The 1,153,433-nt window shown below is 39.0% G+C and overlaps 11 protein-coding genes and 14 long non-coding RNA genes across 64 annotated transcripts; 14 read left to right on the top strand and 11 right to left on the bottom strand.

The window, feature by feature from the left end:
• The first annotated feature begins 4,247 nt into the window (after positions 1-4,247).
• Positions 4,248-17,511, top strand: LOC135299536 (uncharacterized). Of its 2 annotated transcripts, XM_064418735.1 has the most exons (6): positions 4,248-4,559; positions 6,132-6,317; positions 6,497-6,826; positions 8,206-8,319; positions 8,866-8,999; positions 11,811-17,511. In XM_064418735.1, exons 3-6 carry the CDS (start codon positions 6,634-6,636, stop codon positions 11,988-11,990), a joined length of 621 nt encoding a protein of 206 aa, XP_064274805.1. In that variant the 5' UTR covers positions 4,248-4,559; positions 6,132-6,317; positions 6,497-6,633; the 3' UTR covers positions 11,991-17,511. The 2 variants fall into 2 exon arrangements, with proteins under 2 accessions (XP_064274805.1, XP_064274804.1); XM_064418734.1 differs by lacking the exon at positions 6,132-6,317 and having other exon boundaries at positions 4,252-4,559; positions 11,811-17,509.
• LOC135299537 (uncharacterized) lies at positions 5,234-8,183 on the bottom strand. The gene is made up of 3 exons (XR_010361511.1): positions 7,708-8,183; positions 6,773-6,943; positions 5,234-6,180 (listed from the first exon to the last, which is right to left on the bottom strand). It is a non-coding gene; the product is annotated as an uncharacterized LOC135299537 (long non-coding RNA).
• A 3,052-nt stretch (positions 17,512-20,563) lies between the features above and the next one.
• S100P (S100 calcium binding protein P) lies at positions 20,564-25,285 on the top strand. 3 transcript variants are annotated; one of them, XM_064419350.1, is made up of 2 exons: positions 20,564-20,740; positions 24,993-25,285. In XM_064419350.1, the coding sequence occupies exons 1-2, from the start codon at positions 20,603-20,605 to the stop codon at positions 25,140-25,142; spliced, it is 288 nt and encodes a 95-aa protein (XP_064275420.1). In that variant the 5' UTR covers positions 20,564-20,602; the 3' UTR covers positions 25,143-25,285. The 3 variants fall into 3 exon arrangements, 1 of the variants encoding a protein (XP_064275420.1); XR_010361971.1 differs by lacking the exon at positions 20,564-20,740 and adding an exon at positions 23,715-23,908 and having other exon boundaries at positions 24,993-25,125; XR_010361972.1 differs by lacking the exon at positions 20,564-20,740 and adding an exon at positions 23,923-24,145 and having other exon boundaries at positions 24,993-25,130.
• Positions 25,286-48,187: 22,902 nt separating this feature from the next.
• Positions 48,188-57,451, bottom strand: LOC135299540 (uncharacterized). Its single transcript, XR_010361512.1, has 3 exons — positions 57,203-57,451; positions 53,718-54,004; positions 48,188-49,781 (listed from the first exon to the last, which is right to left on the bottom strand). It is a non-coding gene; the product is annotated as an uncharacterized LOC135299540 (long non-coding RNA).
• A 4,865-nt stretch (positions 57,452-62,316) lies between these two features.
• LOC135299541 (uncharacterized) lies at positions 62,317-65,759 on the bottom strand. Its single transcript, XR_010361513.1, has 2 exons — positions 65,639-65,759; positions 62,317-65,526 (listed from the first exon to the last, which is right to left on the bottom strand). It is a non-coding gene; the product is annotated as an uncharacterized LOC135299541 (long non-coding RNA).
• A 68-nt stretch (positions 65,760-65,827) lies between these two features.
• On the top strand, positions 65,828-131,131 carry KIAA0232 (KIAA0232 ortholog). 2 transcript variants are annotated; one of them, XM_064418738.1, is made up of 10 exons: positions 65,828-65,964; positions 84,072-84,575; positions 98,792-98,929; positions 111,832-111,898; positions 113,223-113,304; positions 114,504-117,801; positions 125,397-125,478; positions 127,417-127,514; positions 128,494-128,638; positions 129,412-131,131. In XM_064418738.1, the coding sequence occupies exons 2-10, from the start codon at positions 84,345-84,347 to the stop codon at positions 129,507-129,509; spliced, it is 4,239 nt and encodes a 1,412-aa protein (XP_064274808.1). In that variant the 5' UTR covers positions 65,828-65,964; positions 84,072-84,344; the 3' UTR covers positions 129,510-131,131. The 2 variants fall into 2 exon arrangements, with proteins under 2 accessions (XP_064274808.1, XP_064274807.1); XM_064418737.1 differs by having other exon boundaries at positions 128,494-131,131.
• Positions 131,132-135,619: 4,488 nt separating this feature from the next.
• Positions 135,620-136,219, top strand: LOC135299542 (uncharacterized). The gene is made up of 2 exons (XR_010361514.1): positions 135,620-135,803; positions 135,978-136,219. It is a non-coding gene; the product is annotated as an uncharacterized LOC135299542 (long non-coding RNA).
• A 1,269-nt stretch (positions 136,220-137,488) lies between these two features.
• Positions 137,489-202,375, top strand: TBC1D14 (TBC1 domain family member 14). Of its 4 annotated transcripts, none has more exons than XM_064418740.1 (14): positions 137,489-137,790; positions 143,163-143,898; positions 159,001-159,121; positions 173,715-173,833; positions 176,405-176,487; positions 178,476-178,593; positions 180,118-180,224; positions 181,071-181,151; positions 182,528-182,622; positions 183,631-183,702; positions 184,832-184,960; positions 187,871-187,980; positions 197,586-197,844; positions 199,064-202,375. In XM_064418740.1, the coding sequence occupies exons 1-14, from the start codon at positions 137,748-137,750 to the stop codon at positions 199,127-199,129; spliced, it is 2,139 nt and encodes a 712-aa protein (XP_064274810.1). In that variant the 5' UTR covers positions 137,489-137,747; the 3' UTR covers positions 199,130-202,375. The 4 variants fall into 4 exon arrangements, with proteins under 4 accessions (XP_064274810.1, XP_064274809.1, XP_064274811.1 ...); XM_064418739.1 differs by lacking the exon at positions 137,489-137,790 and adding an exon at positions 140,557-140,815; XM_064418741.1 differs by lacking the exons at positions 137,489-137,790; positions 143,163-143,898 and adding an exon at positions 158,906-158,923.
• Positions 202,376-204,031: 1,656 nt separating this feature from the next.
• TADA2B (transcriptional adaptor 2B) lies at positions 204,032-212,376 on the top strand. The gene is made up of 2 exons (XM_064418744.1): positions 204,032-204,317; positions 205,482-212,376. Exons 1-2 carry the CDS (start codon positions 204,048-204,050, stop codon positions 206,472-206,474), a joined length of 1,263 nt encoding a protein of 420 aa, XP_064274814.1. The 5' UTR covers positions 204,032-204,047; the 3' UTR covers positions 206,475-212,376.
• Positions 211,872-217,842, bottom strand: GRPEL1 (GrpE like 1, mitochondrial). Its single transcript, XM_064418745.1, has 4 exons — positions 217,684-217,842; positions 216,803-216,971; positions 215,220-215,301; positions 211,872-212,791 (listed from the first exon to the last, which is right to left on the bottom strand). The coding sequence occupies exons 1-4, from the start codon at positions 217,752-217,754 to the stop codon at positions 212,445-212,447; spliced, it is 669 nt and encodes a 222-aa protein (XP_064274815.1). The 5' UTR covers positions 217,755-217,842; the 3' UTR covers positions 211,872-212,444.
• A 48,026-nt stretch (positions 217,843-265,868) lies between these two features.
• On the top strand, positions 265,869-798,942 carry SORCS2 (sortilin related VPS10 domain containing receptor 2). Of its 10 annotated transcripts, none has more exons than XM_064418755.1 (29): positions 400,624-400,825; positions 423,213-423,269; positions 439,556-439,623; positions 564,525-564,624; positions 686,400-686,564; positions 691,272-691,345; positions 700,993-701,057; positions 703,447-703,565; positions 706,810-706,899; positions 716,683-716,862; positions 722,063-722,209; positions 723,578-723,680; positions 732,739-732,815; positions 739,594-739,685; positions 741,170-741,277; positions 754,491-754,611; positions 755,886-756,019; positions 756,609-756,737; positions 758,515-758,686; positions 762,271-762,457; positions 766,318-766,451; positions 767,454-767,577; positions 769,295-769,407; positions 771,008-771,133; positions 775,720-775,819; positions 777,261-777,363; positions 785,768-785,925; positions 788,036-788,115; positions 788,454-798,942. In XM_064418755.1, exons 3-29 carry the CDS (start codon positions 439,592-439,594, stop codon positions 788,475-788,477), a joined length of 3,057 nt encoding a protein of 1,018 aa, XP_064274825.1. In that variant the 5' UTR covers positions 400,624-400,825; positions 423,213-423,269; positions 439,556-439,591; the 3' UTR covers positions 788,478-798,942. The 10 variants fall into 10 exon arrangements, with proteins under 10 accessions (XP_064274816.1, XP_064274817.1, XP_064274821.1 ...); XM_064418754.1 differs by lacking the exon at positions 423,213-423,269 and adding an exon at positions 436,423-436,528; XM_064418746.1 differs by lacking the exons at positions 400,624-400,825; positions 423,213-423,269 and adding an exon at positions 265,869-266,573.
• LOC135300093 (uncharacterized) lies at positions 333,811-343,068 on the top strand. Its single transcript, XR_010361973.1, has 3 exons — positions 333,811-334,058; positions 341,841-341,976; positions 343,038-343,068. It is a non-coding gene; the product is annotated as an uncharacterized LOC135300093 (long non-coding RNA).
• On the top strand, positions 350,869-353,331 carry LOC135300094 (uncharacterized). The gene is made up of 3 exons (XR_010361974.1): positions 350,869-351,122; positions 351,571-351,618; positions 353,071-353,331. It is a non-coding gene; the product is annotated as an uncharacterized LOC135300094 (long non-coding RNA).
• Positions 359,374-384,450, top strand: LOC135299546 (uncharacterized). 3 transcript variants are annotated; one of them, XR_010361516.1, is made up of 4 exons: positions 359,374-359,415; positions 359,539-359,662; positions 380,595-380,670; positions 381,625-384,450. It is a non-coding gene; the product is annotated as an uncharacterized LOC135299546 (long non-coding RNA). The 3 variants fall into 3 exon arrangements; XR_010361518.1 differs by lacking the exon at positions 359,539-359,662; XR_010361517.1 differs by lacking the exons at positions 380,595-380,670; positions 381,625-384,450 and adding an exon at positions 361,198-361,475.
• LOC135299545 (uncharacterized) lies at positions 374,606-385,725 on the bottom strand. The gene is made up of 3 exons (XR_010361515.1): positions 385,580-385,725; positions 383,070-383,225; positions 374,606-378,158 (listed from the first exon to the last, which is right to left on the bottom strand). It is a non-coding gene; the product is annotated as an uncharacterized LOC135299545 (long non-coding RNA).
• LOC135299548 (uncharacterized) lies at positions 398,130-400,543 on the bottom strand. Its single transcript, XR_010361519.1, has 2 exons — positions 400,118-400,543; positions 398,130-400,004 (listed from the first exon to the last, which is right to left on the bottom strand). It is a non-coding gene; the product is annotated as an uncharacterized LOC135299548 (long non-coding RNA).
• Positions 641,513-644,066, bottom strand: LOC135299549 (uncharacterized). Its single transcript, XR_010361520.1, has 3 exons — positions 643,770-644,066; positions 641,968-642,164; positions 641,513-641,650 (listed from the first exon to the last, which is right to left on the bottom strand). It is a non-coding gene; the product is annotated as an uncharacterized LOC135299549 (long non-coding RNA).
• Positions 725,184-726,193, top strand: LOC135300095 (uncharacterized). Its single transcript, XR_010361975.1, has 3 exons — positions 725,184-725,324; positions 725,823-725,954; positions 726,060-726,193. It is a non-coding gene; the product is annotated as an uncharacterized LOC135300095 (long non-coding RNA).
• Positions 798,943-803,048: 4,106 nt separating the features above from the next.
• Positions 803,049-912,531, bottom strand: AFAP1 (actin filament associated protein 1). 5 transcript variants are annotated; one of them, XM_064418759.1, is made up of 18 exons: positions 912,409-912,531; positions 863,956-864,084; positions 858,913-859,010; positions 846,048-846,156; positions 843,332-843,543; positions 840,172-840,351; positions 830,921-831,013; positions 829,344-829,428; positions 825,965-826,114; positions 822,531-822,742; positions 820,961-821,106; positions 817,431-817,548; positions 815,747-816,004; positions 813,881-813,995; positions 812,530-812,694; positions 811,678-811,868; positions 810,790-810,951; positions 803,049-806,410 (listed from the first exon to the last, which is right to left on the bottom strand). In XM_064418759.1, the coding sequence occupies exons 2-18, from the start codon at positions 864,080-864,082 to the stop codon at positions 806,384-806,386; spliced, it is 2,448 nt and encodes an 815-aa protein (XP_064274829.1). In that variant the 5' UTR covers positions 864,083-864,084; positions 912,409-912,531; the 3' UTR covers positions 803,049-806,383. The 5 variants fall into 5 exon arrangements, with proteins under 5 accessions (XP_064274829.1, XP_064274831.1, XP_064274830.1 ...); XM_064418761.1 differs by lacking the exon at positions 912,409-912,531 and adding an exon at positions 889,174-889,192; XM_064418760.1 differs by lacking the exon at positions 912,409-912,531 and adding an exon at positions 884,087-884,109.
• Positions 884,026-888,956, top strand: LOC135299552 (uncharacterized). Its single transcript, XR_010361521.1, has 3 exons — positions 884,026-884,442; positions 884,877-884,957; positions 888,839-888,956. It is a non-coding gene; the product is annotated as an uncharacterized LOC135299552 (long non-coding RNA).
• A 9,619-nt stretch (positions 912,532-922,150) lies between the features above and the next one.
• Positions 922,151-1,051,025, bottom strand: ABLIM2 (actin binding LIM protein family member 2). 12 transcript variants are annotated; one of them, XM_064418766.1, is made up of 22 exons: positions 1,050,681-1,051,025; positions 1,015,174-1,015,317; positions 1,003,401-1,003,584; positions 993,459-993,574; positions 989,625-989,751; positions 987,452-987,545; positions 972,216-972,303; positions 969,543-969,601; positions 966,497-966,574; positions 961,783-961,929; positions 959,866-959,898; positions 957,159-957,279; positions 955,366-955,464; positions 949,837-949,938; positions 948,512-948,565; positions 944,991-945,040; positions 943,861-943,993; positions 939,379-939,437; positions 937,398-937,452; positions 936,007-936,071; positions 935,755-935,835; positions 922,151-923,905 (listed from the first exon to the last, which is right to left on the bottom strand). In XM_064418766.1, exons 1-22 carry the CDS (start codon positions 1,050,694-1,050,696, stop codon positions 923,792-923,794), a joined length of 2,019 nt encoding a protein of 672 aa, XP_064274836.1. In that variant the 5' UTR covers positions 1,050,697-1,051,025; the 3' UTR covers positions 922,151-923,791. The 12 variants fall into 12 exon arrangements, with proteins under 12 accessions (XP_064274836.1, XP_064274834.1, XP_064274835.1 ...); XM_064418764.1 differs by having other exon boundaries at positions 944,991-945,043; positions 1,050,681-1,051,019; XM_064418765.1 differs by lacking the exon at positions 1,050,681-1,051,025 and adding an exon at positions 1,022,885-1,023,039 and having other exon boundaries at positions 944,991-945,043.
• Positions 1,051,026-1,058,707: 7,682 nt separating this feature from the next.
• On the top strand, positions 1,058,708-1,091,181 carry SH3TC1 (SH3 domain and tetratricopeptide repeats 1). Of its 6 annotated transcripts, none has more exons than XM_064418779.1 (18): positions 1,058,708-1,058,751; positions 1,068,009-1,068,260; positions 1,070,548-1,070,622; positions 1,072,771-1,072,898; positions 1,075,371-1,075,476; positions 1,075,672-1,075,815; positions 1,076,451-1,076,625; positions 1,076,940-1,077,013; positions 1,077,838-1,078,033; positions 1,079,027-1,079,154; positions 1,081,725-1,081,766; positions 1,083,351-1,085,036; positions 1,085,412-1,085,592; positions 1,087,465-1,087,615; positions 1,088,784-1,088,906; positions 1,089,178-1,089,328; positions 1,090,192-1,090,388; positions 1,090,594-1,091,181. In XM_064418779.1, the coding sequence occupies exons 2-18, from the start codon at positions 1,068,053-1,068,055 to the stop codon at positions 1,090,822-1,090,824; spliced, it is 3,996 nt and encodes a 1,331-aa protein (XP_064274849.1). In that variant the 5' UTR covers positions 1,058,708-1,058,751; positions 1,068,009-1,068,052; the 3' UTR covers positions 1,090,825-1,091,181. The 6 variants fall into 6 exon arrangements, 5 of the variants coding, with proteins under 5 accessions (XP_064274849.1, XP_064274846.1, XP_064274850.1 ...); XM_064418776.1 differs by lacking the exon at positions 1,058,708-1,058,751 and adding an exon at positions 1,058,760-1,059,052; XM_064418780.1 differs by lacking the exon at positions 1,058,708-1,058,751 and adding an exon at positions 1,059,302-1,059,505.
• Positions 1,078,513-1,090,644, bottom strand: LOC135299556 (uncharacterized). The gene is made up of 2 exons (XR_010361523.1): positions 1,090,534-1,090,644; positions 1,078,513-1,083,212 (listed from the first exon to the last, which is right to left on the bottom strand). It is a non-coding gene; the product is annotated as an uncharacterized LOC135299556 (long non-coding RNA).
• A 9,567-nt stretch (positions 1,091,182-1,100,748) lies between the features above and the next one.
• Positions 1,100,749-1,121,650, bottom strand: LOC135299558 (uncharacterized). 2 transcript variants are annotated; one of them, XR_010361524.1, is made up of 6 exons: positions 1,121,530-1,121,650; positions 1,120,003-1,120,066; positions 1,116,195-1,116,287; positions 1,106,275-1,106,328; positions 1,103,039-1,103,072; positions 1,100,749-1,100,889 (listed from the first exon to the last, which is right to left on the bottom strand). It is a non-coding gene; the product is annotated as an uncharacterized LOC135299558 (long non-coding RNA). The 2 variants fall into 2 exon arrangements; XR_010361525.1 differs by lacking the exon at positions 1,116,195-1,116,287.
• On the top strand, positions 1,121,336-1,146,653 carry HTRA3 (HtrA serine peptidase 3). The gene is made up of 9 exons (XM_064418782.1): positions 1,121,336-1,122,023; positions 1,129,996-1,130,095; positions 1,131,839-1,132,061; positions 1,132,706-1,132,900; positions 1,135,466-1,135,498; positions 1,136,167-1,136,281; positions 1,142,610-1,142,658; positions 1,144,346-1,144,441; positions 1,145,683-1,146,653. Exons 1-9 carry the CDS (start codon positions 1,121,600-1,121,602, stop codon positions 1,145,846-1,145,848), a joined length of 1,401 nt encoding a protein of 466 aa, XP_064274852.1. The 5' UTR covers positions 1,121,336-1,121,599; the 3' UTR covers positions 1,145,849-1,146,653.
• Positions 1,146,654-1,153,433: the final 6,780 nt, after the last annotated feature.

The raw sequence follows: 1,153,433 nt of genomic DNA on the forward strand, positions 1-1,153,433 counted from the left end.
GAACTGATGAACTTTGCCTGACAGAATCCTGGTCCTGGATGTTTTGTGATCAGGGTAAACTGAAGTGAGTTTGACAGCAGAAGGTGTGGCTTGTCCCGTGGCCAGGAGCTGACTCATCATGTAACCCAAAGGAGGAACACTGTCCTTGTGAACTTTCTTACTTCTCAGGCTCAGAATGTGAACAGTGGTAGCAGGAAATGTTCCAATAGCAGCAAGTCAAAGTTAACTATGGAGTACTGTGTGGAGAGGTAAAACTGGCAGTGAGGGCAAACTAAGCAGATCTGATTGAGCAGCAGAAGGAAACCTGGATAGTGACTAACTTTCCCAAGAGCTGGTATGGGAAAAAATCTACAATTTTTCTATTTTTGTTTTTAGCTCTAGACAACGTGGATGTGTAGAATCTTACTCTGTTCTCATGCCATTGGGCATCTCTACTTACTTTGCTTATTCACCAGGAAAATGCCCACAGCTGAGATGAGAATCAAGTCGGTCACTTTACTGCAGTAGTAATGATGAATTATTCTTGGTGCAACACTGTACAAAGCTGTATTTCTGATGAGTGAAACATAAAACTAAAAGAGGAAATAGAGAGGTTTAAAAGAGAATAGGTGTATTTTCAGCCACTTAATAGTCCCAGATCCAGAATCATGTAAAAATTACATTTTACAGTGGTAATTGTCTAATTTACTTTGGCTGTTCAGCAATAATATTCTGCACATGGAGACACTGTTCAAGAACAAAGGAAAAAGAGTGAAAAAGGCCCTTCCAGAATACCTATTGGGAAATAGTTTTGCTGAAGACCTGCACTGGTGGTCAACTTTTCTGTGCAGACAGCCAGTTTTGCATCTCATTGAAATCACTGCAGAAACTGTCACATTCAGTTACTGGATGAAGAAAGGTTGTTTCTTATTTTCTGATGGTCATTTTTCATCCATGGCTGTAAATATTTAGTGATGTGCCAATCAAACCTGTCCTATTGCAGTGGAAGCCATTTTCCTGCAACATCAGAAGAGAAAGCACAAAAAAACAGTTACTGTGATGCAGTAAAGCATGATGGCAGCTGGTTTTTGTTTTGTTTTGTGTATGTGTTTGGGAAATGAAATGTATTCAGTTAAGTCATTTCCCTTGATTCTACACCTTCCTTCATTCCCTGCTTGGTTCTGCTGTGGAATATAATGCATGGGTTACACAGAGATACGATTGCAATTCATATTTTTGTGACTGACATGCTGTTTGCTAATACAAGTGATGGTAACAGCAAGTAATATTGATAGATTTTTAAAAATTGAGCTGTTCCTTTAGTGAGCAATTGCATGGTCAGTCCTGGCCAAGCAGCAGAGGCTCCTACAGCTGCTGCCTCTGGGTGCTGCTTTCCCAGGTGGCAGAGTGAACTAGGCCTACAAAAACCTTCTTATACAGGATAATACAAGCAGGAATATCTCATTACCAGCTGATTTATCTCTTTGAGGGAATTTCTGTTTTGATTAGTGGAAGCTTTCTGATTTAAAGGAAGAAACATAACATAAAAAGGAATATTTTATCTGGAGTTATTTCAGTGCAATTGGCCATCAGGGAATAATTTGCCAGAGTCAAATCTTGTATTGCACCAGAGGCATCCCAGACTGTGGTCTGTAAAAAGCATGGCATTCCTGCTAGATGTCATTCCATATTTTGTGTTGTTTTTTTCCTGAGAAGTCTCAGCCTGAGGAAATGGAAGCCTGCAGGCATTGAAATCTCAGTAGGGTGACCTGTTTACTAATGATCCTTTTTCTTCCCTCACATATATGAATCTAGTGAGGAGGAATACTGCAGTGATACATAAAAAATTGATAGAAATCAAGCCACTCAGATACTACTTCAAACTATGGATCAGACAGGACCTGCAAAAGAAAGAGGCTAGATGTAATGTTCTAACCAGAGGACAAAGTCCCACGTGTGCAGCATGTTTGTGCTGTGGGAAGCCTTGGTGTTAGTTTCAGTTGCACACACACATTCTCCTCACTCTTGCTATCTATTAATAAATTTTCCCAGCTGACAGTTACACCTCAAGAAAGCTGCTGTCTCATTAATACTTGTATTACAAGCTCTAAACAAGTCTGATATATAAGTAAGAAGGAAGAGGGTTTAGATCCTCTTTGTTCAAAAGTTTCAGGTCATTTTCAGTATGTCTCAAGTGATGCTCTTTGAACGTGACAGAAAAATTTTGGGAAGAGAGATTTGTGGAAAGTGTTTGGAGGAGACTGACTCTGACTGCACTGAGCAGTTGCTCTTCAATCATTTCCAGCACACAGGTGAGTTTACACATTTAGAGAATCCAAATTCATCAATGCAGTTTCCAAGGTTAAATATGATTGAGTCACAGAAAGATCCCACTAGTATTTTTTTTCTTTCTCTTGTAGATGCTTTCCTGACCCACATAGTTATTTTGTTTGCTACACTTCTCCTGGCAGCAAAGGTCACTTAAGAAATTTTGACACCATATTTTTCCACCCACTCAGAAGTGCTGTCATGAGAGTTTGTGAGGTTGTGTTGTAAAATGGTACAGAGAAGTTACCAGGGCTAAAAATAAACCTTTCAGCCAACCCCTTTTTTTGTGTGCTAGTTCATTTCATCTCTGACAGGAGATGCTTTGGACTAGAACCAAAGTGTCTTTTAGAGTAAATACAAGCTGCTATCAGCACTATGGAAAAAGCTTTACCCAGTTTCTAGACAAATTATTCTGCATGTTGGAGCTGCCAGCTGCACAAGTCAACACTAAATTCACAAATGCAGTAATTGAAATACAAAATAAAATACTTTTTCCTTTGGATTTACACATGCATCTTTGATGCATCTTTGTGTATGTAAATTTTTAGTGAAATCTACATCTTTGATCAGTACTACCAAAGCATGGATGCAAGCAGAATTATTTACATAATAAAATAATATCCTTAAATATAAATAATTTCCTTTAATAAATCCCTTTAATAATTTGAATTTGAAGGTATTTATGTCCTCACTAGTTCTAAAAGATGATAAACAGGTCAGCTGATACCATCAGAAATGGGGCTAGCCTGTAGCACTTCGTGACATTTATCTTTGCTATCTTCTTCCTCTTAATTCTGCATGGCAATCTAAATATCACTGAAATTATATCTGTAAGGTAGATACAGAGAAGTAGATGAGCTGGTGCACTGTGCTTTTGTTGCTGTTAAATGGAAAGAACAGTGCCTGAGGCTCTAAATGTGACTGTGTCATCATTACAAAATGTTGTTCATTTGTTTCTGGGCACCTGCCCAGTGCTACTAAAACCTGATATTAGTTCTAGGAAATTAGTAGCTGACAGATTCTTAATCAAGTTTTTAATGTAACTGATTTATATTCTATGCTCTATTTGATTTACTTTTTTATTTACTTTTTATCTTCTATTTATGTTCTATTTGATTTACTTTTTTTATCTTTTTTTTTTTTTCCTGTCATTTGACATTATCCAACTGAACATGTTTGCAGGACAAACTTTTCTGGCCTGGTAAGATGGATAAGTTAAGAAACAAATGCAATGTTTTGTCTTCCAGGGAATGTCTCTGGCCAGGCCATACAAGTGTTTCTGGGTTGGAGCCAAAAATCAGTGCTGGCAAGTATTAAGCAGCTTAGAGTTACCTGCATGTGCAGAAAAACTTTTCATAATTGATGGCAAATAAGTTTTACCCTTACCTTGATGAGGTAAATGTAGATAATTTTCTTTTAACCCATGCTTATAATCTTCCTGAAATGAGCTTTATTTAATGCACATGGCACTGGTGTTGCATTAAGGCAGCTGCACCCGCAGAGGTGATGGTTGATGCATTGCATGCACAGCGTAAGGTCCCCAGTGGTGCTGCAGGATGCTGGGGCCACTTTGAGTGGGATCATGGCACTCAGCCTTCCTCTGCTGCTCCTGCCAGTAGGGCTCTGCTGCTGTTAAGGCAAAAGTCCAAAAGTACTCACAGGAGGGAAGAATTCAGGCAACATTTCAGCAAGGAGGCAATGAGCTGTACGATAAAGAGAGATAGGAGCAATGTCAGTGTAACCCGTGTGCAGTCATTGTCTCTGGCTTTGGATGAGATTCATCTGGTTGGATGGAAGAGGCTGCTGACAAGCATGTACACAGCAGCTGAAGAAACCTCACCTTTGTAAAGTGCTGTTAAATGAAGGATTTTAGGACAATGGCAAATGCTGTCATGAAACAACACATGGAAAACCAGCTCTTTATGCCATACCAGAAGAGAGTCTAATCTAGGTTGAACAGCAACCAGCTACAACACAGTTTAAATGTTAAAGAAGAAATTAGTTAATTTCAAATAGGATGGCTGAGTTCTGAAACAGCAGTTTCACAGAGTGTAGGGAAAAATTGGGTTGCATTTAGGTTGTATCATCGTCACCACTTAAGGGAAGAGGAAGTTAAGCTGCAAATTTGACGTGCTTTCATTTGGTGTTTTGCTGATCTTCAACCACGGCAGCCTGATGCAAATGCTAATAATTCTGCATAATGATCATAATTTCAATGAAACTTATTTTAACAGTGGGTTTTGGCTGCTTAGGTAAGTGTTGGTTTGTTATTGGGGGTTTTTTGTTGTAGTTGTTATAGTTGTTTTGTTTTAAATAAGTTGCCTGTAATTCTTGAGCTGGATTTAAAAAAAAAAATTATGGTATATCTGCCTCAAATACACATGTGGGACAAGGAGAATATTAACTATTTTTTCATAATGCTGAAAGCAAGATTAAAAAGCATGAGAAATCAAAAAGCATTTTCACAAAGAAATTGTTTCAGGGAAAGCATAGAGAAACAAATTGAACACTTCAACACCAAAAATGATGTTAGGTTGATATATGCACCATCTTTTTAGGACTTCTGACTTGAGTATTTGTTATGAAAAATGCTGAATGTAGAATTTTAAACTGTTGAGGAGGATTTTTCTAGATCACAGAGGTACTGAAATACAAAGCAGACAAGGATTCATAATTCTTTATTGTTCAATACAAATCACAGTGGAAAATGCTGAAGGTATTCCATATGAGTTAAAAAATTAGATAAATTTTTTTTTCAGTGATATTTTTCAGAAAAATAGTAAAGATAGAAATAGCACAATTGTGTTTTAAACAACAAATGAAGTGAACAGAAAAACTGAAATAAGTGATTATTTCTTTAACTTGAACAGCTTTTGGATTGTCATTTACACACTACATCAATTATTTCCCTTTTTTTTTCTGCTGCTTATATTACCCCATACTGTCCATATTGTTCTCTACAAGTTTTTAAGTGTTGCATTGTAAAGATGGAGGTTCCTGACTCCTTTACTTGTGATGAATGTGTGGCTTCTTCTATAGAAAAAATAGAAAAATTTATTTGCATTTTTTGATAAAACTAATCAGATGCCATTTTAGGGTGAGATATGAAAAAAATTTGTCTAACTAGTTATGTCTTGCTGTGAAATGTGCCTGAGTGATAAACAGGATAAAATTTAGAAGAAAATCCTGCCATTTTCTCTTATTAGTTCTTCACTTGAATGTTGCAAAGGATAGAAAAAGGAATTATAATTCTTCATACAGCATATGAAAATAATTGTCTCAGCAGTCATGGGAATAGATTTTATAGGATTAGCACTTTTGTAATGAGCATCAATGCCATTAGAATATAAAAAGAGTTATCTGATATCAACACAGTGGCTTCACTTTAGAAGAAAATGTTTTGTACATATATTGCATAATGTCTCATGTGTCACTTACTTTGCATGCTGACAGTGAGAGAAAAATGTATTGAAAGCAGGAAGGAACAAAGTTTGATTTCTACTGATACTGTCCAAGTCAGCCTTTTCTTAGAAGCCAGACAAGAGACCCAATGATCTGTGTGGCTGCTCCTATTAAAGGAAGGAGGTGAATTTGGTGTTATAAACTACTTGTCAGCAAGTACTTAATGGAAGAAGTTGAAACCAAATGAAAAAACACACCTCTAAAATGCTGTACACTTGTCATTCATTAGAAGCAGTGCTGGACAAGACTCCTACATAGGGTCAAAAATTGCAGTGTCATTTTTCTTTAACCTTGATGAGATTTTCACTATTGACTAATGAATCATTCTGAATTGCTCCTTTTGTTTCTTCTTTATCTGGCAGAGAGTGTTTAATATGCTTCAGACTCAATCTGTTTTTATAAAGTGTTTTCCTGAAAATAAAAATATGTTTATCAGCCAGCATGCAGAAAATATTAATTTCTTGCACACAAACAATGATGGAGGACTTTAACGCATCAGATTGAAAGTTTACTTTAGCCTGAAAAAATTGCTGTAATTCAAGGGAGAAGTAAGTAGAAAGCTTGAAAATTAATGTCATCATGATTTTACAGTATTACTTGTTGTTATTTTAAATATTTATTTTAATATTGAAACACTTCTTTATATTTAAATTATTTATTTTAAATACAGCTTTAATGACATCTCTTTGTTGTTTTACCTTTTAAATCTGTATGTATTTCTCCATAGCTATAGATCCCAATAATTTAAGAGTCATCCAAACACCAACAAACATAAATCTATCAGTTGGAGACTACACTGAAATCACCTGTATTTGGGAAAAAGCTGTTCAGAGGTGTAGAGCATACTGGAATTTTGTTAATAAAATGAACATCACTAAAAGTATATCATCAAAACTTCTCTATTTGTCCAACATCACCCATGAAAATAAGGATGTGCTAGTCATCAAATCTGCCAATGTAAATGACACTGGATTTTACTACTGTGAGATAATTATTGAAATACCTTTCCTTAAGAAACTACGTGGAAATGGGACAACAGTGGTTGTCGAAGAGAAAGGTAGGCTGGCAAGAACATGTGAGTGCCATATCACTTGTCATCAGAAAGATTCTTCAGTTTGAGCCATGTTATGCATTTCCTGCGCCTCCCACCTTCCTTCCTCCACACTTTGGATCTCTGGGTGAAAGAGACAGACACAAAGAGGGACTGAACAACTTTTATTGGCAATTGACTTAAACTCTCTGCCTTAATATCCCCTGTGTAGTGTTTGCTTTCCTCCATAAGGATTTCCTAGCAGGAATTATTGCCTAAGGTTTACAAAAAGGCTGTTCATGAGCTGTGTATTTTGCACAAGACCCAACACAGTTTATCCTCCTCAGAGGAGGAGGAGGATAGGTGTGAGACACTGAGTGAATCTGCTTGTGCTTACAGGGTCTGCAGTGATCACATGGTCACTCTGCTCAGTAATCTGGAACCGTTACTAAGCATTTTATTTATTCATTACAAGTTCTTAATGAAAAGTCAGAAATAAATCAATATGGATAATGGAGCAGTATGGGCCCTATATGGATTTGTGTCCATAAAATTGTTGTGGCTAATTGTTTATATGTGCTGTGTCTCCCTGCTCTACCAAAGCCATATGCTAACTTTTACAGGGGAGGAGTTTAAGGTCCCAATTCTGAGTTAAGCATTGAAAAGCATGAATGCAATTAGTATTCACACGCAACTAAAATTTTCAGCAATAGGAGTGAAATTAGTTTATCCTTAAATTATTAATACAATGAGACACCCAGAAGACAATTTGCCTCTCTCCTCTTATATAGCTAAGTGAAGGCATTATGCACCAGTTCTGGAAGATGCTGATCTTCAGCTCTCTTTATACCCCTCAAAAGCAGAGAAAGACTATGGTTAGACCTTTAGCATTACCAAACTTCACTCACTTGCTGACTGCTCAAGTCGCATTAAGCCTTTCCAATCCTGCAATACACTCCAGTTTTGTACAGTATTTTATACCATGGGTCAGCTGGCTCAAAGGGAAACACAAAAATTATCAAAGATTTAGAAAATATCAGTGCCAGAGAATCAATGAAATAGTGTTCAAAATGGTGGGAAATTAATGTAGGTTACTTTATCTCTCTAACAGTGTTTTAATGTTCTAAAATGAGTTAGGGAATCTTATCTCTTGCTTGGTCAAGTACAAGCAGAAAAGACTGGTGTTAAATACTGTGGGGAGGGGGAATGTGGATCTGCAGGAGCTGTAGGAGGTACTGACATTATTGTTCATCAGGCATGCATCCCTCAGAAATGGGAAAGTGACCTTGCACCTGATTCACTCTTGAAATAATTTTTAATTTTACCTGCCTTTTCTTTGCTGTGGTGATGATCTTTTATTTTATCTTTGACCAGTACACCACTTTATTTAAAATTTATAATTGCAGAGGCTCACTCACTGGAAAGGAGATATTTGGAAGCATGGGCCATCCTTCCTTTTTTAGTGGCAGTGGGAAGCTTGTATCTTTGCTACAAAAAGAAGCAGCACTCCACACCGTCTGGTGAGTTACAATATGTCCATTAGCACATATAAGTTACATGTCTGGTTTGAGATGGCTGGAGAGGGGCACTGAAAAGGTATTTCAGTGTACAGCTTTGCTCACCTGGCCTGCTGAGGCATCTCGAGCTGACAGGAGGGATCAGAGGCACAGCTTGTAGTTCAGGTGAATGTTCTTGCAGCCACTTGCTTTCATTATTTACCTTTTAAGGAGAGTCATCACTTAAGCTGAAGATCTTAACCTGGCTAGGGTACTCAAGGATATCAGTTCTGATCATTTCTTGCTGATTTTTGACTGAAAACGTGAGGAGCCAGAACTTAGCTCTGCATCACAATCTCTCACTTCTGATAGTGACAACTGGAAGTGACATGTGAAAGACCCAGCCTTGAACACTAAGTTCTCTCTTTTCAAGCTTTGATTTCCTTTTAGTTAACTATTAATTTGGGTTGATAGGGGGTTTTGAAGGGCAGTTTTGTTTGCTCATTTGGGGTTTTTTTTGTTGTTGGGTTTGGGGTGAGCAAGCACTGACTGCAGCTTGGGTTCTATCAGGTGCTGCACTGCCTCCTGTGCTGACAGCAAGGCAAGAGCAGGAGCAGAGACTTGAGGTGGAAGAGCCTCCTGGGAGAAATGAATCCACCAGGGAAGCAGCTGAGGAAAACTCATCATCCAATTCTGCTGAATGGGTAAGAGGCTTATAAAAAGACTCATGCTGTGAGAGGGTTTTCAAAATGATGCACTGGGGAGTGGACAGAACAGAAAGCACACAAGGACCTGCTGTTCCTAGGACAGCATCTTCCTACACATGAAAAAGGTTTAAAGAAAAAAACAAAACAAAAAAAAAAAAAAAAAAAAAAAAAACCAAACAAAAAACCCACACTCAGAAATAAGAAGAGGGATATTTATGTAGTAGGAAAGTATTGAAATCTGTTATTATAGTTATTTAACACTATAAGATTGCCTGGAGAAGAGGGCAGCAAAAAGTGGAGAATATCAATACAGAGACTGAGTGAAAGAAAGAAGTAAAAAGTGGCAAGAAAGTCCCTTTATGTGTAATTTTGTACCAAGCTCAAGGGGATTGGGCCAGCTTCAGCTCATAGGGTCATTAGAGCAGGCAACTCTTGCTGAGAGCAAGTAGCAGATTTCTGGCAAGCTCCTTTTGCCCTGCCATTATTCATCTTTTAATTACATTGAAACACAAATTAGGCAAGGGAACTAAGCCCTAATTTAACCCTTGCATAGGCAAGCAGTGTCTTCATTGCAATCAGCTGGACAGGGCAAGTCACACAGAAGAGATGAAAAATGTTCAAGCCCATGGTCAACTGCACTTACTGAGCTTACAGATTCCCAAATTCTCCCATAAGGAAGCCTGGCTGCAGCCTTGATTTGGTCACGTTGGTACTGTGGTCATGGCAAGAGAAAATATCAGCATGCAGGTAGTGAAACAGTAATATCCATCTTTTATTGAGCAATAGTCATTGCTCTAAGGTAAAAAACCTGGGAAAATTCATCACCTGTAAGTAGATTGCCGCTGAAGCCAAGAGACTTGCTTTTACTGGAGATATCATAGTAGAAAATTACAAAAATACAAATCATAATATGGTCTGGTCATAGTAATAAATTATTCTAATTGCTAGTTATGAAGGGATTGCTCTTCTGCTTGTTAATATTTAATGAAGATGTAGGAAAACAAGGTTGAGAATGAGAAAACAAGCATCCTAGGGGGTGCTGAGTGAAAAGTTCATTAGTAGCCAGTTACTGCTTAGGATTTGTCTGGATAAGACTACTCCAGAGAATGTGTGATTGCAATAAAAATCTTTTGCAGCTGCTTTGCAATTTAGCAGCTACCAGCCACAGTGATATATCATGGCCTAGGTTCAGTATTTTCCTTCATGTAACAGGCCTTTTTGCTATTTTAGTGAAAGCAGAAAGAGTGGATTCATAGTGCCATCTTTTTGCATGTTCAAGCATAATTGGATGTTGTAAATAATTCAAGAGATCCACTAGGTTAGTAAAGCCAGTACATACCATGTGTATGGACACCACATTTCAAACAAGTTAAGCCAGTAGAGATGAACAAATATTATTGCACTTACTGCCTTTCAATTGTATTGCAGAATATTATCACTTCAATTTTTTTTTCTGATTGTGAGAAAGTCTCTACTTACTTGGGAAAAACTAGTCTCACGCTGGTTTTTAACATAACTTACACTTTTCTTTGTAAGTTTGGAAATTTAGTGAATATTCTGAATCTGTTTGGGCATCATTTCTAGAACAGTGAACATGAAGGTTGTATCTGCTTCTGCAAGACTATTTACAGTCTCCTGTTTTGTTTACAATTCTTGTGTTGGAAAGGCAATCCTGTAACACAGATATTGAATCAAGCTATGGATTTTATTCTCACCTGTATATATATGTATGTCACAGCAACCCTGAGCAATTAGGTCAGGTGACAACACACCAAGGTAACTTAACCTGGGAGTGAACATCCTCATGGCAAAGCTGGATCCTGTAGCACTTGTCTCTGGAGAATCACCCCATGTTTCCTCAGCTGAGATGCTCAGGGCATGTTTCCCATAGTGTTCTGCCAGCTGCAGGGGAATTTGGCCTTTGAGGGAGTTCCCAGTGCAGCTGATGATTTTTTCATCTAGTTCTGCAGGTTCCAGCCAAAATCTAAGCACTTCTGTAGCATTAACACAAACTTCCAGCTCATGGTAACATGCATAATGCTCACTCTTGACTGGGGGGCTCTGGTTATTCAAAGTGCACGGAACTGTGATCCAGATTAGTTGGCCATCCCTGCCATGCCTCCTGTTTGACATTTGTCTGGCAGGTACCTCTCTGTGCTGGGTATGGTTCATCAGAACACTGCAAACCCCCACAGCAGCATGTGAGGGTGAAGACAAAAAGCCACTTCATCACTTCCACCCATTTCTTTGTTTATGCCATCTCAGCTTGAGAATTTGATTTTATATGTCTGTGGGAATAGGTCTTTATTTGCATTTCAGGCAGACCTTTAATTCTCATACTTTGCTAAAGGACTTACCCATGTATGTTTGGGAATAGGATGACTTTTGCACTGTCCAGAAGAGCACCTGAATACCACAGCAGTGTGCTATTTATTGCATCAAAAGAGCATCCATCCAGAGGGAAGAGTATGATGAAGTTTTTTGGAAATATCAGAGTTAAAAGATTAAGGGGGTAAAAACGTTTTCCATTTCAGATTTCATAGAATCTGATCTACCCTGGAATATGACAACTTTAGTATTCAAAAAAAGTGTGTGCCTGCTGCCTAATTAACTAAGAGAATTGAATCTGAACATAGGAAGGCTTTGCCTTTCAACATTAACATGGAAACATTCATTTCCTCTGTAATTGTAACAACATGGCCTGTGTTTCTTTGTTTTCTTGGGGCTGTGCTGTGTCATGGGTAAAAGTTCATTTTACGTCTACTTTATGGGTAAGAGTCTTGACTGACATTTTCTTTGCTTTTTAAGGCTGTGTCTATGCTTTATGAATCACTTGAAATTATTTGCAATGAATCAGGAGGAAAAGATGACAAATCCACTGCGACTACTGTATCTAATGGAGAAGATGAGCAAATCCCACAAACTAGGGCAGCTGAAAAGCCTAGAATGAGACAAGAATCTTCTACCTACCTTGACATTGAGAACTAAACAAAATATGGCTAAATAACTATGAAACTGAAAAATATGATAATTTGCTGCTGCAAGATGGATTACATGTTTCCTGTCAAATGCTTGTCAGTGGGACAATATATAAGAAAAACAGTTGGCTCTAAGCAGGTTTTGTGTGTTTTGTCACTAACAAAACATTCTAAGGAGTCTCTGAATTTGGAGGATATGTCTTTTAGGAGACTGTCTTCAGCTCTTCCTCTGGTGTCCAGAAATACCCTGTTTACCATACTTTGAAAAAAAGCTTCTGGACTGAAAAACATTCTCCAACATGAGCATTTCTTCAGGAAGCCCAGGAATGAATAGGAGATGGTAGAGACAAAAATGCATGGAGTCTGAGCCCTGAAACTGTCATCAGTTCTGACCACATCATAGACAGAGGGGAATGCCAGAAAGGATTATATTCCTGTGGAAAGGGACTGTTAGTGTTAATTCATTCACAAACTATGAAAAGTCTTCCAGAGAACGAAGTCTCCTACATACAATGAAATATTATAATTAAATGAAGATATATATATATATATATATATATATATATATATATATATATATATATATAAAATGTGTAATTATTGTCTAACTGGTTGAGGATGGCTGCTTGCAGGAGATGGGGTGGTAATGCTTGTTCTACTTTTGCCAGCTTTAAAACTTTTTCAAAAAATCATTGAAGAAAAACCAAAGTTGAAAACTTTGGTTTGCTACACAAGAAAACCATAATCTGTAAAATGGTGACCTTCAGCCCAAGTCCCTGTTCAGGCAAGCTCTCAGTTATGCACCAGGGCTGTAAGTGGGTGCAGTAAATTTTGGTCTTTCTATGTACTGCTGCTTACTTCTGAGTTTAATCACAATGAGATGTACAGTTTTCAGGAAAAATGTTAAACAAAAGCACAGCTTAATAGTCTCCAAATCCTATTTTCATTAAATTTTGATTAAATGTGCCTCCTAACAGCAAAGAATGCTGCCTTCTTAACAGCTACTAGTGTTTTGTATGTTAACATGGTCATTTCCAACATCTGTAGAAGACTGCACCCAATTTATCATGACCTATTTTTATCTGTGGCTGGCAGTGGTGGCTATGAGCCAGCAGAGTATTTTTAGATCTCCAGCTTTTGACACCTCTGCCTCAAAGATATTAACTTCTCTGCTTCTGTGCCACTTGGGAAGCAATAAATCCTTCTGTGTTTTAGTTCTTCTTGGCTGTTTTGTTAGCTTTGAAACAAAAACAGCGCTCTGTAATTAACCTCAGGTCACGTTCTAGCATGCAGTACGATCTCAGTTTTAACTGCCTGTTTAGCTGATGAGTATATAATGAATAAACCTGTTTAATAATAGAACTTGAAAACAGTCCTGGGCCCTTGCTTTTAGCCATTTTATTGGTTATTCTCTTTTGAACAAGCTGCTGAAAAATGATGGTTCCATTCCATTTAATTTGATGCCCAAAGTCCTGTGTTGAGCACAGGCTGAAACACGCTGATTTAGGAGCAAGTCTGGCACAATGAATTCAAAAGCCTTGTGTGTGCTCTATGCTTTTAATATCTCACCAATGTACTTGGCTTAGTCATAGTCCTACAAATGAGGCTCCCTCTCTGCTTCTGTCACGCTCATGACCCTGGTTTGCAGAGCTAGTACAGCCTACCTGAGCCTGAACTCTCTCTCTTCCCAATCCATTGCAAAACCGTGCAAGGAGTCACATCTTATTTATTCTGCCTAGCACTTGGGTAGCTGCTCTCAGTGACTGAGTATGATCCAGCTTGCACATTTTCTTCCAAGCCCTGGACTGGGGTTCCTTCCTCTCGCTGGAAGAAGATTATGGAGCAGGCATTCCCGGCTCCATTACAGCAAGGACCCTCAGTGGCAGGCAGGATGGTGAGGTGTCCCAATGAATGTATTTGCAGAACAGCCCTGTTTGTGTGTGGTGCTGTGGCTGATGCTCCTGTGCCTGATAACGGGGCTGTCAGAACAGCAACGATGTTGTGGATTAACCCTGTCTGGCAACTGAGCTCTGCACAGCCACTCATACTCCTGCCTCCCCTGGGTGGTTACAGCCAGGGCAGCTGTAAAGGGCTTTTTATTATCGTTTCTACTAAGCACTCTTCTGTCAGTTCTTTGTAAACAGGAAACTGCGAATGCAACTGACAAACAAATACTCAGATCAAAAGAATGTGAAGCAATTTCTCTAATGAAGAGAAAGGGCAGGTGATTATTTGTCAGTGTTTCTTGTTTTCTACATAATGTGAAATGCTGAGATGGGAGGAAGGATTTTTATGAACATTCAAAATAAAACAGCTTTGGCTAAGTTGCTGTGGTCTGGTGCTGTGTGCTGGTGAATTTTGTTGGCTGAGAGAATGTGACAAAAATTAGTTCCTTGTCTGTTTTCCAGAGCAGAATCTGTTGGCAGGGCTTGGCAATACTTTATACAGCCAAAGCTGCCCTTCCTATCCTTGTTTCAGGAAGTTTCAACTCCACAGAGGTGGAGGAGTATAAAAAGGGTAAGGCAGAGAGGCAACACATGCAGCATCTGTGTTAGGTATTATTCATGGACTTAAGACAGGCAGAGATTAGAGGTATGACTGAACAACTTAAGGGTTTTAAATCATAACAAGCTACTGGGCCTGTCACATACATTTGCTCTGAAATATTGTCTATTCTTTTGCCTGCTGATGTCCTTGTCTTGCCCTAACCTTGAATGCTCAGCTCCACAAGCCAGGAATGCTATATCTGTAAATTGCCAGGCCTAACACAATTGCAGTCCATGGTTAGGGTTTCTGATGTTGCTGTGGAAATAAATCATGAAACCAACTAATATATGTTGGTCCCTCTTTTTAGCTTTTAATTCTGGAGAGAGGAAAAAAGCCATAAGCTTCTCTAACAAAGCACAAAATGGTTGGGTAGTAGGGTGAAAGACATTCCAAAAATACCCAATTTTTTATTTTCTCAGATAGAAAAGCTTTGCTTTTTCAGTTTAGCAGCTGTACAATATTAAAAGTTGTCATTTCAAGTTTATTTTTAAATACAGACTAAGCTTAATCTAAACTGCAGATCTAATCTCAAAGAGGGGCTGCTATCGAGGTTGTTCCTGGGTAGGAAGAGTTGCAACAGCTTTCTCACCTCACCTTCAGCTGAGCAGCGTGGTCACAGTTGTGTGAGTGCTGAGTCTGGGTGCTGAGCATGGGGACATCACAGCTTGTTCCTGGGACACCATAACCAGTGTCCTGGCACAGCAATGGCTACCCTAGTTAAGACACATACATACCAGGTAGGACATCTAGATAGGTATAAGCATATTCAAAGGATAAATTTTGGCCAAAATAATGCAGTTCCTGTGTTTGTATTTGTGACCACATTTTCTCAACAGAGTCAAGCATGCTCCCTTCTAGGTGAGACTATTCATGGTTGGATTCCCTTCCCCAAAGCAAGAATTCTCCCACTTCTGTGCAGATCATTTTTTATTTTCCTATTTGTTGAAAGCTTTCTCTTTTTCTGATGAGTGAAATCTGAAGTTAAATGATCTGTTACAAAAGTAGGCTCTAGTTCCATTTCCCACCCCTGCTTCCAGTATTTCTGAGCCCAGCGTTTTCTGCCATTAGCAGTGGCAGAACTGCAAAAAAAGCCCCACTCCTTATCGGTTGCACTGCACTCTGATTGCTTTCAGGAAACTGAAGGCAGCCAGCTCTGTGAAATGTGTGTGCCTGGGGAACTTCCACTCCAGCAATTTGCCTTGTAAATTACCCTGGCACCATCTATGGATATCACCTCACTTTACACACAGTTCTGGAATAGTAGGTCAGTCCTACCCGGATCCTCAGTGTACACATAAATTCATATTTCAAAATAAAAGAAAACAGCTTTTTAAAAAGGGAAATGCATAGGCATTTCTCTGATGTGTTTCCTGCATGGACACTCAACACTAAACAACTTTCTCTTAGGTATTCCTTCCTCTCAGAAAATTTTTTTGTACAATGAAGGACAAAGTGTATTGCTAATTCATAATTAAGCATGACAGCTAACAGAGCCAAAATATTCCTCCCTGCATACAGAAGTTCCTTGAGAGCTTTGTTGGAATTGGCTTATTCATTTTTGCATGTTTTACCTCTCTATAATAAATAGGAACTTCCTTTAAAAGGTATACACTGTTGCTTTAATTGTTACAAAACAGCTATCCTCCCTCATAGCTCTTTTTGAGCCTTTCTGATTTTTCCTCTCTTTTTCTTTTCATTTTCTTTTTATTTTCCTCTTTTTTTTTCTTTTCCTTCCTATTTTCTTCTTTTTCCCCTATTTTTTCTGACCATGCTCTAGACCAACTTTTTGCTATGCTCACCACAGCTCAGCAGGTTTGGCTGATAGCTGAGTGGGATTTTACATAAGTGTTAAAGTAGAGCAAATGACACTTGGGCTGCTGGTGAGAGACTGGCTGAGGAATCAGATTTAGAAACTACAGCACTTGTGTGGACAACTTTTGGTTACTTTAGGGGGTGACCTCTTTTTCTGTCATTACAACCAAAAACAAAAACTATTTTTGGAACACTTAACATCAAGAACCCTAAAACTGAAGCATAAAAGAACCCTGCAAAGAATGGCATCCAGGAAATTATTCAAACAAGGAGTGAAAACTAGACAGAAGTATTTACCCTGCAAATATTAATTTATTGGCTGTAAATATATTCATTGATTTTACAGTCTAATGTGGCTATGTCTCGTGCACAAATAAATGTGTTTGATTAGAGTCAGTATGCAGTGCTGAGAGTGAGTTTCCCATGGCACAGCTTTGCCAGATGACAGTGTTGTTACTCCAACTCTCAGCTCAGGAAATCACACAGCCAGTTAACTGACTTCAATCTTATCCATTTCACCTGCCTTTAAACGTCACTGAAATGGTATGTGAGCTTATTAATTGCATTTTTAAAATACATTTTTAAGATATTCTGAGAAGTAAATGATAATAAAACAATGAAAACTGGTCTGTCTATAATTTACAGAACCTATCCAGTGTGTCACTGAGCAGCACACAGTGCTTGTATGAACTCCTCTTCTGCCTGAGCCCCACCAGTGCCTGTTTAGTCTGCTCTTTTTTGACTTTTTCTGCTAAGCAATGTAGTAATTGCATCATCTGCTCACTAGACGTAAATAAATTCACTGTGTATTGCAGAATTGAAATGATCTTTAAAAACTGTTAACCAGACACAGAAAATTTTGAAAACAAGTGCAAAGTAAATGAAGTGTGTTTATGCTTGAAGTTCAATAGATTGTCCAGGACACTGGAAAATTCAGGGAGTTTGATAATTTTATCTCAACGTGGAAAATGAAATGTTTGTTTATTGTTCAAATGTTATTCTCTTGCTAAGAGGAAAATAAATTGCTTTTCATATTGCTGCCAAGAAACCAGAAAAATAACAAGTTCATAATTTCAGGTTGTTTTCTTTCTCCTCTGCTTCTTCCATCCAGATACATAACAGATTTGTGGAAATTGTCAAAGTCCTTCTTGTGTAGCTTTCTGCACCTTTAGGAATAAGATAAGGTGTAAGGGATGAAAAGCTCTAGTAGAAGTTTACAATTTCACCTAGCTCATTTCAACTATTCATCTGGCTGTGACACAACTGGGCCTTTACAGTAGAACTGAAAAAATCTATTTCCTCAGACTTTTTCAAAACAGACACTGCTGCAAAGAACATGGAAAAAAAATTATTCTCTAAGAGAAGAGAGAACATCAGCACAGTCACACAAATCTCATGTAAGCCTGAATATCTGACCAAATGCCACAAAACTGGGGTACACCTGAATGGATTTTGAAAAATATGGGTGTGACAGTCCACATTTTATCTCATATATAATTTAAACTTTTGGTCCAAGTTAGGAGCAGCAAGACCCAATTCTGTATAAATACTCAGTTTATACAAATGCTCATCCAAACTGGTGCCTATGCCATTCTTCAAAGAAAGAAACCTGAAAGAAGCAAATAATGAGTATTATTTATATTATAATTACAATACAAAATTTAAACAAGCCCACAGAAACGGATTCTCTCACTGGGGAGCTGGACAGATGGATTGGCATCAAAATACTGCCAGCTCTCCTATGTGGGCCTTCTATTTGTACTCTGTTTTCATTTTGCAAACAACTGTAATAGTCTGTGCTGTGTGCACAAAGCTGCTATTTTTAATGACAAACAAATCATAACAAAATATTTAAACAGTACAGAAAGTGTGAATTGAAGACTCTGAGCAGTACTGATGTGTGTGCACGTGCATGAATTCAGATAAAATACACATCAAAACCAAACAAAGCCAACCAGGCAGCACTACCATGGTGACCTTTCCGTTAGTAGAAATTCAAGCTCTGTGGTTTATTTTGTGTTTTAGCACTTTTGCAGCCATATCACCAAAAACTGTGAGTCACCTATGTTTGCAGAGGAAAATGTGTGAGAACACCTTCTTGCCACATTACATGGGAGAGTTGTGGACATACTGACACATCCTGTTGACTGAAGCTGATCTCCCTCTCTGCCCCTTTGAGAACTCTTTCTTCCTTCTGTATAGCTAACACTGATATTCATGATTCAAAGTCATAAAAATGCATGAAATACACATTTTAATTTTAATTTTTTTCCTTTAGATGCAAGAACTTATTTTTCTTTACTGGCCATGTTTATCACGTTACAGACACATGTCAGAAAAGGACAAAGAAAACTTACTGGTACTTGACACACCAGAGAGTGCCTTTGTGTGGGTGTGTGCAAAGACCAGATCATGTTCATAGCTGACAAGGGCCAGTTGTTTGCTTTATTTTTGTTTCTTCTGAAGAAGAAACCCCACAGATTTCAACATGCACTTTAATGTAAAAATTTGAAATTTCACTTAGAACCCTCATCCCTGTAATGCAAATCAGTTGCAACTATGTCATAAGGTTGAAGTCAGGAACAAATAATTCTCATGAACTCTTTGAATAAACCTCAGCAAGCTGAGGTGCTGCTGTGATTTTTGGGAAATGCAAAATCACTTGTTGGAAAATATAAGATGGAAAATCATAGAGTTTTCTTTCAGAATGGTTCTAGATTTCTACATACATGGGGTGTGTAGTCTTTCTCTGAGATATTGTTCATGTTAGAGGACAGATTTTGCCTGGGGAACAGGTGGCTGTAGGCATTTGAGAGAAAGGAGTTTAATTTTTAAAGTTTTGCTTAATTAAAAAACAAATTTTCCTAACTCATCTCTAGCATATTGTGAGTAGAAAGTTATCTGCAAGCATCTTCAAGTATGTCCAAAGACATCCAAACTCAGGTTTAATTTTGGGAATCCACAATCTCTTGTATAGAGAACACTTCACCCTGGGGTCCATCAGCATTATTCATGCACAATGACCTTCTTTTGATGGATTCCCCCAAATAATTTGCTCAGAGTGTGTCCATTCTGCATACTCCACATGTCACTCACCTCAAATGAGCTCCTCCAGGTCCAGTGTAGGCACCTGGAGTTGACAGATACCGAGTTACCCTGTGCTTGGCCAGAAAGCAGAACTTGTTCAAAACTCAGCATGGCTGCAGCTGATGAGTTTCACCAGCTGTGCTCCCACTGTCCAGGTACCACCAGCTCCCAGCACAGACCCTCAGACAGCTCTGCTCTGGGAAGGTGTGAGCCCAGCACTTTGGTGTCTAATGATGGAGGACCTCGGTTTACAGGCAAACCACAAAGATCATCAAAGGCCGCAGAGGGACACAGGACTTGAGAGTGACCTTTTGTTTTCGGTAAAAGTCATTTTTATTGCAAAATTCGTACTGCATAAAGTAAATAGCAAGTTATTTTACTGCAGATGAAGATGGATTTTGATACTGGCTGTTTGCTGAAGTATCAGATTTACTGCTTCAGGTATTTCTGCCTGAGCAAGTTTTTTGTGGAGCAGCTCTTCAAGGCTGCCTTTGCTGGCCCTGGACAGATGCAGGGCTGTGGAGAGATGCTTGTTTATAAGACCTCCTTGAGAAAACTGCTATGGACTGAGCACAAGCCCAGGAGGACTGTGCTAGTTGCTTGCATGGCAGATCTCTGCTTTTCATCCAGAGAATCCCACCCCAAGTGTGTGCTAGTGATTTATGTGGTTTGTAACAAGGTCCTCAGTGTGGCAGGGAGGGCAGTCCAAATCTGCAGCCCCTCACAGTCCCTAACTGTGGTGGTGAGGGGGAGGTGAGATGCTCATCTTCCTCCTGAAGAGGAGGCTGATACTGCACCAAACCTGGGCTGCCAACCTTCTGCTCCCATAGGGATATCTGAAAGAACAAATCTTGAGCAAACAGCCAATAACAAAATCTGTTTTTCATTCGTTAGTCATGCTGTGTACCTTGAAGGAGAGGCTGGTTTCTACTGGTGAGCAACTAACTGGTTGTACCAGCCACACCAGGACAATAAACCTTTAGTTTTGAAAAGGTGTTGGCACGGAGGTGTGCTCCAGATACAGATGTTTGCTAATGCATAACTGTCCCCTGGGTGTGCAGCCACTGATTGGAGGGGACAGATGCATAAAGAACCCCAGAAGCAGAGCAGGCTCCATCCTCCAAGAGAGCCCTGAGGCTGTTCCTGCTCAGGAGAAAGCCAGGCTCCAGAAGCAACATGTCTCAGCTGGAAACTGCAATGGCAATGACCATTGCTGTCTTTGACCAGTATGCAAGGGCTGATGGCAACAGGCAAACCCTCTGCAAAGCAGAACTGAAGACTCTGCTGGAAAAGGAGCTCCCAAATTTCCTTGCGGTAAGAGAACAGCGTGGCACCATTTCTGTGTAGCAGGTGCAAGAGCAGCCTGCAGGAACAGTTTTTAGGACATTTTTAGGAAAATTATATCCAAAAATATGCAATGGTTTGTAGGAAAATATGAAATTTAAAAAAGGTTTTGCACAAACTGTGTAAAACTGGTTTAATATGCAGGGCCATTCCCTGTTTGCTAAATTCATCACTTGAGATATCAGGGCAATGGCTTTGAAATAGATTTGGTTTCAACTTCAGAATTAACTTACTTCTGTTTATCCCTGGATTTATCATCTCACTTCATGTCACAACTTCTGTGAAGGTAGTTATGCTGTCAGCAATTGAGGATCTTGACTGCAGATAGGGAATCTCTCTAAATATTTATACATTTACCTTCTCTAGATATTTATACTGCATACTCAGTATGCTCATCAAAATTATGCATAAATCAGAACAACAGATGAACTCAAAACAAACTGTTTGGAATTTGTCTTTAACAGCAAAAGAAAGACATGGCTATATATTGTACAACATAGATTTTTATGTAATCATGAAGTGCATTTCAGTAGGTATTCAAAGTGCTTAACATGTTCTAGTAAAAGCTTTAGCCTCCAGGGACACAATTTCAATTGTTTTTTAAATTTGTTTCCCTTCACTAAAAATCCAGAAAACACTTTTAAATACACTGTTCTTTCCACATTGGGGTAATATTTGTACTGTTTTGTTACTGTTCTAAATGTTACTGTTTTGTTACTGTTCTAAATGGCAAAAGTCTAGAACCAAATGCTCCTTGTGTGGGTCTGTTTTGCATCCAGCATTGCTCAGTTTTATAAGGACTATTTCAGGGCACTGCAGCCAGGGCATTTGATACAATTCAGTATCTTTCCATGCAGGCTATGTGAATTCACCGTATGAAATCAATGCCTGCTGGAGTTATGTCTCACAAATTAAAGAGATGCAATATTCAGAATGTGGACCTGGGTGGCTCATGGGGGATGTATTCCAATGTTTGTGAGGAATCTGGGTAAGACAGATGAGTGCTCCTGACCCAACAGCCCCACAGAAGGGTCCTGCTCCTGAGTATGGAGCTGTGTGGCACCCACAGCACTTCCATGTAAAGAGAAATTAAACTAACAACAAAACTACAATTCTGTGATGGCATTGAATCCCCCAGAAACCTGGCATTTGGTCTAAATAAGGTTGGGGAGCCACTGCAGTAAGCAGCTACCAAATGGGATGATGCTCACAGGTCTGTCCTGGCTCTGTTTGGTGGCCTGGCACCACTTCTCCCAGCTCCCCACAGCTGCTCTTACTGGCTCTACCTATTTCCTGCAAGTGGTGGAAAAACCGGAATTTTCCAGGAAGATAATTAGCTAATCATCCTCTTATATTCCAGTCTCCATTTCTCTTTCCTGCTTTACCTCTTCTAGGAAAAACAAAAACAAAAGCAACCCCAAACCCCCACATTTTTATGTCAGTATTTTAAATAAATTTAAACCAATAATATTCCACGTTCCTGTCTTGCCAGACTGATACCTGCAAGGAAAAAAAACTGAGAGCATAAGTCTGACTTCAGAAAAAAAAGTTCTACCTGCATTTTCCTGCCATTAGTATCTGTATTTTTTCATTTGCTAGAAAATCTAGGGAAGAGTGTTTTCTAATGACTCATGCATACTTTTGGGCTTAGAATTGGTTATAACTGGCACAGATAACAACTTCCTGGAAAGGTCTTGAATCAATCAGGCATAAATATCATAGGACAGAAGGACTGGATTCAGTTATAAAGAGTTTCCAAAAAACAATTCCCATTTTTGCATCTCAGAAGTAATTCAGATGCTACAACTTGTTCATATAGTTCACTAAACAATTTGAAATATTCACTTATAAAATTAAAACAATGTAATTTACGAATTGAAAATAATTAAATAATTAAACCTTCCAGACACATTCATCTGTCAAATCTAAGGAAATGGTTCAATTTTTAGTGATTTAAAAATATCTGCATTTAAAGTGAAATATTCAATTGCAGGATGATAAATTTTGCTAATTGGAACAAGATCAAAAATTGCCTTCAGATTTAAACTTAGCTAGTAATTGTTTTAAATCAGTGGAAATTTTTCAGAAGTTTATATAATTTCTTTCTAGTATTATATGAGATTTTTTTTTTACCTTCTACGAAAGCCGCACAATTGTTTCCTAGATTTAACAGGTCTGTACTGCCATCTCCTGTTTATATTAAAATTGCAGCTTCGAAAATCCCTGTAGATTATCAGTGCCAAAAAGCCCTCCTGTAAGCTTCTTTTCTTTTTCATATATTTTGGCAAAATGAAAAAAAAAAAGAAACCCAAACAAAAACCAAAACCACAAACAAAAAAAACACTTTTAAATTGATTATGCGTTTCTTGACTTCAGCCTTCAAATGTAGTGGTTCAGAGAGTCACAGAAGCACAGGATACGCTGAGTTGGAAGGAAGGGACCCATAAGGATCACTGAGTCCAGCTCCTCACCTTACACAGGACACCCCAAGGGTCACACCATGTGCCTGGAGCATTGTCCAAATTCTTCCTGAGCTCTGTCAGGCTGCTGCTGTGACCCCTTTCCTGGGGAGCCGCTCCAGTGCCCAACCACCCTCTGGGTGAAGAACCGTTCCCTGATATCCAACCTAAACCTCCCCTGACACAGCTTCAGGCCATTCCCTGGGGTCCTGTCACTGTCACCACAGAGCAGAGATCAGTGTCTGCCTCTGCTCTTCCCCTCATGAGGAAGTTGCAGACTGCAGTGGGGGCTCCCCTCAGTCTCCTTTTCCCCAGGCAAACCAGACCAAGTGCCCTCAGCCACTCCTCACACACCTTCCCCTGAAGGCCCTTCACCATCTTTATTGCTCTCCTTTGGACACTCTCTAATAGTTATCCCTGTTTCTTATATTGTGGCACCCAGACTGCCCCCAGCACTCAAGGTGAGTGCAGAGCAGAGTGGGACAATCCCTCCCTGTCCTGGCTGACAATGCTGTGCCTCATGTCGCTCAGCACAGGGCTGGCCCTCCTGCCTGCCAGGGCACTGCTGGCTCACATTCAACTTGCCGCTGACCAGGACCCCCAGGTCCCTTTTCCTGGCACTGCTCTCCAGCATCTCATTCCCCAGTGTGTCCGTACATCCAGGATTGTCCCATCCCAGGTACAGAATTCAGAATTTTTCCTTGTTCCCTTCATACTGTTGGTGATTGCCCAGCCCTCTCATTTGCTGAGGTGTCTCCACAGGGCCTTCCTGCCATCAACAGAGTCAGCAGCTCCTCCCAGTTTTGTATCATCTGCAGACTTGCAGTAGTGCTTCAGTCCTGCATCCACATCATTTATGAAGATGTTGAAGAGCAAGGGACAAGGATGGAGCCCTGTGGAATCCCCCTAGTGACAGGTCCCCAGCCTGATGTCCCCCCATTTTGCCCCACCCATGAGCCAGTTGCTCAGCCATCCCATGATGTGTTTGTCCAGAAGGATCCTGTGAGAGACAGTATTGAAAGCTTTACTGAAATCCAGAAAGAAGACATCATCTGGCTTCCCTTGATCAATTCAGGGGGTTACTTTATCATAAAAGGGAGTCAGGTTTGCTAAGCAGGAGTTCCCTCTCATGAAACCCTGCTGCCTGTGGCTGATGATGGTGCTCAGTCATTCCATCAGAATAATGGCAACTTAGAAGAATAATTACAACTTAGAAAAATATTTGCTGAGGTAACTCAAGGTCAGCATCCCACAGGCTTCAGGAGGCACCTTCCCAGCCACCAGCTCCTGTGAGCAGCTTCTGCTGGGCCGTAAGGCCCATGGCAGCACTCAAAGCACATTTGAGGCTGTTTGCATATTTTCTGGGGTGGAAGTATTCAATGAAGTTTAAATTTCACATTTGCCCCAGGAAAGCATCTTTTTGCAAAGCTGCAAACTGCCTGTGCTCCAGCTGAGCCTTTCCAGGGGAATGGATGGGAAACTCATAGCATTTGATCCATCTGGGTGTTGTCCTCAGGGCTTTGTCCTACACAGCTTTAATGGTGACAAATGCTGTTTTAAATGTAGCAACTCTGTGACAGTGCATGACTGCAGCTCTCAGGTGTAACAAAACCAGCAGCACATGCTTTAGGTACTCACTGCTGCTGTGCAGACAGTGGGAGCACACAGCACCTTACCAAGTGCCCAGAGCCCAACCAAGGACCTTGTTTGCTGCATTGGGGTTGTGCATCCTCTCACCACAACCTGCTCTTTTTCTCTTGCAGTCTGGGAAGGACAAGAATGCTATTGATAAAGTCTTCAAGAACCTGGATGAAAATGGAGATTCCCAAGTGGACTTCAAAGAATTTGTCATCTTTGTGGCATCTCTGACTTGCTGCTGTCACAAATATTTTGAGCAGAATGCAGCCAAATAGTTGTCAAACTACTCACAAAAGCTGTCTTTGCTTGTGCTCCATATGCCAGGGATATGGATCCCTTCACTACTTCCATGTACTGCTGGCAAGTTTGCAAGCACGCTGGACTGTAAAAATAAACCCTACTGAGCTTATTCCCTGAATCTTGAATGCTAATTTCTTCTCATTTGTGGAACAGACTGGGTTTAATAACTCCCACTAACTCACACTGAGTAGTTTCTCCCTTTCTCTGGTTTTAAAATTATTTTCTTAGCTGAAAGGTTCAATATTCATACCAGTGCAGAAGCTGCACAAGAATGAGGCTGCTGGAGCCACGAATCAGCTGGAAGCTGTTTTTATACACCAACATCTCTGGGAGGCATCCCAAATCCACACATGTGCCACCACAGCTGTACAGGACAGGCCTCGCTGGCACTACCTTTGAGCCTGTTTAGCACCCTCAGCTGTGTGGTTGTGGCAGGGCTGGCTGCCTTGTAGGTTCTTCCTTGGTTAAAACAACAAAACAACCCCAAACACATTTTCTGGGTTTTTTTCAGCATGGAGGATTCTGTGCAGTTTTGTGTGCTAGTGAGCCATCTCACCCAGATCACATAGATTTATTTTCTATGACACCATAAGACTTTTGTAACAATACATTGATATCACTTTAAAATAAATTTAAACATCCTCCTAAATAGTGTGCCTGAAGCAAAAATGACAGCAAGTGTTGCTTCCTTACCTGAAAAATGTCTGTGTGGGGAAGTGGAAGAATTTGCTTTCAGAGGAGCAGGCAACAGACATCAGCTGAACTCTGCAGCTGAAGCAAGACTGTATACAGAATCAAATCTATATTTTGAAGCACTTTGCCAGTGAGCATCCCAATACAAACTGCAAAAACATTAAATTTAGTTCCTTTATCAACAGTACTGTTCAATGCTATTCCTATGCTATGTCAGCAGCCAAATATTTCCCTGTCCTACTGTGTGTGCAAATGTGCTGTGTAGGTAGAGGTGCCACAATTCCCTCTAGAGTCCCTGAAAGATCATGCAGCACAGCAAAAGCAGGAACAGGAGCTCAGTGTTTTTCACTGTGTTTCCTGAATCTGAATTTACACCACAGGTTTGACCCATTCATAACCCTATATAAATATACCTTGTTTAGGTGTATTCATCTTTTGGGGAACTCAATGGAAAATTTTGGTCTTTTTAGTTTATTTCAGCCTGTTTCAACCATTGCAGGTTTTGTTATATCTAGCTCGTTCTGGTGCTGGATGGCTGGAGATGAATTGCAGCACAACCATTACACTTGCAGAAGTACCATTACCTGTCTTATTGACAACAGTAATATTTTTCTGCATTACCTGAGCAAGAAAACTATTCATCACCAAAATGCGCAAAAGTCTTCCCAATCCAGACATCCCAAATTAGCCTTTTCTTCAGAGACTGCTCCATATTACTGCCATTTTTTGAAATACCTTTAGAGCTCTAATCCAGGACAGCTCTGCCCTGTGGCTGCTATGCCACTTGCAAGGGCCAATTCCACTATCACATCCCTCACCATTTTGTCAATGCTATAAATCAGCAAAATACCCTGCTTGTGGCAAAGCAAGCTACTTCTAAACACAGAGTCAGAAAATTCCTATATTGCACATTTATCTAGCTAGTGGTATAAAACATCCTCAGACAAAGAAATCTTGGTGATACATATCACAAATTGATTGGTATATCCTATTTTTTTAAAATGTATTTTTACTTTTACAAGTTCAGCGTTAACACCTAATGTTCTGCATTGTTTCAGAATATTCAGTCTCACTGAATGTTTTGGGTTTTTACCACTATGTGGCACTAAATGCACCCTTTTTATTGCTCACTGAGCCCAAAAGTCCATGTATCATTATAGAATGGAAAGAATCTTTGTTAAGATTAGGAAAAAAAAATCAGAAATGCTCTTAGCATCACTTTATGTCAATAAAATGGCAATTTTATGTCTGGAAAAATACCACATGTCCCATCGAGGGCATTTTAGTGATTGCAGTGGAAACAGCAGGGCCATGCAGAGGCTCCATCTCCTGAGCTTTTGGAAGGGTTTAGCTGCACCATCCCAATCTCACCCTTGTGAAAGTGTTTTCCCTTACTTGTAAATTGCAAACCTCCTGTGCAATTTATGGCAGCATTGTTCTCCGCAGCATTGAAATTGCTTTTAAAACATAGCTCTTAAAAAGAATGTTGGGGAAAAGCTCTGCCTGTCTTGTGGGCCAAGGAATTCACCTTGTTACTCCATTTTATCAGTCAGATCTTTCAAACCACATTATTGAGCAGTGAGAGCTGTGACACACCCCCTAATTCTCTCTTATTTCAAAACTCCCTTCCCCCAGTCCAATATCCACACCATTTCACTCACCCATTAATGCCATTTTGTCCATTTACCTGAGAATCTGTAGGTTTTTTCAGTGCTGAGGACTATTCACAGCAGTCCTGGTCCCAGCAGCCCAAAGCTGATTTCTGACCTCCCCAAAGGGGTTCTGCCTGACCACGATGAGCTCAAGTACCTTTGTCTCCTTGGGGGAGCACCAGGGCTGCCCCTCACTGTTCTCATTGTTCCTGCAGCCCCAACCTCAAAACTCTTACATTTGTCTTGACCTCTTGGTCCCACACGAGGGGACACCTGCAGAGCTCAAAGCACAGGGATGCTGTGTGCAGCTTTGCTAACCCAAGGGAGCTGTGCCTGTTCAGAGCTGCATGAAGAGGGGGAAGAAAAGGGGTTCAGGGCTTTTTTTCTTTTTCCCTACAGATTTTTCAAAAGCTGTAACTCTGCAATGAATATTCATTTCAATGTAGTACTGAAAACTCAACTTGATGACACCTCAGAGAGAAAATGATCCAGGAATAAAAGAAATTAACATATAGCTCCCACCTTACCATAGAACAAAAGTGACTTTTCAGAATATATTATTTAACTTAAAAGCATCTGAACAGAGTCACTTTAGTAGCTTTCAATCCATTAATTTTCTTTCCCAGTATTATTAATTTTCACTATGAACCTACAGTTTACCCAGAATATATTGTGTATTTCCTTCCCTCAGTAAACTTTTGTAACTCAAAAGTTCAAGGTACAGAGATGGTAGACCTGGTTTTAAACCTGCCATTTAATTTCAACTCTTAGGCCTCAACATCTTATGTATGATGAGATAATTTAAGAAACTGTATAGGCAGCTGTAGGGGAAAAGAAAAGAACATAAAAGACAGCTTGGAATATATAAGCTAACACTTGTGGCTTGTGCACATTTGACCTAACTATCTGAAAGGAAAAAAATATATGGGAAAATATGTTATCAGTAAATTACAATATGGGAAATCATCATTTGTGATGAGATACAAATTAAGCAAGTCTTAAAGGCAGAGGTGAGAAAGTCAGCTAAGCAGCAAATCAACCAATAGGTATTTTTGTAATACAGAAAATAAATATAAATTTATATTGATATCAGATCAATTCCAGAGATTAAAATACTCCAGTATCTGTAGTTGCCATTTTGAAATATAGTGGGGCTACTGTCAAAACTCTTCAATATTTAAAATGACATCTTGAAATCTGATTTCTGAGTGTGCATACAGGAAAAAACAGGCATAATGTTACCTAACCCTTAAGTCACTCATGGCCACTTATGCTGCAGTTTTGGCTGGGAATATTCCTTGATTTTTTACCTTAAAGTTCAAGAAAACAAAAATTGAAAAAAAAAAATATCATCCAGTCAAGTACATTATTATCTCCACAGTAACCCCAGTTTGGGGCTGAAAACAGGAAGATTTCTTTCCCCAAACTCTCTGAGCATCCTGCACTAGCAACGCGCACTTTCAACACTTGACCTGGAGTGTCAAGATCAAGCTTTTCACAAAATGCACTTTCACTGCTGGTTTCCTTACAGAAGGCGGGCAGGGGAGGAGGAGGAGATGTTACCTGTCTTTTATGTAACATTCTCGCTGTGAAACGCTCCTGTAAGAGCTGGGAAATTGTGTTCCAACCTTCCCTTGAGTGAAACCCACCCACGCCAGCTGCATGCACCAAATAGCAGGAAGCCCAGGGCACCTGACAGTGACTCCCTCCCCGTGGCAGATGCTTGTGGGGCTGAGGAGGACTGGAAAAGGGTGCATGAGAAGCAGCACATCTCTCTGGCCTGGTAGATGGAATACATGGCCAGTCCTGCAGCTGTCTGTGTCCCAGAGACAAGGTAAGGGCACATTCTGTATTTTAGTCATTTAATACAGACTATTTAACACAAAACATACAGCTGGCATAGTTGAAAAGATGTTTTTTGCCAGGTGAGTTCCCAAACCACTTAACAGTAGAAGTTTGGTCACTGCTCTGGTCCTCTCTCTTGGACAACGTTCTCTGCAACAGGCTGAAAAAGTGGCAACAGAGGAAGAGAGGGAGCACCTCCTCCATCATTTTCTCCTCCTCCTTTTCCTTCTCCTCCTTCTTACCCTCATCCTCTCCCCTGAGGGAGTGTTTCCTCCTCCTCCTGCCCTGTGAAACAGCAGGTGATGTTCACCAGCAGCAGAGTGAAAGTCCTGCTGGCACATCTCCCCTGCCTTAACCACTCAGCAGTGCTCAGAGAAGCTTTCAAATAAAACTTAAAAGCTGACTCCTGCTCAGGTACCTGGAGGGAAGGACTGAGGTCTCTCTTTTGCTGGAAAAGGTTCATGACTGCAGCCCAGGGGAGGTTCAGAGCCTGCCTGGCCTCCTCTGGGCCATGCTCTATTGCCTGTGTCAAAGCTCCCCAGCAGATGTGCTCATGCTTTCAGGTCCCTTGCTGAGGTACTTCTCCCACGTGCTGGGAGCAGAGCCTTGGGGCTTTACAGGTTTCTGCAGTCTGCTCAGATCCACCCACCTACAAATTAGTCATTCCAGAAGCTAATTGACTATGCTTTTGTACAGCTTTTACAGGCCATTTTCTTCCCCAGAAAAATTCCTTTCTTTTTCCCTCCTAGTCAATAATTTTTCTTAATCCTGTACCAACCTCTAAACCTCTGGGTCACAGCTCCATTCTGGGAGCTGTTCATTATCTGAAAGGAGAGAAAATTCCATTTTTTTTAAGGATACAACTCTGCTACTCTCCAGCAGGTGATCAATAGATGCATGCACTATATTATACTGCAGGACTAGGCACCAGAATATTTTATAAATGGGTTTGAGTTTGTCTTTTGAACCTTTCCATTGTATCCAAATAAATGTATTTGTCTTCTTTTCCTCCTGATTTTATAACTTTCAATTTAATGCAATTGCCAATAGTATTTTCTTTTGTTTCATGACAAGAAGAAGAAGGTCTCTGTAGTATTAGGTAACTATTGACTGTTGTCTTCACAAAGAACAAAAGGTTCGTGGAAAGAAATGGATAAGGAAGCTGAGCAGAGATCTGCTGTGAGAGCCAGAAACTTTCTTTCCAGGAGGAAATCATGTGAACACAGAGACTGAAGCAACCTGCAGGTCCCTGCTACAGTTTTAGCCATGCTACTTCAAAGGGTTTAAACCTGATGAAGGCTTGAAGACCCAGGATTGTGGGTTTGTTTTGGAAGCATTTTAATGTCCAAGTATTTCTTTCCCTCAGACTGCAGAATCCTTGTTGTAGTGATCATAACTGCTCTCTTTCTCCTCATTGCCAAACCCTACTCTGTAATTTAAGTCTGTGATGCTTTGACCAAGCTGTTTCAGATGGAGATGCTCTGGAAGCCACCAATACATCACAAAAGTCAATTTTGTGTTTCTGAATTAACTTCCCCACCTGTGTTGACCTCAGTCTCCCCATACTCTCTGTGAGATTTCCTATCTGTCAGTGCCAAGTTAATATGTTTAAAATACTGAGCAGTAAAATCTGCAGAACAGGCAAAAGGTCAAAGATCCAGTGCCCTCTGTTGTTCTTTCTGCAGGTACTAAGAGGGCTGTCTGCAATGAATATTTAATTTTCCATGAGAAAACCAACTTCTTCCTTCCTATCATTGACTTCCCAAATGAAATGGATGAGAGAAAGAGAAACCCCAGAGTTGCAGCTGTAGGGGAACTGGAAAGGATCTAAAGTAAATAAAAATCCCAAGAAAGGCAGGGATGATGCTAGGCTTGTCTTGGAGGGCTCTCTAGTTGGTGGTGAACATGTGTGCCTTGCCTAAGGCTCAGCCTGGGGCTCAGCCTGGAACTGGAGCTAGGAGAAAGGGAAAGTCCAGACTGCAGTTTTAGGGTGTAGCTGGGTGCCCAGCCTTGTGCCACCTTACCTTCCAAATTCACAGGCATGATGAAAGACACTCTCCTTAGGTTGATAGTGACACCAGCCATGATTTCAGGGGTAGGTTCTTTTTAGTCTGGTTTTGGCAGGGATAAGTGCAACTCCTGCAGGTCCAGGTACTGGATCTTTCGATGGGGAGATTCTGCTGGCTCTCCCTCATGCTGAGGCAGCAGCAGATCCTCATTGACAGCCTGCCCCTGCACACAGGCTGCAGGCACATCACCTCAGCTCTATGAGCTGGAGAGGCAGGGAACACAGCCAAGGGCCAAAGGCAGTGGAGGGGGGTGAGGCAGACCTGCAGGACAGGACACTTCCCCTATATCCTTGTTTTTCCCTGCTTTTCATGCTTTCCTTCTTCTTTTCCTTCCTATTTTCTTCCAGCCCTAATATGAAGGAGCCTTTCAGCAGAAAGCCACTGTGTGGTTTATTCTGTAAATTACAAACCAAAGCATTTCTGTCCTGCAAAGTCCCCCAAAGACAAGCAAATGAGCTGTCCTCTTCTCCACAGAGGCGGCTGCTATTTTGGCTCACAGTCCAGCCTGCACAACACAGTCCTTTCTGCTGAGTCCCACCCTGCTGCATGGCAGCTCAGTCTTTCAGCCCTCAGAGAATGAGCACATTAGGAGCTGAATATAGGCAATGTGTGATTCCAATTTGCTCAGGCTATGCCCAATTACTTTATTAATGGGCTGGTTTGCAGCAGGGTTCAGATAAAACAAAGCTGTGCTTTAGGATGGGTTTTGCAGCCCTCTCAGTTTTAGAGCAGTAAAAGTGAAGCAATGTTAACCTTCTTTCTGGAGGATATTGTCTACAGAAGCATGACCTAAAGATCTCTCCATGGGCAGCCTGTCCTCTGCAGAACTCAGTGCTAATGACAGCAGAGGGACAAATAATTTTATTTTCCTGATACCTTTAATTAGAAATGATGGTTCTTCAAGAGACAGTTCAACAGTACTAAATAGCTGTTTAATCTTTATTTCAGGAAGTGTAGTGCCAAGCAAGTCCAGGGTCCATTTGGCTCTGTCTCCTCCTGCAATTATGCTTTTGGTTTAAGTTCTCCTCCACAGGAATGTTTTAGGTAATCAAGAAAGCTGGGGAAAGGCTTTTTAGAGAGATCCAGGGAAGCTCTGCACCAAGCTTTGAGGATTAGGAACAAAGCTGCTGACAGCAACATGCAGGTAGTGATAACCACGTGCCTCAGAAAAAGCTGAGGCTGCCAGCCCTGGACAGGAAGGGGAGAAAGGAACCACCCCCACCACCCACCTCACATTCGAGGTCTGAGTCCAAACAGGATGACAGTAACAGGAGGTAGGTTTACATAGGTTTCTACTGTTGCAAAGCATAATTTTGGCCACATTAATACTTTGCCTCTCATAGATGAGAGCATCTCTGGGCTTTCACATAAACTGGGCTTGGAAATGATTCCTGTAGGATCAGAGCAGGCAGAACCATCCCATATGGAGCAGTAGAAGGCACAGAGCTGTAGAATCACAGGCACTCTGCAAGGCTGCTGTCCTGAGAGATGATGACCAGAGCCTGCTGTAAACTGGCCCCATGCCTGGACTGAGCCTCAGCAGCTGTTCCACCTGTAACTCCAGGAGGTCATCTATAATCCAGAGGTTTTAATGGTGGTCACTGGCTGCTGTTCTCTGTATGTGCTGGAATGACCTCACCCTTTCTTCTAAATCTCCCTATTCTTGGAAAAATAATCTTCAAATTAAAATAAACCAATTCATTTTACCATCCTGTGAAGCCTATTTTGGTTTTTTAAGTTTTCTTAGATTTCAAATTTTTAAAAATAAAAAAATTATTATTTCTTTAAAGACTTGGGTTTCATATAGTGTTGTAAAATAAGTTAAAAATAAAGTTTTTTGAATTTTTTTTTTTTTTATGTCTGAAAATGTGCATAATACTGAGGTACATCTAGAAAAGAACATGAAAAGAAAAACAGAAGTACAGGCCTGGTAAATGTGTCACAATTTATAGCCACATGGTCTTTCCAAACGGCATCAAAAGTCAGCTGTACTTGGACCAGAAGGGGTGACCCTCCTCCTGTCTGGCTACAGGAATGCTGATATCTGGTCATCAAACTTTGGACCTTGGCATAAAGATGTGGGGATTAATATTTGTGGTTGGAAAAGCCCTTAATGTGATTTGAAAAAAAGTGTTGGGTTCCCAAATCCAGTGGATAGCAAAGAGTTCAAGTTTCACAGTTTGTCAGCAATATGGGGTGATAGAAGACAATTCATGATAACACACAAAAGAGCCTTAAATGCTTTGCTATAGGACATGGTTTGTTCTCTGTTTGCATAGTGCCTTTGTTTCAAAGTACAAGTGAAGGATAACAGTAGTGAAACAGAAAGCAATACTTGACAATGAAAGCAAACAAGTCATCAGCTCTGGACCTCAAGTAAAAACAATAGATTGGGCTTGCAGAGGAAAAGAAAAGATAAAGACAGTGGGAGAAGCAGCATAAAACAAAGGAAATAGATTCCTATGACTGTTTTTAGAGTTGAAATTGTGAATGATACGGAAATACGTTTTTTGCTGCATCAGCTTGAGGGAAGAAGCAGAGAGCATGTCTACCTTTCTTTTAGACCTCTTCTAGTGTTCTTCTTTTCTCACAATGGTGCCTAAGTCTGCAATACCCCATTGGAATGGCTGCCACAAATTTTGGATTATTTAGTTTGCCTACCTTGCACTGGTTTATCTGACCTTCTGAGAAGCATTGAAGTACTTAGCAAAATCATTTTAGCTTTGTTTTTGTCCCTCAAACAGCCAAATTGCCATGCCCTTTGCCCTCCTCTTCCACAAAGTGATTCTGCCTCACCCCTGTCATTATTCACCCTCCACTAGGAGAGCTGGAACCACTGTTCTCCCCTCCATGCTCTCCATGCTTATCTGCCTCTGCTGGGTTGGGACAGTCTGAGCTGGGCTGGGAATCACAGCAGCCCCCAGGAAGACAGCAGAAGATGATGTGGGAAGACTGAAAAGTACTCTTATAGAAAGTGTGGGGAAAGGATGGAGATGGCAGGGGGCAGGGAGGGGGATGTGGAGAAATCACCTCTCAGGACATTAAACCAAGCCTGAAGTTACTCTTTCAGCACAAGAAGGATCCAAACCCTTGCCTGTTGTCCCAATAAAACCAGATGTATTAATTTCCATTGGCCATGGGTAAAGAAATGCAATGAACAGCCAGCAGCTGAAGGACTAACAGTGATGTCTGTGTTGCTCTGCAATCAGTTCTAGCCTCTTGCACCGAACAGGAACAGACTCTGTCTTCCCAGTCCAGCCTGGGAAATCTTGAAAGCAAACATTTTGGGGCATATGGGGAAATTTGAGGCCTGAAGATAAGTGAAGATTCTGCAAAAGACAGGCAATGTTAGCAGACATCACAAGAAGGTTTTGACCTTCTAAAAACCCAGGAATTAAAATTATAATTAACAGCTGTGCCAACAGGTTTTGGCTCCATTTAATATGATCCCTCCAACCAAGGCTTGAGCCTTCATTTTCTTCCCAGACTGGCTTCTGCAAGATCAAGGACTATTTGCTCCAACAGGCTGGCCACTGACCTACACAGAACAGCAAAGCTCAATGAAGTAAAAGGAAAAGCCAGACATCCTTTTTAAAAATAATTCAAGTTTAGAAGCAATTTAGATGCTGATGTAGCTCCAGAAGCTGCAGAGACTAAAGCCGGTGGTTTAATCCGTACCTGGCTCTTAGCAGATCCTGTTCTGCTGCTGATTCTCCTATTAAAAAGTCCCTGTTTAAGGAGTTACCAGTTCTGAATGGCACAGACATAGATGGAGGCTCAAAACCACCGTATTTCTTAATATGCAACAGTTTCTAAGCATAGTATTTTATACTAATTTAAAGAGATTTGCTCTAATTTATGCATGATGCTCAAAGGAAGTTCAAATTCCTGATCTAGGTCCCTAGGCAGTATGGTAAGAGAAGTAAAAAGTGTTAATAATATCTCTCATTATGTCTCTAATTGCTTACAAGTCTTATAATAGTTTTTAGAGCTGGGATCTTCCAAACTCCTCAGTGTTGGTCTAACTCCAACGTTGTTGCTTCCAATGGTGTTAAAGGATTTATTCAAAACAGATCCCAATATGGATATATAATTTGGGATGTGGAATCAAATTTATTTCTGTTCTTATGGAGTAATATTTTGATGCTCAAATCACATTAAGTCAATCTTCTGTCACGCCTCATAATTTATCCTGGTAGACTCTATGTTCATCTCTCTCTTGTTGACAGTGGTTGATGTTTGATGACCCAAGTACATAGTCAATAGTATAATTTCTTAATTTGTAACAGGAGATTTTAGAAGTGCAACTCATAACATATCTCAGCAAAAAAGCCCTTACATGTGACATATAGCTGGCCATCCATTTTGTGATCGAACACATACAGCAAGATTAGTTATCATCTGTAGCTCAGCTGTTATTTTTACTGGGTTTTCAAAGCCATGGGGAGGATTTTGTAAAGCTATTTAGCCTGAAGGAAGGGATTAAAGAGGTTTCTCCCCATGAAACATCTGTTGCAAATGTACTTTCTAATATTTGGAACAGAATGTTAAAATTAATCAGAAAGGGCAGGAGTCTCTTCCTGGTCAGCAGCCGTGCTCTCTGCTCAGCCATCCCACTGCTTCTTTCCCAGACCCAACCAGAAGCTGCTCCCAGCACTATGGACCACAGGACCTCTTTGATTGTTGTGGCTCCCAGTGCCTTGATGGAATACTTCAACCTTTTCCTCAAGCTCTTCTCCCTTTTGTCAATTAATGAGACTTGAAGTGAGTGTTACATCCAGCAAGTCCAGCCATCCATGAGCTCCTTCCCTTCCTGCCCTAATTCCCACATTCTACATGTGGTTTTGGTACATGCACTTGCACATACTTTTTTTTTTCCAAACAGGTACCTGCTGGAATAGTGTGCAATCATGCCAACTTTAAGCAAGAGCTGATTACTTTCCCAAATTGAGCCCTTCATCTAGAATCCCCCTGTGTGATCTGTGTGATTTTAAAACCAAAAGAAAAGACTAGAGAATTGAACAAACTTGGATATTAGCAGTTCTGATACTAATATTGCCCAAAAGCTGCCGTCTGTACCTTTCTTCTCCTAACACAGGGCTCTCTTCAGCCCACTTATCTCAACCCCAGAAAAGCCTGTGCTCCAGGGGCAAGGATAACTTTTTTCTCTAGTAGCAGATAGGATTAGACTCTGCTTTTATAGAAATAAGTGGAAGGGGAAAGGAAATATCTGGTAATAAACAGGCATATTCACTACAGAGCAATATATACTGAGCAAACTCTAGTGCTGAAAGAAGTTGGATAAAAACAAATTCTCTGTTATTCTCCTGGTTTGTGCAGAGGAGATTTCCAGAGAAATTGAGGAGACCCAACTTAGTGCTTTCATTCATTATTAAGTTTAAGAAAACAGTCTGGGATTTTTTTTTCAATATAAGTGGAGAAAAAATTACAAAGCCATGCGTATAAATACTGGGCTTAATAAACTGAAGCCTCAGGATGGTGGGGGAATGGCTTACTGGTAGCATCACAGCAGTATCCTAGACAGAGCCATAAGTGGCACTGATCACCCTGCATTTCTGTCCTCAGTTCATCCAGACAAGCTCTGGACCTCTTAAAAACACAATATCATTTTTGCTGCTGCTCTTGGTGCCCCATGAAACACAGGAACAGGAGCAGCAAGGCTATGGAGGCTGCAGAATGCTTAGCAGGACATAGCTGTCCTTGTCCCTCCATGCTCCCAGCTCAGAGGAAAGGCACTGAATTGCCTCATTCCCTGAGCCAAGTTCACCTGCTGCCAACAGATGTGAGTGCAGAAACAGTGCTGGAGCAATGGACAATGCTTGTGCTAAAAAACAACAAAGCAAGGATACCAAGGCAACAAATCCTAAACCTGGATGCTTGGGGACCTCCCAGGAGGGCTCTGGACCTACACTCTGTACTCATCTGGGAGTGGAAGAGGTTTATTCTTGCAGAGCCAGGCTGTGCTAACAGAAAGAAGAACAGACATTTTTAAAGTACTTGTTTCAGGCTGATGTATGGAAGAGTCAGAGTTTCCAGTGCTAAACATGAGGACAAGGTCATAAATAAGAAGGCACACAGTAAAGCTGCAGAAAATGCCTGTACCTACGGCTACATTGCTAAGCAGGAACATTGAGGTTGTGCCGAAATCTGAGAGGATACAATAACTGAATGACCAGGATTTCTTTCCAAGGAAGGACAAGTCTTTTCCCATCACTTATAGGCACAGGCCATGCTGTGATAATTTGTGAGTCCACCTTCAGTGCTTTTTCAGACCTTGTGGTTGACAATAAAAAAAAAAAAGTGAAACATGTGAGTTCCTGCCTATTAAAAGCTGGAGTAAATCCAGAGCAATGTCACAACAGGTCATAAACCAGCCTGTAAATAACCGCTGAAAAGCTGAGCTGTACTAAAACTGGTGATATGTGATTAAGAAAAGCTCTTGTTCCCCTTGGACTATGTGCCCACAACCAGGTGACATGCTGCCCCCTCCGTGGGGATGGCTGGGACACAACAGTTGACTTGGCAACTGCTGCTGTAATAAAATATTTTCCCTCCGGATCAGAAAGCAATAAAAACATAGTGACAAAATGCACCCTGCATTTTTTCTCATGCAATAAATCTGCTTTTTATATTTAAAGAACGTGCTTTTGCTCCTGGGAGGCCACAACTATGGAATATTTCTCTCTTCAGAATACAGTGTGGCAGCCCAATTTCTGTGTAAAGAGATGATGCAGAAGTGCAAAGGAGGGGTTCTTTGCAGGTTGCTGCTGATGGAGGCACAGGATATGTTCAAGGGACAGCCATGGGCTTTGCTCAAGATTCTGCAAGGAGCAAGCCATTACACAGCTTGCAGGCTCAGCTGGCTAATGCAGGACAGAGGTCTGCCCAAGCCTTCCCAACCTTGGGAAAAGGACTGCCAAAATCTCCCACTCTAAAACCATTCTGAGAATAGCCCATGGCAGGTGAGAGCACTTACGTGTGCTGTAAGATCCCTACAGAATATGTACAGCAGCTGTGACCAGCTCTGAAAGCCTTTTGACTCAAGATATTCAGATAATTGCTTCTGTTGAGGGGTGGGTGTATGAGAACGGAGCTAAAGGAATTTCCAGGAACATTCTGCCTTAGGGGGCCGCTGCCTGGCTTTGGGGAACACAGAGCTGTTCCCTGAAAGGGGTAACTAGAAATAACTGCAATGGCATCTGCAGCCAAATCTCGAACACCTTGCCTTGAATATATTATTGGCTTTTCTATTTAATAGAGGTATCTGTTAACTAATTATCAGCCAGGGTTATACAGCCTTCCCAAGTACAGCAGAATCAAAATTTCTGCTGTGCATGGCAGCTGCCTCTTTTCCTACATTTTTTGCAAAATAAAGGCATGCAATGAGGCAGGCCTCTGAAACACATGTAATTAGATAGGCTGAATCTGCAATGTAGAATTGGGAAACTGTCCAGGTTGAGGATGGATATTTCAGTGATCTGGCTGGGTGATAGTGGACTCTGCTGATTTGTGTGTGAATCAGCTCGTGCTCTTCTGGCTTCCCCCTCCATCCCAGTGATGCACTTGACCAACCCTCTCCCTTCTGTGGGTTGTGGGGTTTCTCACATTGACCTGCCTGTACCCTGAAACACAAACACACACAAACACACAGCAGAGTGAGGAGTGGAGGTGAACAGATGAACTTGCACAATATTATCACCTGGAACTCAAGGTGCCAGTGGTCCTTGCCCAGCTAACTGCACCCAAACTATGGACTGCTCACAGGCTGAAGTTAATTCCCAATGATCCCAGTCACCATAATTTAACATTGTCTGAGAAGAGTTGGAAATGTGCATGTACTCTGCATGCCCATTTTTGGGGCCAGAGACAAAACCCCATGGGGCAGAGGGCAGTGGTGAAGGGGCAAAGCTCCCAGTGACTACAGTGATGGGTCCTGCTGCTGGAGGAAAGAGGGAGACTGGGACCTGGGGGAATGTCTTCAGTGGAGGACAGGAAGCTCCAATTCTCAAAGCTGCACAGCAGATTAAAAAGAGGAGTCATTGCCTGGCATTTTCTCTCTCAACAGCAAACTGCTGTCCAGCTGCTGGGAAAGGAAACTCAACAAATTGCTTCCAGTGTCACCTGGAGAGCTAAAATAATTCTTGGCTAGCTTGAAAATATTTGGACTTAACTGACTGTGGTAGTGCTGGAACTCCATGGAAAAAAAAAAATGGTGAGGAAGGGGGACATACAGGGCTGAAAATGCAGGAGACATGCTGTGTTTGCACAGCAGGCTCCGGGTCCCCAGGCAGCCTTCATCCCTCCCTGCTGCTCACAGAGCAGGTGCTCCATGTGTGCCTGCAGAATACAACACAATAACACATCTGTGCTCCAGAGGATGCCTCAGCTTCCCTGGCCTATGAGCAGGGATCGAGGTATGTCTGACAAATGAAGAATTTCAAAATGACAGATCATATGAAGGCTGATTTCAGAGGGCTTTGTGTGCTTGACTGGGTTATTATGTGTGTAATAAGGTGCAGGCAGTGATTGAAACATTTCCTGCAGCTTTCTCCTCCCTCGTGTGAGTTCCCTGGTACTCACTAACACATTTGCTTTCACAGTATAATCTGCCTTACCGTGGGGAGTGCTTATTTTCATCTGCCTCCCTGATGAAGTTTTGCAAGGCTGTGAAAGCAGACCAGCTTTGAGACATGTAAGACTTGATTCTTTTAGGTTGAAAATTTTGGGGTTCCATTTTGGGAGAACAGTTGTAGTGTAGCTCCATTGCAGGAGTCCTTTTTAAAAGCCTGATTCCTGATGTCTCTTTCAATTAATCACACTTTCCAAGACAGTTTATTTTATATGTCAGAATTAAACAAAAGTGCACGTATATTATGCAGATGCAAATAAATTATCTGTTTAACTCCAATAGCATCCAAGCCTCATGAAATTCCTTTGCTGGTAGCTGGATGCTGAGAACATTCTGCATTAATTTTTCAAATTAGAGCTAAACCCATTGTTTTTTGTGACAGGGAAGCAACGAAGCCTGTGCTTTACCAGTTTTAATTAAAAAAAAAAAAAGAAGCAACAGCGTTTTCTTTTTCCAAGACTCTCCAGTGAGTATTTTTCACAACCAATATATTTTCTTCCTTCAAGGTAAATATATTGCTCTTTTGCTGGTTGAAAAATGAAGCCAAAGAATCTCTATTAATCTCATCATTTTAAGCTGAAAAAAAGACACTTGTGCTCTAAGAAGCTAACAAGAATAAATGGCTGATCAGCATCAAGGTTTCCACTCTGATTTGACTCTTGTGTGTCTGCTGTCCAGATAATTCCTGAACTACAGAGGCCAGAGTCAAAATACTGCCTTTATAGTGCAGAAGAGCACTTCAGCTCTAAGCAGGTTTAGCTGTGGGCTAATTTCCAAGTCCATTTCTTCTAACAAAGATCTCCCCATTTGTCTCCCCAGCACATACCAGCATCTTTTCTGCAGGACAGTCACTACCACTGCTGGTCCTGCATTCAATGTTCACATCTGTGCAAGACAAAGAACGGAACTGAGAAAGTCTCAAGCTAACTTAAATGGCATAAATTCCAGGTACTGTAGGTATATGGTGAGACTGGAATAATCTAATTTATATTTAACAAAACCAATTCTGGCTAATTTCAGTCAAACCTGATACACAGCTCCAGAAGTCAATGAGAACTGAGAGAGAGATGAACAAGCAGACAGAAGGTTCCATACAAAACCAGGAAAAAAAATCACCCAGGGACTGCTTTGTCTTGTTAGGCCTCAGCTTAGAAAACATACATCACTCACATGCAAATTCACAAAAGGGCAGGAAAAGCTTCTTTAGCAGGTAAAACTCATGCTGACATGCTGCCCTGTGTGCATGTCTTATTTCATGCACAAATCTTTTCCAAAACACACCTTCCAGCTGTGCTCCTGTTTCTGTATGGGACAGATCCTTGGCCAAAACAGTATCTTCTACACAAAAGTCCTATTCTCACCCCACTGAATTTAACAAGTCTTAGAGTTTCAAAGTGTGTAGGGATAAAAGCAGCTCAAGACTTGCTGTGGTAATTTTTCTCCTTTTGAAACAGCCAAATGTACAGACAGAACAGTCTTGCAATGTGCAAGATGTTTTTTACCTCTTACACAGAGAGTGTGACTTATAAAACAAAAATTTAAGATTTTTACATGTCATAAAAGGCAGGTATTAAAACCAAATATTATTGAACAGAGTTTTATATTTCTTAAATCCTTCCCACATTCTCTTCTGCACCAAGACCAGTCTAAAAGTATAAGGCCCAAAATATATTTCCCTTAAAGTGCAAAGGTAAATCCTTTTATCACATCTGCTGTAAACATGACATTCAGGGCAGCATGTTGTCCTAGACATTCTCAGGCACAAGCATCTCATTTACACTAGGATCCTGCTCAGAGTCTCAAGGGTGCACCTCTAGCAGTGGCATATTCACTGGGTTGGAATAGCTTAGCATCACTTTAGAGAACTCACAGAGCTTCTAAGGAATACTAGCAAACCCCTATAATGGTGAAGGCTGGGTGGCACAAAGAGGGAACTGTGGAATTCAGCCTTCAGAGGATCATTCTGGCCACAGATGTAATCCAGATTTAAAGGACAATCTATAAAAGACCTAAGACCCATCAGATTGAAATTAAAACAGGTATGTACTTCAAAGGAATGAAGAGCTTGGTTAATTTTCAAAAATGCAAATTCTAGCCTCATAACATGAAAAAAAAAAGATATTAAGGTGTTTAAAAGTTCTCAATTGAGAAGTACAAAGATGCCTTAGTCGGAGGAGGCCCAAACTAATGTCGTATTAGTAGCTGGATGGTTACTATGTGCTTCCACAACAGATTAAAATGGTGTTGAAAAGTTTCCAACACTGTTTCCTAATATATCAGGATGCGGGTTAAAAGGAATTATTTATTTTTAAAAGCATCTAATGAGGAAACAGAGCTGCTAGTCAAGGTGATGACCAGCCCCAGGTGTGTGACACTTAGTTTGGGTGCTCCACCAAGATAATTTTAAGATTACAGCCTTTCCTCCCAGGTTAAATTTCACTGTCCAGGTGGACTGTCAGATTAGCCCGATTCCTGAGCAGATTTGCCCTTCCCTTTTATCTCTCAGATTTCACTACCTTCTGCCTTTCTCCACCTGATCAGATGAATTATCAAAGCATATTTTTGCTGAGCAGAAAACCTCATCCCAGTATGGGGAGAGCATGGACAGATTTTCAAAAGAACCCAGTCTTGGTTTTGTTGAACAGAGAAGATGAAGCCTGATAGTCCATGCAGAGTCCACCAGCTACTCCTGGAGATTCACCAGCAGGTTTCATTTCTCTGAAAAGTCTCTAAGATTTTACATTTTAAACTCAGGCTCCATCACTGTCACCTGTCTGTCTCCACACCCTCCTCTGCACCTTCCTGCTGCCTCCTTGCTGACATCTGCCACATTGCCTTGTCCCACACCTCTCCTGCAGTCAGAGCTGGAGCCAAGCCAGGCAGCCTTGGTGGAGTTTATCAGCTCAGGATCTGCCAGCAGCAGGTCTTGAATCCCTCTGGGGCTGGCGTTCCCTGCCACCAGGGCGTGTCTCTGTGCCTGGAGCAGTGCAGGCACTGAGGAGCCTCAGTGTCCCCAGGGCCAGCAGGACCCGCAGCACTGTCCCCTTCAGCCACGCCAGGCTGCAGCAGGAGGCTCGGTGCAAATGACTGCATCTGTGCCTGGCTGAGCTCTGCCTGTCCCAAACTGCACCTTTGCTTTGCAGAGGGCACTGGGCTGCTGCTGCTCCAGGGGTGATGAGCACTCGCTCTCAGCAGGGCCAGTCAGTCTGGGGAGGTTGGTGGGTTAATTCCATGGCAGCACTGGCTCATCTTCTAGCTGTGACCTTGTTTGCCTCTAATTTGGGTACCTTGTTGTCACACTACATCCTCAGACCTGGCAGCATCCATACTGCTGCAGAAATGCCACTTAGTCCTCCAGTTCATATGAGCTTCGTCACGCTCAGCAAAGCTATACATAAATACATTTTAAACATCAGGCACCAGCACACTTCTCAGGTGTTTCAGGAATCCAGCCCACACAGCCATTTAATGCCAACCTGGGAATGGTTAATTGCTGCTTCATGCAAAACCTGGACTGACACATTTTTTGCTGGGTCTATCACAAAAGAAACCAAAATGCAGCATAGAATACAATAATCAAATTAAAATTCTAGTGATCACCACCCTACTAGTTCATGTGAAGAGGGGACAGCTAGAATGGGCACCTAGAAGGCTGAAAATCCACAGGAAAATCTGTTTAGTGACAAGCCCTGAGAACTGATTACATTTATTTGAAGACTGAAATCCTGTTCTGTCTTCTTCACTTGCTCATGAGGGAGGAAACTAACACTTAAAAGTTGTATATAAAGCCTTCAAGAAAACATTTTAAATGAGGTGACTGTCTTCAGTTTTACTTTCAAAATAAATTCCCTTACACTGGGCTCAAGGCAGTGGTAGCAAAAGAATTTAGTAGGCCTTTACCATAAAGACATAACTTAAACAAAAAAAGAGTTAAATTTTTGAAAAATCCTAAGAAAATGTCTCATTATACTTGCAATAACCTGAATTATTGTATCCTATCCATATTTTAATTTTACCTAATCATCAAGGTCGAAATATCATGTTATTGCCATACTTCTCCAAGTAGCAACTGTATTACTAAAGACATTATGAAAAAATATGGAATTTTACTGATTTGTAGAAGCAGTGTAGCAGAACCAAAAACAAAAGAAAAAAAGAAAGAAAGATTTTATTCAGTATCTTTGAGGCATAGACAGAACCAAATTTCTGTAAAATTGTCTCTTTCATCTGTCAGAAAACTGAGCCTGTAATTACATTTTAGATCTTGGTAGAGACTTGGTATTTATATAATTGTTATCCAGTTCTTCTTTAGATGTATGTTAATGTGCCATTTTTTGAGTTTTCATAATTTTCATGTATAGATGATTCATTTTCAGCAGCAGTAAAGGAATCTTGAAAATGTTCTTCTCTTTTTTCCACACATTTTTGCAAATCCGGCCGTAGCTCTGCACGGATGGGAGTTTGTAACCGAGTATTTTCAGGCTGCACATTTACAGAAACAGCTCTGCTCTGATGCGAAGTAACCACGGAGAGCTGTGGCAGCTCTGAGAGGAGATACTGGAACGAGTGCTGTGCAGAAGAGCTCTGCAATAGCCAGTACAGATGTGTGGTTTGGGGGCTGGCAGCGTGGGGAGGCGCGATTAGCGGGGCCCGGCAGGGACGGGGTTATCTCCACGGGGACTCCTGCCAGGTCACGGGGCAGCATTTCCCCGCAGCACACAGGCTGCAGGAGTTTAGCCATAATAAACCAGGATAAAGTGTGTTTTCGTCAACACGGAAAGGACGCGGCCCAGCGCTGCAAAAACAGCTGTGAAAACTGGCGGTGTTTCGTAGCCTGATTTTATCAGCTTCGACATTTTAGATACTGAATTCTTCATAGAGCATTTGAACAGGAATCAGAGGCCATGAGTAGGAATTTAAGGTCTGATTGGGATGAAAATATTTTCAAGGGAATATGGTTTGTTTATGCAAAATCTGGTACAAACAGAAGGAATTGAAGGGGAAAAAAGGAACTAAACTTTTTTATCAGACACATTTTCCCACAGGACGATCAGTGAAGCACAGACACTTGTTTCAGTATGTGCAATATCCAGTTTAGGGAAGTGTGTGAATATCACAGGGGGACTTCCAGAATGAAATGTCAGGATCTCTCAGACCTGGATTCTGCACAGAGAAACCAAAAGGAAAACCTCAGGCACTGCTGGCACTTCCAAGATTGCATCAATAACTCTGTTGCTTCACTCATCGCACGCTTGCTGCAGGGTGGTATTTTTGTCACAGTTATAACGCTGCAGCACAGTGATAACTCACTGGGAAAGTGCGTGGGGCTTCACTGTATGCTTTCCTCTCTGCTTGGGCTGATCTTTCAGCTTGAGCCCTACCAAGTGCCTTGGTAGGACTCTGCGTAGCTCTGTTTCAGACTATGTCAATGCCTTTTTTTTTTTTTTTGTTATAAAAGGGTTTCCTCATTTAATCCTTAATGCCTGCTCAAATTTTAGAGATTTGTCAACAGATAAAAAAGTTGCATGTGGGCACCTAGATGTTTGATCCAGCTCTGTGTCTAGATGACTTGGGCATTACTCATATACTCTTGTACAGCTCAGAGAGCTTGTGCTCGCAGTCCTTGCAGGGCTGGGGCCATACTTCATGGGTTAAGAACAGCTCTCCATGCTCAGCCATGTTTGGCCTTGGCATGTTGCATTTGACAAGGCCAGCTGTACTCGTCAGGGTCTGGGCGTCTAATCAAGCAGAAAGAGCAAGTAGCTATCTCTGGCGGCCTCCCCCATTCCCCAGCAGAACACATTTTTCCAGGGCCACCGATACTCTTGCAGCAAGTATCACAGACTTTACAGTTTTACAGATTTATGACTGGTTCCCTCAGGAGCTACTGCAGTGTTCCTACTTAATTTGATAGTAAGAGTTACAGTAGCACAAACTGATAATATTTACAGAGGATCTTTCTGTAAATTACTTGTATTTACAGAAAAAAATCCATTAATATTTCCTTTTTTTTTCTAACATTCTGTACTGTCAATATGTGTGCTCCTGCATTTGTATAAAAATATTCTCAAGACACTCATGCCCAAACATCACTGAAACATGCACAAAAACATATATAAATTTACAAGGGAAATACAGTATGGGAATTAAAGAAAAGAAATACACTCAATATAGTCTATCAGAGAAGTGCACTGAAGAAATACCTGTTTTAAATTGCCCATTCAGCCCACACACAGTCCAACAACTACATTGTGCAGTGGGAAGGTCCCCTCCACTACTTTCAGCTGAAGTACACAAAGCTCAATTTAGCAATTAGATAAAAAGGTTCAGCTAGTTTCTGATTTCCACATGTTCGAGCACATGACTCAATTAGCAGAAACATTTTGTGGATTAGCTTTTGCAAGCCCTGCTAGAGGGGCCTCATGTTCTGAGCCTTGCTGGAACTGCCCACGGATGAGCTAATGCACAGGTGAAACCTGCACAGCCCCGTGCCGCTCACTGGAAACACTCTGCTTGTGGGGGTAGGGTCCCTTCTGCTAAACGCTTTCAACATCTCAAAATTATTTGTTTGATAGAGGGCAGTAAAGAAAGGTGAGAAAGCTGTCCCTTTGACCCATAGTGTAGTGCTCTGCAGCAGCACGCAGTAGCCTCGGGTGGTTTTTATGCCCAGGATTAAGAGGGATTGGGAACGAAGCCGAAGCAGTGTGCTGAATCAAGGGTCGGAAATCGCTTTGCACGGCAATTTTTCTGGTAAGGTAAAAAACAACTATGCTTTCCAAGTGCAAATAAACACCCCAATGCCCTATTTTCAGAATTTGTTAATTTAATCTCAATTTTTGTACCGCAAATGGTGCAGCTAAGACTTTGATTGGATGATCTGACAATGTTGTGTTTCAAGGCACAGAGTTTTGGCTGCAAGCGACAAAATTATCAGAAATTTTGGGACAAGTGAATGCAAATAACTTTGTTAGACTTTGACAGCAAATGAGAGAGAAAAGAGGACATTTTCAATCAGAGACATCATATTGTGCCTTTTTTTCTTTATAAGGGAAAGCAGTGAAGCATTTCTGCTTATGCTGGACTTGCTTCTGGTAGTTGTGGATACAATTACTTTAAAATATGCATCATTTTTAAAAATCTGTATCTTCCAACTACGTATTGAACTTCAACAATAACAACAGAAGAATCTCTTGGATCCATTCTTAATCACATGGATTTCTACCTCTGGCTTGATTTTTCTCCTTATGCTCATTTTGGCCATATGAAAAATTCAGTATTAGGGAAGGTGAAACATTTCTTTTGCTGCCAGGTCTTTCCCTCATAAAAGCATCACACCTTTTTTCCCTCATCTTTGATCCTCTGTGTCTTTGTTCCATTTCCTCTCCAGTGTCCAAGCATCATACAAACCAAAATTCTCTTTTCCCCGGGTTTCTAATAATTATCTCTTACTTGTTCCTACAATTTTTCTTCTATTCCCTCTTAAAAAAATTGCCAATGCTCCACAAAATGCATATTGAATTATAAAGAACAGGCATATTATTACAGGCATAGCTGTAAGCACACTCATGAATTATTATTTAAGTTTGATTGTGAAGATTACACTAAACTTTGCTTCAGATATATACATGTATTGAGGATATCAGTAGCATCTGTTACAGACAGAAACGTCTCCAAGTTTTCTGCGACAAGAGGAAAAAACCCTGTCTTGATTTGCACTATAGCAGTCTCAAGAATATGACTGTGGAATCAAAGTGCTTTCCTCTTTACCCTTAACTGAAGGACAAATTCACATAGTTCATCATGCCGAGCTAATGTATTTATGGTCCAGAGTTCTCCTCACTCCCAGACTTCAGGCTTACAGTGGAATCCAAGGTATGTAACGATGATATTAACATGATATACTTTACTGTAACCTGTGCTTCAGGCAGCTGTTAACGCCAGTCTAGCTTTCTGTGGTCTTCAGCCAAAGGAAAGCTGTCTGCAGCACATGCACAGCTCCAGCCCCCAGCACACGTCCTGTGAAGTCAATGGCATGCTGGAGTGGATGCCACAGAAGCAAACAGCCATTTGTTGAATTTCAAGTTTCAGATGTTAACATCTATTTGGGGTCATTTCCCTGCCTAAGAAAGAAATTCATTTCCTTCCTGCCAAATTATAATTGCGGCCTAAAGTGTCTAAAGTCTCACACAAAGACCCAGAGACACATTCTACTAAACTTTATGGGAAAGATGGTCTGGCTCCAAAGAGATAAAAGTCAAAGGTGGCAAAAAGGTCAAAACACAGAAAGGAGAAACCAAGAACTTCAGTGGGAAGGGAAACAAAGAGAAGCACTGACCTCTTCACTCTGCTGAGCAGATCAAGAACAGAAGGATTTGATCTCAGGCTGCGGGCTCCTTGCCTAGTCCTCTATTGTATGCTGCTGCTTGTGACAGTCTTGGTCAGGAGGGACATGCCTTACTCTTTCAATATTGCCCCAAATAATCTTTTCAAGTTATTTTTGCTATGCAGACCCTTATATACCCATAGTACACTAAGTAAGTTTTCAGATGACAAAAATTTGGGAAGAGCTGTTGACTCCCTTGAAGGCAGAGAGGCCCTGCAGAGAGACCTCGAGAAATGAGAGGACTGGGAAATCACTAACCATATGAATGGAACAAGGAAAAGTTCTAGATTCTTCACCTGGGATGGGGCAGCTCTGGATATATAGACAGCCTGGGGAATGAGATGCTGGAAAGCAGCACCACGGAAAGGGACCTGGGGGTCCTGGTCAACAGGAAGTTGAACAAGAGTCAGCAGTTCCCTGGCAGCCAGGAAGGACATCCCTGTCCTGGGGGCATCAGGCACAGCATCACCAGCCGGGCAACGGAGGGAATTCTCCAGCTCTGCTCTGCACTGGGGTGGTCTCACTTAAAGTTCTGCGGACAGTTTTGGGTGCCACAATAAAAGGAAGACATTAAACTATTAGAGAATGTCCAAAGGAGAACAATAAAGACGGTGAAGGGCCTTCAGGGGAAGGTGTGTGAGGAGTGGCTGAGGGCCTGGAGTGGTCTGGTCAGCCTGGAGGAGACTGAGGGGAGACCTCACTGCAGTTACAGCTTCCTCAAGGAAGGGAAGAGGAAGGGCAGACACTGATCTCTTCTCTGTGGTGACACTGACAGGACCCCAGGGAATGGCCTGAAGTTGTGTCAGAGGAGGTTTGGGTTGGATATTAGAAAACAGTTCTTCACCCAAAGGGTGGTTGGGCACTGGAGCAGCTCCCCAGGGAAATGGTCACAACATCAAACTTGACAGAGCTCAAGAAGCTTCTGGACAGCACTCTCAGGTACATGGTGTAACTCTTGGGGATAGTGCTGTGGAGGGCCAGGAGTTGGATTGGATGATCCTCGTGTGGGATCCTTTCAATTCAGAATATGCTAGAATTTTGCAATCCTAAATTTTCAGCTCCAGTTTATGCAAGTCATGTGTGGCTTTATTAAACAGAGATCATTATATTTTTTGTGAGTGCAAGTGCTTTCAGTGGCATTCAGGTCAACAATATCCTACTCCCTTAGTTTATGAACATGCTACACTTATGTACACAATGTGGATCAAAGATGTGCACAGTGAGCTTCTCTGCAGCATGTGTTAGTGGTTCTGGTCCTGAACTGTCAAGGAAGGGAATCAATCAATCTTGTTGCTTGTCCTTGGACTCCTGCTCTCATTGATCTGCAAAAAAACAAGAACATGATCAATTTTGAAGTTTAAACATTCAGAAAGCTAAGTAGTGTGGAATGATTATTTGGTTTTATTTACATACAACATTTCTTCTATGACATCCTCAGAGGATGTTTATTTTTGTGCAGCAGTATGACATTGCTTAACTACATGTGCTCTTTTTCCCTTCTTAAAATACTTTTACACTGAACTGCTGTTGGTAAGCAGTTTTCATTTTCACATTATTAATTTTAATTTAGTAACATTAAATTATGTTTATCAGTACTTAAATGTACCTCAACTATGAAAATACCAGGTGAATATTATCAAAGGCTTCATTAACCTGATCACATATACTTACAGCTTCTCCCTGTACTCTTATTTATATGCATACTTTAGTGAAAATAATGGCAGCATCTATTGATTCTACTGTGGATTAGATTTTAATTATTACAGTTCATAGAACAACGACATCATTAAATTCATGCAATACACAACTGCTGTAGGATAACTTACCTCCTTTGCAAAATCTTCTACAAATCCAGTTCCCTATGAAGTGACTGGTTTTAATCACGCTGACAAAATACAGAACTATGTTCATAATTCAGGTGCTGAACACCAAGTACATCTTCAGTGTGGGGGTCTCAACAACTTTTTAGAGTGGAGGGCCATCAACCATGCTTGGAAAGAGGAGAAGCTGAGGCATGGGTGCAACTATCACATACATCTGAATTTCTTAATTACAGAGCCAGCTATTGAGGCTGCATTTGCATGTGCACAGTGACAGGCAGGCTTTGTGGACAAGTGAAGATAAGAAGTAGGTGCAAAGTTTGCAGCTGATCAATGTGGACAGCACAGACATGCTATTTATCTTCCCAAAGCTCCTTGGAAAGGGCTCAAGGCACCTTCAAGGGCATTTCATCTTATGAGAGAGAAAGTGAGCTCCTCTGTGGCTAAACTCCCTAGTGACCTACAAAGGATTAATCTAAGGGTGAAACAAGAAGAGCTAAAGTTGAGGAATTGATTTTTGGCTGAGAGGAGCACTCAAAAACAGTACAGATTTTGTAGTAGCTGGCAAAACTGATTTCTTGGATCTAGTGCTACACTGAGTTATGGAAAGGGTGTAGACAGGAAAAGATGACAGCAAGACCACAGAGCAAAAACAGTGTAGGAGCTGGCTGCATGTTAAGAGGAGATGGAAAAGAAGGCAGAAATTATATTAATGTAAATTTCTTTCCATAAAATCCACTTATTCTACAAATTCTTTCAATTATCCTACAATTTCCATTAATGGTATCTGTTCATTCCAGTAATAAATCCAACCCATAGTTTCTAGAACCCATTTAATAAGATTTTGTAACATTGCAATTTGATTACTTGCATGTCTGATTATTTCCATGTTTCTGCTGAAGTACTTGTCTGTGTGACATTCTGACCACTACATGCATCACAAAACGCACTTTGCAGTAAATGTGACAGTGGGGGTTTGCTTGCCAAAGCTTTTTAAAAACTGAAATGCAATTCCAAACCAGGACCTAACCTGCATGTGTACCATCATAAGACTACTTTAGCATCCTTCAAACTTGTTTGCAAAGAGCAAAATCAACCATTTGAGCATGCTAATCAAGGCATTGATTCTGCAAATACTACCAGGCTTAATCCCTTTGAAAGCACGGGGACTGTTCATGGTCAGAAAAACTGTGCCTGTGAGTAAACACTTGCCTCTCTCAGCCCTTGAAAGCAATTGCAGGCAGTATTTTTCTTCTGGATGGACAGTGCTCTCTTTTTGGCAGTCCACAAGTATGACATGACATATACTATAATTGTGAAAATGATACAGGACTGCCCCTAATAACAGTGTGCAGGCAGCAATGGGCTGGGTGGTGAGAGAGAAGCGCTTAGTCATCCTGCGAGAGGCAGGCAGGAAATGTCGAGATGAACTGTCGTAATTAGACACGTGTTATTAGTATTTATTAAAACACAACTAGTTACACTGGTTGTGCATATTCTGTAGGCAGAGCTTGTGCAAACCCGAGTAATCTAGCCTTAGCTGTGCAATACAGAGCTTGTTTACAATAGAAAGTTGTGCTGACCTAACTACATTAGTACAGTTAAAGCTGTACATCTCCAGTTTAGGAGCTGTGTAAGAATAGCTTATTTTTCCCTAGAAGATGTACAACCAGTGTCAGTGTAAAACACCTTCATACCAGTATAAGCATTTAACAGTATAATTCATTTAACATTTTAAACAGTATAATTCAATAGGATGTAAAAATTCATGTAGCTGAGATAACATAATTAATTTGGTATATGATGTATGGAGAGAGAAGACTGTCTATTTCACAAATAAATGTCAATGGATGAATCTCACTCCTCTTGCATGTGAGAAGGAGAAGTGAAAATAACCGGTGTTTATGACAGAACCTTTTTGTCTGAGCAACTTGTGACCTGACCAGCATTTGCAAACTCAGGGAAATGCAGTGTATTGATTTGGTGGCTTCCTGTAAAAGTACTTGAATCAGTTTAAACTGATTCTTTGCATAGGAATGAAGAGGGGATCACTATGGCTGGATGGAGTGAAGCTGCTCATTTAAGAAAACAGTAAAAGATCACAGAGGAATAAATGTTTCTGGCAGCATAAATTTTACTATAATGTTCTGGTTTCTTATCTTAAAAACGGAAGGGATTTTCCTTCCATTTTTTCTTCCATTTTCAGTCTTCCAGTCAGATAAAGTAATGCCTATATATGAATAAGAAAAGGCCTGTGCTGTTGCAAAAGCTGGCTAATACTCCCTGAGGATTTCTGTTTCCCACTGATCACTGAGGAGCACCATGGTGCTGGTGGACATATGGCAGAACCAGGCAGCTGAGAATGGGCTTCTGCTGGGCCCCTGTCTCTGGCCTGCTGTAAAACCTTTGGTAAACCACCTTCTCTCTCTGTGCCTCAGTCTTCTCCTCTACAAAATGAGAGAAAGTCAATTTGCAAAGCAATTTGAGAAGTAACAATGGCAAGCTACTTCTCTATATTAGTTGGGTGGAATTCTTACTCACTTCTACACTTTATTTTCTTGTGCAAGAGCCACCATTGCAGACAGAAACTTCAGTTTTGCTTATTAGATAATTTACTAATTTTGGATCTAAATTTGAATTTAGATTTCAAGTAAAGATCAAAGTTTCAAATTATTGAATGGGTTTTTTTTCAGTTTCATGTTAAATAAAATGCAAATTTTAATACAGAATATTTCAACAAAACACATTTTGTTCCTACTTATCATCATGAGTACCAAAATGGAGACAATGAATCTGTTCAGCAATGCTACCTCTTTTTGAAGATGCCCCTCACTGTGTATTTATAGAGAATTGATCCAAACACTATCAGTAATTCCATTAGGTTGAATCACTGAGTAACCTTGTTTCTGACACTATAAGCAGATATATCACAGAAAGTAGTGAACTGAATGCATCATGCACTGGGTGGCTGCTGAGAAAGATACACTGAAACTTAGGAAAAGTTAGGAAAAAGAAAAAAGCACACAAATATGGGATCTAACAAAGATTCTAATTCTAAGCAAGAATTTGAAGCCCTTTGTTCCTTGCTGTATCTTACTAGCAAACTCACTACAATTGCATTGACAACAACAAAAAAGTTTTGATTTGCATAATTACCTGTAATATGGCACATCTTTTACATAAACTCTAGAATATGGAAATAAAACTATTCACATGTCAAAATATTTTCAGGATGAGAAATCATATACAGTGATGGAATCATAGACTATTTTGGGTTGGAAGGGACCCTTAAAGCTGATCTAGTCCAACCCTCCTGCAATGAGCAGGGACATCTTACATTAGACCAGATTACCCAGAACCCCATCCAGCATCCACTGCCTCGCTGAGCAACCTGTTTCAGTGTTCCACCACCCTAATCATAACAAATTTCTCACTTACAGCTAGTCTGAATCTCCCCTCCTTTCATTTCAAACCAACAGGTCCATGGCTTTCTTCTGCTGAGGATCCCAAGCAGGATGCAGTACTCAGGGTGGAGTCTCACCGGAGTGGAGAGCACAGGGGCAGAATCAGCTCCCTTGACTTTTGTCACCCACACTGCTCTGGATGCAGACCAGGATACTTCCTAATCTCCAAGCACACACTGCCAGCTCATGTCCAAATTTTCATCCACCAGCACCCCCAAGTTCTTCTCCACAGGGTTTCTCTCAATCCATTCATCCCCCAGCCTGTAATGACACCAGACAAAGCAGATGCAGGACCTTGCACTTGACCATGCTGAACCTCCTGAGTGCCCACTTCTTGAGCTTGTCCAGATCCCACTTGCTTAATTGAAATTGTCTCTATTTTTTTTTTACTGTTGTCCCTATTTTGTATATACTAGCTAAATTTATGCACATCGATCACACATTTTACATTTGAAATATTTCTTTTGGTTTTGTGTTGATACAGCACAGAAAATAATCTAAAACATACATTTTAACACATTCTTTGTCAAATTATTGAATTTATTTCACAATGGACCACTCCTTTACTTTTTTTTATTTTCTGTGTTTTTGGTAAGCACAAGAAATTCTCTATATGCCATCAAATCTATGCATTATAATAATACATTATTTTCTGCAATATAGAAACTTTGTTGGTGTGAAAATGGTTCATTACACAATTCCTGGTAAATCTTTCCAATATTTAAAGTTATGATCCTGAACCCTGGTGACCCAGACCCCACTGGCTTTATCAATATGAAATTTTGTTGAGCTGTTTGCCAGGATGCACATCATTATATATGCTAATAGTCTTTTGGGTATCATCCCAGCATCTTCTGGTCATTCCAAACCATGCTTGCAAGAGATGGGTTTGAAGCAATTCTCCAAATTCAATGACTTCTCAGTTCAATTAAATTCAGAGGCAGGCTCTGATGTACTCCCTTCTTTTACCAAGCTCTAATTCTGCCCAGATTTGTATGAAAATGGATTTGTAAACATGCATATATGGATGACAAGAGCAGTCTAGGAGCTAAACAGGTTTTCTTCCTGTCCTTTAGTTGTAAACTGTCTTTCTGGCTCTAACTCAGGAAACCACTTTAACCTGTGATTAAATCCCAGTGAAATCAAGACTTCAGCACACAGTTAAGTCTCAGCCTATACTTCAGTGCTTAATGGGGCAGATTAATAACATGCATTCCTGAAAGAATATTTATCATGGTAAGCCATTATTTCCCTGTAATTGGAAAATACAGGCAATCCACCAAAAGAAATCTATGAGATCATGAGACACTTGAAAATATATTAAATAACACTGAGACCACTTAAATATTCGATTTTGTGAGGTCTGACGTAGTAAGTTTGGTAGCTCCGCCCTTTCCATACCCTGCAGGTGACTCCTGGTGTTATCTCAGTCCTCCACAACCCCCACTGCCTTATCATTCACCGTCAAGAATTCAGTTTATCTCTTGAAACATGCATGGAAATGATGTACACTTATACTGAGAAATGCAGAGATGTACCATTCACCGCTCCTTGCTAAAACCCCATGTAATTTATAGACAAGAATATATAGTAGCAGATGCATGTATATTTATGGATTTCTGCTTTCACTTTTATGCACCTCTGCAACAAACTTTGCAACACCAGTATTTCCTATTTTCTAGAGAAATAAGGACTTTGTGATATATTAACCAAGTAAACGTAGATTCGTCTCTGTGTAGCACCTTATCTGACACCTTTCTGAGCTGCAAATTGGCTGCATCAATGTCATTCTGTGTTTTCTAGAAGTCCTTAACTAAGTTTTCAGCATGATGAAGGTGGGAGACTATTAGAACACTCTACATATGCTATATCCTGTCAAAATATCACAGAGCTCATGTGGTCCTTCCACAGAGAGCTTCCAGGTATAGGGATTTACAGGGTGCATTCTGATCTGACAGAACCAAATGTACACCACATTGTTTAATGCAACCAAAATATTTTAACAATGCTTAATCTTCAGCAGCAGGTTTTCCAATGTCATATAAATGGGAATATTCTGTGGTGGCTTCTTGGTGTGAAGTGCCTTATATTGTAGGTATACATATGTGTTTTTGATTATCTCATGACACAGAAAAGGGACTGAAAGTGAAAGAAACAGCCCTAACCCTAATGCAAGATGAAAGGAGCATTCACAGTTGTATGTGATAAAACTTCCATAAATTATGAAACTTATCTTTTTCATTGGCATTGCATCAACTTCTCACCAAAACATTCAGCCACTGCAAACAGCAACTGATACTGTCTGCAATTATCATACACTACCATGGGTGTTGTTCCAGCCAAATACAGCCCACAAGACAATTCCTGTCATACCACCACTACTATCTTATGCAATCTTGGGCTGGAGAAAAAAGGAAATTACTAACTCAGGAGATGCAGGAATCTCAGCAAAAGTTGCTGCTCCCACATAAAGGAGGGATTTGCCATTGCTTTGCAAGAAGACACTGGCATATTTGCCCAGCAGCTCAAGGGTTAAAGAAGTGGAGGATGCAGGAGCATGAACCTTCATAAATCTTTACACCTTCTAAGGACGGGTTGCTGCTGCAGTAATATCACAAGACCATGTCTGTGAAGAGTTCTGCCAGCGTTCCAGTGAGTGCAGAAATGTTTGGGTACAACCTCTCTGTTCAGCCCTGGGCAGTCTGAGAGCCTGGTAGGACCAGCGGACAGACAGAGCTTTTACCACACTGTCCACTGTGCCAGTGGTGACATATTCCTGACAGGTGGTAAACCATGTCAACCTCTACAGCTGCCACAACGTTCCCATTGTGACTATATCTATGCATCTATTTATGGTGATGTTTTATCTTGCAGATTTTAAATATAATGTATTAAAACACAGTGTAGAGTAATCCAAATGCAATTAAGCAAGTAACTGTAAAAGTCAAAATTAGGATACAGAGGACAATGTATTTCAAGTTAAGTGGGAACAAGATTACTTGCTAGCTGAAAATAACGGGCACCTTCAGTGCCTTATGTGTATGCAAATGATAGGTGCGCCAAAGGAGTATAATCTCAGCTGGCATTACAAAATCTACCACAGAGAAAAACAAGAGCAGTGCACTGGAGAATCTAATCATTATGGAATTAGAAGAAAAATCTCCCTAAATCCACATCACAAGCAAAGAAGAATGTTGATTTAACATATAGCTGCATAAACTCAAAACCTGCCTGCCCCCAGTGAGACATGACTCAGGTGAACACCTGAAATGGGGTGGTAAGCAATTAAAATGTTCTCTGTATTTATAGTTTTAAAAAAAATTACCAGATCATGGGAGCTTGTTATCATCTGTACATCTGTATCATAGCTGTACATAATTCTGTACTAAGCAGAATAGTTAGTGCAAACAATCACACACCAAATTCGAGACCAATCACAGAAAAAATGTAAGCACTTACCATTGCCTTTGGATGAGACCAGCAACAGCAGGGAAACCAGGCAGTTATTAAATTTCAGCTGAGCTATTGCTAGGATTTTCTTTGTAAAACAAATGAGGAGGTACTTTTAATGTACATTTGAAGTACTTTCTACCACTAGCTCACAGAACAGTTTTCAAAACTCCCTTGTCACAAATAATGACAAGCAGTGACTGTCTAGAAAAGTCAGTTAACGAGTTTGCTGAAAAGAAATTGCAGCTGAATACCTCACTTTCACTGCTATATTAGAAAAGAAATTGCAGCTGAATGCCTCACTTTTACTGATACATAGGCAGTTGGTGGTGAATCTATGAAACAAGGAACATGGACTATAGTATATATATGGATAATTTCATTCACAGAAGGAAAACTGCACAAACATACAGAAAATGTATCAAATATCTTAAGGAGTTGAATCCAACCTACACAAATTTACTCCCTCATTTAAAATTGGGTGACTGTAAGCAGAGAAACTGCTGTCTTTACTTTTCCAAATGTGCTTGTCTTGAAAATAAGAGGACAAAAAACATGTTTCAGTTATAAGAGCCTATTTCTGCTCATTGGTCTTCCTGCCAGTTTTGTAATAGGTCCATTCTGCATGGTGTCTAAAATCCAAGAGAGCTATTCAGGTCACCTAATATCCATGGAAGAGCTTAAAATTTACTAGAGTCTCCATATTGGACTTCAAATTTTTTTATATAGACCCCACCCTCCCAGATGCTTAAAAGTATCCCAAACTGAACTCTTTAAGTTGTAACTGAGAAAGAAATGCCTAAGCTCATCCCCAGAGAGGCCATTCCCACACCTAACATCCAAGAGCACTCTGAATTTAGCCCAAATTCCATTTAGTACTCCCAGCTGACATTAGCACTCTTATCCTATGTGTGGAGTGAGCTCTTCCAGAAGACTGCTCTAACCAGTAGTGTAGAGAATACCTTGGGATGAGGTTCACAACTCCCTCCTTTCAACTCTCAGCAAGTCACTCATGAGATAGAGACAGCATTCACAATTTGCGCTGCAAAACTGGGTAAACTGCATACATACAAATGGAAACAGAGTTTGAATCCCGGGACTTTTAGACTTGTAACTTCAAAGGAGGATCTTCCAACAAAAAGATCCAGTAACAAGATAAAGGCAGTTTGGGTCTGGCTTTATATTTTTGTAGGTTCTGTCTTTCCTCTCTGAACAATAACCTAGCTGCAAGAAGAGGGATGGAGAGTAGCCTGTATCCTTGGGCATGCTACCATTTGCTCATTCCTTGGGAAAAACAGAATTAGTGAGTGAGCTCACTCAAGACTGAAAGGGTCCCAGACCTAGACCTAGAAAAGACATTTCTGTCGTCCAGGATAACTTCCCAAATCAACAGGTACCTTTGCACAGGACTACACAGTACTTAACTGTTAGCACAGCTGGCCAACAACAGCTGCCTAGCATCATCAGGAGGCAGCACAAGCCAAGAGCCATCCCTGATAGGAAACCTGGATGGAGCCACACTGGCTTCAAGGAGTGGGAAGAAAGAGCAGTCATGTGGATGTGAGAGTGGGAGCCTCTCATGGCTCCTACTTGTAAAAATGTCTTGGTGTCAAAAGTTTGTTCTGGCAAAGCCAAACCTGCTGACTCTTCAGATGATTTTCAAAAATGTTTTGCACTGATGAGCTCTAAGCAGTGCTCTGTTCAGCATGTGGGAGTGCTGGATCAGCTGGCAGACGTAGGCAGTCAGAGCAGAGGAGCTGGTGCCTCACACAGGTGCCCTGAATTCCTTTTTACAGGGCCTTATAGTTTTTCATTGACTATGGAAGAAATGTTGTCATAATATTTTTTACCACAGCAATACTTCGATTCCAAATACAGAAATCACTTTTATGCACAACAGTGAAGCATGGAATTTTCAACTGCTTTCTTAAGGATATGATTGCCTTCCTGGAAAAGTTCAAAGTCAAATACTGTTCATTCTACAGAGGAACATGCATCTGTGAAAGTGTGCTCCCAGGAATAAAAATCTATAAAATCAAAACATTGCAATAAGCCAGAAAGCGATGCCTTTGGCTATCAATTCTTATTCAATGCCTTGAATATTGACATTTACATTTAGGAGGAAAATATTTATTCTGAGAAATAAACTATTCTCTTATTTAATGTTACTGCATTCATTTTATCCCTTTAACAAATAATGTTCAAACGATCCATCTTGTAGGATTATACTCGCATTTGTGATCTGTACTTGTGGCCCACTCCTGCCCCCTAATATTCTCCTCTGCTATACCACCCTGCATAGCTTGATTAGCTTGGTCTTTAGTGCCTCCCCCCTACTTAAAGTGAACACAGTATGACCTGCAGTCAGCCTCAGAGAAAAAAAAAAAAAAAAAAACAAACAAACTTTCTTAGGGGAAATGACCCCTACAAATGAATGCTCTACACCTGGAAAAGCTGGCTGGGCTTAGGCATTTAAATGTTCATTTATTTCATGACCTCTTCAACTGCCAAAATGTGTGGGGGTGTTTTAACACCAAGACAGCAATTTTTGTTCAGCCAGTTACAGCTATGCCTGCTTTTTTGTTTCTTCACAGTTGATATTGAAATAGTATCAAACTCAAAAGGCAACCCTATTTTAACAAAAAAAAAAATTCTAATGGAACCAGAAAGCAAGTAGTTTTCATCTCAAACTCTATTGAGATAGCTCTATTGAGAGAAAACACCTTTTTAGCATAAACACATAAACCAGCCTTGTAAAGTAGGTAGTTTTCTTCCTGTTAACAAGTTCCAATGAGTGACTCTTTAAATGAGCATCTAATCTAATTCAGTTAGAATTACAAGCCAAAATATCACGAAATATACTTTTGAGAGCATATCAGTCTAGTTGGAAAATATTGAAATATTAGCTGCTTCTTGACAGAAAAATACCCTCTCCTTCTCTCGTGCTGCTCAAATGGTTTCTATTTCAGGCTGACAGCCCTGTAGTCAATCACACCAGCTAGAAATCTCTTCCTAGAGCAGCTTTGGAAATGCAGATACTAGAGCTCTGCATGTACTGCCAATTTTTTTCCCCTTAATATCAAAATAGTAGTATATTTGGTTGAGATTCAATACCCATTTTTAAGTGCTGCTTTTTTCAAACTTGACTTTTTCCCCTATTGTAGATGAACTCATTGTAATGGCTACTGGTGTTAATCAGCCACTCTTAACAGTCCTTTGATATCTACAGAGTGAATTATTTCTAATGGCAGCACTTCCCAGCCCATCAGTTCTATCAGAAAGCAGCAATGGCCATTTTGCCTTTTGCTCCCACACAGATAAAAAGTTCACACAAATAAAAATATCAACATTTTTATTATTAGGAACAACAATAATAATCTTATTACAGTCTGTAAGTCATGTATACAGATTCCTTCACTTTCAAGTCTCAGCTTTCAAACCAAGTCTGAGGGGGGTTTTTTTTGTTTGTTTTTTAAGCATCTGAAAACATACAACCTTTTTGCTTTGCAGTTTTTTTACTACAGGATCAGATAAGAAAACTTTTTGATAAGTCAAAACATAATGTCGAAGTGCCAGGAAAATAACCCATTAATACACAAATGAATCCTTTTCTATTACCAGGGACTGCAATAGAATATATTGCTAAGAAAATGCTAAGGAAAAGAATAATACCTTCAGTGCAGTTGCTTTAAGAACTCAATAAAATTTCGAGTGTTTCTTTCACCTTTCATTTTTTATAGATCATTAATAAAGATGGTAGTACATTCATTCCAAAATCTGTGGCCAGATCGTTAGCTATGAGAATGCATTCAAGTCTGTTTTCAGCACTTCCACTGACTGAGAATAGGGTCAATATCTGGAGAAAATGGTGGTGGAATTAATGTAGAAAAATATTGTATCTCTGATGAGCAAGACAAGGATTGGTTGCTGATGCTGCAGGCTACTCAAGGATGTTTAATTGTATTCATGAACTATTTGTAACACAGTGAGCTGCCAAAACCTCAGACATTTCCAACATGGTAATTCTGGAATGGCTGTAGTATATAGGAAAAAACAGATGTCATAATGTGTTTCATCTAGTTTAAAACTTAACATGTAATTAACTTAATAGCTTGACAATAGCTGATGTAGCAACAAATACAATGCAATTAAATTCATACCTCATTATGACATAAAATTCTTCTACATATGCATTACAAAAAACAATGAGATTTTGAGACACTGGTATATTTAATGGTGACTAATTGTCCTTAAAATGCAATTGCATGTAATACTTGCTTTGTATTTCATCACTTGTGAAAATGGTTTTATTTTTGTAACACTGTACTTCCTGTAGTTCTTTCATTACGCCACAAGTGAAAGCTATTCCCTGGTGTATGGTTTCGGATGCTGTATCTAGGTACTTGGACCTCTACATTCATTATGTAATGTTTTCATTTTTCTAATCTTTTTGTATTGCTTGGCTGTTTGTACAAACTGCTGCAGACAATTATCATGGTTCTTTATAATTTTCTCTGAGTACTTTTTATGATAGACTTCAGGTGGTCAGTTTTAGGCACACAGCATCATGTTGAGACAGAGTCCTGTTCATGTATTACTTTGAGCTGTCCAAGGGTTTCTCAAGGTATTATTAGAGTTTCTCAATTGTTCGTAGTGCAGAATGAAAAAGGATAAGAGTAACACTGAAGCCAAATAATTTTTAAAAAGTAGAGTCCTAAAGAAATACCAACACCAAGCCCAGAGACTTGTTACAGAACGGCAATGCCTGACCTGCAGTTTCTGTGACAGTTTCCTACATGCAGTTTCTGTTCAAAGAAAACAAAAATACATTTTGAGGTTATAGTGATCAAGTTGGATTAAACAGAAAATAAATTTACTTTGAATTACGTAATTGATTTTTCAAGTGACTCAGATCTTCCAACACTACTGTGTTCCTATTAAAGATATTGAAACCTCTTTGAGAGGAGTCTGAAAGGAAAAGGGTTGCACTGTGGCCTAATGAAAGCCCCACTAAAATGTAATGTAACATTCCATTCACTGCAGTAGATGAGGTCCTTGATGCTGACAACAGAGTGGTCCTCTGATTCTGTGGGTATGTACAGCTTGGTTTTTGGTACAGCACAGGGATATTATTAGGAAAGAGGGATCAGTAAAAAGGAATCTGAAACCTGATCTAGTGCTGAGGAATGCCTTTTGAATGTGTCATTTGAACGGAGTTATTACTTCTGGGAGGTGTGAATGTCTTTGCTAAAAACCTGAAATGGATCCTGAAAAGAAGGAAAAAAGTTAGGCAAGCCTTTGTGGAATTAAGAAAAGTAGTTTCAAAGAGATAACTATAATTTTGAATCTGTGCATCAAGATTTCAAATAAAACTCACCATGAGTCTGTTGGATATTCCCTATTTCAGTTTACATTAACATCCATCCATTTACTAGATTTTAAAAACACATTATAGCTTTATGTATATATTTAGATCCTGCACATTTAGATGATCTTTTAAGTTCTTGGAATACATATATTCCCTCACAAATTGTACTGTAGCTCTGTTTCTAAAATGCTGAATGGGCAGATTGTTTTTATCAAGCATTTCATATGAACGGTTTATGAACTGTGAACAAGAGAATTGTCTACTGATTGGTTATCATGACTTTCAAAGCTAACTGATACTTAATCCTTGCTCGGGGAAAATCAGGGGATTTTTATTGCACCTACAAGGGAATTTTAGGGAATATTATAAACTGACTGATTTTAAGGAAGTAAGAGGAATGGCTGACAATAAAATGCTTACAAGCTGTGGCTATGTAATACTAAACTGCTGTGCAATTTCTCCTTCAGTAGGTTACTTAAAGGAAAAATAATGTATTATGAAATGGACACATTTTTAGAAATTTATTGGAGACCCTTTCAGCAGGGATCACAATGAAAAGGGAAATGGTCTACTTGCTGAGGCTGACAGCTAAAGGCACAAGTCCATCAGTCACTCAGTCGTGGTTTAGAATTCTTTTCAACACAGATCATTTAGCCTTCATTTTCCAAACAAGTGCTGTCACCTACAACGCACACCCACATAGTTGTTCTCAGGGTGCAGGTTGTCACACAGAGGCAATAAACAGGGCTCCCACAGAAAACTCCCATCTTTGATAGCACTTCAGAAAGGAAAAACCACTGATTGCAGCTCACATCTCTATCCCTACAGCTTTTTGGAGGAAAAGTTCATTAGCTGCTTTGCATGCCAAGGGACCAGCTGTCCTTCAGCACATGGAGCTACTCTGATTGACCAGGAGGACAAGTGGGAAATAAGCCCACAGCAGCGCCAGCACGGCATATGGTCATGTACCAGCTGTTTCTGAAATGCTTGCCAAACGGAGATCAGAACTGGGTTGGTTGTTAGGAAAATAAAAACCAACAAAAACCAACAAACAAAAAAGTTCCACTGTCGGAATTCCTGAGATCTGACCACAAAACCAGAATTGTCAATTTGAAATGTCACACAGCAACTATGGGAATATTCAGAATAATCTGTCATTGGCCTCCATGCTCTGGCTTGCTCCATTAGGAGAACACCAATGTTCTGAGCATCTGCTCCTTCTACAAACCTTCAGAGAAAAAAAAATGGTTAAAAAGGGTGAAACAGAGTGGATTTGTATTGATGATATACATTACTAATACATGGAAGATATGTGCAGAGGACTGTATGGAGATTGATTTAAATTGGTACCAATTGTTACTACAGACAAATCTTAGGTGCCTCATATTTTAGTACATCTTATTCTACCTTGAAAAGGGGAATTCAAATTCTGAGCTCCTGAACAAAAGGAGATTTGATAGTGATTGGTGCGAGTTGTGTTAGTGGTGGTGAAATGCTTCTGATAAACCCGGGGAATGACTCAGCAGAAAACAGTCAGCAGGATTTTTCCCCCAAAGCTTTTCAGTTTCAGCTTTTCATAACAAGAAAATAACTTGAACAGTAATTAAATAGTTCAGAGAACAATTCTGTCCTTTCATCACACAGTTTAAAGCACTACTTTCTCTTTAGATTTCTCCCAAAATACTCCTGCAAGGTTTGGAGAAAGTAACTGATTAACTGCACGTTCATACAACATCAATGAATGCCTCAGTGACGTTTAAGAGAATGCTGGTAGTTCATGTAGCTACACAATCTTGCATACTTAACTTTTGGCTAGCCTGTCAGATTTATGACAAAATTAGGCGCTAAGGATGTTCAAAATTGGCAAACCCTAGCTAAAACAAAAATAAGAATAATGTTGCTCTGTATCAGGAAATGAATATATAGGCTGGGAGGCAATGTTTGCATGCATGCTTCTTATGAGATGTAGTTTTTATACACAGACTTAACTTGTTGAAAGGCCTAAATGGGACCACATCCCGTACTGGGGGATCATGTTTTCAAAGGCAATCTTGGTTCCATTGACTGAAGATGTTGTGCACAAAAGAAGCAGTGTGAGCCAACACGGATGACATACTGCATTTTGGAACTCTAGGAGCCACACGTTGAGCAGTGAACAAAAGGAAGAAAACCTCAGGATTACACACACAGAAGACTTACTCTGACATCTTACATAATATTGACTTTCCTTAGGCCCATACGTGTTCATGTATTTGAGAAATGTGGGGTGGTAGTGTTCACCTGAAAAGGGCATCATTATTTTCCTAATTAAGAAGCTTAACGAGTACTTTGGTGTGTCTTGTCATATTTTCAGCCTTACAGTGGCCCATTTTCACCCATCTACTATGCTAAAAATGTTGCCCTTTCATTACTCCAGGGTTGTGTAAACAGTTGTGATTAAACTGGCATTTAATCAATTAGAACAAAATCCCCGCGGCTCCCGAGGACCTCACCTACTAAACCCGACTTTCAATGGCAACAATCTCCTAACAGACTACTTCCCTTCCAGACGGGCTTTCATTGCGCAGTAAAATAAACTTTTATTTGTTAACCTCGCTCTCGGAGTCGTTCAGGATTTCAAAAGGCCCTCACATGACAAACACCGCTACGCTCCATCATTATCCCCCGCTCCCTCCCTCGCATTCCTGCGCCGGCCCTGCCCGGGTGCTCCCCTCCCGGCGGCGCGGCGCTCCTGAGGGGCGCGGGTGCTTCCGCCCGCCGGCTCTCCCGCCTCAGCGGCGGCCCCGCGGGCCCGCCCGGGGGCTGCCGAGCGCCGGGCCCGCCGCTTCCCTCCTCAGGCGGACAGCGCGGCGCTCTCCGGGCGGGCGGGAGGCTGTACAACCAGGGCAAAGGACACTTCCCCTGCTCCCCCCGCCCTTCCTGCGCCGCGGCCCCGGCATGAGGGCGGCTCGCCGGCGCCCGGGCCCTGCGGACGACAGAGATAGGGACAGGGATGAGTGCGGGGCAGAGCAAGCGGACCGGTCCCGTCATCCCCCGCCTCCCGCCCATGGGCGCGATGGTCGCTAGCCCCTTCCCACCCGCGCGGCGCAGCCCCGCGGCTCTGCGATCGGGGATCCGGGCCGCCCTCTGGGCGGAGGGATACGGGGCGGAGCCGGCGGCGCGGTCCGCCGGGGCGCTGAGTCCCGTTGCCGGGTGACGGAGCGGCCGGCCCGGCCCCCTCCCTCCCTCCTTCCCTCCCCGTGGCGCTGGAACCGCCGCCGCCGCCGGTTTACGTAACGCCTCCCGGGGCAGGTCCCGGCTCCGTCCCGCCCGCCTCACTCGGGGACGGCAGCAGCGGGACGGAGTCCGCTGCCTCCTCCGGCTGCCAGAGGCCCCAGGGCCCCGCTCTGCGCCACCACGGCAGGTAAATGCCCGCCGCGGGCCCGGGGAGCAGAGGGAGGGGCAGGGCTGAAGGGAGGGAGGGAGAGTGGCAGCCGCCCTGCCCGTGGAACGGGAGGACGGAGCCGGGAGGCGGCGGCGGGCGCCCTTCCCCTCCCCCGCTTCCTTCCCACCGCTGCGATGGGACAGGCGGGCTGGACCCCCGGGAGCGCCGGGCCGGCGGCTCGGGGCCCGGCCGGGAAGGCCCGCGCATCCCTGCCCGCTCCGCTAACAGCCCGGGAAGAGGAGGAGTTGCGGGGCCGGGCCTGCTCCCGCCGGGAGGACGGCTTCCCGGGACGGCGCGTCCCGCTCTCGGGTTGCGCCTGGCGCAGCGCGGCGGGAGCGTGCCGGGGGGCGCGGGAGGAAGGGGCCGGGGAGGGGGTGACAGGAGCGCCGGGGGCCGGGCGGGGGGCGGCTGCCGGCCGGCGGCGGGCAGGGCTCGGGGGCGGGGCCGGGGGCCCGGCCGGGGTGCCCCGGTCAGAGCGCTGCCCGGGAGGGGAGCTCAGCCCTCCCTGGCTGCCGCCGGCCCCGGCGCTCTTCCATCCCGGCGGGACCCGGCGCCAGGTGAGCGGCTTGTGCCGCGGCCGGGAGGAAGGCGCCAGCCTGGAGCGGGAGCTGCGGCTCGGTGCCCTCGGGCTGGTTCACGCCCGGGAGCAGAGGAGGAGAAGGAGGGAGGGAAAGGCGGCACCCAGAACCCACCCGCCGCGGGTGCCGGCCCGCGCCGGTGTCATCTGGCGCCAGCAGACGGCAAAGCGGAGGATGCGGCGGTTCGGGTCGGAGTAGGGAGATCCCTATCCGGGCAGCGCCTCGCCTGCCCCGCCTGACCCCGCGGTTGAGGTGACGGCGTTGTAGCGCTGGCGGCCCCGGCTGGCGCTCACGCCGTGACCTTTCATCCTGTGCGGGCGTTCAGAGGGCAGCGGCCGGGGAGGGGGAGCTGGGGACGGGCCGGGGCCGATGGAAAGCGCCCCGGCTGAGCCGCGGCGTTACAGCGCTGCCCCGGGGGCCGATCTGGCGGGGCTCGCTCCCCTCTTCTTTTTTTTTTTTTTTTTTTTTTTTTTTCTTCCCCTTCCAGCAGCATTGTCCTTTAGGGCCTATTGAAGGCAAAAGGCGGATAGGAGGGCTAGGGCTGCTGCTGTTTGAGGAGGCGGAGCTGGGCTGATGGGAGACTGACGGCAGCCGCATCCTATGGGCGCCGGGAGCCGGGCGCCGCTGGGGCGGGACCGCCGGCCGCGGCCTCTCGCGGGCGATGGGCGGGGTGGGGGACAAGGTTTGGCGAAGGTTACAGCTGAATGCAGAAGTGACACAAACTGACACTTCGCTCCGGCAAACTCGTTTCCATCCTCTCCTCGAGTTGTCTCGATTAAAAGTGTACACGCATTGAATCGTGTTATGAAACTTTGAGAAGAGCGAAAGCGCGGTGCTTTTTTTTTTCCCTGTCTTGTCTTTGTTTTAATTACTCATTGCAGTACCTGATACTGATCTGAAGGGTGAAAATAGTACGATTTGCTTGTCTTTCCTTTCAAATAAAACGCCTTCCTGTATTCTGATGTTTACTGTGTGTAAGTGATTCGGTCTGTAATTTATAAGCTTGCGATCAGAGGCCTCTGTGATATGTGTTGTTGCTTTTCTTCATTCACACCCTTTAAAATGTTTACAGTTTCTCTTGTACGCAGTATATTTCTTCTGTGTTCTTGGAATGAAGTGGGAATTGACGAAACCAATTGACTTTGGTTTCGTAGCTGTCAAAAGTGAACTCGTGATGATTCAGTAGATAATTGTGTAAAACAAAGTACTTCACCGCAGTGCTTAAACCCTAGGTATTGCAAACTCCTCACAATCCATGTTAGTCTGTAACTGACGTTTTTCTTTATTATTTAAGACAAAAATATGCCTTACAAAAGTAAATGACATGGAACTTGATTGTTACTTGACATGTAACTGTACAGATTTTATTTTGTACTAATCCTCCATCTGCTGTTTCTTGTTAGTATGGATATGCTAAAATGGTAGTGTACAATCATTCTCTTCTAGTCAATAAAGAATATCACTAGGTATCCAAATCTTCTCTTTTCATCATTGAGATGTAAGAGGGAATGTAAGTGACTTGAATGAAATTAATAGTATGTTATATATTCCTAATGTTATTTATTTTCAAAGACTTGACAATTATAGGGGAAATCCTGAGACAGGCCATTAAAAGCCTCAGCAGTGTATATCCCCACCGTGTTCTGCTTGACATTGATATTAACACGTGTACAGTGACAGAATTGTATGTTTGGGGCACCATTGGGATTAAGACCCTTGGAGTCCACAGATTCTCTTAAATTTGGGTTGGGTATATGACCCTCCATGTTTTCTGCTCATGAGCAGTGGAATTGGAAGGAAAGAAAGAGTCAAAGAGATCTATATGTGACCTAGGAAGAAAAAATGGAGACCTTGAACTTCTTTTACCTTATTATGCCTGTTTCATAGGCATATTTCAGCATTCTCCACTGCTTTTGTTGTTGCTGCTGTTTGTTATTCTTCCAAGTAAGAGAAATTCCATAGGGGTAAAATGATGTCAGCATTTTCCTTTGCTCATTTGCTGTGCATTCTAGCCTGAATAGGGTCAGAGGAAGATCTAGATACTATTCAAAACTTCATTTTTTGTCCATCTTGAGCATCTTGTTTCTAGGCAAATAGGGGGAATAAAGCAGCCAAGGGGTTGCACAGGTGAATTTCCTTGAAAGATTTTACTAGGTTTTAGCCATAGTTGTAGAGTCAGAATAGACACTTTATATACTTAGCTGGAATCCTAGCAAAATCATGTCTCAGTTTGCTGCTTCTTTAAGCAATAGCTAATAACTGAAAGTAACAATTTATAATAGGATAGGCAACAATGTCTGGTAAAGCAGAACGTGGTGAAGGCAGTAAGACTTAGAATTTCAGTAGAGTTGGAGAGGTAGCAGGAAATACTCCCATTATCTGCATTTCTAATAGAGCTTGGAATACAGATGATCTTGTAGAAGCTATTTAATATGTTCTGTTTGTTGGGATAGTCTGTTTTTAGGATATTCTTCTGTCTCGTGGAACAGAGATTGGAATCCTTCATTTTTGTCCACGAAAAGTGACAGGCTGGTTGGATAATTTGTAAATGGGATTGCAGAAATGAGTTGTGTTGTCCATCCCCATAATCCAGCCCCAAGAATTTTTTCCAACTAAAGTCAATCACATGATACAAAAGAAAAAATTTCAAATGAGTATTGGTATGCTTAGTTACATTTCAATACCCAGACAAAAGGAAAATTGTCTGATTGGAAGGAAAATTATGGTTTTTTGTTAATTTGGATACACTTTACCAGATTTTTCTAGACAGAAGTACCATATAACTGCAGGACTGTCAAAATGTTTTAGTAGAAAAAGGTCTAGATGGGCTAGTTATAATATTTTTACTAGAAAGCATCTTGCTTTACTTTCCTGAAAGTTGGTTGTGTACATTTTAATGGATGTTCAGAGATTGAAAGTATATTTTATTGGCCCACAGAGGTGGTTGGGGGTGGGGGGAAGGGTTGAGTAGCTTAAACATTCAGTACAAAGATTATTCTTTCACAGACATCTTACTAGCAGCTATTTCTGTAGCTTTATTGGAAGCTACTGAGTATTTGAAATTTTTAATTATCTACTTCCTTTATAATTTCATATGCAGGATGTTGGGACTACCTGCATAATACTATACATTGTTTGTTTTGTTTCTGCATCTAAATTCTGTTCATAACTTTGATACCAAAGAGGACATATGGAAAGTGTCTTTCCAAGAGATTTATTTCTGAGGCAGTAGTGTATAAATTTAAATAATGAAGTATTTAAATTCATTTTTCAATCTTGTGATATTACATGTAATATTTTAATTATATTAGTGTGGAGATATAAATTATATATTTAAATTCATTTTTTCAGTTCTGATATTACATGTAAGTTTAATTATATCTTGCTAAGTCTGTGCTCAGGCTTGCTGTAGTCATTTTCATTTTACTATAATTTGGGGAATGTTTAAATTTCTGGGTTTTGCTTTATTGATGAAGAAATGTCAAATATGCAGTCCATACTAGTGTTAATTGTGTCTGTAACTTTCTAGGCCTTTAGAAAGGATTGCATGTGAAAATTTATACTCTGTGCAAAAAGGTTTGTTAATAAATAAAAATAAATTGTAACAGGGATGAAATTTGAATAATTTTGTGGAGTTTTTATGGCTTTTAAAAATCTTTCTCTAGTTAGTATTAAATTTACCAAATGAGCAAGGTCTGCTGTATAGAGTACTTGGCTGGGATTGAGAAAAGAGACCTGCATGAAGTTTTCTTCTATCAGCTGTACCTCTGAGTGAATTCCAGTGACATTTCATTTTCATGTGCTTGTGTTTAAGGTGCTGTATGGAAAGGAGTAGCTGTTATCCCTTTTGTTGGTTGTTAAATTGTGTGAGTTTGTTTTTATGGTTTGGTTAGATGGACTAGCTTGGTTGTAGAAGAATTCTGAAAGGAGACATGATTGCCTTGCCAGTGAGATTTTGCATATATAGACTGGGAAGATAGTACAGAGAGAAGGAGAGATAAGGGAGTAAGAGACTGGGGGTAGCTGAAGGCCAGAAAAAATAAAGCAACCTGACATAAGATGGTTCAGCTTCAACATCAGAGCAGCAGAGCAGAGTTGCAAGATCCATATCCTCTGCAGGGTTATTCCAGGTAGTGTTAGCATAGTCAGGGCTTGGATTGAGATGATAATCATCAACAGTAAAATGGGAAAACATGCCAAAACATACACAGATTGATTAAAGAAGTTATTTTGTTAATTTAGCATGTGTCATATGTATTTTTTAAGAAAGCAGTGTGTTTTATTAGCCTAAAGGAAAAGGTCTGCTTGAAGAATCACTGATGAAGAAATCAGTAATGCCTATTGCTGCCACTGGATGAATAATTAATTCTCACTAGATCCTTGTGACACTGTAATGTGTTATTATGAACTTGAACCAAAATTGAAGACTGTGGCTGAGTGGATGTGCAACTTTAAAACATTGCATTGTATTTAGGACACTGGAATGTCCTGAAAGAAATGGAGCCAGCTTCCATTTCTTTTGTTGGGTTCATATCTTTACTTTTTAAGGTACAGGAAAAGTTTTTACTGTTTCATGATATTTGATTCTGCTCTCTGAAGACTTTGAACTAATTACTGCTACCAATTATCTAAGACTACTGTTCAGTGAATTCCTCTTCTAGTTCTGTTTTCTGAGGTAGAAGTTCAATCCACTGCGTATTCAAGTCTTGCATTTGACAGTGAAACTGAATTACCTTTAGTAATTTTTGTTTTATTGATGTTTTTATAGCAGTTTTGATGGAAGTCATGTTGAATTGTGTGAGGTGACACAAAAGTTTTAAAATGCCTCTATAAATTCAGATATTAGTGTATCATAAGCAGATGATTTTTTCATCAGCCACTCTGAACTGAATATCTTACTGACTTCTGAGAAACCTCCAAGTTCCAGTTTTTAGTAACTTTGTTCTTGAATTGTGAAAGAAATGCCTTGGTTAACAGTACAGTAACTTCCTTGAAGAGAATTAATGTAATGCTGACCTGCTGTTTTTGTAAGAGGTTTTCTGGTTGCAGTTTAGTAAAATGACCTTTTCGTCTGTCATTTGAAGTATTAAGCAGCAAATGTATTATTTTAAGAGCAATATTAAATTGTCTCACTTAGTAATTTTTTTAAATAAGTAGTGTTTTTAAACAACATACTTAATCATAAAAGTGGAGATATGGTAACAAATATCATCACTGTTTTTTATGGAAAAAAGACAGCCTGGCAGCCTTGCAACATAAACTGAACAATAAATGCCTATGCAAATTCGTGTAAATGCTAAAATATAAATTATTTAATGTTGACTTGCTGTTCTCTTCCAAATTGAAAAGTATCCTACTTCGAATCTCAATTTCATAAATAGAAGTTCATTTACTAATATTTTGGGATAAAAATCAGAGGTGGTAGAGAGGCAGGGGAAAAGTATTTGAAACAATTTCCTTTGTAGGTCTACCATATTTTATGTGCTGTAAATTCAGTATCTTCTCTGCTGGTTAAGTTGTAGAGCTTGCAAATTCAACTTGTCAGAACTCTTTGTGTTTACTGAGCCTCCTGTGGCTGACACATCCTGTAAGTTTTTACACTCTTATTAATGAAAACATTGTCTATATATGACGTCCAACTGAATTTAGAGAAACTTTTTTATATTAAAATAACTGTTGAAAAGGCTGGATAGTTAGGTGAAGTTATATTTGTTCTCAAACTCTTTATGAGGCTATTTAAAGCTTTTCAGCAAAATAGTAATTAACTCCCTGAGCTGCAGACCAAGTACAGAAAACATCAATAGTAAGTATTCAGGAAAGACCTTCATACAAATTAAAGAAATTAATAAACCAGAGTAAAGTATACAGGGTGGTCTTTAATGACTTAGCTGTTTATATACAGATGATTATTAACCTTGCAAGTATAAATAGCAGGACAAATATCGTAGCTTTTAAATGAACACTGATGGTTGGATCTTTGGCATTCATAATTCATTCTCCTTTTCCTTGCCTGACTGAAAGATGCAGTGTGTGCCAGAGTAAATTGTATATTAATTGAAATAAATCCTGTATGATTGCACTACAAGAGTGGCCACTGGATTCTGGCTGATATGAAGAGCGCTGAATATTTTATCAGGGTGGTCCCAGTGGTGGCCTGGAGGATGATTCCACCTGGTGGCTGCCTGTGCCTGGGAGGAGTCTGCAGCACATGTTGGGGTACATGGGTGGGTGCCTGTGTCTGCTCACTGAGGTGCTCAGAACTGGGGTCACGTCTGTTTTCATGCACACACGTGTAACTTGGTGCATGGGCCTCCAAGCATGAGCATCCCACTTGGGAGTGGAGTTCAAATACAGGCAAGTACCTGTTGGTAGCAGATAGTTTGAACTGCTCTAAAAGTTAAGTAAATAAAGGACATCAGGAGGGCAGGAAAGAAAATGATCAAATAGTCAAGAGCATATGTCTAGTCTTTCCATTACTTGACTGCATCCTGTATTGTGTTTTAAAAACATATATTCCTGCATATTTTCTAGGTGATACCAAGGCTAGTAAATGTAGTGAGAAACAAGTAGTAGAAAGCTTACAGAGTTTATCTGCCAAAAATCCTGAAGATAAATGCCTTGGTGAACTCAAAATATGTGCATCTGTGTGATCACAGTTCTATTTGGTTCTGTTGTCTGTTAACTCCATTAATGTTGCCCTAAATCTGAGGAAGTGTTATTGAAGTACGATGATGGTAATCAATGATGTGTAGTCTGTTGCTTGTGTACATAGTAAAAGGTACTGCTTTTGATAAATATTGTCCATGTGAAGATTCTCATGGGACTGAAGAGAAAAGACTGTAGCTATCTCCTCCTTGAAGTTGCATCTTGAAAAGTATTTCTCCCCAGAATTTCTCAGGTCCAGTAGCAGCCCATCCAGGCAATCCCTCTGTAACAAACTGAGGTAAACAAGGGAGAACAAGATGCGTGTCTCTGGCATTGCCCTGGTGCACTGTTAAGATCTGCAAGTTTGAACTGAAATACTTAAGTCATACAACAGTCTTCAGTGGTAAAAGAAATGTTGCAGAAAGGTCTGAAAGCTGATGTGGTACTGAAATTACACTGATGGTTGGGGGGTGAAGTGTGAAGTGAGGCAACTTCTCAGTGTTTGAGGTCTGCACATGCTGCCTTCTGCACTACCACACATTCTCTTGGGTTCTCCACACTTGGGTAATCCATCCTATTCTCAGTTAGTTACAGGGCAACACCTGCCTCTCTCCCAGCAAATCTGAAGGAACCAGTAATTTCTTTATCACCAGGCTACCATTTGAGACTTTGTCTGCTGGATGTTACAAGTACAGGGTATGGTTGCATGGTGCCTAGTGAATTTCTGTAAAAATATTGGAAGTAAATATCATACCTATTAAAGTACCTGAATTGGCTTCCACACTTCACATTCCTAAGAAATATTGTCTGAAATAATTTGATTTGAATTAGCTAACATGTAGCTTCTGCATTCTGCCTTCCTAATGTTTTCTTGTTATTCTTAAGTGGATCTAATAGTGGGTTGCTGCTGAAAGGGGCAACCCCACTTCCTCTCTTATGCCACACGTAGAAATTCCGTAGTGAGGGAGTGAGTTGATCACTGATTTCTATTTTTTGAAGACTGGGTTACCAGAAATGAGATCTTTCTATTTGGAACAAAAAATTGATACAGTTCATGTCTGCAACCACGCAGTGGGTGTGTTAAGTACAAGGACAGGAGGGTGGAAACATGGAGGGGAGGATGAGAGCACCAGTGGAATGTCTTGTCTTCTCTTGGTGGCAGTGTGCAGTGGCAGTGCAGTTCCTGTTACACTAACTCACCTTCAAGTCATCCACAAAGATTTCTCTGTCAAAATGCTGCTGCTGTTGTTCTCTGGGAAGTTTGTTACTACTGCTGTAAAAATGATCACTTCTGGTTTTTGCAAACAGGTACTTGTGCTGGCAGCAGTAGTAATTCCTTTAAGTCTTTGTATGACATGGTTTTAATGAATTTTTAATGTGAAAAATAGTTACCAAAATTCTTTGTCATTAGATGCTGATGTATGTTTTTAAAGTTCTAAAAAGTTATCATACACCTAAGTTATGCTATATGTGTACATTTTTTTGTTCCTGCTAAGTTAAAAAAAAAGTAGTCATATTTAAACAAAGTAAAATTTGGTTCAAACACCAGTGTAGACAGTAACAAACTAAATAGGGAAAAAATTCTGATGTCAGTTTATGTTTGCTGGTTTTTAAGTTTAGAATGGAATTATTAGTACTCTATTGGTAGCTGGATAACCTATTGGACAAATTCTTAAATAATGTAATTGTTGCCATTGTTAATGGCAGACAGGCATTTGATAATAGTGAGGCAGCATTTCACTTCTCTAGATTCAGGCAATTTATAGGTGTCTTCCCATTTCTTAAATTTGATCAATGGAGGTATTTTTAACAGTTTCAAGTCCTTCTTAAATAGCAAAATTTTTGGAGATACAATTCTTTGGGTTGAGGTGGTTTCAGATTACAGATGTGCTGTACTTAAACATATCTGGTGCAATTGCATAATCTGTGGTACCAGAGATTGTTTTGTCATGTTTTATTTTGTCATTTAGAAATGCTCTGAGTTCCATTCTGTTTGTTGAAGTGGTATCTATGTGCTGCATAATGACATGCTTGCTTTTGGGATTTTTTAATGCAGCTTTAATATTGCGCTGACCTCCTGAAGCAGTTTCTTGAGTGATGCTATGGAATAAAAATACTTCCATCTTGAAGATAAAATTTGCTTCTCAAATTATCAAGACTCCCACTGAACCATGATCTGCAAAACTTGCCAACTATTAGGCTTATTAATGATTTTTTTTAAAGTTGTATTATATATACTGAAGGACAACTTCATAAGTCTCCACTCTGCAGAGATGATTCTTTACAAGCCTGCTGTAATGAGAACCTTTTCAAAGGAGTCTTGTTTATGAAGGCACATTCAAACCTTGCAATTCTATGACATTATGAAGTTTTGGGGTGTACATAGTGTTTGCAGATTTTGTTGTTAGGTCATGCTTTTCCCCTTTCTGTCTTGCCTTTTTTCCTTAGCCTAAAAGTTTTACATTTTTAAGTTTACATACATATTGGTTTTGCAGAAGTAAAGAATACACAGATGACAAGAATTTGGGGTTTTTGATATGCAACTGACCCCCTAGTGCAAGTGTCTCACCTGCTAATTCTGCCATCCCTTAACAGTTGTTTCCCATGGCTCAGTTTTTGCTCCCTGACAGGATTGATGTTTTGACATCTTTAAACAAAGTTCCTGTGTGTTAATAACGTGCAGCCCTGTGAGTGGATCAGCTTGTTGCACTCCTCCAGCAACTATTTTTTTGAAGTGTTGTTCTTGTATGATGGTAACCATAAATGTTTTATAAGAACAGTTGTACTGGTTCAGACAAAGGCTTTGACAAACCCTGCACTTGTCTGCAACATCATCTCCAAAGGAGCAGTTAGGGACAAAAACAGAACAGGGAGAATGATACCTCCCCTAAATTCTTCCTCAGCCATACACTATTTTCAGCCTAGGGGATTTCCTGACCGTGATATGGTTTGTCTAGTTGAAAATTCTCAAGGGATCTCTGTTACTCGATTTCCATTGAAGGCCATCTAATTTTTTTTTTTTTTTTTTTTTTGAGTCTTTGATATCTCTTGCAAGGAATTCTTCTAGCTGTTGTGTGAAGTTTTGTATGTAGATCTTACTAACTCATTAGTACTTTCTAGTAACAAAAAATAGATGTTGAACAGTCAGTCTCTATCCATGGAGAGACATGGATTAATAGCTCACAACTCACTGATTTATGCCTAAATAGTATCAGGTAGTTATTGCCCCTCTGCCTCATTTCAAGTTTGCCTGTGCTGTATTTTGTTTACTTTTTTATTGCTCAGTCCAGTTTCATAATGGCCTTCTGTATTTTTTCAGTTGCTCTGAAGTCACTATTCCTGATCACTTGCTGTTCTTTGGTAGCTTCTAAACTGTGTCACCCATCTCATCTTCCAGGCCACTTAGGAATTTATCAGGTAATACAGGTCCCAGAGCAGAATCTTTCAGAACGGTACTGGTGACTTCCCCTGGTGTCATCTTGATTAAATCTGTTCTTTTTCTTTGCTAACCTAAGTAACTAGGGCTTACATGGTACCTCTTGAATCCTTGGAGTAATTCCATTAAGCTTTTATACAGGATTAGCAGCTTCAGATTTTCATTTGGATAAGTGTTATGAAAATAAGATTGCAGATTTGCAAGGAAAAAAAAATCTTGCAGTAACACCCACACACTGGTTTCTGTCTCCCCTGTGGGTTCTTTGACTTGAGTTACCCTAGAGCCATAAGCCCAGCCTTGTTAGACATCAGTTCCCTATAAATCACAAACCCATTACAAATAATACTGTATCACTCTTGAACCTCTTGGTAATGCTTCTTAAGAAAGATGGTTTTATGTATATTTAAAGTGGATTCTTTAAATACAGAGCTGCATTTATGCTTCTGACCAATTCTAGTGCTTTGATTGCAGCCAGGTGTTTAATCTCTGTTTCTCGTGGCAGGACAATATTTCTGTAGTGTTTCAGCATCTTGGTCATGAATCAAGCTGCTGCTCTTGCTGTTTGTTGTGCAAGAACATCAAACATCACCAGTACATAAAAAAGCTGTCCTTGCTCTGAAGACTACACAGCCAAATTTCTTCGATTATCAAGGAATGTGGTTAAAAAATAACAACTTCTCTTACTTCTGAATTCACATCTTTTAAATACTGTGTGAAATTAAGCACAGAAATTTCATTGTTTGCTAGACTTTAAATATGTTTTGGTTTTGGGCTTTGACAGTGCCTTTCCCAGTGTGTAGCTCCTTGGGTTTTTGTGGAAAGAAACAAAAGAAACTAGGGTAAAATTGCAGATTCTTCCACAATATATAAAGATCAATTTAGTATTCTGTTGCCATCATATAATGTGGTTATGCTTTTGACTATCAGTTTTCTAAAGAGGACTGAAATTTTCTGCACTGTGTAGGTGATTTTAGTATGTTGTTGACCAAACTTGATAGTTTTTATTTTATTTTTTTTTTTTAGTATTAATTAGTATTTTCATATTTTTTCCCTACCTGTAGTTGCCAGAGAGAGGGCATATTGTTTGCTTTTAATAAAACCATTCTGGGAAAAAACATTAGTTTGAAAAACATTGTCTTGTTTAAAAAATGCAGACTATCCACAAAAATGTGTTCTCTCCACATTAAAAAAAAAATTTAAAAATTGTGTGTATATATATATAATATTTTTTCCTCTGTTCATTGAATAAATAAATAGTGTCAAAGTGGTGAAAAAAAACTTTTGAAATAAGAGCTGTTAATTTAAACTGTGAAATGTGCTGGTGTATTTCAAAGAATAATAGAGGAAACTTTGTATAAAACAGCAGTTTTTGACAACTATTGTGTGAGAATATGTTTAGTCTAATTGTTAACATGTAGCAGTAGGCAGCATGAAACACTAGAAACACAGATGTTTTCCCTCTTGAGAACTGAAGGAAGGAAAAGTAGTATCTATGGATTATCCAAGAGTTTGGCTTCTCTGTAGAGATGCATCAAAATCTGTGAAGATAAATTTGAGTTTCTAGAGACTGACTTGCATGTTCCACAGGTAAACAGCGTATTAGTTTTCAAACTCTTTCAATATGTAATCCAGTAACTTTTTTTTTTTCCTAGTGATGGTATAGACCCCAGTGTAGTGAATTTAAGCCTGCAGACAATTTGCTTCCTTTTCAAGTTACTTTTTGTGATCCCCAAGACATTGTCTGTGAACCTTTAGTTTTCCTGATAGGACAATTTTAAGGGGTTATAGTTTTTTACTTTCTTATTCCAATGTCTTCTACTGCTTTAAAAGTTGATATTTAATAAAACTTGAAACAGTGTTAAATCATTGTATTGTTTTGGGGTTTTATAATTTACAAAAAATGTTGGTTTGGGACCTTGCTGCATGGATACATGATTTTCAGAGGCCTCTTGGTGCTGATATAATAGAGATTAGGTTACGTTAGATTAATTCAGTGGGTTTTGTGGTTTGGCTTTGGTTGCTGTTTTCTAACAGTATGCCAGAGAATATGGAGAAAAAAAGCTGTTAAAGACATGGAATTGTCTTGCTCTTAGTTAATCTTTCTGTTGATAGTCCATACATTAGCACTTTCTTGGTGTGCTTGTATCAATTTTCATTGAAGAGTGATTTAATTATACCTTTCCTTTACTGCATTCTTTGGTAATCTCTGATTTTATGCTGTCATCCTGTACCCTGCGGACACAACTGCCACAAGAAGTTGTTTGTGTTAATTTCATTATTGTAGTACCAAGGCACTTAAAAAAAAAAGTTCTGTGTATTTATTATGACAGTACCCATATTCCAGTTATTTTATGGAGAAGACTAGATTACTTCGTCTTCAAAAAAGGTTATTTACCATGAAAGAGCAACTGTGTTGTAGGGAACAAACTTGGAGAGCTCCAGCATCACTTTCCATATGATTGATCCTCCTTTCTTTTGCTTGCTGTAGGTCATTTAAAGTAGTTGTTTTGCCATAGCTGGATCTAAGGAGACTAAGGCTTAGTTATTTTCTTCTGCTGTCTGTTGTGGACCAAAAGAGCATTTAGTGTCGATCACGCTGAATAGAATTTTGAGAAATACATGTATTCTAAGACAGTCTGAGTTGAAAAATTGGAGTGTTTATACAATATTTTGTTCTCAGTCCTTTAGAAGACGCTTCATAAATTGGCCCTTGTGCCTCTACTGGTTAAGCTGCTGACAGTTTAACTAGTGTGACCTTGTTAAGGTCATTGATTAGTATTGCAGAAACTGAAGGTTACTTAAAAGGAAAAGACATACTAAGAAGTGGAGTAAGGAGAAATTATTTTGAAATAGTTTCAACATGTATTTTTTACTTTGTAAGAAAAAGTAGTTTTCAGAAAGTATTGATGCAGATGTTTAAATTTGTATTTGGTAATTATTTGGTTATAAGGTGCGTCCATCTGTCATATTTTATAGCTGGAAATGGAGAATTCCTCTTGACTTAGTTAAAATAACTAGGCTTCCACTAATTATTTAAGCTGTAATGTGCTCCCTCTGTTCAGATTAGCCCTAGCCTTATGAGGATGGAAAAATTATTTTTAGTGAGACAGTGTGAAATAGATTTAAGAGGGATAATAACTTACTTGTCAGAAAGTGTTATCTCTAAAATCAAGCTGCTCATCTATCAGCAGAAATGTTTGCTCTTTGAGTGACTTGTATTAATTTGATATGGAAAGTTGCTCTAGTACTGGAATAGAAAAAATACTCTTTACGAAATTTTGTTAACTCTAAAACATAATGGAAATGTTTAAGACCATCTGTGAAACAAAGTACTTGAGAGTTGTAAAATGAGAACTCTTAAATAATATTTAATACATTTGTTTAGATTTACAGGTTTTATATCATATAACTGAATGGTAAAAGAGGTAATAGAATATGATATTCAAAAAAGCTGGAGTGCAAAACAAATTACAAAAATTTTGTTGTCTGATTTCATAATTCCTCTTATAATCTGTCTTTTTCTTGCTGTCTTTTCTCCTCCACATCTAATAAAACCAAGACACACTTTAACTGGTCAGCTGAAGTCAATCAGATGTTGCTAGCTTGTTTTAAGAACTGAATTTCTCAAATGTCTCACTTATTTAAGTGTTAAGATAGAAAAGAGAGGCACCATTATCATCTTGTACAGGGAAAAGCAGAAGCATAAACTCAGTCCTTACTAGGTTTAGCTAAGGAGCTAAAAACAATGTGTCAAAGTTTTGATTGAAGTGACTCAGTATCCAGAAGCTTTGCCGTATGGAATCAGAATGGTTTGAGTTGAAAGGAATCTTTCAAGATCATCAACACTCACTTCTGTGGGTGGAGACTTCTTTCATTAGATGAGGTTGCTCAAAGCCCTGCCCAGCCTGACCTGGAATACTTGGAACAGATCATGCACAACTTCTCTGAACAAGTTACTCAGTGTCTCACCCCGTCAATGTAAAAAATACCTTCCTAATGTCCAATCTAAATTTACCAGTTTTTAGTTTAAAACTCTGTTACTACAGACCCTTATAAAAAGTCTGTCCCCATTTTTCTTCCAAGGGCCTTTTAAGTTCCCTCAGTAGCTGGGGATGCATTTCATCAGGTTCCATGGGCTCATGTAGCTTCAGGTTCCTTAGATGGTCTCAAATCTGACCTTGTGCTGCAGCGGGCAGTTCTTCATTCTCCCAGACCCCACGTTTGCCTCCAGTGAGTGGGAGAGTGTGTCTGGAGCTCTTGCTGGTGAAGACCAGGATAAAGAAGTCATTAAGTACCTCAGCCTTGTCTGTGTCCTGGGTCTCCTTTGAAATAGGGGCCCTTTTATCACTGATGTACCTATAGAAGCTTTTTCTTGTATAGAAGCTTCATCAAGCTTGATGTCCCTGGCCAGATTTAATTCTATCACAGCTTTAGCTTTACTATCCTGATTCCTGGCTGCTTGGACAATTTCTCTGTATTCATCCCAAGCTACGTGTCCTTGCTTCCACCCTCTGTAGGCTTCATTTTTCTGCTTGTGTTTGTCCAGGAGTTCCTTGTTCAACATGCAGGTGGCTGGTGTTTTGCCCAACTTTCTTTGGTAGCCATGCATCGCTCCTGAGCCCAGAGGAGGTGATTCTTTAATATTAACCAGTTTTCTTGGGCCCCTCTGCCAAGCAGATCCCTCAGAAGGTCAAACTGCTCTTCTGAAGTCCAGGACAATGAGCTTGCTGTGCACCCTTGCTGCCCTAAGGATCTTGAACTCCACTGTTTCATGGTCACTGCAGCCCTGGAGCTTCACGTTCCCCAGCAGCCCCAACATTTTGGTGAGAAGGAGACCCAGCATAGCACCTCTCCTTGTTGGCTTCTCTGACTTGGGGAGAAGGAAGGTATCACCATTATCACATTCCCGGCACCTCCTGGTCCTGGATTGCTTATGCTCTGCTGTGTTGTCCCTCTAACAGATATGGGGGTGGTTGAAGTCCCCCATGAGAACCAGAGCCTTTGAACATGAGGCTGCTCCTGTCTGTCTGGAGAGGACTTCATAGTTCAGTCTTCCTGGGTGGGGAGCCTGTAGCAGACCCCAGTGTAACATGGCCTGTCCCTGCCCTCCCTTTCATCCTGACCCACAACCTTTCAGTCAGCTCCTCTTTTGTTCTGAGGCAGAGCTCTGTGCACTCCAGGCAGTCGCTGACATAGAGGGTAACATTCCCTCCTTGTCTCCTGTACCTGTCCTTCCTAAACACCCTGTATCCTTTATCCCTCCCTTCCAACACTCCAGTCGTAGGAGTCATCCCACCGTGTCTTAGTGATGCCAGTAAGATGATAGACATGCAGGCATGTGCATGTTTCTAACTTCTTTTTTTTTTGTTGTCTTTGCTTTGCGTGTTTCCATAGAGGCATTGTAGCTGGGCTCCCAATGGAGCCAATTTAGTGGCTGGTGTGGCAGAAGTTCCTTTGTGCTGTTCTTCAGGTGCTCTCCTGCTCACCTACAATCACTTCCCAGGCTCTGAGCATCTTTTGGTGGCTGTAGCATCAAACTGGTAATAGTGGGATGGATTGAGGCTCCCCATTCCCTTGAACCTTTAGGTAGTTCTGCACCATGTCTCAAAAAAGATAAAGGAACAGTGTAAGTTCTATCTATGAAATATATCTATGAAATATAGGATTGGGGAGCCAACAAGGACTGTGGCATTGACTTGGGGAGAACATTCATCACATGCTGTGCTGTGGAGAGCCAGCAGGACTGAACAGATTTTCTGGAATGTTGTTCTTCAACAATTCAGATAGTATGGACTTCTTCAGAGTTTGGACCTGGGGCTCTTGGATTTGACTACCTTGGGTCAGAATACTAGACTTTTATTGTGCTTTCTGTTCTCTAATTATGTGATGAAGCAGTAACCTCCAGTGCCTTGCAGCATGTTTCTACCTACTGTTATTTGTGCTTATTTAAAAGATTTTGACTAATTGAAACATGCTGCTGAGCAATATTGAATAATGTGTTATCCCCTTTCTCAAAATGAACACTACAACCAGAGCAGTAAGGTCACTTTAGGAGAGGGTAGGAGTTTTGTAAACTCAGTAACAACTGATCATGGTGGGTTTCTCTTCGGTGATGTTTCAATTGACTCAGAAAAATCTGGAATGTACATTTGTACCTGCACGGTGGTGTAAAGAAAGCTCCTAAAAACTATCATCTTTTGTTGTGTTGACATGTATCGACTTTCAGTTTTGTTTGGCCACAGAACACATGCTGCCCACATGAACTGCTGCCCCCAGTATCTAGTTCAGGTAGTTGCATTAGGTGATGTCTGTTGTGTGCTGGTTATCTTGCACTGGGGTTGAAACAAAACAGCAGATTTTGCTTAGTCACTTGAGTCTATTTTGTTTCCTTTCAGTGAAGGGATATTTCCTGCTTGGAGTTGAGCTTTGTTTTCTCATGCTAAGAAGCTGGAGAGGAGAAAGAAGGCCTACACAAATGCCAGATTGGCATGTGGTTGATAAGTAGACCAATCCAAAAATGCCTTTTTTGGGCTGACATTTTCTGCGTTTGAGAGCAGAATGCTGACGTGTGTGGTGCTTGCACCTTCTGCCCCTGGCTTATCAAGACTGATTTGTGATTGTGGGTGGTATAAGTCTTAGGATAGTTTGTCTATTTTAGGACATGGTTTAGAGTCTAAGCTCTCAGGTAGGACAGGTGTATGCTTTGTGTAAAGAGGGTTAAATGTTAATTTTTGGCACAGATAAATTATGTTCTGCTCAAATTTTTGAAGTTATGCCAGGGATTTACATTTTTATAAGGACAGATTTTGGATGATAAAATGTCCTGGAACAAGGCAAATAATTGAAACTAAGAAAAACAACCCAAAAACCACCACCACCAAAAAATGTGAACCTGAAGGTAGTACTACCTTTTTACTAGTAGGATTTATGAAACTCCTGATCAGATGAATTTCATTAATTCATTGTTTTATAAACAAAACACTTCTACTCCAGAAATGGGTATCACTGCAAAACAGTAGGATTATATTGTCTTCTAGTGATGCAAAATAAGCAGTCTTTATTCAAACTAGCATAGAGTTTTTTATGAGAGTGGCTTTTTTTCAGCTGATAGTCAAAGTAATAAAATCTCAACTTTCCCATAAAGCTAGGTCAGACATATGTTTCAATTGACAGATTAATTGTGAAGTCTTTGATGAAAGTCTCTCTTCCTACAGTAGAAAGTACCTTTTCTAAAAGTCACCTTTAAACTTGTAGTAATTCCTGTCACTCTTCAAAATGACACTGAGTAGTTTTACAATATCTGTAGATGTTTGTAGTAAGCAGTATGTAAATGACTGCTTTCTACTTTGGATGGTTTTTTTCACTGTTTAATATTATTCATGTATGGATACATATTGTCACAACTTATCATTTTTTCCTCTTTATAGGTCCTGCTGGGGACTTGCATCTGGCCTCAATGTGAAATTAAGGTAGAAAAACACATCTACATATGTGTTTGCTATTAGGATTTAGTTTATTCACTGGTCATGCCTGAAGAGTGATGTTCGTCTCTAGTCGGCTAACAGCCAGGAAATATAAATGATTGTCCTAGAAGTCAAGCCTCTCTCCTATTTACTGGAGTGAAAATCACCTCCAGATATCGACGGAAAATCAACTACAGAAAATGCTTCACGTTATAAGGATGCCAGCCACCTAGATTCATGCGCCCTATCTGTACAGTTGTTGTGGATGGTTTGCCATCTGAAAGCTCCTCAAGCTCTTATCCAGGCCCTGTATCTGTTTCTGAAATGTCTCTGCTACATGCTTTGGGTCCAGTGCAGACCTGGCTGGGACAAGAGCTAGAGAAGTGTGGCATTGATGCCATGATTTATACTCGGTATGTCCTCAGTCTTCTGCTGCATGATAGCTATGACTACGACCTGCAGGAACAGGTATTTACATATTTTAGATGTTGTCCAGTGAAAGTGAGTTTTTGTACCAGTTATGTTTTGTGTATTATACCTGGGTATGCTTCAGTTGGGGGGTTGGTTGTCTTTAAGTGTGTGGGTGGAAGGAGGGTATAAACCACTCAGGAGTCACATTTGATGGGTGAACTGAGATTAAAGTAGTTAGGTTGCTGTATGGGCAATTACAGTAAACAATGTTCTCACATGGCTACAGTTGATGTCAGAATTGTTAATACTGGAATATCTGTGTCCTAAATGGAGACCATCACTACTTGTGATTAGAAACTTAATTTAATATTGGAACATTAGTAAATGAATGTAATTTTTGTAAACCATGTCAAATTGCCCAGTAGTTTGTAGACCACCTCCATCACTTCCCATGGATTTCATGTTGTGGTGTTTTCAGTAAAGAATAAACACCCCCCTGATATCTTTTAGTCTTCAGGTATTTGAAATACATTATTATACATACCTTATTAGTTTCTTTTAAAATGCTGAATGCTGATAAAAAGCATGCAAGAGAGTTGTGACCCTAGAACATACTGTTCAGTATTGATACCTTTTTTTTCCCCTTTTTTATTTGTCTGCATCATGAACCCTTTTAATAGTGGAGTTTTACAGATTCAGGACTCAGAGAAATTACAGTGTTTTCAGAAAAGGCTGATGATAACATTAAAAATACACTTTGCTTAGAAGGTGGCTGTGGTGACAGTGGGAAGGAAGAAAAGCAAATACCTATTATTTGATAGCTTAATTATTAGTCCTTTTTCATTACTGTTGTTTTGGTTATACTTCAAGTATTGCTGCCTAACTACTTCAGAAATTCCATTGTCACCTAGTTTGTATTTTTAAAAATCCAGCAAGAGCAGAGCAGATTATTGTGAGATAGATGTAAGTGTAATTGAAGAACAAAAAAAATTCATGTCAGATGCTGTCAGTGTTTGAACTCTTAGCGACCATTACCATGCATAAAAGCCTTCATGCTTACCTTGTGCAAACCAGAAAACTTGTATCTGTAAAAGTTTTGTTTCTTTTTTTCTCAAAAGTGTATCTGGCAGCAGTAGGTGACATCAGCAACAACTCCACAATTAATAACAATAATAATAATAATAATAATAATTTAAAAAACCCAGTGTAAGCACTTTCTGGTCAGACATGAGTGTCTGTATTTTAGAAGGGTCAGAAAAAGGTTCCAAAACCTGTTTGAAAGGAGCATGTGGGATGAGGACATTAAAAATGAAACCCAATTGAAACCACATGAGAACTTGAGGAGCTTTAGAGATAGGCCAGTGGCCTTGAGGGAAATGAAGAGGTGTTTCTTTTCAGTCCATTTCAGACCACTGTCATAACTTTGAAGTTGCTACTGTGATATTTCAAATTACTGAAGTGCCAAAATTAGTTTTCTTTTTTATCAGGCTTTGCAAGAAGCAGGGTAACTATATTATGAAAATCTCATTCAGTTTATTTCTCATTTTGATACTTTAACTGGATCCTTTGTGGGTTTGATAACAGAGCTTTTAGGAATGTGTCTGTTCTCTTTCCAAGCTGATTATCTGAACCTAATGAGCCAAAGGGAGAAGAATACCACATGCTAACAGGGTAGCCAAAACCTGTGTTGCTGAGTGGGTGCTGTGGTACCAATGTACAGGATGTCTTCTGAACAACATTGGGCTTTGAAGCTGGAAGATTTTTTTCCACCTCCTCCAATTTGATTTTCTTTATAATGTACTTTTACTGTGTTTGTTCACCCTACTTCAAATAACTATTTCCTAAGTTTTGAGACCTAATATCAATTTAGTTTTGGGATTACATTCTGTAGTAATAATTAGATGCACCTGTTACGAAACATACTGCTCCCTAATTCCTTTTTCAAATAGCTGAGTCTGTTAAGCCTGCAAGTACAAATTTCTAACATAGAATTGAGGAAATATGTGTTTTGTTATATAGTTATTACTGATTTTTCTTCTTGTTACTTACTGGTTCTTTGTGTCACCTGACATTTTAAATTAGTTTTGGTTTGGTGAAGTTATTCAGAAACAAGAAAATCTTAACTCTAAAACATGTATTTATGGATAAGCAATTTCAATCCAGTTTTGGTGATGGGTACAATATTAAGACAAAGGGGAAAAACATATATTAGTCTTGTTTACAGGCAGAAGTCAAGGAAAAGAACAGGAATTAAATACTTAAAGGAGAAGTAATTTAGGAGTAAAATACTTACAGTTGCTGAGCTTCTTTAACCCAGATTAATTCCCATTGAAGATTTGGTCCTTGGCATCTCAGGAATTTTTTCTCCCGTGTGATTCCTTTAATTCTTAAGAAAGATAAGAGAATTTCCACAGAAAGAGCTATTCTCAATAGTGTGCTTATTGCAATGATTTCTCTCCAATTTAGAGGACAGCTACAAAAAGGACTGAAGCAGTCTATTCACATGGAGAAGACGGGGGACAATGGGTACATGTTGCACTGGGGGCAGTTTCATCTTGATATGAGAATTTTTTTCTTTTTCTGTTTTCTGTTTTCTTGTAGTGAGAACAGTCACTGGAACAACCTCCTCAGGAATGTGATAGAATCCCTGTTGCTGGAGGTTTTTGAGATGCAGTAGGGTGTTAGATAGTCTTGTCTAATCTCCTTTTCCCTTGGAAGGGTAGACCCCATGATTCTTTGAGGTCCCTTCCATCCTGAGCTGCAATGTGATTCTGCAATTCTTTGCTTGTAGAACTCTGTTTTTGGGGATAGTGAGTAGCCACCCCTTTTTCCTCCAAATACAGCAGTGGCTTCTGTTCAGAGCAGGTTACAACGAATGTGTAGTCTCACAATGGGGTTATGCATAGGAACAATCCATTGCAGTTTGCTTTTTTAGGGGGTGGGAGTGAAGAGGACTAATTGAGGAAGTCTTAATCTTATGGATACATTAATCTTCATTAGAAATGTTACAGACTGAAGTTAAGATGGTCGTTAAGATCTTTCCACCTCAGAGTGTTGATGGTATCATTAGCACTGTTTTACTTGCTTCAGGGAGCCTCCTTCAGTGCTTGCTTTATAGTGTTCTAGTGTCATCAAGTATAGCAGGGAAATGGAACTCTGAAGTCTGGACTGAGGTTCTGTCAGGTAAGTACAAAAAAATTTAGTATCAAAAATAAGTAAGAAAACCCATTCCAAACTTTACGAGGCATACACAGCTATTTAAGATATTGCTGTTGTCACGTTATCAGTCACTTCTGTTTACAGTTAAAATAAGAATTTCAAAGGAATATGGGAAACTTGATTGACTATGGGAGTCTTGATTGATTAGATCTTCAGGGTTATTTTTGCAAATAAGCAGAATATTCCCTTCTGCTCTGTTAGTAATATTTAATATGTGCTGTGGGTTTCTCCAGTGTTATTCTGGTACAGATTTGTGTGGCTTTCTCCAATATTTTTTTTTTTTTTTTGTACAGTGAGCTAATTTGATGTCTGGATAGAAGATAAGACTAAAGATGTGTGTGTGAGCGGTGTTGTGTTGGTTTTCATTCCTCTTTATTTGTATGTATGTGAGGGTGTGATTTTTTTTGTTTGTGTTTTGTTTGGGTTTGTTACTGGTGCTACATCTATGCCTTGCCCAATTAGAATGGTCTTTGTTGGGTATTGTTATATGGATTCAGGCTCAGTAACCCGAAATGTTAGAGGGGTGAGTAATGAATTTCCAGAGAGTTCATAGCAGGTTTTTACAAGTACAGAAAACATAGGTAGAAGTAAAACCCTAATACACTGCAACCAAATTTTACTGGAATGATTGAAGCTTCTATTCTAGCTCATTGGCTTAAACTGAAATAGCTATTTAAATACTGGGAAAATTTATAAGCCAGTGTGTTTTTCCCAGCTGTATTTCAAAGGAATAGAGAATTTCCAAGAAAGGAATCTTGTTTATGGTAAATTGTACTGTGGTACCAGGGTCTTCAGGACTGCTGTGGTTATACATGTGTTATTCATACCTATCAAGAATTACTGTAAAATTCTCTAAATATACACACTTTAAATGCATGTTGGTTTGTTGTTAAATACTCAAGTACTGAAGGTAACTTAGTTATTGTTGGCACCTAGAGCACAATTCTTATCCAAGCCATATTTGCTACTTTTGGAAGTGAGTCTAAGAGCTCAAGATGTAAAAGTTCTTAAGAAGTACTTCATTCTGACTGTGTACTCTTTTTTTCTTTTTTTAATTTCCCTCTCCCCTCAGGATTTTTTGGCACCAATGATATTGCTGATGGGAGGGCTCAAGTGGGTGGAAGTAGGAGGCTCTTTGGGACTTTTTTCCCCCAGTATTGACTGATGGAGTAGAAAATACAAAGATAGTATGAATTTGGTTTGCACATTTTCCTTGATTCCTGTGATACAGTTCATAGAAATAGTCTTGAGAGTTTTGTGGCTAGTTAAGGTTTGTCATATCAGAAGACAAGTAAGGATTCCAGTGGAAGACTTGCCCTTTTTTTTCCTACAACTAAAGATGTTGCTTGTGTACCATCTTTCCAGAGAACAATTCTCAAATTGATTTACACATTTATTAGATGTCTTCATGGCCTAAAGATTACTAAAGAAATCTCTTGAATCATGCTATATAAGATATTCAGATAAGATATTCATTATTTAGGTGTGTTAGGGAGTTTACTTGGTTCAGTTTGGTTTGGGTTTTTTTGAGGCCTGTCAATGGTCTCTTCAGAATGTTTGGAAATCACTTGTATTTTGTGCTGAAATAGATGGCTTTTTAGTCACTTTTGGTCCATTAAGGAAAACTTCATAAAATCTGTGTGGATTTACAGACTGTTTAATGTAAATAAAGTCTTACACGTTTTTGTCGTTTGCATTTTATTATTGCATTTACTGACTTTGGATAAGTTAAGCAGAAAATCATGAAATTGCTGTCAAGTTTTTAACTTTTGGGGACCCACAGAATTGGTGTTGGTGGAGATCTGAACATTATGAGACAGCATTTTGACTTCATGCTAGACTAATTTTTGATCAGAATACCTTGCTCTAGTTTCCTAGTAGCAAACCAACTAGGTGCTTTTAAGATTTGGTTGTTGTTTAAATGCTGATTAAAAATACATTTGTAGATGCATGTGTTCTCAAACCAGTTTATGATACAGTAAATATCACATTAAGATAATATAATCTGTGTGAAGCAGAAGGCATTGCCTTAAAATATACTTTGTGTGAAACATTATTTCATTGATCATTCCTTATACAGTATTAAAATCAGTGTTCTGTGTTGTATCTTTCACATACTAACTGTAAGCTTAACTGATTTTGAATATAACAAATTTATGGTTTAGAGCTATAGATTTGTTTTTGTAGACTGTTCTCCCTTATGAAGGGATAGAGCCTTAATCTAAAAAAACCCAAAACCTAACCCCAACAGCTAGGCACTCTGTGAGATAAAGGCTTTGTTTGTAAGCCTTTGGTCCTGCAGCAGGAAGATCGAAAGGCATTTGTTTTGCATACTTTCCATATCAAGTGCCTTCTGTTGCTTTTGATCTACTTCTTTCAACTAATTTTTCGAAGTTAACAGGTTTTTTTCTGAACCTCAAAAGTAAAAATCCTTTTTCTTTTTTTTAAAGATGATGTTTTCCTAACTCTCAGGATTAATTGGCTATTGCACTGCAAACTGTACTTTTGTGACCAGGTTGAGATTTTTTCCTTTTGATTTTTCAGTTTTTAACAGGGAGGCTTTTTTTTGGGAAGACTAATTATTTGTGGACTGATTTGAAGTAGTTCCATTCAGGTAATCTTTTATAAGGTGGCATTAAAAGTCTTCTGAATGATAGTTACACTTCTGCTGACTCTGATCATAGTTTTTATTCTTGCTTTTTCTTACATATTTAAAGTAAAAAATGTAGTTTTCTTTTTTATATTAAGAGAAAAAGAGAGCAGCAGAAGGGACAGCTCAGCCCATACATGATATATTTGAGGCTTTACCTTGTGGTTTTAAGTCCATAAATGATTTTGGCCTATCCCTCTGCCCTGTGTTACCAAGGACACAGAACACTTTGGTGACTGAACTTGGGGTGCACTTGCTAGGTTCCCAGATCCACTGGAATGTGCTGTTAGTTCTCCTGCCATCCCATATTAACCCAGTAGAGGGACCTGATGTCTGGATTTATATTCTAGTAATAGATACTAGTTTTTTCCATGTATATTTTGGGTGGAAGAGGATGTGGGGTTTTGTATATGTTTTCTGTTTTTGTATGTCTCATCCATAACCTAAAGAGAGGAGGAGAAATGAAAATTTGGTCCTGTGCACTCCACTAACCATGTGTTGAATGTTAATCTGCCTGGTACGCCTATTTGACAAAAAATAACAATGCTCCTTCTGGTATAATTACACCTATTCTTTTATCATCCCTAAGAAATGTGTTTGGGTCACTCAAACACATTTTTTGATAAGGCATTAAACATGTGGAGTGGGTTCAGCTGCAGTAGAGCAATGCTGTGTGACTGCTGTACACATGTCAGTAAATTTCAAGTTCACCAACAACATGTAGGAATAAATTTCTTGAATGCAAAGCATTTTCTGTTTAGTTTGTATTTGTGTTACTGCTTATTGAGTTGTATAATCTTAAGCTTATACTTATAATCTTATTCTGGTTATTAAGCAGTTGTGTAGGAACAGTTTTTTAAATCTTCTGACCATAGTTTTTTAGTCAGTACCCCAACTAAGTATGTAAATTTCAAATTGTGGGAATCAGTGTATAAAGAAAAGAATAGGTAGGTGGGGGACCAAGGCTTTTAGCTGTACTTTTTAATATGACTAATTTGAAATCCTTAGATTACTCAAATGTATGTGTTTACAGCAATGGGAATAATCTCCTTCTTCTTCCCATACATAAACATGTAAACTGAAGAAAGGACCAATTAATCATATTTAGAAAATGGTACTATATGTTGAAATTAATATCTCCATAAAGCTTATTCATACAAAAGTTAAACCACTTTCTAAAGGCTTAGATAACTAAGTTTAAAAGTTCATAGAAGAAAATTTAGCTGTGGTCCTGCCCTCCATCCCTTTCTAGGAAGGGGGTACTATAGCTGAGAGCCATATAAATCAACTTCTGGGAAATAATTTTTTTTGTGTACAGTATTTGTTTTTTGAGAAAAATTAGGTGGATATGGATTCTTCTTCACTTAAGCAATGGAAGATGGCTGAAATGTCTTTACTGTCAGGAAACTTATTTATTGATTTTTAATTGGCACTTGTCTTGTTAATTGTGCAGTAACTGACCTGTTCTGTATTTCTCTGTCCAGTGACTGTTAGATACGGGACAGGTTTGGAGTATCATGGACTATGGGTTTGTACTCTCTGTTCTGTTTTAGGGGTGGGAATTGTAGTGGCAGGGATTGGAGCTCAGCAATAGGCTCACAGAGGCTTTGTATTTGTGCAAACTGTACGGGTTCCAGGGCAGTCAGCTTCAGCTCGTGTGTTAATGCAGAAGAAAAGCATTAGTTCTCAAGGACTGTGCTTATCTGAGAAACTTTATTTCCACACTCTCTGCTGCGTTTGTATTGGTGTGAGTGATCATGTTGAGCTGCTCGTTCCTTTTTTATCAAGTTGTGACTGCTAATGTATTCTCACAAAGGCTTACGTAATACAAAGCGAGATGGAAGCTCAAGTGGCAGGTTGGTGAGTCTTCCTAGCAGTCAGGATTTCTTTGCAGCCCTCTCTGTGCTGATACAATTGTCCTGTTCAGATTTCTGGGCATAATTAAGATACTTCCTTCGTGCTCTTTGGGTATATGTCATTGCATGACAGTACACTTGCCACATTTCTCCAAGCATAGACATGGGCTGCCTGTATTCTCTGAAGTCAGATGATTACAGTGGTCTGTGATGCTTGCCACACAACCTTATCTCTAAAGGCAAGAAAGCAACCATAAATGTTATGAAATAACTTCTCCAGTCATGACATGCCCCTTTCAGATACCTTGACTCTGTAGTGATGGTTTCTGGCTTTCTTTTCTGCAGTGTATGTCAGATGTGTAAGTAAAATGATGCCTTTATAGTTCTAGCTATAGTCTTGCTAAATTTTCTTATTTTCTGCTTTTACTTTAATGGGAAAAGTCTAAAGGCAGTCTGCTCAACAAACATAAGACTTTAACAGATGCAGCATTTGCATGTTCTCTCATTCTTTGGAGTGGGTGTGACAAATTTCTTCTCCTTAGTCTTAGCCTAGAAGTAACTTCTAATTAATGAACATCACATAGACTGCCCTTTCAGACTGGTAGGATTATAAGCAAAAGTTTATAATTGACAGAAAGTCAGATGACAGGATTTTATACTTGGGTTGATTAGTTTTGATAAGTAGAATTCTTCCCTGCCTGCCATCAGTCCCGAATACCCTGGGGTCATAGCAGTGCATGTTGTGAACTGCTACATTATCAGCTGTTCTGTTACAGTCGGGCTCTGCAGGGTTATAATGCTCTAGTTGGGACATCTGGGAAAGAGGTGACTTTCTAGTGAACCATCCAGTGGATAGATGGTTCCCTGGTTTTTCACTATGAGTCTAAGATGAATTCTTTCCCTGATAATACCTGGATTTGGAGTTATCATCATCTAACATTAAAGAAAGTTTCCCAGTCCTCTCTATTCTGTGTTCAGCAAAGTTTTTTTGCCATGGAGAAAACTTATACTGCTCTCTGAAATGTAGTCTTTGTCTGCATTTCCATTGGGGCATATTAGCTGAGTTTGAACCCATGCTCTTGTGGGTTTTTTTTCCCACCTATGTATTGTCTCTTTATCTTGACCTCAGTCTGAGGCAGCCTGTAAGGAATCTCTAAGCTGATCCTGGCCCACCAGACCTTTCTCAGTGTTTATAATAAATTTCAGTATGATTGTGGTTTTAAGCAATCTATGAGAGTTTTTCCTGAATCTCAGTTAAGTGGAAGCATTTTTTCAGGCAAGATCACTGAAGGTCTTTATACATTGTTGAATAATTTGTGATCTGTTTTAATTTCCCCCAAATCTCAATTGTGAAATCCTCAAAGAGGCAGTGGTGTTCCATTTTGGATATAATTTGTCATGGAATCATTGAATGCTTTTGTTTGGAAGGGATCTTAAAGAACACCTAGTTCCTAGCCCCCTGCCATGGGCAGGGATTCCTTCCACAAGAATGGCTTTCTCAGAGCCCCATCTAGCCTGGCCTTCAATACCTCCAGGAAGGGGCAGCCACAACTTCTCTGGGCAACCTTTCAAGAGTCTTATAACCCTCAGAGTAAAGAATTTCTTTCTAATAACTAATCTAAACCTGCCCACCTTCATTTAAAAGAGATTCCCCCTTGTGCTGTCTCTCCATGCTCTTGTCAGATGTCGCTCCTGAGCTCTCCTGTAGGCTTTTCATGTACTGGAGGGTGCTGTAAGGTCCCTCTGGAGCCTTCTCTTCTCTAGGCTGAACAACCTAAAGAACTCCGTCAGCCTGTGTTCATAGCAGAGGTGTTCCAGCCCTCTTGTGGCCCTTCTGTGGACTCAGCTCTACAGGTCCATGTCCCTCTCACGTTGGGAACAGACCTGGGGTGCAGTACTATTGGTAGGGTCTTATGAGAATGAGACAGCCAAAATCACCTTCCTTTGCCTGCTGGCCACGCTGCTTTGGATGCAGCCCAGGACACAGTTGTCCTTCTGGGCTGTGACTGCACATTGCCAGCTCACGTTCAACTTCTCGTCAGCCAACAGCCCTAAATCCTTTTCTTTGGGGCTCCTTGTGATCCTTTCTCTGCCCAGCCTGGATTTGTGTTTGGAATTCCCTCAACTTGGGTGGAGTGCCTTGCTCTTGGCCTTGTTGAACTTCATGAAGTTCACACAGGCCCACCTCTCAAGCCTCTGGATGGGGGTCCCTCTGGATGGCATCCCTTCCCTCCAGTGTGCCAGCCACACCACACAGTTTGGTGTCACTGACAAACTTTCTGAGGGAGCACTTGATCCCACTGTCCATGTCACTGACAAAGCTGTTAAACAGCATCAGTACCAAAACAGACCCAGAGAAACACTTGTCACTGGCCTTCACTTGAACATCAAGCCATTGACCACATCTCTGAGTGTGACCATCCAACCAATTCCTTATCCGCTGAGTGGTCCACCTGTCAAATCCGTGTCTTTCCAGAGGCAAGGACAGTGTCACAAGCATTGCACTGGTCCAGGTAGTTGACATCATTTACTCTTCCTTTACCCACCAAAGCTATTATCCTGTCTTAGAAGGCCATTAAATTTGTCAGGCATGATATGTCCCCAGTAAAGCCATGTTGGCTGCCACCAGTCACCTCCTTATTTTCCATGTGCTTTAGTACAGTTTCCAGGAGGATCTGTGCCATGATCTTGCCAGGCACAGAAGTGACACTGACTGGCCTGTAGTTTCCCAAGTCTTCCTTTTTTTTTCCTTTTTAGAAACAGGTTATGTTTCCCTTTCCAATGTTGCCATTTATGTGGATCATGAACTTTATAATGTTTTTATTTCAGTCATATTTCAGGTCACATTTGTTTTCTTATGGATAGTAGGTATTTCTCTTTACAGCAAATGAAAGGAGAATCACTATCAAACTTCATTTGTTTGGTTTTTTTGCTTCTCCAATTTCTTGATAGTTTGGAGGGAAGTGGTGGAATTGCTGCTATTGCTGCTTTTGCATAGTTGAATAGAATAAACCATTTCAAAATCTTTCTAAAATTTATGACTGTATCTTAGTCTAAAATTGAATGAAGCACTCAAAATTCTGGCTTTCTTGAGGCACCACTAGTGTGAAGAATACAGGTACTTCATCAATATTTTTTTACCCATATTTATAGTTATTAAGTTATTTTTTTCAGGAAACTGCACTTTCAGTGTTTTCATTATTATAAATCTCTAATGAAATTATCTAGTTATGTAGTAGGTAGGGGATAGTAGGACTCTGAAGAGCAGAAGTTTAAATAATAGTTTAGATATAGGAACTTAGGGGTTTTTCAGTGTCCAGAGGGTATTGGCTTTCTGTTGATACCTCTTTAATATTGGATGATCATCTCTTGAAAATATAGGTAATGGTGGTCTGGTTTAAATATTTGACCTCTGTAAGCAAAATTTTAGTTTTTCTTCTGTATGTATGCACACTTTTAAAATCTGTAAGTTCAGAGTGGCATTGCTTTTGTGAAAAGTTCAGCAACCAATGTAGAGCTCTCGCATTAAAATGAGCATGATGTTATAATCTCTAGTTCTGTTAAGAAACATGGTAAATGAAGGCATCTAGTAGGTGAAGGGATCAGAAGTTCTTGGTTATTCTTTCCACGTGGAGGAAGTAGTTTACCTGTCTTCATGCATACAGAATGTTTTGCTGTGCTACTTTCTTTCCTGTTTGTTATGAACTTGATACTTTTCAGTCTAAGGAGTAAACCTACTGATGGGCACTTGACTGCTGAAGACAGAGAGTAAAAGAGAGGGGAAAAAAAAAATTAAGATACTTATTTAACTAATTTAAACCATTGGCAACTACTGGTTTGTCTGTCTTTGGTTTTGGTTTTTGGTTTTTTTTTGGTATTTTTTGCAGGTTTTTAATTTTTTTTTTTTGTGGGTTTTTTTGGTTTTTTTTGGCAACTTAGTCGTCATAAAAGAAGAGGGTCACTCTGTTTGTGTCTCACCATTCTACAAACTCACTCTCTAGGATGTGTTACATTTCCTTGTTTCTCAGGCATTTTACTGTAATGTTGGGCTTTGTAAAACCTTTTTGTCTTTATCCAGAATGGTTCTGATACACAAGAATTATGCCTAAGGTTTTTTTCTTCACTGTTCTGTAAGGTTTTATAGGTATGGTGTTTAATTTGTGTACAGAAGGTGCAAGATCCTCAGCAACATAGGCTATATCCAATACATATATAATGCTGATAAATACTGTAGTTTAGATGAAGATTTTAAACTGCAAAACTTTTCAGGGAATAGCTGTAATTCATGGTGTTTGCTAGTTTTGTAAAATTTGAGGCTATAAAGCTTATGAGTTTGACATGGAAAAAAATCCAAACCCAAGTTTTAAACTTGGCAGCCAGGTGTGACTGAAAACCATGTGTCAAAAAAAAATTTCAGTGTGTATTGTATAAAGAAGTAGAAAGAAAATGAGAATCCTATCAGAGCTATGTCCTCAATCTCTGCATCCTGAAGGACAAGCCATGATGTTCCCACAGTGCACAAACAACTCACTTACTCTGGAAGGAGGGATGAGACCATGATACCACAGCTCTGGGGTGGAGGCCTGAGACAGAATTCCATTTAGCTTCCCTTCCTCCATTGAAAAAACTGTACATCTCTTAAAAGAGATTTTTCAGTTTTTAAAAGTTGAAAACTGTCAAAGTTTGTAGACAAGTGTCAAATATTTTTGAAATTACATGTATGAAGGACTGAATGAAATGCTTTATAAATTTCTGTGAGCATGAAGGTTCTTGCTGCTCTGCTGACAGATAGTTGGTAAAGCTGTGATCTATCAGTACAAAGCAAACCTTTGTTAGCATAGCGAAAAACAGTAATACATAGCATTTTGGGAATGCTTTCCTGCTGCAGTTGTTGTCTTTGTGAACTTTCCACATAAAATCAGAATAAATGAAGTTAACCCAGTGGAAATTTGCTGGTGTACCTGGATCTTCATGCACATAAAGAAATGGGTCTGTATTTACTTATTTGCAGCTGTACCCATGTGAATGAGCTGGAGGGGTTTTGGGAGCTGGTGGGAGTAGCTGGTTCTCATCAGTTTGTTTTCTTTCCCATGAGTATTGGGAAGAGTTAGAGTGCTCTACAGCCTCGTTGCATAAAGAAATACATAAACTGCAGTTTTGGAAAAGACTTGAAAATTTATTTTGTAAAAATGAATTGTAGATAGGCACAACCATTTGAACCTATTCTCTGGGGGTTTTTTATTCTTTTATATTATTTCTTTTGTTATTCCTTCTAATAACAGCATAGTAGCCTGTTCAAATTTTTGGTTTTAAGTGAATCACTGGCACCTTGCACAAGTACTAGGAAAATTAGAGTGACTGGTAGCTTTTTGCTCTTTCAGCACTAAATGCAATTCTCCAGTTTTGATGCTCAAGTAAGACTTTAAGCAGTAAATCTAGCAAATTGCTCTGCTCCTTCTTCACAAATGGCAGCCCTTCAGTGGCTGCATCTGAGGATGATTGGTCTCTCTTGGTCCCCGTTTTTTCCCATCTTGTTCTTTGATTGCACAGGGACAATTATTTGCTCTGACAGCTTGTTTTACTTTGTTTTAAAACCATAGGGAACTAGGAATTCTTTTAAATGATGGTAGGCCTTAGCTTGGTTTTCTTTGGAAGCAGTAACAGATACATGGAAAAGGTTGAAACAGGTAGGCTGAAAAGCCTCAGATGCTTGTGCATCTGTCTGGAGAAGATTATTTTAGACAAGCATACATTTTAAGATGTTTAAAACCATCTTACTGATAGCCAAAATATTTCTTTCATGAGTTGAATGTGGGAAATCATGTGAACAAACAGTGAAGAACAAGCAAGCCTGGTAATAAATTTTGTAAATTCTGAAAAGCTATATAATAGGGATGCTATGTATCTTCAGTTGATTACATATAATACAATAGCATTCTGCTTAGATGTTCCTGTTCTTCATAATTCTTACATGTGTTAGGAGCCAACCCCACCTACTCACCCTCACTTTTCAATTACATGAATTTTCTTTTGAAATAGTTCTGGTTTATTTTATGATAGGTACTGCTCTCTCTAGCTGTAGTCATGTTCATTTTAACACTGAGTTGAAGGCTTCAGGATCTAACACTGCATTTTCTTCCGGCTTGTTTAACTTTCTCTTAAGTTTGATCTTCATTCTCTAAACTACTTGCTTCTCATTCTTATTATTTCAGAGATAAGTGAAACTAACATATTTTGTAAATTACAGTAATGCATTCAACCATAAATTGGCCATAAAATTGCCTTTGTGGATATACTTTGCAAAAATTGGAAAATATTACAGTGAAGTGTGAGTTGCCTCCATGTCCTGTGAAAGATGCTTGTGCTTTTCTGAATAGTAAGTGCAAATTTTATGTAATTAAACTAATCTTTAATTTGGCAAAAAGTAGTTTTTAGCAGATAGAAAGGGGTTGGTTTCATTTTGCTCAGTATGTTATTTGTAGTCCTGCTCTGCTATAGCACTGAGATATTAATGCATTTAAATAATGTAATTTCTTGTTTGATTTTAGGAGAATGACATCTTCCTGGGCTGGGAAAAGGGAGCTTACAAGAAATGGGGAAAGAGTAAGAAAAAGTGCTCTGATCTAACACTAGAGGAAATGAAAAAACAGGCTGCTGTCCAGTGTCTTCGCTCTGCTTCTGATGAAGTAAGTCTGGACTATTTAATAGATTCTTAAGGCTTTATTGTCCTTCTTTTTGCTAGATATATTTTGCTTGTGATGTTTGTATTTTAATTTGTGGTTTCTTAAAATGCTAGTTTGCCAAGAGTTCTCCAAGAATTCTTTAGTTTTATTTAGTAAATTATGGAAATCGGTGTATGTCAGAATGATTTCACAAGAGATTCTGTACTATGTAGTGTCATGCTTTCCTTTCTGTAAACCCTTCCCAATTCTTGTCAGGGGCACCAGTTTGAGTTAAAGTTACCACAAAGCTTTGCATAAAGGTAATCCTAAAAATTCTAAATTGACTTAGTGTTGTATGGATAGAAAGGTCTGGAATATGTGTTGCTCTGTGCATGCAACATGTGCAATCCAGAATTCCTAAATAAAAAGCCATGTATAGTAGCAAATGTTCATTTTCCAGGTTACATGATTGAGTGGAAGTGGAGTTGAAGTGGACTGACTAGAGCAGGTGAGGAGAGGTGAAGGCAGCAGGTTGAAGAAAGATAACAGATATTGTGTAGTTGAGCAGAAAAATGGACAAAGGGAGAGGCAGTTGAAGGCAGTGTTTAAAAAGAAAGAATGATCTGTAGCACAGGTTAAAGGAAGCTCTCCAGGGAGATTTTTCAGACAGCAAAAATGAGAAACTGGTTTTTTAAGTTTACAGAACTATAAATACTCTGATCTGTCACTGCTGTAAGGAGAAAACTACCCCACCTCTGCAGCCTGGTTGCATTACTGCTCTCCACACCTTCCCAGTCATAGCTTGTGCTTGCACAAGCATTTGGGTGGTTATGTGGACAACTGGTTTGGGAAAATGAATCAGGTTCCTGAGATTAACCTGGTTGGGGCAGAGGAAATGTTAACCCAGAGAGGTTTCCTGGTCAGATTGGTGGCACAGGCACTCGTGCCAGCAAGGCTGTGGAAAAGTAATCAAGGAAATGGAAAAGATTTGGTGGTTATTCCCACCACCTTCCGTAGCGTTACCGTCACGTTCTGGCTCACTGTGAAGCTACCTGAGTATTTGTTCAGTTACCAAATTGCTAATTGACTAACTGGGAGATTTCTGACCTCCCACTTTCCCATTACTTATTATCCTAACAAAGTGATGCAAAGTACAATTTTGTTGGTAATTTGCTCTCCTCTCAACGTTGCAGAATATTGAGGTCAGCACTCTAACTACCACAGAAGTTTATTTGAATATGAAACAAATACAGAGAAATAATTGCAAGAAGTAATGTCTTTCTTGAGGATATGTTTGTCTTTGTATGCTCGTTTTATGAACAATAAAATGTAGGTCTGATACATAGACTAAGGAATACTGATGATTGATTCTTAACTTCAGAAATTACACTCCTGATACATGTCCACATAGCTGAAAATAACAAGCATCACTTAGAACTAAATTTATGTTATATAGAGAAATTTAGTTGCAGAGCAAAAGGAAGGAGATGAATTTATTAATAATTTTTAACAGAGAAGGGAAGAAACTATGCAACTAGTGTTGAAAGAATAAAACTACATGAGATCTGAAAGGCTGGAAAAATAACTTCACCTTTGACCTCTGTCACCTTGTCAAATCTTTAGTGTTCAACATTAACCTATAATCTGCAACCTGTAGACTTGAGTTATTTCAGAGCTGTTTTGACTTCTGTTGCCTGCTCATACAATTAAGCTTGTGCATTTTTTCTCTTTAATGAAATTGCAGGTCATAATTTTAATAATGTATATTCAAACACAGAATTGAACCTTTAAATGTTTTTTTAAATGTTTTTACTTAAAGCTGCTTTTTGCATTGCATGAAAGAAATACAGACTTTTTATTTTTTCCCCAGAATTAAAGGGAAGGGTGATACTAGTAATACTTTAAAGTAACTTGTAAGATATCTTTTATTTCTGATTTTTGAAACACATTTCTCATGTTGTTGGGTTTTTTGTATTTAAGTTTGTATGCTGATCTGATAGGAATAATGAATAGATTTTGGACTGTGAAAGATATGTTAAAATAATATTTCTGCTGAGGCATTCAAGCTACTCCATACAATGTTCATGATTTCGTCTCTACAAAAAGATAAAAATACTCTGTGAACTGTAGTTGAAATTGTAGATTGGTTGTGTGTAAGGAATATTTCTAAAAATTGTTGAGATACAAATATACAAATAAATACTTTTTTTCTAGTACGACTTTTTTTTAAGTAGTTTTCTGAATCGTCTGAGACATCTGAGAACATGTGATTTTTTTTGTTGTCAGATAAGGCAGATGTGTTCATTGGGATGTTCTCTTTTTGCAAGTAGCCTGATAAATAGTCCACATGGGCAGTTATGGAGCTTGTGTATAGTTTTGCTTACCTTCTGTGATCCCTTTTTCAAAGTAGGTGTATGCAGAAATGCCAGTCTGCTCACATGGATATGGAACACTTGCTCTTCCAGACTAATCTCTTCTTTCAACCTTAGTATTGGAGTAAAACAAGCAAGTTTGACTCTCTTTATTGGGAGTAATGGGAAAAAAGCCTTAGTGGATTTCAACTTGAATATATTTAAATAAAATTGTATTTAATTGAAGTGATTATAGTGTTTACCCTGTGTGCTTCTGTAGACAGAGTATATATACACATGTGTGTATAGGCACACACAAACACAAGTGGAAGAGCCAAAACAGGATGACAATTCAATGAAGACTTTAGGATTTTGCAGCCTGATCGTTTTAGAGAGAAAAGTGTGCAGAGGATGAAAAGGTGATGAGGGTCAGTAGTAACTTTTCTGACTCTCATAGAAAATTACAGAGATGTGGTTAATGAAATGTTGATTTTTGCATTTAATACAAAACAATAACATGTTAAGAAATGGCAGACAGCCTGCCTCCTCCCCTACCAGTAACCAAAAGCCATAAAATTGGTGATCATTTCAAAAAGGTGCTTGATGGAGAGAGAAAGTCATAAAATAATTATATGAAAATTGGCTTGATAGCAGTAAGTACTTTTTTTGTCAGACTTTCATTTAGTGGTTGAAACATCTATTTTGAAATAACCTCTTGTGGATTTTAATTTCCATAGTATTCATTCTTAGGGTACTTCATTTATGTTTTACATTCATACTTAGGTGCTTCATTTGGTAGCTTAGTTTTGCTTGATTTCTGTTCTGCCTCTTGTGTTAAAAAGAGTAATGCTGTAAAACACTAATCTGAACAGAAATAGTAGGTTCTAGTTTTAATTTCACGGTGCTGAAAACAAAGATCTGATTTGAAGAAGCCTTAGTTTGGTGTTTATTTCTAAAACGTTTTCTACATTGTGGAGAATGAAGAGTCAGAGAAGCTGCTGTGCCTCACTGTGTCTTTGCCATGGCAGAGCCGGTTGTGGACTAAGCGTGTTTGTGAGGAGGCCTGATTCTGACAGGCACCATCTGGTATATGTAAGAATGCAAATTGTTAATGGATGTACATTCTGAGGACAGTATTTTTTGTGTGACAAGCATTTTGGTGTCTCAGATTGTCTATATTTGTATGAATGAGTCTTTGGCTGCAGATGGTCATGATGCAGTCAGGAGCAAAGGAAATGTAAGTACATTGCAACTTGCCAGAAAATGGAGGCAGAATGATGGTGAGAAAGATTTTTAAGACAAGTACTTTAATGCAGCAATCAATTGATATTCTTACTGTAGTTCTAAAGTTTATTTTTTCTGAAACACTTGAATAAATAGCACTTAAAGATATGCTGAAGAATTGCTCAGATTTTAAAAAGCTTGTTAATATTGACCTTGAGTAGAGATTTTGTCTTAATTTTTGTCCTGCTAAAATATGGAAGAAATTTTAAAATGTTGTTTTGCAATTAACTGCTCAAGCAAGGATATCCGTTCTAATGGAACATTGGGTAAAAAGCCCTAATGTTTAGGACTGGGGCATATTTATATAAAAGTCCTTTGATGAAAATAAGAAATATTATCCTGAAATTACTGCCTCAAATTTTAAGTAAAGATGGCTGATCTGTCAACATTAAATAGATTGATGGTTAGTTTTGTTGTTGTTGTTTGCAGAAACATGGGTCAGTTTGTTCAGGTGCAAGTGGAGGTTCTTTTTTTTCTTTTTTTAAAGCCTCCTAATTCTGAAAGTACTTTATTTTGTATTTGAATAGTGAAACTTGTCATTACTTGTCTTGTTATGGTAAAAAGACAAAAAGCGGTATCTTTGAGACTCAGAAATTTATTAAATAGATAAGAGTTTAGAAATTCATGTGTGTCACTTTTTACAAGGTGGATGCTGTGAGCAAGGTTGGAATTAGAGGTTACTTATGGAGACTGATACATGTAAGACTTTTCAATAGGCATATTTCCTAGTAATAATATTGAAATTACTTATGTGCCTGTCCATTGGTCACAAATCCAAGCTTAATTAGCTTGTACCTGACTACTTCTCTGCTAAAATTTGCATTGTTCAGTAGAGCGAGCGGGTCTCCTCTGTGTTGCTGCGGTTCCTGTGGGGTGCAGTTCAGTCACCAAGCACTTGCAGTGTGACACGTGGGGCTGCACCCCAAGATGGTGCTAGAGTTTCAGTTCAACCAGTTGCTGTGTCCTTCTGCTGAAATATGTGAGGGCTTTTTAAGAATGAGCAAAGGAGACACCTTCCTGTGATGTGACTTTCTGCAGGGATAAAACCAGCGCTCCAAGACTTTCTTTCTCCCAGTCTAGGGGGCCACTTTACCTAAGCTGGTCCACAGCACATCCTGAGACATTCCTTGTGTCCAGTGCTGCTGATCTCCCAAGGCCTGTCATAATGGGGTTCAGGCAATGTGGCCCATTCTGAACTAACCAAGCTCTCAAAATCTGCTAACATGAAACAGTGTGCAACATGTTAAAGCAAGAGCTAGTCTTGGTTGATAGATTCCGTGATGAATTTTGAAAGAGAGCCACTCTGATATATTTGACAGGAACACACAGTGCCTTCCATCCCACTGTTCTAAGAAATTGCTGCATGGGGATAACATAGAAACATAATTGGTGAAACTTTGTAACACTAATTTCTTTTAAATTGCTCAGGTGTGGGCATGCTAACAGCATAGAGCATTGGCTTTGCTTACTTTAAGTCATGAGGGGGGAATATAACTCTTCTGATACTTGTGTTATCATATGGGACCACATAGAGGAGTAAGTGTGGCTCTAGTGAGCAGCTTTGTTAAAAATTTAAAATGATAATTTTATTCTCGAATGTGTCTTGCTTTCAGCACAAACTTGAGATGTGTCTAAAATAAGATTTTGTTGAAATTTTCTTAGTGTTTGTCATCTTTCTTACTTGAAGTGCAGAACTGTCAAACTTTCATAGCATCATAGAATCCTGGAATGGTTTGGTTTGGAGGGAGCCTTAAAGATCATCTCATTCTAGCCTCCTGCCATGGACAGGGACACCTCCCACTAGACCAGTTTGCCTGGAGTCCCATCCAGCCTGGCCTTCAACATTTGCAGGGGTGGGGCATCCATGCAGTTACTACAGTCCTGCACATAGACCTTCTTTGAAGAAATAATCTGCTAATGCAGGCCAAATGAATAAATTGGTTATGATTGCACATCTGAGCATGTTTTTATTGATGGGTTACTTTGGCCAGCTATTGCTGCCTTCAGAGATTATGGTATCTGTGTGACATTTGGCCTAAGGCACTGTTGCATAATCTGCCTTACACTTTGCAATAGTGATAGAGAATTGAGGAAAAGACTTCTGGAGTTTGTAGCAAGGAAACAGTCTTTCTTTTCCTCTTAGGCAGAATGACACCTTAACTAGATGATTTAAAATTAATTTTAATCACTGATTTATTCCTGTTGTTCCCTGATTAGGTAATACAAACAGACAGCTACACTGGGATACCAGGGAATCAGGTTGTAAACATTAGGTGGTTTCTGGAGTGATTTAGATGACACATTTTTGTATAACTAGAAGTGACATGAATGAGAGTGTTAATGTAAAGATATGGGACATCGCAAGAATGAATCAAGTTGTGTAAAAGCCATCTTAACAAATCAGAAAAATGAAATGCATGTTGAAAATTTGAATTTATTGAAGCAAAAAAATGAAGTTAAGATTCCAAAAGAGCCTTAATGGTTTTTGAAGCATATATGCTAACTAGCTCAGTAGTTAGCATTTCCATGTATCTGATTGTTCAGAGTCTCAATGCCAAAACACTTCAGAAAGTCAATGAATATTATCTTTCTTTTGAGTTGTATCCAATTGCCCTTATTGAAAGGGATATACTAGCAGTTTCCAGAACATGCAGCGTTATTTAGAAAATCATTTTAAAAATAGATACCATATAGGAAATGAAAGTCATTTCTCTTGCCAAGGTAACCATCACAGAATAGATTAATTACAATAAATCAATTTCTTTTTCTTTATGACTATGGCATTAAACAGATATTCATAGTACCACATATCTGATTTGTCTTGTTACTGAAGCCGCTTTACTGTCTGTAATAGTAACATTAATTGAAGTTGACAAAACTTCTAATTCCAATTTTTGTATGTGTTTTCTCAATATAGAAAAGATACATATTGAACAGGGGAAATTCCTTGTGGAAGCTTAGTCTGCACAAAAGTGGCTTCATAAGCATTATTTCTGATAGTACAGTTGACTGTCTTGGAGGCTGAAAGTAGATGTTCAGTGTGATTGAAAGTTATTTCACCTTGTATGTGCTTCCAGTGAAAATGGGAACCAGCTGGGACAAGGCAGATCTGTCCTCACACAGCTTCTCTGCTAAGCCTGGGACAGAAGCAAAGTCGGCATATGCATTTCTTGGAGGGAGGAGCAGCACAGTCCTTCAGGCACAAAGGAGTGGCAAGGAAAATGCCAGAGGAGTTGGTTACAGAGCTCTCTTGAATAATGCCCTGTGTTCCCTCACAGAGCAGTGTTAATAGATTATAATTTTCCTTAATGCAGAACAATAATTTTTGCCAAAAATTTGAGTTGGGGTCCATTATGGATTCTTATCATACACACAAGCAAACTTGAACAAATTTGGCAGAGCACCTGCTGCGGAAAATTCAAGTGTCCTTTCTGCAACTCACTTGATGCAGAAAAGAGCCTTTTCCCATAATTGGTGGGAACACACTTCACGAGTTTCTCCCATTTCGTTGATAATACAGATAAGAACATTTTAGCATGGGCAACCTGAAGTACTGTGATTAAGTGAAATCTCAGCAGCACTGCTTACAAGGATAGCAAGTCTGTTGTGGCTTTGAAGTCAGCATGTTTGTTTATATGTGATGAATAATAATCAGGAAGAATAGTTTCTAGGAGGAATTATCCTTTCTTGGGGGGATAACTTCTATTTCAGTGTAGCCTGCTATGGGAGGGATCTAAAAGAATTAAGTTTTAAATAACAGAAGTCAGATTAGCTGCTCTAGTAACCTACATTTAGGGATAGCATGTTCATTTGAAGTTAATTTGAGCTGGCAGATGATCTCTTTTATCTAGAATTAGTAAATAACATGTGCTATTTATTATCTCTCTCTCTCTTAGAAGGTGTTGTGTGAAGTGGTGAATCATAGCTCTGAAATCTGAGCCTGATCCTAGCTATGTGCTAGATATGTAATTTACCTTTCCAAATGTTGTTTTAATGCCAAAGACAGAATTAAGAGAGCTGCAGGGAAGTATTTTTATTTCCTTGTTGGAGAGCTATTGCTCTTGTATTTCTTAAAATAGCTTGGATTTTTGTCAGTTTGCTTGGAAATTGATACTCTGAGGTCACACATTGTTTGAAGATTACTTTGGATCAAGTATCCCAAAAAGAGAAGTTAATAAATAGAATCTGTTTTTCTGACTGGTCCAATATCTTTGTTGTAATTCATTATGTATTCAAGTGAGATAAAGATTTAATTGTGATCTAAAGGGACAAAAATGTTTTACATACTCTTAAATGTTTCTTAGTGCCATCCACCTTATTATGATGGAAAAAAATTCCATAATGCAAGCTGGAACCTTCCTTTGATGAACTCCACCTGAGTTGAACATCCCAGAGAAGCTACTATTTTAATGGATTGATTTATTTATTCATTTATTCATTCATATAGTGCTGATCTTGGGCCAAGATTTTTTTTAGTCTTTTTTTCAGTCTGTCTTGAGCACCTCTTTTGAGAGTACTTGTAATCAGATGAATTATACTGTGTCAGAATGTTAAAAAATGAAAGCCTAGACTTCTAACTTTCTCTCATCATCCTACAAAATATAGAAATAGATGTGTGGTTGCAGTGAATCACATTTTGTGCTTTACTCAGTTCACGTGGCTTAACAGCTGATTCATATAGGAAAGCTGTCTAATCCTGCACTTGGTGATGGGAGATGTGCCAAGAAAACAGCCCTGGTACAGTCACAATGCCATCTTCTCTGGAGAGCCCTATGGCCTGTTAAATCAGTGATTTGAAACTATGAATATATTGATTTACTTTAATTTCTAGACTGCTTAAACTTGTATTTTGTGAAAGGAGTGTCAGTGTTCTCTAGGTTATCCTCTTTCAGCAGGGGTTTGGACTAGATGGTCTCCAGAGGACCTTCCAACCTAAACAAATTCTGTATGTTTGGGAAAAGGAAATGAGGATTTGTTTTGAAAGTGTAAGCTAGAAAGCTCTCAAAAGCCTAATAGCAAATGAGTGATTATTTTAATTGTTCAAGTAAAATGAATTGTAATGCTTTTGCTTTTCAACAGGATTAAAGGGGCAAGGACCTTTCCCTGTACCTTACAGACCTGAAGTAACAAGCAATACATAGTAAATATTTGCACTGCACATTTCAAAGCTTCTGGAGGAAGCTTTTAACTTATGTTAGACTAGAGGCAAAAAACCTGAACCTGCCAAAAAACCTAAAGCCAAACAGCATCTCCCTAAAACAGCACTTCCCTTTGAGTTGTACAATCTGGCGGAATTTTTTCAGTTTCTGTGTCTGTATTCATGGTCTGTCAGATGTGGAAAATCTCCTTCTAAGTACTGGCTATCAGAAGTTTATTTTCCTTTGTTTTGTCCTGAAGACTTCGCTATTGCATATGTGTGGACCTGCAGGACAAAGTATATGTTTGCAGGGCATTTTTTTGTTGGAAATATGAGACCCATAACCAGATGATATTACTGGGTGATGGGAAGAGGTGAAAGCTCCGTGAAAATGAAAAAATTTGTTGAGCAGTCCCCTTCTCAGTTCTGTAGTATAGCTATGTGAAATAATAGTGGTGCTGTTTGTGATCCAATTCAGGAAAAACTTCTTAAATTTTCTGGATGGTGACTGTGCTGTGCTTGCTTGCAACATTCAGAAGTAACCTGCTAGCAGAGGTGAATATCAATTAAAAATTCAAGTGGTTTGTCAAGCACATGAGAGGAGCTAATGTTTCACAGCTTCGTACTCAAAACTGTGAACACATTGAAGCCAGTGCCCACTGTTAACATAGGCAAGAGTTTTTAGTGAATTTCAGTTTGATGCACATAATGCAGGATTTCTCCATGGTTCACAATATAACTGAATATTTTAAATTTATAACAACTACATTCAGAAGTAACTAACTACACTTACAGATTTAATATCGTCTGGGGACATTTTATGGAGCTATACAGAGGTGTGAATGTACTTATGAAAGCAATTGGATTGGTTTAGGCTAATGAGTTACCACTTGTCATCTCTGACTGCTCTACTTCTGAAGTACAGTTTGTTCAAAAGGTCTTAGATTTAATATCTGACATTATATATCTATCTATCTATATATCTATCTATCTATATATATATATATCTATATCTATGTGTGTGTGTGTGTGCTTGTGTGTTTAGGGAAAAAAAAAAAATCCAGCTTCAAAAAGAAGTCAAAAGTACCAAACATATTTACAAATATGTATAAAAATGTGTGTGAGCTTTGCTGTTCTGTTTTCTTTTTTTTTTAATTGGTCTTATTCTTCATTATGCAGAACAGCATTAATTAGGCTCTGAATAGGGTCACGGTGGTCAGTAAGGAAGACAGTGGTTATTGGAGTCCTGTAACTCCAGCAGTCAGATTGGCTGTTCTTGTTAATGCTGGGTGAGTTCAGAAGCTTAATTTATCTGTTAGCACCATCACTCCTATGCCAGTAACATAACACCTATCCTTTATGTAATCCTTCCCTTGCTGCAGCCAGCTGATAAAAAGCCAAAAAGAACAACTTTTGGTGAAACTGGATATACGTTAAAGTAGGGGAAGGAAAGAGAAATATGTTAAAAACAGTAGAAGAGAATAAAATGTGTTTGGTGTGCAGGAAATACTGTTATGCAAAATGAAAAATACAAATTAAAAAATTATGCACTGTCCTTTTTAATTCAAAAGAGAGAAATAGGTTGGTAGAAATCTAGGCCAGACAGTTTTGAGATTTAAGCCTTTCGTGATGGAATTACAAAAGCAATCATAATTGGGCACTACAACTTCCATATTTCAAAATGTTTATAAGGTGCTCCAGTATTTGTACTGTATGGGGACTGTCTTTAAATTTGAACATAAGCAAAGTAATTCAAGCAGATCACCTAGTTTTGTTAGCTAGCTGTGTCCTGTTGAACCAAGCCAGTGCCTGGAACGTGTTACTTTTAGACCATGAGGTTGTTACAGCTACAAGGCATTAAAGGTAAACAAGAAAAAAAGCAACTAAATCTCACCTTCTGAGAACACCAGTGTCATATATGAAATACCTGCCATGGCCTTTGTTACATTGAGTCTGCAGCACGTTTGCAGGTGCTGCAGCGAGCAGTTGAGCAGGGGGTCTCTGGAGCCCTGGCGTTCTGCACAGTGGGTCCCACCCCCGTTTTTTTAAAGCGAGCGCTGTCTCCGGCAGCGCCGTGCAGGACAGCAGTCAGCTGACTCAAGTATTAGTTTCATGGTCCAGGAGGAAATGAAGCATTTGATTCCAAAAGTTTGCACTTCTTCGGTGTAATGGTAAGCATATTGTTGCTGGTTTGGGGCATTTTCTTAGCATGATGTTATATTAAGTGAAGGAAGTGAGTCTGTATTCCGTGGAGTGTTTGCTACAGGTGACTGTTCGATTAGACAGTTTGGGGAGCTCAGGAGAACTAGGGCCAGCTCCTCCTCTGTTGACCTTTTTGAGGGAGGAGGGGGGAGTCAAGAGTGGTATGGGCATAAAGTGACAAATTATTACAACTACATAGCTTTGTCCATATTACTGTCCTGCTTGGTTCTTGCTAAATGATTGAATTTATACTCATAAATTTATTGATACAGAAGATGCCTTCTGAAGTTTGATATTGCTAAGTCATCCTCAGTTAAGTATGCGGTATAAAGGTTTATATTTAGCACTTCAGTGCAGCAATACAATTAGGAATAGAACATTGCTTTCTTTCTCACTTGGCTGCAAATAATTAAAGTTTAGAGTTAGCATATAAATCATTGCTTCAGTGTATGATTTTTCAAGTGTGTTTTTCTGACAGTGGATTAAACAAGCTAGTCTGACTGAATAAATTAGTATTCTCTTTTTCATAATATTTCCTTGTGCTTTAGCAACATAAATTCACATTTCTCAGCAATTTCTGGACAGCAGTCAGGAGATATGAGAAACTCTTAGACCTTGGGAAAATGAAATCTTAACACCACCAGGGTGACACAGCAAGTCAAACTCTTTTCTGTGCATTTCTGTAACTTGATATTTGATCGGCGTTGCCTTTGGAGAGAAAACATGTCCCATAACTCTATGCACAATAAGACCATGTTAAATTCAGAAGATGAGATCATTTTCTTGGGAGTTCGTGTAAGTTTTCCAAGTATAATTGGAACTAGATTTCCAACAATGGAGTTGATATTGAGGAAACTGTGCACGGGATACAAGAAGCTGCATGGTCCTCCCTCATTACCACTCCCAGCTGTAGGATGACATGCAGGGGACCTCTGGTATCTTCCTCACTAGTTCCAGATTGCTGTGTTTAGCTGTGATTCCAGCTCTGTTTGCTGTTACAGAAAGTGTGAAGTGCAATCTCCAAGCACAATTCCTGAGCATTGAATAATGGCAATACAAATACCCACACAGTACCCACCTCACCTAGTTTTCTCCAACAGGAATGGTCATTTCATGCTCTAAGTTGGTGTTTAGTATTTCACTGACTGGAATTCAAATTTTATTCCATTGGAGTGACATGGGGTTTTCCTCTGTGGGTAATATATTGGACTGTTTTGTGTGTATGTTTATTATGTAGAGGAATAAAGGAGGAAAAATAGAGGCTTATAGGAGTGTGAAGGTGTTTTACTTTTCCCTCTCCTGTCCTGTGTTGTTAATAACACAATGTTTAAAAAGAAAAAAAATACCTGGTCATTTTAAATTGGCAAGACTACAGGATGGGTTTTGCATACAGATGCTGTGGAAGTATTTCCTCTCCCTCTCTGCCACATATGTGGGTACACCTTCCTACTGTTCTTTCCACATTCGTGCCTGATTTCTGTATCCTTTTAACAATTCCATTGACACGGGTATAAATTGTGCAACCAAAAGGATCAGGCTTAGCTTTTTGAAATGCACTTTAGTGACCAGTGGGTGATTGAACTTCTATCCTGAGACTCCTGGCTAAATCTGCAGCAATACCGTGCAGTAAATGTGACATGCTGTGTTTGCAAAGCCTTGGAAATCTAATGATGCAACAATGTGACCTGTAGTTTGAAACCTCTGTGTGAATGTGTCTTCGTGTTACATGGAATCATTTTGACCTCTAACTGATGTATTTATAGGCTTGGATTTATACTCATGTTAATTTTTGTTGATTTTTTCCTATGTAGTTACTGTGCAAAAAGGAAAGTATGTCTGCTGATACATGTTTACTGTATTGGTATAGTTCTATGACATTAAAATTCTTTTTACTAAGTTATGTTTTCTGTTTTTCTTTTCTTTTTTTCCCACGTGGTTTTGTTGTCATGCAGAGTTCTGGGATTGAAACGTTAGTGGAGGAGCTTTGCTCCAAACTGAAAGATCTTCAGAGTAAGCAAGGTGAGGAAAAAAATGCTTAAACTTCTGAAGCCATGTATTGTATTTATCAGCTCTGCAACATTCTGAGACAGGAGTGGGTGTGGGGGAGTAGGCTGTTTTTCAGTAGCTTTTAGTACAGGTCATGCAATTTTAAAATACATTTGAATAATTTCATTCAAATAATTTAAGCAATTTTGTATTGGTATGCTTTATTTACTAAGAAATAGCCAGTTACAAATGGAGCTTTCTTCATGAAAAGCTATAGCTATTCATATCCAGCTGTGCCTGCTTTTTTAGTAAATATTCCAAATTCAGCATCCTCCCTCCCTCCCTACCAAAAGTAATGAAAATAAAGTAGGCTTGATTCTATTCCTTTTGTGTATTGATGCTTGCAAAGAGCAGGTGTGCCTCAAAATAATTATGTGGAAACTATTTGTTTGAAAAGCATCCAAATAACCACCACTACTTAAAATTTCTGGTCTGTAGGGGAATGATAATGGGCACTTTATGATGTCAAGCAGGGAGGGAGCAAAATGTAAAGTTGTATTGTCTTCAGTGAAAGTTCATCACACATAAATGTTTGCTCAGGCACACAGCAGCAGCCTTGGACAGTTAGAGTAAAATTAATATGCTTATTATGTAGTATAAGTAGCTGTAAATAAGAGAAACATTTACCTACTTAAAGCATGGTTTTAGCTGTTTCCATTCCCTGGTATTTTTAATCCTTAATTAGCTCCTAGTATTTCATAATGCTGTGAATTTCTTCCTGAGCTAAGGTGATGTTGAGCATTTATTTTGAAAAAAAAAAATAGTATGTCTCATTTTTTATTTTAAAGGTTTGAATATAAAGAATTAGAACATCTTCAGTCACCTCTCACACAGGAAATATGCCTTTACATCCCAAAGCTCAAAAATTACTGCAAGCATATTTCCTTTTAGTGAAACACTTGAGAAATGTGTGGCCAGTGATAAAAACATTTAGTTAAATAGTTGATTTTTAAGAAATATTTTTTGTGTCTGTAGCAATGCAAGAATGAGATAAGGATTTGGATATGGAACAATTAAACATTCAGCAGGAATCCTCCCAGTGGGGCATTGCTAGCCATGAGGTTGCCTGGAGCTGCTGTCCAGTCATGTTTGGTCAGATTTGCAGGACTGGACAACTGTGAAAAAATTGAATCTTGGGTGATAATTCATAATTTCTTAATGTTATTTACAGTGTTGTATGGAAATTTTACTAATATTACAGTTATACATTCTGGTGCTCTTTGTTAAATACTCTTATAAAGTACACTGGCTTTTTCAAATTTTTCTGTTAAGCATTTGGAATTTTTTTCCAAAACAGAGGAGAAGATTCACAAAAAGTTAGAAGGCTCTTTGACTCCTGAGACTGATTTATCTCCCACAGCAAAGGATCAAGTAGAAATGTATGCATTTTTTTTTCTTATTATCTGAGAGAAGTTAACTTAGTGGGGAATCTGGTGTTTTGTGGATATTAAGAAATACATTTCTTTTCAAGCCATCTCCTTTTTTTAATCTTGTATATTTAAATATAAGCACTTGGTACCATGGGCTAGTTTAATTTCTGTCAAAGCCCAGACTGCTTTCATTTGACTGTACACAGAACTGAAACCATACTTTATTTTAGTTTCCTGAAGACTAAGTCAACCAGACAAAAACCTTTAAAACAACATTAATTGACATGTAGATTTACAAGGGGGGAATAATCTGTTTCCTGGATTCAGATCTCACTGTCCTCTATTGCAGAAATGGCAAACAAACTCTTTTATAACCTTTAAACTCTTGATAACCAAAGTTATCTCCTAGTCAGCAAGTACCTGAGTCCAGTGTTACTGAACTACCCAGGAGTTTTGTCATTGACCTCTCTTGGAGATACAACTGCTTCTGTATCTCTTAATAGCAGCAACAGCCTAGTAGAAATGTTACCAAATGGATGATTTGTCTTCAGGGAACTGATTGTGCCCATGTGCATTTCATTTAACTGACTTGTAAAAATTTTAAATGAGTTTTCATTGAAATATATGTGATTCAGTAAAAATCTCTCTACCACCAAACACATACTACTATAAATGTTGCAGAAAACCATATTTTAACCTCTTGCATAAAGCTGTTAAACATCTTAAACTACTCAAAAACTAATATTTTTAAATAGATTTCCTTAATAACTGGATGATCAAACTATGTAGAACTTAACAGATAGTGTCTCATTTCATATATGAGAATTTTAAAAACTGAAATTCAGGACTTTCTCATTTATAATCTAAATCAAACATTTAAGACTGTAGTGAATTACCACATTATCTAACAAACCTGGAGGCACTTTTGTGAGCATCTACTGTTTCTCTCTAAAATGATGTTCAGTAGTCTCTGAAAAGGAAATTGTTCTACTTGTATGCAGTATATTTCTAAACATATATTAATATAAAAACTTTTAAAGCTCATTTTAATTTTCCCTTTGATATCATCCAAATAGTGCAGTGAGTGGCATGTGCATATGTAGTGCAAACTAGATTTGTAGCAATTAGACTGGTAGTGTTTTGCTGTGGTTTTTAATGCTTATCTCTGAAGCTCTACAATCCAGATGTCCCTTTTGTTTTGCTTTCAGGTACTATGAAGCATTTCCTCCTCTTTCTGAAAAGCCAGTTTGCCTGCAGGAAATTATGACTGTATGGAATAAATCCAAAGTATGCTCTTACTCTAGCTCCTCATCTTCATCCACTGTTCCACCAACTAGCACGGATACATCTTCTCCAAAGGACTGCAATAGTGAAAGTGAAGTAACTAAAGACAGAAGTAATAAAGTATCTGCCACTGTACAGGAAAGAACCCAGCAGAAGAAGAGTAAAAACGAGAAAGAAAACAAGTTTAGTAACAGCACCGTTGAAGAGAAGCCTGTTTTGTACAAAAAGCAAGTCCGACATAAGTCTGAAGGAAAGATGCGTCCCCGCTCCTGGTCATCAGGATCCAGTGAGGCTGGCTCAAGTTCTAGTGGTAATCAAGGTGAATACAAGGCATCAATGAAATGTATTAAAGTAAGACACAAAACAAGAGAGGTTCGGAGTAAAAAAGGGCGGAATGGGCAGAGCAGGCTGTCAATGAAATCTGGTGAAAAGGTTGACAGAAAAGTCCACAGCGGAAGCAGCAGCAGCAGCAGCAGCGGGTCCATCAAACAACTGTGCAAAAGAGGTAAAAGGCCATTAAAAGAAATTGGAAGAAAAGAAGCTGGCGGTAGTGATGGAAAAGATTTGTATTTAGACAGTAGAAATGAAAAGGAATATAAAGAAGAGCCCTTGTGGTATACTGAGCCGATTACGGAGTACTTTGTTCCTCTTAGCAGAAAAAGCAAGCTGGAGACTACGTACCGCAACAGAGAAGATATATGTGGAGTAACATCAGAGGCTGTAGAAGAGTTGTCTGAATCAGTGCATGGTCTTTGTATTAGCAACAATAATACTCATAAAACATACCTCGCAGCAGGTACTTTCATCGATGGTCACTTTGTAGAAATGCCTGCAGTTCTAAATGAGGATATTGACCTCGCTGGGACCTCAATATGTTCTCAACCAGAGGACGACAAATATTTAGATGATGTTCATCTATCAGAACTAACGCACTTCTATGAAGTGGATATTGATCAATCCATGTTGGATCCTGGTGCCTCAGATACGATGCAAGGGGAGAGTCGGATTTTAAATATGATTCGACAGAAGAGTAAAGAAAAAACTGATTTTGAGGCAGAATGTTGCATAGTGTTAGATGGAATGGAGTTGCAAGGGGAAAGTGCAATATGGACTGATTCGACCAGCTCTGTTGGTGCTGAAGGGTGGTTCTTGCAAGATCTTAGTAATTTAGCTCAATTTTGGGAGTGCTGTTCATCTTCTAGTTCTGGTGATGCAGATGGGGAAAGTTTTGGAGGAGATTCTCCGATCAGATTCTCCCCCATCCTAGACAGCACAATGCTTAATTCACACATGCTTGCTGGCAATCAAGAGCTTTTTTCAGATATTAATGAAGGGTCTGGTATAAACTCTTGTTTTTCAGTGTTTGAAGTGCAATGCAGTAACTCAGTTTTACCATTTTCTTTTGAAACACTCAGCTTGGGAAATGAAAATGCAGATTCTAGTAGCACTGCTAATATTCTTGGGAAAACACAGTCTAGATTGCTAATATGGACCAAAAATAGTGCCTTTGATGAAAATGAACACTGTTCTAATCTTTCAACAAGAACCTGTAGTCCATGGTCACACTCGGAAGAAACACGTTCAGACAATGAGACTATAAATATTCCATATGAAGAATCCACGCAATTTAATGCAGAAGATATTAATTATGTAGTTCCTAGAGTGTCTTCGAATTATGTAGATGAAGAAATTCTAGATTTTCTGCCAGAAGAAACCTGCCAGCAACAAGCTAGAAGTTTAGGAGAAATGCCCACTTTGATTTTCAAAAAGAAATCTAAGCTAGAATCTGTCTGTGGTATTCAGCTAGAACAAAAAGCAGAAAGTAAAGACTATGAAACTACACAAGGGTGTAGGGAAAGCAGTCCACATGGAGATGGCTATAGCTCAGGGGTTATTAAAGATATTTGGACAAATATGACAGACAGAAATTCTGCAGCAATGGTAGAAATAGAAGGAATAGAAGATGAATTGTTTTCAACTGATGTAAATAACTATTGCTGCTGTTTGGATACAGAAGCAAAAGTTGAAACCCTCCAGGAACCCAATAAAGCAGTGCAAAGATCAGAGTATCACCTTTGGGAAGGTCAAAAGGAGAATGTAGAGAAGAGAGCCTTTGTCTCAAATGATTTATCAAAAGTAGATGGTGGTGACTATACCACACCATCAAAGCCCTGGGATGTTAACCAGGATAAAGAAAACTCATTTATACTTGGTGGTGTGTATGGGGAGCTCAAAACATTTAACAGTGATGGAGAATGGGCAGTGGTGCCACCTGGTCACTCAAAGGGGAGCTTACTGCAATGTGCAGCTTCCGATGTGGTGACAATAGCTGGTACAGATGTTTTTATGACTCCAGGTAATAGCTTTGCCCCTGGCCACAGGCAGTTATGGAGGCCGTTCGTATCATTTGAACAGAACGAGCAGTCCAAGAGTGGAGATAACGGAATAAATAAGGGTTTTTCTTTTATCTTCCATGAAGACTTACTGGGAGCTTGTGGTAACTTTCAAGTCGAAGAACCAGGGCTTGAATACTCATTCTCTTCCTTTGACCTGAACAATCCATTTTCACAAGTTCTTCATGTAGAGTGTTCGTTTGAGCCAGAAGGAATTGCGTCTTTCAGCCCTAGTTTTAAACCTAAGTCTATTCTGTGCTCTGATTCAGACAGTGAGGTTCTACACCCCAGGATATGCGGTGTTGATCGAACGCAGTACAGGGCTATACGGATTTCTCCGAGGACTCACTTTCGCCCAATTTCTGCATCTGAACTTTCTCCAGGTGGTGGAAGCGAGTCAGAATTTGAGTCAGAAAAAGATGAGGGAGGTATTGCTGTTCCTCCCCAGGTAGATGTATTTGAGGATCCACAAGCAGATCTCAAACCTCTGGAAGAAGATGCAGAAAAAGAAGGGCATTATTACGGAAAATCAGAGCTTGAATCTGGAAAATTCCTTCCCAGATTAAAAAAGTCTGGAATGGAGAAGAGTGCACAGACATCATTGGATTCCCAAGAAGAGTCGGCCGGGATGTTGCCAGTAGGAAACCAAGATCCCTGTTTAGAATGCAGTATGAAAGAATCTCTAGAAGGGAGAGTGGTGGAGAGCTCTAAAGTAAACTGCAGAATAGTGGAGCCACGTGAGGAGACTGGCAGGTTTTGCAGTTGTAAAGCAGGGTGTCATTTCCCCACGTACGAGGATAATCCTGTTTCTTCAGGAGAGCATGAAGAGGTATGTGGATATATAAAATTACAGAATTTGCAGCTGGCAGCTGATAACCAGCAGTTTGTCATGTGACAGTTCAGTTTAAATGTTTGTGATTGTATAGATCTCTAGAAAATACAGTTTTGTAGAGAAACTGGAGGTTCCATCTGAACATAAGAATAAACTCGCTTATTGTAAGGGTGACCGAGTGCTGGCACTGGTTGCCCAGGAAGGCTGTAGAGTCTCCATCCTTGGAGATTTCAAAAGACATCTGGACAAAGTCCTGGGCAGCCTGCTCTACTGGGCCCAGCTTGAGCAGGGGGAGTTGGATGTGATAACCTCCAGAGTTCTTTTTGAACCTCAGTCGTTCTGTGATTCTGTGAAAAATTAGCCATCTTCAGGTATTTTGGTGTCATCTTGCATACCTTTAGAAATATATGCATGTGTACACTCATGTGACTTTAAAAATCTGTTTACCTTAGGTTTTTAGGTTATCTGATTTACATATAAAGTGTTAAAATGTGCATAAATTTTGAGTAATGAAATATTGCAGATTTTGATTCAAAAATATTTTAAAATTCTGAAGAAAAAGATCTGAAGTCAGTCTTTTCAATATAGTTTCTTCCAAGTAGAAATATTTGGAGTAGAACTTCTGGATGTAAACTTCAGCAAAGAAAGACTTGTAAAAAGGCTTAATTGTCTGGAAATGAAAGCATCCTCTTGTCAGCATATAGCCAAAAATAAAGAAAACGTGGATGCAAAATATCCAGCACTACCACAGTACCTTAAGAAAGCCTCAGCATAACTGAGTTAAGCTCAGAGGTTTCTTTCTGGTAATTGTAGGCATTAATCAAGATAAAAAATCCTTTCTAGCCAAAAATACCGAGTTTTTCTTGCTGTGAGCTCCCTCTGTTCTTGAGTAGAAACATTTAACTATCAAAATAAATTTGAGGTGTGGCCAGCCCAGAGATATTGTCTGGATAGTTATAAGTTACATCTTACATTTTCTTTTCCTTACATTGTACATTTTCTTTTCCTCTTCAGCCTCCTCTTGCACATACTCAGCAGTTGTAGTATTTACATTTGGAGGAAGTTTTTCCATTTTCAGCTGAATAGTTGCACCCAGCTTGTGTTGTGCAATTGCATATTTCTCAACTATAAGTTTGAAACACTAACTCATACATAGGCAAGCTAACCTTTCTCTTGCTAAAACTAAAACTCACCTTTTTGTTTAACAAAATCAGACTTTCTTGTTTTCCTTCTTCCTTATTTGTTTCTTCTCTCATCCTCCTTTAAATTAATTGCTTCTTTTCCCAGCATCAGTAAGTTGATATCTGTTGCTTGCACAAGAGAATCAAGTTTGTGACTTTTCCAGACTCTTTCTAGACATCTTGGTTCCTGCAGCTCTGTTAAGTTAACAGAGAAGAAGCGGCTTCAAAAATCTTTACTGGAGTCTGGGAAGTTTGTGTTTGTGCCAGGCCTTGCAGAAAGAGTCATCAAAGAACTTAATGAACTTAGAGTCTAAGTCAGAACAGATTCTGGAATTTTACCAGGAGTAAGTGAAATCTAACTTCATCATGCAGTAGGGCATAATGAATGAACAAGTGATTTTTCAGTTATTTGTGACAGCAAGAGCCTGGAATTCCTTCCAGCCCTTCTCAGATCTTCTTTCTGGATGTCTAGTGCTCTGTGAGGTTGCTTATTCTCATCTTCACTTCAACCACTTATCCATTCAAGAAACTAGTAAGTGGCTGGTATATACAGTGGTATCATAGTTTATGGTAGCTCTGAGGCTTGTAAGAGGTCTTTTGGTAGTGAACAGTGCTCAGAAAGCCCTGGTATTTCATTTTATTTAAATTCCTAAGTGCAAGAGGAAAACTTAGTGCTTCCCTTGCTCAGGTCACATGATTTTGTAGGCATTTTCATAGCTTCAAAGTGATAAACCACTGAGAAGTACCAAGGGCCAGCAGCCCTCTCAGCAGTCTAGACTTCAGTTTGGTTTGCAATTAAGCTCTTCCTAAGGGCTTGGGGAGCTTGATTTGCCCCTAAGCTCAGACAGCCTGGGTTAACTTGTCTCCCTCTATCTACCATGTCTCAAGAAGGTATGTGCACACTCCAGGCTTTTCTAAGCACCAGTAGTTGGAGTCTGAAGGTAATTGGATTTTGGGTTCAAGAGCATTTATTTAAATTTCTTATTGTGCTTCAATGTTTGTAAAAGATGTGTGTGAACTTTTTTCTTTTTAAGAGTAATGTTATTTATTTTCATGAACATTAAGCAAAATCAATATAAAATATCTAGAATTAGAACAGTCTAGGAGAAACTTTTTTCATGGCTACCCCACACATACATGCATGGGGGAAAAGCAGGCACTGTGGTCTGGACTTATTAGTATAGATTAATATTTATAAATATTTTTTTTAAATGAAACTTCCTGTGTTTCTATGCTTGACTTTGGACAGAAATTAAAGTAATTGTTTAATTCAGTCATCTGAGGTAAAGTTTGAGTTAGGTTCTGAGGTACTTCCAGTATTTTTGCATAAATAATGGATGTGAAAATACTAATATAAACCACAGTGTCATAACACATTCTGTTTTGCATCACTTAAACTTGAGTTATATATGTGCTGTGGAAACACACATCTCTGAATACCTCCTATTTATGAGCAAGATTGTAGGAGAATCTGGTTCAGTTTCCTCCCTCTTACCTTCTATATTACAGGACTTGTTTTAGAATTACAGTGTTTTGCAGCAGGAATTTTGGAAATAGCTCCTGCAGAATTTTTTCAACCATGAATGATATTTATATATCTAGCCATAAGATTAAAAACAACCCCTAAAATTAAACCAACAACAAAATTAAACCAACAAAACAATTTTTTTAAAAGTCCAAACCAAATAAGCTCGACAAAAAAAAACACTGGCACATGCCACCCACAATACTACATAAAACTCCCCAAACACAGCTCCCTTGCCCCCCCCCAAAGTACAGTCCTTTTTCTTCTGAGTAAATGTTCCTACTGTTTAGCTGTGGAGTCATGGGTAAGTACACAATCTGGACCAGTTAATGGCCTGTGAATACACCAACACTAATTTTCTATGGGCTCCAATCCAGCAGGTGTGCTCAAAGAATGCTCATACTGTTGGGTCCTTGAGATAAATAAAAGGACCTGTGGAGTTTTAAGGTCTGAACATGCCTGAGACACTGGTTTTGGGGATGAGGAAATTTTACTGACAAAAACTGTGTTTGTGTATCTCAGAACTGAATTGGCTTTGAGATTTGGTGAGGTTCTGTGCTGGAACAGAGTAATGCAGTAGAAGTGCATAACCCCTTTAGAAAGGGCTGTCAAGAGAGGAAGGGAAGAGGGGTGCTTTAAAAACATTGGTTCTGAGGTCAGCAGGGTAGAAGGTAAGCTGTCATAAATCCAGGTAGTGGTAAGAGGGAGACAAAATTTGGAGGTGCCTACTGTGTGCCTTAAAATCAGGGAAGTCAAGTGGAAAAAGAGCATGCAAAGCAAAGGACTGACTGTAAATAGTGAGTAATTTGGTGGCTACCTAAGATAGGACTGGGCCAGATAGTCCTTGGTAAGTACTGATCATGTCAGCTGATGAAAACATCTACAAAGACTCTTAAGCTCTAACCTTCTAATTATGAGAACATTATTTTGCAAAGATATTGAAGGGCTTGTATGAAAGGACTTAAAAAAGATAGAGTTCACAATAACAGTTTAAAAATCATGAGGGAAAAACCCCAAGGTTTAAACAAAGCAAATAAAAAAGATTTGGTACACCTGAAAGTTCTAGAAGTAAATCAGAAACAGAAAGATGACAGAAAGATATTTGATAAACAGAACTAACAAGCTTAGACAGCTATGAAAATGTAATATCCAAAGTATTGATTAGTGCATCTATTGTCATTGTTAATGAAAATACAGATGTTACACTGTTTCAGTTAGTCACAGCAGTATTAACCTGAATATCATGGAGAGCAGCAACTAATTTGAGAAAGGCTACTAGAATACTTGTTGGAGAACACATGGAAGATAGAAAATATATTAAAAGCAAATCTTATTTTTAAAGAGGAAAATGGAACTCAGGGAAAATGGAACCAGTGACCCTCTTAAATTGCCTAAATTGTACTTTAAACCGTAAATGGCCCAAATTTGTGAGTAACAGGAAATTTCCAAGTATTAGTTTAAGAGAAAGATTGCACTATCAAAATAATAGTCAGTGGCTTATTAGAGGACAACAGAGATGATTCTTTTTTCTAGTGTGTGGCATGTTTGTGGAAATCCCTGATAATAACAAACTGGGAAGGTTTGCAGTTATACTGGAAGACAGGATTAGAATCAAAAAGTTTTAAAATTTGAACAGCATCTGAAACATAAAATGCAATCCTGCAGGGACAGCTAAAATTTCTACAGAAAATAATAACTGTCTTTACAAACACTGTGGGAGGAGTGATAGGTGAGAAAATGATGTGAAACAGAGAAGCATTTTCAAATACATCATGGTTGAGTGTAGATCAAGAATGATACACTGCAAAAGACAGCAACATGGAGATCCATGAACAGGAATACCCTTCGTAAGAGCAGAGTTGCTCTGCTGGAGTACCGGGCTCCTTGTATCAGGAAGGATGTCTTGAGGAGAAAACACAAAGGTCACTACTTAGGAAAACAAAGTGAAGGAACCTGGGAGTGTTTTTTCCCAAATAAGGGAGACTCTGAGCAGAGGCAGCAGTTTTGCAGAAGCCATGTTCATAGTTAGAGGAGATAAAGGAAAAGCTGTGTTCTCTGTAGGCTCTGGTAAACACAAAGGAACTGGATGTGATGACCTTAAATCGCACTAAGGGAAATTGAAGAATAATAATTATAACCAGACAAGGGGCATACTATAAGGCTCAATTATTTTTTACGGAAGCAGTGGAAACTCTGCCTTGATGAGACTGAACGTAGGAATAGTGCATTGTAGTTGATTCCAGCTTTGTGCCAGAGTAGAGGCTAGATTATCTCATGGAGTCCTTTCCACATATATTTTCAGTAAAATTCAACAATGAGGTTACTGCCAAATAGGTTTTAAGAATATAAAGTCTAGACTCAGCTCCCTTTGTTAATTTGTGACTGGCGTCTTGAGCCAAGTGTGTCTTCACTGAGTGGCTGAAGTAAAATTAGGGCCTCATCTTTTGGAATGGGAGTCAGTGGGTTCATTGCTGCTTTGGCTTCTGAATTATTCATGTGTTGTATTCTTCCTGATAGTAAGGGCTTGCAGAACAGGTTCAAAGAAATATTTGCTTACAGATTAATACGGTTTTTTTTCTGTCAGTTGTAACCCTTCTGATAATATTCATTCAGACCATACTGAGGCTTTAGTGCTTATTCTGTTCACATCCTTCAAGCCTCTTGTTGCCCTTGTCAGCCATGATCCTTGTCAGCAAGCGTCCTGAAGCAGTACAGCTAGTCAGTGATGGTGTTTCCAAATTAGTATCTAATAGTCTGGGAGAAGCCTCAGTTGCCCTATGCTTAGCTTTAAAACCAGAAAGGAAACCCATCAGTCTTCTCTCCAGCTTGCAGCAAAATTGGGAGTGAAACAGCATTGTAGCTGGTTTTGCCTTGCTGTCTATGAGTTTAACTTAAGAATAAAGTAAAATAAATATGAATAGTTTCAGAGAGAAGAGACTTCCAGTCACAATATTTAATATCAGAACCATTCTAAATAATAGCTATTTAGATGGTTAGTTGGAAAACTTAATAAAACTTTTCATAAAACACTGGAAGTGTATAGGAGAATGTGTGAGATAGGAGGAGAAGGAGATCTAAATTGAAAATCCTGTTTTAAAAGGAAAAGATTGCCAACAAAGGAAGGTAGAATCATGGTGCTATTCGGGAGTTGATATTTTGTATTTCCTGATTGGGAGTGTCTCTTTAATTCACAAAAAAATTTACAATGTGAGACTGCATTTCTAGGAAACACTTAAGCAATGGTAGGAAAAAAACCTTTTCTTCTGCAAATGTATAAAATGGACATTAAAAGTGTCCTCTATCCCCTCCCAAACAAAAATTCAGCAATGAGCTGGGAGCTGTCTGTGCCCTGCTCTGGCTCTGCAGGTGTCAGGGCTGTGATGGAAGCACAGGGGGCTGAGGCAGCCGGCGCTGGTTCGGTCACGGAGCCATCCCAGGGCAGGCGCTGAGCTCTGCTGGGGCCTCAGCCCGGGAAGCAAGGCTGCTGCAGCTTCTTGTGCCCTGCCACACTCACCTGCTGGGGGTCATCCAGCTTCCCCGTGTGCAGGTGTGACAGCAGCAGGGGAGAGACTGTGAAGTTAATAACACATTGTGCCTGTGGAGTTTAGATGCCTCTATCTATAATCAGCACAGAGTGAGGCTTCCATGATTGAATGTATTTGTACATGCCCATGTTTCTTACTGTGTCCTGCTTATACTCTTGAGCTGCTTTTTTTTTTCTTTTTTTTTTTTTTAACCCACCAACTGATGGTTTAAGTTCCTGAGAACTCCCTTTTCTGGAATTAGGGGTTTGAATTTTCGGAGGGTGGTTCCAAAAAGACTGTTCCTGGGTCTTATGACAGGAAACCAGCATGGATAAGTTGAAACAAGTTGAATCTGGGACATGTTTCTAAATCCAGCACTCTTGAGTCACTCCTTTGGTTCAAGAGGGGCTTCTCTTTAAGTTCTATGGGTGTGTAGTTCTGCAGCATAAGGAGGAACAAAAGGATGCTTATTAATCTTCCATGTTTAAACATTCTCAAGTTTACTGAGGAGAAGGCTGGCTAGAAAGTCAGTGTTGAAGCTCATTTGTTAATGTTTGTTGTCGACAGTTGCACTGTTGTTTGTTTTTTGAATCATTCCAATATCTATAGAGGATGTTACAAGGTGGCATAATCTTTTGAAAGCTAATGGGGTTACCTGAGGTGCAGCAGTGAAACTGGGGACATGTGTTGTGATAAGCCCTTGCTATTTTAGCCATGTCCATCAATGTCATAAGGAAAGGCCTCTGGTAAAATTAAACTAGCATTAATGTATGGGGAGAGGGAGAGAATTTTGGCAGTCTTAGTGAATGGATTACTTCTATCATAAAGACAAATCATTGATCATCCTCATAACCTCTTTTTCCTTATGTTGACACAAAATTCACTAATTTTGTGTTTTTCCATTGAGTAATGGTACTGCCAATTCATCCTCCCAAACTTTAAACATGACATTCTGCCACTTTTTGTTCGCTGTCTTCTCTGTTTTGTTTTACACTGAGCTGTTTGTCATGTTGGCTAACATTTCACTGTACTTCCATCTCTTGGGTAGCTCTCTCTAGATGATAAAGTGTAGGACTGGAATTAAAATAATTTTTTCTGGATTTGTATAAGTCTCTGTGGGCAAAGTCTGAGCCCCAGCATGGAGTTCATATTGGCTGTAAGAGTTCAGAGAATGGATGTTTCCACTGTAGTTTGACAGTCATTTCCCATTAATGTTACAAATTGAGCAGTGTGACCTGTAAGACTTAGCAAAATTCAGTGTAATACCAGAATTTCCTCCTCTACATGTAAGTATATTATTTATGGCAAAATGAAGTGTGATTATTGTCTAAACACTTTCCTATATTGAATACTAATCTGCAGAGAATGAGTGGCAGCCAGGAAAAGCAATGCTGGTGGGAAAAGGCGCTCTATTCTCCCCTTTTTCCTGCATCACAGTGTGAAGGTAAGCACCTCTGCCTGTTAGAACTAACTTGCTGTTGCACCCATGTTAGAGTGAAATGCTCCTTGTTATTGATTAGAATTGCTGCAGATGAATTGGATTTAATGTCTGTATTTAAAAAACCCACACCAGTAAGCTTCCACAAAAAAATCTCCAATCTGAGAGAGAACTGGGATGCTTCAGTTGCACTTGTAGTAGGTCTCTAGCATGATTCTAAATTGGTTTTAAAAGAAAGTGGTTTTAAAATCATCTTAACACTTACCCATATTTACTTAATTCCAAAGCCTGCAATTAAATAAACAGGAAATCTCTGATTATGAAAACATTTTATTACATTTTTTAATGCTTCATCCTGAAAAATACTTACTAGGTAGGTAAGTCTATAAGAATGTGAAAACATGATAATTACCTTTTATGGGTGTGCTTAAATAATATGCCAGTTATTCAGTGAATGTGTGGAATCTCTCTGAGGCTGGGAAGGAGAGGATTTGCCACTTGCCCACTCCTTTCACACTGACAGTCTGGGAATTTTTCTGTCCTGCACAGAGAGCAAGTCCAGTCTTAGTAGGCAGGCTGCTCGTGACCAGAAGCAGGTGTGCTTCCAGCACTCCCAGGAATCTGTGCCATCTGACAACTGACTCAAGCTCAGATTTTCAGTGGACCAGCAAGAATCCAGGCAGCTTTTTTTTGCCCGCATACCAATTCACCTTCTCTGTCTAGAAGGCAGGAAGCTGAACAAGACCATTCTGTATCTTGAATTGACAGGATCTCTGGTGCTTTCTGTTGGTACAGGCTCAGGGTGAAAAAGTCTTGATTTGAGACCTGGTTCATTAATAATCTGAAAGTAGATTAGCCAGTTACTATTTTTGAAGCACACCTTTAAGTGCAACCAACTAAGCTGTGTTCTTGGTTCCAGAACAGCCTTACTTTGGTGTTTAGCACAGTTTGGGTGGCTTCCGAGAACATCTTAACTTTAACTTCACTCCCAGGTATAGAACTGTGCCCAGTGCAGGAGCAGATGGGCGCTCAGAGCCTGCCACGTTGGCGAAAGCCGTCAGTCTTCCCAAAGCGGGGATTTGGGTTCCCTGCAAAGCCGTGCCCGGGGGGCGGGGCCGTGCCCGGGGGGCGGGGCCATGCTGGGGGGCGGGGCCGTGCCCGGGGGGGCGGGGCCGTGCCCGGTGCTGCCCCCTGGCGGCCGCGCTGCAGAGCCCGGGACAGCGCGGTGTCTGTCAGGGACAGCACGGTGTCTGTCAGGGACAGCACGGTGTCTGTCAGGGACAGCAGAGCCAGGTTTGCTCTGTGCCACTCAGTTTTTAAACTAGACCGGGACTTGATCTTCACAGCAGACGTTACTCTTCCGCAGACCTTTTTTCTGTACCCGGTTTTTAGTATGGGTACTTTTTATATGTGGGTGTTGATGCATGTGATCCATATGTATCTATCTACATGATAGATGATGATATTATATATAAAAGTTTACTCTGGTAAGTAGAAATCGTAGCCATTCATATCAGCTGGGGTTCTTGAGTTTCAGTGAGGAGCAGGCTACTATTTCAGTCTATACTGTATGGGTATAGAAATAGGGGTGATGTGGAACAGAATGCAAGATCAGAATTGAAAAATGTACTGAACCATTTATCATAAAGAAAGTAATTCTTGTTCTTTGGTATTTTAGGTGTTTTCATTAACTAAGTAGCTTCTTCTTTTACTATTAGTTATCCAGGTAGGATTGATGAAGCTTCTGTGAGGTATTAAGGTGATTTCTTTATGGGTGTCAGACCACAAAAACCCCCACAAGCACAGAGTTTATATGGCATAGAGTGTGAATTCCAATAATACGTCTCTGGATGCTTTAATTTATGGTAAATGTAAATAACAGTGTTCCTCAATTCTGTTTTTTCTTCCTTTGCATCTGAAACACCCCCACAAAAACAATATAAGAGTGCTATACAAATGCCAAGGGAGAGAATGGTGTAGGAGAACTTGCAGATGTAAAGGAAGTATCCAATGATGATGAACATCTTTTAGATTTTAATATGGTAAGTTTGTCAATGGTTTTGGGGAGGAAGTTTTTTTCTTATTTTATAAGGGTGGGCTGCTACATCTTTCCTTTCATCACAGTTCTCAGTCTACCCTCAAATGAAATTCCTGCAAAAACCTTCAAAAGCTTCTCTTCTCTTACTTTGTTTTTTAACCTCCTCTGCATCTTGAGTATCCTTCTAAAAGTTCCTCAGGGTGTTGTACTTTGGGGAGTACAACCCTTTGTACAGACAGCTGTACTGCTAGTAGATAAGCAAAGCCAGTTTCCTTTGGGAATGCTTGCCATTTGCTTGTCATGAGTGTTAAACTGAGTCTTCTTTTCCTTCAACTTCTAATTTCAGTAAGTGTAGAGTGAGCTGAAGTGCACTATGAGGGCAGAAAGGACCAGCAAATAAAGGCATAGAGATAATATGTACTGAATGCTGTCCTCATTACAAGCAAAAAACCCCTGTTTTTTGTTTCTCTAGGGAAAAAATTCATGTGCACGTGTATTTACTGATATACCTTTAAATTTCAGAGTGATGATAGTGCATAGTTTAACATTGTGACATGCTTGCTATGGCTTTACTCATTCAGATGAAAATATATTTAAAATACATTTGCTTGAAGCTTAGTCAGATCAGTGCTGTGTTTTCTTACTATTTAACGCTTACTATCAAGTTTTGGAGATAACTTTTACAGTAATGTTTCTAACATGAACTGTGATAAAGATACATCCTGAGTTCACTTTTGGTTCTCTTGCTGTTTTGTGCAAATCTTAAAATTAAGGAATAGGAGAAAATAATAAAAGCACCACCTTTTCCCCTGCTATTCTGCAGTCCTTTCTACATAGTGGACTAAGTCAGGAAAGAGGAGGACTTGCCCTGTAATCATGGCATCTCTCTTGGACAACTACAAAACCAAATAACCTCCCAGCCCAGAGAAAAGCAAGCATGTTCTTTATTGTTCCCCATCAACACTGTCAGTTTAAATCCTTAGGTGTCTTCTGTTTATGAAGCAAGATGTGCAGATGATATAAATGCTGAGGCAAAACCAAATGGCTTCAGGAAGAAGATCTACTCCAGTGATAGCTCCAGCTCTGAAGACACAGCTTCAGAAGGTGGAAGCGAATGGGCTGATCCATGTGAGGAGGAGCTTTTTTCTCGAACTCAACTGTAAAAACTGCAGAGTAGAGCAGATGATTGAAAAGTAACATGAGATGGAAAACTATCTTTCTTGAGGGTCTGTAGCTCTAAAACAACAACTTGAGTTTCCTCTTCAGTTAATGGATTCAGATGTGTATTTATCTTTCTCTTCTTGCTTATTTTATAGATGAGGACACAGCTGTCCTGTTGAAGATTTTTTTTCCCAAAAAATACTGTTAAATTCTTGGCTATTTGAACTAGACTAGATTGTGTTGTCAAATCAAGAATGGATGTGCATGTGCTTGTCTTAGTAGTACCACTGCTTTTTTGCATCTTAATTGCAGTTATTTTCTTTCGTAACTGTAGCCCTACCACGATTACGATCTTCTTAGCATCGCAGTGTCTACAACTACTTCTGCTATTCAGAGACTTCAGCTTTCTGCACATTAGGCTTTGTTCTTTAAGAACTGGGAGATAAATACTTAACACTGTAATCTATCAGTGCCTTTCTGAATGCAGGAGAAAAGCATGAATGACTTGTCCAGTCTTCATTCAGTAAATCTCATAACTTTGAAGTAGGAACAACAGGGTTGTGCTTTAGAGACTTACAGAAACTGTGTTTTCTATCCTATGATTCCCCCTCCCACAAACCAACACTGAGGATACCATGGTTTGTATTTTTGCTAACTGGAGAAGCCAAGGATTTTTTGTAGGTATGGAGGCAATGTGGGTGTTTTTTTTCCTTTTTTTCTTTTTTTTTTGTCCTTTTTAGCAATTTGCCAATGTGGGGCAGAAGTTCAAAAAGTAACACCAAAAATAATAAACCACTGGGGTGATGTGTGGATTGTTGTGAATTTTGTTAATGAGTAATGAGAATGTTGTCTTGTTGCAGATGAAGGCATTCATGTAACCTGCAAAAGCATCCTGTAACTGAACTTGAGCCTGAATGACTGAAACTCTCTAAAATGCTCAGTGTTCAATGTTTTAAATGCAAAGGGTCAGTGCTTCACTTGAAAGAAATCCTGTGGCTGCTGCAGTTAGCTGCTGTTGTGGCTGTAATTTAGTAAATCTCGTAGTTCATTTTGTGTTTCTGAGAGAATGTGTGGGGCAAGTTATGTGTGTGGTGGGTGGGGGTAGGGAAGGTGATGAATTACAACATACATGTGTGATTGCAGTAGTGATTGTTGCTTTATGTGACTTGCTTTTAAATTTTCTTTTGTTAATTTAGAAAGTCAATACATTGTCAAGTTGCATCTGTACAAGACTATCAACTCCTTCTGATTTTAACACATTATACAAAATGTATAAGCCAGGAGGAGCAATATTTGCAAAACTAAACATTCTGAGTTTTTAACAACTCCTAGTTTAAAAAAATGACAACAACTAACTAGTCTACACGATCGCAGCATGTCTATAACACCAGGAAGTGCAGAAAGTCCAATACTGACTTGAAAAGCTTCACCATTATTTTTGACAGGCAATAAACCTCACAAGAAACATAGCTGTTTGAAATGTGAGCTGAACTGCCTTTGAAATATGTTCTGCGCTAGAAATGCTTTCTGAGTAACTGGGTTTTGTTGCCTTTATTCAGTTGACAGTGTAAGAATTTAAATACATGGTTGGGAAACCATGCCAGTCTTCGTGCAACACTTTTGGTGAGATCCTTACTAAAACTGGCGTGGTTGCCCTTATCCAAGGACTTTCTTTTGGTCCTCCTCTTAGACTATGTTTTAGGGTTTGTATTCATACAGCAAATCTTTTGACACTTTACAGTTTCTTTTCTTAATTTATTTGCAGACTTTGAATAGATTTTATATATTTTACTTTCTTCTGGAGCTTCCTTGAGAGGTTGTTTAGCACCTGCACTGAAACTAGTTAACTGTAACATGAAAGGAAAAAAGAACTTTACACACAAATTCTTCAAATCACTACAGTGAAGAATGGAATAGAATTCATTTGAGAACAGGAAGTGACCAAGTGGACATATTTCAAACACAAACTTCAGCTCAGTTAATTCTGGCTAGAGCTTCTTCATTGGTAAGAAAGGGCTCAAAAGTAACAAAGGTGTTGCTCATAGTTACACTGTGGCATGTAATGATTCCAGCACCTTTGGGGAAAATAAAATCCTATATTGAGCTTGGGCAATAACAAATTGTCTTTACTCGTTTTCATAGTTTAATGGCTAAAGCTCTAAGGCTTTCAGTGAGAGTTGAAGTGTGGTTTTTAGTTTTCTATATGGATAGAAACACACCAACAACAATAACAACAACAAGAGCATTAAAGGTTGGCATACGCTGAACCGCACTGTGGGATGAAGCGCATTGCATATCCATAGCATTGAAGTATCAGTTTTCCATTCCTGGGCTGAAATTTGTTTCTACTTTTTGCTTCAAGTGGTTGTATTGTTCTGATTTCACGTACACCAGAGTAACTGATTTTGTTTTCTTGTGGAGTTACTTAACACCAAATAAAAATATAAAAGGACAATTGGATGGTGTGTGTGTGTCTTCATTTTCTTCGGGTAATGTGTATGATACAGATACAACATGCAGTTAAGCATTAAATCTTCTGGAGAAATGGCATGACATACCTAATTAGGGAGTCCTTTTCATTGCTGTAATTTTACAACTATTTTTCGGATGTAGGAAAATTAAGTGCATTGCATAGGTACTTTAAAAAAAAGAAGACAAAATTAGTTTTGTCCACATTTTATTTCTGTAGAAATTAATTTATAATGACAAAGTCATGTTCAGAAAACACGAGACCTTTTAAAAAATAAACCCAAGCAAACCCAGACCCTCTTCACATAACAGTTACAGAACTTGTGTGTAATACAGGATCTAACCCAGCAGATTTCTATTTCTGCTTTTAACTTGTGTTCAGCCATCAAGTATCTCACTAATTCCATGGCTGCACCTCCTTTCAGAAAAAGGAAAAAAAGCCCCAACAGCTCATATTTTACTTGGTGGAGCCTTGTGTATGTTGGTGCTGTAAGTCTGCAGCCAAAGTAACCTGGGACTCTGTCCAGAATGAATTCTGCTGAATTAGAAGTTCAGTGAAAACACACTTGAAAATAATGGAAGTTCCTCTATAAGGTCCTTGGGTGAATACTTTTACTCAAGCTTGGTAGTTGAAACTTTAAAAGGCATACATTATTTTCAATTATTTCTTAAATATAGCAGTAGCATATTTGCATTGCATTTATAGAAGATACTTGATAAAAGAACTACATTTCATCAGTCAGGCTTTTCAATTCCTGTATCTGAATTAATCTTAAATACACATATTGTAAAGAATTAGTTTCCAGTGTAAACAATGCTTCTGTCATGCAAAAACTGCCACTGTATAGCCCTAAAGCAAGTGCATCTGTCAGTGGTAGGACAGGCTGGCTGTAAATGCATGTCACACTGCCTTTGTGGGAGTGTCTGGTGTGAGAATACATGGGAAGGCAGTGAACCTTCTGGAAAGCCAGGATTCCTTCACAGTAACTCATTCTTTCCCTCCCAGGACCAGCATAGTTAAATGTTATCCCCAGTGAATTAGTCATTACCTTCCACATACAGCATCTCACATAATTTTATTTTATTATCTGTGAAACTAATAGCAAGAAGACTCCAGAGGTTTGGAACAAAGGAGTCTTTACTGATACATTTTAGCTTCCTACTGTAAGACTTCTGTTCCATTGTTCAAGTTCCTCTCAAAATGTAGTATTATATGCAAATGCTTAAATTTTATGGTCTACCTCTGCTCCAATGGGATGATAATGGGATGAATGGGGAAAAACAGCTGACAGAGCTGACAGTGGGCCAACATGCTGCTGAGAAAAAGCCACTGAGAGACAAAACTTACACAGGAGCAGCAGCAACTCTTCTTGTCTCATAAAACTGAGAACTCTCAAATTCTTGAATTTCTTTTAAAACTATTTTTACTTCTAAGCAGTAAAAATACTGTTAAAAAGCACAGATGAGTGCATTTTCAGATTCATCTCTGCCTTCCTGTTGGTAGCCATGGAAATGCTCAAGCAAAGAACAGTACAGTACAGTAGCAGTACTGAAAGCAAACACATAAGGACTGCCTAAAAAAAGGGATGCCACTTCCACCGCTAGAGATTTTTAGGAACATATTAGACACGTGTCAAAAAATTATGTAATGACCCACACAAACTTGTGTAGTTTTTTTCCGTTACTTGTCCCCAATTTATGTTTGAGAAAAAGTACAACTTGTGTGTTGTTTAGGCCTACTGTCTGAAGAATAATTTGCCTCATTAATCTCTACCTGCTATGATGGGCCAGCCTAATCCCTTACAGATACAGGACAGAAACTGGTGTGGAATTTTTCATTTTTGCAGTTACTTTATTTGTGCAATAATGAATATTAAGAACACCCTTTATGTTTCCAATACCCTTTTAGTAGGATTTTGTCTTTTTACTTTTTTTCTTACATTTCATAACTTCTAATTTTTTCATTGCTATTTGGCTTCTAATGGTCCTCACTTTGCAATGGAGTTCTAGCCCTCAATCATTTGCTACTGGAACCTTCATCTATTTGACAACTTCAGGAAGTCTAAGTTGTCATTCATGGCTTTTAAATATTTTCCTGCTATTGTATTCAGTACAAAAATATGAAATTCCTTGAATCACTGCAGTTCCATGGAGACATAATAATGGGATCTGTTACCTGCCCAAACTGAATGTTACCTAGTTTCCTTCATCCCTACTTCGTCTAGACAACAACTGATTTTTAGTCCAGTACTTCTTTTTTTCTTCAGAGTGAGTTCCAATAGATGTTGCCATGTTGGCAACTGCTCCAGAATAGATCTGTTTTCTTTTGGAAATGTAATTTAAATAGTGCTTGCTTAAGAGAATACATCTGTTATAGAACTCCAGCTTTTCATTATGCAGCTGTGCATAATAACAACCATGTTTCCCTTCTCTGGCATGATTTAGTGATGAGTGAAGATCTGTAACAGAGGTACCATGGAGGCTTTGTGAGCGATTATTTATGAGCACTCAGGATTCTGCAATTCTGAGATACTGTGCAAGGAGTAATGTTTTTAGTTGATAGAGTTTTACTCCTTCACACCTTATTACTCATGTTGTCTTTCCTAAGCAGCTTGTAGACAGCGATAGAAACAATCCTGTCACGCATCATGTTTCAAAAATATCAGTTCAAACGTGCTGGAAAGTCTCACACACTTTCCCCTCTCTTTCCAGCTCCTCATTTTCTTGCTGTCTCGTGGAGGGAAACCATCTCAGTCTGTTCTTACCCAGTGGTAACAGAAGTGATGGTAGCTATAGATCAAGCTTCCTCATCCTTTATCAGTCCAAGTTCCTATAGGAAGAGGATTATCCCTTTTGGGATAATCAAATAGCATGTTCCTGATTCACCCCAAACCTGTTAAAATGACCTGGTGAACAGATAATCCACCTCGAGCAGAAATACCTGTGCAGATGGTGGCTGTGCTGAAAATGGACTGCTATCAAATACAGACAGGCAAAAATAGTTTTGTGTGAACAAAATTAATTTCTGATGAATCTGAAGTAAAAGATATTTGTCCCTCAAAACCATCACCATTTGCTTCCAAGATGTTGAATTTTTCACAGAATTATTACCCTTTCATTGCTACGAGTCAGTAGAAACCTGAATATATTCATTGTTCCCTTTTCTTGTGCCATATAACATGCACAGGTTATTTCCCTGTGCCTAGATGTAATTCTGTAAGGCAAGGAAGAAAAGGAGCAATGTCTCCTGTCTTGCTAACATTTGCTTTCAAGAGAGCCTCTCTGTCTCGTGGTATGATGCACAACAAGTGGGAGTATCCAGCACTGCCACACCTGGTACCCTTGCACTCAGGCTTGGGTGAGCTAAAGTGCCTTAAATCACAGTGATGGCAAGTGGAAGCAGGAGCTGCTGGTCAGCTCACAATGATGCACAACTGCTGTACATTCACCACATGCTAATCTTTTCCTTAAACTAAAGGGAAAAAAAATGTCCTCTAACTTACGAAGAGAATTACTGACTTTCAAGACTGCACAGTGGATTCAAATGAAGCTCAGTTTGGCTGGCTCTGAAAGCTGCTTGCATCACACTTGGCTTGTGATGAATGAAAATGCAATCTAGATGTTCTCATCTAGCTCTTAAAAAATAAATTTGAAGTTGTTATAAATTACAAAATTGCTGAAGCTTCAAAACAGAACTGAAAGCCTAAGCAGAGAATGCTTTCTCACATCTACAGGCATAAGTATGACAGAAACTTGCATTTCTGTTCCTTGGCTCTAATGAAACAGAGGAAGGACTGGTATTTGGTGTACTTTTATCATATGTTGTATATTTTGGAGAAATCACCAAGACAGAAAAGAGCAAAATCTCTTCATGCCTTCTTGCAGAATAACCATTAAAATGGGATATCAAACTCTACTGGCATGAATATGAGCCTGTATGACAGAGCTTTTGAACAGAATGTTTTTTAAAAAATTAAATTCTCTAGCACCAGTCTGTTATTAGACATGTAGAAGTTTTTTTGCCCACTAGGTGAACATCAATTGCCAGTTTGAGACTGCTCCATGTAACATTTCGTTTCTACACAACAGCTGCATGCAAGACACTCTTAAAGAAAGAAAGAATGATTTTGTTCCAGTAATTTTTATAAAATTGTGCTGCAGGTTTACTTGACCCTGAATCAGTGGCAAAAGACTGATAATAACCATGCTGATTTTATGTCCCACAATTAACTTCTTATCACACTTCCGAGAATTTACTTACAACCCACGTGTTTAAACAGGAAGACTTGATTTCTGTGTGCCCTTCTGTGTGGACCTTAAATTTTGCACAGCTGCTGCAAAAGAAAGGTGCTAAAGGTCCCCTTTATGCTGAGTTATGCTTTTAGACTTCCTGTACCTGGCAGTACCTGTTCTGTTTCCTTTTAGTAATTAGCACATGCCACATTTCATCACAGCTAGTGGTGTGACATTCAGTAGCATTTAGTCACAATGGGAGCCCTTCAGCTTCTCCCCAAACAGAGAAGTAATAATGAACAACATTTGCAGACAGAAATTTCTTATGTGGGACGGAGGGGGCATGAACAGACTGATACTAACTGCTACTGCAAACCACTTTTTGGTGCTAGCTCATGACAACCAGAAATGCTACTTCCCCTTTCCTGAGGTACACAGCCATTCATGTGCAATAGAGGGGTGGTTTTCTTATTGACTAGGCTGCAATTCCTGTGACTTGCCACATGCTCAGCTACCGCTGAAAGATTTTTTTCCAGCAGGTTTTTCTAATTGTTTCTTCAGCCGAAAATATATTAAGCTGGGAGTATCATTATTTCCTGTGCAGGTACTCTGCAGAATTAGAGAGTTCCTGACTGTTTCCATTCTTTTATTTACCCTGGGAACCAAACAACTGACCTAGCCACAATGACACATCATGATGACAATACTCTCTTCTGGTTGCTCCGACAGAAGAATTGATTCATACTCTCAAAAACAGAAGAAAAAAATTATTATGGAAAAAGAAATTAGTAACAGTATATGCGCAAAAAATCTTTTGCATATAAACAAGTTTACAGTGCCTCAAAATTGGTTTGCTTTTATTTACCTTTATTTATTTACATTTAATATGGAAGCTCTCTTACAGAGATAGTAGTCATTTTCAAAAGAAGATATGGAAAAATTAGTACCAATCTTAAAAGAAATACAGCCAACTAAGGACTCACCCCGTCATAGAAACAAACTATCTGCAGAGGTATAATTTTCGCTTGATGGTAGATTTTCAGAGCAGTTTCATAACAATCTAATTCTTATCTTCGTAGTATGGAATTGGTGTCAACAGGGTCACGGTGGCAAGTACTTCTGTACAGGTTTACCTCAGCCTCTCACGATTCATTCAAGTGTAACTTGCCCGTATCAAAGCTTGAATAATCACGGGTTTACACTGCTTCATAACGAACCAGTTACACCAACACAAGTCCAGATATTTCAGCCTCTGCTGCCCTCACACATCAGCTTCAGTGTAGACATGAGAGGTGTGAGGTGACGAGAGTGCTTAAATCCTCGGTTCAGAGGGGGGACAGCTTTATCTTGCCACCGTTCTAGAGACACGATCACCGACTCTAGGTGCAAGACACATGACCTTTGCAGAAGACAAGAGCAGCGCCGAGTTTCGCAGATGATAAGGAAAGGCGACAGCTCTGCTCCTGTCAGGCGCTGGCTGCTCGGAAATGACCGTGGGGGTAGAGCAGGGTGTGACAGCTCCGCCGTGCCAACGGCCAAAGCGTGCACCGTGAGACGGAAGGTGAACAGAACGGAAAGATAAAAATGCAAAAATCACAACTGCCACCCTAGAGCTCCCACTTTTGGCACTGCAGAGCGTAATGCCAGAGTTCCACAGAGCTAGGGGCACACCTGCACATGATGCCTCCACACGTACCGTAGCCCGCACTTCCAAACCCACTGAATTTTGTTCTCACCCTAAACGCAGGCAGCAACCCGGGGACAGCCAGGGCCTCCCGCCGCCCCGGCAGTAACGCGGGACGGGCTGCAGCACCTGGCGGCCAAAAAGTGGCTCCCGCCGAGCCCGGGGCTCCCCAGAACGGGCGCCCTCAGCCACAGCCGCGTTTCCCTCCGTTCCGGGGGCTCCTCGGAACCAGGGTCCCAGCCACAGCCCCGCTCCCGGGGCGCCTCCACTGCCCAGCCGAGCGGGCACCGCTGCGCACCGGCCGCGGGCGCTGAGGCGATTCAAAATGGCGCCCGGCGGCGGCCGCCCGCCGCCCCCCTCCGCGCAGGCGTTGCCTTTCCCGGCGGGCGGGGCTTCCCCCGGCGCGCCGGGCAGGGGGAGCGGAGGCGGGGCGGGAGGAGTCCGAGCTGCGGGGGTTGGAGCATCGCCGGAGGAGCCCGGCACCTGCCCCGCAGCCAGGTGTGCGCCGCCGGCGCCATGGGAGGCCCCGCGCCGCGCCGAGGGGGTGCCCGGCGAGGGGCGGCTGCTCCGCCTCAGCCGCGCTGAGCCCGGCGCTGCTCCGCGGGGACCGGAGAGCAGCGACATGGACTGCCCGCCGCAGCCGCCGGCCGCCTCCTAGTCCCGCTGCAGCGGCTGTGGGGCGCGTCGGGCATGGCCCAGCGTGACGAGAGCGACGGAGGGCAGCGCTACCCCGGTGAGGTGTCCGGGCTCCTCGGGGCTGCTCCTGCTCGGGCGGCGGCGCTGCCCTCCAGGGCTCGGGGTGCTGGTGGTACCTGTTGGTGTGAGGGGCAGGCGGGAGGGGAGCAGCCTCGGCACCGAGGGCCGCGCTGGCTGCGCCCGGCCGTGGCCACGTAAAAAAGTTGAGAGGAGCAGGTGGGCTGAGCCCTCGGAGTGTTCACCGAGTGGGTTGGAGACCGCAGAGAAGAGTGAGCGCTGCTTCCTCAAGGTTTTGGTTGTGGCTTTTTCTTTTTCCTCTTCTTTTTTTTTTTTTTTTTTTTTTTTTTTTTTTTTTTTTTTTTTTAATTTTCGGTTGTTTCAGTTTCTTTGCGCTGTTTTGTAAGCGAAGGCCGCTAGCTCGGAACCTTCGCAGAGCGAGTCGGGTTCAGCCCGTGAGGAGGAAGCAACTTTGATCTCGCTGCCCCTCTTCTAGTCGAAGTCTCCCAGGCAATTCCCAAAGACCAAACAAAACTGCATCTCGCAGCAGCTGAAGTTCTCCTGACGCTGCTGCTAATTTAATGTGGTTCACAGAGTTTCCAGCAATAATGGTGTGAGGAGGGTAAAAGCCCTGTAAAGCGCTTCTGGAGCAGAGGCTTTAGCAGAGCACTGTAACTTGTTTGTATTGCCTGCCTGACGGAGCAAAAACAGTCGGAAAGCGGTGAATGGCTTACTTATGATTACTGTCCGAGCACTCCGCTCAGGAGCCAGCTTTGCAAAGCTCACACTTCTAAAAGGTCACCAGCTGAGAGTTAGATAATAGTCACCTTAATTAAAACAAAACGAAGAAATGCCCATTAGTTTATTTTCTTTTTGCCAGTAAAGTTTTGGCAGTACTTACATAGGTAACTTTAATTGCTGTATCCCATGTTTAGTTAAAAGGCAGGCTTTTTCTAGTTTCAGGAGTTCTTCGCTGTTGGCGATGCTGTGGCTGTTAGAATGTGCACACAAATGGAGCAGAGAATCTTTAATAAACAAAACTGAGTTTGATGCTCTTGTGCACCAAGGTCACTCAAAGCTGCCCTTGATAACAGCAATGTGTTTCTTGGTACAAAAAGAATACTAAAGCATGGAGAATATAAGCCATTAATTAAAAAAAAAAATCCCTTTAAGAAGAAAAAAAAGTTTCAACTTTGTAATTGAAGAAATTCCTTGTTCTTAAAAATTTGAGAAAAACTCGTGGCAGAAGTAAGTGTTGAAGAGGTAATGTGTGATGTTAGCTCTTTGAGAACTGAGCTGTGTATGCAATCATTCCTCTTCTCATTCCTGCGAGGCAAGAAAATATAAAGCCTTTTTTTGCAAATTATTGTCTTATCCGTGTTGCTTGCCTAAACTGCATCATAACTCCCAGCAAACTTGGAATAACGGGCCTTGAGTTTGCATCTTGCTGGTTTTGTTTTACTCTAATGGTTTGGCATTGCTGTTATCTTTAACTTTTATATCAAAGTGGATTAAAAAGCCATTTTATTGTAGATCTTAGAAATTATAATCAACTATGACTTGTTCCCTCTCTATGGTTGAGTGATATGCAAAGCCAAAATGTGTTTTAAAGCCTCTGGTTATTGTCAGAACATGCCTTCTTGCATGCTGTGATCAGAATCTGGGGAATGTGAGGCTGTATAGACAGCCCTACTACTGACACAGATGGAAACTCCACCTGTCAGAAAAAAGGCACCTAGGAGAGGGTCTGAAAGCAGAACTAATGTGTGTTGATGTTTTCATAAAGTTCTGGTACTTGCAGTTTAGAGCCTTTTTGAGTTTCTCTTTGTTTAGGAATCATCAGCAATTTTGTATTCCCAAGCTTACACGTAAATTTCTTGCATGCACAGTGTTCTGTGAGGAAGAGTTGTGCAGGTTAGCTGCCATTTGTGTGAATAGTTGTGTCCTGGTGTTAATTTTGAACCTGGCTACAAAACTGTCTTTATCATGTGCTCCTTAGCACATAAGTTGGAAGTGTTAATGAGTAAATAACATCTACCTTCACTCTCATTGCTACTTGTGACCTTGGCTGTATTTTCCTAACTCCCTTTTCCTTGTTATTTCTTGTGGGATGTTCCCTCCTATAAGATCGTGTTCTCTGTAAGACAGAGGATGCTAAGACTTTTACAAATATTGATTTTATTTCAATCGTAATATATTTAAATAAGCAATGGGAATTATTAATCTTGTGCAGACAGAATTGCATACTATTTCTCAGGCAGAGAGGTACTTTATGGTACTCAGATGATAATGTTTCAGCATCATTATGTTAATAAGTGCTTTATGGAAGGAAGTTAGCATTGGAGTACGTGACAGAATATTTGACATCAATTGTCAGATTTTGCCATTACCAGTGAGGCAGCTGAAACAGAGTATAAATATCACTCCATCCCTAGAAACAATTGTACAACTTAACTCAAAATGAATCAAGGAGTTCTCCTATGTGTTCTTGAGAGCTGACTGCATCTCAAGTTTTCATTTAAAGCCCTTGATGGGTACACTTCAAAGCCTCCCACAGTTTTGCTGAACTGTGTAAAACCTTTGTAACTTGCTGTTGCATAATTTGCTCCAGCAAGCTGTAGTGTTGTATACTTCTGCATTTCTTGGTTGCCCATTTAAAAGATCTCTTCCTGTTAAATTTATTGCTTGAAAAAATACCAAGTCAAGTTAAAATAAAATTCCATGCCAGGTACAGAAGCTATTTTCACTTTTTTTTTTTTTTCTTGTAATTCTTTTGTTTACAGTATTTGGCCTCTTGAGCTGCTGTGGTTACTGCCTCTGCCAAGGTCACTTGAATGCTTACCATTTGTAAGCTTGGTTGAGAAGAGCAGTGCAATTAAGCTAAGGACTGGCTGCTGCTTGGGAAAATCATTGAGCAGAAGTAAAGGCAGTTATGGGAGGAATTCATTATGAGAACATGCTTGTGCTGTTTACCCAAACATCATCAAAGCTGTTCCTGACAGATTACATTTGTGTTTTGTTTTCTGGACTGCACTTTCTAGATGCATTCATAAGTTTGGGTTCTTGTAAGTCAAACCCCTTGGTTACCCTGTTCTGAAGTGTATATGTGTGTGTGCTTTAGAGTAACAGAAGGGGCTGGGGTGGGCTGTGGATTTGAAGAGCAATGTGGAGTATATGAAGGAATAAAGGTGAACACAGGGAGAAAAAAAAAGTCAGACTTATGTTAGAAAAACAAGTGAATCCAAGTAAGGTCTGAGAACAGGAGATTCCAGTATATGCAACAGTAATTATATCTACTGCTCTATGTTATATCTTCTTTGTACGCTGGAACTGTCACTGTTGACTTCTTGAGTATAGTTTGTTGCCTGCATTCAAGGATTGCTGTTTAGGGTTGTTTGTTTTTTTTGCTGGCCCTTGCAATTTTAATTTAGTGAATAGAGAATTCATAATGTACACAGGTGGTGTGCCAGCTATTTCAACACATACTTTAATTGCAGGGGATGTAAACTTTTCAAACCATGGTAATATGAAAAAAAAAAAAAAGTTGCTATAGCAACTCTTTAAGAAAATACTTCACACATCTTCACAAGCCTTTTAGTCAAAATAGTACACTTGAAACCTTGCTTAGGCAGATGATAGGCAATTGATGCATTGATTGATTTCAATGGGTAGCATATTTCAATGGGCTGTTAAAAAGTTCTGAAGAAGTCTAAAAGATTAAATATCTAGGATTGTTTCTCCTTGACTGTTTGCCTGTGCTTAGGAGTGGCTTGAAGTGGAGTTTCATATCTGCTAGTGAATACTGTTTGGGTAGTAAGTTAAAGATTTAGTGTAGCATACAAAGAACAGTTGGATTTCTGAACTTTCCACATGACTGAACTTATGGAAAAAAAAAAGTTCTGTTTGGACCAGTGAGATATGTTTGAAATGAGTTTTCTCTCGCTCGCTGCCTGTTGGTATCACAATGCCAAACTGGATTGATGTCCTCAGATCTAAGAATGGACTGTGTGTCAAAGCCTGGTGTTTGGCAGGGCTCAGGTGACATTAGCCAGGGGTTTAGAACTGCTGTGAGATAGCAGTTTTCACTGACATTTGAAATTGAGAAGTTTGGGGTTTTTTGGGGGTATGTGTGTATTTTTTTTTAAATAGAATGTGGGGAGGACCTTCTAGAGAATAACTGGTGCCTTTAATTGAGTGCTCTACTTGAGAGAGACTAGGAGACCAGGCTTCAGGAGCTGAAGAAAAATCTGTCTAGAAAACAGTCTGTTTGCAAGATGGAATGAGTGTTCTTCACTCATTCACACTTATCCCAGAGTGTTTCAGAGATAAGAAATTGAAGCAATATGCACATATTTGTTCTGCCAACTGCTGCAGAGTAATTGCATTGCAAACTTCAGAAGAGCTGTAGACAATTTACTACTGCTATGGAAAAAGAAAATCTGTGTAACAGATAGTGTTACATAGCTCATATAGTGTTTAAGGGTCAGTTGCAATTCTGGAAGCCAGGGCAGTACTCCTGATGGTGTTCCAGGTGTATAAAAGTTGCCATTGAGCTCGGTGCATCCAACCTGTAACTCCTTTGTGACAGCCCTTGCTTTGCAGGTCATTCAGATTCAGACTGGAAGTGGGGCACTGACTGGCTTAACTGAGCTGCTGGCAGCCCCTGGGGAGGCAGCATGGATGAAGGATCACAGTCCTGAGTGCAGTTAATACCATGTATTTGCAAATGTCATTGCTACTGGATGGGTACTGATGAAGTGCATTGGTGTATTGTCAAAACATGGACTGTATGGATAGCTTTATAGCTGTTCAGATTTTGCATCTCTTCCTTAATGCAACAATGATATATTATGCATTCTCTTCTGTGACAATTTTATCAGTTTTATAGTTTCCAAAAGAATGCTGAGAAAGTCTGTTTAAATGAACAACTATGAATCTGGTCTAAGCGTATGGAAACAAGTTTTGTAGTTCTCTGACATCAGCAAATATACATTTATGACTGTATAAAAATAAATTTCATATATTTGCCTCAGTATTGACAGGGAACATTAAAATGCTGCAGGTTTTATAGTAAGTAATTTCACTCTCAGGAGATGTGTAAGCAGCAAACATGGGCACACAAAACTGCTTATGAGAAGCTTTTCGTGCTTCACATTTGCTAGAAGCCTCATTTAAGATGCCATTGTCCTGGTTGTTCATGCTGGGGGAAGGGATAGTAATCATGTGCAAGAGAAGACAAATAATTTTTAATTAAAAGCCTATATTAGGACAGGACTGAGTGCATTAAAAAAACAAATCAAGAAACAAAACCAAGAAACAACTATGAAAAGAAAACAATCCTACAAAACAAAGAGTCAAGAACAAACCACAACCTTCCTGCAAACTCCTAATCTTTTCTTTCTTTTTAACCAGTTCCCAGTTGGACCAAGACAACTGATGCAAATTTATCCAACTCTTTAAATGGTTTGACCTTCGTGGGAGTTCTGGATGCAAGAGTGGGTGGCACTATCGAGGGCCTTCAAAACTTGAGCTCTGGGACCCTGAGAGATCTCTCACTGCCTGAGTATGGACCCGGCCTGCTGTCCAGTGCTTTAGAAGACTGTCATAGCCTTAAATCAGTGGATTCTGGCATTCCAACTCTAGAAATAGGAAATCCAGAGCCTGTTCACTGCAGTGTGTTGAGTGTGAAGAGAAAGCAATCAGAGCCTGAGCTCGTGCCTGACAGGGCTTTCCAGAGCGCGTGCACGCTGCCGCCGTATGTGCCTCCGCATCCGCTGAGCGCTGAGCGCGACCACGCCGTGCGGAAATCCTCGACCTTCCCAAGAACGGGCTACGACACTGTCAAGCTTTACAGTCCAACCTCAAAGACTCTAAATCGAAGCGATGATATCTCTGTTTGTAGTGTGTCTAGTCTTAGCACAGAACTGTCAACAACTTTATCAGTCAGCAACGAAGACATTTTGGACTTTGTGGTCACCAGCAGTTCAAGTGCAATTGTGAATCTCGAGACTGACGAGGCGCACTTTTCGGATGTTACCCTGAATTCCTCCAGAGACAGCAATGACCAGAGCCAGCAGCAGTATTGTCATGGGACAGACGTGGACAGTAAACGGAGAATACTGGGACCTTTTACAAACTTCTTTGCCAGGTAATGTTTCCATAAAATATATTTTAATGGATTATGTAAGATCTTTGGAGAAAGGAACTGTTTGATATTGTACTTTGAAAAATATAGTACCTTGGTGTTTTAATTTAGATTGGTATTAACATATTTTTTCTGTTATGAGTAAATAGGCAAATATTGCTGGGTTTAAGGCTCTGCATCCTACTCTATATTATGTTTATGATGTATGGAAGCATCTTAAATCTTGGAAGATTCCTTCTATATTACACTAAAAGGATTTCTGAACAAGGTCTTTTTTCTTCTGAACTGTGGCTTCTCCAGTGATGTCTTTTGAGATTTTTGCCAAGGTCTTTAATCTTGTGTCACATAAGTAGATAAATATAGGTAGAATCCATACCTGTATTAAAGAACTTCGACATCTGAAGATTCATAAGCAGTTTAGTAGTGATGGAATATTTATTGATCATTCTAAGGGTATGAAGCTTAAAATACAAATATTTTACAAACACTTGGTGTGACTACTGTGATCTTTCCAAATCTCAGTTACTGCTTTTTTAATATCCTTTTCCTTAATTATTGTGTGGAATGAAAACATCTGACATTGTGTCACCCACTTGTTGAAATAATGACATTGGCTACCCAAAGCAGTTTCTAAATGTGGTCTTTGTATGAATGATAAGGTTCTAAATGCAGGGAAGTGGGGAATAAGGAAAAGGACTAATCTACTTTTGGGGGGTTGAGCTGTTTGCTAGTGGGTTCTTTTTTAAGTTATGTAAGGCTTTCGTAGTGTGTCTTACTTTTAAGTTATATCATCTGAAGTTTGATATATTTTAGATTAATTGTTCTAGTAAGAAATTTTAGACATCAAGCAGAGTTGGCTGTAAATAACCTGTTTTGCACGTGGCTTCAGCTAGTATCTCTTTCCTCATGCAATTTATTTTTCTTGCATGAGACAAGTAGGCTAATAAAATACATCAAGAATTGGCAAAAATCATTCTTTGAAAGGCTGCCTTATTTGCAAAGCTAAGAAAATCAATTTGTTTAGACCTACCAGGCTGACTGAAGCCTTTGTTGATTTTTATTCTTAGGTTAAAGTACTGTGCAGCAGAATTCCAGTCATCAGTCATGTTTGAGGTGCTGATGCTTTTGTGGACCCTTGTCTGTTTGTTGCCATGGAACCAGACTTAATTCTGAAGCTGGAGGCTTCTCAGCACTTCAAAGCATAAACTTTTGTTATCCATTCTGGTAGCACAACTGCTAACTCAAACAAATGCTGTCCTTCAGCCTGGAAGGGAGCACAGTGGAACAGCACATTTAGACCCCACTCAGAGTAGGATGTTTAACCTCTTCTCAATTTTCTTACCCAACAAAGCAAAGCCATCTGTCCAAATTCTGTTCTAGTGTAGTTTGTGGTGGTTTTACCAGTGTTGCAGAAATTCTTGTACTCACTAGACTGAGCTTTTTAACCTGAATCTTTGCAGGTACATTGAATGCCAGGAAAAAAGGGCTGTCATTACTACCTTTTAAATGGGGAACAGATAATTTTGGTCACTGGGTGATGTCATTGTAAGAATATGAGGATTAAGTTCAAACTAGATGATCAGCTTTGAAGTTCCAGGTGCTCAGTCTGTAACCTGACCTTGAATATCCTCCTCTTTGGCATCCACTTCCTGCTCTGTTTTGGAAACAAGAGCTGCCCACTTCTTGTCTGTACTTGCACACCACACCCCCGTATTTTATGCACCGTCTCATGTCATGAGACCTGGTGGTGAGTTTCACAGGTATTGAACAAGCAGGGAGCCTCTGAGGCTGTTCTGTGCCACAGGGAGTGCTATTTATATTTATGCTGTCAGCATTGTAAAGGTTCAAAACATGCCGTTGCTAGTTTTTGTTGGTGTTTGTAATCTGCCATCCGTGGGTTTGAAAACTCCCTGTTCCCTGGAGCTCCTGTGGGCTCCTTGGATTCCCAGGACTTATACCAGTACTGAAGTAAATGAACCTGGGTCTTCCAGTGTTTTGTTTGAAAGTAGCTGCTTTCTAGAGGCCTTCCTACCCAGCTCACCCTGTGCTCTGTGTTGGGGTTTGTGTGCAGTGTGAGATGAAGAGGAGGCATTTTGAACAGTATTGTCAAAGTCCAGCTTGCTGAGAGGGAGCTTCCTAAAGCAGCTTGTTCCAAGTGCTGCAGTGGTGGGTGTAGACAAAGTCCTGGAAAGGAGTGTGTACTTAGCACTGCACTCTGTGCTGAAAGTTGTGATTCAGTCTCACAGGTTGAGTGCATAAACTTCACTGTAGAAAACCAAGGTGAACTGTGGTAAGAGAAAGCCAAATTGTCTTGGCTTTGGCCAGTGGCTGGCACACATGTGTGCAACATAGAACAATCAGACCTGAGTGCTTTGTACACAGCCTTGCAGCAGCCTGGTGGTCACTGGGTAAGGCTGCAGTGCAGAGACTCAGCCTTAATCTGCTGGTTTAGCTCTTTGAGGGCTTCTCTGGGTAATAGGATACAGGTTTGAACCATGGAGAGCAAAGATGAGTCAGCTTAATTTTTTGCACAGGTTGTTGATATTTGGTAAAAGGGAAAACCTTGCTTCTTGAAATGGCACCTCTGCTTGTATTGAAGTCCATCTGGCCTCTGAGAATGTGCTAATTTCTGTGATCTTATCAGAGTAAACTTGCCCTTGACATGTCAGTTAAGATTTGTGGCTGCCTGTAGAGATAATACTGACAATAATTAGATGCCTCCAGTGCTTGGTCACATGTGCTTAAGCTACTTACATGTCAGCTAGGGGTAAGTCTTTCTCAGTACCAAGAAAATGCTTAGAGAGTAGTTGGTTTAGAATATAAAGTTATTTTTTTGGCAGTGTGCACTCATTTTTCCTTTTGAGACTGTACGCATGTGTGGATGTGCACAAGGTTGCATATTCCATGTCAGTTCTGTGGTGTGTTACGAAGTTTTGGTTTGAGACTGCATTTACAAAAAGAGTTGTAGAAGAGATTAAATAAAAAGGGAACACTGTTGGCTTATTTTCTTCAGTTCTGGAACCTTCAGGATCACTTGGGAATGGAGTCTCCTGCCCTGCTTCCTTGAGCACTATGGTGAAGAAAGTTTCCTGGACTGCTTCTCTGGCTCAGTTTGTGTCTTCAGCAGTTTGAGTATCAATAAGGTCTGGTTGATTCCTCTGGCTGGGTGCATCTTTGGGTGTGGCCAGGAAGATCAAAAGTGAGAAAGCTGCCGCTTTCTTGCTTACGCACAGCTTTCCTCTTGGAAGAGCTTAAGGCACCACAGTGCTCTCGTTAGGCTCCAGGTTGGCATATGAAAATGAATTACTGCTTCTGAAAGCAGCTGTAATGCTGACTGTTGACAAAAAATACTGACATGTTGGTTGTTTTCAAGTGTCACTTGTATCAGCTTTAAAAGCCCAGAAGTCTTTCACATAACCCTGAGATGGAATTAATTTCCTTCATTTGAATTTATGCAGGAACTTGGTTTGAAAACTAGTGTGGGCAAATAACTGGGTGAGAGACTGAAGAATCGGTGGCTGGTCTGCTCCTTTGCCTTATTGACCCAGAGTGTGTGGGTTAATGAGTTTTACCCTTGGACTTTACTTCTCTACAGTACTGCTGAAACTTTTTCAAGTGTGGATCTTAAACAGCTTTGCTGAATCAGGACTGTAGTGATCTTACTGCAGAAGTTGCTCTTTTCATTTATCATTTTCAGTTATTGTTTTGGACACTGAGGATTTTTGTGCTTACATGGAGAGTAGTGACTATAAAATGGTTAGGACTATGTACAGTTAAATAATAAGTCATGCAGTTTAAGTCTTTACTTAGTCCGCTGCCATGGATATTGTTTGTTTTCCCAAGAATCTGGATCTTCTTTCTTTTCAGGCTACTCCTAGAAGTTTTTGATCCAAGTGTTCTAAGTGTTTGGATGTCAGGAAGCCTCTAAGGAGCATAGGGACATGAAATAAAGGGCTTTAAGAAAAACATTACATTTTACTATTTGCAAAGAATCTCTGCATTTCTGGAGCAAGAAAGCTTCTGGAGCAAGATTGGCATCCTATACCATATGTAGAAGCATGTACATGTGACCTTACTTGTAATCTGACAAGAAAAAGGTCTTAAATTTCAAAATAGTAGCTACTGCTTTCAGTAACTGTTTTAAGTCTGAAATTATGTGAATTTAATATGCTTATATCAGATATGTACACACATGTTTTGAGATTACTGGTCACACATAATTTGGAGTTCTGAATTTAGGAATTGGGTCCATCGATGGCAAAAGTGAGTCATCTGTGTTAATGGATAGGACCCTTTCATAATGCTGTTTGTTGCTTTTAATGAGAGGACAGCTTATTGTACTTCTCTAATTTTGGTGTTAAAATGAAGGTAGAATGACAAGGAGCATTGTAGTGTTGATTTCCCATTTTCATGTCGCCAAAAATGGGAATTCACTGACCACAGGAGGGAAGAAAAATTGTGAAAACAATTGTGGTTGAGTAATCTGAGATATTAGTTATGATACTGTCATCTCTTCTGTGCCAGTTTCTGTTCAATGAAGCCTGTTAGAGCATTGGCTGAGAACAGGAGTGGAGTGTGTAGGCAGAGGAACAGAAAGAGCCGGATGCGCTGTGGGGGCAGATAGAAGTTCACTGCTTCTAACCACAAATGGGCAAAACCAAACTGAGCTGCAGGTGGAGTTGTCCAGAAGCTGGTGGGAAGGACTCCAGAAAGTCAACCTCTGGTGGAGGGAACCGGCAGGGCCCCCCAGCCCAGGCTGCTTCCCTGCCCTGCTGTGGGCCGGGCTCCCAAGCGCTCCAGTTGCCCGGCCCTGCTGGGTTTGCTGCCCTGGTGGAGGGAAGGGAATAATTGAGTGGCAGTTTTGTCCTTTCTTGCTACTTTATCTGGGTGCATTTGTAGCAAGTTGTTGCCAATAGCAGGTGGCTAAAAGAGCCGGGAAGAGTGGAGAGCAAACAAGCTGCTGCTTCAGTGGTGTGGGAAAGCATAGGCACTGAGGATCTGTTTAACACAGGATGCTGGCAGCAGTATTTCAGCAGCCTGAGAGGCATTCAGGTGTGCTTATCTGAAAGGTGATTCAGTCTTCACTGTGTGGTTTTGGATAGTTCTTGTTTGAAAGCCACTCTGGCTACTGGAACTGACAGACTAAAAGTCCTTTCCCTATCTGTGTTTACTATCACGGCACTTTGTGAAACAGAAGAAATCAGGAGAATTTTCTGAAATAAGCATTCTCTCTCAAAGCAAATCTTCCAATGGTGGAAAGTTGGAATTCTACAAAGGTAACAGCCATTGATTTTGATAAAGGTTTGAAAATTGTATGATACAATTTTCAGAATTCCTGTCTTATTCAGAGAATGAAGTTTTGAACTTTGTCATGTGGCCTGTTCTCCACTAGGTGTTGAACTGAAACTGTCTAAATTAGTTGCAGTCCTTATTTTCCCTTATTGTGTGGGGTAATGTGAGTCTTTACAATTTCAGTTCTTTTAGCTCTACCTTAAACTTTTCACTAAATTTTGAGATTTGGCTCTTTAGAATAAAGGGAAGTTGCTTTAGTAGATTAATATCTTAGTTTTGCTGTTGAGTAGCTGGAAACAGTTTTACACAAACAAGACTTAAAGAGGCTTGTTGGACTTATTTGTTCGTTACAGAAGCTAAATGAAAATCTGCTCAGTGATAGTTTGAGTTTTGGAGCTTTTTTTAGTAACTCTACAAAACTATGCATAGTGAGGACTTAACATGGTCTAGTTATTACTTAAAAGCAGATGGTATGTGCATGTTTCTTTTCTAGTGGGTGGTAGGAAGCATTACAGAAGTCTGATGTGGCTGGTGAATGAAGTTTGTAGCATAGATGGGTGTTCAACGTTGCATGCAGCATTGAGCTGTAATGCTTCCCCCACCCTCCCTTCCCTTGTGGGGTCACAAGTCCTGCCACCAAACCTGCTCCAACATGGGCTCCTCATTTCAAGGGGCCACAGGAGCCTGCTGCAGTTCTCACAGGGTCAGTCTCCTTTAGGCACATCCACCTGCTCCACTGTGGGGTCCTGCATGGGCTGCAGGTGGATCTCTGCTCCATCCTGGACCTCCATGGGCTGCAGGTGGATCTCTGCTCCATCCTGGACCTCCATGGGCTGCAGGGGCACAGCTGCCTCACCATGGGCTGCTCTAGGGGCTCTAGGGCAGGAGAACCTCTGCTCTGGCACTTGGAGCACCTCCTTCCCCTCCTTCTGCACTGACCCTGGTGTCTGCAGGGCTGTTCCTCTCACACAGTCTCACTCCTCTCTTTTGGCTGCTGCTGTTGTGCAGCAGGTTTTTCCCCCCTCTGAACTGTTATGCCAGGGAAGCTACCACTGTCCCACCGGACTCAGCCTTGACCAGTGGCAGGTTTGTCCTGGAGCCAGCTGGCATTGGCTCTGTTGGACATGGAGGAAGCCTCTGACTGCTTTTCACAGCAGCCACTCCTGTAGCCCCCCACTGCCTAAACTTTGCCATGCAAACCCAATACAGCACTGCACACACTTGCCTTTGAATAGAAAGAGTGAGAGCTACAAAAGGTTCTCGCAGATGTTCTTGAGACTTTAGGAGCTATTTCAGATTAATGAAGTTAAGCTCTGGTTTCATTCTGATTCACTGTCTCTATGAAGGTTTAGTGAATGGATGGGTTAGATGGTCTTTATATCTTCATTTAATTTGCAAGAGCTTTACTGGTGTTTTCCTTTGTTAAAAGGAGCTGTGAGAAGTAGATGACACAGGGAATGCAGAGTATCAGCACAATTACTGCTGTGTGATGCTCTATCTCTCCATCTGATCAAAGTACTGTGTAATGTTCAGCTGACTTTTTCTTTCCTGAAAAATGCAGTGAGCAAGGTGAAATTAGATGGAATAAATATAATTTTTGCTCCTTGATGTTTTGATTTATGCAGTATCCTGTGTTACACAATCTGTGGAAGAGTTGGAGTCAATATTAACTTTGGTTTTAAACTCATTTAAAAAGGTTAAAATAAGAAATGGTCTGTTGAAGTTTTCATCCTTACATAGAATTTTATTAACAGAACTGGTATATGGAAGCCATAAATTTTCTGAATCCATTCCTTATTTGTGTCAAGCCTCTCTTTTTAGTCATTAAGTACCTCCAAAGTTCTCCAGCTATATCATTAAGTGCCTCCAAAGTTCTCCAGCCATATCATAAGAATAATAATTTTAAAAAACCCTTCAGTAAATATTAGGGTCATTTACACCCTGGAGCTGACAGAATAAACACAAGAACTTGGCAGCAGTTGGAGGTAGGACAAGGCACGTACTTGGTGGGCAGGAGCCCCCTGTGAGTGTGGAATCCCAGAGCAGCCCTGCTCTGGGGGATTTCTGGAGCCCCTGCTCAGTGTGGGGCCGCCTTCAGCACCAGAGCGTGTTCCTCAGGACCCCGTGCACTTGTGAGCACATCCAAGCATGGAGTTCTCCTCCCTGGACTGCACAGTTCAGGATTTATATTCTGCCACTGTGATTTTTTTTCCCTCCCCTTTTATCCATTTGAAACATGCCTTGCTGCCTTGCCTTTTGGATTTTTTCCTCATTGCATCTCTGAGGATGGTCATCCAGGCCAAATGAAAACACCTTTGTTACCATCCCTGCTTGTGTGTTGCAGGTCTCAGCACCTGGCCATCATAGTGGCCATCCATTGGACTTCCTCCAGTTTTTGATTCTTTGTTGTAGTCCAGAAGCCCCACACTAGATACAGATATGGTCTTGTAGGTACCAGGCAGAGCTTCTATTCAGTTTTTCCTTTTGATCTTAATACAGACAGGTCCATATTTAATCTCTATTGCTGCACAGTCTTGGAGTTTTACATGGGTTCCTAAGCTTTTTGCTTAGGATTTTTATTTGTGTGGTAATAGTGCTTCAAATCAATGAAGAAATCTACTTTCAGATTTTAGGAATGGAATTTCAATTTTTCTGGTAATATGAGAGTAACTGGGAATTTGGCCAGCTAGAAAAAGGTCATTAATTATAGCTGGTTGATGCTAATATATTTGTTTGAAGTTGGACCTGAGTGTTGATTTTGTATGACAGTCCTTACTTGCTGAAGTTCCAGTTTCTGAAAATTCTTCAGTATTTGCATGGTAGACCAGCATTGTGCATTATCCATGTGCAAAATAGTTCTTGGCTTGCTGCAACCAGTCCTAAAGCTGAACTCACCAGGTTACTGCCTGATTTATCTTTGCATGTCTTGGACACTTCAGTGCAGTCAGCACTGCTTTGTTCCCCTGTAAAATGAGGGGGACCTGTAAGAAGATAGATGCAGAATACTGTAGTTTTGATAAATAGTTTATTAAACCTTGCTCTTTTTCCCAGAAATCTAGAGAAATTTCCAAGTTACCCTATTGCAAGCTGTCAGGTATCCTATACTGCTAACTTATATTGTATTACTGCTTCTCTCAGCTGTGGAGGTTGTTTTTTTTTCCAGACTTGCAGGTATCTCTTACACTGTAAAGTGTTATTGTTTTTCTTACTGAACATACTGGAGTGTTAGTGATTGGAAAACTTTGTTTATAAAATGGGTAGGAATTTATAAAACATAGTTCTGTGATTAGTTACCTCTTTCATAGCCAAGTCAGCTTGTAGGCTGTCTGGCTTTGTTTCTGTTGATTTGTTTATCCATAAACCAAGTTTTATTCTTCCTTTAGTCTGCCCTTTGGCAATCTTGCAGAGACAAAATTCTGCAAACCCTGCTTTTGTATGTAATTTTGCAATCCTATTCAAAGCATAACTTCTGACTTGTTTATGGAAGTTCTTCACTGTAGCCAAAGTACTTGAGCTTTTTTGATGGTGTTCTGTCTGTTGGTTATGTTGATGTATAGGTTGTCTGAGAGGTGCTCTGGGTTTGAGAAGAGGGCATGTTAGAACTGCATCTAGTGAATTATTTCTGAAAACCAGTGTTACTGGGTCATGGGTACCAATTGTTACTTTTCCCTTTGGAGAATGTAGATTTAGAGCACTTCAGGAGACTTTGGTGGGTCACCTGACAGCTGTCCCTTCTCCAGTCCATCAGTTCTTCAGCCATCATGATTTATGTGTCAGTCTTGTTCCTCCACTAATCAGGTAACAAAAATTCCTTTGGTAGAATATGTTGCTGAATTTTCAGGATTTATTTTCTCAGTCTCTGGAAATTGTTTAAATGAGCAAATTAGGAACATCTAGAGGTGAGACTCTTTCTTCTGTTTATTGGTAAGTTGCAAAAATTATGATTAATACAGAATAGAAAAGGTCACTGGAAGATGAGAAGAAAATAATGTTATTGTTGGGAATGTTTCCTAGATAGTGTTAATTAAATTAATACCATATCAGATAAGGTGGCTGGACACTTTTGCTGACAATGCAGCAAATATTTGATTAAATTTAATCTTAATGTATTTTTTTGCTTAATAGGTGCTGCATGTTATTTAAAATGTCTTGTTTCAATGCAGTTTTCTGGATGCCTTGTGGAGTAATGTCTGTGGAGACCTGTCTTACAGTGCCTATGTGCTCAGTGTGGGTTTACTTGGTTCTTATGATTAATGTCTGCTTACTTATCTAAATATACCTGGACCTTAGCCTCAGCCTGGCTGAGGGGCTCAAGTGGTGCTCTCTTGGTGCAGTTTAGAGTTATCAGGGGAGTTTCAGGGTCTTCCTTCAGAAGAAGCTGAAATGAACTTTGACTTGCCTTTGTTTCTTTCTTGCTTCTTAAGAACACATGCCAGTCTGATAATCATTTGAAAAACTGTCTTTCAAGATAGAATTGTTCTACAAAACTGAACCTTTTGAACTTTCTCCACTGTCCTTATTTTGCATCTGTTGTGCTCATGAGACTGGTAAGTCCTTCCAGTAGTTAATTTGCATGACTATTACACTTATTTTGTCTTCTGAAAATAATCTTAATTGAAAGACAATTAAACTTTGGAGCATGTATCTTGAGAGCTGGAAATTATGTGTGTAATTTTAAAACTTGTAACAAAAATTACTTGTATTTGCAAATTAGTCTTGGTTAAATGCAGATAAGAAATTGCATCAGTTGCATGAGCTGGGGCAGTTTCTAGACAATTTTCATACATGTTTCTGTACACCAACCATCTTTTTAAGAGTAAGGAACCCATTTACTTGGAAATGTAATCTGTGCTGGGTCAGCGTTAGTCTACCACAGAGCAGCATCTGCCATCTCACTTTTCTGTTGCTTGCAGTTGTGATTCTGTGCTGCATGTCAGTAGTTCAAGTACTGCAGAACTTCCTCTAAAGAGCCCTGGCAAAATAGTCACATCAGTCAAGTTGAAATTCAGATTTTCTGAATAACCCAAATGCTCTAGTTGTAAAAACTCCTAAATCCTAAGCTCCTCTACCCTTTTGTGTCAGTAAACTGATATATCTTGGGCGTTCTGGTAAAAAGATACTGTGTGTTTCCTGAAGTCCAGAGGGGGGTGTGTGTGCCTGCCAGGATCAGCTTCAGCCTCTGAAGCTCCTGTGGGAGCCCATCCTTTTTTCCTGTTGTTTCAGTGACATGTGCCAGAGAAACAGTTCCTTGACTCTGGTGGTACCAAACTTCAGAGATATCTGAATGGCTCAGTGTTGGGTCTGCCTGGCTTGAGAAAACTTTGAGACTTTTCAGGAAGGAGCTTTGCAGCTGACTTCAAGACTTGGAGCAAATTGGCAACAGAAGCCATGGCAGCACTGCCTCTGCTGCTTTAGAGGATAGGTTTGAATATTGAACAGGGGGAAGGGAGTAACTTAGGAGGTGACTTCACAGAAGTGACTGACCTTGCTTGGAACAAAGCACAGCTGAAATGTGGAAAAAATGAATAGCTGAATGCTTGTGGAGCTGCTGCTCTCAGCTCTTCATGGGGCAGTAAATGCTCTCAGTTATGTCACAGACCTTCTGTCTTTTTGGAAAGAAAATTGGACAGAAGTAGATAAACTTTCTTCAGTGGTGATGCTGGATTTTTTTAAAAAGCAGAAGCTTGAAAATGCTCTAACAGACACAGTATGGATAGGTTTGACTTGATTACTTGTTATTGATGTGGTTCTAATATCTTTAGAACCACATTTTCAAAATTTGATTGAGGCTTCAGCCTGATCATGATGGCATACAAGGCTACATAAAGAGTGGCAATATACATGTGTGCAGTGCATATATTAGCAGCTATCTTGTAAGTTTATTTTAGCAGTGCTTAGGGAACCAAAATTGAATAGTTTCTTAAGTTTTATTAAAAAATAAGGTTTTCCTGACACTGCTAAACTTGCCTCTTGGTGTTAACTTCCTCTTTTTCCCCACAGAAAAGGCAGCTGGGCAGATCAGTATAGAATGGTGATGCAATATCTGTATGTTCAAGAAAAAGATTGTTCCATCTCTGTCCTGTACCACAGGATGTTCTTTGTATGTAAAAATTAACTCTGGAGTTAGAATTAAATTCTCTTCAGGTAGGTAATCCCTCTCCACAGCTCAATTAAAATAACAAGGTTAAACAGCTGTTTGGTGCCAAATACTGCTTGTAGGGGACTGTGAAAAAGCAGTTTTCTAACTGAAATGTGATCTCAATTTAACTTCTGTGCTTGGCTTTTCTAAAATAAGCAACTACAAACACTTAGTGTAAAATAGTGGGCATGTACAACAGGAATGCAGATGTAATCCATGACACTCTAATGACTCCATGCTAATGAGACTGCAGACACCATGCATCATGTCAGATGTTCTTGTTAATATCCCTATTGTAAATCATCATGATGTGTTCTGATAGTTTTGAAGAGGACAGTCAAACTGAACTAATGATGAGCATGTAATCTTTTCTTTCAAGTCATGTCAGCCCTTTTTTACATTCAGGATCTCAATTTATTTTTTTATCTTAAAACACTTGTAATGAAGCTTTGACATCTTTTACCCTAGAATTTCTGGGCTCATCTTCAGAGTGAAGGTGTTTGTTTAGGGGTTTGTTTTGTTTTTTTCAAGTAGAGAAGTTTTGCTTCTTGTTAACATGCATTTTCTGTTAGTAAGCTCTTCTTAAGTTACCTTTAGTGTGGAATTTTTCTAAATGAATTTGCTAAGAAGTGAAATGGCTTAGTGCTTTTTTTTAAAATCTGAGGGAGCTGTGTAAAAACAGAAAAATAATTCCTTTTGGTGCTGTGGCAGCAGAAAAATTAAAGGTTTTTGTCTGAGTTATTTGCTCTGACATGTATATGGAAGAAACTTCCTCCTAAGGCAGTTGCATATTTCAAGGGTTTACTTTCAGTTCAGGAATCTCAAGTAGTGGCTTTATCAGGACCCTGTGGTGTTGTCCTGATTTATTGCAAAGCTCTGTAGAAATTGAGCCAGAAAACATTCCATAGTTCTTTTTTGGGTTGTTGTGGGTTTTTTTGGGGTTTTTTTGGGTTTTTTTTGTTTGTTTGTTTTTTAGTTTTTTTTCCTTTTTTTGTTTTTTTTTTGTTTGGTTTTTTGGGTTGTTTTTTTTTTCCCTTAAGTTTTTCTTAGGTGCAAATTAGGTGGTATCTCTTCTGCTCCTTCCATGCCATCCTGTCATATGTTAACTTTGGTGTGTTTCAGTCTGGGGCAGATCCAGGTTTAATGCTGTGTGTCCTCAGTCAAAGCAAGAACACATTGTAGTTTGCTCTTCTACATCTGGTTGTGCTGATTTGTGGCTGCTGATAACGTTAAGCCTTTGGAAGGTTTTGAGAATTTCTGGAGTTCGTAAAGAGTGTGGACACCAACCAAACACTGGGATTTAGGTCCAGACAGAGGGTGGAGGAAATAGAATGAATTCTGTATATTGACCATGCCTGCTGCTTTCAGTTATATATCTATATATATATAAAATTAAAAGTGAACTGGAAATCCCTGACATAATACAAAAGGAGGTAGAGATGCCTGGTGCCCTAGAATGCAGGGATAGAGAAAACTGAGCTGAGCAAGTGCTGTGCCATCTGCTAGATAAGCTGTAGAACAGATTATTTATTATGACGTGCTGCTGAAGGGAAAGTAGATAGTTAGGATTGTGGAATTGAGTTGAGAGGAAGTGGGAGAGATTGGCTTTTCAGATTTGGTTCGTTTTATGCAGGCACTTGCAGCAGAGAGCTGTTACAATTTATCATTCCAATTCATCTTTACTTTGCTCTGACGGTAAAGACTTACTGATGTTCTTAAAATCCCTCAGAGGAGACTGAAGTTGTTGCTTGTATGTACACCTGTGCTAGGAACCTCTAAAGTGGATAGAGACAGTGAGAAAATTGCCTTTAATTTTTGTGTTATTGTAGTGCTAATGAAGTGTGATGGCAGTCTTTTACTTGCAAAAGGGTTTGAATGTGCACGGAGCTGTCACAGAGATGTGCCTCTTACCGGGCTTTTCCGGTGGCCCTGGTGCTAGAAGTTCTTGTTTCCTCTGAAGATGGTTTGGAGTCTGGATTTTGCTTGCTTCTGCAGTAGTAACATCCTGAAAAAAAACCTTTTGCAAGAACAGCCGCTCTGTCTTGCATCGTGTATCCTATTTACATTAAGTAGATTTTATGATGCTATTTTTGCCATGCTTTCCTTTTTATTCTTAGATACATTTTAGAACTTGCTTGATCCATCCTCTCAGGCTTAGTTACCTTACAATCTCTGCATAGCTGAAAGGGGTTTGGAGAAGCACAGTTACTGCTTAGCTTTGGCATCACTTGTAATCGACTTGCACGGTTTCTGTACATAAACACTTGGTTCTTATCTTTTAATATGATAATCTGTTCTTGGTTTGAATTTCAAGGTAACTGTACCCTTGTGATACAGAAGCATGTGACAATTTGTATAAATAGATGCATATTTAAGGGTGGCAGTGCATACTACTAACCTTATAATATATTTCAGCACACTTTGATGTTATAACCTTAATTGTTTTTCACATATGAAACATATCTTTTGTATTCCAGCAATGTTATCTCTGTTGGTATAGCTGTGATATTTTTCATGGCATCTGGTACAAAATGACCAGGAAAAACAACTTTTTAGTGCCTAGTTTGTTCCTGTTGCAGACATTGTATTCAGCTCTTCTAGAATGTGCAACTCAAAATAGTTTTATTTCCCAAACAATCACACTTTTTATGTAAGAAACAATGTGTACTTGATGGACCAACACACAGGGCATTAAGGTGGTAACTGCAAGGAAAAGCAGTAATGTCAGAATGGAGGCATCTGTGATTTGAAGGTGCTGGAGCTGCCTGCTGATTGCAGTAGGGAAAATGCTTTTGTCTCAGTGGGTTTTTTTCTTTTAAATGAGGGAGCAAAAAACAATAGTCAGTTTCCAGAAAAATCTGCCTTGAGGTGAGTAAATAACAGAACTAACCTAGACATATTTGAATACGTGATGATAAACTGGACAGTAGGACAAAAGAAAATTGGTTACGTTAATAATGCAGGCATGCAATGGGGATAGAATATCTGTGCTCTTCAAGGAGCTGACTGACATCAAAATCATGAAGACTGGTCTGTACTGTGTCCAGTTTCGGAAAAAGTAGTTGTGTGAAGATGCAAGTGTGGCAAATCACTTTAGTTTTATTGACATAGTTAGTTTTTAATTATAATCTAATTGTCAGTGGCTTTATGTCTAGCTTTGTAATTGTTCCTACAGTGTTTAAACTAAATATTAGACATTTCAGAAAGACTTCAGAATTAACGTGTTTTGATAGCTGCTTTTAAGCTTATTTAGAAAAATAATCTTTTATGAAAGCAGATCAAATACAGATGAAGTAAAAGGGTACTATGTCTCCAAGGTTTTTGTGATTTTTGGTAGTAATGTGTTGTAACAGGTGGATAAAGAATGTTTATGCAGCAAGAGGTTTAATGTCTTAGTTGTTTTTAAAAGACTGAGGCTGAATGATCTCCAGGAATGTTAAAGAAAGTTGGAAAATGAACTTTCTTTTTATCTACTAAAAGTTATAATTTAACAAAGTCCATTGCCTGGTATGGTGATAATACTGCATGATGTACCTTTTGAAGCTGGGACACAGTGTCTGTCAGCACAACCACAAGAGGAGTTGGAAGTTGGCATATGTGATTAGAATACATAAGGTTAACAAATGTTCATCCTTCTTTTTACTATAATTAATAATCCCTTTTTTCTTTTAAAGGAATTTGTTTACCAGAAAGCAGAGTGCAAGATTTGAAAAACAAAATGATGTGCGATGGAAGTTGTTTGGAAAAGTACCTCTTGGAGAAAACTTACAGAAAGACCCAAAGAAAATACACAAGGTATTTGTTTAATTCTGTGTTAGGATTAGTGGTTTATGAAGAAGCCAGTTAAGTTTATGATCTGTATATAGGACTGTGCAGCCTGTTTGAGTTGCACACAATTTCAGTACCAGAAAAGGCTCTTGGTTGAAATTTTACTTCTGTCACAACAGTGCTGTTCAGAAGAATGTGTTCCTCTTGATCATTACACTGAGTACATGGGGCATGAAGAGCTTCCCTTAGTGTGTCATAAGAGAATAAAAAACCTAAGTGAAATGCTTTCCCAGCATTGTTGAAAGCAACATTTTAGAGAACTGGTTCTGCTACAGATGAACCCAAGCTCTTGGCTAGTGAATCAAATGATTTGCCTTTCCAGTGGGGAAAATCTTGTGAAATCCAGCCATGAGGTCAGTAGCTCATGAGCTGCTCTTTCAGGAAAACAGCCTCTTTCAATCTGTCTGACTTGATCTGGCATTTCTGGATTGCATGTAGCCTTTTTATGTTTGGAGCTTTTTCTGTATTTCAGTTGTCACTTCCTTGTTCAAACAACTGTGGGAATAGTAATGTTTGCATGGAAAGAGACCATGTAGCAAAACTTCAAACCAGCTGCTGTGTGTGAAATGCAAGTGCTGATTTGAAGGATTGTGCTGCTTAATTCAGGGTAAAGTATTCTGGAAATCCACATGTCATGTGACTGTTCTTAGCTGTAGTTAGGCTGTTAAGATGAAATTGAGGCAGCTTTTTCAACTTGTCACTGTACTCAACCATTCAGACTTGATCTACAGCTTGTCTTGACACAATCAGTGGTTCTGAAGTGTTCACCAAAGATTTTTGATGACAAAATTGAAGAGGCTTAATAAGTGCAGTACCCTGACATTTAGCAGTATATTTTATTGTAGTGCATGTGCTTTGGGTAAATAATTTATTGACATTTTGTGGTTGTTGCTGGTACTGTGAATATTTTTCTTTTACATCCAAACTATCTTACATTACAGCTTTGAATGACGGTATTAAATTTGTTACACAACAGTCACTATTAAATTATTATGTGGTATGGCATCCTACCATTAGTGAGTTTCTGGCAAAATTGCAGCTTAAAACAATTGTCTGCAGTGCCTCTTGGGGAACAATAACTAATGCTCCCTAAATAATTTGGTGCTTTTTTGAAGTTATTTTTGACATGTAGACTTTGAGTCATGACTAGTGCTGTAAGTCACTAATTGAACCTCAGTGGCATTTAAAAGCACAGCCTGATTTAGGTGACCCTCACCAAAACAATGCTCACACAGGCTTTTTGAGCACATGAGCCTTTCCTCAAGCCCTGTAAAAACTCTTCTGACAGCACTCTCTTGTTCAACAAGTGTGTATACTACATAGCTTCATACTGTAATTTAACAACATAGGAATTAAAATCACTCCAGCTAAGATGTTGCTTGTCCTGTTTTTTATGGTGAAAATATATGTGAGTATTAGTCTTCTGAGAAAGAAACAATATTGGTATATGCTCAGGCTGGGCTGCTTTACTGGGTCACTGAGAGCTTTTGTATAGTTTTTATCCAGTTAAATGTTTTAAAACTTAGAAGCTGTCAGGATGAGTAACCTTGGAGAAGCTGGTAGTGCATTTGCAATGGAGGTTTGCATGATTAATTTTTTATCAGTTCCCTTCAGGAATTCTGCTTGAGCAGAACTGGTTATGCCAGTTGCTTTTGCAATTGGTGTTTGAAAATGCACTAGGTCAGTCAGATGACAGAACTTCACCAAGAATAACCACTGGAGTTAATTTCTCTCCCAGCAGAGTGTAGAACTGAACTAGGCTTTGCAGCAACTTTTGTCTCTTTTCAAGCTCAGCAAGCATAGAAGTATATGTAAATACTATTTATTTGCAACAACATTTCTGCCCCCAGTTTTGTTAGTAAATGCTCTTCAAAAGAAATTTCTTTAAAAATTCAAGAAGAGGTAACCAGCATATCATTTGGTTGTCTCTCTCATGTGATCTGTCTTCACAGAACTTGTTTGCACATGGCCAGTCAAGATTTTGTGTTTTAAAAGAATAAGTCATATAGAGGAAAGCCAGATTTTGGCTATATCCTAGAGACATGTTACAGATTTCATCCCCAGTGAAATTCAATTGCTTTTTTCTTTTTTAAATTTGTTTTAATATAGTGCATTTATTTTAATTTTCTTTTCTATAATTGCAAAAACAATTTTTAATCAGCAAGCTTTGAGGTTTTTTTTCCCTTCTAAGTGTGCTTTGACCCTATGAGGGTTGTACAATTTAGCTTTCACTATATGAATTCCAATAAGAGCTCAATGGAATATCTTTATTTTTTTAAGTTTCAGTATTGGTAAAATTCAGCACATATAACACTTGAGGCCTTTAAATTACAATCTTTACTTAAAAGTTCAGGTCTGAATGTTTTATGATCTCATTTGCTGATATTCCATGTTAGAATATTTAAAAATTTTAATGGTAGTTCCTTGATAATTAAAAATGACTGATTTTTAACTTGGGGATTGTAATTTTCCCAAATGTTTTTCTGTAATAATTAGCATATGGCTATATAGGGGGGGAGGGGGTCAACATTCCAGTCAATTATAATCAGTTTTAATGAAGAAGCTCACTCTGCAGCACATGATACAGTGCAAATGAGCTCTTGAAACAGGAAAATAAATTGCTTGACTCACAGGTGTTGCTTTGCTATGGGATGAACAGTAAAGCTTATAACATTACTGTAGGAAAAACTTTGTAAGTTGAATTAGGTTAATTAGAATTCAATTCCATTTTCACTTGATTTAAGCTACAATCCTTGTTTGATGAAGTAAAGTGATTTTATCAAAGTCTGTTTTCTGGCTTGGATCTGTTAGATGGAAAAGAGTTCCAAAGCAACAGCACCCAGCAAGAAATATGGAAAGAATTTACTACAACCCATGCTTTAAGCAGACAGTGATAAACTCTGCTGTTATAAGCAGTATGTTTTCTCCAGGTTAAAAAAAGCCCAGAGCAGAGTCCCCAGCCTGCTGGTGTGTGGAGGTTCTCGTGCAGCTCCATGTGCCTGAGCAGTGCTGCCTCTGTTCCACATCCACATCTGCAGCCTCTGCTGATGGCCAGCAGTGGCTAAAAATACAGAGCTTTTCTGAGTGCCTGCTGAGCCATGCTTTGCTGCATTCCCATGGCCCCTTCGGGCCTCTGGAAGGGAAGTGGTTGGTTCAGGCTGGCTGCTGGCTGTGGCAGGAGCCAGAGCTACAGCTCTGGATAGAGCACTGTCTCCTGTTTGTACAGAGTTTGGGTAGCCTGGGTAAGTCATTGTGACTGATGGCTATAGCTGCCAATAGGGTGAGTGTTTGCACACAGACTTCACTGAAGCTAGAAAATGTGTAGTGCCTGTTTTGTGCTCTGCATGAGAAGTCTGAGGGTGTAAATGAGTCACTTCCCATGTTCTCCACTGCTGGGTTCATTTCTATTTGTCAGCCTTCAGAAAGGCAGGATTTAGATGTTCATGGCAGAGTTCCTTTTTTTTTTTTTAACAGGAAGCAAATGCAGTGTAAGAAGGTGTAGTTAGAAGGCTAGTCTGACCTATTGACTATTGTTACATTCTCTGGAAATAAAGGTGTAACTAACCTCCTCACTTAATAATTATAACCCAAAACTTGCAAGTTGCCTTAGTGCACAGCTCTTTTGTGTCTTTCCTTCTGATCCAGTTGCAAATACTTTTATTTTGTTGTAATCATATGTAAAGGGCATCTAACTTTTGTGAAGGTAAATATAAATAAGTAAAAAAAGGAAACCTATTATGTCAATGTTGTCTTAAAAGGTCTTTTCTTTTTCCCCAACAAGAACAGTAATAAATAGATCATTCAGCAATTCCAGCAGGCTCTCTTAATCTACAAAGAGTGTGTTGCCCTTGTCCTGTCTTGAAAATCACCTGCCTAAACCAAAAATACTATCATATTTAAACAGATAAAGCAAGAGTTGTAACTTCCATTCACAATAAAATAAAGTGATTTAATACCATGTCAGGATGATTGTTCCTGAGTATTAATAATAAAAACATTTAATATGACCCAATCAGGTGTCATAATCTAGCAGAGTGTAGCTGACAAAGTGCTGCTTTTGGTGCTGTTGGAACTTCTTTCCATGTGTTAACAACCTGTGAAAGTACAGAGTATGTTACAAGCATCAGACTAATAGAAAACAGTAAGCTTTGAGTATTGGTTTAAATAGCTATGACAAGCTACAAAGTGCTTTTGAAAGGAAATGAGAGGGTTTTTTTCCTCCTTTTCCAGATTTAAAGCTATTATATTAGCTTTCTTACTCTCTAGAATGCCTGGTAAATTGTGGGGATCAAAAGCCCTGGGAGATGGAGGGATGCTAAAGAGGTGTAGCAGGCAGTGTTGGAGGAGAAGTATCAGTTTTCATGAGTAAAGATACTAAGTAGAAGGATAAGCTTGGTTAGTTGGTACTGCAGTTACAATGTCAGCTGCTGGTCTCTGCTGCAGGGTCTGTTTCAATGGTGGTGGTAGGTTTTGGGGGAACTGCTGTAATTTTAAAGTTGTTATCTTTGTTTCAATTGGGACAGTTACTTTGTAGCCCAAATTGATACTTAGCGTTAAGACCAGGAATGGTATACGAATGCTGAAAGCACAAGATATTTTTAAATGCAGGAAGCCACAAATTCATGGAAAAATGATCAACTTTTGAGTATCAAGTACACAACTCTTTCTAACCTCAAAATTTCAATGCCAGAGATTATAACTATTCAGGACAGCTGGTACATCAGTGGAAGTTTGTTCTTATTTATGTTGAGTAAGAATCCATCATGCAACTGGTATTTGTATGTGTTCCTGTGCTAATAGAAAGGTACTTAAACACTTACTTCTTTGTGTAGTCAGTAAGTTTTTTTCCCTGTAGTAACCTTCTACTGGCAACACACGGGAGGCTTTCAGATTCCCCCTCTCCCCTCATGGGTTTTTGAATGAAAATAGATGTCTGTAGAGAGCAAGCCTGGAAATAACACCACGTGCCTTTGGCTGTTGCATTGCACCAACACTTGGCAAAGCATTGCTGGGAAGCAGAGCTTGCAATAAATTTTTGAAAGCGGGTGTATAGCCCCTAAATATTGTGTTGAAACTGCCTATTCTAACTGGAGACTGGAACTTTTCCATTGCTGACATGTGAAATTGAGAAAGCTTTGCTAGACTTCATTGTGCTAATTGTGTGTTAAGCAGACCAAGCTCCTGAGAAACTCGACCCAAAGGTTTTCTTTGTCTATCTTCCAGATTATACATCTCAAACTGCATCTAAAATTAAAGAATGGGGGTAGATACAGGTTTTGAAAGGCTAACTCTTACCATGCTTGCTAGCAACAGGAAACAAAGCTGATGTCCTTTAGCTCTGAAAAATGAATGGAGGTACTGTGTGTTACTTGAAACCCTGAAAATATGGATGTAAGGATTTTGAAAACCCAGACTGGTGCTTTTGCCTGAAGTGTCTTTCTGAAGCAAGACTAGCCAATTTTATGTTCTCATTCTCCTTCTCTCTCTGAGGATTCTTGGTTCTATTTTTTACTTAGATTTTATTACAAATTTTTCATGCCTGTTAGTATTTTCACGTCATTTTCTTGTGCTCTATTGAGAAAGTGGCACTTGAGCATGACAAAGTTCAGTGGAAACAGCTTCATGAATATTAAAGCCTGAAAATAGTCATCACTTAAAGCCACACTATGAAGGTATATTGCCCTCCTTCATATATTATATTTGTGTGTATCTTTAAAAAACTACAATTTCTTCCTGTCAAGACTGAACTTTAAGTTGTGAAGATGATTGTATTCAGGAATATTTACCTTTTCATATAGTTGTTGGGGGTTTTTTTGTAAAATTAAAGAATGCACAAGGATCTGGCCAAGTGATGAGAGAAAATACGGCACACACTCAGTATGAGTACAAAAGAAGCTTTTATTAAGCATGTAAGAAATTGGCACCAGAAATGGCTTCAGAGGTAATGTCAGGGCTCAGAGAAGCAAACATGGGTGGAAAAACACTCAGAGGTTTTAATGCAGTAGACATTTCCTTATTTTTCTGTACTTTCTAAGGGCAGACAAGTATTAAACTTGAAGAGGTCTGAGACTCTTAAAGATACCCAAGTCTTGATGAGGCAGCAGAAGGGAAATTATCAGAGAGATTTGAAAACAGGGGAGAAGTAGAATATGGTTAAAAATATCAAGTGAAGTATCTTTCCCTACACTAGTATGGTGTTTGTGCTGGAGTCACGGAGATAGATACAAGTGTGCACATACTTACCAACAAAGACAACTGTTGGCAAACAAAACAGTGCCTGTGTGCCCTGGAGGCTCTCTGAACTGCATAAAATACAAGTTGAGCATTGCAAAGTAGGTAGCATTCCTGGGGACTTTTGCACTGTGTTGAAGATTACAAGTATTGGTATTTGCAACTGATTTGAGAACTTGCAAGATGAAATGTGGTATTCCTGTGGCTCGTTTCCTATAGATCCTGGAGTTAATCTGGATTTTTGGCCATTTCAGAGTGGTATTAGCATCAGGTTGATGTGGTATGGAGAGTCCTTGTATTTTAGTGTCTCTCAGAATGAGGGAAACAGTTCTAACATGATCTTCAGCCACAGTAAGAAGTGTTGAGACTAGATAGGAAGGGTAGGTTTTCTTCTGCGACATTAGCAATAATGTGAAATGTCAGAAGAAAAAGTTGCTGAGAGGTTATTTGGAAGGGTATGATGCTGAGACTACACAGATAATAAAGGTGGAGAGAGAGATCAGTGGGTAGGCATACAGACTAAGTAAAGTTATATTTTCACATGAAGTCCATATCCAGTGGAATTCCAGTCCCTGGAAGTAATGTTTATGGGATATGCTGAAAGCATTTGTTCTGGCAGATGCTCACAAGAAAATAGCAGTAAAATAAAACAACCATTTAGCTTGTATTTTCTTGCTCAGACATTTCCCAGATGCTTGTCCTGCTGGAGACCTTTCTTGCAGATGTTTCCATGTGATTAACACTGCAGTGTACCAGACAGTGTCAGTACCTAGGGAAAGTGTGCACACATTTGTATGTGCAGATTCAGTGGTGTCCTTTGCACTGTTCTAAGCAGGAGGGTGGTTTTTTTTGTTGTTGGAGTCACTCGTTAACATTACACTGCACAATCTGATTGAAGATCCCCCTTTTGACAGTAAAAAGCTATTCTTAAGCAACATGGTTCATGGTATGCTCTGTCTCTGATTACTTCAAATATTTTTCTTCCTTTTTTTTTTTAATGAAGCATGTCACTCTATATAACCAAAACCCACTTAATAATTTTACATATAGCACAAACGAAATGTGAGCCCTGAGGGGTGAGAACCATCTGATACAGAGCACGCTGAATGATTAGAGGCAACAGACTTCAAAACAGCGAGCTGTTATTCTTTCTTGGAAGAACTTACCTGGCCTTGTCTATGCTTAGGTTTCAAATGTTCCTTAATCTAAATCTTGCTCAAAATATGATGTTATAAAAATATGTATATGGAAAAATTGTTAGGGTAGTCCAGTGGCTGAAGCACAGGACTGCAAAACAGAGTATGTGGCTTCTCACTCTTTTGCTTTACTTTTAAATTTCTGTAAGATGTATGGATTATTTTATTCATTTAACTTTAGTGTGATTGTGTGGGATCACATCAGTTTCCAGCCCAGGTTGTGTATCCCCTGTAATCTGAAAGGAAAAGTAGCTGCTTCCCAGGGGAAAAGAGGAAAATTTCAGAGCACTCAAAATTATGCCTACGAATAGTGTGAAGTTTTCTGCACAGCCTGGCCATAGTATCTTATCTTCTACATTGCTTAGGCATTCCTAATTTGTAAAGTGTGGAACAGGAGAATACTGTGGTAGTAAAGATGAGAAAGATGTCCTGGTGGAAGATAAAATGTCATACACATGTTATTACTGTCAAGTTCTGTCATGTCATTGCTATCTTCTGCTCAAATCTTTAATGTAAGAGGATTAAACATATGTGTATACACATACAGAGAACTGTGTAAAGCAAGTAGGGCTAATTTTGAACCATTAATTATTCATAGAGCTTGGCAGATAATTAAAGTGTACAGGTTGAGCGTGCAATTCTGATTTCTCAGGTTGTTAGATCAGTAACTAATAAATTAATTGCATTTCAGAATAGTTCTGTACTGGTTTTAAAGTTATATGTAAAGATCCCTAAGAAATTGTTTGACAGTGTAATCTGAACTCAGAAGTATGTATTCTCTGTTAAGTTTTGAAGGACAGTCTCATAATTTGATCTTTGCCTGAGGTTTCAGTATTCTTAAATTCTCTTTGATTATTGTATATATAAGGGTCTTTATTAAAATTACTACTATGTGGCCTGGTGCCGTGTGAAGAATCAGATCTTAGTTTCCCAACCCAAAGTTCGTAACAAATTTCATGATCTGGTAGTCCTGCTGCATATTCCTTTCCTTTCATGTTTACATTGCCCTAGAGCAGGCATTGCAGGGTAACCAAACTAATGGAACAGAACAAAAGGTGTGGGTTTGGTGGTGTCATTTCCCCAGTGCAGCATATTGCAAGCCACGTGGCTGTATAATGGTGGCACAGAAATGGTGTGAGGGGCCAGAAGGGAGGGGAGGTGCTGGTTGTGCACCAGCTGAAATTTGTCTGGTCAACTATTCCATTTAGAAAAGGGAAGGGATTTCAGATAGAAACGCATTAGACAGTCATGAAACAATGGAAGGGAACATTGAAGCACTCTAGAGGTAGTGGTAAGACTTAAAAACCAGGGGAAAAATAGGGTTTTTTTGCTTGTGCAATTCTGGTCCAGTTCTTATTTCATATGCTGGGTGAGGCCAGTGGAAAAAATAAAATGTAATTAAATCTTGTACATAACCTGTTTAAGTAGTCTCAGGTACTCTTGTAAATGCAGCAACCTAAAAATAGTGGCTGCTACCAACTCTAACCTGTGGCCAGATGTGGTTTGAATTACAGGGAGTTACAGTTTGCTTTTTACCCTGTGTCACCAGGCATCCCTCTCTCCCAGTCTGCTTTGCAGAAGAGCTGCAATATAATTCTATTTTCAGTGTGAAAGCACAGACCTCTACTGCAGGAATACCACTGCCCATCCAAGAGTGCTCTTCCTCAGGAGCTGCTTTTTGCCTGTGTTAATAGCTATACCTTATGTGAATGGTTTTTTGATATGTGTGATAACTTAGTTTCAGATAGTTCATGAGATAAAGCATTAGCACTGGAGCCTGTAGTGTTTTGCATGAGCGGTGTTGACTTTTGCTTTGACATGACAGGTTTGGATGGCAGGTGTCTGCAACTAATTGGCATTGGTGGGAATGGAGCCGAGATACTTCTAACAGTGAGCTGTTCCGTATTTGGCATTGTATCACTGAATCTGTGAAATAGATGTGAAGTCACAGGTTGAAAACAATAGCTGATATAACACCTAGCAATTCTGAGAAAATAATTTAACTTCTGTAAAGCCACCCTTTGAAAGCAGAATGCTTAAGTGATTGATTGTTTTCAGATCAGTCCTTGCTGATCATTTTGGGATTGAGGATCAGACTTTGATAAAAATCATGAGTAATCCACCCTGGCAGCTGCAAACCGCAGTCAGTGATACTTAAGAATATGAAATTCTTAGTGCAGAACTGAGAAAATGGCAACACTTTCAGGTCAATAGATAATATTTCAAAATGCAAGTCTACCAAAGACAAAGCCACAGCAACTTGGGTGTCTCTACTGAGTTAAACGACAGAGCCTTTGGACAAAGAAAAATTAAGGGTCATATTCTATCTGGATTGAGGCAAAATATTTAGCAAGAGGTAATAGCGAAGTTGTCTGAACTGTTGAAGAGATTTCTATATCTCGTACAGCTGTCAGAGGTGGACAAAGCATGAGTACTGAAAAGATGCTTATGCTGTAGGGAAGTATTGCAGCACAACGCTGGTGCTGTTCCTTCGGCAGTGATGTAGGGGTTGGTGAGTTTTAGCTGCTCTTGCACTTCGGACAGGTACCGAGGCTGTCTCAGCAAGGCACAGAGCGGGACTCGGTACAAGCAAACGCCTGGCTGGGAGCCAGGGACGCGGGGAGGGGAAGCGGCAGTGTGGAAAGCCAGTGCAGAGAGATGTCAGTGTTTGAGGAATGCAGCTGCGTCCTGAACGCGCCCGTAATGCTGAGCTGACAAAGACTGCGGCTAATGCAGACGAGCTTGTGCGAGGTTTGGGCTGTCCGTCATGGACCCGGATCCGCACCGGGCAGGGCAGGGCGGCCCGGGAGGAGGGAAGCGTGTGCCAGGCGGTGCCGTGCGTGCCCAGGCAGCGCTGGGCGAGGCGGAGAGAAGCGATGGTGTGCGGCGGCTCCGCGGGTGATTAGCGCGGCTGGCGGGGCGGGGCGGCGCGGCCGGACCCACCCGCGGGAGGCGGCCCGGGCGGGGCGGGCGGGCGGCCCGCGAGGCCGTGCGGGCCCGGGCGGCGGGAGCCAGGCCCGCGGTGCGGGGCGGGCAATGGGGCTCCGGCGCCGCCGCCCGTGAGGGACCGCAGCGTTCATGGTGAGCGGAGCGGGGCAGCCGCGGGCGCGGGGGTCGGCGCCGGCGGGATGGGCGGGCGCGGACTTGGGCGCTTGTGGGCGAACCCGGCCTCGTCCGCTTCTCAGTCGCCTCTCCGAGTCCGGGGGAGAACCAGCTAACCGGGAAGGGGATTCTCTTTGTGCGAGGCGGGGCTCCGCCGGGGGGGAAGGCGGCAGCACGGCTCTGCCGGGTGTTCGGGGTGCCGGAGCGTGGGGGCTGCCGGCTGGAGCCCCGGCGGTGCCGGCCATCCCTCCTGCCCTGCGCTGCTGCCGCCCGCGGAGCCAGAGCCCCGCAGCCTGGCGTCTGCCGCTCCGGCACCCGGCATGAATATTTCATACTCGGCTCTGTCGGAGAGTGGCTGCATTTAAACACGCAGGGCCAAAACAAGATGACCTTGGTAGAGCAGTGTGTGTTATTGTAGGTTCAGTTCTGCCGTGCTGCTGGTGCTTGGGGAGGCTTGGGGCGTGTGGGAAGTCCCACAGCGCTCTCCCGGCTAGAGCAGCTGGTCTTTCAGCGCTTGCCCTGTGTTCTAGAGGGTTATTTGCGTCTCTCGGTAGAGGTTGTTGAAGATCCCTTTGTAGGTTGGCTTGTGTTTTTTTAAGAATCGCAGAGGATCAGCACAGTCAGAGCTTCTTGCATCTTAACTGCAAAGCTGGCAGCTTCCACCCAGAATTAAACTTGGTTTCAGGAGGCGTGTTTCTGTGGGTTTTCTTTGTTTGGTTTGGATTATTTAAATCAGTGCTTTCATCTACAGCACGCTCTTAATAGAACATCTTCAAACCCTAGTTTAGCTCTTGTGAACAGCTAAAGGTGAAACCTGGAAGAAAGCCTAAATGATTCCAGTGATAAGGCTGTATTTTAAATTGCAAATGGTCAGCTCATCCTAAGTTGATCCTAAAATTAACTTGCAACCATCTCAGGTTAGTAACCTCTAATTGCAGCATAGCATTTAAACAGCTCCTGAATTATTTGTACCTGTGAGAGATTCGAGTCTGGTTTAAAAGAAAAAGCTTAAAATGAGCTATTGTGTAGCTCAGCCTATTGCAATATGCCTGTATGTGCAAATACTTGTACTTGCTCAGTCAGCAGATAGTCTTAATATGAGTTTGTGGAGGCTTCAGTGTGCTTCATTGCTTTATCATACATTGTGCTCTGAAATTGCATTCTCTTCTCACTTGGAGTAAAAGATAATTTTAATGAGCTTTTGTTTTCTGTGAATTTTGGGGTGTTTGGTTTTTGGGGTGGGAGGTTTTGTTTTGTTGGGTTTTTTTGTATTTTCCTTAATAAAAAGCAGTCTTGTAGATAATATCACAAGACGACGTTTTTATTCTTTTTTGGCTACCACTGAAAAGGATGAAATTGGTACAAAGAAATCATACTTGTAATCTGATCAAATGTGCCACTCCCATTTTTGTGCTGGTCTGGCTTTTTTACTGGAGGGTAGTGCTGAGTAGAACACCAGTGAATACTTGCTGAAATGCAGGGTGGGCTTTGGCTCTTCTGAGAGGTTTGCGTAATTGTACTGATGTGCTGATACTGTAACTAGCCATCCATATTTAGAAATAAAACATTTTCTTAACCAAGAAATTCTTGTAAGGAGATGTGTAGTGCTGATCTGGAGAACTTTGTGCTTAGCTGAAAGGGATTTCCAAATCAATTTGGGTGTTCAGAATAAAATTCCCATTGCAGCCCATTGTGGACATTCTTTTCTCACTTCCCAAAAGCAATTTTTTTCTCCAGTTGTCTTTCAATGAAAGAAGACCCTGAATATAATTTTCATAAGTCAAAATTAAGCAGCTTCTCTGGAAATTCTGCTATAATAAACATTGGGTAAATATGTTTTAATGTTAAATTCTGAGATGTTTTACGGAGTAAGAAAGGTTAATATTTGACTATGTTAATTTGTACAAAAGGGCTCATTAAAAATTAGTCTCTTAATAGAAATTGGGATAGCAGAATGAAGCAAATGGCTTTTCTATCAGCATAGTGGATTTACTCTGCAGCTGGTGCAGCTGAGCCCATTGTGATGGTGCACTTACACACTGGTCACTCTCAGTTGTTTGTTGGCGCAAGTGACCAGTGTAAGCCTGTGCTTTCTGAATATGTTCTCTATCTCAATACCTTTTATATAGTATTATTTTGCCTATTTTCTTTCTGGAGGATTTTTTAGTGAATGGCTTTGTCAGCATGAGCACGATCCCTTTACTTTACAAAGCTAAGTACTAGTCCATAGTTTAAATGCATTTTCCTTGGTTCTTTTCCTTGTTTTCCAACTGATGTCATGCACAGCAGTATTAGCTGGTATTAATGAGCCAGACATTCCAAATTCATGACCATGTTTCCCATTACAGCAATGTAGTCATCATAGGATTGATTGTTGAGGCAGTGCCCAGTTAATAGACAAGGGAAAATAGGGATTTTCTGTGTCCTGAGGGCTGCACAGACCTGTATCCATGAGTCCCACGGAAGTAGTTTGAGCTAGGATTGAACTGTACAACACAGAGTAGAAGAGCAGGGCTGTGTTGGTCCGCATTCATTGCATCATGTCTTGTTTTCATCCATCCCCTTTTTAAGGTGTGACAGCCTTTCTGGAAGGGATGAATCCTGTTTTAGTGCTGAATGTACTTCTTTGGTTGGAAACACTGTAGCTATTGCTCCAGGAAGTTTTGATGAAATGGAGAGGTTAGGTTGAGAGAAAGAAAGCAGTACCATCTGAGGAACTCTTTGTGCTAGCAGGAAAAGGTCTGTGGCTGGAGCACTCTTCATAGTGCTCATTGATAGTGCACATTTGTGTTTTTCTAAATTTTATTTTAATAGAAATGGGATAAAAAGTTGTGCATTAAAGCCTTTGAGTTTTGGAAGTGGCAAGAATCATTATAAAGTTGAAAGTAGAAGTAACTACATATAAGGTGGATGTGATTTTTCCTTAGGACTGTTTGACCATGTTTGTTGTTTGTGCATCACTGATACTTTGCATATTTAATGTGTGCTGTAATACTTCAAGCGCTGTACTAGATGGAAGTTGTGTAAATGTTGTTTTATCCCATTATGTCATGGGTTTAGTATACTTTCTTTTAAACCAGTGTTTGTAGGAAAAGTAGAAATAAAATGGTACCTGAATGCCCAATCCTCTCCTATAGATCAGGATGATGCAGTCATTAAGGGTAGAAGGACCCTGAGGCGTGAACTCTCCTCTCAGGACAGAGTCTGCTTAAACCAGGTTCTCAGGGCTCATCCACCTGAGCTTTGAATATTTTCAAGGTCAGGAGTTCTGTCACATCTCGGGCAACTTGTCCCAGTGCTCATCTCCTCTCCCTACAAAGCCTTTTCCTCTGGAGGCTGAGCAAGCCTGGTTCTCCTGGCCTCTCTTCATGTGGCGCTTGCTCCACACCCTGACATCTTGATACCTCTCTGCTAGTCTTGCTCCAGTGTGTCAGTGTCTGATTCCAGACACGGGTTAACCTGTTATGCTCTATTGTGGTTTAGGATTGTCCAAAGCATTGTACCAAGTGTGGTCTTTCAACTAACAGTGATTTTAACCTGTTTTTCTCTCCCCACTGTTGAGGTGTTGCATATGAAAACAGCTTGTGTAGGAGAAATCTTACAATGAGATTTTAAGACATGGAGTTTGTGGTCATTTTTTACTTTAGTTTGAAAACTGTGTAAATTTTTTAAAAAATTAAATATGTCTTTTTAATATGGTAGTCCTTATTTTGGTTCTATTTTTGTACCTCAGAAAGTACCTGCTATTTGTAAGGTCCTTCTTAGTAATACTTTGTAAAAGCAGGCTGTCAGCCAGAGGAACTTAAGATGTTTTTACAAACAGAATAGAAAAACCCATCAAGATTCACTCATGAATATAAATTTTGTCAGTGTTGAGGTTGCTCTAGTTGAAAAGCTTCAAAGGGACTGCAGTAGGGCTGAGATGTGAAAGCATTATCCTGAAAACTTTTGTAGGTCCCTTTTTAAATTCTCAAGTGCATCATCTTGGTGCTCTCCACTCGTGTAAGTTTCCCTGTCTTTTTCTTCTCTAGGAATATGAAGAAAAAACTGGACGAGCTCAGAGACCACTCTCTCCTAAACAGAATGTGAGGAAGAATCTTGATTTTGAACCACTCTCCACTACAGCACTTATTTTAGAGGACCGACCAGCGTAAGTTTTGGAAGTGCCACAGCGAGGGTCTCTTTAAAACCTAGCAAGTATTTTCTAACTCAGTGTATTTGCTTACTCTAACTTCAACAGATAATATAAAATCTAAAATAGATTTTTTTTTTCAGACTAGTGAATATGATATTGGGCTGATTATGAGAAAAATTATTCAAACAGAAAGAACTTTATTTTATAATAAAAGCAATGGCTTTTTGTGAAGGGAGTTAATTAGGATAGCAGAGCTTTAGTTTTGAGTAATTCTACCTCCTAAACATGATTAAGGGGTTTTTATTTTCCATGAGATAACCTAAGTATAAAAACAAAGCTGGTGTATGCTAAAGAAATTGAGAAGCAAGAATACAATGTCCTGTTTACACAGAGAAAGACCACACCTCTATAAATAATGAAACAGTATAGTGATTGCTCTGCAGGGAGTTCAGCATCACATTTTAAGGGTTGTCAAGCACTTGATGACTTGTTTCATGCCTTTTACTGCAAAGAGATTTTTGCATATGCAGAGTGACTCCAAAGCCATTTACCAGCAGCTGCTTTACCGTGGTTTTCTCCTGAATTACACAAATTCAGTCATGCTTAGTCAGTTTATGATTATGAATGTGAGCTGGCTTTATGGGCATGACATTTGCATTTTTAGTATAGCTGTGCATTGGTGTGAAGAGCTGGCATAACGTAGATCTGTGCTTTTGTCAACAAACCTGCGTGAAAAATGCTCACATCAAAGTAGTGTAATTGTAGGGTTACTTAAGGACTTTTCTGGCTTGGCTGATGGACTGTGTGGCAAGACAATGAGAGATGTAAAATAAAAGAGTGATTATTTGTTATAGCAGGCTTTGTTATGTACAACTGGAAGCAAATGTGCTAGCTGATCTCTTGTATTTAAAACCTGTCTGTTAAAAATCTCTTTTTTGTGGGATGATCTGAGTAGTACAGTGTTCAGACAGATGGAAGTTAGTGCTACATTACAGGAGAATGTTCAAATTTTGCTTTCTTTCCTACTGTTGATAGAATGCGGAACTTGTAGCAGAAAGGTTTTTTTAAAATTGAAGACAATTGAAACATTGCTTCTTTCATCTAATGGAAAACTGCTCTAGACAGCTGTGCTGTCATTTGACTCTTACTGAGGAATTTGTTTAACAAAATTTTTAATTGTTTATCTACAGTTTGCATACTATTTTTTTATGTTTACCTATTAGTCTTTGAGTAGTTTCCTTTTTAAGACTTCACAGAGAAAATTGGAGTGAGATTATTTTTTTTTAAATACCTGCTCTTGATTTCATGCTCATTTGTAGGGCTTAGGTAAAACTTCCCAGTAAAAAAAATCAATAAATATTCTATAGTGCCTCTAGCTTCAACTGGAAAAAGCATTAGTTGAATTTTAATAGACACTAAACACCATCTCACATGTATGTTGGCAATGTTAAGACATAGAGCAAATTATTTGTGTGGTAGAATTTAATTTAGCAATACTTGACTTCTTTCATCTGGTTTTCCTTTCCAAACTTCCCCTAACATAAATAATTTTTAAAGACTTGGATTTAGAAAAAAAAAAAGTAGATCAATTACCAAAGTGAAGCTGGAAAAAGAGTAGATTGGTCTCTCTGGTTAGCAAACCAACATTTCACCAAAGTGAAAATTTACTTTTGTTTTTCTAATAACAATTTGGAAAAATACTCATGAGCCTGTATCACATGCTTATGTGTACATTACAGGTACTGTGATTACATAAATAGCAATGCCTGTTAACTATTAATGATGTTGGGGGATGTCATCTGCCTGATGAGTGACACCTTACAGGAACATGAAAGTGAATTTTTTCATAGCTTTTCTATTAACCAAAGATATAAACTGTTCTAGGAATAAAATACAGTGTTCTACAATACAGAAGAACAAAATTGTTAGTCATTTCCTGTTTTGCTGATCCTTTAGTTGTAAGAGATACGTATGGTTATGTTAATGACAAATGTGATTAGCTGAAAGGTCGTGTGTTCCAACACATGAATGCATGCATTTGTATGGCAGGGCCTCAATCACAAATCAAAATGTTTCGTTAGAATTAATAAGTGGAGAATATTGAGGATGACTCCAGTTAAGTCTTTACAATAGAAATGGGGTTTCAGAGAGCAGAGGAGGAAAGGCTGGGTTAGGGAGTCATCATGTGTGGGTAAAGAAAGTTGAGGATGTATCTCTTAGACAAGGTGAACAGTAAGAAAGAGTACAGTCCTTACCAGTTCAAATCAAAAACAGCCAGCTTTGTATATACCAGTATATTTTCTTTATGAAGAACTTCATGAAGTGGGTTCAGTTGGTTTAATAATAAAAATGCTGAAATTACCAAATGTAAGGAAATTACTCAGCGTATTTTGTGTATAAACGTAGTCATAGCTGGTCAGTGTTCTTCCCTTCTGCTGACTCTGGCAAAAAAAAGATTCTTTCCAAGGATCTGTTGTTCTGCTCTTTGAATGGATATTTTGACAGGAAGCAGAGTGTGCTTTTCACTTAGAAGTGTCTAGAATTTTATTTAGACAGTCATGCCAACTGTAAATATTATTTTTTTAGGAACCTTCCTGCAAAACCAGCAGAAGAAGCTCAGAAACACAGGCAACAGTACGAAGAAATGGTGGTTCAAGCAAAAAAAAGAGGTGATGGAATTTCTTGTCTTCAGAGGGGAAAATATAGGGGTATTTCTAAACCTGGAATGCACTTGTGTCAGTCTGTTGCTCTGTAATGTGAGGGATTTCTGCTTCCTCTCAAAGATTCATCACTCCCAAGAGAGGAGCAAAGGTTTTTTTGTTGAAAAGCTCAGCCCCAAGCTGAAAAGAAAATTGTCCTAGAATCCAGCAGGAAAAAAATTTTCAATCCGTAACTTAAATGAGTGACACTTATTTGTGGGTTTAAAAACTTAGTAGTATATTGAAGTAGATTGTTGGTCAAATTAGTGAAGACTGGACTTAAAACTTCAGGATATTTGTCAGTTTCATGATGGAAGCAACCTGTTCAGGCTGTAGTACATAAACACATAATTTTCCACATAGGAAAATGTATGCAATTATGTTCATTTTAAGTGAGAGACTATCAAATTTACAGCTTTCTCAAGGATTTGCTCATAATGTCTTGCTTGATATTTTTCACTGAAGTGTCTTAGTAATACTGTACCATGAACATGAGGTAGAGGTGATGGTTGTGGTTTCTTTTGGCTGATATTTTTGACCATCTGGGTTTTCTAATTCAAAACAAGCATTGCAATAATAGGAGATTCAGACTTGGGTTTTGCATCCAATGGAAGCTACTGGAAATGTATTTTTCCAGCTGGCCAGACCCTTGAACTGTATGAAACAGTGAAAAGGTATATGAACACAGGACTTAACTGCAGAATGCAAGTGACACACTTATAGAAGTATCCTCTTGTGATTTTGAACATCATATACCCACCAGTGAAGTTCTAACTTCATGTGACTTCTGTTCAATATATCTGCTACTGTATGTGTAGTCTAAAGGAGTTTCCCTGTTCTTTATTTGCATGGAGGGTGGGTGGATTGGGGAAAATGGGATGAACGTTAGGTGATGGACCAGCTCCTTGTGCTGTCTTCACTGAACTGGAGTATGTCATTCTGTCCAGATAAATGCCATGACAAACTCATTTTCCCTAAAGCCACTCCAGATGAGCAGCTTTGCAGAGTGATACATTGTCAAGATGTCAGGAGATCGAAGACTGTAAACTGTCTTGTTGGTTAGAGAAAAACTGAAAGCCTTGCAAGGAGCTTGTATCAGAGCTGGAAACATTATGAGGCAGTTGCTATGGTTCTGCTCAGGCAGTTTCTGTGGGGCTTTAAAGTGGATTCATCAGGTAAAATGTGTCCATTCCAAAGACACCTTGTTCATGGTGCTGCTGTTTTTCAGTGAGTTCTGCTTGCCAGGTGAGCACCTCCTCATACTCTAGACAGCATGTGGATGCACCCATGTCCTGCTGTAGAGAGTGCCTGCATTTGTTTAACAAATTTGCCAGTGGAAAAAGCAGTAATTGATAATGCAGGAAGAAATACTGAATGATAATTCAAACTGCAAAGTATATCTAAACCAGACATGAAATGTTTTCTTCTTGGTGAGCTGAAGGTTTCCATTTGCTATATGTAACATTTAGGTTACCCATATATGAAGTAGCATCAAAAATGTGGCTCTTGTGATTTCTTGGCAGTATACCTACGTTGTAATAGAAGAATGAAAACAAAATAAAAAATTGTATTCATTTGCCCTGTAGTTTTGAGTCTGCCATGAAAGGGGTGGGGCTTTATTAGGAAATACTCTGACCTGTTCTGCTAGGTGAGGCTGTTGACTGTCTGAGGTGTTAATTCAGAGTTAATAGTGTGGTTAGATTTAAGAGTCAAAGAAGTCATATGTTATCCACTTCCCATTGTCCCATCTGTGGAAAATGAAACTTACAGTTCCAGTTCATTCTTTATTCACATTTGCAATCACTGCTCAGCTTGCTGTGTGCTTGGGAATTTTTCACAATTTGAACAGTCCACTGTACTTTATGGTGAACACAGTGTGCTTTACATGATTGCGCAGCCATGACTGAGTATTTAGTTTCTGGTTTTATTAACTTAGAAAGGAAATTCCTTGTTTGCAGAGCTTAAAGAAGCCCAGAAGAGAAAGAAACAACTGGAAGAACGCTGTAAACTGGAAGATAGCATTGGCAATGCTGTTTTAACTTGGAACAATGAAATCTTACCCAACTGGGAAACTATGTAAGACAGTATGTTATATTGAGTTTTAATTAAAAATTGCATTCTATATTCTGAAGAGAAGTTACAAAGTCAGAAAGCATAAATTTTAAATGATCTTGGAAGCTTTTGTTAGAAAATCATTCTTGAACAGCTACAAAAGAAATAAGCAACATCTTTATTTCTGCAAGGTGGTTGGAACTGAATGCAGTGCTGAGTCTTATTACTTGTCTTTAATGAAAGCTCAAGATACTCAGAAACTCTGAAGCACTGGGGAGTGAGCTGTGGTAGAGAATGTAAAAGCATAAGGCATAGTACTTGAACATCATTAATTTATCAGAAATGAGCTTTCCTTGACTAAGCTGTTAATGTGATATCAGTGTAGATTTAGGTATGTGAATGGTTTCTGAAGCCTCTTTAATTCTAGAATGGTATATATGCTGGGATAATCAACTAAAGGAAAGAGAAATAGGGGAAAAGTTATTTATATTGAATGCTAGAAGATTTCCTTTAAAGACATGGCACAGGCAGTTGATAAAATACCTTGGTGATCTTTGCTAGTCATCTTAAAAAAAAAGCAGCCCCCAGTGCTCCAAATACAACCAGCACAGCATAAACTATAAACCAACAGCACTCAGAACTGCAATTTGCTTAACAATGGAATTCAGTTATCTTGAGAATATATATTAAAAAGATGGACAGAAGTTGTTGGAAAATGTGTTTCTGGACAACTGAAGTATAATAAACTAAGTCTAAACAAATTATATATTTACATGTTTGTCTTTAGTATTTGAAGATGCATCTGTTATGGTTGCTGTAAAAATTAGGTCACCTTTTCCATTATTGGTTTGTAAAGTCAGAAATTCCCCAATGTATTCACTGTTTTACATTTTAGTTTTCAGAATCTGCTGAAAGATAAACGGATTATTGTGGGTTTACCACTTTTCATTGGTGCTTAGGTGCTATTTTGCTCCTTCTGGGCTCTCAGATTGCTGAACATCAGCTGCATCCATTTCAAAGCTTTTTTTTTATTAAAATGTCTTTCAAGCTCCCACCTAAAAGTTAATCCTTGTCACATCTTTGTGCATTTTTCCAGAGGCATAGAACTGCAAAGATAGGTGGGAAGCTGCATGTCTTTGCACAGCAGGGTGATGGCAGAGGGTAGACTTTTCCGACTTGTTCTTAGTATTTAGTATTGTATGGAGCTGTCCAGTCTTTAGCATAGGCAGTGGCATAGGTGTGGACCTCTTTTCAATTTCTTTACTTTTTCCCTATGATTTTTGCTAATCAAGTGTGGCTGCAGATTATGCACTTTGTGATTACTGTGCTTCTGTCAATATAAAGCCATTACATTGGAAGGAAGAAAGATTTCCTTTGCAGTTCAAAGCAAAATAGTACTAATGAACGGGTATGTGCAGATTATATTTTACTTCTTGGGCCATTGATGTTCATCTTGGTTTGAATCCCATCAGCAGTGATAGGAGGATATATTTGCAATGCAGCTGGCAATGCAGTATTTCTTAGAATAACCTGTTTTTCTTTAAACAGGTGTTGTTCGCGTAAAGTCCGAGAGCTGTGGTGGCAGGGCATTCCTCCGAGCGTGAGAGGCAAAGTCTGGAGCTTGGCAATTGGAAACGAGTTAAACATCACCCACGGTGAGGCTGCTGTTCTGTAGACATTCCTTACAAAGTGAAATAGCAAGGGGACATTCTTGTATCTGTTGTGGTGTGGATGTGAGGAGATGTTATCTAGTTATGCTTTTTTTGTGCTGCTTTGATGTGTTTTGTTCAAAAATACAGTGTCTTTTAATCTTGTAGCTGTTCTAGGACTGCTGCTGTGAATTGTTTCGAAGTATTGGTGTCACTGTGTCTTGCTTTGATGTTGGATGGAGATGGTCAGAATTAATGACTCCATTTTTTTTTCTTTTTGAAATGTAAAATTGTTGTTAATTTTGAAATGCCTATGAGTGTGTATAGTGTACTTCCTTTGGTTTGAAGGAAGACAACAGGTTTGTAAGAGGTTAACAGACCCCTGGCAAGATTTGTGCTTTGATTTGTGAGAATAGAAATAATCTATTACTTCTGAGTACAGAAAAATTCAGCTCTGAAAGACTAACAAGTAATTTATTCCAACATGGAAACGTGGTAGACTGCTTGTACTCCTGCTGTATTGTGCTGCTTTTCAGTGCATTGCTTAGTTACCTTGGGTATATTTCTTACCTAATTTGCTAGACTTTCCTAATTATCCATTCAGACTGTAATTTTGAACATCAGTGTTCTGCAAGAAAAAGCAAATATTTGAATGTAAAATGCAGCTTAGATTGCCTTTCCTTTTCACTTCATATGAAGTTACAGGTGAGTGGAACATGTCTTTTAAAACTGTAACCCAAGTAGAAGTTCTGCTATTGTTAATGCCAGGGCAGCATTGCCCATATGGTGGGTGGTTAGTGGACGTGAACATGTACAAATAGTGGACTTGGTTTTGTGTTTTTCTTTTTCCAGAACTATATGATATTTGCCTGGCTCGTGCCAAAGAGAAGTGGCGATCACTTAGTACAGGAGGGTCTGAAGTGGAATGTGAGGGTATGCTTTTTGTCAAGTATTTCTGCTCTGTTACAAAATAAGACATTTGTAAACTAGTTCCTTAAAATGAAATTTTAAGCAACATTAAAAAAAACAGTTATAAAATTGTGTTCTGGTCAAAAGAAAATGTCTTTTTGTGAAAGCAAGGAATAGCTGTATTTTTCTCATTGAAATTCTGATGTCATACAAAGCACACAAATGTTTTTTTATAACCCATCTCTGGATACAGTTCTGTCCTACAAATTTGATGCATATTTGTAGGAAAACTACAAATAGTAGTTTGGGAATTATCACTGGAATTGGAATACTAAAATACTTTTCTGCATCTATAGTTTTGGGATTGCAACTCGGGTTAGAGGAGAAAATTGCATTTTAGTCCCTTATTGCAACTTTGAGCTGAAGTCATTGGTGTGTTTCAGAGAGCAGCAGGGTTTTTTTTTGCAGATGAAGTAGTTTGAGATTTGCTAATTGGAAGAGTTGACTGTTCTTGAGAGATTAGAAAGCTACATGCAAATGATTGAAATTGCCTTCAGAAAATAATTATACTGAACAGAGGAGAAAAAAAAAGGACAACATTACATATTAACATTTATAAGCAGAAAAATATTTTTGATTGGAAATTCCCACTCTGTTCCCTTTAGTTTGTTTATATCTTAAATAAGATAGCACCCAGTATGTTTCCAGCTTCCTCTTGCACTTTATTTTCTGGAGTGTCAATGCTCATGTGATTGATGCTCATTGTCTATTGACAGCTTGCTCAGCAAACAGCAGTAGGTAATTCCCAAGTATACAGAACAAACAATAAGACATCTTGATACCAGAATGAACACTAATGCTATAGAAATATACTTGGTACAGGATCTGTTTCAGTTATGGAGAGTGCATTATAGTATCAGTTACAAGATCTACAAAGGCTAAATGAACATGAAGCTAATAGGAAAGCTTTCACAGTAGTAGAGATAGGTGGCATCCACCACAGGCTGCTGCTTTAGGATTTCCACCACAGATTTTTCACAGAGGCAGCTACCTCAGGATCCACTGGGAAGCCTTGCTGGTGGTGAGGGTCACAAGTTAACAGGCTTATATCTGGCCAATGATTTGTCAGCAGATACAGAAAAAGTGCCTGACCTGCCTTGCCCTGTATCTTTTCCCACTTCGCCTCAAAACATATTGAGGGTCACTGCTCTAAGTCAGGATGTACTTTCTGCTTAGCCTGTCTGCTGAATCTGGGGAATTGCCCTGTCTGTGGCCTTATTCCCTAGCATTCACATCAAAATACATGAACTGTGCAAAAGGTAAACCTTGCTGGAAAATGAAAACAAGAGCGAATGTTCACTGAATGTTTGTAATAAGTGTAGTAACTCTGGCTTTTGCAGATGCTGGATTTTCTGCAGCTGACAGAGAAGCAAGCTTGGAGTTAATAAAACTGGATATCTCAAGAACATTTCCTAGTCTCTGTATATTCCAACAAGTAAGCAATGTTAACTTTTGTCTTGACATGTTGGAGAAATGAAGTTTACATAATCTGGCCTGTCCCTTGGTTGGAACAGGCCATTGAGTTCTGAAGGAGCACTCATCTCGAGAGGATAAAGTTCCTAGGGATTTTGGAAAACTAGAACCCCAAACTGTTTGGTAATCACTGTGATGTATCTAACATAGCTCATGCTAGCTTCTGTCTGATGAAGTGATGTAGGTGAGTGTTTCAAAGTCAGTGAATCAACATTGCTGGTTATAAATACACAGTGAGAGAGAACATCTCAAACAAATGGGACTGATTGGCCTTTTTTGGTTTGAGGCAAAATTGATTTAGCTTGTATTGTTTTGGTGTGCACACCAAAGTGTGAAAACCACTTTGGGTTTAGTCACTCAGTTTAATCAGATTTTGTCCTCCTATGCACAGATTTCAGCAGCCCTATAAAATATTTAGATTGTGATAAATCAACATTTTTAGGCAAAATCTCCTTTTGGAAATTCTCAATCATTTACAGTACTCAGTGCAAGATATGGCAGCTGTTAATAGTCAGCAATGTGAATACTTTTTAGCTGTATAGGTTCTTTTCAATATACTCTTCCTGTGTTATGGCATACTGATGTTTTGACTGTTTTCTTCATGGTTGACTTTTGCCTTCAGTCTCAGAGACAATTATGTGGTTTGCATTATTGTTCTACTTCCTTGGCACTATTGCCAGAATGCTGCTGAGCTGTAAGGAATCTCTTAGGCTTGCCTTCCTCTTGTATAAGTATTCAATATCTAATCTATATATTGGATGAACTGTATGTATTTATAATAAATGGGGTTTGGAGAGTTGTTTCATTCTGTTAAAGCTAAAATTATTTGGAATAGTTCAGCTGTTCTAAGCTGGGAAAGAGTATTGCTGCTACTTTGTCAGCAGTAATAGAGACCATCTGTAGCACTGAAGGTTTTTTAACATGCTTGTTGTATAATCAGATGTATTGTGCTGTTTTTGTTTAATTGTAGGGTGGTCCTTACCATGACACGTTGCACAGTATTTTAGGAGCCTATACTTGTTACAGACCTGATGTAGGCTATGTAAGTGAAGAATTTATTTTTTCAGGGGTTGGGAGGGAGATATTTTTTAGGAGGATGAAGGATTTTATTAATTAGTCATTTTTAGACGTTTATTAAATGGTTTAGGGGGATTTGTGTGTGCTTTTTTCTATTCCAGTACATGCTTGAGAAATTTATTTTGCTGGATTTAAGCATTTTACAGGTTAAATAATTGGAAAAATCCATATTTGTACTGAAAAGTGCATAATTTGAAAATTGGAATCAAAGACAAGGTGTAGTTAAATCATTATTGTTAGTACCAGTCTTACTGAGACAGCTGTTGAATTGAAGTGATTGTCATTTCTGTGCCTTAGCACTGCAAGTTTCTCAACCAGTCCCCTAAAGAAATGCCCATTGAAGCTACATGAGCTCAATCACAGTGTTTGAAGTAGTGATTATGAGAGGGCTGAGTGGATTTCATGTAGTCTCTGTATGCAGAGCAGGGTTGTGCAGAGAGGCTCATTCTTTATTGAGGAGCAGTTTTAGACAAGGCAAGTGTAGAGAGAGGATGTTCCTACTTTGTAGGTAGCACATAACGCTTGGCAAGAGCTGCTGAACATGGCTGCTGGGAAATGAGACAAAGGGCAGATAGCTGCTGTGCCTCATGTGGCACAGCAAGAACCTGTTGTGTTGGGAAGGAGCTTGTTCCTCAGGTTTGCAGGAATGACAGTCACACCTCGCTCCACATGACTCACAGTGGCAGCACTGCAGCCTCCGGGTGAGAGAGGTTTGCCTGGATTCCACAACACTTTGCAGAGAAAGGGAACAATATCAGTAACACAAGAGGATAATCTTAAAATGGTTACTTGCTTCAAAACACCTTATTGTTAACCCCCCCACACTTTATTCTGTATATTTGAAAGTGTTGTCAACCTAGCCTATCCTAGGAGTCCAAATTAGAGCCTTTGAAAGAAGACAACATGGGAATTGTTAGCTTCCATGCACTGAACTTGTGATATCAAGGGACACATGGGTTTAAAAGTCCTACTTTTCTGAACATTTCTCAAGATGCAGCAGCTCAGTGAGTGCATTAAATACTAGTGAGCATGAGGATGAAATGAGGCAATATAATGGAATTACTGCTAAAGAGTAACTCTTCTCCTTTCTTCAGGTGCAGGGCATGTCATTCATAGCAGCTGTATTGATCTTGAACTTGGATACTGCAGATGCCTTCATTGCTTTTTCTAACCTTTTAAATAAGCCCTGTCAGATGGCATTTTTCCGTGTGGACCATGGCCTTGTAAGTATGCAAAAAAAACTGTAATAAACATGCTGTGGATAATGTGTAGGAAAAGTTAAAAAAAAATTAAAATTATCATTTCAGTGGCTTGGAAAAGAAATGAGAATTTATTTTAAATCAACATGCTTTATAAAAAAAAATCCCCAACACAGATATGCAGAATCTCTCACAACAGTCAAACCCAACCAAAGATCAGCCTATCAGCCTTTTTGAACAAGACATGTAAATGAAATTGTTGAGTAGCTATTTTATGATGCTCAGAGAATAGTTATGAGAATATTACTGTAGGTGGTTTTCAACAATGCTGCAGTTGAAAGCTGAAAGCATCTTAATGAAAGTGTCTTGAAAGCACTTTTTATCATAGGCTAATAGGTTGCTAAAAACAGACTGTTGCAGGGAGAAGCAGGTTTTCCATATCTTTCTGAAGCACCTGTGTTGGAGTCCCACAGGCTGCTTTTCAGAGAAGGAATCCTCTCACCCCTCAAGTTTACACTGGGAGCTGATTCCCTTATTTTCTCTAGGGTCTCTAAAATTCCATGTCAGCAGGTACACTAGCAAAATAAGACACATCTCAGATGTTTTAATTTACTTTAAAGGTATTTTTGTGTAAAATATATGGCATTCTGTATTTCTTTCTCATCTCTTAGCACTATGAAAATAGGATCTGCCTCTTAAGAGTTCAAATGCAAGGAAAAAAGAGAATGGATTATGACAACAGTCACTGTTGTGCTTAAAAAGTAGACGCTAGAAATTCTATCAGTATTCCTGCTGGAAAAGTATTCCCTATTCAGTCCCTGAATTTCATCAGTTGTAAAATACCATGGGGAAATGTGCCACAGGGCAGACAGCATTGCTAGGAGCAGCATCAGCTATCTCCATTACAGTACTTGGAAAAGGAGGACATGCTCATGCATTCAGTGTGTAAATATGGTTTTTGTGAAGATGGTTTTGGAATTGAATTGGATAGAATAAGATAAATATTTTTCTAGCTGAGCTAGTGGGGTTTGCAATTCTTTCAGATAGTGCTGTTGGCCTGGCCAAATAGGGACTATGGGATAAATGTGTGCTTACAGAGGGCAGAGGTGGTGATACATGAAATATTAATGTCATGAAAGCAAACCCATGATTTGACAACACAAGGAAAATGTCATATAATATTTCAAAGGGACTAGTGACACTTGAGTGAGACAGTTTTTGCTTTCTGTGGTGAACATACTGATCTGCAGTCTATCCTCATCTTTTTGTGTCAGTTTAATAAGCAAATGCTGATTTTTTTTGTATAGCAAATTAATAAAAATAATACCAGTGTAAGTTAGTTGTGTGAATAATAGTAATTTATGCAGGTTTATCTTGACTTCTTTTGTTGGTTAATTTTATTAAACAATATTTTTTTTCATTACCACTAAGGAAAAGTCTTGTTGAATGTTGATTTGATCAAAATAAGTGCTTGTACTGCTGCCCACATTGCTATCAATAGAAATGACTGTAGCAGCTATGTGTGAGGTCCTGCCTCTGCAGTACTTTTGAAAGTAGGAACTTCAGTAGAATTGTCTTATAGTGGTGCCAGCAGATTATTTTGGAAGTAGGGCTGTCTGATGCATTATCTGCCTCCTTTGTTATACTCACAGGTCTCATAGGTGCTTGGATTTCATGCATTTAAAAATCCACACTGGGAAGCTGTTTCAGGGGTACAGTTCTCTGAAGTGGGTTCCTGCATTTCTGGTGCCATGTTTGACCTGAAGCTGTTTCTCTGTAACTGACATTTCAGAGATTTCAGTAACTTCATTTATTTCTCTCATTGACTTAAAGCCTCATACTGACTGCCAGGCTCAGGTGTTTATTTGTCACTGTTAATGAAAGTAGTCCACCATCTGTCACTTCGTTCAGAGGAAATGGGAAGTACCTCTATAAGGACATCAAAAAACCCTGGGAGATAAACTTTTCTTTCTTTAAAAGGATTTCACTCAGAAGTCTCCAAAAGGATCCCTTTTCCCTTTACTGCCATGATGTTTTGGGGAGAAGTATGCTGTTGCAAGTCATATTTTGAAGAAATCAAATCTTCATTCCTTTTATTGGGATTTGTATTACTGAATCATTCAAGGACTTTGCTTAACTTTTCTCCCTATAGTATTAGGGACAGTGATTAAATGATCTTTTGTTTTTAACTCTTACTTGAATCGGAAGATATTTTAACATGTTCTCTCTTATGAAATCTGACTAAATACTTGAATTCTAAAATAGCATCAAAGTCTTTGTGCTAAAAGCAATGAAGTTCAGGGGTTATAATGTCAGAGAGTTACAAACTGTTTCTCTTGCATAGATGTTTTGTCTCAGTCTTTGAATTTTTGTGTGAAACTTGTATCTTCCTTTTTGCAAAAGAAATACCTATTATCTAAATGTAGAATGTATAGTATTATGTTGGTATTAGACTATTAGAATAGCTTTGGTATTAGATTGTGTGATTTATGACTGGAATATACTGGATTCTTCACTGTTGCTGTGGAGTATTAACATTATTTTAGTTTTGTGTTTCATTATGTTCCATTGTGTCTTGGATTTTATTCAGTATAATATTAAATTACTGCCACAAGCATAAAACACCATTCTCTTATAATTATTTTGAGAAATCAGCCAAAAACTTCTCTCCTGCTGGTATTTTTCTTTCTAAAGGAAGCTGGCCAAGACCCAAAGAAAATGGTACATTGTGTAGTATGAGAATGGTATATAGAGTGGATATTAAATTCTTAGTGCTTGCAGATGCTGCCTTTTATGTAAACGCTTAGCTCTTTATAGTATCATGTAATTCATTGATCCTATTTTTGAGAGTGTTAATCCTACGACAGATAATACATTTAAGCTTATTAATAAACACAGCTAACTGCTTGTTTTCTCCCTGTTATATTTTCCCAGATGTTGACTTATTTTGCTGCATTTGAGGTATTCTTTGAAGAAAATCTGCCAAAGTTATTTGCCCACTTCAAAAAAAATAACTTAACTCCAGACATCTATCTAATTGACTGGTAAGACATTGAAAGAGTAATTGCTAATTTGTGTGACATACAGCTCTGTGTCAGTGTTGATGACAGAAATGGAAATGTTCTTACCTGGTTTAATATTGTTCTAAGACTGAGGCTTTATTTTTTGTTCAGTACTTGAGTTGTCAGTCCCAATCATTCCCACATACTTCTGTGATGTTTATAATTTGCCTAACCTTTATTACTGTACTTGTGTTAAGTTGGAAGCTTATTTTGAAATAATGCTGACCTGAGAAAATTTGTCTGTTGCATGTGCAGGTGTGCACCGGGGTTGTCTATTCAGAAAACATTTCCAGTCTTGCATGTGAAGTGTATACTTTGTCCTGCACAGATCAGGAAAAGCATAATTAAAACATTTGTCCATACAACGTAAAACTCAAAGCTACAGAAAAGCTATTCCACTTAGCAGATGGACAATTAGAATATTTTTATTAGACAAAACTGTGTTTCCTTTAAGTTCTAGTATAATCACAACATTTTCCTTAGAGAGGAAAAAAGACAAAGATCTTATTTGCACTTCTGCCAAATTTCAGTGAGGTATTATGTACTCTACATTGAGCATTTGCATTTATCCCTATCAGACCTTGGTTTGGGGCAAGGTTTGGGGCAAGGTTTGGGGCAAGGTTTGGGGCAAGTTAAAAAGTTGCTTTTCAGAAAGACTTGGTTGTCAGTTTTGGGATGACATGAAAGATTTTTTGTGAAAAATTGGTTTGCCCTTACATAGTCTACAGTTTCTTCTGTTCTCAGGTACTTGACAAATACCTTAAGTAAAAGAACAAATGCCCAGTGGTAACACTGGGATCTTTTGGAAAATATTTGTAGTGTTAATACAATTTTATCTGAATGTCTTTGGCAGTACCCTGATCTTTAAGACCTGGTTAGTAGCATTCAACATGTGGCTGATCTCTTAGACAAACACAGATTTAAAGTAAATCTGTCCAATACAAGCTTGAAGTTTGAATACATTAATTTTCATAGGATCATAGAATTTCTGAGGTATTGGAACAGTCCTCTGAGATCATCTAATCTAAACCCACTGCTCAAAGCTCGGTGAATGAGAGCAGCTTGCTCAGGACCTTGTCCAGTTGGGTTTTGAGTATCTTCAAGGAACAACACTCCACAGTCTCTTCAGACAACTCTGTTCCAGTATTCAACCACCCTTGTGGTTAACAAGATTTTTACTTTCTTATGTTTAAAATGAAAATTCCTGTATTTCATTTTGTGCGTGTTGGTTCTTGTCCTTTTGCTGGATACACTGGATACAACTGTTTCTGTCTTGTTTTCATCCTCCTACCAAGTGTTTTTAGATATTTAGGTCCAAGCCATCTCTTCTCCAGCTGAACAGTACCAGCCTGCTCAGCCACTCCCTCTGTGTCACATGTCCAAGCCTTTCATCACATTCATGGTGAGCTGGACTTGCTCCAGTATGTCCATGTCTCTCTTGCACTGGGAAGCCCAGAGCTGGCTTGTCAGTGCTGAGTAGATGGATGAGCTGCCTTGGCATGCTGGCAGTGGTGTTTCTTCTGCAGCCCAGGAGTTTGTGAGCAATCTTTGCTGCAAAGGCGCATTGATGGTTTACATTCAGCTTGGTGTCCCCCAGAACCTCCCTGTCCTTTTCTGCAAAGCTGCTTTGCAACCAGTTGACTTTCCAAATAAACTTGTGTCTGGGCTTACTTCCTATCTATGTGCAGGACTTGGCATTTCTCTTTGCTGAACTTCATGGGACTCCTCTTGGCTCATTTCTCCAGTGTCTCAAGGTCATTGTGGAGTGGTATCAGCCACCAGCCTCCCAGTTTTATATCACCTGTAGACGTGCTGTGGGTACAGTCCAACCCCTCATCTAGGCCCTTAATGAAGACATTTAAATTTTGGATGCTTATCAAACCCTGGAGTACACTAGCAGTGTTTTGGCTGAAAGCTATACTTTATGCCACTAAATGACAACCTTCTGAGCTTGACAGTTCCAGTCAGTTTTCAGTCCACCTCACTGTCTGTCTAATCCTTACTTCATTGGTTCATCAGCAAGGATTTTATAGGATACAGTGTTGAAAACCTTGCTAGCATCAAGACACTCAATGTCTGTTCCTCTCCCCTCTTCCACCAAGCCAGTCATCCCATTGGATAAGCTATCAAATTTGGGCATGATTTTGCTTGCACAAATCCATCCTGACTTCTCACAATCACCTTTCTGTCCATAGTATGTTGTGAAATAATCTCCAGGACTTTTTTACATTACTTTCTCAGGGATGGAGATGAAGCTGACCAGCCTGTAGTCGCTGGATCCTGTCTCTTGAAGATAGGAGTGACATTTATTTCCTTCAGGTCCTCAGGAACTTCCCCTCATCACTGGGATGTTTCAAAGATAATTGAAAGTGGCCTGACAACGACACTAGACAGTTTCCCCACACAACTGTATATGCCAAACTTATTTAAATGTTCCCTAATATGATCCTCCTCCAGCTAGGGTAGCGTTTCCTTATTCTAGGCTTTTCCATTGATCTGGAGGACCTGAGATTCCTAAAGGCAAGTTTCAGTGAAGACTGAGATGAAGGTGGCAGTGAGTACCACATCTGTCTGCGTGTTCTTCATCACTGGGTTCCTTGCCCTGTTTAGCAGTGGGCTCATGTTTCCCTGAGTCTTTTTTTTTTTCCCCTGCAGATGCAGGAAAACCCTTCTTGTTGTCCTTAATGTTGATTCCATTTGTTGATTCAGCTCCAAGTGGACTTCTCATGCTGCCTTTGCTTGATTTGCATGGTTTGTATATGCCTGTTGCACAGAGGGTGGTGTAACATGGGCTTGTGACTTGGCTGTTACACTGGCATTAAATTTTAATGCATCAGGTGTAGGGGAATTGGGGGTTGTAATGAATAGGTTCATTTCTCCCAACATTTAACGGGAGAAATACCATGGGAAAGAATTTGTGACTGAAGGCTGGGAATAGTAAACTGAAGTAGATCTGTGCACAGAGAACAGAAAAAGTACTAGGATAAGGTAGAAGGGAAGAAAGCAGAGGCAGCTGTGTTCAGTGATAAGAGAAAAGATGTTGAAATTGTATGCCTCAGTGTTGTGAAAGCCTGTGTGTGGAGAAAGCAACTGAATAAAAGGGACATCAGACTAAGATGACTGTAGTAAACATGTGGGGAGTAACTGGATAGACAACCCTGAAATCACCAGGTTATTGTATTTTTAATGGACAATAATGTCAATAGCAGTCAGAAATTACATCAGCTTTTAACATGATGAGGATGGTCACGTTACCAGCAGGGACACAGACTAGGCAGAGATATTTAATTCTGTATTCACTTTGTTTTTTAATGATGATGATGTGCTTTGGGGGTCCCAGAGTCCTGAGCTGGAAGACCATGGCTGTGAGGATGATAAACTTCCATTCAACCATGAACTTGTGGGATTTGCTGCTCCAGCCTGATGGGATTCATCTGCCTTATGGGGCCTGATGGGATTCATCCAAGAGCTGGCAGATATCATCATGAGATCTCTGTCAATGATTTTTGAAAAGTCTTGGGAATCTGGAGAGATTGGCAGACATTGTCCTGATTTTCAAGAAGGGTATCTCTGGAAACAAAAGGCCTGTCAGAGTCACTACAGTGACAGGTAAAATTATGGAGCCATAAGGTTATTCTGGAACGTATTGAAAGACACCTGGAGGACAGCACAGCCAGCACAGGTTCACGAGGTGACAGCCCTGCTTCACAAACTTAATTTCCTTTTATGACAAGGTTACCCACCTAGTTGGGTAGATGTGATATTTTTAGACTTCACTAAGGATTTTGATAGCATCTCCCAGTAACCTATCCAGATTCTGCAGCTGGGATGGAGCAATCCTGGATGTACAGATAGACTGGGAATGAGATGCTGGGAAGCAGCACCACAGAAAGGGACCTGGGGGTCCTGGTCAGTGGCAAGTTGAAAGTGAGCCAGCAGTGCCCTGGCAGCCAGGAGGGCCAGCCCTGTGCTGAGGGACATGAGGCACAGCATTGTCAGCCAGGCCAGGGAGGGATTGTCCTGCTCTGCTCTGCACTGGGGCAGCTTCACCTTGAGTGCTGGGGGCAGTTTGGGGCACTGCAATGTAAGAAACAGGGATAACTATTAGAGAGTGTCCAAAGGAGAGCAATAAAGATGGTGAAGGGCCTTAAGAGGAAGCTGTGTGGGGAGTGGCTGAGGGCACTTGGTCTGGTCAGCCTGGAGGAGACTGAGGGGAGTCCTCACTGCAGTTACAGCTTCCCTGTGAGGAGAAGAGGAGGGACAGACACTGATCTCTCCTCTGTGGTAACAGTGCATGAAGCTGTGAAATTCAAATTAAATATTAGGAAAGATTCTTCTTCTGAGAGGGTGGCTGGGCATTGGCACAGGCTTCCCAGTAAAGTGGTCAGAGCAGCAAGCCTGGCAGAGTTCAAGGAGCTTTCAGACAGTGCTCTCAGGCACATGATGTGATTGTTGAGGTGGCTCCTGTGCAGGACCAGGCACTGGACTTAGCTCAGGGTATTCTGTGATACTGTGGGTTGCTAGTTGGATATAATACTGTTATAAATAAGGTGATTGCTATGTAGGAGGAACTAAAATTGAGAATCCTCATGGTACAGGCATGTTAATATCATGGTATTTTTTAACTTTGCATTGAAAATAAGAAATCTTGAGAAACAGTGCCAGAAATTAGAGATTTAGAAAAAAAGACTGTTTTGACAGATTGAAGGTTTACATTCCCTTCAGCAATTTTGGTTTGATAGAATACTCTTCATTGTATTTTCCTGAGTAAACATTTACATGATTAGTTGCTCTCTTTTAGTACATCTATAGAGAAAAAACCAAACACAAAACCAAAACATACCAAAAAGAAAACACGACTGACTTGTGAGTCCGTCACAGAAGAACTGAAGTCATGAAGTCTGTGTTGAAGTGTTATTGAAGTCTTGAGGCATATCAGGTCCCCCTTTTGTTACCTCTGTTCAGGTGTCTTTCAAATGCTCTTAACAACACCCACAGAGGTGTTGTTAAGAGCATTTGAAAGGAAGTCAGTGAGGAGTGAGTGTGGATGGTGCTTCTCAAGGTCTTTGCATCAGTGAACTGACAATTAACATTTGCTGACTATCTGCATCCATATTCAAGCTGTTTATTTTAATTCCAAGGTCAATTTACTGTGTCCCTTCCCATCCCTAGAGAGTTACAGCACTGATCTTGCACAGGAATGCAGGCTCTTTGAGACAGACCTGCCCAATACTGTATTAAACTTTTTCACACTTGTCTTGAACTACACGGCTCATACTGCTCTGTCCTTAATTTTGTTAGACTGTAAAGGTTGTATGTATGTAAAACTTACATATTTTACTTAAATATATGTGTAGAGGTATTTGTGTGTCTTTGTGCATACATATACATGCTTTCTCCTTCAAAATACTTTGATCCTGTAGGAAGCAGATTTAGATTTTTTTTTCTTTAAATTGCCACTAAGAGTGTGGCTGCAGTGTAGTTAAAGTCAGGGAAGAATATGGTACAGCATCACTTTGAGTAGGCAGACCTTTTGCATGTAGGTAAAAATCTCTGTGAAACAGCCTTGCTCTAACATTACTTTTATTTAAATGAGCATTTGTTTTGAGCTCCAAAGGGATGCCTGCTGCTATTCCAGTGGCTGGCGTGGTTACTGTGCAGGCATGTGTGCAGTAAATCTCTGCTGGTGCCAGCTCTGGGAGGCTCCAGTAGCCAGTGCTGCACAGACCAGTTGCTGGGAAACCTTCCACAATTAGCATGGAGACAACTAGTCTGCTTTGTGCTTCTTCCTGTCACCTGTGCTGCAGGGAACAGCAGTAAAATCGGTGTGCTTAAATCTTTTTTGAAGGAATGTGTTCTAAGACAAAGAAATGCTGTAGGTGGACCCAGCTGTGCAGGTTTTCTTGGAGCTGGTAGAGGACTTAGGAAGGAGAGCCCCTCTGCCAGTTTAGTTCCACTGCTGCCTTCTGTGATGGGAAAACTCCAAGGACTGAATAGTTTAATTAAAGGTACTGTGACATGATTATTGGGGGATACCTGCCACAAGCAAGGCATCTCACTTAAAAAGGACCCCTGTGCTTTAATCCTAAACTCCAACTGATAAATCTTGTAGAAAGAATTCAAACACTTCACAGGGTTTTACTTTTTTTGGCGAGTATAAAGGGTATCAAGTGTGAAAAAACCTTAAAGAACAACGTGCAATCAGGTTCACAGAGGGGAAATAGTGTGTCTGAATAGCCCAGTTTTGGCCTCTCACTCTGTCAGCTGATGTTCCACAGGCTCTTGTGAGCAGAGTGGAATGTGGATTTGCCAAGGACACATGCTGTCTATTTATGGCCTGCTGCTGCTATACAAACACCTCTTTATCCCTACTCAGGAAAATGATTTTGGCAATAATTATAGCCAAGGGCTGTGTTTGTACTGATGCATTGATCAGTAGTTCTTTAGTATTACATGGAGTGTGATTGTGCTCCGTGAACACGAAGTTTCTGTTTCCACCGTGTGCTTGTTAGGATAAAGGTCCAACCCACTTTGTGTGGCTGTTTTTAGTGGGCACTTCCAGTAAAGTATGTATAATTTTGTTTTCTGTTACTTTGAGAAAAGCATAGTACATGCCCCCTAGAAAATGCTCTTTTCAGTCAGCATTTAATTTCTTTTTTCCACATAAGAAATGAAATAAACACTTCTGCTTTCTTTTAGACAGTAATGATTTTAAAATTTACAGACATGGAATGTGTAGTACAAGCATACATAAGATCTGATTTGCATCAATGTTGCGTGTGAGTTGCCAATCCAAAATCTGGCCTACCTGTCTGCATTGTTGATATCTTATAAAGACTTTTTAATTAGAAAGAAAAGAGAAAAATGAGAGGAGGAAGAAAAAGCAAAGGAAAGAAGAATGGAGCTTATGATTATCATGGTAGCAGTGCTTTGCTTTCTTGATGACTTTATGATCATATGCTTTTGCTGTGAGCAGCAAACCAGCCAGGACTGCATGCATCTACCTCCAAGTACACTTTCATCAGAAACAGGGCCAGGGAGGAGCAGGAGCATCTGGTGCTTCTTCTCTTCCTCTTCCAAACAGAGAAAGGCCAGGAGCCTGCACCTGCATGTGAACTAGCTGTATTGGCTGCACCTGCAGCTCTAGAGTGGGTTGCAAGAGAGCTGCAGACAGAAGTCACCCTGCAGTACAGCGACAGCAAGTCCTGTGCAAGGAGTGTGGCAGTGCTGCTGGAAGATGCTGCTGGAACTGCCTCAGTCTGGCAGCTGCTTTATTACTGCAATAAATTCCAGTTGAGTTGCAGACCAGTAACTCAGATGTCTAATAAAAAATGTCTTTCAGTAGGAAATGTTTGAAGGGATGAAATGCTGTTCTAAGTAGTGGTTCCTACTGGCCTTTCACTGCTTATTCTAGGGGGCCCAGTCTCTGCTTTTAGGTCTTGATGCATCCATTTCATGCAAATATTAATGAAAGTTAATTGCCTTGTTAAGTGCAAATAGCGCTTCATTCCAAATTATGAAGAGCTCAATGGCAAATACCTGACTTGATGTGACAGCTTTTTTGATGCAAGTAAATCCTTTCATACAAAAGAAGTGTTCTTATAAATAGTTCTTTCTTTTGACAGTTAATTTTCTGCATAGTTGGAGATTTAATACAAATGGGTTATTCAGGTTAGCTCTGAATCATGACAGAATAATGGCTTTTGTGAATAAAAACAGGTCTATAAAGTTGGCATTGTTACTTATCTTTAACCAGGACTTGTTTCTGACTGGGTGTTTGCCTGCTACTTGGTCACCAGGAAAGGACTCAGTTGAATTATTTCCTATTGCACTGTTCCTTTTAAATTGAAAACCTGTTGCTGTTTCCTGTGTGTGTACAACAAAAATCTTAATTCTGCCATGTAGGTATTCTGTGGCAGTATGGTTTTATATGGTCTGCAACAGTTCAAAAAGATTGAAAGAGTATACAAAGTAAATGAAGCTTGCAGTGCAGGATTGGCCAGTAACCCAAAGAAAGAGCTTGTATCGTGCTCATCTTACACCTTCATGTGTGTATGTGTATGTGTGATGAACAAGTGTTTGGGTTTTGCATCCCAGACCTATACTTCTTGTTTATTTTATAATTCTAACTTAGCTTTTTGGAGAACAGGAATTTAAAATGTTTCCACTTGCTATAAGATTGCAATGAGATATAAAAATAGGAAAACCAGTAAAATCCTAAGGACCTTAAACCTGCAATTCACTTGTCACCTGAATTTGTGCAAATGTTCATTTCGTCAGGATGTTAATCAAATGAATGTCTTTTCCCTTTTTTCTAAAGTGTAGTGATTCACACAGAAGCCATACACTTAACAACACATCATTCGATAAACTTTTCTATAGTAAAAAGCAGAGAATGCAGAAAAGCTTTGATTATTAGACTTTCCTGTGAAAATACATTACTTCATATGCTATACTTATATATATGCCTGTATATACATCTGTTCCATTTTATCTTTTTAATTTGAATCCAAATTTCCCATATAAAAAATTGGAGGGGATAGAGGGTAATTTTAAACATGTGAAAATTACTATTCAATTCAGCATACTTGAAAAGGAGATTTTGTTAAAAGCTGTGGAAAGGTTTGATTTAAATTTGAGCCTTTGCTGACCTCTGCTGGGGAGAGAATTCTTTGCAGTTTTACAGAGATTTTTGTGCAGTGCATCTGTGGAAGAATTATTCTAAATTCTGAAGGAAAAAACCACTGTAATTCTTTTCCCTTATATACTGTAAAATGATTCCAGGAAATTATTCTTATCACGTGCTGTTAGGTCATTGCTGGCAGCAGTGCTCCTGCTCTGCTGTACAGAGAGATGCATAAAGGAGAGAGGAGGGAGCAACTTCTTGTGTCTGGCTGCAAGGCTGTCAGCATTTTGGTGAAGGAAGAAAAGTGCTCATGCCTGTTAATGAGAGTAGAATTTTAGCAGCTGGGACGAGGCTGTTCCCTTCTCTTTGGGAATCACATCCATACAGGTGCACAGAGCCACCATCTTATCACCACTATCTACACCTCACTGGACATCCTGCCTTGCCTGTTTCTCTCAACTTAAGGGAGTTCAAGATGATCCTTCCTCCAGAACTCATGCTCTTACTACTTTGCCTGTCACTCAAGTCTGGAACACGAGTTAATTTTACTCATCTCCTTTATCTAAACCACAAAATGCCCATTGCAGTTTGTCTTAAGGTTCAGATTTTTTGAGTTTATGCTACTAAAACTGCATCAATTCTCAGCTCTGAAGTGATGATTAAATAGGCCTTTGATTATAGCTGTGGTCATCACATGCCCATTGTAAAACCATGTATATTGTTTCTTCTGGTATGATGCAAGAAAATCAAACTTAGAGACCACGCCTTAATGGTTGTACAATTTTATATTGTTTCATGGGTTGGTGCGCTGCAACCAACAGAAGTACTGCTGAAATATAAAAAGGAATATCCAATTACAAATATTTGAGAAGCCTCAAACTTACTGGTAATTGGTGTGTATACTTCTGAGAGTATCCAAGACTTCTTGTCCAATAACTGAAAATTTTGTTCTGCCTTTCAGGATATTCACATTGTACAGCAAATCTTTGCCCCTAGACTTGGCTTGTCGTGTCTGGGATGTGTTCTGCCGTGATGGAGAAGAGTTCTTGTTCCGTACAGCGCTGGGAATACTAAAACTTTTTGAAGATATTTTGACCAAAATGGACTTCATTCATATAGCTCAGTTTTTAACAAAGCTACCAGAGGACTTGCCTTCGGAAGAATTCTTCACATCTATTGCTGCCATTCAGATGCAAAGTAGAAACAAAAAATGGGCTCAGGTAAAGAGGATGTCAATCTTTGGTAACTGATGATTTTACTTTACTCATGAAAATGGGGTTTGGCAACATCTGGAAGAATGTTTTAGCAGAGCTAGTGCTTGATTTTAGGGGTAGGTGGGACTGTGTAGCTTACTCCATGCTTTTAGGATACATTGAGATGAGTGGATTTCCTCAGCTTAATCTCCTCTGGAAAGGGAGAGCTCAGTCAACATTCAAAATTGAAGTATTGAGTGAACTTTATGAAGTAAAAAGTCACACAACTTTGAAAATTTATTAACTACAAAGGCTGCTAGCAACATTACAACTTAATACTTAAAAGCAGAAATCCACTCTTTGGGAGAAGTTGTCAGGACATGCTGTCCTACAGTCATTTTAATCTTCTTGAAGATCTCTACTCTGCCTAATTTTGGTCTCTACAGAAGTGATTGCATCTCTGACTTCTTTATTGGGATTTAGCATGTGATTTCAGAAATTGTTTCATCTCCGTAATTTCAACTAAATTTCAGTTTAAAGAAAAAAATGTGTCATCTGAATATGGAAATCATTAAGTGGCTGTAGCAGCCATTAATGTTGGAGAGTGGAAACACCCCCTTTTTTTTTTATTTCTTTTTCAAAGCAGCAATACAGCCCACTTTGTGAGTCATTCCATAATAGAGCTCTGCCTATTTTTGCAGAGAAAATGAAAGGTGGTATAAAACGTAGTAGTTGGGGCAATTCAGCTGCAAACTGGGTGTTTCTGGTTCTTTCCTGGGGTAGCAGTGCCTGTAGATGCTGGGGATTGCCAGTTTTCTCTTCAAGATGAGCATTCCCAGGCTTCACAGCAGGAGTGGCTCACAGGTTGTTCAGTTGTCTCACCTTCCTTGAACATGTCATGTGTGCATGAGGATTGCATTCCAAATGAATTGCCAGCCTGCTGCTGCTTCCCTTGTGGGGAAGGAGAGATAAGGGTCCTATTCTGCCAAGTCCCCCAATTAACAGGCTTCAGAAGTGTGTGTTGGGGGGAGATAGAGTTTAAACCTTTGTTAAATCTGTTTCTATCCACCAGGTCACAAGGACTTATGGGAGAGGTCTCTTGTCAGTGGAGAGGTTCTCTAAATTTAATTACATTTGATAGTTAAAATAGCATTGCTCAGACATAATTGGAAACTCTTCAGAACAAATTGAGTAATTTTTTTTAAATCTAATGCTTTTCTTCTCTCTCATTTCTTGAAATGTCTAGATACTGGCTGCTCTGCAGAAAGATAACCGGGAAATGGAAAAAGGAAGTCCTTCACTGAAACGTTAACGTTGGGTTTGCCTCCAGTGGCTCCCAGGAAAAGAGCAAAAGTGGCAAAAGTATTGATTACTGTTTGACACGTATGAGCCCTACAAATCAAAGTGTTAGTTCAGTTACATTTAGTAGTAGAATAGCCTTAAGGGGGAGAGAAGAAAATCGAGGAGGAGGAGTGAAAAAAAAAAAAAACCCAAGAAAGAAAATTAGGGGATAAACCCCTTATAAATTAAACCTAGGCTTAGCCTTAAACTTTTAGTGGTATGCGCATATGCTGTGGAGAGCATTACACATTCTGAAACAAAATAATATCAAGGGTTTGGGGGTTTTCTGAATTTTATTTCTTAGATGTTTTAAAAGACTGGATGTTCAACAATGTTGGTTGCTTTGACAGCTATTCCCCTTCCATTTTTAGGCAGGATATATTTCCAATACCTGTAAGAGTAACTGGATCTTGATTTTAGATAACTGGTGCTTGAATTCTAAATGATGTAAGGACCATTTCTTTAGAAATGCTTCTGATTTTATAGGATGTGGGTCCCATTTACCAAAGAAATCATGTAGACATAGAACTACATTCCTTTCTTTAATAAGAAAAAGTTAAGTAGAAAGTAAGCTTGGAAGAGAAGTCAAACTAGCAGTGCAAAACTAATTATTCTTCAAGATGCCTTGAAAATTTATTTTCAAATCCAATCTGGATGCATATGGAGGAAATTCCATTCATCAGACTAGATTCTAAACTCAACAAGAGGGTTCTGGTGTTAAGGTGGCATCATTTCCCAATTTGTACTCTCTTTCCTCTGTTGAAAGCCAAGGTCACGTACTACTAAATGCACGTTTCCATGTGTCCCTCTCCTGGGGCACTGCTGTTTCACCATGTTCTTGCCTACCATCCACTTACTGTGTGCCATGTGTCCAGCCATGGAGATGAAACTGGACTTAGCAGATAAACTGAGAAATGGTTAAAAGCAATTTTGGTAGCTGCTTTAAACCAAGCATTTCTCACTGGCAGAACTAAGGAGGAGGGGTGGTAGTTTGCCAGTGTTTCTGCTGAAAAGAAAAGGTTTTGTGGAATCTCCTGAAGCTGCTGTTGCTGCCTCAGTGGGAAGGTCATGTGGAGCTGATCCACAGAGTGACAAGTGAAAGGAGTTTATTGGGAAATGTGCCAGACACCATCAGGATAAGTACAAGCTGTCATTTCTGAGCGTTTTATCTGACCTCTAAAACATGAGAGCAAGTTACAGTGGCAGCAAATGGCCATTACATAAATCCCTCATACATCGTAGATCCTCTCTGCATTCAGGTGAATGTTGAAGGGCAAATCATGAGTGCCTCTGATTTACAAGAATGTTTATTGCATAGTGTGTAGTGTAAAACCAGTTTTATACTAATGATGATCATTGAAAAGGGAAAGGTAACTGAAGCAATATTTGTGTTAACTGTGAACAGGCGTTACTCAATCCTCCAGCTGCATGGTCAGCAGTTTCCCTGTGCTCTTCAGCTGCTTTATGCTGATGATTTTGGCATTGTCTGAATAAAAACAAGAAGAATAGTTGCACACTGCTCTACTCAACATACAGTGTAAAGGACTGTGGGACATAAAACACTGTCCTTTGGTACGGACATTATTTCTGTGAGGGATAATTTGATTGTAATATTAAGAAGAGTGAGAACAAGATTCCCTGGTAAGTGAGGACTCATAATCACTTTGAAAGATGTGTAATGCAAATGCAGCCTGCAAGTCCAATACCTCATTGACCTCTTCTCCTGTCCACTTTGTGTAGCTGGTGTAATGGATGTGGTTTTTGTTGGTCATCTTAATTCCACCACAAGACATCACCTCAGTCATCACTTACTGAAAATAGACATTAAAGATGTGATAGGAAACATGTTAATTCACTCAGAATTTGTACAGAATTTGTCCTCCAGTGACTGGTACTTGTATGCTCCATTGCTTTGAAGTGCAATAGAAAGCAGGAAGGTCAGTAAGTGTTTTTTAATATTACCTTTTCTATTACTGCAACAAATATGCCTTTCCACGAGGAATACGAGAGGCCTACCATCCGAAACATTTGCACTATGCTTTTAAACGGTTTATGGAACACACAGATCACTTTTTCCTCAATGTACATGTTTAGGTGGTACTGTAACTGGCTTCGTGATTTAAGTCTTCATTGCAACTACATTTGTATTTTCTTTTAAAGCAAGTCTACAAGTGTGGCTCATTTGTCTGGTTAAAAAAGCATTTTTAGCTAGTAGGTATCTCGGCAGCCATCGACAGCCTGTTCTTTCTCTCTTCTCAATAAGATGTTGAATGTAACAGTGACAGTGGGCATAGTTGTGGGGAAAAGGCCTGCTGCAACACTCGTGCACTGTTTGTTACTTGCAAATGTAATTACTTTGTTTTGTGATTTGATCTGTTCTTAGAAGTTGTATATATTTTCTAAATGATTTCTTTGTGTATATAAGGTATGTTCTTTAATGAAGAAACAGCAATGCAATAAGGAGCTTTGCACAGTTTATTTTCAAACAAAATACATGTGAAAAAAATCACCTGCCTAAACATGCAATTATTTTAACTTCTCAATGACTTGATTTGAAGGTAATGCTTGAATTTTGATAAAAACAGAGCTGAGTAGTAATGGCATAGAATTTCTTGCCACTGAGCTTTTTCAAGTTTCTTGCAGTATACCAAATCTCTTAATTAGCTAATACAGAAATCTTTAAGAAATTCAGGGAATTGCATTAAAAAATTGACAATATAATTGTTCAGGTACTTCAGAGTATCTGTAACAAGATGCATGAGATTTTCTTTCATAGAATAAATGTCCCCATCAAGCAAACTTTCTTTTCTTCATGGGTTTAAAGAAAAATGGAACTGCTGCAATACATGAAAAGTACCACTGAACGTGCAGCAGATCAGAGAAACCAGAAAACTCCAGCCAGCTTTGGGATTCTTTACAATCTGCACTTTATAATAAAGCAGTTTTGCAACTTCGATCTGAAATCAATCAGTAATATTATTTCATTTAGTAAACAATTCCATTTGGGAAAAAAAGGTACCTTGTAACAGCTTATTTTTGAATGTTTTAAAACAAGAATGATATATAGAGAAGTGTTGGTACATCTCCTGTACATCATGTTTAAATTGGGTTATGTAGTTACCACGTTTGTTTTGTTTAGATATGTGTATCAAACTGGAACTTTTTTCAACTGTAAATATATGGTTTTGTTAAATAAAGTCATGTAAAGTTATCTTAATCAACTGTTGTCAGTGTAATTCAGATATTAAAACTTCCAGTACTAGTCTTTTTCTTCACAGGTGGCTTTAGCAATTTTTGTCTGTTCAAAAAGAGGACTTTGGGCTATTTGTTAATTTTGCTGATGCTTTGAAGTTCTCATGTTAAAATACCTGTTAAATACCCTGAGACATTTAGAAAATCTGATACTTACTGTGCCTGTGGTTTTATCCCTTTTCATACATCTTTTTCTGGACTAGACCTGAGGTCTGATAAATGTATTATGAAAAACAGTTGTAAATACATTTTTATGTGTTTTCAGAGTTCAGGAATGCTTAAGTACCTTATCCTGGCTTTGTCTCAAAAGAATAAATATTAGTTTATTGCAAGTTTCATAATCACAAAGCATTTTTATGCTTGAGTTAAGGCAGTGTTGTTTTACTTCTGACATAGACATAACGTCAGAACTTAAAGTGGAGAAACTTCCTGTTGCTAAAATGAAAAGAGTTTGAAGGATCAAATAAAAGAGGGGAGAGAAGGCAGTACCTGAGCAACAGGAGAACGTGCAGAACACAGGCACAGCCTTGGCTGCCATGCCAGCGAGCAGCTGTCCCACTTCCTTGCACTGAAGTGTCTCCTGATGTGCAGAATTGGAATGGGAAATCGGGTTTGTCCTCTCTAACACCGATTTGATACTGAAAGAGATTTACATTGCATCTGGTACAGGAGTTGCACACATCTATTCAAAACTAGATTTACTTGTTTTCCCAAACAATAATTCCAAGTTTCTTCAGCCATGCTCAGCAAGGAAGGGGGAATTTGCTTTCTGGCTTTTCATCTGAACGCCCCTACAAGTAGGGTCAGCCCAGCACAATGACATTTCTGCGTTTCCAGCTGCTGACTCAGCAGCTCCACAGGATTTTTCCTGAAAGTCCTGAAGTGGTGTCCCAGTTTCAGGTTGTCTCCCCTCAGGCTTTCGGGCTGTTTCTCGGGATATTGCTCTGCCCTGACACGCCACCCATCAGTTCGGCCTCTTCACCTTGGCTTTCCGCTTCCATTAACTCGAGTTTTTCCACGAAGTGGCTGTTTTTCCATGAATTCCATATTCTCGTGGACTGCGTTCGATTGTTCCTTTTGGGCTTCAGGATTTCATCGCAGGTAGCGGAGCTCTTTCTTCCCGTGCTCGCAGCACGGAGCGCCGGGCACTTCTCTCCGAGCAGTCACGGCGGTTCCAACAGACCGCATTCACGCCTCAGCCGCATGTTTTCTGCGTGGGCCGACAGGAGTACACCTAAAAGCAGACTCGCTTTATTTCTTTAGTGCTCCCTGCCGGGAAGGGGCGCTTCCCTCAGGAGCGCCCGGCCGTGCCCGGCCTCCTCCCGCCCGGCCCGGCCCCGCTTCCCCCGTTGCCGGGCACCCGCCGGGCCCCGCCCCCCGCTCGTGCGCGGCCCCGCCCCCTGGCGGGCGGCCCCTGCGCGGCGGCTCCTCTCGGGGCGGCCCCTCCCATTGGCCGCGGCGAGGGCGGACGGCTCCGGCTCGGCCAATCGGAGACGCCCCCTCGCGCTGCCACCCCCCGCGCCCGCCAGCCCCGGCCCCATTGGCCGGAGCTCGCCGCGGCCCCGCCCCCCGAGCGCGCTGCCATTGGCGGCGCGGGCGGCGGGGGCGCGGCCGCGCGCGCGCGCGGGCGGGGTAAGATGGCGGAACTGGGGAAGAAGTACTGCGTGTACTGCCTGGCCGAGGTGAGCCCGCTGCGCTTCCGCTGCACCGAGTGCGCCGACATCGAGCTCTGCCCCGAGTGCTTCTCGGCGGGCGCCGAGATCGGCCCGCACCGCCGATGGCACGGCTACCAGCTGGTGGACGGCGGCCGCTTCACCCTCTGGGGCGCCGAGGCCGAGGGCGGCTGGAGCAGCCGCGAGGAGCAGCTGCTGCTGGACGCCATCGAGCAGTTCGGCTTCGGCAACTGGGTAAGGGCCCAGGGGCGGGGGCGGGGGCGGGGGCGACCCTCCTGCTCGGAGCAGCGGCCCTGACACCGCCCCGGGTGCCCGGGCTGGAATTCTGCCCGTGCCTCCCGCAGCCCGTCCGTGTCCCAGCCCTGGTGCTGCTCCCAGCCCTGCTCGGCGTGTCCCGGCTGCGGGCTGGCTGCTCCCCTTCGGTGGCACTGCGCAGCCAGACCTGGTTCGAAAAGCAGCAGTGAGAAAGCGTCCCACAGTCACAGCATGGGTCGGGTCGGAAAGGACTCCAGTGGGTCATCCCGGAGCGCAGTGCACAGAACTGCATCCAGACGGTTCTGGGCTGTTTCCAGTGAGGGAGGCTCCACAGCCTCCCTGTCCCAGTGCTCAGTCACCTGCACAGTGAAGAAGTTCGTCCTCATGTACCTGTGGGACTTCCTGTGCATCAGTTTCTGCCTGTTAGCTCTTGTCCTGTTGCTTGGCACCACAGAGCAGAGCCTGGTCCATCTGACACCTCCCTTCAGATACTGATGGACTTTGCTGATGTCCCCTCTCGGTTGTCCCTTCTCGAGGCTGAGCAAGCCCAACTCCCTCAGCCTGTCCTTTTAAGAGAAATGCTCCAGTCCCCCAGTCATCCTCATTGCCCTCTGCTGGACCATTTGATTCATTTTGGATTCATTTGATTTGTTGTTACGTATGTTTTGTTTCATTATAATATAAATTTTAAAAACCTTAAAGTGTACAAGTTGCAGCTTGCTTAGTTTTTAAATAACTAGAAAGGAATAAAAGTTGTTACTCTTACAGTAAACACTTTATTTCCGCATTGCTCCTCAGCAATGTGATATAAAGAAGCAAAACTCAAGCCGTACAGTGCTGTTGGTGTTGGCTTGGGACTTGGAAAGCTTGGAAAGCTGGTAATGGTGAGCTGGCTTTGTGGGAATGCCGTGGGTGCTCAGGAATCACCACGTGGTGCTGTTTTCCTGCCTCCATGCACTGCAAACGCTCATCCAGAGCTGAAATTGAGATCTGATAGAAATTTGGCCAATATTGCTAGAGAAGTTTAGGTACTGGGAGTTGGCTTCTGAGGAGCAAGGAGCAAGTCCTGCTCTTTCCTGAGCGCTCGTTGTGCTGCGGGTGCAATGGGAATCGTTTCATCGCTCCTCCTTTTGTCCCCTTTAGGAGGACATGGCTGCTCACGTGGGCGCGTCCCGAACGCCTCAGGAGGTGATGGAGCACTACGTGAGCATGTACATCCACGGCAACCTGGGAAAGGCCTGCATCCCTGACACCATTCCCAACAGGGTGACGGACCACACGTGTCCCAGCGGCGGCCCGCTGTCCCCCAGCCTGACGACGCCGCTGCCGCCGCTGGACATCTCGGTGGCGGAGCAGCAGCAGCTGGGCTACATGCCCCTGCGCGACGACTACGAGATCGAGTACGACCAGGACGCCGAGACGCTCATCAGCGGCCTCTCGGTCAACTACGACGACGACGACGTGGAAATCGAGTTGAAAAGAGCCCACGTGGACATGTACGTGAGGAAGCTCAAGGAGAGGCAGCGGCGGAAGAACATTGCGCGAGATTATAACTTGGTCCCGGCCTTCCTGGGGAAGGATAAAAAGGACAAGGAGAAAGCTCCCAAACGGAAGATCACAAAAGAAGAGAAGGAGTTGAGGCTGAAACTGAGGCCTTTGTACCAGTTCATGTCTTGTAAGGAGTTTGAAGACTTCTTTGAGAACATGCACAAGGAGAGGATACTCCGAGCGAAGATTCGGGAGCTGCAGCGGTACCGGCGGAATGGGATCACCAAAATGGAGGAGTCGGCAGAGTACGAGGCGGCCCGGCACAAACGGGAGAAGAGGAAGGAGAACAAGAACATAGCTAGCTCCAAGAGAGGGAAGGAAGAGGGGAAAGAAGGTGAATTTGCTGCCATTGAAAACCTGCCTGGCTTTGAACTCTTATCGGACAGGGAAAAGGTGCTCTGCAGCTCTCTGAACTTGAGTCCTGCACGTTACGTGACTGTGAAAACGATCATCATTAAAGACCATCTCCAAAAAAGACAAGGAATTCCTTCAAAGAGTCGCCTTCCCAGTTACTTAGATAAGGTACTGAAGAAAAGGATTTTAAACTTTCTGACAGAAAGCGGTTGGATATCCAGGGATGCTTCATGAAATTCAGCCGATTGAAAAAACACAGCAGAGGCCCATTACAGCCTCAAGGACTCCGTTATTTTTCCCTTCCCTCCCCAAAGATACAGAAACCATGTCGCTTAAAAACACAAAAGAGCAAATACATAAACCTCCACAGTCATCATGATCCGTGGTGGTTTAAGTAGACTTTTGCTTTGGATCATGGAAAATACTTAATTGTGAAACTTTTACATTGGTTTTCACTGCTTTTGGTACATTCTTAGAACAGATTTTTTCATGTGAACTTACTCAAGTCCGGTAGTCCCAGAGTAGTTGCTTTAGTCCGTACTGTTGGATAAATGAATTTCAGTGTAATCCTTGCTTTTCTTTGCAGGTAGGAGATCGTTTCATTCACTGGAAACTTTCTTCATCCTTTGTTTTGTTTTTTTTTTTTGGTATAATGCTGGCAGCAAAGTGAAGCTTACAAAGGTCCTGTGCTGAGGAGCGGGTGAGCAGGGACTTTTGTGACCAGTGCTAAGCTTTTGGAACATTCTCCTTAGTAACTACAGCCGAGGCGTGGGGACAGCGGGATGAGAGTTCCTGTCCAGACTACAGCAGGGGTGAGCCGTGGCAGGGAGTGGAAGGAAGGAAGGAAATGTGGTAGGTGAGATGCCTCCAGGGACTTGTGCTGTGGAGGGGGTTCTTGAAGGGCTCCCAGCTAATCTGGGCATTGTTTTGACCTGAGTTTCCTGAAACAGACCCTTGTGAAGAGTTGATGTTTCCTGCTTGGTACTGGAGTGTCAGGAATCCCCAGCAGCTGTGGTGCTCTGCTCCAGAGGAGGGATCAGCTACAGCAAGGTACCTGACTTGGGCCAGAAATGGCATTTGGGAGAACAGGCAGTGAAGTGTTTGGCAGAATTTGAGAGCCTCAGGCAGCAAAATCGCTGTTTTTCCTTGTTAGAGGAGCCTGCTGCTCCTCCTTCGGGATCTTAACTGCTGAGCTCCTAGAGGCTGAGAAGGTGTAGCTATCTCCTGAATTTCGTTGGGAAGTCAGGGAAAGGGAAGAAGATTCTCAAATAGGGTATGGTTGCTGAGATTGGTCTTTAAAAACAAAAATTGATGCAGATTTGGTCAAAATGCACAAAGCGGTCCTAAATTTGGAGTGCTTAATCCAGCCACTGTAGGGTTCTAATTGCACATACCTGGAAATGTACTGGCCCAGGCACATTGAATCTGAGTTTGCTGACAGCTAGAAGAGAGTGCACCTTGGGAGGGATCCCTCCAGTTCTGACAGCTGCTGGGGCCAGGCACCAGCTGGGATGTGACACAGCAGGAAACACAAATGCCCAACCCACAGTACTGCTCTAGTAAGATCTATTGATTAAGGGAAAGATGGTGAAGGAGGATTAGAAAACTATTATTAAACTCATTTTGTCCTTCAATTGCCTGCTGGTATTTAACCAAATGAATAACAACCAGTGGTTGCCATGTGGAAATAGCACAGTTACTTGTGCCTGAGCCTCTCTGCTGGTTGAGTCTGGAGCAAGAAGCTGTGACTGGAGGCAGGCTGGGCAGGTCTTGTGGAGTGCAGGTGTACCAAACTTGGAACCTGACTGGCTTCAATATGAGTGCAAGATCTGGAAATGTCATCTTGCTGTGATGCTTTGGGCTGTAGTCAGTGAGGATACCACAAAATCTTAAAACAGTATTAATTCTGCAGTTTGGCAGAGGTTTTCTGATCAGAACTGGGTTTCATTTAATACATCCAGCATTACCAAACTAGTGTTACCAGTGAGTTTAGAATAAAAGGGGTACAATTACAAAGCCAGCATTTCTAAGGAAAAAAACCCCAAACTCTAGTGCCTTTTTCTTTTGAGCTTATGTTCTGTCCCTTCAAAAAAGGTAAGGGCTATGTCCTCTGGGATGTAATACTTTGTTTGGCTTATCTGTAAGTGGTTTGTTGTGGCATACTCGAGACTAAACTGTCTCTTCTTGGCAGCAGTGGAGCTAACTGCAATGTGCTGAGTAGCTTTAATAACCACTTCCACCCTGTATGCATGTAGAAGCAGCACACAAGTTCGTAAGGTATAAACCTTTGGTTATTTTCTCTGTCCTGCTCCTGTGGGAAGGAAGCTCAGTCTTTCTTTTTAGCATTCTAGTTATGCAATTTGGTTCTTCTGTAACTTGTTACTGAACTGCCATAACATGCTGTTTTGAAGGCTCAATTCTGCATGTAGCTGGGAGTTTAAGAGAATTGTTTTGGTTTTGTTTCTTCTGGGTTTTTTTCCCATCAAATCTGTGATTTTCATATTTCTACACTGTTTTGGCACATCTAAGTTAAACTGAAGCAATAGCATAAAGCCCATCTGAACAATAACTTAGGAAAAAATCTAGGCACCAATGAGGCATTTAAATGTTGAAGTGAATTCTGCATTTACACTTTGTAGCTTCTTAATTCCTCAACCCCTCCAAAATGTTTCTTTGGTGCTAGATGTAACTTATTGAACATCAAAATGAATGTAAAATAAAAGTATTTTTAATGTATGCAATATGGATATCAATATTTATTTTGTACTTGCAAGCTAACTCAAGGTGGTAAATGTTTGCTTTAGCAAATATTATTCCCTTGGAACGGGCTTCCCTAGAAGCAATGTCTCATTTTCAGCTATGCTTTTAATTTTAAAGGTGACTTGCACTAGAGGATGCTGCTGTTCCATATTTCACATGGAACTGATTTAGTCTAAGCATTCCTTTGTTATGAGCTGCTGGTTTTCTGTTTGATTGCTTATAAATTGAGATGCAGTTAATGTTAATCCAGCAATTTACTACAGCTATGCTGCTTCTCTTCTGTGGTGAAGGGGCTGAGATGGCAAAGAGCTCTTTCAACTTGTTTTTTGTGTTGATCTGGAAGTGCTTCCTGTACTGTACAAATAATCCAGCCTTCATGTTGCTAATGACAAGGTGTTTTATATGCTTAATGCTCTTGACTTTTCTAATTAAAGTTATTACTAATGATAGTATCTGTCTTAACAGCATTGATATAAGCCTATGGAAAAGCAACAGTCTCTAAGCTGTTGAAATACTGATCTTGTGCTCTGGGTGGGGGCTGTGCTGTGTGTCCCACCCCAGTGCTGTGCTGGAGTCCCCATCTCACCCCGTGTGCCCTGCCCAGCACTGGGCTGGGATGCTGCAGTGCTGTGGCTCCAGCCCAGCAGGCAGGGAGCACAGTGGCTGCAGGTCTGCACTCCTCTGTGACCATGAGCTGCCCTGGAGATCACCCAGACTGAGCTCTGCCCTGACTCTTGTGCAGCCGCTGCACTCGATGCCTCTCCAACTGGAACAGGCTTCCTGAACCTTCTGCTTTACTCTTCTCACAAAATATTTTTGCCTGTGCCCCAGTCACTCCTAAGTGATGACACATTAAATACTGTGAAGCAAGATACCCCGTGAGCATGTTCAGCTCGTCAGCTTCTTTCTTCCTTAAAGGGAATGTTGCATTCATTTGAAGTTTACATTTGTAGCTGTGCCAGACACACAAACGCCAGTGCTGAAATCACACAAAGCCTAACTGATGTTGTGCACACAGCATTTTACTAGATTTTTGCATTGTGTATTGGCAAATAAACTTGTATTAAAGTTTCTTTCCATGACTGATTTAACAAAAATGTAACTTGGGCAGTGAGGCAAACGGCTTAAGTCTTTGCAATAACAATTGGAGCTGCATTGTAGCTAAATGTGATGGGTGGAAACGTGTCTATGAGATAGCTGGTACTGCTGGTAGCTTTGTTGGGTGCTTAAGTTTCAGAACTACCTTCCTCTCTTCCTTGAACTCTTCAGTGCTCCCTCCTGGGCTATGGCAGAGTGCAGAGGTGGTTGGAGCTCTCTCTAGACTGACCCACTCCAGCTGAAGCCTTTCTGAGGGCAAGGAAGGGGAACCACTGAAATGAGAGACTCAGTTACCAGCTTTAAAGATGACCTTGTGCTGAACATGAACAGGAGCTTGTGTTTAAGAACACCCCAAATGAGCTGGTGTGTCCAAAAATGAGTTTGTGTGAAGCACTGGGAAGCTCATTAACAAAATCATCTGCTAGGGACCAACGTGCCCCTTTGCTTTAACTCTCTGTAACACAAACTTCTACACTAACAACATTATTACTACATTTAGTTTAGATCCAGAGGGATTGGGAGGTGACATAACACATGACAGTTCTTTAAAGGTATATAAAATGGAATCTGGTCCCTTTTTGACATCACTTGTGAGAACAGGTCCCACAATCAAAGTGCAGCAAAACCTTCTCTTCACACAACTACAGTGTGCTCTTAAACCCAGAGGGAGGAAAGATACTTCCAAATTCAACTTCATTATATGGAATCCCCTTTTTTCCCCCCCTCTATTTTTAAACTTGATCTTTGCATTTTTTTCCCTGTACTTGATTAGTTTAAAAATATAAACATTGTAGTTGCCTTCACACATCAAATAATTACTCTCCTTCCTCTGCCCAGTCGAAGCATTCTTTGGTAGAGTTGAGAAAGAATGAATCCTTAAATATGATTAACATGACTAACCTCCAAACAGTTTTATGCACTTAGGCTGCTCCTGGTTAACTGCTTAATGCCCATGAAGGAAACCAGCACTAGGAAAAATGTCTTAAGGAATGAGTAATGACTTCTCACCATGAGCAGGTCCAGTGGTCAGTAAGCTCTTGGCAACTCTGTATCTGAACCAAATATTTGATTAATGAACTTTAAGGTAAGAAGCTCCTTAATTCACAATAACCAGAAATATGGTAAAAAATTCAGAAGTACTTACTTTTTACAGGACTTAGTAACTTCCCTAATTTGAAGATTCTGTCCTGTGTGTTAAGTGTGGGCTTTCAGAATACAAGAGGACAGATCCTTTGTCAGTTGTGTAATTTGCCAGGTTCCACCCACTCCTCCCCAGGTGACCAGACAAATGTCCTTCAGGTCATCATGTCTTGTGTGATGATGTTTATGCTGATTCTGCAGGACTGGGAGCAGCAGGTGGAGTTAGACATGGCAAGAGGTGCATGGAGAAAAGGTCTGGTGCAACCTAATACCCAAGCTGAGTAAATGTAAGAAATAAAGAAAATGAAACTAAGTTCACACTTTTGTTTGAGCCACTTACATGCAATTATTTATATAAGTCTAAAAGAAATCATATACCAAATTCTCAGCAACTCACTTCTTTGGGTGTTCTGGCTCTCATCAGGATTGTAACTACAGTTTGCATAACAAACTGATTGCAAAGCTAGAAGTTACAAGACTATAAAAATTGTTTAAACCAATTTGTACAACATTAAATTAAAAATCCAAAGATAGGATAAATTCTATTGGTTCTTCAATGCCATACAAGTATTAGATGGTTTTCTTGATTCAATGTTAGTACAGGACAAAAAGGTTGAACAATTACAAAGGATATCTAATCTCCATTGCCATTTATTTACAGTTCAAAATTCACACAGGTTTCAGTTGCAGTTGTTGAGATTATTTTTGAATGGACAAAAGAGGGCATTTATCACATCAGTGTGTAAAAGCTGATGGGTGCTTGCAGAAGGCAGGTTATTTGTACTGCATCACCCACTTCTGCAATGTGAGATTCTAGAAAACCAAAGGAAGTGTTTGAATCACTATCTGCATTTTCAATCTACACGCAGTGATGAACTTGAAATTGCAACTTTCTTGTGAGCATTTCATTCTTTTCAATTTAATTCACCATCTCAGGAGCAATAGTTGTAAAAAACATTACCTAATCTAAAGCATTAGAGGGCTTAATGGCTCTTGTAGTTCACATTGAAGAAGAGCTTGTGGAACAGTGACGTTGAAGGCCACTAAGCAGGAGAATTTCATCGGTTACTTCATTTTCACTGGGAAACCTCAACCAACTCATTTAAACCTCTCAGGGAGCAGAGGAACGAGGGAAGCACGGTGTGAGAGAAAAACCATCCAGCTGTTTAATAGTTGTATGGCATTTGTAACTCTCAGCTCGAGCAGCTAAGCGTCTTTGACCACCCCCACGAGGGCGGGCCGCAGCGTGCGCCCGTGCAGCTTGTAGCCGATCTTGGAAACCAGCGCGATGGTGCCGGGCTCCTGGCCCTCCACGGGCGTGTGGAACAGCGCCTCGTGCTCGTAGGGATCGAACTTGGCTCCCACAGGGTTCAGTCTCAGCAGCCCATGCTTTTTGAACACTTTCTGAATCTGGACTTCTGTCATGACAAGACCTTCGTATAAGCTCTTCAAGTGAGGATTATCATCTTTAATTTCTTCTTTTGGAACGCTTTCTGTTGCTTTCTCCAAAATGTCTGCAACTTCTAGTAAGTCCTTACAGAAGCTCTGGATCCCTGAAAATGTATAAAAGAGGAGAGAACGGGATTAGTCCACTGAGGGAAACCCCCAACCTCACAACCCCAAAAGCTACAGCAATAATCTGCACTCTTTGACTTTTAAGAATATGTGTGATTATTTGGGGTAAAATATCCTATCCAGTTTTGGATGAGAATAAAGAACTATTGCAGATACACTGAAATCCACACCATCTCCTCTACTTCTATGGAAAAAAAGTGACTTAAACTCAAAAGAGTTAAGTTAGGCTAATGACCTAACAATAACAGTTGGAATTCTTACCCAAGTTACCAAAACTTTCAGATGGCTTCAAGTAGTTTCCTATGTCTCTCTCATCACCTAACATTCAAAGCATTATGTTGCCCTATTCCTAACTTTTAATCTGATGTCACAAAAATATTTGTAGAAGACAAAACATGTAATCAGACAGATGAAGATTTCAAGAGATGAACAAGGATTCTTCCTTGAATGAAAGGAACTTGCACCTCTCCCTCCTTCTACAAACCTCTTTTACAGAATCAGCAGCTGTGCCTTGCAAATACTGAGCAATTTCCAAATTAATCATAGTCCTTGTCGTGAAGCTGTTCTCTGGCTCACACTAAGAGAATCTCGACTAACCTTCACTTAAGGCATTAGCAATCAAGAAAATATTAAAACAGTTCAATAAATTAACACACACATAGAGATAAGCAAAGGACAAACAGCACTGGGTTTTGGTTTGGTTCTTTTTTAAGCCGGATTCCGCCTTTTTAATTCTAGCTCACATTTTAGATATTTGGGGTTTTTTCCCCTTACCAAGAAGTGATATGCCCATTACCAGCGGCCACATCTTTGGTTTAAACAAAACCCCCACAACTGTAGAAGCACCCTACAAGACCTGTGGGGATCAGCCAGTTCTCAGGAAAGGGTCTCTCCAACAACTGCACAACTCTGTAGAGACTCGAGCTCTTTACAGAACAGTAACTAACAATGTCCAAGTAGTTCCAAAAATCTGAAGAAAAACTGTCACAGTTTTAAACTAGAAACTAGATCTGTGATTGGGGCTGAACTGTACCCAATATAGATAAATCAGCTGTCTAGTTACCTGGATCAAACCAAATAACCAAACTCTTCAGAAGGTGGTTTGGCTTGTTTTTTTTACTGTATACATTATATTTGCAAATATCTGTAACTGCAACTCAGAATTTATGCAAGTCTCAGAAAGGAGTTTCTTCTTTTTCAACAGAACAAGCAGCCATGCACAAGCAACAGAACTTACAAATTACATGTAATCTAGTTTTCAAGATAAATTCATTTCCATTGTAGCACCCTGAGCTCAGACATGACTCCAAGTCCTTTGCAGTAAGAACATTAGTGAACAATGCTTACTGCAAATCAACCTCAGCATGAAGCACTCAAACATCCACGAAAAAGAATGCAAGAGTACTATGTACTTTGTCTTACAGTACACACTAACTGAAGACCCTGTATTCAGAAATTAAAACTTGAGTACTGAGAATTAAACTATACAGCTGTGTGTGGTGTGTGGTGGAAAAGAACAACTCATTTTTCAAGGCAGAGTGGCAGTCAAACACCAGGATAAAACAGCACTCTGCTGCTGCAGCATTTGCACACAGCTTCTGTTTTACAGATTTGTGTTGGAAATGTCACAAAGCTAAATCAGATGCTACTAGCCTGGCTCTTGAAGGAAGATGTGCTTCTAGCACTCCTCACAGCCAGTGACTGCATTTCTAGCACTAAAAAGAATCCATTCCTTTAGAAGTATTACTTCTATTTGAAAGCTATCATCTTCAACAGAACAATTATTCAACTGTAAAAGGCTAAAAAAAACCCACAAGAAGATCCCTAAACCAAAAAAGAACCAAATTAAAAACACTAAGAACAAAAAACAACGAAAACCCCCCAAACAAAACCGAAAAAGCAAAACAAAAAACCTCAACCAACACAAAAAAAACCCCCAAAAACCAACCAACCAACAAAAAAACAACCCACCAACCCCACAAAAAAGCCCCCAAACAACCAAACACCCCCTCCCCCCAAACAAACAAAAAAACCAGAAACCCAAACCTGAAGGCAGACCAATGTTCTATGCTTTTGGATAGGTCTGAGACCAAAACACGTGAAAAAGGCAAACTTCAGGCTGCAAAACTTACTAAAAAATCTACGAATGCAGTACACATTGTAGGAAACTAGATACCAAATTTAAAGAAAATGTCAGCTGTTGACTTCAGCAGTTCAAGTCTTGCCTTTGGCTGGGGACATGGTCACAATTCTGATGCAAGCTGAGGAACTGTTCAAACCTCTCTGCCTCAAATGAATTATTTAAGCAAGTATCACTGGGAAGTACAACATGTCAGTACTGCAAGGCCAGGCAGCCTCATTTTTGCAGGCTCTGACTGAGTGAACACCAGAGGAGCCTCCACTGACCGTATAACTTTGCCTCCTCCACCAGTTTCTGGCTTCTTTGCCTCACGTTTTCTGCATCTGCCAAGGCACGCTTGTACTTCTCCTAAAGAAGAAAAAACAGTAACAGAAGTTATTCCTCCCAGTCAGGCAGCTAGACAGTAATGTAGCATATTCAGTATAAAACAGCATTTTAAACAGTTTTACACCCTAAATCTACCATTTAGGGTAATCTGAAAGAACATGTCAATTATCACACCATCCCTCCTAGCAAGACAAAAGTTTGCTTCACATCACAAGGACAGAAATGAAGGAAAGGAAATCAGATGGTTTTCCAAACTCTTAGTAGTATTTGTCAACAGATTAGCTGGAAAAAAATTCACTCTACAGATATATAAAGTTCTATGAACCCAGTATTTCTGCTTTTTCTGCTGTGTGCTCCCAGAAATCCTCCATCAGTCATGAGGTACACTGACAGTACAGCAAACCAGATTCAACCCAGCCATGACTTTCAAACCATCTCCTCTCTCTCCATGAACACCACACAGTGCCTTCAGTTTTCTCAGCCTTTACAAACTACAAAGCCTAACTCCTCTGTTGTTCAGGTCACGTTTTGGTCTGCTCCTGGAAATAAGGCCATTTACCAGCAGATGCACTATGATGTGAAATACAGTAAAATTAATAAATAAAAATTCACACTGGGTGCTTTACCAACTAACCCCAAATGGCTTCCACCCTGAATATGCCTGAGCTTTGTAAGCCAGTGAAGAATCTCAAACCAGAATAAAAACAGCCAAGCTGCCTGGAGAACTGCATTAAGCAGCCAACAGCAAACAGAGACATTAAATGACATCTCAAATTTTTTCCTGTAGAGCTTTGGCAAGGGCAACAGAAAGCAAACTCAATCCACATATGATCCACAGGTGCTGGTTCTACAGAAGGTTCTGGGCTACCTCCTGAAGTCTCAAATGTCAGAAAGACATTTTATATAAAGCACTCATTAAATCTTAGCTTAATGCCCACCTCCCAGGGCATCCTTCAGCTGCTGGAGTTGTGCACAGGAGAGAAAGCAAGATCCACAAGGCCACAGAAGGGATGTGATGCTTCAGCCCAGAGTCTGAAGGGCTCTCCAACAGAAAAGGTCTGAAACTTCCTAAGTACAGCCTAAGCACAGTATTGTACAAAAGCTAAGCACCATTAACTCCGACCTTTGGAAAGTCAGCAGCTGTTTCCATGCAGTCTACTGTTCACACACACAAATGCACACACCAGAGACACATTCACACCCTTCCATGGCTCCCAGAATTTACTTCCCCACTCAGTGAAACCTATGTGAAAATCAGTAACAAGTTTTCTGGCTGGAAAAGGTCAAATTGCATCCAGAAACTGGAAAGAAATTATCCAAGATTTAATTTTGGACCAGGGATGCATCCCAGATTTTATAGCTCACGTACTCTTACGTTTCAAGAAATTATTCAATTGTGGGTTTTACACAACTAAACAGGAGTCAGACAACTTTATCCAGACTCTCCAGTGAGATCCCACAGTGCAGGCTCTTGGGCACACAGCCTGTAATCTGTGCAACCTAATAACCCAGAGACACTTACAGTAACTTCTTTTAGTTGCTCTTCCAGTTTGGCCTTTTCTTCAGCTAGCAGCTTTTCAGCAGAGCTGGGTTCCACCTTCTGCTCACTTTGGCTCTGACTCTGGTCCTCTTCCAAGTTCTGGCCAGTATTTTTCTGCTGTGTTGCTGCACAAAGCAGTCGTGGAGATGTTCTAAGGCAAAAAAAGACGGACATTATTATTCTGTTGCTTATTTTGTAAGATATCAGCATTTTCTAGATAGAAAAGATACTTTGACAGATACAATTCTCACATCAAAGCACGAAGTCATACAATTCTAAGCCTGTGAATACTGCATGCAGAATCCTCTGTCAGAAGCAGAGAAGACCATTCTTCTCCGTCAGAAATCTCCAACTATTAACTTACTCCAAGTAAGTAACTGAGGCAAGATATCAGCTTTTAAGTGTCCACTACATTCAGTTTACAGCCACAGAACTTTTAAGGGGAGTATGCGTTTTCAGCCCTGCGCTCTGTGAGAAAACAAACTCCGTGATGCAATGGCCGGCAAGAGCCTCCCAGAAAACGCCGGCGCAGAGCGGGGCCTGGCCCGGAGCGGCAGCCCCGCACCGCACCGGCAATGGCTCCACATCGCTCCCGGCCCGCCCGGGCCCAGGGCTCGTACCCCGCACGGACACCCCGGGCCTGCAGCCGGCAGGCTCCCCGCAGTGCCGGGCCGGGCCGGGCCGCTCTCCGGGGGAAGGCAAAGGGAGCGCAGCGAAGCGCGGCGGGGATGGGGCGGCCCCGGCCCGGCCCGGCTGTCGGACGGGGCTGCCTAGGGCTTGGGACCCCGCGCCTGGCTGTCCTCCCGGTCCGGCAATGAGCGCGGCCCGGCCCGAGTGCCCGGTGTCGGGCGCGGCCCCCTCACCTCAGCGCCACGCTCAGCAGCGGGAGGCGCGGGCGCAGCGCTCCCCGCACGCACTGGGCCACGGCCGCCATGGCGCCTTCCTGCCCGCCGGCCGCCTCGGCCCGCCCCTCGCGCCCCGCCAATCAGCGGGCGGGAGAGCCGGGAGTGACGCGGCCGCGAGCCAATCAGCAGGGCGGACGCGCCGCCCCGGGACGAACAGGCGGCTATTCCGGGGCGCGGCGGAGCGCCCTGAGGGGCGCGCGCGCCTCGCCCCACCGTGACGCGCGGCGGGCGGGGCGGGGCCGGCGGCCATTTTGTCTGGTGGCGGGCGGGGGGAGCGCCGCTGCTCTGTGGGTGCTGCTCCCGTGACCTGTGTCGGTGCTGTCCCAGCTGTGACTGGAAAAGTTTGGAGATTTCAGCTCATTTTAAGTGCTGGATAGCCCCCTTACCAATAACAGCTTGTAGCACCCGTCGTTAATTTGCACATCTCCACACAGAGGTTTCCATCCCCACACACTTGCTGAAACTGCTGTGTATACTCTTGCTGGGCAATCACTTCGTTTAATGAAATCTTGAGCTTTCATTAAATGGGATAATGTTGCTAATCCACTAGTTCCAGACTGGGCCACCTGCTTGTGCAAGCTGTTTGTGCAATGTCCTGTGTGACTGCAGGCTGTGGCAGGCCCGCTCGGCGGTGCTGGGATGGCTGAACTCGCCAGTTGCTTTGTCAATATCTTGTTAAAGGGGAGGGGGAAAAATCAGGGTCACGTATTTATTGTAGAGCCGTGAGGCTCAGTGCTGGATTATGCACAGATGCCTGAGCACCAGCTGTTGGCCTCATTCCTGCGCGCGTTTGTGCGCTCTCCAAATGAAATCTGAAGGATAAAGATGCAAATTCCGTAATGCAAATTTAGTAGATGTTATATTCAAGCAAAAAAATTATACTGAGAAAGAAGGTGTAGAAGACATTTTTGGCTCCATGCGGATCCCGTGGGACCTTGCTCAGTACAGTGGAACTTTGCCGGGGCTCACCAAGGTTCCAACAGGGCCTTTATTCAGCAGATTGCTTTGCCTGGTTGCCATTTATCCTGCTTTTCCTGTGCAGAAAGTGGGATAAATTGTACATGAGGTCTGAGGCCTCGCACCACGGCAAGTTTAGGTCCCACTGAGCCTTATTTTGCCCGTGGCTGTTCTGTGATGTGACTCTGGTACATTCCCATAACACGGCAAAGAGGAAGGTTGTGTGCCATGTCCTGGCCACATGGAGGGGTGGTCAGTAGCTGCTTTCCAGAAAGTTAATGAGCCACAAATTTCAAGCTTTATCCTCAGAAATACTGAAAGAAATAATTGAGGAAATAATGACGAGAAAGAATCATAGAGAACAAGGAGAAAACAGAGAATAACTATAACAGATGATATCTACTGAAAGCCATGAAGAAATGAAACAGAGAAGGCAATTGGATCTTTAGGTCTGATGTTTTTAAAATGTTTCCTGAAAAGATTATTCCTTGCAAAACCTAGACAAGGTCTCATATTTCTTGTGGGTTGTTTCCCCCCATATCTTTGGATGTAGATTCCTGTTTCAGCTTGTATCCATTTCTTTGCTGCCCACCATCTTTGGAAGTGGTGCTTTATTAATGATTGATCACAGAATTGATAACAAAAGGCTGAGAAGAGCCCACTGCCAACATATCTCAATAACTGAGGATATATATTAGGCTTTATAAGTCTGGAACAATATCCTGCTGGTATTAGAAGCCATTTACCCCGAATGATATTTCACTGGTCTCCTACAAGTAACCTTTCAAGGTAAGAGAGAGTGAAAGTGCATTTTGTTGTGAGTTGTGCAAGTTGAACAGCTGCCATGAAAAACCTGCAGCTGGCTTTGATGCTGATGGGTCAAGACCAGACAACATCTGCAGCTTCAGAAGAAGAACATGGGAGTTTACTGGAGCTTGTTTGCATCATGGCTGATGTTGGCTGTAAGTACTCTCCCACTCAAGACTTGTTCATGTCTTGTTTTGACTCAGGCTGTTGCAGGCTGATCTGGGTTTATTGCAGAGTTAGCTCAGGAGCTGGGTGTTTTTATAATCAGCCACTGAGGATTCAGCATCTGTTGCTGGACCAGGTTGGCTGTCATAGTGTCCAGGAACAAGCACAGTTTTTTCTCATCCATCTCTTCCATATCAATCAATCATTACTTCTTCATATAAATACTTGTTTTGAATATGAATTGAAGATAAATAATGCTTATTCTGCATTCTAATCAGTCAGCCATCATCCCTGCATAGGCCATTCACATGAGAGTTGGATTCTTGTGGGTCCCTTACAACTCAGAAGATTCTGTGGTTCTGTGAACCAGCTGCCACTTTTCAGCTTGTGGTTTGAAAGTGATTCTAACCTCTAATTTCTCTGAGCTAGTGATAGAATGAAATAGTCAGGATAGCATTCCTGCTTCCTCTAGTGACTAACTTTGTGGTCTTGGGCGGTTATTTAACCTCATTTCTACATTACTACAACTACAATTAAGGGCAGTAATCTTTCAGGACTTTACAAGAAAGTTGTGTAATGAGCATGAGGGAATTTCTGTGATATTTTAAAAATTCAAAATATCAACTGAATAAGTCTCTTATTATTAATAAGAGACTTATTCAGTTGATATTTTGAATTTTTACACCTAGAGTAAAAAAAAAACCTCCATAATCCTTCAAGATGAACAATGCTACAAATGTAATATCTGTGCTTGAAAACTTAAATGAAAAATTAAGGCATTTCTATTTCTCTAAAAAAAACCAAACCCAAACCTTGTTCAGAGTCTCTAATGCTAAGACGTAGTTTATTGATATTCAGGCAGCAAACAGAATGTCATTACATTTGTGTTTCAGATATGAACTTTATTATTAATGTTTTGAGGATAAAGGAAAAGGCTGTTGTATCTTCTCCAGTCAAATGTTATATCCCAGCCAGAACCAAATATCGAGCTGTGGTGGGAGTGAGCCTGGGGTGGGGAGGAACCACCAAAAATATCTCTGTAAATATTCCAGCAGTGACCTTTCAGGCCAGTAACCAGGAAATACCTAAATCAAATTAAAAAATATTAATGTAGCTGTAAGACTGTTACTGAACTGTATAGCAGTGAAGACAAACATTAGTAGCTCTGCCCTTTAGAAAAGATCACAGATCAGACCACACAGCCACAGTGTTCCACAGTCTGCTCTGGGAAGATGCCTAGTGGCAAATTAAGGGACTGATCCTTGTGTATAAAATAATGGCAATTTGTCTTCTGTAAGGGTTATCAAGACTGAGAATCAGATACTCCATGGGTCTGTTTCAGACAGAGGACAATAAAGTTTAATTCAGTACTTGAATTCAGAAACCTTCAAGCAGGTTAGGATGTGTGTGTAGGGAGACAACCTTATGTACTTTTAATTAGAGCAATACTAAAATAGTTAATCTGTACATTCAGAATTTATCACTTTTAATGTAAACATTTTAAGAAAATTCTTCCCAAGAGTGAATGTGTAATACTTACATTCTGCCTGGTTTCTCGTTAGGCTGAAAATACAGAATCATACATCTTGCTCTGGTTATAAAGAGTAATTTTGAGTTCCCATAGCCTTTTCCTTACTAGTTTGAAGGGTGTATTTTGTAACCATCTTGTTGCCTGGGGAATGTTGTCGCTGTGTTGGAAAGCTAATAGCTATAGCCACAGGGCTCTGAAGAGCGCTAATTAGAGCAATTTAGAATAACAAAAGTTCTGTTCCTGGGAGGACACCGAAGTGTTCCTTCCCCAAAGCAGCATGCCACAATTTCAGAGGCAATTTATTGTAATGTAATGCATAAGTCATCTGGTATCCTAAGGATTTACAAATCTGGCTATCTATTGCAGTTCTCTTAGCCCTCATATTATTGTGGACACTCATGTATGCCTCGTGTAGCATTCCTGGAGTGAAAAAAATGGAAAAACTTTGTCAATCAGGCATTGTCTATCTTACTTTATTTAGTTACCAGTCAGAACCAAGCTGTTCAAGTGCACAGAAACAATTTACTGTCATGCTGATGTGGCTTTCCACCTTGAGACAAAATTATTGAGCATTGAGAGAAGAGTTGTCATATCTGTTGTGATTCTCTGAGTGTGGTGTCATGGCTTTTCGTAAGATTTTTTTCAAAATCAATTGTTGCCTCTCGGTTTACCAGAACCATTGGACAGAAGGGGAGATCAGCTCTCTGGTCACATTCACATTTGCTAAGAAGACACAATTGTTGGTCTCTATTTCTGCACACAGGCTAACAATGGAATAGTATCTTGACATTCCGATCTACATTTTCCTCTCTTAATTTTTCTTTAAGGTTTGATGAATTAGTTGCTGTGGGCTTGTTTCTGCTGCCCTGGTGTACAAGTGATTTGTATTAGTCAGAGCAAGTGGTGTACAGGGAAGGATTGCCAGCCAGATGCTGGCAAACAGGCTGCCAGTAGCACCACAAAAGCCTGAGGTGGCTGTTTATTGCTCAGGTGTGACTTTCTCCTTTGCTTATGACATATTTTTTGTGATGACTGACAGGATGTTGAACAGCAGGGTTGTTGGTTCATGGAGCTCTGTCTCATCACAATGTTTCAGGGCTCAGAATCCCAGTGCAGTCCCATAGGCTGTTCTCTGAGCTCCCGGGTGGTTGACAAGGGGGGAATGCTTATTCTGCTGACATTGTGCAAAGGTTTTGAAAAGCTATGAATGAAAGAAGTGTAAAGCAAAATTAAAAAAAAATATTATCTTCTGTTTTTATTTAACTCTAGAAAGCAGCAAGATCTTTTAATTGTAATTCTGTGCCTAATTAATGAGGGGGTGAACACTCCTCTGGGACCACTGCTGTGCTCCATTTAATCCTAATCTGGCTAGATGAGTTTGACCAGAATGGGAAGAAGGAGTTCAGCTAAAAATGGTTGTAGTGGGAGGGAATAAAAAGCTTTCAAAAATTTGCCATAGAAATAAAATCTGCCTAACACATATTTGGTGCTTTGTGTGAAGATCACAGTCTCTGAAGCTGGACTTGAATGTGTCCCTAAAATGAATCTTCACACTTTGTTTGCTTTCCACAAGCATCTCTTCAACCATGTTATAGGAGCTCATATACTCATTAAAGTTAGGCTAATGACATTTAAGGCAACTGTGATTTTTTGTCAGATTTCCCTCAAAATTATTTGGGTTCTGTTATTATGATATATCTCCAGGTTTTGGGTATAAAATTAGAATGTAAATCTCATGCCAGGCAGAAACAGACAGAACTGAAGGAAAACATCCAATTACATCCACAGTGTTTGCACCTTGTTCAGAAAGCAAGATCATGGCTGCTTTAAGTTTTTTAACAATTGTCACGCTTTCACTGCTGTTGTAAAGGTCACCTCAGATTCATGAATAACCTTGGGTTAATATGTTATTAATCATCAGAAACTGCATGAAAATTACTGGTTCAGCATCATGAATGCTCTTGTGCTAGATGTTTATCAAATAAAGTGAAATACCAAGAAGGAAATCTGTACTTTAATGATTGGTATTAAATTGGAATTCTTCTGCTGTAGCTGAAACCATGTAGTCTTCCCTTCTGGCTCCATTACCAGCTCCTGGTCTCTGCACTGTTCTCTGATCTGATCTGATCTGATGGGCTGTTTCTCATCGCTGCTACAGCACATCGCTGGTCCTTGGCTTTTGTCCTTATGTTCTTTCTCCTTTCTCCTCTTTTAACTTCTGCTCTTCACTTTCCATTGGTACATCTGCTGTGTTTAGAGTGGAAGAATCTCTTTAACACTCTGCTTCCGTCTCTGCTTACTCATTCCTGGGTTTTGCCAAAGCTGTCCTCCCTTCAGGTCTCACTGTGCTCAAGAACAACTTCAGCTTTTTGGTACTGACCAGTGCTTCAAGAGCTCCGTGTTCATCCCTAGAGATGGGGTGACCAGCACCTCCTGCTCTGCTCCACGGTGTTGCTGTTGGGTGGTAATTCTGCCTGTGCTGTGGGAAAGCATCGAGGTGGAGAATCCCTGCCCCACCAAGGATTCTCTTTTAGTTCATCATAATTACCAAACAAAACAGGCTCTTCTATTTCAATGAAATAGCTTTTCTTATGACTTCTGATGTCTGTATTTTTATCGGACCACCTTTCTTTGCTTGTTTAATTTGTGTTTTCATACTTTTAAAAAATGCTTCTATTGTGTCTTTTTTCATGTGTGTATAACTTTTTTATGATTCCCCAAGTATTTTGGCTGGCAAAATCTTAATAAAATGACCGTCATGTTACACTATAAAAATCCACTCCCTCCTTGGAATGGGAAATGCAAGTTTGAAGATTCTGATGAAAGTAAGAATCATATAATCATAGAATACTTCAAGTAAAATAGGAATACGTAGGAAAAATACTTGTAATATAATCGTGCAATTATGAACTGTTGAAGCCTTTGTCTTTCCCATTCTGCATTGAGCACATGTACTGAATGCTGTATTTGTGCTGTTTTATTGTGTTGTTGGCTCTCTAGGACAGATCCACCCAGACTAACTTGGTATAAGTCGAAAGCTGACAGTAGTCAGGAAGTACCAAAGAGTTCTGTGCCAACTAGAAAACCTGCTTAAGTGTCCCAGTACATTGTCGTGCTAATTAACTCTGAGCTGGTTGTGCTTTTGGAAAGCTGGAGTACCCGAGGCAACTTCTATCTCATGCAGCTCTACACTGCTCTGCAGATAAATTAGTAACTGTCTACGCATTGATCTGACAGTTCTTCTGTTATCTGGGACAGAAGGAGCTGCTTGGGACTGTTGGTTGTTTTTCAATAACTATTATTAATACTTTGGTACGAACCCAAGAGAATAAAATATGGATAAACAAGAAGTTGAGGATTCAGAGATAACTCTGAGAGCTGTAAATAGATGCTGTACTTTTTTGCCAGAAGACAGCATGACAAACTCAGAGGATCTGTTCTCATGGTCCTCTGCATTGCAAATAACTGTGTTTCAGAGCCAAGTTCTCCATAAACTCCAGCTAAAGTATGTAGATTGTGTTAGCAGTTGGCCAGCACAGCTACAAGCAAGGTCAAGCAAGAACATACACAGAAGACATTTATGCCTTAATGGCTATTTTGTTGTTACAGCTTATGGTTTGTCAGGAATAATTTCCCAGCTGGGGGCAGTTCCAAGGCAGAAAGCAAATTTACCCAGCTTTTTACTTTTCAGATGTTACCTGCCTTTGTAAGGGCTCTGCAGATCACAAAGTGCATGCAAAATGCTGATAAAAGTCAGGTGATGGCTTAAAGTCAATCTCAGCTTCTCCAGCAGAGCCAGTGCATGGCAGAGACAGGGTACATTTGTCTTCCTCTGGTGACCCCAGCCAGCAACAAAGCACCCACCAGCCCCTCTCTCACACCTCCCACAGCAGGGATGGGGGAGAGAATTGGAAGGGAAAAGCAAGAAAAACTTGTGGCTTAAGAAAAGGACAGTTTAGTAAATGAAGAAAAAAAATGAAAAAGCAATCACCACTGCTCACCCACAGACTCCTGCCCAGGCAGTGTCTGAGCCATGACTGCCTTGGAAAGACTCCCTCCCCAGCTCTATGGCTGAGCAAGGCATATGGCATGGAATAACCCTTTGGATAATGTGGGCCAGCTGTCCCAGCCATGTCTCCTCCCAGCCTCCTGTCTGACCCCAGCCAGTTTGCTGGGGGATAGAGGGAAAACCAGAAGTGGCCTTGTCACACTGTAAGCACTGCTCAGCTTTAGCTAAAAATCAGTGTGTTATTAACACTGTTTTAACCACAAATCTAAGACACAGCATCTTACAAGTTGCTGTGAAGAAAATTTACTCCATCCCAGCTACAGCCAGTATGTACAATAATAGGTAAACCTGGCCTTGCAGTGAGATTAATACCCTGCTAACTCTAAATATGACCTGATTCTATTTGTGTATTTTTTTACTTTTTTAGTCCATGTTAATGACATATGTCCAGTTGTCGTAAAGAAATACCAGCATTTAAACTTCTAATACATTTTATGAAACCTATAAGCAAAATTTTCAAATGGAATAGCTGAAATTGTGCATCTGATCTCTATTGATACACATAAATATTTTGCTCTTCAGACATGTTCTTCACTTGTAGTTCCAGCAATTTTGTGTTAAGCTTAATTTTACAGTGGTTGTGTATTCCTTAGTTTTTGTATGCTTTTCATGACATATTTTCATTGTATATTTAGGTGAAATTCTAGTTAAGTATATCTGTAACCTAGATAAATGGTTAAGCTCTGGTTTAGAGAAACTTGTTCCTGTAGGGCTGTTTCAGTTTTCTTCTAGAAGAGCCTGTGGTGCCCTGTGGTGAAATATCACCTTGTTTAAGGACTTTGTAGAATTTAATTTAAAGCAATTTGACTTGTAAGTGCTCCTGCTTTACTTGAACTCATGTTCTTATGTGAAATTTGTTACATTTGTTTCTGACATGGTAGATTTCTTGAAGCACAGGAGCTGAGATGACATATAATGTGAGATAGAGGTGGTATTAGTCTGGAAACAGTAATATTGTCAAAACCAAGCAATGTTTTGGCATACAAATGCTAAAAGGATAAGGGGACAGTCAGGCTTCATTTTGTTTGTCCAGTGAGACCACTGTGGAACTTCTGTATCTGTCACTTGAGCTGACTGAGTTTGGTCTTTTTTACCATGTCAGTTACAGAGTAAGTGATGCAGGTGCCAAACCTGTGCAGTCCTGTTGTGGACAGCTCATACCCCACCTGGCCTGCAGCTGCTGTTCCAGAAGTGCACAAGTCTTAGTGAGTCCTGTTCTATTTCCATCAGTCCCATACTGGAATCTTTACATACCTATTTTTAGGCACCTGAGTCACATTTCCAGCATCAGTCCTAGTGGATAAGTCTACACAAATCCTGTAAGCCACAGTTGTACAGGTACCAAATCAGCCATATCACTGGAGCTGCTGTACAGGCTCCTCTGTGCATATCAAAGGGCCTCTCAAAGATATTTAAGACTCAGCAAGTTGCTCTCTGTCTTGCAGTCATCACACAGATTTGCTTCATTTGGGTTTGTCTGCCTGTGCATCCCCTGTGTTTGTGTGTCTGCTTGGCTTTTGGCAAAATTATTGATGCCCTTTCCAGTCTGCCTTCCTGAGGCCTTTGTTTGGCTCAGTCTTTTGGTCTTCAGTCTGTTTTTCCTGGCTCTTCTCTCATCTGCTTCATAGCATTTCTTGTGACTCTGACTCTTGTCAGTGGTTTACCCAGTTTTTCAGGAGGTGTTTTGAGTCTTGACTCTTCCATTTTGTGCTCTGTCTTGTGAGTTGGAAAGAAATGTGAAGGTCACCATAACCTGGATTTAAGTAATCTGAGTGCATCCTTATGTCTTATGTTAAATTCCTAAATACTTACCAGCATGTTATTCTTGCTTTGAACCATAAGACAACATCAAAACACAAACTTTTGAATTAAATCATTGGCCTAAGAAGGCTTTGTATGCTCCTTAAGATCCTCCTGTAGCTTTGGATAACTCATTCCTTCTGAATGAATAGAAAAGGGGATCAAATGTTTGGTGCTTGGACCATATTGAAAATAAACCCCATTGCATTTCACAATAAAGGCTGCCCCAAGTGCCACAGAGAGGTGGCAGCCAGCATACAGCAGATTGGAAAGAGCTTCTGTTATTTTTCTGAAGTTCTGAAATGAAAAGAACATGCCTGTGAATATATTTAAGCAATATATTCTTTTTATACTGCACTTTGTGTTCTGTAAATGCCCTGAAAGTCAATAAAAACAAATTGTACCTAATGTATTCTGTGTTTTGCATGGAGACCAAGCCTTTCCTCCTGACTTATTAATGTTTGGAAAAAAGTCATGCACATAAAAATCTTATATTAAAGATAGTAATTCACGATGGTTTAATATCTTTTTCCCGTAGTTAAAGAAGAGTAGGAAGTATAGGAGTAATTTTTTTTGTTGCTCTGAAAAGATTTTTATTTTTTGACAGTAACTGGCATCAAGAACAACAACAAAAATAATAAACTATACTGAATATTTGTCCCCTGATGTTTTATGTCTACTCAGAAAAGATAAGGTACAGACAATTGTTCACCTGCAGTAAAGTTCTCATTTTTATTGTGCAGAGCTAAATTTATCCTTGCTGTAATTTTTCTGAAATCAGCAGAGTTATTTCTGCTAGGCAGGAGAGTGACCTGCTCTGCTTGTGCTGCTGTTCCGGGAGGGGCTGCACTCCAGCAGAGTTCCTTCTCTTGGGTTGAACACACATGAGCACAATTGTGCTTACCTGTACAACTGCTTGGAGGATTGCAGCCAGCACAGACAGGAGAGCACGGGGTTTGAATCTGTGCCTTTCAGGTGCAGGAGATGAGCTCCTGTTGTTCCAGGGGAAGGATGCTGCTCCTTATCACATGCTTCGTCTGAAAAACTTTACCACAGACATGATTAGGCAGAAGCCTTCTTCAGAAAAAAATTGGGGTTAGTACTTACGAGATGTCCAGGCTTGATATTTTCTAGAGAGTTCCCTGAAATTGAGGTGGGGAAGTCTTTGGTTTTTAAAATAAGTTTCTTGTGTTGTAGCAGAATATTTTGTGGTTATTAAAAAAAAAAAAAAAAAAAGAAACAACAAAACCAAACTAACAGGTGGGACAGAAAAAAAAAAAAAAAAGATAAAAATAGGAATTCTTCCAAAGCTTCTATTTTAATAAGTATGTCAGAAAGGAATAGAGGAATATAAAGTTTACACAGAAGTAGGATCAAACTGAGATTTTTACATCCAATTTCTATTTTGATATTACTCATTTTCTCCCTGTTAGAACTATACAGACCCAAATTGGGGAAGTTCCCTGAAAACTGAAGATTCATAATTGACTCCCATTTCATGTTCTAGTCTCTCTTGCATTGATTTGAAAATTTTTAATAGAGCTGATTAATTTTTTCATCTTATTTGGAAGTATCATGTTTCCAGAAATGGATATGGTTAATGTCTGTGCTTATTTTTATTTATTTTTAATGGGTTCTCTCACTCTCATCAGTAGCATATGTATGATACAGGTTGCCATGGTAAACAATGAATTTTTTATTAACATTATAAATATTAATTTAAAACACGAGTAGCTGGTAACTGAGATGTTAACACTGCTTTAGAGATTTTCCTGCTCCTGAGGTGACAGAAATTATATGTGGAGTTAAAAATGTGAAAAGCAGTGTGTCTGGGGAAGGAGGTTCTTTAGTGATAGTACAGCAGCCTAAGGGCACAGAAGTGTAGGATATTTGGACTGAGAAGCAAAGACAATAGAAGATCAGACATGAGCTGCTGAATGTTATTACCAGAGATGATATGGAGCCAGGGCTGAAGTTGTAAATTCCTTCCTTACATTTCTGGACCTCTTGCTGTCAGTTCTTTGCATCAGAGCATGACCAAGTGGCTGAGCTAAATCCAGTATTAACAAAAGAGAATAGAGTGTAAAGTGATGTGATCAGCTTCAGTGCAGGGATGGGCACAGGGCTGGCCCCTGCTGTTTCATTTATGACGTTACATCTAACTTGCTGCTCTAATCGAGGCATTTTAGGCACATTTTTGAACACTCCTAGTTACCCACATTTCACTAAGCTCAATGGGAGCTATCTGCTAGGACGTTCTTGAAAATTCACTTTTCTACACATGGAATATCTTAATGTCTCTTAAACTCATGTCCTTCATCCATTGTGAAATGAGTCCAGTGCTTTCTTTCTTGGAAGATAAGAAAATGGAAGTTTTTTTGGATAGGAGGTATTTTTTTTCCAATGGCTTTTTTTGCATAACTTGTGGGTCCTGATAAGTTTCTATTCATCCATTAAGACCTTGGTGACAAGGTGTTAATTTTTCACTGTACATTTGCTTTTGGAGCAGAAAGTTACAAGGTGGTTGTTGCATTGCCTTGGGACTTTGGCTCATATTTGATGCTGTCACTGAAGAGTGATTTCAGAAGAAGCTACATGATAAGAGGTACTATCTTTCAGCTGATATGTTAAATTGAGGTCGCTTCTGTCAATGGCCCTCTTAAAAATCACCTCTGTGTCTTGTCAGACATTCCATTTCCCAGTGAAATTAATTCTAAAAATCAAGGACTGTGTCTGAGATATTACAAAGCCCATAATAGTGGCTCTGTTTGCCCCATCATCTTTGGCACTACTGGTATTTCACTTACTATTTTTGTCAGGACTTATATTAGAAAACTCAATTTTACTCTGTTCTGTATCACAAAGCAGCATATGTCACCCTAACTCAACTGAGCAGAGTAAGATTACCACATGAAATCTTATATCATCCTGTGATATATATGTACACACAAGATTACTCAGAAAATAACTTGTCACTATTGTAGACACTTCATGGTTGCTGGAAAGAACACTCCATACTGAAGGTCACATGTGTATATATACACTGATTTAACAGCTCTATTCACCCTTTGTAGAACAGTGCTGTTAGCAGAATGACAAGAGACCAGTAAAGCTTCATGCATCCATGGAAAACTTTCTGATCCCCTCTGTTTAAATGGCTGAAGTTCATTATATTAGAAGGAAATAAAACTTATTCACTACATTGTTTTGTAAAAGTAAAAGCACTTTCAACTCCGTTTCACCTTGGACTCTATTATAAGGGCTCCAAATATGTGACAAATGTTGCTGTACAGAATATCTTATTGATTTCAGCATTAGATTTGACTTTCAGAGTGCTAATTAATTGATTTAATCATGTTGGGGATTTTTTTTTTAAGTTCTGATAAATGGTTTGGGTAGTTCAGTGTCTCTTTTACCTGACACGTTATAAAGCATGGCTCCTTTCAGATTCCTTGTAGACTGAAATCTTGTAACTCATTCACAAGAACAGGACTTTGGAAAGCTGGTTTTGGTGCATCTCTCTCCTCCATACTTTGTGCACTGTTGTGTCTACTTCTCTCCTTGATGCACTGCAGTAGGGATTTCAAAGGCAAGAAGGCTTTCCTTCTGCTGGTGTCAGGAAAAGCCACATAATTTTTGCCATATTGTAACCTATTGAAATGTAACATTTACTATTAGTGTCCTGTGCCTTTGAGGTGTCTCCCAAAAGTCTTTCTCTTGATGTTCTCTTGGTGTTCTGACTTGCTGTGTGTCTAGAACTACAGTTCATTTTGCCTGTGTGACTCTGGTTGTCTTAAAACGTTCCACAAAATCACTATGTTTCTTTTACTTCTGTGGAGTGTATTGGGTAAGAAGCAAAAACATTCGACATTGTTATTTTGTCCACAAAAATTATGTTCTCAGTGATTTATTTGACTTCTAACAGACCCACACTCAGTTTTTCACAAGGTTCAGATCTAGCTTTGTGTTAATTGATTTTGTTCATGGTTCCAGCAATGTCTTACAACAGAAGAATGTTAAATGTGACCCAGTAGTGTTTTGTTCTTTGTAGTCCATGGAAGACAGCTGAAAAACTAAGCTCTAAAATCATTAGTTATAGATATAGGGAAAGGTGGAGGTCACTCACTGTCAAATTGCTCTCCCTGTCCTATTTCCTAAAGAAAGAAATTATAAAGCAGCATAACATTTATGGATGCTTATTTTTATATATAAATTAGACAGTACTTGTTGAATTTTGGAAATACAATGGAAAGATTTCAGTGAGCAAAGTTTCTGACTTGTTTAATAAAAATGGAGGTCTCTCTCTGAATTATGTAACAACAACAAATCCAAAAACATCATTGTGTTCACTGTCAGTATCTCTGTGTGGAATTACTTCTTGATTGTTAAATGGCAGCAGAGTCTCTCAGAACTTTTACAACAAGCAAGCTGGAGCCTAAATTAATATTCTGCCTCTTTCATATAAATTTTAGCAATTATATAAAATAAATAGATAGACACCTTTTGATATTTATTCAAGTCCTGAATGTTGAATTGAAATGCAGAACTTCCTAGTTATGTCAAATGCTGTCATGAAGAGTTCACTTGAAAGCAATTCATCCATTTCAGAGGAGTGTATGGCTTAGTCAGCTTATTTTTCTTTCATTTAACTTGAGTTCTAATGTGAAATTGCTTTAAAGGCTTTGTTTCTATTTTAAATGTTTTGTGGGCTTTCTTTCTCCACAGAAATTTTAGTTGTCATATTTAATTTAGAAATCTTTCCTTAATGAAATTTGTGTTTATAAAAAATTGGCAACCTTGTAGGCAAAATGCTGTGTTTATTCTCAGGTCAGATATGTTATAGACAAGAATGTAGTGCTGTGGCTAGCTGGGCATGGTAATTTGGGTCAAGCTGCAGTTTTGGGCACCACAATATAAAAAGGTATTAGGTAGTGAGCAAAAGAGATGGTGAAGTGCCTTGGGTGGAAACCGTATGAGGAGTGGCTGGGGGCACTTGGGCTGTTCAGCCTGGAGGAGACTGAGGGGAGACCTCACTGCAGTTACAGCTTCCTCATGGGGGGAAGAGCAGGGGCAGGTACCAATCTTTTCACTTTTGTGGCCAGTGACAGGAGTCGAGGAAATGGCCTGAAGCTGAGTTGGGGCAGGTTTAGGTTGGATATCAGGAAAATGTTTTTCCCCCAGAGAGTGTTTGAGCAGTGGAACAGCTCCCCAGGGAAGGGTCACAGCAGCAGCCTGACAGAGCTCAGGAAGCATTTGGACAATGCTCTCAGGCACATGGTGTGACCCTTGGGGTGTCCTGTGTAGGGCCAGGAGTTGGACTCAGTGATCCCTATTGACCCCTTCCAACTCAGCATATTCTATTATTCTATCAATTAAAGTCATCCCTACAGCCCTTGGTAATGGCAGCACTGTGTCCAGTGCTCTGCATTGTGCAGGTGCTCTCAAAGTATCTCCTGGAAAAGTCAGCTGAGACATCCAGCTTTGCATTGAAGGAAAGGAAGAACAGCTGCTTGTTTCTTCTGCTTGCAAAGGTTTGGGGGCAGCAGCCTGTGGCGAGGGATAGGAACATCCCTCTGTAAATAATTGATAACTGAGACATTCTTCCTGCAGCCATGCATGGGAACCATTACCTGAACTTCCATTTCACTGGTTCAGTGATACTTCAGGTCGTACTTTGAAGTAGAAGAACAACTTCCAGCATTACAGATGTGCTCATTTTGTTCTGCAACTTTGCAGCATGGCTTGTGATGCAAGTTGCCTACACCAGTGTAATGGGAATGAAAAGCACTTTTTCTGTGAGTTAATAACACTGAACACTTCTGACTTATTTTAAATAGCTGAAAATTATTTAGAGCTATGATCTATGGGGGATCTTTCCACAGCAGGGAAAGAGACTTGTCCTAACTATATGGTAACTAAAATGTAAAAATTGTAATGGTATATGGTATGAAAACAGTCTGATTTTCTATAGCAGACATAATTTTGTTTAAGGCAGTATTTACAAGTAATTATCAGTCTACTTTTTGAAATGTTAGCTTCTGCATAAGAACTGCTTTGCCCTTTTTATTTTTTTAATTTTAGCATAAAGTTTTCTACCAAAACCTACAATCTTGGTTTGAGCTAAAAGGGCACAGTTGAACTCCTGTTTGAATGGGTGCTGAGCCTGTGTAAATGCTAATAAAGTGTGGGTAGACCTGCTATCCAGAAGGTGGGTAAAGGGACACACACACTCTTCAGCTGGAGGTTGGCTCTTGCAGAGCATTTGATTGCTGAGTGTGCAGTGTGGTGCAAAATCAGGCACTGTAGCCCCAGCCAAGACAGGCATGGTTTAAGGTAAGCTTTGACCTTATCCTGGGGAAATGAGGACTCATTCTTGGCTCTAATGCAAAGGGAGTAATTTCAGCCAAGCAATGGCAACATGCAGCTCTAGGGCAGTGACACTGCCTAAGGCAATGTTAGGGCAGTAACTGCTCCAGACAGCTGCTAAAAATCTTGGATTTTTGTCATTTGTTAGTTTTGTACCATAAAAATATACATGTGAACTCTCAGAAACTCCAAGAAGCAGATGTAAACTACAGAGGTGTTAACTGGATTAGATGTAGCACAAGAATGCCATAATATTCATGCATAATACTTCAAAATAGCATTCGTTAATCCCATTCAAGTCACAAAGAGATTTGTGAGGAAGAAAAGGTACTACATTACAAAGATTAAGCTCCACTGTCTAAATCAACTTGGGCATTGAAAAGAACAAATGTCATGGAAAGTCAATAATATTTGGCTCCTGGGTGACCCATGTTATTTTAAATGTCATGCTCTGTACTAAATTGTGACCCATTTTGTACATGTTACTGTTTGCTTTTGTTTTTGCCTTTTAAAAAAAAATTATCTACATTAGAATAACATGAATTAGCCTGTGAAAGAAACAGTCACTCCCTGGCCATCCATTTCTGATTTTTTGTTCCTTTAGTATTGATACCCTTGCAGTGTGTGTAAGAACAAGAATTGGTTCATAAGCTAAAATACCTAGTAAAGATATGTAGCAAAGAAACCAAAGGTGTCAAATGCTGTGTGAATTCTCAGACAGAAGTGTTATGTAGAGAGGCAGACAAACTCACAGTTCTTAAATGTAGTTTGGGTCTGAAAGAGGGTTTCTGCATATACTTCAAATTTTCCAGAAAATACTTCACTGAAGTTGTGTTTATGCTAAAATAAACATCTTTAATTTATTGAGGTGAAAACTGTGGCGTTTTCCAGTTATTTCTGTCTCTAAACTGTGCTTAAGTGTCCTCCATGTAATGCAGATGGTTTTGATTGTCAAATAGCTGTTAACTTTGAATTCCAGGTTGTTTTTTAGAGGAAAGTTGTTTTTTCTGGCTCTCTGAGAACAACTTCAGATTGAATATATGCTGGTCTGTGCTCTTCCTTCATGTTAGTCATGTACTCAGTGCAATCAATGGCTTAGTCTAACACATACTGAAAGCAGTAGGAGGTATTCTGTTGTTTAATAGGAGCTAGACTTCTGAAAGAAAAAAATCATCCTCTGGGATGAAAATCCAGTTTCCCTTCTGCAATTTTAAATATATTTCCTGACTTTATTTATGAACATGAGAGAGATTTTAGAGGAGCATCTTTAAGTCTACAAGAGAAGTTGAATAAAGAGAAATATCTTGTCTTGTTTCTTTTCTAGCCAGATAAATGCTTGATTATAGTGTCTTCCTATATGACACCATGGAAAAGATCTGGCAGTTAATAGCTCTGTTTCAATAATTGTGTGCTTTGGCTTCAAATAGCATTCCATGTGGAAAATCTGCACAGCAGGTGTCTGCTCAGGATATTCAGAATTCTTCCTTCCTCTGCGGCTGCATCAGACACAGGAAACTTCATAAGAATTTTGTAGTTTCATGTTCCACTGGGCTGTTTTCCATTCTAATTGCATCTATTTTGCATCCAATCAATTTTTCCACAGGTTTATTAAATTAATGAGGTTCTACAAAAATGCAAGCAGGGGCACTATGTGAACTGCAGGCTTGGTAGCATCTCTCAGTTCTTGAAGAGGTTATGGAGGAAGTCATAGTGAAAGCTACTTCCCAGCTATTTGAAGAGCAAGAAGATAACTGACAACAGCCCTGATTTACCAGGATAAATGATGCCTGACCAATTCATTGCTTTCTGCAATGAAATGAATGCTCTGTTGTAAAGGAATAGCTGTGAATGTTGCGTACCTTGGCAAGGCTTCTGAGGTGATCTCCCACACCATCTTTGTGGCTAAGTTGGTGAGACCTGAATTGGATAGTTTTGAAAAATTGGACTGTTTGCTCAAAGAGACTTCTGTATAGTTTGGACTAAAACTGAGGTAATCTTCCTCAACAATCAGTATTGGGGCTGATACTGTTCAACATCTTCACAGGTTTATAGAATAATTTCATTTGGGAAAGACTTGTAAGATCATTGTATCCCACAGTTAAACCAGCCCTGCCAAGTCCTCCACTGAACCATGTTTCTAAGCAACACTTCTTCTTGTCTTTAAATACTTCTCAGGATGGTGACTTAACCCCTTCCTTAGGGCAGCCTGTTCCAGTACATCAGCCTAAAGGTGCACCCTCAGCAAGTTCATGAATAAGTGTGTGTGTGGAAGGAGAGCAGTTGATACGCTAGACTGGGGCAGAGCTTCCATACAGAGTGACCTCAACAAATGGTAGGAGTGGGCTGGTGGAGTCCTCATAGTGTTCACAATACAAAGGCAGTGTTCTGCCAAGACAGATTAGTGCAGGCTGGGGTCCAATTGTCTGGAAAGTGATGCTGCAGAGAGTCCTGGGGGGTCCTGGTGGGCAGCGAGGTGATCATGAATCAGCAGGAACATGCTCAGAGCAATGAAAGCCTGTTGCATACTGGGCAGCCTTGTCAAGTCTGTATCCAGCAGGTCAAGTGGTTATTCCCCTCTGCTCATTACTTATAATAACCCATGTAGAGAACTATGTTCAATTTAGTCCTGCTGTGTAAGAGAAAGAGGAATAAACTGGAGCAGTCCAGCAGGGAGTAAGATGGTTAGAGAACTGCAGCATAGGAAAATTGGGGTAGCGCAATAAAAAGTTGAGAGCACTGTGGTTGTTTATGCTGAACAAATTAAGGCTAAGGAAGGATCTAACTGCAGTCTTCCACCACCTCTAGGAGAGATAGAGAGAATGGAATTAGAAATGCACAGAAGAAGGGCCAGATGTAATGCAAACAAGTTTCTGCATAGGAATTCAAAGGCATTAGTCAAATTTCTTAGATATGATGTCGTTTTATTTTGCAGGGAGGGGAGGGTATTTAAGTACTGGAATAGATTATCGGAGATGTGGTGGAGTCCCCATCCTTGTAGATACTATAACTTGTTAAGTCCTTGGGCAACCTAATTTCACTTTGGAATTCACCATATTTTGAGGAAGAGGTTGATCTTAAGAGGTCTTTTTCAAACTGACTATTCCATAATTATCCCATTCTATAGCAAGTCTTTACCTCTGGACATTACATCCTTCTGAAATGTAGGAAAGGTATAAAATGGAAATGGGAAGAAAGTGTGAGGTTTGGAAGTTATTCAGTGCACTTTCACAGAAGATGCTTTAGATCTTAGGCTAGTCCTTGAGTCATCTGTCCTCCTGATTTCCATGGATTTCTATCCTTAGAAGTGTCACAGAGCTCAAGTAGTGCCTGAATAACAGCATGGTCCCCCTTGGAAGTCTGAGCTGGCTTTGGACTTGACCATACTGCTGCCTTGATAATGTCTAAAAGTCACTAGTTTGTTTTCCTCTGCCATTCTTTCCCTATTTAGACTGCAAACCTTTTGGCTCAGGAAGTGAATTTTAACTAGCTGTTTAGCATACAGCACACCAGGGCCTCATATTGGGTAAGCCTCTAAGTAAAACAGCATCCGAAAGTGAACAATACTGTAAGAATGCAAAATGTTATAGCTGGAATTTCTGTCTGACTACATTGGTTGTTTAACACTGAGAGAAAATGAAAGTCCTCAGTGTTGTACTGCTCCCAGAGAGAGACTTAAATTAACTTGTATTATAGATGGAAGTGCTAGCAATGGTGACTGGAAACTGGGATTGAATTAGAGTAATGTGGAGTAGAGAGGCTGGAGAGCTTTGTTACAGTTAATGGGGCAAGACAGGGGAGAAGAATCTATATTTGCTCATAAAACTCTGCTTGTATCTTGGCACTCTTCCCTTCCCTCCTCCCAAAATAAAAATAAAACCACAGGGCTTTATTTGAGACTGAAATCCTTATGTTACTTAGTGGAAGACTTTCCATGCCTTCTGTGGTGTTAATTCCTGGAGGGTACTGTGAACCCTTGACTTCCAATTAATGTTGATGTAAAGTGCTCACAGGATTTATGAGCCATAATTAAGAAAAATAACTGATGTGGACTGCTGCTATAGTCTGTTGAGATACTTTTGTAGCCAACTTTGCTGCCACTAGAATTGTTTCTGGCAAAGTAGTGCAGCTTCTTTTACTTCCTTTTCCAAAACAAGAAAATGGCTGATCATGTTTCCCTGCAGCTTCTTACAAAGGCAGCTGGAGCAGCTGGTGAAACGAAGAGTTGAGAAGCCAGGGAATAGTTATGTTGTGTTGCCAACCATGAGGCTGTAGCAGGGCAACCATAATGCCCACTCCATGGGCAGGGGCAGCTGAACTCGCTCATGGAAGAGCACTGCTTTTTCTTTCTGCTGGTCTGTGCAACTGCGGGTGCCATCAGGACCATCAGGACATGAAGTGGTGCTTCAGCAATGTTAAATGCCTGAAGAGCCTCTCTTGGGTCCTACACCCAATACCTGCCACAGCAATTTCTGACCATCGGGTCAGGGAAGTGTGAACTCTTTGCTGATTTCTTTACCTTTCCCAATCTGAAAGCCTACATCTGAGACAGCTCAGGATGGGCTGAAACTTTAAAAAATATTAAAAATATTTTATATTTTAATTTTAAAAATATTGGTTCCTAGCAATTGTTTTTCAGAATTCACCCTTCTAATTAAAACAACAACAACAACAACAACAGGAATTCTTGCCTACTGAGAGTATAAGTTATGATTTAAATTACTTTGGAGATGATATTTCTAAAAAAATACTATTTGCAGGTTTATATTAACTCATCCTTTGCTCAGTTTTGCTCTGATAGGACTCCTATGAACATACAACATGTATATTGAAACTCAGAAAGCTTTAAATTTTATTTTGTTACTGCCCTTGCTTGTCTCATTATTCCTTGTGAAGATCCAGGATGTGATCAATAAGTGAATTGTTATTATATGCAACTAATATGGTAATGTTGGTCTTGCAGAAAATCATGGTACTTGATGTGCAGCCACATTGCTGTCCATAGTTACACTGGTTGTGTGATGGTCAGTATCAGAGTGCAGCTTCAGAAGAGGAACTTACATCCTTCTGAAGTTAATAGGCTGGAATTTGAGTATCTTGACTAAACATGTAGGTGAGGAAAGGTCTCTTCCAATAGCCAGTTTTCTGACAGAAAATTCTTGATCTGTGATAATCCTGGGAAAAACTGATTTACGGTGTAATCCTGCACACGAAATAGATTAACAGATGGCCAGCAGTAACCTGATGTCTATATAAAAGATAACAGTCCTGTTAGATTAAGGCTTTTTTTGGATGGTTCGTTTTGTGGTAGATTATGATTACTGTTGTGCTTGGTGACACCTGACAAACAGCTAAGTAAAGAGTGACTACTCTAAAGCATAATCTACCATCTTTAATTTTTTGTCAAAACACATTTGTGATCATGGACTTGATTGTTTTGTTTGCTGAAAAGGAAGTATCTATGCACATAATTCTGTGAAATTCAGTTTGACTTCTATTACTTCTATATTTTTGTGTGATTGAGGGGGAGATAAAACAATAAAAGAGCCAGAAAAACCAGTGGAACTATACTGATCTCAAACTGTGTGCTGGAGTCACAGGTCCATTTAGCTGCGGTATGAAGAATTCTGATTCCTGAATGCATTTTCTTTGGACTGATGATTTTTAAATAAGTCTTTAAAGTTTCTGTATTTTTAAGGATTTAGTAGTTTTTAAATGATGTAGGGCTAATGAATTGACTTGTAGCATAGAGAAGGCTGAGTAAAATTTTTTCTTTAGGCTTATGATTCTGGTACCTAGAAGCCTGTCTTCCAGCTGATTGAAATTTTCATTAATAAAAATTTGATTTGAGAGCAGATACTAGCCTTAGTGTCCTTGACATACTCACACTCTACAAGTATAAGACCTTACTCCTGTTTTTTGCAAGTGATCTAATTAATTTCAGTGAAGTGTGTCACAAAAATCAAGAATTTTTATGGGTTTGGGGACTTTTAAATTAATTCCAAATTAGACATTTGGACATGAGTGCTGTTCTAAGCTTTGACATCGAAAGGCGTAGCTCTGTGCTGGTAACTAGCTGCTGTGTTCTACTCCATTGTTTGTGATTCCTCTGTCTCCCTTTAATTGTTTGATTAACTGGGAAGTATTATTGATGTCTGTCAAGGGCTTTGAAATCCACGTATGAATGGTGGTGTAAAAGTGAAAAGCCATTCTTTGTAAATGCCATAAAAAACAGGCATTGCTTTGAATGTGGCCCTTGGAGTTATCCTCAGTCACTCCCTTATCATTACTTGGCTTTATGAAAAAATAAATAAAACAATGGGGTATGACCGTGCTCATTAAAAATGTATTTTATTATTAGGCATCCTATAAAGAGCATACTGTAATATCAATTTTTGGCTTCAGCAGTTTGGGAAAAGGGACCATCAAGGTGCATGAAAACCAATATGCACCAATGGTATAGTCATTGATTTTCATAGGACTATGGGAGTCAAAAATGGAAATGGATATTGCAGTGATGACCTGGGTAATTGACCATTTCAGTGATTCAGAAGTAGTCCTGTAGGCAAGGGAAGAAATGCCCTTCTTTGGTGCCTGTTCCATATTAATGAGTTTTGTACTTAGTCTTTTATGCTTGTTTCATTCAGAGTAGAGCTCTAAGTACCTTATCTTGACTTGAGAGTACTTGGCATCTTGCAGGATCAGGAACTGTGCTTGCTGGAGCTTGCTGCATTTAATTCAATTGTATCATTTTATTCACTGTTACTCACTCCATCTGTCCCAAAGGGAACATAGAGAAAGGAAAAGAGAAAGGAAAGAGTGCCAGTAAACTATAATAGCAGAAAGAAGGAGATAATTTTAAACTGCTTTGAAACATTTTTTCTGTAAGCAGTGTTGTCCTCCCAAGTGACAAGGTGCTTAATATAGAGGAGAACTGCAATAAACTTTGGTTTTCTTCCAACAGCATAACATAGTGTATTCATAACACCTGCTTATAAACACTGTCTAAAATGTTTTTTTTAGCCTAGGGAAATTGTCAAGTGGATAGGATGCAAAAACCACAGAAATCCATGTTGTGGTCATAAGTTACAGTCAGGATCATACAGAAGGTCAATAAAAGACTTCATAGATAGTTAAGTAAAAGGAAAATCAGCCATTACAATCCAGTAGGTTGTTTATGATCATTGCTTTAACTAGAGATTAAATCTTCTAATGATATTGTCAGCCTTAGTATGTAAATCTTATATATAAAAATCTACACCATCTTTATAACATTATGCTCATTTAACCTTTAAAAATATTTGTAAGTGGAACCTTATTGTAAGTGCAGCCCATATTTTGTGTTGTTTGTTTCCACCCTGCAGCATGCTGCTTGTTGTGCAGATCAATATTGTCTTATTGCTTCTGTGTATTCCCTCATCTACCTATATGTAAGAAAATAGGATTTTTTTTATTTTTTTTAGATTGGCATCCCCTTGCTCCTGTGGAACTGTGCAAATATATTTAATTACACACACAAATATTATAAATGGCTTCCAAGAGATCAGTTCAGGAAATGTCAGAATGGATGGTACCTGTTCCAAAACAGGAACACACAGCCTCCACGTGAAGGGCTCCCATCTCACAGCGGCTGAAATTAGGAGTTAAGCCTCTGTGTGGTGTTGTACATGAAGCAGTGTTCCTTCCCTTCTTCCTATGCCTTGACATCCATGTGCCAGGACCAGCCTGATGGTCTGGGTGGAAGGAAGATCCAGGCTCCAGTGTGTCATTGGTGGATTCTCTGTCAGCCCAGACTGAAGCAGAAGAGTATTTTTGAAGCAGATCTCCCAGTTGTCAACACTTCCTGTGCATTTCTTTCCATCATAGAGCAGTTGCAGTTTGAATGACCTAAATTGCTTTCAGAGGAAACTAAACCAGAAGATTTGCTGTGGGTATGTACCAAATATGCCCCAATCCCTAAAAATGATGACTGAAACCATGAATTATCCTCAGCACCTTGAAGGTCTCTAATTATGAATGGAATGCACACTGTGGAAAACCTCCTGGACATTTGGCCCTTTGTGCAGCAGCCAGCAAACACCTCCTGTATGCTCAGTTGGTCAGAGCATGGTGCTAGGAATGCCAGGGCTGTGGGATCTGTCCCTGTGTGGGTCATTCACTTAAGAGATGAACTCAGTGATCTTTGTGGGCCCTTCCAACTCAGACAATTCTGTGATAAAGTCCCACGTGGAAAGTATGCCTTGATGTTTGACTGCTGTTGACCAACTCATTTTTCTTTTCTGTGACTACTTCTTCTTCAATATTGCTTTTTATTTTTCCTTTATAAGCATTTTCTTGTGTTGCAGTCTGTCTTTGATGAACCTTGGTCTCTTACACCATATCTCTCTTTTTTCCCAGCTTATTATTTTGGTCCACTCATGTCTTGCTGCTTCAGACTCCCAGAAGGTCCAACAAGGGACATGCTGAGGCCCCAGGAATATGGTCATGTTTATTACCTTGTACTGCATGAAAATGTGTTTCTTCCTCTTTCTTGACTTGTGTAATAATGAAAAATCAATTCTAATAAATTATTGATCGAGCTGGATTGTAATGATAAAGTAGAATGAATAACAAGTAATTTTAAATTATTTTAAAAATTTAAGCTAAAACTATTTTCTTCTGAAAATACATCTTTAAAACCCCTATATTTAAAACATGAGTATATAATATGTTATTAATAAAAAATACTTCTAGTTACTTTTCAGTTATTTTTATTCCATAGAGGTTTATTATATTGCCAATATTTTCAGTTGTCACACCACTGCAGTCACTAAGTGTTTTAAACCATTGGTTACTGAGGCTAGAATACAGGTTTAGTGTTTTTTGGTTTTTGATTTGTTTTTATTTGTTATTTTTTTGTTTTGGTTTGGTTTTTTGGTTTTTGGTTTTTTTTTTTGTTTTGTTTTTGGGGTTTTTTTTTGCAAATAGAAAAAATTCTGCCTTATTTTGGATTTTCAGATAGTTCAGTTCAATAATTATTTAATGCCAAGCTGAGACCTGTGCTGAAAGAGCAGATAAAGTTGGTTTTCTCTCAAACTGTTGATAGGATGATCAGATCTACTAATGAAACACTTGGTGACAACACGAATAAGAGAAAATCAGATTAGTTTGCTAATTTTAGATTCGGAAAGCCTTCCTTATCAATTAGAAAGTTTTGTAGAGAAAATATTAGTTGACATTTTTCTTCAGGTATACAGCAGACTGAAGATTTTTACTTTTCATAAAATAGCTTCAAATGCTGTGGTATGCATTTGGGATGAATCAGAATTTATAATCCTCATTAATTTTGACAGAAGTTACAAAGAGCAGACGTTTAACAAACAAGACAGATGCTATTCACAGGAGTCTGACTCTAAGACCTGAAGAGTCCAAACAATTGTGTACTACTCAAATAAGTTCTTAATTTATTTTTGTCAGTAAAGAGAAAATAACAATGCATGCCAACAATGAAAATTAACTAAGTAAAGAATGCAATTGCAAAACAAAAGTATGATTATTTAAGGTTTTCTACGTGGTAATTCAAATTATCGTTAAAATCTGTGGCAATCAGCATAGCTGCAAATTGTCAGTAGTTCAAAGGCAACAGCGTAGCTTTCTTTACTTTTCAGACAGTCTCACTGTTCAAAGATAGAAATTTCTGTGACAAGATGGGAAATAGCAGAAAGATTCAGTGGCAGGAGCCTGACGATTGTGTTTTCAGTAATTCCTTAGTGGCACAAGGCTTACTCAGCAGTTAAAGCTGAATTGAAATGTTCTTGCCTCTATTGAAATGCTAAGTTTCTCTGCAGGAAATCCCATCCACTGCAGCATTGTGTTCAGTTACATGGTGGTTAACCAGTCTGTGACTATGGATGGTCTCTGGCTTTTTTTTTTTTGGTATTTCTTTCTTCTTACTCCTGGTAACACCTTCTCTGTATTTTTAACTATAAGTACATAAAATAAACTGACCTCCATAATGAAACTGAGCCAACAAAAGCAACTCACCTTTGGGTATGAACAACAATGAAGAAACAACAGCAAAAGCCCTCAGAAGATGATTAATTTGGACTGAAAATGCTGAGCTGTTTTTAATTGTAACAGTTTTAAATTCTGTGCTGTTACTTCAGGTTGTTTCACAATGGATTTAAATGGTTTGTGATGAATAAAATATTGATTGGTGATTTTGGATGACAGATGCTTCTAAATCTGAACAAACATAACTAATATGAAATTCAAATTCAGATCAAACAAAAAATTAATATGAATTTATTATTTTCTTGCTTTTAATAAGCACAGATGTCTTGCCAGTGGCTCAGGCGCTTTCAAGCATCACTGCATCACTTTGTGGGCTCAGACGTGGAGGTGTAGAGCTCTTTCTATGTATGTGCCTTGCATGCAGAATCAAACTGATGGATATTCAAGCATAACTGATGTTGCCTTTCTTGAATGGAGCCTGTGGTCCTAATGTAAAAATCCTGAAACACTTTGCTTTTCAGGTACAGTATGGATTTAGTAATTTAGGACCAGAAGGGTCCTGCCTCGTCAGTGAAACCTGTCCTGGTCTTGCAGGCAGTTTGAACATAGAATCCCAGTAATAGGCTGATGCAGCTCTGGGCCTCTTACTGCCTGCCAATGGGTAAAGAAAGATAAAATTGCTGATATTTGTTTTATCTTCTGCCAGGTTGCCGAAGATAACCAATGCCCCAGTCTAAATGAACTATCAATTTAGTGAACAACGAAGTATGTGAACACAAGAATTGCCATCTATGTCAAAATATTGTGTCTCTAGTCTGGTACCCCAGGTCTGACAATGGCCTGTTCCACAGTGAGATTTGAGAAACCCTTTTCTAAAATCACACAGTGACCTTCCTCTGGGAGAAGCATTTTTCTAAGGGCTGTCAGTGAGAAATCCACCCAAACATGAAGTTAAATGTTTGGGTTTTTTTCACTCCTGCTATAAAAATTGTGTTCATCCTCTTTATATAAACATTTAAGATTTGCTTTTAATGCCTGGTGATGATGAATTTCAGAGGTTAACTGACAATTTTTGTATTTAAAATGCAAAATTTTATATGTATTTTACCTTTTACTTTCACTACTTCCCTGGGTGAAGGTATACCAAACCCTGGCTATACCATTGATTATATATGTCCATCATATGTCTCTTCTTGTTGACATCTTGCTGAAGCACTTTATTTTCAAAGATAATAGAGGAAAGTAAGATTCTCAGGACTAAATGCACTATTTCAGCTGAAGACATACTAATGACTAGAATAACATCGCATGCTAAAATGTATTTTTTTATATCAATCCATTACACAAAATAAGTCAGAGAATCTCAAGAAATCATGTTTTCCCCTCCTTCTCCCATAATCCTACACATTGTTTGCCTTTTTATTTGCAGTTGGGTGTTGATCAGAAGCTTTTGTATTCAATCTGTTTACAGTAGTGCTCCTGTCTATTTCCTGAAAGCTTCTAATTAACTTAGAATTTATCTGTGCCTAATTAATTCAGACAGGATTAATGTATAGTGAACTGTGTCTGGATTAAAACCCTCACAATTGCTGAGTGGACTGGTGAAAGCACGCAATGCCTTTCAGTTCTAAGGCATTTTGATATGGCAATGAAAAAAAGTTTCACCAATGGGAACTAAGTTGTGATGGTATCTTCTTGGCAAGTTTTTCATAATTGATATGTTCTTAGGAAATCTTCACCAAGAGGCCAAGGCTGGCGTGAACCAGAGCCTGTGCAGGTGTCTTTGAATGGTGGGCTGGGAGTGAGAAAGCTGACACTGGTGCTCGCTCTGCATTATTGATTCTAAGAAGGCCCTGGGGAAGGGCAGAGAAGTATTTTTTGTCAGCCAGGGACTTAAAGATATTTCTGTCCTTCCCAAAGTGATGTCCTGACTGTGTTTTCATAGAAATCCAAGAATCCTAGAATGGTTTGTGTTGGAAGGAATGGTAAAGATAATCTTGTTCTGACTCCTCCTGCCATGAGCAGGGACTCCTTCCACTAGACCAAGTTGCTCAGAGCCCCATCCACCCTTGAACACTTTCAGGGGTGGGGCATTCTCTGGGCAGCTTGTGCCACTGTCTCACCACCATCACAGTAAAGACTTCTTTCCTAATCCCTTATCTAAACTTTGTCTCTTTCTGCTTAAGGCCATTTCCCCTTGTGCTGTCACTTCATGCCCTTGTCAAAAGTGCTTTTCTAGCTCTCTTAAAGGCCCCCCTTGGGTACTGGGAGATGCTGTAAGGTCTCCTCGAAACCTTGTCTTCTCCAGGCTGAACAACCCTAACTTTCTTAGTCTGTGTTCACAGCAGAGGTGCTCCAGCCCTCTGAACATCTTCATTGCTCTTCTCTGGACAGGCTCCAATAGGTCAATGAGTCAGACAAATATGTGATGTCATTCCCTTAACAGCCTGAGCAAACTTAGCTAAAGATGGGCTGGTGACTGCAGCCATGGCCAAAGGATCCAGCAGGGATAATACATCCTGGTTGGGAAGCAACAGTGCTTGAGAATTGTAGCTTCATTAGCTGCAATTAGCATGAATAAGCAACACGCTGAGATATGTTCAAGAGTGCAGGATGAGAAAAAATTGAAGAAAATTACATCCCTTTTCCTCAAAACTTACAATGGACAAAAAAAGTATGTCTGTGCAGGAGCAATACAGTGTATAATCTTTTATCTGCTTGAGTCCTGATGTGCATATAGATATGAAAATCTCATTTCATGGCAAGAATGTACACAGTGTTTGAAGAGTGAAAGGATACAATACACTGGGTACACAAATTAACAATATATGAGTAGTTACATATCATTTTAGATTGATACAGAGAATAGATATGCAGTAGATTGATATATCTAGTATATGCACATATATATTAGATACAGGAATAAAACAAAAAATATTTTTGTCTAGTAGTATACATCTGTCATCTTATTAATTGCACACATTTTAGCTAAACAGCTGGATGATGTGATGGAAAAGAAAGAATGTATTGTTTCCAGAACTATCAAATGCACAGCAATTAAAGAAACCTGACGGTTTATGATATACTCTCTGTGGTTATAAAAGAATCTTCACCTAATGCATGAGTCAACCTGTCATGATAGGTCTTACCACAGATCCTCAGTTGCTGCATGCAAATTCAGCATTCATCCCCAGTGTTCCCTCCTTGTGGCAGTCAGTCCATGCAAGGCTCACCCGAGATACACTGGAACAGCATGGCTCTGAGATACACTGGATCATCTTGGCTCTGTCTTGTACTGAGTTGTTCAGGACTCTGGCCCTGATCACCACTCCCAATAGTGTGTGTCTTACTTGGAGGAGCTGCAGAGGACCAGGGCTGTTCTCTGTTTAATTCTGCACAAGGCTGATAGAAAAGTGTCTGACTTGTACAGTGAAAGGCTGAAGTGGAGAAACATAGAAACAGCCAAAAGAAATGACCATTCCATGTGTAAAGTATACATATGCATGTATCCAGGCACACATTTTTGCCAGAGTAAGTAAAAAACCCAACCATTTAGTTTAATTACATGTTAGCTCACTTCATCTAGCCATCATGGCAGAGGTGGATAGTAATAAAAATCTCAGTATCAGGTAAATAAATTCTAAAGAGCTGAAGCACTGATACTGAAAGAGACCTGCTGAGGTTAGGAGTGTCATTCCCTTGTCCCAGTCTTTAGGTTTGAATCCACAGAGGGACCTGGCTAAATTGATAGTCCTCATACAACACAAACTGGGATTTGTTCTTTCAGTGCTCTTAACTTCAGATACCCTTTACACCTTCTGTACTCTCGTCATAATTAATTATTTGCATATTAATTATGCAAAGCACAGGTGCCCAAACTGGTAATTTTTCATGATACTGAAAGACTGATTTACTATACTGAATAAGCAAAAATCCAGCTCTCTTTCTGCTTTTCTCCTCCTTACATTGTTTCTGTAGCTGATGCATTATCAGCCAGCTAGTACAGTTTTGTCTTGTTTTTTGCCAGTTTGTCTTCAGATTAGCTCACAGCACAGCAAATGCTGTAGCTACAGTTTCTAGTGAGATATTTTAAAATTCTAATGCAGTCTTGCTGCTGCTCAATATGTCTGCAAACTGTCAGATTGTTCATAGCCTTCACATCACTCAGTGGTCTTCTGCGTAAGGACATGTTGCAGCACTTGAGCAGCTTTCATGCTTTCAGACTACTCATTTCTGCTGATACCATTCTGCATGGAACTCAGAATTCACCAGCATTTTTAGAAGAAGAAAATAAAAATATTGGGGGAAATGTATTTTTATATCTATTTTGTTTATTACGTCATCTTTTGTGATTATAAATTACAGAATCTACTATTCCTTATATCAAGGAATGGGGATTTTAAGGAGTGTTCACCTGCAGTTTATAGTAGAACTTCTTTTATTTTAAATGCATTTCAGGTGCCTTTTTTTTGTTGGTTTTTGGTGGCTTGTTTGGTTTTTTGGTTTGTTTGTTTTTGTGGGTTTGGGTTTTTTGGTTGTTTGTTTGGTTAGTTGGTTGGTTTGTTTTTGTGGAACATGAGTTATTTATTACTTTTGTCTTTTCCTTATCATGGGGTGTGAATATCTCAAGATCTTATGAAGCTGTATTTCCACAGTGTACCTCCAACAAAGCTGCTTTGATTTCAGTAGGTGCCATTGCAACAAGAATTGTCCCTCTGATTTTAAAACTGTTGAAAATAATTAGCTTTTCTTCAGAGATTTCAAAGTGAGAATTCAAGAGGATGCATAATGTGAAAGAAGGGATGCTGCTGGACCCATCTGAGCAGTATTATGTGCTCCTCCTGGTCCACTGCTTTCCTGGCACCCACAGTACCTTTATGAGGTGAAGGGACAGAGAATGGAGTGAAGCACCATGCCCTGACTTTCCTCCACAACCACTTTCACAACAGCAAGAAGCTCCTTCCTTTAGGGTCAGATTCTGACATACTAGAAATAATCCTTCCACCCCTGCTCCTTTCTTTTTTATTTCTTGCAGCTATATCTACTCTATTTTTCTTGACAATGGTGTGTTCATGCAGATGGAGGTTCCACTTGTGATTTTAGCTTCCTTTGTCCTTTGAGCAGCATCAATAAGGTTTTTTTTGAGTCATTTAGTGACAATAAATAATATTGCTAGAGAAAGACACAGCCAGGTTTGGTTTCACCAATAGTTACGCTTAAATCACCAGAATTTGAAAGGGAGTAGAAGTATAATATTCCTTCATGTTTTCTGAGAACAGGTTGGCTGGTGAGGGAGGTGTAACCTGTTTGTGTTGGAATAGCTTTGATTCCAATATGTTCAGGCATCAGTATCAACCCATCTTGAGTTTTCTTAATGCTAGTAGTTGTTGCAGTACATATTTTAACTCAGGGGAGCTCACTAAAACATGTTTCATTTTGATTGTAGTTTATAACTGGAAGGCTTTGTCTGAGAAATACTCAATTTTCTCACTCTTTTTCTCCAATTGCTTAAACTAGACAACCTTTTGAATATACAAGAAATAATTGTTGAAATTGTAAATGTTCTCAATGTCTTTAAAAACTATTGAAAAAAATCGAATTTATTTATTTGTAAAGGGGAGTTTCTACTGCAAGAAGCTGAAGGCAGATATCTCAGCCTCCCTAAGAATCCTGTGCTTATCACCTCCCACATATTTTAAGAGCATACTTTTAGATACAACACTCAGATCCTTATGTTAGATCCATTTTTCAGACTCAGAGAAATCAGATACATCATGATGCTTTCAGAATGTAAATATTTAATACAGACTTTTTGCAGGAGATGGAACCATATCGATCCTGTGTTCCTAATCTTTACAATTTTGTCAATTGTCTGACTGAAATTTGAAAGCTATCCTTTCTGGGGTTTGGTGTCCTCTTCCCATTTCTGCTGAACAACCTGACAAAACCCCAAACCATTAGGACTTTAATTATGTAATTCAGTTTCTCAGCTTTATTGGAACAGTGTGTTTTGGGTTCATTATTGAAATAGACTGCACTTCATAAATAAACTGTAAGCTGAGAGTCCAAGTGTGAATGAAAAATTCTGAACTTCATACTCAGATGGTGTAATTCAAACAACAAAGCAGATATTTTTCAGAAGGAGTACTCATTAAATAGAGTAAAATCAAAGCTTCCAACACTTCTCTTGTGTTGAGATTGTAAGTGAGGATAATAAAAGTTTTATTAAAGAGAATTAATTAAATGAAGTTATATGCAGACCATAAGTAACAGAACATTCACTATGACTGTGATGAGAGGGCACTTGATTTTAGTAGAATCTGCTCTCTTTTTATGAAATTAATTATATATGTTTTTCATGGCTTAGAGCTAGAATTTTAATAAGCAGCAGCTACACCTTGCTTCTATTCAGATTGATATTAATTATATGATAGAGACCATAATTTATGGTATTATCTGTTGGTGACAAGACTTTGCCCAATCAAACTGGAATAGACTTTGCACCTTATTATAATGCAAAGGAGCAGGTAGGTGCCATGTAATGTTTTAGGAGAAGAGGTAATATAGAGGAGATTGGTGTGAGCAAAACCTCTAAAACTGAAGTTGTCATCCTGCCTGTGTCTAAAACTGAATGTTTAGAAACCTAATAGTTTGCAGCTCCTTTTCGCTGGTGAATATTACTGGAATTTTACCATCACTGTGCATTAGGAAGAGTTTAGTGAATTTTAGCCAAAATTGCTGCTGAAAATGTCTAGTAACTAATAATAATCTATCCAGCAGATACAGATTTCTTTCTACAGTTCTGTTTTTGCAATTATATCTTTAATCCTATTTGTCCAGAGCACATACTCCAGTCTACCCTCACAATTTCTGAGACATTAAATCATGTCATTTTCTTAAATTCCTCTGTGAGTAGATGATGATTTCTTACAATTCAGCAATCTTCCACCACTTTCTTCACTGAAATAACACATTCCTTAAGAGGGAGACTTCAAGCTTGGTGCTTTTGCACCGAGTTGGTTGAGCCCCAGATGTTCACATGGCTGATTTGCTTAATATCTTGCAAAAGTCAATTAAAGGTCATGAAATTAATACCATTTGGACAAGATTCTGGTAGTTGTCTGGGTAGTTTGATATTGCCATCATGCCAGACATTGAATTTCACATGCTTTTGTTGTTATTTAGTTATTATTGATGCTATTTAGTTATTATTGAAGGGATAGAAAGGTGTGCTTGCTGCTGTGCTCCTTTTATAGTTCATCTACTTTGCATTTAAAAAGTTAAAGTGATGACACAAACAAAGCAGAGAGATATAAATAGAACACTTTCTCTCAATATCTCGTAACAGATGGTTGGAAAAAAATAAAACAAACAGGGCAAATACTGAATAATCTTTCCCTTGTGCCATCCAGCCTTTCTGCAAATTGCAACTCGTGGACTTTCAGACCTGGCTGGATGTTCCATCTGTATCATGATGCTCACATGCCTTAATGTGCCATTACCTGTCTCTACTCTTCCTTTATACTTCTGCTTTTACAACATCTCATGTGGAGTTTAATTATACTAAGCAGTGTTTCTTTTAAAATGTTTTAGCCTTTCTGCATGCAAAATTCATGAGCTAGTTTCTCCCTACCAATTATTTCATGGAACTATATTGTACTCCTCTTTAGTCATCCTTCAGCCAAGCTCAAGAGTCTGATGCCTCTTCACATACATACTAGTGTTGCTCATACTTTCAATCATCCGTGCAGATTCCCTTCTCCAAGTTCTGTTACATCCTTTGTGAAATGGCAAGATCAGCACTACACACAGAATTTCATAGAATCATAGAATGGTTTGGGTTAGAAAGGACTTTATCCACCACCCTCTGCCATGAGCAGGGACACCTTTCACTAGAGCAGGTTGATCAGAGCCCCACTCAACCTGGCCTTGAACACTTCCAAGAATGGGGAATCCACAACTTCTCTGTGTAAAGTATAAACACAACAGTGATAGCTGTGTTTGTATCTATTCCAAATTTCTTTTTTTAAAAAAATGTGATCATACTAGGGGAAAATCATATTTTAATATCTTGTCATGACATCTACAAGATCTTTACAGTATGTTTACTGTACAATCAGCTGTGCAGTTCATCCAGGAAGATGAGATTTTACCCCTTTAATCTCATTCAGTGCACCCTTTCCTAGTTTTAAGGATTTTCAGAGCACCCAAATTCTCTTCACTGGATATGACAGGTTCTGTAGGAGATACTTCTTTGACCTGTACTTTCTTTAGCCCTTTCACTTCTGAGTTCCACAGCTGCCTCTGGCTGCTTCTTTGGTGTAACTGCTGCTCCCTAGGTTGTGTATGCAAAAGTCCTCCCCAGATTATCCATACCTGCCATGTATATATATATACACACACACATATGTAATGTAAGTATATATATGTACTGTATGTGCTCCTTCTCTGTTACTTTGTTTATCAAGTGATAACAATTACAATTGAGATGATATTTTCTTGTGCCTTAGACACACCTTCAAGTGAAGATGCCAAAACCCCCCAGTTCTCTGCAGCTACAGTAATAAACATACTAAATAAATGGCTAAATACACAGAAAGGTTAATAACAAGCACTTCCTATCATTGTGTTGTATTCATGGTTTTATGCACAGGAAGTCTTTTGTACTCATGACATGATAAAAAGTTATTACTGATAGTTGAAACATCTGCTTAAAAAAGCTACAAAATATTCCACAACTAACAAACTTCTACCTAAGATATATTTTTCTACTCGTAATCTTAGACCTGTATGTACAACATGTAAGGAGTTTTGAGAATAATAAATGAAAGTTGCTGTAGAAATAATACAAGAGTGGTTAAGAATGACTTTTAAATGGTTCGGTGAAGTAGATACTGGAAAAGCAATCTAAATTCTATCAGACAAGGTAATGGAGGGTAAAGAAGCTGGCAAGCAGAGTGACTGGAAAACTAAATGATAATGTAAGCCTAAAGCATAGAAGAGCTTTGAAAATCTGTATGCAAATAGGCCAGGAGACCAAGGAATACAAGAAGGACCGTAGCTTGAAAGGAGTTAGAGGAATATCTGGTTGAAAAGGGGTAGAGGAAAAGCTGAGCCAAAGGTATTGCTCAGTACTTGTGCTCTTTTGAGGGCTAAATTCCCATTTGTGGTGTTCTGGTTTAAAATAAAGCCTATGCACATGTAAAATATAGCTGGTAATGGCCATCTGGTGAACCTCTTGGCCCCAAGCCAGGGTCAGCTGTGCCTCAGCCATTCTCCAGAAAGCCTTGTCCTACTGGTGCTTAAAAAAGTGCTCAGGGATCTGCAGTCACCAGAGGCATTCTCTTCCAAGTGTTGGCAATTCACCTTATGGAACGTTTCCTGATACCTCTCCTTGACGTTTATTTCTGCATTTCAGACCCTTTACCTCCAGCCACCTCCTCAGATGATGAGAATGAGATCTTGCTGCCATAATAGCTTGAATCTCAAACTTCAGTTCTGTGCTGCCCAAATAATCCCTAATGTCTGTGTGGTATGCTTGGTCTCTAGTCTGGAGTGATCTGATCACCTCTGGAGACGGGGAGCATGTGTCATCAACAAAATAGGAGACATGTTGCATTTCTTTCTAGCGTATTTTGCACAGAAATACTTGCATATTGGCCTGATAGCTACATGTAGCTACTTTTTTGGCTGGGTATCTAGCACCCAATTACAAACAACTGAATGCACCATATTAATGCTGGAAGAAATGCCTGGCTTTAAAAGGAGAGTGATTCTTAGCACCCTCCATGGGAATACAACCTGGGAGGGAAACATTCATAGCTGGTGAATTCTAATTTGAATATTTTTCATCAAAAGTGTTGTGACAATAGATTACTGATATTTTTGAGAAATGCATAATAAAAACAGCAGAGAGACAAATTCAGTTCTCATATGAAACAATTGCTGAGAAAGGTGTTCCCAGTGCCTTTCTAGATGTAGACAAATATTCACAGGTTTCTTGAGCAATAAAAAGTGCTCTGAAAAGAAAGCACCATAGTCCAGCCACATGACAAGGTATCCTGAGTGAGTGAATCAGTGTATCACATGCCTGTCACAGGAGTGGGAGTTTCAGAGATTTGGTGTGTATGGATGGCCTTGCTGCTGTTGAATATGGTAAAATAACAGATGCTATGTTAAAATTTTGTGTGAGGAGAGGACTATTTTTAAGTATCTTATCCAGCATGGCTCCTCGAGGGTTTGGAAAGAAGGATGTTCAGACAACATGCCAGATGAATGCCCTTTCTGTATTGGTCAGTCCTACAGCTGCATTCAGTCTATAACCAAGCCTAAGCTCAACACATATGCTGTTTGGCACAATTAGCTCTGTTGACTTCAAAAGGGGTAAGAATTTGATGTAATTTTCTCTGGCTTTAGCCAGTTGGATAGTGCCACATATTATTTAGCTTTGATTAGCTTGTGAATGCACAGAGCTAGTACATGTTAAACACTAAAATTAATCATACAGCAGTGCCAGTTACCAACTCTCAGCATTCTGATGAGAAGAGCAGCCAGAAGTGCAGGTGTGCAGATGAGGAATGTTGTAGCATTAAGAGCCAAACCTTTCTGCCTCTTACACCTGCACGTGTTTGGAAAATAAATAGAGCGAATGAAAGCTCTTCTAAAATATTATTGTCCAGGGATTCCCTACCCAACCCTTGTGACACACATATATTAAAGAAGCAGATGCTATTGTGAGAAGTGTAAAGCATGATATTGCACAGAAGGTGATGTGATCTACTTATGCTCATCAGAACAGCAGGAGGTATTTGATTACCTGCAGAGTCTGGCCCTGACTCAGTAGACTGGTGTATCGTTATCTAAAAATCCTCCTCTTGCTCCCTATTAAACCAACGACAGTGTTCTCATCTTGTTGTCATTAGTGGGTCAACTCTTGGCAATATTTAATGAGATTGTATTCACATTCATGATCTTTCAATTCAAATCTTTGCAAATATCTTCTTTCTTGTTTATTTGTTTTAAGGGAGACACTTAAACTTTCCACCTGTCTTCTGTATTTTTTTTTTGGTTATCTTATTTTAGGTTCATTTATTTAATAATCAAAATTGGAGGGTCAAACTAACTGCAGAAGTAAGTGGTGCATTTATTGATTCAGTTATAAATGCGTCATTCACAATCTGCATGGCAAAATCTGGTTTTTGTAAGAAAACCTACTCTTAACACTGTTGCTCTACTTTTTTGAAGATGTTGATTCAGAATGTTTTAGAAATTGTGGAAACAATCAATCCCATGGAATAATATTCTCTGAAAGTTGCACAGACCCTCATGAAAGTTCTGCTGCTGAAAAGCAAGCTCCTCTTGTAATACAGGATGCACAGGTGCCTAATATGGATCTTCTGGAAGTCTGGAGGAGATAAGAACATAAGGAATGGCACAGAACATTCATTATCAGTAAACCTTTTTTTGGAGAAAAGTCAGATCCTGACTTGCCATTCCAGGAAGCTCCCTAAGGAAAAAGCAAACCTGGATGTGAATCTCTTCCTGGTGTCCAGTGAGACGTGTCTCAGGGAGGAGTTGGTGCAGTCTCTGCTGGAGTTTCAGCTGGCTAAGCCAGCATAAACCCAGCAGCCTGGGTAACAGCTGGGGCCAGCACAGCTGGGCTCAAGCAGAGCTGGTTGGGGTGTGTCTTTCAACCCCATGTGTGAATCTAGTGCAATGTGTAAAACTCAGAGAAACCACAGCTACAAGATGACGATGATGGGGAATACTGGCTGAACTCTTCAAGGTAATAAACACCTTAAACAGTTTAGAGAGAAAGAGTTAAACTTTTTGGAGGGATTGAAAGGATATCTAACTAACTGGAAATAATGGAAACCTAGTGAAAAAAAAGTTATGAAACATACCTTATTTGCATTATGGCTCTAATGGAATCTTTCTTAGAATATTTTCTTACACCTGAGCTATTGTAAGGCTTACATCCACCTGAAAAAGGTCCCTGCAGGCTTGGTTTGCATGTCAGTAAGGCTATCTAAGGGTCAACCCCAGCATTTATAGTAGGAGAAGCAATAAGTGGATGCCTGTAGCTGTTAAGACATTATTAAATTCTATGTCTATGTCAGAGGTGGTAAACTTCTGAATGGCCAGAGGCTGCTTTTATTCTCTGGTAGGTGTTTGGTGGCCAGAAGTAGCAGCATTATTTCTGTTGCATTGCATGACCTGTCCTAGATTAGCATCATCTGTATAACCCATACACTGAAATATCCTTCAGTTTGGCTGGTCTGTTGACCTGGTGGCATAATTGGGATCCAGGTGTCTCTAAGATGTCATGCCTCTAGAACCTAAAAACCTTATATTACTAAGTGACCTCTCCCTTTAACTGTGCTACAAATGGGTTTCCAACCTGGTTTAGGGGTCACAGCATGAATAATCTGTAAATAAAAGGTCCAGATGACCAATAAGACATCTGACAGTGAGGATCAGTAGTGTGGGAAATACAACCATGTAGTGAATCCTTCATGAAACCCATGAAGTGAAATGCTAATGCTTAGTGGATGCAACAGATATGAAGTGAGTATTTGCACCATTTTAACCCTTTTAAAAACTCATTAAAATGTTTTATTGCAAGGGATGCAAAGGAAGATTCCTAGTGAAATCAGTGGATCTATTTGCATGACTTAAATGAGTTAAATATGTGCTCAAGGTCTCTGCTGATTTGTGAGCCTTGGTAAGGATCTTCCTTTACTGTTTAGGTTTTTTTGTTTTAATTGCAAAATCATAATGTGTTTGACGTATTCTCCATAATTTATAACATAACAGTGACAAGCACTGTATTAAATGCTGCTGTGGTGACTGATTAAACTAATGAAGTCCAGGAGCCATATGCAATACTCCACAGCTGGACAAAGAATTAGACTGGTTTTGGAGATGGAAGGATGCTTGGGCATGCACCTGATTCACAGTAATACTCATATCCCTAGGGATAACTACTAATACAGCTGAGGTGGAAAGCTAGAAAATTAAGATGCTTTGAAAATAAAGTGGTAGAAATAAACTGGAGATGAGAAAAAATTTGTAGCAAGATATCTGCAACTGAATCTCTTCACTAATATTTTCTGCTGACAACAGGAACCCCATGAGCAGGTTTTGTTTTTTTTCTTTTTTCATTTTTCTCCCAAATCAGAGGATTTGTATCCTTTCATGCAGTTCTATGCAGGCTGAAATTACAAGAGCTGGAACTACTGCTGGAAAATTGCAGGAACAATGATTTATTCCTGTATCAAAAACTGAACAAGGGAAAACATATAAACACTGCACTATAGGCACAAAGGGTGATTATTTTTGCCACATAAAACAGTTTTAAAATTCATGGGAAAAAGTAATTTTTGACAGTATGGTGTAGGTGGTTTCAGTCTTATAAAAATAGCTATGGATGGTTTATTTGCTTTTCAGACTGCTATTTTTGCTCTACCATTCAGGTATTTTTAATGGCTTTTCTTGAATAAGACTTACAGCAGTTATGTTTATGGATGGATGAATTTATATGATTACAGCAGACTAAAACTGCAGAATCTTTACAATAGCAGAAACAAATCTGTGGGCTTACTGTATTTTTCTTGAGCAAGTTGTCTTTGAAGAAAATATATGATCATTCTGTTTGATTGGGTTTTTTTTTTAAAACACTGTATTTATTTTAAGTATTGCAGTGGATTAATGTGCTACTTCTCTGGCTAGACTCTGAATCATATATGAAATTAGAGTGAGGTGTGGGACTTTAGCAGTAGTGTTGTCACTAAAATGTATATGAAAGTCATTCTCTGTTTCTTTGTCAATTTTTACAGTTTGGGTGATGCAAATTCAGATTTCAAACACTCTTTCATGAGCCCTAGGCAGATTTGTTTTGTTAGGTGTTTCAAATGTAATTTACCCCAGATTTTGTGTTCTGTCTTCTATAGTTCAGGGATACAGAATTATTAACCAAAGATGGAAAAAAAGAATTCTAGTTTAAGTTCCTTTTAAATAAAAATTACTTCCCAAGGCCGGGCTGGATGGTGCTTTGAGCAATCTGATCTAGTGGAAGGTTCCCTGCCCATGGCATCTAGTCAAAACTAGATGATCTTTAAGATCCCTTCCAACACACACCATTCCATGATTCTGTGATTCTAAGTATCATTTCAAAAGCAGAAGAAATCATCTCAAGTCCAGTAATGTGATAACCACCAAACACTTTTGCAAGTTTAGTCAGGCAGAAGATGGTGAGAACATCCTGCTAGACCCTTCTGCCACAGCACTGTGAAAGAAAAACTAAAATGTTGAAAAATAATGAGAATGTTTTAAATAATGTAAAAATAAAATTAAGTTCTTGATCCCTCTTTGTTTCCCAGTATCCTGAGTGTAGAGGATTAATTTATTATGTGTTTTCAGTCTTCCTTTGAAGACATGAGGACTGTCACACTTACTAAAACCAGCACTGAGACTTTTAAGTAATCTCCTGATTTTACAGCTAGGGCTCTGTGAAAAATATAGTGACTACAAGCTGTTGTATAAGCTTTATGTATTAGAATCACTGGATGGTTCGGGTTGGAAAGGACCTTAAGGATCATCCAGTTCCACCCCCTGTCATGGGTGGGAAACCTTCCACCTACTCAGAGCCCCATTTAGGCTGGTCTGGAACACTTCCAGGGATGGACAGTCCACAGCCCCTCTGGGCAAGTGAATTATTTCCTATGGACACACGTTTGCTCTTCCTTACCTCTCACTTGGTGCTGATTGGCAGGTTCAGAGTGAATGATGTACCAGGCATATGGAAAAAACCCAGACTTCTCTGTTCTTGATAATTCTGAAGAAAACTGAAATACCCACTAATGCCCAATTTCTAAATACAAATTAATTTTTTAATGCATGTGGGCTCATAACTCCCATTGATCTTCCTAGAAGTTGGAAGCAAGAGCATCAAAAATGTCTACCTGCATTTTTGAACATTTAAACATTTTTGAGATTCGGAGTGAAAGGAAACTTCACAGTAGGCCACAGATGTTTGGGACTGGAGAGAAAATATCACACAGAAAAGAAAAAAAAGATAGATAAATACTTTACCTTTTCATCCTTTGTGTTTATATGAGGTACCAATGATAGGATTTATAGAGGGCTGTTCAAAACAGTATGATATTCATGCACCAGTTTGGTTTTTCTCAGGGTAGTTGTGTCATCCTGTGTTCATAGGAAAATGACAAAATGTACCTTTTATTTGGGAAAAATAGTATATTGTCTTGATATAAGTAACTTGGCTTGGTGCATAAAATAAGATTTTTAAGATGTTAAAAATATGGCAGGGTTTTGTTTAACTGGCTCAAATGCAGAGCAAGAGTGACTTAATTGAATCGATAAGGTTGCTTTGGAAAGTGTGAAGTGCTTTGTATTTCTCCAGCACGTGATTCCAAAGCCCTCCAGCCTTTTACTTACATAAAACATCTGCCTCCAGATGTTTTGCTTTTCAAAAACAATAGTTTGTAGGAGAGGAATTGGCACCAGTTGTCTATTATGTTTCTATTACTTTAATTTTCACTATTACTCATGCAGCGTTTTTTTTTTAAATGATCTTCTTCAAAATGTGTGGCAGTCAGGTTCCCTGGCATCTGATAGTACACATTTTTCACAGTGCTACGTTATTTCAGTAACTTCCTTTTTTGGGGAAAGACTTATCTCTATCTATTCACTGAGACCATGCAAATTTTTATAGCAAGCAAACATGGAAAAAAAAAAGGACGTAAAAAAAAATGAGCCAGCTCAGAAAAAAAAGGTACCACCTAAACAAAATTCATGTACAGTTCTGTTAATTATGTAAACAAGACACTCCTGAAGGTTGTTACTTTAAGTAAATCTATTTCACAGCTTAAAAATAGTGTGCTTTTCTATGATGTTTTAACTGAATATGTCTTCTGCAGAAAATCCTCTCATTTTTCTTGGTTTGGCTTTGAACCAGCCAGTGCTGTATCTGCAGACCTCAGCCATGAGACAAAATTTAGCACACTCCCTGGAAAACTCAGAGCAAAAGCCTTCCCCATCCCTTGGAACAGGCACACAAGACCACACAGTTAGGTCCCAGTCTCACACCCACTTAAGCTTGCATGCTTGCAGTAGAAAGGATTTGCTCTATGGTCAAAACATATTAACCATAAAACATATTAACCATAAATTGGAGCCTACTCACATCTGCATTCCCTGCTAAGCTCTTTCCATGAAGAGTTCAAGGGGACTGAGGTATCTGTAAACATGTCTATAGTGACTTCCCACTGAACATCTACCAGATGGGAACATCTCCTAGAAAAATGGTGCTTTTATGTGGTCTCCAGAGCTTACAGCTGGAACTCTGGATACTTTGCAAAAGACTAAGACTGATTTAGAATTGGTTTGGTTTTAGGTGAGCTTAATATTTACTTTTCTCACACCATTTTCTCAGAAATGCAACTGTATTAGAAAACTGTTTAACAAAATGACACTGATAAAAGTACTGTTAAGAGTAGATCAGAATTTAAGTGGTTGGTAGGACATTAACATTATATTTGAAATAAAAGGAACTTAATAGACAAATATGAAGATGAATCTAAACCTGAGGATTACATCCCTCACATCACATTGTGTTTATCTAAATACCCAAATATTTCTCAACTTTCCATATTTTGCCACATAATCTCTGTGGAATTTTAGGGCAGAAAAGACATGAGTGAAAGCTATTCTGGGAAAACCAAGTTCCCACAGTCCAGCTGGCCACATAAGCAAAAAATGTTTTGTTCTCTTGTGAGCGCTTAAGGTGTAGACAACTCCCATGTTTTCAGAACTCTGCTCATTAATAGTTAATGAAAAATTATGAAGGCAGAAGACAGATAAGCTTACAATAGCAACCACAAAATTACACTTCACCTTTTATTTTCTGTTTCAGACTAAGCCTCTGTTTCAGACTAAGCCACTGTTTCAGGCTTTGTGGTATAACAAAGGTGTACAGGTTAACTGGTTTTTTTTCTTTTGATTGATGGAAGATAAAACCTAAGGAGATCAAGAGAGCTTGTGTTAATTGCCAGCCTGTTTTCTCAGTGACAGTGGTTGTACAACTTGTTTTCTCTTTTATTTTATGAGCTAGAACTAAACAAAATCATAGTGTATATTTACCTACTTACTAGTAAAAGTGCTGAGCTGCTCAGTTACTTTCATTGAATCAGTGACTGCCTGTTTACAGGCTACTGGCCAAGGGGTGGTTGTGTCAGTTTTTTCTGTGTACATGCTGTTTGCTAGCTTGATACTGGTAAAATTGGAAGCTATTTAGTTTTTCCTTAAATCACTTACACCTCTTCCAAATTTTTTCTCATAAGTGCATGTCAGCTAGGATACCCATACCTGGAGAGAGCTCTCTGTAATAATCAGAGATAATACACTATACTGAAATCCACTCTTTTACATTGTTCAAATTTGAACAGGATAATTGAACACGTACTTTGTAGCTTAGTCAGTTCTTCATAGAACAAAGGCAGTTACTCACTTTTTTTTACTTCACAACTTCCCACAGAAGTAGAGTTGTTTTTTTCTTTGTGACAAGGAATGCTACCTATTAATTAGGCTTTCTTCTGTGGGCATCTGGACTGGCTGCTGACAGCAATATATCAATGAATTAATGAGAATAAAACAACCTGACACCTGCTTTGTTTTTTATTCTGTCAAATGGAGCGACTACTGAGAAAAGTGTTAAGACACCTAGATTTGTTGACTATAGAAAGATTTTTTTTGGTAGTTGCAGTATACAAATAAAAATTATTTTGGAACCTCAGAGGCATAGCTAAATAAAAGCTCTGCTGTTTGGCAGAAGAGTATGGCATTATGCATAATAATTTTCATTTAACAAAGAAGAAAGCATTTGGGTTTTGTTAATTGAGTAACAAGGAAGTAAAGCTTTGCTGTTTATAAGTTGTTATCTAATTATATGGTCCGGGTGAATGATAAGGTATTTTGGAGTTGGGCATTTTGATAAAATGTGAGATTAAGTTGCTTTCATGCACGAGCATTTTGTCAAAAAACCTGCAGGTCCCTGTGCTTTTAGTGATGTGGTCAACATAAACACAATGTAACTGGAAATTGTTTTATATCTAATGAATAGAATAAGGTATCCTAAATGCACCTTGATACATCAATTTAAATAAACTTTTAAAAGAGGTGAACAATATACGAGGACCATGCTTAAATGGGTAATTCTGTGATTTTCCACCATATTGTGCATCTGCATTCATCTTGATTTATCAAGCTAAGGCAGCTGTGAGGGTGAAACATGTAACAAATTGTTATCAATATTTTTATTTGCAAGCAAAAGGAGTATTAGCATTGCATCTTGGTTTCTGTCTGAGCAGAATTTGAAGCTTTCTGTAATATTTCCAGTATTTGATCAGAAATTGATGTGGTAAAAATAAAGTGGGTTAATTGAAGCCTTTTAATCTGTTCTGACAGTCAGTAAAAATGTAAGTAAATGTTATTAGTATAGCACTAATAATTCTACCATTAACAGGAAGAAACTTGCCTTGGATTTTTGAGCTATTTCTAATTTGGGACTAGAGGAGCTTAGAGGTTTGTGATACTCAGTAATTTATCTTTTTGTCTGCCCCTGTGTATTTGCTGAGCCAGAGTTTATAAGAGACATAAAAGATTACAGACATTTGGGGAAGTCTCTTTGTTTTAAGAATCCTTAAACTAAATCTAAACCATCCTTTTGGCAACTCTTAAGTAGTTCTAGTTAAACAAGATTTGAAACTGGGAGAGCTCCTCTCTTATCAGATTTGGTCTTTTACATTGCTTAGCTTGCTTGGGCTTTCTAGACAAAATTATATTTGCTACTCTGTCAATTAGCTTCTTTCCTTTATTAGCAACCTTGATGCTAACAAACCCATAAAAATCAGTAGCACTTCTCTTGTGTTTGCATTTCATCTGGAATAGTCACAATAGAATAAGAAGTAATTAAATATTCTGGTCATGCTTTGGACTAGAAGTGTGTTGTTTTGATTGTTCTTTGCATAACAAACATTGTGGATGGAAGCTGGATCAACCTTTGTTTCTCGTTTTGAATAGTACTTACCTAAGGCTCTGACCTGTGATGCAGTCACCTGACTTTGGACAAAACAAAGACATCATTTTATCTCTTAGGTGACTTAGCTACAGGACTTTGAATGCATTAATGGGAGTTATATAATGAAGCTTCCTTTCCAGTTTTGCAAACCTTAGTATTTTTATTCAATCTGCTCTATACTCTTATTTTGAAGCTCTACTGTCATTAAGTGTGCACCACAGTGAAATAATGCCATATAGGTATTGTTTCTACACCATCCCTCATCTAGAGATACATTTTATTATTGTGAATTATTGATATATTAAATATGAAGTATTTATTAAATTTCAGTATTCAGTAAGTATGTATTAATCTGGTTGATATAAACCCAGCTTCAACAGCCATTGAAGAAGCCAGGCAAAAGTCTTTCACTAAGTGGCAGAGACAAGAGATGGAGCAAAGATTTTCATAGTGTTGCCCACACATCTGTCTTGGTTATGATAATCTCTAAAGAAAGGAAAATGGAGAAGTTACTTTTGGTTCCATTAAATCCTTGACCTCTTAAAAGCCTGATACTAAGAAATTCAATTAGTGACAAGTATAGTTGTAGGTTGAATGATTCATCCCCATGTATTCAAGTTTCACAATTCATACATAAGAATTACATCCATTTCTCTCAGCTTTAGCATTCTTTAGGTAAAATATTTAATTAACTTGCCTAAGAATAAAAGACTTGATTAGTCCTTGTCAGTGAGTGATTCATTGGGCTGTGGATTTGTCCATCCACCTTGGTGAGAGTCTTCTGAGCCCTTAAGACAATTTCAATTAAATTGGCAAAATGGGGGTGATCACAAAAATAAATGGCAAGTTTTGTGTTTGGGCAGACAAGGAGAACTTTATTAGTGGGTTTGCTAGGTTCCTGTGAAAATCATGGAAAAGATATTCTGACAGTGGGGAAAGACTCGAGCAGACCTTGCAGTGGACCATAAGGTGCAAGGCTGGAGGAAACCAGGCTTCATTAATTCTGCAACAACTGCTTGGTTTTCTTTTCCTTTTTAAGTCTCATTATGGGAAGTGTCAGTAACTGACAGATACAGAGAGCTTGACTTTTAGGAATTGGATGTTACCATCTCTTTGCTGCTGCTCCTGGGAGCCCAACCTGTCAAACACAGGGATGAATGCAAAATGGAAGAGTATGACAAAGTCCAGCCACATTTATTCAGATGAAGTATTAGGTTTTGCATGCCAGTTTTAACATGTAGGGACTTGGGCCCTTCCAGCTTTTCTGGATACTTTTAAGTTATTCTACAAACTATGGGTAATATCCACAGTTACACAGGAGACAGGCCATGATATAAGAATCAAAATTATTGTATTCCTAATAATGGGGAAATTACCCCTTCATGTTGGTTGATACAGTTGTGGTTGGTCAATGTTTTCTTAATAATTCTGCATTGCATTTTTTCTCTTGTTCCTCTTTGTGCAGAGGTGCAAAAGATGGAAGGTGACTCACTCAGTATGGAGCTGTTATTCCAACAGGAATCACTTTCTGCTGGTGTGTCTTCTGTGAGCTGTTGAATCACTGCCCAACTTCTGTGTCCCTAAAGAACGTGCCCAAACAGCAGTGATTCAAATAAGTGTTGGTCCACTGCTGTCGTTGAGACCAGTTTACAACAGTCCAGAGGGTTTTGTCTGGAAAATTAAATTTCTGCTCACTTAAACCCAGGTGGTTTTTGCTTTACAAGGGTAGTGTTTCAGAGGGATGAGATACTGTGAGAAAACTAAATGGATGCAAAGTCAGTCTTGTCTCACACTCCTGTTTCACCTTCCTTAGCTCCCTATAGTTTCTCCTAGACCTTCTGAGCTTTTGATATTGTCTCCAGAATCAAGATCTGAGACCAAAAATTAACTTTCTCTTTACACGTCTGCTTGAGAAATTAATTTAATCCATGGCCCTTTCAGGAGTCCCAGAGGCAGCTACTGGTGACCTGGGTCATGTGGTGCTTCCTACCTGAGTTTCTGTCACTGCCTGGGCTCCTGGTGACAGGGTGTTTGAACAGAATCTCCATAACTGGCACCTGGAGACTCCTAGATAAGGGGCAATATCTTCTTTTGGTTCAGATACTGTGCTAGAGGAACAAGGGGGAAGGCTACATAGAGATTGTTTTGAGATTGTGGGGCTGTGCTTGGAACTCTGAAAGAGGATTTTATTGGGAGCTGCAGAAAAAGCACATGTGATTTTTAAGAAATAGTATTTTAATTTTTATTCTGCATTTCTTTTGAAATGGGAAGTCATCCTGAATTTGAAACTGCCTTCTGGTTTGAGCTATTACAGATATAATAGGGCAGGTTACCATAGGTTTCCTAGCACTGAAGGTGTGCAGCTAATACATAGTCATATAGCTTGCTGAAAGTAGTTTTTACATTAATTTGGTATAACCAGGTCACTTTAGGTCACTGTGGTAGTCATCACAGTCCTGTAAATGGTACAGTTAAACCAGTGGATACTATTTTTTCTATTAATCTTCCTAGAAAAGCCTTTGTAATCCTAATTTTCTAGGCCATTAGGGTAAAGGCAGATTACAGCTAAAGCTGGTTTATTAACTTTACTCACCTTGGGTTTAACCAGCCCAGATCTCCTTTGTTGGGTGCCTGTACCTGGAGTCATTACTTTTGTCAATGGTCTTTCAAACTTGTTTTCTTACATTTAGGCCTGAGTATCCTTATCTTACCGTGAAATTAGATTGGGCTTCAGAGTTGGCCCTCAACTGAGCAGCAGGTTGCAGCAGGACTTTTCCAGAGGTCCCTGCCAACCTCAGTTATTCTGGGTTTCTACCTGGTGCCCTCTTCACAGCATGTGAGGCAAACTGCTTCATGAGTTCCAGTTTATTCACAGCACACTGCAGTGAAGCAACAAGAGCACCCAAACTGTGGTGGCTGAATCTTCTTCCACCACTTCACCTGTCAGCTGAGTGATGCCACCCTGCACAGGTCTGGTCATAGTCCCTCCTGGCTGTGCCCATGGAGAGCATTTCTTGGGGCTGCCATGGTGCAATCCCAAATTACAAGGCACATGTCCCCACAGTGGGCAGCAACAGATTAGCAGTTGGCTCTGGACAGTGCAGGTGACAAGCCTGGTGTCTCCTAGGAGCTGAGGGGCAGAGGAATGGACAGGATCCTTTTCCCCATGGAAGCGCTTGTCTTAATGACAGGAATTGTATTTTTGCACTGGCTTCATTTGCTCCTCAGCTCTCAGCTTCTGACCACAGACCCCTTCTGACCATTTCACTGCAGCCTCCAGAGGTGGACGGCCAAACCAAGGCCATCCATCCCTCGTGTCCAAAGAGGCAGCGGTGGGTGCTCGCCCCCCGCACCCGCGCCGAGCGTCTGCGTGAATGTTGCTGCGGCGCTCTCGGAAAGGCTCTCCCTGGAGCTTTGCGGGAAAGTTCACAAGCGGCGGGGCTCCGCCGCCGCCGAGAGACCGGTCCCCGCCGCGGCTCCCGCGGGGCGCGAGTGCCGTGTCCGTGAGCGCCGGAGCCCGCCCGGCGTTTCGGCGCGGGCCAGCAGATGGCGGCGCCGCCCCGGCTGGGCGCGCAGCCCCGCGCACGGCGCTGCCGCTGAGCCCCGCTCCGGTTACAGCCCTCCCCCGCCCCCGCCCTCCGCCGCGGTGTCTCCCTCCCTCCCCGCCACCTCCCCGCCTGTCACTACCACGCCGGAGAGCCACCATGGCGCACGGCGGGCCACGCGTGTCCGCCGCCGCCGCTCCGCGCGGGGCTGCCCGGCTGCCGCCGCCGCCGCTGCTGCCGCTGCTGCTGCTGCTGCTGCCGGCGCTGCTGGGCGCCGCGGCCGCGCCGCGCTGCGCGGAGCCCTGCGGCCGCCCGCGCCCCGTAGCCCTGACCCGCGGGGCGCGCAGCCCGCCCGAGCCGCGGAGCGGCGGCGGGGCGGCGGCGGGGAGCAGCCGCTCCAGGAGAGCATCCTTGGCGGCCGGCCGGGAGCAGGTCTCCCTCATCAGCACCTCCTTCGTGCTGAAAGGGGACGCGTCTCACAACCAGGCGATGGTGCACTGGACGGGCGAGAACAGCAGCGTGAGTACGAGGGGCAGTGCGGGCGGGCTTTGGGGTCCCTACCCTTGCCGTTGCTTTGCTCTTCCAACTTGCGGGGAGCGACCTGCGCTCCGCCGGCCTCGGTGCGGCCGGAGCGCGCTGCTCCCGCGTCCCGCTGGCCGGCCCGGGGCGGGGAGTCCCCGCGGGCAGCGCTCGGGGTGCTGCGGACGGTGAGGTGCCGCCGGGAGGCGAAGCGCCGCCGCGGTCGGGCCGACCCCGCGTACCCCTCGCCACTTCCCCAGAAGTTTGGAAAGTTTGCGAGCGCGCATCTTGCAGGAGCGCCGGGTGCGCGGTGTGCGCCGCGCTGCGAGGAGGAGCAGGAGGAGGAGGAGGAGGAGGAGGAGGAGGAGGAGGGCGGCTTAGCTCCGGACCGGCGAGGCGGTGTCCCCGTGTGCGGTCGGCTGCCCCCGGCTCTGTGCCAGGGTATCCGGGTAAAGGAGAGGCACGGACGAACGGCGGTGCGGGGATTATCTCCTCCAGCCCCGCATGAAGTCCCAGATTAAATTGTCGAGGCTTAATCGATTCACCGCGACTCAGTCATCCCCGTGTAATCTCCCCCGCGCCGCGCTCTGCCTTCTCAAGCGCCGGGGAAAGAAAAACCCGAAACAAACCGAAAATGAAATAAAACGTAGCTCTGGGCTTGAGGTGATGTGAGCAGCAGGAGTGAGAGAGCGGGACGGCCCCGCCGGGCGCCGCAGGTGCGCAGGGATGTCCCGCAAAGGTCCGGAACAGCAGCAGCTCTCCGAGGGGGCTCTTACAGCCACATCGGTGCATAAAAACCTTGCGCTGGGACCAGTGATACTGCATTAGAGTATCACAACTTTTCACAGTTAAAGCAATGTGTCTTGCCTTTATTGTTAATCTGGTTTAGACAGCAGCTCTTACGGTGGGTGCCACTAATATTTTTAAAACTAATTTTCAGTTTCAGCTAGTCTTCATTTCTTTATGTATTAATGCATTAATGGTTGTGTATTCACACCGGTGGTTTCAGGGTTTTGCTGCTTCTAATTTGTTCTTCACTGAAACATTGTATCATAACAGTGGGCGTCATGGGTAAATATTACATAGCACCTTGCACTGTCTGTGCAACTTTATAGTCTGGAAAATGTTGTTAAGAAGGCTTAAGATGAACTTTCTCCTGGAGGATTTTTGTGTTTCTGGAAAACTCCTGGGCATTTTAACTACATTCAGCGAAGCTCTGACTCTGCTTGAACTTTGTGAATTTAGTATAAAGTTTACTTAAACTTGGCTTAGTTCAGAGTGTGTGTGTTATACTTCCCATAAGTATGTGAATTATCATCCTTTCTCTAGGACCTGAAGTCCTGGGTTTTTGCCTGTTTTGCTAGGGAGCCAGCCAGGATGTGGAGCTGCTAAGGCTCCACTGATGAGGATGCAGTGATTCCCTGGAGCATGCTGAGCGCTTATGTTAATGCTCTTGTATAATCGGGTGTCAGAGTTGAAGTCAGCATAAAGCTTGACACTTTCAAAGGCAGTTTTTGATTTGCTCAAGGAAGGAATTGTAAGATGATGGTCATTTTCTTGAAAAGAAAGTGTTGCAAATCAGCAGCATCAGCTGTTCTGATTCTGTCCTTCCTCCATTTCTCTGCTATTAGACGGCTGCCGTTTTTTGTGGACAGTGCTTGCAGGCAGTTAGGACAGCTTCCTTGAAGAATTCAGTATTAAAAAGTTGGCATAAGTTCATTTTTTGACATAGAAGGCAAGTAACAGCTTTCATGCAAAGCATTCTGCTCTCTAAAATGAAAATAGTAGAACCTTGCTAATCCACAGTTATGACTAGCAGTCTCGCCTCGCCTCTCTGCAAAGATTTAATAACAGATGCTGCAGTGAGGGCTTGTATTGCTAAAATGTTATTATTTTTTCACAGTAGGCTACAGCTCCCTTACTAGAATACTACCACATAGTCTCTTCAAAAGCAAAGATAAATGGCAACTGTCAGAAGAAATGAAAGTGGTTACAGTCTTTGCTGCAACTTAGCTGTTTTTTTTCTTTGGTTGGTTGCTATCTACTAATTCAGTATTGCAGAAGGACACGCTCATCATGAATGCCTTCAGATGTTCTGTATGTTATTATACATTCAATAAAAAATACTTTTGCAAGTTCCTTACAAAGTATGATGCTCACTCTGCCTGCCATCAGCTGATTACTGTCAAGCAAGACAGTATTTGAACAAGTGACCTGTTAATGAAAGACTTTGCTGCCTTAACCCAAATGAAAGCAGCCGGTCTTTGCACTGGATGTTTTACAATATGACTGTCAGCATTTTTTTCAGCTTCTTTTTTTGTTAGTTAGCTTTGTTTTATTGCATGCTTCCCAAAGAAGAGCTGATTTTAACAAAGGCTTCCAGAGAAAAATGATTTGTAAAGATAGTTCATAGAATTTTTTTTAAAGGAGAGGAAGAAATACATTAAGCTCACAGGAAACAGGATGGCCTCCAGAGAATTGGAGAGAATTTTGCTGCATATCTGTATGTTATATTGAAAGAATTGAAAATAAGCACCTGATCCCAAACATGTTTAAAGTAGTCTTGAAAGTCTATTTCTTTAAGTAGATATGTATGTATGTATTTATATTACTCTGAGTTGTTTGGAGGTAGGAATGCTATGATCCAATGGTTCTCAAACTTGCCACCTTATTCTGTGTTCTTAAATCTGTGGCAAGTTTTTCCTTGTCTTGGAAGCACAGGCTTGAGTCTTGAAGCTCTGTTCTGTCGCAGGCACATTGCAGCTAAGGGAAGGGCTGTCATTCCTGCAGTGGGGTTTTGGATCGGGCCCTGCGAACCTCAGGAGGCACTCAGCAATCTGAAAGTGTCACCACACACACTTGGCACCTCATTGGAGGTACTCAGCACTTTGTAAACCAAGGAGCTAAACTAGTTTCTTTACCCTTTACAGCTGTGGCTGAAAATTTGACAGTGATGAGCTCCAGATGACCACACATCCTCTTAAACACCTCACCTAGTAAAATAAATGAAGAAGAAATATGCAATAGGATTATTCCTTTGAGCTCCATGATGAAGAGATAAATAGCTAGAAAAGCAGAGGGGGCAGCTGCATCCCTCAGGGATGTTCACCTGCACGAACAGTTCATTGAAAGTGCTGCCACGGAGTACTTGTGTGTGGATCAAGGGCAAATACATAAATGTGACAGGGGCAGAGGTTAGGTTGATGTGCACATGGAGTTAAAAAAAATTATTTGTATTGTGTAAATCATCCTGTGCTGCAGTAGTAGGACTGTGAGATTTTTGGTTGCATGAGATGTCTTGAGAGAAACTAGGGACGCTATAAATTAAATTGATCCTCTCTCTTCCCTCTTTTCTGTACTGTAGAAGTCTGATGTTTACTTACTATCCTCTTGTAATCCTGTTAGTTTGGTGAGTTAGAGAAAGGGTGGCTTTGATGGCAAAGCAGAGGATGTGGTTGCATGGATTGTAAATTTGGCTTGGATCACTGGGAAGATCAGGGTACAATTCCTTGCTTTGTCAGGAGAGAGCTGTACCGGGAGATAGGCAAATTGCTTCCAGCTTTGTGTCCTCATTACTTTATTTTGTAGTCTAATAATTATTTACAAATGAACAAGAAGCATGTCCCCAACCTTTCTTTGCAGTGGGATGTATAGTCAAAACCATCACTGGTGATGTAGGTCTTGCAAAGCCTGTGCTTGTCACAGCAAGAATGTATCTGGTTAGTGAATTCCTGCAATTAGTATTTCTGCTCTCTGTCCCCTCTGCCCACAGAAAGCTGTTGTGTGGTCTTGCTTTCAAACAAAGGCTCATGCAAGTGGAACTAATTTTCCTGCCAGTCTTAAAATATCATAAACTGAAGACATGGCAGGTGGGTGGTGCAACACACCATTTACAGTGGGAAGGGCAAGTAATTGCCACCCGTGAAGCTGGTAAATAACACTAAAAATTGGACTATATACAGGTAGCATGCTAAAAGAATAGCCCTTGATGTGTTAAGTTAAATATGCATGTGCCCAGATTTACTAAAAATATGCAAGCCTTTCTGATTTGGGGGAAAAATAGTCAATTCATGACAGCCTTGAAAAATCCTGCTTTTACTTTGAAGAGACTTTAGACCCAGGAGCTTTTTTTTTGATGCTTAATAAGCAACTTTGTTTGCAAAACTATATTTTTTGACCCTCCTTCTGAATGCAGAATTCCCATTCTGCATTCATACTAGCCAATTTAAAAAAAAAAAAAAAGAAAAAAAAAAAAGAAAAATCAAAGCCAAAGCAGAAATAGGGGGAGAATGAGACTCGTATTCACAATTGATTTTGATTCAGGGGCTGCTGTTCATGCTGTGTGCAGACTGCTAAAGTAGTGTGAGCAGAACTTTGGCCAGCTACTTCCAAGTCTGCAGTTTCATGGTGCCAGTATGTAATTTTTTTGTTTGTTGTCAAAATATTAAGTCCATGCAGGCACTTATTTGTCCAGTAACTTGATGTCATGATCCTCCATAAACATGTTTGTTATGGAAAATAAAATAAATATGCACATACATTTTTTTGAGTCCTAAACAACAGTGACTTACCAAAAAGAAAGATTTATTGCATGTCTACAGATATTGCTACACACAAAACCCTTAGCTGACACGTACTTGTTTATATTTGATATACAGATACTTTGTTTAATTTAGAAACTTACTCTTTTTGATACAGTTTCACCATTATGATATGCAGAGGCTAGTGATCGCTACATGTATTCTTCTGGCAGATATTGCATTTAATTAGTTTTCTGTTTTGTTCAGTTGCAATCAGTTGTGAGGAAAACTATAAAAAGCATCGAGTTCAACATTACTGTAGCAGTACTGTAATGGTAAATGGAGTTATCTATGCAAACATGGACTAAAGTCCATTTGTAGTAAGGTTTGGATGGTGTTTCTGCAGAGTAGTCAGACTACATTTTATGAAACTAAAGGGAGCATGAGGTCAAAAATCCTGACAGCTCAGACCTTTGATAAATGGCAGATATATTGCAAAGTGAAAAGTAGATTTCCCATAGGGAGGATTTTTCTTAAAATTCCTTGAGATGATAGTGTGATTATAAAAACAAACAGAAACCAAACCCAATAATCATATTTGAATGGAACAGCAGAATCCCAATGGAAAGCAGAATGATTTTAATCTGATTGAAGTAACTCAGGAGTTTAAAATTTCTTTTTCCTTCTTCTTTTTTTTATTGGTATAAAGTTTCTGGCTTACTTCATCTATTTGCTTCTACCAGCCTCTGTTTTCCCTCTCTACCAGCCTTACATCTGGCTGTAAGTCATATTGCTGCCTGCTGACCTCTATCCACATTTCAGCAAATTCCAGTTGCTAAAGAGAAGGAAGATAGCATCTCTTCTCATCCCCTAAGTAGACACTTAAAGTTGATATAAACTTTAATTAGTAAATGTGTATTTCAGACATGCTTCAAAGTCCTCCTCCATGAACCTGCAACCATACCTGGTTTGCTGGTTTGGCTGGCATTACCTGGCTTGCTTAGGAACAAGCTGTTATAGCAAAAGTACTGTGCTGGTGCTGGGACAAGCTCAGTTTAAATCTAAGAGGGAAATTTGGCAGTGTATGCTCTAGAGAGACCAGATTGAAATCCTCCCTCTGATACTGCTGGTGTATTACACGTGCATGATAAACAAAGCAACCATAAGGGATAAGGCTGGGATAGTAGTTCACATATCCCTGTGGGAACATAATGCATTCATCCCAAGCTGATGGTCTTAGAAATCTACTGATATACATCTTTGGAGAAAGAATTGAGGGCATCCCTTTTGACTTTATTAAAATTCAATAGAGTAGAAGGTCCTTTTTTTAAAGAATGGAAGGGGGAAATTATGAGCTTTTCATAAAAATAGTAATTGTTCTGCTAAAATGGGAAGCTCTGTGAGGTATGGGCCACCTTATGAATTTAAAACATGAAACTGCTCAGATTACAGAAGCTTTTTTGCCAAGTCCTTTGCCTGTCCAAATACAATATTTTATGATTGTGTCAGTTAAGACCAAAGGTTGTTCTCATAAAGGAGAGAGAATCGGCAGTACAATCAAGTGGGATCCTTCTGTTGTTCTGAAAACACAGCTTCATTTATGCAAAAGCAGAAAGTATAGCTTGAAACCATTCTGCAGTATATGACTTCTTGCTGTAGCTCAGAATGAAACCTGATAACCTGAAACATCTTCAGAATTTTTATTTTCCAAGTCTCACATTACTTACCAAACATTCCCTACCAAACATTCCCATCCCCAACTCCTTGTCCCAGTAATAACAATTTAAAACTCTAACAAATCACCAATGACAAAGGCACTTCCAAAGAAATAATGTATGGGATCCTTTGCTGTGCTTTACTTCTTTAGGAAGGAGAAAATTTTCCACTGCAAGGGTGGTGAGATACTGGAAAAAGTTGCCTGGAGAAGCTGTGGGTGCCCCATCCCTGGAGCTGTCCAAGGCCTGGCTGCATGGGGCTTTGAGATACCTGGTCTAGTGAAAGGTTTCCTGCCTGTGACAGGGGGATTGGAAATAGATGAACTTTATGGTCCCTTCCACACCAAACCATTCAGTGATTCCAGGATTCAGCCATTAAGTCTGAGCTTGGACTGCTGCAGAGGGAAGGAGACGGGGATGGTCTCTGGGTCGATCCCTGACAATGTTAACAGATGTGCTTGAGAAAGCTGGGTACATCTGCTGGGCTTGCTGACTTTAGTGTGATGAGTAGAGAAGTGCTGGGCTTGAGAATCCTACTGGTGTCATCAGCCCTGGGTGAGGCTGTTGTGGAAAGAGGAGATGCTGAGTGCTGCAGCTTGCAGGAGATGCTGAGGTGCTGCTGCCTTGCAGGACTGAGAGCCCTTGGCAGAGCTGGTGACGCCCTGTGCAGCCCCCTCACCACTTCTGTGAGCTCTAAGCAAGAATTGAGGTGCAGTTGATGCCTGGGGGAAATTTAAGGCTTGGCCAGAGACAGAGACTGTGGTTCCAGCAGCTGTTGGATTAAATTGAAGCTGAACAGTAGTGCCAAAGAACTTTTGCCAGTTACCTCACCAGTATCTTCTGAAATATCACTTGCCTTATATATGTGATTTTGCAGTTTCCTACCTGCAAAGTGAGAATAATAGTACTTCTCCATCTCTTAGGATGGCTTTTGCCTAAAAAATTAGCTTTGCAATTTGATATTAAAGTAATGGTTATCACCATAACACCTAAAAAAGGCATAATTATGGAAAATCACATCTGTGATTTCTTTGTTCCTTTGACAGTACAGCCCAGGAATTAGAGAAGAAAAGACTCTCACAAGTCATGCAAACTTTTCTGCTTGTTCTGGTGCTTGTTTTGATCAGGGCTCCTTTTAAAGTGTAGTCCAGTTTAATTTAAATGCATACACTCAGTCACTTCAAGATCATTGAACAGTCTTAAGATTATGTGACTAAAAACAGTATCAGTGAAACTTAACCTGTATTTAATATGAGTTTTCTGCCTTTGTTTAGCAGTTTAATCAAACAACTATGTTTCTTTCTCAATGTTCATACTTTTTCTGCTCTTGTAGACTAATAATTATTTCTCTGAATAACATTTTTTTTACCTTTTAAGTTTTCTTTTGTAGTTCACTTTTGCTAGCTCTTTAATTGCACCATCTGGATAGGACAGTACCTAGATATAATAGTGCCTATTGTGTATCTGACAGACACATTTTTAGAAATGTACTTGCACACAGAGATTATTGTTAATTTCAGGCATCGTTCTAATCATTGTCATAATTATCTGTTTTCCTAAAAAGAAAATCACAGAACAGTAAATAGTTGGGGTTTTTTTTAAGGGAAGTCATAAAAATACTTTGTTCATTAACAAAAGAAAAAGCTGTTTTTTGTGGTTTCTGTGCAGTAACTATTAAAAATTTGTTCTAGATGAAGTAGATGTATTTAATGTTTCCCCCCCCCCCCCCCCCCCATTCACTTTATGAACTTTGTTTCTTTGTTACTGGAGGTACGGTAAAACTGCAGGAGTGTTGCAGCATCATATTTGGGAGCACCAACCCCTGTGATGTGTCCTTACTCCTGTGGAGCAGCAGGCCCATGTTCACTGGCCAGTGTGTTAAGTTTTAGCAGATGGAAAGCTACACTCTTGTGTTTAGTGAAAACACTTTTTTTTTTTTTTAATCACAGTAACTGTCTCTGGTCTGGTCCCTGGACTGAAAGTGCCCAGGGAAAGAGCAATCTTCCCCCTGCATGTGTATGAGCAAGATATGTACTGGGGTTCTGCTCTCGGTAACATTTAGGTGCTGTGTAATACCAATAAATAATGATGATGATTGAGAATCGAGCTGTTCCACCTGTAAATTTTACCAGTGTTCAGCCTGGCCTCTCTAAATGAGCTATGGTGGAGAAAAGTTGCTTTTCTCAGGTGGTGAAGAAGAGCCTGTTTATGATTAATGCATTCCAATGCTTCCCTCCACCAACAATTGTCACTGCAAGACAGATGCCCAAGGGAATGGAGCTGGAGGCTGAGAGGAGTATGTTGGAATCACTCTTTGAGCTTTCAGCACTGTTTCACAGTGGTAAATGTGACTGATTCTGAAGAAATTGTTGTTTCTTCATTGAAAACACAATTGTATCAGTGGTAGTAGGTTGCCATAAAATCCTCAAGGGGTACAATAAGGTATTTTTCCTGTGTTTCCTAGCAGACAGATACCTTGTAACTTGGTCTTTTCAGAGGATTGGAACTGTTTGTGAAGTCTAACACATCTGAATCTGCAGCAGCACTCATTAAATCTTGCCATTTATGGAGAGCAGAATACACTTTTCTCAGCTCTTGTTTTATGCTCGCAGCAATTGTTTTGGGTGTTCAGCCTAAGGAGGCACCAGTGTTAACACAGGCAGAGATAAGAGTGTAACCCTGAGGGAACTCGTGAGCCCCTTTAGTATGGGCAGCTCTAGTTTATGCATGGTTTTTGAAGGGCTCCGTGGATGACATATAAAACCAGAGATAAACCAAACAAAAGCAGCATGGGCCAGGAACAGGTGGATTAGTGGGTTGCTTTCTTGGTGCAGAGATCTTTACTTCAATTCCCACCACCAGTGAATGGGGATCCAAATGGATGTCATGCACATATGCAGTGCTCTAACAATCAGCCTGGTATAGAGCTCATGAGGTGAATTCTGGGGAGATTTGTTGTAGCAAATGCCTGAAGATTCCAACAGAGCTGGCTGGTGATGCTAGAGCACATGGGACTGTCACAGATGGACTGATGCTCTTGTGCCCACCTCACCTCAACCTGCAGTGATTTTCCCAGTAGAAAAGGAAGTCAAAATCAGATTGTTATGATCTGCTATGTGCTTGTACTTACAGGCTCTAATCTGGATGATTCTTAACTAAAGAAACCCCAGTATCCTACTCCATGGCAGGTTGGAATCACTAAACTTCTATCTGTGAGTTCCCAGCTGGTTTTGGGAGGGATCCCTCTGTGCTCTTTCTGAGCACTTTGTGGGGCCCTGTTGAGAATAGGGAGGGTTCACATTAGATGTGGCTGCCATACACTGCTCTGTACATGTGCTAAGTGAACTTCATTCCTTCTGGCCTCTCTCATTTTACTCGTGTAACCTGCACTAGTTTAATTGCTGTGCATAGGGCTTTGGAATCTTCAGTATTGTTGTATTTTATGAGGTTAGAGCATAGAGCTTTCTTCTCCCAAGCACAGATGCCTCCTCATAGGCAGTAGGACTCCATCAAAGTTGCAGTTTTTGATGTAAAAGGCCATTTCTTAATTTGCTCATTTGTTTGGCTTTTAATCAGTGGTTTTCTGTGTTTCCCTGCCTGTTACCCAACCACAAAATGGTGAGTATGTGGAAAGGTCTCAGCTGCCTTGAGAGCAGTCTTGAAACATGTTCTTTACCTTGAGTGAGAAGTACAAGCTGAACAGAAACTATGCAAAACACTTATGCTGAGAGCTGTGTCCTGAGCACCAGTGACACGTTACAGAGGACTGACAGTGGTTGCTCTTGACATTCATGCTTGGGGTAGAAAATTGGGAAGCTGTTACTATTAGTGGTTCTGAGCTTTTCTTTCTCACTGGGTGAGGGAGGCCAATACTGGTGGAGTCAGCTGAGATCTGATCCTCTTCTTTTTGTAGTTTCCCAGTCTAATAGGAAAAACAAATATGAAAGAATCCAGAGTTTCTTCTTTCCTCTCTTGTATGTGACATCCACCAAGGTGCTGCTGAAGAGGATGTATGGATAGAGCAAAAGTGTCCATACTTTTTGAGCAAGCAGCCCACTATCAATGTACTAAATTTCTCTCAGGTCACAGATACTATTATTTAACACTGTCTAAAACACTGTAAAGAAGAGAAGCAAAAAAAAAAAGTGTTGCATGTCACCTGAATAGCATTTTTCTAGCTCTGTGAAACCCACTTTCTGATTCCCTGATTAAGTTGTTGGTTCCTGTCAGCTTCTGTGAAGTAAGATGCAGAAGGAACACATTCCCTGCATATAGGCTGAATCAGGCACCTTTGCTGAAAAGTTGTACAATGTAGCTCAGTGAACACGTTTTCAGTTCATAATGAAATACATATGTTCATCTTCCTGTAGCATCTCTCAAGGGCTACTGGGCAGAGCACTGAGGGCTACTAACAAGATCTTCTTTTCCTTCCTTCCTTTTTTCCTCCTCTTCCAACTTCTTTAAACCAGATGTTCTTTTTATAAAGTGGGCTTCATTTAGAAGGCTTTGAACCTTTTAATAATCTCATTGCTCCTGGAAAATCCTAAGAGAGAATTTTAAAAATTTGTTATATAAGCACCTTGTGCCCTCTGTTCCATTTCTTGATTTAAAAACCCTTGGTAGGGTGATGACTGATATCAGACAACCGTATATAATCCATATGAGAACTGGGTTGTTAGCTGGTAAATTATCAATATAATTTTTTTTTTGTGGTTTAGTTAACTGTAGAAAGGCACTTCTTAAACTGACATGAACTGCTACAACATAAGAATTGAATGAAAGACAAGTTTCTTCATCAGTGGGTGGACTCGGTTTAGTTTGATCAGTCTGCAAGCTCACAGGAATGTTCAGGATGCCTTTGTGTGTGTTTCTGAGGCAAGAGATGCTTTATGCACACTGGAGCTGCATGAAAAGAAGTGCCTCCACTTCTGTTTGAATCAGTGTCCTTCTATTGTGAGGGATTACATCTTGGCTCTAATGTTCCTGACTGTGAAGACACTGTTCCTGAAGATGGGAATGTGAAGCTACAGAAGGATGTAATTTTTATCTTGTTTGCAGAAACTGCCAGCAAGTCTGGTTATTGCATTGCTGTACTTTGTGAAGTACATCAAGGTTTCCCTGAGGGAGCAGAACTCGGCCCAGTGTGATGTTTCACAGGGGTTGGTTAGCTCAGAAGTTGAGCCCATTGAGATGAGAGCACTGAAATTCACATTTAGGCGTAGACTCTGTGCCAGGGAATAATATAAAGAGTTCATAATCTTTGATCCACAGTCTTTTGTATGTGGATGGTTTGCACAAAATAGGCAGCTTTTTATTTTTGGAGCCACTAAATAGATGTGTATTTATTAAGTGAAGCTGATTGTCACAGTCACTATCAGTGAGTTAGAAACTTTGCTCCCCTTTAGGCGAGTTCTGCAGCTGTCCATTGTTTCTGTTACTTCCTCATCTGCTTTTTTTTTTTGGTATGTCTTTTTCCTCCTTCCTCCTTCCTTTGTCTCTGTGTGTCTCCTTTGTTATTCTCCCTTCATTTCCTTCTCAGTATTAAATCACCTTTCTCACCCCTGAGGGCTTGAATAGCACCACCTTCTCCATTCTATTTGAAAAACAAGATCTGAAAAACAATGTCTTGAAAGACATGGTTAGTTATGACACTGACACGACATCAGTTTGGGAGTTACCATTCCTGTGAAAATAGATGTTCACACGTGGTCGCATGTTGTGTGTAGAATTGGACAGACTACATGGCATTGCTTAAGGAAATCTTGTGTTCTTGGCAGGGCCTGTAGCTTTAGAGCATAGCAATAGCAGATGTTTAAAAAGCAGTTGTCCCCAAAATACATCATCTTACTTGAAACTGGCCCAGGAGTGGTATATTTCACCTAATGCCCCAAATTAAAAGCTGTGAAGAGATCCCTTAAACTTTTCCTTAGTTTTGGATTGGGGACATACTGTGAAATACACTGCTTCTGTGTTAAGCTTCCAGGTGAGTTTAAATAATCATAATTAGAAATTAAATACTCAACATTCCATTTCCAGTTCTGTGATCTGCACATGCCATCTAATAAGAATTTGAAATGACTTGGTTGATCATCCAAGTGTAATTGAAAAATAATCATAATCTATTCAGTGTTAGATTTAATCTATAAAGGAGGTACTGTGAGCAAAACACAGCTTCTGAAATTTCTATTGCTCTGATTTTATTGTCTGGGTTAAGTTCAAATATTAGTGCATGTCATTCTCATACTTGGGTGATGTCATTCCGAGGTGGGACTTTGCCAAGTATGCCTCATTATTATTTTTTGCAGCTGATAGGCAATGAATTCTTTTTCCTTTAAATGAAATTAAATATTTACAAGCTGCTACTTATTGCAGGAATTTAAATGAATGAAGCTTCTTTGGAAAACAAGCACAATCTGAGGAAAGCAGGGACAGCAAATGAGTTTGAAGCTGTCACAGGAGGCAACTTTGAATCTCATCTAGCCAAGCTGTCACTTTATCAGAGCCCTCAAAACATGGGAGCCAAAAGCAGAAACATGTAAGGTCTTGGTTTCTGGCATAGCTGATTTCTCTGATGCAAGTGCACTTGCTGTGTAGTCACTGAGGTTCATGGACTGAAAGAAGATGAACAGATTTACAGTGCTTTTATCTGACATGAAATTGATACTGTCTTATGGGAATGACTTCTGAGAAGAACACGAGAATGTCTGTACTAGGCTAGACCTGTGGATATTTAGGGGAAAACATCAGACTCAGATGAAAATTTTGTGATACTTCACCAGACAGACCCTTTTCTGGCTCAAGGGGAACTGTTTTACAGTTGCTTCTCAGGTGCAAGAAGTAATGTTTATAAACATGAAATGAGAGGGAAGATGAGCTTATGTACTTGCTAGTACTGCATTTCTATTATCCTTTCCATAAAGCTAAATGAGTTAAAAATTTGAGGTATATTCTCTGAGCAATTTAGATTTTGTGGATTTGTCTCTACATTTTAGAATTTTAAAGCAATTTATTGATTCTTATTGATTTAAATAGTATTTAAATTCAGAAAAATTATATGAAGTAACCAGTAGATCTATCAACACAATGTAAAAATGATTTGTTTCTTTTCTATTGTAAGTTTCTCACCAATTTGGGTACTTTAAGGAGTGTTATTTATCTTGAGTGAATGTTGTTTCTGGAAAGAAAGATGCATAGCAAAAGCAGTTTTAGACGTCTTTTTGTTTCTATGGAATTTACTAAAGCATCCTTTCAGATGTGTGGATGATGGTGCTGTCATATGCAAAAAGTACAAAGTATCCCAGATGTTTTCCTTGGTTATTTGAAGTTGAATGAATGTTCATTAAATGGACAACCTCATCTAAGCCAGGATTAATTTTAAATTCAAGGCATTATTCCTTTGGTACATAACCAATACAGTGTATGTTCTTATCAACAAGTGAGCCTCATTTTTAATTTATGGAAGTTTACCTGAGATTATTCAAGTGTCTCACCCTTTCCATGTATGAAAATATGCCTTTGATGTCTCAGCATTTGACTTTAAAACAGCTGATCTTCTGGTGTGCTGTATAATAAAGTTGTTTTGATACATACAAGAAATTCTGCTTGTTTGTTCCAAGTTTGCATGGCATAGTTAAGCTAGGTTTTTGTTCAGTAAAAATTGTTGATTCTTTTGAAATGGAAATCAATCCTTTACTCTTAAGGTGCTTAAAAGGTTTATTAAACAGGCATGATCAAGTTCCTTAGATTTTAAGAAATACTGAAGGTGAATTTTGAAAATCTTGCTCATTATTATTTACAAATAGTTCATAATTTTTAAATACAGATTTCTAGTGCTCTCTTTCCATTTTAAATATTGTTTTGAAGGACGTCAGTAAAAACATTCAATTTAACGTTCTATGTATAGACTCCCTGGAAACCTGGGCTCTGTATTTTCAGCTAGAAACAATGAAACATCACCATTTCATTGACTTAAATTTCATCCATTATGGAAGGATCCTTGGCTTTAGTTTGTCTCACAGATAATGGAATGTTAACAGCAATGGAAAGAAAGAGGTACAAGAGGCTACAAAATGGAGAAAAGTAAACAGAAACAAGTAATAACCCAAGAATTATATTTTAATTGTTGAATTCCACACTGTCATTTCTTACTGTTCTTCCTCTTAATTTTATTTTCTCTAAAATTCTATATTATTACATTTGTCTAGAAGAATCAAGCCTCTTAGCATGAAGTGAGGGTTGTTGTTTTTTACCTTTCTTTGTATTCTTACTCTCTATTACTCCCCTACCTTCCTTTCTCTGGATTGGTTAATTTAATCTTTCTAGCTGCTGTGTGTTCAGCATCACTAGGGTCAGCATGTTACATATGGAAGACACATCAGCTGAAGGAAACTAATATCCCAATCAACTTAGTACCAGTGCAGATAGAGGGAAACCAGCTGGCATCAGTGAATTGATTTCTGCATCAATCCCCTTGCACAGGCAATCAATTCAGCAGAGAGAAACGAGACCTGAGTCCTCATCACTTCCCTGCAGCAGAAGGCTCCCTGTAGTGGAGTTTCATTGTCCTGAGCTCTCTGCTGCACTCACTGAGCTGTGAGAGCAGGGCTTCTCCATATGGTGTCACTGAGCCCAAAGGCTGTGCAAGGCCACAGCAGCTTCAGGGTGTTTTGGGTCACACATTTGGACCAATGCTGCAACCATACTAGTCACCCTGTAAGTTAACAGCTATTTCAGCCCCCAAAGCATTAGGTGGCTCTCATCTCTCTTTACTAACAGCATGAGGCTCATCCTGACAACAAAAGCAGCACCAATTCTAATTGAAATTTTTTGTAGTTTCTGAATCACAGCTACTAATTCTGAGGAATGACACACAAGTAGGCATCATTATTACATCTACATGGGGAAAAAAGATTTTCTTCCTTCACTTTTTTTTTTGTTGAAGGAACAGTGGTGCAGCAAACCAAGTCTGTTCAGTTCTAAAAATTTTCAGGGCATTATACTGTGTAACTTGGGTAATTGCTTAAATAGTCAAGTTAAAGAGAAAATAATTAGGAGGCTAATTTGGATTCATCCTTCCCTATTACCACTTAAAGATGTTGACTGTAGAGTTCTGTTACTGCTTCATTTAGCTTGACTATTGCAATGAACTAACTCCTTGCATGTCAGGCTGTCCTTGTTCAGAGGTGAGGTGTTGCAGGATCAGAGCATGTGGCACTTGTGGCATTCCTGGTGCCATAGAGTTAGGAGCAAATAGGCTGACATTGGCTTACACGAGGGAAGAGACTTGCTCTGCTTTGGTCCCAAAGGTGTCATTGATTCTATTTGCAGTACATGGTCAAATATTTGGCCATGGTATCAGAGAGGTTAACAAAAGGTTGTTGTAGGGCCGTGTTTGTCACAAATAGTGACAGTAGGATAGCATAATGTCAGCATGTCGTGGTGCAAATGTCATCATTTTGTGATGTGACAAATTGTCCCCAAGGACAGACTCTTTAAGACATCCTAACAGATGTTGGAAAAATGAGTAAGTTTAGATTGATTTTATTTGTGTCATATTCAGGAACAAACAGAAATTTAGAAAGCAAAGCTTGCAGCAATTTGTATATCTTTTCATTCTTGAAGGGTCTTTGCTAATGTCACAAACTTTAGTCATTATATACGTGATGCTTCCTTACCAGGCAAATTTGTTGATGCATCATGCTTCAAGGCAGCTCCAGAGATGACAATTTTTCAGTAATAAATGTGTTTAATTGGACTGTTCTCCATTTGTAGCACACTGGATTTTCCTATTTTAACTACAAAATAGTAGGAGAATTTGGACAGTTTCCAGTCTGTCAAAATTTAAGTGCAGTAGGAAGTAAGATAATTTTGTTTGTATTTGATCTGTCCTTCATTCAAACCTTGTTAGAGGCAACTGTGAAGCATACTAAGCAGTGCTGCTTATACTTTATCTTCCAGGCAAATTCAGCTGGGATGGGTGTGCTGTGTTAACACAACTAAACTAAACCACACTTATATTTGATATTGCAAGGTATTCCTGGGTCCCTCCTATGTACGCCTGACACACACTGTGAGAAACTGGAGGACAGGATGTTCAGTAGTTTCCAGAAGACATTTTAAATAAAATTAAGACATGCAACTTGCACTGAAACCAGGGCCTTTGAGAATGCTGATTGGCTTCTTAAATATGAAGGAGATATTCTGGTGAGAATGGAAGGCTGCAGCTTTCTCTGTGGAAATAGTAGATTTCCTGTTCTGTAGATATACACTAGGTGGAAAATTTGTTTGCCCAAGCAAAAATAATTGAATCATACATTTGCTTTTTAGCCTTCTGGATTTAGTTTTGAAATGTAGTCTTAGACAGGCCTAGTCATTCTTCAGGGTGGTGGCAGCACGCAAGGATGATTCTGTCAAATGTGGGTCAGAAAAGCAGCATGTAACAGCACTTGCAGGCTGTATCCTGGGCCCTCTTCCTGAGGAGTTTGTGCTCATTCTAAACTGGACTTCAGATCTGGTATGAAACTACCTTCCCATGGGTCCTGGTTGAGCCAGGACAAGTTTTGTTTTGCATTATCCAGGAGGGGACATGGCTAGGACACAGGGGTTATTCTATACCACCTCTCGTCATTGCTGGGGTGGGGGGGAAAGGGAATCCCTTCTGGGGAGAAGGGATTCCTTCTGGTCTAGAAACATGGTGGAGGGATCAATCTGATTTTGTCTATTATTATTGAGAGTTTTTCTGTGTGAATAATTTACCTTCTTATACCTTTTTTATTAATATTTTTGCTGTTATTGTTCATATTCTAATTTTTTTTCTCATTGCTATTTCCAGCAAATTGTTCTTATCTCAGTGCGTGCCTCCAGTTGGAGGGGGGAGGAGAGGGGCACATGGTTTTAGAGGAGTACTAAAGTGGAGAACACCATTCCTAAACCACAACAGCCTTAGCTGGCAACCAAAAGAACTGTCATGGTTTCACCTCAGCTGGCAACCAACCCCCACGCAGCCCTCACTCATTCATCCACCAGTGGAACTGGGGAGAGAATTGGAAGGGCAAAGGCTAAAAAACTGGTGGGTTGAAGATAAAGGCAGTTTCATAGGGAAAGCAAGAGCCACACACACGCGCGAACAAAAAAACCCCAAAAATTGATACCCTGTTTCCCATGTGCAGGCAGGTGTTCAGCCATCTCCAGGAGAGCAGGGACCAGCACATGTAACAGGGACTTGTGAAGACAAACGCCACCACTGCAAATATCTCACCCCTTCCTCCTTCTTCACCTCACTTTATATACTGACCATGATGTCATATTGTTTGCATTATCCCATTTGTCAGTTTGGGTCACCTGTCCCGGCTGTGTTTCCTCCCAGCCTCCCATTCACCCCCAACTTCCTTGCCAGAGGGGAGTGTGAAAAAGCAGAGAAGGCCTTGGCTCTGTGTAAGATCTGCTCAGTAATAACAGACATATCTCTGTTATCAACACTGTGTTCAGCACAAGTCCAAAATACAGCCACATACCAGCCACTGTGAAGAAAATGACCCCAGCCAAAACCAGCACACACTAGATATGAAAGATCTGTTGAAATTTGTGCTTTCCAAGACTGTGTGTTCTCAACTTTCTTTTCACACAGAAACACATTTTATGTTAAAAACTCTCTCTGCCTATATAGTTTGTAGATTTAAATCTTGAGCTGCTGGTCTTTGAAAACACAGATTGATATAAATAAAATGTAGTATATTCTCTAAATGAAGCTAGGATGGGAAGTCCTTGGACAACTCCTCCCCCAGGAGAGTTGGGGAAGCCTGTCCACTCGTGTTGGCTTCAACTGTGACACTACTGTCAAGAGAACTGTGCTCCTGTGAACTTTCCTTGCTGTACTTGGCCAATACGGAGCTAATTCTCTGTGATTACACCCAGCTGTAACTTCCTGTTGAGGAAGAGAAATTGAATAAAGAAAAAACATAGTGTTTGACGGATATGAACAGTGCTGAACAAACTTTAAACAGCTTTCTAATCAAGATATTTGGACATTGGGCTCTTTTGTCAAACTATATGGTCCAGAGCTGATGCACAGCCAATCTTTCTCCTCAGTAAGGTCCTAAAGTAGGAAATTTTTGCTCAGATTGTCAACAGTGTAAGCCTCTATTTCCATAGTTTCTGTCTCAAAAACAGACTTGAGGTGAGTTGTGATTTCTCTACAGAGGACTGCCTGGTTGCACCTTGATGTGTTCCTGCAGAAATGGCAAACAAGGTGGGTCCAGTTGCTTTTAAATCTCTTGGGCTTCAGAACCAGTTTTGGGTTTCAGGGCTGCCAGAGGCTTTCTGTTCAGCCTTGAGCCGGTAACTTGACTCTTTCCATATCTAAGTGTCAAATATGAAAGTCTTGTTCCACCTTTTGGTTATAAGGGCAACATCAAAGGTTGTTAAGTTGTTGGATATTTTGGAAATTTTTCATGTTACCATAGGTAAACAGAAGAGAAATAGTGGCAATCTACACAGGGAAGTTATTTTTCTGATGTTAGTCCGATATAAGGGAATCTCATTTTACAGTCCCTTATCCAGAGTTTTTATGTGGCTTTACATCCTCTATGGTATGCTTTTTAAATGCTGTACTTTACCAACAGTAGAGCATTGTGAATGGTTTTTCATTTTCATATATTTTTAATGTCTTATGCTTGCATTAGTGAAAAATCCTTCTTATTAAGCCACTTTTAATTTTGATATATATTATTTTCTGTCATAATAACATCTATTTTTAAAATTATTGGGAAATTTTCACTTCCCTAAGGAATGTTTGTTATTTTTAAAATTATTTTTCTCAGCTATATTTTTTTTTTAAATTTTAGTTTGGTAAGAGTTATAAATTTATTAGAATCATTGCATACATAATAATAATTTGAAATATGTCTGGCATTAGTTCTGTAAAAACAATCTGGATGTTCTCTGATCTACAGAGTCATAAAATATATATGGTACTGTATTAAGTTTTATAATGCTCATTACTTCACTGTTGTACCTGTTGGGTAGGAAATCACTGAAGCGAATGAAGAGTATTGCTCTTTGGGCAGCAGAAATATTGGAAGTGCTTTCGTGTGGCCCCTTCTAGAGATGAGTTTCACTGCAGGGTTCAGCAAAGAAATAATTAGTATTTAAACTATTGGTGAAAGAATATGACTTCTTCTCTCAAAGAAGAATTACGAATCAGTGAAGTGCTGCAGAAGTTTTATTTGAGCTTAAATAATTGCCACATGAGGTCTTCAAGTTATAGTGAGGGATATCTGTGCTATAGGAGAGTGAGCTTGTAACTCATTGTAATAGGACCTTGTTTTGATTCCTGAATCTTTCACATGACTATCGTTGCAATTTGGGGCAATGCTTTTTGTTCCTGTTCCACTTCCTAGAGCTGTATTAGCAACGTAATCTGTGTGTCTTTAATATTAACTGGGCCTTCATATTTAGGTACTTTCAGGGTCAACTGCTAAGCTACTTAGACAACAAATTTAATCTACCTGCACTGTAATCATTGTAACTCTATTCTGGAAGGCCTGAGGGGTCTACATGTGTTGTACAACATTGACCATTGTACTCTAGCAATGAGGTTAAATATTTAGATAATGCTAGCCAACCTTCTGCTTGTAACTGTAGCCTTCATAGACCTCAGTATTTGTCTTGATAGCTTTCTATTTTTGAAAGGGATTTTAATTTATGTTCTGCGGTAGATGTATTTATTTAATGAGGATTGCATTAGCATTGCTAATGGTCATAATACATTTAGTTTCAAAATATATTTGTTTTGAAATTTACTGCAAAATAGTGTAAGCGCAACCATTTACTTGGGAGTGCCTAGGAGAAAGTCATGTTGATATTTTAATTTTAGAATATGTCATTGTAGCATTCCACTTTCATTATTGAAGAGCCAGTTACTTGTTCTCAGGAGAGTTGTATAGGGCAGGAAACAGCTCTGTGAGCATGGTGGTGCAAAACCATCAGAGAAGATGGATGTTTGTGGTGGGTGTATAATCCCAGTGCAGTTCTGTGTGATGAGAGCTTGCACTCTAGATCTTGGATGTAAGCAGTTCCTGAGTGTCAAGCATGGCATGCAAGCCCCATTTATGTGAGTGGCCAAGGTTCACCTGTCTATTGGTGGGTTTAAATGTTTTGCAGTATGTTGAGTTTGTTGAGTTTGCATTCTCCCATGTTCTAGCTCTCTTAAAACAAACCCTGCAAACCCAAGGTTATTTTTAAGTGTACTGGTGCTTGGTGCAGCTCTGCAGCCACTGTGCTGACACACTTGAGATAGATCTGACACAGGCAGGGGGCTGAGAGAACATGGCCAAAGCAGTATGGAAACATGAAACATTGGGAGAGTAGCTTCACTTCTGCATCAGCATGTTGTGAAACAGGTTCCTTGATGTACAGTTTGCTACCTGTTTGTCTGGGTAGCAGTGCTGCCTTAAGCAGCAGAGTATTTCCAGACTAATACAAACACTCCCAGCTGGTTTCACCATAGTTGTTTGTGGAGAACTGAATTGGCGAGAATTTATTGTGATAACAAGAACCTGGACTGCTGAGTTAGACAATTTTCTTTAATGTCTGATTTAAATCTGCTTTGCTTCAGTTTACTTCTTTCCCTATCCACTCCATATGGAGAGAAGTTTATTTCCTGTCTGTTTTCATCAAGCTTTAATATCTCTGAAAGCCTTTATTAGACTTCTCCTATGTATTGTGTTCTTTAGATTTAATACCCTCAACTATTTTTCATCCTTTCCTTGTTGCTCACTTGGTGCTGCTTTTCTGGACTGCTCATCATTTTTACAGTGCTCTTCCAGGCTCTTTCCAATTAATCAGCATTAGTCCTGTGATGCTCTGGCAGGAACACACTCTTCCAACTGTGGTCTTCTAGGTAGTTTGTTCATTTTATTGGTAAACTCCATTAATTTAATTCTTTTATTTGCTGACTGAAATAATGTATAAGGAAATGAATATTTTAGAAAAATCAGAATTTTTATATTTCTGTGGCTTTTACTTCTCATGGCAAACTCTGCTTTGATTTAGTGCATCTACTTCAAGTCTTGCATGGTGTCATTGGGTTTTGCATGCTGCTGCCTGAATGTTCTTCGTTTCTGGCATATGGTCACGCAGCATATGTCCTCCCACATTTCCTTTCACCTCTGCCTCACTTCACTTTTACTGCTGGGCAGTATCCTGGTCTCCTGTAATCTGTTTTTTTTTAAAAAAAATTTTAAATTTCTTCTATTTAGACTTCTGGCACTGCTAGAATCTTCTACATCCTTAATTTTTCATCCTACATGAGCTTCATAATACATTTCTGGATTATAGACATTTATTGGTAAATTTTGTATGAGCAATGTACACAAGTAAAAACAAGTTCTGTTAAAATTAGAAGCTCTGTGTGCATGTAGATATCATTATTTATGTCTCAATTGAATTACTTTGTAGGTTAACCTCTGCTTTATTTTCTCCGCAGAAAATCATTGAAATGTTTACAAATAATGACCTCTGTTGCTTTGGTTGAATGTTCCCTTTTCTCTGTCACTTTTCCCATGTGGCCAATGTGAAATCTGTGCTTCTGAAACAGTATGTCCCTTAGATTTTGGTTTTAGAGTAGGGCATATAGATGCTACGGTAAAGCAGGTAATAATATTCAGCAGATGTTAATGCATTAAACATAGGAGTTCAGAGGCAGGATTCTCGCTTTTATTATTGTTACTGCACAGCTTTTAAGTGTCCCTGCATCTTCCTAGGCAGATAGCTGGAATTTATTGAGTGAAGTAAATTCCTTCTGGGTGTTTACAAGAAAAAGTGACAAATGTGATTTGATAACACCGATGATTGCAAAATTCCCTTTCTGCTGATGAATTCAATCTTCTGAGAGCAATATGAAATTAAGTGTTACCAAGACCAGACACAGAATTAAAGTAAAACCAAACGTTGGTTAAACCCTCAGAACTGCAGAATTTCTTGCAGAGATATTCAGAGAGCAGAAGAAAAAAAAACACCCCAGAATATTAAGCTTTACATCTATAAGAATTAAACTGATTTTTCAACTAAATAGAAGTGCATAGTTTGCTGAACACAACAAAGAAGAAGCATTGCTGGTGCTTCTACCAAGCCATTGCTACTGACAGGGCAAAGAAATTGTTGAGGAAAGTCTATCGAAGAATAACCAGTGAAACATGGGACACCAGTGAGCAGAGTGTGTCTGCTCTGCACACAGGAGTGCTGAGGTAACTTCACACAACATTAGGTGAAGTTTCTGGTGCAGTTCATGTGTAGCAAAATGCCTCACAGCCTTCACAGACTGCTACTGGCATCGGTTCAGGTACGACACGACTGAAAACTGCAGGGCTTGCCATGAACTGTGAGGAAACTGAAATGCTGAAGGGATGGAACTGTGTGTTTCCCAAATATTTTTTCAGAGGTCAGTGAAGCTTTATCAGCATTTGTGTATGCTGTCATTGGAGATCTGTGTTGTAAAGAAGCACTCTGAATTGTAATATGAAAATTACCTCTGGTAGAGTCCAAGACTTCATTAGCTAAGGACAAAGCCAGAGTGCTAAAGGAAGGCTTAGCATCCCAGAAGCAAGAGGTCTTGGATCTTCAAAAGACATTGTAAAAGATTTGGCATTAGGTAGTTTCACTGAATATTAAAGATTGCTCTGGATTTGACATTTTTACTGCTTGGACTGTTTTTTAATGCAGTCAGGAAGTTTTTGAGGTCATGGTGTTCTTGTTGTAGGAAGAAACAAAGGTGAAATTTGTAAATACCTAACAGAGGCTCTGAAAATAATTTGGGACCATGAAACATAGAGCAAAGGAGATTGGGCCAGTGGGAGTTGCTATAGCAATTTAAAGTCTGCTGCCTCTCTTGGGAGTCAGGAAATTTAGCTCTGAGAAGGAGTGTGGGCTCATGTTGAATGGGTGGGTGTATTTAGAGATGTGGGAGTTTTGTGATGGGGAGTAGTGATACTGCTGTCTTTGGGCTCAGTTTCCCACTTTGGCTCTACTACAGCCAGGTTGGATTTTTGAACCCTGAAATCAGTCTCTTTCTTGATTTGAATAATCTACATTTTATTTTGATTTTGATTCTTTTAATCTCTTCAGATAAAACTTCAGGGAAAAAGCAGTTTCTTATCATGCATTTCTGTGGCACAAAGTGCAGAGGAATTCCAAATCTGAACAGAGTTTAGAAGTTCTGTAATGTGGAAAGTGGAGTTCACCAAAAGCAGTCGATGCCCATTATTTTGCCTGCAGAGCTGTAGCAGATCTTTAGAAAAAGTTTACAGAGAGAGCATTGGCTCCACTTGTCTAATAATCTATGCTTCAGTAGTTTGTGATCCCACATAGGTTCCGCTTCAGGCTACATAATTAGTGTTGCCAGTGGTTATCTCTTTCTATGTAATAACTCCAATCTGTCCTGGGCTGCAGGATGAAAAGCTTCTGTTGCATCTAAGGGTTGCTGTGCATCCTCATGCCACTGTATATACAGTGCTTAATCAGTAATAGTCTCTGTGGATTTTCTTGCTCTTCCTTTTCTGTGCCAGTGAGCATCTTCCAGGGTTTGAGAGAGAGAGAGAGTGAGTGGGTGATATGTTTCACTGGGGAATGAGGACTGTTAAGGGCAGGTCATGCTATATCATGCTATGGTATTTTGTTAACTTGGGCAGACAAGACTTCCTTTCACCAGGGACCATATTTTAAACTTCCAGGGTGAGGAAAAAAGCCCGTAGCTTTGCTTCCTGAGTGAGAGACATGTCATACAGGGCCATGCAGTTTGTAGAGCTTAACAGGAATATTTAGCCATTGGTCTGTATCAGCACACATGAGATCAGCCTTTAGAGTTTCTGGTAGTGATGGCAGCTTGTGTAAAGATGGAACTCTCTGTGTCTGGACAGCACCAGTGGCTTGGAGTGGGCACAGGCTCCCAGTTTTCTTGGGAGAAATGTCACAGCATCCAGTTATGACTATGGAATAGAGAAAAGAAGTGGGGAGCAGGAGACCATTGCCACAATTTCTAATTGTAAATACTGCTTCAGTTAGTCTTTACTCTGTACTGAATCTAAGTCAATAAGGAATAAGCAATGAGGAATAGGCAGAAGTTATGAGTGAGATGTACAGTGTAACTGAGTCCCAAAATGTTTACAAGATCACACTTTGATTTTTAAACAATTGCTTAAACAGATAGTTTATTGATAGAAGGACATTTCTTGCATTTAAAAATGATTTATGGTTTATACAGTAATTGAAGTGGCAGTCACTTCATCACACTTAAGTTTATTGATTCCATTAGTACATTGACCTTCTTTCTGCTGAATCACCAGCTTGAATGTCTGTGCTGTGTGGGATAAATGAAAAGGAAAATATGTCATTTTTCCTAACTATGCAGGATCCAGTTTTCTGCAATAAATAAGGAAATGAAAACAAGGAAACTAGTGGAAAATTAAAAATTACAGGAGAAATAATGTCTTGAATCTAATATTTTATGGATTTTTTGAAGTAACTTTGTGTCTGTTACAGGATGTGTTTTTTGCAGGTCACTCATGGGTGCTGAGCTCTGTTCCAGTGGCCAGCATCTGTATTCTGGCAGCTTGAATACATGGAATTCCAGAAGAATATGAAAACTATCATATGAATTGGGAGAACAAGGCCAGCTGGAAAATTATTTTTGTGTGATTCCACTTTGTATGTTCTACATGTTAAATAACAGTTTCCATACTTTTATTTTTCCCCAGAAAGATTGCTCATAGTTGGGTGACACTCAAAGCTGCAAAAATAAAATTGGAGAGCATTGGCACATGTGAGCTGAAAGACAGAAATCACAGAAAGACAGAAATTGCAGAAAGACATAAATTGCAGAAAGACAGAAATCCCTCTTTGCTTGTGTTCTGCTGGGGCAGCAGCTCCCTCCTCCTCTGGCCTCTTTAAGAGCAAGCTGCCTTCTGCACTCTTGCTCAATCTTATCTCTCCTTTGGGAAGATAGTGGTTTTCTGCACCAAACTGCCTGTAAGAGCAGGAATTGCTACCTTGCCAGAAGCAAGGGATTCTTTGTCCATCCTCCCTGAGTTCCTGGCCTTGTTCAGCTTGTGGCAGTTCCCTGGGACAGAGTGCTGTGAAAGCTGCTGCTCTGACGTGACACTGAGTGCTCATCCAGCCTGAGCATAGCACTAAGGAGGGAACATTTTGGCTTGTGCTGTGTGTCCCTTAGATTTGATGGGTTTTCTCTTTCTCCCCTTAATCACTGATGAAAGTCAGCCAGACCAAAAGGACATGTTTTGCTCTTTGTAGCTGGGAAACAGAACAAAACAAGGTAAAGATTTGGCCCTTGGGATAACTGAAATGAGAATAAACCATCATTCTGTGCCTGTTGGAAGGATAGGTAATATTTTTACCATTGATAGTATATGCTGGGCTAATAGATTTAAAGCTTCAAAAGCTCCTGTAGGATATTATGGCCATTTAATAATGCAATTCTGAAAAATTAAAGACTTTGATTACAACCAAGGCTCCATATAACACTGTCAAGCTAATGTTCAATATCTCTTAGTGGTACTTAGTTACTGGTAGAAGAGGTATTTAGCAAAGTCATCTTAGGAGCACAGTATTTTTAACTGTATGGTTTGTGCCTGGGTTACCACAAAGTGGGTTTTGACATGATTCCAGGAGCACCTTTTCATTGGATTTGGCCCAGGCATGCTGTGCTTTCACTGGAATAAGCCTGGAAAAGCTAAAGGGGAGAAAAAGAAATTGGGAGCTGTCATGCTCTTTCCAAAAGTTTTTTTCAAGCAGATTTGTTTTCATCCTATTGTATCCTATTGCAAGAGGGAAACTTTTGGATGCAGAGTCTGATTCAAAGGGACGTATTTTCTTGCCTTTATTAAATTGTGGTGTGAGTTGAGCCATATGGCACAGAAGTGGAACAGGGAGACTGTGGAGGGTTTTCTCCAGGGATCCAACTCTCTTTCTGTGGCTGCAGTAGATTTATTGCCATTTTATGGTGCAGGCATGCTCAGGTGCTGTGCTGAGAAGTGCAGTACTGGAATCTGAACTGGGCTGAATTAATTTCTTCTGCTTGACAACAAAGTCTCCGGCCATATTTTGAGGTTGGTTATATTAGTGTTGTTGCTCAGAAGTTTACAAGCTTTCTAACAGCCAAGTGGAAAGGGCATTTCTCATTATTGTACTGATGCATGAGACATTAAATGCTTGATGTTGTGTTCACAAATGAGTGTACAGATTTTTGGCAAAACCTAAGAGTCAGATTCAGTCATGCAGATTAAGGTCATATTACAGTATTCCAAGGGGGTTATATATACCCAGGTTGAACCACTGGGTCTTTCATGTGAAATAAGGAGTTGGTTTTTGCTAAATGACACCACTGATATAATATTTTATCAGACCTTTCTTTATTTTTTTTATTCATTTGAATAAACAAGAAACCAGATGTAATTTAATTTCTCTTTCTACTCCCTGTAAACATCTGTTTTACTCACAAATTAGAATTTCTGAAAATTTTATCAAGCAAATACTTTCCATCTGACAAGGCTGAAACTACAAAGTTGCCAGGAAACCAATAATCTAGTGAGATGTTAATTAATGAAGATGGTCTGGCTTTTTATTTTGCCATCTAACTCCATTTTTCTATCTTTGCATTATTTCACAAAGTTCAGTAGCTATTTTAGGTTCAGTAGCCAGCTGATTGTCTTTTCTTTAATATTGCATAGCATGAATGAAAAAAGAATTTATTTACAGAAGTATAATGAAACAGTTGTATGTGCTACCTATGAAAATGCAATACATTTTTCAGATTTTATGTGGCCTGTGCTTAAATGAGAAAAGGTGGAATAGTCACCAAAAGAGGGCTAAGCACATATAAACTGCAAGAAAAGCCTTCCAAAGCTCATTGTTTTCCTTTTATTAGAATGATGATTAGGAACCAATATGAATACTTTGAAAACAGAAAGGTTGTGCTTCCTACCTTCTGATTTAAGAAGATGCATAAGGATGAAATTAAAGCAAATGTGCCTGGAATTTACTGTGTTGTGTGCATTCAGCAAACTTGCTCTTTGACAAGTATCCAGCTCTGTTCAGTGCCAGCTACTTCCTCACCAAGTAATAGATGAGGCTAGAAGGAGCTGCTCAGCATATTCTGGTTGAGTTTTGCTGCTGGGTAAAGAGGTTTAAGGGAGCCAGATGCAGAATAAGCAAGATGAGGCAGGATGCTACAGGAGCATGGATGCTGCTTCAGCTGCTTGTTGTAGGCTTTATTTAGACTTTTTTTTTCTTGAAGGATCATTGGTTAAAGTGCATAATAGGTGATATTAAAGTAGTGGATTTATTGTGTACAGTTGTTCTGTGTATACTCATGTCAAATAAAGTGATCCACCATCTCCCTGGCTAAGGATTCCAGGACTTTCTAGAGGAGGTGATTTTGGATAGATCTATCTTGTCTGTGTTGCTAGCCTGAATATTAGTTACCTTTATTGACATTTAGCTTTCACTGTAGTGGCCTCTCACCTTGTAAAATTTTGACCTGCTGTCAAAAATCCCAAACAAAAAAATTAGGAAGTAAATATGAATTTAAACTGAAGCTTCTTAAGTCCTGGTATCACAGGAACTGACCACATTAATTGATCCACAGTGTGGATGTATTGGGACTGCATGTTCTTTAAGGAAAATGAAACCAGATATTAGGGATGAGTTTTTACCATCCTGTGGAAATACTGCAGGATAGTGTGAATTCAGACTGTGCCATGAAGTGTATCCATTTTTTCTGGAAGTATTTATATGTAATTTTTTGAGAATTTTGGTTAGAAACTTGACCAAATGGAATCCTTTATGTCACAGTAATAGAGATTTCTTTGTGTTTGATGATGGAAGTCATAGTCTTGGATCAACAGGAGCCAGATCAAAGTGACCAATCCTGGGATCTTGAGCTTCTGCTTTGACTCTGTAAAGTGAGAACAGCAATGGTTCCTTACATACATATAGTTACCCTGAAAATTAATTTGTTAACCTCCAGCTGCTGGTGGTGGTAGTGTTGGTATTGAGTATAATTACATACAGACTATATCCATGGAATACACAGTAATATTTTTGAGGTTTTCTAAAGTTTGGTACATTGTAGTACACTGAGGTGAGGTCAAAAGTGGAATTGTAGGTTCTTGTTTTTCTTGAAGACTACTCAGTTCTCCTGACTGTTCTTTGGAACATGAGATTCTGTTCTTTCCAATCATGGTCCAGGTTAAAACAAAAGCAAAATAGTGTTTTGCATTGTCTTTAAATAGGCATTGGACATGCATTGAATATGTGAATGTGCCTTGATTATGTTATGAAATCATGTAATAGCAATAGCTCTGGTTTGTGTTAGAGAGCTGAGTCCTGCAGTGTGCTGGACACTCCTGCCAGTTCTCACTGCCCTTGCCTTGGAGTGTCCGGTGTGCCCCTTAGGACTGTGTAACCAAGCAGGAACACACTACATCCACAGTATTTGTGCTTTCATTCTACCGTTTTTCTTTCTCTCTTAACTGTTTTCTTTGTCAGGCTTTGGGCTCTGAATATTCTCAGTCCCGTGGATTGTTAACAAAGTTTTCCACTACCTGTCTACTTCGTATTCCCTAATGGGAACCCTTCTATGTAAGAGTAGAAACCTTCAGTCTGTGAAGATCTGGTGAGCCAAGAAGAACTTTTGCAGCCAAATTAATTTTTAACGGTGTATTGATTCAGTGTCTAGCTGCTTACATGTCAGAGTGTATGAAAGTCACCCTTTGTCCCATCACAAATGCATTTCCTTTGAGCATTCTTTGTGCATCTTTTTGGTTTACTTTTTGAAATTCAGGACCTTGAAATGCTCTGGTGCTGCTTCGTTACCTTTTGTTTAGTAAGAGTGGATGTGTTGGCAATCAGGGAATTGGTGAGAAGCTGGGAGTGCAGACTTTGGGGTGCTGGTGCTGGCTGTCCTGCTGATCTGTTACTGCTGCTCCTTACCAGAGTGTCTAAGCATCCCAGCCAGGGAGCTGAACATCTTTGTTTTGTGTGTTCAATACACATAGCACAGAATGGGCTTTGGAGAACACTTGACAAATTTGTATGAAAAAAAATTAAATCTCTAAAATTCATGCTCCAAGTATTTAGATGGACTTTACTTTTGGTTTGTTTCCAGAAGGGATATTCTGCTTTTTTTACTCTTACAAAGACCAAGGGCCTAGTTCTTCCAGTAACAAAAATAAGATAGAAAAACCAAGTGTTTTAGAAATTATTACTTATAATGAAATATTTACAGCTATTTAATTATTTGAAATATTTAAGATTTTTAGATACCCATTTTAAGGTTTTTTTTTAAAGGATCATTTGAAAGTACTGAGAGTGCAGTACTTTCTAAAAATCAGATCTACTTAAGGTTGCTTAAAGTGGAGATGAGTACAAGGATATTGAGGAGCCTAATTTAAGGTTCCTGTTTGGAAACAGTTATGCCTTTTTTTCCCTAGCTTCATTTAATCACTCTGTGCAGGGGATTAAAGAGATGCACTTCATCATATTCTTGTCAGAGTTAATACTTTTGAAATATTCCTAATGCTTCACAAATTCCAGCTCTCTAGTATTACTTTATATATTTTTGTGGCTCCTGGTGGACACATACTTTGCCTATCTGTACCTCCCTAAAATGAGCATGATGGTATTATTTGGAATTAATATTTTTTTTTTCTGTGGAGAATAGAAGCCAGTTGATGGTGATAGGGAATTTTCATGAGCTCCCCCTTTGCAGGTTTTGAAGCTTAAGAGTTCCCTGTGCCACACTGCCTGCCCCTTAAGCTGAAATCTTAAGCTATTTCCATCTCTTGTTTTGATGCCTGCTTTGTAAGATATTCCTATTAACATCACATTTGTGTCCTGCATTGTATCTGGTGCTGCTGTGTAGCTGAGAGATGCAGGCATTTCAACCCAGAGTGAGTTTGTGGCTTGTATTCATATTCAAATTTTGGTATCATCGATCTATGAAATTATTCATCAGATTCCTGTGTGAATGCTTTTAATGGTTTAATATGTTCAGCTGATAACAAACTGCATGCTCAAACCTAATGTTGCTCTTTTTAGACTTGATTAGACTCTATCCTTGATTGTGATTTAATGGCTGTTCACAAGCTTGTTCGCTCTTGCTGTTGCATATTAAGTACCAAAGTATCCAGCCAGGTCTGCCAAAGTCTTTCAAGAGACCATGGTTTCTCAAGGAGATGAAAAGCTCTAAGTAGGCTAACGTTTTGATTCAGGATTTGGATTGTTCTTGATCACCAAAGATTTTGTCCATAAATCCCTCTGGAAATGTTTGAAGTGTTCAAAGACCTGTCTCAGTGCTTAATTTTACTCTCCTAAAATGCTATCTAAACAATCAAACAAAATCCTTTTAAAAGCAATTAGTACAAGCAATAGCAGTCAAAACAATTCCAAATACAAGTTTTATTCACCTCCTTTCCCCAAATGCCTATCTGAGCTATTGTGCCAGAAAAAGCAGTGTATGATTAGAAGTCAGCTCCTTCTCATATGTTTTGTGGATCATCTCTAACTTCTCATAGTTGTGTATCATGGGTACTTGCATGGCCCTGGTTACCAGAATCTTTTTAGCAACTCAGCTGTTCAATGTACTGACCTGGTGCCTCTCTGGCACTCTACAAGCACCATATCCGACTAATATACATGGAATTTGCCTTATACTGGACCTGGGGAAAATACATGTCTTTTTAGATCAGCCAGGTGTGGTACACTGAGGCATCTGAAATTGCACTAAATACTTATTTTAATTCCAGTTTAAATGCCTGGAACTCTTCTGGCTCCATCTATGCACAGTTAGCTCACAGCTGGCTGCACACCTGTGCCTGGAAAAGATACCAAGCCACCAGCCTTCATTAGGCAGAGGTATATACTTAGAAATTAAATGCAAAGTTTTGTACATGAAGGAATGATTTTGCAGTAATAAGTAATGTGGTAAATACCAGTTATAAGGGAAAAGCCATAGGAAAGATGCAATTTCAGCCCCTGGTGAGGTGCTATTGACTTTTTGAGATTAATCTTACAAGGAGGCATGTTCTTCTATCCTTCTTTAAAATGCTTCCAAAGAGTAAAACCTTCAACATGCCTGTTCCCATCCAAGTGGCTCTTTTCTGCTTGTATTCAATCCCATGCCTTCATCACTGCCTGCTGAAAGTCCTTCATTTTTCTGTGGGGGAATAATCACCAGCTGAAGTGGATCAAGAATTACTTTTACATGGATCATACTCAGCAACAAGTTTAATTACAGTTGAAGTGGCAGATATTCCCCTTGTGACACATCCTCCCTTTATTGGCACCAGAAGAAACATTTAGCAGTGGAGGAACTTCTAACTTCCAGGAGAATATTGTGCATTTCTGCTGCTCAGACCAAGTAGCTCTTATTGCTGCCCATTTCAGCTTCCTTTCAGAAGAGAAGCAATATATGTATTGTGTTTTAATGTGTACCCAGCACAAGGATAGAATATGGAATTTTAAAATCAGCAAAATGTTCTTCATACTTTAATTACATGATAGTGTTTTATTAATACAGCAACTCTGAATTTTGTTAAGTTGTAGTGTAGACATTTTAATATATTATTAATCAAATCCCAGATATTTTGTTCCTACTTAATAATCCACTAAATGCAAATATTTGATCTCTTTAAACAAGCTAAATATTTTTCACTTGAGCTTGATGAAGCTGATTAAGAAATATCTGCAATAAGTTGTTTTAGTTCCAGTATAAACTATTGGTTTAATAAAATAAATTACCACCTCATGGGAGTGCAGAGAGAAACAGTGGAATGCACTAAGGGCAAGGTTTTCAGAAGGCACTTTGTAGTGGCTTAACTCTGCTCTGTGAATTTTATCCTTCACTTCAAACAGAGGAAGGTGAGGGAAGTACCGTGAGGGAAGTACCCAGTGTCCATCTTGCACAGAGTATGCATAAACATTTTTCTTCTGTGTTCTTTCTAAAATGTTTGTTCAGCATTGCTATGAAATCCTAGTTGTCTTGCTAAAATTAAAAGTCTTCTGCCAAAGGCAAGGACAGGTTAAACTAAGTGAGCTGAAAAACATCTGTTAAACTCACTGGCAGTACTTTATTGTCTGTGTCTTGTTAGCTTTTTGTTGGATTTGGCTCAGTTCCTTGAGAAACAATCCCATCTCTTAAAGAAATAAACCTCATGTTACCACCTTAAAATAATATGAAAAGTACTTGATTCTTCTTGCTAAATTCCTCCCATCTTCTCTTTTTAAAGCTGTGTTGTCTGACCTTTTCAATGTCGGACCCTTTCAGTACTGAACCCGATACCTGCAGTATTTTACATTGCTATGCCCTGAAAACTCAAGCATATCCTAGAGCTTGCCAGAAGCCATTCAAGCTAAACATTACCAGATTATGAAATATTTTTAATTAACATGCACATACTTATGAGAAATAGGCAGTATTGAAGACTGTTCAGCCAAACTAAGCATTGTGCTGTTGTTTTTGTCCACAGATCTCCCCTCCTTTCCCTGAACCTCTGTTGAATGATAGCATTAAACTGCAGGTCCTTGAGAGGGTGATGGCTTTGGGTAGTTTGCCATGGGGCTGGGTCCCACCCTGCCTTCTGGAGCCTGAAATATTAGACCGTGCTAGGGAAACAATGTGGATCCAATTTGAAGTCCGAGAAGCGAGGATGTTCTGTGGCACATCACAACTGCATGGCTTTCAACTCACTTTCTCAGGCCTGCTCTTGCCAATGTCCTTGAGAGCACAACAATCCAACGTGACACACAGCAACACTACCTCAGCTGAGCACACTGGAGCGGGGCTGGCCAGAGCTGTGCTCTTCCCTTTGAATTTCCCATGGCTTGGCAGCAGATGGAGCATAGCTCGGGGTGGGTGCTGATTCACACATGCCTACTGAGCATTCTGAAAGGGAAGGCACCGGGGCTTCCCTGATGCTCCAGGTGGCTCTGGCCTCCTGGAGAGCAGGACAGGCTTGTCAGGCAGTGGTACTTTACAAGCTTATGAACCAGCAGCTGTTCACAGCCACCTCCTTTGCAGAGCACCCAGATTGCAGGTTTATTAGTTGTTGTTATGTCCTTCTGGATGGTGATAAAATACAGAGTGAAAAATAAACTAAATGGTAACTGCAGTTTCTTTTTTTTGGGTGCTGGCGTTGGATGCATCTTGTAATGTCAGTTGCACACAGTCGAAGTGTGGGGTGAGTAAAGTGTCCACTGAAAGTTCGTTGCTGGAGAAACTGGATGCAATTGCCTTTGGGAAGTGGATGTATTCATTTCAGGACCTGCTTATCAAACTTCCATAGAGAAGGCAAAATAGCTTTCTGTGCATGATTCTTTTCACATAGATTTTGAACACCTTTCTTCAGCTCTGTCTGTTCTTTTAGTTCTGTGCTAGCTCACACATAACTGCATTTGCACTCTGAGAAGGCTTTGGTTAGGCAGAGCCCTAAGTGAGGTCCTCTGGTTCCATGTCCAGTCCTTAAGCCTGACTGTCTTTGCAGCCTTAAATAAATCAGTTAGGCCAACATTTTTGGAATGTTGATATCTGAAGTTAGACATCCAAATTTATACTTAAGCATAAAGTAGGACTGCTCTGATTTTTATAGATGCTAACTCCCACTGTGTCTTTATGTGTTATATTGTGTGGGGGTTTGCAGCATTACTGAAAAACTAAATGAAGATTTAGGAGTGTAACATAAGTCAGCCAAGTTTGAGAATGTCAGCCTTGACGTACACACTGGAATTTTTTGCTCCTCTGTTCAGCTAACCCAAAAAGGCTTACCTTGCTGAAGAGGAATGCAGGACTAATGGACAGTGTGTTTTGGTCAATGAGTAACTGATATTTTCTAGTTTATAAATAAAGACAGCAATTATTACAACATAAGGAGGGAGATTTCTTCAAACCTGTTGCTCAAACATAATGTAACTGTCATGTTCAAATGGAGCAATCTAATACATTTCTGAATATCAAGACTGTGCTGTTAAACACAGCCTGGTTTGATCCACCCTCTACCAAAGCAGATGAACTGCAGTTTCTTAATGAGTAGTTAGACAGCTTCTTAGAGACATGTGCAATGTCATACTGATGAGATAAAGGCTTCTTTATAGTACTCTGGATTCATAAGCATGCTGGTTTGATGGGCTGGAGCAGAATGTTGGAGCATTTGCAATTAAACCCATAATTTCCACTGTTTTGGTAAAGTTTTGGGGCCACATTCCAATCTCATTTTCTTGACATAACTCTGGCATAGAGAACAATAGAGCTTACAGCTACACTGGGATCTAAATTCCTTTTCATCACATGGGGACCAAAGTGTAGAGCTCTCCTTTTAAATTCATCTGGTCAGGGTTTGCAGTGGCAAGGCCACGTTAATTTTGCTATTTTGCTATATATTAGTATAAAGGGAATGAGTTCTGTGGCACACTTTAAAGGACTAGATTTGATGGTAGCATGTAAAGTTGTAGTTTTCAGCTTGTTGCAGTTATGCTCCAGAATGTGCATCTTAAAATAGAACTTCCCAGTGAATATAGTATTGTTTGCAGGCAGAAGTGTCTTCAATTCGAGCATCCCTTTCCCTTCCGTTTCGTGAGGGCTGTCACAACTCTGCCCCTTTTGGGGACAGACCAAAGTCTGATGCCAGTTTGTGTGGAACGTGTATCAAAGCCTACTTTTGTCCTGCTGAATTCAATGGGAATTTTGTCTTTAAATGTAGTGGCAGCCTGACTGGATTTCTTCTGTTATAATTTATTCTTTAGGGAGTTTGTGTCCAAAAGTACTGACTGCCTCTTGCTGTTAGTGACTTAAACATGAGCTGACTGCTCACTACTCTTGGAAGGTGTGGTTCTTCACTGCAGAAGATTTCAGTTTAAACAGAGAGACATAATTGCTCAGAAACAAATTTTTCCTCTGATTTGATGCAGAGGTGTGACAGCGCTTTTCCTGTAGTTGGGTTAACCCTGAAAGTTTTGTCTATTTTGACTATCATAGTACAATTTTTCCTTTAACGGGTGGAGAACAAATACAGAGACAGTATCATTCTGGTTGCCAGAAAAACATTCTTCAAGTAAGTGGTTTTATCGCATACTTGATCAATCTTTCAAAATCCAGCTGTTGAGCAGAATCAGCACAGACAATTGTGTTTTTCATAGTTTTAAATAATGTATCAGAAAGGACCTTGACTGTTAAGAAATGCACTGCCTATGTTGTTTTTTCATTCCGAAGCGATGAAACTGCTTTGCTCCAATTTGGATTCAAGTGTCTTGTGCAGCACAGGGCTGTGTGCAGTACACAACTGCTGGAATTGTTTATTTTTTTAACTTAAGTGATTGGCAGCCACTTGGATGAGTCACAATTATGAGCCTAATTTTAGCTGGTATGTATGTATTGGGAGAATCTACCAGAGACAGTCATATCTGAGGGGTTGAGAGAGGTGAAGTTAATTTAGTTTTGGGGCTCCTTAGAAATCAGCTTTTGTGTCTGAATTCTGTTTCTTCTCTTCTGGTTTTGTACAGTCATATTATATGACCTTTCTGGTGGAATACATCTAATTCCTTCACCTTCAAAGAATTTATCAGAAGGAGACAATTTAGAGTGACAACATCAATACTTCGATTGATGCTTGTTTGGTATGTGTTTGACTTGTGTTTGTGTTTTGAACATAATGAAGTGCAGGGTTTAAGCTGCCTGTAGCTGCCCATTTATTAATTTGTCCATATGCAGCCTCTGCTGGTTTCCTCCAGCTGACCTGGGAGATAGCATCCAGGCAGGTGTATGGAGTTTGAGAGGAGTTTAGTATATGCAGTCAGAGCCCTTCAGTCATGAGGGCTGCATTATCTGGCTGCCAGCACTTACACACCGTTTAACAGCTGCTGCTGTTAGTTTAAGGCAGTTCTGTTGAATTCTGCATTTTGCTCTTTTGGTCCACCTGTATCAAAGTAATGCAGCTTCTGGTAGGAACTGGTTCCTATTGTGGCAGTCTGTCAGGAAAGCAATGTGCACAGTGGTCCCTGCCTTTAAATGCTGTGTATGTGAGAAAGAAAAGATGTGTGCTTTTCATGGCACCTTGTTGTTTCCTAATGCATTATTGCTGTTTACTGTGAGGCAACGGTGTCAGACTGGATTGTGCAAGGAGATGGAAGCCAAGTTGTCATTTACTGCCTGTGTTCTGAAAGCATTAGTAGTACCCAGGTCCCTCCTCTGCTTTGTGTTCTGCTCAGCCTCTGTGTGTGCCTAGGTAGTAAACTACCATATGTTGTTTATAGGGAATGCAGAGGCAGTGCATCGTTTTCCACTTAATCAGGGTGTTCCTAATCGGAAAATTGCCCAGAGAACTAATAAAGCCAAATGCACTCAATAACTACTGTTTAAGAGACACAGTAATTCTGCTTAGCAGGAACATCCTCAGGTGATTTACAGGTACCTGGCCATGTCCCATTTTTAACTTGAATGTGGCCTCATTTCTCCTAGGAGAGCTTTTAACGTTTGTCTGAGTTAGGATGCAAGGAGTGTTTGTACAAACAACTTGTCTCACTGTCTGACCAGTATTGAAACTCTATCTTTTCTAGACCAGGTGGCAGAGTGTCCTCACAGTTGGTAATGTGGCTGGGCAGCAAGCTGGGCTCTTGCCCTGAGCAGAGACACTTCTTACATTGCCCCAGAGAGTCTCAGGCTGTGGGCTGGTGGTAGTGATGTGATGGTCCTGCTTAAGCTTTGCTTATGCTGAGCATAAACATGTCCTGGCCCTGGACACGTGTTCCTGATTTGTGCTGCTTCTTGTGTAGTCGTGGCAAACTATTTGTTCAGCTGTGCAGCAGCTAGATCTGCAGCACAGCTAAATCTGCATACTGATCTGGCTGAAAAATAACTTACAGAAAAGGGGGAGGAAAGAAGAGAGGTGTCTCATCCAAATGGTTTTCTAGCCTGGTTCACGATGTGGCTGCACAAACAGCTGTACAAGCAGAAAGAAGGGAGTGGTGGGAATAAGTGGGTGAGGTCAGGGAGAAAGGAGGCTATTTAAGCCAGTACTGCTGCCAAAACATTACTTGCCAAATTACTTTTCAGCTCCTCTGTTTTCTTGAACATTTCCTCACATCTGTTCTGTCACAGTAAACTCTTATGGATGTTACCGCTTCTGCATAATAACAGCTGTACTGGTTCAGACAAAGACTTCATCTAACCCAATATCCTGTCTCCAACAGTGGCCACAGTAAGTAGACCCCGGGGGTAAGAAGGGGACAAGCCTGTCTGATGTTTCCATGAATGTTCTCTCCGCCTCAGACAATATTTAGCTCCGGGGATTTCTTGAACCTGATATGGTTCATTTACGCAGTAACTGTCAATGGGTTTCTTACATACCTGCCCAATTCATGTTGAACACCATGTAAAATTATGGTTTTCATGACATCTTTTGGAAGGGAGTCCCACAGGTTTCATACTTGGAAGTGTAACCATGAAGTTCATAGGCAGGGCAGGCCTATAATTTTTATTAATATGTCTTAGAAATAATGTTGATTCACCTATACAACAGACAAAAATATTTGAGAAAAGACTTCCCTGAAAAATTGGAAGAATCATGGGGTTGGTAACACCTGCTTACTCTTGCTCAGTGATTGTGAAATGTTTTGATTGTCTCAGTCCAGTACAGGAAAGAAAGATGTGAAAGAATGTTTTGCATAAGACAGTAAAGGGTAATTAAGTTCTCTGAGAGCTAAGCCAAGATGACTGGAAAGGAGTATCAGGATGTGCATTACTGCTCTCTTCTGCTCTGAGATGAATGAGTTGAGTTTATATCTAAAAACACACCAGTCTGTGGAAAAACTTGCAACCAGCATCAATTCTGTGGGCAAATGAGACTTTTTAACATTTTGATGCTTGTCTAATTCTATTTAGATTCACAATAGATTATAAACTGGATAACTCTGAATGCCATCCTGAATTGCAGTGCTGCTTGGGAAGGTTGGAACCATTGAGAGAAGACTGTGCTGACAAACTTGGGCAAATTTTAGATGTTTGTTTGGGGATGTGTTTGCTGGAGATTATAAGTCTTCCTAGAACATGCATACTCACTTACCAGGATGAGAGGGAATATTATCCATCTTTTTTCTCCTGATGTTCATCATGTTTCTCACAGTGACCAGGCCAGGGATGCAGTCCTGGTTGCTTCAGTGCTGCCTGAGCCACCTGAGTTACTTTGTCAATGATGAACACAGGGACAGAGAATGAAATTACCTGGTATGTATTTGCACAGTAAGATCTTTTTATGAATGGAATGTACATTCCTTTCTCCTGCCCCCTTGGGATGTGATTCTCCCTCTGCAAGGTGCTCACCATTTATGTAAATGATTGTGATTGCCAAACTAATCAAACCAAGGACAAAAGCTATCACAGGCACTCATCTAGCATCCAGCCCCCACATTAGCTTCTACTTCATTAAAATATATATGACCCAATTCAAGAGCTAATTTGGACAAAACCATTAGGCTTCTGTCCTCATCACTGGTAGAAGTCTGAGGTTCATTTTCACACATGAGTGAGCAGTTGCAGCTTTAAGATGCATGAAGGTTATTGCTGTGTATGTGATGCACATGAAAGGGAGAGGGAAAGCAGCAGACAGTGGATGTACTCTTTATTTCTGTGACTGCATCATTTTATAAGGTCTTATTTGTGCTCCACCTGTGGAATGCTAGACAGGATATAAAAATACATGGCCAAGTTAAACACAGGAAAGGAAAATCGATCCTCTGAGAAGGGAGAGTGACAAGATGATCATATTGCATTGTAACTGTTGCGTACCTAAGACAAAAATTGGTTGTGATCTCAGTGGAGTCCCTGGTGGAAGATGTGTGGTTGGATCTCCAGAGGTATTTGGACCAGGTACAGATAATTTCTACACACTCTGCAAAGTTGTTTGGTTTGGTTTGGATTTTTGGTTGGGTTGTTCTTTTTTTGGTTGGTTTGGTTTGGTTTTTTTTCATATTAGGTAGCTGTTTTAAATGCCTTCACTTAAAAGAAGCCCTTAGCAGAGAGAGTTTGTGAAAATATTTTGAAAGTCCACAGATTCAGAATCTCATGATATTTTTTAATCCAGCAAATCCAAGTAATTTATCCCCATAATATCCCAGTCTTGGGAAGGATGCCGTGCCTAGATTGCGTCACTAATATCTGCTGGCATGTGTGGCTGGCAGGGGTTGCTTTCCTGGAGCCACTATCTGGGGTATCAAATTGCTCTCCAGACTGATGGATGAGTCACCAGAATCTCTGTTTTGTTTGTGGGTTTTATCAGAGCTCATCAGGTAGCCGTCAGTATGATTGACTAACTCTGCGCCAAGTGTCAGGCAAAAGGAGCTGAAGTGAAGTAACACAAGTGACAGCTGAAGAATAAGCAACAATCTGTCTTTTCAAATGAGTTGTTCTGTTGGCAATTTGACAAATTGTACGGTGTAACTGAAAGTTCTAGTTAATGTGTTGCATTACTTTATTTCAAAATATTCTGTTATGAATTGCTTACATTTAAATTCTGGCAGATAGAATGCTTAATGAAATCAGTACAAATACAGTAAAACTGACATAAAAATACTGAGACAGTGCAAGATTCTGAGATTTATTCCTAAATATACTTGCCAAGTCCTGCTTCAGCATTTTTAAAAATAATTTGACAATTTTGTCTTCTACCAAGTAAAATGTTATGGGGTAGTTCTCGAATATAAATGGACAAGAGGGAGAAAGGGTGGGATTAGAAACAATTTGTTTCCCTGTAGAAAACCTCCTGCAAACTTTCACTCAGCAGATTTATTTGGGTGCCACACAACTGTTTGATCTAATTTATTTGCCTTGCATGGGTAATTCATGTTTTTCCCATTCTAAAAAACATCTGACTTCCTTTTTTTTATTTAGTTTCATCAAAATTACTCTGATTCCATTATATTAGGATGAAATTTTAATGGGACATGTAAATAAGGAATATCTTCATGAAATCCAATTTTGTTGTACAAATATGCCAGGAATGTTAACAGAATTTTCTCCCAAATCTTTGTTTTTCCTGTCTGGTAATGCTTTGGGAAAGCTCACAGCTCTTGTGAATGTCAAAGAACACCCACGGGTTTTTTTTTTTAATTACTCTCATTGTATAAGAAAGTGTGAATCATGGTGGATTGAGCACTGACTGCATTATGACCATGTTTCAAGGTCTTATAATTTATTTCTCACAGGCTGTCCAGTCTGTGTTGTTTTTACATGGCCAGCTTGTAAAAAGTTTTACTGGAAAAATTTAAGTGTGATTTTAAACAATTCCAGATTTACTGATATATGTCTCTATGGGGATATCTGTATTCTACAGTGATCTTTTTTTTAATTCCTTTTTTTTCCTAGACTGACAAACCAAATTTGTGACTAAATTGAAATAATCCCCTCTGATTCCAGAGGAAGCATCCCCACATGAAGAGCTGCTTGCAAGCAACCAAGTGGTCACATATTAAAAACTTGATGTGAATGAATTTTATATGTCTTTGTTTTATTTTGTATTGCAAAGGACTGGGAGTGTACTTTGTCAGCTACCATGCTTGACTGAGAGTGCTGAGTCAATCACTAGAACATTGGAAATGTTTATTAAATTGCTGATAGTCCATTTTGGTCTAAGATTGTTTGGAGGTTTGCATCAGTTTGCAGTATCTAGGTGCTTTAGGTTTCCTGTCATGCTTGTTAGTCTGATACAGTGTGAAAACACACTGTTCTGTTTGCAGGTTGTAGCTTAAGCACCGTTTGTATGGCAGCAGATTTCTGGTTGTCTTCCTCACTGCTACCTGCTCGTGCTATGGTGAAGAGTTACCCAGGAGTCTCCACGAGAACAAGAGCAGACAGCAGGAACAGGTTTTCATACCTATCACTTCTTATGTGAGACCTTGCAGACAGCAGAGGTATTTTTTTTGCACACAGCCTTGCCCAAGTTTTAATCTCATCCCTCCTGATACTGCATGGTTGCAGGGAAGAAGCACAGAGTGCAGTTATCATCATTATGTTGGGGCTTGGGACTAGTGCAGAGGACAAGGGAAAGCTGCTTCCTAGTTCCCCTGCTGAAAGCAAGGCAGCATCTTCTCAGTGTCACTCTGGTGGGGCTGGTACTCTCCCTGCTGATGCAAATGCTCTCCCTGATGTTTTGGTACTTTTGGTTTAAGCACCATCGGTATCAAAATGTGTGACTCTCTTCTAGTGTAGTGAGATGACAAGTTTCTTCCTCAAAATGTGTGATACTGGAGTTCAGATAGTGGCTAGGTGGTCATGGCCTAGCGTGAATGAGAAGGAGCCGAGACCTTTTAAATAGAAGATTACCAGCAAATTATTGCAGAGAATATAACCACTACTTGCCCTGAAGATATTTATCTCTTCTCTAATAGCTGAATTTGCAATGACATTTTAATGCCTGTGGAAACTAGAGCAACAAGAACCTTTTCTTTCACATACCTGCTTTGTATCTCAGCCTTTCAAAGGCAGAAGCTGGTGCAGTGTGTGCTGGAAGCAGCCAGGCTGAGCTAACTTTGGCAGCCCCTGCTGCAGCTGCAGCCAGGACAGCCAGTGTCTGTGTGTCTGGTGGTCCCTCACTGCATCCCCTGCCTTGGGACTGCTCTGCTGCTGGGGAGGCAGTTTCAGAGAGGGGAGGAAGAAAAGGGAGAGCTCTAAAACTTCCCTCTCTCCTAGTCAACCTTTTTCTGTGCAGGGCTCTCCTCTGATAAGAGGATGGGTTTTTTGTAGGGCATGTACCTTCCAGTATCATTCCAGAAAGACATGACAATGCTTTTGAGATCCATCACGGAGAGCTGTAGGTTGAATCTCTTGGCAAGAGTTTAAAAAAGAAAAAAAGACAATTGTACTAACCTTGCTTCTCTATCCCAGTTTAAAAGAACTTGGATGTTGGCATTTTCTCTTCCATTTTCATCAGGATGAACACTAACCCGGAGGTGATGATGGTAATGATTGATGGGTTTACCTTTGTTATGTAGTGAATATTGTATTATCTTTTTGTTCCATGACTTATGATTAAAAGTAAAACTGCTGACAGTTCTGAGAATGCAGGGAGGTTTGGCTCACATACATATCAAAATTTTAAAAAATTAGTCTGAAATAAAATCACATTCTTTATTAGTGAGAATATTTCTTTCAGCCTAGTTTTTCCAAGGCTGATAATAAAATAATGTTATCTAAATTCAAACAACTATATTTAAAACATTTTATTACTTTGTTGGCTGTCTTTTTTCTTATATATTCCCAGACTTTTGAAACAGAGGTCATCTTCTTAAAGAATCCCACCATTGCCTTAGTTTGAAAATTAACTTCTTGAAATATCAGCTGTACATATCCTGCATTTCATAAATTAATATATTAAAGAAGCTAGAAATTGATAATTCAATTACCATGAACCAAACATCCTAGTATGTTAGATGAAGCATCAATAAAAATCTGTTTCATCAGCATTTCTTAGCAGTGAACTAGCTGCTTGGGAACAAAGGAGGGCACACACATGCAGACCCCTCTCTCTAAATGTTTTCAGATATGACATGACTGAAACACAAATGTCCTGTGCAATACATCTGTGTATAATCATGGGATTTGTTGTGTGTGAAATGCAATTTGCATTTCACTCCTGGAAGAAGGTTATATACATTTGCTTGTATTATGTATGTCTGAGTGAGAGATATGGATCCCACTAGTAAGAAACACATTGTAAAATCTACATGCAGAGAAAAAATGTGTATTTAAACACTAAAACTATGCTGAGTACTGGCAACAGTCCAGAATGAAAACTGTCATGGTTTGTATGTGTCTGCCTGTTTCCTTCTTCTTAAAGATTCTTAAATCTGTGCTTGAGAGCAGGCTCTTCCAGATAGTTCATAGAGAGTGCTGCCAAACACTTCTCATATAGAAGCCACACAAAGCAAAACAAGTCTTACTGCATGAGAATGAAAATATATGTTTATTTTGAGGTGTGGACAATAGCATATAATGGCAATAGAATATAATGACCTTTAGCTTTTTGTTGTTCCATTTGGATTTTAAACATGCATGCACCAGGCCATTGCTTGCCATTGTAAATGTCTACAAAATGATGATTGTGCTGGGCAATAGTGAAATTATTGCACTTTTGTTGGCATATTTGTTTAATAATCTGCAGTTTGGATTCTCCAGGCCAGGTTTTATGTTCTTCTAGGTAAGTTCCAGACCTCTGACCTTTGGCGAATGTTGACTGTGGTTTGTGTAGTGGGCTGAGATTAAATTCCTGACAGTGCTCTTCTTCTAGTGGCTTCAGTAGAGTTCCTTCCCATTTACATCTGAATAACTAAGATCAGAGTCTGGTAATTGCTGTTTGGAGCCTTATTTTTATTTCTTTCTGTACTAAAATCCATCTAATGACATTCATCTGCGTGATGAGTTTTGAGGAAACCAAAGTAAATATTGCTTTGTGGCATTGAAGCCTTTCCTATATTTGATAAGTTTTATTTTGAAAATTAAATAATGCAAGCTAATTTTAATGCATTTTGCAAAACTCTGCTTGTGATCTATGGTTTGTGTTATTGGTATATTGTCTTCTCGCTTGAGATCTCCCAGATAGTCCTGGGAGATGTTAGAAAAGTAGAAGAATCTCTATTCCTCTTTCTATGAATTTGTAAAAACTATTGCAACCACCACAAATCTACGCAGATGAAGGAAGCAAAGCAAGTTAAACTTAAGGCAGATTTATGTCCCTCTTCAGCCAAATATTTCAGCACACATTTGACTACAGACATGGCTTTAATCCATTTTTAGTCAACAAGTCACTTCAGCACGTGACTAAGTCCCACTGCCTTACCATGAGAGGTGAGTGTGGGTGTGTGTTCCTTGCTGCCTTGGAATCTATTCCGGTGTAACTGCAGAGTCTGATGGTGTCGTGTGTGTGACGTTTGTGCCATGGCAGTCAGGTATGAGGCCACAGACTAAGCGTGAATCATCAGCATCACCACAGCAACACAGTTCCTAATACTCAAAACCTCTCTCTCTTGTGAGACACAATCTCTTGCTACACGGCCTTGGGAGAATGGTAGGGAGATTTTTAGTGGAGCAAGCTGAGCAGGAGGCTTGCATGTGTAGAAGTTCAACCACCAACCCTGCCTTGCTTTGCACAGGACATCTCAAGTCCTGTAGTTGCCTTCTGGACACTGCCCCAGCACTCTCAAGCACTTGTGTAAAGCTGGGGTCATCCCCTGCTGATGTGCAAGGAGAGGAGCACTGCTCCCTGCTGCTCCCTGTATTGCTTCTGCCTGCAATCCAGAAAGGATCGGATTTGGTTAAACTCACAAACTGTTGTGTATCAGCAGAAAGTGCATCTAACTGCACCACGTAGGGCCATCCATGAAATTGAATTATTTAATATACCAGATTGTCAGCTGGTGAGATGCAGTGACTGAATTAATTACAATGATGTAAACATGCCAAGGGGAGGACCCATCCTTCTTCCATTTGGGGAGGTTGCTCACTGAAGCAGACATCTGAAGTGTTGGGTTTTTTTTTTTTTTTTAAATACAAGCATAAATTGATTATTTAGAGAGAATGCAAATGTTCAGAATGAACCATGTTTTACCCGTTTTGGGATTTGAATGATTGTTCCAGAAACTGAGGTTGGTATCTCTTCTGGTGTTCAGCAGGATGTGGAGTTTTGTAGAATGAATCTAGTGTTGTCCTGCTCTCACAAGCAGGGGTACAAATGTTTCTGTGAGGACTCAAAGAGAAAGATACTTTTTTAACCTTTGCTTCTGTTTTTCACCTTGATGCTTTAAAATAATTTAAAAACCATGATGAGTCAAATGGTTTATAGGGCTTTTTGGCTTCAGTATGCTTTTCTTGATATGGATGAAGGCACCTGAAGCTGAATTTAGTGCAAGAGTCAGAAGAGTGGCTACGATGAGGTGACCATCATGGGAGTCCTGTTTTGCCCCCCATAGTATTTATTTTGAAAATAAAGCTCTTGATGGTGGCAGAGAAGAGATTCATGTCTCCTTGTGAGCAGAACGGCATTGCAGGCATAGCAATGTTGGGAACTCATTTGAAAAGGTGGCCAATATTTCATTTGTTGTGATAGTTTGAGGTTTTTTTTCTCTTCCTGAAAAACAGCAGGAGGCAGAGAATATTAAAAACTATCTCCCACCATGCCCTTGTCAAAAGTCCCTCTGCAGCTCTTCTGCAGGCCCCCTTTAAGCACCATAGTAGGTGTTCCCCAGTTGCTGGCTCTTGCATCTGTGTGCCTTATACTGTTCTCCACCTCAAGAAGTATATTTGGAGGTAGTAGAGACACTCCTAAAAACACAACAAAACGAAATCCCCAGAAGAATTTGTTGTTGAGTGTGGAAGAGAGAACACAAATTGTCCAGATCATGTATTTTTTTTTTTTTAATGACGGTCCTGGTCTTGGCGGTTGTCTTGTGGGTCTGACTATGCTCATTTCCCAAAATTTATATCCATCTCTAATCGGAAGTTAATGTAGTAGAGTAATTCCAGTCCTGCTTCTGTACTCTGCCTCTGAATTAAATTACTTGAGACAATTGGAGGTGAACAGGGGAAGTACAATCCAGGAGTTGAAATCTTCTCTCCTTTCAGGAATTAAGAGCTATTTCGTGGGTATTCCCGTCAAAAATAAGAAGCTTCCTTCCCAGATGAATATAGTTCAGTTTAATAATTTATGTTTACACCAGTATCTGTTAAACTAAGATTTTGTGCCAGAAGAGTGCCAGCTAGGGTTGAAAAGCCTTTTCAAGTGCTCTGCCCATATTAATATGATACTGTCTGTGGAGTTCACTGACTCAAAGGTGTCATCTGACTTTGGCCTGGCAGTACTTGTATAGTGTTAAGCACATATTAGCTCTGAGCTTTAGTTCTGGGAACTCTTAAGGTTTGCTTGCTGACTATATTTATAGTTGATATTTTGAATTTTTAAGTGCTACACTGATTGTGTTACACTGTTTGGTGCTCACTATGACAAAATATTTGTAAAATTTGCTACCTATCATACTTAGTTTTTATCAGTTAAAGAAAAAGAGGACACTAATTCCTGAGAACACTTTGTTCTGTGTTAATGGATGAGATAAAAAGGGTAGAAAATACTGTATGGTATGAGTCTGTTAATGCACAAATATACAGGAGGTTTAGAAACATGTAAAAGGACATTTTCCCCAGGTAATATGTACCCTCTAGTTTGCTGCACTGCAAAACAGGTGATGTATTGAGTGTACAGCTCAAGAGACACACTTACAGTGTAGTTTTTGATCATTTGAACTACTCATGACCCTCATGACTTCTCAGTCTTGAAGAAATAGGTTACTTTTTTTTGTCTTGAATTTACCATTACATTTGTAGTTCAGCAATATTTAACTACTACGTAAACTTGTAGAGCTTTCATTTCTCTTCTGATGTACAGATTATAGTAATTTTTGGAGACAGAGTAGTCCTTTCCAATTACAATATAAGAGTTGCTGATTAGTTCCCATTATTTCCTGAAATGTTTACATTTCTAGGTATATTCCTGGAGAGGAGGCAAATGTAACATAACATTCTGGTTTTCTTTTCCATCCACATGATTAATTTTTTTCTCATGATCTGGATACAACCTAAGATTTATCTGTTTCAATTTATCAGGTCATAATGGCCTTCTCTCCAGATGTAATATATTGAGCTTAACAGACAGCAGCCTTTTAATATTTCTGTCTTTTAAATTGCTATTTATGTGGAAAAGACAAGTCAGTGGAATCAGCTGGAATCACATTTTCCCAAGTCTTCAGAATGGACGACATGGGGGGAAAATAAACTTCTGAGTGCCTTCTGGGTCTAACTGGCAGAGGTGGGTTATTCTCTGCCTACACTAATATATCATAAGTTATTATTTGTGATCCACAAGCTAATAAATTGTACTGTGTGCTAGCAGGGAGTGTAAAATACGACCTCAAGAATTTGATATCCTTTTATATTGAGGGCTAGATAAGACATGGATTCTTTATTTACCATGAAAATTCAGACATAGTTTCATATTTAGTGGCAGCTATTGATTTACTAGGACCTGGAAAAATGAGTTCTTTTGCCCATGCATGAAGTCACAGCAAACAAAATTTTCAAATCCCAGACACATCTAAAGATATATTCCTAAATCAGCATAAACTGTTAGTCCTTGGAGTTCTTGTATTGCTCTGTCTTTCCTGTAGAGGAATCAGAGGAGATGGAGATTAGCTCCCCCCTGTACATGTAAAGGCACTCACATATGTCACTCCTGCATCAGCCTGGCCCATGAAAACCTCTCGACCCCAAATCTGGGATGTGTAGCCCATCTCACAGATGAGATTTCATCACTCCCTCTTAAATAACCAAGTGACCTGATCTGTACCACTGTTAAGCACTAACAGCTTCTAAAAACATTAATTAAAGTTTCATGGTGTTCATCATTTGGAAAAAAGTTACTTTGATAAATTTTTTCCAGCTTTAGGATGAAGTTTTCAGTATTTCAGCCTTTATTTTAATGATTTAATCATAGGCTTCAGTGCTGTTTTCTGAAATAATCTTTTAGGTGCATCATCTCTTTGGCTGCTCTAATCTTCCCTCCTTCCTTCTCCTGCCCCTCTCATCTGTGATCCCCTGAGCAGTTACAGCTGCTGCTCCTGCACTGCTCTGGGTCAGCTGCCATGGACTGTGCCGAGTGAACACATAACCATCATTCCTTCCCACCAGGACATTATCCATTCTCTCACCCACAGCTGCCTCGAAGAGCAGAGATGATCTGAGCAGCCGTGTGTGGGTGCAGTTGAAGTGTCTGTCAGTATTTGCCAGAGTTCTGGCAGCTCCAGGCTATTGTGGCTCTGCCTGTGTTCAGGGGTTCAGGAATTGCAGTAATGCTCATTTTGCAGCTTCACAATGCAGCAATGTCTTTGCTGGATGCTTCTGTTCATGACCAGTTGATTGCTTGCATGCCAACAGCACTTTGGATACTCTGGAGATTTCTGCTTGCAAGGACACCTTTCCATAGACAACCTCACCCATTCAGTCTTTTAAGGCAGAGAGCACAGGCTTTTTATATGTAAATTTGTTAATGAGGAATTTGTATTGTACAAGTAATAGTGCAGTGATTCATTGAAGCAGGAGATTTTATTTGGTTTTTGTATGTACTAATGTTATTTATTGTCTTCTTGTCTTTTTATATATTTATATGCAAGGTGACAAAGTAAGTTGAAAAAATGAATTTATATAAAATATTAATTGTTTGAACAAGTAATTTGGAGGACTAACTCATTCCCAAAAAAGGAATCTTTCAAATACATTAAAGAAATTCTGTGCATACTTTGCAAAACAAACAGTTGAATATCTTTCAGTGACTGTTGATGTTTTTTCTAGCTTTGCTTAACTCATTGAAAGGATCTGCTTTGTGATGTACCTGAACTCTCTATACCTCACTGGGAATTTAATCCACTCATAAAAGACATTTGTATTTATTAGCTAGCCTGGTGTATTCTTAGAAAGAAAACTTCAAGACATCTGAGAAGGATTTGGTATGTATAGAATGAGTACATGATTTGTATACTGCAGAAGGGAGAGAACTGATTTACCTTGTGATCTCTTGCCTGTACAAAAGTTTGCAATATGTTAACAAGCTTGGGATATTGTTGCTAGCACATACTGGAGGAAAGCCAAGCTACTCCTGTTTGTCTTCAATTCTAGCAAGTAATTTTTGATTATTTCAATAAAAATATTCAGTTCATGTAATTCCATAATGCTTTGACAACACAAAGGCCTGTGCTGCATACCTGCAATGTCAACTTCACATAATATCTATTATTTGGGAGGAACATAATAGCAAGTAGTAGAATTTAAAAAAAAATATAAACTTGCTGGTTTCATCTCTTGGTTACACCAGAAATTTTACAGCATTCTTGTTCTCTAATACACATTTCATGTATTCTGCCAACACCCTCAAATAAACATAACATTTTTAAGAATAAATGATCAATTTCTACTTAAATAGCTCTTTGGGACATCTATTGTCTGGTTCCATACTGGGGTGCTGGCTGAACTTAATGCAAGACTAATGCAAGGCTATAGCTCTTCCCCACAGCATTTCAGGTCTGTGGTTTGTGGCATTTGGGATGTGGTGCCATCCAAATGCAAAGGCATAAGGCTAAAAATGAAACAATATTTGCAATACTAGTTTCAGAGCATAAGCATGAGTCCTCTTTTTTCTTTTTTGTTCGTAAACATTGAGATCTCTCAGTGGTGCCTGTTGATTCAGAATAACCCTATTCTTCAATGGACAGAATTCTGTAATTACCATAATGCCCCTGCTGGGTTTGCTGACAGGGCTGGTGTATCTGTAAGGGCTGTGCCTGGAACTGCAGCTGCTTCTGTCTTGGGCAAAGAAGAAAGGAATTGCATTTCTTAGTGGAGATAGTGGCTAGCTGTTCTTTAAATGGGGATTTTTTTAGTGAGCCATAGATATTAATGTAGATACTAGTTTCTGAGAGGGTACTACCCAATCAGACAGCCAGGCTGTTGCTTTCTAAGCTTAAAGATACTTACATTGTTGGACTGTAAATATAAAGCTGTAATCAATAGGCTGATCAGTTTTCTGCAAGCGAAGAGACCAATTGTGTATGCAATAATCACTTTGTGTATATGTACCTTGTTGAAGTGATTAGAAAAATGATGGCATCAGCCTTTTTATTACAGCTGTTGGCTTAGTTAGGGCTTTGGTTTGCAGTATTATCTCAGAGATAGCAAGGAGATAAAGCAGCTGTTAAGGAAGCTTTGCTTGTTTCCATTTACAAGGAGCTTGCACCTGTACTTGTTTGTTTTCCAGCGTGTGGGAAAAAATGCTGAGAGCATAAAGCCACTAAGTGGCCAGAAACGATACCAGTCCATTACAATTTTCATGGTTCATATTTTTTACTGTGCCATGCGTAATTAATCCAAGCCACTCATGGAAACATACATAAACCGTGTGCCTCCCCTATAATAGAGTATGGAAATACTACTGTTCCCTTAGTCTCTTGTGAGTGATGTATTCATCCTGATTATGCAGCCTTCTTCCATGTTTAACAGTCCTTCCTTAATGTGATCCCAGCTCAGCAGGACTCTCTCTAGAAGTACAGCTTTGTGTGTGGGAGAAGCTGCTGAGTCAGGCTGTGATTTCTGTTTTAACTTCCCAGGTGCATGGATTTCTACTGCTTATTGATCAAATACAGTAGAAATAAATATACCATGCCAGGATTAAGACATACAGATATCATGCAACCCTTCCTTTCTTTGGTCATCTCTGATTTGAAAGGTAGGTTCTAAAGTTTGTTTGGTTTTGGTGTGAGTGGGGTTTTTTTACAAAATTGCTGCTTAAATCCTCCCTGGGCTTTGAAGTACAAGGTTTGATTTTCAAAGCACTGAAAACTGAATCACCTGGCATTAGACACTAAGTAGTTTCAAAGATCTACAGATGAAGATTTAGAAACCCAATTTAGTTTCCACTGAAGTATGAATCTTAACACGTTTATTAAGCTTTATTTTTTAAAAAAATGAGACTATCAGTATTCATTCCCATCAAGACTGTTATTTCTCTGCATTCACAAGGATATGAATCAAACATGCTTTTTTCTCCTTGTGGGGATGATTTTTATCAATGGTTCACCTAGGGGAAGGTTTCTCCAAAATGTAGTTTATGTGTGGAGTTAAATATCAGTCTTTGGCAAATTTCTTTTGACAAGGACTTTAATATTTGGCATCCAGCCATTAAAAATACGTGGTCCTTGCTGCTTCACTCAAAGCTGCATTGTTTCTTGAGAGCAGAGGTATCCTGCAAGACCATGGAAAATGAGATTGTAGAGGCATCTTGTTAAAGGATTTGCAAATTTAAGACAAGGCTTTAAAATATTTTGAAATGAAAAAGAAGCATTCATGTACTGCAGAGATGTGTTTGTGGAGGTTCCTGTTTGCCATGTGTGTCATCATAGTCATCTACCTTGTCCTAAACATAGACAGACAGAAATGAATCAGATCCATACAGAAACAATGGGCCACTGTTAAATCTGCTTCAATAAAAATGTCCTGCTGTTGATATTATTAATTAAAACTAGGAGGCTTCCTGTAACATTACAATGCTCTGAGGAAGAAAGATGATCTTAAAAATAGCTTGGACCTAACCTTTCATAGCTCAGCATCAAGAGCCTGAGCTGTATTAGGGTTAACAGGGCAGATATACACTTGGAAAAAATGTTGTGTTCCTTGTTGATGGCTGCTTTCTCCATTGCTTGCAACTTTTAAGTGATCCACAACTGCTCCATGTAAAAATCAATACAGTAATCCAGTCCGGAGGTCCCAAGGTGTAACAGCAGTGGCAATTATGCTTTGACAATAGACTCCTTGTGTGTGTGGTATGGCTTCATTACAGTGACTAACTTTAAATATACTGCCAGGTTTCTGATGCTACTCTGATCAGGGCTGAGCTGAAAGGGAGATCTTAAATCAAGACAGCTGCTCTAGCAGTCCAAGCAAAGGGCTATTAATGATGGCAGCTAGCATGGTATTGAAAATCTGTTTGCTTGGTGTAGCACCTATTGCTTGGTGCAGCAGAGATGCCACAAAAATTTGTCTTCAGATGAGCGGGGGCATTATGATTTGTTTAAGGTGGCCAGGACAGATGGTTAAAGAAAATTACCCACCCTGTATTTCAGGGGAACAGGAGGATTTCAGATTACTTTGTGCTCCTTTTTTGTTTTTTAAAATTGTAGACATTTGCAAAGATGACTTTGAATGTGTGCATAGCTATAGAGAAACTTGTAGTTTATGCAAGGAAGGAGTCTAACTTGCACATTTATCCGAGATACAGAAGATATTTAAAGCCATTAAGGAAATAAAAACATAATTATAGAAATAAGCCCATATGGATATAGAATTATTGTATTTGGTCTTCTTCCATTTACAGCCTTTGGAGTTGGAGTGTTTTGCTGTCTTTAATATAAAGATGTGGCCACTGACTCAGGTGGTCAGAGTTGGAAGTTACTTAAATCAGAATTCAGTGTTGCCTGTTGAGACTTGCAGTTGTAGGGGACTGTACTTTCATCGATCAGATCAAGATGGATGGCTGCAAAATTGGATCTCCAGCCTCGCTGAGCCACACTGGAGTGTGAAGGATGCGGGCAGAGGAATTATGCTCTGGCTTGGCTGTACAGCTCCAGCTGTAGCACCAGGGCTGCTGCTGCTGTTCCAGCAGTGCCTCTTTTGGCCAAACTGCCCCACCCTTGAGGAATTGAAGATAAAGGAATGTATGTTCTAGTATTAAGGAAAAAAAAAAAGTGTTTCTAGCTGTCAGTACAATGTGTGTAGCAGGCCTTTTCTGCTCTAACTTCAGGTTCACATGGGAATTAAAAAGGTCAATCTCTTGCAAAGCAACTGACAAGACAAAGTTAAGTTGCTCAAACAGATATCCCTGTGTTTCTCTGAAGCGTAATCTGTCAATCAGCTCACAGCCTCTTTCTTTGCTGTCATGGGATGATGGAAAATTAATTGTGTGTCTGAACATCAAACTTCTAAGTGCATCTATGTGCTTCTCTGTAAAAATGTGTTTCAAATGGCTTGGCAATTATAATTCTAGTGAAGGCTGTCCTTCACCCTTCACCCGTTATCGTTTTGAGTCTTTAGACAATCATGAAGAAGAATTTAATCTGGTTTTAAAACTAATTTTAAATTTTTAGAAATTGGTGATTGTTAACAGAGAAGGATGACTCCTAAGTGGTCTTATCTGCAGAAAATGCAACCATCTGCCTAAGAACCAAAATCTCTTTGTTGCCCAGATTTCTCTAGCAAACTGTCCTTATCAATAGGGAGGAATTTTCTATGGAATTGATTCCCTTGACAGTGTAGCAGCAGTGCTTAAAATAAGTTAAAATACAGTATTTCTCACCATTTTTGAAAGGGCAGCAGGCTCCTGTGAGTTTGTGTGCCTAGCTGCAGCAAATGGGGGTCTTGGCTACTTGTGCATGTGCTGTAGGATTGACCTGCAGAGCCACATGAAAGCGTATAGCTGTAGTTTTATGGGAAAGTGAGCCTTAAAAATCCCATTCTTTATTGCTTAAAGTGATTAGAAAGACCAGCATCTTTTGGAGGGCATTTGTAAATCCTAGTTCTGTTAAGATAAATATCTAGGTCAGAAGCTAGAGGTGCCGTCACCTGTTATTTCAAAGGTATGGTATGTTTGAAAACTCTTTAATAAAGTTGGATTGCTATAAGGAATACAGTGGGTTTCTAAAGCCCTCATTGAATTTAACCTGTAAAACTCGACTTCCAGCAGGTTAGCTGAGGATTGTCAGCTGATGCTTTCATCTTGGCTTAGCCTGACATGAAAATTTTGAGAAAAAGCAAAGAAAAAAATTCAATGTTCTCTTTATCCTATTCACATGCTTTTGGAGCTCTTCTCATTTAGTTCACTTCCTTCATTATGCTGCAAAATCGAGCTTTCCTGTCTGTCACTGAGCAGTGCAGGGCACTTGGCCGTGTGTCCCCATTCTGCTGCTGATGGGGGTGGCAGTGAGCACCGTGCTGACTGTGGCTGCTGGCACTGGGGACACCCGGCAGAGCAGGAGCTGCCAGCAGGGCCAGGAGCTGTGTTCACTCCATGGGCTGAGCCTGGATGCAGCAGCTCTCCCTGTGCAGAAACAGGACACCCAGAGCGTGCTTGTAAGGGCAGAGAACCTATTATTCTGAAATGAGCATCTTTGACCTCAGGGAATTTTTGGGACTGTATGTACTTTGCTGGTGACAGTCCCATTTTTTTTTTTTATTTTTAAATTTTTTTTCTGTTATGAAGTGGTACTTGTTACTTTGGAAGTCAATTTAGAGAATCAGCTGACTGTGACCTCTGCAGAAGATGCATCCTGCTGATATCAAAACACATGAATTTTTGTTTAGATCTCTTTTTTCTCTGACTTCAAGAAAAGAAGGTTTTTAAGAACATCTAGTTACTTAAATATTCAGACAGAGGCCTTAATGAAATTTTAAAAACAAACCTGTTCTTAGCCTGCAGTTACTGTAGGTGCTTAAATGCCTTGAAAATTTGCCCATGACTGTGGCATTTACATTCTCTGAAAAATCCCTTTGCTCAGGATTTTTCTCCTGGGAAGATGAGAAGCCTCAGAGAAAAGGAAAACAATTTTTATTTCCTTTGCTTCTCCTGTGTTTTGCTCATTTAGAATGTGTTTGGAGATTTTTACTCACAGGTGATTGTTTAATTGAATTCTGGTGTGAGTTGTTTTGACTCAATGGCCAGTCAGGGCCAAGCTGTGTCGAGACTCTGGAAAGAGTCACGAGTTTTCATTATTATTTTTTAAAAATTTAGTAAGTATCTTTTCTGTATTCTTTAGTATAGTTTAGTATAGTATTCTTTAATATAATATAGTATTATAAAATAATAAATTAACCTTCTGAAAACATAGAGTTAAATACATAATTTCTCCCTGCCATGAGAGTTCCTGCAAATACAATACATGACTTCTCTACTCTAGATATTGCTTGAGTAAAATGAAAATATAACCCGGATTAAATCAGTAATAGAGAATGTGTGGCAGGTGGCAGAGTGCTGAGAACAAAAACTAAATTCAAAGAATCCAAGATACCCAAGAAATGTGAAATTTTCGCAATGTCTTTAGAAGACCAAAGTGAAATAACAGGTCTGACATGGTGGAGGTAGTAGGAAGAAGAGGTTTTTTCACATACACTCTTAAGAAACAGCACCCCCCTAATGGCAGAACTCTGGGGTCCTTCTTTTCAGAAGGCAGACTGACAACGTTTGTAGGATAAATGAAATGAATTAGAGAACGCGTAATTATGTTTGCATGTAACTTCGTTAAGATAATATCCTGTCCATCTTAGACCTGTCATATTAGACATATTTAATCTTTGTGATGCATGGGGTGTTATATTGTGTTTGACACCTTCTAAAGGAAGAAGGACGAGAGCCTGTAATTGGAATGCTGCCATTGGATAATAATGAGGAGCACTTCTCATCTTCAAAGGGCTTTCAGCCTGCCCAGCTAATCCGCACAGCCGCTCAGTTAGGAAGGTAAGTTTGATCCCTGTTTTACAGATGGGGAAGCTAAGATGGAAGGAGTCACTGCATTAGAGCTTGAAGTGCCTAGGTGCTAGTCATCCTGTGTAAAATCAAAATTAATTTTATTTGTGAACTCAAATGAAGTAAATGTGTTGTTTAGATTTGGATTACATGGCCTACATTGATCATCCGGACATTTGACGCTTCAAATACAGTCTCATGCTATACCAACATAACAAGTGTTCTCTTGTTCTCTAGTAATCATATTACTGTTGAGTTCAATAATCTTTACAAGCAAAGTGTGCAGAGTTTATGAATGTTTGCACTTGAAACTGCAGATCTCTTCCTGAAAGCCTTCTGGATATAAAATCTGGCAAACCTTTGCACTGGCAAACCTTTTACTAGAGTGGGGAGCTTCCTGAGCAATTTTAGTTGTTGGATTGACATGTTAAGGTAATTTGAGTTTATTGGTTATTCAAATGGTGAAACAAACTCAGTTGCTGAAATGGAATCTTCTCCCAAGAATGATTGCTTTTGGTGTTAAACCACTAGTGTTTTAAAAGCAATATTTTCTTTTTAAGTCTTTCACTTACATGTAGAGTTACTTATGGTTCCTTAAAATGGAAAATGTTTTAAAATAATTTTGCCCACTAGAGTTCATGCTTTGTATTACATTTTTTTTAATATAAAAAAGAGGTGGGTCAGTTATCACACATATTATTTTCCTCTGGTGCATTCTGTTGTCTAAACAGCTAGTGGGCATGAAATAAACATTAGAGATATTTACAGAAAGTTTTCATGAAAAAATAAATACTAGACTATTTTCTCCTCATTTTCAATTTAGTAAAAATTCTTTAATTTTATTGTACAGATAAGCCATAAACATACTATTGTCCCTTACTGGAACCCAGTGGATTAACTTAATGTAGCTGGTGAACAGACATGGATATATTCTGACTGATGACACTAGTAATTACTATCTACCTGGAGAATGCTTCACATATACAAAAACCATAAGCAAAATTTGCGACATTTAAAAACCTCATTAGTGAAACCTGAAACACTGCCTTTTCCTTTTTCTGATCATCTTCCTTCTTCATGCAACCATCCCTTTTATTTTCTTCACCTTATTTCTGCAGAAATTCCTACATGCACTTGTTAGTTCCCAAATAAAGGAAAACATTTTAGTCTTTACCTGAGTTCTATTGGCTGAAATGACAGCACTGTTAAAAATCAATGTGTAGAAAGCTGGATCATTACTGAGGTTTCCCCTTGAACACTTCATAGACACAGAAAACTCAGGAAAACAGCCTGAGTACACTGCATTGTGATTGATTTCAAGTACATCTGATGGAGTATAATTATCTACCCATTCATTTCTCTTCATTCTCCTCTCTACATGCTTCCTCTTCTGGGATCAGATAATCAGTAACAATAATGAAAAGCAGCAAAAATAAAAAAAACCCCAAAACCGAAAAAATAAAAAAAATCCCCAAAACCCCACAAACAAAACCAAAAAAATCCCCCCCCTTCCCCCCCCAAATCCCAATAGAAACAATTGCCCATAACTTTGGCTGGAAAAGTAAATACCAGTAGCTTTATATAATTTATTAATTCCCCTATTCCACTATAATATCATCAAAATCTTTGGTAAAGCTCTGACTCCTCTTTAGGTTAACTGAATAAAAATGCACACTTGAGTTTATATTAATGCTTATGCTGTTAGTGGCATTGAGACTTACTTTTCCAGCATGTTAGCATCACCATCAACACCTTCTCCCTCTTAATTTCTTTTATAATGTGGCAAGAAAATCAGTACTTTAAGGGATTAGGATCCTAACATTTCTGGGTGGTTAGTTGTTTGTTTTTCTGTGTTTTTTTTTCTTAATTTTTTCATTTATGAAAACATTTTAGGCACTCAAAATGGAATTTCTAGTTCAGAATGTATGACTCTTAACTGGCCTATTTGAACAGAGCATTAATTGGGGAATATGCTCTGATACCTACTCAATATAAAACCAGATGATTGAATTTATATTAATAAACTTCCTTCAATAAGGGTACAAGTTAAAAGAAATTGAGATTTTTCTCATATTCTTAACCTTGTAAATTTGCATCATCACAAATTCTACTGGAAATTCTGTGTATGAGAAGAAATTGTTCTTTTATGATTACCTATCATGGGCCATAAATCTGTTTAAAAAGTCATGCCCTGCTTAAATTATTCTAGAAATTATTTATGGATTGGTATTCTTGCTTTCAGGCACAAGCAAATATCTTAAGGCAAAGTTTTGGTTTTCTAAAAAAAAGTATATAATAATAGTGTCATCTTAATTATCTATAGGTATAAGATACCTGAAAATTGCTGGTACTGCACTGAAGGAACCTGTTGTCATGAATTCAGGTGGTTTTGGTTCCTTGTGTGCTCTTTGCTGTAACTGCTTCCTTACCACTGAGGATATTGTCTGAGAACTGGGACTTCTTGACATTCTTTGCTCTAATGTTGGATGTTACTTTTGAGTTCTGTGTGGTTCTAAATTGTACTCTCAAATAATACCTTTGTTGGTACATTCTCAGGTTCTATAGTTGCAAATTGTCAATATTTTAAGTATTAAGTTTACCAGTGAAAAACTGTGGGTTTTTTTTTTTCTGCCAGATCCATAAACTCAATTTTGAAATGTGAGAATTAAGTTATGTTCCTGCTTTTTCTGTGTGTGTGCTTAAATCTATTTTCAGTAAGAGATAAGCTGCTTGTGGCAGAAGGTTCATTGACTGTTATCAGAAAAGAAAAATCTACTTTTTTTAGATTATGCCTTCAGTGATCTCACTCACTCAAGGTGATGGAACTGTGCAGTGAGAACAAGATTATGAGGAATGAAAATAGTAATATTTTGTTTTGTTCAAGTGTCTTGCAAGGAGCAGATGCTGTGGAAAAGAAGGTGTCATTCTATTTTGAAGCTCTTCAGAACAAAACAATACTTTCAAGTATCTGAAGAGTCATGTCTGCTGTCATTTTTACAGGGAGATCATGATACACTTTCTAGCTATTCAAATGGTTTCTCCTGTTGCACTTAATTTTAGGTGTACCTAAATCCTTCACTTCTTTGCTTTTCACCTTTTTAGTAATGAACTACATTGTTGTTTCCTCCTCTTTTCTGCAGCTCATAGGTTTTGCTTCCTTTCAATTTCATTGTAGGTGAGCTCCTCCAGCACTGAGGATGTTTTGTTACCCTCTGTGAGACCTCTCCAGTTTAAAACATCTTTCAAATCATCCAACACATAGAAGTGCTGGTTGGGCAACCAGAACTGTGTTAATACAGCCTGTTAAGAACTGGTTTAAATGTTTTCAGCTGTGTTAATATCTTGATACAAGTAAATTTGACCAGTAAAATATTTGCAAATATTTTCTAGTTCTGTACTACACAAAACCTTCTACATTCTGCTCCTATTTTTTTTTTTTTTGCTTCCTTGAGGGATTGCTATTTACTTTTGCCATTTTGGATGGATTCTTATATCTGTTTATAAAAAGCATAAGATGACTTTATGGTAGAGAAGGGCCTATCCCCACGGAGACCTGCAGAGATACTAAAGTTTTAGAAAAAACAACAATGAAATGTTTTCTGAAGAGAATTATAATTGCATCAATTAATTACTTAATTGTATCAGTTTTAGAATGCAATCTGACATTGTGTGTCTTTTCTTTGTCTCAAAATGTGTTTTCATTTCAATTAAGCAAGATAGCATAAGGCATAACTCCTCTCCAGTTTAAAACAAAGGAAAGCATTTGAGTCTACTCAAAAATGTGTAGATTGTGTGTTTGATATCTACCTTCTTCTTCTATTCCCTTGCTTCTTGTATTTCAGGGAAGTTCAGATGTATTGTATAGTCCATGAAAAATGTTCAGCAAGGAAAATCTGTGGAATTTGACTCTGAGTTGAAGATAAAATTCCACACACAATTCTATTCCTATATTTCATGAGATTCCAGCCTATATTTTATTTTATTTTATTTTATTTTATTTTATTTTATTTTATTTTATTTTATTTTATTTTATTTTATTTTATTTTATTACTTGTTACTAAAGTATAGATGATTAAATTGACTTGCTTTAGCTTATTAAAAAACACACACAAACAAACCACAAACAAAAAAATTCACTGTATGTCAGAAATAAACGTGGCATTGGAAAAGAGACTTTGAGGTGTGGTTCACAATTGAAATTTTGGGCCATGATAAACCCCTTTAGTTACATATCCATAATCAAACAGCCAGTTGAATTTTTGGAAGAAAGATTCTTATAACAAATATAACAGCTGATGTTGCATAGTGTGACTAATTTCACAGGTTTTTTCCAATTGCATATTAAAACACAGGAACACACACTTCTGATTTCATCTGTTTCCAAGCACAAAATTACACACTGTTCCTCATTAATAACATTCTTTTAAAAATAGTACAAGGATGAAGGCAAAGCCTGGACTATCTCTAATAATGATATCCTGGAGCATTAGAGATTCTACAAACTTCTGATCTTGATGTGAAAATAATGTGAGCAAAGAAAAATGTCTGTGCACCAAGAAGGAAGTGAAGTCTTCCTGAATACTCTCCTGTACTTTTTTGTTTTGCTGGATTTGGATCTATACCACTGTGGTTTAACTCTTGTCCAACATAATACATTAGTTTCTAATTGCACTGCTCTTCAAAGCAATACAGCTCTCCAGGCTGTTTTTAGAGGTGATGGTTTAAGATATTAACATATATTATGAATCACAATAGTTGTTTGTTACTGGACATGCAGAAGCTGTGCTGTTCATAGAGAGGGAAGACTGCCTTGTGCCCATGAGACTTGAGAGACTGACACTTATTTCTTTATCTTATACAGATTTCCTGTGCAATTATGGGCAAGTCTTTTAGCCTCATAAAAGGACTTGGGTCCTAGTATTTACTTCCTCTGCTGCTTATTTTCCCTCTCACCTTTCTTTTTTTCCTTTTTGAGTTGTAAATACCTAAATAGTTCCTTACAAGGGCAGTAGAAGTGTTAGAAAGTATCTCTGTTCCAATCTTTGTAATGGTCTGGCCAGTAGAAGACCTTCTACCAAAGCAAGAAGTACATGTTTCACTGTAGGAACAGAATCTACTGGATAACTGTTTTCTCCTTTGTATTAATAAATAGAATTCTGAGTAACCGAGAGTGGTGAATGACAATAAAAAGCTGGGAATAATGAGTGCAAGTACATGCGTAACTGAATTCACAATTAACTCCTTTGTCAGGAAGATTTCCTTGTTGCTTTCAGTTATTTAAACTTGTCAAATAAAACTTGTTCTGTGACACTTCTAATGAAAAGAGGAAGAGGAATTGGTTTGAACAAAAGTCTGTGCCATTGGGATGAAGTGCTCTCCTCAGAGTCCTTGAGAAAATGGTTTTGGGAAATGTGCCTTTTGATAGAGCCAAAAAGAAACCATAGAGGGGCCATAACAACAACAATAATATCAGAAGGAAACACAAGGACATTTTTGGAAAGTAATACAGGAGGACTGAAGAGCAAGATACTGGAGCAACCTGTCAGAAGAATCATTCTCTTGCTGCCATTATGATTGTATGTACTAGACAGAGAGGTGAAAGACTAAAACTGAGACAAAAAGGTGCAAATCTCTCTGGCAGGGACATCATAGCTGATATTTCTAAATTGATGCTTTCAGCTGTGAATACTGCAGAGCTGTCAGGGCAGTTGGCTAGGCTGAGACTAGCAAGACAGATCTTTGTAGGGGAAATATATGTGGTTCTTATAGTTGGGAAAGTGCTACTAAGAAAAATGCCTTCAAAATGAAGCATCCCTGCTACAAAGCCATGATGCTTGTCACCAGTTTTAGACTGCTCAAAACTGCTGGATTTCCTCTTCAGTTCCTTTTTCAGTGCTTTGTTTTTTCCCCTCTCTCTACCAAGGTTGTTTACATTTCATTGCTGTGCTTGGCTTGTAGGATATTTAGTCTCTATAAAGGACCTGTAGTAGAAAAAGGTCTAATAATGTGAGATGATCAGTTCTTGTTAGTGCAGCTGCCAGTGGTGCTAAGGGAATTCTGCATGGGTGGCTGTAGGTGTGAATTGAAAAAAATGGGGAGGTGTTGAAGAAATCGAAGGTGTTGTGAATGGGAATGGAAAAATTGGATTGTTGAACATTTGTTGTCCTGCAGCAAAAAAAAAAAAAAAGATGAAAGTTTTACTCTGAAAAAAATCAGTTTTGAGCTTTGTGCACACGAGTGTTTCCATTTGGTGTGCAGATTTAAGTGATATGGAGAATGCAGTCTCTTTTAGAAAGTATCCACTGATGATAATGGCACTAACCTGGAATTTGTTTCTATTTCCTGTGAGTTTGACAGAACTACTGGCTAGAAAAGCACTTTGCTTTTCTAGGCTTTCTCACTGGCTAGAAGAGCATCCTTTGCTACTCTCACGATGAAGAGGGCTGATCTTCTGCACTGTGCTTTGGGTTCCTCCGGCTCTGCCGAATAGATTATCTGTTGCTTTTTCAGGAAGAAGTTACAATAATTGTATTGATTGTCTTTCATTTGACTCTTGACTGAGAGGAATAAAAAGCTTCACGATTATTGATTTAGTTTGCACTCAAGTATGTTACTTTTGTTTTCACTTCCCACAGGACCTAATCCCAAGGCCGTTTATGCAGTTGTGTAAGGCTTTAATGCAGTAGAGGCAATGCAGCCTGAATCAGCAGACTGTGTACCTATCTCCTTGCTCAGGCATTTATATAATCTCAAAATATACCTAAAATTGATTAAGAGAAGTTGAAACAAATGGATTTGTTTATTCTTTTTTATGAACTTGTCTTTTATGCACCCAAATGACTTCTATGTAGATCTTTGTTGTATCTACCCCTGTCAGAAATCAGTACCAGAGAGGCAGGAACCCAGGGCTAGAGATTTTCAAGTGCCAAGCCTACTCTATCTTATTGCTTCTAAAATGCTGTATCTGTCATAGTAGAAATGGTCAGAGCATTGTGCTTTGGAACACGCTCTAGCAGGACTTGGGCAATGTTATCACAGTCAGCACTTAAATTTTAGTGTTTAAATATTATTTTCTTCTCCTTACACCCAATTCTGCGTCCTCAAACAAAGCAGAGCTTAGACAGTACTGATCTGTAATTCTGTAGGAAAGGCTGTTGAACTCCATGCGAGCTAGAAAGGTGATGCCCAGCTCACAGGCTGGAATTAAGAATTGTTTTTTCAGTCTCTCAGTGCTTCAGTGTTTGTCCAAAATTGTCTCATGTTAATGTGTTGAATTTTATATAATACTGATTTCTCCAATTCTCTTATTTGGAAAAATAATTAACACAACTTCTTTATCTCGCAGCTTATGCACTGCGCCTATATATGTAGTGCCAGTTATGTGTGTTACGAAAATCACACAATCCTGTGATGACACAAGTTTGTCTTAGACTTCTTGGACACCTTTCTTCCGTCACTTTCCTACATTTTCACAGGAGTTACATTGGTGCTGTATCCCTCTGCCACGTCATTTTCTTGATGTTGCAAGTAAGGTTCTCCTAAACACTAGGAAATCCTTTGGGGCAAAAGGTGTGTGTGTTTAAAATTGTTTTATTATATTAATTCAGCTTCCACTCCAATCTGAAATACTGCCTTAAGCACATCAAAATTGTAAGAAGGCAATTAAATATATTTAAGTTCAAGTGTCAGATATGGTCACATGAATAAAGTTCTTTCTCCCAGGATGGTTGGTACCTAATAACAGAGTCAGGTTCTCTAGACTTAGTTTGCACTTAGTGGATGCCCTTGGCAAATCTTTTCTGTCTTGTCCTCATTTAAAGATAAGGAGGCAGAGATCCAAAGCACACTGCTTTGTCATCTTTTGATGAAAAATGCCATTTCATTTCCAATTTTTTGTTGTTTTTGTTGAAAACATTAAGCTCTCTCCAGCCTGTGCTTCTTCCCTTAAAAAAAAAGTGTGTGTGTCTGCCTTCAGTCCAGGAACCTCCTGGTATTTTGGAAAGGTTGGAAGATAGCATGTTCTCTGTTTTACAGATGAGGAATCTGTAAGGAACAAGATTCTTCTTGGGTAATATACATCTTGCTCAGTGGTCCAGGCTCCTATCTGCCATCAGCTTTAATCGCTGGACAACTTTGCTGCCCTTTGTAAGAGAGGGAGGCAGAGGAAAAAGCCCATCTGCTGCTTGTGGTTGCTAGGGAGTCACATGCTGCCCCCAGGTTAGATTGAGACACTTTCTCTCACATTTGTCTTGGTTTGGACCACTGCTCTGCACCGAGCTGAAGTTAATTTAGCTCTTGGTTTTTAACTCCCCTGCCCAGTAGGATGGCAGCTGGACAATTCAGGCTGGGCTGCATGAATTTAAATGTATAAACTCTTAATATACACATGTAGAAAGGGAGAGCAAATGTAGATTTTTTTAAGTGTTGCTCTTCTACTTTGCTTGTTGTCTGAGGTATGCAGCATGGATGAGGAAGAAAACTGCTTTTACTGAAGAATTCTCTCACCCGAGACACTGGCAGAATACTGAGGTTTATAGAAATCTGTTCATTATGGCTCTGTGGGGAATTTCCAAATGTATTAGCATTTTTAGGTCCTCTTATCAGCACTTCAAAGATAAAGTGGCGTGAGATGAAGGCTTCTCCCTTTGTGTGCCGGATTTTACATACACTGTGCACCCAAAATAGGTAGGAAAATCTAAAAGGGATTTATAAGCAGATGTTAAAAAATGCAGTGAATGATTTTTCGGATGGCTTTTAATTATGCTTTGTCAGATGGCTTCTCATAGGAGCATAACCACAAGGCACATATTCACTGATGATTTATTTAAAGAAAAAAAGAAGAGAAGGAAAGGCAGGCTGGGTAGTGTTTTTGTGAGGTACTGCTGTTGGGGGCTCTGTGTGTCTCCATAATGTTTATCTCCCTGCTCACTGTCGTCATGGAAGCTCAGAACCAACTGGAAGATCCTGCTCTGCATGGGACTGGATTACTGACCCTAACACATGGAAAATTGAATGTATTAAGAAGCAGCCGCATTTTCAACCCTAAGGACTTCACAAGGAATTTGAAACAAAAGGCCAGAGACCTCTGAGGAGATTTTCATCCCAGGGGGGAATCTCATTTTTAAAAAACAAATTAGCATCACCATAGAGAAGCAGCTTCCAATGACCAAAAATTAGAATACAAAATGAAAGATTTTTTCATTCTCCTGGGTGTTGCTTTCTATCTTTTTTTGCCAGCTGAAGGAGCTCTCTTGTCTTAAATGTAGCTGAGGTGAGCTAAGCTCTGACCTCAATGCAGTCAGTTGCACTCATATTGGAAGTGGGAAAACTAGTGACATCAGAATGTCTTGCCAATCCATGGGTGAAAGATAAAAGAGACTCATTCTTTTATAGAGGGTTAATGACACTCTCTTTATTTCTATGTATATAGAAAACTCACTAAGGTCCATGAAAGAAGAAATCTACAGGAATTAATCTAGCAGGGACTGTTAGGTGGGTATTTTCCCTCCTTTTCCTCCTTGTAGCAAATATCACAGAGGCCTAATAAAAGACAGAATTCTGAACAGATCTGTGAAAGAGAGCTCCTGAGCTGTAAAAGCTTGGCTTGCATGTACTAGCAAGTGGAAAATGTGGATATCCTTCAGAACAGGGATAGCCAGGAGCTTTGGGAAAAGTGCTTAAAGGTTTGCCTTTGGAAGTGCAAAGGATGGAATGCCAGATATAAGGCCTAGGCAACGACCACGTGTCTCCTAAACTGCAGTTTGCTGCTCAGCTGCACAGATTTGTGTTGCACCAAGTGCCTGTTGAGGTGCATGGAGAGGTTAACGGCAGATATGTGTCTGTGTGTGTGAAATGGAGGGCACAGCAAAAACCTGAGAGGCTTGTTTTGCCATTTTGCCCCCTGGGGCAGTGGCAGAATAGCTTCTGCCAAGGAATTCTGTGGGGACTGTGTGCAGAATTAATGTAAAATGTGTTTCACCTCCCTTTTCCTATGACAGATGCTGTGCCCTGAGTTGATGGTATATGTTTTGAACTCCTCTAAGGAGCTGTTTTATTCTTGTCATAAATGGTAGCAGATTTATAAGCTAACAAGCTTATACTGATGAGTATTTTCACCTTAGGCCTGGCTATCCAAATGTAATAATACTCTGCAGATTTTTCCCTGAAGGGTGCCTGTGTAGCCTGTCACTTTAGAGGATGTGCATTAAGCCTGAAACAACACAAAGAATAAGCAGATTTTAATGATAGCTGTTGTCATATGAGATTTTGCAATTGAAGCATGAATTTTTGGTGCAACCAAACCAAGAGCAGACCCAGCAGTAGTCACTGTTTTCTGATTCTTTGCTGTAAAAAAATACTGAAAATATCTACAGCTATTGTTTTTTATATGAAAAACACTTTATCATTATTAAACAACTAGTTCTCACCAAGTATACACTCAAAGCCAAATTTGTCAGAAGGCCTCCTCAACTCTCAGATTGTTTCTTAGTTTCTGTCATCCCAGAGTTATTCATGCAGTGCTCTGTGTTGATTTGGTTTTGATGGGATAGTACTGTAGTATAGTAATGAAATAGATAACTACATAGTTTACTTTAAAATATCATATGCTACAGCAATCTTCACTATACTTGTGTATAAGTCTATATGTGGTCATGTGTCTCTGTACAATTAACAAAAGTGAGCTGACACAGCAGTTTCACCACCAAAAGCTGTAGGTTTAGACACTCTGTAGGACATACTAGAAATCTTTTATTTTAAAGGTGGCAGCAAAATATCCTTTTTTGGCTCTGTACACTGAACACTTAAAGGTCACAGTTGTCAGAGACAGCAACTTTATTTTTACAACATAAGTGAAGTGTTTTGTACTGGTTTAGGCATTTTACTCTGAGTTGTGGTGTTTCTAATGTGACTTTGCACTGTTCAAATTCAGTGAGTGTTGGGTGACACACTGCACCCAATGGGGGCTCAGGCAGAGCAGCACCAAACACTCTGGTGTGATTTTGATAAAGAAAGATGCTGAATCATTGTCTGCTCTGAAGAAATCTCCTCCAGCAGCACAGTTCAGATAAAAGGAGAGTAGCTTCTCAACTGTGATATTTAGTATTTATTAGTATGAGCATGTAGTAATGGTAGGAAGTAGGATAACCAAAACATTGCACAGGCTAACATTGGACAGAATCAGGGTAAATCATGATAGGGGAAAAAGTGGAACAGAAATCTTTAAATATTTTCTCCAATGCCAAAAGTATATGGAAACATGGCAGGGGGGAGGGGGTGAGAAAGGACACCACACCCCCCAAAAAAACCTCAAACAAATCAAAACCAAAAACCAACAAACAAAAAACCCCACCAAACCCATACTATGATTAACATGGCAAAAAAGCAGAGATGCTGGCATGTTTGTGTGTGAATGAGGAGAAGCCAGTGGTGACAAATGGACCCAGGACAGCCCCCCAGACATTTGCAGCTGATTAGAAGCACGACAGACAAGCAGCTGTCATGCCAATGAAATATTACAGAATGGAAATGAACTTACAGCTGGTTGGGGTGACACCCCTGGTACTTCACTTTTATCACTACAGCTCCAGGCTCCTACTCTTTACCCAGTCAATGAGTCTCTCTATCTCCCTGCATGCATCCCATTTAATTAGGTTCACTTTAAATCAAAACGGGGCTCCATTCCAGCAAATATGTGTTGTATAAGGTGGTGAGGTGTGGAGTAGACTCTAACTGTTCTCCTCAAGCACAGCTGAGATTGGGTAGGTTATCACTGGTACAAGAGTGATGTTGATCAGCTAAAAGCTGTGAAGGTTTGGAGACTGCTAGCTTTCAAAAAAGTCTGGTATCACTCTGCTTTCTGCTCTTCATTTATCTCATCCTTCTTTTCCATGCTCTTTTTCCTCTAGCACTGCACAGAAAGCTTGTTAATATTTTGTTCAGCTACCAGCTAACAGAATGAGGTTGCAAATAAGGGAAATACTTCTGAAGTAGCTGTATCCTTAAAAATATATGCCTATATACTTCAGATGCTGAGCTTTGGTATAACATGTGTAAAATATATTTGCAGATCATTTAGTTCAAGCCATGGTGTGAAAGGTAAGTCTAATTGACTGCTGGGAAATAAGAAGTGTAGCCTCTCATCTTCTGCTTTCAGTGCTGAGCTATTTGTGGAATCTGCAACTTTTTTTTTTATTTTTTCAGTCTCTATTATTTTCTATTATTCTCTAGATTTAGCAGCTTCTAAATCCAAAGGAATAGTCTGGATTTAAAATATTGCCTCCAGGAACAGAAAATCTGTTTTCCTGTAGGATGGATGTTTTGCTCTTGAGTCTATTAATTATGGCCTTTTCTTTCAACAGGAATAATTGTGTTATTAATAGTCTTTTCATGAACAGAAGAAAGGCCTCTTTGGAAGGAGAATGCTTTTGCTTCACAAAAGGTTTCTGATAGCCTTAAGGTGGATTTATCTGGTAGAGCCTTGCCTAACCTTCATATTAAACAGACAGAAACAGTTTAGGGAATTTGGGGATGTGAAGCAAATTAGAAAATAAATTAAAAGCATTATAGCTCAATAGTATAAATTAATGCAGCTGCTGTAAGCTTCATCCTGAGAGAGTTGTCAATATCTGCAAAGCTCCTGCTATGGGGAAGAAAATTAATGTGTATTTTAACATTTGTGTTTTGCCCCACAAGAAGCAATTTAAAAGAGTCCCCTGTAGCTTTGATGGCTTTCCTTATCTTAACTCTTTCCACACCAGTGCTCTGGGTATCCCAGGGGACTGCAGAGGGAAGGGACTGATAGCCCATCCCAGGCAAAGCATGTTGTGAGTAAAAGCTGTGCAAAACAGCTGCTGATGGCAGCACTGATGCCCAGGCTTCCCTCTGCAGATGCTTCTCTGGGTTCCTGGCTGTGCAGGTTGTGGCAGGCTTGGTCCAGCAATTTCTCCATCTTGCAAATCATTATTAGTTGAGTCTGATGATTCTGCAGAGTAGAAATCTCTTCTTCTGTTCTGCTAAGGTTTTGTCAGTGTTGGTGAGAGAAGGGCACTAACCTCCCTCCCCCTCCTGCATCCCAGCCCTCTGTGGTGCCATTCCCTCTGCAGCACCTCTTTGTGCCTGCTCTTCCCAACAGGGATTTTACTGTCGTGTTTTTCCTCCCACTCCTGTGGACACCTGGGTGTGGAGGCTCTACCAAGAGATCAGAGAGGACAGTGGTGTGTCTTTTTTTACTTACAGAACAGAATGAGGAGTGCTGGTCATCCTAAGCCTGCATGAGATAAACCCCCCAAAGCAGAAAAGAGCAATATAACAGGAATTCTGTCTTCAGTGTGGATGGTATCATTCAGAGTGCTTACATGAGAATTGAGGAGAATAGAAAATACATGCTCAATTGTTGATTATAAAGAAGATTTGTATGGTGTTTATTTTGTCTGGTACTCTTAATATGAACAGAAACTGAAAACTGGTTGTATTTATACTCCTGTTGTACTGGGCACTCTTAGTCAGATCTGGTCCATAGTGCTCCAAGAGCTGTGCAAGCACATAGTGGTAAATGAGAAATTATGTTTCAGGGAGCTTGTGATCTCGATCAAAATAGAATGTTTCAAAACTTGTGAAGGGATGGAAAGTTGTGATGACAACCATGATGTGGCCCATGGTTGGCTAGGCAGAAACCAGTCCCTAAGGGTAAGCAGAAGGAGGTAGTGTCTGGCCACAGTTAACTACTAACCTCTGAGAGAAACAGATTAGATTTGACAGAGGAACCTTTTGAGCTGCTCCTGAGACAGCATTTCTAGGGCTGGATGTGTCAGAGTTGTGGGTGACAGGACAAAGGGCTATTTGAGGTTGCTATTACTGGTGTGTTCGAGCACACTGGAGTGAGACAAGCAGTGCAAAGGCTTTCTGCAGAGGCCAAGGAAGATGTCCTTGAATGAAAGCCAGTGGAGGGAGTTCAGTGGTAAGAATGATGTGTCAGAACTTTATGATGGTCCTCATGGGGGTGAGCTCAGTGCTGTGAAAATGTTGAGTTTGCATGCTGGGTGCATGCTCCTCTGTGGTGAGAAGGAGAAGGCAGTCTGTGGCAGAATATGTTAGCAGCAGATCTGTAGAAAATTTCTCATTTGCTGAGATTTATGAGGAAATATCCTAGAGACACTACATTCCATGGTTGCAGATAACATAGAAGATGTTTTTCTGAATTTTAGGTTGCAGGGTCTTTTTAGGTGTTTTTGTGTCCCTTAATTTTTAACCAAAAAGAATGACTTCTGCCTTTAATACATGCTGCTAGACTTTAAGTTCTAGTCCTAGCACTATGAAATAGATTATAGCATGCTTCTGGTGGAACATGACTTGCTTCCAGAGCAAACAAGGAAACCCATATCTTGAAAATCCAACCTTTTCTTAATTTCTTCCTACTTCTCTCTGTGTTTCTCCTGTAGTTTTCTCTTTATTTAAACCATGAGATAGTGTGAATATTGGCTTTGTCTTTCTGCCTTCTCGAAGGTACTCTGTGAACTTTAGATGACTTGTAACTTTCTGTGTAAGGAGATGGTTGTGCAAGGAAGACAAGGAATTGCACATATGTGGAGAAAGATGGAATAGAGTATTTGGAACAACGTTGGACTGAAAAATTCATGTTGAATGAAAGCTCACCTAGGCATAACTTTGCATCTGGTATGTAGACTAAACTTCTTGCAGCCTCTGCCCAAAACTAGAGAAATGCTGTCTGGGTAATTTGTGTGGGCTCCAAACAGTATGAATGGAGTAAGGAAGCCTCACACGTGACAGCAGGTGCTAATATCTTTATTCTGCTGCACCTGAAACCCCGACATTCCCCCTGTAATGCTTCTGAAAATGCAGGTCAATTAATAGGAGTAGAGTTCTCATTTTTGATCCTGTATTTAATTCCCTGAAGCTATTATTGCCTTGAGGGAGTGGGGAAAAAGTGGAGAAGATAATTATACTTGACCTTGTGCTATGGACTTGTGCAAACTCCTGGATTAGCAATGAACACTGTCAAAGCTTGGTTAGGAAGTAGTGGGGGATATGGCACTTTGTAAAGCATGTTGCTGAATATGTAAGTGACCAAAATTGAAATGGAGGGGACAAGAGAGAAGCAGAAAACAAATATTGAGGCTAGCTCTGAAAGTGTAGTGCTGTCAGGAGTTAATGCCTTTTTCTTTCTTCTTGTCAGAACATCAGTGATAATCAGACAAAAAGGTACTTATTGTAGAGAAACAATTAAGTTGGGACTTCACAACCCAAGTGATTAAAAAAAGTAGGAATTACACCACAGGAACATGTTGGAACAGAACCTGTGATGGCTAAGCAGCAGCTGTGCATCAAATAGATGGAGCAGAGAACTGATTCTTACCACCTTTGCTTTTCTTTACTATGTACCACTGCACTTTCTCTCACATTATCCTACTATTAGCATTACCAGCTTCCATTTTGGTAAGGATTGCAATGTCTTGAATAAGTCTTTTTTGGGAACCATCTGGCCTCAGATGTCAAAGAACAGGTGTAGATAGAGCTGGCTTCTAATGTAGCTAAAGTTCACATCTTTCTGTAAAATAAAACAGAGCAGTGCCCACATTGATGCTGACATAGCAACACTGAGCCTTGGGGAGTTCTGTTTCTCCTTTTGATTTTCATTGCCTTCAGTTTCTTCCTCCACAAGGGATTCCCAGCCAAATCCTGTTCACCTTGCTTGTGTGAAAATAGTTTTTGTTGTCAGTAGAATTATTCACTTGCATTTTTAGACCATACAGTCTGTGCCCTAAATGTAGGCATTGTTTATCAAATAGATTTAGAAACTTTGCTATGATTTAAATTTTGCTAAATACTTTTTTTTGGTTTGTCTGTGTCTTTGTGGCACTGGCAATCAAAAATCAAAAGCAGTTCAGCAAATTGGAACACACCAGAAAACTCTTCAAAGAGTGAAACTATAGGGTTGGATTCTGTTCTCATTTCTTGTGCTGTAAATCTGGTGCAATGTGGACATCTTACAGATTTATGTAGCTGTCACAAACTGTACCCAACCTAGGAAATGAAAGTGATTATTGTTTTCAAGACTGGACTGTGTGCAGGACGGAGAATTTGAGAACTTGACATGATTTATGAAAATGTAGTAATTTTCTGAATTCCTAGGACTTAGCAGTAGCATTACAGCTCAGCTGGAGCTTAATGTGAAGTTAGAAAATTTCAAAGGCAGCATTAACAGCCAGACTGCTTCCAAGAGTGGGCACGTGGTTGTGCATTCCCTGTGCATGGCTCCACAGAAAGGAGAGCAGTGCCATGACCCTTTCCTTTCTTTCCTGCCCCTGGGGCTTGGCACAGTGAGTGGTGCTGATCTGACCCAACCCACTGCAAAGGGATGCAGAGCAGAACATAAAAAGACATGTGGTCTCCATACCCTGTCCTGGCTTAAGAGAATCAAACAGAATCTGGAAATGACCTGGCTTGCTGATCATCCCCTTCTACTTCCATTTCAGTAAGTAAAAGTACCTGTGACTGCTGTGTACTGTGGAGCAAGCAGAATTGTATTTGCGTTATTGCTTTAGGAATGGGCTGTACTGTCAAAGCAGAGCAAATGGGGAATGAGCAATGAGAGAGGAAAGTAATCCCCTGTTTATACCAAATCATTTTCCGTCGCCCTCTCTGAAAGGAGCAAAGAGAGAGTAAAGTCAAGGGAAGAGGGTGCTGCAAAAACATGTTTTGATTGCTTTATGAAGTAGTATCTGGTAACATTTGTCTTTAAAATTCACTGAGCTTCACTGACTATCACTGCACTTAACATGGGCATTTTCCTCCAGTGCAGCTAGATTACCTACCCCTGACCTCTTTCCTTTGTTTGTTCTTTTATTTTTCAAGTGAATTTTTGATAATGAACTGCAAAACAAAATGTGATTCACTGTTTTAAGTGAATCTCTTTTCTTTTCTGTATTCTTTGGCCATTGAAGTAATTGCTTGTAGAAGACAAGTATGTTCATGTTATGAAAACCACTCCCTATAAGTATAGTGTACATCCAAACTTATGTTCTTATCCTGATCAGAATTATTTTTAGATGAAGTGCCCTTGCCATATAGTCTCACATTTAACAAAGAGTCTTGACCAATAAATATTCCAGTGAACATTAAATGAAATAGGTATTGGGCTGGATGAGTTTTAATATTTTGTACTTCCTCCATGGAGTCCCTGAAAGTTAATCCAAACCCTGCTTCCCTTGGGCTGCCAAGTAATGAGAAACAGAAAAAATGGGTGGAAAAAAGAAGAAAAAAAAATCTTCAGCAAACTGCAGGGTAAAAGGCTATTACAGGGTGAATGAAATACTAAAAGAAGAGGTTAAAAACACTGCTCAGCCACGCTGTGGGTTTATACCAGGATTACTTAATGAAAGCACAATGAGAGGAGCATGTATGATGTATGGAAATGTGATGTAAATTATATGATTATCATCCTACATCTAAGGACATAACAGTGCTTTAGATTAAAGTTTATATACAAGATATATTTTGATTAAGTACTGCATAGGTGAATTATCTGAATTCAGGGGGCTTGGGTGATGTGCTGTAGCTACTGGGCCAGTTGCAGAGCTGAGATAAAGTAAGTTTGAGAAACCTCAGAGCAAGGGACTGTGGTGTCCGGTGGATCCAAGAGCAGAGCTGGGAGTGGAGCTTCCCTGCATGAAATGTCCATCAGGATAAAACTGCAGATCCCACACAATGTTCTGCTTTAATTCTTAATTCTGAATTAAGGCTAAAAATAATCTTCAGCTGTTGAGAATTTTTTCATTCTTTTCTGTTTCAGTTGTTCTGGCATCTCTCTGAGGACTTTCTCTTGCTGTGAGATCTCTCTGTGTGTCTGCGGCCCTGTGGTTAGACAGCAGTCAGTGTTCATGATGTATTCATGAGCTAACTTGGTGCTGAGAAGCCAGGTTTCACACTTGTTCACTTCTTTCAAAAAGGTTGTGATTCTGAATTACATTCTGTAGGCTTTTATCTTCTGGAGACTTTGTCATCCATGAATTTATTTAAAATTGACTTCTTTCCCCAGGCCATAATTTGCTTTGTGAATGTCTGTCCAGGAGTCCTGCATGAAGACAAGGGAAGGATGGGTACTGCCTTAGCTATTTCATGTTCTTTTGCTGGTATCTAACCAATGACTTTCTGGATTTGGGCTTTCTGGAACTGAGTCTCATTTTTCTTTGCACGTAGTTCTTCACAAGATTCAAACTCTCCCCAGGTGTTGTTAACCAGTAAATCAACTGAGCCTTGGTGACTTCCTGTGTGTGTTCCTGAGGCTCATCCCTTCCCTGTGCCCTGACTGCTCACAGAGATCTCCAGTGAGATGGCAGTGATTTGACTGGCTGCACTCACTTGCTATCTGCTCTCCTTGTTTTTCAATGGTGTTTTAGTAATCCTAAATCAGAAAAATGATTGAAGTTTTTGTTCGGTTGCTAGTCTTTAAGAAAGCTTATTTTTTATTAATCTTAAAATTCAGTTTGCTGTCTTTGTTCCCCTTTTTTAAAATCAGGATGTGTATTACTTGATAATTTGATCAACTCTTCAGCAACAAAGGCCAGCCAGTGCCTCATTGCATGTTGTGCCCTCTGGTTTGAATAGTAACAGCACATTTTCATGCTGAGTTTAGATGAATTGGCTCCTGCCTGTGTGTGCTGGGTAATGTCCTTTCAAATTCTTGGCATTGGTAATGAATAGGATTTTGAACACTGCTGTAGATGTTAAGGCTTATTGTAGGAAAAATGCTCACAAAAACTCTAAGCTTCTAATAAGTGCCAAAAGCCAAAGAGGATATCAGAATTATGGTACTAATTCAGTTGCTATTGGTTGCTTACTTGATCTGTAATTGCCTGTACAAGCACTTAAACCCATTTGCTTGTAGGTGACTTCACTTTACAGTTCTCAGGGCTTTTTTCCTGTCCTTTTGCCCATACATAAGAGAACTTTGTCAATCTGTTTGCTAATAGGTCTGCATTCATTTTTAAAATCCCAAATATCTTCTTGAACATTGGTAGTATTCTGGCATCTTAATTAAAAAGAAGTTTGACCTGGTTTTTTTGGGAAAAAAAATCTCTTTTACTGATACCATGGTTTGCAATAGGGTAAAAAAACTCTATCAAGAACCATAACCAAAAACCTGATAAACCCCCAAAACCCCAAGGCCCTACTAAAATGTCTTTGGCCTGAAGATGATCAGAATATTTCCACTGTGTGATTCATTGTTTGAAAAACCAGAAACTGTCAAAACTGTCTACTTCTTATTTTACAGACTGTATTTCTGAATAGTAACATAAATTATAAGCAATTAACAAATAAGAGATTGCCATTTTTGAGGAATTACTTGGATATGATTTGGAATAATTTGGATATCCCATTTGGTTTTACAGCAGAGTAATGCTATTGAAAAGCTGGATTTAACACAGTAAAGAAGGATTCTGTATGTTGAGGGTTTTTTTTGATTGTGGGTTTGGGTTTTTTTCCCAAGAGAGATGTTTATTTCAGCTGTGGATTTAATCCTTCCTTCAAAGAGAGCTGGAGGATAAATTGAGTGCCAGAGCAGCACTGTGGATTCCTACTGTACTTTTGTTCTTTGCTACTGCAGTGTTAAACAAGTTTCTGTTAATGTGGTGGTGCAGGTGAAAATGCTGGAACTTCATTAATGGTCCTGCTGACAAAGTGTGAGCCAGAACAAAATCCAGTTCCTCCTCTGTTCACTGAGTTAGATTTGCAGGATGAGCAGGGGCAGAAAGCAGCATGCCCTGCTCATGTTATTCCACTGAACAGATTTCCCTGAGACTCTACAGGGGCAGTAGAGTAAAAGAAAAATAGCAATAAAAATGTGAAATCTTTATGCAGTCACATTTCTGAGTAAAACCAAACATCTGAGACCTTCCGAGTGAGACTTCGCAGGCAAATTACAATAGGTCATCTGTGCTGTAGCCAAAATATACTGAGGAAAACGACTGGAGAATGACACATTAACAAGGAAAAGGTAAGGAAATGAACACATCGTTTTACCTTGCAGTCTGTGTAATTCAGCAGAGTGTCAGAGAAGGAGCTCAGGCTCTGACACAGGCATGTGCCTGATTTGGTACCTCCTTAACTCTAGCATGCATAAAATGGATGGTCTTGTGGCCAACAACCTCTCTAGGTCTTAGGAGTAAATCTAAATGAATAATAATGACTCTTCCAATTTCCTAGTTAGAATGAATTAAAAACATTGGAAACCAAAATGTTTTAAACCAGTTTAAAGACATTGATTTTTTTCTTCCTGCCAATTTACTCTCATGTGAGAGTAAATGCAGTGCTGTGTATGTACTGTTGCAATGGATAGTTTTAAGAGACAGGCAAAGACAAAGAAAGTCCTGTCCAATTAAAGAAGTAGCCAGCTCACTGATGAATTACAGTAGATGCTAAAGAAAAACTTGGTTTTGTTCTGCTTTTCATAATCTCTCTGCAGAGCTATTTTCTAAACAATATTTTGCATAAACCAATTTAACTCATGTTAAAGAGTGCCTCAACATGTTTTTAAAGTGACACAAAGAAATAAAACCTTTTTCAACAATGGGAATGCATCTAACAATTCACTGTTCCTAAGTATCACAATAGAGAGGAAAATGGAAAATAGAAAATCACAGTCAGGTGAAGATGGTAACAACAGAAATTCTTTAAAAACCAGTACTTCTGGTCTCTTGGTAATGCAATCAGTATATTCACTAAAAGATTTAAGGCAGTAAGAGTTTCCTTAAATAGTAGAGTAGCTTTGAAATTCCCTTTTATACCTGGATAGAGCAACATTAAATCAAGAGGCAGCATCATGAAACTTGCTTTGACTGATGAAAGAAAGGGGTGTAGTTTGTTTTTTTTTTTTCTCCATGAGTTCTTGCTAGCTGAAGGTAATTTGTGACAAAAATCAGATTTTGTATCCCTGTTACCTTCCTAGGGAGATCTTTGCAGTTCTAACCAGTGCTTTGCCTTTCTCCCTACAAATCACCAAAATCTTTACTGTTTTTCACTCAGTCATGTATACTGGAGACTTTGCTTATTTCCTAGGGCACACTTCAGATGATGCATGAAACTGAGGTCACAAACACTGGTTGTAATTAAAGATCCATGGTATGTATGTTCTGGGTGGTTAACTTGGGTATCTGGGCAAAATTCCAGCTTGGGTAATTATGTGCTGTCTTTCTGACTTCTGTCATCAGCTGCCACTGGGCAAGGTATTGCATTCAAGTCCTGTCCTACGTGACTGTGTAATGTTCTTGTGTGTTGGTGTATGAGATCCTCAACAAGAGCTGGCCATGTGCACTCACAGCCCAGAAAGCCAAAGCTGTTCTGGGCTGCATCCAATGCAGTGTGGGCAGCAGGGCCAGGGAGGGGATTCTGCCCCTCTGCTCTGCCCTCCTGCAGTCAGGGCTGCACCAGCTCTGGGGCCTCCAGCACAGGAGGGACACGGACCTGCTGGAGCAAGTCCAGAGGAGACCACAAGAAGGCTGGAGCATCTCTGCTGTGAAGACAGGCTGAGAGTGTTGGGGTTGTTCAGCCTAGAGAAGGAAGACTCCGGAGAGACCTTCCAGTACCTAAAGGGGGCTACAAGAGAGGTATAGAAGGACTTTTGACATGGGCATGTAGTGACAGGACAAGGGCAAATGGCTTTTAGCTGAAAGAGGGCAGATTTAGGTTAGATATTAGGAGGAACTTCTTTACAGTGAAGGTGATGAGACAGTGGAGCAGGTTGCTCAGAGAAATTGTTGATGCTGCATCCCTGAGAGTGTTCAGGGCCAGACTGGATGGGCTTGAGCAACCTGCTGTGCACTGTCAACTGCCCATGGCAGGGGAGCTGGAACCAGATGATCTTGAAGGTCCCTTCCAGCCCAAACTATTCTATGATTTTGTGATCCTATTGGTTGCTCAGTCTCCTACGCATGTGTTCTAGAAACAAATTTACTTTGAAAAATCACTAATGACTTTATATGTCTGTCTTGTAGTCTCATAAAAACATCCTCATCACTTACTGAAAGACAGGTCCTTTCAGTATTCGTTGTGAAATTAAGGATGTGAAATCACCAGTTATTTTGGAAAAAAATAAGCTTTCATCAGAAATTCAACAATTTCTGAGCAGGTTTTGCTTACTGCTTTTTCCCCCAAATATTCCCTCCTCTCCCCATAACATTGAATTTATGAGAATACATGTATCTTAGTGTCAGAGAAGAGTCAAGGAGAACTGCAGTTCATGCTGTCTTTATGGAAAAGAAGTCAATTAGTAGAAGAGAATTCTTGTTGCTATTGTCTTAATATATTTGTATATTCATAAATATTGACATTATGTTCCACTGTCTTATCTGAATGTTAGTTAAAAGCTTTTGAATATCTAAATCATTAATGCTGTAATAGATTCTAGTTCAAGGAAAATAATGCCACTTTTTATTCCATCAGATGCTTTGTGAGAATTGTATTTTGTCTTGTTCATGCTCTGCTGGCAATTACTGCTAAGTATCAAATTCCTGAAGATATTGGAGGTGCAGTTCTAACAGCATCCTATGCTGCTTAGAACACAGGGCTAAATATAGCTCTGGTCTTTTTTATTTTTAAATTTGAGTTTTATCATAAGAATACACTTCAGTAAAGTATCCCAAGGGACTACTGTGATGAAGTTAATATAGCAGAGATTTTATGTTGTAACATCACCTGCAGCAAACTGTGCTGTCACCAAAAACATTCTGCCATTATGGAAATAACCTCCTTAGGCATAAATTTTTTGATTTTTTTGAATAACAGGAATGAAACTGCAGAATAAAAATTTCCAAAAAAAAATCAGAAACTAGGTATTAGTGGGATTTTATATATATATAAACACACACAGACACCCACCACACACACACACCCACCTATATATATATAAAATGCCTCAGAGAATAGGATATCCACAGACATCTCACCATGTGTAAGTCTGATGCTGGGACTGTTGATTGCTTACACAGACTTTCCTTTCTGGTGCTGGAGAAAAATCACAGCAGTTAGTGTCATGAATTCTGAGATGTCAAAAAAAGCAGATTTTTTTCCTTTTTTTTCCCTTTTTTTTTTTCTGCTGCATTTTTTCCTGTTAAAGAGGAGATAAAAAATGGAGAGGATACAATATGTCATTGGATGTGATCAGAAACTCTCTTTCTTGTTGAGGTGGGACTAGCAGCAGTTCAGAAAAATTCTTGATCCTTTCCTTATGTTCCATAAAGAACATAAAACTATCATTAGATATTAATATAAACTTTTTCACCATGAAAACCATTGGTAGTTAAGCAGTACAACAGTTGTCCAGACATGTGGGATCCTCACTGTTTCATTTGGTACAACCCACAACAGCCTGCTCTGACTTGGAAGTTGACCCTGCTTTCTTCAGGGCATTGGATCTTATGACCTCCAGAAATTCTTTCCCTTATATTTTAGGATTTTAAATATGCATCCAGATATTTGGATGTGAATTTAGTACTTGTTTTTTCCACTAGCTTCACTAAATTATAACTAAAAGATCTGTCCATGTGCCATTACAGCAGGTGGAGATGTTAATTTTAACTTCAGTTGGAATTAGTACATGTTCCAAGTCTCGGTAGTCCTGTTCTATTGCCCATTAAATCAGACCTTATGACTCTTACTCATTTCTCTAATTTCTCTAATCCATTTATATATGTGACATCTATAATAGTGTGTGGGAGGCAGTTCCACAGTATTACTGTATGAAAGAAACATTATTTTGTAGCCTAAAACTTTAGCTACTATTTTATTTGCATTCTTTCCCATTGGCTTCCCTCTGAGGCTTAATACGAGTTTGTCAGGCCATTTATATGAAGCAGAAACAGTAAGAAAAACATCTTGAATAAAAAAGCTTAGTACATAACACTGGATTGGGGACTGTCAACCATGACAGAAGATAAAAGTGCTGAAATTTAAATAAGCATCCTGGGCAGTGTATTTCTACCTCATCCTCAACACTAATATGCTGCGGCTGTGATGGTGAGACATTCTGCATGCAGGAGTTTCAGCCTCTGCTCAGAGCAGGACTGGTGTGCAATGGATTATTTCTCAGAACTCGCTGACTAGCAGTGAGGGCTTGGCTGGTTGAAGAGCATCCTTCCACCCAGCTGAGGAGCAGCCTGCTAGTCTTGCTGCTTCTGAGAGGAGCCAGATTTGAGCTTGTGACCTAGAGGTGAAAAGCTCTGTATCCCATTAGCTTTTCTCTGGGGTATGTTCAGTCTTTCCATTTTTAAGTGTTTCAGGTTTGCTGGATTTTCTCTGATGGCTGCATTTGGCAGCAGTGAACCGTTGATAAGAAATGAGATCAGACCTGTTCCCCTGAGGTTTCCTCCCTCACCCTCCTCACTTGTAGCTCAACAGTTTGGATAGTGAAGAAATCAGTTATTTACCTACAATGTATAGCAGTTGAGCAGGAAAATGTCCTCACATCTCTCTGAGTTTTTAGCTCCAAATCGTGGAAGACACTGCTTGAAATGGCTGGAAATATGCATGACTGCAGCAAGGCAAAAATGGTAATGGCTTTGTAATCAAGTCAAGCTGGGTGTTGGAGCCTTCTCAAACTTGCCTGTAAGGCAATTTGCTGGTGGGAATGGGACCCATCATGTGTGTACCTACTTCCCAGACTGCTCTTTACAGCACCTAGCCAATGGCAGGACCTCCCTGGGAGATGGGAGAATGAGGCATCTCTGTGGCCATACAAGAAACAACTGAAACAAATAAAAATGTTGGCTATAATAAGAAAACATGGAGCTTCCCATGATCCTAATTGTTTATTCCTGGAGGGTTTATAGTACAGGAAATTATTTCAGGCATTTCTGTCTTGAGTGATGTGTGAAAATGAGTGGCCCTACTCGAAAGGACGTAAGAAATGAACAGTGATATTGATACTTTTTTAACAAACCAGCTGGATTAAATTTTTCTCAGGTGCTTCTGAGTACAGCCATATTCAGCAGCCTGTTATAAAGAAACCAAGGAAGACATCTTATGCTATGTATGGAGAATCGATTTGAGCAGATAGCTGGAATGTGGGAATCTGCCACTACAGCTGATATGCCACCAGTGAAGCTGGGTGACATTCCTTGTGGAGCCTGACAGAAGGCCTCAGTGCAATGCAGCTCTGCCAGCTGTCTCTCTTCCATGGAGTGTAGCACAGCCCATTTAGATTCAATTTTGTTTTTATTCTTTGATGAGTGTTTAATAACCATTTCCAAATCTCTGCACAGTTGGGAAGTGACGTTGTCAACAACAGGTGCAGTCAGCTGAAACTATGTGGTAATGCTTGTTGTAACAGCCCTGGGAAGATGTAAAGTGGAAAAGTTTCATTTCCATCAGGGCAGAGTTAGCTAAATGGAACTGAGTTATCCCAGGATAAAATAATTACCCTCTTGCTTTGTCTCACTTTCCATCATGAGAAGAATGGGATGGGATTTTTGGTTAGGGATAAAAATTCATATATTCTTATCCCAGCTTTGAGATCAGCTTGCTGGATGACATTTGAAAAATCACATGGACAAAATTTTGAATTTATTTTTCTACAACCAGGTGCTTATATAAGCCACCTAGTTTCTTAATGTAAACCCACAATTCTGCTTTTCATTCTGGACACCCAACATTCCCAGTACTTGCTATTTCTGTAATTAATTAAGCACTTGTAATTTCTATATATTCTTACAGGCATTCGTGACTGAATGTTTCAGCTTTATGTTTGCTGTAGGAACTCTCTGGGTTTCCAGGAAAATTAGTGGATCTTAGTGGAATACAGAAGCATGCAGTATCTTCTCAAATCTTTTATTTCTTAGTTTGTTTTCCTGGTTAAATTTGAGACAGTAATTCATACATCATTGCATTGTTTTGAGGCTTTTAATCAATTAGAGCTGGGTCCTGCAAGATCCTGAACATCATTGGCTGTGATGGATATTAATAGCTGATCATGAAGAGCACCTGGTGCAAGAAGGAACCTTAATATTTGCAATTGCTCTGAGATATTTGCTTTGAGATGTTTTTCAAATGCTCAGGCTTCTTTTATTAAGATCTATCCTAATGGTAGGAGCACAGTTCTCTGTCAGTGGGGATGAGCTGTTTGTGGCAATGTTCTTTTACTCACTATGTGTTTTACTGCTTTTTCTCTGATCTTTTCCATTGACTGTTTCACATAAATGTTTTGGTCAACTCTGTGAGTGCTCAAAAGCCTTCCTTCTTGCAACACTCCACTCTCCTCTTCTGTTTTCTTTATCAGATACTCCACCTTTTTGCTTTGCTTCTTCAGTGCAGCAAAACAGCAGGCACAGAAATCTCTGTCCTTAAGAGCAAAAGGATTACAGGGGTTAGATGTTGCAAAAGTATACATGGAATGAATAATTCCCATTAGAAAATCAGTTTGTTGACTAAGGGAAAGTAGCTGGGGAGGAAGGGAAGAGAAGAAAAAGATTTACTTGAAATTATTGTTCCCTATTAAGTCTTTGTTAGTGTGAACAGCTGATGTCTGTGGGAACTCTCTAAGCTCCTTGCCTTAACCATGAATCCCCTGTTCATTGCATTAACTCCCTGTTTGCCAGTGGAGGGGTTGCCTCAGTAGATGGCAGTCTCTTTCCTCAGGCAGTGCACAGGCTGTGAGCCGGAGCTGCAGGGAGAAACCCTCTTTGGGACAACTCACAAAGGCCACCCCCAGTGACTGGGCTCAGTCAGGACTGTGCACAGATTCCATGGAAATATGTGTGTTCCACCCCAGTGGCCTATAGCTCTCGTTAATTACATCTCATCTTTCCAAGTTAACAGCTGCTCTTTTTTTATTGTACCATAAAGTTTGGAAGCAACAGGGACGTGAGATCCAAGCTCTGTCTCACTCACAGTAGCTTTGCATGGCTGTTGAGCTTTGGAGCTGCTATTCATTCACACAGTGGAAATGGAAGGTGTGTCAATCCCAAACACATTTAGCAATGTATTTGTCCAAAATTATGAGAAAAAAACCCAAGGAGGTAAGTAATAGGGGTAAAACCATACGGACAAATGATGTATGAGGAGGTGTGCTGCTCCCAAGGAAAGCTTCTCATACAGAGAATCTCATACAGATTGGAAAAGAAGGTAATTTTTATTTCACTCGTATTATGATAGTTGCAGCAAGAACTGCACAATTTTTAGTATAACACAAAAAATAATTTACTTTGTAATTGTTAGTAATACTTAATTAAATGTTAATATTTTGTTACAATATTTTAGGAAGAAATGAAATCTAGTATGCATTTCTTGTTAAAATATTAAAAAGTTTCATTACTAAATTAATTAATTCGTTTTAAAAAGTCATTCATGAGACTTAAAAAGAATACAAAATATAACTTGAAGTTGAGAATTTTTGGCTTCTGAGAGAGATTCAACATGATTTTACTTAAATCCAAGAGAAATTGGTGTGATTTTAGACTGTACTTTTAATTTTCTTTATGTTAGCTTTACAAGGCAAGTCAGCTTCCAGTCCCAGACACCATCATACAATGGCAGAAACCCAATCCTGGAGTTTCCATTTGAGAATCAACTAATAGGATAGATTTGAAGATAAAAACTGGTGTTTGTTTGGTGGTTTTTGTTTTTTGGTTTGGGTTTATTTATTTTTTTTTTTTCATTTTACTCTTATCAGCGAGTAGTGTCCAGAGCACCAACAGCAAACCCATTACTAATTGGGCAGCTGCCTGTTACATCAGCTGGAGTCTGTTAGACCTCTGCAGCTTTCAGTCCCGGGCCCTGTGGGCTGCAGCAGTCAGGCTTGGAGGGCACAAATATATAAATGATCCTTGTCTCTCTTCCATTAGTACAGAAGGACATACAGGCCTGAATGGATTAGTTACAGAGTTCACTCCAAAGTGTCCTAGCTTATTATAATTTTGCCCTTTGAGCTTGAAAAATAATTTCAAAACTTTAGCTACTAAATAATACTTCTAATTATGGAGCCTCTGAATACATTTTATTTCAGTATTTTGCACCCTGCATTTTGACATACTGTATGCTGTCATAGTGTTACTACAACACCTGCTTCGAATTCTTCTCTCTCCTACCTGTCAGTGCATCATTTCATGCTCCACTAAGTGGTGCAAATAGCAAACCCATCTGTTCATTACTCATGTTGCCATTGTGTGATATATGAATGAAACATCTCATGTCTGAAAGAGTCATTGTCAACTGAGTCCAGCTGGTTTGGCTGTATTCTGCTCAGTCTAGAGTCCAGTTGCTTCCTGCAGTTGTGCTTAGTTTCAGCTCAGTACTATGCAAGCAAATGTCTAATCTGTTACTCAAAATCCTCAGTTTATTCACCTTCTCCCCCTTGAAGTGTACTTTGGGGTTGAGATCCTTGCTAGGACATTAACTGTGGCGTGAGGTCATTCTTTGATTTTATCCTTGTAGGCACAGAAAAGTGAATAATGCATGTGTGTATGCTTACAAATGAGGGAAAGAGATGAAGTTGTTGTGTACTACAGGAAGTTAATGAATGTTTTAAAGAGCCTGTTTTTCCTTCCACACTGTCTTTACTGAAATCAATTCCATTTGCGTCAAAAGTTTTCTCGACCAGCTCTAGAGTTCCATTTCCATCAAAGCTATTCGTACTGTTCAGTGGTTTGGCAGAAGGAATTGTTCCTTGGGAAGCCATCATTGCCAGTACTACAGATCAGATGGCAATGGCTTCTAAAATAGCAGGTTAATATCCCTGTCTGACAGGATTAAATGCCTAACAGTGATTCTTGCTTTTACAGCTCTCAGGGTAAGTGATGCCATATGCAATGATAAAGATGTGACATTGTTCAGCTTGTCTTTTGGAGAATGATTAAATGACATGCTTAAATCCTTTGTGGCCTCACAGTCTACAGTGCAACAGAACAGCTAAACTGTCTGTGAGGAACAATGGCTAAGTTACCTACCTAAAACTTCTTTTAACTTGCAAGTTGCAGGCAGAAGGAACAGCACACACTACTGTCATTTGTGCCTTACAAAGTGAAAATTGTAAAATCTGTCTGGTGAAAGTTCCCCACACTCCTCATGAAGGCACTCCTCTCTCTGGGGTGGAAAAATTTGGATGACAACACATTCAGTAGAACCTGAGCCTGCATCATCCCTCTAGACCTTAGGGTAAGATTCTGCTTTTGAATTTAAATATCTGTGTAGAGTTGTCTACATGTGAAGTAAGCAAGAGGCAAAAATTCTTTTTGCAAGTCAGTAAAGATCTCATTGTAGCAGTCTAAAGTTATCCTGCGAAGTAACATCGTCTAGGGCTGTTCAGCATTGTGTGCTGGTTGCTGACATCAGATTTAAAGGCAGTGCTTGGAGTGGTAGTTTGGTCTGCTTCCATATTTTTTTATTTCTAGCATAGAATTAATCATTCATAGTAAGATATTGCAGAAGGTAGTGTTGGGAAAGAGAGAGCTCAGGTGCTAAAATGGTCATCAAAACCCCAAAGTCAGGATTAGCTGTGCCAGTATTTTTGGAGAAAGCTTGGAAGGGTAGACCACTGCTGGTAGGTGTTTGGGAGCCTCACCCACCACTGACATCAATCCCATTGATGTGGAATCTGTTACAGGTGTTTGAGAAGCTTCTCTTCATGCTTAAGGTTTTTTCCAGTATGGAGGTAGGAAGAAAATACTTTAACTTTGGTGTCTTTTGGCCATTAGTCTGTGGTTCCTTAGTGTTCTTCTCTGGAGAATCACGTATTATTTCACATATAGAAATGACATAATTAACAAAAATATTAGGAATTAGAGAATTCTTTGATTAAATTTTAATATAAGATTATGTGTTTCTTTTAAAATGGAAGTAACTGCCTGGCAAGTTACTTCCATTTTAAAATCAAGAGCAAAATCTGTGATTCTTCAGACAAGAAGAATCAAGAGCAAAACCTGTGATTCTTCAGTCTCTCTGTTGTCTGGCTTTAAGAAATCCTCCTAATGGTAATTAACCATTATATAATCAGACAGCTATCAATTTACAGTAGGATAAAATATAATCTACAGGATTGCATTATGTACAGTTTCCAGGCTTGTAGGACATGAGCAGGTTTGGGTCAGCCCTAATGTTAAAAAATGACTTAAAGTTCAGAAAGCTGGAAAGCTGATGGTGTTTGCTTTTCTTAATAAAGCAAACTGTAAGTCAAACATTTAATCACAGCACTCTGGTAACAGGGGCCCTGTTTTAATGCAGCTCTTTTATTGGCCTCTTTGTACTTCAGAAATAATAAAGGCGATCCTGACGGATAAGGTGTTTTCAGTGCAAGTCTCATGTGGAACTTTTATTTCCAGACACAGGCCTTGTGTAACAATATGAATCACTGATGTGAGAGCTGTTCTGATCTATGGTGGTTTTTCCAGTAGGGAAATAACCTGCTGAGTTTATTAATGTTTGTCTAATTTACATCATTAGAGTAATTTTTTAAATAGTTCTGACTGTTTGCTTTATTGCCGGCACGAGTGTAGGGAGGAAGGATGCCAGAGTGAGAGGCTGCTCATTTCTGAGCAGGGTGGGAAGCTCAGCCTCACATCCTCCTGGGTGCTCCTTGAGCAGGGAAAATCTTTGAGGCTTCAAGATCTGAAGGCCTGCACACCACAGATGTTCATGTTTCTCTGGGGTTTCCTGGTTCAACAGACCTTGGAGGCACCAGGAGAAGAGCAGGGGCAGGGGTGGCAGGAGAATGGGGCTTGTGTGCTCAGCAGGGAGACACCCATTTGAGTTTCAATATTTCAGGGGGGTGTTGGTGACATTCCTCTTACAGGTGTTGCACAAATCAGCTGACAAAGGGGGATTTTTGCAGCTCTTGGTGTGCTGGTCATTGGCAGTGCCTGCAGACCTCAGCAGGATTGTTCTTGCACTGCTGTGCTGGAATGGGCTCAGCAGTGGCCCTGGGGAATGCTGTGCTCTATCTGAAAGGCTTGCCCAGCTCCCACCCTCAGAGGTGGATTGCAGGAGACAGTACCATGTCTGTTACTAACACTGTTAGCAGTAATACAGGTGAGACTCTTTAGCTGAAAAGACTTGATTTACAGCTCAGACTGAAATTCTGTTGGTTTTTCCCCCCTCCTTCTCAAAGGGAAAGAAAAGAAGGAAGAGGAAATGGTACAACTGGAATCCAGCAGACCGAGTTGTCATCTTGGCTGTTCTTCCTGAAAATCTGGAATCTTTGGATTAGTTACTAGTTACTCTGGATTTACTACAATGAGATAAGAATCTGATAAAGCTGCTGTAATTTTTGTGAACTGTTTTTAATTGGTATCTGTGTCTCTATCTACACATACATAGGCAATATGTGGACAGTTGTCTGTACTTCACAAAAATTGTACTTCATGGATGTAGTGGCAATTCATCATTTCTGTGACCAAATCCTTTTTACCTGAGTGGGAAAACTTCAATGAATTCTCCAGTCTGAGCTGTAATGCCTGTTGAGTTTGCCCCCAAGAAGCAGTGAGGTGCTCTGCCCCATAATGCATCTAGCCGGGCAGGTAAAGCAGAGGCTGAGAGTTGGAAAAACCCTGATTGTTTCTATTTCTGAGTTCATATTAAGTTTCTGAGTTAAATTTAACTCTCTCACTCATACAGTGTTATACAGGTTGCTTGAAGAATTGTGTTTGAATGACTGACTCTCTTTGTGTAAATACACTGCAGAATTTAAGGTTTTGAGGTTATTTAGATTTTGGACACCTGTTTAATCAGGTACACTGGCAATACTTAGTTTTCTATTTGTAGACTGTAAGGAAGAAGTTACAGGCAACATATTTTCTTCTTTTTCCTGGATAGGAAATTTTTTTCTTCACTTTGTGTGGACAGCTGCTCAGCTGCAGGTAAAAAATGTTATAGTTTATGGGACTGCCAGCTGGAGCCAATTAAAATCTAATGGACCAGAGTTGGCACTAAAATATCTTATTCTGCCCTAGCAATGTAGAAGTTTGTTCTGCTGCTTAGACGTGATTTAAAAGGTTTACAGTGTTGTTAAGGAACAAATTTGCTTACCATTTTGCAACCCAAAACATGTTTGAATTTAAAATCTGACACAGAAATATCATTTGGGTCCTTTAATGAGGTCATGGTTCTACTGAACATGGAGAGTTGTGATGGAGGGACTGTCCTGACATCCTCTCCTAAATATATGAGATGGAAACAGAGAGCTGAAAGACTTGCTTTCGTCACACCAAGGGTCTGCTACATACCTAGGAAAAAAATGTGGGTCTTAAAATAATCTGTCTTAGTTCTGACTGCCTCAAGCAAAAGAAACCTAGGGAAAGATGAGGAGATTGAATTACAGTATTGGAGAGTGAAAATCATCATTATTGAGAGTAACATGGGCAAAGGGAGACATGGATCAGGTGTGCCAGAGGGGCAGAATAGAGTTAGAGCTCAGCAAAAAGAATGGAGTTTTAAAATAGAAGTCAGTCCATTTGAACTGGAAGGAGCTGTTTGTTCTTGAGAGGTATGATTCAGACTAGGTTCTTTGTGCAAACCTAAACATAAAAGGCATTTTTTGCCTCTTCAAAATCAAGTATTTTCAAAGACTGAATTGAAACTTTTTCACTTATTTTAGAAGGTGGGGAGAATTTTTTTTCAAAACATACAAAATTCACCGACAGTGTGTGAAAAATGGTTCATATAGGCAATCATTCCATCTCAGAAACCTTTCAATTTCTTTACTTAGTGGTAGTTTACATTAATTTAATTTTGTGTTTTCAGTGAGAACATTTCATCCAAGGTTTGTGTGATGAGCAGGAACTCAATTGCATGGGATTGTTTCTCCATGTTCTAAAAGATTGCTCGGGGCACAAAAGATACCCTGACAACAAGAACATTGGCAATCCTGTAGATGCATGAGAAAGGAAAGGGATTATTCTTGGGGCCTAATCCTGGAGCATATTGTCCCATGGTTTCTACAAATAAACAGTCTGTGCGTTTGAAAGAATGAGAAATGTGAATAGTGGGCATTTGAAAGTGTCTAATTTCTCTGTTTTGCTATTCATGAGACAGATCTAAGCTGCTTTTAAGTATTTAGTCACTCATTCAAAGATTCATGTATTCAAAGACTGGTCAACCATTGCCACTTTTAATCCTGAACTAACCATTTTAAACCCAGAAATGGGTTATTGCATGCCTGTGTTCTTCTGTGCTGCAGGTGGACAAGCTGCTGTAGAGGCCAGAGAAAAGAGGATTGGGAGGAAAATAAAAGAGCATGAGAAAAAATTGAGTTTAGAGATAATTGTGTGGAACAGATTATAAAATGCTTGAAAAACTTCTCTTTAGATGAAGAGCTTCAAAATGTCCAAAATGAGTCACAAAACCTAGAGTGCATGGAGTGTAATGATATCTACAAACAGTGCTGCTTGTCTTGCTTTAACTTGTCACAGTGTTTCACTGCTTCCTGGGTGACCACTCTGCTTGTGGATGACATACTTTCTGCTCCTGTTGGGATACAGGCAGTTTCTTGATGTCTTGGTGGAATGCCAGCCTTGGATGGGTTTGCATTGAGGAGCATTTATTGTTAGACCACTGTGAGGTAAAGATGTGGAGTTCAGAGAAAACTGTCCTCAGAGGAATGAGACTGGGGCCAGGCCTAATTCAGTCTTAATTTTCATTTTTTCCATAGCTTTCCTTTTTTTTTTTTTCTTTGGGGACTATTTCCATGTATTTTTGAGACAATAAGTTAATTCAAATACAAATAATTTCTTAAGAGCTTTACACAGTTAAAACTAGGTTGTTTTCCTCCTTAGCTCAGTTCCCCTCAATACTGAAACCAAGGATTCCAGGAGAAGTAGAGATCACACAGCTAGTTTGGTTCTCAGGCACAGGACTGAGACACTGTCACAAAACCATTGAATGGTTTTACTCCATACGTGGTATTACTGTGCCTCTGTCAAAGCCAGAGCACTTCCTTCTCTCACCTTGTCAATGTGTCACTTAAAATAGACATTAGTATTTGAAGAGACACAAAACTTCATAACATTAATAACAGCTTCATAATATTAAAGAGAAATATATAACCTAATTGGAGAATGAATGTAGACTTTTTTGGCTGCTCTTCAGACGGGAGATTTATTGGAAATACTGTAGTGTTTTAATTCCTAACTTATCTCTTTTCCCTCAGTTCACAGTAAGGTTCTCCATTTGCCTCTCTCTCTTGAAATGGAATCTTTTTAGGTACCATTTTTGTTGTGAACATTGTTCAAAGGAAAAGGAAGAAGAAACCAATCCAAACCACAATATGGATGATTCATAGTAAGAACTACTGAGGCTGTAAAAATCCCTGGTAGGCATTCTGACGAGTTGGCATATCTCCTTCCACATCGATAAATTTGTCACTGGTGAAGCTGTTTATTCCTTTGCAGTTGTATGATTTATGCTGGACCTTTTGTACTGCTTATGTGGACCTATAGCTCATCCTCAAACAGTAGAAGATGAACTCTGACTAATAGATCCCAGTGACTGTCCTACAATTTATGCAGGATCAGTGTTTTAAAAGGGTAGTGTGCATGATTTAAGTAGGATTTGAGTATATAGCCATGGTTTGTCCTTTGCTGTCAGCAAAGCCATCCTAAGTTCATTTCTTTAAAGAAGCTCCAGGCCAAATGTCAGGAAAAATTAAATCAAGCAGTGATGTAGTCCCATAGGGAAAATGTATTTCAATTGTGAGGTATTCATGGGTATAATATGTCATCCTGTAGTCTGTGACTGTTGGGTGCACTTAGAGGCAATGTGGCTTGGTAATTGCTACTTGTTAAGAAATTTGGGTATGATAAAAAATGACCTGCCAGGGAGAGAGACAGTTTTGTTAATTTTATTTATGAGACTTTCATCAAAATTGGAACGATGTGTGTATGTAGCAGAAAATCCTCTTTGTAACAGCATCTTTTATTAAAGAACATAGTTTTTGTCTTCCAGCAAGGAGATACCATAATCTTTCCGAGCTTTGGTTTCTGCAGACTGAGAAACAATTTGGTCACAAGCTCCTTATTTTGCTCAGCCAACATTCTGATACACAATTTGCCCTTCCTGAGGGTAAGTGTAAGTAAATTTTCCATCCTCCAACAGATGTGGGATAAAGCTAGGCTTGTTGGATCAGCCTGAATCCAAACCTGGAAAGATTTAATTCTATCTTCTGTAGTTTTGCTTTTGTAGAAAGTTTCTTATTTTTCCTGTAGTTTTGTTTTTGTAGAAAGTCTCTTCTTTTTCATGGCATATTCTAAATAAACCAAGCCAGAGCTTACAGTTCAGGTTGTTTTTTATGTGGATACCTGACCCAGGAGCAAGATTGAGGAGATCACAGCTGGAAGCCTGGTGAGCTGAGATGGAGCCACAAGCTGCTTGTCCATGAGACACTTCCCTGCCCATGCAGCTGTATTAGCTTATTCCCAGCTTTTCTGGGAGCACAGGGGCTTGCAGTGGTTTTCTAAACCATCTTTAATTGCAGATAGGTAACTTTGTGGTATCAATAACCATAGGCACTCCTGTGTAGCACTGAAGCATTTATGTCATTCTTAGCCTTGTTATTTGATTACTGTGGAGCATTGCATGTGGAGCACACATATAATTTAGAATATTTTCAGATGCAAATGGATGTTTAAATCAGAAGAAGCTGATGCACATTTGACAGCAGCATCCTTCCAAAATGGAAAGTTTTATCACCTTTTAGATCCTTACAGAACAATAGACCTGATCTCTCCGCTGGACAAAATCACCATATTGCTTTGGGCTTTAGCAACTCTCTGACATTAATGATCTAACCCAGTATTGCTCCTATATCTGAGGAAAAGGGTGGTAAGCCATATTTCAAGGATTTATTTTAAAGATGTGAGAAGTGGAAGAGGCCAGATTCTGCTTCAGCTTGTGCCACGCTATGTCCAGAAGAGGTGAATTAAAGACCCAAAGTCGTTTTAATCAGAGCACTTGTGTTATTCCACAGTAACACTTTCCTAGCCAGCAGCCTAAAACCAATGACAGAAAATGAATGAATCACAAGAGTTTCTGAATACTTTCATTGTGCTCTAACACAATGCATGAGATGTTCTGGGTAAGGAAATAAGTTGCACAGAGTTTTGAATAGGAAAAAAACCCCCTCATGTACTTAACCCTTTAGAGTCTGCTGCAGGCAGGAAAATTAAGGATGGGCTGTCATCAGACAGTTTCATCTGGCCCTTGCATGTCTGGCAAGCCAATCCTTTTAGGGAACATTTTATTATTCATGGCCTATTTAAAAGATAGGTCTTTTCATATCAGATTCAGCTTTATTGAGGTGTTTGGGTTTTTTTTTTTTGGGTTTTTTTTTTGTTTTTTTTGGTGGTTGTTGTTTTTTGGGTTTTGGGTTTTTTTTTTTGGGTGTGTACTTGTTGAATTTAAAAACCCATCTAAAGGAATACAAAGCTTTTTTGTTGCATTCTTTAGTATTCATGTGTCTTAGAAGAATCATGAATTACTCGAGTTCTCTTAGGCCTAAAGTACTTCTGGATACAGTTAACCAATGCCTTTAACCAATGCCTCTTCACTGGAAAGGAACTTGGTTCACATGATCAAAGTGCATCTTTTCCATAATAGCGAGCAAAAGATTTTAATCAAGCTGCCCACATGACCATAAGGAGATGATGTCTTTCCCTGAGGAGCCAAGGCTGATTGTGAATTCATTGAATCTTTCCAAAGTGCATTTCATTACAGTGGCTTTCCTTTGTTGTATTGCTGGAATTTATTGTATTGCTTGGATTTAGGACTTTTTCTCAGGTCATTTTAGTGTCCAGCCTCAGTGATGCTGTGCCACCCACAGACATCTGTTTTAACTGTTTAGGTTTCTAATAAAGATGTTACATAAACCATGGATTACAGGATGGAAGCATGTTTGTTGATTAATTTCTTATATAAACACTTTTCTAAACATTGGTACTGTCTGTTTAGACCAGTACATAATGTTCACAGCTCTTGGGTTGAGTAAGCATTCATTACCATCCTTTCTTCCCCAGGGTCTCCTTTGTTCTGTTTCATAGCAGTTTTCCTGCCTGTGATATTGCTGCTTGCAGTATTTTTCTCCTTTGTTTTGTCTCCTTTCCAGTTATTTCCCCCTTCCTTCACTGGAACCAATATTACTAATTTTTTTCTAGATAATTGATTTTCTCAACTTTTTTCCTAGTTCCCTCTTTTTATTTTTTAATATCTTGTCTCTTGTTTTGTTTATGGAGATGTTCTTGCCTCCATCTTAATTATCTTTTATATGGGTAGTTAAAATATATTTCTCCCTTCTACCTTCATTATGTTGGACATGAGACTGTGCTCATAGTAGCTGTTACCTCTTGTACAGTTGATCAGCAACACCTGCAGGTATTTCCTTCCTTTTTAGAGACTCATTCAGTGCCTACTGACCCTGGCTGAGGCTTCTGAGAGATGGAAACTCCCACTGAAGCTATGAGAAAAGGTTTGTTAAGAGGCAGAGAAAGAGTATTCTCTAATTGGTAAATGAAGCAATCTTTGCTGGAGAAGATGGAAGACAGTGTGGTTATTAGTAATTGTGATTCCTAACTGTTCTCATTTGACAAAGCAATTCATGTAGATGATTCAAATGATGTTCCAGTGAGGAGAGCACAGCCCAGAGCCTGCCTGTACTGCAGGTGGCAGTGGGACTGAACCAGCTCCTCTCCCATCAGGGAGACTGAGCTGTCCAGGTCTGCAGCTTTCTATTTCTTTGCACTTAGCCTTTGGAAAGTGTGGTTAAATTCTTCAGACTCATTTATGTAGTTTGGTGCATAATGATAGATGTGCTTTTTTACAGAAGCCTTTTGTAGCACAATGGTTATGTTACACTGTTATTTCTAAAGACTTCAGGGATTCTTTTTGGGCCATATGACTCACAACTTTGAAGTCACTGAGCAAAGGGTCAAGCCCTTCCTCACTCAATAGATGCTTTCAGCTCCAAGTGCTACTAGTACATTCAGGGCTAAAACTCTTGTTATTGAAACAGCTGTAGCTTCAAAATGTCGTGAAGCTGCACTAACGCTTCATTTCCTGCAGTGAATCATTTTACTTATGAAAGTATAAAAGCCAGGGACATTTAGGGGAAAAAAAAAGACAGAAATAGGAAGAAATAAACCTTCTGTGCTCTGAAATGGATCTTTTTTTTCCCCCATTGGATCAGTTTGTCCTATCACAGCAGTAAAATGCAATGATATGGAATAATTATATGCTCCTAAGCCTTTCCAATTGATCTACTGTTGTGAAAATATATTCAGTAAATTCACCTAAGTGACTTTGGACAGCAAAACACAAGGACATTATGAATAAAAGAAACACTAATTTGGCTGATACAATGGAGTATTGTGACCACAGGAACATCATTGTCAACCTCTATTCTAGATTAGAGTAGGTTTGTTGTCAGAAAAATCAGTGTGTGGTTCAGAAGGTGACCTCAGTGATTACTTGTGGGCTTCCATATTTATTCCCTCCCTCTACTTTCTGTTCTTAAAATTTCATTTTGATTGGAAAACCAAGCTCACTTATTCCTGTTACTGATAGCACGAAGGTGATTTTATTAATTAAGTACTTAATTAAATAATTTATTTACGTTTTTGGCAATTTTTATGGGTGAGGAAACAGGAAAAATAAAACCTAGATTTCTTCTCCTGACTGGCTTTCTGATACTGCTGATATTTCAAGTATAATTTAGTTTTAAAAATACTCAGATTTAAGGGAGGAGATGAAAAGAAGAACGTGCCATTGTTAGTGATTTGCATCTATCAGTAACTGCATTTTGCAGCAGCACTGTATTAGCACTGTGAACAATGAAAACAGAAAAATGCAATGTCATAGATAAGAAGTATACTCATTACTATTCCCCTGTTTTCCTGGAAGTATTCATCTTCTGCATTTGTCAGCCATACTTTAAAATATGAGGTAAAAATTGTTTAAATGTTTGTCAAATGGGGATGTAGGAGTTAGGAAATGCTATAATGAGAAGTTATTTCAATACATGAGATAATATATATGCTTTGTAATATACACAGTTTGATATTATTAAGACATTACTGCAGAATTAACAGATTTCAAAGGACACTATGTAACAGCCAATGTATATGATATATTGCAAATAAGGTCATCTTGTTATACAGCTAGAGGTAATAAATTTATAGTGCTCATGATTGTTTTTCTGTATACATTTATCCTTCAGTGGCATCTGAATGTTTTTCTTTGTGTCTTAAAACAGCAGAAGAACTTAGAGTCAAACATCAGAAGCAATGAAAATAGAAGGAAAATTAAGAAAACAAAGGAGGCAAAGTGCATTTCAGAGGCTAAGTAGTAGAGGAGAATATGTCTTCAAAAATAGATGTTTATATATTTTAATTTCAAGAGTATAATTTTAATGAGAGACTGTAACTTGCCCAGATACAGAGCTGTTTTAACAAAGAGAAAAGCAACCCTTTCATGCTTTGAGTTATTGTACTATTAAAAGTTTGAAAATTGCAAAATAAAGTTTTGCATTTTGTGGGTTTATAATTAAGTATTTGAATTTTAAATGCCATTTTCATCTGTCTGCCTCCTACTTTTTGATTTGACTACAAGAAATGAAAGGATCTGGGAAAAGAAGGAAAAATCCCAATCACGGAAAAAAGAAAAAAAGGAGATCATAAGTTTTGTCAAAGCAAATAACAAAATCTCCCAACCTGTCTTCCAAAATGTTGGGATTTTGCCCCCTGTTTTTAATATGGAGAAGTCAAATTTTGTCTACAAACACCTACTTTGAAAAGGTAAAACCTGACTAGTTTTATTTGTTAAATTATTATGGTAGAAGTGAGCATTTAGAAGGTTTTTGAATGGTGTGACAACTATAATTACCCACAGAGGGAATAATTTTTGAGAGTAGAGGGATCTTCAATCCTGTTGTCAAAGACATGGCAAGAACATTTGGCTGGAAACCAAAGCATGACAAATTCAAGCAGAAGGTAAAAGCACAGGTTTTTAACTTTTATGTGTGTGTGTTATCTATATGATCTTCTGCAGAGATAATATTTAGAATAGCTGAAGAGGTGGGGAGATGGGAGAAGAATTTTGCTTACTTTTCTTGGCTCTGTACCACTTTGAATGCAGTGACAAGAACCAGGGTAGTGTTACAGATTTGTAGACTAGGATATGTAGTTCCCATTCACTACATAACACAGATCATGGCTGTCCAGAGGATGAAGCAAATTAATTTTAGGTTTGCAGTGTAAAGCAGGGAGATGGAGACAACAATATTTGACCAAGACAGGGGCTTGTTTTATGCTATGGTCAGCTGCAGTTGGATTCAGCTGTTGGTTTGCCCAAATTCGTGCCTGGGTGATGGAACAGGCAGGACAACATGCTGTCTGCTGGGTTCCAAGTCTTTCCAAGCACTTGTTGGGTAGAACTGAGGCTGTGACTCTGTGCCTGCTCAGGACTTGCTCTTGGGAGGAGACAGGAGACTGTTTAGTGAATTTTTTGCAATCCCAGTGGATGAGCAGAAAGTAGTATCAGGTTAACTTGCGGGTTCCAAAAGAATTCATGAGTTGAATCGTGATAGATCAGAGGGTTTGTGCAGGATTAGTCAGCATTAGTACTGGGCCATTAGGAGTTAAATTGTTTTCCCAGCATCTCAGAAAGGAGTGGAATTGGAGCCAGCACTTGAAGCCAGGATTTGAAGCCAGGTCCTGTGGATGGACAATGAAGCTCGGCACGTTTTTCATGGGGTACAGAGCAGCTGGGTAGAAACATTTGTAATATATGAATTCAGAATATCTCCACAACTAAATTGTAGCATTGATCCTTCAGCAGTTGCATTTGAGACCTCTGTGGACTAAGGAAGTAAGATTTCAGTAGACTTTATATTTTCTAAATTGATATTGTAATTATGTTTTCACTATTTAAATTCTTTTCCCCTGAAATACCAACATTTGAACAACCTCCTCCATCTGTCTCTGTCCAGATTTGAACGGTTTGTGAGGTAAATTTAATCTCTCTGTTGCATAATTAGATTCAACATCTTCTCAGAATTTCCATCCTGAGCTGTGTTATGGAGGTCTTTGTAACTCATCCGTGTACAAGTGAAATTTGGACTTAAATGACTAAGATGTGAGTGGTTTTCCCCCCTGTTGCTTATGGGTAATTAAAATAAATTGGTATGGAATGTATCTTTAAGTTTGAGGAAGACCTAATGTTTAGACAGAGAATTGCTTAGGAGGTTGTTTTCTTGCTGCTTACACTTAGGTAACACCTGCCTCATTAGTGCAGATTGCAATTATTGTTAATTAGTCCATGCAAAACAAACCAAGGAGATTGCCTAATTCTTTTCTAAATCTCACCTTTTATAAAGTGCTGTTATTCCAGCTTCTGTTATAGAATTACTGGAGATTGACACCTAATGAGTGCCATGACATCCTGTATAATGCTCTCCAAGTCAAATGTGTTTCTTGTTTGGTAAAACCTGAGCTCTCTGATCTTCAGTTGCACTGAGTAGTATCTCAGGTCAAACAAAGGTACAGCTCATTCTCCTGTGTACTGGGGCACCTCTGTTTTACTCCAGGCATTTACTGCTGTAAGCACTCTCTGCCCAGAGGGTGCAGATTTACACAGCTGTGTGCCCTCTTAGATGCAATTCATTTAAGCTATTTGCTGCACTGACACATCCAGGTAAAGTGTTGACCCAGGGCTTGTGGCAGCATGATGCCTGAACTCTGGCTGGCACCTTACTCAAGGTATCCTCGCTTGGAATTACTTCCAACTTTTGCTATGATCCACCTTATTTATCCATCTCATTAGTCTTTGAAATCTAGGTATGCACAGTGTGTACCTTAAAGACATTAAATCAGCTTTTGAAGTTGCAGCTTAGCAATCCTGCCTTGTGTGTTCCATGTCCCTTGGCATTATTAGTCCCTTGCTCTAGCCAACTGAGCTAGTTCACCAGGAATGAGTAGAACAGAGGTAAAGGACATGGAGACAAACAAACAAGTATGGTAGTTTAAAATGTTTTGAAATCAATTGCTCCCTGCGTTAGGTATAGCTGGGAGAGATCTGTGGTGTGCTGAGATGGGCAGAACCTGGACACATTGATGCAGACTGCACCGTAACTTGCACTATGCCTGACATCCAAGAGGCAATAAAGGACCATTAGAAATTAAAATCAGAAATTAAAAGTATAAAACCCTTTATATGCTTCCATTCACAATACAGAAGAAAGACACCTAAAGGGAAATCTATTGCTTTTTTACCAGAAGGATTTTAAATGAGAGTAGCAGTAATGAGGAATGAACCCCAAACACTTGTTGTGTTGCAGCAGGGGCCAGCCTGTAGCACTTGTGCCATTCTGCTGCAGCCAGTGTCTGCTTCACCCCTCTGGAGAGTGCTGCAGGCTCAGGAGGTCGATTGTCAGCAGTCCCATTCTGAAACGGCATTTCTTCAGTTGCTTTGTGCTGCTTGATGTTTGCTTACAAAATAAAATCTCCCACATTCAATGCTGGGTGAAATGTTGACTCATCTGAAATCATTGGAGCCAGCATTTGGAGCCAGGTCTTTCCAGTGCTTATGCTTTCATTGGCTCTGGGAAGGACTAGGGATACTTCCAAGCCTCTGTAAAAGAGCTGAAGATGAGCCCTCCCTTTCCACTCCAATTCCATGGGATGGTTATTCAGGAATAGTCTTGATATTGTCAGAAATATTTACTGTATATGCTTTTGAGCTTATGAAAGCATATATAATATTTTTTTTTTTGTTTTTTTCACTTGTCAGTCTGTTGCGTGCACACACTGTAATCCAGTACTCAGAGAAGTAGGAAGTCTCCAAAGTGCTTTTGGCTTTTCAAGAATTTTAAGCTCTGCAAATAAAGTAACTTTTGGCAGATGTCTAGTATGAAGGGTATGAGTAGAAAATAACAATCATTATGTATCTACTGTCATTGTTTCTGTGTTTGTTCAGAGCTTGGCAGTAATGTTCTGGTTTGTGGTTTTGGGTGTACATTTTGTTTACGGTACAGGCAAGAGCTGCAAAAGCACTCTTGTTTGTTACAAATTTCAGAGGAGAAGTAGGAAAGGATACTTACTGAAAATGAGATTAGAAAGATGTATAGGGTGGGACCACAAACCCATTCCTCTTCTTGCTTAGACTGGTCCAGCCACTGCCATGTGGGACTCATAAGCACATGCACATCTATTGGATCCATGACATTGCACTTGTGTATAACACTAGGAAAGGGCCGCTGCCTTTTGTGGTGGTCTTCCAGATTTGCTGAAGTATTGATAAGTTTGCTTGCCAGAGTCCTTTTATTGAGCTCACTGAATTAATGTGAGAATACAATGGCCCACATAGTTGCTTTGTGCTTGAATTGGTCTGTTTTATGAGGGAATAAAAACTAGGGGCTGAATTAAAACAACCAAACCTCTGAAGAGCTAATCAGTATCTTCAATTAAATTCAGTTTTGTAGTGCAGGCCTGCCTTATGCTGCATATTTTTTCACTCAGGTGAGTGACATCCTTGCACAATATTTAACAGGTAGAGCTGTGTAAAAGAAGATGCTTCCTTAAAGCACGAAGCAGAGAAGCAGAAAACTGTTGGTGGTGATGTACCACTTCACCTGTGTTCTCTCCCTACAGGCTGAGAAAGTTATTATGTGACCTCCTGGTGAGAGAAGTTATCATTAAAATAGTTAAATTCAATATGGCTCAAATCAAAATAGAGATTTTATGCAGTAGTCACAGAGGGTCTTTGCTGCTGCTGCTGTTATAAGTGTTTATGACCAAATAGCTTTATATTTTAGATATGATGTATTAAAAGTGACCAATATCTTATATTTAAGTAACTCAACTACAGCTTGTATGTGTATCAGCAGACTGGTGCCAAAAAGCCCAAAGCTGCACAAGCTTATCTTGGTTTCTTACTTGAATTGTTTTCCCTGTTTATCTTGAAAGCGGATATGTTTTTGTCATTGATATCTCTGTATTACCAAAATATTTTAGATAACAAGTTCTAACTCGATTTGTGGAACTTGACTGTATTTCTTGGTTTTCTTGGTTTTGCCACTTTGTGTGAAGCTTAAACTGCAGATAGGCCAAAAATTAATTAAAGGATATTAACTGTCCTTTAATATTAACCCTGCATAAGTATATTACTGGGGAATCCAGTGACAGCTGTGGCTCTAGGGACTTTTGGTGGAATAGAAAATTGAAACCAAGACATTCTGTAATTTGGTTTAGCCTGAGGCAGTAAGCAGTAATATTTCTGAGGTCTGTGGGAATGCCACAGGAAACTGGAACTGGGCTCAGTGCAGCATTGAAGGGAACGGGTGTCATTGTCCAAATCTTTCTTGCACTCTTAGGAGAGGTTTGAAAGAACTCAGAAACTCGGTAAAGGATATGCCAATGGGGCAGTGATGGGAAGATGTTGTTTTTTTTCTATGCACTTTTACTTTGTTCTGTGTCATTTGTTGGTATCACTATTTTGATATAGTGGATCAACTCTTTGAGCTTTATTCAGCTTTTTCCAGGTATTTTATTTCCAAATGTCTACTTTCTGTCTGTGACAAATGCCACAAGTTAGGAGCCTAAAGGAAGAGGTAGCAGGAAGTGGAGGAGTTAGGTAAAGAAAATACAAGAATTTGTCTTCAGTGCAGAAAGAAAAAAACAATAATTTCTTGATCATTGCATTTTTGTAACTGATTTGACACAGGTCATTGGTGATTGGAGCCTACTAAAGCAATGTGGTCACTTCACATCAATATATAAATGCAAGACATAAGACAGACATGGTTTTCTTGACTACTTCTCTGTTTCTTGACCAGCGCAGTGTGTACTGGTCTGCAAGTGCCCTCTCTGCCATTTTTTCAGGGTGCCTGTATGGGTGAGTGATACTGAGGGGTGAAAATAAACTGTTTTGTTCGCCTCCTTACACACTTCTTTCTCTCTTTCTCATCTATTTTTCTTTTATTAATTCTCCTTTCACTGTTCTATGACATCAAGGAATGGCATTCACATTGGAGGTTTCAGGGAATTTGGTTAAATGGTAGGGAGTTTGACATGGCGAATATGCAGATAGAAGATGTGTGTGTGGCAGATGTTTCTTCTTCTGCCGGTGAGTTTGGCTCCTGAACTTTTGTATATATCAGAAATATAAATCTGACTGACTTGGATCTGACTTGGCAAAGAGCCCCTAGCTCTTGAGCAGCTGACTTAAAACCTCAGGACAGAAGTCTTCTTGGTTTCCTATCAGCTATAGCTTTGAAATGTAAATTAGTTCCTATTGATTTTGTGTATTTGTGTGAATGTGTTCATACCTACATACTTCCTTCAATCTCCCTGCTTTCCCCCAAGTATTTTAGAATTCTCTTTTCTGTAATTTTCCTTTCCTTCTATTTTGTCCAAGGCCACACTACCACTTCAATACATAGAGGATGCTGTGGAATAAAAATCTGTAGAGGTAACACCTTAAACTGGCAGTCAGCCCTTTGCCAGCTGTGTTGCAGATGCACAGACCATTTGAAGGCACTCTAGTTTGAAGAGAAAGCCAATTTCAGAGGAAAGATAGTGTTTGAGAAATAAAACTCAACTTTCAAGGACTGGGGCACAGGTTGGATACCACTTGGATTTTTCTTCATCTTATCCTTTCTAAAATTTTCCAGTTTTAGGTCAAAACCATGCTTCTTGCAGAAATCCAGCAACTTCAAAGTTATTCTGCTGACAAAAGTTTCACAGCTTGGGCTGAAGTTCCTGATATGATGGAAACTGCTGTGGGCTTTGAGACCTCATGGGGTGTTCCAGCCAAAATCTCTTGTTCATTAAAAATTGAAGTTAAGAGCTAAAAGCAAACCATAGGAAAGAATATGTAATGTTTTTAAAAGACTACAGTTTTAAAATTAATGTATTTCATTCTGTTTTCTCAACGTTAAAAAATGTCATGCAGCATTCAGGTCTACCTATTTTACTATTTCTGTAATTAGATTTTTTTTTTATACTGGTGGCATCTACCTGTTCACGATCAGTTAGTACCTTGTCTGTTCCAATGAACCAAGAAATGAACCAAGAAAACATTTTGATTGAAAGGATTCACAGTCTAAACATACAAGTATTATCAGTAGACAAAGGAAACATTAGTATCTTCTTGTTTAAATGGGGTAAATGCGTGGGGAAATTCAGTAATTTGAGTTTACATAATCTGCATCTTCTCAAGACCTGGATCCCTAGGAACAGAGCCCACATTTGACAAAATCTCTGAAGATATGAATCTCTTTTGTATGACTGGGTGTGCCATTGGACAGGCCAGAATTATTTAAGAATCACATGGAAAGTGGCCTCCACAGTGGAAATCTCCCCACAGTGTAATTGAACTGTTGGTTTTCTAAGCCCCATTTCACTGAAAGAGAACTGATAGAGAAGTGAAACAGCCATTGAAAAATGGCATTCCCAAAGCCAGATATCCCAAAGAGGAGTTACAAGGCTAATGTAGGATTTTCCTTGCGTTCACAGTATTTCACTTGCTTGAGTTATAAGCTGAATCACAGTTTTCATTGCTGAATGCCACTGACTAGTTAAAAGACAGGTATGTGAAAGAGTGCTAATATATGCTTACATGTGATCAAAATAAATATAGAATTCAACTACTACGCTGTGTTAAAAAAAATTAAAAAAAAGAAGTTGTATCTGTTAGTACTGAGTTCGGGCTTTAATGAATTTGAAATCTGGGTCCTAACTAGCATTTTAATTCTATATAGAGCTAAACCATATAATATTGTAATATGACAAATACAACATTATTTTACCTTGTGATTTTCTTTTAATTTACTCTTCTTATCTGCTTTCAAAAATCAATCTTTTTTTTACTGTGAGCTCTGTTAATTGATCATAGATTTTTATATAGTACCTTCTGCTTCCTAATATTTCACTGAGTTAGTTTTGAGCCAAATTAAATTTACCTTTTTGAGAGCAGTTTTCCGTTTTAGTTAATCATCTTTGACTATATAGCAGAAGCTGTCTGAATGCTGCTTTTTGCACTAAATGTTTAGTTCGTTTAATTTCTTATTATAAAAGCACTTTCTGTAACAGGATTGGCATTTGTTTCAACAGTACAAAAATATTCTGTATTATTGTCAAAGTAACCACCTGGAGTGCTATAAGTAATGCACATACATGGAACAGAACTGTGCTTTGTTACAGATTTTCAAATGCAAAGTAGCTGCATGTCCATTTAAAATAACTTTTAATTCAGTAGAGTTTCTCAAGATTTATACATGTGTAATTGAGAACAAAATGCAGCTTCGTGTATACATCTAATAATGGAGCAGCATTGCAGGAGAAGTAAATCTAAACTTTATTGCTGTCTAATAAATTATCTGGTAAGCACTATAATTAAACTACAAACCAGTTCATTAGTTGCAGGCGACATCACTAAATTGGGTCTAATAGAAGCTATGTAGTTGCAGAATGTGAGTGTCTGATTGTGAATATTATTGCTGTGACAGCAACAGTAAATTCAAATAATGATGGAACTTTAATGAATGAGGTTGTGTGACAGAATTAGCAAGAGCAGATTTGCTGAATAATTGGTTCTTTCTTGGTACAGTAAGTCATTGATTTCTAGTCTCTTTCTTTTCCTCCTTCCTCTTACAGTTGTTATCCTCAGTCTGGTCATATGTGCACAGTGTCCTGAGACTCAGCTACAGCTGCAGCAGCAGTCTGGCACCTATCAGAACAGGGCAGGCCTGCCAGAAGAAATGCCAGAGCAAACCCAGCACCAAGCCTGCAGGCGTGTGGTGCCAGGGGGGCAGGTTGTGAAGGAAAGGGAGGGAAAGCTCTTGGTGGTGAGGAACAACCCCCCTGCTCTGCTCAGCCTGAGCTGGGACAACAGTGGGGATTCTGCTGCAGAGCTCTTCTACCTGTTCCTCATGGTTTTAAGAAATGAAGTTGCAGCCTAATGTAGTGCTTTCCAAGTGTTAAGTGATGTGTCTGCACTGCAGATCTGATGTATTTGTTTTCTTTGTTCATTTTTCCTTGATTTGATCTGTTGATATTTTGCTTACAGATCAAACCCATTCTCCTTTTCTCTTACAGTGTGGGTACTCATCCATTTATATATACATGAGCCGTGGCAGAGTGTGTGCTTGCATAGGAGCTCAAGAATGTATACATCTATACATAGCACATGCTACAGTGTTTGCAAAGCTATAATGTCACAGTTTCCCAGCAAATGCTTTCTGGGTGTGTAGAATCATCTAATATGTAATCCTGTTTAATACATTTCTTAATAGCACAGACTGTGACTTGTACTGCCAGATTTAAATTGAAAGTGGTTACTGTAATAGTCATATTAAGGAGAAGTGAAAAATATGAACTAAACCACTGGAGGCAGTTGGTTAAGATGTGGCTTGATAGGCAGATGTCCAAAGATCAGATGTAGCTCTAGACTCTGTATTAGAATAAGTCAATTTTCTTGTACATTTCATCTTTTCTTAACATTTCTCAGAAAGTTTAGATTTGGAGCTATATTTAGTCCCTCAAGGGCCCTGCTTTGATTTTGTTTTCGCATGCTGCAGGCTTTGATTGGACCTGCGTGTTAACTTGCCATCACTTGAAGGAAGTGTTACCCAGACTCATCAGCACTCATCTCGCCGTGCCCTGACTCCCTGACGTGTTTGCAGCAGGCAGGAGGAGTGACAGCTCCCTGCTGCTGCTGCCACTGCAGCCTGTGCACTCCTCTCTCACACAGATCCTGGGTTTTAATGCCATATAACTGCGTTTAAGTGTTCAGAAATGTGGGACATCTACTTTGCAAACTCTGACAGTGCTGAAACAAGGCTCCTAAATAATTTGTGAAAATAACATTCTCCGTAGGTCTCCACACATTGGAGTGACAGGTACAGGCTGTGCAGACACAAAGAAAGCTGTTCCTTTCTATGTGCTCTGTGTCATACTTCACCAATATTATATGTTCTGGAATCACAGAAGATTCCACATAGATTCTAGAATTCCTCTAATTTGGGCTAACATTTTGGGTTCTAATTTCATAGCATAATGAAATATTGACCCAACAAGGGGTCACAGAGCTGGAGGAGATATAGAAATTATTTAGGTAATACATACATTTTGGTTCCTCTTTTACTAGCATGCAAAATGTTTATTAGATTCTGGAGAGTTGGAAAAGTCAGACTTTTTGATCTGCTGTCTGTAGGATTCTTGCAGATGCTTTGCAAATACTTTTGTACTCCAAGAACTCTGGACTGATCTTCTGCCAAAATCCAAGAGGTGTTCTACTGCTTTTTCTGATAAAGCAGGCAGTCTTGTTTTGGTATCCTGTCAACCGGGATCTAGAGTAGCATAATAAAATATGTGCTGCTGTATTATAATCTTTAGTGATTACATTTTAAATAATTTTCAAATGGCAAACTCAGCTGCAGTTCGTCATTATGGCCCCTAAAGATACAGGATTAGGTACAACAGAGTAAAAGCTCAAAACCTTATTTAAGTATTATAAAATCTGAAGACTTTCTACATCTGTAACTTTATGCCTTGATTCTGCAAATAATTGGGCATATATTATTTATACTGTGTGCAGACTTCTATCATTTTTCCTTTCCATATGAGTAAGATTTTTAAATGACAATGATTTTTGTTTTGTAATAATTTGTAATATACCAAAGACAATCTGACATTTACCCTTTGGCAGCATTAGAATGCTACTAGAGCGCTTCAGCTTTGACTCTGGCCATTTGTGTTGATGAAGCATCAGTTGCTGTTTAAACAGGTGCTCAATAAAAAAACAGTTTTCATCTACTTCCTTATGGACCTTATTTTACCAGTGCTCACTGCAGCATCCTGTTGAGGAGCGCTGCCAGGAACCACTGCCACTGTATTTTGATAGTCTGCATACAAGCATTAGACAGTTCTTCATACAAATTCTCTTCATGTTCCTAGTTTTGCAGCTAATAAAAGAAATGAACAGGTGTTTCCATTTCTTTTGAAGGTCACAGATTTGCCTACATTTTCTCTAGTCTTTTCCTTCTGGAACAATAATAGATGTAATTCACTAATGAGAAGATACCTGAAGGAGGTTGTGGCCAGGTGGGGATTGGTCCCTTCTCCCAGCAGCAAGTGAGAGGACAAGAGAAAATGTCTTCAAATTGCACAAAGGAAGTTTAGGTTAGATACTAGGAAAAGCTTTTTTACAAAAGGTTTATCAAGCATTGGGACAGGGAGTTCAAAGAAGTGGTGAAATCACTATCCCTGGAGGGATTTAAAAAACGTGCACAATTGGTGCTTTGGGACATAGTTTAGTGGAGTTTCAGCACCTGGATCAATTGTTGGACTTGATAATATTAAAGGTCTTTTCCAACCTAAATGATTCACTGATTCTATGAAATTGTGAAATGGCATGTTATATAAAAACTTTACAACAATTCATTAATGGCAGTTCCTGAAGGATATTTAAATTTAATTCATCATTTCCATGATAGATTAGCTTTCATCTCCTATATCAATATAATGAAGCTTGCCTATAAATTGTATATAAAATAATGTCATATAAAGAATAATGTGTATAGTTGCTGTTTGAATCTTTCATAATTACTATAATTGGTAATCCTTAAAGATCTAAAAAGCTATATGAAACAAGTATTTTAGAGCTCTAAATATAGTCTAAAATTTACTTTATTTAAGAATGAGGAAAAAGACACAGATGTGTTTAAATGGATTCATAGTCTTCCATGCACAACTGTTTATTTCTTAAGAAGCAGTTACATCAGTTTAATTTGCATTTGAATGTTTACTTATGGAAATTAAACCTATCTGAGTCAGATATATTTTTAAGGGTAACCGCATGGTGTTCAGTGATGCAGTCTGAAATTACATTGTATAGGGTACAGGCACAACTGAGCGTGGAATGACTAACTAGAAGTTAAATTCATTTAAACCACCCCTAGGGATGCTTCATATAAGTATCCACACAGAATGGTTGGTAAGTGGTAACTTCTTAAGTGATTGTAACTCCATGACTCTCAGCAACTGATGTTATATTCAGGAGAAACTTGAGGGCTTAGACTTGTAATCAGTTTATTAAAGCTTAATAAATGACCTTGCATCAGCTGAGGTGCAAGAGTGAAAGCCCAACAACATAATCTACCGTAAATCTCAGTGTAAGAGGTTTGAGCTCCATGGGATTACCTGGCTGTGGGCTGAGAGTTGTGGTATGTCAGATCAGGATATAAGGACATCAGAGTTGTGGTAACGTGAATTTGAGATGATAGTGAAGTGTGCTGGGAAAAGTGTTTGTGTTTTTCCTGGGGCATCCACCTCAGTGGATTACAGCCACCAGTATGTAAATGAAGCATCTTTAGTAAGATTCTTCCAGTGGTACTGCCCAAGGCCTGTAAATTAATTACAAAGATATTTATTAAAATTTTCTTTGAAAAATCTAGTAAGCTTGATGTTTAGATGTTTAAATTATATACCTTACTGTTTTTCAAAAATCTTGAGCTTCAAAATCATTGCAAGTTGCTAAAGATTCAGCACTTTTAAAAAACCAGCCATGTGTTTAGGCTTTTAATAGAACAATAGGGCCTGGTTTGACCACCCTCAGGATATGACCTATAGTCTATTACATTAATAAGAAACCTTCAGTTTATCTTAAAGATACTAACTCAATCTGTAATTGATTCAGATTACCGTATATTTAAAAATAATTTATTTTAAAGACTGTCTCATTCTGCAAGGATGGATTTCTGGTATGGTATTCATATACAGTGATCACATCTGTGTAGCTGTACAAAACAAACCAGTGACTTGACTTAGAAAGAATAGTTCAGGGACTGAAGTCTGTACAATACAGGTCAGCAGGTGAAAATGCAGGCTCTGTGTAATTGGTAGTGGTTTTGTTATTCAGAGGTGTAATGTTTCCTCTGAATTGTTTGAAAGATAAAGGATGTTGATAGCCAATATTTTGTCTTGGATTCCTCTCTGAGAGGTGAAACAATGCTCCAAGCTCACCTGCTTCCCAGTAGTGTCAAAAAGGAGCCTGAAGTATGTTTCTTCACTAGTGCTTGATTTAAAAAAGTAAGAAAATCAGGATGTCAGGACTATGGGCATTGTCCCATTGACTTGAATCCAGTCATTTCAGTAAATACAACCCAAGTTCTGTAGAGTACTCGTATTTTCCCTGTTGGATGGGTGGTGGGAAGTAGGCACTAAGACCTGAGTTTAGTTCTTCTTGCACAAGCATTTATCTTGCCTTACAAAGATGTGGCCATGATGCTGCACCAGCTGCAGGAGCCAAACCCAGCCCTGTTGTGTTGAACACCCTCCAGGTGAGCTCAGAGGGCTGTGGCTGGGCATGCTGGCACCTGCTTTTTTGATAGCCCAAGGACAGCAAGCTGTCACTCTACCATACTGTCCATCTGCATCTCTGGTGCCCTGACTGTCTGAGTGATTGGGGAAGCAAGTAAGTAGAAATCTAAAGCACTCTTTTGAGGCTTCGTTAATTTAGGACAACTCTCAGGTTTTCTGTTTCTTTGATTAAACTTTCCAAGTTTAAGTACTATGTGTTTTTAAAATTAAGATGCATAAAATCAAGATGAAGTAGTAAGCTGGAATGATATTTTTTAGAAAATTATCCAAGTTGGAATCTTACTGTCATCTAGTACAATATTTTTATTAATGCATTTAAATTGTCAAATTGGATATGATCAATTAATGAAATTGTATTTAATGCAAATCTCAATTCATTGTTACTGTAATCACATTCAAGTACGTTGTAATAAAATCTTTGTACTGAGCTAGTTCAAAAGGAACTCTGCCATGGAATGCATTGATGAGCACAGTTGAGAAGAGTCTTGGAATGAGTCAGAATTGTGTATTTAATACTGAAAGATTTCTCTGGTACTGTAGTGATCTGTAAACACTGAGCTTGAAACAGTAGCTCATTACTGAAAAGCATGCTGTCTTGTGAACAACAGTATAGATAACAACCCCAGACTGGATAAAGGATAGGCTTTGATTTCATTCTTTGTTTCTTTCCAGATTTCACTTTCTTCCATTAATTATTGAGCAGAAATATTAGACTGAGAAAACGTCATGATTTTCTTCACCTTTTCCAGACCTGAATATAATCTCAGGAAAAGAAATTCACATAAACAGTATAACATATTTCTTATTCTGAGGTTAACAATTAAGGAAGAGATGACAGAATATTAAAGAACTAATAGCTTCTTATCAATCCCTTACTCAGTTTTTGTTCTCTTTTCAGTTATACAAATAATTTTTACTTGAGGACCCTCCATATGTATTTCACTTCCAGCTCACATCTTTGGCCTTACTTTAGAAGACAAAAATATGCTTACATTTTCTTTCTGTTGTAACCAGATTTTCTCCTCTTTCAAGGAATATGTTTTATATTAGCATTACAATCTGTAGGAGAAACGTTCCAAACCACTACATGAAAACACAGGTTTAAGAGTATGTGCTGCAAATGTCATTATGTGACTCTTTTGGTAGATAGAGTCTCTTTGTCATCCTTCCAAAAGACTGATGGGCTTATTTGGATATTATTTGAAACTAAATTAAGGTAGGAGGAAAAACCCATGTAAGTGTTTGTACTGGAAGTGTAAAGGAACTCTTTGAGGACCCCACCTATGAATAAGTGTCAGCAATGGAAAGAGAAATAGGACTGCTCCTGATGTGTTTGCTTTCACCATTTATTGTCCTAGATTGTCAGCAGCAAACTAAAGGCTGGAAGCTTCAGTGGCACTGTACAGTGCTGTGGCTCTCCTGATGAGCCTTTCCCAATGTTATCCAGGTATGAAAAAGCCTGTGAACCCTTTCATAGATGTGGGTGAGTGTGACCTTTTCTGGTAATTCTCTTCTGTGCTTTCTTACTCAGAAAGAGGGGCAACTGCCTCTTTTCTAGAAGCCAAGATCTGAAAGTGGGTAGTTTTAGTAGCTGTCTTTCATCATTCTGCTTGGAGGAAGAGGTCAGGCCACTTCACAATGATGGAGACTGATGTATCACGGACAGGGTCAGAAGCAGAATTTGCTTGATTCTCCTAGAATTACATTAACTCTTAAAGAGCTGGATTTTGCTCCAACTTATGTTCTGTAGGCAATAACTTCACTGATTTTTGTGAAACAGTGTACAGATAAAACATCTACTGTTAAGCTGAACAGATCATCTTAATCACTTCTTATTTAAATCTGGTTTTTCCCACCTATCATCACTTTGTGAACAACTGTCTTGCATTTTCTTTCTTCAGAGCTTCAGTTTTCTCTTCAGTCTGCTTTAGTCACTGAGTTGCATAAAACATCCTTCTCGTAGCCAAGGTAGGAATTATCATAAAATTCCACTGCATAAAGTTTCCTACATGGCATAATGTGTCCATTTATACTGGAAAAATCAGTTGTGTGAAATACTGGCATGGAGTCTGTTCTAAATCTGTCACTGATAGGCCTTTGTGAACAGGCCCTTCCTGAATCCTCAGCAGAGAGAAGTTACCAAGGATCACATACTGACCATGGTAGACCAAATGCTTGGCTGAACCTGGATTTTGCTAGGAATTATCAATGTTTCAGAAGATTAATGGCATATGATAGCGAAGCAGTGACCTATCTTACTGCTTCATTTTTTCAAGTCCTTTGAAGCCAGTGCCTTGAAGAGATGTGTCCTGTAATGCCCATATGCAAGAGCATGTTGAAACATTGCTGCTCCAAATACAGAAAGGCTGATGTTACTACAGCTTTCTCTACCAGTGCCATGGCTATTGAGTCATTGTTGGTCTTTAATGTTGTAAATGCATCATGTTTAATAAAAGCACCTACTTCTGCTCTGGTTTTATATCTTGACCCAGATCTGACAATCTTGGAATCATCTATCACACAGGAGTTCTCCTGTTTCTTCTCTTGACAGGTTATGCACTTTTGTTTCAGACCGAGTTGATCTCTCCTCTGATGCAAATGCACAGCCACTATCCAGACAGTATATCTTGTGAAAAAGATTTATTCATTCCAAAAGTCCCTTTCCTTAGTGACTCTTAACCAATTTGTACTAGCACCATCTTTCTTATCCATTTCCCTCTGGAAAGGTGCATAAAGTAACAGTCTAGTTAAAGGTGAATTGACAATGAATGCATAGAAAGATGAGTCCATGCAGGTCCAGAAGGTCCTAATAGTAGCACAGTATTCTTGTTGCAAAGATTTTGTTCTTGTCGAAATCCAGTAAATGAAACTTTCAAACTGAATGTCCTCCTACTTAGAACAGTTTAATCTTTTGTTTCCTCTAATAGGATAATGAAAGAGTACTGAAAGCTTGCTTGTTATGATCATATTCTGTTCATAATGAACCACAGTGCAGCAAATTTTGAGGGTCCATTTGAGGTAAGAATTTTCATGACTTCTGATCATGGTTTTATTGGAGATGCTCTCCCAGGGATTCAGAAATTGTTCTTGAACCTTATATATGTAGGATTACATTTTCAAATCTGTCAGTATAGTCTGCTCCCACTGGTTGCAGTCAAGGGCAGTTTTATTCTGACTTCAGTGATAGAATGATGTGCCTACTCTACATGCTTTTAACAGTCAAATTCCCTAGTTGTTTTAAATTTGGATGTACTTATCCCTGACAATTGTACTTCTCTTAATAAAATTCCTTCTGGACTTGGCTCTTGACCATATCCCGTGACCAGTATAACCTTGCTAATAAGGAATTATAAAGTTGTAGATGGTTTCATCTGACCCAACTTTCCATGGCAGTGCCTTTATACTCTCTGTTACTATTTGATAACCATTTTGTCTTCCTTGAGCAAAGACCCTTTGAAACATTTCAAGCCTTATAGGAAATTCAATGGCAATGGATTTGAAAAGGGTTTCTTCTTGAACATCCCATTATCCAGAGAATACATGAAGGGAATAATTATGGTACCATGAGGCTTCATATAAGATTGGAAGATAGAAATCGCCTTGCATTGAATAGACCAGTAGGTGAGAGCATCATTTAGGTGGTCACAGAAATGACAGGGAATATCTTTCTGTTTCCTTGTTATTCTCTCCTTCATCCTCTGTTGTTCTTTTCCTCTTGGTCTTCCCATTCAAGTTCACCATGCAGAACAGCTGCCCTGGGCCAGCTCCTGCTGAGACAGGCTGAAGGGAGAGCACAGATTTTTTTTTGTTGTTTTTCTGCGCTAAGTTGTGGGTGGTGCTGCACATAATAAACCCAGACAAAAAAGAAAAAAAAAAGGAAGAAGTATTAAAACTGAAACAGAGTCTGAGTGCTTTTGGGGAGGGTGAGGTGGTGTTCTGGGAGAATGCAATTGCATCTGTGCCGGCATCTGAGAGGAACGGTTATTAGAGCAGGACCCAGAGCATCACACCTGCAGTCCAGTCTCTGTGGGATCAGTAATTACATGTTAATTAACAAGTCTGGAATGAGTGAGAGTTTGCATGTCAGCAGATAATCTGTATAGTGACTAATAAACTGCAGAATGTTTTCAATTAGCAGGCTTGAAAAGGAAATCCCAGTGAGTGTTTTGCTTGGTTGGGAAAGGACGGAATGAATGCGCTCTGTTGTTAGTTACCCTCCAAATAGGAAAGTGGCAGATTTAAAAACTACATCGTAAAGATTAAGATCTGAGAACAGAAATGCTTAAATTACTTGCTACTACTGTGCATTGATGAAATCATACAGAGCAAACTTCAGTGAAATGAAATTTTTCACTTGATTAAATAAGAGCAAACCTGGGAAAAGTCCATTCTTGCATAGACTCTTTCAAGCTTTAAGGTATAAAACGTATTTTATTGTAAGTTTTTTAATGGACTGAAGTCGGGACAACTCCAGAACCTGTTTGCCAGAGAAACAAATGTTGCATTCTTTCTTTGGCCCAAATTCTGGGAATCATTGACTATATTCCACCTCTCTTAGACTTTTCACTGTGATCTCCAGGTGTTAGATTCCCTCCATTATATGTTTACATAGTAACATAACGAGAACTTATTTCTTGGTGACCTGGCTTGTCTGTTTTCACTTGACTTTATTTCTGTTCTGTCCGTGTTTGCACTCAGAGGCAGCATTTGAAAAGGTAATTTCCAAAAGTGTTGGAGCAATTTTATAATTTTTAATTTTTTTCCCCTCTAGGATGACAAGAGTACGCAATTTGGGACACTCTTTTTAATTAGCTACAAATAAGGAGAGGTTATACAATGGAAAAAATGATGAAAAATTTGTTTGGGATTTACAATTTATAGAAGTGAGGTATAAAACATTTTCATTAAGCACTTCAAGATATATAGTACATAATTTTGAACAACTTTCTAGCACTGCAGATGGATCAGAACCATTCAAATCAACTTGGAGTCATTATTTTTAAGTTCTTGATAAGTGAGTCAGAAAATGTATATTGTCATGGCCATGATGTATTTAGAATTACTGTTATGGATATATACTCAATATATGGATGCTTTTTGGCCTTGTGAATATCCAGAGCTACCTGTCTCTGGCTCTGTGTTATGCAGGTGCTTTTAATGTTTTGTCCCAGAGAGGATGCTTTTGGGAAAGAAAAGCTCCTACAGATCTGCTTTGTATGTTCTTCAACTGCATGGCTCATCTTCAGCTCCTCCCAAGCAGGATTGGAGCTGTGTGGAGCCCTGGCTGGGCTAAGCTACAGAAGCAGCATTATAAACTCCACTCCTGTGCTATTGTCACATTATATATTTCTGATAATGAACATTTTGCAGCAAGAGGGCTTGTTTGTTTGGTTTTTTTGGTTTGTTTGTTTTTTTTTTGTTTTTTTTTTTTTTTAATCTTGGAACAAATCCAGCTTGGATATAATAATGTCAACAGGTTTTCTTCTTAATAATCGTCAGTCTTCAGGCTGGCAGTGAACTGTTGGCCTGTCTGAAGTGCAAAGCATAGAATCCCCCTTTACATCCTGTGTGGTACATCTTACCCCATTTAACCATTCAACTAGTTGTGTTCAAGACATGACTGGCCCTTTTTGGACATTCTGTCAACATCAATTTCCTTCTCTCATCCCAATCCCTCAGATTGTTGCTTCCACTCGAAGGGAAGCAAGGCAAAGGCAATGGAAAGGTGCTAGATCTTTTCCACATGGTGAGATGTAGCAGAGTTGGGTCAGTCACTTGAAAAGTCCAGATGCCATGAGAAGTTTTCCCCAATTTCTCCTTTATGTTTGCCTGCAGATCCCTTCATGGCTGCTACACTGAACTGATATTGGATGCAGGAGATCTCGACACAATCTAAGGCATCATTTCCTTCATTACCTTTTAATTAATTTGTATGGTTCTCTGTAGCACCTGTTAGGAAATCAAACTGGATTTGGCCAAGTCCCTTCTAAGGCAGGCAGGCAGGCAGGCAGGTTTTCTGCCATTATAATCCCTGACTTCAAGACCTTTCAGTTCTTACGGGGGCTTATCAGTGCTCACCTCCATCAAGTGCATGGTGGTAGGTTATTCATAATTAAATTAATCTAGTTCATGACCTTCCCCTCCTCCCTTCCTCCTTCCCTCTCCTTCCCTTCCTGTATTTCTGAAGGATACCTGACCTTGCATCTCACTCACATCAGCTTGCAGATTTTTTTCGTTTTTTTTTTTTTTTGTTTTCTCATTGTGTTAAATCCAGGGTTGGTTGGAGCACAAGACATGGGTTATGTTTTTCACTCTGAAGACAGCGTGCATCTAGAATTATGTCCTCACAGGTAATTGAAGTTGCAGCTGTTGTACCAGCAACCTCTTTTCACACTATCAGGGAACAGAGGTAATGTGGAAGATTACTAGCACTTCAAATCAGCAGTTGGTGTCTCCAACACATGCAGACCTTCACATGTATTAATGTGACATTTGTATTTACAAACACTGAGGTTGAAATTAGAGGTTCCTTTGGATACAAGATGTTATTGTGGTCATCTTGTGTTGATACCTTGGGTTTTCCACCAGTCTGACAGCTGTCCATAACTTAGCAAGTTATATTTTACCTCCCTTACATGATTTTTTCCAGACTGAATTGATCTAATTTAATTATTTTTAAATTTAAATTTCTCTCCTAATTTTGGGTACCTGTAGAAATGATATACTTACTTGGGACTCCTCTTAGAAGTTTGCACTTTGACAGGTTACACTATACAAAATGCTTAAATAAAAATGTCAGTGAAACAGTAACAGCAGGACAGGACTTTTCAACTGCTATGAAATAAAATCACATGGAAGTGGACTGTAAAGGACTTGACTTAGGTTTTCACATGTTCAGCCAACCTTGTGGAAGTCATTTAACCCTCTGTACCTGTTTGTCTCTTGTTTGCCATCACCCATATGATTTACAGTTTCTAGAAATTCCTCTCACAAGTGTCTCTAAAATGCTCTGAGACACCTGGATGCCAAAGAACTATAAATATTAGCAACTAGTCATCCGTTCATATTGCTGTCTGAGCTGGGGTCACCACCATAGCTTTAAAACCAGGCTTTCAAACCATGCAGTCTCAAATTAGAAGTAGTTTTAAAAAGCTGACGCTTTTCCCAAGGTCTATAAAATCAGCTAATCCCAAAGAAAAGCTGACGTCCTTAATTCATCTTGCTTTAATTTCTGCAATGTTAATGCCTCTTGTCCAGGCTGTCAGCGTGGCTCCATGGTGAATCTGTCTGTATCCTGTTTGCAGGGGCTGCTTGAAATGCTGTGGGATTCCTGAGCTGAGGTGCCTGGCCAAAATCCCGTCCTGCTGTCTGCTGTGGGAGAGTGCATTACCCCACCAGGCAGGGGGCCATGCTGAACCTGCTGGGTTTTTAACTAGGCATCATGAGTCAGGCACTTTACTGTTAAAAGTGCAGGGTTTGGGCTATTTAATTATTTGTTAGCCATAAGAATCTGAGGACTCACGAACCATCTCTTTTGAGGAATGCAGTGATTTCATCAGATAAATGTTTAAAGCAGGGCTAAGATAGCAGACAACCACAGCAGAAAAATATTTTTTCCTTTGAGATAACCTCTTAAATATATACATATTTAAAACCATTTTATCTTTTCTGTCTGATTCTAAGCACCCCTTCTGTCAGCAGCAGACAGAATTAAAAAGAGAAAACCCTCAGTGGATGCCTTTCTTTTTTTTGTGAAATGTGTCAGATGATAAGCAAAATGTAACTGGGTATTTATTCTACTTTTCATGTGCCCTGCAAACTGTGGAAGGCAGCAAGAGATAGAGCAGCAACAGCCTGATAAGCCTGGCTTTTCCCTTTTTGCTGGCTTGCTATTTACTTTACTTCCTATGAGGGAACACTGGGCTAGAGACCAAATGTCTTTACTCATCTGGGAGATTTTAAAGCTGCTGGGAATAGACTGGTGCAAAAAGCAACTCCTTGATTACAAGATTTGTAGGTAAATGTTACCCTTGCAATAATCATCATTTCCCCTCCATCTCCTCCACAGCACATTCTGTTCTAGCAGTCCTTAACAAACAATAATAGCAAAAATAAGCCACATTTTTTTTACACTGGTTATTTTCTCTCTCCTTACTGAAAAGGACACATAATGGAATGAATCTGGTTTCCCATCTGTTGCTAGGTGCAATTCAAAGTGGCAGTTTTGACCTATAAAGATTTGGCTGTTTTGCGTCATGCGTACCCTAGAGACAGCCTCTCCCCTTTAATTTCTCTGTGTCTCCATTTTCCATCTGTGAAAAATCAGGATAACACTACTTTTCTACTTCACAGGGATTTTACAAGGACACATTTATTAGCAGGCACAAAGCATAGGCTTTGTATTAGACACCATGCAAATATCTATGTCTTGCTGCTATCCACAGAACCCGAGTTGATTTACCTTCATTATGTGACAGAAGGTGATTTGTTGTCCTAGGCTGCATTATGGATGTCCATCTCTGAATCTTGCCATTTTTAAACACATTCATAATAAGATACTTGAAAGTCATCCAGCTGAGTTTGGTCTTTCCCATTAAATAGTTTGGGGCATCCCAGGGGTAGGAAATTAACCTATCATTAGCCTATCATTAAGTGTGTTTATATGTTGCACTTGTGGGTCCCAAATAAAGAAAGGGCCGGTGGGAACCACAAACTATTGGACTGGAGGAGGTGTTTGTAAGATACTTACCTGTTTGGGAATGTTTCCTCAGAGCATGTATCTCCAGAGCTGTGGTTGCCTGTTGTATTAGAAGGGAAGTAGTTCTTCAGTCAGCTCCATAAATCAGTAGTTCTCAGGTGCATTTTTGCAGTCACATGCAGGTCAGGTTTAAGCAGTTCAACATGCCTGTTTGAGAGAAGACATCTCCAGGGCATGTTGGTTGATCAAAGTGGTATTTTAGACTTGTACTAAATTATGGACTAAATTATGAACAAGAGTTCAGGGGACGGGTAGGGTGTTTTGAGGAGCAGTGGCTTTATAGCAGCAATCCTTCAGTGCAGACTCAGGGTATTTCATACATCTCCTATTTCCAATGAGATTGTTGGAATGACAAAATTCAAGCTCAGCAGTGATAGTAGTTCTGTGACTGAACAGCAGACAAGGCAGCAGCTTTCCTTGTGGATGATTAGGAGACATGATCCATAAGCTAGAGGGACTGTCTTGCTCATTTTTGTGGGCTCTGTGCCTACCAGCTCTTTATAACCCTTAGTAAAATCTTTGGAGTCTTATTTCCAGGCTGTGCTAAGCATGGCTGGTGCATATGATGTTAGCCCCCAGTGGGGATATTGGTAACTATTCCCAGTCTCATAGTGACAGAAAAGATGCAGGCTGTGCCAAAGTAACACATGGGAAAGTGTTATAGGGTCTATTAAAGATCATTGCAGTGTTTTAAGTTTTTCACCGTATTATATCCAATATTACTCTATTTTTTCATAATATTATCTTTGTAACAGTAATGAAAATTGACCTTGTTTAATAAGAAACTCTTCTATTAAAACTTGTGTGTATGCATACACAGGCTTTGCAGAAGATGCAAAGTCTTCTGCAGAGAGCTGTACCAGCTTAAAAACAAGAAAATTGGAACTGCCACGTTACCTTTCTAACTCCCCTTAATTCTATTATTTGTGGTAGAATTTTGCCTTTTTTAGGTTTAGCTACCTTTTAAGAATCTCGTTGAGAGAATTTAGAATGAATAGATAAAAGGAAACTGCAGCAGAGCTTTCTTCAACCTGTGTTTAGGAACATGTTACCGTAATTGCAAATAAGTGGTTAATTAAAATTTAGCTTAAAATGTATTCACTTTAGTTCACTAAACAAAACAGAACCCCTTCATGTGAACATCAATGATGTGGAAGCTGCAGTTTTGAGGTTTGGCAGTGACACAGCTTTTGAGAACTGGAAAGGCGTATCAGGGAAAGATAGAGACAGGGCCTCATCCTGCAAGCCTTTACTGATTTGATAGCTCTTCTTATTTCTTTAGGGCATGTTTGCCTGTAGCACTGCATTCCAGTGGAAAGGCTCTTAATTTTGCTGAAAGGATGGGGTCAGGAGGAGGTGACATCTCCCTGCGTATGAGGGAGCAGGCAGGTCGAGCCGCGCTGAGCCTCCTCCTGTTCCTCCTGCTGAGGCGAGGAGCAGCGCCCGGGCAGGACCATGTGAGCTATCTCACAGCACCTCGTTAGCATGGGATGATGGCTTTATTGGACGAGCAAGTGATAAAAAAGTTTCCTTTGGTTAAAACGAGCAGTTTTATTTTAGTGTGATGACAGCCTCATACTGAGGATTGATTTTTGGATTGCAGCTAGTTTTGTGTGTGCGTGCAGGCAAGGGAAGGGAGCTGTGGACATACATAGCTGAAAAGCAGGGGGTGAAATCCAAAGAAGAAAAACTTGCAGTAATTTTTGGTTTTTTTTTATTTTTTAAACTTCTGAGGTTTTCATGGTCCTGTCAACTGAATGAATTCCTCTTTGAGTAGCAAACTGCTTATGTGGAAGTCCTGGCTCTGAATCTCACTTAAAAGAGATCATTTGCAGCTGTGGGTGAGATAACTACCAATGATGAAGGTTTCAGATGTAGGTTTTTTACTGCTAGTTGTAAAGAAAACATTTAATTGAGGCATTGTGCAGTTCTGTATCTTGTCATCATGGAAACACATTCTACAGAAAGATTCAGTGTTACCTGTTCCAGGGAAAAAAGCTACTGTAGGAAAATGTGTCAAAAACCCTCCCACATAATGTAATACCAGTGTTTAAAAATCCACGCTCACCTTTCATGTGAACATCTCAAAGTGCTTTTCAGGTGGAGAATCTGGAACCCAAATTAATGACACAGTACTTCTGGCGCTCTATTAAATATATTGATTTCATTTTTCTTTTGCACGTTGTTACCCTGGAAGGCCAAGCCTGGTTTTTGTTAAGGGTTCACACCACAGAAGTGCCCTGGCCCTGCCCTGCTCTGGAGGTCCCCAGGTGCCACTGCAAAGTAAAGCAAGCATGCCAAGCCGGGCAGGGGCACAGCCAACAGAACCCAGCCTCCAGGACAAGTCTACCTGGACCCTGGACGAGACTGCCTTCCTAGTACTGGTTTCCATCACTGATATGAAGTTCAAGGAAAATACCGCAGAGAAGAAGCCACGTATTTGCTGGAAACAGGGTCAGCACGATTGTTACATTCAGAAGGACAGCACATGCATAGCTCACCCCAAAATACACGTGAATCTCCGCTTATATGACTTTCACTGCATAATCTCAGACATGCACCACCAATACGATGGAAATTCTTCGATACGAGGACAGGCCTCTCCGCCTGCCAGGGCGGCCTCAGGGCTGGGCAGGGACCCGGCCCAAGCCCGGGCAGCGGCCCGTGCTGCGCGCTGGCCGCCAGCAGAGGGCGCCGGCACACGCCGCTCCCGCTCGGCGCCTTCCCGGAGCCCGAAGGAGCCCGGCCGATCCCGAAGAAACACCCCCGATCCCGAAGAAACACCCCCGATCCCGAAGAAACACCCCCGATCCCGAAGAAACACCCCCGAGCCCAAAGAATCCCGCCCCGACCGTGGGACTCGACGCCAGCACTGTGCTGCTGTTGCTGGCGCGGTGCTTCGCCCAGCTGCCGGGGCTGCCCGCAGGCAGGTTCAGCTCCCAGCGCGCCCTGCAGAGCTCGTGCTTCAGGTCAGGAGGTCCGCATCTGACCCTCCTGGCAAGCACAGCGATGGTGCTCGTGATGGAGCATTTTCTGCTGAAATAGAAAGTAATAAATGGAGATAATGAGTTGGGATATGCATGCATCTGTCATTTGGGTATCCGTATGTAATATCCACATTTAGAGAGTAGGTGTGGAAGGGGAGAAAGTGTTACAGATCGTGTATAGTTCAACCACCTTGACTGGAGATGAACCTAACTGGAAATACTCTATTGCTGCCCTCATTAAGGTTTTAGGTGCAGCTATTCTCTGTGATGCCCCTACTTGCCTGGATGGTGTGATGTACAACTACCATACACATACACTACCTGCAAGGGAGGAACTGATTTAAAAAGGAGCTAATTTAAGAGGTGTTTAGTGTTGTGGGCAGATGAGTAAATAAATCGTTCAATTGTATGGACTCAAATTCTCATGTGAGGTGCTGTGACCCCGGGGCTCTTGCCGATTCTCTATCATAAATATATTTCTCTCTCTCCTATGTATTTAAATATATTTTTTCATGTGATGGCTCTATTTACCTCCCATTCTTTGTAAAATAACCCAGGTTATTATCATGTCATATCATACCCAGAGGCCCTGAGTGTTATCATGTCATGAATAACAGTAATGTCCTTTCCACCTTTAAAGCCTGTCCTTACCTCATAATGTTCTTTTATAAATATCGATCTTTTAAATGGTGTTCATTGTTACTTTTTATAAAAACTGAAAGAAGACCATGAGCTTGCCACAGAGAATACCAAATCCTAGAACAAACAGATCAGTTTTGACCATTTTGAGATGTTTTGGTGCCTTTGTATTCTTCAGGGTAAAGTGCTATATATTCCTAGTGCTGCTGACCTGATTTTAATCCTAGTTAATGTCTTGCAGCCACTGAGTGGAATATATTGAGTAGAATAATGAATTCAGTCTTACAGAATGATGCTATAAGAGCAGTTAAAAAAAGGTCAAAGATGGAATTTATTTTCTCTGTGTTGTTGGAACTCCTGTGTTTGAGTGTTTAGAAACTTGATATGCCTTTCTAGCAAGTGAATAAATCAGAGAGAAGCTAGAGTCTTACATTGGCAGTTCCTGAGTAGCTTCTCCTTGGAGGTAAATCAGTGAGAGGTAAAAGGTGTTGAATGTCTTCAGCTATTTGTGGATATAGAACAGATCAGAGCAGGATGGAATAGAAGCTATCCATGAATTAAGCCACCACAAATGATTTTCAGTCAACACACAGTTTCTGCACATACTATAAAAATAAAGAACAGGGGTGGCCGTATCAGAGGTCATAAGGAAAAGCTGAAGTGTGTTAAATGTTCACATCTGTCAATCCTGTTCTTCTTGGTAGGGATGGAAAATAGCTGAGGAAATTGTGATGCCTGTCCCAAATTACTCTATGCATGCTATGGGAAGTCTCTAGGGATGGTATTTGATTCTGAACACACTATCTTTTCTCATCAGTCATCAAATTGACATTGCATGCTGTTATCAATCTATTACTCAGTTTTTTCTGAAACACACAGAATCTTCTCAGCAAGATGACCTCTGGGCACAAATCTCCGTGGCTCACAACAAACACTTCTTGAACAAAGCAAAATTCATACTCTGGTTTTCTTCTGGTGATGTTCTGAGCCCTGTACATCTAATATACAAATATAGCAGCAGTTATAATAAAAATGAGAGTAACAGAGAGCCTAAAGACATGAAAATATTTCATGAAACCTACTCATGAAAGTGAGGATTTTGTAGATTGCTTCCTCAAACTGTAAGATCCACTTACATGTGAACACTTGCATGTGATTCCTGTAACTTAACATGTGAAGTTTGGGCATGAGAAGCTGTTCTTACAGGAGAAGGGAAAAGGCTTCTTAGAGAATACAGTGCCATTTCTTAAAATGATTATTCGTGATTATAATTAATTTCTGAGAAATGTTTTTGACTGTACAAAAGTACTTAATCATTTGTGGATTTGAACAAAATGCTGATGACTGAAGATAAGTATTTTTATTATCTTGGAGACTGGAAAGACGATGGGCTTAATACTATCTGTCAGATTTCCATTGACTATGGTGATATAGGACAAGAAAATATTTCTCTGTTTAAGGGGGAAACCACTTTGGCTTTTTCTCTAGTGCTTAAGATATTTAACTTACTAGACATACATTTGCTTTTTGGTTTGTAGATGTATACTGTTTATCTTGTACTGTTTTTTGATTCTGTAGTTTTATCTGCTCTTCTCTCGAAGTGAAAGAGGAAGCTTATTTTAAAGATGATATTTTTAATGGTATCTTAAAAAAAGCATCAAAAAAGAAGTATCAGAAATACTTTACTTACACAAATTTTTAGAAAACATTTGTTCTTTATTTTGTAGATGTTATGTCTTCATTCTAAAATTGTGGCACTCATCCCTTTTGAATAAAGACATAGCCAACATAGACACAGGGAAACACAGACAAGGAAAATAGAGAAATGATTCCATGTATTCATTAAGTTTTTACACTGAAACATATGATTCTTCTGGTGTTCAGTTTTCTACAGATGGTTTAGAGCACATATTGATGTACAGTGGAGGCACATGTACGTAAGCCCTCGAAATTTGGAAACAAAATAAACTTGCTTATAATCTGTACGGAGTTATTAAAAAAGGACCAAATTATTTTTCTTGCTGTTCAGTAGAAGTGGCTGTTTGCAACAGGAAAACAGCATTTCTAGCAGAACTTTGCCAGATATAGAGTAAGGACTTTGTTTCAATTTGAGAAGGCTTTAAAAATGGTGTTTCTAATTCAGGATATTTTTATATTCAGTAGATAATTTAAAAGATTCTGGATTAGAATGAATGCCTTTAATAAATGTATTTTAAATTAAATAGAATCAAAATATTTTATTTTTCTGCCTAGCTCCAAGTTGCCCATCAAGGCATAGTTTTGGTTAGCTCCAGATTCTTGCCCATGTAAAGTCACAGGGGTCAGCAGAGTTAATACATGCAAATGTTTTTACCCAATGTAATTTTTGGTAATTTATGCTTAATTGCTCCACATAATTACAAAGAGTACTTTAATGGTAGTTTATGAGAAATAATCTCAATGAACCATTGCTAACACCATGGCTCCACAAATGAAACATTGCATCACAGTCTGCTAATTCTGGTACCAATTTCTGTGTTCAGTAATGAAAGGTGACACGAGTGGTTCAGCCTGTGAAAAAGAGTAACTTCCCCCAAACCACATGAAGATTTCTTGCTCCTTTTATAATTTCCCCGCCCTGAGTGTAAGGGGATTCTGTATAAGCCATCTCTACAGTCTGAGAGTACCTGCTCAGTTAGGCTGGTGAATTCCTGCTTGGTATCTCTGGGCTATGGATGGCTTATAATAATGGCACTGGTGTTATAATTGTATTGGAGAGTCTGCTGCCTACAGGCTGCATTTGTCCAGTGCCTGCTTTGCAGGCGCTGTGTGTTTTAACTTGGGAAATAGCATCTATTATTAAAGATTAGGCTGCCTTAAATTGATACTGCAACTCAGAACAATAAGGAGAATGACACCACTAGCAGCTGTGGAGTAGCTCATACTATTTTGTAAGTTATCTAGAAATATGTCTGTCTGTTAGTACATAAACTTGCAGTAGATATGTATTCTCTTTTCTTCAGCTAGTCAAAATATTTTCCTTTATTTCTCTGTATGGCATGAAGATTTCCAAGTTTTCTTCAAGCTATTTCCTTAAATATTTGATTTCATTAGTGTTATGTAAATACTAGGAATCTGGAGCAAGATTCTGGTCTGCTTTCATTTGCCAAGGTGTGAGGGAAATGCTCAGCTGAACTATTTTAGACTTGTGTGGCAAAGGGAGGTCATGGTCTGGTCCCTACCAGAAAATGTGAAATGCAGTCTCCCTCCTGATTCATGTACATTGTTCTCATTATCCTTAATGGATGTTTTGGACATATATTAGGAGAATGGGCCCTATTAGGAACTGTCTAAGGAGTGAAATGAAAATGAAAATCACTTTATCTAGGATGAGGTATTGTATTTATTCTATGGGATTTTAAAGGCTATTTTAGTGTTTAAATTATCTGGTGCATTATAGAATGTTTTAGATAGGTTTCGGTTAATTGACAGTGGTGGGTATGTTTTAGAAAATTGTTATACACATTGGGACTTCAATTTTCCTGTGAATTATATTATTTTTGGAGATGTAAATTGCAGTCTCTCCCAGGAGACAGCAATAACATGCTGCTTATTTGATTTTTAGCAATAATTAAAATGATGTGTTAAATTAGGCGCAGGTATTGTCATGAAACAGGACAAATCTAGTTGTGTGGGGAAGTTCAGAATCCTTGACAAAGCCATGATTTTTTTGTAGTGAAATAAACTATGTAGCTTGTGGTTTGTATCCTAAAAATCATCCTTCTACATGTACATTTTGATGTAAGAAGGCAAAGTAGTCTGGCAGAGAGACAAGGCAACAGAGCTGTTTGCTGAGATGGAGGGTGGATGCACTCCAAATTGGAATTAAACTAATTGAAGTGGACTGGAGCTATTGCCTTGCCTGACACTTAGCTGACACAGAAGACTGTAATTTTGAATGCTGTTGATCCTTTAATTTTCATCCCTCGCTATTCAGATCAGACAAGGCTGTGACTGAAGCATTAAGTACCTTGGTAAGGGCTTTGAGGGAGGGTTCACGGCCAGCTGCACAGTGCAGAGATCTGCACGTTACATCTCCCTTCTCAGACCACCAGGCTTTGTGGTAGGGCTGTAGGAGGGAACAAGGTTAAAAGAGAAATAATTTTGTCTCCTTCTTATTTGGACTACATGGCTCCCTACCAGCAGCCCCAATTTAGTTAAGGTTGTTTTTCTCCCCCCAAGAGTAGAGAAGTAAGTAACATTTGTTACAGCTGATGGGAAGCAAATTGAGTGCAGTGGAGTGGGTGATCTTTATTGAGAACTAGGTGGCAATGTCACATATCACCCTGTGTGCAGAACCTGCAAGCATAAAGATCCTCTTTCCTTCCTAAGCAGAGCAGGGGGCGTCACGCTAGATGGATGGAGTGAGTGTGTGAGGACTTGGAGAGTTCTTTTATTCTGTAATTGAGAAAAATCTTAGATAAACTGGTAATCTCCAGGGGACAGCAAAGAAAGTTTTATCAGCCAGTTGACAGCTTTGTTAAGAGAAAGAAAAAGACTTAAGTGTGAGTACTATCCGTGCAGAGTAAGTTGTTTCTAAATAGGGCTATCTGTGCCTGTGCACATCCTGAAATGCTCTAAGTACAAGGTGTTCTTCTGGAGCACAGAATAGCATTCACATCATTTCCTAAATTTCAGCAAAGCCAAACCTACCATATCAGGGATCTATGGAATTAAGACTTAAATTAATTTCCGTTGTACAGCATTGTCTGCAGATGCTCTATTTATAGTGAAATGCTTTGCAATTTAACCATGCCACTTCTTAATGAGGTCATCCAGTGCTTTGAGACCACTTAGTATTCAGACACTGGAAGGAGCACCAAGAACGATTCTGAATTTTTTCCCATTTTTGTCCTGGGCCTTAGCACAGAAGGCTTTTATTTAACTTTTATTACAAATCACTTATGTATTATTTAAACCTGTAAATGACAATGTGTACTCACAAGTTAGGATGTTAAAATTCAGCTGTGCTAGGAACTGACAGTCTCTGGGGTCTCACATTATATCTCTGTGTTTGTGAAGAATGTGGTATTCAAATTTTGTGGAATTAGGGACTATCAACCTAGGCATCTCTCTAAGCAAACTCTGAATGCAGCTGTCAGCCAAACATGGGAGAATGCAAAACTTGCAGTGTGGCATTTAAAGAACTGTGTGACTCTTGTAGTTTCTGCTGCTAGGAAGTACTTGATTTTTCCAAAGACAGGGATAGAAAGTAGCCAGTAATATGTAACTGCCAAATAAATATAAATTTCAGCATTACTGAGCCTTATCATATGCAGACTGAAAAAAGTAAGTAGTATTACGTCCAAAACATTATTTATAACCTTTGTGTATTGATTGGCTATTCTCTCAACCATTGTTTTTATTAACTTTATGTTCATAGCTGTTCATCATAGTACTTATTCCTTTTCTTGTTCTTCTTCTTTTTCATACTTAAAGGAAAAAGTGTCATTTCATCTCAATAACAATAGGACTTGATGATTTTCACATTAAAAAAAAAAAAGCTGGAAAGGTTCCACAAATCTTCCACATTCTCAGTTCGTATTTTTCTCTGTCACTTTTCCCAGCTTCCTGTGCTTTCATCTTGATGACCACTTCCTTGGCAAATCAAAAAGTTTTCTTGCTGTCAGAGAAACTCCTTATTTCTTCTATCCTTTGGAACATTTTTTTCACATCTCTCCAGCTCATCAATTCACATTATTGACAGTCCTCCGTGTTTCACATTTTATCTAAGAGTCTATCTTTCTCTCTTTTCTCTGTACCTTCATTTTTGTGTCTTTCTGCTCTGTCTTGGTATTGCAGTCATTAAGTACATATTTTCAAGGTTAAAAAAAAAAAGAAAAACAGGGATAAATTTTGTTTGAAATACTCAAAGTAAGATGAAATTTTATAATATTTCCTCTGTTCTGTCATTTCCTGAGGCTGCTCCCTGCAAAAATGTTCTGTAAATGTTCCCTATCAGTTCCCAGCTCTGTCATGCAAAGTTGCATCTTGATGTTGGTTTATCTGTGTTGTTTATGGCTGTGTAGAAAAAGAAGGCGAGCAGCATTATTTTCCTACTGTTTCTGTTAGACCAAATGAGAATCATTCCATCTCAAAACCTCAGGCAAATATTATGCAGCCATTTGCTGTGTAGCACATGTAAAGAAAAGCCATCAAACGAAAGTATCTTGACCATGAAATATTGATATCATTTTTTTAGAGCTGAAACTGTAAGACAGAATCATAGAATCATTATTTTGGAAAAGATGTCTGAGATCATAGGGTCCAACCTTTGACTGATCTCCACCTTGTCAGCTGAGTGCCTTGTCCAGTTGTTTCTTGGACACCCCCAGAGACAGTCACTCCACCGCCTCCCTGGACAGTCCATTCCAATGTTTAGTAATCCTTTCCATGAACAATTTCCTCCTGATGTCCAGTCTGAACATCTTCTGGCATAGCTTGAGGCTATAATCTCATGTCCTGTCAATAGCTGGCTGGGGGAAGAGACCAGTTCTCACCTGGCTACAGCCTCCTTTCAGGTAGTTGTAAAGAGCAATGAGGTCTCCCCTGAGCCTCCTTTTCTGCAGACTAAACAGCCCCTGCTCCCTCAGCCACTCCTTCTAGAACTTGTGCTCCAGACTCTTCACCAGCTCCACTGCCCTTCTCTGGACTTTGTCCAGCACCTCAGTGTCTTTGTTGCAGCGAGGGGCCCAGAACTGGACATACCACTTGAAGTATGGCCTCACCCACTGCTGAGCACAAGGGCAGAATGTCTTCCCTGGTCCTACTGGGCACATGGTTCCAGACCCAAGCCAGGTGCCACTGGCCTTCTTGGCCACCTGGACACACCTGGCTCATGTTCAGTCACTGTCAACCAGCACTCCCAGGTCCTTTTCCACTGGGCTGCTTCCCAGCCACTCTGCCCCAGCCTGTAGCACTCCCTGGGGTTGTTGTGACCCAAGCACAGCACCCAGCACTTGGCCTTGTTTTGCCTCCTGCCACTGAACTCAGCCCATCAATCCAGCCTGTCCAGATCACTCTGCAGAGCCTTCCTGCCCTCCAGCAGATCAACAATCCTGCCCAACTTGGTGCAGAACACAAATTTGCTGAGGGTACACTCAAATCCCCTCATCCAGTTCAACAGAACAGGACTGGGCCCAGCACTGATCCCTGGGGAACATGACCTATAGGATGTTCACTGGATGTTTTGCCAAAACAGCACATTTAGAGCTGAAGGGATATTTGAACTGGAACAAATCCTGTTGATGTTTTTACCATAGTGAGAAGTGTAACAGTAAATGGCCAAAGTGACAAAGAGACCAGGGTCTGCTCCAGCCACACCTAAGCTCGCTGTGTCTGTTAGCACCCTCATCTGTCCTAACTGCTCTGTAAAAAAGGGCACTACTTGTCTGTCACCCCAAATGGCTTTGTGCTAAGGAGCTGTGCTGTCCTATGGGCAGGCTGCGTTTCAGACAGTCTTGGCACAGAGGAGCTGTCTGGTCTTGGGGAGTGATGTTTTCCTCTGCTTTTGAGTGTATCATATGTTTTTCACAACAGAATTTCTCAGTCTGAATGTGATGCCATGGCACGTGGATCAATAGTGTTCCTCTGTGGCAAGGTGTACTGAATGCCAAATGTCTTTGGCCGGCTGTTATTGCAAGACAAGTTAGCAGAGCCAAGAAGCCTGCACCACCACTTCTATTAGGGGTAATTATCCCTGAGCAGCTGGGATAGGAGCTGGAGCCTGAATGGTAATTAGCTGCCATTGCTAGGAGATGCCTTTGCAGGTTTCTGTACCATTTTACTCTCTGTTTAAAGAACAGACAGGGAATTGTGATAAATCTTCAGCCCTTGCTGTTGGAGGAGAACTGCCTGCCTACAGATCAGCTTAAATTAGGATGTTCTCTGTATGCCCATCCATGTGGTCTTGCTGCAGTGAGAAATCATCCTGCACTTGGATGGTTTGGGTCTTTGCAGCAGCATGAACATTTTCCTCTGTGTTTTCTCAACAGATGTGCTGCTTTATCAGGTTTTTTAGTGTTGTAGTAAAGTAAATTACTGCAGATCTCTTTCAGTTTTGTCATAGAGGTAGAGGTATGTATGCATGTCACCTGTGAACAGAATCAACAGACTGGTAGAACCAAACACAAAACTCAGTCCAATATAAGATTGATGTGTCTAAATGTACATTTTCAGTAGAAGTTTTGTGCTAGACTTAAATAGAAGAATAACTTTTAAAAACATTTTCTTCCCCACAACTGTATTTAGTATTATGTTTCGGTATCAGTAAATAGCATTGGAAGAGCTTGACAAGTATTATGTCCTTCCTGCAATGTCTTTTCATGATATGGAAAAATTTTTAGAGAGATGGGAAAGAATTTGTAAAGCTTTATTCATGCAGAACAAATCTGCTCGACACTTGATGACCTCTGCTTTGTTCTTTGATAATAACAATAGTCATCCCTATCTACTAATGTTCATCTTCAAAACTTTTTACAAGTGCTAGTTTATGAACTTTTGGAGCACTATTTAACAAACAAAAAGAGGAGATGCATGATGGAAAGCTGAAGTAAAGATGTCAGGCTATACATACTTGTCCTGTATTGTATTCTATTTCTGTGTAGGCAACACTTCTTGTTATACTGGAAAGAAAGAAAGCAATTGAAGGATTGTTTCTGTGCTTCACTAAGGACCCCTGAAGAATTGTGTCAGTGAGAACAAGGGCATTCAGCATAATGTTGCTTGATGTTGGGTATGGTAGGGTTTGTCCTAAATGTACACTTGTGTTTTCTGGTTGCCAAATTAAATTTTCCAAGACTGGCATTTTTATTGTACTATGTAATTATTGATTTCTGTTAACATTGCATATGAGAATAGACAATAACAATCTCTGTTTATTACAGATTTTTCTGTATACCCTTAGAAATACCTTTTATCCTGCAACTTCAAACATTTAAGTTTTTTCTGCTTTCTGTGAGAAGTCTAAGGCCAGGTTCATTTCCTCCTCCAGTTATAGCAGAATTTCAGTATACAGTATTTATGACAGTATTGAGAATCAGTGATGCATTGCATCAGTGGGTGTGGAGAGGACTTCAGCAGAGACTGAAGTGTTTGAGGGGATAGGCACAGGTTTGATTTTTGCTGTATGCCTTGAGGTGTGTTTTTCAACTTTCTGAAAGCCTTTGTGGAAGTCTGCTGATCTCTGGAGGGGAGGCTGTGCTTGTCTATCTGTTAATCAGTAGCAGCAGTATTCATTGCCAGGGATATTTCTTCCTTTGATATTTTTGCTCTGCAAACCACAAAGTCCAGCAGTTCATGTTCTGCTGTAAATGTGCTTTGTTAGTGCTGGTATTACTTTGGCAGCCGCCTTTTTGTATAGAAAAGAATGTGGTACGAAGGCATGGTTATAGTGAATTCTAAAAGAGGAGAGCTCAGAGGACAGACTAGAGACTTCCTGACTTTAAAATAATGATACATTTATGAATAACAAAATCTCTTCACATCCCTTCACTTGCAGCAAATCTTCTCCCTGTCTTCTTGCCTTTTTTTGGCTGGTCTTCATGTCCAGAAGCTTATTGCTTGTGGGTTCTGTGAAGTTACAGCTTAATAATCGAAATTTCCCTATTGTCGGCTACATATAGGCCCCCTGGTGCCTTGTTAAGTGCTCTGTTACCAGTGAATGTTCTTAATTATGTCAGGGAAGATGTTGTTCAAGTCACAAGTCATTTACTCAAGGTTTTGGCCCAGCAGGTTAAACATTTTCAAATTAATTTCAGTTACTAAACAGAAACAACTTAGATCTCCTGAATGCTGATAACTTGTACTTTCTACTGAATTCTGTGGGAGATTATTTTCTGTATTTTAAAATCAGGCTAATTGCTGGTTAAATGACAGGATAGGCTGGTTGTAGTCTCTCGCTTTAGAATATGCTGAGGATGATTTTGCTAGAGGGAGGTTTTTATAAAGTCTCTGATTTGCATATTTAGAAGGGACATTAATTATGTGCTACTGAAAACAGTCACTTATAAAGTTCTAAGAACAACTTCTGATCATAGATGACTAAACACAAAGATTTGTTGTTCTTTATATTTTTTTTTACAGTTTTACATGAAGTAAAACAGTAAAGCTGTCTAAGAATTTTGATCATTCCTTTGTGCATGCAGATATGTACTATAGCAAATGCTCTAAGCATTGTAGATACTAAAGGTATTTGTAGGTGATTTTATTTAGAGCATTTTATCTAAGGATGTATCTGTTTTTATGAATCTTCATTTATATGTAATTGTTTTTTCCTTTTGTTGGAAGTCACAGAATCTTTCTAATTTCCTTGATGTCATTATCATCATCAGCTTTGTCCTCTGTCCTTTTTAATTAATGAATGACAGCCACTAGGAACTCAGACTCAGAAAAATTGGTACAGGACTGTTTGTAGCATGTAGGGCAGGGCTGCACTGCTGGTAGACATGGAGCTTTGCAACAGCAGGCTTTTATCTGGCCAAAACTAGATGCTGACAAATAATAGGGGAAAGTGCTCCCCTGCCTCCCATACTCAGCTGTAAATAAATCAATAAATAATGCTAGCAAACAAGTAAACTAAAAGCCTCTGAACAGATATAGATCTTTAGCCAAGCTTAAATAATTTAATGAATTTTTAGTAGAGAAGAGCATCACATGTCCTGCTGACCAAGAAGGGAATGTAGGGGTGGGAGTTTGTCATGAGCACGGCTTCAGTTTATGATGGAAACATGCAACAATTATGATTATACCTGAATTTCCATAAGCGTAATTTCAACACATTTTGTTAGCAGAAGCATAGCTTATATTAAATGTTGTCATGGGTTTATGTAGCAAACTTCAGCCTGGGCATATTATTATTTTTATCCCTGGGACTGGGGATTCCTGTGGTGTATCTTGAAGTACATGCAGTTTTGCATGTACAGTACATTCACTCTTGTGAATAAAAAGAGTTTTGTTTTTATTCACTCTTGCTGTTGTTAACCTGTCCACCTTTGGGAGAACAAACCTGTTCACCTTTGGGAAAGCATGTTAACTGTTTTAATCTGAGCTAGTAGTGGTGAATATCAATACTTTTTAGTGCTGTATTTCAGTTTCCATCTGTGACTTTTTAAGTATAGAACTTCTGACTTCCAACAAAGTGATCTTAATCATAGGAAGCATTGAGCTCCCAGAAAAACTGTCAGCCATAGAATTTAATTTTATAAATTGCTGTAATGCTATACTTGTTAAGATTACTTTGGGAAAATACCACTTCAACACACATCCGCATCCACCCACAGTAAAAAAGATTATGTTTGTTCATTTTAGCTAGGTTAAGCCAAAAAATTACTGTCAAATACTATTCAGGTTGTTCTGACTGGGTTTATGAAGTAAAGTCTCTCTATATGTACGTGAATTTATAATAAAAATTTGGATTTTCATCAGTGAATCTTGCTTAAAATATTGTACATGGAGGGCAGGGACGGGAGACACCAGACCCTGTGAAGTGTACAAGAAATAGAGCCCCTGACTGACCTCTCCTGCAAACAAGTGGGAGAAGTTGAGAGGCATCTGACAGGAAAGCTGTATGTGGATGGAGTGCTTAGTCACTGGGAGGTGGGTGGCTCTAAAAATGGGTTTGTGAGACACACTGCTATGATCTCAATACACTCTGCTTGTGTGTGTTGAGATCATACAGGTTGTATGGGTATTTGACAGCTGGGTGTTGGTGGAAACTCAGGGGCTGCTCTTGGAAGAACACATAAATAATGGGGATTTTGGCTACTTCGGACAGAAAAATAATAAGTGCTTAGAAAAAAAAGCACTGGGTGCTTGAGGAGTGTAAGGTACAGCTGGATTGGAAGAACATGAGACTGCTAAGTCAGCAGCAGGCCCTTGAGCTGGTGGTTGTGCTGCCACAGCCCTGTGGTCTCTGCTGGTAAGTACAAGGCAGCTGGAGGGGAGGTCTCTGGCTGCCCTTTCTCCAGAGATGGCTGTGGCTTGAAGCTCTGGCTGTGCACTTGCTGTGTCCAGCAGGACTTGAGCTATGGGTCAGAAGTGGTCTCAGGTGTGGTGAGGACTTCTCTTCTGGGAGTAGGCAGTGCACCAGATTTCACCAAGTGAGTGGGCCAGAAGGACAGGGGTCCTGCTTCAGTACCTGTAGGCACTTGGATATGTAGTTAAAATGAAAAAACACCTCAGTAGAGCTGACAGGAAAGCCAAAAGCTGTAGACATTGTGGATGTAGTGGTTCAAACAATTATCAAAGTGGAAACTGATTGGTTGATCCTTATAATAGGGACTTCAGCCTCTTAATATTTAACATATGGGACACTCTCCTTATTTCCCTTTCCTCTGAGAACAGAGAGATAATGTGTCTCAGTCAGGTTCTTCTGCCCTGCCTTCCTCCCAGGTCAATACAGATAAGAGCTTCTTTCTTCTTCCCCAGCCAGTGCTGAAATCTGATTCATAAATAATCCCCCAAATTTTTTTCTTCCATCTGAAGTTCTGTTTGCTTCTGAGCAGTCTGTCATAATGGAGTTATTCCTGTGTGCCAGATGCCTTCCTCCGTTGTTTTGTCCCCAAAGAATTCCCACTCTTCCCTTTTGCTGGGGATGTGAGGTTGTGCTTCTGCCTTTCTTAAGTGACCTACATCAAAAGCGACAGAGTTGACAAGAGTTATGGTAGCTTTCTCTGCAGCATATTTGTCCAACTTGCCTGCTGATCTACACATGGTTTCCTCTTTTGCCAGTCTTTTTTTTAGTCACTTCAATGGGACAATGTCTCCTATAATATTCATACATTGATATCAAAGGGTTTATTGGAATTCAAGAAGCAGCAGTTGCTGCTATGTATCAGCAGTAATTAACATTCTTTAACTCCTCATCCATAACAATACAACATCAAAGACCTTGAAGATAAAGGAGCAGTAGCATCTAATGGTGCAGAGACTCTTTTCACCAGTTCATATATCTGCATTCTAAAGTAAGCATTTGAAAGCAAAAATAGAAGTTCTATTATTTTTATTACTTAACAGGAATCCAAATACTTTAGCCCATCACAAGTGCAGAAGGTGTGTATATCTGCCCACTTGTATGAGGAAGAGCAAAGAGATCATGGGTGGATTGCAAAAAACTTTCTTGAAGTCTTCCATGAGTTCAGGCTCTGGGTTCATTCTGCCAGTTCTTCATATCAGATACCCCACTGCTCTGAATGAAACATGCTGGGGAGTTACCATACTTTCCTCCCTGTGTCATGGTTCATCTCCTTTCTTTCAGAGAAACCTAAGATAGTTTTTGTTGTGTGATAGTTTTTGTTGTGTGAACCTCCATGTCTTTAATCACTAATAACAATCTAATTACTTTCCACAGAGCAACACACACCTGGTAGCCATTACCTGAATAACTGGAGATATGAGATCTGCACTGTATCTGTATGGTGCTCTCCCCCAGGAAACCCTCTACTGTATTATGGAAACTCCCCTGGACTGGGGTGACCTTCCTGAGAACACAGTCCTGCAAAACCTGCAAACAGAGGCAAAATTGTTAGCTAGATCAGTAGGCTGAACTGCTATTGAACTATTCCAGGCTCAGCAGCATTGCTTTCCTTGGGTAGATATATTGATGAGCCAACACTAATTCCTCAGGCTGTTTATACTTTATGTTGTCAGAAGACCATCTAATGCTTTTTCACTCTCTTCTGGAGGCTGAGAGAATACTAAAGTGCACTTTTCTTTCCAAGTTAGTATTACACTGAAAGAAATTTATTCAGCTAGTTTCAGCTGCTCTCCTTGTGTTTCAATCTCCCCAGCTGTCCTTACTGATCACTTGCACTAGTTTGCCTTGCTCAGCCTTTATCTTTTCCACCTGGCATCAAAAATTGGTGGAAACAGCAATCTCAGCTGGAGCTTTTTAGCTTAAAAATGTGCTTCTGGGTTTACTGCAACAATATCCTGGGGGACATGGCTTGATGAGGCTACATGGAACTTCTGTGAACCACCAAAGGAAGCATTTAATTGCTTAGTAAGCAAGCTGAAAAGTCTGAGAAGGAAAGGTGACTGCTTTGGAGGGATATTGGATGGGACCACACTCAACACCATCCAAAAGTAAGTTTGCCCTGTCAATATGCTGTGAAGTCTTATGATGTGGTCATCAAGGGTGAGCTTTATTTTTAGTACAGCAGTATTAGAAATATTGTTTTCAAAGTATGTGTGTATATACAGTGAGCAGAGACTTCTCATTCCATTGCAAGTAAACTTTTCCTTGTTGCAAAGGCTGGTGATGAATTATGACTAACTATTCCTCAATTTTTGGATAAGTAAAGGAAAAGAAGTCACCATTCATAGTTCAGGAGTTTTATCTCAGGTATAGAATTGCTTCAGGGCCTTGTGTCAGGCCACAGTGGGGTTCTGCAGCATCTCAGAATGCTCGGCACCCCCATGTGTCTGTGTACCAGATACCAGCAGGTATCAGGGCAGCCTCCTTTGTAGGCTGCTGTACTAATTACTGCTGGTTGCTCTTCTGCATCAGGCACTTCTCAGTTCCCTGGCACTGCTTGACTCTGCAGTTCAATCTCTGGTGTTTGTTGACTTTGTGTTATTGTTACGTGTCAGCTGGTTGGGGACTTGCCTTGTAAATGATCTTTCTCATCTGATCCTCGTGATACCAGTAACTAACTTGCATATGGACCTTTTCAATTTTTTTTATCCACTTCCCTAGCAGTTGTTCCTTGAATTGTTACATCTGGTGTGAAGTAGTTGCCCTGAGGCTAAGAATTAGAGCTGATATCTTTAGGAAAAACCCATATTTGAAATCTACTTTTTAGGTCTGCACATAACATGGTCTGCAGGTTTGTGCAGTGTGTTTGCATTGCTCACCAGTGCATCAGGAAGCTCCCTTAGGAATTGTTTGCAAACTGGCTTTCCACAGATGATGTCTAATGTTTTACATCTGGGCACAGAACTCTGGCTGGGATGCCCTTGCCAGGCCTGGCACAGCTGGCTTCACTTCACTTGAGCAGTCTCTAAAGACAACTGGCACAAGGAAAACTGCACGAACGTATTTGCAGTGCATACAAATAGGCATTCTGAATTACTCCTCCTGTCTGCCTTCTGGCTTGTCCTCCCTTTCAGTGTTTCAGAAAGCCAGTCTTAAATGCCTTCTCTCCTCCCTGGAAGCTGTAAGCTTGCACAGCTATCTCTAAGACTCACTGAGAAACCACAAGCAACAGGTTTTGGTATTGCTATTGAAAATTCTAATAGATGCAATGCAGCTTTTTCTTTAGCATTTTCATATGAGCAGAAACAACAACTCCAAAATCTGAGTATAGAGATGCTTGCTCTGATCAATATGATCAGTAAGTTTACTCTCATGAAAATGCTTTCACCATCTGAATCTGTTGGCAACACTTGTGATATTATGAAAGATCAGAATTTTTGAATGCAAAAATCTACAATTTCAGACGTAGTTAGGATGCAACTACTTATCATCTACTGTAATAGATAAGCACTGTCTTGTTATCCAGCTTTAATGCTAAGAAGCAGATCTGGAAGGTTTTTTTTGGCTGGGTAGGTATGGTTTTACCTGGCAAATGCAGCTGGCTTGCTGTTCTAGTTCACCCAGAAGTGATGCAGCAGATGATACTGGTTATTGCAGCCAATATGGCAGGAACAAGGTAAAGAATTTCAGACTGTAAAAGAAATAAGAGGGAAGAAGAATAATTTTTTATAAAATGTTTTATTAAAAAATGTGATCTGTCTGTATTGCAGAGGTGAAAAGGCGAAGGGCCAAATCATCCTGGTGCTCATGGTAGTACAGTGCTGTGGCAGAATAACAGTATTTCCTCATTATACAAAGAGGTCACAGCCCAGTTCCATCCGTATTATACTATGTATAACCATATAGAATTGGAAATGCTGCACTTGAGGTTTAGGAATGAGCAAAATAAATAAGCCAGGAAAGGCAAGGACAGAAATATGTGTGTTGGTGGTAACTGCATCATTAGCAGTACTCCCAATTGCCCAGGGCACTTCTCATGTCAGGCAGATGAGATGCATAAAGCAGTTTTGTAACAAGAGACACATCACCTTTTACACTCCTGAAAACAAACTAGCCATGGATGGAGTGTTATAGGGTAAAATTGCACCATATGCTTGTGGGTTGTACTGAACCCCAGAGCAGAAAATGGGAAAATCAGAAGGGTTTCTGCACCTCAGCAAAGGCAAAGTACGTGTTTGGAGAGAAGGCTGATGGAGGTAACAAAATCACTGCAATATTCTGTCAGGTGGCATCATAATGTGGCTTGGTGCCAAGCCTGAATGAGCTTCCTGGCCCCACATAACTGTGGCTCCTGCTGCTCCAGGACCCAGCTTGTCTGCACAGCCTGCCAGCATCTCACTGCAGCAGTGGGCAGAGGCTGGCAGACAGAGGCTTTCCACAGAACAATTTAGCTTTGAAAAGCTTCATCCTGCCTAGAGTAGTTCAGCTTTGGAGGGCAGAAGGTCTCTGGTTCAGGATGCATTGCCAGTGCACATGGCCTTGCACTTAGCTGAGCTTCCTGTTTGTGAGGAAAGCATCCTGCAAACCTCATACATTCAGAGAAAATAAAAAGCCAAATGTGGGCATGTTTTCAGCAGTGCACATCTTGATGCAATCCCTCTTCTTCTAAGCTCAGAAGCTGGTCCCACTTTGTGGGGTAAGCACTGGGGGAAATGTGGGCCGTAGGAATTAGCAGAGGTCCATACCACACCAATTGCATAGAAACTCTTGATGTAGTTTGCCAACATCTTCCCAAGGGGACCTGGCTCATGTGTTGAGGAAAACAAGTTGTTGTCCATACCCGATGATTTACAGTCTCCTGAAATGTTCTCTTTAAACAGATCTTTCATGCAAGCAGAGGCCAGTGACTTGAAGATGTCACAAGCTATGGGAGCACGGGACAGGGGTCCAAAGAGCCTGCTTGTTTACAGACACAATGGAGCTGTTCAGGATTTTTTCTTTTGTTGGTTGTTTTGTTTTGTTTTTTTTAACTCATCACATGCTGTAGGTCCTAGATATATTTTTATTCCTTAGAACAATAGACTTAAACCACATTTCTTAGCATTGCATGGCCTGGAGTACTTAGATACTTTTACAGAGTAATTAGCCAGTTAAGTCACTTTTAAAACGTGTAGAATTGAAAAGATTTTTGTTTTTTCTTTTTAGTTGTAAGGCTTTATATATGTATATGTGTGTGTGTGTGTATGCACACACAGAGAAAGAATCACTTAAAATTTCTGATTGCATTTTATTGATGTGGAACTATAATATTTGCAAGAATTTGAGTGAAATTGGAAGCTTTGGGAGGTTTTTTGGAAGTCTAAGGAGAACTGCTATTCTTTTTCCCTGGTTGGCTGAACACTGTGTTTCCTGCACATGCAATGAGACCTCCTCCTCCTGTTGGTTTTATTTCGGACACTAAGTGTGCTCAGCCTCTTCACGGAGGATGGAGATCTTGACTCCTTTGAATGAGAAATATTGAAATAATACAAACAGCTCGTGCACATTGACTGCTCCTATCATCCCAATTGGCCCAGGAGAGACAGCTTTTCCTGCTGGCCTTCAGTGCTTCTCATCTCAGCTGTGAAGTAAGATGCTCTGATGGGAATATCTTTAGTGCAAGTTCCTCTCAATTCTTATCAACAGGGATCAAGGTTATTAGCACCCACTGCTTTTGAGATAGAACACAAATCTCATGATCTGGAACTCAAAGAAAATGTTTCTTGGTTTTTGCTTGAGAGCACTAATCCCTCTTTTTAATTGGGAGGCAAAACTTTAACAGGAGGATTTTATTAGGCTTCATGTTCTATGAAGTAAAAGAGCAATTTGTACAGCAACAGCTTTGTATTCCACTGATAGTGAAAAAAATATTTGAAAAGTGCATAAAGGTTGAATAGACATCCAGTTCAAATGTGTTAAACATCTTTTATGAAAATGTTTCTGACATGCTGTGTTGTTGGTTTTGTGGGGGTTTTTTAGTTTTTTGGGTTTTTTTTTTTGTGTGTGTGTGTGGTTTTGTTATTGTTGTTTTTTGTTTTGTTTTGAATGTACCTTTTCTGGGGAAAAAAAAAGAAATATACAAGATGTAGGTGTAAGGGCTATTTATTCCCTCTTGCTGGCTTCTTCACATGTTTACTTAAAGCCATAGAGCTTTCATATTCTGAGTGGATCTGGAGAAATTGCTGTGCAGATTTTTTTCTTATACAGAGAACCCACACCTCTTGAGGATTTTCATGGGCAAAGTTCAGTTGCTGGAAATGAAAGATAGTCATTACAAGGACAAACCAGAGTAACTTTGTCATCTTACTGCTGAGGAGAACACTCTGGCTTGGTTTGGGTTAGTCTCAGTCTGCAGGTTGGAAGGGTTGACATGATCTTCTCAGAGTCCATGCTGTCAATAAGTATCCTGCTAAGGCTGGCCTTGTTTTTCCCCAGTTTCCCTTCTTAATGCAGGTGTGGTGAGTTCTTAACTTTAGAGCTTGCAATCTTTCTGCCAAGCTTGTTGCAAAAGTGGTGAACTTTAGCTGTGAAACTCTGAATGAGGGGTACTGCAGAGTCACAAAAGCCTGAGCTAATTTCCCCTCATTTTTCTTCTTCCCCTGAAAAAGGGGGAGGAAACTCTTATTTCATATTTCTAATGACTTGTCCAGATTCTGCATCTCCCACTACACCTTGCAATATAGAGTAAGCAGCTGGGACTGATTTTGCTGTAGTAGGACATATCTGTGTTTCCAGGGGAAAGGAGAATCTTTAATTTACTTAAATTCCTTAGCAGCTCTACACAAGTAATTCAAGACCTAGCATATCTCCTGTAGATCTGATAGCTGAACCATGTGTCAGAGAAACACAATTAAATGTAATAAAATGTAGATTTTAATCACAGTTTGGCCTGAATATAACCCTGTAGTATGTGCCTTATAGTAATATTTACAATAGATATAAATCATTGCAATTAGTAATAAAACTAATGAGACAGAAGCAAAATAGTAACCTTATTAAAATTCTCATTTCAGTAATGGAATGTGACTCAGACAGTTAAAGTAAAAATGGATGCACGCTGATTAAATTTGAAAAAATATTCTTTGAGTCTTTTTGTTACAAAAATTCTTATTGCTTGATTGGTCACTAAGCTTTGCATTTACTCATAGTGAAAATACAGAGTTCTGTTGAAGTTAATGGAAGTCATTCCTGGAAATGTTCAATGTTGGTTTGGATGGGGCTCTGGGCAGCCTGTTGTTGTGGAAGGGGAGTTGGAATGAGATGACCTTTAAGGTCCCTTCCAGCCCAAAGCAGTCTGTGATTTTGTGATCAGGAGAAAGAATAACTGGAAGGTCTAATCTTGTAGAAGGCTCCCGCTGGAACAACTTTGATTATCATTCATGTCTGGGGTTAGGTGTCTTGCAAGTTATACACCATTTCCATAACCTAGTGTTCTTAGGGATTAGGAATATTTATGCAATCCTAAAACATGTGATCATGCTATCAGGTTTATTCAGGCTTCTGGTGTAGTAAATATGTAGTGATCAAAATACTGGGTTTTACGTTACTTATCCTATTTTTGTAATCAAAACAGCACATTAAAATTGAAGCACTTAATTTCTTATTGCTCTTATGAATTTTCTGACAACTCGGACAGTAAAAGGGCAAATCCTTCTCACCACATCTTAGCCAAGAAATGCACATTTTAAAATGGATTCTGAGTACTTTCTGCAGCTTTCTGTGCTCTCCTGCCAGGAATCCTGGGTTCTGATAATGATTATTATCAAGTTGCAGTCATGCTAGTCATAATGATAATAAAAGATACTTGGTGCTTTAATAAAATACCATAAGCAAGAGTATAGGAAATTATTTCAATACTGTCTTGAGTTTTACAAGCTTAACAATGTGATGTGTCTCATGGCTGCAAGTTTTGCAAAAATACCTTTTCTCACAAATTCTTTGGCAGCTTTTGATCTTAGTATTTTTTTCTTTTTTTCCTCTTCATTTCGGACTTTCTTAATTGCTACAAAACCTAGCTCACAAAAGTCTCATCTGAATGCATCATGCAAAATCTTCTTGGCAGAAGTAGCGGAAATGTCCACCCTGGTTTTGGAGGATTTGTTTGTTTATTTTTAAAGCCTAACAATATGAATTAAAGGCTTCCTTCTGTTAGTATCGTAAGGGTTACATACAAAGAAATTAATCAGCTTCTGTCAGTTGTAAACCTGTCTTTTCTGTTATTAAAAACATTTTCTGTACCAGGAAATGCTGCTGTTGCCTGCTCCTGTCAGCTTTCTACATTCGATAGGCATGGAGAAGTACAGTTGGCAAAATTGTAGGCAAACTGGGATTTTTTTGAACTGCTTCCTTTTGCTCTTTACTATGAAGAATCCATTATTGCTTGATTTTGGTGAGATTCTCCCCCTAGCTCCCCATTCTGGTGTTTAGAGTCTTAGAGAATTTTTTTTTGTTCAGGTTTGCACTTTCTTTGTCTGGTCAAAATTCTAAGAAGGCCTGGTGAATGCTGCTTTTTCATGTCACAGCTGGACTCAATATTTGATTTTGAGATTAGCCTTCTAGAAGGGTGCTTTGTTTTATTCAGACCATTAGCATGCTGGAATAATTGCTTATAGAATGAGGAAGAAGCCTGTCATCAGACTATGGGTGTTCCTGTCTCCTTTTGCCAATTGGATCCATAGATATTTGTTATTCTCTATGTGCATATGCAGGTGGTGGCTTCCCTGGGCCTGTGGATGCAGTGAACAAGAGCTGCTGTGCCTTTGGTGCCTTTTTCATAGCCAGTATGGAAAGGTTGCCTTGGCATTTCAGCAGAAGTTGATGTGTCTGAAAAGGGGCATTTTTTTGACCAAGCAAAGACTGAGTGATTCCAAGTTATTTCTGCATATGTGAAATGAATTTGTTTTCCATGCTGCCTCAGTTCATGGGTTAGGCACTCTGGCTCTAGAGTCCTCTACTATTGGTAAATCTGCTGTATATACACTTTATATGGGTTTATCTAGACTTATCTTCGGGGTGGGGATCTTTTGGGCTTCGTGTTTTTACAGCACCTGCACTGTGGGTTTTATAAGAGACCTGTTGTGCAGTATCATCATGAAAGCTAATGGTCTGGTAAAGCTCAGGGGACATCTTAAACCAGGCTTGTACCAAACTTTAGTAGGTTCACTCTCTTCTGAGGAAATATTTGCCTTTGAATAATTCCACTTAAATCAAGAGCAGAATATACACAATAAATACAGAGGAGATGCAGGTCTCCCTACTGCTTGCCAGACTAACCACGCTGACTGTCTTCTCTGGCATTCCTATTTATTTTTACATGCTTTCAGAATGCTTTCGTCCTGTCTCACAATTTGAAAATCAGTTATTTCCCCCCTTTTGAATTTTTTTTCTTTTGTCACAACACTTCTGAACTCCCAGTATGTTGTTAGAATCTTGTCATTGTTTTCTTGGACAGGACTTCCATCACTAACTGGGAATTTGTCTGACACGAGAAATTGTATAATTTCCTTTCCTCTCTTGCAATTTCCAGGACATTGTGCACAGAACATACCTGTATATACCTCTGTCACAGGAGAAGGGGCGTTTTCCTTGATCCTTAGTGTGGGGAGATTTCTTCAGTCCTTAGTGTTTGGTTTGTCAGTGCCCCAGGAAAGCAGAGTCCCTTGTGCCCAGCCATTCAGGTTGGTGTCCTGTTATTGAGGACAATAACAGGAACTCCAGTGGGAGAGTGTGGAAAGAAGCCCTTTCTACAAGGGCTGAGCATGCTGCTGGAGCAGATGGGGGGTTTGACCAACTTAGGGGCACTCCAACAGCAAAAGGGAGACCCCTCAGTGGGTCCTCCACCTTATTTGACTGTTGACCACTGCTGGCAGCTACTGATGCTCATGAAGAACTCACACCAACAGCACTTAATAAATATAAAAATGTGACAGGTTAAATTTCAAGGATTGCTAGTGATAGTGTCTGAATGCAAAAGCATATTCAAAGTAATACACAGGCAAACTCTAATCCCCATTAAGAGGATTCTGCATCCACACAGTAGTGTTCTGAACCAATAGATATCTCTATGAGGGAGAGGAGAACTCAGCCCATCGACTGATCCCAGCAGTTAAGATGGAGTCTTCACTGACTTTTTCCCATTCTCAACTTTTGTACTATTTTATTGTTTAGGTGGAGCTCAAGTGACTCTAGTCACACATACCTTTGTTACTGATTGGTGTAAAGTTCTTTCACTTTGCTCCTATAGTCAATAAATTCAGAGTGCATACTTTGTGAGAGGTGGTTTGTACCTTGGAGATGGGTAACTTTGGAATGGACATGTGTGTTAGTATTGCAATTAGATTTTAATGAACCAAGATCATCTGAGGAGAGCAATTTCAGCCCCGACTTGCTGGCTCAGCAGCAGGACATCTTCCCCCCTGTCCCCTGGCTGACAGGCACTGTGTGATTATCAGCTGCCATCGAGTTCCCCTCCCGGCAAGGATTTCAAAAGAGTCCGGCAGTGGTGCTTCTGCTCTGCTCCACCCTGCATTCACCCCCTTAGCAGGTGCTGTGGTTGAGGTTCTGTGTATGGGGAAGCATCATGGCAGAGGTTTTGAGCTGCCAAATGCATTCCATTCAGGGAGCAGCAGCTGCATTTTATCCTATAATTTCTGTAGTGTTGTAACTTTTGTTAGGATGTGAATAAACTTCTCAGTTTCTTCTAATTTTACCCCAAGCCATCTTTCCACAGTCTCCCACTGGAGTTCCATATAAATTTGGACCTATTACTGCAAGCTTTTGTTGCTTGATAGCTCCTGCAAGTCATTCCCTCATGGGAAATATTTTGGCACTTTAAATTTTATTTACATCTGGATATTGTGCCTGCAGACTTACCAAAGTAAGATGCTGACTGATTAAAAGTAGTCTTTTTGTATTCCTGTTAAAGACTTCACCATCTGTGAACTGTAATCAGACTTCTTACTAATTAGATGTAGCAAAACTGCATAATGCCAACTTTGAGGAAAAAATTATTAGAAATACAATGTACCATATCACTGATTTGTTTTTTTAAGTGCTTAACTGTAAATAAAATGTTCCTTTAATGTCCCAAACACTCAGTTTCCCACCCCTGTAGGCTTTAAAAATTCCTTTCAGCCATTCGTGATACTACCTTGGTTGCTATAGTGATATCAATTTCCTGTCTCAAATTATTGTACTTCAGAGGTACATGAGGCCTTTTAATCTTCTTTACCCATTTCCCCTATTTCACTCTTTGATTTTACAGATGCTCTTACTCAAGGACTGGAATTCCTATATTGTTGGTCTATTTTTTCTACTGTGTGATGGAAACCAGAATAAATATATGCCTTTCCCCCACAGGACTAATGAAGATTCCTGCTGCCTTATTGGTACCCTCACTGAACATTGCTCTATATCAAAGCCTTACAAAATTTATATTATTTTTTTATGGATCACTAAGCTAGGGAAGCACAGGCTCTTCACCTTGACCAAATCAAGAACAGCTGCAGCCAACCAAGTGAAATTTAAACACTTAGGAAAAACAGCTTGTCAGCCACTATACTGCTGAAAACCAGTATGAGAAGTCCAGTTGGGCCAGGTCTTCAAAAGGTGACTTAAGGGGACTGAACCCTGACTGGGACAGTTTGCTGTTCCTGTAATACATGTAATAGAAATAAATCCTAAAACAATGATAGATGATCAATATTCCCTTTATCTACCTATGACAAAGTTCGTGTGATGGTTGAATTTTCTGTAAGGTTTAGAGTCTTTTTGGGGTATCACTGCTGCTCCATATTGCTTCCCCTTCTCAGTGTACATCCCTGTGAATGCTGCTCTGATCAGAGATGGGTGTCCATTTGATCTATTACTCTTTTGATGCAGCATTCTTGTTGATTATGATGCCTCAGTCCCTCTGAATTTTGTTCTTCCCACAATATACCATGGCCACTGTAACCTTGATCATAAGTGTATGCAGAATTTGGTACATTTTGTGAGATGTGCAGGCCCAAGTAGCCCGAGTTCAAATGTCTGTGTTGCTAAATGCTTTTCTGGTCAGGAATCACTCGTACAGATGAATGATGCTGTTTCTCATATAGATCACATCCTGAAAAATCTGTGGGACTGTGTAGACTGCTGGAGTTTCTAAGCAGGAAAAAGAGTCCTAGATTCCAGGTGAGATTATTGGATATCCAAATGGACAACAACTGTGTGGGGAAGGTGTGCATACACAACATTCAGGAAAGTCAGGAAGAGATCCATGTGGCTGGGAAGCAAGTGATGTATTTGTATTTTGGGTGGTAATACATGCTGAAACTGATGGAGAAACAGGAAACGAAGATGGATGTGTGTGGATCCTAGGATGAATTATGATTTCACAGAATTAAACAGGTTGGCAATGGTGATTGTATAACTGAGAAGGAATGTATAATTAGCTCTTTATGAATGTCTTTCTCATTTGTATATGTGCTATTCTAGCCCCTTTTCTTTCTAATTTAGACTCTCTTCTGATTTTTGTCCCTTGAGTGGCTCTCTAGTGTGGTGGATTTATGCTGTTTGTTCAGCAGCATTCCTACTCTTCTGAATTCTGTCCCATGTGCATTTAAGATAATCTTGGTTTGCATTTCCACTTGCCTGCTTGTTTAGCTTTTTCTCCCAGGCCATTAGTTCTGTTCTGTTTTCTTGCGGGGAAAAAAATTTCTTTCTGTGGTAAAAGTAATTAAGTCTCCTATGTTAAAACTCTCTTCTCCAGGATACTCCAGATTTATTCTATTATGATTCCCTTGAAATCCATATATAATGTTTTGGATTGGTGATAGGAAAAGCCTGGCTTCTCCTGCTCCTTTTCCTTAGGAAGGAAGTTTCTGTGGCTGAGCTGGTTGGCAGCAGGTGGGTCCCAAAGCAGTACCTGCACCACACCATTAACAGCTATTTGCTGTGGCTCCAGAAGCTTAGCCTGTGGTGTTGTCTTCTTTTTATTTGTGCTACAGTTCTCAGCAGCTGCTCACATCGCTATCTTTTTCAGCTGCCTGCGTGTGGGCATAAAATCCATACAAGGATCACTGTCCTGTGGTTGTAATAGCAGAAAATAGATGTATTTTAATCTCTCAAAAGATCTTTAGATCTTTTCAAAGAGAAGTGAACTGTGATTGTGCAGGGTGAAAAGGGTCTTGTGCTTTTTAACTTCTATATGATGACACAAGGGACAACTGCATTTCTTTCTTCTTTTTCTGCTCTTTTTATTGATGCTGGGAATTCAAGGCTTGTTTGGCTCAGGGGAACCCACAGGATTTATCTTTTCTCTCTCTTTTGTACTTATTTGACTTTTTGCCAATGATTGGTTTAAAAGTATTTCTATTAGCTTTTTAACATTAATTGCATGAGGGTGCTGTTTCTCCACCTCAGCTGCAAGTGTGTACTGTAACCACCTCTCCGAAACTGGAATATTGTAAAACAAAGTAGAAAGAGCAGGTCAACCAGGGTCTGAAAATTTGTAAGCTTTTAATTTTTTCTTGCTTTTGAAGTTTGATCTGGATTAAAAGTTATGTAGAATGAGTATTTCCCTAGTTGCAGGAAAGATATTGAGTCAGGTGCAAAGTCAAGCCATGAGATCTAGGTATGGTCCTGGACCATCAGGGACTGGGGTGGGGACCAGGCACAGGCATGACACAGCTCAGGGCAGGATTCTGGCAGAGCTGAAATACAGATGGTGGGCTCTGCACTAGGAGATGCATCTGATGGGCTCCAAGGTGACACTGACCATGGCACATAAAGCCTGGTTGTGCTTCTCACGACTCTGACAAATATAACTTGCTGAAAGCATTTACTGGGATAATCTTATGGCCAAAGTCACTGTGACAAACTAGAAGTGCCCAGGAGAGCTGAAAGGTGGATGATGCTGACTGTGTGAGACAGAGACTCATGTAGAATCACTGCTGGCTTTCAAGTGGAGCAATTATCAGGAAACATGTAGAGGAGATAATATCACTGCAACATCAGGCTGGATGCAGCCTCCAGGAATCTGTGATTCCAGTCCATGCTCTTTTGTAACAAGACTTCTTGTACAGTAGAGGAAGAGGGAAGAGGACAACTACAATTCTTAGAACAGATGAAAAAGATGATAACTGTAACTGATTTACTCTAAAAATAATCAATGGACTTAGATGACACTTGCTACAAAAGCCTACCCTTCAAAAATATTTTTATGCTTTTGATCTGTGAAAGGATCTGCAGGGGATACTCAGGTCATGTTCATATCAAAATACCTGGTTTCAGACAAAAAATCAAGCACTTAAACCAAAAAATAATTCAGACTATGGTAGTATCATTTCTGTAAAAGATATGGATGTAAAAAGAGATGACAGTGGAGAACCAAGGTCAAAAATCAGACTCTTGATATTATCTGACTAATATTTGGTTTCCCAAGGCATTTGTCTTTTAAAGTAGAACACTCTTGTGGTAGGGGTATTTTCTACACAATGCACTTGGCCTTCTGCCAACAGATGAGTGCTCCAGATGGATACTAATGAAAGAAATATTAATGCACTGTAGCATGTCAATTATCTTGAAAAGGTCTCCAGCAACCATTTATCACTTAAATTTCACATCTTATAGCTTGGTACAAAATTGTGTTACATGTTAGAATAGTTCTGCCAAATTTGATCCATCATTAACTTTCATTTGTTGATAATTTGAACATGAATTTTTATTTAAGTTATGCATCTTTGTCAACTTGATGGAAACATCCAAAGTTATTATGCTGTCATAGATGAGTGATGGTGTTTCCCAGCATCAGAGAATCCACTGGGATTTGACTGTATTCTGAAAGGACTTTAAGGGTATAACCCCTGGCAAAAGTCCTGAGGCCAGGGACTTCTTGTTGTATTTGAGAGGAATGGGGTAGAGAGGGAAGGAAAAAGAAAAACAAGAGACAAGGAGAAAAATAGTTTTATGATTTAAATTGTATTCTCAGTTGCTGAATCATGCCCTGAAACTTATGGGTTTGGATTTTTTTTGTTTTAACCTTATCAGAATGGTGGCTTTCATTTCTAGGGTTACCAGGCTACCAAGCAAGACAGAATAGGTATAAAGCACAAAGGTAACAGCAGAGTAAACGTTATTTATCTAGGTGGGCTTCCTGGACTGGGTGATGTATCCCAGGTGCTAGAAAGCCAATGAAACCATTGCAGAGGATGTGATGCAGTTATAAGTTTAAGCAATAAGGAATATTAACATCAATGGTCTCTTACTAAAGATGAAGGGAAAACCCCAGAAGGTCAACACAGAAGCATCTCTTCCCATTGTGTTGGGGGAAATCCTTTGGCTGAAGGAGAATGTTGGACCTTTGGAGTATGAGATGGCTGCCCCCACCTACTAGTATGAGACAGCACATGGTAGGCTGTGGCCATTTGTATCTTGTTGTGCAATATTTCTGTGCAATATGGAGTACTGCAGAGCTCATCAACTTATTTTGCCTATAGCAGGCATGCTTCATCTGCTTGTCTTTTGAAAAGCAAACACTGGGCAGGTTAGATTTGTGCTGTTTTATTAAAGCTCTTAAAATTCTTGATGGCATGCAGAATTCTGGCCAAGAGAAATCTTGGAAAAGGTTACATGATAGTTTTTAATCATTGCTTAGTATACTTCTCTAATGTGCTCAGATACTTTTTTTACTGTTTTCAGGCCTCTGTTGAATAAACAGAATGGAAACCAAAGAAAAAGTGCCTAAGCAGCCAATAAATAATTTAACAAGCTTTTAATTTAGATGAGATTATATAAATTAAAGTCAGCAAGAAAGGGATGACAGAGGGTTAAACAGAGACTGTAGCTGTATGCAGCACCTTGGAAATTGAAGCAAAGCCTTGGCATTGGGAATACATATGTGTTTTTTTTTTTTTCCTTCCTGGAACTGCTGTGTCTGATCATTATTGTTGCCTGTGTCTAAATGGATAATGGAAATGAATTCTTCATGCAAAGCTCAGGATTATACATGCGTTGTATTTGTGCCTGTGTTTGATCTAATTTTCTCTTCTGAGAAACTGTAGCACTTTAAAGGCCTCAGGTGGTCTTTCTCATTACTTGGTGTAGTGATCAGATCCTTGCATTGTAAGTCAAGAGATCATGCTTGTAGTCATTTCTCTATTATCCAGGGTATTGGGAGGTTGGTGTAGGCTTTGGATAATATGTGTTGTCCAGAACAAGCTTGGAATGCAGTTTAAAGACCCTTGAACCACTGTTCTAAGCCCCCAGGATTTTGGAAAGGCTAATTAGCTCAAGTTGTGAACATGAAATACCTCTGCTCTGCTTCTACACAAAACCTAGGTGAGAAGCTGCAAAAATGAGTTGGTTGCTGTACCTGAGCTAATAAACCTTAGTTTAGTGTGCTCTGGAGCTGCATCCATAACCCAGGACAGTTAATTGGCAGCTTAAATAGTCTGACAGTGGCTGGGCAGAAGTGACAGAGTTGTCAGCATTTTGCACCTTTGTCAAGTTGACCTGACTTTACAGTGACTGTAATATATATATATGTAATAAATACAGCAGCTGGTTGTTACTGTGTGAGTTGCTCTGACCCCTCTGCTGCAGCCCTTGTGGGTAGGGTTGGGTTTTGCTTGTGTGAAGTCCTGGTGTGTGACAAAAACCATTGTGCAGGGTAGAGAGCGGAGAAATTACATTTCTCAGGCACCAGACTGAATGAAAACCTGACTGGTTTTGGGGGTTATGGTGATGTCTGTTTAGGGAATTGTGGTACTCCATGGACGAGATCTTTCCTGCTTCCCTCAGATTCTAAAGCTGAAGGCAGTGTTGTTAGGGCAGGCTGGGTTCAGAGGGAGCACTGCTGAGACACAGGGTCAGCTATGGGGCTGTCTCAAATGGACAAATGTCAGGTCCCCTACATTACCTCATGTTAACATCCCCTGAACCCTTAATACATCTGATTTTAATTTTATGTTGCTTTGAAAGCACTATGATTCCTTAGTGGTACATGAAGAAAATCACTCAAGTTGGCTTGTTTTGCAGCATGTTGAATAGTGCTCTGACAATGAGAACACTTCTTCATCTAACAGTAGGTCAAAGATATCTGATACATTCTTTCTCAGTGTAAGAAAACTTTCAAATTTTCTTAATAGTTTGTTATTTTCTGGTTTGTGTCTACATTATTCTAGAGCTTATCTTACACTTTTTAATGTACTTTGTATATATTTGGTACATCTTTCTTGATCTCTTGATATTTATATTTTATTACTTCTTGGTGTCAGTATCTCATCTGCTTAATCACTTAATCTCATTTACATAATAGCATTTAGAGTTGTGCTTCTCGTTTAGGTTTGTTGGGGAAAAAAGCAAACGTGGGCCATCAGAAAAAAAATAACACATCAATCCTGGTAAAAACGTTTCTCCCCCTCACTGAAAAAATTCAAAAGAAGAAAAATAAGCATTGATTGTACATTACAGGTCTCTGCAATAGTGTATATTTATGAAGAAGGGAGATGCTCCTTTAGTTCATGTATGTCTCTGAAACAGGGAAGATATGAGTCTGGCAGTCACAAGAACAATTTTGAGAATTTTTTTTCTAGTGATGATGCATATATTTCCTTTAAAGTAAGTAGGGAAGATTTTGGTGAAGTTTATTTCCTTGCTAGCAAAAAACTGTAGTCCTAATGTAAAAAACTTCATAGTAGGATTAAGTCTTTATATTAACAGGCTACTTAGCTTATCAGTGCTTACTTAATGTGACTTGGTCACCCTCCTTCTTGTTGTACCATGGAAAGCAGATGGATGAGAAACTTCTTACTGGGGGACAAGTCATGGGCAGTCACCTTAGCAGTGAGATGTAGGGGAGTTGTTGTGGAACTGATTTTACTCAAAATACTCTGTAAACAGGAATAACTTAAATTTCAGTTGCTATAAACTTTCTGCGTGTTGCCAATGTTAATAGATTTTGCAATGAAATTGGTCCTCAGGGAAAGCAAGAGTGACAACAATCACAGTTAGACAAAATTTTTGCTTCCTATATCCCCTATGGAGGTTCTGCTTTCTCCCATTACACACATTCATGGTTCATGTAAGTTTGTTATTGATTCAGTGTTGCTTTCCCTGCCTAGGTGACTTTTAGAAAAAAAGAAATGTAAATGTTAGGGGTCTTTGTTATTAGCCTGTAATGCCATTAAGTTGGATTCAGGAATGGGATCCCAGACTGACAGTGTCTCAGTGTTTTCTAATGAATGGCAAATAACCCAGATGGCTTCTGAAACATGCCTGCATTTTGCAGCACTGTGTGACCCAGACTGGTCTGGTCAGAATGACACCTGGACACCTCTGCTCAGCCAAGCATGGCTGGGGAGCAGTTCACCCTCATCTGGGGCTGTGCAGTGTGCATCAGTTGCTGTGAGGCTGTTTCTTTGTCCCCATGTCCACTTTAGCTAAGAGAAATCTGACTGCTGGAGTTGCAGAGCAGTGAATGAGCTCTGACAGCCTTCAGATCCCTGTGACTGAGGTTGTCTTGGTGCACAGCTGTGGGGGAAGGTTTTCCTGCAGGCTCTGGGCATGGCTGTGTGTACCCTCTTCCCTCTGGTCCTGGGCTGTGCGATCCCACAGGCAGGAAGGTGCTGGTTCTTATGCTGTTCTGCTGTCCTCCCCAGGAGACTGTTGCTTCTCCCAGGCTGGTGTGAATCAGAAATAAGAGTCCAGCTCCATGATTGTTAATCCCAGGCCAGGTGCTCCTTTATCATCCAGCAGACCAAGTGTGATCTGGACCACTGCTGTCAAATTAGCCAGGCAGCGCAGCGTGAAATCCGTGCTGGCTCAGTGCCTGATGCTGGAAGACAGATGTTACCTGATCCATGGGGGTGATTGGAGTGGTGCAGGCGGATAATACCTCAGCCAACATAAAGCTTGACAATAGCAAATTAACTTTTCAGCATTTGCTTGTCAGATTTGAACTGTCAGGCTGAGTTAATACTGAAGCAGTGCTTTGGTGTTTTTTTAGGAGCCCGAGGGGTAGCTCTGCAGTAGAGTCAAACAACAGCCTAACTACGATTCAACAGCTATTTATGTAAAGCTGCTGGTGAAATGTTGAAAGAAAATGAGTGGTTGTGTTTCCTCAACTGCTTTGGAAACCTTGCTGTGAGAGAGGTTTGAACGCAGTGAGCGCTGCAGCTCTTCCTAACCAGCAATCAGATTCTGCTCATCTTAGTTTTAGATGTAAAATGAGCAGTCTGAGCCTGGCTACCCATGTGCTGCCCGGGTGCAATGGCACTAAATGAAACCAACTGCAGATGAAGCACAATCAGGCATAGTGCTGAATGCTTTTTATTTCTTTGCTCTAAGATTTTAAGGATATTTTACTATTATTTTGGATTCTTCCTGTTTTTTTTTCCCACAGCAGGAGAAGGGGATTAGAGTAAAATGAGTTTTTCCTTCACATTATTAGCAACATGATTTGCTGTTTTAATGTTTGTAGTCTAGCAGTGTGTTAGATATATAGCTTTCTATATGTTTCTGTGAAAAAAGGAATGGTTTGAAATAAGTCTTTCCACCAAAAAACCCAAAATGCGTAATATACCAATTTATGAGGAAAATCTGATTATATATTCATGCAACTTAATTGTGCAATTTTAAGAGCTGTTTAATAGTTTACAGCTAGTTAGTACTCTCACTTTGAAATCCTGATCAGCTGCCATGAAGCATCGTTTCAACAAATGATAATTTTGCAGTCGGAGGAAGAAGTTGCTGAAAAGTCTTCTCTGTGAGATTGATGTTCTTAGCAAGATCTTACTGGTGCAGATAATTTGTGTAAATTTGAAGACTTATTCTTTGCAAAATTAGTTGATTTTCTGGAATAAAACTACACGGAGTGTCTTAAGGAAATAAATGGGTTTTAAAGGATTAATAGAGGAGGGCTTCCTTTTCACGGTGCTATTTACTATTGCAAAGTTATCCTAAGGGGAGAATTCTTGCTTTAACATATCTGGCATTGTCCTGTTGGAAACAGGTTATTGTTAATTTTTTTTAATGTGACCTACTGTGCTTTGTAGTTACCAGATGTTACAACAGTAAAATAAATAATATTGTTTAAGATTCTTTTAAAATATAATCTATAGGTATCCTGAATGTTGTTTTAAAGGTTTTATTTTCAAGCCATCAACATTTTCTGTTTGAAGTGAAATGATTTGATTCAGAAAAAGAAATGCATCCTTAGCAAGGCATAGGGTTTTTTATATATTCATATATGATCTAGGGGGACTTACTCTGATGCATCACAATGGACTGTATAAGTGATCACATTCATGTGACAGGAGATATTCATATAACACTGGTTGAATCTGTAGAGAATGAAAACAATAAGAATCAGGCCAGACAATTCTGATTTTGTGGGAAGAATTTTATCCTAATTGCAAGTATTAGCTTTCACACCGGTACATTCTTGAAAGCAGAATTTCATTGGTCATGAATAGACAGTCATCCTTGTGGCATGAGAGATGCTGAAATTGAGTGTTTGGTTTTGTTGTTTTTTATTTAATTATTTTAAAATACAAGTCCATGACACCTCTGATACTTACAGAAACAATATCACAGCTTATCCAATTATATGTTAGTACTATAAATAGATTTGAGATACTGGGGGCTTCCAAGGTGCTACAGGTACGTAGGAGATCGTCAAAGAAATTCTTGTGTTGTACAAAACAAATCTTACTCCAACATCAATAGAATGGCACTATTCTTTATCACAATAGAATTCAGTAACATTCAAAGAATTCACTCTTACAGGAAAAATATCAGAATCTAAAAATAAACTAATAAAACCTCCACTTTTTGCAGTGCATTTTTTCTTTAATTCTAAATTGCAGCTGATCAATGACATTCTCTATCCCATTGTATGAAAGGAATAAAAGTTGGGTTGGAAAAAAAATTGCTGCTTTCTAGGTCAGCACCACAGTTGTCCTTTAGAAAATGAGTGTTAGAAAGTTGAGGCCTTATTTGATGAATACTTGGTATGTGCCTGGGTGCATTGCTGAATCATGGTTTCTGTGCTGGAATTACAAGCTTCCTCCTAATTGAGTCCCCTTTGGGCTGTCTCAGAGTGTTGGCTGGCAGGGATTTAGATCCTGGGAATCCTGCACACTTAGAGCTTTTTTAGTTGAGGGAACGTCTTGTGCAGTAGGGAGCTTTGTGAACTTGTCTCTTGTGTGGGACAACTGATATATTAAACTCCTCTTGTTAAATAGAAGTCTGTGTTTCCATGTTTCCTAAGGTCACAATTTCTGTCCCTTTTGAGCACCCTGCACAGGGTGGTGGGGAAGGGTCATTTTAAGTTTATGATGAGTATTTGAGAAAGTCACCATTCAGGCTTGGAAAATATTGCTCACACAACTGAACAAGTCCACGCTTGTTGCAATGAGCTGTGGCCACTTGCTGCAGCTGCACTGCTCTTATGGTTTTTCTTAAGCTATGGGCCTTTTTGCTCTGAAAGGTTCTGAGTTATTTTCTGTGTGTTTGTATGCAGTTTAACAATAAAAAATACTTTTGCCATGGCTTTTTAATTTTTTTTTTTTTTTTTAAATTAGCAGCACTGATTAAGACAGCAGTTGACAATTTGGCCATTAGCCTCCATTGTGGTTTTCACAATACACCATTATTTTCTTTCTTCTTCATAGTGGGCTACTAGCCTGGAACCCTTCCAGTTCTGCTGCAGTGACAGGATGGGCTTCACAGAAATCTCTGGGCACAAAAAAAAGAAGTGACTCATCTCCCCTTGCTCATCTGCTCATGTACATCTTATTAGAAGGAAGTTTGTGTAATCATTTTGTTACAAATGTCAGGTAGAGATTCAGTCTTCTCTTTGCAGTCTGTTACATTTTTCACTGAAACAAATGTGTTCAAGGGAGCTAATACTATTTTAGAGGCAAGTGAGTGCCCAGGGCAGATCCTGCTCACCCACAGCAGCCCTGCTGCCTGTTCCGGCTGCTGCACCTCATTGCAGGAGGAGATGTGAAAGAAATGCTTTGCAGCTACAGCCCTGGTCGCTCTGGGAAACCAGGCACCCTAGCTAAAAATAGGCTCCTCTAAGTTAGCAGCTCTGCTTGTGAATGCACAGCCAAGAGAAGCTGATTTGTGTAATAAGTGATTTCCATGGACTGGCAACCAGGGCTAGTTGGGAAGAGACAGGCAGGAGAAAGAGTTGACAAAATGTAGTAGTTTTAATCCTGGCTTTGGCTATTTATGGAGTGCTTGATATTTCATCCTTTAATTTTGCTAACCATTGTGCATTTCCCTAATATCTCAGTCAGTGTCAGAGTTTGATCCCACTGAATGCTTTACTTACAGGAGAAAAAGCATTTGTCTTGGAGACTGCAAAGTTTTAGCAAATTGAGGACTGTGTGAGGAAAACAAAGAATTATTGTTTCTATTCTCTGGTCATGGGAGTTAAGTGGAGACTTCCTTGAGGCTGAAAATTCATCATCAGAGGAGCTTGATTTGAATTGTCTGTGTTCAGGATGTGTGCCTTCAGAGTAGTTTCCCTCTTCTCCTTATTCCTGTATGCCTTGGTCTCACCCCTCCCTCTGCAAAGCTCTCTGGAACCCCTCTCCTTTTCCGCTGTGCAGCTGAACTGAGCTCACCCTGCTGCTGGGGGTGATTCCTCTGCTGTGGGGTGATGCTGTAGGCATCAGTGTTTCATTTGGTACTGTGAATGACTCGTTTTATCAGCTAGGGAAGATTTTCAGCTAGCTAGTTTGTGGTACAAGGAGGAAAATAAAAATGGGGGTTGGGAAATGAAATAGATAAAGTCTTAAGTGGTCACAATTTAAATCTTAAATTGCCAATTGGATGACTGGCTAGAAAAAGGAAATGTGAGCAGAAAAAGAAGGCAGTAAACATGATGATTAAATGGATCTTACTCAGAGTAAATTATAGCATTCCCAAATGAAAGTCTTCTCCTTTACAGAGAAATCATTAAATGTTAAACTCACACTATTATTTGCGTTTCATTGGGTAGACTTGCATGTGCAGAAATATCCATTTTAATTAGTGTTGAAAAGAAGTCTCATGTACAGAGCACTGCCTGGTAGGTATTTTTATACTCTCTCTCCGTGAACTCATTTTATATGATGATGATTTCTTCTAATTTTTAATTAACATGTCTAAGTTAGAGTTGGGGAAAATGATCAGTGTTTCATTAACTGCCTCACACTTGGAGATCTATGCAAACTTAATTGATGTGGTTGCTACAGGGTACTTTGTCAAATGAGCCATCCTGCCACTACTTTTCTCCCCTTGCTTTTCAGTTCTATGAATTTGAGTGAAAGACATACTGCAACAGCATATAGTTTTACCTCCAAAATGACAACCTGTGATGTGGCATTATATTTCAGTGCAGTGTTTCACCAAGATTATTTTAAAAGATTTTACAGACAGTTTATTGGAAGATCTTTTGTGTATCATTGGTATATAGTGCCCCCCCTTTGCAAAGAGTGTATATAACAGTGTTTTGGAAAAGCAATGAGAGGTTTTCTTGTTCCTTCTCTGGGGAAAATTATTAACTCAACTCTGAGCATCACAATTTAAAATATACTCGCTCATGTATAACAAATACCCTGAATTCATAATATTTAATATCACAAAATATTGTTATTTGTTGATTTATTTAATTAGCCATATATATAAATGAGCTATAGTATCTCACTGGAACAGAACATTGAAATGTGTGAAGGCTGCATGGTCTAGTGGTAAAGGAGGTGTTCTTGGCTCTGATCCCAGCTCTGCCACCAACCTGTCCAATGACTGGCACCAAATCAGAGAACCTCAGAAGGAGTAGGTTGGAAGGGACCTTGGTGGGATCATCTGATCCAACCTCAACTGAGTACAACTATTGGCATATTAGACAAAATAATTTTTGTGGAGGAAGAGATTGTTATGAATAGTACTTGTTAGTGAGTATATTCCTACTTAGTATTATTCAATGGGTTTAGGTTATTGTAGCTGTAGTGTTACTGTTGCCATAATGTGATAATGAAAAAGGATAGGAAAACAGCAAAGGCAAAGGAGAGCTGAAACCCAATGATGCACTCGTTACTCGGACCACAAATTATGCCTAGAAACTGAGTTAGAGATTGTTAAGTCTGAGTAGCAATCCTATATCTGAACTTGCTTTATCTAAGAAAACCAATACTTTTTACTGCGTGCTTATCATAGTGATAACAGCTAACTGCAACAGCAGGGAGAAAGTTGGTAAGTTATAAATTATTCAAAAATTTTTTATGAAGTCATTATTAAGAGGATAGAAAAAATTGTTTTCTTTACAAAGTGAGGAAAGTGGTTATGATATTAAAATATACTTGGCATCCTGTAAAGTTTTGGACTTAGAAATTTGATCAACAGAACTCTTAAAATATTATATTCACATAATATATTAAACCACAAGAGATTAATTTAAGCCATCCATGCGGCATGGAATTGCAGAGTAATTGAGGTTGGGAGGAACATCTGGAGGTCATCTGGCCCAGCTCCCTGCTCAAGGTAGGGCTCATATCAAAAGTGAGGTGAAACTGTTAGAGGTCTGTCTGGTTCAGGTATGATTTGAGAACACCAAGGTTAGAGATTTGTCAGCCTCACTGGGTGACCTACTACCTAACTACTCTCGGGGTGCAATTATTTTTCTTTTTATGTCCCCCTGGAATTTACCCTCCAGCCTGTGGTTTTATTTCTCTTGTTCTCAGACCCTGGGAAGAGTCTGTCTCTCTCTTCTCTTTAGGTAGTGGAAGGTGTTGCCTTAGTGTTCTCTTCACTGGACAAATGGTGCCACCTTACTTTTCCTTTTCTGAGATGTGCTTCAGCTCTCTCATCATGGTCCTCTACTGCAGTCGCTCCAGGCTGTCAGTCTTTGTTGCAGCAGGGTCCCAAAGCTGGACACAGTATTCTGGACTGTGTATGTTGCTGTTGTAGGGAATTACTGGATGATAAATACCAATGAGAAGATCCCCACACCTACCTGGATGTGAGGGGATGTAGTTTATATGCCAGATCTGTTGTGAGAAGCTGAATGCAACTAGGAAGGATGAGTTACCTAGATCTTTGCCTTTGCACGTTGTATTCCATGTCTGAGGGAAAATACCAACCAAAACAGATAGGGAAGAAACCCAGTTTGAAAGAAGAGAGTGCTCAGTTATAGTGCTGATATGAAGTACAAATTTTAAAGCTTTGTTTTCCTGGAGAGGTGACGAAGAAGCGAGTTGCAGAGAGATGAGTGAGAGTGTCTTTTGGCACATTGTTCACTGAAACACTGGAGCCACTTTAGTGCTAAGCATGATGTAATGCAGGGAACAGTTTCCGTTTTTAACTGTTTCCAGTTCTGCAATTAGGAATGTAATGCATTGCGTTATGAGAATAAAATTTATTTTTCCTGGTAGGTTTTTTTAGTGTTGGGTAAATATGACAGTTGAAACACATGGTGTTTCCTTAAAAGCTGTGAATTCAAATGATGGCTTAGTGTTGATAAAAGGATATTGGGTGTTAACGATCCAAGGCAGGTCTGTTAGCTACAGAAGTCAGAGCATGTTTTCCACAAGCTGGAATAGTCCATTTGGGGCAAGTGCCAGGAAAGGGAAAATCTCTCTTGGGGAAGCAGTGGGGACATAATTCACAATTTCGTGAAAACACATTAACTTAGTTTCTAAGCATTTGTTCTGAATCCAGTGCCAGTCAGTATTTCCATATTTTCAATCACCAATATGGATAGTGACATGAATTTGCTGATAAATTGTAGGTAGCACAAAAATTGCTAAAATAACGAAGGCTGTTGCAAACATAATCTGAAATGGCTAATTAGATGAAAATTCAAAAATTCACTTTTATGGAGACAGATGGAGAGCTGTACATGCAAAGATATAAGGCTGTCAGGATGGAAGGCTGCTTTGGGAATTAGCAACTCTGAAGCCAATGTAAGGTTTTTGGGGATAGCTTCCTCAATGATTAAATCAACTGATTTGATGGGAGAGAGACCTCAAGAGGTTTGTTCTTGATGCTGATATTCTCCTATATATGTATTTGTGAACTGAACCTGGAAGATGTTCTTGCTTTCATTTTTTTTCTCCTTGTCTTCAGCTGCAGACTTTTTCTTGAAAAACTTGCTTGCTCTTCTGCAGAAAATCAGTTGAATTCTGCTTGCAATTAGCCCAGGGAAGCACAGCCTAGTTAGAATAATTATTGCTGGAGGTGTAGGTGTAGGTCTACAAAGCCTAAGGCTAAGCAAGAGGAGACAATTCATCTCTCAGACTCCAAAGAGCTGGTTTTAATCTATGTCTGGCCTTAGAATGTTCTTGAATTCTCAGGGAGAACCTGGTGGGCTGGTTGAAAAAATGCTGATTATTTTTGTATGTATATACATTCATTTAGTCCCTCCTCTGCGTGGCCTGATTTTATTAGGCATACTCGCCATGTGAGCTCTCACTTTTAGGGAAAGAAGAACAACATGTTTTAAGTCAGTTTTCCAATAGCAGCACTATGCTGGCTTATCCCAGAATCACTGTTCCTGGAAACCTGTGGTGAGGTTCTTGTAAAGCTGTTGTGGGCTGGCCATAAAGGGTATATCAAGAACAAGTAAGAGAATATATTCTAAAGATAAGGGGTGAGGGGTAGGGATAGGGAGATGACCCAAAAAAAATCATCCAGATGTTGAAAAATAAGCTTTATGAGGTGAATTGTAGGGAGGCCAGTCATTAATCTTATCAAAGAGAAAAGGTCAAAAAGCAATGTGATTACTGTGTGTAAGTACTTATTTATGGAAAATATATTTGTCAGAAGAGGTCTTTTAATCTTCTATAAAAGCACCTGACAAGATCCTTTAGATAAATATCGAAGGTAGATAAATTTACTCAAGAAATAAGTCATCATTACTTGCTTGGCTGCATAAATAAATGTGGAACTCATTGCTAGAGGAAGTGGTAGGAGCAGTATATTTTTTAAAGTGTAGATAGCTGCATTTTGTGTGATGTGCTTTAAGTATGTTTCTGATTTATATGGATTTGGGTCTGAAAGTGTAGGAGGAGAGGAGAATGGGCAGAGAGGACCAGGTGATCCTTTCTAGCTTTGGGTTTAGCACTGAGATGCCTTCAATTTACCTCTTTCACTGGAGGGTTATTTGTGTTTATAATGGCTGCAAATCTAAAGCAACATAATTACCTGACACCACAGAATATCAGTCTACAGGAGGTCACAAAAGATCCCTTTTTCTCCTGAACATGTTCCTGGCTCCAGTTGCAGTTGCACCTGCCCATGTGCACCCCTCAACAAACTGATGTTCCTTCAGGGAGCTGAGGACAGCCACAGTCTAGGAGGAGGCAGTAATGCACACACAGATTTGGATTTCTGGCTTACTGGCTTACCACCTCTTTATAAAGGGAACCTTTTTAGGAAATATAATTCTGTTTTGTGCTTTTTGAGGGCCCTTGCCCCTGTTCAGAATTATTCCTGCCTCATTGCTTTGAGAGACCATCTTCTCCTTATGCCTGAGTCTTGGCAATCTTGACTATGGGAATTTTGTCCCTTCTTCCCATCCCAGTATAAGAGCAAAACGTCAAATTAATCAGTTAGAATAAATCAGAATGTTTCTGACACATAAACCTTCAGGAACAATCACTGTATCTTACACAAAATACAAACAGTTTTAGGGTAAGCTAAACTACAGATACATCTTAGGAACTAGGACCTACAGTTCAGAGAATATAGAAGCTAACCTACAACATGCCTTACAGGCTCTCTGGGATGCCTGAGTGCAGAAATCCTTCACTTTGCAGTATAAAGGAACCTCTGCCAAGAAGCAAAAATACTTTTTTAGTTCAGGAAAGCGTTACCTTCCCTGCCACCCTAGTAACACTTACTTTGTAGCCTTTATCCTCTTGGATTCATTATGAATTTAGCCAGAAAACATTTGGCTTTGTGATCATTATCTGCCGTTACCTGCTTTGAAGACTTACATTTCACTGTATTGAACACTATTGGAATTAAGGTTGTAGTTGCAGAAATATCTATTTCTACAGATTTTCAGCTCAATTCTAAGCAGGAAACATTTAGCTTCAGGCAGTCATTTAATTTTTTATTTCTGTCTTTTTCCTTTGGTGTTGAAAATAAAATTTTCATAATCTTTGAAACTAAAATAAACAAACTGTCGTGGAAGCTTGCCAGTTCCCACCTTCCTCCTCCTTTTTGCTTTTGTCCATCCTCCTACCTCTCTTCTAGCTGCAGTGGGATGGACCCCTTTCTCTGGTCTATCAGTGTGAAATAACCATGAGAGTCACTGCAGAGTTGAAAGGTAATTAATAATTAAAGACAGATCCAGAGAAATGTATCTATAATGCATTGATTTGTGGGGGGAGGAGTATGTAAGTTGCTTTTTTCTTTTTAAGTAAAAGAAAGAATTAGCAACTAGTCTTTATTTTGGACACAAATCCATTTTGCAAAATTCAGATTACACTTCTTATTATCTATCCATAATGCTGTTTCTGGGCCTGGGGAGTTGGGACTGAAGTTTGCAGATCTCTGTCTGTCTTTGTCATGCACAGCCACAGACTGTTAGTATTCTTTGCTCTGAGAAAATAAAAAACTAAAAAGAAGGGAAAGAGGGACAACCCTAGGTACCAGGATGCTAAAACTAAAGCAAAAACTTGCCTGAGCTGTCATCAGAGACCCTGCATGTTTCTCTAAGCTATTTTTTTAAGGCACTGAGGAGTAAAAATTCTGAGGTACTGACAGATCTCCAAATAGCTTAATTCACTGATAAAATAGGCACTGCTTCAGTTAAGATAGACACCAAGAAACTGGACTGATGTGTTTGAGTATCTGTTTCCCCCTTCCTGGCTGATGCATTTCTCTGATAGCACATTTGCTGCCTATTTATTTTATTAATGGAGGACTTGCATTATTTCCAGATATTGGATAATTTCTACTTCTTCACTGTAGTCCACTGACCTTTATGTCCATAAACTGGATCTCTTCTTTCTGTTGGTAATTTTATTTTTTGAATCATCATCTACTGGTAACTTAGTTAATAAGCACAGCTGGTTAAGAGATGTGTATATCTCTCCTTCCTGAGAAATGCACTTCAGGGTGTTTGTGTTGTGATTTCGGGAAGGGATACATAAGCTGCAAGAAAAAAAAAACAACCACAGGTAAATTGCTGTCAGTTTGTTGTCACAGAGATTAAAGAATTCTTTCACCTTTTCTGGACCAGGGAATATTGAGGGGACTTGATTTCTTTCCCTGCTGATATGGAATCAATGCCCCTGAAATTGCTTTAGTGTCTGTGGGTAGTGCTCTGAGCTGGGCAGTTTGTGAATACAGGTAAAAAAATCCCTGGACTGAGCTAAAATCTCCCAGCACTGAACTTTAACATTTGTAATTTCTCTCTTCAGATAGCAGTAATAAGGATGCTGTATTAATTGATGTGATGTGTGATCCTTGCTCATTTTAAGTCACAGAAAGAAAGCCTGAGCCACTTTGTTCTGTATTTTTCATGTATCATGCACAAACATTTTCACTGAGTTACCATTCATACAACTGACTATTAAAAGTCAAATTTTAGCTTAAATAAACTTTTGTTTCCTTATTTTTAACACTGTGCCTCCCAAAGAAATGTCACTGGTCTTATATTTGGAAAAAAGACAATTCATTGAAGAATGGGCAGGGAAGAAAGAAGATTTTTCTGGATTTTTTTTTTTTTTCCTACCCAAAACTTGGTCAGTTTTGACATGCTTCTGTCTTCAGGAGATGGCTGAATAGTCTTGAACAGATGTTTTATTCATTTTACTGTGTCTGCAAAATAATCTTCTGCAGCTGTTTCTTGGGCTGCATTGAAAGCTACTTTTTCCTCCTATTTGCTTTTGAAAAATACAGGCCTACTGCTTTATCTAAGACAATGATGGGATTGGGAGAGGTTGGAAAATAATTTCTACTGATGAAAAGCTATTTCTTCTTCCAAAGTGGGGAAATAAAAGTAATTGAATATTGTTTTAGACATATGGGCGATGCATTTTTCCTGTGGCCTCTAATCTTACAAAAATATTGCAAAATACAGTATTAAAAAATAACAACAAATGTAGTTGATCAGAGATTTACAATAGGTCTGAGGTAATTTCCAGTAGTTACTTCTGCTTGCTTTCTCTTGTACATTGTGAGTGAACTTTACTTCAAGCAATGTCTATTTAGAGATACCTCTGGCAGTGTAAGTTCACACTGTATGGTGAAAAAGCTTTCATCGTTAAGTTTAGCTCTAGCTATTCTCTTGCAGTGGTCTCATGTCCATTATAACTTGACATTTAAAGTCAGAAATTTCTCCGATTAAATACATTTAGTAGAAAATACAATGTGGTTGTTTTTCCTGTGTGCAGAATGTGTGAGACTTGCAAATGCAGGTTTCATCAAAACTGGGTCCTTCTCTTCATGTAAGAAATTTCAAGATCTGATTTATTTTTCCTGTGTTTAGAATGGGCTTAATTGAGATTCTAATTGGTTCAGACTTTGGGTCAGACTCTGAGTAAATGTATGGGTATGGAAGGTGGAGGAGGGAGCAGCAAATACCTTCATTTGCTAAACAGCATTGAGCTGAAAAGCTGCCATTGGTTTTGGACTGTAGCTTCTGAGCTCTGGCTATTACTGTCTTTCTGTCATGGCATCAGTTAAACCCCTAACTTGAGGAAAAACAATTTGTAAAGTTTAAAGGTTCAGATTTTCTTCTTTGTTTTTGGATAAGTTAATTTTCATAAGAAAAAGTCTGTTGAGTGGTAAACAGAGAACACTATTCTCTAAGTTTCAGAAATAAAATATAAATAGAGACAGGCATTTGTAATTCAAATATAGAACAAACTCATTAGGAAAAATGATTGGAAAATAAATAGCAGTTCCAGAGAGATGCTCAATATAATGGAGGACAACAGTAAATGTCATGTACACTGTACAGAAGTTTTAACTGTCTGATAGTATAAAATTCTGTTGTAAAGATCCCTGGAATTAAGAATATCATGGTCATCCCTACCATTTTGAAGAAATGAAATATGTCTGCTGCACTGAGAAGATAGATATAATTTTACAAATTTCTTACAACTCTTTCCTTAGTTTTTCTTTTATTCCTTGGTGGAAAAGGAGGTAAGGGAAAAAAAGAATCATTCCCGTATTGAAGACGTTGCCTCTTTGGCACAGTTTCTGTTGCACGTCAGGACATTGGTGGTACAGAAGCTGCAGACCTCCTGACTCCACGTGTGGGTGCGTTGCTGTGTGGTGTGGCTAGCAGTGAAAAGGGAAGGGACTTGGGACCCTGAAAGCTTTTGGGGGAGATGTGGGAGTTGGGGCCGGGAAACATCATGGATCAGAAAAGAAGATCCTTAGGGTTAGCATATGGAATTTAGATGTATCTATTGATCCTGCTTCTCAGTTCTGACTTTATATGATGTTTTCTGCTCTGCCTAGACTTCTCCTGCAGCTTATTTAGGTAGGGATTCACCCAGTCTTTCTGAGAAGGCCAAGCTGGAAGGGTAGGTCCTCAGTATGATAAATCACTAAGAAACAAAATACTTCCAAAGAACTGTTCACATCTAGATGGGCAAAACTGATCTCTAGAGGTATCTCTCTCTTTTCCTATCTTAAAGTTGGGATAAACCAGGATGACACATCTGTCTCCATTTCTCAACTGTAAAATAAATATTATGTTAAGGGGACACAAGAAGACTGAAATTACCACATTTCTACAGAAAAGAGCCATGAGAAGGCTGTAAATGTAGAGGTAACTCTTCAGAAGTGTTCTAGGCATGAATTTAAAATATTTTCCTTCCACTTCTTGTGCTGCTTAACTATTGGATCTATCCTTAAATCCATGAAAACAGAAAAGAGTAGTGCTCATAACATAAAGAAATATTTAGAATATTTCTAAAACAATCTGTGATCACAGGGAGAGACCAACTATAAAAAACATCAGTCTTTAAGGGGGAGAATTTCACATTAAGAATTTGTGACTGAAACTGCTGTGCAGCTCTAGCTACAGAAAATTAAATGCTGACATGCAAAAACTGTCTCTAAAGAATCTGTTGAATACCCAAGTCTTTGGAGTAAAATAAAGAAATATAGATCTCATTTATCAGGGCCTACAATCTTTCCCTGCTTGTATCTACTTGATCTGAGGGTCATTTAAAATGTATTAGAGGTTTAAGAGTGGAATGCGAGGCTAATTTGAAACCTGGCTCTAAGATGAGTTATTATGTTATTATACTTCATAGTGGTTAAACTAAAGCACAGTGTCTGTATGACAAGAGGGATCCAAAATGATGTGGTGAAAGAACTGTTCCTTTTCACAGATAATGCTATGTAATTCCACTTAGCTTTTTTATGTCCCCATGGCTCTTAAAGTAATGGACACCTAGGGCAGAGGCTGGGTGAGGAAACACAAAAAGCTGGCAAAAACTCACTGCTCACAGATTGGAAATCTCCTGGTTTGGCTTCAGACTGAATGTGGAGAACTTTCCAGCACTCCCTCAGTCGCTTCCAATGTTTTCTTTGACGTATTTGGCCCATGACCAATTTTCCCAACTGCTCCCAAGCCCTCTCTAATAGTCTCCTAACCCACTTGGATGTTCCCTCTGCTCCTTTACGCCCTTTCCATTGGCACGGATATGAAGTTCTGCTGCTTCAGGAATAATGCTGAAGATAAATGTGCTTTCATCCTTCTTCTCAAAGGGTTTCATTCCCAGTATTTTACAGTAGCTGAATTCTGTTAATGCCATTTGAGGTGTTCCAAATTTATCGTGAATGGGGCCACAGGGAGCAGGCAGGCTTGGCATTTGAGAAGGAATGGTTCCCTCTCACATTACGCTAGGGGCAGTGTGTTGGTACTTCTGAAATTATTTTAGCAAGGTAAGTAAGATGAAACAGTTAAAATGAAAGGCAGTCCTAGAGAGACCAACTTCCACCCAGGAAAAGTGGGTGGTGTTGAGCCCTGTGTGAAACTGCAGAGAGTATGGTCCATTGTTGGAGGGGCACCCACAGGCACTCGTCACTGGAAAGATGATCAAGCTGAGGGACTAGAGGACTTTTGTTAGACAGTACCTGGAGTATCAGCCCCAGATCTGTTTTGGGTTATTCCTGTTTTGCTAGGCAACCTGATTTTTTTTCCCTCTTCTCATTTAATCCTCTTCACTCTCTTTTTTGTGTCATTTTCAAGCCTGATTTTGACTTTAGAATAAGCAGAGATAAAGTATCCCTGGCCATATAAATGCTGATTAGTGCAACACACATGCTGTACATCACAAAAGGTGTGAAACAAGTTTTCCATCTGCCTCTGGTCATCTGACTGAAATATTAATCAGCATCACTCTGTCACTGTAATAGAACTGCCTTGGTCTTTAGCATGTTTGTGCTGGCAGAAATCCTTTCAGGTAGGAGTGTGCCCATGTTCCACTCTGTAGACCATGTTCCCATGTTTATCTTTCTCATTCATACAGAACAAACTCAGGCACCTACAATATTCAGTTAATATAAATTTCAGCCCTTATTCATGATGAAGAAGGATATTAAACAGTGTGGTTCTTTGACTTCTCTTCATGAAGCATCAAAGTCCTCGCTTTCATATGCAGTGTTTATAAAGCCTTTTTATGATAGACAATTAGGTATCATTTGAACACCATTAGCCATTTTAGAGATAATTAAATGTTATTTTGAGGTCATTGTAGGTTGATGAAACCTCTGGTAAATATGCTGTTATTTGGTACAATGATACTTAATCCTGTGGTTCTGGTGAAGACAGAGCAGCTGTGAGGGAGAGTAACCAATATGAACACGTCTGCCAACAGCCCTGCGTCAAAGGAATGCTCTGCCCAGCTTGTGGTATCCTCCTCTATAGCCATTTCCATATGTCTTGCATAATAATTTCATTTTTTAAAATAAAAAAATCATAGTTATTTTTATATGTAAATGTTTTTCTTTTTTTTTTAAAAAAAAGCTCTGAACTCGAGAGAGCATTTAGTGATGCAGATTAGAAGCTCAGTTTCAATTTTTATATTTTACTATTAGGCTGTAACACTACATGAGAGACTGGGAATATTTCACAAACTGTACTTATAATCTGATTTTTCTTTTCTGGTAGTGAATAGCTATATAATAGTGATAATCGAGGTAAACAGCTTATTTATAATATTGAATTCCTGAAATATTTGGAAGGGACTAAAGATGCTTTACATATGCAATGTTTCAATGTTAGCTCTGCTTCCTCTTGAACTTTCATGGGAATGAAAAAGAATATTCACATAATAAGTTTGGTTCTGCAGGAAGGATTGCTAATTCAATTTAGAATACATTAGTAGGGAAGATAAGTAAAGCTAGTCCGTATTTAAAAAAGAATCACAATTAGGGGACTAGAGAGACAGGAAAAAATATTCTTGGTTCATGCTTTAGAAATTTATTCTCTTGGCATGTTTGCAAATGTGGTTTTAAGAACTTATCAAATGCTATGTTAAATATTTAAACCTAAAAATTCCTCTGGTTGTGTAGTAAAAGGCAGTGACAGAAAACCGGAGATTTTTGTGTCAGAGGTGACATTGTTTGGGGCTGTTTGAAAAAGAACAGGAAGTTTAATTAAACAACTAGTTAAAATGTTAGACAGTTTCCAAAGCTGCAGATTTGATTCTAATAATTCAGTCTGAGTTCCCTTCTGTTTCCTTGAGCAAGCTCTGCATCTGCAGCATGCCCAGAAATTTTGGACCTGCAGATGGTTCTAGAAAGGAGCAGCAATGTGAATATGTGGAAGTAGCAGCAGTCCACGTTGGCTGACCAGTTCTACGTAAGCTTTGATTTTTGGGGATGGCCAGTAAGAGTTACATAACAATAGTCTCTGTTTCTGTGCTTGTGTGGGTGGGTCAGGCAGTGCCACATAGAAACCTGTGCTCATCCAGCAGCCAGCTGCTAACAACTGCAGTAGCAACCCAGCTGCCTGAGTTAAAAATTACTGAAGATAGGAAAAAACATATTTGGGAAGCATCTTTATTTATGTGCCTTCCCCATTCTTATATTTTTTGTTCTTTTTTGTTTATTGCTGTTCTAGATGCATCTGTGCTATGGACTTGTGCTATAAACAGATATGGCTACTTCAGCCATATGGCTGTCTACTTTGTTAAATATAATTGAAATCAGCCACTGGATTTAGAATTAGAAAGTAGGGATGAGGTGCCAAACCCATACATTCACTGTGTCATACATATGGAGTGGCATCACAGAAACATAATTTTCTTAGGAGCTTGCATTGAAAATCTGGCATGAGCTGGTAATGGTTGATGGTGATGGTGTTGAAGACTTGTGTTCTGTGCTTGAGCTGTAGGCTCCTGAAGGCAGTAGTTTGTCTTTTTGTCCTGTGTTTGTACAGAGCTAACAGAGAATAATCCTGTTTTGTGCTAGACAGTGGATTAGATCTATTTGATATCTTAAAGTTACTTTTCTGTATGAATATTTTCAGGATCAATGTGTGAAGTACTATATTTAAAATGGTCTTGAATCTGGAAGCAATCACAACCACTGCTTTTAAGACTATGCACTTATTCAGCTCTTGTGGATGGAAATACCTCTTAGGGAACAGGAATTGAGTCATTATTGTGTCTTACTTTGAATTATGAATTAATTCACTGTTCGGAATTATTACTAATGTTTAATGCAAGTGCACTGGTATAGTCAGTGACTTCATACACTGTAAGGCCTCTTGTCTCCCAATACAATTTAGTTGGAAGAAATGGAAATCTAATTCTTTAAGTATTTCATATTAAATCGTGTATTGCTTTTATGAACTTTATTACCAGAGAGGAGTAGATTCTTATACAGTGAATTCTTAATAGCTTAAGTAATGGTTTAAATGTTTGCTTTTTTACCTTTTATCATAGTGCTGCAACAGAGTCAACCTAAGTGCCCTTTTTCTGTTTAGTTTTCCTAGCATAATCAAATTATGATGTAGTTATTAATAGCAGTATGTTAGTCCATATAATAGCCTTGTAGTAATGTACATTCATATTAATAATTTCCTGAATTTTATTTTTCTCTTAAGAATCTTTGTTTTAAATAAGAGATGTGAAAACTAACATTGCTCTTAGCATGATGATTGAAGAGCCTGCTGCTGCAAAAGTGGAAATGGCTTGAGGGATTGGAGCAGTAGGTGGTTGCCTATAATTTGTTAGGGAGCTTTTTGATTATTAGGTGTCAAAAAAATTCTGGAATTACAGGGGGTGGTAGTGAAAAATTAATAGGATGTGCCTAGAACCTCTTGATCTCACCAAAATATTTGTGGTGTACAGTGGAATAGTTAAAAGGTGAGTGAGGCTCACCTTAATAGCTGAAAGGTGAGTGAGGCTCTGTTCTTGAGCAAAACAGCAGCTTATGTTCCAGTCATACAGAGTATTAAGTGGCTCTCATAAACACTTCTTTGGATTTCAGTGGTTTCATTCACATGAATTAAATTAAGCAGATGCTAAAAAGTTTGCAGAAACTTGAATCTGTCTGAGGAGTTTATTTTCCTGGTAGCTCTGGCTGCCCAGAAGTACTTACAGCATGCTCTCACTGTCTAAAAACTTGAGAAAAGACAAAAACTCACAATCATTCTTGTAATTGTGCATTTGCAAGTATGAGATTTTTGCTATTATACTTCTGAATAGATTTAAAAAAACCCCAAAACCTAAAATCAGAAATTTCAGGGGTCAAATAAAAGTTTATATGTGAGAATCTGCATGTAGATAGAAAAAGAGAGATCTTTGTTACAAAGCATCTTGGAGGGAGCATGGGGGAAAAAATAAAATAGTTTTCCAAAAGTTGATGTTTATCAAAAAGAACAGGATCTTAGCAGATCCTCCTCAGAAAGATAAAATATAAACATCAGGAAAGGTGATTGATCTAGAATTCATTCCTTTTCCCCTTCTTAGCCCTCTTAGCTGACATGGTGATGAAAAGAGAGGATTAAAATGGGCTTCTTAAAGCCAAAATTTTATTAGGAAATGATTAAAAGCACATTGTGTCTTGTAAAGTGAAGTTGTGCTCTCTTCAGCCCAGCCTTGCTGCAAAGCATTTTCAGAGGACAGCAACAGGAAAGGAGAGGGGATAAACATAGATCATTCTAACTTTCATTATTCATGGGGATTAAGACCTGTGGAATTTTCCATTTGCTGTCCTGGTCTGTCATTCACTGAAAACCCAGTGCATCCCTGAAGACAGGTCTATATCCAGAAAGGCTTTTGGATCAAAACTGCTTCAACTCCTTTGTTTGGAGAACAGTTTTGAGCTGTGACTACTGAGAATTCACACAGGAACGCAGTTACGGAAGCAGGGGAATGATGTGGGAGAATCAAAATTCCATCTGTGCACCCTACCGTACATCTCCCCACCAAAAAAATGAGGGGAAGGATGAGGTAGAGAAATTTCTGAAGGTCTAACACAGAGAATTGACTGCAGCTAGTTATTTCTTCCATGGAAAACTAACTTCTAATGCACATTGCATTTGATTCTTAGAATCTTAAGGGATTTCTCTTCCATACCATAGCACATAGAGAGAAATACTGGCTTTATGGAGAGGCTTTTACCAAATGCTTTGGTAAAGAAGCAGGTAACAGAGTATCAATTTTGTGGTAAAAGCTGAAAGTTTTCACATTTTTTTTTTCCCTTTCAGTATTTTTGCTCAGAAGGACCATCAGGTATTCACTGGTCCCTGGCACACAACAGTAATCACTGTTGTCACCTCCATTGTCATACTCTGGGACGGAACTCCAAAAATTGTGGGTGAATTTAAGTTTAAATGGTTTAAAATAGAATCACAAGTCTCTGGAAGTCTGGATAGAGTGTTTTCTAGATAATCCTATAAATCCAACTTAAAGTAAAAAATATGATGAATCTAATTCTCCTTCATTGCCTACATTTATTTTACCTGTAAAATCATAACAGCAAAAGGTTAAATTTATTGCAGCTGTCCATGACTGATGGTGGTATGACTGGTTAAAAATCATATCTTTGATCATTGCTCAGTTGCTGCTGTGCCTCTCCCCAGCCACAGGCCACCCAAGCACTTTCACTAGGAGAACCATGTGTATGAACCACTGGCTTCAATCCAGCCTGTAAAATGCTCGTAATTATGGAGTCTCATTAAAATGAAATCAGTGAAACAGGCTTCTGCTCTTAAAAATGATGGGTAGAATCCAGAGATCCTGAAGACTTATGCTTTCATTATGAAATAATTCTTTCTGTTCTTTGGATCTATCTATTAATTTAGAAAAACTGCCATTATGGTCAACCTGGATCCTGTTTTCAGGATCACCTGTAAAGATGTCCACAGGCTAAAAAATCTGTAAAATGTGCTGTAAAATCTGTTAAATAGCTGGCCTCCATTATTCAGATACTGGGGTGAAATCCACTGACAACGTTGACATGATGGTCAGCACTTCAGCAACTTCATTCTTGTTAAGTTGTGATAGGAATCTGCTACTGTTGTTTGAGAGTTCAAAGATGGCTTCTTATGGCTTTGTTTTTTCCTAAGTCATTCTCTCCACTTCCAAAATGCAAAATAAGCTATTTAAATTTTTACAAGAATTTACCAGTCAGATTGGGAAGTACTGGCATCTATTTTTCAGAGCTCTGGCTCAGTTTAAAGCACCAGTCCTGCAGCATCAAGATGATGTTTTACTGCCTGTGGCTGCTCCCCACTGCAGTTTGCAGTTACCTGAAAGCCAGTCAGTTGAAGTGTGTGGAACAGCAGTGGCTTTCTGGCTGGGTGTGTGCATGCCCAGATGAACTGCAGCTAACCAGCAGTACCATGAGCCTGGCAGTCTTTAACACTCCTGACAGGTGCTGAGATACAGAAATGGCCTTTCTGGAAGGTTTTTTGTTGGAGCATCCATACAGGTTATGCTCAAAGCAGGTAGACTGAGGGCAACCCAACAGGATTTTCTGTGTGTGGTTTTAATCTGTTTAATTCAGGAATGGAATATTGGGCAGGAACTGTGGCAGGATAGCTCCAACACGTGTTGCTGAAAATTATCTGAATTTTCAAATTTATAATTCTGGGATGTACAGGGATAAAGATTCAGCCTCCATTTCTGCAAAAATGGAAGGAAAAAAAGTATGATCTCTTGTATTTTTAGGTTTTTTGTCTTTTTTTTTTTTTTTAATTTAATGCACCAAGTACGTATTCTTGTATCTCTTAAAATAATAAACTCCAGATCAGTTTTTGTGACTTAAGAGGGATTATACTTGTTTGGAAAGGCACAGTCTGAAACTTTTTCCTTAATAATTGGAGCCAATAGATGCTCCCAATAGTGAAGTTACTTTCTTTTTCTTCTTAACTGCAAGCACCAGAAAAAGCTGCAGTTAAGACATTGACGATACAATAAATAGCTGACCTGGTAGAACGTGCTTGGGCTGTAGCCAGGAATCTCATCCACAGATACACTTTCCTTTGGGAAATGATTCTTTCTCTTTGCTTTGTAAGTCTTGTAGTAACCTATTATTTTTCTTTTTTTAATAAGCCAAACTTTTATTTTTATTAATAATCAAATTCCAAAAAAGTGATCTGGCAGATTGTGACTCTTTTGAGAATAGGAGTGAATAATTCTTGTGAATTATGGATTGTTTCCAGTTTTGCTTATATCAATATACATCCAGGAATATGTGTTGTGAGTTTATTAGATCTGGCTAACCCTGAGTGAGACTGGTATTATACCTCAGCTCTGTAAAACACTGCATTATTTCCATGTGATAACATCAGTCTGTAATTCTGTTTTCTCACAATCTCCAGCATGCAAATGTATTATTGGCATATTTAATTATCTGAATTCTCAAAGCAAGCACCTACAGTTGCTGTTTGCTGTAGATTTCACTGCAGAGCAGTGCCAGTTAAATAACAGCTTGCCCCAAACTGGTGGAGACTGGAGTTGACCCCACATTAAAGAAAGCCTCCAGCTGTGCAGGGGACCAGCCTGTTCTGCCCCTCTGGGGTTGCCATGGGCATTGGCTCTAAGAGCCACTAATATGGACTGGCAGCAAGAGGAAGAAACCTGTGAAAGATCCATAGTATTGAGCTTGATACTCTGGTTGTGGACTAGTGCTTTACATTATTTGACCAGTGAATTTGTCACATGTTGAGCAGATGGAAAATAGTTCTCACTGACTCTTTTCATAGGATGAAGATGTTTTGTGGATAAAATTTTCTTGTATATTCTGTTGGCTGTTACTAATCTAGATGAGTAATTTACTGAGCACAGAGCTGGTTCATGAAGGGGAAAAAGCGATTTTTCAAGAAATGAAAAGTGATAGCTATGAAAGTTGCATTGCTGATTTTGTAAGGAAGGCCAGAGCTCTTTTTTCCCCTGTTTTTTAATCTGGGTAATCAAAGTTAATCACCATTGTTTAACACTTTGGATTAAAAAAAATAATTGTGTCTGTAGAGTTGCCTCCTAAATTTAAACTAGCAACCAGGCTGGTTTTTCCTAATCAGAAAGTCATAAAGATTGCTTGAAGAATGTCACGTTGTAGTAGTATTTATGTGACAATTCCAACTCCACTGCTTATGTGAAATGGGCAGTCTTTCACAGTCACCAGGTTTACAGAAAACTTCAAGTGCTGAAATCACTCTTCCCAGAAAGAGAAATGAAAAATCTAGACTAACAAGCAAAACTCTTAAGAGTTAAAAATGAGGTGAAATTATGTTCAGATTTTTAGAAGCCTCACTTTTATTTTTACCAGACTCATGCTGCCCATTTCTGTTTCTTATATCAGTTTACATATTTAAATCTATTCTCATTTTCTTTTAGGTGATCCTGATCCTTACCAAGTATTATCATACTGACATGGGGAAAGTTCTGGAGAGTTCTTTGTGGAGGTAAGTCCTCTGCTTTTTCTATAGCCTTCCCTCCTGCTGTTCTTGAAATAGATCCATCCCTTCCTTTTCCAGACTGCTCCTGGGTTGTGTTGGTAGCTGACTGATGCTACTGTAGTAAGATTATCCAGATTGTTATCAGCTCCTACTCCTTCTCTTCCTTGAATGCATTTCCTGTTGTTGAATTACAGTTTGTAATGAGTTTTAACAGTAGAAACAAAGAATGATGGAGAATATATGGTAACTTCTTGATGCTACTTTGCAAGTTACCATGTTTTTCCTTTTCCTAGAAATTCTGTATCAAACTTAGTAAAAAAGTTTGAAATGCTTACTGTGTTGGGATGTGTCCTTTGGGAATTCTTGCTGCTTGAGTAGTGTACTGAGGTTAGTAAATAACCCTGCTTTGAAAGTAGTTAGGATTGCCTGGATGAAGTATACCAGCAATGTAGGTTATATTGTGTTTTATGACAACTGGGAATAAATACTAATCCAAATAAATTTCTAAACTGATTCTCATTCCCATAACACTTGTGAATTGATACCAATATGCTTGTTGCCTGTGTGTGCACAAATTGCATGAAATTTTCCACAACAAATTTTTGCTAGACCTATCATGTGCATTTGAAAAGCTAAAATATTTCACTATTATCAATAAATGTCATACTGCACCAGTATTTGCCTTGCTACTTTTGCTGGTTAGCTCTAGCAGTAGTAATAAATGACAGCAGAGTTAAACTCAAATGTAGCTCATAAGATTTGGGTCTAGAAACAAATAGTTTTTCTAAAATCTCATGGCTTAGGTACTTACAAACTTCATGCTGTCCCAAGAGCTTTTATGGGGACTAGGCCTTCAGCTGTGGGTGAAAGGACCTTTACAGAGACAATCCAAGAAAAGGACTGGATAAGGGAATAGGGAGCGGGAAAAGTCTGTTTCCAGGACATGCTGCAAAACAGGCTTGTTACTTATTTTGAACTGTGTGGGTTTTCTCAGTGACAGTGCTTCTGCAGTAACTTGTCATACCAGTGTCTGAATAGTGCCCAGTCTGGCCAGGGCCAGTGGTCCATGCAGAATAAGGGTATTTCTAGAAATTTCTACTCATAAGAAGGAGGTATTCAGGAAAGAGAGCAAGATCAAATGGAGACTGCTTAGCATTGGCTCAAGAGTGTCCTTTTTAGGGCCATGACAGTTCATTTGTAGCTATCCTTTAAACTTACAAGACACAAAATTTATTGCACATTTGTTTCTGTTTTAATTTTTGTCCAACATCTTGTGCAAATAAGACAACCAAATGACAGTTTGGATACTCCCAACTGCGTAAGCACACACTGCTTTCCTGTAATTTGTCAGTGGCCCATACAACATATGCAATATATTTCAAGTTTTCCAATTCATACTTCAGAGTATCTATCATAGTCTTTTAAGCATTTTCAGTTGGATTCTTCAAAATAAACTCTTTGGTCTTTTAAAATAAACATAAACCAGGCTTCAGATAATGTTTCTTTCTTTGGAGAACATAAACACTTAAAACAAGGTCATCCAGACCTTGCTGACAGCTGGTGTAAAGAACTGGTGTGAACTGCCTTCAAATAAAATTGATACTAGCGTGCATCATCTGGAAATCGTGCCTTTTTACTTACAAGAAACAGATGTACCAGATGCTTTGGTACTGGCACAGGTCAGGTCCTGCCCCAAGGGCTGGGCACAGATGTCCCCAGGGCTCTCAGCGGTGTCAGGCTTTGGGGATGTGATGGGTGCCTATTGCTCCACTTTAATGCAGCAGGGATGGGGCCTTGGGGGACTCTCCTTGCGTATGTCTTACAATTTCACAGGGCACAGCCCCAGGGTCTGGGCATCAGGGTGCCTTGGGCTCTCCACTTTGTCAAGAGAGCCCCTGGGAGCTCACTCCTTGATGTGATGATGCCAGAACCTGCTGAGCCAGGGATGGGGATGGAGGCTGGGGCTTGTTGACCAGACAGGTTGGATGGGTTCTGAGTCACCTGCTCTAGTGGAAGGCTCCCTGCCCATGGCAGTGGTGGTGGAACTAGATGGTCTTTCCAAAAGAAGTGAGTGCTTAAGATGAGCACTTGGGCCAGGGGTTATTACTGATCCATGCCTGGATATGTTCTGGGCTCACCTCCTTCCTCCACCTCTGCCCTCTGTGATGCGGAAGACACACACAGTTGTCAAACTGGAAGAGTTACTAAGTGCTTGGATCTAGACAAGTGCAAAACAGACCAGATATTGCAAAAGTATCAAATAGTGCCCTCTCTGTTGAGATGTAACTCGCTATTTGTACTAAATAAATGAAAGAAGCTGAAGTCCCTTTACAGCCAAGGGACTTGTGTGTTTCTGCCTGTGTAAAATGGTTGGAGCTTCACCAGTTTTCACCCACATTTGCTGGTGGAGCTGCGGTGTATTCAAGTTGGCAGCCTGCCCAGAATGAATACTGCATATATTTTCACCTTTTTTGTTTAATTCCCTTTTACTTTCTTCTTACTTGTATCAAACGAATATGATGTAAAACAGGTGTGAAAAATGATACAGGGGGTTTTTTTGTTAGCAAAGAAATGCAATTAATCTGTTTCTGTGCCCTAGTGGTAACAGACCCTCTCCAGTTTTTTCCTGAATTGGCCCAATGTTTTTGTTCCTATCTTGCCTGGCTAGATAATACCAGAAATCATATCGTCTAAGTCATTATGTGGCTTAGTCACTGAGTGAAAATAAACTAGTTTTATAAACTGATTAATTCTGATTAGGGTATTTTTTTAATGTTAATATCCCAATTTCTCTTTCTGGTCAGTTAATATTAACCTACCTTGGTGTTTCAGTTACTTTGTTCCTTGAAACTGCGTCTTTCATCTTTTAAAACATATTTCCACTTCATCTCTTTCCTTTTCTCCCATCACTCAAAAGAATTTTTTCCCCTTGTTTAGCGGAACAAAGAATGAGAAAAGATGGTCTAGTGATCCTTCTTTGTTCTTAGTGACCTTGGAGCTACAGTCAGTTTTAAGAGTGATGCAAATGGTGGTGAAAAGCACCAGTCAGAGGTACATGTCTAGGTGGGGGAGCTCTATGTGAAAAAGATGTGTGGGTGGATCTTGATGATGCATTTTTGTACCTCTGCAGAGCATTGTCAGTTTGTGTAGGTAACTTATGTCTGCCCACATAAGTCAGGTTACAGGCTTGGGAGACCTAAATTTCAATTACCTTAGAATTATTTTATTGTTGAATAAATAGGGAAAATAGTGCTGTGTAATGGAATTCTTAACAAGGTTTTTACTCGTAACAGCCGTGCCTGGTTGTACTGAAGAGGTGAAGACAAAATCCTGATGGAAGTATGCAGTTAAAAAATACCAGACTGTGCTTCTTTAGTCAGCTATTTCTGATGCTTTCCTAATTTCCTTATTAAGTAATTGTCAAGGTGTAAATTGTATAATTATTTTACTCAAAATTAGGTAGGGAAATAAATAGAGATAACTTTGGTTACCTCTTGAATACAAACTAAAATAACTTTTTGAGAAGGAACAGAGGGTTGTTTTCAGGTCTACTTGTAGAGTTTCCAAAGTGTGGTACATATTGGGAACACAGGTTGGTTGTCATATTAGACCTCATTAGCATAATGAAAAAACTGAGAATTCAAATACTAAAATTATTGCAACAAGTTGTGCATACATAGAAGATACTTTACGTACTAGGGCTGTTCATGTCAGAGTTCACACATATTTATCCAGCATAGTTACAGTATGAAGGAGCTGAAACCAACTGACCATTTAGGTTGAATGTATGTTTCCATATCCTTTATGGACCCATTTGTGCACAAATACGTAGGTGCACATATTTTACAACCTCAGGTAACTGCTTGCATCTGTTGAATGCCTGCAACTTTAGATACAAATATTAAATTTTACGATGAAATAATTTAATTTGAATTAGTAACCACTATGAAATTAATGATAATACTTATCTGAGTTAATTATTCCTAATAATATTGGAAATATAGATTATTATTATTATTCAATTTTATACATGGAACAACTGAGATGGTAATATTGCTGGAGGTTATGCAATGGTGACTCAGCACTATATGACCATGGAATTACCTTCCAACCCTGTGCTTAGACTGGCTCAGAGTCCTGTTACTGGTAAGCGTGCAGCCTTCCCTTTCTTAGCTTGATCTAAGCAATGAATAATAGATGCTGCTGATGATTGCTAATAACGTTTTGATTGCATATTATCATGCTGTAATGATAGAGCAATGCTAAAGTGGCTTGCTGTGTAATTGCCATTGTTCCCAATGGCATCACCATGTTGTTACTTCTTCACCACAGCAAAACAAACGGCATCACTTGATGTTAACTGCACTGTTGGATCCTCTTAGCTTTGCCTGCTGAATGCTAGGTAGCCCTAGATGAAGGCTAGGTAGCCCTGTTTTCAGAGATGTTGGGTTGTTTTGCCCCATGTTATCGCTAAAGAAATACTAAATGAAGAAACAGACTTTCCCACCTCCTTAAATATTTTTGTATATCCCAGCTGAGCTTTCTGGGACTCCTTACTCCAAAAGCAGCTTGAGGGGGAAGAAAAATTGAAGTGCTGTGGGAGGTTGAAAGTCGAGATCAGTGGCTGGGCAGGTAGAGGTGAGAACAGTCTGGAGCCTCACAGACAGCATCGTGCTTGCCAAATCCCAAGGAGCCAGGAATATCCTGGCTGTGGTGGCACAGCTCTTTCTGTCTGCACCCACGACAAGCCACCTATTCAAGGACAAGGCTCACTTGTGCAAGCCTGCTGGTCATCAGGAGTGATTGGGGCACAGTTACTGCAAGGGGCTTTGGGCATTTACAGAGTGCAGACCTACACTAAAGCAAAAACCCAGACTACAAAGAGCTGGAGATTCTTTTAAGGTGGATACAGAGAACAGCATACGGCTCAGGAAAGTAAAATTTCCAGATGGCTCACAGAATGTGTGAAAATGAATATGGACATTTGTTTCCAAAATCTTTGGACTTGTAGGTGAAACTCATTTCAGCTGTTTCCTGAAATTAATTTAAAAAGGAAAACAAAAACCCCCAATATAGAGTTCAGTGCCCCAGTGAAATTTTTGGTATGAAGTACTTTTTTAATAAATGAGCAACTGTATTCTGCAACAACTTGCACTTCCAGATGGCCTTATATTGTGGCTCTGCTTTAAAAAGTGACTTTGTAGAAATGGCCCCAAGGGATGGAGTTATTGAGTCTGTGATTTTCATATCAAATTTTCCCCTTCCAAGTTAAAAAAGAAAAAGAAATGGCTTTCTAATTATTAGCCCAATGAACTCAGCTTGGGGTCTAATGTCTAGCTGTGCTTTCTCTAGCTAATGCATCATCATGAGCAATGCAAGTTCTGCAATCAAAATAGTGTCCTCAATTATACCTGTGCAGATCTTCTGTGCTCATATTATATCCTTATTTACACCTGTTCCACTGAGCAAAGGTTTTGGGCAGCATTGAAGAGGCAGTCTTAGAATTTTCTTTCTCATACTGAACAACAGATTTTTTTTATGCTCTTTGATCGTATTTCCATGTTGATGTAATAGTATTACAAAGACTTTCATTGTCTTTGCTGCAACTTGCATTGTCTTGCTAATACTCAACAGTGTGTCATTATGAGTTGAATTGTGCAGGAAAATCTTTATTTTAAATTTATTTTGGAAATTTAAAATGTGCTGTAAAACCATAGTGAAAAAGTGGATGTAGTGGGTTTCAGCATTTCAGCAATGGTTTATTATGGGTATCAGGAGGAAAAATATGTAGAAGGTAAAGAAAATTAAATGAACATATCTTGACAAACCTTGGAATGTGCAAGGTATTGAAGAGACGATCATTGATGTTTTTAATGGGTAGTGGAATTGATTCAGGAGCACAGAGGGTGCTGCTGGTTCCCTGTGTGCTCTAAGGGACACGTGACCTACCATTGACTTTCTGAGCCCAAGGTGCACAATGGGTTATCAGTAACCTCCTTGGTACCTTGGTGTTCCACTCATCCTGCCATGTTTTGGCTGGAGCTTTTGGCCATTCAACAGAGGAATGAAATTTGGCTGTGGATATTTGGGACTGTTCTCTGAGTTGTGACCTGTAGACTCCTCTGAAGGAGATGTCTTTTAAAGGCTTCCCAGTGCATGGGATTTAGCTGAAAGAGGTACTTTTTGGTTTGTGTTGCCATATTTAAGTATTATTTTGATGTCTTCGTATGTACGAAGGTCCAAACTGAAAAAAAAATAAATCCTACAAGCAAGTAAAAGCTACCAAATAAGTCTATCCAAATTTCTTTACTGAATATCTGTTGGTCACAGGTGAGAGTGCTGTGTCACAACTACTTTTCCATGTAGTCAAGAACTTGGAATAATGATGATGATGATGATTTTGAATATTAACACATTTCTGCACTAGCTTGTGATCACATTGAGAATATATCTGACATGCAAATTAAGATCCAGTTAGAAAGCTGTGATTTATGTAGTTAGGAAAGGGCTCTTGCAATACACTTGTGCTTATTGAAGCTGATTGCAGCATGGCTGCTGAACATGTTAAATACATCGTGGAGCATGAGAATTTTGCTGCTTTACAGGTGGATTTTTTTTCCCCCTTAATCCTCCTTCTGGAAAATGAATTAAGTCATTGCAAGATATAACTCATAATGAGTGAGTCAATTTATTGGAAAAGAATAACCATTTATTTTAAATGGCTTAAGAATCCTTTTCTCTTGTTTGAGTAACTTGAGCCTAAGTAATAGAATTTCTGATTCCTTTAACTAGTGCAGCAGACTTTGTGGGAATTATAGCACAGATTCTTGTTTTAAGTAGACTCTGTTTGGCCAAGACTGATGTTAGAGAATTGATCTTTCCTTCCCAAGACCCATGCAGGTTGGTAGCAGTAGAATGCCTAGGAAAGTTGCTTCGCTGGTGTTTCCTCAGTTTTGTCATGCTATTTTATTGAATAAGCCTCCCTACAAGAAATTATCCTCTTTCTTGCCAGCCTCAGCAGACAGGTTTAAGGTGAGAAAAAGGAAATGCTGTATTTCTATGCATCCATGGGGCTTGTGATTTTCTTTTGCCCTCCCTTCCTGCATAAAAGAGGGAAGTTTTGCCCATGATCCAGGCTTCTATGTGAGCAAACTGAGAACAGCAATCTTGGAGTTTTTATTGTGGCATGATTCCTCTAAGTTCATATGAAAACTGTTGAGCTTTCAAGTTTTTTGGTAATTGGAAGTGTTTTGCTGCATTGTCATCCATTAGCTCCCACTGTCAGCAGGCTGGCACAGCAGGGAGTGCAGGGCCCATAACCTGGGGCAGAGGGAAGGACACCATCTCTTCCTCTCTCTCTCTATATCTATATCTATATATATGTATCAATCTTTCCTTTGCCACTCTGCAAAACGAAATAAATGAGAAACCACAATCAAAGCTACTTTCATTGCTCATTGCATTTTCATGATGATGAATGAAGCATAAAACCTGGGATAGGATATTTTTTGAAACCTTAAAAGGGTGAAGTTATGGTGTCAGGGGGCTTGTGGTAAGGTACATGTGACATTCCACTCAGCAGCTAGTGATGCTGCTGGTTCCACCTTCATTCCACCAGCCTATTCTGTGGCCTATTTTGAGAATCTACCATTACTCTGTTCTCCTCACTTGGTTTTTTGTTTCTTGAAAATACAGATAATTTGGAGACCTGATGGTGGGATTTCCATAAGTGCTGTGGCTGCGTTAATACAAATAATAGGAAGGAGCTGTAATGTTTATGGATGTTTAATATTTGTGTCCTTAAAAGTTTTTGGCTTGAGCCTGAGAGTCCATCAGAGAGCACAGACACACCATGAGACTCACCTGAAAATACCCATATTTTCTCTATGAGACAGCTGATGGCACAGTGCCTTTTCAGAGCTGAATTTTGAAAATACTGTTTTGCAACCCCCCGTTGTATCTCTTAGAGTTGAGCACCTTGTGCACTGATGAGGTGTGTGGAATGTGAGCAGCTTCACTTGCTTCTGCAGTACATGCAGTCTGCTCCAGAGCATCCACTGTGAACTGATTGCAAATTAATTTGGTTATTGGGACTGAATGAATGAACAGCTGCATGGTTAATTATGCAGAATGGTATAGAAAAATGTAGTGTTAATGTTTTATACCCTCGTTATCTCTGCAGTGTGGAATATATTTTTCAGTGTGACAATAACAAAGGCAATATTTCCCACATAACTTATTTGTTAAGATCCTAGTATTGTTAGGCAGCTTTCTCTGCTTTAATTTGGTAAGAATCGGTACAATTAAAAACTCCATACAGACCAGTTTCTAAAATGTAAATATAATCTTACGTGCTGAAGAATTTGAGGGTGTGGGTGGATGACAAAAATGAAGTACATGTTACAGTAAGATTTAAATGTCTTGATTTTTTTTTTTTTTTCTGTAATACAGAATGTTAGTTGAGGGCTTTTCCTCCTTCTACCTGCAGCCTCTCATTGAAAAGATGACTGATAATATGTCAATTAGTCAATTAAATATTTGTTCCAGCTAATTAAAAAAAAATTATTTGGGGGAGGTTTATGTGTAATTTGAGTTTGTCCCCTCCTGCTTCTGCTCCCCCTATTTCTCCATTGGTGTATTTTCCTTCTATTGCATATAGAACAGGGATAGCAAGTTACTATGTTTCAACAAACACCTATTCTTGAGCTAACCTTCAAAAAGGATATTTCATTTTCTCACTGATTTTCTCTCCTAGTGGCCTTTTTTGGCTAGCTGTCACCCTCCCTCTCTCACAGAACTGGTTTGTCTCTTCTGGGCCTGATTTCTTCAGTCCAGACTGGAGAAGCTGATTTTTAGATGAGGAGTGAAGTAAGTTTTGGTATTTTGGCCTAACACATCAGCTCCAAACCTGTTTTTTTGAGGCTGTTCCAGACTTGATTTCCTTCTGATGGCAGGACTTTCTCCTCACAGTTGCTTTGACAGACTGTAGATATTTCAGTGACCTGTGAATACATTTTATCCCAACTTTCTATCATAGGACTTGTAATTGGCATTTGAGGCAATACGTCTTATCACTTATTTGTTAAAAAAGCATCTGTGTGAGTAAAAAATGTTTTTTTTTTTCAAATCTGGTATGTACTTTCTTTAGCAAATGGATATAATTTTTGTTGAAGAGTGTGCACGCAGCTCAAATTATGCCCCTTGATAAAAAGACATAACAGTATCTATGAAATACAACCACCCCTGGGCAAAAGCTAGGAAAACAAGTAAAACATGTTTTCTTAATATAACAAAACCAACTTAACAATTGGGTTGAAAAGCATCTATGTCATTCAGCCTTTTGGTAGTCTGGCTTCCAAGCTGTCCTTTCTGGCAGGAAGGGGATGTATGCTTCTGCTTTCTGTATGATTTAGAATAGTTTTCTGTAATGCTGATCTTTCCTTAGGATTGTTGGCTGTTCTGAAGACTTCAAAGTAAAATTATTTTAAATTTTACTCTCCTCCAAGAATTTGGAAACTTATCATTGTTTTATCTTAATTCTTACCATATGCTGTCCAGTTCCTAATTTTGCAACGTCTCTTTGGGATAGAATGGAAAAATCAAGCTGTTCTGAAATATGCTGACTACAGTTTGAGATTTCTCTCCCTTCACCCTACTCCCATGCAGCTTCTATGCTAAATACTGGTCTCTCAGGTTTCATTAATTTTTAATTTTCTTCAGCCTGACAGGTAGAATTAGAAAAATAACAGATTTTACTTTTTATCCACATTTAAAAATATCTGGAAGCAAAATATACACGTGATAGAGTTTTGTATATATGATGATTTCAGGTGCATAATACTTAAACTCTTGGTGCTATTTTGGTGCAGCTTTCAGTACAATTCAGACTTAGTGCTAGTGGGGAGGATGCACCAGTAGAAGATGAAACCTCTGTACTGTGGAAGTGCAGCACATTCTGGCACAGTGTGGAAGTCTAAAGTGAAAACTCCCATGCCTCAGATGAATATATGAATCTCTTGGTATTCCAGAGTGGAAAGCATCCAAGAATCATCTTTAAATAAAATTGAAGAAGGAAGTAAAGTTAATTATGTAAAGACCAGAAAAGTGTGTTACAAATATGCTTCATAAAACACCATGCCCTATCACAGCATTATCTTAACAGGTCCAGTTAGAGGAGATCTCTTAATATGCCCCGGTATGTGAAAAGCAGGATTGGTGTTCCAAGTTTTTCAAAGCGATTATAGGACTTATTTTTACAAGCCTTTTGAGAAGCTTTGTAAGGTACATCAATAAATAAATATGAGTGAATATTGAAATATAAAATTATATTTGATTTCCATGCTAACTGGAAGTCTTGGTACATCCAAATGCTTGAGTCCTTATATTTTTTTTTTTTAAATTCATCTTTGGAATAGATACACAGTGCTGTTATTATAATAAAAATCATTATTTATTTTTTCTTTAGCATGTTTGTTATGGCTGGGAATAGGACATAAGTTTTCTGATACCCAGTTGGTCACTTACATCACTGTTTTACTGGCAGGTTTCTACTGTTTTGCATCCATGCAGAGAATGATTTAGTTGCAAGAGAGCGCAATGGACATCAAGTGCAACCCCTGCTCAAAGCAGGAGTTGCTGCAGAAGTTAATCAGGTCACTCATGGCCTCATCCTGCCTAGTTCTGAAAAATGTCCAGGTCAAAAATCTCACAGCTTTGCTGGCCAATGCTTTGCTGCTGTCATTGTGAGGGGTTATGTCAGCTGGCACTTCCCATCTTGCAGCTTGTGCTTGCCATCTATTCCCTTTTCACTGTCTACTCTGACCCTGTCTTATTTAAAACTTTTCTTTAGATGCTGAGTGAAATGAGATTCTCCATTAGCCTCATTTCCTAGAATGACCTAACCCAGCTCCCTCAGCCATTCCCTGTACATAGTGTGCTCCAGTTCCCAGCATCTTAATGACCCTCCACTGGAGTGGCTTCACATTGCTGAAGTGAATCAATCTCTTTCCTCCATGAAGTGACACAGATTTTTTTATTATTATTAATTATTATTATTTTCCATTCCATTTGCAGGACTGGGATTATCTGTTTTCTGGGAGTTCCTTTCTGCTGCTCTCACAATATAGACATAGACTGTTCTATGGTGAATTGTTTAGAATAGTACTTTATTTATCTGAATGCAAAAATCAGTGTGAAATGCTGAAATCATTAGCAGGGTAAATTCAATTCTTTAGAAATTGCTTAGACACCCAAGTCACTTCATTACCTGTACAGAAAGATAACATTGGTCTGGTTTGCACTGAACCACTCAGTGTAAGAACAGTGGGGATGCCAGCATTAACTTTTTGTCCTCACTTTTGTTATGCATTGTGAATTCTTGATAGGTTTTGATTTAGTTGCTGGTACATTATTTATGACATCTCTTGGCTGCAGCTGCTGTAATCCACAAACCAAAGCCAAGCCTATTATTTCTAGTAATAGAATTGTATTTTGTTGTAGAGCAACTCCCAGGTAATTAGGCAGGATGTGCTGTAATTGGTTGTAACACAGGCTCTTCTAAATAAAGCTTTAGTCAGACTGAATGGCAGATTAAAGTATTTTTTTTTTCTTTTGAAGATTTGTCTACCACAGGTAAACATTCATGTGACCACAAACATTAGGTTTTGCCAGGAAAGGAAGGAGAATTTTAGGTTTAATGATCCTTCCCTTGGAAAAGTGTTCTTTCAAGTGAGAATTTTGAAAAGTTCAAAGCAGATTTTTTGAGAGTGTTTGGGATGTAGGTAAATCTGAAGTCTTATTCAAAGAGTGGATTTCATACAGCAGTTTTTATTGCTACTGGATTTGGGTTTTGGACAATTTTGAATGATCTTTAGCTTGACCTATGCTTTTGTATATGTATATTGTTAATTGACAGTGCTTCAAGGGTCAATGTAGACACCTGAAATCTCTGGAGTAAAATCTGCTTTAAAAGGCGGTGATAGGCTGTTAAGTAATTGTAAGAGGTGCAGTTTGGTGGATTTCTTGTGTCTTGGCATCTTTCCACCAAAGCTGGATTCTTTTGTGGACTATGTGATGAATTCAAGTTAACTGGAAATAATTCAAAGAAATGAAATGAAATTCAACATTAACTTTGAAAGTCTAAATATATAGTAGCCACCCCAGAGCCTTTGAGAAGCTGATGGATTTGCTTCAATTTATGTAGCAAAATAGTGAAACAGTCTTTGTCATGAGGACATTCAGAACAGGGGATGGAAAACACAAGGGAGTCAGATTGTGTTTGTTCTGTTGAAAGTTGTTCCCTTTGTTGTTTTGCTATAGTGTTTTGTTAGGAGAGAAATGAAAGAACAAAGGGTCAAAACTTTTATGTGTTATGATTGTCTCTTTTTGAATCTATATGTTCCATTTGGCTGGCTAATGGGGAATGGTTTTTATGAAAAGCTCTGGTCTGTTCTCTTGTGGGTAGTGAAGCAAAGTGAATGACTGTGTTACACATTACAAAGAAAATGTTGGGATGACACTGAGGCAGAGCCTGGACCACACAGGGTTTGTTCCAGTTTTCCTTTTGGAACTCCACATTGTGTTATAAATGCACAGTTTAATTTTCCTTTGCACTCTGTCTGTAAAATTCCCATGAGAAGTAGCAGCTGTTGGTGCTGCTGTGCATGCAGTGAGCAGGATTTCCCCTTCAGCAAGTCACAGGTTGATTACTGGAAAACAGCCACTTCAGAAGAAGTGAACTGTGTGGTCTTACCCTTGGGGCCAAGCTAACCTGTGTGGCCCTCCATCTTCTCTCCTGGAAAATAAACTGTGTTTAGGGTACAAATGCATGGGGGACATGTGAATAAAGTGGCTGAATTGGCCACAAAGCACTCCAGCATCTTTGGAAGCACTGGGGCTCTATTGATTTGTAGGGGTTAGAAGTCAGGGCCTAAAATTGTACCAATTGTGGATTCTTTAGACTGAACATCTGTGCAATGCATTTCTTATGCTATTTCCTCTGGAAGTAGTAATCATCTATTCCCTTTCCTTTTTCCCTCTGCTTGGGGATCTCTGAGGAGGCATTTTTTGGATCACTGGAGTATATGTTCCACAGATGAAGTCCTGCAGCAGAAAAAGGGTTAAACTCGAGCTCAACAGCAGGAATTTTCTCATCTTGACAGTTTGCTCAGCAATTTTGTTTTTTGCATCATAAAGAATTTTCAACTAGGCAGAAATTGGGTGATTTTCCTTGGGGTGGGAGAAAGGCAATATTGAATATGTATAGGTTAGGTTAATCTGAGTAAAAACTGTAGACTTGAAAGGCCTTGGGCTTCCTCTATGCATCTGACAATGATTACATCAGTCTGGACCTTAAAAATGGAGAGAAATAGTGTGTTAGAACCAAGTCGGCTGATCCCCTTATTCTCATCTCCCTGATCTGTTTATTCATTGCTCTGTCTCAAGCAAGGATCTTTGTTGAGCCTCACACCTTATTACTCATTTTGTCACTTAGTGTAATGGGCAGAAGGAGGCACACTGGAGGCCAAGTGGCTTGAGTAGATTCTTGGCTCCCGGTGTCCTTCTGCATTTGATAGCAAATGGCAAGAGTCCCAGTGTTGAACTGAGTCACTCTCCCCCATTAAGTTAACCAGGCTTAACTCAGTCCTACCTGGACAGCTGAATGGCAACAGGACAGCCAGCTGCAGAAAGGCAATGGTTTCTTTCATTTTGCTCAAGACACCTCAGCTTTGCTCCATATTGGAAACAAACAATAGATTGGTCCCACCTCTGCTGAAAGATGTGAATATCCAAATGTAAGTGTATAATACTGATTGCCTCCAGTTGTGTGGGGCCACTGCTCAGAATTTGGTCAGTGGTAGGGTGCACATGAGGTGTGGCTTCTGGTGGTCTCATTTTATTTTCAAATCATCATGTGACTCACCAAGAGTATTGTAAGATTCACCAAAGCTGTTAGCATGTGTGTCAAATTGGGCACTGTCCTTGCTCACGTGCTAAATAAATTAGCTAAACACTTCTATAAATGACAAGTACATCAGGGCATGTAGCAAAATGGCGATGGAGTCATGGGAGCTTTTGGAAGCTGGAGACAATGGCCTGATGTGAGGGATGCACAGCCTTCAGATGTTCAGCTTATCAAAGGGAAGTCAAGGGCTGTTTAAATCTAAGGTTCAATTTACAGGAGGGGTTGCTGTTTGCTCTGTTCAACCCTGGGTGACCCTTGCTGTAGCCAGCAGGCTTCAGGGAAGTGATGGATGTACCTATTAATTTGTTTTCTCTTTCTGATATTCCCCATTTTACCTGGTTTGACTATAAACGCCTTTCTGACTTCTTGCTCCGAATCCAGATTTCTCTGTAAATTATTTTTTGTGAGCTTCTTTTAAAAAGAAAGGGAGGTATAACTGCCCAGTTGGATGAGTATGTTCATTCTCCAGTTGTTTTACTACAGGTCAGGTGAAGGGAAGGTTGGTCAAAGAGTAGTAAGGTAAGTAAGAAAATAAGCGCATGGACATTATCACAGTTCTTTACAAAAAGCTTTATAACATTCTGACTTGTCAATAATTTTTTTTAAAAAAAACACATTAACTTAGTTTATAAATTTTATCCCATTTATAAATTAATAGTACATAACACAAACTGTGCATTGGGAAAGTTGGTAATCTCCATTTGATTGCTCACAGCCAAATTCCTAAAGTGGTCAGAAGCCCCAAGAGTGTCAATGATGATTTATGTTCCAGTAGAGAGCTGCTGCAGAAGCACCAGGAAACTGATACAAATGCAGCTGTGAAATATGCTCTTCTCTCGGGATGTGGATGATTCAGACTGGAGCTTTGGCCATCAGCACAATGTTCAGTTTTATCTTATTAAATGTTTAGTGTCATAAATGTTAAGTTTTGAAACTGTGAAATGTTGTTAGTCAATTCTTTTAAAGACTGTGTGAAGTCAGAAGGCATCCTTACCTCTGTGCAATAGGGAGGGAGGGAGGCATCCAGACTCGTGCCTGGGTGTCCACCGAGAGCCTGATTAACTTGAGTGTCTTAGCAAAGTGTGGTGTGTACAGACCAGGGCTGTGTGCCTTTGGGTACCTGTGCACTCTCAGGCTTTTGCATTTCCTTCAGAGGCAAGGACATTATTCCTGTTTTCTTTACACCTCATCCATGTATCCTGTCATTTTGAATGGGAAAGGTTTCCCCAGTGAGCATCAATTAAAAGGAAACAAGGTGGTTCAGATTGAAATGTTATCAGCAAAAGCTTAATGGATGAAAACATTAAATAAGTGAATCTTTTGTGTGTCTTCTGTGTCAGTTCTGCTTAGAGGAACAATTCTGAAAAAGAGACAAAATACCCAATGCCTTAGATTAGTAGCATTTAACAATTAGAAATACTCAAATTACCCATGTACTCATTAGGAAAAGGGCTCGGTACTCAGAGGGAGACTTGTTAATTTATAGTGTTACTGAATCATGTAAATGAGGGTTTTGTTTAGCTTTAAATGGAGATGTTATGCAATGGTGTCAGACAGCTTGGATGTGGGGCATTTCACTCACTGAAGATTGTATGGTTTTGGTAGATTTTAATGGTCAATTTGTGTGGCATCCATACTGGATAACCAGCCATGTATAATTTGAAAAATTCTTCTAGTTTTGTTCTGAATTGCTCTGTTAAATTCTGATGGATTTAATATTATTATGATTTAAAATAAATGGGTAGGAAGACAAAAAATAAATCAAGGTGAAATCTCAGCTGGAGAACCTGGTTTTGCAAACCCCTCCTATAAATACCTTGTACATGCAGAGGAAGCTGTTTAGGGGGTTATTGTTTTAGGAACATATTCTCTTTTTTTGCCATTAATTTTTTCCTCCTTTTTTTTCCCTATCAGATGAGGAGTGAGGGAAAGTGACATTAAACTCATTGAGTATGGTAAGAGTCAGGATGATGTAGTGCAAAGCAATATTGAAGTTGTTCTCAGCTACAAATTCATCATTTTCTGCCCCACATTCTTTGGTTTGGGATAAGAAGGTTCTTATAAGTCAGTTCTAAGCACCTTTAGAAGGAAGATTAAGAGTAAAAATAGATTCTTCAAATGAACATAGCTTCCATTTATATCCTGGGGAAGTTATATGAAAAGGAGACTCTCTCCCTGGAAAGCTTTTGCAATGTGAGAATTGAATTTAACAGGCTAAGCTTTCCGTGACAATAATTGCACAGCTAAGGTTGATGCAAATTTAATGGCTCTAATCAGATGAGGTGAAAGAAAGCAAATATTAGGTTTATGCTTTAATTTGTGATTTTCTCTACTGTTGATTCTTCCATGCAAGAAGAAAGCTGAGTTGTGTGTACTGTTCTTTTTTCTTTCCTCTTTTTTTTTCTTTTTTTTTTTTTTTTAACCTTTGGAAAATATTAGTTGCATTGTGTAGTCTTCATGAACATAAACTGATTCAATTTTAAAATTATACATTTTATATATTTTAAATAATAGTTTCCTGAAAATTATTCAGAAAATGGGAATGACCATAGGTCATAACAGAGTTGTGCAGTCCTTTGTCTTTTCCAGTTGCTCATAGCAAATTGCATTGCCAGAAAAGGACAGAAGTCTGTACTGGAGTTTCACAGAACCACATAATAACTGAGGGTGGAAGGAATCTCTCAAGATCATCTAGTCCAAGGTCCTTCTAACAGCTCTGTCAACCCAGGACTGTGCTCAGCTGGTTTTTGAACAGTTCCAAGGGTGGGGACTCTAAACCTGTCTGGGCCAGCAACCTGCACCAGTGTTTGACCCTCTTCACATTCAAAAGTCTTTTTTTAGGTACTTACATGGAATTTCCTGTGTCTCATCATTGGACACCAAACAAAAAGGTCTGTCTCAGTTTCTTTAAACCTCTCCATCATGTATTTTTGCATGTGAATAAGGGGCCCCTGAGTATTTTCTTCATCAGGATGAGCATTCCCAGCTCTCTGTCTCTCAATCAGGGATGAAAGAGAGGAAGAGGTGCTTGTACCTCCCTGGTTTCTGCTTTTATCCTCTCTAGCAGGTGGAGGCACATTAATTCTTGCATGAACATTCTCCTTGGCATTTTGAAAAATGTTTGGGCACCTCTTTCACATTTTCCCCCTTACAACTACAGGTTTTGAGGAAACACCTTCTTCACTTTATCTTGTAAACTTTAGATTTTGTGGACACTACAGTTTCTGATCCTTGAAGAAGAGTCATTTCACTTCTTTCCTTGCCCTTGTTTCTCCTTGGTATATTTCTTATGCTTCCCTTGTGTCCTTGTTTGAGTTAAGTGCAGCAGTGTTGAACATGTTAAAGGTAAAGGCACAGTGAAGGGCTACTACAGTGCTGGTTTCTAAACCTTTAGAAAAAAAACCTGTTACTGTTCTAAATATTTCTGAGATTGTGTTTTTTGAATCACTGCTGAATGGCAGATTGGTGTTTTCATGGAACCTTCAGGGTTTGTTCAAAAGCCTTCATTTTTTATGTAATGCTAGAACGTCCCTTTTGATTTATGTACTGTGAATGTGTTTTGCCATTTTAATGAACAGTCACTCGGCATCATGAGATTAATCTACAAACTTTCATATTTACTGTCTTACTTGATATTTACTTGTCTTTGTTTTACTTCTTTGAAAGATACAGTGCTATCAGCATACTTTTGTCACCATCTGCCTCTTTTCTATAATTATGATAGGTTAAATAAGACTGAACCTTGTGGGTCTCCTTTGAGGACTTCTTACAACAGCAAAAAATTAACCAAACCTAATATTTCCTGATTTTAGAATAATTATTTCTCCAAATGAAGACCTGTCCTCCTATCCTCTAGCAATGCAGCTCCTTGAGCACATTTTGTAGGGGATCTGTCTGAAAGACTTTGAGAAGACAATTTGGTTGAGTTTTAATTTTATATATTCATTGATTCTGTCAAAAAAAGAGGACATTAATGAGTCATGCATTCCCTTCCCAAAGTAATGTGGACTCTCACTCAGTACCTTTTATTTCTCTGTGTCATATTACAGAGATAGAATATTTTTTACTATTTTGAAGATTTTAGTGCCCTGAAGTACCTCTCTGAATTGCTCTTGGAGACCTTTAAGAAATTGGAACTCATATTGCAATGTTCATTTTTCTAATATAAACATTATTTTAAATGAGAAGACACTCTGCAATTAATGGCTTAGTGATTTCATCCTTGAGTTCCTTTACAACATTTGGATGAATACCATCTGGTCTGGGCAGATGAGTAGCATTGATTTGTGTAAAATTTCTTTCACTGACACTTTAATATGAGACATTTCTTAATACAATGACAGTGAAGGGGAGCTCTGACTTGGGAACCTTTCAAAGCAGCTGTGGGATGACCAGAGATGCAAAGCACTAGTTTGCTTTCTCTGCTGTGGCTTTGTCTCTGGATGCTCTTTTCTCACCTTGCTCATGTATTGCTTCCACAGATTGCTGTCGCAGACTTTGCATCTTTTGGGAGGTTGACAGGAGATTTATTGTTGCAGTGTAAACTTTTGCAAGTTGAGTTTCAAAGGTTTTTATTTTGGCCTATTGCATTATAGGGTTATCCTTCCAAGGATGTTTTCCCCCATTATCTTCAGCAGGTCAAATTCAGCTCATTAAAATTGTGTGTCTTTCTTTGAGTCACATTTCTTTTCAATCTTGCCTTTTGTTATCTTTGGTCCACTTCAGGTGGTATGCACTTTGTACTGAAATTCAGTCTTACGCATTTGGAAAGATGTTTCCAAAATTTTACCTTCTGCATTCATTCTTTAATTTTTTTTTTTTTTTTTAATTATGCTTCCTCCTTTTTGTGCAAGAACCCTTTCCTTGTGGATATTTTGGCTTCCTTACTTATGCACAGATGTTGAATCTACGTCCGTGCTGCTCACGGTTGCAGTGACTCACTGACAGCCCTGCTGAGACCCAGGGAAGAGTTGCTTCCCCTCAGAGTTTCCTGGATAGCTGCTCACGAAGCTGCTCTGAAAATTTGCTCTTGGCACTGTGCCCTGATATAACATTTAAGCAATCTACATGGGGTCGTTGAAATCTGCCATTAGTTCTGTGTTTCCTGACCTGGCGCTCGTTGAGTTTGTGGAGCAAATCTCACAGCTGCCATCAGGCCAGCCCCGTGGTGATGTGCTAAATGCTGCACGCTGTGCTCCAGCCCTCTGTGGGATGAACTTCCAGTCCTTGGGGATTCCATGTTACTTCCTACACTTAACTCATTCATTAGATTTAGCTTTCAGCTTTTTCTGATGAATAGTACTCTTGCTAGTTATTCTGGGTTTTTTTTTTTTTTTATTCCTCCTTTGTTTCTTTAATAGCTAACATTTATATGTAGAAGGACATTGCTTTATTTATCCTTTGGTATGCTTTTCTACTTTTTTTCATGCTTGTTTAAATGGGAGGTTTTTTTAATCTGACAGTTTAGTGATCTGCAATTTCAGTTTTAACAGTCTCTCTCCTACTATTTAACAGTACAGTGTTTGCCTTCCTTCTTCAAAAGTTGCATCTGAGTTCACATGCAAAATGTGAATGTCACACCCAAAATGTGAGTTCTTCTGTGCCTTTGAATGTTCTTTTTCTACATGTCTTTTCTTAATTCGCTTTCTCATCATGTGGCTAGGAATGTCATTGACTTCAAATGTAAGTAAGAAAATAAATGGAATTTTCAGCATTATTATTCCTGTTAAAATAACATAGAAAGCAAGTGATGCTAAATACCATCACATATATACAACATCTTTGCTATCAATATATATTTTGGGAGTTTTTATTTTCTTCTTTTCCTATGACTGTGAGTTTACACACTGGAAATGCCAAAAATGAGGCAGAACTGTTTCTTTTTAGGGAAGAGGGTCATTAACTCAAAAGAATTTTTGTCTTTCTCCTTCACTCCAGCGGCTTCCCTGGGAAAATTCTCACTAAAGAGTGAGGAAGCCTTTGTCAAATCCATGGCCATGTGTTTTTTGTACATTTGTCATCTGGCTTTTTTTTTTGGTTATACATATTTGTTAGAAAACTAAGTTGAAACTAACCAGCATGCTTTGACTTTTCTGGTGAATCAAAACAGAGGTAGTACACATGAATAAAACAGGCTTTGTATGTCTGCAGCAGCTTCCCACACTGCATCCACCAGGCAGCCAACACTTTCAGCTGGCTTTGCAATTAAACCTCAATGCTTGGCCATCATTTGCGTCATTTAAAATAAAACTGCTGTTTAATGCTTCATGGACATTACCTTCAGAACATCATTATTTGTTCATTTTAGTGGCTAGAAACAGTTTAGTCATCTAGATTGTAGTTTCTCTCACTACTGCCTGTGCCTGTAGTAGATCCTGCCTGTCAGTGATTTGAGCAGTGATGTTTGGGAGCTCCTTCTTCACTGTCTGTGCCTCTTGCTTACACCTTCCCCTACAGAGGGAGACATCTGTCACCCAAGGAGAGATCTCTCTTCATCCCCTGCCATTTTTTTCAGGGTGTTTTAAAATATAAGCAGAAATGTTGGTAACAGGAAATAGGCATTTCTAAGAAAAATGATCAAGAATTATATTTATTAAGAAGGTCAATTGTGAATCACATTTCCTAGGAATTTCATTTGGCTTCCAAGCCCTGCCAAATATTATTTCATATATTTTAAAGATAAGAGCTTTTGGGTTTTTTTGTGGTTTTGGTTTTCTTGGTTTTTTTTTTTTTTTCAGTAGTAAAACTCTGCCTATGACCTTCCTGTGAAACACAGGGTCCTTTCCTTGCTATGGAGCCTGTTAGAAGAACAAGTCTTTATATCAGAGCTTCCAAGAAAAGAAAAGGAGGGAGCCTTGTCCTCTTGTCCCTGCATTCTTTTTATCTGGTCTATTCAGTGTCTGAGAGAGGATAGTAGGAGGGGAAAACTTGTAGAAAAGAAAGAGATGTGAGAGATGTGAAATTCCTAGGAGAGTATTTCATACTTTCTTTGCAGAAAAAACTAATGTGCAAATAAATGCTGCATAAAACTATTAATGCTTGTATTAAAAGCTATTAATAATTAAACTATTAATTGTTATTTTGTCAGCCTGTGTATGGCTACTTGACTGTTTAGGGGTATTATCATTGCAGTGGAGCCTTATTCCTGGCAAGTTCAAACTTGGAGCTATGTGTAGCAGGGAGAAGGAAGCTGGCATTGAGTGACTCATAGCGCTCTAATGATGAACATTTATGTCAGTGCTGTTTCTTTGACAAGGTGCTAAATAAAATAATTATCTTTGGTTATTAGCAAAGCAGTATTTATAAAAAGAGAGGACTTAACCCTGTTATCCTGGACACATTTCAATTGCTACATGCACATTTTTGGACTTTGTAGAGGTGCTGCCCTCAGCTAATGAGGATGTGATACTCTCTATTTGTGTGTTCCTGTAGGCACACATGTAGCCCATTGAGGAGAAATCCACTGTCCTGTCTAGCAGAGCAAGTACTGGAGAGCTCTAAACTCTAAAAAGAAAAAGATGAATAAAAGCAATGGCTGGGAATTGAAGCAAGACAAATTCAAATTAGAATTCAGGCACACATTTTTAATTAGAAGCATAATTGTATGCTGAAACAAACCAGTCAGAGTAAATGATAAATTCTGTTAAGGCTGGGTGGCTTTTAGAAAGAAGTGCATTGGTCAGAGGACTAGCTGTCCTGTCACGTAGTACTTGAGCAAAATGTTCTGGCCAGTTTTATTCAGCAGGTCAGGTTAGAGGCTCTAATGCTTGTTCCAGATTAATACCAAGTGAATCTATATACTTACATATGCCTCACAGCAATACTGTATTTAAAACTGGAAAACAGCAATCTTAGTAAAATGCAGAGGGGAAAGTGTTTAAGGAAGGCACATGTTAAATTCCTGGTTTAAATTTCTAATTTCTAGCTCTGCACTATGATTTTTTTTTCCCCTTCTCATGGGCATGTACTTTACATGTGTTGACAAAAAAAATTAATTTTGGAAAACTTTACAAGCTGGGATCTAACTGGGTTTCATAATGAACTTTTGTCTTTGGTTTAACTAGGGGATACTGAGATACTTTCATTTTCGAATGAAGAGGAAAGAGCAGCAATTTAAAACAATTTCTTTTCCTTCCTGTTTTTGGCACATTTGACCCTTTTAGCATGTAGACATAGGAATAATTTTCTCACTGCTTTTTCTGCTGTGCTGTGGGGACTGTATTCTTCCATTTATTATTTGTTTGTGGTTTCTATGTTAGTTAGAAGTGTGGAGTGAAAAATGGGACTTTCTATCGAACTCTGTATATATGGGAGGTATGAAGAGAAGTGGGGTTTGAACAGGCATTTTAAACTGTTTTTCAGTTTCTTTGTGTACCAATCACTATTGTGCCCTGGGAATACTGGCATTCCCTGGAAAAGGAGGAGAAATCCTTACTTGGATATGATCACCTTTCAGCAGTTGCAGGATCTCAGCCACCCCAAGTTGCTGTTGTCATCCCTCTTCTTAGTTTCAAAGATTTGCTTTTGAGCGCATTTCCTTAAGGCTATAGAAAGACATTATATAGCTCTTACAATAGTGTGCAATAATATATCTCTGCAATAGTATGCAGGATTTTATATATGTGGATTTCTAAGAGACTAAGAAATGTAGAAATGTATAGAATTTTTTGGAGAACAACTGTCTTTTTCTGCTTTTTTAATTTTCTTTGTTTTTTTTTTTTTCCCTGTGTTGTGCAAACTGAACAGGAAGTAAAAATACTCGTTCAGCCGTTTTCCCAAATTTTAAATAGGTTTAGATATTCCCATGAAGTCATCAGTCACCTAGTTACTATACAAAAATGTGTTCCTAAATGTAACAATTTTCAGATTTCTGGCTGAGTTCCTCTTTGCCTGTGTCAGAAAAGCCCCACAAACTACAGAGAACTGAAGTGAAACAGAAATAATGATTCCCTGGAAGTGCCTTTACTGTGTTTGGCAAGTGGACCACAGTTACTTAAATGCTTTTTAGGTTTGTCTGTGTATTTTTGTCAAGACTGTACACAATATTAAGGAGGTTATAAATTTTAAATTGCCCTTTTTGCTACTTTTCTTACAGTCATGACTAATTTGGAGTTGAGCAACATTTTAGTAAGGGCTTGAATCTATTTTTCCTGCCAAGCAGAAACTATCTAAAATACTTAGCAGTGCTACCAGAAACAAAGAGGAAAACAAGGAAAATACAGATACTTAAGTTTTAATGAGCAGAATTGTAACTAACTCCATTTCCCTCTTTTCCTTGTTGGTTTTATTTTTTAAAGGAAGATATCTTCTAAATTCACCAGGTGACTGTGAGCCCCAGATATTCCCATTAACTTAAATGCCTAAATTAAGTAGGTAGTTGCCTGAGGACATATGGGTTGCTAATGGAGATGAGTATAGGTCTCCAGAGGATGATTGGGAAGATAGGGGTGGTGACCTGACCATGGCAGTTGCCTTTGTCTGTCCACGGATTTCTGTAAGGTGAATGTTAAGTGGGATGAATCTGGATCATGAGTCCCATTGGGAAAGGTGGAGGAGTCAGTAGGTAACAGCTCTCTCCAGATCTCTTGGTTTGGATCTGATATACATTTAGGGGGAGAGAGGGAACAAATATACAACACAAACAGTTCTGGGTAGGTGGGATTGGTGAAGTTCAGCTTGGTGCCTTGTTGAGCAAGAGCCAGTAATGAAGGTGGGAGGAATGCAGTAGGAGAATGACTGAGTCACAGTGAGGAAAACAGGAGCAGATGAAATTGATCTTTTCCAAACACCGTTCAGATGATGTTTGGGTCTGGTTCACTCCTCTCACTCAGTCCATTCAGACAATTCTGGAGTAGGGAAAGATTGCTGTTTGTGTAGCGTATACTCAGAGGTTTTCCTGGGTAGGTGATGATGACGATATTTTAATGGTTTGGGTGGAATAGGGATGTTGCTGCCATCACGTCCTGCCTTGTTCAGTGAGTTGCTAGACTTTTCCTTCTGAGAAGAAGTGTCCAAGAGAAATGGACACTACAGTCCTCTTCAACTAATTCCTGGCTGGCTTGGTTAAGAAATGGGCAGGAAGATTCTCTTTTCTTATGTAAAGAAACAGCTTAGTGTGGCACCTTCGTTTGCTGGTTGAACAGATTGGCAGCAGGGGTATCTAAACTGATTTCGAAAAAAAAAAAAAAACACAGTGGAAAATATAAGTAGGAAGGTAGCATAACATACACTTTAACCCTTACTGAAAAGTGGGATTTAATCAGCAAGAGATGAAAAATTACAGCCTTCCCTTGCATGATTTAAATAATCTTTTATATTGTCATGTCAGGGATATAATTACATTGATTAATTGCATAAGATATTACTGTGGAATATAACTTGACTGATACAGGCATATCAGTAGATTTATACTACTGAAGATATGATTAAATACATACCTTTACTTGGAGAAAGCATCCTGATTTGTTCTAAAATGAAACCTTGCGTAAATCAATTAATTATATAAACTCTACATTTTACAAACTTTGTGTTCAGTTTCTGACAATGTGATAATTTCCTTGTTATCCTTAGAGTGTAAAATGACTTAATTGCTAATTAAAATGTTAATTCCACCTGAAGAAATCAATTACCTGAGTAGTTCTAGTAAATATGCTCTGTTCTGTACAGAGCAGAGCAAAACTTTCAATTTTAAACTGTTGGTCATTTAAGTCTTGCTGCAGTTCATCATTTGGATTGTGCTTGGAGGAGGAACTTAGGAAATGTATTTTCCTTTTGTGACTTTACTACATAAAATACTCTGAGTGGCATGTTGAGAACCTTCAGGGCAAAAGGATTTCTTCTGTGTCCCAGAAATGGAGGTGCACATTCAAGGCTTTCCTGAAGCAAACTAGAAACCTTAGGAAGGGTAGAGGTGAGCTCTGTCAGCTGGCAAATTTTCTTGGCAGGGTGGCTAAAAAATGTCTTAATGAAGTCCTGATCTGTAACTTTGAAATTTCATCATTAAAAGGTGCATATTTACATATTTTTAAATGGTGTATACATTGCAAGTATGTTCCTGAAGTTAGTCCTTTGTCTGATATGCATCCTGTTACTCCACTTGAGTATAATGTTATATTCTTGTTGTTTCCCTGCTGTTGTTTTCATCTATAGAGAAAGGGGAAAAAAAAGGCGGGAAATCTTCAAATAAAAAAATCCTCAACCAACCAAAACCTCCTCCTATCTTTCCTTATTTTCTGGGAATATGATTATATACCTTTATATTGATCAATGCATTTATTTAAATGTGATTTTTGGATGCGTGTGTGCATGTGATTACACAGGGAGGCTGAGAGAGGCACGAATTCTGAGCTGTACATTTCAATGGAAAGAAAACCAAAGTGATACCAGAGCAATTACTGTCAACATTTTCTCATGTGTGTGTTTAGAGTCATAGTTCTGCATCTGGATATCATAGTGACTTTTTGATGGGAAAACCAGTGTGACTTAATTCTTTCTGAATTCATTGATTTGAAAGCACTGAGAGTCCTGTGGGTTTCAAATGCAAACAACGTATATTAACCACACAGCTGAGGACAGAATGTAATATATTTTTTTTTATTAGAGAACTAAACTAAAAAGTAAGTCAAAATAAAACAGTTGAGTGTTTTAGCATTTTGGAAAACACTTGAGGTAGCTTACTAAGTAATTAAAAAAATAAAAAAAAATTCTTGTAGATATAAATTCAAAATAAACCTCGTGGTTTGCTTTATGTACCTCCTCTTCTAGAGTGGCAGAAAATATACCTAGCATTATGTCATTGCAGCATGCAACATTGATGGTTTGGTATTGCTAGAAGTGTTTGGATTTTAAATCACTGATGCTTAGTTTTCAATGTATTACCTACGAGAAGATCTTCCAAAAGCAGCAGTATCTGAGAAGAAATTGGTGTAAACCTGACCAGCTATTCATTTCTTAAGAGCTGTTTATCATTAGGGTTCATTTCTCCAATCTTTGGTAGTTTGTAAAGTGGCTGTCAAGAATATGAATCTAGCATCAGAAGGAACTGCACTTTTCATGAAGTCTCCTACATATGTTTGTCTGATATGCATCCTGTTACTCCACTTGAGTTTCTTTCCTTTGGGAGGTGACAGTTTTGCCTTCAAAACAATTATTTTCTCTCAGCAAACACGCCTTCAATTAAGAGAACATTTCTATCTTAAAAAAAAAAAAAATCAGCCCAAATAGAGTTTGAATAACCATTAGCAGCTGTGCAACATTTCCATTCTGTCCTATTAGAATATGCAGAACATACTCTGGCACTGCAGGCAGGAGGTATAATAAATGAATGAACTTTGAATAGCAATAGCAGTCAACCTTTTCAAAGAGAAGTTGATTGTATATTCCCTCATAATGTACCATGACTAAGAACATCAAAACCTGTTATTTGTTGCTGCCTGGACTGGTGGAAAATATTTTAGGAATGGTAAATCTGTGATTGTTAGGTCAATGGGCCTATTAGTGGTGTTTTGTGCTAGCTCCCACTTCAGAGACACTGAGTGATATTCCTTCTTTAGCCTTGCCTACAGGAAACTTAATTAAAAAAATGAGAGCTTGTTGTATTGCTTCAAGATTTCAAATCCAAAAAGCGGAAAATATCCTCAGAGGGATCTGAAAGGATATGCTGGTATGTCTGCCACAGAAATGTCTGGGTTTGATGTCTTCCCTGAAAAGTAAAATTCATTCTTGCAATACCCCTCAGGCTTTTGAACTCTTAAGCCATTCTTCAAGATGAGATTATTTGAACAAATGACCCATATCTCTCTAGGCCCTTCCTACAGGGGTGATAACATTGGAGATTTTTTTTTCCTTTGTCTTGGATTTGTTGCAAGTTAATATATAGGGCTTTGGTGGTCAAAAAAAGGTTCACTATATTTCATGTACAATACACCAAGTGCTTTTTGTAAACCCTTCTGAAGGGGAAGATCTAGCCCAAGTCAGGATTGCAGCAGGGATTGCCCACTTGCATGGAATCTGATGTCACCTTGGCTGAGCCAGCCAGAGGTAGGGTTCTCACCTTTGGAAATGGAGATTAGAATGAAGCCTGAGCTCAGAGAATGAGAAGTCACCAGAGGATAACTGTGTTACCTGGCTAAATTGCAGAACTGATGTATATGGAGGAGTGAAATTTCTGAATTTCTGTCTCTGTTCAATACCAGAACTGCATGTACAATTCTCAAATTTCTCTTCATATTGCTGCCTTTCCTTGGAAAGAATTGTGTCCCTGAGGAAGTATGTTTGAAGCTATCAGTGTTACATTTTTAGCCTGCAAATCTTTGAGATCTGGACCTCCTACCAGATAAGAGAGAGACTTCTCTGTCCCCGTGCCAAGGAGCACAGTGGAGGCATCAGGGGCCAGGATGGAGCTGAGCTAAAGGTGTCTCCCTGGCCCAATATAGGCGATTTAAGGGGAGATAGCATGGCACAGAAATTTTGCATCAAATGAATCTGAATTCCCTTTGTAGACATTAGAAACAGATTTGTTTGTTTGTGGTCTAGCCTCTGAAGCTTAATTACCCACAGTTTAAAGCTCACAGGGAGGGGTAAGAGAGCTGTAGAAGCAGGGTCATGGAATCACAGGTGTGTTGGCTGGAAATGACTATTGGAGGTTGTGGTGCAGCCTCCTCTGATCTTTGTGTTGCGCAATTTTGCCATCAGCAGCTGTGCAAACTGAGGTGAGGGATTATTGCTAATGCATCTTTGGGCTGGGTATTTACCTTATACATATGCATATGTTCTAACAATTACTTCTCTTGGTACTATTTCTTCTCCTTGTAATAAAGGTAACCCTTATGAAGTGTGTATGAGAGGGATCAAACCACTGAGGTGTACTCATATAAGAACCATTGGATGTTTGCATCCTTCCACCTTAGTTGCTTAATCTAAACCACTTTAGTGCCCTAAATAAACAATAATTTCCGAACTTGGCTCCAAACATTTGACTTTGAATGCAACTGGATTATGGGAGAGGGTTTGTGGTTTTTTTTTTTTTTTTTTTTTTTGGATAATCGCAAAATTTCATCAACATGTTAGGTGAAGACAGGCTGGTTTTAGTTTGGCCATATAAGTGCATATATGAAGTGATGAGGGAAATAATGTGGAAGGGCAAATCAGATTTGCATTTTCATGGGGCACTCCAGAATTTATTAATTTCATACACATATATAGCTTACTATTATTTTGAAGAGAGATTATAGCTGGGAACTCAATTTTACCATGTTTCAGAAAGATCTTATGGTATCTAAAGGATTAATATTTAAGAAGCACCTCATGCTTTTGAAATATGAATCATAGTGTTGGGAAGTAAGGGCCACCTTTTATCTTCAGGTCGGGTTCAGTGAAGGTGATGGTAGGAGCTGTTTCTCAGCTTCATGCTGTGGAAGGTCCATCTTCAGAGGGTGCAGCCTGTGTAGCTGTTGCCTGTTGAATCACTACCACCTAGTGAGAGATTGACAATTAGTGCTAATTGTGTCCATAGCATTTGTGAATCTAACTTTTTCAAACCTTTCATATTGCTTTCCTGGATCTTGCTGGATTATTTAATGCTACCCACAGTCTGTAAGAAGACATATGTTGCACTGGTGCCAAATTAGATCGTGATGGGTGTGACTTAGGAATACCGGGGTAAAAATTGACACTGACTGCATCTAGGAATAATAATTTGGTTTTCTCATTTTTAGTTGTGGGCTTTTGCACACAGATGAGATACACAGGTATTAATAAGCCCATCTGCTCTTCCAGTATTTGCCCACTAACTAAAATAAACCAATCTTATAAGCCAATTGAGTCCATGCCTTTGAAGATGTGCCTGCCTCCATCAGCTCTGATGAGTTTCACTTTAATTTCTGTTTTCTAAGGGTTCATCTGGGCATGGTGTTAGGGGAGGTGGTGGGGGGGTGTGTTTGTGGTTTTATACTTATTGCAATTAGGGACTAGGTCTGAGAAGTTAAAGGACAGAAAACTGACATCCCAGAGTGTGGGGTGCACCTGTTAGTCTTTGGATTCTTATAGTTCGAGATTTTTCCTGAGTTTTGGAGGGATCCCCTCATTGACAGGAGCACTCAGCTGAGTGCTCTGGCATACTGCCATTTACTAGCTTTCATGTGAGTCTAATCTGCAGAGTAATACTGATTTCTCAAGTAAACGTTTTAAAGCTGCAGAATGTTCTCACACTGAAAGAAACCCCAGGGACTCATGTTTCCTCTTTCCTGCTACAACAGAGGAGATTATTTCTGCCTCTTTCTTTCCATAGTATTATTTCTAAGAGTATCTCTTGTCCCAAGCCATGCAGTAACCTAGGTATGTGGCACTGCCAGTCATAAGTGACCCAGGGAACTCAGGGTACAAGTTGTAAGCAGAATGAAATATTTCCTACCCTTGGCAATACAGTACTGGATGGAAAGAAAAATGCTTTGCTTTAGGAAGTTGAACTTCCTAGGTTAACTTGCTGTGTATTCAGAACTTGATATATTCTGGCTTTATGTCCTTTATAGAATGAAGTGTAAAATACTTATTCCATAAAAGCTATTACAGTGAGAAGTGAATAGCCTGTTTAGTTCATCATTGAGAAAAGGTGTCATAGATATAAATACCCATTGGTGTTTAGGTATGTACAATTTAAAAATTTATTAAGGAACTATAAAGCTGATGAAGATTTTTGTTTGAACACGTTTTTCATAGAAGTTCCTGTAGTGCTTGTTCTTTCTGAGTAGTGATCTATCCAAAATGAAGCATTAACTTGGGATCCAAATGCAATTTGTGAGCATCCTTTCTAATTCATACAAGTCAACGACATGATACCATAGCCTTAAAAATGTGGTGTTTAACAACTGTGGCATGTTCAGAACATGAGCTTGAACCCAGAGAAGTATTCCACTATTGTCAGATTTGGCAACCTCTAAAAATTCTGGGGTTTTGCCTGGGTTAAGTCTTCTGTTTCTTAGACTTGAATACTGCTTTTGTGTCGGGGCAAAAGAAAGTTAAAAGAAATTTATTACTGAAATAAGGGAAGAAAATTAAATTCTGCTGGCTGCCACTAAAGAGTTATGGACAAAGAACACACAGACAATAATTACTTTTAAAGCCTCACTGGAAAATATAAAATCTCTTGCTATTAGTTAAACTGCCTTTAAAACCAAAGAAGTCATGTGCAGGGCCTGCACAATTTATTTGTGTGTGTCCACGTCTGACTCTTTGAAGCCTTTTCATTTCAAGTCCACAGTTGCAATATTCTCTACTTTTCTTTCATTCCACTAAAGAACTTCTAATGCCTGTTTTGACACACAGAAACCAGAATTCCACTATCTGATTTGTTTAATTTTCACTTGACTATTATGTTTTATTATAAAATTGCATGGATATCTTGGTTAGCTAAATGTGTTGATTGATAAATTTACAGTGGGAGCATGTGAATTAATACAAGCAGTTCTTCCTTTGCAGAGGCTTTTCTGGTCGCTTGCAATCTATTTGTGCTTTCCTTGGTAATTCCCAGAGATGGGATTTGGGGAAGGAAATGGAGCAAATCTAGATTCAGACTTTGCTTTTGGATCTCCTCTCTCTAGAGGATCAGAACAAATCAGTGAATTTAATCAGGCACTCAGATGTGATGAAAATTTGGATATTAATGATCAGTGGGAACCTGTGTTCCATGCTCATTAAATAGCAAATTTTGGTGAGTGCTTCCAATTCCCTTATGAGTTACCAGAACTGCATGTATACACCAAGCAATGTCAGGTCATAATACAAATTTTCTTGGAAGCAGAGCACTGCATATTGTATTAGTTATCAATGAAATCTCAGATTCCACTTTTACTCATGTAACTTTAACATCATAAATATGTAAAATTACTTTATCATATGCAATACAGCATTCTCATAACTTTTGTTAATGGAAGTCTGGTCTATTTTGAAAGACCAGTTGTTAGAGTCAACAAGAGAATTAGATTGAGAATCACATTTCAAGAGTGGAGAATAGTAATTCAAGTGGCATTAGAAATAAGTGAAGTCTTCTGACTTACTAGTGAAGTATGTATTTTTAAAATTAATTATATTTGCATACAAGAATAGAACACATAAAGCTAAATACTTGGGTTCATAGAGGACTTTAGGCAATATTAGTCCTGTACATTCAGAGTTCAGAAACAGGCTTGAGTTACTAAACTTTAATTTTTTTTTGCTTATCTTCTGGTGTTTTTTATCTTTAGGGCTGGTGTTTTTAATTTTTTTTCTACTTTAGTAGTTAACAGAAATTTTCTTTTGCATTGCTTTAAATAAAGGAAAAAATAGAGAGCCGGGATTTTTTTTTTTTTTTTTTTTTTTGATTACCTATCTGAAAAGAAAGGCTGCTTAAAGGAAAAAAAAATCTGAAGTCTCAGGATGATACTCAGATTTGTCATAAGATTTCACAGTATGAATAAAAGGATAATTCCCATGGCTAGACCTGTATCTTGCCATTTCCTAGAACAGGGCTCCCTTCTCTCTAATGCCCCTCATCTGGGCCTGTCGAGGTGTGTTGGGTTCTGGGGCAGATATTTCCTGTGCCAATGGGCTCTTTTGCAGCAGGGCTGTAGGAGAACACCTGCAATCCCACTACACCTCGTGCTCCAGCTTGCTTTACCTGCTGCCATCCTCCTTGCTGACTGTGACACAGATGGACACAGCTCTTGCAGGTTTTAAGCCATGAGGGCTCTTCCACCACTCAGGGTGTCAGAGGTTTTCATACTCAGCATGGGCAAGTGGAGCTCCCTTTGAGTTGTTTTTGATTCACACTATACGAAGCTGATGGAAAAATGATTCAAGATCCTTGTGTAGCATCAGAAGGAAATAAAGCGAGCCACAAAACAAGAACAGGAGGGATTTTAGGGCAATCAATATAGAGCACTTAGGAGAAAAGCAAATCCTACAGTGAGTTCAAATTGTCTTTTCTCAAGCCACTTTAAATATGGAAAAGCAGCAACTATACTTAACTAAGGAAGGTAACTGAAGCTATGTTACATCTGAAATTATTGAGTGCTGAGCTAAAGCTGAATTTTTAGAATACAAGTATGAATTCACAAAAACATGCAAAAAATCCCTAGATTGAGAAGAAGTAGTTGAATTGATGCTGTTGGATTTCCTGAAAGCTGTAAGGATCACGTGGGTAGGGTTTTGTTCAAGCAGATCTGGGGTAGGGTCTTGTTTTCCTTCATTCACCTGGCAAGTCTGATATTCCAGGTTGAGTACAGAGCACTTCCCTGTGATAGCTGGTGAGTTGCTTGCAAATACTACCTGCAGTCCCAAATGCAGAACCCAGAAATATTATAAACGCCAGTATTTTTAGCTGTATTTCCATTTACAGTACAAGTTTAAGTCCATGTTTATAACGGTGAATTGTTCCAAATGTTAAAAAAAGTCAAAACAGCTTATGCTAGTTTTAATACATATTCTTTACTAGCTAATATTACTTCAAAACATAATTTATATACATATAATATATGTAAGTTCTTTTTCTATTAATAGAACAAAATTAAATTTAAAATGAATTATTTATTTAAAGATGAAATACCATATTTGTACTTAATTATGTATTAGAACATAATGTATTAATACAATGTATGTTATTAATTAGAAATGATGCCTCCGAAGAGAATTTAACTTCTTGTTGTTTGTTACTGATCTTATGCAGTGGTACTTGAATATTCTTACTTCCCAATGCTGAATGGGAAGAGGGGGAATGGAATAACTGTCATTCACTAGCAGCACTTTCTAATAGTTTGCATCTTTTGGCTTTTTTGATTTAAAAAGCAGTTCCTGTTGTAGAAATATTAGCTATATTTTTGTTTGTCATGGGTGATGAGCAGCTCTCCTTCTGAGACTGGTCTGAGCTTGCAAAACTGTCTAAACATTCTTATACTAATAAATTTAATATTAGATTTTATGCAGTCTGCTTAACAAAATCCAAATGGGAGTAGGCTATTCAAGATATCCTTCTAAATCCTGTTCTCTGCTGCAGTTTCCTACTGATCTATGTAATTATTAAATGCAATTACTTGCTCAGTTTGCGTTCTTTCCTAAATGCCATTTTTCTGTTTACTTGGTTTGTAGGCAGGGGAGGGCTTGGGGAGAGTTGTGGCCTCATTTATTCTAACCTTATAATAACAAATTTTAGTTTCCTTGTGTACATCAGCAAATGTATGCTCCATGCATTGAAGGAAAATATGAAACTGCTTTTTCTAGTGGGGTTGTTTTAGTTGAGTCTAGATTTAAAAACTGAGATCATCTGCCCTGTAAACCCATTTGTCTGTAATTTACTCACTACAAAAGGCTGTTATTTTCTTGTCCTTCCTGTCCTGACTGACTGGCTTGAATTTCAAGAGTAAACGAATTTGTGAGCAATGGTTTATTCCATTCTGGCTTTAAGGCTTAATGAGACTGTAATGCATCCAGGCTGAGGTTTCTGTTTGATCTCATAATAGTAGGAAATAGACAAGTAGATTGCACTAATCATTAGAGATTGCTCAAGCATTTGTTCCTCTGTGCCCTGACAGAATGGCCATTGAAGGCGTGGGTTGGAGTTGGGCACATGGTAAAACCAGAAGGGCTCTATTGTCTATTTTATGTAATGTCACTGGCAAAAAATACACAGCTGGTTATGGAGAAGTCTGGGTATCTTTCATGTCTCCTTGTGTAGGAGATGAAGATGGAAAGGTCAGTGCTGTTTGAAAGAGCATGATGATTTTATTGGGGACTTCATCCTCCTGTGACCTGCTCTGCAGGTGTGACAGCTGAACCTAATGCCAGTCAGGCAGTTGGACACCTGCAGTCATGCCCCATGGGAATTAATAGTCCAGAGCATTGTGATGGAATTGGTGGCAAACTTGTGCTGCAAAAGGGATCACATTTAGTGTAGTGACTCTGGTACTCTCTGAATTCATTCTTGAGACTCAGTCCTTTTGTTCTCTCAGGAGTTAGAGTGAATTACCTGTTCTGCAAGAAAAGTCTGAAATGAACTTCCTTTAGGAAAATTGCCAAATTAAATTAAACTTTAAAGAAACCACAGAATGCCTTTTGAATATTTAACACAAATCTTGACTCTTTTTTTCCTTCCTCTCACTTGGCCTGTCTTGGGACAGAATCAGAAATGAGGGCTGGAAATGCAGAATGGGAGATGTAGAAGTTCGTTTTTTGAATGGTGGCCCATCTTTGGAGAAAGCCAAACTGGAAAAACTGCTAAGGTGCTAAAGGCTCTGAGCCCACCAAGCATGAAAAACTACTGACCTGAAAAGGTAATATGAAATGTGTTGTAAAACTTCTGGATGATGGAATAACATATGCAGAGAAATGAGAAACAATGTTGGCCTTTTCAGGAACATCTGGATATTCGGAGGGTTTTTGTTGGTTTGTTTTCTATTTTTCCTTCATGATAAATAGGACTTAAAGAATTTGCAATATATGGGAGCTGCACATTCTCACCATGAGTTGCTGCTAAGTATAAGGATACATGGTATGTGCATCGAGTTCTGTTTATTTATTTAGCAAAGTATTGGTGTGAATTGGCTGCTTGCTTTGCTTTTCCTTCTACCTCAGTTAGTGAAGGCTGTCAGCTTGTGCAGGAGAGATATTAAAGCCATGGCAGACAACAGCACAATGATCTGGAGATGGACACAGAACCTGTCTGAAACAGAGGTCCTAAACAGAGGCTCCTCCCAGGAGTCTGAAATTTCCAGCCTAACTTGCTTCCCCAGATTGCTTTCCACAGCCCCTGACAGCAACACTTAACTGTGGTGCTGATAAGTACTGTGAAATGTCAGAGATGTTGTCTAGACCCAAATCCAGATGGTGTTGCATTACATTTGATCTTGGGAATATACGTTCTCTTAGAAACAATTCTGATATTAAAAATAATCTTTCTTGCAGAAATTGTTTGGCAGCTCTATAGACACTTCACAGTAACAACACAGATAACTTTATTTGCTTTTGGAAGGTTTTGCTGCCTGAGTTGATGCACCTTCTCTGCCTTTTCCCACCTGATTTTTTTTCCTAGAACAGGACTACATCAAGGCCCAGTGAATTTTAAAAGAAACCTTGTGTTTTTTGGGGACAAAAATAAGGAGGATAAGGAAGTCAGGTGTCTTTTTCTGTCGTACAAACATGTATTGTCTAAAAGAAACTGTGTGTGAGGCGTATTCAAACACTTGGAGAGAGAAGAATGGCCATGACAGCTGGGCTGTGTTTTCTAACAGTGATAAAGATAAAAACATTCTGGTGTGTTTTTGAACCTGAGAAAAATTATTTACTTGAGGACAAGAAAGAGATATTCTGCTGTAAATGAAGGAAGCATATGCACGCTACACTTAAATTCTGGTGCAATGATTTTGGGAAGTTGAGGAGCTGGGAGTGTTTCCCTTGCTGCAGTGTTCCCCAGGGACATGTGGATCAGGGCCTCACAGCCCAGGGAAGCTATAGTAGGCTTTTGGGGATCCTTAAGCCTTGTGATGTCTTTTTTTTAAAGGTCTCTCAAGCTTAGGTGATCTTCTTTTCAGGAGTAAGTACTTAGCAACAGACTACCTCCTTTCTTTGGAACTTTTTGGTGTTTGAAACAGTGGGCTTACTTCATGTTCAGACTGTGTTGTGCACACCTTGGTGGCATGGTGAAAATATTAGAAGATGCCAGGTGGGTGATGTGATACTGTGTACAGATGAGGGACTAATGACTAAGACTTGTGGCCATCCAGTCATACTGGAGACCATCAATAACAGAGGCTGTATAAAGTTTTAGTGCAAATGCAATAAATATTTCCCTGTATTTCAGATCATTTGCATCCTGTTGAGTAAGCAGATGGTTCTGGAAGCCACCAAATAACGGCATTAGCTACCTGTTGTATATGTGACTCTTGCTCATAATGGTGGTTTATTAGTCTTAGAAACAAGGCACGAATTTTCTTTGTTTCTTTTGAAAGATTACTTTGCATGTGATGACTAAGATTTTTTTTTTTTTGGCCTGGAGTTTTCATTAAGGGTTTTTATGGTGTATCACAGGATTGTGTCTAGCCCTGAATAGTGAAGACTAATCAGGTAAGAACAAAATGCAGTCTTTGTGCCATGTATTCTGGAACACAGAATAGATGGGCAATCTGGTTGAGGCATAAATCCTGGTTTTAGCTCTGCTATGAGGTTCATGTGTGGGGCTCTCAGAGATTTTTCTAGGAGATTTTTCTAGGCATCTACAGAGCATCTTGGTGACAGGTTTTGTGCATTTAGGAAACATAAGGCTTCAGGGTCAATTGTGGCTTTGGGAATGTGACTCCCGGGGCTGGGTACTCAGCTTCTTTCAGTGGCAGACACATACACTGTGTTTCTCAAATCCCATGCAAAATGCACACTGCAATCCTATCCTTCTGGAGGTTTATTCTCTGTTTCTAATTCTCATAATCTCAGTGCAATTACAATCTCAACCAGAGCTACTTGTTACCTATTTTCATGTTATATCTTGGCATGATGACAATCACTATGAAAACTGTGAAAGATACAAGCTTTACTTCACAGGGTATCAGGCCCAAAGGAACCACTAGAGAATTTACTTCTTATTTTCTTCAGAGAAAATAATAGAATTTTTTTGAAACTCAAATACCCCTTTATTTAGATTAAAGCTCTTTTGTCTATCGGAGACTGTTCCAGAGAGCAGGAGAGATGACAAAACCTCCCAGTAAGTGATACTCTTGGAATGACAGGGAATTTATGAGGTATGATTACATGAGTTCACCAGAAAAGAAATTTCATAGCATCATTTTCCTAGTTTCAAGTTTTGATTATGTTTAATCTCTAATAAGGTAGAATAAGCTAAATAGAGTCCTTTCTCTTCTGCCTTTGGAGTAAGCCTAGTTAGCTGCATGAAAGGGAGAAGGTGTTGTTTCTGACCTCAGTGGGTGATTTTGGAAGCCCTAGAATATGGTATCTAAGTAAAATCATCTTCTTAATGGAGAAGATAATTAAATCTGACTCTTTGCACAGAAAGAAAACTGTGAGTGAAGGCAAGAACCTGTGAATGAAGAGAAATGAGCAGGCAGAGGGTTTGGAGTTTTGCTTTTATAATCTTTCTGCCCCTGAAAGTAAAAGCATGATCTTTCCTGTTCAGTCCAAAGCGTGCTTACTGCTGAGAATTTTTGTAGGGGAAAAAAAAAAAGGGAAAAGAAATATATTCTAGAAGGATGGCATAATTTTCTTCTAAAGACTTCAAGCAATGCAGAATCCCCTGGTAAAATATTTCAATTTGATTTTCCTGGCTGTGAAAGTAATCAAAAGCTTCTTTCAAGGTTTAACTTGCTAATGAGATCCAGTGACTGGAAGTTAGTTATGCCATTGTCTGCATGATTAACTATTTCCATCCTGTTATCAGTTAGCTTTTACGTGTGAAAATACCTATGTGGTGATGAAGTCAGCTTATAACCTTCTCTTTGATGATCTGAGTATGTTGTACTTCTTAAGTCTCAGATCATAAATCATGTTTTCTAGACTGGAGTAATTTTTGTGGTCCTCCTTTTAATGTTTTCCAGTATTTCCACATGTTTCTTAAATTGTGGATGTTATGCTGGTATTCTGTCAGAGGGCTCACAAATAATATAAAATGGGGATGATTTCTGTTTGTCTAAGCTTCATATAGTTATTTTTTCCCCTCAAGAATGTAATAGATGCTTTTTACTAAGAAAGTATTTCAAGAGGTTTTCCTCATTCTTCTTTTTCTTTTGGCTTATTTTTTTTTTTTAATCTCAGTTCAACTGAAACTGTTCTCCAGGTTCCCAAAGCGGGAGGTTCTCATGGCAGTGACCAACTGATAACCTTCAGCCATACAACTCTGGAAGTGTCTATTTCTTTTCTGTAATTCTGTAGGAAGCATAGGCTCTTAATTTTAAAACTTTGAAAAATGTCTAAACTAAATTCCTTAAGCAGGCAAGTCAAGTACAATTCTGGACTTCCCATTCAGCACATAAAAACTCCGTTCTGAATTCCCCTTGAGTTGTCTTGCATTTGGTTCTATTAAAATGAATTTTGTTAGGTTCTCCATGTAGGCAGGACTTTAGTTTATTTCTCAGGCACCTCATTTTCTTTCCTAATCCTGAAAAGCTGTCTCACCTACCACTGTGAACAGAGGACATTTTATATTTTTTATAAAAATAACGTCAGATGAAGAATGAATTCCTTGTCGTTCCACTAGAGCAGGAGTTGTTTGTATCGAGAACATTTTGAGACCTGTGATTATACTACAATTGAATCCAACTGAAGTACACTCTGTTAATTCCACGTCATCATTTTTTAATTGAGTTGTCATGTTGTACTAAGTCAAATGCCATGGAGAAATCAAGTGCACTATAGCATACAATTGCCTTTGTCAAGCAGACCTGTTATCTCGTCATGAAAAGACAATAGGTTTGTTTTACAAGACCAGCCTTCCATTAAACTAACTGATTGACATTAATTAGATTTTTAGCCTCTAATTCTTTGTTGATGAAATTTCAAATTAATCACTCCTTTTATTGAATGCTAAATAACTGTTCTAGAGGTCTGTGGCCCGTCCCTTTTATCCTTGTTTAAATATTAGGTCTCCTTTGGCAGTTCTTTTTCTTTGGAATGTCCCCATTTTTCAAAGGTTTGTTTAAAAATAATATTAGCAATTCAGGGAAGCTCTTCAGCGTGCCCTTTTAAGACTCAGGGGTATGTGTTATCCAGGCTTCTGATTTGAACATTGTTTAATTTTAGCAGGTATTGCTTAACATCCTTCTTTATCACATATGGCAGACTTCCTATTCCATCCACAACTTTGCATGAGGTGAATGTGTCCTCCTGCTTCATTCTGAATACAGAACAGGGGAAAAACCAGACCATTTCTGTGTACTCTATGTACTTTACATCATCTTTTGCAGTTTTGCCATTCACTTCTTGCAGGTGTGTTGAATCTTTCTTACCATTATTACTTTTATGCTCTTTCCCTTACCTTTCTTCAGCATTATGCATCCACATGATCGCTTTTATTCTCATATGTATTTTATATATTCTAATTTCTTTCCTATTTTCATTGCTAATTCCATGTCTCATTTTAAGCATGATACTTTCATGGCTTGTTTTCATCCGAGTAATGATGACTTCTTGAGAATTTAGAAGCTTTTACTTGTACAGACACCCTTGTATTTTGTTAAAATTTACAACGTAATATTTTTGTTTGTTTTCAGTTTTAATGCCAACTACTGTTTTAAATTTTAGAGAAATGATTCTTCGGGGTTTTCAAATTTCCTGTAAAATATGTGCTTGAGTTTTAAAATAGAATTTTGTTTTATGAAGACCATTTGCTTAAGGTAAGCACGGTGTAATCATCATCATGAATATTGCAGTCTAATGTTGAGCATATTTTTTTAAAGTGTTTCTCATTCAGATATGTGAAACAGATTGTGGCTGAAGGTTTTGAGGTTCTAATGTGTTGGTTTTGTGAATGTTATTTGTCTTTGCTAGGACTTCCTCTACTTTTCTCAGCAGAGCTGAACAAATCAGCTGGTGCCGAGCCCATGGAAAGCTGAGCTGCTGTGCCAGCACAGACTCAGTGCCATCGGCAAATTCCAGCAGCCAGGATCTGCAAATATGACATACTTCTAACAATACTCAGTGGCATTTGCACAGTAGTACAGTGAAAACCTTTCATTCAGGCCCTGTGCTATGTGAGCTGTTCTGCCATGTGCTACATCTCGTCCTTGCTGTCCCTTCTGTGTTACAACTGCAGCAGCATTACTGTGACTCCCTACTCCCCCGGTGTTTGAGGAGGTGTAGTTTGGGGTTTTTTTAAACTGTTTTGGCTACCTATGGCATCTTCCACGTGCTGTTCTGGCACCCACTCACAACCACACTTTCCTGCCCTCAAGGACACTTTCCTGCCCTCAAAAGTGTTTGGTGTTTTGGCAGTAAAGAGTTTTGTAACCCCACAGATTTAGATTAACAGGAAATTCTGCAGAGGGAAAGCAACCACCCAGAAGTGGTTGATGCCTGATGTGAACCCAAGACAGTGTGGTCATCCTGGAATAGGCTCTGTTCGTGATGGGCTCTGGTGGCTCTTTCCATCTCCTCTATTCAGTGAGCTCAGGGTGCTGCCATGGTGATAAAGGGTTGTGAGGCTGATGAGGAAATCTCAGACAAAAGACATCAGCTGAGATTTTTTTTAGGAAGCAGAGAGGAGCATAAGAACAGGGGCTGATAGTTGAAAGTAGAGGGCACAGGGTAGCTCACTTGCACATGAAAGCTCATCTTGCAAATACTCCTCTAACTTCCCAGCAGGGTTTTTTCCAGTATCTGAGTACACATCTTTAATATCGATTTCAATTAGAAGTGTCTCACATATCTGTATGTTGCTGTTAGCCCCAAGAGAGGGATTGGGGATAAAAACTGGAATTTGAAATGCAGAGATTTAAGACATTGCAGACTTGATGTCCTGAGCATAATTGCCTCTTTCAGAATCGGACGTGTTTAGCACAGCATTTTCTATACCTATCATGCACCTTTTCAGATTTTGACTCTGAGTCCTGTGCTTTATTCCCTTGCTCATTAGTACTCTGCAGATCTCAGAGCATCACAGCTGCTTTGACTGCTGCGGTAAGGATAACTTTATTATGAATACAATTATAATGTTCTTTATGGTTTATTTGATCCTTTTTAATCACTTTGCTGGCTGCTTTGTTTTGTAGCTGCCACTGAATGTGTGAAGACTAAATAACCTTGTACTTCAATCATATCTTCAGTGTTTGTGTCTCTAATAGAAAAGTGATTGATCAACTAACTGATAAAACTCAGCTAGGAATTCCCTAAAGTGCTTGTTGGAACCAAAGAGGTGAGGATAAATGGAAAGCCTGTTTATTCTAATTAACGCAGTAAAAAACAAATTTAGAAAACAATGTTAGAAAACATTAGTGGTGTGGAAACCTACAGATACAGGCAAAACAGTTCTATATAATGTTTCTTATTTTATTAAGAGTAAGTTTCTGATTTTCCAGAGAGGGTCATTTTTGCTATACAAGTAAGGCAGAAGAAAAAAATTAAAACTAGATTTCTGGAAGCTTGAATGTAAAATGTACTCACCAGTTGTCTTTGTTCTTGTAGCCCCAAGCACAGAATATCTCCTGTGCTGTTTCATTTCTTGCCTCCATACATATATTTGAAGTAAGCCTGACACTCAAAGTCAGTGGTAAAATTCAGCATCTGAGACATGGGAGTACAATGGAAAGGAGCTATGAGACATCAGCTGCATGATTCTAAATCTGATTGATTTTTATCTCCTTCCTTGTCTGTTAGAATTCAGGAGAAGCTTTTGCCCCTGCCTCCTGTGTTCTCTGTGAAAATGACAGAAGGGTTGTGTTGGCCTGTAAGTGCTTTGGTGTTGGAGTGCATGTGCATGGAGGGATAATTGAGTCACTTTCTGTAACTCTTAATATGTTGCATTTTATTCATTGGGTTAAATCTAGTCCTGTGGCTAAGCTTTTCTAAATAAAAGCCTGAAACAAAGCATCACCACTATCACCAAGGAACATAAAGCCCCCTAAATCTAACAACAGCAACAAAGAAACCCAAAACAAATCAAGCTCTTTTTTCTTCATTAATTTCTTTTAGTTGTTAGAAGTGCAAACCAGCAACTCTTTGCTTCTCTGGTTTTTAAAGTGTCTCTGCAAGAATAGTCATTAAAGGGTGTAAATATTTATTTCACTGTGATGCCAAAATTAAAAAAAAAAAATCAAATTATACTTGTGTGGATACCAGCTCTTTGAAGTTTAGTTAATTGTTTCATTGCCTAGATTAGGATGTGGAATAATTAACTAAATAATATGCTTGATTTTCAAACTCGGACAGCTTCCTCATGTACCTAAACTTCACAGTATTTCCTCTCCATCTGTCACATTTTCTGTTTTCCTTATAGACTTTCCTGGCAGGATTTATAATGTCCTTCCCCATTTTCAGTCCAAAAGTTTATCCATGTTGCTATTTAAATCTTCAAAGCCATCAAAGTTAATCAAACATATTATAAAATAAAATATGGAAGTAAATGCAGACCAAATCATTTTAGTTCACTGTAAAATTTTATTTTTCATTGTGTGCTACGAGACTTTCCCATAAATTGCAGTAAATCCCTGACTCTTATCTTTGAATTGAGGCCCTTTTTGCACAGCAGGTGGTTCTTGCAGGCAGGAAGGTGATTCTCCATGTGCAGGGCTGGGGTGGGCAGCAGTGGACAATTACAAACTTGAGCTGTCATTCACTTCTACCCTAAACACGATTATTGCTATCTCCCTTTGGCATCTTTAGCAGATGTAGTTTATAGATATACTTTATATAACTGAGGGGTATATAGATATTTTTTCCCTAAAAATCTTTGATTTCTCCTTTCCTTTGTGTAGAGGGCTACTGCTGGTGCTGCCTGTACTGGATTGAGTGGCAAAGAAGGTTATTCAATATACCTGCTGCCCATCTGAAAATGCTTTAATGGCTCTCTGGTCTGCTTTGCAAATGCCTGGCTATTGGAAAAACAGGAGAGTTGTACTGCTTTGACTAATCTTTAAGAAAAGAGGAAAATCCTAATTAAATTAAAAAAATTAATATTTTGCCAAACTGTTTTGAATTTTCTACAAGAAGCATTACTATATTTCATAGCTATATTACAAGTACGAAACAGGATTAGGTTTAATACAGAAAGACTGATCTCTTCAAAGAGTTTGCCACATTATGCTTCTGTGTACCATGAGTTATATATTGTCAAGTGAGTCTATTGTGTTGTGGAAGTTGCAAGTTCAGGATGCCTTAGCTCAAGTTGCTGCAAACTGAATAGTTCTGGTTCAAGGGTCTGATAAGCTCCTCAAGTCTGAATGTTCTAGCTCAAGATATTTATATCCCCTGCGTGTATGAAGGTCTGGGCAGTTTGTTTGTTCTGCAAAAAGAACAGCTTGAGAGTGCTTTTCTTCTTTACTACTCACTCTATAATGTGCTAGTAGTTTTGTGTTTTTTTTTTTTTAAATTATAATTATTTCTCTAGGTTTTTCTTACTTTGTGCACCCACAATACTGTTAAACAAGCAAGTCACACATTCATGACTTCAGTAGGGGTGGAAAAAAACATACACAAACATCAAGAAGCTGAAACTAATTAAATATCCAACTCTAATTTGACCCAAGTTGTCTCTGCAGTCAGATAATGTTGCTTTGTAGCATTGACTGCCTAGCATATAATTAAATCTGTAGTAATTCTAAATTAATAGCTGTAAAATGTTTAGATTGTCAGATACATCATACATTTGACACAGGCTTTGTGAGCAATATAAATACTAGTCTGTTAAATACCAACTAACATTGTTGTCTATTTATATTCTTTAAAGTTACATACTGCAGACTTAGGGCCTTTAAAATGGCATTCATTTCTTACAACTGAAAACCTATCTGATATGAATATCTAATGTAGGAAATTATATCTGATGCTTGGAATACCTTATGAATAACTGATTATTTTAAGAAGAAAAGTTCGAGTGATGCTCAGGTTAACCTTGGAAAGTTGGTGTGATGTGTGGAGTCAGGTGAAAGCCAGTCCTCTGGGGGTTGTGAGATAGGAGCTTCTGCCCTGAGTTCAGAGTGTTTGCAGCACACAGAAGACTTTTAACTCCTGGTGCAGAAAACATTGTCCAAATACAGCACCCAAAGAAAACTTTGGGGTTTTTTTTGAAAGCCCCTAATAAGGCAGCAGCAATGGTGAAAGAGGGAAATGCTCTTCTGCATGAAAACTTGGCCTCAAGGAAATCCTCATCAAATGTATGTCTCCTACAGCTCAGCAATTTCTGCCTTATTTGGGCATTTTGTGTACCATCATTTACATGTGTTCATGCAATTAAGTTTACTGAACAAAGCTGACACATTTTCTTTCTTATTAGCTTTCTGATGCTGCTTTCCCTTCTTCCTCCCTATCCAATTAATAAAAAGAAACTAATGTTCTTGGGATTCAGACCCTAAAGGATGAAGTCAGTGTCATATCCTTGCACATTATCATTATGTATGCCCATATATAGCTATAGATTTTTATTATGACTAAATCTTTCTGATGTCCTGGAGTTGTCACTGAAAGCTTTTGCTTAAAAAGGAAGTAAAAGTAAAGGTGAAAATAGAGAGACAAAAGTTGGGCTTTGTCCTTTGATGTCTTACAAATAGGAAGAATGTATCTGGAAAATGACTGCCTTCTGAGGCCTCCCTCTGATACAACTAATCTTTTAAAATTGATGCTGATACTTACTTTTGTTCAAATCTGAGAATAAAACCTGTTCTTACAATGACCTGTGATCTGCTTCTGTTTTTCTTTGCTCTTTTCCCTTCACAGAAAGTCTGCTTATAGTGAAAAAAAGTCACCATTCTATATACAGTTGGTTTTGAAAAAAATGTAGCTATTTAAAAATTATTTCACTGTGAGCAAACTTGTTTAAAGTTGCTCTATTTCTCCACTAATACCATGGCAGCAACTTAGTTGCAAGTCCTTGTGTCGATGAGGGTCATATATTATTTTTTATCTTAGGTTTATGGCTTGGAAACATATGAATTATCTAGTGAATGCACACATTATCTGTGACAAAATATGAATTGGACACAGATTAAGTGGAAATTTGTGTATCTGAATTCTAGGCACAATTCTGAAGCGCACCCAATTTTGTGCAAAAATGAGCTCCAAGTGGTGCTATTTATTTTGATTTCTTTGAGGTTTGGCTACATGATTTTACAGCATTTTGGATGAGAAAGGTGGCTGGTGTTTAATGTAGCTGATGAAGGGATCAGCAAGGATCGTGGCAGACAGACCAAGGGCTAAACAATACAAGGCAACATGGCAACCATGCAAGGACTAAAAATACCCTCCAGTATAATCCACAACCTGCATGAGTCTGCTGGTGATTAATTCTCTTTTACTGGATTAAGTCTAAAAATCTTCTATAAGTAAGCCAAGCATTTTATGGAAAACTTTGTATTTTAATGTGCAGACAAGGCAGAAAAGATGTTTTGCATTTAACAGAATTTAACACCACCTATTTCTCAAAATTTCTGCTCATTTAACTCTTAGGATGTCATCCCTGTTTCTGTAAGAGCAGGGAGTCCTGAAGGAGGTCCATGAGTAGTGTGTGCATGGTGGCCTTGCAAAGCAAATGTGTTGAAGCTTGTGGAGCTCTTTTCCTATTCCCCCACTTACAGTTATACATGCAGTGGCTACTTGAGCAATACAGAAAGACTCTGCAATCATTTAATGGATCAGTCTAGGAGACAATACTGAGAGAACTCATGGTCTCTGAAATTCCTTCCAGAGACCAGAGTACAAATGTTGAAGTGGTTGGGTGTCAGTGGCTGGATGTATCCCTGGGAGGAGAAGATGAAATGCTGTGTTGCAGTATGCGCTTTGAGGTGGGCTCCCACTTATAGACTTCCATAGGAAAAAACAAACCAACCAAACAAAAAAACTCAAACAAAACCAAACAAACAGAAACAAAAAATGTGTGTTTTGCATAGCTCAGAAGTAGCTGCCTTTGGTAGCAGCTGTTGAAGCAAGCAGAGCACGAGGGAGCTGGGAAGATGGTGGCAATGAATTCCAGGAGGAAATTTCCTATGAGTGGATCTGGGCATGTGAGAGCACAGAATCATCTGGGTTGGGAATAGATGCTTTTACATTCCATAGTTTTGCATAAATGGTTTTGTTTCAGGAGTACCGATGCATGCTGTCAGCTCTGCAGGGAGGCAGAGCTCAGTTAGAAAATTCAGCCAGATGTGAAGTTGAACAAAGGCAGATGATGACCTTGAGCACTTGTTTTTAGATGGATATTTTGGCTTGTTATTTAGTGTGTTATTTAGGTGAGGTTCCAGATGACTGGAAGATGGCCAATGTGACGCCCATTCACAAAAAGGGTGGAAAAGAGGATCCTGGTAATTATAGACCAGTTAGCCTGACCTCAGTACCTGGTAAGGTTATGGAACAGTTTATGTTGAGTGTCATCACACAGAATGGCCGGGGTATCAGACCCAGCCATGATCTCCTTTTATGACCACGTGACCTGCCTAATGGATGCAGGAAAGGCTGCGGATGTGTCTGTTTGGTCTTCAGCAAGGCCTTTGACACTGTATCCCACAGCACACTCCTGGAAAAGCTGCAGCCCATGGCTGGGACAGGAGTGCTCTGTGCTGGGTTAGGAACTGGCTGGATGGCCAGAACAGAGAGTGCTGGTGAATGGTGCTGCACCCAGCTGGCAGCCAGGCACCAGGGGTGTCCTCAGGGCTCTGTTCAGTGTCTTTATTGATGACATGGATGAAGGGATTGCATCATTCATTAGTAAATTTGCAAATGACACTAAGCTGGGAGTGTGTGTTGATCTGTTGGAAGGTAGGAGGGCTCTGCAGAGGGACCTGGAATAGTTGGATGGAGTTTAACAAGTCCAAGTGCTGAGTCCTGCATTTTGGCCACAGTAACCCCCTACAATTTTATTGTCTGGGAATGGTGTGGCTGGACAGTACTCAGGAAAGGGACCTGGAGTTACTGGTTGAATGGTACAGCTGAACACAAGCCAGGAGTGTGCTCTGGTGGCCAAGAAGGCCAATGCCTCCTGGCCTGGATCGGGAATGGTGTGGCCAGCAGGAGCAGGAAGGTCATTCTGTCCCTGTACTTGGCACTGGTGAGGTCACACCTTGAGTGCTGTGTCCAGTCCTGGGCCCTCACTTTGGGAAGGATGTTGAGACGCTGGAGTATGTCCAGAGGAGGCAACAAGGCTGGTGAGGAACTTGGAACACAAGCCCTGTGAGGAATGACTGAGAGAGCTTAAAGGTTTTTAGCCTGGAGAAGACGAGACTCAGGGGTGATGTTATTGCTCTCTACAACTTCCTGAAAGGTGCCTGTAATCAGGTGGGGGTTGGTTTCTTTCTCCAGGCAACTGGACAGAGCACTCTGGACAGCAACTGACAGAACCAGAGGTCACAGTCTGAAGCTGCACCAAGGGAAATATAGGTTGGATATTAGGAAAAAGTTTTTTACACAAAGAGTGATAAAGTACTGGAATTGTCTGCCCAGGGAGCTGGTGGAGTCACCATCCCTGGATGTGTTTAAAAAAGACTGGATGTGGCACTCAGTGTCATGGTTTAGTTGAAGTGTTAGGGCATGGGTTGGATGTTGATGATGTTGAAGGTCTCTTCCATCATAGTGGTTCTGTGATTCTGTGTTTGTACAAGCACATAACACTTAATATCATAGCATCTTCATTTCCCAACAGTTAAGACGACTTATGTGTCACACTCCTTTTGCAGGTAGTGATAACCATGAAACAAATACTTTCTGTGCTGCACAAATTGCTCTTATGTCTCAAGGTAACCTTTTCCCAGGAAAAAGAAATTTTAAAATCATGAGAAATTTCTCTTTCTGTGAGTCATTTGCCATACAGCTAGTGCTACTCTTGCAGAAGGTAATATTGAATAACTGCAGATGTGGTCACAGCCCTCTCAACTTTGATCTTAAAAGGTGTCTTAAATTATTCTCAGCACTTTTTCTGGATCATAGTCTTGTTCCTTATAACATAATTTTTGTCCTCATGGTACTGTCCCAAACTGGTCATAATACCTAAATGGTATTATATAGCAGAAATTGAGGTGGGTGCAGTTTTGTGCCAGCAGTGTGCAAGAGAATTAGTCTTTGAATTGTGCCCATTTTCATAGGAAGTTTATTTTTACCAAACTAAGACACAACAATTTTAATTGACTGAAGAAACCTAAATCCTTGTCAAAACTGGAAAATGTTCAGCACATGGGTTTTTGAAGCCTGATGTGTTCTTACTAGCAAGGAGTGACATAGGATGCTTAGGACAGAGTATGAAAACACATACAGATTGGAGATTTAGAGACATCTCCTGCCTTTGTCAGCATTCAAAGTTTCAGATTCTTGGAACCGCAGTTTGCATCAGGATTACTGTAGCTATTCATTAGTTCTTCTTTGCTGATTAAATGCTGAGGAAGATGATCTGCAAAGAGCCAGTAAGGTTGAAGTCTGTTTTATGCACATCCAGGATTTCTCACTGGAATAGGAATCTGCTGCCCCTGCTATGAGCATATCTTTTGGAAAACTCTCTACCTTTTTTTATGACCTTTGTTATCATCCTCTTCTCTGCATGTGAATTTTGCTGTACTGCCTCAGTGAAAACTCATCTTCCAAATCATGTTTTTTAAGAGGATTTATCTTTTCTTTAAAGACAAAGGCTTGGCTCATGCAGTTGTATCCCAAGTACTTCATTCCCAACTCTGCCAATTATTTTCTTTGATTTAAGACAAGACTCTCTATCCATTTTGTGGAAGCAGAGGTAATATTTTTCTCTAGAGAGAAGTTTAGTTTTTTAATATTTAAAGATACTGCGCTATTAGGTCCACACTATATAATAGTATTTTATTCATGATCTGGACAAGTGAATGCAGCTTATAGTATACTGAGAGCATGAGGTATTGCCTGGGAGACATCTTAGATTTACCTAGTGGTGAAAATTTGGTGTACAACTGAATATCTCTAGCATTTCAGAAATATATATCTGAAATATATTGATCTTTTTCCTTAAACAACACTTCATCGTAGGTTTTTTTTGTGTGTGTGGTTTTTTTTTTTGGTTGTTTGTTTTGGGGTGTTTTTTTTGTTTGTATTTTGGCTTGGTTTTTTTTTTTAGAAGAAGTAAGGACAAATTCTTGATGTCTTAGTGGTACATGCAAAGAACTTGACTCCAGTGGAATGGTGGTTAAATATTCTCTGAATTTTTCTATGAGAAGTCAACCCCCTTTTTTCAGGTTTTTCTCACCATTCTTAAAATGTAAAATGCCCTTTGGCTTCCACCAGCCTTCACTGTCCACATTTGGCTGCTGACCACCTGGCATGCCAAAGTCAGTTTGCTGATTTCAGCTCTTCTAGAAATTGGTGAAAGAGCCAAGTTGTATTTTTGCCTCAGAACATATAAGGAATATAGTGATTTATTGCATTTATTTCCAAGTTGAAGTACAGTGCAGCAGGCTTGTTTTCGTCTTGTTTTCTTCTGGTCTAAAGCACAAACTAAAATGCGTGTGTGCTTGCGATGCAGAGAGAAAATTATTCCCATTAAGTGGTGTGACTGGCTAGTTGCATGTAGGTGATGCTGAGGAAATGCTTCTAAAATTAACTGCTGAAATGTAACAAGGAAAGCCACTGTCATGCCATAAAGTTCCTGTAGGAATCCATTCTCCCTGATCTGAAATGTGGAAATCGATCTATAACTGGTTATGCTTCTACCTCACAGTGTTTCTCTTTTTTGATGGAAGCATTTTTTTGAAGATTGTGAAAATATAGAATAAGAAAGGAAGGTCACTTGCTTGTCTGGATCTTTTTAAAGGGATATTTATCCTCTGTTGTGGTGTAAATTAACTGAAAAGCAGCTGTGCTATAAGTGAACGGACTGCTGTGGTAAATTAGTCAAGAAATATGTTGTTCTCTATGCATTATTCTAAATGATGTGTTCTATCCAATCCTATTCTGTCTTATTCCTGCCTGTTCTTTTTTTTTTTTTAATGGTACTACATTCCTTAAATGATAAGAGTGAGTTTAAATGCAGCAAACAATGTGGTCAGGAACAATGTAAAGCTGCTGCTGGGCCAGTTTTTCTGTGCCAGCTCAGGGCTGAACTACTCTGAACTGAACAGCCTCTGTTCTCAAGTTCTCCATGAACAAAACTGAGAAATGTTTTAATTGTTGACCCTCAGAGTGAAAAAGCTCATCCATTAACTAATAATGTCTTTTACTGTACTGTGTTTATTGATTCACGGGGCCAGAAGTGTGGATAATAACGAACTGATGTGCTTTAACAGCAAATTACCAGAATAATCATGATTGTTTGATGGCACCCCTTTCCCTTCTCATTCTCTTCTGCAGCACTGTCTCATCGTCTATACTATTGCTACATGGTTGATCATCTGTTCTCCTTTGTAGTGTCTATTGCTAAATTTTAATTCCTCATTAGACAATCAAAGAATTTTGTGTGCACCAGGACAAACCAGGTTTTCATAGCAATGTATCTGCAGTTCTTGTCTGGGTCAAGTTCAATAGCAAAACAAAATACCTCCTGGATACCTCATTTTAGAAGTTGCTTTGTATCTTCAAAGTAGAACAAATACTGTTTGTCTAAGAAATGAACAGCCAGTGTTGACTGACTTGTACGTGTGTTAAACTGCCTCTCTTTTATTTACATCTTTGCTCCTGATTTTGGTCTTGGCAAGTTCAGAGCTCTGCAGGGAAAACTTCATAAATGCCCTACAAATCTTCAGTAAATTAGGCGGCAAGGAACATCAAAGTAGCGTTCAATCTCATTATCTAGAAAAGGCATGGCTTGCTGCAGAATTTAATGGTGGTTGTTGAATTAGATAATGGGTTTTATGCTGGTTACTATAATCTCTGGTGATGTAGATGGATAAGCTATTATTCAGCATGCAGCTTATAGAGATAGTAGATAGCTCAAACTTGGGTGGGGAAGTGCTGAAGATATTTGAGGGGGAGAGGGGAAAGAAGCTATTGATCAGTAAATACTTATGTTTGATGCATTTAATCTTTCTCATAATGTACATGGTATCAAATGGATCTGGCAGGTTTTACTTTGTAGGTAAAATGTTTAAAGAGGAGGATGCCCAATTCATTTATGAGGGGTCTAAACTCCCACTAACAGGATACACTAATGCACGTGAACCAAAACCTTGAACACGAACACAACAGGGAGTGACTGCAGCTTCTGTAGGTGACTAAACCACAGTAGAAAACTGCTATAATTGTTTTTTTATAATTTCTATTGGTTTTGCCTCTTTACAACTGCTGATCAAACCCAGTTTTAAGGGTATTTTTTTCCTGATGTAGAAAAATGCTCCTTTATCTGGGTTTGAAGCCAAGGTATTGGACTGTGCTCCTTATCAATAATATTAAAAAAAAAACCCAAAATTTTTTCTGTTTTGTAGTCTGACCTCTACAAAAAAAAAAAAAAAAGATAAGGCAAAAAGTATCCATAGAGCAGACCTGTAAAGTAATTGAAAAGGTGATTTACTCTCACTTTCAAAGAAAATGTGAATTTTTTTATGTATAGTTTTTAGGCAAAGTTTGATGTGTGATTTTGAAAACTGAACATTAGTGCCATGATAGTGTAATGAAGAATTTAATTTAGACAGTAAAGAATGAATTTGAATTATCAAATTTCTGGCTGATTATTCCAGCATTGTGCAATAGGTTTCTCTGCAATGAAGAGAATGAAACCAGCATGTCTTGTTCAAGTAGGACTGTTCATTACTTCTGGTGCACGTGGTTGAGGGCAGGCTCTGGAACCTGTAGATGGCCATTGTGTGCCCATGGAGATGGATAATAATGCTATGCAAAGGTGAAATATGTTCCATCACCTGCTGGGTTTTAGTGCAGTCTCACCAGCACAATATGGATTATATTTCTAGTGCTGTGTGTAACATGATTATGAATTGATTTATCACGCGCCTGTGTCACTTCTTGGTTTCAATATATCACTCCAGATACAAAGATGGTCTGATATGGCTTCTGGATCAATTTTTTTTTTGCAGTTATTTTGTTGGCTTTTGAGTTATGCAGTGTACTGGAGGTGATCTTCATTTTCCATGCATTACTGCAAAAGAAGATAATATTTTAGGACAGCTGCACTACCTGTTAAATTCCTTGATTGAAGATGAAAAGTAGTTTTGCTGACAGCAGAGAAGGAATTTCTACTAATGGAAGTATTCTGATTCCTTCTTTTAAAGACTTATTTGACTAAGGCTGTAATTTTCTGTGCTTGGTCTCTGCCCAAAAGAGTGAGGCTTTTGTTGGTGTGAGGTAGGTTTTTATCTACTTTTTAAAAGCAAGCCAAAATGCTTTAGTCATTATACAGAAACATGAGAAAATGTAACAATTCAATTGTCCCTGCTGTCATCATGCAGAATTAGAAAAAAAAAAATGAAAAGGCTACATACAAAAGGGTGAAATCTAGAATTTGGGGTTGAAAAGTCCTTTCCTTGGAAGAATAATGGTATATTAATTATGTTCAGCAGTGGGAAAATGCTCACTTTTATATTGACTCACACAGCTGGCTTTAGCCTCACCTCAATGTTCTTCATGAAATCTGGCATGTACACATGCTTGAATATCATTCTCTGTGAGATATTGTGAATACTTTGTGATGTACTTCTGGTCATATTTTTTTAAAATGCATACAGAGGGTGTTTTTCTTAGACCAGGGGAAGAAAAATTAAAATGAAAACTTTTGCTTGGCTGTTTGCCTGAGTACAGAGCAATCACCTAATGTGTGTATAGTTTTCCACGTCTTCTGTTCAGGATTTTGCTCAGGTGCACTTAGAAATGTTCTTCATCCTCCTATGGCAGCAGAGTTTCATTGGTATAAGGATGATCCTTGAAGATCAGGGTAGAAAGTGGGCTCTGAAACATCTCTGCTCCTGCAGAGTCTAAAGAAGGGACTGTCCAAGGAGATTTGAATAACCTCTTTAGGACTGGAAAACATGAAGTCTGAAGATTGCCTCTAGTATGGCAGGCTTCTGGAGCTTTTCAAAATATCTAAAATGTGGCACGTTTTTACAGTTAGTTCACTAAGGGTAACCACTTTCTGCTTGCCTCAGTAATTTGCCTAATGGACAAAATTGAGACTGAAAAATATCCAAAAGAAGATCAAAATCAAAACATGCTTTGCATTAGCCCAGTATGTGTTTTCCTGACACAAACCTTTGATTTTGGTGGAGGTCTGGGAAGTTGTTTGCTTTGATTCTGTGGTTTGAGTTCAGTTTGAGAACAGTCAAATATTGACTAAATGCTTGAGAGAATTTAGACTTAAAGCAACTTAGGAAGCCAAGGGATCATAAATGATAGTAGCCTAGTTTCTTCAAGCTTTTCACAAAACTTTTTAAAATATGTAATTGAAATCTTCATTATCCTTGTTCTCAAAAATAATAATTTCAATTTTTAGTACTAGCCTGCAATTGTTGCACTGTAACATTATGCTCTGGGTAGTATTTATGAAATGTTTTTAATTGGAGGAACTTGGAGCATGTCAGGAAGTATTAATAATCCCTGTAACTGGCCTCCTAAAGGAATTGTTCATAGCCCCATTTTTCATATAAAAGAAGATAAAGACATTGAGCCATTTGCCCTAGGTTACAGACAAGCCAGTGGCAGAGTGAACGTGTAACCTGTGAGTCCTGATCTCCGAGAACTGAAATCAATCAAACACAGGCAAATGTTTTTACTGCATGGGATTGCTTTATATGAGCGAGGGGAATAGGTGGGGAATTGATGGGTAGTTTTTATGAGTGAGTGCTTATGGAATTATGTACTAATTTTCTTTGACTCTTTCTCATAACTTTTTCTTGCATTTCTTTTTGGAAGAGTAGAAGTCATATTTACAAAGTGCTAACTAAGAATGCTTCTATTCAGTATGGTATTACAAAAACCAGGAGTACATGCACTGCTTCTGTGAGCATTTGAATTGTAGATTAGTTTTTAACTGGTCAGTTGCAATGGTGTCAAGCACTACCAAACAGGCTCACACAAGTGATATGGAAATATAGAACAATGAAATTTTTGCCTCTGTGAGGAGATTCAAATCATTAGACTGTGCAGAATAAAGTATATTTGAACAGATATCAGCCATATGAGAATGGACAGTTTTGAGTCAAACTTATTCCTTGAATATAAAAATTCTTTATTTACATAACCAAAATTATGCTACTATAGCATTTTTTTTCTGTGAGAAATTATCTGTATTTAGAGCTATAAAAATATGAAAGTTTAAATTACTGTTACAATTTTAGTAATTAACATTCTGTTGTAAATCAAGTGTATAGCTTAGTCTGATGTCTTTATATCAGTTTCTTAAATAACAGCTTATAAATTAAACTTCATATCAGAAGAAAAGAAACTCTATATTGAAAAGGAAATAGCTATAATGAAGAGATTATGTGTCTGAAGTTTCCTTTTTCACTTAGTACAGGCCATCTTATTCTCAATTTTTACTCAAATAAAAAGATGATTACAATCCTTCTCATGGTCTGTGCTCTATTAAAATAATACTGATGGCTTTTTGGATTTTGGAAGATAACCCCACTGATTGTTGGATCTTCTGCCTTTGCTATTGAAGGAAGCCTGATGCTGTATTGTTTTCTGACATAAATTGTTCATAAGTTCATGGCATTACATTTTATAGTGATACAGCAGGAAACAAAGACTTTCTTAGAGCCCCTGTTGAGAAAATAGCCTACTCTGCTCTTCAGGTCCTCAGACCTGTGCTAGAACTGATCTTTTTTCTGCTGCTAGTGATTTTGGAAAAATTCTGTTACTTTGCACCACTTTGATGCTTTGTAAAAGAAAAAAACCTAAATTTAAAAAAAAATAAGTGCAATAATAAAAATATACTTAGTGATGACTTTGGTATTTTTGTGTAGGGTTGGGGACCTTACTGAAATGAATCTATTAAACATGCCATAAGTGGTTCTGAGCTGATGAGAAATGAGTTGTTGGTATTACAGTTTCCAAAATCAGTATTCAGCCTGCAGTGCTGCATGAAATTTTATAGATTGAATGTATTCTGAGTAAAGCTGTCAGATCTACTTCAGGAGAAGTAATTAATGCTAGTTTCAAGGCATGCTGTTGTCATGACAAAATGCAAACATTCAGTTGAACACACCTGTCCTCCTGACCACTGATCTTTGTGCATCACTTGGAGACTGTTGTACATTTGTGGCCCACATCTGAATGGCAGCTGTTCTTTAATAGGAAAAAAGAACAAGACTTAAAAAAAAAAACAAAAAAAAAACAAAAAAAAAAACAAACAAAAAAAAAAAACCCAAGCAAAAAAAACCAAACCCCAAACTTTTAGAGGTATACGTGGAAAGAAAAGTCAGCTGTTTAAGTGCAACAGATAAAGACTGTGGGCAAGCAGAAGAAGAGAATGTGAAAGGGTGAATTTTTCAACAGTGCCATTATACTGTCAGATAAATAAATTACTTTGTCTTGCTGATATAAGAGAATCTGTATGTTGATCTTCAAGCAGCAGATAGTTACTAGGGAACCAATGATGCAGTTAGTCCAGTGTGTAACATCTGAGTACCAAATGCTTAAAGGAAAGTGCAGAATGGGTTGAGAGGTTTCTGTGGTATCTGAACTGGTGGAGACACTGAAGAATTGGGTTCAGTAAGATTTTCAAAATGTGATGGAAAACTTGCCAGTAACTGTAGAAATTCCTATTTCTCTAAATATCATTCTATGAGCTAAATATCATTCTTTACTGGATTTCTTTATGATGTGACAGGGAAATCTATGCATCAGTTGCTCAAAAAAGATTATTTTGCTTGATCAGGTTTGATTTGATACATTCTTTGTTTCATTCAGAATACCTTTGTCATGGTACTGCATTAAATAAAAAAGTGTTACAACAGCCGTCTGTAGCATGTGCTTTCATTATTCAGTATGCTTATCATGTTTCCTCAAATTTTATCTTTGTAAAATAGTCTTTCAGCCTTTTAAGTCACTCTTTTTTGAGGGAATACTGGTATCACTCTATATATTTCCATCCCCAAACCCCTTTTAGATCTTTAATAAATGGATTTAGCCCTCTGGATTAAGCATAAAGCAGACTTATTCAGCTAGAAATGGATTTAGACTTGTACTTTTATGTTTTGCTGAACCTTAGCCTAAAAGAATACATTGGTTAATTAAGAAGCCTTTCTTAATTAGGATGCAGACACTGGTGAATGAATATTAATTCCTTATTAACTATTTTTGATTAGGTTAATAAAATTACTGAGCATTTAATGAAGGACTGTTTTTAATATTTTTATTCTTGTGCACTGCTATATAAGTGTGTGAAGATTTTTTTCAGGTCCTAAGTTTTCCTTTGCTCCGTAATGGATCTACGCCACATTTCAGAAACACATTTGCATTTACTGTAGAATTCAAATAATACAGTGCTAAATTTTGGCATATAAAGGCTTCACGAGAATAAATCCTCCACTTATCAAAGGCTAGAAAATAAACCTTGAATGACCTTTAACTTTAATGTCATAATCATGACTATATAGCATAGAACACCATATAGAATTTCAGGTGAAATCACTGAATTTATTTTAAAACAGTTCTAGGACATTGGAACAAATCTGTTCCCTTTGATTCCAACAAGCCACATGCTGTAGCAGCTTTGTTAATCTTCCAATATATGTAAGGCACACCACAGTTTAAATCTTTGCGAGGGATAGGTACACATACACAAACAATAAAATGATTGTATGAATTAGGTGAAAAAATTTTATAACATGGGTTTGTTAGGATTAACTTCTTTCAAGGCCTGAGCTGTGGGAGTGCAGTGGGAAATGTAATATGGTTTGGCTGATGAGTCTCCTTCTCCCCCCCACCCCTGCCCTTTTTCTTCTGTTTCCAGCCCGAAACCTGAAGCTTTCCCAAATCCACGTTCAATCCACAGGGACAAAGCGCTGGAAGTCAGTTGCCTTCCAGTGAAATGTGCCTGGGCTGGGCACTGACATCTGTGGCTGTGACCTTCCTGTGAACCCTCCAGCAAGTCTATTGCTGTTTTTCTGCATTTCATACAATATACAGGGCAAAGATTCTAATTGCATTTACTGGGCTATGTTACCTTTAAAACATTGCTTTTACAATGTCCTTTCCCCTCAATCACTGGTGGTTTTTGGCTTTTCTGCGGTATCTGGAAAGGATCAAACTGATAGTTGCAAACAAAATATGAGATTTTGAAATCTAGATATTTGGAATATTGCTCAGCTTTAATGGTGAGAATAAGTATATTATTGAGAAATATTGAAGACAACTGGAGTGCTAATGATGTCACACCTGAAAAATGATTATTCTATCATTGGAACATTTAATTTACAAAAATTGAGTTATGCATATTTTCCTGATTTGTAATAAAATAATTAGTGCCTGCACTTTCTCATTATTGATGATTTGCTCCAATTTCGTTGTGTGAAAGGGGTTTTGTCATTGAGTGAAGAGTCATAATATAGTCAAGTTTTACACATTTTATTGTCTTGACTTCAGCTCCAAGAATTACATGTGTACTTGGGAAATGAATTCACAGAACCACAGAGGCTGGCAAGTTTCCAGATTTTAATTGCTTACCAGTGAGGCTCAGGGCAGATTGTTCTTCCTAGGGTGGGAAAATGAAAAAGAAACAAACCTCAGTTGTGCTAAAGAAAATGGAAATTATCTTCTTGAGAAGAGTACTCACTGATATGTGAAAAAAAGAACTGCATCAAAGTTGTATATTAAGCTCAGTGGCTGAATTAACAAAATTGGAAAACTAAGGAAAGCTGGAGCTGTCATGGTATTTAGCCAAGTCCTGTTTTTTTTGTAACTAAAATCTTTTAGGCAGACTGGGGTACCTGATAGGAAAAAGAAACTTTAGATCAAAATGCATTGGAAATGTTTACAGGAAGGTTGGGCTGAAGATCTTGGTTGTAGCAAACCAAAGTACCCTGAGCACATCTGCTATGAAAATGTACTGCATGAGGAGCTCAAGTGATGCGATCCTGGTAGTGAAAGCCAACAAATCTGGATTCTGATCTCTGCCTCAACAAGAGGCTCCACTCAAGACGTTGTTTCTGGTGTGGTCTGTCTGGAACAAGGAATAGTTTTTCACCTTTTGCCTAAAGATCTTTCTTTTTCAAATAAGCATTTTCCATTGTATAGCTTCACGTCATTCTTTTCATATCTCCCTCTTGAAAGTGTGCAAGCATCACAATGCCAAAACACTAGTGAGAATAATGGAGAGAAGGAGTGATGAAGTGAAATAGTAACTGTAAGAGTAACAAAATCTTTGCAATTTACAGCCATCAGCTGTCTAGATATTGTCTATAGGCATTATCTATTTAATACAGCTTCAAAAGGTACTTTGAGAAGGAGAATCATGTGTTTCACTTGCTGACACTAGTGCAGCAGCTATATAAGACTGCAAAAGAGGAAAAATAAGGAAAGAGGATAGGCTCAAGGTAGGATAGGTTGGATAGGCTCAAGCCTGAGCTCTCGTAGGCAGATTGATTCTGATGTGAAGTGAGTTGTGTGTTTGTTACAAAATGGGTAGAGAACTAGTGGAACTTTACTAGGAAGAATCTTTATTGCATTGTGCATGAATAGATGAAAAATAACATGCTTGAATTTGGATATGAGCAGCTTGGGATACTGTGGAGGAGGTGAGATGTGGCAGCCAACAGCTGTGGGTGAGCTTGGTGGCTGGATTGGTGTGGCTGTGCAGGTGCGTGTCTCTGTTCCAGTATTGATACTTGGGTGTGGACAGCCTGGCCTGTGATTGCCTTCTAATGGGACTTTGAGTCTCCATTTCACTGCTTCTCCTGAGCTTTCCTTTCATAACTATTGTTATGAAAGTCTTGTACTAAAATTTGAGCAACCTTTGTATTCAAAAATTTCATTTCTCATTGTTCTTTCCATTGCCAGCCTGGTAAATGACAGGAATGTCAGTTTAGCTGCAGGAAATACATTTTCAGTACAACATGGACTCTAAAATATATTCACTCAGCAAGAGGAAACTGCTTACATGACTTAATATCTCTTTATCTGTCAACAATTACATGCTCCAATAGATCTTGTTTAATCTCAACATACTAATAATATGCATGCTAGGAAAATTCTAGTTATAGTTGTCAGATCCGGAGCTTTTTAAGCCTTGCTATTAACTCACTAATGTTCACACTCACCAATGTTCATGCTTGTTAAATGTAGCATTCATTAAAAAGATATAATCCATATTCATAATTTTAGTTATCCATCACTAAATCAGATTAATAGATCACCGTGCAATTTTACATTCTTTTTACAACTTAATGGAAATGATCCATTATTCAAATATTGAGCATTGCCCATCTGCAGTCTTTGTATTTTTTCCCTCCAGTTGAGTCACTCATTAATGAGTGATAAAATGCAAAAGGTTGACAAATGAATTTGGATATCTTCAAGTTGTTTTTGCCAAGACCCTTTGTAGGGTTTGGTCAGTTTTCTGAGTCATTACTCTCTGTTTCTGGCTTCCTGTGCATCCTCAAGTGGGGTACTCCTGTTTTGGCAATGCCTCTGAAAGATGGCATCTCTGATTGGATTAATGGATTCCCTTATTATGTTTGATGACTTTTCATATTTCTCATTTTAATCCATTTTTTAAAAATGGACTCATGTCTTGGTAGCTTCTTTCCCATGACAGGAGGTCTGTTTTAATCAGAACATTTATATAAAAGGGATTTTTGGGGTAAATATTGCATTTGTTTTGCCAGTACTGCTATCTAAATACATGCATCATTGTGCATTTTAAAATTCTGTGTGTCTGAGGTAGGCAGGATATTTTGTGCCTTTCTGTTCCAGTCTGTGATTTCTAAGTACACTAAAGAGGCAAAAGATAATGACATCATACTTAACTTCAATATTAATCACGACAATAACTAACTGCAAGCACATCCCTCACAGATCTGTTTCATCTGGATTTAGCTCAAGCAATACCTTCACTTTAAGGCATGTCTCCCCCAGGATTTCCCTACCTGTCTCTGTTATTAATTCTAATTGGTTTTGTCTTGAGCAACACTTGCAGAGGAGGTGGCTGCTGAAAACCAGTATGTAGCAGTTGGTCCTGAGACTACAGCCACTGTCTCTCAGACCTGCCACCATGGGGTTTGTGAATAGGGTCTGAAAGCTTCTGAAAGTGTTAGCAGCTTCTCAGCCACTGTCAGTGCTAAATGGTGCAATTTCAGGAGAAACTCTGGGCAATATTTTCTGCTATTCAAAGCCAGCAGTCAGCTAGCAGATACACAGTGTGCCTCAGTTTCTGGACAGTTCATGCCACTCAGCACACAGAGATGAGTGATGCTAACCAGGCTTAAGAGTTGCATGAGAGTTGCTAAGGGAGAGGGTGAAGAAGGGGTGGAGGAGAGGTAAAGCTGGTTTTGGTCATTGCAGAAACATTTCTTTTCCAGCACCTGTGAAAGATTGTACAGCTCATGATGAGTTTTCTCTCTGTAATGTTTTTTATGTGTGTATATAATTCCTTTGGACAGGGACTGACAGGTAGAACACGTTATATTATTTTAAAAAAGACAGTTTAGTAAATCCTACATGTTAACTTTTGTCTTCCTTTATCCCCAGTTCTGCCTCAGAGCTGCTTGTTGGGGCTGCAGTTGATAGGAATACTGGGCAGGTGATGCACTGGGGGAGCAGAAGGAAACATTTTTCGTTTCTGGCCTCCCCTGGCTCAGCCAGTGCCCAGGAGTGCTCCCAGAAGCAGTGTGGTGCCCTCTTGAACCTGTTCCTCTCTGGGCTGGTGGCCTTGAAAGGCTGTGCACTGAGGCAGATCTTTTCTGAACCTACTCTTTTCCTCCCAATTTTCCTTTTTCTTTCTTACCTTGTTTTCCATGTCTGTTCTCTGCTCTTTCTCCCACGCTGCCTCCTGAGGTCTGCTGTTAAGGGGAGTGGGTGCCAGCTGGGCTTGCTCTCTGTGAAGTGTTTTCAGAGAGGAAACTTGTAAGAGGCTGAAAGGTGAGAATTTTTTTCTTTTTCCCCAGTAAACACTTGGAAAAAAAAAAAACAAACCAGCTTTGGCAATGAAATAAGCCTTCAGAAGTGATACTAGAAGTAAAGTGATTTTTTTCACAGTGTAGAAAACATATAGTGCAATGTGTGCTTTAATTACAGGAAAACAATCGAAGAAACCTGCAAAGGCTGCAGTTTTTGTGATTTGATGATAGCAGCTTTGTGAATTGCTGAGAGAGAAGTGTTGCCATGCTGTGAAATCATCAGTGTCCCCCATGCTTGCCCTATATCAGTAAGACAAAAATTCCAGTTTATGTGTTTATCTAAAGCTTACTTGCTGCTGCTGTAAGCTTCTTCACCAACCAAGACAGGATCTAAGTTACTGATCACTCAAGAGATGGGTAAAAGAAACAAAACAGTGGTAGATCTTGTATCAATACTTTGAACAATGAAAAATGTGTTCCATACACATCCTTTCCTAATCATGCATTTCACAGCAGATTTTTTGGCATACAGATCCACTGATAGAGGTTTTTTCACATGTTGTACAGCAACATTCAATTTCACCTGGGTGTGTTTTCAGCTCAGGAAAAGTGACCAGATAACCTGTACAGATAGGATGTGAGCTTTGTCCCACAGCTAAAACATGATGAACTAAGTTGTGCTGACCTTTCTAAGTATTTGAATAGGCTTTTAGCTTATGAACATTTTCTTCTAATGTTCAGTGATTTGCTAAGATTAGTATTTGCATTTTCTGTTCTCATATCTCTGCCTGCTCTGCCCTTGTGTTTTCTTCCCAAATATACTTTTTCTGTGTGTGCTTGTCTTTTTCTGTCTTTTTTTCCTGTCCTTTCTAACGTGAATTCCTTTGATATTTTTTCAGCATCAAATGGCTTCACCCACATCCTTACCATGACTCTATAAAGCGTTTCAGGGCAGTCCTCCACTGAGATCCCATAATGTCAGAAATTAAACAAAGAAACAGAAAAAAGAGCCCAGCTTAATGCATCTTTCTACATTTCAGTATTTAGCCAAATGTTTTGTTGGGGCTGTTGTGTGCTTTGTTCGTACAGTAGAGAAACTTCCTTGGAGAACATAAAGGCTGAAAAGAACCACTGGAGAAAGCAATTGGTTAAAGGGGTTGCTATCACATGCTAGCACAGCATGTTGCACAAAAAAAAAAAAAAAAAAAACCAAAAGAAAAACCTACTAAAAAAGAAAGTCTTGGAGGGTTTTTTTGGTGGTTATTTTTTTTTTACTGTAGTGTAAATGGTAGTAGGGGGTCTTCAGGAGGGATGTGAGCAATGAGAAATTTGAAGATGAATCATTTGCTTAACAGAGCTTCTCATGTGTAAAAGGGGCATTGGAAGGAGGGGTGGGAAGTCACACTGTCAATGGAGGAAAGAGGCAGGGGAGCAGCTCTATGAGAGATCAGGACAGTTTCATGGACTTTGTGCTTCTAGTTCAATGGAGCTTCAAACTGGAACAAAGCATTTTGGATGACAATCTGGCCTTTTCAAAAGATGAAGGGGTTGTATCCTCCTTAAATATTTAAAGAACACAGGGAGCACTTTGAAAAGACTAAAGTATCAAACTAGGCAATTAAAAGAGAAAATTCTGCTGAGACCTTGTTTCTGAAGATGTACTGATGAGGTAAAAAAGCAGTCCAAATGCTTAGTACACAGAAGACAGCAGGCAGTAATTGCTTAAGTAAATGTGTGCTGTAAAAAAGAAAGTGTGCAATGCAAAAAAGGCCAGTGTTCCCAATTTGCTGTTGAAAACCTGAGCACAATTGTGCATGTTTGCAGTAGAAAGTAGGAGTGTAGCTTGCAGTAGGAGTGTAATACCCCTCTGTACTGATGGAATTAGGAGCCTTCCAGTATCATCCATCCCTGGAAGATGTCAAGGCTAGGTTGGGTGGGGCTTTGAGCAGCATGGTGAAGTGGAAGATACCCCTTCCCAGGGCAGGGGGTTTGGAACTGGATGCTTTTTAAGGACCCTTCTAACTAATACCATTCTATGAATCTGTGTTCCTTCTACTTGGATTCTCTTCATTCAGCCTCAGTCCATCCTGTAATTGAGAACTGATAGGATATCCCAAGATACAGATGGTTTTGTAGGCATTTAAAAAATAATGGATTTTTCATGGCTGAAAATCTCTCCAGAGGAGTTAATAGTAAGATTTATCAATTAGCAAGAATCCCAGCACCCCCAATCCCTGCTGCCACAAGGAATTTAATCCTGTATTAGGGGAATCTTTGATATTACTAGTAGTACCTGTAATGTGCTTTAGAGAAGCATAAATGGGAAAGGCATAGGTCGTTCCATAGTGGATATTCACAATTGAAGAAAAATAATTGGCTTCAGAAGACTTTTGATTTGTGATTAATTATTCACAACACAATTTCTCTAGCCTGTCTTGATCGTACACTTTAATCTCTTCAATTTATCTGGCTTTCATTGGTTTTATTTGTAAGTTCATTAAAATTAATCTTTCTGAAAAAGAAATGTGACTTTGAATATAATGTTGCTTGTGCAATGAAGGTGGGCATTTTGCTTTGTTACATGCATATGTACTTTATGGAGCTGCATATGAAAGGGTGGTCATGTGGGTTAGATGAATGTGCAATCAGTTGTCTCTGAGCATAATATATTACACAGCCTCTGTTCTAGAGGATAGAGCATCTGCATGGACATGTGCCATACAGCAACACTGACTTCACACTGCTCTATGTTTTTTGAAAAAGATGAAAAACACCACGTCTTGAAATTATTTTTAAGTGGACAGCAGGTGCAAAGCTTGGGGTATTGTTTGTGTGCTGGGTTGGGTTTCTTAGTCCTCATTATGTCCAACACGTATCTTAAGGCTGTAGTTGCACAGGCAATTTAATGATCAGAAACTCCTCTGGTACAGAAAGAGCAGCTCTTTCCCTCTCCTCCCCCAGGCAGAGGCCACCCATCCCCTGTCAGGGGCTGATGTTGGTGTGGCTGCAGGGACAGAGGGCAGGGCACGGGCTGGCTGACAGCCTTGGGCACAGGAGGAGGTGGCAGCCACGTGTTTTTGCAGCAGTTTCTGGCTCCGACTCACTCCTTTTGCCTGGGGTTTTGCTATGAATGGGGGAGCCATGTCCTGTGGCAGAGGAACAGGGCTAGGAACAGCCTGTGCATCTACTGAAGGCATCAGCAAGCAATTATAGAGAAGCAGGACAGCACGAGGTTTGTCGAAGGTGACTGGAAGGGTGGAGAACAGCAGCGTGTTTGGGACAGCATTAATGCTAACCAAGTTAGGTGCTCATTAAGTTTGGTGTGTCATTTGCTACAGTGGTATTTTAATGTATTGGTTGACAGAAAAAAGAGGTAAAATAATGCTTTAGTGAATTTGATAATCTCATTCCTACATCATCTCTGGTGTATTTGGTTGGAAAGTGGCACAGGATCCCCTCTGATTTGGGTCTCTGCTTTACAACTGTTTGTTTGAATTTGATATGCTTTCTTTTGATCTCTTTAGAAGTATTTCTGTACCCCTCAGCAGATACCTTCTTGATCAGGTAATAGTGTTTCATCTGAGCTTTTTTCAAAATTATAATGATGCTCTGCTAGTTCCTATCCCAGAAGGAGTAAGTATCACTTTACTTTAGTCTTTATGAAATTATTACTTGGATTTTGTCCCCTGTATAGGTTTTAAACAGGCTTCACAGCTCAGCTGAATACAGTTGAATTTGCTTAGCCCTCTTTTGTGAAAAAATAATAAGCCTGAATTAATATTTCTTAATTAGCCCTGCCTAGTCTTTGCTGGTAAAAGTCACTTTGAAATTAATCCAGCCAAGGCTGCTGTAGTGCTAGAGATGCTCATTAGGTATTTCTGCCCATAAGACTATTCCAGATACTCCCTTGGGTTTTACTACGGCTATTTGGAATGATTGGTAGCAGATGGGAGGAGTTTGGGGAGTAAATCCTCAAAATAGCAGATTTCCAGTTTTGCAATTGGCCAGTTTGGACCAGAAGCCAGTGAAAATAGAGTTTAAGTGCCATTTAAATCTGAGCTGAGACTTGAGACCTTTTCCCAAAAGAGCCGTTCATTAATTTTTGGTGATAAATATCACTTGGAGCTTTAATATAGAATGTAGCACATACTTTCCTTCTCTTCCTGAAGCTAGTGTCAAAGTTTGTAGCACTTAGAGGCCAAGGAAGAAACCCAAACCTTAAACCCTTTAGAATTAGCCCGATATCTAACTCAGTGTTAATTCTTGATAATTGCAAATACCGCCACAATCATATGGGACATTGGCAGATTATTACTAGTATTTTGCTCTAGCAAGAGTAGCATTATTACTTTTTCAGAGGTTTGGCTTAAGTCTTAACTTTTTAGCTTCCAAAAGCTTAGCTGAGCTTAAGATTCAGAAAAGACACATGCAACTATCAGGTAGTGAATTCGTTTGTTACAAAATATAGTTATCAGTTCAGCTATTAGCATATTTCAAATGTAATGTTCAGTGAATATTTAACTTCAGTCATCCTTGCTTTGCCAACTGCCTTCATGGACAAACTTTTAAGCTGGTATATTCAGAATTTCACAAATTTGAGGGGTTTTAATTTTTTTGGGTTTTGTGTGGATATCTGTCAGGCTAGATATTTCTTTAGAAAACCACAGTAGCCTCTGTCTGGACAGCTGAATCCGCTTTGTGTGTGACTGTTTGCAGCATTTGAAAAAAGAAAGATACTGGAAATTCTTGGCTATCCAAACATTAATTTTGCTGACTTTAGGTAGTGGGTGGTAGAGGAATTGTGGCTGTTACTTTTCTGGTTGATGGCTTTGCCTCCACAAACACACTGCATATGAATTGCCTCTCACCATGTGTCCCAACCAATCCAGCCAATATCATCTCCTTCCAAATGGGCTGAAATTGGGCAGTCAAATGGAAACTCCTATTCACAGATTGCGATGAAAAAAACTAATGAAACGCTCCATTAATCATTTACTTTGCCCTTCATTCCCACTGCAATGAAGACTGAGAAGCAGCATTAGCCCACCTGAAAGGCTTAAGCATTTAAGATTGATCTTGAATAGGATAAGACCATCAGTGATATGATACAGGATTACTAAAGGCTTAAGTAAATAACTCATGTCTTATTGTTGTGTTAACATAACAATCAGTCATATGCAGTACTGCTAGGTATTGTATTTAAATATTATTATTGAAATTCCTCTCTGCTGGGAGTTTTGTGTGCTTACTGAGAAACTTGGTAAGGCTGATTATTTTGGCCATTCAGGATTTTATTTCACTACTTGTTGTAATGCTATGAATGTTAACAGTGCTAAGTGAGGCAGGACTATTTTTTTAATACCTGTGAAATAGTGCTGTTGCTTTGTGAAGAGTTTCCTCAGTCAGTGTTAGCAGCAGTCTTCTCTTTATGATGATCCCAGATTGAAATCCCCCTTAAATGCATGGAGATCAATTACCTCAATGTCTTTACATGGGGTCCGATGTTTTGTGCGAGATGTTGAGCCATATCTGTGCTTGAAGTGCAAATTCTGAAATTACAGGCATGATAGGTGGAAATTATACAGGAATTTTGAGTACAGTGTAATTTTTTTTTCTCTTTTGTTTTACTTCTTTTACAACCCTTAAATTTAGGAGAGAGCATCTATGGAAACAAGTATTAGTATTCAAAGGACTTTGCATTATAAGTGTCTCCATTAAGTAAATAAATGTAGGAGCCATAGCAAAGCAGTTTGTTGTTTAGCAGTATAAAACACCAGTGATTTGTGCTTATTGAATTTTAAAACAGTGCAAAAAAGTTGGAGCAAAATTTAGGAAATAGCTATGCGTTTCTTGCTCACTGTTACAAAAAGTTGAGTGATGCATACAAATAGCACTAATTAATTTTTCATTAGGGAACCAACACTTTGTGCATACTGATTTTTCCAAGGCTGGCATGAAATTGGTTACACTATTGCTATACTGGGAGCAAGTGGCACTGCTGCAGGGGATTTTGTGTGTAGAAAGGTGTTGTGCAATCAGCACTGCTTGGATCCACGATCTCATTGACTGAAAGCATTACAAGTGGGGGAATGATACATTCTGGTTTTGCCAGTTGCTTATTTTGAAAATGTATGAAATTGAAATGCAATTTTCTGATTTTTTACTTTAGGTAAATTAGGCTATGATCAGTCTGTAACAAATGGAAGGATTACCGTGGTGCTTGAGTCAGGGTTGATGGCAAGCTCTAGGCAACACTAGTCTTTAAATGAGCTGAACTTGTTCCTTGTCAAGCAATATTTGTCAGTAGAGCAGGTTTAATGTGAGACTTTTAATAACAATAAGACTGTGGATTTGTAGAATGTTGTTTAAAGATCTGTGAAGTCTCTTTTGTTTTATTAATGAGCAAGGCCAAATATTTTTTTTCTTTTACCAGGTTGCAATATTAGAGATAAAAAGCCTTTTAACACTATTCCTTTGCATTCAACTATGCAGATGTTAACACTATTCCTTTGCATTCAACTTTCTCACATGCAGTGAAAAGAAACATTTGTGAAATTTCTGTACAGGAGGTAGCTGTATGGAGAGAGTAGGAATAGGGAGAGTAAATTTTCTGGAAAGTTTTTACAACAGAAAAAAGTGTTAGAATATTAAATGAGTCATGATAGCTAAAACTTCAGGCCATTGAGGCAATGCCTCTGCATACCCATATGGTCTTAGCCCGTTTTCAGCTTTGGATGAAGAAGCAAAGAAGGTGGAAATGCACTGTTAGTGTCAGAGAGTATAATCTGTTGGTGCAGGACTTCTCATGGTCACAGTCACTTTGCACTTCCCTTTGATGTGGCTCAACATAGCTTTTCTAGGGCAAAAGTACAGTCTGCAGAATTAACAGATGAGGTTCTTGCCTTGCACCAAAGAAAATATTTCAGTAGCTCTTGAAAAGGGAAACTAATTTAGAGTGGCTATGTTTGTGGCTTCATGAATTGACTGTATCATGCTCAAATCTTTGCAAAATGTCTAAATTACAGTCCATGGCTTGGCTGAGATGACTAGTCCAGACCTCAAATAACTAGAAAGTTGTTTTTTTCCCCTGCCTATGTCAGAGCCTTTTACTCTTCAAACTGTAACTCATGTTTCATAGAAAGGGGTGGCTTGCTGTTGATATATAACACAGCAGACATTTGGCTGAAATACTTGAGGATATTGAACAATTCAACCACAGAATGCAACAGCAGCACTATAAAATTTTGGCTACAAGATAATTTTTATAAATATAAAATATTTATAAAATATAAATGACCATTAGAAATTTAGAGCACAATACAATAACAATGTCAACATTTTTTCCAGTCTCTAGAAAAACACTGATTTCTAGCTCCCAGCCTTTCTCTATGTCTTCTTTAGAAAGTTCCCTTAACTAGCTGATACAGAATGCTTTGTTATATTTTGAAAATTTCTTTTGTAATTGTCTCTGGCAAGAGCAATTCATCCTGCCAGGCAAAGGGCTTGAACATTGTCACCAAGCTGATATATTTGGAACATTTGTGAGTGCAGTGCTTCTGTGAAGCTCTGGAAGCCTCAGGGTATTTCATTTCACAGCTCCAGTGCTCTAATGCATATCTGGGGCCATTTTAACAGGGAAAGCCCTTTCTCCAGCTGGAAAATTTGAGCGAATCTGAGGATTATCTAAGTGTTTCTAATGATTTTTCAGCCCTACTTACTTTGTAACAAGACATCCAACTAACAGGCTTACTGGATAACATTACATTTCTTGTTCTGCTCTAGCAAATATTGGGTGGGTTACATGATTAAATGACTCATTCACTCTTTACTCAGAGTGCAAACTACAAACTGCTCTGTGCTGGTGGGGCACTTTCTCCTGGTGTAAATAAAGGCTGGGAGAAGAGCAAGATTCAAGTCCCACCTTGAAGAGACAACACAACATTATTGTTGCTTTTTGATTGGACTGTTTTAATATTAGAATGATACAAACAGTGTAGTAAAATTTTTATCTGAAAGAGGAAAGGGAGAGCACTCCAGAAAACCCAAACAAAAACTCATGGTCAGATGATAAGGATGGGCTAAGGAACACTGTTGAAAGTGATATTTTATGGTTAATTCTAGAGCCTTAATAGAGGTATTGAACTTAGAGTAATCTCAAGAATTCCTATCTGTTTTATACATACAATTTAATTTTCCTCCAAAGGTGAAAATAATTATTAGAGTCAGGTAAAGGGGTGTACTATTTATGAGAGAGAGGCAGGTTTTGTCATTTCTCACTGTACCAGGCATGAAAGTATGCAGAGCAGAAGATTTATTACAAAAGAAGTGAATGGGGCCTGGTGGTTGCCCAGCTTCCTGCCCCTCCCTGATTGAGCTGTATTGGTATTTTTATGCCCCAGTACATTTTCTGATAGTATGTTTTACACCTCCCCCACCTGTGAAATCCTGCTGCTACCTGACAGGATGTTCTATGTGCTGCACAGACGAGCCTTTGTATAGCATGAATCCCTCTAATGCCTTTTGTGACCAGCTTTCCCCCTCCTTTCACAACATGTCTCCTTTTATTGAGGATGGCACTGATTCAGACTGTCTGATCTGTTCCTTTCAGACTTTTGTCACTTAGATTCTTCTCCCCAGTGTCTTGTGGCAGATGATTACTAAGGTTATTCTTCCTTTTTTTTTCTTTTATTTTTTTAAAAAATTGCAACCTAGGCTTTGTAGCTTGAATTTCTCTGTGAAGTGTAGTAGAATATCTGAAATACCTGTCTCACCATGTCTCTGTATTACTAAGCCATTAACAATTTTGTAAATGCTTCTGTTTCTCTTAAGTTTAGGTTTATATTATTACTAATTTTAAAAATATTTTTAGCTTTCTTCTGATATTGGCAATTTTTAGATTCAAGCTGTTACTTCTTTTACGTGTCTCTTCCCCACTGTAAATAATTCCTTGCCAGCAGGAATTATTCTTTAAAAGTGTACTCTCACCTTTCCTGCCAGGTATAAACAGAGCATTTTTGCTCCCTCGCCTCTGGGCTTTATCTTTACAACCCAACCATTGTTTTTCTTGCCTACTTCAGATTTTCTCTAATTTATTAATGCCCTTTTTGTAATAAGTGTCCAAACTGGCATGCAGTACTTTAAAGCACTGGTACTAAATAATTTATTTTCTATGAATAATTCAGTCCATACTCTGTAATGAACCATCCTGCCTCCACAGAAGCATCATCCATTGTTCATAAGCATGTGCCGAATTGTTTGTGCAAACAAATGTCAGGTGATGTGATCCTGAATAGTTCAGCTGCTTGATTTTGGTGGTATAAGACTATTAACAGGTCTTGTCTTAGCACAGTCTTCCTTAATTAAACAGGAGCAAAGTGCTTATGTCTTAGGAGGACTTAAACCTGCTCTGAATGTTGGTAGTGTTACAGGTTCAGCTCATCAGCTCAATTTTTAGCTCTTAGTCCATCACAAATGTGAGATGAGATTTTTGTCTCCCTTTCAGATAGGTTTATTCCAAGGCCCTGAGTACGGGTGTTACTGCTCACAAGTTTTCAGCACATATGTCTGTATTCTTGCTTGTGTGTCTAAACTTAGTTTACCTTCAGTGTGTTCCTACACATCTGCAGCTAAATTGAAATAAATACATGGCTTAAGCTGAAATGAGAGCAGATGAGAACAAACACCTTGCAGAAGTGCAATGCACTTATTGCACAATGCAATTATGCAGTCTGGTCCTGTCCATGTGCCTAGATTCCAAGGGTGAAATTTGTCAGTGTAGGAAAATATAGAGTGCCATTCAGTTCAAAGAAACCAAGTTAGGCCTGCTAAAACAGGCAAATACAGGTTAATATCAGAATCCTTCATCTCTTCCAATACCCATAACAGTAATCGTGTTCAAAGAACTAAACCAGAAGCAACATGTAACAACATAAGCACAGACTTTTGCAGATTGTCAAGAGTAAAATTTGGAGTGGTTTCATTCATGATTATATCATTTTTTAAATTCAAGATTTAAAAGTTATGTATCTGGGACCTCATTTGTCAGTGAAGGATAACAGTGCATTATGCTTTCAGTTATTAATCTGCTTGCCAGAGTCTGTAGGACTGGAGACATGGAATTTTGACAGGGGCATTGAATCTTGTTACAAGAATATTCTAGGAAAGCATCACTTAAAATTATTTAATGAGCAATTTGTTATTTTGACTTCATATTCAATAGCATAATTGCCTACACTGTAAGGTGTTGTGTCAAGACCATCATCCTCTTCTCTGCTCTGCTGTCTGCCTCAGGTTGGGGGATACAGATAATGCAGTGACACAGAAGCACAGTTATACTGACATTCTATGTTAACTTAGTTCTATATTCATTTGTATTTTTTAAATTCAGGTGCTCTTTATAGATTTAAATATAAAAATATGCATTTAAAACAGTCTCACAGCATGTAAGACTTTGGTGCTGAATGTTAGATTTCAACTAGGCAAATCACTTGTAATTCCTCTATCTGCAAATTGAAGCGTCACTCCGGTCTTGGTTGCTACCTCTGATTTTAGGATTTCTCAACTAAGGAGCCTATCTTATCATGGATTTTAAAAGTAGTATAAAAATTCTATCCCATTCCTCATGAACTGTTATAGGAAATGGTATTTCTTTGACTGATGGGCTGATTTTGACTTCTAATAAAAAAATGGATTGCAGCCATAAGTATGAACTTTCTATTTCCAATTCCCATAAGTGCTCTTCATTGTATATTAAGGACATGAGATCTGAAAGAAGATTTAGGAAGGAGGGCTATAATTCAGAATTAATAGAGTATCTGGAGTTATATCAAAGTATTTGATTGGCTTGTGTACAACATTACTTCTTCAGAGTTCATTTAAAACACATTGCTTCAAAATAACCATATGTCCATCACATTTAATTTCTTTTATGACAGCAATAAAGTGAGTACAAATAATTTTTGTGGAGTCGATTGTCAGCAAAGGTTAAACATCCCAAGAAGTGCCTTGTGTCTCAATTATTGTGCCTGAAAGAGGTGTGGATAGCTTAAAACTTTTAAAAAGTGTTGACAAGTGCACAAAAAGTCTGCTCTCATGCGTAAAGATGAAAAACCATATCAACGAGAAGAAATGGGATGGAGCATAAAGAGCTATTCACATTTGGAACAAGGAACAGCCGAGAGCTGTTCTACAAATAGTTCCTGGGAAACTTTAGGTCAGTGTAATGAAGAGCAAGCATGTCAACACTGAATTTTAGCACAAAAGTGTATCTTGGCTTTATCATAATTTAGCAATTAGAGAAAAACACAGAAAGCTGCACAAGAAAAAAGGTGAAGCTTTAAAAGATCCAGAGATGTCAGAAGTAAAACAGAGAGCAACATAAAAAACCCCCAAAGAACACTTCAAAGATTTGCTTTAGCATATATGTGGTGGCATGCAACTTCCAGCACACTAGAATTTGGCTTTTTTATTTTTTTAATTTTTTAAAAATTTTTAATTCTTTGTGTTTGGTGATGATAAAAATACTTACTGTTAATTCATAGATTTGTGAGGAGGATTATTTGGCAAACTGCTATAAGTAGGTGACAGCAAACTGGCTAATGTACTTGTGGCAAAGTTATTTTCTATTTTTTGCCATCAGGCCCCATTTTGTAGTCCCTGTGGAGTGTAACTGATTCAGTGTCATTTAGGGAATCTTTCAAGGGCAGTTGAACATGGACTTTTAGATGTGAAATGGCATTAATGCAAGATTTTTCCTCTGTTTAGAGAGAGTATTTACCTAATACTCCATGATTATCTTTTAACGGCCTATGGACATAAGGATTATTTTCAGAACAAAGTCTTAGAAATTTGTACCAATTATGTTAATAATGAATTGACAATAACAAATAGTAGCATATTCTGTAGAAAAACACATATACCCTTACACATATACCCTTTTCCCCCTGAAAAATAATATATTCTAAAAGCTAAGCAAATTGAATCCTCCAGATTAGATGGATACTAAGAACCCAGCTCAGGCAAGCATTCGTAAGAGCTTAGGCATGATCTCCTTAGTTTTCAGTGTTTTAAAATTCAAAATCAAACAGACAACCAAACCCATTCAATCCTTCTGGAACTGTGTACCCTGAAGGCACCGATGGGCTTTGGTGGCCATGACCAAGCTCTTTGGGGATCATCATAGCCTGAGCCACACCAGGGGTGCAGCTGTCTCCAGCTCTGCTGCCACACCAGGTACACCTGTCTGGCCATGTGCTCCATGGTCTGGACTCTGACACGAGCCTGATGTGGCTGGAGCTCAGACCTGGCTCATCACCAGGACGTTGCCTTACCCTCTGGACTCACAGCTGGACCAGGCCACTGTCTCCAGCCTGCCCAGCTCACTTCACTTGATGTGCTGCAGTGAAACACTGGTCAGTGAGGTTCTTGCCCTGGTGACCTTGGCCTTTGGAGACCAGTCACCCCTTGTTGCACCTTAAAAATTAAAATTCCATCTATTTTACAACAGGAAAAATTACCTCTGCTTAAATTCCAACACCACAGCCCGGTGTCTCAGCAGTTGCTTTAGGCTCATTCCATTATAAATCCTGATGAGAGAGGAAAGAAGACAAAATACACATTGTTCTCTGTTGCCTGCTTCCAAGAAACAATTTAAAGGGAATGTCCTGCATGAAAAGTCACTTTTCTTTTACTGGTAAAAAAACTTCCTGCTGGGAAAAGTGATGTCCTGTTGATTTTTGGAACACAAATGTGAGACCAAGGAGAGATCAACCCATCTAGGGAGAGAGAATCAGGGTTGAAGTCTTTCAGAAGATCATAGTCACAGACATATTTTCCAATACTGAAACTGCAGTAAGTACAAAATTGTATCTGTTATGTATAGATACTGACAGGGAGAGATGAAATTTTCTCTTTACAGGGTATTTTGCCTCTAAAAATTACCCAGATGGATGAAGGGAGTGGATAAGTGTACCTTGACTTCAGCAAGGCTTTTGACTCTTATGAAGTCCTTATAGGCAAACTCAAGAAGTGTGGGTTGGGTCACTGGACAGTGGGATGGTTTGAAAACTGATGAGAGGCAGATCCCAAAGGGTTGTGAGATGTGGTAACTCTTCCTGGCTGGATGTAGCTGCTGAACAACCTCGTGGTAGCAGCGTAACTTAATCAGTGTCTTCTCTCAGCTCTCTCATTGGTTCTCCATGTGTGCTGCTACAGCCCTAGTAATAACAATCATTGTTATTTTTCTAATGGGATTGTTTTACAGTTTGACAGACTTCTTTTTTGGTCATGAGCTGGGCACACAAACACCTTCTCAAGCACAGTTCTGCCTGCCATGCAAGGGCAGGAATAAGTGGCTGGGACTGAGGAAGATTAATTAAGCTGCTGTAGTCAGTACTGCTAGTGAGTGTGTAATTGCAGCCTAGCTTCCACAGGTTCAGCCCCTGTCACTTGTGCTTATAGAAATCTCAATTGTTGTGTACAGCTCAGGAGTAATTCCTATTGTAGATTTCTGGAGTATTTGATCTGAGTACTTGGCATTTTTAAACTGAAATTCCTGACCTCTTTTTGGTTTATTTAAGTGACCCCCTGAGCTGACACTGACTTACTTCTTCTACCATGTGAAGACTGAGATGCATCTGTAATTACAGGCTCACACAAATGTTTTGGAGGATCTGAGCTGTTGTAAACAATTGCATTAGATGAGCACTTTCTCAGCATGTGAAACCATGTGTAGTCGCTTATCACAGCCTGCTCCCATTTCTCCACCTTGGAAGAACTGAGTTCTTACAGATTACTGCTGCCTGACAATTCTCAATCTTCTTTTAGCTCCTTTGTCCCTGCTCCAGAGGGGCCATGATCCATAGTGTAAGATTACATTGGCATTCATGAACTGAATATATGAAATGTGTAACCCAAAGTGAAATTGAAAAGAGGAATATAAATTTTGGAAAAGGGGAAAAAGCCTTTCACAGTCATTTAATCTCTTTTGAACTTCATCATTATAAGAGACTACCGAGAAGAATATGTTTCTTTTATTAACCTGAAAACCATATTACTTGAACCTTATATTAAAAGTCATCCTCTTGCTTTCACTGGGGCTATTTAAGAGAATAACATGAGGCAGTATAATGTTATTTAAATGTTGCTGTATGAAATGCTTTAGATTGTATTTCCAAGGTATTTTCCTTTTCATCTGACTTGGGCTGCATTATGAACATATTTTTTTTCTTTTTAATTAGAAATAAGCATTTAATGTTGTTTTCTGAAGCAGCTATGGAAGCTTGTCATGTGTCTGTGACTGACCCATAAGCAGGCTTGAGACCATTGTCTGAAACCTATGAGAGTATGTAAATAACTTTCCATGTTTTGTTCAGAAACTCAAGGTGAGATTGCTCATAGTAAATATCTGAGTATTTTTCTATGGTTTACTTTATGATCTAAAAAAGTTAAGAAGCAATATCTCAAATATCTTCACCAAAGGAAAAACACATTTATGTTCTTAAATATTTGAGTTCGGAGTCTGTTTGTTAATATAGAGCTTTTCTATCGCTTGCTTGCTGTCCAGCATGGGCAGAGGCTCTATCAGCCAGTAACAATTAGCTCTTGACTTTGTTAATTCAGCATATTTGTATTTTGAGCTGGATAATGTTTTGGTTCTCCCTTCTGCAATTTCTTTTAATTGTAAAAATGGGATGGAATAAACTTATTCTAGAGACGTCTAGGCTTTAAGGGACCCAGCCAGTTCTTCATTATCGCATGCTCTTCCATTACACTTAATGCCAATGAAATACATCTGTCAAGGCTTATCTTTCATTCTCTTTTAAATATACAGTTACACTTCGAAGCATAGCACAGAGAGTTTCTCGTGAGTCTGACTGGAGGGTGATGGCTCCCTGTTGACTCATGCAGGAGATGGTAATGGAAATCTTCACACTTTTGTCTTGAGCTTGGGCCAGGGCCTTCAGCCATAGCCGCAACAGACTGAGGAGTGCATACTGCCCAGTTAAACAAGCACTTTAAAACTAAGTGAGACTCTTTCCAAGACTTAATAAAGTCTGGACTCGATCCTAAATAAACATTAAAAAATTTGAAAGGGACATAGTCTCAAGATGTACTTTATGTTTATGAGCCACAGATTTCCATATGGGCCAGAAATAGATTTTGATTAAAGAAATGGCAGCAGTTCAGCTGGTGGTGCTAAGAAATACATTGGTGGCATGTAAGCAAATAAATATGATTAATATGTGTTTTAGTTGCTACACAGTGTCCTTCAAGGCTTTAAATCAGTTATTGACAGAAATGTTTCATGCCTCCAGTATATTTTATCCTTCAGCTGGAAATGTATTTATTTGTGATCTAGTAATTAGGTATGCCGAGGTTGTCACATATATTTTGTCATTTTTAGGGGACAAAATGTATGTGTGAAGGAAAACACTTGTTATGTTGTAGTAGAGAGGTAGATGAGTTCTTTAACTCTTATTTCTATAAAAATATTTTATGGGCCTTACAGCTGAAAGCCAGTCTCCACTGCTACTGTGGAGTGATAGTTCCTCTGTAATAAACTTATGAGGCTGTCACAGGATGAAATAGATGTGGGCACACAGTTGTGTTGTTATTTGATTCTGTGTTTTTTCAAAGATTCACAGCTTGAATTGCAGGCTTTGTTGAATTTCTTTGCAGATTGTATGAGAGTAAGTTGATTCCATGTTGTATGAAAAAAACACTTTTGGAGGAGAAAAGAGAGTGACTGAATATCAAGCACTGAAAGGTTTATAGAAAACAGTAAAAGGAAGACAAGCAAGAAAAAAAAAAAAATAAGATGGGGAGCTTGTGATAGTCACTCCATCAAACACTGGACCAGACTTGTTCTTCTTCAGCATGCCTGCTCAGTCTATGCTGTTTCAGGCTGCTGAATCCTGTACGCTGTCAAACTCCCAAGGTCTTTGGTTCATCTATTCTTTTTGGGTTTTTTTAAATTTTTTTTTCCATTCACAGCAAAGAAATCTTCTCCAGAGGACCATTGTGATAAATGAATAAAAACAGGGACATCCATCTTAGTTATAATTATGACCTTGCAACTTTTAAGGAGTATTGGAGGGATTTTGTGCCCTAAAATTCCCCAGGTACTGGTTTTTCATAGTAACAGTGTTATAAATGAAACTGGCAATGAACTGTTTATAACACAAGGTCAGAGAATCATCTAATACTACTCAAGTGTGGAAAAAAATATTCCCTAATGTAGATTATGTTAGCATTTTACTAGTTTATATTTGTAAACATGGCATTGGATGCCCAATATCCTTTGTGGATTATCATTTAACCTAAATATAAGGGGAAAAAAGTCTTCCCTCATATTCCTGTCTTTGTATTAGTCATGGTTAATAGTGTCAGCCAACAATGGAAAGCTGACTAGGGCTGTGCAATATTGAAAGAGATGCATCCCTTTATAGTGCCTGGGCGTGCAGAAAATTTTGCTTTAGAATTGTGTGATACTGTATCTACAGCAGGAAGCATTTCCACAGGGAAGTTACATCCTTCTTGCTGTGCAGGAGCAGCCAAAGGCCAGCCTTCTGTCCAGCTGCATCACCAGCACACTTCAGTGTCTCCAGTGCCTCAGGGGTGCCTCTGAGTGGTGTTTCTGGGAGCTCCTCTTCCAGCGCACGCTCCAGTGTGAATTTATCCCTGTCCAGCCTGGCAGTCCCTTGTGGCTCTGGCACACGTGCAACAGACATTCCTGTGGTGCTTCTTAAATGACCACCAAGTTTATTTGCCAAAAATGTAGCTGAATTTCAGTGGTAGAAGGGGTTCAGGCTGTCCCTATAGGAAATGGGGAAGGATGATGCAAGCCTGAGAACAGGAATGGCCACAGCATCTCTAGTGGGACCAGAGGCTTTGATGAAACAGGAACAACAATAACAAAGAAGGAATTGGTTCAGACCTTGGAGTATAGAGGAAATACACAAAAGTTCAAGCTAGGCTATTGCTTTCAGTCCTCTTTTTTTTTTTTTTTTTTTTAATTTTCAATATGATGTCTCCTGTGGATATCCACATCCACCATCTCCTTGCCTTTGTAGCTTCTCCCCAGGTGTATTGTCTCCAATAGTTCTTCTCTGTATTCTTCAGTGGAGCTTTCCTTGCTGCCTCTATTATTTGAACTACTTCTGGTCAAATATATTTGTCCAGATAAGGGAATTCATGCCTCAAACCCTAAAGAAGTAATAAAAAGGGAGTACTGGAGAGGGAAATCAATCTTTTCCCTTACTCATCATATCTGTTAACTCTTCTTCAAGTCATCTTTTCTTTGCAGGCATAGTTCTATATTGGAGTAACTGCCAGCAAGAAAAAGAAAGGAAAGTAGGTAAAATCCCCTAAATTAAAAAATCCAAGCAGAACAACACACAAAACCTTATTATTACTGATAAAAGCATCTCCAAATATATGGCATGAGTCTGCCTAAACAATACAAATATAGGTAGTAGCACAAGAGTGAGAAAGCAGAATGTGGCAGCAGCTGTACTTTGCACTGAAACAACCAGAGGTCACATCTCCTACCTTCCCTACAATCATTCCAGTGGCTGTCGGACTGGCTTGGCTAATCTGGCAGCAATCCTTAAATGTACAAGGATACAAGAACAGAGAAGAGAAACTTGCTAAGAAAACACATCTCTTAATTGAACTGGGACTGAAAGTAAAGGAGTTTTTATGAAAAAACCTCTTATTATCTCTGCATCAGGTACAAAAAGTGACCTGGAGCACTTCCTGTTAGAAATATTTTCCACTGTTAGCACAAGCAAAGCAAACAACGGCACAGAAGTTGGGCTGCAAATGTGCATTGGCACTATATGCAAATGCTCTAAAAAGAGGTTTCCATTTATTTATATACACATTCCCACTGTGGTGGGAATTGAAACTAATAACATCTCAATTGTTTCATTGTTTTCTAGATAAATGAAAAGCATCAAATGTAGGAACTTGATAATATGTACATTAGTGTTTTAGATGGGGTAATTTTGAATTGGTTTTATGGCTTGTATTCTAGAAGGTGCTTTGCCACTGAAGACACTTGCTCTGTTCTCTGAAGAATTGTCATGCTAAATGAGGCTCTGTTTATTGAGATGTTATAATTTCTGTACTACAATAGGGGGTATTCCTTTTCTAGGTACTTGAAAGCTTTTTCTCCAAGAAAGGGTGTCCATTACTCAGGTTAGCTGTCCCATTTCCAGCAATGTTTTCTTAATCTGAGAACAAGTCTTGAATTTTGAGGACAGAAAAAAGAAGGATTGATGCAGCTCAAGCAAGACAAGAAGGAATTAAAGCTTGGCTGCTTTGAAAGATGGATGCCTCCCAGCAGGAGCTCAGAGAAGAATTGCCTGTAAGAATAGAAACTGGGGACAGGTTGCTGGGAAACGGATTAATGAGCTGGAAGATAAATTGAGAGGAGAAATTAAACAGCAGATAGACCCTGCTTTTGGTGTCACAAAGACTGATGTCCAGTTCCATGTAAGAGAAGAAGCTGGGAGTAAAACTGCCATGTTAGACCCTCATGCTCTGGTTTCCAGACCAAAAGTTTCTGTGATCCCCTCTGTCGTTGAGGCAAGTTGGGGTCTGTTGCCCTGCACGTGTGTGCTCTTGCCCTCTCACAGGGACTTCAAGAGCTGCTGTATTGCTTGGCCAGTGGCTCTGATAGAATTACATGGGAGAAAGGCCAAACTGGGCCCTAAAATGAGAAGAGTTGCCAAGGGTGCTCTGTTAAATCACATTTGTGTTCATGGACCTTACTTCTCTTGAGCAGAGGAGAAACTGTAATGTTTTCTGACATGTTTTTGAGGAGGGAAAAATGCTTTCTTACTTGATTTAATAGTTTGTCTCTAAAAATGAAGAGAAGATCTAAGTGATTGCTTTTGAAAACAGATTATTAAGGTGCCTGATGTGCATTCATTGGTACAGAATCAATTTATCATCATTTTACAGTCTACACATTTGCATCTAAGGCTGAGTCAGCCTTAGATCACTAGGGACACCTTTTACTGTCACAAAAGTCCTTTGTATTTGGTAGAATAATGGTGCTTGTATGTCATTATGAACGAGCCAGTGATGCAGCTTGTAAGCGAGAAGGAACATTTTGGATATGCATGGGAGACCTGCTGCAGATTCTCAGAGAAAAGAAGAACATATCCCCTTTGGAGAGACAGCAGTGGAAAGAGCAGATTATGGAAATGGGTCATGCTCTGCAACAAAATGTGGTGCCTGAGGGAGTATCCAAGGAGCGTCTAAGAGCTGGAAATGTAATGACAAGGTTATGGATGAAGCAGCTCTGTTCATCCATTGGAGCAGAAAGCAAATACATCACTTTGCCAGAGCAAGTGAAGACAGGTGCAACGAGAACTGAAGGCAATTACAAGTTACACACACTGTGTAAGGCTCTCTCTCCTGTGCTAAGACCTTAGTGTTGAGTCCATTTCCCAAAACATAAATTGAATGGAGTTTTTGGGTAAAGTCTTAAAGGTCTGGATTATGCTTTCAGTTAACCTGACACAAATTTAGCCTCATCCTGTTTTGCTTGGTAGAGTAACTTGGAGTTTTTAATAAGACAACTGAAGCAAAGTCTGGCCCCAGTGGATTTTACACATTTGAATGCAGGAGAGAGCAGTGGTGTGAAATGATGCTCTTGTTAGAGCCTGAGAACAAGAATGTTAACAGAAAAGATGTTGTCCTTCTATGTTTATAAAATTGCATTAACTTGTGTTTTCTAAAATTTTGGCCTTTAAAGCAAGCTAAGACTAGCACATTTTATAGGCAACTCATCTGAAAATAGGCCAAGATGCCTGTGTACAGAATAATCTTACTGGGTTTTGACATAAATTAGATCACACTGATGTAATTGTTTCAGTGTCTAGCCTATGGGAGGCTGGAGATGGAAATACTATGAAAAGTCTGGGCAACAGCTAAGTTGTCAAGTATATAGGCCATTTGGATCTAGTAGCCAAAGAAAAACAAAACTAAGAGAGGGAAACAACACCTGAAATTATAGTATTTTTAGACAACATGAAATATTTTACTGCTCTATTTGCACATCTAGGTGAGAGAAGGAGGGAAAATATGGGGAGTTAATTTTATTTATTGATCCTACAGATATAAAAAGTAATTTTAGGTTTTAGTGATGTTTTGCCACTTGTCAAAATCTGTAGATGAACCCTGCTTGTTCTCCTTGTTCTGATGGTTGATTTACTACCACAATGGCAGCCAAAGGTGTGTGATGCAAAAAAGATTTGCTTTGAAAATACAAAGACAAAACCATCTCTTTTTAGTTCAGCTCTCCCAGCCTCCTTCTGGAGTACAACAAAAGACTGGAGATAGCATCAACTTTTACAGGCTGCTTTCAGATTTCTACAGTCTCATAATGTCTGCTAAGTTATGACAGTCATATGCCTGGTGAAGCATCTGGTTAATCTTTAATTCTGTAGTGAATAAATTCTCCTGCCTTTAGCACTGATGTGAAATAATGGATCTGACCTTTAATTTCAGACCCTGGTCTTGTGGGATAAAGTGAAACATAAAACTTTTTCACAGCTCCAGGAGGTTCCCAGTTTAATATTGGAAGATGTATAGTAGGATCTCATGTCTCCTTATCACTGGCCAGTTTTAGGGATTTTAGTAGAAGTATTTAGAACAATAACAAGAGATGCCCTTTGCAGAAACTTGTATATTTAATCCTGATGAAACTTTTCAGCAGAGGCTTCTTACAAAGTGTCTCAAGGTCTATTATTGGGGAGGTATCTGTCTGAAGCCTGGTAACTGCATCACTTTTTCCTCACTATATCATAGGTAAAAGTCTAAAGAACCCCTCCTGCTCTTCAATTGTTTCTGTTTCTATTTTTTAAATTGATAAAATGATTAATAAAATATTCACCTTGGATTAGATGCAAATGAGAAGTTAAGATTAATGTAAATTTACAGACATAATTCAGAGTCCTAGGTTCCCAGATTTCTTATTATGAAGATTAAATTCCCCTAGTGCCATACCAGGAAATAAGGTATTAGGAAAAAATTTACTTGAAGAAGATGAGAGAAATGCTCAAAGGACGTACCACTGTACTAGGATAGTAAAAGGAAACACTATCAAAGGACAAGAAACATCACCTATAAACTTCCTTTTGAACCTGTAAATATCCTAATAAGCTTAAAAAATGTAAGGCTTTAAGAAACTTTGTCAAAAACTTCAAACTGCAGAGAATTTAAATAGAAACTTGTTATGTCTCCATTGTACTGTCAGGCAAGAAAGCTTTCAGTCCTACTAATCTGTATAGGTAGAATTAAAAAAAAAAATTCTCTTCGCACTGATTCACATTTTCACTTTCCCAGTTTCACATTTTTACTGTTGCGTAGCTTATTACCTGTTAAAAATGCAGTCATCTTCAGTAATGCTGATACTGGTAATGTAAATCTCAAGTGTAACCTAATGTACTGATAAAATATCTTCATTTCTGCTGTTAAGAAGTCACAATGCAATTATGTCTATACCTTCTAGTGTTTGTGGAGGTTTCTTTTGTTTTCTTAAATTGCTATTTGGCATCAAATTAAAGAGGAACTGACACTGCCCACCCCCGATGGCTCTGTCCTCTGCATTTCAAACAGTGGTTATGGGAAAAGACCACTTTCTTTCACTTGTGTTTTTAGAGATAGCTTCCCTTACTTCATGTCATAAAATACACCCTTCAATTAATTTTACTTGTTTGGTTTTTTCTTTTTTTTTTTTTTTTAGTTTGCTAGGTGTATAAAAATATAACTACCTTATTTTTTTTCCTGTTCTATTGGAGTTTGCTGTAGAAGGTGATCATAATTGCAAAAGTGTCATTGCTTTGAAGGATGCTAAAATATCATGTTTTTGAAAGCATATGGGAGCCAACAGAGAAAGCAATCTCAAAATATTTTGTTTCCTTTTCTTCTGTTTTAAATGGCTACTAAATAGAATTTTCTGTTTCAACTTTAAGAAAATGTGGGAGAAGTGGAAATTTGCGAAGAAAAAAAAACCTTAGAGGATTTCTTCCCTGAAAACCTGTTTTAGTATATGTAATTCATGAACATGGGTAGAGGTGTATGGTCCTCTTTCATAATCCCCCAAAAGTCCATTATGAATGGAAGTTTAAAGACCATGGTTATAAAAATTTGGTAAAAACCATTGATATTTCCCATTAATTTGAATGTAATTTCAAAAGAAATTCTATCAGTAGGTAAATTGGTAAGGCTTTGATAATTGATTAATTTATTTTCAATTACACTTATTCTCATTTATGGATGTTCCCATTTGTTTGACTGCTGAAACTGTGGGAGATGCAGTTTTTAAAATGCCTTGAAGTCTACAATATATCTGTCTTTTTTAGAAGACTAAATAAGATTTCTCATTAGTTTCAATAGGAATGAGGTTGACACAAAAATTAGTTTGCTGTAAGGCTAATTTTTGCTTTCTTTTAAGTAGCACATATAATGAGCTGTACATTTTTTTCATGCTTCTCTCTCATTACAAACCTCATATTGTTTGGAGAGAGAAGATCTAATCATTGCGTGGTTGGAAGAAAGAAATTGTGCTTTTCAGCTCATAGTAAGAAAAATTTCTGTCTGAAGAGACTCATTTGTCACCTGTGATGACATTTCAACTTTGTCACATTCAACAGTTTCAGTTAATATTGTTCATTCTATTGAATTTGTATTTCTTTTCAAGAAACGAAGGATAACTATGGGATGCATAAAAAGATGAGCTAGAAAGCAAAGAACTGAGAAAACAGCTGTAGAATATTAGGGGAGAACTGGGGAAGACATTTAGAATTTTGGGTCCTTTTAGATGTATATAAACAGGTTACTGATTTCTGACTTTATAGTTTCTGAATGGAAAAATGATTGTTCTCTACAGGAGTCTGCTTGCCTTAATCTAATTTGCACATGGGTTTAGAGTCACAACACTCAAGTTTCAAATTAATACATAAATTAAACTAAAATCATATCTGTCTTTTAAACAATGAAAATATAAATCACATTCACTCTGCCTTGGAGAGAAGGGAAAAGTGCAAGAAATGTGGGTGGTCAAGTCTGTGCAACAGACAAGAGCTCTAATTTATACAGGGGTCATGATTTTAAGGAATAAATGTTTATAATCCCAGATGAGAAAAGGTTTTAGAAAATAATTTCACAGTCCTGGGATTGTCACTCAGAAAAGAATTACTTTCTTATGTCCATATCTCTAGTTATAATTCAGTTAAATATGTGTATGTACACTAGTAATAATTTAACAAATTCCTTCTGTTGTGTCTCACTATGATGAAGAAAGGCTTTAATTCATCATGAACTCTCTGTTTTCCCACCTCCATTGGTTCTTCCAGCTGTCTGCTGTAGATGCCATAAAATGATAAAAGGATTAAGGTTTTAAGCCATCTGTTGATGTAAGTCTTGCTAGAATTAGAAGTCCTAATTACACATCTCAGTGTAGCACACATTTTTAAGGCTCCCTTTATTCCATTATCAATGCCCCTCTTTTAAGAAATAGTTTTACTCTTTTCTCCCTTTGGGAGATCAAGCAAGAGTTCAATACCTTGGTTATTTGGCGGCCAAATACATAGTATTTTCACTGACATGTCCTTACAAATAGTGGAATATTTCTCCTATCCTTTCAGCTTTGGTTACAAAGCATATTCATTTATTTCATATTTTAGATTCATTAACGGCATTTTAGGTAATCTGCCTTTTTACCAAAACATCTAAGGTTCTGAATTTTTAACTGCACCTTTTGATGGTCTCAGCATGATTCACTGCAAGGTCTGTAGAGCTTGTGCAATACAGTGTGATGGAAATGAAATGAGAGTTAAGCTTCTTACACTGCACTTTGTACAGTTGCTTTAATGCACAAAATGCTCTCAGTATAACTGAATCAGGCAGCTCACAAGTGGCTGGGAATTGTAATTGTAAAATTAACCAGTCCTTCAACATAGAAGCTGTTGCAATGAAGATCCAAGAGAAAAAGTGCCTGTGGCTGGACTCTGGAGAGTCTGTGAACATGTACCATGTTCCTCCTGCTCACTGTCAACACTCAGACACAGCTCCCACCTGGCTTTCAGAATGGTGAAATTTCTCATGAGTTGTGGTGGTGTAGAAAGACATTCCAGGCACAGGAAGTTTCTAAACATGAAATGCTCCAACTTATTCAAGGCTGTGTTTCAGGTTGTTTTTTTTTTTTTTTTTTTTTACTCCAACTAATGAATTTAAATAAGTAGGAACAAGTTGGCAGTATTGGCCAAAACCTGCTTTTTGGCAGAGGACTATTGCCCTAAGATACCCATTCATAATAGAAATGGGATTGACCTGCATGAAATACAACTGCAGCTGGAATTTCTAAAGTTAAGAACATGTTGTGGGCAAAACCCAGATACAGATGAGTTTCTGGAGGACCTTTACAAAAGAAATGTCTGATAGGTTTCCCTTGCTGTACTAAAGCTAGTGTACCATGTAATGTCAGTTGCTATATTCTGCATCTTGGCTCCATCTGACTTTTTCTTAAAACTCATAAAGTCCTAACCTGAAGCATCTGAAATCAAGCAACAGTGAATTTTCATCCCTTATTTTATAATTCAAGTGAAACCATTATCCTGTTAGTCACATGAAATTCTTCCCACCTTGATTAAAGGATTTCAGCCAGGTTTTTGGTTTTGGAAGGCTGACTTTTTCTTACCTAGGTTGTTCTCCTTTGTTCAGTATCTTTTTCTACCATAGGGATTTAAATCAGAAGCCTCTATTTTCATTTTCATCCTTAGAATATCATTCATTTCAAATTAATGAAAATGCTGTAATTAGGAAAACAGGGTTTGGGGCTGGGATTTTCATGCAGCCCCAGGTAACTGTCAAAAACAATCCATAGGTTTCAAAATCTTTCTTTTGGGAAGAGGAAAAAAGTTTAAAGCACCCTTGCTCAACTCTTCAAGAGGAAGTCACTTCAGTAGTTTCTCTAGACTTAACACCCACAAAGGAGGGCGTAGACCTGCATAGGGTCTGTTAATAGTAGGAGTTTAATATAACACTGAAATATCAGAAAACACATTAAAGAAAGCCATGTTGGAAAAATGAATGACTTTTAATTGTGCATTTTTCCAATTTTCAGCTGATTCTGTGCCTTCTGTGTTTTTTTCTCAATCTCCCTTTTACAGCTGGAGAATTTGTGTGCATTCATTAGCAGTAACCTGGGATAGGGCTTGGTATCTGCTTTCTTGGCCTTAAGTTTGCTTTTCTTTCTAATAACTCTACTTTTTCTGTTTCAGTAAATTGCAAGATCACTAGCAAGGGCATTGGCCACATCCTCTGTCTGCTAATAAATTTGGACTTTAACAAACTCTAAGCAGTCTTTCTCTTCAAAATGTGTATTCTTTTTTCTTTGCTCAGGATGTCCTGATTTTGCCCAAGAAAGAACTTCTGCTGTGATCAGGGCAAGGGTCCTGCCAGGCCAGTTTCCTTTCTTCAGGAAAGATCAGGACTTTATGGAGAAAGAGAAAAGATGTGACTTTGAAAAGAACCTTTAGAATAGATTAATTTGTTAAATTTTATTCTGGCTGCTGATCCAACCAATATAATTCTCCCTTAGCAAATAGTACTCTCATATATGAAAGTGACTTTTTCATGGTTTTAGCAGCTTTCCACAGTCAATAGCTGTTTTATGTTCAAGTGTAATAGGTATTTACTAATTTTCTTGCTAGATTTACATGCATTTCTGTATGAAATATAAAGTTTTGATAAAAATGCAAATATAGCACCTACACACTCCTCTGTTCATGGTTTTAAATTTATTAGGCCTGTGTACAATAAATCTTAATCTGCTCTGTGTGCTACATACAGAAAATATTCTCCAGCTGTTGAAAACAAGTGTAAGTAATGTCAGAGAAAGCAGAAACTGACATGGATTAAGTGACCTTTCTAATAAAAGGAGCAATAATTGTAAATTAAAATTTCAATTACCCAACATACCTATGGATCAATATTTACAGATGTGTCTTATGCTGAGGCAATAAATACTGAGGGAAAGGACCTGTATAAAAAAATAATTTATTTTTAAGTATCTTCCTTCTGCCTCTGGGATTTTTTTAACCTGTAGCTTCTTGTATAAAATTGTCTTTCTGTTCCCCAAACTAGAACTTCTTTTCCTTATTTTTATTTCTGTGGATGACAGAAGGCCCTTGGTCTCTCTGGTTTTTATCCCTCCTGCTGCCCTCCCCACTGCTCACTTTCTTTTTCACTGGATCCCTTTGCTGGCAAAACTAATGTAATCCATTTCTATGCTGCTCTCTGACGCTGTTTATATTTCTATTTTTCTCACCTTCTATTTCCTTAACATGCTCTTCATATTCAATCATTTATTTTTCTTTTGTTTTGGTTTTTGGGGTTTTTTTTCCCTCCAGTCTGAACTTTGGTCTCTTATTTACACCTGGAAGATTTTCCCCATTCAGGGGGGAAATAAGGTTTCTTCTACCCTGTTCTGAGAATTCATCTCCTGTGTGTGATTGATACTGATAGGTCATAGAAATGATTTTAGGTCTTCTTAAAATGATTTACAGTTTAAGATAAAGTTGTCTTCAGCTCTGCGATGTCTTATGTGCCTGTCTTGTGTGTGCTTATAGCTGCCTTGGGGCAACATTCCTGTCTTCCTTCTTTTGCATGCAGCTCTGAGCATGTTCCTGTCACTGAAGGACTCATGTTATTACTGACTAATAGATGGGGCGTTACACTTCTCTGTTTTCTTAATTTGAACCTTTGTGGAACATGATTCCCCTTTTTAACCATTTAGAACCTACCTTAGAAAGACTTTTATTCTCACTCCAATGGAAACAAACTGGGTGTTTTCTCAGCAGAAGCATCTTAGTAATATGTACTGTTGGCACAACTCCTAAATCTTGATTTAGAAGATTTTAAAACAGAAATTTTGAATGATTTATAAATGAAATGCATGGACTGATGTGTTGTGTTTGCTTCAGAGATTGACTGACATGTAATCTAAAATTTCTTCACAGTTGTGTAATTACTACTTTTGACTTTAATGGGAAATTCAAGTCTCCTCTATCACTTTGATTAATGGGGTAATACAACTTGTGACATTACAAAAAGTTAAATGTTGATAAAGATTGGAGTTTCCTAAGAAGTTGAAAATATATTCCAGTAATTGCTGAAGAGTTATAAAGTCTGGTCACTTGAAAATGTTAGCATGATTTTTAATGTTAGAACTTTAAATACTTGTCATCTGAATATTTGTGCTGTTCTTCATTCCATAAAACTTCATGCTGAAATCTTAATCTCTGCAGGGATGAAAAATGTTGTTACGTAAACTAATTGGTTTTGAAGAAAGAAAAAGAGCATAAATTGACACATGAATAAGCAGAAATGCCACTCTTTGAAATCAACAAAATAGAAAAATTCTAAAAAAATTACTTCTGCAACATAAACATGCAAAAAAGTGTGTTGGCCTTTTTAATATTTAATTTTCTTTTTGTGTAATATTTCACTATGTAGCATTTTGATTATTTTTGACTAGTGTGGTAACACAAAATGTTGTCCATTTATAATCAGATACACCATTTTCTGTACAGGTAAAGTAAGGGAATGCAATTACAGAGGGAGAGAGTAGTGGCCATATGCAATTAATTAATTTATATTCTTTTGGTTGTGTAGTAGAGTAGAACTATAATCTGAGAAAAATAGTTCTGTTATCTGTGACAACAATGTTGATTCCCACGTGCCAAGTCAATGCCTGTTAGTTAATATTTCTTGGGATACACTGACATGAAGTGCTTCTCTCTGGAAACAGAATCCTCTCTGCCAGAGTGTGTAGGTGTGTGCAAGTATTAACTGTGTGTGTCTGTGTGCAACTCTGATTTTGCATTCTCATTGGGTCAAGAGGAGTTTTGTTTTGGAAAAAACAAAATTTTACCCCCATTTGCAGCTGAAAAGCTGGAGAATGGAGAAATTAAGCAGTTTGGGACTACAGAACTATGCTCCAGTGATAGAACTAGGACCTGCTGAACCCAGAACTTTCCTCCATAGCAGGAGTGTTATTGCTGTCATTCTTCCAGTCTCCTCTTGTCCATGAGACTCACTACAGGGTTATTAAGATTCATATCACAAAACACTTCAGCTTTTAGCAAACACCATTGTCCTCAGTTCTGCCATCTTGCCTCCCATCTCTTCAAGGACTTGATTAATCTAAGCCTGTGTTTAAGACTGGTATTCCTTACAGATTTTGTGGTTTTAATTACCCTTGGTTTAGGGAAGATTGGCTTGTTGTTTCAGTAATCATGTAAATTCTTAATGGAAAATAAGGAGCCTCAAATGGCATAGATTGTGTTTTATCATCCATTTTCTTCAAATAAATTGACAGTTTCAGACCCTTAAATACTTACAGCTCTACTCTCTGTTAAGACTGGGAGCAGGCCTGAAGGGATTGATGACTATTTTTGAATACTAAAATATTGCACAGACTGAATGAAAGCAGAAAATGTAATAAGCCCTATAGTGTTATTAAAATCTTGATGCACCAGAGACATACAAAGTTGTGGCTAAAAAGGGGCTTTGAGAGAAAAGGAAGAGAGCAACAGCTGTGAATGAAGCTTTAAAAGGAGGAAAAGCATGACCTGAAAAGGGAATAGGTTTAACATACTTCTTGCAGAATGAAAATTTCATCACTCTCCTTCTCCCCATTGGTATTTGGCTCACATGTTTTTAGAAATAAGCAGTGACAAGTTATCACTTTAAACTAATTAACATTTTCTCTATAAAAGGCTTTAAAGTTTCTGCATTCCTGAAGAAATCTAAATTGCATGGTAAAATATTAAAATGGTGTTTTTAAAATTCTGTCATCATCTTCTGCTTGTGATAAATGAGAACCCATTTGCTTCTGTATTTTCACTCATTGGCTGTCAGTTCCCAGGCCTGGCAAACTTAGAGGGCTTTCCTGTGATGTTTTGAGTATGGACTAGTCATATCAGGCCCTAAATCCAAAATATTTTCCAAGGTTGAAGCAAAGATGTTGCATTCATTTAAGTAATATTTTTTCTGTCTGTAAAATCACAATTCAATGTCCCATGAGATGGATTCCCATCTTCTTGGTCCTGTAAAAGGATTTCTCTGAGACCACTGAGTCTAGAATCTGTCCCCAGACAAAATCCATTCTTCAGAGAAGCTGTCAGTGAACTGACTGATGCAATGTGTATGTCCATTTCCACACACTTTATGTACTTATGCCCTGAAATACAAAAGTTTTCTTCATTATTTAGATAAAATCAGAAACAGAGATATGTGGAAATATATTGCTTTTCTTGGTGTATATTATTCTAGTGTAATGAATATTTATTTTTGGGTTCACTGTACTAGCAGCTAGTGATAAAAAAGTAAAAAATAAAGTTGAGCACAAGTATGTTTTAACATAGCAGTGAATGTACTTGTATCTTTGTAGCTAAATGATTTCTTCTTCCTATTTCTGTTCCTGGTGTTCTGCATTTTAATGTCCAGATGAACCAGTTTTATGGTTGAGAGGTTATTTTCTAAAGCAAATGATGAATGTAGCTTTACACAAGAATTTTAATGCAACAGATGCATTCACTTATAGAATAACATCAAAGACTCTTTGACAGCAAATGAAAATATATTAGTTTGTCATTAAAGGAATTTTGAATTTCTTGCTAACTTAGATAAATGCAACAAAATATATTTTTGACATCTCATTATTTAAGTTGATTCCAATGGAGTCATACATTGTTAAACATTATAAAACATAACATTAAGACCCTTGACTAGAAAATACCATACAGAACAAACTGGAATTGATTTGATTTCTGTTTTTTTCCTGTACCTTCATTTTACATATGGTCCCCAAGAACCAGGGAATTTGAGTGTTGATTTTAAAGAAATGGTCTGTTAACAAGGATGGTAATACCAAATCTTTGTCTGACACACAAGAAATAATAAGATAAGCAGATAGAGCACTTTTAGCAGAAAGAAAAAGAGCAGTGGCAATGACTTGCCTGTCTCAGAACCCCATTTATTCACATACTGTGTTTTTGAACTTATGAATTTGACTAACATTTATTTTACTTTCACCTATTACTGTGTTCTTGAAACAGTTTTACATCTATGCAGATGATTTCATCTTGCACCTTTCCAGTCAGTCCTCTGTCTACCCAGCAGTTTCATCAGAAGGATCAGAGAAGAATTGGGTCTTCTTGGTGTCTCCTTTCAAAAGGTGTTCAGGATTTATTCTGAGAGTGGTACATTCAAATATTTCATGCCAATTTATCTTTGTAAATATAGAAGGCTAAGTTTGGACTGTTCTATGTGAATATATGAACATATTGACAATATGTGGCTATTAATATTTTTCATTGTAGCTTATTGTCAAAGGCAAACTTAAAATAGGTCCAGCTCCAGACAACACTACTTGTACTCCTAAGAACATTCTGTTTCTCATGATCAGATATTCCAAGGTTATTTTTTGTTTTAAATCACAAGACACCCAATATCTGTTCCTTAATAATTGCTAGTAATGTTGTCCCTTGAACATCTTTTCCCTTATTCATAAAAATTAGTCAGGGAAGAGGTTGGTACATTTTCTCTTTCCTAGGTTGCCCATCCCACTGGACATGATTGCTTGAATACACAGTCTCCTGAAGAGCTGGCAGATTGGTATGTAATGGGTGTTATCTCCTGGGAGCTGGCTTTCTTCAGGGACAGCTCAGGGCAATCAAAGTTTAGGACTTCAGGATCACATTGCACAAATGCATCTATACTTCTTATTTTTGGAGAGGGGGATCACTACAGGACATGATGGATGGACATGATACCTGGCTTCAAACTGGTCAAAGATGGATTGGAAACTGCATCTCAATCCTGGTCATACTGACAGGAAGAATCCCTTGTGTCTGCCCCACATCCCTGACTGGGGCCTTTGACAGGGCTGCTTCTTGCCTTTTGTAAAAGCCCTCCCTTTGTGATGCATGAGCCAAATGTCATGAAGCTGATACTTATCCAGGTCCTTCGTGAGTGGCATAATGTTCAAGATGGCATAATGTTCAGCTGGTCTTACTCATTATGTGTAAAATTGGAAAATGTGCAGAATTACTGAAATGTCCATTGCTAAAACAGAGCGTAATTCAGGGGCATGAGTAAAATGCAGATCAGCCCAAACTATGTAGAAGTACTAAATTTATTTTTATTCTTGTACAGTTAACCGTCAGTGTACTTAATGTGTGCAGGAGCATGGATGCAATTCCCTATAACACAATCCAGCAATTGTATAGCTGATGTTATCCTTTTATATATATACACGCTTCTAGAAATAAGAAAAATGAAAGAATTTAAAATGGCTCAGTCAAAAAATTGGCCAAAAAAAAAAAAAAAAAAAAAGAGAAATCAAGCAGAAATGCATAAGGCTGCAGAAAGACAGGATGGACACCACTATAGCAATGACAAGATTATGGCAAGAGAGATAATGAGCAGGAAGAAATGAGGCAGCTAAATGATAAGGTGGGGAAAAGTAGATGTGGAAAGACTGATGCAAAAAAAGTATGCTGTTTGGCAAGAGAGGAATTACATGATGGTCTATGAAATTAGAGAGTAAAGAAAGATAAGATGAAGTGAAATTGGATTTAATGAGGTAGAAGAAAGGTGATTAGGGACAGAAAAAAAATAGAATTTAGTGATGAGAAAATCCTATTAAATTATCCAATAAATCTTCTTTTCACTCAAGCATTTCCCGTTCTCCTCCTTCTCTTCAGGATAATTTCCAGGATGGTTGTATCAATATCTAACCATGGAGTAAATATCATCTCTCCATAGAACCAGGAAAATGATCTGTGTGCTCCTGGCATGTAGTCATAGTCTCCAGGTTTGTAGTCCCCATAATGTGTTAGCTCTTTTCCAAGACTATGGTTAAGAAACTGGTATCACTTTTTCTAGGGCTCTTTTGTTTGGAGTGGGTTTTGATGGGCATTATATCCATTCATTATATGGGATAATTTGGAAGCTATAACCACCTTTCCCTTTTTTTAATAATCTCCAGTGCATTAGTTAAATCTCTGGAATTTATGCCATTTGCTTCTTTTTAGTATTGTTTAGTTCTCTATTACAGCTTATTTAAATCCAAGTATAGCAGATAGGAGTAGTAATACATGGAGCTGGTGTGTCATGGTTTAACCCAGGCAGCAGGCAAGTACTGCACTGCTGATTTCTCACCTTCCACCTTCCCCTCCCATGGAAGGATGGGGAGGACAGTCAGAGAAAAAAAACAAACAAGTAAAACCTGTGGTTTGAGATAAGAATAGATTTATAATTGAAATAAAATTCTAATAATGATAATTATAATGAAAAGGTGGACAACAAAAAGAGAGAGAGAAGTAAATCCCATGAAGAACAAGTACTGCACACTGCAGCTGCTCACCATCTGCTGCCAACTGCCCAGTGAGTCCCTTAGCAGTGACTGGCACCTCCCAGCCAACTCCTTGGTTATTTCCTGAGCATGAGGCTCTATGTATGGAATATCCCTTTGGTCCTCACAGGTTGGGTGCCTGGCTGTGCTCCCTGCTGGCATCCTTCTGGTGCAGCTCCTCACTGGCAGAGCATGAGCCACTGAAGAGTCCTTGACGCAGGGTGAGCACTGCTGAGCAGCAGCCAAAACATCAGAGTGTGATCAACATTATTCTCATCCTAAATCCAAAACACAGCGCTGTGCCATCTTCCAAGGAGAAAATTAACACTACCCCAGCCAAAACCAGGACAGTACAGCAGATAGCTTTCCATTAATTTAACTGAATTATATTCAGAAGGCAAAGTTCACAGATTGTAGGCAGTTTCCTTGTTTGTTTGTTTTGGAGTTTTTTGTTTGGTTGATTTTGTTTTGTTGTTTGTTTTTTCTTTGTTTTTCCTTTTTTTTAATGGATAAAGAAGAAAATTCAACACTTCATGCCTCCTAAGGCAATCCATCACAACAATTGCCACTATTGCATTCTTAATGTGTCACCTTTCTGCCTTGATGTCATGTCACTGGGACCTTGTTTGGCAAGAATTTGCCTATAGGTTGAAATTTGATCTGTTTGGACAGTAGGATGGAAATGACAACAGAATTACTTATTTTCCACAAAAAGTGGTTTAACAAAACAACCCTGGACAATTCACAGTTTGCTATTCTGAAAAAGGGCTCTTTTCAAGTCAGTAAGCTAGTAGACATGGAGGACTGTTCTGAAAAAGCAGAACAACTAAACTGCAAAATAATTTAAAAGTACTTTAACTTGCATATAGAAAGCTTTCCTGTGCAGTTACAGTAGATCTGACGTACCAACTAAGCTTCAGTCTTTAAATGGTGTGTGGAAGACAACTGAATTGAGCTGGACTTTTGGAGATCTGGTGTTTTAGTGATGACTAGTCACCTGTTATAAAGCTTTTGCTTTTTCTTTTCTTTGAAGACAATTTTACAGAAAGGAGAAGAAATACAAGAACTAAAGTTAATTCAGTTGTCATTAAAAAACCCCAAAACTGGTTTAGGCAAATCATAAAACTACAGGAAGTGTACTGTTATGCATTTCCTACAAACTGGGAATGCAGGGTGGAAATAGTCTTCCACCTCTATGTCCTTCATGGGAAAACATTCCGAGTGCTGCAGTTTCACAAGTCTATTTGTTCAGCTTGAAGTACATTTCAAAACTGTTCTGGTCAGTTAGATAAGCCTGATGCTCAGCAAAGTTCTTAATTTTTAGTGCTGTGAAGTTGCACAGCAGTTCCCTTAAGCGGTAGTCCCCTTGACATGGGAGGTGCTGGAATCCAACCTGAGCAAGCTGCTTCCCTTTCCTCTAGTCTCTGCCTGATCACCCTGTCTCCATGAATGTGTTACTTACCTATTGTTAGCTGAAGCTGCAGTATTTTAGAATTGTTACCCTCTTTTTAAGAGAAGAAGCAATATCCAAACAAAGCCTGTGTAGCAGGGTTTTAGAAATCTGTATGAACATGAAAGTAAGAGCATTCCTAATGACTAAGAAAAAGAAAAAAATTATGAAGTAATCACAAAATTTAAAAAGCAAAATAAGTGTATGCTTTTAGCTCTGTGCTGTATCTATTTCTTAAATACTTGTTATTTACAGTTAGGACAGTGCATATTAATCCTAAAACCTCTCTTTCTGGGGTGGATGCTGCACACAGCTGGTTTTCCACCCATATCAGTACAGTCTGTGTTTTAGTGATGGACCAAACACCCATTCTTTTACTGGTAATTCTTGCATCAGGCTCTGAGCAGGTTCCTGCTGTGTGCACCAGAGTCAAATTGTTTGTGAAGTGAAATTTGAAAGGAAGACAGCATGAAAGAATTTCATAAAGAATATAAAATAAAACAAGATAGCTGTTGAAAGCTACAGGAAGCTTGAACTGGCAAGAAGAGAGGAAGTATTCTAAATTTATAATGAAAATTAATTATGCATTCATTGCATTTGAAGAGGTCAGACATGATGAATTTAAATAGTACATGAGAATGAAGGCCATCTTTTATATTAAAGGCAGTACAACAGGGTGATGTGAGGAGAGGCAAAGAAATAGAGGAAGCAAATGGGGAAAATTGCAAGACTGAGGCAGTTAGCAACAAGAACATTTAATCAAACAGATCTGCTTTGTGACTAAATTGATTCATGATTTTCAGACAATTCAAAATAATGATAAGTTATTATCCATAAAATTATACAGAGAAAAATGCTTAAAGCTCTTGGGAAAGTTAATAAAAGAAGAAATTCCAAAGTGGATTCTCTCCAGCTTGCAACAACCTTTAAAACTTATAAAGAGTGGAGTAATTTTTTCTTAAAATTTTATTCCTTTCTTACATATAGTTACTATATATGCTTCTTGTTCTTATAGGGGGAATGCTAATTTTTTTTTTCTATTTTTTTGCTAGCTTCTGTAACATCTATCATGTTTCTGCTACCCCATTTCATTTGTGAATGTAGTATCCAAGCAAAGGGATTCAACAGAAGCCTGAATAAATGCTGTATGGGTTGACTGGCTGTAGGGATAAAGCAGAGAATGTTGCTCCACTTTCTGGGTTACTGGAGCAGACAGTTATTCTTAGCAGGGATAGACTCTGCTGAATAACACAGGCAGAAATTCAGCAGAACCTTTCTGCTTAACACTGCTTAATACATGTGTTCTGGGATGTATGGAGATACCACATTGCTCAGCCACCTTTCTGTTAGAAACTCAGATAATTTGGACTTGGGGACCCTATAATTTTCATATGAACTTGGACAATATTTATATTGATAGCTAAACACTGCTGTCAGACCCAATGGTTTAGTTTGAGCAAGGTATTGCTATAGAGCTTGAGCATACATAAATAGTTTGTGTTTTGGAGTGTGACTGGGAAGTCAGAAACTTGCTCTGGTTTCCCTGGCAAAGGCATACCTTTCATCATGGAAATTCCAGGTGAAGTGATTCCTTTAAGAGTTTAGTTTCTATGGCCCTGAGCTAAACATCATTAATGGCAAATTAAATCAGACAGGCTTGGTGGCTAAGAAGGATGAAAAAAAGTTGGAACAGAAAATAGTAAATTGCCATCTGAGTCTTTTACATAACAAAACAGTGAAGAAGTAAAGAGTTTTTCCCAGAGGGTGATTTCATGTACCTGGTTGTCCACAGAGTGCAAGGTTACCAGAGCAGGAGTGTGCTGGATAATTCCCTTATGGCAGTTGTTATGATTCACTGGTTTTAATAGTATCCCCAGCTTTACTTGAGGGAATTCTCCAGGCAAGCTCCTGAAGCATTACATGGAACCTAATAGCTTTATTGTTTTTATTTTTTTATCACAGGCAAATTCTTAATTTACTTATCGTCTGCACTGAAAATGGCACCACAATTCCTCTAGCCACAATTAGATAACCACAGTTAGGTTTAATCAATACTTATTCTTCTGAAGAATATTTTACTGACATTGTGGAGTATATCTCTCTCTGTCCTGACAAATACAATTACCACTGGAACAGCAGCCTAAAGTTCCCCTAATTAATGTAATTGGTTATTTCCAATTAAATATTTAACACATGTGTGCTGTCCTCATAATTGAGAATCCTAGAAGTTCAGTGTGATTATCTATTAATGACTAGTTATTGCACTGTGTTTGCTGAAAATCCTAACAATGTTGGTGGTGGGATTTCAATGAATCCCACCCCAGGGTTTTGGACACCTTTTAAGGTGTGTTGGGTTTTCATGTTGTATTTCCTTTTCCCTTGTGTTTTTCTTATTCTTCACCCTGGAAGTTAGTGCAGTTGTGTGATAGTTTTATGATATTTTTTTCTTACCCTCACCAAAGTGCCTGGGGTTACTGTGCATTTTGCCCCACAAACAAAGTTCAGGGCACTGAGTAACAAAACTGGAGATAATTCTTCTCTGTGAAACTCACAAGTATTAGATAGTTCTGGGAAAAGCTTGTAGATGAGAGAGACACACTAACAAGAATATGGTGGGCTATCATCACACCAGATCTAGCAGAAGTTTGTTTCTTAGAGAAGATATAGAGAAAGCAGGACCATCATCTCCTGTTTTCAAATTGCCATTTAATGACCTCAAAGGGCTTAATTCAATACCAGTCACTACCATAAATTTTGCATTAAATTTAAAATTAAAATTTTATGCTTTTAAAACTCTATCTTTGGAGTATTAAAGTGTTTCAATATAAGTTCTCCCATTTTACTACCTCTGTCCCGAACCAAAAGTAATTTTTTTTTTTTCTTTTAAAAAAAGGCCCAGCAGGGAAAAAACCTTCCCTGCTAGGATCCAGTCAAATTTTCCTCATCAGTTAGGTTGACAGGAGGTTTAGTGCATTTATTAATTATGATTGCAATTTGTTAGAACAAACAAGATTCCAACCCTTTAGGAGGCCTACCTAGATTATAAATAAATAAAAACCTTGGAAAAATTCTTCAAGGTGAGAGCTAAGCAAAGAAAAATAAGGGATTCTACTTTGACACAATTCCACTTAAGTGGAGAGTACCTTCTTTTGAAAAATTTTTCCAGTTAAGTTAGCAATATGTTAATGGTCATATATATATGTATGTATATCTATATATTTGCTTGCCAGAGGCTTGTCAAAACAAAATGTGTCATGAACTTAGATTTTCACAAGGAAATTCATATACCTCTTTAGGACTGGCAGCTGTTTACTCTTCCTTCTTGTGAGTCTGATTGTATTTCTGGCTTTTGGGGCACCTTGTTTTTATCTACTACTCAGCAGATAAAATTCTGCAACCACAGGGATTACTGTGTATTGGGGGTTGGCACAAGCTCCTCTTCTTTTTCAAGAGAATGGATGTTTGCCAGGTCCTTAAAGGGATCTCTGGAGGTCATTAATCTAGTCAGACTCCCTACTCAAGAAATGCAACCACCTTCTTCAAAATTACCATCCAACAAAATTGACCAAAAGAGAAGGTTAATTTTCAAACATCATTTTCCATGTGGCATTTGTTACCTAGCAGACTTCTTGAGCAGAACCCAAATACTGATCCTGGAGACATAGTTGTTGTAAATTACTACAAGAGCTGCTCTTTGTGTGCCAACAGATACAAGAGATTTAGATGATTGTCAGCTGTCATGGTCAACTACTGTATTTAGAAAATCTAAACCATTTTTGTTAGTGGCAGGCAGTGTGGCAATTTAGTTGGGTAGCACTAAGATTATTGATTTCAGATTTTGAGAGGCTTGTTAAATATATTGTGAAGGCCAGTATTCATTCATTAATTTTTTTATGAATGGCCATCAACACTGAAACCTCAGAAGTTGAGTGTAATGTAGTGACATGAATAAACCTCATGCTAATGTCTTCAAAAGAAGTAAATAGCTGTTTATACCAAGCAAAGTCGTATGTCCTGTGCTGACCTGGCTTATGTCTCCCTATTTACCCACACTTAGGATTTTCATGATTTCCAGTTTTCTGTACCTCATCCTGTGAACAGGGCTGTAGCCACCCCATTCCTTGGTACAAAAACAGTATTAGCAGTTGTGTCTTGTCTCACTGTCCTGGGAGCAGTATTTCTGAATTTTTCTCTATGGCAAGGATTTACATCCAATAGTTTACATGCCTCTACCCGTTGTCGTACATTTGTTCATGAGAAGCAGAAAGTAATATAATACAGGCAAATAATCTGCTCATCACTGGCACTAGAACTTCAGAAATGAAAGTGTTTTTCATTACTAACTTGGATGACACTTTTCAAAGAAGTGTAAGAGCTCTTGTGCTGTGAACTAGACTCACCTCTTTGTTACACTGATGATAAAAAGGGTTCTTTGGTTGCACTTCTGGGACAGTTCCAGTGAAAATCAGGGATCTAGTCCAGCTAAACACTTTGTAAAACAGAGCTGGATTTGAGTCATTAACATGTTTTTCTTCAGATGTAAGATTTGGTTTCACCGATGTGCTGCTGTAGTGGGTTGCTTTCGTAATTACATTTGTCTTTTGAAGTTGAAAATATGACAAAGATGTGTTGTCAAGGTATGTCAGACCCATAGAAGTATATGAAAAAAATAATTAGGAGAAAGATATTGTGGCCTGTGAGAGTGTCTGTGACCCAGAAAGTAGCACAGAAGTACATTTACTTTGTGTGCTGATGACATACTCACTTTGTTTTTTCAAGAACTCAGTTACTCATTTTCCCACTCTATTATGTTTATTGGACAAGTGCCACATAGTTCATGATCAGCAGAAAACTGAGGTCACACCATTAACATTTTTTGGCATTCATAGCTAGACATTTTTCCCCTTTTAGGAGAACACAACTTTGAAATAAATAAATTTAAAAACCTGAAAGCTAATTCTAGTACCTTGTAGATCATTGAGTTGGTTTTCCAAAAAATGGTTCTGCCTGACAATACCTGTTGGAACCTTTTCAGTCATTCTGAAAATCAAAGCATTTGATTAGGTACGTCAGTGTAAATACCACATCTGACTTAAGTGTTCTGTGTTATTTGGCTGGATCTTATTCCAAATTTTTAGTTGGTTTGTAGTGTCTTTTCCCTGACAGAGAAGTTAACAGCTAAAGAAAACAGAATTGAAAGAGGCTCAGACATTAAATATCTGATCTGTTCATCTTTGTACATCTGGGAAGTTACTGCTTTGATCCAAAGGTCTGTGGGATTAGTTGTAAGACTGATACTGATGTCACTGTTTTAAAGCCCGAGATGCTTTGTGTAGCCACTCCTGATTTTTCAGTAAGATGTATTCTCTTTCTGAATATTTCCATCAAAATTCCTGAAGGACCAGATGGTACAGGATTCACTTGATGATTGACTTTCAGGTTGAGCTTAGTCATTATAATTTGGGATTTTAGTTCTGGTTTAGCTGTGACCATGTATGGCTTTATCCTACCGCCAATTTCTCCCTCTCTGACCTCTTCTTGCTTTCCCAGTGACTTGTACTGACTTGAAGTGGGAAGGAGATTGTTCCACAGTTGGGTGATTGCAGCTTTTATTTTGGGTGTGCAGGCCAGGTGTGACCCTTTCCAGCTATAAAGGATTGTTTCCCTCTGTCACCGAGCCCTCACATGGGCTGTGCTTCAGGATGTGCCTCAGTCTGTACCAGGAGCTGCTCACTTTCATTGCCTTTTCTCTCATTATGCCTCAAAGCAGAAAAGCATCATTTCAGCTGCTGTCTGCCCCTGGCTTCACACAGTATGGCTCAAGGAAGGTTTCACAGGATTCGTCTGTGCACAGCTGTATTTAATGAATATCTCCTGAGGATTTTTGAATAACACTGTATTTAAAATTACCAAAAATCAGTCTTTACAAATGCTTTTGTGAACATTTCATAGCCATGCCCAAACTATTCTCCATGTTTTATGCAGACAAGGAGAAAGTATTTCAAAGGAAACATTGTATGCCATTCTGGATGACATCCTGCTGCTCCCCCACCATTTTTTTGTTTGCCTTTTTTTTCCTCTCTGCTCCATCATATATTAATTCCATCTCTTCCTCCTTCAGAGACAGATGGTGAGCTGGTGGTACTAATGAGCTCCCTGCTGCCCAGGGAAGGCGGATTGAAACGCTTTGTGTTCTGAGAACTAACAGGCTGAGCACCCTCACTGAGGATGTAACACATGTGATGAAAGGTTTGATGCACAAATACTGTAGCAGACTTTTTTTCATGGGCACCTATGAACCGTATTTCCCCAAGAGAAAAACTTCCCAAAACAGCCTTCCTAATAGTCCAATCCTTACTGTGTTTATTGGAGTATTGCTCTGAATGGTACAATAATCTCTCTCTTTTATGGAGATGGAGAGAGCATTAGGTTGTGGACACATGGCAATTGAATGCCCTGCTTCTCTGGCATGAGCACACTGAGAAATAAAAACAAAGAGCACCTGCTGTTCCTTGGAATGAGTCTTTGAACATTTTAAAAACTTTCTTGGCAGAAAGCCATTCTCTTCTAGGCTGACTTTAAAAGGAATGCAATTAATTACAGGAGCCACAGACCTCTAAGGTAACAAAATGTAATTATCCAGGGATTCATGATGGATTCTGTTATGTCTTGTTTAAAATGTAACAGGATTGTCAAAAGTGTCTTGTGCTGAGGATGCAATTAAAGACAGTTGGCTGGGAAGTGTAATGGCTAGAGTCATGTGACCAATTCAAGCCTGCCTGCAAATTTTGGAATGGTAGTTATGTGAATTCAGCATGTTCATGATGAGTATTTAAAAACCTAATGAATTAAGATTCTGAGAACTTTTAAAATAAATTCATTAAATGTGCTCTCTCCAGCAGAGACCACAAAGATGGACCCTTTCCACATACTCAGCAGAAAAGCTTAAGTGAAACAGGATTTCTAATTGAGTGAATGTGAAACATCCAGGTGTTTGTATTTAAAAACAAATAAATACTAATATCAGAGTACCTGTCTTTTTATATGTCTCCTTAAGAGAGACCATTTTGCAACTAAAATGGAAAACATTAAAAAAAAATCAAGGCTCTCTATTAAATTACTACATAGAGATAGATCACATATGTTTAGGGGATGGACAGTAAATGTAGCTCTAACCTGAGCAACTATTGTAGCTGATAAAGAGGTGTGTGACTCTTATCAAAGCAGGTGCTTTGATATCTGTTGATTCAGGATAGTACCCAGTCCACATTTAAGTTAATTACTGTATACTAGCAAGTAACAGATGTGCCACAGATGGCTAGGGTGATTAAAATAAAAAAAGCTCATAAATTAAGATTTTACAGGTTTGGAAGCTAACAATAAATACACAAGTTAAAAAGGACTATATTAAAACTTAAATATTTTAGTAATTGAACTAAAATTATATTAATTTAATTCTTATCAGTCAGTTACTGTGAACAGGATTAAAACAGACTATTGAGTTACACACTCATTCCCAATTGATTTTACTTCTAGTCTGCCAACAGTCACTCAGGGATAAAGTGTGTACTGTCCTCCTGGTTCTGTGCTTTCACCAGCTTTCAGTAAGAGCATAAAATGAGGGTCTGTCTCATAAAATGAGGGTGGTGGTCTTTTTTTTTTTTTTTAAATGTACATTTACATTTATGGAAATAAAGCTTTTTACAGACCTGTACTGGTTTCACCAAGAATCCTTTTACCAAAATTTCTAGTTTATGGCTGGAAATTCTGTGGTGAAGGGAAAGGGGGCCACACATAGGCAAACACCTAGCTCAGAAAAAGCAATGTAGGCACTGTCCTTAGGCAGTACAGGGTCAAGAAGTGGAACCAAGGACTCCCACAGAACTGGTGGATATATTGATAAAGGTCTTCTGTTTTGTTGTTCTTTTACCCTTATTTTCATTCTAAGCCAAACCATAGCAATACGGAGTCTCAAAAATTTTATTACAAGAAAATGGTTTCCTGTCCAGCTGTGAAGGGAGGAATCATTGCAAGGTGAGAAAGGTTATGAAATATTAGTAGAGGAAATTATACAATTTCAGTAATACCACTGTGTATGGATAGACTTACCCAAATTTCAAATTAATAATAAAAATGTGTAACACCACATACATATTCATGTGTGTGTAGATACATATGTGATACTTTATTTGCCAAAAGGTGTTATCTTTTGTGCATTGTTGTGTCATGTGAGAAGATTAGCACAAGATGCACTGCAGATACATTTCTTTCTCTCATATATTAAATTTGTTTCATACTAATTCTTTCTATTAGTTTGGATTTTTGAATATGGCAGAATATTATCAAGTATAAAGCAATACTGTTCAGACATGTTTTAGATTTGCTTTGTCACAGACACACCCTTAAAGAATTAAACAGGTAGAAATAATATTGCCTTTACCTGGATTTGCATTATGAAGCACCTTCTTAGAAATCACTTTTAAATTTCTGTCGTGTCATATGAAAAAGTCCTTTCCATTTAATTGTGAGACAAGAGACAAATACCCCACCCCTCACTCAGATGTACAGGAGATGTAAGCTAAAGCAATATTTAGAATTGCAATTCTCTCCCAGCAAAGATAAATTGAGAGGAAATGCCTTTTCAGTGCTGAATAACCCACCTCTGCTTTAAGAATGGAGAAGCTTGGTTATTTGGCATCCAATGAAATCTAAACATGTTGATATTGGAGGCTGTTTCCTTTTGTTAAACAGTTGTCATACTATACTGGCTGTCATTGTTAAATTTGCTTTGCCAAAATCCTCTGCAACTCATTGTTTCCCAACCTATGTGGATTCAGCTCTTCAGGTCTGTCTTCATATTAGGTTATTCTGTTTTGTTTTAGGATAAACTTTACCTATTGTATTTCAATTTTTTTTCAAAATGTCTTGCTATTTCTTCTTTTATCCATCCTACAGGCATTGATAGAGACAAATTAATGTGGGTAATTATTTTGAATATAGTTAGCACAAGAAACGTGATATGTTTGGAATGTGAGCAGTGGAAGTCTAGCACAAGTACACACTCTACTGCATCCAGATTGTGTTCAAAACTTCTGAATTCTGTTGGCTTCTGAATGTCCAACACCATAATTCTTTTGGCCAGGGACAAGGCTGTCATGCATATGGATCTGGATTTCTCTGCAGTTCCAAATCTGAAATCTCCTGACTTGGCACTATAAGAGATTAAATTTGTAACAAATGACAACTCTATAATCCACTATCAGATTTCTCCACCAAACACAGTTCTAGCCACAAGTTTTAGACACTACTCAAGTTAGTGTCTAAAAGCAATAGTTTATCCCATGCTGCTGTAGTTTTAAATTTTTCTTTCTCTGGGTAGCATGCAAAGGACAACAGCAAATTATCTCCTTTGCTGTTGTATACCACATCTCACTTGTAAGTACCAGAATTATGATGTGATTTGTTAATATTCCAATGCTGAACTTGGAGGTTGATGGAAATCTGGCATGTAGGATAATGGGATTATCAGTGCGAGTTCAGTAAAAGGAAATAAAAATTTTATTGCTTTAATTGGTCACTTTCCATAAAATAATTTTAGAGTGTCCAGTTCTTTATTTTTGTCCAAAGATTTTGATGGTCTCATGGAAAGCAAACCAGTATATAGGTGTGAATAATAGAATGAAGCTGCTATAGACAAGGTGGAGAGGTGGTCTAAAGACTTCTTCACAGTCAGCTTCACTGGAAAAACAGAAAAGTGAAATGAAGGAGGTTCTCTGGTCAACTCTGTGTTTGGAGTCAATCAATTTTTTATTACTGATCTGGTTGATGGAATAGATAGTGTATATATTTTATCTGTATGTCTTGGAATCTGAAACATTTCTAAGTGTTGTTGGAAGACAGAACTGGAATTCAATATGATGTTGTCAAACTGAGGAAATGATGGGAAAACCAGAGGAGATTAATTAATAGGTCTAAGGGCAAACTTTTGCACTTCAGCAGGAATTGACAGCTTCACAGCTACCAATTAAGTGGAAATTTTACAGAAGTAAAGCTTGAGTTTTAAAATTAACCACAAACTGAAATTCAGTACTGTCTTTATGATGCAAAAAAAGTCAAACCTCACACTGGAATATATGTATATCTTAATTTATCTATTAGTTAAGATATACATATAGTATATTAGTCCTTCTGGTCAATTTTGTTTTGTAGGGCATCAGATGGGAGTGAGCCTAAAGAGAATCAGGGGTGAAGGAGGATCTAACAATTGACCTGTGACAAAGAGCAGAAGAACGTGGGGGTTTTATTTTGAAGAATAGCCATCAGCAGGCAATGTGTTAATCAAATATAATAAAAAATACCAGCAAAGAGGATGCAGACTCGAAATGCATAATGCTAGGTGGTAGATAGGAGGTTTACCTGTTAGCAAAGAAAACAAATTAGAAAATAGGAAAAACTTTATAGTGTTATACTATTTGGATTGTTTGCCTGAGAAAGTTTTAAAATCTTCATTACTGGAGGTTAATTAATGTACAAACAAACATATGTTAGGGATAAAGTGTAATTTGCCTGCCTTGGCAGTGATGGAAAATAAGTAGGCATCTTTTGAAGAAACTTGCAGCCCTGATGTCTGGATTTCTCTGTAGGTTTGTTTGTTTGTTTGCTTTGATTCTAATGGAAAATTGATATTATCAGAAAAGAAATTTTGGGCTTTAGGACTACTAACTGCTTTGTTTACTAAAAGCCTGAAAAATTTCACCTACAGGTAATATTGCTTAAATTTACATTATAAGCGTTTCTTAAGTTAGGCAGATTAATACTGTTACGTTGATCAATAATTACTTAATGTACCTGTGGTAAGGTAAAATCAGATGTTCTTATCCTATATGGTATGTGATAAATTGTCTTTCTTCTGAAAAGCTTCTTTTACGACCATGCCTAAAATAAACACTTAAACACTTTTATCTGCTCTGACATCTTGGTGGCAAATGAAACAGTGTGTTAGTATTTTGGCTTTTTAAAAAAGTGTCAGAGTTATTCTGATAACTCTTGTGACCATCTGAAAGTGGTAATTTTGAAAGCACATTAAGCAGGTTAATAGATTCCACTGGCACATTTCACTGTGTGGCGTTAGGGTTTGTCACCCCCTTCCATAGCAATGGTGCAATAAACTAAAATTTGCCTCCATTCCTTCAGTCTCATTGTTACTCTATGCTGTTCTACATGGCATGATACTGTCATGTAAAGTGGCATAAACTCAGATTGAAAAGCAGTGAGACACCTTTATCACAGAGAGGAATAGCCTACAGCAGGAGCTGATGGAGATTTGAGAGAGGCAGAGTATTCATTTTCTTTTATCCCTGTAATTGCCTTTGCCAGGTTGGAGGTGGGCATGGCAGAGCAGGCAGGGTGCCCTGGGGTGTTTGAGGTGGATGGGACACCTGAAGAGGTGAGTGGTTCACCAGTAATCCAGCAGTTGGCGGCTGTTCTGCCTGCCCCCAGGATGTTTCATTTTCATAGAGAAAACATATTTTTAATCCTGAGAGGTGCTTGTGTCAATGTGGAAATGTGTGTTTAGATCTACTGTTCAGTAATGGAAGGATTGAGGACTGAAACACTTTTGCTGAGTTGAAAGTTATTTTTACAGTACTTGTATACAAACAATTAAAGTTGTATACAAAAATGTAGTATTTTCAGGCACTGTGACGAGAAATTGGAATTTGACTGCTAATTATGACTTATGCTTAAATCAAGAAGGTTCCTTTAGATTTTTCATGCTTTGCATATATTCACATTTCTGCCCTAATGCATTTTCAGTTCTCTTTGTTATTTGAAATAACTTTCAGATCTGGAAGAAGGAACAATTTCTATCAGGCTTGTTTGTTCTGAGTTGCAGCATTATCTCGTGGGTTTATGCTGTCAAATGCAGAAAACAGCCCTATTAGCTCTCCTGGATTCTCATGGAAAGTTCATAGAATCATAGAATGGCTTGGGTTGGAAGGGACCTTAAAAATAATCTAGTTCCCAACCCTATGCCATGGGCCAAGTTGTAAATGAACTTGCTATTGTACACAGATGTCAGCTCCATAATATAGGCAGACTGCTGGAATCACATCCCTTTATTGCTGGATTCAACATCCATTTTTAAAAAAGGAAAACCCATTGATGTCTTTGCTATTAGGAGTAGCCCACTGTTACTGGAGGATGTGAGCAGTGTCCGTGGCAATACCTGCAGAGCTTTAGCTGGAGGTTGGTTTATATGATTGTTAGGTGGTACAGCCTTTGCCACCTGCATACATTTTCAGACAAACATGAGCACCCACCAAATGTAGGTGAAGAAGAGGAGCTAAGAAATGTCTGTGCTACTGACCGATGATATTTCGACTTTTCCAAAATAAAATCAAATCTTTATGAAATCTGAAATATTCCAAAACATATTAACCAAGTAATTCCAAGGTTGATATTGAATGAGATGTTTCCTAGTGGCGAAACACTGCCAGAAAGGAAGAAGTGCAGACCAGCTAAAGAAGCACTTGTTCTGTGAATATGTTTGTTGGGATAGGTATGGTGATTGTTCTGCATTTCTGTGCAGCAGAGATCACTTTTGTTTTGCAGTTCTGTTCAGTCAAATTACCTCTTATACTTCTGTTCAGTCACTATTAGTTCCAAAGAGAGGAGCAGTGTGTCTGGGGAGTGCTTAGGCAAGAGAGCATTATTGAAGGCATATGCAGTACAAAAAGAATAATTGAGAGACTTGTTCAAGGGTACAAAGTTCTGTTACAAGTGGTTCATGAAGTGAACAAAAAAACCCTCTTGAACTGCTCTCCCTGTACACTTCTGTTGAGATGGTCTCAAGTTGGGGAGGAGAAACAGTGATTTTGTTTTTGGAAATAACTTTTGCTTTGGATGGGAACATGTTCTCAACTGAAATGATTTTTAACCACTTGGAGAAGTAGATTTTGAGATGAGATAATGTATTTCCAAATGCTCGTCTGTAGTGAAGGGCAAGTAGGAAATTAACATTTGCATTATGAAGGACTCTAAAGAATGAATTGTTAAATTAGAAAGTGCTGTTGTTCTGCATCAGCAAGGATAGTGGCAGAGAAATGGAAGGATAATGCTGGAATATTTGCTTGTCTCTGAATGAGCAAGTGGTTTTCCTTGTGAGCACAAGATGAGCAGGAGCTCTGGCTCCTATGAAAAACTGAAAAACCTCCACAACTGAGAAGGGCAGCTCTCATTAGATCTTGTCTTCTGCAAGTTCTTCCAAGCTCCTGGGCATATTTGGGAGTGTGGCATATAAACAGAATCAGCTCTGATAGGAATTGTTACCATGTACTTCATGGCATGTAGACCCAATTCCATTTTTCATATCATTCTTTTTCTAAATTGACTCTTGTTCTCTAGGAGCAGACTGGACCCAGTGTGGGTTCTCTGCTTCTGTCTGCAGGTGTTTATTCTGAGGTGAGGAGCTGGCATTGTTTTGTTCTGTGGATGCAGTTTGATGGACAGTGTGGTAACATTACTCCCACTGTGAGGATTAACTGACAAGCCAACACCATCATGGAATCAGTGAAGGTGCAACCCAGAGGAAGATTGTGGCAGTTAATTTTCTCTCAGAAGTCTTTGTATTTGAGTGTGCTTGAGATTCCAGTAGAGTTTGGTTTCAAGCAGGAAGCATATGGCAGCAGGCTGGGGAGCCAAGTCTTGTGCTGGGATACAGGACATCAAAGAAGCCACATGCCTAATTGAAGCCCTTGTTCTGCTTGAGTCAAGCAACAGAATATTGTTTTCTATGAATATTAGCTCATCTTTGAGAATTAATTTATTTCTGTCCTGTCTAGACATGTCTTTTGTTCATCTTCTACAAATAGACTTCAGCAAATGGCAGAAGGATTTTCCAAATCAATAGATTTTAACTATGCATTATGGAACTCTTGAGGATGGCAGTCAGAATTTATAATCATAAATGCTAAAGGCAGAACTCTGGTTCTCCAAGTCTCAAGTTATCAGGCAAACTAAATTTATCTGACCTCTGACAGGACATAAGGAAACATTTCATTTTATACCAAACAAGATACAAGTCAAGAATTACTTTACAAATATTCTGAAACAACTGTCATTGATACTTTGTAAACAGTAATTTGTCTGAATAACATAATAACAGTGTTCTGTGATATGCTGGTGTATTGAGATGAATTTAGTGTTCATATACATAGACATCACAGAGCTTGATTCCAAGTAATTTACTTAGGTAGGTGCCTTTTTAAAGAGGGTCTTAAAGGATGAACTGTTTTCTGGCTCCTAGCATCACTTCCCTTCCTGTATACATCTTTGCAGAATATTTACCTTTTTCAGAAAATGCAAATTGTCTCACCATTCTCAGTTTCACCTTTTCTTAGTTATAATGGAAACTAGGGTGGTGAGAGTGGCAAGGGAGGTCTGCAAGCCTGTGGGCCAGTGCTCCACAGCTGAGCTGTGTAACTGCATTGCAGGTGTGTTGTTTTCAACTGGCAGTGTATAGTGATATGTGAAATATTCTGACAGAGAGCCCCTTATTTAACATTTTTGGAAACAGTTGCCTGCAGACATTATATCTGATATTTAAGGAATCTGTCTTCTCTTTTCTGAGACAGGACAGTAAATTGACACCAAGTGTTCTTAGGCTAAAAGAGAAGATAATAGAAGATTCCAAGGCAAATGCAAATAGGCCTTCTTGACTTTGTCCAAGGATACCTGACATTGCTATCAGTACTGTTAGTGATGCTGTACTGGCAATTTAGATTAAATCTGTGCCTAGCATGTCCAGTTTTCAAAGTAAGGACTAATGCATTTCTCTCTCCTTTCTCTGCTACACACTGAGTCTTGTACAATCACTACCAAGAGATAAGAATGAAATGGGAAGAAAAAGTAGCAAAAAACAATGCTATTGTCATGGGGAAGGCAAAGAAAAGATATGTAGAAAAGAAAGATTGTATGTGCAATTAGTGCTGTGATAATAATTGGAAATGCAGTTACTAAAGGTCAGCCATCTCCAAAGGCAAAAAATTTGCTTTCCTGCTCATGGACTTTGAAGTGGTGGGGGAGAAGCTTGAGGGAAGTAAGAAGTAGGGGTAGGGTGAGCAGCAGAGGATAACAAATCATGTTTCCCTCCTCAGGACCTTAGGTCTTCTAATGATGAAGTCACATCTCTAGTAATTGTGTGCCTTTCAGTATTGCTTATTCAATACAAGGCATGGAAGATGCCTCTCTCTTCTTATTTCATTATACTCTGCCTTTGTGTGTCTGCTGCTCGAGGGACTGAGGAACAGCAGAACTAATTCCCTCCCACATTCTTTGCCTTTTGAAACACTTACTAAAAAAGACAAGGTATTTTTTCCCCCAAATCTGTACCTAAAGATTTGAAGAGACAACTGCAAAGCATAAAACTAAAGCCTGGAAAATCTACCATTCGGTAATATGCATAACCCAATCTGTATTTTCTTTAAGACATTTCATTACATATCTTACATAAACATTCTTCTTTTCTTTCCTCTTATACTTAACAGTATATGTGTAAAGATGTGAGAGCCTGAATGTCGTGTTACTTTTGTTGTTATTTAATAAAGCCACAGAGCTGAAATGAAAGGTAATCCAAACCTCATAATAATAAGTAGGCATGACTCATGGATTACTTCTAAAGTATTTGTTCCATTAATCCAACTCTAGTGTGTGGTTTGAAAGTAATTGCATTTTGAATATCAGCGTGAATAACTTAAAGGTTTGGGATCACTTGAAGTTTCTTATCAATCATCAGCTAATACCCCTTCCTTATAATTTGCAATTTTAACAGAATAAGTGACTCAAAGCTACTTCTTATTTTACTTCTTTTTATAATTATTTACAACTTTCTTTGATAGTATGGCAATACCCTTCACATTTACATGCTTTAGTGTCTTAGAGGCTACAAGTATCCGTTCATTTGATTTTAATGCTTTATTGAGACAAATCCAGAAGTTTCTTTGACCTTTTTTAATATTTGAGGGAATATGAAGCACTGGAAGCTCAGTTGTCTTGAATGCATATTTATTTATCTATGTGAAATATGAAAAATATTAGAAGAATCTGAGACAGATTCAAAAACTATAACAAAGAAAAATTTATCAACTTTAAGTGCTAATCAAAATGCTATCCACACATAGCTGCTGATAGCCCATATGTGGCCAATGCAAATAGGGACGTGATGTGACTGTTCCTTGTTATGCTAGATTAGTCAGTTCCTGAAGACACAGTACTGATATGGAGGACAAGTTCTGTGGGATTTGATGGGTCATCTGATTAACATATTTTGTATTATTCTTACTAATCTCATGCAGTAGAAGAGATGAATTTCCGAGCAGGTAAATAAAGAGAGTGTAACTATATTCACATGCAGAATATTCCGACTTGGAAGGGGGCCAAAAGGATCATCAAGTTCAACTCTTAAGTGAATGGCCCATACAGGGGTCGAAGCCACAACCTTGGCATCATTCGGACTCTGCTCTAAATTGGAACAAAAGATCACTTTTCTTTCTGAGACAGTTATGCAGTTGTGCAGCAATACAAAAGAAACACAAAAGAAAATTATTGCCATGTGTAATTTTTTAATATAATAATGCTAATGAAGAAAGGAAATCATTACCACTTGAAAATATTTCCAGCCTCCATCACACTCCTTTTTGTGACTCTGAAGTGCAGGAATGCTGGCTGAATGTCAGTGACAGAGGGAAAAATTCAGTTCTATAGATTGCATCATGATGAAAGAGGCTGCTTCTTAAACTTGCCCAGAGCTTGCTCAGTAAGAGGTAAGAAAAGCTTTTTAGATTCTGTAACTCTTTCTGGAAAGTATTTTGTGGCTTCATCTCATGTAATGTGGCCTATCTTGGTCTCAAAAAAATAATTTTCCTCTGTCCAAAAAAACAAAACTAAACCAATAAAAAAACCACAGCATAGTTTAAGAATGGTTTTACTTGTCTTTAACTATAAAATGGAAGAAGGAAATTTTTCTCTCTTTCTTAAAGTACATTACAGATGACCCTACTGTCCAAATTCATTTATTATTATTATAAGATCTTTTCAAACTTGAGATATGCTGACATCCTGTCTTTAATGCTCTTGTAAATTCTGAAGTAAACAAATTTCAAAGACACTTGACTGTTACTGTGAAGACAAGGTCAAAGAGTTGAATGACATGTTCTCTTCGTACTATAAGACTACCTATCAATCAGTTTTACTAGCAAATTCTTAATAAAGAAGAGAGATCAGAACATGACAAAAGTGTATCTTGGAAAATATATGCGCATGATGTCCATTTTGGTATACTTGGAATAGTAGCTAATGATGAACAACCATTACACATGACCTGGAAATATGGTTGTCTCCTGTAGGAGACAGTATTTGCAGTTTGTTACTTCTGAAAATTAGAAATAGCAAAAATCTATTATGTTAAAGTGGTCTGAACTTTTTAAGTAACTAAACTCCAATGTGTACTGAACACATTTAAGTAACTAAAAGAAGCAAGCTGATTAAATTTAATTTAAGAATTATAATGTTTTAGTGTTGATAATTCATAGATGATAATTTGCAGGTATTAAGAAATTATTTCAATTATTGCATTCACTGATGATACATTTGGCTAACACATGCTCAGAAGTTAGGTAATTTTTGTCTTTTGATATGCTGAAAGATTTTGGCATTTTTTAGCATGCCCTGTGGTGTCACTATCTTTCATTTCCCTGAATTTTCTGTAGCACTTTTTCTACAGGGTTAGATGTTAGAAATGGGTTAATAAATGGTAATGTTAAATACAGCCAGTCTCCCATTTTAATAGTAGGACACAGTCTAATTTAGGCAGATGGCTCTGGAAGAAAGAAATTCCCTTTATCTACTAAGTAAATATATAGAAACAACAAAATTGTGACTTGAATATCTCACTGTTATTAGCAAGAGTATTAAAAATCAGAAAAAATGTAGAATGCATGTATGATAAAGCACTTCAGGTGATTCAGAAATCAAGGAATTATATGTGTCTTTAAGATATATATCATTATAATGAAAGTTTGTCTCAGTAAAAAGAAAATACCTGGAGGTATTTTCATACCTGGAGGTCCAGTCTGATACAGTCTGCATTCAAGATACATTTACATATAAATTTACACATATTTATATTACACTTAAATTTATACATATTTATATATGTAAATGTATCTTGTGCAGTGAATTTGGCAGTGCTGGGTTAATGGTTCATTGGTTGATAATCTTAGAGGTCCTTTCCAACTTAAATGATTTTATGAGAAGGAGAGCAGATGGCACTCTGTGGTTTTCCATGGCATATTCCACAAATGTAGGGCATTTGAGTGACTCCTTCTGACCACCTTACTGTTGTTTTTTTCAGTGATAGCTGGAATCTGGATTTCTTTGAAAAAACTCTCCTGGAGTGGAAATGATTTGGAAATAAGGACAGCAACTGTATTATGTTCTCTTCCCAAATGCTGGCATGTTGGGTTTTAATTTACTGGTGTAAAATCAAGCTGGTTTCCAAGTGATGTGTAAAAGGTATTTAATAAAACATGTCTGGTGGGACTAGTGGCTAGAATTTGGAATCTGTGCATTTATTTGTAGAGTAGTTTTGTCATGCTGAACCTTCCCTGTGAACTGGAGGCTTGACCGCATATACCGAGAGGTTTGCCAAAGCTTTCACAGGTTAAATTCCCCAAAGTGGGATTTTAGAGTGGAACCAACAGCAGCAGAAAATAATTAAAAAAAACTTTTCTTGGGCAAATATTTTTTTTTTCTCTTTATTTTAGCTTGACTGCTTTGGGCAGTTGAATAAGATTGAGCTATATGACTGCAAAATGACATTTAGATGAAATGCTTTTGTGCCACTTCAAATGCAGAGTTTGGGATACATCTATCATTTCAGACTTCACATCCAAAGATTATACAGGCTCTGTGTTGTAAGCACTTTTCTTATCAGTAAATGTGAAGCTTTGTTGGCTTAATCCACAGCACAGCCAGTTAGGAACTTCTTTGGAGCAAGCACACTCCAAGTAGAATTCAATTGTGCTGAACTTAAAGCAAAACAACAAAGCTTTTGGTTTTAGTTAGTGGAGTTTTGGATTCCCTAGCAAATATGCAGTGAATGCCTTCTATGACTTGGTGGTTCTTTAACTGTTTTGGTTGTCTACAGAAAATTACTTTTGATGCACAGTATCTTCAGCAAAGTCAAATTATGTAATTTAACTTTCAGTAACCGCAGAATCACAAGTTGAGTGATGTTAGAAGGGAGCTCTTTGACATCATTGAATCCAGCCCCCTTGATCAAAGCACAGTGATCTAGATCTTGTCCAGTTGACATTTGAGTATCTTGAAGGATGAAGATACCACAAGTTCCCTGGGCAGCCTGTTCACTGTTTAGCCACCCTATGGTAAAAACAAAAATTAAAAAAAATTACTATGTTTAAACAGAGTTTGATGTATTTCAGTTTGTGTCCATTGGCTTGGCTTGTCACTGAGCACTGCCAAGAAGTACTGGCTCCATCTTTATACACTCACGCCAATTATTTATATACATTGATAAGGTCTCCCCTGAGCCTTCTCCAGGCTGACCAGCCCCAGTTCTCTCAGCCTTGCCATTTGTGATAGGTGTTCCAGTCTCTAATCATCTCTCTGGCTTTGCTGGGTGTACTCCAGTATGTCTGTGCCTCTCATTTGAGGGGCCACATTTCTGCAGCTATATCTCAGCACTGCTGAGTGGGAAGGATTCACCTCCCTCAGCCTGCTGGAAATGCTCTTCCTGATTCAGCTCGAGACACTGTTGGCTGCCTTTGCTGCAATGGCACTTTGTTGGCTTAGGTTTGATTTGATGTTCACCAGGACCTCCAGGGCTTTTCCTGCCAAGCTGCCTTCCAGCCTGTTGGCCTCCAGTACATACTGGTGCATGGGGTTGTTTCTTCCCAGGTGTAGTACTTTCTACCTCACTTTGTTGAGCTTTATGAGATTCCCATTTGCCTCTATCTCCACAAGATGTATTACTGATATATCAGCCACTCCTCACGGTTTTGTATCATCTATAAACTTGCTGCTATGGTCATGGATCTCTTTGCCATCTTCTTGGATACTGTGAAATTTGCTGGCCTCCATCTGCCGCTGTTCTCTTGGTGACCTTCAACCACCACAAGGCTCATGCAAGGAAGGAGACCAACCCCTGCTCTCCCAGCCTCAGTGAGAAAGCCCAGACACCCCAACAGCCTCAGAGTTATATCTGCTACTGGCACCTCCATCTGAGCATGAGTAGTAGGTGATGGGAGAAGCAGGAGAACAGGTAATAACCTTCATTCCTACGAAAGAACTCCTTTTTAGTCACTGGGTCACTTTTTTCTCTTTCTAGTCTCCTTTGACATTAGACAAGAATGTGATGGAAGTTTTCAGCTGCTTCAGTGCTTTGAGTTATTTTGAATGCTGAGAACTATTCTTATTCTGTGGGGGTTGTTTTAACTTGCATTTGAAATTACATGTCAGTAATTTACAGTGGACCAGGCTTCTGTTAGAGGCAGTTAGTCATCACCAAGTGAATGGTGTATTAGTATGTCACCCTGGTATATATCAACCTCCTCTCCCATAAAGCACGGTGGCAGCTGTAAATGCACTCTTAGTGCAGCTTTCTTTTAAGAAAATAGATCCAGCAAGGCATGTATTCAGAAGATCCCTTCTACCAAGAGTCATTGCCTTACTGTTTTACTTTTGGAATGTTCATTAACGTGGCATGGAAGCACCACAGATCCATGTGGAGGTGTTAATGGCCATAAAATTGGCTGCTTCCTGTACTTGTTGCTATGAAGTGTGATCCTGGTATGGAAACTCCAGTGTAAATGCGTGTATTTGTCTTAGGATTCTGTTTCCTAGCAAACCGTGACACAGTGCAAAATGTGCTGCATTTGCTGTGGCTGGCCCTCTTAACCTGTCAGCATAATTTATGGGAACACTTCCTGACACCTTCTGCTGCTAATGGTCTCTGAGAGTCCCGCAGAAAAGCCTAGTTCTGCCTCCTAATTTTAAGAGCCATGATGGTGGCACTGCTTGTCTCTTTTCTGGATCTATTTTGGATTTATGTCTGGCCAAGGGTTTGAAAGAGCTGCTATTAAAGCAGAAACATCTGCTGGGGCTTTATGTGCTGCTGGCTTGCCAAGTTCAACAGCAGGCCAAACTACAGCTGATGGGCTCAGCCCTCCACAGGTGTCACTGCAGTTATAGGAGAATGACTGTGAGGGAGATTGGGCTGCTGAAAGCTCTAAACAAAATAAATAAATAAATAAAACCCTTTCAGCAACTGTAGAACGCTGTTAGGAGGTTATGGATAGGGTCATTAACAAATAGCAGAAACAAACCTTGCTGAAGTGGTTGTGAGTACCTGAATTCCCCCGTGTCCCCGGTGGCTGCAGCACCCTGAGATGTGCCTCCTCCCACCCCTACCTGCTTCCCATCGTATTCTGCACACTGCCAGCTCAGGCAGCACAGACACAGTGATTTTAAGCCTGGTAAGAAAACCTGATTTTGTTTAACCATCTGAATGTTTTCATGATTCAGACACATCATGGCATTGTGGGCAGATATGGGTGAGGCAGATGATTGTTTTGACATGGACTGTTATTGAAGGAGAGGGATTCAAAACAATGCTTTAAAATTCCTTGTAAAGGTTTTGTTCTGATGCAATTTTAATAACTTGAGATAATCACTCCTTTGACACTGGGAACATGGGAACTCACATCTTGGATGAACTTGAGCTGCATCTGAGCACTGACCAGCCTCCATCTAGGATGTGTACTTGCAGTTTCAGAGAAACATTCCAGAAAACTCACAACAGGCAACAGTGGGTCTCTGATACATTTCCAGAGTCTATTTTTCTGTATTTACTTGTTTAGGATTTTTATTTGTTTTTAAAATATCCAGTTACTCCCTTAGTTTTGCCAAGCATTTAGTTTCAGGTGCAGAATACCGCAATCAAATTACTGACAAAACTTTGACTTAATTTATCTTTTTATAAAGTGCTACACCTGGCCATATAGTTCATTTTCCCTCTCACCTTCCCCATAGCAATCATAAAATGGAGATGAGCACATCAGCAGCAAAAGTTAAAACTGCTACAATTGGAGTTACAGAAGAGTTGTGCTTACTGAAGAGTGAGTAGAAGATTTTTATAGTTTGCAGACCCCACTGCTAGAGGAACAGATAATTGCATATGGATGCGCATACACAATTTATTAAATTATTATCAGTTCTTTCTTAATTTAATAAATGTTCCTATTTCAACCAGTTCTATCCGGTGATTACAAGAAAATTTGCTGTTCTGGTCAGAAAGCACAAGGCCAAATTCTCTCATATATCCCAGCGTGTTTCTTGCCTTCCAAGAAGCTGCCTGACTGAGAATAAAGTTGTTTCAGAAATATTTCAGCTGTGTTTAGTGGTTTAAATAAAAAGCCTGGGCTATGGGAAATGCCTAGCATTTTTCCATGGTGGAAAATTTTAATGTTCCTTGCAAACCTCAAGAAAATATTCTTGAACCATCTCCTTTCCCCAAAGAACATAAGTATGTGAGATAAGAAATAATTCCTTTGTAATTACTCATTTCCCTTCACAACAGTCATAAAAGAGAAATCATACTGGAAGTGATATATGTATGTTTCCACTTCTGGCAATATAGTTAGTAAGCATAATTTTGGAAAAATGCATTTTAGTAACAAAGACTTCTTTTTCCTAAACTAAAAAAAAAAACCAAAAAAAAAAAACCAAAAAAAAAAAAAAAATACCCCACCAAAACTAAACCCAACCTAATTTTTTTCCAAAGATGCTTGTCTGAATAGGTGAAAGGAAGCTAGTACTACATAGGAAGTATTAATTTGTTTTGTAGGTAATAATTAAATAATTAATTGAATAGTTAATGAAATAGTTAAGTCTCAGAATAGCAACCTCCCAAATGCTCCATAATACTCTCCATTCCTTGCTAATGCAGCACTGGACTTGCAGCTGCTGAAACTGAATCTACACAGGGCTGTTTCTTATGAGAAATGCCTGCATACTAAATGTTAGTTACACAATATGTTGAATTCAGTGAAGAAAGTGTGGTAAGAAATTGATCTTTCCCTATTTCCCACAATTTCATTTTTGTTTTTTACTGCCTCATGTAGGTCACTGGAACTGTTTGTGGGAAGGAACTGTGAACAGCATTCCTGAAATGATCCTAAAGCAAGACTTCAAAACCATTAATTTGACTGTGAATTGTTTCAATAAGTTTGTTTTTAACAGGAACAAATGACTGGGATTGAATGATTGTGGGAGAATTTTTAATTTGCCCCAAAGCAAATTAAAAATTCCCTGTGCCCCTTGAGGGCAGCGCGATCCAGTGCATGCCCCAGCTCTTCCATGGCTGCAAAGCTAAGGAAGAAATAACCCAGAGCTTTTACTTTTTGCAAAAGTAAGACATAACCCTGTCTTGCTGGCGGTGTTTTGTCTGCTTTGTCACTGTGACACTGCTTGTTTCATGCTTGAGTGGATTCATCACAAGTATCTGTGTACTGCAAGCGTGGCTACAGGCTGTACCTTCCAAGACGTACTGTCAGCAAGTGCTCTGTGCTGGTGATGGAATTAATGCACCAAGGCAGTAGTTTCAGAATAGGTGTCTAACCTAAACTAGCACTTTCTAAGAGGACAAGAGATGGCTGCAGCTAATAGAAGCTAATGTGATGTTTTGTCAGCCTGAAGAATATAAAAGCTAATTGTTGCAGCTGTGCAGCAAAGTAATGAGGAGCTTGGAAATGTAACTGATAAGCAGAGTGATTATAGGCTAATGAGCAGGATGTTTGTGGTATATTGAAGGACTAATGAAGGGCTGCAAAAGATAACTGCCATGGTATACAGTGAGATATGCAGAGTAAGAATGTTTAAATACAGCACAGAAAGATATGTAGTAGATACTAAAGACACAATACTGCTAACTATTGGAGTTTGAGCATGTGTGTGTGTGCATTGTGCAGATGAAGTGATTAACCAAAACCAGTACCTGATACATGCATGACAGAAGATACTAGTAAGGGAAAAAATGATACAGTACATAAATACATATTGTATAATTCACATATCTCCATCAAGTAACACCCTATCTGTACAATGAGCTCTGTTTATCACCATCCATGTTCTCTCATAAGAAAATGTGAACGGTTGCTGTACTTGTATGAAGCATTGGGTCCAGACAGCTCTGAGACAGGATAGTTCCTGGAAAGTGTGGACTCAAAATACTTTCTTCAAAGGTAACATCAGGGTTGTAGAAGATTGTAGCCTGGCATGCCAGTCTGGGGCCCAGTCAGTCTCAGTACTGTGTGGTGTCAGAGGATCCAGCTGTGTGCGTAGCAAAATAAGGTCATGTCTTGTTCCTTGCTCTGACATTAGCAGCCTGAGTTCCTGAGGAGAGATCTGACTCCCTAAAGTCACCTGCCATGGTAATCCTGGCTTTTATTGTTGGCTACAGAGGACTGTTTTTCCTTCCACTGTGGCCAGTTGAATTGGATATGTTTAATGCTTTGAATAAAAGCTCAGTTCTAGAATATGTCATGTTTATGATTATGATCCTCCTTGAGTCTTCACTTGATGCAAATGCAGTCTTTTGGGTTTGTTTCCCCCCCACCCCCCCGTGGAATTTTTTAGGTCAGCAATTTACAATCATTAATACCTGTAATTATTGGAAGGAGTCTCTATAACTGTATAAATGCAAAGTTGCACTGTGTCCTGTACACAGCAGGGCATTACAGAACAGGTCACTTCAACTAAAAAGGCAGCTGGGATTACCAACAGCTCTTAAAAATCAATGTTATCAGATATGTGATCAATATGTGATATCAATAATTGATAACTGAAAACAGGACATGTTACTATCTAGTGGTTTTGGGAAAAGTAGGTAAACCCTCTATTGCCTAAAAGCAAAGTTGCTAAAATATTTATATATTACCTCTAGCCTACACCACTGATTCTTTAGTGTAAAACTGGATTAAGGAAGAAGCATTTCTATGTTTTTGGTTTTGGGAGGAAAAATGTGTAATTTCCAAAAGGCTCAATTTTCTGGAAATAGAGAGAGAGGTATTTTCAAAAAGTACTCCAGCAAAGCTGATAGCTGATCATTAATCTGTTAATTGGATTGCTGGGTGTTAATTGGCTAGCTAGGAGTCCTACTCTTCTACAGTCTTTGAAGAAACTTTCATCCGCATGCATTCCTCAATATATGAGTTGGGTGTTGGAATTCAATGTTACAATGTGTTTGTTCTCTGAAGAAAGGCCTTGGGGGTTTTGAGGTTTTTTGTTTTGTTTGAAAGGACTTTATGAGGCTAACCAAAGCCTCTGCAATTTCCACATTGGATGTGTAAAAGTCTTTGAAGGCTTCTGTGCTGTTTAAGTGAAGATGATGAGTTAGTTTTCCACTTCTTTAATGATGTTCCTCTGCTTTCTTTCCCTTTCAGTAGGCTTGTCCTGGTATTTGTTGCTGCAACCTCTGATGTATCTGTTTTAGATACTCCATCAGCCAGTTCTTCATTACTCTGCTGTAGTTATCTATTTTCCTTACACACATCTGAGGTATAGTTGACAGTGTTGTCTCTATTATTCAGGTGAGGGACCAGAGCACAAAGGAAATCCTAATGTTAGATGTAAGTCTGTCACAGAGCAGGAACCTAAAATAAGTTCTCCTGTATTTTAAAAGTTCATGATGTAAATCTTGGGTTCTTCTGCTGACTGAAAGGAGGAGAAGGTGGGAAGAAAACATTTGCAATAGAGTCTGGAGAAAATTAAGTGGGAAGCAGTCGAGTGAGTTTTATGTACAGATGTACTCTTCCTTGATTCTCTAATGTGCATCTCAATTGAATTTTTTTCAACAATTTCCCAATTATCTAAACCAGCAGATCTTTTATATTCTTTTCTTCCAAAGACTTTTTTTTATAGTTTCACCAGTTAAGTGGTCCAAAAGTCATTTGAAACCTCTTCCTTGTTGTCTTCCAGGATTTTAAGTTAATGGAGCTTGTATAATATGACTCATTTGACTAGAATGAGTCTTGAATTAGTCTTCAAGAAGAAAAAGTAGAGGAAATCTGATGAACATGTGTGTTAAGTGTTCTAACCATTCTCTTCCTAGTGTGTCTCTTCAATTCATTAAAAAAAAAGGAAGGAAGCATTTTTTTTGCAGTTGATGAGTTGTTTGAGTATTACATTTGATTTGGGAATGCAATTTTCATCTCTAAGAATCTTCATTAACATCTTACTATATTAATTTTTAATTTGTCTTATATATTTTTAAATATCTACTTATAAATAAAACCCGGAAAAACAACTAACAATGAGCAATGTAGAATCATAGGTGTGAATCACCAGGGGAGAGCTTTATAATGATAGTGGAATTCAGAAAGGCAAACATTTCGTTCATGTCTCTTTTGGTATCTGCTAAATTTTTTCTTCTTTCTCAAAATTTCTGTTGGAAGATATCCAGATGCAATGTTTAGGTACAGTTCCAAATTATGTTAGACATAGATTTATTTTACCTCAGATCTAAAAAGTTATATTTTTTAGGATGAGACCTAAATTTGCACAGAGCTTAGGGGCTTTGGGAGTTTTATTTCATCAGGGTACATTTCTTTACCACTTGGACATTTTCCCAACTATTTTTTGAGCTCACAAAATTAAGGTAAAAATACCTAATTATGTCTGTACTGTAATATCACTGTATGATTTTGAGGACTCTTATCTGAACATGCTGTTCTTACAGTGAGAACTGTTTCTTTCCATAAAGGGGAAACAAAATAAAAAGAAAACTAGCACACATTACAGCAGAAATATATACTTGACTTCAAAAAAGCCACAAACTGTCTGGCTCAGGTTGTGTGATGTCTGCATCAGTATGTGAGTAATCATGTTGTTCCACCATCCAGTGGTTCTGTCACCTGAGTACTGGAAGATGTGTACCCTGTGAATCCTCCACTGAGTTTTGCTCAGTGAAGAAACATCCTTGAAATCTGTAGCCTGTAGTGCACAGGTGGATACACAGCAGTAGGAAGCAGCCTGAGTATAGCTCGCTGTTTCCCCTGAAATGTGTTACATAAAGCCAAAATTCTAACTAACTGTGTCCAGATCACTTAGGACTGCAGGTCAGGCCCTTCTTTACAAAGGCAGTCTGTACATGTTTTGCTCCGGTTTATGGAGTTCTGCTGTTGTGCTGCCACTTCAAATAAACCATGGTATAGAAGGAAGTTTTCTCATCAGGTACATGTGCATCCTCTTTCCATTATAACTTGAAGTATCTTTTCATAATTTTTAGGGAGGAAAGAGAATATGTTTATCCTGATAAAAACAGGTTACTCATGTGGGGGTTTTCCATTTCCTTAACACTTTTGACAGAGCATGAGTTGACAGAAAAAAAAAAAAAATCTCACAGAGACTGGAAAACCACAAAGGGCTCCTCCTCTCCTTAATTTTGTACAAGTACAAATACATATTGAAATATATCTTGAAATAGGCATGCACTGGGATAGTAGAATTCATCCTCCCCAACTGTCTGTAGTGCAGTAGTGCAATTAAAGGCTATTCTGTTCTAGCTGCATGCTTCAAAATGTTAGTTCTTTATATATGCAGTCAGGAACTTTGAAGTTATATCTTAAGTGAAAAAGTCAAGGTGGTCTGTTTGCTCTGGATCATACTAGATTTGGAAAACCAGTTATTTTGCACAGTGCCGCCTTTGAATGATGTCCTTCAACTATGTCCTCTTGTGCATGAATGTCTCAAGGAATAGCTGACATTCCTGGGCTCTCTCAAGTCTGGACAATTGTAAAAAAGACTTGGAAGTCCATAAATCCATAGATCCATAGATCTTCTTCCAATCATGGTCTTTCTGTTTAGGCATGGTGTACTTTTCGGGAGATAAAGTTGCCTATTTCTCAGGCTGGAACTGTTGTTTCTTTTCCCTTGAGATTGCCAAATTTTACCTGAGGGGAAAAAAAAATTGACTGTATAGTTGTATTACTTTTGTCTGAAAATACCGTAGTTATCTTAGTGTTCTCATCTTGTTAAAATTAAAATTCCTTTTTTTTTTTTTTTTTTTTGTCATTGCTTTCTGTAAGTCATGAGAATTAGAAGGGAAAGTTTTGGACTAGAACTTTTTACCTTGGAACTTACTTATCTTTTTGGGCTTCCTGCCTGTACTCTTTTCACACATTGACAGAGTTGCCATGGTGTCCCTCGCATGGTGTCACTCTCCAGTGGTCCCATTGTATTAATCCTGGAACTGCCTCTTCAAAGTAAATTGAATCATCTTTAAGGTTCAGAGAATTATTTCAGCATGTTATTACTGCGCTAGCCACTGACCTGATATTCTTCCCTCAAAGAGAATAGACTAGGTTATATTTCCATTATACATACTTGTTCTGCATGGTTTCAGTACATCTGTCTGAAGTTGATATTTTGTGTCTTTGCTTTAATTTCTTTCTGTCAAATACCACTGGCAAATTAGGTTTAGCACTGTCCATCCTCTTCCCCTTAGAATTTTGATTAGTTCTGTGCTGAACAATTAGTTGTACACTGCAGTTGTAAGTGTTTGATATCTACATACTTTGTCAAAATTGAATTGCTGTGATCAGTTAATTCTCTATTGCATTGCTGTATATCTGCAGAGAAAGCAACATTGTGGGAGAAAACTCCCAGATCAAATCTATTCAGATAACATTATAAAATGGTTAAACTCTCAGCTTTAGACTGGAGGATGGCCTGAGTGTCATAGTGTTATGACCAGTTGAGTTTTTTTAACTGGTGGAGAAGGAAGATAAAGTAAGGTAAACATGAACCTTTCTTGGTATTCCTTAGGACCTGTTCCTGGCATAGTCTGCCCACTATGCTTGGTGATGCCAAAGACTTAGAAAGCTGCTCCATGGCAGCAGCTGAAAGTTCCTGTGTCTTTTGGAGAGCTGGATTGGTAAAAGCACAGAAGGCACTTCATACAACATGCCCTCCAACTTCAGTGACGTTCTGGGTGGCACTGGGACATAGGTGGGATGCTCATAGTGGCCTTCTGTGGACACCAACCCTTCAGGGAATAACCTGCCTCAGGTGGTTTGGAGGAGACCTCAGGCAGTGGGCTTCTTCTCAACGTGTACACTCTGAGCCAGGGATTTGGTTCTTCACTGTTCTCTCTCGTTGTACTCAGTCATGGTCCCACAAACTTCAGCAGTGACTGCCCTGGGTGAGGAGCATGAGGCAGCAGAGCCTGCTGGGGAGCAATGAATGTGGTAGAAAGGGACTGTAGGGCAGAAATCACTGCACAGTCAGTGCAGTGTCACACTGGGAGGGACAGTCTTGTTCTTGGTTCTCTTGGACATGAGAGCTTTTGAATGCTCCCAGTTGTTAGGGCAGGGTAGCTTACAAGCTGTTTGTTATTCCAGGGAGAGAAGGGTGTATAAAGTGGAAGTCCTCACACCAACTCTCTGCCCTAGGGAGTGCTTCTTGGTAAAGAAGGGAGAAGTGCCTTAGATCTGTGTCTGAGTCCCTTTCCAAATGCAAAATGAATAACTGTAAATATGGAGAGGGCATATGGTACAATTTTATCCTAAACAGAACAAGCAAGGTTTCATCCAAAGGGATTTAAATTTGGATGTGACTTGCTTTGAATTTCTCTAACTTTTCTTTATACTAACATTTTATTTGTCTGTTCTTTTTATAATTGACATTGGCAATACAACTGCAGGACACGGATGCTGTTTTTCACTGACGACTTTTCAGAAATATGGAGCAAATTCTGCAGAGCGCCCACATTTGAAATACTCATGGAGATGTCTGTGAGCCATCCTGATGGGCAAATACAGACTTTCCTTCTTTTAATTAAAAATTCAGTGATCCTTTGAAAAGAGTTGGAGGAGTGGATGGGATACCTTTATCCCATACAAATTCTGATAGAGGTCTAATGTGAATATTCCAGATCTTGGGCCAAATTCTTGTCTTCTGCAACAGCAAGCTCTGAAATCAACTCTTCTTTTTCTGCATGGCTGAGGAGAATGCTGTTAGTACTTGCCAATGAGCCTGTGCTCTTCATAGCTCTTTTTTTCCACCTTGTGGGTGGTGATGGAAAGGTGTACATGTCAGGCTTCTGTCACTGCACAGAAAAAAATAAACTAGCACTGCAGAGAACTAAAAAGTACAGACAGAGCTAGCCAGTTTTTTCAAACCTAGAATTTAGTTGTCTTCATAGTAATGGGTTTCTTTTAGTAGGTAACAAACACTGAAAAGAACAAAAGGATGGCAGAGAATCATTGAAAATGGACCTTGGTGCACAGAGAGGGATTTTCTTTGCAGAGTTTCAATGCTGAAGCCTTTAGAAAAGAGCACTTACAGATGTTTGATTTCTTTCAGGTCTTCAGATTTTGGGACATTATACACAAAGTTGAATCTACAGCCTGGGATTGCCACTGTTATTGACAATTTCTACATTTGTTCCACCAACAAAAAGAAGGTATGTGGCAAAAAACCATTTTTGTAGTGCAGGTGAGATTCTGCGACTATGTAAAGAGTGTTTTACAGGTTTTCACAACAATACAGGAAACTGATTTTCATGATGGTGAAGATCACCTTTGGTGCATTTCTGACATACAGAAGTGGGGTGTTTATTTTTCCTGAATAGTACGGACAGAAAAAAATTACCTTGATGGATATGGAAACCTTATGAGATCATTTACTCATATGACTCCTGGAAATCAAGCTTTCATAGTGTTTTCCTTGCAAATGAAAGAAGAAATTCTGTCGGTTTTCACACATCCCAGTGGATTCTGGGACTTACATTCAAACTCTTCGTCCTTAATGCACGAGGTTCTTTGCATGTTCCTTAATATAAAGTATGGGGATTGGGCAGGCTGTCATTGATAATTATGTTTATCCCCTGTAGAATCTTAATTAAATAAATTTAAAAAAAAACCCTTCTTGAAGATTTCCTAAGAAATGTTCCTGCATCATTACTAAGAAAAAAACCCACTTTTCCTGGAACCTGGAAAGGTTAAATGGGCTTTATAAGTGAGAGAGAAATAGACCCACTGAGTGTATTTACAATGGATGTTATATTAGAAGCAACAGGAACAATGATTATGAGAAAAAATCATGGTAACAGCCCTTCTGTGTCTTCAAAGTGCCTGTGATTTAAATGGCAAGAATTGTGAAGTACAATGTGAAGCATAAGCACAGTGGGTCTTTCATGAAATAAGAGTTTTCTCTTGATAAGGACCTTTTAAATCCAGTGTAATACAGAAACACTGATTTCAGGTAGAGGCCTCTGATTGGAAGAACAATGTTTGTTGTGTTTGTCTGTCTGTTTTGCTTAATCAAAAAATCAGTAGAACTCTGTAAGGCTGCCTCGATGATTAAGTACATACTGTATTTCCCTTGAAATTGTCACTGGAATTTTGTGCCCAAGCTGTGCTATTTCTGAGATTAGTAATGTATTTTTAATCTTCTGCAAAGCCAGAAAGTATTATTTTGTTTCTTGAGGTGGAACTGCCAACAAGCACAAAGTTTCTTCAGATTGTGTATCTCAGATGTGCAATCTACTGGTGGTTTCACGTCCAAAAGAATAAAATCAAAAATCTTTACCCATCTCAGGTTCTAGAATAAAAACTAGAAGGATGAGATGGATGAGATCCCCATGGAGGAACTTTCCCAACTCAGTCAGTTACAATATCAAAGCCTCCCCAAATATCAAAGCACAAGGGTTCAGTGACAATATGATTGTGCCAGTTGTGTGAAAAAATAAACAGCAGTAAGATCACTCTTTATTCCAAGCCTGAAAGACACACCAGTCATCACAAGAACCCTCATGTTAATCCTAAGAAAAATCTATATTCTACTGAATTTCACAAGTTGAATTTCTTAGAGATACAAACCTCACTTAGTAAACTAATCGGATATTGGAAGCCAGATGATACAGAAAGTCCCTTTGAGTCAATAGAAATATGCTATTTTTATGTGAATATTTGCTTCTGTGAAGGTGTTGTTTACTAGCATACAAACAACAAAAACAGCACAGCAGAAATGATTTTAGGGCCTTTAAATTATGCCAGAGGGAGATATATTATGCATGGAAATATACATACATGCATGTGTGGTAAAAAAATTATGAAAGCAGTGGGGTTGCATGTTTTAACCAATGGTTTCAGACTGTTCTTGGGGGTTTTGCAGTCACCTGTGGAAGGTAAGAGGGAAGTCTTCATGTTCTAAGTCTGTTGCAATGGGAAATTTTAGGTGCTGGACCTTTGATTAGGGAATTAAGAGCAAGACTAAGTTGATCTCAGACAAGTTGTTTGCGATGATGGAGGAACATATCTCCCCGTCTGTCTATATCAACAGAGTTGCATGGGGTGTAATAGACTATTTAGAACTCTGACTCCCTTTTGTGAGCTGAGCAGACATCTCAGGGTTTTACTTGTTCTTGATGTTACTTCAGATCATTATGGTGTGGGTTTTCTTCAACCAGTTCACATCTTTTAAAATGTGCTGAAAATGGAAACTGGATTGCTGACTGCATACACTGGAACTGAGCATGCACTTTAAATTTAAAGCATAAGTAGTCCCATGCTACCACTTAGCATTTAGTGACTGGGAAAATACATGAAAGCAAAGATAAAATACATTTATGAGGATTTTTAATACTTCACATAGTAAAAAGTGTTCTATGATTTAATTTCATTTAGCCATTGTTGTCCTCATCTGTGGAAGAACAGATTCTGCACATTTAAAGCACATCGTTCCCACCTCAGTGTCATCAGAGCATTAACCACACCTGAATTAAGTTCTTTAGAATTAGGTATCTGGTCAATCTCTCTCCCTCTACAATCAAAAAAAACCAAAAAACCAAGAAACCCAAACAAAAAAAAAACAAAACCCAAAAACCAACCAAAACCAAACAAAGGAGAAATATGGGTATATCCAGGCAGTTCATACTGTTAAAATCATAGTTCTTTGTGAGAATTCTATGAGAATAAGGTTGAATTATTTTGTGGAGGTCTCAGTAACTGACTTTGTGACTGTTGTGGTTTTGAACTGAATCAAACTGCGGCTTCCTGCAGACATACAAAGAGATGGGTCATGTGGCTGTACTGTTTGTGAGGCAGAGTTGAACTGCAGTCAGCACAAGTAGAAAACATTTTGACCTACCTGCAAATGACCAAGTAGGATCATAGATCATCACCCTAAATGCTGTGAAACAGCAGAATAATAGTCAAGGGCACACTCTAATTAAGAGTTTATGCTTCCTAAGGATGCATTAATATTTGGTTTGCATTCTGGCTGGTTTTAGTGTACTATAAACTAGCAGCTAAAGACACTGATAGTGTTTTGGAAAGCTGTAGACTAGAGAAAGGGAGTTCTGCTATGCAAGCCCTCTGATGCCAGCTTCTCCATTTGAAGCACTTTTTCATTGATCTGTGTTATAAAATAACCTTTCCCTATGCAGTCTTGAAAGGTTGTGCAGTGATAAGGGATGTCCCTGCACTTTAAACTACAAAATTTATGTAATTATCTTGGTTTCAGTAATTAGCACATGCTGATAGCATCAAATGGTGCAGGAAATCCATCATGTACCATGGGCAGGAAATAATTTGCTTTGTGTTCTTTGTTTTCCAAACCAACATTTTAATTGTGACTTGAAAGTGTGATGTATGTGGTTTATAGAGTATGGGATTAAGACTTCCATAGCATCAATCTGGAATCAGGTGAACAAAGTTCTTTCTACAGAATAAAAAAGTTAGCAGAATTTAGTTTCACTAAGCTAAATTATCAATAAAATATTTAAAATTTTTTTTGTTATATGTGCTATTGGATGAAAAATTATATATTTGATTTTATGTAGAGTTACTGGGGATGAGTTGAATGAACACACTGATTTTTTTCCTCACATTCAGTGCATATTTTAATTTTAATTCATGCTAATGCAATTGGTGCATCCATCCTTCTGTTTATATGCTTTTGGAAAACATACAGCTAAGCAGTTTATATTCAGGCTTTTGATATTAAGAGAAAATAAGTATTGATTGTGATACACTAACTTATTAGTTAAATGAGTTGAACACTTACATTTCCCAGCTGTCACAATAACCAATAGCTGCATGTTTTTTCCAAACTGAAAGGCAAGGTGACAAACATATATTCTTGCTTGCCAAACAAGTATCTCATTACTTAAGATAGTAATAAGGATATAGGCTTTTTTAATACACTATTTTAACTCCTGATAATTTAAATAGTATGCATTACACTTTGCAGAAGAGTATTTGCCAGAACTCTAAAAGCCCTTCCCAAGATGCAGTTGTTTTGAGAAATGTTTTTAAGTACTTACAGGTAAATACAGTTCTACATAATTTTGACATTTGTATTTCAGAGCAGAACAATTGGTTGTGAAATTTGTCAAAATGCAGTATGACTACATTCACTTGTAAGGAATAATTCTACTCAAGTATCAGTTTCCTTAGATACCATGCCAGAACCTCTGCAAATATAGAGAGCAGAATTTTCTTACACTTTTACTAGTAGTCAGGAAAGGGATATTCCTTTCAATAGGATGAGTAGTTACTCGAGGAACATTTCCATGTGAAATTACAGAATATGAGTTTGTATGTTGAGATCTCTACCATGATGTGTTCTTGCCTTATAAGCAGTGTCACCATTCTGTTTTATTCCAGGGATGCACCATCAGAGCACTAATCTGACCTGACTGCATCATTTTGCTTAAGGCTTAAGTCCATGACTGTTCAGTTTGTCTTCAGGTATTCTAGATACTACCAGAAATATGCCCAATAATTAACTCTTTATTTTTTTTTCCCCACCCATACTTTTCTAGTTGGTAGATTGCTGTGAGAGGCAGTCTTGGGCAGAAATCCCATATTTTATTCACACACAATTGATGAGCAGTTGCTTTGTTGACAACCAGGAAGCTGCTAAATGCAAGTGGAACTCAATAGGTTAAAACAGTCAGAGCTTTCATTGAGCTGTTAGCTGAAGTCACAGTCCACAGCAGAGGTTCATCCAGCACTACCAAACCCATGACATATATGGGGAGGATTTGATGGATGCTGTTTGATGGGGTGTGACTATGTATATGTGGAAAAAATAGGATAAAGCTTTGAGAAATAGAGTGGAACTGTTGAAAATTAAAGCTGTGGATGAAACAATGGCTTGGGATCTGGCTATTAAAGAAGTATTTGAGTTATTTACTGGCTAAATGGAAGGCAGGAACCATAGCTTTCCAGCTGGACTGATTTGTGCTATGGTTGAGAAACCAGGGCTTTTTCACAATTTCTATGTAAACAGGGCTGCATAAAAAATGTGTAATTCCTATGTCATTGTCATGTCATAACTCCTTGTAACCCTTTCAATAAGTGGAAGGTAGGTACGGTATTACTGCTCTGTTTGAGAATACCCTTTCTCCTAACCAGTCAATTATGAATGTGTTTTCCTACATAGTGTGACATAGAGAAAGGTTTAGTTTAGTTTTGTTTCCATCAAAACTCTTTCTGTGCGTTTCTCCATCCTGTTCTTGTATGTGCAGAACTAGAAAGAATCCCCCAGCTCTTGTTGATCATGGTTTGATCTTGTTGATCATCACAGGTTTGTCTTTGAATACCCTTTTGAATGCATGTCTACTAAAACATGGAACCAGGCAAGCTGAAGGTGCCTCTGAAATTTTTGTGTCAATTCTACTCTCTTGGATCCAATGAATATTCTATAGTCCAGTACCTGAAGTACACTGTCTTTAAAGGCTGCAGTTGATATTTAAAAAAAAAAGAAAGAAAACAACCCCCAAAAATCAGCCAAGCCAACAAATCTGACTAACAATGCAAGGGAGCAGCAGAATGCCATGACCATGTAGGTTTCCCACAGTATATAGGTATGTAGGATAATTGCTCATCAAGGTAGAAGGTGTGTAAGCTAAATGGCTGCATGCTTGAACATTCTGTGTTATTATTCTATCCTAGAATTCATTTGATGCTTAGAGATCTCAATTTAAGTTTTTGAGACTGACCTTCCACTGTGATTTTGTAGCCTAATGTGCAACTTTCACATTCTTTTGTGCTCAGGCATACAATTATTCTGAGGAAAAATAGCCCTGTCTTTATGGTATGCTCATTATAGATGCTTTTGTTCTGTTTTTATGAATATCCTGTCTAAAACTCATTAGTCATAAAAGCACACCAACAACTACCAAAAAGACGTAATGTTAAATTAAGTTTACTGTAGTGAAGCCAAAAATAAAATGACTAGCTGGTGGGAGTACAACATAAAAAAGATTTATGTGAAAATGGAAAAGACCTCCAAGCAACTGTTAAGAGACCATTGTGCATATGATTCTGCACTTGAGAGACATCTATTTCCCTCCCAGTAATTCTGGAAAGAGAAGGATTCCAAGCATCGTATTTTCAGCAAGGTTTTATTTGCTATTATGATGAGCAGGGGTCATTGCTTGGAGAAATAGGAGCAGTCAATCAAGAGCATGCAGCAGAAAGCAGGTCTCAAGCTGCCCTCAGCACCTGGGGGAGGGTGAGCTGCTGCGGGGTGGCTGGGAATGGGAATGCACAATATTCCATGCCGGGGGGGTTTAAGATCTAGGATTTTGATTTGCTATGTCTAAAAATAAGGGTAATTTGGCAAAATTTAGACCAGGTTGTTACTTGAAGCTCATTATTTTAAAATGCAGATTCTTAGGCCCAATTCTAAATTTGAGCCATATGCCAGAGAAAAATATAGGTGGGGTAGGAGGTGTGGATTTGCTGTGCAGGACACCAGGCAAGTTGTGTGTTTCCCTTGTCCAGCCTGCCCATGTGCTCATTGACCTGAAAGTACTTTTGAAATCCTTCTCTGCTTGAGATAACAACTAAGGGGAAAAACAAACTCAAATAATCAACCACAACTATCTGCAGTAGATCTCTAGACCTGAGTGAGACCTGAATGAGGCTTTTCTCCATCATGGCAGAGAATTTAATATGTCCTAGCAAAAGCTAAAAAAGTCTTTTAATCAATAATTATGAGGATCATGCACATCTTTTTTTTAAGGCTATACATTTCCAGGCAAATATCATCCTGGAACATTTTCAGATGCAATATGGAACTTGCAGAATTAAATATAACAAGGAGGTAAATCATAATATATGGGATAGTGTCCAAAGGAGAAGGTGTCCATATGAAGAGTGAATAGAAAGTTACTCAATCTGCATGAATTCTGTCACAGGTAAAACAAAAAAGGGAGATGTGCTGCATTAGTGGTGCTGAATCTTAGCAAGATGAAACAGGAGAAAAGAGAGAAAAGATAACTAAAAAGAGGAAATGGTCAAGGATTGGTAACAAGCCTCTTACTGTACTCAACAAGTATTTAGTTGATCACCAAATCTGCTTGGATAAAATGAGTAGAGGTAAGTCTGTAGAACAGTCATGTTTCCGTTGAACTGGCATAAGCAAGGTCAGGATTTTTTGTGACTGATTTAGATTATTTATATAAATGTCAATAATCTTATATGCTGAGATTACTTTTGTCTAATTATTTTCTGAACATCCCAACATGCCAAGAGGCTGTATCATGTTCCCCATGTTGCGGAAGGGAGGAAATTTGGAACTTTTTCATCTTAACTCAATCTAACAGCAGGAACCAGGAGGTCCGTGCTAAGGAGATTATGTGAAAACTGCTGAACTGTATTTGACAAGACATGAGTATCATTCAGAAGGTCTGCAAGAACTGTGAGCAGTAGGTGTATTCCCCAGACAGCCCCAAGAAAACAATGGTGGAGAGTGATTGAAACATGTTCATCATGCTTGCTGATGGATTGCCTGCATCTCCTGGGGCCCTGTGAGTTTTCCTCTCATTTCCCCAGTGATGGACCAGTGGATGAATCCCAGTTTCCATGCCTCATGCTATGTGAGGTGTGGTGTGCGTTATCATGGTCTATCTGAATAACGTGCTAAGAATCACCTTTTAGTCTCTAAATCCTGAAACATGACTTTGACTTCATGACAAATGTAAAAGAGTTCTCTCAAAGTCCTCTCTACACATTTGTGGGTGCATGCTGGAGACAAGAAGATTGGATGCTGGAAACCGTGAAATGCACCCCTGACTCTGGTAGCTGCACTGCCAGGGCTTTGTTTTTCTCTACCTGGCTGTTCTGACCAAGGCCCAGTTCCATTGTCCAATCTACTGATGTGTCAAATCCTGCTTCTCTTCACCACCACTGTTCAACTTCCCTTGTGTTCAGCACACAGGCTTCTCTGGCTCTCTCAGTAGCAGAGAAGCAGCAGGACTTTTATCCCCAGAGTTGGCATGGAAGCACAGTGGAAATGAGCAGGGTTTAAATGGTGGCCATGGCCATTTTGCAGGGCTGGCAGTGTGCTCAGTCCCCTGAGAATCCCTGGGGCTGCTGCCCCCCTGATCTGCTAGGAGTAAAACTGATGTTAAACCAGTCAACTTCTACAATCTGCCTGTCATGCCACAAGCAAGACTTCTGAACTATTGTGGAAATTAAGTATTCCAGTGACTGTTTATTCCCCTCTCTTTGTGGCATTTACTAGAAGGGATGAATGTAACTGCTTGCTTACCTGTTTCTAATTCTCAAATGAGCCCTGACTCCCAGTAGCCCCAGCACCCTGCAGCAACTGTAAATGTCTACTGAAAAAGCAGGACCTGTATAGCAAATATGTTCTAATGCAGCCTGCACTCATAGTTTGAGCACAGTCAGCAAAAAATCTTGCAAAAATAAATCAGGATCTTTTTTTTCTTCACACTATATGTTTCTGTCAGAGAAAGATTCTTCCTCCTGGAAACTGGAATGTCATATTCAACTAAGTCACCTCTGAAGCCTTCTTTGGGGCTTGTACTAGAGACAGATTTTTTCCTTCTGTGGGAGTAATTCACTAGGTTGCTGCCATCCCTTCATAGAAGAAGATTGCTATGAAATGAATGGATTCTGCTTAATATTGCCTGCTTGGTTTTGAGGAGGGATTTTCTGCAATTTTGTTTAAGCTTGTGACTAGCAGGTATATCTCTCATCTGTTTTTTTGGTGGGTTTTTTTTGTAACCTTTCACCACCTCTTTCTGCTCTTCCATTTCCTAATTTCTTTCCAAAACTCTTTCTACTTTTATTTTTTTCTATTTTTGAGCATTGCTTCTTCCTACAGCTCACACATAGATTGTGGGCCAAATAAAAGCTTTTTCTTTAATGGTTACAATTACTAAAGAAAAATATTATTTAGAAGAATGTAGCTAATGGTCTATGTTTCTATTCAAAAATCACAGTATTCTTGGGATAATAATAATAATAAATCTGCTGACACATCCTTAACTGTCATTCATAAAACAAATCTCTTCAACAGTGGTGGTAGGATCATTCAGTCAGGGAGCTGTTAGCCAGGAGACCTGACATCAGTTTCTATGACCTTGAGCAAGCCTGAGCCTCCTTGAAGCCTGACTTCCTCTTGTCTCATACCTTGTAATTGCATTTGCCTGGTGCAAAACCACTGTGACATGACATGATTTGACACCCTACTTTGAGATCGGATTGCTAGGTAAGGTTTTGCACAAAGTACAGAATTAGTCTGGCTTAATTTTCTTATTTATAAACTTGAAACCATAATAGTGAAGTCTCTAGATCACCTATGATCCTTAAATAAGTGTTAAGTATTTTTATAAACCCATTTCAAGACAAATGCACATTAATCAGGTATTTTTTGTTTCACACTCCTGCAAGTATTCAACAGCATTTTAAGATTTGCTGCATGCTGAAAATAATTGTTATAAATATGTTCCTGTATTTTTTAAGATTGTTCAGCTTTTATCAGTCATGGCTGGTTCAGTACATAGGTAATAATTTGAATATGATAGTAATACTTTTATTCTCACTGAAATGAGAAAAGTCAGCTTTTTGCTCCAAATAGAACAGGGTTAATTTTTGCTGCAATCACTGGATATACAATTTACAGATATCTTATTTTATTATCAGTCATCTAAACAAAATTAGTCGTCTGGGTCTTGAACTGGCTTTCAGATTTGACTAAGATGCTGTCATTTTTTTCTAGAAGGCATGAATCTGTGTGGGAAAGGTGTGGGATGGAAGGGTGTCAGGTAGCACTGGGGGATTGTGGGTGTTTATCTTGCTAAAATCAGTGCCAAAAACGGACGACTGCAAGTTGCATAAAAGCTGTGCTTTCGGTGTAACTATGACTACAGGAATCAGCCTGGGATCCATGGGAATAATCAAACATCTCATATCAATTTAACATAGCAAATGCACTAGAGTAGTTTTTTAGTGCTAATATATGCCCTGATTTTTTTTTATTTTGCCATACCCATGAACAAATTTTTTTACAGATTGTATCATTCTATCTTTAAATTTTTTTACAGTTTGTTTGGGATGCTGTGCTGGTGGGCATAAATTAGTGGGGTTTGCCTAAAGGTTCCAGTCTGTCCATGAGAATTACAGTGTCTCATACTTTGTTCTTTCTGTGGGCTCCAGGAAAGGCAATGGTTCTCTTACCTGCAGCTGCTGAGGATTTCAGAAATGCTTCTCTGCTCTGCAAAGTGCTGTAGCACAGGAGCAGGAGGTCTGGGTCTATATTGTTCTTTTTACATATTTGCTATGTAAGTCTCAGGGGTGCAGAACTTGTGCTGGGCTTTGGGACTGCAAAGCAAAGGCTCCTCAGAAACTCTTACATGCTGTATATTATTGCAAGGCCCAGCTGTAACTTTTCACTTGACTTAGGCTGACAAAGTCTGTAAAAGTGTCCATTCTGGACTGAAATTCCATTCAGGAGGTACTAATGTATCACTTGGTATATTGCAAGATCGTATTAAAACCACTTGTGCACTGTACTCTGCCATAAGATCTCAGAATTTTACGTGCATGTGGATGACTTGGCGTCTCCTGTTAATAACTTCGGGAATTCCGGAGAGGTTGTAAGATTTCCCTTTTACAGATGTGGAAACAGAAAGATGTAAATTACTTGCATGGGAAAGAAATTAGAGAAATTTAATAATATGCCACACATCTAAGCCAGTCTCTCAGCTTGAACACTAGTCTTGAAAATTAGTCTTTTCCATCACAACAAAATATTAGATTAATTAAATAATATACATTATTGCCAGTATACAGGGGAATTTGGGCTTGTGGAAGGTCTATCAATATCATAAATATCAGTAGTCAAATATATACAAAAAAAGAAAGTATATTTTGATGACAAAAAAAAAACAACCAAAAAAACAAAACAAAACAAAAAAAACCAACAAAAAAACAACCCAACAAAACAAAAAGGTTGTTATTTCCACAATCAAGGACTAAAATTTAGGAAGTATTTTTAATGGTAAGATCATAATTAACTTTAGGAGGGATCAAGTAGAGTTTTACACTTTGTGGGTTTTTTTTAAGATTAAATAGGTGAATACACATAATTCTGTAAAATATTCATCTATCTGTTATCTAAGATAAAATATCTCTAAGACAAAACATGTGACTTCTGATCCAAATTTCATAACTTTGTAGAAAGTATTCTGTGAAGATAATGAAAGTTTTAAAGATTTTGTAAAGTGTTTGAGGCAATTTGAACTACAACCTAAAAAAGTTATACTCAGAAATGAAGAAGAGAGTTGAATTCTCACCTAGGACCTTAATTCCAGATACTCCATTGGAAAAAATTGCTCCTGTGTTTCTGCACAATTAACAGAATTCAATTTTTATTAACACTTGTTTTCTATAAACCATTTACCATGTCAAATATCATTACCACGTGGCTGTATTAGGATAAGATCAGAAATTTTTACCAAGACTTTGAAAAGTTCTGGAAAAAAAAACTCTTGACTTCCAAATTAAAATAAAATGATTGGGAAAGTATTGATGGAGCTAAGATAAGGAAAACAAATGAGATAAAGTGGAATATTTTGTTTAGTTGTCACCCTTTAAAATGTAGTGCTTTAAAATTATGTCAAGGTTTGCTTATAAAAATAATAAATTCTCATAATTAAAATTAGCATTTGGCATGGGAAACTAGTCAGAATTAAAACATGCATTGTAAACATTGCCTTTGCTACTTCAGCATTTTCTGGCCAAAATTTATTTTTTTCTGAAAGTGCCCTGACATTTTAACAGCCTGCTAAGTGCCAGAACCCTACACATATTTTACTCTGATAGCTGGTAAATTTTTGACTTACATAATATTTATAACTCTGAGTTCCAAGCTATCCAAGGGATACTGCTTTGCTTATGTATTTTTCCCTTTTTTTGGTTCATTAGTAAGGGCGTTATCCTCTTCCCCCCATTTTTTTTTAACTGAGATCTTAACAGCATTAGGCTGATGCTCACAGCCTACAGGTGACACTGCTCTGGTTTTCTGTCTTGTGTTCAGTGGTCCATGATTTAGGTAATTGCCTGTTATTTATCTCTTTTGAACATTTTGATAGCACGCTGTGTTTTGTTTGAGGGTTTTTTGTTTTTTTTTTTACCATTTCTCTTGTCTGCTCTCTGACTAAAGAAAATACTGCAGCTTGTCAGTGTTTGAGGTTGGACAATTTGCTGTTCCTTAACACTGCTCTGTCACCTGCCACAGCATTTAAGCCATGTTCAGAATATCACCCAGGGAAAAAAGAGACAAAGTCTAAGTCTCTAAGTGTTCATGATAGCAAATAAGTTTATTTAAAAATTAGCAAATGTTGTAGTGATGGAATGCCAGAGTCCCCCTTCCTGCCTTCCCACAGCTTCAGCTAACAAAATTACCCCAGAGAACATTACAGCTGTAAAATGGCAGGGAGATCTACTGTGGCTTTTACCAGAAATCTCCAAGGCTGGAGGCATTTATGGTTGATCGTAGGAAAATTAAGAATAATGTAAGGATGCACAGTAAATTTTCAGTTTACTTTTAAATCCAGTAAATATATGTTGATTGCTGCACACTAAGATACTTGAAGTTTCCAGCTTATTTTCATTACTTAAGGAATAAACATCATAAACATCAGGAGGAAACCTTCAATTTAGGTTTGCCCAGCTCTGTGGTAGTGTGTTATATGGTAATCAGATGTACTTCAGTTTGATGACCTTTCATCTAGGGTTGTTGTTTAGCAGTGCACAGTGGTGCAATCTGGCCTTTTGTGTGTTTTGAGTATTGATTTTTCGGATAGCAAGAACTGAAATAGTAACCTGGGGAGGTCTGGCATCACTCTGACCTGCTTTGCTTTTATTCCTTGTGACTCTAGTCAGCTTCTGGGAGTGGTGGGCTGATGGAAATGGCACATCTCTCTCCACTTTGCTTTTGTGAAAGCTCCAAAAAAAATTTCCCTAGTGCCTCTTCCTCAATCTTTCCATTCCAGCTTATTTTCATTCCAATTCTCTTTTTGTCCTCCCACCCTTACAGTTGCAGCTCGACCTGGCAGCCTTGCATGGACACTGCTAAGTATTGCAGCACTGAAAGTTGAGGGAGTTATACTGAGATGAAAATTTGAACATCAGATACAGTTTTAGTCAAGAATCATCTCAAACTGGTGCTCTGCTTTTGGAGTGTCTTATCTATTTTCTTTGGACAAAGAAATATCCTGGCATTATTTTGTTCAAACCTCTATGTAAACTCCTTCCCTTTCTAAAGCTCCAGGGTGAACCCCAGTTCACACTGGGGTACCATAAAATCACAGAAGTATTTGTATTGGAAAAGACCTTTAAGATTATCGAGACCAACTGTAAGCCTAATGCTGCCAGTGCCACCACTAACCCATGCCCCTAAGTGACAGGGACATGGCTCCCATGAAGGGGTCATGAGGGCAGGACCTGGCATTTTCACCTTGTTAAACCTCATAGAGTTACCTTGACCCATCATTACTTGTCCAGATTACTCTGCAGAGCCTTCCAGCCCTCCAGCAGATCAACATTCCAGCCCAGCTTGGTGTTGTCTGTGAACTTACTGAAAGTGCACTTTTTTGCCAAGACTAGTTGGATCAGATGATTCTAGAGGTCCTGGCCAACCTGCTTTTCTATGATTCTGTGATCCTCCCATCCAGATCACTGATGAAGATGTTAATGATCTGGATGAAGGGAATGAGTGCACCATGGTGATGGGTGGCTTCCAGATTAAATAAGTGTGATGATGGTTGCTCTAAGACTAGTTCTGTGTGAAGAGCTCATTATCTGGATGAAATGCTCTTCATGCCTAGGGAATGAGAGTATCAGCACTAGTGCCACAAGGGGTTGAGGTGACTGCTGTCAGTGCTTGGAGTTTCTAAAACAATGTCACCAGAATTCTTTGTAATCTTGGATATATTTGTTTAATCTAAAAATCTATTCCTAAATGGAGTTCTCTTATGGGAATGAGGTTACTTACTGATAATTTCAGAATACAGTCTATTGTCAATGTTTGTTCATCACATGTAATGGTGGCTATGCAATATTTATAGTCTTTCCATAAGGATTGCTGTTGGGAATAGCAGAGTCACAACTGATTACCTCAGCTGCTGCTTACAAAAGGCAGCTGACTTATCATACCTTGGTTGGAATAATCTAGCCCTGTGTTAGAAGTATATTACCCAGTACACACAATGCAGTTGGTGTCTTTTTGCAGAGACCCCACTCATTTCAAAAGTCTCAGGAGACAAAATAATTTATTTCTGTGTCTGATTCGCTGAAGAAAAGAGAAGCTGTTTATTATCTGAAGTAACAGGACAGCATATGTTGCACTGCAGTGCGGCTGGCAGCCTAGAGCCTTGAAAAATATGTTCTTGTCTTCAGGGGAGCATAGACATCGACTTTGTGCATCTCAAGAGGTGTTGAAGCATCATCTGATGAGTCAAGTTGCAATCAAATGAACCTTGCTAGGGAAGAGGAGGCAACATAGTCAAGGTTTTGGCAACTGCCATTTTGTCTTTGCCTTTTATAATCAGAGAAAATCTACTGTAATTTCTTACTCATTTTCTTGAGCTTTACAATAAAGAAAGATGTCCTGAGCTATTCACTCTGTCACCCTAATTTCAATTATCTTGAAATTTTAACCTCAGAAGTGAAAACAAAATGTTAAATACAGTTTGTATTTTGGCTTCTATTTCCATTTGTATTTTAGCTTCTATTCCCTTACCTATTAAAAATTATTGAATCTGTCATCTAAGACTTCCTGAGTTAGTCACCCGTGGAAACTGTCTTTATTCTGGAAGAATAAATTGCAAATGTTCATTTTTATAATTTTTGAAAACACTTTGACTGTCAAACAATTATCTTGAAATATCAATTCTGCATATTTATGTAGTTCTCAATTTGTTGTGTTTGTGTTCAGACATGCCATTCCATCTATCTTTGTGATTATAAGATAGGCAGCCATCTGGGCCCTTTAAAGTTTGCATTTTCTGGTAGAAGACATCAATGATGCCCACATTTTTAGCACACTCACACTAGTAAACAAGGAAAATGTGGTAATCATTAAAGGCTTTTTGCACCCAACAGCTTGCAAAGCCTTTGAAAAATAGTCCTTGTACAAGACAAAGATGAAAGGTGTGTGAAAAGGTTTTCGAAGTCTCTATGTTTCTGTAAGGTCAGGCAAAGAGGAGAGACTTCATTTGCTGCTGATGAATACAGCCCCAACAAAAGAGGTAACAGTCAAGTCTGTGGAGGAGTTACGTGCTTTGGTTGGATCTGTGACTCCATTATGCTGAGTAAAAGGAGTTTCACAGAAGAGCCTGAAGCACTGATTCTTCTCTGAAAGAACAGGGAAAGAGAAACCATTTCTGCCCAGATTTGTCTGGCTGAAGTTGGAAGCACAGGGTGGTTCCACAACATCTAACTATGGATGATGCACTCAAAGAGCCTCAGCTTGGACCATGACACATAAATTAGCAGAGAAATCCATGACCATATCAAAGGCTCAAACTGTTCTGATCTCCTGGGGTGATTAACATCTTCATGGCTTCACCTTGTCTACCCAGTACAGTTGTAAACCAGCCAATCCTTACCATGGTGCCATGCATGGCACATCCACCTAGGAGCAATTGCAGCAAAAGGGTAGATAACTTGGAGACTTGATCTTTACATTTTGCTTGTTTTCAGTCAAAACTGTTGTGCCTAGTTTCCTACTCTGTCCTTTGCATTAATTTTGAATTACTGGTTCTATTTGCTGAACAGGCTGTAAGCAAGTGGGGAGACATGCCTTGGGTGTAAGGTCTCTCATTTCTGTTTATTTTTTACCTCCAAATTCCTCTTTCCTCACAGAAATTGTGTTTATAATGGAAATTAGAAAGGATCTAAGTAAATCCTTTCATCTTCTCTCTGCTTGCCATGTTTAGGAATTATCACCAAAAGTAGAAACACTGACCTTCTTCTTATTCAGAAATAATAGAGAAAATTAATTCAACCAGTAAAGATTATTTCAGTACATGTAGGACAAAACTACTTTGTTGTGCTATACCTATTACATCCTAGGGGAATTGTTACATTAGGATGGCTAATAATTGCATTGCTGAATGATCTTTTATTTTGTTGGCAAACCTCATGCTGTTGCATGTTTATTGCAAGGTAACAGAGAGATTAATTCACATGACATTGAATTCTTTTGCCATCTTTATATTCATGCTCTCAGAACCAGTGGTTTGACCGGTTCATGGGTGATAGTGATTAGTAGATAAAACAGCATAAACAAATCTTTTCAATATTTTTACTTCTTTATTTTTTTGATTTCTCCATGGCTGTGAGCAACATGGAAGACCAGGTTGTGTAGTCATGGAACAACATGGAACAACAGGTAGTGTGTTTTTCCCAGTGGTGCTACAGGATCTAACCTAAGTTTGATAAAATGTAAATTAGCTGAGTTTACTCTTGAGGATGTAAGTGAAGGGGCATTTATCAAAATATTGTACAAAACTTCTGCTATGTTTCTTGTGCCACCTCATTTGTCATCAACCTTCTTGGAGCATCAACCTTTAGTCTTAGAACTGAAGTGTTGAAAATAGTTTCTTAATTGTTCTATGCACTATGACTTTATTTATTAGCAGATTATATTCTCATGACACAGGTTATAGTTGGAGGTACATGATACACAATATAAATATAGTAAGAAGTGTCGCTAAAGCTCATCCTTGATTAAGATTTTATTTTACTCTCCTCTTAACTAGGATTGACTGGATCACAGGCCATTTCATTTAAGAGGCTGTATGTGAGAGCTTTGTTGATTTTTAATTTTCCTCCATTGATTTTCAGCATCCAGAGAGCACTTGTTCTCTAATGGCTCTCTGTGTTGGTGTTTGCTTGCAAATTGAAGTAAAAGATAAATGGCTTTCATGGTAATACCTCTCCAAGGGCTTCCACTTGAGGGCTGGTGGCAGTTAGCAGAGCTGCATTGTGTTTAGAAAAGTTCAGTGCTCAAACAAAAGCATTCTTGAGCCTCTTAAGTGTGGTAAAATTGTTTTAAGTCTGGTGTGACAACAGTCTCTAGCTGATCTATAAATCTTTGCAAGGAATAGCCCATTTGTCCACATTTTTCTAAGTAAAATTCTCTGCACTTTTTTTTTCTCTTTAATAGGAATTTAAATATGTTCCTTACTCATGTTTTTCCCACAGCAAACAATTGATTTTTCAGTAAAAGAGAGGAATAAGTGTTGCTGGTATTTGCTTGGTTTTTAACAAGTATTTCTGCTAAAATGCAGTGCTAAGTTGAAAGTTTTGGCCTGCCTATTGAGCAACAATATTTTTGAAATGGCTATAAATTGACTTTTCAATATCTTTGCTTGCTTAGGAATGTTAACCTCATCAATAGCATAAGTTGCTTTATATTTGTATATTTCAAACCTTCTTGTACACTGTTGCTGTGATATATCATTACATTGAATTATAATGTTTATACATGTATAAACATATATAATGGTTTTATAACCACTGCTAATGAAAGGTTCCTACTTAACACCCCTTGCCAATTGCCTCCTCAGACCAAGCTTTATTATTTAGAAAAGACATATCCTTATTCTAGGCTTGTGTTAGAAAGCCATGGAAAAATAATTGTGAGGCTCTAGGAGCTCCAGGGAGATGATCCAATGGCAGCATTTCTTCCAATCATTTTCACTAGAAATGACTGCTATTTATTGCCTCAGAAAGCCCTGTTTTGGTGTCAGGTAGCTTAGCAGTATGTGTGGTCATACAAGTTTAAAAATTGGGCTAATAAAATTTTTTAAGAGAGTTTAGTTGTTAAACACATACTGCTTATATAGAATCCACGCATATCTTTTTAATTAGGGTTTCAGCTTTTCAAGTGTCCTGTAAAATCAGTAAGGGCTTGGCTTAAGGGACCTGTAATACATATTTGTTACTCTGTTTTTTGTGCTACTTGTCAAGTTTAATTCAAGCAGCTTCAGCAACAATCTAAAGTAAAATTCTAATTCAAGTGTCTTGATCAGGACTGAAACAGCTTAACAAACTACCCCATTAGTATATGAGTCTGAGTAATTAAAGACTCAGTCTAAAACAGAGAAGCTACAAATCCTGGGCTCTTTTCCCTGTTCTGCTGCTGTGTTATTTTGTATCCCCAAGATGAACACTAGTCCAGCTTCAGCAGTCCCCTCACCCTGCTGAGCATTGCTCACAGTTTCATCTAAACCCTGGATTTCAGGTTGGTTTCTGTGTTCGGCTGCAGCTGGAGTTTAATCTGGTCATGTTTGGCACTAAGCAAGTGGATGAGGCTATTGACTTCAGTGCAGTGCTTAAGGTTAAGCATTCGCACAATTGCATTTGGGAACTGGGGAATAAGATGAAATGTACAAAAATTAGTCTTCAGTAGAGGAGTGGGACAGGAACCTCTCCATATCTTAATTTATAAATGAGAAGAGTAGCTTTTTTTTTCCCAAGCAAATCAAGTCTCTGTTTTACAGCAAAATACAATTTATCTGAAGCCTTCTCTTAGCTCCTTTTTTTAAAGTTATAAATTGCTGATGGCTGTGTGTGTCACAGGGCACACAGAAATCTTTTGCTGGAGGCTTTGGTTCAAGCTTGTGGGGCTTTTGCTTCTCAGTAGTCAGACACATTACATCAGACATGCTTTTGTTTTGTTTCTTCAATGCAACTTTCAGGGTGACCTCCGCTGAGATAAAAGGACTAAAACCACTGTGGTTTTTCCTGAAGCAACACCTTCTGCAGTTCATTGCCTTGACACCAATTGCACACTTCCAAGAAGAAACCAAACCAGACCAAGAACAGGCCTGGCAGAGCCACTGCCTTTCTGTTCCCTCCTTTATTGCTTGTGAATCAGAGCATAGTTAAGTCTTGAAATACAGTAGTATATGTAATGATCATAGTGATGACTGAGAAAAAGCACTGTCTTGTTATTTCTTGAGGAATTAAAGGAGTATCACATTGCTGCTACATTCCTGGTCAGCTGTTCATTGGAGGTTCCTCTGCAAGAGCTTGAAATTTGGGCTATATCTTCACTGCATGGTTCAGTGCTGTTTATACTCAGGCAAATGTAGTGTGAAGTGGTTTGAAATTCTGCCAATAGAAAGAGCTGGTTTTAAGCTACTGTTATGGAAAGCACCACCAAAACAGGGAAGACATCCAGGTTTAGACCGTGCAGAGGTGACACAGCAGCTGGTTTGGATTGCAGGGATACATATGTGTTGGGGATCTGTCCCAGAGCCTGGCTTCCCAATGAGTGAGTTTAAATATGATTTTAGGCCAGCACAGAGCTCTTAGAGACAGATCTTCTCCCTCTCCCTCCTTCCCTCCCTCCCTCCTAAAAAGGGAGTGCAGCAGGTTGGCCTTCAAGGAGCTCTTCTTACAAAGTTATAACCCCCAAATGATTGAAGGGGAAGGACAGTGACAGGATTTAAGTGACATGAGTCCTGATGTTTTTTTCTGTTTGTCTTTCAAATAGAATCTGATGCAGCAGCCTTCCTGCAGGAGAGGCTTGTCACCCAGGATGCTGTGGAGGAGGCTGGCTGCTCTGCTCATGCTCTAGGAGCTCCTGCTCTGTGGGGATGTAGCAGATTTGGTGAGAGTGTAGGGTTGGGTGTGTTTACCTTTGTGGAGCTGTGAATGGCTAATTTGAAAGTCAGGGAGTAGAGAAATGAAAGCTCCATCTCTTGTGGAAGTGGCAAATAATCTCTGTTGTGAAGGTGACTCGGTTTACTCTCATTGCAATAGAAAGTAGGAGATTTTGTAAGTGGTATTAGACCATATCACAATCCATAAATCAATCCATGTTCTTTGAAATGGAGTGTGGGATGTGAGGTGTGTGCATGTGTGTGTTAATCAGCAATGGACCCCCTAGAGCATTTAATGGGAAACAGCTAAAAGTGATATCAGGGAATAGTTCTGGAATAAGACTCAAATGAATAAAACTGTGAATACTTTTCATGATACTTGTTTTTAATCAGATGCCTAGCAAGGGAGTTGAAGGAGGGCACTGGAGTGGTTTGAAGCTGAAAATCAAGCATTTTTATGGAAATAGACTCATTAAAACTGCCTGTTATAAAAGGCAACTGTTTTCCTGTGAATATGATATTTGTTCAATAATTGAAATATGTTCCTAAAAAGGAGCTATTTTATCCGGTGTTTTTTTGTTGTTGTTGGGTTTTTTTTTAAATTTTTTATTATGTGTTTAATGAATGCCATTTATAAGTAGACTAGATACCTTGCCCCAGAATACCTTGAACTGGGTACTTGAAATATCTACCTGCTTTTTACTGATCTAGTAATGTAGCCAACCCAACCTGCAAAATAAAGGTTTATTTCATTACCTACAGATAAATTACTAATTTAGATCAGTAAGTAACCATGTGGTTCTGTATCACAGCATGCATTGTCTGATGTTGATGAGGTAGACTCAAGTAGCTTGAAGTTATTTCCATTATTTAAAATACTTTCTATGATCTAGTACCTTTTTTACTATATCTTTAAAAAATATTTTTAAAGCAGTTCTTTCACTTTGAACCTTGTCTTATACCTGAAAAAATAGACCTTGTTACTGCATTTGCATACAGGCTTGGGGAAGCTACTTGATTACTTATCATAGTTATACTCTTATTTTTTAAACTTCCTATTAATTCAAATATTCTAGAGTGCTATTTAGTTTTTATTTTCACCATACAGAGTGACAGCCCTGGACTAAAGAAGTCTATTCAATTTATTCCAGCTTCAGTATTTGATGTCAGAGGGTGCAAGGCAAGGCAGGTGCTCCCTGTGGGATGGGGAGCTCAGAGCCAAGGGGAATCCTGTGGCCAGTGAGGCAGAGATTTCCAGGCACATGGTGATGGTGAGGCTGCAGCCAAGTAGGGGGGGGTCAGCCTTGACTCTGGCTTCCCCACAGGGTATCTGTGAGCCTCTTCTTCCTTCCCACTCCAAAATTTTTCACAAGTATTTTCAACCCACGTTAGCTGTTGTACTAACCTCATGATTCAGCCCCCAGGCTGGTCAGCTTCAGCAGGGATCTGACCTGGAGACCTCCTGAGGTCTGCTGGGTTTCTGGGGTGACTGAGTGCCCCACACATTCAGAATTCAGTTTCATGGGTCTTCCAGTCAGAATATGATTTAAGTAATGTGTATTTATTTTAAAGTTGTTTCACTTAAATTCAAAACAACACAAGACTTTTTCATACAAGATGAGCGGTGTGAGTCAGCCCATTTATATATATGATCTGGTTTTATATGGCAGAATCAAAGATACCATGAGAAAGGAAAATGCTGTGCAACCTGCAGTATAAATCCTTAAAACAGATCCTCTGAGTCTTGAAGTCACCCGTGTCACACAGCTCACTGTAGAAAAATGTGTTGGTTAAATCCTCCAGTTGGCCAGAATACCCATTTTAAACATTTATGTGTAATTTCCTTGACATCCTTTCCCTTTAGTATGTATCTGAACTGGACCTTTCAAGGTTGTAGCATTTCCTCCCCACCTCCTTCTCTGATGGGACAAAAAGATTGCTCTTGTTGTGCCCCTGGAGCCCAAGTGATACAAGAATCAGTGCCTTGTTAGGCTGAGAGCATCCCAATTTCTCCAGGGATGGAAAGCCATGCTGTTGTAAGCAAGATGACCCAAGTTCACTTGGTTTGGTTGCATGATGTATATTGATATTGGTTCTTTTGACACTTGGCTGACTTTTTACTTAACAACCTTCCTGTTTTGAAGTCTAGCAGCACACTGAACGTGGGAGGCACTGGTGATCTACTGTGTGGGAGTTAAGGGTGCCTGAAGCTGTGGCTTGCAATTCAGTAAATGCTGTGGCAGATGCCTTTAGTTATGGTTTCCCTTTAGGCAAAAGGTTTGCCAGCTCCTTTTGTAGCAAGTTCAATGGTGAAAGAGAAAGACACAGTGTCTTTCACAGGGAGTATTCACCCCCCTCCAGAGCCACCCACTCTTCTGCAGATTTTTTTTCTATACATTACATTATTTGCTGTTTATTGATGGGTTTTTTTTTCACCTTTTCAATCTAATTTTGTTTACAGTGTGTCTATGTAGGCAAACTGCTTTATGCCTTTCACTTCAAGAGAAGTTAGGCAAATTTGTGTAACTCATGGCAAAATTGCATGTGGGGTGCTGGAATGTAATTTTTCATGGAAAAAGCTAGACACCACTGAGGTGGGTCACACTTCATGTGTGACAGCATCAGGGATTGCTTGCAGAGTGCTGCTTGCCAGACAATTAACTGGTAGTGTTCTCAATGTGTAGTTTCCTATATATACCTATATATCCTCACTGTTAGTGTGTGAGCTTTGGGGGCTTGGCTGAGCACACAGGGTATCCATGGTAGGATTTTATAGGAATTTTTTTTGGTGAAGTCTTTTTAAAACAGACAATCTGTGAGAATATGCACCACGCCTATAGATGAAGTCTGTTCTGTACAGAACATCTAGTGACCCCTTTCAGCTCTCCCCATAAACTGTAGAGCACCTATTGGTGGCCTTTGTGTTGGCATTTTCATCAGGTTTCTGAAGAGGCAACACTGCTGGCTCGATCAATACAACTCAGTTAGATTTACTGATGACACAATTCTCTTTTCCCGAGACAAACAGCTGTAATTGCTTAGCTTTCTTTATTTTCTAGCAGCTATATCTAGCTACACCTGTCAGTTTGCATGTGTCACAGGAAATGATTCAGATCACTTCAGGTCTCTTTTGTCACAACATTGGTGGCAATGTTGTGAGCTGGTGGACTTTCTCTGGCAGAAAAGGAGAAACCTTTTTTTTAGGATCTGAGCCTGTCACTGCAGACTTCAGAGCAGTGACCATAATGTGAAACAAATGTTTTGAGATTTTCAGAGGGCACATTCTTAAAGCTGAGTATGCTACTTTAAAAAAGAGAAGAACTGTCTCAACATAGCATACCAAACCTACAAATCAATAACAAATGAAATTATTACACTGTGTCTAACTGACCTAGTATCACTGATTTTAGTTTTATTTCTGAATGCAAACATAATTTTTGTTGTTTATGCTTGGAACTGTGAGTTCTGTTATGTGTTATTACCTCTCTAAATGTGTACCTGCTCTTGTCTTGTACATTGACAGACATGTCAGTCTCAAGTCTCGGGAATTTTAAGTCTCCAGTGCACATTAAAACTCTAGGCTCACTGTGAGTGTTGGGCCTCTTGAGTAAACTATATGCCAGTCAAGAGAAAGCAGTAGTTAATCAAGCCTGTGTGGATATCTGCAAACCTCTGTGCTCCATGTTGATGGGCAAGTCTCTCAAAATGCATTTTTCTCCCCGGGTTTTGTAAAGTGGTTATTTTTTTTCTTTGAAAATGCAGGTCTTCTACTACTTGGAAAATATGTGCTAAATAACACAAAATAGTTAGATGAGACCTACCATTCCTATAATCACATTTTTCCCCAGGCTTGCTCTTGCTTTTTAGTAATCTGTTTACTGCTGTAAAAGGCTGCAATTACTGGACCTGGGTGTACTTGCTGAAGGACTTCCTAAGTAGCTCTTTTAGAGATATGTTATTCTTCAACTTGGCTTCCTGCTAAGGAATTACAGCCATTCCCTCCCTGTTTCATTTCTTCTGGTACACAGATTCTCTACTGACATGAACAATGGTTCATTGATAATTTGACTTTGAGCCCTTTTTCCTCTATACCCTCTCCCATACTTTAAGTGATATTGCTACAAGAAACTCTTCTCATCACCTTGCATAATTTTTTGGTAAATATAATGGCTTGACCGTCCCTCTTGCTGGGGATGCAAGCCTGATGGTGATGGAAAATCCATGCAAAAAGAAGGGAAGGATTCAGTGAGGGTGAACAGATGGAATTGACTTCTCTTATGTCTTTTTTTTCCTAAAGAATTTTGACACTTGGGGGCTTGAGTGTCTGTTGTCTTGAAACCCATTTACTGACTTTAAGCTGTGAGGAGAAGCTACAAGCACATGACTGTGGCAACGCAAAATGGAGGCAGCAGGGAAAACAGGGCTGGTTTTACACTGCAAGCAGAAAGGATTTGAGGAACCTAATATGAGGGTTAATAAGTGCTCTTGAGGGTAGGAGCAGCCTGAGTTTCCTAATGAGTATTTTATTGTATTTCAGGCAACTGTTTCACAAAAATTATCATCTTTGTTTTCTTTGAAAACAGACTGACCTGCAGCTGAACTGTGCTGAGAAGTTTTAACAGAATTATACCAGCTATTAATAGTTAGCAAAACCCCGTGATAGACTCACAGCTGGTATAAACTGATGCAATTACATTGTGTTCAGGGGACCTCTTCTTGCCACATCAACCTGAGGGTCTGCTGTTCAGGGTTTTTCTGAGGCTGATGGGCAGCATGTGACTGCTGTTTTTCCTACATGCTGTGCTGTTTTGCTTACTGTGAAGTGGGGAAAATATAGAGATTGGAGATTTCTTGCTCAGACTTTGAATAGACCTTTTACCACCTCTGATGCTTCCCAGTTCTCAAAAACTGCGCCCTGCCAAGGTTTTCCTTACTGGGATCAGCCATCACTGTTATGGAACCTCCCTAATGTAGGCAAAAATACGTGTGAGACTTTATTTCTCAGCACAGGGCAAAAGTGCTTAAAGGAGGTCCAATTTTCAAGGAGAAACTGAATTGTTGAAGATATTCCCATGCGAGCAGTAGCTGCATTGCAGTCTTAGCCACTGGTTTGCAGAGGTGGAAGTAAGGGGATGAAATTAGTAAGTCGAGCTCATCTTTTCCTGGTTGTCTACTCCTTAGGAAAACTAAGGACAACTATAACTAAAGATTTGTCCTTTATACAGATTCAACTCCAGTAGAAGTTGGTTGGTTTGTTTTCAATATCAGATAAAAGTTTTAATTAATAGCTTAATCTCTTAATCTCTTTCAGTAGTTCTTTTGTAGTGCTCTTAAATTACAAAATTCCTAGGAGATGGGTGCTATTTAAATCCAGAGGAACCCAAAAGAATGCTAAACTGGTTTTGTCCAGAGCTGCATAATCTGGTAATTGTTTACAGTAATGCAATGTCTGTGATGAGGTTTTTCCCTTGTAATTTTGACACCATAACATAATAACTCTATAATATAGGTGCTGTTTAGTAGCTCTTGCTTCTATGTCTCCAAAACAAGTAAAGGTAAATAAATATATGGTGAAGACATTTTAAACATCTTTACTTCTTTTGAAGTTTAAACAGAGACTTTTTTTTTCAGATGATTACTGCTTGCCATTTTCCAAAGCAAGGGATTGTCTCCAAGTGAATGTGCTGGGATGAGATATCAAATCCACTGTGTCTTTGCTCCCTAGGTAGCCTGGTACAGCTAGAGGGAAGGGCAGCCAAATGTTAAATTATATGTCTCAGGCCATAGATACTAATTTCAGAGACAGCATTAAAACAGTGAAAACAATTAGCACCCTTCCTTGGGCTTGCAGCTTTCATTGGGGGAAAATAACCACTCCTCAAAAATCCCATTGTCCTCGCCCATTTTAATGCTTCTATTTATTTTATCTTGTACCTCCTTTAAATTCATTATGGCCTAAGTTAATTCTGTCTCCCTCTCTAAAGTATTTCTTATGACAAAAGGGAGCTATTCCTTATGTGTAAGATGTGTGGATATGAATTTCTAGCCTATTTTAATATGGTTTAGCCTATTTTTTTGATGGTTTAGGTGGAAGAGGGAGCAGAATTTCTTTCAGGTGGGCAGGTACTCCTCGGTGTAGCAGCAGCAGGTGAACTGCTGGCCCCTAGTGGTAAATGGGAAGTAACTGGAGAGTCCGAGTGTCCCTTGCTCAAAGATGATGTTTTCTGATGTTTTGTCGTGGAAGGTACACCAAGATTTGATGTATAACTGAGACCATGGCTGTGATTTAATTTCAGTTACATAAATTATTTAGTATGACTCAGATAATCTTGAAATGAAATACTTTTCATTTTAACTAAATGAAAGAAAGCTCAAGCTGTGTATGAGCACTGGAAGAATAAGATTTGTGTATTAAGGGCCAAGGGTAGAGTCATTTAAGGGAACAAGCAGTCTGTTTTATAATTTCTGTAAGGAGGAAAAGTTTCTGTCAGGCTGGTTTTGACAGGCAAATAGTAAAACATAATCATTGTAAAACATAATCATCTGAAGGTACTTATATATTTTCCAAGTGAATCCATAAAGAGATACAGCTCTCCCTGGGATATGTGGGCAGCTAATGAGGAAGATAATATAAAGAACCAGTTTGGTGGTCTACAGGTAAGTGCTGTGTTACAGGGCTGATCTCTGCCCACCTGGGACAGCAGAAGCCACAAAGGAGACAAGATGCAACATTCTCATTATTAATGCATTACTGAACTGTGCTTCAGTCCAGCAAGTGTTGCAGTGCTGCTTGTGTGATGAAATTTAGTAGTTGTCACATGGAAGTCACAGCCAAAACTTGCTGAATCTATCCAGAAGTCTCCAGGAGAAATGTTCATTATGGCAATACCTTAGAGGGACTGAAGGAAGGAAAATGCAAACCTTTCAGGACTTCTGAGAGGAGAAAATCCTCCTTTATCAACCCAAGAAACAATTACTGTGAGAAGTGAGACATTTAGTCTTACTAATTTGTGTGTTGCCAGATGCTTTTACATTGCTTTCTTTTCTTTGATTAATGTGTCTGAATTAAAACTTACCCATTGCTCAACTTGTATTTACACTAGACATAGTTACTCTCAGCTAAGTGCAGCCTTTTTTTTAAAGGCCAAAAATAATGGCTCTGAGTCCTAATCACAGAAACTGGTGTAATTCAAAGGTTGAAGCAAAAGACCTGTGCCAAGACAAAACGAGAATGGAATTTGATTTCCTTGCTCCGAATGGGGAGAGACTTTGGCATTGAGGTTCAGCTCCTGTTTCCTGGTTAGCCCAGACTAACTGCTTCTTCTGCACAGATATTCCCTTCTGCAAGACCTCCTTCATCCTCACCCCTTTTTCCTCTGAAGTGACAGAAAGGATCTGCTTACGCTTATGTGCACCTCAATGACAGTATTTCCCAAATGTTCCCTGGCAGGACATTTTGTAGTGACTAATAGTTTTTCTTTGTGTGTCTGTTTGCTCCCTTTCCCCCTACCCTGTGCCCCCTTCCCTCCCCAGGACCAAGGTTGTAGAGCCCAGCTTCTTCCTGCCTGACTGCAGGCTGCCTGGTGGTATTGGGGTTGTTAGGACCTGAATGAAAGAAGGGGCAAAAGGAAATTTCAAAAGCCATAAATTGCAAGAAGCAAAGCAGCCAGGTGTTGTTTACACAATACAGCCTCCATGAAGCTTTTAGCACTGTAGAGATTTTCCCGTTTGTCTCTGAAAGTGTCAATATTTCAGCAGTTCCAGAGTCTTTTGGAGCTTTACCCTGAGTGTCCCCACCTTGGAAGAATGTATTGCTTTACTGTAACTGCTGGAAATCAGGCTTTGTGTTTGGTTCTTAGTGCTGTTCCCCTCATTCACAGGGAGCACTGGCTTGGAAGAAAAGACTGATGCCCCTTCTGGCATTCATAATAGGATTTCCTTCCATTTACAGGGCCTTAACATTACTTACTCAGCTGTGCAGGGGTTGATGTCAGTGAATAGCTGCCTGAGTCATTTTTGAGTTATTTAGCATGTTGAAAATAAGCCTGAAGCTGTCAGACAAGTAACATCTACATAGGCTTTTTCTAGCTGCAGCCACTCTCAATTTCTGTGCTATATTAGAGCCAAGCTAATAATAGTACTTTGGGTGATAGTTTGATGGGAAGCTTTGTTAATGCACTTGTGAGGACTAAAGAGACCAGTTAAGTCAGTGCTAGAAGTGTGAGAGAGGCAATGAAGCTAAACTGGAGATTGAAGGAATGGATGGAGCAGCTAGTTGCTTTGCTAAAGCAGACAAAATATGTGCTCAGGCCTTTGCAGCACATTAACTAGAGAGTAGGTACAACAGTTACATTGTCATAGTTAGAACTTTATGCATAAATTGTTAAAAGTGAGGCTATAAATATAAATATGAGTACAGGTATTCAGTTCCTTGTTACATGTTAGTAGTCATTCCCACACTAAATCTTTTTCCCGCCCTAGCCTGTAATTTAGCCCCAGTTAATTAGGAAGAAGGGAGTGGTACATATTTTTTGAGCTGTCAGCAGATGATGTACAGAAGTCACCCAGGTCTGCAGTACCACACAGCAAAGTGGGGCAATATGCAAGACCACTGGGTGACTGGAAGGTCAAGAGAAGAGTGGTGGCAATGAGAGCTGCATCTGAGGAGAGCAGGGAATGTTGGTGAGGATGCTGTTGTGGCAGTTTTGCATCAAATGTGTCTGTGTCTGGTGGGTCAGACCCCTCTTTGGTAGCATTGATGGAGTCAGTGGAGCTTGTTGACTTGCTGCCTTTGAGATTTTTGTCTCAAGTCACCTTTCTGTGGGCTTAGAGGGGTAGATTAGCTGACATCCACCACTGTCTAACCTGAGTAAGACATCCTGATTAGGAAAGTAAGATTAAAATATCTAATAATACACACAATAGTCACTGCAGGACTGTAACTCTGTAGAAATTATGGATTCTTTCCATTTAAATTAAGTTCAGAAAAACATATGCTTTCTTAAAATTAATGGTTTTATAATTGTATCAATAAGGTGGTAATAACTACAGTATAATATATGTTTACTTCGGTGTCTGTGTGTTTCCTTCTGTGTGGGAGGAGTTGTAGGGTGAGATCTAAGCATATCCTGCCAGAGTTATTTTGTTCACTTCCTTGGATTGCCTTACCCTTTTCTTTTTCCCTGTGGAATAACTGTAATGTATTAGATAAATTCTGTTCATTCTATAAAATTGTATAGATAAGCTTGAAAACTATTCTAAAAAAATACTAAATTCTGTGGATTGGGTTTTATTTCCTTTGTTCATACTGAATAAGGCTATAGAGGAAGTATTATATGGTATTGTTTGGTGTAATTAATAGTGGCAGAAGACAGCTTTATCTATTGGAGTACAATTTCCTTATCTAAGTCTGTGAAAGCATCAAGGGCAGCACAAAGGAACAGGATAGGGTAAGAGTAGGAACCATGCTGAAAAAGATGGTGAAACACAAAAATACATTGGTATAAAGACACTAAGCTTGGGACAGCCTCTTGTTGTTTTCTTCATAAATGCTCACCTTTAAGGGTAAGCCAGCATGTGAAGTCCTGTGGCAGGAAAACCACTGCACATGTACTTGTTGCTGACTGTCAGCTTGTCTTTGTTACTTCCCAGCAGAGAATTTTGGTACAACTTTCAAACATTGTGTAGAGAAACTGCCAGCCAGCCAGGGATAGCAGGCTCATTTGGGGCTGTCCAGGGATGCAAGGCTGTTGCAGAACACAGCCCATGGGAGCCTTTCTTCTGTCTTCTCCTGCATAGCTCAGTGTGGCAGCTTTGTGAGGGAACCACAGCACGTTTGACATTCAGCTGAATGGGTTCTTTAGATTGCAGAAAGCTGGTCAGTATAGGGTCACAAAAATTCCTCCAAATTACCTCCATGGAGAGTTGTGGAGGCCACCAGTGCCTGTTACACTGTGGGAGAAACTGTCTGTAATCTATATATGATATACAAAGGGAGCAGAGACAGATCTTCCCACCTAGGTGTGGCAATTTTCTGTCCAGATTGAATCCTGTTTTAGGTGTGAGGAAGATGATGGGGTCAATGCTCCATATTTCACATATCCCCCTTTTATCCAAGTGTGCAGCTTCCTAAGAGCATATGTCAGACAATGTGCTCCTTTCCCTTTGTTATTTCTTGGCATGCTTTGCTTTTCTCCCCTCTCTTCCTATGTGGACCAAGTGATAAACCTTGAAAGCAAACATGCAAGAATAAACAGATTGTCCACTCCTTGCATCCCTTACAGACAGTGCAGACTTTGAAATGCTTTTTGTTTCAGGAAGAAATGTCAAAATAATCAGAGGCTGGAAAGCTACTGCTTTGCATTACAGGAGAATGTTGACACTATTTTCACTAGCATCAAGCCCCTTAATGAGCAACTGTTAAGGAAGAGAGGACAATACAATACAAGTAATTGTATTTCTCTTTGGGATTACCCTGTCAGCTACAGTTCTTTTCAGAAAAGCAAAATAGTATTTTTATGCTAATTAGAAATGTAATATATATTGAGGGCTGAGACCATCTTTCTACACCTGGAATGTGAAGCTTCAAATCATCCTGCAAAATTGAATAACCATTTCTGCCACTGTCTGTTGAGAGCACACTTGCAGATGTGATATGGGGCTGTTAATGAGTCAGTGGTAGATCATTGTCCTAACCTTGTCTTGGTTTCTGAGTCATTTATAGAAAAAGTGTGAATATCTTTGGATGGCATAATTGAATAGAGTGCCTCTTCTTGAGATTTCTAAAACTCACTTGGTTTCTTGCTTGGTACAGATAGGCTTGCAGGGACAATGGAACAGGGACATTTTTAGCAGTTAAAGCACTGAGTAATGGAAACTAAGGGAAGCAGTCCTGCTTTGTGGGATTTGAGCATGCAAAGGCTATTAATACCAATGGTGCTAATGCTTTTAAATTCTGCTGGTATTAAAATGTAAAAAAAATATGCAAGTTCATGTAAAATATGCATCTTTTTAACCAGGATTGTCTGAAAACTGACATATTGCTGTTCTAGATTTTACTGAAATTGCTTTTTCTTTTATGAAGAAATAGAGCAATCACAAGCTTTATTAAATGGAGGTCATCACTCACTGGTTTCTGTGCTGTGTAGCTGTGATGCTTTGTGCTTTCTCTGGTGATTCCACTGTCACTGTTCCAGGTACAAAGGCTGTTCATGTGAGATCTATAAACAAAGTGAAGCATTATTTTTTTAATATACAAAGACCTTTATAAGATAGTTCTGTGTAAGAATTGGTTTTATACTGGGCCAAAGTCAAAAGAGAATGCCAAAGTTGAAATTCAGGTTCCTAAAGACTGCAAAATTAGCCAAGGTAAATAGCTTGAAGACCTCTTTCTCTCACAAAAAAAAAAAAAAAAAAAAAAGAAAAAAAAAAAAAAAGCCTTAAGTATTTAGAAGCAATATTTGTTGTTTTTATGATGGGGTTTTTTTGTCAATGTTAGTATAGAAGCAGATTTTTGTGTTCAACCAGTGCTGATATTTTAAGCAAATAAAAGTCAAGGGGCTGAATTAAAAAACTCAAACATTACTTTGTCTGTATTCTCTCATTACTCTTCATCTACTTCCTAAGTGATACTTCCTACTTATACAGTGATTTTAAAGAACTATCAACTTGTTAAAATGTGCAAAATTAATTGGCTTACACACATCTGAAATATTTACTTTTTTTTTGTTAAAGATTTTGAATTTATTTTGCTTTGTGATTATATTATTGCTGAGGGCCTAATTCTGACAGCTATCATTTTAACTGGGTTTATATTTTCATTGGAGCCTTACTTCTACAAATTAGATTTAAACCTCATATCAGTAATAAGGACTGTCTTGTTTGCTCCTGAATACTTTGATTTTATGTCCTCATCTGTAGAAGGTCACAAGTTCTGGCTGTCCCTCAGTTTTCAAACAAAATGAGATCCTTTAGATACAATTTGTATTGCAGCTTAACAAATAATATTTGGTTATGTACTTAATGAAAAAAGATTGCTCATGGATACTCTTGTGCTACTTTTAGTTGTTATCTGTGCCCATTGATCCATGACAGCAGTTTAATTACACGAAAAATGAATGTCCATGGATGGAGAAAGAAATAAATCTCTTAAATCTGTGCAGTATAGTTCACTGAAATGACTGAGTTTACTGCACTTCCTCAGACTATCTTTAAGAAAGGTTGAAATGGAGCTATAATGTACTGTGTGTCTGCATCCTTCAGCACCATGTTTAACCTGTCTCTCACTGCTTTTAAAATGATGGCCTGGAACAATAAGTTGACTTATAGAGAACAGCTTTGTAGACTTCAGTTGATCTGTCTTTATGTGATATCTCATGTTTATATTGGGTTGATTTGCTGTGGATTTATTTTAGCCACACTTAGAATGGCAAGAATTAACTATGAAAGGGTAGAAAGCATGCTTAACTCTTACCCAGATAACATATCAAAAAGAGCTATTGACTGAGCTTAGCTTTGTCTCTTAGCTGTCTAACTGGCAACATTTTAGTTGAGTGGAAAATGCAGAGTTCATTTTGTTTTCCTGCAGGGAAGTGTGTTCTGGAGAATTTTTTTAATATAACATATTGTTCAGCCATCATGAGCTGTGTTTTCCATATTATGGGATTCAAGACATTCATATGTCTGTGAGGCAGAAGAATAATTGGTCTTAGGTCAGTATCTGTTAATGCTCTCTGAAAATAACACAGTAGTTGCATGAACTGGTTGTTGCTAATCTCTGTTCCCAGTCTAAAAACTTGTTTAAGATTTTTGGCTGCATTTTCTAGCAGTCTACTGAATTGATGGGTGAAAATACAGTAATTTAGAACAATTCAAATTTTTAAACTCTGCTTTGTAAGTGAATTTCCCAAAGGGTTTGATAAAGTTTTTAATTGCAGAGTAGCCATGGAATAAATATCCATGGGACAATGCAGGTACCATTTAAAGCTCAGCTACATCACCTTTATGGCAATCATGCTTAATGTCAACTAATGAGTGTTGGAGCTCATGAGAGAGTAGATATTGGCAGGGTAACACACATGGTGCTGCAACTACAAAAGGTCATTGGATTTTTAAGCTTTCAGCTAGCAAACAGCTGCTTAAATGGGCAGGAAGCAGGACCAATACTTGACAGTAAAGTCACTTAAATACAAGCAGTGAAAATCTGACAGCTTTTACCTCCATGGCAGTAGGAAGAAAGCAGTCCTGACCTTGGTGTCTCTTACCTACCTTCCCTGCATTGAGGGAAAGGCAAGCACTCCAAGTGGTTCATGTTTGTCCCCAACCCATGCACACATTGACTTTAGACATTGAATCTATGAAGGGATAGATTCAACTATCCCTTCGTTTCAAACAAAACCCCAAACTTTTCTTTTAAGCAGTGATCAAAAAATTTAGAGACTTATTTTTCTGTCTGCCTCTCTTATAATGTTATGGTGCTCACTTTTGAAACTGAGACTGGCTGAAGTGATTTCCCTGAAATCAGACAGAGGCTACAATGTGGAAAAAGAAATTATAATTTGAGTCTCCTGGCACTGGTTTGATATTTTGTCCCTTGGGATACGTATTTTATATGAGTAGTGTGTGGCCAGTGTTTCCAGCTTGCTCCTGTATTTGATTTTACAGTCACAGTAATGAATATTGCTCATCTTGGTTCCTGCTAGACCATTTATTGTATTAAAATCTGTGTGCTGTGTTATCCTCAAGTTGAACTCAAGGGTTGGTATATAACAATCCAGTGTTTATAGCTCATTTAATATCGCAGTTTTTAAACAGTTTTTCATACTCTGTTCTTTATTCAGAATCGCTGCAAGGACTGAGTGTCCTAACTGAGCAAGTGTATTGCATAAAGAAGTGGCTTGAAAAATATTAAAGAAAAGATGTATGTGGAAAAAGGAAAAGCTATTTGTTAAACTGTACCTCCGGTTCCTCATGATTTAGGAAAAGGAGAAATTCTTCAACTGTGTATAATTTCTCTTTTAAAGAATGACCTTTTCCCCCTCATAATTCTTCAGTCCTGTGACTTGTAAAAAGAAAACATAAAAGGACTGCTGCTGTAGTTCTGTAGTCTTGTACAGTGTTGGCCAGACCCAGAAATTATACAAATGTTGGTAATAATTACTAGTAATCTAGTAGGGAGAAAGGTCTCACTTCCTTTCACTGTATTAATCTAAAAACATAGGCATTTAGTACATTTTAGTTGTCAAATTAATAAAAAGCCAATGACATCTCACCATGAAACGTCATAAAATTGGGGTGAGAGATTAAATGTATCATTGATTCACTATAACGAGATTTGTTTAGAGTCTGAGGAAATGTACACTGAGAGGCAGAGTTTTGGAAATAGCCAGTGAAGATTTAGAATTTGGCCTTTCATTGTCATTACTGACTTCCTCTTTGTGTGTGTTTGCTGTTAAAAGCTTAAGCATCTAATCCTGTGTTGAGTTTGCATTTCTAAATCAATACTAGAAAAGGAAACTTTTGTTTGAAGAGTTTTTTTTCTATCTCTGACACAACAAATGAAAACTATTAATGAGGAAATCCTAATTTCCATCTGCATTTCTACCATGCATTATAAAATGACTGGAAGCTATAGATAGATGTTATTGGTGACTCAGTCGTTCGTGTCTTCTGGTATGAATTGCTGTTACTATTACTCTTAAGATTGTGTTAGATGGGTGACTGGGGTCTGACACTGTTGATACTTCTCTTTGCACCAAGGGGATTGTTGAGCACCTCCCAAAGCAATAAGATGTGACTTCTGAACCTGTGGAACTGTGCTGCAGACTGTAAATTGGTGAAATGAGAATGTAGCAGTACAGAAAAATAGGTGAACTAGAGGGGTCCTTTCTGCAAGATCACATGATGCCTGGAGATGAACACAGTGAGCTGGGGATGTATTTTCTAACTTTGAGTTTGTTAATGGCTGATCTCCTTACAATCCAGATCCTTTGTCTTTGGAAAGACTATGTTCTTTCTCAATTGTGGGTGCGCTGTTAACCTTCTGGAAGAAATTAAATTCAGAATAATATACACACATGACAGATTTGAGCTTCATCTCTGCTGAAATGTCTTTTCACTCCTACCAATAGTAACTTGGTTGGAGTTATTTTGGAAAATGTAATAGAAAATACACAACTAGGTGTGGGACACCATTTGAGATAGTTTTCAGTGCCCATGGCCATTTCCTATTGCTTGGGCATAAAAGTGTTTGCCGTGTGTTGCCTCAGATGGGCTCTACTGAAGTACAATAGGTGTGTTTTCCAAGACGACAGCTGTATTAATATTAGGCAGGTTTTCCTGCAGACATGGGAAACAGGGGACAATAATAGTTTTGTGACTAATGTTACTCAAATAGAGATGCTAAAAAGGAATAGGCAAGGGGATCTTCTGATAAAGGCAACTCTATATCCGTAGATCAAAACCACTTGCAGGTCATTTTGAGCTAACAATCTGTGGTGGGCATTGTGTTAGTACGGTATAATGGGAAAGGTGGTAGTTCTAACAGAAAACTAGGATCAGTAAGGTGTGATTGAAGTAACTAAATTCCTTTAGAATTAGCTCTGAATGAAAGTTCCAGTGTGATTAATAAAGAAAGGAAGTATTTATTAAGTTATATTTTAATATTATTAATGCATAGGATGTACTGAAAATTATTGATGTATTTGTAGAACTGGAGCATCTTCCTCAGTTGCCAATACATGCTTTCTGAAATGTATAATCAGTGAACTATTTCAGTGTGGTACCACTCAGATTTGGCAGCAGGTGTGAATATCATCTCCCTTCTGAAGCAAGTTAATTGTCATTTGTTCAATTTAACACAGGTATTTTCTGCTGAAGAGGGAATATCAGTGTGCTACCTGCTTGATGAGGATATTTAGATTCCATGGCTTTTAGTAAAGGTGGATTTTTTTTTGCATTCATTGAGAATGTGACCTGCTGAAATCTGTAATTGTTAGGCACGTTCTTTAGCTATCAGCTGTCACTCTGTTGTAGAAGCTTCATTGGCTCTACATGTGACTTAGAAGCCTTCTGAGGTGAGCAGAACTGTTTATTTATAAAAATATAAACAGCAAAAGACACATTATCCAGGGAAATTCAGATGTGCAGAATGTATAGATCTACATGGTGAGCCTTTGTGAGGAGCAGCGGCAATAGAAATTTGGGTATTGAGAAAAGCAATGTTGGCTTTTGACTCTTAAAAGTGTCACAGATGGCAGGGAGGCAAATTAACAATTCTTTGAGAAAACATTTGTGTGTGTTACCAGGGTTTTGACAGATGGGTTTCTGCAGTAAGGCCTGCAAGCTCTGGTTTCCACTGCTGCTGTTGACTTATGAATTCAGGGGAGTTAGCGTTGGATCAATAGGGATTTCTGAATCCTTCAAGGCTTGTACAAGGAGGTGAGTGAGTGAGTGATATCCTTGGATATTCAAGAGGTTACTACTTGGTAATGAGTCAGGCAAAGATATGAGTTTCTGCAACAGTGATGTGAGAGAATGAACTTTTTAACTTGAAAGATATTAATTTTTCTCTCTTCAAGAAATGTGCACATGATTGATATTCCAGTTTGGTAAATGGATCAGCAGTTTCCGTGGGGGAGCCTGATCACTGGACATGCTGATTATAAAAGCATAGTTCTGTTATTTCTCCTGAGAGCCTCAAATAAAATCCCTTTGTTGCAGTTTTCCTTGAGGTGGCTGAGCCTATCAGTGATGCCCCTCTGGATCTGTGGGAGCAGCATCTCATGGATCTGCCCTGTATCCACCCTGTGACACAAATTTTGAACCACTTGAGCTTCTGAACTGGGGAAGGAGTGAAGGCCTTAAGAACACACAAATTACTACTGATTGGTTACAAAATAAATCAGAAGGGACCTAAATCTAAATATTTGATAAAAACTAGAGAGTCAGAGCAGGGCAGGGTTGTTGTGTACACTGACATTATAATGTCTTAAGCTTCTTTTCTCAGATGTCTTCAAATATCTTCTAAAAGGAGAGGGGGAAAAAAAAGGGCTTGATTAAACTGACCTCAGATCTGCTACAGAAAGTCATATTTATCACAGAGGAAAAGTAGATATTAAAGAGAATCAAGAGTGTTTATCTGGATGATTGTAGAAATTCTTGTCATTTTGGATAAGAGCCAACGTGCAGAAATGAAGAATTAGGGAGCAAGGAAAAGGCCTGGTGTAAATAGGCTTCTCCCAGAGGGTGGCTGGGCACTGGAACCGGCTCCTCGGAGCACAAGCACCAAGGCTAACAGAGTTCAAGAAGTCTTTGGACAATACTTTTGGGCACATTGAGTGACTTTTGGGTACATTGAGTGACTTTTGGGCACATTTAGTGACTCTTTTGCAGGGTCAGGAGCTGAACTCAATGATCCCTGTGGATCTCTTCCAACTCAGGATAGTCTATTGTTCTACAAGAAAAAAACATTAGGATTTATTGGCGTCAGAGAGTTCAGTAAAAGGCATGTGTCACTTCAGGAGGCATGGAGAGGATTCCATGGTGGGGTATTTGCTGGGCATTTCCTGTAGGATTTGAAGTAGTAGAGCAAATACAAGCCACCTGATAGGAGTTTCAATATGAAGAAAAAAAAATTAAAAATCCTTTTGCTGAGGCAACAAGAGCAAATGGGGGGCACAGCAAAGTGGTCAGTGTGCCATCCTAGCTGTCCATGGTCTGTGGCAGATACCACTATATCCCTTTTCTAGATCACCTGTAAGGGGCCAGAACCTCTCACTTATCAAATAAGTAACTCATCACCCTTTGAGAAATCTCCCTCTAAGTCTCAGTAACACAAGATAGGAAAGAGATCTATTGGACAGCAGTGATTTTGTGCATTAGTGCATGACTGTGTTGGATTTCGGAGTCCCCAATGTCAAATTTTGACTGAACCCTAATTGCATCTGGGCCACTATATAAATCTGCTCCAAAATAGAAATGCACTAATTCTAATCTTAATAAAAGCAGCAGCTGCAGATGGCATTAAGATCTTGAGGAAAAAAAGCTTAAGAATCACTGTAGGTGAATTTTCATATTTTAAAATTATTGAATTTTTAAGTAAGTTTCAAATGATTTGTAATTCTTATTGCACTAGATCATTCAGCAGAATGTTTAATGCCAGGGAAGTAATGCTTCTGACATGCTAAAGGAGAGAGGAGAAACTTAGAATTCCTTCAGACTAAGAAGAAAGACAATCCATTGCTGATAGTACTTCAGGAAATGTTAGGAAGAGCCCGTCAGGTGCATGGGTGAGAGCATCCTCTGGGCATACTGATAGACAAGGCTAATAAAGCTGGGGCTCAAGAACATGAAAAAAGGAGTGTTTGGCAGGAAGCCATAAGCAAAAAATTTGTCTCTATTTAAAAATGAATGGAACTGCAATTGAAAGGAGGTGGAGAAAAGCAAGGCTAGATGTGTAAAGAGCAGAACCAGAGTACTGATGCTATTTGCACAGGAAACCGAGGCTTGTGAGCTGCAGTAAGATTCTGTCCCAGTTACTAAATCTCGCTTGAACATGGACAAGACGCAACCATCAACTTAAAAACTGGTTTGTTTTTAGTGCTACAACATCAGGTCTTTTTTTATCAGTTTTCAGCTGTCATATCCTGACATACATACACCATTGAAAGTGAGCATTTCTCTTTCATTGCATCTTTTCCTTGTTTAGGTAAGAACAGTTTGATCTTGCTGAACAGATTGAGCTTGGAGGCCTTACATGATAAAGCTGGCTTTTCAGCTCTTAGAGCATTTCTATGGCTTATTATCTCCTTACAAATTTGTTGTCTTATAAAATTTTACATTTGAGAAAATGTATTTGCTAACTGTACTCTGCCCTACCTACCTAGTATTCTGTATTGATTTTTTTCTGTATGATCATTGATGGTGACAAATTTCTGGAAGATAAGTAACCCCAAATGCTGCTTCACTTGTATAAGCTCTAATTGGAACAGCTGGCTACTTCTTGTGTTTCTTACAAAATATGTAACTGTGATTGTGGGTGAGGTTGGCTAGTCAAAGGCTGTTTTGCTGGCTTCCTGCTGGAGATCATAGCATACTTCACTCCTTAGCCTGTGGGAGCAAAGCTAGGCAATGAGAGCTTTAGAAAGTCCCACCCTACAATTACAACCAAAAATAATTTTCTAGCAAGTGGTTGTCACTGCTTCCTTTTATTTTAAAGCTCAGCCACCTGCTGGGAGTTATTCTCTAGGACTCTGAAGATGATTTGAAGGCGGGGAAATTCAACCTAAAAATTATTTAGAGGAGCTCTTCAATGCCTCAACAAAAGATACAGTTGTAGGCCTGTCATTTGTGGGCCTTCAGGACTAAGAAATTAGTGTTAGATGCTTTGGAAAGGGAGTATTTGCATCTAAACATGTGCCTGTGTGCTTTGTACATGTTCATAGAAATTCAGAAACTGTCAATTTTTACCCTCCTTGGGTTGATTTAGAACTGTGTATTGAAGAATCTGGATTACTCTCTTTTAATCATCCTTATTACCTTATTTTTAAAGATCTAGCACCCAAAGAGCTAAAATTCTTTAAGACTATGGTTAGCTAAATTGTTAAAAATCTTTCAGTTACAGTTGATTAAATAGTGAGACTGCTGGTATTAGCAAATTAATCACTTTCAGCAGAACTGCAGAAAAGCTGGATTTTCAGAAGAAATCTGAGGTGCTGCTTTGTAAATACAGCAGCAAATGTTGTGCTCAGCACTTACACCAGAGTCAATCCCGATCAACTCCTCTAAAGTTACCAAATCCATCCTAACTTCACGGTGGAAGCAGAATATAAACTGTGGTGTCTCCTGGCTTGTTTTACTCCTGGGTGAATTACCAAGGTTCAGCTCTCAGGCAGTGGCTGACTTGTGATCCCCAGCAGTGCATCTCCCCCTGGCTGCAGCATTGCTGGAGGCTGATGAAAACGTCACTTGGGAACGAGGTACCCGAGTTTCTGTGTGTAAAAAACAACGGATTATTTTCCTCCTAGGAGACTGAATTTGTTGATTGCTTTCATTTTTCAGAGTCTATCTGAAAGTGTGCAGAAAAGGTGTTTTTTCTGTATCTGATGCAAACAATTTGGGAATACAGTATTTTGGCTTTTCAGGGTGGCTGTTGTTGGTCCTGCAGTGCAGATGAATGGGGATGTCTGCAGTGCTCTGCTAATGCTCTGCTGGAAAAGTAGATTGAAAACCAGAAACACTGGTGATCCTTTCTAAGTTCTTCCACAACGACTTAGTATTCTCTCATTTGTTCTGAAGTGTGATTTTTGCATTTATTTTACTTTGAGCCTCAAGTGACACCCATCAACCCTGATTATACAAAGGGTTTGCAGTTAGACACTACTCAATAAGAAGGAAGGATATAAACATTACTGCTTGATTCATAAAGAAACATATTAATCTCACTCTGCCAGGCCTTTGTGAACCTTTGCAGTGGATAAATGATACTACAGCTCTTTGAGCATGTAGAAAAGGCAAAGCTGGTTACTTGACTTGTGCTGTCAGCTGTCACTGGAAACATAAAGTCTGTGTTTCTACAACTGCTGACAGTTTGTAGAAGTAGCAAATAAAAATATGCATTCTTAGTCAAATTGTGCTGCCTAACCAGAATATGCTGTTAGCCTGATATCCTATTTTTGGGTGAAATGTAATATATTTGATTGAATAATTCTATTGTGAGTTTAGTATTTTCAAGGCTATAAATAAATTAATGAGATCATTTTGACATTATCTTACAATAAATATCTATGGTAATTCCTTGCTAAGAGATAATAATTAATTTATTATTTTGATCAATCTATACTTACATATATTCATTGTTATAGTATTTTAGTCACCTTATTAAAAACTTACAGTTGTAGTCTTAAAACTATAATTTCAAGAAATGTCCTTTCTGGTAGTCAGTGTTAAGTGGTGCTTTGAAAGGTAGATTAAAAAAAGGATTCTATTATTGTTTTCTGGAGGTCATGCATAGAATCATAAATAAAACACAATAATGCAAACTCTAATTCATATTTCTGTGTAATTATAGAAAATACAAGTGGCTATTTGTCCTCTGTAATTTTCTATCTGTATTTCCTGTAAATGCCAGCTCCACCATTTTTTCTATATATTTTCATTTTGTTAGCTGTAGGAAAATGTCATTTCCCAGTAGACAGAATCAAAATCCTCTGTAAATAAAGTAAAATCAGAAATCTGAAATGTCAGCAACTGTTTTCATTTAAAGAAGGCCATTTTCTTTGTGTGTTTGCATGCAGTGAATAGGGAAAAGAAGTTTCCTTTTTTTTTTCACCAATATTGCCAAGAAAGATGATATTTCAAGCAGCATTTTTAATTTGTTCTTCTCCAGGGGCTGACAATGAATTATTAACAGTTTTTAAGAGCGATGCTGCCAGTTCACAGTGTGTCTGTAATCCAAGGTTGAGTCCTATCCTCCTTGAAGGAACAATACTTTGTTCTGTGAATTCAGTGCAATTTCAGCTGGGGTCACATGGCCTTCAAGAAATACCTGTAGTGAGCTGAGATGGTATCATCCCTTAATTGCTCAACCCTTGCATTGGAAGTTTTTGCTGAGGTAGCAGAACAAATAATCCAAGTGCTTTTCAGCATCTTTTGTGCAAAATAATGATCTTTGTTTAATAAAGGCTCAGTGGCTAACCAAGTGAAGCCACCCAAGTCTGTGCTGAGGAAGTGGGATCCTTACACAATCAATTCCTCAGTCAACAGCAGGAGGGGTGGACTTCAGCCAAAGAATTAGCCAATAGCTCATACGAGGAAAAGGCTTGCACCTTGTGGAAACATGGAGCCATTGGAGCCGCCAGATTTCAGGTTTTTCTTGGTTGATTTTAATCATGAAGATGTTGGGAGGGTGAGATTAGTACATTGGGCTCCAGCTTAATTCCAAACCTGCACAGCTATCTTTGATTTACCTTCCTAACCTCAGTCTTAGTCTTTCCTTGTGGAGGGATGTGGCCTTTGGAGGGTGCATCTCCTTCCATCTAGGATGTGAATAGCCCAGGGTGAGCCTTCACTCACTGCAGAAGGATGACAAACCATGGCATGCACACAGGTGGAGTATTACCCTTGGATGTCTGCATTTGGGAGGGGTGAATTTGGCACTAACGCCTCAAACACACAATCTCGTATCGTGTCTGACAAAGCATGTAAGTTATATTTAACACTGTGTATTAAGCTGCAGTGCATTCATTTTTGTTTATTGTGGTCTAAGACTGTATGTACTGATGGTTGCCATGGGCCAGGTAATATTTGTTAGGTGAATAAACTATGATAACTGGATTTGGAATCTAATTCCTGGCTGAATGTGTGCATGGACTATTATTATGGAACTTTATTAGAGTATTTGTGTGCTAAGAAAACAACATTAATAGATGAGAATCTAAGGTAGATAGATGTGATCTGCTTAGTTTAATATCCTGTCTCAAAGAGAAATTTGTTTAGGATAACAATATCTCATAACAAGGAGTGAAGAGGAAAGAGTTAATGTTTCCTTTTTTTAAAGTATACCACTAGTCACTTTTGTGGAATGACTCTTCTATCATGAGACAGAGAGCTAAAGTTCCCTCTCAATATAACTCATTATTTTTGATACATTAATTATGAATCTTCTTGTTTATTTCCCTTCTGGGATAAACACTATCAGTGTTTTCAAATCCAACTTCAAAGAAAGAAGCTCTGTTTACAAAGAATTCTTAAAAATATGGTTAATCTTAAAAGCATGTTCCAAATACAAAGTCTTTGTTATCATAGTAATGTTATATTTATTAAAGCAGCATAGAAAAGGATGGAGTCAGAAAATAATGCCCTCTCTGTCCGTTGGCCTGACACTATTACCTTTACACTGAAGATAGCTGGAGTTAGAATGAGAAAATCTGTCTTGTTCTGTTTTAGAGGATAAGGACAGTACAACATATTTCTTATAAAATTTGCAAGTTGTGTATTTAGATTTTGAATGAAAGAGTTGCCCATTCCACAGCAGTGACTTAAAAATTGGTAACAAAGGGAATCATAAACTAGGCAGTGCAGTCACTGGAGAAACAAAGACAGTCTACATATTTATGTGGATAAATAAAAACAACTACTACTTTTTGTTGTCTCAGTTGCTTCTTCCAATTATAGCATCCCTTTTTATTTGTCTTAATGTTTTTCTTAATTAATACTGGTGAAGTCATACTCATCTCTGTTGTCTAGACATTTTTTATATGTAAACATATTAATTATTAAAAAAATTATGTTTCTTATGACCCCAGCATACTCTGAGATGGCCTGAATACCCTAGTATCATTTGCCTGAGGCTGTATTTTGTGTACTGAAGACCTGTAAGGTGGATATGGGTTCAGGCATTGGAATAAACTACCCAGGGATGGTGGTGTTTAGGAAACTTCCCTATCCAACCATCCAGGAGCCATTCTGACAGTCACACCCACACCACCTGAGCTAGGACAAGGCCACAACTACACCCTCCACACTCACCCAGCCAGACCAGGATTCCATAGCACAGTCTCAGATGTTTCACTTGTTAAAATAACTTAGTCTTGGTGCAATAACAAAATAATATCTCCAGCTGGTGCCTCCAAGGAGAGACCTCGAACAGAGATCTCTCACAGTCTAAGCACAAAATGTGAGTCCTTGGCTCCTGCCCTAAGCGTCCCATCCCCTGGCTGGTGCCAAGGTCCCCGAGCCCTTTGTTTTGTGAAGGGTGGCATTTCATGGCCTTTTGCCTGGGGCTCACCCTGCAGCTGCTCATGGAGCTACCTGCACTGAATAAGTTCTTCAGCACTGGAATTACCATCCCTGGAGCTGCTCAAGGATGTGACCCTTAGTGCCATGGCCTAGTGGACAAGGTGCTGATCAGTCCAAGGTTGACTCAATGGTCTTGGATATCTATTCCCACCTTAATGGTTCTGTGATAATGTGAATTGGAGAACTGGAGTTAGAGCCCAAGCTTTCTATGTAATGAGCAGTGGGAGCTGTGTGACCTTGACTGTAGATGCAGGGGTATGTGTGTGTATATATATATATATATATGTATAAAACTAGAACACAAAAGTGTTTCCTCTGTAAAAACCTCAGACTTTTTCATATCTCAAAGCTTTAACATTTCAATTAAATGTCGCTTATGCCAATGGCAGACTTTCAGATGAGTTTTGTTATTTCCTTTAGCACTGGCTCTCAGTTTATTATTGCAGATGACAAAGAACATTCAGGAGCATTAAAATGCATGCCAGGATGTTCTTTTAACCAAGAGATTTGTTTCGTTTGCCATTGCACAGGCACAATGATATTATGAAAGGACCAAGACATTAGAGTAATTTTAAATTAGGTTTTACAGCTTCATATATTTCTTACATAGTGATAGATGACTTGTTTTACAATACAAAAAAAGGTATTTGGAATTAGTTGACAGGGATATAAAAGTAAATATAAACTTGCTGATTCCTTGCAGAATTGTAGTCTAACAATTATTACATCCTGGAAAATTATTAGATGTAAGTACATCTCAAAACTTGTTTTTTAGTTTTGGGAGATAGATCTGAGCTGAGTACTTGATGAAGCATATTTTATATAAAAACTAAAAAAACAGATTTGATGGGATCAGTTTTTTTCATGTATCAGCATTCATTAAAAATAAAAAAAGGCTTTCTGATTGTCAATTTCTATGTAATGAAGTCAAAATGTGGTAGCTATTATGAAAAGACAGCTCAGAAAGAGGCAACTCATGCCTAGCCCAGGGGCAAGTCAAAAGTTGTTAGTACCTCTGTCTATATATTGCTTAATTGTTGTTTTTCAAGGAGTCAGAAGATGCTGTGAGGGGGATGTTAATAGCTGATGTTTCTGCTGCCATCCCATAACTGCATACAGCAGAGACTGCACATACCTTGGCTGAGGAGTTGTCACGAAGTAAGGAGAGCAAAGGATTCAATTTTTACTGTGCTTTTGAGTATAAACTCCCACCTTAATGAACAATATGTTGCTTTTGCTACTGTAGAATAACTGTAGAGGTTGTTTGAATTTTTTATTAGGTCAGGAAAATTCTGGTTAAATGGGTGCAAGTTACATCCTGTTCAAACTTATGTTCTGTAAATACAATTCAACTTCTAATATGCATTTTTTAGGCTTTTCATCATGGTTATATTTATTATCTTGCTGAAAGAAAATAATTCTTGAAGGATTACTAGAGGGCTTTCTTGTCTGTCAGGGAAAATAAATACATATTCAAAATAAGTTTGATGTGAAAGTACAAAATAAGTGTCCTTCAATTTATATACAAGGGCTGAATAACTGCCAATTTTGCATGTGCCCAAATTAATTTCAATTTAAAAAATATTCATTTACTAAATCATGCACTTCTTTGCTTATTGGTATTGTGAATAGGTGTGTGAAATATGTATTTTATTCACTACACACAATTGTACAAATAATTTAATCCATGGCAGTCTGACCCCATATTGGTTCACATGTTTGGGCCCAAGATTTGGCTGCCATTTAAATGGAAGGATTGGTTTTCCATTTTACCATTAGAATATGAGAAATAATTGCTGTTAAGATCCCAAGGACAACAAAAACAGCTTTTCAAAGTTTCTAGCTCCTGTTAGTGTTGGAGAAATAATTTCAGCTCCAAAGGTTTCCCTTGAGTGTCTGAGATTTTATAACAGTTCTCTCAACTACTCATTTACTTAGCGGTTTTAAAGATACTAAAGCTGTATGGAAATGCTTATTAAATTAAGTAACACTGATACTAGGCAAATTAAGTTTTAAGTTTTTTAATAAAGAATGTATTTGACATACTTCAGTATGATAGTAGTTAAGATATCTAAGGATGTAATTCTCTTTTTTTTTAATATATTCTTCTAAGACTTCTCCACTCTTAGCCAGCAGCTACAAGAATTGAAACCTTGGTAAAAATTTTTGTAATTTTCATACAGGGAGAAAACAGAGAGTTTTTTTGTTTGTTTGTTTAAGAAAAAGAAGAAAGGCAACGGTGATTAGTTCAGCTTAGAGCAGTTTTCTCCACAGCTAGGCAATTTTAAGGTGTCTGAATCATTTTCTTTTAGTAAAGACCAGGTGAGGAGATACCAGATCAACAGTGCAATCTGAGCATGAAAATCCTAAACCTGGTTTAAGCAGACAGTACTTGTTAACCCCACAACAAGTTGCTGTTTTCTGTTACTCTACTTACATATTTCCTGGGTATATGAAGTATTGATTCCTTCATCAGAATTCTCTATAAGAAGAGCAAATGCCTTTAAATCTTGGTAATATTTGGCCACTTTTGTTTTCCCTTTCTGTTTTTTTTAACATACAATTAGACCCTGTTCAGACTTATGTTCTTTAAATACAATTCAACTTTTAATATGCATTTTTTAGGCCTTTCATCATGGTTATATTTATTAATATTTTCTTGTCTTCCATTTTGGTTGCATTAGCTTGTACTTGGGATGATGCACTTGAAAGCCTTCTTTTTGCTGAACTTGGTCAACAAGATATTTGAGGTTGCAGTAGATGTTTGTTGTATTTGAGTGCATTTTGCTGACCATATTTTGCTATTTATTCTACTCTAGAAGTAAATGCAGGCATGTTTCCCTGAAATCACTATGTGGCAGCTGGGACTAGTGACAAGACCAAGATCCCAACCAAGTCTTCTGAGCATTCCCTTGCTGATGGCTGATGCAGACCTGCAAGTTAGGCAAGAGCTGTTTCTGTTGTGAGAAGTGTTTGACTGAAGGGTGGCTTTTAGAGCTGGGAGCTTGAAGGGGCAGCGTGCTGCCTGCTGCTTTCACATATCCAGAGGTGTTATATCGCAGACCGTAAATGTGACCATTGACTGTACATCATGATTATGTCATGTAACTGCAGCTGGAAGAACATTTTTCTGCCATTAAACCAAACAGCTCAACTCTTTCAGACAGCAGCACATACATAACAGTTTCAGATTGTTCATCCATCTAGGTTTTGATATACTGTGAAAGGAAATGCCAGAATTTATGCACATGGCCACGCTGCTGACAGATTCCTCAGGATACTTTGAAGAAATCTGACAGCTCCAATTTAAGTTTACTAATGTGATAAAGTGTTTTTTAAAGGGTATAAACATTTTATATGGGAAGCTGCAGTCTTGCCAGTGAAAGTGTTTGGCTTTACAAAAGCATAAAGAAAACAAATGCTCCTCCATAAAATAACATGGCTTTACGGTAATATCGTTAGTGAAATTTATATCGTTAAATCTGCAGAAGGAAGCAAAGGATACCATAGGCCATTGGATTTCTGGGGCAATGTCTTGAAAGATCATAAATGTTTTAACAGAAGTAAGGTTAAATTGTGAGATTAAAAACCCAAAACAAAATAACTTCTGATTTTCTTTCTTTTTTTATTTAATTTGATCCTCTAAATTAAACTTCATTCTTTATGGAAACACCTTTATGAAAGTAAAATTAAGTTTTTCATATTTTTAAGTAATACTCTTTCACTGATGAGAAAGTTTGGACCAATTTCCTTAATGCTTTTAACCTAGCATGGGTGAAAATTATTTTGAACTTGGACTTGTGAAAAACTTAATTGCTGTTCAGGATAATTACTTGTTTTCTGCAATACTGTACTGCATAATGTTCTTTTTGCAGTAAAATCACATCTTAGAGTGAGAGCACTTAAACAGCAATTACTCTGACTTTATAGCCATCAAAGGAAGGTAAGCACCTTATTGTTCCTCACTTCAGACTTGCACAGTGAAGATAATCAATTGGTTTGATTGTGTCAGGTGTAAATTTGAAACAATAATGACAGTGCAATAAATTTCTACTGTGTGCATTGAGTCAAGGGTTCCTCCGACCATCACTCTTGTTCACAGAGAACATCTGAAGTGGCAGTAGAGGAGATATTAAAATGTATTGCCAGAGGCTATTAGTAATTACCCGGAAGGGAGAAGGAATTTAGGGGTGAAATAGCTCTGCTTTGTACTAGTTGGTGAAATCTGACGTGCCGCCAGAGCATTAGAAAGTGTGCAATATACCTCAGAATTGGAGGGGAGGGAGAGGGAAGATGTGTGATCTGTGGATCTACCCAGTAAGCCCAAGTTTCATAACTAGTCATTAGAAACAATTTTAAACTATAAAAATAATAAATGAAATGTATATTGAGTGGTTTCTGAATATCAGAAATATGTCAGAGATGTTTTTGAGGAAACAACTAATATTTGAAAGAGAAGTATTTGTTTGATAGTCTGGGTTTTCTGGTGGTCCTACTTTCTTTCAAAAGCTGCCACTTGTGTTTTGAAAAGTACTGAACTGTGAATCAATGGAAGATTGCAGTGTAGAAAAACTGTAGGAGAAAAAGTGTGGAGCAGAGATTTACTTTTCTATAGTAGTTTTTCTCAGAATCTATTCCTCTCCTGTCATGGAGAAAAGACATCAGTGTGAACTCTCTGTCATTAGTGTGGTTAATCAGATGAATATCTGAAGAGCATAAAATTGCAAAAGCCCTCTTAAGCATCTGCATCTTCCTCTGGCCAGTGCTTCCTATGACTATATAATTTTTTAAAAATAATAAATGCTAAATTCACCCAGTGTATTTTAAAGTTTAATATTGTTCTCTGAATAGATTACTATTGAATATTTGCTCTTCTATAACTGAATATCCTCAATTAAAAACTGCTTCAGTAAATGATTCTGTTCAGAAGGAGATGTACAAGAATATATCTGGATGCCCCTGGAATGATTCAACATACTCTTTCTCAACCTTCAAATGGAATTCCCTTATAGCTTTTTCATGTGATGTTTGCTGTATATTGTATTTGTTAAGTGATGGATTCAATGGATGAACATGATATTGGGTGCTAAACTTTCTCATCACTTTCTAAATCTTCTCATTTCTTTCAGCAGATAGTGTGGACACGCTCTTCTCTGTGACTGTGACACCCCTCTCTCCCAGCTACTCATTCCTTTGTTGCCTCTTACAACACACTCATCATTTTCGCTGAAGCCTAGCTCAAACTTTAGCAACTAAGTACAATTTTGATGGAATCAAAGTGCAGCAGAACAAACCTGAGAATGTCATTGAGTGAGCTGCAAACCCTGGAAGTCCAGCTCTTTTTCTGTCCAGGCAGTGTAATACCAGGATCACAGGACTGCTTTAACTAGAAGGAATCCAAACCAGAGCTTGTGATTTTCAGAGAAATCTCCATTCCCCTAGGAGGGTTTCTACATTCTACTCAGTGATCTGTAGATATAAAGTTACTTGTGAACCAAATTCAGGATTTTGCCTTCCCAGATGATTCATGGAAGAGGGGATGTAGAGATAGGTCCTATCACTGCCCCTTCTTGCCTCTCTAAATCTCTTCTGGCTTACTCAATGAACAAGTATTAATGTATGGCCTTGTCCAATTTGGCTTTAAGCTGGTAGGTGTCATGCTTTTTAACCTAGTATCATATAGTGCAGTAAATAACAATTCCCACACTCATTCCTCCAGCTTAAAAAACCCCTAATACTACCTGTGTCACTTATGTCCATGCAAAGTGGAATACTTAATTTGAGAGGAAGCTGACAATTCCAGTCTTCCTTCAGTATCAAGCTTTTGCTTTTGCTCAGTGTACAATATCTAGGAGGTGGTATTTTTCATCATTTTATGCCATTTACATTAGGTGCACTCTTGATCCTCTGCCCTTTTCAATGTATCAACAGGAGTTGAATTCCACTCTATATGCCTCAGTCTTTACATTCAGAATAGGGAGTGTATTAAAAAAAGAAATTGTAATAACAATAATTAAAAAGTAACAAACATTTGACACAGACCCAAGGGAAACCAAATATACACAAGTTTACCTTTTTTACCCCTACAATCAATATGTCTGTGCTGGCATGATAGGCGAGAGTGTCTTTTCATCATTCTGCTTGCAGGCTTGGCTCAGGGAGCCCTGTCAGGGCAGTTGGTTAGACAAACCTTTATGCATCTAAAAAGAGGGTTGTTTATTCTGCTTTCCCAAGTAGGTGCCTTGACTTCCCTTGTGGATGTGACCAGAGGAGTGTGCTGATAATTATGCTAAAATTCAATACAGGTTTCCATCCCCTTCTGCATTTCTAGCCTTTTCTCTTCTGCATTCCCAAGCCTTTTCTATAAGGAAACTAAATTCAGCTGTGGAAGTTTTAGAAGTAATTACATTGAAAATGCCATGTAGTGGGAAGAGGATTTGAAAACATGGTTCAATATTTTGTTTTAAATGGATTTATAATTACATATGGGAATTCTTTGCTTCCCCAGTCCTGAATGGGACAGGAGGAGAAGAATGACAGCGTGCGTGGGAGTATTGATTTTAAATAACTAGACTATTAAATGATAGCAAAAAATGTATCACTCAGTAGATACCTCTAAGGATGAAATCACTCTCATCTGTCACAGTGGAATGGAAATAAGTTTTAGACTTCAGCTTTTGATATAGATTTTATGGACTTTTTTTGCCTGTATAATTGGATTAGAATTGCTGCACTTGTAACCTTTTTAGTGACTACTCATTCAAGTATTGACACACGTATATGTTTTATCAGTATTGCTCTTGTGGCTCAAAGACTTGGTCTACAAATGAGTATCTGTCTCTCAAGATATGTCTCTCAATTACTGCATACTTCTAGAAAACATCTAATTTATAATAATATTGATTTTCATTTTTTTCCCCCTGACTTGAATGTAGCAACATCTCTTCAGGCTGACAATGCTGGCTGTAGCAAAAACCCTTTGTCTCAGTTCAGGTGGAACCATAGTTCAAAGAGTCTCCCTGGATGATACTTTAACCATCTTAATCTCTCTACAAAGTGTTTAATGACTGTTAGTAGAGTTGAGAGGCATTAAGTTGCCTGTAATAGCTGTATCCAGTGAAAAATGCAGAAATTTGCTTAATAAAGCTACTTTCAAATTTATGTTGAATTAATATCATTAATACATAAGAGGTTGAAAAAAGTGGCTATGATATTGTAAGTTATTGGCTTTTAAATTTAAATTTACCTTTAATGAGAAAGTGGGAAAATGCATTGGGGAAGTGATTTTATTAAGAACACTTTCTAATCCTTTTTTTTCCTTAAATGTTTGAAAATAAACTTGTCTTAGAACATTTTTGTTCATCAACTTCTAAATCTCTCTAATTTAAAGGTTCAGTAATTCGTTATTAGGAGTAGCATCACATAGACACAAAGCCCATTGGAACTGGAGAGCAGACACATATCTCATCTGGAAACATGATGAGAGATAGTCTGAATGTTCATGTGGATGCAGTATGTATTTGAGTTGGTAAACATGAAATTTCCAAAAGCAAATGCAAACCTTTTACCCCAAATACTTAACTGATATGAGAGTGATGTTGATCCAAAGGTAGCCTTCATGATCTCAGAGTAATTCTCTGTGCACTACGTGTGATAATCTGAATTTTTTGCTTTTTCTTTTTTTCTTTTTCTTTTGTGTGCAGAAAATCATATAGCTGTCCTGTATTACAAGCATCAGAACTTAGATTATGTACAATGCCAACAATATGAAAATGTTAACTTAAAGAACAATTTTAATTCTGAATTTTTATTCTAATTGTATTAGAATTTTATTCTGATTTTATTTTAATTTTGAATCAAACTTGCTTCCCAGCCATAGGGGGTTTTTTATGTTTTGCTGAAAATACCTGAGCTCAGCTGGGGAAACCATATCCATATGAACAGTCCTGTTAACATCAACATTTGGGGCTAATTATGCTACAGAGTAATTGAACAGTAGTACAGACTCATTCTCAGGAGGTTCTTTAGGGGTGGGAAGCACTCTTTGATTTTCCCCTCTTCGATCCATCCTCTGCTGTTTTCAGTAGCTTTTGATGGTTGGTTGGGTTGTTATGGTTTGGGGTGGGGTGGAGATGGTTTTCAGCCTTCCTTTAAGCTCTAAATATGTTTCCTTTTTGTATAAATGGAGCTTTAAACACATGAAAAATCTTTTTTAATTCAGTGGGGACTAACTGTGATTTTAAACTGCAGATCACCCTTATTCTCTGGGGCAGGGATTTCTTCTCATGAAGTGCAGAGCATATTGTCAGCACTCAAAACAAGTAAACTACAGATAAAATGTGAGGGTTCGATTGATGAGTGTGCAGAAAAGTACAGAATTTCTTTTTTAATGAAAGATACCACTGCTTTCTCTGTTATGCTTGAATAATCGAAACAGGCTAAGTAAACCTGTCTTAAACTTTCCAAGGTATTTTCTTTTGGAAGGATGACCAGGCAGGATAAAGATCTTACCAGATGTATGCTTTGAGGAGGTATATGTGATGGAAAAGCCCAGTTAGATGTAAAAGAGATGCTATTCCAAATTGACCTTTAACATCCATCTCCAGAGGGCGTTCTGTGAACAGCTCTAGTAGGTTTCACTTTAGAAATCTTGGTTTTCCCTGTTACCTGGCATGCTGAGGTTCTCTGCAGTCCACATTCTCCTTCTGGCTGATATGTTTCTATAAAACAGGCTTTGGATAAACGTACACTGGCAGAAATTCTAGCAGCAGTGCTGCGATCTGTGTTTGCAATGGGAGATTCAGGTTGTGCTTTTCTAGTGGAGGGCACAGGTCATTCACCTGAGAAACGTGGATGAAGTGTGGCTGCATTTGTCCTTTTTGTCTGTTTATCAGCATGTCTAAGGTGTGTGTCTCTCATACAGGAATGAATCAATGCTGTGCACAAACCAGAAAAGACCTCTCACTGAATCAAAGGCAGGCTATCTCCAGAACAATCACAATCTTTATACCCTAAAAATGTTATTTTGAAACAAGTCAGGTAGGCAATAAACAGATGTTTTCTGGATCCTGATTGTTGTTCAGGTGGAGGTTTAGTGCCATGAACTTTCAGCTGCTGCTTTCTCACCCTGTGGATACAAACTTGCTTGGATTTCTTACAGCACGTGGTGATGGTGGGAACAAGCACCACAGACCTCTGTTTTCCCCTCCTTCCTGGTAGCATTTCTAGATTATACACAACTGCAAACTTGGCAGTATTGGCTGAAGATGTAGGAGATTAATGGGATTTTTTTTAATCTTCCTCTTAAATTTGTTTTCAGGTTACAGAAGGTTGCAGCAAGAGGCAGATTGAGAGTTCAGCAGCAGATGATGCCTGCTGCAAAGGGGGCTGAGGACGTTAAATGGGGATAAAGAGAAAAATAAGCTGCAAGTCCCTTTTGAAAGCTTTTGAAGCCATAATCCATCTGTACTGTAGGTTTTTGTGGTCTTTAGAAACCCATGTCAAGGCAGCTTTTTTGGCTTCAGATACTGGTGATGGCATAAGGCTAAATTAAAAAAAGTGTGAAGTTGTAGTAACTCTAGTAGCAGAAAAAGTTGAAGCCATGGGGGTGAACAACAGCTAACATATCAAAGTGTAAGGTATGTTTTATCTCAGTTCTCAGTCCTTTTGTAAGATATTAATGGTTTATTTGAAATGCAAATGAGAAAGGATGAAATTTTGTTGCAATACCATATTCCACATCAAACTTTGATGTCTCATTATACAGAAAGCACTTCTAAATTTTTTCATAGTTTTTAAAATTGTCTCAACATATTCTTAAAGGGCCTGCATTTAAGATAAAAGATTTGGTAAGCAAACAGCAGTTGCTGTTTTAAGTGCACATTCCTATTCTCCAAAGCATCAAGCAGGGGAATCATTAAGTCTCCTTTGTTTAAATCGAGTTGAAGGAGAGGGCGGAAGGTGAGTAAAGACATTGTGGTAATTTTCTCAGAGACTATTTTATACAGCCCTTTTGTACCACCTGACTGGGAATCAATAGTACTTTATTGGAAAACAAGCAAGGAAAATGAAAACCCAGGACAGCTCTTGAGCGCAGCTGCTGTCATTGCCATTAGGAAACAAAATCTTCCTCTAGCTTTCAACATTTCCACAAAATGACAATGATGCTGTTGGAGTTTTACTTCAAATTTCAGTTCTTTTCAGGACCTTTCTAAGATGTTGTTTTGGGGTTTTTTTTGTTTATTTGTTTGATTTTTTTTTTTTTACAGAAAACATTGAGTGCTGCTTTTATGGAATATAAATCCTGTATTCTTGTATATGCTGTACCAATAGAGTAACTTCTACTGGGAAAGACTGAACTTTTCTTTTTTTTTTTTTAAGTCAGCTCCATGTTTTGCTTTCTTCCCTCTTTTCTTCCTCTGCTTCTATCCCCAACTTCACTTCTCTACAGTGACATATATAGGAATGAAATTTCAAGCAAGTGGAGAAGGGAATTCTTGACTGAATTTGTTTCAGAGAAACTCCATCAATTTGGTTTACACATTGAGAGTCTTACTTGTGTGCCCTCCTTAAATCTGACCATGCAACTAACTCAACAAAGTGTCAGAGAATTCAACTCTGTAATTCAAGCTGGAAGTTGTCAGATGAAATGGCAGCTTTTTCGTAAGAAAAGAAAGAACAACTGGTTTGACAATTCTTCAGAAAAATGTGATGAAGCTGTGAGAATTATGAATGGAACAACATTGATTTTGAAATATTGTCGTCAAGATAAACATTGTTGACCCATTCTGGTAGTCCTCTGTTTCTTTGATTTGGTAAGGATCACTTCACAAAAGTGGCTTCAGGTCTGGAAAGAAAATCTCCTAAAATTATTATTGGGGTTTTTTTCTTTCTTAGGCTTTTTTTTAACCTTTTTTTTCCTTTTCTTTTCTTATTTTCACATATTCAAAAATATGAATGGATGGAATTGTAAAAATAAAAGATGGTTAATTAGGTAGGATTCCTCAGGCCTAAGGTGTAGATGTCAATATCTCAGTTAATTGTAATTGGTGGAAGAAACTATATTTTTAGGATGTAGTTCAATTCATAGAATGCATGTCTGAATTTGTGCCTTAAAGTGCTTATTTCTCTTCATTACGTAGAGAAGCTTGTGTAACTATTTCAGGTCTAGATACTCATGCAGATGTTTAAATTTAGAAATTAATTTTATGCTCTGACTTGACAACATCCAGTCAAAAATAGATCTTGGTGTCAGTGTAGACAGCTACATTCAGGCTTCTATGTGCAACAGCTGCCAAGGGATAAAAAAATGCTCAAAAGTTGTGACAGTGAGGGAGGGAGAAATGCTGAGGATGCTATGACTATGATTTTATTAAAAACCCAGGAAAAATCAGTGCTTTGCCCTTACCTGAGATTCTGTGTTTGGTTCCAAGTGCTGCATCAGAGACACTGGAGAGAGACAGAGAGGGGTTGAGAGGGAAGAGGAGGAGTAGGTGTTTACGGAGAAAATTTATCATATGAAGAGCCTGAAATGCCTTAGACTATTTAAGGAGAGATGAATAAGAGGGAAACAGTAAAATTAGCCAAAGTAATGATTACAGTAAAGAAAATCAGGATGTGAATTTGTATTTTATTTTTAAAGCTTGAATAGAAGAACAAGGAAACATTGATTGAAACTGGAAGGAGGAAATAAATAACCAATGGAAGAAACAATTTATTCACACATTGTATAATTAACCCATGCAGTCATTTTCTTAAGATGGTATTGGGGCTAGTGTTTTACCAGCCTTGGAAAAAATAACTGGAAATATATAAATGGGAACAAGTGAAGAATCTACAGCTATGATAGTGTGCAACATCTCTCCTCAAAAATTAGAGTAGGTTTAAGTGTTTTCAAAGTAATTTCAGAACTCCTGGACCAGCATGGCTTTGGGATGATTTCAGATTTCACCACTTTTGAGCCGAGTATAAAGTAGATGGTTTTGAGGAACTTTTTTTCAAAAGTTAATTTGTTTATGCAAAATAGATGTACTGTTTGAAACCGTGAGATTGGATCTTGCTTGGTTATCATCTGCTCTCATTTATTCAACTTTATGCAAAATCCATTGTGGCCCTCTGTCAGAATGAAGGCGTATTTTTGTTTGTGATGTATTAAGAGCAAAATAGCAGTGATATTTCAAAAAGAGTGGGCTAAATCAGTTTCAGTATATTGTCTGACTGGGAGATGAGCTCAAAGGAATCTCAAAGCAATTCATGCAGGTTGCAGCCTTTAAATGCTAATTGGGTTTGTCTGCAATGTTATTGATAGAGCCTCTATGGAAGAGAATGAGAATTCATTATTCTTGTACGAATAACCAAAGGAAGAGGAAGTGAATTAAAGGGAGATGTACTTTTTCTTCCTGAATTCAAGATCTATCAAACCAATTTCACTCACTTCAATCTTGTGTCTAGTAGCCAATGTAATGTTTTAGATTTAGTTCTGTTTATAGGTTATTTAATAACCTATATCTGTTGCAAATATCAGTGAGTTTTTTGGTTTTTTTTTTTACTTAAGCAGCTAGCAAATATGAGAGGTGCTGTTATTGCTCCAGCTGTGGGATGAAATGTGGCAATGCAGTCTGCTTCTGTGTCAGCTTTGGTATGTTACACAGGGTTTAGAATAGATATTAGGGGGAAAAAATCATGGAAAGGGTTATAAAGCATTGAACAGACTGCCCAGGGGAAGTGCTGGAGTCATGATTCCTGAAAGTGCTAATGAAGCATGTGGCTATGCCCCTTGATAATCTGTTTAATGGTGAATGGTGATGCTGCTATGTTGATGCCTGGACTTGATGATCTGAAAGGTCTTTTCCAACCTCAACAATTCTATGATTCTTTGATTGTATAAAGTCCTATTTCTCTGAGTTAAAAACTAAGTTCTCTGAAAGCTCAAGGATTGTTTTAACTAGGACATGCAGTTGAGGGGCTCCTGAACCCTTTTAAGTTCCTCCATGTTTATTTTTTTTGACCAAGGAGATCTGCAATTGCTGCCCTTGCCTCATTGTCCCCTCCTCTTGGTGGCATTGCATTCTGCTGTGTGATTCCCTGATTCTCACTCTCGCTGGGGTAGGGTTTGGGCTGTAGAGGATTGGTGTGAAGGGAGAACAGGGAAGCTTTCTGCATTATTTGTGATTCATGGGGATAAAGAATGTGGATACTATTGCCAGATGGGTATGACAAATATGTATGAGGTAGAGCTCTGATTAGAGGAGGTGGGAAGCAGCAAGAAAGGAATTGCCTGGAACTAAACCGTGGGGGTTTTTTGCTTCCTAATCAAGAATGGCATTCTGGCTGTGTGCATGTCTCTCCCCTATCTCAGAATAGTTTACTGTGGTCCAACCCTTACCATTGTTGCCAACTGAAAATTTCCAAGAAGCTGCTTCTGCTATGAGTGTCAAATTGGGTTAGAATAGGACTTAGAATGAGCAAGAGGAGTTTAAGGCTGGGAGCCATGGGTCGTATTCATTAGTGCATACCAGCTGCTCTGTTTTGATGTGAAGGGTATAAAAACATCATCAAATCAGGAGATTAAACTGTTTATGGCTGCATTTTCTTACTTTCAAAGACACTGCCATACTGGAGAATCCCTGTAATTTTGAGACTGGTTTCAAAAAAGGCCATTCATCTTTTAGATTTATTTTGTTAAACCCTGGGAAAATGAATGTCCTTGAGAGAACTATTATTTTTCACAGACTTGCAGTAAAATCTGGAGAGCACCTGTAAAGTCTGTGTTGGATACTGTATAGGTGTACCATGGGCAACTGTGCCCCCAAGCATCTTAGGAGCCATTTGTTGAAATTAATTTTGTCCCCCCTCCCCCTAATTAATCACTTAATTACCTCCCTTTTCTAATCACTTATTTTTTATAAAATAGATTTAAAACAGAGACTTTGCAAATTATCAGATACTCACTGATGAAGTGTGTTAATTTTTTTAGCTTTCTTTTTTTTTACTGTGACATTGTATTAAGCAATATAGTTATGCTGTCCTAAACCAACTCAAAGAGGGTTTTCTTGTGGTCTGGGCCAAATTTAGTGACCTTCTCCAGGGCACTGTGGACCACAGCCCATATGTATTTCTTGGCATACTCTCTTCAACTTAAATTTAAAACAGAAGAAGTAGAACAAAACTTATAGTAGTACAGATTTTTTTGCCTGAAATGATTCTGGGTTCCTCCTTGTCACAGACTCTCCCAGCTGCTTTTCTGGAGTCTCTCCAGCAATTCTGTGCATGTTTATTTCTTGTATGTTTTCATACTGTTGATAAAAGGTATAATGGTGCCTTCCATTGAAAATCCATCCAGCACAATAGCTCTTTATCTCTGTGCATTATAAACCTGTCATTTGGGGCCTTGAGTTAAATTCCTTAAATTCTTTTGTGGGGTGGATGCACAGCAAATAAAGCCTGGATTTGCAAGGGTCCTGAAGAGGTCTGGTTTCTGACGACTTCCATGGGTTGTATTGCTGGTTATCTCTCCTGGAAATCAGTCCTTGTCTTTCCAGGCCATAATGCATATGTGTTAAATTTAGTGGGAATTTCTGCTTGAAGTTTTTTAACCTTCTTGCCACCAGACGCATATTTTCGAAGGTGGAAATAATAATAATAATAATAATAGTAGTAGTAATAGTAGTAATAGTAGTAATAATAATAATCTCTTAACTTCTCAATTCTCATAGCAATATGTATTTAATGTACTTTTGTCTATTATGCTCCATCATTAAGTACTAAACCTATGTCATTATTAAGTGAAGAATGATAATTTAAGTTAACAAAATGCAAAAAAAAAAGTATTTCTACATTCACATCCCAAGTGATGGATATTTAAATATAGTTGCTATGTAAGTTGTGATATTTCTTTTGTAGCTGACAAATGAAAGAAGAGGGGATACATATTTAAACTGAACTTGGTTTGTGCAAGCATTGAGCACAAACAGCCAGGTTCATTGCAGCTCTTCATGTTACAGTTTCTGAGGAGAAAGTGTGCTGAGATAAAGGAGGAGAGGATTATAGGGTAGGGCTACAACTCTGTATGAAACTAAACTCTCTAACTAAAGAGGATACTGGATCAGGGTTTTCCTGTACTAAAGTATAGGCACATATTAATAGTGGATAAATTCTGTCAAACAGGCAATCAGAAGTCATCTATAATCAATGTGTTTGTATGTATATAAATCTATGAAATATTTAAAATTTGCCTCTGTAGCAGAAGAAGTGTTCCAGAATGAAGACTGAGGAGACATATATTTCTAAATCAAAGTTGAGTTGAACTGAAATTAAAAAAACGATCCTGTGTAATAACCTGTGCTTTGCCATAGGTGTGCTGAGAGGAAAATGTGCTGTGGAAAATGATAAGAATTAGGAAATGCTGAGCAGCATGCTTATCTTCAATTGTTAGTGCTCCTCTTTGTACCACAGTGCCTGGCAGGCCCTGGGGCAGGGCTGCCTGGGCTGTACAGCCAGCAGAGCATCTGCCTCTCTCTCTTCAAATGCTTGTTACTAATTGCTGTAGAACTGAACCCTGGCACAGAGTAGTTTTTCAGAGGGTTTATTGGGCCACTTAATATTGAAGCTTTTGGATGCTATCTGCCTGCTTCGTGGATGTATTTTAGTGTTCCTTTGCTCCAGTTCACCAGCCACTGGACTTACAGAGCACACAAAATTATACATTTTTTTTCTTTTTGATGCTATTTTAAAATGTAAATGTTATTAATGAAGTTTCAATGAGAAGGCAGAATATTATGGTATCTTCTTAGTGCCCAGTATGCCAAGAGGTGCAAACTGAATGCAAGTCTATTTAATGTGAACTTAAGGTAAAATGAAACATACTTCTGTTGTCACCAGTGGAGTACCAGTGATCGTAGCTCTAAATTTGTATTAATTTCCTTTAAAAAATAACAACAACAATATTTTTTTAAAATACTTCATCTTGGGAATGAAAGTATCATAAAAAACCTTTGCTTTCTTTAATAGTTAAGTCTCAAGAATCAGCAGAAATAATTATAGATATGTTCATGATGGCATTAATGAAAATTTCAAAACTATTGTTTACTCTCTTTGAAATAGAAGACCAAAGCTTTCCTTTACCACCTTTGGCTTTATCTGCTAGGAAGATAATTTTTTTTCATTGCTTTCCAAAGGGAGACATCGCAAACTGGCAACATTAGGAGAGAGGTTCATTAAATGAGAATATGATGGTTTTTCAAGGCATTCAGAATTAGCTGTGTGTGCATTAAGTGACTATCTGCTCTCTGTTATGAACCATATACTGCAATTAATTGTGTGGCCTTTGAGAATATTTTCATCCATCTGGATGTCTACTAAATGGTGAAAGAGCTTTATATCTCCAGGTTAAAAAAAAAAAGGTAAACTTGATCTTAATATCAATTAGGGCTTTAACATCTGTTTCTAGAACTAATAGTCCACAAACATCAGAATTCTCAATGTCAGATGTTAAAGGTTGGAACATTTCTGGGTTGTTGTTAGCAGTAGAAATATGCATCCTGTCCTAAAATAAATGTCTAAGATGACTGGTAAAAGTTGCCCTTTCAAGGTGTCTGCCTCTGTGCCACAAGATTAGAGAGAAACAAGGGGGGTTTTTTTTGTCTTTCTGGATTGCTGGGGTAAAATCAGATTAGTTCCAATGTAACTACCAAATTGCAGTTTATGAAAAGAAAAGAAAAAAGAAAAAAGGAAAAGAAAAGAAAAGAAAAGAAAAGAAAAGAAAAGAAAAAAGAAAAGAAAAGAAAAGAAAAGAAAAAGAAAGGAAAGAAAAGAAAAAGAAAGGAAAGAAAAGAAAAGAGAAAAAAAGACGTAATGCAAAGTGGCAATGGATATCTCATAGCAGGTATAAGTCAAGCAGGAATCTTTTAAATCATCCTGACTTTGGAATTACTGCTGCGCAGGGAAGGGGCAGAGGACCAGGTGTTTGGAAGTAGTTAAATTAGAGAAGCAGTTATAACTGGAATGCTACATTCTTAGGCATGTTTGGTTTCTTTCACTTGCTCCGTTTAGGTCTGGACCCCAGTGAGCCATGCAGTAGGGACTTTCTTGGCTGTGTAAATTGAACCAGTTTTTAGACTGATTTTTTACAGCTCCTCAAGCGTGGATGCTGATGATTCTGTGCTGCAGGGGTAATTACCATTTTCTCACCTTAAGAGAACTTTCTCTAAATAAATTAGAACACTTTTATATCCATGCTTCTTTCTCACTGTTCTACCATATCCCCAGGGTGTTTGAATTGTTTATTAACCAGATGCTACCTAGATTAGAAAGGAAAAGGTAATCTACCATACAACATGACCCAATATTGGCTTAAAAATGAACTAAATTCGTTCCAAACCATGGCAAACAACATAGGCTTGTCCCTTGGGCTTTGCATGGAAAATTTCACACAGAGCTTATAAATATCATCTCTCTGTCCCTGTGCAGTTTGTACACATGCTGGCTTGTATAATGAGGTCTCTTGTCAATCTTGGACAAAGTTGAGATAATGTTGTAGGGACAAACTGCAGCAATTTCCTTCCCTTTTTTTTCCCCCTTATCACAGCATTAATGAGGAATCAAATAAATAGTTCAGTAGAAATTCTGGAATAAGATCTGGCTTCCTTCTGCATAGATCTCTTATGTGTTTAAGATTTTATGAAGCTTTAAGGTCACGTGAATAAAACTGCAGACCCTGATTAAGGTTTATAAAGAAGTTAAGGGACCAGAGGAAGCAGGCAGACTTCTTGTAGAATTTGCATAAATGTTTAAACAACTTCATGATTAAAACCAAAGTTTAGCTAAATGATTGTAGGCACTGCTGGAGCTCATTTTAAGCACATATTTGTATTTGAGTGCTTTCAGTATCTTCATGAATATGACTACAAGAGCTAAAACCTGCAATAAATGTATAATTTTGGGGATTTTTAAATACAATTATTTTCATTTACGGTCCACAGGTGCATGCAAACCACTGGAAATGCTTAGGAAAGAATGATTTCTAGGTCAGGAACCAAGACTCACATGTTCACTTGCATTAGAATTTTTAATTCCTATGGTACCTATGAAGTTTTTCAACTTTATGCCACAGAAACTACAGGAAAAGACCCAGTCCCCACCTGAGAAGTACCCAACATGTCCAAAAAATGAAAATTAAATATAGCTACTGTAGGTTTTGTGTGATGACAGTACTAATAATAACATAGTAGTAACATAACACAGACCCAAGATACCCTCTTGGAATTTGTGTGCCATTTAAAAAAAAAAAATGTATGTACCCTTTGTGCCTGTGTTGTTGTTAAACCTTTTTGAAACTGCTGTATGCATATATCAGAAAGGCTGAACTATTCTGTGATTTTTTGAATATTAAGTATTATAAAGCAATGCTTTTCTTCCTGGTGAAGTTCTTGTCAACATGCTTTTGTGATGTTATAGGCTTGTGTTTTTTTTCCTGTGGAAAAAACAGATGGGTTTCTTTTCAATTTTTTTATTCACAAAGGTGTTCTATTATTTATATGCTACTTTGCTTCCCTTCATAAAGCTTCTCAATGAACAGATTGTGAAGGTTTTTGAATTTGTGGAACAGAATTCTGTTCAGTTTTTCTGTTCTTTTATCTTAAGCCTCCCTCCTCTCATCTGTCCCTACTACTGCTGCTTCTCCTGTGTGGTGCTCACACCTTTCTGACCACCATTTTCTCTCCTCTGCTGTTCCTCCTTTATTTTTTTACAAAATTTATTCTAATCTTCCATAGCCTAATCATAGTTTTCACATTTTATTTCAATTCCTAATTTTTTAAAAAATTGGCAAATTTTCACCCACAGAAATGGAGAGAGGTAGAAGTAAAATTATTGTTCTCCATAAAACATAATTCCAGATATTCATTCCCTCTTGACCCCTGTGCTTAGTAGCTGGACATTCAGTTGTATTCTCTCTTTAGAACTGGTGTTTCTTTGCTGCTGTCATTTCTAAGCAAAGTTTCTCTGTCCTGTTGGCAGAAATTTGCAGCATGAAATACTTCAATTCATACATTTCTGTATTATTTATTTTCTTTCTGCAGTTTGACAAACTAACTCTCGAGCATATCCATTGAAGAAATTAAATGTCTTAGAAGGCTCTGCTGACCTCAAAATTAATGAAGTAAAACCATTGATTTTACTGGAGATAGTGCCATGCCAATTAACAAATAAATTACTTTGTTATATAGATAATTTGAGGATGGTGAGAAGATCTGAAAGAAAAACAGAGGTTGGTAATGTCTTTCTCAAATCAGGGTATATACCAGTACCCACTAATCAGCACATGAAATTTTTCTCCTACTGCAGTACATTGATGCAGACACTCTGCTGAGATATTTACAAATGTGACTTAATTCTTGTTAAAATATGAACATCAGGAAGGTTCTATTTGTGGCTATGTAGAATTCATATCATATTGATATTTAGAATCTATTTGATTCTAAAATGTACACACTCAATAATGAGAATTTTAAATCTGTTAAACACACATGAGACTCTGCTATATCTGAGAGTGTGAGAGATAATTTCAATAAGGTGCCATTGATATTCTGTCGGCTTTTATTAGTGATCCATAGAAAAGGTTCACTGCAATATCACATATTAGCATATTGGTTTGCTTTGGTTTTCCTTGTATGGAGATCTGAATACAGACGTAGCAGTTTAGTTTTAGTTGGATCTAAAACCCATAAATAGTTGAGAAGTTGTCACTGTTCTTATGAGAGTAAATTAATCAAGACTAATCTTTTCAGACCAGTGTTACTGGTTAGAATATTTATTGAGTGTGATGTTTTGTGGGGTTTTTTCCCCAAAGACATTTGCAAAATAAGATTGGCTAGTTGGAATTGGGAGCAGATTTCTCAGCAGTCACAGAATGGTGAAAGTTGAGCTAAAGGTAGGAAAAAGGAATCTACAATAATGGTTTGGCAATGTAATATATAGAACAGAATTGAATAATGTGAGAGGAGAGTCATGACATAACAGTGCCTACAAAATGCAGGTGCAGGATAGAAAGGTGCCCTAGAGGAAAGATGAGTGTGAACCAGGATAAACCAATGCCATCTTCTAGTCCAGAAACTCTGAAATTGCTGCTTGAAATTTTATTTAATGAGATAGATGTTTTACTAAATAAGCCTGTTACTTAAGTGAGAGTTTAGTTGGATTAAGCATGTATACAGTTGAGATTTATAACAAATTATTGAGATCAATTTGAAATTGATTCAAGTTAAACTAGTTCAATTTCTCATGACGATTGAATTTCAGATGGGTCAACTTCTAGAACAAGGGATTAGGACAGAGTTTTTACACAAAGAGTATTTCCAGATAGCTGGCAGTTAGGAAAATCAAGCTTGATATTGGTGGTTAAATCAAAGGTACACACTTGGTTCTCTTATTCTCTCTTCATCTTTGTGACTTGCCCAGGGTCATTCTGTGAGTCAATGTCTGAGCTGGAAATAAAACTGAAGAATTATTACTCCCAGTCACAGGCACTAACCACAAGACAATCCTTCTCCTCATTTCCCTTTTAATGGACTCCACTTGCATTGAGCATTCCACACCAGTCAACAGGGGAAAATTATTGGCTATAGTTAGACAAGCGTACTAAAGAGTACCTTGGAGTTTATGGATGAAAACAACTATAAAAATGCTCAGTTTTATTATTATTATTTATTGTTTGCAAACATGGAGATTCAATAAAAGTTTACAGATAAAGGAGGCCCAGTGCAGGACTTAAGTTTCCCATTATTTCTCTTTTGTTCTGAAAGCAATATGCATTAAATATTTAGTTGAAAGGGGTTGTTGCCAAGATTTTTTTTTACAATTATTTTTGAAAAAAATATTAAGATATGGAAGAAATCATTATGAAAAATGATGCTGTTTCCATTCTTAGCTTCTCGTCTTCACCTAGTAATTGTTACGTGGTTCTCTGCTAAGAATATAAAACAGGACCTATTAGTGAAATTAAGAGTACCTGTAGTCTTGAATAATCTGAAGGGTTTTCTTTCATTGCCAGATCATTTCCTTTTGTCTGAATGCCAGCGCAGTTCTCCACACTGAGGTTAGTTCCCCAGTTTTTTAGCTGATTTGCCTTCCTGTTGTTGCAAATCAGTAGGAATGACTGGTCCAAATCAGCTGTATTATCAAGTACCACTCGACATGGGCAACTCATAAAAACTAATGGCCATGTTTTTCTTTTTGGCCATTCCATTAATTTAAATGTGAATCATATTTGACAGCAAACATTTACACTGTGAGTTGAAGTTATTGGGAATGGAGATGAAAAGCCAAGGTTACTGGATGATGATCTTCAGAGTCTTACTGCACAAGGTCAGCAAGGATGTCAGGGCATGGCCAGCACACTGGGCACACACACAGCAGGTGAGACAGAAGAGAAGAACCGTCTGTTTGGAGACATAGTTACAAAATAAATGGATCTGCATACCTGGAGGAGCCTGGCACAGGCTGTAGGGCTGCAGCAAAAGCAGCTGAACATGAGGCTGCAGTGTTTGGTTTGTACATCAGCTGCCAGTCCTGTAAAGGAGCTGCGGGGAGAGGAGAGGAGAGGAGAGGAGAGGAGAGGAGAGGAGAGGAGAGGAGAGGAGAGGAGAGGAGAGGAGAGGAGAGGAGAGGAGAGGAGAGGAGAGGAGAGGAGAGGAGAGGAGAGGAGAGGAGAGGAGAGGAGAGGAGAGGAGAGGAGAGGAGAGGAGAGGAGAGGAGAGGAGAGGAGAGGAGAGGAGAATAACCTTCAGGAGGTGTGTGATAATGGGGCTTGAGGGCTGCTCATCATGTTCAGGAATTGCAAAAGAGTTCCATAAGGAGGGGACCTACCCCCATACACTCAGGGTGCTAGAAGAGCACAGAAGTTATTAGAGAAGTGACAGAGAGCATCTATTGAGTTGCAAAACAAGGTCTCAGTGGTATAAAATACTTGTTGATGCTTCCAAGGGACACATGTCCCTGTAGAAGCCAGAGTGTATCTTTTAATTCAAAATCTCAGTACCTTTGTGGAAGCATCTGTGAGTGAGCCCAGGGTGGTGAAAAGGGCAATTGGTGCTGATAATAGATAAGATGCTGGTGCTGCTAAGAGGTAAATAAATCAGCATGAGCATGCAGTCCAGCAGTGCCACTGCAAAAATGAGACAGGTACTGTTGAATGCTTCACTATGCTGTTCCTGCAAAATGGGGCCAAAATTGCACTTTTTTGAAGAACTGTACAAGTGTGTTTCTTGCCTGGAACTATGTGGAACTTCTTGTCTTCCATCATGTCCACCCATTGTTTTTCTCAACTTAAAGGATTGTCTTCTCTTTCTGTTTGCTTATTTATTTATTACAAAAGGATTAAGGGTATAATTGAGCTCAGCTGGCCAAGCAACAGGAATTTTAAAACCTTTTACTCTTGGGTCATTATTGTGACTCATATACTTAAGTTTTGTTTATTCTTAAATGCTAAACCCCAGTAGAATGAGGAAAAAAGCAAGCCTCAGAACCTAACACAGACTACAGACAACAAGTAGCAGAATCCAATAGCAAATTTCAGGCTTCACTTGTCTTGACTACAAATTAATTCTGCATTCTAACTGTGCTCTCTGGTTCATTAACATTCCAGTTTCTTTTGTGATTTCTGAGCATTGTATTTAACTCTAACACATCCCTGTTTCTTTCTGCATAACCTCATTCCACCACAACATTCCAGTGGTAGGCACCAGACTTAGAGAAGTGCAGCTTTATTTTCTCCCATCTATTGCCTACTTTCCAATATATTTCTCATCAAAGGAGCAAGGGAGTTTTGTCATCAGCTTCCATAAGGTAGTATTTCACCAATCCTGCATTAAAAATAAGGATAAAGAATGTAAGTACATCAGTAAAAATAGCTTCCCCCCACTCCATTCCATTTTTAAAAATTTAATTTTATTTGCAAGCCATTTAATTATTTCTCTTAAAAGTCATTAATATTGTTATGGTATTCTCTAGTCTCAGTTAAGAGACTTAACCTATTAAATAGACACACAGGTGAGGAGAATCCTTCAGGATAGCAGCAAAACCAGGCTTGTTTTGCAAGATTCACCCTTTCCACCCCTTAGAAAGGCTTAATTCATGACAAGTAGTCTGAAAATAACATGAATAATATTTTAATGTGAAAATGAGTACAATAAAATTTATTGAATGTGAAACCATCATGCACACTTTATATTTAAAGTACAAATTATGTAAAATGTTGAGCTTTGGTTTTGCAAGCTGATCAGCTGGAGTTATAGAAATCTCCTAATCTCCAGGTGCATGAGGTTTTATGCATCCCTCTAAAGCATTAGATCACAGCTGGAAACAGATGAGGATGATCTGTGGCACTTTGTGTAGCAATTTCAAGAAAAAAAAATCATTTAACATTTACAGCTATGAGATGAGTACATTTATTTAATAGATTTCTGTTTTTTTCCTTGGACACATGGTGTTCCACAAATGAAATGTTTTTGTCTGATTGCAACACAAAATGTGATTCAGGTTTTGTGTGTGGAGAGGGTTTTTTGGTTATCCTTTAATAAAAGGTAAGGGCTGCAGTGTAATTCTTCCACTCTGTTCTCCTGCATGCACCTCAGTCACAAATGTGTAACAGGAATGTGGTGTCTCCTTTGCCAGCTGCTCCATAGCCAAGTGTCAGGGGACCCAGACCTGACTTCAGAGCCCTGCTCTGGGCATTTTCTGTTTTCATTGGGTGGCTGTAAAATGTACAATGCATAAACTAAACAGGGTGCTTAACCCAGTTTCTCCCATTTCCCACTGAGTACTCTGAGTATGAGGCCACAGAAACAGCTCACTCTGCCTGCAAATGCTCTGCTCTGATGTGCAGCCATGAAACACATCTTCAGCAGACTCTCCTGTAGGCTGTGGACAGGCACTCTGACTTGTACTCCTCCCAGTAAATTCTAGATGCTTAATTGAAATGCCCTGAGGTGTTCAGGATCTTACCTCAATAATGAATGGAAAGAGAGAAGCAGTTGTTCACTGTTGTAATAAGTCAGCCAAGACTCCATTTTCTTCATGCAGAAAAGCCAAATCTTTATTGTATGGGTCATATTTTATAGGATAAGCAGAAGGCACTGTGTCAGATCTTATTGATTGACAATATACTCACACATTGGTCAGTACATGGTATTTTGCATATAAACTTCTGTATTTTAGTTTACATACTTCTGATTCTCATGAGACAGACCCCTTATTATTACAAATGTTATTTCTAGGTTGTTTTTCACCTAGAAGTATTTTCTTGTGTTAATGAACTCTCACTCAAGATTGCTTTGCCTGGGAATTTGCAAGTTTTTGTTAGCTTAGCTAAAGTAGCTGGTCCTAATCCATATTTTATAGGACCTTTCTTTTATAACATCTTTTACCTGGCTGCAACAGTTCACCAAACATATTTACAGATAATTTGCCCATGGGATGTAAACACCCATCTATTCTCTCTCAACCTGGAGAGATAAGCAGCGAATTCTCACCAAATTTAGGAAAGCACTTGGAATTAGATGGAAGAAGACTTGCCTCTCTGAGGTGCCTGACAGGTTGAGTTTTCTTCTACCCAAGGAAAGATTCTGACCCCACCTTTTCCATTCCTGGCTATATGTGTTAACCTACAGGGTACAGTGTAAGTGGTTCTTGTCACCCACAGTTGGACATGGATTTTAGGTACAAGTACTGCCTCTGGCACCTGGATCTCAAGTGGAGGAAGCCACAAAGCCCTTAGTCAAATGCCTTAGCTTCAGAATATGTCAGAACTTTATAGGCAACCCTCTGTTCATGCTGTAGGTTTCTCCTTGTTAACTTTGGAGCTTCCTAGGTAGTTCTTTTGTTCATCTTTTGATGCTGGTATTTTATTTATTTTTAGGTGGGGACACAGAGGTCTTTGTTATCAGAAAAACAAATGTATGTTAATGTCCCTGAACTGCCTTATTTCACAGCCTTTGCTGGATTAGGCAGGTTTCTGACACATCCCAGACCCCTTCAGGTCTTTGGCTCTGTTAAAGCTGTGCTCTCTCCTACTCTGCAGGATAATGGGTAATACTCTTCACTCCTCCTTCCTGTTTTGGATGAAGGGAGTGTGAGCAGGGCTGATTGCACCCACAGGAGATTACTAAGCACTTCTGGCAGCTTGGTATTAATATACCCATCACAGCATCAAATCCTCGTGCTGTGAAAAGGAAATGCATCTTCCTAAAGCGCTTAGCTGGGAAAACACAATTTAGTTGCGAATAGGGATATTTCTGCTAAAAATATAATCTCCTTTGCCTGGTTTTACACTGAAGACAGTCACCTATCAGCTTTTATTTGCAGTTGTAAGTCTGTAGGAAACTGTGTGACTTAAGCATGTTATGTATCAATTCAATACATAAGTCATGGTCAATAGAAAATAATCCAGATCTCTGCATATATAAAAGTATTCCTCAAGTGAACAGAAAGTCATGCCTTCATGGTCTTTTTTTTCCTCACAGTGTAGGCATTGAAGACTAAGGGAAATGTCAGCTGTGGATAAGCAGTTATGCCATTTAATACTGTTAAAATTTTCAGGGTCACTCTAATTGAGCAGGTTCTCCAGAATTTTTTTTTTTCTTCACCTGAAGATGTGATGGGATTTTAATAGGAAAAGAAGTTGCAGCAGGATTTTGGTCAATGTAGTATGATTGGAGTAAATTGTAGTAGAGTATGTTAAACATTCTCTGTCAAACAGGCAGTCAGGGCTTGGTGAGCAAGGAGATCCTAAGGTAGGAAATTCAAGACTGTCTGTTCCTTCTCATGATGAAAACTAGGGTAGTTTTGTTTCTTAAACATGTAAGGAATGGGTGTTTTGTTTTTTTTTAAAGTAATGTGGAAGACGTGACATGCCTCACCACTTTTTTATAGTAACAAAATTCTTCTGATATCAGTTTAGCACATTCCATTTGGAAATCTTTTAAATAAAGCAAGGTGAGCACTGTCTCTCTCTTAAGTGGTTACAGCTAATGCAAAACATCGCCTGAGCTGCTTCTTACCTCTGTTCAAAGCCATGGTGTGATAACAGCTCTTGGGTCTCCTGTAGGGCAGAAAATATTCCTGCTCTCCCTGGTGTTTTGTATTAAGGCTTCAAAGACTGTCCTGAGTTTTGTAAAAACTACAATAATATAAAACTCAGTAAAACAAATCCATTAAGGAATTCAGAAATGATTGGCTACAGCATGCTGAAGCCTGTGTCACTGAACACTGGATAGGTTTTTGAGTGTTATATTTGTATTATGCTTAAATAAGTGAAATGTTTGAATAAGGTCATTTTATCCCAACTCTTGAAATGTCACAACTGTATTTCTAAGAAGAAAATATTATGATATTAGGAAGCATAGGTGTTTTAGGTTGCATGAAATTTGAATCAAATAAGCTTTTAAAAGTGTTATTTATTTTAAATTAATAGCTTATACATCCATTCTACTCAGGACTTGAGCTATTCAGTGAGGTTTCTAACATGTTTACTTCAATTACTGGAAAAATACTGGAAGAAGTCACTCAAGGTACCTGTAAGCACCTAGAAAAATAAAGGAGATAAAGGATAGTAAACATGCATTTGCCAAGAACAAAATGTGTCAAACCAATTTGATGTTCATCTTGTGTAGAATAACAGGCCTTGTGGGTAAAGGACAGGCAGTAGGTGCCATATTTTGACTTCAACAGAAGAAATTATTGTAGTTGGATAAAAAAGTGTTGAAAAAGCTATAATAGGGGAATGTTATTAATGTTTCACTGTCAAAAAAAGCCTTTGTGTCAAGAATGTGCTTATTAAATCTATAGATGACACCAACCTGAGGAATATTGCAAGCACTTGGGAAAGAGTGAAGCAGAAGATCAGGAAAAAAATCTTATAATGTGATTAAACAGAGAGAGGTACCTGGAAAATGTAATGATGTTGCAATTAGTGAGGAATGTCTCAGTTTTGCTAAAGTTTAAAATAAATTGTGGCTGAGTACATAGCATGGCATTTGCTATTTTTATTGATGATTGCAATTGAAAAATATTTCATTTTCTGCATTCATTTTATCCCCTGAGGTGTGATATTTCTATCTAATGTAGTGGGTGAAAGAGTCCATGCAAATGAAAAGGGACATAATATTTGTTTCAGAAAATTGCAGATTTTCATAGGAAACTTTAAAGCTATTTAATATCACAGCTGCCTAAAACTTGCATTTCATCATTGCAACTGCTCTACCCAACCATAAGCTTTTTCTTGTACTAACTGATGTTTTATCATTTAAGTGGGAATACTAGAATTTGTTTGATCATTTGGAAATATCAGACTAAAAACACTGTGATGAGGCAACTTCTACCTCTGTGTGACAATGAGAAAACAAATATTCTTGGTATATTAGTTTAGAATCATGTTTGAATATTGTTGTTAAAAGGATGTTGTCCCTTTTGATTACTTTGTTTTTATAACCTATATTGCTTCTGGTAGAAGTATTTCAACATCCATATATATGTCCTAATACACTGCCTTGACATACATCCCTATATGCATGGTAATTTTACTTGACAGCCTTATATTTTCCAAAATCTTTTCCTTAAACCTTCTTTTAGAAAGCTACAATTAGTTTAAGAAAATAATTTACTTACATTCACAAAAAAAATATAAGACTGGAACTCAAATCCCTGTTCCCTTAATAACACACTGTTAACTTCATTAAAGAAATTGTGCACTGGGGGTTAAGCAAAGCTTGCCAAACACTTTATTTATATAATATCAAAATTATTGGTCCTAAGTGATCATGTGTCAGAAAAATAAATGCTTTCAAAGTTGGTTTAACTTAAAAATAGCTGTGGAGAATATTTTTTAATAGTGTAGTTATCATGTTAACATTTCATTTGTGGTGTTTCTAGACAATATGTTTTTAAGATTAATCCCATTAATAAGTTTTAACATATATTTCTTATTTTATCTTCACTGAAATAATTATATTTTCTTTAATAAGATGAACACTTAATGTGCTCTTGGCATGAATTAATTTTTAATAAACCATTAATAAGTCAGATCTGTATGGATTTCTTTCCCCTGAAAAATCAAACCTCTTCTAGCAAGGAGTTTTTAATAGATTCTGACATTTGAATATATAGTAATGTTTTCAACATAATTCATAACAAGAAGAAAGGAAAATTTCTGGTTAGTCAGACTGTAGATGCTACATTTTTTTTCCCATTTGATGCATTTATTAGACAGTGTAAAAATTCTGTTGCTAGAGAAGCTGGGATATTGTACCATGTGTTCTAATTTCCTAGCAGAAATGAGTAAAATTGGACATTTCACCTACTTCTCTACCTGCCAAAATGTTCGTGTCCTACTCAATTCACTCCTTAACTGGTTGATGAGTCTTGGTGATAGTTTTTGCATTGGTGCTTCAAAGATCTGAGTTGCAGAGCTGACATGGTCCGAGTATGGAAACAGGAATTCCAATTAGTACTTGAAAACTTTCCTTGGTGAACTAAAGCTGTGAAAAGTTGGGCAAGCTCTTAGACTGTTGTCTTCCAAACAGAACTGCGTAAACCTGATAGGCAATGGTTATCCAATATTTAGTTACGTTGATGCCAGTTGTACTGTTTGGGAGAAGATAGTCTGGTACTTGTTCATGAAATGGAAAAGGCTCAGATGTTCTGTCCAAGGAGGAGGTAAAGACTACAGGAATGTAAACTATCCTTTCCAAAGAAAGGCACTTCTATGCTAAATTCAGGAAATCTGTCAGAGAGTTGTATCTGCTCACAAGCACTCCACTCTGGTACCAGAGACATTTACTTGTTCTCCAGTGGGATACTGCCCCTACCTGAAGTCAGTGACTTTCTCCATTCAATGGAAGTTGGAGTTGTAGCTCTGTAACCTCTTCCATTAGTCTGCTCTTTCTCCTCCTTTCTGAGAGAGAACATAAAATCCTTGAGTTGAAGGCTTCTCTTGGATTTCTTTGTGCAGTTGGGGTTCTGTTTTGACATGAAATTGATGCAAGTCTTGTCGGTGTTTGCTTAAAACTTACACAAAATCAGTTTGCTTTGAATATTAGATTCTGATGAGTATTAGTCTGTTAGGAGACAAATGGGTGTAAAGCTAGTTGGTTGAGATCTGCCTTAAGGGAAGAGCTGCCATTGGTTCTGCTTGCACACAATTAATTTGAATGGTATTTGTGGGGCACTAAGGTTTCTCTGGCACAGCATCGAGTCATCAGCTGGACTCCAGCTGTGCTCCCAGTTCCCATGAGTTGGCTGGGGCCACTGCCAGCCTTCTACCTGGAGCCCTGAGTGTGCCCCACAGCATCAGGTATCCATAAACAAGGATTTACCTACTTTTCTATTCCCAAGATCTCTTATTTTTCCCACAAATAACTGTGTGTTATTAATGAAAGGGTGGTCAACCTGACATAACTTCAGCATTTTAAAAAACTTCAGTATTTTAGGGGAACCACATTTTGTTTTCTGCAAAACAGATGTGGACATTTCTTCTTCCATTAAATTATGGAGATGTTTTTCTTAGTTTTAGGCCTTTTCCTGTAATCAGAGGTGTTGCTCTGTGCCTGAGTTTCAGAACAGGACATGTTCCCATGCTATTGTTCATTTTGGTTGTGTTTTGGGGGTGTTCTCAGCCTAATCCATTGATTTAAGAGGAAACTTTATTTTTGTTGAATTGGAGCTAAAAGTTTTTAGAATAGGCTTCCATGAGGAATGGATGAAACAGCCTAAAGACCATATAATTGTCCGGACTTATAAACTCTGTAGCTTTTTATATGTTGTGATTACTTCCAGAAAACCTGTCAGCTTTTTGCTTCAAGGGTTTACAGTTTAAATAAGCCTGCAAACATGCAAATGTTAGCAAGATAAGCTCTTGCTGATATTAAAGACCAATTGATCAGCTGGAATGACAAAGGAGGCCATGCAGGGCTAAACCAAAGTCTGGAGAGGATTCTTATTGCTTTATTTGTATTCATTTTCTTTGCTGCTAAGTCCCACATGCATACGAGGAACACCCACAGGCATTCCTGTGTTATATGGTTCTATAATAACAATGATCATCTCTTTTGCAAGCATCTTTTCTAAGCTTTATACCTTATAATAAAGCAGTTTCTGTTATTTTCTAACTAAGCTGGAGTACATTTCTGTTTATGTTGCCTATATTCTTTGCTTTGCCTGTACTATTTCTATCCATCCTAAAGTAAGGAATAATGAATAGCTTCCATATACTTTTGTTTTGGTAAGTGTAATCTCCTATGTTTGGTTGCAGTGGTTTTTGTTTGTTTGAGGGTTTTTGTTTCTTGGTTAGTTTTTTGTTTGTTTTTTCTTTTAACATTTGAAGAAATCCAGCATAGAGATGATTATGGTTATCAGAAATTTGTGTTATGCTAAATGTAGTGGGTTTTTTGTCACTCTTAAGAAGCAAATTAAAAATATGGTCAAAAGACACCATTAAAATATATTTTTGTTGGGGGGAGGGATTATGTGCTTTTTTGACATTTAACTACATCTCAGACTATGCTTTCTGAATGTGATCACTGCTTACCATGCATGGGTGCATTGAGGTATGTGTTTTTATGTATTAGGAAATTAATACAGTATTTTTCTTATAGTGAATATGAGGAGTGAGTAAGCATTCTTTCAGTGATGTTTTCAGGCACACAGACTGTGTCAGTACTTCTAAGTGCATGGCCTCAATCAGTGTATTTCTAGTGAGGCAAGTTCAGTTTTGCTGATGTAAATAAATTCAATACACTGGGGTGAAACAGAAAATACTGTTCTAAAGAGATTTGCTGAATATTAGGATTGACTTTTAGAATATCTGTGCACAATGACTGATGTTTTTAAATATTGCCAATTATAGTAATTTGGACAGACACATAATGTGTGGGACATTATTAGGTACACTCTAAGAAGATGGCAGTAGTCTTTCAGCTGTAGTTTGGAGGGAACTTCTGAAGATATTAATATCTTCAGTGGAATATTTGCTTAGGAGGTGAAAGAGACTGGTTCAGTGCTGTCATCAGCATGATGGGCTCTGACTCTCCTGTCCTGCTGTGAAACTGTCCCCTTGTGCCCTGTAAGGCACAAGAAGTGAGAAAGGAAGAATACAGAGGGGTGATGCAGATCCTTGTGACTCTGCTTCTGCACTAAGCAAGGACTGTTTGCTGTAAAATACAGGAGGGGTGTTGTAAGAATGGCTGCAAGGCTTCATAATCCCTGTCCCTCCCTGCTGCACCCTCCCAAGAGGAAATTTTGTATCTAGAGAAGCTTTGATAGGAGACATGGATTTAAATCCTTCAGGCAGAGGAAAACTTTGGACTTCAAACTTCTACTCTGCCACTGCTGCATTTTGTGCAGGTCTTTATGCTGGTGGTAAATGTTACTCATACTTTGAGAATCCCTACCAGACTGTGGCTCCATAGGCATATAGGCAAGAAATACTCCAGTTTTGTTTTTGTTAAACTGCCTGGCCTTCACTGGCATTTTTTAAGTTTTTAAGCAAAACCTGGTTGAAAAGGGCAAACATAATGCCATCCGTAAAAGAAGGGAAGGAGGAAGAATCTTGGCATTACAAGGTTGTCAATTTAACTAATTTGTAGAAAAGCATTGGAAGAAATAAATAATTTTATTGTAAGCAACTGGAAGATTATAATTATGCATAATAACTGTAATCAAGAAACCAAGGTTAATCAAGAAAAGAAAAAAGTGTTGTAAATTTACTTCTCTATTCTGACAGCTTAACAGTTTTGATAGATAGGAGAGAAGCTGTAGATGTCTTTATAGTTATGCATTAGAATATCTGTCAGAACGGACAGATATATCAAATGGGACTTTTTAGGAGCCCAGTTGGTATTCTATATTTTCATTAAATACCTCAAATAAAGGACAGAGACTGCTTATTCAGTCTTCAGGTCATGACAAAAACATTATAAAACATACAAAGATGTTTAGAAGAGGAAGTCTGAATCCTGTGAATATAAAATCATTTTAGTCATTCTGTTACTGAAACACTATGGGAAAAATAAAATAAACTTATCTATATAGAAAGGACAGATTTAAGCTACTATATTTAGATCAGAATAATTAACTGTACAAGCAGAGGGTGGGTAATGATTCCTTAGGAATCAGCCATACAAGAAGAGTGTATGCTCTAATAGTCAATTTTAACTTGAACTTAGGTAAACAATCTCTTGTCAGTGGTGTCAAACACCATCTGGAGTGTGTGACAGGTACACAGGAATATTGTGTTAAACATCAAAGGAATTCTTTAGTCCTTCATTCTACTAAGGTCAAAAAGGATATGGACAAATTTAGGAGAGCTCAGCAAAAAACCAAGAGGCCTCAGAAGAAGTCTGTTAAGAAAAACAAAACCCTAATAAGAAAAATGTTGAAGGAATTGGATTTTTTATATATTTATATTTGTAGTACAGAGAAGGTAGGACTAGGGTGATATGGCTTTCAAATGTATAAAAGGTTGTTACACAGAGGTAGAGAATGCATTCATGGGTCTTTTACAGGGAGATCAGTGAGAAAAAGGCTTGAATTGCAGCAAGGAAGATTTAGGTTATACATCAGAAAAAAAACTTCTGACAATAAGGAGAGTGAAGCCTTGAAACAGGTAGCCTAGAGATAAAGTGAGGCTTCCACTGTTTGAGGTTTCAAGAACAAGTGTCTGTACTTGGTAGTGGGGAAATACAGAGGGAGCAGGGAGAGCTCTTTGACCTAAGGTAATAAATGCATATGACGCATTTAGTCACATCTATTTCTTTATGTTGGATTCTTGGAAACAACATATTTGTATTTGAACTGTTGTTGTGTGTTACTGGTACATGAAAATACAAGGATGTAATGTAGTTAAATATGCATTGAAATTGGAAGAAGAGCAAACTTAGTCCCTGGGTCTCTCATGTGCAAAAGCATTTCTACATTCTAGTCTTTTGAAGGTGAAATAGAGAACAAATGTTCTTCCAGATTATTATCCTACTGAAATGCTGTTTCAGCACTCAGCAGCTCAGAGCACAACAATTCCACTGGAGAGTTGTATTTCAGTCCTAACCCAGTGCTAATGGCCCTGCTGGCCTCCTGCTTTTTGGCCAGGGCTTGTTACTGACTTTGAGTTTTCAGGACCTGACAGAAAAGGTCCTGCAAATTTTGGCCTTGTTATTGTCTTGTTTCTATGTCTCATAATTTCTTCAGTGGCATTTTTCTTAAACTTATTTTTTATTTATTTTTATTTTTCTCCCCCCCCCCCCTCCCCCGCCTTGCTAATGTAACCCTGGTTGGGATGGTGTCAGATGCTGGTCTTAAACATCAGGCCCAAAGCCATCTCTGCTTTGTTCTGCTTTTCTTGGGAAAAGTGGTCTTTTCTGGTTTTGTTTTTAAACAGCAAAGGACTTTACTTCGGGTCAGACTATTTATCTGAAAGGCACTTCACAGATAAAAAGAAGAATTGCTGTATTTATCTTGCAGTAACAGCAACATTCAGCAAATAATGCTGCCATCTCCCTTGGCGCTGGTGCCTGGGACACAAACAAACCCTCTATAGAAAGCAGCCCATGTTGCTGCAGACTCTCAATGCAAGCACTGTCTATTAAAGAACTTCTACATGTCCAAATTCTTCTGGTTTTTCTCCTTTAGGAGGAAAAAAGTCCCAGCTGTTTTTCAGTGAAAAAGGTTCTCAGTCCCAACAGATGGAAGAGCTGCCATCTCTCTTCTCCTGAAGTGGAAAAAGGACATTCATCAGCTCTTGGAACTGGGTGCAAAAATCAATAGCTCCTATGTTGTTAAAGCCATTCAAAGCTGTAGTTTCAGCATATTTGTAAAACAGCTTAAAGCAGTGAATAAAAAAAGAAAAAGGCATCGCAGTAGGAAAACCTCACTAATTTCAGTATTAGCCAGAATATTTGCTATTAGCGTACTTAAATATTAGTATAGAACCAAACTCTCAGGTTTTTTCTTCTAATCCAAAACAGACTTAATTTTAAAACCCAGAAAGAACTTCTCACATTTCTTATCTTCTAAATACATACTTACTTCAAAATTCAATTTGTCACCAGCTTAGCTAGTGCTGTGTGCATCATAAGCTGTGAAGGAATTGCTGGTACAACCCGGGTTGTGCAGAAGTGACTCAAAGGCAAGAAAGAGCTGAATGGGTGCTGGATCTGTAGTATGTAGTTGAGCCTCTCCTGCAGTATCCTCCAGTGGTGACATTTCAAGGTACTGGAATTAGTCTAGGATAAATACACCGAGACTTTGGCAAATACAAACTTTCGTTGCTCAGGCAAGGTGAGAGCACCTGGTCACACTCAGCAAGAAGGTATTTCCTGATGTTCAGAGAAACCTCCCGTGTCTCAGTGTGTGCTCACTGCCTCTGGTTATGTCACTGAAAATATCCTGGCTCCATTGTCTTTGCACCCTCCACTGATAATATCTCCCTGAGCCTTCTCTCCTCCACACTAATTTGTCCTGTTTATAGCATCACTCTAACACTGTATCACACTAGAGTTTACTATATTCATGAAAACTCATTAATATTTCTGTTTATGTCAGTCAGATTATTTACTGACCTGAAAGAAGTTGCACTTCTAAAAATCCATTGAAAGCTGGTGTTTTGGCATCTTAGTAAAGTCAGGGTTGAGTACTATGTGTTTGAATAAATATAAAATTATTTAATACCTGACACTGTATTTCTGGTTGTGACAAACTTCTGAGCAGTTCAGCTTGACTGATCTCCCATATGGAGTGAAGGACCAGTAAATAGCTGTGAAAATTCTCAGAAGGAGAATGTCATCTACTATGATATTTTACAATCATATTTATAATGCAAATTTCACTAAATTTGTGTACTTCAGGATTAGCAGGGATGATCTTTCTTTGTTCAGACAGATTTATCCTATGCTACAGGGAAATCCCTTTATCTTATCACAGGCCGCCTTCTGTGGTAACAAGGTATTATCAGTCTCATTACAGTGACATCAGATTTTGTTTTCTGAACAAATCAGAACAAATGCAGTTGCAGTAGCAGATCTCATTCAGTGCATTGTTTCAAGGCAAAGCCTTGAGATACCCTCCTTGTAACGAGAAACCTGGAATCCTTAGATCTCATAATTGTTTAGTTTAGTGGAAGTTGTGTTAAAATTCAGTTGTGTTAATAAAAATGGTCAAGTGGTTAAAGAATTCACTCTTGTAGCTACAACATCTCAAGAATTGCACCTTTTTTTGTGACTTTAAAGATTAAAGGTGACTTGTTAGAAGTCAATTTCACAGAAAGCTTTGAATAAAATCCTGGTCCACTATTCAAAGAAGACACAAAGCTGTAATTCTTTCTTTGATGAAGTCCACCACTGTGAGATTTGACACTCAAATCCCCATTGTATTTGGTACATGCAGGATGGATTTCTGATAGTGTGTGCTGCTTTCTCATCTGGCTCTATGTGTGTTTACATGTGAGTATTTTAGAGGGCATCTCTATCCACCCTTCTCAGTGTTCTCAGGATAAATAAGAGAAGATATTTTAAAAGTTTTATTGTATAAATTAAATTATAGATAAAATATTATTTTTGTGGCTTTTTACTTGAGAAAAAAAAGTAATTTTTTTTAACTGGCAGCAGTATTTAGCAATATGCATCCATGGTCTTCTCAGAGTTTTATAAAATGTTCCTCAATGTAGATTTTCCTCTCTATTTTTAATAACCATGCAGAATTCAGTTTTGAGTACTTGATATGTGGTGATTAAACATAAAAAATAACTGAATGTAGCTTAGTTAGATTATTCTTAAGATCATTAAGAATCTTTTTCTGCAGAGTGGACAAAATCTGATAATGCTTTGCCTTACATGAGCAATGTTACTGGTGAGAATCCATCTCTTCAACTGAAGAATTTTTTATTGTGACTTCTGCATCTTGTTCCTTTTAAAAAATGAAGAAGTAAGTTTAAAAAGGCAGTTCTCTGAGACCAGTGTGTTAAATGTTCCTTTTGTGGCATGTGTTTAAAATTGCCAGAGTGTGGTCTTGTGCTTATGGCTTATATTAATGTTTTCTTCTTTCAGACATATTGACAGGTATTTTATTTCTTCTCCTCTCTTAACAACTCTTTCCTACTGGCAGAAGGTCCAGCTTTAATTAAAAGGAGTGTGTTGGAGAGAAGTCAAAGGAGTTACAATTCCTTATGGACATGAGAATAACACTGCTTTATGACATCACATCTGCAAAAGATGTGCAGGAATTTAGATGCTATGTGATTTGATTTCTTGGAGTCTGGATCCATGATGATAGGTTAATATGTCAGGTTATTATCCTGACATTAACCCTTATATCTTCAGCTGGATTCAAGACATATCATACTGAGCATCGACCATTTTTACAGATGGATTAGAAGAATGGAAAAATGTATCACAGTGCTGGGGGGATATCTTTACACTTGGCTGTTGATAGCTTTTCTGTTGGGCATTTGATAAGAGAAGAGGGGTGAGAGAAGGTGAGAGAAGACAGATGGGAACAGCAGGAAGAGTCAGAACCTGACCATAGCCAAATCATTTATCAGGAAAATAAGAACTGAATGGGAAACTGGGTGGTAGGTGTGTGACAGCTGCAGCTCTGAGGCTGTAGGAGCTGCAGAGAGGAGGAAAGGTGCTAGAGATGTGTCATGTGTGTGCTTGGAATGTCCAACACCAGTTAAGAAGGCAGTTGAGGATGAAGTGCTTCAGTCCATCAGGTTAACACTCTCTACTGCATTTTCAAGTGGATTCTGTGAGTTATTGGAATTTCTAAGCATGTGCCCTCATTCACGGATGCAGTTATCCATCCTGGTGATGGCTTCTCAACAAATAGCAGTGCTCTAAAACCTTATTTATGCCAGCAATTAAGGGTTGTACCAAATATGCCCTTCTCCTCAAACCAATTTTTTTTTTTCTTTCACACCCAGGAGAGATTTTCATATCTTTGTTTCATTTGACTAAGACAGTCAGATAAGAGAGGCACCTGGACTGAATGCCAGCATTTTTTCTTTAACTGTAGAGCTACTCCTCTCAAATGAGTAAAAATCACTATTAATCTCCAGTGGTATTTAATGGATTTGTCATTTAAATTACAGTTTTCAATTGCCTGTGGTTCACCTTGCAGCTCACAAGTTCATGCAGGGCTGGATCCTTCTGTAGCATAGTAAAGAAATCCAAATTGTAACAAATTAGGTAACTCTTTTACTGAAAGCTGCATATTTGGGGGATGTTTGCATGCATATGTTTCAGAGAATTTTAGGTAGTTCATTATTTTTCAAAAGGAATACTAAGATATCATATGACTGTGGTGTGACTATAATTTATATGTATGGTAAGAGGAGGTATTTTTCCAGAAATGCTCAGCCAGGCAAATTAAACTTCATACTGCATGCAAATTTGAATGGGCTGTGACATTCACCTCTTGAGGCACCTAGTTTGAAGCTATTGATTTATTCTATAATGTGGAAAATACTGTAGATAAACACTAGCTGAACCTGTGAATAGTGAGTGGTATCACGTAGTCCTAACTGTGCTGATTCCAGGCTAGGAGTGGTGATGATCCTTTCCATTAGAAATCTATGAATCCGTGATTCCCCAAGTAATAAAAAAAGCTCTGGGAAAACTAAGTTAATACTGATGTCTCAAATTCTTATTAAAATTAAATTGGCAAAGTTAGAGCAAAAAATGACAGTATACTTTGTTAGCAGAATGAAAAACTCTTTCAGTAGATGTGGAAAAATAGAGAACTTGAAAAATCATAAACTTTTCTTGATGTCTTGGCAGTTACATCTGGCTTGTCCTATGTTTTGCATCTGAAGCTGAATAAGCAGTTGAAACATGATCTTTGTTACAGTCCTTGAAGCTGTCTGTGTCACCATTACTGGACATTTTCCCAAACTTTGTGTCCAGCTCTTTAGAACTGACTGAACATTGTGTTTTCACGTTCAGTTTTCTAGTTCTGATGGAGGAACCATCTTCTCCCTTACTCTTCATTTGTTTTTTCCCAGATTTTACCAACTCTGGCTTAAATAGGTGGCTGAAAATTTGTCTGAATTACCACTTTTAGAAAGTTTTTCTTCTGGATCTTTTCTGAGGGAAGAATAATATTAAGACTTGATCGTGTAATAGCGTGGCTGTCACTCTCACCCCTAGGTGTTGGACCTGATCTTCTCTGGGCTTAAGTTTACTTTTTCTTTCCTTATTCTAGAATAGGCCTGTCAATCTATTAAGTTGTGGTCATTTTCTGCTATTCATTTGTGTTTCTTCAAATTGATCACCCAAAGCAGGGATATTTCTCCTGTATACTATTGTAATACAGGAGAAAAATCACAACTATTGTTGTGATTTTTTAGTCACCTGCTAATTTGTGAATGGTTTTGAACACCAGTCTCTACTGTCAACCCAATCTAATGCTTTTCACACTGTTGGGAGGATTTTTTCATTTGTAAAGGTTAAGAAAAATGATATTAAGTGAATGGTGAGAGCAGAATATCCCTGGAGATAACAGGCATAAAGGAAATTTAATAAAAGAATGCTTGTGTCTAAGAGAAAAAGCTATCCAAGGAATGAAATTAAGTGACATAAAGAGAAGGGGAGGAGGGTTGCCTACCATTTTCATGCTGTTTATTAAAAAAAAAATAATACCCTTATGAAGTGTGACAGAGCTGTCTTTTTTTTCATCACGTTATCAAGTTATACTCAAACCATTTTGGGGTAAAGGCATTTACTTATGGTTAATGAAGAGTAAGAGACTAGAATCACAGAATTATAGAATCATTAGGGTTTGAAAAGACCTCTAAAATCATCCATAAACCTCCCTTTATCCAGCTATAGACCTACCACTAAACCATGTCCCTAAGCACCACATCTACCCATTCAAACACTTCCAGGGACAGCGATTCCCCCACTTCCCTGGGCAACCTGTTCCACTGCTTGATAACCCTTTCAGTGAAGAAACTTTTCATGATATCTGGTCTAAACCTTCCCTGGTGCATTTTGAGGCCACGTCCTCTTGTTCTGTCCCTTGTTATGTGGGGGAAGAGACTGATGATCACTGCCCTGGTGCTGCAAGCCACAAACTGCTGATGCAGGCCAGGTGCCATTGGCCACCTTGGCCACCTGGGCACAGCTGGCTCATGCTCAGCTGCTGTCACCAGCACCCCCAGGTCCTTTTCTGCTGGGCCCTTCGCAGCCACTCTGCCCCAGCCTGTGGCAGTGCCTGGGGTTGCTGTGATCCAAGGTAAGGAGCCAGCACTTGGCCTTGTTGAATGTCCTAAAATTGGCCTTGGCCCCTCAGTCCAGATCCCGCAAACCTGAAACAGCTTGGAGTAAGCTGCAACTGTTGTTGTGCTGCTTGGTAAGGGAAGTGCATGAATTAATAAATCTTAGGCCTGAATGTCCATTGAACTTCTTTGTAGAATACAGATCACAGACTGTGATCAGTGTGATGAGGTGAAGAGAGCTTGTCTGGAGTCTGTAGGTAAAACAGACTGTTTGCAAGATGATTTGAGTGTTATTAAAATAATATATTATTAAATCAGAAAATTCTTACAAAAATGTTCTGATTTATGAGGCATATAATATTTAAAATGTAAAAGTACTTTGGATAGTACATACAAGGATAAGACATCTGCTATAGCATGAAATAATAATAGGAGCTATTTTTCAGTAAGGGACATTTCCTGCTCATTGCAGGCATTTTGTATAGGTTTCAAAAGAACTTATTTTAATGTTTAAATATAATTTTATTATAGAGATTTCTGTAACTCAGCATATCTATAATTTTACTGGAAGAAAATAAGTCAGTAATAATCAAACAAGAAAGTACTTATTAAAGTGATTTCATGGTACTGCTAGGCTGTTATGTCTGGAAATTGTCTATTTTGGGACAAAATAAAGTATTAAGCTATACATCTGTACCAAGGCATTTTGTGTTTTGTTTGTTTGCTTTTTGAATTCATACCAAATCAGTGCTGTTCCCTCTCAGTGCCTGACAACTTCTCATTTTTTCTTTTCCCCCTTCATTATTGCAATGCACAGTATTGACACTCCTTTAGAGAAAGAGGATGCAACCTGTCACTTTATCCAAAAGCTTTCTTTCCAGCTGCTTGTCACTCTTGGCAAGACTGAGGAATCTATTTCTACCTAATTGTGGTTGGTTTTAGAAATAGTCTCCATCATTTTTACACAACAGTAGAACCCACAATACCTTCATGTTGTGGATTATCTTTGTAAATTAAGACAAACAGGTGAATTGTGAAGGTGTGTTGCTGTGTATTTGTCAGTGAGATACTCTAAAATACAACTCAGAAACAGTCCCTTTGCAACTTTCTTGTGCTTCAAGGGGAAATATTTCTATGGAAAACACTGTCAATATGTTTGTTGAAGTATATAATTCCCGATTCTTAAGTTCCTATTTTCAGCTGGGCTCAGGGTTTTATTCATTGTGACTCACTTGGGAGGTTTAAATAATCATGGGCTCATCTCCCTTTCCTCCCCACCTGTCCTGTCTGGCCCTTTCCTCCAAATAATCAGTGACTCAGATGTTTTTATTTCCTTGAATTTTGTCATCATGGTGACTCCTCTGGAGGCAGCCCTGAGTTCAGATAATCCATTTCCATTCTGAGCTCCAGACAAGTGCAGAGGAAGACAGCAGGGAGTGATAGAAAATGGCATATGGAGGAATAGAAAATAAGCAGTAAATTTTTAAAACCCAAATGATGAAGAAGTGGGGAACACCCAGGAAAAGAAATAGCAGCAACAATATTTCCAGAAGTAGGACACCTTTTTGAGTCCTGGACTGAGAAATAGTGGGTCATATGATGTCCTAAATTCTTGCAGTGTCTCTGCACCTTTCAGAGACACTGCACATATGGCTTCAAAAAAGGCACTGCATTGTTAGGTGGGTAAATTTTTAATCAGAGTGATTTCTTTTTGGTAAACAAACATCCATTGCTACCACATTAGTGATGTTTCACTGGTTAGCTCATGAATTCAGTACAATCAAAGCTGCAAACTAGGATACTGTACTCAGCTTATTAGTATACCATAGTTTGCACTAATTGAAATTTTCACAGTGATTTCTAAGTTCAGAATGTAAGTTTAAAGAAATATAGTGATTTAGCCACTTGGCACTTCTGGCTTCTCAAGATTGCACTTGTATTTTCTAGCAATGTACAGTATACATAATTTATAAAATCAAAATTTCAGGAATGTGTGCAGCCCTGTATTAGGATGGTGTTGCAAGGTGAGCTCAGATGACATGTCACCTCCAATTTTCTTCAAGATCTGAGATAGTTTTACACTGTTGTGGGTGACGTTTTGGGTTTTGTTTATTTATTTTTGTTGGTCTTTGTTGTTTTTGTTTGGGTGTGGGGGGTTTTTTTGGGGAGGAATAAAGTTGGCAGTTTTGTTGGCTTCTTTTTTTTTTTTCTTCCCCAGATTAATTGCATGAATCACAAGGGAAAGTTGTCTAAGGTCACCCTGAAAAGTTCATGTCTAACTTTCCCTAAGCTTTTTAATGTCTTGTTTAAGTACCTGATTGCAGGTATCTGATTGCATGGTGGCAAGAACATATAGAAATCCCAAGAAAAAACTGCTGCAATTTGGAAAGTTACAGTGACCAAATGGTAACTTTTAACATTAAACAGAGGTGCAGGGTCTTTCCAACACTTTTATTTCAGGAGGATGTAATAGGTAATAGGGAAAAGATTGCTCAGTACTCAAAGTGATAAAAGCAGTTGTTAAGACACAGCAAAGTGTCTTTCAAACAGTTACACAGTGCATGATCTCTGAAATGCAGACTCTGCCTCTCCTCTTGGATTACCACTACAGCAGTGCCTTGAAGACAGGAAAAATTTATTATGATGTTTTGAGTTTAAACTGAAGAAGTTACTTAGTGGTAGAGTACATTAACAGTGCTTAATACATAAACACAGTGGACTTATACAAATACTTCCAACCATGAAAAGCTCAGCTATGACAGGATTTGTACTCAAACTTCAGAAGCATGAAAATAATTAAGAGTAATGGTCATAATTTGGTAATCAAGGTGATGGGACCCATCATTGTTTTGGGTGTTTCATGTATTTGTGAACATGGAAATATAATATATTTCCTTCCAGATTCATTTTTGGCACAGAGACTCAACTCCTTGTTGAAGCTGGATTCTTCTGTACAGAGAGGGGCAAAAATTTGTGTGTGTGTGTGTGTGTTTGACAGCCTGATCAGTTACTGTTGAGGTCAATATTAAATTGCTTGTTCAAAGAAACTGTTGTCATTACAGTTCTTCCTATTGAGTGCTGTAAGTTCTGGACCAGCCCAGTGAAAATGGGAGCAGATCCCTAGCAAAAGAAAAGCAAAAAGAGCAGAAAAGCAATTTTCATTTTAACTTAAACAAGTCTTGAATGCCCTAAAAGGGCAGTGAGGAAGGCTTTTGAGGGTAGGAGCCTTTTGTATCACCCAGCATGTCTGAAGGTGACCTGGGAGAGGATTTACAACACTGCTGAACATCATCAGTTGTTCTTTGAATATCCAGCTCCAGGAATGGAGCCCACAATCCCACCTTCCAGCACACGCTCTTTATAAAACAGATGAGGACTGTCAGGTGTGCAAGATGTGAAGTGTGCTGGACTGTCTGGCCAGCTCAAAGCAGGAGCCAGATGCCTGGGGCTGCAGGACGTTATACAAAGGTGTAGCAGCAGCTGCAGACTGTCAGCAGTGTCATGAAGAAGTAAGGGGTGAGAGTGAGATGCCTGAAAAAACATGGTTTGGGGGAAGAGAGAGATCTTCAACCATCTGCAGCTTGAATAGCCAAATCAGGCAGATCCCAGTACCTCCATCCTGCTGTTAGCCTTTCACACAGAAGCCCCTGCAGCCAGTGCTCCCCTTGAAATGCTGATAACCTGCTCCTGCCCCTTCTGCAGTTCCCAGCCATTGGTGGTGCCACTGCAAAACTGAATTGTGCTTAATCTTATTGAAGCCTGGAAATGCCTTTGAGCCATTTGTCAGGAAAATGTGAACAAAGACAGCATGCAGAAATGTGTCTGTGGCCTGCCTGGAGTGTTCCTGGGATAGGAGAAAGCACAGCTCAGAATCCTGCTGCAGCTTCTGACTGACTGCTTTATGCTTTTTATATTCCTATTCTTCTACAATAATAAATAAGTAGTTTTCTGGTGAAGATGTAGTACGGGTCTTGCAATTCCAAGGCAGAATGCTTAGCCATTTCATGCTATTAGGAAAATGTGAGCAATGCTGTTGTCTTCTGCTCTTAGTTTTCCACTTTTTTCCATTTCTTGCTGTCCATGCTTGTGGGCATGGGCTGAGTGCATCTCCTAGATTAGTAGACACAAATTTCAGACCCATAGATGCCTGACTTTGTGAGTCTTAGCTGGAGGTGGGGTGCATTTACAGACAGAGCTGAGGAAAGTCGGCAAGTGTACAACAGCCAACTCAAAACATCCCAGGACTGTTTTGTTTTTTTTTTTTTTTTCCAGAAGAAAGCAGTTGTTCTTGGGGACCATTAAATATGGGAGGTGTTACAGTGAAAATTATTTTTTAGCTCTCATGTTTGGACTCTGCTTAAATTTTGTCTGATTTCAGTTTTGGATGACTGAGTGCTTTTTTACCTCCCTAAATATGGACATATGAAATATTTCTGTGGAAATTTAAGGAACACCTCATTAGTACATTTATATGGTGATAGAATGTTTTATGTCAGAAATTCCTTCTCATATCTACAAATGGATTGGGTTTTTTACTTTTGATTTTATTAATGGTGTATTAGGATCCAAAGGAGTTAATCATCCAAAGATGTAAGGGACGCTGAATTTTGAAAATTAGTGAATATACAAATTCAATTTTTTAAGAAAGAAAATTCAACTCAAAATGTATTTTACTTCTTTATTTCACAAATGTAGATTACTATTGAATTAAAGGCTTCCTAGACTACTAATAAATACTATTTGATAAATTTAAATAATGCTGGAGATTTGTACGGTAACGTATAATTACAAATACAATAAATTGTAAATCTCATTATGTTGGTCTTTAGAAATCCTTTCTGAGAAGAAAGTAGATGGTGATTATAATGCAAATTGTGGTGTGCAAACTAAATATTATCTAGTAAAGGTGCTATTCTGTTTAGATTTTATGATTCTTGTTTTCTCAGATAGGTAAGTCTGCTGAATTAATTTAAAAATAAATAGTGTTATTGAGTTTCTGTGCCTATTGTAGATTAGGTTAAAGAGCTAAGTCTTTTGTTTGTTTGTTTTTAATTTGTTGTTTACTATGATATCCTTTATATGTGGAAATGCAGGAGAGTGCTCTCCTGCACTCTTTCCTCCTGCTTTGAAATTTTTATTTTCTGCAGTGATTGCTTACTCTGGAGAAGTGGGAGGAAAGATTATTTAAACTGGTATGATGTGGCTTTCTGGGTTCCCTGGCACCTCTTGTGGCCTTCATTTCATTAGATCAGTCATGACTGTCCTCTTGAGCTGTCATCTCATCTCTTGCCAAGGTGCTGATGCTCACAACTGCTCTGGCAGCCCTTCGTGACAGCGCGGTTTCAGAAGCGTGACTTGTCCTTGGCACATGCAGCCCGAATGGAGCCGTCTTCATGTCCAGGGCAGATCCCCATGGCAACAGCAATGTGCTTGTGGGAAGGTTAATTACAGCCATGTTGGTAAATGAAGAGCTCCAGGAGCTCTGTGGTAACTAATGCCATCTCCCTGTGCCTGTCAATGAGGAGGTGCTTAGTTTGGGAGAGAATATAATTCCCCGTGGTTTTGAATTATGCAGCCCATGAAGCAACAGTTTTTGCAACACTCAGGGCAGAGGAAATGTCATCAGTGTTATTTCAGTCAGATTTGGATGAAGGCCACAGTACAGGATGCTGCCCCACTGACCTGTGGTGCCCTTGAAGCACCTCAGGGGATATTTTCCTTGGCTGGCTTGGAAACCTGATAGCAAAAGTTTCTCAATTCTCACTCGATATTTATTGGGCAGGTTTCCTCTGATTTCATTAGTGCAGTAATATAATGTCAAAATTTATAACTATTCTCAAAAATAGATAAACAAGGAGGGAACGGCCTGAGGTTTATGGACAGCCAATGTGTTATCCCTTCCTCCTTGGCTGACCCCATCACAAGGAGACTGTAAGGAACTGGGACACAGAGTGAAAAGTTTCAGACCAAATCCTTACAGACTTACTGGAATCCATGTTATTAGAATCTGATAACAGATATGAGCAAGTGTAATCTGCGTTTTAGCCCTGCAAAAGTATCAGTGCATGATGAATATATTGAGAGAAAACTCTGAAACCCCTTGGAAGAAAATCTACAGCTGTCATCTTCAAGCTGTAACTAAACTTTTCAAGGACAAAAGGGATTGAACTGTCAGGTGAATTTTAATAAATGCATCTTTCAGTTAGTTACTTTTCTGTTTTTACTTGTTGAGTCTCAGAAGATGTCTCGAGTTGAAATGGACCCATAAGGATTGTGGGGTCCAACTCCCTGCTCCTTGCAGGACTATCTCTGTCCAAAGTGTTTGTTACACTGCCCAGCATAGTGAACTTCTATAGTTCTTTTGTGGAAGCACAGACAAATTCAGTGGGTTTTTTGTTTTATAGTGTAAAGTGTAGGTAAAATCCTTAGCCATGTAAGAAATAAAACAGAAGGGTTTTTGAGGCAGGAGGCAGCCTGGGAATGTATTCAGATAAGGCCCTGGGTACTGTTTCCAACATTTAGTCTCAGCATGGATGATACCAGAGAGGAGTGTATATTGCAGGGTTTGTACACGTTGCTGCCCACCTTTTATCAGGCTGTGACTTTATTTACAAAGAAATGTGAAAAGCAAAGCAAATAGAGTTGAGACAACAAAATGTGTACTGAGCTTAGGAATGCTTTTATCCATTCTCTTTTTATTTCTTTACCTACTTTGATTTTATGCCTTTCAGAATAGCATCCATCTGTTTGTAGGAAGTGCATTACTGTTTCTTTCTGACACTGTGCAAGTGATAAATACTAACAATATTTCCCCTGACCTGCAATGAGAGTCAGGAACATTTAGAGAAATGTACTTAGCGAAGCAGAAAAGGCCTCATATGATGATTGGAATTTTAGCCTTTGGAAGACTGTAATCACAATTTGCAAATGCATTTGCAAATTTCTTTGTGAAATAATTAGAGAAGATGCAGAATGTTAAATTTGATGTACAGAAATGTTTGATTTTTTCCTTTTTGGTTTCAGTTTTTTTGGTTTGGTTTATTTTTTACAAGGAAGTCTGTTTTATAAAGATCATCTTTAAAATATGTCTACTATTAAATGAGATGTCACGGTGGTTATTTCTTAGTCCAAGCTTAGATCATTCCAGTGATGGATGCAGAATAATTAGATATCCTATTTCTTGTGTGATGGAGCCTTGTGAGATGGGATAGCTGTTCATCAGCAGGGATAGCCTGTAAAATGTTTGAAGGACATGCCAGAGGTCACTTTCTAAAAAATCTGTCTACATTCTGTCAATATTTTTGTGTATCCACTTGGTTTATACTGTAGCATTTGAGGTTGTTTAGTCTAAAAAAAAATTTAAAAGAAAGAAAAAAGAAAGTAATATAATTAATAAGAAGATGATATAAGGGATTTTTCCTGATTTAATTTCATTTTCCTAATACCGTGTAGAAGACCACAGAAATATCCATGAGCTGGGTGGGCAGTCACTATTATCAGAAATTGTTACTGCAAAAATCTACATTAGTCTTATTGCAGATAAGGATCTTGGCAAGTGCTCTCATCCCTTGAGAATGAAGTCAGTCTGATCTTTGAGGGAACAAGCGGGTGAACAGTAATAAATACAGCATCTGCATGTGAATAAAACCTGTGAATGAAATAATACCCTTCCCCAGCTTCAGTCTGGTATCTGGAGAACAAATGTAAACTCTGTGTTGAAACAACCTGGGCAGGGCACGCCATGGGTTACTGCTTTCTGTGGGTAATGTAGATGCAGTGTTGAAATAATGCTTTTGGACAGCTAAACCAGTATGTAAAAAAATTGTGTAAGCTCTGTCTAACAGTAATTTTATTTCCAAAAGCCTTGAAAGTTTCCTTGGGGGGACAGGAAATGTCCAGTGGGGAAAAAAGCACTATAGCTGTATGCTGTTATGATAATAGGGAGTGACTTCAAAGGCAGGGACCCTCATCAGTAGGTTTTGACCCAAAGCTCCACTTGCCCTTAGTAAGGTTTAGTCTCCAGACTCATATATAAAGGCTAGAAAAGCACATATGTTTATGCAAAAGACATGAACACTGGCTGCTAAGTGAGTGTCTGGCCTGCTGCCATCTTTGGGAAATCTACTACAATAGCGTATGTTGGCGAGAAAACATGTTTATGTAAATGACCAATTTGTCGACAAGGAATGCTGAGTGGGATTTGTCTCTCTGAGCATGCCTGAGGTTAGGAGACTGGAAGATTAGCCTCGTCAATAGTAATTACCCTGTCTTCTTCCAGGCCTTGCAGGGAAAGAATGATACCCCGAGCTCTTTGCTGCTCACTACCTGCTGCCATGTGATAATTGCTTTGGCTCAATCAAACCTTAATTAAAATGTTATTGATAATTTGTCTGGAAAAGCAACACTTGCTCACATTTCTTAATGGGAGGTCAAATCGTGTCATCCTTTACCTTAATCAGCTAAAAGTTCAACAGAAATGAATTAAAATTTACTGTGGTCTTTTTGCTTTCCTGTGGAGGTGTTGGTCAGTAGCAAAGGGTAAAGGACAATATGCAAGGACATGCAGGGATGGTGTGGAGAAAAGGTGTGTATGTATACAGATTACACTTTAGAAGAAGGATAACATAACAATTGCTTAGCTGTAGCTGAGGTCAGCTAGCTCAGTGATTTTAGTTCTTCTACATCACTTTCATGAATTAATCTTAGTTTTTGGTTCTGAGATGTAACAATTAACAATTTTAATGTAGTGCTCCAGTAGGAAAAGAAACCCTATAGATCTGTATAGTAAAACTCAAAACTGCTCAACTCACCTGAGTTTGCACAAAATACATATTTCAAGGGATTTTAAAGAAAAATCACTGAGGTTGACTTCATTCAGGTTGCTTCATGAACAAAGGTTTTCTAAATCAGCACATTTCTAATGTATCTTCCTCTGTTTGCAACTTACAATGTGTAGAGTTGATTAAATAATGTGTTTCAGGTTCATTTGATTTGCTGAAAATTGTAGATAAATTTTGTGTTGACAAAGTAGGTAAATTTCATATTATTCCAAATTTGGTTTCCATTGGCATGTTTTTAAATCAATAGTAGATGCATGTAGATGTTATAGATGCAAGTGTAGTAGAAATCCTGCTGCTTTCCTCCTTGGCATCTCTGAGTCCCATGTCAGAGAACCTCACCTTTTGGGTCAGGCCTGTACCTGAAGGGAACATACCTTGGCAAAAAGATCTGTGTGCAATGGTGCCAGTGTAAAACAAGGGGTTTGTAGCAGCTATTATTATGGTATACACTTTTTTTTTGATTTCTGGTTGAAAAAACCCTTTGGAGAAAATCTGCCATTGGCAAGGCCCAGTCTGTCTTTTGTGAAATCTTTCAACAAATGCATCATCAACTGTATTTGCTGGATATATTTTGGCAAACTGTGACCAGTTTTTGCCCAGCATGTGCAGGTCTTTGAATAAGCATCCCCCAAATTTCCAGGAGGTTGTCTGCACCTGCCTTTTCTGTGGGTTTTGACATTAGATGATAGCCAATTTGTGGATTTCTGTATTGTGGTATTTTTGTTCTGAGGCTAAAAACAAACTTATTTTTTTTAATAGCCAAGAAAAAGCAGTAACTTCATTATGGGCTTGGTGGAACTCGTGGGTTTGTTTCTGTAAATAGTGGTGAAGTACTATCTGACTAGCAAAGATGTTGATGCCACAAGAAACTATTATAAACACACTTTTAAATTTCTTCTAATACTTGTATATGAAGGACTTATTCAGCTAACCACAGTGGTCCACAAGTACATCCTTATGTGTGATGGGTTTTTTGTTTTTGTTTTTGTTTTTTTTTAAGGGCAAACTAACACATTAACTTCAAATTAAATTTATTCAGAGCATATAAGCACTTTCAAAAGCTTAATGATTGTGCCCAGGAAAAGCATTGGCTAGGTTCTGGTCTGAGACACCATTATCAATCATTCATTCTTTATTGATTACAGAACTTTTTCCAGCTGTTATTTTAGAAGGCACATTTTTTTAATTTGTAGAGTGATTTTCATCTTTTCATCTTAAGCCTCCGTCTTCACAAAGTCTTAATATTCTGCTTGGTTTCATGATTGAGGCAAATCTCTCTGGGAAATTTATCCCAGTATATATCTATCAAATGGGGTGGGGATTTTCTTTGCTCTCATAAGTAGATTATGTAAAAGGCCTAAATTGAGTCTCATTAGTGATGGGTATTGAAAGGCCAGTTTCCTCATTCTCTCTGCACTAGTAATTAGCAAAAAAATATTACTGCAAGCTCCAATATGCTTTTACGATCTATTTTTTGTAGCTGACATAACTGAAATACACTTTACACTTAAATGTTGCTCCCCATATATATATCAGTGTGTTGTATAAATAATTTACAGCCCTTATCATTCCCCTTTATTTTTGTGATTAGAAAGGTATTATCACCATCATCATCATCTCTACGGAAAAGTGTAATAGACAGGGAAGTGAAGAGACTTCTTCATTGTGATTCCCTGACAGAGTCAGCCCCAGATAATGACAGCTCCTGGAGCAGGATGGGTGGTCACCGGGGTGCAGTTTGTCCTGCTGAATTGTGCTGCCTTGCTGGGAAGAGAGGCAAGAAAGGGTTTAATAGGAATTGCTCAGTGGCCAGAGGCAGCTGCTTTAGGAAATGGGGCAGTATTTATTGCTAGATGCATATAACTGTTGTGTTTTCTTGCCAAGGAAGTGAAAGCATAAACATTCAGCCAGATTTCTATTTATTTGTATGCAGTTAAGGGGACTATGCAATCTGTTTGGGGCTAAATCTCTGTGAACAGTGGCCATTTTTAGTTGTAAGACTACTGCCTTCTCCATCATATTTCTGTAGTTCCTCATTGCACTAGGCCTACTTTCCTGCTTTGAATCCACCTAGTAGGTGACCAGTTTCCAAACATATTTTTTTGAAGTGGTTTTGTTTCAGGTATAGTGAGACCCACTTTTTAAGTAAGAAATCTGTTTGCATGTTAAACATATTTTGTGACCCCAGTGAAATCCTGCTTCTGCATTTCTTCCAATATTCACTTCAATATTGTCACTGATATTTGAAGAAATAGAGAAGTGAACACTAATGGTATATCAAAGTCAGGCACTAGAAGCTGATTTAAAAATTAAACATTTGTTTTTTCCCTTTCTGTAATCTACATTTTGGATATAGTCAATTTTGCTTTTTAATGAGTAACTTTTATAATCTCATTAATATAAAGCAATTACTCCTCTTTGAAAGCAGCACTATTCCATCTTCTCCTTAACTCTTCTGAGGACTTTAGCCTTTGTAACTCATGTTCATTTGCTCTCTTGTCGGTTTTCTTGTCTTGTTTTCAGACTTAAGCACACTTAATGCCATCTAACCAGTTTGAAAAAGTTTTTTCTCATTAGTTGTATGATGTAAACTATTCAACATTTGAAATGTGAAGCACATGTAGTGTGCCTTGGGCTCATCTGGTGTAATTTGTATTTCTTTGTGATCTTCTTTTTCCAGCTAAAACCAGATGAGGAGAAAACCTCAATGTCATGTGTGTCATTGAACAGGAAAGTGAAAATGGAATCCAGAATTGATGTCCTCTTTTAGCTTAAGCACAAATCAAGTCCAGGCTAAGACAAAAATGACCAACCCTAAAGGGTTGGGGGATTACCAGTAACATGGTATCCTATTTTGTATCAACTACATTAGTTATAAAGAAAAAATATGTTATATAAATGATAGCTTAGCATAAATGATTTCCATTTAGCTTGTTACTTTGAGATTCTGTATTATTGAAAGTCTGATGCTTTTGTGTCTCATCATAGTTTGACCAATGTGACATAAAAGTATTGGAAAATTTCTTGAAGCTGTATAATGTGTTTTTCTGAAAAAGATAAGCCTCTCAAGTATGTACCATATTAATAGAGAAGATCTGAAGGAGAATATAAAGCTGTGCATAGTGTTTTGGATTCTAGTAGATGAAAAGTCCTAAGCACTTTGTATAGTGAAATTTTATCATCAAAAAAGTCATCCAGCTGAAATTCTTTGCAATGCCCATATACCATGTAGCTGCAGCTCTCAGATAATGCAGCAACCATCTAGTTCACTCCTTGACAAGCTTGGATGCGTGAGAAAAGTCAAAATAAAGTAAATTAAATCAAGTGGAACCTCCTGCCCTGGGAGGTTCTATAAGTCTGTAGTTTAAAGTCAAACTGTTGCCTAAAATTGCAATCCTGTGTTTGTGCCAGGACAGCTTCTCATACTGTGAGTCAAGGTCATCCCATCTGCCAAAGTTCTGTTACAGTCAAATTAATAGTTTTCTTCATGACAGTATAAAATCTTAAACCAGGATTTTCAGGGAGACATTAATCTATTTAGTCAACTACTAATCATATTTGTTTCTACCAGCTGCTCAGGGTTGGAAGTTGCCTTTATTGATATTTGTGATACAGTGTTTGGCTTGCAGATGATGTATATAATTTTTTCAATAATTCCTGTTATACTTTATAGTCAGCCTTTTTGTGCTCCTTCTAACAGGCACATCCTTTCCAATGAGTCAGAAATACAGATCTTCCAATAGAAGGATTTTTACTGCAGTGTTCTCCTGCCTAAGCCACTTACCTGTTGTACAACTGTCTACTGAAGAAATTTCAAAATTTCCCAAAACAGTCATCACTGAACAAGAAGGGAATGAAAAATTGTTGAAATAAAAGAGAGTAGTAGAAAGAATGTGCAGAAACAGACAAGCTTTTCTCTTGCTCTTCTTGCAAAGGTGTTTTATGTTCCTCCAAATATTTGTTTGTTTTCCAAACCTGGTCTCTATTTGAAAGTTTGTTTTACATAATTTATTTTTTAGCAGGGAACCCCAAGATAACATGGCTTATATTTAGGAGAGGACTCTGATAGTAAGTTCTGCTAGAACATTTTAAAACATTTCAGCTACCAGGTGGCTGGAAGAGTTTTCAAGAGAACCTTTTTTTTTGAACCTGGACTCAGTTTCTCCCAGTCTTATTGTTATGGTTCATGAATTCTGAAAAAAGCTTTGGAGAAGTACACAAGGACAATACTACTTTGTTTAATGCACGTACTAATTGAAGTTTTCCTTTTTCTGTGTACTAATATTTAAAGGAAAGAGTCACAGTGGTGCATTTCAGAATGGGTTGGGTCCTTCATGATTTTTGAAGTTTCTGCAGTTGTTTGGTCATTTGGAAATAAATGCTGAATTTACAAACTGAACCTGAAGAATTTAACTATGTTTGGCATCAAGTGATATGCCTTAGCAAGCAGAATAATGTTATATCTTTGTGCCCTTTAAGAAAAGGCTGTAGTTTAACTGGGTTTTTATTGTAAGGGTATTCTTTTTATGTTAAGGATTTCTGACATTGGTTATTTACAAAAAAACCCAAATGCAAACCCAAAATCTCAACAAGTATTTCAGCAATATAAGAAGGTTTCTGAAATTTTGATCATAGAGTTATAGAATGGTTTGAGTTAGAAGGGATCCTTCAGATCATCTAATTTCAACACGTCCTCCACAGGCAGGGACACCTTCCAGTAGACCAGGTGGCTCAAAGACCTATTCAAACCTGCTTTAAACACTTCCAGTTATGTTATTCCTTTTATAAGTGATTAACTTATCATAGCTATAAAGAAAAAAGCCTTTATATTGGGAATTAATTAATTTAAATATTAAGTTCATTTTGAGTTTTAAAAACTTCATTAAGTAATCACAGTAGAAATCACAGTCACATTTTTTTTTCTATTGCTCATAATTAACCATAGATAGGATAATTTTTAAGGTGACTAAATTACTTACAAGAATATGTATCAATGGAAAAGGTATGCTTAGACACCTTAGAAAAATTATATTACTGTACTCTGTGACGATCCTAAACTTTAAAAATGCATAGGCTAAAACATGCTGCAATCAAAGCAAGTATCCTGGTCTATTCAGTAATGATTTAGATAAAATCTTCACTTCACAGAGCATAAGCATTGCTTTAAAAATATTAAAAATGGTTAGATGAAACCGCAAGTTCATGAAACTTGAACATTTTGTCCTCTCTGTGAGATTTTCTGTAACACTCTGGCTGTTGTAAGCAGAACCAGAAGTAACAGGAATGTTTTAAACAGCCAGAGGAGTTGGAACATCCGTAAATAATCGAGAGGATGAAACTGACCTTGACTGAAATTTGGGTTGTTATGTAGTCTTAAGTTAAACAGAATCTTATGTTTTGCTTCACTTATATGCAAGCCTGATTCAAAGCTGAATCTTCCCATATCCTCCAGTGGGATTTGAATAGGTTTCAGATGAATCTCCTGTGGCTCTTATGAAGGTTAATAAGTTAATGTTCATGCAGTGCGTAGAAAATTTGAGGTAATCCCTACCTGGTGAATATATTGAATTTAGACACAACTGTAGTCCCAAGTGTAGATGGACAGAAGGGAGGGTGAAAGGTTGAGGCAAGTTACATGTCTACAGAATGATGACCGTGTAATATGAAGCACAAATATGTACTGCTGTGTGTACTGGTAATTGAGAAGCAATGGCCTCCTTAATCTTCCTTATCCAATAAATCTATCTTGTCTGAAATAAGCCTTCCAAAAAATTTAATGAGCAGCAGCCTCTAAGTACACAGCTGTTTCATGCTCCTGGTACTACATGAGTATGGTCTTCTGTTTTTTAATAATAATGAACTGCATCTTTGGGAAGAAGTAACTCTCTTTGAAAAAGTATATAGGTAAGATATTGTTGGATTATGCCACATATTAGGGATTCAAGGTGAATGCTTCCATTTTGGGGCCTTTTTTTACTGCATCTAGGCTAATGACGCTAGCATGTGGATTTTGTCTTACCTAAGATATTCTAGACTTGCAAAAAAATGATTATTTGTCAAAAGACCAGCTGTATGACTAAGATCACATCAGGGAATGAGATACCTTTGGGTAAGTTCTTTGAAAAGGCAGTTTATTTCCTAATTCAAATAAAAGCAACCCCATTGCATTTGGGTTCCCAGTTGTAATATGCTGCCTTTGAATCTGAGGGATTTCCTTTAGGGGAGAAAGCCAAGAAGGAAGGATGATGAAGATGGGAGAGGGCTGGGCTTAGAGGATATTAAGGATATTAAGAGGATATTCTAAACACAAAATTCACAAACTGATTTTGTGTTTAGAATAGTGAAACCTGTTAGTATTCTTGGCTAATAGAACAGTCCCTATGGGTATGTCAAAAGAGGAAAAAAGCATTGCATTAATTTTCACTTAGTGAGTACCTTTAAAGACATTTGGCTTCTTGCTTTCTCTGACCCCTCCACGTAGAGAGTACCTTAAGAATTTGTAGCATCATAAAAATTCGTCATTTAAACAAATTATTAATATGCTTTTGCCTGGAAGCAGGCATACTGTTAAATTTTGTACCAAGCCTTGAAGTTCTTCATTTTTGTTACGGATTATTTTAAAAAGCAAATGTTGTTTCCAAAAGGTTGTTGCCTTGTTTTATAACCTGACATTTCCTTGCCTCAGTTTTTCAGTGAAGTTACAATTGAGATCAAGGAGGGTAGTGAACTTTAGAAGTAAAAATCAGGGACAGCTGCAAGGTATGCTTTACAGCCAAAGAGGATCACTCATCATCTCTGCTTCTAAAAGCCATGGGGCAGCTTCTGTCCTATACATGTCTTTGAAGAAAAATGTAAAGATAGCCAAAGATGCTGAGAAGCAGTCTTTGAATCCTGCCTCTTCCACCAGCTATTGAACAGAAGAGCTTAGGGAATGTACTGAAGTGCTGAAATAAATAAATATATTTGACAGTGGATAAAGTCGACTGGACACATCTCCCTCCAGAGATGAGTAATACAGCCCTGTGTGCAGCCAAGGGGGCTGGTTAGGAATGATCTGAGCTGTTGGAGCCCCTGGAAGATATTAACAATTACATTTAATGCTTTTGTAGCACTTTCCCAATATTTAACTGGATTACTGGAGGCTTGTAACTTAAAGGCTTCTGGTGACTTAAAACACAAGAATAGCTGAAATCCATTGAAATAAAAAATGTCCACAAAGTAGCACAGTGCTCCCTGCCTCTGCCTCCAGCTCTGCATCAAGAGCATGATAAAGAACAAATATAACCAGAGGGCAGAAAGCTCCTCCTCCCTTTGGACACATCTTAGGGCAAGAGCACTCAAACAGGAGTAAAAGAAGAAATAGGTCTTCTCAACCTTCAGCTTCACCAAATGTGAAGTTACATACAGTAAAGTTGTTACATACAGTGTCCAACAGGTCATATACCAAGGAATCAAAAAAAAAAAAACAAAACAAAACAACCCAGAGGTAACATCATATTGATAACAATGATATAGAACATCTTGAACATGATAATAAATTAAACTCCAGTTCTTCCTATTGAAAATGCAATCTGACCCTAACATGTTTGTAAAAAGGGCCAATAGGGAAGACATGAAATAAGGCTGAAATAAAGCCAGTCAGTGTGAAAGGAGAAATATGTCATAGTCTGTAAAGCTGGGAAAAGCAGACAAAAATTTACTTTTCTGTTAAGTGGAAGTGAAGAAGTTGATAAAGGATTTGGGTGGTACAAAGTAAGAATCCTCTCCCTGGGTGCCCTGCACACTGATGGAGCTAAGAATTTTATAGTTCAAAACACTGAGCAACAGATCCTAAATAAACCTCCTGCTAATATGGGGTATAGACAAGCTAGCAGGGTTTTGAAGCAAATCATATCAGACATATTTCGTATCACATTAATAGGAGTACATTATTGCCAGCAGATCCCAAGGCAATAGAAAATAAAATGCACAGATAGCAAAACTATGGGATTGTGCTATCAAAGGGATGATCCAAGTATTTCTGATTGTCATTAAAGTTCCCTAATATTTCCTAATGTGGGACTTTTCAGTTGCTTATAGTTCTGGCTGGCTTCAGATAAAGTTTACACTGAATTTTTATTTTCCATATCTGCTACTTGATTGTTTTAATATAGTAAACGGTCTTTGAAGGATAGGTATAGATCTTTTGCCAGGGAGTGAAGACAGTATGTGGGACTATATGCAAGAACAAAGGAACAGATGCCCAAAGACTAATTTGCGATGAACACCTCAGATGCTGAGCCAAAGTTGCACAAGAAACTTTGGTGTAAGTTTTGTCAATTACAGCTCCAGCATTGCTGGTCCATATCTCTGAGACAGAAGTGTTGGAATATTAGGAGCTGAATACACACATCTGTGAAAACAAATGGGATTTTACTGTGAACAAACAACGTGTTGGAGCCCAGTTTCAGTGACTTTACTTGTTGTGTACATTAGCATCTAGATGCAGGAGTAAACCTACTGGATTCATTGGACCTGCTTATCCAGCAAGAGGTCTCACTGTGAGTGGATGTAGAGAAGGGGTTCTCCAGCACTAGACCAGACAGAAGATCTGGCAATAGGAAAAATTAATGTTTTCTTTCTGACTTTTAGTTCCAGCAAGTTCTGCTAAAAATAGCAGGAAATCATAGAAATGTGGAGGGAATAAATACTGAAGTAGCACATCAAGATTTGGTATCTTTGGTAATGTAAAAAAGACATATTGTGATGCTAAGAGGGCACTGCAAATACAGCCACACATAAACCATGTGAGAAGGTATGTACATTGCTGACCAAACAAATAGAATTGTGTTCAGTCAACATAATTAAATGGTGACATTTTATGTGTTTCTTTCCAGCAAGACATGATGTGTGGTTTCATCATACACATGGAATGTGTTGCATGGGTTGGTAGACAGCATAGAAGTGCTTTTGGTGGAGGAAATCAAGAGGTTCTGTTGTAAATACTAAGGAAAATGTATCTGTATTTCTTCTTGATATTTGTGCATCTGTTTTTCTGTCAGATGAAATATATTACTTTTTATAAATATAAAATTGGTATCCAGTCAAATGTGCATTGAAATTTTATCTTAATCTTAGCCTTTTCTATTCTATATAACTTGATTTCTTAGCTTTTCTTCCAAACACAAAGCCAGAAGGTTATGCTTTGTTTCCAGCAAGTCTTGAGTGGCTTTATTCATATGTTTGGAACATGTGTGTATAAAAGTGTATAGATCGCTGTAAGCACAAAACTCTAACCTGTGCCTATAGTGATGATGAAAATTCAGTTGTTGCTTCAGTAAACGTGCATGAGATGCAGTTCCTTGTCTGTATCTACTTGCATGTGTAATTATGCATGCAACTTCTTAAAAATTAAGTCATTCATTATGGTTACTCTGTCACTGACAAAATGGTCATTCATCTTAATGCTTCAAGAGCCTGCTTGACAGTGTGTCCATTAGTATAATAGAGTTAGCAAGTTTATGATTACAGAAACTCTTCAATCCCCAGGTAGTTGGGAGAGCTGATAAATTGTAGATAATGCAGGCAATACTGGGAGCATGAACACCTGAGTCTTTCTGAGCTGAATTCAACTGCTGGAAGCTGATCTGTCCTTTGGAGAACTGTCATTTCCTTAGTGTTGAGGTTTGGAGGTTTTTTAACATTAAAAATGTGCAGAAAAATACATTTCCATGCCATAGTCCATAATCAAACTGAGAAAAAGGATAGAATACTATTGGATTTTCTTTATAACTAGAGGAATTTTATTAAAAAGGCTTAAAGTAACCAATGTTTTCGAAGAGTCTTTTAATACTGAAAAACTTTCCTAAATCAGCATTCTCCAAGACTTGGATTTGCTTAATTTCCTAAGCAAAGAAATCTGGTTCAAACATCACATAGAGATATTTTCACACTGCTGAGAGAAACTTGTGATATTTTGGATTTGAATCCTACTATATATTCAAAATGCAAATGTTCTTTTTTTTTAATATGTAGGGTACTGAATTCAATGAAGTTGAATTTCCTCATAATGAAAATATTCATAATAGTGTTATGATTGAGTCTTACTGTCAGGTATCTTAGTTGCTTCTCTGTATTGCTGCTGTGTATCAGGATAATAGACTGCAGATTATTTTTTCAGTGATTTTTCAGTCAGTTTATGGATATGCTGAAGCATTTTGTATGCCATGCAGTCCAATTGTTTTCTTCTGAACTAGTTATTATACAAATCCAATGTGAAGTTCCTATCTGCAAGATTTTTGAATTGATGCTATTTCTCAGCTTGTTTGGTGTTAGATATGTTACTGAGTATGGTCTTTGAAGAAAACTATTTTACAACACAATTAGATATTAAAATAAGAAACAAAAAGTGTACAAATGCCCAGTGACTTGGTGGAGGGTGTGCCAAAATTATACTTTTTGTGACTTTTTCTAGTAAAAGTTTCTATTCAATGATGGAATCTCCTAGCAGATCTCACTGGGAAGAGGTTGGTTTGTTAATTTTCATCATCCACACAAGTTCTTCATATTGTACCATGAGTCTGAGGGGTTATCCTGTCCATTGCCAATTCCTTTTTCCCTTGCTACTCTAAAATGGTGTTAAAATTAAGGATGATCTCAGTGGATTGCAGATTGATCTCAAGCCCTGTGTGGAGCTTATCAAATAATGAATTTTTCTTTGGAATTTTGGTGGAAAAAATTTGGTTTAAAAGTTTCAAATCTGTTCCAGAAATAGGCCTCAGGCAAACGTCACACTTCTCTTCCATCCTCCTAATACCTCTTGAGATAGAACCTTATTTTTATTTCTTCAGTGGGTCTTTTTCTGCCACATTGATTAAAATTATGAAGTAGCAATGAATTCTTTCCGAATGTATCTGCACAATGTTTGGTAGTAATCATGTAATCTGTCTGATTCCACAGGCTGATTACAAAAGCAGGTGCTCTGACTGATTACATGAAACAGCTTCCCTTCTGCAAATAACTGTCATTAAGGAGCAAATTGTGCAAATTGTGCTCCATGATAGTTTAATTCCAAAGTCATTCCATTAAAATTAATGGAACATTTTTGGATTTCAACCCAGATAAGTTGTTTAGTGAACATTTCAGATGGAAAACTGACAGCCATACATATTTGTGATCTTACTGTATTTTTTTCCTCTAGCTGTTGTCCTAAAGCCAGAGAGAACATTTTAGTTGTGCAGAGTTCACTTTCTGAGACACAGACTAAAGAAAGGAGCTATGTAAAGTGGAATTTCTATTTGTTTCTTTAAAGAGTGGGTATTTCAATTCTGGTATAAACAAAGTATTTCACTTTGTTGATGCATTGATGGTACTGGAAAATTGATTGAAAATAGGCTTTGGGCAAAAAATACAATCCATGAGTACTTTGTGAGCCAAATTTATTTGCCACCACTGCCTCTGCAATTCCTACTGTAGTTAATGCTCTTCCTTGACAGCTGATGACCTTTCTTCAGCTGAAATAGGATTCCATTAATGTGTAGAGATAAATGGACGCTACTTGGATATTAATGATGTCTCAATATCTTGTGATAAAACCTGAAGTATTCATACACTCTCCCTCAATGGTGGATTTGTTTGATATGATGTTGAGTAGGATGGTGTTAGAAAGACTGCCACCAGTCCCTCTTGATCTTTGGACTGCTTTTTGTCATGAACTACATTTTACAGCAAAAGGGGACGTGCAGTGAACCCTATACAGGAAATAAAGTTGCCCCATTTTGAAGGTTTAGATCATAGTGTTTTTTATATTGCAAGTATAGGCAGCATAATATTAAAGAGGTAATTAAAACTGGGGAAAATCCAGCAACCCAGCAAAATTATGCCAGTGTGAAAATGATGCTAGAAATTTACATTACTATCACATGCAGTTTCAGCAGTGTTGCTCCCATGAGAGACTGTTGTAGTGGCCTTTTCTAGACTTAAAAGGTACAAAATTGTGAGGCTTTTATAGTTAGGAAAAATACAGCAATTGCTCTGCCTTTTTATGGTAAATGAGTGCTTAAAATTGTTTGGTGTCAATAGTTTAATGCATAACTGATTCAGCTGTTTACATGTGTGTTGCAGGCTGCCTTTTAGATCAATTCCTCCAACAAATGCAAGCCTCATAATATCTGTATTTGAGCACTATCAGGTGCTCAGAGTTAATATTAAGACACGCAGCAAAACTTTCCATAATTTTTATAGGGTTTTATTGTCTTTTTTTATGTCACAGAGAGATAAAAGGTTTTTCAGTTACCTGGCCTTCTGAAGCATGCCCTGCATTTGAGCAGGAGCACAGCTTTGTGCTATCACATCCCCAGTTCACTGCACTGAGACCAACACTGGCATGCTTTGAGCACAGCTGAGTGTGTTCTGTTGTCTAATCTGTAAGTTCACAACCTGCTGTACAAGTGATGGCTTATCAAAACTTGATTAAGAGGTAGGAAGGATAGGAATCTCAAATGTTACAGCTTTTGAACTCCCCTGAAACCTCTGATGGCAAATATCTGATAGCAGAGGGTTGTTATCACAAAGCCTTGGACAGATCCCTAAAGGGCAGTGGTGCACATCTGTGTCAGCTGTGTACCAGGAGTGATACCTGCCTCAATTAAACTTATCTCTGAAGTTTCATAGGTACACACCACCTTCATAAAGCTCACTGAGCTAGAATGTGCCATGCACAGAGCTCAGGAAAAAGTTGACTGTCTTGCATCATGCTGTGTTGGAAAATTACTGAGGGAGGATCTGTAAAGGTGGGGGTGTGAAGAGAAGAGAAAAACACTTTAATAAATCTGCTTGACTCTAATGAATGTTGATTGACTGTGTAACTTTTAGGTGGGTTTGAGTTGGAGTAAATGTCAAATATAATTCAGTTCACACAGCAGTGTGGAAAGAACTATTACTTTCCTTGGAGAAAACCTGACAGCCCAACTTTCTTAAAGGGCTTTTCTGTCTTGCTCATTCATTCTCTCTTTTTAACTAAGCCTTTCACAGTTGACACTTCCTTAACAAAAGGTAACACAGGTCGTTCCATTAAACAGAATATTCTTCCATCAGCAACATCACAGCTATAATCTGAGATCAGAAACTGTTACTTCTTTCTTATCTGATAGAAGGGATGAGTTGTTGTCATAAGATTAGTGTGATGTTCTGAAGTAATGTCTTTATGCTACAGGTGCTTGGCATTAATGACATGTTGAGAACAGGCATTCAGCTGCCATAAAATATATACATATATGAAACTAAAAAATGTGTATTCTTGTACTGAGTATCAAGTTTATGTATTAAGTTCTTGAGTGAAACAGAAAATGCCCTGCATTAATACCCAGCTCTGTGACAGACTTCACAGTTATAGAATCCTTTTGGGAACAGATTTGGGGGATGGTAGGCAAGGACAGAAAGGATCAAAATTGCTTACTGCCTAAGGTTAAGACCAGATTTTGAAGGGCTTAGAGTAACAAGTTTTGACACAATTGGAAAATTCATGGTGTCACAAAAGGAATTGCTTTATTCTCAGTGTTTTTCCATGTCTTTGTTTACATACTGTAGTAAGAGGTTTTTTTTAAAGCAGTTTTTTTTTTTCCCATCCGTTCACAAAATGGAGAGTAATGGTAATATTTTTCCTTTGTCCTTCAGTCTTGTTTGCTTTTTTACAGTAGAAATGATAGAATCTCTGTTTCTCTGTGTTCACATTTCTGAGATGCTGTGGTTTGTAAAGAGTTATAGAATTATTCAGAAGTCCTTCAGATACAACTGTTGTATTTTAGCTTTCTGAGTTAGGATCACAGAATCACAGGAGGGGTCAGGTTGGAAGGGACCACACTGGGACATCTGCTCCAGCTTTCCTGCTCAAGCAGGACCATCCCAGAGCACATGGCACAGGATTGTGTCCAGACAGTTCTTAAATATCTCCAGTAATGGAGACTCCACATGCTCTCTGGACAACCTGTTCCAGTGTCTGGTCACCCACACAGTAAAGAAGTTCTTCCCATCATTCAGGTGGAATTTCTTGTGCATCGGTTTCTCCCCACTGCCTCTTGACTTAGTGGTTGGCATCACTGAGCAGAGTCTGGCTCCAACCTCTTGACACCTTCCCTTCAAATACTTATATACAGGATCACACTGCTTTTAATTGTGGCTGTTTCTGAGCAGACAGCTGATATGTTTGACAATCAAAGTCAGAAGGAGCAGGAGTGTCAGGTTTGTACCTAACAGGGAAGGACCAAGCTAAGTGGGATTAAAAAAAGACGAGTATCCCTCCAGGGGAAATCAAGAGTGATGCAAGAGCAGGAAAAGAAAGGAAGAGCAGCAGCAGAAAGTTGTAGGAACTGGAGATTGCTTTTGGCAGGGAAGACTTTTTGATTCAGGAAGCAATGTCATGTCAATAATTCAGACGTGTTGGATCAAGGCACCTGAAGTGCTGCTCCTTGTTGAATGTCGGGATATGTGTTAATTCAGCACTGTAATGAGAATAAAGAAATAAATGTGTCTGGATAGCAGGGAGCTGAGTTGAATTACTAAGAGCCACTACTGAAATGTAAAATGGTTTCTCCCTGTAAAATGTAACAAGTTCTGCTGTAGATGTAATTAAATAATCAAGACTGAGAGTAAAGAGATGATGAGAAAGGAAAAATGTACCTGTATTGTTCTCACATAAGACTGACTGTATCTATAATTATTACTGAAAGCAAGGCAAATAGAGGTCCAGTTTGGTGAAAATGGAGCTGTTTATGTATAGAGTATGAATTGTGAAGAAAAATTTTGTGTATTAATGACATAGCCTTTTTTATGCATCTCTTGAGGTGATAAAAAATAATTCGGGTAGCCCAGTAAGATACATTTTCACATTTTCCAATCATTCCTTAATTAGTGCTGTTTGTGACTGAGGAGTAGCTAGTGTGGTGTGAGTAATGCTGGTGTTCCCAGTGATTATTCAGAAGGCAGCATGACTTTTAAGATTTCCTGCAGTTTTTGTCTGCATGAATTGTACAAATGCCACATTTTAATGGCTTTTTAATATTTTTTCAAGCAGCCAAATACTGTTCTTCAAAGGTTCTTAAAATTACTCTAGTAAATACATTTGCTCTGTAAATAGAAAGAAAATAATTTAAATCTTAGGATTATTTGACATATTTCTCTGCAGTGGTGTATATTCACTCTTGTGTTGGAACACACTAGAACTGCTGTGATGAAAGACTCATACTTGATTTTCATTCATTTTATCCATTTGTCTTTTTACAAGATTAAAATTTCAGGTGGAAATCTACGTTACATACTTATTGTTTTCCGAACTGCTATTCAGAATTTAAAGCATATTGGGAAGAAAAAAAAATTCTTATCATTCAGCAATAGTTGTAAATTCTCTATTTATTTATTTATTTCCAGTGGGGCTCCATGAGTACTGTAGTTCTGCGTTCCTTTTACTCCCTAACTCAGTGAGGAAGGCTGTCCTTGCAGAACACAAACCTTTCTTGGGGTTTGGTCCAAGGGAATGCTAACCACTCCAGATCTTCTCTGCCATCTGCACAGGCACTCATGGTCTTGTATTCTACAGACTACAGAACTGTGTTTATTTTAAGAAAACATCAGATCAAGACTGTGCACAAATGTTTCCTTGAAAAATATTTTTAAGAAACTTTCTGTGATCAGACTGTATCTAGTCTGTATTCCATTAATTAATATAATAATAATAATAATAATAATAATAATAATAATAATAATAGTAATAAACTGACACAGAACTCAGCACCCAGAAGCACTGGTAGCTCTCAATGCTGATGGAGTGACTTTAACTTTTGATTCCTTTTTATTGAGTAGTTCAAGTGCAGTCCATTCATATGTTTTATATAATGGTGAATGCTGTGATTCAGGTCTTCAGAGTGGTGAGAATCTGAAGAGTAGTAATTACTAGAACTAAAAATAGATGTATTGGCTAACTTTCAGGTCAGAATAGGTAGGGTGGGGGAAGTGCAGTGCTAGTACAAGTGTTAACTTCTCACACCGAATTAAGTAATTCTTGATAATATGAAAGACACAGAGTGCTGGTATGCTATGGAAGATAAACCAGCTCAAAGGTCTGAATTCTTAGACCTCTGAAAAACAAGATGCTCTTCACAAATTATTTTAGTTCAACAGATGGTCACGGCAGACCTGATTCTGCAGCTTTGCCTTACATGAGGAACAATTAGTTATTTCTCTAAAGTACCTCCTATATTAAAGTGAAGAAGGACTGTACAGACCTCCAACTCTGTTTTTTTGAAAGGTCAGAATACATCTGGACTTCATTGTTTTAGCCACAATTTTTACACTGGCAAATGTGATTTCAACAGATATTATAGCAAGAAATTTTATTTCTCAGGGTAAAGATCTGCATCTGTCAGACTGAGCTCCGGCAGATTTAACAGACTTCATATTTGGCTCTGTCATTTCTATAGTGAGCTATGTAGTTGAATGAGTAGAAGATTCACTTTATGAAAAATCTGCTATTGAGACTCCTTTTAACAGTACAGATGTCTATTTTTCTTCACAATACTTTTTGTTTTCTTATTTAGTGGTTACTATTTTGTCTACACTATGCCCATTGCAACAAAAGTTTTACATTAAATGGTCAAAATGCCAGTGGAGAAAATGAGAAGAAACCCACAGAGGATGAAACCTGTGTAGTTGTTTTTTGGAGAAATATAAGTAGGGATATTCTGGAGTATTTAGAGCAAAGGACAGTTCAATATTAAGGCATGTTTTTATTCCATCACATTAATCCTGCAATGCACATGAGCATTTGCCTACATTATGTTGATGGGTATTATAAAGCACAGAGAGGTGAAGTAAACACTCCCTCAAGTCTTACACTGAATTGCTGAGAGAATATCAAATTCAGCCTGGGCTCCCTAATGCCTTTTTTGCTGCCTGTCCATCACAGCACATCTTTGTTGATCTCCAAGAATCATATCCTGGTGAATCTTGTTTAAGCTACCAATAAAGCAATTTATCATAATATTCAGGTCTATGACCAGGGCAGGGCTTTTACTGCTTCTTTTCTAGAGTGTAGCCTTCAGCAGAGAGGTTGCAGAGACTCATCTCAACAAACAGTAGAGTTGGCATAGATTTAGGGTCTTGTGTTGAGAGGGGAGGCTTTGTGAGCATGTAATTTTATTACAGATCTTTTGTTGAGAAAAGCTGTGTGGTTTTTTGCTGCTGTGATGTGTGTTTGCAGAGTGCAGTGTGCTCTGGGAAACAGTTATTGTACCTTGTCAGCTTCCATTATGTTACACCATCCACAACAAATTTATTTTTTACTATAACTACATTGCAAAAAGTACCCAGAAACTTTTGAAGGTGTTTTTTTTCCCCTTATATTTGGCATAGTGGGATGGATTAGCAAAGGTCACAGTTGACTGTTTTGATTAAAAATAGCAGAGGATTTGGGAATAGATTAAAATAAATCTTAAGTCATTCCTAAATTCTGAAGACAAGTGTAGGCAGAATATTGACATAAAGCCAAACCATTTTTCATGGGAAGTTATAGTATCACAGGATCACCCATTGCTATCAAGCTACATAATGGGAACTACAGACAATCAATGCTTCCCTGGGAGGCCCAGATATGCTAAAGATACAGGGCAGCAAGAAATCACTTTAACTGCAATTTTTGATGGAGATGAATATTTAAATTACCTATAACCTACACTGCTCCTTCTCCTTCTTATTCTCCTTCTCCTTCAGTAATAGTTTGGCAAATTCAGTTTCACTTAGATATGAATAATGGAGAGAAATCAAAAGATGTACCTGGGGGTTGGAGGAGCAAAATATATAAATTCCCAGCCTGAGCATGGTAAATCTTGAACACTAGTGACAATACAAACTTGAAATCATGATATCTGTATCTCATGAATGTTTCCAAAGCCTCTGCAGACATGTAAAGACTGTTCATTTTAGTGGTAGAAACCAACTTCTGGTTAATAAGTTATAGTGTGAAACATAGAGGTAGGCTGTAGAATTTAGCTTTTGCCTGTTTCTGAAAAGTGTCTCAGTATAAGACAGACTTTTTTTTTTTGTCAGTGGGAAGTTGCTTTATTCTAGAACAAGTCTTAGCTGGAAACCAAATCTGCACTGTGTTGAACCTTACGGTCCCAGTTCCCCGCAAAGTATCTTTCTGCAGTAGATGTAGTTTCCATGCTCTGTAAGAAGCTATGGCCTAAATCTGAATTCAGAAATTGAGTTCTCAGAACTGAAAGACTAAATATATGCACTCATTGTAAATTTGAATGTGGATAAGAAAGAAGTAAACAATTGCTTTGTACTAGAAAAATATTGGCATCATGCTGTAGCTACCCCAGCGGGTTGGATTTCTGTAGAATCCTGTGCCCTGCTCAGCAGAGGGACCTGACAGTCCCTCGGTGTCACTGAGAGAGAGAGATGGGAACCAGATGAACACATCTTACCTGAGGTTTGACAGGTTGGGTATGTTGTTGAGAGTTTGCAAGAATTTAGCATTCTGCAGAAATTATATAGGCCACTCCAAAAACATAACTTCAGCTTCTTGTTTCATCCTGTTTCAACTGGCTGTTGGCAACCTGACATTTCTCTGTCACAGCATGTTTTCCAGGGGAACAGTTCAGCTTCTCAATTGCTTGCAGTGATTATCGTCTGTTAGCGTGGTGCCACTTCAGGTTCTTGGGGCATGAACCTGTGTTGTTCTCTTTTGCTCTCTTTCTCCTTGTCTGCAGCTGCTGTAACAGCCCAGATCACAGCGAGCCCTGCATTAATACCCGCAGCCATGGTTGTTTGTAAAGTCACATTTGTGGCTCGGGGATACTGAAAACTCTTCCTAGTGATAAACCTTGGAAAAGATGCTCAGAATAGGAGGTTAAGCAGACCCAGGCTTCTCTGTAGGCATAGATTTAAATTCTCTAAAAATTGTGAAAAGCATAAACGATGCTGCAGTTGGGAATTTCTGATGCTGAGCAGTTTGCAAATCACACAACCAGTGCATCAGCAGTAGTACAGTGAATGAAATTAGTGGAGCTGCTTTCTGAATATGACAGAGGAAACGAGGACAATGTGTAGCTCATTTGAATTAATTTGCCATAAATAATTATTGTTTCTTTAAAAATCACCAAGTTCTCATTTGGGGTTAAAAATAAAAAATTGCTTCAAAAAACACTCAGCTGCTCTTAGCACTGGGTGTGACCAGTATGGATTTTGCAGCTGTGTTTGTTTACTTTTATCATTATTGCACCTACAGGCAAAGGTATGATTGAGCTCGGCACTGTCCAGATGGGAAACAGGGAGAGAGTCTTGCCCTGGGCAACTTGTAATCAGGCTGACAGAAAAATGGATGTGCTGAAGCCCTTTGAAAACCTAGCTGGGACTACAGGCATGCTGAGCACATTTTAGATGGTGGGGTCTTCTTGCTGCTTTGCTAATGAATGCTAGCATTTGTGTTTTTCCTGCATGCCAAATCACCACCTGGATTTATACAGTTAAAACTCAGAGAAATTTTGGTTATTCCTCCTGAAACATTTTTATTAGGATCCTTTGTATAAACATACAGTATATTGTTTAGTCATCCAAGGCAAATTATTTCACAGATCACAAAGGTCTGTTTGGAGGCAGTTTGGGAAAACTAGCCATCCCCCTGGGAAATCTTGCTTCTTGAATGAGGCTTATCTTTTCTCTTGGCTTTTACGGGAAGTTGGTTGGGTGGGATATTGGTTTTTTTCATTTTTGGTGGGGAGGGTGGGGCTTGAGGGTTTTTTGTGGGATTTTTTTTGTAAATATGTCATCTTTGATACCTTTTGAGTTCTATAACCCTTTTATTTTCAGTAACAATAAATAAGTTATAGTTTATTTCTCTACAAACTTTTTCCTGTCCACTTATTAATACTCTCAAAGAAATGCCTAGGAACAAGCTGATGAAGCAAGATAGATATGAGTGTGAGACACTGTCAGGCAAGAGAATAAATAAGTTTTTTTCCTCCCTTTTTTTCTCTTGCATGTCAGTGAACTATTTAACTTGCAATAAATTATCTAGAACTGTTAGTAAATTAGTATGCCCCCTGGGACAGGCTGTTGATGATTTTGTGATTTCTATTTACTTTTCTGGAATGGACTGCAGTCTCAGATGAGTGCTTCTTTCAGGAAACTCACTTGAAGAAATGACAAAAGGCCATTTTTTCTGGATATAGGTTATACTGGGAGTTTTCAATTAGCTTTTAATTATGTGAAAGAGGCTCTTTATATATCCCAGTGTTTCATTTTTTAAGTCTCATCCTTTATGGCTTGCTCACACTGGCCTCCACCCAGTTAGTTGTGTTGTATTTGGTGATTTGATGGTGCTTACAAGTTTTTAGGAGCATTATCTCAAATGTCATCAATGAAAAGTCTGTAAGTATTCTTATATTTGTTATCAATGTCTAGCTGTGGTCCCAGGCTGCAGTGGCTTAAAGCAAAAGAGGTGAAGAACAAGATGTGTTGGACAGTTATACTGGCAAGGATTTTATAAGAATAAGAAAGTACAGTGTCATTTAAAGGGCTAATGCCAACAGGAAAAAAAAAAAAAAAAAAACAAAAAACCAAAACATGCAAGAAAAACTAACAATTTTTTTTTAAATTTAATTTTTTTTTTTTTTTTTTTTATGGCATTAGGCAGATTAATTTCTAGTTGGGCTTTGGCCCTTCCAATTTTCTCCCTTCTTAACCTCATGATGACCTTCTTCCAAATGTCATAAAATGCTTCTCCAAGAACAGCAAACTTACAATTTTGTGATCACAGCAGTCTCCCTGTTCATAAACAGGAGGTCCAGCAGGGAATGTTCCCTAGTTGTGTCCCTTATCAGCTGTGTTGGGAAGTTATCTTCCACACTGCAGGCACCCATCTTTTAACACCACTTGAAGGACACTTATTTTTATTCCCATCTTGTTGGTATTGATGGGAAATGTAGAGAAACTGTGATAAATGTGAAGTCTCATAAGACATTCGTGTCACAGCCTCAAGAACCACTGCAAAATCTTGTAAGGGCAAAAGCAGTGATAAGGCTGATGTTTTGTTTGGATTCTGCTTTAGATGGCTCAGTCACAGGGTCTGAAAAATGGTCAGTTTGCAGAGTTCTATCTGACTGGGATCAGAATTGTAACTCCAAGACTAACCTTGGTCTCATGCTGTTAGAGCTCTGCATAGCTGCTTGTCTTAGAAAGGAAAATAACAATATTGCCTGGATTTTCTTTTTCCATATTGGCTATAATTTGTAGCTGAATCTCTAGCAATGTTCTTGGCAGGAGGGAAAGCTCCTGAAATCTTCCTGGCTGTTTTCTGTCTCTAAAAACACTGCTAGGAGCCAAGCTCCTCGACTTTCCGTTTCCAGTAAAATATTATGTTAAAACCAAACATAATAACAAGCAAACAAATGCCTGTTTTAATTACAAGGTTTTAAGGAGGATTGAATGTTAATAAAAGGAGAAAAGGGTATTAGTAGAAATGTTTGTTCATTCATTTTTTAATGTCTGTATTCACTTTTAAACTACTCATTAAAATGTAGTGGAAAAGAGTCAAAATCACATTCTAAGGAACAAAGATAGAAACAATAACACTTGCCCCTAAATTTTTTCAATGTAGCAAATGAGCAAGACCATGTTGCTTCTCTTTGTGAGCTGGTTTGGGTGATGCGCAGCCTTTTCTCTCTCATATGTGTGAGAAGATGTACAGAATTGCCTAAGGTTTAGTAATCACAGCATTCAACTGGGATGAGGCCAGGACTTGTTCCTGCAGCCACATGTATGAGTGCTCTAACAACTAATGAACAAAGACAGTATCTCTGCCCCAACAAATATTTTCTAACCATGTACATAAGGTGGAGCATCCCCAGAGGGAGCTTTTCTCTCCCGCTAAGTCTCTCATGGACCCTAGGAACCATGCTCATAAATGTGATGTCTGTTTTCAGCAATACATTTAAGTTATGGAAAAAAAATATATTTTTCAATAGAAAAAATATTTTAAACATCCTCTTTCAAAAGCACCAGTCAACACCACTCCCAAGTATACCCAGAGAAAACTAGGACAACAGCTACCAGGTACGTGTATTTGCTGAAATCCTACCTCAATATCAAATGGGTAATTTACAACTGCAAAAAATCTAAGCCCCAGTGGAGAAAGGTTTATTATCTGCAGTGCTGCTACAATCAGGCACAGCAGTACTCTGTGCTTCTGAATATAAAAGCTCTATTCTTCAGTGAAGTCCTTTTACTATTAATGAGATTCACCCTAATAGGACCAAAAATTACTTTAAAAGACATTTTATTTCTGCTTTTCAAGGTTTTTTTTCCAGTCCATTTGGACTGGATATCAAAGATAAGGGGAAATATTTCAATAGCAAGAGCTTTTATAATTAAGCTTTGTAGCCTCCATAATGGAGATATGGCCAAATTCAAGTGAAAAATAATTACTGTTTTCCCAGCACATGCCTCTGCTGCTTTTCTTTTTTTCTGTCTCCCATTTTCTCCTTCAAACCCACATAATCTGTTGTGATTTAAGTATGAAAGACTTGCTCAGAGCAGCTCTTTCCCCCAGGTTTGTGTTTTCCCTGGTGGTCTAGGGGAGAAGACCTGTTCAATCTTTAACTATACCCAAACCTCCTTTCAGGCAAGTGCCTACACTTTTCAAAAGGAATCAGGTGCTTCCTGAAGGATAAGGATTTTAACAGCTCATTTCCTAGTGCCTGCTGCCCCTTTAGTATGGAAAAGCAAAATGCATGTGAGACATATCTGAAGCACTTTGTAGATGATGCTAAGACAGGCATGATGTTTATTGTTTTCCAGTCTTCAGGAACTCCCAGTCACTGAGCCTTTCAAAGCTCTCAGTGATTAGTCAGCAGCTTCAGCAGCTTTGGAGGTGGCCCATCTGGTTGCTTGACATTGTTTGTGTTTGCAAATGTGTATATTCACACACACACACATTTCTTACCTACAAGTTTGGAAAATGGTACTTATTCTTTATAACTGTGGCAGAGTCATTAAATACTTTGATCTCCATAAGAAGTGCTCTATAAAGCTGGGAGAGAGAGGAATAGGTGTATGCTTGAAGCTGATGCCTCAGCTGGTGTTAGGGATGTCTTGGGTGCATTATGGGAAGACCTTTGCCTGTGAAAACACCTGATGAGTATTTGGGATTGGAGGGGGAAATTGTGCAAAGTGAGATTCCCCAGAGCAATGTTTTGGGAGCTCATTTTTGTAGTCTTCCCAGAAAATTCTTATACAGCCTTATAACAGAGCTGAGATTCTTAGTAAAGGACCAAAAGGCATACCTTTAGTATTTTTAAGACAGAAAAGTGTTTATCTGTTACAGAAGATGATGAGGTCCTAAGCAATCCTCTATGAGTGATAATTTTAGCCACCACAACTGCCTTTTTTCCTTCATGTTTTCTCCCCGTCACTAATTACCATCCACGTAATTTCTCTTTGAGCTTAGTGCAGATTTTGCTGTTGACAAATTAATGGCTGGTGGCTAGGAACTGTTTGTGCTGTTTCTTCATTAATTTAGATCAAATCACATACTGCAGTCATTTGTTGTGCATCCATTATCCTGTTTGGAAAGCATTGTTTTATATTTTTGCTCTGTGATGTGTTGAGGCAGAAAATATTTGCAGTTTAGTTGGAGGTCTACAAAGTAACTTATTGAATTAGATTAATCTGTGATTGCCTAAGCTAAAAAGATCAGTGTGTTCCTGTTTTTTCTGGTAAATGCTAATGTTTGTGGAAATATTGGTGGGAAAGAGTGAAACTTGCCCATTCCTGCTTTTAATACTTTTTTTTTTCCCTCTGAGGCACATAAAATATTTTGGTTTTTTTTTTTTTTTCTTTTTCATGGGCAATAGAAAACCAGGTTAGGGAACATTCCCCTGGTGTGACAAGAATTGGTGCTATGCCTTCCCCAGTGTTATTCCCCTCTCAAACCACTGATTAGAGCATACTGGAAAGGACCATCTGTTTTAGTTCTTGGTACACTGGAGTGCATCAATTGAAACCCAAACTTCTGAATATCCGAACAAACCAATATGGGGACCACCCCTCAAAGTATCTCAACATTAAATTTTGCTCACTTTGGATGTAGGAATCTACAAGGGGTACATCAAATGATCACTTTTGCTGATGAATTCGCAATAGCCAGGCTAACGTTGGACTTTGCAAGAGGATCAAAGGACTCTTCTGTTTTTACTGTGATCTTTCTGTGACCATATTCATGCCTTTCTCAGTACATTGCAGAAATTCCTAATTTGCTTAATGTGTGCCAGTTTTTGGGTTTTTTTTTAATTCTCAGGCAGCACGAGTTACTGCTCTGAAATGTTTTTGGAGCGAGCATTTCTCAAGAAAATTTGCACTGTCATGGTAGTCAGGTGGCAATGATGTTTTGGTTCTAGCAGGTTATAGAAGCATGGGGTTTGTTCCTGTGGAGGAATTGGAATCAGCTTGTGTATCCCTACCCTTCTCTAAGTAAAGGAACTGATTAATTGAGTTGTAATTGGTATCCCCTAGACACTTGGCATCATCAGCCCCTTTGAGGTATTTAGTTCAAAAGATCTGGCTGATTTAGGTAGATACAGGTTGGCAGCAGGGCAGAATTGTCAGTCTGTTCATCAACACCAGTCAGAACATCCATAGCTGTTTCTCTGTAGGCATTCATTATTATGATGTGTAAGTGCCTTTAAACTTGATTTCACTATGGTGAATGCCCTAAGGGAAAGCCAACTATTTCAAAATTATTTTCTTTTATGATATGATTATATTATTTCAGGCTTACCTAGGTGCAGTGTAAGCCAACTGTGCTCTGTCCAGTTACTCTGAATACATTTTTCTGTTAAGGCTCTAACTCTGATGTTCACTCCCTCTTCAGTATGTCATATATTACCAACTGCTCCAGTTGCTAACCAGCTTATTTTAAGATCCTGACCTCTAAATATTCATTGCACATCCTGAAGTACCTAATATGTTGTAATGTGTTGCTGATACTAGACAAAATATTGCACCTTCTATTGTGATATTCCAAATGATTAATGAGCTGACCACAACCCAGGGGAGAAGAAACTGTGATACATGCTTTCTATTAGCTCCACCAGGATTGCTTCAGATGGCCTTTGATTGTGTCCTGAGATTATATGATTAGTGTAGCAAATAATTCTCAGGAATCATCCTTAATATTCCCATTTTCCCTTCCCTTATGGGGGTTCTCCTAGAGTTTAGTTGCTGTTTTGAAATGCTTCTGTGTGACAGCTTAAAAGGGACTCATCAAGAGAAAGTAACAATCCTTGAGAAAGCTGTGAATACTTAACAGAAAAAGTAAAATACTGTTCTGGGGTGTATGTAAATTCTTTTCTATATGTATTCCACCCAATTCAGTTGGACACAGAAGCAGACTTATTAGGTCCACGTATAGCTTAACATTTGTGATGAGTGATTTTGTAGTGCATCTTCCAGGGAAAATCTACAAGATTAAACTGCTATCTGGGAGACATTTTATTTTACTCTGCTTGGAATGACCTTGGGTTGATTTTTTAGGTATTGTTTTTCATCACTCTGAGAGTAAAGGGACTATATTTCACTCTCATTTAACCACTCTTGAGTTATCAGGTCTCTCATACCATCCAAAATAAAAATCATAACCCTTTGCAGTCCATTTTGTGTGTTTTATGAATGCTGCCTGAGAAGCAACATCTCATTTACAAGTGGGACCAGGAGCTTTAGTAATCTCTCTCTCAGCCAAGTGTATCTAATAACACGTGAATAACATAAATTGTAAACTCAAGACAAATAGATGAGTTAATTAGTCTTAAAACTGCTGAAGGTGTGACTGCAGTGCTGTCTGCTCTGTGAATACTGCCCTGAGACTGGAGGTACTGGCACAAAGGCCATTTCCCATCAGGACTGTGTAGGCACAGAGGTTTCTGTGATGGTGTCACCAGGTGATGCCCTGTGCTCAGCAGCCTTGTCTCCAGTTTAGCTGAGCACCTTCATGTAGGCATTAGCACTGCATGTTCTTCATGGCTTTAAGGTGAAGGAGGGCAGAATTAGATTGGACATTAGGAAGAAGTTCTTTACTGTGAGATTGATGAGATGCTGGACAGATTTTGTTCAGAGTTGTTGATGACCCCTCCTGGAAGTCTTCTATGACATTATTTGACCTCGGTGAGGATGGCTTATATGTGCACATCATTAAGGGTTTTTTCCCCTGGAGTGGGTCCAGCATTCTTTAGGATTGTATCCCCAGAGATGAATCCTCTATGTTCAGTGGGAGTTCAGCCTACTGGGGGGCTGAGAAAGGATAGGTTCTTCCTGGCCACACCTGGCTTCTCAGTGCATGTCTGCTGTCTGCTTAAATGAAGAGTCTCCAAATTTTTTCATTTCTTACTCTGCCCAAAGGAGGTTTCTTCCTTCAGGGTCAGCATAGAGTGCTGAGGAGTGTCTTGATTTCTGACCATATGGAGGATTATAGAGTTAAAAAATAGTGTCTCATCTCTCACCACTTACTGCAGAAGTCTCCTATAGCAAGTCAGATGCTGTGAGTGTAAAAATTTATTAATCATGGGCATTTTTACTTTTTATTTTTTCCTTTATAATACTAGGGAAATAGAAAGGAAAATAAAAGCTACAATTAAAATTAAGATCAGTTGCTGCAGTTGAAAGAGACAGCACAATTGTAATATGTTAGAAAATTGTCTTGTTTTAGAAAAAGTGCTGATTAAGATCAAATTTGTCTTGAGTTTAAATTTTGATTGGACCTAAACTGAGGGGAGGGGGGTTATATTTCAGACACAGTGCAAATGATGCATGTTAATATCCTCTGTTTATTGCCACTTGAAATTGCAGCATAGCTTTGAATTGCTGCCAAATCTACAGTTAAGACTCCCGAGTAATCACTATGATTATTCCAAATCTTCATGGTAGCAGTGAAAGAAAAAGTCTGATATGCAGAGAACTGTAGCCTAAGCCATCAGAATCTTTTCATTCTTTGGGGCTCAGATTGTGATTCCACTCATAGCAGGAATGGTTAGACATGCATATTGGCCAATCAGTCTTGAAAGAGAGATTAAACAAATGGATTTAATTATGTTATTTTCAGATTTGTTTGGTTTTTTTTTTGTTAACTCCTGCCTCACTGACTTTTTCTGTAATGAGGAAAAACATGGCTTTGCTTTAGTTTTGGAATGGTTTAATTCCTATATTGGCATGGTGTGGTATTCTTCTTTTTTATCGGATTTTTTTTCCTTTTCCCTTTGTTCATGTATAACAGATACCATTTTTATTCTTTTTCTTTAAAATCCATAGGGGTGTTTATCTCCTTGAAATATTTTTTTTTTTTACTTCTGTGTAGCTACTGGCAGTTGTAGACTTACATAAGACCTGAATGTATACACATGTTATTGTGGTTTATTTAGTTGGATGGTGATTAAGTACTGATGTCTGAGATAAACGACATAATATAGAGTTACAATTTAAAAAAAAAAAATTAGAATAATCTCACAGGAGATTTTTTTCTTTCTTTCTCACAGGAGTGAGAAATTACATACAAAATGTTTATAAGGAGCTCAGATTTATCTGTGCTTAAAATCTCTTCTGGTTTTTAAATACACAGTTATTCAAGGCAGTAGTTTATTTTGAATTAAAGCCATCACTGCTAGTTGGCTCTCCAGACAGTATGTCCCGGTTGCATCCCTTCATCAGTTGCTTGCAGGAGGCTTTTGCTGCTTGTTCCACTTACAAAGTAAATAAAACTTGTTGTGGAAAGCATCTAATGTGGATACAGTATTTACTCTGGAGCATTTTCCTAAATAACTAGTGTTAGCCAGCAGGCAAGTCAGAGCACCCGGTGTGTTAGCCGTGGGAGGAAATCTGTATGTCTGACACATAATGATCAGTTTAAACTATTGAAATATAAATCACAACACGGAGTGAAATTCAAAAATATTCATTTAAATGAATTATGGTGTGTGCGTGTTTGAATAAAAGAATAGTTAGCAACCCTGCCATACATGCTTGCAAGTCTACAATCTTTAGGCTATTTTTTAAAATAGTTTTAACTCCAAAAGATACATAGTATTTTTGAAGGACAGCATTAGCAAATATCACAGTGTGTTTGCATTACATTATAACAAGCATTTTTCTTATGATTTCAGTGCTGTTGAGTCCACATTATGAAACTTAGGCATGCCTCTATTTAAGCCTCATTAACAGTGAAAACCACTCCCTATTTTATGAATCTCATTCCTTTATTATTTTGAAGCCATAATTTTGACATTTTTGGAAGTGTAAGATTTATAGGGTCAGGGAAAAAAAATGCAGCAAGACAGTATTTCTGTAGTCAGAGATTCCTGTTGTGTACAAGTGCAGTTTGTGCCTTTTCTGGGGACCAGGTCCTTCTCTCCATGTTCTGGTCACAAACCGACAGGAATGAGCACTATGTACCTCGCTCAGCAGGAAAATAGTTTGAACTTATTTATTTCCAAGAGAAAATAGATATTTTAAGCCTAAGTCACAGACAGGAGTCTGGCAAAAAAGTACAAATGTCTGTGTTTGGCATAAACATTTCTTCACTCCCCCCTGAGATGCAGGCACAGGGACAGGGCAGCACATGGCACCACATTCAATTTCGGGCTCATGCCATGCTTGCTGCAGAAAACCTAATAAATGAGTGTGTCACAAGAATCTCTGAATGCTGCATCTAGGCCACCAGCAGCTACTGGTGGAGTGTAGATAGTAATGAATTAAACAGACACTGTTTGATGGGACAAAAAGCCCAAGAGACAGAAAGCCATTTGCTACAGTAGAAATAAGAGAAGGCATTTGTGAAGGTGTCATGTACCAAGGCTTTCCAATAAAAATGTCATTTATATCATTAAAAAATACAAGATAATAACAATGTAACGGGTTATTATTTTGCCCTTCTTACTGACCTAGTCATGCAGCTAATGGAATGGATTTGCCTTAATGTATGCTTTAGTGTGGGATTTCAGCACTGGACCATGAACCCTGAAATATCTGCAGTTGTCTCTCATGTTCAACAATGTACTTCAATAAGTGCCCCATTTGAGGTATATGAAAGCCCTTGAAATTAGTGCTACTGTGTATGTGCTTCAAGGAAAAGTGAGGAAAAGTGCACATGCTTAAGTTACTTGTCAAATTGGAGCATCTGTAAATGTTGAATTTATAGTTTTCCCCCCAAGACCAATTGCAGTAAAAGCTCAGCCCAGCTGTCATATCTGTATAATTCATTAGAAGTTTCAAAATTTTAACTTCAGCTCTACTCTAAAAAAGTGACTACATAAAAATGGTGTTGTTTTTTTAATCTCTTTTCATTCTCTCTATTCACATTATTGTGATTCTGTTTGCATAACTCATTGCCATTTATCTCTGTAAGCAATTTACAGTCACTGTATCACAGTGATCAGTATTCTGTGGTGTTTTCTGCACCATTTGCTGAATATTCTAAATCCATTTTGAATTAAGGATTTTTTTAATTGTTTTTTGAAGTATGAGCTAGAGAGAGCCCAGCTGGACTTTGAAAATCTAGTTTGTTTGCAGGCTATCAGTTGATAAAGGCTGATTTTTGAATGCCAACTGGACCCTTTTGATCTGGAAAAACAATCAAAATGGACTCACATTGGCAGTTTTAGAACCATGATATTATAGCAAAAGGTGAAGGAGTTGAAATGAGTAAAAGTCTAACTAAATTATGCGGGGAGAATTTGTTGCTTAAAGCTTAATGTAAAGATCACACTAGGAAATAGCTCAAGATATTGAGTCAAGGCATTGTTTGGACCTGAGAAGGAAATTCAGATAATTTGTTGGCATATTCTTTTGCATCAAAGTGAATTGCCATTTTATTCAAAATATGTCAGGAAGAGGAAAATGGTGAAACAATGGAGAGATATTATAAAGAAGTTCTTTCTCCTCTGTCATTCTTCTGCTATGGCAATGATTGCTAGTACGTTTAGTAGCCTCACTAGATAAAGAGATGAATTTTTATGGATGTGTTAAAATAAGTCATTACTAGTAGCTTTTTTTTTTTTTAAATTAGTGTGGAGATTTTATCATGTGGCCTCATGAGCCTTGAACAAGCACCAAAACCCAAGGCAGTCATTCTGAGCAGAGATGAGGAGCGTAATCAGTTTGGTGTGGATTCCAAGAGAAGTTATAGAATGTAACATTCACAGGTTTGGTCAGGGAAGATTAATAAAATCTTGTAATCCTTATCTCTTAGGTGATTTGAGTTTCTTGTCTGCAGAATTTTGATCTGTAGGTAAGGTGCTTACAAAATCTGACATTAACACCAAAAAAATAAGGCTGTATTGTCTGTCGTAGAGAAATCAGGCTTCTGAAGGTTTCTTGTTGTTTTTGTCTTTTAGATAATTCTTGTAAGCTCTTCCCATAATGACCGTGACCAAAGCCTTTTCATAAGCACAGATGAAGGAGCCACTTTCCAGAAACAACCCATTGCTTTCTTTGTGGAAACTCTCCTTTTTCACCCAAAAGAAGAAGATAAAGTACTTGCTTATACCAAGGAAGGCAAGGTAAGGCTTGAAGGTACAGCATTTCTCTGAAATTTAGGAATTGCTCTATTAAATAAAGTAATTCTGACATGCTGATTAGTGTTGGGTTTTATGAAATAATAATTACCCAGAAGGGAATCATATAGTGGTTTTGAGATTTATTTAAATATTTATTTTATTGATGTCCAAATCTTTGTGGTTATGGTAGTTTCAATCCTGGCATTTTCAGTTGATACGGATATTGGGAATATTTATCCTTCCGCATAATACAGTTAAATAATAATGAAACATGCTCCTCCCTAGAATGTAAACAATTTATAGTACAGTAGGAAGTTAATGAAGTTGAAATATTGCCTCCAAAGGCTGTTCACAGGATATAAAATAAACTCATACAAAACAAACTGCACACTCATACAGCAGAATAGGATTTGTGGAATCAGTGACTGTAGAAATGTACAATAATTATATCCCTTATAGTGGCTTTTTACCACTTTCAGATTGATGAGCAGTTCATGTCTGTTAATTTTTACCCTCTTTCAGATTTCTTGTGGTTAAACTGTGAAGTCAGTTTTCTGGGTGGGCTGGGCTAAGCACTGATGAGTGTGCACACCATCTCCAAGTGTGCAGCTCATCTCTTTTTCACAGTGCCAAAACTGCAGCTGCAAACTCCCTGTCATTCTGGTCCTGGTAGCAGCCTTGACTCACCTCTACCATTACTCCTGTTTTAAACTCAAATTTATAAATTCCAGTCCATTTTACCCTCATCATACCTCACAGAAAGTGTCTATTTAGGTGGTGAGATTAGTCAGAGAAGTTGCACATACTGCAACCAAATAGTGATCACTGATACCAGTGATGTTCTATCAAGTCACTCTTTTGGACATGCTTTTGAATGTATAAGTTAACAGCTGATCCCAAACCAATTCATGTTTACAGGTGTTTGTAAATAAGGGTAGAATAGAACTAGAATAAAAAACATAGCAAACCAAACTAAGTCACAAATTGCAGTAAATATTTTACTTAGTTTTGGTTTGAAATCCTAGCACAATTACAAATAATTTGAATGCATTTTATGTAAATAAAATACATCAGGGAAGCCTGAAGTGATGAAAAGGCTTTGTTATGAAAATATTTGTTTCTGGTTTGACTTTTGTACCCAGCAGTAGATATAATTATTGAATTTTTTTATAGTTACAGAGTGGCAGAATCATGAAGTGTAAGAGCCCGAAGTGTATGAACATGTTGTCCAGCCCACAAGAAGTGGGTAGAAGTATTTGTCAGAAGAGAGCAGGAGGTAGAAGTACAAAGTGAAGCAATTGGTTTGTGTTTTGATGAATTAAGCATGTTAGGAAGATTTTCAGGCATTTTATAATAGGATAATCTCCCAAAAGGAGTGATGCTACTATTTGCCACACTGAAAATGTAACTGGACAAAAAAAAAAAAAAGGACTATAAAAAAGTATTCAGTAAGGAACAGTTCTGCAGGAATAGCTGTAAGGGTGAGGTAATCTGATGGACTTTTCTCAGGCTTTCAATGACACTAAAAAGAGTCAACCATAAAGACTTCCTTGGCAAGTCCTACATCTTTACCTTTAGTGTGTAAGAATGAAGGATGCCTTTGAGTATAACTGGGTCAGTAACCTGCTTATGTTTTGTATGAAATCTGATATATTTGGTCTAGAAGGGAAAGGAAGATAAAGTGATGTTTGCAGAGAAGGAGTTGAAAATCAAAATTGCAACTTGACACAACAAAAGGTCACTGTACTAAAATCAATGGTCTTGAGAGAGAGTGTTGATCTGAAATTGCCTGAGGAGTCAGTACACTCTAGGTTTTTGAGTTAAGTAACTTTACCTTCCCTAAAAAAAGTAGTATCAGAATGTAATACAATCTAAAACTCTAAAATGGAGAAACAATTAGCTTCTGTTATTCAAATAATTTCTTGCAAAGGCACTTTGTAAGAGACTACAAGTACACTGCAAGGAATGCAAGCAATCAGGTCCTTCATAAATAGCAGTCAGCAAGGCTTCTTTGTTTGCTAGAGCATCTTGGCCTTTTCCACAACTTTTGATTCGATTTAGGGCTTATTTCATATTGCAAAATATGTGTTGTTCTTTCATTCAGAACCCTAGATTCTGTTTAAATAAATCTCTAGCCTCTAGCTGACACTATAAATGAATGCAAATCCAGTCAATGTGGTTGGATTAATCCATTTACTGCCTCAAATCTATACACTCTTTTTCTGGCAGCCCCTCAGTTATAATGAATAACAATCATCTATTTGCTGAGCCTACATAAATGCTTCTAGATGTTTTTAAAAAATTGTCAAGGATGCAATAGATTTTAATTTTTCATTTGGAAGCAGAAAGGATGAAATAATGGCAAAACATAAAAATATTTTCAATATTTTTAAAAAGGCACTTCCACACATTTATTGCACAAGTGAGCATAGACAAAATTATAAGACCTATTAGATCTGTTTGCTTCAGCCAGAGATTTTAGCTGTCTAAATCTCATAATAGTCTATATAATCTCATTTAATAGTTTTATCATATGTGCCTGTTGAAAAACAAAATACATATGGATCACTTGGGTTTTTTTTCTTGCAGAAAGTTCAATGTGTATGTAAGCTAGTTACATGTTATTTTTTATCTATTTCATATACTGCATCAGTTAAAATTTCATTTAAGTTTTAATATGTATGCCTTATTAATCCTACTTCACTCTCTCTAACAGTTGCAGGAATTTCAGGGGCTTCTTCCCTCTGCAGAAAGCTTCAGTCATAAGCTCCCAGACTTTGGTTTTAAATGTGTATATGAGCTGGTAGTTTGGATTTGGGGAAGAGGGGGTGGATTTAGTTTGGCCTTTGGCTTCTCTTGTACAGGTGTCTGTGTTCAAAGGGTGAGAATCTTTCATTTTCTTCTGAAATTCATTGATGACAAAAATATATCCCTTTGTTGATGTGCCAGTGTTGTCCCTTATCCTAAACAGTTCTCTTCCCTCTTGCTGGGAACTTCTGAATGCTTGGCTTTTTTGCAGCTTAGACAACAGGGTTAGGATAGTGCATTAATTATCATCTTTCCCAGGTTTAAGCAGTCTACTGAGGGTTACTCAGGTTACTCAGTGAGCAGGGACTGTTTAGAAAAATGGTAAGCCCAGTGGTTATCCTCTCTGCAATTCCTGTGATGACAGGTGTTTGAAGAAGTAAGCAGCTTAGTCACCCTGCTCAGTCCAGTCCATTCACAGCCACATCTCTGTCCCCAAGGAGGTTGCTCAGAGAAGGATGTTATAAAATACCCTGGGTGCACCGAATCCTAAGCCACATCAAATTCATAGAAGAAATTTAGCAGGCAAATCAGGAACCTGGCTTTGCAGCCCCACCATTTAGCTCTGAAGATGAAGAATTTTTGATCCCAAATCATTTCTCCCTGTGTGTTGACTGGGTCAATAGGCAGTCTGAGTCCTCATTGTAGTTTCCAACCCTGTGGTCTATCTACTTTAATCAAGTGTGCAATGGAAGGGAGCCCAGTTATTGTGAAGTGCAGAGTAGCTGGGAAATTCTCTTCTATCTCTAATTCAATCTTCAGTAAATTTACCCATAGAGTTGATTCTACATTTATTCTACCTCAGCCTTTATCTTTACATATTAATATTGCTGTTTTCCTGTAATAGAACATAATACACAACTGTGGGGGCTTTTTATCTTTTGTCATTGAACCTGCAATTTTAAAACATAAACATTCCTGACTACTTATAAGATACTTTCCCCAGAACACAGTTACTGAACTAGTGAATTCTACATCAGAGAAGAACAGTTTTACTTGCGTTTTTATCCCCCTATTAGAGATATCAAGAGAAAACCCATCTTATGTAAATTGGATCAAATAAGAAATGCATGCAGACAGCGGGGGGCTTTAAATCTGTCTTTTAGAAGTCTGATAGAAACTTCCCATTTTAACTGGAGGAAACACATTTTGAAGGCAAATGCTAAAGGAAGGAGATTTGTTAAGAGCTATTCTAGATCCCATATTATTCTGGGGGAGAATATCTTTCATCTGCACTTTTGATATCCATCCATATCATTAGCGTTTGTTGTTTTGCCAGAGGGGAACTGTTCATAGAGAAGGTGGGGCTGGAATTCTTCTCCTCCAGGCCATCTTGTGTCTCTGTGCTGAAGGAGCACTTCTCGTGGGTTACAAATTAGTGTCTGTGGAGCAAGCCCATAAGTGCATCTCTCATCAAATCTCTTAAGCATTTCTGTAATATATTTTGGTCCTATTTTAGCAGAGTTTTAAATCCATTGACTTCCTGGCTTAAGTAGTTTTGATGGCATTAAAGTTTGAAGCATAAGGAAACATTTGTGCTTCTTTGGTCAATGGATGGGAAGAAGAAGTGCCCTTTTACCATCCCTCTTGTGTAACCATGCTGAGGTAAAAAAGAATCTGACCCCAAACAAATTGTGTTTTTACAGTAAACAAAAAGTAATTGTTGCAGAATTTTGTTTATTATAGACCATATTTTAATATAATTTCTCTATGAAAGGCTGTTAATCTGGAAAACAAGGTACTGAGCTCCTGGTAAATTTGTTTCGGTTTTGTTTGGTTTTTTTTTTCCTTTTAATTTGTGTACAATCTGTCTTTCTAATAGTTATATAGGGCCTGTCTTTGAAGATGTACAGTATTATCAGTTTCCTATAATCTAATTTTTCACCTTCTTTTCTCCTTTTCTAGATTTATGTATCTATTGACTTGGGGAAAAAATGGAACCTTCTGCAGGAACGGGTTTCTAAAGATCATTTTTTTTGGTAAGAAGTTATTTTTGAAATAATAAAATGAGCAGAGAAAGTATTTCATTCTAATCCAAGAAGATGTTTACAGAAGTATTGATGGGGACTGTGCGAGCCTTGGCATCCTTTGCAGGTGATGGCAATGTTTCTGTATCCTCTGTTGCAAAGTCATATTCATGCCAGGGACACATGGAAAGGTTGTAGGTCTGGGTCTATGGAGCCCAAGATTTAAAGAAAGCTCCAATGTTGAATGAAATTGTTCTCCATTTCACTGGTGAAATTGATCTTTAGGAAGTAGAGGAGTCTTTTTGCAGAGAAAGATCTATAATTTTTTTTTAAAAGAAGCAGGATAATAACTACCAACTGGAGTCACATATACACTTGCACTACTACGGAAGGTGGGGGAAAATATGACTTTATTGACAACATATATATCTAATTATTTCATTTTCAGCTCAAGTGTTGTACAGGTATCTCACACTGTATATGTATCTCACAAAGTATTTAATTGTGAGATAATTTAAGATAATTTGTGAGAGGATTTAAGCAGGTTGACAAAATGTTTGAAAAGTAAGGTATTGTCCTTATTTTAACTAATAAAATTATTTTGAAAATAGTATAGCTTCTTTAAAACCGAAATTAAACTTTTAATAGTGTTTTTATTAATTTTATTTTTTAAATTGGCGAGTTTCACATTCACTTCCACCTTTCACATTTAATTTTAGTGTGTAAGTATGTATTTTTTTATTACAGGTTTAAGTCATACTACACTAGACACTTGTGTTCCCTAAATGGCTTTTTACTTCTAAGTGAACTCTGATCCTTGTCAGTTGTGCAAAGTATAATTTTCCATATGTCTGTGGAAACATATCTGCTTTCAGTGTTAATTTTTTTGGTTTGCTGGGGGTGGTGCCAGTGTTGCAATAGGTGCCTGATTTTGGTTTGTCTGTGACCCTCCCAGTTTTTCATGCAGTTGTTTCACACTTGTGTTGAAATAAATACTCATCCTGGCCATACTTGGGGTAAAATAAAGCAACAGAACAAAACCTGCACAAACTGATTACAAAGCACACAGGTGTTATGGTGCCTGCAGACACATTGGCCACTGCCAAAGCATAATTTGGTGAGTCCAAGGGCGTGCTGAATGTTTGCTGCTGCTGCTGCAGCCAGGCAGGGGGAAGGTTGGGACTGGAGCAGAGACACAGGGACAGCTCAAACCCTGTCTCAAAGAGCTGGGAGCACAAGACCTAACCTGCCCTGCTGCCCTGTTGGTCTCATTAGCCCTGGGCACAAAACACAAGCTGTTTCACACTTCCAAGTGCCTTGTTTTCTATCTGCAACCTACATACTGCCCATAATTTTAGAAAAGTAGCCTATGGTTGGATTGTAAAATAGTCATCTGATTTATTCCATTTTGCCTCAACTTTATCTGCTGAAACAGTTGAGCAAACACTTTCTGCTAACTTGCCCCTGCAAAGAATAACTTTGAACAACTATTGAACAGTTTATTTCTGCACAGCAGATGGGGTTTCGTAGGCCATACACTTTGCAGGTCTTTTAAATACCCTGTAGAAAGGTATGATTGTTTTTAAGTAGCACTGTTGTCAGAAATGTCATATCTGACTTATAACCAGTTCTTCCCCAGCGAGATTATATGGGATGTAAATCATGAGGGCATGTGGTTATGTCTTTAATAAAAGTATTTTAAAATGCATGAAGTCTGAAAACCATCCATGTCACTAACAGGTAAGAAATAAGAGTGGGAGCCTCTCTCACAGACTTTTTTTTATTGGAGTTTTTCCTTATCTGACAATTAGTACACTTAAGTTATGAAAAATACAGAGAGCCACTGAAATGTCTCAGTTTTGCTCCAGCCCAAATAATTTGTCACTGTTTTCTGTATGTAAGGATTAAAGCCTATGAGGGCATGTTTAATATTAAGTCTGTATTTTTTTGTGTTTCAGAATCCTTATGTTTCCTTATACCATTTGATAGGAATAACTCCAATGTAGTACTTCAAAGTCAAGGGTGTTCATAAATGTCACATTCCTCACAAATAAGAATCATAAATTTGAAGAGTCTGTACATTTATAACCAGTAGAAATATTTTCTAGGGTGTTGTTTTCCTCTTTTCTATATACAGACCAGAGTGATTTCTCTCAAAAACTGCATCAGCCAGCAACAGCAAGGGTTTGGAAGCAGAAGTTTAGGGCATCACTACCCTTCTCATTAACTTACATAGATTAAAGATCTATATTTTATTTCTATGTCATATGGAAATTTGCAATATATAAAGAGTGAGCTGTGAGTGGAGAGTTGGACATGATGGCTTTCCAGTGGGAGTTTGTCTGTCATGTGAGAGTTTCCAGTATTTTATGGCCTTTGTCACCCAAATTCTCTGAGTGCTAGATAGAAACAAGTGTTTGTGTCATTTTCAACAGATGTAAAAATTGGGCTTTGAAATAGTTTGACTGTAAGGACAAGTCTAGTGTTATTCTCCCGTCAGTGTACATCTGATGTGTTAAAAATATTGTGCCAAAATAATTGTGCATCTCATGATAAATGAGGGCATGTCTCTTGCTGATCATGGCTGGTTGTGCCAAGAACATTTCACTGGGCAGATCTTTAGCAGATGTTTCCTCTTTGATTTCAATTTGATCTTTGCCACTGAGGTTAACAACATAGCCTAAGATTTTTATTTCAGTCTGGTAACTACAAATATTATCTGTCATAATATTTTCCTGTGCTTTGTAGAAACCATTTTTTCTCTGCCTCCAGAAGCAGCCAGATCTTCATGTATTTCCCAAATGAGCTTTTATTTTGTTTTCAAAAATAAATTAAAATCTAAATACAATCAATTTGATAGAATGTGTTATGTATTTATAATAAGGGAAGGTCAGTAGAGCCTGAATATTCTAAATATTTGTGTTCAGATACATATTGTAGATTTATAAGCAATATATTAATATAATCTTCAAGGGTATGTTTGCTTTCTAAGTGTTCTTGATCCTTCCTTAAATATCCTTTTAGATTTTATGTGTGGAATTTGATCTTTCATTATAGTGGAACTAATGAAAATATTATTGATGTCAGTGAGAAGTGTATACAACCATCTCTAATTTAGAAGCACAGAATATTTTCTTTCTTCTGTGATAGTGTGATCTTTTCTTACACCATCCTGGGTGATTTTCCTATTTGATTCATTTCTTCTTTTGGAAGAGAAATCTGGCTAAGCCTTCATAAGAGCTTGTCCTCTCCTAGCATTTTAGGAGGCAAAGGAGGCTTCCCAGAGAGTTGGCTGATGCCCCAGGCCTGTCACTGTTTAAGAGGCATTTGGACAATGCCATCAACAACTTGCTTTAAATTTTGGTCAGTAATAAATAGGTCAGGCACTGGGACTGGAGGGATGTTGTTGGTACCTTCCAGCTGAAATAGTTTATTCTACCCTAATCTAAAACCAAAAGAGCTATAAAGCAAAAGCATGAAAGGCAGATTTGAAACTAACAAAAAATAATGTCACACTGTAATTTAAAAAAAAAATCAATATATAGAAAATAAGTATTATATTTGTGTATAAATACTAATTAGCCTTTTTTTAAATTTTGAACAACTTCTCTTTCTGTAAAATTAAGAAACCTTGCTTGCTGTGACCAGTTTTACTTCTGCCTACATACTGCATTTGCCCCAGTGTGATGATTTCTGTTTGGGAAATGTTACAGCACCCATCCCTTGTAAGTGTTTTTTTTCAGTTCTTGGTGAATTTGTAGCATGGAATGCAAAGATATGAGCTATCCCAGCCAAACATCAAACACCCACCCATTAGATGGTATATAACTTCTTTTGTGTATGAAGCCCATTTTAAAAAGTGCTGCATTATGTGGTAATCCTTGAGAAGAAGAAAGAGTAGTGGAGTTTGGGATTCTTCTAGGTCTGCTGCTATTCTTCTCAGTCCCCAAGGCTTATGCAGCATTGAGAAATCCTTTTGATTTCTCAAAATAGGTCTTAGTAATACATTAGCAAAGAATAGATTGTGAATCAGCTGTCTACACCAGCACAAATATACCCTGGGACAGTAAGAAATGAATTGGTAATTACCAGAGAATTAGGCTCAACACATTTCTTTTATGACTATCTAGAGCCTTAGGAATTCTTTATCCTTGACTCACTCGGATATTTGTATTCTATGCTATGGGGCTCTGTTGCTTTTATTTTTAGCTACAGGTCTTCCATTTTCTTGAGAGGTAAGAACATAAAAATAAAAAATGAGGAGTTTATTTTGATGAAGCAGTTGTTCTCAGGGACAAAGTTCTGCTCTCATAATGAAATTCCATACAGATACTCAGTCACAGCTGTACCCATTTATGTCAAGTGTAGTGGGTGCTTGGCTATTCAAGTGTCAGGTGAAAGAGAGGATTTCAGCCATGTGATGTCCTGAAGGAGAGAAGTGCAAAGGGGATTTCACTGAGCCTTTGTCAATGAATTTTTTATTCTTTGACTTAATCACTTGAAAAAGGTTTTGTTTCTGTGTGATGATGTGTGTGACTGGTTCGTGTGGCAAGGTTTGGTAGCGGGAGTGTTCAGGGTTTCTGTGGGATGAGATCAGGAGCTGCCCTCGTGTCAGACAGAGGCAACTCCAACTGGAAAATCCTCTATTGGCCAAACTGAGCCTGTGGGTGACGCTGGTGGTGCCTCTGTGATAAGAGATTAAAGAAAGGATAAAAAGGCACAACAGGTGTGAGGGAAAGGGGGGAGAATATGTGAGAGGAACAGCCCAAGGTCAGTGCAGAAGGAGGGGGAAGAGGCGCCGGGACAGAGACACCCCTGCAGCCTGTGGTGAAGGCCATGGGGAGGCATTATCCTACCCTGTTTCATTAGCAATAAATTAAATTACTCTTCCCCAGGTCAAGTCTGTTTCACCTGTGACAGTAATTCATGAGTGAGTTCCCTGTATTTATCTCCAATCTTGAGCTTTTCATTATAGTTTCTCTCTCTGTTCTGCTAAGATGGGGCAGTGAGAGAGCAGCCTGTGAGCACCTTGTGCCAGCCAAGGTGAACCCAAGGCAGGGACAAACCACTGCAGCTCTTCTGTTTGGACAAACATGGCAGGTAAAACGTTGTTAAAAAGCATTCAGGCATAGGAAATTAACACTAGCAGAACATGCTGGCTGTGTAAGGCATTGGCCGAATCATTAAAGGTGTGTCTTCTGAAGTGGATGTGAAGGCAGCAAGGTCTAAAACATAAATCAGTCATAAGCAGATGTATTTTCAGGTTGTATGAATGAAATCATAGTTTTGTCTTCCTGAGTAACCAGCTTGCCAAGAGTCAGTGCCATTTTAAACTACTTAGTGAAAACATTTATATATTTGTGAACTGCTTTCTAAGCACAGCAGTGCCCTTAAGCCAATTGTTAGAAATCAGTCAGTATCAGTAGGGAACGTGTCACTTTTATATTCCAAGATTATGAGAGGAGGAGATTAAGGAACCCAGCAAGTTTTTAGATGGCCTTTGACGGGAGGTTCCTGCAAATCAGCAAGAATGTTTGTTTGGATTTTGTTTTGGTTTCAGATGTTCTGTTTGAAGTTGTCTCTTCATTAATATTCACCCAAATGAACTGCATCAAATGTTTAACAATGAAGGGATCCACTGGGTGTATGGAAGACATATATCCAGAGCAGACTGTACTTGATTTGAGTTTGCAGACCATTGCTCCCCTACAAAGAGTTTCCTTCTTGAAGTAAAATTGAATCAGAATTTTCACAGAAGGGACTGATGCTTATGATTCATGTTTTGAGATGTGTACTGTTACATGCCAGTGGTGATTAACTGAATCATGGTATTCATGATAATAATAATGAATATTGCATAACTGTGAAATTTCAGGTGGGTATTGGTGTTTTCCTAATGCTGCGCTGAACTAGGGGAAGAAAATATTGGGGCATTTAAGGAAAAAGAGAGGTAGCTATATAAAATATTTTATTAAAATAATACCAAAAGTCTCTCATAAAACTTTTAAGAGAAAATTCTAAATTCTTAGAATTTCAGTATGGTTATTTAAAACTACAAAATATCTGATGGTTGTACCATGAAATATACATTTACACAACTACTAAGACAAATGCAAAGACCTTTGCAATCACTTCCTTTGTACCATTTTCATGCTGATATAATGCTGTTCAGGTCAGTGAAATTACCTGGTGAAGAACTAATGCAAAAATTATGAAGAACTAGGTCATACAATAGCTAATCTTTCAGGAGAACTTATGTAAAGTGTAAAAACACATATGCATAAGAAAACTAATCCCTCAAAAAAAATTCTAAAATTACATTTTGCAGAACTATTTTTCCCAAGAGGCTCAACATGGTGTCAGACAAGCACAAGGGAGATAATGGGAGTTTATGTTCACAGGAATGGGAAGAAACATATTGAGGCTGCTTTTATTTACACCACCCTGCAGTCAAGTTGGAATATTTTAATTCTGAAGTGTTGTAACCACCCTGTTATGTGATCTGAAGTGCTGGGGTGTTGCACTTGCTTTATCCAGCATGGTACACTTGGTCAAGAAATGTTTCTTTTCTTAGGGGAAGACATGTCTCGTTAGAAAATTAGTCTGAATTTTATTGGAAAACTCAACAGTTGAATGTAAACCATTAAAAAGTCAACCAGAAAGCCCTGAGTTTACCTAAGTAGAACTACTATACAAACAAGTGGTCCCAGACTGCTGAAGGGAGAATATTTTAATAACAAAGTTATTAAAGAGAGAATGGGGGAGTTTTAACCAAACCAAAAGTAACCACTACTGAAATTGAGAAAAAGAGATCATAAGAAAATGCTTATTCTATTTGGAGGAAAAAAAATTTGAATATATTCTGAAATGTCAATGAAAAAGGAAGAAGCTGTCAGAGTCCATTGCATCTGTGCTTTAGGGGACAGAAGAGTTCCTATCCTAAAGCCAGCAGGGGAACAGTAAACTGTCCTTGTGAATGGATGTGTGGACACAATGCTCACACTGGTACAATGCACTTATGTTGTTGTAGTGGTAAGTTTATAAATGAAATTGCAAGAAAACCCTGACTTGGTCTTACATTTCTCCCTCAATATGAAAATGTATGCAACTGAGCTTTCCTTTTCAGAGGACCACATGAGGTTTGTGTTCCTGTATGCCCCTTGTTTGCCTGGTATTTTCAGAAGTCAGCAGAGGGCCCTGTCTGTGTTTAGCCTGCAGAGTATCTCACAACTTTTCCTCTGGTTCATGATTTAAGCACAAGTGAAATAACAGTATTATCTTTTAAGTACTGTTGGCAGAAGAGTCCACTGAAATGAGATTAGTTTATTCTTCAGGGATATGGCTTCAAATTCTCTATATTAGTTATACTCTCTTGTGGAGATTTTCTTAGCAGCTGTAAGAGATTTGGTCTTTTTTCAATAAAAGAAGAAAGGACTATTCTAAGTGTTCAGAAAGCTGGGTAAAGGGACTTTGGAGTTCAGAAACTCTGGCCTGTATCTGACATTCAAAAGTAGACTTTGAGGGTGTAGCATCTTCATTGAGTAAATAGTGTCTGCTCCTAGTTCATCAGTACAATTAGAGTAATGATAAACGCAAATAATATTTTTGAAATATTGTATAATTTATAATTAAATTATTATATATATTAAAAGTCTAAAAGAGAAATATAGTCTGGGTAGGAAAGTTTCATTCTGTAGTGTTCATTAAAACAGATCAGTTACATCTTCTTTCACTGAAAAATTACACTGGAAACAAGATTCGAGTCTACATGTGTCAGCTGCCACTGTTAGGAGGAGAATGATAGAAGTGAGATAATTGTAATTCTGAGCTGTTGAAATAAAGATGAGAAGGTAAAGATATTGACAAATACCTCAAACTGTGCTTATGAAATCATGTGTGATGAATTATAGATACAAGAAATCCTTTCAGAAGTACCCAAAAACTTTCTTTGCATGATTGATGTTTATTAGCATGTCAGGCTCAGGCTCAGAAAATTCAACCCAAAAGTTTCTTTGGTTCAGCTGCCTGAGGTCTAACACTACAAGTAAAATATTCAGCAAACATTTTCTTTCTCAAATTGCTGACTACAGAGTTATAACAGGTTTGATTTTGTGTTGTGGCTATCTGGAAGCATAGATAACAACATACACAGCACAAAAGTTCACAGATCCCTTCCCTCTGCTCATATATATTTTCATCAGACCTCAGTGGATCTAAAATCTTCTCTATCCTAACTTATTGCCTCCAAAATGCTAAAATAGTTTGTGTTTGAGAGATCGAATTTTTAATAAATACAAGATTTTTCCATGCATTCGCTAAAAAAAAAAAAATAAAAAAAAAAATCCCGCTATAAGTTTCTCTGACATCTTATGGCTTGGAGGGGGCTCATCTCTCCCCCTCCCTTTCCTCCTTTGGACTGATCATTTATCTTATTAGGGAAAAACAGCATATGTGATTATTTCTGGTTGTTATGCAGCAGTGGAAATCATCCAGTTTCTTCCCCCTGGCCTGTGTTCCTGAGGAGCCACCAATTACTGAGTCTGAGCTTTAACCACTCCTCATAAATCACTGCTACTAAAATCATTAAACAATGATGTAATTTCAGTCCAAAGTATAGCTTTATTGCATTTGATTTTTAATAATTGTATCAAAATGATAATTTTCTCTTAAGTATCTTAATGGACCTTTTTAATATCTGCATCCAGCTGCACTTTATCACTCAATGTATCTCCTTTGCACGTCTTCAGCTCACGTTTTCTGACTCGATGACTCTTGCCCTGCCAGCGAAGGGCCTTGAGAAAAGTGATGTGTCTGTGGGAGTGGGGCTGGATTCTGCTTCCCGTTGTGACAGCCCAACTGCCAGCTCAAAGCTGCCTCTGCAGAATCTGCCTGACTAATGACAATAGAAAGGCCAGAAAAAAGCACAGTTGGGGCTGCCATTCCCAGGCTGGGATGGAAGCCCTGAGGACAGAAAACTCATCTTTTGGCTGAGCATATTTGACATGAGAGATATTGGGAGGAAATCATCCTGTATTCCCATTACACCTTTACAAAGTTAACCTGTACCTTGATCACCTCTGACTGAATTTCCTTCTCAGGATATTTTTCTCAAAATTATTCTTCACTTTCTTTGTCAAAGCAGAATGTACTCTTCTCTTGAATATGCTAACCAAAGACGTATCAATTTGTTATGGAAACCATGTGTCAAGTTTAAGATATTTCTAATAAGAAAGGAATCTAACTCTTTTTTAGCATTAAATCTGCTTTGTAGTCTCAAATGTTAAACATAATTGTAAAAAGATGCTAGAGAGCTTGCCAGTGCATGTGAGTGTCTACATATCTCTGTGTGTGTGTATAAATTCATTATTATGAAGGTATTTTCCTAATTTCATGCATCTTTCTATTCTTTTTTTTTTAATAATTCTATTTGTATGCAATTTTTAGTAGAAGAGATTCTAAAGAAATTTAAGAAAAACATAATGTAAAGTAGAAAAAAAATTTCTTTATAGATGTTGGTAATAGGACATTATAAATGGGGTTTATTTTATTACCAGCTAGAATTCTAAAGCTGGTAAGTATGGAATCCTCTCTTTTCTTCCATCCACATGATTACTATTCTGTAGCTGGCTCTACATAACTTGATTATGTTATGTTCTCAGGGCTGTTGCTGGAGTTGACGGGGACCTTGATTTAGTTCATATGGAAATCCAGGACCCCAGTGGAGGTATGCAAATGAAAATGTTATCAATTTATACACTCGTATACAGTTATTTTTCTTTTGTTTAGAGGTACTTTTTGGACTGTTTTTAAATCTAGTCAGAAGAGAAAACGTGCAAGTCAGATTCTCTATTTGTAGTCAGCGAAACTGTCCTTTATATAAAATGATAGTGTAATTTAAAATCTACTTGTTTTTCACTTTAAGAGGAATTGATGTCAAGATGCAAAGCTCTGTTGATAATGTCCATTAATAGTGCAATTTATCCTGGCATTTGAGCATTGAACAGTTTTTCCTGATTTGCAAATAAAACTGGCAATGCAGTGTTAGTGCTGGGTAAGTGTCTATTAATGTGAATCATTGCACGTGTCAGGTCTAGAGTAACAGCCACCATCTCTCAGAATTTCCTCATGTTATAGTATCCAGTGCACTTTGAAACTTCAAAAGGAAAATAAATGGAAAAGCAGATTAGTCGTCGGAATGTGCTTAAAGAGTCACCATGATTCCAAAAGCTTGTATAGTTTCTTGTTACGTATCATACTCTTGAAAGATAATTTAATTCCTTGAATCAGACCATCTAAGTTCCTGTGCAGCCTACAAGTGAGTGCATTTAAAAATGCACAGTTTAACTTGCTCCGTTCCCATAGCTTTTCTTAATTATAGCCCTATTAAAAAATCAAAGTTACCATGTTAACATCTGATTGAAAAAAAGTCTAAATTTTCTAGCAATGAGATTTATGAGACATGGTGACAGCTCCATCAGGTGATTTCTTTAGAGACAATGTAACATGAATGCAAAGGGGTTTTTGATTTGTGGTGGATTTTGGGTGTTTGTGTTTTTCTCATTTGGTTAGCTTTGGTTTAGGGTAGCTTTTTTGGAGGGGAGTGTGGGTGGTTGGTTGGTTGGTTGGTTTGTTGGTTGGTTATTGGGGTTTTTTGGTTGCTTGCTTGCTTCCTTTTTTGTTTGTTTGTTTCAGTTTTGGTGGGGTTTTGTTTTGGTGGTTTTGATTTGTCTTTTTGTTGTTCTTGTGGGGTTTTTTATTTTATTTTCATTATTTAACAGAAAAAGAAGAGAAGGAAAAACTCTCATTAAATACCTCCTGGCTTGATTCTCAACAAACTGACTTTATGCAACTAGGGTCAATACAAGCATAGCCATTGATTTTAGTGGAAACAGCATCTTTGCACTACCCCTATGACAAAGAAATGTAATTTTTGTGTTGTGAACTGTGAACACCTGCAAGACTTTACATGGTCCATTGCTGCACCAAATATCCTTGTGGTGATGATTTGGACATGATTTGGACATGATTTGGATTGACTCTAACTGCCTCTAAACAGATCCAGATTTCAAAACAAATAATTGCATCCAGTATACTGGTTTATCCTTCTCTAATGAAAAGTCATTAAATGTGGGATGCATTTCCCCTCACACTGCAAAAGTAGTGAAGGACATAGGGATACATTATTTGCTCTCTCACACTGTACCTGGAGCATGGGCAGCCTTGGTGATCTGGGCACAAGATTGTGTAAATAACATTTTCCTCACTATGCTTGGGCAAGTCACTCAACTACTTTGTGCTCAGAAGCTTGTGACAAAGGATGAGCTGTACAAGAGCTTAGCGAAGGTCTTTAAGAATCCCAGGGAAGGTCTTTAAGTCACAGCTGGTATAAGGTAGTGATTGTTGGCTCTGCTGTCTCTGATAAGAGCAGATTGTATCAAAGATGCAGTGGTGCTGTTCTAAGAGTCCACAGAGAGAAGATAGTCCCTGCTAACTGGAGAGGAAGAGAAAGGCCATAGCCTTCTCTGATTATAAATCAGTCTAAGCTTTTTCAGCAAGGTATTAACTCTGAATATAGAAATCCTGCCCCAACAGACCCATTCCAATAGTGTGCTAATAGTGTGTCTGAACATTCTTACAGAGCTTTGAAAATAGGCTTTAAAATTCTGCACGCTGTCTATTAAATGGAGCCTGATTCTTTTCTCATTCATCACAATTTTATACTGGGGTTGATCTATTGATTTCAGTTATGTTGTGTCAGGCTGCCATATCTCCAAGTGAATAATTCAGCTCTGTGCATAGGTTAAGTGAGAAAAGAGGCTCCTTCTATTATCCCCACCCATGAATGGCTCATTCATCTAACCCCTAATCTCTCTGGACCAGCAAAATTTGGATAATAACAGGCTGCCTCCAGGGAACGATCTGAACTGTAAGCAGTTAATATATTCTCAGTACGCTGGAGATTGAAAAAATCTTATATGAGAATTTAATATAATAATTCTACAACTAACTCACCTGGCAAAGGCAGCCTTTTTCCTACATGAATAGCATTTAATACTGCTTGCTTCTTTTTCCCTTGATAGCCCTGTCATATGTTTCTGTCTCTCTTCCCTCAGGTTATCGCTACATCACTTGCCAGATTCAAAATTGTTCTGATAAGACAATGACAGTCCCATTTGCTGGCAGCACTGATCGGGATTCCCTGACTGTGCAGGATGACTACATATTTCTTCAGGTATGTATGTACTTCATATTTCTCTGCCATTTTTGGGAGAGACAGCTCATTTTGGAATTCAAAAATAAAGTTCTAAACAGTGCAGCAACACTGTAAGGAGCAGGGAGGAATTCATGAATGATGATTTATGAATTTTTACATGGAAAAAAGCATTCCTTTATCAGTCCAAATAAAAAAATAAATTTAAAAAGAAAGCATCTTTAATTTGTGCAATGAGTTGCCCTTTAACTATATGAAAATTTTCAAGTAGATTGTGTTACTTCTTATGAATACTCTTGTGTGTTAGGTGAAATGCAAACCTTGTGTTCCTGTGATTACAAACTCTTCTAGGTCCTTTCCAGGGCAAAACACAAAAATGTTCCCTGGGAAGAACATCCAAGAACAACCACTGACAGAGTAGTTGCACAGCTTCTTCACAGGGATTCTCCTCTGTGAAGAGGTTTTACCAGGAAAGAACTGCTAACATGGCTGTGCTTAGGAAGCTAAATTGCCATAGTTGGGAAGCTTGGAGCAAATTAACATGGAATCATAGGATGGTTTAGTTTGGAAAAGACCCTTAAAATCGAGTCCAGCCACAAATCTAACACTGCCAAGTCCATCACTAAGCCATGTCCCCAAGTGCCACGTCTACAACTCATGGTGGTCCAAATTACATTGGGGTTGTTTCATTCCCAAATTACAAGACCTGCCTGCAGAAATATGGGCTGGAACTTTGTCAGCCCTATGGCACCAGTACAGCTCAGGCACACTTGTAAGTATTGTTTTAAGTGCTTGGCACTGGTTGTGGTTTGAATCTCTCAGAGCAGCAAACTTCTCAAGGAGCTGTTTTGTCCTTTTTGTTTTATTAAATTTTACTAGGAAAGTTGCTTGTGCTTTCCTTAGTGCTCAACTATCCTTTTTCTCTTACTTTGGTGAGATTTGTTTGCTGCAAGTCTTATTTATTTGCTGAGTTTTGCAGGAAAGCTATTTTGTGGCAATGAATACACCTCCCCACCAGTGCCTCAGTGTGCATCAGATTGGCTCCTTTCCAACTTTCCCCCTTGAGCTTGTTTCTTCCACAAGGACCTGTAAATTAGTAGGGTCACAAAGGATCTGTTCTCCTCTTGTTTGGCATAGTGGTTTCAAGGACCTGCATGGTTTAGAAGAATTAACACTAAAAAAACCCCCCAAAAACCACAAAAACCCAAACATAAACCCCAACCAAAAAAAGAAAACAAACCCACAAGAAACCACACACCAACCAAATGAAAAAAAAACCAACAAAAAACCAAACCAACCAACCAAAACAAAACAAAAAAACCCCACAAAAAAACCAAAACAAAACAAAAAAAAAATCACCCACAATAACAACAAAACCCCAAAACTAAAACCCAAACAATGGCATTGGGGAAGAACTTTTGGACTAAAGTAGATATTTATCAGATAAGATCTAGCACTCATGGCATGCATTTGACTCAAAGCTGTTATCATCTGTGGCTCCCCCCAGGCACACTCTAAAAATCTATTTCATAGTGTATGGATGCTGAGAACTGCTTCTCACCATGCAAACTTCCAGATTGCTGTGCTCAGCAAAACACTGGCTGCTTCCTCATCAAGCATTTTGCCTTGCTAGATGCCGTGTACAACTGTATCCTGAGCTGTTACTCCCTCTCATGACAGACATGAGCAGACACAAAATGGAAGTGCAAGGTGGAAATGTACACATAGGTAATGGACAGCTGCTCCTCAATGATGCCTTTGGTAATTTGGTCTCTTTAGACCTGAGACATGTCAGTGCAGTAGATGAGATGTTATTGTGTTCCACATAAAGGGGAAACATCTCTAGTGTTTTTCCTTTGGACTTTTCTGCAGTAAACCACAGTATGTAATGTACGTCTTATTGCTAAATTGGTTTGCAGTTAGCCACATCTGTATTACTGGAGGATAGAAGGTTACTCTGGGATCCTGTAGTCACATCTGAAGCACAGCATCCCAGAGGTGTGAGGCAGGACAGCACTTTCCTTTTCTAGTGAAACCACACATCAGCTGCACGTCTGAGAAACAGCCTACTTTTGAAACCATGTGGAAATTCTTTTCTCACTACACTGAAGTACAGTTATATCAGTTATAATCAGACCAGGGACAGCTCATGATATCACAGCAATGCCTGTCAGAAAGAGGATGGGACAGAATCCTCTGTGCAAAAAGACAGGAGAGTTTGAGACTGTCTCCCTGCCCCTGGCATTGTTCATATTCCCTGAGCTGTGCAGATGTGAATCACAGTGTTGCAGTCTGCACTGGCCCAAATCTATTTTGGAGATTTTACCATCTTAAAGGAAGATCTCAGCCACATTTCTTTAGTGTGCCTATATCCACAAAGATCAGAAACTTTCTAATATTCATTTTTTTCCCCAATTTGCACTGACAGTCAAACAGTTTCAGAGGTGATTTTAGTAGGAGGATTAAAGTTTCAACGCTGCTCTTAAGCAGACCAGCCTTTAATACCAGTGAGGCTTGACATGACTATGTGCTTCAAGTCCAATTTTCCTCTGACTTGCATCATCTCCAGTCATTTAAATGAATGATGTTAAAACATTAATTTAAAAAAGCCTGTGAACAAATGGGTAAGACTGCCATTTAGCACTAGTTAAGCAAATGATGAGGTTTTTGGTTTGATCCATCATCATTTAACAAATCACATTCCAAAAGGCATCATATTCTTTATACCACAAAAAATGCATACAATATTAAATACTTTGTTACCTTTAAAATATTCAGACATATGGACCTACTGTCATATATCTACTTTATTTTTACCAAGCCAAATCAAGTTTTCATGTTTCAGGATAGGCTGTCTTTCAAATCATGTTCCTTTTTAAACACAAAAATTTAGGAGAAAAATAGTGAGATTAGGGTAGGATTTGAAATGGATTTCCCAAGTCAAAGAAAGAAGATGAATCTTAATGTGAAAAATATTGCCAAAGGCTGAATTTATTTACTGATATCATCTGGTGGTGCTCAAAGGTTTAGTTGGAATTATGCCAATTTATATACCAGCACGTTGGTGTTGCATTTCTGATTAGAAAGTCCAGGAGAGGTTGCGAGTTGACAATTTTCACTGATGTTTATTTGGAGTATTTTGGAACATTGTATTAAAAGTAATGACTCCATATTTCAGTTACAGCTTAAATGCAAAACAGTCTTCCATCTCAGGTTCTTTAGATTTATATAAGATGTCACAGAGTTCTGTTTCTCCTTTCTATAGACAACATCAGCAAACAGGACCAAGTATTACGTGTCGTACCGTCGGAATGGCTTTGTTCAGATGAAGTTGCCAAAATATGCATTACCAAAAGTAAGTGTGCATGCTTTTCTTTCTTTTTTTACATTTGTCATCTTCTCTTTCTATTTAAACTAGTTTTATTCTGCTCTTTTTCAAACCTCATTATTCTGAGTTCACAATTTCTCCTTGGAGAATTTTTGAATCCTTATTTTTATTTAGAATAATACTCTTTTTTTATTCCATTAATGTAGTACTCATAAACTGTAGAGGGAAATAACATACAACAGCTTATTTGTCATCATTTACTGCAACAGTTTTTGAGCTTTGCTTCCATGAGGCAGTGCTATACACCCAATGGCAATGGAAAGATATAGAGCAAGTGTTCTTGCAAGAATCAATTACGTTTTAATTCCACATGGTGTTGTCTGGTATAAGCATGAATACTAATAGAAGAGAATTTTGCTACTTGGCGTTTCTCTATTTCATTAAAGAATCCCAGTATGGACTTTTACTGCTCTATGAAATTGCAAGACTTGAGAGGCTCTTCAGTCCCATGTCTTCCTAGTGGTAGGGTTTCTGTATTTCCATAATAAATCAGCAATTAAGCACAGAAATTTAAACATGGTCTGATTGATGCAGTTGAATTTTTTGTGCTGCACACATTGTATTTCCCGACTTTACAGTTAGAAGGCTTCTGCAGTCCTGAAGAAAAATAACTGGGAAGTTTGAAAGATCCAGCTGGATAAAACCCTGAGTAACAAGCTCTGACCTTACAGTTCACCCTGCTCCCAGCAGGAGGCTGATCTGGAGGTCTCATGAGGTTCCTGCTTTTTCATGTGATTCTCTGTGATTCTACCACTTAGCAAGAGAATTTGGGGGTTTTTTGCATGCCTTGAATTGTATTAGTTTAATTAACTGCTCATCTAAGGAAGGACATTAGAGTACAATTTATTTCCTTTTACTATTATTGTTATAAAGCAAACATTCTAATATCAGGTTATTTTCATCTTAGCTTTTTTTTAATGTTAATATAAATGGTGGTCTGAAGTAATTTTAAATGTACAACATATTATCAGAATCTCAGATCAAATCCTCGGGTATTAGTTGAACAAGGATCTGAAATTTGGATATGCTCCTAGTAGCACTACAGAAATATCTATCTATCTTGTCAAGAAATGTACAGTCAAAGACACATATATAGACCAACAGTAACACAAAGTTATTTCTGTGTTTTTCAAGCTCTTAAGGCAGCCTTTATGCTTTCTTGGGGGAAATTTTAGTCAGGAAAACAACACAAGAATATCCAGGTTTTGAAGGTTAAAATATGCCGAACATGGACACCTCAAGGGACTGCAGCCCATTGAACCCTGCACTGGGACACAAATAAGCAATTAAGGAGCAAAGCAGGGAAGCAGAGTGTAAACAAGGAGCTTCTGACACATTCATAAAGTGTCAGTCACAATTCCCTGGCATTTCTGTCATATGGAGTCTGGATTGTTTGAAATAGTGCTGCATGCTCAATTCTTTGCCTTGGAAAATATGGCTTTTGTTGTTTGTTTGTTTGTTTTTCGTGCTAAGTGGATTACCCCAATCCTGACTGAATAAATAAATTAGAAGTTAATGGTTTCATTTTGGATAGAGTCCGTAGCTACCTAAGAACAGGTTGATTATGCCATTTTTAAAGAGATGTTTTTGTGCTCTTCCTAGTTCAGGCAATACCCAACAAGAGGAATAAAGTAAATATTTTCTCTTCAGCGTTTTGACAATGCTTCCAGGAGACATTTCTTTGGTATCTGCACAAAACAGAATTGAAAATTTCAGGAAGAGGGCCTGGAAGCCAGACATACATTTAGAATAGTGGTGAATATGAAAGATTTTAACCTTTCCTAAGAAAGACCCTTTTTTAAAGTGATTTGGTACCTTCACACTACAACAGAAATTTTACATACTGAAGTAAATAAGAACACAGCTGTGAAATTTTTCACAGTGCTATACTTCACTGACAATCATCCAAGTGCAGTAGAATTGGATCGTGGAACTTTGCAAAGACACAGGATATCAGCAAAGACACTGGCCCATTAAATGTACATTTAGAACATGTGACTTTGAAACTGCTTATTTTATGTGGTAGGAGATAAACAGAATGGATGAATTTACAAAGGATGTTTTTTAAGATTGATTAAAACCAATAGCTTTTGAAAGATCTGAGTTTCAGAGAGTTTTAAATATTAGATTTTGCCTAACCAGGAGATGAAGCATGACTATAACAGGCTATATTTCATTTTTCTCGACAGCATGAAATGAGGTGTCAAAAAAATCTCTTTCCAAGTGGTCTCTGTACAGAATTTTTGAGCAGTGATTGCATACAGGGAAGGAAAACTGTAGCCAAGTTAGAAGATGCTTCAGACTAGTCAAGGCTGTGTCTAACAACATCAGGAGAGCTGTGCCAAAATGCAACCTGTAGCCTTAGGGAACTGGGCTGGGTTCTTCAGATGTTATTCTTTTGCTGCATAGTTTCCTTTCATGATCGTTTTGCATATAGAGATAGAATGAGCAGTTTCAGGCTGAGTAGTTAGAAAATGTTTTTGATGTCTCATTTTCCTTTCAATATGAAAAGGTTGGAAATTGCAAAGAATTTATTCCCTTTTTAAAATATTTTTTGCATTTGTGTCTGAATTTGTCCAAATGCACCGCCAAAGAGAAATCTAGAAAAGAATAGTTTGTCTTTGGACATATCTACAGTCCTCCTTACTTGTGAATGAAAGGCTGCTAAAAGCATTTGCTAGCCAAGTTTTACTTCTGTTAAGTTTCTGGGCTCCAGCTCCAGAGTGCCACTGAGATCACCTTTTTGTAACACATCATAGCTCTGTGTGTGTACAGACAGCAGAGCCATTGGGAGCCATCAGGATTCAGATAATTTTTTTAACCTTTCTTCTGTGCTGTTGAGAGATCTTTTTCTTTTTTTTAACACTGTGTTTGATACTGACATTGCATGGAATCCCACAGCTGTCTCCTGAATTTGACAAGTGCTGGCTGCTGCCAGGAAAGGTGGTAGCAAAGGCTGGTGAGACCATATCAAAGGTTGCTTGTATGCTCCCCAGAACAGAAGAGGAATTTTCAAACTACTGTTTTCAAGCTGTTGTTTCAAAATTGAACTGTTTTTTATACTGTATTCCATTTTAACAAAATTGCTTGTTGTGTGCTGCTAAAACTAGATGAGAAGTTAGGAGCTCATAGGAAGTGAATACCAAAATCAAGGCAAGAGCAGCAGGACTGCATTTGTGTGTCAGCTTGGCTGGTAAGTCATCCAGGAGCACCCCAGGGGATCCAGCAATTCTCCTTGGGCTGTGTTGAGCCTGGAGCAAAGGTTCAGCTGCCACTGCTGGGAGGGCAAGTCTGCCCAGGGGCACAGGCTAAAGCCCCGTCCAGACTGTCAGCACACTTGTATTGCACAAGTTCCTGCAGCTCTGATTGCCCTTGCCTTGAGAAGTGTAATTTGAAGAGGGAGAGAGGGAGCAGTACCTTGGGTCTGGTCTTTGTTCAGGTATTTGAGTCATGCTCTGATGCGGGTAACAATAAAACTGGGAACTAGCTCATTATGAGAGTTTAATCAAAAGATATTGCTAACAAAAATTTTGACCAAGCCATGGAAACTGCTACAATTTATGACAATTTTATTATTGCAATTTGGAATAATTTGATTATTCTGAGTCCTCTTCCCATCTCTCTTAAATAAATTCCATTGATAATGATCTCTCTTTAAGAACTGATACAAGGTATTGATTTATTCTGCATTCATTCATGCCTCCTACAAAATCTTAATGATACAAGAGATTCAATGTTTGTTGTATCCTGCTGCAATACAGAAAATTTAGTTCTGAAAATATATGGTGTGGAAAAAACTTCTTTCATCATTTTCAATCTCTGTATCTATTTTCAATCTTGTGAAATAGGTAATAATGTCAAATTTTTCAGGTAACCAAGATAAATGGAAATATAGGGTAAGAGTGAACAAAAACAAAAGAAGAAAAAATTCAATTGCCTTAGAAATGGGTTGAAGTCTGTACTTTATTCACGACAATATGAATCTCCTATAGGTGCCTTTTATCAGATCCATGTATTCTTTTTGTTTGGTTGTCATCTAGTCACCTCAAAGCACGCCCACCTCTTCCTTGCCTCAGTCTGAATACACATCACTGTTTTAACCACAGTCTGAAATTGTCTGTATCATTCAGTAATAGATCGAAGGCAACCCCTAAATGTGTCCATCCATTAACAGCAGAAGTGGTAGAAGATTCCTGCAGCCCTTTTGTGTGATGTTCTCTAAGGATTTGGCTGCCTGATGTTTGGTTTGCAAACTCCTGAGTCTATGACAGCTCATTTAGCAAGGCTCTCAGTCTCCCAATAATTTTTGTTCCACTCGGGAAGGCCCTTCACCACCTCTGCCACTCACTACCCTGGCAGGCTTTGGCTGAGGTTGTCCCCCTGTACCAGGCAGAAGGGCAGTTTTTAGTGGCAGCTCCATTCTTCTGAAAGTCCACTGGAATGGCTGTTGAACAAAGAACAAGGGGGAAGAAAGTAGAAATGCAGGTGGCAGTGGCATTTGCTGCAGGGGAAATATTCCTTTCCCAGGCAGTGTCACCACAGCAGCCAGGGAACCTGAGCTATAGCAGCTGTCCGACTTGCTGGGTGTACAAATCCATCTGAGGAGGATTCAAGGAACTGTTCTTTTCTTCACTGTGCAACTTATTGATTTCTCTCCATGAACTTTTTTACTCGGCCATGCAAGGAAGATTAGGAGGATTATCTTTGGGATATGTGCCATCCAGTTGCCTTGATTGTGCCTGAGAGATTACAGGAGTATAAATGTGGTACATCTAGAGGTCAAGACTGAGACTACAGAGCCTTGAGTCCTTACATCTGTTCCACTACTGATATATTTACTCCTCACCATTCTCTGTTTAATACATTTCTTATTTCATGTTAACATTTTGCTCAACCACAGCATCAAAAGATTGCAAAGCGGCAGAATTCTGACATCTGGCCAAAAATTGTAAGATTTTTGAATCTTCCCAATCTTCCCAAGAATTTTGAATGATACTTTCTATGTCATCAGCACATTGTAGACAAAGGAGCACTGGCGGGCTGCACAATCTTTGTCATCTTTTATAGCCTTTTGTCTTCAGGCTGTAATTGTACTTATTTGTGTCATAGAGTTTCTTATCACAGTCAGTAATATGGTAAACCATACTGAGCATTTCTTCAATAGAAAATTCTGTAACGTATTTGCAGACTTATAGGCTGGTCAGTTACTGAATGTAGATGGTATGTGTCTGTATACAATGAAAACAACTCATTTCTCTTCCCTTCCTCCTTTAAACCTCTTTCCTTCTTTCCTGCTACCCACAACTCCCCTATATCCCAACTCTTAATAGCTTTAGGCTTTTTGGACCAACTTTTGTTTGGTTGTTGATTCAGCTTTATGTGATAACAGACTTGACTACATTAAAAGCAGATATTTAATTATGGAAAGACTGATCATGTTGGTATCTCTGTGTTAGAAGTAAAGAAATAATTTTCAAGCAGTGTTTTCAGGAAGAAATATTTGATTGTGTCTGTATACTTGCTGGAAGGGTTCTTGGATGCCTGTGCTCCAGGTCGTGGCTGAACATGCACAGTTCTTTCAATGCCTTGTGCACACCCTCAGACTCATTTATTTAACAGACCGTGTCTGCTCCATGTGATACAGAGTTTCTTTGAAGTGGTGCTCATCTTTTGGCATAAATTGGCCTTCTGTAAATGCCTAATTATTTTGGGTATCACTTTGAAACTCTCTTTGTGTTATTTGTTTCTTAATTATGTTCTCTGCTATTGATGTAGCACAAACATAGCAGCTTACAAGTCCCCGAGAGAGCAGGAGTGACATGACCTGTCACTGGATGCCTAAATTAATCATGCCAAATTTTAATATGAAGTCTTTGATCAGGATTCGTTTAGCATTTTTTGTAGAAAAGTAATTCTGTTCCAACAAATATCCAGCTGTCCTTAATTCTAATTCCATGGGCCTATGAGTAGTTTCATAAATTTTTAATGATAAATATACAGAATTCTGTGCTTAGCATGGTCTAACATGTCCCAGTGAAGAGGGAAGGAGGAAGGAAAAATTGTGACAAAGGAATTTGCAAAATAAAGTGCACAAGAAACACCTTAGTAAAAAAAAACAGTGAAATCTCATGGGGGCTTAGAGGTTTTTAAAAAAAAACAAACCAAAAAAAAACCACAAGGAGTTTTGGACAATGCAGCTCATAGAACCTCAGAACTATGCAAAAACTTACAGCCTAAGAAGAGATGAAGGGAGAATACTGGTATTTGGGAATAATGGTCTATGTGTGATACCAAGTGACATTGGTAGCTTTGCAAAACCAAAGAGAGAAAGAGGAAAGTGAAAATAGCAAGAGCACAGATACTTGCGTCAGTAAGGGATGGAGCAGGGGGGACATGGCAGACTTGAGAGGGCAAAAGTAAAGTGGTAGAGATAAGGGAAAGGATGCCCAGGGGGAAATGAACATACTGCAGAGGAAACAGCGTGGTTGCTATGGCAAACAGGGGAGAAAGTTCTGCCTTGGGACCTCTGGAAGGGCATGGACTCTCATTTCAGCATGGAGGTGAAAGAAAACCACGAGATCTTAAATACTGAATGTGTATGAAAATACAGCCAGGGGATACCAAAAATCTGAATAGAGACAATAAGGAATGTTCCAAACCCTGAAGATCTCTAGTAAAGAAGGTCTTTATAAATGCATTTGAATAAATTGTGTGTGAATAGCATAATTATAGAAAGATGAGATGATCAGTGGCACTTTGAGTAGCTTGCAGAATGCAGAGAGAGAAAGCAGCAGGTCCAGCAAAAGGCAATTGCTGTAGTCCAAGCGTGAAATCATAAAAGAATAAATGCTTTCCTTATAGGATCTGCTGAGGTTACAGCCTAAGGTTGTAACTGTGTCCATGAATTAGATAAAGCAGTAAAAACATACATTCTCTCCATCAAGATTTTTTTTTTCCTCAGACATCCTTTCTAGTTAACTCTTAGGTGACAGACAGTAGGTACTGCCTAACAATGTTTGCTGTGTCCCCTCTACATGTGCTTCTCACCTCTTGAGCAGTGGGGGGTAGCTGGGATGAAGGAATGGAACCCATCCCCTGTATTTGCAATCAATTTCTTCTTTTTAAATTCGCCTTTCAGTATAGGAATAGTAGAAGAGTGACATAACCATTTACCTTTGTTTTAACTAGATTTTCAGCAGTTTGTGTCACCCAGGATTTTTTAAGATAAGTTGAAGAATTGGCCATGAAATTTGCAGTTTTCCTCATGTTGACAATGACTTTTCCCAGAAGATTTTGTCAGAAAGCACTGGGCAGGAAATGCACAGGACTGTTGCAAGGTAGTATAACTGAAGGACTGCTTTGTTTCTTGAGGGAAAAGAAATCACTGAGAAAGGAAAATAGCTGTAAGGCTGAACTGGAAATCTGAAAGCATAAATTCTGAAAGGAAGGAGTAAAGTTCAAGGCAATGCAAGGGTAATTTCACTTGCTAAGACCAGGATCTGTTAAACTCTTGCCTCAGCAAAGTTGCCAACCAGCAGCCTGAGAGGACAAACATCTTTATTAGTGACAGCCACTGCCAAGAGAAAAGTGAACTCTGATTTGCTGAGTAAACTTTTGCATCCAACCTCTCTTTCCCTTATGTGACCCCCACAGTCTGCCCAAAATTAATCTCCCTGTCCTTGTGCACTGCACATTTTGGCTCTTTGCATGTTGTTTCTGATGGCTCAGCTGCTCCTACCCCAGCCTGGGATGGAGACCCAGAGCTGAGCCTGTCCCCCAGCTCTTACCTCTGCCACCAAGGGCTACCCGAGCAAGCACTGCCACCTCACCAGGGAAAGCATGGAGTGGGACAGCATTGGGGCAGGGAAAATGTCTTGCCTACATTCCCTGGAGGTTTGCATTTGTCTGTGGCACTGTATAAATGTTTTATTGTAATAATGCAGTCGTTAATTTTGCAGAAAGCTCCTGGCTTTGTGGAAGATTAAGGGTTTTCTAGCAGTTTTCACATTAAAAAATTGTTTCTTTATTCTTTTTGACTCTGCTTTGCTTCCATCCTTATTATTAGATAGCCATGGGAACTTTTCATGTAGTAAAATGTGGGCTACCAGTCCTCATGTTGCCCTGGTTTAAGGCAAGAAAGGAAACATTCTATACATTAAAGAGACTTTTGAAAGAACCTGTTGTGATCAGTTGCTGTGTTTTGCTGGCATTTCTGGCAGAATCTCTGCTTTGAAGTAATTTTTCAGATTAAAAAAAAAATTAAAAAAAAAAAGAGAAAGAGAACTATTCCTGGGATGCTAAACAAAAAAACTACTTTACTACAAAGTTCAAATGAGAGTCTTTGGAAACAGCATTGAGCTGTCATTGATAGGAAACTTCATTTAGATTCTTTTGTGTTAAGATGTGTCACATATGAAAAAATACTTAAAATTTAACTAAAATATTAGTATTTAATAACCCTCCTCTGTTCATATTAAAAGTCTTTCCTTTGCATTATTTTACTTCTATACATGTCTTTTTTTAATCTAAGTGCTTCAGTCACTGTGCTCATTGCGTACAGGGTTACTGCCATGCTTTGCTGAGTGCTCAGTGTTCCTCTGTTACTCACTTTCTTCAGTCTTAACTGGATTCTTATGAGTTTTGTTTTGTCTCCTTGAGATCTACAAAGTTGTTTTCTTGATTTCTTTTTTTTTTTTTTTCTTTAAACCAATTTGTCCTAAATTCATATTGTCTTGACATTCTGGTAACTTTATTGAATATTCACTCCATTGCCTTAGTACTTTTCCAGTAATAAGGTGTCCAGAACTGAATGCAGTATCCCAGCTAAGTTCCAAGGTCATGAAGAGTTTACAGGCTTCCAGTCTCTGTGACTTAATGTCATTTCTTACATAGCCCCAACATATGCCTTTGTGCTGCCATATTGTGTTGCCAACTCATGTCCCTTTATTCTCTTTCCTAAGCTTAGTTCAGTGTTGCTACTTCCTGATTTATTTCTTCTGTTTAATATTAGTGTTAAATTATTTTCCCCAGCTGTGCATTTTTTTTTTTGTCTGAGACATTTGGAGTGAAGAAGCTGGGAAAACTGAAAGCAAGCTGTAGCAATATCCATGCCTGAAATTCTTGGGAAATGAATGCAGAATGTTGACTCTCCTGTTATTACTGTTGTATATTTAAGTGGTTGTGTAGACATAGACAGACAAATTAATGTAATCTACTGTAATGCACATGAGCTGTGTGCATGGTAAGTGCTATATCCTATGTGAACTCCTGTACATTGTATCTGATCCTCTTTGTGCTATGCTATTTTTTTACCTAATTTTAATTTCTCTATGACTTGAAGATTATTTTTTTAAGATTAGCTTTGTTAATGTTGTTTCATTAAATTCTTCCATTGACTGGTATCCAGATCTTAGAAATCAGTCACTTGTTTTGGTTTGTTTTTTTTTCCTTTCCCTGTTTTTCCTTTGAAGAAATCATTTCCTGCTGGAGTCAAAGCAGATTACAGATATTGCACATTCATTATTTTTTTCTTTACTAAGGTGGTTTGCACAGCAGTCAGAAGGCAGTGATGAACCACCTTGGATCACTGGGATAGGCATGCTGATTAGTATTATTTTGGGAGTTTATTGTTTGTAAACATTCAGATGTTTCCCCTCCCCCCAGTATTAAACTCTCCTAACCAATTCACTGTTTGTAAAATAGAAATTATGTAAAAAAAAAATCATCATTATGTATCTTATTTTCCTACAGGACTTGCAGATAATCAGTACAGATGAAAACCAGGTGTTTGTGGCTGTGCAGGAGTGGTACCAGACAGACACATACAACCTGTACCAGTCTGACCCACAAGGTGTTTACTACTCCATCCTGCTGGAGAATGTCCGGAGCACGAAGCAGCCAGAAGAGAATGTCCTGATAGATATTCTGGAGGTAGACCTTTATATTTTCCATTATGTGTAGTCTGTGTGGAGGATTTTTTTTCTTTTTATTATGAGTATAATTAATTTTAAGTAACGTATTTTCACAGTTATATTTAAATAGAAAGTATAGGATTTCTGTCTTATTTGTGGTACATTGTTACTACTTACATGTTTCCCTCTTTCCCTACTAATGTGTTCTGTACTCTAACTAAATTCTTGAGAAGGGGTTCTATGGATATTCAAATCCAAAACTTGCTAAGTTTTTTTTTTAAGATACTGAAAAGTGAATCTGGCAGCACAATTTATTATTGAAGTAAGAAGCTATGCAGCTGTCTATGTACAGCTTTTTTCTTCTAGATGACTCAGTGGTGCTTCTCCTGACTTAAGAGCAGGACATCTTTTAGACAGTAGGGTTTTAAGTAGTAATCCTGCAAGCCTTGTGCGAGGTTGTGTCAGCTCTGAAAGGCTAAGAGCCAACAAAATTAGATATTGGACAGCAAATTCACTTGCTTTCAGTATGTGTCTTGTGCCAACAGCAATTTCTATGAGACCAACTCAGCTGTAAACAAATCTATCTTGTATTTTAACATCAGTGCACTTGGCAAAATAAAAGACTATAGTATTTTGGAAGAGTATCACAGGCTGTTATCAATTCCATTCCTATTTAGGGAATGGAATTTCAGTGTAATGAATTTCAATATAATAAGGCGTACATTTGCTCTGGTTCTGTTCTTTCTGGCCATTATCAGAACATTAAAGTGGCTTTGGTCTGATTCAGTTTGTCCCATTACATGTAATTTGCCTGGTTTTAATTAAAAAAAAAACAAACCAAAACTTTAAAGGTGCACTGGACTTCTTTGGTAAAGGTTTGTAGCAATTCTGGATACAAGGCACACACTGACAGAACTGTTAAATGGCTGTAATTAGACTCCTCTTGGTGGGGGAAAATAATAGTGTTTTCTTCCTCCTTATCTCCTCCATCTTTCTTTAGCTTTTTCTTTCTAAATGGCTGTGGTAAAACAAAAAAGTCTCTCATTACCAGTGATTATTTTCTAGACTCTACCTTTTTAGAAATGAGGCTTCCTAATGAGTGAAGCTACACATTGTGTGTAGCCACGTTCCCACAGGGTGATTTATTGACAGCATTAGTTTGCAGCATTTTACTCTCAGTCACCCCCGTGACCAAGCAAAGGTAAAAGGCAGTCAGGTGCAATCTCTACTCCTTGCATCACCTGTAGCATGTAATTTCAGATAAGTTGTACAGAGATGCTACCCCTGGCTATCTCTTTGTCTACAAGAATTATTAACTTAATTCACTTACACTGATTGTTTCATAATTTCCCAACGTTTCCAAGGACATATTAGATAATGCAATTGTAGTTTATTGTGTGCTGGATCAATTTGTAGGGTTACATTAAAAAGGAAACATACACATGATAAGGACAATACACATGGAGCCATACAATTCCAATTTTTAAGCTATTTTTGAAATTGAGTTGCTTTATAGAAGAGCACTGATGGTTTCTAGATAGCTTGCATGATAAATAATTAGTGCTCATCTTGTTTACTAGAATGGGATCAAGTGCTCATAATGTGTGGGTTGTTTACTCAGTATAAAATTGGTAATAAATAAAACACATATTGCAGCCCTTGAGGATGGGATTTTTTTTTTTTTTTACCTAATCTGGGTTTTTTTTTTGGGCAAGTGTCCCATCTTGGGAAGAGGAACTTCCAGTGCAGCACAGAGACAGTCCTCAGTGGTGGAAAATTTCTCTTTCTGCCAGTGTGTAATTCTCCTTAAAATTTGTACTGTTCATCTTTGCTATCTTTTGACTGCACTTAATCTTTTACTTGTACATCTGCTACAAAATTTTTAATAGGTGTCTGCCTGTATTTGTTTGGTTTCGTCTGCTTTAATTTTTTTTGCACCGTTTTTCTTCTCACGTTGCACACGTAAAAGGGAACAATTTACAAATAGTTGTTTAAAGAAGAGAAGAAAAATAAAAACTTAAGTACTAAATGGCTGTCCAAAAGGAGCATGACCTTGAATAATGTGACTTTATACAAGGAGCATGTCCTTGAAAATGTGCCTCCTTCACACTGGCAGCACTTGATACAAATTTGACATAGGCATATTTGCAGAATGTGGAGAGATATTACTAATGTAATATACTAATGTAATATCTCTACATTGGTTCCTGCTGTGACTCCTTATGTAGATAAGAGCTACATGAGTTGCAGTACACTTTTTTTCCCAAACAACAAATTGTATATGTTTAAATTTTAGTCACAAACATATATTACATAGCAGTAATTTCTACATTTCAGTAACTGCTGCTAATAAACACTGTGGGACCATATGAACTGTGCCTCTTGCTACCAAATAAACAGAATATTTTTGGGATGGAATATCAGAAATCAATAAGGAGTAATTAATAGGTCACAGCAGAAAGTCTCAGAAAATAATTTTATAGGTACAAAGTGCTTTTCTAAGATTACTGGGGGACAACTATCCCCTGAACTGCTTAAGAAATTAGGTACTCTGACAACTAAGCTTGAAGTTAAAAAAAAACAGCAGAAAGGTTCTTTGAATTTCCTCATGTTCAGCTATCTTGAGTGGCTCCTGGGCTGTTCATCAGAGTAACTAAGCACTGCAATGCTGAAATGTCTTCTTTTCCATAGCAACTTAGTATTAATGTGAATCTTTTCCTTTCTTGATAGAAAGATACTTATCTTGCAATTTCAGATTAGGGAACTAAGTCAAGGAATAGAATGTACAGAAGAATTTGGGTGCCTTGGCATCACAGTCTAATCCAGGAGATAGATTAGACACACTTCATTTCCAATATTTACAGAGTCAGGTGTGTATTTGTATAGGCCACAGGACAAATGAGATGGAAAATGCTACAGCACTGAGGATGTTTTAAAGATGCCATTTTTTACACATCATAATTTTGTGTTAGTTATTGGGTTTTAGGCTAATGCACCACTCCGAACATGATATTTCTGAACTTGCTCTGAAGATAGATGCCTGAAACCTATTTATTATTTCAAGCAGGGTTTATGCCTTTCATTCAAAGTGCAACTGCTGTGAAGTGCTGGTTGGCTTTTATCTTTTAAAACAGCAGTGAGAGAAGTTAACTGAGACACTGGAAGAAATGTTTTCATAACCTTTCAATGTTTGATAGATTCAAACACTTATGTCCCATATTCTAGAGAGGAGAAGTTACCCTAGAGCTTGGTTAGATTAGAGATGGGAATGGCAATGGAGAAAAAGTTTAGCCTAACTCCCATTTGATGATTATATGGAATTATTAAATATTCATTAAGTGAGGGGGTGTGGAGGGGAAAGAGAGGAGAAACAAAAATAATAATGATGCAGCACTGGTTTTGCATCCACAGATGAAGAGGGAAACCTCAGTTGCAGTCCCTGATCTAATTATTGTTTAAATATTTCATATTGTGTTCACTGGAAGGAAGACATGCACAGAAATTTTACCCCAAGTCTGTCTTCCCACGTAAATATTTGAACTGCCAGGCTTTTCATGGCTGAGCTCTCTCAAAAGTAAAAAATCCCCAGCAAGATTAAAATGCTTTGAAAGTAAAGAAGCAGGTTCATAATTTCTTCTCTTCCTCTCCTTTTCTCACCTGCACTGCAAATAGTTGACTTTTATGGTATGTTTGACTTGGAGGTGGTTCTGAACTTTCAGCATCCTGGATAAGTACCCCAACCACATATGCATAGAATTTAAGAAAGAAGGAGCTTGTGAGAGAGTAAAGTATTTAAATATTTATACATAATTTTTTTCCATACATAAACTTAAATATATTTCCAAATTCTAGGCTGTTACTATAACCAGCAGGACATTCTTATTCTCTGTAGATTTGGATAAGTTCCTTGCTGTGTTTAATAACAGTGAGTATCAAATCTGTAGCCTGCTGGTAGGGATGACTTCTTTTCACCTTCAATGCAGACTTCTGCTAAATGAATGTTAAATGGAGTCAATAACTGACAGTTGGAAAAAGACAAGAACAGTAATTATTTCAAATTAAAAAGAAAAGTTCAGAAGTGAATCATGTTATCAGGAGACAAATATTTCTGATCATTCAAAGAGCTGGCTGTCTTATGCATTTATTTGTAATGAAAGAGTCAGTTTTGTTAAGAGTCAGCACCCAAGGAGATGAGCAAGCTGTACTGTGCTGGCAATGTGTATCAGTTTATATATGTTGTCCAGAATTTTTCAAAAATTCAGGAAGTCTTATAAATAATGGCAAGGGAACCAAGAGCATTCTTAAGGAAACCTTCACTTTTATTAGAAGACCTTAGCTCATGCCCAGGGGTGGAATATACATTAATATGTTAATAATTTAAATGTTAGGGCTAGAACTAAACATATTAAGTTATAATTACTGTCAGGTTGCTTCTAAAATTATACCCATTAACTTTGACACTTTGAGTTGTAATAATTTTCTAATACAGGTTGTTTTGAAATAAAATAACAGCCCAAGAGAAGAGGACCTTTTTTGTTATTATTTTTTTTTCTCCAGAGGTTAAACTGGTGAAGGGTGGCTAACTGGAGTGTGGAAGCATTTCAGATGCTTGAGAGGGTGATTCAGCCCTCAATGTGTCTTCCTCAGATGACCTGCCTGTATTTATTTTCTGCAATGGACAAGAGTGCTTCCCAAATCAGTGTTATTTTAAAGGATATAATACTGTGTTATTGAAACCTATTTGTGTGATATGGGCACAGAAATTCAGGTTAGAAGTTAGATGGTTATTAAAATTTGCTTACATCATTTGTAGAATAGCATTTTTAAGATGTCCATATTTAAAGAAAATGCAGAGGGGAAATTTTATTGGTGAGACCATGCTATCATAATTCTTATATTTTGCTCTATAAACTATTGTGTTTTGCTACATTAAGCATGTCATTTAATTAGCCTTCTGACATGGAGAGAACTGCATATCTTTTTTGTTTAGAAATAAAAATCAGTTTGAAATTGTCCTTGCCTTCCCCCTTCCTCTCTTGCCTCTTATTTTTGCCTTCCTCATCTTTTTTTTAAGGTATCATCCGCTTTCCTTTCAGTTTCCAGGAGAAGCTACCTGAGGTACACAGTTCAGAGCCACAAAAGAGCAGCTAATCAGGGATAATCCTTGTTGAAAAAAACCTGTATGTGCTGGATATTAGCTTTTCTTTTCTCTGCTTCAGGTCAGAGGTGTAAAAGGAGTCTTTTTGGCCAACCAGAAAATTGATGGGAAAGTTACGACCCTGATAACCTACAACAAAGGCCGTGACTGGGATTTTCTGAACCCTCCAGACATCGATATGAATGGCAAACCCACCAACTGCAAACCTGTAAGTGGCTCTTTTGGTGTATCCTCCCTCTAAAGTGTGCAGAATTATCTGCATGGTAGGATGTGCAGGAGTTCCAACAGCCCAAGAGCTTTGTGCTGAGTTTAACAGCCAAACTAGCAGGCAAATGGGCTTGCATTGCATGGGCTGTGGTTCCACAGGCTCTTAGTCCAGTCATTGTGTAGAGTGAGGAGTCAGGGCTTTCTGGTGCACTGCATTTCGTATTTGAGATCACTTTGACACAAAGAGTGTCATTTCTTATATGTAAACAACACAATCCAGTCCAGAAAAATCATGGCTGTCATTTGTGTCTGGATAAATGGGGCACATCATGTGTCAAACAGAGATTACCAATAATTTTTCTCTTTCCATCTCTTAATATTTTTGTTTCATAATAAACCAAGGTTCCCTGTTAAAGGGAACTCCTGAGAGTTGCTTGAAAATAAATACCATAGTAACTTGCATAAAGTATTCCTTTCTTTTTGTAAGATGCTATTATTTCTGTATGTTTTGGTGTCCCAAGTGCCCATAGTATTTTATTATTTGCAAGGCTGTACTGAAAACCTTATATTTTTCCCACTGACTCTCTTCTCCTGGGGACTCAAAGCTCTGCATTGGTGGGCAAAAAAAATGCTTGTAGTCCTGCCACTGCCAGAGCTTTACTCCCTCTCCCCGTGGCAGAAGTGGAGGGCTGAAGCTGCTGGCTCCTTTTTGAAGAGTTCAAGGCTGTGCTGCAAGGCTCCTGCCTGTGGGGTCTGGTGCAGATCAATCTGAGATGAGTGGGACAATGGCAGTGGCAGCAGCTCCCAGGCAGTGCTGGCAGCTGGATTTTGGTAAAGCTCCTGGTCACATTGCTGTGAACAAAATGACCTTTGAGTGCACTGCACAAAGGGCAAGAAGCAATAAATTGCTTAGCAAGGAGACATGGTGTATCCAGAAGTCATTATACTATTTTTCATACACTTTTTTACAAAAAAAAGCATTTCAGCCCAAACAGTTGTTTTTAATAATAATTTTACCATTTACCTGGCACCAACAAACATGCAATACTTGTTGCTGTTAGTTAATATTTTTAAGCAATTATTCTGTCAGAAGGGGGTTTATATGCTGACTTCCTCGGGTTTGGAAATCTTTTTGTTGAGACAGTGGCACACTATGCAGACATCACCAGAGACTCTTGATATAAAGTGAAGGCTGATACTTCATGCTGGAATTTGGCTCTGTGGGAAGCAGCCGTTCTTTTTCTTTATGAAGACATACATTGCTGAAGCTGCTCCCTGTCTGGGCTTTCATTTATTCTAGGAGTATAACTGCAGTGATTTTTAGTAGCAGTGATTTTTAAAACCTGTTCTCTGCTTCTTCCCCCACAAGCCTGATTGTTACCTCCACCTCCATCTGCGGTGGGCAGACAATCCCTATGTGTCAGGCACTGTGCACACCAAGGACACTGCACCAGGGCTCATCATGGGGGCAGGTAAGTGCCTGGCATTGCTTTTTAAGACCTGAAATGTGGGGTTCTTTGTAGATCTAGTCTTTGGATTTGTAAGAATACCATGGTAAAAACATTGCCAAAATAAGGCTTTCCTGCAGAATAATCCTTTATGATCAAACAATTCAATATATAAGTTAATGGAAGGCCCAGAGTTGTATTTTAGACAGATCTGTATCAGTCACCTGGGTGCATCATGCTCTGATCTGCTGTGCAGTACCTCCTTCCCCATTAATGTGGAGGTGTGGTAGTGGCTGAAGGACATGTCCTGCATTCTTTTTCTCTGGAAGTGATGTTTAGACCCTCCAGCATCATGAATAACCCAGAAAAACTGATGGAAACAGTGGTCAATTCTTAGTTCTTTAAGCCTGGATACAGATAATTTGTCTTGTAATTTTTTTTAATTCCTTTCTGCCTAAAGAGAGAGGAATTGAAAGAGGCTGTGTTGGGAACAATGCTGGTTGTGGCTTCTCCATTATGACTTACATGTGGAGTCATGTCAATATGAAGTGGAATTTAATAAAGGAAATTCCATTACAGTGTTGAGCACTCATCAAGAAAAATATTCACATAACTCAGTTTTGTTTTGTATCTTTGTAATCCATCTATTCATTTTATTTAATCTTCTGTTTCTTTGTTTCAAAATTATCTAAACGTTAACAATACTAAGAGCTTTTTGAAATTGTATTATTTTATTCTTATGAATAAGAATTTATGGATTTAGGTGAAATGCACACATGTAGGCTTCTCTTTTCATAAAAGTGCATCTGTTTTTAATGAATAATGGCTTCTGCTTTATCTTACACTAGTCTCTGACAAACAGCTTACTAAGTTGAAAGTTTCCTCAGAATGTCAAGGTGAGAATAGTTGGTGTTAAAAGAGAATGACAACTGCCAGTACTGGTAATTTTCAATATAACTGAAGACTTCAAGTTTTTTTGTAATGTAAAGAGAGTTTAAAGTATTTTACTGGAGACAGATCTACCTGGTGAAATGCTGCTATGTTTTTATTGGTACAAATCAGACTAAGAATTTATGCAATGCCCTTGTAGACAGATTCCTAATATGTATTCAGGTCAATCTTAATGAATTCAAATGTTTCAAAAAATGTCTTCCATTTCAAATGTCTTCTTTTTTCGTGGAAGCACTCAAAATGTAGGTTCTTAATTTTAGCCTCATCATATCATGTTTAAATGCCTTCCAGTAGCAAATTAATCAGTGAGATTTAATTAGTCCATGATTCCTATTTATTTTTTCTTTCTCTTTGCACTGTAATCTGATGTGTTGAACAGATATTTGTTGAGATGTTAGGTTGTTTCCTTTTGTTTAGGGTTTGTAGATGTTTTTTAAGTGCACTATTCTCTGAGACCACATTAGGGAGGGCAGGTTGTAGAAGTGCATTTCGCCCTTAATTCCCTTGTAGAATGAGTTGACATTTTATCACTGTGACATTGTCTGTGTGTCACTATGTGTCACTGTGACATACTCTGCCTGGTAGAGAACTTGACAACAACTTTCCTCAACAGGATGAGGAGGGAGTGGTTTTGATAACATCCTGATATCATGAAGAACTGAACTAATATGTTAAATTTGACTTGCCTGTGGAGCAACCAGTAATATATTGGGAATGGTAGAAGGCACCCTTGCTCATTTGCAAGCCACCATGTTGTTAGCTACCTAAAAAGCTGGGAGGGGTTGTGTGAACGTGGGAAAAATTTGAGTGCAAGAGAGTGCAGGGTGTCCATTTTCTGGTAGAAGAAAACATTCTGTAGCTAAAAACAGAGCAAAGGGATCTATTTTGGAGCCTTAAAAATACTGTAGAGCAACTGCATCCCTTTGCCAAAAGATGACCTGAATCAACTCTGATTTTGACTTGCATTTACATTATTTGGATGCCCAGGTCATGTGGATTCAGTGCATGTGCTCAGTCTTATCTGGCAAACCTGATACCCTTGTAAACTTACACTTCTTATCAGAAATGGTTTGCATAGCGTGAACTTGAATTTCCTTTGGCCTGATCCTTGAAACTGATAATCCTATACGAATCAACATAAGTATTAGGTTCTTGGTAGATCCAAGAATCAGATTATTTGGGCCACATCACACACTATTGGAATTTTACTGTTAGATTTAGGGAGAGCACATCTTCTGGAAATGACTGAAGATGATAAGATCCGTGAAAGTCAGTTGATCACAGCATGTCTAGGAATCATCAGTGCCTTGTGCTGTAAAAAGCAAAATTATTCTTGGTGTGAAATAGGTAAATAATTGCCAACAGAGAGAGGGAATTATTAATATTCTGGCAAAATACTGTACAGTAACATTATTAATACGACTGTGTACAATTCTGATAATCAATTTTCAGGACCAGTGAGCAGGTGCTAAGAAGGTCTCTTTGGCAGTTGATGGAAATAGAGAATATTTACAAGAAACCCACCCCTTCACAAGATGAAAAACTAGAGGACAATAAAGAATATGATTTTTTTCCCCTGGATGTAACTATGGGGTAGAAATGAGTAATGCAAACAAGTGGATAAGAACTGGAAATATGGTTCCAAAGCATAAGAACCCTATCGATCAAAAAGAAAAAAAAAAAAAATCCCTTTAAAAAGTGGATTTTGGCTTCTTTCTGGGAAGCTTATACAACACAGCTGCTTTTGGTAATGGAAAAGCTATTCTGTGACTTAAGTACAGTTTTGATATGGAAAATGCTGGAAAAATCAGAGATCGGAGACTATTGAATATTGTTTTAATTTCAAAAAATGAATAATTAACTGGTGAACTGCATTAACACCTAGAAAACTGGGAAAATATAACATCTTTAATAAAATTATAAAATTGCATCCTTTTAAACTCATGTTTACAAATAAAAACCCCACTCTATTAAACTTGCATAAATAGGTCTCAGAAACTCATATTTTTAGCTTATGTCTATATAAAAATTGTTCAGACAGAATATTAAATTTTGTAGCCCCATATGAAAGTGGTATTTTAAATAACTGCTTTGCTCTCTTTAAGAAATGCAATAGGATTTTGCATTTACATTTGATTTTTGTGCATTTTAATCTTGGCAATGACTTCTATTTCTCACAGCATCAGCTATGAAATGTGTGTCAATTGATGTGTAAATTGTTGCTATAAACTTGCTACGGACTTTTCTATGAAAAATGTTTAGAGAAGTGTAACTTTTTCAGGTGCTAGTTTACAATAATTGCCTGCTTAGCTTCCAATCCAGATGGCAAATCAAGCAAGCAGTAAATTCTGTGCATTCACACAAATTGAGGAAGTGCTGGAGAAGTTCTGTTTACTTTTTCTCATATCAGGGCCAAATATAATTGCATACATTGTGGTGAATTTCTATAATTTTTCACAGAACGCGCTAGGATATCTCTGTCAAAAAAGGATAAGGGAACAGGGAGATGATTGAGCATTTTCCAGTACATTTTGGATTGAACATCCTGAAATTCCTTTAAATTTTTTTTTGTTATATCTCTCAATTCTGATTCCCCACTCCCTCATCTGAACACGTCTCCAGCTTGCCAGGCAAAACTGTGTGTCTGGGAGATTTAAATACAAATTGGTTGTATGGTTATTCTATACTGTGACTGCAAGATTGCAAACCATGACATTTTAACTTATTGTGCATGGCCTTAAGGCATGTTACAACTGTATTAATTACCACTAATCCAGGCAAGGCACATCTCTGTTTTTGGAGTAGGTGTCTGCCTGTATGCTAAATTTAAGTGATTGGAACAGATTTTCCACATTAGAAGGATTATCTAAGCGTTGCATATGGGGATTATTTCTTCTTACTGTAAACATGTCCAAAGTCACATATAAAAATATGGGTAAACACAGCAATAACTAGCAAGTAAAACATGTAAATTAATGGTAAATTTTAAATGAAGTAATCTTCCATATTTTTTGTGCCCCAGTAAGAACCTGCCAAAATTTCTCTCTTGAGATCTGTTTTGAGAGCTGTGTTTCCCACAGCTATACCACCTTTCCAGAGAACTTTGCTGGCCACCAGACATCACTGAAAAACTGTTTTCTTTCACATCCCTGTGGTACCACCTGCTAAACTGTCATGTCCAGAGTTATAAAAAGCTTGGGAAAAAAGCTATGTTGAACAGTAGTTAGTGCCTCTGTATTCCAGTTTTTGGTACTGCCACCCTGCAAGGGTGGAACACATGATTTTATGCAGTTACCTTAAATCAACCTTTACTCAGGACAAGTGAAAAAGCAAAAGAAGATTTAATGCATACCAAAACACAGTTTGAAAAGGTTTCTAAGAGTGTAAGTAATGGAAATAAAAACTTACTGTTTTTAATTAAAAACTGAAAAAGGCAGGCCAAAATGTTTCCTTTTGCTTCCTGAATAGAAGAACATAACAGCAGAGCAAAACTGACTTAGGTTGAGTCCATCTAGCAGAGTGTTCTGGCTGTGTTGGTGGCAAAAGCCTTTGTGAGGGTGTTTAAGGACAATTCAGGTGTGTATCATCCCCCAGGCATTAGAGAAGACACACAAATGAGTCATTTAGTAACAAAGAGAATACAAAATATTGTAAGACAAATTTGAGGAATTTCTGTATTACAAACAAAACTTGCTGAAAGTGGATGGCAAACACTCTGTGTCGTGTGTCAGAGGAGTTTTCAGCACTCAGGTCAGAAGTTATGTTAGAATGGTAACATTTGTAGCTGTGGCTAATAAAGCCTAGGCATGCTTTAAGTCCAGTGATGCTTTAACTAAGCATCACACAGCTCCTTGTTCACTTCCCCTCCAGTATGATGGGGGGAAGGGAATTGGGAGGGTAAAAGTGAGGAAACTCATGGATTGAGATAACAGCAGCTTAAATAACTGAAATAAATAGTAATAATAAATGGAAATGAAAAGAGAAATGAGGCAGAGAAACAAAATCCAAGAAAGAAAAGCGATGTAAATGAAAACAGTTGCTCAACTCCAGCCACCTGGAGCCCAGCCTGTCCCTGAGCAGTACCCCTGCACCAACCTCTCCCCCGGTTTATTGCTGACCATGCTGACACATGGCCTGGAATATCCCCAGGTCAGCTGGGGTCATTTGTCCTAGCTGTGCCCATTTCCAGCTCCTTGGGCACCCTCTGCCTCCTCACTGGTGGAGTGGGGTGAGGAGCAGAAAAGGCCTTGACTCTGTGTAAGCACTGCAGTACTGGAAACATCTTTGTATTGTCATCAACACCCTTCCCAGTACAGGTCCAAAACACACCCCTGTACCTGGTACTGTGGAGAAAATTAACTCCACCACAGCCCAAACCAGCACATGCCTGCAGCTGATTCCCCATTCCAGCTGCAGTTACTTTTTCAGTATGAACCCGAGTTGCCTTCAGTGTATTAGATTACATTTACCTGCTCCCCCAAAAGGATTTTGAGATCTAACACAGACCCAATATCATGATAGAAAAGTTTCTGTGCTGTAGTGGCACAGCTGAGGAACTACTGCAGATATTTACAGTTGCAATAAGAAGCACAGATTTTGGTGTGGCCCACCAGGCAAAGTAGCACACTGATATTTGGGGGGTGAGGTACCGTGCAAACACTTCAGGACGTGGTGGGAATAGTAATTAAACATTGTTGTCTTCCAGTCTTGGGTTGGGCTTAATTGTTTCTTTCTCATCTTCTCTTGTCACTTGGTCACAATGTCAGTTGTGCTGCCACACTTACACAAATGTATTTCATAGTTCTCCTCAGATATGTCATGGAAAGGTTCAGAATTTCGCAGTTCTACTTAGACTTCTGCTGTGGCTTTGCAGTTGTTTGTTTGCAGTGCTATTAATGTCAGGATTTTTTTGCATTTCATTTGATGTGAATTGGAGCTGTTGTGAAGGGGTTTATGGGGTGCCATTACACGCACTGTGTTAAGTTAGCTGGTTTATCAGCAACACAACACTCTGCAAGGTAGCTAGAGCCTAAAATTATGCACTTTATTTTAAATCTCAAAAAGAACAAAATGCTCCAGATCTTTGAAGTTATTTTTTATTAGCATATTGAAAAATAAAGCTAAAACAATGTAACTTTTTAACTAGAGAAAACTCGTAACTCTTGTGTCGCACGTGTTAAATAGAAAGGTTTGCTAATAAAAGTAGGGTAAGTTCTCTTGGATCTTTGAAGTACTTGGTTTCATTCCAGTTCTACTTTTTCAGGCTAACAGCTTTCAGGGTGGCTTTTCTGTGGCTTATAAAACTTATGCATCGCTATGTGTTCCTGTGGAAGTTTCCTTCTGTCGGTCACATGTCAGATTTGGCTGCATGGGTGCTTCCCTCTTCACTTTGCAGGAGCCTGCCTGTCTCCCCTGGTGCTGCAGCTTTCCTTCTTTTGGCCTTGCCTGCTTTTTCTTTCTGAATCCACTGATGCTGTTTTTCAGCAGGCCATGGTCTATGGTACCCACAAAGAAAACTCCAACTGCACTGAGAAGTTTTATCCTTCCTTACAGAAAAGTGTTTTATGTAGTTTTTTTTGGTTTTTTTTTCTTTTCTGCTTGAAGACTTCATTTTACAAAGTTTGCAAAATTATGTCATGTAATTGTGTGTCCCAAAAAATCTGGAAGTAGTGAAAGTTACAGCCTTCATTAATGCCACAATTAAACATTGTGTCAACAGTCAGCAGGTCCTGCAGGCACCACTTCTGGGCTTCCACCTTTGGCCCATGGATGGACTCTTTTCAAAGGTCAAATATCACTGAAGTCCTTTTTCCCAAAGCAGTGTCCCAGATTCTGTTCCTGTTGGCATCAGTTGTGGTTTAGGCAGAATGAAAAGCCTGTGGGATTATAACTGAGCCCACCAATTCCTTTTGCTCTTTTACCAAGGAAAGGCAGTAAAGGTAAAATCAGAATTAGGAGAAGTCATGTCTGTCTTTTAACAGAGCAGCAAGTACAATGCAGTTGCTAATGTCATTACTAAATCAGCTGGATAGAAAAGGGTTTTTAATGAAGCACGAGTAGATGCTGTTTAGTTTACAGACTAATTTTCCATTATCAAGGCAATTTACCACTGAATTCTTTAAAGTGCAGATCCCTAGCAATGCTCAAAATAAAGACCTACTCATGCAAGTAGAATTCAGTAAGTGGTGAAAAGAGGTAGAATAAACAGCATTTATTCAGGAGCAAAACTAACACTGCATTCATTAAATGTATCTGTGTAAAGAAGGTGTAGACTGACAGCAGTATGTTAGATTATAGCAAGCAAATAAATATTTCTGTTTTCAGCTGTCCTATAGAAAACATTCTGTGATTAACTTAAGTAGCACAAGAATATGTCCATTTGCAAGTGATATAGCAGTGAAAAGTATAACAGAGTAAAGTAAGAATAGCAAAAGAAATGTATTTTGTATATGCAGTTTATCAAATCTTCCTTCCCTTCCTTCAGCCCTGAGAAGGTGATTTCTCATTCCTATCTCCTTCTAGTGATCAGATTAATCTTAAAGCTGTATTTGGGGAGAAAATATAACTGAATTAACCTGTGAAGCTTTCCCTTTGGAACTATTTCATTTGGTTATATTCATTGTAGGTCTAGGTTAGATATCAGGAAAAGGTTTTTCACCTAGAAGGTGACTGAGCTTTGGAACAGCTCCCCAGGAAAAGGGTCACAGCATCAAGCCTGCATGAATTCAAGAAGCATTTGGACAATGCTCTCAGGTACATTCTGTGATGCTTGGGGTGTCCTGTGCAGGACCAGGAGTTAGAGTCAATGATCTTGATGGGTCCCTTCCAACTCAACATCTTCCATGATTCTCTGACCAACTAAATCTTTGCTGAATTATGTGATAAATAAGAGAATGTGCCGTGTGTTGGAAAGATGTAAACCCAAGAAAAGGCCAAGAATGGAAAGTGGCATCTTCTGAACTGTTAGATGCAATTTAGAGGAATTAACTGACTCCTATAAACTCCCTGATTCAATATAAGTATTCCAGTCCTGTCTGGGCTGTATTTAGGGTTAAATGATGTAGAGTTGTCCTATTAATGAGTGGAGCACATGCACCCTTGATGGGCGCGTTTTGGGCAGTGAGTGCTGTTGTTCCTCTGGGGAACCTTTCAACACCAGTAAGCACACTCTGTATAAACAGGTCTGCTTTAGTGGTTAAAAACTAGCTATTTATATAACACACAAGTGAAATTTCATAGTGCTGTTCTAATCTCAAGTGTTTTCTTTCATCATCTCTTCTGCTTAAGAGGATTTGATAATTTTCATCTTATTTCTACTGTGAAAACATGCAAACCATATATTTAAGTCTAAATCCCCAGGAGGATATCATTTAGAAGGAATATTGTGCCATGAATGATTCTCCCCTAGAACATTAAGCTGCCTGATGGTTTAATAATTTTCTATTTGAAGTACTGCATGTTAAAAGATGGAGATCTCTGTATTTGGGACTGCATCTGCTATCATCTTCCCCAAGTTTAACACTTCTATTAACTTTGAATTCAGTTAAATGAATTCTCCTCAGTGGTATTTGTCAATATATTCAGTAACTTTCTGCTTAATATTAAGGTAAATCAAATAATTTTTTCAAAAGCCCTGCCCCCCTTTTTTTTTGTGTTGCGTATTTCACCAGATTCTAGTCTAGCTACCACTTCATCAAGTTTTAAAGATAAAATATTACATTTTAACACTCTGAGTTCAATGTGAATAACTTTACAGAATATGGTTAAGGGTAAAGCTTCTGAGTTATGGGTTTTTCATACTTACATCTTAAATACATGTTGTTTCATAATATATTTTCAGCATGCAGCAACAAAACTAAAATGTTAGTCTGACTTGTGTATTTTGGTGTTAGAATCAAGCCTCATTGCTTCCACCTATGGACAACCTAGCAATGGAAAGGAAAACTTTGAGATTGTACATATGTGTTTTTAAAGGATTTTGCTGGTTCTGCCAGAAATGAAGGGAGCCTGTTCAACTGTATTTGATCCTTGCTCTGACCTGGAAACTTCTTACACAGACTGGCATCAGGACTAGATCCAATCTCTCTTGCTCATGTGGTTGCAATCCTTGTTTTCTCTTCTTTTGTGACAGGTAACCTGGGGTCCCAGCTGGTTGAGTATAAAGAAGAGATGTACATAACATCTGACTGTGGGAACACGTGGCGTCAGGTAGGAGGCATAAATCATCAAAGGAACCTGGAAATAATTGTAATGTACCAAATGTGATGAATTATGTAATGCTTAACTAATCTTTAGATATTCACTCTTTTTGAGGGAGGAGGTATTATTATCTCCAGGTTGCTTGAAAACTAAGAGATTAAGACGGTGATTTTCTAAGACTCAAATTGATCAGGCTGTCAGGTTCTGCTGAAGTTCAAATATTTTGGTCTCTTTAAGGATCCTATAAGTATCTTATGCAAAAAACATACTGTCTGTTTAGGTTTTTAATAATTTAAGTAATCTTCCTATGCTAATGATGAAGTGGACTTAGACTAGATCTTGCAGTAAAAACATTCTGAGCTATAAGACATAGCTTAGGTACAAGGGCAAAAATTCTTCTTCTTCTTAGTCTGAAATCTGCTACTAAAGCATAAACTTTTTCTTCATTGAAACTGAGACAGTGAAAAAATATTTTCAAAAAATAATAAAAATTTTGAAGTCTTTTGGCATGATTTAATAAATTCAGGGACTATAAATACCAAAGTGTTAAAAAGAGAACAGTGATATCTTAATGCTACTTGAATTCTGGATGGATTTTTTTCCACTGACTAGCGTCAGTTCAAGCATTTCACTTTTCTCATGTGTCGTTTCTTCAGCTGCTCTGTCTCAGTGTGGTGGGTTTGTGGGTTTGCCCTGGCTTGGTGCCAGGTGCCCACCAATCTCTCTCTGCTGGACAGGGGAGGGAGAATATAATGAAAAGCTCATGGGTTGAGATAACAACAGGGGGAAGTTGGTCACCAATTACCATCACAGGCAAAACAGACCTGAGTTGGGGGGGGGTGTTTATTTGATTGCCAATTAATAGCAGAGTAGGATAGTGAGAAATAAACTCAAATCTTACAATAGCTTCTCCCTACCTCTCCCTTCATCATGGGCTCAACTTTACTCATTAATTCTCTACCTCCTCACCCCGAGCCACACAGGAAGATGTGGAAGGGGGCTGTGGTCAGTTCAACACAAGTATGTCTGCTGCTCTTTCCTCCTCACGGGGAGGACTCCTCACACTTCCCTGCTCCAGTGTGGGGTCCCTCCCACAGGAGACAGCTTTCAGTGAACTTCTTCAACACGAGTCCTTTCCGTGGGCTGTAGTTGCCCATGAGTTCTCCAGAGTGGCTGCAGCCCCTCAGGAACAGGCTGCTCCAGCATGGGTCCCCAGTGGGATCATAAGTCCTACCAGCAAACCTGCTCCAGCGTCAGCTTCCTATGGAGTCACAGCCTCCTTCAGGCATCCACCTGCTCCACTGTGGAGTCCTGCATGGGCTGCAGGTGGATCTCTGCTCCATCCTGGACCTCCATGGGCTGCAGGGACACAGCTGCCTCACCATGGGCTGCTCTAGGGGCTGCAGGAGAACCTCTGCTCTGGCACTTGGAGCACCTCCTTCCCCTTCTGCACTGACCTTGGTGTCTGCAGGGCTGTTCCCCTCTCATATCCTCAACTCTTCACTCCTGCTGTAGTTGCTGTTGTGCACTTACATACTTAATCCCAAAGGTGCTACTGCTGTCATTGATTGACTCAACCTTGAGCTGAGTCAATGGACCAGTGGCATGTCCATCTTGAAGCTGGCTGGTCTTGGCTGTAGGATGTGGGAAAGCTTCTCTAGAAGTGTCTCAAAGAAGCCACCCCAGTGGACTAAACTGCTACCAAAACCTTCTGTGCAAACCCAATGCACTCAGCATAGGGGTATTTTCTTTCTCTATATATGTATATAGCAACAATACACAATATCATATAGATTCTACTAACAATGTATATCCAGGATTAAAAAAAACATCCTCAAAGGACCAAAGCGATTTCAAAAAATAATTTAATTTCAGGTAAAATAGTGTTGTAGTGTTCAGCTGAAATAAAATTTTGTTATTTTCTTAGAACCATTAAGTGTGAAAATGTTCTCAGTAGTATTACGGACTGAGCTTGGGGAATTTGAGGTTCAAAGAGAAAAATACAGACAGTTTCTTATATTGCTATTGTAGGGTTCCATTAGTACTCCACAGAGTACTTTAAAAAGAATTGGGTTATTTTTGTAATGATAATGTCCTTTGATGTTTAAAAGATAAAATTTTATACCAAATTCCATCTTGAAATCTAGCATACAATAAATAGGTGTTTAAATGCAAAACCCTTCCAGGATTTACAGTGGGTACTGTGTAGAGGCCTCTCATAATTTCTTGTCAGCATTTGCCAAAGTTTTATAGTTTATCTCGGGTGAAAAATAAGAAGAAAAGAGGAATGAGATCAAATTAATGTTTTCACTGCTTTTTATTTATAGAGACACACAGGTAAATGAAATGTGTTGCAATTTGACCCTAAGGTGCCTAATTATACTGTAAAATAACCACAAACTGATCCCTCATTGTGACGGTCAAAATAGCAAACAACTTTTCTTGCTTTATTTTAGTTGAAACTCCTATGAAGCCCTTGAAAGAGCTTACTCAGTTTTAATATTTGTGATCAGAATGAAACTGTAGATCATTCTATGTGTTTCATGGCCTCACTGCGCACAATTAAAAAGTTCTTCCAGAGGACAGCAGCACATTTCCTTTCTCTGCTGGAGTTCTTAGAACAAAAGAGAAGGCTTCAGTCAGGTGATACAGGAATTTAGATAATTCAGTAAATTGCAGGTCTTGTGAGCTGGTGAAATCCTGTGCTTTGGCACAACACTTTGTCTGAGTTTAAGTCTCTGCCTTGGAGACTTTGTGGTTGTCATGAGTGAGGGTCTGGCACATTTCTCACCAGCTCACATGATGTTGCTGAGCTGTGTACAGAGGAGAAGAGGAGCAGTCTGTGTTTGTGTGTGGAGACAGAGAATGAAGAAAAGCAAACATAAGAGACTTAGGGGAAAATGTAGTGCAAGCAATTAATTAAACCTTTCTTGTCATAATAGCAGTATTGGTTCATAGGACTGTGGATTATAGGACTGTGAGGAAGGTCAAAGATCCTGTAATTAAACAGTGTGCTCTGAGACAGCATCAAACCTTCCACAGCCTGCATTTGATGTGGTCATATAAGGGTTCAGGAAGACTTCCCTATAAACACAGCCAGAGTTCATAGACAGAAATGAATGCCTATATAAGAGGTTTTGAAATTAAGTAAATTCTAGTGATAAATGGAAATGTTCGGGAAAAAAATCAGAAGGTTGATGAGGAGGACTGTAAACACAGTCAAGTGATGTGCAGGTGTCAAAACCCACATATATAATACTATTAATTTTTTGGCCTTCTGTGTTGGACAAGTCAAACATCTGTGTTTAGATAACATAGGCCTGTGATAGAGGCATGGTATCAAACATGCTTGAGATCCCTGCCCTGCTGCTGCAAAGACCAAAGCAGAGTGGTAAATTACACCTGTGCAGACCCCTGCAATACAGTGGGCTGGGTGATCCTCTGGCAAGGACTGAGCTCTGCAGTGTTTGCATCCCCAGTTGTATGTCTCTGCCCAGGTGCTGCTTCAGGGCTCCCCTGCTTGGCCAGGTAACGAGAATAAATTTATTATTGCATTTCATCTGTGGTTTTGTGGTTGTTCCTACATCCTGTCTGTGTCAGCTCACACAAGAAGCAAAACCAAGAATTATTATAAATAACCACAATAGACTTGTGCTGGTTCCAGTTGTTCTTCTATCTTTCTGTTGCATAGCTGAGCTGCTTGTTGGTATACCTTGAAACCATCACTCTTTTTTTGAGGACAACTGAAAATTGTGGCTATGTACTGTACAACATTGCACTGTAAATAACAGTGCTTTAGGAGCTGATTGGAAAGCAGCTTAAACATCCATGCCATGAACCAGACTGTAGAATAAAGGAATCTCACCTTGGCATTATCATGAAGTATGTGGGCTTAGAATCATAGAATCATTAAAGTTAGAAAAGACACTTAAGTTCACTAAGTCCAACCATTAACTTAAGTGCCAAGTGGACCATGAAGATGTAGCCTAAGATGAACTCATGTTTATTTGAAAGATTTCTCTGTCTATTATACCAGGAAAACAATATAATAAATGTGTTAATGAACATGAAATATTAGGATACTCTGTTAAGTACTAAGGATTACCTTATGTATACCTTATGTATATATGAGTGTTTTTATTTTATTTTAATACTGATTTCTGTTTACAAGTCTCTTTGCTTTGTTATTTCAACAGCATCTGTTACAACACTGTATATGAAATACAGCAAAGTATTTATACAGCAAAGAGTAAGAGAAAGGTCTGGATTTCAAAGAAAATGGTATAAATAAAAGGAAAAAGTCAGCAATAATAAGCCTTTCACATTTGATCTGCTACCAGAGTAGCTCTTGCAGCAACAAAATGTTCAGCGAAGATAATGAGGTTACACAGAAAGCCTTTTGGATGTCTAGGAACTAAATCTAGATCTCCGGAGCTTTAGTCTGGTGGTTTTTTGTTGGAATATTATTTATCTGTGTCAAATCCTTGTGTATCAAAGCAACTTGAAAAACCTTCAGTTAAGTGAGAATACATGTTTTCCTGCAGGCATCTTAGGAGATAGATGGTAACACTTCTAAGCACGACAAAAAATTCCAGCCTTTCAGCCCTGAGAATGTACAACTGGCTCATTCTGTGCAGAAAAGCTTCTGTTTCCAGATTTAAATTTAGTAATGGATATCACTTGATGAAATAAAAAAGTAATCTCAAGAGTTTTGTTTATTCTTGCAACTTCTGTATTGCAAAATAAAATTGTATGGCATATATTTCTCTAGAACCACTTAAATGTGCTCTCACTAATTTCATGGAGCTATCCAAATTTCTTCCAATAGATATTCTGTAGGAAGAAAAGCATTTAGAGCAGAAGGAGAGGATAGAATAGAAGCTGATATTGTGATTATAAAGCAAAAAATATGCACAAAAATTACAGAAATAGGTTATAAAATTCTTTTTCTGTAGTGGCTGGCTAGTAGTAAGGATCAGAATAGTTTTATTGCCTGCCTTAGTTAGTGGAGAGATGTATATCAGAATTTGTGGCCTGCTGTGAATTCACATATCTCATCTTCATAGGTCTGAACTTCATCTCTCACACTGGGACCACCTTTGCCTCGATCCTTTGCAAACTGTTTGTCTTGGGGTTTTTTACCAGAAAGTAGAGATAAATGTTTACTTTTGTGATAAATGGGCACGAAACTGTTCATCATTTTCAATGTAGTGAAGATGAAGAATTGTTTTCATAAGGCTTTCATTCATTTTGTATATAAAAAGTTTGAAGTGTGTGAGTGTGTGCAAGAAGAGCATGAAATAACAACTGCATTAATATGCCTGTAATGTGTGCTCTGTGCTTTACAGTGTGCTAAGGCAGGGTTATTAAAATGCTATGTGAAGACCTGCCCTGGTGCTTTTCTGGGAAAGGCTGATTTGCATTAAGTGGTGCAGGTATCAGCTTCCTTTATCTTCGGTGCTGAAGCTATGGGAGACTTGGTGTCCCAGCACATCCTGTTGCATTTTGGTTGAGGGAAAGTTCAAACAAAGTTTAGAGGAGGATCAAAACTCTGCTTGCTTATCTGACTCCAGCTGATCTCATCCTTTTGAAGTGCATCTAAAATTAATGTCTGTCCTTTACTGAATTCTCTTCTAAAATACGCAGCTGGGGGAATGAGTAGGTTGGACTATCAATGCCTCTTATCAGGGTTTTGCCTGTAAACTGGCAACACTGAAAAACTGAGCAGGCACTTGAAGCCCTAGGATTCCCATAAAATATGTTCTTGCTAGATCAGAGGAAGACTGAATTCTCAACCCAAATTAAATGCTTAATTGTGAGTGTGCTGTAAGATATTTTCACCCCAGCTCCAGCTCAGTCTTTCTGAGAAATGCTCTAAATGTAACATTTCATTTTGCCAAAAGAAGAAAATAATTTAGTACTGTCAGTATTTTTTTCATTTACAAGGCAAAGCAAAGCTAACCTTTATTGTTTTCACCTTTGCTTTGTCAAAGCATACGGAAGACTGCATGTTTGTCTATAAAGGCTAAGTGTGTATAATTCTCACATATCATTTGGTTTTGTGTTTAATGAAGTACAGAGGTTAATAACAAAAGTAAATCCTGTCTTAAAATGGATTTTGGATGGAAAACAGGAAAAGTGTTTTTATTTTAGCACTGCTGGTAACCTCTAGAAAATGAATTAAAATAATTTATGATGTTTTTAATCCTTTATACCATTAAATAAATTACATGTAACTTGGTTCCAAACTCACAGTGTTCTCCATGGGACATCACATAATATTTGAACTTAAACTCACTGACACTGGAAAAGCAGAAAACATGCTTGCACCAATTATTTCACATTCTGTAGGTTCTGAGGAATATGTGAGAAAGTCACTGACAGCAGTACTTTTCCTTTTTTTCTTAGAATTAGACTACAAAGCATTTTATTCTGCAGGATACACAGAATATGGCAAACACCGAAGTAAGGTGATGGGTCACTTGGTGATATATAACAGCAAGGAATGCAGAATGCATACTATGAGAAATATAAGCTTGGGCTAAAATCACTTTAGGCAGTTTAATCTGACTGTGATTTGAACCTGAACATTTTCTGATTCACCTATTTAACTTTATTTTCTTTTACAGCTGGGAGAAATATAAGACTTAACCTGACTTTTATGTTCTTTTCAGTTTGAAGTGTGGACGTTATAAAACATAAGTCTCTTAATTCTTGTTTGCTTGTTCATTTTATTTCAGCTGTTTTGTACATTTGCTTAGCTGGCCTTTGTTTGTCTGACTTGTAGGTCTTTGAAGAAGAGCACCACATCTTGTACTTGGACCATGGTGGAGTTATTGTGGCTATCAAAGACACCTCTATCCCTCTGAAAATACTCAAGTAATTCTCCAGTCAATTAGAGTAGAGCTGTTGTGTACTCAAGACCTCAGGCAAAGTTCAGAGTTTAAGATAAGCATTTCATTGTGATCATGTATGAAGCACAGGTGGAGTCAACTTAATTTAACATTCATTGAGTCAACAACAATGCAGTTGGATGTTTACTTTAAGATTACTTCATGGTGCTGAAGATACTATGGCATCATGCATTAATCATAATGAAATTTTCTTGCGTCAGTGTAGGCATTTTTTTTCTTAAAAGACTGTTCTGGAAGTCTACAGTAGAAGCTGTGTTCAGAATAATTGTTTGTCTGCTACTGGTGGCACCAGCAGTACATGTCAGGGATGCTCAGCCTGTGCTGCATATGTGGCTTAGGTGTGCAGTCAGGAGAGTTCATTGATACTGTAAAGTCTCTCTCCCCTCCAAGGACCATAGGGAAATTGGAGAATAGCCCTGCGTTTCTCTGGCAAAAGCAATTTAATGTAGAGCTTGGGAGCCAACAGGCGAAGGACTTATTTGAGCTTGTGTGCTGTGTAATTTGGTGTGCCAGAATCACAGCTCATCTGAGATATTCATGCACAAAGTAACTGCAGTGTGCATAGATCTTCTCATAGGTGACAGTGCAGCAAATGGCCCTCTCAGCCTGTTTGGCAGGAATGGTTTGTTGCAAAGCAGTTTGGTATAAAATATCAAGTTTTAGACTGCATGATAGTGCAGCAAAACATGGTAACCTTGTGTAATGGCACACAGAACTATAATTTTCAGCACATACATACATCTTTAAAAATACATTAAAAGGCATGAAAAGACATCTTTATAATTTGTGAATTGGCTTATTTTTGCAGAACTGTGTTATATACATGAATAGAAACTAGGCTCTAGTTAACCAGATAACCAGGTTATCTGGACTGAAAGCCGTCAGTAACATTCTGTCCAAAAGACCTGAAGGAAATGTACAGAAAAAAAGAAACTTTGACTTATAAGTTTTGGGATGCACATTTGAAATATGTTTTGATTATTCCTCAGTATCTTTTGCAAATGTTTAAGTGTGCGGTAGCAGCCATGAAGGGCCAGACTCATGCTGGTGCCTGGCGTTAGTGCACCTCCTATGTTTTAGCAGTTGGCCTCTCACATTTCACTGGCCTCTGCTTAAGAGGTCTATAGCTCAGAGACTACTAGAAAGAATGAAATGTGAATTAACTTGCTTTTGAGTCTTCAAGGTAGCAAGAGAATTTGTTGACAGAGCTCAGTTTTTAATCAACCTGAGGGATTTTATTTTTGTGGAAAATTTATTATACCTTCTCATAAAATTGTGAATCCCTGGATAAGTTGCAGAGAAGAAGATCACATTAATGTCATGCACTGTCTAGGCACAATCTATTTTGTGATTGAAAATCCTAAGCTTTAGTAGTGAGGGGATTTTTGAAGTGCATTCTGCTTTGTATACCAATAGTTGTAAATGAAAGTTTTTTCTGTTTTTTTACAGGTTCAGCATAGATGAAGGCCAGACCTGGAGCACACATAATTTTACCAGCACTTCTGTCTTTGTAGATGGACTACTTAGTGAACCTGGAGATGAGACACTGGTCATGACGTAAGGTTTTGGTTTCACCTCTGTTTTCACAGTTCTCTCTGTGTATGAATTTGCATAGATTTTCAGCTGTGTGTGTTTGAGATGGTCCTTGAGTCAGTGGCTTTTACTTCTCACAGTCACACAGACACTTACAGCAATGTCCGAACCTTCCTGGTATGTAACCTGTCTTTGAAATCATCTGACTGCAGTATTTCAGATTTTAAATATTATGTTCAAATGAAATCTTTCAAAGTTACCCACCGGGGAGAGTGGAATAATAGGACTGCTTTACAAATCTGAAAGATACAGGGGAAAAAAAAAAACTATTTCCTCTTGTTTTTTGTTGGTTTTTTTTTTTTTGTTTTTGTTTTTGTTTTTGTGTTTTCTACAGATTTTTAGTCAGACATCAAAATGTTAAACATCTATTGTCTTCACTGTGTAAATAACTATAGTGTTGTCTTAGCAAATAGCACTGCAGCACTTGATGTAAGCAAGCACTGTGCTATCAAATATTTGTTTTTATTCTGTGCAGTAACAGAGGCAGATACTGTGAATAGAGTTAAAAATAACCAATTCTGCAACTCAGAATTGTTTATCCTGTTTATCTGTCTTTTTCCAAAGGATCAGGGACAGCTGGATCTGAGCTGCACATTTTGCTCCATCTCTAGGATAAACACTAATATTTTAGAAGTGTCTGAGAATAAAAAACACCTGTCCAGTAGGGGAGAAAGGCACATTCTGCCTGCAGCCAGAGAGGGGAGTGCACTGAAGGCAATGCACACAGGCTGTTGTGTGTGTTCTTATTGCAGCAGTTTGGGTGATTCTTTATATGGAGCTCAGTGTACTCATGACAAGCTTTTTCTCCCCAGAGTTACAAATAGAGCTGCCTTTGACATGTACCAGTAGCATTTTCCCCAGGGAAAAATAAATTAATAGTCCAGTGTATAAAGGACCCTCAGCAAAGCAGAAATCCTACCCAATGTAGTTCAAAGGGTTGTGCCAAGTTCATAGTGCTGTGCAGAGGTGGGATTTGGTCTGTTGGTTGTTTTTCTCTTTCTTCACTGCCCCATTTATCCTCCATTATGCATCTATAACCTGAGAAGAACAGTATTATCCCATCAGGTTTCTCTTCTCTCAAATACAAGTTTATTTATGATATGATATAATATGTGCCACATGGAGACACTTATGCCTCTGAATGAGGGATTTCCATTGATTTCAGTAAACGTAGATGGATCAAAAGCTTATCCCAAACTGTACTTACTGGCAGATAAAATGATGTGTGGTGATTGTATGCTCTGGGCTTGGTTTTTTTTCATTATTAAGTATCATTAAAAACTTATTCTGTGAAGATGTGCTGAAATATCTGGCTGAATGGGCTAAAGAGCTCTTGTAAAAATGATGCCTTTCTAAAATCATCTATCTAAAATACATGGAGCTGCAGCTAGATTTGGTGCATGAGCCCAAATTGACAACAAAAGCATCACATGACTTGTATATTTCTAAAGGCACAGCAAGAGTTTCACTCTAGTGTGTAATGCCAGGCTTCTAGGATCTCACTTTTTAGCTAGTGTTACTGAGCATGGAGGGCATCAAACCTTTAATAGCACAGACTGACCCTGAAGATATGTGCAAATTTCCTACCAGATTCTGAAGACTATGAGAAGAATAAACTTGCAGTATGTGTTTCATTGTTGCCATTGTGTCAACTTCCTTGTCTCTCCCTCTGCTTTTGACTGTTTTACCTTCAGGGTGATGTTGTCAGCCCAGTGGTGCTCTGTCTGACTTTATGTCAAGACCTTTTGTCATTCTGTCTGGCTTAGTTCATTTTTTCCTGAAAATTTATTCTTGTGCTAAGTTATTGTGCTTGACTTAATCTACAGTGATTTGTTGCTTTTGAGAAATACACATTCCCTGCTAAAAAGCCCCAAAAATCAACTAGGCTATCTTTTCATTTTGTTAGATAGAATTTTCTTCCAAGTAGAACATAGTAATATGAACTTGTAAATGGTAATGGAAATAAATTGTGCGTTTCACCTTAAGGGGATCCCCAAATCCATTGCCAAGGACCTAGTTTGATTTATTTTTCTAGTATGAGAATTTGATTTTCTCCCTTTCGTATGGAATATGTTTGAATAAAGACTTTGAATAAAGAGTATGATGTCAAAATCTGCATAAATTAGGAGCAATAGCATAATTCTGAAGTGGGAAGGTAAAAACTGAAAAAATGTGTGGGAAAGTTAAAGAATAAGCAGTATTTCATTTAAAGCTTCTAGAATAAACTCACAAAAGAGTCAAAGAATATTTTATGTTTCCTGAAATTGACTGTTAAGGTAAAATCCTGGTTCCACTGAAGTCAGTCTATGTGTAAGAGATTTCTCATTCTCCAGCATGGTGTCTGAGATATTGACTGGACTTGTTAGTGGCTTCCATTTGAATTCCAGTTCTGTCCTAATTTATCCAGAATCATAAAATCACAAAATGGTTAGGGTTGGAAGGGACCTTTGAGACCGTTTAGTTCCACCCCTCCTCTCATGGGCAGGGACGCCTACTAGAATAACTTGCTCAAAGCCCCATCCAGCCTGGCCTTGAATACTTCCAGGGATGGAGTATCCACAGCTTCCCTGGACATGGTCCAATTCCTCCACATCCTTCTTGTGTTGGGGACCCCAGAGCTGCATGCAGCACTATGGGTGGGCTCTAATGAGAGTGGACAGAGCGGCAGAATCCTCTCTCTTGCTCTGAGGCCCACAGTGCTTTGGATGAAGCCCAGGATAAATTTGGCTTTCTGGGCTGTGAGCACAGGCTGCTGGCTCATGTTGAACTTCTTGTCCATCAAGACAACCCCCCACTCCTTCTCATCAGGGCTTTATCAGTTTGTAACTCATTCTTCCACCCAGCCTGTATTTGTGCTTGGGATTGACCCAAACCAGGTGCAGGACCTTAAATCTGGCCTTGTTGAACTTCATGAAGTTCACACAGGCCCACCTGTCAAGCCTGTCAGGGTCCCTCTGGATGGCATCCCTTCCCTCCAGTGTGCCAGCCACACCACACAGTTTGGTGTCACTGACAAACTTGGTGAGGGAGCACTTGATCCCACTGTCCATGTCACTGACAAAGCTGTTAAACAGCATCAGTACCAATACTGACCCCTCAGGAATGTCACTAGTGACTGTTTTCCATTCCAAAGTGAAGTGGTCTAGTAAACTTTACTGAAGAAACAGGAAAATGTGAACCTGGTTGTCTCAAGTCTTCATTTCAGAAAGTTTTGTGTTTTCTCCAAAACAGAGAGGAAAGCCAAACATTGACTTGTCAAAAGTTTTCATAAAACTCAGTTGTCATGTGTCAGTCAACATTAATCTAAATCATTCATCGAAATCCCCTACAGTATTCAAGATATGTACATATAAATGCTAAGGAAAATATATTTTATTCCATTGTGCTCTGCAAAAGACCTAGTTAAGATTTTTAGGAGTTTTAGTGGTAAAGTATTCCAAAACTTTAGGAAACTCATTCTGTTTTCAATCTGTCTAGATTTCCATTTCTAAAGAGACCTAGTTAGGAGTTTAGGAAAGATAAGCAATAAAGTATTCATAAATTTTAGGAAACTTGATCTGTGTAAAAATCAACTTCTAAATGAGGAGCTCAAATCCAGTATTTATTGCTAAATGAATAAGTAAGGTTTGCTAAGAAATTTTCCCAACTAGTATATTTTCATCAAAATAGTGCATGGACTAGTAGGTTTTATTTTGTTCTAAATTTGTAACAACAAAAGTTACTGCAACTCAGTTGAACAATACTGAACAATGTTTTATAGTTGGGAAAAATTACTTGCTAATACTAGATTGAGTAATGGCCTAACTCAGTGCAAAAGGAAGAATTTTTGTGTGTCTGAAATATGGATGTTCCTCTCCAGAGGAAATAGTTAATGCAATGAAAGTTTCAAACCTGTTGAAAATGCTTCTAAATCACATCTCAGCTTCTGGGAGTGTTTCCCAAACCAGGTTATTTAGATTGCAATGTAAACCCAGTGGGCACAATAACCATGGTACCACAGACCATAGCCCCTTTTAAAAGGCCAGTAAGAGGTTACATAAAATAACTGCTTTTCTTTATGTCAGGTAGAATCAAAATCATCCTTGTGGGTAATTGTATTTTTTCCAGAGGGCTATTTTTTTTTGTGTTGTCTCATAGAATAACAACTTTGGATGCTGCTGGGAACTTTATGACATCTCTGAACTCCTGCCTACCTGTCTTGCTGTCCTGAATGCCCATTGTGTTCCTTTTGGGTTCCTGGGTGATCAGGGAAACAGGAAGATAGTCTAACTTAATCAAAACCAGGTTGATATTAATAGTTGTTAGATATTTTGTAGAGCTGTCTGGGTTTTTTTGTCTGTTGGTTCTGCTAGGAATGTCAACCTCACCTTTAACAACATCAATAGCAGTCAACATTACACGTACTTTGTGGAGCTTATTATCACCCATGTCAGGATGTTCCTTTTCCTGTTCTCTTTGAGTATCTTACTAGGTGAAGGTACTTCTCTGTGTTTTGAATTCTTCTCTACTGACTTCCTCGCACTGCAACACTTATAAAAGGTAGATAAAGCCTCATTATAGTGGAAAATAGCTGATTTCTGAAGGCAAATTCTAGGCTTTTTTTTCAGCTGGTGAATGTCTTGAATGAAAACCATTGCTCAGTTATGAAATGGCTGTTCTGCTCTCTGCATGAGAAGGAATATAGCTGAGAGTAGATATAGGAAACATGGTGAAAAAAGCATTGGAAAAGCAAACTGCTTCTTCTATTCCAATTTAATCTAGATATCAGCTAATGCAGATGTACAGATCTCTCTTTAGCAACAAGCTTAATGCTTTTGCTGCTACCTCTGTGGACACAGATGTTAGCAGAGCATGTCAAAGCATTGCAGTGTCACAGCCAACTTGTGACCTTGGAATCAAGACCTGGTACTGCCCCAGTCTCTCCCTCTGCTCAAATGAAATTTAGTGGGTAAAGTTTGGTTTTTTCAATTTCTTTCTTTGCAGTTTCATAGTGTAGTCAGAAGCACAGGAACAGGATGCTTTCGGTGTCACTTTAAAGCCCGTATTTAATACATTTTTAGGACAGATCTGTTAATATATTTGAGTAAGAGGAACTGAAAAGTTAGGAATCCATGTTCTGTAAGAATCTGTTATCACCTTGTCCCTATTTGCAGGAGGAGAGCACAGAGAAGGGTGATGTGACTTTTTCATTCAGAATAGGCTTTGTGTAATTTTAAGTCCTTGTCACAGAGAGAGCACCTGAAGCTTTGATCCTCTAACTATGCTTCCCTTTTAGTTTCTATTTCAAATAAATAACCATTATGAACTTAGACAACAACTAAATTTTATAACACTATTTACTTTCGGTTGGAGCCTTGAATTTTTTTTTTTGCTCTCAAAATGAAGGAACCACAATTTAGATGACTGTAATCTATGAACTCTAGCTCTGCTAGGTGAAGTCTGAATTAAGAATTTCTAATTGTGATGACACTTGATTTTTAAATATATGAGTAGGAAAGAGAATATTAGCTAAAGAATTATAACATTTTGCAAGTATCCCAGATTAATTTGATCCTTAAGATGAAAACAGAGAGTTGAATTATGTAAAAGCTATCCTCTACAGTGTCATATGTTTCTCTTTAAACAATTTTGTTCACTGTCCACCTTGTATTTACTTCTGCATAAGACATTAGGCACTAAATCTGCAATGTTTTCCAAACAGCGTATGTGTTATAAGGTTGTTCTTGGACAGGAACTTATCAAATAGATGGGAAAAAATGTTGGATGTAATTCACAAATATCATGGAGCCAGTGAACTGGATGAAGTGGAAACACCCTCATGCTGCTTCTCCCCAGCACTTCTCAGAACCTAAGAATTAATTTCCGTTCTTTTTCCCCAAAAGAGCTAAACCCAAGATGTTTTGGCATTAAAGAATGAATGGCAATTATTAGCTTATGGGAACAGGAAACAATGAAAAAACATATTTTGGTTCAATTTCAACTAAATTGTTTCCTCCCTTCATTTTTCACTTTGGCAGCCAAACCAGCCCAACCAAGAAACCCTACTCTTCTCTTTAGTGTATTAAGTATATGCATGTGTTTGTAGTTTAAGGCATTTAAATCATAAATGTCTCAGCATATTTGCACATGATCTCTTGTATACACAAGCACTTTTTATGTGCAGTTGCTTTATGTAGGCAGGTGTCTACTTTTGCACATGGAAGCATTCATCATTTCTGTAGTTGCAATTTAGGAAGGCCACTGAAATGTGACCTCTGTTATGTTCTTTTGGAGAATTAGAAAAATATGCTGAATTATAATCTTGATGTGTAACAGACCGAAGCTTGAATCTCACATTACTTTCATCCATTTTACCAGAAGGAACCCTCTGACTTATCTAGGTTTTTGTTGATTTTACAATGGTGTAATGGAAGCAAAGACGACTGTTGGAAGGAAAGTTCATCTAATAAAGATTCACTTGTCATTTTCTCCTTTGAAAATAGTAGGCTTTAAATATCACTGTAGGACATATTCATGGCTGTCTCTGCCAACCCATATCCCCTTGGAAAATCTTTCGATATAATATTATTCCTGTGAGTTAAGGATAGCACTATCTGTTGGCAGTGGCTACACTAAAGTACATCCTTCCCTGCCAGCATCTCATCACTTTACTCCTCAGCTAGGTAATTTCTACACAGATTTTGGCATGTCTTGCTGTATGTTCAAAGACACTGTAATAATATGAACCACAACAGGCAGAACAAAAATAAAATTGTCACATTAATTTGCTTTTTCAGGGATATTGTCATCATTTGTAGCAAAGGTCTATGTGAGGCAAAGGACTCAGCTCTTTGAACTCACTATAAATTGACAAGAGACTTCTAACTAATCCTTTTATGTAGAAGATAACTGAGAGAGATGCTGTTTTTTTAATGTAAATGGTCTTTGATATCTAGTGAACTGTAAGGTAGATTGAATATTTAATCTGAAATTGTAATTTTCTTATAAAAATTAGCAGAGAGGTCTGAGAGTTAAAAAATATACAAAACAATAAGTTCACTGACCATTCTATTTCCTTCTCATATGATTTACTGCTGGAAAGGAGACCTCGTATTCAGAACAAGGTACAAATATAATTTTTTGACAAAGCTCTGTGACTGCTTCCATTTAAAAGGAGACAGAAAGAATTGTTAAAACAATTAACTAGCATCTGTCATAGTGTGGTTTTCTTTCCCAGCTTGACCATATACTCACTGTTAGCTACTGAGGTTTAGATCTGTAAAGAATTTTGGGTACATGCTTGGACAGCTTTGCTTAGGTGCCTCTCCAGAGGCATTTAGACATATTATTCAAGAGAGAGCCCTTGAGATTGCCCATCTCACCTGTATGTGGGGCTCTCAACTGACTGATTCCAATCCTAGGTTTTACAGTCAGTAACTCTATACTTTTGAAGCCTCTTTCAAAAAAAAAACCAGAGGCCCTGCTCCCCCCCAAGTGGCATATGAAGTTAGCAGAGTGTTGCCAACAGGGCAGCTCAGCACTGTGCAGACACTCTGCTGCAGTGTCCTGTTCTGAGCATCACAGTTGATGGCAAACTCATACAGAGGAGAGCAAAAGGCAGTGCAGCACTTGGAGATTAAGGCAGTGAGTCTAGAATGAAAGAGGCTTCTGAATTCAAACAGAAGTGTCTGTGCATCACACAATTGTCATCACTAGTCCTCAGTACAACTGCAAAACTTGCACAGTTGCTACATTAAACATCTGAACAAATTCCCCCTGTGACCTTTGTGACCTTGGTGGGAAAACCTTGCAGGATCACTCCCACCACTCTGAGATCTTTGAGTGTTCTCAGGTATTCATGAGTGAAGCAAAATACACAGGAGATGACACAGCTACTACGGCTCACCTGAACAAGGAGTCTCTATTGAATAGGTCTTGTCTATTGTTGAACAGAATTTACTGGAAAAGATTATCATTGCATATAATTTCTGTTAAACTAACTCTGCCTGATTATGAGCTTTATCAGGAACAGAAATAACCAGCAATCCTCCAGTAAATAGTTTAAATGAGTTAGCTTAAAAACTGCATTAAACTGTCTTATCTATCAAATGATGCAATCAAATTAAAAAATTATGTGCTCATAAATGAACTAGGAACAAATGTACAAAGTTGTTATGGCAACTGAAACACTGAAGTTAAAATTATGGATCCTAAATCCTTGCAAATAAAAGTAAATTAATTTCCAAGGTAATTGGAATTTCTTCCAAAAATTATTTATCGCAGCATCATCTTTTATAGTTTCAACAGAATTGATTTGATGACTTTCTAATGAAATATAGTTAATCAAGAGGAAGGTTTTAGTAGCTTATGAATTGCTATCATCTTGATATATAACTTCTAGTCATCAGTTACACTTGCTGCACCATTCCAGTTTTTTTCATTCATATGATTTTATTCATCATATATAATATATATTTTGCACCTGAGCAATTATATTGTGATTGCTGTTATGTATTGCTTTATTGTAGCTCATATTTTTGTCTAATCCATTGAATCCTACTTAATACCTGCCTTAGTTACTTTGAAAAATACTTCTTTTTTATTCTAGTAATTTTCAGCAGTACATTTAAATGTGCTCATGTGAGGAGTCTGCAACACATGCTACTGCAGCAACAGCATTAATAATCATTAAGACTTTTTTTTCAAAGAGTTTGCTGAATTGGATGTGTGTAAAATGCTGCGTTACTTAGAAATTTTACCCTAGAAATAACATAGCTGTATGTCTGCATTTTTAGTGGAGTTTGTGACTGTACTGGGACACTTTCTTAAATCTTTGGGATTTTATTTAAGCCAGAGAATGTTGGGAACACTGGTGTCATTACTGTGCTCTGTGAGAACATGGTCTTCAGTCTGTAGAATCAGAACAGCCGTAATGGAAATGAGTTTTTGGGGTTTTTTGTTGGTTTCCTTTTTTTTTTTCCAAGAGGCTGGATCAACCTGCAAAAATGTTATTTCAGTCTTCTGCTAAAAATCCACGGAAGAGAATGTCACAGTTCACCCTCTGAAACAGCGAGTTTGCTGTTTCCACATATGGTTTGTACATAGCTGCCATATTATTCCACTAGATTTTGCATAATTTCCAGAGTAATTTCCATAGTTTTTCTATCATCATAGGGTGTGGAACTGGGCAATATTTAGCTAACCTCTGTCTATAATCCTGATATTTTCTAATTTCTCACTCTAGTGGAGCAGAATGAACTTCAACATCTTGAATCATTACTTCTACAGAATTCTAGAATGATAAAATCATTGAGATCAGAAGTGACGTCTTGAGATGATCTGGTCAAACCCCTTTGCTCATGCACACCCACCCAGAGCCAATCACACAAAGCTATTCCCAGATGGCTTCTGAATATCTCCACGGGTGGAGACTCACAGCCTCTGTGGGCCCCTGTAACAGTGCACCCTCACAGCAGAAATGTTGATTCCTGATGTTCAGAGAGGATTTCCTGTGTTTCATTTGGAGTCTGTTCCCTCTGGTCCTGTCACAGGGCACCACTGAAGACCTGGCTCCAATCCTAGCAAAGAATCTTCTTTGTACCATCCCTCCAGGTATTTATAGACAGTTTTTGACAGTTTCCTGAGAGCCTTCTCTTCTTTGGGCTGAACAGTCCCACTTCTCTCAACCTCTCCTCTTACAAGATCTTTCCAGCCCCTTCATCCCCTTCACAGCCTTTTGTTGGACTCCCTCCAGTCATTCCATCTCTCTCTCTCATACAGGGGAGCCCAGAATTGGACCCAGTTCTTCACATGTGAACTCACCAGTACTGAGGAGAAGGAATTAGAGTATAAAGTGGCAGTATCTTTTAAGTTTATCCTTGTCCTTCATCTTTCTTGCCCTTCCTCCAGGTCTCTTTGATGACAGCTCTTTACTCTGTAACAAGACTCTGCAAACATTTTGTTGTACTTCTCAGCTTCATTTATTGCAGTGAAAAACCCAATTCTTTCAATCATTCTTCATTGGTTACGTTTTCTAAGCAGCTTATGAGTCATTTTGCCCCTCTTCAAATTCATTTTTAGTGGGTCTGTAAATATGCATATAAAATCCAAAATTAGACACAATATTCTTCCAGAGGCCTTACCAGTGCCAAGTTTATCAAAATAATTACCTCCATGTCTTCTGTTTTTGAGTTCTGAATACAACTAGAATTAGTCTTTCTTATTTTGCAGCAACACTGCGTTCTTGTTTTAATTCCACAGAATTCCCAAAGTCTTTTATTTGATATTTGAAAGTTATTTTCCCTTTTGGTTTCCACCTTTGATATGGGTTTGGGTTTCTTTTTTCCCAAGGAGTACTTTCTTCTTGGTTTTGGAGTATATCATCATATTGATTTCTGAACATTATTTCCAACAATGTCCACTCCCTTCTTTATGTGTTACCTGCGAAATTTTTTGTCTTTCTTATTTGACCACAACTGTTAATGAAAATATTGACTGTGGACCCATCATATCTTTGTGATATATATCTCAAAATATTCTTTATTTGATAACTACCTTTTGAAAATGGATTCTTCTAATTCAATATGTATTTCCATTCCTGTTCACAGTGATTTTATCTACACTATTTTCTTTTTTACATTGAGACAATGTCAGATAGAAATGTGTAACAATTTTAACAAAGGTCAAAATATACTACATTTTTTTCTTTCCTTTATCCACTAAGCCGGTTGCCCTGTAAAAGGAGAAAATTACATTAGTTTGACATGATTTGGTTTTGATAAATCTGTAGTAGCTGTTTGTTATCATTTTAATTATCTCCAAGGTGCTTAGAAGTGGATAGCTCAATAATTTCTTTGGTATCTCTGTGGATATCAAAATTAATTCTCTAACTCTCTGAGCTCTGTTTTGCTCTTTTATATCTCTGGTTCTATATACACACATAAATGTGTATGTGTGGTTGTGTGTGCATATTTATATATATATATATATATAAGCAACATGTTTCCCTTGACATAGTTATTTGGAATCACCCTCTTGATATTTCAAAGATCATTAATAATAATTCAGAGATTATGTTTTCAGGAGAATGTCACTATTCTCTTCTGCCTTGAACTCAAAACACCATCTTCTTTCTTCCTCTTTCCTTGACTAATCTGCCTGAGATAGCTAATACGAATGGAGTAAATTTAATTTGTTCTGTAGAAAATACTTTTCTTGAGGCAGGAGTGAAGCTTTAACAGGACTTGGCTACTTGCACTTGAATGTATATTTTTATTAATGAGTTAATAAAAGAAATGTAGCAAATTTGTGAAGTTTTGTGATGTCTGGAGCAGCAATAGCTGGGGTAGGTAGTCGCATTAGCACATGGTGAAATCTGCCTTATCTTAGTACCTTGTATGGAAAAACAAAGATTTTAGAAAAAAAGGTACAGGTATTTTGCATACAAAAGACACTTCATGTCTGTCAGCAAACCCAGTCATATTGAAACAGGCATTGTGGAAAAAGCAAGAGACCACCTAAGTAGACACTTTATTGAGTATGTAACTACCAGTGAATAAGATTATATTGTGACAGCAGCTCTCAGGATCCAGCTGAACCAGAAAAAAGGACCAAACCCTTAGGCTCAATGAGAGAAGTGGGACCACACACCTACGTGCACATACAGCCAGTGGAATGAGCCACATTTTTTGGTTTGTGTGTGTTGCTTCTACTTCTGAGCCATAAGTTCATTTAGAAGGAAAGGAATTACATGATCCACGTCCTTTAATCTCAGAGCCTTACAAGAAAAGAGTGAGACATACAAACTAAATGGATATGTTTGTGTTTAATTAACTCCACTGCTTGTGGCATGGTTTTCTGTGAGCATGGGTTCTCCAGTCATTATAATGTGAGCAGTGTGAGCAATAACCTATTGGTATCTACATCTCTCTGCTCTGGAGGAAAAGCAAAGACACCCACCACAAAGGAAAGGGGGAAATCACTGTACATCTTTAGTCTCTGTGAACTATTTTTCAGCCTTTTTGGCAGATTTCAGAGTTGTAAGCCATTTAGCAGGGAGCATGCTTTGTGTACTGCCTCTGTGCTGCAGTGAATCAATCACTTCTGGTCTACTCCAGTTCCAATCTGAACCTGGAATTCAGGACAAGAGAAATGACTGGGCACTGCAGAAAGCTTTTAGTAAAACCGTACCATTCCTGCTGTGCCTGGATTTGGACAAAACTGAGGGCAAAACAAAAGGAATTAATTACTTTGGACAATGATACTAAAGCTTGGAATATGAACTCTGTGCGGTATGAACTGCACAGAAATTGTTGGCTTCAGAATTAACCTTAAATTCTTTGGCAAGTAAGTCACATAAGCCTGATACAAACCACAAATACATTTTTCTTTTGCCCAAAAAGAGTCTTTATCCTTTCTAATTTGTTGTTGGATGTCATATGTACCCATTTTGTTTTGGAAATAAAGATTCTGACTTAAAAAATATTGTCTGCTTTGAAAGTGCAGCCTGTTTTTTAAAGCAATGAGATTTCCTCTTTTTTCTTTTTTTCCCCCACAAAAATTGTACAGTTTGTGGCTGGTTTTTGTTATACATTGAACTACCTAAAATGAAGAAGAGGCTCTGAGTTCTCCAGCACAATGTGAAGATGTAGTGTATTCCTTAGAAATTAATAAAATATTATAATGCTGTGAGTTTAATAGCATATTGCCACCTGAAGACTGTAGAAATTAGTATAATATCCCACAACAAAAACAACTGAAGGAATTGCAAATCATAAGGAATGAGCGACAGAGCTGGAAACTGACTCTGGTGATCTGGGATTCTGCTCCCTGATCTGAGCTTTCTGTCAAAATCAGAGCTATATCTGTTTCACATTGCAAGACAATAGACAAAAATTTTTATTCCAAATTTGAAAATATTATTCCCTATTAAAATTCTAGATAGTTTGCTAGGGAAAAACAAAACAAAACTTTAATATATGAGCTATAGCTCTTCATTGTAAAGTTTCATACAATTGACAAATGTTTCCTAACTAGACTCATTGTACATAGAACAGGAATAAAAGTGGAAGAAAAATTATCCTGGGACCTTTTAGTAGAGAACTATGACTGTGTATAGGAAAAGACAGGAATGAAATTTTGAATCTCAGCTCTATTTTATTTCTTTGCAGTAAGAGTTTACTTTTGGTCTTTTGTTCAGAGTCTTTGGACATATCAGCTACCGTTCAGATTGGGAACTGGTGAAGGTGGACTTCAGACCATCCTTCCCCAGGGAGTGCACTGATGAAGACTATGAATCTTGGGAGCTTACAAATCTGCAGGTATTCCTGGTTTTATGTTAACTGACAAAACTTTTCCATAGCTTTCAGATTCGTATAGAGTTGTGTGCTGAGAAAATATTTCCAAATTGAATTTGGATTGTAAACCCCCAGCTTAGTCTCCTTATGCTGATTTCACTGGAGTTTAAAGTCAGAGAGGATTTTGTGTTCCCTTTGGTTGTGTGATCTGTGTCCCAAAAGAAGCAGAAGTATATCCGGGGGCTGCCATAATAATAGGTGGTCCTGCTGGGTTGGGAAGCATGTCCCATAAAGTGAAGTGTGTAATATTGATTGAAACAATTTCAACATGCAGTCGTGTTCTGCCAACTTCCTGACCACATACCATACTCATATATAAATTGCCATAAGTAAAGTCCATTCCAGAAGTCATTTAGGATCTCAGTGGACCAATCACATAACAGAGTCCAGTTGTTTTGGGCAATACCCTTTCTGCAGTAATGCACTAAGGTTGTGCTAATCACGATGCTCTGGCCAAATCCATTTTTCGGAAATGAAATTCTCTGTGCAATGTACTGATTAAAGAGACCAATATGTGGTGGGATTTTTTATTAAATGGAACACATCATATTTATTCATAATAATTCTGATTTTTATGTTTATTATTTCCACCAGGGTTGGTTTATTTTTTGCATACTACTCAGTGTTACTCCAGCTCTCATTTTCTAGTTCTTATGCCTAATTTTACACCTCTTGTTTGGGACTGCTGTGTGTATACAAAGAATGTTACACAGATCTGAGCCTAAAGAGTAACAGTATCTTGGGGTATTGGCATTGAAATATCTTTCAGAAATTAGAAACTACTAAAATTACTTTGACAGAGTACTTGCAGATGCCCAGTTACCAGTGGAGTGTGTATGGAGAGAGTTTATTCTGTGTCCTCATGGTTGGTGCTTTAAATGGACAGCCAATATGAGATATGGTGATTTAGAGAAATTCGGCTATCTGCAGCCAGATAAAATATTTAAATGGCCATTCTGAGCTTTGCACACAGGTTGGGCACTCATGAAACATAAATTGCACTCGAATTTTCATGTGCATCTTCAGATTTGTGTCCTGAAAATATAGCCTATGTTACAACTCTGTAATGACCTGTTAGTGGACAGCAGTGGATATGAGGGCTTTCTATACCTATATATCTGAGGATCAGAGGGTTGACAAGGTTTATAGTCTTGGCAGCAAGACCAGCCTTTCTCAGGACAACACAAGGTCTGTTTGTGGAGGTTCTGTTGCAGTAAGTGCAGTGCTTTGATATTCAGGGTGATCGTTGCATCATGGGCCAGCAGAGAAGCTTTCGGAAGAGGAAGATTTCATCGTGGTGCATTAAAGGGAAAAGTTTTACATCAGCTCTCACATCCAAAGTTTGTGAATGTGTGAACACTGATTTCTTATGGTGAGTCTGTCTGTGGGCCCTTTGACTTATTTCTAATAAATATTTACTTAGAACTTGAGATGGGTTTATTTTCCTCCTTTTGCCCCTGTTCCCATCGCCATGTATAAGCAAATGAAAAACCTGTTATTCAATAACAGGTTTCTTTTACATTTGCATTTGTTTAAAAATGTTGCCATGTTTAAGAATTTGTTTCACCTGACTGAACAAACCATGATGTTTTTCTCTATTGATAAAGACTTGAAAAATGACCATTGAATTAATTTTAAAGGCATGCTTAAAAAAAAAAAAAAAGAGAAAAGAAAATAAATGGATGGTCTGAATGTCTAAGGAAACCTTTAAAAACATCTTTTTTTACCAAGGGAGGTAATTTTCCAGAACTGACAAAGTAATTGCAACCAGTTTTTCCCCAAGTGTACACAACTCCCATTGAAATTAGAACAGAATTGGCTTCATCATCTTGTATGTTCATCTAGTAGAATAACACTGGAAAAATATATTGACTTTGAAAAATGTAGTTTCATTCACCCGAAGCTGTGTTGCAGAGTGAAGTGGGGATAGTAGTAACATGTTTGGTATTGATGTTTTTCAGTGATTACGGGTTTGAGCGCTCTGCACCTCTGAAGCTGGAGTCGAGCAAATGCTTTGCTGACTTTTGGTTTAACCCAGAAGCACCTCCTGAAGACTGTGTGTTGGGGCAGGCATACACCAGCAGCACTGGGTAAGCTGGTTTTGCATTTCATGGCCTTGTTGAGGCTTCCAGAGGGTGGTACAGGCTACAACCAGCAGCCTCAAATGTGGTTTGAAAGAAATTGACATTTAAATACTTAGATGGAGTCTACAAGAGATCTGGAGAGGAACTTTACACAAGGACACGTAGCGATAGGATGAGGGGTAAGTAATGGCCTTACACTGAAGGAGTGAAGGTTTAGCTTAGATAATAGAAAAAAATTCTTTGCTGTAAGAATGGTGAGACACTGGCACAGGTTGCCTAGAGAAGCTGTGGATTCCTCATCTTTAGAAGTGCTGGAAGTGTTGAAGGCCAGGTTAGATGGGGCTTTGAGAAGCCTGATATAGTGGAAGGTGTCCCTGTCCATGACAGGGGGTTGGAAAGAAATAATTTTTATAGTCTCTTCCAACCCAAACCAGTCTATGATTCTATGAAATGTAAATAAGGCAAACTGTAAAAACTGGCAAATGGAAAAGTTCTGATTTTGACATAGAGCATGAGCAGAAGCTTCCTACAGACTAATGAAAGGAAAATATTGCCTTGTGAGTTCACAGTGGTTTAAAAACTAACCCATTTGAGAAGAGGTGGAGCTGTCTTTTAAAAATTTTTAATTTTTTGGTAATATTTTGTATCATTACACTTCTGATAGGAATGTTCATTCATAGCCTTTTCTTTTAGCTCGTTTCTTGGGTTCAGAGTAATTTTCAGTTTGGATCCAATGAATTACTCTGTGGAACTGACAACATCTCACAGAATTTCCAAGTTTCTCACTTCCATAAGGGTAAGGAGTTCTGTGGAGAATAGATTCTTTTCCTGACCATATGGGACACTCAGAATCAAAGGAAAGCTTTAGTAACTATAAACAATACTGCATAGAATATACACTACAATGTAGTCTGACGTCTGTGCTGTGAATAACTTGCAGCTGGCATCTATTCTGGCTTATCATAACACCATCACAGTCGGTTGTGGAGATGAGAACCAAATGCTGAAATGTCCAATCTGGCAATAGAATCACAGTCTCTGTGTATATTTACCTTACAGAGGAAAATGCTGCCTTTTGGGTTGTGGCTGACAGCTGGGATATACAGAGTGGGAATTCAAAAGAATGAAATATAACTCTGATTGTAAAGGATGTTTAAAAATAAGATACCTGTGTGAAAGTGATCTGTAAATAATTACTGTACACATCCGACTATTTCATTATTAGCACTTTAAAAGTGTGAATCCTTTCACTCTTTTATACAGTTATATTAAACAAATGCTTTAAGTGTTTTAAGAAATGAATAGATTTGGAAGCAGCAGTTAGTTCTGGGTTAGTGTAGAAGTTAGCAATTAGTTCTGGGTTAATGTAGAAGGTGTTTGGTCTAATTCCTTCCCAGTCTTTGGGATTTGAACCAAGACCTCTAGAGCATTGAAGACTTGGATGCTAGAAAAGGGGATAACAGAGAGGAGAGCAGACTGTCTAGGTCCCTGAGGGTTAGTCAGGCATGTTTCTAAGTTGGAAAACACAGACTCTTCCAATGCATGCAAGTGAAATTCTCATCCATTGTCTACATCTTCTTTCTTCAGCAGGTTTCCACTAGTAAAGGCAATGTCCCTAATGAAAATACTTGCATTGTTAGTTGGCTTTGATCATTTGCAATCTTGTCTGTTTGTGAACCCAAGGAAAATGCAGTGGCCTTAATCACACGTGCATTTGGTGCCTTTGCTGGCATTCTTTTGCTTACCTCCAATTCACTGTGCCCACCATTTACTGTTTTTGCAGGTACAGGAAAGTTGTTTCTAATGTGTGTGAAGGTGGAGTAGACCTGCAGCAGAACTTAGCACACCATATGTGTCCATTGATTGCTCCCAAGGGACTTCAGATCAGCATCAGAGAAGAAAGCCTGGCTGTTAGGCCTGGGGAAGACATCACCTTCATTGTCCAACAAGAGCAGGTAGTAATAAGCATTGGCTACATGGAAGTTGAATTGCTGATTTTAGGGTTAGTTTCATTCCTACCACTTTTGCTGCTGAATGAAGATTAATTTATACTTGAGACAAAGATTAACAGTTTTCTAAATACTGAAACTTGATTTCAAGTAAATAAGATAAGCCATTAAACTTGGTGAACCTCCAAATTCTACCCGCAGAACAGGATTTGTCTCCTCAGCAGAAAAGACACTGGTTTCTTGGAAAATCAGAGTAACTGGATTACCAAAGTCTTCTTGGACTGAAAATTTCAACTGCTTTATCAGAGAAGAACTAAAATGGAGAGAACATTTAATACTAGGTTTTAGGTGTTTTCAAGAATCAGCCTTTCAGACAGGAATGAGGCAAAGCCTTACAGAAATCAGCAAATAGCTCAGCATAAGAATATTTTTCTATATTAGTTGTGTTGCCAAAGATATGGGATTTTTTTTTTGTTTATTGAGAGACAATTCCCTAAGGCCGTGACCAGCAGCAGCGAGTAACTTTTGGATGAATTGTTTGCCATGGGTTTATTTTCTCATGCTTGTTTTTTAGCATTAAGTTATAACTGCTCTGCTCAGGTTACCAGAGTATTGTAATCCTGGCTAACCCCACTGGTTTGCAAGAACTTGAAGAAAGTTCACACATTTTGGCAAACCTGTGCTGTATAAATCGAGCACTTGGGATTTATTTCTGTAATAGAATCAAGAAGGTTACGTGCAGAACACTGGGCTGCTTAATGCTTCACAGGCTCTGTCCCAGTGCGTGCAGTGCCCCAGCAGTTTGTGTGGCAAGTCCTGCTGCCTTCTCTTTTTAGAGTTTGTTTGGAAATGTTTATCGTAAGCCTAGAGCATTTGGTTACAATTTGGACTCTAATGATTTTGATTGGCAGTTTGACTTTTTTCCTACTGAAGCTTTCATGAATCTCTGTGGCAATAAGAAAAACATTTAAAATTATTCACAAATCTTCAGAAATAAGGGATCTTGAAGAGAATCCCTTGCTGTGTCTTTTGGTGAAGTCTTTGCTCCATACATCAAAGAGGAAGACAGATTTAGAAGAAATATAGCAGTTTGGTGCCCTCTATGGCTAAAAATATTTAAACTCAAATGTTCTGAGCATTGCTTAGGACTTAATCCGTATGACAAAGTCTAATGAGAATTCATAACAATTACTGAGTTTAAGAATCAGCTCTACTACAACAAACAAAAACATACTACTTTCTCTGGTGAACAAAATTAATTTGCTAGTTTCTGTGAGTGCATGTTGTTAGGTGCAGGAATACCAGACATCAGAGAGGAAAGGAAGCAGGCTTCTGGTACATTTGGGCAGTTTGCAACTGTCCTTAGAAATAATAACAAATAAATGCGCCATCTTGGTCATAATTTTTCCTAAATTTTGTTGGCCGAATGTATTTATAAATAATGTCATGACAATCTACTATCTTTTTATGGAAGTGGATGTCCCAATTCCTTATAGATTTATCTGCCTTTTCCCTTTGTCACTGTTTTGCTGTCTCTCCATTCTCTGTCTTTACTGGTCAGGAAATAGAAATACTTTGGTGTTTTGAAAAAAAGCACCCTCATCTTTACACTAAGGAAGTTATTAGTCATTAAGAGAACCTTCCTCTACTGTCTTTCAGTGGTAGCTTCTGTCTCACCTGGAAAAAATATGCATGTACACTTGTTAGCATTAGACAGAGTGAACAAGAAATGTATGCAAGCTAATGTCATCTAAAGAGATTCCACTTACTAACACATTGCTGGCAAGGAGATATCTCTTCTGCTTTACACTTTAATAACACATTATCTCCTCTGCAAAATTCTACTCTTCTGTTGTCAAAAGAAAGATGTTATTTGGGAAAAACTATTCACAATGAAGAGGCTTTCACAGTCCTTTATGTGTCTTGAAGTATGGTGCTTAGGTATTTGATAATCCTACAGGTTCCTTATTATGGGTATTTTTTACATTATAAGCAATGTTGTTTCATGTGATAAAACATGGAAGAAAATCGTCCACACTGCAAAATAATAAAAGGAGGAAATAATAGTGTTTTCCTTCCTTTTGTAATGACAGGGTACATAGGTTCTAGGCATGATATCTCCTTTGATTTTCAAAGAATCATAGAAATATAGACTGACAGGTTGGAAGGGACCTCAAGGATCATCTGGTCCAACCTCTCTTGGAAAAAAGCATAGGATAAGATGCCTGGCACCTCTCCTGATAAATCTTAGAAGTGTCCAACTCTGTTTAATTCACCTGTTTCCTGGGGAGATTTTTGCAATTGCTGATCATTGTCATCATGAAAAGAATTACATTAGTGCTGTCTTTTAGGATTAAATTTTGAAATAAAGCAATTTTAGAGAGTGGCTTTTGGAGAAATGAAGTGATTTTTGAATACTTTAATGTCAATCCTTTTCTGCTTTGGTGGCCTTTCATGTTAGTTGACCAGTGTATGGGTGTATACATTCCTTTCCTAGAGGCAAGGAAGTTTTTGAAATCAATACTTGTGTTTCCACAACAAAGAGGCTTTTCTACGAAACCTGGCCCTGCAGCCTGCCATGATCTCTGGGAAGCAAGCAGGAACATTCATACTGCTGGAGGTCAAGGACTCAGGGCCCCTTGCTCAGGCACTGCTGCCAGTAGTATTGAGAAAGTGTTGCTGCTCACAGCTAAAACAAACTTTCCTTTGACTGCAACCAAATGACCAGTCCATGTGGCACAGGTCTGATTTCTCTCTTGAGCAGCTATGCCATGACAACATAAGTGATGGGCATCTTTGCCCTCTGACAGTGGTATCAGCCTTGTGGTACTTTAGGCCTGAGTTTAGGAACACAGTGTCACACTTAAAGGAGCACTTAGCAAAAGTATTATGAGTTATAAATTCCATGAGCTATTTGACAAGACAGAATTATTTGACTGGACTTTTAAACCATTTCCCAAACTCAGCTCAGTGATCTGCTTTATTAAGGATGCATCTAATTTTGCACTAGAGCATGTTAGTTCTTGGCATGCTGGTAGCTCAGTGTATCGCTCTACAACTCTGTGAAGATCCCAGCTTGGGTCTTAAAGGCTGGTTGACACTAAGAGGGGGTGGCTGGAAAGTTCTGTGAAGAACATCTAAGCCAGTTAATTTCACTTTATAACTGCAAAGGCTAGAAGCTTGGGCGATGAGTAAGAAAATGCTAAAATAGCAATCTTCAGTTGCTTACGATCACATGAGCATCACTTTGGAACCTGGGGCTGCCCTGCACCATTATGTTACACAATGTCCAGCTAGATTAAGAGAAGAGTGCTGGTTCTGTGCAATACAACTTGGTTAGTGGTCTGGGGAATATAATTTTGAGGTAGCACCTTGCTCTGTAAACACAGTATTTTCTCTATTAGTGCACACAGCATTGTTGCACTAATGTAATTGCCATGGCAGTAGTGATTTTACTGCAGCCGTTGCAATTGGGTCAAGGTGTCTGTCTGGGGCTGAAAACGCAGTTGTGATTCCATAAAAGGTTATGAACATGCATCCTGTCTATTTTGGTGGCCATTGAAGATATCTTTGATGTGTTTTCCTTTTAGGGTGATGTATTGAGTACCAAATACCAGGTAGATCTTGGAGATGGCTTTAAGGCGATATACGTGAACCTGACGATGACTGGCGAGCCCATCCGCCACCGCTACGAGAATCCCGGGATTTACCGTGTGTCCGTGAAGGCTGAGAACGTGGCTGGGCATGACGAGGCTGTGGTGTTCGTCCAAGTCAACTGTAAATCAGCTCTTTGGTTTTCTTACTTTGGCCGTTGTGTGCAAACCTCATGTCAGTTATGAAGTAGGAAAGAAAATTGCTGGTCGCAATTAGGAAAGATCGTATTTTTTCAATATCCTCATGCAGTCCTGCAGTGTTGTGTGTTATTAATGCTGAGGCTTATAAACCTAATCCAGTAGGAGCTCAGAATTAGTTTTGTTTGGATTTGGCAGAAGGATGGTTTATTAATCTTTTAAATAACAAGCATGCTTCATATAAATTTCAGGTTTGATCCATCTTCCTGATTCAACACCCCTTGTCAGCCTTAGCAGCTAAAAGTTAATACTTTGAGCTATGTCTTTGTAGAGCTTCCAGGTGCAGTGTAAAGCAAGTTAACAAATGTGTTGGGAAACATGAGTTCTTGTATAATTTTAAAAAATAGTCAAAATCTCAGTGGTTCTAAATCTAAATTTCAGGTAGTTAATTCTCAGAGTTTTAAATGGTGCTTGGATATAACTTCATGTTTGCAGGCAGTATTACTTGACTTGTTCTTCTCTTCCTCTCCTTAATTAAGACTGAAAAAACCCAATCAAACAGATATAAAATAAAGAATATCACGGCCCAGGGAATATCATGCACCATTGCAAGCTTAATGTACCTCAGTCTTCTGATAACTGAAATGAAGAAAGGAACTCAAAAGTGGAACTGATTTCTCCTCTTCCTTTGAGATTCAAGACATCTATTGCCTGTTTTCAGATGCGTCAAAAAAATTCAGAAATGAGTAACATCAAAGGAAAATATACTCATCTTGCATTCTCCAGGTGTCCGTTTCCCTCTGTTGTGAGTGGTGTGTCTTCCATCCTACTCCCAAAGCAATGGAAATCACTGGAGCCATTTACCAGGTTGTGCACAGAGCCATCTGCTTTATGTCAGCTTGTCTAGTGACTGCTGAGCTGATATTTTTGTATTTTGCTAGTCAGTGTCCTTGAGTTCAGAGTTTCCAGTTCTCCTTTGAGTAGCAGACAAAGACAAACACATTCATGCTAAAGACCAGTCTCCTGTTAATATCAAGCAGAAAGAATCAGAATCAAACTTTACAACTCAGTTTCATTATCTGTTTCTTTGTCGTGTTTGTTTTTTAAATAATTTGACAACTCCAGAGAGCTCAGATTAATTACTTAGGGCTTCACTGTTCCTTTTGAGAAGCTTCTAGGTGCTGAGAAGGGGAGTAGGCAAGGAAGTAGTAGATCTGTACAAGAAGTGAACAGGAAAAAACTGTGTGACATTCTTCTCTTCAAGTATAACTTCTAACCCTTCAGAGAATGACAAGCAGCAGCAAGCCCTGATGGAAAGCAGAAGACTTTCTCAAAGTGTGCTTTTAATATGGTCTATGTTAGAATAAACAGTAAAACTAAAAGATGTTGATTCTCTTTTATGCAGCAGATTTTAAAATTGCAGAAAGCAGAGTTGTTTCACACAAGTAAATGGCTGGTGCATTATGGGGCTTTGGTGCTGAAGTGCAGAGGCAGCAGGTCACTGAAGCAGATGTGATCCCTTCCTGAGCCTGCCCCTGGGTGCTGCTCAGGGACTGGCAGACTCCTGGCAGTGTGTTACACAGCCTGCTTGAGTAAATGCATTCCATGTGATTTGCTCTGTTTAATTTTTTTTAGGTAAATTACAAGATTTGAGGAAATTAGTTGGCGCTAATTAAACTGCAATTTCTACGTTCTAGTGAAACACTGATAGCCATTAAGGGACATTTTTCACTGTGGAATACCATGAAAGCAGGGGTCTCTGTAGAATTCTTCTTTCAGGAGTCAGCAGTCTCCAACTGACATATTATTCCCAAGGAATTTTTGCAGAGGCAAATGGCAGAGGAAATCTTTTCACTTCTGCCAGGTTGCTATGGGACATCTGTAATGCAGGACAATTATAAGAATTTTGGCCTGTCATGCAAATCGTACTTTCTGATCCAGATTAAACAATCTACAACTTTATAATGAACTGCAAGAGAAATTAGTAATTAGAATTAGCACAAATGTGAGTAGGCAACTGTAGAGGCCCAAGAACTCAGACTGAAAAGAACTAAAGAAGAACTGCATACATACATTAATACATATGCTGCATGCATTTTATTTTTCATGGAACCATGACCTGTATAGTGTGGAACTTCGGAAACTGAAATTTTAACTTAGTTAAATAGAAATCACATAACTTCAGTCTTAATTGTACATACTTTAGGGTGCTATAAAGTTTGTTCAAATGCACAATGGAATTGTGTATCAGACACAAGCAGAAGGACTTGCAGAAATTATTCTCAGCTCTTTAATATATAGAAACAGCAAACTTGAAATTACAGTCATCATTCAAGTAACAAACAACTTGGCCTCTAAAAATCTTGGAAAAGAAAGTAATCTTCTTCAGGAACAAAACTATATCTCAAAGTAATCAGTTTCCTCTGTGAAAACACACATTTATGGCAAAAGCAAAAAAGTTTCTCAGATTCTTCCAGGAGGAAAATCTATTTCTAGGAGGAACAAATTTAATTAAATTCCTGACATTTCTGAATTTTCTTCAAGACACCATCACCAGAGAAGCATTTTTACTCCTCTGGAAGCTACTGAAGAGATAATTTGTTAAAGCACCCAACATTTCTTGAATTCATGTTGGTGGTTAAAGACTTATTGGAGAAAATGCAGAGTAAAATAGAGCTTTACATTTGGATGAAGCTCCACACAGACCAAGTGAAGTGAGGTGGAAAAGGACTTTGGACAACTTGCTCTCAGAAGTTCAGTCAGTTTAGTCAAAGTGACATTAGAAGTGAACCAGCAATGACTCAGTTCCTGATACAAAATAAGAGAAATTCTTTAGACCAGTGTTAATTGCCATTAAGTCTGCACTGAGATGAAAATCCTTTGAATGCGTTAAAAGATATTTAGAATGGAACATAAATGGATTGGTTAGTATTCATTCTGTATAATGAATAAATGTTGAGCTGTACAGTGGTTTCATATCCCAGGTAGTTGGTGCAGGTGAACAAGTAAAAAAATTCTAGTTACCATCTTGTACTGTTAAAAAGCTTTTACCTTCAGGCATTCTGATAAAGATATACTGGGAAACCTCTGAGGGAAAGATTTTCTTTCAACACAGTTATTCTACTGTGAAACAGCACAACACTAATAAACATAAGACAAGCAGATAAAACCATTGTAATGATGCATTTCTTTTAAACAAATAATAATGTTTATGGTTTTAATAGTTCAGAAAGGAATAAACTTACTCTAAGGCACATTTTGGAGTCCAGAGGTTATCTATTTTGATTTGCAAATAAATGCTCCCCTGATGTACAGATCTATTTTAAAGCATGAATTAATGAGATTTTTTGTGTGAGCCTAACAGCTGATATTTTATAATGAAAATGAGTAGTCAGCAGCAGTCTTTTTCAGTTTTCTGATTTTCCCTTAGCAATTTGAGATTTGTTAGATTTCTATTCATTTGATCTTTTGTTACTGAGTTTAAAAAAAGAAAAAAAAAGCTGAGATTGCCTTTTCCAGTTTTTAACTGGAGTATTTGCTTAAGTATTCTCAAACTGGACTTGAATGAAAAGAATGGGCATGAGAGAAGCCCATTTTGTTGATCTGTCTTATGGCTTTAAGATTTCGTTTGAGGGGTTTTGGGGTCAGCTGGGGGATGTGTTGTAGTTGAAATGAAGTCTTTCTAATTATGTCCATAGCTTTCAACATGAATGTAAAAGAGGAAGGAAAGGAGGGAGGGAAAAAAAATTCAGGACCTTATGGTGAACAGGTGGGAGGCTTTTGGGGAAGGAGGTGTTAATAAATGGATGGATTCTTGTTCAGTGATATTTTTGGAACTTTGTTCAGCTCCACTCCAGGCTTTAAATTTAGAAGTGGTTCCAGTCATTGGGAGAAACCAGGAGGTGAACCTGACAGCCATCATACTGCCTAAGAACCCTAATTTGACAGTTTTCTACTGGTGGATAGGAAACAATCTTCAGGTACACAAATGGTTTTGATTATTTCAAGAGATTATTTCAATCTCTTTCCAATAAAGCTTGTCCCTTTCTTTCAATTTCTAAACTGTTTGTTTTGTGGGGGGGAAACAACAATTTCTTCTACTTCATTACTTGTGGAAAAAAACCCCAGCTTCTAGAGGGATCATAGCTGGTGAATGATGAAACTTAGATTTATGCACTTCCAAGCTAATAACATGAGTGATGTAAATTGAAGTCCTGAACAAATATATATATATGGGTTGTTTAGGTTTTTTCATTGTATAGATAAATGTTCTCTGTGAGTCTAAAATAATAGTCATATCAAAAATAAATGTGTTATCTTAAAGGACATCAAAACATTGAGAGCACTCAAACAATCTAGTGTTATTCATTTGGGGATCAAAGTCTATACAAACATGTCCTAGAGCATTAAATATCCCAGTATTTCTGCTGGGAAATATTTACTGTATAGCTGGGTTAATTTCTTTTAACGTAATTTTTTCAATAAGAGATAAGTACAATATTTTCTTTATGAGGCAGACTAAGTGTGACAGAGGAATGCTTCAAATAAGTGCAGTGAACTTTCTTCTTGTGAATGTGCTGTCTACCCTAATCCCATCCTGTATCTGTTCATCATTATTGACTTTTCCTTTGCAAGAAGAGGCACTGAGGCTCTTGTGAAGGGTTTTGTCATTCTTAAGGATGTTGTAAGGGAACTGAGTATCTCAGCTCCACCTTAGAGGTGGGCTGGTGCTCTAAGCTGACAGCATTAATCCTTTTGACCCTGACATACCCTACATTTTTTGAGGCAAATGAGTTGCTTCATATAATCTTGTAGAGATTATTGAGTCTCCCTCAGACTCCATTAATTTTAGTGGGATCTGACTGAAAACCCAATACTTGACTGATTTTTTTTTTTGGTGATATTTTTAACAGTCTCTTCCAGCACTGTTCTCATGGTTCTTGCTGAAATTCTGTTTTCAATTTTTCTTTGCTTTTTTAAAGCCACTGCTTACATTGGAGAGTTTTCTGGTGACAAAGTTTGCTGAGACAGGTGATGTCAGAGTTACAGTGCAAGTTTCCTGCGGGAGCTCTATGCTTCAGGACTCAAAAGTTGTCCACGTTTTTGGTGAGACATTAGTCTTTTTCCTTTTTCTGTTTCATATGTGTTTTTATTGGACCTCTAAAACCAGCCCTACCACAAGTTAACCTATTGTAAAATTAAATCTAATGCCAGATTTAATTGTTAAAATTAGAGGCATGAACAGTCATTAAATAACTCCACAAAGCTGAACAGTGGGATTCTATGGGAGGTTTAATCTCTAACATTTTGTTTCCTGTGCTAATTTTAAATGTTACTGTGGTTACCAGATACTATATGTGTTTAAGTAGTATTTTGACCTGTGACTAGAAAGTTTCCCAGAATTTGTAAGTAAAGTAGTCCAAATACCTCTGGAAAAAAAAAAAAAAAGAAAATGCTCTCATCATTGAAAACCATGTCAATTAACTGCCTTTCATCACAATATATCACTGTTACCTTGATGTTTATCTGAGATTTTGGATCAAATATAGCTCTGCTGTAATTATTAAATAACCCTTCAGCTCTTGTTCCATACTGTGTTCTGGTGTGGCTTTTTGTGTTTTATTATGTGGTGACAAGGCAGAATATACTGTGGAAAATGCAGTGCTGTGAAATTATTTGCATTTGTATTTGTGCTGTCACATGTGGGAATTGTGATAAGCATAAAAGCTTTTATTTTAATGCAGAGCTAAAAGCCTTCAGATATCATGCAATACAAGATGTGATACATCTCTATTGTCTGAAGAAGATTCTGTTATTTTTGCTTTTAGTATACTTACTAATTTGAAATATGGCAAAACCCCCACTTATGCTAAATGGAGCTTTTATGAACCTTCTCATTTTCAAAGATAAATGGATACAATATTTATGTTACTACTTATAAATGCATCAGCTTTTTAAGAAATCTTTAGAAGTATAACCTTCTTAGTGTGACTACATCAATGGCTTTATCATTCCAGTTCTTCTTTTGCCAATCCTGATATCAAGAGCATGAAAATACTGGCCATCAGAAAAATAAACTTTTGAAAAAGAAAGCCATGTTAAAATAAAATTCCGTTGGAAATACTGAGTAGAAGCAGGTTTGACTTGTGCATTCCAGAGGTTCTCTATCCCTGCTTTGCATTAACATCCCTAGGTTTTCATCCAAGGATCCTGTAGAGAGAAAGGGAAGATTTTAGAGACTATTTTCTCTAAAAATCATCCCATTTCTAGTGTTTCAAATATTTTTGACAATATCCAGAGAAATATTATGGGTGTACTTTTGTTTTATTTTTTCTTCAAAGAAGGAAGTAGTTAGCCTTTGTCATATAATTTCTGTTCTTATTTTCATATCTAATTTATGGAGTAACATATTCATTTTATACAGAAAACAGAAATGTGTAGTGGAAAAACCCCCACATGCTTATGATTCAGTGAGAATAAAATCCATTTGTACATTATCATTTCAAATAAAAGAAACCAATGACTTCTTTTTAATACTCCCTTACTGAGCTAGGGGAAAATTATTGGGAGCAATATGACCCCAGAGCATGTATGTAAATCTGCTTTGTTTCCTTTTCTTCCTCCTTTCTTCAGTCTTTGGGCACAATTTTGATGGTGTTGATGAAAACACAGAAAGAAATGGAATGCCTGACAAAAGAGAGCAGCAGGGGTCCTAGATACTGCAGTGCTGCACAGCAAAAAGTGCTAAATAGAGACTTTTTAGTTCTATCAAATCCCTTTTGCAATCTAGTTTATTTCTTGCTATTTCTTTTTGTTTTTCTAGATCATTTTCATGTTCTTCCTCTGAAGTTTACTAAGGACCTGGACATGTACAACCCCGACATACCAGAGTGGAGGGAAGACATCGGGCGGGTGGTGACGCGACTTCTTGCAAAGGTGCTCATTCAGATTGGTCATAAAATGTTCCCTTGCCAGTAGTAAAGCTTGAAGGTTAAGTTAATCCCTTCTCATTTAGAAGGTTTTTTTGAAATGGAGGCTGAGCAAAATAATAAAGTGAACCTCACGAGGCACATTTCATGCAAGTTTGCACCTAGTGTCACTTTTAAGTGCAAGCTGTCGACGATGATATTGTAACACAGACAGTTTAGGTCTAACACAGCCTAATTGGCAATTAATGCTAAATATTGCTCTCTGGGATTAGGGATGGACATATTAGCAAACACTGCTGACTCCAAAACAGGAAGAGTTAAGTAGCTTAAATGTGATAGATTTAGAAGCTAAGCAATGTGTAAAGACATCATCTTTGTGTAAAAACAAAGCTGAAAGAAAGAATTTCCTGTGCTTGTTCTGTAACTTTGAAAATTATATATAATATATAGGCACACAATTCGTACAGTTGTTTTTCAGAGCATGTTCACAAAAGAAATGTGGATTTGGAACAGCTGAATCCTGTAGGTTAAATCAAACTATGCAGTAGTGCTGTGGCACTAGATCACCTCATGGAAACTGGGCTCGAGAACTCTGCAGGCACACACCCTGCCAGCAACTGAGGGTGCACACACTGGCTTTCATGAGGGCAGTAGCACTGAGGTACAGCTTGATATTGTTTATAAAATATTGGAATTTTAAATTATTTTACTCTGCCTGGATTTGCGGTCGTGCAAATCAGGTTCTAACCTTTTTGACTTTATATTTTCCTGCTTTATTTTTTTTTTATATTCTTATCAAATGTCAAATTAATTTCTTGCTTTAATCAATTTAAACTCATTCCATAATGAGTTTCACTAGTGTCAGTCAAAAAATAGCTTACTCCCCTATAAAATAACTGTTACATTTTAATAATTACTAAAACATTTGCCAAAAGTATACGAACAATTTAATGGAGTTTCAGAATCTGTTTGAGGAAGGCCAAGGAAAGTGGCCGCGGTATGGTCACTAGAATTGTGTGGCTGCATTGTACAAACATGGAGAAACTTGGGACTAAAAGCCAAATTTGCACAAATATTTTACAAATAGATTCACTTGACTTTCAGCGGGGGAATGAAGGTATTCATTACAATTTCAGGAGCAGAACCTCAGTGTTAGTGTCACATTGAAGGGCTTCTCTCTGTCCATTAAGCTCCTTCCTAGGCAACCTTCAAAAGCTTAAAGCTAGCTGTAATGAATATGCACTTCTAAGTCTACACTGTGTCTGAATGGCCCACAATGGATCCTGAACCACTTAGGATTGTTTTTGTATGTTACTTCAGAAGTGCTTGGCCATTGCAGAGTTTTTATAAAACCTGAAAACCTCTTCATGTTCTTTCTTTTCTTGATGCCACTGAATTACTTTAATGTGATAATAGCACTTAGGCCTTCCAATATTCAAGAAGCAACTCACATTTCAGTGCATTTATGTTTGGCCTTGTTCATGTTTCAGCTTCTAGTGGAATTCTTTTTAAATATTAAGGATCTGAACAATGAGTCTAAAAGCCATATGTGGAGATACTTATGTATTTTATATAAAACACAAAGTGTGTCTTGGTTGTCTTCACAGGAGACCAGTATACCTGAAGAAACACTCATGACAGTTGTGAAACCTGGTCTGCCCACAGCTGCTGACTTGCATGTGCTACTACCAGCAAATCAACCAAAAAAGAAGAGAAGCATAACAAGTGATAAGGTAACCAGAGCAATGCACATCTGCCTAGGACAGCCTTCATCCTGTTTTGCAATAAGTGGCTGTAGTCTCATTGCCTTTATATGAAATTAAGAGGTGATCTCTGCCTATGTAAAGATCTCACTCCCATCTGACAAGATACATATGAATACTACAGCAGCTATGTCTGCTGTGTTTGACAGTGTCCAGAGCAGCATAATCTACTTCTTTCTGGTATTAGTGTGTTTCTCAAGAATATTTAAATTTGGTCTGTCATTTAAACAGAAAAAGTAGTGATACATGTCATTTGGTGAAGCAAAGAGCAGAGCAGAGTCTCTGCACTGTCTTCAGAAGGAAATTAGATTTCAGGTCCAAACAAACCCAGAATCTTAGTCACTGACCCATAATGTAAAGAGCATCAAGAAAGTATTTTCTACCCTTGTAAGAAAATGTCATTTTCAATTGGTAAAAAACAAATTTAGTGAGCACAGGATTGAAAATCAGATATTAGGTTCTCCCTAGGTGTTTTCAAACAAAGTTTCCTCCATAGTAAAAGACTTCATGCCATTTGAAAACCAGAAGACTGTTTGACACTTACAATTTATTATATTTGTCCCTTTGCTGTGACAGAGAAGAAGCAGATGCTAGCTGTGTGCCTGTACCTTGCAGTTCTTGTCCTGCCAGTTACAAAGAATCAGTGTAGGGTATCCTTAACTTTGAAGAAAATTTTACAGCTTTTTAAGACAAGGTCATGGTCTCCGAAGAGCTGGAGAAGACGGAAGACAAAGCTCTTCATATTAACATAAACCAAATAGATTGTGTTTGGAGTTCATGAGATATACTTTGGAAGGTCCAAAGGAGTATGTTGAAGTAGTCCAAGTACTTGAACAGGTGTCTATCATTAAAATGTGTGAGTGCACAAAGCTTTCTACTTTTTTGGCAGACACCCTTACTGTTCTCCCATGTAATCACAGTGAGAATTCCTGGGAGTTTGAATTCCTTTTGATTATGTTGCAGGAAATAGTTAATTTTAGTAGTTGTTTCTTTTTTAGAGATCCATTAATTAACTAAGGCTTTCAGACAGGAGAATATTACCGCTTCAAAATTATTTGAAAATTTACATTTCTTGAGGAAACAAGGTGAAGCTTCTAAAGGAAATTCCTTATTCTGAGCCTGTGGGGAATGGACATGTTCAATAGTTTAAGGAAACTAATGGTGATAGATTATTTTGGTTGTACAAACATTTTACTTCAGTGCAAAGTGTTATGCATATTAGTTCCCTTTAAATCTCAAATTCTGTATTGGTGCTGTGCTTCAAGGCAGCTTAAAGAGTATCAGTTAAAATCAATGCTGTCTTAAGATTTTTCTCATGTTTGTGTATGAAACATCATGTGAGTTACTTTAAAGCATAAAGAGGAGCAATCCCATGCTGAAAACAATTTGGAAAAGCTTCCATTCCGTGGGGCCATAGGGATGTTTCAGTAGTCTAGCAGGATACAGATTTGTAATTAGTTCTCCAGTAAGGCCTTACAAAGGTTTTCTGGAACTAGAGGAGCAGGGGAAGGGGAAAGTAATTGTATAATCTGGAGAATATGTGTACATTTCTGACATTGTTAGGATGAACCAGGTCAGAGCCATGGCTGGAGCAGGAACAAGGGAGCCAGGAGCAATTTCAGCAGCCTGTGCTGTGCTGTGGTAATAAGTCATGTACACCAGTCTCACATCTCAACACTGACTGTTTTGTAGAGTACAGAGCTGCAGGGATGTACAGCCAGTCTTCTTGTGACAGCTGCCTACATTTCTGGTTTTATATTATTGCTAATGGGTGTTGTTTTAGCTATTGATATGTGCAGATAAATTTGTTGGTTTAGACTTCAATGGCAAAAATTTTGATTAAATATATCAGAATCAGTTGTGAATTGAGAAATATCCTGAAAATATACCCTATATAAATAAACTTAGAAGCAATAGCTTCTGGTAACTCAACAGGAAAATATTCATGTTGTCATAAGTTTAAAGATTACTTACATTCCCTTCTGTTACTAGAAGAGAATTCTGAAGATTTTTATCATGAATCAGTGGAAAGATGTGCTTTGTCATCCTGCTAATCCCAGTTCTCAAAGTCAGTGTTGTGACACATTTGTGAGGACTCAGCAATGCAGAATTTTTTCTGCACATTTGGAGGAGGTGTCCCTGATACTCTTAACTTAGACATGGTGATAAAATGTATTTTCTTAAAGAGAACCTCTTTGTTCTTGGCTGAAAACCTTTTAGATTTGGGAATGTTACATTATTGCAGAAATATTAAAGGCAATAATTTCTTGTTCAGGCAGGGAATAGTTGCTTGCTGGAGTTTTTACTGATGCTTTACATGGAATGTTGGGTTGTGATACTATTTATTAGGTTAGTCATGGACAATGCAAATAATTACTGATAAAAGTAGCCATCAATAACAAAGATGGTAAGTAAGCTGTCAGTGCAATAGGAGGAGCCCTTGGAAATTCTGAAATTTTATTCCACCCTGATAAGAGTCCTTTTTGTTTCAAGTATATGTAGGGAGAAATAAAAGCTGACTGTGATTTAACCTGCTTTCAAGAACAGAGAAATTTTTAAAGTATTCCATTCTGATTATAGACTCCAGAGAAGACTTGGTTGCTTAATTTATGCACAGCTACTGCATGTCTAATGTCAGGTGGGATGAGTCCAGTTGAAAGAGTCAATTAAAATGTAATTAAACTATAATCTGGAAGGCAGGGGCTCTGAGGAAGATTTCTATCCAGACAAACTACTTCACATAAATTCCCAATGAGTTGCTTTGGCAAAAAGGGAAAGTCAGAACCCAAGATGTAGAAGTGGGTAAGAGTTTGAACATTGTCATTATTTTTCATTCTTTTACATTCTTATAATGCTGGAGCCATTGTGTTCACATGTTCAAATATTGTCATTGTAAAGGATGTAAAAAAAGCAGATAGAAAATTCAAATGCTGGTCTATGAACCTGAAACTTAAGTCTAGAGAGGAGCTCCATAAATACCTTGGGGCAGAAAAAAAATCCGCATGAGCTCTGAAAAAAACATCAGTTTTTCAGTGAAATAAGTAAGCCAGAACCTTTGGCTGGATTCACATGAGATTCCAGCTTTTGACCTGAGGACATGTTGTTGATATAGATTTGGGTACAAATCTATATCAAGCAGTGGAGAGTTAAATAACAAACAAGTCTTAATCACTTAAGCAAAAACCACACCAAATGTTGGGTTTCTTATGAACCTGCCAGGAAAACATGAGGAATCAAAAGTTACGGAGCTCAGAAATTTCATTTACTGGCTGTAAGTCGTTTAACCTAAAGTATTGTCTCTCTGGCACTGTACACCATGAACTCATGAATGAACCTGGATGGATACAAAGGAACTTTATTCATTGACAGCAGCATCACTTTAAAACCACCTAATCCTAAGGAGGCGTTACTCCTAAGTGGAGTTGTCATCTCCATTTTCTTTTCAGGCTTTAGGCAACAAGATAAATACTTATGAGCTATCTGCTGTAATTGTCTTGTGAAATAACTGAAGCTATGCTCACCATTACGTTGAGTCATTCCCACATTAAAAAAATTTAATAAAGTCAGTGGAATAGCTTCAGAAGTTAGATATTCCTCAAAAAGAATGATGATATTTGAACTTTTGTATAGTGTCTGTCCATTATATGAGAGGGACTACAGGGATTTTTATCCATTATACTTCAAAAGCATGTCAAAGATGAGCACCATAATTGATAATATAGTAACAGGAGTTACTTGTGAAGGTTTCATGGATATAAAGAAAATTTCTAATTTGGCATCCTCTGGGAAGTCGTGTCTCAAATTATAAGGCAGAGAGTATAAAACTAGCTTTGATCTTTTAGAAAATTGACCATGTTGAAGACACAAGCAAGTAGAAAGTATAATTCAGACAATTTGTCATCTGGGGTTAGGATGTGAGGGTATATTTAATGGTTCTGCTCCATAAAAATATGAGAGACCATATTTCACTATGCTCTATCCACTGGAAGAAAATGGGAGGAATACTGATTTTTTTTCCACATGAATGAATGCATATATTTCTATGGAGTATTGTTAAAAATTAGCTATTAATGGAATTCATTCCATTGTAGGTAAGGAGGTAAGGTAAGGAGGTAAGGAGGTAAATTATGGCATGCAGTTCATTGTTAAGTAATAGTTAATTTTCATGGCAAAAAATCCAAAGTTACATCACAGGTTTTCTTCTGATAGGTTAGAAGAATGGGGCTTTTAATATGGATTATGCATTGTGTGAGTTATGACCCAGGTAAACCCAATAGCATGTGCAAATTGCTTGCTGTCTGTCTCATAGTGGGTAAACGTAAAGACTTGGGTAATCAAAAAGAAAGATTTGGCTATAAAATTGTGATGTTTTCAGCTTTTATGTCTTCTGGAGTTTTGCTTGATTTTTAAATATTGAATTTCTTTTCGATTTCAGCTCATCATTGACAAGTGCTTTCACCATTTAAAGAATCAGAGGGTTTCCTTTTTAGAACATTGAGTGTCTCAAAGTGGAACAGAGCACAAGACATCTGATGTTCTCTCTGTTGTATTTTCAGAGAATAGCAGCTATAAAGCAGGCCCTGAATGCACACAACATCAGTTTCTTTCTGAGGGGAGGATACTGGGTCTTAGTGACTTTAGCTGACTCCGATTCAGGTAAATATATAAAAAAAGCTATCAATAGACTAACTTTTGGATGCCTGTTCAAGTTCTAATAATTTAAGGAGAAAATCTTTGTATCAATATGTATGTGTACATATAACACATATGTACATATTTACTTGGTACTTGTTACATATAAATAAACACATATAAATATATGATTATATATATATGTATATATGCATATATGTATACATTTTCATTTGGTCATTATTAACTATCACAAGCAAATAATTTTTTTTTTTTTATTTCCATTTTGTCAGACCTCATGATTTGTATCACATGCTTCTTGCTTTTTCTGTATAACCCCAACATAAAGTAAATACCTCCATTGTACAAAATAGTGCTCTGAAGGAAGAGCCAGCCAGGCTTCAAAAATACATCTGGTGATCTAAAAGCTCTTTAGATCTGGCTGCTAAGAAAACAGAACTTCTTTGACCTTATATCAGCCATTAACTCTGCTGCTGTGACTACATGGGTCTAACACAAGGCTTGCTGCATCTCTGCCATGTATCTCTGATCTTCTGATCAACTAATGGGAAGGTTGCTGTAGGGTCTCCACATTGCTAATCTGTCCTGAGATAAATTGTGTTTTTTCTCTGTTTAAAACAAATGGAGATGGGGTGGGGGCAAGGGGAAGTTGTGTGCCTCTCCTGCCTCCCTGGATTGACTGTTGATGGAAACTGGTTGAAGAGAGTTTGTGTGCATACATGTGTGTATTTTAAACAGAGAGATGTTAAAATTATGTTTTAACCATAAAGTCTAGCTTTGACTTGAATCTTTCATGAGAATGTCCTATAATTTTTGTTTGTGCATTATCTCCCATAATATATCCTTTATTAAGGATATATTATGGGAGATTATCTGTCATTTCTCTGTAGAAAAAAGCTCTTTTATCTAGTTTCTAATGTAGAATTGTGCTACAGTCTCACTGTGGTCCCTTGTCTGGTGTAAAGAGTTGACATTTGTTTGCCAGCACAAAAGGGAAGGAAATGTTCATTCCAGCCTTTCTCAATGCATGACCTTGATGAGTTCATTTGTTGTTCAGAGCCTTAGTTTCTCCATCTGTGAAATTAATACAGCCCTGCTTTTGCCAAGCAAATATGTAGGGTGTGTGATCATTTACTATGATAACTTCAGACTCCCTAAAAAAACTCTAATCATCACTGAGTATGCAAATAATTAAATATTCAGGATGTTGGGTTTTGCTCTTTGTTGCTTTATATTTTTAATGGGTCCTCTGCTCTTCAGTAACAAGCCACCAACTAATTCTGTGGTTTTGCCATTCTGAAGAAGCCAGATGGATTGAAAAGAAGAGGTTGCAAAAACAATTGATGGTTTTCACCTTACAATTAAATAGAAAAGAATGCTCAATAATGTGAATGATGTGGAAGGGGACATGCAAAACTTTCTTTTCTTTTATTTTGTGTTTCAGACTCTCAGAGGATTGGAGGAGGCAGTGGCTACTGGGCTATTGTGGTTCTCTTTGTTGTTTGTTTAGTTGCAGTCGGGGCTTTCATCCTCTACAAGTTCAAAAGGCAAGTAAACGTTAATCAATAAATGCATTTTAGTAATTTAGCAATTTAGTAATTATGGATAAATTAGATTTATCCATAGATTATCAAGACATAGTTTGTTATTTATAAAGAAGATTCTTGAAGAATTGCAAGAAGTACATCACTTTGAAAGTCATATTTTTCTGAACTTTTCAGACATCAAGGTACTGCACTAATGCTTGCTTCACTTGCTGTGATCCAAGATAAATATCAACAATATGGGAACTATGGAGAGTTTGTTCAGTTTGTCTAAATAATACCATCAAGAATCAGAGCTGAACTAAAATATCATTCCTGATTAATTCCCTTCTCATTACTCCTAACATTTATGAATAAGCTAAAACGTATTGGGACAGGGAGTGTATCTGCAATGCTGATTTGCTTAAAAAAGTAGTTTTATCGAAGCATGTAATGCTCTGGGGCTTCTCTTTGCACACATTACATTTTAATTGCTGAGGCAATGCCATGGAGAATGACTGACAGCAAGAAATTAGCTTTAACTTGGCACTAGAGCGTGTGGAGGGAAGAAATATTTCTGCAAGATATATTTCTTATGTGGAGGATATTCTTAAAACTGAGCAATGCCAGCCTTGGACAGTCTGATATATCTTTAGTCTGTGATTAATTTTAATCCAATCTGCTGTGCAATTTAAATAATTTGTTGTTGTTCATGGGACAGTGCTATCATTGTCTATCCTACTGATATTTCTGTATCTGTATCTCTGGGGCATTCAGAAGCTGTTAGGTTTGTGCATACTGGAAATAAGCTTTCATCATCATCATCATCATCATCATCATCATCATCATCATCATCATCGTCTCCTGTTGTCCTTCCTCAGTGAGGATTCATACTGATTTGCCTCATTTATTAAGGGGTGATTTTTATTTAAAATAAATATGTTTATAGAACTACAAGCAGCATTAAGTTTGTGGCAGCAGTAAATGAAGCTAACATTAAATAAGAGTTTGTTTAGCTAAAGTATTTTTATGTCAATAGAGAAAAACTCCTTTTTCTTCAAGAACCTGTGATTTTTGGAGTTCATAGTGACTGATTGCTTTAAAGGACAAAGCACAGAATGCTGTATCAGCCTATCTAAAATGGAATAAAAATCCATTTTACTCTTTTAGGTGCCTGAAGCAAGGAAAAAACATAAAAATGGTTGATGTGATGTAATTATATTATTTCAATAGCAATACAATGGAGGATTTTCTGTTTGTGTTTTGATCATAAAACTTCCTTGTGATATCTTGTAAAAGCTATCTGATTTATATATTTTATTAGCTCTTAAATGAGAGTAATTAAATAACAGTCACAATTACTGCATGGTAGAAGAAGTGTAAAATATTCAAGAAAGTAATAGAAAAATATTCTTCCTTGAGTTCTTTCTAAAATGCTCTATGAACCGTTGCTTTATAAGTAGAGCTTTTATTAAGGAGGAAAATACAGTGCAATTTCCAAATTGTGCATCTCTTGCATTTCTGTATATAATTTATAAAAATCATTTGAATTTACATTTGGGGGCTGGGGGTAATTTAGATGCAAGTAAGGACTATTGTGAGATATATTCAAAAGTTTGTCAGTAGCCTAAAAACAGCTGTTGGCATTGATGAATGACCATGCAGTAGCGTTCAGTTTTAGTCTGTATCTTATCTGTTTCTGAGATATTTGAAAGAATCCTTTTTAAATAATACTGCTAAGCTTTTCAAAATTGACAATTTTCTTGGTTGCATACTTCATTTGCAATTTCTTCTTCAAAGAATATTGAGTACCTAATCAGTGCTATGTTTCAAAAATTGCTTTTTCCTCATGGGCTCACTGTGAACTCCTGTCCCCCCAAGATCTTTAATCCCTTTAAAAGAGTCTTTCCTGTGTTTATGGAGATGATTGGTGCATTCCTGGATCCACATGGAGTTCTTGTTGGGAGTACAGTCCCTTTAAAGTCAGTACAGCAAGTATGTAAGTTTACAAACTGGCCCACAGAGACTGAGGCTATGAAATGACTGTCCTTTTAGATATAAAAGTTGCAAGTTATAATAAATTAAGGAGACTTTTCGCTATTATATGCCTGGGTATTAAAAATTAATTTGCTGAAAGAATGCCGTAGGCAATAAAAAATGTTCAATTTTAGGTGATAATTTCAGAATTACTGTGGCCTGTGGTAACTCAGATAACTTGGGGAAATAAAAATATTATTGAATTCCACAGAGAAATTACAGCTGTGTAAAGTGTTGAAATGATAATACTATCCATAATTATGATGTATGATTTACAAACCTAAGGAGGACATGGAAGACATTTGGTGGTGCCTTCCCTTCATTCAGGTAGATTAATACAAGGGTTAAAACACCTTTTTCCCTACCCTAGTGAAATTTTTTTGGATTCTCGTTTTATCACTACACTGAATGGGTCTACAGGACCTGCAGCTGGCATTGGAGCACATGCAAAGCAGATGGTTTGCAGGAGAACTGTATGAACATGTCTTGGGCTGCTTTCTCTCTTTGCTGGCTCAAAGTTTGATACCTGAAAAGATGCAAGATGGAAAAACTGACTTGCAAAATAAGATGGTAACTGGATTGGCAGGGAGGTTACAGCTTAATACACGAGAGCATTTCATCTATTTGCAATGACAGATTTCAGGATTTGTGAAGAAAAAAGCAGAAAAAATAGCAGGCTTGTGTAGATCTACAGCTTTGATAGAAAATGGTGAAACATGCCCAAACTGCCCCATGGTTTCTGAGTGCTGAAAGATCTTGTCCCTAAGCATGGTCACCCGCCCAAACTGTTCTTGAAGTCTGTAATTTTATGATCTGCTGGATAACCAGAGCTGTTATGGCTGTCTAGCTAATGACTGGATGACTGTAGGTCACGTTTTATATGCCCTAATCCCAAATACTTAGGCATTGACTAGGAAGACTGCTTCCCTCTGTTTTTACATGCTGTAAAATTGCAACTGTTTGTTCTTTCATGTCCCCATTCCTGAAATTCATGCACACCCCACTTTATCTGATGGTTCCTTTGTGCAACACGCCACTTCCAGAAAAACTGGTGCTGGAGTCCCCAGAGTTTAGGAAGTGACTCCTGGAAATCCCAAGCATGGCTCATTGCTTTAAACCAAGGGAAAAAAAAAAAAAAGAAGAATCCAAAATGTTTTGAGAAACACAGGGGTTTGATCCTTTGTGATCAGAGTAAATAAGGACTTCAGATCAGGGCTATTTTTACTCTGTATATGGCAAGTAAATTTTAAATTATAAATGTGATGGGTTTTTAAGAACTAATGGTAGTGGTGTTCAACAAATGAGCTGTTTGGTTTATCTGAGCTGTTGGTTTAGGTAGTTTAGGGGAGGAATTTTGAGCATAGCAATAAGGAGCAAGGTCATTCCTTGCAGGTGAACCAACCTTGCCTGTGCAGGAGGAGCAGAGCTGTTAGTAGCTGTGGGTGGTGGGCAACGAGTGAAGCAACTTTGCCCAACTCTGCTCTCACTTCCTGACTATGGAAAACACCACAGAGCAAGTGCCTCAAGCAAACAACATGTTGCAATACTCACTAGTGTGCTCCAGTTGTTTAAGCATCCAGGTAAAATGGACTGCAGCTGCTTCTTTTGCCCACAACAATATGAAGCAGCTGGAAAATAATTTTGAAAAATCCAGGGCTATTTCTTATTCATGGATCTGGGATCTGTGTATATTTTTTTATAGCATGCCATCTTTACTAGATTTGATTCAGTAAAAACACATTTCTTCCATTCCCTTTGAAACAATGTTTGTATTTTTTGTGGTTTTCAAGCTGCCATCCAGAAAAGATTTCTTCATCCTCTCAGAAGAAGCTTTATGGTGTGGGATCCTGGGCAACAGTATAGAGAAGGGAAATAGCACTGTCTGCACCAGGCAAAGTGGAGGAAAGGAAAATGATATTTTAGCCACATCAAAGCTGCCATGTAATCATCATGCTACTAGCGGAGGATCTGAAATCATCATTTTCTTATTTTTCATTTCTGTATAATAGCACAATACTAGAGTAGCCAAACCAGAGCAAATAGCTGGCTTTTGTGCTTATGTATTTTACCTGGCTAATTGCAGCAAACTCAATTCTCTGAAAGAGTATGAAAATATTAATCTTTTAATTTGTATGCAAACTACTTTACTACTTAAAGCTGCATGCATTGTTTTCACAAATCGCTATGAATCATCTTCACCCAGATTTATACCATTTTGTGTGTATTCCTTTTTTGCCTGCTACTATCAAGTACCAATTTTGGTAAATGAACCCCCTCTTGGGTCATTTCCACAATCTGGAGCAGAACTGTGTTATCTTTCTGCCTCATTGACTTACTATCTCATTTTCAGTCTCTGAAGAAAAGCTATCTTTTTTCCCCACCTTGCTTATACTACTTTTACGTTCCATGAGAGCAAGCTTAGTCCCAATCCATGCCTTTTAGTGATAAAAAAAACCAGGCACTAATTTAATGTTCCATAATATTTTGTAAAAACATCCTCAGAAATCAAAGTAATAGCATGCAGAAAAGATTTCAGAAATGAAAGAGGGGAGTATATCAGGAGTGCCTCAAAGCACAAAGAAGTCAATTATCTGAACATTTATCCAAACATAATAAAGTCAACACCACAATAAAGTATTCTATTTAATGGATTATTATTGTCGTTATTTTTATCTAAGTTCCAAGAGAATGCTACATTATTCCATATTCTTTGCCATGTGAATATGTTCATATGTTTTATACTAAACTGAATTTTAATCAAGCCTCTGGAAAATAAATGAAGTTTTATAAAGGCAAATGAATATTTTTTTTCCACAAAGAAGGAACTGAAAGCCAAATAAACCAGAGCTTAAATGAGTAGGAATCAATATTGCATCCACCTCCTGCTGTTCCTTCCTGCTGAACATCTTTAAGTGCTAACAGTTTGGGGTATGAATTGATTAGAATTTCTGAATAAAGGAAGGAAAACAAAGTCCTTCCTGGAATATCTTCTAAAAGGTGTGGGACCTGGAGAGCTTGGTGAAAAGAATGTGTGGTAATGTTCTTTAGTAGTGGTGTGCAGAATTACATCTCTAGCTCATATTTTTATGGTCCTCAAGGCAGGGAAAATATTTCTTCTTTTTCATGATTGAAATAAAATGCTGCAGGAAAAACAAAAGGAACTAAAAATGTAAACTGTGGAGTGCTGCTCAGCAGAGGTAATTGTCTCCAGTGATGGATGTGAAGCACATGCATTTTGCAGATGAGTTAAGCCCCCAAAGAAACGATTGCATAATCTTCTTGTCTGTTCTTCTAAATGTGCTTTCAATTTTCATACTGCTGATACAAATCTCTTGGGTCAAATTTCGTGTCTTGTCATGTTTTCACAGTAGTCTTTCATGTAGACCCAAGAATTTCAGCTCTGCCTGCTTCAAACACTTACACTGGACTCAAAATTAACTGCTTCTTGAAGAAGAGCAAAGCACATCAGGGTACGCTAGATGTAGGGATGGCAGCCTCCTTCCTGCATGTTTGAGTAGTAAAAAGCAACATTTCCAGAATCAGACCCATCTTTAGTGAGGCTCCAGTATCCACATCCTATTTCATCCCACAGTGTGGTCATCCCTTATAAACAGAATATCTGGCACATGTGTTAAAAATGCCTCTTGAAAAGGCTTGGACTGTCATTGTCTTCAGGGTGGCTGAGTGTGTTCCTTATAAAACTGAGCCATTATGAAAGACAGAAAGATCTCTGTAGTGTATAAAAGGTCTAATGCTTACAGTACATGTCTTCTCAAGGCCTGTGATAGTCTCCTTCCTCCAATCCATTCAGTGTCAGTCTTTTCCATGTCAGTGTGAGAAGCAAAGTGTGAAAGTACTGAGTACCTCAGCTTTACACCTTGCCCAAAGGATCTGCACTTAGCAGAATTGGGCAGGATAAGGCGAGTGAGAAATAACAGCTCACTTTTTTTTCTTTTTTTTTTCTCTTTTTATTCCTAAACCATAAGGAAGTGGTCTTAGCAACAATGCATTTACTGGTTATTTGTGAATTTGGGAGGTTTCTTCATTCTTCCTGAATGTCTTTACTATTATGTGTTCTGCTGATGGTTATCTATAGGTAGTAAGTCATGCAGGAGCTGTGAGCTGAAGCCTCAGGATTTACACCAAAGGACACACTTTGCTAACCTGGTTTCATAGGCAGTAGTCACACTAGCAGCCCTTCTCTCTTTACTTAACTGCAAAGGTCTGATGTGCCATATGGCTTTGAGATGTTTAACAATTTATAATGTCAAAATTGTTTTGATAATGCCATTGATGCTTCTTCAATCTGTCAGAAATAGTTCGGAGAAGGTTATTATAATTATTGTAGAAACATATGTGCTAATTCTGCAGATGTGTCACAGAGACATTCTTCTGGGTTTTGTCTCCCCTAGGCTTTTGATGGTGGACTGAAAGTGAGCAGTTTGACAGGTTTGATGCAGGTCTGATTGAGAGAATAGTTTTCCACATGACCAGTTTCATTACCAAACACATTAAAAACAGTCTGGAGTTACTGGCCCTAGAGAAAAAAAATCAAAATTAATTACCTAATGTATTTGTTTTGGTTATGAGGAATGTCCTTCCTTCTTGCAAAATGGCTTTTTTTATCCATAAGGAGAGTGATGCAGGGCTTGGCTTTATGTGCATGTTTTGGTTGGAGGAGTCCTCAGACCTGTTGAAGTGATCATAATAACACAGCGTTGTGTCATCAGACCTTCTTTCCATCCCTGTCCTTTTCCTTTTGGTTTTGTACTGCTTATAAATAATGGGATAAAATACCTAATTTTTATTTAGAGATATAATTGTGTGTATGTGTGTGTGTGTATGTATACACACACTATACAGATATGTGTGTTTGTGTAGATATATAGGAGTCAATTTGTCTTTTGGATTGTTCAGATTAAAGGGAAGGTATTATCTTCAGTCATCTTTAATTTTTTAGTAAGTTCCATTTATTTTCATTAATTTGATGCAATGAAAGTTGTTTTTCAGAATACTTTGTTGCAGTTACTTTTTTAAAAATTGTACCCCTTGCTAAAGACACCTTTGAAATGGCATTTAAAACATATCTTCTTCAAAAGCCTAGAGAAAATAGAATAATCTTTATATTTATCCCGCTTTTAAACTGCTGCTGTAACAAGGAGCAGGGGATGGTTGCTTTTAGAGAGATGCCTAAAAATTAGTGTCACTTTTTCTATTCTCTCTCTGTCTAAAGGGGCTCAACAGAAACCACAGCTGTTCAACTCTGTTTTTTCTCTTCTCCTCATTGTTTTTCTTTTCTGCCCATTCTAATAATCTGTCTTTAAGCACAGACTTTGACAGCATGATCTGCTGTCATGCTGCTCAAGCTGTCAAGCAGCTTCTGGCGCTGTAGGAAATGGAGCTTAGAGCCTGCAGTTCCCTAATCTGAAGTGCTTGGTGCTTGGGAAAGGATGTCCCATGTGCCTAGGCAGATGCAGGTGAACACAGCTACAGCACAAAGGGTATGGCTCTTGAGGAATGTTTAAACCATAAAATCTGTTGCAAAGCTAGCAGTCCCTGATTTTTCCTTTTGAGTTGACAAAGTTTAATTTAAATTAATCTAGTTAAGAAGCCCTTATCAAGTCCTAAGCCTCCCAGTCTCAGCCAGGATGATAATTTAATAGGATGCTTTTTGTTTCTCTAGATTCCAGTCAGAGTGAGTGAATTATTGTCTCTTGTGGAGTTTGTCTAATTAATCAGTTCCCAGTCCAAAATTTTTACTCTGTCTCCTTCAGTGCTGCCTGCTAAACTTAACCAACCTCCCCTGTCTTGAGCTCTTATTGATGCCTGTTTATGTTCTTGCTCCTTCCCCCTTGGTCCTGGCCTCCTGGCTTCTCAGTCTCTGCTCCTGTCCATTCCCGGTCTCCTGGACTTCTCCTGACTTTTTCTCCCTGACCCTGACTGACTATGAGTGCCATCTGATGCTATCACACTTCAATGTCAGCCCACAAGCTCAGGGAGATGTGATGATGATGGCAGCCCAGCTTAATGTATGTGACAACACCTGGGACCAAGAATGAACAGCACCCACTGGGCCCTTTTATTGCTTGAATTCTTAAAATAGGTTTTCTGTGGCTTTAGTAATTTTTTTCAACATTGCTCGTTGTTAATCTTAGAAATGGATGCTTAACTATTATGTTAGTCTGGAGATCCTGATAAGGCAGTTACATAAAATCATGACAGAGAACAAATAATTGGTAAGTTTAGGTTATAATTACAAAATTAATGTAGGATTGGATTGGTGATGATATTTTGTTCTGGAACAACTTTGCCTTGCTGGAGCTCTGCTCTGATGCCAGTGTGTGACACAAAAGAATTCCATCCCAAAATTTTTTCTTCTTGTCCCATTCAGGAAACTGCCAGGCAGAAATGTCTACGCCCAGATGCACAATGAAAAAGAGCAGGAGATGACAAGCCCTGTTAATCACAGTGAGGACACCCAGAACATCATCCAGGGTGAGGAGTTTATTGATGATGATCTGGACTCTCAAACACTAGGTAACGCAAGAGGTAACTTCGTTTTTAGCTTATAAATTTTCCTAAGTAGTTGATTTTAAATTTATGTTTGTTTTCATTTTTGTTCTTTTTTATTTTCTGTTCAGTCTCAAAAATATGCAAATGGTAACAACAGTAACAAGGGATCATCTCAATCACCTTTTGGCTTGCTTGAGATACAGGCTAATGTATGGATGACATGCTATATAGAGCATGAGCACAGACATAGTTTAATGTCAGGAGACTGACTTGGACAATTTTAGAAATAAATTATATTTGGTAGAATGGGATATAATCTGCAACAGTTGAATTCACTCAATAATCCCCTGAATTAGTGGAAAATTTAGTTCAGGCCAGAAGGATTTGTAGAGTCAATGCCTCTGTGATTTCAGACGGATTATATGGAGATCCATTGCATTATTTGCCTTCATATTCCAATGGCATTTAAAGTATTGTTATTAGAAACATTAAATTTATTCATGTATTGAAAGTATCATAAATCTTCCTTAATTTAGCTGTTGATTTTCTACTATTCATGAGGTGGTTATAAAGAATCCATGAGGGAAACTTTCTGTGAGTATCTCAGTGCAAATGATTTCAGTGTCAGGTGGAAGTGTATATCCTGGCACCCTGTGGTTAGTTTTAATGCAACATGGACTTCTGATCTATAATACATTGTCTTCAGACTGCTTTCAGGTCACAGTCTGAGAACTGTAGGACAATGTAAACAGTTCCATTTCTGAAAATTTGTGAAAATAAATCAGATGATCCAAAGCTTTTGGGATTTGTAGCAGTAGATTGATGGTGTGAAAGGCAATTGTAATGTCTTTGTGAACCCCAAGGAAGAAGATGTGTTTTAGCTGCACCCAAGGTAGCCTGGGCAAGACAGAGCCTGGTCTGATGAGAGATTTCTTTATTTTGGTTTTCACCTTTTTTGTTTTTTGTCGATGTCTTTATTTTCATTTGCAGAACTGTGTGCTGCTTCTAGGTTCTTGGAGGTGTTAGCTTTGAACACAAGGGAAGAATCCAGCCTCTTGCTTTGCTTTGTGTATTTCTATCTCTTCTCAGACAACCTTGTGTATGAGTATCACTGCTTTCATTCTAATTCTGCAAGATGACCTTTTTTGCTGTCCTGACTTTACCGGAGTTAGTTCTAAAAACAAACCTGGAAAAACAAAGTCTATGTTAAATTTGTTTGGTCATCTCGTCTCCAGGGTCTTTAGAGGAGAAGCTGAATGCTAACAAGGTCCTTGCCTATTAAAGTGGAGCATTCAAACACCTCTAGTAATGTACAAAAGCATAACTTCTTTTAATGGTAGAAAATCCCTCATGGCTTATTTAAAAGAAAGCAGCTTGGGATGCTCTAATAAAGAAATGCTACCCTGATTTGTAACACATTTAGAATTAATCTCTGCTTGCCCTGCATTTGTTACTCAGAGAAAACAAAAATCTCCCATCTGAGCAGAGCATTATTTTTGGGTTAAAGAGTACAAGATCATGATGTTTTCATGACATAAGAATGTGAATGTGATTTTGAGGTGATTTGTGCTTCAGCCAGACTGTCTGCGGCAGCAGTCTTTCCAGGAGAGTGTAAAAATCTCATTTTTGTGGATCATAATCATTCGTATTTGTCAGCTGCTGTACAGCTTTTAGACAGAAGATATTATTTAATACATAAAACTACACTCCTGCTTGCTCTACTGTTTTGTTATTTGCAATACTTTCCACTAGCTCCGGTATTGCTCAGTACTGCAGAAAGAAAATATTCCTGTTAATGATACTCTATTTTATCTGGTTTAGACTAAGAATGTAATCCCTGCTTTATATTAAATTCTGGTTTACTACATTATTTGCAGAAGGTTCCTATGCTATGGAGATCCCTTCTAGTTCTGGTGAGCTTTCTCCCTCCCTCTTGGGAGATGTCAGTAGCCGCCTCCACTCCGAGCGCAGCAGGGAGTTACAGGCCTGGGTTTCTGTTTGTTCTCTCTCTTCTCATAACTTTTGAATTTCCACAGTACAGTATTTCCAGACTCACCCATCCACTTTTTTTGTTTTCTATATATTTTATGTTGCCTACTTTATCGCAACCCCCACCTTGGGACTCCTCAACACCATTACCTTGCAGTGACTCCTTCTGGGAGAAGTGGCAACTTGAACAGCTACAGAGTTCCCTTATTGCTGATGCCGGTCAGTGTCCAGTCCCAGGTCAGTGGCATGTCGAATGGACGCCTCAGGTTCCATTCTCCTCCCTCACCTGCACCCCTCGAGACAACTACACCTTTATAAGCCACAAAGAGAACCAACTTATGCTGTCACTGGGATAGAAACCCTAGGAATTCACCACAAATCCACCACCATGACCAAAAGCTTTGTGCAAAAGTGTGCTGTAGGTACATGGAGCTGTTGCACCAACCTTCACCTGACCTGTTGTTTGATAAAGACACTCTTTTATGCAATTTATTTGTCTCTGCAATAAAAGGGGGATTTATTATGGAGTACCTGAATTGCACTAATGTTGGCCTTTTGTTTCTGTATTTTCCTAGGCAATCACTCAGGCGTGGTTTTGAGCATCAACTCCAGAGAGATGCACAGTTACCTGGTTAGCTGATATTTGCAGCTGAACACAAAAACCGAAAGACTCTTCACTGTACCATTTTATTTTTCCCTGGTGATGTTCCAAAATCGCAAACATGGCTGTAAATGCTGATGGAGAGGAGGTTTCTTATCAGTCCTGTGGAAAAAAGCATCCATCATCAGTTACCAAGGGCAAAGGATAACATGTCTTGTGTTCACTCTATGGCCTGGGAACTCATTTCGACTGAAACTCAAATTATGGTAGCAAATTTGTAGCCCTAGGCAACTTCAATGCCACCTTGTTTATTTTCTGTATATGCTCTATTTCTTTATGTTTATTTTTAGAATGATTGACTGTAACTTTTTAATTATATTTTTAATTGAGGTATTCAGTGGAAGGCTGGGAATCTTCAGCCTGAAAAGCTGATTTTTACACAAGTGACTAGACCAGAAAAGATGGTTGATCGCAATGACAATTTTTTTAGTAGGCCAAGTGTTTCTGTACTGGGAAAGGACTGAGAGACAAATGCACTCCTAGTTGAGACCAGCTCTTAACTTAAACATGTGTGAGACAATCTAACAAATTTAGGCTTAGGCCCTTCTGAGGATTAAAGGAAGTAAAATTTTAATTAGGATATCTCATAATATACAATAATGCTCTTGTAATTGTAGCAAGTCCTGACAAACTATCAACACCAGTATCTTCCCCCATCCCATCACATGTGAAAGAAAAACACCAGCTTGATGCTATTTCCAGACCAGGTGCCTTCACTTGTGGACAGTCATTTTAGTTGCTCTTTTTTTTGTCCTGAGCGAGCCCCTCTAGGATGATGGCAGCTGCCAGATGAGTTCTCCTGTTAAACCCTAGGCTGGTGGCCTGTCTTTTTTTAAATTCCCAGAGAGTGTAAATACCTCTTTTACACAGTTTTCTTTGTATGGTTATTTTTTTTAAACTTCCTATAAGGGCAGCCATGCTGGCTGGGTCAGAGTTCTGCTCTGGGAAGGGCTGGGTAGCACTGCCATCTCCTTCCCACAGCATCCCTGTTTGGGATTTCCCCTGGCATTTGCCCTTGCTGGTGGGAGTAGGCAAACCCCAACCTGACCTTTTCCACTTGGGTTGGTTTGACAATCCAAAGGGTCACGGGGATGATGGGAAGGGATTTAGGGCTTCCTGTTTCCTTCCCATCACCACAGGGTGTCTCTCATTCCCTACCACCAGTGGCCCCCTTTTCTGCAGGGGAAGGGCTTCTGGAGGAGCTGCCTGCAGAAAGGCTTGTGAGCCCGGTCCTTGTTTCCTCATCCCAGTTTTGTCAGAGTTTCCTAGTCTTGACCTCTGCATCCCTAGGGAATGGAGATGCAGTGAATCCACACTCCTCTTGTCTTTTCTCTGTCACTTATTTTAGCCATGTAGGAAAACAAGTGGGGTGTGGTGAGTTTAAATGTCTGACATCCTGTGTGTCACAGCTGCCTGGGATTAGGATGCTTGTCTAAGAAACCTATATAATCTCTTCACTTTTTGCCTTTGATAGAGAATAAATAACTTTGTACTCACTGAATGTCATACTGATGCTAGTGACAAGTTCGCACACCACCTTGTTAAAAAAGGATACAGATAGCTCATTGTCCAGAATATGCAAACAGAAAATAATGAATGCTAGTCAAATAGAAAAGGACTGTCTTAAAATCAGTGTATGCATTGGAATAATTCTTCAATGTAGCTGTGAATATAGAACATATTATCATCAAATGCAGCAGATTGGGATGTAGTAATTCAGTGCAGTACTGTAGGCTCTCACAAACCCCATAGGATGTATGAGTAAAGCACAAGAAAATCTAGATTATAAATTTACTGTAAGGAACTAGGTGGAGAAGTTAAAGATTCTGAAAAGCACTTGCAAACTGCTCAGGAAAACAATTACAAAAATTATTCTAAGATTTCTGCCTATTTAGTTGTATAGTGCCATGTGAACTTATTAACAGAGAAGCAATGCCCTGGGTGAGTGTTGTGTGCCAGACTGTGGAAATCCAAGGTCTTAAATGTATCTGAGTCTGGGTTTCTTGAAGAGAAGTGCATATACAAAACATGCTGTGAATTGGAAACTCTTGGGATCATTGCACCAGGGGCTTTCTTTCCTCACCAGCTCTTCTTGCTTTTTCTAATGGAAATGAGCTGGAGCAGAGAATAAAATAACATTGCAACCATCTTACTTGTTCCTGTGAAATAAATCTGAAATAGGTTGTTTGTATAGGGCAGGTGAGTGGCAAACCAGCTTCATAGACAAGGAATGGGATGGAAGCTCCAGCCTGGGGTTGTTCTCACATGGTTAGTCTGATTGGCAAAGGACTCTGTTGGAACAAGGTCACACATCTAGTTTATGCTTTAACAGCTACTTTTATACATTTAATTCCGGGTGATTTGTGTCTGATCACAGGAGTCTTTTGGAACATGGTAGAATATTTAACTACTTGATACTCTAATTAACACTTAGCACAGTGTAGTGCCTGTAATAATTTTTTCCAATGCTTATTAGTTTGATTCATACAGCACTCCTGTGAGGTTGGTTTGTCATGTCTTAAAAACAGTGTTTTCTAAAGACATGTTGGTATTACCATAACTGTATTAATAATACCCAGCAGATAATAAAGGAAGCCTTTGATTTCCTCACAAGAATAATTTTAAAATTAATTATTTTAAAATGCAGAAAGCATTGTTGCCATTTTCTCATTCATGGTGTCTTGGTTTATCTGTAAATGAAAAGACTCACTAGTGCTAGTTCTCAAATCTCTTGAACTACATCCATGATATCTTTTTGTCCTTTATTTGTATCTAAAACCCTGATACATGAGTATTCAGAAACACAGAGTTGCTTCTATGCACAAGTGCTAGTCACACATGTGTGCATGCACACATGCAGTATTTGTACATATTTCAGTTATGTTTTTTAATGTGGAAGGGTGATGTGGTGGCTAAGAAACAGAAGATGACTGTCAGATACCTGGATTCTGTGCCCAGGCTTTGAGCAAATTACTTCCCTTGTATGTGTTCTGGTTTCCCCACCTGTAAAATGGGGCTGATAGTAATTATCTACCTCACAGGGGTATTGTGAGGCTAAATTAATTACTGTTTATTCAGGATCATCAGAGCAAAAGAATTTTGTGAGCATAAATTATTAATGGTTTAACTTTCTTTGTTTCACTTGTAATTATCATTGTTCCTGAAAGTTCTCTACTGAAACCAGCTGCCATTATGTATAAATGTAAAAAACACATAATTCAAAAAAGGTGCATCACTGGTAAAAAAGAAAAAAAAAGAGATAATTTTATTTAAACACTGCTATTGGAACATTGTTATGTTCCAACATTGGCTGTGAATTTGCTAGTTGCACACTAGTATTGTGAACTCACTTCTCTGCATTGTTATTTGATCAAAAATCTTATAAAAATGGGTACAGTGATATTTATCAGCACTGATATTGAACTATACTGAATCTATAAAAACTGGCAGAGTACTGGCCTCATTGGCCTCTTTTGGCCTTCTTAAAATCTGATGTATTTGCAATTTCAATAATACTCTGTACTTTTCAGAGTGCTCCAAGCAGTATGATCTGAAGCATTCTAACAAAGCCATCAAGATTTACAGCTGTTATCTTTGCTTTCTCTTTTGGCATTAAATGTTTTATATGGCTTTGGAACAGCCCGTCCATATAAAATACTCAGAAATGCTCAGAGGACATTTAGGGGAAATGCACACCGTGTTAATTAATTTTTCAATAATATAAGCAATATAAACCAGTGTATATTTTTATACTCTGTTGAAAAGGGTGGTGGAAATGGCTGTGAAGAAATAGAAGGCCTGAGGCAAAATGTTGTTGTTATCCACAATTCACATCCAATTTCTTGGAACTCTTTTATGATATTCTCATTGAATTAAATTCTTCATGTATTTTCTTCTTCCAATGACTGGTGTAATGAGGAGAAAGCTGTTTATTCATATAAAGTAGATGATTTGTTAAGTAACTGTCTTGTAGACAAAGACAAATCAGTGCTTTGCCATTAGCTGTTTCTAGTGGAAAGCAGGTTTCATCTGACATGATTATCATGGTTAGCTGTGTTTTCAGTCCAATGAGACCTCTTAGTGGGAAGACTCCACTACTGTATGCTGTCACTTTAATAGAGGTCAATAGAATGGAACTGCAGTAATTTCCATCCTCTTTACACAGATACATGCTCAAAGAAATGTGTGGGATAAAGAAAATCTTTACAAGAAATTAAATACATTACTTGGTTGCAGTAGCTTTTTGATGATGAACCAGAGGTTCTGATTAGTTTTGAATTTCTAGTGTTATTTCAAGTCAATGTTTCTAAGTAGGTAGAATCGATGACAGTTTCAGTCATAGATTTTTCCTATGTTTCCTATTAAAAAAGTTTTGTAATTTTTACATTAATGATACTTCAGGGGAAAAGAGAGACTTAACATTTTATTTCATTGCACAGTCCCTGCCAGTTGGAGTTATTGTAGTTGTTTCATTATATATTGATTGATACCACTATATTGTTTCCATATTCATTTTTATTTCAGCATTTTAGATGAAAGTAAGTGCCCATTTCTCTCAAAATATTGGATTTTCACCAGGACAAAATTTATAAGCATTTACCCTTACAAATCTTGATTTTTGAGATGCCAAATTTTGTTTTGTCTTTTAAGTCCATCCAAAAAGCTGCTTCCTGGCTCATTGTCTCTGTTTTAGTCCCAGTTGTACATTGCTTCTACAACTTTCTTCAAAAGACTGGCACATAGCCAGGACTAGTCTGAGAAAACCTAAAACTTTCATTAGAATGGAATTTAATTGACTATAAGTAAGGTCTGCTCAGATAATTATCTTAATGTTAAGTTTGTATTTTCATGTTCTGTATTTCCTTTCAGCATCTTAGCATTTGCCCTCTCTGTGCCATTTAAACGCATTTTTATTCTCGTAATATTTTTGACTTATTTTTTTATTTTTAGACTATAATCATCAAAGTGACAAATAACTCAGACCCCCGGTTAGCTTTTGCAATTAATAGCCTAACCCTGCAGTCTTTGGGAAATGTCAAGCTGTGTCCTCTCAAATTTGTAACCTTCTGTCCCAAGCCAGCCCTTCTCCCCAGCTGATCACCTCAGCAGCACTGCCTCCAGCTGCCTGTGCATGCTCGGACTGGAGGGGCTGCAGAAGGGCTGCTCCATGCTGAGACAGCCTAGAACAGCCCATTTCCCAAATCTGGATGGGAATGTCATGCAGGAACAAGTTCTTATTTGTTCCTTCTTTTCAAGTGTGTTGCATAAGCAGAGCGGGTGCATGTTACTGGGGAAAGTGCCTGTGATGGTACTTCAGGCTGCTCTGGAGGGTAAAGAATGCATCCTCTTGGAATATTTTTCCATGGAAATTTATATGTACAGCAAGTTAGTTTCATGATTTTTAATATGAGATCTCATTTCTGTAAGTCTTCAGTCCCAGCTTTTTTCCTCCTGTTAAATGGAGTAGCAAATTACTTAAACTATGAATTGTGGAGCTATGTATGACTTCCATTCTTTTCATCCCTTTTTTTTCATATGTGAAGCTTGTCAGCATTACTGTTTCCAGCTAGTTTATATGCTGGTAGCTGAGATGATCTTCTGTAAGACAATATCTAACATAAGCATTACTGGAAGGCTTAGAAATATGTACTCTGAAATACAACAACATAGCTGTGTGAAAAAATCCTCATCAAAGAGCTGTTATGATTTGCATTAAATACTTTTTAGTAGTATCTCTAAAAATACATACTCTTAATTGCCAACTCTTTGCCTCTCACTCCTTCCAGATTGATTTTCTTTCAGAAGAACATTTACTGGCCCTGACAGAGAGTGCATTCTTTCCCTTACACAAGTAATTTTGCTTAATATTTTTTTCTTTGCAACACTTGCATTTCACACAAACTTTGTCTTGTCTGTTTTGATCAGCCTTGATTTCTGAGTTTCTGTAGAATTTGCATCTTTACACTGATTACTTGCAATACAATGGACATAAAGCCCTGTTAAGCAGCAATAATACAAGCAGCAGTACCTGGCACTGCTTAAATAATATGCCTTTTTTGCACGTATTTTTAATGGTATAATGAGTATATTAATCACCAGGAAGGCCAGGCATTCTGAATAACTTTCTTAACGTCTTAATATTTCTATGTTATTTGTTGCTAATTTTAGCCAGCTTTTGATACTTATATTTAGTTCTTACTGACAGTGTCTGCTCTTGCAGATCAAAGCAAATGAATTGGCTTACTCGCTTTTTAGAAAAAGTATTAATTCACACTGCTTATTGATTAAAAGAGTTTAAAAATGAAATCTGTCTGAAATGGTGAAAGAGATACTTTTAATGAGGACAGCTCATACAGGAAAACAGAAGGCTTATATCCATGTGGCTTTTGAGATATTCTTGTTAGGGATTTTGAATAGAAAGGACTGTGCAGACATCAGTAACAGGCACGTAGGCAGTTAGCAAATGGTAGAACTAGTCCAAAAGAGAATATTGTCATACACCACCTCTGTGTTTCAGGTTCACATTAGGGCCTTTAAATAGTTAAAATTATAGAATATCTTCACAAACAAACTGCCCAACAAATTGCCAAATTCATTGGCCCCATTTACGTGTGAATACACTGCTCTCTTTGGGGTTAAACTTCTGAGATGCTGAAGTAGCAAAGTAACTGTTCATGAAGTCACCTGCATTGTTTAATACTTCCAAATCTTTGTCAAGTAGCTTCTGAAACTAGAAAAAAGAAAAAAAAAAGGCAAATTTTCACTCTTTTCTGTTTCTCCTCCTTTCCCCCCACCCCTGTTTTGTAGTCCTTTTGTTCTCTTTCATTATTGCTGATGTTTGTGGCTCTGCCTTGCTGGCTCCTCCAGATGACAGCTGTCTACAGTCTGCTTTTTCTTCCTTGCTTTTTGTTCTGCTTTATGTTACTGTCTGCGTTTCTATTTGGATATGCACCCTACTGTGTCCCAACTGATAGCAAGAAGAATCACAATCTTCCCCATCCCTGCCTCTCCTCTAAGCTCTGCTCTATTATCTGAGTCGATGAGGTTTCCTGTGCTTTGTGTCACTGCACTCCATCTTTCCTGTTTCTTTCCCCACTTTAGTATCTTTTAATCGTTTGAGTTTTAATTTTGGCTCTCATTTTTGCTAAACCTTTCTGGAATTCTTATCTTTTACTTTCAAGAACTTCTCTCAGATGTTCATCTCAGAGGGCACATGCTTCTACTTTGAGATGTGGATGAGTATTATACTCCCTGAAAGAATAATAACCAGCATTTCCTCTCTCACCAGTGTATATATTGATTTTGCCATTGGTCTGTAGTAAAATTTTGTATTTAATTGGCAAAGATGGTTATCTATTATCTCCCAGATATCTTCCTCTGCCTCCTTTGGGGTTACAGGCTGAGACATGGTGTTCCCATGAGTTTCCTGGAGCACAGCAAGGGCTGGCTTGCTTTACCAGCCTCGCAGTCTGGCAGGTACAGAATTGCAGCAGGGGTAGAGACAAATTGCCAGACCACTGAGCTGCATTTGTGTTTCAGTATGGGAAATGCTGAGACCCAAGCTGAGATACAGCCTTTTAGAGAAATTGTTTCAAACCAAAGCTGAAGAATAGGTGAAGTAAAGAGAATTCTTTGTTAGTAGAGGGTCAGGAGCAATTTGACTTGACAGGTTTATGGAATGGGTCTGTATGAAACCTTTCCTAGAGGGTGGGGAAAATGGCTTGGACTCAAGTTCCATAAAATACAAATTTAAGCAAAATCACCAGATATATTTGGCAGAATCATCATGCTGGAGGAGCTTGGAGAATGTAATTGGAGTAAGATCACTGAAAAGCCGAGCGGCATCTTGGAAGGGTACAGCCTGTCTTAGGGAGTGTAAGTGAGAGAGACGTGGGAGGGAGGGGAGCACAGGATTAAACAGGACAAGGAAAAGCAGGGAGAAAGTCAGTGTTACCAGTGTGTTTGGTTTTACTACGTTGTTGATTTTGTTTTGGTTAAGTCTTGAAGCTTACTTTGATTTGTAATGGCAACTATTTTATTTTGTTGGTTGCATGCAGAGACTTTAAACCATGAGTCTAAATTAAATCAGCACGAGGAACATGCAAAATTATCACCATCTCTGCCTATAATTTAAGACAGATCTGACTTGCAGCAACATCCCACCTGAGGTGCATGGAAAAGATGCTGCTTTCAGAGTCGAGATGCCTGTATGTGTGCTCCAGATGATTTGGGGTCATTTGCTAATGGTGTTCCTCCCTGGCACAGCACCAAGCTAGGAGACAAGGGAAAAGAATTATTTTATAGAGTCTGTCTCTTGCATTTATACTGTTGAAATGTAATTTGCTAGAATGCCTGTATGAGCTGTAATTTTATAATGTTTAAAGAAGATGAATGGAGCTGGTGTAGTATTCCTGAGGGTAAACACCAGTGACTGGAGTTTACTGAACATGTGACTAGAAATTTTAATTTTGGGAACAGAGAGTTCCTCCATTTCATATACACACCAGGCCTTTGAGTACAGATCCTTTTTTTCATTTGTCACTGACAGGCTGTGATTTATTTCCTCATGGGTGTAAAGTCATGGGTTGTGCTTGCTGCAGCACAGAAGGCTCTGGAGGGAAAACATAATCAAATGGAGAGTATACTTGAATCCTCCTCTCTTGATCCCAGTCTTCTCTGAGTTGTTTTTCTCTGATTGTCATTCTGTCAATAAACTGGGTTGATGTTAAAAGGTGATTAACTATTTTTCATCCTCTTCCGTGTGGCTGAGGAAAAATAAATACAAAAAGTTTGCAGAGGAATAGCAGATTGGAAGAGGGTGGGGAACTGGCAGAGTGCTTTGGGAAGCTTCCACTTTTTTTGTTTTACTTACCATTTATTTTTACAAATATGTACAGCACCTGTGATTTACCTTTGTATTAAACTTTGATAGGTTTCTTTGTAGAATGTGGTTTTAAAGAATACCACCCTAGTGCATTGCAAAGTGTGGGTTTAGGAGGCATCAGGTATTGCCCTCCTCACCTAAATGAAGTTAATTTGGTGTATTAACTTGTTGTATTTATGAAGCAGCACTACGAATATTGCTTCATCCTAGATTATAAGCATATTTGGAGAGGTGAGAGTTGGAATGGGAGAATTTTCCTTTTTAAGAGCAAAGGATGAAAGCCAGCTTATTTATAAGTGCATCTGTGGCTGTTCCAGCACAGGTGTGTGCAGTCTCTTAATCCAGCTATGGACTGATAAATATAGATTTTTCTGGCATTACCCATGAAAACAAAAGGGGGGTGAATGGTAATTAAACCAAGCCTAAATAATATTTTGTGGCTAATTAGTGCTGCAGCTCTTGGTAAGTATATGAAAGCCTATAAAATAAAAACTAGACATATGTCTTGTGAAGATTCACAAAGCATGTCTCGCTACCCTGTTGTTAATGTGGAACATAATTTATTTGGCATTGCAGGGCCAAATTCCACCCTAATTTATGGCCATGCAGTTCCACAGACATTATCAGTTGAGCTTTGTGTTACAGAAGAATTTCATCCACGTTGAATTTGGAAAACAATTGCAGGTTAAAATCAGTCTTCTCAAAGCACCTGTTACAAGTTACTCACTGATTTTCACCATAATTTTTATTCCTAGCATGAGAGTTCTTTGGATAGATGTAAGCTAATTACAACCAAGGTAGAACTGAATTTTTAATTGCTTATGACTGCTTGGTCAGCAAATGCTTAATTTTTGACCAGGGGTTTATTCCACTCCATGTAAAGGTTCTTAGAAGTCATCAGTATGCTATAACCCCTACCTTTAACATACATGGCTACACAGCCCTCTCCCTCTGCCTTTGCACATTCTAGTATTTGTGAAAACAGAACATGCCTTCTCCTAATTTTGTTTCAGGTGACCTTGACTTTAAGCAGGTTTCTTTGTATACAGTAACAGGGCTCAAGTGAAGAATGAAATAAATCCATAACTGGTGCATTGTCAAAAATGGGGAAAAGTGTTATTTGTATATTTTTGTAAATATGTAACATTTAATGGCAGTTTTGTAGTGACGTGCTGTTTTTGAGAAAAGGAAACAAATATATGTTTGAATATGCTTGACGTAACACTTAACTGTGATTCAATTGCACAAGTAATAGCTTAATCAAAATGTCTTGTGCAATATGTAGTGCACACACATAACCAAGTATCTGTTAACGATCCACAAGCAAAATTTTGGCAACTTTTAACAATGGTGATGAACTGTGCAGTACAGATTATCACAGTCTCTTTCAGCTTCCAAACATGTAGCAGGCAAACTACTGTATACGTACCTGTGTACTCCACTGCATCCAAAGGTATGCATTTGTCCTGAGAACCTGCACTCCAGGTTTTTCTTTAATAAAATTTGGTTCTAAACTGTTGATTGCTTTGTTTTTCTTTTGAAGCTTCTCATGGGGTTTGTGGAGGGGAAACTGTTTAACCAGTCCCCAGGGTTTGTGTGTCTGTATTTAGCAGCAAACGACTCAACTCTGCAACACCGAGCTCCAAGGCTGCAGCAAACCTTCATTCTCCTCCTCTTTAGCCACTCCACTTCATCCTCCTACACTGCAGCTCGACTCCATTCCTAGGGAAAGAGGGGAAGGTCCTTTTTCCTGCTCCCTGGAGGTGTTGCAGTGGAGCTGGTGGAGGGTGACATCCTGTGGTGAGACAGAAGCCGTGCAGCTGCTGGTCTGTAAATCACTGAGCAGAGGCTGAGTATTTCTGTCTTGCTAAAGAATTCTGTAGTCTCAGCCATGATCTCCCTATGATAGAGCGCCATCAACAGAACAAAGATATGTGTGTTCTGCCCTTCCCATGCCTTTATTCCAATCTCTTGTTTTCCTTTTATTAATTCCCCTTCCTTTATCCCACTCTTCCTAAGAAGTTGCCTGTCCTGTAGAAGCTGCATTCTCTTTGCAAAATTGAGGAGTCTGAAAGTCAAACTTAGTCCTTAAGCTGGATGTAGCTGTATGCAAGGATCAGACCTTGACTCAAAATAAAACTAAGCTAGAAACTATATTCAGTGATATACAAAGCCAGCAAAACCAAAATCATCAGAATTATGCCCATTGGACATGCCCAGGTACTACATATGATATTTATTTCGCTCTGCCTACAGTCCTTGGAAATGAAATGCAAAATTATAGCATATTTTTCTAAAGTCTTGGCCTAAATGTCCTAAAAATTTTCTCCTACTGGTCCTGGCAAGTGCTCTCTGTCTTTGCAAAGTTCACTGAATTGCTAAAGTCAGAAAATGCCTTGCATCCCTACAGACTGGCCATTCCTTCCTGCTTCAAAGTTTAGACATGAGCTGCTTTTGGTGTAGCTCATATTTTCAGGCTGGAATGAATACTTTATGGTTTCCTGAGAGGTGGTTGCTGCTGTGTAACTTGGTGCCTTCCCAAGGAAAGTGTGACACTGGTAGAATAAACACTTGATGGTTCTTTTCACTGCCTGTTGCCCACAACAGGGAAGAACAGAAGTGGTGCTAATTATTGTGGTTGTGGATGTTCAATGTGAAGTCGTATTAAACCTCATACTGGGCTAAAGAAGCAACATGAATTATTATCTACTGATTTTTTAATTAGCCATACAAATTTTATAGACTGCAATGAAGTTTTAATAGGAACACAAATAGATTATTTATTCACAGAGTGGATATACTTTGAGGATCTAAAGATGGATAATTAAAAAGAAAAATAATTCAGACAAGATTAAACTGGATTTCCTCAGTCTGCCCTAGTTCAGCACTTTCTCAGGGTGCCTGCTGAAGGAGCTGGCAGCTGGAGGAGGCTGTGGTGTGGGCAGTCTGGCCCTGCCCTGTGGCACACCACGCTAAATGTGAGGCTGGATGCAGGAATGAAGCTTGAGGCTTCCCCTGCTCGTGTAGCTCAGCTAGGCAACACTGCAATTTGTCATTTTATGTTCTCTAATCCTATACTGTGGCTAGCTGAGACTTTAACTGCAGTTTATCTCTACAAAAACAGACTGTTGAATCTCAAATGACATCTCATTTTCCAAATTTAGTGCTCTGATATAAATAAAAGCAAAACTCAAAGAAATTATAAAGTTATTTTTAATGATGTTCCAATAGTTCTTTCCAAGGAAAGCTCCTGATTTGGAAGGTCAGGAGTGAGAAGAGACACAGCCAAGCTGTTCCCACAAATGAGACGGTAAATAAAACTTAACCTGAAGGGCTACTTTACTTCAGAAACTGATTTCCATGGAAAGACAAGAATAATTGCTTCACTTCTGTTTCCTTTGCTAGCGTCATCAAAGTCATAGTAATAGCTATACTATTTGGAAGTTTAACTGGTTTCAACATCATTATAAGTCATGTCTCTATAATAAAACTTCTGAGGTATAAACAACAGGCAATATTTCTTCCTGTTTTCTTTTAAGACACTGATTTATTTTTTTTTTTTTTTTTTTTTTTTTTTTTTTTTTTTTTTTTTTGTGATTTATGCCTTTAAAGATGCTTTGCTTTTTTATGGATCCAGCTGCTGGGGAGAAAATTTACTGTACTCTGACCCTCATGGTTTTCAAAAGCTGAAGCAAAATAGTACAAATGCTGCACAGTGTATTTGGAAAGTGATAAAAGAATCCATTGCTGCCATTACATCATCATACCAAAAGCTGATTTTAAAAAAAATTCAAAATCAGCAGTACATGCCAAAACCAGTCTAAGTTAAGTAAAAATTCTAAGGAATAATTCAGTGAGAGCAATTAACAGTCTGTTTAAAAATTAGTAATTAAGCCAGGAATTAAGCTTATGTTCAGCTCAGGACCATGTTAACTGCAACTCTACTGGTTCTACAAAATCTAATAGGAGAATTATTCCCTTGTAATCAGATTACTGAGGAGGAACACCCTTCACAAGATTTATTTTTTTTGTTATCTAATAAATTGTGAAGGAATAATTTTGCATTACCTTGATCTTAAAAGATTCTTGCTTTAGAAGTCAAGTTGAAAAGAATATGATACACGGCTTTATAGAAGGGAATGTTTTTGTTAACTGCTGGAGTTAAAAAAAAAAGTATTTTTCTGTGAAAGAAAACAGCTTCATTTATCAGTAGTAATACATCAGGAGAGCAGGGGGAAGCACACAAGGACACTTAAACAGAACATACTTCCAGCCTCCCTGGAGCTGGACTTTCTGTTTTGAAGCTGGGAGCTTTGTGTTTGATAGTTTTAAGTAATTCTTTTCTGCCACAAATTTTGTTTATTGTTTATGGACCCATATAAGCTTTTAGCATTAATAAAATTCTGTGACATGTTCTGTAGCTGAATTGGGCAGTTGTTTTGAACCTGATCATTGATTTTGATACCCTCAGTGTTGGTACTATTAGTGGCAGGGACTATTTTGTGTCCCCAGTTTTATAGCCTGTAAACACAGTCCTCTCCTCAAAATTATTTTTTTTTCTCCCACACTGTAATGACCTTATCTTTGTTTTTTCTTTGAACTTCATTGTAATATGAATATGATTTTTCCTTGTCTGGAGGGATTGTTGTGCCTCTTGTACCATCTCCCATAGTTTATCTATTTATGGCAGTCAGAGCCCAGACTTTGGATATTGTTGTACAGGACAAAAAGTAGATGATTGAGAAACCAGCAATGCAGGTGGTTTTCTTTTTTTTGCCATTTGCTTCTGCAAGTCTTGTGAATAGACAGAGACCAGAGATACTTGATGCATTTTAGACCACAGGATTGTGGCAGGTTTATATTTTTTTACTTTTCCTGATGTGTTTTAGGTTACTTTTTGTTTGTTTTCTTTTTTTTTTTTTTTGTCTTTAATTGTTATTATGCAGTACATGGACCTACCTATTAAAACTCCATTATGATCTTGGAGGCTGTAAGTACAGAAAAAAACTCAATTAACTACTTTAGAATGTTGCTTCTCTCAGTTTGGGAAAATGAAATGTATATTCTACTTAAGGTTCCCACTTTATAAATTTGGTAATAATTGTGGTGTAACAAGAACCAGAGAAAATCCTAAGAAAAGTGGCAAGGAGTAATTACAGCTTAACACTTCTCAATCTCATCTGTCAGTCATCTATAAGAAATTGCTACATTCATCTTTAAGTAGCCTGGTAATCAGCTCAGTTTAATTTTAATCCACTTTCATTTCTTAGAGGTAATTTTTAATGTTTTATATATTGCATAATTTATTAGTGAAGTTGACATCTAAGCAAACTGGTGCAGATGAAACAGGAGCTGCTAGGAGCTCTAAATACATCAAATTCCACATTTCCATTGCCAAGAGAGTCCTTGGGCTGCATTCAAGTTGCAGGAGGTCATTGCTCAGTTAAATGAGGATTCAACTGATACCAAAAAATACTCATGGTAAATGTCCAAACATTCTTCAACTGACTGGCATGGGGGAATGGTTCTCAGCTGAGTCTCTGTTGCAGGAGAGCTGCTCAGGTGCCATCTCAGCACCTGAAGGTGCTTCTGGAACTGACAAACACCAAGAAACAACAATGCAAATCCTTTTTTTGACAGGTAACTTTATTAATAATGGTCTCGGATCTGTCGCACCTACCAGGTGCCAGTCTGTTTTCACACTTTGCGAGACTTTCTGAAGAATAAACTAGAAAGGCATAAAGTTAGTTGAAGCTACTGAGACACACATTTGAAGGTGGGTTTATTTTGGACATTTGTTGGGGGTTTTTTTATTAACAGAGTGTCCATGAATGTGTGTCAAAAAGAACTTAAATACACTGAGAAATACAGTAGAAAGGTTATATTTACAGTCAGTTATAATGGGCACTGCCAACATATCCAATAACAAAAATAAAACAAAACCTTTTTTTCCATGTTTCTATCATGCTTTTTTTCACAGAGATTTTTTTAAATATGATTTTGTTTTTTAAAAAATACAATAAGGAAATAATTACATTCTTAATATGAGAACATTATCATACAACATACACCCTTGGCCAATTAATTTGAAAGTGTCTAACAAAACTTGATACTAAATTAATATTCTCCATTTGAAAAATCAAATTGCCACAATCATCTCATTAAAAAAACGCCCTTTATCCCCCAAAGTTACAATCTGGGTTTTTTATAAAAAAAGCATTACCCATTGAAAAAAACCCAAACAAAACAATTTTAAAAAAGCACCTGGTACAGTAACAGGCATTTGGTGAGGAAGCATAAGTGTAACATTTTCTTAGAAGACATAGAAATGGTTCAAAATACAAGAGTTTTCCTTTAAAACAAAAGTCATGCTGCTCTGTGGCTGAGTTTGCCTGGTGATCCTGGAATCTAAAGACGGTGAAAAATACAAGTTCTGTCGCTCTTTATAAAAAATTGTGCAGCAATAATGCTCTTCAAGGCAACAGAGTACATTTCACAGCACTGAGAGTGGTCTATAGAGAGGCTATTTCCCAAGCTTTTTGGTTTTCTTCCTTTCAGAACCTTGGCTGTTACACAGAATAGACTAAAGCAGTGGTGGCTTTGTGGAGCCTTTGCTGGAGGAAGAGTGAAAGATGTTTAATTTAGGGGGCAGCCCCTGTGCAGCAGGCACTAAAGGAAGGCTGCACCACACAATTTCCATTTCTCAATTTGCCTGGGCAGAGACTGACACACATCCACCTCAGGCTTAGATTAAAACCTGTCCTTGCCAAGGAATTTTTTTTCTTTTTTTTTTTTTTTAACCATGGGATAAGTGGGTGGAAAGAGACAATGCCAATATTGGGTAACAAGACAAGTGATCTGGCTTTTGACTACTCTGCATTCCTTGATGCGGGACCACTTCTTAATGACAACTGTTACATCACTGCTAACCTTGACTAGAAGCCTAATTTGCACTATAAATATGTACAGATATAAATTAAATATTTATTGAAATATACAAATAAATAACTTAATTTGAAATAAAAAGCCTAAATGAACTTACTTTTGCCGCAAATTTGTTTCTGCTATTATTTATGGGAATTTGACGCTGTTTAATCCATAGTCACACAGTACAGAATGTGCCTCCAAGTTAGAGAGTTAATAAGTGACCTAAACTAATATTAACAAATTGTGTTTCCAATGAAAACCACACTGACACTTGCTTTCCTACTGTATCTGCATTCCTGTGGCCCTTTGTACCAAGCACAGCCACAAGAAGCAAAGAGCCTTTTCTCATGCTGGGCCCCATTTCTACACTGCTAAGGTCAGTGGGGTCCCTGGCCCTAAATGCATCTGGGAACAGGACACAGCCCCATCTCCTGCCAGCTGTGCCTTCAAATCCCACAAGCTCCTGCAGGAAGTCCTCTGGCATCCAGCTCAGCTGAGAATCCCAGTGTACCCTCCAGGAGCTGCACACATTCCTAAAGGTAAGAGATAATCTGCAGGCTTGGCCATAAAGGGGTGGGATCCTTGATAACTGCTGTCTTGCCAACTTCTGTGATTTTAATTGCAGTCTTAACTAATTATCAAGACTCCGACCCTAACATCTGTGATTAAAATACTACTCATATTTTGAGATAATTTTTTAAATTAATTTTCTACTCCTCACAGTTGAAGAGGAAAAAAATTCTTGAGAATATGATTGAAAGCTCTCCAAAGGCCTAAAAAAAACCAGAAGAGAAAAACTTAAAAGAAGCCATCTTATTATACATTCTCCCCCCCACCCCCCTTCTGATTTTTTAAAACCAATCTTGAGATTTTGAAGGGCTTCAGTGGCAATTTACTGCAAGTAATTTCTCAGGAATGACATGGATGGAGACAAAGAAAAACAGATTTTTAAAATTTTACAGACTAAGATGCAAGATGCTGTTTCCTAGTAATCAGAAATGGAATCCTGTTTGAGAAAATCCCCAATTATTTGTTAAACTGTTAATAAAAGAGTCTGAAAATTATTACCTCTTCAGTCCATCTTTCTCAAAAAATAATAGCTGAGGTCTGAAAACAGACAAAGGAAACTAAGTACAGCAGTGTTCTATACCTCAAGTTTAACAATACTACATTATAAAAAACAAAACAAGACTGACTGCATAAGTTATTCTGAGTTGCCATTATCTGTTGAGGACTAAGTTCAATTGTTTTCTTTTTCTTCTTTAAAATGTATAGAAAAGAAGCAGTATCTAAAAATACCTGTTTGCCTTTTAAAAAAATCAGGAACAAGTCATAGTTCAAGAACATGACCTTTGAAAATGACTGGTGCTTCAGAACAGCAATAAAGAGAACGTACAAAAACGCATCTGTCTCGAAGTTTGGCAGCTTTTTATCTCCCAATGACAAAAGCATCTGTCTAGAAAGTGTCCAAAGGCTTCACCAGCCAGTCGCTGTCGTGCTGTGGAGGGCGGTGGCCCTGCAGAGCTGCTGGGCTGAGCACATTTCTTCAGGTTTGTTTGGCCACATGGGCAGCCACCAGCAAAGCCTCTGCTGGTGAGTTAGCCCTGCCCTGTGGCAGAGTTCCAAAGGCAGTTTTAGCCTGCAGGAGTCAAGATTTCACACCAGTCTTCAGCAGTGTTCCAGCCGTCTGATGCACTAAAATTAACATTGCTGGTTCAGCAAAGTAAACTTTCAACTGTGACTTTATGCTCCTTTTTAGTTCCTATGGTTGGGGTTTTTTTGGTTTTCATTTTCTCTACCAGTGGAGTTGGAAACAAGGAGTTACAGCTAATAAAAAGGGGCACACGTAGTTACACAGCAATACAGTAGAGGGAATACAGGCAAATTAGCGCCAAGCTACCATTAACTTAACAGAGTTATAAAACGTCTTATGTTTTATCACTTGATGTGACCTTCCAGGTGAGTCCTTTGCAGCCTATGTCTTGGTCTGTAGTAGGTAAGGCCTTTATGGAAAGTGAGTGGCTTTTTAATGTTTATGTTCCATTTTTCATCTCCCATTCCTGGAAAGGGGGGAAAAAAAAGACACAGAAAACGTTAAAAGCAATCAGCATATTTCACTGATGTCATAGCATCTGCTAAGCCACAACTCAGTGTCAATAACAGTTTTTCCATTAACTTTGCTGGATTCAGCCCAAATCTTAGGGAATGCTATCAAGTATGTTCTGATAGTCTGTGCACAGCATCCACCCTTCCACAACTATTCCAGGAACCTACTTTCTAGTGCAGTGCAAATAAGCCATGTTTGTATTCTGCAGAGGGGACTTCTGGAGCAATTCACACCCCACAGCTGGTGTAAAGCACTCAGCTCTCCCTGAGCAAGGGAGAGGCTGATTTAAGCACACGAGGCTGTCTAAATGACTCGTGTGAGCCAGCAGGAAGCCCTCAATATCTCTCAGAGCTGACAACAAGTGATTGCTTAACTGCTCTTCAATTTTTTTTATGTTAAGACTCATGGCAAACACATAAATGTATGACTAAAAAGAGCAACTTAGCAGGGAGACTAACAGGCAGGGTTAAGAGAAACAAGTCAATTTGCATTGCATTTGTTTCCCTTATAGATAATCCAAATTTAGCTATTGCCTGGCAAGAAATTGCTTTGACTTTCTGTGCCTCAGTTTCCTCACCTGTTAGCTGAGGACAAGGACACCAACCACAGCAAGAAATGTAATCTATAATGCTTTTGGTCATATGTCTCAAGCAAGGTATTGCCATTTCTTCTGCCACATAAGTGAAAACCATGAGATTGCTACAGCTGAGCCCCCAGGTCAGTAAAACCTGCAGCTACCGAATGTCACCTGCAGCATCCCCTGACAGCACACAGGAGCAGAAGGGCTGAAGCAGGATGGGCTCACCTTAGGACATCCACCCTGTGTCCCTCCCTGAATCACACCTCACAGCCACCAGGAACTACTGGAGATCCACAGAAGGTGGCCTCTGGCTCCAGCAATCCCCTTGGAGCAATTGCCCAGCTGCCCTCGCCAGGCACTGGGGGCTGCAGATTCCTCTCTGACCCACCAGAGAGAGACACTCTGCAGGCAGCCTGCTGACTTGGCTTCCAACCTGAATTCCTGAATTTAACGCTCATTCCACAACATTTAAGAGCTCTGACTGAAATCCATTACTTATGCACGTAAACAGCTGTTCCTGCTGCTGAAAGCAGTAAGAGCATTAGTCTGGCTGAACAACTGTATGGCCATGACACCTCTTCAGCTGTTGTAAAATAACAGTAAAGGTCACAGTTGGTGGCTGCTTTAGCAATGTAAGAAAAAAAAATCCCTTGGGTTAGAAATTAGACAATAATTTACTTTCTTTCTAAACTTGTGTTGGCTTTTTTAAAATTTAAATAGTGCTTTTACTAAAATTCAGTGTATTTTAAATACTCAAGTTTTACTCTTCAAATTATGCTAATTCTAAAGTTAAAACACAGTACTGGTAGAAATTAGATTACTTTAAAAACTCTATTAAATCTGTGTCCTCTATAAATATACTACCAAAGTTATAAAGGAAGTCCTTGGCTAAGCAGCTGGGAGGAGATTTCTTTGAAGTGTTAAATAAGCATTGAAAGCAGAAGCTTCTTTTGCAGGTGCAAAAGGAACTTTTTGTTTCTTTCCACTGCTCCTGCAGGTTCACACCAAGGAAAGAATGTCTAAGTCAACACTGACAGCCTGACTGGGAGCTGGGAAACTGGGACAGCTCCTTTTCCTCTCCAGTCCTTACACACAAGCAAGATGTAAGATGCTGACATTCACCAGCCCATGAGTTTAAAAAACAAATCAGAAATACTAACTTCAGTTTTCTTGCTGCACATAACAATTTGGTTTTAGAAATGAATCTGACATTTAAATTAATATGTGAAATGCTAAAATAATTGCTGTACAGCAAGGATATTTGAATCTTTTGACTTCTCTAGGACTACTGACGCAGAATATTTTTTTCCATATTTTAATTGCAGTCTCCATTTCTAGCCAAGTACAGATTAGACAAAATTGCAATTAAAATGCCTTCTGGCGTCTTAAAAATATGCATAATTACTTTCTAAAAAAAATTTAAAGATGCTTGCAAAAAGAAAAGTTCCAGTGTGTCCTGAACAGCCAATCCTCAAATCGCTGCTCTTTCTTACACTGGATTTGTCTTTCTGCTTCTCTCTGTATTTCCTTCTAACGTTAGTGCATCTGAGAGAAAGCTTTTTGTGGCAGAGCTTCCAAAGCTGCTGTCCCAGGTGCCTGCTGTCCCAGCTGTGCAGGGCACAGCAGCAGCAGCTGCCCCAGCACAGGCGCAGCGCTGCAAGGTGAGCACGGCTGTGACACCAGGCTGGCTGCAAACACAAGGCTGCCAGGTGACAGGGAAAGGCCAAGAAGGGAGGCATTCAGTGCATTCCAATACACACCAGGGGGAAAATCCATATTCTGACATTTTGAACATTTGCACAACTCCCTCACAGCATCGGGGGGTGTGCCAGCTGCTGCAGATGCAAGTGCAAGCACAGACGTGGGATCTGCTTCACTCCCACAAACTGCACTGACATCCAAGCATGGAGAGCCAAATCCTGCTCTGGGACACTCACGTGTGACGCCCTTTCCTGAGCCACATCTACAAGGCCTGAGCTCACTTGCAACTGCAGAAGGCCAGAAGAACTGAGAGCCAAATTCCACCCCCACACATGTACAGCAACCCTCGAGCGTGGGGCGTGCTGCAGATGTGCACCTGATGGCAGCTGTGGCTGCCAATGGGCTGGGAACAGATTGGGTTGCACTATCTAATTCAGCAAAATTTCACTCTTAATATTTGGTGCGTGAGGTTTTAGGGAAAAAGCTGTTAAAGCTGAATTGGATACTTTGAGTTGTTTTTCACAGCATGGGAAAAATATGCTTAGTTGCTCCATATCCTTTTTGATTACTCTAATCCTCTAATCCTATATGCAAGATTCCTGTGCCAAAAAGCCTGACCAACTTATTGTACCATCCAAAGCACACTGACACCAAGTAACACAGCAGGTCTTTTCCTCTATGGTATGTGCTGAGCATAAAAAATGTACTACAGGAAGGTATTCTTTACACCAAAAACATTTAGGTTTTTATAAAGCCCTGGTTTCTCCAGCTGTAACGATTAGATGTCTGGATTTAATGTGCCTGTCCAGCACAAATCCATGCTCCCATTTGCAAGCACTGTGCTCTGCTAGACCACACTCCCTGAGCACTGCTGAGCTAACATCCACATCTAAGACAAAGTGTACAGTTAGAGATGATATCGTTATGGCACAAATTAGGCTATAATTGGAATACACAGATAAGCTTTAGAGCACATAAATCCTTCTCAGGTTTGAAACACAAGCTGCAGACTTCAAAGTTGATTAGAACTGAAACCTGTTATGCTGGGTGTAATTATTCTTAGTTGGATTTAAATGAATCAGGTTAACTGGCAGGAAAAAGCAGTTGATGTCCATGCAAAGGGGGTAGAAGAACGGTGAAAAAGCTGCCTCAAACAGTGTATCAGAAAAAATAACTCTATTATGATAATTTAATAATAAAATAATTTTTTTACATGCTGATTTTTCAATATCTATACATTTAGGTTCCAGGTTTATGCTCAGACACTGGAAATGTATATAATCAATGAAAACATGTAACAAAAGTTACTTGAAGAAATCCCAGTAGAGAAGACATCAATGAAAAAAGGAAATAGCATTCATGAACAAGTGTTTATGATTATTGCTGTTTATAATTACAACTAGCAGTGAACTACTAAATAAACAAAAGCTTGGGCCCAGCACTATTACTGTCACACTTGGTTATGTGTGGCCCACATGTTTATGTTGCCAGCAAATTTAGCCTAGAAGAATGGTCACACAAATCCCATTTAAACTAAACCACAAAAATTAGAAAACTGTAACAAGAGGACAGCGAATTTCAGCCTGGTACTTGCAAGAAAAAATTGAAGTAATTCAACTTTTACTTTAAATGTACATTGAGCAGATACTTGCAAAACATGTTGTCATTAATTATAATGTACATCTATTCGGTTCTTGCAGTGGCTGGAAAAGAACAGACTCACTCTTGTGCCATTTCTAATCACTGTAACACTGCTCTTTTAACCCGTTCTCTGCTACACAGAGTAGTGGACACATGGACTGTCTACACCACAGACTACTTACTTTGCAAATTAAATCTATAAAGCAACAGAGAAAAACATGGAATCAGAGTAGAGTCAAATCTTTCTCCCGAACTTACTCACCAATTCTTCTGCAGAAGGTTCCCCAAACCAGCAGTATTTATGTTGCAATATGAATAATTTAGATATTCTCTTCTTAAAGCAAAATAAGACTTTGGAAGAAAGTATGAAAAAGCTCAGAAGAAGACAATTAAGACATCAGTGCTCTCACCTTTGCTTTTCGAAGGACGTGGCCTCGACATGGAGAATTGTTGGATGAGGGAGGTCGCTTCAGAGCTGCTGCACTGTTCACAGGGATGGAGCCCTCAGTATCACTGGTATCACAGCTGGAGATTGGAGAGTTTTCCAAAGTTCGGTGCTTGAAAATTGGAGACTAATAAAGAGTGAAAAGCCTATATTGAGTTTCCTCCAAGCAGTCACACATGCAGTATGTTCTACTTTAGATTCAAAACTGCAGAACTGTCTTTTAAAGAAACTACATTCATAATAATGAAGAATAAATGAAAAGGAGATTAGAAAAAACAAAACAATGTGCATGCATGTGTGATGAAAATTGAAGTTTCTTTTCTGTTAAACAACTACGGCTCTGATTAAACAACCATGGATAATCCAGAGGAACTGATGTATCCCTCTCTGATCTTTCTGTGATGGCTGCTTCAGACACAGATCTATGGCACAAGCTGGGACTGCCAAGCTCCACCCTGAAGGTGTGAGATGCAGCCCTTGCAGAGCGTGACAGAACTGACAGAGGACCAGCACAAGCAGGTCTTCATCACTGCATGATGACTTTATGCATATAAATCTCCCTGGGCTGGACCAATGTCTTGGTTCCTGCACATATACAACCACTGAGGACAAGGTGTTGGCTTTTTGCACATTATCCTAACATACCCTGTGTCTGTGATTCCCATGTCTACCTGCTCCCTGCTACTGCAGGAAATGTAAATAACACAGAAAGGCATTTAATTCTGCTCTTATTTCTTGGGCTTAATAAACAATTATACAACTCCCAGTTCCTACTCATTTTTTGCTGGAGCTGGGAAGGCTGAGCACTTCCAGCCATGGTACTGGGATTTGCATGTTCCATGGCTTTGCATACCTGTGGGCTTGATGTTCCTGATTTGGGCTCAATAGCCAAGCCCAGTGTGATGCCACCAGCCAAGGCTTTCTTAAGGCTCTCCTTCACCTCAGTCAGCTCTAGCTCCAGATTGACACGCTCAGCCTCCTTCTGCTTACACTCCTCTTCCAGCTTCTTTAACTTGTCTTCAAGAATCACTTGGGTCTTCCTGCCTGTCATTCACAGCAATTTTATTATTTCAATAATAATAATAATAATAATAATAATAATAATAATAATAATAATAATAATAATAATAATAATAATAATAATAATAGTAATAATAATAATGATGTTAAAGTGACACTTGGAGAAATTATTTTCTTTCTAAAAGGTAAGGAAATGAAGTCTCTACATATCAGTGACATGAAAAAAAATGAGGTACTTTACATAAAACACTTTTTTTCATGTAAAATGTTTAGTAGCGTAAATCAAATGCCTTCTATCAAGTGACATTCCCAGATATCTAGTCTGGTTACAAAACAGTACTGTTTATTTTTCTGTATCATAAAAATATGATAGTGACAAAATAATTATTCCCAAATAAACAAAAAAATGTTCTGCTTATCTGAAGTTTTCACCAGTGTAATTCCTTAGGTATGTATATACACACACATGCATATATAAAACAAGTACATAACTTGCACATATGTATTTTTTATCCTGTACATTTTGTATCTATAGAGAAAGGAAATACAGACATTACAGAGTATTGCTCAGCATCAGAACCTAACCTTATTTAGGGTAACATGACTTCAGCACAGAATACAAAGCTGTTTAGACAACTCAGCCTAATTCTCAGGTGAGAATTCAGCACAAAAAAGCACCTCCTACCAGCATTGACTTCAATGGCAGCCCGCAGATCTTTTCTTTCTTTCCGGAGCTGGGCCAGCCTGTTCCGGAGGGCTTCTTTTTTCTTCAGCAGCTCCTCCTCTTTGCTTTGTAATCTCTTTGCATCTGCCTCCACACGATTCTTGCCATATTTGTACTGCTCTGCATCTGCATGTATCAGATTGTAGTTAATCAGGGTTTAAACTAACAGCACAACCCTGACCCAGTCCCTGAGACTAAACATGACATGGAGCATGTCATGGCTCCCCACAGCACTGGATGATCTTCAAGGCTCCCTTCCAACCCAAACCATTCTATAATTCTATGGTTTGAGGAAAAAGTTTGGCCTTCCTCTTCCACTGGCTCTTTCTCAAGGTCCATAATTTCTGCCAAGTTCTGCAGCACAGCTACAACAAATATATGGGATAGAATCTGGACTTTATATTTACATGAGGAAAATGAGAAATACCAGTTACTTTATAACACACTGGTTTTGAAAAATGGCCTTGCGTTTCTCTGTAGTTCAGAAGATGGAAAGGAGGCTCCTCTCTAGCTATGAACCCTTTGTTTCTAATTGGAAGGGTCAGAGGAAAAACCACCTGCTTGGCCTTTTGCCTGGCTTTCATTCCTATTTCAAGTGCACATCTTTTCTCACCTTACATAAGAGAATACAAAGATCTTCACATTTCTTTGATACTTGGCAGCTTTCTTCTTCTTTTTTAATTTCCCACACAAATGCTTTCATTTCATGGCTCACATATATTTGTGGTCTAATTCATATCACAGCCCCCTCTATAGCTCTGCTCCAGTTGCAGACTCAAAGAAGATAGGTCAGCTAAGAGACACTTTGTCACATATCTGAAGGCACACTATGAAATCATTCCTGACAAAGAGCTGTTGAGCCAGTTTCAGTCAGTTAGAAGCTATTTACTTTTGTCCTGAAGTCTAACATCAATTTCTCTCGTTGCCATTAAATCCATGGCTTCTTAAATAAGACTTCATTAGTAACTGCACTTTTGAGCAACACAGTGTTTTTGCATCTACACCAGCTCCTCATCCTCCTTTTCCAACAGGAAGATAGAATTCCTCTCTGCTTCTTTTTTCCCTGCTGTCCTCATGACTTTGCAGCAGCCACAGGTCCACATTTCACATTTATCATTCTCCCATATGACAGTCACCCTTTTCTCATGTGGTGTGGTTGGAGTTAAGTCACCAAGGCATCTCCTGTTCAGTGCTGGCATCTCCAGCTCACAAAAACCACACTGGCTCTGTACCTTGTCAGCCAAGACAAGAGCTCTTTTGGTCACCCTCCTGTCCCCACTCCCCACGGGCAGCAGTGGGGACAGGCACTTACTGGATGCAGTGCGCTTCACACAGGAAACCGCCTCGGATTTCTTCGGCTGGCTATTTAAAGTTCTCGCTTTTCCGGTGATGCCATTAGTAGTCACAGGAGGCTTCTTGCCTTTAAACTGTTTGAAAACAAGAGTACAAATGGGCTCCAGCTATTCCCGTGCCACTGGCATTACTTTCACCCTTTCATCAAGGGCAGAGCTTGACAGAAAGCTGCTCGCTACATCAGAGAGCCTTAATAGAGCTCATTGATTGAGCTGGAGACGGCGCTTCCTCCAGAGATGCCTCTGGGAGCTGCCTGCTCAGCAGGAGCCGTGCCAGCAATCACAGGATAACAAGGGGATGAACTCCCTGTTTCTGGTGGCATCATGGTTTCCAAGGTGTTTAGAACCCTGGATTTTACAGTATTAAGAAAGCCACTGCAAGGCAGAAAAATATGCACCTTTGAAATTTTTTTTACAGTAAAGACACAGGTTTTTCAGACTTAATTTCACACAGTGAAACCTGCCAGGGTTTGCCACACAAAAATTCAACATGATTTCTTATTTACTATAACCTTGCCATCCTTGTGGAATTTTTTTTTTAAACAATATGATTATTACATGTTTTTAAGTGCTAGGAGTTAACATATCACTTTCCCTTTACACAACTTCTAGCTACTACTTAAAAGCTTTTCTTACTTAAAAAACGTCTCATAATGGCCAGACAAGCTCACAAGATGACCAGGAACAGAGCATCTCATGTTCAAGGGGTTTCCATTTAGAGGACTGAACCCTGGAAAGATAACCCTGTCCTGACTGCTCGGAGTGTTTCCATCGAGGATGCTCCAGCCAAGCACAGGGCAAATGTGTGCCATGCTGTGTTCTCCTGCTTCCAAAGGTTTCTGGAGGACTGAAATGGGAGTGCACCGAGAAGCTTGCTGCTGCAGTAATTTATTGCTCATGTCCACCTCCAATTCTGCAACCGCATTGAATTCCAATATTCCAATAGGAAGTTTTTGTAAGGGTTAAATGAGTTAACACACAGTATGATAAGTACCTTATACAAGGGAATAATTTAACTGTTCCATGTCAGATGAGATTGAAAACCATGCATCACTGTGATAAATTCACACTGTGATACATTGGCTTAAGCCAACGACCACCTTTCAGAGACCAGCTAAGGGCTCTGAGAAGGTTCCTGGCATGGCTGCAAGAAAGGCTTGTTCTGCTTCCCTGATGGGCTGTGCCCATCTGCTACAATGCTGAGCTCACAGGATTTCATCTGCTCTGCAGGTTCATGTTTGAGGTACAAAAGCCTGCACCCCCCTCAGAAAGCAGCACAGAAATAGCCTTGTTTTTTTTTATGGGGAAGAAAATAACAGGCAGTAATATAAAGATGGTATATATGAATATATACAACACAATTTACTAAATATATAACATCAAGTTATTATATATATGCATATTCACAAAATATATAACCAAAGTATACATGACATATAGATTAGTACAATTCTAAAGAGCCAAATTTGCTGTCATAGTCAGGTCACAAGTCACCTATCTTTTTTGGATTTTTTCCTAACACATCTCTGCCTGAGGAGCCAAAAGGCAGCATGCATTCAGGTGAAGTGTGGAATGTCACATTTATTTTTTTCTTATTATTCACCATCTGTAAATCATCAAGAACATGTTGGCAAAGCCTTTCCCAAGTACCACTACTTCCACATTGGAATTTATAACTTTGCAAACCTGCTTCATTTGCAGTGGGCTCATAACTAAACTCCAGGCACTTCAGTGCTAAGACTAAGGGACTCTAAGAGTCCCTTCAGACAACAACCAGATAAACAGAACAAATAAAAAGCTTTGTTAAGTATTAAACAGTACAGTACCTGCGAGCCAGGTCCCCTCCCCACAGCAGAGGTATTAGTGACAGACTGAGCAGAAGACAGATTGGATGAGACAGGGTATTTGTAATGGTTAGAGGAGGGTTTGTCAGTGGATAACCTATTGGGTTTCCTGTCAGCTGGCGGATAGCGCGCAAAGATTTTTGGAGACGGCAAGTTATCGTACAGGCCTGCGTTATCATAAAGCATTTCTTCTCCAATGTTCCTGCTACGAGAAGAAGGAAAGCCATCTTCTGGTTCCCACTGCAACACACACACCTGAGCAGTTAGTCAACAATGCACCATGCAGAACCTCCTAAGTGAAATTAAAACATTAGTGATGCTTTGGACTCCAGCAAGCCCTCAGTGAGCATACACTTACTACTTGAACTGTTTAGAAAGTTGGGGGAGGACAATGTGTGGAAAACAAGCACTGCATTCCATGGCTCACAGCCTCAGCCCTGAGCACAAGCAAACCTAACACCCTGACTGCACCTTCAGCTGGTAGCTGGAGCACCAAGGGGGCAGAGGCAGACTGTGTTAGCAGGGGGATACTCACAGCTTACACAGATGAATCTGTGGGATTACATCTGGTACATGAGTTGTTAAAAGTAATACAGCCTAGCAGTTATCAGGAGCCAAGATTTTTCTAGCTTGTTTTTTCAATTTTTTCAGGATACATGTCTTTCCCATGAATATCAGCTGCTGGTATGCTAGCACATTTTATTTGATGGAGATTTATTATTCTGAGCTACAAGAACTAAAACAGCTCTTTTTTTTTAATTTTTAGAAAGATGGAAAGCTCAACAATAGTACTCCAGCGGTTCATCTGATTAACCTTAAAAGAAACCAACCTGACTGCTAAGTATCTTTCCTTAACCCATCCTGGCCATGGCAGTACATATCCAAACAACGGCATGAGCACATCCAAGAACTATGTGAAGACTGCTCTTCACACAAGTAATCATGTACTGTTCCCAAGAGCGGATTTCTAACACCTTTTGGACATTACTGACATACTGGAGGACTGAATGTCCAGTCCATTTCACACTTTGAAATACTAATTTCTCTTGAGTTTGCCCTTAGTGGGGCCTTTACACAACAGCCCAAATGAAGAGCTGACATAGGCTGTAGCTCCCTTGTAAACCTTCCTGAGGACCCCATATTGCTATTGGTCAGCATCCACTAGATGTTAAATCCTATTACACATCTGCCTATGATCAGCTCTCAATTTATGAAAATAGAAGTGACCACTGTGATTCTCCTCTGGGACAAGCAGCACCTGCAATCCTCAGGAATACAGCCACAGGGACTGAGAAGTGTTTGGATTTTGGTGTTTTTTCCACGGACATCAAAAAGTGCCTGGTGTAACTGAGTCCTTAATTTTGCCCTTTCCAGTGTGATCTAAAAAAATACCTCCTCAAGTGAGTATTATATTCAAGGACTTGGCAACAAATCATCAACAGGCAACTGCTTTTTAAATGCACATTGGCTCACATGCAGGTTAATGTAAACAATATGTCCCATGCCCTTATATTCTATAGGCGTGAGAGGAGTTTGCAACCACCAATCAAAAAAATACGAGTTCATCTGGAAACTGCCCAGTGAGGATCTTTAGATAATACAATTTTCAGATGTCCACGCTTTCAACACATGCAAACCATTTGCTCAGTGCAAATTCAGCTCTTACCGATCCGTTTATGCAGGGAACATCATCGTAATGAAGTGCCATTCCACTTGGACAGGCATAGCCGTTGGCAGCGCTGCCCCGGTACGGATTTGTAGATATAACCCGCCTGTTCATGAAACTGAAAAATGCAAAGCAAAAAGAATAAAAACCAGCACTTAAACCTGAGTCTAAATGATGATACAGCGGTATATTCCCTGTGCCTGATTATGGAGCCTGGAAGCACAGAGCTTCTCACGTTCTGCAGGGCAGTTTTTCTTTCTTTGCTACTCACACATTGCTGCTACAGCCAGCAACACAACATATGTTCCTGTTCTCCATTCTTACAGGGGGGATATGTGATTGTGTGAAGGCCAGGAGGGCAACGGCTGTAATTGCTCAGTGGCATGTTTACATAGGAACCTGCTGGTCTCTGTTACACACCAGCCTGACAGGGTCCCAGAAACGTTCCCTTGTTGTCTGCACTGGGGAGAAGCAGGTGTTTCTGTGTGCATGCATGCTCAAGGGGCTGCAAGCTTAGGAAATGAGAGAACCAAGAATAAAATCCAGAAAAAATTAAAAAAAAAAAACCCACATAATTTCAGTGAAATCCAAGTTAACACATCTATAAAAATTTCCTGAGTAATTACCTTCCTCAAAACCTGGGAATTCTTTTCTGTATCAGGACTTTTGGCTGGCTATGGCACTGTGCTTCCCAACTCTCTAAGGGTAATTGTACATGCAAATACTCTATATGCTCATTCTCACTCTGTTACGAATGGTGGACCCGAGTCCTCTGGAAACTTCAAAGGGGATATACATATATATATTTTAATTTCTTCCCCCTTATCCTGTTCCAATCAACACTGTTGCTCAATAATTACCCCAAGGGTGAGTCTTCCTTTGTAGCAACTGCTGGAATTGAATAAGGTATAGAGTGAGATCCAAAATAATTCCATTCCTACAGTTTCAGGTGTACATAAATGGGAAAACAATGTTTTCCATCCCAAACAATGGAACTATTCAGAGTCTGTGCTGACATTCATAAAATATGATAAAGCACTGCTAAAGCAGAGAGGGTCTTCTGTAGTGCTGGCAGGAGCTCAGGAATGCTGTGGTTTCAACAGTTGCTTTCTTTTGGCTTTGGAATAACATGGAGTCCATTGAGTTTCCCATTCAGAGGGAGAACTGGGGCTCACCTGAGCCACGGGAAACTTGGGCTCACAGGAGGGATGAACCTGCCCAGCTCGTTGTGAACCCTTCAGGGCAGTGTGGGGATGGAAAAAACATTTTCTTACTTCAAGTAAACGAACAGCAAAAAACCCAGGAAAACTCCATGATAAAAATGTTTTTATCTTAACTTGTTAGACATTACTAGAGGGCTGCATTTGTTTCTGTTCTTAAAGAAGAGAATTACACAAATATTTCTGGCTGGTCTGAAGAACTGAGTTTGGAGTTGTTGCTCTATTTCTTTTTAGTTAAGAGGCTCTAATTACAGCAATATACAATAACCATGTCTGAAAACTGGGATATTCATTAGTGGCACCTGATGCACCTGTAGTAACTATTTCCACCACCAAAGGAAGGCAGGATTTAGCTCAGTAGTTGCAAACAGTTCATAATCATTATTTCACTAATCCTCATTAATCATGTTTGCAGGTGCATCCATGCAAATTAATTGTATTGAGAAAGTGCTGGAAGGAAAATGGAGAAACTTGCCTGGAAGCACTTTTTCCTTAAAAATTATTTTAATCATAATCATACCTAATGATTTAGGTGAAGGAAATTGATGGGACTGTTAATGACGAGCTGATAGTTTTGCAAAGCATCAGTCTTAATAAGTGAATAGCCAATAATCTGAAGTTACTGAGCGATAATCTAAGCTTTAATGATAACTGCAAATAATTTGGAATACTGATATTCATTCTGTAAAGTGCAAATGTAGTAGTTCATTAACATTTAAGTACCATTGTAATTTCTCCTCGTTTTTTAGCAGTAGTTGAAAATCAGCAGACAGTTACTCTACTGCTTATCAGCAAGCCCTCACAGGCTCTTAAAGACACCCAATGAATTTTAATTAATTCCTAACAGGGAAATTCTGCTTTTTTGCAAGTTGTTTGACATTGCTTTCTAACACGTGGTCTAGTTGCATATGTTTTTTCACTTGGCTCCAATTAGTATCACATTTGTGCAGAAAAGGAAAGCCATGCAGAATTCAGGCAGAAAAGGTTACCATTCTATTTCTCTTAAACGTGGTTATTGCTAGATGCTGACTGAAGCAAAAATACATGTCAACGCAGGATAAACTTTTTGAGCCCTATTAACTTCTGAACAAATATTAACTTTAAGTCTGAGTGCATTTTAATTCTATCAAAATTATTTGGTTTTCACAAAACTGGGCTTGTGTTAACACAGAGTCACTTTGATTTCCATCAGAAGACATACAAAATGGACTTGGACTGAAGCTGGGCATTTTCCCTTGCTATCTTCTCTTGGAAGCTTGCTAATGACAACAGGATCTTCTTTTGGTAAACTCCAAAACATTTTTTCCTTATTTTCTTCCCCCTTCATTTTGTATCTGTTTAAAGTCATGATGGGCAGATGGGGTGTGATTCTCTAATGTATTAAGCCACACAAATTCCAAATTAGTCTAGGGAGCGTCATCTTGCAGCAGGATGAGGGATGATGCCTTTGCCAGCTGTCTTCTCAAGCCACCCACTCCCTGACCACGGGGAACAACTGCAGCAGGGCACCCCCTGTCCCCACTGTTTCTTTGCTCCTGTTTATAAAAACCTCATCTAGCCAAGGAAAAACCTTTTTTTTTTTTCCCACCAAGGACTGCTTTAGTGCCTCAAATGATTTGAACATGTAAATCACTGTATCTGCTAAGTATGCATTTCTCCTTTTAGCACAGGATCAGTAATGGGGAATTCACTCTATTGATTTGCAATTTAAACAGTTTCCATGCTGGACCCTCTAGGCACTTTCTCAATTTCCACCTCCTATATTAAACCCCAGAAATTAATTGAACTGGGGTGAACTTGATAAAGTTTTTAATTAATCAGAAAGAACTTGAGAAGGAAACACTTATTATGTGACTGTCCAAGACTCAAATTTGCTATACACCGTGAGTGTGCAGCATATATTGATCAATAATATGCTGTATATTTCCCTGTATGTACAGTAAATACAGCCAATAAATGTGAATTAGGTAGCTGCATATTTCAGAATATTTGTTTTCTTCTAGGAATAGCCCTAAAACTTTAGGTAAACTAGAAGATTAAAATGTAGCATTTGATAAGGGGACTTACTGAAAAAAATCAGTAAAGATTTGAGTAAAGTTGCATAGTGCCTTGCATCTTTTACAGAACTTAGCAGGCTTCCAACACAATAATCATAAACATATCTAACATTCAGCTGCAATGCTGAAACACCTCAGGAGTTCAGTATCTGGCAAAGGGGGAGGTGGATTTTGATAAGCAGTGCTGGCAGTGGAGCTAACACATGGCTGTAAATTCCCAGAGCACTGGAGCAGGGGTACAGAAAGCTCTCACCAGAAGGTCTGCTTCGCAGCCTGGATGACGCTTGCCGTCATTTCCACGTCGATGTAGTCGTAGTGCAGAGCTCCAGGGTCTGTTGAAGACCCCGTTTCTGCCAGCAAAATTCCAATCCATCTGCCCATGTCTTCTGAGGAGGAGGCCTGTGAGGAGAGGGCAAGAAGGTAGGTCAGGTCTTTGCTCTGCCACTGGGCTGAGCGTTATTGCAAAATGCGCATTCCTCTTGGTTGACAAATTGCTACCATATGGTATGAGAGGCTCTGGTTTCATTCTGCTGAACTCTTAAAAACCCCAGGATTTCATATTAAATCTGCTTTGCTAGAAAGAGGGCACTTTAACTAAGCTATGTGCTCATCAGCTATGATGTAATACAAAGTGGGCAATCCACTAAAAAGACGAAAAAATAATCATTTAAGGCCAGTGGATTTAGATTCAAGTAATGCTTATTTTAGACTTGAGAATATTGAAAGCTTTAACGTAATTATTTTCTTATGTTAGGCTGGAGGATTTCTGGATTGCATGACTCCTGAGAAGAAAGTTACTGTTAAACAGAATCAAGAGGGAACAAAGTAGTGAAGAGATTTTAATGTTACTTTTTGAAAAATGCTGCTATATTTGTCTAAATGATGGCATTCATCTTCCTGATAACACAAGTAAAAGCATTAATACTATTAAAATAATTGAAGTTTTTTTCAGATTTTGCTTCAAGTCACCAATTCAGAAGTTAAGCAGTAACAAAACAAATATTGGATTGAAGTAGTGGGGGAAAGGCAACAATCTGTCATTAACAAATATAGTGGTTTCTAAATTTCTTATTTTTATGTATTTCATTGCTTTCCACAGTTCCTTGAGCTGTCTTCAAGTTCTCTGAACAGCTCTCAGATAACAGGCCTGGTTGCAAGGACACCAGACTTGATGTGTAGTCAGAAACCCAAAGCAGTCCAAGTGCCTGTCCTGCCACTGAAAGCAGAAGGTTGTCTCCTGCTCGTGTCTTCTCATTTCAGGTTTTACAGGATGATGAATAAAGCCCCCATAGAAAGCCTGACGCACCTAAACAGACAAAGGTGTGTGCACATGAGGAGAGTCAAGAGACACACCAGGCTGCTGGCACTCTGCATTTTCTGAAATGCGTAATTGTATTAATACAGACAGAGACTGAGTAAAAGGAGTTCCCATAAATAGCAGACAAATGAATGTGAGGAGTTTTAGAGCTCTCATCAACAGTGATCCATTATTTAATTATTGCTACATTATTTATCCAAAGTAATTATATCCCTGATACAAAAGTGTGCCTAGAGAAGGAGCAGGGATATTCTAGCACGAGGTCAAGGGGAAGTCAGTGCAGAGAAAAATTTTTACTGAGAAGATTTCTGGACTACATTTAATCTCAGCTCTTTCTTTGTCTACAACATTTACTACTTCTTTCCTCCTTCCAGTATTTATTGTTCAGCTCTGCAACAGTAATATTATTCCAAGGGTTGTTTTTTCTGAATGGACAGACACAGGTTGCATGGAATGCTTCTCTGATCCACCTTGTGGGAGCTGCTGAAAGCCACAGCCATTGTACCTCGAGCACAGCGACCTCCTGCCCGTTCCGGAGCAGGCGGAAGGTCAGGGGATGCTTAGAATCCAGCCCCAGGATGACTTCACAGCCACGGAGTGGGATGGAAACAATGTGTGTCTTCAGATCTGTCCTGTCCTTGTGGAAAATGAGTTTATTGTCCTTCACTCTGCACCAGCGCTCGCGCCAGCGGTTGTTAGAGAGCACGTTGAGATATCCTGCAATAAAATGAAATGTGAGATGTTGCACTCCTCACTTTTTCTGAAAAGGAAGAAAAAAAGAAACTTCTCAATGTAATGCTAGCCTTTGAATAACTTGTTTCTCTTCTAATAGAAAGTCCAGATGGATTTTAGGAAGACAAGTAAATGACCCTGCCCCACTTCTTTTAATGAAAACTTTCACTGTGCCAATAATCTAGAAAAAGCATATAAATATGGGATCCAGCTCATGTGCAAATGGCTATTCTGTGTCAGTCCCTGCAGCAGCTGCACATATAGGAGCACACAGGTCCCCAGGACTTCAGTAAGAATGGGAGAGGGACGCTGATGAAAACAGTTACACACACAGCCAGTGTGCTCACTCTGCCTCTCTGTGGGCAATGACTTTGCTAACTGTGACTGACCAGCTTTTTCTGTGAAAATCGCAGCTCACATTATGTAAGTATGTATTGAGCTACCTTGTGTAACATCCAAAAGCAGTGTTTAAATGACCTAGGAAGTGTCGATGCTCTATGTTCTAATTACATTTAGAAAGAAGAATGCACATCTGGTTTGCAGCACTTGCAAACCAAAACTTAAAAGATTGTTAACTTTGCAAATAGAAATAAAATTAATATTGATTTAAAATTCAGGAGGTAATTATGATACAGTATCCTTACATATTAAAAGGTCATTAAAATTTTCCTTTTAAAACCACCCACTTTTTTTACCATGCTCCATATCGTATAATTATATCATAGGATATAATATCATTAAACAGTCAGAGTTTTGTGGTTTGCCTTCTCTGTGCCATAGTAACAATCATTCCAGACTCAAACATTACATTCAAAGCAATGCCCTTTTCCCTGCCTTAGTACAGTTTGGAAATAGAAATTAAAAAAAAAAAAAAAAGCCAAACCAAAACCTTTTACTTTTGCTTCCACATTACAAATGGTACATGAATTCAGCATGTTGCTGCTTCCAAACGCGCTATGAGGAGGGAAATAAATGGTATCTTGCAAAAGCCAGAAGTGAGGTTAAAAAGTTGTCTTCTATCTCAGACATGATTTTTATTTAATCCTGTTGGAGAGCTCTCTCTTTGGTTTTCATTAAAACTATGACTTATTATTCATTTTTCTAGGTTTTCCTTCCAACATTATGGTTCCAATGTCAAAGTGTGATCCAACAGGATATAGCAGATCAGAACTGTGCACATCTTGGAAGGTGCTATAAAAAATGAGGATGTGCTTAATCCTCTGGTTTTGGCTCCTTGTGATAATCACACTTCAGCTCTCCTCCCTCCTCCTGTAACAAACCCCTGTATCACTGTGCATTGCATTACAATCCCTAGAAATGAAAAAAGCCTTCCTGTGCAAGCCAGATACTTGTTTTGGAGTGAGAGTTCTTTTTTTCAGACAGTTTTTCCCCTCTGCTCCCAGTGCACCTCTCAGAAAAGCTCTTACAAAACTTCCTGCTTCAGAGTTGAACTACACAGGATCCCACTTTCCCCCTCCACATCTCTGCTCAAACCTTCACAAGCTGACATGACCAAAATGCCTCCAGTGTGCTGCCCTTTGGGGCACTTCAAGCTTAGTGCAGGCAGTCCAGGAGCAGTGATGTTGTAGGCAAGAGCTTTGACAAAACTGCAAGTGCAGGTGGGTTTTAGTTTCTACACTAGCTGGGTGACACCTGCAGCCCTGCTGGGATTTTCCCTTTCTTCATGGGAGGTAGAGCCTTCTAAAGTGTAAAAACCTTCAACTATGGAGCAGCCTCCCAGAGGGCACTGAACTGAGCCAAACTGCTGGTGGTGAGAAACTCCTTCTAGCCAAGACTTCCTGCAATGACCAAAGCCTAGACATTTATATATTTTCCTTTAAAATCTGCAAGTGGTGTTGAGTAGAGCCAAATGCAGGCATATAATAAGGGCTGAATCTGTATTTATGTCCATATCCAAACTAAGGATAGAAATATGAGGAATTAGATTGTACAGCAGTGGTAAACTTCTCACATAATGCAGAATAATCAATGGAGTATGAGAGCCCGGAAGTTTGAGCCCTTATGGAGGCCAGATGCTCTGGACAATGCATCTGGCTGGACACAGCTTTTCCCAGCTGTTCTTCTGGTCAATAAATCACATCTGTACTTAGCTGATGTACACACACATATACACACACTTAGTTAATCAAAGTTTGCTTATGTGATGCCCAGTGTGGCTTGAAAGCCGCCTGAAATCCATGAATTCTCTCTGGTGGTCCATGGACCTGCTTCCATCACCTTGGGCAGGCATCTAACACACTTCATGCTCCAATGAGCTCTGCCAACTGCTCCCTAATCACACACTTCTGGGTTTCCCTAAGCTTTTCTAGTCAATTAAAGGGCAAGATCCAAACTCAGAATCTGGGGCAACTGCTTCAAAGCTTTCCAAGAAATTTTGTCTTTTGAAGGGAATGAGTGAAAGGTGAGTTCAATCTTATTCATGTGTGTTACCTAATACTGGAGCACCAAAAGACAAATTGGAGAATGTAAGTACATTGCATTGTTTTAAAATAGCAGAGCTGTGAGGACATCAGCTAAGTGCATTGCACAATGCCTTAAACTGTGAGCAAATCTTAACAGCTACAATAAAAACAAAAGTGTTTTCTGCATGCCTTTTTATACACTTCCTTGTGCACTACAGCTGTCATATGGAATGGCCAAAATTAAGAGTTAAAACAGCTTACTAGAAATTTGTTACTTCATTTTGTCCAATATGTACCACTTTGTGAACCCATAATTAAACTCAAATCATTCTGCTTGAGGCCAGTTGACTGCTGTCTGCTATTCCATAAAACCTTAACCACGATCTACTATAAAAGACCTGATCGCTTTCCAAGAACCTTCTTCTACTTTGTAGCCTCAATTTATTTCATAGTTCAGCCTATATTCATTTTATAACCATCTGTTTGAGAACAGCACTTGTTTCTTTATTCTTCTTGTTCACATTTTTCTTCCTCCTTTTCCTCACTTCTGCAAAGAGCAGTGATATCTGACCCTGTGTTATTCTTTTAATTAAAAAGTCAAATTATTTTAGTCTCTTTGCAAATGACAAACTCTTGATTACTCCTCTTGCAGTCTGAGTGCATTCTTCCAATGTTGGGGAAGAATTATTGCAGTAAAAGCAATTTTAAAGAAATTCCTAGGCTAGAATGCTATAAAATTTTAATAGTAACGTGCATTTAAGACTCAAGGAGAAAAACCACTTACCACATGTTGGAACATCTTCTTCAGCTGATGAGGTCTGTTCATCTGTTGATGGCTTTTTCTTTCCTAAACCAATGATCTTTGTTATTTTTTTCCCTGTTACTTTAGTCACAGTGCCCTTGGCTTCCGTTTTCGAACTTTTTTTCCTCTTCACTATTAAGAAAGCAGAAGTGTGTATTTAGTAGTGTGTGTACACCAACCAACAGAGAGAACCTAAATAAAAACAGAAGTTCAGACAAAAATATCCTATGCAAGACATAAGGAAAAGCAAAGACAAACATTGTACAAAAGTTACATATTTCAATGAGACAAATACAATATTCCCTAATAACCTCTGTATTATAAAAATCATGGCATTCTGAAGGATAATACAAGCAAAAATCTATTTTGCAACTTTATTTAATCTAATCAAGCTTGAAGTCTCTTTCCACAGCAGTCATCATCTCATTTAGGAGTATGACTGAAGTACCTGTATATAAATTTAGCTCATATACACAGCAACAAAAATCCAGTCAGACACATTTTCAGTGTTTTCTTCAATGTTCCTAAATGTTTTTCTCAAAATACTTCAATAATTAAGTACACAAAAAAGACAGAATATGCTTGCTTAGCAAAATTTCTTCTTCTGTGCACAATTAGGTTAAGACATCTTATCACAATGGACATTTTAGAAAGATAAGACTTATGAATTAACTACTAAGAAATTAGTGGGATTAGTATAAATATTCAACAAGTTGGCCATTTTTGTGACCATTGGAAAGAAAAAGCTCTGCTGAAAGAGATATTTTGCTAACATCCAGTCTATGCTTCCACTAACTTCATTTGATACAAGGAATATTACTACTCCTAGAACTGAAGCAGGTTCAGCTGCTGAATGCAATATGGCAAGGACTATGGATATGGTGTTAGAAGTGCCTACCTGACTAAAACCCTAATACTTTTTTTTTTTAAGAAGAGTTTCTAAGACTAAACAGAGTCAGAAAAAAACAAGCTTTTATTTGCAAAAACAGAACAAACAAAATAAACTTAAAAAACTGCATTCAGTGGCCTAAACTGTTGCCTGAACTGGCAGCAGAGCAGAAGTCTCTGCGAACTGACAGGGCAGCAAAAATTCTATCAACTTACCCTGATATGTGACTTTAATGAACAATTAATTTAAAATAGTTACTAATTGAGCTGCTCTATCTTTATCCCCAACGTAACAATTCCTTTTGCAGCAGGGAACACTTAGTGGTTATGGACTTGCACAAACTGAGGGAAAAATTGGACAAAATGTTCATATGAGAAATGACTGTATGAACTGATGAGCTGGGAAGAAGAATGCACAGCAAACAGAGAAGCAGCTTGGGACTCACCATGGGATAATTCATCATTTAGTTTAATTGTTAGCAATCATGGAACATCATTTAGAAATTGTATCTGTAGCCAAGATTATATAAATCTGCCAGTGCTGAGGAGGAAAGGCAGCCCTGGAAGTGCTGCCCCCAGCCAACTCCAACACATACAGGTCTAATTATCTTTTTCAAGGAAAGGGTGCTCACAACTTGCACTGTGCTCTCTAAACATGCAACAGGCTCCCTTGTTAGAGGGAGGAAGGCTACCCATCCAGCCAGCTCAGGAGTCCCTGCCTGGGGGCACAGTCCCTGCCCTCAGACAGGTTTCCATCCCACACAGCAGCAGCCAAAGGCTGACTGTGGCTATTGAAAAAAGCACTGAAAAAAGCCAGAGACAGAAAAGCTCATTTCTCTGAGAGAGAAGCCAAAAGGAATCATTCTCATAAGCATGGACAGACAGTGGAATAAGCCCACTGTAGTGTTTGTTTTTCTGTCCTGTCTTCCCTTTAAATTGCTGGGGATTTTTCCCTGCAGAATTGAGAGGCAGCAGAAATAAGGCCATCATGACTTAATCTTTCTGAGTCTAAAGAATACACTAATTGCCCAATTGCCAGCGATTTTTTTCACAAAAGCCTTTTATTCTCATTTCCTTCCCCGCAGCAAAGCAAGCAGCTGGGTTAGAGCAGAGCAGAGGCTGGTGGTTGGTGCCAGCTGGAGACGATCATTCACTGTGCCTCCCTTCCCACGTACTCCATTAAACACTTCCTATCCATTTCAAAAACACACAGCACAACTTCATCAAGGACACCTCAGTCTTCTTGCAGTCATTAATGCCCATAATTTCTCCTATTATGCATTGAAAGTCAATTTTCAAAACCCACTGGTATTTTAAATGACCCTCCCTGAGGCACCTAAGCTGGGCTGCTTTTCCAGCTGCATCATCACACCTTCTGCAGGGCACCTGGGCCACCAGGTATTTCTGGACACTGTGGCCAACACAGATTTTGGGTCACAGATGATTCTCCACAGGTTTCAGAGTTTTATGAAAGCTTAATAGAAGATTTTAAAATGTGAAAAAAATGCAAAAATGTACCATGAGTTTCAGAAAACCACAAACCATGACATTGTCCCATACTGTTCAGAGATCTGTATGGCCAGGAAATGCTGGAAAATGACCCAGAGAAGAGATAAGGGACAAGATCAAAAGGTGAGACAGCGCTGGCACCAAGGCCACTATTGACATTGTGCTCCCTGCAGCTCACATTACCCTTCACTTAACAGCAGCAGGAAAATGCTTCATCTAACAGCAAGTAAAGGAAGACACAGGATTTCTTCTGCTTTGTGAAGGAGGGAGGGGGATGGGGAAGAGATCATAAGGGTTGAGTGTATTAAAAATAACTTGGCCAGACCTCCCTCTGGATCTGGGATTTCCCTTTGTTAGATTATAAGGACTGCAGAAAACGCACAGCTCCAAAGTAGCATATACAAAATTATACACTTATGTACTCAAAAACTCACTGATATTGCACCACTATATGTATTTTTAATATAAATAATCATATGTAATATGATAGTTCCTATATGAAGGCATCTGTGCACACAGACACATATATTTTTATATATATATATATATATAAAAATATGCATGGTTGTCTCCTTCTAGTATTTAATGATAGCTTTTTTGCTTAGAAGCTTTACACCACTATTTATAAAATTGTCACTATACAGTTACTAAAAAACCTGTTATTTGCCTCTAGTGGCTGCCCAGGGTCTGAAAACCTGTACTTTTGAACACAGAAAAGGCCAAATCCAAACTTCTATATTCTGTTTCCTTATATTAATTATACTGATGTTACCTGAACAATAACATCAAATTGCTGCAATAACATCAAGGTTGCTGCCAAAATTGAAGGAATCCTTCTTGACATAGCTCAGCTTTCAAGTTAAACTGAATCCTAACAAAACTATTCAAAAACTTTACTTTTTTAGAAAGACAAAAGCAAGGTTTTTCCCTTTCTCTCAGCACACATCACTTACACCAGACATACCTTGTTCTTTACCATTGCACACAGTAGTGATGCCATTTTCCACAGCACCTTCCCCATCTGAGCTTGGCCTCTCAAACGACAGCTTCTGCAGGGGCAAAGAGATCAGCTGACATACAATGTCTGCACCTTCATAAAATCAAATGTCATGAGTCCCTTCAAAAATAGACTTACTGTGAAATAAAACACACTTTCAATCTCTCATCCACTTGGAAGAGAATCAGGAGATAGTAAAAACATCAGTTTTAGAGACTTTAGAAAATCACAGAAACAATAAAATAGTGCATCTTTGAAACTGTGTTAAAAATCAGTGAAATATTCCTAATTGACCATATATTTTAATGTATTTATAGACTCTAAATGTTGCAATAAAGAATTACATGTATCAGATATGAGTAGGGTAAAAGCTGTATCTTTAAAAATGCTTCATACATGCATTTGCAATTACAACTCATCAGAAAATAGTGCATTCCTACAAGGTCCTCCAGTACTTTCAATATGTGCAAAAAAGGCTTTTGAAATAAATTTTTAGCACTGATTATTCTGTAATGGTTATGCATGAGGTCTGGGTTCAAGTAGACAGAGCTTATGACAGCACAGTTTTCATGACCACATTACTCAGAAGTGGTGAAGCCATGAAGCAGAAGTGCAGATTATCACAAAAAAGAATGGATGACCAGATAAACTACCCCTTTCCATGGCATGCATTTTAGAAAAAAAAAACCTATTTTTCAATACTTTAAATTGTTTTGTCAATACTGTGCAGTTGTGTGCAAACACAACAGCTTTTGCCTGTGAAACCAGGAACTCTGGGCTAACCTGGATCAGTTCCCAGACCAAAGCAATAGCACAGGCAGTGGTGCACTTCCACCAGAGGGGTGGCACTTGCCATTAGGCACTGGGTGATGAAACCTCTGTCAGTGGGATTTTTAAGCAGGGGCTGCAGAGAGATTTGCTCACATGGATGTCTTAACAGAGCAGGGGCTTAATCTGGTGCTGGTAATACACCAATCATTCACTTCAAAGCTGCTTAGTTCCCTAATTCCTGCTCTCACATCCTGCTGAGTCAAGGCAGTGGAGTAGCCAAGTACCTCGTGTGAGTAGCCAAGTTTCTCTACTGAGACACGAATGCTCGGAAGAGTCTGCCAAAACAGTGACCTCAGCATGCCCAGGGAGCTCTTCAAGGACTCAATTCCCCAAAATAAGAGACTTTCCCTTAAAACCTGATATAATCTTCAACTATTCTTCCTCAAGAGTGACACCCCTGCTTGCTGTCTGCATTTGCTGCAGACCATCTACGCATCTCAGCACATGTACCAGACCCATTAATCTGCACCCTTCTGTGGCTGAGGAGAAGCTGAATCCAAGCCAGCCTGCTGGTTGCTCATGTCCAAACAAACTGACATGGCAGAAACCTCAGCTCTGCAGGATGTGTGCACATGGCCAAACAGACCAACACAACACAGGCACTGTGTGCCTGGAACAGCCACACAAGGCAGCAAGGATTTACATCCAGTGCCTACCAGCATCTCTTTGAGTAATCATAAGAAATTTTGCACTCATAATTTTGGTAGCTTTACCTTTTCCAGCTCCACTTTGTGCACTGGAGAACTAGACAATGGCCCATCAGAGTCTACAGCTCCCGTGCAGTTGCTGCACACATCTTTGATAACCTTAGGAGACAAGGCACAACTTATTAATTATTCATAAAACACAAATCAGAGTGATTAGAAATTATACACGGATGTGAAAGGAGACAGGAAGCAGAATCACACAGACATTAACTAGGTTGGCAGGTGTCAGGCAGGCTGACACTACAAATTCTCCATGCTCCCTCCCTAAGTCTTTTCATACATGACCTGAAGGAGACATAAAGTCTAGAGGTGGAAGGTTTCAGTTTCTAAGCAGATTAAGCTCCAAGGCTCTCCTAAGTGAAGAAACCAGTAGCACTGCTGATTTCCATGAGCTGATTTTGCAATATAAACTCAGCTGACACCACCAAACTAATTTCATTACAATGATGAGAAAATGGGATCCAAGGTACCTCAAGCCAATAAACAACAGTTTTGTATAATGCACTGCACAGATGCTCTTTTTTTGCTATCAGAGAACTAATGAAATGCTGGTTAGCTTAGAGTTAATACTGCACAGTGGTATTTTGGGGCATTTTTGTATTATAACTACACATTAACTTAAGAGTCAAAGAAAAATCTTGAACTGGGAATTTGCTGATATTTTGATGGAATTTAAAGAACTTAAAAACCTGAAATTACATAAATGTAAAAATACACAATGAGTAAAGATGGTTGATGATTCCCCATGGCCATAGCTAAGGGTTTAAGGGTTTTTAAGAGTGAATTATCACCAGCTCATCATCATCTTAAAACTGCTTGTGCAGATGAGAACAGGCTCTCAATTCAAGCTCATGCTGAGTTTGAAACTGAACAATTTTGATGTGGAAACTACTAAAAAGCAAAGGATGGCACTAAACATCCTTTTCCTTTCCCAGCACTTAAGCTCCCTTTAAAGGTGAAGCTAAAACACATCAAACATTTATGGGCTTGCAAAGACCCTTATGCTACTCAGGAGCACATCATAAATTGCAGGCATTATACACCATAAAGAAAAGAAGAGCACCAGCCCCATTTTACAGAGAGAGAACCCAGGAACAAAAGAATGATGAAATCACTCACTCAGTGACACAAAAAAAAACCTAAGCAGAGCTGGGAGATAAACTTACACTTTTATTTCTGAGCTAGAATCTCAAAACACTTCAGCATCCTTTCCTGTGTGACCTACCCTATATTTTGTTCCAGAAACAAGACCAGCATTTCAAGGCACTTGGTGTCCTTTGTAACACAAAATGTTGATGTATCTGTAGGAGAGCGCCTCAGAATTAAGAAAAGCCCTGAACTACCCCAAATCATAAGATTTTTTCATGTGTCTGGATTTTTTTTCAATGACTGTTCCTCAGTATGGTGTAAATACACTGCTGCTTTCCTCCTAGGGAAATGTGACTGTACAGTTTCTGGGAACATTCATTTCTGTCTCCTGCATGACCCTGGTTCAATAGCTTATGTTTTCAGCATCTGCTCACACCACACAGTCAGTTAATTTTGGCAAAGGCAGATTGTAATGGGAGTCACAGGCAGAACAGAGGGAAATGATTTGGCAGCACTAACTCAGCAGTATGTGCTAAGTCATGCACTCAAGTAAATCCGGCTCTTATCACACCCCACATATTTAAGGAGAATCTGAAGTGCTTAATTGGGCTGTAATTAAATTTTAATTTAAAAAATGACACATTGTCAAAAGGGAGTTGGTGGCAGGATCTAAAGTAAATGCATATTCAAGGGTTCAACACCTCATTTGGGTTCAAAAGGTTCACTGGCAAAGACTTGCTCATCACCTTCCATGTGCACTATAATTGGGTTCAATGCACAGCACAGAACTCATTCTCCTCCACCTCACCAGGATGAAATGTCTTTAATACATAATGGTTGCCTGGATGCACTCTCTATAATTACGTTTGCAGACAGCTGCCATTGAAAATCTGGTTTTCACATGCATATAGCTTTAGCTCAAAATTTTAAGGATAAAACATTCCACCAGTATTGCCAACTTGCATCATTTCAATCACAAGACTCAAAAATTCTTGTCAGTTTTTTCTGTGTTCCATCTTCTGGAGCCATATGAAAACAAAAGATTACTATTTTAATTAAAAAGTAATTGTGAGTGAGAGTGAGGAATAGAGTTCAGCAAGCTCTTATCCATTGCAATGAAATGCCTAAAAATATGAATAAATGTATCTCAGTAGCTCCACCACAAAGGGAAAAAAGGAATCCCCAAAAGTGTTATTTTTAATAAAATGGCATCATGTGGAGGGTGCACTAAGAATACCTTGTAGAGGCAAATATTCCACTAATAGCTTAAGTTTTCTCACACATTAGGGAAAGGAAATAATTTTATTTTTCTCACCACACACACAGAGTGTGATCTGCCAGGAAAATGAAACTGAGATCATAAACAGACTATCTATTCAAATATTTAAAATATATGAGCAAAGATAATCAGAAAACTGAAGACCCTGTATTTCTTTGGATAGCCTCAAAACCAAAAGCATTTAAAATAATCTTTTGGTATTGCATAGGAAGAATCTGAAGCATCACAATTACCATGACAATGTCACGATTAGCAGACTTCAGAATTGCCATTTTCAAATGCGGACCTGGAAAAAGCTTCTGCAACCTGAACTGTGTTTATAGAATTATAGAATCATTTAGTTGGAAAAAACCCCTAAGGTAAGAGTCCAACTGTTAACCCAGCAGTATCAAATGCACCACTAAACCATGTCCCTAAGTGCCACATCTACACAGTATTTTAAGTATCTCCAGGGACTGACTCCACCACCCCTTTTCTTGGAAGCCTGTTCCTTTCAGTGAAGAGATTTTTCCTACTATCCAATCTAAACCTCCTCTGGTGAGACTTGAGATAGTTTTCTCTTTTCCTGTCACATGTTACATGGGAGAAGAGATCAATCCCCACCTGGCTACAGACTGGTTCTCTCCTTTCAGGGAGCTGCAGAGAACACAAAGGTCTCCCCTGAGCCTCCTTTTCTCCAGGTTAAACAGCCCCAGCTCCCTTAGCTGCCCCTCATCAGACATGGGCTTTAGACCTTGAATCCCCAGGTGGATCAGGGTATAAATCAGAGTACAGCATTGTGTGCAGTGACATAAGGCACAGAGGAGAAATATTTGTAGGTAGGAAGCTGGAAAGATTCCCTGCCCTGAGCCATGTGTGAAGTCAGTGGAATTTCTGCCACATGGTGTGTCTGGAATATTTCTTTCTTTAAAATTATCTTACTACAGAAGCACTAATATTTACTATAAAAAACTTATCTGCATACACCTACAAATTCCTATAATTCTTGTATATCTTATTTTAAAAGACACATCAGGACTGAAGGCAAAATACTTGCCCAACACTTACTCTACATGTGAAGTCAGAAAAAGTAAATTAGATTCTTCTGGCTACTTTAGAGTTCCAAGCTCCAGATAAAAAGCACTGGCTCTGTAGTAAAACCAGAAAGCCAGCTGCTTGTTAGCCTGTTCCTGCCACACAGAAACCAAACAAATTCTGAGTAAAAGTACATTTGTAGATAGTTCCTTATGGCTGATCTCTTTGGGATCTGTTAAGGAATAAGACCGTAAGTTGTCCTGTACTTGAGGAGCTTGCAGACCTCTCTCCTGGTGGATACCATGGATGAGCTCAAGCTACAGCCTCCCTACCACAGGCTGTGGTTACGGCATTTTGTATCATCTTGTGTTCTCATGGAACTCCCATGAGAAGCTCACACTTTTAATATGATGGAGTTCAAGACAGAAAGCCCACAGCCTGACTGCACATTTGCTTTACTTTATGTAATCAGGCCAGAAATCCAGCCAGCCACCCACCCACTTGTCCCCCCCTGCCCACATGTTTCACAAATACTGGAATTGCTAGGAATGGGATGGGCTGTATCTCTTGGCTCTGCCACTTAACTCTGGAAATAGGAATATGGCAAAGCTGAAATCTGCTTAAGTACAACACAGCACAGGGAAAAGGGTTTGGCTCCAGCTGTAAGTCAGTATTTCCCATTCCTGAAACACTCCGTTTTTACTGCTGGAAGAGTACTGACTTTCTGGGACTCTGTCATTTTGGCATGACTAAATCCTCATTTTCTCTTTCTTGTGGACTGTTTCATATGCTAGTGTCAATAACCTCTTCCTTAGGAGAGCAGCAAAACTCCTCTCAGTGTTCTGCAGAGAAGAAATGCCCCAAGGAGTTCAGCTAGAGGAAAATCTTAGGCAGGAAAGGCAGAAATTATTCCCATCATAGCCTTGCTGTAAGCCTCAAAAAGAAACCCCCTTTACCTTCTGTACTGGAAAACATTATTCTCAGGTATCCCTTAGCCTGGAAAGATTAATCTTTCTACCTTACTGCCATTTGTCTGAGCAAAGTGAGGATGAGATTCTGGCAGACTAGCAGTCAGTAAGCCTTTCCTTAGTGCCTGTACATCCCCTTAGGAATACTTTTCTGACTTACTCAACCAAGACAAGCCCTGTATCATTTCTCCTGCATTATTGCCATGAAGTCCATTGCCATATATGGCTGCTGGATCAGGCAGAGCCCAGGGAGGAGGCACTCCCCAGAGGCTGAGGAGGGAGGCTCTGCTGCTCCAAGGGCAGAGTTGCCCTGTGCCAGGGGAGCTGCATCCCCAGCCTGGGTGCTGCAGTGATGCACTTTGGGCTGTGAGTCTGAGCTAGGGGTGATTTAAATGATTTTCCATCCAAAGCTGTGAGTAGGAGAGAGGAAGAATAGGATCTAGTGGTGAAAGTCCCAGCCCTCCTGGGTTATGCCCTGACTGCGACAGCTCGCATTTGTGATTTTAGCCAGGAAACCCAAGGAAAAATTATCACTGAGAAAACAACTAAATAGGATGTTTGTGGTTCTGTATTTGTGGGTGGTTTGGTTGGGTTTTTAAAATTTACATATACATCTGGCTCTTTCAAATAATGTATTGTTTTCCATGGTGCTGGTCACACACACACACACAGACTGGTTCACAGCCAAGCTGGGATCCTCTGGCTCTGCCACTGGCAGAGTCCTGCAGACTGGGCAAAACTGCCACGTGCAGTTTGGTCCATTCCCTCTGCAGATGAGGCCCTAAATAGCTCTTCTGCAAACTCACTGACCTTGCTGCGACTTGAACTGAGGTATTTTAAACCATCTGACTGAACAACAGGGGTGTAATTCCTGGGAGGTTTAATTTAGTTTGCACAGCCTTTGCTGCTGGTGATGATGGGCAGTGGAGAAAGAACCTGGCCCGACTGCCTTGGGTCATATATACTTTAAGTTTCTTACAAATTAACAAACACTGCATGGAAATTACTAGCACCAAGTATACATCCCAAAACCCACTTTTTTTAGTCAGTTTTAAGGCTTGACCATTCAGCACTTGATTCTACTCAGCTACAAAATGGACATAATAACCTCTTTGGGGAGCATTACATAAGCCAAGAAAGAAATGCTTGAAGTGTAGAAGATGTCTAGCTGGAAATTCCCATAGAAAGCAAGAGCAGCCACACACTGTTTACAGTTACAAGCTCAATTTCATGCTGATATAAACTGGCTAAAGAACAGCTCTGTCAGTAGTTTACTCTTCAGTAAAACTGTCCACATAAAGACTGGAGGCCAGAAGTTACTTGATTACCTTCACTAAACTCAGGGGAGTGAAAAAAAGAAGATGTTTCCATAGACTTCCATGACAGACAACATGCAGTTATCAGAGAGAAAAACTAGGTAGGTGAACTAGCTAAGCAGCCCTTTAAGGAATATTACAGGGCCTTTGGATGACTGGATACAGTTCCAACCATGGTTTTATTCTCTCTTCAGGGCAAAATATCCTCCTTATTATGACAAGTTCAGAACTGGCTGAGCACTGTCAAAGTGATACATGAAGCAATGTCTCCTTATGGCTGGAAGATTCACTGCTCAATTACAGACCCTCAGCTGGAGAGACTGCTGAACAGCGGCAGGGCACCATAAAATGCAGAGAAGTTAACTAAGGGTGCCTAATGCTAGGGAAAAATGAAAATCAAGGCCAGTACTCCAGAATGATAGCTTGCATCTCATGCATGATAAATCAGAAATACATTTTTGCAGCAGGAATGTCAGGAGGAAAAGAAGGCCTTGGGACCAGTCACCGTGACCATTTCCTACCAGTCTTCTACAACAAGTTACCTCAACTTCATTTCTTTGGCATCCATGTATTTCTAATATTGAGTGCAGTTTTCTGTGGCCTGGTCTGAGGGTTCTGCACACAGAGCACATTCATCTGTACAAACGAAGCCACTGAACAAGCATCCTCTTGTAAGGTCATGGTCTTACTGGTCCTTTTATTTTTAATGCAGCATTTCCCAGGGATGCTGACAAATAAGTGTAGTTTTACTAGTCTGTTGGATGTGCTGAGACAAACAAGAAAATTTCAGACCTTACATGACCACAAAAGGGTGTACAGATGCACATATACCCAAGCATGCATGGAAAAAGATCATTTTTGGGTTAGAGTGTGTAACTGCACATATTTTTTTCATGTACATTTTTGTGGGAACATTTTAGGACTCAAGTCTGGAAAATTCCACCACTTTTTGTTGCCCACCATATTACTGAGATGATCTCAGCTCTAGCCTGAATTTATACTAGCTTTGCTCCTTCCTCTGAAATCTTGACAGGCTCTTTGGTGACATCAGCTATCTGTTTTCATCAAGCATTTGTTAGCTGGTAAATCTGAAACTCCCTTTGTGGTTTCCAGTCTAGACTTCAATTTGCACTATGTTTATCAGTTGGGGCTTTTTTGGTGTCATCTTTACAAAAAAAAGGTCTAAAGTATTCTACACTGATTTAGAATTTTTCTTCCAATATATATTTTTAAATTATTTACTTAATAAACATATTCTGTACTGATTATATACATTAATTAGAAAAAAAAAAGATTGGTTTAGCTTTCAAAGGACAATCTGGTCTCCAAAAACACTGTGAGCTTTTTAGGATCAAGTGCAAAGCTTTAATGTGACACTTAACATTTGAATTCCTGAGAACCCATTGCTCCTGGGTGATAACCTGCCTCAAGTGGTACACACTGGTGCAGTATCTTTGACCAAGAAGGCATCTTATGCTCTAAAAATGTGGTTGCAGAGTCCTTTCTCATTGTCAGTCTCTGGATCTGCCCATGTTATTAACTACAGAAATCACAAGTAAGGGACAGAGCACTGGGAAGGACCCTGGCCCTCTGACTGGGAAAGCTAAAACCTCCTAAGAAGCAGTGACCTTTTTCATAGTGTAAGAATGTCCTGCAGAAAGGCACACAGGATTTTCAGAAGCTAATTTTGAGTAAAGCTTTAATGATCCAAACATAATTGCTTATATACTAATAAAAAAAAAATCCTTAAATTTTGGTGTATTTTAAAAAATACAGAAAGCAATGCTTTTGGTATTTCTCCAAAGGTCATACTTCTTTTGGAAAACACTGGAACTACTGCAAGAGCTGCACAGATCATTTCTGGTTAGCTGTGGGAAAGGCAATTTGTACTGCAGAAGCAAAGGGCTGAAGCAGCACTGAGCACTTGGAAGTTGAGTACAGTAACAGGGCCATGTACTTAAAGATTTCATGAATAGAGAGCTTTGCAGCATGAAGGAGCTAAATAAAGTGCTGTCAGACTGTCTCCAAATGCTCTGCAGACACACAGAATACACAACTGTGTGAACATGCAACTGCACAAAATCCCTCTTTTTCTTCTCATTTTGAAGCAGCAGGAATGCATCTGGGATATGGAAAAATCTAGTACAACTCTGTCTGCCTGTGTGGGGATGCTTTATATACAATTTAAAAAAATAAAACAATTTTTATGAAAGAAGCTCTGATAGATGCCAGTGAGCTCAGTATTACTAAACCCGAATTTAGAACAACTCAGGAAATAAGGGTGCAGTTTCTATGATCTAATTACAACGGAATTCCCTTGGAAGGGAACATGACTTATGAACTTCTCTTCATTCCAATCAGTGGTTTTGAACTGCTAGCTGAACTAGTGGGACACTTGCATGACTTTAAAACTTAGGACAAGATACTGATGTTAGAAGAAGGCTAACAAATACATGGCTGGGATTATTTGCTATTAAAATGACAATAGAGAGTTTTCTAAGCTAGGATACAAAGTCAGAGTCAAAACCAAACACACAAAAACCTCAAACCCCCAAAAGGTATATTCAAATATTGCAAAATAGGAAATTACAGATTAATTTTCCATTTAGTACATTAGCCCACAGCAGAATTTATACCACTTAAGCTGCATTTTATGTCTCCCTCTTCTGCAGAAAAACTATCTGCCATCAGGAAATTCCTATGTGTTTAATTCAATTGTATTTGGGGAAATACAATTTATTCTTAGAAAAATAAGTACCATATAAGGTTACATCAGAGCACAGCATGGAGAATGCCTGATGAGTCTGATGCATTCAGACTTATACATGTATTTAAAAGGCTGGATTTCAAGGCCTTAACACAGTTGCTACTGCAACTTCAGTGATAGTTTCCCACACTACTTCACTGACCTCCACCTTTGAGACTGGCAAAGTCCAACATAAATACTAGTAATCTGGTTAGGAACTGTAACTGCAGCCCTTGCCTTGGGATTTTTCCATGTTTGCAGACACTGAACAGAGAGGAATGGAAGATGGCAAAATCCCATTTTCTCCGAAGTCTGCATTCCCAGGACAAACCATAACAGATGATATGCTGCTAAACCAGAATTAGCAAACTTGAATGGCCTTCAGGAAGCTGAAGGGTTTTTCTCCATCCAGAGCAATTCAAGCAGGTATCTCCTCAGAGAATCTTCTTTTTAAAAAGGTGACACCATGCCAAAAATAGTATTGGTGCCAGCTGCCTCCACCTGAGGGAATCTGAACCTTCCACTCACCACAACTGTGCCCTAACCACCAAATCTTTCTGGAAAATGAACTGGAGAAGAAGATGGAAGGGAATTTGTCGCCTCTCCTCTTTGTGCCAGATTATTCTGCTATTAGATAGTGAAAACCATCACAGCAGCAGCACTGGGTTAACCCTGAGGAATTGCTTCAACTGAACTTAAAGTCTGTATTTCTGCAGTCCCAAATCAGATGGGATTTAAGTGGTCTGGATTTGGGTGGAAGTTGCTGTGTCTCAGTTTGTAACAGCAGCTGAGCAATGTGAACACTTTGTGTGTAGAGAAACTCCTGGTCAGAAATCCCCCCTTACCTTTAGCCACTGTTCTGCCTGCTCTTTGCTCTGCACTGCCAGAACCAGGGCATCTGCTCCTTGGTGAGAGATTTTCAGCTCATGCTTCTTCTTTTTGCTGTCTTTGGGAATATAGGTGATATTGCAGTCATTCAGGAACAGCTCCATCTGGGGCTGCTGGTCCTTGGAGCTTTTGTAACACTAAATAAACACAAGGTAAGTTCCAGAGTTAGATATTATCTTTCTGAACCTTGGGGGAAAGCTGTTATTACATATAAATGCTGTATTTTTAATTCATAAAATTTTGAAATATATTTTACACATCCCTTTACCACATACCACAGAGTTCAGCCAGAGCAAACTCATCCACTCTGTAAAGCAAAATTACTTCCAGACTGACAATAATAGATGTCTTTTATTGCAGGACAGGTAAAACATATGGAGGGCATTAAGTGTCTCTGCATTATCCTTATAACTCAACATTGACCTTGATCAGGTAGGAGAAGGGTGATTTAGGATATCTGTTCACAGGTAGCAGCAGGATAGACTTGTAACTTAACAACTTTAAAGCCCAGATGTTTACCTTGCCCTTCAGCATATGAAGGCAAATCTACATCAGTGCCTGCACACTGCAACTGCAACGACACTGGCACATGCCCTACTCACCTGTTCATTGAGATAAGTAAAAAAAACTTCATGGAAAGTGGATAAAATCAAACTTTTTCAGTTAATACAGTCTAACAGTCCCTGCACAAATTTCTGTGACTTCATTTTGTAAGCTGCTGGCTACAATGATGTGCTTACATTTCTTCCCTCATCAGTACACGCTGTCGATGAACAGCCATTTCCTGCTGGAAAATGATGGCCTGTTCTCTTCTGGAACTGCTGATCCAAGCACAGAGGGCTCCCTCTTTACACCACTCATCCTACAGACCCAGTCTCCATTCCCACCTTCCAACCCATCACGACAGCTGAGGCTCCCAAAGACTGCAGAACAAAGTTTAACTCCCTATACAAATGTCCAGTTATTTTATATGCTTATCTAAATTGAGTTTTCACTCATACAAATAAGCACTAAGGCTAAAAAGACATCTGATAATAAAGGGGTCTCTGACAATCAGTAGGACTAACTAGTATCTGCATACAAAGAATAGCTGAGCATTTATGTGAATAGAGAAAAGCACATGAATTTCTGCATGTCTGCAGCAGTATTCATGCCAGGATGCAATTGTCTGGAAGACCAATGATAAAAGTATGTTATAAACACTACAAGTTAGGCTGAGCAAATACAACCAACTCTAAACCAGCCTCTGCAGATCACTGACAAGCCTTCCCTCTCCAAAGCCCATTACACCAAAATTTCTCCAATTTGGTCACAGATTTTTAATTTGCAACATTTAAAAAATACTAAGTTTTCAAGCTATGAAATCTTGAATGTATACAACATTATTCACTTTAGGAACCAATAAACAGCTTGTAATTCCTTTTATATTAATCAAAATATTTTATTTAAAATTATACATTGCTAAAACTGAAGTATGTATATATTAAAAGACTTTAAGTGAAAAATGAGTCCCTAACGGACTTTAAGTGAAAAGTAATTCCCTACTAAAAGTTGTTTCTAATGTCTAATTCTAATTAAAATATTTTTGTTTTATGATGACAGCTGCATTTATGACACAAGCAATTACTAATCCCTAAGAACACATATTTGTTTTACTTGCATATCTCATAAGTTAACTGTCCAAGTCCTCCCTCAAACAATAAACCAATCTTGTGTAACTTGGTTGTTAGACTCCTATGGTGACTTTTATTTTCTTAATCCCCATTATAGAATTACTGAAAGATGATCCCTATAAGGGAAAAAAAAAGCTTTTTGGACCACACATGAGGGTAGAGGAAATGAAAATATAAAAAATAACATATTTTTATATGGAACAATAAATGTAATTGTAGAACAAATGCTGTATGACTTCAGGGAAAAATCTGTTTCTCTGTATCTTTCTTTCCTTTCTTCAAGCTGTTATCAGATGGTGCTGAAATCTGATATGACACTGATATATGGGATAAAAATGTGCATTAAGGATAATGGCATTATAAGAATATAATAAAAGCTGAAGCAGAATGAACTTTTTTTTTTACATTTAAATACAGGAGGGTACAAAAAATAAAGCCACTGCAAACTAGCAAATTCATTCCAAGTGTATTTTCAGAAATCTCTTACATCCATGTCATATCCTGCTATTTTCTATACTGCCATAAGCACAAGTGTACTTGGAAAGTGAACACAGCTAAACTACATTGTACCACACAGAACAGAGAGGTTCTACAGAAAATGTTCTATGACCTGTTAACCAGCTTTTAACATTTGGGATAGTGCAGTAATTGCTGTGTAATTAGGCACATTGGCTGGAAGCACCACATCAGAAGGCAGGAGCACCAAGGACCCCAACTTATTGATTAATATAAGCATTAGTTGGCTCATAACAACACAGTAAATGCTTCCCTCAATTAAGGTCTCTTTTCAGAAAACAAAAATGCATCTGTGAGCAGATAATTCATGGAATCTTTCACTGGTGCCTCCAATGAGAAAGAAGCATATCAGATTTGCTTAAGGAATAAATGCATCCACTTGTTCCTGTCCCTTTTATAATGCAGCTGTGCATCACGTGAATACTGCATCATAATTACTGCAGAACAGATGGCAAAGGTTTAGTTTAAAGTGTGTACATTACCACAGCATATGCTGCCAAGTGAATTCTCAGTCCAACAAGGGACTTTTCTCTCCAGCAGTCTGATCCAACAGTTCACACACAGAGCTCCCTATGAGATTTTTTTGTCCGCAGGGAATGAAAGACTGGATTTACAGTTTCAGCAACTATTTTTTTCCAAATTAAATATTTTAGAAGATAATGGGCCAGATGTTCTTTCCAATATCAGAGAACTGCTAGGGTTCAAGCTTAAGTGAAATAAAAATCAAAGTTCTAAGTGGTGAAATGATACACTTATAATTTCAGTGCTTTTCTGCTTCTTGGGTAAATCATGACCGAACTCTTTGGTAAGGTTACTGCAGACTTGGCCACTGTTTGCAGAGCATATTCCAAAAATCAGATTCCTGTAAAAATAAATACATCATCTAAAAGGTACAAAGAAAATATAGCTAGCTGAAAATAAGAATTACCAGTAGTTTGTTTTCTTTGATAACACACAGTAGTTTGGTCCATTGCCCAAATCGTTTTTTTCTAAGAAGGAAGGCACAGATTTTGGCATCCTTCACCAGATCCATAGAGGCTTCCTCAGAAGGCCACTGATGTCTCATTTTCTTCCCCTTTCCATCCTCTTCTTCTTCATCGTAGGATTCGTAAGAGCTGCTCATGGCATCTGAGTCATAATCTTTAATAAAAGTGTAAAAGTGTTAGGGTTAAAACACTTAGCCATGAAGCACACTGAAATTACTGAAAACCTCAAGAAGGTTCATTTTAAGCAAAAGCTTTTGAAAGTCAGCCATGAACAACTTACTGTTTCAGTGCTCAGTAATACCAATGCATTACTTTAATTAAACATAAGATACTTTGCCAAGACCCATACAGACACCTTGTGAATTTTAATGAAACAATAATCTGGGAATACATAGCTAGAATTTTAGGCAGTGTTTCATTAGCTTCAAAATACTATTTGACAGATAGCTTCATTTTCTGTAATTCTTTCACACAGAAACATCTTCATCTTGCTTTAGTACATCACAATGAGAAACAAACACCCCATATGGCAAAGGTCATAAGAATACATTATGGGGCAGGATCTACCCACCATAATATTTTATATATTCCCAAACACAGACATGTAAGTCATACACACTCTTCTTTTCATCTACATGCAAGTACTTCTTTACAAACCAATTACAGGGACTTGGGAAAGTTACAGTTATTTCATTTTCATGACTATGTTCTGCAATTTTCTTCAGCGCTTGTTTGCTTTTACAGGTAAGACACATGGTATGTAAATCTCCTTGTTATTAATGACATTACGAAAATATTCCATGGGAACGTTCACTTAAAATAATGATATCTATCCCAATAGATGCATTCTTGCACTTCTTCTACTTCAAGCACTTTTTTCCATTGTCTTCTCCATCTCAAATACTCCAAACAGCTAAGGTTATATCTTTCAATATACTTTGTTAGCTGATTTTAATTACCACACAACTGGATTTAGTGGACATTTTGCATGAGTAAAGATGTATTACTAATTGCACAATTGAACTTAAAAACAAATTCATTACCAGTGATGGCAGGAATTCTTTTAACACAATTTTTAAGATATGATAAAGTTCAGAGCATAAGAAGATATAACAAAATCTCAGCAAGTGAGATGCTAAGTCACACTAACAGATCTTTAAATGTCTGGATATATATATACACTATACTTAAATTATGGAATTATTAATGAACTTTTAAGGCTGATTTCTTAAATATTTTTATGCATTTACATGGTTAAGTGCAGTAAGAAATCAGCTTCACACTTTTTCTTGTTTTTCCCTAGGTGATTTTTTAGCAGTGCTATTAATATTTGCGCTATTAATATTTTTCTGCCTGAGCATGGCTCTTGTTTAACACCAAAACCCAAGTCAGAAGCTCACTTCTGGGTTACAGGATCACCCTGCAGCATTTCAAGGGAGGAAATGAAGAGTAGAGTGATTCTGCTCCTCTTCTAAGTCCATATGTTCTTTCATTTGCTTTCCAGCACATGAAACTCTTACCTTGAATTTCTTAGGTTAATTAAAATCTGCTAGATAACATCAGTTTGTGCAGTACACAGATGAATAGTATTTTAGTTTTAAGGCGACTCCTATGCATGTTTTAAGAACAGAGAGATAATTTAAAATAATTAAAATGGCTATAAAATAGGGGAAGATATGCTTTAATCTTTGGACCACAGAAAATATAGATTAGTGATAAATCAGCCCTCCACAAGTAATAAATTACTCCAGCCAACAAAAAAGCAGCAAAAAAGATGGTACATAAATGACCCTGTGTAAAGGTCACAGCAGTCATTGCAGTGATTCATCAGGGTGCTCTGAGCACAACTCCACTGAAGAGCACAGGTCTTTGGGGAAGTGTTTGGGTGTGAAAAAGAACATTTGGGTGCTGCAGAAGGACATTCTGGTAGACAGGCAGAGGCAGCCCTCTGCCTACTGCCCTGAACGAGTGGTCACAAAAGTACTGCCATGGGCATCACACATGGCTTGTGGGAGCTGCTGTGACAATGTGCCATCAGAAATGCTGCAAATCACATCTTTCCAACAGTTCCTTTTTTTTTTCTTTTTATTTGTCTAGTTTAGCAAGCAATTCAATGTAATAGAGGCACAGCAGGCAGACGTGCAGGTCAGGACCAGTTCCTGAGACCTCCACATTCACAGTGTGATCAATTTAGAGGGGTTTACTCTGGGCAATATTTAACTCTGTATTCCTGGTCCAGTGCCCCCATTGTCTGTGGTTCAGAGCAGTCTAAAAGGTTAATTGGCTAATTTGGACCCTCTGTGTGCAATACTGCTGAAACCTGTTTATGTGCTCCTCACTTGAGTACTAAGTTTAGTTTTCTCTAAAAGGAGCCTGGTTTGAGCGCACCAACAGTTCTGCAAACCAATCCAGTGCACACCGAAACAGCTCTGCAAACTGTTCCAATGCACACCAAAACAGTTCTGCAGACCAATCCAGTGCATGGCCATCAAGGATTACCAGAACTGGCCCAAACTGTCAAAGTGACTCTTATGACACACCACCACAGCACCAACAGAGATGGAGTATTTGAGACTGGAGAGATCTCAAATACTAAAAAAGCTGAAGGACACTGGAGTTACCAGCTGCTCAGAAACTGCCTAGAAATATCTTACTCACTGGAAGTGATGTACTCAGGAGCCTTCCCAGGACTAAGTGGCACTGCCTCTTCGTAATAGCCTTCAGGAAGGGAGGATGTTGGCAGTGGTGGAGGCCCATTATCTGGTGGCTAAATGAACAAAAAAAAAGAAAAAGTGATTACAGACCAAGAAGTGGTTAAATTAAACATGGGCAGAACGTCTGCTCATGATCAGTGCCAATGCAACCAGCTTCATAAACCCTGCTCTTGTGCATATTCCTTATATTAACTATCTCCAAAGGCAAAGCTTTGGAGAGCTCAATTAGATGCTCTGCAAGGTGGCATCTTTTAGATGAGAAGCAAGTCCAAATCTCAAGTTCCTCATATGATGTTATAATTAAACAATAGTAAGTAAAGGTTGAGACTTGAAGCAGTGAAGCAACTTAATTATGCTTCATAATTATGCTGATACATTTTTAATGCATCATTATTGTCCAGACCTTTACCTCTAGTCACGATAAGGAAACAAAACCTTTTTGCATGTCCTCCAAGTGAGTCCTTTTATAAACACTGTAGAATCCTACTTGTCATTGCTAAGGATGGCAAGATCAATGTAACAGCTACATTAAAAAGAACTTTTCTCTACAACAGCATTAAGTGGTAAAAATGATGAAAAGATATAGTTCTCCATTTAAATCTAATGGGTCTATGTAGGAAAGTGATTTCTATGCATAGAACACTCTACAGTGTTATGGCTAATTTATTAGCATTTTACACCTAAAATAATTCACATTAGAGAAGCAAACAGCAGTTTGGCTGGACACTGTAGAAAAGTTAAACAGCCTGGGCTGGCAGAGACCAAGGACATAAAGTTGAACTATATTTTCATGATAGGTGTTTCTTCAATGGCAAATCAATTCTTAATATACATATTAATGTTTATAATTATATTTCTACATAGAGAAAAGTGATCGACAAACAATGAAAAGTTTGAAAAATCAAGAAATTATAACATGACAAAATAAATATGTCAAACACTAGGTCAAATTCTAAAATGCTTCTTTTAAACATAAACCTGTTTCTAATTTAAAACTGACCAACTGGTGACATGTTGATATAATAAACAAAGTAAATTTAAAAAAGTAAATTTAGTACTCTGTGACTTCTTCCATATGACTTTACTGTTCTATTTCCTTAACAAGTACCAAAACAACTGTGTTTTATGAAACCCATTCATATTTGCCCCAGGTTTTTAGTTTCATATTTATGTGTTACAGAAAATACTGAGGCCTTTTTTCAGCAACGGTGGTTTATTTAATGATTACAAAAAATTAACTTGCAAGCAGAACTGCATTTCTGCAGTAACAGTTTTTCCAATTCTTTTTTAAAATGGAATGACAGAGATGCATTGGTGTTTGTCTGCACTGGACTGATCCAGTGTAAACTAAGGGAATAAAGGGAGACACTGAAGTGAGAACCTGGTCAGATGAAGACATTTTTGGGCTGTACCTCAGGGGCTGACCAGCCTAGCAGAGCTTCTTCCACATCACACAGATGAGGCCACAGGGACTGTGCTCCTCTTTTGCTACAGACCTGAAGTTACCCGGGAGGAGCCTGAGCTTTAATAACATGTGCCATTACCTGCAGTGAAATTACTTCTGTGGGCACTTTCAGGGCTGGATTCATCTTGAGTATTGCAAAGCCAGACATCTCCAAATCTCCTTGCTGATTACACACCTACACCAGTCACCCAGTTCTTGACACCATCACCAAATGAGTCCCACCCTTAGAGTGCTCTGTAGTCAAACTCCTGTTAAGTAGGTTATTCCACCTTGCAGGTGAGTGCTTGTGCATTCCCTTGCCTTTGCACACCACGTAAAATGAAAAAACTCCTTAATAAATAAGAACTGATTCACGACTGAACACAGAAATTCCTGGTCAGACTGAAATTTACACTAATATTACTTCTCTTAGCAAACGGTACAGCCAGCTTCTTATGTCACAATCCATTACAAATTACAGCTGGCAATTACTGTTAACTATAACGTGAGCCAAATGAGATTTCCTCACAGACCATATTTGCTAGAGAAATTATATGTCTAAGAAGCAAAATAAAGAAAAAATATGACTTTTAGTGTAGTGATCTCATAATTTTGCTGAAAAAAAATCAAATTGACAACCTGCACATCACGACAAAATAAATGAGTTTTTCAAGGTTAGCTGCTGCTGTACAACAGCCATAAGGGACATTAAAAATTATTACATGTTCATTGCTGTCAGAAAATTGACAGCAATTATGAATTGCTGTACACATATCACCTCTGTGTAGTCTGAAGTGTAGACACAAGAGGCAGAACTGCCTCCAAAGAGTTGATTTTCCCCCTTCACACAAGTGGGTAGAACCTTGTTCTTGTTAGCTGGGGTCACAGTTTGTTCCTGGGGCAGTATAGATTCATACCACCTTTTTCATTAGACAAATTAATTTCTTGGTCTAGCCTTAAACCATTTTTTCCATCAGGTGCATACAATATATGAAATTCCTATCATTATTGAACCTCATTCACCCAGGAAATATGTGTTCTGAGTCATTCCAATTTTGACTTTACAAAGCACCAAAGTTTCAAACCTGTATTTTATCCCGGGACAAATGAGAAGTTCCCATAAAGATCAGGAGAAAAAAAATAAATCCTTGTTTTTAGATGAAATGTTATTCAGAAAGAAAAAAAAAAAAGGAAATGAAACACAAATGGTGCTTGTCTGATTTCAACCCTGCTGGAGCACCAGTTACTTCATACAGCTGGGGCGGGCTGGGCTGTGCAGCCAAGGTCAACACAGATGGAATCCATTGCTGAATTAACCGGGCCCTCCTCTCTGAAATGCATTTTGCAGTGCTTGCCATAACAAAGTTGAAAACAATTATATTTTTTTTTAAAGGGAGAAGGAGAAATATCCAACATTAAATACTTTCTGATAAAAGTGGGGCTGCTTTAATATTAAAAGAAACCACAATTCATTAAATACAAAATAAAATCTCACTCAAATCTGTACCATAAACAACTACATCTTTTGGCAGCTATGGAGTTCATGAGTTTGACCACCAAGATATGTAAAAACATATATGTGTACATTCTGGTATTAGTTACTAATGTTTATAGTTCTTTAATGTTTTTACTATTGCTAATTGTATTGTTTCATTCTTTCCACTCAGCAATTTTTAGTGGAAGAATTTTGATGAAATTATGAATTAAGTATTTATTCAATAACTTTTCTATAGTTTACCTGAAAATATAAAAAGGCCATAAACCCCACAAAATTATTTACATATTCTGTAAAAAGATTAAATAAAAAAAAAGACCAGAACATGTGTAGCTTGAGTGGTATCAGGAGGAAAGACCTGGCAACCTGCAAGGAAGGCATCAGCATGTCTTTTCTCCTTTTTTATTTGTTTTGTTCTGTTTTAATGACAGGCAACAGAGAAAAAACCTAGAGAATGTTGCCACTCAAGATAAACCACCTCTCCCAGTCACAGGAATAAGAACTGAGAAAAGAAATTGACATTACTTTAATCTCCTTGGAGGAAAAGGGACAAAGATATAATACGTTGTTGTCCAGAATAATAACAGCAATAATGAATCAGTACTGATGAAGATGTTTGTCAGGTCCTGGGTTTGAGACAACTGAGAGCTGCTTTAATTGAAACCAAGAAGCAGATGAGGTGATCATTACACTGCAGAGTTGAGACCTCTGATGAAATCAGAGACTGGATTGAGCATGTGATGCCCAATTCCAGCTTACAGGATTGATTGTTGAGAGAAAGAAACAAAATGGTAAAATTTGTTATCCGACTGCACTCTGAAACAGGCTTGTATGGGCATTTTAATTTAATGGCATATTATGATCTTCCCCTCCACCTGCCCACCTGTATTCCACAGACCACAAATAAACTCTTTCTTCCTTTATCCTAAGAGATATACTACTTTATTTCCCCCCTTCTGTCCAAGGGTACTGAGCAAGACAAACAGTAACTTCAATTTATCAGATGGTCTATCTGATAATCTGGAAACAATATGGAAAGTAGTCTGAAAGACAAAGGAAAATAAATGTCAATGTATAGAGAGGCCTGAGGATATAAAATCACTTTACACCCCAATGAAGACTTACACTCTGTAAAAAATAGAAAGAAATACCTTCCTTTATGCAATGATTTAGGATGTGGAGATTCCAGGGCAAAACAGTGAGTTTAGCAGAGCCTGTCAGTGCAAACACTTGCAGCTGTGTTACTGCATCAAGCAGCAGTCTGGATCCAGCTCATACACAGCCCCTCAGTGCTGAAGGCAGCAACAGGAGAACAGAAAATGGGTCACACACTGGGGATGTCCAAGAAAGCTGTTCAGGAGCCAGCAGGTGAATTAGGACTGTCAAGAACAAACTTTGAGACAGGCATATGTCATTTGCTCTGGAGCAAGCTTAGACCTGACCTCTGCAGAACCCCACTGCATCTTCAGCCTGGATGCAGGGGGAAGAGTATGCACACTTCTGTGATCCCTAACTCCACATGGGCAGAAATGGAGGCCACAAAGCAAGATGAACCAACAAACTGGGTAAATTCACAAAATTCCTGAGCATACAGTTCAATCAGGATTTTTTTTAACACTGTAAAGGTTGGAAACTGGGCATTAGTACTTGCCATGCACTTGCTATGACAGCCCTTAAACAAATTCAAAATTCCACTAAAGAGAATCCACTATGTATTTCCAGCAGTTGAGGAGCGGGATGGACCTTCGATTTATTCAGGACAAAAGTGCTGACTTTGTGGGACATTAAGACCATTTTAAGCTGTGCAATATTAGCCTGAGGGTACACAAGGAAAAGCTGAGAAATATTCTTCATTTGACCTCTGCTTCTTATTCTAAGTTTATTATTTCTGAGCTTGTCAGTTGGAGACCACAAAAGTGGGAGCCAAATAATGTGAAGGAAGTCTAACAACTTATCTTCCCAGCTTCTGAGCACAAAAGGCAGCAAAACCAGACAGCTACAAAGCTCAACTTTTTGGAATGGTGTAACCCTGCCAGTCCCACCAGAAGGGGGTAACAGGGCCACTTGATGGGCTGTTGGTGTAGTCCCACCTGACCATCTCTGACTGCACATGCAGTTATTGCACACACCTCTACAATGTCAGTGCCACCAGGAAAAAACAGAAGGAATTCCCTGAAAAACCAGCAACCAGAGTTTGACATGATGGGATATCCAGCAATATGAATCCCATGAATAGCAGAACTGGTCACCCACCAGCTCCTGCAGTGCTGAACAGATGAGGGCAAGGGGGAAAGAAGTGGAAGTGATCACCAGGCAGAGGATGAGTATAAGCTCAAGTGGAGCTTTTCCTTAGGGGGTGATCCTGAGCAGGGATTTAAGCAGGTTTAAGGTTAAGAACAGCAGGAACACACTTGGCACCCTGTCCTCCAGGGAGTGGAGGAACATCTGACACAGCCTGAGAGCGTGTCTGCTGACTCGGGGGTGAATGCATAATTAAAGGTATCACTGGAGAAGTGCTTAGTATGTACAGTGACTACAAACAGATCACAGCCTCAGAGAGCACAGCCCGATGGTGGGAAAGAGATCTGAACAGGCTTGTTCGTATTAAAGAATGAATCAGGGCATCCTATGGCTCCACAGTCTGATCTGAAGATTGTCTGGAGAGCATTTACACCTGCACCTCACCAGGAGCTGAGTTACTGCTTCACAAGGTGCAACACATCTGCTCAGATATCTGAATAACCCCTTCACCTGAGAAACAGGAAGGCAAAGATGGCCATGAAGAGGACCAAGTGCAAACAGAGCCAGAACACCACAGTACATTGACTGAGTAGAAAACCCAGTCGGTTCTTGCACCTGTGATGGCACAGTCAGTCTGTGTCCAGACATAAATTGTCTCAGTTCTTCCTGCTCTATGTAATTACGTACATATTATTTGAGATAGTAAATAAAACCAAAAAGACTGGGGCATGGAATGCACCACTGAAAGGACAGGTAGCTGGAAAGAGTTACACCCAAACTCTGTGGAAGACTGGAGTGAAAATAGACTCCTGACTCAATGGAAGGAACAGAAGATCTAACAAAATAATTACAAGTGAAAGCAAATGAGCCAGAAACAAAGACAAGGTATTTCTGTATCATTCATAATTTATAATAAAAGATTATTACACAGCCAGTTGGAAGCATCACTCAGACAAAACAAGAGACTTGACTCATGTCAAGCAAAGGGTCTGTGTATACCAAGAAATGAAATGGCTTTAATTAATACTAGGGAACACTTTCATACATATTACATGAGAAAGATTAATCTGAATTTTAAGCAGCATGGGGCTCTCAGTCAGAGTTGTTTATTCTGACTGTGTTCAAAGAAGTGTCTGTACTCCCCAGAAAAGACAGAATCACCTTTCTCTTCCAGAAGTTAATAAACTTATCCAAGTGTGTGACATGACAGTGAGGACAAGACAGTACAGCGATAAAAGTGTAGGCAATGCCATTTCCTCTGGAACTATATTGTCTAAGAGCCTGAGCACTGCATCAAATTAAAACAAGAGGAGACTTGGTCCTTACTGGCCTAATTCCTTCCCCATGTATTTGTGCACAGAACATAAATGACCATGATCAGGAAAGCAAAAAAATGTGGTCCCTAACTATCAACACAGGCATGGGGTTTTATGGACAGGTATAGCATAGAAACAAGAAATTAAAAACCTGAGGTTGGAAGTGTGAGCATTCTACAGTAAATGGTAAGACAATATCCTATGAAATCTGTGGCATTAGTAATTTAATAATTTTCTTGTAAATAGGTCAAAGATTATCAGTATCCAGGTAAAAAAAGACAAAAGGTCAAATAGCTTCACAATGATCATAAAAATAATTTGGTATAGGAGTTCAATTCTACTCTAACTCATCCAGTTCAAATGTAAATTCCAACTAAAGGCAGCTGAGAACAGCTCATTTTGGCAGCTTAGACATGAGGAAAGTTTTGAAATATGGTGATGTGTATCGCTATAAAGGTATACTATAAATTAACTGAGAAGGTAATTGCTTTAACTAAAACTTTTCTGTGGTACCAGAAATGTGAAATAAATCATCAACAAGAATTCACCAGTCTCAACCACGGAAAACGGAATGGGCAACTAGAGTGTCCTGCAAGACATTGCTAACGCAAAAAAGAGGTGGTATACATTTCTTCATCCTTATTCCTTATGCAATGGCATGTTATATTCCACAATCCCAGTGTGCCCAGGTGGCAAGAAGGCCAATGGCACCTGGCCTGGATCAGAACAGTGTGGCCAGCGGGACCAGGGCAGGGATTATCACCCTGTACTTGGCACTGGTGAGGCCACATCTCAAAGCCTTTTGGGCCCCTCACAACAAAGACACTGAGGTGCTGGAGTGAGTCCAGAGAAGGGCAACAGAGCTGGGAAAGGGTCTGGAACACAAATCCTACAGGCTTAGGGAGCCAGGGGTGTTTAGCCTGGAGAAAAGGAGGCTCAGGAGAGACCCTATCCCTCACCTGAAAGGAGGCTGCAGCCAGGTGGGGTCAGTCTCTTCTCCCAGGTACAAAGGACAAATATCACAGTCTCCAGACATGCCAGGGAAGGTTCAGGTATTAGGAGAAATTTATCCACCAGAAGGGTGGTCCAGCACTGAGCAGGCTGCCCAGGGAAGCAGTGAAGTCACCACCACCAGCAGAGATATTTAAAGTCATGTAGATGTGGCACGTGGGGGACACAGTTTAGTAGGAACTTTAGGCAAACAGCTGGACTCAATGATCTTAAGGGTCTTTCCCAACCTAATGAACATTCTATGTTCATTCTATGTTCAGACTGCTGTTCTGGTCACCTATGATCAAAGTATGATCCTTATAGCAGGCACTTGGGAGAAAAACTGGTATCATTCACTAGCACTAAACCACAGCTCAGAATGAAACTGATGGAGCCTTCTTATACACAGTGGAATGAAATGAAACCTGAGGGGAATATGATTGGGATTACAAAGGATATCTGAAGCACAAATACCGTGGTGAGGGGAAAAGACCTACTTAAACACACAAAGACTGGCAACGAACACTAGGATGGTAGAACAACTTTAAAATTGAAATTGTGGGTTAAAGAAACCTAAATGCTAGTGAATAGATTTTAGTTGGCTTCTGAAAGGGTTAATGTTTTATCATTGTCTGCAGTAAGAATAACTGCACTGATAATTTAAAAAGGCCTCTTTACTTGTTTCTTCATTATGGGAAAACTTGCTCAGACCTGTTCAAGCTGAAGATATAGCCAGCTCTGAATGAAACAAATGAATATTTGTTAAATTTATTTTTGTGGCTTTCAACTCTTCTTTTGACTCTGGTCCAGGAAGGAAGAACCTGAAAATTAATACTGTCTTAAGATCATCTTTAAAGAGAAACAGAGAATAAAGAAAACAGAGAAAAGCAACTCTTTTTCAGTGTTAGAAGAAAAAGGTAGATGAAACAGAGATTCCCAAATACCCACCTGACACATGGACCCTTTGCTTCTGTTATGGCACTTTTCTCAAGGCATACTTTAGAAAAAGCTCAAAAACTGGCATTTTTTTTTTGTTTGCTGTGCAAAGAATGATTAATATAAATAGTGATATATCACCTCAAGAATCCTTTCAATTTCCAGGTGATTTTTCTTCTTCTCCAAGGACACTGTCTCATTTCAGCATTTTCTAATAAACATCTAAGAGTTTACCTGACAGGCAGCCAGATAAAGGGAGGCTGTCAAATGATTTCTCCACAACAGGAAACCCATTTATATGAAGCACTCCTACAGAGTGAATGTGTATTGTGCAGGAGTGGGTTGAAGGAAGATGACCTGTTCTTTTGATTCATATCTGCGGGGTTCTGGAATTTTGCTGAACATTTCTTGCGGTTAAATAATTATTAAATTGTCAATATTCCAAGAAAAACAGAATATACACTCAATTTCACTGTGAAAATCATGCAAAACAGCTAAGTGTGCTGTTTGTGTTTGATTTTGTTGGCCAGCACAGTGCAATGAAATCACCAACTGTCAGATGTAATATGACAACCAAATGCTTGGAGGCTACAAGTATTCTGTCACTGTCACGCTGTGGGTAATTTATGCCAGTAATCCTCAGGCACATCAGAGCAGCGGGACACACTGGATTTTATCCCACTGCCTCCGTGGGAAATGTACTGCAAGGCAACTTGGTGATGGGGCAGTGATGGGATCCCAGGTGTTAAACACCAGGCAGCACATTGAAGCATGCACAGAGCTTGGCTCTGTTATTCCTCCAAACCCACCTGCTCTGTGCCTATGAAGAGCAGAGGAACACCACAAAAGCAGCTGCTGATGTAGAGATGGGTGAGGCAGGCTGAAGACAAGCCTTGGCAGTGAGAAAGTTCAGGAAGGAAGAACAGATCTGAGTCCATTTCAAGCACAGTGACCTTCTGCTCTGCAGCTGACCCAAACTAAGCCTCAGAGCTGGCACTGAATCCCTGCTGGCAAGCTCAGAGCAATGCACCCAGACAAGGGGTGCCTCAGCTCTGCAGAGGGACCCAGAGCTGCCCTTAAGCCTCACATCCTTTACCTGCAGCCTTTACTTTGCCAGCTACCCAAAGGAGCTGCACACAAGACTAAAGCAAGAGAGGATTTGGGCTTTCCATGTCTGACAGAAAGTCTGCTAGACCAGATGCAGCCAAGGAAAAGAGAATTACTAAGAGACCATGTGCCCAAATTTGCCCCTCAACTTTGTCCCTTCAAAGCCCACTGAGTCCTGGAAAACTCTCCAGGCTCTAATGTGTTTTAATAACTCCATTTAAACTATTAACAGTATGTCTCAATAAAATGAATTTTATACTCTTTGTTCATGGGCTGATGAATAACAAAACTGATAAAAGATTCGGCCTGAGCAAATATGCAGGTCTATTTACAGATTTACAAAGGAAACCTCGCACAGCACCTGCCCACACATAATTCTGGCTCCTGGCACTACTTTAAGGAGCATTGAATTCCTTCCCACCCACACATCTTTACAGAAGTAGAAACTTAAACACCAATTCAGACTAAACATTTTTGAATGCAGAAATCCTTGAGTGACATAAAGAGAAACAGTGGTGTAAATGAACCTTTAATTTTCATCACATTCAATAACTGATGGGCTAAACCCAGAGATTTTTAAACAGGGTATAGTTTATTTGAACTTATTGATTCCCACCTCCAGTAAATTCCTATGCTCCAGCAGCACAATGTGTTTTCATTGGAGGCTGAGACCATCACTAGATGTTACTTAGTAAGTGGAAAAAACTTTCTGTCCCGAATATCTGTCACAAAGAGGTGCCACAGAGAATGACTTCCAACTTGCCATGTGAAGAAGGGCAACCAGCAGATGATATTCCAGCCTCTGATGGGCCCAGGGAATTTTTTCCACTCAGCTATGAAAACTCAGTCTGTTGAAAAGTAGCTAGGAAAAGTAGCTCAGTATTTATATCACTGCAATTAAGTACAGTTTTCACAGAGACTGGCATCAGGAGTCCATTGACTCAGGGTGCATTGAAAATCACCATGCAAGAGCAGTAATGGATGAGAGAATTAGATCTTGGCCACTGTCACTAATGTCCTGTGCATGAAAAGAAAGATGACAGTCTCTGAACATATCAATAATAACAAGGGTTTAATAAAGAGACACCTAACAGTGAAAGGTTTTCAAGAAATGATCAATTATATAATGATCAATTCTGTTATATCAATGTGACTTCAGGAGAAGAATTCAAAGTCAGACTGGGCTCTGAGCTTACCATAGTATTCAAAGGACAAGAAGCTGATGGTTTTGTCTTTCCCTTCTGATTCCTCCTGGTCTTTTGCAGAAAGGCAGCAGTCTGTGATCTTTTTCACAAATTACAATGTGCTACCGTATTAAAATATCACCATTTGTAACATGTATTTGGGTATTGCAAGACAATGAGAGGCTTGGGACACCTCCTGGCTCATCTCACAGTGGCACTGAGAGGGAGATGAAATCCACCACTGCTTGACAGCAGCAACAGAACTGCAGAAACACTGGCAAAAATCAGCTTCTAACACTATGGAAAAACTTGAATTCACTGAGGTGAAAATATCCACAGTGTTACAGGCAGATCACAAGGGAGGACCAGGTTCAAACTCCACTTTGCCAGCCTCAGCATGGGAAGACCACACTGCAGACCAGGCAGCTCTAACTGGGTCAACTTCCATAGTAATTCCCACAGTATCTCCGAGAAATATTTTTGTTATTAAAAATCCAAAATTAACTACTGCAAAAACCAGTGCTGACCTCCTGGACCCAATTCATACTTCACACCATTTAACTCGCTGCAGCTGTACCAACTTTAGGGGAATTTACACATTAGTGTATGAGAAAGGAAAAGGAGATGGGTTGTTCTAAGAAAAACAACTTGAATCTTCAGAGCCAAACTGAACCCACACAAATATAAAAGAATGAGGATCTTGGTTGGTTTCAGTTTATGAAACCTGAAGTACCTGAAGTCTACATTTCAAAGGCATGTTCATTTTGCATAATTTTCCTACCTCTTCTGAACCCTTTCCCTTGTAATTTATGCACAGTATGTATTTTGAATTAAATAAAAATAATCAGTTTCTGGCACTGTTAACTGTGAAATGGATTCTCTAAGTTTCACTGAATATTAATAACGCTTCTTTTGCATCCATTAAATAGATGCATAATTAATCTACTGTCACAAACCTAAAGCTGGCATTACTTAGGAAGAAAGTAAGATTAAGGTATTATATACAATAGATGTTTGTTATGGGCTTGTTTTTGTTTTTTTGGGTTTTTTTTCTGCAGTCCATGGCATTTTACAAAAGGCTGCCCAGGAGTTCCATTTCATACATTAGTTCTTATGTTCATAAGATGCTACTGGCTTATATATCCCTCAGGCCCAGGCATAAATGTGATAACAAAATACCACGCTAAAATAAGGCAGAACATCAGCCATCCAGTTGCTCTGGCCCTGTAAGCTGCATCTGTGCTTCAATGAACCTGAGTCTCCATGGATGGTCCTTATCATTGTGCACACAATTTTCCACCGAAGAATGAAGAGATGGATACTATCAGTATCAGTTCAACCTTTCACAACCTTTCACCTTCCACAATATGGTTACACTTCTCCAAAAAAATGTTGAAAATGTTTTCTTCATCATGTCTACTGTAAAGTCACTATGAGAGAAGCACTGAAACTTGTTTACAGTTTTGTTTTTTTCTATAACAAGACAGCTGCTCCCAACTGGAGGACTGAATTACAGATTACAATCAGTATCTTTGCTATAAACACCTCTAAGAATCAGTGCATCTGCTTGATCTGAAGGGAATTTCCTACCCAGAGAATGGGTAGAAAAGGCACTAAAGACTCTATTAAAAAAAAAAAGGAAGTATTCTTCCTTCATTTTAAAACTCTGCACCTTAATTTTTCAGCTGCTGAAAGGAGTCTTCTTGTTAGGCTTGCTCCAGGAAATGTTACCAATAAAAGTGTAAGAAACTGTCTGGGACCTGTGAGCTTGGCTAGGCTAACCTACAACATAGGACAGGTCAACCCTTGAAATTAAGGCTATGTTGCTCAGAGTTCTGTCTGAATTCTGAAAATCTCCAAGGATTGTCATTCCACAGCCTTTGCAGGTGACCTATTCCCAGGCTTATCTCACCATAGGGAACTTTTTGATGTCTCTTCTACAGGCTGAACCAAATTCCCTCAACCAAAGCAGAGGTGAGAGGAATAATTATTTCCCTAGACCTGCAGGCTCTTCTCCCTTGTAACCATTTCTTTTAGGATTTACCATAAATACATTCTCTCTTGTATATATTTATATAATTAAATATAACACTCACCAGCCACTGCTGAGGTATTTCTGGCAGAGGCATTTGAGGAGGTGCTGGCAAACTGTTGGCAACTTCTTGCTTCTGGACATGTTCTTTTATTTCTAAACCTGTGGAAGAGCAACAGACATCACTTAATACCTTGGTGGATGCAAATGGGGTATTTTTTGCACATGTGGATCCCATGTCTGACTGTCACACACTGAAACCTGGCATGCAGTTCTGATCACAGCCCACCTCCCAAGTGCAGTTACTGAGGCAGGACTGGAAGAATGCTGGGAATTCAGGAATTTAATCAAGCAGAACAAACACATACTTGCTCTATATGATAATGACATATATGCTGTTTGGATCAACAAATACCAGACACTGAAAAAAATTACAGGAAATCATTCTGAACTGCCCATCCATCTCAAAGTCAAAGACTTAAACATCAAACACGCTGCCAGGTGCCTGCCAGATAAAAATATTTATTGGGGGAATAAGCCACATTTGAAAACATCCCAGTGGCACCACACAGTGAATGAAACATAGCCTGTGGGCAGTACATGACCAGCTGCCTTTTTCAATAGAGATGATCAACAGTGGCTCCCGTGGCACGTTTTGGATGGACAAGGCCATCATGCAGAAACAAGCCCCAAACCATCTTTCATGCCAAAAGAATGGAGATAGGGGAGAAGAAGAGCCCCCACGTGCCCGCTTTTCTTGGAAGTGATGGTGACAGCTCTTTGTCCAAGCCCACAGTGCCCATGCTCCCTGGGACCTGCTGCCACCACCACCTCTGATGATGGTGCTGTGGTGTGAGTCTAAGTCCTGGGGAGCAGGATGCTGTGACACCCCAGCCTGGAGCACTGCTGAGGGACACTGCCCTAAGCAATTCACCATTAACAGAAATGCACACTGGGTATATTTTCCCACCATTTCCTTCTTACTAATTTTTAATTTTAATAACCTTGTATTTTTGCAGGTGAATTTGATAAGGGAAAAGAATGAATGCAAAAGCTGCTTTGAGGGTCCTTTGTGTCATTGCTGCATCTCCCTCACAGTAGAAAAGAGGAAGGACCAACTCACTCTGTGTTTTTGGCACAGTAATTTAAATCGCAGCTGAATTCCCTTCACAGAAACAGAATATTGTTTATTCTTCTAAATATCAAAAGAAGATTAGGGTGCATCTCCTCAATGTTCTGGCAAAAATTCAGTCCTTGGATTGTACCCTGCATAACCCTAGACGGAATTCAGTTCCTAGTGTTTAGTTGCATTTTTAAAATATATATTTACATAGTCAAACGGATGCCTTTTGGTCAAGATCATGTAATTCTCAAAAATGTAATCAATGATGAAACGTTTCTTGTCATAATATCCCAGTCCCACTGGCTGTGAAGTCATGGGTTGAAAAACAACACTGATATATTAAACTGTCTCTAAAGACTAGAGATTCTTCTTTCTTCCTACAAATCAAGAGAGTGATTAGTCTTGGGAAACATTCCTTTTTTCCAGTGTAACTTTCACTCATTGCTCTTTACATGGATGAGTGATCAGTCCATAATACTATGACTGCTATATATATCCAAGTCTCCCATACCTTCCATAACAACCAGAAGTCATATATGAAGGGATTTTTACTGAAAAAACCCAAACTATTCCAAGTAAATACTATTGACTATATAAAACTATTTTCACCAGTTTTCTATATGTATGTTAACAAGAACCTGCTCTAACATTTAATTTCTTCTACCAACTTATACTGCAAATGGAGTACAAAAGGTATAGGGCATCAGGTCCTGTGAAAGAAAACAGGCAGTGTTGACAGTCATACAAAATTATTAAATCCAGCAACAGTTCTTACTCCAAAATAAACTCTTAGTGTCTTTGTTTTTTTAGAAGAAAGTCTGAGTTTTAGAATGAAATGCCAAGTGTTTTCTTCAGACCTACACTCCACTGGGCATGCCAAGGCTCAGGAAGAAAAATGAGGTTTATAGTTTTGCCAGCTATTCAGAGTAACCACTAGTTTGGATGCAGGGCAGGTTGAGGCCAAGCAGCTACAACTTGAAGAACACATCTGCCTGGCCCAGTTCTTCTGCTTGATAGATATTAGATGAAGAAAACAGTGTGCATTTAGGGGAGATGGAACAAAACACGGCAAACGATTTCTAAAGAATTCCCCAAGTAAGAACTCGCTCAGTTTGAGGTGTTTTACTGAAGCCCAACCCACCCATCACTGTAAGTTCCACACCTTTACAAAGAAAAACATAATTGTTCATTTCTGGATGTTCTAACAAAGCCAGCCAGTTCCCAGTTCCCCAGATCCATCATCACTATTCCCCACTGATCTTACATGGTTTCCTCCAGCAATCAAAAAATCCTGTTGGATTCACCCTGCTGATTTTTCCAAATGCAACTAAAGAACTTGAACTCGGCACAGTCCTCAAGCCTCTTAAACCGTGCCAGCAACCCAAGGGCTCTCGTGGAGTTGTGTGGGTGGAGTAAAACAACAATTTGAAAAACAGACTCCAAATGATAGTTCATCTTAGTTACAGAGTACTGTGGGTTTATGCATCTTTTTATTGCTTTTAATTTTAATGAAGAGATGAATAGTTTCAAAGGGATGGGAGTACTGAATGTTATGACTGATAAAAAAAGCAGCAGGGTCGGCTCCAGTAAAGTACATGACTCCCTGGGTAGTTTCACACACACTCAGGGCCAGGATGTGATGGCAGAACTCCCAAGGAGGCAATTCCTCTCCTTCCCTGCCTTGTTCCTGTCCCTGCACCAACCTCTCCTTTGAGCCAGCATAAGCATGTGTGTGGCCTTATGTTGAACCAGACCAGGGAAGTGACACTGCTTAGGACTAAACCAGCAAAAAAAAGCAAATAATGTCTGTGCCAGCAGAAAGGAAGAGGCAATACATGAGCCTGGGGAGAGAAACTGGATGCTTCTTTAGAGGCCATGCTGGCTTAAATTCCACTCAATTACATAAACTAAAGTTTATAGATATATAAAGCATAGTCCTATGATCTCTTATTTAAGTCAGCTATGGGGTTTCCTTAACTCTAGTTTGAACTAGAGCATCGCTTTCAGCAAAATATTCCATCTTGATAATATGCCAGCAATGGCATGCAGATCTTGCTAAGTTCTTCCATTAATTCATAGCTTCAGTGCTCAAAATGTGCTTTATTTCCACTTTGAAACAAGCACTCAGCCATTGCATTTACTCTTGTGTAAGTCTTGGAGCTTGTTCTCAGTCACTCCTTTTCTACATAAAGATTAATTATGACACCCCATTTTGGTTAATTTGAAGGCATATTTCTGGATCCTTTAATCACTTTTACAGCTTTTCTTTGAAATGTCTACATTTGATCTCCTTGAACGAAGGCACTAGAGGTGAGTAAAATGTTCCAGTAACAACTGCACTGAGCAAAGCCCTACCACTTAATACATGGATCTCACAGGGACCTTGGTGATGGATGGATCCTGGAATTAGATGAGATGGATCTTGTTACAGAGCCTGAAATCGGCTTTAAAACCTAAATGGTAGGTGCTGAATAGTGGAAAGCTATGGTTCTGGGTCTTCTTATCTCTGCCTGAGCTAACTCCCACATCATACCTAGGAACTGATAGAGGACACAAGTCTGCTCAGGCCAAACCAGTGCAATCATCACTCCACAATTTAACAGCATAAATAACTGAGCTCTAGAACATACTCAGCACTGTGAAATGGAGGGTTTTTGTCCTGGAACACCATCCACACTTGCAAAAGAAAGAATGTGAGAATCTTTCCCCCCATGTTTTCAAAGCTAGCAACAGAATGACACCTGACTTTAGAAAAAGTCCAATGTTTTTCTTAACAAATCTAGTTGTAAAGATTGCAAGAAGAACATGCAGTGTCAGTTCAGCATTGCTGAGATTATTTTGAATGCCAAAAAGCACAGCTGTTTCTAAACATAAATTGCAAGTTCACCCCTACAGATTTTTGGGGAGTTTGGTGCATTTTGATGAGCTTTTGGAGCATGAAGACTCCTTCCACAATATAGAAATTGCTATCTACGTTGTTCTCTCAGTATAAGGTAGAAATAGTGGTGGGTCTTTAAGAATGTCAAAATGGAAAAGAGGACAATCATTACTTTAAAGATGTCCTTGGACTTGAATCCTACGGCAAAAACTATTTCTTTAATTAATGGGGGCAACATTGCATCAAACAAGACATTTTTCTAGCACCAGAGAAGAAACAAATCAAGAAAAATACAGCTGCTCTCACAATGTGCCATTTTTCTTCAATAAACTCTGGTATTTTTCAAAAATCTAAACTGGGGGTTTACACTGGCAGTACTTCTGTCAGATGTAGTGGGGACAGAGGTCTTAGGGCCCAGATGTCACTGCATACAGAGAAGTGTGGTAAAAAATATAAGGGTACTGTTAGAAAAAATGGTGAGGAATGTTCTTCACTAAAGCTCTGTGGCAAGGTTCCTGTACACAGTGAATCACTTATGTTGCACTCAGTTCCATAATCTTGATGGGGACAAGAAGTTGTGCAATAAAAATGGTTTTTAGATAGGAGGAAAACAAGAAAGTGAGTCTAATTGCAAAATGCAATCCAAACATTCTGACAACCATTTCCTATCTCTGGCTTGGCACTCCTGTATCAGTTATGCAGCAGACTCCACCTCAGTATCAGGCCTTTTGATGGATTTGGGTCATTTGATACAGATGAAATGGTGCTGCAGCCAGCACTCCCTGGCATCAAAACTCACAAACAGCATTACTGGCACAAATTAAATGAAGTAGCCACTCTACCAGCAGAAGTGAAAACATTCTACCTAGGCAATAATTCTGTGGCTGGGTTCACCCATGTGCACCCAGCATACTTGTAAGTGTGCCTTTTGCTGTATTTTACTGCTGGACACAAAGGAAAGCATTCAGGAAAGTTACACTTTGGCTTCACCCTGTCTTTCTGTCTTGCTTCAATTTAGGGCTTGTCTTCAGCTCTTAAAGTTATTTCACTGAGCACAGACTTATTCTGTGCATTCTGCAAGCGAGAAAACACACCCCAGCACTGACCTTTTGATGACTGTATCCTCAGGAGAATGTTAGTTATTACTGCCTTCTTCTCCCTGACAGTGGAAGTTAGATATTCATGGTCCAGAAGTTCAAGAAACAGGCGCAGCTCAACTATTAACTCTTCCATGGCTGAAAGACAAAAGAATAGAATTACTTTTTCTGAAAAGTCCCATTGGAAAAAAAATATGAGTTAATTCTCATTTATCCACATTCATAGTTATTTTCTATCATTTCTTAAAAATAAAATGAAGTCCTCCTTGATGAAAAGAGACTTTAACATTATCATACAATAACAGAACCAACAGAATAATCCATTAATGAGCACTGCTGGCATTTATAACATTTATTTCCAAACTGAAAGACATATCTTTTCCCATGTCACATGATGAAGCCAGCACCAGACAAGTTATGTGCAGGAATGGTGGCCCCTGGATTTTTCTGTCTCTGCCACTCTGGATCCCCTCCCATTAATAAACTGCAAAATTTCTAACAGCAGAACAAATTTAAGGCTTGGTAAAGCTTCCATACACCACTGGTATTTTAACAAATCCTTCCTTCATATTTCTTCTTCTGTTTGCTGTGGTAAGATAATTTTTTTTATGATCTCCAAAGACAAGCTCCCAATCTCTCACGTTTTCTTATTACTCCCCAGATTCCACGATACATTTCACATTTCATCCTATTCTATTATTCCAGATCTCAAAGCTTTCCAGCTGTAGAAAAAATTACATTTCTTCTCTCTATTCCCAGTGCTTCTCAATTTTTTACCAATGAATTTCATAAGCACAGTTCCAATTCTTCCTTTCAAGTTACCCCTAAAATCTTGCATCATCCTAAGAACTGCACTAGCTCAGACCATACATACAAACACCTCTGTTAGCCTGATCATATGATCTCTTCAGCAGATACCCATGGTATTGAACCACATTTTCATGCTTCAGTTCTCTCATAATTCTGAGATTCTCTGGTCCCTTTGCTTAAGGGGATGTACTATTTATAGTTTTGTATCCTCATTCTGAAATGCCTCCACTTAAATTTTTCTCTACTTAATCACATTTGTTTTTATAGTCTTTTCCAGGCCTAACTGGGCAACTGCTGCTAAGCCCCTTCAGACCTCTAAAAGGTACATTCTTTGCTGCTTACTCCTTACCAGCTCTTCCCTACTCCTAAAACCTTCCTGATCCAATTGTTTACCCAAGTGAACCTGGAATCCTTTCTTCCATTTCTGAGAATGTGTCAGGATGTTTAAATAAACCTTGTTTAAGATGCATTTGCTTTATCCCACAGATGTCAGCTACACTCCTGCAAGAGACTCCTGGCCTATTTTTGTCTCCAAGAAATGCAGATTTTCCCATGCATTTGGAGACTGTACCAACACTGACTGCTCTGGCCAAGCCAACAAACTCCTGGCAAGCACAGAAGATGTGCCAGTCAGCAATACCAGGGCACAAAAACACCTTAACAAAGAAATCCCTGAAGAAGGATGCTTGGCCAAGAATTTTCATAGAATCATTAGGCTGTAAAAGACTTTTAAAATCATAAAGTCCAACCACAGCACTGTCAAGTGCAGCACTAAACCACGTCCCTAAGCACCACATCCATGTGTTTATCAAGGACAGTGACTTCACCACTTTCCTGGGCAGCCTCTTCCAATGTTTGACCATCTTTTCACAGATGACATTTTTCATAATATCCAATCTAAAAATCCCCCGGTGCAAACTGAGGGCATTTTCTCTTGATCTGGGGTAAAACACTGGCACCCACCTACCTACAACCTCCTTTCAGGTAGTTGTAGATAATGGCCACCCTGAATCCCATTTTCTCCAGTCTAAACAATTTCAGCTCTCTTAGATACTGCTTCTTAAGACTCGTGCTCCAGACTCTTAACCCTTAATTTTCTCAAAGACACTATTCATTTGTACATGTAATTCCATCTTGCCCAAGTTTTTCTTGGTGATGATATTCTTTTATTCAACTGAGCAGTAGTACTGCCATTACATAAACTGTCCGCGTTTTCAGGAATTATGTTTTCCAAAGTTTTTCACAACATATTGGCAGAAAAATGATATTTTAAATGACTGGAAAACTGTCTGTGTTACTTCACAATGTAGCTCATGAAAAACATCCCACGGCTACAATGGTAATTTTTTTTTGCCTCTTTGTAGCTGTCTAAGCTCTCTAGAAATCTGTCAGAAATCCAAAGTATTTCACAACAACCCTATTACTTCCAGAGTTGTTCAAATTATGAAACAACATATATACAGCATACAGTTTTCTGAAGCACAAAGGCATAGGTTCAGATTTGCAAAGTGGTAAGTGATCACGAGACTCTAGGAGAAATAATAATTAAAAAAAAGTAATACCCAAATAATCAGCTCTTATCTTTTTCTCAAATTATAAACTTTAGAGATAAGATGTATATTCCATTCTGTGTATAGCAGTCTCCAGCTTTTAAGTATGCTTTTAATATAAAGTGCATTATTGTTGTTCATTTTAGTTACAGAATATATGAATATTTTAACAGTTACTTGATATGAGATATGCTTTCAAAAGCTACCATTATCATGCAATCTCAGCAATCACTATGAAACCTAATCAGTATGAAGCACAAGAAATGTATATTTTTGATAGTTCAGCCATATTTATTGTTGGTAATTGCAATTACAGTTAGTAATTGCATATATTACTGCACTAATATTTCTTTGCAATGCTATGTTTCCTGATTTCTTTAAGGCAAGGGACTGTAAATAGGCTGAAAGGGAGCTCTGCCTTCACCTCTTCACCAAAGAATACTGTATGCCACAGTCACCTCACTTCTTTGCTGAGAACCTTCACTTCGAGGAAGGGAAAAAGGATGAAAGCATCAGATACCTTTGATATGCAAAGTGTACACAACTGCGTGAAGTTATTAAAAATTATCACATCCTTCTTCTCAGGATCTTATAATCTAATATAAACAGATGGATTGCACAATGAGAAACGAAAACAGAGCAAGAGGGAGTTACCAGGGAAGGAGACAGGGAAGCAAGAGGACAAGAGATAGAAAACCACAACTGGAGAGACTTCTGGGAGCTGGCACCAGCCCAAATCCCTCCTCATTGTACCATAGGTGACACCAAATATGTGGTTTTTCTCTATGGCTTTGGAAGAAATCTGCATTGCAGTCCCTGGTGACCCCTTCCCATTGACCTACAGTGACCAGCCCACCAAAGGTATAGGTGTGGGAAATAGTAAAGGTAAGAAGATTTTCAGCAATTTAACTGCCCCAGCAGAGGATTTTGGCTAGGATGGATAAGATACACTGAATGTATTGAAATGAAGTACTGAAAACTCCTTTTTCCAAGATGGGAACAAACTTGTACGTTCAGAGGAAGAAACAAGTTTCCCTGCTATCAACCCTTGGCTGATTTTCTGGATTAAAAAGCCTTATTTTCTCCTTCCTAGAAATGTGGAGATGTGCTCACAAAAAAAAAAAAAAAAAAGAAAAAGGAACTGAGTAACAGAAAATCTACATATTTTCAGTAAGCAATCATTATTTCTTAAATGGAGACTCAAAAAGAGCGGGTGATGCAAGCACCAAAGAAAAACATACTCCTCCAGTGAGAGATTACCCTTGGAAATCTGACATCACCACAAAGAAAGAATAATAATCAGAAGAAGGCTCTCAAAAAGGGGCCAATTTATTTGACAGTTTTGGCGGTACTCTCATTGCCAAAGGAATTGCTGATAAGTGGCAGGTGGTGAAAGGCAGGGTGGAGCCCAGGGATGCTAATCACAACAGTAAGCTGATTTTAGCTGGACTGAGGAACAAAATCACATTCCATATTAAATGATGAGAAGTCCATTCTATGCTCAATAGGAATTATAGGCCCCTAATGGGCTGCTGTAATTGCCATGGACAAATAAAAAAACAATGAGAAATCCAGCAGGGTTTCCAAGACCAGCTCTCAGGAGTTTTAAAGTTTTTCAAATGGCAGCACATAAAAACTATATACACAAGCCAGCAACAGAATACACCGAGGCAAAGATAATCAGAAGAAGGCAATTACATCACACTGCAGATTTTGTTCCAAACCAGAACTAAAACCAAATGGGAGTAAAAATGCATAATGATGCAATTATTCCAAATCTATGTTTACAGATACTAGCTTATAACCATTTTTTAAAAAGAATATAGTTTTCACTTCCAGTTGATTTGAAAAAAATTGTAGGGACAGTTCTCTATCACACACATGATTTCAAGGTTGCTTAAACCAGAAGAAATGACAAGAATGAACTCATGAGAAAAATGGTCAGATTGTTTTTGGTCAGACCTAGCAATTACAGTATTTCTTAACCCTGCCATAGCACAAACGACTGAAAGAATTTTTCAGCTAATATACACTAGTGAACTTTTAAAGAAAAAGAAATGCAAATCCAGGAAGGAGGACAGGAAATATGTTTATTAATTATTCTCTTGTCCATACAGCACAAACCTCCCACACAGAGTAACTTCACTTCCATGCCTGCATGTCTGTTATAAATGCATCTATGAAAATACGTAAGTATACAAATCTACCAAAGCAACATGAATTTTAATTGAGCTTCAGTTTTTTAGAAGATCCTATTGATCAGTTCCTTGAAAATTGCTGAATCAAATTTCTCTGTGCTTACATTTTCTGTTCTCTGTTTAGTTTGTCATTTGCAGAAGCTGAAGGCTAGAACAGAGACCCACAAGACATCACCTGATCTGACTTTGTATAAAATACAGGCCAGAGACTTTCACTTGCTACCTGTTTGTGGAGAGAGGTGTATTTACATGAAGTATTCTTCCAGGAAAGCAAAAAATCTATGTCAGCATCTTGAGCCCTGTTTTCATGGGGGGGTGATCCCACCTGACTTCCCCAAACAAATTTAATTGGATTAATGGGTAATATTGAGGCCAGTCTTCAACCTGTATTTAAAAACTTCTTGAAACACAGAGACTCTCCCAATCTTTCAAAAAAACCTCATTGGTATTTGGGTACACAAGCAACACTGTAGAAACCAGACATATGTTCTCATTTAAAATATAAAGCAGAATGTGAAGTTCAGGCTTTTATCCATTTCTCTTGAAATAGTGTCACTATCCTCAGTCTTGGATGCTGTAATTTGAATATTTTATTAAAAAGCTCATCCTAACAGACTACTGCTGAGGAAACCATGGCTGTTTTTTACAAAGCTATAAATATCAGGGATACTACAATAATTGCAGAGCCACAAGGAGACGAAAATCTTTATGAAGAAAAATACAAAATCACCTTGATGCATTTCCACTCAATCCTATAAAGCAGCTTCTAATATCCTGTATCCAGGATATTAGAAATAAAAAATAAAAAACTCCTTTTATTACAATTTTGTCATTATCCAGGAAAATATTTTCACACAGAAGCACACAAAATCTGAAAGCAGGCAGTGAGAGCATATTTAGGAGCAGGAAAAGTTTTTTTTAAATTTTTCAATATGCCACCAGAAACTAGCTGACATTTTGAAAATTGTATTGGAATCCCATCCCAAGAAATAAAAAGTCTTGCTGCTTGAGGAACACCCTGTGAGGAGATAAGACTTCTCATTTGATGAGTTTTCTCTTGGTTGCACTCACCCTTCTCTGCTGCCCTGAGAACCACAATGTACAAGGTGTGATGGATTCTCCCTGATAAATATGCTAGATCCTGCTTCAGGAAGTGAAGATGATGAGCCTGAGGATACATGGCATTAGAGTAAAGAATGGTAGTGTATTATAAAGGGGTGAACCCTAAACAGCAAATGAAGCCCTACAGATGAAGAACTAGTATGACACAAGTAAAACATATATATGGACTTCCATTGGAGTGTTTTAGCATAAAAATAATTACACCCCTCTAAAAACTGGCAAAAAATCGTATTTTGTTTAAAATTTGGCACTCCCTGGCCTGTCACAAAGATTCTCTCCAGATAGCTTGGGGGCAAAGAGAGGCAAAACAAATCTACTAAAAACTCCTCCATCTCATGCATATCTATGATTATCCTCAATGAATGATTATCCTCAATCCACATGTATTCCTCTTTCTCCTTCTTTTCTCTGTTTCAGTTCTCACGGAAAAGAGAGCTTTTACAAAACCAGCTTTCTAAGAAAGAGCTCCAAATGCTACAGTTTCAATACCTGGGTGATAAAACAAGAGGTGGGAAGGCACTAAGGAATGTTTGGACAAGAAACAAGCTGCCAAAAATCCTGCTCCATCACTGAATCCTACAGCCATGCCAAAAATCCTGCAGCCATGCAATGAGTGACAGCAATGCTGGGGAGTAATCCATTAGCATAGGGTGGATGGATAAAGCATTTATTTTTTGAAGGGCAGACCAGTGTTTAAGCAACACCACAGACTTTGGAGAGGAAAGTCTGCTTTTAAGCAAATTCACAGACTCATAGAAAAAGAAAAAAAAAACCACAAATAAAACAGAAGGAAAATGAATAAAGGAGAAATAAAAAAGAGAAAAAAGAAATAAGAAACAAAAGAAGAACCAAAAAAGAAGAAAAAAACCCCTTAGTGGTCAAGGCATTTATTTTTATTTACTTACCAATTATCTACATGGAACTCATCATATGCTAGCCAAAAAGAGAAAAAAGTGCTGATAACTAACTTAAGCTTACAGTGGACTTCTACAAAGTTGTTCAAGACTTCATCTAAAAGTATGTTTTCCATATGAGATTTCTTTTGTTCCCAAAAGAAATGTAACAAACTTTGTAAAGCACATGAACACGGATCTCACCCTCACTGGATGCCCAGGAGGCTGAGAAAATCTCACCCTCCTCCTCTGTGCTTTCTGTGGGCACTCAGGTTCAGTTTTCTTTTTGGACTCCCATCTCCCTTCTGCGGCAGGAAACTGGAATTTCTTGCATTTCCAGGAAACTGGAATTTCTTGCATTTAACCATCTCTGAAAGTATCAGCTGACATGGTCCCATCAGGACAAGCCACTGCAGGTCCTCTCTGCTGGCTCCTGCATTATCTCACCTCCTCCCTCTCCCCAAACCACCAAAGATAAACAGCCACTACAGAATTAATGAACGGGCTCCAAATCCACAGAAGAAAAGCAGTTCCCTCTGATGACGAGGACAGAAAATCTGTGGTAGGAGGTGAAAGTCTGTGCCTGTCTCCAAATCCCAGGGGAAATAGGGCTCAGATAAGGCTGAGACACACAGAAACAAGTGACCTGTGGCAGTAAAAAAAAAGAGAAGCACTGCAGCACCCCTTGGGAGCTCCTCACTTGGCTCCCCAACTGAACACAGAACCCTTCTTAGGGTAGAATTTCTTTCAAAGTTACAAATAATTACATATCCAGAAGAAATGTGAGACAGTAAATTAAGGAGGTCAATGGAACGGAGAAACAGAACAGCAAAACAACGACAAAGAAATACAAATATGGCAATGGTAGGAACTGCACATTATAATTTGGTATTTCTGTATTGAGCAACATAATTTTATTATTCATGTCAAACAGCAAACTCAAAAATTGTTCAAGTTCAGAGTCAAATCATGTCATCCATGTGAGCAGTGCAATAGAAGAACAGTTTTCACTTTGTGAATCTGGAGCTCCAGACTGAATTAGAGCCAGAAATGAGATAATACTGCATTTTATAAGAATAGATCCATAAGCTCTCACATTTGGTTGTGAAGATGGGAAAGAACCCCTTTTTTTCGTCCTACAACACTTTTTATATGACAGTTCTCACTGCTGGGTTCATTATGCAATGAGTAACTTCTGCCATACACTGATTATTGTCTGATGGTCTCCCCAAGGAGAGAAGCACATTCTGCTTTTTCTGTCAGGCTTTTGAAAATTTCTATTAATAGATGTACACATTGATACAGATGACACACATGATCCATAAATGCATGAAATATATTCTCTATTGAAAACAGCAATATATGCCTTTCAACAGTGGATTCAGCTAGCTGTGATAAAGTAGGAAAGCTGTAATTCAAAAATAGGGAATTTCAATTCCCTCTACCCCTCAGGTTAATTCTCTGAAATACACCAATGTCTCTCTGATTTGTCCTCCTTCTGGCTCTCCTTCAATGTTACTAGAAAGACAGGAAAATTAAATAAACTTTTAATTCTATCGGTTCTGAAAGTTAATAAAAATTAAATAAATTTAAAAAAATTGAGCTCAGCCAGCCAGAGGCAAATTACTCCTTTCAGTTCCCGCCCTCAGCACATCTCTGCAGCATGAAAATGAGACAGACCAAAGCTGCCTATGGATCCCTGCCATGGCCAGCACGGAGATTGCTGGGAGCCTGGATCTGATCCAGGAGCCTCTGGGCTTGGACAGAGGCTGCTCAAGGAGGGCAACAGCAAGCACCCTGAGCCAGGGAAGGATCAGCCAGCAGTGGGATCCACACCTGCTAAAGGAGCTCCACAGAGCAACCTCCAGGCCCCTTCTCTGTCTCCTTTATTACTGTGTCATCAAAGGTTACATTTTCTCTCTAAAAGAACATAAAGTCAAAAAGTGCATTTCATGAAAATCTAAGTCCCTGAAACTAAGTTATATTTTCTTACAATAGGAGAATCAGAATTCAAACAAGTGCGCTTTCACATAGAGGTGCTAAAGAATATACTAATAATAAGTTGGTCCAGTAAGTCAACTGAAATGCTGCCACTTGAGGGACTGTACTGGAATTCAAAATTTTGTCACAAAATTTCATTTTCCCACCTTTAAAATATACAGAAACCTCATCATTTAAATATTCTAGCGTGGAATGCTGGAAGTGACTGTGGGAATTTTAAATAATGGCAGCAGTACAGGAGAGGCTCATTGCCCTGGCAATGCCACTGAGATGGGACCTGAAACTGAGCATGCTGAAGAGAGCAGCACAAACACTCTGGCACAATTTTTGTGACTAGATTTAGACCCCACAAATCTCATATAAGAAGCTGTCACCGTGTCAGCAATTACCATGTGAAATACACTAACTGGGAAGGTAAATTATTTTCAATATCCATAGTATTGATGGATGGGGATTTTCATCTGCAGTATTGATCAGCCAGAAAACAAGACATATTCAGAAGACAAAAAAAACCCAAAAAACAAACAAACAAAAAAAACACCAAAAAACCAAAACCAACAAAAAAATTACTCCTCACAACAAAAAATGAAAGCAAAAAAAAAACCTTTATTCAAAACTATGGGTCTTTATCTGACGTATTTCATGCAGTTTCACTAAAGCCCAACTAATTCACTGCAACCTTGGACATGCAGCAAACACTTGTATTTTACAGACATTTCATTTTAATTATGGCTAAGTTCTAAATTTATCACGAAACCAGAAAACATATGTTTAAGAAACAGTAATAAACTGCTGTCAACACCTTTCTCTCAGGCTGCTCCAGCCACCTTTCCTCTTCTATTCAATCAGCCTTGCACCTCTTTGGAATACAGACTGTGCTAGACAGACTCACCTACAAGATCCCAGGGAAATTTACCTCCATGACTTGCACTCCCCTTGCATCATTTTCTGTTTTCTGGACATTATCTGGGGTTTTTTTACATCTGGTCACACTGCCCCACATGTCTGGAACAGCCTCCCTTTTCCCTGCCAGGCAGCCTGCCTCTCTCCCATGAAATCCCTCTTTCTTTCAGCATTCCCTTCAGCAGTAATCCTCACATTCCCCCTTGACCAACAGTTGCACCACGTCTCGTCATGCAGCTGGGTTTTTTATCTACCTTTGGGTCAGACCCTGCAAATGTTTTCCCATGGTAAAAAAAAACCTCCCAATCCTTCTGATCGGTTTCACTACCCAAGCAGCAGGATGGGTTCAGAGAGAGAGGAAAAACAAAAGCGTTTTAGTTACTAACATCTAAAAGGCACTAACTTCATTGCAATGCAAAAGGAGCAAAGCAGACACACAGTCAGATGTCTGTTCCTGCTGCCAGCAGTGGGAGAATGCAGCTCTGAGGATGGGAGACCAGGGCAGCTGCCAGAACATACCCTGGCACCAGCCAGGGCAGCTGTGCCAGCTCCATCCTCCCCCGCACACCTGGCCCTTTCCAACAGAGAGGTGGTATTTAGAAAAAAATAATATTATTATTCCATGTTCCAAGAATATGTCTAAGCTCTGAGGATGTATGTCCAAAATGTTACCAGTGGCTCTCACTCACTCTGAGTCTGGCTGTGTTTCTTCAGGTCAAGGAGGTAATTTATTGTTTGTAAAAAGTGCTGGGACTGAACAGTACAAACAACATCAGCTCCTCACTGTTACAGCACTTAAAAACTTCCTATCAGGCCACAGGGGAGAAGAAGAAAAACACTTTACCTACATCTTTAGCATATTCTCTCTGTGACTGCCCACTTGTGTCAGCTGATGGATATCATAAAGATAAAAATGGACCACCGGGTTAATAACAAAACCCTATATTCAAACTACACAGCAAGCACAAATTACCTCTGAGCACACTTCAGCAGTATCACTTGGGCAAGGAAGTCACATTTTATGACTGAGAGGTTCACTGCATGTCCATCTGTCCTCATCAAACTTCTGTCACAGCTGAGGGAATGTCCTGATCAACATGAGCTTCACCAAGGGCTGGGTGTCCCATCAATCCAGTGCCTTGTTTGTCTGGATGAGATCCTGGATGGTTTGCTTAGCCACATTTGCCAAAAGGTGTTCCCCAGCTTTTCCCATATTCCTGAGTAACAAAGAAGATGCACTGCCAAATGTCCTCCCACTGAGATCTCAAAGGCAAACCCCCAGCACCCTCCCTCAAGAAAAAAAGCAGAACAGCAATGATCAGAATTTATAGCAAGTTTGCACATTTTCCTGAGTTGATGTGCTTTGTTTTTCCCAGACTCATAACCTAACTAGGAAACCACAGCCTGATGCATCTGTTGGTCTCGGTTATTATCAAAAATGTGCTGACTCTCTATAAAAGTTATCCCATTGCATGACAGCACAAAGAGCCAGGGTCAGGCTGGTTGGTGTCAGGCACTGAGCCCCTGAGGATCCCTCCCAGCCGGGCTGGCACTGACCAGCTGGGCTGCCCAGGCAGTGGCCAAGCCCTGCCCCTGCACAAACACAAAAGCTGTCCGTGGCAAGCATTTGCATCCTTGCCTCATCTCACCATCTGCTGCTGCTGCTGCTCACTTGAAAATTAATACAGTGGCTGCTGGAACCAGAAGCTAATGCTACATCCATCCTCCTTAGATCATTATTAGACCACACATGCAACCCTCTTTGCAACTCAAATGGGGTGACAGCGGCCTCTGATCTCACAGCATCTGTCCTCCATCAAGAGAGACCGAATCACAGACCCTGAAAGAAACTGGTCTGAATCTTCCTCCTAGTCTGTGCTCTTTCACTTTCCCCTTCTCCTTCCCCCATACATCTTCATCAGTTAAAAAGTAAATTAATAAAGTGTACATCTCTTTCAAAGAACATAAGAAGGTATCTCCCAAGCAAAAGCACCAAAAAATAAGGACTGGTCTTGCTTGTATAAATTACATTTCCCTGTCCAATTTCTAGGGGCTGTTCATGGCTGTTAAGGAAACAAATGAAACTGCATTTTATCATCTTGATAATTTATTCCTAATAGTTTCCTATTTGCATCTGATATGCACTGCATGAAGAAAAGCAAAATGTGAGAAAAATCAAGCATATTATTGTGGTTACAATTCTCATACAAATCTTAGTTCTATGGCCTTTAATCCAGAAAAAGTCTCAGAGAGACAATGCCATATATATAAATTGCAACATACTGATTTTATTTAGAAATTATTGACAGTAAGAAAGTGAGCAGTCAAATCCACTTTAGCCGCTTTTAGGGGAATTCAAGCAAAATGTATATATCTACAAAAATCCAAAGCACAAACCATTTCCCTTCTGTTTAAAGCACTTTGAAAATGAAGTGAAGAAACTGCTAAGATGAATGTTTGCAACCATTTTTTTCTTAAGCTGCAGTTTGAGAACCATGGCTATAGCTAATAAAGTTCTAGAACTAAAAAGAAAAAAGAAAAACCCAAAAACCCAAACAACATTAGAAAGGATAAAAATGTTCCATCATGTCCTAGTCCTTCCTAGATCTGTCCCCACATTTATAGGGGCTCAGGATGGATACATACATTAACAATAAAATAATGCTAGGCAACCTTGTTCACCTCCTAGAAGCAAGAAATGGACAGACAACTGGTAAAAGGCAGAAAAGAGAAAAATATGAACTATTTAAATAAGCCCTTGTTTTGGAGCATTTGAGAATGGCAGAGAAGTAGTTCAAAAAGACCAGGTGGTCCTGATGAAGTGGAAGGAACATGAGAAGAAAAACAAGAGGAAGATGGGTCATTCACAATCCATGAACCTTCACAGCATTCTTTGAAGAAAAACAGAAAGGTTTATCTCAGTTAAATAGCTTGTTTATAGGAGAGATGCAAATGTGTGCTTGGGGTAAGGCTTTTTGTCTTCTTTGCTTATTTAACCTGTTTTCTCATGGTTACACTTTTTTTTTACCACCAGTTTCCTTAAGAGAAATATGAAGAAAGGCAGAATCAGCTTACACTTCCTTTTCATTCCAGATGGCAAAGTGATGAAAACTGACTAATAGCTAAATCAAGAAATCATTATGATGAAGGCATGGATTCTAAAAAAAGCCTTTGCAATTTTTCAAGTCAGAGAAACAGGAGAGCAAATATCTCCCAACTTTTAGAAAGCAATGCTCATTCTCATGGCACTGGAGACTACTCCATTTTCCTAGCATCCTTTTGGATTACAAAGCAGCACTCTGTGGTTTACAGATGGGAAACTGAGGCAGGCTTAATACCACAAAGACTGTCACAGAGCAGAACTTGGCACTGCCACCCAAAGAAGCAGCTCTGGGCGCTTTTCCCAAACCACAGCTTTTCCCAAAGCCAGGCTGTCATTTCTGCCTCTTCCCTGGGCTGGCATGTGTGCTTGTGCAGCCACAGGATGGACTGAAGCAGGGCTCTGATAAAGTTTTTAAGAGCAATACCCAGTCATGCTGGACTAACTTGATGGTGGAACACAACCATAGACACACTTGTACCTACATTAATGCTCCATGAAGCTCGTAGGGCTGTAGTCATAAACTCAGGCTGTTTTGAAATTCCTTTTATCCTAGGAACACACAATGGTGGGGTAATGAAAGAATCATGTTGTCCCCTGTGTCCTGTTTCCTGACATATCACAAGGAGTGACAGGACACACAGGGCTGGTGTCCCAACCACACTGCATGCCAGGGCAGTTCTGTGCACACTCTGGTATTTCCCTCATGGGGAGACCAGTGAAAAATGGGAAAAACGTTGTGTTCTGCAGTTCTCTAAATCCACAAATTTGGTGTCAGTCTAACTGCTGTGCTGTCACACCAAATTAGCCCTACAGACCAAATATATACATGTTGAATGTGTACATACACTGAATGTTTGAGATGGAATCTCAGATCCAAAAAGCCTTTTCTAATGATTCCCATTAATGGTAAAGTTCTCCCAGTGTCAACGGCTGCTGAGATAATCTAACTCAGCACGTCTGAAAATCCAAATCAAGCTGTGGCCCTCTCCAGATAATGTGACTAATTTTATCCTTTTTTGACAGTGTTGTTTATTTTTGTCTTTGGCTTTGTAATGAAAATGTGGATCTAAATAATGTGACCTGAATGCAGTGGAAAGTTCTTACTGAAGAAGAGAAATGCTTTGTTAATCCTAAAAAAGCCCTAACTCCTCTATAGTAAATCATTAAATATTTGCATTAGAAAACTATTAAACAAATTGTCAAAAACATATAGAATTTACTATTATATAAACTTTTATAACATTAAATTTTATGAAGAAGTTTCAACACAACTGTGCAGGTTTCCCTGACTTTGCAGGACTGTCCCAGCCCTGTGAATGGAGGCAGATCCCACTGGCAGGAGCTGCCTCTGCACAAGCCACAGCAGGGCCTGACCAGATGTGCAGATGTTAATAAATAATAATAACCACGATGATGATGATGGCAGAACCATGTAAGCATTCATGACTTTCCAGTTTCCAGCCTCTCCTCGACCTACAATGCCAGACTTGCTCGGATGGCTGGCCAGAAGTCAGGGGCTGACAGCCATCCTGGCAGCGCGCTCGGCCCCCAGGGCCCCTCACCTCATTACCCTGACACGGAGCTGAAGGATGCTGAGCCACTGCCAAGGAGGAGGTGCAGGCTCAGAGGGACACCCAGTCTCCCCAGCCCAAGGAGTCTGGCCTGGAAGGACAATCACAGAGCCCCAGACTTACATTCCTGCCTTGCACTAGCCTGCAGGCAAATGGATTGCCTAGGTCCAGGAGTAAGGAGGAAGAGGACTGGATTGCAAGCCAAGCCAGAGATTATCTGCAGCATGGATTAATTAGAACTACTTGGATTCCTTTTTTAACCTCTCATACTGAGAAAGAATAAATGCTTCAGAATAAAGGAATAAATGCTTCAGAACAAAAATACTCAACCGTGCCAACACATCACCCCCACTGGTGGCTGCAGATGCCAGGGCACAGTCTGTGGCTTGTGTCATCCTCTGACATAATGACATTAGCAAAAAATAATATCACAAACTACAGTGAAACTGTATCCCACTATAACAGCTCATCCTAAATGAAACAACAAGATGGAGAAATAAAACGATAGGTGAAAATTATCATCATATGCAAGCAAACCGCATGCACAACTCTGAAATGTTCATTATTAAATTCCAATGGTCTCAGTTCCACAGCCCTGAGAGACTATATATTGAAATAATGAAAGATCAAGGGTGGAAGGGGGCTTAGAATACAAGTCAGCAGGTGTAACTATTATTTGGAAAATTCTTAGGTACTTACTCTTCAGAGCACTGAATGAATATTCATTAAGCCTCCCAGCTTAGGAGGCTGCAGGTTTGAGTGTTGGTATCTTCCCTTTATGGATAAAAAAAAAAAAACAAGGCATAAAAGCCCAGTCTCAAACATCAACGTGGAACTTGAGGATTGCTGTTTCTCCATAGTCTCATCAAGTCTTTTACCAATTATCTTTCTCTAAGGTTAAAAGAACAACAACTAAGTGACTGTGGAGAAAAGCAATTGCCCACAACCACTACAAAAATAAATGGCAAAAACAGAGGTGAATTCAGAACTCTGAAAACTCAGTCCAGTACTCTGCTCCTTTGGGAGCACTACTTAAGTGCAGCAAATCGTGAGCTAATAATATCACTCTTTCGAGCTCTGGTAACAGTTTCCCAAAGCTTGCTCTGTGAGGCCACAGCTCAGTGATCCATGGAGCAGATCAATGGAGCAGTGCTGTCAGCAGGGCTTCAAATTAAAAGCTAAAAGAAAAGGGTTCATTGAGCCCTTGACATAAATTTTAGGTTCAGCAGTGGTGCCTTAAAAACACTGCTCTTTGGCAATCATCACAGTCAGATGGCATTTTTCAGAATATATATCAACTTGGGAAAACATTTTGTCAGGGAGTGTCTTGCAAGCCCTGTATGTTCAGATTTGCAGAATTTGCAGCTGAGGACCACCACAGCACCAAAGTTAGAGACAGGCACCCATGCAGGGCTAAGCCAGAGAAGCCTCAGCCACACACCAGGGCAACAATTCTGCCTCAAGAAGCTCCAATACCATCTCAAAAACCTATTTGGAGAATAAACAATCCTGGCTACAAAACCCGCAGGGAAAGCCTAGGAAGCAGACAGAGCTATGCCCCAACACCTCTGCTCCTCCAGAATGAGAGGGCTGGAAGAAAAATACCAGAGGACTAAGCAGATATGCTTCTGGTTCTTCATGGACCCATGAAATGTACTGAAGCAAACAATACCTCCTCTGGGGCCTTTTATCACCTTGTCATTGGAGATAAAAATAATATTGTTTATGTCTTTTATAACACATATATGAAAGCAACATAAGAATTTTTGTGTATGCCATCCAACTGTTAAGTGGTTTCTCAGCTATAGAAATCTGAAAGCATGACAAGAAGTAAAATGTAAGCAGAGTATGATCCCAAAGGTCTGCCAGCAAGCAATCCAACCCTTCTGTCTAATTTGTTCAGTCATTTCTAACTTTCCCTGCACAAGACAGTAAGAAATTGTTACTTATCCTTATTTATAATATATTCCTTTGAGTAAAGGACACAGGACAGGTCACTGGTGCTTTGGCAGGGTTTAATCTTCTAGGAGGTCTAAGTAATGGTGAAGTTTTTCCAAATGAAAAAATAAACATCTGTCTTCTAGTCTTTCCCACTTAAACAATAGGAAGCTAAATAACATAAGAACTTCAAAGAGAGTAAACACAATTCAAAGAAAACAACTGATATAATACGAATGGTAGGAACTTAAAAAATACAACTGAAAAGTATAAATATAAAGTAACAGCAAAGAATGTATCTTTTGCTAATAATTCTCTCCACAGGGTAGGAAACACACCAGACAGGGTTACCTGCTTCTCAGGGGTGAATAAGAAACTTCCCAGAAGTCTGGTAACACCAAAGTGACCAAAATTATGGAATGGAGCATGCTGTCTTTGTGCATTTGTTAGCAAGCTGGATCTCTGGCAACAGTGCACTCAGACATGGACAGACAGGAGAAAAGGGCTGCATCTGCTTTGGCAGGACCTCAGTAATACTTGATTCCATCATCACAAATTGTCCCTGTTTCTGCCTCTACACTGGAGCATGTCTTGGTGGCAGTGAAAAAGCAGAAAAGTCAAGGGCAAAGCTGAGTTCAAGGAGTAGTCTGGGTCATAGTTTATTTGCTTGTTATTCTGGGTTTCACTTAATTGCATGAAATTCTTTTACACATTAAATTTACACATGTTTTCCAAGGGCATTGAATCTTAATGTTTTCTTATAGGCTCAGCACCTCCTAATGAGCCTCTCTGCTGCCTTTCAGCTTTGGACAGGCTGCAGCCTTATCTCTCTTTTCAAAATTTTATTTATTCTCTTTGCAAAATCTTATTTATTGTTGGACACTGGTGTTGAGATCAGCCTCCTTAGAACACAAGTGTGTATACATAGCCCAAACCACTGTAGAGTTTACAGTCCAAACATTCACTCAGCAGAAAATCCGCATTAGCTCTGTTTCATCCCAGTCTCCTACCCGCTATTTCTTTTGGCATTGTACAAGAGTATGCTGAATTCCTGAAAACAGAAGTCCCCTTTATAGTAGGATTTAGGTACATTAAAACAGGTAGTGTATAATTTTGATGAACATTAATGTAATAGTCTGGTGGGAATACAGCTGTCCAGCTGTGCTTTTCACAAAAAGATGCTGAACTGTGTGCCAGAGCCACCAGCTTCACCAGGGCAGCCAAGAGAGGTGGAAGCAAAGGAGCTCCCATCCAAGAATTAAGAAGTTTCCCTGTTTGTAACATCATGTTGCTGTTAACTGAGCAGTTGTGAGAGCCTCCAGAGAAAGGAATTTTATAGGAACACACAGATCACTGCCAAGGGTCACCTCTGAAGGAGTCATGTCTAGTAAGAGTACACTAGAAGGCAAAGGTAGTAAAGGGTTAAATGGCCATTTCCTCAGCAAAAACCAAATGCTATGATGAAGGTCCAGTGCTCTTTTGCTCCACCTCAACCATTATTCTCTCTTCTCCTCAAGATCATGGGAAACTGCCGCACCAGGAGGTTTGAATTGCAATATGCCAAGCACAAACACCATCTGGGGTAGTGAGAGATCCCCTCTGAGAACCAAAGACCTGCACAGAAGTCTCCTATCAAGAAAAAATATAAACCTCCCACCAACCTGAGGTACTGAGATAAGGTCCTCTCATTTATAGCCAGTGCTTCAGAGCCATTTTTAATGCTTTAAGAGCACAAGAACATTTTATTACACCTCAGAATAACAGTGTTATATGTTAGAAAAAGATGCTCTGGAAACTTACCACGAAAATTACAGGCAAATATCCACTTCTTGGCAGCCTTGTGTATTTGGAGAGGTCTTTTATTTAGTTTAAAAAAAAAATAAATTACTAAATAAACATACACGTTATTACTCACATCCAGGAGGAAGTGTGACTTTTCAGGAAAAATTAACTTTCTGCTCAGGCAGTTTCCAATAAGAGCTCAGAAGAATGAGTATAATACCAGTCAGATTTATTAGAAGTAAATTAAAATCATCTGTAATGGGAAACTTCTTTTTTTCTTCTCTAAACTTTTGTTCTGAAGCAGAAATACATTCCAATTCTATTCAAAATGAGCTAAATAAAAGCTTTTGGAACTTGCACTATCTTCTCAATTGTAGTATTTATGATGAACACAAGGTATTTATTTTTGAAAGGAAAAAATGATCATTCTGTTATTATTTTAGTCTATTCTGTGCCTTTCTAACAGCCATGCATCTCGTTCTTTTCAAATGCCTATTAATTTTTGGCATTAGAATTCCTTGAAGTAATTTTGTTAATAGAAGGACACTTAAGTCTTTGTCTTTACATCATTATTTTACATACTTTCCTAAACATGAATTTTGTTGATTCATTTCTAAAATCCCCAAAAGCTCAAATTTTTCAGCACTTTTGAGAGAACTGGCCCAAATTATCAGTTAAAATATCATTATATATTAACCTGCTTGGAAACCAGAGCCTCTTCACTTAATCATAAACACTACAGCTAAAATCTGACCTAAGCAATCTGCCAAATGCTGCGCAGGAGCTGGTGCCAGTTAGGATGACAATCTAATTCTCTCTTTTTCCAGAGCTGGATTTTATCCAGGGGACGATTTTTTTCTTTGAGTTATATTGTTTCAAAGCTAATTTGGGGCATTTTGCCTTTGGCTTGGAACATTTTCTAAATAATACAAAAACATCAATTTGGACACAGTGTCAATGCCATAATGTACTACTTTTATATAGTTTCTTATGAAAAACAATCCCTGTTACATCAGAGACAATTGTAGTAAAAGAAACAGTCCTAAAACACTTTCATGCTTTCAGGCATGTGGGAAATGTCACTCTGAACAGACCTGCAGAACCTATAGCAAACACAAAAGTTAACTTGGATCCTTTTCCTTTGGCACATCTGGCTAGAAAATGCAATTCCTTGCCCCTAGCCCAGTGCAGACGTTGGTTGTTGGGAAAGGCTGGAGCTGCTCTGTCCCCACTTTCTGCTGTGGGTTTCTGGCTTTTCCCCCCATCAAGGTCTGGACTCAGCAGTGCAGTGCACCTCGACTGAGTGCAAAAGGAAGGATTCCTTCTCCTTGAGTAAGAGCCATCTCAGCCCGGAGCTGCACAACTGCCAGATCTGGTGTATTCATCATGAACCCAACCAAGTCCCTGGTAAAACAATCCAGTCAGGTGCTGTCATCTGTAATTTTAATTTTAAAATTACTCTGAAATTAATTTTAAAATTTAAAGCAACTCAATTTCCAACTGCTTTTTGTTCTTCTTGCTAACGCCTTACTCTGAGGTTGAGAATCTTTCGATAGTCGGGCTTAATCACAAAATCCATTTATACGTTCCACAAGTCACTCTAATTTCAAGAGAATGCTTTGCTGACATTAAAATAGTGAAAACTCAGAGCTGTCTCCACGGAAGTGACTTCTAGATTTTCATTAAATACTTCCTGCCAGTGCTTTTATACTAGGCCACTGCCTCTTGGCACTACAGACCTGATGATGGCACAAGTTGCATTTCCTGAGGCACAAAAAATTCTGCTGGAAGCTGAGTCTCTCCCCTACAGACCCTTCTGAGCATTTCATGTACAAAGACACAGCCAAGCCTCGGAACCACTCTTTGAGCTGCAGAGCAAGTGCTTGCTTTCTATTATCAGTGATGAAGTGGCTAAGGAAAAAAGAGGGAAGAAAAAAAAAGAAAGATTTCTCAAAGTGAAGAGCATCATATCGAAACAGTAATAGAATTAGATCTGCGAGTTTTTGGGAGAGACTTGGTGCAGGCTAGATGACACCTGGGGAACCCTCATCCTTATCAGCTGTTAAGGTTCGCTCCTACAAGATATTAAGCAAAATACACCAGTCACAGTAATAATAATATGAATTTATGTGACTAGTCACTTTTTTCAAAACATGCTCCTTCTGGACTCAGCTACTCAGAGATTCAGACCTTCTTTGGGGTCCTCAGAAGGCTGGTACATGTTCTGGCAGGAAGGTGTTCTTTCATCCAAACACAGCAGGATACATACCGAAAGATTCATTCCCACTCTTTCTGTAATCACCCTGTCTGCTCCTTCTCACTCAAGGAGGCAGAGCTTGATGTTCTGCATGAAGGTTTTCCCCATCTCCTTTAGTCATAGTGGGTGAAAAGTGACGTGAGACTCTCACACCCTTCTGTCACAGAATTATAGAATGGCTGGGGATGGAAGAGACCTCAGGAGATCCTCTAGTCCAACGCAAGCAGCTTCACCCAGAGCAGGTTGCACAGGGTTGCATCCAGGCAGGTTGTGCCCATCTCCAGAGAAGGAGACCACAACATGTTTCAGTCCTCTTTCAGCCTCAACATAAAGAAGATTTCCCGCATATTCAGATGGAATTTCCTGTGGTCAGTCTGTGCCTGCTGCCCCTACTCTGTCTCTGGGCACCACTGAAAAGAGCCTGACCCCACCATCATGACACCTGCCCTTAAGATATTTGTATGTACCTTTAAGATTCCCCTCAGCATCCTCAAGGCTGAACAGACCCAGCTCCCTCAGCCCTTCCCCAAAAGGGAAATACTCCATGCTCCAGGGATCTATGGCTGTGACAGATCTCAGCCTATTAAAAGACTTATATTTCTGAAGACATTTAATTCTACTTTTTTTTTTGCATCTACAACAGCAAATGTGTGGGGTGTTTTTAAGTTTAATACATTTAAGTTGATTTATCTGAATTACAAACAGAACTTTCTGCAAAAGGCCCATGTCTGCAGAACAAGTCTTCTGATGACAGTTACAACATATTGACAATGCTTTTACTATCTCCATTAATATCCAGAAGATTGCAAAACAGTGTGAAATGAACTGAGGATTTACTATAGCTACAACGACAGTACCACTACTTGCAGGACTAGATGCTCAGGTTGGTTTTTCCACATTTAATCTCATCTGCCTCTAGTATTTATCTTAATGTTGGGAGAGACACAGCTCTTACATCCCTTCCATTCAGGATCAAAGCTACATTCATCTCAAGGTTTCATCCACACACAGACATTGTAATTATACTGAAGGTTATTCTACCATGTCTGAAATACATATCAGTCATGAAAACTGAAGTCTTATTTCCAAAAGCCCAGCAGGCATAGCAGGATAATTTAAGGGAAAACTCCAAAAGATACTCTCCACTAGAAGACCTCAAACAAAGATACAGACAGTTTTTTTCCTAGGTAAAAAAAACTTCTTTACATCCTAGGAATGTAAAATTTGCTATTTATATACTTAATTATGCCCACTACATATATATGTTCTGCATCAGTTGCAGCAAAAGCATTTTATTATAGATGCCTATCAATAGTTAAGACTTCCAGCTCATTTCACACTAGCTAGAAACAGCCTCAGTCATGTTAATGACTTTGAGGTTGGCCAACTTTCAACTAATAACCTAAAGATTAATAGACCTACATATCCAATTACTGTGTCCCTTCAAATGAACACTAACAGAAGACTTATTTTTGTATTTAGAGAGGAAAAGGGAAAAAAATAGCCAGGTTGGCAGAAGCTATGTATTTGGCATCTGTCTGAACTAGTAGATTTATTAGTTTAAAAAATAGTCTAAAAATTAGAATTGCCATGAAGTCAAACACCCAAAAACTTGAAATTCAATTCCAAATTTCTACTATAATCTTTGAAATTACATACATGACTCAACTGTCAAATTTTAGAAGTCCAGGAAAGGCTTGGTGGCCAATCAAAAAGATATTCAGTAAAAGCAAACTGTTATACAGCATAACAATCCTAACAAATGCCAGTAGTGATTGTGTGGCCCAACTTTACTTTCTTTTTCTTCAGCATCTACTGAAAAAGTACACAGACTATTTCACATTCTGTATTGAAACAGGTAAGTAATTTATGAGTAAACAGTTTTTAAGAGGAAAAAAAAGTATCTGGTAAACATGAACTGCAAAAATGAAAAACCTGCAAAGATTGTCAATGATGTGACTGCTAGTTAAAGTAACTGCTGATTTTATGGCACCAAGAGTGGAGAAATCAAACCTAAAAATAAAACAAAAAATTAAGTAATTATGATCTACTAATATGTATTTTAAATGAAAAATCTTGAATGAAATACAGCTTTGTTTAAACGCTAATAGATAGTCTGAGATTGTTTGCTTTTCTGTTTTCCCTAACTTAATTTGTTTCAAATTCATGAAAGTCTTGCTGTTACCAGATATATTCCCTTCCTAATGCTCCAGTGAGAAACAAGCTACCTATCCTGTGTGAAGATACAAAAGAGTACAAAATGGTGAAAAATTAATAATTTATCAGAATAACTGGACTGAAGGCATTAACAATTTATGACAAAATATGAATATACTGAGCAAACATTGTTTTTCCCTAGAGTTCTGTAAATTTATAAAAACACAAATGAGAAACAACACCTGTGTATTGCATAATTGTGCCCATATGCATTCACTGCCCATGAAACCCAGGTTCCTGCTGCCTCTGCTGTCCCTGGCAGATGGGACACCTGCTCTGCAGAGCAGAGTTACAAGTGTATTTTAATCTCAGTAGCACATGCAAAGGTATATTAAACCCCAAAGGCTCCATGTCTGTGTCCCAGTGGCACACATATCACATACCACTTAACAAAAAATCAACATCTCAAGGTTCCTGTTCAGTCTCAAGGTCTAAGAGAGCCAAAGAAGGATCATTTCTCTGCTGGTAGCCAAGGAGTGACCCTCAGTGACAAGAACTCAGAGTAACTCCAGCTCTGTAAGCTGATCCAAAGATGGGCTAACCCTGCTGAGCTCCTGGTGGTTTTCAAGCTTCATTCCTCTCTAAGTCAGGAACCAGTGCCCTCAATGATCAGATAGGGGAGGCTGGAAATTTAGATTGCAACATTTTACTCTCAGGTTCTTCATGTTCTTCCAGTACAGCCTATGTTGACTTTATTTAAGGTCTCTCACAACTGTGACACCTTTTTTTCCTAAGTGTTGCAACATGGTGAAGTCCTCTGAATACTGATGGAAGTGGTCAGACCCCCAAGGTGCTTCTTCTAACCACCACATCAAACACTGAACACAGCCTGACTCTCAGGAAGGACACCAGAGCCAAACCACTGACAATGTAACTTCTGCACAAACAAAATGATCCAACAATTCCTGTACAAATAGGCCCTCGTGTACCAGGTTAGCTGACATAATGGAGTAAATACACCAACACTTTGAAGACCCTGATTTTAACCATGTAGTATTCTCATTTACAAGAAGATCCAGCTGTATTCCTAAAATACTAAACACAATACTGTGGCAAGAAACCAGCTCCTTAACCCTTTGCACTTATTTCTTATCCAGTCCTTCCAGTCCTTCTGGAAAAGTGCAGCATCAGTGACAAGATTCTGTTTGTTAAGAATTGTTACTGCTTACTGCCAAAAAACACACACATACTTTGCTAGGCAGCAAACTTAATAGAAAAAAACATCATGTTATTTATGCCAGAATCATGTTGCCCACATGAAACATTTTGACATGGTGGTTCATTGACATTTAAGTATTTAAGAAAGAGCCGTGAGATTTTTTTGATGTTATTATACTCTCATAATTTCTAGGGAGCACTAGGCACCTTCTTGGCCCTTATGTTAAACACAAAAACTCTATCCTACATTGCCCTTCTGTTACTTCCCTGAAAAACTAAGCCTGATATTAGAAAATCAATATGTATTCATAACTACTTTGTAATTGTATAAGGAAAGAGACCACAAACTTTTGCATTGTTAAACAAGTTTATCTAAACAAAGCTATTAACAAAAAAGGACAGTCCATTTCTTCCAATCAAATCAAACCATCCATCTCCATGCAAATACAGACAAAAGTCAGATGGCTCCCCATGGATGACTCCTTCCTTACAGAGAATTTATCATCTGAAAGACAAAACTACAGGAATCTCCTAGAGTGAATAACCTCTAGCTATCCAAATAAAAATTAGAATCCTACTTTTTGCAACAAAGAAAAATTTATTACTTTTACCTCATTATTACTAAGACATTAGTACAGCTTTTTCAAAACATTCCAGTGGCCTTCCAAACTGCAAAACCTGCCAAATTCCTTGACTCAGTTGCCATAAAACATTTCTAAATTGCTGGAACCAGATCCAAATTTTGTTTTATAAAAGTATAAAAAGGATATGAGTAAAACCGTGAGTTGATTCATTGTGAATGGAACATATGTTAAAGGGTTTCCGGGTCCTGTTACTCATTAGGGGAAAATAGCGATCCAGAAACACGGATACATTATGGTGGCTCCACAGATTTAGTCTCATCCTATTGTTTTTGGTGGTTTTCCCTTTCATCTAATCATCTGCATCTGGATTTTCCCTAAGTAAACCCATGTATTCCAAAACCAAGTAAATGAAAGCAGTTCCATCAATAAAAGTGTGTACTTTGTCTAGTAATATTAACCACATGCTTTCCTCTTTGTCAATGGAGCAAATTGGACCACAGAGAAAACAAACCTTTGGAATTCTCAACAATTCAACTACATTACTATGAAATTTGGAGTATTTTTATCATTTGAGAAGACAGTAATGTAACTTACAATTTAATTTATAGATAGGTTGTACAAAGAGCTAGAAAATATTCTCAAGGGTTTTTTTAATATTATCCAGAATATTTCAGTTTCCTGTGACTTTTACAGCTTAGCAAATATTTACAGGCTGTTCAGTAGTTCATACCTTCCACATAATCAACCAAGCAAACACCATGATACTCATAATTAAATATTTGATAAAACATGTCTTTTGCTACAGGAACATTTGCAGCACTGCTCAGTGGATAACCCAGTTCAGGTGTGGGATTTCTACCACACACACATAACAAAACTCCTGCCTTTCCATATGGGCCTTCCAAGACTTCTGGGAGCATATCTCCACAGGTTCACATAGGAAATTCTGGGAATGCACAGGTAGAGTAACAACTCCTCTGCAGCTCAGCCCCATCCTCGCTGGGAAGCAGCCAGAACAGCAGCTCCCATCCATGACCCCACTCAGCTCTTCCCTTATCTGCCCATGTTGAGCTCCTTGCCTACCCTGAAAGCAGCTCCAAGCTCTGCTCAGAGGGTTTTGGGAAGTGAACTAGACAATACCTGGGCAGGCGTAGGAGTGAAGCCAGCAAAAGGACAAGCAGTGAATTCACGTTCATCCGCCCTTCCTGGAGTCTCAGCAGTCCCAGAGCTGCAGATTAATGGAAGGTAACACAAGGCTTTACATTTGTTTGGCACAGTTGTTTTTTCTTGGGTATTTTGGTGTTGGTGGAATTTTTGTTTGGTTGGTTTTTTTTGTTATTAAAGGCTGGAATTACAGATAAGTACGAAATAAGTTGAATTCTTATTACAGCTTGTGATGTTCATGCAAAGTGCAACTGCATTTTCTGAATCTCAGGAAGAGAGTTCAAGTTTGGGTTATGCTGGGGGATTGAAAGCTGTTTTGACCTCATTTGAAACAAACAACATTTCCATGCTTTTACTGTCAGTTTTCAAAAAAGCACGGGGCGGTAATTTGTTTTTGGGTTTTTTTGGTGGGTTTTTTTTGTTTTGTTTTGTTAGTATTTTTAGCTTTCAAACAAAACCAAAAGTGATCTATTGCTTTGGAGCACCATGTGGGAGGGAAGTATTGCTAAAAAATATCCCAAAATCCTCCTCAAAATAAACCCTGCAATCTCTTCTGCCCCACCACTTGTGGGTTTGTTTTTGCCAGCACACTGACTTTTTAAAAACGATTTTTTAGTTCCTTTTGTTCCTATTTGACTAATGTAGAACAAATATTTACTCTCAAACAGAAACATAAAGCCAATGCATTCTTTGAATTGTTTTGCTGACTCCGCTCCTTCCACAACATAGTTTGGTTTTTAATGCTCACCACCCATATCAAGCTGCTTTCAGGCAGCAGCACAAGAAACTTCAGGATTTCACTTAATATTCAGTATTCTTCTCCTTAAGGAATGGTCGTGTCATATTTCAACTTTTGCTTTGTATTTCCCATTGTCATGTGTCTCTGGTGTTTTTTAAGACACAATTTAGGCAGAACATATTTCTGTGGCACTCAGAGCAGCAAAAATGTGCTTTTAGTAAATAAAAAGAAGATGACAACAGGGAAAAATGAATGGAAGAACCAAAAAGGGATAAATATTAGCAAGCAGGGTGTAATTGTCACTCCAAATTCTCATTTTCAGTCTAAAATGTTTATAAAAAAGTGGAATCTTAGCAATTATAACTGGGTGTTTTTGTTTTTGTAGCTAAGTGATTATATTTGACACAGCTTGAAGCCAGTTATGTTTATACAAGTGCGTGGGTTTAAGAAGGAGAACCAAAGTTTGCCAAAAGCAATTGAACCGTAAAAGTTTTAATATTACACCAGAAGAGGAGAAACACAGACACTGATGCTGTGCTCTAACTAGATAGCTGAAAAAGAAAGCTGGGATTTTGCTGGTCATACTTTCTTAGAAATGGCATTTCCACAATACTTCAAAGAAAACCCTTTTTGTACTAAAGCCACTTCTAAAGCAGCAGCCATCAGAGGAAGCAGGATGAGACGCCAGAAGCAGGCAGAGGAAGGACAGACCACAGAGCCAGAAGATGTCTGCTCTGTCAGAGCCTCTCCAACATTCCCTCCTTTAAACACTCAGCTGGAGATTTTCCTCCTGAAGACTTTAACAAGACGGAGCTGTACACCACTCTGCCTTCTGCAAGCCATGTCCCCCGGGCTGGCTCTCAGGAGGCCGAGCGCGGAGCTGACTCAGGACAGCCATGGACTCTCCTCAGGGAGCAAAGAGTGCCAGCAACTAAAAACTGAGAGGAAACAGAAAGCACGTCCCAGCCTGACAGCAGATGGTTTTCAAATTCTGGCCATTTCAGAGGCAAAGGGGAGGGAGAGAAAGGGAAGGTAATGCTGCTGAGAAGAGGTGACAAAGCAGCCAGTCCTGCAGCTGCTTCCAAGGGTGAGGAGGTGAAGGACATGTCAATTTTGCTATGACTGTAGAACTGAATTTCAACACAATAAAAGAAGAAAAGAAGAAAAAGAACAGAATAATTCTGAATATAAAGTTCTATGGAAGAACAGCTTTGGGTGAACATGAAACTGTGATTTGAGAAGAACTATGAATATTGTAAGTGAAGCAATGGTATTCACTCAAAGAGGTGAAAACTTTTTCATTAGTTATTTACTGTATGATCCTCATACTGTATTTAAAATGAGGAAAAAAGCTGTCAGATCATCAAAGAGAGCAGCCAGGAAATCCAAGCTACCCTCATGAAAAATGTCCTTTACTGTTGTTTATTTTGTTTAGACATCATTAAGCATTAGCATGATGAAAGATCAATCAAAAAACAGGAGAATGCACACAACATAAACAGTTTGTGTTCATTCAAAGAATATGGCTGAAAGCAAGACTGAGGAAGTGATGCTGTTTATCATTCTCATCCCATGTGAGACCAGCTATCTCATTCCTCAGGGAAATCAGTTCAACCTTTTAACTGACAATCAAACCCAACCTTCAAACTATTAAACTAAGAAAGAGTGGTTCTAACATGCATTATCCATCTTCTTTTTTGAGTCTTAATCCCATTTGCTCTGGTTCTACCCACAGAATATATGGAGAACATGCTGGTTTTATTGCAGCCTTACCATACCTGAAGACTATTATGATGTCTTCTCATTTTTCTCTCTGCTAAACAACTGAAATCCCTACCCCAACGTCTCACAGGTTGTATCTTTAGAACTTTTGAACTTTCCTTTTGCTTTTGTACTGAAATCTCTTTTATGGTCCAAATTATCCCTCAAGTACAGGGCCCCACAATGCTCTAGATGAGGCCCTCTCAAGGTTATTTGGGCCCTGAGGATTATTTGACATCTCTTATTCCCAGTGAAGTGCTTGCCTGTTACCCTGGCAAAGGCTTGCCATTAGTCCTTCAGCCTTGGCCAAGACATGGCCACCACTTCTCACACCTTGGAGTGCATACATTTATTTGATTATTGTATGAAGCCATTTGACTATTGCTGTAGGTAAGCAACAACATGAAAGGTAACACTTTTACCTTTAATTACTTCTATTACTTAAACATGGGTAAGAGACGCCAGGGATGACATTTTATAATGTCACTGGCCTTCAGCCTCTGCATAAGTACCATTAAAAAACTTCTCAGGGTTTCATCACCAAATTTATCATACCAAAGATGAAAAACAAGTGGGGAACATTTACCCCCATTGGCTAGAAAAATAAACCTTTCTGTCATCTGGGCATGAGACAAGATGACAAAAAAGCTGCAAACATCCCAGCTGGTGGCAATCTGAAGAAAGTGCTTTGCTGCAGGTTGAGAGACCCCTTCCCACATGCCAATATACTGCAGAAGGCTTGCCAACTCTCCCTCATGTTCTAGCAGTCAGTTTTATGAAAAGCAGAATGATGGAAAGGGAAGGATTTGCAAGCAGATGATACAAATGATGTGCTTAGGAGTCCAGGAACTACCTTCAGCCTGGACTTGCTATGCTTCTGATGAAGCATTGGTAGAGTAACAGGGGGGAAAACATTGACATTACTGATATTACTGCACATCACTTTAATCAGAGAAACTGCTCTGTGTCTGCCTGAAGTATTAGCAGTGACTATATATATATATATATATATATATAGTTCAGCTGACCTTATCCTTTCATGATTAAAAAAGTTGTGATGAGGAAACACATCTATGCTAATATGACAAACTAGGAGGTTGTAAAGAAGTGGTCACGACAAAGCCTAATTATGGAGCAGCAATTATTGGCTCCTTTCTGTCAGTCCTGAACTGTTACATAAGTTCAGGCAGGAGGAAAAAACACAGAGGGAAGAGACCCTATACAGGCCCTTCACAATCAGCTCATCTCCACAGAATGACACGGATCTCTTGGTTCGCACATACCTTGGCACAGCTGCCAAGGACATCCCTCTCCCTCCTCCCCATGCATGGGAGCTGACCCCGTCTTATTTCATCTGCTGAGCCATTGTGCCTGGAAGAGTCATGTTAATGCAAAAGATCTCTGTTTCTTGTTAGTATTTGAATGCCAAGCAGTTCAGCAGCTGAATCCTAAGTAGCTCAGCCATGCATGGGTAGAATTAACTTCAGCTGGCCAAGAAGGGAACACCAGAGCTCTTAACCAAGGATTTGACAGACTTAGCAATAAAGAAGTCTGTGCAGAGCTTGTCCTAAATTCCTTTTTCTTTCTTCTTACTTTTCACAGAAAATGTGAGACAATATACAATTAAACAATACAATTTTCAATATAAACAAACCACAATTTTCACAGGAAATTAATGATCCTCATTAAAGATTTAGATCTAATTATGTTGAGTTATATTTAAGTGGAAAAAAATCAAATTCCTAAGGAATCTCTCTGATGTATATCAAGGAGTAGCAGTTTAATTTAGACAGTAGCTATAACATACCATCCAAATAATAAGAAACCTGGAAAAGTCAGGACAAAAGGTAATTCTGACATTGTTAAGAGTTCAAGTTCCAAAGGTATTCCTCCTACTTCTCTTTTTAGACTGGCATGAGGTAAAGTCATATATTCTGTGAGAGGACAAGATGCAAAATCAAATGTAAATAAAAAACTCCTGTTGATGCCCTGTCCACTTCCTCCCTTCCAAGATGCTTGCAGGGTGCTTTCATCTTAACTATTTCCTGATTAGAGAACTTGCCATCCCTTAGGCCAGGCTGGATGCTCTCCTTCAAACGAGTCACCAACACAGAGAAAACAATAACTGGAGAGTCACTTTCTGGGATACTGAGATGACTTTCAGTGCAGTCTGTACAAGTGAAAGAAGCACACTCAAGTGTGCAAGTAGGTATTTCAAATCAGATGATTATTTCTGGTGGGTTTTTTTGTTTGTTTGGTGGTTTTTTGGGTTTTTTTAAATCTCTGTCTTTCCTGAAAGCTGTGGTTTTACAAAAAGTTAAAGTTAACCCAGGCTGCTGCTGAGAGAGACTGATGTCATCCCTGATCCCTCATTTCCATTACTTCCTTTGGGCCAAAATTAGCATTTCTGGGCCATGAGTGAGCCAGAGGAGGAGGGCATGGAGCCAGCTCACCACGTGCCAGTGAGAGCTTCTGCTGGTGCCTCTGCAGGGCAAGAGCAAGGAAGGGAGAATGAGCTGGATCATATCTTGTAATTGCAGCCTACATTTAGATTTAAAGTCACTGTGAAACAGCAGTCTCTGGAGTAGGTGTCACACAATGGTGACACTGCACATGGTCTAGTCCTACATATATGTGTGTATAAAGATGTACATATATATATATCTCCACACAGCTATACATGCACATAGGAGATTATCCCCATGTTGCTGTGAGTGGAAGCATGACAGCTCCCAGAGGACAAGTGGTGGGAGAAAACATCTCTCTCTCCTGGGTCAGGCACTCAGGGTATGGCAGGAAGGCTGCAGCTCCTTCCCAGCTCCTCAGAAAGCAGCCCCTATTCCTGTGGGGTTTCCCTTGTTTATCTGAAGGACTCAGTAGCTATGTGGGAGCAGAAACAAGGCTGGTTTTATTATCAGTATGCTCAGCTTCTGGAGCATGATTTGGACAGAGAAATTTGGGGCTGCATAGGAACACCTAAGGAAAAACACCTGAAAGAAAAAATGGCAATTATGAAAAATATATGCAAAATACTTCTGTGTATTACATGTGAAACAGACTCAGACACTCTAACCTGCTGGAATTATCAGAGGCAATGTCACCAATAGCCTAAATTTCATAATTATTTTCAAACCAAAGCAAAAGCTGCAAGCAGGCTCACCTTTAGCTTTCTCCTCCCTGGGGCAGTGCATTCCTAGCTGGGGTGTTATCCTGCAGCTCTGTGGAAAACATTATTTCCTCTGGTAACAATGCAGCACTGTGCTTTTAAAGACTACAAGGCAGCCATGCAAAGAGTGGGAAAGTTCATTCTGAATAATTCTGCAAGAATTAGACAGTCCTGTAGTCTTTCATGTGTCACATTAGGGACGTTGTTTATTTTGTCTTCTGAAATTTGGTTTAAGGTCAATAAATACAACATTAGTAGAGACTATCATAACTACCATTTCCTTTTTATGTATTTTTTTATTTGTGCTCCTACTTGGTAATTAAATAGAAGAAAGTGCAACTAGATAAGCAAAAGTTGTAACAGAGGAATGCACACAGTTATCCACATCTCACATTCCAAGGGGAATTATTTAATTTTTTGATGTATTTTAACCCTCAGGACATTGTTCTCCAGGTGAAATTGAATACATTACAATTCCTACTGCAGCCTCCTTTCTTAGAAGTAAGATTCCAGTTTATTATTCTCTCCTTACAGAAGCAGACTACATACATACACTCACACTGTAATTTAATAAATTTAATAAAGATATTTACTGGAAAAACAGTTGGCAAGTATTTTGATTTGTGCTGACAACCAAGAGGAGTGACCAATTTTAAAAATACCTTCTGGCAAGGTTTTGAAATCCACGAGCAGCATGACAAATGAAAGCATGTAACAAAAAACAAAACAAAACAAAACACAAAACCACCATCACCACAAAAAAAAACCAGAACAGTAAATCCTAACACTCAAACAAACAGAAAGAACCCATACTCTTTAAGGATGGAGTGTGGAAAGGTAGTTGGTGTTTCCAGTTTATAAGAAAAATGGAAATGCAGCTGAAGCAATAGGAAGAACTCTCCCCTGAAGGCTTTTACAATTTCCCTGCAATGGGTTAATATAGTGTATTTCTATATATTGTTTATATAATACATGTATAAATGCATGCATTTATATCTGACCTGCTGTCCATAACACAGTTTAAGTTCCTGTATCTTTTCTACCCCACAACTCACACTCAGCTAAACCAATTCAGCAATTGGAAGCACTCCCTAGTTCACTTAGTGCTTCTGTTTCTACACCAAAATCCAACAGCTCAGGAAAAGCTGAAAATCCTCACCAGGGCTCAGGAAAAGTGGGCAAGCTTCCCTAAATTAAGCAGAGAAACCTCAGGTCCCCTGATGAGACCCAGGGGTATGTGTCACACAGGGATCTCAGTGCCAGGGACAAGGCAGTACAGGGAGACTGTATCTGAGTGTCCTTTCACAGCATGGCTTCTCTCAAACATCCTCCACTGACCCAAGAAGAACAACTGGTACACACTTTTATGTATGTATGTGTGTGTGTGTACATACATACATACATATATATATATGTGTGTGTGTGTGTTTATACATATATACACATATATATGTATGTATATGTACATACATAGTGAGATAGATAAACACAAGCATATTCTGCAGAATATCACAATAGCAACAAAAGCAATGACCACCACCAGCTAGCCATCTTTAAAAAAGCTGGGGTCAATTCTTCCCAGATCTGTTTGTGATCAGCAAATGAGGTTGCTTGAATTAAAAAATTTAGACGTTTCCACCATTTTGCAACTGAGAGACTCTCTCAGTTGTAGGCTTGTTGAACATATGGTTTTATTCCTGAACTACACTTGCAGTACATTTCACTATATTAGGTCAGACCTCACTACTGTGCAGGGGAGAAGACTAGTTACAAATTCATTTTAAGTCAAGAAATCCTACCCGATGTTGTATTTGTTAATATCCTAGTGACGTGAAGAGGTGTAAGCACCTATGTGCTATACGGTTGCTAGCAAGGTCAATAGTGAAAGGGAAGCATCTCCAGAGGGTTGCTCCTTGCACTTAAAATCCTTAATCCCTGTCCAGTCCATTATATTTCATTGCATTTAAGGTCTTTAACTGTCAACAAAATCAGCAATTCTCTGGACAGGAAGGTAAGGGGAGGCGTGTAAATATATTTACAACTGATCTCTTCCTACCAGCACCTGCAGCACCCTGTGGTATTTTGCTAGGGATCTTGGATACAGTTTTGAAGAAAGCATAGAAGTATTTACCAAGGCTCTCATTTAGTTCCACCTTGCCTCTCTGCTTAATACAAAAAGCTAACATAAACTCCAGCTGCTCAATGTATCACAAGCCCTTGTAAAGAACACATAAATGGACACTTGCCTAAATTAAACAGCAACCACGTGGTGGTCTGCACTGGGTGAATGTGATGTGTTTATGGACAGCACTTTCTAAAATACACTTTACCTCTCCAACTTTTAATAATATTTAACTTATCTCGTTCTTTCAACAAAAACTATTTAGGTAAAACAATACAGGAATAATCATCCTGTTCCAAACACTAATGAATCTTTCTGGGAGGTCACCTACCATACAAGCAACATGTAGCCAAACAGCAATTATTCAACCTGCCCCAGTGATGAAGAACTACATTCCTTACGAAAATAGCTTCAGCTTATTATCAAGTCTTCGAACTATTTTTGAGACTTAAAGAGCAACAAGAAGTCAGACAAAGACTGATACCAGTAAACAAATATCAACAAGAAACAGAGAACATGGGTTGTGTACACTGTCTGCCTTAGGGGTAAATGAAGGAGCTCCACAAGGTGCTCTGCATCTTCAGGGGTCTGCACTTCCATTGGGACTTTTGGCATGGAAATAGACACACTTAAATCCCTGAACTTTTCCACTGGATTCAATGCAAGCACACGTGTGTAACGACCTCTGCCTAATTGCATCTCATGGGCAAACCCATTTTTATAGGTGCTCATTTCCCACCGGAGTCATTTGAGTGCTGTTGCAGGTTTACAGTTTCCAGTCATCTTTACTTAAATTTCCTCTACATTCTATGGAAATTATTGCTCTATTATACTACCTCAGAATGATAAAGACATAAAATGTATTCAATATGTAATATGGTAAGAGTATATAATAAAAAACCCAAAACAACTGAGTTTGATTAAAAAGCAGCCTTTAAGGAGATCACCTTACAATACAGTATTTCATATAGGGATTTCTGCTGAAGAAAGTAGTATTAGTCAGTTATCTCTATCTATATTTCCTGGCCAAACCTGAAATGTAAAAGAATCAGGTTTTGGAAATAAATCCAAGCCACTGGTCGTCCCTGGACTTCCTATCAATATCCCAAATTCCTCGTATTGTTTAAATGTAAGATTCATCTTTAAACAGATTAGTAAATTATCAGTTAAACCCAAACACTTCAACTTCCCAGAAATTACTGTCTCTAGCATGCACCTTTTTCAAAGATACAAGGAAAAAAAAATTCCCAAATTCTATCTCTAGTTCCCCATGTGATGGCTTCCAAGCCACTATATAATCAGTTTCTTTTCCAGTCTTGATAACATTTTATTTTGATGGAACTTTTATTTGTTGTTTTAAAATTTTAAACAGTGACAATAAAACTAATTATTTTTAGTTTATTGAAGATTAAGAACCTCAGTTACTCAAATGCACAACATCTTAATTAGTTAGGCATGGAGAGCAGCAGCCTAAATGAAAATCTCACAGCTGAATGAACTCACATTCGGTATGCAAATAATTTTCTATGTGACCAATACGGCAAACTACTCATAAATCAGATAACTAAAATTATACAGCAATGCCCAGAAGAACACCACTAAGAATTTTATATCATAAACCTCATTTACTGATAATCTGTCTCTGCCATCCTTCTTCCATTTCCAGTCTCTTTCCAAAGATGTTTTCCCTGAATACCATAAGCCATGAATGCTCTGAAACAGCCAAGCAAAGATGTTGTGACAGACCTTTTTGTAAGCACTAACTAAACCCAAAGTAGGAGTACACTACATGCAAACGCAAAGAATTATTATCTTGTTTTAAGCCTCCAGAAAAAAATCCTTTAATTCAGAAGAATTACTAATTTTATAGGGTTGGAAGGTGAGGCAGGCCATTTGAGTTCTAGCAGTGACACTGCTCTGACTAAATGCCAGTGCTTACAAAGCAGTCATCTGTATCTCAGCTAGCTGCCCCAGGCTCAATGCACAGTCAATGGAGAAATTCCTAAAATAGATGTCTAGAATAGATCAGATTAATCACATCCTAGAGAAACCAATTTGCATCCCCTGACTGTACAGAAGGTCTACTGGGAAGGAGCTCAGCTGCAGACCTGCTCTGCCGTGTATGACTCACGTCAGGCAGAATGCATCCCACTCTAAGTGCCTATCAGCTTTCACATGCCTTTCATTTGGAAATCTGATCCCATGCTTATTAAAATGAAAGTGAAAAAGAGCTTTCTCATTGCAATAACATATTTAAATGCAGTTAGAAAGGTGTTTAGTGATATGTTATACTCACATATATTTACTTGTGCTATTATTATTTATTATTTTCATGTCATCTTTTAACAGTGCTTAACCAGTTTTGCTGAGAACAGGAGTGAGAGAACTATCTAGACATGCATTTTCTGAGGAACCTATTAACTGGCACCACAATGCCACAGTGGAGATCCCATAGAGCCTCCTCAGTTTCAGACTCACTCAGCATTCACATGAGGCTGCTCTGAAAGCACCAGGGACAGGCAGGATTTGTGAACATACGATGACAGTTTCATATTCCCATTTTCTCAACAGATGGTCTGCGTGAGTGCTTTTCTTAGTGCCTTGCAAGTACCAATAGTTGAGTCCTAATTTAGATGTGAATAGATTAAAACAAACTGTTTATCCTCAGCTAAGAAGCACATTTCCAAATGCTAATCTTCAAAATCAGTAAATGTAACATAACTTCATAAAAATACATTCTCATTTCACTTTAACTTTGGCTTCCTCCTGTCACAGACTCATCATAGTCTTTTTCTCCATGCCTCAAAACATGAAAAACGTAACAGATGTGATGTATAAATGAGAGATTTCATCCCACTGTCCTACAAAAAGGAAGGATGGAAAGAAGGCAATTTTGGCTCATAGCTGACACTCATCTACCAAAAACAGACAACGTGACAGGCCACCACAAACATAGTGAAAATGGCTTTAACAAACAGCAAGCCTATTCCCACGAGTCCCACACATAAGCAGGGCTTGCACTCCACTCAGTACCTTTGCTTTTCCTAACCTACCAACACCAGTTCAGCTGTAGGAATTTAGTTCCAGCCCCAGAGTACACTGAATAATGCAGTTAAATATCCCTTTAGTACCCCTTCTGGATTCTATTACTGCTCTTCTACACTTGATTTAGATAAGCATCTTATTTCACAAATCTTATTACTATTTGCAATCATTCCTATCTTTAATCAATATCCAAGTTGGTTGCCTTCTGTTTCACTCTGCCTTTGGTTGCACGTGTCAAGTTCCATTCTGTCCTTGAAGGCCAGTGATTGAAAGTAACCTGAAATGAAATCCCCGACATAATTTCTACCCATGGTCTTCTGATAAGAAAGGAGACCCAAACAAGCTCCTATCAGCAACATTCTGTATTGAGGGACTGAAAATCTCCATGATGGAGCACCTTGGTCTCATTTCTTATAATGGGGACACTTGCTCACCATTTGTCTTCTAAAGCAATTTGTCAGGATGCTGACCCTATCCGAAACTGATCACAAATGAAAATTAACAACAGACACAGGTACTCAATCAAAGAGTAAGGCAAGGCTAAAAAAAAGATTGGCAAAAGTCATATATAGAGGATAGGGTACCATTCAGACGTGGATCCAAAATATCTCCAGTGTGGGGCAGACTGCTGCTTAAGAAGAAACAAAAGCATAAACAATAACTAATATGTTATTTGTTTATGAGTGGAATATTTTTAAGTGAATGTTTTGGAGTGGAATATTTTTAAGTGAACTGTACAGACAAACCAGTTTAACGTTTTTCAAGTCCAGCAGATATATTGTCATCTTTGGACTTGCAGCTAGATTAAGGTCATTCTATGTTTCTAAGTGCTCTATAAGAGTAGGTGCTGATAGATGATCATTTCGAAAAGCAGCTATCAGGTACAATCAATACATCATTCTGAATCTTTCCTTCACAAGTGACTATTTTTAATCTGGAAAATAACACCAATCTGACCTAACAAGTAAAAATCCTGTAATAACTATATGGCAAAAAAGCAGTGGCACATTTTTTATCCAGAATACACAGTTCTTGCTTTGAAAGATTCTGAAAATTGATGCATGTATAAAGAAGGTAGAAAAAAAACCCTCTGGGTAGATAAAGAAGCTAGGGCAACAGGAAACTACCCAAATGAATCCACTTGCTAGTCTTAATACACATTTTACAGTTGTTTTCCTAGCTTAATAATGCTATTTCTTAACCCTCACACTGAGCAGAAGGGATGCAGCCCTCTGATCCTTAAATTAGAAACCATGCAACTTTATGCTGACAAAATGTTTAATTATCCAGGATGCCAAATCTACCACTGTCAGAATTTTAATTCAGCGACATAATTCCATGGTGTGATCAGATAAAGAAAGGAAAATAATGGGATTTTCAAAAGCCCAGATTCTAGTAATGTTTTTTAATAGTAACAAGCTGGCAGACAAGCAGAATGTAAAACAAGATAATGGCAGCAGACAATGAAAATTCTCAATTCTCTCCACTCAAAGGCCTCTCTGCTGGTGTTCAGTGTTTCCCAGCAGTCCTAGTATTGGGGTCCCAAGTCCCTGATCTTTCTGGTATTAGTCAATGACAAAAATTCACTTGCCTACAGGCAGACAAAGAGTTATTACAGACAAAAATGCTAATTCTTAAGCACGGGAAGGAAGAGGCATCAGCTGGTTATAATGCCAAATTAATAACTGAATAAAATGATTTAATTCTATATTGGGTTTACTACAGTATAAATAATAATTCCAGAAGAAAATGCACTTTACATGCAAAATTAGCAACCAATGAACATTTATTTTTCCAGGTGGCCTTTATTAATTCTATACTTAACAGTTTGAAATGGTATTTTGGACAGCTTCCACTGGTGTATGTGAAGTTTTCTCCTTACAAAAATCTCACTAGGAAGAAATTCTCACTTTAATAAAGAAACAGTGGCAAAAGGAGTTAAACATTTTCCTAGGTAGGCTTACTTCAGATGGCCCAACAACTACAGTTTTGGAGAATTATGCCTTTAATAACAATTTCTTCAATCCAAGAATAAAAACCTTCTTTCCATGCCTTTTGTCTGTTTTTATGGAGTTACACCCTGGCAACTCTCATCACAAGGTGCAGTTGCTCAATATTACTTTAATATTACTGAACTATACAAAAATGCTCTTTACTACTGATTATAACAGAACAACCCTGTGAAGTGCTACGGTACACACAGAGCCATGCCTCATTCCACCCCTCCTAGAGCTGGTAAGAGCCCTCTGGAATGATACACATACTTTTTGTTGCTTCAGTGCACTGCATGCAGCTGAAGTGAATAGGGCAGGATTATCTTGGCATGAAGTGAACTGATCCAGGATGGCCAGCTCTCACAGCTGACCCTGCTGAAGGCAATCAAAGAGAAGAGGAGGTATGTGTGTGGAGGGTCTCAGCATGTCCCATGTCAGTGAGAAAACCTGCACAGCTTTTGTAATTTCACAGCAAACAGCAGAGCACTGAGTGGCACCACTCGTGCAAGCAGGTGAGGTGTCTGCTGCAGGCTGCTTGGCACAGGGGGCAGGTGAGGTAACCCCTGCAAACCACAGTTCAAAGTGCTGTGCCAAAAGGTCTTAGGGATGTAACACCTGGCATTATGGCAGAAAGGTTTCCAGGTAAAGTAGATAAAAGCTTGTTTATCCCAGAATTTAGGGAGTGTTCCTAAACTCATTAGCATTGCAAGAGTTAAAAAGAAAGCTTAAAAAGCAGGGGTGGCAACACAAACAAATGGAAAAGATGCTAAGGGACTCTTACATGCTTCTCTCCCTTCCTTGCACTTCATTAGAGAAGATTGTGGGTTTGTACTGAAACCTCAGGCGTGCTGAGGCACTAGCAGGGCTGATGAGAGAGGTGAGCAATGTACCAAAATCCTTACAACTTTATTATGCATTTCTTTCAAGCGTTCAGGCAGGCTGTGGGTGCTCTCCTTCCCTTTGCACCCTAAACATCTGCCATTTCCAGTTCCTACTGCTTGTCCAATTTCAAGAAGTCATTAGATTTTAATGAGTTATTAACATATAAAGAGCTGCTCTAAGGTACCAAGTGCTTCATAAGTCACTGATGACCACTTGCTAGAAGGGCTGTGCTTCTTTTGTTCTCTGTATAGCTTGGGAAAAGGCACATTCCTGCTGTGCTGTCCCCTTTGGCCCTGGCTGAGGATGGGCCATCCAAGAGATGCCTCCTGGCCAAGAGCTCCTCCACAATCACACCTTGGAAAGCAGCATCCTTTAATGTATCTTTATTTTCACATTATTTACATGTAGGTCTTGCTCTGGGTTGTTCAGATGCTATCTCACAGAGGGAAACACTTAGACCTTAGCAGGAAACAGCCCTTCCCTCCAGCAATGTGCAGGGAAAGGCCTGGACTCGTTCACAAGTACTGCTTCCAAGTTACCTCCCTGAAGCAGAACTTAACTGGTGTCAGTGCAAAGACTGAGACTGCTTAAAGCACACTCAAACCAAGCTAAGGTTTGATCCCTATTTGCCAGAGTGCTTTTTCTTTATGTGCTTGTTTTTCTTTAAAGCTGGTAGAAAACCCCAGAACAGCTGAGTTTTTTTGTATGGGTTGTATGTCAGGAAAATTAGCCCAAATGACCCCAAGTCTTGAAGATGGATTTCAGCCTTTGCTCCCATAAAGTACAATAAACTTCAGGGCAATCTGAGTTTGCACTTATATCCTGGAGCCTGTGGGTGTGCTGACCATAAACCAGACCGGAAAGGGCAAAAACAGCAGAGCTAGCTCCATAATGTTTTAAAAAATGTTACTGCAGTAGAAAAAAAAATTTTGAACGATTTAAAAATGGTTGAGGAAGTCTAGAAATCCCAAAACATCATACCTCTTCAAGGCAACTTTTGCTTCCGTTTGAATCTAATCAGTATTTTAGTTGTTTCTTTGGGACAGTCAGTCATTTGGGCCTTAACACACATATCTACTTACCCTTGGGTTGTCGGGAGAGCTAATGTTTACCAACAAGCCTTCACTACAACTTATTTTTTACACTCAGACCACTTTTAAAAGTCAAATGGTTGAACTATAAGCAAGAAGACAGAAAAATGAGAGATCTGAAAAAATGAGGTCAAAGGGGGGACAGCTCTCAGCAAGATTTTCCACATATGCAAAATCTAGCCTCAGTGTTTTGCAAACAACAATAAAGAGGAAGATCCAAAGGGATGTGAAGGAAATTGCTGTGTTGAGAGGCTGTGAGGCTCAGTCACTGCAGACAGACAGGAACAGTAGTCAACTGGAGACTAATGGAAACTTGAGTCACACTGAAATTAACTGTTGCATTTTTGGGGCTTGTTGAATACAGTTTGCTCCAGATTAGCTCTGGAATAATGCTCAGGATGTGGCTGTCACAAGGGGAAAGGTGTCTTGATGGCCACAAGCTGCAGGGGTAGAGGCTAGTGCATGCTGAGTTGCACCCAATCCCACTGCCCCTGCCACTGACAAAAAGTTAAACAAGACTGGTCCCAAAACCAACCCCTGAGGAACAGCACTCGTCATTCATTTACTTAAAGTCTAGTGCTTGCATAAACACTTTTCTAGGCTCCAGGGAAAGAAGACCAAGAATATGAAAAAAGCAAACCAAGGACAGCAGAAAGTCCCAGAGAGGATGAAAAGTTCACAAGCCACAGGAACAGACAAATTTTCCCAGAGAGGGAACAACTCTTCCTTTCCCCAGAGAACACTTGTTTTGTTTATCTGAGGTTTTTGGTGTGTGCTTTCAGCTGTCTGCATGTTTGGGGGCTTGTTTTCATTAATTTCTGAAGTGAGAGACTTAGATTTTTTGATTTGGGTTTGTTTTTTTAAGGTCCCCAGCTGGTTTTTTTTTCCTTTTAAATGAAACCTTACTTGTTAAATATCCCCTTTTTCAGCAGAAATAGCTAACATTGGAAATAGGATTGTTTTTGTAACCAGGTGGGGTCCCACCCATCTGCACTCAGCATTATTCATACTGGCCCTCATCCAGAATTTTCCCCAAGACTCTTCAGGGTGGATTTCATTCCTGCTAAGCTCAAAACAAAATGCTGTGGCCTGACCTAGCTCCTTGCCTCCTCTCAGCTCTCCTGGTTCTTCCTGAAGGACCCACCATGCACCCATCATTCCCCCTCTAAGGAGACTTGCAGCTTTTCATGGTGCTAATGACAAACACATGGTGCACACAGAGGGCTCAGGCAAGGAGAACACTTCTGTACATTCTCAGAAGCTCTTCACTCTGAATATTTTTTCCCCAAGAACCAGATATTTTCATTTTCCAATGGGTATTCTTTTGATAATGCTGTGTATTAACAGAGCTTAGAACTACTGAGCTTCCTAAAACTTTCAGATATTTACTTTCTTCAGCCTGGTCTCCTACAGCCAGTGACAAATCCAGTACTTCACTCTATTCCCTAGCATGGACTGCATTACACGAATAAATCCCACTCTCCAAGGGGCAGTTTCTTTCTGGTAGATCTGTGCTAAGATGCAGCAGCAGAACAGCATCAGAGTGGCCCCTGTGCAGCTCAGCTCCCAGCCACCACTGCCCTGGTGACACTGGGCAGCCCTGCTCATCCCTCTGCCTTTTGCATTATCTCTCTTATTTTCAATCCTGCCATTTTAGCACTTCCTCATCACTGCCCACCTTGTGTGCAGGGCTGAAACCATGAATTTTTGTTTGGTCTGACCTGCAGCAGGCAGCCAGCTGGTTTGCTGCATCCTCCTGAAGCAGGAGCCCCCAAACCACGACACAGGACTGAACATCTCACACCAATTCCAGCTGGCACCTTTCCCTCTCCTCCTCACCCTGCTGCTGAAATGGGGATGCTCTTGGCTTTGGACTCTTAAACCTCTCTACCAAGTGTTTGTGCCTGGCTGCTGGAAGCAGAAAATGGAGAAGAGGCAGTGCAGTTCTGGGCAGGCTCCTTGCCCCTCAGGTTTGCTGTCTGTGGGGCAGGGACCGAGCACTGCAGCCACTGCCCTGCCAGTGCAGCAGTGGGGCTATAAAACCTGTCAAACTGACACAGCACACACTGAGGAAAAACACAAAAGAAATTATTTTCATAACCAGCTAGCCAGCTCTCATGATTTCTTTTTTCCTGACAGAATAGATAACCTTTTGCTAAATGTATTTCACATTTTATGTGCATTTTCCTTGCACCTGCTCATTTCATATGGCATTTCAAACTTCCTTGCCCAGATATGGTACCAAGATGTCCTCTGCCAAGAATTGGCTGGTTAAAAATCACAGAAATTACAGATCACACCCTGCTGCTGGCCATCAACATTAGCAGCTTGAAGCTCAACGCCTTAATCTTTTACTCAGAAATATAACAGTACATTTATTTATCTATTAGCCATTAGCCATTTTTCTCAAAAAAATATGACAAAGGCAGCTCTACCATATCTCCTACACATATACACACCATTTATCTATATACATCTACATCTTCATTTTTGTATATCACCATAAAGGCAGCTAGAATTACACATACAATAGCAATTCTGCCTGTCCCCATTGCTTCTTCGTCTCCCATCAACCTGTCAGCAAGGTCTGTGCTTGCAAGCAAGTCAGGCACGAGGTGACAACCTGTCACACTGTCACCGTACTGAGCCCAGGAAAGGAAAGCAAGGAAATTTTATCTACTGCAGATGGCAAGAAAAGGAGAGCAAAGGAATTTGAAAATGGCAATGAACTTGGTGTAACAATGAAAAAATGTAAGAACACACAGTGTTTTAAACTCTAGTAAAACTCCATAACCAGACCAAGGTAAATAAGGAAAACCAATCAACCAGAAAACAAACCAGCCTTAAGGGCATTAATAATGTTTTGCATGCTGAAAAAGGAGATGTTGCAGCTGATCAGCTGACCTTGGCTGCTACATTATGAACTCTGGAAGAGACCTAGAGTAGCCTTCAAAGGCTACTGACACATGACTCCACCAAAAAAAAAAAAAATCAAACCACTTAATCGGAGAAAGCTATGTTATTTCATATAAGAATCAGAGAAGTCTGAAAACACTTATTTATTCTGTAACATTTACCTCTGTAGAAAAAACCTGAATTAATCTAACTACATAAATTCTTTTGTAAAAATAATGCTGAAGATTAGAATGGGACTGAAGAGCATCACCTGAGAAATGCTAAAGCTGCAATTCAAATATTTGTGAATGAGTTCCAGTGCCACTGAAATGTAGTGATGTCTCTTCCACTGCTTTACAACCATCATCTTTTATTAATCAGCTCAACAGCACACGGCAAAACCAGAAATCTGCCTACAAAGCTGGCACATATGGGAAAAGCTCACTCCTGGTTGTTTTATTTTAAACAAACCCTACAGTAGCTCCCATTGTTTGTTTGTTTTTCCCCCCAGACTAGACAGCATGTGGCTTATGAGCCACACTGATAGATGCGATAAAGCTCCTGCCAGATCTGATTGATGATGGCACTAGGAAGTGCTGTGAAGGTCACAGTGTAATTCTCCCTTTGCAGCTGCTCCTGGCAAAAAATGGTAGAGGAAAATAAAATCTGGATCTGCTAATTGCTAGCAACAGGGAAATTCTGTCCTTACCTTCTCCTCTCTTCCAGTTTCTAACAGGAATGCCATAAGCATGTGCAACCGATGAGAGACCAGATAAGTTTCAAAGACACACTTAAACATCCTTTAATTGAACAAAAAAAAAAAAAAAATCTATCCACAGCAACTGGCCAAATATTGAGCCTTTATACTTTAAAGACAGTGCAGAGTAGTTTAGCATGAAAGCTGCACATGAAACAGCTTTTACTATTTGCTCTTCTGGAAAACTGAGATAACATACCACTACATATTCCCTGTGAAGGAGTGCTATCTCTGATGGTGTGAATATATGAACTAAGCTCCTTTCCCAAAGTCTATTCATTGTAAATGAACAAGGCGAGCATGCTCACTAGAAGTGAGCCAGAGCATCAGTCACTCAAGTGGGACACCAAAATCCTCTTTTCCATAGATGTTGCGATGTCATGAGGACACTGATAAGAGACTTTGGGGAATTCACAAGCATGATATAATGACAGTCCCCTAATGAATAATATATATTCACAGCATAACTCATAGCAATTACCTCACATGCAGTGTTGTATTTCTTGGGGGTAAGATGTTGTTATCTTTGAGACATCAGCTACATTACAGATTAAATTTGAAACCACTTGTGTACTCTTTTCTGGCTCTCACTATTAATGGATGGAAATATTTTTATACAGCATTTTGTACTCACAAAGATTTTGGCACAGTAAGGCCATTACCAACATCTGTCTTAAAGAAAGATAGTCTTTATCACTCAGCTCAAAACTACATAATGGCAGAGAGATCTTGGCAGCAGGAATCCCCCAGATACTTAAAAAATCCCACCACTATGTCACCATAAAAGGAATAAGACACCGATTTTTTTTCTTCCCTTTTCCAGTTTAGGAAAGAGATTTAGAAAAGACAGGTCAATCAGTTTGCTCCTTTTACTGCCAAGCATAAACCATCAATTTTTAAAATACCAATACATGCAAAGAGCAGTATCTATACAAGATCCAACTGATAAAAAAATCCTCTTAGGAGTCCCTTTCCTAGATTTCTTGATGAACACTGGCAAAACAGAAAAGAGATATTGATTTATCCTTTTCACAGCCTCCTGTATTCTCCAAGGGATACTCTAAGAGAGGCAACCACCAGCAGCTCATTTGGACATTGCTGTTTTGAGGGTGCTCAGCACCTTTGGCAGTCAAACCTTACTATGCACACTGAGTCATGGCTGATTTTTACTAGGATGCCAAAAGGGGAAACTTTTTTTGCCATTCAGGTTTTAATTACTTGCCCTATCTCTGGAAAATAGAGATTATGTCCCAAAAGACTGTTACCTGCTACGAGATATCCCCCACTGCACAAACCCAAGTTGTGTTCCTGCAATACTATTCACGACCACTACCCACAGCAGCATGTCTTTTATGACCTGGAGAGTGAAGAGTTAACTTCTGATCACAGAACTTCAGAGGGATCTTCAAGATCATCTAGCAGAGGAAGAGCAATTGAATCTACACAATGTTTTAGAGCACTGATGCACTAGAAAAGGCAAACCTTCATGTGTGTACCCTGCACTCTGAGCTCAGGGTCACCCCATGCCACTGCAGCTACGTGCCTTCCTACCTGCTCATTCTGTGTTGACAGACTGCTCTCGCTATGACTTCATGCAGACACTCCCCAAAAAGACATCTGGTATGGTCTTGAAAACTTAAATTGCTCTAGGTCAGCTTGGGATGCTTCACAGTAGGAAAACTAATTCCTCCTAAACAATCCTTACAGATGGAGGAGTACATTTAAGATCTGGCTTTTTCAGTCCTTCACCTAAACCTCAGAGTTCACAGTACCGGCAGTCCTCAGGCTGACTTCCACATTTCTATGAATCTTGTTGGATTTAAATATTAGGAGTTCAACTGTGAGCCTAAGAACACTTTACATCAGAAGTATATTGATCTGGAATAATACATACTGAGTGTGTAACACAGTCACCCACCCAGCCCAGACAGCGTTTCTATATTAGATGAAACACTATTTGTCAATGGGATGATGAGTCAGGGAAGTCAGAACCATACCAGTAGCTAGGTGTCATTCACACCTAAAACCAGTTGAACTGCACAGCTGGAAGGGATGCATAATTTTTTTGAAAAATTGCCATAGTATGCTTTACTATGACTAACCCATAACAGCACAGAGTAGACTGAGCTGTACAGGAGTCTGGAGGTGCAAGTCCTTGCATCCCACCCTCCCACCCCAGCAGATCTGAAAATGAATATAAAGTACATCCCTCCTCTTCCTCCTCGACCCCTCCTCAGGAAACAAAGAGCACAGCTTTGAACAAAGCACTTAACCAGGCGGGCTCCTGGATACCACACTCCCCCTGACTGACCTATCAGACACAAAACTTTTGAAAATGCATGGAAATTAAATCAGTCGACTCCAGATAGCATCAACCAGCCCTGAACTGCTGGCTCTTTGTCCTGAGGCAATGTCACAAGGGAGACTGCAGCAAGCAGCAGGGCAATACAACTCCTGGTCTTACAGCAAGTTGTCTTTGCACCACTGAAAGGAACAGCACAATTGGTTGTACATGTACCAAATACAGCCTGTCCCACTGAGACTTCAATATTTGGGTTTTGGGTTTTATGTCTCAGACAGCATCTCTTCAACTCTGAGAACTTCAGGAGACAAAAAGAAAAACCATCCTTCGCTGAGATAGTAAAATTTTAAAATAGTGTGACTGGTTGATTTATTGAAGTCTTGCATTTTACCCTATCCTTGCTGGCACTGCTTCAATACTTCAGTTTCAACCCCACAGACCTTCCAAATCCCTTCATCTAAAAATCTATCCAAGCCACAGGAATACAACATAACACTTTGACTTTTGATGACAAATTTCCTAGGAGACACCAAACAGTGCCACATATCACCAAAGACAGGGAGTATCTGCTCATTGTTCTGTTTGCCGGCTTGTCACTGCAATCACTGGCTGACACACAAAGAAATCTGTAGATCCTTCTTTTTGAAATCCATTTCAAATTCTTCTTAAACCCATGTGGGACCCTAGAGCCCCAGAAAGACAGGATGCTCTCCCTCTGGATCCAATGTAGCATTTGCTCTTCTTTTACACCAGTTCTAAAAGGAAAAATGGTTTGTTCAAAACAAGAAAGTAATTGTGTCGTTCTTCCCATGGAAACCACCAGGAGGCATAAGGGATGACGGAAAGGCACCAAGTGCCCACATCCGAGAGCACTGATGGATAGATCCATCTGGCTGCCAAGCTGCTCCCTTGTGCCCCTGCACCGGCCATTCTCAGAAAGGCACACAAAAAAAGGTTGACAATACTATTATTTTCATGAATGGAAAAGAATGGCCCTGTAACACTTGGAGCAAACAGTAGCAGAGCACCTGCAAGGGCGAGACACTAGTTATGGAATAATCATTAATCGTTATGGATACCTCTGAGAACTGAACCAAGCCATGCCATGACATTTTTTTCCCTATGGAACAAAACAAAGAGCTGCACAAAGAACAGCAGAATCTGTCGCCTTAAGAAGCCCTAGACCTCAAGTACATTATTTAACTGGATCTCTCTGGTTTTGAGATTTATCATTTCATAGCTGGACCTCCGCCGCAAACTTCAGTAATACAATAAACAGAACAGGCACAGGCACACCAAGTGTTTGCATCCAAATGATCATAAAGCATCCAGAGAGGAAATGAGCTAAACACTTCTCTGTCTCTCACATGTGCCTTGTCTTGCCTTTCAGAGTGTACATTTACCCAGCTGCACTATGCTTTAGGGCAGGTGAATGCCTGGGTTGCCGAGGAATGCCTGCCTGAATCCACTCACCTCCGGCCACTCCAGAGCTTTTAGCTTATGGAGCGACTCCTGGTTTTGGCCGTTCTTCTGGCTCTTTTGCCGCCCATTATTTTCCTACCGCCTAAATCTTTGGCAAGTTTCCTCTAAGCCCTCCACACAAGACACACACCGCGCGTAGGACCGACAAACTCGAGCTTCCAAAAAACCTCTCGGTGGAAGCAATGGAACCACGCCGCTGTGACCGGTCCCCCCCAGCCTCCAAAGCCAGGCTGCTCCAGCTCGAACCTCCGCTCGACAGGAAATACAGGAGGGGGTCGGCCCGGGAAGCCGGCGGGATGGATCTGGAAAGATGGTTCTGTTCGCCTTTGCCCTGACTGACTCCAGGACTGTAACATGATGCAATCCCCCGGCTGTGATGAAACACATCAAATGGCCAAGCCTGCGGGGAGACCACCTCTGCCCACCCCACAAGGCAGAAAACAAGGAAGCTCGCAGCGCTACAAAGCAGCCGGGCCGGTGCCTTTCCCGGGAAGGGATGCGAGTTTCGGGATGGCGGACAGAGGGCCGGTGCCTTTCCCGGGAAGGGATGCGAGTTTCGGGATGGCGGACAGAGGGCCGGTGCTTTTCCCGGGAAGGGATGCGAGTTTCGGGATGGCGGACAGAGGGCTGCGCTCCGCAGGATCTCGGCCGGGCTCCTGCCCTTCCACAGCCCGGGCAGGGGCCGCCACCGCCCGATAACCGGGTTCCCTCCAGCTCTTTCCATGTGTTGCTTCAGGCCAAGAAAACGAGCGAGACTTTTTTTCCCCCCTAATTTTTTTCAGCATTTTTTTCCCCCAGTAAACCCACAGCTTTCCTAGCACGGGCTGCCTGGAGCAGCAGCGGAGCAGCGGCTGAAAAAAGCCCATTTCTGAATCCAGCCCTTCCCCTCCCGGCCGCGCTCCCTCTCCGCCCGCAGGGCTCGGCAGGGATGCTGCCCGCGGCGAGCGGGAGCGAGCGGGGCCGGAGCCCTCCTACCTTTGCGGCCGTCCTGCGGCGGCTGCCGGCACAAAGCGGCCGAGCGCGGCTCCTCCCGCGGCTCCTCCCGCAGCCCCGCTCTGCCGCGGAGCGCAGCCAGCGCCGCGCCGGCACGGACGGCGGGGAGGGAGGGGACAGGCGGGGCGGGAGGGGACAGGCGGGGAGGGGACAGGCGGGGCGGGAGCTCCCACCGCCCCCGGGCCCGGCCCGCCCCGCGGGGAGGGGACAGCGCCGAGGCGGAGCCAGCGGAACAAAGGCGGGAGGGGGAGCGCAGCAGCGCCGGGTGCGGGGCAGGATGGGGCAGGTGAGCCCGAATGCTCCTTGCGAGGCAGATCAGACCTGGGCTGCTTGCCCCAGAGTAAAGCCTCCCGGGAGCTGGAGGCTTGTTCCCCGAGTAAAACCTAGAATAATGCCATGTCACAGCGGGAGCCTCAGCGCAGCCCGTGCCCTCCCCATTCCTGCCCAGGAGATGCTGTGACCTGGGCGCTGAGGAGTGGAGGAATAACATGGGTTTGGGGCACAACGAGCATGTCTGCATCTAGCTAAAATTTAAGCTCTTTTGTTGAAATGGTGTAAAATCATTCACAAACCCAACACGGATTTAACACCTGGTTCCATCATCTTAGTTTAGCTTGATAAAAACCTGATCTAAATCAAGGTGAGACTAAGGTTTATATTGGTTAAACCTGCAGGCTTCAGTTTGTAACAAAATTGCTGAACCTGACCAAACTTACATAGGGGCAACCTGGATAAACATGTTTGAACTTTGAGAAATCCATTTCTTTTCCTCCCTGTCCATACAGAAACTGAAAATCTGAGGTCAAAGAATGTTACTAAAAGAATATTAGTCATAGCAACTTTTGTCTTTAGTCCAGCTGGGTGTCCGAACTCAAAGCTTTAACTTTGGCTGGATGCACAAGTGTGCTCTTGTGAGAAATATTTGGGGAACATCGGACATGCAAGTGCATAATTCTGTACAAGCTTGTAGCTTACTCTATACCATAGAGTATGCAACTTGTTAAGCACCTTAAATTTTGATTAATAAAATTTGTTTTGTCTGTCCAGGTTTAATGTGCTCTTCTGTCCTGTTTCATCATCCTCAGTCATTCCAAGAAGGTCATACCAAAGGTAACAGGTTTGACCAGGGAAAATTCTACTTAGTCAGCATGTACTCTGTGTGGCCACTTAGGATATGCATGAGATCTCTGTAGCCCAAAACAGGGGAGCTGAATTCACAGCCCAACCTTTTCAACAAGTATTACTTAGCCTAAAATCTCACTTTCAGCTGTTCTCTTTCTTGTATGCCTTTGGGTATGGGCAGGGAAGGGCTTGCCTACTGGATGAGCTATTGCAGCAGCAGCCTGCTCCTACCTGCCTTTTTGTATTCTGCTTGTTGAGAGTTGGCAGGGGGAGCCTTGGAGTACTTAGAAGTAGTGATTTTTCAGGCAATAGTAAAGTGCTTAGCTGGTCTTGAAAAAATTAAACCACAGCTCCTCTTCCCCATGGTTCAATTGCTTGCAGCTATTGCTCTCTTTGAGCTATTTAATTTGTATCATGACCTGTAAAATATGATCTCTAGGGAGAACAATCCAATACTTGGCTGTAAAAGCACAGCCCTTGGCTGCTGTGGCACATGCAGTACCACTGATTTGTATGCTTGCAGTGAGCACTTCCACTATTTGTTGGCTTTACTGACTCTAGTTCAATTGTTGTTGTTTTTTGTGTTTTGTTTTTTTTTTATTTTAATGCACACATCACATTAAGTAACATTTCAGCCTCTGCCTGCCCTAAGACACTCTGTGGTCTGTAAACAGGGCTCTTGGTTTAGCAACACTTCAGAGTATTTCTTCCACAGAAATGTCCTGAAGAAGTTAGGAAGCTGATCAGCAGAGAAACATAGATGAGAGAGAGTCATCACAAGACAAGCAGGAAAATAAGCACTTTGTACCCTCTGTCAGATATGAAAGTGAGATAACTCAAGGGTTTGTCCTTAGGCTGGTGGAGAGATTGGTAAAGACTTCATGTCTTTTGGTGGTAACTCCACAGGGACTAAATAATGGGCAAAATAAATTAATCAAATTTTATTAATCTATCATAAAGACAATCATCAGACAGCACAAGCTGCTCCTCATGGACAAGCTCTCTCTAATGCTGAAGGGCGTCAAAAGGACTTTTCTCTTATTTGAATTTTTAGTTTTCACAATGCTACACTTCAAAATGGCATTACTCCTCCACTTTTTCATTTGTACATATGCATTCTCTAAGCTACTTCAGCTGCAAAATACGACTTAGTGATTTATTGAATTTCTTCCCCATGAATCTTTAATGACACTACTTAAACACAAATTCTATTTTATGGAATTAAAAAGAACAGCATATAATTCACCTAGAACATAATATCATCAAAATAAATCAAGTGATTCCTAAGGAATTGCTTGCAGGGAAACTGAAGTCACATCATTAATAGGAAATCTGAGGTCCACAGTAAGTGTACGTCATACTTTGCACCCAATAAACTTCTTAAACTAATCATCTTTTAACACAAAGCAGCAGAAAGCAAATCTGTGTAAATGTTCCTATTTGAAATACATGTCCTCCAGCTTGAAAAAGCACTTTTTAGCTTTAAGACCAAATATTCATGCAGTGTTCCAAACTGTCTTTATTCTCAGTAATTCATTATATTCTATTCTATCAAGGGTAACTTCATTACTGTAGAAATAATCTTCACAAGCTTTAGGCAGGACTTGGTGAAGCTTAGTCATAGGGATCCCAAATCTTCCTGTAATCTTCTTAGCACTGGTTATCACAAAAGAAAAAAAATTATCAGAGCAAAGAAAAATAAAACAATCAAGTAGTCCCAGCAGTAAGGTATCCAAATACACTTGTTTACAAAACTGGGACTTTAACCATCAGATAATCTGTAGTGTGTTGAAACAGAGAAGTCATGACAATGACAGACCATATTTGTTATCTTTAGGATGTGCTTAGAAGAGTTATTTATGCATATTTTAAGTTTCTTTTTCCCTTGGAAAATCAACATTGGATGAAATCTGAGAAACACAGGCATGAGAAAAAAAATCTCCGACCATTTGTTGTGATTTATGTCTTGTAAGGTACTCCAAGCAATTTGGATTTGGCTCACTTAAGTAATGTAAAAAGGCAGGAAAACAGTACTTTAGGCATTTAGAAGTATGGGTCAGTTTTTAAAGATACACTGAATTCCACTTCAGATCTGCCTTGGACTGAGTCCATGACCTGACAACTCACTAGTTTAAGAGGCCCCAAAAACTCAGCAACATCCTACTGAGAAAACAAGTGTAAGAAAACCCATTGGATGCTCCAAGTGATGACTGGTATTCCCTGAAAGTCTGCTCAATACTTTTCAGTAAGACCTTCCAAGGTGCCTGTACAAGATTGTGTTCTTTATTTTCAGTACCTTAAAGTGAAATCATAGCTTTAAGGAAAAGCCTGTATGTTCTTCATATTCGGTATCAGACAGACTGTAAAATAATTTGTCTCTTTGGATTATTTTTTTCTTTTTCTTAGAAGGGGGGTTGAGCAGACAAAATAAAGCCTAGAATTGGCAAAATGTTGACTTCATGTGAGACCCCACACTGCCCTGTGACACTGGTGTGTCAGGCAGGGAGGTCAGGCTCCTCTTGATGCGTCCCACCTCCTGCCCTCATACTGTATTGCCAGGATGGTCTCAGGGAAGAGTGAAAAGCAGGCAAAAATACTGTGCAATCTGGGCTGTCAGGAGATGGAGTGACATTGCAGCAACTGCCACTCTCTTCAGTAGAACATATTGATGGCAGGGTTTCAAAAGCAGGAGGCAAGTTACGTCTTTTTAGAACAGAAATCTTCTTCTGTTACTTTGAAACCATAATTTTCAGTAAAGAAAACATCACTTTCTGAAGTTGTCTCAGACGCTCAAGGCATTTACAGACTAGGAATAAATGTATTTTACAAATAGAAAAAAAGCTCTTGATAAAGAGGGTCTTTTTCCTTTTCTTATCATATACTGTCTTCCTGTTACAGCAGAATCTATTGTTATTAAGAACCTAATAGCATCTTTTTAATTTTTTTTTTTTTTAAGAGTATCACAAGTTATTTCTTCTTGGGTCTCACATAATTTCCAGGTCCACTGGGGGAAAAAGTAATTATATTTTAGATACACTAGAAAAATTTGTTTCAGGAATCTTATAGTGCTAAGTACATATATGTCCCAAAGTTATACAGCAGAAATGCCATTCACCCTTATGCAAAAAGCAAATTTGAAAAAATGTGCATTATAGAAACTTCAAGAGCAGGGATTATGCTGCTTTTCTACAATGCACAGGCCTCTCCTTACTCTCCACACAGGTAGGTCATGTGTGTAACAAAACTATCTGCAAGTAAATTCACAGAGGTGTAAATATCTCAAATTAGGCTCTTGATTTTGAATCAGAGCAAAATAAGGACTATATAAAAAAGGAGAATATACATTTTACAGAACCTTCATGTGCAGGTAAAGATAGTTACTTTCCACTTATATTCTTTTGTTTGAACTAAACATAGGCAAACAATCCTTCTTTGTGATTTCAGTTCTGGAAGAAATTCTGTATAACCTGACCTTTGCATTTTGGTGCAGGTACGAACACCAGTGATTTCAGTGGGATTAGCATTTAGTTACTGACATTTTCAAAATACTATGCTAACATGCTTTTATTAAATGCATTTATTAAATGCATTTCAGAATCGCTGAAAAGTAACTCTGCCTTTGGGTATTACTAACTTGAAAAAAAATCCTATTCTTGTAATTTTACCTCTTATAAATTTAGATTTTATATTAAAGTTGAATACAATAGGGGAAGATTTTCTCTAGGTCTTGCTTCCTTGCCCCTGTTTTCTTTGAATTCAAACAATATTGGGCCAATAATGGGATCTTATTGAAAGATAAATTTTAGCTTCTATTATGTATTTGTCTCCTGTGCCATTTAAAATGGAGTAAATTATTTCAGTAGTGTTTGATTATTATATTATTTTTATTGCACTATAAAAATAATTAGTTTTTGTACTGAAAAAAAATGGATTAAGACAAAGAAATGCAATTTGAAGAATTTTATCCTTATACAGCACTGTATAAGGCACTCCTGGCACTTCCATCTGTCAAAAACCAATTGTCAGATGAAAAATGACTAGTATAAAATTGGGAAAAATGCAGAGCTCAAAGTGTTTATGCTCCACATCCATAACTTGAGAGAATTTTTTTTTTTAAGTATGACTAGCAAAATTGTCAAGTGACATAAAGAGTTTTAACCCTGTTCCTCAAATGAATTATTCCAGGTCAGAGCATTGAAAGGAAGTTCAGACAGACCATTAACAACCTCAGTTGTTTAATTTGCTATCAATCATGGTGCTTTCTTAATTATCAGTTAATAGAAAAAAATTTATAGCAGTATAAATAACAATGACTCATGTCAGAGTTCAGAATCATGTCCACTTGAATGGAAAAAAAACCCCAGCAATTTGCAAGAGTGAGGTTAGGTCAAGCAAGGCATCAGCATAATGTAGATCTGTAATAAAAAAAGTCAAAGACATTTTTAGTTTTCTTCTTTCCCACCTCCCCTCTGCCCAAAAAAAAAAAAAAAAAAAAAAAAAAAAAAAGTCACATTGCTTGGCATAACATGGCAAATAGGAAGCCTTTATTCTGTCAGACCTGAACACAAGGTACAATGGGCTGAGGGGAATTTGCAGGAGAGCTATCACTGGCAAAGAAAGGCTTTAATCTCAAAAGAAATAAAACATATTGCAGTTTTTAGTGGAGAGAAAAGGCCGAGGATGTAATGAAAAAATGTATCATAGCAAATGGAACAAACAGGTCAAGAGCAAATCACCCATGACACAAATGTCACCAGATTGAAAACCAGAAATCAATGCTATCCACACTTGTAACAAAAGACAAACACCTAATAGCTGGGACTAATGCCCAAACTGGGATACACTCACCTGTGTGGGACACGAAGCTTTTGCCTGGTTTTGGTTTCCTCCTGATCCCTCTGGAGCTGCTGCTTGTCCAGACTGGCAGGGAAGGACTGGCTGGGTGCTGCAGGCGTCTGTCCAAGCATTACAGACATGGAACCTACCTACTTACCATGGGCACAGATGCCAAACACCAAGGGGAAGGAAGAAAATGTCCTAAATTGTGAAAAGTAGCAGCATTTAGAACTAACTTCTCTGAGCTGTAACTCACAGGCATGGAGAAACAAGCTGCTGCAGTATCACAACAAACTGCAATTTGCTGAGGGTGCTTCAGTTTAACCTGGGAGTTAAACTGCTGAGATCCTGCTTTTCATGGCCATGTCCTTTTACTGAGTACCACTTTTCCTAACAGGGCTTTTCACAGACTAGAAAAAGTGAGAAGGAATACAAAGACTCAAAAAGCCTGAGCCAGCACCTCCTATGAGCTTTAAGGACTTACCCATATCTCAGAGGCAGCTTGGATATAATGAAGGGATGCAAGCCTCAGTATAAATTTACATGTACAAGAGAGTCACATCTGTCATTCTGATATTAATAACAGCCATCTTTTTTTTAATTTTTAATTTTTGAGGCACTAAAGATATATGAAAAATGGTAGCCACGACTGTGACCTATCAAGTAATCACATTGGTCAAAGGTCAGTTGAGGTCTTAGGAAGCTTATAAAATGATCCTGTCCTTTTTCTCACACACAAATCAAAGGGGCAGGAGAATATAAGGACAGTGAAGCTCATGCAGCAGAGTTGAGTGCCAGACAGAACTGCCTGGGATCTCATCCAACTCATCTGCAAATAACATAACAGCATTTTCCTGCAGATATGTGAAAAGGTTAGTAAAATAATTGGTCTGTCTTGGTCACACTTGGGAAATGTCAAATAGATGGCTCCTGAAAATCAAAACGTGGAATGTAAGACCAGGCATCTCCTTGGTCTGAACTGTGTATTTTTGCCCATGTAAAATTAGCCTTATCTCAGAGGGTTATTCTCAGATTCCAGGTACTGTCTCACAACTATGTATTTCCTTGTTTCTGCAATTACAGGTTTCAGAGTTCTCCCCTGAACCATGAGGAAAAGAAATGGCAGAAGGTCAGACAAAAACGTCCAGCCTTCTCAGACAGCTCTAATAGCAACCTGGCATGCCTGGTTTCCTAGCTGGAATTGTTGGGAAGATATTCCTTCAGCAACCACAAAACCCCATATATTCCTTTGTCTCAAAGACTGTGATGATGAAATGCTGCCTCTTTTATTGCTGAGTTTGAAACATGTCTTCTTTAAAATACATGAGGTGAGAATTAGGTCATACATAGGGCTGACATGAGCAGCTGAGACAAACAGCTCAGATCCAAGAATGAAAATGAAATCTCTGACAGAATTCCCCTGCTTCTTGTGTACATATCAAAATAAGTTTCTCCAAGAGCTATATTGATCCTTTTGAGCTGCATATCCATATCCATACTTACAAAAATGCTAAAAGGCAGCATGTCCTTGAAAACAAGACTATAGAACAGTAACTTAATAACTCTAAAGAGCATTATCTGAAAAACAGCCTATGATTTGTTGAGACTCAGTTTTTTACTGCCAACACCAGACCACACTATCAGATGGAACATTCTGGCAAAGTCTTATCTCATTACTCTGAATGCCTTTTCCATTTCATAATCCTACATAAGATTAGCATATGGAACCCTATTAAAATAAACCTGAATATTTACTACCCACGTCAGTCTATGCACATTTAATTAGACACTCAAAGTTCCTGAAAGAAAACAACATGCCTGAAATTCCAATTTGCAATTTTTAAATGGTGAAAACATGATAGATTTTAGAAACAGAAATCTTGTATTCTCTGGTAGAACATGGTTTATGGAGTTTAGGTGATGTACAGGCAACTTAGCAGTAAAGTAAATTACAATGCTACTCCCTTTATGGTCCTTTCACACTGGTACATTTACCTGGTGCCAAATCCAGCACACAATATCATACTGTAAATGTGAATTTAGTTAGGCTAGAGAGCATAACTGAATAGGTCACTGCACCATATGGCAGGAGATGCTTTAAATATAGGGTGATACACTGGCATGTATCATGTGAAAAAACGAACAGCTTACTGAGCTGTGCCACCTTTGCACGAACAGACATCTACAGACCATTTCAAACTTTCATGGAAATGAAATAAGGACACACAAGAGTACTTGTTCATCTAAAGTCAGCAAAGGTTTTGTGTATGGAAGCCAAAATTCCTTTTTGGTTTTGGCTGGTAGTAGGAACGTAAGTTGATAAACTGACTGTCTTCTAAAACATTTTTGCGTGTTTGGCATTGAATGCATGCCTGTTTAGTGAATAGTATAATGAGCACAAAAAATTACTGTGTTAGGGAATTTTGTGAGATCTCTGCAACTCAAAGTACTTTCTTGATTGCTTGAGAGTGATTTGGTAACGTGGTCTAGGAACTGCCAGTGGTTTTAAGACTGGTATTCCACCAATTAGTAAAAACTGGCTTATTTCCCCCAATAGACTGTAGGCATAGAATTAATTTCATCCAAGATTAAGTAGCCTGCAATGTGGACTTCTGCAGAGGCATTGCCTTTCTTTATACTCAGTATATTTCTTTATATTTCTTTATATCCAGACAGGAATATGATAGGGGCAAATCATCTTGCATTTTGAACATTAGGATGTGAATGAAGCTTTTTTTCTCTTCACTGACCATAAAAGGAAGCACAGAATGATAAAGGAATTTGTTGCAAATATAGAAAGAGGAAGCGGTACAACTCCTAATAGAGTTGGGCATTGTGGTAAGAACTGATGCTTGTGAGCTAAAAAGTCTAGATGGGGGTATGTTAACCAAGAGCTGTACCTGATTTAGCTCAGGTAGGACAAGGACCTTCAAGAGACACTTTTAAGTCTTGACATTATACCAGATGAATAGCCTCAAAACAGCGCAAATGGGTCAAACAGCTCACATGAGCTCACCTGTCATCCTCACCTGTCATCAGCCACACATCTGCTGGTGCATAAAACAGTAGAGCAGCACAGAGCTGCTGATTGCCTGTGGTGCTCAGTAATGCACTTTTCCCTTACAATACGGGTAGAATCCTACACCAGTACAAAAGCTGCTGTGGTTAAGAAATTTTCATATTATTTATGAAAATCCATACTGAACTTGATCTGCACTGATACATAGATTTCTTTGATTAACCTGAGATTTCCTTAGTTCCTGAGAAGATGCCTGTAATCAATATGATGCCCCAGGAATGTGTGGATGAGAAGAGTGGTCATCCCCAATGTCAAACTTCCTCATAATAGTTCTCCAACCAATTGTTCTTCTGGATTTAGTTTCTCATAGTTGCAATGGACCCTGCTGGTCACATTTTGGATTGGCCCATTTCACTGGGCTGCCAGTTTTCTCAAAAGAATGCAACAAGCTACTCTGAGGTTGAAGAGCATCATGGATGTGGTGTATATGTGACTGGGAGCTCTCATTTGAAACGGGCTAATGGTTCCCTGCACAGGCTGGTGGTTCTGTACAACACCAGTGAAGCAGCTCCTGCTTGGTGAGATGTGGCAGCTGCTTGGTTATTTAAATCAAGACCAACTTTACAGTAACTTGACATTCAGAGGTACACTCCACGCTCTCCTCAGTGAGCAAATTTAATGCAAATTAGGGAAGACCCTATCCAAAGAAATATGATCTAAAAAAATATACACACATTAGCAAAGTCATTCAGTTATGTCTTTGTTTTAATGAATTTTTTTAAACATTTGTATCATCAGACAAAACATTTAGGTAATGAGAAAATATTTATTTCCAACAGCATGGACTTTGAAAGTTAGTTGGAAGAAGGCATGTTCAATGCTATGATTTTTCCAATGCTGGGTCAGTTGAAATAGTGTGTTTGTAGTGCATATATTAACCAGTTACCTTAAGGAAATGCGAAAAGACATAGTGAAGTAGGAGGTGAGTACAAACATCCAAGGCAGTAAAAATGCAGAATACTGACACATGGCTGAAAAATGTACTTTTTGTAATGCTCATTTAGTACCACAAAAACTAGCAACTCACTTTAAAACATTCTTTGTCAGCAACCATACCTCTGACCAAATGAAACTATTAAATTTAATACAGTCTTTCAGCTGGAAGAGAAATTAAGGTCTAACACTTGTATCAAATGCTTAGATTTTGTTAGCTTTGCTTGTTATTTAAGATAGTTTCAAGGTACTGCACCAGTATCACATAGTTTGTTTTTTTTCAAATTTACTTGTACAGAAACATGCAAATAGTAATGCATGAGGGTTTTATGGATTTGATTCTAATTGTCTGAATTATTGATAGAGCACACCAAGCTTTTTTTGTTACATTTTATGCTGAACTGTTCCATTTCCACATCTACTAAATGCCATCACAGTTCTCATGGCTTACTGTGTAAAGCTGGAAAGTTGAGAAAGTAAGAATGCCTTCACTTAGGACATATATTAATGAAAATAATTCTTTTATAGATAGATATATCTATCTACATAGTAATTAAGATTACATGGTATTTTATCAGCATGAAATGTAAAAAAACCATTCTTCAAACACCCCAAGCTAATAGGAAAACACAGTCAACTGGCACAATACACTCTTCAACCAGTTTTATATAAGGCTTCAGTTTTCCTGATGAATGGAACTAAATCTTAGTAGGTCTGTATACATTTTAGTAATTATAACCGTTTTATGTCACAATATATTCTTAATAAAATAAAAACTCTGGTGTTGTAATTAAAGATAGCTAGTTACCTTCTAGACAAATATGATCTTTTAAAGAGTACACTGTGTTTAAATATAAGAAGTAGAATTAAGGTGCTTCCATATTTCTGCTTTCATTCTTAAAAAGTACCACAGATAAACAATTGCAGTAATTGCTTGCGGATATGCTTTTCTTTGGCTTTTACCATATTTTTAATAGCATCTGATCCCCCGCTGGAAAATTTCTATAATAATTACTTACTTGATTTTGTAAAAATTGCATTATAAAACTGAATGGAACAAAATGTTGGATGCATTTCCTGTGTACAGCTACAGTTTTCTCTCTTCCTTTCAGAATTTCCATTTGCATCAAGCAATAAATGCAAGCAACAATAAATTTAAAGCTAGATTTTTTGCACATTGTAAACTGGGTAGGACCAGGAGTTACTGACAAAACCAGCTGGAAATGCAAGATTAGCAAATTCTCTGTATCCCAACACATTACCATCTAATCTGTCTTGTTTCCCCAACACATACTAACACAATGAAGCTGGACAATGGTTCAACAGCAAGTGCATGTGATAGTTCTGGCAAGACTATTTTTGTTTTGATTAAGCACATATTTTATCCGGGAGGGTTTAGAAAAGCAGGGCCTTTTTCTTCAGGTCATTCCGCTTCCAAAGTGCCAGACGATCAAATTCCTCAATACTCATTTTGAAGACTTCCTGGAACTCTTCAGGGGACAAATGCCTCTTGAAAATGAAAATACAAAAGATATCATTAAGCTTGTCTGTGCACAGGCATATTTCTGCCCTAAGTTTTAAGACACACCACAAAATAATGCATTAGGGTTTGCATTTAAATTCCAAAACTGTTTCTGGAAAAGACTGCATCGAAACTGAATGAGCTTAGAGTAGCTGGGAAATGAAATTATTGATGGCAATAGTGACTTTAAAAAAAAATCTTTTCAATACAGTTCTAACTGAACAGAAGCTATGGTTTTTGGGAAAAAAAAGTATGTTTATCCAGAGTGCCTGATGACAGAGTACACTGAGACAAATTCAAGTTATTCCAGGACTTTAAAGAGATTGATAACAATGTAATTTCAGAATTGGATTTGTTTTGCCTTGATCTTTAATAAAAGTGCTGGACACCACACTGGTCCACTAATAGCAACCTTGTAACAAAGGAGAGAGCATACTGCTAAATTCTGAAATCCAAAATGTGCTTATCCATTGGGAGAGACTCTAATAAAAAGTTCAGCTGGATAAAGTAGGGGGTTTTTCAATGTCAAGAAATATGCTTCTATTTGATGTTTTCATGCTTTAATATTAAACAAAAATTAAAAACAGATAGAGAAAAAGGGAAGACATCCAACATAAAGAACTGGAAGGAGGTAGGATAACAATTCCCTAGCAATTATTAGCATCCACACTGAAAAGGTAGAAAAGGTAAATATGTGAATGAATTTGGAAGTAAAATTTTACTTTCCATTCATTAACAAAGACCTCATCTTTCTTATGTAATTTACTCAAGAAATTATAATAATTTACTCAATAAATTTTTTGTAAGAAGTCATTATATATAATTACTTTGAATGGTTATCATGGGTTCTTGTTTAAGAAAGGACAGACTTGATTCTTTTAAGCAGGACTTGTTTTTTTTCCCGTGAGATTCCACATATTCAGAACAACAGTGACTAAGATCTTGGAACTGAGCCTTCACTTTTCATTTGACAAATGACAGCAACCCACCATAAGCACTGCTCGTAGCATGGAACAAACACACCATGCATATTTAGCAAAGGAGATCATTTTTCACATGAAAATGAACAACATCTGACAATGTATTCTAGAAACAATCCCTCACTGACAGAATTTAATTCTATTTGGCTCAGAAAGAAAAAGTAACTTCTCTCTGCATTGGTTTTTTAAGAATATTTTCCTGGTAATCCAGTGGACAAATGCAAATAAGTTTAACTTTAGCAATTTCCCACAGCAAGGAACATGGCTGTAGGCTGTAGGATTGAAAACTGGATACTTTGCTCTGGATGAGCAAAGTGTGTAATATTTTATTGTATTTTACTTTCTAGGTTATGGTTAAGACTTGAGACATCTCCTCACTCAGGAGAAAGCAGTGGAAAACTGTAATTCTTACTCAGAAAATGAGGAAGCCTATATACCCTTGCAGGTAAAGCTACCTTGCCAATCTTCCAAAATCATAGAAAATTACATAAAACTTCAAAAGGACTATGTTTTCACCATTTTTCTTTTCCTGAGGTAATTTACACCATGTATTATGAGAAACTGCTGTGGTCTCATTAGGTCTGCTCCAGTACTGAAGGTCAGTGGAGGAAAACTCAAGGAGCCCTAAATCACCCCTTTCCTCCAGAGTCCCAAACATTTGCTGCATCTTCCCCTCCTAATGAAGCTGCCACCCATCTCAGCACAAGCTGTGCAATTCCTCCTTCCCTCTCTAGTGTTCCACTTTGCCATTTATCCTTTTGCTTTGCCCTCAGGCTTAGTGAGCTTTCCATCCACACGCAGCTATCCAAGCCAGAATTAATTAGCTGTGCTCCTCTGCCTGTGCCCAGATGACACCACCTTCATTCTTTGCATGCACTCATTTTCTATCTCTTACACCTAAGTTTTGTTTTATAACAGCACCATTTTTTTTCCTCCTCACAGAAGGTCTCATTTGGTGCTGCCTGCTCCAAAAGCAGGTGACAGCTTCCAGGGACAAAGTGACTGAGATGGGGAAATCTTAAGCTCACTTATTTCCACATCCTTCAATTGGAGAATTTCTTTGCTTTTAATTTTCTTCCACATATGCCCTCATCTCAAGGACTAACAAACTGACTTCCATATTAGCAGTTTCTTACTCCATCAATTCTTTATCCATTATCTTTATACAAAAACAATTCTGGTAGAAGGGAACATTTTCCCTTTGGTCTGAACTCTCTCTGAGAATGCCAGTCTGTCCCCAGTGTAAAATATTTCCTGCTGCTGTCCCTGCATCTTAGAAGCTTTCACCATACCCTTCTTAAGCACCATGGGCTCTAGATTTGGGACTGACCCTAGAAGCAGCAATGACTTAAGTTCTGTCTTCAAATTTGGAATAAAACCTTGGTCCCAGAAAGATGTCATCAAACTGGTAAAGCTTCAGATAAAGTCAACAAAAGTAATCATGGGTTGCAGTTTGATTTATGAGAAAACACCAAAAGGCCCAAGTATGTCTGAGCTCAGCCAAATGATGACTAAGATAAAATATGGTAATATCTACAAGTATTTGAAGGGTCTAAACACCAGGGGAATGCACCAGTGTCAGAAGTTTATGGTCACACTTTTCTATGTGTATGTGGTACTAAATTATGCCTCCACTGTGGTTGGGACTTTCCTAACAGCTTTCCTCAAAGCTTCAAAACCTAGAGCTCTTCCCAAACCTAAAGGCAGAAAAAATGCACCTTGACTGATTAATCTTTCTTCTCAGCTATTGGAATATTAATTTACCTTAACTGAAGCGTTACCTTCTCTCATTAGTTAAACAAAAGAAGGGAAATTGAAAACTATGAGCAGGGAATATGAAAGATATTTATCTTGAGGTATGAGAGAAAATGGGTGAAGCTATGCTGTACAAGGCCAAGAACATAATTTCCTTTTTCTTTTTTCACTAATGGCTCAGCTTAAAATATCCAGCTATGTTAACAATACATCACTGGGCTATTAAAGGAAGGAATGGCCAAACTTACTAGTAAAAGCAACACTCATTCCTCTTTTTTTTTTTTACTAGAGTTGGCCTTGTTTACATAGGAAGTCTGGGTGTTTTACAATGTGCTAGTAAGTGATTCCTAATTCCCTTTGTGACAGTTTGGCCATATTCAGGCAGCTTAACTCAATCTCCTCTGCTGTGCATCATCAGCAAGGCTGGGCACATTGCAGACACTGAGGAGAGAAGAGAGGACTTACCAAGGTCCTGTTCTGCCCACACTCTGAACTCACTGAGGTCATTTTGGAAGCTACACAATGATGTTAACATGATGCTACCTGAAAACCTTGATAAAAGATAAGGTAAACAATTTAAAGATGATTCTTCACTATGATGACTGCTATACTGGACCTTACAGCATCAGAATATCAGCATTTGTTGTATAGTTAAGTGTGATATTGCTACAATAGAAAGGGCTATGGCATCATGTTGTTTTGATAAAATTGTATTAATCTGAGGCTTTTATTAAGATATACAGAACTAAGCAAGGGCTGAGCTAAACCTCCCCACTGCACTGCAGCCACTAGAACAGAAAATCCTCATCTTCTGTGAAACACAAACATGAAAATGAGCAGTACAGACATGACCTCATTTTTTACTCTCTCAGAACAAAAGTCATTAATTGCACATTCAATTGCTTGCTCCACAGTGTTATCTCAGAAAGAAGTGGTGCCTTTCACTATAAATTAATGAGGCTTGTCTCTATTTCTGTGGTCTGCTAAAAAGCCAGTAATAATTCTAAACAGAGTTATAATCTGTATTTAATTCAATGAGATTTCTTTTCCCCAAGAATAATTTAGCTCTCAGTGAAATTCAGAGATGCTCAAAATCAATACACAGTGTCATGGTTTCACTGCAGCTGGCGACCCACACAGCATTCACCCATTCCCACTAGTGGGATCAAGGAAATAATTGCAAGGGTGAAAGCTGGAAAACTGATGTGTTGAGATAAAGACAGTTTAATAGGGAAAGAAAAAGCCACACACACAAGCAAAGCAAAACAAGGAATTAATTCACTGCTTCCCATGGGCAGGCAGCTGCTCAGCCATCTCCAGGAGAGCAGGGCCCATCATGCATAGCAGTTACTTAGGAAGACAAAAACTCCAGATGTTCCCCCTTCCTGACCATGATGTCATATTGTTTGCATTATCCCATTTGTCAGTTTGGGTCACCTGTCCTGGCTATGTTTCCTCCCAGCCTCCCATTCACCTCCAACTTCCCTGCCAGAGTAGAGTGTGAAAAGCAGAGAAGACCTTGGCTCTGTGTAAGCTCTGCTCAGAAGTAACAAAAACATCTCTATATTATCAACCCTGTGTTCAGCACAAATCCACAACACAGCCCCACACCTGCCACTGTGAAGAAAATGACCCCAGCCAAAACCAGCACTTAGGAACATGGCATTTGTATGGATAAGTCACAGGAAGACAAAATTGCAGTTCACCTGCAGCCATCCTGCAGTACATGGTGACCAGGGGGTGCTTCACAAGCATCCCTCTTCTGTGTCAGTAATTGGATGGGAGTCCTCATGTGAAAACCTGCTGATGTAGGAAGCTCAGAGGATATCCTACTTCCTCATGAATCAATACTGAACCAATGAAAGAACTCAGTGGATGGCAGCAGGTGATGAGTTGAAGACTAGAAAAATCAAGGTCCTAATTCCTAGTGGAATTTAAAACCTCACCTCTGTTTCTCTTTTGCTCTTTGTTTTGCTGTATTCATGGGTAATGACACTGAGCACTACACTGCCTTTGCTTGAATCTGTGGTGATTCTTTCAGCCAGTCTCTCTGAGGCACTACTGTGCACTCTGTTTAATAGAGTGTAATTTTATGTACCTGTCTACTTCAATTTGTTTTTATTCAAAATCCTTGCAACACTTCCAACTTCTGATTCACATAATCCAGAAATAAAAGCTACAGGATCTTCTCCAGAGATATCAGTATGAGAAATACTCAAAATAAACAGGGATTTATTGAGAAAGGTTTATTCACAGGTAAGTGAGCGTTCATGTAAATAACCAAGCCTTAGCTCTTCAAGCTGGTGCACAAACTTTTCCTATAGAAAGACTCAGGACTGTAGAAGTATTTCAACACTTAGAAAATAATAGCTTCTTCCCCTCTCCAGTTTTTCTCTTCTTCACTGTCCTTCCACTCCCTTCTCTCATGCCTCTCAAAGTTAGCCCAAATAAAACTCTCAGATGGCCAATCAAAATTTGCCGGAAATTTTTTTCTATTGACTTTTGAATCCTCATTTTGCTTTCACAAGGCTTGCACTCTTCACCCCTCTTTCTGCTGCACTGCTGGGGCTCAGCAGGCTTTTCAGAGGTTTCTTCTAAGCCTGCTGCATGACTAATTACAAAGCTGTAATTAGCCATGTGCCACATTCCCAAGGGAGTATTGAATGTTATGCTCATCTACAGCCTAATTAAGCTTCATGCTCAATAAATATTTGAAACTATTAAGTAATTATGTGATTGGGGAGGGAAAGTTAAGAAATGGCATGAATTGCCGCCTAATGAACTTTAAAAGGTATCAGAAGATCACTAGGGCAGCTCTGCTGATCAGAGGATCAGGCAGCAGGCACCTGCAGTTACCCCAGATAGTGGCAATTAGTGACAACACAAATAGTCAGAGCCCTTGTGCAGCCCAGCCTTGCAGGAGCTGTGGATCCCCCTCCACACAGCAATGTGGGTGCCCAGAGGGGCTCCCAGGGAAAGCAGTGTAATAGGAGCAGTGAGGAAAGGAGTCTAAGACCCTTCCCCATGCCCATGCCACCCCAAGCACCTCTACAAGGCTCCTGGATCTGGGGCTTTATCTCATTCAGTATTTCAGGGTACCATGAAGTCTCCCAGAGAATTCTGCATTCCACCCAGCACTACCACTGCAGGGCACTGCCAATCTAACCTCCTGGGAAGCATCACAAGGCACACAGAAAATCTTCTGCAGGAGCACTGTACAGCCAGTATTTTGCCCAGCTGAGTCATCCATAAAGGTACAAAAAGCTGGGACGATGTATATGAACATATTATCTAAATAGCATACACACAGAATATCTCTGATGATAATCTATGCCACCATCCTGTCATTCAAATGAGCTTTTCCATTACTGACATGGACATAAGTCATTGCCTCCAGCTGATGGCTGATTAAAAATTCTGTATAATTAAGAAAATAATTCACAAATTTAAAAAACCCAATTTGGAATCCCTAATAAATTATGAAAATATAGAAAAAGACAATGAGTTTAAAAAAATGCATTTGTTTTAGGCACAAAATACCTTATTCTTAAAGCAGATTTTCTAGCTTCCCTTAGTTTGGACTTTAGTGCGCCTGTAATATAAGTGTTCCACATCTAATCTCTGTTCACTCCTACAGTGTTTCCACTCACACAGAAATTACTTTTCACATCATATCCCATCAATTCTAATGTGCATTTTCGTTTTATAATGGCTCCTTCTGCAAAAGGCTTTGAAATCTGATATAAACATGCATCACTGATCACAACACAAGCACATGCCTAGAATGAGAAACACCACATGTATTTTTCAAGTTTAACAGTGTGAAATAGTTCTACTGAAGTCAGTGACCCACACTTTTTCACCCCAGGTTATGAGCTTCATTGTGAAGTCAGCCTGTAACCTCAAACCTAGCCCCAAAGTGTAAAACACACAGCATTTCAGTCTTGCTCTCGTTTTTCCCATCTGAGCTCCAGAGGAGGTGGGACACGCCATGCTACTTGTATGAATGACATCCAGGAGCTTGGGCTCTTAAAAATTCAGCCCCAGTTACTGGAAACAAGTCCTAAAATGGTTGAAGCCCAAATGGCTGGAACCCAGGGCGACTGTTGAATGAAAACTAGTGGAAAAAATGTTATCCCTAAAGCAAATCCAGACAAGCAGTTCCCGAAGGAAAAGAATGTTTGACTTAAAGTGAGTACTCTGTTCAAATAAGACCACACCCATGTTTAAATATATCATTTCTGTTTACAGGAGAACAAGGTGGCAAATGAAAATTTGCTACCTGACATTCCAGAGTGCTTTTTCTTTAGCAATTGTCTTAGTTAAACAAAGAATGAACAGGCTCAAACAAAAAGTGGAATGATTTACTTTCTACTGCATTTGATAGGTATGAATGGATAATGCTTTTAAGCCTTGACATTCAAAAGAAACAGCTAAAAAATCCTAAGAGACATTAAGATAAGGAAATCAAATGAAAACACTAAAACATGGTTTCCAAATGATCCTAACTATATTGGCTTTCAAAACTACCAGCCTGTGACCACAAAAGAAATCTTGTAGTCTCTGATAAAAGCAACTGCAGAAGGAAAAAAAATATAAATCCATGCAGTTGGACATGAACTACCAATATGAATGTGCAATGTGTGCACTGAAACACACTGTTGTGACTGAAGAACAGGCAAACAATATCCAATCTAAAATAAAAGTATCAAATACACACTTTTAGGAGCACAAGGCTCAAATATTAAAGGTATTCAAGTACTTAAAAGAGATTGCAAAGTATATGAAAGTGTCTGTATGCTCAACTTCCTTTGAGAAGCATCAGGTAAGGAATGTGCCAATGTGTATGATCCAAAGGTGACGTCTTAGTCCTGAAAACTCAGGACTTAAGTTGTCCAAAATGGGGAAGTTTGGTTCAAAACACTTATATTTTAACTGTTGCATTAAAAAAAAAAAAAGACAAAAAGTTCAGAGATAGACCAAATTGTCTATATTTTTTTCAAATGCTATTGCAGCAAACTCACCAAATAATTCTGTTTTGTAATTATACTATATCTTCACAGAATATACGAATCTAGGCAAATTAGAGACTTAAAGAGGTCTTCAAAGCAGGGCCAACTTTAAAGACTATGAAGACTATAAAGAAGAAAACAGACCACCCTCTGGGAAGGGTATGATCTGCCCTATAACAGAAGGTGAGCTTGTTTCCCATCAGCATCATCAGGTACCTTTCCTCAGAGTGTTCCCCCCATCTTGTCCTGATGAATAGCATTACTCAGTCACAAGTGCAAGAATGTGGATTTATCTTCACTGAATTCCATGAAGTGTCTGTCAATCATTCCTGCAGCCTAGCCAGGTCCCTCTGAACAGAGACTCTGCTCACCTAAGCATCAGCTGCAGTTCCCTCAAGTTCATGTCATCTGCAGACACGGTGAGGGTGCAATTCCTCTTCTCCACCCAGGCTGTATAATCCACCCGTGTTACTGCTTGGTTGTTCACATAACTTGCAGTGTTATGTGAATGAACTTGCTCTTCACCATTTTCTGTTAGAATAGCTCATGGGAATGCTGCTCTGTTCATTTTATGTTACAATAAACAGCACCGTGGTAGAGAGAAACTCCTAAAAATAATTCCTTAGCCAAATCCTTATCTACTGTAAATTCCTTGCATTTCTAATCAGCTTATACAAAAGTAAGATCCAGGCTATTTATTCAAAAAATGAAGTGCCAGTAAGGTATTTAAAAATCAGCAGGCTACTCATTATAACCAGTTCTTGTATTAGTTCACTGTTGGCATAAACATCTCCTTGGAAGAGCACAAGGAACTGGGTACTTCTGTCTCACTGCCGAGTTAAGACAAGCAAACAAAAACATGCTGAGTGTTTCTATGCTTAGTTACACGTACTTTTGAGGAAAGAATGACTATTATTTGAATGCATTTATTACCAGTTGAGCCATCCTAATCTCTAGATACCTCTTGGGCTTAGAAAAATACGCATTTTTACAGGAAAATATTTTTTATAATCCTTAAAATAAATTTCTTGCATAACAGTGTAATCTAAAAAATACTCACAATGGGAATGAAGTTAGGAAAACACTACCACCCATTAAACCCCCACCCTCCTGTGGTCCTTGAACATTAGCCAAGGTTTTGTTGTAGCCTCCCTTAATTTGACCCCAGGAGCTAATATCATTGACTTGAGTTCACTTCTCGTGATAGGAACGCTCAGAGCAGGAGACTTTGCTTGTAAGTGTGAATCATAGACAAACAGCAGTGCCCCTTCCATGACATCTATGATGGATCATTCAAAGTTCACAACAAATGTTTTCACAAAGAGGAGGCTGCTTCAAGTCAAATTGTGAGACGGCTCTTAAATAAATCCACCTCATGCAAACTTAGTCGACCTTATTGCTCCTAAGTGGACCAGGAAATCAGAAACAACACGTGTGAGAGAGATATTCTGTTGATACCAGACACAGTAAGGCTGTTTTCAGGTTTGACAGCTGATGTGAAGCACAGAAGCTCTAGGTCTCCTTTCACAGACACCACCTGCACCCTTGGCCACAGCCATCACACCCAGGAACTTGCTCTGCTTTGCAGCAGCAACAGCAAGGTGAGGCTTCAGCCCACACAAATAATCTGAATAAAATCAGAATAATCTGATTTATCATAATCAGAATAAAACTGGTGTATTAGAACATGAGTTTTTTCTTAGGAGGTTTTCCTAGATATATCACTCTACAGCTTGGATAATACATGGACTTAGCACTGCTACCATTTCTGTAGGCGAAATCCAGCCCTTTCACAAGTGACATTGGATGTGCAGGATAAAAACAGAACATCAGCTGGAAACCAATTCTGATTGGAAACAGTGCTTGCCTCTTAAAGATCCCAAGCATTGAATCATAACATGTAGCAAGTGCAAAATGGAAAGGGTGAAATATAACCTTAGTACATGCTTTTGAGGACTGCACTGGGAATACTGTCCAGGCTTTGTGTCCTCAAAAGCTTGGTATCCTCAAGCTTTTAAGGACAGCACTGGGAATACTTTTCAGTATTCCCAGTGCTGTCCTCAAAAGCTTGAAGATACCAAGGTATGTGAAGTAGGCCCTCCAGTAACAGACAGTAGTCTGTATCCACATTCTAAGCCTGGTCTGCTTCTGTGCAAACCTAAAAACCCACATAGTCCTGGGCTCCCTGAGTCCTGCTCAAGCCTGAAAGCTGCTGAGTGCACAAGTCAATAATTAAGTTACTATCTTCTACTTCTGCCACAAAAGGGAAATAATGATAAGCTGCTTTTCTATGCAAAGCTACTTATTTCCAGGAATTCTGTAATACAAAAGAAGGGTCAGGAAAGAGGGGAAGAGGCTGACAGGGAAGGCAATGGTTTGTGCCTATCAGTCAACCCTGCATATGGTTTGAATGTGTAGATGAGCAATTCCTTTGCTCTTACAGTAGAGTGCTATAAAACTCTGCTAATTTAATTGTTTAAAAAACTACCAATCCCTATTAAACGTAACACAGTCTACAAAGGAGTCCTTCCTGCAGCCACATGTGTTTAGCATAGTGCAGCAATCAGCAGGATTGGCCTGGTCCCCTCACTGCTTTTCTGGTGCAGGTTTGAAGCAGATCTTGTTTATTGTTCTTTTTTGCAAACCTCTGTGAGATCTTTGAAGTGGTTGGGCTCCTTGAGCCAACAGGCCCTGTGCTGCACCTGGTGTGAGGCAGACTGAGCAGCTCCAAAGTTAAACAAACAGCAATCCCAGCTGAGGATGGTGTATGAGTTACAGATAATGGCAGCCAGGGCAGGCAGGATCCATCCAAAGCAAACTCTATGTTGTCTTAACAAAGCAATTTAGAGCTGCATTTGCTATTCAGACCAGTCTGCTGTGTTTAAACAGAGACTCTCTTCTTTAGCACACACATACACACGTGTGTGTAAATATACACATATGAAAGAATCCTTTACAGGATATGTCCAGAGGAGTTCCCTCTAACTCCCTGCTCCTTTTTCCAGACTCATCATGCTTTTTAGTATTGCTATCATGCCTTGCTATAAACCACACTTAAACCAGCACATAACTGAGGCTCTCTTTTCCTTACAATCAAATCAACACTACTTGTTGGGAAATCAAGTGACAAGCACATTCAAGTATTCAAGAGCATAAAACCAATTTCAAAACATAGTATGCAAATTTGGTAAATTAATTGTTTTTAAAAGCTGATCTTTAATGAGGAACTTTCTGCTCCTTCAAAGTTTTTCTTCATTTCTTGTTTTAAAAGTAATTTTTCCTTCTTCTTTTCTTGTCATATTATCAAATTCAAAATACAGTAAATTTATTAAAATATAAATCTCCCTAAAAGTCAAATATTGTTATCACATATTTTTTATTGTTTAAAAACTATATAATAGTAGTTCACAGAAAGATAGGTTAGTTAAGGTGAGTCTTTACTCAGTCCTGTCATAGATCACTCAAAAAAAATCAGCCTTGGGAATATTGCTTGAACATCAACTTCAGGATTTGATCTTTGGAAACTCAGCTTTCTGTTATGATAAATTATATCTACATTTCTCTATCTTCTGTTATCATAAATTATATCTACATTTCTCTATCTAAAACGAGATGTGGATGATGCAGCAAAGCTGTAGTAGAGTGACTACAGATCACACAGCCAAAGGAGAGGCTGAATAAGACAATGGACCAAACAGAGGTCCATGTGTTTTCAGGATGAATTGAGGCCTTTTTGTAATATTTAGGTTATTCTATGAGGATGTGTTTTATATGAATTCAAACAAAAACAAACTTCATGTTTTCCCACTCCCCATCTGAACTTCCAATACCTTGTAAAATCTCCAAAACTGATGGGTTTCACCAGTATCTTTGTAAAACACCTTTTGGTCAGACATTTGCCACGTTTTTTTGGCAATTTTTTAGTTAAATTGCCTACATACTGACTTTTTTGAGAAAAAGAAATACAATACACAATGTTATTCTTCTCTTCTCTCTTCTTTGTTCCTGTTACTGAGGCACAGGGATATCCAGGATAGTAAGAAAATAGGAGAAGTGCTTGCAAAACTGTCGAGCAAACATCATTCCTACCTCCAGCCTGGTCCTGTCCACATCCTTAGGCAATTTCACACGAACTCGGTTTGTTACAATAAGTGTTTCATAGGGATAAATCTGTTAAAAAGACAAGAGCATATGAACTCCAGCTGAATCCAATTCTGATGCATGGAAATCGTGGTATGAGGAACTTACTAAAAAATGGTACATACTTGCATCCCGATTTGACAAATATTTCACAGGGAAAAAAATTAACAAAATGAAATAAAAGAAAGGAACCCATGTAACCTTGCTAGGAAGTGCTGAATCTGATTGTTCTTCCAGTGGTGGAAAAGCCCTTCTTACCTTGTATTCTGCAAAAGAATGAGAACAGGTTCACAGTTTAGAATTTATAGCCATCATTTGGTGTCACCACAATGAACATTTAGGTACATCACAAATGTGCTATGCTACTACATTTCTCTCTTCTCAGTAGCTGTTGGATAACTGCATGCATAGTAAGAATTTGACCCCCATGCCCTGAATGCCTATAACACTGACTATTACCAAAGCAATTGTCCTGGAAATCAAAGGCTTATTACAGAAAATCCATCTCCCGGTGCCATTGGGTTACACGGTGAGTATGTCTGGCAAAATTGGGTATCTCTTTTTACAGGAGGCTTATGTGCAGAGTTAAGTCAGTCTGTCATCCAAAACTCCTGCCCTTATTGGTCTTTACTGAAAATAGTTAAAATATATGGATTATTAAAGGCATGTCAGTTTGGAAACACAGATGAAAACCACTGAGATAATACGATATTACAAGATGCTGACACCCTGCACTTGGGCTGACTGCAGTGGGAATAACAATAGGGAAGAAAAGATGATTTGGGGATGTGGTAACGATGACCCTGGATCTACACTAGCACAAGGGAATTCTAGTTAGGTCAGTCTATGACTATATATGATATGACTACCACAATATTATCTATTCACAATGGGGATTAAACGCAACCAGAAGAGCCAGAATGTTTTCATAGACCTTTTTATGGTCAGAAATTAAATCAGAGATTGAGTCTACTTTTCAATACCTGTACTTTAACATATTCAAACATAGAGACAAAATTTTTATCAACACAGAGTCATGAAGTGTGGCATTAGAGTAAGATTTTTAAAATGAGTTTAAGTGTCTTAGAAATAAAATTTTTCAGCTCCTTTGAAAATTCCAACCCGAGTTCCATATTAAGTGCACAGTCCACTTAAACTGCAATAAAAGAAAATACTGCAAATAAATTCTGCATTTTGAACCCTGCACTTTTTAACCACACTGTAGCAAAATCAAGAAGCACAATGGACTTTTTCCAACTAGACTTGAAGGAATGATTATCTTAAATTTCCTCCTATCGTTGATATGAGACTAACACCACAAGGCTGTTGCCTCATATCAAAGATCCTGCTGTTGACTCAGCCTGGTTGCACCACCCTATGAGGCAAGACTTCTGTCAAGCCTTCAAGTTGGGATAAGTAAAAAGAAGATTGTCTGTGATAAACATGACACTGAGCTGTGTCTCTGGCTAGTCATTATTATGTTAACTACAGGAAGAGCTCACAATAGTAACCTTTATGGCAATATGTTAATTAAAATTCTTAAAGTGTGAAAACACAAGGGGAGTAGAAATGATATTGCCAAAAAAATGTACCTTTCATCCCCCAGCTTGCATCCTGGTCCGTTTCATATTGGCCCATAGTTTCAGGCTGACAGAGAAAGAAAGAAGCAATGTAACAGCAAAATACACAACAACCCCACTCTGAATATTGTTGGGAGAAAAAAACCCACATAGACCTGAAATACAGATCCTTGCATGAGAGAAAGAGAAATAAGTCTCATTCAAATTTGACCTAATTGCTCGAGTAAGCAAGGTAACACTGAAACTGTCACTTTTCTGTGATGCTGATGTGTTACTGCCATCATCACAAATCACTTCTGCTGCACTGCAAATTTTTCTCCTTCTGCTTCACACTGGTGATGCCACTGCCCAGGGAGAACTCTACATGTGCCATATGTGCTTTGTTTGAACCACTGTCTTCTTCCTCTGCTGACAAATGCTATGATGACAAACAGTACAGGAAATCAGAAAAGCACTATTACAATTTTTTTTTCCAAGTCTCATTTTTGCCTGCTAGGGTATCAATGGTGTGCATAGCTAGGCCCACAATAACCTGCAAGGCTCCTTGTTGTTTGCTTTTGGGGTTTTACTTATGCAGCACTAGGATGGCTGATTAAAAATAACAAACCACAAAAGCTGGTATGAACCTACAATCCAAACAGAGGACATCCATTCTGAGAGGAATTTTGGCCTCAAGGATTTGACCATGAGCAGCCTTTCCAGCTCTCACACAGGTTTGGGATTCTTTATATGGGACAGATGCTGCCATCTGCTGCTTTCCCATCTCATTGCAAGGCACCCCGAATGCTTTGGCCTTGGCATGGCTTTGGTGCCTCATCACCAGAGCAGTGGCTGGGCACAAGTCAGTGCCTTGCTCACTTCAGGTTACTGGCAACACCTGTTCTGAACAGTCAGAAAAACCTCTTGACTCATAGGTGGGATTAGTTTTATATGGAGCCTTTTAAATTTCTCAATATTATTTGACAAGATTTCAGCATCATTCATTTCTTCAGAGAAGAATTCAGGAAACCAGGTACTGAAGCAACACAGACATAGTTAGTCCTGTAAGATTAACTCAAAGGGATGGACATTTCAGCAGCTACTGAAAAATCCATTTAGCTACTCCTTGATAATTTCTTTCTTGTAGTTCCTTCCGAACAACTCTCAGTTTTGACTCTTGTCACTAGGGAAGTTTAATCCTCCTCATGTACAGGTTTCACATCTTTCTTTGGAGAAAGAAAGGAATTTGAACGAGGTCTTCTCCATGCAATTTGGACACAAATCAATTCTTCAAAAGGTGGGTGCACATGCATCTATGTATTGCTCATTACTATAAACCACAGTGGTTTTCACCTAATAGTATAAGCCATGAACTGAGAATCCATAATGCTAGATGCCAGAGAGGCCACATTGTCAAAGCTTCCTTTTTATTAAAGACTAATAAAAGTAGCAAAAAAGGATTAAAAAAAGAATTCCAAGTCTGTTCTGATCATAATTTTGTTAGACGATTTTCTTTCTAGATTGCTGCTTGTCATTCAATCTTCATTGATCCCTCCCTGCCTTAAAAGTACAATGGCTGTGTACACACACCACACACAGACACACATTCAAACTATAAAAAACAGAACAGATGGTTCAAGGAATGCAATGGATGTGGGCTGTTCCACCTTTGCTCTAAGATCATTACTTGCCTAATTATAGGCCAGTCTCCATCATTAATTCAAGCTATCCTATGACTAATATGTGCAGCCTGTACGTTTCAGATCTTCTTTTGTTTTGGGAGGAGAATCAAGATTCCCAATGCTCACAATGCACACAATTAAAAGGAGAAGCCTCAGTCAGTCTTACTCTTGCAGAAAACAAACTGTAACCCACTTAGGAAATGAATCTGTCAGACAGGGCTGGCAGACAAAACACCTTTGAAGTGTTATTACTGTGTAGATTTTTAACTAGTTACTGAGATGTCTATTTATGAGGCCTTATTCCCTGGAGAATGATTTAAATGTGTACCTACCTGATGTAAGCCATTCTTTCCATAGCCAGGTAGAGAAGCAGACTTAGAATATGGAAATCCTGTAAAAGACATAATATACAGGTTAATATTTCACAGCCTACTAAAACAGGGAATCCAAGAAAACATCCAGAAACAGCAATTACAAGATAAATGCAAATATTCTATCAATGAGATGAGATAAAACTGAACCATGCTCATCTTTTCTCCATATTTCATGCACATGAACATGCGTAGCAATATCTAGAAACAGCAGCATGCCAGGGACACAATGTGGAGGGAGTTGTGGGGCTCCCATTATGGAAGCCTCATGCACCTACAAGATGCAAAGCTTGTGATTTGAGAGATTGTGAAATCTCTGCCTTCCAGATTGGTGTTAAATCATAACTTGAAATTGGGATTAAAGGGATTTAGATCATCACTTCTGAATTGAGTTCTGGGTTATGGTTTTGTTTCTTAAAAAAGATGGGTTGATACCCTACCATTTAATTTTTTTTTTCTTTCTATAAAACTTCTCTTGGAAAAATGCAAAAATTAAGATACAGCAGTGGATAAAGTAAATCAGCCAGAGTATATACACCCAAGTGAAAGAAAGTTTTAAGATGGAGAAAACTGGCAAAGTGGTGTTACCATGAATAAATGATGTAATACAGCAATGAAACTCAGTGTGATCATTATGAGACAAATGAAATGCCTTAATTTTAGTACTAAGACTCTAACAAGAAAGTTTAAAAGTTAAACAATAGAAGAACAAACACATGTGTACTAAACATTCCTGATTCCAGTACAGGACATTATGTAAAACTGATGCAAAGAGTTACAGAAGCCAGATAGCTCTGAGAACTGAATGTACAATACTTCTTTCTGTCAAAATTGTTAGCAGTCTCTGTCTAAAGAGGAATGCAGGAAGGGAATCCAGACCCCACTGGATTAATAAATACCCTTAGGACATTATTAGGAATAAGCATGCAGAAAGAAAAAGCAAAAGATGGATCAGCAGAGAGCTCAAAATGTGCTGAGATAAACTGAAAACTGCCAGAAGTCAAGCTGAGTTAAACACTGAAAATGATATTAAAACAAATAGCAAAAAGTTTCTCCAGCTATCCAAATAAAAAGAGAACAAGAAAAGAAGAAATGGGATCACTGGGAGTTGCACTGTGTCAGTACTCGGCAAAGGTGAAAGACAGCCCAGGTGGGGCTTGAGCACTGAAGGAGTATTTCATCCAGGGAACAGAAAGTACAGTACTGAGCAAGGATGAAAAGCTAGAGTAAGGGTAGGCCAGTGAATCACTGGCATGACAGAAAAAAAAAAATGGATGGAAAAAAAAATTCAAAGCACTTAATGTACTTAAACAGGGAGCAACAGGCTCACACTGAATTGCAAGCCAAACACCTCCTACCATTAGAGAAGGGCAACTACAGTTTTTATATTTAAGAGAAGAAAAAATATCGAAACAAAAACCTTATAATTGCCTGTTATGTGAATGGTAGTGCCAGCAGAGAGGAAAGAGTAAAATAATACCTGTGCAACAGAATGCCTGTACCTGCAACAAAGCTGTCATGTAAGTATTGGGAAACCGTAATGGACATCAGCGTGCAGATCAACCTTTTGGCTACAGAGAAGATGGGCGAGTGAGGTTTGTTCTGTTGCTAAATAACACTCGGCCACCGAGGAACACTGCCCCAAGGTAAAGGGGTACTAGCAGCAGAGCCAGGCAGGCGCGGAGCTGCCCCGGGGCTGCCCCGGAGCTCTCCCCGAGCTCTCCCGGAGCTGCCCCGGAGCTCTCCCGGAGCTCTCCCGGACCTGTCCCGGAGCTCTCCCGGAGCTCTCCCGGAGCTCTCCCGGAGCTGCCCCGGAGCTCTCCCGGAGCTGTCCCCGGAGCTGCCCCGGAGCTCTCCCGGAGCTCTCCCGGAGCTGTCCCCGGAGCTGCCCCGGAGCTCTCCCGGAGCTGCCCCGGAGCTCTCCCGGAGCTCTCCCGGAGCTGCCCCCGGAGCTCTCCCGGAGCTGTCCCCGGAGCTGCCCCGGAGCTCTCCCGGAGCTGCCCCGGAGCTCTCCCGGAGCTCTCCCGGAGCTGCCGGGCGGAGCCGCAGCCGCAGCCGCGGCGACACCGCGTGGCCGCCCGGAGAAGCGGAGCGCAGAACTGAGCCCGAACGGACCGAAACACAGCACTGGGAGCCGCTGATCCAGCTACCTTCCTCTGTGATTAAACACTGTCTGAACATCAGCTACCCTCCGCAGGGGTATGTCCTGCTTTGTCCACTACGACATTCATCTCTCAGCACACCATGGACACATCAAGAGCCTTCCTAGATGCCTGCTTTCCTAAATACACAACACTTAAAATCATGAATTATGGTAAATGATTAGCTATTATACATCCACATATACAGAAACAAGACCTATTTTCACAGGTGGATGTAAGGAGATGCAAGCTCCACTCCTGCCTGTTGATCGCACAAGCCTCACACTGATGTGATGTGTTGTTAGTTGTGTTCTCCTGGGCATTTAAGTAATGTAATGTGGCAAAATTTCTTCTAGAGCAAAACAACCCTCTTCCAGTTTGTTCAGAGGCTGGACAGAAAAATGCAGGGCTTTTGCTCAGCATATCTGGAAACATCACTACCAATTCACAGCCTGCTGACTCACTCCACTCTGCATGTAACCACCTGGCACCAAACCTACACCTAACACGTTTATTTTCTCTGATAGTCACTGACTATGCCACAGGCACAGGGCTGAAAGTCAGACTTCTCAAGCAGAAGTGCAAGAGGTAGAGATGCTACTCTTCTGTGGCCAATGGGGGACATATGACAGACTATAAATAATCAGAACTAAATAGGGAAACACTGACTAGAGAAGGAATTAGGATGTCCACAGGTATTAAAACAGTCAGGTAAGTGAATAAAAGCATAAGGAAAGGAAAAGTGTAAATTTCAGGAAGATAAAACTTCCTCAATTTCATTTCTGTGTAGCTGCTAACTGGGTAATGCAGTCAACTTTCATGAGGGACAGAGAAATGCTGATAAAAAGCAATGGAAAATGAACTAGAGAACCTATATTGGCACAAATGGGATATTGACCCTGACACAGGGGTGTGAATTATCTATTGAATTTCTAGTTTATAGTTCCACATTCCCAAGATAATAAAAAATATGAAAGAAGTGCTAGTATAGCAGAATGACAGGTAGAGCAACATTCTCAGGGGAAAAAATGAACACCATATGTTGTTCCTGTATAACAGTTCTTGATGTGCTATGTACTTCTCCCTGCATTTAAGGACTGGTCTCTCAAAACATGTGTGGAAGAGCATCAGATTTACTTCATAAAGCTTTCAGACATACCCCATGTGTGTATGAGAATGAAAGGTTTCAAAGGTGCTCATTCATGGGGTACAATTTACAGATGTTAAGTGTGTGAGGTGGTCAGACTTGGTTTCCCCTGCACAGGGAATCCTGTAGTGCACCTTGTGCACATGTTTGTGATTTCTAGTGAGGATTAAGGATTTAAGGATTAAATTATTAAATTTCTTTAAGCTAGACCAGTGAGACTGATGATCTAAAATAAGTTTTCTTCTTTATCTTGTTACAGCCTTGTGACAGACTTTGTAGCATCTGTTTTCCCTCTTCCATGGCATAGCTAAGCCATAATTTCCTTAATATAAGTTGATGGAGCCAACTATCACATTACCAAAATGCCCACAACACTGACATCCTAGCCCTGCTGCCAGACATGCCTTGCACTGGGTGCATTCTTTTGGAAAACTGCTTCCCCAGCTAGTTTACCCTGGATGACCTGCTACTGCTGCATGGGGTAAAGTGGAGGAGGCAAGGAGAGGAACGTTCCAGTTATTTCTTAAAATTCATTAAACTTCTTTTTTGTCATGTATGTAACTTAAAATTCAGGCCCAATAGTACTGCTTCTGACTTGTTGAAATGTGTAATAAGAAATGTGTAGAACATGCTTTTGGTCCTGACAGCTAGCATGGGCCAGAATTCAGTTACAGAATATTCCACCTGGAATATTTCTGTGACCTTACAACTGAGAGTGATAACAAAACAATTTGCCTAAATTAATCTTGGGAGCAAGGAAATCTTTATGTGTATCATGATAGAGAAGGAATGGCTCCATCAGTATTCAAAATACATAGTTTGTGTCAAGGACTAATTAGCACAAATGAAAAATCTGCTTGATACTGCCGTTCTGTCTACTGAAAATAGGTACCATATAATAAATGGGCACTTTTATGAGGAGTGGCTTTTTGTGCTAAGGAATCTCTGCTCTCTGCAGTTCATTTACACAGGCAGTGCTGCTCCCTTCACTAATAAGAAACCATCAACGGTTTCACCATCGAAGTCTGGAGGCACTGAACGCTCACAAGCCACGGCACGACAGACAGACAGATGGTGTGGCTCTGTCAGAGATGAAGCACAAAGGCAGCCGGGGAGCAGTGAGCGTGGGGACCCCCGTGCCCCAGCAGCACTCACGGCAGCACGGCGCGGCTGTGCCCTCCTGCGCCCTGTCGCTGCCCGCCGTGAGCGACAGCGAGCGCGTCTCCGAATCCGGCGAGTTGGTTCTGGTGTCCACATCCCCCTTCAGGATCAGCCAGCTGCTCTTCAGCTGCAGGGAGGAAAAACCTGTTATGAGATACAGGATTTAACACCTGCAGGCAGCTCTCCTGCCTCGGCTGTCTCACATGCCTCGTGAGCTGCGTGTCTGTTAATGCTCACCGCGGCTTGTGCCATCCTTTATCAGATTATAAAAGCTGACTGTATAGTGAATTAGAGATCATAGCTACCAGAAACTTTTAATTTTCATCTGGGCTGTGATAGTTTCTCTGTTCAAGAAGCCTCCAACTGTGCCCCACTTCAGAACATGCCCTGTGTAATTTTCTCATAATTAATCTGCTCTTGACATTTTTCTTCTAGGTTGATATGCACCCTATGTCTGCAGGATTAGCTGAATCACCAATGTTCATGTTGAGACCCAGTGAAAATCCATAGTTTATTGCTCTTAATCTCAATATCCCTCCTTCTCTTTACTGTAGAACTGTCAGCATGATATTCTTATGAAAAATCCCTTCGCCAGGATTTTTTTCCTGAGAAGCTGAGAAGCCTCAGAAAAGAAATGTAAATAATAATTATCTGATGCTTTGGAATGTGGCACGTGCATCTTTGATTGGTTTCATGTGAATTGTTTTTACTTGATGACCAGTCCCAGTCTGGCTATGTCGGGACTCTGGTCTGTCACAGGTTTTTATTATTCATTCCTTTCTTAGCCTTCTGATGTATTCCTTTCTCTCTATAGTTTAATACAGCTTTAGTATAATATTTTTTAATATAATATCATATAATAATATAATAAATCAACCTTGTAAGAAATATAGAGTCAGATTAATCTCTTCTCTTGTCCTAAAACCCACAAACACACTGACATAGAATGTACATTCTAAACCCTTTGGGTGAGAGATTAAGCTTTTCTATGTCTTTTCAGAAGACCTAAAAGTAGTAATGATTATTTCAATTATTTAAAATAATACCTTTACATATGAATGTGTTTTAAAAACCAGTTGCTTCAAGAATGATCAATATTTCTTTTCGTTCTTTCTGATCATTACCTTCTTGCTGTCCTGATCCAAGCTTCCATCCTCCCCATCGGATCTTCTTGCTGCTGTAAGATTAAATTAATTTTAAAAAATTGAACAGAATGCATCTTATTTTTTGTCTTCTGTTTTGACTGTAGTTATGTTCTGAATATTTTTAAGAGGGGGAGAAAAATCAATTTAAAAAATAGAGTTTGACAGAAAATTTGATGTACACAGCTATAGTTTCACATAATTAACTGAAATAATTTTGAAAGTTTTACAGTAATACTTATTCTTCATGCATACAGTGAATTTAGAGAATCTATTCCTGCTGGATTTTAAACTTGCATTTTGAACTTTTGGGAACTGATTGGTAGGAAAAAAAAATTATACATCACAGCTTAGGGACAAATTTCTATGGCCACCATTTACAGGGAAGCCAATTCTCCCTTCTGTGTTACAATGACCATGAAAGTACAAGTAATCACACAGATATTTTGTAGTCAGCACACCTGGATCTCCTGGGATCCCAAAGAGTGCAGACAATCATGGTAAAGAAAATTATGAACAAACTTGGCATTGCCTCTTTATAAAATATGCAAGAGAGAATGTGTCAGACTCCAAAATTCAAAATTCTTGACCAACCAATTTTTATGACTGTATTTTCCTCTTCTGCCCGTACTGTCCTCTTAAAGAATGTTTCCCAAAAAAAGTTGCTGATGTTTTATCACTGGGTTATTTCCTTGTAACTTTCCAACTTGCTGAGAAGAAAACCAAAAACCTCAAAGCTCTTAATTAGATAGTTTTCAACCCTCCAGTGTGTTTTACCTTGTCTTTTATTTCCCAGGGTATTGTTCCAGACAACAAGTTACACTCGAGGATCTTACAGAAAGTTTTGTGCCAAATTTCACACAATTTCAGGTAAGTTCTTAAAATTTGAGCCCTACTTGCCTTTGTATCCCTCTGGGTAGTTAGGGGAGAATTTTAATGGTGCAAAACTGGAATGTTGGAAGGACATAGCATAACTTTAAGCTTATGAGAAATGAATGTGACAGGGGGGGTGTCTGCAATGCCTGAAAACAAGGCCCTGTGCAATGCAATGTAGACAGAAAACATAATTAAGAGAAAGAGTATGATAACACTGAAGTTAAGGCTCAGATGAGATTCTTAGAGACAGAGATGGAGAGGAGATTGAATTGCACCATTAGAAGTGCTGGAAAACTCCCAGCAAGTTGGGAAAAACTCTGCCCTCTCCAGTTCCCCAGCCACCATGTCTGCAGAGAATCTGCCCTGTGTCTAAACAACACAGGCAAAAGGCCACCACCAAAAGCATTTCAGTGTTATTCTGATGCAATTTCTGGTGCCACTGTACAGCTCACATCCAGACCTTGACTGGTTTTGCTGAGGAGGTGGTAACTAAAAAATTACAAACTGCCATAAGGAAAATATCTGTAGGTTAGAGGTGAAAATCTGGAACTGTAGAGGGTTTGGCTGCTTCCCCCCACTTCAATTTAGTGGGGGGGGGGGAAACTGGGTTAGAATATATGAACAGCATTATGAAAAAGGTTTTCACAGTTATCTCATAGCATCCTGACAAGGGTATTTTCCCAAGATGGGAATTTGCTTCTCTGAGGAATAAAATAGGAAGGAATATTCAAATATGAATAAAGTCCCTACACTGCAAGAAGGACCTAAACCTGGTTCACAGATATTTTAGGAACACACTCTAAACTGCAAGTCGAGAAGTTATTCCAGGTTATGTGTACAGATCTTGCTCTCATTAAATCAGAAATCCATATAGAGGGTCTGATGCATTTTTGGAAATTTTTATTTTTGTTTCAAGACATTGATGTTTTCAAAGGAAAAACACCCCATGCTTGATTCAAAATTTCTATTCAGAAATGTCAAGAAACCGCCACAAGATCTTGAGAGCATCTGACTTCAAAGAGATGCAGAGAATTTACAGCCAAAATCCGTGAGGGCCATGAAGGCCAGCCCCTCCCAAGCTCCTGAGAAGGCTTCATATATCACATTGCTGGCAGATAAATCCAAGGGCCCTCAATTTCATCAGTACTGAGCATTAGCTTCACCACTGCAAGGGATACTTGGTTCTGCCATGAATCCCAATGTGATTTCAAAATTTTTAGTAACTTTGAATGATGTTCAAATACTGCTAAAACACAAACACACACACAACCATGCAGGCTCCTACACTCTTCACTTCCCAAGCCCAGCTCTGAGCCTGATCTCGTGCATGTTCCATTCTTCCACCACCTTTTTCTCATTCTGAAATTGATTGTTTATAATAAAAACACAGAAGCTGTGGCTACAGCAAATCTGTTGGGTGCTGATGTAACTAAAACCTTTTAAAGCCAAATGTTTTGGAAGAGCTTCTTGCACTTCTTGTTTAAAGAACATTTTTGTGCTTGTTTGTTCAAACTTGGTCTCCTCAACAAAGGAATGTTCTCTGGCTCCTTTTCAGCATGAATTAGTTCAGTGTCCCTCCACTGAGGAGCTGAATCATTGAGTCAATCAAGAACAAAAGATAAATACTTTAAAATTTGATTTTAATTTGTATTATTTTTATTGGAAGGAAAGTTTATTGATTTTTGTTGTTGTTGTTGTTGCTGGATTTTATGGTTTTAGGGTTTTTTTTAGTTAAATTATGTTTTGTCCTCTGGTAGAAAAAAAAAAAAAGTATTTCCAGCACAATCTTTCAGAACATCTATAATCTAGGAAAGAAAGTTAAAATCATAGATTCTTGTTAACCTATTGAGATTGCTGACTTGCTAGTTTAATTCTCTGCTCACTTCAGTGATTATGAGCACAACTCCATACAGCAATGCAAAACTGACATAATCCAGACTTCAACAGACAGCAAACTGATATAAAAATGCCCAGCCTGCAAATATAAAGCTGTTGCTTAGAATCCTCTTTGCAAACCAAAAGTATCTATAAAATAAATTACACAGCCAGGATACAGGATATCAGAGTCCTATCATCAGCTTCTGTAAATGACTAAATGTTACACTAAATGACTAATAACTAAATGTTACTTTGCATTTGTTCATGATTTTTCCAAACACTATTATAATATTAAACTTTTTTAGCTGTTTTTCTTTTTTTTTTTTTTTTTTTTTTTTGCTCAGCCTAAGAAGTTGTGTCTAATGATTTATATTGAGGAGCAGGCACAGAGAGGCAGGAGAGGGCAAACATGGCATGGAACAGCAGTCAGGCCATAGCACAGCACTTTATGTGGCACTCATTATCAGCTCTGAATCATCACAACATATAAAATACCAGCATCCCATTTTTCCCATATCTCCCAGTTTTTGAGAACTTACTGTATCCTTGAACATCATGTTATACCAAATGCTATTTAATTTTCATGTCACTTCTCCTTTTCTATTTGAGGTTATAGGGAGATAATGAAATTTACTTAATTTACTATTACTTAAATTCAGCAAAGACTACAGCAAACAAATTTGGGGGTCAATACACATTTTTTGCAAAGACACATAGAGAAAACAGCAACAGAGAAAAGCAGACTGTACCATGCTGTTTGTAGATAGGAGGTTTCCTATAGATGTTATCTTTTGCACCAGTGTCTGAGGAAGAGGAAAGAGAAAGGAAAGAGTGAAAGAGTAAGCAAGCAGTTCAGACCACGCTGTTCTTGTCTCCTCTCAGCAACAGTAACAATGTAAAAACTTCAGCAAAAACTGCTTTTTTCAGTGGTTTGCCATTCATTGGTTATTGAAAGAGAATGGAACTTTATCCATCATATGCTGAAAACCTTTATACCTACCTATGCAACATAATCCCTCCAAGTCCCTCAAAATGCTCTAAGACAACTTCAGTGGCATCCATTTGGTGACAAGTAGGTGGTTTCATCTGCACTACCAGTATATACTTCATAATCAGCAAAAAAGAAACTGGCACACTTGCCACTAGTGAAAATTCATGTAGGAGTACAACAGACTACTACAACTGTCACACTTGGAAAAGGATTTTCTCCATTATTTATAAATAAAGTGAACATGTTCAGGTACAAATGTTTATACTGTAAATGTTTTAGGAAATCCTATAATTTGTCTTTACTTAGAATGGTATAGCTAACTTGGCCTTCCAGAAATTTTCTGGAAGCACTCAGAGCCACAGTCTAGGGTTCCTAAATCATATTGTACAGACATCAGCTTTACTCAGTACTATGGACTTGAGCAGACAGAATTCTGTTCTGTTTACAAAAATATTAACCACAGCAGCAAAATGTGAATAAACAAAGGATTACAGTGAGGAAGTAGATGTGTTTAGCAATCAAAAAGCTAAATGGTGTGCTTGTTCATTGAACTTGAAAACAGTAGAGTACATATACAAAGATTGCCACAATGAACCTCCTGCAGTTCTGAACTCTTCCAGCTTCTTTTGAAGTTTATGTTACTATTACTTAAATTCAGATAATAGACTGATAAGAAAAAACCCAACCAAACAACAAAAACCCCTTCAGTCATTCCTCCTGCACACAAATTCAATACATCTATGCAGTTATGGCACTATAGATCATAGGATCTTAGAATCATTAAGACGTCTAAGATCATCTAGTTCAGCCACAAACCCAGTGCTGCTGTAACTTCGTACTGTTGGTAACATTTTTCAATCTGTTCTTTCTGTAAAGCAATTTTTTTAACATATAGGTACATGAGCACACAGCTTTCTTTTATTTTTGAAATGAAGTTTAACAACAGATATTCACTTAGTAGACATTTTCTTTTTCTGCACTTCGAAATTCACAAATCAATGCCAAAAAAAAAAAAATTACATTCAGAGGAGAACAAACAGGTGCTAGAAATTGTAGATCAAAAGCTAAGCAGTTGATGCCTACCTGGAATATGGAAATGCCTAGGAGCCTGCTGATAGACAGAAGGTGAAGATTTGCTGTCAGAGTACATGGATAAGCTTGGAGTGCTCCGACCACTTTCACTGCCTCCAAGGGGAAGAGCAAAGAAAGCAGATAAAAGAAAAATGGAAAGCAAAGTAGAGTATTTCAAGCATAAAAGCTTGTTCAGAATGACTTGTTAATCCAACAGTTTTAAATATATGTTTTTGTAAAACCCATTCTTTTTCAGCATAGTATATTGGCTCAGACTCCTAACACCTCATAAAAAAATTACTATCTGATAGATATCAGATTAAGATGTCCTACTTTGAAGTGAAAACTTCTCTTTTAATAATGCTTTAAAAAAGAAAATCGAAGGATAAGAACATCCAGAATCTTGCAATGTGTTTTGCATAGCCTTAACTGAATAATCTATTGATCAAGTTTTTTAAAAGTTAAATGCTATGGCTCATAGCCTGCCCCTGAAACTAGTAATGCACAATTCAGTAGTGTTCAAATTATCTCAAAGCAGGACGAGACCAAAATATCAACATTATGGTTAAGTCAAAAAATCCTGCATATATCAGTGACAAAAAGAGATGTTGAAATTCGGCTTTCAATTGCAAACTTTTCCCACAGGTAACATGCCACAGCATTTTTATGCAAACAAGGTTGGATTATCAAGTCATGGATCTATAATGCCATAGTCACTTCACCAAATTTCAAGATACACATAGGATTTTTCCATTTTAATTTTTCCACTTCTTTTTTCAAATGCTTATTAGGTGCCATTCGTCTCCTCTTGGCTTATTTCCCTAAAGCACACTCTATGGCATTATAGTGCTGCTTGGCAAACAAAAAAGTAAAGCTCTACTTTTTTGGGACTTGTAAAATCCTTTTAGTTTACAGCATTGTTAAGCAACTGGAAGCAAACATGACATTTATTCTTACATCAAATGACTGTTAATCTGCTGTTATTGTTTTAGTGTGGATGAAGCACAAATTTAATGGCTGGTAATGATGATGGTGTAGCAAGTTTCTCTGGGGTAAAGAAAGTGCAGCAGCTCAGGGCATTACATCTGCAACAGGTCTGCCTTCATGAAGGGGAAGTTTGATAACCACAGAGCTCCTGGGTTACCAGAGCTGTCAGGGCCATGCCTGTGGAGTGGTCTCTGCTGACACACAGTGGGTGCATGGCCATCCCACTGCCACCAAAGCCAGCCTTGCCATGCACCACTGAGGTCAAGGGGACAGTGCCACCGAGCTCAGTGAGAGCAGAGACAGGACAGACGAGGTCAGAAGAGCGTGCTGTGCTACCTCTTGACAATAGACTAACTAATCCATCCTAGATTTTGTGTCTTTCATGTTCACACTAGCCCCAAAATTAAAACTCAAAAGCTATTCAGCTGCAACCACCCAATAACAGTGATTTCTTGTTGGAAAAGTGTAATCTGGGACACTGAGAGATTGAAATCCCAACCACAGGTGCTGAGAGCCTATAGTCCTTCCAAAATGTTAAGAAAGCATTATGGAATTACTAAGAATCTGGTGCATCACCACAAGCTTGCAGGCAAGTAGTCCTCAGACAAGAAACCAGACAGTTATTCAGTTTCTTGATTCCCCCTTTGCTCTTGGATGGAAAAAAAATGGGCAGAGGTTTGCACTCCACATTTATGAATTCCCTCGTTCTTTGCTGCTTGCTGCCCAGATTCCTGCCTATCCCTATTAAATAAAAGAAGCCTCAATGTCACTGGTAGATAATAAAATAAGGTTCATTATTCCTCCAAAATTCTTAAAAATTTTGTAATGTCCTTCACTCAAATTGGATATTGTTATTGGAGTTTTGTAATTTAAACAGAAAATGAAAGTTCTCAAGCAATTTCCACAGTGTATTAATTCCTCATTTACTTAAAAATTAGCATATTATTAAAATGTCTATTCATATATGATCTGCATGAATAATCACTTCATTGAGCAGTGACCCAAGGTGCTGGTATTGTACACACACAGAAAGTAATTTTTCAGACAGGGTAGAGTGTCAGCAAGGAATCAGGAGGAAGCATTAATTAAGAGGAATAAACATGTAGGAACACAAGATATAAGTGCAAGTACCAGGGGATAGGGAATCTAAAAATTGCTCAGTTCAAGGATCATCTGTGTGGAGCAGTTTGCAAAGCCATCACCTCTAACTTGTTCAAAATGGAAGAATTAAGGATGAAATTATGGAAAAAATTTTTCTTGGACTCCATTCATACTAACTGATGTACATTTGAACTTTCATTCTGCCACTGATTCAGATAAACATGTGAGTAGTTGTATTTCACTTTTTGCATACAAAAGTAAGTGTTTAATAATAAAGCAAACTGAAGACCCATGTATAAAGTTAATGAGTAGGAACTACAGACAGCCACTTAAGCCAGGCTATAATTTAAATCTCTAAAATGAGACTTTGCCAATAAACTATCTCTTTCAAGGTTTGCTTAGTATAGACTGAAGAAGAACTTCAAATAAATTCTCAGAGAAAAGACAACTACCAGAGAGAGCAATTTTTCAAACTTTTGGGTTTGCCTTCTGCCATAAGCAGCCACAGGCTGTGATCTTCTCTACTGATCAGTGAAGAGCAAAAAACCAGAATCTTGAACTCTTCCCTGGATGTTGTTTAACTTGGAAGGAATCTGGGAAGGCTTACTTTGAACTTGAGTGCAAACCACAAAAACATCCTTGTGTCTCCTGGTTGCTGACAGGGCAGGCTGTACTTTTAACCCTGTGTGTGCAGAGCCAGCTGACCTGGGCTCATTTTTGTGAGACCATGCTCCATTTTCAAGGGACTGTCAGGAAAAGTATAATATTGCTTATATCTCCTACTTAATCAGCTTTTATCTTGTCTGTGAGGATGGGAAATTTTACAATAAGTTACAGTAAGAGCTGTCTAAGTTCAATACTGAAGAACAAACAGATGCCACTGGTTAAATGAGGGAGCTGTCCAAGCCTACTCACGAAACAGGGCCCTTTAATATCTCTGCCATGGTGCACCAAATTAGAAATTTTTTGAAGTTTGATGACTAATTCTTTTCAAGTTTTCAAAGCCAAAAATAAAAGGACTTTGGAAGCTGTGCTCCTGCACTAGAAAGGAAAGATAATTTCCACCATGTTTTAAGGAAACATTTGTTTCACCAGGGCTCAGCACACTCAAAGACTCCATTACCTCAAGAGGAACTACCACACCAAGCACAGGTGCTTGGAATATCACACCTATCACTTGTAGTAGCATGAACTGTGAAGCTTTATTGAAGTGAGGTTATCACAGAACTTATATTGAAGACAAAAATCCTTAAAAGAGCACAAACAAAAATCATCTGCCTTCGTGATAAATAACAGCTCATCCCATCACACTTCATGGGAGTGAGACTGCAGAACACTGATGGAAGAACAGGAAACTTAGTAATCATATTTGTCACTGGAAAAAATTATGAACCCTGTCATTCTCAGGAAGAATATGAAGCAACCTCACGGAGATCAAAAGGAAGATTTTGCTTGTCTTAATTTCCCTAGGGTAGTAATGTATCTGTCTACTGGAAGTGTAAAGGAATCTCTTTTATGACATATGTGGAGTGCTGGTTTTAAAAAGATTACTTCTAGTATAGTAAAGCAGTGTATTATTTTTGGATCTTATAATTAAAAAAAAAAGAAGCAGGATTTCACTTTCTTAAAACTGAAGTGGCAGCATTAAGGTTGGTCTGGATACAAACCAACTATTGCTACAATCCCACACTTCCCACACTAACCACTTTGAAGAGAATAAAAGAGCACATCCACACCATCAAAAGGCTCCTTAAGATAAGGAAAAAACCACATTCTGGAACTCTGAATTTAGAGACCTTGAAGAGGATGAAGCAAATCTTCTGACTCATTTTGGACACAGACATTAATTCAATGTAAACCAGTGAAGAATCTATTCAACCTTGGCAGGGCTCAGGCTTACCTATTTAGGAAAATTATAAAAAGGTTCACCTGCCTCACAGGAACACTGTGAGGCACTGTATGGTACTGCCTGCAAAATATTTTAGCTCCTTGACAAAAAAAGTGCCTCAGAATTGCAAAATATTATAATTTTGATCACATTACTAATAATTATTTGGGCACAAGGAGCTCCCACTTGATGATTCCTTCATCCAAACAGCAGCACTTAATAACTGCTGCTGCCCTGAAAAACAGCAGGTAGCACTGAGCAGAAATTCAATGGCACAGGAGTGCTGCCAAGCAGCTGCCAACAGGACTGGGAAAGAGCTTTCCATACACTGAAATCGTGTGCTGCAGCACACCAAAGAAGTTTCTCTTAGTACATCAGGATGGATAATACCATCCAAAATGAGAGGACAGATACAAAACCAGTTCAAGCAGTGCCTCAGAGAATACCAGGGATTGTGTCAGCCTTTCAAGAAATGTGTGGGAGGCTGACTGCTTCTGGTCATGGAAAGGAGCTTTGCAGGTAGCCTCTAAAACAACAAACAGTTTAACCTCATTGGCTTTTTCCTCCAAAATTGTCTCTCAAGGATCATATTTTGATGTTTCAAGCTTGATTCTGTACCTGTTTATCCCAGGGAAATTCAGCTGACTTTGGGCAGCATCAGGGCCCAAAAAAGATGCATTAGTTATTATTACAAAGGCAATGAGCAGCTGCTACTCACTTGAATGTGCAAGTCTGTCTCCTGCAGAGGGTCATTCCCTTTTCTTTACTGGTTACAACCTCAAGAACAACAGTTTCACTTTATTAAGTCAGAGAGTATATGAGAGTCAAGGAACAGGCACTGAAAGTGTTTGCCATTCATGTGGCCTCACAGTTCATACTGTTACTAGAGAAGACAGAGTCAGGGGAAGACAAATGTGGTAGGTGAATGCCTTCTCTCTCAGACATTTAACCAACTGACTAAGAAAAAGCCTTTGCCTCGAAGGTTCTTGGCACTGTCTCATCCACAACATGGAGGTTGCTAGAAGTTAATATCCACTGCAAACAAAACTAATGGCAAGGAGAACAGATTCAGTTACTGTTTTATGAGCTATAGAACAGCTTAATTGAGAGTCAGTGCAGCTGCACTGATGTAACCAGCTGTCATAATTTTTGGCAATGCTACAAATAATATGAAGAATAGCTAAATGTAGGTTGGAAGTTTAGATAACTGATCATCCTGTGTTGTATCAAATGTGTAAGCTTGTTATACTATTTAGCATCACCAAAAAGGCTAAAGGTATTTTAGAACAGACTTTTAAATATTTCCCTTACTCAAGTTTCATTATAAAAGCTAATTCCTTCCCTCTATCCCTTTGAAAAACACTGAACACTCACTGAAAAAGCAAAAATAAAACACCCCATACCCACTCAGTTTGTAAAACTTACACAGTACATCAAGGAAGCATTTGCACAAAATTAAGACAAATTTTATCCAAGTGGAAGCCATGCTTGCACAGACATAAAAGTGAAACACAGCTGAATAAATCTACATTATCACAGCACGGTTTTGCATTCCTGGACCTTACCTTTGAAGAAAGGGATGTAATGATGTCTGAATGTAGATGTAAGGCTTGGGTGTTGGGGCAGGGAGATGCAGCTACTGGTACCAAGACTGTGAGTACCAGCTGGGGGCAACAGAGAGTAAGTGAAAATAAACTATTTAGTTCACTTACTGAAAGCCACAAATTACAATGCCATCCTTTTTTTTTCAGGAACATTTTCCTCCTGATGCTTAGAAAACATACAGTTTACATTTAAGTCTTCCTCTTTCTCTGGTTATTTCTAAAAACATGCCAGTGGCCATGCCATGGGGTCGGCCAAGGGACAGGGGCTTTCCACAGACAGAAAGGGCATCACCCAAAATGCTGTAAGGCATCAGAAAATATTCCAGAAAAGGCACCACAAAAGGCATGGCTGCACTCAGGGGAAAAACTGCATATTAAAAAGCTGCAAGAGGGAATGAGAAATGCTCATCATGGATCCAATGAAATGAAATGGGAAGAGCCTAGTCTCTGCAGAGATCTGTGCCACGGTGGGCCCAGTTCTCACTGTTGGTGCTGCACACTGGTGGCATTTAGCTCACAGTGCACCAGGGCACTCGGGTGATGGCTAATTTAAATACTTGGAGAAACATCCTGAAGTTATTTGAGCTCTGAAAGTTACATATGTGATTAAGTACCTTGAAAAATACTCTCAAGTCATCTCTGCTTTGCTGCAATAATGTGCTGATAACGCAGTTTGGAGGATTAGTGGCAATTATTAAAAATTGTGATTACAAAGATTATCTTCTAAATTTTAAAGCATTCAATTTTATTTGGAATTCCTTTTGCCTTTCCTCCTTGCTTTAACATTGTGCTACTAAGATGAGGTGTGACAGCTACCAGACCTTCAGCAGAGATTAATTCACTCTAATAGATTTCTTTATACTCCACCTCATTTCCATTTGTGTAGTACAAATATTCAATTCCTGTAAAAACTGTTTCTGTTACCTCTAAAATCTTCATTTCCCCTGGAAAGATTAAGAACTTGCATATTTCCAAACTAGTTTAGAATTATAATGTATCCCCAATGGAATTAAAAGACAACCAAAAAACAAATATAAATGCTCTGTGTTCTTCACCTAAATGATGGAGTAGAGAAAACATACAATTAATTTTGAGCAACTTCACTGATTATTTCCAAAGATAAAACCCTGTACAGAGCCTGAATATAAATGGGGTTTTGCAAAGCATTTCCATGCAAAGGTCAAAATGAGATGATCCCTCCTGTCTGTGTGACAAGAGCACCAACACAGCTGCCACCACAGCCCAAAGCTGCAAAAACCCCCTGTAAACTTCTCAACTAAAGCAACTTGGCCTTCAAGATTCAGCCATCAGAATTAGTCATTCTTCCAGCTCTTGCACAGTGGAGAGGGGACAAGAACCATGACCCTGTGGTACAAGAACGTAACACAAGGTCACTCAATCACCCTCCTGGCTTTGTGTGCATTCACTGCTACTGTGCCACACCTTGGAAGAACTGTGGATTGACTGTGTATCTTCAGGCAGGATGAGACCAGGATTAAGTCCCTTAAACCCTCCTATCTTGTGTCTACACAGAATCAATTTTTCGTAAATGCCTGGTTTTGTTTTCTTGGATGCACATTCCTGAAGCACTTGTTTCCTTTCTCCCCATGGAACTCGCTTTTCACCATAAATAAATCCCTGCAAGGCACTGCTATTCCACCTTAAACCCCTGACTGCTGGAGTCAATTCTACTTACAACATAACACAAAGTAATGGAAAAATCCAGAGAATAGGAAAGGCTGCTTTTTGATTACCTGGTCTGCTGTAATGCTGAGGAGAATGGGAGGTGGGGGTGTATCGACCATAGCCCAGGGAGCCAGCAGAGCTAGGACTTGATGTCCTGTACTGCTTGAAAGATCTGTCATCTTGGTCACCCTTAGAGGAAGAGAGGAAACACATATTATTAGGGAAGGGAAGCAACTTCTCAAACAGGCAGAATACGCCATCTCACGTGTTTCTGTGCTGTGTAGATGGGAGTCAATGCTGTCCTAAGAGTCCATGCAATCCTAATGAAACGAGGTGGCTTTCAGCACCTCCACCTGCAGAGTGACTGAAAGAGCTCTGACAAGTACCAGAGAATGGTCATGTTGCCAGGAAAGTCAGCACAGACATAAATTTAAAATTAGAATTTAATTTGAAAACAGCTGTAAAAGTGTTGTTTCAGGACAGTGTAACTTCCTGAACAAATGAAAGTGGGTGGAAGATGAGCTCAGGTCAGCATGACAGTACTATGGTACTTTGTACCCATATGAATAGATGCATAATGGTTGCAGACAACACAAACATCACCATTTGCTGGTTTCACTACACCATGAAACTGATTGTGTATAAATTGTCCCGTGTGCCACCCTGTAACATGGTCATTACCCTAAGAAACCCAATATTGACACATCAGCATTAATACTGCACAGTTATGCAGAGCCATTCATACAGTCCAATTCCCACTAAACCCTTGGCTTCAGCCAGTCAAAACCATGCACACACCCTCCAAGCCTCTGATTTTCAACAGCTAGTTAAACTGCAACTGCAGTCTGCAAGTTGGGTCTTCTTAACAGTAAAAACACTACTGAGTGAAATAGATGGGGAAGTGACTTTGTGTAAACTTGCTATAAAAGAAAATTAAAATTTCCCCTTAAGATGTGAGAATTGGCTTAAGTTCACATTAGAACAAATCAATGTAACCTGCAGATGCTCTTTTATGGAATGTCATACTCAAAAAAATGCTTCCCTTCTCCTGTTCCAGTAGGAAAGCATGAAGATATCCTACACTGTATGAAGTGTCACTCACTTATCAGGAATATGTGGATGCCTTTAGGAATCGGTGTGATTCCCACTGGATCATTTATCATTTAAGCAAACCATACATCCTATTAGCCCTACCATCATCTCCCAAATTCCTATCAGAACAACTTAATTATGTCCATACATTCATCTTCAGATGAACTTGGCTTCTCTGGGACTATCCTTGACTCTACAGAGATGTACAATATTCTCACATCATCAGGTTTATCCTGTGGACAAGATATGCTCTGTCCCTTCAACATCACCCCAGACCTACCAGCTACATTTTCAAGAGTAGAAAATCAGCTTGGAACAGTGGTCAGCAGCATTATTGCTTTAACATCAAGCTCAGAAGTAGTTTTACAGAAAGCAAAGAACAACTGATGCCGCCTTCCCAAGCGTGCAGTGTTCTGTAGGCACTCTGCCACCAACTCCTCTCAACACCCAGCTCGAGATGTTTCCTTCTCACTGCACCTACATTGTGTAATACCCACTCTAACCTTTGTGGAGAGAATTACGAGCAGCACTGCAATGGCTCCACAAAATTTTGTAATGATATTTGAATATCATATGGGTGTCAGCTAATGGTCTGTGATGTGTCCAATTGTTTGACACAGTGGAACTCTCCTCTAGCAAAAAATCCCTGCAACAAAACTGGTGACAAGTTTGCAGATGATGATGCCCAAGCACCTGATCACAGATTGCTCAAAAAGAGACAGCAAGCACAGAGAAGCTGGATAACATGGGAATGAGTATACACAAATCATGGCAGTCCCAACCTCCACACCAGTATCTCTTCTGGAACTTAATATTGGCAGTTGGTAACTAAATTTAAAGGATATTGTTATGTTATGTAAACATCAAGTTTTCATTTGTTTCAGACCTTACCTTTGTGTACCTTTTGTCTCTGCAAGGAACAGTCAACCTAGTCCATGTCACCAAATATTACAGGAAGCATGCTTTTATTTTTATATTATCAAATAAATTACATCTCTACTGGTTAAATTCTCTTCTAAGCAGTTCTTAAAGTCCTTAATTCTCCATGATTACCAAAATTTTGCTGTACATAAAATTGGGATAATGGAGAAATTAGCCACAGCCCTGATATGTAATTGAGTTACTATCTGGGAAAATACATTAAATGCTTTCACTGTTTCCAAAGTGACGTTTCTTGAAATAATGACTAACTTAATTAATGCACATCAAAATACACAGACCTAGAAGCTCAGGTATGTGCAAATGATTTAAAAGTAGGTGCACACAAATAGTATAAATAGTTTAACTATTTGTGGAATAAAAAAATGAGAAGAACAAAAGAAGAGAAATCTATGCTGAGCACTAATTTGAATCAGCTCACACTGGCAGCTTCAAATGTGAACATAAATCATATTTCCCAATATAATTTATTCAGTAGAGCTCGAAGAAGTGACCACCATACAACCTTTATTTTGGAAAGCAGAAACATGGATGACAGTGGAGACAGATGCATACAGATGACAGTCCAGAAGCAGAGCATGTATTGAACACAAGTAACACTCTGAAAATCATGAATTATAAACCCCATGCACTGTAGAGCCAAGGGGTGAACCCCACACTTCAGACACTGCTGGTTATTAATATGACCAGGTTTATGCATCACAAAATGGGTCAGAATAGGAGAACAAAGGCACTAGGGATTACCTCAGTAGGTGTTGGAGAGAGCAACTGAGGTGACTGCAAACAGCAACACACAACAAATTAGTGATACAAATTCATGCATGATGTTACTCGTGAGAAGAATTACTCTTAAAATATCACTATCCATGTATAACACATGATACAGTTAGGAAAAACACCTGTCAATTAAGTTAGGGCAATTTTTTATTATCTGTTTTGAATTAAGTACATAAGGACTAATATATAAATAATTTCGTATTTGTCTTTGAGTGATTTCTCTATACAAAATCCTGGGGTCTGGTGAGACCAGTCCTGGTCACAGAGAAAGGCAATAGGGAACTCTCAGTTAAAGCAACTGCCTGAAACTACACACAAGCCCTAATTAAATCTGCATTGAAGGACCTCCAAAATCAGCACTAGAACTGACCATTTTAAGGGAAAGAAAAATACCTGCACTATTTATTTTCAATTAAACATCATGTAATTTGACAATCTGCTGCTCATTTTCCTTTCCAAATCAAACAATGTTTGGTTAGTTGAGCAAATAGACTGAAAGTATTGCAGCTGCAGGTAAGAAGCCAGGATGCTGAAATTTGGGAAACAGAATTTTTTTTCCCCCCCTGGTAATATCAAGGATAATAAATTACTATTTCCTGGTTGAAGCACCAGGAAATATATGGGATTGCAAACACAGTCCATGTTTGGTCTGTGCACCTCTGCCAAGCCTGGATGTCACCAGGCACTTGAGGAGGGCCACAACCATTATCAGCACCAACAAATTCTGACATAGAAAGGAAGTGATTTTGACCCACAGGTTCAGGGTGAGGCAGCAGCTTTCGATTTTGTGAAATCAGAAACCTGAATACCATATAAACCCTTCACCAAATACAATTTAATTATTTTTGAATACTTTACAATGGAGCTATCATGGTTCAGCACTGTGCAGAGAGGGCTTGGAAGAAAGCCTGCAAAACCTAACATGCACTGCACTTCACCTGACAGTGGTACTGAGACCTCAGTGGTGTTGATTAAGTGAAAAGGTGCAAGTGATAGCATGATTAAGGCTATTATAAATATCATGGCCATTAAATATAGCATTTATTTCTGCCCATTCACTGACATCTGGGGAAAACAAAGCAGACTTCCATGCTAGACTGTATGTATATTGCTCATATCTAGCATATTGTAAAGGTTTAATGTTTAATTTGTAAAAATTTAGCTAAAATTATAAAAGCAATCAGAAAGTCAAATGAAACGCAGGTATGTTCAGAGAAGAAAAGCTAACTTGCATGACAGGAGTTATATACAAGTACGTTTTACAAAGCCCAGAATTAGTATTAGTTATTAGTATGTTAGTATTGTGTTAAATTAGATTTCATTAGCACAAACTGTATCATATTAGCTCTGCATATGAAAACGCTGAAGTGCATGCATGACATGAGGATGAAGTCAAGTAAGGGACAGTTGAAAGAAATTTGTACACAGGAAAGTGATACCATTGTTTTGTTACCAAAATAACATGGTACACTTCGACTGAAAAAAAAATAAATAATGAAAAACATTTGGCTTTGCTTCTCATTTTTGCATTATAATTAGCAATGGCTCTTGTTTCCTACCACACGCAGAACTACTCCCATGGAAAAACATTTTAATTACATGCCATCTCTTTAAAAAATGATCACAGAAAGCAATGTTTTAATTTCTACAAACTAAAAAATGAAATCAACAGAAATTAACATCTTGGGTTTGGTTGTTGTTCCCTTTTTTTTTTAAGTCATTGGGAATGAATGGATGACATGACTCAATTAAAATTAACTAGAGCTACAAAAGTTACATTTAAAAAAAAATCATTATGCAGATGTTAATAGTCTTTGGCAACATGTTCAATGATGCACATAAAACCTGAAACTCAGAGTAAAAAAGATACCCATGTTTCAGTACCTCCCCGTAACTATGCCTGTCATCTGAAGAGTAACTGATATATGGAGAATAGGAGATCATATCTGGGCGGTCAATGTTATAGATGGCTTTATTTTTAGGAAGAGCAGCCAAGTCCCTGTAGTCAAGAATTTCATCTCCAAGCTTTGCCTAAGAAAAGGAGGAAAGAAAGCAGTGAGAATAAGAAAGAGTATGAGCAGGATGCAATCAGACAGGGAAAGATAAATGTAGGCAGAAAAGTCATAATCATCATAAACCACTTTTTGGGCTTGTGAACACTTAAATCTCTTGTATTTACTACACAAAACTAAATATTACTGCTGTTTTCTTTTATATACTGTTGCCTTCTACCATGTCACTGTCATTTGGCCAACAGCAGTAGCATGGTATCATTCCAATTCCCTGGTTATAGCCACTTACTCTTGGATGCACAAACACATATAGGGAACAGATATTGTAGTCTCTTTCAGGCAAAACACACTGAATTTTGAAGTGGTTTTGGTGTGCAGAATTCCCCTGCTGTAAGCAGTAGTGAATAATGAAATATGCATTTCCAGATGCTGAAAAGCATTAATCAGCTCTTTGATCTTTCCCATCCAGTTGTATCCCACAGCTTCACCTCCATTCCTGACTGTGTAAACAGCCCCTCATTATGGGTCACAAACCAGCAGATGATGGATTTGCACCGTGGAGGAAGATCACAGATGTCACTAAAGCAAATTTCAAATCCTCTTATGAGACTCACACAACCAACAGAGAGAAGGGACCCTGTGCTGGTCCCTGTTATCCTCCTAACACACATATTCCAAAAGAGTAACTTATTACCAAGCTGCAGCATTTGCACTGATTATCCTTAGGATAATTGCACCAAAACTGTCTCCAGCACATACTATGGTGTAGATATGATGACAAGTTGGCCACGATGAGAGTGGAGAAATGGGCAGCATAATGGTCTCATTCCCACTTCAAGTTTTGCAGAAGGATAAGCTCTTTGTTGGCAACAAAATGATGAGTGAATCTTGCTGTGCTCTGAAAATCTCAGTGTGATCAGCTATAAAACTGTAATAATGTTTTCCACATGCAAAAATACAAAAGTATCCAGGATTTATGTGTGCAGCAATTCTGTTTTTTCTTAGTATGAGCTAAGAAAAGTTCAATAGATTTTCCAGGGGAGTTTTCTAACATCTTAATAATCCAGGAAAAATTTAATCTGACAACTTCCAGTTACCCCTTTTTCTAAAACAATACATGAATTTCTGCAAAAATAAACTGCATAAAAAGAAGGAAGATTATTCTTAAATAAGAAAGTAGAACGAAGGTGCCAAAACCATCACATATTCCCATCCTCAAAACTAATGAAAAAATGTGTTTTAACCTAGTATGTGATTCTTCAGCAATCTACAGATCTCACTTTGCAGCTCCTTTAAGAAGCTAAAGAGCAAAGAAAAGTCCCTTAATGAAAGGAAGTCCCTCCCTGCTGAGAAAGCAGCAGAGAGCTCTGATGCAGACACAGGTAATGCAAAGGTAAAGAATCTGTTTGTCCCATCTGTCCCAGAAATACTTTGGGCAGCATTATACCTACAAGGAAGGCAAAAGAGGCTGTGATTTCAGTTAAGGTATAGAGGTTTTTGGCCATTATTCTAGTGAACCCAAAGTAGTTCAGAATTGGGGATATTTAAATGTGAATTACAGTAATTTTGGCTCTCCATCTAGATGTGCAACTCCCCATTGGATTTCAAATCTGTCAGAGGACTAAAACTTGTTATGTAATTCCTTTCAGTTTAGATATAACAATATGGCCAAATTTGGATGAAGAAACATCTTAGGGATACCACTGCTTTCTAAACACTCAATTCTTCAAACACTGAGTCAACACTATATTTTTATTTTATTTGTTTCACCTACATTCAATTATGTGAATGGAGTTCAAATCAGCTCAGGAAAGCTCAAATTACAGCTGAGAGGCTTCAAGCCATTTCTTCAGTAATTTGTATTTAGGGTTCTGGTAAAACCATGCTGTAAGTACAGAGTATCTGTTTCATTTGGACTATGTAATTTTACAAACGTATAATTGTGAATCTCATCTGTATAAAAATATAGTGTGATTTCTATTTCTTGTATGAGAGCACATATAACACAGCTATGTAAACTAATGTATGCCTTCCAGTCGGATATATTAGGCTGGAGCACCTAATTCTGCCTTAATAAAATTAAGCAAAGTAGAAAGAAGGACTTTTATTTAAACCTTATTTAATGGCATAATTTAGAAATTAACACATTTTTAATTAGGAACTCTGAGGGGCTGCCAGCACTAGGGGAAATTTCAGTCTGGATATAATGAAGTAATCCCTACAGGTCATGCAAAGATGCCCATTACCTTCAAAAGGCACTGGCCTGTGCCCTCTCTCAGTGCACGAAGACACAAAAGTCTGTTATCAGTAGATGAAGAAGAAGTGGTATGGCTTTAGTGCACCATCTGTATGAGGCACATTCATATTTCTGTCAAAAAAACCCTTTTTTCACCTTTCCCTATGTGACCAGGCCACCATGGCCCAGCAGCACAGCTGCCCTGTGATGGGCTGGTGCCCACAACGATGTTCAGCACTGCTCTGGCTCGATGGCTTTGGAAGTGCAGGCACCACAAACTCACAGTTCCTAAGATGGAATTGCTTTCTCTAAACTTTTTTGTCCATGAAATACTCCACAGAGCTCACCAGCTGGTAAGGTATGATTTTACTCCAGGTTTAATGATTGCATCTATGGTACTGCTGAAAGCTGCTGCCCTGTGTGCACCATCCCACCCTGTTCTGCCTTCTACACTAGCATCAGATATCATGTAGACAGCTTTTTTTTTTTCTTTTTTTTCCCCCCTCTTTGGTTGTCTGGAGGTTTTTCCCGAGTTATTCTTTAGCTCAGTCTGGCCTCAAATTTGACTGCATATCTCTGTGTACACACCAGTATTAGCAGCAAAGAGGGGATGGGAAGGCACAGACAGAGAGGGACAGGGCCACGTGTGGGTGGGACCTTCCTTTCAGTGGCAGCAAGAATTTAGGTTTGGCAAAAACAACCACAAAAGCACACAAGACAGATCTTGAGCATATCTCCATGTCATAACTCTCCTGTAACAGAAAACACATGTAAAAACAGATAGCCAAGGGACCATTGTGATAATATAGAAGTCAGTAATGTGTTTTTAATTCTTTTTACTTTCCTGTTTGTGAAAACCAAAATAGGATTTATTCAATCAATCAAAATCAAGTTTTGACAATTAAGCAGGGAGAGATGGGACAGATAGAACAAGAACTTGCACTCCTCTGGGGAATCTTTTTTTCTGACTGACTCATATTGCTAGACAACTTTATTCTTTCCCAGTCCCATCTGTATATTACAGTAAAAAACATCAGGGTTGTGTGCTGATTCAATGATAGCCTTTAAAAACAAACAAATAAACAAAACTAGAAAAGGAGAATGGAGGCTCATCCTTGACTTTTAACAGCCAGTGAAGCATGTTAAAATTGTAACACAAACATCAATAAAAACAGTACCATCCTGCAGTTAGACAAATGCCTTTAAAAACATATAAATCTTAGGAGAATTCTCATGCTTAAAAACACAATGAGATAGTGCCTGTCTGAAAAAAAAGAGCTCATCTGGCCAAAGAAAGTGCTTACATGATAATAGGCTCCCAGCACAATGAACTGTCTTCACAATGCCATTTCTTGTCTGGTAATATACCACTGGTATTCAGCAGCACACCGAATCACTGAAGGGGCACTTGTTCCACTGCAAGTTCCATCTTACTCAGATAAAGTGCATATTGTATTCAAAATAACTTTTATTTCAGGAAAAAAAGACAAGTATGTATCCAAAGCACTCTTTTGCTTTCTCGATGTAGGAGATAAAAGCCCTTAATATTTTTATGATAACCTCTCTGGAAGTCAACTGCATCTCCAGCAAGTTTCTCACTATATGGCTCTAACTGATGAGGATGACCTGCATACCTGAAGGATACTTGGCCAGGAGAAAGAAAAGCCCTGGAAATGCTGAAGCCCTGCAAGAGATATCTGTATGGATCATACCACGTTTGAATTTTTTATCTGTTGCTGGTAGCCTTGGGAATTTGGCCATGAACACTACACTACAGCAATTTTGATCTTGTATTGAAAAAAAAATTGTAAGATTTTATTGCACTTGTTATTTTAAATTCTCTCAATGAGCTTTCCAGAGTGCTTCATAAACCATAAACACATCAAAGGTCCTCTGAGTGAGGGACTGGCATTTGGCATTTGGCAGGGGCAGAGTCCTGCAATCACATACATGAGTGTTTCCATAAGCAATTAGATGCAGGCTCAGGAGCTCAATTTAAACAAGTTGTGTTCAAATCCAAGCTTGTAATCTACCTGTGGGCTGTACTGTTTACTTAAACTTTTCTTTTCAGAAAGAACTGTGGTATTCTGCATGCTTTGGTGTAAGCCAGCTCTAGTGCTAGTGTAAGTGCTACAAATACACCACAAAATATAGGAGGAAAATGCCAGAATTCTGTTACAGCAAATGCAGTAGTCAAATAATTTAAACTTGAGAAAATAATTCAATTTTAGAGGAATCACCAACTGCAGTGATTTGGAGGCACTAAATTTCGATATAACATGCTAAATTGTAGGAGGAAAAATGAGTTTTTCCCCATCCCACAGAACAAATTTCACTGGGAAATACTCACATAGATCACACGGCTTGGGGAACCTGATGTACTTGAAGCAGGTACAGAAATAATACTCTCAGAGGAAGTCCTAATTTCCTATGGCAGGAGAAGTGAAACAGATAGGAAATACAGGAGAGTCAATGATAATATAACAGTTATTTCAAAAAAAGCATACAAGACATTTAATTCAATCTCTACCACTCAAAAATGACATATTATAGAGAGCTCAAAACATGGAGTTAAAAATAAAAGAACATGTGCAGACAACCAATTTAACATTTTAAAAATACAGGAATTGTTTTACACATGGCTTTCTCATCCCTTCTTCAGAACAAAATGGCCCAGAGAATTTCTGGGGTGTTGGGACAGCCTTTGGGCACTATCAGAGACAGTTACAAGACAATACATTGGCAACATTTTCACTCCAAGGTTATGTCATCAAACCATTCTACATTGTGACTGAAACATGTCACACTGCCACGCCATTCACTCACACCCAACATAACATGGAAAAGGACCTCGGAAATGATAATTTAAGATAGACAGTCTAATTAAACACCTCTTCTGCATGATTAAAGCACTTTTCAGTTTTCCAGAACTTGTGTAAATGACATGAAAGTGTCCCTGATACACTGATGTCACGTACAAACCATATTTCTCTTTCATGAGGTCCCTACAGGACATTCAATGCAGAAGAGAAAAAAAAAAAAACCTTTAGAAAATTATGTTATTCCAATGTTTTGAACCCTGTTAAAGACAAACAACAGTTTTGGATAAAGCTCAGGCTTCCCAGATAAAGCTTCAGAGCTTCTCTCTGTGTCCCGAGCATGGTCATGGGCATCTGGCCCAAGGCAGCCACGCTTGAGCAGAGGGCTTGGACAAGATGACCTCCAGAGGCTCCCTTCAAGCTCTGGGTCTTTCCAAGGGCAGACAAGGGGTGAGTTCTCTTTTTCTTGGGAGAGCCCAATCACGGCATTCCCGTGGCACCAAGGGCACTGGAGTTCCCAGCATGAGCCTTGCCCATTTCCAGGAACGTCTTTGAACTGCCCAAGTGGAAACCAGTAGCAGGTGATGTTCTTCAGGGGTCTGTACAGGGGGCAGTGATGCTTAATATCCTTCCTCCTCCATGGCCCAGGCAGTGGGACTGAGCACATCCTTGGCAAACCTACAGATGACAGCCAGCCCTGTGGTGGGGACAACATGCTGGAGGGAAGGGATGCCATCCACAGGCATCATCATAAGCTTGGGGAGTGAAATTTATTAATTTAATGAATTCAACAAGGCCAATGCAAGGTCCTGCACCTGGGTCAGAGCAATCTCCAGTATCACCTCCACAAACTTCGTGGTGAAGGGAGAAGAAGGACTTGGAGGATACTGGTGGCTAAAGAATTGGATATGGACATCCCACATCTCACACATGTTCTTTATTCTCTTCATGATCCATTGCCCCTTTCAGCATCCCCATCCATGCCTGCTCCACAGCATCTCCCAGCTTTTACAATAAAACCTCACACCTTTGTTGACTCTATTGCCTCTGTTAGTTCATTTTCTGTACTACACATTTTTCTTTCTTCTTCCACCTACCTCTTTTCCCTATATGCCTTTTTAGAAACCTTATTTTCCCTTGCTGCTTTGATTTCTCCTGTCTTTTCCAGTGTCCTCCCTTCTGCTTAAAATCTCACTCTCCCATCATCTTTCTTTATGCTGTCACTCTCTTTCACAACTTCTTTTTTCCCTCCACTCCATCTCCAAAGTTTTTGAGCATGCTGCCACTTTCTCCTTTTGCCTTTGCCACCTACTTTAATTACATGCTGTTCATATATCTATATATAGGAAGATAACTTAAAAACAACAAACTGCAAGGTCGAACAGTAAATTTCTCAAGCAGTAGATCTCATTCCAGACTTTACAAGTTATGTTGAAAAGTTCATTTTTACTCTCTTAAAAATGGCATCCTTCCTTCTGGTTTCATTTTTTCAATAATGAACATAAAGATCAGAAAATAGGAAAAACTCCAGGAAAAAGAAAAACTGCTAGGCTTGGGAAAATTATTTGATATTCAGAGCTTGTCATAAACAACACCAAGCAATCATTTCCCAAACACATGGGTACAAAAACTACAGCCAAAATCCTTCAGGGTAAAGCCCAAACTTTTTTTTTTCCCCAAGCTGTAATTTAGTTAAGTTGGACTTTCTGACACACCAGATTTAACAATCTTTTTATGGATGCTGTCTGCTGTTCTGACTTGTCCCATGTGCCTTCCTCCCAGCCTTGAACCAAAGCAGAGCTTTTTTGGACAGGGATACCAAGGGTATCACTTGGAGCATCAGAGAACATCGGAAGTGAAAAACCCACACTTGGCCTCTACATTAAATGAGACAGTTGTAATTCATTCCCACCACCTCAGAAGGATCATTAATTCTTCATGTCCTAGGGACAGCTTATTTATCTGCTAATCTTCTGCCAGAATTCCCCCCTTTTCCCCTTGCACACAGAGAGGTGCACAATCATCAAACTTAAGGAAGTACTTAAAGCCAGAGATTAAATTAAATTGTGGCTGGCTTGCCAACATTTTAGAAACAAATAATAAAACAGAAACTGCAAGGAAACTTTTTTTTTTGTAAAAACAAATAAAGTGAAAGTCTTCTGATCTTTTAAGTTCAGAGCCACATGAGAAGAGGTCATGAACTGATAACATCATAATCAGACAGAAGTTAAAAAGTAACTTTTTTTCTTCTTGTTCCTATTTTCAAATTTTTACTTATTCAGCTTATATATATATATATATATATACACATAAATATATATAAAACTCTTAGGTCAACATTATCCTTTATCTATAGCTTTAATCACTGATTAAAAGCAAAGTATTTATATTACATGATTACATTTCATTAGCCAACTGGATTCCCATCATTTAAAATTACAGTAGTGAAAACTTTCCAAACCCTTACATCTATGCCTAGTCCTGCAAAAAAAAAAAAAAAAAAAAAAAAAAAAGGATAGAGAACAACAAATAACATGGCAATAAAATAACACTGGATAAAAACCAGAGGTTTTTTACCTTGTTTTTTTCTTCAGCCTTTGCAGCCTGTCTACAAACTGGATGCCAAATGGATGTTCCTAAAAAGTAAATTTAAAGTTCTTCTTAATTTAGTTCCACAAGAATAACCTTCAAAAAGTTGAAAATAAGAACCTTAATAAACCCTCCTATAAGGTTTTATAAGACATAGGTTACTGACCACTTCCCCTGTGAGTGCAGGGGTTCTTTTAGAGGTTAAGATGACAGCCTCTCAATCCCAGTGAGCCTCATCACAGACATTTAAAGACTTCAGAAAGCTACATGTACTCAATATGGGAGATCAACATCAAAACCTGAGTTCTAAGAAGCGTAATGTGGAATCTCTGGAGCTCCACCAGTCTAACCTCCTGCTCACGGAGGTCCCATTACAGCAGGCAGGGATGTGTCCAGCTGGGCTTTGCCTCTGTTTCATGGTAACCTTTATATATAGTTAGAATTTCCTACATTCCTGTAATACATATTCTTGCAGTAGTCAGGCTTGGCTCATACACAGCAGCACACCGTGGTGGGATGGAATTGTACATAGCATTGTGCCATGTAACCCCAGCTGAAAATCCAGTCTGTCTATCATTTATTCATTGTTTTGATCTTCAAATTCCCACATGTTTGTCTCTTGTAAGTCAGCTACTAAGGAACTGCATAAACTCAGGGGCATGTCCATCGTGCAGGAAGCAGGAGATACCAAATGAACCAATTCTCTATTGCATACAGGTATTGAAATGAGGATCTTGGCAAGATGTAAGTAAACAATGAGTGTGAGACAGAAACTTGAATAGGTTTGCACTAGTCACAAAGGAAATAATTACTTCAAAAAGTTGAACATGATGTTTAAAACAGTGTTCAGTAGAAGTGGAATGTGTAAAATGATATAAAATAAAATAGTTTTTTGCAAGTCTTAATAGTAAGAAGAAACCTTTATGTTTATGCCAGTCTGAGCTCAGACACGCCAATGATTAAAACTCCAGAGGTAAACAATGTGAGTACACTACAACTTCTGCCTGACTAAACTGGAATCTGAGAACCTTTGCACAATAAATACTTAATGTTTATACTGGGTGGAGAGTATCAAGGAGAGTTATTGGAAATGCTTTGTTTTCACAGCAGTTTGATAGTTTTCTAACTAGTGGATTTTGGAAACAAGATAGAAACAGTCTATTTCCCAGAAGACAGATGGAGATCATTAGAATTTATTTCACAAAATAACCCAGTTGAACCCAGACTCTTGCAGTAAGAGTACCTATAAATATAGACCAGATAAATTATGTTTACTAAGTTACTGGGGTTTTTTTGTTACTGAACTACTAAGACACATTTTTATAGCACCTTTAAATTTAATGCTAAGTTATCATCCACTTACAAGTGGATTTGAGCTTGCCTCATTTGTCCCATAAATTGCTTCAAATGATCCCAATGGATTTAAGAAGTAATTACTTCTTAAATCCATTGGGATAATTTGAAGACCACTCCTGTCTATAGCCAAGCAACACTGTCAACTTTTCACACTGAAGAAAAAAAGTCCTTTCACCCAAAAACTGCCTGTTGGATGACCACTGAAGATTTCTGCTAAGGAATATGCAGCACCTAAAATAACTTTAAAGTAGTTTATTAAGAGGATGAAGAACACATTATAAAACCCTGGGCTCCAATATTTTTTTTAAATTATTTAACAGGTTAGGTAATCCAAATAACTGATCATTGATCTTTCATGGTGTTAACACCAGTTTCTAATGGAAACTGCTCTCCAGTGAAGACAAAAATGGTATGACAGTAAGCTGGTGTAAACATTCCATGCATCAGAAAATACAATAAAATGGATCCAAATTAAGAGAACCTCAGCATACCTTGCTATTATTTGAAATAATAATCAAAACACAACCAAACAAATATCCACCCTTAAAACAAATGGAACTTAAAATGAAGACTGATTTGCAAACAAGTTTCAGAAGGTTTGAAATCTAGAAACAAATTTGTAGTTTGATGTACTTTTTTAAAGCATTGATTTCATATGGGATTTTAGCACAGCTAAGATCCTTTTCAAGTGGAAGAACTGCAGCATTTTCTGTCTCCTGAGGGAAAATTCATGAGCACAGACAAGTATCACTATGTCCTTTAATGAGTTAGTTCTTGTTGCAAACCAAAGTGACAATAACATTTTCATTTAAAATAAAGTACTAAACCATAATTAGATCTTACTGAGACCACTGCTGTGTTCTAAATAAAGTCTAACTTTTCCAGCTTAAGGAAAAATTTCAAAGTACACTTCTAGAAAACCATGGACAATTGAAAAGCTGTACACACAAATTTGGGCAGGCATGTGATTTTAGGATAATACACCAGCCTTGCAGCTCCCACATCCTACTGAGTTTCTGTTTTCCTTTGAAAAGATACTGCCAGTCAAAGACATACAAAAGCCTTTATTTTCTCTGGTGTTTTCCACTGTATTTAACTCTGTAAGCAGTTTTCTTTGATCAGTTTAGTAGATCTAGAAGTTGCTACATATGAAGGATTTCAGCTCATATTTATGTTAAACTACTTTTTTTCCCATTGCATACTTTATTGCACAAGTCCCTTCTGCAAAACTGAATTTCTCCTGTGCAAGCCTATGGTGTGGGCAAGAGAGCCAAGTGTGACTGCTTCATTTTTTGTTTGATTTACCTTGAAGATACATTTCTTCTCCTTCTGCAAACATCTGATTGCACCTGACACATCGTGCGCAGGTTGGGTGATAATGCTTTTCTCCTGCCTGTTCAGAAAGAAGGTACAGATGATTAATATTATCAATTTAGCAGTTTTTCTCTCATTCTCTTGAATAAGAATAATTTAATTAGTTAATGGCAATCAGTTCAACAGTCTCCTACAACCACAATGCTGATTTGTCATTCTAGACAATTCATGCTTTGAAACATAATTATGGTCTTGCTTACACAAAGCAAAAAAAAAAGTTTATGTGCAAAAGTTAAGTCTCTGAATTTACAGGACAGAAACAAATTTATTCAATGAACACATTTTCCCTGTAAAGCAAGTGCAGGGTAGCTTAGGACTTACCTGCATGAGGAATTTGGGAGGTTATAACCTTGAGCACAGATTTGAAACTCATATGTTTACCATAATCTTAATGCTGAGCAAAAACCATTATGTGCAAGGAATGTTTGTAGCTGCTATGAAAGTGTCTTGCAGGTAACTTGTACTAAAGAGTTCCTTGAGGAATGAGTGTAGCTTGCCTATAGGACAGTGAGTCCAGAGCAGGCACTTTTGGGTACTGTGCACTCACACCCTCACACGGACAAGCCAAGAGTTTTGCCATCTGTTCAGAGATTAATCCACATAATTTAATACCAGTGTTTTCATTGACTGGAATGAGAACAGGACTGAGCCCTCAATTTGCTCAGTACTGCTCAGTAACTTACCGATTTTTATATATTTAAATCTCAATTACCTGCAATGGCTTGAGCCAGTGACAAAAATAGCACTCCTGGAGTTGTGCTGTGCTGAGTGAACAACATGGGCCAGTCCCTCAAACTGCACTCCCACCCCACCTTTCAGATGGCACTCACAAAACAGAGTTCAAAGTCCCAAAGACAGCTCTTGCACATGCTCCCAGCACTCCTCACTCTTCAAAATCCCTAGGGAACTGAAAGCCAGATCTTGGCATCTCCTTTCTCCTCTTTGACCCCACACTCTTCCACGCTAGAGAGAATTGCCCGTGGTTTAAATGGCTTAAGGTCAATGGCATTTCCACTCGGAACAAAAGCCAGGAGACCAAGTAACTCTACAGCTTAGAGCTGAAGTAAACTGGGTTTAATTTAAGATTAAGCTAAGCCTGACTTTAGAGGAAATTCTCCTGAAGTTAAAAAATGCAAATTTTGGTCCATGTCTCATAATCTGCTTAACTGAAAATCATAAAAAGTGCTACTAGGATTGTGGATGCCTTTAAGAAACTACTGTCAACTATTGTCCCACTGCCTTCAGCATGTAAATAGGCTCTCACAGCACTACACATCCCCTTCCATCAATCTAGAAATTTAGTCCAGTTACTATGAAGGTGACTTTTCCAACTCCTTCTTATTCACTGAATTTCAAAGCTTTCAGAGGCATTTACATTAAAGAATGGAATCTATGTGGGGGCTATTTTGCCATTCACAGTATCAATAATAGGAATGTAGAAAATCTAGGTTAAAGAATCTCTGCTTTACTGCATCAGTGTTAACTTGATTCACTCCTGAAAATCTGCTGCAGCATGTCAGATTGACAATAAAGATCAACACATCACATCAGAATTGCCATTTTGAAAACAGCTCTGCTCCAGCTCACTCTTTTTATGTTAACATTTGTGCAGATTTCAGAGTGATTTTTGGAATTTTAGACAAGGAAGATGGTCACTACTATCTAACCTTAAAAGTACCAGACCACAAAGTATCAGTATTGAGCTTAAACTTCTGGTTTAAAATTGCTTGCCCTAGTGCAGATGTTTAAGCACAGAAGAGTATTTAATTATCACCAGACAAACTTATGTTTGGCATATCAAATTGAAAAGAAACACAATTTCCCTTGGAAGTGCACCGGCATTGCTAATGGAATGCATAACCTCAATAACTCAACTGATTTAGCACAGATGATACATCTCAGGCTAACATTCTCTAAGGGAATTAAATTACTTCTTTGCTAAAATAAACTGCCAGGACAGATTCTCAGGTAACCTGGATGCATCACAAAATAAAGTCTATTTCCCTAAATTTAACAGTACAACCAAATATATAATTTTCATGCACTTAGTGAATTCACTTGCATAGTCAGTAATATCAACTAGGTATAGAATGGCACAGAAAAACCTCTTTTATAACACAGACACAACTGTAACAGAAAAATTAGGGGGGGAATATATACTGATCACACCAGGAGAACTCCAACGATTTTGCATAAGAGTCTCTGAATTAAAATGGCACAAACTCAAAAATTTTCATGTAAGTCTAAGTGCTGACAGTGACTTTTGTCACCCGTTTAATTTTTTTTCATTCTGTCCTTCTTCTATCAAAGCACAGCAGATAAGACATAGCAGACACTTCAACACTTGAAAGTATTAAAAAAAGACCACACTGTATTTCTGAATAAGAGGTGCTAGCTGAACCTGAGGCTAGGCAGCTGATGCAGGAATTAACTAACAGTATCTATTGATAGGTATATGCAGTTACCCTGATTAGATATCACAAATTATATTCAAACCTAGGGCCTAAGTCTGAATCATAGAGTCCCTGGGGTAAATGCCAAGGAGGCTTTCACCAGTGCCCCTTTCTCCTGTCCCTTAAATTTCAGGGGCTTGGTCTCATAGATGAACAACTGGTTCCAGCAGAACCCAGCTATTTTATAAGCTTAGGGCAGCAAATATTGTAGGGTTTTGGTTTAGTTTAATAAAGACCTCATCATTTTTTCCCTTCTTGCTTATATTGATGTGAGGTAGTTCAATGTAGCAAACAAATTCCTAACCATATGGTTACTTCTTCTTTGCACAGTTTGAAAGCATACTTTGACAGATTGTTGTCTCAGTGTTTAATAAAACACCAACACACTCACAGCACAGAAGAAGCAACATACTCATCTCTGAGAGATCTCTTATGGTCCAAGTGATATTTTCTAAAAAACTCCTCAATATCCTACATTTGCTTCAAGACTGCACCAGGTCTTTGTGCTCAGGAATCCAGGTGAGAAGATAGTATTATTGTGAAGATCAATTTGAAGACTAATTTTCAGCTGAGATTACCTCAAACCTGAATAGCAAAGTGTGTCCTTAATAATAACATAGTACATTACCAACAATTTAATTTTTCTTCAACTGACCATGAACCAGCTTCCCACAATCACCAAGTCGCACTCTTAGTGTGCAATTTAAATTGAGTCAAAACAGTCCTCAACACTCTGAGATAAAGTATTATGAGTTGCTTCTTTCCCTTTAGGTAAAAGAGACCCCTTCGAATGTGAAGTCTCCTCTGCAGAGAAGGAGACTGAGCAACATGAGCAATGATGTTGATCTGGACTGATTAACATGAGGAATGTTTCAACAGGGAAGCCACAGACCTCCTGCAGTCCTTGCCCTGAGCACAGGGAGCATCTCAGTGTTGAAACCTGTCCCACAGCACATTGTCAGACAAACTCATTTTCCCTTGAAGCAGGACCAGAGAGCTCTGCAATAAATTAGATACAACCATCTTTTCTAATTTCTCATTACTTGAGGGCTTGAACTAAGTAAAAGGAGAATAAAGCTGATGTGAGAAATGTGAATCACATCCTTCAAAGCACAATTTGGAGACAGTAAGGGGTGTTACTTGAAAGTCTTCAGAATAGTATAGTCACCAGGCCTGGAAAACATGCAGCACTAGCACTACTGGACTAGTTCATACCAAAAGGAATAACCTTAACTAGTTAAGTTTGAGTTTTAAATTAGCTGTCATCACCCAGGAAATGTATGTTACATTACTGCAGACAGCTCAGCAAAAAACTCTGCTCATTTTCTGGCTATGGCTGCCGTAAGTGATGAAGTGGTAGAAAATATAAAAGATGATATGCACAATAACTGTAACTCTACCACAATGACATTGCTTGTCTGGTTTCTCATGCTGTTTCTAGAAGTTTGATTGATGTAATTTTTTTACTGCAGTTGATGAGCGACAATTGCTTATGGACTGACACACGAGAAATTGAGCAGACTAAAGCTCAGAGTGTGAGCTGAGTCCTGGAAGGAAGACTCAAGATTTCTGATGTCTGATTCATCACTGAAGACTAAGTACATCCTCATTGTATTACTCAATGAAGTAATTAGTAAAGGGAAGATAGAAAGTACAGAAAATTGTTTAATACACTAGATAAACTTACAACTATCTGATTCTTTCCCTGAGAATTAAAAGCTATCAGTAAAATTTTTCCTGTAACGATAAAAAAAAAATCTATCTTGTTATCAAAATGCATAGGGGTAATTGACATCTTTTATTGCAGGGAGTAAAGAGTTTGTGGAAGTGACAAAAGGTTAGATAGCTGCAATGATTCAATCATATCAAACCATACTTTCCATTTTGAGTGTATAATACAATATAGTTGCTATAATAGTTTCTCATTACCACTAAGTGTTGTCTATTGAAGTAGATCCAAATCCTGCCAACCTCATACTCTAAAATGCCCAAATCAAGTCCTAACTGTACCCTGCCCTGAATAGAAATAATAAAAAACAGCTCACAAAACACTGAGCTGATGGGTATGCCAAGGCATGGTGCAGCTGCCTGACCCACAAACAAAGCCCACAGATGACTGGGATAAAGCATTCTTAGTTAAAAGCTTTTCACATGGAACAAATTTGTTGGAGAGTTGTGTCATCACCAGACAACCACCTGTCCAAGCAAAGGGAAAGAGAATAAAGCACAAAACCACTGACAGTCAATAAGCATCAGGCAGCTTCTCAACCTGAAATGAAGTATTAAAGATCTTATAGAAGACATATTACTTGACTGCTGTTGCTTTTTTAAGTGGAGGAAAGTTACTGTTTGTGTGGGATGGGAAGGGGAAAAATACTTAGGCAATGTAGGGATGGGTGAAAGTGTAAAACTTCAATTAGACAATAATTTATTCTCTTTTGTATATTTTGTCTCCATTTCCTGAGTAATGTCTATTCACATGGACATTCCCATTTGTTCATTAAAGAACACTGATATTCCTTCAGGTAAACTTCATAGTACAGGCAACAGAAATAAAATTCAGTTTAATCCAGGAAGTGTGCAAGTGATCACAGAATGATAGAATAATTCATCTAATCCAACCTCCTGCTCAAAGCAAGGATGATACTCAATTCAGATCAGTCTGCCCGGGAATTTTTTCAGTTGAATACTGAAAACCTTCATAGATGGACGCTGCACAACCTCTGAGAATATTGCTCTAATAGACAGTAGTTATTCTTAGTTATTCATAGTGATTTTTTTTTCTTTTTATCCAGTCAGAACCTTCCTGCTATATGACAGTTTGACATTTGTGACAGTTGTCCTCTGCCCTCCCACCAGGTGCCTCAGTAAGGTGCTTGTTTCCACATATTCAAAGGCCTCCTCACAGGTATGGGAACACCACAGTTAGGTCCCATTAAAGCCATCACTTTCCTAGGCTGAACAAGTTCAGCTCCCTGAGCATCTCCTCAGGATACATGCTGCAGCCCCTCAACTGTCATGGTTGTCCTCCAGCAACATCACATTGCTAGTTCTTGCACTCTGTGGAAGACTTCCTTAAAATCTGCTGGCTCTGTTCTGCTCCCATTATCTATCACTTCAAACTTGCTTCATTATCTATCATTTTGAACTCAGCATTGAGGAGCATGTACTTTCACTTGGAATAGTTTTTTCAGAGGATATAAATAAAAAAAGTGGGAAATCACTGAACTCCTTTAATGGATATTTAATTCATCCTGTTTATACTTCTTTATTCATTCCCCAAATGACTGTTTTTATTAAGGTATTAGGCCATTATGTGAATGAATTGTGCTTTTTCTTAGGTGCCAGGAATGTACAGGAAACTGATAATGAACCACAGGTATAAAAAGGAACTCCACATATTTATCTTCATGAAATTTAATAACGTTTTTGAATGAGATACAGCATTTTGTTGTTAAATCAGTCACTGCATTGATTTACAAAGGCAAATTCTCAATTTCTGTAAGTAAATGCAGTTCCCCAACTTTGGCTGAGATAAGGTTTTAATTCCTGCTCCCAGAACTACATTAGATATCTAATAACTCTCTGACCTAACAGAGCTGGCTTAGAAAATAGCAACCAGAACTGGCTTAGAAAATGTTCCTATCAAGTTATTCCACCAATTAGGCAAACCCAATCAGGAGTTGTTCTTGCTTATTCCCACATTTTAATACAACCCTCCTGCTTCTGGACAGCACTTCCACCCACATTGCACAGGGTGCATTTAACACAAAAGGCTATGCAAAATCTAGGGCTCAGATGTTTCTCTCAGGAGTACCATGAGAAGGGGCACAGCACTGCACCAGCAAGTGTTATCAATGGATGCACACACTGATAACTCTGCCACTGCATCCACATTGTGGCATATTACAAGGACTATATTGGCTTCCATAAACTGAATTCTAAAGGCATATTCAAATTAGAGTGATGCTATTCAGAGGATACCCTTTGTGCTTGGAATATAACACCCTGCTCAGTTAACAGCTTTAAGTGGAATCACATAAAATCTCCACTCACATTTCCAGCAGAGCCAGAGTTTTGCATATGCAACAGAAGGACTCAAAGAATTACTCAGTAATAGTTGTACACAGTAATGGTGAAGTTAGTAAACAGCTGTCACATCATCTACTGGGTTTGAAGGGACAGGCAACATTGTCAAGGCAGAGGTATTTGGCAAAATATCTATTGTTTATGTCATACAACAGTGTTGAGGAGAAAAAAAGTGTGAGAGCCAGAAGTTAAAGACAGAATTCTGTGGAGAAAAGCTCTCACTAATTCTCTTAGTCACAGTGGACCTGACTCACCACTGACTCACTCCAACAGCGTGCCAGAGCAAATGAACCGTTTTCATCAGGATTTACACCACTGCAAATGCAGTGTAATGTTTTATATCAATCATTCCCTAATCTTCTCCATACTGGATTCATTTATCATCCCACTGGATGCCAAGAAACAGTCACATGAAATGTTCACTACACACACCTGCAGCATTACCTACAGCTTTAGCAATCTCCCATGTACAGTTATTTCATGTTGTCTTGGTTCTGGCTCATCCTGCTGTGCTTTGCAGAGCCTTGAGAATTCCCACCCACATTTGAATCATTTTAATTGCTTCCCACACACTCTTTATTCTTCCAGGTATAAGGTGCAAATCAAATGTACCAACAGGAACATTTATCTCAGAATGGTAACAACTTACTATAAAACTGGACTCGCAGAAGAAGAAGTTTCTAATGGTTGTGGGAGAAAATAAAATGAAAGTAATTAAAAAACCATAAAGGGGATAACTGAGAAAAACTAAATAATAGAAGGAAAACTAGCACTATTACAACTGTAATCTCATTCTGTGACATCTCCAAACGAGTTCTGGCTCAGGAGCAAATTCAGCCCTGCCAAAATCAGATAAAATCTGGAAAAGGACAACAGCGTTTTTGGTTTTTTTCTACAGAATTTGGTAAATGTTCTTGTAAATCAAAATGGTCTGTCATACCTAAAACCACTGATTTTGCACTCAGTTGTTTCTTCTATGGAGTGAGTGATTTGCCTCTTTTGTCTTTTTCTTCTCAGCTTTGCAATTTTTCTTGCCACCCACTGAGACTGGAAGAGGCTTCTGTTTTCCATCTGCTCAACAAATCTCCTTTATTTCCTTTCCTTTCCCACTCCTTAAAACCCACCTAGGGGCCAAGACAAGCTGCAGCTGGCTCTCACTTATGCCAACTCTTGATAGGAGAGAGGGAGTGAAGAAGGAGAAAGATGACTTGCAGACATATTCCCCTTAATTTTCAACTTTGCAGCTGTGTATTTAGCACACCCACTTCAGATGGGAAGAATGAAGCTCGACCAACACTGAACAGCCCTGGAGAAACAACCCAAGTTATCAGAGGAAGCCAGCACAGCTCTTTTCAAGCTGAATGTGGTGATCTGGGCTCTAAACATCTCAGAACAGAAGCTGTGTCTCAGTCTGTGCCTGAGTAAGGAGTTCTATTCTGGACCACTAGATTTACCTGGGAGTGGAAATGCTGCTGTTACATGCAGAACTGACATTAATAATCCTTCCTGAAAATAGGTAGTTTCCACTTTCAGACCTAATCTACATATTTCCAGTTCAATGTACTATTCAGCAGTTCTTACTTTGGGGAGGGGAAAAAGAAATGCTGAAGTTTAACAGGATGAAAAAATCTTAAAGCTACAAGAAATGAGTCACAGGCTGCTCCTCTGCTATTAGCTGACATGCTGTTTTCACATGGGCCAGAGCATCCTGGAGATACTTCATCAACAAAAGGAACCTGCCACTGAGTGTCCTCACTGCTGCATCACTGCCATGGTTACAGGACAGAGCTGGAGGCAGGGCTTGTGCAACAACAGCATTCCCCTGATGTGGGTCTGAGGACCACCAGGAATGAAAGAATACACAAAATAATTGGATGAGGGACTGAAGACACCCATGAGGTGCAAGGTTTCATAGTGTAAGAACACCCAAATGGCAAAGTGGGATGTTAATGCATCACCACAGCAACACATGGCTGAGGGAGGCAGTGGGGCTGCAGACTGTGCTGCTGGGGTCTGAGGCTCAGCAGGTATCAGGGTGACCACTGGAATCACTCCTTTGATCCTTTCAGTCAATTCAGATCATTTAAGACTGGTACTACTAACTGGTACTACATTTTTGTGAGGAAAGGCAATGGGCACCACAAGTCTGCCAGGCTCAAAAATCAAACTGTGCACTGAAACTAACACATACAAACCCACACAAGCACAAATGCACGACTGAGGACTTTCCCCACACATGTGGGAGGAATTCTCAACAGAAAAGCAAATAAACAGCTGAGAAAAGAAATAAAAAACCCTCACAAAACCTGGAATAGTCATTCTTCTGTATCAATCAGCTTCCCTCAAATCCTAAACTTTTTTTGTTTTTCAGCAATAGTTTGCAGAACCCCCTTCCTTTGGTAAAAATAGAAGTTTTAAGCTATCATCAAATGGCACTCAGTGCTGTTCAATAAACCTAACAAATTATGTACAGGGTAAAAGCTGTGCAAAGAGTTTGGTTTAATGTATAGTTTTCTCCTGACACATTAACAATTTGTGAGTTTATAGCAGTTCAGACAGTAAAGACAGGCGTAGCTGTGTATTTCTGGAGAGAAGAGGTGGCTAAAAAGGGTAAGGCTGAAAGTGGGAGAGAGATGAGGCAAATTCATAGACCAATATAACTGGGCTACAGAAAAAGCTAAAAGATAAGGAAAAAAAGCATTTGCATTGCTATTTATCTGCTTGCTGATAGTATTTTTAACGATGCCTGTTTTAAAGCAGAAAGTCTTGATCAACTGTCAACGCTTACCCAGCCAAACTCAGATAAATGCACTGATGATTAACCTGCCTTGCAAGCCAGCAGCCCCAGATAAATGCAAGGGGCATCAAACCAGAGACCATTCCCAAGCTGCAGAAAGCCTTGCATCTCAGCAAACATTATGCACTGAAAGGGCTAGTTAACGTTTCCTACCTTAGATGGTCTCCTTTTGCAAAAGCTAATGCTGATTTATTTAGATTTGTCTTTCCAACAGTTTCCTTTCTTCTCTGTTGAAGGGAGAGAAGCGCAGAGAGCAGTTCCTACCGAAGGTAGCACTGACACTTGGATCCTTCTGCTGCTCTGAGAGCCCTCCCGAGGCTGCCCATGCTCAGGGAACCCTTCGCTCCTACGACAGAGCTGCCTTTATTCCATGTCTCACTATAATGCCTATATAATAAGCTGCTCAAGCACCTTTCACACACCACTAGGTCCTGTTGTTAATGAAACAGCAGGGCAACAGACATTGCAGAACGAACCATTCTTCCACACTGCGGGCAGAAATTTGTACTCCCTGCTGTAGAGAATTAGTATCGTCTCCCTGCTACACTGAGACTCTTGCAAAGGGAAAGGCAATCGATTTACAAAGTAGGTATGGCTGCAAACAAAATCAGCTCAACCCCAGGGCAAGGCAAAAAACTAACTATGAAAAATAAGATTCATGTTTTAATTAGTAAGTCACTGTGACTTTGTCATAAGTGACATTTAATTGACATATAAATTATTGACATTTCTAGTCTCATTCCTGCCTGGTGCCCACTGCATTTGTTCCCTTATTTCAAAATAACATATGGTTATGATTAATAGATTTTAAGAATGTATATTGATTATGTTTTTCTAGACATTTACACATACATATAAACAAGTAAAATGCTAAATGCCTTCTCCCACATAAACTGAGTGCCACGCTGCTGTGTTAGGATGTCAGATACCAAACATAAAGATGGTTCCAACTGCTGTGATTTTCAACAGCACTTGTAAGCCACATTTACAGCAGAGTCTTGTAGCTGTGAATCATGTTGTAGATAAAACTGAGTTCTGAAAATACCCCTGAGGGGTTTTTGGGTACTGATGGGATGCAGTTGCCTATCCATGCAAATGTGAGCCCCTCACAGCCTATATTGTGCTTGCCATTAAAACATCCCCAGAAGGTTATCTTTGGATATGGAGGCTTCCTCTAACAATGGAGGAAACCACCAGCTGAAAAAGCAGATGAGGAGAGACCCTCCCCACAAAGTAATGTTTCTATATCTGGCTATGGGCTGTCAGTGTTAGAGAACTCACAGAAGAAATCGGCATCAGTGTGGGATATCGGGAAAGCCCTTTCTTTAGAAATGGTGGAAGAGTTACTGTCGCTGCACAAGATAGTGCTGAGGGACTGTCTGGAGTACAGTGCTCATCCTTGCTGAGAGAAGGTGGCTCCAGTCAGGAACCACAGTGAGAAGGTCCAGCATCACCAGAAAAGCCTGGAGCTGACTGTACCAGCAGAGGAGAATTGGGATCACTCAGTCTTGTAAAATGAAAGTTGAGAGGAACTAAGACCACTCTCTATAAATTCTCCTTATAGTTCATCAACTGGAGAGGAAAACAAAATAAAAAGCTAAAAATCAATCTTATCTAAAGCATTTTAAACTCTTTTAATGTGGACCACTTTAAAATAGAGAGATGATGGAACTGAGATGATGTTTTTAAGTATCAGATGTTAAGGAAACCCAGACATGCCTCCCAGGAGAGGACAAGGAGGAGTCATTGGCTGTCACACAGCTTTGTCATGAACCTCAACAGCTTTCCCAACCTTTTACACAACCTGCTATGTGGGAAGGACCGAGAGACAGACTACACATCTCTGCCTCCCCCAGCAAAATGCAGCTAAAAGACTGATTAAAAATGAGGAAACAAATGGAAAGTGTTTTCTTGAATGAAAGGGGTTTAAAGCTCACTCTGTATTATCATAAGATATACAGTAATATTTTTTTAAAAATACAATTACATTTTTTAAGGATATGCTCTTTAGCACAAGTTAAAATTTCAACTAATAAATTACTGCTTGTAACAGAAAAAAAGAGAAAAATATTTTTAGTGCTAAGTGCAGAGGAATAGATTGCAACATGACGGAAGGGAAATGGCTGGTCATAAAAATCCATGGCTTGTTATTTTAAAATGTGTGTTACTGCATGATGCTAACTATTGCAGGATTGGCAGCAGAGATACAGCATAAGCACTGAAGTCAGCCCTTTCTTTCCCTAGAGGTTTTCAGTCACTGCATTTTAAGTCAAACTACAAAAGTAAACCCCAGCAACTTCCTGCTCCTTGCTAAAGTTGGCAGGTTTATCAATATATATGGTCAGGGATAAAAGAATACAACTTCTAGGAGAGGATTGATTTGCATTTAAGTGTTCTGTATGCATCACAAACAAAGCAAATCTTGCCCATAAATGCACTGGTGGGTGGGGTTAAAAAAAAACCAAACACAAAAAAACCTCTAGCAGAATAATTGCTTTTAAAAGTAATAAAATTTATCATCTCCATAAATGAACTGCTCAATCCCTTTTATAGCTTTTCCAGTACAAGTTCCCTGGGTGAGTGAGTGCAAGCCAAGGTGGACTGGAGGGGAAGAAAGAAACTAGAAAGGAATTATAAACAAAGCTATCCTGTGTCTAAGCCCATTTACTACATCGAATGAATCTGGCCCTCAGAAAATGGGCTGAGAGAAGAATTTAGGTAACTAAATCATCTTTGTATTTGGCTGACAACCTACAAAAACAGCCATATTTTATAACTTATCAGTAACTCACAATAGCTGACGCTCCCTTCCTTTCTGTTGAATAAACACTTATAATTAACAAGTGTTGGAAAGGGAGACAATATTATAAAATCTGGTCACAGAATAACACTGGAAGCAGCTATCCTCCTGACATTATCACAGAAATCAGAGATGGAAAAAATCCTATTAGGTCATATAGTCCCTCCCTTTGTCATTGCAGGACTGTTCCCTAACATAGATTTTCCAGTGCCTTGTCCAATCTTGTTACAAGACTTTCAAAGTGATTGTTTCCAGCAGCTCCCTTGGGAGAGCATTCCCCTGCCTAATAAGTATTGCTGTAAACACTTCCCCCCAGTTTAAGAGCAATTTGCCCCATTATTTCTGTGTTTCTCCAGATAATATTCAAGATGGTAAAAAGAACTACTGATGTTTTGAAAAATGTGTCAGTATTCCAGACAACTCCACTAATAATACATCCTGCAACAAAGAACAGGCATTGCTATCCTGTATTCTCTCTGTCCTCCTGACCAGGAGATACACAAACATATCAATTAGCCTGCTAGTGACAAACAGACATCGAGTTTGATACCAAAAGCAGAGAGAGAAAAGATCAGCCCAGTTCCAAGCCTTTAGAACAAGTCAATCTGCTGCACACAAACAACCAATGCCTTAACCACGTTAGCCACGCTCTCTGTGTCCTTTCAAATCTGTTCGCTCAGACCAAGACTTTTTGTTTGGCTTCCTACTGAAACAAGGTGTGTGCATTGCCTCCTCATCCAGCTGCTCCACACTGAAACTCGATGGCTGTTTTAAGTGGTCCTTTACAGAGCTCCAAAGACTCATGGAAATGCAGGCTGATCACCATGGGAGAAGGCTCACAGTGTGAGTCACCACTTGTGAACAGGCAGCAGGCACGTACAGAGAGCTCTTGAGATGGGTCATGGAAAAACAGAGGGGATGGAGCAGATATCTTGGGAGATGTCATGAGGAACAGGACACAGTGTGACAGCAGAATGCTGGGACGTGTGACATGCACCCATGTTCAAGCTTCATTAGCTTTGTTGCACACAAACCAACGAATTGTTTTGTACAGTTCTATAGAAAAAAATTTACAGATCATAAAATTTCCAGGTTGTTCCAACAAGTGTCCAGACGTGAAATGTCATTGTATTTCCATTTCCTGCTCCATTCTAAACTCAACCTAGGTTTCCTGTTTCACAGTGATATATCTGTGCTTTTACAGATGCTGAAAGTTCTTTCTCTTCTATTTTTTTAAAGGTTTTGGTATCTTGCATCTGTATTTCTTCCACAGTTAAGTGCCACAGAGCAATGGAAGTAGCTCCCAGCCTGAATCAGTACCAAAGCAAGATGAGGATCAGTGGTACAGAGTTGTCCTTAGAGAAACACTGGGGAATGGAGAGGAGAGGGAGACACACACACACTGACCAAAACCATCATATGTCATCTGTCATGGTAGAATTCCTACAACAGCTTTCAAAAATTAGCTTTTCCCAAGTTTGTTACTGGCCCATCTACAATAAAAACAAGGAACTGTCTTCCTATTCAGTACACTCTCACCAAGCAGTCAGAAGAACCAACTACAGACACATGTGCTCCCAGGTCCCACAAATCACACTTGGTACTGTTACTATGCAGATCTTTAAGGCTTTTTCTTTTTATTACCCATAGAGACAGTAAGGACCCAGCTCTTAATCACATCACACCACATGCTATTGTTTAACCATACTGCAGGTAAAATATTACCACATAAAAAGAGCATTCTTGCACATATTTCAAGGCAAGAACCAGGACAGAAAAACACAATATTGTGAAGCCAAGAGTCATTACAGAAACTGAAGCTTCTGTTCTTCTCCTATCTCAGTATTAATCACTCCTTGTAAACTGCTCTGAGTAAGTGCACTCCAAATTTGCCACAGCTTTAACTCTTCACTCTGCATTCATCTTTCTTAATTACTTTCACTTTCAAATCTCACCCCCTTTTACTCCCTTTCATTCAGTGTCAATGCTTGACACCTCTGAAAACATATATCAGCTTCCACAGGTCACCTTTTACATTTTTGAAGGTTTTAAGATGTTTTCTTTTGTTTTGCCTCTTCCAGTTGAGACAATTGTGTACAAAAAGTGAGAAAACTGTCTTTATACTCCTTCAAATTCCCTTTTAGAAATCTCCTTTCAGAGAGATCTGTAAAGACATTTGTTAATGGAAAAGTCTTTTGTGCCCATGCTAACACCATATCATCCCATCCAATACAGATTCCATCTAGTATGGATACTTGCTCATCAGTTCCTAACAAGTTGTAATTGTCCACCTCTTGGACACGTAAGTCTTTGTGTGACTTCTCTGGTGGAAGCCCTTTGGGATTTCTCCAGGCCTTCTTAGCTGATGAAGAGAAAAGAGTGAACTGAGCAACTCTTCCTAACTCCAGTACTGCTTGGACTTCACAGAGAAAAGGAGAAAGAAAAAGTAGATATTCCATGACACTGACACGGTGTCAATACACTTAGATCCAAGGATAAATTTTATTCTGATCAAAGGAATATATTCATTTTGTGACACTGGGTCAGTTATATGGAAATTTTTGCATAATGCATAAACATACCCCTACTAAACAACTTCCTGCTTAGAACAAGTGCAAAAAAATCTGCCACACAGTTCATTTCTGGTTGCAAAAACACAGTTCAAATAATTAATTTTACTTTTCAACAGCTTCACTCCAACTCTGGGGTACACTAAACAGAATCAAAAAAAGCAGAAATTTCAACTGAGTTTAATGCAAGTTTTAAAATGTGCCTGATAACACATTCATTTATTACTTCTGCTGCCTGAACATTCCCTAGTGCCATAAATATCCATTTAGGGAGTTTGTGTATTACCAAATCATTAACAGAAGAAACAAAATACCTGATTACAGAAAAAGTTCCTGGTATTCAATAAAAGTACCATTAAGCTGTTGCATTAACACTCGTTTGTGAGCACAGGACTAAAACCAAAAGAGCCAGTTTTTTGTACACTTTGAGATGTGTTTGAATGACAGGTTCTCCTTACCTCGAGCACTCTTCCTGTGATGTATTTTTCACAGTTGTCACACCTGATCCCAAACTTGGCGTGGTAGTCTGTTTCGCAGTACGGAACCCCATCCCTAGGGAAGAGCAACAGGCTGTACAGATGCTGCTTTATGTAAGCTTACAGTTCACTGGGAGATGATGCATCCAAAATTTGTCAATGTTTCAACACTTCATTGGGTATTTATGGGTTTTCCTGCCTCCCTCGTAGTCATTAATATTGTAAAAAGCTGAATAGTAATGAACAACTATTTTGGACCACTTTTCTCCTTTGTTGCTAAACTCAGCCATCAGCCTTGTAATAACACTCAGTCTCTGAAACCCTCACACCACCTGTTTATTCATGTTACCCATTAACATCTTTCACATGTTTCCCCCTCTGGAAAGACAGCTATTTCTACATATTACTCTTCCCTCTTATCATCTAATTCATCCAATTGATGTATCATCTGATATATGCATTACCTAATCCTTTAGCTGAGGCTGCAGAGAGCAATTTCTCAAATAACTTGTCTGGAAACCAAGTTTTGATAAACATTTAAATCTACTGGGACTCTTGACTGGACTAGCTTAAAGACAGTCATGGATCAAACGACTTGGGAATTGCTCCACAGAAGCCAGCAATGACTCCAAGAATTCAGCCTGAGCAGCAGTGTGTTCATGCATGATGTAAGCAGCTATTTCACCACCACCAGTGAGTTAAGATACAATTTAGAGATATGAAGAAAAAAAACTGGAGTCTCAGCTTTTATTTTAAAGCACCAAGACCAGAACATTTGGACTATTGCCCTGACAAGAACCTGGGTTTTTTTTTAAATTTTACACTTTACTATTTTACTAAATTGCACATGTAGATCATGAAACTGATGAATGAAAACAAATTGCTGTAAGAAGAAACTGGAGACTCTCCTCATGCTTCAAAGTTCAAGTTAAACATAGTTAAACATGCTTTGTTTGTTATACTAAAACAGCCCATGATCAGACAGATTTATCAGCAGAGGCATAATTTTATCAGACATTTCCTTGGAGAAACATAGAAATTAATTTTATAGCCTGGAAGTTGGATTTCTTAGAGGCTAACCTAGAAGTTATCACAATAATTAATTGAATTAATCAAAGACAGGATGTTTCCTCTCTTGAGTTATTTTGTTTGGCATTTAGCCTTTTTAAAAAGGCAATTTTGCAGTAATTATATCTTTACAATTTATGGGGGGGTTATATTCAACAACAAACAAAAAAAGCACTGCACTAAAATATAGCAGACTATATATATATAGCCCAACATTGAAACAATGCAAAACTTTATTTAAGAACACTCTTTTAATAAATATTGTTCACCAGTGCAAGCTGTGAAATTAAATGTTGTATTAATCAAAATCCAAAGAATTGTTGAAAGTCAGTGGGGACATGAGCTCTGAAACGCCATCTCTGTGGGCACTGATGACTGAGTTACTTTGCTGTTTAAGAAAATTTTAACATAACACACTTCTCTGAAGCAGAAATTAATCCCAGGTGCCTTGTCCAGTGAAAGGCCTTCATGTCACTGGCCTGATCCAAGTGTTGACATGGGACGTGGTCTGTGTGTGTGCTTTGTGCTGTTTCTCAGTGCTGTCATCACATTCAGTCCAAAGCTGACAGCATGAGGGTCTGGAGCTGCACAAAAGCATGGCATGTACATCCTTAATGAACTTCTGGCTAACATTTCTTTTTATGTAATGCATATAGAAAGAACAGTACCTGCTTGTTTATGTTACAGCATCACAGAGAGCAAAAGCATAGGTAACTAAGGGCAAACATTTGGGTCTTGGAAACATATCCCACCTGCTGCCTCTTTGTAGCATATCGGCTTTGTCAAGTCCCATTCCAGGTAAATGGAAAAATGTTACTTCTACTTTTTGCCATTTCATTTTTTAAAATACAATTTAGGTAGTAATTTAGCCAATATTCTCTAATATGTTATATATTTTTGAATATATATGTATAAAGGTAATGCAATATGCATTTATATATTACATTACTTAATTATATTATTGTTATATATATTTCTATATTATGCATTACCTTTATAACTTTACAATGCAAATAAATACAATGATAAATTAATTGTTTAGCATTAAAAGAATGCTCAAAAGAGATGAAAATACTCCTCTACTTACTTGCTGATATACTCTGCATTCAGTAGCTTGCCACATGTATTGCACTTGAAACAGCCCAAATGCCAGTGTTTGTCCAAGGCGACCAAGGACTGACCATTTTTTATTTCTGAACCACAGCCCCCACAGTCTGCAAGAGAAAAACCCAAATGAGTGAATCATGGTCTTTAGGTGGTGATGCAGCAGTTGGTTACAGCAGCACAAGGATCCATCAGTGTCCCAGTACCAGCTCACGAGGGCTCCACTGCTCACTCCACTGCTCACTGATGGATGGCAAGTGTTGCTGCCCTTAGAAAGCTCTGAAATTGCTACAAGACATGCATCATTCAAAGCAAAAAGCTGATGACTTCCATTTCCTAGTGACTTAGGCTTTATTTTAATTCATTTATACTGTGTTTAAAAAAAAATGAAGTTTTGCTGATTGATTTTTCAAGAACTGCAAAACAGCCTGGTAAAAAAATAAAAAGACAAATAACTGATTCTTCATATTAGCCTTTGCCTGTGGATCTGCAAGCTCTACTTATTTCAAAATGCTTTTGGCGACCATGAAAAAATCCAAGCTAAAATTCTGGTATGAAATGTCCTGTAACCAGTACAAACACCAATACTTAAGAGGCATTAGTGACATTTCAATATGTGGAAGTGGTGGCTGTCTATACATTTATTCTCCATAAAAATTCACTTATATAAAGTTTCAAAAGGTACTAACAAAAAATACATGTAAAACATGCAGTAACTGGTAACAGAGGTTGGTCTATGTTGGTTAAACAGGCTGTAGGTAAACTAGTTTTATGCCCCAGAAAGGGTAACTGAGAACAAGAGTGTCTGGGGGTTTGGTTGCCTTTCTTTTTAACAATGGTAGATTTTGACTAAGCTAGCAAAAGCCAAACCTACAATCAGTTTCTGCCCTCTTCAGAGATGTTACATAGACATGGGATTTGGATCTGGTTCTCTATAACCCAAATGAACCTCTAATACCCCTCTAATACTACAAAGTCCATCTCTCATTCACTCTTCACTCTACAGATTTCCTGTTTATGGATGATTTTCTTACTAAATGTTAAAATAGTAGAACATGTGGGAAAAAAAGGATAAATGCCAGTGATAAATTGATTCTAGCAGCAATATCTCAGTAATCTTTTAATGCTCCATAAAACATCTTCCATCTCATGGGTAAAAAAACATAGTATTTTTAGGAATTCTTCAGGTATACCAATAATTTTCTAGAGAAAAGACAAAGTGGAAGACACTTAATCATTCAGAAATGCCAGGAGAGAAAACAATGTCTTGCATGGAAGCTAAAACTATGCAAAAGCATTAGAAAGATTTATCTCGTTATTAAGAAAGAACTCTCAACCTAGGATCTCACTAAAGCATTTAAACAGTCTTCTTAAAAACTTTCTGATTTAAGACTGTATTTCATTGGTTACATGACCCTAATGAGACAGTGTAAGTGAAATTGTAAATGTTTCATTTCTGAGCACACAATGATAAAGCATAGTTTGTATTTTCCTTTAGTGCATTTGGAATGTATTGAGGGAACAATAATGTGTCTCTTTAATGTTACCCTCTAGAGCACCAATACCTGGAAACAAGCCTAGCACAAAAGCATGTGCACTACAGATCAGAAGATTTGAGTTTTGCTAATAATAAAGAACATTTGGGTGTGTGCCTTATTTTAGTCCCTGCAGTATTCTACATATCTATTGTTCAACTGCAATCAGAAATTTGTTTGTGATCTCCCCTGAACTGGGGATTCATCTGGAAATCTAATTTAATCCGACTCCTTGAGGGTTTATTTCACAAACTGAACACAACATCATGTGCTCAAATGGCATTCACCTTTCATCTGCTTTAAGCTTGGGTGGGCAGAAATGCAGCATTTTGTGAGCTACTTTTTTTTATTCCCAACTGCTGTTTTCTCTGTAAAGTGCCAGATAATTACAAACAAATATTGTGGTTGCTATGCCAACAGTGCCTACTGATGCATGTCCTTGTCTTCCCATCTTGGATGCAGCATCCTTTGGTGACTCAACTAATTTCAAGCAATAACTCTGCAGAACACATCAATTTGCTGCTACATGTTAATATTCTTCCTTGAGTACTCTCTCAAAATCAACACTGTCACAAGAGGTTTTCAGAGATATTGTTTTATAAAACAAAACAAAACAAAACAGAGAGGTGGGTACTTATATAATAAAAAATTCAAGGACTCGGGCAGAAAGCAAGCATTTTACATTCTTCATTTCTTCCAAATGGAATGCATGAAGGAGGTTAGAAGCAAAAGGGGAGGATGAAAACAGAAGGACTTGTCAGAGGGGGCAGAGCTCAGTGAGTCCCCCAGAGATGTGAAATCACTGCTGAGATAAATAGGCTGGGGAAGAGCACACATGGTACACATCAGACAGTTCTGAGACAGGAACAAACCCAATGTTGCAGTGGGTCAATGTACTACTCCTCCCTTGAAAAAGTTTGCCTCAGGTCATGTTTTTGTGCACTGCTAACAAGGGTTGCTTGTTTAAAGCATTAAGGTCTTTTCCAAGAAAGCTCTTCTCAGGAGATACACCATTCACTGCTCTATGCAATGTGGGGAAAAGGCAAACTTTTATTTTCCAGGGTAAGGTTTTGCCACAGAGATGTGCTTACTCCCAGGGCTGTTTCCTCTGAGGCAAGTGGTTTGCTGATGTTTGGAGGTGTCTGTGCTCTGGGAAGGCTCAGTGAGTGACCCAAGAGAGCTGAGGAAGTGCAATGGCAAGAAAAACTCTCCAGTGTGTGTGCACAGAGAAAGGGAATGTAAATACATTAAAGGATTCTGTACCACACATAATCAAATGAACTTGTCCTGTCAGTACTCAACCAGGCTAATAATGTCCATTGTAGCCAAAGGCATTTTTCACATATGAAAGATGGCCAAGAAGGATCCATATCCAGAATGAGTGGCAAGAGAAAGCAACTAACAGAGAGGGCCAACCCATCCCCAAAAGAGAATGGCATTAGCAAGAACAATCTATAGAGCATCTCACAGAGCATTCACACAGCAGCTTCTGCTGATGAACTGTAGAAATGAGATGGTGAAAACTTCTGTGACGAAATGGGGGGGGAAAAAGAAAACAGAAAAAAAACAAGAGATTTCTCCCCAGAAGAAGAGAAATCTTCCTACACAGGAAGATGAGCAACCCATGGGACGCTTCCTCAGCGATGCTGAGTCCAGCTTGACGTAACAGTCATTAAAATTTTTTCTGTCTTTGCTGTTTAATTGAATTGCTGCTGCTGTTTAATTACATGAAGTTAGCAGTAGACTCTTAAAGCACAGCAGCACTTTATGAGAAAAACAGCAGAGGAACGGAGTCCAGAGCAATACTATCCCTCTGTGATCTACTGCAAAGTAGCTGGTGTGAAAAGACCACATTTCTTTACCATAGTGTTTGTATCTTCTGATAGTACACAACAGTCTGAGGTCAAGGTGAATGTCCCCCACTGACATTTCATATATTAAACCCCTTGCTGTGTAGTATTTAGCCATGCAGTCTTGCCACTGATATTTTCTGAAGCAATACTGGAACACTTAAAAATCATTACATCTCACCTTGGATTTTATTTCAGATGGACTTGGACTAAATCCTCAAAAATATTAGCATCTATCCTATGTTTTTCTCCAAATAATTTGATTTAGTTTATTTTAATCAAATCTTTGAGAGGTTCAATGTATTGTTAATCCTATAATAGCACCATCTGTGCTTCTTTTTTTCCAATTGCACACACTAGTGTAAAATTATGTTCTTGAAACCTGTGCAGACTTACAAGTACTGACTGAAAAGAGCAGAAACCCGTACTTACTCCGCAGGTTCTGTACAGGGAAGGATCCAGTGCTGCTGGAAGGGGGCAGGGAGCATTTCTGGCAGATGCATTCCTTCCCATTAAAAGTTACCCGGTCACCCGCAGGGAAAGGCAACCTACAACAGCAGAAAACAAAAGCAAACTGGTTAAGCCTTTATTGAAATTAAATATCTTTCTGCATAGGAACTGATGATATTCTTGCTTCTTTTTCTCTGCTTGCCCAGTTCTCATTCAGTTTTCCAGCCACTTAGAGGCTTAAATAACAAAGGGGCATATCAAACAGGCAACTTCAAATGCAGATGGTTACAGCTTGTTAGGAAAAATAATAATATCTAAAGATACAAAAACACAGTGAGCACTCAAGTCCAAATTGCTGTGTATCTAAGAAATGTAGTATCAGCCAGAGTTCATCACTAACAGGATCAGTTACAGAATGAAAATAAAATTGGCATTACAGGGAGTTAAGTAGAGGCAAATGCAGCTGCTTTTATGCTGTTAAATAGCTGCATGAGAGTGATGACTTTTATACATTAAAAATCAGCACTCATCCTCACAACTTCTATCACATCAAAGTCTTTCTCTTAATCTGTGTGCTCAGAAAGTAAATGTTATTGAATTCTCAAAGGGAAAAACTTATCCCAGTTATAAAACCCACAGTGTCTACATTATTTGTTTTCCCTACCCAACAACAGCTCCTCTTACACTTAATTAAATCATTCCTTTTTATCAATGTTCTTAAAACAAAAGCTCTCTGCTGTGCACTTCCTTGTCTGGGCACAGAAACCACTGAGGCTTTTCCTCTAAGGGAGCCAGATGGACAAATCACTTCATATGCAGCAAAGGATGGCAAGGATTTAGAAACACATTTCACTCCACCCAAAGTTCATGTCCAACTAAATCCCTACCCAAGCTATCAAAATATGGCTTAATGGGGCACAAACATAACACACACCTTCTGCTTTGTGGTGAAGTCCATCTGACCACACTACCTCATTAACATTTCATTAAAACTCACGGCATTCTCCCACAAATGCTATCAAATTCATACCAATTGTGAGGATGTCTCCACTACAAAAGCTACACAGATACATTGTGCTAAACTTAAACATTATTTTGCTCCTAAAACTGCCTAAGAGATGCTCATTCTACACTTGAATTACACTTAAAATAATTTTTTATTACTTAGAAAAAGAACAAAAGCAATGCTGTCCTTTGTTTCTATATAAAGTTACTAAAATATATTTGAAACCAGCTAAGTGCATACATTTTGGACCACTGGTGACAATTTAAAAAATCATGAGGACACATGAAGTGTAAGTATTATTATCATTTTTGATATCCGATAATGAATTGTGCATTTCACCTTTTCTCTTTCTCAAGTTTTTGTAGTCAAAAAACTTCCTACCATGTCACTCAAAGTTACAATAAGTAAAAATTCTTTATGGAAATAGCCTTTAATATCTCTTTACTCTCTGACCAACTGCATGACTCTGGTACAACAAGGTCCAACACCATGCTAGTATAGATCCAGGAGGCCTAAATTTCCATCTGTTTTATGGAGAATTTTGTACCATGAATTTTACTCACTAACCTAGCCAGAAGACAACTGTCTCTAGCATCCTGACAGGCAGGATGTGCTGGAGCTGCACTCCAGTGAGCAAACCTGTCCTGTCTTGCAGCAGCAGAAAGCTTCTGTGTTATATATTCAAAAAAACTCCCAACACTATCTTTTTAGGTCATAACTGTTACCTCAAACAGATTTTGATACTTTTTAAAGTCAGAGATAATTCTAATACCTGGAATAATAAAAGAGCTTTATGAACTCATAGAAGAGTTGAGGGTGGAAAGGACCTCTGAAGGTCATCTGGACCAACCCAAAGCTTATTCAAATGAACATACATACATTTGAATAAAATCAGTAAATGTGACAGGTTTCTATATAGATAATAAAAATTCATTACTAATTACCAAAAACTGTCTCAAAAATGGAGTGATACAATTCAAATGCTGTCCTAGTTTTCTACTGCAAATGTGAAACAAACCATTTAATCATGTTTTAATTTTAAAGAAATATTACAAAATCAACCCCGAACTTAGCACTGCTAATTGACCTGGAAAGACACAAGCCAAGGGATTTCAATCATTCCAGAACTGAGACAAGAACTTGTATCCAATCTTCTACGTGTTTTCAGGAAGACATCTCATCTTGACTTACAGATACACACAGACTTATTATAACCACTGGTAACCTGCCCCAAATTAAACCCCACAAAAGGGTTTAATTTGCACTGACACCAGCACAGAGCCACCCTGGCCTCTGTCACTCCTATGCTGCATGCCCTGGGCAGAACAGTTCCTTCAAAGGTGTTTTGCCCCAGTCTCCATGGGAAGCAAGGCTGGGCTCAGCTCATGACCCAGCTGGGCTCTCATGAGATGTCTCAGTGAAACAGCAGCACCATTTGCTGCTTTGCACCATTAACAGTCCTGGGGATGGTGACAGGCTGGAGCTGTGAGCAACTCACTGCTCTGAACAATGACTGCGACTACTGAACAATCCTGTATGCAGCATACAAGGAGCAGTAAGGTATATCTTATAATTACATCTTCCTGACCCAGGGATGTACCTAATAAAGATCCAGCTGGACTTCCAACTGAGCACAGAACCGCCTCTCAAACAGATGCACCAAGCAGCAGCTAATGTAGAAACAGGGACTGCCCACTTTGAATTGGCTCATCTCATCACTGTCTAAGCAATCAGACAATCTAAAAGGAAACAAGTTAAAACTAGAGGAGGAGAAGAGGATTATTGACCTCCTATGGCACAAAGATGACACCTCCAAACATGCCACAGCTCATAGGCAACACAGCAAGTCACAGAGCCTCCTTAGATGGGAGGGCACTCAGGGGGTTTCCTAGCCCATAAAAATATTGTACATGGTTTATTTTCTAAGGGTTCAGTAGCTAATCACCTTGCCTTCCATTCCAATGTGAGACAGCAATATTTTCCATTCTTTATTGTTCTCCAAATATGCAAGACACCTTGTTCTAAAAAAAAAAAACAGAGCAAAGTTCCCTGGAGCTGTCCACCCCAAGGTACAGACGGACATTTCCTCCCCTCACAGGTCTGCTAAACCCATAAATAAGTCTCAAAGTTTGTTTCACTGTCTTGTTCACTGGGAATTCATACCCAAGACATTTGTAAGTTTTCCTGTACCAGCTGACCTCTCCCTTTCACAGGCAGCTCTGCTCGAGCATTACAGTGCCAGTATGAGTGAAGGCTCAACAGAAGGTGGTAACAGCCAATTAACAAGGTTTCAGTTTCTGAGCTCTGTAAGTTGTGAGCAGGACTATATATAAAATTTTAGGCTAAGAGCAGCATATCTGCCTTCAAATACAATGATATCTCACCACCAGTCACCCACTGAACACTGCTAGATATTGCAAAAACCAGGACAGGGTTTTAATTAGCTACTTATCCTTTAATAAATATTCAGAGAGATTTTCACAGTTGGATAATCTATTTTTGAAATGAGAATTAAGAGCATTTTTAAAACAGCTCTCTCAAATGACTTGCAGAATTTTAATACATCTATGGTTCATTTCCCAACAAATTTTGTTTTATCCACCTGCCTACAGTATTTGCAAATCCAGATAAAAATCTGGAGGTGACCAACAAAACTATACTGTAAAACATCAAATCACCATCAGCCTAATCCAGGGTAACTTGTGTGCTGATACCAAAGGTCTTGTCTTTCTCTGCACCACACCTCAATCTATGCAGCTGTGGGCAAGTCATTCAAGCTTTCTGGGAGGGACAAAAGAAAATGTTAGGGGTTTTTTTTGTTTTGGTTTTTTTTGGGGTTTTTTTTTTTTCCAGAGAAGATGGATGCCCATCTATTCTTTAAATTGCTGATCTGACTCTGTGGCTGAACAGTCAACTAAATTTGATATATAAAAATTAAGAAAAGCCTGTGGTCAGGCTGTGAGAGAGCAAAGCTATTAATTTCAGTAGGTAGCTGCAGTTACATCAGGTCAGGTGTAATGTCAGACAGCAACCTAAGGACCAGCAGGATCAAATTCTGCTCTGACTTGTACCTGGTACAATCACATCCCCCAAGGTGCTCCATAGGGATGTATCCCTGTGGATTAAAATGATGATACCAAGTGGACATTGAGTGCTATCTACCTTCTACACAAATTTCAGTGAGGAAAAATGCTAAATCCTGCAAGCAGTGAGGAACAGCCCCATGCACCAGTGCACCACAGGGGTTTATCAGCTGGAAAGCACAAGGAGATGTGGGGTCCCAGGGGACACCATGTTGGACAAGAGTCATCAGTGTGTCCCTGCAGCAACCAGCCAGCCACCTCCTGGGAGGCACTGGTGTAGCCAGCAGATACAGGGTGGTGACCTTCCCTGCTGCTCATCATTTAGGAGACTGCAGCAGGCACCATCCTGGGCTCCTCAGGACAAGATTTACTGGAGGGGGATGAGGGAAGGTGGCCAAGTGCAGAGCTGCAGCACAGGACACATGGGCAGGCAGGGGCTGCAGCAGATGTAGCTGCTCAAGGGAGATCGTGTTGCTGTCTAAAACTACCTGATGACACGTACACAAAACTGGAACCACGCTCTGCTCAGAGGTAAAGAGTGAAAGGACAAGAAGAAGCAGGCATAAGCTGGAAAGTGGGAAATATCAATTCAATATAAGGAAAAAAAAAATACCATGAGCTTATTGAATGCTGGAACACACTGTTTAGAGAGTCTGTTGGAAATATGTTAAAGGAATGCCATCAGCTGTCTACTCAAACTGGACTTGCTTTGAGCCAGGGGCTGGACCACAGGACCACCACAAATCCCTTCCATCCTACATTATTCTAGGGCTGCAGGGATGCTCCATATAGAACCAGAGAATCCTAGAATCACTAAGGTTGCAACAGACCTCCAAGATCATCAAGTTCCAATCTTTGACCAAACACCACCACATGTCATCACACAGTGCCATGTCTACTGATTTTGTGAACACTGCCAGAAATGGTGACCCCATCACCTCCCTGGGCACCCTGTTCTGATGCTTCACCCCCTTTTCAGCAAAGAACCTTCTCCTGGTATCCAATCTGAACCTCCTAGGGCACAACACAAATAGATTTACTCCTTTCCTCTCGCTGGTTACCTGGGAGAAGAAACCGACCCTCAGCTCACTACAACCTCCTTTCAGGCAGCTGCAGAGGGCAATAAGTACCCCCTGAGCCTCCTTTTCTCCAGATAAACAACTCCAGTATTCCCAGGTGCTCCTCACAGGACTTGCCATCCAGACCCTTCCTCTAAAGAGCAGGAGACCTAAACCTGAAGAGCAGCACACCACCATCCATTTGTTCAGGAAGAACCACATATTGATAAATGTATTTGGTTAAAATCAAAATTCCAAGAACACTCAGGCTGATTACAAAATCCTAGGCTCAAACACCCTGTAGGTTTCTACAATACCTAGCAGCATTCAGTGGGTGACTGGTTGTGAGATGAAGAGACCACTTCATGAGATGTCTTAAGAAGCACCAGGTACTGCTTAAGTAGAAACCAAACCCTTTCCAAATTCAGCAGCACTAAAAAAATTGAGCAAATAAAAAGGTTTAGCATATTCAAAAACTCTGTCATGATTGCTATGTTTAAGGAGAAACTGAATTTGAATTTTAATTCTCAGTATTCTCCTAATATCTTAAGACATACATACACAAAAGATGTCAGTTCTTTCTGGAAGTAGCCGTGTTATATATGTAGGACTACACAATCTTCTGCTGAAAAAAGAAAAGAATTTCAGCTTTCTCATTTTTTATACTCAACTGCCTGGCCAAAGTGAATTGCCTTCTTGAAGACAGTAGAAGTATCAATGGGTTGAAAGAGGTTTTATAGCTGGATTTGACAGGCAACCCCTTGAAGAACATGTATCTGCCTCTTTCTCCACATACTGTTCACCTCTACATGGCACATATTAAGCTTCTGTCAAGATGCTGTTTTAAAAGAAAACTTCCTGAGCTCATAAAAATTTAAATATAAAAATTCTATAAAGCAAACACAAACTTGTTTCCTTATTAATCTGGGATGTATGTGCTAATCTATCCTCCACCTAGGGCTCAAGTTGTCCTCTCTTTATCATTTACATGCCACAATTTTTTTCCAACTTTAAAGTACAAGAATACTGAAACTAAAGGGTTAACTCTTACATACACTCCTCCAACTGGGTACATAAACACCAACCCCTCAGTTTCACTAATTACAATAATACCCATAAAATCAAATCCCAGTTTTTTAGTATTCAGTGAACCAGCAGCCCACAAGTGACAGAAAATGTACTCTAGGTACCACATTAGATGGACCATACATCTTATATATGCTTACTAAATCTATAGGACTTGTTAACACACTAAGACATCTCCTGAAAATTCTATTTTCAGACTATTATCACAGATATGACAACCCATTTCTTTCTGAAAGACTCAATGTCCTGCCCTTTCCTATCTTACATAAGAGCCAAACTGTCCTGACTGTGACAGCCATGTAAGAAGTATGTGCACAATTTTAATAAAACTAAGCTTCTATTGCAACAGCCAACCTCAATTTTCTACCTCTTTCTATTTCGCTTTTACAAACACATGAAGCTTTTGAAGGAAGTGTCTTTGGCAGCCCTCTGGAGGACACAGCTCCTTCCAATTAATGAAGCTATAAGAAGATTGCTCAGCCACTTCCTGAGAATTCAGAATAAGCATTTAATCTGCAACAGCTTTCAATCTATGTTGTTATTTTTCCACTCATTCTTAGTTTTAGGCATTATCATCACAAAACACCAGAGCAGAAAAAAGGTTTCACTAGACTATGAACAGCACTGGAAGAAGAAGGGATTAAGCCCTTAATCTTTTACTCCAGCAGAGCAAACACGCAACTGGAACCTGATTTTTTTTAAGAGCCCCTTGGTTAACAAACAACAGAGAGAAACAATCAAATAGGATGGCACAATATATTGTATTTCTACCAGTTTTTCTCTGAATACTAATTTTTTTCCAGATTTTAGCTTGTGGCAGCCCTGGGCAGCAGCATCTGACTCCCAAGAGATGCCCAGGGATGAGCTGGATTCCTGACACTCCAGCTTTTTCACAGGGGAGGGCAGCAGGTTAGAAGTGCAGTGCAAAGGGTACAAGGAATACAGCTCCCTGTGACACTGGGCCATGTGGCATCCAACAGTGGTAATATCAGGAGACAACTGGGCTTGGATTGCTGACTTTTCCCCACTGCTCCTGCTAGCTGGGTTTTCCCATTGATGCTACCATACACTTCCCACATGTTTCTATTCAAACCTTAACTTTTCTGAAAATAAGTGGATAAAAAGGACTTGCTACTGGCACTGGTTTACTATGCAATGTAGAAACAGTTTAGAAGTGTTACTTCAGCAGCTACAGAAATAGGGGTTGCAGAAGTGCTCATTTCAAAGAATTTAACGATCCTGCAGCATTCTGGAGAAATGTGTCATGAGTGCAAAATGCCTTCTGCTGCCAGAGTTTTCATGCTGAAGGGCCTGGCTTGGTTTCCATGAGAGCAGATCAGCCCCACTGGCACACAGTCACCACCTCCCAAATTCACACCACTCTGGAGGTTAGATTTCTAACACAGCACCCACGTTAAAGTCTGGCTCTAAAAGCTAATGCCAAATGCAGTTGGCATCATCCACCAGCTACTACTGACAGTGTGGCTTGGTGCAGTATTTAAGGTTTCCTCCCATCTGTAAAAAATGAGGGCACAAATGGTTCTCCTGACTCTTCCCACTAAGCGAAATACCAAGCCAGAGAGCTTTACACTATTTCCCCCCTTCTTTTATCATTACTGTTTTCTAAATGAACAAAAAAGTTCCTTCTTCTGGCTTAAACAACATGTCTTTACAGCCTACCAACCTTATTTTTACTGAGGATATCACTCAATAAAATAAATGCTGATGATGTTTAGATAGGACGCCCTTCCCCATAAAAAACACAGGTTATGTCTGGCTTGCAATGACAGGGGTAATTGAAGCTGATTTAAAGCATATAAACACATGACAGGATTCTTCTGCTGCTCTGCACCACAAATCAGTGTTACAACCCCCCTGGGAGACACTAATTGAATCCTGCTAGTCAGCAGGGCATTTGCTGGCTCTGATGAAGACAATATAAATTTGTGTGTCCTTCCAAGAAAAGCAACAGAAGCAGATCTGGGTCTCTCTACTCAAAGACTAGAAACAGTGAAATAGCATTTAATGCAACTCTTTAGTGATACAGAACATCGCTGATTTTATTTTTTATATGATATATTATTGTATCAGGAACTTCATTTAAAAAAGCTTTAACACATCGTCATCACACATTGTATTTGCAGCATGAATAATTTCACAGTGTTGCAATTTAACTCACCTGAATTGTTAAATTTAAAAAAAAAATAAATGTTTTAGTCACAAGGAAAAATTATTCCAAATTTCCAGGGAGACAAAATAAACTGTATCACAAAGCTCTAAACTATCAGTGGAAGGACTGACTAAATAAAGGAGTTGGTATTTCCAATGGCCTGAAACCCAAGGTAGGTAGTTTCTAAGTAAAGTAATAAACAGTTAAATACATTTCTGCTAAGGTCTAGTGGTGTGACTGAGGATACAAGCATGTTTAGCCAGCAAAATGGAATCAACCAGTTTTTTGATTTCTCTTAAATGAAGGAGTACCTCACTTTATAGAAGGTACAAGTGCTGAGAATAAAGGTACCAAAAATTAGCTCTGCTCGTGTCTAGAAGAGCTGTAATACTGCCAGGCTGCAGGCCAATAGCATGGGCAGCCAGCAGTTAATTATTAAGATACACTTGAAGTAATTTTCTTTTACTATTAAAAGAAAAAATAAAAAATAAAATAATTTTAGGATTCGTCTTATCTTTACTCTCCACATTTGTTTTAAGTATCCAAAAGGAAAAATTGCTATTGAACAGATCAGAACTTAGAATTTAATGTAATAAAGGCTTGACCATCTCAGAGTCCCCTCTATCATAGCTACTATTATTATTTGTGCAATTGCTTCATTTAATTGAGATTCTGTCAGGAGCCACAGTTGCTCTGGAATTTGCCATCCTGCTCCTGTATCAGCACCAGAGGATTCCTGAGCTCCATGGGCAGGGCAGGCTGGGCTGGCAGGCAGCCACAGTGACGTGGCCATGCTGGTTTGGGACTGCAGAGTCCCCTGCATGAGGCACCAGCACACAGAGCACCTAAACTGAGCACCAGTGCCTCACTGGGCTCTGAAACCCTTTCAAAGTGGGGTTGCTTTTCTTGTACTCCTAAAAGCTCAAGTTTAGCCAGAGAAACCATGGCAGCACTTCCATTTGCTCCAAACTGATAAAACAGCAGTTTGAAGGTTTTAGTGCACTTCAAGCTTCTTCATGAAGTCCTCAATAGATGTGTTTGTGCTATTTCTACACAAGAGGTTTAAGATGCAGGTCAAAATGACATCAGTCCCTTGTATTGCTGAGTTTGGGAACCATATGGGAAATGATACCACTGGACTACACTGGGCTTTAGTAGCAGCCTGCTGAGGATTCAGCCACTGGCACTGGAATTCTTTGTAACTTCAGGCCAAAAAATGACCAAACAGCAGACACCGGAGAAATCAGATAACACTTGGGGCAAAAGATCTTACAACAAAGATAGTGGAAGTTTCTAAAGTACTTTGAAAACATCACACATAACATAACATAAAAAAGAAAAATACATGTTTTTGCTGGAAAAAAGGGAGGCACTCAAAATTACAGATTTATTTTTCCTTTTTAATTGTGCAATTTTTTAAGGAGTGAGTTAAAGAAAACCCTGTCTCTAGGCTATAGGTTAGAATGTCTGGCATTCAGGGCATTCTGCCATCAGAAACACAACTTCATGTAGAAAACCTACCTGCAGACAGCACACACAAAACAGTCTGGGTGATAGGTTTTGCCCAGAGCTGAGACCACTTCTCCCTCAATGAATTCATCACAACTGAAGCATCGTGTGCCATAGAGTCTCTGGTAGTCCAAAGTACAGATGTAGTCTCCTTGTCTCACAAAAAATCCTCCTTGAGCCAGGTCACATCCACAAGCTGCAGAAAGACAAAAGGCAGATTCAGAGGGCAAGAAACAAATGCTCTAAAATCAGGCTGATTTTTCACCTGTGATCTGAATGGTTCATAGTGGAGTATTTAAGCACTTCAATGCATGGGCTTATGATCACAGAGCAGATGTGCATCTGAAAGACACTACCCTTCCAGTAAATTACATCAGTCATGCATTTTGGACACTAATAGCTTGGAGTTATTTAATGTAAAAACCTCAGCGCCGCAGCTGTGAGTACAAAGTTAAAGTCTGTAAGAGTTAAGTTCAGGGTTACAATATACAACACCTAAAATATTTAAGGGCTTAAAAGAAATGCATAAAGGATATAAACCTTTACAATCTAAAGCACCAGTGTTGCAAAGAAACATCTCTAACAGATTACAGGTGTTTGATATCCCTCTTGGACACAAAAGGGTTAACTAGTGCAGTCTCTAAACATGGGGGCTGATGCTCATTGCAACTGCTGCAAGTTTTCACATGTTAAATCAGTTTAAAGCAGCTCTCATGTTCACCTGATGAACATCACTCACCATATATGAACTGGAGGCATCTCCAGGTTCATCTGCTCCTGCCAAAAGTAAGGTTTTAGTCCTTCATAAATGTCAATTTCTATTTCTTAAACTAAACCTGTAGGAAAGGGTTAAAGTTGATTAACCAAAGGCTTGTGAGACTGTTCAGGAGTTTTCCTCCTTGCACCAGGGATGGAGTTAGACTGGAATTTTGAGAACATATAAGATGGGAAAGGAGAGATACAATGGTCTGCTCAAGTCACATAGAAAGAGCAGACATGTGGAACATGACCATCATCCACATTGACCAGGATCTTTGAAAACAGACTTGACTTGATTTAAAAGAGAACTTGACTTCAAAGTGGTGATTCTGCTGCTGTGCTGACTACTCCTTTTCTGCAAGTCACAGCACCACACTTGTTACTACATACTTCTGCTCCTGGGGATGTTCCTGTGGGAATGTGTTCCCATCAGCAAATGGTGTTTACAGTCAAACGATGCTGAACCACAGCAGTGTCACTACTCACACACAGCCCACAGAAAAGGAGTGGGAATGCTGCTTATTAAATTTGGGTTGCATGTACAAAAGACTGCGGAGTGTTCAGTGCCTTGGTCCCAAAATAGCTGAAGTACCCACGCTTCTAAAATTCCAGATTGAGATTTACACTCAGGTACCTGAGAGAGCACAGGCACTTTGGTTTCTAAATGTAATGCCTGGCAACTCACACCCAAGCCTGTTCGCAATGTCAGAATCAGTCATCTTGCTCCTAAACTACAAGAAAAGAGTCCAACAGAGGTGCCCAAGGCACACAGTAACACATACAGCACAGAAACCCCAAGAAAGCAGAGGATCCAGATCACTCATTCAAAATTACATCCAATCACCCTCCCCATTTTATAGTCTTTGTTAACTGTAGCACAGGAGGCCTGGGCTCAAGGCCCTCTTTGAACCCTCTGAGGGCTCATCCCTGTGTGGGATTTCAGTGTTCATCATTCTCCCTGGAGATGGCCATGATTGCTAGGAGTCAGAAAACAACAATCACGTATTAGTGTGTTAAAACTGTATTAGTGCCTGGTCAAGAACTGAAGAAGTATGGGCTCTAATCTTTCCTATAATTCAAAATAATTCCAATGGTATTGCATGTGTCACGGACAACATAGATTAGATTATTTCTATTCAAACACATTGTTCATGTTCTCTGTCTCACAGGCTTAACACATTTGCTTTAACATTTCTCTTTTTCACCCATGCTCTCATTTTTATGAAGGACAGGCTTTTTGAACAGACTTTACAAAAATCTGGCACAACTTGCTGGATATCATGAGTTTCTTTCAGCCTATTTCAACTACCTACTGGTGTCACAGAAGCAGAGCTCAGCTGTGGATTCAGGATGATGCTGAGCAGCATGCTGAGCTGATACTGATGCCCCAGAGCAGTTCTAAATTGCATCACACAGTGTTTGAACTCATAAAGTGGATCATAAGAGAAAAAAATTAAAAGGATATAATTATATTTCTGAAAAGTTATGTCCCTAAATATGTTTCTTTATGCTGCTTGTGGCACACCTGACTGTAGAGCACCTGCACAAAGGCACCAAGAGCCACTTGGGGCTACAGAACAGGCACTAGTTAACACATTTTGCTGTGCACCATCACAGAGGGACCTGCAGCTGGGCTTCCATAACCAGAGGAAGATTTCTTGATAGCATAGCCACAAATTATTTGCCACTGCTCTGTTGCACACTTTTGTCCCTGTTCACCTGCTAAAATGAGAGATAAGCACAAGCAAATCTCTATTTACAGTCTAAATGGAAGGCAGGCAGGCTCTGTCTCACTGTGGCTAAGAGAGGCTGGTGCAAGGTTTGGGGCACGTGGGGTCAGCAACAGTTTGGCAATTGGGGGCACTCTGTCTCACCCTGAGGGTACTGGCCCCTCTCTGGTCTGTCACTAAAGCAGTCTGCACTAATGCACTTAATCCTGGCTTCTCAGGAAACCCTGCAGTGAAACTGCTCTCCTAAAGAGAGCCAGAAAAACAAGTTATTAGGACTTCAAAATAAAAGTGAGCTCGGCATCCTCTCACCAGCCCCCCCCTGTATCACCATCACTTCAGCCTCCCCCAGTGCAAGGAGTGGCTGAATGAACATCAGCACCAGCTCTGCTCCACAGGACACACCTTCAGCCACAAACCTTTGCCTGCTCCTTCGCTCTCTGAACCATCTGATCCAGTTTAACTTGACACCCAGCTGACCAGAGAAAAACATAAGGATTCCACTTAAATACTGGATTGGATATTAAAATAGTCATGCTTTAAAGCTGAGAAGAGCAGCTCTGAGAAGAGACCCACTGGCCTTCCCTCAGGTGAGATGCTGTTCCCCTTGCTGGCTGCTTATGTGGAGACAGACACTGCCCATCTGAGATGAGGCTGCAGAGACAAGAAAACAGTAAAAGAAAGCTGGAGGAAGTCTAGGGAGAATATCTGAAGGCAGCTACCAGATCTTACTCTCCTAGGACAGGAAATTAGCATTATGTCACATCCACTCCTACCTAGCATTTGTCTTCCAAAAGCAGTATCTGGAGGAAGGGTTATTTTTAACCTAGAAACAGTTTTCAACAGTTTCTGGAGTTCATCTTGGCGCTAAGAGAAAAGCACTGAAAACAGTAATTATATTAATGAAGAGACTAACACAGAGTAACTCATCTTCTTGTCTCGGAATCATCTTGCATACATGGCAATGCCTTTTCCTGAGCAGTTATAAGCTTTAGGAGGAATTTTTATGTAGTGAATAAATGTTTGTTTCTTATGATATTTAGAAGCAAGCCCGTACCTGGACGTGCTATAGGACTTGAGAGGGACAATAGCCACACCATTTTTAGGGAGGATATCTCAGGGTGCCTTCTCTTAAAGCTGGATAATTCCACTTTTCAAGACAGTTTGCAGTTACCTGACACCAAAATACTTCATATACAGATGTGAGGGGTTCCTCTACTAGTTTAGAAACTGACTACTTTTTTCCCTAGGACGGTGTCTGCAACAGCACCTGAAGCACTGGAATTTATGCAGCGTGTAATGGTAATGGTTTTAAACTAAAATAGATGCAATTTAGACAGGGATATATGGAAGACCTTTTTTTTAAGTGGGGCTGGTGAGACACTGGAACAGGTTGTCCAGAGAGGTGATAGATGGCCCATCACTGGAAACATTTAAAGTCAGGTTGGACAGAGCCCTGAGCAAACTGATTTGGTTGAAGTTATTGCTGTTCATTCCAGGGGAGTTTGGACTAGATGACCTTTAAATGTCCCTTCCATTATGCTATGATTTTACAAAAATAAATAGCAGTAAATCAATTAATCAATGCACTTCAAGCACATTGCTATTCCCCTACTGTATGCCATCAGTACTCCATTTGCAGTGTACAAATATAAAATGCATCTATTTTCTGTGCTGGCAAATGAGACTACTGAAAGTAGAGTAATTTTTTGTCTGAATGCTGGGCCTAAAAACCAGCTGTGTCCTGAGCTGCTTGGGGGATGCCACACTCTCTGTGCTGCTGCACATTGCAGCGGGCTGCAGCAGCAGCAGGCACTGCAGCTCCTGTCATCCCAACAGTGCTGCTCTGCTGTCAACGTGCCAGACAATCAAGTGGTTTGCTTACATGCATGTATCAAGTCTGTATTTTTCCCCCCCATTTTCTGCCTGAAAATAATTTTTTTTTCTCAGCACCGTGGTTTGATGTCCACTTTGGTATTTTCCTCCATCCATGAGATGGATGCCACTGGCTCAGAATGATCCCATGAATGACACGTAGTACACTGCTGATATTATTCTCTTTTGGCAGCTAAACTGTATGCTTTCATACACCACCATTGAAGTCTGGGATCCCATTCTCCAAAAGTCCATGATCACATGTGGAACATTTCTCCTGTCCACTATGCCTGTGAGAAGGAATCAGAACCACCTGGCAAACTTCCACTGCTACAGCTTTGATTAAAGTTCAAACTGGACTGCAATTAATCTGAAGCAGTCTAAGCTCATTTCCAGCAGATGGCTGTGACTCTGATATTCCTTCTTGCACGGTCTGGTGTGGTAAGTCCAGATAAGCTTTTCACAAAGCTTTTGGGGAAGTCTTTCCCAGCTCCAAGTTTGCTAGCCATACAAATACTGGCATGGGAATGTCATCTCTTAGTTAATTCACACCTCAGCCTTCAGTCTACAGGTGAGCAGCAGAAGGACAGAAGGAACCTTGCAATGGGGTACATAAACCACACACAATTCAATCACTCTTCTGTGCATGAGTGATCATTGAAATGTCTTTCCAAACACATCTGTGAAATCAAGAATGCTCAAGCCTGTCAGTCATTGGTAGTGTATTAGCAATAATATCTAAAATACCATCCATAATCTCAAGGACTTGAATGACACTTCATTTTGTTACTATCCAGGGCAAACAGCAGCAGCATGCAGCCCCGGAAAAGTCTTGGACAGACATTTCCCAGGAAATGAAGGAAGGCAGACAGGTCTGATGGAAGAAAACCAACAACTTACAGGAGCAGAAAAGATACAGAGAACTGTGGGGATATATCATATCCTGCAACACTTCACCATGCATATGTAGCACTGATAAAGCTATAAAGGATAAGAGAGTACAGCACCTACACAAGCTCCCTGGCTAGACTGGTCATGATGCCCACAAATTAATTTGTGGAGCAAACATTTCAGTGCAGGAAAACCCTGTGAGATTCAGAATACTCTTACGAGATTGACAAAACGTTAGAGTGTACCAATTAAAATGAAGGAGAGTTTAGGAAGTTTCCTGTGCACTATGTACCTTGATTCCTATAATAAATGTGAACTACACATTGAGTAATTTTTCATTGGAAAGTGTATTTCCATTTTCCTTCTGGAGCACATAGTTTTCCAACAGCTTAAAGACAGTGTTACTGCCCTATGAAAGATCCCCCATAGTCTTAGAGGTGAGCAAGGTCCTCAGAGCAGTAGGTATGTAGCTGTTTCAAACTACCAAAATAATACCCAGGAAAACTGGAAAAAATGTCTCATTTATACTAATTTCTTGTTTTAAGGATTCAATCTGGTTATTTAAAATTTACAAGTATGCTAAAGAAATTTAAGAAACAGGGTAATGTGCTTTAACCCATTTTAAACCTAATAACATCTTAAGTGTCTATCATAAAATACTGCTGTCATTAGCCAGACTAATTAAAACAGGTTTTTAAAAACAATAAAATACAATAAAACCCACAACCCTAAAGAAACCCCAACATGCAAAGCAACATCACCAAATATTTTCAGGGTTTTTTTAACAGCGCTTTGGGTGCCAGTTCCAGGTTTGCAAATGAAGTCCCTGCTCTATTCACAGATATGGCAGATGGTCTCGTGTTAATGAGTTGCAGCAAGTGGGAGGTGGAATAACACCACTGTGGCAGTGATGAATTTTAGGCAACAATTCGCTCTGGGTCTCAGTAAGGGATCACATCACCTTACTGCACTGAAATGCCCAGCAGCTACTCCAGAGTGCTGCTGTATCCCTGCTGTGTCCTCAAGAGAAAGAGCATCACACAGTCTGGACGTCCCCTGCATAAAGACATCCTTGCACTGATTATTTTTGCATGGAGAAAACGTGACCCAAAAGAGAACTTGAGTAATTAAAAAGACTCACAGGCTTTTTAAAAAATAATAATAATTCTGTGACATTATCTAACGTGGGCTGAAACTATGTATGTTCAAAATTTCTTTATATGAATAGTATCTTTACTGTCTGCAAAGGTTACATAGATTTGAAAATCCTATCCTTTAGTGAGTACTTACCTTTCTACTATAATGGATTAGAAGGATGCAAATAAGGAGTAAATATATTGGACAACAGAAGCAACAGAGGTTTGGCTTCCTTTGGTGCGTAGTTAGCTACCTTCTATTGAATGTTATTGAGATATTCCTTTACCAGTACTCATAACCATGATTCCTCCCATTTCACCATTCTTTACTAATATGATGTATCTATTAAATTTGTGAAAAATACTATTAAAAAAGACTCATCAGACTCTCGTTGAAACATATATGCCATTTTGCTAGAGTGCTGGTGTGATGGGTGTATGGCCAGGATGTGAGGGGCAGCAGAAAGTTCTTAATGAATGCAAAGTAAGTTGCAACAAGAACATAGCTACAAAAAAAGGAAAATTATCCATTACGTTGTGATAGTGCAAGTTAACTAATTGCCCAAAATTTGTTCGTGCTGTAATTATTGAGCTGTTTTTAGAATATAAGTGATAAAAAATTTTAAAGTTCAGGTTTCAAAACCACAACATAGAACCATTTGCTGATACATTAACAGCAAAAGTGATCATTATTATCATCATAATAATTTCAGTGAAATAAAAAGAAAAGGCCTTCCAAGCTAACATGACATTGGTAAGGCAGCCCTAAACCTAACACACTCTGCAGCCTTGGTGAGCATTACACTGGAAACAGCTTTTCCTGTTACACGGAGTTAATATCATCAGGGACTGCAAACTCCTGAAGGACTCAGGAAGTGCTGGACATGTCACTGAGAGTGCCTGATGAATAAGAGTCCCTACACTAATCCCCAGTGCCCATGACAGCAGAAATACCAGAAATTGCTATTGCCAGGCAAAAATCTGGGACTTGGAAATCTTACAGATGAGCTTCCCGTAAGTGACTCCTTTTGAAACGTGAAACCCCTCAGCTATGTTCAAATGTGAGTCCCTCAGATTACCCAGCATGGCTTGGAACATATTTATATCCTAGCAGATGATTTGATCTAACAAAGAAATAACTCCTATTGCCAAGTTACTCCATGGTTTTAATATTTTCACTGAATATTTTGTCTTAGCCCTTCCCATTAACAGGACTTCCCAATAAATGATATAACTCTGGGTTCTGTGGCTTGTTCTACTGAGAAAATCATATAGAAGTGATATATCCGGACCTGGGCTTTTTCACAATTCCCAGGACACTGCAGGGTCACAGAAACATTAATCCCCAGAACCACATACCCCATTCTGAGCTGACGATGTGCTAAATTCTAGCAGATTAATTAAAGAAAACCTCATGAAAATTAATGGGAGGAAAAGTACACTTGCAACTGCTGTCTGTGCCAGCAGGGAAGACTGCATGTGCTGCACCCATAACAGGACAATTTTGATTGGGGGTAAAACAAGATGTGTAAGAGACACAATGAAGCAGGTGTAGCACACAGGTCATGTTTTTACCTCTGTGGCTCAGACTGGAAGTTTATTTCCTTTCATCAAAACAAACCAGGAAAGGACACAGATATGAGTTATAGTTCTTTTCACAGATGTACAAAGAACAGTCTTAAGCAAGACGGTGTGGGTTCTCCTGTTTAAATTGGTCACTGCAACTCTGGAAATATTAGGATACTATCAAAATACAGAAAATTAAATACTTGCCAAACACTAACAAAACAGGATAAATTCCATCCTTATAAAATATCTAAGAGGCTACCCAAGATAATATAATTACAGCAGCTACATCTACCTGTCTACAACTCTATGTTAACCTGTCTCTCTACTGGGTCTACTAAATTACAGCTGTAAGCAAGCTCCAAATTAATATTTGTCTAATACCACCCACTCCATTAAATGCAGTCCTGACCTGACACCCCCACAATAGTTTATATTCAACATAATTTTTTTTAATTTGACAGTCTAAGTCATAAATATTTTATTACAGTGCTTTTTATTACAGTCCTTGGTGCTTTTATTATAGGGGTAAGCAAATAAAAAAAGAATTAGCAAACATGGGAACCACAGCCCTTGAGTCTGATGAAACTTTGCCTTACTATATGAAAGATATCAGCTTCATTATAACAGTACTTCTATAAAACCTGATTAAAATGGGATATATTTTAAACTAAAAATTAAGCAAAAATTTGAAGTGAGGTTAGATGGCATGTTCCCTACAGAATTTTATTAGCAGATTAGATGTGCAGCTGAACAGGAAATAACACATATGAATAGATATGAATATAAACCTTATTTATAATGCCTATTTACCTCCCTAGGTCCTATTATACTTTGATACTGAGCAAAACTAGCAGATGCTCCCAGTACTGCTGTTAAATTTTTTAATCTGGATGTGTCTCTTAGTCTTGAATAATAAAGGAGCTGTTCGCCTTTTAAAAACTTTGAATTGCTTAGAATCATTATCTGGGGAATGAAAGAAGAACTGGATAGGAATGAAAGAACTGCATGGGAATTAGTGACCTTATACTAACCTTCCTTGGTTATGTAATTTAATTTGAATGCAAAAGGCATCTATATAGTTGCTGTTACCATTCTGAAACTCACAAGGTAGCCCAGAAAAGTTGTGGCTGCCTCAGCCCTGGAAGTGTCCAAGGCTGGATGGGGCTTTGAGCATCCTGGTTGAAGGTGTCCTTCCTCATGGCAGGGGGCTGGAACGAGGTGATCTTTACGGTCCTTTCCAACCCAAACCATTCTATGAATAATCAGACAGCAGAATGGCAATACACAAAACTACCTTTCTACCCTAAAAAAAAAAAAAAGAGTAGATATACAGAATTCAATGTATTTGACCCTCTGAAACTGCACAATTTATCCAAAACTATCAAAGAAATAGTTTCAAATTTCACACATATTCAAAAAGGTGTAACTTCTTCCAGTGTAACATCATCTGTCACTGATGAGGTCATTCAAACAGACCTCAAATACCTCTAGACACCACACCATGGTCATTTGTCATCCTTATCAGTTTGCATTTTCCACCACTGTACAGCCGTAAATTCTGTGAGAGGAACCAAAATTTCCTGCAGCTTTATGAATATTACATGTTTTCTGATGAAGGCTACAAGATGATTTAATACAGAGGCAGCCAACCAAGCAGGCAGGCATCTTAGCAGGGCAATGCAGCCAGCCCACACATGGGATTATCTGTCCTGGACATCCTGCAGCTGCACTGGATGCTGGACACACAGCCTTTTTCCATGTGCTATCTTTGGTGGATGAGGTGAGACAGGACAAACTGCATTGCTGAGTAACATCAAAATAAATGCACCACAGGGAGAAATCAACAATAAGAGAAATACATTCCCAGAGCCACCACCCTGCCCGTGCACAGCAGGGGTCATGGCACAAAAGTCTCCTCCAAGGCTGAAAGCAGATTGACTGATCAGAACAGAACACCATTTTTTTAAAAAAAATCCTAACACATGAACTGTATTCTTTCATCCATTAATTTAAAAATCAAAGTCACATTTGCCTAACCTGCTTTTTCTCTTTTTATGCAGCTAGTGGAATGTATATTCAGTGCTCTGTTTGTTCCAAAGCTCTTCTCACCTAACAATACAGCAAATCCATATGACAAAGCAATTTATGCTTCTTAAATAACAAATAAAGCCCAGAAACGAAACAAAAACAGACACCAGAAGAATGCCAGAAAACTGATGGAAACCCTTGAAAGGTGATAAAAGAAATTATGGCATTTAAATAATGAGAGAAACCAATCATGTGGGCAAACTTAGCAAAATGATTAGTAAGGAGGAGTGACACTCTCCTGTGCCAGCTGAGAGACTGACAGGTGGGTGACAGATGCTACCCTGCTACCTTGTTAACATTGTGATTTTTTCCTCATTTTATCCAAGATCTGCCAGAAGCAGAACAAACTCCTTCTTATCTCTTACAGACAGACAGGGGCAACGCAGCTTCTGCAGTGCATTCATCATCTTCCTCTGCATGGGGGTGGGAAAAAGCCCTCTGCACTGCCTAAATTTGGGATCAGTGAATCAGTTCAGTGACCACATGCTGCTTTTGCTGGTGACCTGGCATCATCTAAATGGAGATGGACTATACAGCCAAAAACTGGATGTACAATTCTGTCTTATTCCCTCTGTTACCAAGGCTTCATGTAGGAGACAAGACTCCTGAACAACAGATCAGCTGCTCTTTTCCTGAGCTAGGTTTTAAAAACTGATTTAGTAGTGAAATTTGCCATAAGAACAGCTGGTTTTAAAAGAACTTAAAAGATGCATGTATGGGCTGTGTTCTGCTTTAAACACTAAACTCTTCTGAATAGATGACCAAAATATTTTTGCTGTTTAGGAAAGTGCAGCATGCTTATTTTGCTTGTGGTGCAATTTTGCAAAGAACACAGTTATTGAGCTGAACATTTAGTCCAGTCTAACTCATTAAAGATTGCCTCAGATATTAATAGTATCTACTCAATCCCATGTGGTTTAAAAAAAATATCAGTATGGCTAACAGATAGTGACAGTTTTCTTTCTATTTCCTCTAAACAGGAGTAGAAATGGTTACAGTAACACATCTGGAACCAGAGACGTGATCATGTTTCTAGACTGAGCTACAAGGGTTAATAAAGGTCATTTGAAGCCCTGGTTAATAATGGAGTAAGCAGGTTGTTCAGTAAACATCAGTTAACATTTATGCACTTGCACATTTAAAACAAATTAGATCTTAGCAGCTTCCAGACAGGTTTTTAAATAAGCGAGTATCTATAAAAGGGGTGTTTTATCACACAATTCCCTTTTCCTGTAACCATCCTTCTGCTATTCATGTGACAATATTAGATCACCAGGCACCAGCCTGGAGCAAACTAAGTCATTCCCCCAAATAATGGAAAAGCACAGAGGGTCACACTGGAATTTAATCACAGTCCAACACAAGAGAACCTGGACAGATGTGGCCATGGTGCACCTTATGGCATGCATTAGAGAGCTGGGAGAGAGGAAACCTCTGAGCTTCTCTGCAAATGTTCATCCTCCCTAGCCCTGCATTGTTCTCCCAAAGTGCTCTTCTTCCTGACATCCCAAATCTATAGCAAACTCCAAAATGGATATAAACAGCTTTATACCCATTGAAAACATTCTCCCATTTTGGGACTTAGGATGTTTATAATCTTACAGTAAGGAGTCAGGGATCTCACAGTAAATTCTTTCAGGCATGGATTGGATTGTAAAAGATACCTGTGAAGTTTGCAGGATCATTAAAGTCACACACCATGGTTAATGCCCTACTCACAGAAGCAGCAGTCACACTTACCTTTGCAAACAAAGCATTTAATATGGAAATATTTGCTCTGAACTCTCAAAACTTCTCCTTTGCATGGTTTCCCACAGGTATTGCAGAGAATTGCAGTAGTGGATGGCTTCTCCAGCTGGCTATGTACAGCCTGTGGTTGTGAAACTGCAGGGAAAAACAAAAAGCAGAGCATTTTAAAGGCCATAGATGCATCTTCTTTAAGATCTACAAGCAATGACAATTAACACCTAGGACAAATCAGCTCAAGAAGACTAACATTTTAACTTCTGGGATTGGCCAGCACAGGAGAAAAGACCTGCCAAAAGAAGCTGAGCCGAGCCAACCCTGTTATTTCATAAGTTTGAAAGCTTTTGACTGAACACACTTCAAACATAAATCAGAATTCCTTTTAGAAGAAAGAATCCATGTGATCAGGTCTTGAGAGCCTCTGACAGAATTTCAAAAAATGCTTTGTCATATATTCCCTTCAAGAAATCAATGAATATAGATAAAAGCTATAGTTTTTATTCAAAATATCTTTAATGAGACTTGGTAACTCTTACCTATGAGCTACTTATCATTAAAGTTCACAGTAAATGCCTTTTTTATTGATTTTAAGGCAGAAATAGAGCTCTGTAGGTGTTTTTAATACTTCTGAAACACTGACATCCCAGTAAATAGCACACATATCTGATCATTAAAAAAAGAGTTTTCTGTCATTTTGTAAGGAAACCATGATTTCAAGAGGTTAGGTTAATCTAGGTTAGTGAAAATTAAGTGAATTAAAAATTTGCTGCCATCTTGTGATGTAAATTAGAAATTGCATTTATTGTGCTGTTGATAGCATAAATTGGCATCTCAATGTGCTATGTGGAACAGGTGAGATATGACCTTATTCTTGCAGTCCTGCTGCAGCACTTGCATCAATATTTTATCACAGTGTACTTAGGAGTCCAGAGAGGAAACACCAAGGCAGTTAATTATAAAGGAGCTCTACTGTAACTCAACACATCTGGCTTTTTCCCTGTGTGAAGAACTAATAACAGGAAAGCATATAAAGCATTTCAAGTAAATGACATATTTAATGACATTTTCTTCTGCAATGTGGCATGCTTACTCAAAGGCTGGATTGCTTATTTCAAAGTGATTTAGTTTAAATTGTAGCTACAAAATAAACTCACCAACCAGTCAAGATGGAGCAATCTCTCATACACCAATAGGCTTAAGCAAAAAAGGCCTTTCCACATCCACTGAGTTGAAGGAGTCAGTATTTCAGTAAGATGCTAAGCTTCCCTCCCACACACTCTTCCAGGGGACTTGCTGCAAGTTTTACCCAAAACAGTACTTTCTACTCCTGCAACTAAAGTGGTTTGGGTTTGTTTTTTATCCAGAAGAGAAACGGGCTTGAGCTCCTCATGCCATTATTCACCACCCACTAGCATTCTGCCTTGTCTGCTAAAATTACATGTTCTGTGATAGTCAAAAAGTCCTGCTCAAGGCATTGTGAACTTTGGAGCAATTACTGAAGGCCTGGTTATAATTAAGGGCATCTCCAATAAAAACAATATAAGCATGACAGGCAACTGGAAGTTTACAGGAAGGAGGATGCTCAAACTTACACAGAGGAAGTAGTAGAGATTGTTCAGACTACTATGAGGGTCTGATTTATTCCTCAAATATAAACTAGGAAACTCTGAACTCTGCAATACTTTACTTTTGACACAAGAATCTCTCTGTGCTGTCACCTGCCCAAAACAAATGACCCACCCTGAAAAGGAATCAGCCCTGTAAGAAACCAAAGTAAAGTATTTTCCTGAGTTAGTTACTAGAGTAGCAGCTAAAAGTGCAACTATAAATAAAAGTTTGCTCTCTCCAGATTTGCTAACAAGCATTAAATTCATAGACTATAACTCAGGAAAGACTTAACTTAAAAGTAGCTGACCATAGCTAGAACATTTGGCCTAAACAGTTGCATTTGAAATAAAAAATCCTGATTGGAACAATTAAACAACTGACTTTTCTTCACACTCAACTATCCCCCTGTTCCAGCCTTTCAGAGAAGCATCTCTGCAGAGGCATCCGTGCCTGCCCAGAGTAGGAGCTGCCAGCTGGGCAGAGAAAGCCAGCTCAGGAATTCCAGCTGCAGGAATCCAGAGCAGGGCCAGGAGGAAGCCAGAGCACTGCCCACCCTCCAAACATCCCCCTTCCCTAAAGTGACCACATTCCCCCATTCCCAGAGAAAACACTGCTTTTCTACTTGCTTTCTTGTCCCTGGGAGTCCAACGCTGCACTTTCTGCAAAGCAGCAGAAGACTGAATATTGTTGCAAAGTTGGGTTTTTTTGGTTCTGGCAATGGTTGCAAATTGAAAATGTGAGAGAAAACAGAAAATTTTGTTTCTCATTATGTATTTGGTGCTCAGTGTCCAGACCTACAGGACTTCACACATTTCCTTCCCTTTGTGTCTCTAAAATAAGGTTTGTAATTAAAAACTCAGAAACTCAGCTACAAAAGAAATTTAAAAAGGAAAATATTTAGGTTTGGGGTTTTTTTCTTTAATTCTTCTTTGAAATTTCTTTTGGAATTTTTCTATTAATTTTGAAGTAACACAAAGTGTATATTTAAAATATACACTGCAGACAAAGAAGTAATTATTTTTCTTTTCTCTCAGTTCAGAACTGAGCTACTAAGCATTTCACAAAACCCCAGTGGGAATACAGTGCCTCTGAGATCATTACAAACAGGTCCTTCTGAAGACGGTTTGAAACACTTACTCTTCCATCTAGCACAATAAAATCATATAATTAATCACATATTAGTTTATATTTTAAAACATTGACACAATATGGTTTAGGTTGAAATTTCAACTGCTGACAATTCTTAGAAACTAATTCTATTAGGGAACTTAACATTTTAACTTGCATTTTAACCATATTTAAGGAGATAAGTTTACATGGCAATTTTCAGCATTCTACCTTTATGCCTTAAGGTATCTATATTAGTCTTCAAAGCAGCAGAAGAAAAAATCAACATATTTAATAAGAGAAATAATGAATTACTGATGGAATGTGATGATCTGAGACTACTCATCAGATCATAACTGACTAAAGAGTTAATTCAAAATTGAATTCTTCCATTATATCCTAATTTGTAGAAATTTCCTTCTTAACTTTAAGCTACTTTTTTGAAACCAAAATACAGCTGAATACCTGATTCTCTAAATTTGCCTTTCTCCCAGACTACATTCTGCTCCAGCAGAGGTATCCTCATTAATCCTTAAACCCTAAAAGTATCTGACTGCACTCCCTTTTTGACAAGGACAAATGCTGGCAAGGAATGAACAAGCAGTTTCCACAGGACTTCTTTGTGCAAGACTTGTCTGCTGGGGACACTACTGCCAATATTTGTGCCAACTGTCCAGTGCTCGCACATCTCTGATGTCAAGACTCAGCCTGTCTCCACCAGACCACACAGTAGATAATTCTGCTTAGCTCTGGACCAAGTCGGGCAAATTAACTAGCACCAGTTTGCTGAAGAATTGTCAAATAAAATAAACTCCTCAGACTCACTTCTATACTGCTTGGTCTGGATGTGCACTTGCTGCATGTACCACAGGGAAGGAGGGACAGTGGCACTGCTTATTATTAAAGCTGCATTACACATCTTGTGGCTGCTGTAAAGTGATCTTTTCAGTGTGCTTATAGCTTCTGCAGACTCACAGAATATCCTGAGCTGGAAGAGACTGACAGGGATCACCAAGTCCAACTCTTGGCCCTGCACAGGACCATTCCTAAAAATCACAATATTTGCCTGAGAGCTTTGCCAACTTTAACCATTCACATGAACATTACTTGTATTTGATGATCTCAAACTCATTCCTTCAGGGAAAATTTCAGACAAAATGCTTAAGCTTCTTATAAAGGTGAAAAAATGTTAGTATACAATATATTGGTTTTCAGCATTAAAAAGAAAGCAGAGCAGGCTGCTTTTGTAAGTATTTGGATCAAAGGCTGCAGCCTGATCTCGGTGAACACTGTGACAGGTACAGTGGATCCAAAATCCACAGCTTGTGGTAAAAAACCCATCCCTTTGACTAAGCCCAGCTCCTTTGTCATTGCTAGACTAAGCAGGATTTAACAGCTCTGGGGACCAGGATAAGGTGCCAGAGGTAAGGAAAATATTGGGGTGAGACAGGAACACTTTGGAAGCAGAGCAAGACAAGCTGATGGTGGTGACAGAAGGGAGAGGATTCACAAGTCCCTGGTCATGCCCTGCTCAGGAGCCTGGGATAGAAAATGTCACCTCCTCTCTGCTTCAAGCAAACTCCCGAGGGAAACCAAACTCCTGGCAGAAGACCCAGTCTAGGATTGGTCCATACAGAAGATGACAAACACCTTTGCTGTCAGGCTCTCCAACAGCCAAATGAGAAACCTTCATGGCAGATTACAGACCTGATAAAGAAACATGCCCAGCAACTGCAGAATTCAACACAACCCTAATGCTTTTTCCAGTTTGTTGTGCTTTGTTCCAAGTTTGCACAGGAACCTACAGAAGCCATTTCTGAGCTTGGAAATCAAGTACTGAAAATTAAGAATTGTCACGCTTAAGAATGCACATTTAATCTGGAAACAAACCTCAACTACAAAGTTTAATAATAAAGACTTCCACTTTCTGTGTTTACTATACAGACATAATTCAGGCCACACAACTCATTTCTGTCACATTATTTGACTCTGTTCTAAAAAACCAGTTTAATAGATTTTACTGCTCTTGGTGATTAAAGAAGCCCAAAGTGATAGAGGGCCAAATGACACAATTTGATATTACAATCTCAGAATCCTTGACGTGGGTGGGAAGGGACTTTAAAAGTCACCTAGTTCCAACATTCCTGCATTGGCAGGGACACCTTCCTCTACTCTCCATTGCTCAAAGCCCCATCCAGCCTGAACTTCTGTGATGTTGACATTTTAAAGAGTACTGTTATCTAAAGAAAGATGGAATTTGAGTGGAGAGACAAGAGTCACATGAAGATAGATTTTATTCCTAATATTTGCAATCCCCCCCAATTACCTCTCAATGTGGGGAAAGCAGTAATTCCTTGGTAATTCCTTGGTAATGCCTCACCAAGGTTCCTGGAAGGGTAGTGCAGAAACAGAGCCTAAAGGCAACAATGAAAGGAAAAACAAAGGGCCTGGGGGGTGGGGGGCACCTTCCCTGGCCTTTCTGTGGGTTGTTCTGGTGCTTTGATTATTGTGTTCCAGAGGCTGAGATAAAAAAGTGCAAGCCTTTCATGTCAGGCTCATACAAAGAAATTATCATTGGCCTGCAACAGCAACCCTCCATCAGCAGAAAAGATACAATAATTTTCTTTATCAACTATCAGCACTACAGGCTCCTCTATAAATCCACCACCTTTTGCTTCATGAGATGAAAACACATTTTTGAGTGGAAAAAATATTGGACATCAATATTTAAAACTGTAATTATGAGCTGTTTAGTTCATAATAGCATTCAGCTTTTTCAACAACGGCAAAGGCCACATTCCAACTCTGAACCAAAACCACACAGCCCTGGTAAGGGATGTTATTCTGCAAGAAGGAATTACCAGCAAATTATCTTTGTGTTGACACTGAAACTTTTCATCTCTATAGCTACAGGTAGCTACTGAAAATCAAACTAAACAAATATGGGACCCAAATTCCATTTACTCACTAAGTATTTGAGAAACAGGACAGAATTATTGATTGCTGATATGCTGTATCAAGTGACTTGGGGAGGGTGAGGTTCACAGCAGTCCAGAGGGGAATTAAATTTGCAATCTTCCTGGAGCAGGATTACAGAAGATACACACAAGTACTGCTGGAATTAGAGAGTGGAGTTTAAGCTGTTGTTTTAACAAACCCTTCTTCTATCAACTGAGTCAAAACACTCAGGGCTGAATTTAAAAACATCCAGATGAAAACAAAGTAAAGAAGCATTTAAGTGTTTGTATATGTCCCAGTGAAGCATTATTCCCACTGCAGAGCTGGCCCCTGCTCTCTCTCTGTCTTGTGTCTGTGTTTAAAATGCAGTGACGAAGAACTGTGCTGATGTGAGGATAAAACAGAAATACATAACACAGTAATACATGCAGCGATCACAGAACTACATGGGTGTCAGCTGTACATTCAATTTGGATAAGGGGGTTGGGGGTTTTTTCCCCCTAAGAACCAGTGATTCATTATGGAGGCTTGAGGGGTCCTGAGACCCCATTGGTCCTTTCCATAGAAAAGATGAGAAAAAGAGTCATTCTGCACTGGGAACTCCACAAGCTCTTCCCATCCATCCTGCCAGCCCCACTCAGCAGCGGGCAAGAGCAATTCCCTGTCCCAGCCCTGCCTAAGGAATGGACATGTTAGATGCTCTGGAACAGAGCATTAAATAACTGGTGGTAACCTGGTTTACCCAATTTCTCAATTAGCCCCGTGTGTTAAATGACTTTACAAATGCTTTATGGTGCCTTCTCAATAAAATGCCCAGTTCTCCTGTATGTCCCACGAGAAACTAGAAGACCAGGAGGATAAAGGGAAAGAAGTTTTGCTGTCAATGTCCATATTATGTGGTCCCTTGAGCCGTCCAGTTGGCCACACAGAGGGCTGAAGTGTCCCCAGGCCAGCACACAAACCCACTGCCTTTCCCAAGAGTGCTTTCCTGCACCAAGAGGGTCCAGGCATCCCCCCAGAAGTGCTCACTGCTCTTTCCTACACCTCTCTGGTGGCTCCTACAGCAAAGCACTGCTACTTCTCTCTTTAGTTCCTGTATTATAAGAAAAAAATATTCACCAAATTTGATAAATCTCTACGACAATATGTCTCAATTTAATTCTTTAACATTGTCTAAAAATACAAAGTAAAATGCTTCAAGAACTGTGTTCCTTTTTGAAATGTATACCTGCTTCTACTACATACAAGCAAGGTGACTTTCCAAGGCATGCCTCTTCCAGCACTTCCCACTCACCATCATCTAAACAGAAACCCACAGCTGACACGGGGCACACAGCACAACTGAGATGAGCTCTGTTTTTACCACCAATTACAGAGTTTCTGGGACCAGAGGCAATAGACAGGTGTTATCCAAGAGGATGTGAATAAACCATGCACAAGAGGTGCAGCACAGCTCGAGCATCCACAAAAGAGTTTAAACTCACCATATGCTCTGTGCTAAATTCATATCACATAAACAAACCTAGCATGAGCTAACCCCCTGCCCTCATTATTATAATAAAATATTTACTGAATTCAAACACAGTTCATAAAAATCTCTGCTGAGTTTGAACAACTGCTACTTCAGTATTGTAAAGGCTATTTTTGTACAGGTTTAGGCAGATTGCAATGAGATAGGATATAGAAACAATACTCCAAGATATCTGCATAAAGAAATAGGGGCATTACAGTCTAATACAAACTCTGAAGTCAATTCCAATTTTAAAAAACAAGGAAAGTTTTCAAATTGAGCTATCAGCTAACTACCAGAATCATTATCATTTCCAAATCATCATTCATACAATTAAAAGAACACAAAGCACAATTTACAATAAACATTTAACCATCTTTCCCCACTCTGCTGCGTTTCCACGTAACCACCGAGAGCTGTTATTCCCACGGCAGCATCAATGATTTAGTTACCACATCCCCAGACGAACAACGAGTCATTTCAGCCCTAGGCTGGCCAGAATGAGGACTCAGCACCCTGTACCTGTATCTTCGGGCATTCCTGCGTTAGTTCCCTTCCAGAGGGGCAGCTCCCGAGGAGCGCAGCCCGCACAGGCGGAGCGGGGCCGGGCTCGCCGTCAGCGCCGGGCAAAAATAGCCGCCTGCCGAAGCCCAAATATTGTCACGTCCGTGGGGGGTGGCACCGCTGTCCCGGGGGGACCGGATGCAGGACGTGCCAGCAAGGGGTGTCTTTGCATCAGGTGATAGCGCAGCTGCTTCAGGGCGGTGCTGGGCACCTCGGGAGAAAGGCTGGGAGAACTCAAACCTGCAAAGTCCTTGTCATCAATTAGAAACACGGGCTGAGGTAGCAGGGAAAGCCTTTAGACATCCCCCAACCACCCCGGTCCCTTCCCCCAGTGCAGCACAGCACAGAGGGAGATGATGAAAACAGTGAGATGCTCTCACTGCGATACCTGGCAGCCAAAAATCTCTCCCCTGCTTGCTCATATGGAGTTGGAATGTGTATCACTGGAATAACAGTGATGTGCTGAGCTATTTAAAGCACTACATGGGAACAGAACGAGCTCTTCTATAAGTACTCCAACTTCAGGAATCTATATGGTGAGGACACCGCTGCCCTGGGCCATGCCAGACAGACAAGGTCCATTAACTTTAAATAGCCCTCAGCTGACATGGCCCGAGACCCAGAGCACAGATCTGAAGATCCCAGGTTCTATACATTCAACCAAAATTATGAACAACTCAGTTTTAAAAAAATCTTCTATATGCATTATCTTGCAGCAGCTACCTTTTGACATGAAACTCTTATGTCAGCTTTTTATTTTGTTCAATATTGTTGTGCTGCCTCCACGAAGCCAGATCCATCCTCACAATCTTTTGGATCACCATCAGCCACCCTGTCTGAGCTCTCCAGATATCTGCAGGATTTGGCCTACTTAGTTTTTCCCAGCGGCTACTTCAGCTTGGCAGAAACACAAAAGGCACTTTGCTAAATGGCAACACTCTGAAGGCACGTAAATTAATAGGCAGGAAAAGTGAAAGGGCTTTCACTCTAACACAGCCTTTCCCTCTGCTTGCCAGGCTCCCAAGGCTAAATGCTTGGTAACTTGCATTTTAACGTTGTATGACCACAATGCAGCCACACAGCGCGCTGATTTGTATTTACAATTTGAGGTGTGATCCCTGAGCCTCCCCTGCAGTCTCACCACTTGGCTACAGCAAAGCAGAAATCACACTCGAGGAGCTCAGAGGGTTTTCGTGGTGCTTCTGAGAAACTCCATCACATCTCATGGGATTCACAGGCACAAAGCACGAGGCCATTGCCCTTCATGAGCATGATGGGCTCAGATGGGCATGACAAGGGACAGCAGTGGCAGCAGCACAGCCAGAGATCAGAGACCTCCTGCTGCAAATGATCCAGAAATCCGTGTAGCTTTAACCTGATTTCTCAAATCAACGCAGACCAAACACCAGTAACTCCACTGTTTTAACAGTAATAACAGCACACTACCCCTGCTACAGAAAAGGACAGGACACTTGGCTCCTCTTAAAATCTCAAGTGAAGTCCTGGTAGCCACAGCAGGCTTGCTTTTTCCAAGGTTACATTACCCAGGTCAATGCTGTCACCAACATCTTTGCAAACAGCAACCAGACAGCAACGAATTTAGGCCACTCTGAAATGGATTAGCTGGCTGCAAAATCTTTATAACCTGTGGTACCATGAATTATAAAGGACATTTTAAAAAGATTTCAGACCTGTTCCTAATTAACTCACATATTTTTCCTGTACTCACTGCCCTCTTCCTAAGTGTAAGCTAAAGTGAATGTCAGTAGTAGCTGGACTGGTTATAGTTTAGTTTTAGGTAGTTCCTGCAAGGAACAAGGAGTTAGACCTGATGATCCTCACAGATCCCTTTCAGTTTGAGGTATTCCGATAGGATTCTCAGGAATATGACTCTAGGAAGGTGACAGTGCATAGTCTGACCCTGTTCCTGTTCTTCACTGCACTTCACTGGGCCCATTTTGAGCTTTTTTCACAGTCTGTCTCTGAAAATGTTTTGGAACAATTATTTTATTAAATGTAGAAGAATGTAAAGCTTGTTCTTCACTAGAAAATATGGAAATATTTTCTAACCAAGAATTTTTTTAAAAAATCAGCACTATTACACCACCTGAGATTCAGGGACTTTGCAATATACAACAGGTATGTACCTGTTAGCTTGCACCAACTCTTAAGATGCTTGGGACTGGCATATTGGTTAAAATTTTAGGTTGCCCTGTGTGGAGTCAGGAGCTGAACTCAACAATCCCCATGGGTCCCTTGCAGCACAGGAGTCTTTATGATTTTATAAGACTAAGTCCATGGACTTTAAGTCACTCAATAAGTTTCTACCCAATCGTATATATGTCTGTTTAATGGCAAATGGGGACTATAGAGTCCAGTCTCAATCAGATTAAGATATTAACTTTTCATAAATAATCTCTAATCAATGATTTTACTTTGAAAATTCTGGAAAATACAAGAAATCATCACATTTCATAGATTTTCTCAGTACATTTTAAGATTTCTTTACTTCTAAGTTGCTAAAACTGGTTGCAGTGCTGTTTCATGTTATTTTTGCTTTTGGTAGTTTTGATCCAGGTTAGTGGTAATTTGCATTTTCTACTGGGGATAATATGATCACAGACAAAGAGAAGCACTGCCCTTTTCTCTGTGGTGACAGTGACAGGACCCCAGGGAATGGCCTGAAGTTGTGTCAGGGGAGGTTTAGGTTGGATATTAGAAAAAGATTTTTCACCCAGAGGGTGGTTGGGCACTGGAACAGCTCCCCAGGGAGCACCAAGCCTGACAGAGTTCAAGAAGTTTTTGGACAACACTTCTGGGGCACATGGTGTGACTCCTGGGAATGGTGATGTGCAGGGCTAAGACTTGGAACTTTGAGGATCCTTGTGTGTCCTTTCCAACTCAGGATAATCTATCATATGAAAAACACAATAAAATTAAATATACCTCTATATATAATGATACAGATTTCAGTAATATTTTATCACTAGGACAAAAATAAAATTAAGTAATAGATGTTTCCCACGTCCCCAAGCACTCACGACAGAAACAAAAAAGGACAAACCCATGGCAGAAGTGAAAATGAGCAGGAAAAGGTAAATGGTGGGTAAATGGTGCCTCTACAACTAAACTCACGTCTTCCAACTTTCTGCCCAGCCTCTCTTGCATTAATCCCATTTCTGCTGGGAATGGACTTGCAAAACCACCCAACTCTGCCCCCAGTGACCTGTTGCATGCCACCAAAACCTGTCCCGCTCAGAAACAGCATGAGTTTAAACATCTGGCTCTCAAACACCTCCATCCTCAAGTCCATGCATGAGATAACACTTCTCATTAACTGCACAGCAATGAGCCACGTGCACAGCCACCTTTAATTGAAACACGTGCAAGCAGGTCAGAGACTGTGGGCTCTTGTACAAGGCACTGAAGTAAAGAACCTGCTCTTGCAGGGAGCTTGGACTAGATGAACTCCAGAAGCCCCTTGCAACCTCAGCCACTCTGTGATTCTGTGAATCCTGCATATTTATGAAGCAGGAAAAATCAGACTGAGGATCCACTCTGAGCTCTGACGGAGAGCAGGCAGCTGTGTTTGCTCCAGAGGTAACTGGGTCATGAGTCCTGCTCTGCTCCTTGCCATCTCTTGGGAATAAAGAGCTTCTTCAGCCCTGAAATCCATGATGACAGCCCTTGACTGCTGGCCAGCAAGTTGGATGAACAACAGCAGAACTTCTCCCACTCCCAGCTCCTTTTTCCTCTCTATGGCAGACCTAGATCCAGACTAAGCTGGCATTAGCCTCCTGTGCTCGCCCAACTAGAATGAAAGCACCATCTAATATTCTTCAGAAAACTGTGCACCCAAAATAGTGAGCAGAAATCAAGCATAAACCCTACAAAGCCTTTAGCAGAGATTTTATAATGGGAAACAGTGGTGTATCAAACCTAAAACCAGGGTGCTCAGACAACTGTAAAACCAAAAAACTGCCCCATAATGAAGGGAGAGGACGTCCAGAATGCAAAAGTGATCCAGGTCAGAGGACAATGGGATAGGGTCTGGTTAGCAGCAGAGAGACAATGAGAGCCACAGCGATGGTCGTGCAGGTCACACACCTTCAGGAATGAACCTGCCACGCCAGGACTCTGCTGGGCTTAGGAAACTCACAGGGACTGCCAGTGAAATGGAGCAGACCTCAGATAAGGAAAGATCTGCTGAAGCAGAGGTCATAGGCTACAATTTAGCCCAGAGAAAACCTGTCATGTAATAAGGATAAGGCAAGCAATTAACAAAAGGTATTAGTTTCTAAAAGGTCAGGCACTACAAGGGACTTTTCACAGAAAGGACTTCAGAAAGCAGGAGGGAAACTGTATACCCAGTGGTGAGCCAGGATAATGGGATGTATTGTATTAAGGGAAGGCATCCTGGCTGCAACAGAAAAGGTACTGTAACAAGAACTACCCAGGAAAAAACTCAAATTATGGGAGGGAAAGCAAAGAAGCAGAACAAGGCAATAAATGCCAGTTGGTGTGGCCAGAAATTGCACGTGGTAGGTATGAGAATTAGAAAAACTCATTTATATCTTTGTATACAGGAGGACTTAAACTACAATGTAATTTTGGCATTTAGGGGGTTATGAGTGGTACAAGAAAGATGACAGGCACTACAAAGATGCCAAGATCATTTTTGGGTATTTCTTTTGGGACTAAATGAGTGCATGGAGGAGGTTTTAAAGGGAAGATATTGCTGTGTGGGATGATGCTACAGTAATCTGAAAAGAAACAGATTACTAAATTTTAATTTATCGCTGGTTTATATATAAAATTATCATTTAAATTGTCTGGATTTTTAATTAATGGAAATTTCAAGTGCTTAAATAGAGAGTAAACAGAAGTATTATTTAAATAACTAGACAGACTTAAAGGACCTTCATTGCACTGCTCTCTTCTGAAAAGTTACACAGACATTGCCATAGTTCTTCAACCAGCTACCTATCTTACAAAAATTATCAAATGATGATGTAGGTTGCATGATATCCAGTAACAAAAAGATTCAACCTCACATGTGTTTCAATCGGAATCAATAAATTTAACTTTGAAGGTTTCTTGTCCAAAAAAAAAAAAAAAAAAAAAAAAGGCACACACCCCACCCCCATCATCCCCTCCCAAATGGGACATTCTGAGAGTTAAGAGGCCTGGGTCTATGTCCAAGAGAACTCATGTGCCTGAAATGCCACACACATAAGTCCAAAGCTGCAAGGCTGGAAATCCCTCCTCGACACATCCAAAGGCAGGGCAAGCTGTTTTTTCACTTCCCATTTCCCAGCTGCCCATGACTGACTGTGGGAAAGCACCTTTGGGCTCCACATGTAGTGGCAACAGCTGTGTGTGCTTGTGAGTGTTCTTTGTGAGTGTGGGTACCCAGGGCTTTACTCGGTGTGACCCAGCAGATCTGAGAAGTTTCCATCTGAAGAGTTATCTTCCTCGTTTTCCAAGAAACAACAACTCTGTGACCATAGAGACCTCTCTGAATCCTTGTCACATTTGTTGGATGCACTCATCCCACAAGCCTGGGATGCCTTTCCACAAACCCTGCAGCCCAGTCCAGCTAAGGTGATGGCACACCCAGGACAGTTTAGAGATGACCATGCAGAGACCACCCTGTGCAAATAAAGCTGACTGTCACCTTCAGATTGGAGCCACCTGAACAAGTGGCAAGGTGAGTTTTATACAAATAGATCCCAAAGGGAACCATGGGTGCAAATCCCTCTTCCTCAGGGGCTCAAGCAGCTGCAAGTCCAACCCTGGTGTTTGCACAGATAGCTCTGCTCAGGTTTGCAAAGGAGGGAGACAATGAAAATCATATTTAGGATCTGGACTTCAAATCCCAAGTGAAAAGCCCTGAAGAAGAAATCTGCCCCAGAGGGGAGTGGGGATCTCAGACACATCCTCATCTGCAGCACTCTGTGTCCTGCTCGCACACACAGCTCCCAGTGCTTTAATCCTTGCCTTCAGCCCACAGGGACCATGCCAGAGAACATTTTTCTGCCTGCTTTCCAAATCCCATTCTCTGTGAAGGGATGTAGCTGCAAAGCAGCAGGTCACATCCAAATCCTACTTAAATGCATTCATTTTGGTTGATGATCACTGAGGAATGTGTCAACAATGTGGAATAATGTTTTGAAAGTAAAAAAGAAGCCACCACTGGAAATGTGATGCTGTTGCACTTAACCCTGCTCCCAGTAAAGTCCACCAGTAAAACAATTATTGATCTGAGTCAAAGACTTGCATCAGCATTAATTTATTAATTCTGTCAAGTTTGGATCTTAGCAGTTGGCTCATCACAACCAGAAAGTTCAACCTTTCCCCTGCTTGCCTGAGGTTACAATTTCCCATGAGTAACATCTGAAATGCAATTATGTCTCTGAGCTTTAATACTAAGAAACAAAGTAGATTTTTTTTTTCTTGGAGTGTATCTAAATTAATGGATATTCTTTATTGCTGAGTTACACTGTAAGCAGCTCCAAAATCTTAGGGATCAACTTAAAAAAAATCACTGGATTCTATATCTATTACTGTTCTGCACCTTCCTGGCTGCCTAATGATCACTTCTAGCACCTCCACCAGTTACCCAAACCATATTCCTGCCAGTCCCCCCATCTTTAGGGCATTCTTTTTTGGAGAGCCATGACCCAATAACAGAAACTGTCACTGTGGTGCTTTTTCCTGCCCCCAGGTCTGCAGCACCTGCTGGGTGCACCCCTGCTCTGCATCACTCTTCACACTGACATCTGCTCCATCTGTGTCCTCCAAGGGGGGAGAGGGACAAGCACATTCCCTGCCTTGGAAATGAGCAAATGTTTGCTACTGGGGAAAAACAGTGTACAAGGAATTTCCACGGCTCATTTGTCTTTCCATTCCCTGGTACAAACAGAGCAATAGTAACAACAGTGACGCCTGTTTGCTACAGCAACACCAAAAAGCAAAAGTAAGATAAAATAATACAAAAGCAATAGTTCATTTTGCTAGCCAAGCCAGAATATATCACCCCCAATGATTAATTAATAAAATTTACTAACTTTCCACTAGCACTATATGAAATACATATCTAAAAGAATTACAATTAATAATTTAGGGACCTTTGCAAAGGCTCTTTCCTTTTTATGTTGTAGTCCACAGCATAAAAAATGTCTAAAATAGTTACTTTGAAATATAAAATTGAAGTCCTGCTTTTATTTGTTCTGCTTAATTTGGCATTAGAAAGGGATTAGCTTTTTCTTTTTATACTTTTTTTTTTCTTTTGCAATCATGGAGTTAATTCAAATATACATAGATATTGATGTTACTGAAGTTCTGGTGCTAAAGTCACACTACCTCACACAGTGCAAATTAGTTATCTTTGGTGAATTTTTCACAGCGTAAGAACTTCTTAGATTCAGTTACACCCATACAAATCTAATTCTGCTTCATCCTCATCAGACAAACCAGCACATTGCCTCCCTTTTCACATTCAGGCTACACAGTTTCTGCAATCAATTATCTCCTGACACTGCAACCATAGCAGAAATGTGTTACATTCACACCAACACGACCCCAGAGCCTTCAGCTGCAGTGCTACTTCTTGCACAGTTCTGCAACTAACAGTTCTATTATCAACAGGAACATTTTTGAGGTATCTGTACAACTTGCTTTCAGACCAAGTTTTGAGTTGCTTAATTTGCAAACAACCACCTCATTCAGACAGCAAATGGGTTTCAGCTCAAAATATATATTTTGTTCTGAAGCTTTATATTCACCTTTTACAGACAGAAGGGGAAGCACAACATCTTCTGATAAAATCATGTCTTATATGTAAAAAGAAAGATATTGCACAGCATTTTTCCCAGGTAATGTACAGAAATGCAATTCAGTGAGGCCAGATGAAAATCCAACGCCAAATTCCACACTAACCTCTCTCCCCCGATTTCAACAGGGTTGAAACACAAGGTATCTTTATTGTGTCAAGTGAACAGCAGTGTGGTCGGGAGATCCTGAAGCACACTATTCCCCATCCAGCCGCTGAAGCTGGTTAATTCCTCACACTCTATACAAAATATACAATTAATCTAAAATTGTAGCCAAGGCCTGGTGAACACAGAGAACTTTTACTTCCCTCTGTCTCAAGAGAAGCCTTTATCTCTGTCCCTAATAGAGAAAATCCTAGCAAGTCACTGCAGTGTGAGCTTGACAGTCCCTGGGCAGATGTAGGTCACTCCTCCTTCTCCCATCACAAGGGCAAGGAAACCAGCAGTTTCATCTGGCTGCAAGCTGCTCCAATTGCCAATAATCCCACCAATTCAGGTCTTTAATAACAACCTGCTCAGAGGGCAGTGACGCAGGACGCTGTCCCTTGACCTATACACCACCAGAGCGAGACCTGGGCTGCAGGGCCATCATGGACACGGCTGTTCATGGACCCAGCTCGTGCCACGACACATTCCAGCACATCCCCTCCCTGCTGCCTGCCCAGCTCTGAGGCTGTCTGCACCCACAGCCCTCCCACCTCGAGCACTTCAGGCTCCCTTCCACTACCCCACATGGGTTTGGTCTTTGCACCCACAGCTGCTCTTCGGGCAGCTGGCTTTATATAGAAGCAGGACAATTATACACAGCCAAATCTGGGGGACCATGGGGTGTAGGGATGTGTCCACACACAGCCAGCAAGGAGCCCAACAAGCACATGAAGCCCCACCAAAGCCACACACAGGTTAAGAACAGAGGCCATGAGGCACTGGGCTCATCCAGAGCAGGAGAATACCCAAAGACCAATCTACTTGCAACCAGGTCAATTTACTTCTAATTTAGCTCTATTTTCCCTCCCTGACTGCCCTTAGCATCTAATTTTCCCAACTTCAATCCTTGTCCCAGACATCTCCCTTCTCCTGGGTGCACAGTTTCTTCAAACATTCCTTCCCACCATGTTGCTGGAGGAAGTGAGTCTCCCTTACTGCTTCTCAGGACTGCAACACCTGGGAGCTCTGTCCACCCTTCCCCACTGCTGACCATGTACCAAAGGAGCATCAGAGCACTGCTCTGCTCCCAGTGCACCACAGAAAAATAATGGTTTTAATTAAAAACCATTAAAAAATCGTTTTTAATTAAAGAGAAGCCCAAATTTAATTTAATGCAACATACAGAGAGAACAAGTGGTCCGCGTTACCAAAGCACATTTCCAGCATTTATTTCCAAAACAGAAAATAAACAAAGAGTCAGTCCAAATACTCCTGAAGTAAATGATGACTCAGATGGTAAATACCCTTTCTACCACATCCCACTTCTCTCTATCATTTGGAGTGACAGCCCTGGTCTCACTGAATTAAAGAAGACAATTCTGCTTTGTAATGAATGAAATCAACATTCTCTCCCATATGACTACTTGTTTTTCTGCACTGCTAAGCACTATAATTATCTGGACTTTAAAACTCCTTAATTTTAATAGTGTTTCTGTAGAAACAGGCCTGAATTTCAAAAAAGTTATTTTGCTTTTTGAGGTGCTCTCTTAAAATACAGATGTGATTGTAGCACTGAGTGAGGTACCTAAGAAAAACACAGCCTAATAAAGTTACACTGATCAAGCTGGAAGCAGTGAGTAATAATTGCATATTCAAAGCACAATATGCAACTCCATGAAAAGACTGATGGGTTCCTCAGGGTGTGAAAAATGATATGATGTAATTTAATTTTCTCAGCAATAGAGTTTCTTACATAAGAGCTAGGAAAAGGACATGGTAAGGGCTAACGTGTTAAATAAGCAGAGAACTAGGAACAATTCCTTAATGCAATCCAGTCCATACCACTGTAATAATTTCAGCTACAACTGTCACTGGGGCTGTGGAAAATGTGACATCTAATGGAAATGCTTCTCTCTACTGACAACCAACTAGCTCACCCAACCAATGAGACCTTAGGTGCCAAAAGCAGAAAACTCTGAATTAGCTACCATGACTTGTAGAAATCCTTAATTTTAATCTAGCTTTCAGATTCAAGTCATTCTGACAACATTTTTCATGCTGTCAATCACAAATCAGTCCCAACTCTTTGTGACTCTATTAGCAGCATTTGCTGTGTCACTAAGCATTAGAAACTCTGCTATCTCAATTTCAGTCCCTCTTCCAACACTGAGATGAAATGGAGTTGAAAACTCTGGTCTGAATTTCAGTCTGGCACACAACAACAACTTCCACTTATGCTCCAAGCCATACAGGCTTGCTGATCTCCATCATGTCACAGGTTCCCTGTCTGACACCTTGCCAGAGCCCAGGGCAGACAGGTTTTAATGCCTTGCACTGCACCACTGAGTTGATAACAGCAATGCTTTTAGTCACCTTCATATTTCCAGAGCACTGTGAGTAAGCCTAACATGGCATCTTTTCCAATGACAGCTGCAATCTTCAAAGGAACAAGTTTTCAGTTCTTCCCTCTAGGTAAACATGAGCTTTACACAAATAGAGATCAGGTAACACTTCAGCCTTCCATTGTTTGCTAGAGATTGCTGAAATGCTGCTGCCAATAGCAACGCAAATTGTATCAAAAGAGTTAGTAACTCCCAAACAAAATCACTCAGTGAGAATACTGTATATGAAACCATGTGCAAATGTATTTTATTCAAAGCAAAGATATAATATTTAATGTAATGGTTTAAGCATTTCTCTGGGGCAAAAATTAACAATGTGTGGTATTGCATAATAAAAATGAAACATCTTTAATCTCTAGCTTTAAAATTAGGCACTGGAAGAAGCATTTCTCTTTCTGATTATTAGGCCTTTCTTCTATTATTTTCTTGAGAAAATTTCATTTTGCAAGGAATACCTGCTGTCAATTCTTCGTCTTAACCAAAATAATAAAAAGTGCCTCAAAGACTAGCTAGCCATTTGGAAAAAAAAAAAAAAAAAAAGTAATACTGTGTCAATCTACAATTGTCATCCAAAAATACAGGATTTTTTGGTAAATATTCTTTTTTCAAGATGGTGTCATGGAAGTTTTCTGTACACACAGCAATAATATTATCCTGATTTAGAAATACACCACTAACACAAGGCCATTCAGTATGGCTCTTCAGAAAGCAGCAGAATCCCTGCACCTCTAGTTCAAGAATATTTTCTGCTGCACTTCACAATTTGCTTCTTTTAAACCTCTATTGAATTTTCTTTCCAATTGCAGGTCCAATCTGCCACCTAATTCCTGCCTTCAGCCCCATTACTGACAGTCTGCTAGGGTGGTTATATCCACACAGGTGTAATCAACACTTGTTTACAAATTGATTAGGTTAATTTCAGCCGTGAGTTCCACTTAGCGTCAGGTAAGAGTAAAGGAAAATTGCTGGAAGTCATCTTTTTGTCCTCAGACAGCCTAAGTGCCCAACTCTCCAGCACAATAGCAGCAGTCCCCAAAGATGCTCCATCAGACTGACAGATTTCCTACTTCCATATTTGGTCTGTTAATAATTACCAGAAACTGGAAAAAGACAGAAAATAAACTCATTATTATCTCTCTGAGATGGAGTTCTTCATTCATTCTGTATGTTCTCTTTTCAACCAGTGAGATTACATTTGTACAAAGGTAGAATTAGAACAATCAATTTAAAGTTTATTCTACTCACACAGTAAGATTTAATTTATTTAATTTATTTTATTTAAAGCACCTTTCAAACACACTCAAACCTACTCAAAAGCCTTAATACTTATAAGCTAAACCTCATCTTTAACACATATCAATCATTTTATTGGTTATATGATTAGTTATGGATATAATTAGAAAATGTAATAAAATTTGCTTCTTTTAACTTTAAATTGCTCTATCTTTAAATAAACCTCCTTTTTCTCAGTATGTTTTGCTATAATTTTATAGATAGCTTTATACTACTGAGATTATATCTCTCCTATCTGGGAATTTCTTGTATTTTTCTCATTCACTCAAAAAGAAAATAATGGTCCCAAGATTCAACTTTAAATCAAGACACTATCTCAAAATTTGTCTTGCTGTACTAACAACATATTCACTTATAATGAGAAGCTGTATACTCTGCTGTGCAGCAAATCCACAGACAATTAGAAATTTATTCTCAGGTCAGCTGTACAAGAGATTAGATCTTTTAATTATCTGTCACAGAATTAGGAGTTAGGAGCCTTGAATCCATTCAGCTGTTCAGTTTGTGACCTGCAAAAGTAAATCTGACCTCTTACAAAGCACATGTAAGCACCACACACACTCTGAGGCACAGCTATGGTTTTAAAATCACCATGTAACTCTGGTATAACACTGTGCTTCACAATAACTGAGCTTCCCCTGGAAATGTATGTGAGCCTGTGTTTTTTGGAAGTGCTGCACAAGAGTCCCAGAAGCATTGTCTTGCTGTCCTGCTTTAGCTTTAAATGTAATTTTAATCATGCCAAAGTCAAGTTTAGCACTCCCACAGGCTATATTTAGAACCAGAATAATTTAGGTTGGAAGGCACCTCTGGAGGTCATTCAGTCCAGCCTCCTCCTCAGCACAGATCCCACTAGATCAGGTTGCCCAGGGCCTCGTCCTGCCCAAATCTCAAACCTCCAAGGATGTAAGGCTGCCACTTTCCCTGCTCCAGCGCTTTACAGTCTTCCTGGGAATTCTGTTTCCTCTTGTACCTAATCAGAACTTGCCATGTTGCAATCTGCCATGGGGTTGAGCCCTGTCCTTTTGCCACCTCTGAGCAGAGCCTGGGTCCATCCTCTCCCCAGCCCAGCAGCGGGACATGAAGACACTGATGCTGTCCCTCAGCCTCCCAAAGGAGCCTGGCTCCTGCACACCCTCCTGGTCCATCCAGCCTCTGCCCACCCAGCCTGTCCACAGCCCTGCTCCACTTCCTCCAGAGCCAGGACCCCAACACCACAGCAAAGCAGAGCTCTGTAAAATCCCCCTCTAACATGAACACCATCACAGCTGAGCGAGGACACAAATTTAAAGCAGGGTGATTAAAATTAGCCTTCCAAGCCCATATTTTGTATCATTTGAAAGCTGACCCAGTGTTCAGTGCTGCTGAACACCTTTAACTCACAGCATTTTTCCCATACAGGTTTTTTTTTACATAGCCACCTTCCATCATAGTACCATGTATCCTAACAAACCAAAACTCTTCTATCTGGATCTGCCATAAAGGAGCTTGGAATGTCCTGAGGGAGGTGTCAGCATTTCAGATCTCAACATTTCTCATCTGTAGCTTCAGACCACCGGATTCTAAAACAATAGAAACTAATATTATACTCATGCTCAAATGGCTAAATAAATGCCTTTCTTTTAGATATAAATGTTATCATTAATTTATTGTCCCACAGTGTTACCAGTCACAACAATACGTAGATTTGCAGCAGCCTAACCCAAGGACTGACCCTAAAAACCAAATACTAGATACAGTGACATTGGTGATCCCACCACCAAAAACTCACAGTAGAAGTAGAGCAGCCAAACAGTTTGAAATCTATGCACAGACCAAACATACAAAGAAACCCAGCCAGCTTACAAAGTTACACATTTTGCAATTTGCCTTAGAAGTAGATATTTTGTTAAGGCAATAAACACCAATCCCACCCAACAATATATCCTCAGGATCACAGGCATTACTGCACAGGTATCCTGTTTCCAGCCTCTGCACCCTGCCCAGGCTCCTCACAACTTAAAGAACAGGCAATGTGATTAACACTACTAATCTGGCTGCACTGTGAATTTTGGCTGACTCTTCCATATGGGAGCTCTGGGAGTTTTGACTGCAATATAAGAAGTATTGTTAAGCCCTCAAAGTTCTATCACAGCCTTGAAACACTTGTTGTTTTAAATTAAGTACCATCCCTCAGAGATATGTGACTGCGCAGCAATCTGTTCTTTAGTTTTTTATTAGATTAATCTGGTTCTAGTTGTCATAGTTGCAGAGAAAGGTTAGAAGTTTTTAACATTCTAGAAAGTCCTCTCATCCCTTTCCAGTATGAACAACATAAACAAAATGCAAATGGTAAAAAAGAGGCTCCAATTTCTGTTCCATCTTATGATTGTGGATGCCACTGCTTGCGATTTTTCTCTTAATGTTCTTGTGCATGTACATGGCCTAATTTATGGATCTCAGGAATATGCATAAGGTTTTGGTTTCTGCTTGTATACTCTCTAAATTTATGATACTATAGTATTTTAAAAACTATGAATGTATGCATTTATTTATTTAAAGTCCTAGAGATACACTGTAATACCTTGCTTTGGAGAAAGAACACCAACCACATGAGTTTTGAAGTGACCTTCCCATGGTGTTGGGAAGAGCTGACGGGGCAGTTTCACTAACCAGTGTAGCCCCAAGAACAGGAAAGAAAAAATCAGGGGAAAAAAAAAAAGGAGAGAGAGAAAAAAAATACTCCCACAGCAAGTGATTTTCCTCTTGGAAACAGCAGGAATGGCCTCTTTGTCCCACTCACTGATTTTATGATTTTATGGCTGTGGTGGGGGAAACAGGACAGTGGTGACAACACCCACAACTGAGCACCTTGTGCCAGACCAAGGCAGGGCCCAAAGGCAAATCACCAACATGGCTGGTGCCAAGGGACCCAGAACTGGCCCCAAGCCCCCCAGCACTCAGAGCAAATCCTGAGCTGCTGGATCCATCTGTGGATCTTTTGCCATAATAATTCATTTTCCAGCCCGTAGGCAACTGACAGAGCAGATGTCGCTGAAATGACTTAACGTATTAAGCTGCTATTTGTTTAATTCTGATGTGGAAAATGTGTCACACTCTAAATAGTTTAGTATGTTAATGTACCACTGCAGCAACCTACAGCAATATTTAATCATTTTATTTTAGACTTATTTGCTTATTTTACTTTAAATCATAATTAAAACCTGTCTTCTTGCTTCCTTTTAAGTGTGCTTACTCTTAACTTCACCTCCAGTTTCCTCAAGCTGAATAAACAGAAATATTATCACAAATAAACATTTAATGTTCTAGGATATTTTATCTACAATTTATTTGCATTAAATTACATAAGACAGATGCGGATAAAACTTCCTGTATAATATATTCAGTTAACAATCTGCAGCACAATAATTCATAAATGAAGGGACTCTGGGGGCTTAACTTTAAGGCATAATAGCTTAATTTCTGTGTCTGCATAAGAAAGCTGACCAAAGCTATATTTGCAATGTGTCTCTGAGTAATAGTATTAAAATCTGAAATCAAAATATTCTTATTTGAATCAAAATTGTTCAGAAAATATTCTTCAACATTTTAATTCTAAGGTAAGAGCAGATTTTAATAACTACAGAATGAAGTTTTATTTCTTATATAAATACATAGTTCCTTATGCTTCAATGGGATTATACATGACAGTATAGCTAGTTTTGAACCTGAAGATTATTCATCTCAGAAACTTTTAAGGAATCAATTTTAGAATCATTTTTAATACATTATGATGAGCAGTTCAAATGAGGAATTGCAAGCTGTAAAGATGAACGCTGCACCTTTCAAACTGAAGGAGCAATATGAAGTCCACTGAACTTTTATGTGCATTCACAAGAGATGTTGCAGAGCCTTATTAGCCTGACAAACCCTAAGCATGTATTAGTAAAAATAATCCTCTTGCATGTAGCTGCAGCCCTTTGATAAGTCGGCACCCCTTGCATTAGCACTTCTGGTTTCTTGAGGCTCTGGACACGAGTAAGACACATTTAGCTTGACCCTGTTGATTTGGGTTAGGCATTGCACTGTGGCAGGCCTTTCCTGCAGGCACTGCAGGGCTGGCTGCTGCTCCAGCAGCGGGGTCATGTCAGCAGCTCTGCAAAGAACCCTCATGAACTTCTTAAACTGTAATGGAAAATCAAAACTGTGGAGTGCACTATTAAAAATACAGCTTCTGAACATGCTTCCGTGCTTGTAAACCCAGTTACAGGATAATGTTGAATGACATTGGGGAATTCCTGCAGAGAAACACTCGTCTGCATTTTTCTGTACAGCAGGCGCATCTGACGTGGTGGTGGGCAGCCACTCCTCAGCGAGACTGCAATGGCTCATTGCACAATGGGTGCAGGCACAACCCACTGTGAGACACCTCTGGAACACAGGCCAGAGGTGTCAAAAGGCTTCCAACAACAAAAAAGCTGAAAGGAGTGTGTTCAGCAACAGTTCTTCATAACCACCCTGTGCTGGTCCCTAGCAGGCACTCCCAACATGGTCTGTCTGCTCCACCTCTCCTTGGAATAGTTCTCATCATGCATATGATTTTCCCCAACAATTAAATTATACCAGCAGTGACACTATTCTGCAATGATGAAATGGTCAAAACCTGCTGACAAAGAAATGAACACAGGAATCTGATGCTTCCTAACAGAGAGCAACAGGACACAACCAACACGGTGCACTTTGGTCAGATTTTTTTAAGATGGACTCGGTTGTCTCAATGTCTTTTGAAGAGGAGTACCATGTGTGGCTTGGAGCAGGTTCCCTTTATCTAGACAATCATAGTAAAGAAGCTTCACTTAGTACCAACCCTCAGAGCTGAAATAATCTTCACCCCAACAACTCAGCTTTCAGGGGACACAAAAGCTGGCATGTGCTATCAGTGTGACCTGGAACACATCACAAATCTTTTCTAAGTCACCTATTGAATCCATGTGACTGTAGCTGATGAAAGCTGCAGAAACTGAAAAATTGGAAAGTTACCTCAAACCCCAGCTTCCCTACCCAGCTGGGAAAGGGAGATGGGCGAGCACAGAGAAACCTGGAGCTTTTCCACTTTGCTGCGCTTATCCATAACAATGGCCTTTGGGGGAATATTAACTTAAGCCTGCCTCTAGAGGAAAAAGCTGCACGTTATCTCTTTGCCACGTTATGCCACCTTTAAAGAGCTTTAAAGAACTGGCAAGTGACAGTGACAGCTGCTGGCAGGAGTCTGCTGGGACAGGCGTCACGGGGGCTGCACAGATTCCTTGGTGGGGCTGCACGCTCACGGCTTGGGTGCCAGCACATGCTGCCTTTTCCTACCATGTAAAAATAAAAATTAAATTAAAAAATAAATTCCAGGGTTAGGTTCTAAGGATTTTTTAAAGTCTTTTACATGTGAAGTTTTCTCTGATGACATCAGCTGCAATCTTTGTTTCTTTTTGAAATGAAATCTCCTCATGGATATGATCCAGAGAGAAACAAAAATCAAGGGCAGGAATATTTAGGCTGCCAGGGGCATGGAGTTAGCAGCAGGAAACTGGCTTTGTTACAGTTGGTTTTCTCAAGCCCAACTCTTCTCTCCCTTCTTGAGCCAGTGGACAAGTTAAGGACCAGATATTATTTTCAAAACTTAGGGGAAGATGGCAAACAAATTAACCTTTCAATTTCCACTCTTGCATCTATTGACAAATGTCAGCTACTCATGCCAATGCCAAAAATAACTCAAAATGTATTAAGTCTTATACATGTAAAGTCAGAGTGACCTAACAGAAGGAACATTTAATTCAGACTTTGGTATTTCAGACTCTTCTTGTCTTGATTAATTCTACCCAAGTCACAAATCTCTTCTCAGTTCTGCATGCACAAGCAAATCCTGTGAGAGCTTTGCAGTCAATTGACAAAAAACATTATTGGAAATCTAAATGTATTTACAAAAATATGAGCACCAACATACCATAATGAAATTCTACCAAAAGAAACTCTGACATCAGAACATAAATGTCATACATCCTACCAAAAAAGGAAGGGGTTCCTGCAAAATACGGCAACATTTTCCTAAAGATAAGATGTTATCTTTTCGTTTGGGATTAAAAATAGTACAACTGTTACCTATGACACAAAGCCAGAGAAAACATCCCCTCCCAATAGTTTATAAACTATATAAACTGCAGTCAGAAAAAATACAGGGGATATTAATATAACAGCAATTATCATAATAATTACATTATTTGTATTTAAAAGTTTTCCAGCCATTTATTGCATTATTGCTTTCTTTAAGCCATACCATTTCAGGATGCTTACAAAGAAGTATGCAATAAAAAGTTGAAATAAATTGATTAAAAGAGATTTTAACACTGACAGTGAGATTCAAGAGTCATGTTGGAAGCAGCGTAGAGACAGGAAGGAGTGGAACACCTACGGTCATTTGTTTATTTGTTTGTGATTTGTTTAAGCCATTTTATCCAATGGCTTTGTGGATATGCAGCTCCTACTACCCACCCAAAGTGCTCCCTCCCCACTGCTCCAGTGTTACCCAGAGCTGCCCAGGTGAGATGCCAGGTAGCCTGTGACCAGTCTGGTTCTTTAGCAAGTGTTAATTCTTCATGCTACCATAATATCAGTGCAATGGAATAATGTCCATGTAATTTTTTTTTTTCCACAGCACAGTTACAATGATTTCCCTAGAAAATTCACAGGGGTTATCTAAATTTCAGTCCTTTGCCTTCCAGCACAAGAGACATGATCTGCCTTCCAGATCCACAGCACAGAGCCTGTAGGGTAGGAATCTTCCTTTAAAATGTCAAGGTTTGTTGTTTACCCACTGCTAAAGCTTCTCTAAGCAACAATGGATGTGCAACTCCTTAAAATAGTCACAGGTTCACCTAGGAAAAAAAGAATTTTTAATTTTTTTTTTTTTAATTACAAAAACGTAAACCAGTACAGCATTTTCTAAGCACGTAGTGTAACTGGCACAGAAATGGACTATCAGGAGAAGTGATATTTTCAATACCTCTTATTGTCTTGGAAGAACACACTTCTGCTTTTGCAAGCAACTCACTATTGGAATATACAGTTAAAATAATCACTTATACAGAACAATAGGAGAGGATTAGATGGCTTAGCAGCTGAATTTGACCCGTAACTTAGGCAGTGTCTCAAAAATGGTTTATGCATGTAATTAGAATTAAAGATGGAATGCAGAACTGAAATATTTGTGCTTTTTGATGCCCACAGTGCAAACAGCTATACTGAAAGCATCCACCACTGTAATAAATACATAATTACTGACCAGACAAAACACATGTATGATAGCAAAATTACTAGGATTGAAACTGGGACTGCCTCCAATATATAGGATTTTTATATATTTCCAAAAATAGTATTTACCCTTGTATTTAGAAAGGGCCCGAGAAGCTTCATCTTTCTAATTCTTAGCAGGACAGGTAAACCAAGCATCCAACCAACACTGTGGCAGTTTCTGACAGCTTCAGCTTAACAGCCAGGCTTCTTCTGCCAACTTAAATTTGCAGCTCGTGCTGTTTGCTGCTTTCTAAAATAGGCATGACTATGGCACGCTTCTAGATCTATGTAGACCTTATGTGCTTCAGAGACAAGACACTGAAAGCTCAGCCGAGCATTTCCTCAGAGCTGGCAGCACTCCCCTAACATCAATCTCATAAACTTCACAGGACACAGACTGAGCTGTTCCCATTAAAAGTCAGCTTTGACCTTGGGAAAAAACTCAGGCGTATCGCAAGTTAAAATTATAGATCTACGGAAAGAAATGCAAAACGTGCCTATTGCTTCAGCAGTTTTTCTCAAAATGTGTCACATGGCTTCAGAGCAGAAAGATGATTTAATCCAAGTTTAGAAGTAATGGAAGTTAAAGGTTCCCAACACAACCTAGGCTTTAGTCTTAGGTCAAATCCTATTAATAATAGAGACAACCAAATCTGCAGCAGTGTCAGTGAGTAGCTCTATTAAGATATAAATAGAACTTTGTTAAGCTGGCTTTATGCATTTAATGAAATTTAGGCCACACTACCAAAAAGAAGCTAAAATTCATCGTCTGAGGTGATGATCCCTTAGTACCATCTTGAAAAACATACAAGACCATGATGGACAATCATCGTTAGCTCCCACGTCAGGACAATGGGCACAGCTACAAACAAGCTACTCAAGCACTCAATCCAAGCTGGTACAGTCTAATAATCTGAAATAATGACAATAAATGTCAGCAAACTGAAACACAATCTACTGTGTTTTGTCATTACTAAAGGTCTCATGGTTCATACAGATGTAAAGAAGATGCTAGAAAAGCTCTGGTTGTGCTCTCACTGACAACACATTAAGGCAGTCTGTGAGATGCTTGTCACCTTAGTTTGGTACCATGAACACCTGTGGCTATTAGAGCAAAGATGCTGAAATTATTGCACCTACTTCTGTACAAAGGCACATAAATAAATGCCCTAGTTCCAAAGAGATAAAACACTGCAGTTCACAGTGATGGGTGATGACACTTAAAACTTCTCAAAGTCTCAGCAGTGGAGAAGCCAGATTTTCACACCGAACTCCATGTCCCAGCTGAGGGGCTCTGCAGCTGCACATACATAACCCCCAGGACAGGTCTGCATCTCTAGGCAATTGTTCAAGAGATCTGTGATACATAAACCCTGTTTCTCCACGGGGTCTGGCTCAGAAAAGCTTACCAATGTTCATACATGCAGCTGACACTAATTTTTCTCCAATTTTCCAAGGCAGGAATGAGCCATCAAAACATGTCCAGGAAGACTGGTTGGTAAATGGCCACACAAAACATTCAAGATTAATCTGCCTGTGGATCTCTGTAGCAACACAACAGATGCTCTGCAGTCATGGTTAAGGACAGTTTCAAATACTCACTGAAAACTTTGGACCAGATGCCCAGAGGTCCAGCTGACTGCAGGCCAATCTTCAGCTTGCCAAGTGCTGGAGCAACCTGGTCTATTAAATTTTGAAAATCTCAGAGGCTGGAGATTTCACAGCCCCTCTGCTACCCTCCTTGGTTCCCTCCTGCAAGCACTGTCACTGGGATTTCACTTTCCCTTACAGCCAGCACAAACTCTTCCTGCTAGCCCTTCTGACTGTTGCTTCTTGCCCTTTTTCTATGCCTTTGTGAGAGGAGCTTGGCTTCATCTCCCCTTCACCCACCCATCGGGAGGTTCGAAAACACGATTCCATTCTCCTCTGTCTTGTCTCTCTTTTCCAGGTGGATCATGAGCAGAGCTCTCCATCCCCTCTCCCTGGCTGCCACACTCTCAAGAGAAGAGCACAGCAGTTTCCCCCGTCATGCTCACTGCACCAGTCCTGGTAGGTCCACTCTGCTGACCAAGTGGGTGGGAACACCATAGCTCAGTTACACTATTAGTCATGGAAAGGTCAGTGCAAAACAACTCTCCTCCCTTATCACCAGTATTTACCCATCACCTGCACCCAGGAATGTTTCTGTCACTGCCTGAAGCCAGCGGCAGAGCACTGGGTTGAGTTTAGACTGAGCAGAGCCGGAGCTGCTGAGCAAACCGAGGCTCAGAGCACAGGCAAAGCCCTGGGCTGGCAAGCCTGACTTGCAGCCAGGTTAACAGACAGCAGAACAGAGAGCATATGTGCCAGTGACAGGGGTGAGGTGCCGCGGCTGGTGCCAGACACCCACGGCACAGCCATACGCAGCCCCAGCTGTTCCCGAGTGCCTCGGGTCCCAGCTAAGGCCTTGGGCTGCAAACCCTTTTCCATTCCCATCCTCCTCTCATCAGGGTAATAGCAGCAACACAGCCATTTCTATGGTTTCCTTTGTATCAGTACACAATTGTATTTGTGACCTTAAAGATCAGGTCTGTATCTGTGTTGCATCTAAAGCTGTAACCAGGTGATTGCTGCTGGTATTGCAAAGCCAAAGGAAACATCACAGAAAACCCTACAAGACTCCATAAAGCCAAACTTCCCAGCTGAACTCAGTCAAATATCACCAGTGGGGTCTCACAAGGTAAAGAACAGAAAAGCCTGTATGACTTGCAGGTCCCAGCTGAGTTTGCAATACCGAGAACGCCAACTGGAAAAGGGAGGGGAAGAACTTGCAAACAGAGCAAAGCAAATGAAGGTAAGTGAGACAAAAACAAATAGGAAACTGTAAAAGTATTTTTCATGACTTCTAGAGCATTCACATTATTTTAAACTCCAAAATTTACAGCAGTCTAGGATTTATAAATGTACCTCAGTAAACTGTCCCGACAGAGGTAAAAATAAGAAAATAAGTCAAGAAAAAACCAAAGTGGTCTCTGATCAAGAACTCTCCAAATGAATCCCTGCACACAAGGCTGCCCATTCATTCAGTCCCACTCAGAGTGCTCAGCAAAGAAGATCCCAGTATATATTTAGACATCAACTAGTAAACTGCCTTATGAATCACTTCTGAAATTCCTTTATCCTAAGTCATATACTCTATGTCATATAATCTCTAAGTCATATACTTAGGAGGAGAAGGAAGTATATGACCTATTTTTTAAAGTGACAAAAGCTCTTGCCTGACACTTAAGCAGAACAGGTTCTGTGGCTTGTTCTTCATACGATATGCATCAAACTTTAACTCTTACTTCACCATGAATTTTACCACATAAACAGCATGACAGCAATTCAATCTTACTTTGCCACTGCCTGAAATAGACTTGAAGGAACACAACTGAAGGCTTAGTGCTTCCCTTTTGTACACCATACCCAGCTACTTCACTCCATAAACCAGTACAGGAGAGGGATTTTTTCCCACTGAAGCACAAATGAACTTGGCAAAAGGGAAGAGGAAGAACCACATTTCATCCTCTGAAGTATTGCAGTGCCTCATGCTAGAAATGAACTGACAGAAGAGGTACTTGAAAACTTCCCAAGGAACTGGATGCCGTATTTGTGAGCAGCTACTATGCAGTAACAACCAAGATTACACATTTGTTCTTCATATCCACCATGAGGAGCAACTGCAATCTGTTACTGTTTTACAATGACAGCATTACTTAAACCTAAAAATAACAGTTTCTAAGTAGGAAAAAACCAACCTGCAATTAAGAACATTAAAGTATTTTCAAAACATCACTAGTGATCTGCAATTCAGGAATGTGTATTTTTCATGGTAAACTGCATTTAGACTTTGTTTTCTTTCATCTACAGATCAAGAAACTTGAGCTATAAGACCAGGAGATTCTTCAAAATATAGTTAATAATCAATTTGACTAATGCCAGTAGAAGGATTTGATTTTAAGGGAGAAAGAGAAAAATGGCTCCTAAAGCTACAGAAATACTCACTGAACAAAGACTTTATTCATCTCACATTTCTTATCTGAAATGGAAAAATAAGTAACCATGCTTCATGAAAAACAATACTCTATCTACATTTCAGAGCACGAACATCAACTAATAAGCTGGGAAAAAAACATTCCAAAAAACATTCCAAAACATTTCAGATGGTAACAGTTATGGACCTTGACACGCTGCTAATGGATCTCGACACAGGGAATAATACAAATTCAGAAATATTTGCCTTAAGGTTATATTTAAGGATGCAGAGAACAAGCCAGCAAATTGTCCAATAATCTCCAAGGCCCATGTGCTGCCCTCCATCTGAGGCTGGGCTTGTGCAGAGACCCAGCTCTGCTGCCTGGGCCCCTTTTCATCCTGGCACTTACAGAGCTTTGTTTCTAACAGCCCCATGCAGCACAAGCCCTTTTAACACAAATATGTTTAATTCTTTACTGTGAGTGCTGAGTGCTTGGTTGGAGAACCCAAGGGTCCAAAGGTGACTTAATGGCACCAGCAAACCCCTACAGGACTGGAAAGCAGCAGTGAGCTTAAAATTAACAGCAATCAGGAGAGAGGAGTTTTCACTGCTAAAGCCTTGATTTGTGCAGTGTAGAGAGGAATTGTTTGTCAAATCGAGTAAAACTAAAATCAGGATTTTTTCACTTCTCCTTGAATGTTGGCCATCCCATTGCTCTAGAAGAGAGATAAAAGTAGCCATGCTTGTATTTCTCAATTTTCTCTACATTTCTTAGACCTCTATGTTTTTATGTCAAAGACAATTCTTGGTGATTAAGTACATAAGCAATAATGTCCTGAGGAACAAAACTGAAAGCATAGTGGTTGTACATCGTACTGCAGGGGCAGTCAGAAGTGAGCAGACACCAGCCCATACCAGCCCAGAAGGGTGCTGAGTACTGGACAGGGGAGCACTGAAAACAGGCAAGTCAGCAAGAAGACCTCACTCAGAAAGCCAAATGTCTGGATTCTGTTAAGAACTATCCACCAGAGATGGGCTGCAGCACTCGGGCAGCATGTGAAGGCCACCAGGAGACAGCATGTCCTGCAGTCAGGAGTTACCAGCTGATGTGACATCACCTGAGAAGCTCTTCTGACCTACTTCTCCCTCCCCTAACTGTGCTGTGTGTTTCCACCATCCAACAACATGCTGCCATTTAAAAGATGCATGCACTGAGCTGAAACCACTTTCTTAAGAGCTGTAAAGAATCCCCCAAAACCTTAACAAATCCCAAGATACAGCTTCCTGTTTTTTACAGTCTGAGAAATTAAATAGCGTCTTTGCAATTCAGCCTCAGAGGAAGAAAATGCCATCAGGAAATACAAGCTTTTGGGTTTTTTCCCAGGAAAACCTGGATAAAATGGTAGTGAAATGAAGTAGTTCTACTTTTGTTTAATTATGAAACATGTAGGATTGCATCTTATAAGGTGAAAATGTTCATTAGCAGGCAAACTCCAAAGCAAGCTGACCTCCTGGTGCTCCTGTCTAGTAATTCAATGCTCTTTTACCAGTGCTCAGAACGAAAGGCTGAAAGAAAAATTTTGTATCTAAGTATAAAAGTATAACACAGTCTGAAACAATCATAACTTTTGTCTCTAGGGAGGATTCTTATCAGCAAAGTTGCATGTGAACTTTGAAAAGGAATTAATCATCCCCAAGCTGAGCTGGACCCTGTGTGCCCAACCTGAGCAACCTCTTTTGTAACCAGAGCCACTACATTCCTGCTCCATTTGGGCTGTGACACTCCATTAGCTGTTCTCTGATCCATGCAATCAAATTGCCCCTTTAATATAATAGTTTAAAGACTAAATAGCTGTGTGAATTTGTGTCATGACATTTAATTTAATCTAATCTAAGATAACTCACCTAGTATGTAATTAGCTCTGTGATTCCCTTTTTGCACTTAAATAATAGACATCATGTTACCCTATTTCTGAGAATTGAGGAGAACCTCATTTTCACAATCTCAAATATTTAACCTGTTCTGTTCTTCTTGCTATGATTTCAAGATGGCAAAGAACTTAATTATTAGACTGAAAACCATATTATAGACTCTTAAAAGTACTTTTAGTATCCTAAAAGCAGAACCATTTCATGCACATCTCCCAGGTATAAAAAGCAGTGAACAGGCTCTTCCTTAGAAATAGTTTCAGCCAAGACCAATGGTAAGTATATATAGAAGGCAGCTGAGGAAAATCATGTGTGGAAAAATCTAATTACTAGATATGTAATTACAACATATGTAATAATGCATCTGAGCTGTGTCTTACTACATCACATGATCATATGCTTTCTAGATTTAAAATTATAGCCTGAGTCTGCAGTCCATTCATCAGGACAATGTCTCAATTCAGGTACTATTGAACCATTTTAAACTGTATTATCTGTATCAGTATATTACAAACTACATCACGTTTACCAAATATAAGCATTTCCATATCTAATGCCAAATGTTATGGTTAGAGTGGCAAAGCAGTGTCACAGCACTGCCTGAAACCCTCTTGATACAGACAGTGGATGATGTGCTGCCTTGGTGCAAGAGAGGACACAGACAAAGCAAAAGTTTCTGGACTAATAAAGCAGATCCACAACTGTTTGCTCCATCTCAAGAGTAAAAGAAATATTGAGAATTTCTCCTAGATTACCAAACCATGCAGCAATTCACTGGATCTCGTGTGGGGCTGATTTTAACACACCACTGCACCCTTGTTTTCTTTGCAGAACCAGAAATATATTTCTGTTAGAGTAAACAGCAAACTTTGAATTAAAGCCTTTCCATAGTAATTTTGGTGGAAATCTTTTGGGAACAGCAATTTTAAACAAACCGTGGCACTGAATTTGTTGTACAATACTTGACCCATCAATGTTAATGGAAAATTTCCATTGATTTCACTGAGTAGATATGGGCTCCTCACATTTAATTTATCATGAGAATTGATTGCAGGTTGTTTACATAGCCTACACAGACACACAAAATCAAAATCTGGAAAGATCAAAGCTAACCCTATACTGAAAACCAAAATTCCTAAAACTGCCAGTTTTCTTTCAAATGAGACCTAAGAACTCCCTGGGTTTTTTTCCACTCTCTTTTTTCCCAGGATGTTATTTTTATCGTGGCACTGTTCTTTTTTGCTATTTAATTTACACTGTGTTTGGAGCAATTACTGAGATAGAATTGTGTCAAGTCTCCTCTGCACTAACTTTTCTGCTGGGTTTATAACTTCAGAATCTATTTAGTTGACATTTAAAACATTATACAGAGAAAAATTTAGACTCTAATATCTCCTCTACCAGGCTCAGTTCTACCACAACATAATTTAAACATTTCTCAGTACTTCATGTTCTTCAGTTCAAAATTACAGCCAGGCGACCAAGGAAAGGATTCCGTACCGGCATTTCCCCAGTGCCAAAGGAGATGTTACCATCCCTGTTAACTATCCCGATGCTCTTTAAAGACAGGAAACAGACTTGGGATTTCTATTGTAGTTCAAACACCCTGCAACACATGCTTTGCTCCCACCTGCACACCCGCCTTGGGCTGGGCACTTCCACAGAGGAACAGCAGGCTGGCAGTGCGTGTTTCACCCACAGACCATGTGAGGACATGGACAATCAGCACAAATGAAAGCACTTACACCATCAACAAGCATGAGGAAATGCCAGACAAGGCTTTCAGCTGCAACCTGCAGCAGGTGCCTGACCCCAGGTCACTCACTGTCCTGAGCTCGTTCTCCTCCCTGTTTGCACCAGGCTCCCCTTTGGCTCGGTGTGAGGATGTGGTATGATTAAGCATGTTGACACACAGAGTCACCACATAATTGTAGCTATTCAGCCTCTCCCTGTTGTTGTGGCAGAGCATATATTTAGCGCTACAGTTAAGCTCACAAACGAAATACACAACCACCTCCCGGATCTCCCCTCTCCTCTGTGCACAGCCCTGCATTTGCCTTAAGGACTGTAATATTTTGCAATCAGCTGTGCTCTGAAGCAACCACCCCCCGCCGACACACAACGCAGATGAATGCTGAATCGCTAAAAAAATACAGTTCCAAGCCAGTTCTCAAATTCTGCATGTATCACAGGATAAATTAGTTTTGTATCGCCCTGGGCAACTGGATTCCTCCGGGCGGCAATCCCAGCTTGGGCTCCGCGGCACATCCCTAATATCCACCTTCTCTACCTCCACAATATCTCAGCCAGCAGAAGAGGCCGGCTTTCAACCCAAACATCCCCGTCTGAAAAGCTGCGTGCTCCCACCCGGGATGCCGGGGCACCAGCTGATGCCGCCCGCACCGCACCTCGGCTGCGGGGCCGCGGCGAGCCGCTGGGTACCAGCGGGGATGCACAGAGGGCGGCCCGGCCGCTCCAGCCCGAACTGCGGGCTCTGGCCGGTCCTGCGGGCTCCAGCCCGAACTGCGGGCTCCGGCCGGGGCTGCGGGGGCCGCCCGGAGCGGGGGCGGCTCCGCCGGAGCCCCGCGCAGGATCCGCAGCCCCTCCCGCCCGGCAGCGCCGAGGCTCCGGCAGCGCCCGAGGCTGCGGCAGCTCCCTCCGCGACAGGCGCACACACAGATTCTCGTATTTTCGGGCGGTTTTAGGTGAGCGATTTTTTATCCGGCTGCCGCTGCCCGCACCCCGCGCTGCAACGAGACAGACCCGAGCTGGGCGGCGGCAAAGATGCCCCGAAACATCGGGGGTCCCGGCCGCCCCCCGCGCCCGCCTACCTGTGCCGGTGCTCATGGCGCGCAGGAGGGGCCGCTGCCGCCGCCGCCCGTCACCGCGTCCCCGCGGGCGGCTCCGGCTCCAGCTCCGGCTCCGTCCCCGCCCGCCGCGCAGCGGGGCCGCGCCGCGCTCCGCCCCCGCCGCCAGGTGCCGGCACCCGCAGTCCCGCCGCGGCTCGGCACGGCTCGGCACGGCTCGGCACGGCGGCACCTTGGGAAGTGTAGGCAGCCCCGCGCCGCCGCCCGCGGACTACATCCCCCTCCGTGCCTTGCTGCGGCCGGGGGCGGCTCCGGCCGCGCCGCTTCTGCGGGCAGAGCTGCTGCGGCGCCCGCGCCCCGCAGAAACTTCTCGCCGGGTCTCGGGCGGAGCCGCAGCCCGCTCGCACCTGCCGGCCGCCGCCGCTCCGCACGGCCTCCCCCGCCCTGCGGCTCAGATCTTCCTCTGCGTTCTCCCGTCCCGCCCGTGCTGGGCTCGTAGGATGCCCGGCAGAGCCGTGAGCTGCACAGGTGCTGCGGGTGTCCCCAGGCGCCCGGGCAGTGACGATGAGGATGCTTGAGCTGTTCCCCAGCGCAGCGCTGCACCTCACGGAAGGTGTTGGCAGCAAGTCTGGGCGTTCAGCAGGGAAAACAGTGCTTTCGGGATCAGGTGAACTTTCACTGGTCCTTTGGATTTGAAAGTACAAGTGCACACAATTACTTTTAAAGCCATTTGCTTATTAAATACCGATTTATTCAGTATTTCATTAATCCGAAAATCTATTTTATTTCTGTGAGAATTAATGGAATCTTTAAAAAAAACCCAAACCAACAAACATCTGTTTTAACAAATATAAAAACAGCCAGCGTGGTTGCATAAGCATGCTGAATTGCACAGCTGCTCTGATGCTGATTTCAGAGTGTGCTCAGGGCAGCTTGGGGTTACAGTAACAGCATGAGGAAATAGGGATGTGAAGCCTCACTTTGCATTAATATTAGTCTGCTCTGTTCCACTGACAATTGCCTAAAAGTTATAACTTAATTAACAGTTGTAAGCATAAAACCTACACAGCTTTCCCAGCCTACACCTGAAACTTAAGAGAGATAAGCTCTGTAGCTGTGCTTACACATCACATTTTGATAGAGAATTGTGGTCCTTGGCCCTGCGTAAGAATGGCAGTGCCTTATGGCTCTCATGGCATCGGAAACCCCTGCACATAATCACTGCCATCAGGAATAATGCGGACCTGCAATCCCAGCGGCCACAGGATCAGACTGTCCAAACAAATAACATCCCATTCCTGACAGCCACCATCAGTGGGTATCTGCTGAGGGGATTTCCTGAGCCAGATGTGTGTTCTTTGTTGAGAAGAACCTTCTGTGGATTTTCTTCTGTTGTCTTGTGCAGCTGTAGCTTGAACCCATGCACGCTTCAAATGACTACAGCCTTCTGTGCAGGGAAATTCACAGCCAACCTGTCTGCTGTGAAGAACTGTCTGCTGTTTTGAGCCTGCTGTTTGCTATTTTTACTTGATACCTGCTCATTCTTGTAATAGAAGAGATAGCAAACATACTATCACATACTTTCATTTTCTCTGTGCCATTTATGAGTTTACACTGCTCTATCAGATTCCACCCTTCACTCCTACTCTAGTTAGTCATTCCTTAAAACGGGTGACTTGTAACTTCAGTACCATGCTGCTGTCACTTTCTGTCATTTGTTCTGGAGTTTTATTGTTTGATTATCAACTTTGGTTTTAATCATGAAGTGCCTTTGCTTATAATAATCATAATGAGTTCAAGGCAATCTCTGAGTGATGTTAGTAACCCTGTGGCTATGCATAAGTCTTGCTTCAAAAGCTAAATTACACAGAACTCTTTTCTTGGATGTGGTAGGTGTACAATCCATATTGGAGGTAATGAAGAGGAAACTGCCTTGGGCTTGAAGGCTTCTAAAAGGCAGTTTGACCCTTCTGCTGGGAGGCAGTGCAAAAGGAGGATGCATGCTAAAGCCTTCCATAATTCATTGCAGTGAGAATCCCAGGCCCACAAGAGGTTTTTGGAAGTTTTTCTTACAAGTCATAGAGACAACTTAAAGGTGCTCGAAGTGCCCACACAGTGCTAGATCTTAGGGAACACTGTGAAGAACAGGCCATGGACTCCAAATTTCCCCTTGTTTGGGGTAATGCCACCTGCCACAAGCTTGATTAAAAGCTCCTAGAAAAATCATGGTCTGCTTCTAGTAAGATCCATTACTCCAATCAATGAATCCTTAGTAGTCAGCACTTTAAAGTTCTACTGTCTAAAAAAGGTTTTCTCTAAGCTTATCCAGAAAAAGCTCTGCTTCAATGACTTTTGGAGGTAGTTCAGTATCATGGATGACACAGATGACACAAGCATTACTTGGGAAGAGGTCACAGTTCAGTGCATGAGGGGTCTATGGCAAAAATAGTTTCCAGAGTTTATTCTGAATTCTGTTGGATTTGATGCTCTCCAGAAAAGCATTCTCTCTTTCTCTGAGAAGTTGACCTAGAAAGGGTTGATAGTACAAGTGTGGTGAAATTGTTGGTTTCACAGTCAAAGTGAAACCATCCAGAAAGGGTTGCCAAGCAGGCTTATACTAAACAATTTAAACTGTGTACCCAGCCTCACAGAATAAATAGCTCAAATCTTTCAGGACAGTGATCTGTCCTGAGAATGGGCAGATACCCTCTTTGGCCACTGTAATATTCAGCCTCTTGTTACCAATCTCAGGCTAGTGGGCAGTCATCTCTTACTTTTCATTTTTGAAAGCAATCAGCTTGTTCAGCTATGGCAAAGAAGGCTGAAAAGTCAGCCTTTGACCTGTCAGCACTTTGCACCACTTCTGTCATTACCTCAGTGTCATCCTTAATTCTTCTAAGAGCTTTTATTTCTTTTTTCTTTTTTTTTTTTGAGCTTGAATAATGCTATGCAAGACAAATTTACTTTCTAGCATAGAAGTGTTTTTTCTAAAATTTCTCCACTAGTATTATTTGGATAATGTTATAGAATAACTTTACATTTTAATGTCCATGTGCATTTAAACTCTTATGTCTTTCTTAAGTACATCTTTGTGCCTTGCTCTGTTGTATTAGCTGTATCAGGAAAATAAAATCTTCACTATCTACTGAATTTGTCATCATCCCTGTTATAAGAAATACATCCTCCTCACATGATGGATATATACTTATGTATCTTCCCTCAAGTAAGGAAATATGTTTTTATGTAAAGAAAAAAAAAAAGAATGAGCACTGTAAATGTAAGGAAAAGAAAAAATTCAGTATAGTGTGTCTTCAGTTAAAAAAGGTCCAGCTGAAGAAAGATAAAAAGGATTGTTTCTAATATTTCTGAAGTTTACAGCTTCAGGGTGATCACGGTCTTCCAGGACAATAAAATTATTAATTTTATTTGATTATTTGTCTTAAAGTTTTTTAGGTCATTGCTATATGAGAGGGGTCATATTTTAAATACACCTCAATGATGGAGGGTCCAGCAAGAGAGAGAGGAACTAGAACTTCTGCACTGGGAATGAAGCAGAACTTTTATCTCCTCCAAAAAAAACCTCAACAAAACAAATCAACCCAAACCAACTAACCAAAACAAGAACAACAAACAAACAAAGCAAAAACTCAAAAACAAACGAGCAAAAACAACCACTTTGAAGACAGCCATTATCCATCCAGTTGCCAGAAGTGATTTACATGCTAATCCAGACTATAGAAAACTACAAATCCAAGGAGCTGTTTAACCTGGTTAAATTTTCCCTTGGCTTTATATTCAAAGCTGATACAGTATCACCAGATTTTCAGGTCAAATACCAACTTGGAGTGAAACTTAAAAAGAACAATTGCGTTGTGCCAGCTATGCTATTAGTTGTTGAAACCCTTCTAAAGTTGTCCTAAATAGGTATCTCATGAAAAAAAATCTGAAAAAAAAGCATAAATTAGACCTGCTTTTGTGAATCTTACTGTGCAGCTCTGTATTTCATGCCATTAAGTTCTATTATATAATCCTGAAAACTGAATTTAAGCTCCTAAAAATCTGCAGTAATTTTTACTTTTTAATCTGAAATCTACTTTATAGGCTGATTTTCAATCTAAGGTGCTGTCTTTTGACAGCTGTTATATCTTCTGGAAGACAAAATAGATATTGCAATTTACAGTAATGTATTTTGAAGTGCTTATGTTTTAAATGACAAATTAACCTTCACTCGTGTTCTGTAAATTTACAGAATATGTCATTTTCCTATTAATTAAAAAATAGAAATTCTTGTGTATCACAGAATATTAAGAACCTGACATGACATGCTGTCATGACCCTTCTTTTGTTTATTATTGATTCTCTTTTGTGTGATGATAGCTCCCTAAACATCTCTGTGTTAAAAACATTTCTACTTTTATTTTTTTGGTGTCATATACCTCTTAGTAATTCAGGGCTGGGCTCCTTTGTCTGGGTTACAGTAACTAGACTTGAACTTCTGTAATTTTATGACTAATTCTATATTGAGTTATGAGCTTTTTGACATTAAAATTACTATACCACAGAATTACTGGCTCTGGGGAAGTTGCCAAAATAAGCCACCCTTTTGTATGCAACCAGTGACAGCAGTTACCTCTCCACCATCTTACTCTGTTTGTTGTATTAGAATGACATTGGTAGTAAATAAAATATAAGGCAAGTCTGAAGTTCCAGAAGAGTAACAAACTGGGACCTTAAAATGAGATTCTGGGTATGGGAATAAATTGCCAGCAACTCACTGAGCCAGAAGCACACAGGTTTATAAATAATGAATCAGTGTGAAGCAGCAGTAATGAAATAATAACATGGCACAGTATTAAGATGTCTGAGTTGCACTATCAAGATGTCAGTAATAACTTTTATACAAAGCTCCTCTCACACCATGGGAAGAACATAAACACTGCATCAGCAGCTATAACTTAGATATCCATTACCCATTACAAACCTAAATGCATTATGATCAGTAGGTCAAATAAAACTCCCAGGCAAACTTTGAAAACAGCAAGCGTGAAAGGACATCAAAGGGAGCAATGGCTGAGGATGAAAGAAATCTTTGTTACAGTGAGACAATCAAAGACTGTTCTCTCATGTCAGCAGTCAGCTTTGGGAAAGTTGGTCAGAATAAATAAATTTTAGTATTGCAGGCTGCTGCACGTGGCAGGAAGTCTAGCAGGTAATGATGAGCATCCATATAGAATTCATACACAAGGATGACAAACTCCAAGGTCACAGCAATGAAATGGGCAGAAATACAAATGCAAAGAAGAAGGGTTTGGGGAAGAGCCAAAACAAAGCATGAATAACATAAAAGTCACTACACTTGCAAAAAACATTGGCAACATTTAATTTTAATTTGGGAATGGCAGATGAAGCTTGCAAGGATTTCAGTGCCATGTCACACAGTGTGTGTAACCACTGATATCAATACTTACAACGATAAACATGTAAATAATGTTGTGCTTTCTGTAGTAAACAAGAAGAAGGATAATGAGGTCCCTTTTGTTGCAGAGAGGTTAGCACTTATGAAGTATATTTGATGCTTTGCCAATGTGACTCCTTGGAAAACCACTCTTTGTGTGAAGGTACAGCTTCTCCCTTGCAGTAGATGATATTACATTTCAGTAATAGAAATTTAACTCTGAGTCAGTTTAACTCTGTTTTGCAGCCCAGGCTGATGTGTGTTGATTTAACATTCCTTATCCTACACTGCATAGCTAACACTGTTCTTATGTAAAAAACCATACAACACAGCCTCATTCCAGCAGAATATAAACTCTCCTGAGGTGGTAAAATTCTCAGGGTAGCACTGTCTGTAAGTGAGGCTTTGCCTGGGAAGATGTGTGACAGTGTGAGGAACTTTCAGCCCACTCTGGCAGTGAACATTCCTGAGGCATCAGGCCCTAGAAAAATTCAGCTGTGACTGATACTTCTCTCTGTGTCCTCAGCTGCAACAAAGCCATCCTGGACTATCAGTGTTGCTTTCCAGGATTCACTAGGGGAAGGTCTCACTCTGCATGAAATGGCCTGGACCAAGCCTACCTAAATGAGAACTCAAAGTTTACACGGGGACTGTGGATAGCATATGCACAGATGCCAACTAGGAAAAAAGAAAGAATGGAAACATAAGATTTCTTTTTCAAACATGGGTAAAACGTGGAAAAAATATCACTGAATGTAATTAATGGACATCAGACATGCTGTGCATTTAATGGAGTGAGTCCAAAATATGTTAATGCTTATTAAAATTTTTGTGTTTAGCTGCACAGCCTTAAACTTGTGAATTTTTTATACCATCCCCCACACATTCACACCTTAACATCATTATTGTCTGCGGTGGCCAGTGCAAGTACAGTTGATTTAATCAAAAGTCCATAAATGGAATTGTAGGATGATTCCAAGGCCAGATTCCAGACAGGAGGCACCTAGAGTTTTCATGATTTTCAGATTTGTATTGACAAAAGTTCCATTGTCTCAGATTTTCCATGATAAATAGAAATATTTTCTCATACTTCTGAGAACTGAATGTTGCACTATAGCTTTTAAAGATTTTATCTTTACAAGAAGTACAACCTCAAGCATACAAGGCTGGATACTTAAGCAGAAAATGTTGTCCTTGTTATGTTTATAAACACCTTTTAATATACGTAGTTCTGGTACCTGGGGCCAAATGGTCTAAAAAGATAAATGTGAGAGGAAATTTGTTACTAGAAATTATAACTCAGATCTACAGATAAAGCTGCAAAAAATGGACACGTAAACCCTTCCTCAGGTCTCAACTAGAGGGCAGCAGTAATTTGGAAAGATTCCAATTATTTTGGTAGTTTGTTGTGAAGACAGACTTTTATAGTTATTTGTTGAAGTCAAAATTATCACTATAGGATTTTCTCTCCTGTAAATATTTTGGTGGCTGGAAATGCTAATCCAAATTATAGGAAGACAGTATTTTTGGGCTACTTTGGTCAAAAGGAAAAGTATTGACACTAATCCAAGTTACACTTAGTGAATGGAACAGAGATTATAGGATGATAAATTGAAATTCTATGATAGTTTCTATCCTGATGGCTATCTGTTGGTTTTGGTCTTCCAGATATTCCTTCAGGCATGTTCTTCCACAGAGCGTTAGGAGAGTCAAAAGCAAGCTTTCATGTCTACTGAATCCATATCAAAACATCTTTTTTTCACTTTTTGAATGCCTAAGGAAGTCAAAATTTACTTTCTCAATGCCAAAACTAGCTCAGGAGATATCTGTATTCCACATATCTTCAAGCTCCTATAAATAAATTTCCATGGCCCTGCACTTTTTAGCACTAAGCAGAATCACCAAACAGATGGGTAAAATTTCAGTTCTGCAAATTAAGTGTTTCAGTGTATGGTTAAGGATTTTAAGTGCTTCTTTCTTGAAAGTATTTTTATCCATCCCAGAAGTGCTCTGGCATGCTAGTAAAGAAAAGAGTTGAATATGTACATAGAAATATAAAAATACATTTCAAATAGTACACATTTATGCAAATCCTAGGAAGGGAGAAGGAATTGAAGCAGAACTAAATATTCATTGCTGCTGCTCCTCCCCCTTTTTTAAGATCAAGGAGCTGTGGCTTTCTATTCCACTCCTCAGAATAAACAGCTTTAGATATACTGACATAGTTTTCTCTGCTTTAAAAGACAGCAGAAATCTGTGACAACCTCAGCAAGAAATCTTATTCTGGGAAAAAACCTTGAGTGGTGCCCTTTTCTAAATGCTTAATGTTGGACTAGATGCACTTGAAGGTCTCTTCCAACCTTGATGGACATGTGACCCTGTGAAAACAGTCCTCTGAAGGAAAAAAGATATCAAATCCATTTGAACAGCATAACAAATAATCTCTACTCAATTTATGACTGTAATATATAATTATTGCCTGGCTGCCTATAAGAAGGTTTCCTTAAGAATAAATTCTTATTTCTACCTGCAAGCTTCAAGCAGCTGAAAATAGTTAACCTTTAATTAAAAATCACTTCACCTAATTATAAAAGGAAGTACCTCTTTTTTTTTTTCTATTCCCCTGTAATGCTGTGAAAGGTAGGGATTTAGCCTGTCAAGGGGAAAAATAATTTAAAAAAGTTTTTAAAAAATTGTGTGGGAGTTTAATTGTAAAGCGCCTGGAATACTGATTTTTACCCTCCTTTTAATAATTGGAGGTTTTTAGATGAACAGAATTATTGTTTCCCAGTCAACATATATTTCTTAATTTCTTTATAGTTTGATGTTTTAGAGGCTCTATTTGCCAAGTGGTTTGTTAATTCCAGTAGATAAGAGGAATTTTATTCCACTTGCAAGATGAAAGAAAAATAGGGAAAGCTCATTTCCTATGCCAAAGCTTGTGAGTACAAATTCTCAGTGTATTTGGTTTGGGGTGACTGAGAAGTAATGTGCTTTCTGTGCTGCATGGGACTCCAAAATTTGTGCTTGATTTGGGGAGGCTGTTATTCCCGTGGGACAGAAAATAAACCCTGTTCAGCCATAAAGTACAGAAATGAAATGATTAATTTAAGAATTGGTGATTTTAAGTGGTAAGTGATAATTACAATTTTTATTCTGCACTGATGAGACTTTTCTAGAAGTTTTCTCTGCTGTGGAAGGCCTGTGATCCATGCTGGGGCTGAGATGGAATTGTGACTCTGTTCATGACTGGATCCCTTTTTGCCTGCTGGGATTTGAATATGGACTTCCTTGGTTAGGACCATGTTGGCTTTTTGGTCTGCAGATAAAAGTGTTTTCGAGAGAGTAGCAGTGGCACTCAGGAGATGCTGAGCTTGGGAGGAAGCTCTGTCAGGTGTGTGCCATGGCCCTTCTTGTGCTCAGGGATAACAAGCTCAGTAACATCTATTATTAGCATTTGGTAATTGTAAGCAAACTTGGGCTGTGTAAATGGCCCAGGAACTGTGGAAGTGGTGTCACAGCTGGGTGCTTTGACTCAGCATTTTCCTGCAGACTAGAAGGCGACAGCATTTCCGTACAGATGGGTGGCAGTGTGTTTTTCTTTTAATGTTTTCTGTTTTTCCTTTCTGAACCTGGCCATGGAGTTGGGATGGTAAAGAACTGGGGAGAAGTAAAGCAATCTGGTTTTCAAGCAGGCAGATGCAAAGATGACAGGAGATCAGAAGAAAGAACTTTAGCTAGTTCTGTATGCAATTGTTGTGGAGAGATAACATGTTAATCAAAAGGAAACATGTGGCCAAACCTATTTCTGTGGAAGCTGTATATAATCGTAGCATGCACATAACACAACTAATATCCATACATGCTGATAATCTGGCTAGCACTAATATAATTGGGTAAATTTTCTAAAATGTTATTATTGTAGTGTGTACTTCAAGCTGAATCTTTTTCACATCTAGGGGCTCAATTGATATTTCTTTTTTGAACTTGGCAATACAGATTGTGTAATATTACATTTCTTTTAAGTGGGTGGACCTCAATTACTAGTTGAAAGAGGAACCAACAGAGACTAATTTAGCCAAGACAGCAGTCAATATCCTGTGTGATTTCAAATTTGCCATGCTAGATGTAAATAGTGGAGAGTGCCAGTGTCAGCAAAACATGGAACAAACAGGATCTTTTTATGATGGATTCCAGCAAGGGACAATATGCTTGTTAACATATATTGGACTTGGGATCCAACAGGAATTTAGTAAAATGTGTAGAAATATCCCTTCTCCCCTAAAACTGGTATTTCTGCCACTTACCAGTGAATAATCAAATGAGTTATGCCTCAATATTTTTACAAGTTAGAGTTAGTCCCTGTGGCAGTGGACTGTTCCTTTATAGGTATTTCCCCAACTATGATGTAATGATAGTTACACTGGAAGGTATAAGTCAGCCTTAAAATGAAAATGGGTTGTTTTCCCTAAAACAAGCTGCTTTGGGTCAGACAAACATGCAGCTGCAGAAGGGCAGACAAACAGGATGATGAAAAGCAATGCCTGAGAGAGACAATTAGAGGAAGTGTTTTGTATCAACACCCAATGACCTCCCCAGCCTCCTGTCAGCTTCTTTTAATAGTTCTGAAAAGATCAGGGACAACCCAACATAAACAGGACCATCAAGTCTTCATGTAATTTTATTAAAGAACTGTCTAGAAGAAATAACTTCAAAGCCTATTTTTAGCAAAAGGAAATCTGAAACAGGTGGCACAATTTATAGTAATTAGAATGTAGTATAAGGGCTGTGATTACTAATGTGGAAACCAACCTGTGCTACCTCTGTTTTTTTTCCTGTTTGCTGCAGTAGGTTGGTCTCTGGAGTTATTTCATGAGAGCAGCTGTCCATGGAGGTTATTCACTCAGAGTTTTGTCATGCAGATTAGTACTGTTCCAACAAGACAACAGGAAGTGCAGGGCCAAATTTTTATGTCATTACCTTAAAACTGAAAACTTTGTTTTTCTTGTTTCCACCTAAACTACATGTCCATGTACACCACCAAGAATTGAAGTACTGGCTGTGGTGTGATGAAACACCATGGAGCACGACTTCAGACTAAAATCACAGAGGAAGCTGAAGATTTCTGATCTTTAAGATTGGAGGGAGCAGTTGGATAAGACAACTTTTAAAGGTCCCTTCTAACCCAAACTATTTTATGATAGTATGGAAAAGGGAGCTAAGGAGCCTGGAGTTCAGTTGGTGCTATTTTGTTATGTATTTCTTGAAATGAGTTTCTACTAATTTTGGTACTCTAAAATAAAAGTTAGTTGTATCATTTAAGATTTTAGGGACATACTGGACATCAGTGGTAGATTCTACAATGATTGGGACTCAGAAATAAAGACTGAAAGATTATTATCCATTGGGAAAAATATAGGCTTAGATGACTCTTTGAGGGTTTTTTCAAATCTACTTTGAATCACATAAAAAAAGAGAAATACCAGTGGAGAACTGATGTAATAAAATGTAATCAAATATTATCTTTAAATATACATTTAAAATAGATGTGATGAAAAGACTTGGATGTTTTTGAAACTTATGGAAAGTTAATCAGTAAAGTGGTGACAGAAATGTGGTACTTCATGCTGTTGGCATAGTTACTACATAAATTAATTACTCCTGAAGTGGTGTGCTTTGTGTACTGCGTTATAGTGCAATATCAAATTAATTCCCTCTGGGATGATTGGTTGGTTGTCATTTACACAATCATTTGAGTACCTTCCAAATGCATAATTTCTGGGAAGATGGAGAATTCCGAAGCACACTGCAGGAACAGACTGCCCCATCAGTGTGAAGTAGCATTTCTAATTCGTGTTTATGTGGGATGATGGGACATGAAGTAAGGTAAATGAGAGCATGATTTATAATTAATCCTGATTTCTAATGTTTAAAAACAATTCTTCAGTGCATGTTCCTTAAGATGGACTGGCAGGAGGCAAAACTAAGGTCTCAAAGGCATCTGTAGGGTCTGGTTTTGGTACTCCTGCTGGCAAGAGCTGTAGGAGTGCAGTGGGGACAGCCCACCACCTTGAACCCTTTGCTTTTGTGAGTCCTTTAGTATGGCATGTGGATCAGTCTTGTAACACAGAAGATAAACTCTGTGTGCGTTCCACAACAGTCTTGCTCAACTCCCTAAAGTGATATTTAATGCTGCATGGTGCATGATAGATCTGCTAAATAATAGACTTCTGCATTTAAACCTGAGCATATTGGTGTATGTTTTTTGTCAAACAATTTTTCATCAGTGTTTTTTGCATCTGTAATGATAGCAAGAAATCTAATTTTGCAATCAAAAGCAAAAGGGTGACAAAGTCCTATACTTTATCTGAAGGACTGTTTGTAACCTTTTTTCTGAACAATGCTTTTTTAACACAATGGCCTGGATGTGTCCCTTGGAGATTTTAGCCACCAATGCAAAATGCCACAATGAATTATTGCTCTGAAAAGCTGGAGTGTGTGGATGAACTTTCCAGCACACTGGATACATTTCTGCTTTGCATAATGAACTTTAGTAGCTCAACCTCCATTCTCAGGAATGTTTCTTTCTTTTAAAAAAAAAAAGTTTTGGAATTAACAGTATTGGTTAATAGACAACTTTTTGTACTGGCCACATGCAAGCCAGGCTGTGCAATCAACAGGAAAGATAAGAAGGTCAAACAGGAAGAGCTGTGCTGGAGTCAGTTTTGAGCAGAGCTGAGGGAGGCAGGGATCTGCCCGCTCTTTACCAGCGTGTTACAGTGGATCAGGCCTGGAAAAGGTAGGGGAAGTCCTGTGGTCTATGTCTACATCTCCCTCTTTTGCTCTACTTTAGGTACTTGTGGTCTGGTATTTGACTGTTTTATTGTCAATGTGTTGGAATTGCAGCCAGTTAAACGGGTAATTTCGGTAGTTCTGTTCTTTGGTGCATCCGTAATGAAATCACTGGAAAATATGTGTAAATGTGATCTGTCACAGTTATGAGAACCTGCTGGGATTTTCTGTGCTGCTGTTTGCCTCATCTAGGTGGTGTGGTGTCAGCTGAGCTGCAATTCAGCAGCAACAGCTCCTACTTTATTCCTCTGATTATCTGCCACAGGCCAAGTTCTGTCACATCTAGCACTCAGAATGAAGTGCTGAGATTCACAGATGCCTTTTATAGTTTTCTAACAGTGATCTGATTTTTGTTTTAAAGCACTCCTAGAGTTTATGCTTATTTTTAAGCAGTTATGAGATGGTGGATTTTATTCTCCAATTTTCCATATCTAAACTTGGAAATTTTGAATGTATGGTACTTTTAGAGATGTGTTGAGGATGGAAAATATATTTCAGTACTACTGAGATATAAAGAAAATTAATCATAGAGAGGACTAAAGCTTTTAAAGGCATCTACTGCATCTCTGAAGCTTTTTTGTTTGTAGACCAGCTGGGAACAATTATACCTATTGCAACATTGTTTACTGAGGATTGCTAACTAAACTCAAGTTACTTCTGTGATAAAGGAGTCAATCTTCTATTTTTGGAAAGCACTGAGATTGCTAAATTTGTTTACCCTGATTATAGATTTGCTTACCTTTATGTGGAATACATAAAAATTGTTGCCTATACAGAACCTAATATGGATTTTTTTTTTATTACATCCATGCCTTTGACTGAACTTCATAGAGATCAAGTCTGTGGTTTACTCTCTAAGGAAAAAGTTTGTACTGATCTTGGCTTTAAGATGTTTGTAGCCTAATACAGAAGATGTGAAATGTTAATTGCAACTGGAAGGAGGGAATAAAATAACTACTCTAGTGTCAGCTTGGGAAAATGACCTAGATTAATTTTGGGCAGTATAGTTGCGGGACAGGTGCTTAGTAAGTCATTAGTATGTTTTCCTGAGGCTCCTAGAGAGAAGATGATGAATGAAAAAAATATTGTATTGCATACAGGTTTTAGGCAGCTAATTTGAATAAAGCCCATTTTTGTACACCAAAATGTCCTAGTCTCAGAAATATATCTTTAGAGGGAGAGAGAGAATCTGGTTCAGTGGTTGTTATTGGTTTTCTCCCTCAACACCCTAAAAATGGGAATTAATTGGTGTTCCTGTCATCCACAAAGTGCCTTAAAAAAAGGCAGGGGAGAAAAACAACCCTCAGCCTACATGGAAAATCTCAAGCTATATGTTTTTCTTCTGATTAGCTGGGCTTTGAAAACACTCAGCAAAAAGGAAGCAGCAACACACAGAAAGGCACGATAAAGGAGGAAAAATAGTGTCTCATTTCCCCTGATGTCCAACAGCTGTTGGATACTGTCCCTTCCTGCCTGCTGTGCCCTGAGAAGGGACAGGGAAGGTGGAGGAACCTTCTGAGCCTCACAAGCCTGGATGGGGCGTGGGGCAGCACTCAGAGCCCTTGGACATGCTCCCAGTGTCCAGGGAGCTCAGGCCATGGGCATGGAGGACACCAGTGCACCCAGGAGCACCAAAGGTGTTCAGCTGTCCAGGATCTGCTGCTCCTCTCTGCTGCCTTGGAAACTGAGCCCCCTGAGCAGTGGAGAGAGCCACAACTTGACCACATGGTTTTGAGTAGAGGTTGGCTCTGGGCTCAGAAGAAAAGAAAGATCAGTAAGTTTTATGGCCAACATCCTGCACCAAATATGATTTTTTTGGTCAAGCTTCAAAAAGCATGAGAAAAATAGTTTTTTCTAAATTATAAATAAATTTCTTAGTACACATCGTCTACACATAAATGTATATTGTAAGAACTAGTTAGAGATGACAAACTTTATATGGTGAGTGCTAGATCTTGACTCTTGAAGACCTTAATCTTGTATTTGTTGCTATCAACAAATGGTTAGTTGCTAATTTACCATTATACTTACTAGCATCATAGGTTTATGAAGAAATCTCTAATAATGAGAGTGACTCAAGCACTGCAGTTTAGCATTCTCTAAAGCTGTTTTATATTAGATTAATGTTTTTCTCTGGTTCTGTGCCATTAGATATGCTTTAATTTGTGGTGAAACAATAATTGAGAAAGCATCAGCATAATAAATAGGATAATTATTCTGTAGCTTTGCTTATGTGTCTTGGGGTACTTAGATGATAGTTAAAGGCAAATAATAAAAGTACAGGGATTCAACGTAAATTCCTATGAAATCTTTGTCACTTGGGACCAAATTTGTGTCAGTTAAGATGCCAGATAAACATTCAAAAGGTAGACAAGGGGCCCAGCTATGGGAAAGTTCACTATTTTGTTATCAGTGCCTACATAAAGCCACATGAGCTGACATTTGGTGGTTAAGGCAAACATTAAAAATGGAAAAGAAATCTGTAGAGGAGAACATGACTGCTAAAAATGTTTGAGGTTTGAGTTTTTGTTCTGCTCCTCTTGGAAGAACCCAGACAAGACATACATATGTTTTGCTTTTCTTTCACTCATTCATTTTTTTCCCTTGGCTTAGGCTCTATGACTGAATCTTCTTAAACAGATTTGTATCCATTTTGATTTGTTCAGGTGTACTACTTGCTCTTATAGCACCAAGCTTTCTAAATTCATTCACAGACCTGCATGTATGTTACTCTTACCAACAGAAGATGATGCAGAAGAGGTGAAACATTTTATCAGTATCTCTTCTCCAATTCAACTGAATTCTAATAATTCCAGTAAGAGAATGTTTTCTTCCTAAATTTTGTGCAGGATGATATTTTTCCTTGTGGATAGGAGCTTATGGAAAAAAATTAATAATCTGAACACTGAATTTCATTTCTGGGATTAAGGGTAATCCTGATCTAAAAATAACAACTGGCTTTGTATTCACAGAACAATGTAATTTAAACAACCTCCTTTGGAACCAAATTATCATTAATATAAAAATATTTACATCTTCACCAACAGGACATACTATTATTTACAAAATGTATGCAGAAGTATTTAATTTCCAAGTGTGAAAATTGGAATGCATTACATATAATCCTAGTGCAGTAATGAAAATAATGGTGTTAGCTACTGTCATTATTTCAAGGAAAAGATCAGCTGTATAAATGGAAAAAGAGATCCCTGGCAAAGTGAGTTTGGCCTTTGGCAAGCCTGTATTTTTAATCATTTATAAATAGGTCATCAAGTCTGATAGGCAGTTTTTCAGTGTCAGCCAAATATGTTAATTAAAATGTTCTTTTGTGAGAGAAGGGATAAAAATGACTTGTGTTTGAGTTACCACCTGTGTTTTGTAGGCGCATATATGAACTTTTACATAACTTTATATAAAGAACTGTCATGCAGCACCAAAAGCATCTTTTGAAAGTCAGCTACAGCATTCTGATTGGCACTTTTGAATAAATGGCAAAATGGGACAACGAAAATGTTAAAGCAAAACCCAGCCTAGATTTCTTCATACTTCATTAACTTGTGGTAGATCTGGTTATGATTTAATTCTCTGAGCTGGTCATACAACCTGTAACTATACCTCATTAATTTTCTATAATTGCATAACTTGCCTAGGTCTTTATATAGTTCACTGCTTTTTCAAGAAGTGTTCATTTGGGGCAAAGGTTTCAATGACTGTGAAAGAGCAGGAAAGTTGTGCAGACAGATCCTGCCTTCTTCTGTGTACCTGCTTACCCCAGCAGGCTGCTGGCAGCTGTTGTGCTGCTCATGTTGGTACTTGGTTTGGTATTCCTTCTTCCTGATTAGGGTTAGGGATCTATGATGTGAAGCTTGGAGGGCAAGAAGTGTAGGAAGGCAGGGTTGTGAAGAAAAAAGCCAGAAGCATGTGCTTTGGGACACCTCATTGCATGGTAAATGGAGAAGTGAGCATTTCTTGGCCAGACTGAAGGCAGATCACAATTAGATCCTAGGTGACTAGGCACTAGTCTGAGGCTTTAGCAAAGCAGAAGTGCATTTTTCATCTACAGCTTCAGATTTAACCAATTTCTGCTGGAAAACAAATGAGATGAAATTTCCTGAAGATCACAGCTCATCATGAATGTAGCTCATTAATGAGTATGGCTGGAGTAAACACAGAGGAAGTCAGATTTAACCCAAATGACAGGACTAAAGCAAAATCTATCCTGTGGCTTTCTGAAATCATTTAGACACATGTGAAAGCCCACTGAGGAAAAACGTGTAGGTGTCAGTGGGCATGTTCTGGCTACATCAGTCACATCCTTTGTAGATGCTTTGGCTGGTGGTCTGGCTGCATCTTCCTGACCCTGAAGCAGCTTGTGCCCAAGAAATGGGATTGCAGGATGCCTCACCTCAGTGACTGCAGGGAGCAGTGAAGCTTGCAGCCACTTGTGCTCTACCTCCATTTCTATTCCTTCTTCCTGATCATGCCAAATGGAGTCTTGCTGCCAGACACAGCCTCTAGCTTCAGTAGGGCTTCATTTTTCTGCTTTGCTGCAAAGTAATGCTTGGCTCTTTTGCCTGTCCCTGTGGAGGATTCATTCTTTAGCTGAATTTATATAAACCTTCTTTGTTGTTTGAGTTCAGCATGCAGTACTTGTTCCATTCTTGTCACCTTTAGAAAATGATGTTTTTCCCCTGCAATTCCTCTGTTGATGTGAATGCTGTTATCCCTGGGAGGCTCTGCTTTATAGCTGGCCAAGAACAAATAATTAGCAGTGGGCACAAGTACATTTCACTTCAGGCCTTGGATTGTTGCTGTTAGCCAAGTCTGTTGCTTTGTTCCTAAAGCAGTGATGCCACCTCATTGCAGGAGCTTTTTCTGGGATAAATTTGGTGTTACACAACAGTTGCTCTGAAAAAAGCCCATAGCAAAATTTTTTAATCCATATTACAATTAAAGATAACTCCTGCAGGAGAGGGACAGCTCTTGAATAAGTTCATCTTTTCTGACACTTAAAAAAAATACTATTTGGGTTTTTTCCCTTTCAGGTTGTTGATAATGTTAATTGTGCCACTGTGAGGAAATTCAAATTATGGAGAGTTTGGCAGTGGCAGGTGGCACATCTATGCTCAGCACTAACACCACTGTCCCTGCTCTGGAGGGAGAGCAAGACAGGAACTTGGAGAGGGAAGAAACTGAGCAGGAAATGTGCAGGTGTGACTGCAAACATGTGGAGAGCAATGCTGCCATCAGCACCCTCAGGGATGGAGCTGGGATGGACACATTGCAAGAACAAACAGGTAAGACCTCAAAAAATACATCCTGGTGCCTCTGCTCCTGACTTCCTGTGCTTGAATTACTGTGTGTTTTAAATGGTGCACAAGCTGAGAACTCTCAGGTGTTTTTCACAGAATCACAGAACCCAGATGGGCTTCTTTTCAAATACAACCAGCAGCTATGTTTCCTCCATAGAAACACTGCATAGATTGGACTATTGAACAATCTACACTGAAATTCACTTGGGGCAGGCAAATGGATTATCTTTTAGTAAGATGAGATGAAAATTATCAGAACCCAAGAGCCAGGGTACTGAAATAGAAGTTCTTTTTTCTAGCGCTTTTTGCTATATCTGTAAGATTCAGAAACCAAGTTTCTATTTTAATTATTTTTTAAAGTTCCTTTTTCATCAGAGGTGTAGTACTGCCTTTGTGCAAAAGAAAATCTACTTTGTGGGGTAAAGTCATGCAAGTCAGAAGGACCTTTTGGGTAGAGGAGTGGAGGGACAGAGGCAGGTGGCAATGGCCAGGCTCTTGGTTTACAGTAGGCTCAAGAGTGTTCTTAATGTGAAAATACTTCCAAAAATAATGGAAAAAACCTATTTAATTTAAAAGTATATGTTGTGTGACTTGCACAATATCTTTCTGTTCACAACTGCAATGCTTCTGACATCAAAGACCAGGTAAAAGCATCCCCGGGCAGTATAAAGTTGCTCTTTAGCTTTCCAAGAAGGATGCAAGACATTCTACCAAGTAGGAGTTAATAAGTTTTTGTACCTAATTCTAGTACTTAAAAAAGTTTAAACATATTCAAACTGTATTTATAGTAACTCTTACTCTTTGACTCCAATTTAACAGCAAATTATCATTTTAAATTAAACTGATGAGTAATTTAAATGCTTACTGATAGCCTTTGCCTTTTCCTAAAAGTCACAGAAATGGATGTTAATGTCTTGTTATACCTTTCAAGGAAAGTTATAGTTTTTAATATCGAAACAATAGTGATAATAGGTCACATATGCTAACATGTGAACCTATGCTAATTTATTGCTCTTGTCAACTATTAAATTATTATCAAAATAACAATATGTCGTTAGTTTTGACACCTTCTGTTTGTAATTGTGACTAAAACCAGAAAAAGCAGAACTACAGGTAAGCCTGGTCCCAGAAGCTCTAGGGGATATTGTTTAGGAAACATTCGAAATCTCAGTCAGCCTGCACTGCAGTGAGCTTATTATCAAATTTCTATTTAAAAACAAATATAATATAGTCCATATTAAGAAAATAAGTAAAATCCAAACCCCAAAGTTTCTGTCAAATACCCAACCAAAACCTTACAAAACTCAAGCGTTTGAGGATTTCAATTTCTATTTTGAGTATGTGCTAGTAATAGGCATTAAAGACCATGGTTTTAATGCTTACTTCCTTTCTTTGTGAGGTGGGAAAACTGTTTTATGTATTTTTATTTATTTGCATGAATTTATTAATGTAACATTCATAGATGCACTTGAGGGAAGATGCAAAAGACACAGAAATTACCATGCCCTGCTATATTACAGGGTTTATTTTAGAAGCAGAGCTTCATAGATAATGTCTTGGGATACATGAAAATTGCTTCAGAAATTTTCTAGAAAAAAATGAAAGATCTATTTATCTTTTATTCTTAGAAATATGAAGCCTTGTCTTCACTCCCTTGCCCAGGGAGCCTTGAGAGAATGGAAATGGTTGTTTATCTCCCCAAGGAGAGGAAGAAATACGGACTAAAGGAAAAGAGCAGATTAGTATTAATATAAAACATACCTTATTTGTGATATTTTCCTGAAACTTCAAATCACTTGATTTTACAGTACCCCCTGACAAGTATTACATACACATATAACAGATGAAGAGTTATTTTTCTCCATGTATTAATTTGTAAAAGGCACAACAATTTATACCACTGAAGCATCAGTGGGAGCCATTTTTAATATAGGTGCAAGGGAAGAGAAAATTATGTCTGACCCTTGCTCTTTCCCAAATGAGAATTGTTTCCTGAGAACCTTTCTTTCCATCAATTCCCCATCTTGAAACTTCACATCAAAATGATGCAATAAAGACTTCCCCCTCCAGCCCAGGAGGAAAGAAATATTCTGCAGACTTTTTGTGGGTTTGGGACTTATATAGCAGGAAGGGGAGAAAATAGTTATTCTGTTTTAGAAATTATCTGATGCATCAAATGCTTTGAAAGCATGGGGTATTTTGTTGGTTTTTTTCAGTGTGATTTATATGACTTAGAAAAGGCACATAACTATTGCTTTCATTTATCTAATAGAGTGTTCTCCAAGTGAAAAATGCATGAATGTCAGTTCAAGGACCCTTCCCAGTCAGGCAGAGAATTTTCCAACTGGTAAGGCATTTTTTTCTCCCATCCTATCTTTATAATATAATGATTTTCTCACGGCTTCCTTTTTATTTTTGAGACAACTCAACTATGTCAACATTTGCAGTCACCACTCCTGTAAGTTTTATAATGTATTTCATGGCAGCTATGTAGTGACCAACTTATACATAAGATTTGTTGAGAATTTCTCACAAAAAGACAGAGCAATTTCTGTAAAAACCAGAAATAATTTATCTACTATATTATACTGGTTACAAAAATATAAAGAGAAGCAAATAAAAAGTTCATAGCTTATTTTACATATGCTTTTCAGTCCTTTAAATGTCTTATCTTTCAAAGTTTGTGGCCTTTCCAAGTACCTGTTTTTATTGTTTTTAATGCTGTGTTTTCAATGAAGTGTCAATTGAATGCAGTTCTTCAGTATGTGGGTTCAGCAGGCTTCACCTCTGGAGGGCTCGTGGCAGGCACTGTGAATTGGCACCTTTCCCTTCTTGTGCCATCCAAACCAGCACTGAGCTGTTCCCTGCCCTCTGGCTTGACCTGACAAATCACATCAGTGGCAGGCAGTTTTCCCAGGCATATGGTTATTTCTAGTCAACTTATTTGTGCATTATGTACCTGCTTGTCTTGCTTTGTACAGAATTTGGGTTCTTTGTAACTGGAGGTATGGGTTAGGGCTCACAGAAACAGACTGGATATTATAATGGGGTTTTAGACCATATTTCATCTCTATAAGGCATTATCATAGGGTTTTTTGACAGAACGAGTTGTATTTCCATTATAATTCAATGTAATAATTATTTCATTAACATCAACTTTCTGTAAAAGTTAGATTGTGCGTCTACTGTTATGTATCTATATTCTACTTGAGAACCAATTTGATTAAGTAAAATGAATGTGTACATTTTTAAGTCAGTCTTCTTTTGTGCCAGTATGTTTTAGGTTTTCAGGTAAAATGAAAAGGTCAGTAATTCTACTCTAGCAGTGATCTGAGCAACATTTAGAGACTCTATTTTGTGTTCTTTCTACTAACAACCAACTATATGGTCACAGCTTAAAGGGAGAGGCCTTGTAATTCAGTAACACAGGTTTATATTTCTGAGCCATCCTTCTTGACCTTAAAGTAATGAGTAATTTATGCAAGTTGTGGTAAAATTCCTGGAGATTTGCCTAGAAAGACCTCTGAAAACAGAACCAGATACAGCATATTAGACCAGAATGTGAAAACCATTAATTTTACTGGATTAAAATGTGAAACTCAGAGGAGGTGGAATATTTTAGTATGCACAACAGTCCCATATTGCTGGAATTGTGACCTATTTACATACTTTGCAATTGGAATTCTTCCTGACTGGGTATTATTGGCTTATATATGCCCATCTGGGTGTCTGAAAATTTGATTTACTGTTATTGAGCTAAATTAACAAATTAACGTGGAATAAAAGCAGCTTTATCAAAGGGCCTCTTTATGTGAGAGAAGCTGGCTGGAGCTGTACCCTGAGCTGTAGTAAAAGCTTCTCACAAACAGATGCCAAGAGCTTGGGAATAGGTATCTAGCTGCTTTCAGATGTGCTGGGAAAATCATGTAAGTGAGCTTTTAGTTGGACCATTTAACTTGGTTGGTGCTGTTCAACCAGCTCAGCTGAGAAACAGCTTTCACAATATTTGATTTATAAAGCCTTCTGAAGCAGCGGGGGTGACATATCAGATAGCTATGAATTTAAGATTAGCATGATGGGTTGTAACATGCTGAACTATTTGTTGTTGTTCAGGGTTGGGTTGTTTTTTTGTTTTTTTTTTGTGATGGCAGTATCTGTTTGCTTTGATTTTTGATATGCATGGAATGTTTGGGAATCTGAGCATGTTTGCAATGCTCAGAGCTGTCTAAATTGATAAATTACCAATCTACTTGCCTTTTTTTTCCCTTCTCCACTCATAAATATCAGTTGTCTCTCAAATTTTCATGCTAGGCTCCTATGTCTAAAGGATAACAAAAATGTAAAAGAAACATGCAGTAGATCAGGGTACAGTGTGCCTGTCTCTGAAGCTGAAAAAATACTTCTTAATATGCATTCTAAGATTTTGAGGCTTTTTCTGGTTCTCCAAGGCTGATTCACATAGCTTGTAGTACTGAAAATGGATATCTTCCTCCAGATATCTCCTTGAGGTTAACAATGGTGAAAAGAAAGAGTGGATGTCCTGATCCCAGGCTCCAAAGACAGCTCAGAGGGCACCTCCGTCTTCTGGAAAATGACAGCAAGGAAGTGATGACTGTCTTCAGTGTAAGTCAATTGCTTGGAAATTGTTTTATTTATTCAGATAATACTCCCTGTGCTACTGAAATAGTCTGCAAGTTATTTGGGTCCTATTTCCATCTACATGCTGGGTATTTGAATTTGAGTGGCCAGTTTCCTGTGGCCAAGAAACATTTAGGGGCTTTAGAAATATTGAATTAATGAAAGAGACTGGAACACCAAGTTGATAGAAAAATAAACAAACCCATATTAATAGGTAATTAAATGGGTTTATTTAAAAAAAATCTGCTTTCATTTACATCAAGGGAAATGATGGAGCTTTGATTTATTTTAATTTGCCCTTGTATTGACTCATCACTTCAGCTTCTAGATATCTGGAGTTATTTTGCATGCTAATTTCCTGGGAAGCTCACTGCTAAGCCAAAGAGGAAGTTTGAAAGAGAACAGCCTACATTGGACTTCCTAGGGCTAAATGGCTGAAACTTTAAATAGCATGCAATTGTTGGCCAAATTTTATTACTTTTAATTTTTTTTGTATATGGGGAACCTGTCCTCTACAACCATGAAGTTTACTCTGAATAAAGGTTAGTCTCCTCCTTCCTCTTGGAAAAAAACAAAAACATTTAACCAATGGTGTGTCTTTTTTTTGTCTGTGCCATGGGTGCCAGCCTCCTTCACTAGCAAACCAAACTATTGAAATCTTAATTAGTTATAGTTTTTGACTTATCCAGACACATGTTTCTACACCATTTTCCTTTCATATGTTGTGACCACCCCACCACCAGGTTGCTGATTTGTGGCTGTGCACACAGTCTGTACTTCTGCTTCTCTGCTCTGGATTGTGTTTAGAGGGAGAGGGAGGAAGGGAGATGGGATTGGGAGGCAAAGGAAAAGAGCAAACAAATGGACTAGATTTGTGGCCTTATTAGAAACAGACTGGAAAAGGCTTTGAAGGAAACAAGATTGATAATAAGTTTCATTAGAATGTTGTTTTGATATTCAGCAGTGCATGAAGCCCCTGAGGCTGACATACTTTAGCATGTGTTGGCAATTTATTAATAGATTTCAGGCTGTCATTAATATGTAATCTGGTGTAGAAAGGTGCATGCAGAAGATCAAAGCAGTGATGAGACATGCTTGCTGAAGAAGTCTAGGTTGGACTTTTATATTTTAATATGTTCAGATTGTGTGAATTTAAAATATGGGTGTTAAACAGAATTAATTCAGAGATATTTTAAAATTGTGTTGTAATAGTCATAAAATCAGTTAATCACGCCATCTTACTAAAATTATAGGAAATGTTTGAGGGACAATTTCCTCCCTTCTGCCTTGAGTTAGAATCAATTTATTGATCAGTCCTTCAATTTTTTTGAGCTGCATTTGAATTTTAATGTGATAGGAGTCAGGGTACAGTAGTATCATACCTGTTAGTTTCAAGTTTGATTTATTCTCTGAGATAGTGATTCAGATACTTGTCTCATAAGCTATGTAGTTCTTTGTATTTCCCTGAAAGGCAATAGCCAGCATCACTGGGGAGCCCTGTTTTTAAGCTACAAACTGGAGTGCAACCAGACTCTGTATTATCCCTCCCTGTCTAGAATCCATCAAAATGCGTTTTTCTTTCACTTATTTGAAGGTTTATGTAATTGTTCCTTTTAGCCATTTCTGGAATAACTTAAAGTCCATCACCACTTAAAATGATCATTGCTTATCTTTGTTAGAAGTTTAATTAAAAAATTTAATGCTATGCTAGCAGTGTGAACCAGTACATATGAAAATAAAAATATCTTACTTCATCTTCAAAAAAAGAAATATAATACTTTGGTATATTTGTTTTAACCAAAAAAGAGTATACTTGGAAATAATTATTCAATATCTCTTCTGGATAAAGACTGACTATACCAGGAAGCAGGTTCAAAGTTGCATCAAGGAGCTGCATTTTTGTGTGTGTACAGAGCTCTGAGGGTAATCTACATCAAGAAGTTGTAGAACCTAAAAATTTACAGTGATTGAGTGAGAAATTTCAAGTTAAAAAATCCCCAAACTAGCTCCTTTTCACTATTTAATATTAATGCCCACACGTCTGGCAAAGGCAGTTCCCAAGCTGTAAACCACTCTGTGTGGAGGATATTCTTGGAAGAACTACTATATGCTTGCCTATATAGATACATTTGAGTATATGGTTATGCATATGGTTATACACAGACATTTCTGAACTAGACAAACCTTCAGTCCTGCTCAGTGTGGTCTTTATTTCCTCTGTAAGTTAACCTCACTGAAACTGTCAGTACAATTGCGAAGCAAGAGTCAGATTAACATTTGGCTCCCTGTATGTTGTAGATGTATGTTAAAGAACAGATATCTAATGCAGATAAAATTCCGGATTCTTATTTTTTTAATCTTTCTTAATGAATAGTATTTTTGCCTAAGTGTTATCCAGTGAGAAATTGTGCTTAAATCTAGTGCAACTGTAATTAAAGTATTGGTTTTCATTTTTAGGAGCTTTCTGCCAGACTCCTGTCTATTCACAGTGATCAAGATTTAATAGTGGTGACATTTAAAACTTTTGAAGAAATATGGAAGTTTCTAACGTACCACTCACTGGGTAAAGTTTCACCATACAATAGTTCAATATATTAATTTGTGTTCAATTGCACACAGTTTTTGAGAATTTGTTGAACACAATTTTGTGATTTATACATTGTTCATTAAGTAATAATGAAGTGCTCGCTAACTTTCTGAAAGTTTTTATTTTTTTCTAATACTGGCAAAGAAAACAATTGGATTTTCTTTTTCCTAGGTTTTATAAATCATTGCATGGAGAATTTATTCCTAGACCAGTCTTTCTGGCTATATTCCCAAGAGGAGGAAGATACAGGCATTGAAGTCTGTATAAATGAAAAATCATTAAATTTGATGTACAGAAGTCTGCTAGTACAGGAAGGTAAGACTGTACATGCTAAGGCTAGGTACAGGGAAGCATCTTTATTTAAAATCCCCAAATCAGACAGTAAGACCTATTCAAACACTTAATGAAGGTGAAGTTTAAATTTACTCACTCCAAATGCACGTTGTAAAGAGAAAAGAAAGGAGCAAACACAGATTAGGTTCAGTGAGATCATGAAGGGATTGAAGAAATTCATGTGCAGCTGGTGCATAAATGGATAGCAAAAGGATTAGGGAGTGATGTACATTCCAACTGGCTTAATATTATTGCAGATTCTGGAGATGTGCAGAGATGATTTATAAACAGTTACCAGGCTCATGTGCTTTGCCTAAACAGCATCACCTGCTGGTACTGCCAGGGCCAGGATGTCAGGATAGGTGGTGATTTGTTTCTGCTATAGGAATATGCAGAATTGCAGCAGAGGGCTCTGGGGGTTTTTTTTCCCCTACTGAAAGACACACTAGACAGGTATTCATGTATGAATATCTGACAATCAGCAAGAAAATTCTTGACAAAGATCAGATTTTCAATTTCTAAATGAATATTACTGATGCTCTTGAAGCCAGTTTTAGGGCTTATATGACACTAAAACATTACATAAAATGACATCTGCTCAACTGCATTTATTTTAGGATCTTTTTTTGTTTTATATCCTGATAATACGATAAGAAAGATGATGGTTACAGACAATGAAACAACTTATTTTGAGACTGGGGCTTTTACTGAAGATGTAAAAGGTGGATCTGTGGATAGTGACATGCCCACATGGTCTAATGCTTCCCTGGAGCCATTGGAGCCTTTCCATCAGTAGGTACCTGACTCTACCTACCTCTTCCATATATATCTGATTCACATACACGTCTGCTTAGAGATGCCTCTACCTGGGGCAAGGAAAAATAGCAAGACTTTCTGAGTTTGGTTTGTTTTCCTGAAGTAGCAGTACTTTTACTACTAATATAATGAAGCCATAAATGTGTCTGAAGTGTATGGGGAGTGCTGCAATTGAAAGCTAATTGCGGGAGGGACACAGTTTTCATATGTATTTTAAATATGACTGTAACTGTCACAACATATAGTGACGTGTTCTATACACTAATTTAAATTTCTTTTTCTGTTTTCAGGTGGTTTCTTAAAGGGTATTCTAATCCCATTGATTTTTCATATAAAAATGAATCTAATTTGATCAAAAAAGTTGGTAAGAAACTTCATTCAAACATGGATGTTAGAATAACCCCAAACTTACTCTGTTTTCTCTATAACAGACTTTAAAAAGTTCAATAACTTTTTGTCCATTGCATTAGAGTGGGGAAACAGCTTGCAAAACTAGTTTGCAGTAAAATTAGTGAGACTATAAATTTGTCTAGGGTTAAACTCTAAAGAGTCAAACTCAAAAGTCTTGTCTTTCCCATTTTTCCTCCTAAATACTACAGAAAGTAGTACTGAGTGACTGAGTTGAGGATGCCTCAGAAAATGCACCAATGTAATTGTGGATCTTTGATATGTGTGCAGCTTTTTCTCATACTGCCAGAGAAATAAAACTTTTACAGATGGTTTGAGGTTAGACAGCAAATATGGCTTATTTTCTTCCATGTTTTCAGTTTTAATACTGTTCTGACTGGTATATACCCATATTTATGGGTATATACCAGTAAGATTGTTTCAATTGGTTCAAGTGCTTTACACCGGCCCAAGTTCAGAGCCCTTTATCAGAGGGAAAGTAAGGACTTAAAACATTTCTTTTTGCTGCTCCATTATGAAATCTGATAGAATTGTGAGAACATTTTAGGCTTTATTTTCTAACAGGAAATGAGGACTTTTATGCTATTTACAAACCTAATTATCAAACCAATGAAGGTAGATGCTTTAAATCTTGTCAGATTTAAACTCGCAGATATTCAACTCGCAGGTTCCAGGAATGTCTTTTGTTAAATATTTTCTGCTGAGTTGCTGTTATATTAAGAGTATCTCTATTGTTAAATCACTTTATCTGTAAATATTATTTATCTCCTTATTACACAGCAATGGGATCCTGTCTAGCTGTGATTAATTATGAAAGTATTGTGTCAGAAGAGCTGAGTTTCCAGGAAGGGGACAGAATTGAGATCCTTGGCTACTTCATTGAATGCATGGAATGGTTTCTTGGAAGACATGTATTTACTGGCCAAATAGGTTTTGTAAAGACAGGTCATGTTAAACTGGACTTCTCTAAAAATAAGTGAGTGATAAATATTTATCTCTCATAAACAAAAAGAAACTAGTCTTCTAGTCTCAGCTTTGAAATGCTGAACATCAAAATCAGGAATTCAGGGTGTGGTTTTGGGCTTTTTTTGGTTGTTTTTTGTTGGTGTTTTTTTCTGTGTTTGTGTGTCTTTTGCGCTTTGTGTTTTTGAGTTCTTTTTGGATTTGGTTTTGGGCTTTTTTGTTGTTTTAATGTGAATTGTCGTAGCATGTATCAGTCAAAACTGTAAAGGAATTGGCATATGAAGTCTGCATAAATGCTGCAAAATATTATTACTCTGTAGCGGAGTTTCTTCCTGGGAAAAGAAGTTGCTGGACTTATATTGGTTCAGTTTCTATTCTTTGGCTCACAAGATCCAAGCAGCTTTACCCTTGCAAAAGGTCCTTTTGCTGGTCTCTCAAGATCTATGTTAAAGCACCCAAGTTCTGTTTTTGTTTTTTTTTTTTCCAGTACCCTCAGTTATATCCTTTAACTTGTTTCTAATGGGGCCTTTGCAAAGTTGCTAATAATGCAGAGTGAAACCTCTAAAAAGGGTGTACTTCATCATGCACTGGCACCATGTAAATAGGCTGCTCTTATTAATATGCCTGAACTGTTTGCATGCTGAAACAAGGAGTTCTTAAATGCTGCTTGCAGGTCCATTTCATATGTAACTTAAAGCTTGTATTAGGAAATAAATACCATAAAGTCCTTCAAGAATCATGCTTTAAATAAATACTCTCAGAAAATGCTATCCAATAACACTGACATAAAGCTTACTCTGATATGGCAGAAACTGCCAGTTGTAAGCATAGTTACTATCAGTTTACATGCATATTTTATACATTGACTGAAACTAATTTTGAACACAGCACACCCAATAATGTAAAGACTGTATTAGTTTTTCTAACAAGTTCATATGTGATGCAGTGAGCTCCATAAGCCAAATCTGCTTTCAGGCACCTTCAAAGTTACTCTTTTCTTTACTAGACCACAAGATCTGGATTTTCTTGAAGAAGAAGAGCAATCTTTTTTTTCAAAAGAAAAAAATTTGGAAGAAGTAGTACATTTGTTGAAAGAAACCTCCATCACAGATGTTTGCTCTGTGTATAGAATAGGTAAGTATGACTTTTACTTCTTTTTATTACACAAGGTACATGTGTAGTTCCTATACCCCTATTATAAAATTTTTTCAATGACATCCCAGCATTTACACCTATTTTGAAATATCTTGGTAATTGATTGGATCTTTGATATGGCATGTAAAAATCCTTTCTATCATCTTTGCTATTCTTCAGCTGTTTCAAGGCTTTTCCCAGAAGAGGATTTGTAAGTCTTTCGTCGTTTCTATTTTTTCCTGAGTGAATTTAAACAACAGGCTTTTAAAACCTCTCTAATTGTGCTGCACAGATCTCCAAGCTTTTACATGACTGAATTGCAAATTATAATTTCACATGGCTGCATTATAAAAAGCAGTATGTTCACCCAAACACTGCTGGCTTTTCCTCCTGGGAAAGGTAGCACAGCCTAATAATTATTGACAGCTAATGCAAACACACCTCTTCATGCTTGATTTAATTTTCGAAGGTATAGAAAAGTAGCAAAATCTAGTCTTAGTAACATAATCTCTGATACAGCCATTATTTCTCTGTGCTGTGCATAAGCAATTGGGGTAACTGGGGTTTCACCTTCATAGACTTAATGTAAGGCAGGGTGATGTAATGATGCCTTGTGAAGGCCATCCTAGGACAGAGGCTAGCTAAAGAATAAAGTAGGTATTTATTAGGAGGTCTCAGTAGATCTACCTTGGGCAGCATAAGAGCCCAGGGTTACACCCCAGGCGAACCCAAAATGGACAACCAGTCATGGGTCTCACACTTTTATAAGTTTTGGTCTGTTAGCATATTCAAATTAATTGCCTAATTTCAGCTTTAGCCCATGAAGTCCCATCCTTTTTGCTTTTCTCTCGTCAGTCCACTGGTGTTTGTGCACTTGGGCCTGAGATCTGGATTGGTTGTCCTTGGTCTCCAGCTAGAGAACAATTTGTTTTGTCTAACCACTCTGTGAAGAGAGCTCACTGTCCCCTAATATGAAGGCCAGACTCACACACTAAAGCGGCCCAGAATCTGAAAAATATAAAAGCTAAAACCTGAGGCATCAGTAATAGTCTTGCTGAACTGAGGAGAGGCAGTGGTTTCTTATTCCACCACAGGCTGTTGGTGATGCATTTGCTTGTCCAATATCTAAGGAAGTGTTATCTCCATTAGTGCCATCCTGAGAGACAGGCCTGCAGGCTCCAGGTTGACAGGAGCTGCTGTGTAGGTTGGAGTCAGGCACATTGGTTTAATTCTGCAAATCAGAGCATGTGTGTGAGTGTGAACAATAACTAGGGTGTGTCAGACCTGCCCTGGCAACGTGCAAAATGCCTGCACATCTCGCCTCCTGTGCCCTAATGAAAAGCCTGGGAACAAAACTCAAACCTCTAAGGTACTAAAGCATGTCAGGGGCTTAATGGACATACTGCTATTTTGCTGTTGAAAGTTTTTCACTACATCTCCTCCCTAACCTAAGTATCACCTTCTTTTGCATCTTCCCAAGCTCATAGTACCATCTTTACCACTTTCTCTTAAATAGCTCAATTGGTTCTCATAACGCAACTTATCCAGAGCAAGCATTTTCAACATTCACTTGATATTTTGTTGTGTGATCTGACTAAATAGATTTTCAATTCTTCCATCTACATCAATCTACTGAGAAGTATTTACTTATGAGCACTTCCCTGATGAAATATTTAGAGTATTAAGTTACAACTACTGTAAACATCAGTGGCTTTCATCCACCAAAGTCAGAAAAGCATTTATAAAAAGGACTTCTAGAAGTAAACAGTCAGTGAGAGGTCATTCTCAAAGACTAGTAAAGTAGCTTTCTACCAGCTTAATTAGGTCTGTGAGCCTCTGCTTTTGTATATATCCTTCATACCCTCAGTACCACTTCTACTGCATCAAGTGTATGAAAGACAGTGAAAATATTCCTGAAATGCAGCATGACAACTGAAATGCCTTGAGAAATATCAGCTGCTCAAAATAGTAATTCTTAAATGCTCTACAGATGTGCTGTGTTTAAATGTAAAGCTAGATCTATAGTTACAAAGTTTATAGAATTAAGCTAAATTTTTTAAAAATGAGTGATTTTTTTTCACCTACCTTCTATTGGAATGGCTACAAAAGTCTGACATTTATCTACACCAACAACCCTAAATAACTTGCTTTCCCACCTCTCTCCCCATTATCCTGGGAGTGACACTAAAAATATTAAGGGCTCTTTGCAACCTCATTTTATGAGCAGGTTGTGGAGAATGGTCATTTCTTTGCTGCCCACTTGTATTTTAATGCAGCAGAAATGCCTCCCTCCTGCAGGACAGGTTGGCTTTTATTCTCACTGTGATTTGCTCCCCACCTTACTGAGCAGAGGTAACTACTTGATGATAGCCATGCAGAAGCAGTGAATTGTGTCAGCTAACCCCTGTTAGCTTTGGGTCAGAATACTTATTTTTGTCTCAATTTCCAGGATCTATCAAATTCTTATGACTTAAAGAATTATCTACTAAATACAGCTTTATTTTGGGAGATTTGAAACTGAAAAATGACCAAGATACTATAGCTAATATATATTTTTTTCTTTCTTACAGATGAATTAGAAGAACCTGAATTTCAGAAAGCTCATGAATGTGGTAATACTTTATACACAGATAATTTTTACATAAAATTAATGAGACTTCTGATATTTTTGGTGTCTTTGACAGCAATTATGCTTCTAATGTCTCTTCACATGCTAATTTTCTTCTCTCATTGTTTGCTTTCTGAGATTTTGCTTTAACCCCTTCTTAGTATGTTTTCTGTAAGACATTGTGAGTTTTCACTGATAGCAAATGTCTTTGTTGGGACTTGCTAGCCAGCTGTAAATTCTATGACTTTCACTGATGTGACACACATTCACCACCTCCCAGCCCCTCCACATTGTTTATCAATGCCAAATACTGCTTATTGGGCACCTGGCAACTGCTGAGTTTGAATTGCAGCAATTTTTTTTTTTTTGCCTACTAGAAAACTTAGTCCCAGAAATAGATTTCCCAAACGAGATATTTAGTTGAGAATGCAGAATTATTTCCCTTTGGTGTTTTGTTTCTAAGCTGTCACTATCATTACTCATATTGTACAACATTTTCCTAAAAAACAATTTTTATATTTATGATTCTGCTGCACTTTCAGAAATGAGATTCTAAGGGAATTGAGCTCTAAATCTGCGACTTCAACAAGCTCCTGTTGATCTGCAGCTGTAAACTTAAGAACTGACTATGACTGTATTCTCCATCCCTAATCCCTACCCTATTGACTGGCCTGGAAAACAGTGGGAGGATTAAGAATTGATGGCATATCTGCCTTTATTATATTTGTAGGTATTCAACCATGTTGTCACTCAGAGAATTTAGACCAATGGCCATATCAGTTGCCACAAATTGGTAATTTTGTGAAAGATAATCTGTGCCAGCAGAGAATCAGGGCTGATATTTGATTAATAGAAGAAATCCTGGCCAGGAGATTTGGATCTAAAGCAAAATCTCCTGGCTGACCAGGACAGGACAGGAGAACAGAACCTTTGCGGGCACCCCCAAGCATGGTGGAACAACCAGCTCAAATAGCTCAGTCCTACTCCCTGCCCTGGCTGACCTGCCTGAGCACGCTCTCAGGACAGAGCCATGCCCTTGTTCTATGTGGATGGTTTCCCATTTCCCTCACACCTTAAGTTCAACTATGGCCTGACCCTGGGCCCTTCATCCAGCCTCCACTTCAGACCTTGGATCTTCCTAGATTTCCTTCTGCTTACCAGCTAGTCTGAATTGTATTTCTTTGGCAGGTCTCTTGCTCACATACACATGGAGAGAACAGAGAATACACAGACTGTACATTCTGAGTCTACACAGACAAAAGGCAGTTTGAATTAATGCTGGACTTTAGATGGATTAACGTTGGATCAGGCCCAGGGCCTGGCTAGACAAGTATACTAATCACTAACCTGCTCCATGTGGCAGTTGTGTTTATTCCCACTCCTCCAGTCTCCCACGCCTCTTTATCCTCCTTGCTATCTTTTTACACCTTTGGCTTTTCTCCTAGACATTCTGTTAAGAATCATTGTATGTTTACATAATGTTTTCGTAACACCATCTTCACTGACAAATGTTTTAGTTGGTCTATTAAAGGCCTTTGTGTGCATGCATACAAGAAGTTGTGATCTGTAATATATTTTGAAATTTCAGACATTGCACGCTCACCTTCTAGCCCAGGATCCACTAGCAAGAATGGCAAGATAGAAGATTTGCTGAAGAACTTCAAGAATTTGGAGGCCACTCAAGCTGGAGAGCCACCTGCTGAAGGGAAGGAATCTGCTGGCTCTTCAAAGACTGAAATATTTCCTCTACCTGAAGGGCCTTGCTTCCACATATGTCAAGAAGATATTCAAGCATCTGACATGTTTGAGCCCTTGTTACTTTTCTTAAATAGGAAAGAGTATGAGAGCAACTTCAAAAGCCTGTATAATTTCTCTTATTCATTTATGAATAGCATGTTTTATGGATTTTCAGAAGAAGAAGAACTGGTTAATTTTTTAAGATTAGCAAGGGAAGCAGCAAAGAAAGCAGGTCTGTCCTGGGCACTAGCAAGGCTATGCTTTCTCTTAGGCAGGCTCAGTGTCAAGAAGCTGAAGTTTTCCCAAGCTCGTGTATATTTTGAGGAAGCATTGAGAGAAGTAGCTGGAGGGTTTAGTGATTTGTACTTTGTGATTTCTCTTTATACAAATCTAACAGTCATCTACTTGACCCAGAAGAACAAAGAAAAGTGTACTCATATTTTTGACAAGGCTGCATCTCTTCTCATGGGAATTCCCAACTACATTTGCAGTGCTGACCTGGAGTCAGATATACTGAAGTATGCTCTGAAGAGGACAATTTTGAGCCAGAACAAACATGCAGAGGCAAGGGCATGCTTTCTGCTGGCAAAACATTACAGTGCACGCAAACAACACCAAGAGGCACTGCCTTTCTTGGAAAGGTTTCAGCTGTTGCTCAATGACCTGGGTTTACAAAACAGTTTATCCAACAACTGTTACTTCAAACTGGCAGAGTCCTACCACGAAAAGTGTTTGCCACACATTGTGTTAAGTTGCATAAAGGTTAACTCTCCCCAGAGCTCCAGTACCTTAATGGATTCCCTGAAAAGGATTGATTTAGTCATCAAAAATGCTCCCAAATTATATGGCCTGAGAAAACTCAGACAAATATTCCCATCCCAAATTGCACCTTACCTCATACAAGCACTTTCTTCTGTCTTTACTAATGAGGAGGAAGGACTGTGCAGCACTATCTATCTCAGCTTAGCAAAGCTGTACAGCCACCACAAACAGTATGGGAAAGCCATTGCTTACATGATGAAAGCACTGGACTCTGCTTCTACTAAGCCAGAGGAAACAATCAACTATTTGGTTTCACTTGCTTGGCTTTACATTCTTCACAAGCAATATGAAGTGGCTTTAGCCATTTTAAATGCTGTTGTAGGCTCTGCATGGAGCAGTCCTCAGCAGCTCGGCATTGCTTACAACATGCTTGCCATTGCTTTGAAAAGGACCAACAACACAAAAGAAGCTGCTGAGAGCTACTACAAAGCTCTGCGTCTTTCAGAAGAGACTGACATGGCCCATAACCAAGCCATAGCCCTGGCTAATTTTGGGGCACTCTGCCTGCATGCAGCAGCCAGCAAGCTGGCAGAATATTATTTTATCAGGGCAGTTAAGCTATTCTCCAGGCTTCCAATTATGGATTGTGGTCAAGATTTTATCCAAGTCCTCCTTCAGCTGGGATGTTATTATGTTGGTGGAACCAAAAGAGAGAAAGGAAGGTTTTATTATGAATGGGCTTTTTTAGTTGCAATGGAGACAAGTCATCTGGAGAGTAAGTATATCTTTCATAAGTCACAAAATGTACCCTGTTTGGGAATGTTAGTTATACATGTATGTTACATCTGTATTTATAATATTCATATATTACTTTATTATTTTTCCTGCCATAACTGAGGCAGCTAATGCAGGTAAGGTGAATCTATTACTATTTTGAAATGAAGTTTTGGAAATTAAGTTTGAAGTAACCTCTGGCCTATGTTAACTTTGGGGGTGAATGAAATTGCAGTGGTATATTCTTGTAATGATTTCTGTATTTTTTATCTGCTATGCTGTAATTTGTGAAACAGTGAAAATGAATAATTTTAAAATAATTAACTTTCATTTTAAAACAGAGATTCATATTGGTATTTCCAATCTATTCTCCCAGGTCAGCTGCAAGCAATTAAACTGCTGTGTCATTTCTACAGTACAGTTGCTCCCAATGAGACTCAGTGTGTCATCTACAATGAATATCAACTATCTTTAGCCAGAAAGATGTCCAACAAAGTTCTGGAGGGCCAAATTTTGGAAACTATTAGTCAGCTCTATTTGTCTTTAGGAACAGAAAGGTAAGACATGCTGAGTGACTTTTCTTTCATTCTGATTTTAACTTTTCCGTCCTGCAAAGGATCTCAATTTTTCTGCAAAAGCTGAATATGCCTCCTTTTTTTTTTTCTCTCTGCTTTGGTAATACACTTTATCAGAATTGAAAAGTCCAGCGCTAATGGAGAATTTTCTTGTTTCTTTTTAAGTAACTGTAATCTCTCAAGGGAGACAAGATGTTCTACAGGGATTAGCACTACTTCAAAAACCAATTTATTTTAAAAATCTATGTAAATACATTTTAAACCTATTATATGTTATGCAACTCTTGATGATTGCTATATCAGGTGATTTGTTTTCAAGGATTTTTGCAGGACTTTTTTTTAAGGCACCAAAGGACATATTCCAAACAGGTCAGGCATTAAATTGCCTCTGTGTAAGTGTTTCTCTTTGAGGAAGGGCTTTTTTCAAAACTTACATAAGTACAAAGCCAAAGTGGAAACCTGCATAGTTTTTCTCTTCTGCAATTTCCATACTGCTCTTATTTTTCGAACACCAATTTTTTGCTGTGATCTATCGAAATAACAAACTGCACAAGTTAAATTATAGTAGCAAGTGCTGAGGAAACAATTTTTTCTAAGAATATTTAAAGTGTTAAGGCTGCTCTGTCTGATTTTTTTTTTTCCTTGCTACACTTCAAGGAGTTATTTTAGATTCAGATATTTTCAAGCTTGCCTCAGTAAGGATGCAAACAAATTTTTCAGTCATGGAAAGAGAACAGGTGCCTATTTTAGCTTTAAGTGCCTTAGTCTGAGCATCTAATGTGCTTAGTAGGTCACCCAATTTATTTTGCTTTGTTAGGGCTTTTTAATGATATAGTTGGTGACCCTCCTTTGGAGAGACTGAAGACAAAGGAGCTGGTTAAGATTTCAAGCTGCCTGGAATTTGCAGAAAGACTTCACTAGCTGGAGAAGCTGCTGCTTTGTGTGCTTGTAGTAGATGGAATTTGTATGACCCAGAAGCCTGGCTCCCAGATCTTGACTATATCCTTAGCATGCCACCAAATAACAGCACAAACTCAACATTGTGTTAGACCCCAGTATCCCAGTATTCTTTGTGTTAGCTGCCCTGAGTAACTAGGAAACTCAGCTCTTCCAACACCACAACTGTGCAGGTCATGTTCTATTTTAATATGTTTGTGTCTTGTGCTCAGAAGAAAATGCATTGGGTCAAGGTGATGGGAGTCTAGCACAAGATGGAGAAAAATTATTAATTGATGTTGCAGTGCTTTATACCAGACACAGAAACCCCAGAAATCTAAGTGCTTCTAGAACTGATAATGACATGTCCCATTCTCCTCTGCCCTACCACTCTCCTCCCAGTTTCTTGGGTTTTCTTTCAACAGTTGCTGATTAGTCTCAATTGCACTTAAGTCAGATGTATAAACTATAAAAAAATTAGATGTGATTTCTTTGGCATTTTTAGTAAAAATCTATAAATGACAGAAGAGTTAAAGATGATTAAAGACTTTTCTACCTCTCACAAGTTTGAGGCAGAGCAAGGACACATATAAACCATCTTAAAATAATATAAGATATAACAGGAAAAATGTATGGCTAACATAATATAATAATATATATAATATACCATTATATATATATAACATTTATATAATATATAGCAATATAATAAATAACAATCTAACAGGAAATGTAGATGGAACAAAAGAGGGGGGAAAGAGTTCTTTAGTTACTAGTTTAGTGTAATATAGCTGAGAAATTATAATTGTGCCCTAAATAGGGGAAACAGAATGTCTTACAGCAACATTTCTTGCTATGAAGGAAACTATTGACAATTCTGAAGAACACTTCTGTGATTGGCACTTTTCTCTGTTTCAGGGCCTACAGGTCAGCTCTGGAATATACCAAAAGAAGCCTTGGAATATTTATAGACCTCCAGAAAAAAGAGAAGGAGGCATATGCTTGGCTCCGGGCAGGAAAGATATATTATGTTCTGAGGCAGAACGAGCTTGTGGATCTTTATATTCAGGTACATTGTCAACAATTGCAGACATGCACATCAGTGTTGTGCAGGTGGCATGGTAAGAGTAAGTAATTAGATATAAAAATTCCATATATTTTGCCAGTTGATGTTCAGATCGTTTAGTGCTACCATTCATGTAATGCTCAGCAGGTGAAGGGAAAGTCTCAGCATTTTCCACTGCTAATCCATTTTAATTTGCTGCTTAATTCTGGAAGGATTTTGGGCAGTGACATTTCTTAGTTCCTGTTAATTCTGTGTGTTCCTTCAACACCATGTGCCAGCTCTACAGCACCACAGCAATTATATGATACAGGCATGTAACGTGCTGCTGGGTAACAGAGAATAATCACCTTAGCATGCTGGCTTGTGGGCCAGATTCCCGGGAAAACAGAGTAGCTTCTTTAGGAAGCATTTCTACAGCATCTGAATTTTCCCTGCTGTGGCCATGCCTAGTATGACACTGGGCCAGCTGGAGCTGCTGCTGTCTTTTCACATGCAAGAGCACAAGCACGTGTCTCGCACACCTCTGGGCTCAAGTAGAAAGGAGGACTTGTATTAAATGAATGCAATTTGAAAACTAAGGAAGACAGCCAGAGCAGGATTCTTAACCTTGCCTTATGTAGAAGGTACATTTTTCATTGTTGTTTTCTCTGGCAAAAACTGAGGATCCTGGTATTCTTGCTTTGCATGCTCTATTATTAAATCCTTTTGGCTAACAAGATGTGTATTTATCCAAGAGAACAGAATAGTGGATCTGAATTTATTTACAGAAATCAGTTCACAGGTTTTTAAATCTGCAGTTAGAAATACCTAACTTGCAATTTGAATTTATTTTTATTATATGTTTGATCTAATTCAAATTTACTATGTGGCAGCTATCATATACAGTGTTGTTCTTAGAATGTCATGTGCTGATAAAGATAGCAGGATACTATTGCCAGAAAAAGGCAACCAGGTTTTTGTTTCTTTTTTAGCACCTGGCACTGGCTTGTTCAAAGACAGGGTACCAAAAAGGAGCATGCTCACATTAAATATAGCTTTTCTCTCATCATTATAATAGGAGAGAAAATAAAAATATATTTTTAAAATTGCTAATACTTCTGATTTTTTTTACCATGGAGTAAACAAGATTTAATTTCTTTCTTTCCTTCCCCATTCCTTTTTTACTTTTCAGGTTGCTCAGGATGCTGCTCTTTGCACAGGAGATCCAAATTTAGGAATGGAACTGTTTGAAGCTGCTGGAGACATATTTTTCAATGGTACTTGGGAAAAGGAGAAAGCAGTGACTTTCTACAGGGTTTGTGCAGTTTTTCTGCTGCATTGATAGTTATGTACCTCCCACCATAGCAGGTACTCTACAAATGCTGAACCTCTCAGCAAACTGTTCCAGTTGAGTACTTGCCATGGTGTTAGTAGATATTACCTGTTTGAAATCCACTTCTGGTTGCAAGAACTGTTCTATGCAAAAAGCACCATGAAACCAGAAACTACTTGATTTGACATAAATGAGAGCTGTCAGTGCACATCTTGGGGTTCAGCCATACCTAAGCAGATGTTGTGTGTTTCAGGACAGGGCTCTCCCACTTGCTGTTCAGACTGGCAACAAAACCACTGAACTCAGATTGTGCAATAAGTTGGTGGAATTGCTGATGAATCTGAAGGCTTATGAGGAAAGTCTGGAATATGCAAGAGTAGCTCTTGTCCTCAGTGTAAAATTAGGTAAGAGCAATTTCCATTATAGCTGAGCATGAGTGATACCTCTAAAAATACAGCACTCTAAATTTAGAGTTTACTTCCCTTGCATTCAGTTGTTTCTTGCCAAGATTTCATAACATTACTATAATTGCTATTTTTTGCTTCTAATTAAACAATGAGCAATTTATTGCTAACTCTTCAACTTAAGATCAAATGGAAAACCTGTGGTAGAGCATAGACTCAAACCTGGAATCCAAACTGAGTGTGCCTCTAAGAGCTAAGATATAATACTCATGAATAAAATAGTCTTAAGAGGCTTTTGAGAGTACTTTCAGATTTGCCAAAGTTCTTATTGTGAACCAACATAAGACGGAAAAACTGAAAATTATAGGTCTTGTTTCAAAATTACTATTCTTAAAGTTTGGTTGCTATTCAACTGATTAAGAACCTTCTTAACCCTCTGTACAGGCACAGACTGGTCATTTTGATCAGTCTGAAAATAATCTTTTTGTTGCAAATTTTCATGTAAAATATATATTGGAATGGGCAAGGGAGTCTTTATTCCCATTAACTTTCATAATAATTCATTTGAATTCTTTGTAGGTATGCACAGTGTGTATGTGTGTGTGTATATTATAACATATACATGAGATGAATGTAGTTATTTCTTAAAATCCCAGACACCGTCAAATCCTATGGGAGGAAATTCAGAAATTCCATTGGACTTTTTCTTGAAGGGCAGGTTTTGACCATGCATCTCTTAAGCAAATGTGGGGTTTTTTTCAATAAAAGCTCAGCAAATTCAACATAGAATTTTTTTAAAAGTAGCATAGATTTGAGTAGTCTGTCTCTTTGTTTATATCCTGACTCCTATGTTATCTCATTAGGAAATCAGCTAAATGAAAGAATAGCTTACCATCGCCTGGCAGCCATCCATCACCATTTGGGTCACTGTGAACTAGCTGAACACTTCTATTTAAAGGCCTTGTCCCTCTGTTCCTCTCCTCTGGAGTTTGAGGAGGAAACACTCTATTATGTCAAGGTGTACTCAGTCCTAGGAGACATTATATTCTATGACCTTAAGGTAAGACATTTTAATAACTTGTGCAGCAAATTTTTATATTGAGTAATATTTCATAGAATCTGATTTTGCCATTTTCTGGTCTGGCATGTTTGGATCATAAAGTGGGAAAAGCTCAGAATCTATATTATTTTTATTAGATACTTACAAACCTGAGCTCTGCTGTCCTCTTGCACTGGTTGTACTATCTTTGAGCCTCTTATTTCAGGACCCTTTTGATGCAGCTGGTTATTACCACTTGGCACTCGCTGCTGCCATGGACCTGGGCAATAAAAAAGCTCAACTGAAGATTTACACCAGACTTGCTGTGATCTACCATAACTTCCTTGTGGATAGGGAAATGTCTCTCTTCTTCTACCAAAAGGCAAGAACCTTTGCAACAGAGCTGAATGTAAGGAGAATAAATTTAGCTCCTGATCGGTGTTACCAGAGTTCATAAGCATTTTTGGAAAATGCAGCCTAACTACTGCAAAAGTACCTAAGGAAATACTGCACTGGCTTTGTAGGAGGATGAAGGCTGCAATCAATGACTCATTATCTGTGTGCTGTAAGGTGGAGCTCCTCATCCCAGACTAAATTACCAGTTTATATGACAGTGAATTACATTTCATTAAGATACACAGCTTTGTACTTGTTAAAGATCAGTCTGTGAACTAAAACCAAAACCCAAGTATTTTTTTTAACTACAATTTTCTTTGCTATATCTTTCTGCCTTGATGGATATTGGAAAATGATTAATGCATAGATGCAATGAAAAATATTTAATAAAGTGTTACAGCAGAAAAACCACTCAATATGAGTTGTGGCTTCCTTTGCCTGATGTAGCTTTATTGCATTTTTTGACATCAAGTAAATGCATCTGCACAAGCATGTTAGATGGACTTGAGAATTGGTTTGACCCAGTTCCCCAGACACCACTCCTCATTTTCTGTCAAATTCATCTACTGAATTTGGGAACTTATGGGAACTAGCTTTATCTTCTAATTCTAGAAAACTTGTGTACATATTGTACTAAGAACGAACTGGTTTGTAGAACTGAAGGCTCTCATAATGTGAGCAGTAGTTTTGTGGATTTCAGTGGTCATGTGAAGGCTTTCCTTCCCTATTTTCAAAGACAATTTAAGTGCTCTTTTCAGAACTGTCGCTATTGCCTGCAATGACTTATTACTTTTCCTACTGTGTTACATAGAACTAAATATTTTTTTCAGAAAAAATTATTTCCCTTTAGTTACAAAAAAGTCCATTTTGAGATGACGCCTTTTTATTCTTTCAAGGACTCTCTACAGAAACTGTGGATTTATTTTATATTTAAGGGATATTACAAAGAAAGGAAGTAGGGATGTTTTTGGAAGTTGCATGTACAGTCTCAGAAACCAGGTGGGGCTATTGGCTACATATTATGTTTGTTTATATTGTCAAGTCTGGGGAAAGGTAAAAACATGGTGTGTTTTTTTCAATACTCTATAGCTATTTAATCTCATTGCCTTCTTTTTTTGCCTAAGAATCATTCTTTTCCTAAAATCTGTCATTCAGAGCATGCTCTGAATTCTGTCTATACATACATTCAGGTATTTTATTTTTGTCATCTTTTTGACATTTAGATACTTTATCAGTTTTACTTATTTCCTACAGGGAGAGGAAAAAAAAATGTGTGTGTGCATATATGTGTATTATATGTATATTAAATATCTATGTCTATATATATAGATCTAGATATAATTGAGATCCCCTCCAGGCAAAGGGGAAGTGCATCTTTTTCCTTGGTCTTCCCATGGTCTACATAACAGATAATTGCCACTATCATGATAACTGTGACCTTTTAATTATCTTGAAGCAGTGTGTTGACTTAAATAATCAAGGTAACTTGCTATGGTCCTGCTCTAAGCTCAAAGTCCAGGAAGTAAAGTGGCCTTTGAGATTAAATAGTTTGTATTTGCTATTTCTAGAAGGCTCTTAACACAATAAGCATTTTGTTTGATTGTTTTCTCTTCTGACACTGTAAATTTGAAAGTTTTAGTGCAGTGTCTTAGGAATGACTTGATGACAGATTGATGCTGGTGTTATACTGTCCCATTAAGCATGGGAAATTAATTATCCCACATGCTCCTGACCTGAAAACTCAACAGAAGTTCTCTATGATCTCTTCAGAGCTGTGAAAATTGTAGATACTGCTCTCTGTTCATTAGCTTGCTTTTCAGTGCCTGACACTCTATTTTCCATTTCATTTGGTTTTCAGACTAGCTAAATTTATAACCTCTTGCTGATTCTGATTGCTGCAATCATAGGCTGTCTCTGTGCTCTGGGAAGGGAAGCTGCACTTTGTCTGGAATTCAATTCTGCTGATAAGGCCTTCTTTCTTGCACGGCTACTTCATCTTGTTGCCTTGATTCCACAGAATTTTTGCTTTCATAGCAATCTTGTTCTACATTATTAATTTACCCTTTAGTGTTGAATTGTGATTAAGCTGTGTATAGTACATGGAATTTCTTCACCATTCCCTTGAAGCCAGTAGAGCAGTATATAAGAATGATATAAAAATTGTATCTGGTTTTTGGAAAGGCAGGATTTGAATTCTCTCCTTGCTCTGGTGACGTGGGAATTCTGTTTTGCTACTGCATGTGGTTGAAGTACATCACAGGCAGAGGATTTCAAAGAACTGCATTTCTGTTATATATATAAATTGTATGTTTAATTTTTAAAAGCTGCTTCAAAACCTGTTTGATCTTTAAATACATATTTTCCTCCAGGGAGCCCAATATAGTTTTATGATTCTAAGATAACAAATACAATTAATGCACTTGAACAGTAAATCTGGAATTTACGAGTTCTGGAGGAACTGAATTTGGATAGAAGGATTACATTGATAAATCCTGTTCATCCATTCAGGAGTGGTAGGATTCATCTTCCCTGCAGGTGACACCTGTTAGGTGGCCCTAGTCTCTTTAGCACCAGAGAATGGTCTGCAGTGTGGAATTCCGGAGGTGTGGGAGATGAATCTTACCTGATGAGCTTCCTGGTGAAAGTCTTTATTGAATGGAAATCTGATTATTATAAAACTGTTTCCCCATAGCTGTTATGTAAATGATCAGTTTGGTCCAGATAACTGGTAGAAAATATTTCCAGCATAAAGAAGCAAAAAGACTGAACAGCATGGAGTACCTCCTAGGCAGGGTAAAGAATCATATCTCTGCGGAGTCTCTTTGTTAGAAAAGACAGTAAGGAATGGGATGTTTGAATGATAAATGAAAAACAGATATAGGAAGTGCATGAAGATTCAGAGGGCTTCCACCCAGAATGAGTTATGTAGCTGGTCATTAGCAAATTTTGATACTCTTAATGAGCCAAAAAGCGCTGCTGAGCTGTTAAAAGCTCTGCAGGAACTGACACACTGCAGGTATTTCTGCTTAATTTGAAATAACAATGTTCTGCTTCCGGAAATGGCACGAACTGGTGCCTCTGAGCAGCTCCATTTGGAGAACCTTGTCAGATGTGGAGCCAGATGCTTGTGGTGCTTTCTCATCAAGAAATGACACATTCCCAAGTGTCACCCTTTCATTGTTAAAATAGGATTGCAGAGAAGGAAACTGTAGTGATGGTGCCATAGTAGAGAATACTTAATTGCTGGAAAGGATATCCTCCTGTAGAAGCTCATGTTTCCAAAGAGGAAAGTACAGAGTACTGTACACTGGCAGTGAGGGCCTGTCCCCTCCTCTCTCCTGGTTCAATAAAAAGACACTCCAAAATCTGCATGTTCTGTGTGTGTCTGTGCAAGGGACGGCAGTCCTGTCCCCTCTCATGGGTAAGCCGGTCACTTTGGACTAATGGATTTCAGGGCTATATGTCCCCATTTGTGCAACTTTGTCCTGCTTGGAGAAGCTGAGCCCCCTTTACGTTTTTCCAGGACTTTGAAGCTCTAATTTGGTGTGAGCGTTCCTTGTTTTGCGGCCCCAGCGTTGGCCAGGCGAACGTCTCTGGCCACGGGGTGGCAATGTCTAGCTTCGCATCACCGCCTTCCCGCCTGCCAGCTCACAAAGGAATCCACGAACTCGGAAAAGCATCCCACTTTCTCCAATACCCTTCCCATCCAGCTAAAATTTCTCAAAACAAACAAAAAACCAGCCCTAACAACCCCATGACTCACTCAAATAAACACTCTAGAAACGGATGAGCTAAAACTCCTCAAGACCCTTTACCAGGGCAAGCAAAACAGAGCTTTCACTAGTCAGCATCTATTCCAAGGGAAATATGCTCTAAGAAAGCAAAAGAGCATTTGCAGGGTGTAAAAGAATGGAAGATAAGCATTCTAAGCTACTTTAACGCACCTTTAACTGCTTTGTCCACAATCTAGAGAAAGCTGGCTGCTCTGAGGTACTATGCAGATTTATTTTGTAACAGGCAGACTGCTGTGCAAGTGTGGGGTACTGTGGTGGAGAAGAAACCTCCTGAATGAGGTTGGATGCAGGTACATGCTCAAAACTCCTGCTATTATTTTTACGTAAGGCCAACTTCTGACATGTACTTTTTTTGCCAAGAGAAATGCTCCACGAATTCTTTGTATGAGCCTGGGGATACAGTACAGGCAGTGACATTCAAAATACCTAACCTAAGGAACCCATTTTTGGTATAGCTTTTCTGAAGCTATACCAAAAATTTTGGTACATATTATTATTATTATTGGTATAAGTAGTTGCTTTCCCAGTTAATACAAATTTCCTGACTGGTGTTATTGTCTATTAAGTGCTTAGGAAGTGTTCCATTAAATATTTTGCTCCTAATGCTTTGCTGCCTTCATTTGGCCGTTTCAGATAATGAAGGTAAGAAAAGTGTTTAATTTCACAGATATCAGTCTCACTCTAGTGTTTTAATCACTGAGTGGCAGGTTAAGTTGCCTTTGCACTGACATACTAAATGGATTGTATCTTTCCACGAAAAGGCAAATTAAACACAATTACTCTGACTTACAATATTATGAAACTTGTGTGCCATTTAGATGCTGAATTACTCTAGAGAATTATGTGCTGGGAAACTCTCAAAAATTGTCAGCAGGTGTTTTTGCTGAGGTAGCAGATGTACAAAATCTGTTCAAAGTAGCCTTTCTTTGCCAAGAACATAGAAAGGAATTTCATCATTGCATGGAAAATATCTAATTTTTTGAAAGTTGGAATGAGCATAATAAATGAAGCATTTTTGCTTTTCTAAAAATAACACTGGTTCTTTCTGAATCTTTCCTGAAGTATATTTAATTCTGTGGGCTGGTATTAGATATTTGTGCTGCACTCAGTCTGGTTATACGCTCAGGGAGAGAGAAACCTCTCAGGATCCAATCCATTCCCAAGATGGGGAAAGACTTTACAAAGAACCATGGACCGTTTGCATTTACACATTTTTGTGTACCTGCCTTTGCTAATATATGCCATGGGTTCATGTTTGAGATGCACCACAGCTGTTTCTTTCTCTCCCTCAAGAAATACTGTTATACTCCCACTGCCAGTATAACAATTTGGTTTTTGTAATATCAAAAAGAGAGCAAGAACGGATGGGTATTAGGAAGTGGAGGTGAACATCTAAGAAATGACTGAAACTGAATGTGAACCCTAATGTTGGCTCCTTTTCTGGAGTTCTTGTGCACTTTGACCTTTGGTCATGAATGGGTAGGGATGGGTGTTTTTAGGAGAATTGGGGACTTAGGTCTAGTGATACAGCAACCCCCTAAGTTATTTTCTATATTTTTCTATAATTTCTCTTTAGCAATTCTTATCCATATAATAACATACAAAACCTTCCAAATCCAGACACCATTCTTCAGTGGCAATGCAGTAAAGCATTTGTATTTCCTTGAAATTCAAGTGTAAATGAATCACTTTTAGTCTACATTCTTTTAAAAAATGTCTTCACTCTTGAACAACCTGTCGTTTATTGAGGAAATTTCACTCCCAATTCACAGAATCATAGAATTGGCAGTACTGGAAGGGAGCTCTGGAGATCATCCAGTCCAACTCCCTGCCAAGGCAGGGTCACCCAGAGCAGGTTACACAGGAACATGTCTAGGTTTGGAATGCCTCGAGAGAGGGAGACTCCATGACCCTGGGCAGCTGTTCCACTGCTCTGCCATCCTCAGTGTAAAAAAGTTCTTCCTCATGTTGAGGAAGAACTTGCATTTAATGTCCACTGTTCTTCGTCCTGTCACTGGGTACCACTGAAAAGAGTCTGGCACCATCCTCTTGCCACTTGCCTTTGAGATCTTTGTGTGCATTGATCAGATCCTTTTTCAGTCTTTCCTTCTTAATTTAGACTTAAATTTTAGCATAAATGTAAAATGTAGTCAGGATTTGTCTTATGTTTTCAGAGTTGATATTCATGTAATCACAGAATGGCTGAGGTTGGACATGGGACATCTGGCTCAACCTCCCTGCACAAGCAGAGTCAGCCGAGAGCACATTGCACAGGATTGTGTCCAGACAGTTCTTGAATATCTCCAGTGAGGGAGACTCCACATCCTCCCTGAGCAACCTATTCCACTGCTCTGTCACCTACACAGTAAAGGAGTTTTTCCTCATATTAAGTGGAACTTCCTGTAAAATTAGTACTAACCATACAGAAACAGCCAAATTGTACAGAGCATAGTGAAACAAATACATCTACCCTATCCGTGAAGCTATTCCCTAGAAATTATTTCTTCTTGAATTTTTAATTATTGGCATAAATCTGTAGGTATTTCCTTGGTAGATTAAAGTGATATGCACTGCAAATTCCTTTAAATCTTGAATCTGTCTCATATTGGTCAAGACTTATGTTGTATAAAGACATAGTTAAAATCATGCATCCTGGTACGGATGACTTGAACTTAAGAGAAAACACTTGTAAATTGCTTACTAAGTAATCTGAAAACTGTTTTTCTTTTATGCTCTGCTGTAGGTCTGTCAATTATATACTGTATAAAAGTTTTTTTTGTTCTTCCTGCATACCAGAGATAACAGCAGTCTTACATGCAAACATACAGCTGAGTAAATAAGTTGTTCAGTATGAAATAATGATAATTAGATGATTATTATTCTTTCTTTATTGTCCAAGATATCCCATTTATTTTAACTTATTGATAACTACAGGTTTCTTAAAAGCTTAAGATATTTGCAACTACAGGAAATTATAAGAAAATTGAGGTACACATCAAGAAGTGTCTTAGCCTAATAATCTTTCCTTTACTAATGAATTTTAATTGATATTGTTTCTGACATATTTTTTCTTCATTCACAGTGGAATTTTTTGTGTAGAACCATTTTGCTGTTACATATTTCCTTTGTCTGCCTACCAGTTGATTAATGTGTTTAAAGTTGCATCTGTAACCTCCTGGATCATTAAAAAGATGACATACTTTTTTACTAAATCAGAGAAAAGTTGTTCTTATTGCATCTTTTGCCAATTATGTTTGCTCTATTGCTTTCCTTTTTTAGACATCGTTTTTACTTTTATGCCTGCCAGGCTTTTCATTGCTCTTGCTGGTTCCTGGGTGTTTGCCACATACCAGTTAAGGTTGGAAAAATATCAATTTTATTTCTAAGAATGAGTCTAGAGAAAAGTGTACTAATTGGTCAATGTTTATTTTACACTGAACAAAGTCTAGTTACCTGTTCACTATTAAGTTTTAGTGACCAGGAATGCTGATTTGCCAGGAAAGCCAAGGGATATTTTTTAACAGTGTGCTTTCTCCTATTGAAAATTATTCCTGTCATAAGATTTTAAAAAATTTTAACATGCGTAGGAAAGATGTTTTGAAGCATGGTACCAAAATTCTGTGCCTGCTGAGCAAGCTTCATCTACCTGAATCTTGCAAGGGTGAGCAGGCTCTGCCATGTGCACACTCTGTGCCCTGAAAAGGGAGAAACAAAGAAACCAACAAGACTTCCAAGAGAAAGTAAGAGAAAAGCTGTGATAAGTATGAACAAGGCTTACCCTCTGCTCAAAATGAGGAAAAATGCCATGGGAATTACTTTTGAAAATACTGCTACATAACGTCCAGTCTCCCACAGTCACAGCAATTATGTGGATACACAATTCTTTGCTGCTTTTTGTTATACACATCCTTTCTAATTGACAGGGGGTAAAATTTAAAAGCAGTGCACTGAGCAGATTTCTCTATGGTTTTATTCTTTGTTCATTTGCAAATATCTGCAGTTTTGCAAGCTGCTTTTTTAGTGGTCATCAACTTTACTTTAAAATCTATACCATGATTACCCAAATGTATTTGTTGATCTTTTCTGAACTGTGTTCTATTTTAAAATAATTTTTAATATACTAATCCTGTATTAAATATGCTGGATATGGTTTACAGCAAGTTAAATCTAATATAAACTTTGAGCATTTAAAAATATTTGTATTGCTGCCTTTGGACCTCTGTGTTCACAAGTTAAGGTTTTATTTTACTCAGTTGCTGAGACATGGAATTCTGATTTGGACAATAAGCCACATTCTCAGTTCACATAAATCAGCCAAGCTCTATTAAAATAGATCTGGGTCAAATTAAGAATTTGAGATTGGCTCAAGGTCTATATCTAGCACAACACTCCCTTGCCATGGGAGATAAAAGCTGAATGCTGAGGTCCTGCAGAAGGGCTCAAGTTGAATGGAGTCATGGAAACAGTGAATGTGGGCTGAGAGACTGGATCTTCCTCCCATCTGGGAGCAGCTCTGGTGTGTGTTTTCCCGTGTGAGAGTCTGGAGAAGTGGGTTACGTGGGCAGGGATGAACGGGAGAGATTTCCTCATCATTGTGTTTGCAATAAACTGTGAGGAGCACTTCTTCACAGGATGCAAAAGTTTTGGTATATTCCTACACATCCTTCTTGCTTGTCCTTTCACTGACCTTCCCCTCTCCTTTACTGCTCTACAAAATATTAAAGGTTCTACTGGAAAGTGGGCTGCAGAGTGGGACACATTTTACAGGATTTGGTTTATAAGACCCATTAGAGAGGTCTGATTTTGGAAGAAGATCACAAGTGCATGCTTTAAAACCAGTCTCTCACTTCCTTATAGTTCAAGACCTTACAGGATTTTTTCTCTTCTGAAAAAAATCCCTTCTCCTTTATTGGCTAATTCATATTTCTGTAATTAAAGTCTTCTCCCATTCCACAATTCCTAAGCCAAGTTACTGACTGCTTTGTTTACACTTCCATGAAGCTAATATTTGGATGATTTCACTGGAATATGAGTTTGGCAATTTCTGCTTGGATTCTTCCTTAATTTGTCATCTTGTGCAGAAACCTTCCACAGTTAATCTATCAGTTATACTGCATGAGAGACTATCAATGACAGGATAATTTTATTCTTTATTTAATTTTCAATACTGGGGAGTCAGGAAATTTTAAAACTAAGCCTTCAGTTTTCCTGAATTACAGGAAAATATAAGAGAAACTGTGAATAATTTTTATTTGTCAAAAGTTGCATCAAGCCATATTTTCCCTCATTCTTTTGTAATTTCAGAAATTTTAACTTAAAACTAAAACACCTTAATATGAAGGTTTTGATTAGGCAAGAACATATATTTTCAATATCACTCAGGTAATTTAAAATACTTTGGAAAGATCTAACTTAATATGCACCTAGGATTTAATTACAGTATCGATGTGTGTGGGATATTCTCCACTATGGTCAAAGTAGTTTGGAGAATTCCAATATAGCAGAACCAGTCTAATGGCACTTGTAGATCTCTTTTTTAGCACTACTTTTTATCTAATACTGTGTTACTACACTGCTTCTAATGGCTTTATTTCTACTCTGCAAAAACTACCTATCCTAATCTCTAGAATAAATTATGCATCCAGTTCTTTCAGAGAAAAAAAAAATTAAATCCATTCATTGGACAAGTAGAGGACAACAATGAATTTTTAGTATCTTCACTGCATATTCAAAATTTGTATTTTTTGTCATGGTATTGGTTAGTTGAGCCATAGCAACTAAGGATAAAGCCATTAAACTTACTCCTGAGCTACCAGTAACACAGTTTAAGCTAAGAGACTCAAACTGGTAGCTGAAGATGTGCATGCCAATAAAATACAAGAATTCGTTAGCTACATTCCCACAGGAAGTCCTTGGTAAAAAATACATGTATCAAAAAAGTAATAAATGTACACAAAAAGTACCAAAAGAATTACAAAAAGATGGAGGATTGCAGAATTAAAATCACTTGTTAGACCTCATGGTACACAACCTTTGAGTTCCCCAGAACTATAAATATCTCAGATACATTCACAATCTTGGCAAATGCCTGAATTCAGGCATAAGAAAGAAGAATGTGTTGATTTTTACTATAATGTTTAGTTTCTGTGTCCAGTGTGGTGGAATATCAATGTTTGACATAATCCATATCTTGAGGCAATGCTACTGAGTAAGTGGTGGAAAACAAAATGGGTTATATTCAACCAGTTTAAAAAAAAAACATCAGAAACCAACCTGAAGCTATTTTCTTCCTTTCAAATTCTCTGTCTACTAAGGGGAGGTGTAGCTCTTTTCTGTGTGGAGTAAAGTATAATTTTTAATTTGGTCCTGCACATTAAAATCATGTTCATTCTTTAAATTCATCTTTCATGAATGAAAACAAACTAATAAAACCCCTGGAATAAAGCACCATGCAAATAAATTTTCATTATTGTTGAGGCTTAAATCATTACTTAAAAGTAGGTTTATGTATATATAATTGAACTTATTAAAATAAAAGATCTTGTAACAAATTTATTTCACACATCCTTTTCCAATATTAATTTGGTTCAATCCCAAGAGCCTACTCTTGGATGGTATTCTTTATTATTATAGAGAGTGCAGCAGGAAAGAACAAAGTCTCTGCAGTTTAGATTTGACAACAATTTTGCAATTCTTGGATTGCCATTGTCCTTATACTTTGAGAAACCTGTAGCAACAAACGATCTCAGAAGTGGGATTTAATAAAACAAAGGCATAATATCTGCCACTGGCATAAAACTGGCAGTAGGAAGCACCAAGATGATGGTAAAATGTCCTTGAGCTCACACGTCAGAGTTTCCCAGGATAAATGCTTTAATGGGACAGTGGATGAAGTTGAAGTCATAAATTACATATTTAGTAAAACAATGTCATTTCACACATATTGTTTTACAGGAATACACAATGTAAATATGTGATTTATAAAGAATTTGAAAACAAGCAGCTGGGACTTCCTACTATCAAAATAGAAAGGATTTCAAACATCAACCTTCTTTTGAAGAAATCTGGATATATATAATTTGCCTTTAATGGCAAATTGGAAGGGGCTAAATGCCCCTATTAAGGGCAGGATCAGAATTCAAACCTCTTTGAGAAAGGAAACTTGTGTTAAAGGCCTGTATTATGGAAAATAGATGTGGAAGGGGAATAGCTGACTGGGTGACAGGCAGGTGGGGAGTGTGATGGGTGGCAAGTCAGACATTAATAAACATTTTGGCTGCAGTACAAAAATGGCAAGCTTCAAATCAGTAGAAGTGTCATGGACAACAGAGATAAATTTATTCTCTGACCACTGAGATCTTGGGACTGTATCCAGTTTAGGCACAACTCAAGAGAAGAAACATGTTGACAAATTAGAGCACAAAGAGGAACAATAAAACTGATAAGAAGTTTAGAAAATATGAACTTTATGGAAGGAGTAATGTTTGTTTAGTCTAGAACAGACTGAGGGCAGATATAACAGGCTTGACAATGTAAAAGTCTTTTACAAAGAGGATAGCTCCTCTCATCTGCAGGGGAAAGCAAAACAATTTATACTGTATATTTTCATAATAGAAAGAGTACTTTATTAAAATACCAAGATCTGTCACATACAGAGGGTCACATTCATTGCACTTTTAAAAACCAAATTAGATAAATATTTTTTTTAATATTTGGTGCCCTGGCAGTAGGTATTTCTGCCTCAGGGCACCAGGGTTGCACTAGATCCCTAGGGATCCATCTGAACCTTTGCATTTGCATGCTTTCAGGATTTAATTTGACAAAATAGACAGCTTTAGCTGGAGGGATCAAAAGCCTTCCATCTGTAAAGGTCCCAGACTATAGTGGATAGAAGCCAAAGAAGATGGTGATTCAGACTCTTTCATGTCTAGTTGTCCAACCACTAACTACAAAGGCATTATTTCACTTGGTTGTGCTCTGTAGGAATAAACCATGCTTACATCACTAGAGCAAGAGATAGGGGCAGCCTGTTTTCTTTCAGACTTTTTAGGCTATAGCCATATCTTTGGTACTGTCAGTGCTAATGTGCTTGTGACCAGTGAGAAAGCTGAAAGTGTCATGGGATTTAATCAGGTTGAAGAGCTCAGGAGAGATTTTGAATGGTGGTTATACCAAAACACTGGATAGATGCTTAGTAAGGAATGACGTATCCTACAGTGACTGCATGGGCTTTGGTAAACCCAAGCTAAACAATAAAAAATCTTTTTGGAAGATTTAACTTTTCCATTGTATTATTCTTGTGCTCAGACAAGCTTAGTGCTTGTGAATGAAAGTAGATATGACAGCAAAAGAGACAGACATAATTTCTTTATCTGTACGGGCACAGCACAGGCACAGCATGAAATACATGATGCTAAAAGGCTTTCTCAGTTTATGGGAGGATAGTTCAGTCTCCAGGCTGATGCAGAAACAATTACTTACCAAGACTGATGATTCTGCTATGGGTGCCTGTCCACTGGGAAATGAGATTGAGAGAGGAGTGTAGGTTAATGAACAGCTGTGGACTATAAACCCATAATTTAGAACAGGAATGTTACATCAATTGCATGTTACTGGTCTGCTCAGAAATTCATTTCCACTACTAAAACATTTTTATAGGCAGAATTATTTCATATGCAGATTTTTATTTCAGCTGAATGTCAGACTCTCTAATGGTAACTGCAAAATGAGGCTACTTGCAAAATTTTACAATATTTATCAGGAAGAATCAGATGTAATAGTGGGTGAAGCATGACACAATATTTTCCAGTAATTCTTCTTATTTGTTTCTTCTTCTTCTTACATCACTTTTATGTCCACTGCCCTCAGTGAAAATACTTTTAAGTACTATTGTGTGAGCTAGACAGACGAATAGACAGATATTCAGCACCTGAAACCAAAGCTCCAGAACTCCAAAGTCATGCTTATCAGCTGTTTAAAGCAATTTGAAACCCACAGACACTTATAATTTTGGCCATTCGATTCTCCCGACTGGTGTTCTTCCTGTGGTATAACCTTGGTTTCTATATCATTAATAGCCCAAACTTCAAATTTAAGTCCCATCAGAATCTGCTAATAAAATATTCCTTTGCTTATTTTGATTTACATCTCAATCTAGAAAGCAGTTTTAAACTTCCCTAATAAATCAGTCTTTTAAAAAAAGTAATAGCAACAGGTTGCCCTCCCTAATCTTCAGGCACTGTTAATTTTGGGGAAAAGGTAATAGAAAATGGAGGAAGTTGTAACAGAATGTTCCAAACAGGTCAACAAGACTGTGAAATCACACAGGGCCTCTCTGGCTTTGTGGTTTCCCACAAACTGATGGATACCATTACTGAATATCTTAGTATTTATCCAAAGGTCACAGATAGTCATACGTGGGCTTTGCAGTTCCAAAAGCAGATCTTTATTGGAATAAAAGTTTTCTTTTGGAAGAGGAAGTCCCACCTGTAAAACAGTGGGGCAATTTCCATATACCTGCTTTTGCTGGGTCTCAGTTGTGTGTGAAGCACTATGATCTCAGTGTTGGAAACTTCCATTACACATCCAAGTGACTTTGTTGATTGTCCTATATTGGCCTTTCTGCTTTGGGCACTGTGGTTTGAAGTTGATGAGAACTCAGGCAAGCACCCTGAAGACTAAAACACAACTGCTTTTCTAGTGACTACAGTATTTCTCCAGTAACACTGCAAAAGTTATAAAGGTGCATGCAACCATTCCATGGTATCAAATCAGTAATATGTGCAATAAATTATTTGTATCACTACGTAACTCCAAAAATTTAGATTAATGAGCACCTTCTCATGGTTAATTAGCAGAGCTCATGCTACTGTGCTAATTTTGTCACCTGAGAGATTTGTTGTAATTGAGTTTGGTGTCCTATTTCAGGTACAAACCAAGAAATATACCCTAGAAAGTACACCATTTTTAGCCACTCAGTTTATCACTTTCATTGCCAAGGATAATATTTTCAAAATTGAAAAACATGCAGGCTTTCTTCTCATACTTGCTGAAAAAAAAATTTCCACTGCTACACAAACACAAACACACCAGTGAGCACAAATCCTCAGTGAGGTAATGGCAAAGCTCAGAACCAAGTCTGCAAGAACTGAGACTTGCTTATGTGAACAAAAAATGTTAAATTTATAGGCTGGGTGCTGACTGCTGTCTTCCACAGGTGCTAGACATAATTTAGCAACAGAATTTTTTTTAATGACGGCATACATTTTTTATTTCTGTTTGCTGTTATTTATAGAATATGCCTGTCACAAGACCTTGATCCTAATTACTATCTTCTGATTAGTCTTGCTGAACTACTTCAATTTCAATGGATAGCCATATTTTTGCTTGAGACTAGTGGACTGAAAAGACAACACTAAAGCTGTGGTTTCCAGCCCTCATGTTTGCCCTTATGTGCCATAAGGCAGAATGTGGTCCTGGTTTTCCTATTAAGAATAGCCCATTACTATAAGCAGTACTGATTGTAAATGATTCTTAAATTATTATTTTTTAATTAAAAATTACTTTCCTTTTGGAGAAAAAGTATATAAAATGCTGGGGAAATGAAATATTTAGCATAATTTTTAAGTTTAGAAATGTGCAGAATTTTTTTTTCCTTTATAGGACCAGCAACTTAGTGAGGAAAGAAGAGTGAGATCAATAAGTTATGTTTTTATTAAATTTTAAATTGAAAATTCAATAATTCCAAACGCACCTCAAGGCAAAATGGCTACTACCATGCATATAAAAGGAGATGAATTCAAGAATATTTTGTTTGTGGGTTTCATAAAAATGGATTTCTGAGATAAATTTATCTCTCACTAATGGAAAATTTCTGTGGATTTATGAGCCGTTTTGAGTTATGAAATGATACCAGTGCTAATTGTATTTGTCCATGGAAAATCTTGACCTATGTCATGAGTCCTTAAGGGAAAGCAAAACAAATCCCATTTTTCTGTAGGAGAGAATTATGAATCTGGCTGGGAGAATAACACCTTGTGTAAATGAGTTTCTAACCTCTCACATAAACAGCTTCTAGGACCTCTACCAGTATTACCCGAAGTGTAACAGAGCAGACAATACAGAGAACATATCATCAAAGCCTTAAAGAGAACCAAAAATGGTCCCCAGAGGTCTGAAAAGAAATTCCTTCACACATATGTCCATATACTCTCATGTGTGTAGACAAAATTATGCCTGTAGAATGAAGACCATAATCTCTTCCCTAAAATGTTATAGTCTAATAGAAAAGGTGACAGAACTACTAAGAATTAGAAACAATAGCTAATAATGTAGGCCACAAAAAAAAAAAAATCACACCATACTGGAAACTTCTAAATTAAAGTAAAAAAACACATAATTAAAAAAACCCAGACAAACCAAAATAAAAACCCATAAAATGATCATCATAAGTAACATGGAAGTAGCATGGAACACAGCACTATTTCACAGAAATTTTCTGCCCACAGAAATGTTCTGCCCACAGAAATTCAGTTTTGTTCTGTCTTCCATTCAACAGTCTGGACATCTTTGATTTAAGCACAAATATTGTTTTCAGGAGCTCTTTGGGAAGGAAGCCAAAGACTCTTTCCCTGTGACCTTACACAGTGATGTCCTAGAAATGCTTCCTGTGAAAAAAGCTGTTACCTTATGGTTCTTTGGGAAATGAGATATCCTACCTTGTAAGAGTCTGCGGTGTACTGCCATGTAACCCTGTCAGACTGGTTTTCTATCTGCGGTAAAACAAGACATATATTGACTTAGATATCTGTTGAAATAAAGGTCAAACACTCCCAAGCCCAACTGAGCCCTGCTTTATCAGTCTCTGAGAAATGAAGGACACATTGCCAGTGAGTTAAGGATAATATAGTTCTTTTTTTTTTTAAATAATTTCTGCCTTCCTATGAAATGTAGTGATAGCACTGCAGTAAGGGATAATGAGACTAACATTAAAAAAAATAGACAACATACTGAAAACAGCTGCTTGAGCTTGCTTCAAACAACGTATACAATGAAAAAATGGTAACAATTTATCTGTCTATAGCATGTCAGATAATTTTTAGGTCAAAACCAAAATGAAAGACTAGAATTCCTACAATAGCAAAATTTTCCGCTATGCTCCACTGCAGCATGGTAATTTCTTTGAATTATTATTGCATAGAATATTCTCCTATCTATGAGGGTTTCAAACTTATCATTGAAGAGGCTTGACCCAATGCCAAATGGAAGCAGTGTAAAAACTACAACAAACTTGAGTGAGCTCTTGAAAAAGGAAGCCTGATGTGAACAAAGTTACTGCCTTTTGGTATGGCTTCCCTTGAATAGAAGCATATTTCCACAATTAGAAGTTTTCATTAACTGCTACAAGCCTTAATGAAGCAGACAAGCTGAAGGCCCTAGATTACCTTCTTTGCTATGTGGCAAAAGCATGGTTGCTAAGTCTCAAGTAATCTGCTGATAACTACTTACTGAAAGATTTTTAGTAACATTCTTGAAATAAACAGTGGGAAAAGAAATAACAAATATTTAGAATTAAAATGTGTACCAACGGATATCATACTGAGGCTATTAAAGAGAAAGTTGGGAAAAATAATGCAAATCTTGCTTGTGTTTTCTACAGGAGAGAGATCAGAACAGTTCAAGGTCCTTAATTTCATACACATACACTGAAATAATTTTAGGTTCTTCCTTTCTGAAATTATACTTTCTTCCATCCCACAATCTGACTGGTATCATCAGTTTGATGCTGGTGCAGTGGAATGGAATTGATGACACAGAAGGATCCTTGCCCAACCCGAATGAGTCTATGTAATCAATTTTTAGCTAACACATATTTTTCTGCCTCTCCGCTAATCCTTGCTATGCAGGATATGCTCCTTTCTTAAAGGAAGGGATATTCCTTACATTTTAAAAAACACAACCCTTTGAATGCAAATAAAATGACTAATGCTTCTTAAGCTCACAGTGGTTCCATGCAGTAACTTAAATGAGAGGCTGTTAGTTCATCTGTGACTGAAAACCAAAACCAGGCGGATTAGCTTGTTAGAGTTCTCACAACACATAGCTATGAGTTATGATCATGGTGGGGAATATATTTCTTTTTCAGTTGCCTTCTTTTAAGCTTCTCTTTCAGCTGTTTCATTATATTGGGATTTTAGAAAATGGTTGCATCTAATCTCTATCTAAAAAGTCTTACTGAGAAAGAGGGAAGGAGCAGATGTTATTTTCAAATGTAAAAATCTAGCTAAGAAGATGAAACATAAGTTTGCTAGTAAGAATTCATAAACCCCATACGTTCTTCTACTCTCTGCTGTCTAAGGGAAGCCAAATTTGAAAAACAGTTACAACAAGAAAAAGAGATATTGCTCTCCTTCTAAAAGCATATCCTTCAAGTCTTTGCATGAATTTAGAAGAAATGAATTAATATTAATGTAAGATGTCTGCTCGTCACTGTTCTCTGTGTGTACATGAAATGCCTAGTGAAACAAACTCATTAACATAATTTGGCATAAAGATACCAACAGTATGGATGGACATGGGCTTTATTAGAGAACAGGCAGCTCAATATCCAACTTGGTCAGGACAGGACAACTGTATGCAAGCCAAGAAGCAAAACTTTATATTTGTAAGGAACAGGAAAATGACATGTATTGTATTTCAACTCAAAAATGCACTGTTTTTTGTTGTAAAGAGTTTCTGCTCTGAGAGTTTTGGCAGCAGAAGTGGGCTTTGAGTTCCTCTCCTGTTGATCTGGAGTCAGCAGGAACACCACCACTGCTATGAGAGAATGGATATGCTGGATTGTCCAGCAAGCTTTAGGAATGCTCTAGACCCCTCTCCAATTTCTTTGAATCTGATAAGCAGTGAGGATGCTCAGTGCCTGACAGAAATTCCTGAAAATGTTAATCAGAACCCATCATAGCCACATTTTTGCATTGTACAACATTTCTCCACTGTAACTTTTGTGGTGACTGCCCTGTCCCAACCCTCAGCTGTCAGGCAATTGCCAGACCTGCTTTGCCTTTACTGGGACTGCTGAGACTACAAAGTAACTTCCCACTACAGAGCTCTGGAGCTTGTTAACTGAATCAAACTTCATTGGCAGTATTATAAAATCTGGGTCTTGGGCACATATCTAGAATCAGGGATGCAGATATCAATCGACAGGACTGAGATAAAAACCAGCCATTAGATAAGCATAAGTTTTGATTCTGACCAGCTTTGTTTTTTATTTGAAAGCAAATAATGCAGTCTGGATAGTGTCAGTTTGGAGGGCTATTCAGTCTCCCAAGCTGTTACCTGTACTTTATATAGCTTACCTGATTCCCATCTAAACCAAGGGAAAGATTGAGGGTGTCTTCTGTGAAAGCTCAACTAAATCCCATTTAAGCTCTCAAATAAAACAGGACACAATGCATGTGATTCCTCTCCCCTAACTTCAAGGTCTGAATTCAGCTTTCTAACTATCAGTGCAGATTGTGATTTTTAGCACTTTAATATATTCAAGATGTTTGCAAGGCTGCCAGGAAAAATGGGGTCTATAAGAGAGCTATGCTTTTCTGCAGTGCCAGTGCCCTTTTGCAGACCAGTTAGAATGCAGCTCAGATGGCAATAGATCCATATGTGTGCAACTGGATTGAGCCATAACTAGTTGCAAAGGACATGTCTACATGTAACTCAAGTATCCATGCTAATCTCAATATTAATGAAGTTACTATATCAGTAAAATACATGGAATTATTTCTCTAATCTGAAAGTAGATACCCACATTTGATGAAATTAATTGTACCTTGAATTCAATTGATGATACTAATGACATGAACTAAATTATCTGCTTGTCTTGAATTAGAGATTCTGCTGTTCTATAACTCAAAGTCCATAACAATAAAAAGAAAAAAGTTAAAGAGCCTCCGTCTTGTGTTTGATAACCAACACTGAGTTGAAGTTTTCATTTTTTCACCAGTGCCTCCAGGTTGATCCATAAGGATTTTCTCTCCTCAGAGAACTGTAAGGCTTTCCAGATCATATAATTTTCTATATCTCCTGCAAATTTTGTGAAACTGTTTCACTGTGACCATAGACTTAGGTATCTAAGAGGGAGCTTTGAGACTGAAGAGACAGATTTTCTAATACGAAATCTAAGTACCCTATACATTTTTACCTTTTCATTAGCTAACTCAGTTTGGTCTCTCTAGTTGTGTCTTGAAAGCTGTATTTGTATTCTGGAAGTTGTGTGTACTGTGGACATTTTAGCCTGCCTGCATAGTAAAGGACCTCCTTATCAGCCATTGATTTAAAGGTTTCTGAAGTTGTGAGGTGCTTTCAACTCAGACACTACACAAACTTAGGTTATCATCTCTCCAGATTTTGTAGAGCAATGCAGGCTCAGAGTGGCTAAAATCTGGACGGCAGCTGTGATCTCAAAGGACTGCTGGATGCTGCAGTCAAAGAGTAGAAGCAGTCTTCCCACCAAGTGCCCAGTGTGCTTCAAAGAGACCCTGTACTGCTGAGAAACATAAACCTGATCCTTGGTGGCCTGTGGTCAATCAAAGATCTTATTGAACATTTCACAAGGGAAAAGACACTGACCTCCGTGTCCTAGACAGGTTATATAACACCAGTAAAACCAAGTACAGAACATTGTGGCTCTAGTTTTGCATTCTTCACTCACTGTCAGGTGCCAGAATTTCTCCTGGTGTGCTCTGGATTCAAATGAGCTCTACAAACCAAAAGCTGCATTGGACTTGGCCCCAGGTTCAGCTCCCTTCCAGATCTGCTGTCAGCTGTGCATTGGGAAATTCACCCACAGCAGATGGGCTTTTGTTCTGGCTTGGTTCTGAGGCTGTCAGGTGAGTGGGCGTTATTTGAACTCCAAAGACGGAAGTGGAAATCAAAAAGCAACAAAAATCCCAAGTGATCCTGTCCATGCACAGATGTTTTTAGACCACGGCCATCAAAAAGTATGTATAAGAAAACATTAACTACAATAGAAAAACAGATTGTTGGCACTTCATGCACATCAAGAAAAGAGAGTTACAAAAATGGGGAAAAAACATCTTGGTGTTGCTAAATCATACTTCTTTACTAAATATTGATACCAGATGACTTCCCATTTGTTGATTAAAACATTCCAACATGATAAATGCTTTCATCTAAAAGGTTTTTTTTTAAAATATTATAAGATGAGGAACACTTAACAGGAGAAAAACAATAGGAAGAGCAGGTTGGTTTATACAAGAACAAGCAAAATGCTGACCAAGATACGTAGGGACAACCACCATTACAATTCACTGGGTTAGTTATACCCTGTGGATGCAACAGACAGACTTGACTGCTTCCCCAATCCAAATACAGACTAGAAGGAGAATAGATTGAGAGAAGCTCTGAGGAAAAAGATTTGGGAGTGTTGGTGGATTAAAAGGGACCTCTATAACTTGATAAATTATGTAATTTATGTGAGTTAAGTTCATCACATCCAAATCAGATATTTGGTGTAAGAGTCACCTCTTTAAATGTGGGAGGTGGATGAGGCAGGGGATGAATGGAAGAAATGAGAGAGATTCTTCAAGAAGCCAGACAAGGGACAAAGATAACAATAAATAAAGTAGTTCTGATGAGACAACCTCTCCAGAACTTGGGGAAGTTGCTGCTGACAGGTTACATGGAGAGTCAGGAGGAGCTCCTCTCACCCTCTGAGTGAGAACGGCACACTCTTTTCTCACGGCACAGTTCTTTTCCTCGCTTTCAGGATGAGTTCTCCAATCCTTACACTGCTATATAAAATATGACTAAATCTTCATCTCCTTCAGAGCTTCTGAAGAGAAGATTTAGGCCAATGTACAGTCAGGGATTATACCCAGACACCTCAGCGCAGAAGGTGCACTGAGCATTTCAGTTCTGGGTTAGTTTCCCTGCAGTGACTCCCACCTGGCAATGTCACACTTGGCCTGTTTTGGGGATTTTCAGCCACCTGGTTGTGAGGAATTCCATCCCCTCTCAGGTGCTCATATCTTTTTAGGACTGTGTAACACCTAACACCTCAACTACTGCCTTGGGAAACTAAAGCTTGTCATAATCCTACTAAGGGTGCAGTGCCTTCTTCCTTCTCTAAGGATAGCAGGAAGGGCTGGGGACAGTGGGACTGGAACTTTGAGGCTCTCTGACCTGACCGAATGGCAGTCCAGTGGAGAAAAGTGCATTCCATTTGGGACCTGACTGGTTCATTTCTGCTGTTCCTGAACACTAAGAAACCAGCAGAACCATAAAAGAACTGTCCTTGCAACTCAAACTGCCAAAAACATTCAATGTTAAAAGATTTGTCTGTGGAAAAGCTTTATGAGTCTGTGCACCAATAGAGAGGGAATTTTTGAATCCTTCTTCCCTTCAACAACGAACATCACATTACTTGTTTATTTTCAGATTTAATCTCAACTGCAAATACTGATATATTCATTTTGTTCTCTTCCATATGTAGTCACTGCTCTTTCCTAACAACTTTGAAATGCAGCTGCTCCACGACAAGCAAAGGATGAGGAAAGAGGCATGCATGACTCCTTGACTAGTAAAATTTTCCAAAAACTGGGCCAGGAGCGCACAGAAGTCCTGGGGATAGCAGTAATTATACATCCCCTTGGGTTCTTTGGAGAGGAGAGAAGACAAGCATCTCCTCTTTTTCCTCCCTTACATAAAAAATACCCTTAAAACACGCATGTTTCCAAACATGCTTTATGCTCAAATTTCACTGTAGCAATATGATTCAGTAATTTCATTATGCAAATTCCTCTAATTTAGAGTTCCTATTATTTATTCTTCTTTTACCCAGTCATCACCAAAAAAAGCCATGATAGTTTTAACTTACTTAGATAAAGCACACTGATAAAAGAATTCATCAGAATACTGATTGAACCCATTATTTTTTCAGCATGAAACATTGTAGGAGATTTCCTGTACAAGGCAGCTCTTGGCCCCAAATGGAAGAGGAGTGTGAAGCAGACATGAAAAAGGTACAGTTCCCATCTGTCTTTCAGTGGGGCTTTGATAACAATACAGAGAATTTCAACAGGCCTCTATGTGGAGGGGGTGACAAGCAGAAAGCCTTGTTGTGAGCACTGGTGAGTTTTCACAGATAGTCATCCATGGAGACAAACCAGAGACAAGTGATTAATGAGCTGGAATAACATGATCTTGAGGAGTACTATAGTTTGTGCTACAATGTTTCTTCACACTGCACACATCTGTCACAAACAGGCTCATGAAATCACTTGCTGTTTGCTTTATCTGCAGAAACATTCTTTGCGTGCTGACATCACACCAAACGCGCCAGGGTAAGCAAATGCAGCCCTGTGGCAAACAGCTTGGACCAACAGTAACACCTGTCTTCTTAACTTGCTCTGGCCAATTATTTTACAGGGCTGAGCTAATAAAAATGCCCATAGCTTGGGTGAGAAGGTGTAACAACCACCTCTGCCATCAGCCCTTTCGCTCACAGCTATTCTGACTCACGTGGTTGGGCTGAGAGCTCCAGTTTAAAACAGTATTGGCAGGATGAGAGAAAACTGCTGCTTCCAAATCAGCAGCACCATGGAAGTGTCACTTTCCTTACTTTTTTCCAAGGACCTGTTTTAAGTCACCATAAATGAGAGGACACTGGCCCTTTGGACTGGCCTTATCTTCTCCACACTCGTCCCCATGTTCTCCTCTTCATGGTTTCTCTCATGCTGTCAATCTCCCTACCCTGGCTTTTAAGTTCTGCTAGCTCCTCTCTTCTGCCATCATTCTGTCTTCACAGGGAAAACTGAGGATGCTTCATAATTTTCCTCATTGTGCTTATGTTGCTTTTCCTTTAATTCCTCAGAAGTAGTTCTACTTGCCTTTAAGTTTCAGGCCTGTGACTTAACCCAAAATTTCCAACTCTTATAATTTTATGGCAAATCTTGAAATTTGTGGTATTTTTCTGCAAACGTTAACTACAGCAATAATTTGAGACTTTCCATTCCATAATAAAACAATTTTCCAGTTCTCATTTCACAGAGGGAAGCTCAAAAACACAACTCCCAGGCTTATAAAAAGAAGACCATAAACACACCCCCCACAAATGTAGGCTATTAATTTTTAAATTCATAACTAGGAAAAAGCTCAGGAGTTTGAAAACTTGAGGTTGGAAAGGCTCCTAAACCTACCTTTTTTCAGCAATCTTCCTTTGGACTGAGTGTTTAATTAGAAAAATTTGATGAGAAAAGCATCATATACTCAAGGCAAGCACCATTTTTATGGTAAATCCTAACCCTTTCCAAGACAAATTGAACAATTTACCCTTTCATGAATTAAAGCGAAGAAAGGTTTCTTCATAAATTTAAACTTTTAACTTTGATTTCTAGAATTAATTCTATATTTGTTTCTCTAACTAATTCTAAAATTCTGTTTCAGTCTTCCAATCCCCATCCCTCTTGGCACCCACCCTGCAGACCCTCTCACAGAAAGACTGGCTGACATCCAGTGACATCCACACCATCCTTCCACAAAGCCAAGCCACCATAAAAAGATTCATAAAATCTGCAGGCCCCTGAACCTTGTTACTCTGCCAAAGAGGAAAAAAACAGTCACATAAAATGGGATGGTATCAAGGAAAAAAATAAGGGAAGAAATGGAAAACAGAAGAAGGCTGATTTTCGGGATGTTTTAGAAAATATGCATAGTTATGTACTGAATACAGAGTGATACTAATAATTATAGTACAAAGGAAGCAAGTTGGGTTAATACATGGAATCTGCATTTCTAAAAGAGTAACTAACTTACTCTTTTAAAAATAAGTCTTTTCTTACTTGCTGAACAGAATTTAATGTAATGCAGTTAGTATAGCTCTATTCACAGTATATCCTCCTCTTGGCAAGATTCTCTAATCTTGCCAATCCTTCCAGGAGATAATACATGCCATCTGGAGGAAATGTTTCTCTTTCCCCCACCCTCCCATCTGTTATATATTTCTCTTAGATCTCCCCACCCTCAGCACTTTATCCTCTGATCATCCCTAGACCTCAGACTCTAGCTATACAACCATTTTCACTTTCAGTCTCACTGTATTTCTCTTTGGTTTTGCCTTGTGGTTTTACCACACTACTGAAAATCTTAGTCTGTAGTAGTCTTAGTGGAATCCTCCTTCATCCCTAATTCCAATCTGTCTCTTTCTTTCTTTAATCTTGAAAGTGTGAGTGGGCTCCCTGAACTTATTTAAAGACTTCTGCTATCCAGTCATATACCCTTTAATCAGGCTGATTGCCTGCATTATGGTGACACAATCAGAAATAAAGTAGGATGGGAGTTCAAGATTCTGCCTTTCCAAAACAGGACCTGTTCGTTCTAGAGTAATTTCTGAACAAAAACTACATAAGCTGTCTTATAAGCAAGGTCTTTATATATAGAGATCCCACATATTGTCCACAAACTCAGTTCCAGTCCTTTGCTATCTTTATACTTAAAAATACACTTTACACTGAAGACAATCTTTGTAGTACCAGTCCTAAAATTTCCTAGCAGCATATTGAGTTTTTTTCTTCTTGAGCTACCCTAGTGAATACAAATAACAGATTGTTACTCTCTTTCAGCACCCTTTTACATATTTGAATACTTTTATCATGTCCCTTTTATGTCTTCTTTTGTCCTAGACTAAACAATTTCAGCTCTAAAGTTTAGCTTTAAGTCATATTTCTAAAGGTCTAATGATTTTACACTCTTGTGGATTTTCTCCAACGGATTCATGTACTGCTTTTTAAGCAGAAAATGCAAATCTAGGCACCGAATTCCAAATGAGACCTTACAGCAGTGAGGAAAGAGGAAACAGGAAAGGTAAGGTGGTGGGGTCTCTCATAAGCTTGCAGACTTACATGGAGAACTGTACTGAGCCAGTCAGTTTCACTACTGGATTGCTCATTACTTGTGCCAAAGTGTAGCACTCTGCTCTTTTTGAATTGCATATTTTTTACCAGAAACACTTCTCCATTTAAAGAAATAATTGTAAATTTCAATTTTTCTATTCTTTTGTCTGGCACACAGCTGAAGGAACCATAACAGCAGGGTTCAAGGTGTGCTCCTACGGGAACATCCAACATAATTTGTGATTGACTTTGAAGGACTGATGACTATTTGGACAGCAGAATACCAAGAAGTTGTGCATTGCGAAGTTTTACCCAGGTTTTAATTTCACCGTTTGCTCACAAAAATATGACCAAAGATATTAGTAATATTAGTATGTAATTATGTGACACCCACAGCTTTTACACAGTCTACAATACCTATTATTCTATTGTAGATGAAATTAGGCTTGTGAGACAAGGTATGATCTTAATCATAATATCTGTTTATTACTTTATGGTCTTCTGAAGATGATTTTATTTAATAAGATGATTTTATTTTTACTGTTCTGAAGACGATTTTTTTTATTATAAGATAATTTTATTTTTACTGTACTGTGAACCACTCTTCTAGGTTGATTTTGGCAGTTCATTAAGAGCATCCTGAGGTGAAACATATTGGCCCAGCCAACTAGAAAACATCTAAAAGTGACTCCTTTAACTCATTCCTTAGAAATTAGAAATTAAGTCACCTTTAATGCACTGTATCCTTTTTGATGAGCAGGATGTTGCAGGACATGTATATTCACAGGGATACATCAGCTGGGATTAAGTTATTTGAAGTTCTAGGCAGTTGTTCAGCAGCAAAGCAGCAGAAAGAAACAAAACAAAACACTTACAAACAAAACAAAACAAAACACTTACGCTTGTGTTTTCCTTCAATTCACAGTAACCATTTATGACAAGAATAAGGAGTTTCTATGACTCACATCCATTTCCATGTGGCTGCTGGTTCCACAAATTCGAATCACATACACACAAATGAATGAGTTAGAGCAAATGCAACATGTCTTGTCTGAAGAACCCACAAAAGTTTGACTTGAAGGAGATTCCTCTTTCTTTCAGATAGCCCTTCCATACTGAGCTGACAGTAGCTGGTGTCACCACTCTCCCTTTGGAGGCCAGCAAGAGGTAATGATCAATATATCAGTATTTTTAAAGAACTACAAACTTCAGTATTCTGCTGAGCAGTGACTCTGCCTTAGGTCTGCTGAGCCCCCTCAAGCCCCCTCAGCAGCCACATGAGCTTGCACAGTGCAGCAAGGAGAGGGGGCTGCAAAGCAGGAAACCTGCACTCCTAGGTGGTTTTGGTCTTTCCCGTCTTTTGGCTTCTGCAAAACACCAAAAGTTTCTAAAACTATATAAGAAACAGAATTTGCCAGTGTAGATAGGATATTTACCTGCAATATCAAAACACCAAAGCCAAGTCCCTGTTATTGGACAGAATGACCAGAGAATTGAAATTGTCTCCTACCGCTCAGGAAAAAAGCCTGAAATTTTGCTACTTGTATTTTATGGAGAGAAAAAACAAAGGGGTCTTTTCTTTCCTTCTTTCCTTCTCAATTCCTCCCTGTTCAAACACATATTTTGACCTGCCCTTGTCTCTCTATAAACACCCTCACACATCAAACAGCTCTTCAAAACACAAATCCTATTGCTTTCTTCCTCTAGACACCTTTCATTTTTATGAATCAGTATTTTCCAATAAAAAAACAGATTCTTATTTTGTTCCTAAACACCTGCTTAAAAATACACTTATCTTTTGACTGCAGAATAACTTAATAATAAAGTTTGACATACAATTCCCTCTTTCACAGCTACAACAAAGCCTCTTAAGACTGTGGCAAAATTTATAGCTTATGATTTCTAGGCCAGTTCTGTTATTAACAGTCTCAATTTCCTTTCCTTAAACATGCTAACACAAACTGTTCTTTTGGCTGGAAAGTGAGTGAAGAAGAGAGCAGGCTGTGGCATTTCCTTCAGATCATCCTGTCTCTGTGCCAAAAACATACCTTTTTTCTCCTGCACCAAATCCAATGAGTTCAGAATAGCTGAATACATGTCAGAGGAGGAAAAGCTCTGGATTTTTTACTTTGCTTTCAGTATACTTTCAGAGCATTTCTTGAATAGCCTTTTGGATTCATTAGCATTTCAAAAGATTATTTATTGGCAACAGTTTCAGGCAGAACACAAAAAAGAAAAATGACCTCTGCTTTTCAATTACTCTTAGGGGATGGAGGAAAGAGAAAGAAATTTTCCTTAAAGGTATATTTCTAGGGCACAGCTTGCCTGGCTTATGAAGACAGCTGAGAAAGTTCTCACTTTGTTTGAACTGATGTGTTTGTGAAAGTCTTATTTCTCCTCCCACTTCTTCTTTTCTTCTGCAGTGTCCAGTCTTGAAAACAAACTGACAGATGTTCTCTTGGATCAGCTTGTAAGACTTGCAATGTCAGGAGTGCAAACAGACTTTTGCTGTTTAGTCCAGGAAATGAGATGCAGACAATCTGATAAATAAACAGTGTTTATTACTCCAGCTTAAAGTGTGCTTTGGATTTCTTTTCAAAATACTCCTACGAGGAAGTGAGGATGAATATTAAACATGTGCTCCTAATTTAGAGACCTCAATGGCAAGGTCAGAGGGTCTTTAATTTACACAATTTGTATAGTTAGGTTACAACAGCAGTGAGTGTTTCTGATCGTTAACCATACTAAAGAAACAACAAGAAACTTGAATAACATAGAAATTCACTCCAAAGAAACTTAGATGAAACCAAGATGAATTAGAATAATAGGATTTAGGACTGTGTGTGAATTGGAATGTATTGTGACTTTTATAACTAAGAGACACACAGAGATGTAAAGAGATGGCACATAATTACCCAGTATGGATTGGGACAAGACAGAGTGGAAAATATTCATCTACTCAAGCAGTTAAGTATGCATTTTAATGGTTATGGGCTCATAAATTTAGATAGATATCATTCAAATGGAACTTCCATTATCAGCATCATCTAGATCCCCAGAACAGCACTAGAGCATGGTTTAACTTTTAATTCTGTGTAATGTCATGTGCCACCCTATTTCTCTGTCACAGCTATGTGGCCTACAGAGCACAGAAGAGCCCAGCATCCATGGCTCTGATGACACATATGCTGCCAGGCACAAGAAGGAACAGCCAGGGACCTGCCCTGCATGTATGCCAGGAGATGCAAACAAGCAAGCACAAAAGGACAATTAACTTCATAAAAGGGCAACGAGATTTTCTTTCCTATTGCAAGAAAGAAAAGAGAAGAGTTCAGAATGCAGTAGGTGAGTTTTTTAGCTAAGTCTTGATATTCTTTTAAGGACATGGTGGCTGCATGCTCTGCTGTCCTTTGGACTTGCAAAAACACAATTTGGCCCTCAAGAGAGAAAACAGAGACCCACTGAGTCACCAGTAACATTTGCTGCATCGCTTTGGATTTGTCTTGAGGCACCTCCCTTCCCTTCCAGCTCTGCAGTAAAGCATCATTTCCACCAGACAGAGGTGATTCAGAACCCATGAAATGCTCGTTTTTCCAAGTCATCGAGAATGGTTACTGAATGAGTTACCATTTAAACAGCTTTTAGTGCCACATTTGAATTCTGAACAAATTCAAATTCTAGTGAAAGGTGTTCAACAAGTGTCATCGAGCCAAGAAACTTTACTCACTGCTCCCAAGAGGAACACACCCAATACTTGTTGTGAGTTTCATTTTTATACCTAACCTTACTCTCTGCATCACTCTCTTTTTTTGGAAGAAAGACTTTTGGGGGGAAAAGTATCCCATACTATGTCTATGTTTATCAGAGACAAATAATTTCATCTGTTATATTTTGGCTGCAAGACGTCAGTTAGCGAAAACATCTTTCAGATTTATTTAATTTTTGAATCCTAAATGAATGAGATGCAGACAGATAAGCTAATTGTAAAAGATTCTGTAAACTCATTTTATATGCCAAACTCTCTCCAATGAAGGTGGCTGTATTTACCTGTTGATATTCACCCTGTTTTCTTATATTGTGTTTGCAGTCTCCAAGTGTGACTACGAAGATAACAACAGGAATCCAGCATATGAAATTTCATATATGAAATAGTCTGTCCAAAACAGTCCAACACTAGGAACAGCAGTACCTCACAGACTATTTTGTGTTTACTACTTTATAATTTGAAACATTGTTCCCAACCTCTTCCTTGTAACTTTCATTGCAAATAACAAAAATATTCACCTTACACACACACAGTGCTCTTGGTTCCTCCAGATCCATGTTTCAGGCCAAACACTTTTCACTTTTATTAGTTTATTTCCTTAAAGAGAAAGTTTATATCAAAACACCGACATCTCTCATATTTTAGATATTGTGCTATAAAGTCATCTAGGTAAACCTTACCTTTTCAAAGTGTGGAAAAATGTATGGTATAGCAAAATCTTACAGTTTTCTTATCACAAGACATGCCATATCTTCAGCTATGATGTATACCTTTTTTTTTGTCATAAGTGAGACTGCTGCTGCTTGGAAAATCCAGGCTTGGACAACTCTGCCCCTATAACAGAGGGAACAACAAAACACTAACTCACTAACTGTAGTGGGGGGTTCTGGCTGCTGCCCAGTGCATTCAAGAGGTCCTTAATTAGAACACAGCAGGGTGATTCCAACCCTATAGCCTGAGGCAGCTCAGTGAATTGTGCCTACTTAAACCTAGTTCACAGGATCCCATCAGAAGGCCTGAGGTAGAACCTTGCAGGACTTCATGAGTTTTATCCCTTGTGTGAAAAAGAGGGAAAGGGGAACTGCAGGCAGAAGTCAAGGCTGGATGTGTCATACCCAGAAAGCAAGACTTCCAAAGTTTGGTATAGGCTCTGGGTGAGCTAGGTCAGACATCCTTTTTCTGAAGTCAGCTTAACTTTTTTGATAGCCAGCTCAACCCATACTTGGATTAATTAATTTGAAAGTTATGTCTAGTAAAAGCTGTGATTACCTTAGAGCAGAAGTGAGTTACTTTCTTGATAAAGATGGCACGCATGGACAGGATTTACTCTGCGTGTTGTGAAGATTGTGGAGGTGACCAGTTGACAGAGCTCAACAACAGATGCACTCTTCCACCTGATAGTCTGACTGAATACGTTTAATAATAGAATGAAACACCCTAAACCTCAAATATTAAGTCTTTGGCAATACTTCCAATTACTATTATAGAGTGCCAAATCTATTGTTGAAGCAAATGACGGTGGGGAGCCCAGCAGATCTGCTTTGGCAGCTGGAAAGTGTCTCGTACAACGTGCCACGCAGAACAAGTGGCTACAAGGACTGTGTTCAGCTACTTGTGTCTCTGCTCCGACACCTGCAAAGAGGGATTCGTGTCCAAGAGCGCGTTTAACATTACGGCAGAGACCAAACTAAGAGGCCAAACTTGATTACCCTGCGGTGGCAGTGGCGACAAACGCCCTTATTGCTGCTGACATTAAAGACAAGCATGAGGGAAGGCAAAGCGGCTGCCGGCTTTCTTCCCCTGAGCTCACAGGGGCCACAGCCGCCCAGATGAAACAGATTCCGCTCTGTTTGTGCCACGTCGGGCACCCACGGCCCCTGGTGTCCAGCGGACGGCACAGCCCGCCTCACGCCGGGCTCTCCCCGTTCGGGGCGGTGATTTACCCGCAGTGCCCAGATGAGGGGAGCGGACCCTCCCCGCTCTGTCCGTCCGTCCCGCCTGGGGTGGAGCCTGCCCGCCCGGGGCTGCGGGCTGCTGGAGGCGGCGGGCCCGTCCCACATAAAACCCTGCCGCGCTGCCGCCGCCTTCCCACCGCCTGCCGCTCCGCCTGCCCCCGGCGCTCCGTGCCATGGCTCGGCGCCTCAGCCCGGCCAGCTGAGTCCTGGGAGCCGCCGCGTCCAGCGGGGACCGAGCCGGCCGTGACTCCGCGGCCCTGTCTCCGGCCTGCTGCCCTCCGCCCGCTGTCCTGCCCGAGTGTGCCTAAATCCCGCCTTCCCCTTCCCTCGCCGCGATCGCACCTTCCCGCCTCCTGCCCCGGGGCCGGCCGGGCTCGCACGCCGCGCTCCGCCGCCGCTGTCCCCGCCGAGGATGCGGGTGTCGCTGCTGAGCCCGCTGCTCCTGCTGTCCCTCAGCGCCGGCCCGCACGCCGCGGAGCTCCAGCTCGGCCGCGCCAAGTGCCCGGCCCGCTGCGATGTCTCCACGTGCCCCAGCCCCAGCTGCCCCAGCGGGTACGTCCCCGACCGCTGCGGCTGCTGCCTCATCTGCGCCGCGGGCGAGGGGGACTCCTGCGGCCGCAAGGAGGACCCGCCCTGCGGGGACAGCCTCGACTGCCGCTACCCCATGGGCAAGCGCTTCGCCAAGGGCGTCTGCCAGTGCAAGCTCAGCGCCCAGGTGTGCGGCAGCGACGGCCGGACCTACGACAACATCTGCCAGCTGAAGGCGGTGAGCCGCAAGGCGCTGCAGCACGGGCTGCCCGCCGTCGCCCAGGTCCAGAAGGGAGCCTGTGAATCGGGTAGGAGCATGGTGGGACCTGGGGGGGGGGGGGGGGGGTGGGATACCTGGCTTCCAGGGTAAAGTAATGATTTTCTGTGGCCCGGGAAGACTGGGTGCTTCTAGGGACTCTAAAAACCTCCAGGGATATGGCAGCTCACTCAGCTGCTAATGACACCTGTGGTATGCGGAATGGATGCTCAGGTGCTTTCCGAGCAGCAGGACTGCTGGCTGCTCAGCGTGGGCTCGGGCTGGCTTTGGGAAGGGTTCCCCCAGACCGGCAGCACGGCTGTGGTGATGCCTCGCCGAGGTGCGGGTGCCGCCGCAGCGCTCCTGGGACAGGAGGCGGGCGTGCTCTCCAGAAGGGAGCGGGGTGGGCGGAGGTGGCTCGGCTGCCAGGCCGGGACAGCAGCCACGTCCTCAGCCGTGGCCTTTTCTGCAGGCAGGACAGCGGCACCAGCCTGCTCCCTCCGGCCGGGGCCACCTTCGCTCCCGGGGGTGGCATCCCCCGTGCAGGATGCACAGCTGACCCGCGGCAGCACAGCCCGCACAAACAGCGGGACACGGGAATGTCCCAGCTCCGGGAGCTCCCTGGGGCACTTCGGGTGTTAATCACATTGTCCCGACAGGCGAATCAGAAAACGCCTCTAAAAGCCCATCAGGGCAGAGAGATCAGCCACCTAAAGCATAGTCTTTTGCCTGGTTTGCGTTCTTCACCGAAGGGTTTTGTAGTCTTGTAGAGCCCTAAGTAGGGGGGAAAAAAAAGGCCTGAGAACCTTCTTTATAGTGTAAAATATTGATACTCAGGCTATCAAATCGTCTTGTGGTTGTAGTAAAGTGTCGAGGCCTTTGCTCACATCCTGTGATATGCTATGAGACACAACTTCAGGGTTGGTGATTTAACTTTGGAAAGTTTAGTAATCTCTTAAGCTAGTAATTTCATTTTAGTATTAAATATGTCTCTTTATGGAAGTGTTAATGCTGGCAGTATCTTTCCACATGCTTACTGAGATATGATTTTAAGGGTTTGCTTCTGCTACATTTCCCATAGAGTTCCTGAAAAGAGAGAAGTGCTATGCTTAATGGAGTTTTCAAACATGCATTAGTGTTTCCATGATGTCAGGTAAACCACTAACCATCCTGTTTATTCATAGCAAACTGGCCAAAATGATTGGGAGGATTCAGAAGGAAAAGGGGTACTGTTGTAGCCTTTCTGTGAATAGGGGGCCTTTCATATATATTCATAGCTTTGGAAAGGGTAAACCAGTTCAGTGTGGCAGGAGAGTCAAATGATGTTCTTGGAGTTCCTTTCAGAGTATCTCGTCAGAGCCAAGAATTGTTTCAGATAGCAGCCTGAAGCTGCATTGTTCCATCTCTCCAGTGTTGTGTAGTTTTAAATTGTTTTTTGCCTGTACCTTTCCACATCAGCATCTGTTAACTTCAGTACTCCTAAAACTTGGTTGAAACTAATCCACATGAAATAATCAAAATGTTTAACCAAAATGAGTGAACTAGCCTGCAACTGGGAGCTTGGTGAGTGCTTGGCTTTTGGTATATATGACATTTTCCTTAAGGAATCCTCCTGAATCTAATGGAAATAGGCTTAGGAATTTGTAGCTGTGAGGCAGAAGAGCTTTTTTTAAAAGCAACTATTTTAGTGTTCACTTTATTTTGGCTTTATTTTTTTTTTTGTCTCAGAAAACCTCAGCTTAGATGAAGCATCTGGTTCTCTGTTAAGATTTAATTTTTTTTATTCAGAACTGCAGCTGCACAAACTGAAGCTCAAAGAAACCGAGTGTCTTGCCCAAGGTCAGGCTGAGTTGGTGGTTGAGCCAGGAATAGGACTCAATTATGGGGTTTTTTTGTTTGTTTTGGGATTTTTTTGTCTGTTTTTTAACAATAACATGCAATGGCTGTAATGAGAGGCTTGGAAGAAAGTTGACAGTTTAAAATTGCTGTCAAATTTCTTTCTCCTGTTCTTGCCTGGCCTCAGATGACTCAGAGTTTGAAGGGATAAGCTAGTTATGAAGTAAATGCAGTTTTACTTAAGCATCCATTTATTAAAACTATCTCAGATAACAGAAACTTCACACAGTATGACTAGGGCCCTATTTAGATCATACACAGACCCAGGGTGGCTCCTGAAATGTCTGCTGCTCTCCTTTCTCAGTTGCTTGTGTTGATGCTGAGTTGGATTCTGGCTGTGATAAACCCAGACAGACTGAGAAACTTAGCCATGATTTCCTGGTGACAGCAGGGATGCATGAAACATGGGTAGTAAAGGGTGAAGGAAGGAAGGATTGAGGTGTCCAGGGCTACTGAGTGATAATTGAAAAGTTAACAGAATTTGAAATGGTTTTTTCCTTGTTGAAGTCCTGGATTGGGTTGAAAAGCACCATGCCAAATTGCAAGTTCTACACACAGTGGACCAAACTGTGTGTGCACTGCATGGAGGTCCAGGAGCTGCATAACTGGTGCTCTGCAGTGTGCCAGTGCCCAGGGGCTTCTCAGAGATACTAACAGGAGCAGTCTGCAGAAATCCTGAGCAGAGCTAAACTCCCTGCTACCAATACTGGGGTTTTTAAAAACTTTTTTTCAACACCAGATACCTTTATATATGGGAATATATTGTGAAGCAGCTAGGGTTTGTTTTTTTTTTTGCCCTCTGTCACCTACTGTGATAACAACAAGCTATTACAAGCTGGCACGTAAGTAATGGAAGAAATACTTTTGGAGGACAACTTTTGTAATCAAAGATTTATTCTTACAGACCCTGCTTCTCAGGGCAGCAAGTGTAAGCTTTAACAACGCCACATATCAATCAACAAAGATGTCAGACATCTCACTCAAGGGATTCACTTGGTCGCCTGCCATCTACACTCAATCTACTTGTTTCTTGAACAAAGGATTGGCTTTGATCTCTCAGTACAACTTAGTACAGTTAAATTCCCTGCAAGGTTAATTTGCAAATAGCTTCTGTGAAGAGAGTTTAAATGGCAAAAGATTTGTATTTTCTTACCTAAGACATGGAAGCTTTTTTTTTTTTTTAATGCAAGTGCTCTTTTTCAGTGGAACTAGGAAAATTAAAAGCTTAATTAGAAAACCTTTGAGGCTGGACTTGACAATCACCTGTTAACCTGAATTCACTCTCAGAAAGGGGTCATGATGTTAAGACTCACCCAAGTCTGTCAGATCTTTGCAAGATATGAGCCTAAAACACATTTTTGAAACACAGTTAATTCAAAAGTCATTGCACACAGGTGTTTGGAGTGTGCCTTTACATAACACTGAAGATAGAGAGGAACAGCTGAGTGTATGATTATGTGAATTTCTGAGAAGTTGGCCCAGTAAGGGATAGAAGTCTCCTGCTGGTGTTATTGCCATCAAAGCCTTAAAGCTGCCTGCAGCTGTATTTAGGGAAATGTACTGCAAGGTATTAGCTGGAAACACAAACTTTGGTCACATTCCTGTACTGCTTGTTTTCCTTCTGCCTGAGTTGCTTTGAGTTAGTGCAGGTGAAGATGGATAGTGTGCAGTATTTGGTGTACAATTCAGAGCAGAGCACTTCACTGTTTTGTAAAGGATAGGAAAAGGATATTCTTGTTGTACCTCCTCACAGGAGGGTCACTTAGAAGGGAGGGATACCAAGCATACAAAGTCAGTGTGGTGTCTGCTAGGAGGCTTGTGCCAGTCTGTCTGTCTGGCCCTTGTGATTGCTGCATTGCACAAGAAAGCCACTTTGGTGTTGGTTCACCAAATTGTTTTCATCTGTGCACGGTAGACATCCATTGTATAAACAAATTGCCTGAACCATAATGTGGCATTAAACTCACCAAGGCTTTATGGTCAGTGCACAGCTATGCAACTTGATCTTAATGCTGAATTCATCAGAAAAGCTGCCCATGAACCTATGTTTCCAGCAGATGTTTCTGTTTTTTAAGCAAGAGACATTATAATCTTTTATTTGTCTTTCATTTCTTTCCATGAAAGCACAGTAGGGACAGTGTTTATCCCTGGTGATCAGATCTGCCAGGTTGCAGTCCTCCCTTAGACATAATAATTTTGCTGAATGCACAGATCTTTTCTGAAGCTGGTTTTAAAAGGGGGATGGGGAAACAACCTTAAAAGAATGAGTTTCCCAGGCTCACAAATTCTTAATGAATATAAAATTGTGGATTTTAATGCAATGTATTGTCTTTAAGAAAGCAGTGAATGTGATTTGATTTAATTCTACAGGGACTAAGTTGGCAGATATTCAGAAATGTTCAGTCTTTTGCAAATGTAAATTGGTCTGGTTTTATTGTCTTCAGTGGGATTATAATGATTATTTCTGCTGAATTTTTTTCCAGTTCTCTTCCTACTAGGTTAACTCTACACATTTATTGGCATTGTTCTTGGTTTGCAGCAGTGTTAATGAGATTGGAATGGGTCTGTTGTCTCTGCAAGAAAGTAAATAAACCACTGTTAAATGGACCCATAGCCTGTAGATAACATCACTATCCAGGAAAAGTCTTAAACTGATAATAAGCCTACTCCTACCTGAAAGGCACTTAGCTTTAGCCATTTAAATTCAGTGTAGTTGGAGTCCATAAAATTGGAAGCATAAGATCATATTTTAGAAAATAGGCTGAAAATCTTTAGTTCCAGTTTATGCACTTACATTGAAATCTGAATTTTGAGGGGAGCTGGAGACCAGAAGATCTAATCACTTAGTTGAAATGATAGGCTCAAAGTTCAAGGCTGATGAAAATCTGGTTGATTTGTAGCTATGGATCAGATTGGGGAAATCTAGTTTTTTTTACTAAGAAATGCATAGACAGCTAAGGATTCATGCAGCATAAATTTGGTTTTGTTTCAAATACAACCTGGTTGCAGCACCTTTGAAATCTTGGTTATGCAACATGTGGCTAATCAGATTAAATTATGTTTTTTGCCAAGAGAAATTAGATTTTATTAGTGTGAGATTATTTTGAACACTCAGTAATAACATGGGAAATAATGCACATTATTGAGAGACCTTTGAAAAATTATGTGGCAAATCTCAGAGGGTCAGTGGGTCAAAATCCACAAAGGTGCTGTGAGCTCAGAGCTGTTACATGCTCAGGGCAGCAGAGATCTGAGGGCTGTAAGGGCTCTACAAGGCAGCAGAGCTATGGAGGGGGGAGATACATATTTAGCTTTCTCTTTTAGTAAGGATAGCAGCAGCAGCTAGTGTCTACCAAATAGTGCAAATTAAAGGATAGATTCTACCCCCACAGTTATAACAATTGTATTCAGGGTGACATTATGCAGTATACTCAGTGCTGGATGTTGCTTCCTTCTTCAGTTTCCCAGGCTCAGTTCCTCCCTTTTGATGTATATTGAGGACTTCTGATGAAAACCATCAGTTTAATAATTATCCACTAAAATGCTGTTAACAATAACCAACACTTCAGTTCCCTTAAATAGCGCTGAGTGAATGTGAGTGTGCAGTTACACCTTCCACGTCTGTAGTTTGAGTTCCTGGTGCATCATATAATGTGTTTAAACGTTCTCATCACTGCCAGCTTGCAGAAAATTATTCAGGAAAGATCAGCTTTTTAAGTTTTCACCAGTGTTTGGTCCCCACCAGACAAGAGAAAAAACAGCTCGTCTCTGATCAGCCCAGCTCTTCAGACACACCTTTTATACAAAGCCTGAGTTTCTGCTTTTCTTGATCCTCCTTTGTTTAAGATTTCCCTTTTAATATTGGTGCAGATTTTGATTTTCTTTCAGGTTTGAGCGTTCTTGTCTTCTAACTCCAGCAGGGAGGTTCTGGGCTTCTGCTCAGACAGAGAAATGTTTTCATTCTTGTATGAAAAGAAGATAAACATTGTTTCACTTTTAGTCTCCTCTCTGTATTGCTGCTTTTTATTTTCCTCACCTTTTTTCACGTTGCATTCACTACCTCTTTCAGATACTTTGCCTCCCCCAGATCCTACCTGGAAAGCCACTGCCACCCATGATGTTTGCCTGGTGGCTAGTCAGGAGTGGTCCAGACCTGAGGTTTTTGGCAGGCATCTTCCTGTGCTTGTGGCCATGTACAGTGCTGTATCCATTTGGTCTGGGCAGAACAGTTGAGCACTTAGAAGATGCAAATGGCTTTAGTTGCCCTGACTCACACAGAGCTATGCTGATTTACACCAACTGAAAGGCAACATTCATCCCCAGTTCTGTGCTACTTCATCAGCTGCATGGTCATGTCTATTAAGATAAATGTGATGGCAATGTTATGTCCTGTCAGTGAATACTTGCTGTGTAGGCAAGTGTTCAAAGTCATGTCACTAGACTTCAAAGGATATACTGCATAATCAGGCAAGCTGCTTGGGAACTGAAGGTAAAATAACTCTTCAGTGGCCTTGTAAGCAAAATAAATAACGGTATATTGTGCTTACATTTGACTGTCCTCTGTGATTCCTTTTTGCCATGTCTCTTTTAAACTAAGCACTAAAACAAGCACAGGGACTCTTCAGAGTGTGTGAGAATGTACATAGAAATAATAGACTGAACCTAGTCCTGCCAAGCTGTTCCTTTTGTTTATTCAGTATCACATAAATCTAACTTGCTAAATTTAAGCAGGGTTTCTTTTCATTCAGAACTAAATCCCGTGTCCAGTAACAGGATAAACAACTTGCAGACTTCTGTGAAGATATTCCTAATCTCCTTGGTCTGGTTTCTTCAACTCATTTGCTCCCTTTGGTAGATCCCATATTAATTTTAAAGCTTCAGGCTGTGAACACAAAAGATTGCTATTTGAGTGTGGTGATACATCCCCTATCATATGCTTTACATGTGTGGTAATATGGCTCTGTTATCAGGGTCTGCAGAGAATATGACATTTAGCACAAGCAGTGCTGTTCCTTTGGGATGTTGTGATGCTAAAATCCAGGATGCTGTGGCATTAGAAGGTGGATGCTGTGGTCTTCCCCCCCGCTCTAAGATTGTAATTTCACCTTATTAAATTCACTCTTAATGAATGTTATGTATAGTGCTGTTTAATGTAGTACCATACTGGCTTTTGTCAGACATTTTAGTAATGTATTGCTAGGCCCAGCTGCATGTGACAGCTTAAATGTGAATTTGCATAAATTTTTAGGTGCAAAGGTTGTAATTTAAAGCAGGTTTCTAATGTGTCTACTTAAAAAATTAGAACTTAGGTTTGAATTGTGACTCCCAAATTCTGCAGCTGTGGTACTCAGTATATGTTAGACCACATCTGGAATACTGCATCCAATTTTGTATCTCTTAGTACCAGAAAGCATTGACAAACTAGAGTGAGTTCACAAGGTCATGGGGATGTTTGGGGGGAACTGGACATATCTCCTGTGAGGAGAAACTGAGGGTACTGGGCTTGTTCAGCCTTGGGAAGAGAAAGCTTCAGGGGGACCTGAGAGCAGCCTCCCTGTGCGCCAGATCTATACAGAGGTGCATAACAGGAGGAGAGACAAGGGGCATGAGTTGGAACATGACCTCAGCAAGTTCAGACTTGATGAAGAAAATCCTAAACATCGTGGGGTACAGTGAAGCTGTGAGAAACTTCCCAGGCAGTTTCTGTAATTCCCATACTTGGAGTTCTACAAGTCCCAGCTCTGTTTCCCTTTGTAGCTATGCAGCTCTGAGCAGGAGGTAGAACTAGATACCTCCTAAGGTCCTTTCCAAGTGTGACCAGTCTTATGACCCTTTGTGTCTTTGATAATAACAAGTAGTTGTCCTCAGAAAATTGCTCAAGACAGAACTTACAGACTTGCATAGAAAAGAATGTAGAGCTAAGTGATGCTGATGTTTAATTTTCTCAGGATCACACAGATTGCTAGGTAAGTTTTGAACAATCTTAATGACCTTGACTCCTTTTCCAGTGCTGTTTGGAAACTGTTCTAGTAGGAGAAGCAGACCAAATTAAGGCAGGTTCATCTTGCCTACTTGATTAAAAAAATGTGTTGTCTTATTAACATATCCAATTCTTTCTGCTAGTATAGGTCACCTACAGTCCAGCAGCCCAAGATACAAATTCAACTTCATAGCTGATGTGGTGGAAAAGATTGCACCTGCAGTTGTGCACATTGAACTTTTCCTCAGGTAACACTTTCAATTCTTTGTTTTAGTTGTATTGTTTAACAAAGATCTACAGTGTAGTAACTTTCCTTTTAAATTTGAGGTTCACAAAATATTCTAAAACATTACAGCAGACCCATTTCTACAGAGAACCACGCATTTATGTGTTTTATTCCTGTTCAGTAGATCTGTTCTAATGGGTTTACAGTATTATACAATATATACTGTCTACCCTAAAATAAGTCTGTCTCATCTTTGGAGGTCTCTTGAACTTTTACTAAAATGTTCTGCTTGTTGGACTGTATTTGTTATCTCAGTTTAAATATGTACATATGTATGTATATACACACACATATATATGTATATATACACATATGTATTCATATATATGTGTGTGTATATATATATTCAGACACTGAGGTGGAAAAAAACAGCTTATTTTACTTTTCCAACATTAAATGAGAGGTGGTTTTATTTTGGCAAGAAGAGCATTAAGAGGTAGAGTGTAGAGGAGATGTAGCCTATCTAAACACAGAAATGACTCCTGATAGGAAAGAAACGTACTAAATTTCTTGACCAGCAAATCACCAATTTCAGGATGCTGAAGATGGACCTGAGGTGTCAAGATCAACACTGAGTGTCAAAACAACTTGGGAGGCTTAAATATGAGTCCTCAGAACAGCCTGCTGTCAGAACAAATTATTACAAATATTGCATGTACTCCATTATGTGAATACCTTTCTTTGTGGAATCCTCTCAATTTCCACAGATATAAGAATTTATTGGATAATTTTTGTAGGCTTTTTTAATAGACAAAATCAAGATAATCAAGTATATCAGGAGACGTGGTTTTATGCACACAGTGATTGGTCCTTTGAGAGGATGTTACAGCTGAAGATGCTCAAGATCTTAGCATATGTAGTTAAGATTGTTTTTTCCCTACAAGGAAATGTTTGCCCAGCAGCTTGCTGGATGCTTATTTTGATCCTGCTTTTTCCTGGGATTGGCTCCAATTGTTTACTGCTAAATAGTCCAGAACTTTCAAGTATTATCCTAACCAGGACCATGTCTTGGAAGAAAGACTTTGTTGGGGATTTTCTTGTCTTCTACTATGCAGACACTCTATGATCCCCTAATATAAGGTCATTACAGCCATTGTTCACAGAGAAAATTTGTAATGCCTTGAACAGTTTGTAAAATCTTTTACCTGTCTGTATTGCAGCACATGTTGTTTCCCACCAAGTTTTATCCATTGTTACTGTTTTTCATTTTTTCTTTCACATCCCTAGTCGTTTTGGTTTCCAGACATGCATTTTCCAGTCTGCACTAGTGCTTCATGAATCCCCTTAGACCTCATCTCTTCCTTTATGCCTCTGTCCAGCTGCAAAGTTCCTTCTTCCCCTTTTCCCATTCGTCAGTTCATTTTTTAGCTTTATTATTTCCCTCTTTCAGTATATAATCAGTAACCAGTGGGATCAGATGGGCTCCTTCTCCTTCCTTTTTTATCACCTACACTCTGTGCAAGGAAGTTTATAAAGACAGAATTGGAAACCAAAGGAAAAGGATCCTGCTGATTGTCTGAAAACCTCAGTTCCTATCTCCCTGACTGACTAAAACCAGTCACAATTTTCAGGAAGGGATCCTTTCTTTGTAATTAAAAAAAAAATAAATTATTCTCAGGGTGAAAGGTGTGGTAAGTGATGTCTGATACAATCTTCTCTTAATTTGGTTTGTCTTATGACAGAAAATTGCTTGCTTTTTCTATAGGCACCCTCTCTTTGGTCGAAATGTCCCCCTTTCCAGTGGATCTGGGTTTATTATGTCTGATTCTGGTTTAATTGTGACCAATGCCCACGTGGTGTCAAGCACAAATGCGATATCAGGGAGACAACAACTGAAGGTACAGCTCCAGAATGGAGATACCTATGAAGCAACCATCAAAGACATTGACAAGAAATCTGACATTGCAACAATAAAGATTCACCCTAAGGTGAGTGACATAAACAGGAGAAGGCCTTCATTTGGGCAGTTTCAGTTTCACTTAGTACAAAGTGATTGGCTAGAATATATGTTTAAGGATTCCTTAGAAAGATCTGTGGAAAACAATGTACTGAAATACAGGCCTGGAAATTTCTCATATCTTGGAATTAAATTACTTTGTCTTCTGTGCTAGGAACTGTAAAAACATGAAGAAGAAAAAAAAATGCCACTCAGTTAATATGTGGCAAACTTGTGCTATCTTTACCTAAATACCCAGGCTAATCTTTCTAAGCTTTGTGCCAGCATGCATGGACTGCAAGGTGGGCATAATGCAGAGAGAGTGGCAGTCAACAACTGCTCAATGGTTGGTTTTTATGCTGTTTCTAGGAGGAGGCAACAATCTGCTGGAAAACTGGGAATTTTTAATGCCTTCTTTTCTCAGTGAAACTGCAAGGAACTACAGATAGCTGTTTGTTTTTGAAGGTGGTTAAAAGAGCAACCCTCCTAGCACAAGTTTTGGGTATAGGATAGTGAGTAATTTCTATTAAAGTAATGGAAAGTGTTTGTTCCTAACTTATTTCTAGTTTTTGATCTTTGCAATCAGGTTATTTTCAAGTATGAACTAATGCTTATTTCTTTCTCTGTTTATTTAAGAAAAAACTACCAGTATTGTTACTGGGACACTCTGCTGACCTGAGGCCAGGAGAATTTGTGGTGGCAATTGGAAGTCCATTTGCCTTACAGAACACTGTGACCACAGGTATTGTCAGCACTGCTCAGCGAGATGGCAAAGAGCTGGGCCTGCGGGACTCGGACATGGATTACATCCAGACTGATGCCATCATTAATGTAAGCACGAGGTGTGGGATGAGTTCCACTTCACAGCCTGTCCCCACTGTGCAGCATGCAAGTGGGAGATGAATCCAGCAGCTTTGTTGAACATCAGTGAAACTCTTTTTTTTTCTAAACTCTGTGCAGTGTTTGTAAGGTGTTGTGAAGGGAATGATAAATAAAAGTTCTCCCACTGGGGTTGTCTGTGAGGATGCTGCATAGGTCAGACCCTTTGAATTCTGTAAATCTATGCAGCAACATGGTTGTATCAACCAGCAGTAAATCAAAACATTTCTCTCTCTCTGCTTGCTGAGTTGCTCTGGTCAAGGAAGCTGTAGAATAGAGCCAAAATTTCTTTCATCTCCATCCATTAGGAGCAGATGGAGTAGTCAAATTGAGAGTATGTGCTTCAGTTTAATGACAGGACGCCCAGGTAAGAATGTAAGGAGAGGACTGGAGGTTTTTGTAGCTGTTCTTGTTTTCCCTTTGAACATCACATAATCAAAACAAGAATCAAGGTGGAAAATAGCAAAGTTTGAGGTACGGTTTGGAGCTAAGGGTCCTAGCATTGCATGTTATATGGAAATACATTAAAGTAATGTTCCTTCAGAGCATCTTGGAATGATCCAGAGAGCTTAAGCGAAGTACTTGGGTGTATGTTTAGCTTGTACTGCTTCTAAAAAGAGCACTGCACACATATCTGAGGTGGAAAATGGCCTGAAATTTTATACCTTAAATCTTTTACACGTTGGAAGGAAAATATTTGCAGGATTTATTTGTTGGACTTTAGTGTCAGTTTTGACATAAGAAGAAATAAGTGTTTTACGCACACAGAGTGCTTCACAAGTGGTTATTGTCATAGATTTTTTGAAAGAAATTGCGTGGGGAGGAAAAAAGGTAATTATTTTTTGTGCTAAGATATGACATAAAAGTGAGCTTTTTCAAAAAGCCTTTGTATGACCCAGGAGCTGAACCTTTCAGGACATTTAATTGGAATTACTCTCTTCAGCTGTGCAAGGAGAGTAAGGAAAACTTGTGCATGATGGGCTACTTGGGAGCACACACTGAATTGGTGGAGGAGACAGAACTGGAACATGGGATTCTTGACTTCTTGCCTATACACATTTTTCAAGCTCAGACTCCTTCCTTGTGTATGTACTTAGACTTTTGCTGCCTTCCAAAGCTAATGAGCAGGTTTAGACAAGGATAGCAGAGTGTGTCAAATAATGCTGGACCAAAGGAAGAGTGATAGCAGATGAGGTGAGGAAAATGACACTGAGTTTGAATTGCTTTGCCATCTGGGACCACAAAACATGGAGATGGTCCCTGGCATAAGGATGCTTTGTGCTTAGCTAATGCACTCGTTTCCTCCTGAGAATGGGAGGAGTTTGAGAGTTGGTCTGTTCAGAGCATTCCTGTGGCTCAGCCAAGACTTTCCTGCAGGAATGTGCATGCAGCTGCCTTTTGAGAAATGCTGGGACAGCAGTAACGTAGGGCAGGAGAAAACAGGGCCATGAGGTTCTAAATGGAGCTGTATTGCATGTGCTGAAGGTCTTTCACATGCTTCAAGCAAAAGACAAGTGAATGAAAGGCTATGTGCCAAGCAAGGCTGAAAAATCATTATTTTGGTTTCTTTGTGCCAGTCAGACCTAAAAATCATGTGTGCAGCCTCTGGTCACTGGAGAGATACAATATAAGGATACAATATCTATTTGTTTAATTCAAACTTTGAAGCTGTTTTATAAATTTTAATGTCTATTTTATTCTCCTAAGAATCTATAAGGTTTGCACAGTGCTATCTAAGTATAAACAGTTTGTGTCTCACTTCTCTCTCATACATCACTTAGCTTTTGTTTCTTTTGAGTGGTAAGTTGCTGCTCTTGGCTGTTTTGCAAACCTACTCAAAAACTCTGGCCTCACTCAAAAACAAATTGTTGAGCCAGCTTGAAGATGGACAAGCAACTTCCCCAACTCTCATTTCCTGTGGTCCTGTTACATGTTTCCTTTAAAGGCCATTAGGTATTAGGTAATTTTGGGCTGTTCAGAGCTGCTCTATGCCTTCCCTAGAGAGGCATCTGTGTCTGTGGTTACTAAATCAATCCTCATGTAGTAGCTACCTCATAGCAATATGCTGTGATTAAATATGTAAACCCCTGTATTCTGCTCCAATGGAGAATGAGAGACCAACAGTGTTACAAACCAAAGTGATGAGTGAAACAAAAATTGTACAAGCACCTCACTGAAGTAACTTTAAATAACTATTAATTATTTCAAAACCTTGTTCTGACAGGCTTTAGAAGAATCAAAATACTAGTTTTAGCTATTCAAACTCAGGGTCTGCCTATTTGGAGTGGCTCCTGACTTAATTCCTGTTGCTGAAAAAAAACCTCAACTATAATCATGAGAGGGGTGGAGGGGTGGGATGAGACCTACTCTTAATCTTCTGTGATTGATATTGTGTCTGTCAGTGCTGCCTAAGAAATGACCTCCTCTCTACGTACAAAACCAGTACTGTTTGTGATGAGAGTTGCATTTCCAACAATGAAGTATTAATTTATTGTTTCCTTATGTCATTTTTTACAGTATGGCAATTCTGGAGGACCTCTAGTTAATCTGGTAAGTCCATGTGACTTGGGTTGGTTGGTTGGTTTTGTTTCAAGAGCTAGTTTCATGTTAGTGGAAGAATGTTCTTTTGGAAAGATTAATGGGTCATTCCAGCTTCCATTCATTTAGCTAGTGGTAGGCACATAGCCTGTAGCTAATGCTGAATATGCAAATGAGGTCTCAGTTCATACACCATAGGAGAACATTTTCCCATTGAGTACAGAAAATGTTGCATAGCAGTGAGGAATATTGGGTTTGGAGGGAGCAGTCATGCGCGTTCATGCTGTGAAACGTGGGATGCACAACAGAGATGGAACCTGGCTGACCCACACAACTCTTTCAAAGTAGACTGCTTTAAATCAGCACTGGTTTTGCAGGGCATGACTTGTGGCTGTAGTGGTAGTAGTGACTCCAGTGCCCACTTGGCAGAGGGAATGTCTTGCTGAGTGGTGGGATGTACCTTGGATGAACACACTGTACTGTAATCTCTCTGGCCATCACAGTTAAATGTGAAATGGATCGTGAATCAAAGCCCAGATCCTCCCTTATAAGTAGTGTTTATTTCTTGAGTGATTACAACACTCTAAGATTTCTTACACCAGCTTTCAACATGAAATGCTAGGCAGGGAGCTGGATCCTGTACTTAGGAACAAATTTAATTGGGTGTTGTCTCTCAACAGGATGGTGAAGTGATTGGGATTAACACCTTGAAGGTCACAGCTGGAATTTCTTTCGCAATTCCTTCAGACCGTATCACTCAGTTTCTCACAGAGTCACATGACAAACAAAGTAAAGGTAAGGTCTTCAAGAAACAGTGACATCCTCCAACTAATATCCTGATCCAGGTGAAGTGCCAGAAGACATGGGAGTGGGATCCTATTACTGGAAGGAGCAGCATCCTTCTCCATTATAGAGCGTAACAGACTGGGAAATAGAAAACAATCTCATAGAAGTGGGAGAGACTTTTTATTACTCACACCCCCAAAGAGCAGACAGTGTGAGTATAAATATGGGAAATAGGGCCTCTGAGAATAGTGAGGACACAGATGAATCATCACTGTCTCAAATGATCTTGAGAACAGATGATCATTTGTTTAAGGAGTTTGGTTCTCCTCTTTTCATTATTGTCCAAGCAAAAAGATTAAGATATACTGTAGAAAATAAGGTAAAAGCCTTTTTAAGCACCTGTCCACAGGTGGGATGTAGTCCATAGGACCTGACCTACATTTTATCATGGTCATGTATGTCAGTGCTGTATAATCAGATATTGTGACAGACTCTCAGGCCCTGAGGAAGAAGGGCTGTTACTAATTCGTGAAGAAATATGTGGGAAGATGGGAGAGAGGCAGAAAGAAAGGCCTCTGCACCAGAGAGCGTATAAATCTAAGTATATTGGCAATGACAGCTGCAGTACTTTAGACTTTTTTTACATGCCTGCACCATATCTGTCACCCTGTTCTAGATGTCATACTATAGGCTGCACAGCCAAATCTGATCTAGTAATGCTGCATCCAGGCCAAACCTTCCTTACTCTTTCTCTTGCCAATTTATCTGTCCACACCCTACTACTAATCTTTTACCATGAGTGTTGGCTGCTGCTGCTTCTTCTCTTGAATCTTTTAGTTATTAATCTTGTCTTCTCCTGAGTTCATCCAGTTCTGATGCCAGGGTTGTTTCCCTACAACACTGTCCTCTCAGATACTGTTATTTTGGAAACTTCCCTTAGTCAGCGGTTTTGAAATGTTGTATTTGCTTGTGTATATTGAAAGCATCACAAACCTGATGGGTCCCCACATCTCTGTTTTGCTGAATTCCACAAATCATATTGTTTTCACTGTTGATTTGGGGGAAGGGGGAGGAGCAGTTGAAAAAAAGTTGTTAATTATATGCTGAGAAGTGAATTTTAAAGTAGCTGACATAATTTTATTTCAGTCCACATGTCAAAAAAACATACTTATTCACCCTGGTTACTAACTCATTGTTGGTTTCTGAAACAAATAGGTGTCTCATTAGTGGTGTTACTCTTTAGAATCAAACTGCTCATCCCAATACAGGGAGGAGCAATGACTCAGCCTGCAGGCCTGACCTAGAGCATGAACTCAGGCCTTGTGCAGAGCCCACCATCTCCTGGTACTGGGGCTGCAAAGTCAGTGAAGTCTGGAAATGCAACCACTGAAATCAGTCACCTTGCTCCTTCAGGCAGCTTTACCTCCACAGAATGATGAGCCCAGCTAAGGGCCCAGAGACAGCTTTGACAATGGAAGAACCCTAGGAAAAAATTGTGAAAGATTCAAGTTTATACTGTGCTTGTAACATACAGATTTTTATTTTTAATCATGTCATATAATTCCCTAATTGAAAGAATTCACACTTTCTCTTAGTATCACTGTGACTGTCACTGCTGCAAATATCCTGGGGCACGCGAAATTTTATTATTTATTTTTCAAATTTTTTTTGCTTTTGCTTCTCTGAAGTACATCTTATAATTTTGCTACAGCAGAACAGTCATTTAAAGCCCTTAATGCATAAAGTTTCTAGGGGATATTTTCACCACATATTTGGGACTTAGTTTTCATTTTTTAGGCCTTTAGTAATAATTCTCATGTTTATTGTATAGTTGCTATTTTTTGGCATAATGAATTTATGCAAGCAGAATTTTAGGGATGTTTTTACCATGTTTTCTTTTCTTCCAGTTATGTTTCAGTAATTTTAGTGGGATCCTCCCTTATGGTATGATTAGGTCATGGAAAGACATTTATGGGTATTACCATTTTGCTCTTAATATCATATTGCTTGAAGACGATAACATTCCCTTAGGATATCACTCTTTCCAGATTTATTTTGGCATAGTAGATACTCAATTGTTTAATAAGCTGGACCTTAGTCTTTTGAATTTCAGTTGATCAGATAACTGTTTTATATAGAAGGCATATATATTTTTTTAAATTTCATCTATTATATATAACTTCCAATATCTGATCTATTGAAGAACAGTAGTGGAGAGTGGGGGAAAAGTACAGGATGTCATTTGAATGAAGAATTTGCACTGATTATTATCTGCACATTCTGTATTACCTAATGCAGTATTAAAATATAATAGCACCTAATGTATTTTTGACCAAAGATTTGCCACAGCCTTCATAGAGATGTTTGTCTGTTGAATGGTCTGAAAGCCTTTGCTAATTTTGAGGCTACCAGTAATAAGGTTAATGTCCTTTTATAGTTAGGAAATCTTAAATTGCTGCATGAAGTTAAGTGTCTCCATCTGTATCTGTTGTAACCAGCTGTGTATTCTGTGTTTATGTCTGGAAGTTAACTACATATTTAAACATTGATTTTTTTTTTTTTTTTTTTTTTTTGGTAATTTCTTTTTTAGGAATTTCTCCATTTCAGTCTTGGCTCTATCTGTTCCTAGTTTAGACTTGAGCAGAACAGTAAAACTTGAAAGTATTTTAGACACTTTAAAGTAGAAATCAGTAAGTCAGCAATTAAAAAAAATATTAAAGAGAAAATCCATCCTAAAAGGTCAGCTTGGCCTCTAACAGTGTCAGCAGAAAAGTGAATAAACCCTGTTTCAGATGGGCAAGGGGAAATGGGGGAGTTCTGCATTGGCCACACTCAACAACTCATTTACATGAATCCTCATACAGGGCTTTGTATTGGTTGTGTTGAAACAATATTCTTACCTTTTAATTTGAATGATTATTACTCATAATAATTCCCACAAATCATGAGGGCTGCTTATGAGCCTTGCTAATTATAGATTCAGACCAAGGATTAAATTCAGCTATGCAGTTTATATGAAAGGGACACTGCACACTGTTCAGCATTATAGGCTTGAGCTGTTTGCATGCTTTCTATCTGGCAGTAGAATTGTTCTTAAATGCTTTCAGGGCTGTTCATGTAGTCTGTAAGACGAGCTAGGTGCAAAAGGATTTAGCAGAAAAATGGAAGTTTTGCTGGCACTTGAATAAGAGCAGATCCATTTCTTCAGTTGGAAGTCCTGGTGATATCCTGGCCCCGCTGGAATCAGCTGCATTGGGTATAATTTTGTACCACAGTTACTCAAACCCACAGAAGTTCGAGTACATGCCCCCTTAATTTGGGTATATCAGTTCTTTTTGCTCTAGTTTATAAGTCACAAACATTTCTGCCTTCAGTTGGTGTTTATCTGTCTGTTTTTTCTCTCTATTGTTGCAAGCATCAGTAAATAAAGTGTAACAGTAAGGCAAGTGCTTTCCTTACTGTGGAACAGAAATTTCTGGGAATAGTCAACTGCTTCTAGATACTTGGGGTCAGCTACTTGTGACTTTCTATTAACACAAAGCACATTTAAGTTTAAACTTGTGGTTGAGGCTGTGGTTTGCTTGACTTTGTACCTCTGAATCAGTGTTTAATCTGGCCTGGTGTTTACGAAAATGAGATTAGAGTCTTTCTCTTCTGTGCTGCGCTCCAGCTTTAGGCCACAATGGTTTCACTTTTGCTAAACCTAATTCTTCTGACATATATTAACTACTGCTTGGACACATGACCCTTGTGATGTGCTCCTTAGATTTATGACATCACTTTATTCCAGTTCTCCTAATTTTTTTTTTTTTTGTGATTACACAAGTTGCCAGAATGACAGGTTTTGAGTCTTTCTATTCACAGAGTAGATGTAATATGGCAGTGGTAGTTCCAGGTGCTACATACTGTTCTGCCAGTTGACTTGGCCCCAACATCACTGTGCCTATACTTTGGGAATGATAAAACACTTATACTGGTTGTCTGTGCCTGCTCAGTCTCTGCTGATACTTCAAATAAGATGGACAGTTATATTCTCACTAATCATTGTTCTTGAAAACTTTGATTTTTGTTGAAAATGTTTGACTTGGGTTAAATTCAGTGGAATGGACTTTGTGAAACAAAAGGACTGAATGTTTTTACTTGTGTTTTGACACACAAAATATCTAGAAAGGGGAAAGGGGGGTGCTGAAGTAACCTATGGCTCATAGGTTTTAGTTTTACTTTACACAATAGCCTGCTACTCTTATAGTATGAATTGCTATTTGCAGTATGGCAAACTTACTGCAGAGAGAGGGCAGAAGGCCTTTTTGAATTTCAGTGCATGAACAGGAGTGAATTAATACTTTGACCTGCCCAAACTTGAAGGTAGAATGAGAGCTTTGGTTAAGAATAAGTCTGTAGTTGCAAGATTTAATTTTTTCCCTAGAGCTTTATGTTTACATGTATCTTTAGCCACTGGAGAAATAATTCCCTTTACGACTAGTGTCATTTCTCCTGTGTTTTTTCATCCATGCTGTTCTGTTTCTTCCAAGTCAATTTCTTTTGTCTCTTCTTTCATTTTCATTTTTCATCATGTAAACATTTCTGACTCAGGCTCCAGATTATCTTTGTGTTTCTGCAAATTTCTGCCTCACAGGCAATGACCAGCATCCAATTGTTTAATGCAAAGGGAAAACTGTCACCACAGATGCTGTCACTGATCCTATGAAAGGAATTTCATTATTTAACTGTCCACATTGCATGGACAAGGGGATTATTTTCAGATGGGAGAATTATAGTGTCTGAGTATTTTTAAAAAGTGAAAAATTACATTTCTGCCACGGGGACTGGAGGAGTGCCATGAGCTTGTTCATGGTCATGCCCAAAGCTCTTCAGACTTCAAATTTGAGCAATTGAACTTCTTGACACTCTTACTACAGCTGATTTTGATCTTGCTAGTTTTACTTTAAAATAGAGGAGAGCCAAGCATTTCAGAGCAAAGTAAGGATGACAGTTATGGATGCCAGATTTTTCAGAGTGTAGTAAATCCAATGTTTAGTAGTCAGTGTTTTCAGTGACCCCAATGGAAATATTTGACATGTGTAATATTCAGAATTAAGTCCTTTACTTGGGAGTATTTTTATTGGAAAGAATAAGAGCTAGAGAAGACTGTGTACATCTCCTTTTTCCTCATATGAGAACCTGGAGAAACTCAAAGACCTTGTGAAGTCGTTGTGCTGGAACAAGCAAGGGGAAATATTGTTTCATGCCGGATGTAACTGAGTACTGCAGCACTCACTGCAGGAAGTCATCAAACTGCATTTTTTTCATAAGCCAGCTGTGCAATATCATGGCTTAGTAAAAGCCAACTTCAGAAATGTGGTGTTCTTCCTAAAGGAGTGCTTTCTCATCATTTAAAATTCCACAGAGTCCTGGCGAATCACAGAATTATAGAATAGTTTCTCTTGGAAGGGACCTTTAAAGATCATCTAGTCCAATCCCTCTGCACTAATCAGGGACACCTTTAATTGCATCCAACCTGACCTTGAGTGTTGACAGCTGAGGCATCTACCACTTCTCTGGGCAGCATGTTCCAATGTGTTACTCTCATCATAAAAAATTCTTCCTGATACCTGCTGCCAATCTGCCCTCTTTTAGTTTGAAGCCATTATCTTTTGTCCTATCTTATAAGCCTCCTTTAAATACTGAAAACGTCTTTAAGGTGTCCCTGGAACTGTCTCTTTTCTAGGTTGAACAAGCCTAACTCCCTCAGCCCATCTTCATAGCAGAGGTGCTCCAGCCCTCTTGAGTATCTTTGTGTTCATTTTGGCAAAGGTCTACATGTTTTGGGTGATTTTTTTAAACTTGCTTTTTATTCTTTCGGGTTGAAATAACAAGTCATTTGCTTTATAATCAGTGTGAATCTTTTGAATGCCCTTTCTCTGAAAAGTGGAAACTTAGATTTGTTTAGATTCCATTTCTACATTTTAATAAGAATATTATATGATTAAATTGTCTTGACTGGTTTCAGATTAAATAGTAGTTGGTTATGATATTTTCCATTTACTGAGTTCATGTGATACTAAATCACAGTAATTTCCTGAATTTCCTGGAGGAAAAAGTCTTATAGAGTGTAAATGAGCTTTCTCTCTTACCCTTAGTTGCAGGGAGAGGTATTGTCATTCTGTACACCAAAGCTAATTAAAAAACCAATTTTTTGTACAGATATGTGTGATTTTGTTTAGTTTTGTTAAAATATGATACATTGTTTTAATTTTCAGGTATTTTGGGTCATCAGAACAGTTATTTTTGTCAACGTTTGCCTAAATTTCTTAACCATCCTCTGTGTTCCTTTCAGATGGGAAGAAACGTTTCATTGGCATCAGAATGCTGACAATAACACCTGCGTAAGTATCTTAGAGAGGTAATGGTATGTTCATGCACACAAGATGGGGTCAGCAGTGGTTCAGAAATTCATTCATCTTTCTATACAAATCTCCAGAGATCCAGAAGTGGGCATTGGCTTCTAGGAAATCTGCAGGCATTTAAATGATATAGGTGAAATCTATGTTCTGAGACCTACAAATTCTCTAAATACTGATAGTAGTGGGTGTCCTGATGGCTGAGGGAAAATAGGAAGAGCCTGAACACAGATTTTTGTTCTTGACAAGGACACCTGGCGTTACACCAGGTTTTAGGTGGCATTTAAACAAAATGTTGCTTGCAGGTGACTCTGAGTGCCAATGACAGATCAGCTGATGGAGGGTTTGGTGGTGTTTTATCAGTGCCAGTGGAGGCCATTTGGTGTGAGGTTTGGTGCCTAACCATTAACTAGAAAGAGCTGCTAAAGTGCCAAAGTAAAGCTTTGTGGCTCTGAGTTAACAAAGCCAGAAATGGACACCCTCCTCTAGCTCTTTACTGTGTTTTCCCTCTTACGTTGCTTTGTGTCTTGCTGTTACCCAGATATGTTCTGGATAACAAATGAGGGCTCTTGTGCTGATGTTCTTTCCCAGCAGTAGGCATGTTTCCAATGTGGCAGTAGACTGCAAAATTGAACAAGACAATTTCCAGCTGGGGTTGTAGTAAAGCCATCTTTTTTTCTTGAGTTACTCTCCTGCAATCCTCCCTGAAGGGTCAGATCCTCAGCTGGAATGAATCAGTGTAATGGCATTAACATCACTGATGGAGAGGAGAGACACTCAGAATGTTTCTCTGCATAACTGAGAACATGATGTGAGATTTTACTGCTTTTGGAACATCTAAGGAAGCCATGTAGGATGTCTGCAGGCCTGTTTTCAGAAAAAGACCACTTCCCTTGTTGTGTTTGCTTCAATTATTCAATTGTTAGCTTCCTCAGTACTAAATCAAATAAAGAGAAGCTGTGTAGCCATTTTGGCTTGTTTTCCTTCAGTGGGACCCCAATTTCTCTTGGCAGACATTCCAGTGATCCATCCTTGGTTTAAAATCTTTCTTTCCAGAAATGGGTTTTAACCCACATTGTACACAGACCTGAAATGATGTTGTCATGTCTGAAATGAGGGGATGTTTGTAGAAGCTCTATTTTGCAGGGTGTTCCTGTTTTCTTTCTTTAGAAAGTGATGCACAAAAATTGCTGATAACAATTTGAGGAAACTGAAGTTTCCAGCTCTGATCTGTCTTCTGTCTGGAGTTATCAAAAACTCTATTGCTCTAGATAAAGACAAATTAAGAATGACTTGCAAAATAAACAAAGTTAGCAAATTTCTGCCCTGTCACCAGCATTAATTCTTAAAACCCTTTTGTCCCTGAGAGTGCTCCTGTTCTTGTGCTCATGAAAAAGGTCCTCTGTGCTACTGCTACAAAGAGCCAAAGTCAGATTCTTGCAGGAGATTTACAAGACCATTAAGTTTAGCATGCTTTGCACAGGTAAGGAGTTTTGCCGCTCTTAAAATTTATGTAATTTGTTTTAATCAGGTTCGAATCCCCTACATTTTCATCACAAAATAGATAAATGATTAATTCTTTTACTTTTTGTCACAAAAAGTTTAAATAAGTAAGAATATTAACATGCTTTTGTAGTGCAATCAAATTCTGTATAACTTTGTTCTCCTTTAGCTTGGTGGAGGAACTGAAACACAGTAATGCTGATTTTCCTGATGTCAGAAGTGGAATTTATGTGCACGAAGTTGTTCCAAACTCACCTTCTCATAGGTAGGTAGAGCATATTGTTTTCTTCACCACAAATAAATCTCCAGAGATACTAAAAGTTAATATTTCTTTTTATATTCAAATATTTCCTCATACCAGGCTCGATCTGTATTTAAACAATTAAAAATTGTGCCTTTAGGTTTAAAATATTTGTGCTAAGATTCTGCTCACCTCTACAAAAATGAAGCATTTCGGAACTATTTAAGTAATGGAATTGTTTAGGTTGGAAATGACCCTTAAGATCATGAAGTCCAACCATGAACCCAGAACTGCCAAGGCCACCAGTAAACTCTGTCCTTAAGTGCCACTTCCAGCCATCTTTTAAATTCCTCCAGGGATGGTGACACCACCTCATTCCTGGGCAACCTCTTGCAGTGTTTGAAAACCCTTTCTGTGAAGGAATTTTTCCTATTATCCAATCTCAACTTCCAGTTGGACAACTTCAGGTCATTTCTTCTTGTCCTGTCACTTGTTACTTGTAAAAAGAGACTGCCACCCACCTCACTACAACCTTTGATGAAATTATGAAACACTAACAGTGTGCAAAGGAAAAGAACATCCCAAATACAATGAACTAATTTGACGAGTTTTGTGAAGTATGTTGAATATTAATAAACAGAAACTTGGGTTAAGTTTAAGCAGGAAACAGAATAGCATTCACATAAGGCACTGTCAGAGCTGTTATCTGAGACAGTGCTTAATCTTAAAGGAAGAGGCTCTTCTACAGAACTGTTGCAAAATAAATAAAATATTTCTAAAAATAGTTTTAGGAAGATCAAAAGCAAAAGTAATAAAAGCAACTATTCAGGATTACATTCGAGCAGCAAGAGAGAGAAATAATTTCCCAGTATTTTAGCTGGTGTACTTTACTTGTCTTGAAATGTTGCAGTTTTAATTTTCAACTCTTGAAATACATATTGGTGGCATAAAAGCATGGTCTTGCAAATGGACTGAGTAAAATGAATCAGTAATAGATAAAAGCCTTTTTTTTTCCTCTTTGTAATTTACTGTAGTTTTGTAGAAGACATGAGAAAATTGTTTTTGTTGTTTAAGAAAAAAATCCTCAGTGAAATAACCTGAGCCTTATTTTGCATTTAGCAAGTGCCACCTGTCATTATTTCACATCAGGAGGCTGGAATTTCCCCTCAGTGGAGACTAAAACAAATAAAAATGTATTGCATTTGCAAAAGGGGTTGGTGAACAGCCTGTGTACTTTCCTTAGTGCCTTTTTCTTGCCTTTGCAGAGGAGGGATCCAAGATGGAGACATTATTGTGAAAGTCAATGGGCGTCCTTTGGTGACCTCCAGTGACCTGCAGGAGGCTGTGATGAATGAATCACCTCTACTACTTGAAGTTCGAAGAGGAAATGATGACTTGCTATTTAACATTGAGCCTGAAGTTGTCATGTAAATAGAATTGAGGGAGCTCTCACCATAATTAAACTCACTTATTCTGGAACACTAGATACCTCCTTTACAGCTACAGTAATTATACTTCCTGTTGACTAATGACAAGGTGGACTAACTTAATTGCCTGAGCCATTTCTGTACATAGTAGCTAGAATGACTTCAAAGATGCCATTTATAGAAGATTTACAATTCATAGAAATTTAAGAACTGTGTTCTGGGGAGGAGGAGAAAAACTGATTTTGGGTAGCTTGTAGAAATGGGTCCCACTTCCTGTACCTGCAGATGCAGAGCAGATTCAATTCTGCATATGGAAAGATCCAAATACTACTGGAAGTGAGGAAGTATATAAAAGAGGGAATTATTCTTAAACTACAATCAGGGCTGCAGCAGACCCAAGTTTTCACAATGCAAAATTGAGCTTTTTTTTTTTTCCTTTTATGTAACTTTTTCAATGTGAACCTATTATTGGCAAAGCTTGTTCTTAGTGCTTCTGTGCTCCATGTCAATGCAGGTAGATGAAATCTGTAAATATTGAAAGGAGCAAAAATGGTGTCAGGCTATAGAGTGTTACACCTAGGTCATGCGATTTTTGGAATATAGTAAATGATTCTTATAGAATTAATGCCTTATATATAAATCAAAACGATGTGCTGAACAAAGTTAAGTTTGAGAAAGTGCACAATTTTTTAAGAATTTGATACAAACTTGTTTTGCATTTTTACTGATAAGCTTTGCTGTAAAATTGTTACACTACTTTTGGCTTTGACTGTATGTTTCTACTGTAAGATTAAAGTTTACACAAATCATCTGTGGTTGTAAACCTCTTTTTAAACAAGTATGTCTTCCCTGCTTCTTCTGTCTCACTGGAATAAGCTCTCCCAAGAGAAAATTTTCTTAGAGGAAATTGGGCCCTGATGTTATTAAAACCCATTGCATCCCTTTCATATAATTATTCTGCCCTTATTTAGACTATGTTTAGAAATGCTTTTCACACAAGTCATTTATTTACACTGTGTTCTTCCATATTTATGAATTGTGCCTTGATGTCACTTAGAGAGTATCAAGTTGGGGTCCTGTTGTCCTCAGTTCCCTCTGTACGTGATGAGAAGCAGAAGGGAAGCACACCAGTAACCATAACTCTAGTTTTACAGCTAGAGCATGTGAGACTTCTGTGTAATGAACCCAGGAGAGATTGCTAGGAGCTAAATCCAGATCTCCTAGGTACCCCAAACCAAACAAGTATCTTCTCCCTTAGTGAATATTGCTTCATTTCCCAAAGAGGCAGAGGAATGTTTCTTTCTGAAGCATTTTCCATATCAAGCTGTGCTTTCCAGACCTGTTTCTCATGTCTTTGTTGCACTGATGCAAAAAGGAATTAATCTAGGCATGAGGTTGCCATCATGCCTAGACTTTCTGGTTCTACCAACTCACTTATGTGTGACAAGCCTTGCATCTTCAGTTTTGTACAGTGCCAGACATGTGGAAAAGCACAATCTGTTCCCTCCTTGCTGGCTGACTGGGACTGCAGCTCTAAAGTTCAGAGGTGGATGGGGTACCTTCCTCTTAAAAATGAACAGAAATGTGCCTGTAATGATGGCTTCACCCCCCCCCCCCCCCCCCGCCGCTGTTTTCACACCACAAACAAAAAATGCTTAGTTGTACCTGTTGAATATTCCAGTTCCTTTATGTTAAGATGCAGTCTTAGCATCCAGGCTTGCAAAAAGCCTACTTGTGTTCTGAATTTAGGGTCGCTGTGGCATGCAGAAGGATGCTCTCATGGCTAAAGTTAAGCCTATCCACCCATGTGAACCATGTTAGTACCAACATTTTACAGTTTGTGAGGGGTGTCTGTTTGTAACCATTGATTTATATGAAGGAAATCAGAGTATTTTCTGTTGTTGAATTTGTTGCTAATTTTTCAGGTTTTGGCCAAGAAATTGTTTGCTAAGAAGACCTATAGAGTGATTAGCTTCTTTTACTGTAAAAGAAACTTTTTGTCTTCCAGTTAACAAATTGCTGATTTTGAAATAAGTTGCATAAAAACTCCTAGTACAGCAAGATTGGCTAGAGACTGGAAGTGATACAACAGTATTAAAAATTAAAAACACTTTTGTTGGTGCTTGCCAAATGCCTTGGCCTTTTAATCAAGTCACTGTGTGGGGAGAGAAAGGCTATTTCCTTATTCATCAAAAAATACTGCATTCTACCAGCAGTTCCTAGCTTTTGTAAACTGTCTCTGAAAACCTTGGTGAACTCACACATCACACTTAGTGGTCTGCAAGTGCTGCTGCACTGTAGTAGATCTCCCTCTGAGGTAACAAAGGCCAGCTGAGGTGCTTTAGAAAGAAAGCATTGTCATTCCCCTTGGCTGCAGGAGCATCTGTGTCATTTCAGCTGCGGTGTGACCCTTGTCTGCTGAGATATGAGTAGACTTTATTAATTTCCACTTGTCCCTCTGACATCAGCCAGAGCTGCAAAGGGTAATTACTCAAAGATAGGGTCAGTGTCTTCAGATGCCAGCAGTTAGCATCAAGTTTATGACCCAAACTTGATATCTCTGTTTCTTGGATGAAAGGAAGTAAAATGGCAGGTGGTATCTCTTTAAAACAAAATATTCTGGCAGTCATTCTGTTGTAAGCTGTTACTGGCTGTGTCTCTTAGGAAAAAAAAAAAAAAAAGTGATCTTGATTTCTCAAAAGAATTGGACTGGCAGCTACAGCTTTTTCAAGTCAAAGTGGTCATTGACCTCATTATTTCTGCAAGGCCTAATCAGCAAAATAAGGAAATAGAGAGGCCATCAGTTACTATAAGAAAGACATGAGTATTTCAGGACACTTCTATGCTGCAGCCCAGCAAGGTCATCTGTGGTTGCTGCTAAGCCCTGTGGGGATGCTCCCTGCTCCCTCTCACCTGTCCTGCTCGTGTGTGCCCACTGGGAAGCTGAGCAAGGCAATGACAGCTTTTCAGGCTCAATGTTTGGTACAAAACAAGAAATTTATGCACATCATGCACAAAAAAATACCATCCATAAGTAGAGGTTGTGGCTGTTAGGAAGACAAGATATGGGTGGAGCAGGAAACAAGAAAACAGCACAAAACAGAAAGAAAACAACCATATCCTGAGGAAAGAAAAGAAAATAAAAGAAGGTATATCTTTTACTTTCTTTCCTATAACTAGATGAGCATGATACTGGGCCAGACAGCTGTACAGCTGCCAAGTACTTGAAGGCCCCTTTCTGCAGGGATGGCACCTTATAACTCTCTACCCTCAGTATAGGATTGTAATGTCCCAGAACATCAGTGACTCTTCCCAAGAAGAAGCAGTAATGGGGAGAGAGCCTTTAGGCTGTAGTCAGTGTGCCACACACTTTGTCATCTTCCCTGAGCCCCACAGAGCCCCACAGAGCTGCTCTGATGGCTGATTATTTACAGCTCTCTCATCTCCCACTAAAGGAGTGCCCTAACACATTTGTACCTCTGATATCAGCTAAAAAATATCACTGGGAGGAGAGGGAGAGGCACTTATTGTATGCAAACAAGGGAAAACAAATCCAGCACCTGTCAAGGAACCATACAAACCTCAAGATGTGCGTGAACCTCAGGGTTTGCCAAGCTTTTACACATGCTCATGTGTAACAGCAAGCTCGTGATTTGTAGGCTGTGGCTGCTGTGTTGTCCAGAGCACTCTCATGGTCCAGTAGTTGCATCTGCTGCCACTGCAGGAATTTTGTCCTCTGGGGATCTGAAAAGGCTTGAGAAGGCAGCAGAAATATGAATTACTGGCAACCCCAGTGTTCACACAGAAAATCAGTGCAAGTCAGCTGTCCTGCACAACCTGCTCTCTGTGTGCTGTTGTGTACATTCTGCACAACCACACCCCAGCCAACAGCCCCTCCTTTCTCTACAGTCCTGGGGCTGCCTGTGCATCAGTTATTCTGTGCAAAGCTCTTCCCCACTGCATCTGCCACAGAGCTTTCACACCTCTGCATTTTGCCCTCTGCAGCAGCTGCTCTGTTTGCCCTTCTCCCTTTGCACCAGCTATTCCACACCTCCATATATCCCAGGCAGCGGCCTCACACTCTTTAAAGCTTTTTTGGACTGCTTGTTTTTTGCTTGAGGCTTTGTTGTTTTAGCAGAAATAAAGAAGAAGGAGGAATTTTTATTTCTTTCTTCCCAAGCTCTGGAGTCTGGAGTGCTTTGCTGAACATTTCAAGTCCATAGCAAAATACTTAGGCTCTGGGTTGATGGGAAGTTTATTTAACCACAAGACACTGCAGGATATGGGAGACGCTGCCTCTGTTTAGGCACCACCAGGCAGGAACTGGTGTTTGTAGACATACAAGGCTGAGGGTGTACCCCAGGGAGGGTGTGTATGGCCAGTATGGGTGTGCTTTCTGTGCCCACATACAGGACTAAAGTCTGAGGATTGCTTTGAAGTAGGAAGAAAACTTAAAAAGGGAAGGAAAAGGATGTTTAGCATATTTTTTAAATTTTTTTTCCCTTTATTTACTTGGCTAGCTATAATCTTCATTTAATTGGACAAGCCCAGGGAAAGCCTCCAGGTGTGTGTTTATTCTGATCCTTATTCCAACAGTAGCAGGTTATTTTTGCAACTTTGCTTTTCTGTAAATAGTAGATTTGGTCTTTTATCCAGGCTTTCCCTATGCTAGTGCCGGCAGAACAGCTTCCTGGACCTTTGCTTTAGAAGAATTTACAGGTGATGCCATGGGCTGTAAAACAAGGCAGAAAGAAGAACCTCTGTCACTTAAGGTGCAGTTGTTTAGGAGACCTTGTTGGTTGGTCCATTTAATTATTTTCTGTCAAACATTAGAGGAAATACTAGATTGAATTTTTATACTCAAAAATGCAGATTATATTTACTAGTGAACCTATGCTCAGGGAGAAGAAAACACATACAGGAGAGGAACTTCAGTCTGCAACAATCACAAACAACAAAAAAAAGAAAATGTATATTTGGGTTTTTCCTCTTTTGATTTTCATCCTCTGGGGAGAAAGGTCAGACAGTGCTCCCCACCCCCCCCTTCCTCTTCCCCTCCCTTTCTCTTTCCCCCAGAGACTGTGAGACTATGTCAATATTAAACAGCATTTTCCCTATAAAGACCTCTGGAGAATAACAGAAGCAACTTCTTGCTCTTTCTTTGTTCAACAAACACCAGCCAGGCCTTCACAAACAGCCAACTGAAGCATAGTCAGGAAAAAACAAGTTCTTAAAGGCAGCAGTCGCCAAGGAAAATAATTGGGCAGTGTGGGGGTTTTGGTGACGCAGCTGCGCAGCTGCTGAGTTCAATGACTCTCAATTGCCTCCATCCGAAGCTGTGCTCCACTATTAAAATGATTTTTACCTCCATTACTTTAAATATCAGGGCAGGATGCTTTGCTGCTTGCAGCCCCTGAAGCAGCTTGGGAAAAAACAAGACCACAACCAAACCTTAAAAGTGGAACCAACACACAACAGGAAAATAAAAACCTCCAAGTGTCTTCTCAGTAAGATCCTAAATGTCAAAGAGAGATCATGAAGTTATAGAGTACAGTACTAATGCTTTTGATGATGATTTTATGAGATCTTTGTTGGTCAAGAAGATGTGCAGCAGTACAAGAGTAGTGCCAGCTGCTCTGTTCTCCTTCTGTAGGAAGAAGTTCCCCTCAGGGCTGGTGTCACAGAGACTGCTGGTCATTTCATCTGAGCTACCTGTCTAGATGCCCCTGAGCATCAAGGGAAAGAAACAGTGGCTTTCCTCTTCTCAGAAAGTAGAGGTTCAAAACAAGCCAAAAAGGTTTTATCCCAAAAATATTCACTATAAATCCTCCTTCCTCTGAAGAGGCCTCAGGTAACCCAAACTGATGTACATGACTGCGCTGTACAAATCACAAATTAAATGAGATGGCTTTCAATGGATATAAATAACCTTGCAATTGTAAGATGGATCCAGAATAATGAAAATTTTAGCTGTAGTTACTAGCTTAAGTTCAATCCTAATTTTGAATGAGTGAAAAAATCTCTTTTTTTTTGCCTTGTCCAGCAGAAGTAAGCCATAAAGTTCTGTGACAAGGGGAGAAATGTACTTTCTGAGTGTGTTAATATGTGATAATTCATGGTATTGTGTAGATTTATCTGCAAGAGCAATGGTTTTTCTACTGAAGGTAGCAAAATGTGGGCTCCTGACTTGTTGGGATTTTAAGCTCACTCCTCCTTGACATGCCCACCTACCTAAAGTTATCTGATCTGTGTTTGAAATGCTTTAATTACACTTGCCTTTCTAGTTGTTTTACCACCAAAGCTGTTTCTTTCCTGGCTATAAATCCAGATGCAAGGAACACAGGAAAATACACCTCAAGCAGCAGAAATGCTCCCAAACCCTTTTCTATGTACACAAAAGCATGTGAGCTTGGCAGTCCATCATGTTGGGAGTCCTTGTGGCTGGACACCAGCGCTCTGTTTGCCCCTGCATGTCACCCACTGCCAGGTGTACATCCTGCTGGAAAACGAGCTATTGCTCACATGAAGGGCTCACATAAAGCTGCCAGTTGTGCCTCTGCAGAAAGACTTCAACATCTGAAATATGTTACTTCTCTGGGATTAAATATTGTCATTCTGGCCCATAAATCTTACGGCGAAATTCCCCTTTCATAGAAAAGCAGAGAAACTTTTGCAGCAGGTTAAGGGAGTTCTGATGTTTTGAAAAACTCTTTGCAGTTTCTCAGTGGTTTGGGATGTCAGATGTTATATGAAGGGGAAAGTCAGTGGGTGAAACCTGAGAAAGTGATGAGAGGTGCAGTGATGTATATATATGCACCATTGTTTTGCATGTTTTTCCCCCAAAATGTTGGTACACATGGTCGCTGGTTTTTTTGGTTTTATTTTTGAAGTAAATTTTCTGAGTGCTTCTGAGATTTTTTAGGGAGAAGTTATGAACTCCTGCTGACCAATATCTGTAGTCTTATTGGTATAAGGCTAAGCAGCCAAAACCAGGAACTGAACACGTTATGGAGGAGCTGCAATGTTTTTTGGGAGGGTTTGGTTGTTCTGTTTTGGGTTGGGGGTTTTTTGTGCTTTCTGTTTGTTTGTTAGTTTTTCCTTCACCTGTAGTATCAGCTGCAGAAAAAGACACATGAATAAATTCTGGCAAATTGAAAAAGAGCAGCCTGGCAAACTTCTATCACCACTACCTTCTAGAATAAAGCAAGCTTTAGTACAGCTCATTTATGCCATTTAAACAATTTAATATTTGTGTTGAAAAAAAAACCCACTAATCTTTACACATTTTGCTCTGGTTGGCATTACAAATTTGCCTCTAATTGGAACAATATTTGAAAAACTTCTGAAACTATTTTGTTTTGAATCATGGTAGGTAATTAAATAAAATCAGTATTTCCGTAAGGGAGAGGTGAACCTTGTCTAAGATAACTTTTTTAATGGGCAGTGTGTTCGTAACACAACATTTATTTTACACATTACTGAGGAAATTTCACCCAGCAGAGTAAATTGCTAATGCTGACAACCCTAATGGCATGGAGTTAGATTCTGGGATGAAAGACTAAGACAGAAAGACCCTGTAAAAAATACCT

The sequence above is a fragment of the Passer domesticus genome, chromosome 4, assembly GCF_036417665.1.
Source record: "Passer domesticus isolate bPasDom1 chromosome 4, bPasDom1.hap1, whole genome shotgun sequence".
Lineage (NCBI taxonomy): Eukaryota > Metazoa > Chordata > Aves > Passeriformes > Passeridae > Passer > Passer domesticus.

Bases quoted from the DNA above. Each gene is read 5' to 3' on its own strand.
- AFAP1 (XM_064418759.1), bottom strand. From the start codon at position 864,082: ATGGAAGAGTTAATAGTTGAGCTGCGCCTGTTTCTTGAACTTCTGGAC. The intron at 829,429-830,920 runs GTAAAGCTACCA...TTGCCCCTGCAG, and splicing joins ACAAAGTGGAGCTGGAAAAG to AAGCTGTCGTTTGAGAGGCC. The intron at 806,411-810,789 runs GTGAGAGCACTG...CCCCCTTTCCAG, and splicing joins ACGTCCTTCGAAAAGCAAAG to GAATGGGAGATGAAAAATGG.
- TBC1D14 (XM_064418739.1), top strand. From the start codon at position 140,683: ATGGGAGGAATTCATTATGAGAACATGCTTGTGCTGTTTACCCAAACA. The intron at 180,225-181,070 runs GTGAGGCTGCTG...TTCTTTTTCCAG, and splicing joins CGAGTTAAACATCACCCACG to AACTATATGATATTTGCCTG. The intron at 184,961-187,870 runs GTAAGTATGCAA...ATATTTTCCCAG, and splicing joins TCCGTGTGGACCATGGCCTT to ATGTTGACTTATTTTGCTGC.
- TADA2B (XM_064418744.1), top strand. From the start codon at position 204,048: ATGGCGGAACTGGGGAAGAAGTACTGCGTGTACTGCCTGGCCGAGGTG. The intron at 204,318-205,481 runs GTAAGGGCCCAG...TGTCCCCTTTAG, and splicing joins AGTTCGGCTTCGGCAACTGG to GAGGACATGGCTGCTCACGT.
- SORCS2 (XM_064418746.1), top strand. From the start codon at position 265,884: ATGTTGCTGCGGCGCTCTCGGAAAGGCTCTCCCTGGAGCTTTGCGGGA. The intron at 741,278-754,490 runs GTAAGGTTTTGG...TCTTTTGTTCAG, and splicing joins GATGAGACACTGGTCATGAC to AGTCTTTGGACATATCAGCT. The intron at 758,687-762,270 runs GTAGTAATAAGC...TTTTCCTTTTAG, and splicing joins TCATTGTCCAACAAGAGCAG to GGTGATGTATTGAGTACCAA.
- ABLIM2 (XM_064418764.1), bottom strand. The intron at 948,566-949,836 runs GTAGGCATCAAC...CCTCTTCCTCAG, and splicing joins TAGGCATTTCCATATTCCAG to ACACTGGTGCAAAAGATAAC. The intron at 945,044-948,511 runs GTACAGTCTGCT...TTAATCTTACAG, and splicing joins TCCTATCTACAAACAGCATG to CAGCAAGAAGATCCGATGGG.
- SH3TC1 (XM_064418779.1), top strand. From the start codon at position 1,068,053: ATGGAGAGTTTGGCAGTGGCAGGTGGCACATCTATGCTCAGCACTAAC. The intron at 1,077,014-1,077,837 runs GTAAGAAACTTC...CTTATTACACAG, and splicing joins TAATTTGATCAAAAAAGTTG to CAATGGGATCCTGTCTAGCT. The intron at 1,081,767-1,083,350 runs GTAATACTTTAT...TTGAAATTTCAG, and splicing joins TCAGAAAGCTCATGAATGTG to ACATTGCACGCTCACCTTCT.
- GRPEL1 (XM_064418745.1), bottom strand. From the start codon at position 217,754: ATGGCGGCCGTGGCCCAGTGCGTGCGGGGAGCGCTGCGCCCGCGCCTC. The intron at 216,972-217,683 runs GTGAGGGGGCCG...TTTTTGCCTTAG, and splicing joins CTGCTGAGCGTGGCGCTGAG to AACATCTCCACGACTGCTTT. The intron at 215,302-216,802 runs GTAAGTGTCTCT...TTTCTTCTTTAG, and splicing joins AGCAACTAAAAGAAGTTACT to GAGAAGTACAAGCGTGCCTT.
- LOC135299536 (XM_064418734.1), top strand. From the start codon at position 4,508: ATGATCATAATTTCAATGAAACTTATTTTAACAGTGGGTTTTGGCTGC. The intron at 4,560-6,496 runs GTAAGTGTTGGT...ATTTCTCCATAG, and splicing joins AGTGGGTTTTGGCTGCTTAG to CTATAGATCCCAATAATTTA. The intron at 6,827-8,205 runs GTAGGCTGGCAA...TTATAATTGCAG, and splicing joins AGTGGTTGTCGAAGAGAAAG to AGGCTCACTCACTGGAAAGG.
- HTRA3 (XM_064418782.1), top strand. From the start codon at position 1,121,600: ATGCGGGTGTCGCTGCTGAGCCCGCTGCTCCTGCTGTCCCTCAGCGCC. The intron at 1,132,062-1,132,705 runs GTGAGTGACATA...TGTTTATTTAAG, and splicing joins CAATAAAGATTCACCCTAAG to AAAAAACTACCAGTATTGTT. The intron at 1,142,659-1,144,345 runs GTAAGTATCTTA...GTTCTCCTTTAG, and splicing joins ATGCTGACAATAACACCTGC to CTTGGTGGAGGAACTGAAAC.
- S100P (XM_064419350.1), top strand. From the start codon at position 20,603: ATGTCTCAGCTGGAAACTGCAATGGCAATGACCATTGCTGTCTTTGAC. The intron at 20,741-24,992 runs GTAAGAGAACAG...TTTCTCTTGCAG, and splicing joins AGCTCCCAAATTTCCTTGCG to TCTGGGAAGGACAAGAATGC.
- KIAA0232 (XM_064418738.1), top strand. From the start codon at position 84,345: ATGCGCCCTATCTGTACAGTTGTTGTGGATGGTTTGCCATCTGAAAGC. The intron at 84,576-98,791 runs GTATTTACATAT...GTTTGATTTTAG, and splicing joins ACTACGACCTGCAGGAACAG to GAGAATGACATCTTCCTGGG. The intron at 98,930-111,831 runs GTAAGTCTGGAC...GTTGTCATGCAG, and splicing joins TTCGCTCTGCTTCTGATGAA to AGTTCTGGGATTGAAACGTT.